Below are 979,292 nucleotides of genomic sequence, written 5' to 3' on the forward strand. Positions count from 1 at the left end.
AAATCTGACTTAACTGGCAAATCACCATTCCTACAGCTTCTGAATCTATTCTTTTCTCGGATACCAGAAAAACGAGCAAATGTAAATAGGTCCAATCTACTTTTGCATGAATCTTACACCCAGATCTGAAGAAGAGCATCTTGGGACCCAGGTGCTTTTGATATTTGGTATTCTTGCCAATTTGTTTTGAGATCTTTATTGAAGTTCTTCCCACATTAAATTAGAATCTAGACTCTGTCTTCCTCTTGTCCTTTTGCCGAACCTCTTGGAGTCTTCTCTCAAAGATTTAGTGAGTTTTTTGTTTTTGTTTTTTTTATATTTATTTACTTAGAGCAAGCGAGAGCGTGCATGAGCAGGGGGAGGGACAGAGGGAGGAGAAGCAGACTCCCTGCTGAGCAGGGAGCCTGACATGGGGCTCAATCCCAGGACCCTGAGATCATGACCTGAGCTGAAGGCAGACGCTTAACCGACTGAACCACCCAGGCACCCCGAAGATTTAGTGAGTTTAAGCCTATCCTAAGGGTGCCACTGGAGACATCTAGAGCAAAACATTTGTCTAGAAGGCACTGTCTGTCTCCACTACAGGAAACGCAGCATCTCCGGGAAGGTTTGTAGAATGATTAGAAACCAGGGGCAGAAATGTTCAGTATACATCAATCTGGTGTGAATCAAGAGACAAAATGGATGAACAGAGAGAAAAACAAAATGTGGAGGCAATTCATGATTTTAAGGATTCCAGGAGACCTCTGGGTGTGGAAAAATCCTCATGATTTGGGGTCATCTAGGCCAAGAGGAAATGAAGGTGAGGAAGATAGAAAATCAGATTTTTCGGGGCACCTGGGTGGCTCAGTCGTTAAGCGTCTGCCTTCGGCTCGGGTCATGAGCCCAGGGTCCTGGGATCGAGCCCCACATCGGGCTCCCTGCTCCACGGGCAGCCTGCTTCTCCCTCTTCCACTCCCCCTGCTTGTGTTCCCTCTCTCGCTGTGTCTCTCTCTGTCAAATAAATACATAAAATCTTAAAAAAAAAAAAAGAAAATCAGATTTTTCTAGTGTTATAACTTCTGGACTTAGTTCCCGTGGCAGAGATACGGGGGCCTGCGTGGGGGTAAGTGGGGAGTTCAGATTTTTCAGAAACGATTTTTCTTTTTGTATCCTTGGTTCTAATTGATTCCCAGCTCACAAGCACTAACCAGAAGTCTGAAGGAGGTAAAGGTGTTTGTATAAAGTGTATCCGTTTTCTTTGCCTCTGCTCAAGGACTAATCAGCTCACCTTGGGCATCACATGCACAGGCCTACAGACCTACGCTCGCTCACACTCAGAAACCTTCAGAACGCAGGAGAGTGCACAAGCCGGACTTTGACAGTAGACATGTGGGGGCTGTGAGCCACATTCCCAGGGACCTCAGTTCCCATGGTGATTACATATTCAACCCAGGGCCTACTTCCACTCAGTAGAGCCTCATTAAAAGGCAAGAAACAAAAGGAAATAAAGCCAAAACACTTCAATGAGTCCAGCCTGGGCACAAAGGCGGCCAGCCCCACAGCCAGATGCAGGGAGCTTCTCACACTGTCCCATCACACATCTCATGGCACACTCCTCACTCCCTCATCACGGAGCGGGGGGCCTTGTAGGAAAAGCCAGATCAGGAAAGCTTCGTGAAACATGCAAAGATTTTTTTTTTTTTTTTTTTGCTCCAGTTCATTCGCAGTTCCTTTTATTACTTAATTAGTTATGGCCAGATGAACAATTCTGAATTTGCCTTTCTGTTTCAATTTGTATAAGAAATTGTGTGGCTGGCATCAAAAGGAATGAGATCTTGCCATTTGCAACGACGTGGATGGAACTGGAGGGTATTATGTTGAGTGAAATAAGTCAAACAGAGAAAGACATGTATCCTATGATCTCACTGATATGAGGACTTCTTAATCGCAGGAAACAAACTGAGGGTTGCTGGAGTGGGGGGTGGGGTGGGAGGGATGGGGTGACTGGGTGATAGACACTGGGGAGGGTATGTGCTCTGGTAAGCGCTGTGAATTGTGCAAGACTGTTGAATCTCAGATCTGTACCTCTGAAACATGCAATATATGTTAAGAAAGAAAAAAAAAAGAAGAATGTAGCAGGAGGGGAAGAACGAAGGGGGGGAAATCGGAGCGGTAGACGAACCATGAGAGACGATGGACTCTGAAAAACTAACAGGGTTCTAGAGGGGAGGGGGGTGGGAGCATGGGTTAGCCTGGTGGTGGGTATTGAGGAGGGCACATTCTGCATGGAGCACTGGGTGTTATGCACAAACAATGAATCATGGAACACTTCATCTAAAACTAATGATGTAATGTATGGGGATTAACATAAGAATAAAAAAGAAAAAATTTAAAAAAAAGAAATTGTGTGGCTGGTGTGTGTGTGCGTGTGCGTGCAAGCAGGTGACCATGTGACTGATACATGATGACCGATAAATAGAAAGCACTGTTCCTCTCTCATAATAAAAACATTTCTTTTGGAAATGTTACTTCATTTTCCTTTTAATTCAACTTTTTATTTTGAGGTCATTGTAGATTCACGTGCAGTTGTAAGAAATAATACAGGGATCTCATGTACCCTTCATCTAGTTTGCCCCAATGCTAACATCTTGCCTAACTATAACAAGACCAGGAAAGTGACTTTGCCGTAATTCACTGACCTTCTCACTGGCCAGTTTACATGCATTCATTTGCGTGTATTGAATTCTGTGAAATTTTATCGCATGTGGAGATTCGTGCCACCATCACCATGTTCAAGGTGGAGAATAATTCCAGCACCTCAAGGATCTCTCCCGCTACCCTTTTTAGCCATGCTCACCTCACTCTTGTCTCTTTGCTCCTCCTCTCCCTACCTCAACCCCTGGCAATCACTAATGTCTTCTCCGTCTCTATAATTTTGTCTGTTCAAGAATGTTATATAAATGGAATCAAATAGTATATAACTTTTAAGATTGGCTTAATTCTTTGGAGGTCTATGAATGTTGTTGCATTTATCAAGAGTTCATTTCTTTTTAATGCTGAGTAATATTCCATAGTCTGGATGTATTTTTTAAAAATCATTTAATTATTTAACCATTTATCTGTTGAAGGATATCTGGGTTCTTTCCAGGTTTTTGGTGATCATGAATCAATCTGTTATTAATAACCATGTAGATGTTGTCATCTCTCTGGGATAAATGCCCAAGACTGCAATTGCTGAGTCGTTGGGTAAGCATATATTTAATTTTTTTTTAAGATTTTTAAAATTTATTTGACAGTGAGAGACACACAGTGAGAGAGGGAACACAAGCAGGGGGAGTGGGAGAGGGAGAAGCAGGCTTCCCGCTGAGCAGGGAGCTGGATGTGGGGCTGGATCCCAGCACCCTGGGCTCATGATCTGAGCCGAAGGCAGACGCTTAACGACTGAGCCACCCAGGCGCCCCAAGCATATATTTACTTTTTTTATTTTTTTTAAACTTGGAGCTATTTTCCACAGTGACTGTACCACTCTGGAATTTTACATTTTCACCAGGATTGTAGGAGAAATCTTGTTTCTCTGCATCCTCACCAACAATATGGTGTTAGGGCTATTTTTTACTTGAGCCTTTCTGCTACAGGTGTAGTGATCTCTCATGATTTTAATTCACATTTCTCTAATGGCTAATGATGTTGATCTTTTCATGTGCTTATTTGCCATCTGTATTTCTTCAGTGAAGTATCTGTTCATGTCTCCTGCCCATTTTTTAATTGGGTTGTTTTTCGTTTGGGAGTATTTTTTTTTTTTTTTTTTTTTACTGTTTTGAGACTTATACATTGTAGACACCAGTCGTTCATTGCATGCATGGCTTGCAATTATTTTCTCTGTCTATAGCTTGTCTTTCCATCCTCTAGCAGTGTCTTTTGCAGAGCAAAAGTTTTTAGTTTTGATGAAGTTCAGTTTATCAGGTTTTCCTTTTATGGATTATGCTTTTGGTATCAAGCTTAAAATCTCTTTCTCTAGCCTTCCCTCCCAAAGAGGTTTTATCTTATGTGCTTTTCTAAAAATTTTATAGTTTTATATTTAAGTCTCTGAGTCATTTTGAATTAATTTTTATAGAGCGTGTGAGGCTTAGGTTGACGTTCATTTTTGGAAAGAAGGGGGCCTAGGAATATCCGATTGTTCCAGCACTATCCTTTGACCATCGAATTACTTATGGGTCTTTGCAAAAAATTAGCTGGGCAGATGTGTGTGGGTCTACTTCTGGTTTGAGATAATAAAAAAAAGATAAAGATAAAAAGGCCAAAGCGTCAGGAAATTAGAGAGATGCCAACAAATATGGAAGATGGATAAAGTAATTCAGCATAAGGATAACTGCTACCCCTGAATAAAGAACACCCTGAATGGAATGCCAGATATATTGAAAGAGAATTTTCCTAAAATGAGGGAAGAAGTGGATCTGCAGATTGTAAGAACATATTGTGTTTCTTGGAATTTTGATAAAAATTGCTCAGTACAAAAATTACTCAACACCAAGACATAGACTAGTTCAGCTGTTAAACTTCGGGAATAAAGTAATTTTTTAGGAATTCGAACAGATAAGGCAAGCCATACTTAAGGGTGGGAAAAATTCTGGTTAGCCTCAGGCTTTTCCAAGGCAATATTCCTTCTACTTTAATAATTTATCTGGGCCTGATATTCTTGGGTCACATTTTCATTTTCTCAGAATTATTATTCAAGTATAAAGGCAAAAGCAGACATGTTCAAATGTGAAAGAATGAAAAGAATATGACAAACTTTCAAAACAACAAAAATAGCAACAACTGTTGGACAATGAAATGCAGTCCACTAAAATGTTGATCCCTACAAAGAACTCAGGAATAGAAAAGCCACATAAAGGGATTGGTGATGAACACTGATCTACTTAAATATTATGACCAGTACAAAACAATCATGGGAATGCTGATTACAGAACAGAGTATGAATGGGATACATCTGAGTAATGCAAAAATAGTAATAACACAACAAAAATCAGGAGGTAGAGGAATGAGGTCGGAGGAAATGTAAGATTTCAAATGCTTTTCTCTTTCAAAGCTGGGAGTCAAGAGCTACTGTTGCTATTCAAACATGTATTTTTAAATCTTTGGAGAGGATTTTATTTATTTATTTTTAAAGATTTATTTATTTATCTTAGAGAGAAAGAGAGAGTGAGAGAGCATGCGTGCGAGCGGGGAGAGGGGTAGAGGGAGAGGGAGAGAAAGAATCCAAAGCAGAAACTGCGCTGAGCACAGAGACCAATGCAGGGCTTGAACTCACAACCCTGAGATCAAGACCTGAGCTGAGATTGAGAGTTGGAGTCTTAACCAACTGAGCCACCCTGGTGCCCTGTTTTAGAGAGGATTTTAAAACAATACATATTTCAGTTTATTTTGTATTTATTGATTTATTTTTATTTTTAAAGATTTTCTTTTTAAGTAACCTCTATACCCAACGTGGGGCCTGAACTCACAAACCCAAGATCAAGAGTCGCATACTCTACTGACTGAGCCAGCCAGGTGCCCCCGTATTTCAATTTAAACAATAGCTCCTGACCTCTAAAGAAGTAGCTTTTGGGGAATAATATCTCTTGTGGTGAAGAGATCTTTGAAGTTCAACGATTCCTTCACTTTCATTTTAGTTTTTGTTTTCTTCTATTAAATTAAAATTAAATACTGACAAATAATACTATGAAATCAGTTGTCATCCTAATACAATATAATACATACTATACATCTCATTCATATTAATACTGATTAACACAAATTTTAAACTTTCTATCAGTCTAGTTTCCAGCTTATTCAAATGGGGTAATTTGAAGAGAGTTTAATAAGGGGCCTTTTTACAATGGTAGGGACGGGGTTTAGAGAAACCAACAAGGGGAAGTGCGATATTCTAGAACTAGCAATAGCAGAGACCTGCTCTACTTAGCCTCAAAGGTAGAAGAAGGAAAGGCTGCTAGAATGCAGAGGATAGCTGGAGAAGAGGCTGTGTCCTTGGCCTCAGGTCCTGGGGATGAAGCTGAGGGATGAAGGCACCTACCTCACTTCTCCAGGCTTTTGTATCCTGCTGTGATTTTCACTGGCTAAATCCAACTAAAAACCTGATGAATCAAGCAATCTGCAGGTCGGCTCCCTAAAGAATAGAATGGGAAAGGGTGGGGAGTGGGAACGAAAGGCAGATATCCAGATACTGTTAATAAACATAGCATTTGTTCTATTATCCCATTCTTTTAAAGACAACTCATAGAGTTGTGCCATCATCACCACTAATTCCAGGATTTTAAAAAAAGATTTATTTACTTATTCTGAGAGAGAGAGAGAGAGAGAGAGCACGAGTGGGAGTGGCAGAGAGAGAGAGAGAGAGAGAGAGTCCCAAGCAGACTCCGTGCCAAACCCAGAGCTGACATGGGGCTCAATCTCATGACCCTGAGATCATGACCTGAGCTGAAACCAAGAGTTGAACACTTAACTGACTGTGCCACCCATGTGCCCCTAATTCCGGGATATTTTAATCACCTCAAAAAAGAAACCCCATACCCATTAACTGCCAACCTCCAATCCTCCCATGAACCCCAACCCTAGATAACTACTAATGTACTCTGTTTCTCTATATAATTTGCCTATTCTAGACATTTCAGGTAGAAGCAATCATAGAATATGTGGTCTTTCATATAATCGTTGAATACACTGGCTTCTTTCACTTAACACAACGCGTTCGAGATTCATCCATGTGGTAGTGTGTGTGAGTCCTTCATTCATTTTACTGTAAATGATATTCTGTTGTATAGATATACCAAATGTTACTTAATAATTCATCAATGGATGGACATGGGGGTTGTTTCCACCTTTCCACCTGCTATAGATATTAGTATAAAAGTGGACATGCTTTCATTTCGCTTGGGTATGTGAACCTTGGAGTAGAATTGCTGGGTTAACTGGGAACTCTATGTTTAATTTTTTGAGAAACCACCAAATTGTTTTCCAAATTAGCTGTACCATTTTTCATTCCCGTTAGCAGTGCATGAGGGTCCCAGTTTCTCCACATCTTCATCAACATTTTTTACTGTCTTTTATTTTAGCCATCCTGGTGGAGGTAAAATGGTATCTCCTTCAGATTTTGATTCTGACTTTGATTTTTGAGGGAGAGTAGGGATAGTGAGGGGAAAATGTACAGCAGAAGTGGCCACTGGAGAGTCTAAGAATATTGGAAGCACCAAGCTCCCAGTGACGGCAGTGCCTTTGATATCCTGGCCTTCTTTGGTTCCTACTCATTTTCAGAGCTTGCTTCTCCAGTCACTTCATTAATTCTGTGAAGCACAAAAGTTTTTAATTTGATGAAGTCCAATTTATGGTTTTTTCTTGGCAGCCTGTGTTTTAGGTGTCATGTCTGAAAAAAACAATATCAAATCTAAGGTTGTTAAGATTTATACTTATGTTTTCCTCTAAGAGTTTTGTAGTTTTGGCTCTTTGATTTACATCTTTGATCTATTTCGAGTTAGTTTTTATATATGGTATGAGGTAGGAGGTCCAACTTTATTCTTCTGCATGTGGGTGTCTAATTGTCTTAGCCCACTCTTTGTTGAAAGGACTATTCTTTCTTCATTGAACTATTTTGGCATCCTTGTCAAAAATAAATTGCCCATAAACATGAGGGTTTATTTCTAGATTCCCAATTCTATTCCATTGATTGTCTATTCTTGGCACAACTCTATGACTGTCTATTCTTACATTCTTACTCTTGCCACACTGCTTGATTACTGTTGCTTTGTAGTACGTTTTGAAACCAGAACATGTGAATCCTTTATTTCAAGATTGTTTTGACTATCCAGGGTCCTTTGAGTTTCCATATGAATTTAAGGGTCAGCTTGTAAAGTTACACTAAGAATCTAGCTGAGATTCTGATAAGGATTGTATTGAATCTGTTGATCCATCTGGGGAATACTGCCATCTTAACAATATTAAGTCTTCCGATACATGAACATAAGGTGTCTTTTCATTTATATAGAACCTCTTTAATTTCTTTAAATAATGTTTTATAACCATTCTCTAACACCATTCACAAAGATAAACTCAAAGTGGATGAAAGACCTCAATGTGAGACAGGAATCCATCAAAATCCTAGAGGAGAACATAGGCAGTAACCTCTTTGACATCGCCCACAGCAACTTCTTTCAAGATACATCTCCAAAGGCTAGTGAAACAAAAGCAAAAATGAACTTTGGGGACTTCATCAAGATAAAAAGCTTCTGCACAGCAAAGGAAACAGTCAACAAAACAAAGAGGCAACCCACAGAATGGGAGAAGATATTTGCAAATGACACTACAGATAAAGGGCTGGTATCCAAAATCTATAAAGAACTTCTCAAACTCAACACCCAAAAAACAAATAATCAAGTCAAAAAGTGGGCAGAAGAGATGAACAGACACTTCTCTGAAGAAGACATACAAATGGCTAACAGACACATGAAAAAATGTTCATCATCATTAGCCATCAGGGAAATCCAAATCAAAACCACACTGAGATACCACCTTACACCAGTTAGAATGGCAAAAATGGACAGGGAAAGAAACAACAAATGTTGGAGAGGTTGTGGAGAGAGGTGAACCCTCTTACACTGTTGGTGGGAATGCAAGTTGGTACAGCCACTTTGGAAAACAGTGTGGAGGTTCCTCGAAAATTTAAAAATAGAGCTACCCTATGACCCAGCAATTGCACTCCTGGGTATTTACCCCAAAGACACAGATGTAGTGAAAAGAAGGGCCATATGCACCCCAATGTTCATAGCAGAATGTCCGCAACAGCCAAACTGTGGAAAGAGCCAAGATGCCCTTCATCAGATGAATGGATAAAGAAGATGTGGTCCATATATACAATGGAATATTACTCAGCCATCAGAAAAGATGAATACCCAACTTTTACATCAACATGGATGGGACTGGAGGAGATTATGCTAAGTGAAATAAATCAGGCAGAGAAAGTCAATTATCATATGGTTTCACTTATTTGTGGAACATAAGGAATAACATGGAGGACATTAGGAGAAGGAAGGGAAAAATGGGGGGGGGAATTGGAGGGAGAGATGAACCATGAGAGACTATGGACCTGAGAAACAGGGTTTTAGAGGGGAGGGGGGACGGGGGATTGGTTAGCCCGGTGATGGGTATTAAGGAGGGCACGTACTGCATGGAGCACTGGGTGTTATACGAAAACAATGGATCGTGGATCACTACATCAAAAACTAATGATGTATTGTATGGTGACTAACATAATAAAATTAAAAAAATAATAATGTTTTATAGTTTTCAGAGTGTAAGTTTGTACTCCTTTGCTAACTTTTTAAAAAAAGATTTTATTTATTTATCTGTCAGAGAAAGAGAGAGCACGAGCAGGGGGAGCGGCAGGTAGAGGCAGAGGGAGAAGCAGGCTCCCTGCTGAGCAAGGAGCCCTATGCAGGGCTTGATCCCAGGACCCTGGGATCATGACCTGAGCCGAAGGCAGACACCCAACCAACTGAGCCACCCAGGTGTTTCTCCTTTGTTAACTTATTTTCTAAGTATTACATTTCTTGTTGCTATTAAAAATGGAATTGTCTTAATTTTATTTTCAGATTGTTTTCCTCTATTTTTGAAAGATCATTTCATGAGATATAGAATTTTTGGCCTACAGTCTTTTCCTTTCAGCACTTTGAGCATGTTATGTCACTGCCTTCTGGCCTCTGTGGCCTCTGATGGGAAATCAGCTACTAAGCTTATTGAGGATCAAGTATATATGATAAATTGCTTTTGAGATTTTCTTTGTCTTTCTAGGTATGGATCTCTTTGAGTTTATCCTATTTGGAATTTATTGAGCTGTTCGGTGTAATGTAGATTACTGTTTTTCATCAAATTTGGGTGTTTTGGGTCATGATTTCTTCAAAGGTTCTTTGTGCCCTTTTCTGTCCTCTCCTTCTGGGACTCTTGGTATGTGTGTGTTGGTAGACTTGAGGATTATCCCACAGCATTCTGAAACTTTGTTCATTTTGCCTCATTCTTCTTTAATTCTTTAGACTGATAATCTCAGTTGACCTATCCTCAATTTGATTCTTTCTTCCACAGTTCACGCCTGCTCTTGGACCACTCTAGTGAATTTTTCATTTCAGTTACTGTATTTTTCAATTCCAGAACTGTGACTTTTTAAAAATAACAACTCTCTTTATTGATATTTTATATATGGTAAGCCATCATCCTCATACTTCCGTTTAGTTTTTGTTTTTTTAGACATTGTTTCTTTTAGTTCTATGAACATTTTTAAATAGCTTATTTTGTTTTATTTTTTAAAAGATTCTATTTATTTATTTGAGCAAGCAAGCAAGAGCTAGGGAGAGAGAGAGAGAGAGAGCACACAAGCAGGGGGAGAGGTGGAGGAAGAGGGAGAAGCAGACTCCCTGCTGAGCAAGGAGCCTGACGGGGAGGAGGGCTGGATCTGAAGACTCTCTCGATTGCAGGACCCTGGGATCATGACCTGAGCTGAAGGCAGACCCTTAACTGACTGAGTCACGCAGGCGCCCCAGCTTCTGGTCATTTTTTTTAAACCAGTTTTTTCATTTCTTTTATGAGAAAAAGAACTTTAGGAGGTCTTTATTCTGTCATTTTCTCTGACATTCCAAATTAATTTTGAGTTAAAATGTGCTAAAATTTCCCAGGAGCTTCCTGTGATTATACCTAAATATTTTTGTATATATGTATGCATATTTGTATTTCTTTTTTAACGTTAACACACATTTGTTTTGGAAATATGAAGGAATAACCTTGGCTGTCCTTATTATGTAATTGCGTGTGTGGGCTAAACCTGTGAATCATAGCAGAGAGGGTAGGTGGAGAGACATGAATCCAGAAAGATACGTGGGAGTCAGATCATGAAGGGCCCTATCTCCCATACTAAGGAGCCTTCACTTTATCCTGACCATGGAGTTATTGGAGGATTTTTCATAATGGGACTGTTGTGCTAAAAGTTGCATTCTAAAAAGATCCCATGGACAACAAGGTGGAAAACTGTGACAACTGGAACAGATTCAAGAGGCAGGAGCAGGGTGTATCAATTGGATGTGGAGGGTGGAAAAAAGAGAGGAGATAAGGATGAGATCCAGGTTTTTGGTTTGGATGTCTGGGTGAACAGAAATCTCCTTGGCTGTTTTGCACTGCATATACAGGAAGAGACTTAGGGCCAGACAGTGAATTGCATTTTGGACAAGTTGATACTGAGATGCCAAAAGCATAGTCAGTTGCAGCTTTCTAGTCATTGAAGGTGTAAGTGGGCCTGGAGCTCAGGAGAAAGGCCTTTGGGCAGACAGGGAAGTCTTTATGTGGAAATGGAAACTGTTAGGGAGAGTGCAGTAGAAGAGGCCCAGGTCCCTAACGCTGGGGAACACCAACTTTTAGTGCAAAATGGTACAGTGTTTGCGAGCACAGGCTTTGGATCCACACAGCCTCTTGTTAGCATGGTGACCTCAGGCAATATATTTTACCTCAATTTCTACATCTGTAAAATGAGCCTAAGAATAGCACAGTTAGAACAGTGCTTATATTTTTGGCTTCATTAAGAGATCTGTGAATAAAGAGTTGCCCAATAAAGTAAAGAAGAAGGTACTATAAAAAGGAGGAGGGGCTCTAAGATACAATAAGAAATTTTCAGAGATCTACGATGTCAAATTCTGCCATTAGGACCGTAAGATAACGACCGTGAAGCCTCCGTCTTTAAGCAATTAGTGGCCTCACCAAGAGCAATTTCGATGGAATTAAAGGAACCAGACTGTAAAGGGTGGAAGAGCGACTAGGGGTCAACAATGACACATCCTTCCCTCCTCTCTCCACGCTTGTCTCTCCCAATAGATGCTTCCTGAAGGACAGTGAATTCTGGATCGTATTCTACTTTGTCCAATCAATTCCAGCCACCAATGGGATAACAGGTCGCCCCAGGTTACCCTTAACTCCTCCACATTTGAGCCGTACACGCCACAGGCGATCTAAGTAACTGGTAATACAGGACCTCCTACAGACTCCCTAATTCGTATTATTTGGGACCAACCGCTCCGCACCAAGCCCAAATCCATGCTCTCTGGGACCGCTTCAAAGAGTGTTATTTCCATCGTGGCCACAAGGTGGAGCCCGCCTCCTTCCGCGGATCCTTGGGTCACGACCCCGGAAGCACATCCTCCTCCCAGTCCCGAGCGGAGATGGCGGCGGCCGCCCGGGGGGTGTTGTTACCCGCGGCGCGACGGCGGCTTTGGGGTTTCGCGGAGAGGCTTCTGGCTGGAGGAGCAGCCGGGAGGGTGAGCGTCTCTCCACTCGTCTGGGTGCCGCCCGAGACCCGGCCGGGGCTTCCCCCCGGACCCCGCGCGGGACGCCTGAGTCATGGGCGCCAGCCCAGCCGTGGAGTCGGCGCCCCGCACCCCCACGGCGGGTCGGCGCCGGCGGCCTGGGAGGGGGATGCTCGGGTCCCGCCGGGGATGAGCTGACCTTGGCCCCCCGCCGCGCGTGACCTGCTAGAAAAGTGTGGGATGACACTGCTTACCGGCCGCTTCCCCCAGTTGCCCAGGGGTCATACTGAGTGCGTGTTGATTGCTCGAGACGCAGCGGTGGCAAATTGGGGGAAATTAAAAAGGGCGATCAGAGTTCTCTGTCAGCCTAAGACTGAGCTTCCTCCTCAGCTGTGCTTTCTGCGAACCCCGGGGAAGCGAAAAGAAAGTTTTGTCAGGATGTAGGTTTTTCTCATGAGAACCTCAGGAATGTGGGACTTGGGACGTGTCTGAAGGAAAAGAAAAACTGCAGGCAGGCGAGTGGTCCACAGTCAACGATCAGTCAGAGTGTATCTTGGGCATCTGCCCTTCTTCCTCTCTTCTCTTTCTGCCTTTTCCAAAACCTTCTGTTTTCCTTGAACAGTGAGAACCTAAATCTCAGTCCTGTGTTGTGTATAGGGGTCTTTACATTTTTCTCTCCCTTTCTTGTCTCCCCCCGACCCCCCAGCTTGTTGCCTCTGTGATGAGTATTAAACCTGTCTAGGAGAGGTACTGAAATAAAAGCAGTTTCTCTCTGGATAATGGTAATAACTGCTTGTTTTCCTGAAGGGAAGGGCATGTTTGTGGGCATGTTGTTGGCTTTAGGAGTGGTTAAGCAAGGTTCCTAAGCCGGCAAAGGGGTGGGTCCCAGTGGCACAGAAATTGAGGAGGAAAGAGTACTTTACAGAGTCTCTGGGACAGATTTGGTTTTCTGACCAACATTTAATATCAGAATGGTGATGTGTTTTCTTCCTCTCTGCCACCCCTTCACCCCCGACCAGTCGTATTTTGGAGGGAACAGATTGAGAAGTACACGGGCTGCTACACAGGTGGTTCTGAATGTTCCTGAAACACGAGTAACGCGTTTGGACAACGGACTCAGAGTGGCCTCTGAAGACTCTGGCCTCTCAACATGCACGGTAAGTGATTCCAGCAACCACTGTTTAGGTGACCCCCTCATTAGGAGAGAGCGGATTGTTGATTTAAATCTCAGCTTTTTATTGGCCGGTGGTGGTTGAAAAACAGTGACAGTTATTTTGCCTGACAGATGACTCTTACTTGCGAATCTTTCACTTTCATAGCAAGTGCATGTGTACCTTGTTCAGGGTCTGCGTCTGGTTCTTACAGCCTGTTACTGTGTTATTGTTAGTGGTGGTGATAATAGTGAAGTAAGTACTTTCTCTAGGCTACTCTGTGCCGGCTGTTCTTACATATATTGTCTTATTTCATCTTTAAAATAATTCTTTGTAGGAGGCACCATCACACCCAATTGAGGGGCAAGTTCAGAAAAGTTAAATGGTTTTGTCCAAGGTCACACAGCTAATACATGACAGAGCCAGGATCTGAACCTAGATTTTCTGATAATCTCTAGTGTTCTTTATACTGTAGTTGTTAGTTGGCTGTACTAACAAGTTGGGCTAAAAATCTCGGTCCTCTGTGAAACTGGCAAGTAGATACTTTACCACCCGGCAATAGCTCGATGACCAAAATTTTTAAGTCTCATAGTTGACAGGTATGTGTTGTCAATTCACTGAAGTCAAGAAAACTTTAGTGTTAGGATTGGAAAGCATTTGTCAAAAAAAAAGGAAGAAGGTTGCCCCTCTCTCCACTTCCATTCCCCCAAAAGAGAAAATGAGGTTTCATTTAATTTTTCCTTGATTTACATTAAGGTTGGGCTCTGGATTGATGCTGGAAGTCGATATGAAAATGAGAAGAATAACGGCACAGCTCACTTTTTGGAGCATATGGCTTTCAAGGCAAGTTGTAAGACTTTATAAAAATACATTTCCTTTAAATTTCTTTAAATTTCTTTACATCTCACTCTCAGGGCACCTGGGTGGCTCAGTTGGTTAAGCGTCTGCCTTCGGCTCAGGTCATGGTCCCAGGGTCCTGGGATCAAGCTCCACATCAGGCTCCCTGCTCAGCGGGAAGCCTGCTTCTCCCTCGCCCTGCCACCCCCCCCCCCCCCCCCCGTTTGTGCTCACACTCTCGCTCTGTGTGTCAAATAAATAAAATCTTTAAAAAAAAAAAAATCTCAATCTCAGGCAAGGAGAACTATTTCAGTAGTAGGTGTGTATATATATTTTAAAGATTTTATTTGAGAGAGAGCATGCACATGTGCATGTGGGTTGGGGAGGGGTAGAGGGAAAGGGAGAGAGAATCTCCAGCATTCTGAGTGCAGAGCCCCACTCAGGGCTCGATTCATGACCCTAAGATCATGACCTGAGCTGAAACCAAGTCAGATGCTCAACTGACTGAGCCACCCAAGTGCCCCCAGTAATATAATCTATTTTATTTATTTAATCTTTTCTTCTTTTCCACGGTAATTATCTGAAATAATTACTGAAAGTTGCTTTTGTAGAGTTGAAACAAGGATTTTCTCTTGGGATGTAAGGGTCATATGTAAGTACACCACTGTTTTTGAGGCCCGATGCACTTTATTTTTAGTTTTTAGCTTTTTTAAAGATTTTGTTTATTTGTTTGACAGAGAGAGCCCAAGCAGGGGGAGTGGCAGGCAGAGGGAGAGGGAGAAGCGGGCTCTCCGTTGAGTAGGGAGCCCAAAATGGGGCTCGATCTCAGGATTCTGGGATCATGACCTGAACTGAAGGCAGATGCTTAATGGACTAAGCCACCCAGGCGCCCCCCCGGATGCACTTTAGAAATCATATTTGGTCCTTGCATGAAACTGACATTGCTTATGTCCTCATATTTGTTGTCTGAAGTGTTTAGAATAGATGAGAGATAAAGGAAGGTACCGTAATTTTCTTTTTCTTCTTTTTTGTTTCAGGGCACCAAAAAGAGATCCCAATTAGATCTGGAACTTGAGATTGAAAACATGGGTGCTCATCTCAATGCCTATACCTCCAGAGAGCAGACTGTATATTATGCCAAAGCATTCTCTAAAGATTTGCCAAGAGGTATTGTTATTATGTATGGTGCAGATAGGTAATTTTCACAAGTTCAAAAATAATCTAATACTGTTTTTGCTATGTCTGTTGTGAAAGAGTAACCCTCAGAAATGTGAAAAAAATGAATCAAACTCTGGGTGAGGGGGCGCCTATTTTTATTTTTTTCTGTAAACATGACAGATGGTATCAAATAGTTGTAAGCTGCAAGACTTGTACAAACCAGGCCCTAACACTTGATTCAAAAATACTTTCTCCAGAGCCATATGTGTAGTAGTGAAACATTTTTAATGCCTTAGCAGTCTGTTGATGATTTCCTTTGCTGTGCAGAAGCTTTTTAGTGTAATGTAGTCCCACTTGTTTTTTATTTTGTTGCTTTTGGTGTCAGTTCAAAGAAAAAATCATCACTTAAGACCTATGTCAAGGTACTTTACTGCCTATGTTTTCTTCTAGGAGTTGCATGGTTTCAGATCTTATGTTCAAGTCCTTAACCCATTTTTAGTTAATTTTTGTATATTGTGTAAGATAGTGGTAGTTTCTCTTCTTTTTTTTTTTTAAGATTTTTAAAATTTATTTGACAGAGCGAGTGAGCACACAAGCAGGGGGAGTAGCAGGCAGAGGGAGAGGGAGAAGCAGGCTCCCCACTGAGCAAGGGGATACGGTATGGGGCTATGGGGCTCAGGCTCTATCTCAGGACCCTGGGATCATGACCTGAGCTGAAGGCAGAACTTAACCGACTGAGCCACCCAGGTGCCCCAAGATAGTGACAGTTTGATTCTTTTGCATGTGGCTGCCCAGATTTCCCAACAGCATTTATTGAAGAGACTGTCCTTTCCCATTGCATATTCTTGGTTCTTCTGTTGTAAATTAATTGACCATATATGTGTGGGTTTGTTTCTGGGTTCTCTGTTCTGTTATATTCATCTAGTTATCTCTTTTTATGCCAGTACCATACTGTTTTGACTACTGTAGCTTTGTAATATAGTTCGAAGTGAGGGAGTGTGATGTCTCCAGCTTTGTTCTTTCTCAAGATTGCTTTGGCTATTTGGGATTTTTTGTCGTTTCGTACAAATTTTAGGATTCTTTGTTCTAATTCTGTGAAAAATGCCGTTGGAATTTTGATAGGGATTGCATTGAATCTGTAGATTGCTTTGGATAGTAATGGACATTTTAATATTCTTCTAATCCATGAGGATGGAAGAGCTTTCCAGTTACTTGTGTCATCTTCAATTTCTTTCCTTAATGTCTTGTAGTTTTCAGAGTTTGTCTTTTAACCTCCTTATAAGTTTAATCCTAGATATTTAATTCTTTTTGATGCAGTTGTAAATGGGATTGTTTTCTTAGTTTCTGCTAGTTCATTATTAGTGTACAGAAATGCAACAGATTTTTGTATGTTGATTTTGTATCCTGCAACTTTACTGGATTTATTAATTCTAAAGGTTTTAGATGGAGTCTCTTTAGGGTTTTCTGTGTATAATGTGTTATCTGCAAATAATGACAGTTTGGGTTGTTTCTAAATCGGATACCTTTTATTTCGTTTTCTTGTGTAATTGCTCTGGTTATTAGCAAATTTTTTTTTTTAATTCCCTGTTCTATACAAAAACAACTACCACCTGCAAGTAAATAAAATAAAATTTTATAACATGGTAGTCTGACTTGCATTACAACCAATTAAAATGACAACAGTGGGGAGGGTGTGTTGGTTTGAATTGCAAAAAACGTTTGTAAGGTTCTTAATGATTTCCTTGAAACATGTTACCCCAGGACTAGTAACAGAGGGTAGGCCAGGCTACTTTAGAGAGTTGTGCCTTCTAGCTCCTCCCTCTCCTTTTTCTACACAGGAAACAGCAGGGAAAGCAAACAAAGAGGACTAGAGAAAGGACAAGACAAGGTTGAAGACTGTTTTTTCCCTCCTGGCTTTTGGTTGGGAAGGACAGAGGCCCTGCCAGTGGAGGGGAGCCCGGGAGCTCCTTGAGGAATCCACAGTGGAAGTGCTCTCTGAAGCAGCTGTCTTTTGGGGGGTTTGCTTGAGGTTTTTGTCCCCTCAGTTGGGTGAAGTCTGGTGTATGAGGTAATAACGTGATGTTCAGACTAGCAGTCTCCACATGTTTATGATCACCCAGCCTTATTGTACGAGATGTGATTATACATCAGTATGGGTATATTTACAAATTAAAAACATGTACTACTACAGAATATTACATATACATTAAAAAGAAAGATTCTGATTTTTTTTTTTAAGATGTTATTTATTTATTTGACAGAGACACAGCGAGAGAAGGAACACAAGCAGGGGGAGTAGGAGAGGGAGAAGCAGGCTCTCCGCTGAGCAGGGAGCCCGATGCGGGGCTCTATCCCAGGATCCTGGGATCATGACCTGAGCCGAAGGCAGACGCGTAACAACTGAGCTACCCAGGCGCCCCGAAAGATTCTGATTAAAACATAAATTCCAGGAAGTATGAACTCCCACTTGAGCGAACCCCAGTCTAGACTACCAATCCCATATAAGGAGAGTCTTCACACAGGATTCCTTGTCCTCCCCTGTGTCTTTGGACCCTTCATCAGCCATCATGGCCTCTGGTTCTCGTCTGGACAGATGGTTTTTATTTGGTCTTACAGATAATTTTTTCCCTTTGGTCATGATCTCTGCCCCAGTTTACTTTGGTCTAGCAATCTTTTTCGTCATGTTGGGCAGTCTAGAGGTAACTACAGTTGGAATGTAACATAATTGCTTCTGAGACAATGACTCTTAAAGTGAACCTAAAAGGAGGAACAAGTTTGCAGTAGAGTAAAAAAAAAAAAAAAAAAAAAGAAACTAAAGATTATGTTTCATATTTACTAAAATTTAGATTGTGATTGCAACTATGTACTAATTCTTGAAGAATAGATAAGGTTTTTCCTTTTTGGAGAAGTATATAATTTTTCTGATAAAATTGTTTAACAGCATAGTAGGATATCTTTGAGTTCACTTTTGGCTTTTTGCAAATTAGGGTCATTCTTGTCTAAATATTTGAGGGCTTCATCAGTTTTTCCCAAGGGTCACTTTTAATCTTTTGGAATACCTATCCTTTTCTTCATGTTAACTCTCCATCTCTGTTAGATCATCATTTATCAGTGATTTTGCTAATGGTGAGACTATAGCCAACATGGATCCAATGGGTGGACACAGGCACTGGGATTAAGTTAATTGGGGAAGGATATTTGAGAAGACCCTAATTCTGTAAGTGGTTCATTGGGGGCGTATTTTAGATTATGCTGTTTCTTGCCTTCTTTATGGGGCAGCCTCATTGCTGTGGGAACCAGGGTAGCAAATACCTGGGTGCTGTGGATCCTATGTAGGTACGTAGATGTTCTAACGCAGATAATTTTCTACTTTGTAATCCTCCTACAGAACAGTATACACTCGTGTGCAGACTCTGGGGCATGTCTGAAGTGGTGGAGTCATTACAAGTGTTGTGGGGACCTTTGACAAATGTAGGAATTTTCCTCAAGTTCTTCTGTAGCACAGGGTTTATATTTTATGTTTTCAATTTTAATATTGTCCTTTTAGGTATATTGACTGTATGGAAAAGTGTGTTTCTTCCTAGTTTAGTCATTTAGTCAAAATCGAATGATGCTCAGGGTCATGGTTTCTGATGCTAGTTTAATAGAGCTTAATATTGACAATTAAGATTCTCAGTGTTTCTTCTTGTTGTATTTTCAATTAGCCGTAGAAATTCTTGCTGATATAATACAAAACAGCACGCTGGGAGAAGCAGAGATCGAACGTGAGCGTGGAGTCATCCTTAGGGAGATGCAGGAAGTTGAAACCAATTTGCAGGAAGTTGTTTTTGATTATCTTCATGCTACAGCTTATCAAAATACTGCACTTGGACGGACAATTTTGGGACCAACTGAAAATATCAAGTAGGTATAATTCGCAAGGTTGTTTTTTTTATTTTTTATTTTTTTGGAGAAAAATCTGAGTTTTGAAAATGAGCATTCAGAAACATTCAAACAGTGTGTTTCAAAACGTCGTTTTTTCCTGCCGGATGCTCCCCATGAAATTGTGCGTGGCTACGTCTGAGCCCCACCGGACTCCCAGGTGTCTGCACTCATGGGTATAACAAGTAATGGTACCAGCTCGATATAAAAGAGGTGAAATTGTTCTCATACTTGTTGCCCGTATCCCTTTTCTGACTGCATCTAACTTAGAGCCTTTAAGGTCCAGTTTCATGTCAGGTATAGTATATGAAGATCTGTGCTTTTCAGTTTCCATTTATATTGCTTTTCCTACTCCGTTTACAGATCTATAAACCGTAAGGATTTGGTGGATTATATAACCACACATTATAAGGGGCCAAGAATAGTACTTGCTGCTGCTGGAGGTTAGTCGATTGACATTTCTGTACCTGTTTTAAACACAGTCATAAAGTGTTGTGCTTATTAGTTTGATCCTGTTAGGACATGTCCTGGCATTTATTATTTACTGAGCACATGGTTTCATATGCTGGTTAAGGGGAATGGACAGCCCTGGAAATAGACTTTTCCCGTCTTTAGTAGAGGTTTTTTTAATAGAAGAACTTACATAAGTGTTTACACATAATGGAATTGACTTGCAAGGAAATGGGCAAATGAACAAACTGGGTGATAATGACATTTGGGGGAAGTGTACTAGAGTTTGGGAATCTCTTGAGATTTTAAATTACTTTTTGAGAACCAACTTCATCCTTGGTCAGGCATGAAATGGGTATGTAATGTTGCTCATTTTTTGATTTGTTTATTCATTCAGTAGAGCTAATTACTGAGAAGGGGAAGTATATAGGGAACTATTGAGAGTGTTTAATGAGAATCCAGACTTGTAGGTGGCATCAGGACAGGGCTTCCTTGGGGACACACTTGAAGCCGTGAATGAAAGAAAATTCCCATTAGATACTGCTGGATTTCCTGAATTTAGGCAAACAGTACACTTTATTGGTTTCCAGGTTTGTTTTCTCTTTGACTTTCTAGGGTCAAACAAAGATAGACGGGTGTTCTTTTGTGTAGATTTATTTTTTCTCTCTTTAGAAATGACAAATTAAAATTCGAGTTGCCCTGGATAAGACTTGTGAGCTAATTACTTGGGAATAACGGAGAAAATGAAAATGAGGGTTAAGTCTAACATGTTACTCATTGGCCTCTGAAACTAAATCATGTTACCTTTGTAGAGTGCACTCCGAGATTCTGTTGGGCAACATCGTTTCTAAGATGGCTGGTGCTGACTGGGGGTCCATATTTGAAACTGCCTGGGAAACAGGAAGACCTAGTGAGACAGAGGCCTCAACCACCACGCTGTCTGGGATGTCTCTGCCCTTGGTGGTGGCATATGGACACAGTGGGTTTAATCGTAGTTCATAGGTTCATTTTGACACTGCTGAAGTTGGGATATCTTACAGTTAAGGGCCTCTCCTATATTAGCATTTTGTCTTTTTGAGCCTTATAAACAATGGCTTCTTAAATTCAATGAAAAAGACCAGATCTAGCTTCATAAAAAACATTTTTTGGCTCCCTGCCTTTTGGATAAGGATATGCAGAGGTTTTGGAGCAGGAACGGAGTATCTGGAATGTCCAATCAATTGGGAGGGCTATAGGTGAAGTTAATGAAACACTGGAAGTTGGTGGTGTCAGGTGCTGAGAACTGTGTGCACGTCCATGGTTTTTCACTCTGCTTGTCATTCGTGGAACATCAGGCTCTTCCTGTTGTATCGTCACCCTCTGGATTGATAGCCAAGGCAGCTCTCCTACACAGTGCTTCTGAAAACATGCATTCATACATGGTCTTGTTTTATATCACAGATTGGTTTGGGAAATATGGGTGTAAGTTGTGCTTTTACGTTTTAAAGGAAGGCTTCATATAAAGAACCTTCATGGCAATATTTTAAAGCACTTGCCACATGCTTAAATTTGTTTTCTAAGTTTGTCTTTGTGTTTATCCTTCACCGAATCTGTTTGGGTCATGAGTTTGAATGGATTTATTCAGAAATTTAGATGACATTATTTTGTTCCTGAATTCTGGTAGCAGAGCTCAGAGAACAAAGCTCATATTCATATTTATATTCTTTTCTACTTAAAATGTACTACTGAAAAGTGATTTTGCTAATTTGCATTCTAGGACTTTTAGTAATGTAACATGATTCTGTATAGAATGTGGTATTTTCAAGCTGTCTTATTATCCTTAGCTGTGAATTTGTTCATGAAAACTGCAAGCTGTGAAAGCTGAGACTGAGAAAGCTGTGCACCTCCAAGCTTTTTAAAGCAAGAAGGTGTGTGCTGCGTGAGCTTATTCTCTAAAGGCTTTTACCACATTATACCACCTGGAGTTTATTGTAAAACAAAGTTTGGCAGGTAGTTGTCTGCTTTAGACCGTGCTGCTACTAGATATATGAAATGTTTTCCTTCAATTTAGGAGTTTCCCATGATGAACTGCTTGAGTTAGCAAAGTTTCATTTTGGTGACTCTTTGTCCACACACAAAGGAGAAATACCAGCTCTGCCTCCCTGCAAATTCACGGGAAGTGAGGTAGGGCAAGCCTCCTTAGCTAGTATTTAGCCCTTTGGGTTTCTTGTGTTGTATTTATGAATGTGTACAAAATGTGCTTATTTCTAACAGGAGTAAAATAGAAGAAACCAGGGGCTTAAATTGAAAGAAAAAGGGAAGGGGATGGATTTATGCACTTATATTCCATATTACTTAACCACCTCTCTCTTAAGGAAGCAAGGTTTTGAGGGGAATGTCATAATTTGCTCTTTCTGTGTCTTTTCTTTGACACTATGCCCATTTATATATTTTGAGGTATGAAATTATATTTTTAAAACACTCCAAATTTTGACTTTCACGTCGGGTTAAGTTCTGCCCACAGTACATTTCTGGGAGTAGCTGTTAGAGACAGAACTTGCAGAGAACTGGCGCTCCTTGTCAGCTGTAGCCTTCAGCTCATCAGCAGCCTCCTTTGCCGCATTAGGGATGACGTTCAAGGGACTACCTGGAGAGAGGGGTCTGCTGTCGGCTGACGCAGAACTGTGTTGCATTGGTGGTACAAGAATAAGCCTGTTATGTCAGTATTAGAATACTAGCTGATCTCTACCAGTGAAATAACCTAATCCGCTTTGACCAGGTCATCATCTGGTGGCTATGTCTGCAGTAGTTCAATTGGAGATCTTTTGGTGTTCTTTCCAGAACTCGAGAGATTTTTCCAGATTAGACTGTTCAGTGTAGTGTGGCATGATTAAACCTTTCTTATTAAGCCTGTTACGCGGTGGCAGTCTTAACCAGAGTTGGGTTTCCTTGGTCTTAACTAGATACGAGTGAGGGATGACAAGATGCCTTTGGCGCATCTCGCAATAGCTGTTGAGGCCGTTGGTTGGGCACATCCAGATACAATCTGTCTCATGGTTGCAAATACACTGATTGGCAATTGGGATCGCTCCTTTGGAGGAGGAATGGTAAGTGATTTTAAAAATAATTTTCCATAATAAATGACAGGGTGGAACTCTGTACTGTGAATTGATAAGATATAAACTGATCCTGGATTGCATCCTGGGCCAGAAAAAAATTTTTTGTGTGGGTGCCATAAAATTTATAAGTTGGATAGGTAGCAAAATTTGATTAAGGATAGAATTCACTGATAGTACCATATCAGTGTTAATCTAGTTTTAATGACTGTATGGAGGTTAATTTCCTGGTTTTTCAGAAGTGTACACAAAGCATTTAATTAAGGGTAAAAAAGCATCAGATCTTTCAGGGTACTCTCAAACAGCTGAAAAATTTTGTTAAAGAGAATGATAAAAGAAACATGGTAAAGTAACGGTTCTTAGGGAATTTGGATAAAGGGAATTCCCTGTACTATTTTTGTAACTTTTCTGTCTGAAATTACTTCAGAATACAAAGTATGTACTCAAAGATTTCAACATAATACACTTCATATAAATATCTTAGGCTGCACGTGCAATAAAATTTCCAATGTTTAAGCATACACAGCCAAGAGCCCTACAGATTGGGCTGATGACAGCAGTGAATTACTCTAGAAGTGCTGTAGCTACTGTGTTAATTACAAGGTTTCATTGCTTTTACATTGTGCGTTTCTCTGGGGATACACTGGGCTGGGGAGAAGTATGGTTCTTAGTCTCGTTGAATTTTAACTTCTTGAGATGTTGCTAGATAGAAACTTCACATGTTGGGGCATTCACTGTTTGCCACAGAATTAATTTTTCTTTCTGGTAAGTTAGGCACATACACCTGCAGTTCTCTTGGACAATGTTTTTCCTTACAGAATCTCTCTAGCAAGCTGGCCCAGCTCACCTGTCACGGCAACCTCTGTCATAGCTTCCAGTCCTTCAACACTTCCTACACAGATACGGGATTGTGGGGGATCTACATGGTCTGTGAACCGGCCACCATTGCAGACATGCTGCGTGTTGTTCAAAACGAATGGTGAGAAAGTAAATCTTGCTTAGAATTCACATTTTAAACTAGTTTCCTCCTCACACGTTGGTGATTGGTTTTGATGGGGATGTTAGCATTTAATCAAGAAAACAAGACTGAAGAGTAGCAGTTGTTGCCATGTTTTTAAAGATCACAGAGGTTTCTTCTAAGTCTCATGTGAAGCTGACTTTATCCTGTAGGAAATTCTTAATCTTTATGAAGCGGATTACTTCAGAAAGAAGATCCTAAAAGTTTGCTTGGAAAGTATCTCCACAAGTTACCTGGTTTGGAAAGGTGGTATTATGCCAATGAATCTGAAGTTGCCATTGCTAAAAGAAAAATGTATCGTTTTACTCCGAACTGGTGCCTTGAGACAGAGGCAGAAAGGCCCATGCTGTTTGGACAACTTTCTTAGCTCTGGTTCCTCTCCTCCACCATTCTTAAATGGCTTATAGGTCTCTAAATCTCGTCAACTGGGGGGGTGTAATTGTTAATTAGTAGGCTTAAGTTAGACTCCGCTGGATTCTTTTGAGAAACCAGTGGTCTCCAGACCTATTCTCTAGCGTATCAGATCCTAACATGGGGACTGGCGAAGTGTTTCTCAAAATGTGGTCAGCCTACTTTCATGTTGGATTGAACCTCTATCTGTAATCATACTACTTTTAAGAAATTAACGATACCAAGAAAATAATCAGTAACATTTTAGCTTTTGTGTAGCTACTGGGATCATGAAAACTTCAGCTTTTCATTAATTTGAAGTCCTAATCACTTGTATGTTGTGGTACAGTTCATAGATTATAGGATCATATCTTTAAGTCACTGACTCAAAAAGCACGTAAGCTTTTCAAACTACTTGACATTTTGATTTTTCCCAATGGTTTTAGGATGCGACTCTGTACAAGTGTAACTGAAAGTGAAGTTGCTCGAGCCAAAAATCTTCTGAAAACAAACATGTTGTTGCAACTTGACGGTAAGAATAAAGACCGACATTCTATTTTCCTAGGTTTGATCTGTATTCCATTACTTAGTTTCTCCTTCTCTTTTAAACAGGTTCTACCCCAATCTGTGAAGATATTGGCAGACAAATGTTATGCTATAACAGAAGGATTCCCATCCCGGAGCTTGAGGCAAGAATTGATGTAAGCTGTCTTTAGACACTATAGGCGCTTGTTAGTTCCTTATTACAAAAGCTGAAAGTATGTATCGTAAATCCCTGCTTTAGTTCGAAAAAGTTCTAGGTGTAGACTCTTGTCTTTCCTACACAAAGCTCCGAATGCTGGGATCTTCTGTCTTTCAGGCTGTAAATGCTGAGACAGTTCAAGAAGTATGCACCAAATATATTTATGATAAGAGCCCAGCTCTCGCTGCTGTCGGTAAGCCCAGCTCCTTTTCTCTCACGCACTAAGTGACTAATACTTGTCCTTTATTCACTTTTAACTGTCTTCTTTGAATCCGTAGGTCCCATTGAACAACTGCCAGAGTTTAACCAGATTCGCAGGAACATGTGCTGGCTTCGTGATTAAAATGCTCCTACTCAGAATATTTTGAACAGATGTATTTATAAGGCTAACAGATCTGCAAGTTTTAAGCTACCAGTCCCTAAAGAAAAAAATAAAAACATGTATACTTAGAAATTTGAATGAAACACTGTGTCCGACTTTGAAAGGATAAGACCACCACAGTGAACGGTAGATCAGCACACTTTCAAATTATCACTATAATTTTAAGAATGAAAATTTGTACAATATTTTCAGTTTTATTATAAAAATGCACACACAACAAAGATTGTCATAAGTCATTTCTTGGCTCTACTTGCATTCAGCACTTGCTCTTGAGCAGCTTTCTTTGCTTTTACCATCTCGACAAGTTCCTAGGAAGGGAGAAAGGGGTTAGTGAAGACGTTGTTGGAACTGGCATACTTTCCTAGTACCGACTGGCTTTGGTACAAGTGGGGAAATCTGTAATGAAGACACCAGTGACAAGGCTGAGTTGTACTAACTGCCAGAGCTAGAGAGCTGCTAAGGTTTGCCATTTCTTTGTAATATAGTCGAAATGGTAATGGAGTCTAAGTTCTATAACATCGATCACCTTGTATCGCTTCATGCAGTCCTTCTTTGTGCGGCCAGGCACTGCTTCGGCTATTTTTTCCCATCTTTCAGGTGTATTTACTGGGTACGTTTTTAAAGCTTGTTCCAAAAGCTTCTGTTCTTCTGTTGTCCAAGGGGTGAAATCTGTGCATGGACCTATTTAAGAAAAATTCTTATCTGAAAAATCTTATCCCGATAGAAAATTCTGTTGTAGCACCCTCCCAGGTGAGTCTTGGTGCACAGGTATCCTGGTAAGTGGCCACTCAAATCTGTGGTAATTCTGAACAGACTTTTAGAGATGAAACACATGAAAACCTCTAAAGTACTAAATGAGAGAAGACACTTTTAAGATAGCTCACAACCCCTAAAATATCTCAGGGTTTTTTTTAATATCTGCCTTATATTGCTGGTCTCCTACAACCTACAACTTACTCACCAGACTGGTTGAAAAAAAACAGTCACAAGTCGTAAGAGCGCTACCTCAAACTTCTAGGTGGATGAGACCCTGAAAAGCATTCTCTTTTTACCCTGGAGGAAAGAGCCTGGCAAAATTAAGCCAAGTGCTCTAGGGGCATTAGATTCTGTGTTGCAGTGTGGCATTTTCAACACATCCACCCACTAAATTCTTGTGGCGCTAATGCTAATAAGAACCTCTATTAAACTAATCCCTTTGTGCTTGACGAGATCTCTCTCACACACGTTATCAGAAACAAATGTAGGTCTTCCTAAGGATGTTAAGTATTACACATCACATTTCTGTAGGAAAATGAAAATGTTAAATGGTTAAAAAGCTGCAGTCGGCTTTTAAATTCCAGGAAGCTCTTAGGGATTCCTTTCCCTGGTCTCAGGCCCACTTAACACCATAGACTGAATTCATTTCCTCTCTCAGAAAAAAGATGGAGGGCACATGGGATCAGGAAAATAACCCCCTTCAGAAGCGCCCTCCAAGTGTCCTGGAACTTCCCTTTGTTACTTACCTCGAAAGAGCCTAAATGCTGCCCAGCCTAGGCCAGACAAAACCAAACCAAAACACCCCACGCCCCCAATTTCTGAAGCCACAGTCATGATTTTTCTTTATAAAGCATAAGCCTCTTTAATATTTTCGTACTGAAATTTTGGGATAATGAACCAAATAAAGAATACAAGAAAAGTGGGCCTTCGAGGACAGGGATCGGTTATCAGAGTTAGTTAATCCCAAAACATGTATTTGGAACTGTGATTTGGAAGGCATATCCGAAGCTTAGTTTAGGGGAGAACAGACTGGTGGCTCGCAAAGGCATCAAGTGAAACAGAACTTTTCCCACCTTTTTTGTCAGCCACTCACAGAAAAAAAGTTCACGTCCCAAATGCACATGTATACATGGATGGAAGTTTTACAAATGATACCCACTTATGTAAGAGGTATAATGCTCTCTGATATTTCTTTTTTTTAAGATTTTATTTATTTATTTGAGAGAGAGAATGAGAGACAGCATGAGAGGGAAGCGGGTCAGAGGGAGAAGCAGACTCCCTGCCGAGCAGGGAGCCCGACGTGGGACTCGATCCCGGGACTCCAGGATCACGACCCGAGCCGAAGGCAGTCGCCCAACCGACTGAGCCACCCAGGCGCCCGCTCTCTGATATTTTCTATTCATGACCCGCCTATGGGTCACAGTTTGCAGTTGGAAACACACTGGTCCAGGGAAGAACACCCAAGACAATGTCAGCACCCTAACGGGTTTTAACTAAGTCTTATTTTGACACGAAGACACCTGTACGTGCTCCCCAGAGAGCCCAAATCTGAACATTTTTACCATGCTTGCTTTTTTCTCTCTATAATTACAGACATAATTTATTCTAATTCATGTAAGTTGTAGACATGATGCCCTTTACTCCTTAACTTCATTTTTCCTTAAAAACAAGGACGTAATTATAGTGTACTTTTCAAAATCAGGAAATTAACCTTGATAAAATACTATTATCTAGTCTGTAGACCTCATTCAAATTTCAAATGACCAAGTATCTTTTAATATTGATTTGTAAAATCTGGTCAACAAAATGAACCCAGCCCTTCCCGTAATGCATCTGAAATGGAAGAACTGCAGCTCTCAGTGGTGGCAGATGAGGTCAATCTGTGACTGTCCTAGAAATGCTTCCGTTCCATCTTCTAATCGGTGAAATGCTTTATTTTCCAGTTATTCTGAGCATAGACCCTAGGTCTGGTCTATCACAGTGTGAGTACATGGCTAGCATTTTCTAAAGAAAAACGATAGAATTACCTTCAAATCGTTCAGAAGGTGTTGCATTGTCTGCTTGAGGCACCACTCCATGTTCTTTTTTAAATTTATCAAAAGCTTTTTTGTTTATATCATCTTTTTGATGAGGGTCTGAGAAATGAAAAAAAATGTATTACAGATCATCTCATTTAGTCTCTCGTTAAATTGCACAAATTATTTTAAAAATGCGTATTCAAGGTAGCAAAGAAATTGATTTGCTCACCAAGTTTTTGAAGACTCTTTGCTTTGCCAATAACATCTTTGGCAGTTCTCTTGACTCCAGAAGAAGAGTGTATGTTCATGTAATTAGCGATAACTTCCCATCTAGAGACAGCGATAGGATAAATTAAGAGGGTAAAATGCCCAAATAAAAGCTAGAATGACCCTTCCATTTGTAATGCACAGGGGTTAGCTATGATACCTACAGATTTAGCTCTAAATTGGTGTGGTCTCATTACTATTACCTGGACTATAGCTTTTGCTTTTCATATGTTTAAACCAATTGTATATAGTCTTGGTTTCAAGTCTATAAAACTCTTACCGACTTCTGTGTACAAACCAAGAGTAGTAAGACCACACATAAAGAGAAATTCTGCAAAGAGCCTTTGTTTCCTCATCTATAGAAAGAGGCTGGATCTTGAAAGCTTCTTCTGAGTTCTAAACTCACACTTTGCAGTAAGTTCTGGTTTGAGGTGGGAAGCAGGAAAGGAGGATTAAGACTGAGAGAAACTTTGGAACCCGCCTAGTCCCCAGGACAAGCCATGATGGAGTAAGCCAGCGTGAAAGTCAAGGTTTATGTGTCATAATCTTTAATTTCCTGAGAAATTAGTAAAGCATCCTCCTGTGTAAACAGCAAAATCCTACAGGTTCCAAATACACTCTGTTTTTCACACTTTCTACTGTGGCACTGAATTCAGTGGAAGGAGTGTGTCTAGACTCAGGCATAACCCTGAAGTTTCTGCTGTAACCAGTGCTATTTGGGTGTTGTCTCCATTTTCCCTAGGCTCTAGTATGTGCTCAAGAGAAGTTCATTAGGGGCGCCTGGGTGGCTCAGGCTCCTGGGATCGAGCCCCACGTCTGTCGGGCTCCCCACTGAGCAGGGAGCCTGCTTCTCCCTCTCTCCCTCTGCCCCTCCCTCTGCTTGTGCTCTCCCCCATGAATAAATAAAACCTTAAAAAAAAAAAGTTTCATTAAAACCAGTACCTTGAATTTGTTCCAGCAGGGAAGAGGTTCACAGCTTTAATTAATAATTGCAGATCATCTTCTGACCAGTTTTTACTGCCATTTCCACTTCCACCAGTTGATTTCTCTGCATTCTTGGATGCTTGGCGCATTCGAGCCTCAGCTTCCTCTTTCTCTTTTCTAATTTGCTCATTTATTTCTTCTATCTACACAAATATCACAGGTAAGTCAGGGACTTAAAACATCTTGCTACACTCCCCCTTTCCAGCTGCGCTCTGTGGTCCGCATTTCTCAGTATCCTCCCGACGATGCCCTACACGCCTCCCAGGCCAACCCTGAAACCAGCCATCAGGTTTTCACTCTGGCTTTGCCTCACTCCGGCCTCCAGGCTGCACAGCTCTGCTTGAGGCACCGAGAACCACTCCCAGCCTGACCTGCCTTGTATTCATGTCCTGTGACTTCTATTTGCCTTGGACACGACTTGTCAAGTCTACACTGGCTTATTCTTCACCCATAAGGGCCATTTCAAACCTCTCTTTAAGCTGATATCCACTCTTTCAGAAGATAACCTCATTTATCCTCTACCAAAAGGTAAAGGCACAGAAAGTGGCCAGTGTTTTATCTTGAAGTTCCACCCTTCACATACTTCCAGTCTACCTTCAAACATGCACGAGCAAAAAAGAAGAAAACCTTTACTTGGCCTTGTTGCTTCTGTCAACAGCTCTCTAGGGGTCATCTGTGACTCATTCCTCCCCCCGGCCATCCCTCAGAACCAGTCACCCAGAGTCAGCGATTCCAGTGACTCCCATCATCCCTCACAGTACAAGTCCTTCCAGTCAGAGTCTTAGAACTAGTCACACTTAAATGGTGCATCCTGCCAGCAAAGGCCAGATTGAAAGTACATGTTAACCCTTTGCTACTCCAACATCTGCAGTAATGGAAAACAGTCGTCATGGTATTAAAAATCTGCTTAATTTGGCTCTACTTTTCCTAACCATCTTCCTCTCCCACTTCTCCCCCTTGCTGCTCCTACCTATATGTTATGGTTCATGCTTTCCTCTGACCTTTATCTTAGCACTGTCCATCCTTCAAGGCTGGCTCACACCCTTCCCTGAGCCTTCCCTGACCGCTGTGCCCTGTACTGGGCACTTCCAGACCCTCCATCTTCTGGTCCTCAGGCCTTTCCTCTTCAGCGTAACTGTTCCTGAACTCCTTTGAGGGAGCAACAGCAGGAGGCATTTCTCCAAACTACCTGGGCATAGTGCTATATGTTGTAGGTACTAATACTTGTTACACTGAACTGAATTTCTGGACCTGTTTCCTCATCTGTAAAATAAAAGGTGTACACTAGACAGAACCCAGATTTCTTTTGGCCTAAATGTTACTATCCTACAAAGATGCTCAAGGAATAGTCAAAATAATTATTTTTTTCTAACAGTGATTTTGAAAAAACTACAGTGAATGTGCTATAGATACCACAAATCAAACAGTATACATGGTAAGTTTACAGACTAAATGCAATTTAAAGTAACAATAGCACTTACTAGAAGCAAAACATACTGGGGGACGTAGAAAGAAAGGAGATTCTTTGCCCTTATTCGTAACTTACATGTTGATGGGGAAATACTAAGGTGAAAGCAACACGATAAGCAGAATTAAATGCTAAATAAAGGTAGAAGTGTTCTGTTACCTGTTTTTCCAGAGCAGCCTTTCCTACTTCTTTTGTAGACGATGTGAGTGTTTCATTCAAGCACTGTAAGCTAAAGGAAAAAAGGGGATGAAACTTCCATCCTAAGCCCAAGACAAGACTCAGTAGCACTCCTAGAGTTATACCTTGCGAGTTCAAGCCGATCACAAAGTTTTTCCACTTCTTCCATCATTTTAACCCGCTCTGCCTCATTGTCAGAGAAGTGATTCCAGGTCTAGAAGCACAAGCACAAACATTTTCATCTTTCACCTACTGACATGGAAGAGTATGTCCATAAACACAAGTGCAAAACATTAAGTTCTCAAGAGATTCCTCAGGTGAATGTATGGCCTTCTGACCATTAACAACCATATTCCCAAGGCTCTCCCTGGCCCACTAGCAATAAAAAGCCATTACCAAGAGGATGGAGGAGTAAAACAGAAAAAAGGTGATGATGTGGAAGATCTCTGGATGTTATAAAAGTCAGAATGATTCCCCAGAGAACCACTTAAGAATCAAGAAATTCTGTATGATAACTCAAAATTCTCTTTGTTGGGCTGCCTATTCTTTCTTTGTTCTTTGTGCTGAACTGTAAAATTTACTAGAAATTTTAAATGTCAAATTAAAGATAAAGTAATGTGTCAAGGAACAGGAGGTATTAGAAAAATTATGATTAACTAAAGATGGTACTCAAGGTCTCCCATTCCTTAATGTCCTTAATGCTCCCTTAATCCACACAGTCTCTCACTAGGGTCCCAATGCTGCTTTTACTGTCCAAAAGCACTATTCCTGTTCTTCCTGCCTGTCTGGGTCACTCCTTCCCAGGCTCCTCTTCCTCTATCAGTGCCTTAACCAGGGTGTGTGCATCCGCCACCCTCCTCCCTCTTAACCCCCTCTCTCTGGGTGATCTACTCACATGGCTCCTAGTGGCACTGAGATAGAGAAGACTTCAGTGCCACTCTTGAACCCCAGACTTGTACAGCCAACCACTCAGAATTTCCAGCTGAGCATCTCAGTGTGCTCAACAAGCCCTAAACTGAAGTCAACTAGAGCAGGTGGAAATGGCAGTAAAATGAACTGAGCATTTCCTTTCAGCTTTTTCCTTCTTTGTTTTCTATTTCACTGAATTACACCATCATCCACGCAGTGCTCCATGCAGGAAACCAGGACACAGGCAAATCCTCCCTTACTAACCACCTCCAGCACACACAGTCAGGGCCGCACAGGCAGCAGCCTACCCTACCTCCCAAATACTGGTTCATTTCCTCCACCTTTTCTATTCCCACCCTCTCTCACCTGGATTATGGCAAAAGACTCCCAACTGTCTCTGCCTCTGGGCTTCTCAGCATTCTGACCGAAACCAACCAACTCAGTAGCAGATACGAACGAGCAAGATATATAACACCCTTCAAGACCCGGCTCCTTATGTCTTCGGCTGCCTCTGGTTCGTTAAACCACGCTTCCTGGATCTCGGCCTTCTTTCCGTGCTCCTTGACCTCTCTCATCTCTGATCTCATGCATACCCTGCTTCGCCTGGTTAAATCCTACCAGATCCAGAAAGCCTTCCTTGACTACCTTTCTGGTACTTTCTCTTCCTAGTACTCATCTTAAAAGTGTTTACTTGTGGGGCGCCTGGGTGGCTCACTTGTTAGGTGTCTGCCTTCGGCTCGGGTCGTGATCCCAGGGTCCTGGGATCGAGCCCCGCATCAGGCTCCCTGCTCAGCGGGAGGCCTGCTTCTCCCTCTCCCACTCCCCCTTCTTGTGTTCCCTCTCTCCCTGTCTCTCTCTCTCTCTGTCAAAAAATAAATTTTAAAAATCTTAAAAAAAAAAAAAAGTGTTTACTTGTAATTCTCCACCATTAACCAGATTTCTGGAAGGCAAGGACCATATCATCATTATATCTACATCAATTATAACTGCTTGGCACATAGTAAGTGCTCACTAGGTATCTGATAAATGAACTCACCCTGGAAAAGAGCAATAAAACAGTTACCTAATGCCAGAACGTTTACCCTCATTTATGCTTCATCTCTAAGAATATTCAAGCTTTCTATTTTCTAATTGGCCTTTTAAAGTTTTTTTTTTTTTTTTTTTAAGATTTTATCTATTTGAGAGAGAGAGAGACAGCGAGAGAGGGAACACAAGCAGGGGGAGTGGGAGAGGGTGAGGGAGAAGCAGGCTTCCCGCTGAGCAGGGAGCCCGATGCGGGGCTCGATCCCAGGACCCCGAGATCATGACCTGAGCCGAAGGCAGCCGCCCAACCAACTAAGCCACCCAGGCGCCCCTGGCCTTTTAAAGTTTTTGCGGATTTCTCATTACATGCCAAATGTGCTAAGTACTGCATGTGAATGATCTCATTTAAACTTCATAATTCTACTATTTCAGCTACTGTGTAGGTGCGGAAACTGGGGCACAAAGAGGCTGAAGTAACCTCCTGAGGGCCCATAGACAGTAAGTGTCTAATGGAGAATGACTTCAAACCCAGGCAGCTTGCTCTCAGCCCGAACTCTTCACCACTATGATACAATGCATCCTTCTCAAAACAATTTTTGGGTGAAATCTGAGGAAAACACTTCATTTTTTCCTATTTTATTTCCTCTCGCTGACCAAAAGCCTGAAGTGACTACCTGTGCTTGTATTCTGGTTAAACCTCTTTCAAAGCCTGATGAGGGGGCAAGTTAATTTCAATTACATTATAGTAACTGAAGATTCAGGATGGCATATATGAAAATAAATATCCACTACCCAGGGTCTCTGACAGTGACATGGAAGAGAATGTTTCCGCACACAGAAAGCATTTACATACTTGCTGGATTTAACTCAACGGTATAGTACACAACACTGTATAGCAATCTCTCCCTATAGCTTGGCAGTTCATTAATTTATTCATTCAGTGCTATTTGATAAGGAACAATACTGGTCCCTGACTCTACCAGCTTCAAATGTTAAGAACAGCTCTTGGACAAAACTACATTTGAATACTTCTGGGATTTTTTGGTCAATCTTTTTTGGTGGAAACTATCTGAATGCAAACTACCAGTACTCCCCCAAATGATATCCGTTTCGATAAAAATGAAACCTTTCGGATCTTTAAAAAGAACCCAAGTTTAACTTCTAAAAGAACTTCTTCTAAGATAAATGCTGATTTTACACCTAATCTAATATGGACTATTAGAATACTGAGCAACGGTTTTTTTTTTTTTTAGGTTTGAAAATTACATAATGTTTATGTCAAAAAAACCATTTACTACAGCTGAATACTGAAATATGCACATGTGAAATTTTTAAAAAGTGAATTTAAAAGCATTTAAGATGCTTAAATGAGATAAAATGTATGTAACCGTTTAATTACATTTGCATAGTATAAGAAAGGAAATATTCTTAAGTTTAATCAGCAATTGGATTTGTTACCTAGTGTTGGTTCAATCACACAGTCTGACGTACCTTGCATGAGTTTCGAAGTTTTTGCCTTTCCTTCTTAATGGCTTTTTTCTGGATATCTTTTTCCTTCTTTGCCAATAATGCTTGTTGTCTAACTTCCTCCTCTTCTTTCTCTTTAGCTAACCGAGCAGCTTCTAATTCAGCTTGTCTTTGCTTTAATAATGGAAAATAAAATCATTTTAATAAGAAAATTAGGATTTCTAACTGTCTATAATCTTATTCAAAAAACTCGACTTTTAAATAAATTAGGAAAAAAGGTGACATGTCAACTTATTGAAGACTGAAGGCTGAACTGAGAAAAGCGCTGGTACAGTTCTACATTTATTAGAAATGTAAAATAGGCACATTAGAAATAAGTATAGTTTAAAGGAATATATATGACATGTTTTTGCTTAATAAAAATTTCCTTCAAGGAATATGCCTGTAATTATCAATGGTATCAACTTATCAAGATTTATTCATGTAGCACCTAATCCTCTACTTCAAGATTATAGTTGTTTTGTTTTGTTTATATAAAGTAGGCTCCATGCCCAGCGTAGAGTCCAACACAGGGCGTGAACTCATGACCCTGGGATCAAGATTGGGATGTTTAACCGACTGAGCCACCCAGATGCCCCTCAAAATTATAGCTTTCTAAATATATCTGAGGATTAGGGCGCCTGGGTGGCTCAGTTGGTTAAGCGACTGCCTTCGGCTCAGGTCATGATCCTGGAGTCCCGGGATCGAGTCCCACATCGGGCTCCCTGGTCCGCAGGGAGTCTGCTTCTCCCTCTGACCCTCCTCCCTCTCATGCTCTATCTCATTCTCTCTCTCAAATAAATAAATAAAATCTTTAAAAAAAATAAAAAATAAATAAATATATCTGAGGATTAAAGATTTTATGAACACTTAAAGTCCAGCTTCATCATCTTACTTTTTCTTTAGCTTCTTGCTCCTTCCGTTTTGCTTCTGCTTTTGCTTTCTTTTCTGCTTCTTTCTTGGCTTTTTCTTCTTCCTTAAATTTTTTTATTCTTGGATCACAGCTATATGCATTGTCTATACCAGAAAAAAAAAGTTAACTTTTTCAACTTTCAATATTTAAAGAACCTTTTAAAATATATCAATTAGGCTTACCAACTAATGTTCTTATTCTGTTCATTTCTTCTTTTTTTCTTTGTGCCCTTGTTGCTCTGTTCTGCTTTTCAATCCATCTCCTCTCATCACGACTATAAAACAGAAAATATTGCAAACTATTGATTATAGATGGTATCACTGGAAAATGTATTATGTTTATATATAAATAATGTCTGAGAAGGTTAAAATGCCATGTCACTATTTACATTAGTTAAAGGGTGATTCTACTTAATTTTGGTTGATTTTTTGGGGAATACTCATGTCAAAAGTATTTCCCAACACACGGGGAAAACTAAAACCAGTTAAGCAAACAGAAGAAAAATAATTTGCTGAATTGAGCTTTTGTGACAATTATATTTCTTGGCAATTTCTTAAGCATACCATTAACTGTTGATTTGGCCTCATCTAGTTTAACTTGTGAGATGGGATCTCAAACTACTACTAAAAAACTCAAAAAAGGATACACAAAGAAAACTATTTGAAAAAATATATGTAGTATATATATACATCACAACAAGGAACCAAATAACTATCGTCCTTTATTAGTGACTTACATACATACCATTCTGCTTTTTCTTTTTCTTCTTCGTCTAAGTAAGAAAATTCTCTCCAAGAATCAAAATTATACCTAATATAGATAAAAACAAAGTTAAGCCAAAACAAATGAAAAAAATCTTCCTTTTTTAAGTTAGATGCACATAATTCTAAGAAACATTAATGGCAAGTGGATGAGTTTGTCTTAGTAGATCCCCACACCCCACTGGTGGAACTAACACTATGCTCAAGCCATCTTCTTCTTCCTCTTTTTTAAATGACCCTGTATGTGGTATGAAAATCTAAAAGTACATTCATCACCCCTAAATTAAAATCACACCTCCCTACCATCTCCATTAGCTTTTTCTCTTGCCTGGGACTTGTTAAAGCTCTTCCTACTTTCACCTGTCCTAGTCTGTCAAGTCTAAAGGTATCCCACAAAGGGGTTACTGCATCTCTGATTTGTACCGTCTGAAGGGAAAAGCAACTACAACTGGTAGAGCTAAATTTGGTCATTTTTGTTTCTCATTAATCTTAGGTTTTCATTTACCAGATACTTAATCAGAAAATACAGCACATGTAATTATGAATTGGCCAGGAATATTGTGTTTACTAAACATTAGTGAATCAGAGACAAAGAAGCACTGCCTTCCTCATGTATTCAAGTATTTTCATCAGCAAGACAAATGAAAATGTATTTTTTACTGAAATCAAATGGCTCCTTAATTTTCATTTTTTACCACTACAGTATGCTTGACATCTCGAGATCTGATTAGAAAACAGATTAAAAAATCATCAAAGCCTAAACATCACATAGGAGATAATACAGCATTATGTGAAAACCTTTATGATTATTTCTGAAAAGAGTGCTTTTTTGTTTGGGAAAGGTTCTGTGATTCTCCTATCCTTCAATTAATTTATGAACGAGCAAGTATTTATTGAATAATTACCTTTTTTTTTAAAGATTTTATTTATTTGACAGAGACAGAGATAGCGAGAGAGGGAACACAAGCAGGGGGAGTGGGAGAGGGAGAAGCTGGCTCCTCGCCGAGCAGGGAGCCCGTGATGTGGGCCTCCATCCCAGGACCCTGAGCCGAAGGCAGACGCTTAATGACTGAGCCACCCAGGCGCCCAATAATTATCCTTTTAAAAAATGACAGCATCATAGAAAGAGTGTAGTCACTTACCAGAAAGAATAAAATGCATCTACATCTTCAAATGACGAATTCATATCACCAAGTTTAGGCACATTTTTTTTATTTGACCATCTGAAATATTAAAAGAAAAATTTAATTCAAAATTTTGTATAAAGGTCAACAAGCTCATTTATTAAAAAAACAATTTTTACTAATCCCCTATAATCTCCCTTTGCTATGACTAAGAGATGGAGCTGGAAGATCAGCAGTGGGGTACTGAAAAATGCAGGTGCCATGAGAGAGGACAAGGGTAGACAGGGTTGGGGAGGAAACAATGAAACAGTGTTCTCATCGCCAGGTTGTCTTCAGCTCCATAAATGAGGAGCTGCCACACTGGCTAGGAAGAACAGGCGCTAGCCCCCTCCCAGGCACACTTCCTCCGGCCTCTAAACAGGTGGTACAGAAGCAACCTGCAGGCCCAGGTTTTTTTAAAATGTTAATACAGAGAGATGATTCCCACCGGCTCAGCACCATGACCATCCCCCGAAGAGTAAGACTTCTCGGTTCAGCACCTCACCCATCATCTCTGCAAGGATCCTGAGCTTGTTACTCACCCATGTTTTCTACTCTATGAAACTTCCACAACAAAAGATATTACACTATTTAGTTTTTACCACCTTCAACACTATTACAAAACAAAACTGAGAAGAGTGGGCGGAGAAAATATTAAGCCGCACTAAACCAAAAAAGTGGGTCTCAAACCCGACTGCACATTAGAATCACCTGGGAGTATTTAAATGCCCGACAGACATTCCAAATGCATTAAATTGAAATCACAATTAAATCACAATCTCTCCAGGTGGAACACAGCCATCAGGAGTTCTGCAAGCTCTCCAGGTGACGCCATGTGCAGCCAAGCTGTGCTCTAACGCAGATGGAACCAACGCAGATGCAACCAAAAAATGCAGAATATTGATATACCCATTTAAAAACTGACTAATGAAATAAACTACGTATACACTAACATTAAAGTTATATCATCCTTTGTCAGAGAACCTTATGATACCGAAATACTCCAAGAAACAGTTCAGAAAGAACAAAAGCTTTATCAAATGAGAAGGGGCCAAATAGAGTACAAGCACATTAGTAAAGGGGAAGCACAAGAACGGGAAATTACCATCACCTAAATAACAATATCACACTACATAAAGTCAGCTATTGTTCTTTCCCACAAAGGAAATCTAAAAGAAAAACATCCTATGAGGTGTAAAGGAATCTCGCCATGGAAAGGCAGAACTTCTGTGCAGAGAGCAAAATAAATTAAGAGCAGTACATTCACCAGAGGGGCTCAATGCTGGAGAGGAGGAGGAGGAAGAGAGCAAAAACTCGTATCACAGGAAAGCTGCAGACGCCTGGACGCACATGCAGCAAGCCGACACAGCATTATGATCACAAGGGGATCCTTTAACTCACCTAGAATTCCTTTCAAACACTGGGGAAAACACTTCGAAGAAATAGTCTTTTGCTTCACTTTTAGAAGGAACGGAGTTATCAAAAGTAGGATCTACACTGTTGAATGCCCGTCTTTTCACTGGATCAGATAACATTTCATAAGCTGAGGAAAAAACGGTAAGGTCACATTACCATGACTCTACATTTTCTTCCTGTGAGAAAAAAAATCCCCTTCCTTTAAAAAAAATTATTTTTCATATTTAAAAACTGTGTGCTTATGGGCAGGAAGAGACTGAATCTGGGTAATGACACCTCGAGCACTACTGGGATATAATCTCACCTCACAACTTCCTTCAGAGTCTCTTCTGGAAGGCATATAACAAAACAAAATGGTTAAATACTCAACCCTTGAGAATGCATGACTCCGAGGAAAAAGAAAGAGAAAATTAACCATTACATTCCAAGGCTGTAAAGAATCAAAGAATCTTTACCATCTTGAGCACTGTGTAAGAATGGACCAAAAAGAGTAAGTTTGAAAGGTGTGTACATGATTTTAAAAATTTAGCATCAAAATGCACAATCAGGGGCACCTGGGTGGCTCATTCGGTTGAAGCATCCGACTCTTAGCTCAGCTCAGGTCTTGACCTCAGGGTTGTGCGTTCAAGCCCCGTGTTGGGAGTAGAATCACATTTAAGGACACATTTAGAAATGGCAACAACCTATATTAATTTGCTTAATGAAGACATGGCTATGTAATGAGCAATAAACTGTCTTGGGGTCCATAGCAGGATATAATCAACTTTTGGACTTAAATTAGCAAAACATCTGAGGAACAATTTAGTCCCACGAAGTATCTGAAATGGAGAATTTCGTATCCTCATTAGACGTAACATTTATGATGAATTAACTCTAGGATGAGCTTCTCCTAAGAATCACCTGATGATCTCATTAAGATACAGATTGTGTCAGTAGATCTGGGGTGGGGCCCAAGCTTCTGCATCCTGATCAGCTGCCAGGTACTGCTGAGGATGCTGGTCGGGAGAACCTCACTTTGTTGTAGTGAGGCTCTGGGGCAGATTATCAGAAACAACCAGATGTAACTGAAAGTGTTTTGAAATATCATGGTATAGTTAAATTAATACAGAATATACACTAGAAATCCAACCCCAGAACTTAATAAATAATCATCACTTTTAGAAATTCCTGACTCTAGAGTATTTTCTTACCTTTAGTTATGCAAGTGAAGTAGTCATTATCTCCTTCTTTTATTGGCTCACCAGCTGCTTTCCGTTTGTCTGGGTGATGTTTTAAAACCATTGCTTTATCTACAAAACAAGCCAGATTTAGACAATTTGTCACTTTATGCATCAAAACTAAAAATAAAAATGAGGAGCTTGGGAAGACGGCGGCGTAGGAGGATCCTGAGCTCCTCTCCTCCCACGAACCCTTCAGGACTGCAACTACATAGAGTGCAACTCACTCTGAAAAGGACCTGAAGACCAACAGAACAGCTTTTCCACAGCTAAAGATGTAAAGAAAAAGCCACACTGACAGGGGAAGAGAGGAAGAGATGTAGTCTGGAACCAGATCCCCAGTGTGGCAACCCACTGGAGTTGAAGGAAGGATATCACAGATGCAGGGGTCCTCCCTGAGGAGTGGGGGATCAAGCCCCTACTGAACACCCTTGCCCTGGAGTTTCACACAGAGAAGAGGAGCCCCCGTAACATCTAGCTTTGAAAACGAGTGGGGCTTCACTCCAGGAGTTGGAAGGCTATACTGAGACTCTGCTAAAATTTTACTTTTTTTTTAAAGATTTAATTTATTTATTTGACAGAGAGAGACACAGCGAGAGAGGGAACACAAGCAGGGGGAGTAGGAGAGGGAGAAGCAGGCTTCCCACTGAGCAGGGAGCCTAATGTGGGGCTCGATCCCAGGACCCTGGGATCATGACCTGAGCGAGGAAGGCAGATGCCTAACGACTGAGCCACCCAGGCGCCCCTCTGCTAAAATTTTAAAGGGCCAGTGCACTGTAGCACTCATTCTGAGACCCAGCACAGAGGGAGCAATTTGAAAAGCATGTGGGTTATATGTGACAGAGATTTACTAATTATAGGACATGTGCCAGAGGGGCAGGGATCTGCAGGAACTTTCTCCAGAAAGGTGCCATTTTCCTTGCCCTCCTTCAGCCTTACTGCCCTGATGCTGGTGGAAGCCAGTCGTGACACTCTCCATCTACCTTGCTAACACTACTTGCCCCGCCCCATGGTCCCCTGTAGAGCTCCCCCCACCCAAAGGTGCCCATCCCAAATGGCTCCCATCCCACCACACCTGGTAGGGAGCCCCAGTCAGAACCAGGGCCTCTCCAAACCAACTGTGGACAGAGAGGAGGGGGCAGCCCCATCCACCAACACACCTGCAACACTTGTAGCCTGACCTCTGAACCAGCTGTGCTGGCGGCAAGCCAGGCCTACCACTGTACCCATAGTAGTCCTGGACCAGTCTATACCAGGAGAGTGTGCAGCCCCCACACAAAATATTTCTGGAGGGCCTGGGCCTGGTGACCGGTGGGGGGCAATGCACTACTGGGCACCACGGGACACCTTCACATAAGGCCACTACTTTCAAGAACAAGAGAGGTAGCTGACTTACCTAATACACAGACGTACAGTCATGCAAACTGAGGAGACAGGAATATGATCCAAATGAAAGATCGAAACAAAACGCAAGAAAAAAGAGCTTCTAAAGAAAATGGAAATAAGCATTCAACCTGATTAAAGGCCCAAAGTAATGGTCATAAAGATGTTCACTGGACTGGAGAGAAGAGTGGATGATTCAATGAGTACTTCAACAAAGACAGAAAATCTGAAAAACAAACTAGAGGGAATCAAGGCCAGATGAGAGGATGCAGAAGAATGGATCAGCGATGAGGAGGACAGGGTAATGGAAAGCAACCAAGCTGAACAGCAAAAAGAAAAAAAGAATTTAAAAAAAAACGAGGCTCTGTAGGATGCCTAGGTGTCTCAGTCGGTTAAGCTTCTGCCTTTGGCTCAGGTCATGATCACAGGGTCCTGGGATCGAGCCCCACGTCGGGCTCCCTGCTTGGTGGGGAGCCTACTTCTCCCTCTGCCTTTGGCTCCCCCTGCTTATACTCTCTCTCTCATTCTGAGAAATAAATATAAATCTTTAAAAAAACCTCTGCAACATCAAGTATAAGAGAACATCTGCATTATAGGGGTCACAGAAGGACAGAGTTAGGGGCAGAAAACTTATTTGAAGAAATAATGGCCGAAAACTTCCTCAACCTGTAATGAAATAGATATCCAGCTTTAGAACACAAAGGGAGCCCCACAAAGGAAGAATGAAACCCAGAACGTCTACCCCAATGCATAATTAAAATGGTAAAAATTAAAGATAAACAGAGAATCTTAAAAACAGCAAGAGATAAAGGAAACAGTTACATAAAAGGGGAACTCGATAAGGACAATTTTTTAGCAGAAACTTTGAGGTCAGAAGGGAGTAGCGTGGGGCACCTGGGTGGGTCAGTCATTAAGCGTCTGCCTTCGGCTCAGGTCATGATCCCAGGGTCCTGGGATCGAGCCGCGCATCAGGCTCCCTGCTCCGTGGGAAGCCTGCTTCTCCCTCTCCCACTCCCCCTGCTTGTGTTCCCTCTCTTGCTATATCTCTTTGTCAAATAAATAAATAAAAAATCTTTAAAAAATTATTTAAAAAAAGGGAGTAGCATGATATATTCAAAGTGCTGGGAAAAAACCTACAACCAAGAATACTGTACTGAGCAAGGTTATCATTCAGAATGAAAGGAGAGATAAAGAGTTTGCAAGACAAAAGTTGAAGGAGTCCATCACCACTAAACTAGCCTTACAAGAAATGTTAAAAGAGAATTTTTTTTTTTTTGAAGATTTTATGTATTTATTTGACAGAGAGAGACACAGCGAGAGAGGGAACACAAACAGGGGGAGTGGGAGAGGGAGAAGCAGGCTTCCCACCAAGCAGGGAGCCCGATGCGGGGCTCGATCCCCCTGAGCCAAAGGCAGACGCTTAACGACTGAGCCACCCAGGCGCCCCTGTTAAAGAGAATTCTTTAAGTGAAAAGAATAGGCATAACTAGAAGAAAATGGTGAAAGGAAAACTTCATTGGTAAAAGCAAACATACAGTGAAGATAGATCACCAATAAAGCCAGTATGAAGGGAAAAAGATGAAAGTAGTAAAATCAATTGTTATCTACAAAAATCAGTCAACAGATACACAAAATAAAAAGATGTAAAATATGACACTATATACATAAAACATGTGGGGGAGTAATATAGTGCTTTTAAAATGTGCATGACCTTAAGCAACCATCAACTTTAATATAGACTGCTATTATACACGCGGGATGTTATAATATGAACCTCATGGTAACTACAAATAAAAAACCTGTAATAGATACCAAAAATAAATAAATAAAGGAGTCTAAGCCTAACTTTAAAGAAAGTCATATCATGAGGAAAGACATCATGAGAATAAAGAAACAGACAAGAGCTCTAAAATACACAACCCCCCCCAAAAAACCAAAACAACAAAAAAACACCCCAAAACCAAACCAAACCCAGGAAGCAACTGGCAAAATGGCAATAAGTACACATCTATTAATAACTGCTTAAAATGTAAATGGTCTAAATGCTTCAAAAAAGACACACGGTAACTGAATGGATAAAACAAGATCCACTGGGGTGCCTGGGTGGCTCAGTTGGTTAAACATCTGCCATTGGCTCAGGTCATGATCTCGGGGTCCTGGGATCGAGCCCCACATCAGGCTCTTTGCTCAGTGGGGGGAGTCTGTTTCTCCCTCTTCTGTGCTTTCTCTTTCTCTCTCAAATAAATAATCTTTAAAAACAACAAGGCCCATCTATATGCTGCCCACAAGAGACTCACTTCAGCTTAAAGACATATACAGACTGAAAGTGAAGGGATTGAAAAAAATATTCCATGCAAGTGGAAGCAGAAAAAAAAATTGGGGTAGCAATACTATGTCAGACAAAATCAACTTTAAAACAAAAACTGTAGAGACAAAACAAGGCATCACTTAATAAAGAAATCAATCCAACAAGAGGCTATAACAATTGTAAATACCTATACAACCCAACAGAGAAGCACCTAAACATATATAAAAAAAATGGTTATAAAAAGAAATTGACAGTAATACACAACAATCATAGGGGCCTTTAATACCCCACTTACATCAATGGACAAATTATCCAAACAGAAAATTAGTAAGGGGACACTGGCTTTGACAACATATTAGACCAGATATACTTAACAAACAGAACACTCCATCCAACCATGGCAGAATACACATTCTTCTCAAGTGCATATGGAACATTCTCCAGGATAGATCACATGTTAGGTCATAAAACAAGTCTCAGTAAATTTAAGAACACAGAAATTATAGCAAGCATCTATTATACCCACAATGGTATGAAACTAGAAATCATATAGGAAAAACACAGGAAAAAAACAAACCTGTGGAGGCTAAACAACATGCTACTAAACAATCAATGGGTCAAAGAGGAAATCACAGAGGAAATTAAAAAAAAATACTACGATGTAATGTATGGTGATTAACATAATAATAAAAAAATACTTTGACACAAATAAAAATGGAAACATAACGGCCTTTTATTAAAAGGCAACCGACTGAATGGGAGAAGATATTTGCAAATGATACATCTGATAAGGGGTTAATATCCAAAACATAAAGAGCTCCTAGACATGAACACCAAAAAACCCCCAAATAATCCTATTAAAAAAATGGGCAGAGAATCTGACTAGACATTTTTCTAAGAGGACATACAGATGGCCAACAGACACATGAAATGATGCTCAGTATCACTGATCATCAGGGAAATGCAATTCAAAACCACAACGAGATATCAGAACGGCTATTATCAAAAAGACAAGAACTAAGCTTTGGTGAGAATGCAGAGCAAAGGGAACCTTCATGCACTGTTGAGAGGATTGTAAATTATTTTTTAAGACTTATTTATTTGAGAGAGAAAAAGTACGAGCAGTGGGAGAGAAGCAGGCTCCCTGCTGATCACGGAGTGTGATGTGGGGCTCGATCCCAGGTCTCTGGGATCATGACTTGAGCCAAAGGCAGAGTCACCCAGGCACCCCGGTAGGATTGTAAATTGGTATAACCACTATGAAAACCAGTCCATCAGAAGTAAAAACGACTTTGAAAGATAGGTGAATTTGGTTTAGGTGAATGGAAGACAGGAGGTAAGTCCAAGCAAATGAGTACGAGTTAACGAGGCACAGTGCCAAAATAATTGAGCTAAGGTCCTTGTAGCAAACACTTCAGGCAAGGAAAATTGTTTTTAAAGCATCTTACTGATCACTCTTGAAGCATCCTTCTCTGTATTAATAACTGAGCACTTTACATTTGCCAAAAAGATTATAAACAGAAGTTACAAGGTTAAGGGAAATGATCACCTGTTTTAAGACATTCTTTTGTTTTACATCACGTACTGCTTAAAACCTTTATCTCATGTAACACTAAGTAATAAATAGCTTGTGATGCTTGTGGGGGATGTACAGAGAGGAAACTTGCCAAAAAAAAAAAAAAAAAAAAGAGAGAGAGAATGGTTTTTTAAAACATAAGCGTGATGAGGGGCGCCTGGGTGGCTCAGCCAGTTAAATGTCTTGACTCTTGATTTCAGCTCAGGTCATGATCCTGGAGTCTCAGGATCGAGCCCCATAACGGGCTCCCTGCTCAGCGGGGAGTCTGTTCTCTTTCTCTCTCTGCTCTCCCCCTGCTCATGCTCTCCCACTCACTCTCTCAAATAAATTTTTTAAAAAAATCTTAAAAAAAAAAAGAATTTTAGAACTAGAAGGGATGTTAGAGATTATCTAGTCACATTTTAAATTTTACAATGAAAAAACTGAGACACCCAAATTCCCTCCTGATCTATTCCTGCTCAGCAAAGCTCAATTTTTTTAATACCTCAGCTTTAATTTAAAAAGTGATTACCTACTGAATTTGTTTCTAAAATGCTTTTTTGATGAATACTGTTGTCATTTTCTTTATGATACGTATCATACAAATATACATTATACCTATCTACATATATATATTCGTGATATATATATACACAATATTTATATATATATGTAAAACTACTTTTTGAGATGTGAGATTTTCACTGCCAATCAACCTAATGGGAACCCTAAATGATGGGGAAAAATCCTCAAAATAGAAGTTTTACATATATAACATATATGTATATGTCATATATATGTATACTTATAAGCATTTATATATACTATGTCATTTTCATTTATATTTACTGATCATTTCCTTTATAATTTTTTTCAGTACTTATAACTTAATAAGGTACCTTCATCATTCTCAACAATTTTAATATATTTTGTAGTTTCATTATTATTTTCTATGGTTAGAACTGAAAATTGGAAAAAATTCTTTAAATTTTTTTAGAATTTTAACAAATTCAAGTAAATATCTAAACCTTTCATCATTTGAAGTCCTAATAACATCTAATAATCCTTCCCTTCTCCAGTGATGTATGATGCTTCCTTTATTATAGCAAATTAATCAGGGTTTGTTTCTGGTTAACTATTCTTGCCCTGGGATCATCTTTAAAATGATTAGACCCTCCTAATAAATTTGATGGTAACTTCCAAAAACTATTATTTCTGTATATTTCTCCTGCATCTAGCCACTTGACTCAACCCTTTTTTTTGGTTTTCTAGGTAGGGCCTATGTTACCTACAAATAATGTATTTTTCTTCTTTCCAATAGTTCTCTTATTTAATATCTTAGTTCATTAAACTACACTCCTAAAATAGCATAAAAAATAATAAGCAGGCTAGTTTCTCCCATGGATTTTAATGGTAATATCACTAACATCACATGGTTAAGTTTGTTGGCTGTAGGTGTGAAATACTTACCAAAGTAGGAAATTAACTGTATTTTTTTGCAAAGTTCTATTTATCAAAAAGGAATGTCTATTAAATTGTGTTTTATACATTTTTCACTATTTAGGAAATCACGTGTTACCTAAATTATAAATAGATTTAGCTATATTAATATACTTCCTAAGTTAGATTCCTGAAAGAAATCCTATCTGTTCGTGGGTATTCTTTTAATGTGCTGTTAAATTAAATTTGCTATTATTATTTTTTAAAGTTTATTTATTTATTTTAGTAATCTCTACACCCATTGTGGAGCTCCAACTCACAACCCCAAGATCAAGAATTGCATGCTCTTCCGACTGAGCCAGCCAGGTGCCCCTAAAAACATTTTTTCAGGAGGTAATTCTTTCATAACTTTTAAAATTTCTTCCTATTTAGGGACACCTGGGTGGCTCAGTCAGTTAAGCATCTGACTCTTGGTTTTGGCTCAAGTCACGATCTCAGGGTTGTGAGATCAAGCTCCGTGTTGGGTTCCATGTTCATTGTAGAGTCTGCTGGAGATTCTCTCCCTCTCTCCCCCCTCTGCCCCCCCACCACTCGTGCACTCTCTCTAATAAAATCTTTGAAACATCTGCCTTTAAAATTTCTTCCTCGGGCGCCTGGGTGGCTCAGATGGTTAAGCGTCTGCCTTCGGCTCAGGTCATGATCCCAGGGTCCTGGGTCGAGTCCCGCATCGGGCTCCCTGCTCCTTGGGAGCCTGCTTCTCCCTCTGCCTCTCTCTCTCTCTCTCTGTCTCTCATGAATAAATAAATAAAATCTTTAAAAAAAAAAAAATTCTTCCTCAATTTAAAAAATGTTCATTTTTTTAAAAAAGATTTTATTGGGGCATCTGGGTGGCTCAGTTGTTAGCCCTCTGCCTTCGGCTCGGGTCGTGATCCCAGCGTCCTGGGATCGAGCCCCGCATCAGGCTCCCTGCTCCGTGGGAAGCCTGCTTCTCCCTCTCCCACTCCCCCTGCTTGTGTTCCCTCTCTCGCTGTGTCTGTCAAATAAATAAAATCTTTAAAAAATAAAAATAAAAAAATAAAAAGATTTTATTTGAGAGAGACAGAGAGAGCACAAGCAGGGAGAGGGGCAGAGGGAGAGGGAGAGGGAGAAGCAGACTCCCCGTGGAGCATGGAGCTCAACTCCGGGCTCGATCATGAACCGAGCTGGGTCCTGGGATCATGACCTGAGCTGAAGGCAGACGCCTAACTGACTGAGCCACCAGGTGCCCCTCAAAAAAGTTCATTTAATCAAAATTTTTGAATCTATTACATTTAATAGTGGTCTTCATTAAAAACATCTTCTGTAATGGTTTCTTTCTGTATTTCGCTATTTGTTTTTTCTTTTTATAAATCCACTTTGGGATACTGCTGTTTTATCTCTTCTAATGTCCCATGTTCCTTGGTGCTATTCTTTTAAACATTTGAACTGGATGCCCATTTTATTTTTCCCTCTTTTTAAAAAGTAACAGTTTAAGGCAATGAACTTACTTATGGTGCAGCTCTAATCGCCATCCCTTAAGTTTTGATAGGCAATGATTTTACTTTTACAAAAATAATCTAATACAATTTTTGTATCTTTCTAGGCCCCAAAGAGTATATCTGATTTCCCAAGTGATTGTTTTTTTGATTTGTTTAATCACATCTTTTATTGAATTAAAATAAAATTTACATTGAATTTTGACAATTGTATACACCCCTATATCTACCACCAACGAAAATACAGACCATTTCCATCACCACGTTCCCTTCACTCTTTCAACTCCCATGCCCTACCACCTGATTTCCTTCACCACAGACAACTTTTGCATGCTCCTGAACTTCATGTAAATGGAATTATAGTCTTTGTATCTTTTCTGTTCAACCCAATGTTTTGAGATTCATCACCATTTCTGCATGTCTTAGTTATCTGTTCTTTTTTAGAATATACAGCAGTTTGCTTATCCATGATCCTGCTGGTGGACACTGGGTGGTTTCCAGTTTTTGGATATGGTGAATAAGGCTGCTATAAACGTTTGTGTACAGATCTTTTTATAGGCATAATAAAGTTAGTAATTTCTACACATACTGCAGGGCTTCAAAAACTACAGGTACATTTTTGTTTTTTTGAACTCCAATTTTTTTTTTACAGTCTGGTATATCATCAGCTTCTTCACTAACATTCCAGAAGAAGCATTTTTGTCTTCTAGATGGTTTAAGCAGAAAGGAGCTTATTAAACGTCAATAGGCAGCTCACAGAATCTTTGAAAGAGTCAGACTATAGGGGTTGGAAGCTATGTACCTAGGAACTATCATCAATCATACCAGATAGTTCAGAGGTGTGACGATCCCAGCACTGTGGGGCGCTAGAGAAACTGAGCACGGGCTGCTTCCACGGCCAGGGCAGACAGGGAAAGCCATACAAGCTTTGCAGTGCGCCTCCACACCTGCTGGCAAAATGGATTCTGTGCAGCACAGCCTAACTCACACTGCTCTCCTATGAATTTCGAAGGAAGTGTGCTGGGCAGTGAAACCTAAGTCACATGCCCACAAACATTCTTAATTCCAAGATGTATCTTCTTATAAATTGGTAAGTTTCCTTCTTTATTTGCAATTATGGTTTGTGACATTTATTCTGACTTCTTTAGAAATCTGGCATCTCTATTCTTTCTCTCTGAATCTTGGAACATTCCTCAAGGTTGTCCTCTGCTCTACTGTTTTTCTAATCAGTAGGTCAACCTTTGGAATCCTAAATTCTGCTCTCATGTTTTCAGTTTCCACACAATTCTACTTATTTCTCCCTAGTCTCTTTCGCCATGTTTACACCACACCCCCAGAGCAGTGTCTTCATATTTTACTGACCACATAAGGAGATACTTAAATTTTCTTTGGAAACTTCTAAGTCTAAGAGAGGTGATGTCTCTATTTTTTGTTGGATTGTCTCCTCTTATGCTGCACTGGTTTTTTCTGGAGTTTTCTGCCTAATCTTTATTCATCCATGTGTATTAGGGAGTCCTGAGGCTGTCTTATATTATCTCTTGCGGAGGGGGCAAAAGAAATTTCTCAATATTAAAAATAAAGGAGGCCAAAGAACACTGTCTGAAAGAGAAACAAGAGCAATTTGCGAGCAGCGGTTGTTTACTGAAATTTCAAAGATACGCCCATCTCCTCCCACTGAAGACAGTTTCTGGGATGTTTTGAGGGTACATTAGCAAAAAGGCTTTTATTGTACATTCATATTGCTATTTTTATAAAATGTCTCTAAACAGGATTTAAAAAAATTTTTTTTTAAGATTTTACTTATTTATTTGACAGAGAGACACAGCAAGAGAGGGAACACAAGCAGGGGGAGTGGGAGAGGGAGAAGCAGGCTTCCCGCAGAGCAGGGAGCCCGATGCGGGATTCGATCCTAGGACTCTGGGATCGTGACCTGAGCCGAAGGCAGACGCTTAACGACTGAGCCACCCAGGCGCCCCAGGATTTTTAATTTTTAAGAAGCGTAAGGAATAGCTTCAGTTTAAAATGTCAGAATATTTTGAACTAAAATTATTAAATTTAGAAAATTCAAATCACCAAAGACTTTATTTCAGTGTAAAGAATATCAAACCTACACGCATCATTTGCCAGCGTGGCTGGCAATTTTATTTCAAAACAAAATTATGTAAGCAGCTGAAATCCCACTTTTAGTATTCAAGTACTTTCTCTTAACCCATCATTCAACTTTTCTAGTGACTTATTCTTTTCAGACAATGCAGAGAAGGAAAAAAAAAAGACCACTTATTTTATTCACCTTTCACTGACTTCCTAATTTTCATTATAGCAATTCAAAATACATTAAACAAAAAGAAAAGTCTTTTTATATGTGTGTAACAGGATATAAGAACTTGAAGGCTCTCGGGGCGCCTGGGTGGCTCAGTTGTTAAGCGGCTGCCTTTGGCTCAGGTCATGATCCCAGGGTCCTGGGATCGAGCCCCGCATCAGGCTCCCTGCTCTGTGGGGAGCCTGCTTCTCCCTCTCCCACCCCCACTGCTTGTGTTCCTGCTCTCGCTATTTCTGTCAAATAAATAAATAAAATCTTAAAAAAAAGAACTTGAAGGATCTCAAATGCAGTAAAACTTTTATTTTTATTAGGCTTCTCTGTGCTAATAATTACATATTTGTAAATGTTAAACTTCACATTTTTACTTTTGAACTAAATTTCAGAAAGCAGTAAAGCAAGCAACTGCCTTTTTTTATAATGACAGAGGTAAGAGAACATCAGTTTCCTTTTGAATAAATACTGAGAATATCAACATAGTGGCAGAGAATGAATTATAATTTTACTTAATGTTAATCTGATGCACTGGGGTTGCAAAGCCTCTGGCTATAGAGTATTAAAGGCTATAGAGTATTAAAAAATTAACTTCTACTATGCCAATAAAATGAATGAACTTAGAAACAAAGGAGGGGCGCCTGGGTAGCTCAGTCGTTTTTAAGATTTTACTTATTTATTTGACAGAGAGAGAGACAGCAAGAGAGGGAACACAAGCAAGGGGAGTGGGAGAGGGAGAAGCAGGCTTCCTGTGGAGCCTTCTCTGCCTTTGGCTCAGATCATGATCCCAGAGTTCTGGGATCGAGCCCCACAACGGGCTCCCTGCTCCGAGGGGAGTCTGCTTCTCTCTCTGCCTGCCACTTCCCCTTGCTTGTGTTTCCTCTGTCTCGCTCTCTGTCAAATAAATAAATTCTTTAAAAAAAAAAAAAAAAGAAAGAAACAAATGAATGTTTCTTTTACAGCTTATTGTACATTTTTTATCTTTAAAGAAAAAAAAAATTCCTTCACCTTAAAACATCAACTGTTTTCATAGTTCTAAATCACTTCCAATTCTTTCACAAATTTATATGTATCAACTCATTCGGTATTTGTATGCTGTTCTTTCATATAGCAAGACTTTGCAAATATTTTTCCACGGCAAATGAATTTCCCTGGCATTTATGTATATTGCAATGACTATTCATATGCATTAACATATGCTTAGTCTAAAACCATGCCAGCTTTTTAAGAAACTGAATAGATCTAAAATCATCTCATAAATTCCTTCACCTTATTAAAAATATTTCCTGTGATTTTCCTAAATACAGGCATTAGTGGAGAAAATTTTGAGTTTATCTACTATACTTAGTCTCAACTAGTATTTTTCAACATGAGATGGGTCTCATTCAGCCACCTTCCTCCAAGTACAACACTTTCTCCTCCAGATTGGCCTTGACTCCCTAACTCCTTTTCCATTTTGGCCACAATCTTACCTCCTCTGACCTCAATATCCATTCTCTAGAGTGGAGGGCAGAACATTCTCCTAAGATAAAACACAGAAAACTAATCACCTTCACCCCTTTGATCAAACTTTATTAACCAGGTGAACCGAATGGTGTGTAGGGCACTAAGGGGATGGTGTTTTATTTTTTATTTTTATTTATTTATTTATTTTTAAAGATTTTATTTATTTATTTGAGAGAGAGAGAATGAGAGACAGAGAGCATGAGAGGAAGGAGGGTCAGAGGGAGAAGCAGACTCCCTGCCAAGCAGGGAGCCTGATGCGGGACTCGATCCCGGGACTCCAGGATCATGACCTGAGCCGAAGGCAGTCGCTTAACCAACTGAGCCACCCAGGCGCCCGGGGATGGTGTTTTATAAAGCACGTGAAGACCAGATTCCCAAGAATTCCCCTGAAATTTTTGTCTTTTTAATGAAGAAAGCAGTAAAGCATCAAATAATTCTTTATTGGGCAGAAGACTCAGGGTGGTATCAATAAAAATGTAACCTAAACCACAAAATAATATCAAAAAACCTAAGTAACAAGGCAGCTTCCACTAAATACAGCTGGCCATATTTCTAAAGGGAAATGAAACATTACTTTTTTAAAAGCTTGCCACTGGAAGAATGTTCTTTATCTTGGTCACAAACACACCTACCCACCCATCCTCTGATTTCTTATTCCCAGTGAAAAAGTCCATGCATGAGAATGATTGTTTTCTGGTTCTGAAGGTAAAGGAGACTGTGGTTATGCATTGTTATGACCATGTATCAAATGCTGTTGAATCTAGATTTATGGCTATAGACTATGATCGTGCATATCTTTTCAAAAAGATAACATTTCCTATACCAGATATTGGATTATCTCCAAAGAACTAAGTACTTACGAGCTGCTTTGATCTGTCTCTGTGTAGCTTTATATCTTACATGGCCAAGTCCAAGTACTGCATAGTGATCTTGGTTCTGATAAAGACACAAAAGGGAGTCAAGTGTGAAATGGAGCAATATATCTTATCTCTTATGCTGGTACCCTAAAATAGTGCTTCCCATAATAGGAGTCCAGTGAGACATTGCATATAAAATGGATTCTGTAGTAAGTCTGGGAAATGTGGACTGTGATAACAGACCTTGTGATGCTTTGTATGCACAGAAGCCTAATAAAGGCTCTGAGAAGTCCTGCAATTAAAAAAAAACATGCAAACAAACCCGTAAAACCCAGCATTTTCCAAACTTACTTGACCATTGAGCCCATTTTTCTCTTAAATGGGAATTTCCAGGTGCCAAGTCCAAGATCACCTACTAATATCTTATGGCCATCCTTAAATCAGGATATAGCCAGAAGATTTCAGAAGAGAGGGAAGTATTATCACAGTACGGTTGGGCCAGTGCAATGGTTAAGACTAGGAGTCATGTTTAGCAAAGAAGGTAGGTTGGATGGAAATTTTGAGAAACTGAGGGATGAGGCTTCTCCGGAGAGGAAATACCTGCTTTTGTTAACATCCTTGTGATTTTACAAGTTGAAGTAGCAACTGAAATCTCCCTACAGAATTCAAAGAGTGTATCTAGTATTGGAGAAGTGAGTGGGGAGGAAAGGGAATTGAGGGCATTGTAACATGGGAAGAAAAAGTCAAGCAGGGCTCACTGGTTTCCCTTTAAATTCAGGACTGCAAAGTTCATATGGATGGGCTTCTTCATTATACCTGGCAATAATATTTCGTTCCACCTGGTTTACCTTTCCACTCCCTAAGGTTACTATTTCTCTAGTCACTCCTCAAACCTCACAGATCCTTCTCCACCCTCTTATCAACAGCCCTGCCTCCTGCTTAACTAAAAAATGTAAATTATCTTACTCAAATTCCTACCTATCTTTCTACCAGCCTACTGGCATCCATAGATCTTTCCCTTTCCCTCCTTTCACAACTGAAAAAGCCTGTCCTACCAAGAGAAACTACTCCATCCTTCCTCTTCGTTCTCTAAGTCTCCTCAAAATACTAACGTCTTTCAGATATCTCCTAAATTTCAACTGGATTATCTTCATCCTTATAAAAATATGCTTTGTTAGCTCTCAACCTTTTTTTTTTTTTTAAAGATTTTATTTATTTATATGACAGCGCATGCGCAAACAGGAGGAGTGGCAGGGAGAGGGAGAAGCAGGCTCCCCACCGAGCAGGGAGCCCGATGTGGGGCTTGATCCCAGGACTCTGGGATCATGACCTGAGCAGAAGGCACATGCTTAATGACTGAGACACCCAGGCGCTCCCCCCCCCCCTTTTTAAGATTTTATTGATTTATCTGAGAGAGTGCACACATGTGCGCACAAACAGAAGAGAGGGGCAGAGGAAGGAGAAGCAGACTCCCCACTGAGCAGGGAGCCCGACGTGGGGCTCGATCCCAGGACCCTGAGATTATGACCTGAACTGAAGGCAGATGCTTAACTGACTGAGCCACCCAGGCGCCCATTAGCTCTCATCCTAAAAATACTTCCAAGATCCCCTTTCCAGTTACCGCTCTATCTCCATTTCTCTGCTGTTCGTCAACATTAAACTTCTTGAAAAAGCCGTCCACACATTTACCTCCTTTAGCATGCATTTTCAAACCACTCCACTTTGGTGCTGCTCCATCCACTCCCAGCCCAGGTGCAATGAGGCTGCTCTCTTCAGTATGAATTTCCAGGTGCCAAGTCCAAGATCACTCATCTGTTCTCACATGACTTTGGCTCCCAGTGGCAGCACAGCTGACTCCTTCCTTCAAAGACTACCTTCCTTTAATGTTTCTGTGCATGCACTCTTTTCCTCCCACCTTCCAGTACCTTTTTTCAGCTACTTTTACTGGCTTCTCTAGGACCTGCAAAGCTCAGTTCTGGGGTTTCTCTTGTCTCTCTCTCTAATTTGGTCCTGGGTGATGTGAGCCAATGCCAGGGCTAGAAGATAGTTAGTACCCTGTAAATGCTTATGACTCTCCAGTTCACTTGAGCACAGACCTCTCCTCTGAGCCCCAGATGTACGGAGCACCTCCGTCTCTCACTCACTATTCCTGGCCTGTCACTCTACCTTGGTCACTCATTTCCAAATACAAGACTGGTGTTGGCAGTTCACTGCAGACACCAAGCCCTTTCTCCTCACATGCTGTTCTCCCCACCTGGCACATTCCCCCACTCTTCACATGGCTGCCATCTTCTCATCCTTCAGTCTCAGCTTAAATGTTATCACCTTATTTAAAATAGACATTTCTCTGCCCATCTCTGTTCCTTCTTGTTTCCCCTAAACAACTTACAAACTGTCATTGCTTCCAACTCTCCAATGGCCTTCCAGTGACTATTGCTCCTTTACCTCCTCACCACTCCCCCATCCACGCTAATCCACCCATTTGCCTTCATCAGTTCCTGGCACACTTCGAACTTCTTTCTGCCCCCGCACAAGCTCTCTGCCTGGAATGCCATTCTCCCTGATCTTGGCGTGTCATTCAGGTTTTATCTTAAATGTCAACTCCACAGGCCTTCCCCGCCCACTCAGCCTAAAGCAGTCATCTGGACACTCTATCACTGCACCCTGTTCAACTTCTTTGCCCAGCACCTGGTGGCCATGTCCTTGATTGTTTACATATTATCTGTCTCCTCACTGGAATAGAAGCTATGTGGGAGCAGTGATACTGTCTTGTTCGGCAGACTCCTCAGCCCCCAGAACAGCATCTGCTACGAAGCAGATGCTTGATCCCTGTTTGTTAAAAGAAACAATTAACTGAACCAATGTATGAATCCTGCTACCTTGTTCTGACATCACCTACTCTTTTCCATACCAAAGACCTCCATCTTTTTCCCTTGTCTCTCTTGTAGATCTCAGTGGTCCCCAATTCTATCTTCTCCTGACCCCGCCTTTCTCTCAAGGTAGTATTTTCTCTACAGTCCAGCTTTGAAAAAGAGTATTTTGCACTGTGGTCTCCATTTCATCACCTCCTAATCACTCAACCCAACTGTACCTGCTTGCCTCCCGAACCATTCACCAAAACTGCTTTCACTGTGGTCACCTACCCTTCGTGTGCCAAACCTCGCGGTTTTTATTATTTTTCATGTTATGTGACTGACCTCTCCAAAGCAGTGACATGGGTGACTGTTTTGTCCTTCTTGAGACTTCCTCCTCTCTTAGTTTCTGGAAGGGTCTAGTGCCTGATGTTTAATAAACCTTAGCTGAACTAACAAATGTCTCTTTCGTTGTTTTCTTTTAACCTCTTTCACCCTTCTTAGTATCTTTTGCTGCTTCTCCTCCTCTGCCCACCCGTTAAATATTCAGGCTCCTCAACGTGCAGTCCTTTTCTTTTAAAACTGATGACAGCATGTGAATCAGCTAACATTTTGAGTGCTTACTTACTTTTCTAAGTGCTTTACACATACACTTTATCTCATTTAACCCTCACAAGCTAGGAGACAGGAACTCATTATCCACTATCTGTTTGGTATTTATCACGTGTCAAGCACTAGGTCAAGTGCTTTATATACATCATTGCATTAATCTTCACTATACTCCTTTGAGCTGTTAGCAATCTCACTGCACGAAACAGACGTGTCAAGTAACTTTCCCAAGGTCCCAGCGCACTAAACGGGCAGAACCAGATTTGAATTCTGGCACTCTAATTCCACAGTATACATAGTTAAGTATTATAGTAATGCCTACTTAAGCTTTAGGATACCTATTTGTCTATATTCTTCTCCTTGGCTGATGTCATTTAATTCCCCCAGGCTCAACTACCACCTACAACTTGCCAACAACTTGCAAATGCTTTTGGCTTTATCCTCCTTTCAGAGCCACAGACCAATTTCTAACCATTTACTAGAAGACTTCATCAGTACATTACTAGAACCTCAACTCTGACATAGCCAAACTTGAACACAAACACCACATTCCCCACAAACTTCCTTTTTCCCGAATCCTAATGTTGGTGATTGACATCACACTCCAGCAGGTCATTCAAGCTGGAATGCTCAGAGGTCTTCTAAGTACATCTCCTTCTCTTGTACCACACAGTCAAGGTCACCAAGCTCTATCAAGTCTACCTCCAAAAAAGGCACGTGTTCCCTCTTCCTCAAAACCCGGCCATAAATTTAGCTCAAGTATGCATCTGCAGGCTTGGATTATTGCACTAGCCCCGTAACAGCAAACTACTCACTTCCCCTCCAGCCCCGCCCTCCCTTTTCAAGCAATTTTCTGTACTGCCAGGAGAATTACTTTGCTAAAATTAGCTTAAAACTTTTGATGACTTCCTACTGCCCTGAAAATAAAATCTTAATTCCTGGGGCGCCTGGGTGGCTCAGTCGATTAAGCAAGCGTCTGCCTTTGGCTCAGGTCATGATCCTAGGGTCCTGGGATCGAGCCCCACGTCGGGCTCCCTGCTCTGCGGGAAGCCTGCTTCTCCCTCTCCCACTCCCCCTGCTTGTGTTCCCTCTCTCGCTGTGTCTCTGTCAAATAAATAAAAAATCTTTAAAAAAAAAAATCTTAATTCCTTCCTTAGCATGGCATAAAAAGGACAGTACAACAAAATTTGTTCTAGAGTCTTGTTTCAGGACTAATTTCTCACAACCACCTTTCAAGTACCCTACCCACTCTACTCTTCACTAATCCCCGAAGAGGTGATATACATTCTTTACTCCTTTGTGTTTTTGCAGATCTATTCCTTCTGCCCAGAACACCTTTTCTCCCTTCTCTGCTTCACGAACTGCCACTCATCCCTTTAAGGCCAGCTCAAACATTATGTTTTCTGTGAACACTTCCTGGATTTTTCCAGCAGAGATGGTATCCTATGACTAGTGCTGTCCCACTCAGAGCTTAACAATAAACAGGTGTTCAGTTATGGTTCTCTTGTTGAAGCATCTTAAAACATGGCTTACTGATGGAAAACTCGTGGGAAAACTGCCTATGCCTCACAAAGCATCTGACTGAATAAAAGATTCAGATATTAAATACCTTCCAGTCTTTGGGATCAAGTGTTTTCAACATGGGAAACTCTTCCAACTGCAATTCTTCATCTTCTGATTCTTCTGATAATTCTTTCTTATCCTCCAGTTCCTGAAAAGAGGCAGAAGCATTTCTGTTTCTCCTCTTAACAAAAGCTTCAAACCATCTTCCCACAGGTTCAACTTGACAGAGTGTTGAGGCTGTGATTGAAAGTGTTAAGAGAGGCTTCAATGTATTGCATGGAAAAAATCTGTTTCAAGGCAACATAAGATCAAAACAGCATCAGAATGTAATTTTAAAACCATCAACTAAAGAAATACAGGGACACCTGGGAGATATTGCAGGTTTGGTTCCAGACCACCACAATAAAGCAAATACTGCAAAAAAGTGAATCAAATATACTTTTTGCTTTCACAGTGCATATAAATGTTATATTTACAGTATGCTGTAGTCTATTAAAATTCCAAGTGTATCATGTCTTTAAAAACCATGTATGTACCTTAATTTTAAAATACTTTATTGCTAAAAAATGGTAACCATCACCTGAGCTATCAGTGAGTCATTATCACATCACAGATCACCATAAGAATGACAAAGTTGGAAATACTGTATTACCAAAATGTGACAGAGACACAGAGTAAGCAAATACTGTTGGAAAAGTTGCTGACAGACCTGCTCAAAACAGCGTTGCCACAAACCTTCAATTGTAAGAAATGCACTATCACCAAAGCACAATAAAGTGAAGTGCCATAAAACAAGGTATGCCTGCATTCCAGTTAACATGAGGGTTGGTAATAATCGTTTCCTAGTACTTGCAGAGTATTCCATCAACCTCTTACAGTTAGATGACAAAACATTCAGCAATGTCAACAATAAATAAAAACTTTTCTAAGAATACGAGAGGAAGGTGAGGAACAGGGAGAAATGTTGCCAACTGCTTTCCTTTTAGACCAATAACTGTAATAAAATAAATGATAAACTGTCATAAAAAACTAACCTCATAAAAAAAATTTTTTTTAAAGATTTGATTTATTTGACAGAGAGACACAGCGAGAGAGGGAACACAAGCAGGGGGAGTGGGAGAGGGAGAAGCAGGCTTCGCGCTGAGCAGGGAGCCCGATGCGGGGCTCGATCCCACAACCCTGGGATCATGACCTGAGCCGAAGGCCAGGAGCCCCTTATTTAAGATATTTTGACTTGTTTTTAGAAAAAAATTTTGGGGGGCGCCTGGGTGGCTCAGTTGTTAAGCATCTGCCTTCGGCTGATCCCAGGGTTCTGGGATCGAGCCCCGCATCGGGGTCCCTGCTCCGTGGGAAGCCTGCTTCTCCCTCTCCCACTCTCCCTGCTTGTGTTCCCTCTCCCGCTGTGTCTCTCTGTCAAATAAATAAAACATCTTTAAAAAAAAAAAAAAAACAGAATTCACTAGCAATGATTTGTTCTGGAAGACAATTTTCCAAGCAGCTAATGAGGATTTACTGACACAGCTATGCTATAGTGAAACAAGCTCTAGATCTGAAATCAGAAGCTCTGGATTCAGTCTAGGTCTGACAATTAGTGACTATGTGAAATGAGTCAGAGATGTCTTCAGCTGTAAAATGGGAACAACATCTATCTTCTATGGTTTCCCTGGAAGACGGAATGACAAACCACATTTTGAAACCACTTTGAAAACCACAAACTGTTGTATCAAAGTAAGGCTTTATCATCATTCCTGAGAAGCAGGGATAAATCACTGTACATCTGTATATTAACAATCCCAGAAAAGTAGTGAGTCAGGAAAAAAATTGAACACTTCAATTTTAATTTCACAGTCCACACGAATGCAAAAAGCTTTACTCTGTCCAGCAATAAGTAACTCAAATAAGTCTCCCCTTGTACCTAATGGCCACAATTTTCTAAAAATAACTGATTTTTCATGCTTTAGTTGGTTTGGGAAATTAAGATCTCCTGTACCATACACAGGAGAGGATTCAAACACTATGTTCAAGAAGGACTAGCTGTGTGGCCGGGATGCAGTTTTTTTTTTTTTTTCTTTTTTTAAATTTATTTGACACAGAGAGAGACAGCGAGAGAGGGAACACAAGCAGGGGGAGTGGGAGAGGGAGAAGCAGGCTTCCCGCGGAGCGAGGAGCCCGATGCGGGGCTCGATCCCAGGACCCTGAGATCATGACCTGAGCCGAAGGCAGACGCTCAACGACTGAGCCACCCAGGCGCCCCCGGGATGCAGTTTTTAAGATCACCCTTCAAGCCTTTTCCTTTAGGTGTCAAGATTACACAGAGACTTCTGTGAGCAGAACGCAACATGTGCCACGAGATATGCTCAGAATCACATCCGACAACTGTCTCTATGAGTGGTCCTGGTAATTAACGTGGATCGCTGAACTGGAGACTAGGTTTACAATACCCACGGCTGTCCTGGGCTATACATTGAAGAAACTACAGCAGCAGGTCAACACTCACTCAATGACTCTTTAAAAAGTCTGTCTACACAAATCTTAGCAGCAGTGCTGGCAACGATCTTTTCATACTAAGTATGAGGAGCAGTGTCTGAGTTCTGACATTTAAAAAACAAAGCCGAAGCAAACGCAAAGCGGGAGAAAGGCGTTCAACAGAGCACCAGCAGCAAGGCTTTGTACGACCCGAGGCACGTGAGAGCTCGCTGGGGCAGTCTCTTGCCCTAGGCAAGGAGATGCTTACAAGAACCTTTTTACGGTACTAGAGGGTTCGGTCCCGAACTGCTCCGCCCGATCCATGAGTCAGCAGCCGGGAGAGAAGAAAGAAACTGCAGGAGCAAAGAGAAGACGCCCCCTCCCTCCTTCCTTTCGGTCTGGGCAACGATAGCTGTATGGCCCGGAGCAAAAAGGCACTGGCGTCACGGCCCCACACGTCCGGGGGCTAGTCGCCAGGGACAAGGGCAGAGCGATTTCGGTGTCGCGCAGGTGGAGGACTGAGGCAAGGGCGACTAAGGCGGGACGGAGCCGGGGTTGAGTGGGCACGTACCAGAGGTCAGAGCGTGGGTGATGGCGGTGCCCTGGCCGTCCGCAGCGCTCGGCAAGAGCAGCATGATGGCGCCGGGACCAGCCCCGCTGGCGCAGCGGTTCGCGTCCCGGGCGGAGGGCGCTCAGCGTCCCCTCCAGCTCTACCTCTCGGTCCGAGCCTCGCGCCTTGGCTCTACGACGCCCAGGAACCGGCGCATGGAGACGACCAATAACTACTTCCGGGATGGATCTTTCGCGGTGCGGAGGCCAATTCCACCCTCACACACCGCGCCAACGTGTGCGGCAGCCTAGTTCCGCTGCTGACTCAGATCCGGTTGGGGACCGACTCTCACAAAAGAAAGGTTCCTAGACTCCTCAGTTCCCCGGCGAAAAGGATTTTTTTTCTCCAACAGGTGCTACTCGTGGAGCATAATTTTCCGAAGCAGCTCTTACAATGTTCTTTTTATTTTTAAATTACTACTAGCCCGAGCCTAACCGCTGATTTTTCCAGTAGCTCTACTAGTACAAATAAAAAAATGAAAATGTATGTACGTATTAGTATTGAGAATAATTATTGTAGTCTATGTGTATCTATAGAGAATTTTGTACATAGATCTGTAATATATTTGCGTTTACCTAATTAATAATGTCAACTAATATTTGTTGCGATATTATTAATTTACCCGCGTTGTCTCATTTAATCCTCAGGACATTTGGAGAAGACCAACTCCTCAGTGTTAAGATTCTATTCCAAGGCCAGCAATCTCTTTACCCTGCTCTAAAAGCATGAACTTGTTTGTTTCGCCCCCAAGATATTACCAATTACAGGATTCTGGAACTTAGTTATTTAATGTATAATAAAATCAATTGTACTCCTACTATGATTCCTCCTTAGGGTTGAGGTCAAATGCAAAAACTAGCAAAAAGGAAACCAGTGGATAAAGATTCACCCCTCTCTCCCACCCCCTCCAGCCCTGCAGCAGTATCTGGAATAGGTTGAGCAAAATGAAAGACTTGAAGTTAGAGAATTAGTCTCTATGAATTACATTTTCACTGTAAAATAAGTTGAATGGGCCTCCTATCTACCACATGACAAAACTGTCACTTCAAAATTGACATTTCTTTATTTTTATTTTTTAAGATTTTTATTTATTTGCGAGAGAGAGAGAATGAGAGACAGAGAGCATGAGAGACAGAGAGCATGAGAGGGAGGAGGGTCAGAGGGAGAAGCAGACCCCCCGCCGAGCAGGGAGCCCGATGCGGGGCTCGATCCCGGGACTCCAGGATCATGACCTGAGCCGAAGGCAGTCGCTTAACCAACTGAGCCACGCAGGCGCCCTCAAGATTTTATTTACTTATTTGAAAGAGCGAGTTGGCAGAGCCTGAAGAGGGGCTCCATGCGGGGCTGGATCTCAGGAGCCTGAGATCGTGACCTGAGCCAAAATCAAGAGTCAGACCTCGGCTCAACCAACTTAGCCACCCAGGCGCCCCCATTGCCCATTTTTTAAAATGGGGCTGTTTTCCTCCAGTCCTAGTTCTTCATATATTCGAGATATTAATCCGTTATCGGATTTATGACATGCAAATACTTTCTCCCGCCCTGCAGGTTACGTTTTCACTCTATTCACTGTGTCAGGCTTTTCATTTCTAAATTTACAGTTGTTTCCTAACTACGCACTTCTGGTCATCACCTAAACTAATTTCTTTCAAAACCTGCTCTTTTCCCCAACTCCGCCGTACCTGAGGATGGTTCCCACCACTCCTCTTTGCCAGGAGGTTCGAAAATTGACACTTTATCTCATCTCACGCTGACATCAAATTAATGAACTTCTATTTACCTCCATTTGTAGATCTAGCTAGTACTTGCTGCTTATTTAATACGCCAAATACTTTGAAAACACTGTTATTTACTGTCTCGACAATGCTATGAGATGAAGCATAAACTAGGGTACAGGAGTTACCCGAGAGTGCACAGGGAAGACATGACTAAATAAGGATTTAAACTCAGCGACGCAGCCAGGGTGGGTCGCGGAATCCGTTGCTCAGGGCAAGTCTCCCTGGTGAGGGGCCAGGGCCGACCCACGTTCGGTTCCCACCGGGAACTCCTCGCACTCGGCGTAACTGCGAGGAGGACGCCAGCGCGGGGACCCCAGCCCCCTCTTCCGGTTCTCGTGCGCAGACCAAACGGGTCCGCAGAGCTCGGCTTACTTCCGGCGAGGAAAGGAAAGAGCGGCACCACCGGAAGCGGCAGAGGTGCTGTGTAATCAGTAGGGAGTTGAGGCTCTCGGAGCGCCTAAAATGCCGGATTACCTCGGTGCCGATCAGCGGAAAACCAAAGAGGAAGAGAAGGACGACAAGCCCATCCGAGGTCAGTTGACAGAGGCTGGCGGTCCGGGCCGGAGCAGAACCAGGCTTGGCCCGGGAGGGGAGGCTGGATTCCCTGCTCGCCACTCGGCGCTGTGTCCCTTTTGTGCCCCTGATGATATAGTGGGTGGCGGCAGCCGGCTTAGCCTGCCTGCCTTCTCTCTGCCCCTCATGCTGCGCCTAGTTCTGTGTTCATCTCCCGCCGATCGAGGTTTTTGTTCATACTCAGCTGTCAGGTCTTGAGGAGGTCACGCACCCCGCTTGGCCTTGCAGGCCTTGAAAAGTGTCCCCGCCTGGCGGTGCTTGGTCACCTGGATCCTCTCTCCTGTCCCTCCTCCCCTTCTAGTGGGACGGCTTGGTGCTATCCCTGTGTAGCCGGGATCCTGAGACGTAGTTTTCTTTAAAAAAAAAAAATAATAATAATAACCTTCCTTTGCTTAATTTGTTCATATGGTTCAAAACACTAAAATCATAAAAAAAGATACATTGAAAGGTGTCTCACCCTTGACCCCAGCCATCCATTATCCACCGAGGCAACTCGTTTTGCCATTTCGCGTTATCTTTCTAGACATTTTCTGTGCATAAACAAGCGTTTATTTATCTATTTTTACATAAACGGAGCATATTGTACCTCTTGCTTTTTTCCCATCTTCATGTGTCTTAGGGATAAGTTCATATCGTTATATAAAGGGTCCGTGCTGTCTGCCTGTCCCTGCATCTGCATAGTATCCCACTTTATTGGGGGAGCAGTAATATATATAATTAATCCTTATTGATGCACATTTAGATTTCTTCCAATCTGACCGCCATTCTAGAGCGACGAATAACCTTGTTCCTATAACTTTTATCCCAGGCGCAAACACAAGCTGTAGGGTGAATTTTAGAAATGGAGTTGTAATTTTGATAATGCAAAATTACTCTCTGTAGAGACTATACCATTTGACACTCTACCCGCAGTGCAGGAGATAATGCACACCCAGTTTACCTTTCTTCCCCTTTTAGTCTCGTCCTTATGCTGTTTTCTTCTTTGGTTCCTTACAGACTATTTAAAAAATTTTTGCATTGTTTCTTTTCCTTTCTTTTCTCTTATTCTTCCCTTCCTAAACAACTTCAACCTCTCCTAGCACTGTTTTCTTTTCCATTTCCACCTCCCTGCCAAAGAAAGAAATTTTCTCTCTACTTTGATCCCACACTCTACTCTTTGCCTTGGAAGTATTTTAGGATACAGCTCAGAGCTACTCAGGCACCTGGTGGAAAACTTACAGAGATTTTACATTTCATCCGTGTATTTCTCTGGGTGGGTTATCATTCTGCAAATGCATTATTAAATTTATCCCTTGCATATAGTTAGGACTAATGTGTATAGAATTTTATGTGCTGCTTCATCCATATCTGATTTGGTCTTTGTAGCAACATTGTGAGGGTAAGATGAGTGTTATCTCTGTTTCTGAGATGACAGAACTGATGCTTAGATTAAGTGGTTTTTCCAACATTACTTAGCAAATGCATGACTTGCTGGGACTTTGCTAGTGCCCGGGTTGTTCTGATTCTCAAACTGTTCTTTGGGCTCCCTGTTCTTTTTGTGTCACAGCACTTTGAGACTCTTTGGCATTTATGTTACACAGTTGGTAAACATCTGCCTTCACACAATTAGATAAAAGTTCCTTGAGTCCAGGAACTTTTTGTTGGTTGTATTTATATCATTACATCTTTGCATAATTTTTCTCACTCAATTAATGCAATTTAAATTGAACAGAAAAGAATTGCTAGCTCTAGTTTTCTCTTTTTGAATCTAATATATTATCTTTCTTATTTTAGCTCTGGATGAGGGGGATATTGCCTTGCTGAAAACTTATGTAAGTCTTTTCAGTGTCTACCAAATACAGGTGTTTTATGTTGAAATAAGAACTATTGTTGGTATTATCCTTCCAAAATAATTAAGAAGAGAATGTCTAGCAGTTTATAGTAATCCTCACTGAAAAAAGTTAATGTATCACAGTTTCTCTCTAGATTAGATCAGAGAGTAAATATTCAGCATGTCAAAGCTGGTACATTTTTTTTTTATACTATTTGTAATTAAGTGTGGTACTATATTGAAAGATACTTGAAATAATTTACACAAATGTGTATTATATTTAAAATGTATGTAACTGAATTAGAGATGAAAAGTTTTAGTGCATAGAAATGGGCTTGTAGTTTTGGTTAATTTCAGGTATGATTTTCATTGGTTAGCTTCCATAATGATGTGTTGTTTGGGGGAAAATACTGGTTTAGGAATACTTCTGAAATATAACGCTCTCTCTCTACTTCCATTTCACAAGCTTTGGGTCAATAATAGCTATTAAGATTATAACTGTTAAAGTTTCTGTCTGCAGTTTAATGAATTGTTGATGTCTTAATGTTCTAATTAAAGTGATCTTTATCTCCTAGGGTCAAAGCACTTACTCTAGGCAGATAAAGCAGGTTGAAGATGACATTCAGCAACTTCTCAAGAAAATTAATGAGCTCACTGGTATATACTTCTTCATTCTTGTCTCCTCTCTTTAAATGTCATGTGTTAATTATATCAAAAGAATTTAACTACAAGACTTCCTCTTTCATGAATTACAGATTAAAAAAATTATTATCCTCGTATCTGTTAAGAAATTAGATCTCCTTCGCTCTCAAATAAATAAATAGAATCTAGGGGCACCTGGGTGGCTCAGATGGTTAAGCGTCTGCCTTTGGCTCAGGTCATGATCCCAGGGTCCTGGGATCGAGGTTTGTGTCCGGCTCCTGGCTCGGTGGGGAGCCTGCTTCTCCCTCTCCCTCTGCCTCTCCCCCTGCTCATGCTCTCTCTTTCTCTCTGTATCTCTGTGTCTCAAATGAATAAATAAAACCTTAAATAAATAAATAAATAAATAAAATCTAAATTAAAAAAAGAAATTAGATCTCCTTTAATAATCTTTCACTACCTTTTACAACCAAGTCCAGTGCTTAAGCAGTTAAGCAACATCATCCTTTAAGCAAATGTTCTGTTGGTCAGAGCCAAGTTCAATAAACTCTAATAAACAAGTAGAAATTTCTTAGTGAATAAAAATATGGTCTCCCCTGGTATTGCTTGAAGTAAGTGGGCTATTGCCTAGTAGTTGGAAACTTTTCTTCTCAGTAATTTGAGTGGTGACGTTTTATAGTATTTGACCTGCACAAATCTGTGAAATATGGTGTTGAATTTTGGCTTGTGATTACTTCAGGGCAGCGGTTTTCAAATGGGGTGATTCTGCCTCGGTGCCCCCACCGCCCAGAACATTTGGCAGTGATGAGAGATGCTCTTGATGCTTATGACTTGAGGGGGAGGTGGTGCTGGTGGCATCTAGTGGCTAACGGCCAGGAATGCTGCCTACTGCACGAAAATGCACAGGACACCCCCTACAACAAATTATGCCATCCAAAATGTCAGTAGTGCTGAGCTTGAGAACACCCGCTTGCGGTTGATACGTTACATTTCTGTGAATTTTGTTCTCTTTCTTTACGTAGGTATTAAAGAGTCGGATACTGGCCTGGCCCCACCAGCACTCTGGGATTTGGCTGCAGATAAGCAAACACTGCAGAGTGAACAGCCTTTGCAGGTTGCGAGGTATGCATAGAACTCTGGAAATTTATTTTTATCTGTACTTTTAAGCACTTTTTAGAATCTAGGGTATACTCAATAGTTCATAAAAATTTTTTATTCCTAATTCGAAGTAAACAGAGCTTTCTGTGGAAGTATCTGGGATTAAATTTTATGACTTCAACAATTATTCAAGAAGTAGGTGAAGACATAATCATATAAAAAAATCAGAAGATCCAAATGTACAAAAAAGATCAGGTGAAGATAGGGAAACCTTCCTTCACATCTTTGCTGTCCCCTTCCTCAGCTGTAACTGAAAATAGTTTGGTCCTCTTAGTCCACCTTTGTATCTTCATATATATATTTGCATGCAAAGAAACATATCCTGAATTTTTTTTTAGTACTTCCTTTTTCTTCTTTTTCTTGCCGTAGATTCTGGTTTATTTACAATTTGGTTACTGTACATGATACTACATTGAATGTTGATGTTATATATTTCTGTGTGTGTGTACATTTCTGTAGTATAGCTTACTAGCAGTGCAATTGGGAGGTCAAAGGCATTTACAGTTCTGAAAATCTGGGAAAAGGCAGTTTGACCGGTTTACACTCCTCAACATGAGGCTTTGAAGCGGATACCTGTTTTCCTGATGAGTATAAGATATGTGATCATCTGTTTTTACACTTTTACCATTTTGGGGGAAAAAAACCCTCACTTTAATTTGCATTATGCTGATTACTAGTATGACAGCTTCTTATACTTACTAAACATTTGTATTTCTGTGTCCATTCATGTTCTGTTCTGTTGGGTTGTTTCTGTGAATTTTTAGGAGCACTTTATATATTATGCCTATTAATCTTTTCTTCAATATGCTACACATATTTTTTCCCATTCTGTCACTTGACTTTTAACTCTTTGGTACCTTTTGTTGTACTGATGTTTAAAATTTTTAGGAGGTTAATAAAATACATAAATGTTTTCACTATACCTTTTGGGTTTGATTGTTGCTCAAGAAGCCTTAGCTCAATCCAAGATTATATTCTCCTGTATTTTATTCTAATAGTTGAAAATTTTGTTTCAATTTTAGCCTCTTTACTCCAGCTTATTTTACTACAGATTATTTTTCCTTTCCTCCCTCACTCCCTTTTTTCAGTCTCTCCTTTCCATTTATTGGTTTATTTTTCAGTTTTATCATGGTTTTTAAAGAGTTAAATAGTTCTAGGACAATAGTTGTCTTTCCCTATTTCTCTTCCCTAGAGACACCTATATTCAAATTTTTTAACTGGTTGTTTGGTTTCTGCCTTCATGATTCTTACGGACGTAATTCTTGTATATTGTAGATTGCATCTTCTTGTTTTTTTAGTTTTTAGGTATTATCTGTTGGCTTGAGGATTTTGTTTTGTTTCCTCTGCCTTCATCCCCAAGACATACCTTTCCTATTCCTACATCCTCCTAATGTAATTACATTAAAATTTTGGTTAGATCAGTAGTCATTGTTTTCCTAACTGTGGCTAAGTAGTGCTATTCACAAAGAGGCAAGTAGTAAATGGTGATTACTTTTTCTTTCTCGTACCATTTTTTGTTTTCCTTATCATAATTGTCTTGTTTTCTCATTTGCCCGGTTTTCTCTGTATGTAAAAACTCAACCCTCCAGTTTTTCCTGATTGTGTAAATTGCTCTTCAGATGCATTAGGTCCATCAGGTTTTTTCTCACGCGCACCTCAGGTGCGCTGTGCCCCGGGTGCTCTCGGGTCCATCCTCCTAAAGAAGTCTTTCCCAGCACTTGCCTACCTGCTTCCGTTTGCACCGTGGCCCTTTGCACCTGCTAAATCACAACCATCCTGTGACCTCTGACCCTGCAGGTTCCCTTGGCCTCTCCTGTTGCTTGCGTACCATGAGTTTCTCTTGTTGGGTTACTTACACGCGCATTAGGTGTAAGTATTAGCTCTCTGGTAGCTTCCTGAAAGAAGTGAGTTGGGAGGCAGTATTTTGAGACCACGTATGTCTGAAAATGTCTCGGTAGAAAGTTCCTTCTTCAGAATTTTGAAGGCAGCGTTCCATGGTCTTCCACCTCCCGGGGTTGTTGGTCCGAAGCTCTCCCGATTCCCAGTCCTGTATCTGTGACCTGTTTTTCATCTGGAAGTTGTAGGGTCTCCTCGTTCTCACTCATTTTGAGATTTCATGATGACATGCCTCAGTATTGGGGGATTTTCACCCACGGCGCTGGGCTCTCCTGGCCTTCACTGTGGCAGTTTTTCTTGAAATTATGTGTTAATAATTTCTTTCTATTTTCTTGGTCCTCTTTTCCAGGCTTGTATTACTTGGATCTTGGGCCTCCTGGATATCTCTGCTAATATGCTATTCTTACCTGTGTGGGGTTTTGTTTTGTTTTGTTTTGGTCTTTTTGCTCTACTTTTTGTGAGATTTTCTTAACTTTAAGTCCTTTTATTGATTTTTGTTCCTTTCTGTGTTTCTCTTCTCAAGCTTTTAATTTCTAAGAGCTCTTTATTCTTTCAATATATGTGTTTTGTTGGTTTTTGGAATGTCCTTTTTTTTTTTTAAGATTTTATTTATTTTACAGAGAGAGAGATAGCGAGAGTAGGAACACAAGCAGGGGGAGTGGGAGAGGGAGAAGCAGGCTTCCCGTGGAGCAGGGAGCCTGATGTGGGGTTTGATCCCAGGACGCTGGGATCATGACCTGAGCTGAAGGCAGACACTTAACGACTGAGTCACGCAGGCACCCCGAATGTGTCCTCTATTTTCGAATCATGGTTGTAATATGTTCTCATCTCTAAGGAAATTAATGATAACTGCAAGGTTTCTATTTCATCCAAGATGCTTTTTTTCCCTTCGCTTGTTTGGTGTCCCATCTTTTGTGCTAGATGTCTGGTAAATCGTACTTTGGTTTTAGTTGGAGACTTAAGAGCTGAGAGAAACTCTGCTTCATTCTGGAAGTTGACGTCCATACATATATATATACTTTTTCAGCTTTAGATTTGAAAGATCCTTATTTGTGCAGACAGTGTTGACATGGTTTGTCAGAGAAAGTAGTGAGAGGTACTTTCTATGTAATCCTCCCTGGTAGACCTTGGCTGGTAACAGAAAACAGTCCTGTCAGTAGCATGGAGGACATTAGGAGAAGGAAGGGAAAAATGCGGCGGCGGGGAATTGGAGGGAGAGTTGAACTATGAGAGACTATGGACTCTGAGAAACAAACAGGGTTTTAGAGGGGAGGGGGGAGGGGGGATTGGTTAGCCCGGTGATGGGTATTAAGGAGGGCATGTACTGCATGGAGCACTGGGTGTTAATGGATTGTGGATCACCACATCGAAAACCAATGATGTATTGTATGGTGACTAACATAACATAATAAAATTTAAAAAAAAAAAAGAAAGAAAGAAAACGGTCCTGTCACACAGTTATGTTGTGGGGATAAAGCATTCTTTTTTTTTTTTTTTTTTTAAGATTTTATTTATTTGAGAGAGACACAGAGACAGGAATAGAGCACGAGTAGGGAGAGGGAGAAGCAGGCTCCCCACTGAGCAGGGAGCCCAATGTGGGGCTCAATCCCAGGACCCTGGGATCATGACCTGAGCCGAAGGCAGATGCTTAACCAACTGAGCCACCCAGGCACCCTGGGGACAAAGCATTCTTGAGCTTACTTTGGGATCTACCTTTATGTACACTCCAGACTATTTTGTATTTCCCCATATAATTGCTACAGCTTATGACATGGATTTTTTCTAAAGTGAGTTCTCTTCTTTGTTTTCCTTCCATCAAAGAGTAAAGGCAGTGGACTACTTTTTACTGTGATGTACATGGTATTACAAATTTGCCTTCACCATGTTACACATAAAAAGAACACATTTGAGTTAAAAATAGCAACAATGATAAATCATGGATTTGAAGTATAAACTCAGGAAAGAATGTAAACACATTTATTACTTAACTTGATGTAAGACAAGATGATCATCTTCCTAAAGGGAAAATAAAAAGGAGAGTAACTTAAGATATAGAGGAGTATCACTAATGAATGTACTTAAGAAAATCAAGAGATTGGGGCGCCTGGGTGGCTCAGTCGGTTAAGCGTCTGCCTTTGGCTCAGGTCCTGATCCTGGGGTGCTGGGATCGAGCCCTGCATAGCGCTCCCTGCTCAGCCTCTCCTCTCCCTGCTCGTGTTCTTTTTCCCTGTCTCTGTGTCTCAAATAAATAAATAAATAAAATCTTTTAAAAAAAAATTAAGAAATTAGAGAACTTCTTAATGATGAAATATTTGGGTTTAACTTTCTAGGGGAATATATCTTTTGAAAATTTTACAGCTTAGCTAATTTGAGTGGACCCTTGGGTTTCTATAGTAAAGGATCTTTAGCAGTGACCTAATTTCTGCAGTTCTAGTTTATACCTGCTCGTTAGTATACTGCTTGCCCAGGAGAGAATCTAGTTACTTGAATTCATTATTAGTGGTTTAGGTTCCTTACTCTAATCAAGCCTTTTGCTGTGTTAGGTGTACGAAGATAATCAATGCTGATTCGGAGGACCCAAAGTACATTATCAATGTGAAGCAGTTTGCCAAGTTTGTGGTGGACCTCAGTGATCAGGTAGCACCTACTGACATTGAAGAAGGGATGAGAGTTGGGTAAGACTATTTTACAGTAAATACTCCTCTTTCATTAAAGATACCGTGTCACATTCACATCCTTGGCTTTCTTTGGAATGAATGAACTGGGTGCCGTAGAATAACGAAGAAATACTCTGTAGTAGAGTAGTACAGTTGAACATCCTTTCTTCTATATCTGCTGCTTTCTCCTACCCCACTAGGGCTTTTTGTGAATGGCTTTACATGTCATACTCAAGTGCAGGATTTGAGAGTTGAGTTTGACGGTCTATTTAAGGTAACATGGTGTGAGTGGAGGAAGCACTTGCTCTAGGATAGTTAGGATTAAGTAAGTTAATGTATATACAATGCATGATAATTAGTACATTTTTTGAATGTGTTGAGTGAGGATCTTTTTTATCTCCTTAGGGTGGACAGAAATAAGTATCAGATTCACATTCCGCTGCCTCCCAAGATTGACCCAACAGTTACCATGATGCAGGTAAGAAAATATGGGAGGGAAAAGGAATGGCATGACTTTGAATACAATTGCGTCCATCTCAAAGAATTTTGAAACTTTGACTTGTAAACTATCAATATGTGGGCATATGCTGAAGAATTACAAAAATGTTTTAAACAATTTTTCAGATGAGAATGTTTTTATCAGTCTTTTTATTGGTTTGTCTCTTTCACTTAGTGTCATAGCAGGTGGTATTGCGAGTGGTTCTAGGACACTGGACAGTGTATTCCATTTTTATGGAATTCTTATTTGCTGTGAGTCTGATTTTTCTTTTAGGGTATTGGGTGTGCTCTACTGGATAGAACATTTGAACTCGTATTCAAAAGTCTGTGGCTATACGTTACACGTTTTCATTCTTCTTTTAGGTGGAAGAAAAACCTGATGTCACATACAGTGATGTGGGTGGCTGTAAGGAACAGATCGAGAAACTTCGAGAAGTAGTAGAAACGCCATTACTTCATGTAAGTGGCTGAGTCTGTGCGCTAGTTACCTGTCATTAGATAGCTTTAAAAATTTTATATTTTCTTTAGTGAAAACTTTTGAGGTGGTGTGGTGAGTTGGTACGTTCCAGGAGAGAAGAGGAAGCAAAAGGATTGATTGGTCAGACCTATTCAAAAACAGATCTGCTATCTTGAGTGACAGAGGAAGTTGAGATATAACCTTTAGCAATATGTTAAATTTGTTATAAGTTATTGTAGAAGAAACCACGTGTTTTAATGATACCAAGAGGATGTAGGCTTAAATTGAGTCAAATTAAGCTTGGGAGGATAATGGAAAACTAGGATAATACTCTGTTTTTTAAAACACCTTTTTTTTTAAATCAGTGGGAAAATGTTTTGTTAAGCCTGGGTAAGAGAAACACCTTTGAAAGCCATTCGGTATTACGTGTCTTAGAATAAGCGAAATTCTTATTTAGATCAAGTATATAGGTTGTGCACTTAATAGTTTTGGTTTCAATATCATGGTATTTACAGATATGAAACAGAAGTAGTTCTGTGTTTATTGCATGGAAGTGGTAAGTGTAAAAATCATGTCTCCCACCACAGCCAGAGAGGTTTGTTAACCTTGGCATTGAGCCTCCCAAGGGTGTGCTGCTCTTTGGTCCGCCGGGCACAGGCAAGACCCTCTGTGCTCGGGCAGTTGCCAACAGGACTGACGCTTGCTTCATTCGAGTTATTGGATCTGAGCTTGTACAGAAGTACGTCGGTGAGGTAAAGTACACTGATCAGAATCAAATCGTATGTAGCCCTGTGAAAAGAGTTCCATATTGAAGGATCGAGACTTGAAATTTCTTGACTGATGGATTGTAATTCGTAGTTCAGAAGCCGCCGGCCTTCCCTTGGTCACTGGAAACAAACAACTGCCTACAACTCTTAATCATTATGCTCCCTCTTCAAAAGGATGAGCTTTTCTACAGATTTGGTTTCTAAGACCCCAGAAATACAGTGAATGCATTCAAAAGGGTACTTTCATTTCAGGGGCAGCGTTTCATCTCCTATTGAGAAAGAGAACATAATCGTCTGTATACGTGCGAGCGTACACACACATGCACGCACGTATACATTTGATGTATTTTCTCATTAGAGTTAAGCCTGGGGCTGTGTATATCACATCTGAAACATTAATGATTAGTATACTTAGAGTAAGACTTAGTAAAGGAGCAGCATGAGTTAAGATATGCTTCTGGTCCTTGATCAAAACTTAAAAAGCAGGGGTGCCTGGGTGGCTCAGTCAGTTAAGCATCTGCCTTCGGCTCAGGTCATGGTCCCAAAGTCCTGGGATCGAGCCCCGCATCGGGCTCCTTGCTCAGTGGGGAGCCTGCTTCTCTCTCTGCTGCTCCCCCTGCTTGTTCTCTCTCTCTGTCCCTCTATCACATAAATAAAATCTTCAAGAAAAAAAAACTTACAAAGCAAAATCGGTGATCAGAAATGCCAAGTGACAAATCAGATGCTTGCTTTCATTTCCTCAATTTTAACTGATTGAAATGGTGCCTTTATTCAAGTGTTCATTTGATCTCTTCAGGTCTTGAAGTATTGGCTATTTAATAGATATAGAATCGTGAAATTAATACTGTTTTGAGGCTAATGAGATTAATTTGATGGAATAGGTAACAAACTTGTTTTTTTGAAAAAGCTTTAGGTATTATTAATACTTGAGAATACTGTTAGGAATATTGAAAAGTTTGAAGCATAGCTTCTTCTTGTGTTCAAAAAATGTTTTAAACCAACTCTGAATTATTTCTCTCATTAGGGGGCTCGAATGGTTCGTGAGCTCTTTGAAATGGCCAGAACAAAAAAAGCCTGCCTTATCTTCTTTGATGAAATTGATGCTATTGGAGGTATGAGTGGTATTTTAGAGAACTACTTTAGGATTGTTCTTTTTTTTCTTAAGATTTTGAGTTTTAGTTCTCTTCAATTTTTCCATCGTTCAGTGATTTTTTAAAAATTGTATTATTACATTATTATTTTTTATTATTGGTTTTCATGAGCCTTCTAAAGTAATATGTGTAGAGTCCTCTTGATATGTTAATCTTGTACAGAATTCTAATTCCAACTCTTCTTTCTGTGAGCTCTGGCATTTCTGAGCTACAGATCCAATAAACAATAGAGATACACTGTAAAGGAAAAAAGAAATATTATAGAGCATTGCTATTTCTCAAAGTCTTTATCTTTGTACTTTCCTAATTTCATTCACATGACACATGTTTTCACACTTTAATAACTCCTAACTTGGGGTATAGCTTCACTTGATGTAAAAAGGAAGCATTGGGGCATAATTTAGTTGGTGGGGTTTTTCATAAAGTGTACATGTTATTGTTGGCTTCATAGATTTGATGAAATACAGTATTAGCTGTGCGATCTAGACAGGTTATTCCAACTCTGAGCCTCTGTTCACTTACCTTATAAAGGGAATGATAATTCCTGCCTTGTTTATTTCATGGGTTTTAGAGAGATTTAAAATAAGTCATAAGGGTGTTTGGGTGGCTTAGTTGGTTAAGCATCCAACTCTTGATCTCAGTTCAGGTCTTGATCTCAGGGTTGTGAGTTCAAGCCTCACATTGGGCTCCACGCTGGGGTAGAGCCTACCTAAAAAAAAAGTTAAGTAATAAATGAGACCTTGAAAACTCAACTGTTCTGTAGGCCTGGACTATTGTAACAGTTATAAGAGTAATAATTCATTTATTTTTAGGAGAGGGGAGGGGCAGAGGGAGAGGGAGACCGACACAGGGCTCAGTATCACACCCCTGAGATCATGACCTGAGCCAAAATCAAGAGTTGGACGCTCAACTGACTGAGCCATCCAGGCGCCCCGGGAGTAATAATTCTTAATAGCTCGAGAGATGTCATATGTTCAGTTAATGAACTTAGTGACAAAAATGACTTGAAAACATAGTGTACCCCGTAATGTTCTTTGGGGACTGCAGTTGGTTACCTAGAGTCTTGCTTTTAGACTGGATGGGTGTTGTTGGGTTTAGACATTCTGTGGTTAATGTCTTGGATGGACATAATGTGTGACCATAGTGTATCGATGTCATGTTGTGACTCTGAAGTTATTTGTGTGGTATCTTTGGAATAAGCCTTATGATGACGTCAGGATGCTCTGAAGCTGTGGCTTCCCAAGTACACTGTGTATAAAGTAGTATTAGGGTACGAGAAGACAATCTGGAATTTTTCTTTGTATTTTTAATAGCATTTAAAAATTTTCCAGGTTTTTTTTAATGTACATAATACATTAATATAACCATATGTATTTATACAACTTAAAAATGAAAATAGATGTTTGGAGGCCTTTTTTTTTTTTTTTTTTTTTGCTATTTTGGTTGAAATGAGAGATTGACATTAAGCTAGAATATTCTAATACATCTAAACTAGTGTGATAGTAAGCTGTTACAGTTCTACTGTAACTCGGATTTAGCCATACTTTTAAGGAAAGTTTCTGAGAAACTTCGAGGAGTATGACCTTTTCTTACATACAGACACCACTGTAGCACGCAAGTCCGCATCTATTGCTGTTTCCTAGTCCAGATGTATATTGTGCTAAAAATGGAGGTGTTCTTGATTTAAAAAACAAAATTCCTAAAAGAGGTTTAAAAAGAATACTTTAAAAGGAGCCTTTGTTAAATAAATCTATGAGGAGTCCTTTTGAAAGATTCACTTTCTAATCAGTTTTGTGTAAAGGAGGCTGTTCTTAGAGGATGCGCTTCACAAGGAGATGCCCGCTCGCGCTGGAGCACGTGACTTGAACGGAGATTGTACTTTCGAGTTACTCATTGCGTGCTCCTGGGTGGACGTGAAGAGCTTATTTTTCCTTTTGTCTTTTCAGGGGCTCGTTTTGATGATGGTGCTGGAGGAGACAACGAAGTGCAGAGAACGATGCTGGAACTGATCAATCAGCTGGATGGTTTTGATCCTCGAGGTAACATTAAAGTGCTGATGGCCACTAACAGACCTGATACTTTGGATCCAGCACTGATGAGGCCAGGGAGATTGGACAGAAAGATTGAATTTAGCTTACCTGATCTGGAGGTGAGAAAATCATTTCATTTTAGAGAGGTCAAGAATTCCTTCGCTTGAAATTTTTTCCTCCCGTGATGTTTTTCCATTTTAATATTTATCAATTCCATTTTTAGGGTCGGACTCACATTTTTAAGATTCACGCTCGTTCAATGAGTGTTGAAAGAGATATCAGATTTGAGTTGTTAGCACGACTGTGTCCAAATAGCACTGGTAGGTTGAAAGGTCTTGTTTATTATGTTTGCTGGTCTGTCTTTTCAGGCTGCTTTAATAAGCCTGTTTTCTTTTTGTTTGAAAGGTGCTGAGATTAGAAGCGTCTGCACAGAAGCTGGTATGTTTGCCATCAGAGCACGGCGAAAAATTGCTACTGAAAAGGATTTCTTGGAGGCTGTAAATAAGGTCATTAAGTCTTACGCCAAATTCAGTGCTACTCCCCGCTATATGACATACAACTGATTCCCCGAAGGCTTTCATGAAAACACCTCTTTTCATTGGCATCCTAACTTTATTAAATAGACTTGTTAATAACCATTACACACACACAAATAAAGCATTTCAAAATTGTATGTTTTCTTCAGATGTCTATTCTCTGTAGTACAATAAAAGGTGATACCTAATGTCATCAGGCAGATGTGATGTGTATTGTGTTTTGATCACTACCATTTAAGGGTCCCATATCACAAAGTGCTTGCTTAGACCATGTACATTCTAGGCGTATGCTGGCTGGGTGCCGATGGTATCCTCCCATCTGCCCAGTGAGGTGGAGCTAATGCATCTTGATGTTAATGCATGCAAAAACTTTCCTACTTCTTATACTTGTAGCAGAGCTGGGATTCAAGTCCAAGTTTGTCAGCTCGGTACCTGTGTTCCTCACCTTCATGCTCTTCTGCCCCTCATCAAAACAGCCCATCTAGGCACAGGACCACGTGTTTTAATGTTTTTTTATTTTTTTCCTACCACATTGACTAATAAAGCTTTGACCAAACTCTTAAAAGTGGAAGAAGCATCTGATGTATTAGGCTTTGCTTTGTCATTTGAGTTGATTTCAAGTTAATCAAGAAGAATTAGTGACTTTAATGACCAGTGAAGTAGTAAAGCAGAAAGAAAAATATATACATAATATTCTAATTTAGAAAATCCAGAATTGGTTTCATACAGAGAAGTACTTATTTTCATTTTATAAATTAATGGTGTAAAATTTTGATAAAGCTCCTGTTAGATTTCTGGTGAAGCGAGGTATTTCTAAAAATAAAGTTGTATTGGGATCCTCAGCAGATCTCTAAAATTATTTCTTGTGCAGCCATCACCAAATCCCCTCCCACCTTGCACCACCGTTAGCCTCCCCGCCTAAATACTGAGATCCAAGCACAATAAAGAATGTTTTTATTGCAGTTCAGTATTCATAAATAAGTAATGCAAAATAGCAAGAACTGGATATGTTTTAATTCGCAGAAAGAAAAGTTGACAGCATAGAAAGTGCTTTAAATGTTGTATTGAAATATTTAACATGAAAGTTTTCAAAGAGAAGAACAAAAGCCCTTTGTTCATAAAATCCAACCAGTATGCTTTTCTTTCTTCATTTTTCTTTTTTGTGAAATGGATCAGAACAATTTTCCTAAGCCTGCCCTGGTCTTTCATGAGTTATGAAACAGAGCGAGCCCTTTCTAGGTGTTAGGCTAATAATAAAATATACTCAAATAAATGAAGATGTATGTTTTTGTAATGTTTTAATAAACATAAGCATTTACGTCACACTCTTTGAAGTCTTCCCAGGTTTTTCAGAGAGCTACATAGTAGTATCATATGCACCGTGTGGGATTACTCAAACTGGCTCTGTTGAGCTCACTCAGGCCTAACATGGTGCAGGCTCTGGAGAGTCTTAACATCTCAGTTACATGATGAAAATCTAATGTCATACATCAAACTGACAATTATTTGAAGAATTTGGGTGTTTCTGTCCAATAGTATTAACCCTATCTAGATGAGCATCTTCGTACCCTATTTTAAAAGAGAACGAACACACATTCACCGGTAACCCCCTCCACCTAATCTATGCACATGTGTGTCCATATGCATGTGTTTGGATGCACATGTATGTTCTATATATATCAGGGTGCTGATAAGTCAGAATATAAAGAGTTGCTGGCTTTAGAAAGATATGTCATGATCTGTAAAAAATACTTTCTATAAATGTTTTAAAAATGCGATTGGATTTATAAAAACTTAGTTTCCACAAAGCTCAGCCTTATCCGTTACATAAAGTGAAATGAAAAGCCTGGTATGCCTTTTTCTCAAAGGCAAGATAGATTTTTGAGATGCTCAAGCTTGATTAAATCCAAGTCAGTAAGCCAGCCTACCTGCTACAATGCTAAGCTTTTGAACATTTTATTGTTGGGATTTGAGGGGTTTCAAAGCCCGTCTCATGCATTTTGGTTGGCTATATGGAGAATTAAGGCAGTACTTTTTACCAGTTCGCAAACCAACTCTTAGCAACACTCAAACCATATTATCAAAAATCTAAACATACTGAATCCTAAAAGCATTCCTGAAAGATACACTAAAACGGACCAACAGCATTTTTACACTCAAGGCACACACAGGCTCACACCAAAGACGTTTTATTTGATTTTAAATTTTAAATTGATTTACTGTCTTTAAAGGGGCAGACATAATAGATAAAGCCTTCCCTACCATATACCCTCCCTTCCCTCTCCCTCAGCCTCTCATGAGGGCATATGCCACCCCACACCCCCCAAAACAAAAGCACACCTACCCACTGCAGGGCACGTTCTGTGTGTCTGTGACCCTCTCCTTCATACATGTGAGGGCAGACTCATTTTCTCAAAATGTCCCTTTGGAGGCAGGCACCTCCTTTCTCTGTCGAACAGTTAAGAACACAGGATCAAACCACATGGAATGGATATTTTAGATGTTACCTGAAAACTATAGAATGAGCTACTCCCAGGGCTTGCAGAGGATTCCTATCCTTTCTTCTCTGAGTCCCACTGCAGATGAGACTGGCAGTTGGGATCCCACTATAAGCTGCCATACAATTATATAGAGTCAATGTGACATGAATTAGTTTCCCCAGGCCCTGGTTCGCAATTATTTTCAAACATACTCCGTCTACCCATGAGGCAGAAATCAACCACTGTTATATTGTGTAGGATTTTAGAAAGACAAAGGACTTCTCTATGTGGGACCCTTCCTGAAGACAGGGCTTTCCCATATTGCCTTAAAATAAGACTAGCCAAGTCCCGGTATCTATCATTGTGGATTATGCGCATTTTGACAGGGGCATTAAGACTGAATTTGAACCAGTGCTGAGAAACAGAGGAAGCATATATTAGTAGCTATTAAGGTCCAGAAAGAAGAACATAGAGACATACTTAAAGTAAAAAAGGTCAGGAAATTTTCCACTATATTAAATAAAGTAAAACATTCCAACATAATTACATATAGATAAAACATTTTGAAATGTACTCTTACTTTCTCAGAGGCATGCTAAAACAAAAACAGATTTCCCTTCAGTAAGACTTAAGTGTTTTTTATGTACATGGTTAACAGAGAAGTTAAATACAGATCTGTTAGATACAGATAAATACGATTTTTGTACACTACTTTCAATCTACCAACAACTAGGACGTGGATATCTACTATGTGTAAAGCACTTGTGGAAGAGGGGTGCTAAAGTAGATGCAATGAAGTATTTTATAACATTGTTTAAAATCCTTAAGTTCTGCTTTAGTGGCTGAAATGGTGCAGGCCCTCTTACAAAAGTTTCCACTAAAACCGAGCTTCTACAGCTAAGTGCTCTTTAAGAAGGCAGGCTGTATCAGGATGCAGATGTATCTGATCTTGTATGTGGTGATTGCAAACGAGGTAACTGGATGCGAATCTGATTGCACTCTAGATCTACATTAAGTACTGATTAGAAAGGAGGGGTCTACTTTGAATTAAATTAGTAAAGTCACTGAGAAACCCAATAGTTAAAGCAAACAAACCATAGGGTTTGGATGGAGTAGACCCATGCTAACGTAGTTCTTTCCTAGGATCTGACCACTTTTCTCCTGGCAGTGTTTTCTTCATGAAAACTAAAACAAGAAGTCAATAGGAAAACATACTTTAAAAACTGACAGTTAGGGGCACCTGGGTGGCTCGGTTAGGCATCTGTCTGCTTTGGCTCAGGTCATGATCCTGGGGTCCTGGGATTGAGCCCCGCATGGGGCTCCCTGCTGAAGGCAGAAACCTGCTTCTCTTTTTCCCTCTGCTCTTCCCCCCAGCTTGTGCTCTCACTCTCTCTCTCAAATAAATAAAATCTTTTTTAAAAAAACCTGATTATTAGGAAATCTCAGCAGAGGAGGCTTTAGGCATACTTGTGCTTTGATTTGGAATAAAGTGGTAGTTGGAACTACAAGAGTAAGACCTTTTGATGACAAATTGGCTTAAAGTTCTCCCCCACTCCTTTTGAACAACTATAAAGTGCTTGAAATAGGCATTTTACTCACTCAGACAGAGGCTCTGGGTTTGATGATTAACTGATAACTCTTATGGACTTCCAAGGAAGATACTAAATTATACCTAGGAGTTACCTTTCTTAAATACATGGCCTTTAAGGTTACTTTACTATTAGCAACAACAAAACTTCTGGTCACAGTCGTGACAAACTGAACACCAAAAAGAATAATTATAATGGACTGAAGAACATTAAAACTATAAAAATTCACGAGCCTATAATTACACGAAAAAAAGAGAGATATAAAAGAACCTAATTTGTCATCATCTGTTAAACCAACTTCTTACTTTGAAGTTGATAATTAAATTGAAAAAACATTTAACCTGCCTTTCCAGTAAGAGATGTATTTAAGGATGACAATAGCTCAAGTGGAGGAGGGATAGTTGTAGTTTACAAAGAAACATCAACTAATAAATGCTGAAGAAATGAGAGAAATGGAAAAAAATCACAAATCTTAATAAAATTATTGACTTAGGCAAGGATGTTAAAACCCCTGGGTGAATGGCTAATGGGAAACTGGGCATTCATTCAATGCCAAAGGCATACCATAGAGGTAACTCACTAGTCACAAAGGAGAAAACATAAGTGGGGGATTAGGCTGTCCTGTTAATCCAGTGATCCACCTTAGCATCGTTGTTAATGGTAGGGCAACTAAATATTTGTTTTCTGATGTGATGAGATTTGAAGCATGTGTCTTATCTCTGATATATTCTAGCAAAAAAAATGTTTTATTTCAATCCATGAAACTTTTAGATATAACTTCTAGATTACAGGCAGTTCAGGAAATAAAGGGACAAGAGAAATAACACCTTGAAAAAACAAAATGGGATTCTACAGGACAACTGCCCAGTCCCTTTAAATAGTTACTCAGTGTCATAAAAGGGACTGGGCTGGATTAAGATGGACTTAAGGGACTTGAAGAGACATGACCAGTTGTAGCGTTAGGTCACAGAATGGCTACTAGTTTGGACAGACCAACTACAAATTTGAGGACGATGGGAAATTTGAAGTAGGTCTGAGGTGAAAGTATTCTGGAATGAGAAAGCAAGGATTATTGACTGAAAACAATGGATTACAGGACACTATGTTGAATATGATCTTCCTTTGATTAAAAGATGAAAATACATATGAACAGAAAAAGATGTGGAAGGAAGTGCATTAAAGTGTTAGTGATAATCTTTGAGTGGTAGCAAAATAATATGTTTCTTTTCTTCTGTTTCTTCTAATTTTTCGATTGTTCTTTAATAATAAAAGGTTATTTTAAGAGAACTTCTAGAAAATTGTGGGTTTGCTCCTTCTGTTAGATAATTCTGATTACAAAAATCCTGTAAATCAAGTACAAGAACAAGGAGCCACTACCCACCTGGGGACAGCATATCTGATTTGTAGGGAAAGTATTTAAAGGAAATAACTTCCTAAATGCTCAGCTTATAAAGGTAATACTAAAGAGTAACAGAAATGTCACTGCACAAAAAATGAACTATTGGGACTTCATCAAGATAAAAAGCTTCTGCACAGCAAAGGAAATAGTCAACAAAACTAAAAGGCAACCTATGGAATGGGAGAAGATATTTGCAAATGACATAACAGTTAAAGGGTTGGTATCTAAGATCGATAAAGAACATACCAAACTCAACACCCAAAAAACAAATAATCCAGTCAAGAAATGGGCAGAAGACATGAACAGACACTTCTCCAAAGAAGACATACAAATGGCCAACAGACACATGAAAAAATGCTCCACATCACTTGTCATCAGGGAAATACAAATCAAAACCACAATGAGATACCACCTCACACCAGTCAGAATGGCTAAAATGAACAAGGAACAACAAATGTTGGCGAGGATGTAGAGAAAGGGGAACCCTCTTACACTGTTGGTGGGAATGCAAGCTGGTACAGCCACTCTGGAAAACAGTATGGAGGTTCTTCAAAACGTTAAAAATAGAGCTACCTTATGACCCGGGAATTGCACTACTGGGTATTTATCCCAAAGACACAGATGTGGTAAAAAGAAAGGGCACGTGCACCCAATGTTCATAGCAGCAATGTCCACAATAGCTGAAGGAGCTGAGATGCCCTTCAACAGATGAATGGATAAAGAAGATGTGGTTCATATATACAGTGGAATATTACTCAGCCATCAGAAAGGATGAATACCCACTATTTACATCGACATGGATGGAACTGGAGGGTATTATGCTAAGTGAAATAAGTCAAGCAGAGAAAGATAATTATCATATGGTTGCACTCATATGTGGAACATACGAAATAGCGTGCAGGACCACAGGGGAAGGGAGGGAAAACTAAATGGGAAGAAATCAGAGAGGGAGACAAACCACGACAGACTCTTAACTCTGGGGAAACAAGCTGAGGGTTGCAGAAGGTGAGGGGGGGGGATGGGGTAACTGGGTGATGGGCATTAAGGAGGGCACATAATGTGATGAGCACTGTGCGTAATACACAACTAATGAATCATTGAACACTACATCAAAAACGAATGATGTACTATATGTTGGCTAATTGAATTTAAATTTAAAAAAATGTCACTGCACAAGAAATGCAGGCAAGAGGACGACAGTCTATCTTTGAAATATTCAATTAAAAAAAACAACACAAGTAAGATACATCTTGCTATGTGTCATTCACTCTCCAAATCAAGCCTTGACTACTAGTATTGACCCTTAGGGAAAAAAAATCTAGTGTCTAGTACTTAAACTGCGTAACAGTGACTGATTTCACGAGAGGCGCATACCCCATCCCGGCTGAGTTCTTCATCTATGCTTCTGGAGTGGCGTTGGGCTCTGAGTCCTCCTGGGGAGGGAGGGCCGAGGCGTCTTGCCCAGCAAGTGCTTCCCGAAGCTGGCTGCCTAACACTGCGTCGTGAATGCTGTGGAACAGCAGCTCCTTCCAGGCAGGGTTTTCAAAAAATCGATTTTGAGTGAGGTCATTTACAACTTGTGCTACAAAAGAAGAAAGGAAAATCAGTCCACACTCTGGGTATCAGTCTTGAACGTTAGAAAAATTAGCACTCTTATATAGCTTAAATATTATAATGACAGAGTAAAAAGTGTCACTCCAATCCCGTCCCCACAATGTCACACCCCAGTAGTAGCAGGAAACTATTTTCTGTTTTTTTTTTTTTAATTTCAATTTTTAAATTCAAGTTTTTGTTTAAATTCTAGGTCACATATATGGTAAAACTGGTTTCAGGAGTAGAATGTAGTGATTCATCACTTACATAGAACACCCAGTGCTCATCCCAACAAGTGCCCTCCTTAATGCCCATCACCCAATTACCCCATCCCCCCATTAAGAGTCTTATGGTTTGCCTTTCTCCTTTTCTCTTTTTTATTTTTCCTTCTCTTCCCCTATGTTTTATTTCTTAAATTCCACATGAAATCATGTGGTATTTGTCTTTCTCTGACTTATTTCACTCGGCATAATACTCTCTAGTTCCATCCACATCATTGCAGACGGCAAGTTTTCATTCTTTTTGATGGCTGAGTAATATTCCAGTGAGTGTGTGTGTGAGTGTAGTATATATCAGTATCTCTCTCACACACACACACATACACACACACATCACATTTTCTTTATCCAGGAAATTATTTTCTTGCATATTCTTTCAGTATTTCTTTAGGGAAATATAAGTAAATACAAATACATATTCTTATTTTTCCCTTTTTTCTTACCCAAAAGTATCTCTTTAGCACGGTATATATATATATATATATATCTGTATTACTCTGGATTTTGTTTGTACTTAATTTTTTTTTTTTTTTACCACTACATGATATTCTATTGTGTGGATGTACCCAATTTATTTAACTGGTCCCTTTTCTTTGACATTTTTTCCAGTCTTTTGTTTTATAGACAGTAACCAGTTTCTGCAACTGCTTATAGATGGTTAACCACGTACACGTGTCATTTTGAGTATGTGCAGCACGTTGCTGGACTTGCTGGGTTAAAGGGTAGAGTGCATTTGTAATTGGGAACGATAACGCCGCTCTGCCCTCCACTGAGGCTGTTCCGTTTTGCACTCCCACCAGCAATGTCGGAGAGTCCCTGTGCTCCCACAGTGTGCCTACGGAGCATGCTGTCAGACATTTCTCCTTTTTGCCATCCTGGCAGGTGAAAAGCGATGACTTTATGTAGATTTCATTTTCAGGCACTGTTTCAACCAAAATTTATTATAAAGCAAAAATAGCAGGTGTTGTCATGGAAAAACCTAAATGATTGTATAGAACTATGATTAGGGCTGCCATTAAATAATTACTAAAAAATGTACCAGCTCAGGACAATGGTTTATAAGCTCCTTCCCTCCAAGTCCAGGTCAGGAGGCCTGCCAAAATAGCCCAGGGACAGGGGTGCCTGTGAGTGACTAATTTCAAAGCTAGCTTCAGAGTGATTTTCAGAAGAATAATTTTCATTTTTACCCTTCCCTCCCTGAATAATTTTCCTTGCTGCCAGAAACTAAAATTAAGGGAAAATATTTCCAAACTTTTAAAAAGTTATTAAAAAAGAGAGAAACGAAACCAAAATGTTAAAACTTCTCCCCATTCTAGAAGTGTACTCACCGCTGCATCCTGCTAAATACACATAAATACCGACATCTCCATATTCTTTTACAATCTGTAATAATGTTGAAATAAAGTTTAGTTTCTCTCGACTCTGGGCCCAAAGCAAGTCTCTTTCTACCAGTATATATTTAGTGACACAAGAGGCTAGTGCATTCACCTGAGCTACTTCTCTTCAATAATTACGTATTTTGAGCTAATCGCTTAAAACTAATTTGTATTTCTCTTAATTTTTAATAATTTTTAAAAAGATTTTATTTATTTGAGAGAGAGAATGAGAGAGGGAGAGAGCACATGAGAGGGGGGAGGGTCAGAGGGAGAAGCAGGCTCCTCGCCGAGCAGGGAGCCCGATGCGGGACTCGATCCAGGGACTCCAGGATCATGACCTGAGCCGAAGGCAGTCGCCCAACCAACTGAGCCACCCAGGCGCCCTCTCTTAATTTTTATATGGACAGTGATAATGAGGCCATCAAAGAATTCTTGTTGAATTTTGGGTTATGGTACTGATTGGTAAAAGAATCTTCTCCTTGTAGAGCTATACCCTGAAATATTCACAAAGAGGCAATGGCTGGGGTGTGCTTCCGGGTCAGAGAAGGGGACGGCGGGAAGGGGGGCGGTGGATGACACAGGACTGCCCACAGGCTGATGAGCTGTTGCAGTGGGGCGGTGCTTACACAGGGATTCATTACACTGTGCTCTTTACTCTGGTACGCTTTTGAAATTTTCCACAATCAAAAGTTGAAAAAAAAAAAAAAAAACCCACCAAAAACAAAGAAGAATTTTAAGAGTTGAAAAGGGGACCCTAGTTCAACTCTCTGATTTTACTGATGGCACAGATCTACGAAATGACTCATAAGATGATGCTTACCCCAGCCAGGGTTTTCACGCCAACAGAGTCAATAAAGTTGACTTGCGTAAAATCCAGAATGACGGTGTGGATGTTATCCCCCGGGGGCATAAATCTTTGCAGTTCCTCAGGGAATGTGCTCTTGATGACTATCGGGGGATATTTTACTTCATCATCCTCTTCTTCAGGCTTCGTGGCATCTTCTCCATCTACTTCTGCATCCTGTCAGTGGGTAAACCAAACCAGAAGCCTATGAGCAGTGCACGTGTTGGTTCTGAGAAAGCTTTCTTTCTTAAAGATTTTATTTATTTATTTGAGAGAGAGTGAGAGAGAGAGAGAGAGAGAGAGAGCGCATGAGCAGGGGGAGGGTCAGAAGGAGAAGCAGGCTCCCCGCTGAGCAGGGAGCCCAACACAGGGCTCAATCCCAGGATCCCGGCATCATGACTTGAGCAGAAGGCAGATGCTTAACCCACTGAGCCACCCAGGCACCCCTGAGAAAGATTTATAAGGGAAAATTAGTTCCCATACTCTCAAATTACTGACTCCACCAGACCTCTTCTAAAATATCTGCCATACCCCGCCTTGTAATGTGACAGAAAAAGAATGTGTACATAATACTCAGTTTTAGCTCAGTTTCTTTTCTTTTCTTCTTCCTCTTGTTTTTGTCTAATAAAATCCACTCTCCTTAGTCATCATATCCAATTTCTCCTCACTTCTAAAACAGTTCTGTTAACTTCAGCACGGCCACAAGTTACCATAAGCTTGAACAGCAAAATCCAGCCTGAGGTTTTTTTGTTTTGTTTTGTTTTTTACTATCAGCTGAATGAATCTATGACAAAGTACCCATGGTACATGGTACAATTTATTAAGGTACTACTGTGTGATCTTTATTTTTTTTTAAACAATGTTTTCTGGGGCTCATATCCCTAATTTTTTGCAGAAGCATTCTCATAACTGACCTTATCATGTATCTTTAATATATAAAGGATACTTCGACTGTTTCTAAGCTTTCCTATTTTAGCGGCTTCCTGCTGTGTCAAGACTTCACTCATGAATGAAGGTGGGGGGCGGTGCAGATCAAGTAGAGAAGGGAAAGCTACAGTGAAGAGACCACTCACCACTTTGACAACGGTTGCGTTGGCCACATTTGCATTTCCAACTTCCTTAGCATACTTCTTCATGGCCTTTCTTCTTGCTCCCATTATGAGTGCTGGGTTCACTCCAGTCTTTACAGAAGAGCAATACACGCAAAATCACTTCTTGGCACCCAGAAACCCACCCAAATGCAATAAATCTTCAAATCTCCCCCACTGGACTGTTTTCAATGCCAAGTTATCACCCCACCTCTTGCTCTACCTTTCCCTCAGGCACCCTGAGCTGAGTTACTCCCTCATTAAAGGAACATGAGTAACTCTCCTTATTCTTTTTTTTTTTTTTTAAAGATTTTATTTATTTATTTGAGAGAGAGAATGAGATAGAGAGAGCATGAGAGGGGGGAGGGTCAGAGGGAGAAGCAGACTCCCTGCTGAGCAGGGAGCCCGATGCGGGACTCGATCCCGGGACTCCAGGATCATGACCTGAGCCGAAGGCAGTCGCCCAACCAACTGAGCCACCCAGGCGCCCTCTCCTTATTCTTATGTGCATTCAGCAGGATGCAGCAGTGAATACACTAAAGTATCAAAGAGAATTTTTAAAGGAGTATTTTTCAAATGTACTCTCAGATTCTTATATTTAGGAGACTCTGTGGGTTGACTGGCAGGTTTTCTTATAAACTGGGTGGTGTGGGGTCCAGTTTTAATCACGACCAAAGCAACCCACATGATCCGAAGAGTGAGACACCTAAAATTATTTTTTCACTCTTTTTCTTAAAAATTTTTTGAAAAGGTAATATGTGCACGTGATAAAAGAGAACGACTAGTGGTGTTAGTGGTGTTGGTTGCACAACAACGTGAATGTTACTTCATTCCATCTGCTGAATGGTGAATTTTACGTATTTTACCAAGGGGGAGAGGATGAAATAGTATAAAAGGTATATCAAGACATTTAAGTGTCCCTCACATTCCTGTCAATCCACAGGTCCCCTCAAAAATCATCAATTTCTTGTGACTCACCTTTCTTTTCAAAGCACTGCTGTACAAGTCGCTATTTGCATAATAAATTGGGGCATTTATTTGGAATATTTTTATTCCAGGAATTTCTTTCACCTGAAAAATAAAATGTTAGTGAATTTAACACATGGAAATATTTCAGAGTCGAAACTGCACCCACCTCCCTCCTCAAACCTGAAAATCAATGCATAAGTCACTAAAGGCCCTATTATGGTGTTTAGATAAAATTCTGTCACTCTAGCCTACTGGTGCCCTGGAGGAAGGAGGTCTGAGAAGAAAGCATTTAATATGCACATCTTCACATTTCTTTTAAGAGTCTTTGTTTCATAGTCACCATAAAACACAAAGAAGGAACCGAAAACTTACAAACAGATAAGAAAACGGATAGGGAGGGGAGGCTGCCCCTCAGACCATGAAGAACAGGCAGATGGAGTGAAGAGAGGTTATGTTGGTTGGTTCCTGGAATGCAGGCAGGAGCTGAAACAGACCCAAGTTCCACAGAGTGAATGTTTTACCCAGAAGCCCCAAGGAACTTTAGAATACAGTTTGGAAGTGACAAATCCAGCACATAATTCTTTAGAAGGAGGAAAAATGAACAATCCTAATACCAGTCTCATTTCCCAGTACTTATAGTAAATCTGAGAATTTCTTCCCAAACATAAAGCAAATCAAAGAGACTAAGCTAATTTTTTTTTTTTTTGAGAAAAATTCTTGTGTGTGTGTGTGTGTTCCAATAAAACTTTATTTAGGGGGGCACCCAGGTGGCTCAGTTAAATGTCTGACTCCTTTTTTTTTTAATTACCATATAATGTATTATTTGTTTCAGGGGTACAGGTCTGTGATTCATCAGTCTTACAAGACGAAGCTAATTTTTTTTAATTTTTTTATCCTTATGTTAATCCCCATACATTACATCATTAGTTTTAGATGTAGTGTTCCATGATTCATTGTTTGTGCATAACACCCAGTGCTCCATGCAGAACGTGCCTTCCTCAATACCCACCACCCGGCCAACCCATCCTCCCACCCCCCTCCCCTCTAGAACCCTCAGTTTGTTTTTCAGAGCCCATCGTCTCTCATGGTTCGTCTACCCCTCCGATTTCCCCCCTTCATTCTTCCCCTCCTGCTACCTTCTTCTTCTTTTTTTTTTCTTAACATATATTGCATTACTTGTTTCAGAGGTACAGATCTGAGATTCAACAGTCTCGCACAATTCACAGCGCTTACCAGAGCACATACCCTCCCCAGTGTCTATCACCCAGTCACCCCCTCCCTCCCACCCCACCCCCCGCTCCAGCAACCCTGTTTGTTTCCTGTGATTAAGAATTCCTCATATTAGTGAGGTCATATGATACATAAGACAAAGCTAATTTTAAAAGGTTTTGTACACATGGTCCCAGATGCCCCCTCAGGATATTCAAAATCAAGGGAATTTGAAGGCATAAAATCATGCACGTATAAACTATCCTCTCAGTTTCAGTATTTGGTAAATATATACTTTAATTCCAGGAATATCTATTTATCCCTATTGAAGAAAGAGGAAAAATAAATATTAGGAGGTTGAGTGATTAATGTAGAGTATAAACTCTAAAACTGAATCCAGACAGTTAATTCCAGTTCAGGCTTTTCATTCTGACTGCAACACCTCCCTCCTTTTCAGCCCCACTTTTTGTCCTGTGTAAAAAATTTAGTCAGCCTATCCCATGATATGCTTACAACCATTATTTATTTATTTTTAAAAGATTTTATTTGATAGAGACACAGCAAGAGAGGGAACACAAGCAGGGGGAGGGGGAGAGGGAGAAAGCTTCCCGCCGAGCAGGGAGCCTGATGCGGGGCTCCATCCCAGGACCCTGGGACTATGACCTGAGCCGAAGGCAGACGCTTAATGACTGAGCCACCCAGGCACCCCTATTTTTTTATTTTTTAAAAGATTTTATTTATTTGGCTTACCACCATTTAAAATGAGAAAAAAGTCCTACCTCTTCATACGCGTCTGTATCAATATACACATCTGTGTCGGGAAGCTGCCCAAGGACTTTGTAGCTGGGACTAAAGACAGAGGGACAGGGTGTTAAAATACCGTTGTTTTGAGGCCCAGTATGTGATTTAAACAGGAGGTTTTGCATGTTTACATGTCACGTATGGACTTGCTAGTGAACTCAGGAATACGTGATCCTTATATGGAACATTTGCAGAGGGCTTCACATGGATCACATTCCCAGGGCCATTCCTGGCACGTGCCCACACCCTGTCCCAAACATACACGACACACACATCCACATACTCTTCATGCATGCACACATGCACACACACACACACACACACACCTCTCTCACACACATGCACACCACACAATCTAGTCAGGACAAAAGACTCAGGCATTTAAAAATAGGGGCAAAAGTGAATGTTGTGGAGTTCAAGCCATGCCAAGGAATGTGTAACTCAAATTCTCATCCACTCAATAGAACTGTCTTCCTACTCTTATTCAAAAGCAGGGGAGGAGATTTTCTTTTGGTTTCTAGTAAGAGGCTCTGACTCCTGGGGGTGGTAGTCAGCTGAAGGTGTGGGAAGAAAACAAAAAAAACTCTCATCAGCATATAAGTTTTCTTAAGTTTGTTTGAATAGATTTTAAACATTATTTTTGGAGAGCCCGCCTCTTTTTATAGGACAGTCTGGCTCAAACTGAATCCTGTAATGACAGATACTAGTGCTTGAGCACCTCATATTACCTTATTATATCCTACACACGAGGCTTCTTTATGCTGTTGTGTGGATGAGAAATTGAGGCCTAGTGGAGTGAGTTGTTCAATGTCAAAGGGATCAGCAAAGCCAGAATCCGGCTCAAGGTCTTTGATTTGACATTCCATGGACTTGCTACAATGCCCTGGTGCTTCCTAGCAGGTATGCACCAGTGCTTTGTGAATTAGAATACATGATATGAACGTTAGCTGTTTTTCTGGGTGGATTCCCTCAACAAGCTTTCAGAGAATACACACTATATGCCCAGCGTTGGACTCTGGGAATATCGCCTTCCCAAGCAAGATGCTCACAATCTAGTGGTGTCTGTCGACAAATACAATATATTTAAAGTCAACACTGCAATTTCAGGCAGGACAATCACACCCATCCCAATCTGTACACTCACCTCTGTGTTCTGTAAATCACAGTTAGCAGAGCGATGATCACAGCTGTAATCAAACCATAGTCCAATCCCAGGAACAGGGAGGAAACAAAAGTGGTAAGCCAGATGGTCTACAAGAAAGACAGAAAGCTTTACGTAGAATCATGCTAGAAATTTCCTAAGAGTCTGTCTGACACACACACACACACACACGGTACCTAACCTTGCCTGACTAGATACTACATATAACAAACGACTGCACTAACTTATCTTTCTCACATTTTTACCAGCACTCATCCATGTGTCGCAATGACATATCAACCTAACAATCATCTTTGTTACTTACCAGTTCTATTTTGCTTGTTCTCCAGAAAAAGGGGAGATCCGAGAACTGCATAAACATTCCTTTCAGGTTGACGATCACAATGGCCGACAGCACAGCCTGAAACAGAGCACATCACGCATGCGTCTCCTCTTGTGGACAGAGAGCCCCCTTTGCTGGCTCCTCACTGTCCTCTGCTGCGCTCCCCACGTCCTCTCCCCACTCACTTCCCACGCAGCCGTGATGGTGCATGTGGAGCCATGTTCATGTTTATGAACACCTGGATTTTCAGGACTCGGTTAGCTAAAATGGGCCTTGGAAAACCAGGCTTATATCCTAGCAGCAAACCTGCATGGTGGTCAAGAGGTTCAGAATTAAACTTGGTACTCAAGGAATTATTTCACCCATGGTCTTCCTACACTATGATTTCCCCTCCTCTATACTGTCCCTGATCTCTACTACATTAAATAGATGGGCAAACATATGTCTTCGGAGTGAAGGCCATCTCAGATTTTTAATGGAAGTACAAGGTCATAGAAGATCAAAGAGAGAAGGGACCTTGGAGATTAATCAGTCCAAACCCCCACTTTGCAGATAAGGAAACAGAGACCCAGAGATGTTGAGATGGCTTTCCCAAGGTCCCAGATTGTGGGGCAGGACTGTAGATTGTCGAGTGGGATCTTGGTCCCAGCCTTGGCCCTTTCCTATACCGCTCTGATAGCGTTACAGTAAAAACCCATGAGATGGCCACAAAAATATAAACAAACAAAAGAGCAAAATCTCTACACATGGAAGCACCTCACACCAAGTCCAAACTACACACCTGGGGTAATGATTCAAAGAGGAATCCGGTGGCTAATATGACCAGCAGAATCATTAGCGAGGCCAAACAACCTGCAAGCTGAATGAGAGACGACACACAGAAGGGGCTTTTAGAAGACACGAGTAAGAGGCGGAGCAGAGGGTGATCTTAGTCTTTTGTTAATTACTGCGGAAAGGTCAAGAAAATAGGGATTCAAACAAGTCATCAATACCATTACATAAACCTATAACTCCTTCCCATTCCCCTTTCTGAAGTTTTGGTTTCTCTTATAGCTTTTAAATAGAGGCTGAAATGATGAAAAACTCTGACCGAAATGCCCTTGTCAGGGGTGAGGGAAAGGAGATAATGACCCAAGACCCACAAGGGCCAGCAGAGTCAAATGAGACTCTGTTGTCCAATGCAGTAGCCCTAGCCACGTGCAGCTATTAAATTTTTAAAATTAAAATTAAATACAACTAAAAATTCAGGTCTTGGTTGCATTTCCCACATTTCAAGTGCTCAAGGGCCACATGTGTCTAATGATTGTCGTACTGGATGATGCAAAATAGTGAACATTTCCAACACTGCAGAAAGTTCTACTGGATGGTGCTGGCATCCGGACCATCCATACCCAGCCTTAGGCTTTCATGGCAACATCCTATGTCTGAACTCTGAGGTTTACTGGTAGCAGGGAGTGTTGTGTTATTTTCTATTTAACTGGAGAATATGCCTCTTTCCTATAGATTCAGTTCCTGTGAATCGCTTCAACCATTCATGCCTTTCTCTGATTCACTACACATCTCCCTGGAGCATCAATCTTCAGACAGAGCAGCTTTGTTTGGGTTCAGAATAGAATCAGGGGATTAAAATTTACTACCCCAAATCACCGGTCCTCAGAGGCCAGTTGTATACACACCTGTGTCTTCCCTCCAGTTCCCTCCTGAACAAGGCTTCGAGACAAGGAGCATGAGATGGAGAAAGTCTGGAAGAGTGAGCCAATGGAATTGCACAGTCCCAGGGCAATGAGCTCCTTTTCCATGTGGACACAAAGCACACGAGAAGTCAGTCATTCTTCAGGAAATAAGGCACGATGGCCCATTTAAGATACATTTTCAGCAGGACAGGCTGTCTCTTCATTCTCTTTCCAGATACAAGAGTTTGTTTAGCATGAGTTTAAAATAGGGATTCTTGAATAAGATGGGAGAAAAACACTTAGAGCTTTTGTTCTCTCAGAGATAAAAGCTGCACTCACTACCTAGTCCCCACTTTCCCAAACCCACTCTTTTACACAAATGTTTTTTTTTTTTTAAAGAAAACTGCAGCAAAAAGGGACAAAATATTTATGTTATGAGTAAGTTATTGGTGTATAGAACTGTTGGCATCTTCTAAATGCCTGGACTGTTGCTCTTCAGTGAGTGCATGCCAGTGTCCTCCTGGGACCAGTGAGTGAGTGAGTCCTGCTCTCAGGGCTACTTCCAGTCTTCCTGGTTGGATCACTGTCTTGTGGGAATGTGGAGCATTTAATCTTCTCTTAGAAATACACAGTGTTTTAAAGTAGACATTGTCATGCCAAAATTATGACTCATTATATTCAGATTAAATAACTTATCTATAGATAGGTTATAAAAGGAGGTGGTGGGGCACCTAGGGGGGCTCAGTCAGTTATGCAGCTGACTCTTGATTTTGGCTCAGGTCATCTTGATCTCCGGGTTGTGATATTGAGCCCCACGTTGGGCTCCATGCTGGGCGTGGAGCCTGCTTAAGAGTCTCTCTCTCCCTCTCCTTTTGCCCCTCCCCCCATCCTTTTCAAAAAATTTTTAAAAAGTGGTGGCAAAGAATATAATGTGGAGTTTGAGTGATGAATCACATGTCCAAGTTTAATGAGCAAAGAAAAGTCTTCACAGAAATGGTTCTAGAAAAACATTTGCTTCTCAGGCTGTGAGCCTAAAAAATAGGGATAACATCTGTTGGAGTATAGCAAACTGAAAGCCTCACATCCAAGGTTACCTCTTCCTAGCAGGAACCCCACCCATGACATGAGGTAGAACTGTATCTCAGTGCTCTGATGATCTAATGCACATAAATAATGAAAAAATTGTAGTGTTGAATAAAAACATGTTTCCAGTACCCCCAATATCAAAATAGAAGTTTTTCTAACGAGACAGAGAAATCTAAATCATTTGCCTTCCATAGCACAGCAGGATGATTATACCATAATGAAATATCTGCAGGGAATGAATGGTTTTTTTACCTGATTACCATCAACCTGGTAGCCATGTTTATTTGCCAAGGTCTTGGCCATTGAGATGGTCACTGAAAATCCAACAATGGCTATGGCGATGGCATCCACGTACACAAGGTGGAAGAGGCTGGTGTCCGGGTTGGCTGGAGGCAGCAGCCTGAAAAGTCAAGCTGACTTTAACCCAAGTGTTGTGGCCACTGGGAAAAAACATGCAACTAGACAGGGGCATTTCAGAAGAGCATCACCTGCAAATGAGGTGATCAATGCTTGGATACTTATTTACTCTGGTTTGGCAAAAAGGAATGAATACCTTCTTTGACACAGAGAGGTTCTTTTTAGGGCCCAACCCTAGAGTACTGGCTTTCTACCCAAATGGGTTATCAGCAGATATCAGATGCCATTTTATTTAGAAAAGGAGTAACCTCATACCTCATGACACCCTGTATGGCATGTGTAAGTAAGACACAGAACAGGAAGAAGAGAGGGTCAGCAAAGTGCTCAGATGGCACAAGACATTTGAACCAAAGTCTGAGGGCAAGGAGGGTGTTAACAAGGGCTGTCTTAGAGGAGAACTACTGTCCAGACTACTCCCCTTTGTTATTTCAAGTAAGGTCTCTGCTTCCCAGGACCCCTTTAGGTGAGTTTCTAACATGGGGAAGGAGCAACAGAAAATTATACTCTTTGGGTCTTACCTGGTAGCCCTGGGAATCTGAAGGGACCAATGGGGAACCCAGTTTTTGTGGTCCATTCTTATAGTTTGGAACCCTTGTCCTAAAGGAACAGAACAGGGATTCCCTAGAATGGTACGGGGTAAGGGGCACTAGAGGTTTTCAAAGGCACCTGATTCAATTCAAGGCATTGGGCTAAATAATAACAACAATCAACTTACATACCATATTATTCTTTTTTACAATAACAACCATTTATTAGGTGCTTCCTCTGTGCCAGGTTCTGTGCTTATTTATCTCTGACAGCCCTGGGAGCTGGGTACCACTATATGCCCCAGTTTACAGATGAGGAAAATGAGGGATAGTGAGACTAAGCAACTTGTCCAAGGTCCGATGGCTCATGTACAAATGGCCACCAGTACAACAAAAACCATGAAGAACCTGCCTCCCTGTGCCTATTTCTCTGACTGTGTCATATCACAGTGACAAAGGGGATGTTTCAAGTTCAGGGGTAAGGGAAAGAGAAGGGGAGAAGGAAAAAAAATCCAAACATTAAGCCTACATTTCGTGCCATATGCTTGCCATACATCATCTCATCTGTCCTCACAGCAATCCTCTTAGCTAGGTGCTATTATTATCTTAATTTATAGGTGAAAAAACGTATCCTTGAAGATGTTACGTTATTTGCCCAAGATGGAGCAAGGAGTCAAGCCCAAGAGGTCTGCCTGCAAAACTTACGGTCTTTCCCTTGCACTTTGCTGCAGAAGCATTAGCCAGGAGGGAAGCCCGAGCAACAGATTTGGGAGCGCAGAAGAATAGGAGAAAAGAATGTATTTTGGAATGAGTTAAGGAAAGTAGACCAAGAAACAGCATATACTGCCATGACTGGGACCTTTAAGAGTCAACACACGGTCCTGTGTGTGTATTTGTGTGTGTGGATAGGTAAGTGCGGTAGTTTGCGTTCAAATATGGCCGCCAACAGTTCCTCCCATCCTTATCTGGGCTGCTCCTCCCATGTAGCGGGGGGGGGGGGGGGCGGGGGGGGGATCTGTGTCTCCTCCGGTGAATCTGGGCTGGTCTTGTGATTTGCTTTAGCCAACTGAATGCGGGGCGGGTGATGCTGGATGAGCCCTTTTGGCAGCCCGGCACTTCCTGCTTTTCTGTCTTGTTTCCCTGAGCCACCACATAAAAGGGTCTGGCTATCCTGCTGGAGTCACCCTGCGGGAGAAGATGCTTGCCAGCCCTCCTCCTTCCAGCCCTCCACCTGACAGATCGGACAGGGGAGTGAAGCTCACCAGGCACACCTTCAGACATCGGCAGCTGCCTGAGAGACCCCAAGTGACAGCAGGAGACCACCCAGCTCCCTACCTAGATTGTGAATTGTGAGCAAACAAACTGATTATGTTTTAAGACATTGTTTTGGAGCTGTTATTCAGCAGCAAGACTCATAGATAAATAGTATGATTATATATAGATAGGAAGTTTTATTTAAGCATTATTAAAGCATTATTTCTTTCCTGCTTGGTTTGGGGCAGAGTTCCAGAAAGGGTAGTCAAGTTATAGAAAGGTAAAACTTTAAAAAAAAATTTTTTTATTGTTATGTTAATCACCATACATTACATCATTAGTTTTTGATGTAGTGTTCCATGATTCATTGTTTGTGAAAAAAAATTTTTTTTTAAAGTATGACTCTCATACATGGAGGAAAAGCAACATATTTGGGTACAGTGCAATAGGGAAAGGGAGGTATTGGGTAGAAACTGTGGTGAATTGTATGTGAATTTTTAAAAAGGAGAAATCTAAGCATAAGAATTCACATTTAATCAAATTATTTGTGATTATTGACTAGAACTGTATATTGGATCTAGTCAAAGACGAAGGCTTAGCACATGACTAATTGTTAGAGACCCACGTGTGAGGTAACGGAAACGGCTAACAACTGAGCATTGGAAGACTGTATTCTGGGTCCAGGCTGGGATTCACTGGTGAGCCACTAAACCTCATCCACGTCTCTCCAATGTCGCCTTCTCTGATAGCCTACCTAACACAGCAATCCCAGCCCCTCCCTATCCCTTACCTGGCCTCCCTCTTCTTCACAGCACTTCTCACTGTTCATTCTCCCCGGTCCCTTCCCCCCACTGGAGAACATAAGCTTCGTGAGGGCACTTTTGTGCTTGCATGGCTGCTTTTGTTTTTAACTGCTGTGTCCCTGGCACTTAACAGGCACTTAATAAACATATGCTTAAATAAATGAACTTATCGTGTCAAATGGGGAGAGCATATATGTCAATAGTGTGATTGTGAGCACCAACGGAGATGGTGGGTATAAAAGTATTTTATAAATTATAAGTCCAAATAGAAAAGCAAGTGTTACTACCGGGTTATTCCTTAACATGGAATCATAAGTAACATGTTCATGATGGCAATCCATTGCTTCCGCCTTCAACACCTGCCCTGGGGTGGGGGGTGGACGCTAGCTTCAAGAGCAACTCCTGCCCCTGTCCTTCCCCGGGAGATTCTTAGATGGGACCAGAGACAAGGCCTGATGCAGTATGCCAGGTTCATCAATGCCCAACATCTGGGCAAACATCTGATTCTGCTCATCTGGAAAGAGAGAAGAGGATGGCAAGAGGAAGAGACAGTACAAGAGACAGAAAGACAGAGACACACAGAGAGATGCAGAGACGGCCAGAGCATGTCGGAGAGGAACAGAATGAGGTAAGAAGAGAGGCTCACAGTTATTCTAGCTCCTTCAAACATAAGGAGAATAGTAAAAAATTTTAAATGTGGGCACCTGGGTGGCTCAGTTGGTTAAGCGACTGTTTTCGGCTCAGGTCATGATCCCAGGGTCCCGGGATCGAGTCCCGCATCGGGCTCCCTGCTCAGCAGGGAGCCTGCTTCTCCCTCTAACCCCCCCCCTCTCATGTGCTCTCTCTCTCTCTCATTCTCTCTGTCTCAAATAAATAAATAAAATCTTAAAAAAAAAATTTTTTTTAAATGTAGAGTTAGGTAAAAGGGGATTGATGAAGCAAAGAAGAGATGACTCGAAACTAGAAAATCTGTTGAAATAATGAACTGTAGAACTTCCAATTCCCATGTCTTAAATGCTTCCAGGTGCACACATGAGCTCCTGTAGCTTCACAGCTGCCCTGGAGACAGGAGTCGATGATGGTGCTAACCTGACAGGGGTGGAGACTGGGGCTTTAAGAGGATAAGTGACTTGCCCGAGGTCACACAGCTAGTAAATGTCAGGCTAGATTTAGGTTATTTTGGCTCTTAATTCCTATGCCACCCGAAGAGAGATTGTAAAAACCAGCAACAGGAAACAAAAGAAAACACTACATACCACCGTTGGTGGGATTGTAAAATGGTGTACTCACTATGGAATATAGTATGGAAGTTCCTCAAAAAGTTAAAAATCGAACTAGCCTATGATCCAGCAATCCCACTTTTGGGTATGTATCCAAAAGAACTGCAGGCAGGGTCCTGAGGACATATTTGCACACCATGTTCATAGCAATAATATTCACAATAGCTAAGAGGTGGAAGCACCCCAAAGTTCCATTGTTGGGTGAATGGATAAACAAAATGTGGTGATATATATGTGTGTGTGTGTGTGTGTGTCTCCAGTGAAATTTCATTCAACTTTAAAAAGGAAGCACATTCTGTCACTTGCTACAACACAGATGAATTCTAAGGATATTATGCTGAATGAAATAAGCCAGTCGCAAAAAGACAAATAGAATTCCACTTATATAAGGTACCAAGAGTAGTTAAATTCATACAGAGAAAAAGAGTGGTGGTTGCCAGGGGTTGGGGGAGGGGAGCTAGAGTAGAGAATTCTTGTTTAATGGGTATAGAGTTTCAGATTTGCAAGATGAGAAAGTTCTGGGGATCCGTTTCACAACAATGTGAATATACTTAACATACTGAATTGTACACTTCAAAATGATTAAAATGGTAAATTTTCTGTTATGTGTTTTTTTACAATTTAAAAAAACCTGCTAAAACCCAAAAAAACGCAAAGCCTCAGCTATTTGATATGTAGGGGAAAAAAAAGAGATTTTGATTGTAAGCATACTAAAGCAGGAGTTACAAACAATAATAGATCTATTGATTATTGATGTTACTTAAAATAAAAACGGTTTTCCTACCCCAGAGGAAGTGTCCCGACGACATCCACATTGTAGGATTCTTGCAGGTTAAACCCAGCTGAAATGCCAGTCCCCATCACCACCTAGAACAGACCCAAATCCAAATGTGCCTTCATAGATGAAAATTCAAACGTGAGCTGCGAACGATTTGTTAGCCAAACCACAATCTAGTCTTTCAACTTCCAGTTTTAAGAAACAGAATTATAGGGGCGCCTGGGTGGCTCAGTTGGTTAAGCAACTGCCTTCGGCTCAGGTCATGATCCTGGAGTCCCGGGATCGAGTCCCGCATCGGGCTCCCTGCTCAGCAGGCAGTCTGCTTCTCCTTCTGACCCTCATGATCTCTCTATCTCATTCTCTCTCTCAAATAAATAAAAAAAAAGAAAAAAAAGAAAGAAAGAAACAGAATTATAGTTAGCCGCTAGCATTTCTAACTTCTCCTGATGGCTCTTTCCCCACAAAATTGCCTCGTGGCCTGGCGTTCTTTCCTCTTTATTTTGTTCTGTTCCCTGCTGGAGGTGTTTGGCCAGCTGACTGCAAACAGGAAGAGCCCTAAGACCTTCCAGGAGAGGCCTCTGCCCTTCTCACCACGATGGCATGAACAAGGGACGCTGGAGAGGGCACTGTGAGGGTGGTGCATTGACAGTGTGTCATTAGAAAATGTACGTTTGGTCCCCCAGTCTTTCTGCTGACCCCTGTCCGCGTCAGCAGCACTAGCTGTGGTTAGAGGCCTCCACCGGCCCCACAGCGGTCTCCCCGCTCAGCTACACTCGGGGTCACCGAATCTGTGCGTGAGCCTCCCTGGATGGTCAGGGCACAGATTCAGCAGGCGTGTAAAGTACAGCCCTTACTGACGAGCAATGGAAAAAATAACAGAAGGAGAAGCAAGTTTCTTCATCTTGCTATCGAACTTTCTGAGTGGGTCATACCAGGGGAGAAGGAGGGCTGGCCAGGGCAGGGAGCTAGTCCTCACTGTAATGGCGGCTGCAGGAAACCAATAATAAGGTACTGCTGTTAATAAACCATTGTGGTCATTTAAGAACGTAATAGAATATATAGTAGTTCATTGCATGTGCATTATTTTTACAATAGTTCCTAAGTTGTGAGATGTAAATACGTAGTAAGTTGTAAATATGTATTAACTACTTAATACTCTTAGGTATTTCTTTTGGCTTAGAAGCGCCAGGAACCAAGAAAGTCTGGGAACTTTGTCTCTTGCTCTTTTCAAAATGGAAACAGCTTAATTTTTTCAGGTTATTAAAGTTGTAGGTGTTCATTATAAAACAATTAGTCAATACAAATTTTGAGGAAGAAAAATCTTCCATAATCTCATCACTCAGAAATGATTCATATTACAATTTTTACGGATGGCCTTCACCTCGACTTTGAAAATCATCCCCGTCTACAATCTCATAGATTTCCTTTCTTTTAGCATATTTGTGAAAGTTCCCCTTGACATATTCTACTCTTCTCTTGGCAGAACTGGGAGAAAAAAGGTAGAACTCCCTGTTCCTCCCCTGTCTAAATCCCTCACCAAAATAGCCAGGCATCTGTGGCCAAAGTTGACTTACCGCAAAGAACTCTAAAGGAATGGGTGCAGGTAATTTCTCCTTAAATCTCTCATTAAACTCCTTGCCACCCAACAGCAAACCGAAAACCATCAGCCCGACGCCTAGAGAACACACGTTGAGGTTTCTAACATTCTGCAACACCGCAACTGTACTCTGTAACACAAGGAACACTGGATGTTACATCAAGCAGCGGCCCCTGGATAGACAGACACACTAGGGTGCTAATACACACCAGCCGTCCCATCGCTGCGCATTCCGAGTTAAAAGTTCTCAGACTGAACTCTCTCCCACTAATTAGGAGGCATTTTTACCCCGTCACATAACTTTATAGTTTTAATTATTATTATTATTTTTTTTAGAGAGAGCGAGCATGAATGAGTGAGCAGGGGAAGGGGAGAGGGAGAGAGAGAGAATCCCAAGCAGACTCCGCACTGCATTCGATCTCATGACGCTGAGAGCATGACCTGACCTGAAATTAGGAGTTAGACGTTTAACAGACTGAGCCACACAGGCACCCCTGTAGTGGTAATTGTTACCCAACAATCTTATATTACAGTGTTCTTTGATTGGGTAATGGCTCAGTGTAGTATTATCCTATTCAGAAAAGTACCCCTTAAGCTGAGTTCTGAGCATGACGAAAGATTAGGGGTTGATATCAGCAAAATAATGCAAAGGTAAATACACAGAAAAGTTTTTTATGGAGGCGAAAGGGGGAGAAAGAAGTCATAGTTAGCAGATGAAAAAGGGACCAGGTACACTTCGAAGGCAAGAGAGTGCTGAAGTTTGGACAAAGCCCAGGAGAGTTAGAAAAGAAAGTCTCCAGGGCACCTGGGTGGCTCAGCCGGTTAAGCATCTGCCTTCGGCTCAGGTCATGATCTCAGGGTCCTGGGATCGAGCCCTGCATCCGGCTCCCTGCTCAGGGGGGAGTTTTTCTCCCTCTGCCCCTCCCCCGTTCGTGTTCTCACACTCGCTCGATCTCTCTCTCTCTCTCCCTCTCGCAAAAATAAATAAATAAAATCTTTAAAAAAGAAAAAGAAAAGAAAGTCTCCTACTTTTATCCTAGGGTTGCAGCCTCAGCACCCCAAATATGGTCAGTACTCATCTGGCCCCTGGGAGAGTGGGCTACACTGAGCCCAGGCTACACACCTTGCCTGTTGATGCCTAGAGCATACTCAGGTGCTTATCTGTTCTGTTTCCTTTGTGACAAGGCACTGAGAGAAATCTCAGTGTAGGAAGCAGGTCATCGGCTACTATGGGAAACGAAGAATTTAGTTATTTAGGACATGTTCCTACAGTTTGATCCCATTCTAATCCATTGAGGACTCAATTTAAATGTCACTTCCCTATAGTGACTTTCTTAGACCCCTAATTGAAAGGTCTCCCTATTCACCTTTCATAGCCGCCTGTACTTTCCTCCATAGCACGCAATACAGTTTGCAGTTATTTATATATTTACGCAATTAATGGTTTACTGTCTTCCCACGGGACTTGGACTCCAAGAGGCAAGGGTCGTATCTGCTCACTCACTGCTGTGCCCAGCATGTGAAATGCATACAAACACCTGCAAAGACCATCAGTCCTTCTTTCCAGGACTAGCTTTAGCAGCATTTCAGAACTTTGGATACGAAGAATTGAACTGTCATTTGATTTTAGTTATTTCATAACTTCCTCTTTATCCATGGAATATTAAGAAGTAGGTTTTTTGTTTTCCAAATGTATGGGGGTTTTAAAGCTATATTTAGTTATCGATTGCTAATTATACTGCACTGTGTGAGAAAATACTGAATTTTCAGAATCTGTGATCAGTTTCAAAACGATCAGTTCCAACACGATCAGTTCTTACCATTGTTCCCTATGTGCTTGCAAATAATTTACATTTTCTCTGAGTTGGGTGCAACGGTCGACATAGATTTTATTAGATTTGATGGGTAATCGTGTTGGTTAAATCTTTTATAGATTTACTTATTTTTTTTTTTTGCCCGCTTGAGTAAGCAGTTTTAGAGAGAGATGTGTTCTCCCGTGATACCTTTAAATTATGTTAGTTCCCAAAGAGAACACAATTTGGTCTTAAGGGAAAGCATTCTTTTCAGCCAGTTGGGGTGAAGGGGCAGTCACCAAATAAAGGCCTAATCAAAAATTCCTTGTGAGGTATCACCTATTAATAAAATGAGACTTTAAGGTTTAATTCTCTGTGTAGGGTTCTCAGAAAAGTCTTAGAATAATGAGATCTTTTCCATTTTATTTTAATTCTTGGAAAAGTGAGCCTTGAAGGTGACAGAGATACAGAAGAGAAGAGAGGAAAATAAGAAGGAAAAACCAGTAAGTCGGGAAGTAGCTTACTTACATACACCACTGAAAAGATCCCACTGTACCGCTTTGTTTTCACTCCAAACAGGTATTTCAACATAGAGGTGAAGACGTGCACAGCTGCCGCGGTGGTAAACCCCCGGACCAGGGGCTCTGTGAGATATATGGCCACAAATCCAAACCTACAGACACCTAGGCAAAACTAATTTTTTTTAACGACAAAGAAACAAAGAAGTCACGTGATAGACCAGGAAGTGAAAACCAACAGAAAACATACAAAAGTTCTTTCTGGACCACTTTCTAACACTACAGTCTTGCCTCTGCAGCAGTTAAGTAGCTCCCAAGTGAAACACCTGTTATACAGAAGCAGTGGAAGGTTTGGAGTGGCCTGGAGCACCCCCCCCCCCACCGGCACTGGGCACACTTATACTTTCCCTGGTCCTCAGAACTGGGGGCATGTTGAGTCAATGTCACCTCCTGTTCCTTCCAAGCAGATAAGAGAGGCCTTCTTTCCATTACTAATCAACCCTGCTTTAAACTCTTCTTGCTTTTGGAATCTCTAAAGGACCCAACTAAAGCTTGCTAGCTCCTAATAAATACCAACTTAAGGGAAGTGTGCAGTGGGACTGGTGTTCTGAGTGCTTTGAGCCCCGAGCTCTGGACCTCTGCTGGCTGGACCCTGCCCACCATGTAGACCAGCCCCGAAGGCTCAATAGATACTTATTAAATGAACAAATGAGAGCCCATTTCTCCACCTGTGACTATTACCTGGATGATTCCTGAAAGTAAGGTCACAGACATGGCAACTTTCACCCTCAAGGCATCTCTCACTTCTGTCCCATTGGTTGCATTCACTCCTCCTGGAATGACTATATCATCTGGTACTAATCGAACAGCCACACCGCCAATCATCAGGCTAATCACAGCAAATGGACCTGAAATAGTGAAGCATTAATTGAGGCAGTCATTTTCTGTGTATCTCCCTGGTTGTTGCCGGGTCTCAAGGAGACCCGGGTGAGGTTGATACAGCATCACTGACATGAAACTGCACTGCTCTTCAGCCTGGCGCCCCTGGGTTCCGTGTAAGCTGTGTACATACAGATCGTATTCCCTAAAAATGACCACGATGATATCTTCCATCCCATGGACTCTTCTAGAACCTGCCCATTAAGAGGTAGTCTAATTCCACTCTCCTTGAATCTGGGTGGGCTTGTGACATGCTAGTCGCCAAAACAATGCAGCAAAAGTGATGCTGTGAGGCTTCTGAAGCTCCGTAACAGAAGCTGATGCCACTGCCATCTCAGATGGAACGCTTGTTTGCGCTGGGTGTGAGCAAGCTCAATGAGGACCCCGTGGAGAGAAGGATGGAGGGAGGGGGGGAGAGAGAGAGAGTAGCTGCTTCAGCTCCTCCTTCGACTCTCAACTGCATGACAGACCCTGAGGCAGAACTGCCCAAGATGAGCGCTTCCCAAATCCTGACCCACAGGAACTGGGCAAGATAATCAAGTAAATATTTTAAGCCTCTACATTTGGGCATATTTGTTACCCAGCACCGGACATCGGAAACATTGTGTGTGTGTTTGCTGGTGGTAGCCTCATGCAGCACCAACGCTGTTATGAAGTCCATGTAAGTCTTATCCTAAATACACTGGGAAAAGTCATGTATAGTTCAGAGCCTCAAATAGGATGAAAATGTGATACATGCATAGTAATTAGGAACATGCAGTAACACTAATAAAATAAAAAAGAAAAAGAAAAACCAGATCCAAGCAAATTGTATTATGAACTAAAGTACTTATTCCCCAGATTTCAACAATTGCTCTTTACATGAGAAAATGTTTTTTTTTTTTTTTTTTTTCCCGTTATGCCAAGATTATAAGAAAGCTATTCGTTCTGGAAATCTGGGGGGAGTCTATTTTTATAAAGCACCTAGAGGGTATGCAGTAACAAAATTACTATGAAACGGATGTTCTGATAACAAACAGGCTAGTTCTTTGGCACACTGCAAAGCTGGGAAATCCAAACAGAACGGCACTAAAATATCAACTCTAAGCTTTTACCTATGGATATGTGTCTGGAGGTTCCAAAAAAACAATACATGATAACAGGGTAAAACGAAGAGTACAGGCCAAACACTGGAGGTACGGCAGCGAGCATTGCAAAGGCTAACCCTGTGGGATTGAAACCGAACAGGAGAACAGAGGGTTATATATACTCATCTCTTGGCACTTTAGGATGAAGCAGTGAAAGCCACATTAATTTAAGCAGCTGGGTCTTAACCTGCCCACCCTTGCATCCCAATCCTACACCCAGGCTGAGACCCTTTTCCCTGTCATCCCCTCTTTGCCAAGGGGTGGACATTTTTCTGTTTTATTCTTTCCCAACCTAAATAAGGGCAGAAAGTCTTACTTGACTGGTGTAGCTATAATCCGTGTTGATGGCCAAATGCTGGCTGTTTCTGTACCAGGGTGTTTCTATGGGTCTGTTGGGGATCCCTTTTCAATAAGGAACTCCCAGTTCCCAGTTCTTACACCTCTTCCAAGTTCTCTCTGCGGGCATATGTTCCTCCCTAGGCAGTCTTCTTGGGCAGGTACCTTTCAAATGAGCCAAGCCTCATTACCTTCCAGAGCACCCACTTACCCAACGGGAAAGCTTGGCACCTTTACAAGAAGCTTTGGAAGTGCAGGCCACGCCCACTGGAGGGCTTTCCATTCTGCCTACATGGGCAGTTTACACCCTTTTACCTGTAGATTTTTTTTTCTTGCAAGAATTAGGCAACAATCCCCCCAAAACTCCAGAGGACATGTGTTCAGTGCTCTTGAGTGGTTCTCTTGCAGTCACTCCTACCTTGACTTTAGGTGGAGGGGAAATGTATAGTGCTCACCTCTCTCTAGAAAATTCTCACTCCAAATTTACTATTATATCCCTGGTCCCCAAATATATCCTGTTGAAGTAATGCACTAAAGAGACGGTTTGGTGTCATTCACTCATAGTTTTGCATAGATGGTCTGGCATCCTCTTCAGAATGTGGAGACAATAAACACCCCTTGTTCTCAGCTCAGAGGGCTCAGCCAAATGTCTGGGACAACTACAAAATTCACTTAATGCATTGTCATGTCATGAAGAAAAAAATTTTAGCCAAAGAAGAGCTGGGGAAGCATCCCTATTCCATATATAATAGTATGGTCATTTTAATGTTGTCTTTTTTTTAAAAAACAAATTTCTATTTTTTATTTTTATTGCAAAGGAACGCATGCCTATAGTTTAAAAAGCCAAGCAGTACTAAAAGGCTCTGAAGAAAAGCGGGCTCTCTTCTGCCTTACCTCCAGGTTCTGCTCCCCAGAGGCACTCACTTCCAACTAGTTCAGCTGTTTTTCTACCATTTATCTCATTTATCTAAATCAACAGTTTTCAACTAAGAGGCTTTTGCTCCCCCCCCGCCCCCCTCGCCCCAGGGACATCTGGCAATGTCAGGAGACATTTTTTGTTATCATGACTGACTGAGGATGGGGGCTGTTCCTGGTATGGTGCAGGGCTGAGAGACCTTGCTCTAAAGAATGTGTTGACATTATTATTCTCAGTTTATCATTTCAGATGTTAACTACTGACTTCCTATTTTTTCAACTTCCACTTAGTTATAATATGTGATTTTTTTTCCTTTCTAAGAAGTTTTGAGATCTTCTCTTTAACCCTGGTATTCGGATATTTATTATGGTGTGCCTCGTTTTATTTTTTATTTCTTCTGCTGGGTACCTGGTGGTTTCTCGCAGTCTGAAAACTCACGTATTTCAATTCTGAAAATATTCTTTGATAGTCTCTTTTCTGTTTAACCTCTTCTTTTTGGAACTGCCAGTAGATATATGACGGAACACCAGGACTGATCCTCTCGTGTTCTCCTCTTGCCTTTCTTATTGTGCACGTATTCATCTTTTTCTTCTACTTCCAGATTTCCTCTATCTTCCAACCCATTTGACTGAATGTTTTATTCCAGCTATCATATTTTTAATTTCTATGAGCTCTTTCTTGTTCTCTGAAGGCTCCTTTTAAAAATCACATCCCAGGACACCTGGGTGGCGCAGTCGATTAAGCACCCGACTCGATTTCGGCTCAGGTCATGATCTCAGGGTCATGAGATGGAGCCCTGCGTGGGGCTCTGTGCTGTGTGAGACTGCTTGAGATTCTCCTCTGTGTCTGCCCCTTCCCCTGCTCAAGCTCTCTCTTGAAATAAATAAAATCTTTAAAATCACATCCTGTTCTTATCTCATGGGTTCAATATGTTTTCATGACTTGCTGAGAATATTACAGGGCAAATATGTTTTATTTTGCCCTCTCCATTATTTATATGCCCAATGAGGTCCTTCTTTCTTTTTGGTTTGTTTTCATCCCTGAAGCTTCATGTGCACTGGCCCCCTTTATTTACTGATGAGCTTTACTGTATGGCAATTGGGGGACCAGCCAGCATCTTGGTTGGGGAACCCCCAGTTGTCACTATCGCTTTTTTTCTCTGGGGGTGGGTCATCGTGTGCCTTGGGCTGAAGGTCTCACAGGCTCTTTGGAGCTGCACAGGGCAAAGAAGAGCCTTTGTTAGTGCAGAGGTCAATGTGTAGACTTCATTCCTCCTGCCACCTTTCAGTGCTTTCACCTGCCATCCACTGAGTGGTGTTGGTGGGGACCTGGGTGTCCATGTACTTGCTATTTATTATACAGACTTTCAACCAATCCTCTCGCTTCTAGCCATCTGCCTGACTCTTACCTTTGACAATCCTTGGGCTGCCAATTTCCCAATGTTCTGCAGGGCAGACACCCAAATACCAGCTTCCTCCACTCTGATAATTCAGTTGTCACTCGTCTATCACTTGCCATTTTTCTTCCTGCTCCATGGTGCCTGCTCTCCCATTTTCTTTGTCCTTGCTAGTTTATACCATTTCCCTCTGCTTTACCATCATTTTAGAGGGATTTTAAATTTAGAGAAAGAAGCATGTATTCAATTAAGTTCAGGAATGCATTAATTCAATGCTTAACAAAGTCTTTTTACTAATAATTTACCAACCACAAGAAATCAACTTACTATCTCTTGGATCTCTGTCTTTGCTACATTTTGGTTTTCCTATTTATCTATCTTCATTGACTAGTGATGGGCAGAAAAATACATTTTCCATACAAATTTGATTGTGCGATGACTTACATCCCTTAATGTTCAACCTACTGGATCATTCCTTCTTCCTTCCTGTAACACCACAGTTTCCTGGTTCTCCTTCCCCCTTTCCAGATGCTTCTTTTTCAGTCTCTTCTGCTGGTTCCTCCTTCTTTATTTGGTCTTCAATGTTGGACAAAGCTTGATCCTGGCTCTCTTCTCTTTCACTCCACATTCTTTTCTTGGGTGGCCCTCCATGGCTTATGTATGTCAAAGACCCCCAAACTGACATCTCTAGCCCACAGCTCTCTTTTTAGCCCATATTTTAAATATAAACATGCAATGTCTGTTTGTCTATCTCACAAGCATTTCAAATTTAACATGTTCAAATTTACCCTTCAAATTCCTCCCTCCTGCAGTCTTTATTACATCTGCAATGGGCACCTCCAACCCTCAGATGTTAGAACCAGAAATCTGAGAGTCATTCTTGACCATCTTTCTTCCTCAATGTCCCCACATCCCACTCATCAGCCCAGAAACCTTAAAGTAATTCTTGACATGCCTTTCTTCCCCATTCTCCCCTCAATCAATCCAACAGCCAATCTGGCTGACCATAAAATACAGCATGTATCTTTATAACTCTTTTCATTTTTATCACCACCACCCTAGTTCAAGATGGAAGATGGCTAACAGGTCAAAAATAAATCTGTGGAATGGCATTTTAACCCAATTAGGCACAATCCTGAGGATTTCGCTGAAGTATTAGTTTACACGATTTCACTGCAGTACTCCTGTAGCTTTTTTTGTCCCACTTGATTCAATGTCAGTTTCACTTGTTTCCCATTTCAGATGCTGAGCCTCTGTGGGCTCCCCTCCCTGCCCCCACCCCCATCTTTGAACCTGTCTCCTTCTCTGCCCTTGGGGTGTTGGTGCCAAAATGGATGTGAAAAACCATCCTATACCTGGTACAAGGCTTATGTTTAACAGATTTGGTAAATCAGTCACTTGGAAAATTAAAAATGCAACTAATTGATCATTAGGGGAAGTGGGCTTTTTTTCTTGACAAGTTGATCATTTGGTAATTAATTTTGGGGAAACTGGAGAAGGGAATAGATTCTTGGCCAACGGACCTAGAGGCTGTTCAAGCCATTATCACCTTTTCCCTATACTGAGTCCTATCACCTCTAATTGGTCTCCCCACTTTCATTCTGGTACCCCTCCCACCAACCAAATCCACTTCACCCCAACAGCAGTCCTAGTGACCCCTCAGAAAGAAATCCCAAGTGAAAGCACGGTGATGGCTTTCAGTGCACTCAGAGTGGAATCCAAAAAGTGGCCAACAAGGCTCTGCAGATCTATCACTGCCCACCTTGCTGGCCACCGGCCCCTCCTCCCCTACACCCCTAGCAAGCTGCTTTTCTAGTAATTCTTCAAACCAAATCTTCAAATACTCAATTCTTTTCCTGCTAAGTGTCTTCACACATGCTATCCTTCTGCCTCAAATGCATTTCCTCTCATTCCTTACCTGTCTCCCGCTCATCCTTCAGGGCTCAACTCAAATCTCTCTTAAAGAAGTTTCTGTGACTTACCTACTTAAGTTAGGTTTCCCTATTATTATCTTCTGGTACCCTGAATTTTCCTTCATTGTGTTTAACATCATTTGTAGTTAAAAATGTATATATGCTTCTATTTGCTTCATGATTTTCTGCCTAATTGTTAGATTCATAAGGACAAGGGGAGCTGGGTAAATGCTTGATAAACATGTACGAATAGATGAATAAATCAATGAGCATTTTCTTCAATTCTTATATCACACATAAAAATCACAGAAATGTACAGGAATTCAGCATATCCTGGTCCCTTGTAATTAGAATATGGACTTAAAAGTCAAGAACCTTAACAAGGAGAACTCCGACAACACATTCGTTGAGTGACTGGCTAACTTAGGAAGACGTAAGGCCCTGCCCAGCCAGTTCCTAGAAATATACTGATCTGCGAACTAGTATCATCATATTCTACACCTACTGTCTCTGGGCTTTTTAAGGGTTAAATATTTCTGAAGAATTCCTTTAGACAGGTAAAGGTTACTAGAATATGATAAAGACTATGAATTCACAATCATGATGAAAGTAAACAGAAAAAAGGGCAACAATTGTTTGAAGAGATGGTGGCAAGGGAAACGACACAAAGAAATAAATATACCTACTAACCTTGAGGAAGCTGAAGGACCCCTGTGCTTATACCTGAGACCAAGTCACCCAACACATACTCTTTGAACTTGTATGCTGGTAACCACTTTGTTATGGGCAGGAACATATAAATGATATTTCGTATCTTCTTAGGAGTACATCTGGGAGGACAAAAACAAAACAAAACAAAACAAAAAAACCCAGAGATAAAACGAGGAATACTTCTAAAGAATTCACACCAAGGCATTTTCCCTTCCCCATATCCTGGAGCAATAAGGGAAAATTCACATTCTGTGCTAAGGATGACCTTTCCACTCTGCAGAGATCAGAAACAAGAAGATCTGGGCGCCTGGGTGGCTCAGTTGGTTAAGCGACTGCCTTCCGCTCAGGTCATGATCCTGGAGTCCCGGGATCGGGTCCCGCATCGGGCTCCTTGCTTGGCGGGGAGTCTGCTTCTCCCTCTGACCCTCCCCCCTCTCATGTGCTCTCTCTCTCTCTCTCATTCTCTGTCAAATAATAAATAAAATCTTTATAAAAAAAATAATAAATAAATAAAGTTTCATTGGGCGCCTGGGTGGCTCAGTTGGTTAAGCGACTGCCTTCGGCTCAGGTCATGATCCTGGAGTCCTGGGATCGGGTCCCGCATCGGGTCCCGCATCGGGCTCCCTGCTCGGCGGGGAGGCTGCTTCTCCCTCTGACCCTCCCCCCTCTCATGTACTCGCTCTCTCTCATTCTCTCTCAAATAAATAAATAAAATCTTTAAAAAAAAAAAAAAAAGAAACAAGAAGATCTGCTTGTAAACTTTTTTTTTTTTTAAGGGAAACATCTGAATTGGCTCCATAATAATGCTCTACAATTTACCATGAAAAATAAGAAAAATTTAGCTTCAAAATAATTGAGATACCTTGGAAGCTATTATTTTAGCAGATGAAATCCTAATGTACTTTCTGTGTTGGTGTAAAAACCAAATGGGGGAATTATTTACTGATTGAGCAAATTTTTGAATGTGGAACCACTGACTGGCAGGCCCATTTAGTTTCCCCTGTCCTTATGAAATGAAGGAAATTTATACAAGTACTATGAGCTTTATGGATATGTAGTCAATGCTTTAGGGTCTTTGATTAGGTAAACTCAAAACACCATTTGTCACTCATGTGTTACAGCGGATTCCGTGTCTGGTTGTCTTGATTAGGTAGAACATCATGCTGATAAAACCCAGGCCTTGCATTTAATCCCTATAGAGTTCAGTTGATTTTGATACATAGACTATGTTCTGGGCCCTGGCCAGTCCTTTTGCCAGTCCATGCCAATCATCAGAGACATCACTAAATAAGAGCTGGACAGATGGGTTCCATCACCACCACGACAGCCCCAAGTTCTCCGGGTAACATGGAAGCAAGGAAGGAGTTTATTCCATTCAAAAGACAATGCATTCTTGCAGCATGCGTGGTACTTTATATCATGTCTTTAGTGGCCAAAAGTATCTGATCATCAGGTGAAGGAAGATATTAGAAGGAGATTTGGGGCAACTGTGGCAAGAGCCATGAATTTCAGTGAAACAAACTAGATTAGATGCCCATCTCCTTGTTTAGAAAATTAAGACATTAATAATAGCTACACTAATGTGGTACTTACCATGTGCCTTGGACTTTGCATATATTGACAGATTTTAACCCCCAGGAACTCTATGATGTAAGTACTATTATTACCCCCATTTTGTAGAGCAGGAAATGCAAGCACACAGTTGGTAGGTGATTGGGACTAGGCTTAAAACTCAGACAGTCTGACTCCAGTGAATACATTTTAAAACTCTCCTGGTGATCATACCTAGAGCGGAGGGTCCCTGTGAAATTTGCACGAACACAGAACATGGACGTGTCTTCCCAAGGGTCCAGAAGGGAGCAATCAAACCTAGGGAGCTCTCCAGAGACACACATGTCAGGCAACACTGATTATCAGTCCCAGGCCTGCAACATGTGTGTAAGCGTCTCCAAAGTGAGGAGTCCTAGGACACTGAGTGTCCTTGACAGCCTGGGTTGGGACTTAAATTCAGGATGTTGCCAAATGGGTAGAAGTCGGGGTGGAAAAAAAAGATAGAGTGGTTGGAACATTCCTGAGAGACGAAGAGAAGAGGTGGATATTTCAAAGGTGGTGGAGTATGGGAAAGCAGGGTATTTAGATAAACTGTTAAACGGATGCAAGTATAATCAGAATTTAATAAATAGGGTGAAATATATAATGAAGCCTGGGTTCAATCAGATACCTATCCCTGAGTGAACCGTGTGGACAGTTTGCAAATCCTAAGTGCTCACCATTTGTTTTATTTTCCCCACTGCACCAGATTTTCTTGATATATTTGACCTCGCTTCTCTCATAACTGAATGACAGGATAAAGGAAATAGGTTAAAACACAACATACGTGAATGCCTGTTTCAGCTTATCCCCAATGGAATCCGAAATTTTGTCCTTCTTGTGCAGTCTTTCCTGGAGGACCAGGTGACTAAAGATAGGCCTTTCCACATAGTACCTCTGGCTTGCTGCGAGGATTTCATTTTCTTCAGCATGATCCATAGTACTCTCAGATTATGCATCAACAGCAGGAGACAAGCATTTCCTGAGTGTCACTAAAGGAGAAAATAAAGAGCCTATTTCAGATGCCAAAATCTGACAGATGACTCTTCCTAAGCATCTCTTCCTTGCAGGATTGTGAGTTCACTGGAGGACTTCTTCATCTTTGGACATCCCAGAGCACCTACCATATAGTTCAGTATCTAGCAACCACTAATAAATCAAATGAAGTTAAAATTAAAAAAAAAACCCACATGTGACTTATTTCCTCCCAGGGCAATAAGTAGTAATGTGTATGCTTTTAACAACAGCTCGTATTAAATTCAGTGACTAAATTCTGCAGTCAGCTGACTTTCAGTCCATATGAGGGGAATAGTGACTCAGGCTGACTCTGACCATTTACATGTCAAGGAACCAGGAAAAGGGCAAGATCAGTCCTTAAATTGACCCCAAGTTTCTTGAAGGTATATTATCCTCCTCTCCAATTCTGTACTCATATTTGATTATTCCTTAAATTATTCCACGGTTCAGAACTAAGGTTTATATATCTCCATGAGGGAAATTCCTGGTGACTAGTGAGAGGTTACAAGTTGAAAACATCAGTGCAATTTTATTTTATTATTATTTTTTAAAGATTTTATTTATTTATTTGACAGAGAGAGACACAGTGAGAGAGGAAACACAAGCAGGGGGAGTGGGAGAAGGAGAAGCAGGCTTCCCGCTGAGCAGGGAGCCCAATGTGGGGCTCGATCCCAGGACCCTGGGATCATGACCTGAGCCAAAGGCAGACGCTTAACGACTGAGCCACCCAGGCGCCCCATCAGTGCAATTTTATAATACTGTTTTAAAGGTGATGATGATGTCATGTTTGAGACAATTAGGATGGCTGGTTTATAGACATATGTATATGTCTATAAATCATATATATGTATATAAATGCTACATAGTGAATATTACTAATATGAGTAAAAGAAGTGATTAAGGAATAAAATCCCAGTATATCTGTGCACATGAAAATGTGTACAAGGATGTTAACTATGGCTTTATTATATTGAAAAATTGGAAAAGAACCTCAAATGTCTACCTGTACACAATAAAAAGTAAATTTCAGTAGAGCGATATATTATATGTTATAAAGTAGTCTTAAAAAGCAAACTAAATCTATTTGTGTCATCATCAATAAATCCCAAAAACTTAATTTTCAACAAAAATGCAAGGTACAGATAGATACTTCAAGGATGCAATAATTTATACAAAGTTTAAAAATGTATAAAGCAATACTGTATGTTGTTTATGAACACATAAATGTAGTGAATGTATAAAACCATGAATGATAAGAGAGAAGGGGAATTAGACTCAGGGGAGATAGAGCTTTAACTTACTGTATCTACAATGTTTTAGTTTATAAAAACAATTGGTGCAAATAGAGCAAAATGTTTAGATCTGATTAAGCCCTGCAGTAAGTGAATGGGTGTTTATTACATGATTCTTTGTATTTGTCTGTGTATTTGAACTATATACCTTATAATAAAAATTAAGTGCACAAAACTAAAGCCAGTGTTCCCACCTGAAGGAAGGTAACAGCAGAAGAGATGGGGGTTAGCCTGAGCTAACAGGTGTCTATGTGGTGACCTTAGGGATGTGGGGGATTACTGACATTGCCCGATACAATTCCTGCGGGATGAAAAGTTAGATTCTTATCAAACTGAAATTACATTCACACTGAACTCAGGCTCATGTGATCAACCACAAACATCATGCAAAAATAAATGCCTATGTCCAAGGAGGTTAAAAATTCCAGAGTCTAGAATAAAAAGGAAGTCTAACAGTGAAAGCATGGCAAGTACCAATAAGGAGGACATGAGCAGATTAGTCTGGAGAAAGAGGATTTTGCTGCAGAATCTGACAAATAGGGATCATACGTCTTTTGTTTTAGGCTAGCAAGGCTTGTTGGCCATCTCTTGGCTAACTTTTTATGGACACTCTAGGAACTCATCATAATACCCAAGAACAATGGGCTGATGTATGTAAGTGGAGTCTGACATACGGCAAGACAACCCCTCTGCCTTCTTCCTACCCCAAGTCCTCCAGAACATTACATAACAGTCTTATAGAACCATCTACAATTCAGGCAATGTACCATGCATGCTGCTTTAAACCCATGCCTACAGTTCTATTCACTCTGATAAGAAATGCTGTTTCCCCCCCCCCCACTCTTCTTCCATTCTCCCTACACCCTGATCATTGTATCTTTCAAAAGCCTGGTTTTGTCTTCTGCTTCTCTGAAGTTTTCCCTTACCACTAATCCCCTGCATACTGGGTCTATATTTACTACTTACGTAGTTTCACATTTTTCTTCCCACTGGTTATAATTATTGGTCTCTTCTAGACTGTGATTCCCGAGGCCATACCATACCCTGAGCTCCAAGAGCCTAGCTCAGTCCCTGTCTCTTAGCCGGCACTCAGTATTTGACGCATGAATGATATCTTTGGATTGGTGCTCATGACTGTTGATTATGTAGGTCATACTTCCTCTCTGCTATTTCGTATTACAGGAGATTAAGCCTTCTTTATTAAAATTTATTATTCATTTTTCTGTATACCTCCTTGGTCTTCTAATGTCCTATTTCAGAAAGGTTATATCTTCCTTCAGAGTCACTCAAAGAGAAAAAGACAAGGTAGATCTGAGGGAGGTCTAATAAGAGTCAGACTTTTTCTCCCTGTTGCAAAAACCCAGTTTTACCATTGACTTTATGTTCCCCAACATCAATTTGCCCAGATGTCAATGGGATGGATTGTGATGAACATCGTCTAAAGATGTTGTAACATCTACAATCAGTGGGACCAAACCTGGCCACTTGCCACAATGGTCTGGGGAAGGTTTAAGGTACTGATATCAGGGCCTCACTTTGAACCTCCTGAAATAGGATTTCCAGGGGTGGGGCCTGGACAATGGACATTCACTCTGTGTGGGTGTGGGCATGCGCTGCTGTACCCATGTGTGATGGCCTTCTCTAAAGATTTCAGAGCAACAGAATAGGTGTTTACATTGAAACATAGCAGAAGAAACAAAATTTTTTTTTAGATTTTATTTATTTGAGAGAGAGAGAACGTGCAGGATCGGGGGAGGGGCAGGAGAGGGGGAGGGGCAGAAGGAGAGGGAGAAGCAGACTCCCAGCTGAGTGTGGAGCCCAATGTAGGGCTTGATCCCAGGACCCCGAGATCATGACCTGAACAGAAGTCAGATGCTTAACCAACTGAGCCACCCAGGTGTCGTGGGAATAAAATATTTCCAAAATATTAGACATTCTTACCCTTATTCTCAAAAGTCCTTTCGCTATCCTCAACAGGATTCCTCATTTATACCCATTACTCTGAAGGTCATTTGCCAACACCCATTTCTCCTCCTCCTAGAACTTCAAAATTCCTTCTACTTTATCAAGCAGGGCAATTACATGTGTTTTAAAAGTTACCTAGGAGACACTGGCTCTTTTTTTTTTAAAGATTTTATTTTATTTATTTATTCATGAGAGACAGAGAGAGAGAGAGAGGCAGAGGGAGAAGCAGGCTCCCGCTGAGCAGGGAGCCCGATGCGGGACTCGATGCCAGGACCCTGGGATCATGACCTGAGCCGAAGGCAGACGTTTAACCATCTGAGCTACCCAGGCGCCCGAGACACTGGCTCTTATGTACAAGCAGGACCTGACCTTGAGGAGGACAAGGAGAGCTCCTCCCTGTCCACAGCGGGAAGGCAGAGTATGTGGATACAAATGCACTTAGGCTGGTAGATGTGGTGCTGGAAAGATGAGCTGTTTCTCTTTTGTGAATTGTATTGAAAGTGAGAAGGAGGGGTGCCTGGGTGGCTCAATCGGTTAAGCATCAAACTCTTGATTTTGGCTCAGGTCATGGTCTCGGGGCGTTCGGCGTGGAGTCTGCTTGAGATTCTCTCTCCCTTTGCCCCTCCCCACTGCTCTCTCTCTCTCAAATAAATAAATAAATAAATAAATCTTAATAGAAAAAAAGAAAGAAAGAAAGTGAGAAGGAGAGACTGTTGGAGGTCTGAGGAAAGAGAAATTAGACCAGAGACTGACAAGGTATTGCCAGGCAGTACGGTGTCTACTTGATGTCTATGACCTTACTTGTAAGTAGAAATGAATAAATACATAAATGTGTTTTCTTCCACAAATAAATAAATAAATAAATAAATAAATAAATAAATAAATAAATAAATAAATAAATGTTCCCCAGGAGATTCAGATGATCAGCTAGATAGGTATTTGACATATTAAAAAATACTGGCTTTCAACTCTGCTTAAACTCAGAATCTCCTCAGGTGCTTTTAAAACCAAGAAATCCTGGGCTCCACACCAGACCAATTAGAGCACAACATCCAGGAGGGGAGCCCAGGCATTTTCTTAAAACAGCATCCTAAGATGATTTTAATGAGTAGAGAACCACTGGTTTAAAACCCAAGAGAGACAGAGAAATAAATATGAAAAAGACATAAGAAAACCACAAATAATTTGAAATAATTTTGAAGATGAATTTAAAATATGAGGACATGATTCAGCAGTAAAAATACTTCTTTGATTTTGCCATTTTCACTTAGGGAATTGGTTCTCAGCTCTGGCCGCTCACTGTAATCACCGGGGCAGCTTCTGATGTCTGACTCTCCTGCGAGGGATTCTGATTTAATTGGTCTGGGAGGTAGGCGGGGGGATGAGGATGTAAAAAGCTCTCCAGGTGACGATAACACACAGCTGAAGGTCAAAACCACTGACTTAGGGAATGGCAATATAAACACCCACATCCAAACAAAAAAGAAAATAAACTGGGTAGGGTGTAAATAAAGTGTGGGCAATGCATTACATCACTGTCTTTGCTTATGTGTGTCTTTGAAATATTTAACAAAAAATTACAAAACAGAAGAATATCTTGCTTAGGTTTTTCAAACAAAGTCTTGTTTCTATTCCTATGTTCTGAACACAAGAGGGAATTGTGTGTAGCGGGCAGTGCAACACCCATTAAACTTTACACAAATACAGTCTCAGTTATTACAAACATTTTGCTCTAGGTTTAAATTAGGAGCAAGTCTCAAAGAAAGATCTCAAAATATTAGATGGATTTAGTAAATCATTAGGGTATGTACTCTCTGTAGGGTTGCCAAATAAAATATAGGATGCCCATTAAATTTCAATGCAAACACCAAATACTTTTTTAGGATATGTCCCCAAATATTGCATAGAGCATACGTATATTAAAATTTTGTGCTTTATCTCAAATTTTACTGGGCATCTTATATTTTCTTTGCTAAATGTGGCAACCATAACTCTCTGTAGGTTAGGAAGAGACAGAGATAAGAGGAGATTTTCAAATATTTTTGAGGTGTTAGGACTCTGGCTATAGTCTATGTCTCCTTCAGATATCTGTTTAGCAGTTTTTTCTTATCTGGGAAAAGAAAGGGGTGCTGGAGGGGTAAGGACAGGACAGGAGAAGAGGGTGTTACAGAGAAAGGCTGCCCTTCTGGGGAACTTTTAATGCTCATCAATAATGATTAAATAATTAAAGCCATGAAGGCTATCAATAACCCCCTTATCAGAAGAAGAGCAGCAAAGAAACCAAGGGACCAACACGAGCAGATCAAATGACTAGACTCTGATCTGACAGATAATGAGCTTCCAGTGTGCTGATTAAAATATAAATCACCAAGTTGTAAAACCACACAAACTCTCACATGAGAAATGTCACTTCTAAGATGGTCAAAGGGACAAATCTTCTGACGGGTCCTCCAACAAAAATACTAGCAACCGAAAAGCAAAATGACCTGGAGGTTCAAATCCTGTTTTCCATAGCCATGAAAGAAGGGATTTAAAAACAGTTTTCATCACAGATTTCTAGGTCTGAAAGTCCATCTTGAAGATGATCCAATGTAACCCCCTCCCTTTGTAGGTCAGAAAACAGACCCATCTACATCCATGTAGGGGTAAGTGACGTCTCCAAAACAAACCTGGTTTCGTATTCAGAGTAGCCATCAAATTTAAAAGGCACAGATATTTATAAATAAAAACTATAACAAAACACCAGCACCATTTTTAACTTCAAATTAAGGCAAGAATCAGCTGCTTGCTGATAACGGAAATTCATGCTGGTTTTGTGGGAGATACTCCAGCATGGAGGTGAGGGTTGGGGTCCAGCTTTAGCTCTGCTGCACGAGCACCTGAGCCATTCAATACCGTTACAACAGGGCCAACTACACCAGGAGATTCCATGCTTGGAAGCGTGTCTGAATCACCTAGGGAGCCTGAAACGACAGGTTTCCAGGTTCTTTAGACATACTGATTTAGTAATTCTGGAATCTGTACTGTTTAAAAGTCATGGAGGGAGATTGAAGAACAACCTGTTGGGAAACGAGACTGTGATCAGAAACCCAATGCTGCGGATTTCTGTTCAGTGATGCCTACGTAGGGCTCAAAAATGCTTGTTGAATATATATAGAAAAACAACTTGCCTCTCTGAGTCCTAGTGTCCTCATCTTTAGTATTTCCAGTGACAACATTCTGAGAACAGTATTTGGCAAGCTTGTTCAAAATGCCAATTAAATCTCTGTGGATTTAGCTAGAATGGATTCAGTTGTCTGAAACTAAGACACCCCCCCACCCCCCCCCCACACACACATACAAACACACACCAGTTCAGTAATGCTTTTCAGTTTGTGAGTGAGTATTCTTCACTGTGGACTGGAGGTATCAGAAGAAAGATAGTTTCAGGGCATCTGTCTATTCAAAGTAATCAACTTATATATCTATAACTCTCATTATAATTATATAATTAATTACATAATAATCTAATTAGTCCTAATGCTTATGTTGACCGTCTCATTCCAAGTATGCAAGCACATGCCCAAACTTACTATATCTTTCACATAATTACTCTATGGGCATGAACAACTAACAAAAATAAATGTTATTTATTATGAAAATTTTCTACACTTCCCAGGGCATAAGCTTTTCTATAATGGGCATAGCATATAGAAAAAGCTTCATGAGTTGTAGTCCAGGAAACAATTTTTCACTTATGACCTTATCAGCCTTTTCCTGAAAGCAATTTGAAAAAGTTGTTTCCTTTTGTCTAGTCTTCTGGGACTCTTAACATATATTATTTGCTTTTCCTTATTAACAATCATTGATTAACTTCAGTGGCCAATACGTACAAAGAGCCAAAGGCTCTAAAATCTATGCAACCTGCTCCTAAATGTGGACAGTAAGCTCTGTGAGGCCAGGACCACTGTCCCCGAAACACTGGGCACATACTCCCGCACGCAGCAGTCCCCCAGACATTTTGTGACTGAATGCTCTCCAGGTGTGTTTGAGTGGTGGGGGCCAAAGGTGCCAGAGTACTTAGCTTGGGGCTCTGCCCATCCTTTCCCTCTTCTTTTAGATTTATCATCCTCCTCTTAAATTCCTCTGCCAAAGGATTATTAGATTTCTTTTTTTTTTTTTATAAAAGATTTTCTTTATTTGAGAGAGAGACACAGCGAGAGAGGGAACACAATCAGGGGGAGTGGGAGAGGGAGAAGCAGGTTTCCTGCCGAGCAGGGAGCCTGATGCGGGGCTCGATCCCAGGACCCTGGGATCACGACCTGAGCCGAAGGCAGACACTTAACCGACTGAGCCACCCAGGCGCCCCAGGATTATTAGATTTCTATCCAGAGACGCAACATCATACGGTACAAGCTTTGGGTTCAGAAGGACCATGCTTGGAGGCTGGAACTGGCACTTAACAGCTGTGTGTTTTTTGCAAGGTACATCAGTTTTCTGTCCCTTCATCTGCTTATCTGTAAACGGCAGTTAGATGTATAGGCTGTGGAGTCACACAGAGCATGTTCTGATTCTGCCATTATGATAGGACATCTGCACGCTATTTGTCTTCTCTAAGTGGAGTGACCCTAAGTCCTGGCTTATGCTTGCTGTCCCAGAGTAATTATTACTTCCAAAAGTGTGTTCGATTGGAAAATAAATTCTATGTTTCCTTCAGATTCTTCAGCGGTGACACTGAAATAAACATAAAACTTTTTTTTTTTAAAGATTTTATTTATTTGACAGAGAGAGACACAGTGAGAGAGGGAACACAAGCAGGGGGAGTGGGAGAGGGAGAAGCAGGCTTCCCGCTGAGCAGGGAGCCCAATGCGGGGCTCAATCCCAGGACACTAGGATCGTGACCTGAGCCGAAGGCAGACGCTTAACGAATGAGCCACCCAGGCGCCCCAACATAAAACTAATATAGATCTGTGAGGAATAAATTAGAAAATGTTTCCAAAGTACCTATTGTGGGGCCTGGCACACAGTAAGTGCTTAATAAGTGTGTGTGACTGTTATTATTACTGCTGTGGGCAGGAGACCTCATTTCCTTCAATCTCAGGTTGCTTATTAGAAAATGGGGATAATGATTTTCCTCCATTTTTAATTATCTTTTTGAATCACTAATATATTCACATGGCTCAAAAATTCATGTATAAAAAGAATTAAAGGGCAGTCTCACTTCCAGTCTATGGCTGGGAGGCAACCATGGTGTCAGCTTCCTGTGTGTCTTTCCAGAAATATTTTACACAGGCGGATATGAATAGTCTCCTTCTCATGAATGGTAGAATGACTTAATACTGTTCCGTACCTTGCTTTATTCACTTAATATCTCTTGGTGATCTTTCCATACCACTATAAAATAGATTCTTCATTTTTTTAAAGATTTATGTGTCCACTTGAGAGAGTGAGCAAGAGTGCAAGAGGGTGAGGGGGAGAGGGAGAGAGAGAACCTCAAGCAGACTCCTCACTGAGCACAGAGACAGATGTGGGGCTCGATCTCATGACCTTGAAATCATGACCCGAGCTGAAACCAAGAGTCAATTCCAAACTGACTAAACCACCCAGGCATCCCCTCATTGTTTTGTTTTTTATTTATTTATTTAAAGATTTTATTTATTTATTTGAGAGAGAGAGAGAATGAGAGACAGAGAGCACTAGAGGGAAGGGGGCAGAGGGGGTTAGCAGACCCCCCGCTGAGCAGGGAGCCCGATGTGGGACTCGATCCCGGGACTCCAGGATCATGACCTGAGCCGAAGGCAGTCGCTTAACCAACTGAGCCACCCAGGTGCCCTGTTTTGTTTTTTAAACAGCTGCATTCATGCCATTATGTGGATGCTTATAATTTGTCTAGCTAGTCCCAACAGTGCTGCATTGAAGATTAATGTAAGAATTATAAAGCACTTAGAATAAGGGACTCCATAGATATTTATGATTACCTTTTTAATCAATCTCACACTTATTTCCTTTTACCTGCTCCATTTCTCAATGCCTTGGGTCTCCATTCATTCATTCAGTACGATTCTACTGACTCTCTACCTCCATGTTTGGCTGTCACATCCAAGTTGGCTTAGAGATCAATAAGCTATGGCACATGCCCTCAGGACCCTTGTCATCTAATGTCTTTGTAGCATTCTACCTCTTTTTAAGGATTTCTTACAGGTGGGTAGAATCATATGGAATGATAGAGCATATAGGGGAACACAGAAAGTTCTGGGGATGGGAGCGAGAGATTGTCGGCAAGGAAATATCATTTAAGAAATGAGATCAAGGGCCTTTGATATATAAATCATGATTTTTTTCCTTATAAAATATATGAACATTGTGGAAATCTGGAAATTTTCCATTTTTCTCATGCATAAATAATACATACTGAATGTATATCATGAATACATACATTTGTGCATATATAATGTATATTTACATGGCTGGATATTGTCTTAAAAGTTTTGCATTAAAATGTTTGTTTTTAAAGATTTTATTAATTTATTTGAGAGAGAGAGGGGGAGAGAGAATTTGAAGCAGACTCCACACTGAGCGTGGAACCAGACGCAGGGCTCTAACTCAAGACCCTGAGATCATGACCTGAGCCAAAATCAAGAGTCAACACCCGACTGAGCCACCCGGCACCCCTACATTAAAAATTTTTTACGTACCATGATATCATAAGCATTTGCCACATTAATAAACAACTTAGAAGCATACTTTTTAATGGTTACATAATATTTTCTAATATACATATACAATGATTTAGTTAACCACCTTCCTTATTATTAGATGCTTCTGCTACTTTAAGTAAGCTCTACGCCCAATGTGGGGCTTGAAATCACAACCCTGAGATCAAGAGTCACATGCTCTACTGACTGAGATAGGCAGGCAACCCCAAATTTTTGCCATTACAAGTGGAATTCTGGTTTTGATCTGCGTGAGTTCATATGCGATAGTAATAAAAAAAAGTTCACCTTTAAACAATGTCAATACTCATTTTAAGTATTGGGTAACTTACAAAGTGAGTATATAAAAACTATAAATTGACTTAAAATAATATGAATGGTAGACATTTATGTCAGCTTCTTCTTTATACACAATAATAAACATAATTACAGCAGTTAACATTTACTGAGACTGTGGGATTAAAGACTCACAGCATCCACGTGAGGTAAGAATTACCCATGTTTTTCAGATAACGTATCTGAGGCTCTGATAGGATAAGAACAGCCAGGATGGGATTCAGGTCTGCTGATTTCAGAAACCATGCATGTATGGCAATGCTGCCTCATTAACGGTGTGTCAGACTGATCATGCCAGAATGTTTATCTGATGTTATTTAAATGATATTAATTGTAGGCATGTATTCTCACTTGTGATTTGCTGCTTATGAAGCATGGTGGTTTTTAAGCATATTGGAAGGCTTCAGAGAGGATACTGGATTGGAAGCCGCTCTTGAATAATGGGCAGAAGGCGGAAGGAAGGGCATGTGATTCTGCACCAAGATGTGAAAAGTAAAAATACAAAATGTTCAAAGAACACCAAAAGCACTGGTAGAAATCCTATTTTGAGTGGTTACAGAAAATGGAACTGGAGAGGTTGAACAGAGCCAGGTGTTACAAAACCGTAAAGGGCAGGCTCTAAGCTCCAAGTGAGTCCATATGCTCTAGTTATTTGACTCTATTTCCATCCTACTTTGTTCTATATAGAACCACCTGCTATGGAAAAATTATTCAATTCCATTAAAAAATGAAGGGCCTCTAACACTGATTTCCTGTGACTCCCTGTTGATAAATTCTAACATTTATTTTTCAGCTGGAACACTTGAAAGATCATTAATACTCACAAGATATGCTTCCAGAATCTTCTTTGGGGTAAAAAGCTCAGCAATTCAAACTGGTGCTTAGATTTGAGTGACAGATATTTTAATAAGAAAAAGTTCTGAGGGTTGCATGGGTGGCTCAGTCGGTTAAGCGCCTGCCTTTGGCTCAGGTCATGATCCCCACTCAGCGGGGAGTCTGCTTTTCCCTTTCGCTCTGGCCCTTCCCACTGCTTGTGTTCTCTCTGTCAAATAAATAAAATCTTAAAAAAAAAAAAGTTCTGAACTTTAAGTAAAAACAGAAGAAGAATCTACTGGTTTACCAGTCATTTCTTTTTCTAAAATGGTAACTTCAGGTCATTAATAATACAGACACAATAAAACTGCAAGTATTATGGTAGGGTTAGTTATGAAAAGCAACAGTTTTCCACCCCTCTTCTCCCCAAGTGTAGCCTTATTCCTCGAAGCAACTATTTTCCTAAAATCATTTTTGTTTTTAGTTCCTCTGGTGGATTTATTTTGAACTCTACATCAGCATTTCTTAAAAAGTGCTATTAGTATTCTGGGTAGGACTCATGTGGAACTCTCCTGTGCATTTAGTATCTTTGTCCCTGACACTAAATGCTAGCAGCACCCTTCAATCACTTTGACACATTTCCAAATCTCTAAGATTGAGAGCTACTTCCTCGAAAAGTTAAAAACAGAAATACCCTATGGCCCGGCAATTGCACTACTAGATATTTATCCAAAGGATACAAAAAGAGTGATTCGGAAGGGCACCTGCACCCCAATGTTCATAGCAGCAATGTCCACAGTAGCCAAACTATGGAAAGAGCCCATGTGTCCATCAACAGATGAATGGATAAAGAAGATGTGGTACACACACACACACACACACACACAATGGACTATTACGCAGCCATCAAAAAAAAAATGAAATCTTGCCATTTGCAATGACGTGGATAGAACTAGAGGGTATTATGCTAAGTGAAATTAGTCCGAGAAAGACAAATATATGATCTCACTCATATGTGGAATTTAAAGATTTTATTATTTTTATTTATTTGATGGAGAGAGGGAGAGAGAGAGCACAAGCAGAGGGAGCGGGAGAGAGAGAAGCAGGCTCCCCGCTGAGCAGGGAGCCCGATGTAGGACTCGATCCCAGGACCCCGGGATCATGACCTGAGCTGAAGGCAGATGCTTAACCATCTGAGCCACCCAGGCGCCCCATATGTGGAATTTAAAAACCAAAATAGATGAACATAGGGGAAGGGAAGGAAAAATAAGATAAAAACAGAGAGGAAGGCAACCCATAAGAGACTCTTAACTATAGTAAACAAACTGAGGGTTGCTGGAGGGGAGGTTGGTGGGGGGATGGGTAACTGGGTGATGGGCATTAAGGAGGGCACTTGATGTAATGAGCACTGGGTGTTATATGCAACTGATGAATCACCACATTCTACCCTGAAACTAATGATACACTGTATGTTAACTAAACTGAATTTAAATTAAAAAATTCAAAAAATATATTTAAAAAGTTTAAGTACTACTATTCTAAGTAATAGAATGATACAGCTATTTTTTAAAACATTGAATTTAGACATCTGTGAATGCTTACCATTAAAAATGAATATTTAAGTCTTCTCATTATTTTTGCTAGATTATACTACTATTTAAAAAAAATTATTTGAGAGAGAGAGAGAGCACACGTGAGAGAGAGCTAGAGAGAGCATGAGTAGGGGGAGGGTTAGCAGATGCCCCCCTGAGCAGGGAGCCCGATGCGGGGCTTGGTCCCAGGACCCCGGGATCATGACCTGAGCTGAAGGCAGACGCTTAACAGATGAGCCATCCAGGCATCCCTGTATTACTATTTTAATTTGTTTATTTATGTAACAAATATAGGCAAATTCCTTCTCTTACCTCCTTCTGGAATTTCTATTAGACATTTGTTGGAACTTCTCATTATATCATTGTGTTTTTTAACCTCTGACATTTCCCATCTTTTTATCTCAATGACCTGATTCCAGACAGTTTTCTCAGATTTGGCTTCTAATTTACTAACTTACCTTTGGTTCCAATATGTTGTTTAGCTAGAACATTAATTAAAAAAAATTCAATGTATTTTTTATTTCTGTATCTTCTTTTTGAAATATGCTGTTCTTTTTTTCAGTGTACTGTTTTCCCTTGTTTTGTATTCTTATCTAATAATTTTTAACACACTTAATATTTTGTTGATATGTTTCCATTATCTTATATTCTTGAGGATTTAATTCTTCTATTTGTTTTTTGTTTTTGTTTTTTAAAGATTTTATTTATTTGACAGAGAGAGACACAGCGAGAGAGGGAACACAAGCAGGGGGAGTGGGAGAGGGAGAAGCAGGCTTCCTGCCGAGCAGGGAGCCCGATGTGGGGCTCGATCCCAGGACCCCGGGATCATGACCTGAGCTGAAGGCAGACACTTAATGACTGAGCCACCCAGGTGCCCCTAATTCTTCTATTTGTTTTCTTTGCTGATACTCCCTTATGGTTGTTGGCATTTGTCTTTTTTTTAATGGACCACACTTTATTTTTTTAAAGATTTTATTTATTTATTTGAGAGAGTGAGAGAGAGTGAGCACAAGAGGGGGGAAGGATCAGAGAGAGAGGGAGAAGCCGACTCTCCAAGGAGCAGGGAGCCTGATGCGGGGCTTGATCCCGGGACTCTAGGATCGTGACCTGAGCTGAAGGCAGAAGCTAAACCAACTGAGCCACCCAGGTGCCCCAGTTGGCAGGTTTTTAAAATAGTGAGCTCATATTAAATGGGAGAAGGGGTGGTTCCTTGTCTCTTTAGGCCTGAGGCCATGTCTTCTTTCCAGGTTTGCATGTATGACCCCATCCCTACACCCTATGATTTTTTTCCCCGCAGAGAAACTCCTATGGGGTGTGCTGAGTATGAGCTTGCACTTACTGTTCTTTTAAAACAGTTTTCTGCATTCTTCTGGTAGTCTTTATTTAAAAGTTTATTTAACTTTAACTTTATTTAAAGTTTATCTTTTGTTTTTGTGTGTTTATACATATGAGTCAGCTTAGTAATTCAGTTGCCCGAGGCCCCATTATTATAACTACATTAAAATTGTTCATTACTGGTTCTATCTATTGAATAGAATTAAAGTCATTCTAGGGTGCCTGGGTGGCTCAGTCGTTAGGCGTCTGCCTTCGGCTCAGGTCATGATCCCAGGGTCCTGGGATTGAGCCCCACATTGGGCTCCCTGCTCGGCGGGAGGCCTGCTTCTCCCTTTCCACCCGCTTGTGTTCCCTCTCTCGCTGTATCTCTCTCTGTCAAATAAATAAATAAAATCTTTAAAAAAAAAAAAAAAAGAGTTGAACGCTTACCGACTAAGCCACCCAGGCACCCCTTCACTCATAAATTTGAAGGCATTGCTTTATCACATTTCAGTATCCAGTTCATTGATGAGAAACTTTATGTCAATCTTAAGTAACTTCATATTCCCTTTTAGAAACTAATTTTAGGAGCCTTGCTATATTCTTGATTCTGAAATTTTATAATGATTGTATATTTGTATGGATGTTTTTTCCATTCACTTGATGGATCCTTTTTATCTCCTACTTCTCCTCAACTACAGGAATTTTTTCCTAGTATTTCTTTGTCAATCTCTTTCCCGCCATTTTTATTTTGTTTTGATTTTTTCTTTCTAGAGCTGCAATAGGTTGATATTGGACTTACTGGACTGCTCTTCTTTGTTTTATCATCTTTCCTAGCATATATATTCTCTGACAGATTTCTTAAACTTTTTTTTCAATTCCAGTACAGTTAACATAGTGTTATAGATTTCTTAAACTTTACCTTTTAGTCCTTCTAATAAGTTATTTTTATTATAGTAATCATTTTTTAAAGAAAATTTGAGACTATTTTGGTTTTCTGATTGTTCCTTCTTAAAAGAATTCTGTTTTTGTGTAAGGAAACTATCTTTTTAATCACTCTGAGGGTACTCAGATTTTTTAAAGGCTATTTAAAATGATTTCCCTGAATGATCTCCCCTCTGGCATTAGTAACTGTTTATCTTTTTTTTTTTTTTAATGCTCCTTCATTTGTTAGGTTATTCTTAGTTATATATTTATATTTATAAATTAAAGACTTCATTAACTTTTCTCATTTTCCTCCACTATCACATATCAAGTGTTTCCAGCATAGGACCCTTCCTTGAATAATACGGTGACCAAAGTCGGCTCTGCTGAGGGCTCGCTTGATTTTGGGGTTAAGAGGCAAGAACTGGCTTGTAGGCTAGGGCCCACCCTCTTTCCAAGTGCTAGGGAAAAAAAGAATTTATCTATAATACCAAACTCACATTAGAAACATGGCTTCATTTTAATTAATGCATAAGAATTTCCGTTAATCTCTGCTTCAATGCCTCTGCTCATGCCTGCTCTGTCTTTGCTGACTCCATGCCCAGAGCTTCTTTCTAGATCACTCTCATTCCCATGGCGGTCCTTCTTGCACTAATCCTTAGTTCTGTTTCATCGTTTACTTTCCTCCAAACATTTGTCTATCTCATTCTCTGCTGAGTTCTTCCTATTCTTTGCATAATTTTATAGCCTTTTAAAAACAGTTACAGGTTAGAGAGAAGGCAATGCTTGTGCTTAATCCTTCACTTATTATTTTTTCATTTTGAAAACTGAGCAAGTGTGTGCCGAATTTTATGAATCAAACCATTTTTAATATAAAATGCATAAAAGTATGGAGAAGGATTTGAAAGCATTTACCACAAAACTGTAAATAGAGGTTACGTTTGGATGGTGGAATAGAGGGTAATTTTGTTTTTATTTGTACTTTCTAGGATTTCCATAGCACACACTATCATTTTTGTAACAAATGTAATAAAAGCAAGTTGTAAGTGCTGATGATAGGAGTACAAGGGACTTTCTGTATCCTCGCAGAGGAGGTGTCTGCAAAAACACAGGAAACCCTTGGCTGAAGAGTGAGAGTCATGTTCAGAGACCTCCCAGAACCCTAGGTTTGAGAATACCACAGAGAGATGGGTGTGGATACGCTGCCTGACCGACCTAAGCTATCAGGTTTGTTTTTGTTACCTGCTTCACATGTAACCCTAGAGGCAGGTACTATTTTCTCTGTTGCCAGTTAACATACCAGGCCCCCATTGAGAGCTGAACCCAGAAGCACTGAGAGAGTCTGCTGTGGGAATCACACACGAGGGGCCCGGTGGGTAATGAAAAGGACTGAAGTGAGCCAGGTGAGTCTGTGCCAACCTAGAGAGCATGTGCCAACCCAAAGTGGTTAGCTCCTCCTCAGCTCTTGCTGAATACTGGCTTCTCTTTAAAAATTTTCTTTATATTCAGATTCAGTTTACATATAGTGAACTGCACAGATCAGTGTGTGGTTTAATGAGTTCCACCATGCATTTCAGACTATTATGAATAGAAACTTTTCGTCACCCAGAAATTTTCCTTGTGCTCGTACTTAATCTCTGCCGTATCCCTAAAATCACCATAGATTAGTTTTGCCTATCCTGTAACTTCATATAAAGATTGATTTATTTGAGAGAGAGAGAGAGAGACAGGGAGGGGGGGAGGCAGAGGGGTGGAGGGAGACGGAGAGAGAAACTTAAGTGACTCCGCACTAGGCGCAGAGTCCAACGTGGGGCTCGATCTCTGGATGCTGAATCACAACCTGAACGGAAACCAAGAGTCAGATGCTTAACTGACTGAGCCACCCAGGCACCGCATTCCACACTGCATATAAATAGAACATCCAATTTTTAAAGAGAACTTGAAACTACATTTTAACAAAACTATCACTTTTTCAATGTTACACAAGTATTTATAACACAATGTGCAGACTCAAGAAAACACACAGGCTAAATCCAGCCAACCAGCAATGCGGCCCCTTTCTGCCTGGGCTACAGTAGAAACCAAGATATATTTTGTATATATTAATTTCTCTCACCATTGTTGGCTTTAGTACTACCTGACAGTTTTTATTCTTTAGCAACTAGTAGTGCATTCTTTTTTTTTATTTTTAAAGATTTTTATTTATTTATTTGACAGAGAGAGAGAGCGCGCGTGCGTGCACAAGCAGGGGGAGTGGCAGCGAGAGGGAGAAGAAGATTCCCCACCGAGCAGGGGGAGCCTGAGGCGGGACTCCATCGCAGGACCCTGGGATCATGACCTGAGCCGAAGGCAGATGCTTAACCGACTGAGCCCCCAGGTGCCCCCTAGGAGTGCATTCTTTAAAAAGGAAGGGAGAGTCTCACCTGCAGGGTACCAAGCCAGTAAGGAGAATGGGAGACTGAATCCCACTCTATGGCCAGCCTTGGGGAGAAAGGAATCCCAAGGGAAAGAATGGGTAGGGGCTGATTTGTGAGGAAGGGAAAGCTGGAGACCACCCGGAGGGTGTAACAAAGAAGAAACAGATCTCAGGGCTGCTGGAATTTTGACTAAGCAGTAAGAAACCTCACCTTCCTATCACTTCACAAGCATCCCTCTGAAAAGGCCCTAAAAGGCCCCATATGATCTTCAGCATTCTCCCAAGCTCCTGCCCCACAGCCACTTGCATTTCCTCCTACTTCCCACCTCCTCACTCTGCTCTAGCCACTGGGACCTCCCTGCTGTGTGCCAGGCACACACCTGACTCCTGCTCCGGAGCTCCCCAGAACTTTCTCCTTCACCACTTTCAGGTCTGTGCTCAACACCATTTTCTCAGCTGAAGATTGTCCTAACTACCTTATTTTAAAAATTGCCCACCCAGCCCCTCCACTGCCTTCTCCCCAGCTTTATTTTCATCCATAGCACACATCACCCTCTGACCCACACTGTACTTACTTCATTTTCTGTATGTCCTCTTCCCTTCCTGAGAATGAAAGCCAAAAGAGGACAGGCACAGAACAGGAATTCACTGGACATTTGTTGAATGAATGAGTGAATCGAGGAGGGAAGGAAGAAGAAATGAAAACCCCTGCTAGCTTTGGATTTGATTGTTAAAAGTGTTCAATCACACAGGGACTAGTTGAAGAAATTTTATCATTTCTAATTATCTTGCAACATTTCCACTGGATATTCTTTTCTAGTCACTTTGCAACATTTAATTGTTTTGAGAGAGTAAAGGTTTAAAAAGAAAACGAATAATACTCCTAGGGACCAGAACAACACTAACAGTACTCCTTAACTTCAAAAATTAGGTTTGTGGGAGGAAAAATGCTTAAACACATAACTGGGCATTTGAATTAATAATTAAGTTTTTTACTTAAAGTTTTAACTTGAAGTTACGAGGACAAAGCCCATCTTTTCATAGTACATTTACTCCTATCTTTCTTTTAAAGATTTTATTTTTAAGTAATCTCTACACCCAATGTGGGGCTGGAACACATAATCCTGAGATCAAGAGTCACATGTTCCACCAACTGAGCCAGCCAGGCACCCCACATTTACTCTATCTTAATTTATTTAAGAAGAGGGGGCGCCTGGGTGGCTCAATTGGTTAAGCGACTGCCTTCGGCTCAGGTCATGATCCTGGAGTCCTGGGATCGAGTCCTGCATCGGGCTCCCTGCTCTGCAGGGAGTCTGCTTCTCCCTCTGACCCTCCTCCCCCTCATTCTCTCTGTCTCAAATAAATAAATAAAATCTTAAAAAAAAAAATTTATTTAAGAAGAAAGAATAAATTATGAAATAACAAAACAGCATGTGCCCAATATTACTAAATATTTGAGAATAATGATCAGCAATAAACATATAAAAATGAATCCAACACAAGATTTGTTTTTTAATGGCAGGGATGCAACCACCTCTCAGTAAATGGAGAGATGGGGGCTGAGCCGGTTCTGTAGGTCTGCATTCGATTTTTGATACCAGGTAAGGCCATTTCCTCTAAAACACAAAGGTAAAGAATTCTAGTGTCAGTAGCTTTCCTAAGCTAAGAAAAAAATATATTCCCCAACCCAAGACATTACTTAGAATTAGCCCAGGCCCTGGGATTGGCCCATGCTGGATTAGACCAAGTGTGTCCAGGCTGTCAATTCACCTAAGGAGATACCCTCTATCCACCATGTTTGGAAGAGAGCAGGGAACATGCTGGAATCATGGGCCACAAGCCCATATTTTCCAACACATAGCAGGTGAAATACAATGATTTGCCCAAGTTTTGGAAAGCCTGAGAATAAACATGAAGCAGCCCTAAGACCAACAGTAGAGACAAAAGAAATGAAATGAAGTGTAGCTCCTTGCCGTCCATGGGCCTTCTTACCCTTGTTCTATGTTTCCTCCTTAATGCCTTTCCATCTTTTGTCAGCTCATGTCTGTTTCTCTTTTACTGATCTGACAGTCACACATACACACTGTTTTTTTCTTCTTCTAAGTGTTTTGGGATGTGAAGGGCAGTAGGAGAAAAAAAGAGTACGATAAACAGAAATAAATTTTATGGATTACAATTTAGAAAGTTATATCTTTAAATCTAAGAATAATTTTCAAAGTGTGAACATCTACAGAATTAACAATGGAATGGCAACAAGACTGGGTCCCAAACAAATGATTAAGGTAAACAATATGCTCTTTTTTTCCTATCCCACTTGTGGTAACTGGATAGTCTACTACCTGAGAAGGTGTGAGGATCACCTTTTTTATCTTAGTTTGGACACAGAAGCTCACATTTCAGCAACGATCAAGGTCATCATCTTTATCCCTTGCTGACACTTTTCTCCCATACCCTCACACACAGATCACAGATCACCTCTAGGAAAAAATTTCAACAGGCTATTGAACACTGGCATGGATACCCCAAGGAGAGATAATCGTCTCTGGGGACATTAGGAACAGCTAATCATCTTGGATAGGCAGAGTTACACGGAGTTCAGTCCATCAAAACATACTGGGTGCTAAGGACTTGCAAAGCATTGTGGGAATACTGAACCAGTGAGAAGGCACATTACCTTCCCTAAATAAAGTCCCTGATGGGGACTGCTTCTTAGGAAGGCATGTTTAGGCTTCGTTACCACTGAGTCTATATAATCCTGGGCCAGGCTATGTATAGAAGGGATTTTGTGGATCTGCTTTCTATCTTCAGGTGACATAATCTTAGAATCAGTTCTTGGTGATTTTTTAACCCAGTGATTCTCAATCTTGGCTGGACATTAGTGTTTCTTGGTAGGGGGTTGGGGAGGCTTCTTAAAAAAAAAAAAAAGAGAGAGATGTCTGGGCCTGCCCCAGTCTAATTACATCAGAATCTCTGACCCAGTATTTTTTTTTTTAAATAAACTCTCCCTGTGATTGAAATGCAAAGAATTATACTTTAGTAGTTGAGAATCACTGATCCCATATGACACAGAAAAAAAAATGAATGTCCAAAGAATTTAATTGACTTGTTACTTGCCCAAGATCACACACTTAGTTAAGGGCAGAGCTTGGATTAAAACCATGATCTCGGGGCACCTGGGTGGTTCAGTTGGCTAAGAATCTGCCTTCAGCTCAGGTCATGATCCCAGGGTCCTGGGATCGAGCCCCGAGTCGTACTCTTCGCTCATCAGAGAGTCTGCTGCTCCCTCTGCCCCTCACCCTGCTTGTATGCTCTCTCTCAAGTAAATAAATAAAATCTTAAAAAAAAAAAAATCATGATCTCCACCAGTTTACTCATCCAATTAATGTCTATCAATGGCATTCTAAGGTCGTGACCAACTACGTAGCTGTCACTCAATAAGGTAAGTCAAAGCTGCTTCATAGCTAAGGATCAGTTAGCCTGGTCCCGATCCAAGTTAAAAAGAGAGAGTAAGCTATGCTGCTTCTAGCACTCTCTCTCTCACCCTTTTCTTCCAAATCGTGGTTTATGATTCAGAACTCTGGAAATGTTAAGAAATCCTGTGCTCCACATCAAATCCATCACTACCTATGACCCACTTTCCCAGTTTATTAGTTCCAGGGGGACCTACCTACCCGAGTCCAAAGGGCAGCACAGAGGGCAGGGGACAGGGCCCCAGACGAGAGGTCTGGTGTGGTTCAGCGAAACCCGGATTCGTAGGGCTGAGAGCTGGAGAAGGGACAGCTCGCTCCTCGGCCCTAGGACAGAAGGAAGGAAAGTTAATCCAGTGGTTGCTGGTTTGTTCTTTGAAAGAAGTTACGTCCAAAATGTTTCTTGATGATGTCCATTCATTCCTAATACCATAGTACTGAACATGGTAATGATGCAGTACAACACACACACACACGCGCGCGCGCACACGCGCACACACGCGCACACACACACCTCCTTCCCAAAGGTGAACATGAGTACGTGTGCATGAGAGAGCAAGTTCAAATTTTGAATTCAACCATTCCCATCCTGAGCAATTCATGGTCATGACAGTTGGTATGTGAAAAACTGCCCTGAATGGGGCATCAGCACTGGGAAAAAAATCTCAGAAGCACTTTCCTTGAGAAGGACGAGAAAAAAATTAAAACATGGGATTCATAATGTTCAAGACACAAGCGGATACTGATCAACTAAAAAATTAACAGGACTACTGTCTTTAGTCTTTTACAGATAATACATTTATTAATTCCTATTTACAGGACACTTACTCAAAAGGCCAAGTATTTATTCCATTCCAAAGTAAATTAAGTTTTAACCACTCAGTTTGTGGATTTACCCATATCCTCTCTTCATTTCCATCTCCCTGACTAAATCACTGCCTTGCTCTAAAGGGGGGTCTTATTCCTCTGAAAGATACGCAACATTTTGAATGTTGTGTGTTTTTTGTAGGGATAAAGTCCTTAGCTTAGGCCAGATTTTTTTTTTTAAAGATTTTATTTATTTATTTGACAGACAGAGACACAGCGAGAGAGGGAACACAAGCAAGGGGAGTGGGAGAGGGAGAAGCAGGCTTCCCGCTGAGCAGGGAGCCCGATGTGGGACTCGATCCCAGGACCCTGGGATCATGACCTGAGCCGAAGGCAGATGCTTAACGACTGAGCCACCCAGGTGCCCCAGCTTAGGCCAGATTTTTAAAAAGACCTGTCCCCTCCCCGAACCCCTTCCCCCCCAATACAATTGTTTAAGAGGGTGAAGTCCAAAAGATGATGTAGTTGATGATTGCTAGTATCCACAGCAATGATGATTTGCTGAAAGATTTTCTGAAACTGGCTACTGGAGCTGTCTTCCAAAAGACAAATTGAAGGATTTCATGAAATTGGATCTATCTTCCAAAAGGAATGAACTTAGATAACAAAGACGATGGGAAGCACCAGAGGATTACATTTACCCATGTTGACTTGTCTTCTTTTCTGCACAGTTTCACTGGTTTTAAACAAAGGAAAATCACCATCCCCTCATTTTTGTTGTTGATTTTGACTTTATTAATTCAATGATAGTGCAAACACTAGGGAAAATGGACATGCCTTCTTATTTAGTTATATTTCCTAGAAAATCTTTTATTTGGAATTGATAAAATGCGGACTACCTGCATTGGTAGAAAAACTTCAAAATGATTAAGATATCAAGGGACACACATTTAGAATCAGATGAAAACTCAACTCATTTTTTCCCAGATTTCAAACTACACTACAAAGCTCTAGAGATCAAAACAGCATGGTACTGGCATAAAAACAGACACACAGATCAATAGAACAGAGAGCCCAGAAATAAACCTACACTTGCGTGGTCAATTAATCTGCAACAAAGGAGGCAAGAATATCCAATGGGGAAAAGACAGTCTCTTCAATAAATGATGCTGGGAACACTGGACAGCTACATGCAAAAGAATGAAACTGGACCACCTTCTCACACCACACACAATGAACTCAAAATGGCCTGAAACCATAAAATTCCTAAAAGAAAACAGGCAGTCGTCTCTGGCATCAGCCTTGGAAAACTCAACTGGTCTTGATTTAAATTGAAGAGGCATCTACACCTGACAAGTCAGTCCACTGTTGTTGTGGTGGTTTTAATTGGAAAATTCCTCTATCTTCCATTCTTCTGCAGCTCTTAGCAAAGTGCTTCACACGCAGAAGGTGCTCGAATACTTGCTGGATTGAGTCAATTCTTTGGTATCGCTCATAAATTAATGAGGAACTTGTAACTCTGTATAGTTTCAGAGTAGTTAAAGAGAGAAAAAAAGAAATGCTACGTAACAGGACTGGGGCTTCAGGTGTTACCTAACAGAGCAGAAAGCTTTCCAGCAGAGCACTTAAGATATCGGTCATCTTACCATCTTCACTCCGAGCTTTTTTCTAATGCAAATTAGTCTGAATTTCTCTCTCCTGCGTCTGGTCTCCCACCTGAAAGCCTTCTGAACAAAGAAATACTACCGTAATTAGGACTGCCTGGCAAAAACCTATTCCAAATTTCGTTTCAGAAGGTTGCATATTCGACTTTCCCTCTACTTCCAAGCTTACTTTCAACGATGCGTATTATGTGCATTTATGGCTAATGCACATTGTTCCCAGTTCTCAGATAAAAAAAAAAAAAGCCGAACCTCAGTGTCCCCCCACAGCGAATCACCATTTTTGTTATTAGAGCTCCCGTTCACGATTTACCAACTCTAGACCCCAAACTGATCACGGGGAGGGTAAGAATCCACGCCCCCTGCCCCACAGCGCCCCTGACAGCTGCCAGACCCTCGTAGGTCTTCCACCTTCGCGGCCTTGACCTGCACCCGAGAATGCCCAGCATGCGTCCCGTGCCCGCCCGGCCCCGAGACCCCCTCCGTGCGGCAGTCACTGCGAGTAAACCGGTCTCCCGATCCGTGGTCCTCCCCAAGCGTGGGGCAGGAGCTTGCCGGGGCCGCAGTATCAGACCCGCCACCGCGGCAGCGCGCCCCGCACCGGAGGCGTTCCGGAGGCGGCCGGCGCTCTAGGCCGGGGGCCACCACCGCCGAGTTTTAAAGCAGCGAGGCGCGTCCCCTTCACGGAGCTGCGGAGGCCGGCCCCACTTCGCGGCTGCGGAGGGGAGGCCCGGCCCCCGAACCACAGCTCCCCTGGCCGGGCACCCCACCCGGTGGCCCCGCGGGCAGCGCGCGGCCCCAGCGAGGAGGCCAAGGGCGATAGTGGGATTTCACAACCCGAGGGGACACGAACAGGCGAGAAGCGAGCCTCGGCGGGGCAGCGCTGAGAGTGCTGGCGGAGCACCCGAGGGCGCCGGGAAGCGGCGGGGCCGAGGCTGGCTCAGAACCCGAGGGAGGCGAGCGCCTCGTGAAGTCTGGGCCGCCGCCGCAGAGGGGGCGATGGAGGCAGACGTTTCCGGGGGAAAGCACTGCTCAGACCTTGTCCCGCCAGCGCTTGGAGACGGCCGAGGCGGGGCGCGTCCAAGTTGTTGCCTGTTAGTTTCAGGAAGGAGTGAGAGCCAGAGCCGAGAGGGAAGCCCGGGAGACCGCAGACACGGCCGACAGCGCTCCGCGCGCGCCTTCCCTGCCCGCCCGCGCCCGCCTCTCCCGCGGCCCCGCCGCCTCCTCTCCCGGCCCCGCGCGCACTCACCGGCCCGCGCTGCCCGGCGCTGCCCAGGGCCGAGCCGCCGCGCTCCGGAGCCCCTGCCGCCTCGACGCCGCGCCGCTGCGTGCGCGCGCGGCTCTCGGAGGAGGCGCCGAGCGGCTGTGGGGCCGCGGCGCCCGGCGCGCCGCCGCAACCCGAGCCCGCCCCGCCCCGCCGCGCGCCGCCCTCCGCCCCGGACCCCGCGAGGAGGCCCGAGGTCTCCCGTCAAACGCCTAGAGCTTCGGGGCGTGCTTGGCGGCTGACGCTCTGCTTGCGCAGCCCGCGAGCGTTTCGGGACGGACACCCCACTTTCCCCTCCCGCGGCTCGCGAACTCCTCAGGAGGGGATTCGTGGAGCTTGGAGGTGGGGCCTGAGGCGAATTTAGAGGGTCGAGGCTGAAGAAAGCACAATAAACACGCGATATAGTATTCAAGCAGGAAACATTGCTTATTATTATTATTATTATTATTATTATTATTAAGATTTTATTTATTTATTTGAGAGAGAGACTGAGAGAGAGAGCATGAGAGGGGGGAGGGTCAGAGGGAGAAGCAGACTCCCCGGGTGCCTGGGTGGCTCAGATGGTTAAGCGTCTGCCTTCGGCTCAGGTCAAGATCCCAGCGTCCTGGGATCGAGCCCCGCATCGGGCTCCCTGCTCCTTGGGATCCTGCTTCTCCCTCTGCCTCCCTCTGCCTCCCTCTGCCTCTGTCTCTAAAAAGAAAAAAAAAAAAAAAAAGCAGACTCCCCGCCGAGCAGGGAGCCCGATGCGGGACTCGATCCCGGGACTCCAGGATCACGACCTGAGCCGAAGGCAGTCGCTTAACCGACTGAGCCACCCAGGCGCCCAATGAAACCTTGTTTATTTATTATTTTTTAAATAAAGATTTTATTTATTATTTGACAGAGAGAGAATGAGAGAGAGAGAGAGAGAGAGCACATGAGAGAGAGCAGGGTCAGAGGGAGAAGCAGACTCCCCGCCGAGCAGGGAGCCCGATGCGGGACTCGATCCCGGGACTCCAGGATCATGACCTGAGCCAAAGGCAGTCGCTTAACCAACTGAGCCACCCAGGCGCCCTAAAAAAAATTTTTTTTAAAGATTTTATTTATTTACTTGAGAGAGAGAGAATGAGAGACAGAGATCATGAGAGGGAGGAGGGTCAGAGGGAGAAGCAGACTCCCTGCCGAGCAGGGAGCCCGATGCGGGACTCGATCCCGGGACTCCAGGATCATGACCTGAGCCGAAGGCAGTCGCTTAACCGACTGAGCCACCCAGGCGCCCCTGCTTATTATTTTTAAAATGGAAACATCCTAACCTATATTCTCAAATACAGTGATTATGGAGACTCAGACTTGACAAGGAACGTGGAGATGCAGAATGACAATCTTTAAAAAAAAAATGCTTTGATGAGCTGCTTTCGATGAACACCTTTTCTTGCAAATACTGCCTCGTGCAACAAGACCGTGCGCGACAGATTCTTTTTCAGGAATTCTAGTTAGAATTTACAAAACACCTTTTTTTTTAAAAAAAAAAAAAAAAAGGAAAAATTAAGTAAAGCAACAAAACATCCTATTTGGGAGAAAGGAATATACCTGGGGGGAAAACGGAGAATGGAAAGAAAGAAGGGAGGAAAAGAGGAATGAAAGGAAAAAAGGGAAGGAGGAAGGAGGGAAAGAACCTGTTTTCTTTCTAACAACTGAGATGCAAGAGAGCACCGCAGCCAGAGGGCCTAAATCCTCGAAGATGAGGGGTAGAAATGATTTCAACATAAATACTTGCCCTGGGGGCGCCTGGATGGCTCAGTGGGTTAAGCGGCTGCCTTCAGTTCAGGTCTTGATCCCAGGGTCCTGGGATCGAGCCCCGCGTCGGGCTCCCTGCTCCGCGGGAAACTTGCTTCTCCCTCTCCCACTCCCCCCTGCTTGTGCTCTCTCTCTCTGGCAAATAAACAAATAAAATCTTAAAAAAAGAATCCGTCTGGTCACTGCTCCAAGAATGGATTGCCAAGGACCAAAATGGTTGCAGAGAGAACCAGATGCTGGTTACTGAAATACTTCAAGTGGAAGAGAGGCAGAGCCTGTGAAGACGAGGACAACACAAAGAAAACAGGGAGAGGAAAACTAGAGGAGAGTAAAGGGCAAGACCACCACCAGATTTTATAAGAACTACAGAGATTATTGCCTCTCCAGGGCTTGATCCCATGACCTGAGCTGAAGGCAGACGGATTGAGCCACCCAGGCGCCCCTCTGACCCGTCTTTTCTTAATGAAGTCTGGCAGTTCCAGATAATGTTTATGGTATCTCTCAACTTTTAAAAATGTGTGTACATTTGGAACATGTTGTGATTTATTTTCCTTTTCTAAATAAATATTCACATTGCTACCTAATTTTGCATTTATATTTTTGAGCTCTTTTTCTTAAAAGGAGTGCACCAAATTGTGACAGGGATCATAAGCAGCATGGAGATAATAAGGACTTGAGAAGGAAGTGCCATCCAAAGACTGGGCATAATACATTAATATCATTGTTTCTGCCTTAAACAGTGCCCGAGTATCTCTTTCAACTGAGAATCAGGTCCATTTTCTTGATTATAAAGGCTCACTTACCAGGGCAGTGAAAGGCAAGGGAGGGAAGATAGGCCACTGTTGGTACTTAAAATATGAAAAGATGACCATTTTTGTGAAGTAAGGCTTTGAAACAGGTCCAGCGGACTGATCTGCAAGTCCAGTCTCACAGGCTATCTGATCCATCAAAGTAGAAGACTTTCATGGCATTTTTGCCAAAACATCTACCTCAGTCACCTAAACAAATACCTGAAATTTCACCATTAAAACACTCATTCTTTTGGATCTTGATGCATTTCTGGAAGTTTAACACTACTTATTACAATAGAAATCCCTTGGGGCAAATTTACAGTTTGTTTCATACTAACACTTTTTGTGAGATGACCATGTCAATGCCTACCACAGTGTCTGAGTTGCCCCTTCTCTCTCCTATGTGAGAACTGGTTAACACCCACAGGACTAGGACCCAGGCTGGTTTTCTGTGTCGGGGGGATGTGGGCATGTTCTGGTTGTGTAGGGTGTGTCTTAGGGAGAGAATCCAAAGACAGCCGTCCTCCTTTGATGTTTTGCCAAACTCCAAACATGGAATATGCTAGAATATAAATGTTACAGTTGGAAATTTAGAGGCAGACCGAAGAATCAACTTCAAGTCACCTAAAATATGAATGTGGGAGAAATTATATTAGAATTCAGAGATTCTAATTAGCTTTTAATTAATGGGGTTTCCTCTTCAGTCTTGGAGGGTGTTGTTTAGTTTCTATTGAGGTGATTCTTAACAGAATTTGTTTAGATTCTATTAAAGTGAAGAGGTGTTCAAAAGTGTCTAACTTATCACAATATTGTGTGCCTTCCCTGGATGGTAACATTAAGGGATTCTTGTACGAACTTGGGTGTAAGTTAGTTTACTGTCCCTAGATTTATTGAGGCAATATTTCTTTTTTTAAAAGATAAATTTATTTGAGAGAAGAGAATGAGAGAGAGAGAGCACATGAGAGGGGATAGGGTCAGAGGACGAAGCAGACTCCCTCCCGAGCAGGGAGCCCGATGCGGGACTCGATCCCGGGACTCCAGGATCATGACCTGAGCCGAAGGCAGTCGCCTAACCAACTGAGCCATCCAGGCGCCCGAGGCAATATTTCTTATGCCCAGTTCTGTGCCTTTTTATTATTCACATATATATCCATCTATTGTTCTACCAGTATTCTTTCCATAAAAATTATGTTTTTGGACTTAACTTCCTCTTTTTCTGCTGTACTGACATGATTTCTAGACAGTGGGTCCAGACACTGAAATAAAGTAATAAGGCCACTGGAGATTGGCAGACTTTTCCACTGTCGCTGCATGGTCTCCCATGTCTATAAAATAGAGAGCACCAATTTCCATCATGTGGGATTAAAAAAAAAAACTGTAAAAATTCATTTCTAATAAGTACCCAAAGGACTAAATGGGAGATCCAGTAAGAATGACAAAACCCTCTCACCTCTGAACTGGAATTCTTTTAATAATGGCTGATTTTTTTTTCCCTGCACGATAAATAAATGCGTAGTTGCTTTTGTACTTACTACTATATTTTGTATGTGAAGCAGTTTGTTGTTACTCTGGAGAAGTATGAATCCTTAGTAAGATTCTTTCCAATTTAAAATTATACCTTAGCTGTGGTCCCAGATCTACCCATCAATTCTAGTGTCCCAGCTTCTTTTCTCAGTTGAATCCAACCACTCTCCATCCCTTGGTCAGAGTGGATTTATTCAAAGGTCACGCGCTTAAAACCCTCCCACAGCTTCCCAGTGCTTCCTAATTAAAGTTGAATTTTGTTGGTATGAGAAATTGCTTTTCCTCCCTTGCTCCTGACTCCCCCCCTCCACCCCCCGCAGCACTAGCCCCCAGGAGCCCCTCTGCAAATTCAAAAGATCTGAGACTCCCCCAAGGAGCCAGTCTAGTTCCTGCTTTTGTGTATTTGCACACATTGCTCATTCCTAAATATGTCTCCCCGCTGAATCTGCCTAACAAATCCTATTTATTCTTTTCTTTTCTGGCTATAACTTTTAGATCTTCATGTGAAAATAGCGAATAACACAAAAAATACTTTTGTATGCATTCAACCCATTCAAACCTGAACATTTTACTGTATCCTATTCTGACTTTTAAAAACGAAAGAAAACATTTTGGGGTAGAGTTGATGTCTTCCACATACCCCTCTCTGATCTTATTCCCTGGCCTGAGGAAACCAGTGTAATGAATTTGTATTTACTATTCCCACGCATGCTCTTAGATTTTTGCTACATATGCATGTATTCATAAGTGACAAATTGTACAGTTGACCCTTGAACAACATCGGGGTGAGGGGCGCCAACCCCAGTGGAGTTGAAAATCTGAGTATAACTTTTGGCTTCCCCAAAACTTTACCATTAATAGCCTACTGCTGACCGGATGCCTTACCCATCACATAAACAATTGATTAGCTCATATTTTGTATGTTTTATATCTTATATACTGTATTCTTAGAATAAAGTAAGCCAGAGAAAAGAACATGTCATTAAGATAATCACAAGGAAGAGAAAATACACCTACAGTACTGTACTGTATTTATCCAAAAAATCTACATGTAAGTGGACCCACCAAGTTCAAACCCATGTTGTTCAAGGGTCGACTGTATTTGTTTGCAAAGTTTAAATATCCGATAAATGGCATCATGCTATAGAATTTTGCAACTTGTTTTACTGTTATTATTAATGGGCGTGTTCATTTTAACACCATAGAATATTATACAAATAAACCACAATTTATCCATTTTCTTGTTGATGGGTGCTTGGATTATTTCTGATTATTTGCAATTACAAGCAATGCGGCTGTGAACATTTTTGCACACATCTCTCTGTGTATACATGTGAGAGTTTCTCTGTCATAAATACCCAGAAGTAGCTGGGTCATGCTGTCTGTACATATTCAACCTTACGGATATTGTAACATATTCAATGTTACTGATACTACACTGCTCTCCACAGAGATTTGTATTAGCTATATTTTCTTTTTTTTCTGTATGTTTTTTAAGATTTTATTTTTTTAAGTAATCTCTACACCCAATATGGGGCTCGAACTTACCCAAGATCCTCTTTTCAGCACCACTATGTTCGGATTCTGATTTTGCCTCCCTGGTTAGGTATGACATCATTGTTGTTTTAAATGATGTTTCCGTGGTCATTAGTGAGGTTGAACATTTTAATCTTTTGTCATGTCAGTTTTTCCTTCAGTGAATTTTCATTCCTATTCTTTGTGACTTAAAGAAAACTATGTTATTACATTCTTCTTCTTTTTTAAAGATTTTATTATTTTTTAAAGTAATCTCTACACCCAGCATGGGGCTCGAACTCACAACCCTGAGATCAAGAGTCACATGCTCCATCAACTGAGCCTGTCAGGCACCCCCCAAAATTATGTCATTACCTTCTATTATCTATTTGCATGAGTTCTTTATATTTTTATATTTTCTAGAGTCCAGTCCTTTTTTGAATGTATATTGTGGCTTTATCTTCTCCCCTTCAGCGGCTGGTTTTTAAACTTTGTGGTCTCTTCTGCTATGCAAGAATTTGACAAATGAATCCAATCAAACTACAGACCACTAATCCTATAATCTTTTCTTATGGTTTGTCTGCTTTATGTCATGTTTAAGAAATCCTTTCTTCCCATGATCCCACAATGATATTTTCTTCTAAAAGTTGTAAAGTTTTACCTCTGCCATTTATGTCTTTAATCTCCCTGGGGTTTATTTTTGTGTAATGATATGTCTAGGGATCTATTTTTTTTCACTTGAATAACAAATTGTCTTAGTACCACCTGTTGGCTAGTCCATCCTTTCTCCACTTCTGACAAACAAAACTACTATGAGTAAAAAAAGTTGATTGGAAGTTATTTGTGTGAGCAAGGTGATCTGGCTGGTTCATGACAGAATTCCTCAACTTTCATTTCATAAGTCTTTTTTCAAGAGAGGAACCCTTCAGTGTTCTGTCTGGATGATAGAAGCTCAATTCCAGGATTCAGGGAGTTGAAAGATGAAAGGGTGCTGTGGTGAGGGAGGGGGGTCTCACCCTTCAACTGGTAGGCTTTTGCTTAATACCTTAAAAAGAAATTACTAGACTTACCCCAGCTCTTTGCTGCCCGAAATCTCTGGGTCTTCTTCAACCTCTCTGATTCAAGTTATCCAAAAAAATAAACCTCCTGTCCCTCGCCAAAGTGGAAAGGATAGTTTCTTGTTGGTGTTGGGATGAAAGAAGTCTGTTCCTTATTCAGAATTTTAACCAATACCCTTATTTTCATCCTCTTGCCTATTCCTTGCTTGCAGAGGCAGTTTTCTCTGCAGTTCCAGAATCTTCTCTGTTCTGTAGTGCAAATCCCTTCTCTGTAGACAGTTGGGTTTTAGCTTTTTACAGTATGATTAGTTACTACTCGTCCATTCACTTTTCGTTTTCCAAAATTTTGTTATCTTTTATGTTTGTCTCCATCCTATATTTTCTTTGTCCTTTTATGGCTTTATATCATTTAAAATTTTCTAATCATTCTTTTATTTGGGTATTGGGATTTAGTCTATTTCCTGCTTTTTATCTCCACCGGTTATTTTTTTTCCCTACTTGGTTATACGTTTTGTTTAGAAATGCTGTCCATTTTTATATATGGATCTTGTGTCCAGCAGCTTCTTGAACTCTTATTAATTTTCGTGCTTTTTTCTTTTTTTTTAACGACTTTATTTATTTATTTGACAGAGAGAGAGACACAGCGAGAGAGGGAACACAAGCAGGGGGAGTGGGAGAGGGAGAAGCAGACTTCCCGCGGAGCAGGGAGCCCGATGCGGGGCTTGATCCCAGGACCTGGAATCATGACCTGAGCCGAAGGCAGACGCTTAACGACTGAGCCACCCAGGCGCCCCTTTTTTTGTGCTTTTATCTTTAGAGTTCCTTGGGCTTTCTATGAAGACGAGTTTATCAACTGCATCTAAGGAGAGCTTTATCTCTTTTCCAAATCTTATACCTCTTATTTCTTCTTGTTTTATTGCATTGGCTACAGCTTCCAATACTATGTAAGCACTACTCTAGCCTTGCCTTTCTTATGTAAAGATTTCCTTTATTCAGCCTTCCTTTCTCATCCCCACTTCTAGATAGAGCAGATTATTCTCTTTTCTGTGCCAATGAGATCTAGAATACGCTTCTACTGCAGCATCTTTTTCACTGTATTGTATTTGTTGGTATTTCTGAGCTCCAATTAGACTACAAATTGAGGAAGGGAACCATGGTTCATTCATTGTAGTATCCCCCAAAATATATCTTAGTATGGTAGTACATATTTAATAGATGCTTACCAAAAGAACGTTTATTGCTACATGAGGCATTTCCACAGTTATGTTTATTTGTGTGATTATTGGATTCTCCACTAAACTGTGAACTTCCTTAGGGAAGACGGTGTCTCCCGTTGTTTGCCAGTGCATCCCTGGTGCCTTTCCCAGTGCTTGGCACGTGGTATCCCTTAATATATATTTGATATGAATGCATAAACAAAAAGACTGAAGTGGGCTCTAGTACGAAGAATCTTCCGAAATAAAAGCTCCTTCTGTCACATTTAAGCATTTAAAAAGGTACTGTCCTCCAAGGGGTGTATCTCCTTTCAACAGATTATTAATTCATTCATTGTAGGTGTATTTAGGCTCAGTGTTAGTGGTGTCAAAAGTATTGTAAGAATTTACCACTGTGGAAACCTCTAGATTTAACATTTTTCCCTATAGGTGTTTTTTATTTATTTTGGTACTGGGATAATTTATTAACTATTTGGAAAAAAAATTAGCTAGGGGCATTCCCCCCAACATATAACAAAGTAAATTCCAGAATAAATTGTTGGAATATAAATAAGCTAAAGCAAAATATAGAGTAATATTTATATAATGTGAGATGCAAGTCTTTTAAGCATATGCAAAAAACCCTTCATAAATAAATGCACACGAATGCACTAAATATCTAGATGCCATATGCCCAATAAACATATATGAAAAACAAATTTTACTTGAAATGCATCCTAAATACCCATCTCAAGTAAATAGTACACATCTTTGTATAAAAATTAGCTAGGAAAAAAGCATATTATTTAGTATTAAAAGTGGCAATTGCCATGTATGGGAAAGTTAAAAAGATAAAGTACAGAAAGGCAATACAAATTGCTGTCAAAAAATTTCAATTGACAAATATTAAAATGAATGGGTACATATTTTAGTGATCCGCTATACTTTTTTAAACCTTGAAACATAAGACAAGAGTGACAATCTCAATTTGGGAATTTCCCAAGTAACATACATATGTTCCTTCTTAGCTGAAGGGTAAAATATATGTGATATTGACTACATTTAAGATCAGATATTGAGGGGCGCCTGGGTGGCTCAGTTGGTTAAGCGACTGCCTTTGGCTCAGGTCATGATCCTGGAGTCCCGGGATCGAGTCCCACGTCGGGCTCCCTGCTCAGCAGGTAGTCTGCCTCTCTCCCCTCTCATGCTCTCTCTCTCTATCTCATTCTCTCTCTCAAATAAATAAATAAAATCTTAAAAAAAAAAAAAGATCAGATATTGAGTATAATTTACATTAAAATGTATGGTGAATAAGAGGTTAACTGTTCAGAAACCATGGAAACTTGGCCGTGCAAATATTTTTAAATCTCTGCTATTACTAAACTTTGTTTCCTTTATTTATTTAGAAAGGTAAGTCAGTTCAATCAACAATACTTGAAGTCCTACTCTGACGGTCTATGTTTCAAAATAAATAAGCCAATACACATGTAAGTCCCCACTTACACTATTAAAACTTTGAGGAGATGGACTGGTAGGGAGTTCAACCCTCTTCTGATGGTAGGAAGACAGCTGGATGAGAGCACTATAAAATATCTTGCCCTAGTTATCTGGTAGGTCTATGGCACACACACAAGACTTGGAAAGACAAGGCTTTGGGAAAAATTCAACCCCTTCTTGCAATGAGAAAATGAACCAAATATGCCATCAAATGATGAACCAGCAGCAGACAGTTTGTGAACCAAGAAAGGAGAATCAATAGTTAAGATACAATAGTTACCATTCTTGGGCCAAACACCACACTTAATTATAAAGTATATCATATGTTAAATTAGGCTGAGAAAAGAAGGCCTTGTATCTCCAAAGCAATGATTCACAATGGATTTGATACCAGGCTCAAAATACAGTTTAGCTGGACTTCTCAGGGGGATCATCCTTTATCATTCCCCTATTCAAAGAGCAATACTACTGCCATCTATTACTCTATTACCCAGATTTTTTTTAATCCTCTGAAAATCAACACATTCAACACTATTGACATACTTTTTATTGTGTAGACATTAGAAGCAGGGAAAATGCCTCAGTCGCCATTTTTATTGTAAACACATAACACAGTGTCTGTCCATAGCAAGCAATCAACAAACATTTGCTGAATGAATGCATGAGTGCTTGTTATGAGTCAGACATTACATTAGCAGCTAACAAAATTCTCAGGAATTCAATAATTTTCAGAATTCTCTATTGATTTTTCTTGGTGTAATCAGGGTGATTAATAGAAAAAGCGGAATAAGAGAAACATGGCTCAATTGAAAGTGTGGCTTCATAATTGTTATTAGCAATGACGAAACAAAACACCAGTATATATATCTAACACTGTTCTTTCCAAAACCGATCTGGCTTACAAATCCTACACAAAATTTAATTAAAAAATGAATAAAGACAAATGAGCCTCAAATGGCTTATGGACATAATTTTTATTTAAGCATGGGCTTTTAGCTTGGCTCACCCTAGAGTACAACCTTTTAGTTAGGTTAATAGAGAGTTCAGGGCTACGGGGCCATTATAATGTTGCTGGTGTTGGTACAACTTCATCAGAAGGTATGAGTACGACCCGCAGGAAAAACAATCCACGAAGAGAACACAATGAAAACATCCACTGTTTTACAAATCACTCTGTTACCACAGACACGAAATGGCAGTTACTGTTAGTAAATCAGCCACAGAACACTTTAAAAGAACCTTTAGACAAGGAGCTGGGAACTTTTGGGAGATAGGGTTTTCATCCACAATTTTTAAGTAGAAAATATTTCAAGGTCAAGCATTTTTCTTATCCACAAAACAACGCTAAACCAACATACATTTTAAGGAGTATATTAAAGGAGATACAATATCTTTACAACTATCTTCTTGAGTAGGTATCTCAATGAATTTTCTGCAGAATATAAGTAGCCCGAAATTCAGCAGCAAAATATTGCAACATAACAAGTAAATAGTGTCAATGTGTTATACTGTAGAAGAGAATACAAAAAGGAACGATAATTTAATCATATAAAACATGATACAGAGCTGAAATACAGTCCACTTAAATAGCTTTGTGACCAAGAATGTTAAATTCTGTACTAAATGCCATTTTTAAACATAAAATCTCTTAAATTTTTGTGCTTAAACTTTTTTTTCCGTTAAACTATTTCTTATTTTCAATACTGCCACTGTAACTGATATTACAACAGATCACAATTTTCACAGACACAGCAACATGAAGACATTTACTCATGAGAAAATAAGTCACTTGTCATTAGTTCACAGTGTGGGAAAGTGGTGTGCACTCGGTTGTAAGAAGGGCTTTCAGTTAGTCATCAAGTCCTTCGCAGAATTTTCCTGATATCAGATGTGGTGCGCGATTTAAAAGAACGGGAAGCAACACATCACATGTTGGAAGGAAAAATAAAAGTTGTGATTCTTCACGGGTATCGTCTAAGTGACCTCCGTCTTCTGTTGTAGAAATGCCTGAGCCCATGTTGTCGTGAAAAATTCATCATGTAATTTTGTTTGCGAGTGCTGTTAAAATCAGAAAGGATAGAGGGAGGGAGGCAAAGGAGAGAGAGCATGTAAGTCCCATCATGAAAAAAATCTAGTCTGTGTTCTAAGTTACCCTGCTATTTGTCTGAAAATTTTCATGGTTAATCGGTCCTGCTGACAATGCTACCCCAGGACAGGATAACTAAAGGTTGACACCTGCATTCACTGCCTTTGGCCTTGAAGAAATCCCCTTCTTTTCATTAGTGAGCTCCAGACCAGAAAAAAAATAAAAAAGGTAAATTCTCTTGACTCACAGTGAGAGTGGACTGAAATTGTTTTGGCTTTTTGAATTTTATTCTTGACCTTTTTCTGAACACTTGGGTGGATTTCATTTGAGAGGAAGTGTGTGCTGTACCCACTACCTTATTTAGACACATCTTTAACAAGTAGGAAACCTAACTTGATTCCTTTAGCAAACATTCTCGTTTAAAGCTTAAAAAGCAAAAAAGAAGTTGTGAGCTGAATCAGCTTGACCTTCCTGTTTCATTAGACTCAGGGGCAAAATAAAGTAAGTTTTTCTCACGGCCTTCCACAAACAGTAAGCATCTGGGGTCTAGAAACATGGTCTTATGCAAAAGACAGTCCACTGGAAAAAAGACCATAAAATACTAAGAAAGTGTAATCGACTGCAGAATTGACTGTATGTGTATGTAAGTACATACATGCATGCATACGTACATACTATACGTGAAGCTGATAAAAGTACTGAAAATTTCTGTAGGAAATTGCACAATATTGGTAGACATAGCTATTCAAAGTTTTGGTACGGAAAATACACTTTAAAAAGGATCATTATCCATAACATCACTGGAAAGAATCCTACTCCTCTCACACACTGACCTGAGTGACAACATATCTCACTATGGCATCAAAACGAGGTTTTGAAATGTGAGCCTATCACTGCTTCTCAAATTCACTGAATCTCTTCAAAGCTGTCTGGACACAGAATTTTTCCCTCCTTAATTTCATGGAAACATAAAATGTATCTGGAGTGGGATGATGTCATGTGATGTGATTCCACCACGAAGGTCAATATGACATGAGCGTGAGTTAGGGTAAAGAGGAGGCAACGGGTGATTTTGCACCGAGCAGCATATTCCGGGTTATTAATGATCAATATACTAGGCAAGGTGTAAAATGGTACTCTTTTACATAGTATGTTATACTAGGTATTATATTTAACCATATTATACTAACATTTGTAATATACAAAAGCCTTTAAAATGAGGGTTTTATAGTTTGATCATTAGAAAATTTGTAATAAAATGTCTCAAAGGAAAATATATAAAGTGAGTGTCATCAGATACGCTTAATCAACAAGCAACAACATCTATACTGAAAACCTGATAAAAAGACTCACAGTGATGTATATTTTATAAAATAAAATGAAGTGCTAATAACTTTCTACTCTAGGTTTCTGTTTTATCAAAATGCTAGAAACTATAGAATGGAAGCTAGAATATACTCTGAAGACACTGTAGAGAAAAAAACACACAACAATCAGGTTTATCTTCAGTCACTTTACTAGCCCTCCTTCCTCCCGTGCTGTTCAGTGCTACATGTATTAACGAAGTCATCGGTTTCAATTCCATAGTTGATGAAATGAATTTATCCACTATTTATTATCAGCTGTAAGTACTAATTGCTGTCTGGTTACAAAAGAAGGGCAATGACCTTTTAGTCTTGAACTAATTAGTCTTGAACCAATCAAGTGTTAGAAGAATCCTGTTACCTCTTTCATCACAAAATGCTGGGACTGGCACTAGCCATCTTCCTCCCAGCACGGTAGGTCACCTTGTAGCCCTCTTCCCCTTATTATATATTACTATATATATATGTTATTATAGTGGCCCCCTAAACTAGCCTCCTCATTCTCTCTCCTTATGAAAAAAATGCTGCTGAACAGAAACCATGAGATCCTGAGAACGTACCACTGAATACACAATGGTATGTATGTGTGTGCGTGTCTTCCCACATACATAAGGTGCGTTTGGCACACCAGCCTCAGTAAACTTTCCCTCAAATGTTGGCTTTACTTTGGTAACAAGCCACTCACGATCCTCTTGTCTGGGGAGCCACATCTAAGTTAACTTAGCCAGATACTTCAAGTCCTCTACATGTTTCATCTTATTCTGTTTGTCCTTTCTTCCACAACATTCCCATACAGACTGCTCTATTCAAACTTACCCCGAACCTTTTCCATCCGTCTCACTGGTCAACCCCTTACATCACTTCTTAAATTGCTACATTTTTTTCCAAGTATCACATCTTATGTATTGCTCACTGAAGGGATTGCCCCCCAACTTTGAACCCTCATAGTGCTCATCTTCTACTTTGAATGGAGATTGTGTTCTGTTGGGGCAGTGGCCTGTCCCCCATTCCCCCCACCCCCACACCACAGAACTGAGCCTCCTGCCTCACCCGTGGGTGGTCAAGGCATGTCTGTTGAACTTTTGGTGACTTACTGATTGGATTCCTGTTGTAAATCATTACTCTTTAACTATAAAGAATAATTGCAAGGTTAAAGCAATGAAAATTATTCTGTTGAAAACACGTTTAAAGATATAAGGTACTCAAAGAGAATTTAAAATAGTTAAAATATTTTACATAGAAAAAAACTTAGAACATTCAAGATATTTAGTTATCCCAATGCAACCTAGATTGACACGAAAGTGACCTCAATATATGGGAACAAAGGAACATTCAATTTTTAACAAAAATTGATGTGCATGTTTAATGGCTTTAAAGCAACTTCTCTAATAGAACTATTGACTCATTATTCTCCATCACTATTTATAAGAAAATAAGTATTAACAGGTTGCAGATCTTTAATACCTTGACAGTCCAGCTTACATCTCATTAGAAGGCATTTTGATTCATTGGATACCCTTTAATTTTGAATAAATTTAAATATCAGCAGCATATCTTTGGATCCCTGAGAATGTTGATGCACACGTCTGTTTGCTAGAGATGCCTCGTGTTTATCTAGTCACATTCAAAATGGCCAGATTTTCAAAGCATTCTTGAAACTAACTAGTACTTTCATATGTAAAATATAAATATTTCTGGAGTCTGTTTAGGTCGGAATCTAAAGAAGCAGGTTTTTCCAGTTCATAAGCTTTTTTTAAAATCAAGCACCGTGGGAAGCTATACCAAACTGCTGTCTGCCTCTTAGGCCATTTAATAAACTGATGTGGTCATTAAACAGATATTGTGGCTTCTGAAATGTCTAACTTACAGGATTGGGCACTCTTAAACAAGTTGAAAGATCTCATGTTTACTTTTTTTTTTTTTTGTGGAGCCTGTTTTTGTCTCTGATACATGTAGATATATAGCTACAGATAACCTTATAACCAAAATAATAATAGGTGTGATGGAATTAAGATTTGTTTCTCCACTGTAATTACAGGGGAAAGTAATTTTTTATTACCAGTCCAATGAAGGCAGGTAATGTTCATCCCAAGGCATATCAATTACACTACTTGACCTATCGATTTGCTCTGGCTGTGCATTGAACTTGGTCCATTTTTAAATTCTCCTACTGTCAGTCATTGAGCGAAGGGAGAATGAATATCAGTGGCATCTTGGAAATGCTAACTTAAATGTTCACTATCGCTGAGTGAGTTTAGGGTCTTAGATGATATGGAAATATAAGACGCTTCTCTGTTTCTGCATAGGAAATACGGATATTGCAAGAATTTTCTTTTCTTTTTTTTTTTAAACATTTTATTTATTTGACAGAGAGAGGCACAGTGGGAGAGGGAACACAAGCAGGGAGAGTGGGAGAGGGAGAAGCAGGCTTCCCACGGAGCAGGGAGTCCGATGCGGGGCTCGATCCCAGGACCCTGAGATCATGACCGGAGCCAAAGGCAGACGCTTAACAACTGAGCCACCCAGACACCCCGGATATTGCAAGAATTTTCAAGAATGACTGTGCTCTTTTGAACTGTTACTCCTCATTGGAGCCAGTATCTTAGGTCATTAATCATTATGAAAAAAATTCTATTGATTTTTAATGGGTTCTTATGGAAATGGGGAAGACAGAGACTTGGTAGAAGTAATCTGAGATCATAGAAATGTAAGTATTTTTACTGATCTGTAATTAATTTATTTATTACGAAAACATATGATACAATAAATAACACCTCATATGAATGCAGAAATAAGAATTCAGTGAATTGTCACATCTTCCAGAGAAATATTGGTGAGGGTCAGATGAGAAGCTGCCAATCAAACTAATCAATGAAACTCCCTTGCATAGAGGATGCTGGATATTTCACTTTCAAGACCATGCATTTTCAGGAAGGCCACACAGAAATAAGTGTAGACTCATATATCTCACAAATGTTGAAGATTTCAAATCTATTTTCTCTGTTAAGTGGTAAGGAGAATAATATCTGGTAACATGTACCTCAGGGAATTGTAAGGACTAAATGGAAACTTCTAGCATAATATGCAGATGATTAATAAATGATAATCATTTTAACTTCTTTCCTAAGTCTTAAAGTATCTCCACTAGAGGATAAATGCAGTTACCTATTAAAGAGGGCAAATCTTACCTAAGAATAGGATCTAGAACTCACCAATATTATGAATAAGTCCACTACCTTCTGCCAATTCACTTATTAATTTAGAATAAAATTAAAAAGTCAAGTTACCCTCACTCATCTCCAGCACAATAGATCTTTTGAAAGATACTACATTTAATCAGAGCCCCTAGGTCTTTTGCACACATTTCTGGTTTTAATTTCCCCTCACAAGTTTATAAACTATGAGCACTTCAAAAGCACCTAATACAGTCCCAGACATAGAGTCAAATTTGTTACCCAATGAAGCAATGCTGATTAGCACTTTGTCTACGCCCAACACTGCATATACATTAGAGAACTGCCACAAGGTTGCTGAACCCTGAGTTTACATGATATAGGTTTCAAATGTCCCAGTGTATCTCAATGTCATATACAACTTTGTTCTCACAATTTTTTTTTTTTAATTGCAAAGGTCTTTGACAACACTTCTCTTAATGTAGGTAACACTGATGAAACTATTGGTCAACAATTACCCAGGATTAGTAAGAGGACTTACCTTACTCTAGTGGAAAACCAATGACAGCAAATAATGAAATATAACACAAGTTAAAAAATGCCTTTCAATGCATGCAGCACTGTGATTAGTCATAAAAGTCTGATCAGGTTTAGATGCAATATAGGATTTTTCATCTCTTTTGAAAATAAAAATTAAAGAAGTTATTTCTTATTCTTCTACACCTAATATATACATATATTTAACTTTTTAATGTAATGCAACATGCAATATTTGCTCATAACCGTATGTCAAGGTACATGTAGCTTAGTACTACATTTGGCATAAATGTTGCGTATAAAGTATAAATACGAAAGTAGTAGTTAATAACTGACATTAATTTTGCTATCTGTTTTTTCAATTATTTACATTTTAGAAAAATGCTTATTTCTGAATATATTAAGAAATGGGCTTTAAAAAATACAGAAGTCCACTACATCAGATAACACAGTCAAATTAATAAAGGATAAATATGCTTTGCAACAAATGTACTATGCTCATTTCCATAAATCATTTGTGCCAAAAATGACAGTATTTTGATAATGAATAGCATGAGGGGATGGTCATGATGGTACTCATATTATTAAAATCTGATAGATGCGTTTAAGACCATAGTTAGCAACATATTGGTTTTCATTCCCAGTAAATGTGGTAAAAATTCACTTCTTAGTAAATCAATTCACAAAGGCTCTTTACTGAGCAATTTGCTTTCAAGGTACACATGCAAAAATTGGCCCACTTCATTATACACATGACAGGTTGTGACTTAAACACGTACACAAAAAAATGTGATGTGTGAATGAAATGCATAGTTGGGTGAGGGAGATTCTTAGGATAGAAGGATGAGTGCCCAAGAGAAAAGATTAAGACCAATAATTTTCTTTTATCCTAAGAAGAACCCCACCAGCATGGATCTTGTGAGGGGTCTGCCCAAGTGTGTTCACAAACATTTACTGAAAAACGTTCTACGCTAGCAAATGAATTCAGAGAAATTAGGTTTCTGACATGATTGTCAGTGACTGTGTTATGCTACATCGTTCAGACTTTACAGAATAAGGCCTTTTGGTAAGCTAGTGAGGCTGGGAAAAAAGTCATCTGTCAATTCAGTCCATCTGTTTTATGCCAGAATAGCAGGGGCCAGTCATGAAGTGCTTTTCATGGGCAGGTTTTATTGAAAAACATCACGAGAATGAAAAGATTTCACTCTCAAACAAGCATAAAGCATAAGTAACTTTGCTTGTTAAATGATAAATGGTGCTTTTTATCTTTATGGTGTGGGGACTGTCACTCTGTACATCCATATTTATGAAATGCAAATCCTTCCCCATGGAGCATGTTAGAATTAAGCCATGAGATTCCACATTTATTATGTATGTTGTCAATTTAGGATGCATTCCTTAAGCCTTGAAATATTTTCAAAAGTGCTGAATTTGTTCTCATCAAACTCTTTTCTCTTCTTAGTTAATATGGGCAGTAGTGAGGTTAAACTCAAGATACCATGCATGACCACAATTTTTCTTTCTAGGGATTTTTAGCATGTGTCCCTAGTGCACATGCACAGAAGCAAAACTATGGTGATAAAGCTAGATTAGGCCAGTCTGCACTCAGAAAAGAAAATACATTCTAAAAATGTAATGGTTTTCCAACCATTAGTTGCAAAAACATATTAGCAGCCCTCTTTGCAGTAATGAGTTAGGCAGGGCTTGTATCTCTTTAGATTTGCATCCCAGTCTCCTCTCCTGTCCACACTTGAAGAGTTAGCCATACTAGTTTATATAACTAAATGTTATCATATAAAAGTATAGTGAATTCAAGGATATTTTGAATTATTAGGGGTATATGGGAGTATTCTATCTATTTCTAAATACACATTCACTGTAGCAAAATTAAAATTAGCACTATTTGTGAATCATGAAATTAGTGTTGGATAGCTCCTCTGCGCCTCATTTGGTTGAAAGACACTCTGGAAAATTATTTTTCTGAATTCTCTGGAACTTTCTTTTTTATTTTAAGCTTATCAAATGAGTAACTTAAAGTAATTTGTAGCGCTATCAAGGGCATATTAATTAGTAAATGCCTTAAAACTTTTGACTCTTCTGAAAAGAAGTACTTTGAAAGGGTACAGTGATATAGAAATGTTAAATCCTAAGACAAGAGCAAAATATCAAAACGATAGTTCTGAAAATATACTTTCTCTGTATTGGTATTAAAAGAAAAGGAAAGAAAACCAAGCGACTCCTTTAATTTTAACAAATTTTAAAACGTCGTTAAAGAGATAGCATTTGCTTTTAAAATTACCTGTGTAATATATAAAAATAAAATTATATGGTGATATGCGTGAAGCTGTAAGTTTTAAATTATTCACTGAAACTATTCATGTGTGGTGATGCTCATTCCTCACTCAAAATGTTTTAGTGCCCTGAAAATCCGAGAGAACCATGCAAGGTAAGAGCAGACAGGTGCCTGGTAAGTGATAAATTCTTGAAAGTACTAAAATTCTGGAGATGGAATCAAAGTGAGGTCTTTACAAATACAGATTATTTCTCCAGAAAAATACCGGAAACAATAGGTATGATTGATATGATAGATTCCAGAGAATCTGAACTTGACTCTTACAGTAATATCATGATGCTGGTGGCTGCTTCTAAAAATTAGTATCAACACCAGGCATTCCAGGATAGGGAACAAAGAACAGAGTTCTGCTTCAAAGTTGCAAAGGGGTTGTTTCATACCAGGGGAGGATATTTGCACAGCTGAGCCCACCTGCTCTTTAATTTTGTCTAAGAGAGGGTATTACGGTGATGATAAGCCTCTGAAATCCAAAACCAATAACTGAAATTGCTTGGCTGGGTGGCAGGAGAAGAAATAGCTACTCGCACATATGATATGTCTACCCCAGGGCAGTATTAGCTGCCTTCTTTTGAGGACTGTCAGGTTTTGAAGTTTCCATAGAAGTTGGTAAGGCTTTGTCAGGCACAGGAAGCCCCATTAATGTAAACTGACTTGGCAAGAGACTTGAAAGATAAAAAGTGTTTATTGACTCTAAATCTGATTCTCAACCAGCTTATTAGAATCACCCGAGGTGCTTTTAAAAAAGACTGATGCTCAGGTCCCACTGTAGATCAATTTAAAATCAAATCATCTGTAGGGATGCTTCTTCCAAAAGCTCCTAAGTGATTCTGATGTTCAATTGGATTGAGAAGCACTGCTCTGAAAGGAGAGTAGTTGGGGCAGAAAGGTTGTAGGGTTGGTTTTTGGTCTATCTGGACATATCTCTGGCCTTACTATATATATATATGCATTTTAGAGCCCAGGTTATATTCTATTCTCCTGGAAGAATGTGTTCTGAGGAAGTCAACGTCTAAGTAAAACATCAGCCTCATGTATAGATCCAAATGAGTCTGGACTGTTTTTAAACTTCAACTTTGTCTTGTGGAGGCAGAGCCCAGCAAGTTGTCCAAAGCAGCAGAGCGCACAGTGGGGGCTTGTGTAGGGACCAGGTTGCTCTTGGATTTGGGGGTTGATATGGATGCCATGCAAGCAGGTGCCTCAGTGAAAACTAAGACGAAGGCTAACTCAAGACTGAAAAATTCAGCTCATGGCTATGATCGAAAGAAAACAAATCTGGTAGTTTGCCTACCAATCAATCATTTAAGTTTGCTTTCAAAATGACTGAAATCAGCCAAAGGACTGATTTCATTTTCGGTCTGGTAAACAGAATGAACATTTGAACCTATCTACCGAGAAGATTCGCCTCTCCTTGCCAACCACATGGAGCCATCAGTCCGAACCCGTCGAGACATAAGCATTCCAGTTCTACAGGAACTAGATCGTTAGAGAAAAAGCAAGTCATCTCTCTGCAGAACAGTCAACCCGGCTAGGCGAGAGCAGTGCCAACTTTATTATATGGGAGAAACCACGGGGGAACACCCTCCACGTGCTCGATCCTGGGGTTGGTCGGGGGGGATCTGAAACCACAAATTGCTCGCTCCAGTGGCCATCGCGTCATTGCACGGAAGTATGCCTTGGGCATCTGTGGCTCAGACAGGTGTTTGTAACTGGGCGCCTTAGCTAGCAATAGAGCCCTTCTCTCTTCAGGATGTCATGCCATCTCATAAGGCAACCCAGATGCGGCAAAGACATTGTTTCCCATTTACCTCGAGACTTCTGTGTTACCCAATTTCACTAATATGGTCAAATCCGCAGATACGTCTTTTGCTTACTGACAGTAGTTTTCTAAGGCATATTAAATTGCTTTGGGGACTTTGCTACTTCAGGTTGACTCGAGCTACAGATTGCAGTTGCTGAAGGGCGTAGGCCAAAGTCTCGCGGGGGCTTCTCATCAGGAACGGTTGTTACTGAATTAAGGCGCGTGCCATAGCAAAAGAATTTCAAACCTTCCCGAAATGGACATGGGACGCTATGTATCAGATACTCACAGGACGACCTCCACATGGTCCAAAGCCCATTGATCATGACCTGTTCCATTGTGGCGAGGTTGCCACCAGCGCAATAAAACTCCTTTCATCCGTGCCTCCCTGGGTCACAGAAGGACAAAGAGGTTACGCGCTGGAAGACAAAACTTTCTGGTATGCCATTTCCAGACCTCAAAGGTAACAGGCCAGTCTAAATCAACACGACTGAGGGTACGGAATTCGGATTTGCTTAGGTCACGGTACTCTTCTGAGCAGCATTAAGTTTTAGTGGCGACTCAGGGACGTGTAGTCCCTTCCCTCTCCCTCCCTGCCTCCCCGGGCTCCGGCAGCAGCTGGAAGGAAGGGCACCGAATTCGGCCCACGTACGGGCCATGCCTTCCGTGTGACAGGCGCTGCGCTCGAACTGGGGGTGCGGTGCCGAACCAAAGTGACACCGTTGCCTGGCCGCAGAAAGCTTTCAAAGGAGTGCACCCCGAAGATGAAAAACGTTCTTCTCTAAAGGACTAGAAATACCCGCTAGAGAAAGGCAAACAGGCACGAGGCGCCCCTGCGTTCAGCGACACGCTCTCTTCCCTCGTGCGCCTCCTCCCGGCCTCACGGGAAACAGCAACCCAGCTCTGGAGCTCGGGCTGCGGCTCGGCTGCGCCCCCACCCGCTGGGCGGTGTGGGCGCAGGAGCTCGATCTCGGCGATCCCCAGGGCTCGGGCCACTTACAGGGGGACGTTGTAGGACACCCTCTGGGCCTGCGTGAAGTCCTTGGGCTGGTGCTGCGCGATCACGTGCCAGCTGATGCCGCCGTTGACGCTGTACTGGAGCAGCACGGCCTTGTCGGCGGCGCGCGGGCCGCTCACGTCGCTGTTGCAGCTGTCCGTCTGCGCACTGCTCCCAATTTGCAAAACAAACATGATTTTGCTGAAAACACAGGGAGACGCGCGTCAGCGAGCAGTAGAAGAGTTATGCTTTCCACTGTTTTCTTTTTAACCTTTGCTAATTTCTGAGGTCAGAGAGCAGAAATGGAAGCATCCAGTCTTAGGACTAAGGCGTGTTAATAAAAAAATGTATTTGTATTAACCTTTACCTCCTACCGATGAGAAGTCATCTCAGAAGGTGGGTTTTCTACACCAAGAAAACAATTTTGACTTTCAAAAGGCCTGTGCTCTTCTTGTCTTAGAGTATTTTGCCCCAAATACCTTCTATTCTCTGGAAGGTAATGTGGGCCAAATAAGCATGAGGACATAGGACCAGGAATAAAACCAGGATATTTCTACTACATCCTTCCCCCCGCCCCCCAAATAGCTCCAAGCTGAACAGCATCTACACAAGGATAGATCATCATGTCTATTTTAGGAGAGGATGTTTGGAGATCATAGCGGAGGGAAAACTGAGTTGGACATGCAGGCTCTGGACCGTGTCTGTTACTCTGTTTGAAGTGTCATTTTGCTCCTCATGGTCATCCTTGCCCTTAGAAGATACAGTTGGTTTTTTTTAAAGATTTTATTTATTTATTTGACAGAGAGAGACACAGCAAGAGAGGGAACACAAGCAGGGGGAGTGGGAGAGGGAGAAGCAGGCCTCCCGCCGAGCAGGGAGCCCGATGCGGGGCTCGATCCCAGGGCCCTGGGATCATGACCTGAGCCGAAGGCAGACGCCCAACGACTGAGCCACCCAGGCGCCCCAGAAGATACAGTTTTTAAACATAGGAAATCTACCCTAATAAGAGTCCTAGTGATTAGTAGAGTAGTGCCATTTACGGGACCTGGTGACATAAGGCAGTAGACTTAACACTTGTGAATGCATAAATTAAAACAAACTTGCTCGCACAACATGGCGTGCAATTGTTCATTAAGCAGCTGCCTGCAGCTGTATATGGGGTCCAGGGAAACATCAGGCTGTCCCAGATTAAGTCCATCTTTCTGGCAGGAAAACACGGGATGGGTGAATGTAACTTTTGGTACCTCCACAGTTATCACACAGGACTTCATTGTATTTTCATTGTTTATCATACCAAAAGACCCTAAACTTGCCTTTCTGCCTCTGAAAATACATTACTAATATTTTCTAATGTCAAAAGCCTTAAGTAAATGTCTACATTTTTATTTAACCAAGCATCTAATTCTCAAAATCCTTGTAGCTCCTGAACACTCTGCAGCAGTCAGTGAATACTCTAGTCCAGTATTTTGCAATCTTCATAAAGCCTTGGAATCTTTTTTTGAATTACACAGACAAAAGGAGGTGGCAGAGCTGGGAATGAGCAGGTGGGGAAGGAAAGCCAACCTTCCTGGGGTCTCTTTTTCTTCCCTGGTCGATTTGCAGTCTCTGTCCACTCTACTCGGCATTAATAACCAGCTCCAAGAACATGTGATTTTTTTTTTTTTTTTTATAACATGTGATTTTTAAAGTTCCCGTCCATTCACTGATCCTCCATTTCCATTTATTGTAACTGCATATGCTAAATATAGGTATATAGGTCTGCCTGACTACAAATTTACTTCACATATACATTTATATTTACATACTTGCAAATAGTCAACATGAAATTATCTATATAGGTTATCTACAGCCAACTTAAAATTTTTTCATTACTTTTTTTAAACTTCATTGAGACATAATGGACATAAAACACTGTGTAGGTTTAAGGTATACAACATGCTGATTTGACTGACTTATCAGTTCTTTATATTTGGCCATTTCTCCTGGCTTACGACTATGTCACCACCACTCAGCCAGTGTACGTAAAGAAAAACAAGGTAATTCTACAGTAAATTGAAGGAAAGCAGAATTCTGAGTTGTGAAAACATACACTGCTTCCTCCTACCAAATTCAAGTGACATTTAGGTCTCCACGGCTTCGCGACACCCATGCCGTGACGTTCACCCTTGTATTTAACAGACAGCGGGAAGTGACCAGTCTTGTGGCCAGTTCTGTGTCTGAACCACAACACGGAAGTTTGGTTACCTTGCTCGAGTGAGATCCAGAGGCTTGGTGGCCGCCTGCCTTATCTGACAGCCGTTAAAATAGAGTGAGTCTCCATGGGCATAGGGCGTCAGCTGCCCGCAGCCACTTCCTATCACCCCACCTTGAATGGTCTCCCAGTTTGCTTCAGTGACTCTTGCTGACTCGAAATTATCTTTGATATAACTGGGAAGATCATGACTGAAAACAGAGCAATCGTCACCTAGAGGGAAGGGAATAATTGCAAAAGTTAGCGAGAAGCAGCAGAAACATTAAAAGATGAAGGATTCGATCTTAGGCTTAGTCCGTTCTTGTTACTGTAAGAATGACAACATACCAAGCAGATACAGACTCCCAGAAATAAATGTTTCTTTTGTACTGGAGCAATTATTGGCTTGTGTTCTTGAAAAAAATCCCACTGTGGGTGCTACATCATGTAGGTGCTAATGTACCTAGTGCTCACGTGAATCGATTGGCTGGGCCTACATGTTCATCAATGATGGGTCTTGGTGGAGAGCTCTCATGCTGGCATTAGAAACCAACCTAATTTCTTTCTCCCCAGTATGCTTTTGTAGCAGAAAATAGGATAAGGGGCGCCTGGGTGGCTCAGTTGGTTAAGCGACTGCCTTCGGCTCAGGTCATGATCCCGGGGTCCTGGGATCGAGCCCTGCATCAGGCTCCCCACTCCTTGGGGAGCCTGCTTCTCCCTCTGCCCCTCCCCCTGCTCGTGATCTCTCTCCTGCTGTGTCTCTGTCAAATAAATAAATAAAATCTTAAAAAAAAAAAAAAAAAGGATAAGTCATGTTCTGGTTCTTCCAGCTCTATACTTGATTTTTGGGGGCAGAGTCTGCATTTTATTCATTGTTGGATTCTAGTACCTAACACAATACTTAGCACCTATAAGATATGCAATAACAAGGTCATATAAATAAATGAATAGTGAATAGGCTGGAAGAATGAGACCACTGAGCTGAAATATGGGCATTTAAGGCATAAAATTAACAAATGTGTATATGTTTGCATTTGCCCTTGATTTGAACAGCACAGTTTCCCTAAACATCTACAATAGTTCCAAATCAAAAGGTCATAGATCTGTTGGAGCAGGAGAGAGGGCAAATTCCAGACATCTGGGACTCCTTGTGAGACATCTGATTTGTTCATTTGCCTCAAGTTCAAGTTCTCCAGCTAACACATGGACAGAACCAGCTGGTCGCAGGGGTAATGAGACCAGAAGAAAGAGATCATGGCTAAGTAATTTCTGACATGAGAGATGTGTAGCCGTCTACATTAATCATACTCATTTCATTTGGAGGCCAGGAAATAGCATCAACCAAGAAATCTAAATATATTCTACTCCCGAAGTCAAATATATGGATTTTTATACTGTAAAAACTTCCCTTAGGGAAGTTGTATAATTCTGCTCCTCTTTGGATAAATCCTCAGTTATGAGACACAGCAAGGTGGACTGGAAAGAACAACTGGGTAATGGTCTTCTTTCTGATACTGACTGGCTGTGTCATCTTAGGCAAGTCACATAAGTTCCCGGAGTCTCAGTTTCTCTACCTGTAAAGTGGGAATAATTATATTAACCACAGCTAACTTACGGGGATATCGTAAGTTCTTAATGACTCTGCTGAATAAATTGGCGGACACTGTGTAAATAGTAAAGTACAAGGCAATGTAAGAATTCATTCAAAAAGGATTCATTGGGCATTGCTATATGCCAAGTATTGGGCTCTGAGGATATGATGGTGATTATGCAGACTTTGTAACAATAGAAACCTGTCTGAAACCTTGCATCAAAGAAAAGCAGGCTGCAGGCCTTCTCTCAGGCCAAGGGAGCAATTTCCTATGATGTCAGGAGTTGAGTAGATACTCGGTCCCAAATCAAGTATTCAGCTTCTAGAAGCCCGAGCAGTAAAAAAAAATATATATATATATTTTTGAATCGTGGGTTTGTGTGTGTGTGTGTGTGTGTGTGTGTGAGAGAGAGAGAGAGAGAGAGAGAGACACAGAGTGACCTGGAAAACAGAATATCTTGAATTGTCAGCTACATCTTGGGAGGACAGGGGCAGCTGCTATTGGAGAGACTGAGAAAGAAGGAATGTTGGCAAGGTATCCAGGGATGGGCAGCTAGGCCCAGAAGGAGAGAGGCCCAGAAGCAAAAATAAAGTGTTGGGGGTAGTGGTTGGGGCAGGGAATTATATGGAGGATGGGGAATGTGAAGTACTATGGAATTCTGTATTTTATTTAATTTTTTAAAAGATTTTATTTATTTATATTTTTATTTAGTGCATGAGCAGGGGGAGGGGCAGAGAGAGAGAATCTTAAGCAGGCTCCACATGCAGCATGGAGCCTGATGTGGGGCTTGTTCTCAGGACCCTGAGATCATGACCTGAGCCAAAATTAAGAGTCGGCCGCCTCACCGACTGAGCCACCCAGGCAGGCACCCCAGAATTCTGCATTTAAAAAAATACTTCAAGGAACATGGTAGAAAATTATCCTTGATATTTCATTCCAAAGATAAATAACTCTGTACAAAGAGTGTGTCATCTATGCCAAATCCCTCAGGGATGGAGTTTTTCTTTCCTTCCAAGTGGACTTTTAAAAAAAATTTTTTTAAAGATTTTATTTATTTATTTGACAGACAGAGCACAAGCACGGGGAGTGGGAGAGGGAGAAGCAAGCTCTCTGCTGAGCAGGGAGCCCGATGTGGGGCTCTTGACCTGAGCCGAAGGCAGACGCTTAACGACTGAGCCACCCAGGTGCCCCTCCCAGTGGCCTTTGTATACGTGTTGAAGTGAAGAGAACCTCATGGTCTTCCGTATTAAAAGTGACAGTCTGGGATTCAGACCTTGGAAACTTTCATCACAGATGCAGACGGCGCCACTGGTGCAGTATCCGTGCCCACTGCAGAGCTTGGGGCAAGCCTCTCCGATGTACACATGGTCAATTGCCCAGCTTTGCTTCTCTGTTTCTTCCCCCTTCTGGATCCAGCGGAACTGTGTCGCACTGAAAGTCCAGAGAGAGCAGAAGGGATTCAGTAGGCTGTTACTTCCCGTGGCTGTGTCCTGCCTCCAGCCCTGGGAATGGGAACTATTTCTGAGAAAAGGACTTCCCCAGGCTTCTCCTTGAAGCACCAAGTCAAGGTGAATGAACTTGTACCCCTCAGACTCTGGGGATATCTCCCAAAGTGCCAATCTGGAAGCTTGTACCTTCCCGGAGAGTTTGATGTGAATTTCCTATTCTATTCCATAATAAATGTGTGTCCACTTTTCTTATCAAGGTATATCGTTTTCCAAATCTTTGAGTAAAGTGAATGTTGCTCTAGGAAGATTGCACTCTATTACGTTTATCCTGTGGCTTCGTGTAACCCGACCAGCCCTGCACACCCCAGAGGGTATCTGTATATGAGATGAGCAGTGCAGCCTTTGGGAATCACAGAACACTGGGGCAGATATGGTGCCAACTCCAGGTCTTTGAGCGTCTGTGATTTGGGGCCTGTGATTGAGCTTGACATGTGCTGTGGTATTTCATCCAAAGCAGGTTTGAGCTCTGTAGCATTTACAGAAAAGATCCTATGTCTTCCTATTTCTTCTTGGGACATGCCATTGCCATTTGGGGACATGGATGGAGAGGGTACTACAGCTGTAATGGAATCTCACTGCATGAGCTCTGTAGAGATTGCCAGATAATCCGACCAAGTTTACCTTAGTAGGCAATTTACCTGGAGGAGACATGGTCAGGCAGCTGAATGGTGATCCTCTTCCAGCTCGAGCTGTTGACAGCATTGTAGATGGTGGCTTCATGGAACTGGAAGGGAGAGCAGCCGATGCTGTTTGAAGAGGAAGGAAGGCACTGGGTCTGAACGAGCTGCCAGGAATCAGACCTGCAGAAATCACAGGGGTTATGGGAGACAACTCTTAAGAGAAATAGATGACCTGACTAATGACAATGTACCACTGTGGGGTTGGGTTACATTGAGGTATTTTTACGTGAGTTTTCCATTTCCTGTATATATTCATACAGACAATTAAAATAAAAATTTAAAATAATTTCACACAAGATATATCTAACTCTTTACAAGCACAAGAATATATTCACAGATAAAAGAATAAAATAATAGCATGCATGCTGCTGCATTCTAGTGGTTTCCTCCCACTGAAATTATTACCAGAAATACACCTGGAGTTGATTGACAAAATTCTCTGTTTACCCAACTTAACTCCCCATAATTCATTTTCAAAAGTGGTGGTGGGAGACAGGGCTCCGAAGAAAGTAGGGACATGTGACTCTGGCTGAAGCATATTTAGATCTTTTATTGATTTAAATTCTCATTAAGGTTGGTTGAAAATGAGCAACATGAATAAAAGAGAATTCTACTTTGAGCACAAACGTAGTATCTTATTTTAGAAGAGAAAAAGTTTGTTGGCTTGCAGCCAGCCTAGTATGAAAAATGATTTTTCTTGGTTTGAGGGAAAAATCTGAAAATAAGACATATGTATAAATTTTATATAAATGAAATCAATACAATTTGTGAAATAAGCATAAACTGTACTTTTAGTATAAAAGGTTGCTCTTCTGTAGTTGCTTTAAAAACAGACAACCATTTGAAGTTGTATTCAAGTTTGGAGGAACGTAAATTATTTCACAAACCTTGCATCCTTAGTGTACTCCAACATTACGGAATGAAGGTCACCACAAGAAGTGGCTTCACAACCCACCACAATCTAAAACAAACATAAAAAACAAATATGTATAGGGAAGATTAAATACCTATCATTAATTAGAAATCCCCTCTCTAAATTATGACTCTAATAAGTAATCAACAAATGTTCAGAGAAGTTTTTACAGAGCAGCCTGCCAGAACACCAACGCTACATTTTTTTTTGAATTCTGATACTATATGCTGGCTAACTGAACATAATAAAAGAAAAATCAGGAAGGGAATAAAAAAATACGCAACTTTGTATGAAGATGAGATGATGAGAATTAAGGTTTAAAAAAGTACTATTTCTCATCAAGAGCTGGTTGTTTGAAAAGATAAACAAAATTGATAAACCTTTAGTTAGACTCATCAAGAAAAAGAGAGAGGACTACAATAAATAAAATCAGAAATAAAAAAGGAGAAATAACAACTGACATCACAGAAATACAAGGACTGTAAGAGAATACTATGAAAAATTATATGCTGACAAATTGGACAACCTGGAAGAAATGGATAAATTCCTAGGAACATACAATCTTCCAAAAATGAATCAGGAAGAAAGAGAAAACTTGCACAGATTGATTATGAGTAACAAAATTGAATCAGTAATCAAAAAACTCCCAACAAACAAAAGTCCCCTAAGATGGCTTCACAGATGAATTCTACTAAACACTTAAAGAAGAGTTAACACCTATTCTTCTCAAACTATTCTAAAAAATAAAAGAGGAAGGAAAATTTCCAAATTTATTCTACAAGGCCAGCATTAACTTGGTACCCACTACACTACAGAAAAAGAAAACTACAAGCCAATATTCTTTTTTTAAAAAAAGATTTATTTATTTATTTGAGAGAGAGAGAGAAAGAGCATGAGCATGCACATGAGTCGGGGGAGGGACAGAGGGAAAGAATCCTCAAGCCAACTTCCCGCTAAGTGCAGAGACCGATGTGGGGCTCAATCCTACAACCCTTGAGATCATGACGTGAGCCGAAACCAAGAATCAGAAACTTAACTGACTGAGCCACCCAGCACCCCAACCAATATTCTTTTCTTTAAAAGGTTTTATTTTTAAGTAATCTCTATAGCCAATACTCAAAACCCTGAGATCGAAAGTTGCATGTTCCACCGACTGAGCCAGCAAGGATGAACAGAGATGCAGAAATCCTCAACCAAATATTAACGAACTGAATTCCACAATACACTAAAAGAATCATTCATCATAATCATGTGGGATTTATTCCAGAAATACAAGGATGGTTCAATATTTGCAAATCAAGGTGATACATAACGTTAACAAGAGAAAGAATAAAAACTATATGATCATCTCAATAGATGCAGAAAAAGCATTGGACACAATTCAACATCCATTCATGATTAAAAACTCTCAACAAAGTGGGTTTAGAGGGAACATACTTCAACATAACAAGGGCCATATATGAAAAACCCATAGCTAACATCATACTCAGTGGTGGAAAACCCAAGAGCTTTTTGTCTAAGACCAGGAAGAAGACAAGCATTTCCTTTCTCACCACTTTTATTCATCATAGTATTGGAAGTTCTAGCTGCAGCAATCAGACAAGAAAAAGAAATAAAAGGCATCCAAATTGGAAAGGAAAAGTAAAACTGTCACCATTTGTAGCTGACATGATACTATATATAGAAAACCCTAAAGACTCCACCGAAAAACGTTAGAACTGATAAATGAATTCAATAGAGTTGAAGGATACCATATTAATATAAAGAAATATGTTGTATTTATATATGCTAATAACAAAGTAGCATAAAGAGAAATGAAGAAAACAATCTCATTTACAATTACACCAAAAAACCCCCCCTAGGAATAAATTTAATCAAGGAGGTGAAAAACCTACACTCTGAAAACTATAAGACATTGATGAAAGAAATTGAAGACAATGTAAATGAAAAAATATACCATGCTCATGGATTAGAAGAATTAATATTGTTAAAATGTTCATATTACCCAAATCAATCTACAGATTCAATGCAATCCCTATCAAAATACTAATAGCATTTGTCACAGAACTAGAACAAATAATCCTAAAATTCGTATGGAACTACAAGACACCCCAAATAGCAAAAGCACTCTTAAGAAAAAAGCATAAAGCTGGAAGTATCACAATTCTGGATTTCAAGATATACTATCAAAACAGTATGATATTGGCACAAAAATAGACACACAGATCAATGGAACAGGAGAGACAGCCCAGAAATAAACCTCCACTTATATGGTCAATTAATCTATGACAAAGGAGGCAAGAACACACATTAGGAAAATCACATTCTCTTAAACAAATGGTGTTGTGAAAAGCGGAGAGCAACATCGAAAGAATGAAACTGGACCACTTTCTTAACTGTATACAAAAATTCACTCAAAATGGATTTAAGACCTAAATGTGAGACCAAACTCCTAAAAGAAAACAAAGGTAGTAATCTCTTGGACATCAGCCTTAACAACATATTTATGGATATGTTTCCTCAGGTGAGGGAAAAAGCAGAAATAAATTATTCAGACTACACCAAAATAAAAAGGTTTTACACAATGAAGGAAACCATCAACAAAACAAAAAGGCAGCCTACTGAATGGAAGAAGATATTTGCAAATGATATATCTGATAAGGGGTTAATACCCAAGATGTATAAAGAACTTACGCAACTCAAAACAAACAAAAATCTGATTAAAAAATGGGCAGAGGACCCGAATATGTTTCCAAAGAGGACATACAGATGGCCAACAGACACAAGAAAAGATGCTCAACCTCACTAATCATCAGGAAATGCAGATCAAACCACAGTGAGATATCAAGATATTACCTCACACAAATCAGAATGGCTAGTATCAAAAAGATAAGAAATAATAAGTGTTGGTGAGGATGTGGATGAAAGGGAACCTTTGGGCACAGCTGGTGGGAATCTATATTGGGTACAGCCACTATGGCAAATAGTATGGAGGTTCCTCAACAAATTAAGGATAGAAATACCAAATGATCCAATAATTCCACTGCTAAGTATGTACCAAAGAAAGTGAACACACTAATTCAAAAAGATATATGCACCCCTATGTTCATTGAAGCATTATTTACAATAGCCAAGATATGGAAGCTATCCAAGTGTCCATGAATAGATGAATGGACAAAGATATGGGGTACATATATACAAATGGAATATTACTCAGCCATAAAAAAGAGTAAGATCTTGCCATTTCTGACAACATGGATGGATCTAGAGGGTATTATGCTAAGTGAAATAATTAGAGAGAGACAAATACCGTATGATTTCACTAATTTGTGTAATCTAAAAAACAAAACAAATAGAAATAGACTTATAAATACAGAGAACAAACTGGTGATTGCTAGAGGGGAGGTGGGTAGGAGGAATGGATCAAATAGATGAAAATATTGTAATAACATTGTAAAGTGACAGGTAGTGACTACTCTTATCGTCGTGGTGAGTACTGAGTAATGTACAGACTGTCGAATCTCTATACTGTACACCTAAAACTAATATAACTAATATAATTTTATGTCAATTATACTTCAATAATAAAAACAAAAAAAGCTAAAAGAGCAAGCTCCTAACCTTTCAGAAAAGTTTTTTCTCAAAGACATAAAAGTTTTTGTACAGAAATAACCAGGCCCAACTTTTTTTCCACGGACACTGGACATTAGACTCAAAAGGCAACAGTAGCTGGTTAGATGTGAAAAGTGAAGAATGAAAAATCAAAGACTACTTCAACTTTTAAAGCTGATGAGTAAGTCACAGGGAGTGTCATCAATAGAAACAGGAGAATTAGGAAGAGGAGCTGGTAGGGAAAGGGAAGAGATGAAGTTCACTGTTTGCCATTGCGAGTTGAGATGCCAGGATGATGAAGGTGTAGAAATGTACACAGAATGTAAAAGTACTGAATTAATTGTTGGTGAACCAGTCAAGGCTGGAAAGGCAGGTCTGGGAGCTGGTCTTAAAGAAGCCAAAGAATGAATGGAATTCTCAATGGGGAGAATATCTAAGAGAGAAGAGAACGGAGAAGTACTGCAAAATGCTGACATCTAGAGGGTTGGAGGAAGAAGAAGAGCCAAAAAGGAGGCAAAAGTAGATTCCAAGGAGGTAAGAGGAAAACTGGCAGAGAACCCAGAGCCAAGGGACAAGAACATGATGGCACCAGCCGGGGAGGGCAAAGACAACAGTGCCCAGGGGTACAGATCGGAAAGGAAAGGTAAGAAACGGGTGAAGTTTAGGAAGTCTATGGTGACTTAGAAAAATGCAGTGTTGGTGATACTTTAAGTATTACATTTTTGGGGATGAACTTTTTTCTTTTTTTAAACAAATGGATTCGGTTAGAGAAGAAGATATCCATCTCTTCAGTTCTGGGTTAACAGAGGCAGCAAGACAGGAGGCTCCTCTCAACTTAATCAAATATGATGGCTTTGATAGGGGCCCAGTGTGGGCCTGCGAGAGGAAAAATCTTCACTCTTACAGGAGGTGGCTTGGAATTAGGGGTGGTGTAACACTGAATATGACCTTGAGCATCCTTCATGCCACTAAGTTAAGGATAGTCCTAGGGAGTGGTAGCATTTGGGGAGATTTCCTCACCCTTTAGTCTCTGAAGGAAAGTTTAACATAAAGCTGAGAAAAACAGTGAATACCCCTACCCCCATCTTTTTTGCAAAAGATCTGAACTTTTAAATCTTGCAAAAATGAAGCTCTATACCCATTAAATAACAGCTCCCCATTTCTCTCTCCTACCAGCTGTGAATACATTTTTATTCCTGCTAGAAAGGATTCTTACTATTAACCATCATTGCAGGACATCTTTTTAAAACATTTAACAAATGTTTTAAGTAAACAACCAATGTTTGTCTTTAAAGTATTCTAGTAACAAAATGTATTTCTGTAATACCCCTTTTTAACAAATATGTTTTATAATGAAAAAAAATCAATTGATATTGCTTTATCTTTCTCTCGGATTATCTGACTATTAATGATCTCTCTGCCTTCCCTTTTACCCTCCTCTATGAATAAAATACGCATGTAAAAAATTTGAGGGTCCTTTTTAAATCTGAGGATTTGGAGGAGTTCCAACCAGGCTACTGTACACGTTTGTGTTTAGAAGTCAGAGACCAAAAAAAAAAAAAAAAAGAAAGACATGATAGAAAAGGATAGAAAGTGGCTTAATATATGAAATCAGTGTAGAGTAAGAGGTACAGAAACTGTGTGTGTGTGCGTGTGAGAGAGAGAGAGAGAGAGAAAGAAAAATAGGCAGAGTAGGCAGAGGTACCCACGTGAGCTTTTCATTTCCAGGGTTTGGGAAACTGAACTCAAGATTACACATATGAAATACAATATAGTTGCATTTCTTGCTATGTCCCAACATACTAATTGATTTTATCTGTGCTCAAATAATCCTATCTGATAAAGGGCTTTGCTGAAGATTACTTCTTTTCGTCGTAAGATAAAGTCTCTCTTAATGAACGAAATCAATCACTTCCTCAGAGTTGTTCAAATAAGCATTCTCCCCATCCTCCATCCCCAACGTAATGTAATGCCACATTCTGTTTGGAGCCAGTTCCCCTTACTTTAAACTGCATCATATATCCTGGCTGTATAATGAGCTCTCTGGAGGAGAGCGCATTGTGAGTCTTGTCCTTCTTTTTATTCGGCCAGTAGAGGTGGAAGGATGGATTGCCACAGAATCCTGCTGTCCTTACTGCATTAGGGTAAAAACTCCAGTTTTCTTCATGGGAAGTACCTTCTGTTAGGGTAAATTGGAAGCAATATGGCATGTTACTCTCTTGTTGGTTTATTGTTTAATTACTTAAATGTCTATGCTCTGCCTTTTTGCTTAGCCTTTAAGAATGATTTTTATGTAATGGGTATAATATATAAATCCAAGGTGATTAATCAAATTTAGAAAACATTATTAAATGTTCACATAATGATTACCCAAGTTAAAAACGGTCACTGCTCGTCTGGTTGACTTGCACTATTACAAAATTTTTGACACACTTTTAAAACAATGCAATGTGCATCTCTGTGGTGCAGAAATTCCTAAAGAAACTAAAATTATTTTGGATATTGAAATTTCAAATTATATTTAGAGCTAGACATTTTGTCTTTAACAGAATTTATTAAATTCTCAGTTGACATTTCAACAGTTAATATTGAAGATTTACAGACCACTGGGTGAAAGAATAGCTAATATTTGTTGAGCAGTGAGTATGTGCTAGGTACTCTTCTGAATGCTTTTCATGTGGTAACTCATCTAAAGAATAAGCAGACAAAAGGCTCACAAAATTCTTACCATCATCAAAAGTGTCGACAAGTTGACTAGGATTGATTTCTGCTCCTCCAATCAGTATGTTGTCTAGTGCCCACTGTGCACGCTCCACTCCAGAGACCACGAGTCCATTGCTGATCACAAAAGGCTGCCACCAGCGAAGTCGAGTTGTGTTGGTGAGGGCGTCTTCGGGGAGGAGGATGTAGTCATGTCGAACAGAGATGTATTTCTGGTAATCCATCTCATGGAGCAAAGTCCAAGTAATTCCTATTGTAACAAATACACCAACATAGTAACATATCTGGAAAAAACTCCACAAACCAACAGCAGACTGCAGCTACCATAAGCTTCCCAAAAAAAGCATCAACGAGGAAATGAGAGTTGGTTTCATTAACTTTACTATAAGTGTTCACCACTGTTTCAAAAACCAGGCTGATGGTATGAGGGGAAGGGTAGTTAGAAATATTGGGCCAATAAAGAAGATGTGGTATATATACACAATAGAATATTATGCAGCCATCAAAAGGAATGAGATCTTGCCATGTGCAATGACGTGGATGGAACTGAAGGGTGTTATGCTGAGCAAAATAAGTCAATCAGAGAAAGACATGTATCATATGACCTCACTGATATGAGGAATTCTTAATCTCAGGAAACAAACTGAGGATTGCTGGAGTGGGAGGTGGGGTGGGAAGGATGGGGTGGCTGGGTGATAGACACTGGGGAGGGTATGTGCTCTGGTAAGCGCTGTGAATTGTGTAGGACTGTTGAATCACAGACCTGTGCCTCTGAAACAAATAATGCAATATATGTTAAGAAAAAAAAAAAAGAAGAAGATAGCAGGTGGGGAAGAATGAAGGGGGGGAAATCGGAGGGGGAGACGAACCATGAGAGACTATGGACTCTGAAAAACAAACTGAGGGTTCTAGAGGGGAGGGGGGTGGGAGGATGGGTAAGCCTGGTGATGGGTATTAAAGAGGGCACGTTCTGCATGGAGCACTGCGTGTTATGCGCAAACAATGAATCATGGAACACTACATCAAAAACTAATGATGTAATGTATGGTGATAAACATAACAATAAAAAATATTTTAAAAAATTAGAAATATTGGGCCAAAAATAAAAACACTGAAGTAAAAATTATATATTTTCTGTTCTTAAAATTTTGTTCTAGATTACTATGTGCATTATTTTTCATAAATAATGAGTTACATCCATGTTTTGCATGTTTCTGGACAGGAGGTCCTAGTAATTTAACATTTTAATGTAGCTATTTTAATTCTAGGCAATTTTTATTTTGTTGGACTGATAAGAAGTTTCCCTCTTATCAGTTGATAAAAGTGTAGGTGGGATGTTTAAATTACTTAAGGAAACACTTTGAATACCCTAAAATACTTTAAGTTCATCTATTTCTCTGCTAGTTATTCAAATGATACCTATCTGCTAAAACTGATCTTCTAAGGACTTCACGGTATTTTTTGTCTGGTTTCAGCTACTTCAAAATAATACAATCGAATTTTATTAAAATATTTTTTGAAAGATTCATGAATTCAGATTATCTTCTTTCACAATAAAATTTTCTTATAGACTTATTGTTATTTATTGTTCAACAAAAGCTTTTACAATGTTTTTTAAAATGATCTTAACTTGGAAACCATATAAAATTTATTTCTTAATTATGTCATTGATAATCAAGCTTCAGTTACACAGATTTTTTTCTTTATTCATAAAGCTTGGAGCTTATTTTTTGGTGTGATTTCTCTCTTATCCCCTCGTGGGTAGATTCTGTGGAACACACAGGTCTCATGTATGGAAGCGTAACGTGACTAAGATCTGCAGCTTTCTCTTTGTGATTTTCGCTATTCTCACTGCAAAGGCAGCAAAGCTTTGCAGAAATTTTACGGAGGGGTACTGGATGTAAACTGGGAATCTGCTCCAAGGTGTGGCTTTCACCCCTGAAACGTGCCTCCATCGGTAGAGTAGTCCAACAGCACGCCTTCCTTCCGGCAGATGGGCCGATGGCAGGAGGTCATGTTGTTCTCACTACCGATGCGCCCCCAGTATTGCAGGAATCTGAATGCAAACACACATTATTATCCATCAGAATAGTGAATTAGAACAAATAGTCTACTCAAGTCCTGGATAACAACTTCTCCCGTAAATGTGTTCCTTACTTTGGGGCCAACTTGCGATGCTGTGATAAAAATAACCAAAACCGACTTACTTGGCCCCTCTGAGATCCAGATCTTGAATAATAGCTTGTCTCACAGTGGATCCCCCAAAATAGAGCGCGGTGTCCTCGGCAAGAATCCCACACTCGGTACAGGTACTTCCACCTTCTAAAGACATCCATAAATCAGGCTTGATTTCTTCACTGTCAAAGCGTTCCTTCAGGAAAGTCTGGAAACAAGTAAGTGGGATGTGGTTAAAAGTAACAATTTCAGATAATAACTATGGAATAGTTTAGACAACACAGTTTCATCTTGGACTTGAAAAAATAGGGCTGATTTCAAATGCTTTTCCAAAGATATTAAAAAAAAAAAAGCCAAGATATCTCTACAAACGTTCCTTTTCATCATATATTATGATCATGTAAAGTGATTAAATAATGTTCAGTCATTGGAATTTTAAGTCTAGAAAGAATCATAAAATAAAACAATTGCAAGTTGGCTATAGTAACACTCCTATTTGTGAAGTTACTTAAGCATATATTCTCCAAATATTTATTTATATTGTATATAAAAGTACAATTGTAATTTATCATATAATGAAACATGCATAAAAAATGAAAATTTAAAGGCATAAGATAAAATAAAACAGATGTTCTAGCACTTTTTTCCCTAACATTTTTCAATGGGTTGTTTTGTTTTCCCCCAGGAGTGTGTGCCCCCCCACTTTGGCGACCGCTTTAAGCAACCAGGACCCTTTAGCTTCTAGGACAGTGTGAACTTAGAATGTCCATATGGTTAGTCAGGGACATGTGAAACCAAAGCTTTTTGTATGAAGTCAAAAGAAAATCAACCTTGGAAGTCAGGTTTTACATGTTTATCAGGGTCAAGATTCAGGATGATGATGAGAAATACTCAAAATCTAGAATATTTTCCCCAGGTCTCCAGTTTATCCTAAGGATGACCAACAATCAGGAATAGTCTATTTTCCAAAGAGAGTAGACAAATAAAATATTAGGGTCTGTTAGGGTTACATTTTATGCAAAATTATTTCATCCCCTCACATCGTTGTAAACATCCTGATTTTTCTATTCATTTTGTCCATGGTACATTCTTTTTGTCCATAGTAGTTTTGCACTGTGTTGAGGCATGATTCTTTTTTTTGTTTCTTAAATGATAGAAATGATGTATCATGAAAACAATTTGTTACAGTTGCAATTGCAGTAACTGTATACAGAAAAACTACTTTTTGATTTCTTCAGATGAGTTGTATAGTTGGTATCTTACTGTGTAGTTAAAATGATTTAAAAGGACTCTCTTCAAACTCAGAACATAATCATCTTTATAGTTAAGGACATGTAGTCACATGGCAGTCTTTCCTTATCTTACTGATATGAGCAAATAAATGTAATTTTTTTTTTAAGTAGGCTCCACGCCCAGCATGGAGCTCAATGTAGGGCTTGAACTCACAACCCTGAGATCAAGACCTGAACTGAGATCAAGAGTTGGATGCTTAACCGACTGACACACCTAGGCACCCCAACAAATAAATGCAATTTTAAAAAGGGAGGTTTTACACATAAGAACACAAGAGTCAGAAGACATGCACTGTTAACCATGTAAACTCTCATTAGAAAGGTCTGATCGGAGTTCATAATATAGACTTGTATAATTTCTTATCCAACTGAGGAATATTAACAAAATTTGAATGCTTATGAAACTAGATTTTTTTTTTAGTTAATTCATTATCTATGGCTAGGTTTCTCATGTTATAATCTCATTTGATAACAAATAGACAACAGCTTCAAACACAAGTGAGTATTGCTCCAATGTTATTTTTTTAACTTATTAATTCCAAAGCTGTTGGTGTCTTATAGGAAAAAAAAAATGACAGGACAGGTTTGGTTTACATTGTTTGCCACTTACATATTTGATTTCAGCCACTTGTGCTTTTTTGGCTTAGTCGTTTTTCTGCTACTGCAGTGACGCATGCACTGAATTTGTTCGCAGAAACAGAATGCATATATGGCAACTGTGTTGGGCAACTGTATTTACTTTGCACATTAAATAATGATGTAACAGCTAAAGTTTCCAAGAATGACCTCTCTCTTTTTTTTTTTTTTTAAAGATTTTATTTATTTATTTGAGAGAGAGAATGAGACAGAGCATGAGAGAGAGGGGAGGGTCAGAGGGAGAAGCAGACCCCCCGCTGAGCGGGGAGCCCGATGCGGCACTTGATCCCGGGACTCCAGGATCATGACCTGAGCCGAAGGCAGCCGCTTAACCAACTGAGCCACCCAGGCACCCCTGACCTCTCTATTCTTAATACCAGCCACGTTTCAGCACTGCTCATCAGAACACTGAATTTTCTGAAGAAAAATTCAGGTCATGATAATATTGTAATAATGTTGGTTGGTGACATAATGGGGACTACACTTATCATGGTGAGCACTGAGTAATGCATGGAATTGTCCAATAACTGTGTTGCATACCTGAAGTTAAAATAACATTGTATGTCAATTATAATTCAATTTAAAAATGCAGGTACTGTTTAGTCATTTCTGAAAATTTGTTTCTTTGTGATAATGAATCTAGGTTATTTGCTTCATAACATTAGCATCTTCTTTCAAACAGTACATCTACTGAAAACGTGAAGAAGAATTAATATTGATTTCAAATTAAGAGTCTGCTTTAAAAAAAAAGCAGAGTATTTATGTTCTTTAATTGATACACTCTGGTTTATTTTATAAACTGATAAATTGTACCAGCCTTGATCCTAATATTTTTGTATCTAAGAAACCTAAGACATATTCTTTAGTTGCCATCCAAAGATTTATTTACTGGGGCCCCCAGAGAATGCTGTTATAAAGTATTAGCCTCACACAATGTTTCTTCAGGCATGACCTGCAGTGTAGATAAATGCTTCTTTTGATGGCTTTAACATTACCTTCAGAGTGTGAGTCAAGTAGCAATTGGGCCCAGAGTATCCTGGATCACAGATGCACTGTTCCTTTAAACAATCTCCATGGCCTCTACAGTTGTCCAAGCATCCAGGGCCCAGGTAGAAATTATCGATTGCCCACTGCGTATCTGAATACTTCTGATAGAACCTCAATCTTACTGGACTATTGACAACACAAAAGCAAAGGAGTGAGAACCAAAGTTAACTTTATTCAGGTCCATTTTCCTATGTGTACACATTCAGTACTCAAGAGAAAAAAAAAAACCATTTAAGACACTCTGGCAGGATGAAATGCATTAATAAAAAATGTTTTCTGACCACCATTATCTATTTCAGTAATGGTTCTTTAAAGCCAGTTTCATTTAAATTTTATGATCTGTGGGCAAACTTGTAAGACAAAATGAAAATACAGTGGAATCTCTATTTCAAGCAATAGGAACATTTTAAAATACAAATCTGTAACTATCAGAAATGAAGTTATTTATGAGCTGGAGTCCAATGGTTGTGCTGCCATTTAGACCCATTAACTGCCATTTCTGAAATTGTACAGAAGGTGAGCACATCCTCTGACAGAGACTTGTCAGCATGCACACAGCCCTCAGGTGATTGGGAAACAGCAACTTCTGAATCCCCAAAGATGATCAATATTCTCAGAACAACTCTGCTAATTAGAAAACAATTTTGAAAGGGTTTTTTAAAGGGCAATTTCCCTGAGATTTTGATTTCATCATTGCTGTGTCTTCTGGGGGAAAATACAAGCCTCATAATTAACCCTATATCAAAACATGCTGTACAGTTTTGGTGTAAAGAGTTCAAAGTACATGAGGAAACTTTCTGGGGTGATGTAAATGTTCTGTATCTTAGTTTATGGGGTGGTTACATGGGTTGCACGATTAAGATGTGTGCATCTTACTGAACGTAAGTTATACCTCATTATAAAAAAAAGAGAGAGAATGGGAGGGGTAAAATGAAGCAATGACATCGTGGTGGCTCCCTAGCATCCACTTCACCCCCGGTGAGTCATATGGATAATATAACTCCCCTAGCCACTGACTGGAGTCAGGGATGGGCTTTCTTGAGCTAATTTGTACCAAAAAATATAGCAAAAAATTAGCTTTCTTGAGCTAATTTGTACCAATGGGATGCGAGGAGGTAGTTGCTCTGAAAGAAAAGCAACTCTCTTTCTTTCCCACTGGACATAGGTAAGGATGCATTCTGCTTCAGTTTTCTGCAAGTGTCTATGTTCATGAGGGCTGAGTGTGACACCAATGTGTGGACAGTGTGGCAAGAGTCAGGGTCAAAGAGAAAGAAGTAACAATGTCCTTGAGGACATTTTTGAGCTTGTGAATCAACCCACGCTCGAGTCCACTTGTCTTTGGAGTTTTTCATTATAGCTATAATACATTTCATTTTTAATTGAGTCCATTTGAATTGGGTTTTCTATTACCTGCAGCGGAAAGTATCCTGATCTAATTTCCTAGCACGTTAATTGATAAAGCCCTTTAGATTTGTTCCAGGAAATAGTGAGTGATCATGTAGTAAATGATTTTTATGGCACACTGGAAAAGCCCAGTGCAAGCGCCTTATTTAAAGGCTCTATATGTTCTGGTCATATATCATAATTCTGTTTCATAAGAAGGTTTTGCATTTAGCCAGGCTCTATGATTCATATGGTGGAGGTATGCCTGTCATTTTCTCCAGTGTATCTTTTTTCCTAATTTTACAGTTAAAGGCAAATCTTTTGGAATTGCTTTAAATTAACTCATCCACAGACTTCTCAGGGAACAGTTTAATCATCTTGGCTCACCACTGCTCCCAGCTAATGACTTTTCACTGCAGGTGCAGAACTTAATGCTTTGGTCAGAGAAAAAATGAAATCTACAAAGCACACTTGCACAGACAGCATGAAGAATTAGGATTTGTACAAATAGCATGACTGGTTAGGATTTGTTCCTGGCTCCATCTATGGAGTGATAAGGCAGTAGTAATATGGAAAGCGTGTGATGCATGGTGGACCACAGTCTACCAGATCCATGAGTAAACATACACCTTTTCATGTGGCTCTAAGACTATCACTATTGGTCTGTCCCCATGTTCAGAGATTAAAACCTGGGAAATGGAAGGGCCTGCCAAGGCCCAAGTCTGAGGATTAAAACTTGAGGTCTCCTCAAGGTAGCTCATCATGGAGGTCACCAATTAGAGAACCTTTAGAGTTAGGGGTAAGAGAGCATTTTACCCACAATTACACAGAATTTCAGGCTCAACAGGTGTCCCTAAAGAACTTCTGGATGCTTGGAACCCAGGCTTTAATTTTTTACTTACTTCCCCACTAAGCTTTCAGGGAGTGGGTAGGTGATCCTTTTCCACCCTTTGGTTGGAAAGAATACAGATGGCTGAGAGACACTTCCAGAACATTTGGGGTCTGCAGGTAAGCACTGAGGGACCAGATAATTCCAGCTCACACCAAAGTCGGTAGAGTACTGCACATGAATTTGATTCTGGGCAACTTTTTCAGATACTTTACATCCAACAGAGATCTAGTACACAGAAAAGAAAGATTGTTAAAGGATTAAAACCATATTACATGTTTCTGCTCTAAGGACTTGGCAACAAGAAAGTTGCCGATCACTTGATAGACGCTGTACCACATCCACCCTGTATTTTCAGGTTCATTATCTGTTCTGTTGATAGATGGGAGAGGTGATGTGGTTGCCCAAGGTGACAAATTATAGAAAGTGCCAAATATATTGTGCAGGGACTTTGGAGAGAAGCTGAAAGCTGTGCTTCTGCCATGGCTGGCTGATTGCCTTGGAAGGCCTGGGCCCACTCTTACAAATTGTTGTTTATTGTGCTAATGGTCTGGCACTTTTATTTGGCAGAATGCTCGACCAAGAAGGATTGCTAACAGCTTTTCCAAGTTTACTATTTTGTTGTACAATTTATGACTCTCCATAAATCACTTTCAACTACAAGTAAGATGCAATAAAGTGATAACAGAAGGTACTTTTAATAAGGCACAATACCCTTGTTGATACAGATAGGCATCCTGCAACATTTGTTGTTAATACACTGGGAGTGAGGTAGACAATAAATTGGTTGACATAAAATAAATTGGTTGACATAAAATCTTGGCCAAAACTGATGCTGGCATTAATGCTAATCATGCCTTTGTTTTCTAGAATTTTCTTTCTCTAGAAACATTAAAATGCTCTTGTAAAAAAAAACAAAAACGTAGTTATAACCATAATAACTTTAAGCTTCTCTTAAAGGAAGAAACTGGCTAAGTCATATAATGATTTAGACTCTGGGAACTGAAATAAGTATCCTACATTTTTATTGTCACTATTTTGATCTGTCAGTATTTAATCTTGAGTAGAAACACATTTATGAAAGTTTTACCTTGGCATAGTTCAGAAGTAAAATCATCCTAATCACTTTTAATCATTAAGTTATATATAGTTGAGATGAACATTACCGAAACATTACATTTTATTTTTCAAAGTATAGGATTAAGTCAATGAAACGTATGATCTTTGTCTCTACAGATTCTTTTTTCATTTTTATATTGCTAGTGGATGGTTACTTGTGTAACCATATTTTTACCTTGAACTGCATGATCCAGCCTTCCGTGGGAGTCAGGTCATGGGTCACTGCGTACACTTCTCTTCCATCATGGCTGCCGCAAATCATGACGCCATCGGGGGAGTCACAGAATCTTTCTACCATGCAATCATCATGGAATAGCCAATGCTCATTCACTTAAATGAACAAAAATTTTATGACAAATTTATAGCAAAATTACTTGAAGCAACTTTTCACTTTAAGCAAGATCTCATATTATTTTCAGTAGAAATCTCTCTTACATTACACACAATCCACAGGCAAAACACTAATGTAAGCATATCATTTTAGGAACATGGATACTAGGAGGTTGAGATATACCTACTATCCAATATTGGTAACTCTACATTTAGGAAAAAAAAGTGTATTGTATATGTTAATAAATGAAAAGCAAAGGGACTTGTATATCAATGCTTTTTATTTTAAGTTTATTTTTTTTAGTAATCTCTACACCCAATGTGGGGCTCGAGCTTATGACCCCAAGATCAAGAGTCACATGTTCTTCCAACTGAGCCAGCCAGGTGCCCCTATACCAATTCTTTTCTTTTTTAAAAAAAAAAAGATTTTATTTATTTATTTGACAGAGAGAGACACAGTGAAAGAGGGAACACAAGCAGGGAGAGTGGGAGAGGAAGAAGCAGGCTTCCCGCTGAGCAGGGAGCCCGACGCGGGGCTTGATCCCAGAACCCTGGGATCATGACCTGAGCTGAAGGCAGACGCTTAACGACTGAGCCACCCAGGCGCCCCTATACCAATTCTTTTCTTATAGACATTTAACTTTTTGGGAGGATTTAAAGGACAAAGAGTTTTTAGTAATATGATAGGGAAGTGAGTTAGCTATTTCTACTGAAATTCTGGTAGTGTCATCTGGGTAATTAAACAAATTACAATAGTCAAACTCGTAGATCCAGAGAGTAGAATAGCAGTTACCTGGGGCTGGGGAGAGGGAGAAATGTCAGTCAAAGGGTATGTATGAAGTTTCAGGAATACAGGGCAGTAAGTTCCGGAAATCTACTGTACCACAGAGGGCCTATAGTTACCAATACTGTATTGAATACTTAAAAATTTGCTAAGAAGCTTAAAAAAATGTTGGGGGGGGGCCTGTGTGAGGAAACCTTAGGAGGTGATTAATCAATTTATGACCTTGATTGTGGTGATGGTTTCATGGGTGTATACTTATCTCCAAACTCATCAAGTTGTATACATTAAAATCAACAGCTTTTTGTATGTCAATTATAACTCAACTAAGTGACTAAAAACAGGCTTGTAAGAGTTGAAGGAAAACGCAGGCAGCAAGACTATGACCTGATTAGCACAGAGTACATCCTATCGTCTCTCCTCCTGTTTCTCAATCACACACATGTGCATCTACACACACACACACGTCACCCACAATGTCCTTTCTTTTCTGAAACAGGTATTTTTAACATTATGATTTTATTCCAGAAAGTTTAGGAATGGAACATATCCATAAGTTGCATCAAATTCACAATATACCCTGGTTTTATAGGTCTCTGTCTCTGAAAGTTTCCTGGTTAGCTCTAGCATTTACGATGGCGACGAACGGGTATGGTGGGAGGCTTGGGGCCACTGTGCGAGTCACAGAGCTGTATGGTGTCAGAGGGGTCAGAGGAGAGACCAAACAACGTAATGGGAACTCAGCCTTCACCTGTGTTGTGTCCTTCGGAGTTCGTCTGAGCATTAACCTACGTCACAGAACAAGCAGTTTATGTCTGGGTTCAAATGGCTAACACAATCCCATTGCCATTACCTGTTAATTCTCACTCCAAATCCCATCCCGATTCATGGGATTTGGAGCTACATTTAATCCTGCATCTAGTACTTAAAGTCAAAGTGCACAGAAACTTGAATTCCATTAAGAATATCCCACACCAGTTTATTCTGGGGCACGTATTTTATTTTATGCTAGAACTCTGAATCCTGAAGAAAGCACGTTTACATTAATCAACTACTTCATCAATCTCTTCTGAAATATCAGAAACTACTTCTGTTAGTAGATATTACAGTGTCTAGAAAACCAGTGGTGCAATTCTTCAATTGTACATAACCAATCAAGCCTAAAGTAAAAACGGGTATTTTAGGTACTTGAAAAAATAATCGAGCCTGACGCGGGGCTCGATCCCAGGACCCTGGGATCATGACCCAAGCCCAAGGCAGATGCTTAACAACTGAGCCACCCAGGCACCCCTAATCTGTATTTGCTTTTATTCATACAGAAGCAGTACTTCAATTATTCTCTGACCAGAAACTCACTTATGTAAATTGTTACATGGGGAAAAAATAAATTAATAATTTAGCCAAGATCTGAACCAGATCTGTGTGAGTCAATCTCCTTAATAACCTTCATCAGAGAGCGATTTTCAGATAACTCTTTCAGATAACACTTGCAGTGTTGGTAGGAGCTGTATAATTAAACATCACTACTTTGCCTGAGGATTCCATGTTTTATGTAGTATAACCAAGGATGTGGCATGAAAAAGCCACAAACCTGACATAAGACACCACTTTAAAAAAGGTGACCAGAAGAGTTTCAGTGAAATAAAACAAAAACAAGACATTAAAAATGAGCATAGCATGGAGAGATCTTTTCTGGTTCACCAGAATCACTGCTCTACTTCTAGAGAGAATGAAGAGTAACCAGCAAGACCTTTAGACACTCTTGAAAACATGAAATGCCATCCAAAGGCATCTGACGTGTAGCAAAACAAGACACTTGTCTTCAGATATGCAAACAAATGTCCAGGAAATGTTGGCTTTCTACCCAAAGGAGAAAATACAGGAAACATAGAAATGAAGAGTTTCTAAAAAAAATGGTATTATTACAAAATGTTATTTATTAAAACATTCTTGCTGCTTGAATGAAAGAAAAGATGTAGTCACAACATAAACCAGGAAGTTTGAGAGAAACAAAAGGGTGAAAGCATTTTCACGGTCTCTATACCATTTGAGAATTTGTAAGAGGCTCCACATTCTACTTCTTTGAGAAGACCTAAATCTACACTACATTTCTGCTGGCTTTTTATTTAGCATTAGGGAAAAATGTACCTGCAGTTTTATCCTCCATAAACATGTCGAAGGCAATTCTCCCAACAGGGCCGGCGTCTGCAGGGGAGCGCTCATGCTGGGGCACAGGGGCGCTGCTGAAAGTGTCCAGCATGACGGTCCTCTGGTCGGCAGAGCCCGAGATGAGGACGTTGTCGATGGCCCAATCATTCTGATCCAGGCCATCATGTCTTGGCTGCCACCAGCGGAAGCGAGTAGCAATCTCTTTAGCATCAGGAGGGAGAAGGATATTCACAAATCTGTGAGAAAATGATGGAGGTGTGTGGGGGGGGAAATCGTGTCAAACGTCTCATGTGAGTAAAAGATTTACAACAAGAGATAAGATGTTACAAGTCACGTGGTGGGTGGGGGAGGACATGAGATAACATTTAAAAATTTTTAAATTTATTTAAAAAATTAATTTTATTTTAATTTTTAAAATATAAAAATTTTAATTTTTAAAAACCATGACAAACTGATTTGAGTTTATGAAGGTTCAGGAGTCCCTAAATTGGGAAATAGAATGTGAACAAATTCAAGAACTGTGGAACCACCTACTTATTCTAACTGTCCCTGGCAGGTCTTAAAGGGACTTTGCAATTTTCTGCTTGCCCAGGGGCATCTCTGGATTTGTAGGCCCAGGGATATGCACTTTGGTAGACATAAGCCAAGACTAAATTTTTTTTTTTCTGTCTCCTACGGGTTGGTTTCATCTCTTCCTTCCCCTGGCACCTCGATTTCATTCTACTTCCATGAGTATCAGCAATTTGCTTAGAATTTAGACACTGGATTGTGGTAGGACATTTGGGCTCTCAGCTTGAGGGTACCAGGTTTTTTGTAATTACTTTATCAGTTGCTTGTAGTTTGACATTGACTTTGTCTTTATGTTTTATTGAAAACATTATACTAAGAAATGCTGAGTAAGAACCATGGGCTAAGAAGCCCAGCATGCTGTCCCCAACCCAGTCACTAAGAATAGACATGGACAAATCTGACTCCATGCTCCAATATGAATCATAACCAGTTAGACATGAGGTCTAAAATACCCCTTGATCGCAATTATGCATTTAAAGCCCAAGAATGTATCAGACCCTTTTGAACTTGTATTCACAACCATGAAGTCGGCTGGGGGAAATAATTTCCTGTGGTTTAATCTCCTTTGCATAAATTCCCATCTTTTTATCCATGCTAATCTACCTTCCTTCACTTTTAAAGGCTGCCTCTTAGTGTTAGTGTGCCAAGACAGGGCCAGTAAGCCCAAATTCATCCTGTGAAGAACGCTTAAGTTGAGGACTTCGATGGTGGCTCCTTTAGTTTTTGTCTTTCACACTGAAGAGGGTTCGTTATTTCAGTTTTATTTACATAGTATCTCCTTGTTGATTTTATTTTTCCTTCCTCTTTTCTCTTTTATGTCATTCTTGAGGTAGATTCCAGAATAGTAGGCCATATTCCAGATGGGGACCAATCAAGATCCCTTCAAATTGAGGATGCTTTTGGTTAGATTTTCAGTACTTAAATTTAAATACTTTATGGACCATGTCCATATTTTGTGTACCCTAAGACCAAGATGCATTTTGTGTACCAAAGGGGACACAAGGAAAGTGCAGACTGTGAATCCTAGATCCTTACCTATATAGTTACTGGCACTCTGGAGACCAGCAATGCTTAGGCAAATCATCTTTTCCAAAGTTTATTTCCCCAGGCATTTCAATTTTGAAGTTCATCTGCACCTCTCCTTGCCCCCTTTTTGTCTCACCTTGTAATATCTTTCTATAACTTACCAGCATTGACTTGGCATGTTTAACATTTTAAAGTATATCAAATAATATCAGAAATGTATCTGCTTCTGGAAGGGCATATAATAGACTTCTTTACCCAAAGCAATGATCTTTATCTTTTTTTTCTTTCCCATTTCTAAATTAGTTTCCTTTCTCTGATAAATCCTTGACCACATTTTATAAACCTTTGGAGTGGAAATTTATCTAACTAAGGCTGTTGAAAGTTTAAATAAATTATGACCACTGTTCCTACTTTGGTCAATTTGTTTCTCCCTGAGAGAACTAAAGTAGATCAGACAGTTATGTTTATATCCTTTATACAGAGAAAAGGAAGGAAACTTCCTTTTCTCTGTATATTATGCTAAATGTTCAGAAACTCATACCTGAGAGTCTTTATAACTTTCTCCATAAAGACTAAGGAAATGGTTTACTTGGCTTCTCTATTATCTTCTACTAATAGATGAGCACGTTTTTTGCACTATTACGCTGTGTTCTTCTTAGCTTCTCTGGATTCCTTTACTGGTGTCCAACTTTAATGCAAGTGCAGGATTTTAAATGTTTGCTTGTGGCTGGCATTTCCTCAACTGCCATTTTCCCCTTCTTCCTTCATAATAGGAGCCCATCTTTTTAGCGAGGTGAACAGTCACCCAGAATAAAGACAGTATGTCCAGACTCCCTTGCATCTGGGTGTGTTTCTGTGGCTAAGTTCTGGATACTGGAATGTGAATGGAAATAGGGGCAACCATTAGGAAGTGTCCTTAAAGACAGACAGCACGCCCCTCTTGCCTATCCTCCCTTTTGCCAGTGGGAATGTGGAGGAGCTAGAGTTGCCCTTTTGGACCACAAGATAGAGGTCATGTGTTGAATGTGGCAAAAGTATTAGGTAGAAGGAAGCTGGGTCTCTGGTGCTTGTGGAGATGCTGTAGCAGCCCTGGGCTACTTTCTTCTGGATCTAATTTATATTAAGAGAGAAAAAAACCTTTTGTTTAAGTTACTTGGGGTTTTCTGTCATTCGCAACTGAACCTCTTCTTAACAGATACATTGAATTTAAATGACCATTTACAAGATGCTTTCACTGTTTTTCTTTTACCTAATTTTTAGCCTGTACCTGGTCTGCCATGTACCGAGGGATTATCTATGTTTTGTCTTCCTTTTTGGGTGCTTTTAATTATTCTGTTTCTTGGTTGGGCTGTATTCATTCCTCCTTTCCCCTCTCCTCCCCTCCCCTCTGCTCTCTCCTCTCCTCCAACCTTCTTCTTTCTCTCTCTTACCCTCTTTTCTCTCTTCTCCTCCTTCCACTTTAAAAAATATGCTCTTTTACTTTTTAAGATCTTTTTTTAACTTTTCTCATTGGTCACATTGATTGCTTTTTGCCCTTTGAGAATATATATATTTTATTTATTTATTTATTTATTAAAGATTTTATTTATTTATTTGAGATAGAGAGATACAGAGAGAGAGAGCAGGGGAGCAGGGGGAAGGGCAGAGGGAGAGGGAGAAGCAAACTCCTTGCTGAGCAGGGAGCCCAATTCAGGACTCAATCATGACCTGAGCCAAAGGTAGACACTTGATGGACTGAGGCACCTAGGCGCCCCCATTTATTAACTTCTAAAAAATTTCTTTAAATATTTTTAAATTGTAGTAAAATATATATAACACTTACATTTTTTTCCAGGTGTGTGTATAAGATATTGATTTGACAAATCTATGTTATACTAAAACTTCCCATTTTAAGTGTATAGTTCAGTGGCAGAGAATATATATATTTTAAAGAGATTTCTTTTTATTTATTTCTTTTTATTTATTTATTTATTTTTTTTAAAGATTTATTTATTTTTGAGAGAACGAGAATGAGAGAGAGAGAGAGTACATGAGAGGGGGGAGGGTCTGAGGGAGAAGCAGGCTCCTCGCCGAGCAGGGAGCCCGATGTGGGACTCGATCCCAGGACTCCGGGATCATGACCTGAGCCGAAGGCAGTCGCTTAACCAACTGAGCCACCCAGGCGCCCAAAGAGATTTCTTTTTAAAGATTTTTAAAAATTTATTTATTTGACAGAGAGAGAGAGAGGGCACAAGTAGGTAGAGTGGTAGGCAGACGGAGAGGGAGAAGCAGGCTCTCCGCTGAGCAGGGAGCTGGACATGGGGCTCGATCCCAAGACCCCAAGATCATGACCTGAGCCAAAGGCAGATGCTTAACGACTGAGCCACCCAGGCACCCCTAGGGGTTTTTCAAATAAATAATTAAAAAATAGACTTTAGGTATTTCCAAGTCCTCAATTCTCTAAAATGGAGGGAACACTATATAAACCCTATATAAATAAATGAATGACTGAATAAATAAATATATTGTCTTCCTGTTTCTATTTTCCCAAAATGTCGTTGAAATTAATTACCATATATTCATTAATTCACATGGGTTTCTGCACTGGGTCTATTCATGACTGGCATTGTGGTAACATATTTTATCTTATTCTGGAATTAAAAAAGTAGTTGTTCTTAAAATAAAAACCCAAACCAGTTTGCTTATCCAGCTCAGAAATCTTATCTTTATGTTAGTGTCAGAAGAATCTCTACCAGTGGGTATGGTTCCAGGCCCCCTGCAGTCCCCGTGACTAAAGCTGGTAGACCTCATCAAGCATCTTTGCTCAAAGTACTCATTATTAAAGATAAAATAGAATACAAACCCAGGTTTACTGTATTGATCATAGAAAATTTCCATTAGCAGGTTCCAGGTAATGCCTCCGTTGACAGAATATTCCAGGAGAACACCTTGGTTACGGTTGTTCGGTGTAATCAGACATCCATACATGAAGTAAAATTGGATAAACTCGGCATTCGTGAGGTTCAGATCCACGGTGACTAGCAGCCGACTGCAACCCTAAGGGAGAAAAGCAGAATCCAACAAAACAGTGATAAAGAATTGTAATTGCAGGTTAAAGGTTTTCTCTGGTTTCCATCTTTTTATATTTCTTTTGTAATACAAGTCCCATGGTATTGTAATACTGGTGTTTGTATCATCTTTCCCATTATCCTAGCTCCCAGCATGGCCTCTAGCACATAGTAGGTATTCACCAAATATTTGCTAAACTTTGAAATTTCATTGTTAGAACTTACAAAGGACGATGTATTCTAAGGAGATTCTCTTTTGTTTTCTTATGAGCAATATGAGAGCTGAAATTAAAGTAACTGTTCTGTTTTGTTAAACTATTTCCAGTTATTCACAGGCATTTTTAGATTTTTTTAAAAGGTAATAGCTATTAATAAAATAGCATGTTGAGATAACTATTTTAATATGAAATTTAAAAATGACTACATCTAAGGATTTCATACAATTTAATTATTAATTAGAGATAATAGTTGTAATTATTTTTATTTAAACTTTTATAGCTGATTTTAGTGTCATCTATATTAATTTATTAGTGTAGATAGGCAGATAATTCTTAGTTGAAAATAGGCAGGGAACTAGGCCTCTTGGAGTTCTAGCTAAGTAGGAAGGGTATTGTAAACATGCATTCTTAGCGTTGAGGATTACAGGAATCCTATATTGTTACTATCGGCTAAAACACTGAATATAAATAATACACTCTATTGGCACAAATGCAAATTCTAAGATAGGGAATGGTAGGGAAATAAAGACCTGACAATGAATCTGTAATTTTTAAAAATTAAATTGCTTATGAAGGGTACTTAATTACGGTATTGAAGAAATTCTATTTTTAAACACGTCATCTTTAGTAGCAATTAGAAGGACCATAAAATTTCTCAAAGAAATTTTTTTCTTTTTTTTTTAAGATTTTATTTATTTCCGAGAAAGAGAGAGAGAGAAGCAGAGAGAGAAGAGAGAGAAGCAGACGGAGAGGGAGAGGGAGAAGCAGACTCTCCGCTGAGCAGAGAGCCTAATGCGGGGCTCAATCCCAAGACCTTGAGATCACGACTTGAGCTGAAGGCAGACACTTATCTGACTGAGCCACCCAGGTGCCCCATCAAAGAAATTTTCTAACATTGCTGTTGCCATTCACAAAATAATTTGCTATAAATAAAAATGTTTAGTCATTACTGACAATTATTCTTTCTTTCATAATTTAGAGAAAGAAGTAAGTGTTGTTAATAAATTCAGGAAACACTGAAGCTCAATTTCCTGATTTTTGGCTCCTTAAATCCCAAATCTGTTGCAAGCTCAAGAGTTTCCAATTAGAGCATCATCCAGATGGAAGACCCTTGCACATTGTGCAAGCACTCTCCCAGGATGAAAATTCACTTAAGTCCTTTTTTAATGTGTACGTACATATGCCTTGTGCTGACTCTACCTTGCATAACTGAATGGTCTCGAATGATTTGCGATGGGGAAAATGTTGGAAATAATTAGCATCTTCTGATTTGTATAAAGTTGCAAGTTCGCATCAGGGTTGTGCATTTAGAGTGTCTAACTCTGCATCTTGATTTGCCAATAAGAGAGACTCAACTCTTCTGCGGGAACCTCAGAGGTGCAGACATGAATAACCAGCAGCCAAATACTCACCCCGCTGAAGTGGAGAGCCATTCCCGAAGCCACAGCGCCACACACGGTACTTAGTTTCCCTCCGTTCACAGTCAACCAGTTCTGGTTGGATGGAGCTCTATTGAAGTTGTCTTTGAGTTGGGTTGGAAGGGAGATCTCGGGCTCTTCACAGTATAGGCCACCCCACTGCTCGTCACAGCTGGGTACGGAGAAAAGAAAGGAAAAGTCAACCTGAAACAAGACCTCCACAGTTGTGTTCTCAAATTAGTGAAGACAGATGCTATTTCTAGTCCAGGATGATGAAAGCTTACTTAGCTTCACAGAGCTTTCCAGAATTCATCTGCTTTTCTTTCTTTTTTTTTTTTTTTAAAGATTTTATTTATTTATTTGACAGAGAGAGACACAGCAAGAGAGGGAACAGCAGACTCCCCACGGAGCAGGGAGCCTGATGCGGGGCTTGATCACAGGACCCTGGGATCATGACCTGAGCTGAAGGCAGACGCTTAAGGACAGCCACCCAGGTGCCCCATTCATCTGCTTTTCTTAACAGTGCTTTAGGTTAGAAATAGTCTGTGAATTAGCTGCCCCTAGGCATTCCTAAAGTAGTGACTTGGGCTTACAGGGAAAGAAGCAACTTCAAAGAATTTACTAGAGCCCTGTCTCTACGTGACACAGCTCTAGAAAGCTGATAAGAAATTGTGGCTGCCAAACTGAACTGGTAGGTCCTAATGACTTAGGAAATTGGTCTTTTTAAAGAGGCTTTGGGTCAGTTAGGAATCCAAGATGCCATGTTCCAAATGGCAGTGGGTACTTTGGGTAGCATCTGCCATCTATGACCGAAGGACTGACCTCCGTGTTCAATACAGGAGGAAATATGAATGTCGGGTTGGAGGCTCTGGGGTCTCAGAGGTCATTCTGGATATGGGCTAGAATCATTAACCAAAGGAAAGACCTCCCAGGTGTGCGGAGATTAGAGGAGAAGGGGGTATGAATTCTCTATCAGCACCCTCATTCATACTATCCTACCAAACAGCAAAATCTTTGAAAATAAAGCACAAAGGCCTGTGGTACACAAGATCTGTGCATACACGCGCGTGCGCGCGCACACACACACACACATTTATTTAGATCCTTCCAAAGATGCTAACGCTCGCTAAGTAAAATACTAGCCCTCTCCATTGATAGCAAATTGAGCAGGCATTTAAAAACTTTCTTATGCAAACCACACAGGAATACCAATTCAACCACAAGTAATGCATATCTATTACATATATTCAGGCCTAAGTGAGAAAAATACTTATGACATATTATTTTTGGTCAGAATATACTGAACTCCCAAACCTCTTCTATGTCCTTTTCTGGGCTCACGTGTACCATAGGAACACAGAAGGAAATAAAATACAGTTGATGATAATTCACTTTTCTCTTGACAAGACAGCTATTGTTCAGTTCCTAATCTCTAAGCAAGAAGGAAGATACAATATCCATAAGCTCTACAGTTAGCTCAGTATCAGATTTCAAGAAAACCGTACAACTAACGGCAGCTTTGGAGTGATTACAAATCCAGTTTCAGAAAAATCTCCTGGCTGGAATGAGAGTCAGGAACTGCCAATGGAAGGAAGAAAACACAATGTACTTACACACAGCTTCCTTGGATGCACCTTCCGTGGCCACCGCACATATCTATACAGCCGTCCCCGATATAGACATTGTCTATGGCCCATGTCTGCTGCTTGTCAAAAGGAGCTGGTTGATGCCAACGGAAACGAGTGGCTTGGGACCTTTGAAGAACAAGAGAATTATAACGAAGGATGTGGTGGGAAAGAAAATGTGTATATTTGAACAAGTGCGTGGATGGCTATAACAAAAATGTGGGTACATCCCTAACTTGTATTCTCAGAAAAGCGTTCATTATTTTAATTACCTATGCAAAACTTTGACTAACAACACCAGGCCAAACTGAACTGCAATAGCTTGAGAATATATTTTGGGCTGATTATCTTTCCCAGCCTTGTAAAAACAGACTACAACAGAAACTCACACTAATCCTCACCAGTAGCCTCAGGGGAACAGCGAGCCCTGAATTTCGTGTGGGCACCACTGTGGAGTGACACCAGGGCTGCTGTTAAGTTATATTTGCAAATTAGGGAAAGATGCCTGTCCTTGAGCTGCCCCAACCCCTCTGCATTTGACTTGCAAAGCTCGATTCCAACTCCTAAGTGTTCCTGAAAACTAGACACTTTTGTACAGTGGGCATACTGGTCCACCTCAAGACAGCATTAGTGAGGAATTCTCACAATGAAAGTCTTAAGAAGACAGTAAGAGTGTAAATCAGAGGGATCAATGAAACCCTAGATAATTGGATGGAGAAAAGAGAGAGAGTAATAAGGCCAGACTTATTTTATATTAATTCAAATGCAATATAAATAAAATCAAAACAGAGATTCTCCCATTCCAGAAGCAGAAATAGATTTGCTCGTTTGCAGTTTTAGGAAGTGTCTTGTTCAGAAACACAAATAAACTTATGTTTTCAGAGACACTAGATGGCAGTAAATCCAAACACTGCTCAAGGCTCAAGTGGTGGTGAACATTTAGAAACCCGCAGATGAAATAATTAGAAAAAGCAAGTTTTGTTTTATGGATTCACTTTCTTTAAGATTTTATTTTCTAAGTTATCTCCACACCCAACATGGGGCTCAAACTCATGACCCCGAGATCAAGAGTCTCATGCTCCACCGACTGAGCCAGCCAGGAGCCCCTGTTTTATGGATTCATATACTGATATCATTATGAGATTGTTAATCACTTGACTGAGAGATACTTGTTTTGAGCAGGACAAAGACCAAACAACAGCAAGGGTTGTATGTTTTCTAACTGAAAACATATGCATTAAGTTTAGAAACTAGAAAAGAAACAGACCAGAACTAAAAATCTCCGTTCTGAAAATGCATAGTTCAGTTTGATATTTGCTTACTGAGCATCATCTATGCACTGATTTTTCCATAATACTTCTTGCTCCTCAGCTCCCAGCAGACTACCTAACATCCTCCTATCCTTCCTGTGGCATTTAACTTCAACCCTAAACTCTTCCTGGGCCCCATCCTCCAGCCCTGCATCCTGGCTACTCAGTCTGGAGCACTGCTCCTTCTCCCAGTTCCCAGGGCTCACAACATTCTTTCCCATCTTCTGCCTACGTTTTCTTCATCTCTCTGCTTGGTTATCCCTTATGTGTCCCTCAGGTCTTGGAGGAAGTCTTAAGTCCTCAGAGAAATTTTCTTTTCAGTCCCTTTAAAAATCACATTTATTCCAGAGCAAACTGTTCTTTTCCTTTTATAGTATTTATCACATTTGTAGTTATACATTTATTTGCATATGCATTTCTTAAATGTCTGCCTCCTCCTCAGAAGACTAAGTTACAAGAGAACAGCGTTGATCCCCTTTTTTCAACATTATACCCTCACTGCACAGTGCCTAGCACTTAGTAGGTGGTCTATAGGCGCAGGCAGTTAAGGGGCACCTGGGTGGCTCAGTCAGTTGGGCATCTGACTCTTGGTTTTGGTTCAGGTCATGATCTTGGGGTCATGAAATCCAGTTCCATGTTAGGCTCTGTGCTCAGTGCAGAGTCCATTTGAAATTCTTTCCCCCTCCATCTCCACCCCCCGTCCCGCTCCTACCCCTGCTTGCCTACACTCTCTCTCTCAAATAATAAAAATCTTAAAAAAAAAAAAAAAAAGGTGCAGGGAGTTGGTATCCAGGGGCCACCATTCTCACAGTAAGCAGTTGGAAGATGCTCCCCTGGGGTTGTGCAAGTCAGTGGCTGTGCTGTTCAGTTAATTCCTTTTTTTTTTTTAAAGATTTATTTATTTATTTTAGAGAGAGAGCATGCAGGCCTGAGCAGGATGAGGATGGGGGGAAGGGGAGGGACAGAGGGGGAGGGAGAGGGACAAGCAGACTCTGCTCGCTGAGCATGGAGACCACCCAGGGCTCGATCTCATGACCCTGAGATATGACCTGAGTCAAAATCAAGAGTCAAACGCTTAACCAACTGAGCCACCCAGGCGCCCCTGTTCAGTTAGTTCTTAATGATGAAATTTATTAATAGTTATGCCTGTTTGCATGCAGCAACATTTTATAAATAACACAGTGGAATATCATACCTCCATAGCACATGGTTACTTGGATTCTAGTAACAAGTCAACACTTATATTCTTATTCTTTCAGACTATAAACTTCTGAAGGGCAGGAAACATCTCTATTCCTTCAGGGAATATTGTTTTGTATCTCCAGTGCTTATAAAGAGTAGGCAAGTAATCTTTGTTCCCTTAATGTTTTATGATGCTCCATCAAAGCCTTTATCACTTTTTATTCAGAGGGCTTATTTATGTATAGTTTCCTCTGCTGGATGATTCTCTCCTTGTTTATCATTTTATTGTTGGTGACACCTATAGATGGGACTTCATAAACATTTACTGAAAGAATAGTAAGTTGACAGCAATAAAGATGGCTAGGAAGAATCAAAAAAGAGATGTCTTTAGGGCGGGTGGGCAGGGGCCGGGGGTCAGCGATCTGATGGCTGTCAAAGGGGGAGAAGAACTCCCAGCAGTTGAGAGGTGGCATGAGCTGCCCAGCAGGGGTGGTTTTCTGAATGTTGGTTGTGTTGAATTACAGTCTGGGCAGCCACTTACCAAAGAGATTGTAGAGAAGATTTAAGAGCCAGATGCATTGTTGGGGTTGATAGCTTTTATGGGGACTTCCAACCATGACATGCTCAGTTTGTACAACTCTGTGGCGTTCCACAGAAAAGGAAACAGTGGGAGATCATGTGTAGGATTCCTCAAACCAGAGTTGGCCACTAAGAGTACAGATATTTAGGGGGCGCTAATCTGTACTCTGGCACTAGTCAGTCCTGTGTCCTGAATAATTTAACATAAATAACGAGGGGCTTAATTTAGAGGACTTCTAGCGCCCTGTCTCAAATGTGATTTTATATTCTTGGGAATAACTGCACTTAGTACTTAAGTACCCATAAAACAGGGGAAAATATACTATCCAATATTACTTTATAGGAAAAGGAGATGAATTGGAATATAAGTTGAAAAATGAAGGTCTGGAAGTTGAATTTCTAGGACTTCTTATTCCCAGCCCTGTCACAACTTCAGTATATAAAGAGAACAAATAATTTATGTTTATGTGCTGACACTTCCCCATCTGTAGAACTACGAAAATGCTACTTCCCACCTCATAAGGGTGTTGTGAAAATTAATTAGCTTGTGTTTACCAAGACCTGTGAGTGTCTTGGTGAAGTCCCTTGGCAGGTGTCATCATTTATCTTGAAGCTTCCTTATAATGACGGCCACCACCAGCTGCTGCGTCTTGGAGTTGGGGGGAAAATGGCCCCAGAGCATATTTCTCCTTTTCCATATCCTTGAAATATCTCCCTTTGCTTCTTTTCTGAATTTATATCATTTCCTCTTCATCAACTGCACATAGTAAGTGCTCCATAAGTGTTGTTTAATAATTGAACATCCATTGCTATGAAGTTAAAAAATGTTACCCTCAATATTACGGCTTCCATCTCTGTTCTCCCAGGGAACATTTCCCCACACTGCCTCCACACCTTTTAATAGGTTTCTATACACATTTCTGAATCTTTGTATTACTCTTTTTTCCAGGAATACTCTATCTATGAAGTCCTCATTGTCATCATCATCATGAGAAAAAGCCCTTCGATAGGAACCATACAAAATTTTTAAAAAACCTTTTCACTCTCTCTTAATGCTTCCTTTACTCTCAGAAATACATAAAATATTTAGGATGAGTAAATATAGCCAACTCTCTTACTCCCAACGAAGAAGCTGAAGTTCAGTGCCCTAAGTCACAGTGCCGTAAGTCACACTCACGCAACTGAGAGAAGGCAATAATCTCTTGGTTTGTTACTACAATGTATTCTCAATGAGCAGACCCTTCAAAACTACCTCAACCTGTACAAAATCATCCTATCCCTCCCATGACCCCTAAATATGAGCAGTTATTTAGTTATGGAAGGCTGTATGTATTGTTGCTATGTGTACACCCAAGTCTATCTATTCTGACTTTGGCAGGTTAATGTCATAGCTGAAGCCCTTGGCCCTCTTTCTTTAATAAAGGCTCTGCAATGCCCCATTTCAAAATGTGTCCTATATTTCCCTTGGCAGCTAAGGTCCTGCCTTTATACTGGAAAACAATTTCCTTTACTAGCCTATTTTTCTGTGTTAGACAAAAGTAGAGAATATTCCAAGGGAGATATATAAATGGCTGATAAGTGCATGTTCAACATCATTAGTCATTAGAGAAATGCAAGTCAAAACCAAAATGAGATATACTTCCTACCCACTAGGTGGCTGTAATAAAAAAGGCAGCAATAACAAGTGTTGGCAAGGATGTGGAGCCTTCATACACTGCTGGTGGGAATGCAGACTCGTGTGAATGCTGTGGAGAACAGGTTGTTCGTTTCTCAAAATGTTGAACACAGAGTCACCATATGACCCAGCAATCCCACCGGTAGGTGTACACCTGGGAGGAAGCATAGATCAGCTCACCTGAACAGAGTGGACCCATGGGTCACAGCCCATGACCTACAGATAAGAGCTAGAGAAAAAGTAGGCTCTAGAGAGGAGGCCTGAAATTTGGTACCAGGAGTGTGAATGAATTACTTATGGCGAGGGGCTCTTATTAAAGGGATGGGCCATCTGCCAGGGTATCCCTCCTCTGGGGGAGATCCTCATGAAGAAGACACTGAACTATGAACAAAAGAAGGAGGTTGAATTTTGGGGTGGAAATGAGAGGATGACTCTTAGAAATTTCTCTGTACAACTGACTAATTTCATAGGTGTAAGGACTGCCACTCAAGGAGGGGGCCTCTGTAACTTCTTAGTTTAGAACTGGCTCTAGAACTATCTTCTGCTGGAGCTGACGTGTTACTGAGAACTCTGGCTGTCTTGAATGGCAGGTAAAGGCTGGAAGACCATTGATTTGGTGGCTAGCTGGGGGTTCTTAATTTAGGCATCCCAGACCTTTTGGTAGAAAATTCCCTTGGTGATTATAAATAACATTAGGGATTTGTAGGACACTAAATGACTGTAACATTTTGGGATGTTTAGATAACATTAAACTGCCCATGAAAGAACATTTACGGTCATCTAATTTTTCTTCTAAATTTCTTACAAAACACTGGGGTCTGAATACTGAGAGGACAAAGTGTTTGGACCACAGGTTATGACCCCAAACAAATGTGATAAAGGTAAGGTATCCTTATAAGGTGACCTAGATCCTTTATGATACCTCTCTGGAACTAGGGTGGAAAGCATATTACAGGGTTAGCAATTGAAGAATTTAAACAAGCCACCCCACATGGCCTATCTTCCTTCCTTGATAGAGAACAAATGAAGAGCTTTGGTACAATCCTGCTTCAGCCACCGACTGTGTGTCTATAGGGAAAATCATACAACTTCTCTGTATCTTTGTCCTCATCTGAAAAGGTTAACAGGGAGACCTCAAGGTTAAAGAAAACTTAAGAGAGATTTCAACCAATTATATTGATTTGTAACCTAATTTGAAAAAAATGATAAAATGTTTTATGAGACAAACAGGGAGATTTGAATACTGAATACTACGTAAATATTGAGTAAGAAAACACTGAATAAGAAATTGTCATTAATTTTTAGGTAGGATAATGGTATCATAATTATGTTTTTTAAAGTCCTCTTTTAGAGATACATGCTAAAATATTTACAGTTGAAATGATGTGTCTGGGAATTGCTTCAAAATACGGGGTCCAGAGTGAGTGGTGCTCTTGAAGAAACAAGGCTGGTCATAAATCAATAATAGTTGAAGCTGGGTGATGATTATATTGAAATACAGCTTGCTATTTTCTTAAATTTTGTATGTTTGGATTTTAAATAGATAAATGTGAGCCAAAAATAATCTGTGGTCCCTTCAAACTCAGAGTAAAATTTTGATTTGATTACAAAGAAAAGAAAATGGTTATCCTTGTTTTGGTAAAATAAGGAATTATTATTTTTGCTGATAATTATAATTAGTAATGATCATAAAAAACCACAGTGTTCTGAGTAGGCCTACCGAGAGCATCAAATACATTGGACTATCCCTCAAATAAAAGGAATTTCCTATAATTTTTAAAATGCCTTCTCAACGGAGAATGACTTCTATTTAATTGTTAAAACAATCTTAAGAATCCATACGTAGCAATATGTACAAAGTACAGCCAAATCTCAAATTCTCTAATAAAACTTTGGCAACAAGGTTGACAATGGAGAAAGCTTAGTTGGAAAGCAGAATTTCTGTAAGTAGTTTTATTCTCCATTGTAGTGGAAATGGAAATAGGTTTTATTTGTCTTAACATTATAATGTGAAAATATTAATATATTCAGTATGTGAAAATCCATAGTACCATGGTTTACACCAAACAAAATTATTTTATGTTTTGCTGTCCTGAAAGAACAACACAAATTTGGTAAAGTAATAGCAATGATTTTCAAAGTATCAAAATGATGCCTGAGAAAATGGATATGGAAGAGAAATCCAAGGCTTCCTTGACTTGATTGAAAATTTTTAATAAGATGTTCAGTAATATGAATGCTTGCAAAAAGTCTTTTAAAAGATACTGGAAAATTGGAAGTAACAATGGAGATAAATAGTACTGAGGCATGTTTTAAGAATCTCTCCTTTAAAAAATGAACTTGTAATTCCTTTGAATATTTCTCCATGACAAGCCCAATAAATACTATATATAGTTATTTGGTTTTCTTAGCGTAAGATCTTTTCTTGGCTTTTATAGTTGGGATTATCATGGAAGAATATCCTCCCTCCCTAAATCTGTTTACCTGAAAAAAGGTAAACCCAACCCCATTCCATTCTCCCAATTCTTCCACAATCTTTTTGCCCTTTCTTGCACTTATCACTTCTCCTGTAAACTTCTGCAAATGTTCAGTAGTGTGCCTGCTGTGGCTAAAACCACCTGGCTTCCAAAGTGTTGTAGTTAATCTTTAAAGACAGTGGTATCAGCCATGTCATTAGGGTTGGAAGGAGGGAATGGATCATCTTCAAACTGTGACTTAAAATAGCTAAGTCACACCTGAGCCTTCCAGGGGCAGGACTCCCCCACCCCCGCAACCTTTCTCAGTGGATTTGAATTACCTGCCCTTCTGCTGACTCACCCTGGTTCTCAGGTGACATTTCAGAACCCATGTTACTTAAGCCACCTGTTATTTTTAGGTCTGGGATTAGTAAATAGGAAGAGGCAGATTCAGATTAGGGGCTATGAAATGGATTTTGGCATCTTTGTATTTTTTTTCAGCATCTCTCAAGATCTCCTGCCTTCTCCCTTCCTATTTCTTCTAGGACCGTATCTCTTAGGCAAGCAATAAAAACGTAGGACTAATACAGTGGTTAAGCCCATGGGCTCTGGGGCCAGACAAGCTGTATTTATTTCCAGTATCTTACTTAAACTGTCCTTTTGAAGGTCACTGACTATCTCCTTATGGAAATTTATGGTGAAACTTTTTTCTTCATTAGTCTCAGCAGCATATGTCAGGGATGGTCACTTCTTCCTGCTTGATAGTCTATTCTCACTTGCTTTTGGATACCGTACTCTTCTGATTCTTCTTCTACCTCCTTAATTGTATCCTCACGATTTCTTTAATAACCATTTCCACTCATCCTGCTATTAAATTTAAGGGTCCTTTCTTTTCTTTTTAAATGCTCTCCCATGGAGAGCTGACCGTTTCATGGCACTGCCTATCACCTCTATGCTCCTGCCTCCAAAGCTGATCATCTTTCCCTGGGCTCTGACCTTCACATCTCTGTCAAATGGATGTCTTCATTTGTATTTCCAGTCATCACATTGAATTCAGCGTCATTTGGTTCAGTTTGTCACACTGTCCTTCCTGGAGTCAACTGTAGATTTCTCCCCATTCTCTTGGGCTTCAAACTTGAGTCATCTCTTGATGTGTGCAGTGGAGAAGAAGCTAGTGAGTTTTATCAATTCTTCCTTTGAAATGTCCCATAATATCCCTCTCATCCCCTTCTTGTTAGCTGTAGCCCAGACCCTCGTTACTTCATGCTTTTCTCTTACTTGAGCCTCTCTGTTCTCCCAATTGTTTTTCTTGGAAGAACATTCTCAGTTCAAAACCCACCACAGTTCATCTTTCCAACAAGTCTAAACTCCTCTGCCTTGCTTCAGTGCTTGTGATAAGTTAAGCCAACTCCACGAACAAACAACTTTCCATAGCTTCCAGATATGAGCCCTGTGCCTTCATCAGCAACTCTTGGGCTCTTGCCGGGCTCATGTGTCCTATTCACATTGTTTCCCTAATTTAGAATGTTCTTCTCCTTACCCACCTAATTCCTAGCCATCATTTGAGGCCAGGGCCCATCTCTTCCATGAAACCCCCTCTAACTCTGGCATTCAACACTGTCTCCCATCTCTCAGTACCTATGGCATTCCTAGCCCATTCCTCACTGAAGCTCTCAATTACATGCAGCACGTTTTATTTTTAAGTTGTTTATTCTTCCCCAGTCAGATGGTAATCTCCTACAGGGCAGGAACTTAAGACAGTGTCCGACCATTACCATGGGCTTGCCCTTGTTACGCGAGCTTAGGAAGACTTCTTAGTCTCACTGAAGATGAAGTCTGATAATCACAAGTGTGATCATGTTGTCAACACATAAATGTAAAGATGACCTACATTTTATAAATGTTCACAATGTCCCAAGCTCTTCCATGCACATTTATTCGATTTTTTACATGGCAAAAAGTCTCTTCATTTTTCACATGAGGACCCTGCAGCTTTGGGACATGGAATGACTTGCTTAAAAGCTCACAGGGCTGAAAAGCTAGAACTCTCCACTAAACCACAATGCTTTCCATTCATTTTTGAATTTCCAGTAAGATCTAACTGAACCCGTGTATATGGGAATAATAGAGACTATGATTCTATCCACCTCAGCTTATTTAGGTTGTAACGTAGAAATGTCTGGAGCAGAGTGTGATGTCTCTTGTGTTCAGTCTCAGTGCTCCCTGACCAGTGAAATGCACGAGCATCCATTCAGTTCTTCAACTCAGAAACCAGAGTCGTCTTCAACATTGTCCATTCCCTCACCTTCCCACGTCCATTTCACCATGAAACTCAATTTTATTGCTTCCATTTCTCTTGATTTTCTCTACTTCCCTTCATGTCTCCAGCACCTTAGTCCAAGCTACCAGCACTCACTGTCTCTTCAAGAGTCTCCTTCCAGCTACTCTTATCCACCCCTATTTGTTTTCCAATTAGAATAAGCTTTTCTGGTGCAAATCTGAGCGTGCCCCCCTATTCCCAAACACTTTAGCAGATTTTTAAGCACCTATATGACATATCCCCAAATCATTTAAAACAATTTTTTTTAAAGATTTTATTTGAGAGAGAGAGAGAGAGCATAGAGGGAAAGGAAGAGAGCAGAGAGAGGGAGAAGCAGACTCCCCAGTGAACAGAGAGAGCAGAGAGAGCAGAGGGTACAGAGAGCACGATGATGCGGGGCTTAATCCCAGGACCCTGAGATCATGACCTGAGCCGAAGGCAGACACTTAACCAACTGAGCCATCCTGGGCATATCCCCAAATCTTCAGTATGACCTACGATACTTTTCATGGTCAGACTCCATCTCACTCCACTTTCTCTCTAGGTTGGATCCATTCTTTCAGTATCTCAGATATGCTTGTTACCTCCTGTCATAGGCCATTTTCTTTGTCTGGAACTCTGCTCCCTCTCCTCCTCCCCCAGTTAACTGCTATCCATCCTTTATCTCTTACTTCAATTATGTTTTCCTCCAAAAAGTGTTCCTTGATTTTGTTGATCAAGGCAAATCTCCCTAGGACATATGATCTCTCAGCATCATGCAACTGTCCATCATCAGTCGAATTTATTTACTTTTGCAATTACTGGTGATTTCTGGTTAATATCTCTGTCTCCCACTGCACTCAAAGTTTGCTGAGGCAGGGATAAGTTCAGCCCCTCACACAGACCTGGTATATAATTAAATGTTTCAAAAGTATTTGTTTGATGGATGACTACATGAAGGAATAATCTCTACTGATGACTACCGATCATTTTAGTCTGGGTAATGGTTTGACGTCAGTTTGTGGATAACCAACCTCAGTTGACTCTTACTACCACTGTGCCAACAATACTGGAACCTTGTGGTTCTACGATAGGTGAATGAGTGGACAAATCTACCATCGGCACATTGTCACAGTCACTCCTCACTCCTACTTAGCACATGGCTTTAAGTCCTCAGCATCATGTTCGTTTATGATGAAGAGCTACAAACGGAAATTCTCCATTCTGTCCTAGTGGACAATGTAAGCATAGATGTCTCAATACTTTGCAGAAGTTGAGGCTGTAAGTTCACCTCAAAACAAAGAAATGCCATACTGAAAAAGTAACCGGAAACTAAGAGCAGATACAGATATGCTAACTTGCGTTTGAGACAAAGTGCTCTGAGCCTGGCACATTGTTCTAATGATCTCTGGCATATGGCAGAGCACAGTAAGCGGTGGGTCTGGCTTGGGGTCCATTCATGTGCATTTCTTTCTGAATTATCCAGAGGGCCTTACTATAAGGCAGCGTCACCTTTAAGACCATTGTATAACGTGGGCTTTGAGGGTAGTACAATAAACAAACTGCATATTTTCAATATGATAACAAGAAGAAATGGCTGCTCATCAGATTTCTCAAATGTCATTCGAAAGGGTCAAAATTCTTATGGGTATGTGCAAAAGACAATTAAAAGATAGGTTAAAAGATGGAGAATAATTACCTTTCTTGAGTAGAAGACTCAAGGGTATAATGACTTGCTGGAATCAATCTTAGAATGTCATTTATTTGCAAAATGCTACCAACTAGCTGGGTAATAATTCACAGAATTCATAAAGCCATAGAAGACTACTGCCTTAATGGAGTTTTTTTTTTTTTCTACTTCACTTATTAAGATCACCTTAATAATTCATGCATGGCAATACCTCTAACGAGCAACAGAATCTCATTTCTTAGGTATCTCATTTAAACTGGGCAACTCTGCTGACAGTTCATATAGTCCTCGCACCTCTGAGTCAGCAATTGTAGATAAGCCCTAGGCTGTGAGCGACTGAAACCAGCCCATTTATGATAACCCCAAGAAAAGTTACGTCCTAGATGAACAGCTGAATTGTACAGTCATTTGCTAGGAAGATTTATTCATTCTTCATTCATGGGGAGGCGAGAGAACAATAACGAGCCCAAACTATAACTCCTGTTCCACATGGTTGAACTGGTTGCTTTGCTTCTCTCTTAATGGCAACAACTGATTGCCATTTTGTTTTTTGGAGGGAACAGGAATTCCTATCAAGATTTTAAAGCTTCCCTATGATTAGCACCTACTTAGTGAGAAGAGAGAGGGTCGTTATCCGCTAGGCAAGGTGAATTCTGTTTTACTCAAATAAAGCATTTACCAGGGAATTTTATGAAGCCACTGTCATTTCTTATAGGCACAATGCATGATGCATTCATCATTGTTTTTCATATAAAAAGAATGCTCCAGGTGATAATTTTCAAGATACTCTTGAAAATAAAATTTCAAAAGCAGACAATAATTCTAATACACATTTATTTGCTATATCTATTTGATATGACACCGCTCACTGTTATATCTACAGTAGTCTGACTGAACAGAAAGCAGACTCCATTTAAATCTGCTCTGTATCCAACGTGCCTGTTTTAAATTTAAGTGAATCAAGTTGGCGATTCTCGCTGATTCAGCCACTGTTTTCTTACAGATGCCATTTTTTCAAAATATTAGTTAAATGGGGAAGTCAGTATAGGCCTGGCTTTTGGGAAAACACAGAACGATGTCACCACAAAAACTGGTTTCTACTTCGCTTTTTTAAGTGTTTTTTTTTTAAGAAAATAAATTTTAAAATTATTTATTTAAGTAATCTCTACACCTAACGTGGGGCTCAAACTCACGACCCTGAGATCAAGAGTTGCATGTTCTTCCCACCAAGCCAGCTAGGTGCCCTGCTTTTTTCTTTTCCTTTTTTTTTTTTTTTTAAAGTAAGCTCTATGCCCAATGTGGGGCTTGAACTCATGATCCCAAGATCTAGAGTCGCATGCTCCACTGACTGAGCCAGCCAGGCACCCCCTATTTTGCTTATTTTTTTTTAAAGTAAACTCTATGCCTAATGTGGGGCTCAAAGTCACAACCCTGATAGCAAGAGTCCCATGCTCTACCAACTGAGCCAGCCAGGTGCCCTTGTTTTGCTTAGTAATTCGTGCCTGGCAATACCATCAACAAGTAACAAAATTGCATGTATCTCATTTAAACTTGTTGTCCTAAAATCCAACATACCAAATAACATCAAATTGGGGTTCAATACATGCAGAAGCATCCATACCTGGTATATGGAGGGAGGGGCAGAGTGATTCTGGTCCATTTGTTGAAAGTGTCTGACACCAGGATCCGCTGCAGGTGAAAGCGGCTACATTCAACATTGGTAGGTAGACAGTCCCTTATCAATGGGTGCCATGATAATCCAAGATCTACTGAGTATTCCAGTTCAATAGCTGGAACAGGAAACGTTATTCTGAATAGAAATACATGTATGCAGACCCAGGAACCATAATTACTTATGTTTTCTTATGTTTTAATTCAAATGTCAATTTGATTTTTCCTCTGTATTTATGTTTCCTATTTTGAAATGTTTCTTGGTTAGATTTTTCCTTCTGTACATTACTAGTTACTATTTTTCACTTTCCAGATTAAGATAGTTTTTCTTTTAAGGGGCTAGAATCAAGTGAAACATAAATTTTCCTGAATCACTCTGTTATACTGAGAAACTTTCAGAATAATCATAACAAAACCATTGTTCATACGCACGTAAGCAATAGTAATGGTAGTTATATATATATTTATTGTTTAATCTAATAGTTGCAGTATATTATGAAATTACACAAATTATATATATGTACTATAATAACTATACTATGTCTATTTATTTCATGGTTAACATGCAAGTACAAACATAGTAACCATATATTTTAATGATTACTTTTTAAATAGTTTAAAAAAAATTGAGCAACTTCCTCAAAATTTGACCATTCCACAGGGATCCTGACCAACAATGCCAATTTTGCTCTTGCTTTAGGTAAAACTGCTTAGAAATGGCAAAATCCCTTGTGCTCACATACCCTGCTCTGCTGTGTTATAGAATATACCGGGGAATCAGCACGGTATAAGGAGGTAGCTGGAGGCCTTGCAATTTGTGCCAAAGCATGCAGTCAGGCTGTGGGTCTAGGAAAAGCTGTTTCTTTCTTTTTTCTGAAAAATCCAACTTATAACCTGAGTTTCATATTCTTTCTTATTTCCTGCTTCAGTCTATAAACTGCTCGAGCCCCTATCTCCCTACTTAAATTGCTTTCTCCAAGGTCATGATTCTCAATCTTGGCTGCACACTGAAATCACCTGGGTACCTTTAGAAACCACGAATGCCAGGGTCCCACCCCCAGGGACTGTGATTTCACTCTTCTGGGGCACAGCCAAGGTGTCGGGAGCTGTGCCGCTTCCCAGGTGATTCTCATGTGCAGCCAGCGTGGGACCACTCACTCAGCACGGTTCCTAGCAACACTTCCTAGTGAAATACAGTGGTCCAGCTCAGTCTTCACTGTTTTTGTCCTTCCTACAGCGGTAGACATTATTGATTATTCCCTGATTCTTGAAACTTTCTTTTCTTTTGGAGGACATTATTCTGAATCTCCTGTCTTCCTTTCCCTCTGACTCCTGTGCTAACGAGCCCAGCTACGGGCATTCTTCCAAACTCCATTTCTGGCCTTCTATTCTCTGTGTATACTCCTTGGGCTTCAGCTATTATCCCTGTGCCCAGATCTGCCAATTTTATGTCTCCAATTAATTTCCTTCATTCAATAAATGTTTACTCAGCCTGGCATTACACTGGATGTTGGCATATTGTGATGCACCGTTCAGACAAAGTTCCTGCTTTCTGTCTTGCAAATCCTCCTCACTCAAGGGCATCTCCACTTAAAGCTACTTGCACCCAAACTAAAGAAAAACTCAGCCTTTTCCCTCATAAATATACATCTCTTCTTAACTATCAAATTCAATCAAGGGAGATACTTTTGCACTGGTTTTCCAGGTTCAGAGTTTAGAAATTATTTTAGAAATTTTACTCTTCTCTTTTTTACTCTCAATGTTCAAACTGGCACCTGGTTTTGAGATTTTTCTGCTGCTTTCCTTTGTGCTTGCATGGTCTCATATCAATTTTATCCATCCCATTCTTCTTCATGCTACAACGGGAGGACTCCATCACCTCCTACAGAGAGGACCACTGAGGCTTCTTTATTGGCATACCCACCTTCATCAGCTCCTGGGCTAATCGCCCTAAAACAGACCATGTCACTCCTCTGCCCTTGTGCCCCTTTATTCATGTCCTTGTCAAGCACAGATTCTTGTATGTGCCTTTTAAGGCTCTTCTTCCTTAGCTGCAAACTCTGCTTATCCACTTTCCTCTTTGATTTTATCATTCAGTTCAACCTTTCTCAAGAGGTTGCACCAGCCGGCAGTAGAAAGTACACAGGACTGGGCTTATGAAAGCAGAGTGTCAGTCCTGGTGCTGCTACAGGCCTACTGGGTCATAACTTACCTCCCTGGGTTCTCATCACCTTCCTATGCTACTGAGGAAACAGGTATCTAGGACCCTAACGTCCTTTTCTATTTTCGAAATCAGAATTCTACTCTCCTCCACTAGATGAAAATATTGCCTATTCAGGCTGGTCTGCTCATGGTTTTTCCTATGGACTAGGAGCACCCCCACCTCTGCTTCTTTGCTTATGCTGCTAGCCTAGCTTGGGATGTCCTTTCTTCTCCATTCACCCTTCAAATCCATTCCAATCATCAATGCCCATTTGAGACTAAGCTTCTTTGTGAAATCTTCCCCAGATCCTGGATTGGCCATCCATTGGTCATCTCATTCTCCTTTGAGCTTTCATTACATTCTGCGTCAATACCAATCCATAGAGCACTTGAATTAGTCACCTATTGGACTCTAACTTTTTAAAAGTATCCCCTCAACTAGACCTATTGAAGACAGATGTGTACCTTATACTTATCCAAGTTCCACACCTGTTGACTAGTTTAGTGTTGACTGATTGAATCTGAGGTAGCAAGAGCATTTCTGGGATCCTCCCTAAGATATGTCCTTTAAGTTCAAAATAAAGAAAATAGGAAAAATCTGGATTTTGCAAGACCTTGGAAGTAACCAAATTCGTCAGATGTTGGCCCCCTGGAATCTAAAACAGGACAAAGTCCTTGTGAACATTCTCATCTGGATCTCTTAAAGGAAGAATGATATGGGGTGGTTAAAGACCAGAAGACCCCCAGAATCCCGACAGGCTTGCAAGTTACAGCGAAGGGTCCAAGTATGAAGTGATGTCAGTCTTTATATCTCCTAAGATAGGTGTGTCTGTGTGTGTGTGTGCGCGCGCACGTGTGTGTGAGCAAGGTATATGTAAGTATGAGTGTGTATGTGCACAACCTAGAGGATGCAAACTGGTCACAGTGAGGGTGACCTAGAATATGCTATGACCCAGAATGGCAAAAACTATAAAACAAAATGGGAACAACAAAATTTCATGATTCCTGGAGCGATGGAAAGAAGACAGCAGCTGAACTGATATAAAGTTCTATGAATTAAAACCCATGTACATACAAACTCATGTGTAAATCCTATTGCTGACTCTGGCCTTCTCTATGTGATGAGAGTCCCTAATCCTGCAGATCTGATGGTAAAAGAAAAATCTGAATTTTCAAAAAGAGACAATTAGGCATTTTTATTTATATGTAAAGACGTCTTCAAGTACCTGTACTTAAAAATAAGCTCCCGTTACGAGGCTTTAAAAAAGAGACTTCCAAAACGTAATGTATACACACCATTTCCAAGAACGCGACCATGGTTTGACTCACGCGCACTTCTGTTTTACACTCAGACTTGTCAGAGGTGCCACAGATGCCCATTTGCACCCGTCTTCCCTCTACCTGGAGAGGGAGTACTTACCATAGCAGGAGTCCGTGACCGAGCAGGAGGCCGCGAAATCAATCTGCAGGAATGAGTCCTCGTTCACGGTGACGTCCGTGGTGACCACGTAGCGGGTGCTGGCCTTTTCGATGAAGACCAGGGCGTCACCGCTGGAACCGCACACGGGCATCTTGGTGCCTCCCGGGTGCAGCAGCCACTTCCTACTATCCAGGCTCGTGAAATCGTCCTCCAAGACCGTATTACCGGAAATATTTCCTCCAATAAGAATCTGAAAGGCATTTTTTTAAGAAAACGGATTTTCAATATGGTTTCAAAACAGGAGAGAGTTCGGTCTTCTTGTTTGTTTGCGTTTCTCCTCTGTCAGATCACTCAACACGCGCGTCACACGGCGAGCATCCCGTCAGGGGCCTTTCAGGATGCTTTTGTTTGTGTGGTCTGCTTGCCCATCTGGCAAGAAGCGGCAGAAAACAAATCGAAGTACTGACAAAACCATTCACAGCCTTCGTGGGCCAAACTGCGCCTTTGGAAACTACATGCGCCCAAGCTGGGAAAGCAAAATTTGGCTTACATGTGATTATTTTCCAAGCGAAATTTCTATTTAAGGACAGTTGTATCCTAAAGCATTTCAGTTCCAATTCTTCACCTGGATTCTACCGTTTGTTAACAGGTTCTTTGAGTTCTGTTTGACACCCATTTTATTATGGATGAAGATCCTTTAGAACTGTCGTAAGGACGTTAGGAAGATTTATTTATTTCTTCCTCAAAGGCTAGGAAAGAGGATTTGGAAGCGAGTGCATGTGGTACCAATGCTAATTTGCACATTTTCCTTTTCAGAGAATTATAACCTTGCATCACGCTTGATAAAGTCCCTCTACCCATATGGCAGATTTCTCTATGTGCAGGACCTGGGCCTTCTGTGGTGTCGTTTGTTTTTATGGGCTCAGGCAATTGAAGGAAAAGAGAACGAAAGGAAGCTAAATGGCATATCTAATCTAGCTGTGTGCCCATGGGCAGGTCATTCAATTGTGGGTCTTGGGCTTCCTCAACTGAGCGAGGGGGCTGGCCTGAATGCGATCTAGGCCATGTGCAGCTCGAGTGCCAACAATTATAATAGTTAATCTCGAATGGACTGACCTGGTCGATAACCCAGGGACTGTAGAAGTGCCCGTTTTCAGATGGCTGCCACCAGCGGAGGCGAGTAGAAGCAGAACGGGCTTTCAAGGGTATCTCCAGGGCGATGTACCTGCCCACGTTGCTGGAGTTGCTGAAAAGAAACTCTTGAAGAAGACTCCAAGACAGGCCGCCATTGAGCGAATACTGGAGAAGCACAGGTTGGCTCCTGGGGTCAGGGACACCTTTACCACATCCCAGTCTCATGAAGAACTGCACAAATCTGACACGAGGAAGATTTATTGTAGACTTTTTTTTTTTTTTTACTTCAGTGAGAAATTCACACTGTTCACAAAAGACAAGCCCACAGGGTCATGGGTGGGGGAGATGAATGCATGGCTTTAATGAATATGAGGATTTAATGAATGTCCAGAGCAATCATTTCAAAGTCCAATTTTTCTTTTTAATGTAAGGAAGTTAATAAAATGTGAAGTCTGGAAAAAAGCAACTCTGTACCCTCTTCATATTTTGTCCCCCTCCACAAAGGTGAGTCTGAAGGAGCTGAGCACTCACCGTACCCTCTGGCCATCCTATAAGAAGATGGGAGGGTTCCAAAGACTCTCCAAGTGTGGGAGTGTGTGTTGTTATCTATTTAAGATGAATTTATCCTTAGTATCTGAAACTGGAAGAATGTTATGAACGTAGTTTGTGCCATTAATTGGCAAAATCATCCATCCTCTGGTTTTACCAGTCGTTTTTCAGTCTCCTGTTACTGGTCTGGGGAGACACATTTAAATGCAGAGGTTGTAGCTCCTCTTTGTGAAAGGCCAGGGATCTTTTGGAAGAGATGTATCAAGCCTGGGCCCCTTTTCCATCTTTTGTGCCAGGGGCAGGGAAGCACGAGTATGGGGGTGGTGGTGAGGGTGGGCTGTGCCAGCCTCGGACTATTGCTGGGTTTGGGATGGATGATACTGGCCATCGAGAAGTGTGGCGCACAGCCAGGGGCAGCCTTCCCAGCTGGCAGGGAGGTGGACGGAGTGGCAGCGACCAGCTGGGGTACCAACGAAAACTAGCTCACATGTTATCTTTGGCAGGCAAGCTGCTGGTGCCTGGTCTGGCCGCTGTGCTAGCTGGTAATGCAGAATAAATTTCATGTGTAACCCAACACATATGCCCAATTATGTATGCATGTTAAACATAGGAAGCATATTGGGACTTATAATAAAAGTTATCAGTTCCATATATAAAACCATGCATTCTTCATGGCTTCCTCCTCCCCCCATCTCCATTAACTAGGCATTCATTTATCTTATAACCCCGAGAAAACTGGGATTTTACATGGAGCATTTTGAGGTCAATGTATGCAAATCCTACACAGCACGCTACTGAGATGAGATAAATAATGGAGCTTTTAACATTGGATTAATGAAAAAAAAAATACATAGTGCCTAGTGGATGTTGATATCTATAAAAACAATAACCACTTACAGAAAAAAAACCTTTTGGCCTATTGTCTACTTGTATTGGGAAATGTTTATAGATTAATTTAGTTATGGTAAATCCACATCAGAATTATTTAGAAAAACCCAATAATTTCTAAATTGGAGAACCGCCAATGATAAATCTGAAATAAAGAGCATCAAATTAAACCATGTGCATTAAAATAGGATGAAGAGAAATAAAATTTTGCTTTCTATCACTGTAAAATTATCTCACAGAATTGTATTTTTATGAAGCATGGTCAAATTTATAATTCAATAAATGAAAGATTTAGGTGAAAGAGGAGGGTAAATATGTTAAGATCTATTTTAAGATACTCGGGAATGTTTTAAAAAACAAAAACACGACTTTTTTGTTCACTTGCAAAAATAGGTCAGGGTTCCGTTTTACACATGTTGAGTTGTCTTCTTTATTTTCCTGGCTAAGTTTTTGGCTTGTCAAATGATCAAGGGATACACATCTTGACAGGACATAATCCTCTGAGCCAGTTTGTTTCTGAGAGGCTGTGCTCAAATCAGAAAATGAGTGCCTAGAAAGCAGGAGCAAATCATTGGAAAGAAATGCTTATAAAGAATAAGGTTACACTTCAAATATTCTTAACTTAAATTGCTAATGGATATAAAATTAATGGTGGGTGATTTGAGGACATACTGTATTTCATTTAAGCTTTCTACTACGCGTGGTATAGATAATTTTGTACATGGTCCAAGTGCTCCCAAAAAGTATTCTCTAGAAGGTGGATAAAAAAGATGCAACATTATTTTCTTGAAGTGAAAGTAAGTGAAACATTGTCATTTCCTAGTCACCATCTTGTAAATATCACCGATCTTGATATTAACTTTTGTCTGTTTAGCTATGTTTCATTTCTAATTTAGCTTATTTCACAAAGCTCCCTCGGTTTTAGGATGGAAATTACATGAATTGTGTCTTTACGGAGTCTTAGATAAGAGAGAAGCTCAACATTTCCAATGGAAGGCCTTGCCCTTAAGATGTCTGCTTCGTTCTGATTTGATTACGTTCTGTTACTGTACATCACAACGTGGTTTCTCGACAGCATCTAAAAATGTTTACCTAGCATGTGATAAATCCAGATCTCGTGTCATCAACATGCGCAAGCCATCTTCATTGAAAAAGAGGTTGTTTCCACTGGAAAGGATTCCACACTTCCGAGATGGCTTTCCGCCACTCATTAATAAGAATCTATCAGATTCTAGCTGACCTGTAAAAAGTGGTAAAGGTGATTTACCTATGACCCCAAAGACAGTCATACTCTTTCTTAAAGGATTATGGTTAAGCGCTTTAGGCAGTTTTGAAATACAAAGTCATGAACACTGAAGTCACATATTTTGGGAGAAGAGGTCTCTTCAACAGTTTAGCTTATCTGAATTGTTTAACCTTGGCTGTATAATTTAAGGGGCTGCATGACAGAAGGGGGGGGTGGGGCTTTTCCTGAGTAGCTGTGGTCCAGACAGATGGGTCCTTCCTCTCAACTCTCCTACACTACAAAAAAATGACACTGGCAGGCAGATAGTGATTCAGGCCAAAAGTAAGAGAGGGTAATGCAGCTTTTCCACTGGCCTCTTCATTGTCTTTGCTACTCTGAGGACCGTGTCAGGCAGGTATTACAAAGTATTTTTAAAAACACAGTTTTAATGGAAGAAGTTACAGTGTAATTTAATATTTTCGATTAAGTAATGTCTTCTCAAAACCAGCTCACAAATCTCTCCAGATGCTTATCTTAGATCTAGGTGTTTTTTTTTTTTTTGATTGTGCAAAAATGCACACAACACAAAACTGATCATTTTCAACATTTTAAAGTGAACAACTCGGTGGCATTTAGTACATTCACATTCATGTTGTGCAACTGTCACCATTACCTAGTTCCAGAACTTTTTCATCACCCACGAGGGAAACCTTATACCCATTAAGCAGTCACTCCCCATCCCCCCCCTCACCCAGCCCCCAGCAACCGCTAATCTGCCTTCTGTCTCTATGGATTTGCCTATTTTGGATGTTTCACAGAATCATATGATATATAGCCTTTTGTGTCTGACTTCTTTCACTTGGCCTAAAGGTTTTCTTTTTTTTTTTTTTTTAAGATTTTATTTATTTATTTGAGACAGAGAATGAGAGAGACAGAGAGCACACAAGAGGGGGGAGGGTCAGAGGGAGAAGCAGACTCCCTGCCGAGCAGGGAGCCTGATGTGGGACTCAATCCCGGGACTCCAGCATCATGACCTGAGCCGAAGGCAGTCGCTTAGCCAACTGAGCCACCCAGGCGCCCAGCCTAAAGGTTTTCAAGGTTCATCCGTATTGTCGCATGAATCAGTATTTCATTCCTTTGTATGGCTGCATCATACTCCATTGTATTGATATACCTAAATCTAATATTAAATTGTACTTAAAACCATAAATATCTTATAATAATTTTATAGACAACTTGGGAAAAAGAAATCGTTTGATCCCACCATCCTAACATACTGTTACACTTGTTTAAGACTTTTCTTTTATGAGAATATTTTCCCATTGTTATTTATTTATTTATTTATTTGAGAGAGAGAATGAGAGAGAGAGAGCACATGAGAGGGGGGAGGGTCAGAGGGAGAAGCAGACCCCCTGCTGAGCAAGGAGCCCGATATGGGACTCGATCCCGGGACTCCAGGATCATGACCTGAGCCAAAGGCAGTCGCTTAACCAACTGAGCCACCCAGGCGCCCTATTTTCCCATTGTTTTATCAGAGAACATATCCAAGTACATTTTTCTACATTATCGTCAGACATAATGATGTTAGATTCTAGGTATAAAACTGAAGTACAGAAAGTGATGAGAGGCTGCTCAATGAATTGATGATAAATGACGACAGGAATTTATATTTCTGGAAACTTGTTCCCTCTACCCAAGATTAACCCTCTAGAGACGGTTTCTAAAATGGTCATTAATCAGCAATTCCATGTGACGGAAGAAGTGGTGAAACCAGCTTTAGTTTTCTCAATCACGGCCTTCCTCATTCTCATTGACCATTGTTTCGAACACGGAACCCTATACAATTCAGAACTAAATGAAGGCGTGGGTGGTCGCAGTTGTAGGGATAAATAATGAAATGTTAGAGTAGAATTCATGATTACTTCTATATGACAAATTACATTTAATATGTAGTTTCTTTCACAAAGCTATATAGAACTTATTTTAAAAGATTACCTTCAAAATCATCCTTGAGAAAATCAGGATTTTTGGTGCTTATTTTACAGGTGGGACCTGAGTAGCCGGGATCACATATACACTTGGTTCCATTGATACAACCCCCATGTCCGTTACACATCTCTTCACACTGGGGACCAATATAGACATTATCGATGGCCCACGTCACTGGCTGAGAGCCAGCGGGGTAAAATCCTTGGTACCATCTGAAACGCACAGATCTGAAAAAGAGGTACAAGTCTTTTAAAATCGAAGCAATACATGTCTTTCTCTGATTGACTTATTTCGCTCAGCATAATACCCTCCAGTTCCGTCCACGTGTCGTATGACCTCACTGAAAGGAGGAATTCTTGATCTCAGGAAACAAACTGAGGCTTGCTGGAGTGGTGGAGGGTGGGAGGGTTGGGGTGGCTGGGTGACAGACACTGGGGAGGGTATGGGCTATGGTGAGCGCTGTGAATTGTGTAAGACTGTTGAATCACAGACCTGTACCCCTGAAACAAATAATACATTATATGTTAAAAAAAAAAGAAGAAGATAGCAGGAAGGGAAAAATGAAGGGGGGGAATCAGAGGGGAGGATGAACCATGAGAGACTATGGACTCTGAGAAACTAACTGAGGGTTCTAGAGGGGAGGGGGTGGTAGGACGGGTTAGCCTGGGGATGGGTACTAAGAGGGCACGTTCTGCATGGGGCACTGGGTGTTATACGCAAACAATGAATCATGGAGCACTACATCAAAAACTAATGATGTAATATGGTGATTAACATGATAAAAAAATAAATAAAATCAAAGCAACAGAACAACACAGTTTCAAAGTAAGGACATCTGATCAAGGAGCAGCGGCCAGTTACTACCTCTGCACCACACTCAAGAAGTAGAAAACTCGATTTGACATTTCGAGAACACAAACTCCATTCCTCAATCTCCAGGATTTTGCCAATTTACATTCCTGTTTCCTGTAAGCCCTTCCTAATCCTATCACTAGGTCAAATTCCACCTGACCCTCACCTTTTTCAACAGTGACTTCTTTGGTGACGCTTTCTGCATTCTATCTACACTCTGCGTAACTAATCTTTTTCTTCATAAATTGATGTAAAATTCGCATAACATAAAAGCAACCATTAGCCATTTAAAGAGTACAACTGGGTGGCAGTCAGCACATTCCCAGTGTTTAGCTAACCATCTTGGATCAAGTTCCAAGACATTTTCATCACCCCAAAAGGAAACCTTGTGTCTATTAAGCAGTCACTCCCCATACCATCCTAGTTCCAGCTCCCAACAACCATTAATTCATTTTATTTCCAAGTAAATTGTCCTATCATATTGTTGATGAGAGCTTCTTGGAAATAATCTACATATTTAGGTAGTAGTTCAAAAACAGTTTAGTGTGTTCTATTAGACACAAAATTCAAAGAAGACAGATTTATTTTTGAGGGGATGGAGATAGAGATGGCATGCACACTCATCTTTGTACCCTATGAATGTGTCCCATTTTCAGTGATCATCAAAACCAAATTCAGAATAATTTTTTAATTTGAGAAACAGAAATTAGAAGTTAATTTTGGAAGTATTCATTAGGCTTCTAAAGTTCAGTAGATCGTAAAGCAGATGGAGTCAAGTTCCCACATATAATTTTAACCCTAATTTCATTGTTTATCTCAAGACTCCAACCACACTGAGCTGCTCCCAAAATGCCAATTCATAATTACATTTTATTTTCAAATACTTGTCAGAGTTTAGTCTTGGCAAGAAGCACTTTCTACCCTTTGAACTTCCAGACTGCTGAGCTGAGGGAAATGGCTAGAGTTTTCCTTTGAACAAAAGCCTACATGGATTTTTTTGAACTCCTTATTTATTCAAATGTTCTGAATACAAATGAACCACCTTGGTTGGATATTTATTATTGTTCACCTGCCTTGTCACAGAAATTGCAAGCACTATGATAAATGGGCTGAAGGGTCTGGTTTCACTGTGCTTCCCTTCTGCTGAAACCTTATTTTGAAAATTTCTCACTGCCACCCTCCCTGGTGAATGTCAGCGTCTGTTCTCCCAAGCCAGTGGTATTCGAAAGGATCTGTTTTTTAAATGTAAACTTAAAATTTCAAGCACATAATGGTGCTTTCTTTAGACAAGGGTTTTGGTGGACTCATTATGAAACTGTATAAAGCAAAAGCAATTAGGAAGTTTTACATACAGAAAGACTCCTAGACGAAAAGGACACAAAGGTGATGTGAATAAAACTCAATGGAAGCTCAATACTTCATGCTTTATATGTGAATTGACAAACATGGTCATTTTGTACCTGAAAACATTTCATGTGCTTTTTTGGTATCTGGTGTCCACCAAGTGCATGGAAAAGGGTAATTTACACATGGGTTGTGTACATTTTTTAGCATCTGGCTTGTACTGTCACTATGGACCATGTTGAATACAAACCAAGCAATGATTCACTGAGTTGGAGAAAATTTAACTTTTGCCTTCCAGCAATTCATGCCTGCGTGGGTTTTAACAAGCGTGCTAATTCTCTTCCTGAAACAAGGACCAGACAACACTATTAAGGCCAATACTTCTCTTCACAGAAATGGTTGAAGGCAGTTTGGAGGGTAGGTTTATACCATTCTGAGAGTGGGCATGCCTCTTGGACAGACTTCCTTTCTTTTTATAGAAATAAAAATGACACGGAGTACAAATAACACGATGGCCTAAGTTCTGCACCTTTATCATTGGAGGAGGTATATTTTAAACTGACAGTCAATAGCAGCGGGTGAAAATATATACATTTCTAATGTTCAAATTATATTGCCTTATGATTTCTCTCGTTCAGATTTCCAAATTGTATTCCCTTATGCGTCAGCACAGCCCCGTGGACATCACCAATTCTAAGTGAGGTGGTTTCCATGACACTGAAGCAACTGTCCTGTGACTTTATTCCATATTTCTTTAAAGAGGACTGTTTCCATGTGGGAATGTGCTGAAGCAAGTCTCAGTTGTTAAAACAATGTAAATTCATGCCCTACACCCTGTCTTTAGGGTGGTTTCCTCATTAATCCAATTCTTAGCCGAGCAATAGGAGGAAATGAGAGGCCCATTAAAGAGAAAATTTGGAGCTTTTCAACAATGACCATAATGGTCACGATCTTGGTCCTAGGTGCCTGCGTGATCGGCCTGCAGGCCTTTCTCTGCCTATACTGCCCATAAGCGTGGATTTTGGGCAGCTAGGCTTCTGTCGCATGGCTTAACTTTCTGACTATAGCTGATTGATTCAGACTGTCTTTTCTAGAAATGTGGAGTTAAGAGTTCCAGCACATGAGAGTGGTCGTTTGCTGAGTGATGTTAAAGTCAGCATGATAAAAATGAGGGTCACACACTCCTTTTGCTGAGGCCCTCACACTTTCTAAATGGGGTCCATGAAATTCCCCAGTATGCTTCTAGTAAGTTTTTCCACTTTTTTGGTAAGCCCTTTATATTTCCTGCAACATAGGATCTTAAATAATACAACTGATTTTGGGTAAAAAGTTTTTCCTGAGCTATTTCTCCCTGCCATATTCTTCTATAGACAATCCTCCCCACTCCCAGCAATAACAACTTTCTGGTTGTGCTGGCTGAATTGTCAGCTCTGTCTTCTACAGAACCGTGAGGACATTCTGCTTAGTAATGCTTTTTTTTTTTTTTTAATAGTTGGATTTTCCATTGGGATCATACCCTGGTGTAACATCAAGAATTAACAAATAACATCCTTGACAGCTCAAAATATTAAAGTCCTTAGCAATCAAATTATAAAAATTATGCTGATGATATGATGAGAAGCAAATGGATTTATGTTCAAAGAGAATGCAGACTTGTGAAAATTTACTTTCACCCCTTTGGAAAAGTACTAGGTATTAGTCATTTTGCTTGAAGACTCAAGACTTATAATTTTGCTGAGTTTCACATTGGGAATGTAAATCTATTTCCATCTTGAAAGTGTATTAGTGCTTTCTTTTCTTGACACGTTCACCCTGAAAGAACAAGTTTTTTCTTCTGATAGAAAAGACAAATTCTGAGGCAGTCTGCTTTGTTGACTTCCTCTCTTTGTTCACTTGCATTATTAGGTTTAGTTTTTGAACTATTCATTTCATTTCTATTAGAATTGAAGTCCTTTATCTCCAAATAGTTTTCAACAGAAGAGTCAAATATATGGAACAAGAACGCTGAAAGAAGTTGGAAAAGCAGAAATGCCTGGGCGGGGGAAGAGTGGAACAATGTTTTTTTTTTTTTTTTTTTTTTTTTTATGAGTCACCTAGATTATTCTGTGGGCTTCCATCCTCCCGCTGTGTGCTCTCCCTACATAAGAGACACAGGTAGATGTCCGAAAGTCATAAAATTCTCACTGCATTTATCCTGGGAGGTGGGGGCAGGTGTGTGTGTGGGGGGGATTACAACATCAGGAGAAAACCATATATCTGCTGCTTCCTCATGGATCTAATAAAGACCCGTGGGGGCTATGAGTCCCTACAGAGTGCAGCCCATGATGTACTCTTTTAAATCTCCCTTCAAACTCTAAGTGAGCAGTGTGTCAGCTCGGAGTCCCATGTCTGGAGCCTCCCCGGATCTGCTGAAGAGGAGAACTAGGGGGAAGGCGCCCCCCGTAAAGTGGCAAGTCAATGGTGACCTCAGGGAGAACGCCGCCAAAGGAGAAAGATGGCGGCGCGAAGCGGCAGGCCCTCACCCACACAGATGCAGCTTCCCGAAATGCACGACCTCCCTCCTCCAGCCCTGGGTGGTCCCCGCGTAGTAGGTGCTGCTCGGGTGGTGCTCGGTGGAGCACAGGGAGCTGACGTGGTTGCTGCCGTGGTAGCAGAGGGGTAGCAGCAGGTGCCACGTTGCCCCAAAGTCCCTTGAAAACTCCAGTCTGACTGGATCGGTACACGAGCTATCCGTGGAGCATCCCACATTGATCTGGGGGAGGAAGGGAAAAAAAGCCAAAAAAAGCGATACAAATTACTTCAGAGCAACAGGCCTTGAAATGATTCAGCACTTCATTATTTTCTCGAGAGTCCGTTTTCCTGGGAGCTGCCCTGCTGAAATATTTAACACTGTAAAATTCTGTTTTGCCTAACTGAGTAATATCATATATTACCTTCCAATAATAATTTTTTCATAAAGAACCTCAAAGGGGCTCATAAAAAATTTATTTTCCCTCATTTTATAAAAAGCTAGGAAGTGGGTAAGGCTGGCATGGATTCCAAATTTTACTTCTGGCCTACTTTCATAGCCAAGCCAAGCAAATCGTAATGAAAAGACTGTTTGCTTATTTCTAACCATTAACTTCTTTTCAGTCCGCTAGATAGGAAGGCCTTCTGTTTTCCTTCCTGTGACGCCTTCCAAATAATCCCCGAAGTTCCGCACGTGAAAAAACTTCCATATGTATTCAACAAAATACAATTATTGTCACGATTTCCGTGGCACAGGGAGAGCGTTTTCAGAAAGACCTTCTTAATCATTAGGGAAATAATTACTTCATTCCTTTTTCCACGCTTTCAAGTAAATAAACTAAAACTTAAATAAATGCATGTAATTCTTCCTATGCAATTTTCCCCTCTTGCAATTGAGATTAATATTTTCTTGCTCCTGAAGCACCCGGATATATTTATACTTATAATTTTTGTTGTTGAACTTACTCCTTGTACCTTTTGATGAGTGAAGTATCAACATCAGATAAACGTTTCAACTACAGGCATTTGTTTCTACCTAGATCTTCTGATAACAGAACAGGGCCACAGGTGCTATTTTTTTAAATTAACATTTAAAGCATACATTTAAAAAATATAATAGAAGGTTATTTAAGCAACTTAAAATAAAGCTAGAAAATATAACAAAGTTTAAAATAGATCCAGAATAATTTCTCTATGACAGCATCACTTGGTCTCTGACTTTTGAGATGCAAGAGACAACTCTAATTTAGAGGCTACCGAGAGTTAATCTAAAGAAATATTCAGAATTTTGTTGATGCAGTCAGGCACTATTGTAAGCCTTCCTAAAGGCAGCTAGAGATCTCAACTATGAAACAAGCATTTTTGAAAGTTAGTACTATTGAATGCTGGCACAATGCACCCTTGGTTCTGCTGATTTTATCTAAGTCTTGAAATACACAAAAGTTTTTCTTTTATACATTATTAATTTGCTCTCTTCCAAATTATAAGGAGTCCATGAATATTAATGAAATACACAAAAATTATAAAAATAGTGTAGTGTTGTTTTATCTGTAAAATTCACGGCACCATGATAAACATTATATAAATGTGCCAGCATGGTGTAACGGTAGTTACACTAACTGGGTCTTAGGTAACACATAAAAATTGTGAAAACAATAATATTAGAATAGTATGGCCCTTTTCATTTTTATAATGTTTAAAATAATTTATTTCAACAACTTCCCATTGTGGTAGGTAGGGAGATTATGTCATAAATAAAGGACAAAAACTCAGAAAAAATCTTAGTAGGACGATTGGTTCTGCTAATAAAAATGAATTATGATGTAAAACCTCTTTTGTCCTTGCACAAAAATGGAAAGTCATAACACATGAAATTATCTGAGATTTTCCTCCTCTTTCCTGGCTTTTTGTTCAAGATAAAATTTAAAGCATTTTTGATAGGACAAAGTCAAGTACCTCAAATTGTATGATGGTGTTCTCATTCACATCCAGGTCACGAGTGGTAATAGAATGCTCACCAACTTCATTTGAAACAAATACCATAGCTGAATCTTCCTCGCTGTTAGGGAAGAAAACAACAAGAAATCCATTTGGGCAAAAGTTCATTGTCACTTGTAGAGAGCGATGGTTTTATTTTAACATCTCAGTTAAAGACTTACGGGGCTCCTTTTGAAGAATATGGACAATAAAGGCCAATATTACCACCAGGATAGAAAAACCAATTGTCTTCTCTGGGTCCAAAGTCAAATGTATCCAGAAGCATCACAGGGTTGTTTAGATTATTCCCATCAATAATGAAGTCATCAACAATCCAGATTTCTTCTTTCTTACCTAAGGCATTTTTGGATAAAAAAAAAAGTTTTTCCAATGGTGGAAATTGGAGGGACATTTTTGCTCGTTGGAAGAAAGTGAAGGACAGAAAGGAATCAGTAACAACAGGTTAAATATATGCCTTTGAGACAGAGAAACACAAACTATGCAACAGTGTATTTAAAGTATGAAAGAATCAAGCTGTCAATCATATTAAGTTGAGAGCAGGGAACAGCCTCACTGATTTCAGAAAGCTGAGACAGTCTGTGAAATTGTGCTCCCCTCCCAGTCCCAGTGGGTGCTACAGACCCTCTGCTGCCAAGAGTGGGATTTGAATTATGTTTTCATGGTTTAGGAGAACCTGTAAGATACCTGAATCTGTGAGCACAGGTGGTCAAGCCTGCGGATTTAAAACTGAGGTATACTAGTTGATTCAAGGAGCAACTCATGACCTTTTAGAGTCAGCTCATGACGTAGCATCATGCTACGGTCAGGCCAAAGGACTGTGGTCATGGAAACCCTGGCCTGATGCATAATTTTATTTAATTGTTAAAACTACACAGAAGAAGATATTCTGTGTTATGTACATTTTTTAATGTTTTTCAAAACTTTTATGTTTATTTGAAGATATGTGGAACTATCCAGAAAACTAGTAAAATCACTCCGTAGGCTGTCAGAGAATTTGATTCAGCAACACAGGCTGGGTGTTGAAGGAAGATACCTACAGAGTAGGGAGGAGGGCAAACCCAGGCTGTCTTTGCAAAGCGCTGTTTGGACTCCAGGAAACAAGGAAATAAGACCATGCCAAAGCAGAAACATCAAGATTCCCCAAGGTTGCTTCTTCGCTGATTTCTACTTTGACTACAATTCTTACCAAGATATATATATTATATATAAATATATATATGATTTGTAAACAGGAGCTTGTAGAAATAACCTGATGATTTAAATGAAGTCACATGTGTGTGTCTCTCTCTCTAATCCTATCACTGTTCTTTCTTTTTTGGTACATTCTTTTTTTGTTTTTAAAGACTTTATTCATTTGAGAGAGAGAGAGAGAGAGAGAGCACAAGCAAGGGGAGAGAGGCAGAGGGAGAGGGAGAAGCAGACTCCCCGCTGAGCTGGGAGCCCGACGTGGGGCTCAATCCCAGGACCTGGAGATCACGACCTGAGCTGAAGGCAGACACTTAACCATCTGAGCCACCCAGGTGCCCCAGCTATCACTGTACTAATTCTAGTAGCTTTCTTCTCTTTTCTTGTTTTGGAAGCAGTTGGTGAAAACAATAAAGTAAAAGGTAAGTAAAATTCCAATCATAACATAAAGACAGTGATCCTCTGGATTGTGAAACTTGGTTGCATTTATTTATTTATTCATATTTACTTTTATTTGGTGATTATAAAAGATTATTTTTTCTGTTCGTAATAAGTTAAAAATTATTTCTGGCTTACTAGTATAAAATAAATACTCAGGTTAAATTTTAGAGATAGCGGTACATTTTTCTTATTCATTTCTGTGTTACCTCTGCAAAGAATATGCTTAATGGGATATCTCCATGCTTACTCAGGCCATTAAATGCATGATTTGGTAGAGTCTGGTCCTTTATAATCAGCAGTTAATAGAAATATTGGAAGCAATAAAACATTAGGAATTTGTAGAATCATTTTCTGTAGCCATCTGAAAATGCTGTTAAATTATACATTCACTTTAACTTATCACTGAAGCGGGGGTATGTGATAAGAATATTTTATCTAAGGTACTTTCTGCTTGGTGTAAGTCCCTGTCACTTTGTCATGGTATTTTGCTGCAATGTTGTTCTGTCTCACTAATGAAATGCCACACTCAGAAGAACTATTTATTCCCAAATGAATTCAGCAGGAATGTAGTTACAATTGAGGAGTGACTAACGATAATGCTACATTTTTTAAAAAAGATTTTATTTATTTATTTGAGAGAGTGCACCCACGAGCAGGGGGGAGGAGCAGAAGCAGCAGAATCCCCGCTGAGCAGGGAGCCTGAAGCAGGGCTCAATCCCAGGACCCCAAGATCATGACCTGAGCTAAAGGCAGATGCTTAACCAACTGAGCCACCCAGGCGGCCCAATGCTCAATTATTTTTTAAAAACCTTAGCTCTGTAAGGGGCTTTAGCTATGTTTACATCATCAAGAGAACTTATAAGTCAAATACAAAGAGACAATAAAGATACATAAAGTTAAATATTCATTGAGACTCCTCTAGGTAAAATGTGTGTTATGGACAATGAAAACTACTCAGTTGACAAACACTTCCTCCACATCTTAGAAACAAACATGGTAAAATGCCATCGTCAGTTTTGATCATAGGCGAACATGTGCATTCTTACCATTATTATAAGGTTGCCAGAGTCTGAACCTTGTAGCATTGGTCTGGGCAGTATATGGCAAGGGAACATTAATGAAAAGTATGTTGGTTGTCTGAGGGAAGTAAAATTCGTCCATCAGGTGCCAAGTGATTCCCCCATTGATAGAGAATTGTAATAGAATAGAGTGAGACCTCTCCGGGGTACCTAGAGAGAAGACACCACAGGCATAAAACATACTGTGATAAAAGTAGGGAGATGGTAGGTTCTAAGACTATTTTTTTGGCATCGATGCATGAACTGACTTATGTTCCCCTAGAGGCTTTAGTCCAAGTGCTTCGGAGACAGCTTCAAGCAAGGTCAGGTGGAGCTTTCCGGATGATTGTATCTCAAAACGCACACCAGATCTCAGATTTTCACACAACAGTATCTCCCTCTCTTTCTCAGATATGAACACAGATCTTTCTGTATTTTATTTAGGAAATCTTGTATCAGAGAATTTTGCTTCCACGGGCATCACAATTTTACAAATGGTCAAACACTTAAATCTCAGGATACAAACAAAAATCTACTTGAAAGCTTATTATATCCAAAGGGCGTTATTTGTTGAGGAAATGACTTAGTTAATATGAAAGGTCATAATGGCAAAGAGTTGTCTTTTGGGGGCTCACACCTATAAAAGAAAATTCAAAATGTCCACAAGCTAAATTTTTAAAATTTAAAATTCTTATACCTAGGAAGTCGTGGTGGAAAAAAGACTCAGGGACAGAATGATAAATCTAGCTACCATAGAATTAGTATGATTACTACAGCTATATGAAATTTTTGCAAAATCAGTAGTTATCTTACCCTTATATTAAGATGAATTTACATTATAGAAGCACATCTATGAACATTTATTTACTTATATTTATGTCAGCTCTTCCATGTAACAGAACTTATGGGCCTCAAATCTATCATTTCTTTCTGGGGAAGGAATTGTGTAAGGCAAGGGGGAGTTCTCTTGAAGAGAAATAATGAATTCTACCCACAGAAATGACTTACCTTTTGCTATAAATCTAAGTGAAAACTGGACATACATAGTATTGGTACAGTCTAGATCTCTTGAAATAAGCATCCTCAGTCCTTCCTGAAAACACAAACATATACGTTGAACAACCTTATTTCATCTGCAGAATTATTTTCGTTTGACTTTTATACACCTAACTTGCATTAGCTAAGTAATAGATACATACATGTAAGGATCCAGAAGCAATGGTGGGTGCAGTTGAAAAGGAAAAATGGATCATTTCCCCTTTCTTAAGGCTTTCATTTCTTAAGACTGCGTAACCCAGTTTCATATTCTCAACTCGACATCCCACTTTGCTGTGACTTTTATAAAAAGCAGTGCAAAAATGACAGCATTACCTATCTGCAGGCTTTTTTAAAAAGTAGCCTCCTTTGACCACAGCACCCCATGAGGGGAGTAATGAGGAAACAGATGGAAAGTCTCTGCCAAGTGCTCCTGCTGGAAGTTGGGAACTAAGAGGTAACTTTTTCAGTGTTCCAGGGAGTCACAGGGACTTACTACTCCTTTGTGCACTCTGACCACCCTGGGAGGCTCTCATCCAGGCTGACACAACACCCTCCCGCTGGAGGTTAAATAAGGCATAATAAGCAAGTCCCCATGCCTCGGCTATAACTGCTCATGCAGAGAAGCCAAAGAAGGAAGAAAGCGATCACATTAGCTTTGGTAATTTCTTCTGCTAATTAACTATTTCTGGTTGCCTGGGACTGACAGCCCCATAGCTTGTTTTCTCTGCGTGTACACAGGACTGCAGTGATAGCTAGTAAAATAGAATTTCACTATGCAAATGTCCTAAGGTACAAATAAGCCTTTTAGCATCTTAGCTGTGACTTATGAATGAAGTGACTCTTTGGTGGTATAGGACTGTGTGATATTGAGTGGACACTTCCTTCCTTCCTTCCTCCCTCCTTCCCACCCTCCCTCCCTTCCTTTCCAGATTTATTTATTTATTTGAGAGAGAGAGAGAATGAGCAGGAGGGGCAGAGGGAGAGAGAATGTGAAGCAGGCTCCTTGCTGAGCAGGGAGTCTGAGGCAGGGCTCAATCCCAGGACCCTGAGATCATGACCTGAGCCGAAACCAAGAGTCTGACGCTTAACCAACTGCGCCACCCAGGGACCCCTGGATTTCTTAATTGTCAACTAATAAACACCAAATGTAATTTTAGCTAGAGAAAGCAAATTTGCCCTCTTTCTCTTATTACCCAGCACAAAATCCTCAATAACTGAAAAACTTTAAATAGAACTAATTTTCTAATAGCAACCGTATTATTGAATTATTCAATGCCTGTAATATGCCAGGTTCTAAAACAGACACCTTTTTCCTTTAACACACATCGCACTCGTAAGGGCAAGATATTATTATCTTTAAGATACAGAGAAGGAGACTGAAACTCAGAGATAGTAACTTGTTCAAGATTGCAGAGCTTAAAAGTGTTGATGGCACAATTTGAGCCCAGATTTGTCAGACTGTGTAACTTATCTTCCAGCCTTTATTGGATACCAGTGTTTCGTTTATTAAATCACCTTTTGCTTTTGGGAGAAGAAATCCAGATGGTGCTAAATTTAGAGTTTGAGAATTATTTAATACTGTCATGAAAAAGTAGCGGCATGTATACCTGTCCCTGAACTTCACAAAGCATCAATTCAAACTTCCAGGATTGAAGGTTGCCCTGTAAAAGCCTTATATTTCCAGTCTTTGTTGTTTTTTATTTTTACCCTAATAACTCACTGCCCTGCTCAGTCCGTGACACCTGGTCAATGCCTGTTCTTCATGTTTCACTGTTGAGAGACACTCTCTCCCGTGTACCCTGACAAGCACAAAGCCTCGAATGGTTTTACATCTTGGTGCCACGTGGAGGTTGAGGTGATGAGGAAAGGTGGCTTCTTCAACTTGCAAGGAATAAGCTTTGAGGTGGGTAATTGAAAGATCCAGCTAATAAAGATCACTTGCTAACATCAAGTTAAAGGATTATGATGACTCTTCCCCCTTGATTATGGAACTTAAGTATGAAATTGTTCCCATGGGCAAATACATATCAGCCATCAAAGGACCATTGCACACTACATCTTGTAGGAACAGTTATGTTGAAAGTGGGCACAAGGTATATGAAAGTATCTTTCATGTTTGTAGTATTTGCTTGTAGCTCAGCACTTGATATTAATTACATGGTGGAAATGTCAAGCCCTGCTTCTGTGCATATTCTAGTTCACACGGATAGGTTTCTTTTCCCATCTCTTTTCCAGGTTCATTAATCCATTTGTACTAAATGTGGGAGTTCTTTGGCATATAAGAGCTATTTTAATAGCTGATAGTACTCCTGAATCTATAAACATTCAAAAGAGACGATCATTTCCTTTTTAACGAAAGAATGCCTTTCTAGGTCAAACTGCACCCTACTGAATGGCCCACTCTACATCTTGCAGAGCTGACAGGCAATACGTCTAATACATATAATGCTTGGTTGCTCTTGCATTTGGATGGCTAAAGGGAAAACAGAAAACACTCTGTGTCTTCCTTCTTCTTAGGCTCTAGGGACCAGGTTAATCCCACTGCTTAAAAATTTATCAGGTAAAGATATTTAAATCATGAAAAGTCACAGGGCTCCTGCTTTTTGGTCTTGTCAATGCTACAAGCAGATCGGAAGTGAGCTAGTGGTAATCAGAGCTAATGCCTCCGACAAGACTGAAAAAAAACACACGCAAAAACCAGCAGCTTCCATCCTGAAATGTGGATGGAAAGGACTTGTAAATCTCTCCGACCCCCTAAGTGTTTTTTCTCTCTCTATAGCATGTATTCACATAGAAAGATGTGCCAACCAGTACAGTGTTTCACACAATTGCTTAATATCCCTCTCACCAGACACCTGGGCTGAAATACAAAAATAGACTAACAATGTCTGAGAATGTTTTTTCACTTGATTCAAATGTTTGGTTTTCTTAAAGTCACGAAAGGGCTCTATTGGCAGGAAGGAAAGGGAAAAAAAAGAAAGGAAAAAGCAAAGACCTTTTATAAAATCATTTTTTTCAGTTCTGCAAGTTATATATTCAATAACACATAAAACGCTACATTCTAGAATTCAAGATTCTAGAAATTGCATACGCATTTGTGTGTGTGTATACATATATGCATACACACACACACACACATATATATAATTGCAGCAGAAAGTAATGAAGGTCTGATCACCAAAGCAGAGGAAAGATTTTATGCCTAAGTGATCTAAAGAATGATTATGCTGAACAGAGGAGAAAACACGGTCTGGGCTAGAAGACAACAGCCTTGTATAAAATAATGCACCATCTGAGCAGGTTCAGAAACGCATTTGTGTGGAGCAGTGAGGGAAGGAAGGAATCTCAGTAGCAGAGTAGAGAAGTAGAATCTTATCTGACCCCTTTAAAAATAAGTGATGTTCCAGATTTGATGGTTTCACCATTCAGATTCCCCCTCTCGGCACCATACACTTCAGGCCAGAGATCGGGATGTAGGTTCCCATTGAAATCATCCTTAAGAATCGAGGGCAGAGGAACGATGGGCACACAGTAGGCACCACCAAAGCCCCGGTCACATCTAAGAGAAAAAAAGGAGTGGAGGAAAGGCATTATCTGTCGTGAGTTCGAAAGCCGTTTTTGTTTTTGCATTGTGAAAAAGAAACTGCCCGTTTCATTGACTTACACACAGTGTCCGGCATCGCAAATCCCTCGTCCCGAGCACAGCCAGGGGCACCTGGATGCCAGCACGACATTATCAATAGCCCACGTGTCAGCCCCCACAGTGTAGTTGGACTGAATCCACCGGAACCGGGTCCTGGGAGATCTAACCAAAGATAACACACTTGGTTCGACACGCACCCTTGAAAGCAGGAGAGCATTTCTTTTAACTCCCCTTTCGCTCTGAAGAGCCCTCCTCCAAGTTCTAGTTCCCTCTTGGAGACACTTAGTTCTCACACCAAGTATTGGATGCTCTTTCCTGCTGAATCCACCAACGAGAGGAGAAAACATGGTTTGTAAATATCTCACCCTTCCTTTCAGACAAGTGTCTCCTAACTCACCTGGGGTGGGAAAGTTATCTCAGACTAGCGATTTACTATGTGTTTGAACTACGCGCTGAATCTGGGGTTTTGCTTTCAGGCTTTTCCTGCCATTCAGAACGAGGGAAGAGGCGGAATGGATGAGAAACACGAGGAGAAGCTGGAATCTCACGAAGTTCTGGGCATGAGGTCCCTGCGCTACTGTCCCTAAATGGTTTCTGAGACTGGAAACGGAAACCCCAGGGAAATTCTGCCTCCGTGTTGGTGCCTGAGGCCTGGCTCCTGAGAGGTGAGGGCCCGAACGATATGATGCACGCCCGTGTTTTCCATTCTATTTGCAATCTGCTATTTGGAATTCACTGTCAGAAGATCACCTTATCCAGAAATACACGCAGCCTGGGCCAAACCGCAGTAGCAGCCCCTCGCTTAGGAACGGGCTGCACAGCAGAGGTCGGTGAGTCACTTATTTGGAATGTGGAATCTTGAAGTAGAATTTCAATAGTGACATTTCAAGTGCCATTGTTTCCCGACACAAATTCTCCCTCAGCGCAACATGGCAGCATGCCTTCCCACAAGCCCTCTTCACCCCACAGGCTCTGCTCCCTCACTCAGTTCAGAGATGGGCCCCTCCAGGAAGCTCCCTCAGTTAGGTAGTACCCCTCCCCCTGAGTTTCAATAACATCCCTGAGTATTATCAATGTCACCATTTTATGTCATAAATAACTGCTGAGATGTCCACTATCCTAAATAGATCTTTGGATCCTGGCGTCAGCTTATTCATTTTGCATTAGAGTTCTAAAACACAGTAGATATTCAATAAACGTTTGTTGAATAACAATAAAGCGAATAAATGAGCTCCCAGTAAGCACTCTTTAAAGCTCTGGGGGTCCACAGGAAACCATTTTAGGTTAAATGCTAAAATGCTTTGGTTTCCTACATTTCTTCTTCTGCCATTTGGTTGTACACCTCTCAGTCAGAATCGAATCAGCAAAATGGAAACCACTGTGAGTATTTAATCTAGACAGCGTTAACACAAGGACCTGGAGGTTATGGTCAGTGCCAGAGCTGAGAAGCCAACAGCGGCGGTGAGGAGACCAGAGCTGGGCGAAAGCTGGGAAGCCGCTACAAGTCCGAAGCTGGAGGGACACAGGGAGGAGACAGTGTTGGGGGTGCCCAGGGGCCAGGGTCCCACGGGGAGCCATCTTTGGGGAGCGGGAGCCACTGAGGTTGGCCAAGATGCACTTGAGACAGAAAGGGAAAGGGAGGGATACGTTGTTTTATCTCCGTTTCCACTCTGCCTATCTTGCCAGGTTGTGCCACTAAATCTACCAGGAAGCCAGCAGATGCAGGAGCCTGGTAAACGTAGCCTGCAGAAGCCAACTTGCCTATAATTCAGAACAGCGTAGCGGCAGGGTGAGGCAGGGACCGGAGGGGAGCAGTCCCAGGACGGCACGATCTCTGACCAGCCGCCCCAGGACACACCAGCTCCTAGAAAGATCCCCAAATTATCCTAATGCCTAAACCACAAACGAGGGAGCCTGCTGTAAGCCCTAATACAACTCTTGAATGTGATCTGAAATCCCAGGGAGGGGAAGAAAGATGTAAAAACAGTATGAGCGTTCCAAAGGAACCAACTTTTTACTCTCACTGTGGTACTGAGAATAAAGAAAAAAAAAGAAACTAAGGCTACTATTCTTCCACATGTGATGATTTCACATACTGCTCCATGTGAACAAATATCACTCTGGTTATTGGGTATTTTTACAACAGAACAAGATTATTTTTACAACTGAGTCTGGTGGGCAGCCTTCCTGTTGCCAAAGAACAGAAAAGTTCAGACCCGTAAAACTTTTGGAACTCACCGACACATTAAAAAATTGCAACCCCAAGCATCTGGTACTTCCCCGCACCCCCCTGCCCTGGCAGACTCCCTGCATAATTATCGTGAGTCAGAATTGCTAAGTGGAATCACAATTATTTTCAAATGACGTGACAGGAACCTAACATTCTGACATGAAGTCACACAACAGTTCTCACATGGTGGAGAGTGGAAGGTAGACGGTGATCCGCTTCCAATTCTGGAATCGTTCTGAGGTGTACACAGAACTTTCTGTGTAGTGCAGGCAGCCAATGGTGGGAGGCACACACTCCTCGGTGACCAGATGCCAGTCCCTGCCGTTGTTTAGAGAATACTGGAGCTGGACGCTGTGGGCGTCACTGAAGGGCTTGCTGCAGCCCATGCTCATTTCAAACTGCAAGAACGTTGATGCCGACACATGAAAGTCCCAGGTCTCGGCATAACGCGGTTTTCCTACAAGAAAAGGGAGAAGTTGAACGGTAGTATACAATGGTCCTCTCTTTGCTTATTTGGCATTTGTGCTTGTAATAAGCATGCTCAGGAGCAAACAAGGATCCTGTCTTAACTGAAGTGACTTTTCATCCCACAATAACTGCTTTTATTTGGTTAGCAGAGGCTTGGACCCATGGAAGGCTGCTAATTTGAAAAGCGTGACCATCTAGGATTGCATTCTATCTGCAATTCTGCAAATCATGAGACACGGGAATGTCTTCCAAGAGAGATTTTATTGCTCTTTTAGGAAACCTGAGTTAGATCACGCACGAAGGATGGTTCTAAGGCAAGCTGGACGCACCAAGTTATTTTAGAAATCAACCCAACTCCTTTCTTTCCAGAGTCTCCCTCAGCCCAGGCAGTTATGTACACAGTTTTGCATTAGAGAGTCTCCTCTTGGGTTTTAGTTAACTTAGTCCTCTAGTTAATTAAATATTCTCCCTTTATCTGGTGAAAATATATACCTATGTTTTCAGTGAATATCAGAGCAGTATCCATAGAGAGACAGTCAATTCCGACTTGACCTCCTTGTATTCGGTACCAGCTGGCTTGCAAATCTATGGAGCCATCAAATTTGTCTTGAAACCCAGTTTGAGAGCTGTCATTCATTCCTATAAGGACATCATCCAAGGCCCACTGGGCTGAATGTTTCCCTGAAATCCGATGAATACAGGCAGTTAGAGAAAGTTCGTTATATAGCTATATGAATATCTTTATGACTATGCTTTTAAATCAAATTGTCTAGGAAACTGACAGCAAATTAAGAAGCATATGGTACAATGCGGCTTTAACCATATGTTCTCAAGGCCACCGGGAAGGGTGGAGTGAGCAGTAACTTGCCATGTTGGGGTTGCCACCATCGAAAAGCTGTGGCGGGGGTCTTCGCCTCCCGTGGCAGGTCAATGGAAATGATCTGTGGCTCCAGAAATGACATGAAGTCCAACTCTCGAAGCAAATGCCAGAGTATCCCGTTGTCATTTGAATACTGAACAACAAGCCCTGAGTTAAAAGACATAAATCCAGTTACTTGGACAGCTTTCCTAGAGGCAAAAAAGGGCAAGGAACAGTATTTTTTAAATGGCAAGACTGCAGCAGAAACTTCAAATTGCATCTCATAGAACGAGGGCACATTCATCTAACTCCCTAGGAATGAATTAGTAGACCTGAAGGCTCATCAATTCCTTGACAGTTTCTAGTGCACCGACTCCCAGGAAATGGAAGACAAAGAAGAAAAAAACAAAAACAAAAACATAAGCTCTTTTAAAAACTATTCAGCTTCGTATGAATGATGAGTGGGCTGGTAAGGGGGACGTAAAAATCCACTGCAGATCAGGTATTTGAATTTTAGATTCTGTCCTGAACATTACCAAGTCTCATCTCATTATTATACACTCAGAAGAAATATCTCAACTTCCCAGCACAAAATCAAGTAGGGCTCTTTTCTGCCGAAGCACCAGACAGTAAACAGGGCCCAATCTGAAAATTCTATTACGCAGAAAGATCCTTTCACTGGCCCTTCATACTTTGTCAGGCTTTGGTAACTGAAGCTGGAATGAGGTCAAATTACTAAATAGCAAAGCAGAAAATTCACTCCCATTCAATATTAGTTCTACTCTCCTTTTTGTGTCAACCTTTCCCTCTATACCCACCCCATCTACCCAATATCCCTCCTCCACCTGTTACCACAGTGACATGATTTAGTGACCTGCACATTCAAGTTACAGGACCATATGCACTGGCCCTGCTGCCTCTCCTGGAAACTTCTGTATTATAAATTTTTTTTAAGTAGGTTCCACACCCAGGGTGGAGCCCAACATGGGGCTTGAACACCCGACCCTGAGATCGAGACTTGAGCTGAGATCAAGAGTTGGACGCTTAACTGACTGAGCTACCCAGGCGCCCTGAAACTTTTTTATTTTAAAGGAGGACAGGGAAAGGGTAAGGTTGAATGCAAAAAAAAAAAAAAAAAAAGCCAATGATGGGCATCAACAGGATATCTATCTATCGATCTATCGATCGATCTATCTATCCATCCATCCATCTATCTGTTGTTATTGATGGGAGGGGCAGAAGGCTTTCTGGGCATCTATCTAACTGCCTATTCCGTAACTGTTCCTAAGACTGGCACTGCATACTCATAATTGTGACTGGGGATACTGAAGTACTTTTTTTTTTTCTTCCAATTTTTAAGATCTTATTTATTTATTTGACAGAGAGACACAGCGAGAGAGGGAACACAAGCGGGGGGAGAGGGAGAGGGAGAAACAGGCTTCCCGCGGAGCAGGGAGCCCAATGCGGGGCTCGATCCCAGGACCCTGGGATCCTGCCCTGAGCCAAAGGCAGACGCTTAACGACTGAGCCACCCAGGTGCCCCCTGAAGTACTTCCTGAGTATTCACAGAAATTATGTTCAGGGAAGTTGGATTTGTTATACTAATTTTGTTATATCTTAACCTTTTTGAAAAACTTTAAATCATTCATGAAACATATGGTAACTTTTTAATTTCCTCATTACTGACTGATGGGAGGATCTCAATACTTTTATCATGCTGGGCAACAAAGAGTTTACTAAAATTAAGTTTTAGGAACTATTAGGATAAAATATAGAACCCAGAGACAGCCTTTTAAGGCTAATTGTTAGCACATGGAGTTATTGTCACCACATCTGACAAGGGAGGATGCGAGGAACAACAATGACTAATACGCAAAAAATTAGAACTCTTAGAAGAATTAATCTTACCGTATTTAAAATAGAAGAAACCATCATTTATAATGAGAGGATAAAAATAGCTCAATAGCTCAGGAATTCTCTGGAGAGAGAGCATGATGGATATAAGTGTAGAGATTGGCAGTTAAAGCTTCAGTGGGTGGCTGGCTATAGACCCATGTATTGGAGGAAGAAAGTCACAGTAAAGTTCATGAAGAAAATGGAAGGTAGTCTGTTTCTAGTCTTTATTCTACTTGAGGAACTTCTGGCAAAACCCCAGTCTCCAACCTTTGACGTTTGCTCAAAATATGTCCTATTGGCTTTTAATGTGAATTTGGGTGGCTGAGAGAACAGACACTTCAAAATTTAGTTTTTCTTGTGGCTATTAATTTGCGTTGATATGGTTTATATTTAATAAGATATGAGAGAGAGAGAGAGAGAATAATTTAGATAGTTATCTATCTGGGGGGGGGGGGGATCTATTCAGAAGGTAGGTTACAGTACCAGAAAGGAAGCATCATGAGAATAAAATCTCACTGGCTAGTCCTTTCTAGTACCTTCTACTCAAAGTATGGTCCAAGGACCAGCACCTGCATCACCTGGGAACAGGTCCTACCTGTGGTGGTTTTAAAACATGTCCACAAATTCTTTGGCATTCTTCCCTTCAAAAAGTAGAGTTTAATACCCCCCCTTTGTTTTTTTTTTTGTTTTTTTTTTTGAGTGCCACTGGACTTAGTAACTTGCATGCAACATATAGAATATGGTAGGAATGACAGTGTGTGACTTTCGAGACTAGGCCACAAAAGGCTCTGCACTTTCTCCCTTGTGCTCTCTCATGGATCTCTTGCTCTGAGGAGAGCCGGCTGACAGGTAGTAGGGATGATGTTCAAGCAGCCTATGGACAGGTCCACCCAGTGAGAAACTGAGGCCTCTTGGAAATAGATCCACCAGCCCTGCTTGGGTCTTTAGATGAGTGCCCCTCTCCTGGCTTTTGTCTTGTCTGCAACCTTATGTAAGATCCTGAGCCAGAACCACCCAGCTAAGCTGCTCCTGAATTCCTGACTCACAGAAACTAGAAGATAACTGATGTTTGTGGTGCTAAACAGCTCAGTTTCGGAGTAATTTGTTATGCACCATACCGTCACAGTCCTGCTGAATCAGAATCTGCCTTTTAAGCTTCCTAGAGGATTCAGATGTACATGAGAAGAACCACTCAAGTGGTCCATATTCCATTTGGTTTCTGCTTGCAGCCCTTCTCCTCATTAGCTTTTTTAGGAGTGACACAACCAGGTCTGCAGAGATTAGGACCCAAGCCCGAAGGACAATAACAGAGGGCCTTCCAGAAGTAGGAAACAATGGAGGAATGCAAGAAAGGGAAACAGCAGTATCTCTATTTTATATAAATTGCTGAGCCCCATTAGCTGTGTCATCTGACACATTGCACATCTGAAAAAAACAAAGCCATTTTAGCTCATCTCCCGAGTGTTTCGGGCATCACATTTTTCTTTTTAAATTACAACCCCATCTGTGTTCTGCCCACTCTTATTGAAAATAGCCTAATTTTGATTTTAATTCCAAATATGTAAATTAATGCTTCAGCTTGAGTAAGTAAAAAAATCTGTACTTTCATCAACTGGAAGAAATTGGTTCAAGGATTTAGGCAGATTTACATTTTAACAACCAGTTTTCAATAAAAGACTGAGAAATGCCTGTGGGATGTGAATTACATGGCTAGCAAGGAGTTCAAGAAAATGGCTCAAGAGTAGTTGAGAGAAAGTTGCTTGTTCCTAAATGGGTCCTCAGGGAATTTGCCTGGCAGGGCAGGCAACAGCATTTGTAGTCAGAGGTTAAGTGTCGAGCAGAACTTCATCTCTATGACAGGTGGATGCTTCCCAGTCTACTCTGGTCAGTTTTTTTTAAAGCTCATATCCACAGATCTGTAATTTTCAGAAGAGTCACTTACACAGTTGCTACACTGTTCCAACCACCAAGTATTTTATAGTAATTTTATTACAACGGTTAAATGTTAAAATGCTCTACCTCTCCAACCAGAAAAGATCTTCAGGACAGGACCCTGTCTTCTCCTGTACACCTCTGCATGGGCAAACACGTGTTCTATAAATACTTATGTGTTTTGAACTACTTATTCTTTCTGTAGGACGATCTTGTAAAAATTTAAGTCAGATTATGTTGCTGCCTGGGCTCAAAGCCTTCAGTTAGTGCCCATGACCCATGGACTCAGACCCCATTTCCCTACCGTGGCTAGCAAGGCCCTGTATTCCTGGGCTCCTGCCCCTCATTCTCGATGAGTCCCAAGCCACACTAGCCTTCCTTCAGTTCTCCAACATCACAGTTCTTTGCCACTTTGTGGCCTCTGCTGCTTCTGACTGGAAAACTCTCCCTGAGCTCATCATGTTGCTGGCTCCTCTCCATCGTTTAGGTTTTTTTTTTTTTTTTTAAGATTTTATTTATTTATTTGACAGAGAGAAAACACATACGGGGGGAGGGGCAGAGGGAGAAGGAGAAGCAGACTCCCTGCGGAGCAGGGAGCCCGATGCGGGGCTCGATCCCAGGACTCTGGGATTATGACCTGAGCTGAAGACAGACACTCAATGACCAAGCCACCCAGGTGCCCCAATCCTTTAGATTTCAATTTAAATGTTACTTCCTCAGTGAGCGCCCCTCTCAGACCACTTTACCTAAATCAAATCTCTCAGTCAACAGATGTCCACCTCACCAGCTTCTTTATTTCTTCCTAGTTGTCAATCTGACATCTCGCTTATTTGTGTGTTTTCCTCTCACTAGGAGGGAAGTACCCTTCGGGGCAGGGATTTTGTATGCTGTGGTAGGAGGGCCACTCTGATTCTTCTTCCCCTTCTGGACCGTGGTGGTTTGGACTTCTCATCTCCTTTGCCACACTCTCTCTTTCCCTCTGCCACATGGTGGGCAACATCCAGAATCTACCCAGCAGCTGCTTCACTCTCCTGGGTGCTGGAAGGAGGACCTCGGATGAGCCTCGATGAAAATGTAGCACAAAGGAGAAACTTCTTCTGGTTTAACCCACTGAGATTTAGAGGGCTGTTTGTGACAGCAGCATAACCTAGCTCAATATGACTGATGAATCAGACGTTTGGGGATACGGTATCTACAGCCTAGAACATGTGTGGCTTACAGCAGACTCTTGAATAGACATTTGTTGAAGACATTAGGGAACGCAAAATGGTCTGTAAAAGTTTCTAGACCACTGCTTCAGTAAATCGATGATCTGGATGATTACTAGACTAAGAGTACTGAGATACCCAGAAAAAGTCCCGAAAGCTTTCAGTCAGTGACAATATGGCCGAGGACATACAGGATCGGTCATTAGAACTATCAGTAGCTCTACTGACTACCAGGCAGGGTTTAACATGTCATACAGTCATGCCTGAGATAATAACAAACTCAGAAGCTACACAACTCGTCACGTGCCATTCATGAGATCAAGGTTTGGAGGAGGACCCATCTGAGAAGCCCATGGGTTTTTTGCTAGGAAAACTCCCATTCAGGGTTCCTTAGGGCATCCCCTATCTGCAGAGCTCCCGGAGGCCACTTATATATGCTATAAGCCTTCTGCATTTCTTTCAGAACTGAATCACTGAGGCAGAAGATGGTATGGAAGCCTAGAGAAAGCAGAGCTCTGGGCAAAGAGAGAAGCAGGATATGCGTGGTTAAAGCATCCATTCTGGAATGAGCATCAGTGGCTTGAATCCCTGCTCATCTACTTACTGACTGCATGATCTGGGGTAAGTTACTTGACCTACCTGTGCCTCGGTTTCTACATCTGTGAAATAGGACTAATAATACCTATGACAAAGAAGTATGATGAAGATTAAATGAATTAACAGATAGAACACTTGGAACAGTGCCTTGCATATAATAGGTGCTTAGTAAAAGTTAAGGTTTATCATTGCCAAGAACTGTTCCTTCTACCAAAGGATGCTAGTACCCCCAGAACATTTATGGGCAGGAAATAGAGTCTGATCTGCATTCAGTAATGCCCTTGCAAACAAGCTTCTAGTACCACACTAAATGTAAAAGGCTCTGCTATTTTTTCCTCCCTCTTGAAAGTTATAAAGGGATAGCATTCCTTAAAATAAATATACTCTGACCATAAACAAATACACTCAGATCAAAACAAATATACTCTGACACGATCCATAAGCTTTCCAGGCATAAGGATCTAGATGAGGAACCTAAAAGATCATGGCTCTCTGCAGCTAATCATTTAATGATGGAGAAGAGAAGAGAAGAAATGATTCAGGGTAGCATCTCAGTTTGCAAAATCCTGGCAAACTCTGGGAAGGAAAAGGAGTAATTTGCCCACAGTAACTACAATTTCTAAGGAAATACAATAGCTTACCTTCATTTCTTGCTCTTGGTTTGATGCAGGTAATCCCTGAAGTTTTGCTCCCAATTTGTATATAAAACTGAACAAGTCTGGGGGGGGGGGGCGGGACACAAACTTCAGTTTACTTACAAATAGGTAAGTTCAGAAGAAATTTAACCTTTTGCGTTTTGACACATTAAAAAAAAAGCTTCTGTAATTCCAAAATATTACTTTTAAACACAAAGGGCATATGAAAAGTAGAAACTATATAGATTATATAGCAAGCTAATTGTGTAACCATTTTATAAATGGTTACTTAATAACCATTAATTTTATACAGTAATAATGACTTAAACAAAAGGAAACAGTTGAACTCTACTTTAATGTGATGTCTGATGTAATTTAGTGTAATCACTGAAATGCTCATTCCTTAAATCGAGATAATACTATTCTTGGAAATTCAGGATGAGGAAATATTTAACATCAAGAAGCTGAATGCTACATTAGTTTAGGGCCACATAATTACCTATATTACTGATTTAGACTCAGACGGTTTAATTTTTCACCGCTGACACTCAGTGTGATATAAATTAGGCCTCAGTCCACAGTAACCAACAGAGGGGGCCTATGTGACAGGTGCACCTCTGTGAGAACTCAGAAGGAAGGGGAAAGAGATCGAAGGCAGGAAAAAACGTGACACAGAACCCCAGATTTTAGTGAGGACAAGGTCTAGAAGTTCCAAATAGTTCTTCAGTTTCCTTTCTTCCGATTCTCAAATAATTTAACTGATAATAAGACAAAAAGTAGTTTTATTTTAAGCGTGCTATTTCATTTAAGCAGTTATTTATTTTACCAGTAGGTGTCAGTGTAGGTATTTTAAATTTCTGGAGCAGTTTTTAATAAGCAAATACAAATAAATGTCAATCAATGGAACACATCATTTTCGGACACAGAATTTAAAGTTGAAAAAAAATATCTTCATTTCACCTGGCATATATAAACGTAATACCAAACACTGTAGTAACATAGAACTTTAGAAAACCAAGCTGACATACCTTAGACACACAGACTTTAGTGATGTCTGTAGGCTGATTAACAAATTGCGCTTTGAATTTTGCAGAAACTATTTTATTATGGCCTTAAAGTTATGCTTCATTTTTACATATCAGAATCTATGTAGAGAAGCCTTTTTATGTAAATCTTCAATAACAGCACAGAGAGTTTCAGGTAAGACCACAAAGCATGGTAAATACTATGTTCTCAGAGAAGTGTACCAATAAACTCTGTACCTGATATTCCTGGTGTCCAGAGGGATGGTCCTCGCTTCCCTTTTCCCGGGGCCATTGAAGTAGAGAGATTTGCCATCATTCAGCGTTCCACATCCGGTTCCAACCTGGCCCCCGGTTATCTTGTACCACAGAGGGCTGAGCTTCCCCTCAAACCTATCGAACATCTCACTGTGATTAGGGACATTAGATACACAGGTTCCTTGTGCGGCTTCCGAGAAAAGAAATACATAGGGGAGAGAGGCTTTGTTGAAATCATTATACATTAGAAGGCACATTGAGAGCATGGGCTAAGGAAGCATTTCCACAGGGCTTAGGGGCATGAAACCCATGGAAATCGGTATCCCACAACTGTCTGTCAGAAATGCGGCCACTTCTACCATCATCAAAAACATGATTCCACTTCTATCATTTTTTACTCATTTGTAGAGAGACTCTGGGAACCACACATGTCCATGGTTCTTGCTACCAAGAGGATGTGGGCAAACTGAAAAATAGATTTTGTCCACCATAAAATTTGCTCCTTTGTTGTCCTTCTATCAGAGGATCAATAAGGAGAGCTAATCCCAGATTTAAAAAAAAAAACACCCCTGAAACCATGAATGGCAGGACTCTCCACAGAAGGCCTGCAACGACATATGTTTGTCTTTGGTCACGCTCCAGATGAAGGGCAGAGCGCTGAATCTCTGGGAAGCATCCTTTTGAAGTTGCCTCTAGGAAAGACCCTAACAAAGATTTTGAAACTTATAACATTTTCTTCAATTTTACTCTTTAATCTCAGCTCCCTTTTTATTTTTGCTTGTAACAATAGTCAAGTGTAACTGTGGTCAGAAAATATTTCTCTTGTAAAGTTCTCTTTTGGCAGTCTTGGGTTTATCATTTCAGACACTGACTTTTACTTTGCATGTACAAAATTACATTTCTTATAAAAAGCAATGTGAAGAGCCCAAAGAGCCCCTTGCAGCCAAGTGGTCAAGGAAGAGCTTAGGTTTGAGTTTTAGAGACTGACTTGCCAGAGTCTGAAGTGTAGCTTCAGCGACTCCTAGCTGCGTGCCCTTGGGAGAGTTACTAAGTCTCTCTGTGTCTCAGTTTCCTCAAATATGAACAAGACAATAACATTATGTCCTATGGCACAGGGTTTTTGTTAGAATTCGGTGAGATGATATAAAAAGCACTTACTATATGGTGCTTGGCATAGAGTAGAGCTGAAAGCAATGTTAACTACTATCACTATTACTAATAAATAAATCTCCTTTAGGGAGTGAAATTGATGTTACTGTGTTTTGTTTTGTTTTGTTTTTCCGTAGGCAGCTCAAACTACAAAAGATCTTTTAGCACCTCAAGTGCCTGGGTGGCAAATTCCTACAACTAGGACTTAAGGAAGAATCACCTCAGAATCTATTTCCTTGTAAGAAGTAACATGAAAGACAGTAGCTAGAGATGAGTATTTTGCAAACAAACCATCAGACACGTGTCTGCAGCCTTACCAGTGTACCCCAGGTCACAGAAACACACCCCGGAGACACAGTCCCCGTGGCCACTGCAGTAACTGGGACAAGGCTCAGATATGTACACTCCATCCAGACCAAAGGGAGGCACGTTTTTCTGTGAGCTGCTTTCCTGAATCCATCGGAATCTGGTTTTACTGTTGGGGAAAAACAACACACGTGTTTCTTATCCCAATACTTCGTACAAAAGCCCTGAAACATAGAAGGGTTCAGAAAAATTCAAGAAAGGTTTCATGTTTATTTGAAAGTCATGGCCACTTGACTGGACATTTAACCTTCATAATAAAGTGTCTCTCTCAGAGCTTTCTGGAAAGTTGTTTATTTCCTCTTCAGCCTAAATGTTTCAATACCAGGAGGATATCAGATACAGAAGATTTTTGATGGTCAGACACATATTGTAGGTTTTTACTTGTATATTTTCCATCTCATAAGTTTTAAAACTGTATAGTCCTTCTTTTAAAAAATTTTTTATTTTATTTATTTATTTGAGAGAGAGAGCAAGTGAAAGAGAGAGAGAGAGAGACAGAGAGAGCATGAGCATGGGGAGGGGCGGAGGGAGAGAGAGAAACAAACTCCCTGCTAAGCACGGAGCCCGACGCGGGGCTGGATCCCAGGACCCCAGGATCATGACCTGAGCTGAAGGCAGACGCTTAACTGAGCCACCCAGGCGCCCCCCATCTAATAAGCTTTTAATAATAAAAACCAGAAAGGCATTCCTTTCACTTGATTAATATTTCACCCTTTCATCACACTGATCTTATGGGCATTTTCAGAAGAGGCTACTTAGGAATTTTTGAGACCATCAGATAGACCGTTTTTTGTTAGGACACATAAGGGGACTCTGGCTATTTGCCACTGACATGATCCTGGCAGGAAAGAGTTAAGTTTATACTGACAGCACTCCTCCCACCTGTTGCCTTCCTCTGCACCTCTCAGCTTCAAATCCCTAAGACTGCGCATTCTATGAGCTCTTAGCAACCAGCTGGGCTGCCAACAAATACTGGTGACTGCCAATGAACAAAAGAAGGACCTGGTCCCAGTGCTTCAAAACCTTGGAATCCCAGTGGGCTGGGCTGCTGCCTGGTGCTTCTTCCCCCACAACAAGTCTTGCGGCTGCCAGACTAACACTGGTTCCAGTTGCTCTCCAGTCTTTGCAATCCTCTCAGCACATCTCTTTCTTCTCAAATATATGGAAACCTGTGCCCCTCTATAATGTCACACCAGGAAAACACCTCTTCCTTCTCAGTTCTACCGACATCAAGGAAGGAAGATGGATTAGGTTATCTGGAGTCCAATTAATTTCGCTGCCGGTATTTATAGACTTTTGAGTGAATCCAGTTTCTTCGTAAACAAGGGTAAAGAATCTTAAAGATTAATGAAGATTGTCAGACATAACTATTGACAAAGTCAGTTCCTTCTCCTATCCATTATTGTGCAAATAACATGGCAGTGTCAGAACGCATTTCTTGATAGCTCTTCAAATAGCTTTGATTATTTGGCAACACAGAACCATAAACCTGGATTTATTGTCTTCATTATTTTAAGTTGCCTACTCCTGGCAAATCTGCGAAATGTGACCACAATGTGTTTAAGTGTTCAGAGACTAATCACCCATTAATGTAAGTCTTAGCACACATTCGTCAGTGTGTTAAGAGGAAGGTGAACACATCTTTTATTTCCTTTAAAGCTAATTCAAAATATACTGGTTTTATTTCTTAAGGCAAAAGACAATTGAAATAAGATTAGAAAAACATAAAAGCAAAAAGAAAGAAAGAGAAAAAAAAAAATACAGTGGTTGTGCCATGAACCTTGGGAAAATTCCTCCCATTGGGGTCGGAAAGTTATTTAGGTTGTGAAGATGTTTTTCCTCTCAAAGGAAGGAAATGGAATTGATGATCAGCAGCTTTTGCCAATTGCTGCTTTTAAGGAAAATGCTAAGGCCTCTGTGCCCCTCCCAAAAAATAGGAGTATCTTTTGATAAAAAAGGAAAACATGCCAATTCTCTGATACAAGTCCTCTTGGATTAGAAGTCATTCTTGTCTCTTCTTTTTGTGCTTCTATAATACAGAGAAACATGGATCTACAACTTCTGCCCCATGGAAAGTAAAGAAAGAGGTAGGAACAACTTTCCTCTACCCCAAATTCTCCCATATGGGCCAGATGAGGGCATCTCCATCAACTGCCCTACTTCATGAAAGAGGGAGGCTCAGGTTGAGGCCCAGAAGCATTCAGAAGGTAGAAGAATCTCACCTTTAAGTAGAATTCTAGAAGCTTTGGTAATTTGATAGTGGAAGAAGAGGAAATGAAACCCTTTGACCCATCTGTTTCTTGGGGTCACTGTAATTTTCATAACAATGAAAGAATCAGGGTCTGGTCTGGCCAGACAGAGGAGGCACCCCCAAGTCTAAGTCTTCCATAGACCCAAGAAGCAGAGTTCACTGTTAGATATTTGAGAACGTGAAAGACCTCAGGAGCTGAGCACAAAGGAATCCATTTTTAAATAAAGAAACAAAACAAAACAAAATGACAAATTATTGGTTAATAGGGTGAGTCCAGGACATGATGAATCATAGCTAAGAGTCCTAACTGGGAGCCCATGTTTCAAAGTAAAAGGGTAAGAGATTGTACCTCTTTTCCTTCTTTTAATCTCTGCTAGGTGGTTTTTAGTTGGTAGGTGCAAATCAAAAAAAGAAAGTTTTCACTTTTCATGACATAAGCAAGTTTTGCTTCATTTAAATTTTTCCCAGTTGTGTCTGGTTCCTGATACCTACTGCTGCCCTCTCCTACTCTCCCTTGCACAGTTTTGGAATTGAGCACAAATACTTTAGAAACCTCAGGGTTGCTGGAATAAGAGGAAGAACTAGTAAGAAATTCACTAAAAAACTGTAGTCATGGAGAGACCATCAGAAGAAGTAGGCCAAAGTGAGGTGGGTGCTTTATTTCTTCCCTGCAGAAACAGGTGGTTTCTGATGGTTAAAAGTTATCTTGCCTCTTTCTTCAAATGTCTTCTAATGCTTTGCCTAAGAGCTATTTTTATAATAGGATGCTTTTCATCAAACTGTTTCTGAATCTTTGCATGAAAACCTCTTTTTATACCAGCAAAAATCCACTATGCCTGGGATCCCAAATGCTCCTTATTTAAACACCAATGTTACAAGATACCCAGCATACAGAGAATGTCTTGATTTAGCACCATGAATTCATCACTCTCTCTACATTAGGATATTTGCTGCTCACTATTGGAATGGCTTTGTCAACTGAAGACTGGATAACTTTTATCCTTGGGCTAGTTCTTCTCTGGGTACTGATACTCCGCATAGGAATACTATGGTGGAACGATGGAGAAGGCTAATCAAAGACAAGCAAAGTATTATGCTGTCCACTTACAGAATGAACCTCCAATTGAATCTAGCTGCAGGAACCAGAATGAGCCTGTTATCCATTCTTGTGTGCAGAACCAGGCCTCAAGTGTATCTTACTTTTATTTACTCTTCTTAAACATGAAATAACTTGTAATTTTTAAGCTATAGCAACAGCAACAACAAAAAAAACAAAAGGAAGTAGGTCAGGGCGCCTGGGTGGCTCAGTTGGTTAAGCGACTGCCTTCAGCTCAGGTCATGATCCTGGAGTCCCGGGATCGGGTCCCACATCGGGCTCCCTGCTCACCGGGGGTCTGCTTCTCCCTCTGACCCTCTTCCCTCTCGTGCTCTCTGTCTCTCATTCTCTCTCTCTCAAATAAATGGATAGAATCTTTAAAAAAAAAAAAAAAAAAAGGAAGTAGGCCAAAGTTAAGCTAATAAGCATGTCTAGATTCCATATAGTTTATCTTTTTTAAAGTGGAAGAGATATAGTTTTGAAATTATTAATGCTATTAATGTGTGTGTGCACACGTGTGCATGTGCTATCTTTGCCTTTTCAGGGAGATACAGCAGAATGCAGAAGAATGATTTTTTGCTAATAGCACTGAATTTATTTTGGAAAACATATTTTAAAAAGGGAGGTATCTTCACTGTAGGTAATCTACCTACTGTTGGTCCTTATTCTTCATTCAACATCCCTTCATTCAATCGGCATTTACCAAGCATCTCCAGCATGCCAGGCATAGTGCTAGGGCTAGGCATATGATGGGAAGCAAAACCCAACACGGTTCCTCCCATCACGTAGCTCACAGTCAAGTGAGGAAACACATTGGTCAAACCCTGAATGAAGAAATGTAAATGTGCAACCCTGCTTACTACTGTGATTGAGAAGGACATAATGCTAGAAGAACATCTTTGACCTGATAGTCAGGAAGGTCCAGGAAGGATTGGAGGAGTTGATGATTGGGTAAAAGAGACAGAGTTTAATTTTACATAATTTTACTAGAAATAAACCACAGTGTGGCTTGACCATTCAAATCACTGAACAAAACTTCCCCTTTGTCTTGCTTTCTCACATGAGGAAAAAGTAGAAGATAAGACTCTATCTCTGACTCCTTTCCTGATTACTTTTGTTCACAGGATGCCTGAGTGACCAGGAGAATGGGCTTCTTCTATACCTTCCACTTCCATCACCACATTTGAGAGAGCTGTTGCACTGGCCTCTCCAACCAAGAAGATTCCTGTGCACCTGCTTGTCCCATGCAGAGGTGCACGAGTGATGGTGGCAGTGGAGGAGACACTTTGCAGAATACTAAGCAACTGTGTTTCTAGCACATGCCCCCTTCCTGTGTCCCCCCCCCCGCCCCAGGATATATCAATATTTTGCATTCTGCATAGGGAACCTAGAGCAGACTGCATGGCATGACATATTGTGTGGTCGGGATGCTGCTGAGTGTCAGGGATACACCAGCATATATCTACTGCCACGGTATCTCTCCTTTGTAGATAAGAACTAAGAGAATGAATAGGAAGACAAAATGTTCCTTTGAGAAAATCGGCTTAGAATTATTTGTGAAAGAGCAATGTTCTAGTAACGATTATAAGCATGTTGCTTCGTGGCAAAATAGCTCCCAATTTTAACAATTTTCACACTTAGGATTCTCAGCTTTCCAATACTGCATTTGGAGATAGTGGAGTTGAACATATTGCAGAAGAAACAACAACAGCTCTTAAAGTGGAAACGTATTTCCTACTCTTCAGTAGAGAGCTCTTTGTCACGAATGCCGTCAGCCAGCAAGCTGGACTCTAATGAAGACTATTTCTTCATCCAAGAACTGAGGTCCAAGACAATATTGATACATTGGGAGCTTCAAAATATTGGCTCACTTCGATGTATCAACTACCAAAACTGAACCAGGATGAAATAGAAAACCTGAACAGACCTATAACCACTAAGGAAATTGAAGCAGTCATCAAAAATCTCCCAAAAAACAAAAGCCCAGGGCCAGATGGCTTCCCAGGGGAATTCTACCAAACCTTTCAAGAAGAATTAATACCTATTCTTCTGAAACTGTTCCAAAAAATAGAAATGGAAGGAAAACTTCCAAACTCATTTTATGAGGCCAGCATTACCTTGATCCCAAAACCAGACAAAGACCCCATCAAAAAGGAGAATTACAGACCAATATCCCTGATGAACATGGATGCAAAAATTCTCACCAAAATACTAGCCAATAGGATCCAACAGTACATTAAAAGGATTATTCACCATGACCAAGTGGGATTTATCCCTGGGCTGCAAGGTTGGTTCAACATCCGCAAATCAATCAATGTGATACAATACATTAACAAAAGAAAGAACAAGAATCATATGATCCTCTCAATAGATGCAGAAAAAGCTTTTGACAAAGTACAGCATCCTTTCTTGATCAAAACTCTTCAGAGTATAGGGATCGAGGGTACATACCTCAATATCATAAAAGCCACCTATGAAAAACCTACAGTGAATATCATTCTCAATGGGGAAAAACTGAGAGCTTTCCCCCTAAGGTCAGGAACGTGGCAGGGATGTCCACTATCACCACTGCTGTTCAACATAGTATTAGAAGTCCTAGCCACAGCAATCAGACAACAAAAAGAAATCAAAGGCATCCAAATTGGCAAAGAAGAAGTCAAACTCTCACTCTTTGCAGATGATATGATACTTTATGTGGAAAACCCAAAAAACTCCACCCCAAAACTGCTAGAACTCATACAGGAATTCAGTAAAGTGGCAGGATATAAAATCAATGCACAGAAGTCAGTGGCATTCCTATACACCAACAACAAGACAGAAGAAAGAGAAATTAAGGAGTCAATCCCATTTACAATTGCACCCAAAACCATAAGATACCTAGGAATAAATCTAACCAAAGAGACAAAGGATCTGTACTCAGAAAACTATAAAATACTCATGAAAGAAATTGAGGAAGACACAAAGAAATGGAAAAACGTGCCATGCTCATGGATTGGAAGAACAAATATTGTGAAGATGTCAATGCTACCTAGAGCAATCTACACATTCAATGCAATCCCCATCAAAATACCATCCACTTTTTTCAAAGAAATGGAACAAATAATCCTAAAATTTGTATGGAACCAGAAAAGACCCCGCATAGCCAGAGGAATGTTGAAAAAGAAAAGCAAAGCCGGCGGCATCACAATTCCGGACTTCCAGCTCTATTACAAAGCTGTCATCATCAAGACAGCACGGTACTGGCACAAAAACAGACACATAGATCAATGGAACAGAAGAGAGAGCCCAGAAATGGACCCTCAACTCTATGGTCAACTCATCTTTGACAAAGCAGGAAAGAATGTCCAATGGAACAAAGACAGTCTCTTCAACAAATGGTGTTGGGAAAATTGGATAGCCACATGCAGAAGAATGAAACTGGACCATTTCCTTACACCACACACAAAAATAGACTCCAAATGGTGGAAAGACCTCAATGTGAGACAGGAGTCCATCAAAATCCTAAAGGAGAACACAGGCAGCAACCTCTTTGACCTCAGCTGAAGCAACTTCTTCCTAGACACATCGCCAAAGGCAAGGGAAGCAAGGGCAAAAATGAACTATTGGGACTTCATCAAGATAAAAAGCTTTTGCAAAGCAAAGGAAACAGTCAACAAAACCAAAAGACAACCGACAGAATGGGAGAAGATATTTGCAAATGACATATCAGATAAAGGGCTAGTATCCAAAATCTATAAAGAACTCATCAAACTCAACACCCAAAGAACAAAGAATCCAATCAAGAAATGGGCAGAAGACATGAACAGACATTTTTCCAAAGAAGACATCCAAATGGCCAACAGACACATGAAAAAGTGCTCAACATCGCTCGGCATCAGGGAAATCCAAATCAAAACCTCCATGAGAGACCACCTCACACCAGTCAGAATGGCTAAAATTAACAAGTCAGGAAACGACAGATGTTGGCGGGGATGCGGAGAAAGGGGAACCCTCCTACACTGTTGGTGGGAATGCAAGCTGGTGCAGCCACTCTGGAAAACAGTATGGAGGTTCCTCAAAAAGTTGAAAATAGAGCTACCATATGATCCAGCAATTGCACTACCGGGTATTTACCCCAAAGATACAAAAGTAGGGATCCGAGGGGGTATGTGCACCCCGATGTTTATAGCAGCAATGTTCACAATAGCCAAACTGTGGAAAGAGCCAAGATGTCCATCGACAGATGAATGGATAAAGAAGAAGTGGTATATATATACAATGGAATATTATGCAGCCATCAAAAGGAATGAGATCTTGCCATTTGCAACGACGTGGATGGAACTGGAGGGTATTATGTTGAGTGAAATAAGTCAAACAGAGAAAGACATGTATCATATGACCTCACTGATATGAGGAATTCTTAATCGCAGGAAACAAACTGAGGGTTGCTGGAGTGGGGGGTGGGGTGGGAGGGATGGGGTGACTGGGTGATAGACACTGGGGAGGGTATGTGCTCTGGTAAGCGCTGTGAATTGTGCAAGACTGTTGAATCTCAGATCTGTACCTCTGAAACAAATAATGCAATATATGTTAAGAAAAAAAAGAAGAAGAAGAAGAAGGTAGCGGGAGGGGAAGAATGAAGCGGGGGAAATCGGAGGGGTAGACGAACCATGAGAGACGATGGACTCTGAAAAACAAACAGGGTTCTAGAGGGGAGGGAGGTGGGAGGATGGGTTAGCCTGGTGGTGGGTATTGAGGAGGGCACATTCTGCAAGGAGCACTGGGTGTTGTGCACAAACAATGAATCATGGAACACTTCATCTAAAACTAATGATGTAATGTGTGGGGATTAACATAAGAATAAAAAAATAAATAAATAAGATTTAACTTAAAAAAAATATTGGCTCACTTTGTGATATTAAGGAAAACCTTCTTTTAGTTCTCATTTGTGGCTTAACCACTACTTTCATAGTCATGTCTTGTAGCTGCCCGATATTCTAGTCATTGCAGGAAATAATCCACCTGCTGCTCCCCAGCTTCATGGCATGCTGTACTATCTATTTGGAAGAGCTGTAGTTGGGTCAAAGTTTCAGAAAAGCACCGGGGGAGGAAGGCAGTGGTAACGGTGAGGACTAGAGGGCTGCACTGCTATGTGCCCAGCTTGTGATGGGCAGAAAGCAGGATGAGATGGCTATTAGGATACAAACACAGATAAATTCTCATGGCAAAGGAAAGATGCCTCAGAGGGTGAACCCTACAGAGCAGAGCTAATAACTGAGAAGAACAATAGATTAGGGAACCACTCCTAAAGAGCAGAATTTAATCAAGGCAACCTTCTTGTCCTGGACATTGCTCATGGAGGAGGGAGTCCTAATAATAAGTATCTTGCTGGCTTTTAGAATTCCTTTTGGCCAGTGGCTGCCATGTGCTTCCCATTCCCTACCCCCTTTTTTGAGTAGAAGTATCTATTGTACTTACCCTGTCAGTGTCTCACCACTGTATATTGGGTATGGATAATTGCCTGTTTAGTTCATAGGCCTCTAGATCAAGGGAAGCCATATCCAGGGAGCCACGGCCATACCCTGACCTAACAGAGATCATGAGATCAGTGACTTAGTGCCTGATGCTGTGATGGGAGGTCTAGAGAGGAGAGTGGATGCATCTGGCTGTGGGAGAGACGTGACTTGCGGGAGCTAGGACAAATTATCACAGATAGCCCCCCAATGAATCACACCTCCTTGTGTACATGTTCCTCTGTAGTCTGACTTTTCTGCACTTCCTATCCAAAAGGGGAGTCTGTTTTCCCATATTTTGAATCTAGACTGGCCTTGTGAGTTGCTTTGACCAGGAGGATGTGGCAAATAAGATAAAGTCTTGCAGCTTTTACTTCTGTTCTCTTGGAACTCTAGAACCACCAACTGTGAAAAATACTAGGCTGAAGACGACACAGAGAGAAAGGTCCTGCTGAGCCCAAACACTAACCGACCCACCGATTAAATGCAGTTAATGATGGAGCCCGGACAGCAGCAGCAGGACGACCCAGATAATCCACAAAACCACGAGAAAGTCAATCATTGTTGCTTTTGTTTGGAGAGACAAGTTTTGGAGGGACAGGTTGCATAGCAATAGATAACCGTACAAATATTATCCTAGCCCGTACTCAGTGATATAAACAAGGAGTAAGGATGATTTTTTAAAAAGTGATGTATCTGGGCGCCTGGGTGGCCCAGTCGGTTAAGCATCCAACTCTTGGTTTCGCCTCAGGTCATGATCTCAGGGTCGTGATCTCAGGGTCGTGACATGTAGCCCCGAGTCAGGCTCAGCACTCAGCGGGGAGTCTGTTTGGGATTCTCTCTCTCCCTCTCCCTCTGTTCCTCCCCCTGCTTGAGTGCTCTCTCTCTCTAAAATAAACAAATAAATAAAATCTTAAAAATAAAAAAAGAAATGCATCTATGCATCCCTGATTACTTTTTCCTTCTACTGGTTAAGAGATGATAAGATCTGGAATGGCTGCCTTGGATCCAGAGATGAAAGTGTTGTGCTCATCACGGCAGAACCACCCTGTTAGCTCTGAACTGCTCACCTCTGGGCTGTGATAGGAGAAAGAATTTCTATCTTGTTTAAGCCTTGTTAAACATTTGTATTTGTTTCTCTGTTACAGCAGCTGGGCCTGTTCTACCTAAAGCACAGTGCAAGTCAAATTCTTAAATTTCACCAAAGAAGGCCAACCCATCAACTTTGCCACCATACATCAAATCATCTGAGTCTCTCTTTAAGATACTACAAAGAACACTGGCATATAAAGACAAAAAATTACTTACAGGTGGACTTAGATCCACTGACTGACAAACTCTTTCTTGGAATAATTGGTATTTAAAGACTATGCTTCAAAGTTTAGTAGATTAACCCAGAAACTTATACAGCCTTGGATAAACAAGTTCTCTCCCTATCTGGGAAGTCTGTATACCAAAGTGTGGGGTGTAATTTTTGAGAGATGCACACCTAAGTAATGAGGGAGGCAGAGAACATAACCAGCTTATCTAGCTAGATGATGCACAGTAAGTTCAGTGATCAATTCGGCGAAAGATGTCACATCCAGAATGGTCTCCAAGAACTTTATGAATAAACCACTCCTCTAGATTGCTAAGCTTTTACCACTGTATCAGTCAGAATGAGATCAGTTACTCCTCAGTGACAAACAATCCCCAATCTCAGTGGCTTAACCCAACAAAAGTTTTAATTCTTGCTTATGGAAGTATGTCCAGTGTAGGTGGGCAAAGAAATCTGCTTGTTGTAGACAGTCAGGGACCCAGACTGATGTAAACTACGTCTCCAAACATGCTTTCAAAAGCAGAGAACATGGCAAGATGCACACGGGCTCTTAAAAATCACACATTTCATTTCCATTCACATTTTATTAGGCCATGTCAAACTTTAAAATGTGTGAGGAAAATATAAATCCTACTATATTCTAGGAAGGAAGCAAGCTGGAAATACTGCTGAATGGCACTATGAATATTCCAAGTGTATGTTAAATCACGACCAGAAAGCTGTATGAGTAGATTTATATCATCTAGGCTTTGCAGAAATGCCTTGACTTAGTCACAATTTAATGCTACAATCTGGGATTCAATTAAGAAGTGTCCACTTGAAGAATGTTTCTTTATCTTTCATAAAATGATAGAGTTAAACCTACTGATCTCTGTGTTATCACCTTACCTGGCATAAGGATATCTATGCATGCTATACATTTATTCTAGAATACTGAGCAAGGAAAAAAATTGTATCTTTTTCTTAAAAATCAGAATGCATTTTTTTCTTTTTACCCAAACATGAGAACTAAATGACCCTGCATTTTCTCCCTTTGTCCTAGGCTGCTAGAAAACAGAGTTAAATTTATTTCCTTATTAATGAAACTAATTCACTTTAAGTTTCTTTTATCCATTTATCTCATTTCTCTGTCAAATGATTTTTAATCTTTCTATTATTTTAATAGTCATTTAAAGGGATCTTTTATATTACAAGATATCTCAAATTGTCCACACAGGGAGGCATTAAATTATCCAAAATCTCTATAAAGTGAAAGTCAGATATAATAATGACTTGTGACTCTTAGCCTTTAACATCTTTTGTTCACTGCCGTACTCCCAGTGCCCAGAACGGTGCTCAATAAATACTTGTTTAGTGGATGAATAAATGAGTAAGTCTGTTTGCCAAGCACGCAGGGGTGTATATGCATGTGCGCCTATGCACACATTCCTACTTTGGGAATTCTGCCCCAGGGCTCTTTTCCTCAAGAGTCATTTTGTGACTACATATAGCTAGACTATATGAATTCTTGTAGGTCACCGGAATGATGATACTGAGATAAATATATGCTCCCAAGAAATAACGCCTATGGCACGTAATAAGAACGGTCACTTTACCTGGATGCAAGAGACCTTGGAATGACAATGGTGATTCTTGTCCATTCCTCAAAGTCCCCCGTGTGATACATGGTGGGCTCACTTAGTTCCCTGGAGTTGCCTTCACATCCTTTGCCTGCAGAAGCTGGGTAACAGCCTTCTTTCACCAGAAACCAGGACATACCCGCATCATGAGAGTACTGAAGAAGAACTGGGGCAGCACTGCTGAACTGATTGGCACACCCTATGTTTAGCTGTCAAAAGGAAAGACAGGATTATCCAAGGTTTTGGTTCCAAGTTATCACTTAACACATTAGGTCCTACAGCAGCCAGGGTTCTTGCTACTGAGTCTGCCTTATACTGACAACAATAAGACTTTCAGCTCAATTCCAACAAAGACCCTTCCACAGGTTCTAGAAATCTTTAGGTGAACAACAGGTGCTTTTTAAGAAAAGCTGGGCCAGTCGCCATTTTGTGGATTTCTTGGGATTATAGGAGGGAAATGGGAAGCAAGGTATCTGTGATGTTGGAGCCAGGGATAAAAATCCAAGAAGCCAAGAAATGGCTTTCTTCTCTCATTCCAGGCATATAAACAGAGGGAAGCAGAAGATGAAGAGCTATCCTCTTCAGAACAAGAAGGTTACCTGAAGAGAGGGCTACCCTCCCTGTTTTCCATGGAATAAGCATCTTTATTTTCTTGCCAAAACTCAGTAAGAAATCATTGCCAACTTAGATCAAAGAGCTAAGTCTTTGCCACTGCATCAAATAAACAAAATAATCTAGAAATAAAACAATTATTGTTCTGGGTATCCATGTAGTGGAATGTCATCATAGAATTAACAACATGAAAAAAATTTGGGGGAAAAAAAAAAAAAGAAAAACAACTTAAATCTCAATGGCCTAGCACAAGTGTTTTTATTTTTTCTGTTTTCTCCTCTAAATTTTAGAAAGAAGTGCATATTTTGGCCATATAGTTGAAGTTATCACACTTCTAGAACTTTCCTTCTACTTTCTATTTAACCTATTATTTTATTATTATATGTGGCATTGCAAAGAATGTATATTTTTTTCTTCAGTTGATCTCTTATCACCAGATAAATTTCTAGTAGTAGTATTACTAAGTCAAAACACAGAAACACTTAAAACTTTTTATTTATATGTGTTCGTTTTTAATCAACTGGGTTCAAATGAATCAGTTTTACCACAGCTTTGAATATTATTCAAGTTTAAAAGTGTCTTTCTAAATTGGTAAATGTATAAATGATTTTATTACTGTTTTAGTTGACATTTTTTGGTAATTATAAATGTCAAGCTCTTTTCCTTATATTTATTTAATTATATGCTATCTTATATGGATGACCTATTCATATCTTATTTCATTTGTTGGTGGGAGCCACCACAGAATTTTATTGTATAAGACTACAGATAAGAACAGTCAAATTTTATAGAAAAGAAACACTGAAGTTAAGCACTCAGAGGAACATGATCATGACCACAGAATAAAGAATGAAGGAAAGGTAGGGCCGTAGGCAAATAATATTGGCCCAGAGCTCAAGAGGTCAACCAGTTCATCCTTGTGACTACTGGTAGCTTGATCCAGTCTTTCAAAAGAAGATTCTATATTTTCCTTATTCCCATACTCACAGCTAGAAAGCATCTCTCAGAAGGATTTGTAATTGGGCTTGTAGAAATTTTATTGTGATACATTTATCCAAGTTTATATAGTTCAATGTCAACAATAATAAGCAAAGACTTGACAATTTCTGATGCATGATTAAACTCTTCTAACACAAATCCTTTTATTTTTTAAAAATTTTTAAAGATTTTATTTATTTGACAGAGAGATGCATAGCAAGAGGGGGAACACAAGCAGGGGGAGTGGGAGAGGGAGAAGCAGGCTCCCCACCGAGCAGGGAGCCCAATGTGGGGCTGGATCCCAGGACTCTGGGATCATGATCTGAACCGAAGGCAGACGCTTAACGTCTGAGCCACCCAGGTGCCCTGACAAATTCCTTTTATTACGCATAACTAAGCATAGCCTTTGGTGAGTGTACGGTGACAGTAATTACAATAGCCACACACAGTTAGCTTTTCATCGTAGACCTCTTCTGACTGCCGTTGTTTCTAAAGTAGGCAAGTCTTGAGAACCTTCAGTTCTCGACAAGTCTGTGCCTTTTTTAATTGACCATTTAGCCTGCCTCTTAACTGTCAGTGCTTTCTAGTATTCAATTCTCGGCTTTCTTATCTTTTTAGTCTATACATGCTCCCAAATCTCATTCACAATCATCATTTCAAATCCCTTCTGTATCTGTAACTCCCAGACCGGGCCCCTCTCCAGCTCTCTGGAAATGTCCAGAACTGATTCCTGCCATTTCCCCTTCAGCAGTCCCCAGGCACCCCTCGTTCCGCAGGTCCAAGTCTGCTCTCATCATCCGCCACCCTCACACAAATCCTCCTCTGACTATATGTCCAGTTTCAGTGACTGGAGCCAGAATGGAGTCATTCTCAACTCCATTCTATCATCCAACAGGTCATCAGAACCTGTTGACTATGCCCCTTTAACATCTCTGAGATCCATCTCCTTATTTTTATAATCCCACAAAATGCCTTAATCTGGCCTCCTCATTTCTTCTTTTGATGACTGCTCTAGCATCCTTTCTTCGCTCAGAGTATATTCCACAATCAGAGCACTTCTCTCCTTTCTGCTACCTGTCTCTCCGTTCTGTCTCTTTGTGCTCTAATTGCAATAGCGTCCTTGTGATTTCCTGAACTTTTCCAAGCACACTCTGGATTCAAAGCCTTTGTACTTTTTGTGCCCTGTGCCTGGAATGTGCTTTCCCAGACAGCTACATGACTCACTCTCTTAATTTTTATAGGTCTCAGCTTAAAAGTCATTTTATTAGTGAGGGAACCTGACAACCCTTTATAAAATAATAACTACCCTGCACCACACTTGCTATTCCTATTTATTTCCATAGCCTACAACAGAGCCTGGTGCATAGTAAAGGCTTTATAAATTTTTGTTGAATAAATGAATAAATGTACTTGTTGATTACAGTTTCTCCTCTTGTTAAGTCAACACCCATACTGCTGCCAGAATGATCTCTCTAAAACAGGTCTGATTCTTGCACTTAATGGATTAAAAATCTTCCACGACTCATTGCTCTTGGGTTACTGTCCAAGTGGCTTAGTGTATCATATAAAACCAATTAGGATCAACTTTCTCTCTTACCTCTATGGCACATACTCTAAGCTCCTGAAAGTTTCCAAATTGTCGATTCTCATTTGCACTTTCATGTATTTTCATATATTTGCATATTCTGTTCCCTCTAACTGGAATTGTTCCCCCCTCCATTGTTCATCTGGCTAAATGTGTATTTCTGGAGACTTTCCATTTCAATTTATCCTTCCTTCCTTTCTTCCATCCATCCATCCATCCATCCATCCATCCATCCATCCATCCAACCATCCAACTAACAGTTGTTTTTGGAGCACCTGCCAGGCCCTATGCCAGGTACTCTCATAGCATCCAGAGCCTATTTCTACTACAACACTCCTGTGATAATGACTGTTCTCTTTTCTGGCTCACTTGCTAGTTTCTGAGCTCCTTGAGGGCTAGGGCCATATTTTTCATGTCTATATTCCTAGCAACTAGTGTTTGACAAATGGCACGCAGTTGCAAAAAAACGTACCAGCACTGTGTACAAATGACACCAAGTTCTTGTCACAGATTCCAAATATACATTAATCATCAATTCCCAAGTGACCCATAACACATATCTACTATCAACTAATGGTCACAATCAAAAGTTTTCTGCTGATGTGATTTGAGAATTGAGATTCTCAACGCATTGTGCATTCTTACTGGTTAAGTACTTGGAACATTTAATAATGTTTGCTTGACTTAGATTTTTTAAACATCAGAATATCATCTTGCAGATTTTAACACCTACACTACCATGATTTTGTGACTAATTAAATCAAAAAGGTGTCAGGTGAGAAACAGCATAGTATTCCAGCCAACGTATTTGCTATTGCTGTTATTCTGTTACCATTTTAAGGCAGTACCAACAAATTAATACTGAGTCATATACTGCTATTAACGTTTTTTTCATGGTAGTTTAGCGTCAGACTCTAAACAGAGAAGGATAACATTTCACTGATCATTTTATTTATGACTAACATTCCTTATTTACGGACCTGTGGAAATTATATTTGAAGAGCTGCCTATAAACATCTGATCTCTTTAATAATTCCATCTGTAAATTATTTACCATCTCCATCCTGCCATTATATAAGGACCATGTAGTTGTGCTAGCTCATTAAAACTGCATTACTTTCGACCCCAGAATTCACCAATGGGATTTTATTATAAACAAAATGAAATTTTGATTAGGCTTCTGAAAAAAGAGCTTGTCAAAGTAAATACTTGCTATACACATTGACATGTTATCACAGTGCTGAAAAACAGCAAGCTTGTAAGAGAACAGTGATAATTAAGGTACAACTTTACTAAATCAAAGGAAGGGCAACTGTTTGAAAGTACTATAGTAAAACCACAAAGTAACTCGTAAGTCCAAAAAGCACTCATAAACTGAAAAAGAGAGTTTCTCTCTTAACATTCAGAAGCACGGGATTCATTAAGTCACAATCAGACTGAAAATCTAAAAGTCAGTTTTCAAACTGACCAGCTTTTGTCCTTGTGGGCAGAGCTAACTGGACAGCTGTGCCATTCTAAGATCATCGAACCTCTTTCAGGTGAGACCCTTCCTTAAGAGAGTTTGAAAAATTTGTGTCCTTTCGATTTCACTTATGGGTCTGGAAGATGTTCTATTCTTTGACCTGCCCTGGGAGGAGATCTGTGCATAAATACCTTGAACTGTAGCACATATCCAGGTTTCAAAGTCAAATCTCGAGTTACTGCAAATCGATCCCCGTCTGATTTTCCAAATACCATGGCCGATGGTGTGGCAGAGCAGAAAGTTTCATTTTTAACCATCCCTTCATTAGCCAACATCAACCACACACTCATTTGATTCATCGGGTAATCAAAAGCCGGCTTCTCATAAAAGTTCTAAGAGAAACAATGCAGATAACACAGAAAGGCAATTGGATAGCTTTGAAAACAAGAAAGGAATTTTCAGTTCATGATATGCAGGGCTATGTGCCATTTGTATTTCTAGGAAAATACAGCAGAATCTCTAAATTATTATTTTTTTTTACTGCCACAAACTTTTTTTTCCTGATGATTTAACAACAGAAAATATTTTGCCACTATGTATCTAATTTTATAAATACAGTAATAATCGTACTTGATGCCTTGGCCAGACTTCCTAGTCTTTTTATATCTATCTATCTATCTATCTATCTATCTATCTATCTATCTATCTATCTATCATCTATCTATCTAAATAATCTGTGAACTGGTAGCATAGAGAGATAACAGAACAATTAAGTGCAAATCAGAAAAGTAAGTACAAACACTGAAAACTTATATTACTTATAAAACTTACATTCAAGGGTCAAGCACTAAATTTTGGGGGGAAGTGAGAAGTTCTTTAATCCCATCTACTCTTACAATCTTGTGTTCCTGGAGCTCAGACATAAGAAAGATACCTGAGGTAAAGTTGGGTTCACAATCGGGATGACCTGCTTTTGCTTCTCTGACAGGATGATGATGTCATCGATGGCCCACTGGTCATAGCCCTCACCTGAGAACACAGGCTGCCACCAGCGAAACCTGGTGCAAGGGGTCTTAGCAGCAGCTGGGAGCTCCAGGTAGACGAATCTGCATAAAAGCAAATCATTTATGGCTGGAAAGGAAAAGCTGTGTTCTTAGCAGCTGTTAAAATAACAAAAATAGCAACAAGAGAAAGTTCAGTTTTGTTTGGTCTCCTGATATTTTTTAAAAGTTTCTAAGTTTATTTTTTCTTAAGCTTTTATTTACTTGAGAGAGAGAGACAGAGAGCGCACGAGCAGGGGTGGGGAGAGAGAGAAGCAGACTCCCAGCTGAGAGAGAAGCAGACTCCCAGCTGAGCAGGGAGCTCGACGCGGGGCTCGATCCCAGGACCCTAAGATCATGACCTGAGCCAAAGGCAGACGCTTAAGCATCTGAGCCACCCAGGTGCCCCCCAAAGTTTCCAAGTTTAGAGAGATCAAGAGGTTTAAGATCTTAAGTGCCTTTAGTCCTGGTCATGTTTATTTCATTTGGAACTGTACTTTTTGGAGGCAGATATTTCTACTAAGTTTGATTTACTGAACAGTCGTTTGATTACCATGACAATGGTATCATATTTTTAAGAAAAACTTCGAAAAAACTGTTCCTTTGTATGTTATTACATTAAAATAGCATTAATTTTTTTTCCAAAGCAGTTCTTATTGTGCGTTAATAGGAATTAAAAATGAAACAGAAGATCACCCATAATCTTCTGCATGGGGTTAACCTCTGTTAACACCTTGATGTATATCATAAAAGCATGTAATCTTTTACATAGGTGAGATGTATGTAAAATACAGTTTTTATTTCAGTTTAAAATTTCATATTATATAATAAGTACATTCTCATGTCAGTATAATTCTTTCTTTTTAAGATTTTATTTACTTATTTGTCAGAAAGAGAGAGAAAGAGAGAGAGAGAGAGTACAAGCAGGGGGAGCAGTAGAGGGAGAGGGAGAGGGAGAAGCAGACTCTCCGCTGAGCAGGGAGCCCAATGTGGGACTCGATCCCAGGATTCTGGGATCATGGCCTGAGCCAAAGGCAGATGCTTAACTGAGCCACCCAGGCATCCCTAATTATTTCTTAAGATCATTTTACTGTCTATATATTTTCACGACACATACTATTGTTTTACTTTTTCCTGTTATAAATAATCCTGTAATGAAAATCTTTATGCATAAAGCTTTACCTACACCTCAGTTTCTTTTTTTTTTTTTTAAGATTTTGTTTATTTATTTGACAGAGAGAGACACAGCAAGAGAGGGAACACAAGCAGGGGGAGTGGGAGAGGGAGAAGCGGGCTTCCTGCTGAGCAGGAAGCCCGATGCGGGGCTTGATCCCAGGACCCTGGGATCATGACCTGAGCCGAAGGCAGATGCTTAGCGACAAAGCCACCCAGTTGCCCCTCTCAGTTTCTTTCTTTCTTTCTTTTTTTGTGTACTACATAATATAATTTATTTATATATTTATGTATTTATTAACATATAATGTATTATTTGTTTCAGGGGTACAGGTCTGTGATTCATCAGTCTTACACAATTCACAGTACTCATCATAGCACATACCCTCCCCAATGTCCATCACCCAGCCACCCCATCCCTCCCACCCCCCACCACTCCAGCAACCCTCAGTTTGTTTCCTCAGATTAAGAGTCTCTTATGGTTTGTCTCCCTTTCTGGTTTCGTCTTGTTTCATTTTTCCTTCCCTTCCCCTATGATCCTCTGTCTTGTTTCTCAAATTCCACATATCAGTGAGATCTTATGATAATTATCTCTCTCTGATTGACTTATTTCATTTAGCATAATACCCTCTAGTTCTATCCACGTTGTTGCAAATGGCAAGATTTCGGGGTTTTTTTTTTGGACGGCTGCATAATATTCCATTGTGTGTGTGTGTACATACACAGACACACACCACATCTTCTCTATCCATTCATCTGTCAATGGACATCTTGGCTCTGTCCATAAGTTGGCTATTGTGGACATTGCTGCTACAAACATTGGGGTGCATGTGCCCCTTCGGATCACTACATTTGTATCTTTGGGGTAAATACCCAGTAGTGCAATTGCTGGGTTGTAGGGTAGCTCTATTTTCAACTTTTTGAGGAACCTCCATACTGTTTTCCAGAGTGGCTACATCAGCTTGCATTCCCACCAACAGTGGAGGAGGGTTCCCCTTTCTCCGCATCCTCACCAACACCTGTCGTTTCCTGACTTGTTAATTTTAGCCATTCTGACTGGTGTGAGGTGGTCTCTCATGGAGGTTTTGATTTGGATTTCCCTGATGCCGGCGATGTTGAGCTCTTTTTCATGTGTCTGTTGGCCATTTGGATGTCTTCTTTGCAGAAATGTCTGTTCATGTCTTCTGCCCATTTCTTGATTGGATTCTTTGTTCTTTGGGTGTTGAGTTTGGTAAGTTCTTTATAGATTTTGGATACTAGCCCTTTATCTGATACTCAGTTTATTTCTTTAGGGAAGATTCCTAGCAATGGAATTATCAGGCTGAATGAACTAGTCATGTTTAAGGCTCTTGCTTTTTCCAAATTTCCTCCTGGAACAGTCCTACGGTTTGCAGAAAGACACAAGAGCACCTGTCTTGCTGCTCCCGTGTGGAGACAGCACTGGTGTTATTATTAAAAAATGACCACCAGACTGTTGAAAAATGGTATCTTTTTATTGCAACAGAGGTTGGCTATTATTCATATTTTATTAAACCTCTAGACTTAATTAAACCTCTTTTGTAACATCGACTCACTTCTTTTACCCATTTTTTTTAAGCTCTTCACAGGAACATCAGCCCTCTGTTTCTCATATTGGTGGAAAATATTTTCTCAGTTTTTTTTTCTTTCGCTGTTTTCTGTTTTCTTTGACAGAGATGTGTTACATGTGTATGTAGTTTTATGTCTGCAAGTAGTATATTTCTATGTGAGTAGCCCTTTTCTCTGTTAATTCTTCCATTGAATTTGTGTTTAGGAAGTTTAAATCTCTTTCTAAGATCAGATACTCACTTAAATGTTTAAATCTTTAACCAGTCTTTAATAGTTTTTGATGGGGTCAGGTAATGATCTAAATAGATAATTTTCCCCAAGAGCCTACCCATTTTTTCTAACACCACTTGATTGAATAACCATTTTTCATTGATAGTTCACCTTGTTTTAATATACATATTTTTACATATATGTGAGTCAATTTCTAGGTGATCCATTTGCCTTCACTGTTTGTTCTATCCATGCACCATTTAAATTATTTAAAGGTTATACAGTGTATGTTTTAAAATCATGTAGGGCATTCCTCTATTTTTTTCCCAAAAGTTTAAGCTTTTTTGCCAGTTTATATTTCTAGGTATAAAGTTCCCCAAAACATATCACTAAGATTTTCATTGGAATTGCATGAGATATAAATTAAGAGATTATCTTCATATCACAATATTTAGTCTTCCTACCCAGAGATGTTGTATTATTTTCCATTTACTTGGTTTCTTTTATATCTCTGCGGGAAGTTTTGAAGTTTCGTAGTTCTTCTTTACAGAGATGCTCAGTATTATTGGTTAAAGTTATTCCTTATATTTACGTATTGGCCACCATGAATGGGGTCTTTTTCTGATATCTCCCAACTCAAAATTTCCCCACCATTTTAGTACCATAGAACTCTTTGAGAATGTGGTGAAATATTCTGGCCCTAAAGAAAAACTCCCATAAATAAAAGCTGAATATTTCTGAAATTTGAAAAAGCTATTGAATTTCTGTTTGTCTATACAGTAATCTAGTCACTTTACTGAATGTTGAATAATTTCCAGATTGCCAATGATAATGTTCGGAAAAAATAATTTGAATTATTTTAAATTGCTGTTTAAACTCATTTGGCACCATTATCAATTCCCTTTGTCCTGTACTGGGGGAAATGTCACCACGTTCGGTCTCCCACACACTTGCTGACATTCTCCCTGGAGGTTGTGTCTCTCGTTTTCCCCAGTTACTCCCCTCTGGTTTCTGCCTCTCTCTGTGTCCCTTAGAAGAAAAGCTTTTGGTTGGTCTGTCTGCATGTTTACTTATGTTATATTATGGAAAGTTATGTCACCTTTAAATGACTCAATGTTTTAAAACAACAAACTTAGGAACCTTCAAGCTACAAAATAGCTGTATGTTTACAGTATGCTCAAATACATTTAATTTGTGAGAATTGGACCTATAGAGTCTTCAATAATATTTTTCTCCAATAAAACGAGGTTCAATTGTAAAATGCAAAACAAGATGTTAAAACTTGACACGGTTGATGGTCAACATATAAAGAAAGATTCTGTCTTTATGTTAAAGTGCAAATCCTGAGATTATAAAATGGAATACTCTAAAAGTGATATCCTTGAATAAATTTTAATGACATATAAAATATAAAGTATAAATGTAGAATTTCAAAATGCTACATAATTGTAAAATAACTAAATACATTGATTGCCTGGTATAGGTATTAGTATTAAGCATGAGTCATTTTCCCAAACTCCTTACCTGTCATGGTTTTTATTTATTACGTGTATTCTTCATCCATGAAAATAAAGACAGGGATGGGCCAGTAAAAAATTTTAGAAAAACCTGAGCCCCACAGATACTTTGTCTAGGGTTAGCTCTGCTATATGAAAACTTTTAATAAAATCCATCTTGCTGTTAAATCTAACCAATGAACATATTTATATGTTAATATATAAATGTGTGTTTATACTCTCTCCATATAAAAATAATTCTATTTTATACAAATTTATATAAATTTATATTTTCATATATTATATAAATTTATATTTTATACATGTTTAATACTAATTTTATTATATATAAATAACTTTATACATATATATATAAAATATATGGTGTGTGTGTATTTAAAGAACGTGCAAATGGGAAAAGTGAGTTTTCTGTAGGAAAACTGGTCAATTGTCTTACTTTTCCTCTAGTCACAATTTTTCTTAAGCTTTTTAAAATTCAGCCATGAAAACAAGTACTCTTTGTCCAGAAACAAATGAAACGAAATTTTTATATGCTGAGCTATCATTTAACTCAGATACTTACGAGTTTGTCTACTTATTACTTTTATTTTTTACTTTATTTTTTAATTTTCATTTTTTAATTATGTTCAGTTAGCCAACATATATAGTACATCATTAGTTTTTGATGTAGTGTCTACTTTTGTAAGAGTTAGTGATATTTTGGAAACAGTGCACAAAAATGTACTCTTTACCACTCCTGGAAACCAGTGGGAGGCCATCCGGGGCGGTTACCTGGGTTTGCTGAAGTCTGAGAAGTACATCTCTGCCAGCAGGTGCCACTGGATGCCCCCGTTGTTGCTGTACTGAAGGAGGACGCCCTCCTCTCTGCTGTCCGGCTTGTTGCACGCAGCGCTCTCTCCACCAATCTGGATGTAGAACTGGACAAAGTCCACCCAAGAAGTATCCAGATCCCAGCTCACCAGCTGTCTTTTCCCAGCCTTTCCAAAAGACGGAAGAATCATAGATTCAATCATCTGGGAGCTCACTGGCACTTTGCTGTTTCAGTTTCAAGATCATACAAACATCCTAGCACCACAGGGAGATGATTTTGTCCCCATTTAACGTTGAGAGGCGCAAGTCATGCCATTTAATTCTTTGCTCAGGTTACGGTAACTATTCCTGACTACGTTTGATTAGTCTCTGCATCATTGACTCCCAGACTTGGTTATGAGACCCCTGGGAACTGCTAATCCTAGAAAGAGTATTCAAAAGTCTTTAAAAATAAGGCAAAATTAATTTTAATTAAAACACTTCCTCTATTTGCTTTGTAAATCTCCTCCAGGCAGAGTTATGGAGAAAGACCATGTACTTTGAAATCAGTTAGAGTTGGGTTGGAATTTTAGCCCATTATTCATGCTGTTCACTAGCTGTGTGACCTTTCTGAGCTTTTATTTTCCTCAAAGGTACAATATGGGTAATAATACCTTCCTTACAGGGTGCTGTGACAATTAGATGAAATACACGTTGCATGTAATTTGCTGAGCATATGGCATGCCTTACTGAGGAAACATCCTCTCCAGAGATATGGCCTGACCCCCCTCCTCCTTGGGAATTAGAGTGAAACTGGCAAAATAGAAACTTCCTGACAAAAAGAAAGAGTACTCAAGTCTCTGAGGCTCCTAGTCTCTCTGTCTCGGTCTCCTTCTTGGAAACACAGAGGTTGGGAGGGATCATTTCGGTAAGTTTTTGTGACTGTGAAATGGTCTTTGTGTTTTAAAAATGTGAAAAATTTCCTCAAATCCAGCAACTTGCTTCCTTTGCTCTGTGTGTCCCCTTCATGTCACAGTCCTGTTGTGAAGTACTAGGTTCAAATTAACAAGGTTTGTTATCAGTCCTGTTGTAAGTAAATGGGTTCATGCTAATGGGACGGAAAAAAGGTTTGCTCATGAGATTCTTCCACCCAAACAGATACTGCCAAAGCTAATCCACAGACTGCACCGAACTGGTCTTGGAGAGCTCCCAAGGAGTTCAATTAAAAGTCAGGAAGAAAAATTGAGATAGGATACATAGTATAGAGAAAAACACCCCTCACACTTATAATTTAAACCCTCCTCTAATCCACTAAGTTAATTAAGAAAGGGTTTCAGTTATTAGAAGTCACAGGGGAAATACTTGGGGATAATTAAAACAGTACACTGTTACTGATAAATCTAAAGCCAATTAAGAGATTCCAAAATAAACAAGGGTACCAGCGAAATGAGAACTGAAGTTAATCCTGAAATAGGAACTTATTCTTTGGAACTCTCAATTTGAAGTAAGTATTTGAGAAAAGCTTAGAGGTAATATGCATTTTCAACGTGTTATATGCACTTTTAACTTTTCTTTTTGTTGACTTGAACCTCAGAGGTTATTATAATCTGGCCTAGAATTTTCATGCCGCAGGATCATTACAGGAAGAATGATTTTCAAAAGAAAACCTACAGAACCTTGCTAGTTAATTCCAATCCAGCAAACTTCTATGAAAAATTTGGCACGTGGAAATGAGCCAGAAGGATCAAGATGTAGGGTGAGGAGAATTATAAAAATCCAATTATCACAATTAGCTGGTTGGAATGATTAGTCTATTGTGAAAATCACAGAGCGGTGTTGTTTTTCCAGGAGACTATGGTGTTGGTCGACAAAGGTTTTAAAGGTGTTTTGTGGGATTTTTGTAAGTGGTGGAAAATATCATACAAATGCTTAGTTTGGCACTGAAGATGGTTTTTTTTCCCAGAGAATAGCACAAATCATTTTCTTTTGTTCAGTGACCTGAAATGCTGAACACTGTTTTAAAGGGAGATAAAAAAGAAAAAGGAAATGGCTCATGGCAAACTTTTTGTCAGAATTTAGAATTTGATGTAACACATGCTTTGCAGTTTCTCTATTCTACTATGATCAATGTATGTGTGTATGTCTAGACATATTTACATGTGTAATGTGTACACGTGTGTGTGTTGGAGTCATAGGTTACAGATCTCCTCACTCTTGGAATGTGAAAAATACTCTCCTATTTCCCCCCCACATTCTAGGTCAAAATGGCTCACTGCTCTAAGGGTTTCGATGAAATAAAACACATTTAAAAGTAATGCTTTCAGAATCTAGAGCCTTTATAACACAACCTCTAAAACATTTCATAAAACTTTACCCTTATGCCTATTAAAATCTTCTTTAATCAAAATGCTACTAGAAAAATAATCCTACTATATTTATTTGAAAATAACCATTTATTTAGAACCTCTTGTCTTCCAATTTTCTTCATTTGTTCATTCATTCCTTTCTTCAGTTATAATTATTGGGTGCCAATCACACCAGGCACAATACCACAAACTTGAAAGGAGAGCTCACAAGTATGTGTAGTGACAATATGACAATTAGGGCCGCAGACCAAATTCTACTCCTTGTCGAGTCCCATTTGGTCATACGATCATCTATCAATTCTCCAATCTAGTCCATCTCAAAGGTACTTACTGATTTATAAATGCCTACCACAGGGCATGCTTTTCTGAGCTGAACATCTTATCTAGAGTTCAGCTCAGTCAGTAGGACTCAGCATCTTGCTGGGTCCTATGAGAATAAAAATAAAAATATGATCTATGTATGTACAGAACACCAATGAGGGAGGAATTCAAAGAATGGAGAGATCAGTGTAGTTTGCCATAGTCCCACAAAGCTCCACAGAGCAGCAGGATTTGAGCCAGATGCTACAAAGTTTATAGGGATAACAGAGATGGTGGAAGGCATCATGGTAGGCAGTGGAGATTAAGCAAAGACAGGGAAATTGGCAAAACCTGGGATGTGGAGGAGAGATTTCTGTTTGGAGCAGAGGTCTGACATTTCAAAAAAGAAAGTAAGTTGTACAATTAGGGCAGCAGTATTGGAGAGCATCCTGAATTCTGTGATAGAAGAGGGACAGGATAGAAGCACATTTTAGGTTTAAGGTGGTTTGCAAAAGGTGGTGGATGTGCAGAGCTGTTCTTTTGGGTCACTGTCCCTGCTGGTGGGGGCTGCCAAACCCTGTATCCCACCTCTCTGGCTATGCCACTCAGAGTACGCCATTCCCCAGGAAACTGACTGGCCAATCCGAAACCTTCCCCAGATTTTTCTACGGGGCTGCTCAGAAAGCTCTGTGGCCCCAGTACCATTCTCATAAATGAGAGCTGACCTGAAAACAGAGAGAGTTCTGTGGGCATTTGAGTTTCTGGTTCCAGATATCTCTGAAGCCAGTTTTACCTTGTGTCTTGATTACATGAACCAAATTTCCTCCCTTTTTGCTTAAGCTAGTTTCTCTCACTTAGAATTCAAAACAGATCTGCCTGATACAAGAGAAAAAAAAGAAAAAAAAATGCTCTTCAGATATTTGGACAAAAATTTAGGAAGAAAGTTGGATTGGGAGGGGAAGAGAATGATTTTACTTTTGAAATGCTGATTTATTTTATTTTTTTTTTTAAAGATTTTATTTATTTGACAGAGAGAGACACAGCGAGAGAGGGAACATAAGCAAGAGGAGTGGGGGAGGGAGAAGCAGATCCCCGCTGAGCAGGGAGCCCGATGTGAGGCTCAAGCCCAGGACCCTGGGATCATGACGTCAGCCGAAGGCAGACACTTAACTACTGAGACACCCAGGCGCCCCAATGCTGATTTTTTCTAAAGATTTTATTTATTTATTTATTTATTTATTTATTTATTTATTTATTTATTTAAGGGGTAGAGAGAGAGCACGCGAGCACAAGTGGGGGGAGGGGCAGGAGGAGAGGAAGAAGCAGACTGCCTACTGAGGTGAACTCAGGGCTCCATCCCAGGACCCTGAGATCATGACCTGAGCTGAAGACAGACACTTAACCGACTGAGCCTCCCAGGCATCCCTGAAATACTGATTTTAAGTTAGTGGCAGGGTACACATATGGAAATATCTAGTGATACCAATTTTAAATATATTCTCATAAAATGTAATTGTGATAGCTAACACTTATTGAACGATTTCTATGTGCCCAACACTATTCTTTATTCTTTACCTTCATTAACCCAGTGATACTCTCCAAGTCCCACTTTACAATAGAGAAAACTGAGGTACAGAAAGATGTTATAAGGCTGCAAGATGAATCAGCTAATGAGTTTTGGAGCTTAGGTACCGATCCAGGTAGCTTTAGTATAGAGATCATCTTGAATTACAGTTATATACATATTGATATGTAACCTTTCTATGTTTGAAATATTTGTGTGTATGCATACGTGTTTACTGGGGTGTTTGGTACATATTAGTTAAGGATTCATAATCTTATTTAAAATTGATGCTTATGGGAGACATAATCTTCCCATTTCTGAACAATTACATGGTGTGTCCAGATCTGTGCAATACATATTCGTCACTTGTGGAAGATTATCTCTAACAATAATGACCAGTGGATGTTCAATGTCAATGGATAGGAAATATCATCAAATGGAATTCATCCCTGATTTTCTATCATTCTCTATCTTGTTTGCTTGCTGATGATTCTTTGTTCTGCACCTGCATCAAAATAAAACCTGTACCTATTTTTGCATTTGCATAAATTAAGCTATTTTGGATTTCTGCCCAGATTCCACAACATATGAGCCCTACAGTATATCACCCACACCTGTGTATCTGTTAGGTGATGTAGACTGGGACATTTCCAGTTGTCCTAGAATTGGTGGCTATAGTACCTGCTGGGAAGTGGTTTTAAGCACCTGACATTCTAAAGAGCGCTGCTAATAAGTAGGGTTAGACACATAGCTCAGGTTGGAGAACTAGGCCTGCTCCCACTCTAGTCCTTTTGAGGACTAAATAAAGAGATGAATTAGAGGAGAGAGAAAGAAAATAATGTGTTGTCTAGATGGTAGCGAGGGAGGAGAGGAGGGTAGCTCGCCCCTCCCCATCGCTAACCAAGCAACAGGGGTTGGGCGTGTTCCAAGAGACTCGGTCTTAGAGATTCTGGGTGGCACCTTAGTCCCTCGGGGGTGTCTACTGACCTGTCTGTCCCACCTGGTGCTGCCCCTAGTAAAGGTGAACACTGCAAGAAAAACTTCTACACTGTCTCTGTACGGACTTCATGTCTGTGTGCTCCCAAATCCACATGTTGAAAGCCTAACCCCTAAAGGGAGGGTACTAGGGGGTGGGGCCTTTATCAGGTTATTAGGTTATGAGGGTGGAGCCCTCATGATGGTATTAGCGCCCTCATAAGAAGAGACACAAGACAGCCTGCTTTTTCTCTCTGTGTTCTCTCCACCATGTGAGGACACAATGAAAAGACAGCCAACTATAAACCAGGAAGCAGGCCCTCACCAAACACTGAATCTGCTGGTGCCATGATCCTGGACTTCACACCTTTCAGAACTGTGAGGAAAAAAACCCATTTTCCATTTAAGCCACCCAACCTATGGTATTTTTGTTATAGTAGCCTGAGTTGACTCAGACAGTCCTGTATCATCAGACACCACCAGCAGGCTACAAACTGAGCTGAAATAGGATGCGAGATGTCTGCTCAACATGGACAGTCAGTCCCAGGGAACAGCTCTGCACATCCCCAAACCCCAGCGTCACCCCTCCTTCTTCCAATCATATTCTTGAGATTAATGGATTGACAAATTTAACACTTACAGAAGCGCTTTCTATGTGTTCGGCACTGTTCTACGTGACCTACAAGTACCGACTCATCTACTCTGCATCATGATCCTGATGAGATAGAATACTCTTATTTCCACTGTACAGATGAGGAAGCCAAGCCATACCGAGGTTAAGGGTTTTGCTCAAAGTCACACAGCTAGGGAGTGGTGGAATCGGACTGCAGCAGGCAGCTGTTGTTCTTAACCTTGAGGCTTCGCCTTCACCACCCCTGCTCACTCTTTGACCCCAGGCTGCACGCTCATGCACCCTCCAATGCCAGGGCGAGAAGACATGGAGTCCCTGCCCCATCAAAGATCCTCAAGGCATAAGCCTGGCTGGTATGGCAGGAGAGGAAAGCCACAAGATTTAAATCAGGGACAAGAAGGAAGGGCAGGAATTCTCAACGGCCCTACCCTGGATTTGTAGTAACCCCAAACCATCATCAAACTACTAGAGTTTCCCAAATGTAGTTCAGGGATAGGAATTTGACAAAGGAATTTAAAAGCAAGCAGTGTGGGGAAACATAAAACTGTCCCACGTTTGTACCTTGAGTTCAGACTGCTCCGTAAATCGCTCACTTACAGAAATAGCCATTGCGGGGATCACGTATTCCCATAGCTTAGTCAGACCTTCGTCATCACTCACCCCTAGCTCTTACCTTGCTGAAATACAGAGATGATCCAGATGAGATGACCCCACACCCTTGTTCTGGCTTTACAATTTCTCCCCCAATGACTTCTTGCCAGTCAGACTCCCAACCATTCTGGTTCTCAAAATCCGACATGATCGTAGAAGGAAGGGCAGCTTCCGGGCGGCATTCGGTGCCTTGGTATCCCTGGTCACACCTGGGAGAGAGGAAGGGCCACGTAAAGTCACAGCCTCTTTTCTGGGAGTGCCACGGCCACGCACCTGCATTTCCCACGTCTCCCTTTTGCTCAGACCTTAGCATTCACACGAGATTTTTCTCCACAATGTCAATCTGTGTATGTGGTCGTAACAAGCTTCAGTTTTTGACATTGAAAGGAAAAAAGGACAGAATCTTTTCTTAAAAGAAATGGTGCCGTAACAGCAGAACCGAGGCATCAAGCAGTAATGAGGGAGGAGATGGGTACATGCGTGCACGTGCGCGTGTGCGCGCACGTGTCTGTGCGTGCGCGCGTCTGTGAGTGTGTGCGCGCGCACGTCTGTGCGTGCGTGTCTGTGAGCGTGTGCGCGCGCGCGCGTGCGTATCGGCGACGGGGCGGGGGTGGCGTGGGAGGAGAAGCGTGGGATCTTCCTGTAGATCTTGAGAGTCACACGGAAAGGTTTGCTCCTCCGACGTGTAGCTCTGGCCATGTTTTATGGCTCCTCTTTCTGATTAAATTCCGTCTCTTTTAGAGTCTTTAAGTATTCAGGTGTGTTCCTTTCCCATCCTCATTAGCGATAATCACCGTCTCCCCCTGCCTACAGCCTTGAGCTTCGGTCACGCGGCGCAGGAGAGCGCGCAGCAGCTGTCTGACTTGTGTTTTAAGACTGTCAGGGGAACGGAAGGGAAACAAACAACAGCGAGGCTCTTTTAACCCCAAAGGGGACTTTGGGGTTAATTAATAAACTCTGAAACTTAAACCCAGGAGGCCTCGTCTAGAGGTGAGATTTTGAAGTTTAGGATGTACAGATTCAGACTTCACTTAAAATGTAACAGCAGGGCGCCTGGGTGGCTCAGTTGGTTGGGCGACTGCCTTCGGCTCAGGTCATGATCCTGGAGTCCCTGGATCGAGTCCCGCATCGGGCTCCCTGCTCGGCGGGGAGTCTGCTTCTCCCTCTGACCCTCCCCCCTCTCATGTGCTCTCTCTCTCTCTCTCTCATTCTCTCTGTCAAATAATAAATAAAATCTTTATTAAAAAATAATAATAAATAAAGTTTCACTGTGCGCTTGGGTGGCTCAGTCGGTTAAGCAACTGCCTTCGGCTCAGGTCATGATCCTGGAGTCCCGGGATCGAGTCCCGCATCGGGCTCCCTGCTCGGCGGGGAGTCTGCTTCTCCCTCTGACCCTCCCCCCTCTCATGTGCTCTCTCTCTCTCTCTCATTCTCTCTGTCTCAAATAAATAAATAAAATCTTAAAAAAAAAAAAATGTAACAGCATCTTTTACACCTAAAATAAGAGCAGGAAGGAGGGCCGTTTTCCTTTTGGCTCCTTCATTATTCATCAGTCTGTCCGTACCGCTCTGATGACAACGGCCGTGCTCTCCCTCTGAACGCAAACCCCGAGAAGCAGGCAACCGATCACACGTGGCGGTGTGTGTACCTGCACACGCCGTGGTCACATGAGCCGTGCCCACTGCACATGTTTGGGCATTGCTGGCCAATGTAAATGCTGTCCAAAGCCCACTCGTCTGGGGCTGTGTAATAGCTCTGACTCCAGCGGAAGCGGGTGGCACTGGACCTAGAAACAAGGGACCGGAGCGAAAACAGTATTTTAGCGGACACACGGTAGAACGAAGAATGTCAGAGTTCAGACTCTTTCAGATGACTAACTTTCTGGAACTTGCATTTAGCTGCCAGTCATTTTTCTTTGGCAGTTGAAAGTCTGTCTACTCAATTATTAGCGATCATGACGAAAAGTTAAAAAGGAATCTGGATATATACCTCCATCTTAATTTAATTTGCGACGTTTTGAAGAAAAACAAAATACCAGATTTTTTTGTTGTTATGCAGAGATTTGATGCTAGGAAAAGCAAGCAAGAAAGAAGGAATATTTAAAAAAAAAAAAAAGGTATATACAAAAGAGCCTCTCTTCCACAGGGGAAAATGTGAGGTGTTTCAATCATGGTAATGAAATTTCTTTCAATAAATAAACAGCAGTTATTGGAAAACTCCCAGTGAGCTCTCAATATAAAACAAAACTTTTGTTTGGGGGTATTTTTTGGGGCTTGAGGGACATGCTACAATGTGCTCTAAGAAGAACATGTTCTAGAAGTAAGAACATCTGGGTACTAAATTCTGCTGATTATTTCAGAAACATTAACTTGGGTAGGTTTCATGGACAAGCTGATGTTAAGTGGAAACAAAAAGCTAAACAGTCCATTACACATAGAGAAACACTTTAGACCTTGATTCGTCTAAACCAGATGGAAAGTCTAAAGAAGAGAGTATTTTGAGAGCAATGTCAAGAAAGTTTCCATCCACTGACAGTCACAAAAAATTCTTTTCAATTCCCATCATATTTTTTGCCTCTAGAAATTTTCAGGGATTGTGATTAGTTCTTTTTGGTCAAAGTGCAAAACAAAAGAAAACAAAAAGGATTTGCAGAATTCATGTGCATGCTCCATTCCATTGATTAAACCCTCCCTAAGCACACTGTCTACACATACACTTGATCTTAACTGCTCTGAATGATCCCTTAACGTCTACTGCATCAATTACCCACATATTAAATACTCCCTAAGTATGTAACAGATTGTTAAAATCCAGACTAAGCCTTGATTGTTTATTTTGCCAATGATCTGTGGCTAATATGTTGCATTTTCATTCCTAGTAGGATAATTCCAGGATGCATCCAGTAGACACTGATTTGCTGCATATCAGCACTTGTCAAGATATATGCAATGACAGAGATATACCTCCTCTATGGTAATAGTTTATATTTGAAATCTAATAGCCATCACAATTTTCATAGTCCCATTAAGAAATGGTTTGTAGAAGATCCTACTATAAAAGTAGGTACACTGTTTTAGAGCATGGAGCCCTACAGAGGAGAAGCAAATTAAGTTTCATGCAAAGGAAAGATGACTGTATCTTGTCAGGACTGATAATCTGAGTCAAGTCTGAGGCCACAGGTGTCTAGACTGTGAGCTCTTTTGGGGACAGAGCTATCTTTTGTCTCAACAGTTTGCACAGGAACAGAATTAAGTAGGTGTACCAAAAGAGACTGCTAAAAAAATGAGTCAATAAGTGGATGAACAGGCCAGGAAAGGGCAGCCTGTTTCTGCCTTCTGTAGGTAATGGAGTAAAGAATGTACTAGGGGTCTGGGGACTTGGCCCCTTGGACTCTAGCTCTGCAATTTATCAGCTGTGTGACCTTTAGTGAGAAATTTAAGCCTTCAGGCTTTCTAGTTCCTCACCTCTCAAATAAAGGGATTGGGCAAACCAATTTCTAAGATCCCTTCTAGCTCGTAAATTTAGTGATTGTTCTGGTGGTTGTTGACTGAGATGATGGTTTATTTCCTATCTAGTCACATGCCTACGTGAAACCCATGGCATACATTGTTTTGAAGTTTTGATATTTCAAACATTAAAATGGGGTGGGAGGGTTTCAGAGATGTCCCAGATTTCCCAGTTTATGTATGTTTCTGAACAGTCACGTAAACACATTCTAAATTCTTTTACTAAGTAAATTAGTCCTTACATGCATCTTGTGAACTCTTGAAAAAGAGACTATTTCCTTAAGATAAAAAGCTTAAAGTGGATTTTTCCATTTAAAATTACAATCCACAGTTTAATGTGCTGATGTTAATTAACAGAAAAGGAAGCAGAAGAGGTTGAATATTGGCTTCGTTTTTAGTGAGAAAAAAAAATTAGCTGTGTGAGCAATCTCCAGCTGGTCACACATGAGAACACAAGGTGTGATCTCACTGATTTGCAGCTGCATCACTGCTAAATATTGCCCTCAATACAAATATTTAATTTGCCAACCCATCCCCCCCTCAGATCTAAGCATTCTTAGAAGGAACATTTTTTGTGCTTCGGATTGGGTCTGAAAGTGGGACCATTGCTATGTGGATCATGAAATGAAGTTGACTTGCATTTAAAACCCAAACTCTATGGATTCCTCAAAGCAACAAAACTTGTCAGTCTTGTCTTTGATTTTTTTCCCATATAAACTTCTAGACTGAATTAAAATAGCATCGAGTCATCTCTTGGTAGTTAGGTATTAAGGTATCAAGGCTGAGGAACTGAGGTAAATGAAGGCTGACTAAACTGTATTTTCCACTTTCAGAGTTACTATAATTACATTTACCCAATTTTCTGAAACTTATTCAGTCATTAGGTGTAGATTTGTTTATGAAGTAGCAACTGACAGCTGTTTGGGTCTCATTAGGCCCCGTTCTTATGTAAATGCTCTCATAAAAACAAAATTAATTTTCACTGGGTAACAAATGTTCAGTTCATATACAATATAATTTCTCTAAGCAGGTGTATATATATTCAATATTTCCACTCTAAGTTGTCCTATCTAGCATATTTTCCAAAGTTCACAGATTTTTGGTAATGTGGGGACCACATTTGCTTGTGTGTATTCAATTTAGAGTTGTGTATGTGTGAATCAAAGCAGCAGAACAAAGACTTGCCAAAAGGAAAACTGCTTAAAACTAAACTGCACTGTTTTTCCCGATGCTTAAGAACAACATGCTATTTGCAAAAGTTTGAAATGAATATAATAAAGTTATCAAGAATGCCAGGGATACTAAATGTACTTCATCTTTATAGCAGAGCTTTTAAAAAACATTATAAATCCCAAACCAATGATAATAACCAGATGAACACTTTTTTTTTATATATATATAGCAATCATGTTTAGTTTAACTATTAGCAGGAATGTTAAAAGAAAATATCTTATTGGGTTTGTTCGTTTTTAAAAAATATTTTACTTTCTTTACCCAGGGCTTTGAAAAAAATTTGGAAAAGCAGAGTTCAGTTATTCAGTTACATGGATTTAAAGGCAAATGGTTGCACGAATAATCTATAGACATCGAGGCACACTGAATTAGAATTCTATTCAATGCCCCAACATTTAATGAGTACCCAACATGTGGCAGGCAGTGTTGGAACTGAAGTGTTTAAGGGTCAAATAGATTTCCTCTCAAGTGTCTAATAAATATTGATGAGAATTGATTTTTCTGACTATACTAAAACTTTCAACTCAGTGGTACTATCTTGTAAGCTAGGAAATAATAATGCAACATACAATCTGTGAAATAACATGCAAAGGTTTTTGTTCTTTTTTTGACAAAGGACAGTATTTTTTGGATACTGCCTAAATTACATTAATTAAGAATAATAGTTTAGAGGTGCCTGGGTGGCTCAGTTGGTTAAGCATCTGACTTCAGCTCAGGTCATGATCTCAGGGTCCTGGGATCAAGCCCACACTGGGCTCCCCGTTCAGCGGGGAGTCTGCTTTTCCCTCCCTTTCTCCCCTAACTCCTCTCCCTGCTTGTGCTCTCTTGCATGTGCTCTATCTCTCTCAAATAAATAAAATCTTTAAAAAAAAGAATAAGTTTATAACATTTCTGGGGATGAAAAGACATCTCTAAGATACACTATCAAGATGAACTTACCATCATAATTTTGAAATTATACCTTACATGTCAATAAATAAAAATCAACATTTTTAAATAATGAGGGTGGTACACTTAATGGTGAAATAATCATAAAGAAAAAACCTCAGTAGCTTTACAGCAAGTATGACTACTATTTCAATTGTTTGATCTGTTGCTTTTTTATAATCATGATAGATATGCTTGGAATACCATTGAAATTAAATACAAATCCTGATTATATTCCCAGCAGTAGACATAAAAAAGTAGGATGTTAGAGAAAGTAGCAACTTGTTATACAAAGCATTAACAGAATATCTAGGAAATGGCTCACAGTTGGATATAAAAAAACCTGTGGAAATCAAATTTCAAGCATTTTATTCCAACTGACATAATGATGAATCCTTAAAAATAATCAAGGAGACATTCTTCTATAATTCAGTAATTCAATCTCCAACTAAAGGACGTGTAATAATAATTCTGGGTTGTTATCTAACCAATTGTTTTGTGTAGAGCCTAGCTTCCACGTAAAATAATCGAAGAAGGGTTTATTTAGTAATTTTCTCTTTACAAAAGGGGTCTTGGAAGGCTGATGCCACAGAAAAATACAATTCTTGTCTCTTTCATGTTTTTCTTACTACCCACATCACAGAATCTTAGAATTCCTGAACTGAGAGGGACTTTTAAGATCATCTAATTAAACTTCATTCTACTCATGAGAAATCAGGCTTGAAGAGGTTGTGGATTGTTAAAATCATGTGATTAATTAATCACTGGTAAGGAACAGACTGAGAGCTTCTAATTTCTAGTCTAATTTCTAGTCTAAGTCTCTTTCTTGGGCAACTTATCCTGTCACAGGGCTTCAAACAGTCCTCATGGTATTTAACGCTTCAACCCAAACCTCTTTTCTGAGCTCCAGATGTATAAGTCCAGTTGGCTTCTCGACATTTCTGCTTGGATAGATAAGTATCTTAAACTCCGCATCCCAGAAACAGAACGCTTCATTTCCTGCCCCAAATCCACTCCTTCTCCAGGCTTCCCCACCTCGGTCAGTTTACCTAGGCCTCGGATTTACAAACTGGTTTTGATTCTTTCTTTTCTACCACAGCTCCCACGGAGTGCATCAGCAAGCCCTATTTGATTAAAATATATTTCACAATGACGGCTCTTGTCTTGTCTGCTACAGTCATACTCCAAGCCACCTAAACATGGAATGCCTGGAAATTTCTAACTCAACTCCCTGTCTTCACTCTTTCTCCTACAATCTATTCCTCACCAGCAGATGCCCAGAGCAATCAATCTAAAAATTATGTAATATTTAGGGAAAAAAAGTGTTTTTCTCTTAAACATTATCAAATATTTAAATTTCTCCCTAATTACTGAGGCTTTAGCTTCTTGGGGGATGATTTTTATGGTTACTGAGAGAATGTGAATAGTAAAAAAAGTGTGTATTAAGCTTTTGAAATAAAAAAGTAGGGCTTTGCAGCGAGAAAACAGCCTTGAAATGCAAATTGTCTTGACATAGGAGATTCTGGATGCTGTATCCTTCCCTTTTAACATATGTCAAACCTAAAGGAACAGCTCATTGAGTTGGGGCAGAAAGGGAGGTCAGAAAAAGCTAGGACATAGAGGGTATTATGCTAAGTGAAATAAGTCAGACTGAGAAAGAAAAATACCACATGATTTCATTCATACGTGGAATCTAAAATACAAAACAGGGGCCCTGGGTGACTCAGTCGGTTATGCGTCTGCTGAGGTCATGATCCCAGGGTCCTGGGATTGAGTCCCCACATTGGGCTCCCTGCTCAGCGGGGCATCTGCTTCTCCCTTTCCCCCTCCCCTTGCTTGTGCTCTCTCTCTCTCAAATAAATAAATAAAATCATAAAAAATAAAATGCAAAAAATTGAATAAACAAAAAGCAGAATCAGACCAACAAATACCGAGAACAGACTGTTGGTTGCCCCGGGGTAGGGAGGGTGGAAAAAATGGGTGAAGGGGAGTGGGAGATACAGTTTTCTGTTTAGGGAATGAATAAGTCACAGGAATAAAAGGCACAGCATAGGGAAGGTGGTCAGTGGCATGGTAGTAGTGCTTCTGACATACATAAGCATAAGGTACAGAGTTGTCAAATCACTGAGTTGTACACCTGATGTACTAATGTAACAGTGTGTCAACCATACGAAAATTAAAAAAAAAAAGTAGGACAAATGAGGGTTCTAGAGGGAAGGGGGTGGGGGGATGGGTTAGCCCGGTGATGGGTATTAAGGAGGGCACGTTCTGCATGGAGCACTGGGTGTTACACGCAAACAATGAATCATGCAACACTACATCAAAAACTAATGATGTAATGTATGGTGATTAACATAATAAAAAAAAAAGTAGGACAGTTTGGGAATCAAATTTTCATTAGTTCTATTTTTCAAATATCCTCAATATAAAAGAAAGATCTGGGTCTTTTGATGACAAAGAAAATTCATCTTGCCATGGTGCTTAACTCTTCTTCATATTCAAGTCGCGCTAACAGAGATGGTAAAAGTTAAAGTCACTATGGATGTCATCTCTCACCAAGTTTTCTGGGGAAGAAGCACTATGACTCTTCTCCACTGCGTGAACTCACTGGCATGGTAAATACTTGCTGAGGTGAATTCCTGACAACTCGGCATACTTGGAAGACATTCCTAAGAGAGAGGAAGGCAAAAATTAAACTTGGCTTCTGTTCCTCCAGGGACAATGTGTTGACTCACTCACCATAAATGTAAAAGGCCTTAGAGAAATCTAATGTCATAATCTTAACTATTTGCAATATGGATGCAATCCATGATTCTTCCTTCTGTGAAACTGAAATATTTGGGAAATAATGGGGAAACAAGTGTCACCATGAAATTGACTGTCTTTTAATTCTCACATATAAAAATGGACATGGATTAGGATCCATATTTTGACCTTTTATCATAACACTGGCATTTGGCAAAATTATTCTAATCACTGTGCTATTTATGCATGTATTGTAATGTCAGATCACTGTGTATATAAAGAAGTACAATTTGATCCTAAGAATCTGGATCTATGTATTTCTTTCTTCTTTTTTTTAAAGGCAAGATGTGCCAAATTTTTAATATGGACTACCTACAGGTAAAGAGAGTTAGAAAAGAACAGATAAAGACATGCTATAGGGAGAAAAGAAAGAGAGGAAGGAGGAAGGAAGGGTTAGAGAAAATTTATGGAGGAGGAGGGTTAGAGAAAATAATATTCCAAACACCATCCTAGAGTACCCAGTCCTGAAGTTATTCTCATTTCTTTTTTATTTTCAATTATAATTTAGTATCTGATAGTGCAGAATGTGGAATCCTTATTGCTGACTTGACTTCAACGCTAAGTTACAAATAACATTGTTCCTTTTGAACCAAACCTAAACTTTTGGAATTGTAACTCTCTGCTTCCTATGTAAAAAGGAGGAGCCTACAAGCATTAGAGAAAACAGACTTACCTCTTGGACCAGGTGCCAGGTGAGGCCATGATTGTTTGAGTACTCCAGCTTCACCTGGTTGTCCATGTGCGGAGTGTATTTCTGGCCACAGCCCATCACCAAACTGAACTGAATCATATAGGATGCTCCTATCTGCATTGACTGTGTTTCCACATAGCGCATACTTGACGCAAGTTTAGAATCTCCAGTGAAACTGAAAGACAGAGGTGGGAATCAGAAGATTAAAAACAGCGAAGTATTAAGGGAAAACTAGGCTCTTCATTTCATACCATACACCAAAATAGCTTCATTTTGCTTGTTTAAATCTTGCCAAGCTCGAGAATGGATTTCAGTCAATCTAATAAATGCAGTTAAAACAACCTGCCTATCGGGCGCCTGGGTGGCTCAGTTGGTTAAGCGACTGCCTTCGGCTCAGGTCATGATCCTGGAGTCCCGGGATCGAGTCCCGCATCGGGCTCCCTGCTCGGCGGGGAGTCTGCTTCTCCCTCTGACCCTCCTCCCTCTCATTCTCTCTGTCTCAAATAAATAAATAAAATCTTTAAAAAAAACAAAAAACAACCTGCCTATCAAAGAAGCAATGTTTTTTTTTTAAATACCTAGAGTTGTCAAATATATTTAAAAATGGGTACTCACTCATACATCGTTCATGAGTGTAAACCTTTTGACTCATTAATCTCACTTCTTAGAATCTATACAAAGGAAATAATCCTAAATTCAAGGACAGTTTTATAAAATATGATGAATATTGCAGGTCTACTTATAATAGTAATTGGTAACCATTTCAATGTCAAACTGCAGGGAAAATGGAATCCTTAAGTAACCTGGGATAGACACTTGACAGATCATCCATATTTCAAATATTTATGAAGGCAAGGTAATCACATTAACATGCTTATGAGAAAATAAATTTTTAAAAATCCACAAAATGATGCATAAAGGAAATTCACCAGAATGTTTGCAGTGGCTCTAGTTGGTGGTGGGAAACTAGTTCACAGCTTTTCTTTTCTTTTTTTTAATTTTCCAAATAGTCTTCAATGCTTAGGCACTTTTTTCTTTTTTTTTTTTAAATTATGTTATGTTAGTCACCATACAGTATCTCATTAGTTTTTGATGTAGTGTTCCATAATGCTTAGGCATTAAATACTGAAAACATGATAATGTAGTTTTAATGGCTGTGCCTCAAGTCAGTAAAATTTTACTGGATCCCAGCTGAGTACCATGTAATTGTAAACTGTTTGAAGACAGGCACAATTACTTTTTTAGAGCAAGCTGCTCACGGAATTTGTCATCCATCAGAGGAGATTAAAATATGGACACATTTTCACTGTGGTTAATATGGGTCAATGTAAACATTCCCAGGGTTAACCCCACTGGGGTTTGTCTGCCACAATGCTTGGTACTGCTATTGTGAAGCAGGGTCAATACCACACATCAGCAGTAGCTCTTTTTTTTTTTTTAAAGATTTTATTTTTTTATTTATTTGAGAGAGAGAGAATGAGAGAGAGCATGAGAGGGAAGAGGGTCAGAGGGAGAAGCAGACTCCCTGCTGAGCAGGGAGCCTGATGTGGGACTCGATCCTGGGACTCCAGGATCATGACCTGAGCCGAAGGCAGTCGCTTAACCAACTGAGCCACCCAGGCGCCCCAGCAGTAGCTCTTATTAGTCAGGGGGATGAGCTGATAAAAAGGGAACGGTGCAAAAATCTGTGATCCCTTTGAGGCATTTAATATTTTTTCTTATTTGTCCTTTGCTGAATCAGCAAAATAAGGAGTAACTACTTCACCTTGCTTCTTGCAGACATTAAGATGTTATTTAAAGATGGAACATTGTCCATATAGAGGATCATCAGGGGTTTGGGCTCAAGGTTACAAAATGCAAGAAGCTTTTTCCTAACAATGATTAATTACTCTTCACCAATTTTAAATTCAGTTTTTACACTTGGACAATGAATAGAGGAATAAAATGGTTAAGAACCCCAAACTCTGCTTTAGTTGAATGGTCAATAAAAGGAAGGCACGTGTCATGTTTATCACTGCTGGTGTTACACACCCAGGGCTTACAAATTGTTTATTGTTAATAATAAAGATGCCCACACGTTGTTGAGTCTAGGCCATATCTTCAGACTGTACTAAGCACAATACCCACATTATCATCCTTAGTTCCATCCTTACAATAACTCTGTGAAGTAGGACTAATATCTCTAGTTAACAAATGGGGAAATAGGGATAGTAAGTAAATGGTAGAGATTCGGTATAAACTCAGCTCTGCCCAACTCTAAAACCTCTTAACCAATACACGATCTCTCTATCTTTCTATTGTTAAAAGATGGAGAAGAAAATGCTGCAGTTTTGAATAACTTTCATATATAGTTAATTTAAAAATCATTAACTTTCAGTTACTGTGTAATGATACTTTGGTGTTAGAGATAATAAACCCATGATTGCTGCTGTGTGACAGAGTGTATGGGATGCATTCTCGCAAACACAAAGCTGCAGAATGCAATTTTTAGCAATATTACAAAACAAAAGAATAAATACAGAAGAAAAACACTAGTAAACTATAGGCACAAACTTGTCCATATAAATTCCAGAGTCTTTTAAGTAAGAAAAAAAGTCCTGACTGCTTCTCCCCATGAGAAGTAAATGTTGCTTTTGACTTCAAGGGTTAAATGCTCTTTCTAGTGCCCCTTATGAGGAAGGTAAATAAGGGAGCCAACTAATTAGTCATTTGGATTGCTTACTTTATTTTTTAAAAATTAAAAAAAATTTAATTTAAATTCAATTAATTAACATATATTGAATTGTTTACTTTAAAGGTATGCTATCTATCCTGGGCAAATGGGAAAAACCACACATGCAGGGCAGCACAGTCTGCAATCCACGGAGAGCCACTGGAACTTTCTTACTCATGTCCTGCACAGTATTTCCTCACCCCAGCATTTCCGAAATAATTTAAGATTATTTTCATAATCAGTTCCTTGTAAATTCCTCCCTTCAGAGATGGTTTAGTGTCCTTGCAAATCTAAGAGAAACAGAAAGAAATGCTGTGTTTTGTAAATGCTGCCTGCACGTAACTTTTGCATGGTTACAGTCAACCATGAATCTGGTTAAAGACAGTGAGAAGGATGTGCTCTATGAGCTACCCTCACGATAACAGCTTTTAAAGGTGCTAAGACACCAAGAAAGAAACAACATAAAAATGATATAAAAGGACAAGAGTGAGTCTCAGGCGGCTGGTTGGCTCAGTTGATAGAGCATGTGACTCTTGATCTCGGGTGGGGAGTTTGAGCCCCACACTGGGTGTAGAGATTACTAAAAATAAAATCTTTTAAAAAGATCAAGAGTCTAAATGAGATCTGTTAAACAGTGACAATAAAATTCTTACTTAGCACAAATATCTGTTCTACTAGTAGTTGCGTCTTTTCTTGTTTTTGTTGTGAGCTAGACCTGAATGCTTTCTAACCAAAATGCTTGCCATACTTCATGGTACCATATGATACCTATCCTGATATATATTTTTTTAGTTTAAATTCAATTAGCCAACATATAGTACATCATTAGTTTCAGATGCAGAGTTCAATAATTCATCAGTTGCATATAACACCTAGTGCTTGTCCCATCACATGCCCTCTTTAATGCCCATCACCAATTACCCCATCCCCCCCCACCTCCCCTCCAGCAACCCTCAGTTTGTTTCCTAGAGTTAAGAGTCTCTCATGGTTTGTCTCCCTCTCTGATGACTTCCCATTCAGTTTTCCCTCCCTTCCCCTATGATCCTCTGTGCTGTTTCTTGTATTCCACATATGAGTGAAATCATATGATAATTGTCTTTCTCTGATTGGCTTATTTTGCTCAGCATAACACCCTCCAGTTTAATCCACTTCAATGTAAAAGGTAAATTTTCATTGTTTCTGATGGCTGCATAATATTCCATTGTATATATATACTATATCTTCTTTATCCATTCTTCCGTTGATGGACACTTAGGCTCTTTCCACATTTGGCTATTGTGGACATTGCTGCTATAAACATTGGGATGCAATGCCCCTTCGGATCACTACATTTGTATCTTTGGGGTAAATACTCAGGAGTGCAATTGCTGGGTTGTAGGATAGCTCTATTTTCAACTTTTTGAGGAACCTCCATACTGTTTTCCAGAGTGGCTGCACCAGCTTGCATTCCCACCAACAGTGTAGAAGGGTTCCCCTTTCTCTGCATCCTCGTCAACATTTGTTGTTTCCTGACATGTTAATTTTAACCATTCTGACTGGTGTGAGGTGGTATCTTATTGTGGTTTTGATTTGTATTTCCCTGATGATAAGTGATGTTGAGCATTTTTTCATGTGTCTCTTGTCCATTTGTATGTCTTCTTTGGAGAAGTGTCTGTTCATGTCTTCTGCCTTGTTTCTGTAGTGTAGTGGTTATCACCTTCACCTCACCTATCCTGATAACTTAATCGGGAAGCAAAGTAACACAAGAAAAGCACAGACATCTCTGCCTTAAAAATCTTGACCATTCATAGTACAAGTTCACTCAATTGTTTATGATTTATTCAAGACTGGCTGAAAGCCAGTAATATTAGGTCAGCTTTTCCCCTTCTGAATACGCTGATGTTCTTACTCAGCTGGAGTTTTAGAGGTGAGAATTTGACAGACTGCCATCCTTTAAGTGATAAAACTGCTCCTCTTTGTTGCTTGTTTAAGTCAAGATAGGTTCATAAAGGCAAAAATGAAGCTGAACTTCTCTGTTAGAATCAGAGAAACGAAAAAGAACAGTCCACATCAGCCTTTTGGGGAGAAATTCTGGAGACAGAATGCATTGGGAATCAGGACCCTTAGTTTCATTCATGTTGATTTTCAAGAGTGCCTCAAAAATAAAGGAACAGTAAAAAAGCTCCTGCATGTAATTATAAGATTTAATGAGAGAATGGGGACAATTCTTTCCACTAGGACAAGATTACTTCTGGTAAAATGGATGCACCATAATGTAACTCAGGTCTCCACAGTTCTATACTTATCCATAACACAGCTCCTTTGCCTCCTCCTCCCTTGTTAATCTCACATATTGCCAACGACCTGTTTTCCTGACTAGGTTGGAAGCCTCTCTGCAGGGAGAGATCATATCTTATTCATCCCTGCATCCCCTAAAGCACTCAGAACCTGTGCACCTCACAGAAGCACCTGGTGTTGTCGCAGGACATCACGGTTTTCCAACAGCTAGATTATCTTATTTGACCTTTGAGTCAAGGTCATTTGGGAGGCCATGAGGGATCCTTAACACTGGGTTATGGAGATGAAAAACCCAATAGCTGAGTTGCTGGCCCCAGGATTACGCAGTCACTAAAAAGCTAGAAACCAGGCCTTCTGATTTCTACTTGAATGTCCTTTCCACTCTGTCTTGATATTAAAGACATTTAAAGAATGCTGAATAAAATGAGCACATGAGTGAGGCTTCTCAATTGGGAAGAAGGCAAGTTTTACAAAACCATAGTTACTTACATGCTATAATGAACACAGACAAGGTTTTGAGGTTATTCTCACTTAAAGAAATCACTCTTCCTGCATTTCCCCAGCAGCTCTTTCCCATCTCCATAAAAAAAGGCTCTTTTATATGAAGGGCAGATACACATAACCAACATAAGTGGGAGAATACCTGGACCACAAAGTTCCTTCAAGGCAAATTCACCCAGGGACTGAGCCATTTTCAACACCTGATCCCATCTCCTTAAGAAAGGTTTGGTAATGGGGTGCATGGGTGGCTCGGTTGGTTAAGCACCTGACTTGATTTCAGGGTCCTGAGATCGAGCCCTGTGTCTGACCCTGGAGCCTGCTTGGGATTCTCTCTCTCCCCCTCCTTTGCCCCGCCCCTGCTCTCGAACACGCATGCGCTCACACTCTCTCTCTCTCTAAAAAAAAAAAGTTTAGTAAGTTAGACAATGTGTCTGAAGTCTCACTACCAATATGCCACAAGACAAGATAATGTAACAATATTTACATTTCTTAGAAACCTAAGCAATATTCTACTATTTTCAAGGACCCCACAGAAAAGAACAGCTCTGCAAAGCTCATTTCCACAAAAATAGAAGAGCAACATAAAGCTGGTTTTGGTTTGAAACCATTCAGAAGTTATATTCATCTGCAAAAGGACATGTAAATAAATCTAAGCCTCTCTAATGTCATCCTTTTCGTTTTGTTTTTGCGATCATCAAAGAAATATTTGATGGAGTTGACTGTCTTGTTGACATTATGGAATTAAAGGTGGCATTTTAACTCATTTGTTATTTCTATAATATTATATCTCAAAACAGAAATAACTATACTACTTTAGTGGATTATATAAATTTTACATTTACTGGAAAAAACAACCTGGCCATAAAGAAGTATTTTTTTTTTTTAAAGTAAAAATTCGCAGTTCTACTACCTAAAGATGATCACTGCTAACATTTTGGTATAAATACTTCCAGACTTCCTTATGTTTACACACACATAAACACTCACTTCTATTTCTTTTACTTTTTTTTTTTTAAAGATTTTATTTATTTATTTGAGACAGAGAGAATGAGATACAGAGAGCATGAGAGGGAGGAGGGTCAGAGGGAGAAGCAGACTCCCTGCCGAGCAGGGAGCCTGATGCGGGACTCGATCCCAGGACTCCGGGATCATGACCTGAGCCGAAGGCAGTCGCTTAACCAACTGAGCCACCCAGGCACCCTCTTCTATTTCTTTTAAAAAAATTATTATAAAATCATAATAAACATGTTCCTTTTTTAAGAGAGTGAGAAAAAGAGTGCGTGCACAAGTTGGAGGTAGGGGAGGGACAGAAGGAGAGGGAGAGAGAATCTTAGGCAGGCTCCACATGCAGTGGGGACTGGAGGTGGGGCTTGATCCATGGGAGATCACGACCTGAGCCGAAATCAAGAACTGGCCACTTAACTGACTGAGCCACCCAGGCAACCCTCTTTTTTTTTTTTTTTTCCCCCTTTTACAACTATTTCATTGACATCTCTCCATATTGAAAAAATGTTGAGAATAAAGCCTAACTCCAATTATGGAACTCTTTCGAGGTTGCTCCATTTTTCACTGTTATAAACAATGCTGCTATAATACGCATCCTTATATATCTTTGTGTACTGGTCCAATTATTTCCTTAGGATAAATCTCTAGAAGCAGAATTGCTTGGTCAAAGCAAATTTTAAAAATGAGCATCTACTGACAAGTTGCCCTCAAAAAAAGGTGGCACTGAGTTAGGGCAGTGGGAAATACAGCCTTCCAGTTATGGAATGAATAAGTCACAGAAATTAAAGGCACATCATAGTGAATATAGTCAAGGATATAGTAATAGTGTTATATAGTGACAGATGGTAGCTACACTTGTGATGAGCACAGCATAATGTACAAAGAAGTTGAATCACTATGTTGTACACCTGAAACTAATGTAACACCATGTGTCAACCATACTCAAATTAAAAAAAAAACTTTTTAAGTTCTTGTGTATTTCTAAACAGCTAGACCACTCCTTATTTATTTTGTTGAGTTGGCAATCAAGGGTGTGGCAAGAGAGAAAAATACATGAGGAATCTTTGAAATTCTCTTTTTTTACCTTTTCTACTATGGGAAGCCAAGCAGGGCCATCTGAAGACTTTTAAAGGACCTTGATAATTTTAATGTTGGAAACTCCATTACACATCATGGCAAACATATTAAAGTACATCCACGTCAATTAAATATATTTTTTTCACTGCAAAACCTTCAAATGGATATTATAATTTTGCCTTTAGATTTTATTTAGCCACTAGTAATGCATGTAATTTACATCTGGTTATAATTTTTCAGCATACTCAGGAATCTGACCAAAAAATTATTTCCAGTATCATGAAATTTTATGAATATTCAAATTTAGCAATGAATGGAGTTAACATATATTGTTTTGTAGATAGTTAATTTACATTTATTTAATTTAACTATCTTTATTTAATTTATTTAATTAAATTTATTAATTCTATTTTTGCAATATTCTTGTCATATTTTTGAGACAATATTCATTTCCCCAGCCCCTGGACTTCTTCCAGGCCCCTGGAAATCTTGCAGGTCCTGGCATGTGCCCAAAATGACTAATGAAAGAACTTCCCAGGAAGAGGCAGAGCTAATGCAAAGGTGCTAGAAGAGGAAAGAGCTTGACTTATTGGAATAGAGAGATCAACATGGTTGGGGTGGATTGAGTGAAAGGCCGAGAGGCAGGAGAGGCCAACTGGGCCAGGTCACTCTATCTACACTGGAGATCGCCTGAACCACTGTCCATAGAAAGTAATTGAATTTCTGCTTCAATAAGCCACACATCATGAATCTAAATCATTAAATGTAGAACTCTCTTGTTAATTTATTTAGTGGTGTGTTCTATTACTTCCAAATTCTCACTTAGCTACTTAGTCCAAATGGAGATTTTTAAGGAAATCTCACTTTGGAGAAATAAATGACTTAAAAATCAACTGTGCGGACAACAGGACGTGAGTGTTGGAACACAGCCATTTTATCCATTTCTTTGGCAGGTCCCAAGGCTTTGTCCTTCAATATATATCTTCAAGTGGGGGCGCCTGGGTGGCTCAGATGGTTGGGCATCTGCCTTCGGCTCGGGTCATGGTCCGGGGTCCTGGGATCGAGCCCTGCGTCAGGCTCCTGGCTCGGCAGGGAGCCTGCTTCTCCCTCTGCCTCTGCCTCTGCCTCTCCCCCTGCTCGTGCTCGCTCTCTATCTCTGTGTCTCAAATGAATAAATGAAATCTTTAAAAAATATATATATATATATATATCTTCAAGTGGTCCATTTCTCCATTGCATCATTCTGTTCCTAGCATCATTATAAGCATATGCAAATGACACTGTTAGCCTTTGAGCTGAGCTTCTTCTACTGCTTCTCCTATTACTCTCTATCATCTGTTCTCCAAAGAGCAGCCATAATTATTTTTAAAATATAAGTATAATCACATCACTCCTTTGGATTCCCATAAAACTTAAATTCCAAAATCTTTATGTTGCTCTATAAGGTCCTAGGGGCACCTGGGTGGCTCAATCGGTTAAGCATCTAACTCTTGATTTTGGCTCAGGACATGATCTCAGGGTTGTGAGATCAGGCCCTGCGTGGGGCTCTGCACTGAGTGTGGAGCCTGCTTAAGATTCTCTTTCCTTCTGCCTCTGTGTTTCTTCCCTTCTCTAAAAATAAATACATAAACTCAAGGTCCTAATATAATCCAGTTCCTTGCCTGCCTCAGGGCCTTTGCTCTTGCTCTTCTACCTGTGATGCTTTCCTTGCACACTTTTATACATCATTGTCTCTCATTATTCTGGTCTCTGTTCTAATGCTTTCCTGACTATCTTACCTAAAATCATTTCACTCTCCACTTATGCTGCCTAACACTCCATTCATCTGTCCTCATAGCACTAAGTCACTTTCTGAAATATTATTATGGATTTGTTTACGTGGCTACTGGTGTTATTCCCCTTTAGAATGTAAACTCTGCAAACAAAAGACTTTTCTATCTTCATCTCCAGTACCAACCTCAACACCTCCAGCACAAATAGTACCCAATAGTGCAATCAATAAACAGTCACATGTATAAATTAGTCTATCAATGAATGAAAGATTTCATGTAATGAAATCCTCATGTTGAAAAAGCCTAATACGTAGACTCTATTTTAGAAAAGTCATTTGTAAACCTGTTTGGGGGAATATTCAATTATATTACCAATTGTAGAGAGGCACTGATACGCCTGGTTACTGAAAATACTCTTTACATAGTTGTTGAAAACAACAGTAAGTGACTTTTCAGTTTGTCACTCAATATATTTACCTTATCTATCTGCTAAGCTTCCTAGAATGATCACTTACCATGAAATGGTGGTTGAAATGGCTCTTGGGAGGCCACCTCATCCCAACTGGCTTCCATGAGCAGCACAATTTAAAATTGATTTACTGCTCTTTTTTCAGAGTCTCTGTAAAAAATAATCCCAAGAATACTCTAGGCTTACTAATAAACTATTTAAACTGATAAAATTTCTACATAAGACATGGGTTGATGTTCAATGAAAGAAAAATCCTAAAGAAAAGTACTTGGTTCAGTCTTCTAATAGAAGCAGCTGGTGGCATTGACAAAACTGAGGCTTTGCAACTTCACGAGAACCCTCAGCTTGCCCTGACAGCTCTGAACCTTACCGAGAACCATTTTTGTGAGGGACAAGGAAGTGATACGATATTACCAGCCCTGGACCAAGATCATGAATTCTTTTTTTTTTTTTTTTTTAAGATTTATTTATTTGACACAGAGAGAAAGAGAGAAAGCACGCACAAGTGGGGGAAGGGATATAGGGAGAGGGAGAAGCAGGCTCCCTGCTGAGCTGAGAGCCCAACAGGGGACTCGATCCCAGGACCCTGGGATCATGACCTAAGCCAAAGATAGATGCTTAACCCACTGAGCCACACAAGTGCCCCAAGATCATGAATTCTTAAACCGCTTACCACCACCACCAACAACAACAACAATACCAAGGCTCCACAAATTCTAAACCAAGGACCAAACCCTAAAGGATAACTTCTTTAAGAACTCCTGTGTCTTAGTATACCACAGGTGTAAATCTTTTTAAACTGAACGCTAATAAACTCTTCAACACACCAAAATAAACTAGGCTTTTTCAATGTGAGGATTTCATTTCATGGGACACCCACCCTGTAGCTGTTCTCCTCCTTTTGCACCTGTATTTTCCTACATCCCCAGGGCTGACTGTGCCACCTGGGGCTGGTGTGAAAAACTAGGCTTCCCAAATCCTCCCATCACAACACTAAATACCACATCACATTACCTTGTTTTCTTGATTGAGCCTGTTGTCATTCACAGCTCATTTCACTTTTGCGTGTTGCTCTTTCATTTTCTCTCCACTTTCATGACAAACCTTAGGAAATTTCTTTCTTTTTTTTTTTAAAGATTTTATTTATTTATTTATTGGAGAGCGAGCGAGAGAGAAACAGCATGAGAGAGGAGAGGGTCAGAGGGAGAAGCAGGCTCCCCGCCGAGCCGGGAGCCCGATGTGGGACTCGATCCCAGGACCCTGGGATCATGTCCTGAGCCGAAGGCAGTTGCTTAACCAACTGAGCCACCCAGGCGCCCAGGAAATTTCTCTTTCTAAAAACCGACCCTAACAATGCACGTGCTGATTTACTTGTATAAAGAAAAGAGCACTTTAATTAAAAAAAAAATTACACATAACAAGGAATGAGTACCTTTTATTTTAACGCCCATCAAAGTACCTAGGAAGCCTTTCAATATTTCTACATCTCATTGATCTCTAAATCTTTTAATTAAATCTGCTTTTCCTCAAGCACCACTAAAGATAAAAACTATACCTTTTCTTTTTTTCCCCATCTTTTTTTACTTTAATCTTTGCCAGTTTTATTGAGATATAATTGACATATACTATTGTATTAGTTTCAGGTACACAACATAATGATTTGATATATGTATACATAGTGAAATGATCACCACGGTAAGTTTAGTCAACATCCAGTCACTTCACATAGTTATAAGTATTTTTTTCTTGTGATGAGAACTTTTAAGATCTACTCTCTTAGCAACTTTCAAATACACAATATAAGCATACCTCGTTTTATTGTGCTTTGCTTTATTGTACTTTGCAGATATGTGGGGGTTTTTTTGTTTGTTTTACAAATTGAAGGTTTGTGGCAACCCTGTGTCGAGCAAAGTTCTATTGGCATTTGCTCATTTGGTGTCTCTGTGTCACGTTTTGGTAACTCTCGCAATATTTCAAACATCATTATTAATATATTTGTTGTAGTGATCTGTGATCAGTGGTAATGATTCAGTGAAAGCTCAGATGATGGCTAGCATTTTTTAGCAATAAAATATTTTTTAATTAAGGTAAGTACATTGTTTTTAGACATAATGCTATTCCACACTTAGTATACTATAGGGTAAACATAACTTTTCTATGCACTTGGAAACCAAAAAATTCGTGTGACTTGCTTTTTCTAACATTTGCTTTATTGGGGTAGTCTGGAACTGAACTTGCAATATCTGAGGTACGCCTGTGCAGTCTAACTATGGTCTTCATGCTGTAAATTATACGCCCATAACTTATTTATCTTATAACTGAAAGTTTGTGCCTTTTTTTAAATTTTATTATGTTATGTTAATCACCATACATTACATCATTAGTTTTTGAAGGTGTTCCATGATTCATTGTTTGTGCATAACACCCGGTGCTCCATGCAGTACGTGCCCTCTTTAATACCCATCACCAGGCTAACCCATCCCCCCACCCCCCTCTTCTCTAGAACCCTCAGTTTATTTTTCAGAGTCCATAGTCTCTCATGGTTTGTCTCTCCCTCCGATTTCCCCCCCTTCATTCTTCCCCTCCTGCTATCTTCTTTTTTTTTTTTTTTTTAACATATAATGTATTATTTGTTTCAGAGGTACAGGTCTGTGATTCAACAGTCTTACACACTTCACAGCGCTCACCATAGTACATACCCTCCCCAGTGTCGATCACCCAGGCACCCCATCCCTCCCCTCCCCACCACTCCAGCAACCCTCAGTTTCCTGAGATTAAGAATTCCTCCTATCAGTGAGATATTATGCCGAGCGAAATAAGTCAGAGAAAGACATGTATCATATGTATCATAAGTTTGTGCCTTTTGACCACCTTCACCCATTTCACCCACTCCCTACCCCCCACCTCTAGCAACTACCAATCTGTTCTCTGTATCCATGAGTTTGTTTTTTTCCAAGGTCAATCCAAGTTATTGTGAATGGTAGGATTTCCTTCTTTTTTATGGTTGAAAACATTCTATTGTACATATATGACACATTTTCTTTATCCATTCATCCATGGATGGACACTTAAGTTATTTCCACATCTTGGCTACTGTAAATAATGCTGCCATGAACATGAGAATACATGTAACTTTCCAAGATAATGACTTCATTTCCTTCATATATATTCTCAGGAGTGGAATTACTGGATCATATGGTAGTTCTATTTTTAATTTTTTGAAGAACCTCCATACTGTTTTTCATAGTGACTGTGCCAATTTACATTCCCACCAACAGTGCATGAGGGTTCCCATTTCTCCACATCCTCACCAATACTTGTTATTTTTTGTCTTTTTTGATAACAGCCATTCTAACAGGTATGGGGTAATAGCTCATTGTAGTTTGCATTTGCATTTCTCTGATGATTAGTAATGTTGTGCACCTTTTCATACCTGTTGACCATTTGCATATATTCCTTGGAAAAGTATCTACTTACATCCTCTGCCTATTTTTAACCAGATTATGTGTTTGTTTGTTTGTTTTTGCCATTGAGTGGTATGTGTTCTTTATTTATTTTGGATGTTAACTCCCTATGGGATATATGATTTGCAATTATTTTCCTGCATTTCACAGATTGCCTTTCCATTTTCTTAATGGTTTTCTTTGCTTTGAAGAAACCTTTTAGTTTAATGTAGTCCGACTTCTTGATTTTTGCTTTTGTTACCTCTGATTGGTATTATATCCCAAAAAAATCACTGCCAAGATCTATGTCAAGATGTTTACCATCTATATTTTCTTCTAGGAGTTTTATGGTTTCAGCTCTTATGTTCAAGTTTTTGATTCATATTTTGAATACATCTTTCCGTATGGCATAAGATAGTGGTCCAGTTCATTCTTTTGCATGTGGCTGTCCAGTTTTCCAAATACCATTTACTGAAGGAACTGTCCATTCCTCATTGTACATTCTTGGCTCTTTTGTCAAAAATGAATTGAACATATCTGTGTGGGTTTATTTCTAAGCTCTCTATTCTGTTCTTTATAGATCTATGTGTCTGTTTTCATGCTAATACCATACTGTTTTGATTACTATATATTTGTAAGGTAGTTTGAAACCAGGAAATGTAATGCTTCCAGCTTTGTTCTTCCTTCTCATGAGTGCTTTGGCTATATTGCTCAGATTGCTTTTGGGGTCTTTTGTGGTTCCATAAAAATTTTAGGATTGTTTGTTCTATTTCTGTGAAAAATGCCTTTGGAATTTCAATTGAGATTGCATTAAATCTGTAGATTGCTTTGAATAGCAACTAAATGGGCATTTAAACATTAATCCTTCTAATCCATGAACATAGAGTATCTTTGTATTTGTTTGTGTCTTTTTTTAAAAGGTTTTATTTATTTATTTGAGAGAGAGAGAGCACAAGCAGGGAGGAGAGGGAGAAGTAGGCTCCCCACTGAGCAGGGAGCCCTACACAGGGCTCCATCCCAGGACCCTTGAGATCATGACCTGAGCTGAAGGGTAGACGCTTAACTGACTGAGCCACCCAGGCACCCCTTTGTTTGTGTCTTCTACAATTTATTTCATCATTGTCTTATTGATTTCAATGTATAGGTCTTTCACCTCCTTGGTTAAATTTGTTCCTACGTATTTTATTCTTTTGACGTAATTGTCAGTGGGATCATTTTCTTAACTTCTTTTTCTGGTAGTTCATTGTTAGTGTATAAACATTTGGGTTTTTTTTCGGGGGGCGGAGCAAGATGGCGGAGGAGTAGGAGACCTGGATTTCGTCTCCTCTCAGGAATTCAGCTGGATAGGGATCAAACCATTCTGAACACCTACAAACTCAAACAGGAGATAGAAGAAAGGAAGAGCAACAACTCTCTCATCAGAAAAGCGACCAGTTTCTGGAAGGTAGGAGGTGCGGAGAAGTGAATCCGAGGCGATATTCGGGAGGATAGACGGCGGGGGAGGGGCCTCCATAGGCCGCTTCTGGCAAGTGATAGAACCACGGAGCACAAAATCGGGACTTTTAAAAGTCTGCTCCGCCGAGGGACGTCACTCTGGTGGCTAAGCGGGGGGTGCAACCCTCTGGGACAGTGTGGTCTCAGGACCCTCGGGGTCACAGAAAGACCGGGGGTGCCTGAGGGCGGCAGAGCTCCCAGGTAACGGAGCAGGGAAGCCGGCTGCAGAGGCGGAGCCCAGGCGCGGGCTCTCAGCTCGGGGTGGCCATAGACCGGGATCCGCGGCACAGTCGGGCCCCTGCTCCTCCAGCAGGGACCCCACAAGCGGCAGATCCGGGGAGACTCACCTTCCTCCCCTGGGAGGAGCGGCACAGGAGCGCACCGCAGGGATCTGCTGGGTTTGGAGACTCCACCCGGGGTCGGGTGCCAGAGATAGAAATGCGCGGTCACAGGCCGGGTGAGCACGGAGTGCGGCCGGAGACCGGGGAGACAGGAGTGACTGACGGCTTTTCTCTGGGGGCTCACTGAGGAGCGGGGCCCCGAGTTCTCGGCTCCTCCGGGGCGGAGATTGGGAAGCCACCATTTTCACTCTCCGCCTCCAAAGCTGCACGGAAAGCTCGCAGGGAACAAAAGCCCCGGAGAGCAAACCCGAGCAGATTACTTAGCCGGCAGGGGGCAAGGGCGGGGCAATTACGCCTCCGGCAGAGACATTTGGAAACCACGGCGACAGGCCCCTCCCCAGAAGATCAGCGAGAACAGCCAGCCAAGACCAAGTTTACCCGATCAATGAGAACGGCAGAACTCCAGCGCTAGGGGACTAGTGCACATAGAATCCACGGCTTTTTTACCATGATTCTTTAGTCTTTTAAAGTTAATTTTTTTTAACTGTCTTTTTGTCTTTTTATTTCTTTTTGAATTTTTCTTTTTCCCTTTTTCAACTAACATCTTATCAATCCCTTTTTAAAAAAAAAAACATTTTTATTTTTCATTTTTAGAGTCATATTCTATCCCTTCATAATAGTTACCCATATTTTTGGCTTATATGTATAAGTTGTTCTCTCTTTAAAATTTTGAGATAGTTTCTTCTAACAGATTAAAATATACCCTAAATCTCTAGTATATGGTGTTTTCTATTCCCCTGCCTGATCACATCCTCTCCCTTTTTTTTTTCTTTTTCTAAATCCTCTTCTTTCTTTTTTCAAACAACTTCTTATCAATTCCTTTTATAAAATTTTTTATAATTTCCATTTTTATAGTCATATTCCATCCCTTCATCATATCAACCCTTATTTTTGTACATATATAAGTTTTTCTTTCTTTAAAATTTTGGGAGGCACTTTCTTCTAAAAGACCAAAATACACCCCAAATCTAGTGTGTGGCACTGATCTATATACCATATAGATCATATTTGATCACATTCTGGTTTTTCTTTTGTTGTTGTTTTGTTTTGTTTGTTTTTGTTTTTATCTTTATCTTTTTTTTTTTCTTTTTCTTCTTTCTCTCTTTCCCTTTCTTATCCCACTGCTTCAGGTCTTTTCTGATTTGTTTAGAGTATATTTTCTGGGGACATGGTTACACTGCTAGCATTTTGTTCTCTCAATCTATTCTCCTCTGCACAAAATGACAAGACGGAAAAAATCACCTCAACAAAAAGAACAAGAGGTAGTACCGACTGCCAGGGACCTACTCAATACGGACATTAGTACGATGTCAGATCTAGAGTTCAGAATCATCACCTTAAAGATACTAGCTGGGCTTGAAAAAAATATGGAAGTTATTAGAGAAACCCTTTCTGGAGAAGTAAAAGAGCTAAAATCCAACCAAGTAGAAATCAAAAAGGCTATTAATGAGGTGCAATCAAAAATGGGGGCGCTAACTGCTAGAATAAATGAGGCAGAAGAGAGAATCAGTAATATAGAAGATGAAATGATGGAAAATAAAGAAGCTGAGAAAAAGAGAGATAAACAACTACTGGATCACGAGGGCAGAATTCGAGAGATAAACGATACCATAAGACGAAACAACATTAGAATAATTGGGATCCCAGAAGAAGAAGAAAGAGAGAGAGGGCCAGAAGTTATAATGGAGCAAATTATAGCAGAGAACTTCCCTAATTTGGGGAAAGAAACAGGCATGAAAATCCAGGAAGCACAGAGAACCCCTCTCAAAATCAATAAAAATAGGTCAACTCCCCGACATCTAATAGTAAAACTCACGAGTCTCATAGACAAAGAGAAAATCCTGAAAGCAGCTCGGGAGAAGAGATATGTAACCTACAAGGGTAGAAACATTAGATTGGCAACAGACCTATCCACAGAGACTGGCAGGCCAGAAAGGACTGGCAGGATATATTCAGAGCACTAAATGAGAAAAATATGCAGCCAAGAATACTCTATCCAGCTAGGCTGTCATTGAAAATTGAAGGAGAGATAAAAAGCTTCCAGAACAAACAAAAACTAAAGGAATTTGCAAACACAAAACCAGCCCTACAGGAAATCTTGAAAGGGGTCCTCTAAGTAAAGAGAGAGCCTAAAAGCAACATAGACCAGAAAGGAACACAGACAATATACGGTAACAGTCACCTTACAGGTAATACAATGGCACTAAATTCCTATCTTTCAATAGTTACCCTGAATGTAAATGGGCTAAATGCCCCAATCAAAAGACACAGGCTAACAGACTGGATTAAAAAACAAGATCCATCGATATGCTGTCTGCAAGAGACTCATTTTAGAACCAAAGACACCCCCAGATTGAAAGTGAGGGGGTGGAAAACCATTTACCATGCTAATGGACACCAAAAGAAAGCTGGGGTGGCAATCCTTATATCAGACAAATTAGATTTTAAACCAAAGACTGTAATAAGAGATGAGGAAGGACACTATATCATACTTAAAGGATCTATCCAACAAGAAGATCTAACAATTGTAAATATCTATGCCCCTAACATGGGAGCAGCCAATTATATAAAGCAATTAATAACAAAAGCAAAGAAACACATCGACAAAAATACAATAATAGTGGGGGACTTTAACATCCCCCTCACTGAAATGGGCAGATCGTCTAAGCAAAAGATCAACAAGGAAATAAAGACTTTAAATGACACACTGGACCAAATGGACTTCATAGACATATTCAGAACATTCCACCCCAAAGCAACAGAATACACATTCTTCTCTAGTGCCCATGGAACATTCTCCAGAATAGATCACATCCTAGGTCATAAATCAGGTCTCAACCGGTACCAAAAGATTGGGATCATTCCCTGCCTATTTTCAGACCACAATGCTTTGAAACTAGAACTCAATCACAAGAGGAAAGTTGGAAAGAACTCAAATACATGGAGGCTAAAGAGCATCCTACTGAAGAATGAATGGGTCAACCAGGAAATTAAAGAAGAATTAAAAAAATACATGGAAACCAATGAAAATGAAAACACAACTGTTCAAAATCTTTGGGATGCAGCAAAGGCAGTCCTGAGAGGAAAGTATATAGCAATACAAGCCTTTCTCAAGAAACAAGAAAGGTCTCAAGTACACAACCTAACCCTACACCTAAAGGAGCTGGAGAAAGAACAGCAAATAAAGCCTAAACCCAGCAGGAGAAGAGAAATCATAAAGATCAGAGCAGAAATCAATGAAATAGAAACTAAAAGAACAGTAGAACAGATCAACGAAACTAGGAGCTGGTTCTTTGAAAGAATTAACAAGATTGATAAACCCCTGGCCAGACTTATCAAAAAGAGAAGAGAAATGACCCAAATCAATAAAACCATGAATGAAAGAGGAGATCACAACCAACATCAAAGAAATACAAACAATTATAAGAACATATTATGAGCAACTCTATGCCAGCAAATTAGATAACCTGGAAGAGATGGATGCATTCCTAGAGATGTATCATCTACCAAAACTGAACCAGGATGAAATAGAAAACCTGAACAGACCTATAACCACTAAGGAAATTGAAGCAGTCATCAAAAATCTCCCAAAAAACAAAAGCCCAGGGCCAGATGGCTTCCCAGGGGAATTCTACCAAACATTTCAAGAATTAATACCTATTCTTCTGAAACTGTTCCAAAAAATAGAAACGGAAGGAAAACTTCCAAACTCATTTTATGAGGCCAGCATTACCTTGATCCCAAAACCAGACAAAGACCCCATCAAAAAGGAGAATTACAGACCAATATCCCTGATGAACATGGATGCAAAAATTCTCACCAAAATACTAGCCAATAGGATCCAACAGTACATTAAAAGGATTATTCACCACGACCAAGTGGGATTTATCCCTGGGCTGCAAGGTTGGTTCAACATCCGCAAATCAATCAATGTGATACAATACATTAACAAAAGAAAGAACAAGAATCATATGATCCTCTCAATAGATGCAGAAAAAGCTTTTGACAAAGTACAGCATCCTTTCTTGATCAAAACTCTTCAGAGTATAGGGATCGAGGGTACATACCTCAATATCATAAAAGCCATCTATGAAAAACCTACAGCAAATATTATTCTCAATGGGGAAAAACTGAGAGCTTTCCCCCTAAGGTCAGGAACGCGGCAGGGATGTCCACTATCACCACTGCTATTCAACATAGTATTGGAAGTCCTAGCCACAGCAATCAGACAACAAAAAGAAATCAAAGGCATCCAAATTGGCAAAGAAGTCAAACTCTCACTCTTTGCAGATGATATGATACTTTATGTGGAAAACCCCAAAGACTCCACCCCAAAACTGCTAGAACTCATACAGGAATTCAGTAAAGTGGCAGGATATAAAATCAATGCACAGAAGTCAGTGGCATTCCTATACACCAACAACAAGACAGAAGAAAGAGAAATTAAGGAGTCGATCCCATTTACAATTGCACCCAAAACCATAAGATACCTAGGAATAAATCTAACCAAAGAGACAAAGGATCTGTGCTCAGAAAACTATAAAATACTCATGAAAGAAATTGAGGAAGACACAAAGAAATGGAAAAACGTGCCATGCTCATGGATTGGAAGAACAAATATTGTGAAGATGTCAATGCTACCTAGAGCAATCTACACATTCAATGCAATCCCCATCAAAATACCATCCACTTTTTTCAAAGAAATGGAACAAATAATCCTAAAATTTGTATAGAGCCAGAAAAGACCCTGCATAGCCAGAGGAATATTGAAAAAGAAAAGCAAAGCCGGCAGCATCACAATTCCGGACTTCCAGCTCTATTACAAAGCTGTCATCATCAAGACAGCATGGTACTGGCACAAAAACAGACACATAGATCAATGGAACAGAATAGAGAGCCCAGAAATGGACCCTCAACTCTATGGTCAAGTAATCTTCGACAAAGCAGGAAAGAATGTCCAATGGAACAAAGACTGTCTCTTCAACAAATGGTGTTGGGAAAATTGGATAGCCACATGCAGAAGAATGCAACTGGACCATTTCCTTACACCACACACAAAAATAGACTCCAAATGGTGGAAAGACCTCAATGTGAGACAGGAGTCCATCCAAATCCTAAAGGAGAACACAGGCAGCAACCTCTTCGACCTCAGCCGAAGCAACTTCTTCCTAGAAATATCGCCAAAGGCAAGCGAAGCAAGGGCAAAAATGAACTATTGGGACTTCATCAAGATAAAAAGCTTTTGCAAAGCAAAGGAAACAGTCAACAAAACCAAAAGACAACCGACAGAATGGGAGAAGATATTTGCAAATGACATATCAGATAAAGGGCTAGTATCCAAAATCTATAAAGAACTCATCAAACTCAACACCCAAAGAACAAAGAATCCAATCAAGAAATGGGCAGAAGACATGAACAGACATTTTTCCAAAGAAGACATCCAAATGGCCAACAGACACATGAAAAAGAGCTCAATATCGCTCGGCATCAGGGAAATCCAAATCAAAACCTCCATGAGATACACCTCACACCAGTCAGAATGGCTAAAATTAACAAGTCAGGAAAGGACAGATGTTGGCGGGGATGCGGAGAAAGGGGAACCCTCCTACACTGTTGGTGGGAATGCAAGCTGGTGCAGCCACTCTGGAAAACAGTATGGAGGTTCCTCAAAAAGTTGAAAATAGAGCTACCATATGATCCAGCAATTGCACTACTGGGTATTTACCCCAAAGATACAAAAGTAGGGATCCGAAGGGGTACGTGCACCCCGATGTTTATAGCAGCAATGTCCACAATAGCCAAACTGTGGAAAGAGCCAAGATGTCCATCGACAGATGACTGGATAAAGAAGAAGTGGTATATATATACAATGGAATATTATGCAGCCATCAAAAGGAATGAGATCTTGCCATTTGCAACGACGTGGATGGAACTGGAGGGTATTATGTTGAGTGAAATAAGTCAAAACGAGAAAGACATGTGTCATATGATCTCACTGATATGAGGAATTCTTAATCGCAGGAAACAAACTGAGTGTTGTTGGAGTGCGGGGTGGGGTGGGAGGGATGGGGTGACTGGGTGAGAGACACTGGGGAGGGTATGTGCTCTGGTAAGCGCTGTGAATTGTGCAAAACTGTTGAATCTCAGATCTGTACCTCTGAAACAAATAATGCAATATATGTTAAGAAAAAAAAAAAAAGAAGAAGAAGAAAAAGGTAGCGGGAGGGGAAGAATGAAGCGGGGAAATCAGAGGGGTAGACGAACCATGAGAGACGATGGACTCTGAAAAACAAACAGGGTTCTAGAGGGGAGGGGGGTGGGAGGATGTGTTAGCCTGGTGGTGGGTATTGAGGAGGGCACATTCTGCATGGAGCACTGGGTGTTGTGCACAAACAATGAATCATGGAACACTTCATCTAAAACTAATGATGTAATGTGTGGGGATTAACATAAGAATAAAAAAAAATTAAAAAAAAAAACATTTGGGGTTTTTTTCTATATTGATTTTGTATCCTGCATTGTTACTGAATTTGTTTACCAGTTCTTAGAGTTTATTGGTGAAGTCTTTAAAGTTTTCTGTATATATCATGTCACCTGTAGATAGAGACAATTTTACTTTTTCCTTTCTGATTTAGAGCATTTTATTTCTTTTTCTTGCTTAATTGTTCCCACTAGGACTTCTAGTACTATGGTCGATGAAAGTGGGGTGGGCATCCTTGTCTGGTTACTGATATTAGAGGAAAAGTTTCAGCTTCTCACCATTAAGTATGATATTAGCTGCGGGCTTTTCATATATGACCTTTATCATGTTGTGGTATATTCCATATATACCCAATTTGTTGAGAGTTTTTATCATAAATGCCTGTTGAATTTTGCCAAATGCTTTTTCTGTATCTATTGAGATGATCATATGATTTTTATCCTTAATTTTGTTTGTGGTATATCACACTGATAGATTTGCACATGTGGAACCAACCTTGAATCCCTGGAATAAATCCCACATAATCATGGTGTACGATCCTTTTAATGTATTGTTGAATTCAGTTTGCTAATATTGTGTTGAGGATTTAGTTTTGGTAGGTTGTATGTTTCCAGGAATTTATCCATTTCTTCTGGGTTATCTATATTTGTTGGTGTATAATTGTTCATAGTTCTCTTACAATCCTTTGTATTTCTGTGGTATCAGGTGTAACTTCTCCTCTTTCCTTTCTGATTTTATTTGTTTGAGTCCCTTTTTTTGGTGAGTCTAGCTAAAGGTTTGCCTATTTTGTTTATTCCAAAAAACCACTCTTAAGGGGGTGCCTGGGTGGCTCAGTCGGTTAACTCTGGCTCAGTCAGTTAAATGTCTGCTTTCGGCTCAGGTCATGATCCCTGGACCCTGAGACTGAGCCCCGCATTGGGCTCCCTGCTCAGCAGGGAGTCTGCTTGTCCCTCTCCTTCTGCCCCTCCTCCCATTCATGCTCTAATAAAGAAAGAAAATCTTTAAAAAAACCCCACTCTTACTTCCATTGGTTGACTTTTCTACTTTTTAATCTCTATTTCATTTATTTCTGCTCTGATCTTTGTTATTTCCTTCATTCTTCTAACTTTGGACTTAGTTTTTCCTTTTTATCTACTTCTTTGCAGTGTAAGTTAGGGTGTTTACTTGAGATCTTTCTTGTTTCTTAATGTAGGCATTTATTGTTATGAAACTTCTTTTTGCTGCATCCCATACATTTTGGTATGCTCTAATTCCATTTTCATTTGTCACAGATATGTTTTTATTTTTCTTTTGATTTTCTTGACCCATTGATTGTTTAATCTCCACATTTATGAATTTTCTAATTTTCTCCTTGTAATTGATTTCTAAAGTCATACCATTGTGGTAGAAAGAGTTGCTTGATATGATTTCAGTCTTCTTAAAAATTTTAAGACCTGTTTTGTGTCCTAGCCTATGATCTATTCTGAAGAATATTTTGTGTGTGCTTGATAAGAATATGTATTCTCTGGGGGCACCTGAGTGGCTCAGTTGGTTGGGCGACTGCCTTCGGCTCAGGTCATGATCCTGGAATCCCTGGATCGAGTCCCGCATCGGGCTCCCTGCTCGGCGGGGAGTCTGCTTCTCCCTCTGACCCTCCTCCCTCTCATGTGCTCTCTCTCAAAAAAAAAAAAAAAAATCATAAAAAAAAAGAATATGTATTCTTTGCATGGGATGGAATGTCCTTTTGTAAATATCGGTTAAGTCCATCTAGTCTAATGGGACCTTGAAGTTCAATGTTTTCTTATTGATATTCTGTCTGGATGCTCTATCCATTATTGAAAGTGCGTTACTGAAGTCCTCTATTATTATTGCATTGTTGTCTATTTCTTCCTTTAGGTCTGTTAATATTTGCTTTATATACTTAGGTCCTCCTATGCTGGGCACATACATATCTACCAATGTTATATCCACTTGTTGGATTGACCCCTTTATCATTATATAAGGACCTTCTTTGTCTCTTATTATGGTTTTCCCCCTAAAGTGTATTTTGTCTGATATAAGCTTAGTTAACCCTGCTTTCTTTCGGCTTCCATCTGTATGGAATATCTTTTCCATCCTTTCATTTTCAGTCTGTATGTGGTCTTAAAGCTAAACTGAGTCTCTTGTAGGCCGCATATAGTTGGGTCTTATTTTTTTATTCATTCAGCCAGTCAATGTCATTTGATTGGAGGATTTAGTCCATTTACATTTAAGGTGATGATTGATAGGTATGGGCTAACTATTGCCATTTTGTTAATTGTTTTTTGGCTGTTTTTAATTCATTTGTTTGTTTTTTCTCTTGCTCTTTTCCTTTGTGATTTGGTAATTTTCTGTAGTGGTATGCTTAGATTCCTTTCTCTTTATCTTTTGTGTATTTACTATAGATTTTTGCTTTGTCGGCACCATAGGCTTATATAAAACCTTATATTTGTAACAGTTTATTTGAAGCCGATAAGTTTGAATGCGTACTATAAAGCTCCACATTTTTACTCCCTCTACCCACATTTTGTTTTTGATGTTACAATTTACATCTTTTTATCTTGTGTATCCATTAACAAATTATTGTAATTATAGTGATTTTTACTACTTTTGTCTTTTAATCGTCACACTAAGTTTATAAGTGATTTAGTTACCATCATTACAACATTGGAGTATTTTGAATTTAACCATATACCTACCTTTGCCAGTGAGGTTTATACTTTCAAATGTTTTTCTGTTACTAGTTAGTGCCCTTTTGTTTCAGCTGTCAAAGCTTCCTTTAACATTTTTGTAAGGTCCACCTAGCAGTGTTGAAGTCCTTCAGCTTTTTGTTTTCTTTTTTAAAGTAGGCTCCCCACCTAACATGGGGCTCGAACTCATGACTCTGAAATCAAGAGTCGCATGCTCTACTGACTGAACCAGATGGGCACCCTGAACTCCTTCAGCTTTTGCTTGTCTGGAAAACTTCTCTCTGCTACTAAAACGAAAAGCCAATTCTAATATGCTATAACAACCATCCCTCACAGCTGTATACGTTTTGAAACCAGAATTTTATATATATGACAACAATGTCCTTATCACCTGTATACTTTGCTAGTCTATTAGATAAGATAGACGAATGTCAATGTCCTTTAGTATTATCACTAACAGTATTAGTCAGATAATCTTTAACAAACCTCAATTAAAATTATTCCCTTAGTGATCTTAAAATATATGGAGGAAGTTTTAAAGACTATTTTTAGAACAGAAAGCAGATAGCGGTTCTGATATCAGATACTGTGCATGGAAGAAAGGAAAGTCCTACAAATAATTAACAGCAATTCATTTCTCTGTGGGAAAAAAGTGCTCTATGATGACACACTGTAAAGTGATTTATAGTATATTGACTCTAATTCTTCTAACGAAAAAGCAATTGTCCAAGTTCTCCCTGGAGAACACTCAGCAGCAACAATCCATGCACATGGAAAGTCATGAGTTAGAAAACGAGAACCAAATGAACTCACAGCTGGGAAAAGCCAACAATAATTAATTTAACACCAGCCATTTGTAGACAACATGTATACATTTCAAAATTTCCCTTGAGAGGAGCAAGGTCATTGAAGGGCAGAGGCTACATACTTCAACATGTTCAAAGAATGTTTACTTAATAAGATAATATGCTCCAAAGGTTTTACATAAAAAAAAAAAATAACAACTCATCTTGGACTAGGAGGTTAGGATAAATAGTTGGTAATACCATCACTTGAATTTCAATATTGTAACAAGTGTTTCTGAAAAACATTGCCAAAATGAGTTCTCGTTGAACTTGAACTATATATTCCTCAACAGCAGCAGAGAGAAAACAGTGTCATTAAAAGGGGCTTTATTCTGACTCATTGGCTAAGAAAATGGAACAGTTTGAGATCTTCCATGTTGCTTCATTTTAATGAGCGGTGAGAATTTTTCATGTCCTTATTAAAGTAGTTAATGTATTTCTCTAGTCTCATTATCACTGCCAGAGTATACGCTGTTGTTTCATAACCAAGACAACTCCTTTTCGTTTCAGAGAAGATCAGAAAGTCAAATCTGATTGCTCACATGTGGTTGTTAATAAAACTCCCATGGGGCTGCTTAAGGTACCCATGGGGATTGTACAATTATTTATATTTTCTTATGGTTTTCTATAATTACTGTGATTGTATTTTCACAAAGTAAATGTATCTCCACCAATTAAAGCAGTGGTGGGTTAAGAATATTCATCAGACTCGTGTGAAAGGATATTGTTCTTAGGGTTTTGATCAAAGCACAGAAATTAAACTGCTGTTATCATGCATTCAACCCAAGTGTTAAATTAAAATGCTCAGCAACTTTGGAGTCTATTTGAGCAGATGTTAACTATTTATGAAAATAAACATGATACAGGACTTGCATTCATGATATGACTCACTGTTGCATTAAAAGTGCTGGGAAAAAAACCTACTACACACATCATGGGGGATATGGTTTATGGTATATGACTGATTTGAATTACTGTTAATTCAGGTCAATTTAAATTTTCAGAAGCATATAATTCTAATAAATCTCATTTTGCTTCTTTGCTTCTTCTTACTTCACCTCACCCCTTTGTCTTTTTTGAAGTCTCAAGGACTAAGAAAGAATGTTCATAAAAACAAGCATCTGAGGCTATCAAATAAAAAACACACAATATAACCTTTCACACTTTCCCATATAGAAATCTCATTCTATCTAGTTCAACAGTGCTTGCAGCAAAAGTGACCAGCTGTACTTCCATTCCATTAGCTGTTATTTTGACGCTAGAATGTTAGCCTGCTGTGTGTGAGATGTGATGTCCATGTACGATTCCCATCAAAGGTAATTTTCTGTGCAATGGTGTGTAAAATTTACCTCTAATTATGATAAGGTCACTGATGGGTCATTTATGATATGTTCTCTGGAGACAACTGTGGTGAATAGCTTTCGGTGACATTCGTCTGGAGAAATTAAATTGGTCTGACCATGACTCCATAGAAAGTAAAACTCCCTTAGAAAATTATTCCTCAATCATGTTTAAAGCCTTAGAGGAACCGAGAGAGGGGCAGTATGCACACTGGTGAAGGCTGTGGGTTTTGGAATGAGGCAGACCTGAGTTTTAATCTAGAGTCACTGGGCCTAGAAGCCCTATGTGGTCTGGCCTTTGCACAATTCTTGGCTTCTATTCCTGACATTTGCTCCCTCCCTCCCTGGGCTTCCTGGTTCTTGACTATGCCACAGTCAGTCTCACTTCTGGAGTTTTTGCACTGCAAATTTTCCTGTGGTTGGAATGTTCTTCTTTCAGATCTTCATGTGGCTGGAATTTCCTTTTTCTCCTACATTCTAATCAGTGGAATGTATCATATCCACCAACTGAACTCCCTGAACATAGCCTCCTCCTTCTCCCTACCTTAAGTAGCCACCTCTTGATGCCAGTTAATCACTGAACGTGATTCTACTGAAGTTCTTAAAGTCCTAATCATGGTCTTAAATTATTTATTTACTGTTTATTATATTTATTTACTGTTTAATGTATAACAAAGCTTGCATTTGACCATAAATCTAAGATGGAAAGGTATCTTGACTAGGATATTCCATAATCTTGAAACCCCAACAACATTAACTATATGGTTTGGTGGTCCAATACTGCTTGATAAGATGGATTTAAAAGGAGATCTTAGTCAGTAAGTTAGGGATGAAAAAATTTCCTGGACTGTATGTAAGACAGCATGAAAGAGAACTAGTTATGACAAATTATTAAAATAGTCATTAGAGTGATTTCACATTTCACCGTGATCGTGGTGGGCCTCTACGAAAGGACTATGTGTTAGTCACTTTAGTTATTAACACTTTTGGAAGAGGGTTTTTATATGTAACAGTGGGTTATATTTATTTAAATCTATCAGTATTTTGCTTTCAGTCCTCCTTCCCAAGATATCTTACTTGTAGACATAATAATGACTTTTGAAATGGTTCGTATTCAGTAAATATTTGTCAGCAAATGAATAAGTGCTGGATGGACTAGAAGATCATTCTTGTGTTCCAATCCTCAATGCAAATTATAACAACAAGAGAGATGAGGGATTCTTACCAAAGTGTCCAGTCGTGGCCACAGTATGGCTGAACATTTCCAAGGTAGAATCCCAGAGATTGAGTGACCTCCACAAGATTGGTAAAGTCAAGGCTAATGCTGTTGAAAAGGATAGATGTCATGATAATCTCATCAATGGCCCATACGTCTTCTCCCTGGGAAGAATGATATGGTTGCCACCATCTGAACTGAATTCCAAACTGTCTTGCATCATCTGGTAACTCTACAGAGATTATTCTAAAGGAAAAAAAATAAAAGTAAACATTCCGATTACTTTGATATCTTCAAGTACAAACATCCACAAAAGAATATTTTTCTCCTGTGGTACAGCATTTAAAAAAATAGTTCTTCCACTATTATAAACGTTCTTTTGAGATTTCCAATTTCTTGTCTGACTCCAAGTCCTCTAAACACATCCAAAATATGACTGCTTTCAGGAAAGCTAACTCAATAAAACACAGTTGTCAAAGTGGCAGGATTTGTCCCTTCGTCTGAAAAAGGATCGTGGGCACCTTTTTACACATATTACAGTTTGAGGCTGTTTGGAACTGTGGCACTTCCTAATTCCCATGAGTTTAGCAGTGTATGAGGTGACTTGCTGTGTCATGGTGGTTATGACAACAAACCTGTATGTGACAAATGGGGAAGAAAATTAAGAATAATATCTAATTTCCAGGAGCAATTACTGCACACAGCAGCAGGAGACCTACATTAATTGCCACTGCAACATCTGCCTGAAAGCTCCATAAATCACCGTACCATGCTGCTCACATCCATACACAAGGTGAGATATGAAGCAAATGCCAAATGGAACATTTGTCTCCATCAATGCACACTTAAATGCCAGGAGAGGTGTTCGCAGCAAACACACACTAAAGGGACTGAGTCTTTTTCCCAGCGAGCAAAGGAAAGCTCCCTAAGACAGGTGACTAGTTGGATAATTTAGAAACAAATTATTAAAAAAAAAAAAAAAGAAATTATTTAAAAACTTCAATGTTGGGGCGCCTGGGTGGCTCAGTCGTTAGGCATCTGCCTTCGGCTCAGGTCGTGGTCCCGGGGTCCTGGGATCGAGCCCCACATCGGGCTCCCTGCTCGGCAGGAAGTCTGCTTCTCCCTCTCCCACTCCCCCTGCTTGTGTTCCCTCTCTCGCTGTATCTCTCTCTGTCAAATAAATAAATAAAATCTTAAAAAAATAAAAAATAAAAAATAAATAAAAACTTCAATGTCTAAGGCTGGATTTAATTAGAAATTAGATTGATTTTCATATTTGTATTACGTTTATTCTTAGTTATTGCATAAAAAATGTCAAGTCACATTTTGGAAATGTAATTTTTTATATACTTAGAGTTATTAAAAAATGATATCTATTTTCTCTTTACATAATTTGTATATGGAAATATGGGATAGAATAACATGATTTTCATCACTATTAATTATACAAACTACCAGTAAAAAACTGGTAGAATTTTTTGCAATGTGAGAAAACACACTTTTTAAATAATGAAAAATCAATATTCAAATACAGAAATACAAATTTTAAAACACTGCTTGAATTAAAATAACATTTATGGTTTTTACTTTTAAATATTTATGGTTTTAAATACTTTAAATCTGTTAATTTTTTTACCAATGTGAAATATTAGAAGAGTAAAATTTAGTTAAATTGAGTATTTTAGTAATTTTCAATTTCTAAGTATTTATTAAATAATCAAACGAGTATATTTATTTGTATTAACGTATCAAATATGTAAAGAAATAAAATAATTAAACTATATTTAAACTGGCTCAATAATGAAAACATTATGCATTAATTTAATAATTTAATTTGACCATTATGTTACTGGAAAATTATAATTTTCCTTTGTATTAATAATTTTAGAAGCAGTTACTATTCTCTCTGATGAAAATAAAGATAATTTAAAAATAACACCTGAAAAGTAGAATTTCTCAGGCAACTTCAAAGGTCATTTTCCTTTATTCTAGTGCATATATATATATACATACACACACACACACACACGTGTGTGTGTGTGTGTGTGGTAATAGTAATTGAAATGACCAATATTTTCCTTGACAGAGACATTAAGACTGTGGGTCTGTAATCAGACTCTTGGGTTGAAGTCCCCATTCTGACTGATTAACTAGTAGTTAATAAATTCTATTAGCTAGTAGTTAATAGTAACTAGTAGGTAATAAGTTTGCAGCTGCAGGGAAGGTACTCGACTTCTTTGTGGCTCGCCATCTTCATCAGTGAAGTTGGGATAATATCCTTATAGCAAAGTCAGAGACATTTTTTGGTTTTTCACTGTTGTGTCTTAGTACCTAGAATAGTATCTGGCATACAACAAAAACTCAACAAATTTTTGCTGCATAAATGAAGTACATATTGTCCGTATACCCCAACAGAAATTTGAATACTGAGGCACAGAAAGGTCAAATATTCTCCCTAATGTTAAGCAGCTTTCAGGTGACAATGCCCAGAGCTGGGTCTAGGCAGGATGGTTGTAGGGCCCGTGCTCTTGATATTTACTTCATATCTGAGTGGGGTGGGAATGTCTGCTTCCACTACTCTGTGCGTACTGCAGTGGCTGGTCAGAATAGCTATGGAACCATTTGATCCGAACATTCCTAGAGCCCAAGGACTTGGGTCAACTTCCTGTTATCAATCTTCCTTTTGGGGCAGAGACTAAGCTCAGACACGTCTTGTCATCACATAATCAAAGCAAAACTAAAATAAAAATTGGCTTTATAATAATTTCAGAATAAGAAACAAGCCCTATAATTAAGAAAAATGTAGAATAATTTTAGTTTCAGCAGTGATATAAGGTTTTACATTAAAAATACCAATTAGTTCTTGACATTCTAGTCAGTGTGAATTAAAAGATCAACTTAGATAAATGTACAGGCTTTACATTTTATAAATAGCCAACAGATAGAGTTCCTTTATTTACTAAGTGACTCACAGGCAAACAAATTATTAGAAATCGGCTAGGAGTAATAGTGATTAGCTAACTAGCATATCTAATTTATGGATCATACCTCATTTTCGAACAGCCAAGGCTGAAAGGGACAATATGGAATTGACAGCAATTACAGGCAGCAGTTTATACTGAAGAAAATACAACAAATGGCTAAAGGCATCAAGATATACTTAACTCTCCGATGAAGGACTTACATGGTTTGTGTTATTTATTGTAAAAAATGCAATTTAGAATCTAGAATATATCAAATTCTACTTCTGCCATGTCACCTTTTATTAATATTTGTAAGAAAGAGGGAGATGGAGGAAGAGTCTCATGGAGAGAGGTACATGCGTGAAAAATAAAAGTGTTCTTAATACCTCTACCATGTTCTCTTTTTAAAAATATCTCCACTCGATCTTAATCTTTCAAGCAGTGCACATACGTAGTGCTGAAAAGCCATGTTGATTCTGCTTAGAAGAAAAATGTTGCTGTCAAATGGCAGGATTAAATGCACCTTTGCCAAAGCACATTAAATGTGTAATTATTTTTCATATCAACAAAGATTAATTAAATTTCATGATAAAGATTGATTATTGAATTTTGGAGCTGTCCATCCTTGTTAGAAAAAATCATGTTTTAGGCCAACTTGACTTAGGACAGTGATATTTTCTTCATGCTCTCATCATTATTATTATCATCTTGATTCTCATTTAATTCTCTTTTAATATTTACTGGAGAGTCTATGAAATGTTTCTTTGGTATTCATGTGTGTCTACTGAGTGAGAAAGTTGAGCTTCGCCTTTCATTTACCTTTATAGGGAAAATACTCAACACATTTGATGTGTTCTTAAAATTTTATAATGTAAATAATTGTAATCCATAATTTGTTAACTATTATCTCTGTTACATGCTACTCTATTTTCTATGAAAATATAAGTTCTCATTTACTTACACACACCTAAATGTGGCGACTGCTGTCGGCAACATTTTTAAGAATATAAAATCTATGATCAGTGCCCCTGTCTTTTTGTATTGGTGCCAGTGCAAACCTCAGAGCCCAAAGCCCTCACTTGCTTTCATATTTCCCCATGATCAAAATGTACTTCCAAAAAGGCAAATGGTGGTAGTTCTTTACTAACTGTGAATGTAGCCACAATGTCACCTCTTCTAAAGGTATTTTAATTTTCTCATTCTCCTCTTCTGCAACTTTTAAAAGACTTTCAGTGAGCAGGTCAATAGTGTTCCAGAAGAGGCGAGGGCCCTCTGGACATCTCTGAAATTATACCACAATGGTGATTACTACCCTGATGACATCACAGGATGGCTCTGCTTGAAGCCAAACTTAAATCTCACAATCGCAACTATAGGTTATGAAATGGATAAGCTAAAGAAAAGCAGAAGTGGCCTGAAGAAAGACTTTAAGTAAATCCTCACACTCCATTTTTGTCAGGGACTCTATACCTGCTAGAAAAACTTACCTATACTCCTTACTTAATCATATTACATGCAAATTTTAAATACATACTGGTTATCAGATTTTATGAATTATTGTCCCATGTAATTTATTATAACATATTATAATATATTGATAACAATTGCTTGTTAACAGCATTTATAATTTAGTACCATATCAAAATCATATACAATAGGCTGCAGTAGAGTTGAATAAGGATAACAGTGTTAACTATTTTTTCCTTTCCTGGGCATCAAAATATTTCCCTTAGATATACATTTCAAAATATGAGAATAAATTTCCTCAAATTATCAGAAATCAGTAGGACTAATGAAATAGAAAAATGTGACTTGCTAGTTTTTTTATTGCAAGACACATCAATCTTTGTCCTCATCATCTCTCAGTGGAAAAACATCTTGACTCTTATACCAGTTGAATGATGATTTCCCCAGGAAGGAGATACCACTCTAGCCATTTTTCCAAATGCTTTCCAACGTACCTGGGCTCATGATAGTTGAGATATGAATAGTGCTCCAAGAGTTTCCAAGTTATCCCATTATCATACGAATAATGCAACAAAACTCCTTCACCAGGCTGGTCGGGGGCTCTGCATGTGCTCAGAACAGACTTGCTCCCCAGCCTCAGTGTGAACTGGAGAAACCTAGACATGAATTGTCTGTAATTAGTGTGTGCATAAACATTTTTAATCTTAATGCTCATTTTGGCTTTTAAAGAATTCCAAACAAATTTAAATGAACTACTCAAAAGCTGCATGTTTCCACTCATCTCCCTTTTATAAAATGTAAGTAATTTCACTGTGAGATGTACGAATATGTGTAGAAGATGAGGTCAATGCATGTTTATATGCAGATATATCCATACAAATATAAGTGTATGTTTATACATACTTGTATACTATGTACTTGTGTACATACACTTAAAGTGCCAATCATTCCTTTACTGCATTATTTATTAGGCACTGGGGGAAGAGAAGATGTAGAATAAATCTAATCAGCCTCTGCAAGCTGTCAAATAAAACTACATAAATAATTAACTAGCCCTTGGCTTAAGAACACAGTTTTGATGCTAACATTTCATATGTTTAAAAACCTAGTCAGTCATTAAGTATCTTAAAGTCATCAGTAGGCCTTTTAATTTATTAAAAACTAGGGCAAATTAACCCTGTATAAACTAACTGTAAGCTCCCTCTTGGTTAAAGATTGAAAGATGTACATATCAGCAAAAAAGGGAGAAAACTGGAGAATAAAGAGATCTAAATTCAATCATTAGCATCTGGTTTCGGTATGTATTCCACCCTGCCTTAACTCACCTGGATTGTGAGCTGTCAAGGAAAGAGGTAATTAGCTGACGCCTCCCATCTTTGTTGAAAACCAGGGCCTTACCACTGGCCAAGACACCACAACCAAAGCTGACTTCAGCACCACGGATAGAGTAAAAGTTATGGTAAGAGGAGAGCCTGGAACTTCCAAAGCTTTCAGAAATAAACATTGGGAATGTCTGGGATGCCATCTCACAAGCTGGGCCAGAAAATCCAGGGTCACACCTGAAAGAGATACCATAAAATAAAACTTTAAGCCGTTGGTCCTTTCAGAGATCCCTGAATCTAATTCAGGGAGGAGGAAGTCCAGGGGCCAGGATTTGATTGAATGGTAAGCGAGGCTCATTAGTCTTTGGAAAACAATGAATCTGAAGACTTGATAAGGGTGACTGACTACAAATATTCCAGAAAAATATAGTCTTTGCACAGCCTTGCTATAAAAAGCTTGTGATTAAAACAATAATTCAGCACTCATCTTTAACCAATGTCAGCGATTTGTCTGCATCTAACATTGTGCACATTTCCAGTTTAAAATCTTTGTAAAAGGTGTATTATCATGTATATACTTTTATTCTCAATTATGTTCATTAAATTGGTAAAAGAGACATCAATAAGATACTTCCAGAGACATCTGGAATAAATTTCCTCTAAGAACAAATGTAAAAAATACACATGATGTTTGTGATAGAAATTATGTGAAATATTTGGAAAAGATTGTAAAATAAATCTATCTTTATTTCAAACTTAGATTGACACTATAAAGGGAATGTGAACACCTTGTCCTTAGCCGAACTATGCTGCTCACAGTGGAATCCAAATTAGTAGTGCTTCACGAAAAAGAAAAACAAAACAGAACAAACCCCACACGACAACTTGCCTCCTGCTGTATTTATATTAGAAAACTCACTGAAGGTAACTCCATAGGCGAACATCAGAAACTTCTTATATTTTAAGGCATTTACTCATCAGGAATTAGTTTTAAATTCTTTTCTTCTTTTCTTTTTTTTTTTACTGCACTATTTCTTTTTCACTATCTATACAATGTCACCCTTTATAAAATTAAATTGTGCCTTTTTGGGGTGGGGTGAGGGGTTCTCATCTAAGCATTCAAAACCTCCTAAAATCTGAAACAAGCATTTTAGAAAGCCATGAAGTACCAATGAAGCGATATTATGACGTAATTCTGAAAAATACTTCTTTAGCACTAGTGCTGAAACTGGGACCTATGCTGGCCTAACAGAGAGGGTCCACGGAGTGGATGAACAAATGTCAAATTGTATGTGTATTGGATATTATGGGGGAGAAGAGTTATAGTCATTATCATATTATCAAGGAAGCTGGACCCTAAAATGCCGAGAACTGCTGCAGCGTGAAGTCTGAAGGTTGTTCAGCATTAGGGATGGGAGTGGGGAAGAAAACCAGTATTTATGGAGCATGTAAATAAGCCTCAAACAGTATACTTCTTTCACATGTTATCTCACCGACTTAGTGAATAGCCAAGTAGTTTCCAAAAAGGATAACAACTTAGCTAAGGAGGACATACTTTGACACTAGAAAACTGAATGCAGTTTTCCATGGCCACAAATTGGAATCCGTGTTCCCCAACAAGGCATGCATTTCAGGGCAAATGCATTTCTGTGTCTTTTAAATGTATCTTCTTAGGACCAGTGATTGGGAGACATTAGTGATCATTTAGAGATGACTCACATTGGAGTCAGTTCCCATTTAATGGTTTTCGAAGTATACTTTTAATGAAAAGTTATGTAATTGGGAAAAAATGCTGATCAAGATTCCATTCATATATTTAAAAATACATTTGCAGCCTTTGTTTTGCAGTGGAACAGTAGGGTAACCCAGTTGGGAGATTCCAGGAATGGCATGAGGCTCTCCTGACTCCAAAAATATCCCCTATTGGTTCATCTCCCCAACCTTAAATGTGGCATTATGGTCACCTTGTATGTCAGGATAAAAGGCCCCAGTGTTAAGCTATGTGGATGACACCCATGTAGGAAGGTTTCTAACGCTTTCTGTCCTTCTCACTAGTACCTCTAACAGGGATGGGCTTATTAGGATAAAGAGTTGTCCATTTAGAAACCCAGGCCTGGGGATTATACACAGGCAAGAAAGTGTTAGGCAGCAGGAGAAGCAGAATCCTGGTAGCAAGGAACAGTAGTGATGAGGGGAGCAAAGTAGGAAGAGAAACAAAGCTGCAAGGCCCCTAAACTGGAGGATCCATTTAAAAGAAATAAATAGCACTGAATATAAATTTCTTTTCTATGCCACTTTGCTCATACTTGACAAGTCACATATTGCTGGAAAAGGACGTAGTAGCCAAACATTTAGCGCAGCCACAAATGAACAAAACCGATGAATATTACAAAAACATTGTCAGAAATCGGAGAAAAAACCTCAAGTTCCAACTGGTGAAAATATTCTGAAAAACCTGAGAAGGAGGAAAAGGCTATGATTATTCAAGATAATGTACAGTGTCAAAAAAGAACAATGCCCAAAGGCATAAAACTGCCATTCAGATTTCTGTTTGCATCTATCATGAGTGACACAGATGGCTGTCTTAATAAATGCACTGAATGCTAACAGGGAGACTGTACACAAAAAACGAGGTATGAAGTATAACTATTCTAATTATAGAGGGGTCTTTTAGAAATAGCACTTTCTATTTTCATTAATAAAAGCAGCTGTCCTTTTAGATAATTTGTTTTCAAAACTTTTCAGGACAACTTCAGGAATTACACAGATGTCTGGCGTTCTCGTGTTAATTTTATTTGAAATGCACTAAATGAGAGGATGGCCTGGTTAGGGATGACAGATGAAGAGAACAACTTGAGGAAAACACCAGATAATGCTTCACAGATCTAATGAGTCAGTGTTTTGGGGTGGGAGCTGGTAGTTTTATTGAAAAGCGAACTTTTGAATTCTTTCATACTTTCTAAAACATTTCTATTGTGCAGAGAGATTTCTTTGCTAATTAAATTCATTGCAATATAGTTAAAAAGTTAACATGACACTCTAATGTCAGTGCTGACAAGTGTCTTGCCTCATACATATAATTTCCAAATGATCAGGTAGAAATCTCTTCTATGAGTTCTCCATTAATTAATTATTACTCTTTTTGTTTGGAGGACAAGAAGAGACAGACTAGATGATCAGTTGTTGAAAACTTATCTATATAACAAAGATTGTGGTTTCAGGAATTTCCAGGATACTTTATAATTAAATATTAAATATTAATGTGGGAATGACATAGTATATATGAATATCCATTCTTGTTATAAACATAACACAGTGCTTCAGTGGTGACTAGATATTAACTATTCATATAGAATTTCAAACTTCATATTTAACATCATTATTATATACCTATAATATACATGTATATTATATACATTTATATATCATTTTGAAGACCCAAATGATTTTTGAAAGTAAGCAAGACTATCAAAAACTAATGATGTAATGTATGGTGATTAACATAACATATTAAAAAAAGAAAAAAAAGTAAGCAAGACTGCAAAATTATATTTAAAGATGAATTTTCTTATCAAATCCGCTAAATTTGGCTCATTCTAGTTCCCTTTAGTCTTGGGTCAGTATTGATTTACATAATTCATTTACAAAGCATGCTAGGAATTAAAATATGGCTCAACAACACTAGAACAAGTTTATGGAAAAACAGCATATTAAAGAATGTAACCAAAGAAAAGGCAGTCATCAAGCTATGAAGAATTCAAATTTGTTCATAAATTTACACGAAGTATGCTAAATTTGTTCACAATTTAGCTTCACAGAAAAGTTATTTATTCATCAACTTCCACCTACAAAAGACACTTAATAGTCTATTATGTTTAAATTCCCTTTGGAGAATCCTACTTTGATCTTGGAAAGACCTCAAAAAGCCTAAAAAGGAAACAAGTTAAAATGACTTGCAGCCTCAATATATAAAATACATATAAAAAAAAGAAGCATAATTATTATTTTAAAAAATGCTTACTTGCAACCATGTCGAGTACACTGTCCTCGGCCAGAACAGAACTTGAGACACGATGGACCAATATAAACTGCAGGCAGGGCAAAAGACAGCATGTAAAAAAAAATGGCAAAACCAACTGGAAAAACCAAGAACAACATCAGCATGTGAATCAATTTTGTGAAGCAATACTCATAAAATCTAGCCCATTCTGTGCATGTTGTGCGGAGAAAGCCAGGATAACACAGAGTGCTGTGTGACAAGGTAAGTGCTTAGCTACAAATCTGCTGGAAATATTTTAACTTAATTCTTTCAAGATTTTAATGTTCCATAGCAAAAATAGGTAGGAACATACGATTTGGGTTCCTTAATGGAGTCTCTTCAGCTAAAATGATTTCAGGCAGAATATTGTGCTTCTGACTTGAACTTTCTATAAAGTTTAATTTTTTTTTAGGTAGAAATAAAGAATTTGCAAAGGATCAATTTGATATATCAAGAAATGGACACTTAACTTAAAAACTGTAACTTCCATTCTTATCTGGTTAAAATCTATAACACATTACAGATGATTGTTACATATCTTTCTAAATATTAACCCATCCTTCCTGAAATGGGGAATTAAAAATCTGTTGTTGTGCATCAAGTCTTCTCTGAAATGCAGATCTTTTCCTAAATGGTGGGCTTGACTGATAATGATATTACAAACCTCAATTCTAATCTTTGGAATGCCAAGAAAAGGGTTCCTGGTGGTTGAATGGTAGGTTCTCAGATCATCAGACTCAAATGCATTTAAAGATATTAAGCCTCTTGATAACCGACCAGTACAATGAATAACACACCGAAAAGTGTGAAAAATGGAACAAAACCAATGAGGAATTAGAGATGCAATGGTGGCTAAGACCTCACATATTCAATTTTAGGCACAAACAAATTTGCATTCCATTATCATTTTTTTCCTGTCTCATAATCATGTCAAATGATTTCATTTTAAAATAAATTTCCCTGTGGATAATGCTCCTACAAACACTTGTTCTCTGGAGCCAATTAATTCAAGTGTGATGCAAAGCAGCCAGGAACAACAGCAAGGAGGAACAGCTTCCTTCCTTGCTGAAGGAAGCTGATGGTTAAGGAAGAGATCAGATAGCAGGCTGAGTGGTTAAAGTTATGGGTTCTGGGTGTCAAATTACCCTGGATTCAAATTCCCACTTCACCTGGAAAACTCTGGATAAGTGATTTATCCAGTGCTCCTATTCTTTAAAGTGGGATAATAGTCCTTGGAGGAAAGAGTAAATGAAATGTTCATGCTTGGCAGGCTGCCTGGCACCATATGGTTATGATCACCATATACTGGCGTCAAGAATCCTTCTTGCTCCATCTGCCTTATTGGCCTCTACTGGACAGCACCAGTGCTGAGAAATAGGAAAAGGCTTCATTCAGTCTTCTTTAGCCTGGTAAAGCTTATGGATTGTTTTCCCAACACACTTGATTTTATGGCTGCAGTAGGATTTATTCTGAGTTCTGTAAATGGTTCATTGCATTTTGCGGGATCACTCTGGAGGGCTTCCCTAGAAGGTACCTATGTCATAGTTCAAAAAGCTTCCATTGTAAAAAAAAAATTTCAACAATAAAACAAGATTTTCCAAGTCAATGAAAATATTGCAATTAAGCATCTTGTCATCCCTCCCCGCTAATGATGGGGTCACTGGGATTCACAGCATGAGTAAGTTTATAGGCTGTTTTTCCTAAGAGTGTGGAAAGGATAGATTCGTTTTTATCACTATTATTAATTTAATCAAGTCGAAAAAACTAAAAAGTGATAACAAACATACTTTGCTCTAGGATTTTCCATTTTGCTAAGAACTTCAGGATAATTCCAAAAATACTTCCTGTACACACTAGCAGGAAAAACATACCTAACAAAAGTAGGATATTGACCTGTTTTTTTCTCTCTGTTTTCCTTGACATGGTTCGGAATTCCATAGAGAAGTGGGAGAGATTTCAGAAGTGTTCTTTGGCAAGTTGGCACACATTTCTCTTGGGAAGGACTAAGTGTGTGTCCTTTTTTTGCCTTATGAAGAAGCCAGAGAGCAGGTCTTGTTTTTGTGAAAACCTCACATGTAGGATGACAACAGAATTGAGAAAATTCTGCCCTAAGTTTTGCATTTGACCTGCACTGCTCATTCCATATATTCTTACCTTTTCTCATTCTACTCAAAACACGATGGTGGGACACTTTCTGACTTGGGATCATGTAGTAGCCTTCTTTAGGAAATTTAGATATTCTTTTCATAGGCTTACATGTGCTTCATAGCACTCTTAATTTCCTCATTTGCTTTATTATTGGTTTTTTGAGTTTTTTTATTATTATCAAAGTAATATAAGTTCATTATAGGACCCCTAAAAAGTATGACAGCAGGGGAAAAGTCACTCATATCCTACTATCCAGAGGCACATACTTATTCCCTAGAGCTAATTAACAGGTGTTGTAACTCAAATGCTATGCAAAATGTTCTACCAATGGAGGAAGTCCATTTTACCAAATTAATCTTTAGATGGTTTTGCAAATGTACTATGTTTATGTACTATGTTAAATGTACTATGTTGACGTATGTCGTCTCTGAAGTCTGGGCCTCTTACTGGTCTTCTCTGAACACAGACTGCTTAAAGAATTTACATTGGCTTATCAGTAAATTATCTTGCCTGAGGTTATTCCTGAGTTTCAAGAATGTATTCCATTAAATGTGTAGCAATTTTTTGATTATTAAAAAATAGCAAAAAGATTGGGGTGCCTGGGTGGCTGGCTCAGTTGGTTGGGTGTCTGACTCTTGATTTCGGCTGGTGTCATGATCTTGGGGTTGTGGGATTGAGCTCCCCGTCAGGCTCCACACTCAGCTCGGAGTCTGCTTGTCCCTCTCTCTCCTGCTCTGCTCCTCCCCCTACTCCTCACTCATGCTCTCTCTCTCTCTCTCCAATAAATAAATAAAATCTTTTTTAAAAATAGCAAAAACATTATTAAAACAAGGGAGGTCAGCATGAAACAATGATGTAGGCTTTTCCTACATCATAAAATTGACCAAAGTCGGTGGCTATGCTAAATTTGCTTAAGTATTGACATTTGTCCCCCCTCCCCTCCCTTTCTAATTCCTCGTAGTGTAACTCTTCAGTCAAATTGATATACTCTGAAAATAGGAAATCTATGAATCTGCCTGTAATGAGAATTATTAAAAAACTAGAGTGGGCTACTAATAACAAATATAAGAAATTTACAGTCACGTACCCCAATAACTTAAAATATCTTCTCTCCTGTATACTTGTTACAAGTGATACTGGCTTTAAAGTCATGCAAAAACGATCAACAATTCACTTAAAAATTAAAGATAACATAGGATATTTTATGTATATCTAAATTTTCCTCTTATACTGTTTTCTGAGAAGGAAGTAGAAGTTTTGCTTCAGAAGTTTCATTCTAGAGATGATGTTCCCTTATGTGTGGTGTCTGCATCTAAAAGATAAGCGTTCCAGATGTTGCAGTAGTTACTAAGAGAAGAATGGGTCTTATTTTAATACATGCAGTATGGTAAGTATTTATGTTAATTTTGTATAAAACATTCAAAGAAAATGTTAGGATATCCCCTGTCATCAGCTGTGAATTTGAGTTTCAGGGCTTTACGCATTTTTACATTATGTATGTTGAAACATTCTGGCATCTAATATTGCTGACACTGCTGCCTTTTTTTTTCTGATTGTGCATCCCTGGGTTTCTAACGGAATGCAAAGGAGAAAGGGAAGAAAGGGCGTTTAATGAATCGCAAGACCATGACTTAGAAATGTGATTAAGTCTGTACCAACGAACAAAAGCACAGGAAGACTCTGCATCAATGGCATGTGATTATGACAGGCATAAACTAACCATTATCAATTGCCCACATGTTTCCAAGGATTGGTCCCGTTTGTCTCCAGCGAATTCTGGTGTCCCTGGTTAGTGCTGCGTTAGGAAGGGGAATCGTTATTCGGTTCCACCTGCAAGAAATTTAGCACAAAACAGCTTCACCACATTCTCATCTTTTGAACCTCTTTTACTTGCCTTTGACGTTCTAGTTTCTAAATGCTCGGGAGAGCACTAAAGTTTGGCAATAAACTCTTTAAATTCACCTGTGGAGTTTGTTTATAGTTTTCCGACAAACAACTTCTAAAAACAGCCGTATCACGCTAGAGTACTGTGTTTGTTCTTAATAGCAAGTGATATTTACTTTGTTTTTAGACATTCTTTTTAGGAATTTTTACATCAATACTCAGACCTATGATATTATTCTATGATATGCATCTGTGCCCACATGGGGGCTGATTGGCATTGATTACTTTCTATTTTTTGCTCTCCCCTAGTCCTATGCACATTTCAAGAGAGGCTAAGAAAGAAAATAATTCTTAACTTAATTTTGCTATGCTTGGAGATATTTTTACCAGTTTATCCAGTGCTTATTCTGTAAGGTGGAAGGTATTTGGCACAGTCATCTTTAATTCTCTAAACAGCCCTCAAAGGGGTATATCATTGTCCTTAATTTACGTGGAAAGAAGGGGAAAGTTAGAGAGTAAATATCATTACTCAAGTAGATGGCAGAACTAGGAGTTGAACCCACAGCTTCACTTTCTTCCACCTCTCTATGCTGTATCATTCCCTAAGTAAGTATTTTGGCAAGAAGCCTTTTGGCAATAACCATGCAATCAACTATACAAAATTTAAATTTATGTATCTAAAATATAAAAGCCAAGTACATAGAGAATGAGTGACCCTACAAATCCTGATCTTGTATCAGATTTACTGAAGTTATTGTCTTTTTGTCTTTTTTTAAAAAAATGGGATCCTTCCTACATCTCCTGAAAGCTTCCTTACCTATTATGAAAAAGTAGAGTCTCAGGCTTACTCCTGGATTTTGAGTCACAACATGGATTCAAATCTCCCAATCTCTCAGAGAGAATGTACTCACCCACTGTAGTTTTCGGAGGAGTAGATTGTGCTGTGGGGAAGGTGGGGTCCAGCACAGATCTCAGGCAAACACTCAGTGTGGAGGAGGGACCAGGAGCGCCCATGGTTGGTGGAAAACTCCAAGGTGACGCTGGTAACACCAGGACAAGCACAACAAAAAAGTGCAAAGATTAGAAAATGAAGAGACTCAGCCCTCGCTAAGTATCTTAAACATTTGCAGAACTAGGGTAATAAATTTTAAGATGCTGTTTCCAAAATGATCATTTCCCCTTCACTGCAGTCTGACCAGCCTTCAAAGGGCAAACGGTTAAATTACCGCGAGAGAAACAGACTATCTTTTAAAGCCAACAAATAGGAATGGGCGTTGGCGTGCTTCAATCTGATAGATGGCAAGGCAATTACCATGTCTCACACTGCCACCTCATCCTGTGAATGTGAGACTCACAAAATTCTTAGAAAGGACCAGCAACACTTGTGCGAAGTGAAACCGAGAAGTCATAGCTCTTGAAGTGCTAATTGATTTCCGTGCCTATTATTAGGGGGTCACTAACCAACATGAGGTCAAGCTTTTTTTCTCAGTTATTTGTTTTTCTTCTCTCTCGGCAATCTGTCTGCATGGATGGCTGCCACAGCATGTGCAAACACTTCTGATACCTAAAACCAAGCTCATAGAATGAACTCATTTCTACTTAAAATTATCCAATCATAATCTGCATATTAATTGAAGAGCTCCTCTTTGGGGGGGAAGTGCGTATTTTTTTAAAGGATGTTTCATTAGAAATTCAGCAGGAAACCCACTGAGAAGTTGCTCTGGTTTAATAGCCAAGTCCACATGTTCATTTTTTTTTTAATATGTTATTTTTTAAGTAATCTCTACGCTCAACATGGGGCTTGAACTCATAAGAGTTGCGTGCTCCACGAACTGAGCCAGCCAGGTGCCCCACGTTTTCATTTCTAATTAGTGTGTGAGTTCACACACTCACAAAATAGGACTTCCTACCTGTTACCAGGTTGATGTGTTCCACAGCCCAGATTAATGGAAAACTGTATCATGTGAGACATCGTAGAAGGGAGAACAGGTAAGACGTGGAAAAAATCGACAGCCCAGACGTTCCTGTTTTGACCTTGATGGTTCTTTTGCCTGAGACAAAATCTGGTAGCAGGCGTCTGAAGCTCAGGATTGATGACAACAGAAACTAAAGATGGAACCTTCAGAACAAAGGAAACCAAAATCACTCATCATCCCTCTATGTGAGACTGTGTGAATTCTCCTAGACTCAATCTTGCAGTTACTATGTGTATAATTGCCATTTATGAGCACGGGGCGAAGTCCTGTGTGTTCCACTGTTATTTCATGTAGTTGATGCGGTCTTCATGGGTATTTGTTTGAGTCACTCAGGATTCCTCCTTTGCAGGCACCTGGAACTCTCTGTGTGTGACTGATCAGGCCCTCTCCACCTGAAGATTAATTAGTGTAAGTTCTTTAAAAGTTATCAGAGCATATGTATCCATTTTATATACCTTGGAACAAGACAAAGGCAACTTCACAGTTAAAATTTATCATCGGTCCTCTTTTAAAAAAGTGAATTTGTATGGTAATAATGGTTGCCAAACTAGTATTCTGAAAATAGGATGCTAGGCGGGAACAGCCAGCATCAGTGAGTTACATAATTGACTTCGTCTGAGGCATGCAGCTGACCAGAGCAGATGTAACCCTAGCTAGTCACAGGTGGAAAACTAGTCCATCATGAAATCCCAAATGGTCTAACTCGAATGACCCTAGCAGATGGGTGTGCTGGATACTTTCTCTGGCCATCCCCTATTCTAGCCTCCATGTTTATCTCCTGTCTTCCGAAATGCTAGGTGCTGGCTGTGTTCAAGCTCCTTACAGTTCCGAGGGTGCTATCAATGTGGAGAACAGCATAACTAATAATGATTGTGTGAGTGTGGTCTCAGCACAAAGAAATCTACTACTAGAAAAAAATAATTCTACACCTAATGACAAGCATCACACATAATTCTGAAGATGTTTGCAAATAACCAGAGCCAGTACATGTACTAAATCCAAAGGGCAAAGGAAAAAGGTCAATTTCAGTGGCTATAATTAGCAAAAAAAAAAAAAAAAAAGTAGCAATAATCTATACTTCTACAATGTCTTCTACCTAGGAAATCCTAAAATGCTTGATAAATAGTCATTATGCCTGATAACAAGTCTGTGAGGTTCCATAACTAGAGCCACTTTTGGGGCTTTATAGGGAACAAGAATAACTATCAGAGTACTGGGCTCCATCTTACTGTCTCTAATGGGCTGTAGTTCATTTTTCCTGATAAAAACTGCCTTTTTCATTTGTATCAGGGAAAAAAAAGAGAATATTAAAATGTCCATGTCACTTTTAAAGAAATCTGGCAACTTCCTGGGCTTCTAAAAGAGAGTGTTCTCTGCATCTAGCAGGGTCTTTTCATGGTTTTGACCTTGGCCTGTCTACAGAGATCTGGGATGGGGCCATTTGGCACATGGACTGGCATCAATACCTTATAGGAGGAATAGGAAAGAGTATCCAGTGTAATGTGCTCTTTTCTTCCTTCAATCTTTGCATACAGGGTGATATCATTTTCATGAGAATCTCCAGGGTCACAAACCCCTCCTGTATAAAACAAAAATTTTAAGTTCTTGGTACCAAATTGCATCCATAAACATGTGTAGTGTTAACTTTCAGAATTAAAAAAATATAAGAATAACTTTAAGAATAATTATAATAATATTATATTAAGAATGACCCTAAACAAAAATAACCAGACCCAAGGAAATAATTGATAAAGATAGTTCAGATAGAACTATCTCATGCTAAAGATCAATAACCTGATATTTGGGAAGGCCAAAGTAACTATGTGCTTCATGAGATTGCTCAAATGATAGTCTGCAATGAGCCGTGGCTGCATGTCCAAATTTTAACCCACATTAAAAAAGATGTGCTCTGCTTTTTAAGAAACTGTCACTTCCTTATATTTGAGGTCTTAATGGCCAAAATTCAGAACTGATTGATGCTGGTTTTTAAAAAATGTGGTGACTCACTCCATTAGCTATTTCTGAAGTGATATTACTTAAACAGTTGCACATAGTATCCTTAATATTTTAGCACATACTAGGTATTTGCATCTTAATTGCAGTTCATTTTACATTTTTCATTTTTATTTTTGGTACCACATTTGGTTGTTGGAAAGTACACAGAGTAGTTCATTCCCTATCTCTCTACTTTACAGTCAAATGAAACAATGGAACATTAGAACCAAGAGGTAATTAAGATCATCCTGATGACGAAACTGAATAACAGAGCAGGGACCTGAAACTGAAGACCATTCAACTAACCGGTGGAAAAGCCGTGAGTCAATGGTATGTCTTTTAGCCCTTGACCCTCTATTCTTTTCACTACTGCATTCAGCCAATAATTCTTACTATTGCTGGCTTCTATGAACTGTCTGCAGAACCTGGATTTTAAAGGATTGCATGTCTACCCAGAAGCCTCTCCCTACCCACTACTATCATTCACAACAGCCCCAGTCATCATAGCAGGAATGTAGGAATGTACATGGATTTCCTGGCAAATATTCTATCCTTATGGTCCCAAATTTATAACATTAACTCTTAATTTTATTACTATCTTTCAAAAGATCCCCTCCAGTTCTTAAATTAACTACCATTAATGTTAATTTTTCTCTACAGGCAATTTGTTGCTAATACTCTATGGTGACAGTAGGTTAACCTCAAAACTCTAGAACAAGGTTACCCTCTGAGAATTAATCTAGTAAAATCAACAAATAATGGTTGAGATTCACCATCGGAAGGAAAGAAGGAAGGAGGAAAGGAAGGACGGAAGGGAGGGAGGGAGGAAGGAAGGAAGGAGGGGGGAGGAATGTTTGATACAATCTTAGCCTGGGTAACTGGGGTCTGATCTTGGGAAAAAATTACTGATACGTGCTGTTTTAAGTAAGAAAGCTAGAACTTAATCAACATAAGAAAGATCATAATAATAGAAGTAACTTGGATGCTGGTATCCATGAAGCATAGAACTATAGCATGTTACATCAGTTAGACATACATAACTTGGCATATTATAAATATTTATTTAGTTAACTAATCTGAACTGAGAAGAGAGAGGCCAGATGTGGTGATAATGTCACCCTCGTCCTAACAGATGTTTATTGTTTAAGGGCAACAGCCAGTAGAGAGAACCTTACGATTTTGATATCTGATTATCAGAGTTTTTTTTAGCATTTTGTTACACACTGCTACATTATGGTAAATATAGCTAGTAAAGTCATTCTAAACGACTGTCTTTGGGGGAAAAAGATCTGCATGAAAACTAAACCCCTATCTAAAAACTGTAACTTCTTTGTTGAGGACATATTAAAGACTTACCCAAAAGAACACAGGAAAGGTGAAAGGTCACGGGCAGTATGGAGTTAAAGCAACATACCCAGAGACATAGGAACTGAACCTCAGTCCTCTCTAATTTCATTGATTTGTTCCCTGTAAATCTCTGCTCTCTTAAGAACAGTTCGTGAACTGCACCTGCCTTTCAGAGGGAACGGAGACACACGTGAGCGCTCCTCCCGCCCAGAATGACAGAAGAGGAAAGTCCACAAGGAGCCACAACTTTAAAATGATGACAGACTTTATCTAAAAGATCCCTCTGGGGGCAATTTATCAGCTCTGTGAAGTTTCAGTGACAGCAGCTGGTACAGAAAGATATGGATTCTTCTTCTGTTTCATTCGCTTTGATGTATTGTGGGAAGGTATGACTCAAGGGGCATTTTGTACAGCAATTACAAAAGACCTCAGTAAAAACCAGATGGACAGTCAGTTTTCAGATAGTTTAAGTCCTGCTTTAAGTAGCTTTTAAGATACTTATTTATATTAGGAGAGTGATTTTATTGTTTACTATGTATAGGACATTGGGCTTGAAGGGAAAATCTGACCTCAAAAAATTTGTAATTTAGCCAGGAAAACAAGATTAATACTCACAAAAGAATGATAATTAGCAATAAACTGTGTTGTGCTACCATAGTTGCAGACAAAAGTCAGAGAAGAGAGATACAAGTGTGGGCTAAAAGCTGGGTGTATATGAGATATCACCTCACACCAGTCAGAATGGCTAAAATTAACAAGTCAGGAAACAACAGATGTTGGCGAGGATGAGGAGAAAGGGGAATCCTCCTACACTGTTGGTGGGAATGCAAGCTGGTGCAACCACTATGGAAAACAGTATGGAGGTTCCTCAAAATATTGAAAATAGAGCTACCATACGACCCAGCAATTGCACAACTGGGTATTTACCCCAAAGTTACAAATGTAGGGATCCGAAGGGGTACGTGCAGCCCAATGTTTATAGCAGCAATGTCCACAATAGCCAAACTATGGAATGAGCCAAGATGTCCATCGACAGATGAATGGATAAAGACAATGTGGTATATATATATATATATATATATATATATATATATATATATATATATATATATATATACACACACAATGGAATATTATGCAGCCATCAAAAACCCCCGAAATCTTGCCATTTGCAATGACATGGATGGAACTAGAGGGTATTATGCTAGGCGAAATAAGTCAATCAGAGAAAGACATGTATCATATGATCTCACTGATAGGAGGAATTCTTAATCTCAGGAAGCAAACTGAGGTTTGCTGGAGTGGTGGAGGGTGGGAGGGATAGGGTGGCTGGGAGATAGACATTGGGGAGGGTATGTGCTATGGTGAGCGCTGTGAATTGTGTAAGACTGATGAATTACAGACCTGTACCTCTGAAACAAATAATACATTATATGTTAAAAGAAAAAAAAAAGAAGATAGTAGGAAGGGAAAAATGAAAGGGGGGGAATTGGAGGTGGAGACGAACCATGAGAGACTATGGACTCTGAGAAACAAACTGAGGGTTCTAGAGGGGAGGGGGGTGGGGGGGATGGGTTAGCCCGGTGATGGGTATTAAGGAGGGCACGTATTGAATGGAGCACTGGGTGTTATATGCAAACAATGAATCATGGAACACTACACCAAAAAAAAAAATAAATAAATAGAAAAAAAAAGCTGGGTGTATGGGAGATGTTCAGTGAATATGTTGAAGAAATAATAAAGGAATGAATGATGTATGTCAGGTTATTTTTGTCCTGTTCACTGCATTCTGGCTCTAAGAACAGAGTTGGATACTGGTCCTCAATGAATTTGTGTTGAACGAATACATGAATGAAGGAAACAGACATGAACCTAATTTTGAAAGTTGAGCAAATTTTCCAGAAATAGTCACAGTAGATTGATCTGAACCAAGGAATGAAACCAGGAAGAACATACAGGCAGGGCCAGAAAGGAAGGGAGTGTGATCTTGTCCAGATAAACAATCAGATAGTGATTTTCCAAAGGGGTCAGTATAAGCTGTCTGCCATATCTTAGATCTCTTCCCACGTTGCCTTTTTCTCCATCAGCTACCAAAGTTTTGAAGTCTTTCTATAGGTCCAGTCTTACCCTACCCTATATTTCCCTACTGTCCTGTCCTATTACATCCTCTCCTATCCTAAAAACCACCTTTGCTAGATCCTGCTTTCTCCTCAAGATCCAGACCTCATTTCTTTTCTTCTGTTACTGATGAACTTCTTGAAGAAGTGGTCCTTTTTCAGGGACACATGTCTTTTATTCTTTGAACTCTCTGTGCTTTGGCTTCCCATGTACCACACCATGGGGAATACTCGCTCAGAAGTCCCTGGGGAGCTCTCAGTCCCTATCCTGGTTGGCTTCTCTGTGGGCTAATCCCTACCCTTTCCCTTCCTCCTTCAGTGTAGAACAACACCTTCCTCCCACATGTCTTTATGTCCTTTCTCAGTATCCTTTGTCTACCTCTATGCCTTCCACCTTTACCTAGATGAGGGCTCCCCCTAAGAATTTTCCCTGTGCTTTGTTTACTCTGCCTTCTGTTTGGGAGAACACAGCAACTCCAGTGGCTCCAATTGTCACCTGTGTGCTGATGATTTTCCGATCTGGTTCACACCCTGAGAAAAATTTTTACCTTCGTATGGCTTTCCAGAAGCCTCAATCTCAACATACCTAATGCCAAAATCTTCTACTTCATATCTACTCTTTATTTATTTATTTTTGGGCATTTCCTATTTCGGGAAATAGGAAGAAATCCAAGAAATCCAAGGAAGAAATCCATGAAAGAAATCTCTGTCCTTTCCAATATTGGTCTCACAATCTCGAGTCTTTTGGGTGTGAACCTCGGTTGGTTCCTTCTCTTCTGTTGTTTATTCTCTATCCCCTTCTTCGTATGATTATCACTGTCACTCCATATTCCTTGGTTGCTTGGACTAGTGCAATAGCTTCCTAACTTCGGGTTGCCAGATGAAATATATTGCATGAACAATATTTATATGAAAAAATTATTTGTTTATCTGAAATTCAGATTTAAATAGGTAAAGGGGATTAAGAGGTACAAACTTCCAGTTATAAAATAAGTAAGTCACAGGGATGAAAAGTACAGCATAGGAAATGTAGTCAATAATACTGGAATAACTATGTGGTGATAGATGGTAACTAGATTCATCACAGAGATCATTTTATAATGTTTGAAACTATCTAATCACTATGCTGTACACCTGAAACTAAGAGGATATTGTATGTCAATTACGCTTCAATTAAAAAAATTTTTAAAGACTATTTATTTTAGAGAGAGAGAGTGCACGAGTAGGAGGGGCAGAGGGAGAGAGAGAGAGAATCTCAAGCAGACTCTGTGCTGAGTGTGGAGGCTGACACGGGGCTCGATCTCACGACCCTGAGATCATGATCTGAGCCAAAACCAAGAGTCTGATGCTTAACAGACTGTGCCACCCAGGCACCCCGCATTTTAAAAAAATTTAAAAAGCTGCTTTGGTTTTTTTCCTCTAACTCTGGCAACCCTACCCTCACTGGTCTCCTGTCCTCTAATTTCTGAGTGTTTCAGTCTTTCCTTCACATTCATGCCAGAGTTATCTAAAACACAGATGAGAATACGTCACAGAACTGATAGGAATCATCTAGTGGCTCTATGCTGCCTAGAGAAAGAACCTGAACTCCTTAATCGATATTAAAGAAGATCACCATTCTGGTTCCATTTCTCTTTTCTTGCTCCACCTTCTATCTTTCCACTCAGTTGTAGTGGGAAAATCACCCGCCCCAAACATGTCATGTGAATTTATACTTGTGCTTTTTCTCAAAATGCTGGCTTAGCTTGGCATTCTTTTCTCCCTTCAAACCCTTAAAAAGTTGTTTTTAATATTGATAATTCTCTGTTTCAATATGACACTCAAAATTAACTATCCCACTTGTATATCGGCAGAAGTGTAGGGATAGGTTTTTACAATACAGTTTATGTTCTGATTTTTGTGTAAAATAAAATGTCCCTTATTTCCCTCTTCTTTAAGAGAACTATCATCTTCCTCCTGCATCTATTCCTTCGAGGTAAGTTATAATTTTTTTTTTTTAATTTTTACTCAAGTGTAATGAACACAGTGTTATATTAGTTTCAGTTTATAAATCCCTTTAGATTTAAATTAAGGCCATCCTTCAAGGAACAGTTCAAATGTCATCTCCCTCACGGAGTGTTGCCCTGATCTCAACACTGCAGCGACCCAGAGTGTCCTTGGCACTTCCATACCATCTTCATTTCATTACAGCCCATTACATTCTCTCTCTTCCTAAAAATTTTTATTTAAGTTCCAGTACAGTTAACATACAGTGTTATATTAGTTTCAGGTGTACAATACAGTGATTCAACAGCTCTGTGTATTACGCAGTGCTCATCATGATAAGTGTACTCTTCATTCACCCATTCCCCCACCCTCTTCCCCTCTGGTGACCATCACTTTGTTCTCTATAGTTAAGAGTCTGTTTCCTTGAAGGGGGGGAAATTGGAGGGGGAGATGAACCATGAGAGATGATGGACGCTGAAAAACAAACTGAGGGTTCTAGAGGGGAGGGGGGTGGGAGGATGGGTAAGCCTGGTGATGGGTATTAAAGAGGGCACGTTCTGCATGGAGCACTGGGTGTTGTGCACAAACAATGAATCATGGAACACTACATCTAAAACTAATGATGTAATGTATGGTGATTAACATAACAATAAAAAATTTTTTAAAAAGAGTCTGTTTCTTGGTTTGTCTCTGTTTTTCCTTTGCTTGTTTGCATTTTAAATTCCACATATGAATGAAATCATAGGGTATTTGTCTCTCTCTGACTGACTTTTAGATGTTACTTGTGGGCAGGAATTCTAAGAAATTTTTATATATATAAAAAAAGATATATTGAGTTGTACCTATTGGCACTAGGTACTGTTTTAAGGGATTCGTATGAATTCAATCATTGAGATTTAGGTACCATTATTACCCCCCATTATATACCCCACATAACCTAGCTCAGTGCTCTATAGTCAATTGGAATTAATTAATTTTTAAAATTAAATGGAGATGATTTTATTTGGGATAATGTTCTGTTGGCTCATTCAAATGAGTTTTTTCCTCACAGTCAATATTATTTTAATTGATTCATTAATAATCTTTGTTTCAGAAAGAATTAAAGATGACTAAATTTTTTCTACAAAGACGCTTATATAAATATGACAGTGTCTTACAAAGGCACTGAATGGGGTTGATTTAGTATGAGTCACCTTGAAAAAAATCAAGAATGCAAATTATTATGTGAAAAATGGTAAAAAGGGAAAAGGCTTAACATTAGAACCATGAATGTTTATTACAACTTTTTGAGGGGAGGGTTAAGGTTTCCCAGGAATCTTTCTTAATAAAATGAGAGCCAGTTTGAATTCTAATTATGTAAAGGAAATGAACTCTGGGTCTCTAAGTATACAGACCATTTCAGTTGAGGTGAGGAGATCCTTAATGTAGGAAGATTACATTATTATACTTTATATGTACAACTTCCCTGTTATCAAACAGATCATCATTGAAAATGAGGTACCATCAAGCAGACAACGTTTTGGAGTATGACATAATCTGAAGTTTACCATGCCACTCTGACCTGTAGGAAGTAAGTAATGTGAGGGAAATAAACAGCCAGTGCTGAAGCCCAGACTCAGGGGCCCTGTTTGTCCTGATGAGCTGACATCTTTGCAAGTAAGTTCAAAGGTGCTAAATGTTTATTTCCTGTTTCACTTCCAGGTGTTGCCTGTGCTTTCTGAGTCACTCAACAAAAAAAGGCATGTGACACCTACGCACATTTCTGGAATGACATCCAGTGGAAGAATACGTAACTAACACGATAAATTTGAGAGATCCCTGATTTCAACCCCCCCCACATTCTTCCTTGGGTTTTTTTTCTAAATGTTTACCTACTTATTTGCTCTACAATAATCTAGAGAAAAATACACCTATGAACACTTTCTTTGTGTGTTTGCTACATATTAAAAAGTAGACAGTGTTATTAAAGTATTATAAACCTCTTAGCATCCCACAAAGAAACAGTGATGTAATGATGATATGTCCATGAAAACAAATGACTTACCTAGATGACTGCTTTGGGGGGAAGCCAGGGACTTTGGACAAAGGAGTTATTTTGTTCTCAGCTTCTCTCCCGTTGTCTTTTCAGTTATGACCACTGAGGGAGAGGTGTGATGAAGGTATATGGCATTTTACCTTCAGGCCTATCAAGGCGTGCCAGGACTAGTTCTCTTATAGGATGGTTCCAGTAGGGCTGGTCTGAAGCAGGTGGGAGCTTTTGTTCATCTAGTAGAACTCATATTTTGTGAATATCATTTTATGTTGTTAGCCGACTAGCTATCTTACTTCCCCAGGGATAGGGGATGGCCTAGGTTCTGCCTTAGGTCAAAAAAATTTGTTCAAAATGTACCTACCCATAACAAAGTAAAATCTCAGGTTCCCATAACCGGTAGTATCCATATATGGGGTGCATAATTTCCTCTCTCCATCTTTGAGGAAGACCATTGATAAACCTGATTCTACTGTTCCGCATTCTGTACCAATGACAGCTCCCAAGATGTCCCACCTTAAAAAACAAGGAGAATCATGAACAGTTGGAATATTAAGTCAAAGCTTTATAGAGTATAACATTTTATTTTTAATGAGGAACATTTACTTAGAAATCAATAATTCTGAAATAAAGATGTGGTACAGCAGATTTTCGTAATGAACAAACTTTTAAACACATTCCATTCACAATTATGATTTTTCTGTAGAAGGACAAATTTAATCAATACTATGTATGGTATGTCTATTACATGATAGTCTTTATTCTCAAAGTACTTACAGTCAAGATGGGGGGATCAAATTTGAACTAAGGAAACAGGGAACCATAAAAGACAGTATCATAAGATCATAAACAATTGTATGGTATTTTGCGCATTAAAAAAGTTATAGAATGTAAAGTCATAAGAGTGGCAAGAGCCTAGCTAGTTTTCAAAAAAAAGATGAGATTTAACCTGGATCATGTCAAAAAATATATATTCAGATATACAGAAGAGAACAAAAATATCTAATATTTTAAAACTATTTCTCCTTAGTATTTATTTCTGGTTGTGTCTAATCTGGACATTGCTGTTCACACAACTCGCTTGCCCACAGATGGAGGAAACTGGGACACACAGAGGTAAGTGGCTTTGCCTAAGGCCAATTGCCTGTTTAACTTTAAAACTGAGATCTTCTGTATCTCAGTTTGCTCTTATTTTAGTAGTTATGGTTCTAAAGAGTGTACTGTGCCAGGGAGATTATGTTGGACCATTTCAGTTTATAATAGATTTGGGACTAAGATGTTTAGGAAATGCTTACTTTTTTTTTTTTATATTTTAACAGATTATATTAATCATTCAAGAAACTAAAAAATAACCTTTTGAAGCAGCTCTTAATAGTGATGGACCACTGTAAATTAACAAGGAACCTCTCTTGACTCATACAAGAAAATTTCACACTGGTTCATTGGTCTTTTACTTGCTCCATTTATCCCAATTAAGCCACTCAGCCTACTGATCCACAAAGCAAGTTAAGGTTATAAATGATGCATATGATGACTCCTTTTAGGCTTTAGGGTATTTTTAAAGTGAAAAATTGAATTGAAAAAGATGGAATTGTCATGGACTAAAAGAACCTTCTATTCAAGTGAAAAATGAGATTTTTTCTTTTTCTCATTATTAGTTGTGAATGAATAACTCTTCTAGATGAATCTAAATGAATTATTTTCAAGACATCCACCACAGACAGAGCTGTGTGAGATATGTTCAGACTGTATATTTCTTTTTTTTTTTTTAAGATTTATTTATTTGAGAGAGAGAGAGAGTGAGAGAGCACAAGCAGGAGGGGCAGAGGGAGAGGGAGACAGAATCTCAAACAGACTCCTCACTGAGAGTGGAGCCTGATGCAGAGCTCGGTCTCACGACCCTGAGATCATGACCTAAGCCGAAACCAAGAGTTGGACGCTTAACTGACTGAGCCACTCAGGTGTCCCTGTATATTTCTTTTCAATCTTTATTTTAAAGTCCAATATATTCAATTTTACTCTACTAATTTAGTCTTTACTTCCCCCACTTTTAACTGTTGGAAGATAACAAAAGTGAAATTACTTCCTTTAGAAACCCAAATATTATAATCAAATGAAATGGAAAGTTTAGTCTGCTTTGAAGAGAAAGAAGCAGAGAGAGATCTAAAAATTCATTTTGTATAAGTGTCAGTGATTTGAATAAATTATCTTGCATTTATTAAAAATTCAGTAGAAGCCTGTTGTAGCATAAACTCATTCTTTCATGAATTTGTATAGATACTGGCTCAAGCTTAGTTGGAGACAAAGTATCCTTGAGGGATAGCAGAGAGAGCCTTTCACTCCCTGGACTTCAGAGCCCAGATTTGTAAGGGCACAAAGTTGTGGGTCTTTTCTAGTTATACAAATGACATGGTCCCTGACGGTCTCCTGATAATCAATTACATGAAGTGAAATTATAAATAACCAAATCTTTGAGGCCAGAAGTGATATTTGAAGAGCTTTATTGTTTTATTTTTTTAATTTTTATTAAAGATTTTATTTATTTGACAAAGAGAGACACAGCGAGAGAGGGAACACAAGCATGGGGAGTGGGAGAGGGAGAAGCAGGCTTCCTGTGGAGCAGAAGCCCGATGTGGGGCTTGATCCCAGGACTCTGGGATCATGACCTGGGCCAAAGGCAGGCGCTTAATGACTGAGCCACCCAGGCGCCCCAAAGAGCTTTATGGTTTTAGTAGTATTTTCGATGGCATGGCAATTTTCCTGAAAAGGAGTGTTACTTCTCTACGGTCTAAATTATGTTTTGCCCAGGTAAATGTAGTTATATGTGAGTTGCATTTGAAGGAATGTCTGCCTACAGGGGAGACACCTCTATAACACAGCAATTTATATTTATGCTTTGATGACTAATTAAAAAAAGAGCCCCTATATTATTTATTATAAATACAATGGTATCTATTATTTATAATAGAGTGGGTTGAATTTGGAACACAGAAAAAAAAAGTTTAATAATCAATAAAATGCCTTAAGTAAGCAACTTTGTTCCTTAGACGTAGCAAGGTCACAATGATGTTTAATTTAGATCTTTAAAATATGACTTTCTATTCTTGTGTCCAAAAAAAAAAGAGGAATAGTTTTGTAAGTAAAGATAATTTAAAGCAGTTTCTTAGCTGGAAAGCCGATGGTCCTCTCTATCAACTATTTTGGAATGCTTTGAGAATACAATTACTTATGTTTTAATCAGCTCATACTTTGACACTTTTAAGAAAGATACAAGAGAGTAGAAATTAAATCTTTTCACACAAAAAAGGTAAATATGTTAGGCGAAGGATGTGTTAATTAACTAGATAGAGTTCTTTGACAACGAATATATACATCGTATCACCATGATGCACTTTAACTTTCTCACAATTTTATATGTCAATGATGCCTCAGGAAAGCTGAAATTAAAAAAGGTTTCCTTCATTAGCTTAAAAATAGAATGAGGTCTATTCTTTGAAGGGCAATTTGGCAGTAACTATCAAAATGAAAATTACATACCTACATGTATTTATATGTACGCATATATATCTGATTCTCTAATTTTCCTTTTCTCTTTAAGATATTTACCTTTCAAAAATACTTTAACAAGTATGCAAAAAATTTCATTACAATATTTTTTGTCTATCAATAGGGGTTCAATTAGATAAACTGGTACATCACTTTTTTGAAATAGTGATCTATATTTACTGACTAGAAGATACATTCATTATATGTTGTTGGTTTTAAAAAAATTAAGTTGTACTACAGTATACAAAATGTGACTCTGGTGGGTGGTGTGTGTGTGTGTGTAGTCACAGAAAAATTTCTGAATGATTATATGTGTACAGTTTAACTGTGGGAAATGGGATTAGCATGGGGGACTTTTGATTGTCCCTTTACATATCTGCTTTGCAGTAAGAATGTAATTTTCAGGAAAAAAAGAAGAAAAGCATTCAATTTATAGGTATTATAATGCAGAATGAAAACTTAAATGATCTCATTATAGGTTGATGAAAATACTAAGAATATGAACACAGGCAATAGAAGTCATATTTTAATCAGATATTCTTTGCCTACAGATATTGGCATAAGATACTCTGAAGCTAATGAAGCATTTCACATTATCTATGAAAATTTTTTTATTATATTTTCCAGAATATATTAAATCACCTCAAGTTGGCTACTTTAGGTGTGAGCTAAGATATAGGATAAAGCCTGGCTATGAGATCCCACGCTTACCAAATTCATAAGATTTTTTTAATCTCTATGAATTCTCTGAGGTTAAATAAGTTCATTCTATCCATAAGGTCTATTTGGGATAAATTCTCTGTTATTTAATAAGGGATGTGCCATAGGTAAAGACCCTTCCACATTCATTTATATTCATGAGGTTTATCTTGAGTATGAGTCCTGTGAGGTCTAGTAAGGTGTGTACTTCGACTGAAGGCTTCTCTACCTTCATTTAGAGGTTTTTCCCTGTAGCATGACAGCTTAGGTGAAGGTAAAGGATGAGCTCTATCTGAAAGCTTCCCTGCATGTACTGCATTTCAAAAATTCTCTTCTTCAGTTGGTTCCCCTGTATTTCACTCAAATTCAATTTTGTTTTAGGTTTTTATTACATGCATTATGTTGATTTACTCTCTTGTCAGAATAACATTAATAAAGAACATTGTCTTCAGAATGGGAGAAAGCACTCAGCTTTCTCACCAATAAGACAGAAATATGACCTAGACTGGAGGATGGTTAGAGAAAATAATGTTCTGCCTGGGATGGGACAGCATGTCAGTAAGTGTTAGCTTCCCCTACTCCCCCCCGTAAAACATAGTGCTATCTTTGTTTTAAGTAGAAGAGGCGATTCAAATGAATTTCTAAATAATAATGAGTATTTTTATTTTTTCACACCAGAATTAGCAAAGCAGCAAGACTGGACAAAGGCAGAGTCCCATATGCAAGTACGACTACTTAATCTTTAAGCAAGGGGATACCGAGCTGAAAGAAAAATTGCACTTTATCTATAATGTGGATCTTTGGTACTATTCATGATTTTTATCTATAATCTTCTGGGCTCCTCAATTTATTATTTTGTTATCTGAATGGTCAAGTGGGTTTCGTTTAAATAAAAATGAACATGCTTATAAAAGAAAAAAAAATCCACTTAATACAATATTAACTCAGACTGCCAACCTATCTTCAGTTCACTTACCTTGAATTATAAGCTTAAATGAAATCTTTCTTTAGCTTTACAAGCATTTTTGTGAAAAATATTCTACGTCAGAGGGAACACAATTCTTCTGGGTAGGACAGAGGGAAGAATTTGTAGAAAATACAAGAAGATGCTCAAACTGTTCTGAAGAATTCTAAATAATTTTAAAGCCCATTTTTAATAAAAGCACCAACTTACATTGAAGGGGCTATAATGGAGATTGTTCTTGTTGGTTTATATGCAATTTTGGTTTTCAATGGTTATGTGTAAGATTCTTTGCTACAATATCCCTGGAACAAGGAAGCCAATATAAAATTGTATTATTGAGTTTATATTGTCTTTTACTTGTCCCCCCCACCCCACTGGATAACTTTCAATATTAAGAAAGACATACTGAGTCAGTTGTTGGTGAAATCCAGCTAGCAAGCAGTGTCATTAAAACATATAAATAATACTTTGAATTTTGGTCTCTCTATAGTAAATCATCTGTCAGAGACGAAGCCATGGCTGACCTTGGAAAACCATTGTCTTACTCAGTTTTTTTTCTATAGTCTTAGATGAGCTGTTTTTTAAAAAAAAAATACATTTATTGAAAGAGCTTCTTCAGAGCAAATTCTTAAAGCAGTTATCTTTTTTTAATTTAATTTAATTTAATTTTATTATGTTATGTTAGTCACCATACAATACATCATTAGTTTTTGATGTAGTGATCTTAATAGGATATGGGTGGTAGTGGAAGAGGGTTGTTAGCAATGGAAGTAGGACGAAGTGGAAATAGGTTAGTAGTTCAGAGACTACGCTCTAACCATTGAAAAAGTCAGCAACACCAAATATGGGAAAGCAAATTTGACCTCAGGATGAGTCCTGTTTGCCCTCCAAGCATCTTTTCTATATCTTGCTGGTGTATTGGAGTTCTGGGCATTCTATTCTGTGCCATATTTGCCACTAGTTGCTTTTAATTTTTAAGTAGGAGGAAAACGCTTCACAAAAATGATGTCTGTGGCCTGGAAGAGGATACCCACATGGAGAAATACAGTTGGAAATATTTTTTGAAACTTAAAAAAAGAAATTTTATTTGTTTTCTATTATGATACCAGTATTCTCATTACTGAAAAATTGGAAAATAAAAAGGTTGGGGAAAAAATCGCCTATAACCACACTCTCCCAGAGACAAGCACAGTTAATATTTTAGTATATTCATTTCTAATATTTTTGTATGTATATTTTCAAATAGTTGTGGTAATATTATATAGATGGTTTATACTCTGTCTTTTTTCACTTCCATTAGTAATGTAGACATTACTAATTCTTTGTAAATGAGCCACACAATATTTTGTTATTACTAATTCTTTGTAAATGAGCCACACAATATTTTGTTATGTGTATACCAATCCATATTTAGTCATTTTCCTATTTTTGAATTTCAAAATATAATAATAAATAGTTATACTATTTAGCATACTTTATGGGCCTGAGGAATTAAATCATCAATTTCCTAATGCTCCTGGATGTGTTGTAGAATACAGATAACTCCAAGCTACGCTTCTTGAGGTGTTAGAGATCTGGTCTTACTTCACAGAAATCCCTAGATCATCAGGACTGACTTGTGGCCAATGGTGATCAGGTGAACCACTGAGGAAGGACTATGGAGACCAAAGACAAGGTTGAAGACATGGGCATCTGAACATTTCAGTGCCACCAACCTCCTCCAGTACCTTCCACAGAGAAATCCTATCACCAGCTAATGTTGTGCCAAGCTGTCAGAAATTAAATCACTTTGGAAGGATTCAGATTTCACTCTTTTTTTCTCTGTGACCTCAGTAAAGATTCTATCTTGGTGTCCATCCACAGATGAATGGATAAAGAAGATGTGGTATATATATATATTTGTCTTATTTGTTCTGGTTTGCTTTGGGCCTGAGTTCTAATATCACTTTCTCTTGAAGCAAATTGTTTTTATACTTTAAAAATACAAACAGTAAAATTTCAAATAACAAAAAAATAAGTGCTATATTGTTATGCTAAATGAGACAAAATAAGCACACTTAAAAATAAGTGCTATACACACACACACACACACACACAATGGAATATTATGCAGCCATCAAAAGGAATGAGATCTTGCCATTTGCAACGACGTGGTTGGAACTGAAGGGTATTATGCTGAGTGAAATAAGTCGAACAGAGAAAGACATGTATCATATGACCTCACTGATATGAGGAATTCTTAATCGCAGGAAACAAACAGGGTTACTGGAGTGGGGGGTGGGGTGGGAGGGATGGGGTGACTGGGTGATAGACACTGGGGAGGGTATGTGCTCTGGTAAGCGCTGTGAATTGTGCAAGACTGTTGAATCTCAGATCCGTGCCTCTGAAACAAATAATGCAATATATGTTAAGAAAAAAAAAGAAGAAGAAGATAGCAGGAGGGGAAGAATGAAGGGGGGGAATCGGAGGGGGAGACGAACCATGAGAGACGATGGACTCTGAAAAACAAACTGAGGGTTCTAGAGGGGAGGGGGGTGGGAGGATGGGTTAGCCTGGTGATGGTTATTGAGGAGGGCACATTCTCCATGGAGCACTGGGTGTTGTGCACAAACAATGAATCATGGACACTACATCTAAAACTAATGATGTAATGTATGGTGATTAACATAACAATAAAAAAAAAGATTCCATCTTGGAAGGGAAGCCAGTGTCTCTATTCTGGATGCTCACATGGAAACAGCTAGTTTTTGGAGCAGGAGAGGGGGGCTACAAGCCAACTCAAGATGGCAGAGCCAAAAGCAAAGATGGTGTGTAAATGTGCTGCACATTAAAGGTTTAACATTTAATTTCTATAAAGGAGTTCCAGAACAATATAGCATTTATTTTTTTGTTATTTGAAATTTTACTGTTTGTATTTTTAAAGTATAAAAACAATTTGCTTAAAGAGAAAGTGATATTAGAACCCAGGCCCAAAGCAAACCAGAACAAATAAGACATATGTTCTTTTAACAGCTTGCAACAAGATTACTCAGATCCATTTTAGCACTTCCATGGTTTTAAAATATATCCAATTATCACTTTAACTAATATTGTCTTTTTTCTTAATGACACTTCATTGGTTTATTTAGAGAATCCAATTTAGGTTTCATTGGCTGATTCAACTTTGTTTGTGTTTCTTCTATATCTCATTAATTAATTTGAGTGTAATTTTCCTTTGAGCATCACTTTCCTCATATCTCATTACCAACAGTAATTATAGTTGGAATGACAGCTAATTCTTAAGTTTTTTGATTGCTTATTATGTGCTATGCATTGTGGCAAGTGTTCTACATATACTGTTGCATAAAATATCCCCTTTTAGCCCTTTTAGTGCTTGCATTTGGATTTTATTTTATCTGATTCGAATTATCTGATTTTAATATGCCTCCTTCTTTCGTGGTAGTTGCCTGGTATATTTGTTTCTCTTCTTTGATTTTTAATTTCTTGTGTTATTGTAAATACATAGCTTACTTTTAAAAACTTACTTTGGAAATCTCATTTAATAAATGAATATAACTCAAATTTATTGGGTTACTGATATGTTTGAAAATATCATTTAATAAATATAACTCAGTCAAATTTATTGGGTTACTGATATGTTTAGATTGATTCCTGAAAAATTGTTTTCTCTTTTCTATTTACCCTGCTTTTTATTGTTTCCTTTTGTTACTTTCCTGGCATGTACGAGACTCAGTCTTCCGTGTCCTATGTGACCCTGATGCTTCAGAAGTTACGTAGCCTCTATCTGGCTAATCTATTATTTACATATTTAAAGTTTTCTATTAACATTATTATTATTATTAACATTAAGAGTTATCCCAGGGACCACTGGGTGGCTCAGTCAGTTAAGTGTCTGCCTTCAGCTCAGGTCATGATCCCAGGGTCCTGTGATGGAGTCCCACATGGGGCTCCTTGCTTAGCAGGGAGCCTGTTCTCCCTCCGCCTGCAGCTGGTGCTTGTGCTCTCTCTCTCTCTCTCTGATGAATAAATAAATAAATAATCTTAAAAAAAAGAGTTATCCTAGATCTATATCCTCACTACAAGCAAGCTAGGAAGTTTGGCAGTATTTTACTTCCTTACTCTTCTTTTCTCTTTTTGTCACTTTCCTTCTGTACTTCTCAAGTTGAGGTCATTTGGACTTTAATTACAAATTTTTATTAAAACTTTTTAATAATCAATACTTACTTAGACTCAACTACAGGCTTTACTTTTTTCTTTGATCACTACTCTTTCTTGAATCTATCATATTTCTCTTGGATTAATTTCCAGGAACATATCTCCTAGTAATTCTTTCAGAGAGGACTTAGGGGGTAGTAAATTTTTTGAACCCTACGTGTCTGAAAAAGTTTTTTTTCCCCCCCAATTGAAGTATAATCAACTAGAGTATCCTATTAGTTTCAGGTGTAGATCACAGTGATTTTTATAATACATAATTTTTATAATTTTTAAATAATTTTAATAATTTTTATAATACATAAAAATATTAAATCACTTTTTTATAATCATTTTTATAATACATAAAAATATCCCCATGATAAGTCTAGTTACCATATGTCTCCATACAAAGTTATAATATTATCGACTATATTCCCTATACTGTACATTACATCCAAAGGTAGAAAGAAAAGTAACAATGAAATCCCATGTACATAATATCCAATTTCAATAATTATTGAGTTCTTTTGATATTGAATTGTGTAAGTTCTTTATATATTTTGGATATTAACCTCTTATTGGATATGTAATTTGCAAATATCTTCAACCATTCAGTAGGTGGTCTTTTTGCTTTGTGGATGGCTTCCTTCGCTGTGTAAGAACTTTTAGTTTGATGTAACTTCATCTGTTTATTTTAGCTTTTGTTGCCCTTGCTGAAAGAGACTGGTCCAAAAAAAATTCTGCTAAGACCAATATCAAAGAGCTTTGTGCCTATGTTCTCTCTTAGGAATTTTATGATTCCAAACTTATGTTCAAGTCTTTAATCCATTTTGACTTTATTTTTATATATGGTATAAGAAAGTGGTCCAGTTTCATTCTTTTGCATGTAGCTGTCCAGTTTTCTCAACATCACTTATTGAAGAGACAGTCTGTTCCCCCATTGTATAGCCTTGCCTCCTCTGTCATAGATTAATTGACCATATAATTGTGGGTTTATTGCTAGGGTCTTTATTTTATTCCATTGATCTATGCATCTGTTTTTGTGCCACTACTATACTGTTCTGATCACTATGACTAGCATAGTCTGAAATCAGGGAGTGAAAAACCTCCAGCTTTGTTCTTCTTTCTCAAGGTTGTTTTAGCTATTTAGGGTTTTTTTTTTTTTTTTTTAAATAAAAATTTTAGGATTCTTTGTTCTAGTTCTGTGAAAAATGTCATAGGTATTCTGATGGGGATTGCATTAAATCTGTAGATTGCTTTGTGTAGTATGGACATTTTCAGTAAGATTTTTCTTCCAATCTATGACCATGGTATAACTTTCTATTTATTTGTGTCTTCCTCAATTTCTTTCATAAATGTCTTAAAGTTTTCAGAGTAGGTCTTATACTTCCTTGGTTAAATTTATTGCCGGGTATTTTATTCTTTTTGATGCAATCATAAATGGGATTGTTTTCTTAATTTCTTTTTCTTATAGCTTGTTATTAGTGTACAGAAATGCAACAGATTTCTATATGTCAATTTCATATCCTGCAACATAATTAATTTCTTAGTTCTTTTTGGTGGAGTCGTTAGGTTCGCGCTATATAAATTATCATGTCATCTGCAAACAATGACAGTTTTACATCTTCCTTTCTAATTTGGATTATTTTATTTCTTCTTCTTGTCTAATTACTGTGGCTAAGACTTCCAATACTATGTTTCATGAAAGAGGTGAGAGCCAACATACTTGTCTTGTTCCTGATCTTAGAGGAAAAGCTTTCAGCTTTTCAATCTTGAGTATGATGTTAGCTGTGGTTTTGTCATATATGGCCTTTATTAAATTGAAGTATGTTCCCTCTGTATCTACTTTATTAAGAGTTTTTGCTATAAATGGATGTTAAGTTTTGTCAAATGCTTTTCTGCATCTATTAAGATGAATATATGATTTTTATTGTTGGTTTTGTTAATGTAATGTATCATGTTGACTGATGTGTGGATGTTGAACCATCCTTGCACCCCTGGAATTAATCTTTCTTACTTGATCATGGTGTATGATCATATTAGTGTTGTCAAATTCAGTTTGCTATTTTTTTTTTTTTTGAGGATTTTTACATCTATGATCCTTAGGGATACTGGCCTTGGTGAGCTTCTTGGTGAGTTTCATAGTACTTTTCTTGGTAGCACTAAGCATAAGTTTAAAAAAAAATGAAGTTATCTAGGTCTGAAAAAATTATTTGGAACATAAAATTCTTTTCCAATCAATTATCATACAAGTATTAGGAAAAAACGAAAACCTTTTTATTTCTATTTTTTCTTTTCTATTTATTCTTTTATTTATTTTGTGGTGGCTTCATCTGGTTTTGGTATCAGGGTAACGTTGGCCTCGTAAAATGAGTTTGGAAGTGTTCCCTTCTCTTCAATATTATGGAATAATTTGAGAACAATAGGGACTATTCTTTAAATGTTTGGTAGAATTCACCTGTGCAGCTGCCTGGTTCTGGACTATAATTGGTTAAAGGTTTATTATTAATTTGATTTCATTACTTGTAATTGGTCTATTTAGCTTTTCTATTTGTGATTCAGTCTTGGAAGACTGTGTTTCTAGGAATTTATCCATTTCTTCTAGGTTTTCCAGTTTGTTGGCATGTAACTATTCATCATAGTTGCTTACAATCCTTTGTATTTCTGTGATGTCAGTTGCTAACTTTTCCTCTTTTGTTTCTGATTTTATTTATTTGGGTTCTCTCTTTTTATCTTGATGAATCTGGCAAGAGGTTTATTGATTTTGTTTATCTTTTCAAAGAACCAGCTTTTAGTTTCATTGGTCTTTTCTATGGGTTTTTTTTTTCTTTTTTGTCTCTATTTCATTTATTTCTACTCTGATCTTTATTATTTTCTTCTTTCTACTCATTTGGGCTTTGTTCTTTTTCTAGTTCTTTAGGTATAAAGTTAGATTACTCCAACATTCATAGCAGCAATGTCCACAATGGCCAAACTGTGGAAAGAGCCAAAATGCCCTTCAACAGATGAATGGATAAAGAAGATGTGGTTCATAAATACAATGGAGTATTACTCAGCCATCAGAAAGGATGAATACCCACCATTTGCATCGACATGGATGGAACTGGAGGGGACTACGCTAAGTGAAATAAGTCAAGCAGAGAAAGACAATTATCATATGGTTTCATTCATATGTGGAACATAAGGAATACTGGGGAGGACCACAGGGGAAGGGAGGGAAAACTGAATGTGAAGAAATCAGAGAGGTAGACAAACCATGAGAGACTCTGGACTCTGGGAACCAAACTGAAGGTTACAGAAGGGAGGTGGGTGGGGGATGGGGTAACTGGGTGATGGGTATTAAGGAGGGCACATATTGTGATGAGCACTGGTGTTATATACAACCAATGAATCATTGAACACTACATCAAAAACTAATGATGTACTATATGCTGGCTAACTGAACATAATTATAAAAAAAATAAGAAAAAAAGATGACTTATTTGGGACTCTTGTTACCTGAAGTAAGCTGGTATCACTATGAACTTCCTTCTTAGAACTGATTTTGCTGGGTCAGATAGATTTTGAAAAGTTGTATTTCAAGTTTCATTTGTTTCAAAGTTTTTTTTTTTTTTAATTTTCTCTTTGAGTCCTTCATTGACCTATTGGTTGTTTAGTCTCCATGTGTTTGGTTTTTTTTCAGTTTTGTTCTTATAGTTGATTTCTAGTTTCATACTGTTATGGTTAGAATAGATGCTTGATATGATTTCAGTCTTCTTGAATTTACTGACTTGTTTTGTAGTCTAATATATGATCCATCCTGGTGAACGTCCTATGTACATCTGAAAAGAGTGTGTGTTCTGCAGTTTTTGGGTGAAATGTTCTCTATATATCTATTCAGCCCATCTGGTCTAATATGTTGTTTAAGGTCAATGTTTCCCTATTGATTTTCTGTCTGAATGAGCTATCCATTGAAGTAAGTGGGGTATTAAAGTCTCATACTATTATTGTATTGCTGTCAATCACTCCCCTTATGTCTGTTAATATTTGCTTTATATATTTAGGTGTTGCCATGTTGGGTGCATAAATATTTACAAATATTATATGTGATCCTCGACTGACCCTTTTGTCATTATATAATCTTCTTTGTCTTTTGTTACAGTCTGTTTTAAAGTCTATTTTATCTGAAATGAGTATTGGTACTCCAGCTTTCTTTTCATTTCCATTTGCATGGAATATCTTTTTCCATCCCTTCACTTTCAGTCTGTGTGTGTCTCTATATCTGAAGTGAGTCTCTTGTAGACAGAATATAAAAGGGTGTTATTTTTTTTACCCACTCAGCCACTGTATGTCTTTGATTGGAACATTTAGTCCATTTACATTTAAAGTAATTATTGAAAAAAAATAATAAAGTAATTATTGATAGGTATGTACTTATTGTCATTTTGTTATTTGTTTTCTGGTGGTTTGGAGTCTTCTCTGTTCCTTTCTTCTTCTGTTGGTCTATTCCTTTGTGGTTTCATGGTTTTCTTCAGTGTTATGTTTGGGTTCCATTCTCTTTATTTTTTGTGTTTCTATTGTAGGTTTTTGGTTATGTACAAAAAACATGGTTGCCATGAAGTTCATATATATGTATAGAAATAAAAAGGTTTTCGTTTTTTCCTAATACTTGTATGATAATTGATTGGAAAAGAATTTTATGTTCCAAATAATTTTTTCAGACCTAGGTAACTTCTTCATTTTTTTTTAAACTTAAGCTTAGTGCTACCAAGAAAAGTACTATGAATCTCACCAAGAAGCTTTTAGGATTTCTTCTTTTATCAGTGTTCTAAAGTTTCTTCTTGATGCTCTAGGATTGCATATGTTCCCATTCATCTTGCTAAACATTTCATTCACAGGAACTATGTCTTTTCTTTCTTCTTTTTTCAATCTTGGGAACTTTTCTTCAGTAAATTTCATTCCATATATTCTCTCTGACCTCTCTTTCTGGAATTCCTACTTTTCTAACAACAGAAGAGCCAATTTCCCCCCTATACTTTACATCTTTTTTTCTTATATCCAGTGACCCTAAGTTTTGGGTAGACTTCAAGACTCAAATTTCTAGCTCATTAATTTGTTCTTCAGCTATGCCTATGCTGATATTCAGTGGAGAAAAAAAATCCATTAAATTTGTTTCAACAATCATATATTGTCATCATTTCTCACATCTCTATGCTTCCTCATAAAATGTGTTTTAATTTCTCAAATGCAGTATGTACTCTTAACCCTCTGAGGATATTAATTATGCTTCTTATAAAATCTCCATTTGTTTATTCTACTACTTCTGTTTTCTCAGACCTTAGTTCTTTAGTTTGATTGATTTTTAAATGGAGTTGATTTTCCTCAGATTTGTTGATTCTAGATAATTTGCTTAAATTTGTATCTGTTATTATTTTTTTTATTTTGGTATAAAAATGGCTATTGATGGGGGCAGATGGGGCTTTAGGTGGGACTACCATGGGGGGGGGTCTCTGTTCCCCCTTGAGGTTTCCAGTCACCTGGATCACCCTGCTTCTCCATTCCAAGTATCCACATTCATTGCTTGTTCCTGGGAATAGAAGCCTCTACTGGGAAGTAGGTGTACTGAGGGACTCACCTCCTTGGCAATCCCTATAGCAGTAGCTCAGAGCCCCATTCTTATTCATGTGACCAGCATCTGTGTCCTGGAGCAGTGCTGAGACATCTTTTTAATGTCTTATTCAACATGTGTTTGGGGCTATAGTTCCCTCCTTCCATCAGATCTTCTCCTCTTCTCTTTTTGTGTATAGTCCTTTATAATTCCTGACCCAACTAAGGCACATTTTTTTGTTTGTTTTATAGTGTCATTAAAGATATGTTTGCTCATTTTCTGTAATTTCCAAGGATTTGGGGCAAGTGGAGAAGACTGAAGCATGATGCCTTGATTCAATATTTTAACATTCATTACATTTGTGGAGTTCCTCTTTAACATGAATAGTGACAGCAGTAAAGGTATTTGAATAGTAAAAATATACAATGTTTGCATTTGGGATGGAAGAGAAGTATACAAAATCTATATGATAGCAGTGTGTTTTCCTACAAAGCTCTCTCCCACCTAAAGGCAGTCTCAGCTAGGTGAGATATGGTGGTTGTTAATTAAATGATGTGTTTGTAAGGTTAAGCCAAAGTTTAGAAAGATTCACATAAATTATCAGTGTATCCATTAAAGTTTCTCTCTTGCTGAAGTAACAGATGTGTTTTCTTTAGGAAAAAGAGAAAAAAACCTTTACAATCCCACTTAAAAAATAAACCTATCAACACTGGATTTAGGACAACTTTGTGATATGAGTGGCAAACAGCTCTTGCATCCTTGTGATATGAGATCAAACAGTTTGACTCAAATGGTAGGAAAACAGGAATATTTGGGAAGCTAGATTCAAAAAATAGTGACTTTCTTTTCTTTCTTAACATTCATATGAAGTGTTTTGAAATTATTAGAGAGGATTGCATATTCATTTTTCTCTTTCATAATTCTTATGGGAGAAAAACATAGTTAAGAGAAGTGAAAATATTATGTACAGGTTAACAATTTAATTACTTTATTTAAATTTTTTTTTTATTTTTAAAAAAGTGACCTCAAAACTACAGAGCTCAATCAATTCAATTGGTTGCTCTTGAGCACAGTGGGGATTTATTATCTACATTTTCTGTTTCAGCAGGTGAGCCAATAATGATAAATTATCAGTGTGGGTAATGATGATTGAGTTGAAGAATGAGACAAATATTTAGTAAATCTGGCTGGTAAAACAAAACACATCAAGAATTAGCCCGGTGATGGGTATTAAGGAGGGCACTCACTGCATGGAGCACTGGGTGTTATATGAAAACAATGAATTGTGGATCACTACATCAAAAACTAATAATGTATTGCATAGTGACTAACATAACATAATAAAATTAAATTAAATTTAAAAAAAAACAACAAAAAAAGAATTTCACTACCAAATTCCTAATCTGTTTTTCTTTGTCAGCTCTTTCCCTAGGTAAAAATATTTCACATTAATTTGATTTTGTGATGGGCTTTTTTTCCTCCGAAGCTATGATTAAAAACGATTATGACAACACTCTTTCGTGGACCAATAAAGCAACATTTAGGAGTGGGTGAATGGGATGCAGAGAGGACACACACACACACTCATGGACTAAACCAGCATTTTTATCATCACTGCAAACAGAAAACACTAGATCCTCTCATTATCCTTTTACACCTTTATGATATAACACCAAGTTGGATAACTGGGCAACCAGCTGAGAGCATAAATGAGGTAAATCTGGGAGGTGTCACCTGATATCTTAGGGGAAAAGCTACAAATAAACCTAAGATGTAGTTGCTAGAATAATTTACTGCTTTTAGAACTTAGAGGAATTAATTGTACAGCAATTAGAGTGGCACTGGTGCTTTTGTCAAACGCATTATTCTATGTTATTGGAACAGAGATCTGCTGACAATGCCATGGCCTGAAAGTCTTAGCTTCTTAACTGTGACCAAAACCCTGATACAATCCTCAGGACTGAGAAGTGGCCAAAGAGCATAACTGAAACCACCTGAGTCACTGAGTGGATGGAATTTGTGATGTTCCTCTGTGTGTGTCCTAACTTTAGTTCTTTTCTCAAGAATAAATACTTTTAGTTCCCTCTTTGTTTTGGGGGATGAATGATTTAGTTTAGTCACAAATTCTCTCATATCATTAGTGCTCTGTGAAAGTGGAATGTCTACTCTGTTAAATGAAATAATTTTTTGCAAGCTATGTCTCTGGACTAGTACACTGATTTTCTAAGATATGTTGGGTTTCTTCTAATATAAAATCAATTCCTTTCTAAGCTTAACTCATGGTTTTCTGTTTGTTTATACTAAACCTTCACTGATGTTACTAGCAGATTGCTGGATGGACCATTAATCCATCCTAAAAATCTTTTGTTCTTTTATAGACAAGCTTTGATAATACAACAAGCTGAAAAAAAAGGAAAATAAAGCATTGTCGGACAGGGAATAGGTAGATATGAAAGCCATAATTAAAAATAAATTTTCTCTCTCCCCACAAGAATAAGACTAGTAACACTGAAGACTTTGAGGAAAGAGGTAGATAGATAGACAGGGATTTACATGGGTATGAGAGTTGTCTTACTGGAGATTAAATTTGTGTTTCTCTCTCTGCTTCAGTGGGATGGGGGCTGGGTATCGCTGAGAATCATGTGTCCCCAGGGGATGTGGGTCTCCCTGAAGAGGATGGCTCATCACTTCCACATGGATGGTATTAGCTTGGAGAGATGAAGGAGTGGAGGTCAATGAATCTCTTGTGCTTCAAGATTTGGGACTCTCTCATAGGCAGTCAAGCTCCATAACCAGGGAAGGGGTTTGAATTGGTCTTCTGTATCAGGAATCAGAAAGGGAGAACTGATCCACTGGTGATGGTTCCTTATCTCCGAAAGGTAGGTAAAGAAGCCTTGCTTGCATTGTCAAAATTCTGGACCCCATCAAATCCCACTGGTTTGTAAGGGGAGTGGAACGAGCCTGTGTAGTGTAAGGGTTATGAAGGCAAGCAGCCTGACTCTTGGGGAAATCCTGGAGATAGAAGAGAGGAGCAGTAGTGGCTGGTCCCTCAAGGAGACACCCGAGCCACACTGGACATGGAACTGCAAGGGGGTCAGGAACTTCCAAGGAGAAGAACTTTATGGACTGAAGGCCTTGACTTCACTGCTAGGCTCTGAAGGAATGAGGTCCCTCAAAATGTCAGCCTCCGTCAGAGGCATACCTGGCCTACCCCACAGGCTGGACCTCCTTGATGCAGGGCTGGGTCAGCCACAGCATAAATCTAGCTTTCAACAGTGAAGGACCCTGATGTAGCAGCAAAGGGTCACAGGAGCAGTGGCAGCTCAGGCTGCTGGGTAGATTTCTGTCTATAAATCTCAGGCCCCAGGAAGATGACTGAAAGTCTCCATATAATAGTAGTGGAAAGATTTTGTCTTCCATACACATTAAAAAAAACTTTTTCCCAGTAAAGGTGAATAAACGAAGATGAAATATAAGTGCTTCAACTGCAGTTAAAAGGTATTTGCAATTATAAATTTTTAATACACATAAAATAGTTGATTATTTAATAAAGAATGTTTAGGACAAGTCTAACCATTTGTCCTGTCTATAAGGAACAATTGGCTTTGGGGCACCTGGGTGGCTTAGTCAGTTAAGCATCCGACTCTTGATTTCGGCTCAGGTTGAGATCTCACGGTCACGAGATGGAGCCTCGTACTGGGTTTTGCACTTAGCATGGAGTCTGCTTGAGATTCTCTCTCTCTCCCTCTGTCCCTCCTCCTGCTCTCTCTCTCTTTCTTTCAAATAAATAAATAAATAAATCTTTTAAAAGTAGAATAATCAATATTGATTTAACTATGCTTTTGCTATTTAATAGTATGCATTTAAAATACATCCAGTGGAAAAAATATAAGTGCTATACACAGCATGGGACAGCAGTTACTTACCCTGTAGGCTGGCTTTCAAAGTCTTCTGACCACTGCTCTTGAATATCCTCTGTAGAAAGGTCTACATCCCGGGTGGTGGCAAAATTGAACTCACTGCCTTCATTCCCATGGAAATAAATGGAGTTCCCATCTGACTGACAGCTATGCTGTAGATAAAAAGAGAGCATGGGGTGGCTGTTGAATTGGTTTTGTAGCTGTATCTGTCTTACTCATGTATAATTAGAGTGTTTAGAAAAGTCATTATATTATTCCCTCTATGATGGATTCTCAAATCAGAAGAGCTTGTTACTTCTTTTTTTGTCTTGTTTAATTCAATTACAATTCCTTTCTAACTTATTAAGTTATCACCAAAAAAAGGAGTCAAGAGGCCATTTGAGCTTTGTCACTTCAGCCTTCGTTATGAAACAAGAATATTTTAATTGGAATAATTTCCCATCTTCACCCAGTCTTTGTCATGGGAATTAAGTGTGATAATGACTTGTCATATATTTTCAATGCTGTGCTTATGGGCTAAATCACACTGACCTTTACAATATTCTATATATTTCTGGCTTGCCATTCAAGCCTTTCACAATTTGTCTATAAATGGGATATGAGTCGAATAGCCAGCTAATCAAAACATGGAATATAGAAAAGGTCAAATTAATCCCTGATATGATCGTATATTCTCAGCTACCTTTTGAATAAAAGTTTCTGGTGAGACCAAAGTAGTGCACGACGCCCCCAGTGAAGAGCTGGGAAATCACAATCTTTGCTATTCTCCCCAAACACAAAGAATAAAGAAAAAGAGTTTCTTGTGATACTTTTTTTTTTTTTTTTTTAAGATTTTATTTATTTATTTGAGACAGAGAGAATGAGAGACAGAGAGCATGAGAGGGAGGAGGGTAAGAGGGAGAAGCAGACTCCCTGCCGAGCAGGGAGTCCGATGCGGGACTCGATCCCGGGACTCCAGGATCATGACCTGAGCCGAAGGCAGTCGCTTAACCAACTGAGCCACCCAGGCGCCCCTTTTTTTTTAACCTATTTTTTTTTTCAACTTCAAGGGGATAGTCAAAGGTAAGATCAAACTCTGGAGCTGAGTAAACTGAATATTTACTTTGTAAAAATACAAGTTTTTATTAACTAACTTTTGGTAGTAAGTCATATATACAGAAATACTAATAAAAGAAAGATCAAATATCCTGTTAAGTTTTACATCCTCTTAAAATGAAATAGAAATGAAGAAAAATAATTGGACAGAAAATATCAGGCCCAGCAACTGTAAGTTCTGTAGAGCTGGGATCATGTCCATGTTGTTCCTTGCTCTATACACAATGCGTGGCTTATAGTAGAAATTAAAAAAAAATTTGTTGAATAATTCAATAATGAATGAATGAATGATATGGCTATGCCTTTTCAAGTAATCAAGTTTTCTTTTATAGAGAACTTACTATGTAGAAGGCATTTAGGAAGGTATGGGCGAGAGGGGTGTATAATGAAGTATAATAATACATAATCTTTGCTCTCAAAAAATGCCAGTCTCATTGAGAGATAGCAAAGATAGGTCTCAATGCTAGACAGCAGATGGTAAGTGCTAATGAGTGAGAAAAGGTAAGAATCACTGTCCAGGGCTGCTCTAAATGCATAGGTTTCACAGATGAACAGGTCTTTAACCTGCTTTAAAGGATGGATAAAAATCCAAGTTGAATGACGAATATGAATGAACGACAACGGTGATCAGTAGGCATGATTTTGAGAATTTGACTGGAGCCTGACAGTAAAAAAATCTTTAGTAGTCTTAGAGATCTCTACAATATCCTGTTGGCAGTGGTGTCCTAAAATAAGGGAGTGATGTATCAAAGAAATGTTTTTTGACAATTAAACTGGTTATGGCGGATAAAATCAGTTGAAGGAGGAATCAGAGTACCATTTTGAAAGAGCAAATAAAGCTTCTAGAAGCTTCCAGAAGTTCAAGAGTCAGAGCATATGATCTTGGGAGAGTCATTTCACAGCGCTAACACATAAGCCACACCCACAGAGCCTGTCATCATCTTAGATACTCTTGTAGCATGTAGCATGCATCACCTGCGTGAGAATCCTCTTCACACCACAGTGAATACAGGTTATTTACAGATGCTAAACTGAGCTCATTACATGTGATCCTCACCCCACACAAACTGATCAAAACTAGGGTTCAGTTTACTTAACAGTAAGTAGAAACTGTCAAAAGCTGACAAACCCAAGGGTCCACTACTATCCTGTAAAGACTACAAATGCTAACTAAAATAACAGAGATTACTTTCCTAATAAATCCACCAAACTCTAAGTAACGTTTTTCACAATTATCTTCACATTCTGGAATCCTGATCAACTGTGGCCTATGTGTACCTGGGATTAATGTAAGAATGCTGGTATTAGTGCAGATGACACATTTAGTCATCGTCTAAGGAAAAGACATACGTGAAATATCTATATGTGTGAAAACAGAACAATTTAATTACAATTTAAAAGGACATATTTAGGGTGCCTGGGTGGCTCAGTTGGTTAAGCGACTGCCTTCGGCTCAGGTCATGATCCTGGAGTCCCAGGATCGAGTCCCACATCGGGCTCCCGGCTCAGCGGGGAGCCTGCTTCTCCCTCTGACCCTCTCCCCTCTCATGCTGTTTCTCTCTCTCAAATAAATAAATAAATAAATAAATAAATAAATAAATAAATAAAATCTTTAAAAAAAATAAAAGGACATATTTACGTAATAAAAAGTGACTCACTTAACATGAAACCTTGGTCATTTCTGTCTGAATATCAATTTAATTATTTCAGTTTTGGTTCAATATGCTTCAGAATTGTTTGTTAATACTTTAAGATTGTGTTATAAATAAGTGTTTTGCTACTCCTCCAAAATTTATATTATTAAGATATTTGATATATATTTTGATTTAGTTGAAATGGAAAATTTATGTTAAAAAAGCCATTATAAAACTAGATATTGTTTAACTGCATATTGTTAAACTGATTTCAAAAAATTAAAATCAGTTGGTGTTTTAGAAAAATAGAAATAATTTTAAAGGATCTTTTTGTTAGGGATTTTGCTGTTACCAAATACATCTGGTAGTTGAATAGATCATTTGTAATTGTATAATTATTGAAAATTATCTACCAAATACACAATTTTGACACTATGACTACAGAGCACCAGCATATGAAACACAAGTAATACTTACCATATCAAGGATAAATAAAGCGATCTGAAAACATATTAATCTAATTTTCATGCTAATAGGATCTAAAAACTAGTAGGATCTGTCTTTGGTAAGTTTCCATGAAAGAGATAATGGTATGATTTTGGGCATAGTATTATTATTTCTATAGGGAAGGAGTTGTTCTCTAACAGCTTGTAGTAAAAGAAGAATAATGCCAAATCTAAATTCAAACAGGGCAGTGGTTTAGAACAATCAGTGCTGGTCTTTCCACTGCAAATATCCTAATCCTGTCTGTCAGGTTTAAGGGACGATTCACAGTTAGCTCTATTCTCCCTTCCCAAATAGGCCCAAAGTCCTCTGGGTGTGGAGGGGAAAAGGATTGCTCTTTGAATATTCTCTTCTTCATAGTCAGCGCTGGACTGCAGTACCAAAAAAAGGTTGTGACATATGCAAAGTAAACAGCCACAGTTCAGCGGGAGGTGGCTCAACCTCCCCTCTCTCTTAGCAAGATGGGGCTGTCATTTTCTGGGCAGCAGGGCCTGGGAATGCACAGAACACACACAGCAACGGATGGCTGCATGATTCCCCACCATGCTAAGGAGATCAAGAGATAACTTCTGCCTCTGCCATTCTGAGTAGAACCCAATGTTTTCGAGGTTTGGAGTCAGGGTAATACGAACCAGCATGGTCATACTGGTACTATAAAATAGGAGACAGTTTGTGTGAAACTGGTGTATTCCTGAGTCATCTGAGCAGGAATGGGCAGGGACAGGCCTACTGAGAAGTTGACTGTTTATAGGCCCTGTATTTAAGACTCCTGTGAAAGGTAGGGGGACAGTTGAGAGCTCTCATTCTGAGGATCCCTAAAATCAATCACAAGGCAAGTTAGAGCTCCCTGTGAATTCTATTTTAGGATTTGTCACAAGGGGCTCAAAATCTTAGAATGGGCCAGGTTTCCCAGATACTCTCCAAACTCAGAACTTCTGCCAGAATGCATTTGGACTGGGATAGAATTGCCTTGTTTGATACTGCATCTCTGCCTCTGGATGGGAACCAGTGGCCCCTAAAATCTACCTCAATTAATTCAGCACTTACATGAATTGAGGAGATGAAGGTTGGAAAAGAACAAAATCCTAGAAACCAAAACCAATCAGGATGACAAGAAATGAAGACTCAGTTGCTACCCATCCTCAAGGAGTCTGAGGATTGGAATCAGAAGGCCTGTTCCAATGCGTTTGCTCTACATAATAGCTACATGGCTTTGCATAAGTCAGTTAACCCCTGTAGGCCTCAGTTTCTCAGGCTATAGAATGATGTCAATAATATCTGTTCCCTAGAGGTGCTGTTAGAAGCACAAGTAATATTACCTGTGGAAGTGTGTTTCTGAAACGTCTGAGTGCTATACAATAATCATTATTTTATTTCTGGATAGGTATTTTTTCCAAAAATAAGCTGTTATAGTCCATACTCTTAGCAGGAGGTGAAAGAGAAATAGAAACATATGTAAATCCATTTTTAATTGCGTTTCTCATTAGAATAGTCATTAAAATTCTTCAGGTCAACTTAAAACCTTTAGTAAAATGTATAAGAATATGTCCCAAAATATCATATGGTAGAAATACAGCAAACATTCATTCACATTTAGGGCAGATAGAAGCATCAATTAGAACTTTAAAGGCCCTCCAAATTTTGTCAGGTTACCAAAAATTCTCTGAGGACAGGAAAACTTAATAATGCAAGATGTCCATTGCCACTTTTTTTTTTTTTTAACAAATGAACTTGCCTTGTGTAATATCAGTATACTATGTTAAAAATCCAAGCAAAATGTGCATTGAAAGTATGAAAAGAATTTCAGAAAACTGCTCTCAGTGATTTTAATACCCAGCTGTTTTTGTTTAGCATCTGTTCAAACTCATGTCATTTATATGTAATAACAATTAAAATCTAAACAAGTTCAAAAGACAGTTAAATGTCTAACTTTGTGAGATACATGAGCTCTTGATATGATAAAAACAAGAATATTTTGGAATTCAGGAGCATGTTGAGTATACTAAAAATCTATCAAGTTGTTTTGTTTTTGTTTTTTTTTTTTGAGCAAACAGGATCATAAAATTTGATTTCCTGAGTTACAGCTTTTGACTGACTTATGGTGACTATATATCAGGTAACTAAGCATGTATTTGGGGCAAAATAAAGGTATAAAGTCTGAAGATGGCTCTAAATATTTCTATTTCTAGCCCTCCTAATGTGCATTATGATATTATCACTATTTTTACTTCGTGTCACTATTTTACCAGTGATCAATGACACATACTTTATAGTTCTGAGTACCAAAGATCTCCAATTTTTAAAAATCCCTTAAATATAGTCCTTACTTGTTTCTATTTGTCAATCGAAAATATTTTCCTACTTTGCAGCGAAATGGGTTTCCTTTACTTGAAAAGCAGAACACAGTGTAGCTAAGTGACAAGAATTTGCCATTCAGAAAAGCACCAACAGGAAACATCAGTGCAAATTCCTCAATATAACAAGTCCTTGGCCACAATTCAGGATAGCATTTTTCTAAGCTTGCTCCCTATCCTCTGCTGCAAATGTTAATGACTTCACCTCTGTACTTGTAAAAGTACTTGCAATCGCCCCCACCACAGTTTAATTAGGTTTTCATCAAAGATGAACACCGAGGCACCTCTTAATATTATCTCCCTGGGGTCTAATGGCCCTGATGCTTCTTTCAGGCATCTGTAGACTTACAATTTATTTTTTTGATGATATCCTTTTTGTTGGAATGAGTATATTGGGCATTTGGGCAATGCCAGCTTGCAGAGAGCTGGTGGCAGATGGAATGAAATCTGCCTAGTATGCTTTCCCCTCCACATGAGCAGAGAGCCATCCATTTCCTCCATTAAGGAGTTGTCACTCAGCCCACCCAGCTGGAAGACCATTTCTGATAGCCAAGCTGGCTGGTGGCAGACAATTCAGATACAAAGTGCACTTTAAAAGGAAGCTAAAACATCATTTGTAGGAAAATTGAAAATGCACGGCTTCCACCACAGCCAATGTTTTAATGACTGTAATATTTTAAGTGATTATTTTTGCCACTTCAGATTGCTCCTTAGAGAGGAGAGGTTTTTTAATTAAAATCTAGGCAATGCAAATAGATGAGATATGAGGAGCAGAGGAAAGAGAAATAAGATGAATAAAATTAATTAAAATGGCATTGTTGGCAGAGTCATAAATTAGCCAATATCTGGCTGGAAATAAAATATGTTGGTAGAGGAGTTTCTGGATTACATTGGGATGTGTGATTGAGTGATTGGAAATTGACTTATAGCCTACATATCATTGTGTTTCCTAAGCTTTTCTCTACACTAGACCTATTATCATATAGAAATACATATTTCCTACAACCTGGGTCAACGGTCTTTAAAGATACAGATTTTCATGCTATATTTAAAAAAATCAAAATAGGAAGAGAATGATTTCTCTCATGAGGCAAAATGAATTTCTGTCATTTTCCACACATTCAATTTCTAGGTAATTTAATGCCAGTTAAAAGACTGAAAACTTGGCTATGAACACAGTCCAGGTGCAGGAGGGCTGAAGTGCATTTTCTCTAGTCGACATAATAGATTCAACCATAGTGAGTGAATTTTAGGGAGCTTAAAGGGTATTTTTTCTCATTATTTTCTGGATTCGTTAAACATTCACATTTGAACCACTTTGTACCAAGATTCATAAAGATTCGATTTATGGTATATTTTGTGACAAGTGTATAATTACTTGGCAACAGTTATGACAACTCCAAAATGGCAACAGTGACAGACTTGAATTGGAGTAATCAGAGTATGAATAACAATGTAAAATTCCATAGGGTGGTTGTTAACCTTGTCTATGGAGATCAACTTGACTTTCACAGGGTCTGAGGTTTTCGGACTTGCCTTCTCAAATTAAGGCTGAGGATGCCAGGTACAATGTGGGAGGCTGCAAGAGACTGAGGAACGAAAGGGCTGGCTTTCTAGTAAAACACACTTGGCTACAAAAGTCAAAACTGTTTGATCTTGGAGAAGCCATTTGGCCTCTCTGAGCCTCTGTCTTTTCATCCGTGGAATGGGAGTAAGTGTGAGGATTAGATGAGATACTGTAGGCGACATGCGCCCTAAAGATTGGGGAATCTCAGGAAATCAGTAAATGTTCATTACCCCCATCTTCATTCATTCACTTAACAAACCTTACTTCATTCATTTGCTTAACAAACCTTACTTCACTGATTCACTTAGCAAACCTTACTTCATTCATTCGCTTAACAAACCTTCCTTCAGTGAGTGTCACCGGGCAGGTTCCGTGCTATGTCCTGTGCTAGGCACAGAAATGATGAAAAATGTTGTTTTTGACATTCATATAGAGTAAAATAAATCTCATGGAACATTGCGTTAATTAGTGATTAAATGTGTCAGCTTCAGATCAAAAACAAACAAAAAGGGTGCATCAGTCAGGGAGGCTCTGGGGATTTGTTTGACTAGTTACTTCCGGTAGCATTTATCAAAATTATTTGATTCCATATTATTGCCACCCTTGTCATGGTGATTTGGCTCAATTCCATGTTTCACTAATGCTATTCCACATTAATTACTGTACAAATAGGCAGCATTGGAGGGAAATTGTGAAAAGCACACGACTTGTGTTTAACCCTTCATCCCCAAAGTACTGTTATTAGCTTGACAAATTATATTCTGGCTCATTCTACAATATCATGCACCCACCTCTTGGGGGAAACATGACAATAAGAGCAATGCAATCCAAAGTGAAGAACATCCCAAGCAAAGGGAATTTAGGTAGACAGCATGCAATTAACCAGGCTGGAATCTGGCCAGAAAGATCATAGTTAACGTTCCGATTCTTAATGGAAAAAGACATGGGAACATGGACTAACCACAAATCTTACTGAGCTCAGGTTTATCCTCATTAGAAAGCCGGGACTTAAATCCCTCAAGTTACACACCAGATAGTTTCCAGTACAGCGATTTGCAAAGCACATTTCTGGAAAGCATATCTGATTTCCTCCTGTTTGTCCTTATACTGTAAAAAATAAAATAAAATCATTGAAAGGATCATTGAAACCTTCTTCTGGGGTGCTTAATTTCTGGAAAACAAGTTGGGCATTATAGTAGGCAGGTACTGATCTGCCAGGGGATTACATCCCCCAAAATGCATGTTTAAAAGTGAACTCTGCTTTGAGTGTGATCATCCCTTTCACCATTCGTCTTAGGCTTTTTTCATTAGCCTCAACCTGCATGAAGACTTTAAATTTTCAGACAAATTAATTTACATGCTTTCGTAATTTGGACATAATGACCTTATTCTGCATTAACAATTCCACAATTTATGATAAAAGTATTAGACAGGTGACAGCAGAATCCCAGAAAGCTCCAATTCTTATTCAGGACTGGAGATCTGCCTAGTGTCCACTGGGACAATGAATTTGGCAAATGCTTAATGTACAAGAGCTATAAGAAAATTAATAGACTCTCCTGTTTTGACTTAATGCTTCCCCTTAATGGGTTGTTGATTTACCTAATGGCTGTTGTCTTCATTAGGGCCTTTGGTGTTTGTTAAACAAGAAAATTGTCATTATTACTGCATATTTATCAACAATAAGTGTAGTATAGAGGAAGCAGTCTGTCTAAATGGAAGCAGTAATAGAGAAAAAAATAACATATGACCCTCTAAATTCTGTATAGTTATTCCAAATCCCTGGCCTAAATTTGAAAAACTTAATAAGTTACTTTTTAAAGAAATTTCTTTTAAATACATGCAATCAAATCACAGTCTATTCTAAAGGACAACCTTCCTCACAGCGTTGATTTGCTTCCCAACACGAGTTGACATAAATGTGTAGAAGGAGCCATCTGGAATTCTTTGCTAGCCACACAATGAACTCGGGTAATAAAGAGAGAAAGATCAGCAGGTGCAGGCACGTAATCAGAGTGGGAAGAGTTCTTAGAAATAAAAAATATGCGGAATGGCACCTATCTCACAGTGATCTGCCTTTAATCTGTGGGTCAATTCCAGAGTTGACAGAAGCCAGTGATTTATGCCTTTGCAAGCCAAGAGTAACCAGGCTAGCTGAGCAGATATAAACATTTATTAATGGTGACTGAGCAAAACATACACTCTCTCTTTCTCCCTCTCTCTCTCTACACACACACAGATACCAAAGAGTCACAAATGATTCATGCTTTCAAAATACAAATTTTGGCTGCCACTAAAGATGAGAGAAAGCAAACAAAATGAAGCACATGTTTGACTAAGAGTTGCCTCCATGGTATATCGATCCATTTGGAAACTCTGCTCCATGGGGTACTATTAAAGGAAAACAAAACAAAACAAAACAAAACCCAAACCCAAACACTTGCTCACAGCTCTCCTCATCGTCCGTCCCTGGGTTCTCCTGTGAGTGCTCCCCTGATCTTTGCGGCTCTTCTCTTTGATGGTGAGTTACAGAAAGCAGGCTGCTAGCTGAAGGAGCTCCAGGCTGGCCCTCCAAAAACTTAACATTTAGTGTTTTTCTTTGACCTTGAAATTAAGGATGTTCTCAGATCGCAGGATGTATGTTTGAGGAGCTGGAAAGAGATGACTTTGATGGATTTGTCCAGATGTTTCAAGAGTGACTACGGGAAATGAAGTGCCAAACCCATTTACAGACACCCAGTGTTTACTGACTATTGATACAAAACTTGGATGATAAGACTTCCTCATGTGCTGGCACATATGAAGCATTCATGAAATGCCATCATGACTACTATTTCTATTATCATCGTTACTACTATTTATCATCATAAGGTTACTATTATTATTTATTATTATTTAGCATCCATGTTAGTGCAAGTATCATTCCTGGATATGAGACTCCTACCCAAGGTGAAATGCTGATCCTTGATACTCTAAGTCTTAACTGGAAAGGGCTAAAAAATTGGTTCATTTCCCTTAAACCTTGATAGCAAAAGCAAGACCATTGTCATAGAGTTGGAGCATAAGAAGTTGCCCTAAGATGAATCATTGCCCCGCTTCAGACAGGAAGAATGGGCCTCCCACTTCCGAATGTGGCACAAACACCCACAACCGCCTGACCGAGAGACGTGCTCCCGTGGGATGGGGGATGGCAGCCGTGGCAGTATTTAGCTATTCTAGCAACTGTGGATGAACGGGCAGAGTATACTCTGTGTCTTTTTTTTTTTTTTTTAAAGATTTTATTTATTTGTCAGAGAGACAGAGAGAGAGAGAGAGCACAAGCAGGGGGGAGCGGCAGGAGAGCAGGAGAAGCAGACTCCCTATTGAGCAGGAAGCCTGGTGGGGGACTTGATCCCAGGACCCTGGGATCATGACCTGAGCTGAAGGCAGATGCTTAACCGACTGAGCCACCCAGGTGTCCCTGTGTGTTTTGAATAGGAACGATGGACACAAGTAATTCTTGATTCTCCTAGAAATCACATACATAGGTTGAAAAGGGATGCAGTATTCTGTAAAGGAAGGCAAAATCATCTTAACCAGTAATTAAGACAGGTGATTCGATACTGAGTAGGCTTCAGTCCACTTGCCTTGTGAGTCCATGATCTGCTTACTCTGGGATATTGCTAATGAGGGTGGTGCTCTGGGGAGCTTTTTAATTTGCAGCACTGTATTTCTTGGCATTTAGAGCCCCACCTACTTGGTCATGAACAAAGGGCTGCTTAGGGAGTTGCGGAAAATAAAACATCATGATGGTAATTAGAAGCATAAGAATGTGGTGTGCCTTTTCTTCCACATGGACAAGTTTTCTGGAAAAACACTGGAAGATGAGTCAGGCAAGGCCATGCACTTGTAAAAAGAATGGAGGAGAAACACAGAAGGCTATAGAGGAAGAACACATTAATTCCATAACTCCTTGCAGCTTACCAACCCCAAATCAAAAAGCACAACAAATGTAAGGCTAGATTCCATATTAAAAATCAATACTGTTTTACATCTATTTTATGTTAATTATCCAAGAGCCAACAGATGGTAATGGCCTTCTACCAACCCAGGACAGATTTAAACTGGTGACCTATAATTGCAATTCTCCAGATCACATAAACTCCTTAAGTTAATTACTCTATTTGGTCTTATATCATTCTGCCCTACTTGAGATAAACAAGAATTGGCTCAGATGAAATGAATTAAATATTCCCAAAGAAACTGAAAAAAAAAATCTAAAGAAGATAAGGAGAAATACGCACTGTGAATATGAATCATTTTCATCTTTCCTATCTGACCTGACACCCTTAAACATTATTTTTGAGGTCATCAGCTAGGCAGTTTACATCCTCACTACTTTCTATTCCCTTGTTTTATGAACAGTAGCATTTAAAAAAAATCATTTGTTGTTAATAATAGAAACTATTAATAATTCTGATTACATAAGTGGCATTGAAGTTTAATTCCAATGGAAACTATCTCTTACTTTGATTGCCAAAGGTTACATGTACGAGCAACATTTGTGTCCAACTTAATCATTTTAATGCATTTGATTCTGATGTTACTTCAATGACATATAAAGATGACATAATTTGTGAGGTCTATATTTTTTCTATTCTATTCTCCCCCACCTCATAATCAGAGCAGTCAGCTCAATCCTTTGCCTTCTACACATTTTCCTCTATGTTTACTTCCTTGTGGAGCCTATTCTCTAGGTTTCAATATAGAGAACACATATTTATTAAACCCCTTCTATGTGCTAGGGACTGTTCTAAGGGTTTTATGTGTATTTTCTTATTTAATTATCACAGCTTGGGGTGGATACTATTATTATCCCTGTTACAGATGAGGATACTGAGGAAACAAGAGATTAAATAAGTTGCCCCAAACCACATGGCTAATAAATGGTAAAGCCAAGATTTTAACCAATATATTTAAGCCCCCTTTCTTAACAGTTGTGCTGTCTCCAGTTTCATTCACAATATTTTCAGCTGACTTCAAGTCATCAGTGAATATGAAATTCATTTTCTCTCCTCCTAAACAAATCATCTGGTTATTTTTTCCAGCTTCTCATTCATTCTGTTAACACCTAACAACAATCCATCATGTGCCAAACACTGGAGATTTAAAAATGGTTGAAGCAGTCCCTGAGGTTAAGAAGCTGATTCTAACCAGGGAGACAGAAACATAAATGGAAAGCAAGGTTGTAAATGCACTCATAGATGTATATGTACCATGTAAGAGAATATTGAAATGGAACTACTCCACATTTTAAGGTGAGGGTGGGATGGACCAACTACAAGGACCTAGTGAAAGAGGTGATAAAAGGGCTTAGTTACTCACTCACGTTGCAGGGATTCAAACTCAAAGTTGATGTGAGTAGGAAGCTGGACAGCAGAGAAATGATTTCTTTAGAGAGGTTTGGTGGTGAACTATGCGTCCCACCCATGACTGCATCAGAGGAGGAAGGTATCTTCTCTGCTCAAGCCTGGTGCATTGGACTTCAAGGGTACCACTAGACGGTATGCTGGATGGGCCTGGACTTGTGCCTAGAGCTGCCTGGAAGATGGCTAGGTAAGAAGAGGGCTGTGCTTAGAAGTAACTACTCTCCTCCCAATCATGGATCCAAGGTGAACATTTACTAGAGTGTACACTTCAGCCCATGGACACAAGAAACAGCCTAGTTTGTCTAAGATCCTGCCTCAAATGGTTCCCTGGAGGGGCAAGAAGCCCTCAGTGGAAACAGGTTGTAATCATTAGCCTGAGGTCCCGTGGCTGGAAGTGGAAATAGACATGGGAGATGCATCAAAGAACAGCAGGTGAGAGATCCCCAGCATTAGTGAGGAGCGGGGAGATTTCCAAAGAGCCCAAAGGTAGACTGAAGAGAGAGTCAGCTTTGATCGCTTGCCAGGCCAAGGTATCAGTAGTTACAGTTTATAACAATATCTGCCTCTTGCCTCTTCTGCTTCCTCCACACCCAGCCCTGGAGGGTTCAGAGGCTGAAATGCATGGGGTGGTGAGGACCGAGAAGGAGCTGACCACCGCCATCATTCCCACTGCAGCAGACCTAAGCCAGAGGAGGGGAGAAGCTTGGAGCTTAGGCGATTACAGTGATCTGATCATATCTGTTATTGATCTGGGACTATCTGAGAGACTAAAATGATTGGATGACTTATTTGGTCTCTCGGCAGTCTTGGGATCTGCAAAGAGAACAGAGATAAAAAAGCTCTCAGGTTGAACTTCAGTGGTCACTGGGGGAAACAAAGAGACCTGTTTTCCACAGCCAGTCCACAACCCCAATTCCTGCTTGTTCAACCTAATAGTTACATCAGTACAGAGAGGACTGAGACATGAATGATGCACAAAGTTCACACAGACAATGACTTTGGAACTGGGCCCTTAGGGAGGCTGGGGAATTACCAGGCAGAGAAAAAAGAAGGTGGAAAAGCATGTGTAAAGTGTAGCAGTGTGGAATTCTGTGCTGGGTTTGTGAGGCTGGAGCACAGTGGAGCAGGAGAGGAGGATGAAAGTTAGGTGGGGCCTGGACTAAGGGGCCTCGGATTACAGGCTAGACCTCCACGGGAAGCCATCGGAGGTCTTGAGTATGGAGGGAGCATGATGTGATTTCTGTGAAGGAATGACGCTGGAGTTTCTGTCACTGACATCCCTATGTATGGTCCTTGCCTCTTAACACCCTGGTCACAGGCAGTCCACTGCTGTGAGACTTGATTTCTCTTTCTTCAGCATCTCATCGTTATTATACTATATCACCTCCCACACAGGCTACTGCAAATGCTTCCTGCCTCCATAAGCAAACCATGTCAATCCTCCCATCCCCTTAAGTTCACCTGAGGTCAGCACTCAACACCTGTGATGGTCCAGTAACCAGGACCGTGAAAACAAAATCAGCTAGAAGAGTGTGGAGGAGAAGAAAGAGGCCAGTGCTTGGGCTGAACTCACTAAATTCTAATGTATAAAAAAAATCAGTCATCTGGAGGAAGGAACGTGCATTACAAATGGAATAAAGCTGGAGCAAGATCAAGAAATAGAAAAAAACCCAAGAATCTTTTAACCTATAGTCAGAGAGTGACAGGGAAGAAAATAGGCAGATAATTTAATAAATGGATGTTGGGAAGAAACATGGGCCAAACAGAATCACACTGGTTTATATTTACGACCTGTAAGAGCAAAGCCATGTGGTGAATGAAATCAAGATCAAGTCTGATTCCTCTATGTGAGTCCTGGCTCTCCCATAGGTGAGAGGGATATTTTGGATAAGTTACTCAACACCTCTATGTCTGCTTTCCACATCTGTAAAATGGGGCTACTAGAGCACCTACTTTATAGGTTTATAATATATAATTATACATAATCCTGTGTAGATATATGTCTGTGTGTGCATATGTGTGTCCGTGTGTGTATCTGTGTGTGTGTGCATGCATGCACCTGGAATTTTAAGTGTTCAATAAAGAGTAGCCCTTATTACTTAGACTAAGAGTATTCTGTCTGTGCTTGGACATTTTTTCCGCAACTAAGCTCTATTTTGTAATCAAGCATACTTTCTCAATTGCTGTTAGACTTACTCTTTGATTTAGTTAAACTGAACTAAACTGAAAGTTTAGTTTACTGAACATAGAAAAGGTAATACATAGGTAGAGCAAGCAAACAAACAATAATCCTCAAAACTAAAAGTCCAAAATAAAGCAATGTTTAAAACATGCCCTGTGACCAATAGGAACATGGAGATATGCTTACGCTCTTTAATTGGTTATATTTAGTTTTTGTTTCAGATGCCACAAATTGAAGGTGAAATATTTAATGAAGAAGTTGCATACAGTTTAAATAAACAATTTTTATTGCTAGAACTCCAAATCACTTGGCAAAAGCAACTTTTTAATGCTCAGATATTTGAGCCAGAAAGCAAAAGGGTGGTCATGCAAATGAGGTAAAATGAGAATTCTTAGATTCCATTATTGCAAAATTTTAAAGAGAATTTTCAAAACAAAACATCAGAGAAAAATTTCTACCTGATAGCTGTCAAAGAGCATGATATATATCATTGCTACAGTGTTTTTTCCCCCCCACAGGTCACTAGGCAAATCTCAAATGTATGATTGGGAGTAAAATGATGGACCACAAAGCAAAATTATTAACCCACACAAAGTCGTAATTTAATTGAACATCACTGCTGAAGCAATACCACATTTCATGCATTTTTATCAGGGGTGGTACTAAAGTACAATCCATTAAGAAACTGAATGGCTAATTAGATTAGTATAACAGCTTGTAAAACAAGGCATAAAAATTGCATTTGTATAGTAAAGGGTACTGAGTCCAAATGATAAATGATCACCATGGGAAAAGGATGTGAATCCCAGGCCCTGAGGTCCCCACATGTTTCCTGGGTTTTCATGTCTTCTCGCCGATGTTGAACAACATCAACAGAAATCCTTCTTAATCAAGTGGTAGTGGGATAGGACGTGGGATATCCTCACAAAGGTTCTTCTCTACACCCATATGAAAGGAATCCATGGACTCTCTTTCAAGGGACCAAGGTTTTAGAGTCTTTGTCAGGATGAATTTCCATAAGGTTTACTGGGTGTTGTCTCACACTGAGCAAGGATGATTCCTGTTCACCTAATGCCAATTGGTGTGATTTCATGAACCACAAGTAGATTGTCTAGCGCTTGGTTTGTTAAACAAGAAGTTATTGTGTCAGGGGAGTTCCTGTGTTGAAGGGTATAAATAATTTGGAATCTTTTTTTTTTAATTCGAAAACATTATTAAAAGGAGGTGAGCATCTTAGATGTTTATGTTCTACTTGCTGCTCCTCTTGTGCTCTCACCTCCTTTGTGCAGCACAGGGTACCAGCGAGTCACATTTTACAAATTCCATAAGCTGTATTTGCACTCTATTTTCATATACTGGAAACTTGAGAGGGCCCAGTTGAGGGTCTAATGACATCCTTTATATTGCCTCAGCACAACTTCTTTTTCCACACACTCTGGGCAGGCAAGCCTATGACTTCAATGTCCATTCAAAAGGTTGATAATTGCCAAACTTCCTCTGAGTTCCTGATTGCTTTATCTAACCTCCCACCAATTATTTCTTCTCGCTTGTCCCCAGGATTATCAAGATCAACATGTCCACAAGGTATGGTGGACAACCGTTAATAATACCATATTGCATATTTGAAAGTTGCTGATAGATCCTGAAAGTTCTCATCACAAGAAGAAAATTTTGTAAACACGTGAGGTGATGGATATTAACAAAATTTACTGGGATGATCATTTTGCAATATATGCAAATATTAAACCATTACATGGCACACCTGAAGCTAACATAATATTATACATCAAGTATATCTCAATTAAAGAAAAAATCACCATGGCCAGAGTGAATTCATCAACTTCTGTGAACCTGCTTCTCCTTCTATGTTTGTTTCCATGAATGGCACTGCCATCCACCCAGCTGCCCAAATCCTGTGTTCACCACCTGCTATTCCCCCATCATCTCAATCAGTCCTGAATCTTCTCTATTCCCTCTCCTAAAAATCTCTGAAGTCCATCCACATTCTCCCCTAAGTCTGACCAACATGGTCTCCCACTGGATTTCTGTTACCAGCCTCCTCTGTGGCTCCCCTACTTGCACTTTCTCCCTTCCATCCCATTTTCCATCCTCAAAGGTATATTTAAAAAATAAAATCTGATGGTCAGACTTATTTGGAGCAATTCAGTGACTCCCTATCACCTTCAGGATAAAATTCATACTCCATAGCATCTTGCAAGATCTTCAAGGTTTTGTCACGGGCCTTATCTCCACATTTAACTATCAAAAGTCTCAACTCAAAATCTGTTAGACAATAGATTGAACGTTGTCTAAGACCTTGCTCTGTGCTCTTGCCGTCCAGGCCTTATATATATGATTTCTGATTCTAGAAACAGTACTCCTCCCATCTGGCCAACTCCAAATTACCTTTTGGTCTCTGCTCAGATTCCCAAACTGGAGCACGTTCCTAATCCCTTGAGACTGGATTCGGTATTGTATATTGTACTTCCAGAGCTCTAAACTTTCCCAGCAAATCACAGAAATTATATTGTTTTGTATTTGCATGTTGACATGTCTAACTACCCCCATGAAGTTGACAGCCACGTGAAGGGAAGAAACATATCTGCCCTTTTGTGGTTATACTCTCTAGGTTCAGTCCAGGACACAGCACAGTGGGTCCTCAAAGATACTTACTAAATGGATGAATAAGTCAGTGTTTTTTGTACCAATGACTCCCCACCCTTGAAAGAGAAGGTAACATAAATAAGAGTATTACTTATTCCTTTACTAGTGGATTTGGTAAGAATGGTTATCTTTGTCTGATCTGGTTGATTAAACTTTAGGTTTTAGAGGGAAGGAGAAGAAACAAAAAAGAGCTCAAACCTTCACTGTAGCTCCCGGGAAAAAAAGCCAGTTGCCCGTGTCTACTGGATCAAGACTGTCTTCTAAAATGACTTGTCTGTGAGCTGAGTTGATGATCAGGATGTTATCTAGGGCCCAGCAGGCTTCATACACTTCGCCTACATGGAGACTTTCCTGCTTCCACTGAAACTGGACGTTCTCCCCTTTGGTGTCTTCAGGAAGGTAGAGGATGTGTATGATGGTGCTGACATTGGAAGGGGCTCTGGAATATACGGTAAGATGGGAATTGGTGCCACATAATAAATAAACAATGACGCTCAATGGTATCCATTTTTTCTTTCTTGTAGATCAATTTTGTTTTTTAATTAAGATTGTAGTTTCATTAGCTTAACATGATACGTATCACAGATTAAACACTCATAATCCTACAGCCCTTAAATCTTTTAGTATATGCTGATGATTAAGATGTTCCTATTAACTGATGACAGTTTAAACATTAAACGTCTTCGAGAGCTCTTCTCTTAACACAAAGCAGACACTGAGTATATTCAAGTAAGCCAGTAAAGGAATAATCAAAGAGAAAATGCACACACTTGATGGTGTCTGCAAAAAATCAAAGTGTCTGCAGCACAGTTTTTTGCATGTCGTAGACACTCAATCACAAAAAACTCAAATAATCTCACAGTTGATTTTATTTGATACTAAAAAGGAAAAAAGAAAAACTATAAAATTGACTTCTTAATTTTGATTCTTTTTGTGAAATTTTGTATCTATGCTATTTCAAAATCTGTGTTTAATAATCATTACTTTGTTTCTAGTAACCAGATACATTTTTATTTGTTTTGTCTATATCAGTGTGAGATTTGCCATGAAAATTAAACACTCTATATAATTCTTTACAACTTGATGCAGATCAATCTTTAAAAGCTTGATATAATTTAACATGATTTTTATAGTATATCTGTTAGAATCTAGGCCCTTCTGCTATGTGATAAAGTACTTTTATTAAATATTTTATCCTACCAAAGTAGAAACCTGCTATAGTAAAAATGATTGCTTTAGCCAAGATTAAAAGTGGTACTAAAATGCAAACTAGTATTACCCTGGGCTTACTATAAATCAGTTTTGAAAGGACTACAGAAAAGACATATTTTTCACTCACCAATGAAGCACATATATATCCAAAGAATTGTCAGTGTAGGTTATAGATGGTGTACCTTACCTTTGGGGGTAATCAATTGCCTTTTCTTTTAAAATATTGCACAATGACTATGTTTTTAGCTTCAAAAAAGAATTTAAACCAATGAAAATAGTACATTTTAGTTTTAGGAAGTGACTGAAAATATGTTCACTCTGATCACTACTACTGGTAAGGAAAATTTGCATTAATGAGCATGATAGCTTGGAGCATGGTCTAAAATTGAAAGTCTCATTTAGTGAAAAACCAAATGGAGTCAGCTGAATGTGATCTTCATATGTTGTAATTTAATGTGTACATTCACTATTCGTCATATCAAAAATGTGTAGCTGTTTTCCAGCAAGAAATGTCTACTACAATTTACCTAAACTATAATACATAACTACTGGATAGAGAAAAAAATGGAGGTTAGGATAAAATTTTCAATATGCTGCCTTGTTTACAGCCATTTATATAAATAAGTATTTAATATGAATGCATTTTCATAATAACTACTAGAAATTAGGAAGAATAGCAAAATGCTGTTATAAAATTGACATAGCATGTCAGAGCTTGGCTTGTACCCAGTCCTTACAGATTATATGGTATCCTGCCTCAGAGAGAGATAGTCTATTAAAATCCATGAGGTAGGGGCCCCTGGGTGGCTCAGTCGTTAAGTGTCTGCCTTTGGCTCAGGTCATGATCCCAGGGTCCTGGGATCCAGCCCCACATCAGGCTCCCTGCTCCACCGGGAGTCTGCTTCTTCCTCTCCCACTCCCCCTGCTTGTGTTCCCTCTCTCGCTGTGTCTCTCTCGGTCAAATAAATAAAATCTTAAAAAAAAAAAAAAAATCCATGAGGTAGAATCACTTTTCTCGGTTTCTGGTTGGAGTAGACCTTGGACATGTGACAGTTTTTTAAATTTGAAATACGACTAGAAACTTTGGGCAGATTGATTTAGCTTTGAAGACTAAGAATTTAAAGACTAATATTTACTCTTCTTCCCTAAATAAATCGCAATTCTTTCAATAGGGAAATACGGTAAGGAAATTAGCATGTGAAGAAAGAAAACTGTACAAAACTGATGGAAAATGTTCTACTTGAGTTATATGAATTTAAGAACTAAACCAATCAGACTAACTACTTTATAAAAGTCTAAGGCAGTTTTTTCTTTTAAATATCTTACCAGACCTAAAATTAGGCATCCATTTTGAATTGTTTTATGATTTAAACTCTGCAGAAGGAGTAAATATCATTTGTGTTTTTAATTTAACCAAATTTTTTCAACTTGAGTGAGCTTCTTCTTTAAGCATCCTACCTCATTTCCTTATTGAGGGATTTTTTTTTTTAAATAAAGAAAATATAATAAAATGACTACAAGTTGCATCACAATTATGATAATAGAATTTTAGAACCTGCCTTTGGGAGGTTGGATGGGAAATGACAGAACTAAAGATTAGATGCAAAAGCCCTAGTGGTTATGAACTCGTTACCATCCCAGACTGGAAGGAATTTACGCGGTAATCTCGTATATTCCTAGGCCTCGGAGCCAGCCCATAGCCACCTAGAGAGTAGAGTGATGTTAATTTGTGGAGGATTGCATCCTGAAAGTTATTCTCTCAAATATGCTTTTATCAAAAATGGTTTGTTACAGCTACTATGAACTGTGGGAGGTTCTGAATGGAAAATGACACTTAACAATACTTCTTCAAACAGGGCAGAGAGTAATATGTGCAGGCATGTAATTCAGTGTAATTAACAACCAGAGTACTTGACCATGCAGAATAAAATCGGTGGTAGAATGAAGGCAAACCGGGAAGTAGAAATCCACTTACGTCAGGATTTATGAAACTACTTGAAATGATAACAAACCTAATTCTCTCCAGCTGAATCCAGTCTCCGGTATTATTCTTGGCGTATGACACAATGATGCTGGGGTCTGAGTAACTAAAGCGACATGAACCTGAGCCTGTAAAGAGCAATCACAGTAAGTTTCAAAGTTAAAAAACAGCGTAATGCATATTATCCGTCCTCCTAAATGTGAGACGATTGCATAACAATTTACATATTTATTTAATTGCTTCCCCATTCTTCCAACTATGCTGAAATTTCTTTGGTTCTGATTCAGTTCCCAGTTCTGAGAAATACTATTGGATAAATAACTTTAGGGATCAGGAAAAAGGCAAGAAAACTGCAGGTTTCTAGAGAGATATATGAGTAAACTAAATTATAAAAGAAACACTTAGTTCTATGCCGAGAATATATAAATATCCTCGAATGATTAATAATGTCATTATGGTTCTTGCAAGTTAATATTAATTAATAGCGATTGCATTAAATGGTATATAAGTCATTAAATGGAACGAGGACTAAAAGCACCATTCTTCTGTGTGTGTGTTATTTAAATGATTAGATGGCATGTGAGAAACTAAAATACTACAAAGAAGGGCGCCTGGGTGGCTCAGTCGGTTAAGCGACTGCCTTCGGCTCAGGTCATGATGCTGGAGTCCCGGGATCGAGTCCCACATCAGGCTCCCTGCTCAGCAGGGAGTCTGCTTCTCCCTCTGACCTTCCTCCTTCTCATGCTCTCTGTCTCTCATTCTCTCTCTCTCAAATAAATAAATAAAATCTTTAAAAAAAAATACTGCAAAGAAAATTCAAGTACTAAATGAATAAGAACTATTAGATATGATCGATATTATTCTACTATAGCGCAACATGAAAGATTTAAAAGACATTATGTCCCGTTGTGAACATTTGGTGATTATTTCTCACTCTGATTTTCCATATTGGAAATATGACCAAAGAAAGTTTTAAAACTCTGACAAGGATTTGTTTCTATGCATTCAATGAATTCACATAATAAAACACAGCATGACTATCATTTCAAAGATCTTCTCAGAATACCCTAAACAGCCATGAAGCATATGCCAGAAGTAAGTGAATAGCAAGATTTTTTCATACTATATTAAAAACAAATGAACCAACAGAAGAAGAAATAGTGCAATTTATGTTTAACTTTCACCCATCTGCTAGAGGAGCCTCGGTTTCAGCAAATGGCATCTGTTGACGGTTTTTACATTTGTAGTTCTCAGGAGTTCCAAGCTTTAATAGACTCATTTATTTTATTTCAGTGGTGTTTAGTACAACACCAGTTAATCTGCAATCGCCAAAGCTGGCAATGTGCTCAAAAGCCAAAAGGCAGCTTTCCCAGACTTATTCTCACAGCCAAAATGTGGGTGCAAAAAGTATAAAAGAAAGGGTATTCGAAGGACAGCTCCCCAGCAACCCCACACTCAAACACAAACCCACCGTATTCCATTTTGATCACTGCTAAAGTTTACCTTTCATAAGCAGCTGCTTAAAATAAATATCAAGCTGTGAGGCTGGAACTGGAAGGGGCCAGGATTATGGGGGACAAACTTCAATACAAACAAGAAGAGGGACTGGCAGACAATCTGTTTATTTCAAAACAAAGTTCAAATCAGCCTAAAGAATTTCAATGGTATGTATGTGCCTCCTTCATGTTGTATACACCATAAGGTCTTTTTTTTTTTTAAGATTTTATTTATTTATTTAACTGACAGAGAGAGAGAGAGAGAGACAGCAAGAGAAGGAACACAAGCAGGGGGAGTGGGAGAGGGAGAAGCAGGCTTCCCGCCAAGCAGGGAGCCCGATGCGGGGCTCGATCCCAGGACCCTGGAATCATGACCTGAGCTGAAGGCAGTCGCTTAACCAACTGAGCCACCCAGGTGCCCCTACACCATAAGCTTTTAAAAGCAAATGTTTAAGGTGAATCCCTGAAAAAGAAACAGGTAGAACAAATGGTGACCAAAAATGTTCCTTAGAGAATGCAATTCCTTGCAAATTGCTTATAAATTAAGAGAGAAGGACAGTTGATAAACACCAGAAAAAAAAATGTGTCCAAATACGACTTTGATGACAAATATGACTTCTCTCCTATTTCCTTATGCTACCATCTTAATGGTGGGAAATTTAGTTTATTATGCACCCGTAAAACACAAAGGCACCTGGCAGGTGACTCGCTTTTCCTCAGCCACTTAGCCATTAAATTCTTGCATATCTATAATATTAACACCTTTATGAATCCATCTTCTCCTCAGCATTATCAATACACCCTCATTAGCCAGGACTCTGCAAGGGTGATTAGTTAGCCTCCCTGTCTTCAGCCTCAAGCTTCCTTCTCTGGCCACACTGTTGCTAGTACTCTTCCTACAAGCAAACTGACTCATGTTACCTCCCTGCTTAGAATCCTCCAACAATTCCTCAGGATTTTCAGGAGAAAGCTGCACTTGCACCCACAGTGGACGAAGATGCACAGTTCCTAGAGACCAAATGTGTACCCCACAAACAGAACTAGCCCAGGGTCACTGTAAAGGGTTTCCATGTGAAAAGATGGTCAAAAAGGGAAAGGGACTCCGACACAGAGATGGACAACTGGATACCAGGACCAGGGGGTGGGGTACGAGGGGCCAGTCCAAGGAGAAGCACCCACCGCCCATGCCCCATGCCCAGAGAACTGAAGAGGGAGGGTCTGAGCTGGAAGAAGCACCCCCAAAAGAACCAGTCTGCTTTGGCTATCTGCCTCACTCTGAGGCCACCCCCACCAAACTCCCATTCCAAATGGTGCCAGTCCAATGAGTAAATGATTCCCCACTCCCACTCTGAAATGATTCTCACATATACTGGGTACAATTTTCTTCACATAAACCCTTCTGGATTGCAACCCCACTGTCACCTAGACTTCAGCCAACAGAACAAGATTTTCCTTGCCCAGACTGACAATGGTTGCTTGAGCCTGTGTGGGATGAGGAGAAGAAAGAGTTAATCAGTGTTCTTGTGCCCAGGTGGCTAATGCCACCTCCAATTCTCCTTCCCTGTGGTGCCGAGCTGTCACAGACCTCAAAGCACCCTTTACGCAGTAAGGAGGCAGTAATAACCAGCTGCCACCTGCAACAGGTACCTCTTTCTTCCCCCTCTTAAATCAAAGATCTTTAATTGCCAACACTGAAATTTAAAACCAGAAAGATAAACCCAAATGTCAAATGCAAAGTATCCTCTTCTTGCAGATCCATTTTCTCCCCCTTTAGGTCCCTTCCAATGTCATGCTTCACTCTAAAGTAGCAAATTTGCAAGGATGTAATGAACTACTGAAGGAAGGAAGATAATTCAGGATCATGGTCAAGTATGGTCTGCTAGCCATTGACGGAACTGGTCTAAAAATCCAAACACTTCCTCTGGTTCGTGACGGGCAAATGAGGAAAGTCCATGTATTTTCATTTCTGCCCACGGCAAGCGTACAAGTAACCTACAAACGTTCCTAACGTTTTGTATTCATAAATAAAATTGTGAAATTGCTGACATTTTAGGATTTATTGAGGATCCCCATCCAGCAGTCGAGGAAACCTGGCTCTCATGTAGAGCTACACATAAAAGGTTACTGAAACACCTACGCTGTGGGGGAGGACAGGATATTTTGTGTTAAAGGAATGTCATTAATATTGTTTCCAGTTGGTCTTGGTTGTCAATTCTTGATTTTAAATTGACAAATAAATTGATAAATGATAAAGATAAACCTACAGTTATTTACAGTAGCCATCATTTGCATTATTATTGGTTATTTAGTGAACCCCACAGTATACAACGATGGATATTTTTACTAAAAACATTTCTAGTCTATTATTGTCTTATAGTTGGTTCTATGGTTTAAGAAATATATGCATTGCGATATAAATACAAGCCATCTTTACTCCTCTGCTAAAGTAGATATCTACAAAATGCCCTGCAACTACCTTGCAACAGAACAACCCTTCACTAATGATGTCCTGAATTTGTGCTGCAGAATTTGTGCCATTTTAATAGCTTGCTTTGTATTATCAAGTTACTATAAAAATACTGGATTCTTTTTTTAATTTTTCAGAATTTTAACATACAATCGTAAGTCTGAGTTCATTCTTATTAGGTTAAGAATGCAATACACACAGTTAAGAAAAACAGAAACACAGACATTAATGCCCTCATCTCTCCGTCCACAAATCTACCTATATCATATTCTCCATCCATCAACCAGTGTTTTCTGCTTGCCTCCTGTTGTAGCGGTTGAAATGTTTTTGTTTTTTTAAAGATTTTATTTATTTATTTGACAGAGAGAGACACAGCGAGAGAGGGAACACAAGCAGGGGGAGTGGGAGAGGGAGAAGCCGGCTTCCCGCCGAGCGGGGAGCCCGATGCGGGGCTCGAACCCAGGACCCTGGGATCATGACCTGAGCCGAAGGCAGACGCTTAACGACTGAGCCACCCAGGCACCCCGAAATGTTTTTGTTTTAATCAATGTGAACTTCTTCACATGGTCTAGATCCCACCTCCTCTTGCTCCTTAAAACTTCCCCTTTCTTTTCCCTGAATCATCCATCTCTTCCCATGAGTTTCCCGGATCATTCCTGTCATCATACAAACATCACAGAAACATACAAAGCATCTCTCATCTTAAAAACAAAACAAAACACTTTCTTGATGTCACCCTCTTTCTTCTCCTTCTCATTCTATTTTTGTTCCTCTGTACATCAAAACTCCTCAAAAGGGTTATTCAGTGATTGTCAAAACTTCACATCCTATTCTCTCCCTGCAACCTTGCCCCCACCCTCCGCATAGGCTCCTGCTCTCAAGGACTACCCTGAAACTCACTGGGGGGTCCATGTTGCCAAATCAAGAGATCCCAAATTCAAGGTACTTGACTTCTCAGCAGGATTTGTCACAGTCGATCTCTGCCTTTCTCCCCTTGGCTTCCACTACCTTCTCGATTTTCCTCCCCCTTTACTGGCTGCTGCTTCTCAATCTCCTTTATTTCCCGTTTCCTTCTTGACCTCAAACTGTTTTAGTGCTTTCTCTTCTCTTACGTACATCTCCTCCTATGATGATCTTTCCTACTTTCAAGGCTTTAAATAACATCTACAACAGATAACACCCAGAATTATACCTCCCATGAGGTTCCACACGTGCAGATCCAAACTGCTATTTATCATCCCTAATGAACATCTCAAACCCACTACATCAAAATTGGAAGTACTGGTTTTCCGCTTCCCCAATAGCTACTTGTCTTTTCATTTCAAATGAAACCACTCCACAGGCTCAAACAAACAAATGAACAAAACACCCAGGAGTCATTGTTGGTTCTTCCCTTTCCCTCATGCCCCATTTCAGCCCATCAGACTGAGTTCTGCCTCCAAAATATTGTTTAGCGTATGTCCCTCTTGACTGCTACCGCCGTAGTCAAGTCATGAGCATGTCTTGGTGGTTTTCCTGCTCCCTCTTTTATCCTCCTGTCATCCATCATCCTCACACCAGTTGGGGGGGCGGGGTTTAAAATGTTTTAACAATTATACTGTTCCCTGCTTAAAACCGGTTCAAGGCTTCTCAGCACCCTAGGAACAAAAGGGTGAGCTCCCCATCCTGATATACAAAATGCTTCATGATCTGCTGTCTTGTACATCTTAGACCATCCCTTGTACTACTCTTCTTCTCTTTTACTATGTTCCAGCCATAAAGTGCTCTGGACTTCCTTTCTCTTCCCTGAACACTCCATCATCCCAGGATTTCTGCGCTCCTTCTCTCCGCCTGAAGCTACACTTATTTTTTTTTTTTTTTCATTTTTTTATTCTTATGTTAATCCCCATACATTACAACATTAGTTTTAGATGAAGTGTTCCATGATTCATTGTTTGTGCATAACACCCAGTGCTCCATGCAGAATGTGCCCTCCTCAATACCCACCACCAGGCTAACCCATCCTCCCACCCCCCTCCCCTCTAGAACCCTGTTTGTTTTTCAGAGTCCATCGTCTCTCATGGTTCGTCTACCCCTCCTATTTCCCCCGCTTCATTCTTCCCCTCCCGCTACCTTCTTCTTCTTCTTTTTTTTTTCCTTAACATATATTGCATTATTTGTTTCAGAGGTACAGATCTGAGATTCAACAGTCTTGCACAATTCACAGCGCTTAACAGAGCACATACCCTCCCCAGTGTCTATCACCCAGTCCCCCCATCCCTCCCACCCCAACCCCCACTCCAACAACACTCAGTTTGTTTCCTGCGATTAAGAATTCCTCATATCAGTGAGATCATATGATACATGTCTTTCTCTGTTTGACTTATTTCACTCAACATAATACCCTCCAGTTCCATCCACGTCGTTGCAAATGGCAAGATCTCATTCCTTTTGATGGCTGCATAATATTCCATTGTGTATATATACCACATCTTCTTTATCCATTCATCTGTCGATGGACATCTTGGCTCTTTCCACAGTTTGGCTATTGTGGACATTGCTGCTATAAACATCGGGGTGCACGTACCCCTTCGGATCCCTACTTTTGTATCTTTGGGGTAAATACCCAGTAGTGCAATTGCTGGATCATATGGTAGCTCTATTTTCAACTTTTTGAGGAACCTCCATACAGTTTTCCAGAGTGGCTGCACCAGTTTGCATTCCCACCAACAGTGTAGGAGGGTTCCCCTTTCTCCGCATCCCCGCCAACATCTGTCGTTTCCTGACTTGTCCATTTTAGCCATTCTGACTGGTGTGAGGTGGTATCTCATGGAGGTTTTGATTTGGATTTCCCTGATGCCAAGCGATATTGAGCACTTTTTCATGTGTCTGTTGGCCATTTGGATGTCTTCTTTGGAGAAATGTCTGTTCATGTCTTCTGCCCATTTCTTGATTGGATTCTTTGTTCTTTGGGTGTTGAGTTTGATGAGTTCTTTATAGATTTTGGATACTAGCCCTTTATCTGATATGTCATTTGCAAATATCTTCTCCCATTCTGTCGGTTGTCTTTTGGTTTTGTTAACTGTTTCCTTTGCTTTGCAAAAGCTTTTTATCTTGATGAAGTCCCAATAGTTCATTTTTGCCCTTGCTTCCCTTGCCTTTGGCGATGTTTCTAGGAAGAAGTTGCTTCGGCTGAGGTCAAAGAGGTTGCTGCCTGTGTTCTCCTTTAGGATTTTGATGGACTCCTGTCTCACATTGAGGTCTTTCAACCATTTGGAGTCTATTTTTGTGTGTGGTGTAAGGAAGTGGTCCAGTTTCATTCTTCTGCATGTGGCTGTCCAATTTTCCCAACACCATTTGTTGAAGAGACTGTCTTTGTTCCATTGGACATTCTTTCCTGCTTTGTCGAAGATTAGTTGACCATAGAGTTGAGGGTCCATTTCTGGGCTCTCTATTCTGTTCCATTGATCTATGTGTCTGTTTTTGTGCCAGTACCATGCTGTCTTGATGATGACAGCTTTGTAATAGAGCTTGAAGTCCGGAATTGTGATGCCACCGGCTTTGCTTTTCTTTTTCAATATTCCTCTGGCTATGCGGGGTCTTTTCTGGTTCCATACAAATTTTAGGATTATTTGTTCCATTTCTTTGAAAAAAGTGGATGGTATTTTGATGGGGATTGCATTGAATGTGTAGATTGCTCTAGGTAGCATTGACATCTTCACAATATTTGTTCTTCCAATCCATGAGCATGGAACGTTTTTCCATTTCTTTGTGTCTTCCTCCATTTCTTTCATGAGTATTTTATAGTTTTCTGAGTACAGATCCTTTGTCTCTTTGGTTAGATTTATTCCTAGGTATCTTATGGTTTTGGGTGCAATTGTAAATGGGATCGACTCCTTAATTTCTCTTTCTTCTGTCTTGTTGTTGGTGTATAGGAATGCCACTGACTTCTGTGCATTGATTTTATATCCTGCCACTTGACTGAATTCCTGTATGAGTTCTAGCAGTTTTGGGGTGGAGTCTTTTGGGTTTTCCACATAAAGTATCATATCATCTGCAAAGAGTGAGAGTTTGACTTCTTCTTTTCCAATTTGGATGCCTTTGATTTCTTTTTGTTGTCTGATTGCTGTGGCTAGGACTTCCAATACTATGTTGAATAGCAGTGGTGATAGTGGACATCCCTGCCGCGTTCCTGACCTTAGGGGGAAAGCTCTCAGTTTTTCCCCATTGAGAATAATATTTGCTGTAGGTTTTTCATAGATGGCTTTTATGATATTGAGGTATGTACCCTCTATCCCTATACTCTGAAGAGTTTTGATCAAGAAAGGATGCTGTACTTTGTCAAATGCTTTTTCTGCATCTATTGAGAGGATCATATGATTCTTGTTCTTTCCTTTGTTAATGTACTGTATCACATTGATTGATTTGCGGATGTTGAACCAACCTTGCAGCCCAGGGATAAATCCCACTTGGTCATGGTGAATAATCCTTTTAATGTACTGTTGGATCCTATTGGCTAGTATTTTGGTGAGAATTTTTGCATCCATGTTCATCAGGGATATTGGTCTGTAATTCTCCTTTTTGATGGGGTCTTTGTCTGGTTTTGGGATCAAGGTAATGCTGGCCTCATAAAATGAGTTTGGAAGTTTTCCTTCCATTTCTATTTTTTGGAACAGTTTCAGAAGAATAGGTATTAATTCTTCTTGAAATGTTTGGTAGAATTCCCCTGGGAAGCCATCTGGCCCTGGGCTTTTGTTTTTTGGGAGATTTTTGATGACTGCTTCCATTTCCTTAGTGGTTATAGGTCTGTTCAGGTTTTCTATTTCTTCCTGGTTCAGTTTTGGTAGTTGATACATCTCTAGGAATGCATCCATCTCTTCCAGGTTATCTAATTTGCTGGCATAGAGTTGCTCATAATATGTTCTTATAATTGTTTGTATTTCTTTGGTGTTGGTTGTGATCTCTCCTCTTTCATTCATGATTTTGTTGATTTGGGTCATTTCTCTTCTCTTTTTGATAAGTCTGGCCAGGGGTTTATCAATCTTGTTAATTCTTTCAAAGAACCAGCTCCTAGTTTCGTTGATCTGTTCTACTGTTCTTTTAGTTTCTATTTCATTGATTTCTGCTCTGATCTTTATGATTTCTCTTCTCCTGCTGGGTTTAGGCTTTATTTGCTGTTCTTTCTCCAGCTCCTTTAGGTGTAGGGTTAGGTTGTGTACTTGAGACCTTTCTTGTTTCTTGAGAAAGGCTTGTATTGCTATATACTTTCCTCTTAGGACTGCCTTTGCTGCATCCCAAAGATTTTGAACAGTTGTGTTTTCATTTTCATTGGTTTCCATGTATTTTTTTAATTCTTCTTTAATTTCCTGGTTGACCCATTCATTCTTCAGTAGGATGCTCTTTAGCCTCCATGTATTTGAGTTCTTTCCGACTTTCCTCTTGTGATTGAGTTCTAGTTTCAAAGCATTGTGGTCTGAAAATAGGCAGGGAATGATCCCAATCTTTTGGTACCGGTTGAGACCTGATTTATGACCTAGGATGTGATCGATTCTGGAGAATGTTCCATGGGAACTAGAGAAGAATGTGTATTCCGTTGCTTTGGGGTGGAATGTTCTGAATATGTCTGTGAAGTCCATTTGGTCCAGTGTGTCATTTAAAGTCTTTATTTCCTTGTTGATCTTTTGCTTAGATGATCTGTCCATTTCAGTGAGGGGGATGTTAAAGTCCCCCACTATTATTGTATTGTTGTCGATGTGTTTCTTTGCTTTTGTTATTAATTGCCTTATATAATTGGCTGCTCCCATGTTAGGGGCATAGATATTTACAATTGTTAGATCTTCTTGTTGGATAGATCCTTTAAGTAGGATATAGTGTCCTTCCTCATCTCTTATTACAGTCTTTGGTTTAAAATCTAATTTGTCTGATATAAGGATTGCCACCCCAGCTTTCTTTTGGTGTCCATTAGCATGGTAAATGGTTTTCCACCCCCTCACTTTCAATCTGGGGGTGTCTTTGGGTCTAAAATGAGTCTCTTGCAGACAGCATATCGATGGATCTTGTTTTTTAATCCAGTCTGTTAGCCTGTGTCTTTTGATTGGGGCATTTAGCCCATTTACATTCAAGGTAACTATTGAAAGATAGGAATTTAGTGCCATTGTATTGCCTGTAAGGTGACTGTTACCGTATATTGTCTGTGTTCCTTTCTGGTCTGTGTTGCTTTTAGGGTCTCTCTTTGCTTAGAGGACCCCTTTCAAGATTTCCTGTAGGGCTGGTTTTGTGTTTGCAAATTCCTTTAGTTTTTGTTTGTCCTGGAAGCTTTTTATCTCTCCTTCAATTTTCAATGACAGCCTAGCTGGATAGAGTATTCTTGGCTGCATATTTTTCTCATTTAGTGCTCTGAATATATCCTGCCAGTCCTTTCTGGCCTGCCAGGTCTCTGTGGATAGGTCTGTTGCCAATCTAATGTTTCTACCATTGTAGGTTACATATCTCTTCTCCCGAGCTGCTTTCAGGATTTTCTCTTTGTCTATGAGACTCGTAAGTTTTACTATTAGATGTCGGGGAGTTGACCTATTTTTATTGATTTTGAGAGGGGTTCTCTGTGCTTCCTGGATTTTCATGCCTGTTTCTTTCCCCAAATTAGGGAAGTTCTCTGCTATAATTTGCTCCATTATACCTTCTGCCCCTCTCTCTCTTTCTTCTTCTTCTGGGATCCCAATTATTCTAATGTTGTTTCGTCTTATGGTATCGCTTATCTCTCGAATTCTGCCCTCATGATCCAGTAGTTGTTTATCTCTCTTTTTCTCAGCTTCTTTATTTTCCATCATTTCATCTTCTATATTACTGATTCTCTCTTCTGCCTCATTTATTCTAGCAGTTAGCGCCCCCATTTTTGATTGCACCTCATTAATAGCCTTTTTGATTTCTACTTGGTTGGATTTTAGCTCTTTTACTTCTCCAGAAAGAGTTTCTCTAATAACTTCCATATTTTTTTCAAGCCCAGCTAGTATCTTTAAAGTGATGATTCTGAACTCTAGATCTGACATCGTACTAATGTCCGTATTGAGTAGGTCCCTGGCAGTCGGTACTGCCTCTTGTTCTTTTTGTTGAGGTGATTTTTTCCGTCTTGTCATTTTGTGCAGAGGAGAATAGATTAATGAGAGAACAAAATGCTAGCAGAGTAACCACGTCCCCAGAAAATATACTCTAAACAAATCAGAAAAGACCTGAAGCAGTGGGATAAGAAGGGGAAAGAGAGAAAAAAGAAAAAGAAAAAAAAAAGAAAAAGATAAAGATAAAAACAAAAACAAACAAAACAAAACAACAACAACAAAAGAAAAACCAGAATGTGATCAAATATGATCTATATGGTATATAGATCAGTGCCACACACTAGATTTGGGGTGTATTTTGGTCTTTTAGAAGAAAGTGTCTCCCAAAATTTTAAAGAAAGAAAAACTTATATATGTACAAAAATAAGGGTTGATATGATGAAGGGATGGAAAATGACTGTAAAAATGGAAATTATAAAAAATTTTATAAAAGGAATTGATAAGAAGTTGTTTGAAAAAAGAAAGAAGAGGATTTAAAAAAAGAAAAAAGAAAAAGAAAAAAAAAGGGAGAGGATGGATCAGGCAGGGGAATAGAAAACACCATATACTAGAGATTTAGGGTATATTTTAATCTGTTAGAAGAAACTATCTCAAAATTTTAAAGAGAGAACAACTTATATATATAAGCCAAAAATACGGGAAACTACTATGAAGGGATAGAATATGACTCTAAAAATGAAAAATAGAAATGTTTTTTTTTTAAAAAAGGGATTGATAAGATGTTGTTTGAAAAAGGGAAAAAGAAAAATTCAAAAAGAAATAAAAAGACAAAAAGACAGTTAAAAAAAAATTAACTTTAAAAGACTAAGGAATCATGGTAAAAAAGCCATGAATTCTATGTGCAGTAGTCCCTTAGCGCTGGAGTTCTGCTGTTCTCATTGATCGGTAAACTTGGTCTTGGCTGGCTGTTCTCGCTGATCTTCTGGGGGAGGGGCCTGTTGCCGTGGTTCCCAAATGTCTCTGCCGGAGGCGGAATTGCCCCGCCCTTGCCCCCTCCTGGCTAAGTAATCTGCTCGGGTTTGGTCTCTGGGGCTTTTGTTCCCTGCGAGCTTTCCGTACAGCTTTGGAGGCGGAGAGTGAAGATGGCGGCCTCCCAATCTCCGCCCCGGAGGAGCCGAGAACTCAGGGCCCACTCCTCAGTGAGCCCCCAGAGAAAAGCCGCCAGTCACTCCCGTCTCCCCGGTCTGCAGCTGCACTCCGTGCTCAACCGGCCTGTGACCACGCGTTTCTATCTCCGGTACCCGACCCGGTCTGGAGTCTCCAAACCCAGCAGATCCCTGCTGTGCACTCCCGCGCGGCTCCTCCCGGGGGAGGAAGGTGAGTCTCCCCGGATCTGCCGCTTGTTGGGTCCCTGCTCGAGGAGCAGCGGCCCGACTGTGCCGCGGATCACGGGTTATGGCCACCCCGAGCTGAGAGCCCGCGCCTGGGCTCCGCCTCTGCAGCCGGCTTCCTTGCTCCGATACCTGGGAGCTCTGCCACACTCAGGCACCCCCGGTCTTTCTGTGACCCCGAGGGTCCTGAGACCACACTGTCCTGGAGGGTTCCACCCCCTGCTTAGCCACCAGAGTGACGTCCCTCAGCGGAGCAGACTTTTAAAAGTTCCGATTTTGTGCTCCGCGGCTCTATCACTTGCCAGAAGCGGCCGACGGAGGCCCCTCCCCCGCCGTCTATCCTCCCGAATATCGCCTCGGATTCACTTCTCCGCTCGTCCTACCTTCCAGAAAGTGGTTGCTTTTCTGATGAGAGAGTTGTTGCTCTTCTTTTCTTCGATCTCCTGTTGAGTTTGTAGGTGTTCAGAATGGTTTGATCCCTATCCAGCTGAATTCCTGAGAGGAGACGAAATCCAGGTCTCCTACTCCTCCGCCATCTTGCTCCGCCCCCTGAAGCTACACTTATGATGTCAATTTTCTCACACCCTAATCTCTCCTTATTCCATTCATATCTTTCCCCACTGACTCTCCCCTGCCTGGGTCCCTCTTCTCCCTCAGGTATCTGTGCAAATGTCACCTCCTCAAAGAAGCCTTCCCTGAGCACTCAATCTAAGGAAGCTTATCCCAATCACCAGTCATCCTCCATCTTATCACTCAGCTTTGTATTATTCGTAGTACTTTCAGTATTTAAATTTATTGTGTTTATTTAATCGTTTACTTGCTCATTGTCCATATCCTGTTAGGCTACAAGCTCCATCGGAGTAGGAACTGTGTCTGTCTTGCCCATTCCTTATGTCCCTAGTACCCACAATGATACTTGGTACACAGTAGGAGCTCAGTTACTCTGGCTGGATCATCAGTAAGTTTGCTGTAATCTATTTACTTCAAATTGTCCATTTCTTCATTTTTACTGAGGTATGTTTCTACTAAAAAAGGGAACTACAAGGGGCACGTAGGTGGCTCAGTTGGTTAAGCGTCTGCCTTCGGCTCAGGTCATGATCTCAGGGTCCTGGGATCGAGTCCCACGTCGGGCTCCCTGCTCAGCGAGGAGTCTGCTTCTCCCTCTCCCTCTGCCTGCCGCTCCCAATGCTTGTGCTCTCTCTCTCTTAAATAAATAAATAAAATTTTTTAAAAAAGGGAACTACAACAGTAGATGAGACTTAAGGACTTGCTACTTGCCTTCAAGAGTCAAAGTGGAAAGTCATTTAACAGCCTATTTCCTCACCACAGATTAACGCTGGCACTGTTGTAGGGTCACCCGGGTAATAATTCCCCCAAATTAATTAGAAGATGCCCTAAGAGGACTTAACTGGTTCTATAATCCAGTCTGCCTTCGGAATAAAAATATCAGAGACAAATTACACCAGTAATTATGGTCCATTTTTGTCAGCCAGATAAAGTAATGTGAAGAATAATGATAGCCAGATGAGTTATTTTGCTTATTAGTAAAGCCTTATTATAATGGCCTGGGATAATTGAAAATAAGCAATTTGCAAAGTCATACAAGTTAGTCATAAGCCACGTAGAGTATCACCCCCAGGGCACGAGTTCTGAGCTCTTCATCAGGAATCGGTTTCTACTGCATGAAAAATTTCTCTAATGTAGTATCTTCTTGATTGTGACATTATCATGTCTCTTTAAGTTGATTTGTTTCTGTTGGAATATTTGAATAGTTAACACACTGTTTTGATTTGTTTTTTCTGAGAGAGAGAGAGAGTGAGGGACACAGGGAGAGAAGAATCTTAAGGAGGCTCCATGCCCAGTGTGGAGCCCAATGTGGGGCTCAATTCCACAGCCACCCTAACACATTGTTCTAAGAGGGGAAAACCCACTTTGACATTTAGGAACTTAGTATAATTGTAACCTTACAGAAAAATGTTGCTTTTTAAATAAAGTTTATTTATTTAAGCAATCTCTGTACCCAACATGGTATAGATCAAAAGTCACATGCCCTTCTGAATGAGCCAGCCAGGTACACTGAAAAATGTTACTCTTAATTGTAATATTATGGATTAATGAGAGAATCTTTGATGGCAGGTGCACGTTAATGTGTTATATAGGTTTTTTTTTTTTAACATTTATTTATTTGTCTTAGAGAAAGAGAGAGAGAGAGAGCTAGTGAGTGGGGGGAAGGGCAGAGGGAGAGAGAGAATCCGAAGCAGACACCCCGCTGAGCACGGAGCCTGACGCAGGGCTAGATCTCATGACACTGAGATCATGACCTGAGCCAAAACCAAGAGTCCGCCTCCCAACCGACTAAGCCAACCAGGTGCCCTGGTGTCATATAGGTTTAAACATATTTAATTTGTCTCACATGAGGGAAGTCTACATGATAATAAATTCAATGTTTGTTAGCATTACTGATAGTTCTATGTAATTTTTCACTTTACTTTTTAGAGTGAAATTTCCTCGGATACAAGTTATCTTTCAGAGAGGCAAGTCTGCATAGGGGATAGGAGAGGATGGGGGAGGCAGGCTGTTAGGGTTGCGATCTGGGCTTGGACACTTCTTAGCCACGTGACCTTGGGCATGTCACTTAACTGTTCTGTGCCCAGTTTCCACATTTGTAAAATGTAAATCATAACAGCAATCTCTTCATAGAACTGATGCGAAGATTAAGGAGTTAACGCAGGAAATATGCCTAGGAAAGAGTTCTTGGCCCACACTATTTAACAGATTTCAGCTATGATTCAGTATTTTTTGTTTCACTTCACAAATTCATTTATCATACAAAAGGAACACATTTCTGACCATACTTGTTCTTAGGCTAAATATTAAATTGAATTACTGCTTATCAAAGAACTTACAGTGCATTTTTCCTATGGCTTCTTATATTTTAGGGCTGTTTCTAGGCTCTTCAGTGGAAATGTTATAAATTCAACACAGAAATAAAATCTGAGACTAAAATGAATAAACTACTTATTTGTTAGCATTACTGGTAAATGTATTCACGGGAAAGAGAAGAGTCTACCTGATAAGAAAAAGTGCTCTGGGAGAAGGATAGCAAGACAAATTGGTAGAAGCAGATCCATTTCATAAGATCCATATAATTACTGGAGCGGAGTTGAAAATTTGATTTTACAGTTCCTAGCATCCAAACAAAACAGAAAATCTGACAATAAAGAAGGTCTAATAACTCAAGGGAACAATAATGGTTGCTACGAGCAGGTAGGTACCACCATGTGCATGCCCACTTTACAAGGAAGGAAACAGAGGCAAAGAGAAGTTAAGAAACGTACTGGGAGGTAAATGGGATTCAGAATTAGATAGACCAGAACCACACTTTTGACCACTTCACTGTAACTGATTCCGGGGAACAAAAGCACACTTTAAAAAAAAAAAAAATAGTGCTACATTTTCACAGGGTCACAGCAGATTGGGAGAGGTTTCTGTACTGCAACTTCTACTCAGGCTTATGACTTGAGACCATGGTGGCCTTTTCTTGGTACAGAGAAGAAAACCTAAAGAACTGAACCACCGTTAGCCTAAATATCCTGCCAGTCATCAACTCTGCTTTCAGGCTTTACAACAGGAGATGAGTGAAACTCCACCCAGAAGAAATGACATGTTGGGGCGCCTGGGTGGCTCAGTTGGTTAAGCATCCAACTCTTGATTTCAGTTCAGCTCACGATCTCAGGGTCATGAGATCGAGCCCTGCGTCGGGCTCCATGCTCAGCACGAAGTCTGCTTGAGATTCACTCTTTCCCTCTCCCTCTGTTCCTCCCCCACATGTTTGTGCTCTCTCTCTCTCAAATAAATAAATCTGAAAGAAAGAAAGAAAGAAAGAAAGAAAGAAAGAAAGAAAGAAAGAAAGAAAGAAAGAAAGAAAGAAAGAAAGAAAGAAAGAAAGAAGAGAAAGAAAGAGAAGAAAGAAAGAAAGAAAGAAAGATCATGTTTACTTGGGCATCGCTTTCTCTGCAGGTGCCCTGAAGGTCCCTCTCTTACCCTTGCCCCACAGCCAACCACGCAAACTTCTGGATCCTTCTCCTGCATATTTATTAAATCGATATCTTTCCTTTACCTTCACCACTACCTCCTTAGATCATCTCTTACCCCCAGACCAATGTGATAACCTCGTGACTGGGTTTTCAGAACAAACACAAAAGGTTAACCTTCTTCCAAAGAGTTTTTGTTGTTTGATTTTAAATCTATAGAAAGGCATTTCAAAGAGATTTCTTTTAAAAGTTGCATTCCAAAAAAAGCAATATCCTAACATTTCCCAATTTAGACTATTTTAATTATGTGAAAAGCATTCACCTGATATAATATTGCAATCAGGATTAAATTTAAGATACCAGGTAATCCACATTTGTATTCTAAATAACAAATTCCATAATAACTTGTAAATCTGTTTCTGAAATAATCATATCCCATAAAGAAACCATTAATATCTATAAGTGTCAAACAGTACCTATTACTTTTTAAAAGTAAAAGAATAAAAAGAATGGCAAAGCTTATTTCTCTATGGTGGTTTCCTTTTACTGTCAGAGAACCTAATCATTGTAATCGTAAGAAATACTTTATTGTAATCTTAGTCTGATCCATGAATCATCTTCCTCAATTTAAAATCACGACTGAAGTTGGTATCACCTTCTACCCCTGGTTATATTTAAAGAGTATACTACCCCTAGTATAATTTAGGAAAAAAGAGACAAGTAACTTTCCACTTTTGTTATATGGAGCCAGGCCAAGATGATCAATCAACCAATTAATCAATGAGTCAACCAATTATGAGAAGTATTTCTCATGTCAGAGATACCTGTGAACTCAAAAACCTAGTTAACTTTCTTGTGATAAAGTCCCATTTCTCTTGACTTTGGCTGTCATTCAGGAAAAAGCAGAAAATGCACACCCTTTGAGCAACCGTTCCCACATAAGAAGTAAAACAGTGTTTAGTGCTCGCATTTACATAAGGTTCTTGTGGTGACACAATGGCAGTCCGCACAGCTCTTAACTTTGGCTGTTCCTTCTACCAAGCTAACTTTCTTACACAATTCGGGCCTCTGCTTGATGGTTACACCCTCAGAAGCCTTCTCCTAGCCACCGCCAATAAAACGCTAGCCCTCACTTGCCGACCCCGATGAGTTTTCTTCATCGCATTTATAACTCGCTGACATATTTGATGGTTGCCTTCCCCCTCAGAATACCAGCTCCACCTGGGCAAAGATTTTGTCTAGAAAATCCCATCTCCCCAGTGCCTTGAGAGCTGCTTCACATGGATGAGGACCTCAGTGAATAGTTGTTGAAAAAGTGAATGAAAGGGCACCTGGGTGGCTCAGTGGGTGAAGCATCCAACTTTTGATTTCAACTCAGGTCATGATCTCAAGTCCGTGAAATCAAGTCCCCGTCGGGTTCTGCACTGGGCATGGAGACTGTTTAAGATTTTCTCTCTCCCTCTGCTCCCCGCGCTCCCCACCCCTGCTCTCTCTCTCTCTCAAATAAATAAATACAATCTTAAAAAAAAGTGAATGAAATCAATCTAGGAGTCAGTGAAACTCTAGGAAGAAAGTCTTTTGGAAATACAATGATACCATTATTATTAACTTTTAAAAAATTCTTATTTAAATAATTTAATTTTTTCTTGCTTTCTCTTCCATTGTTATTTATTTATTAAAAATTTTATTAAAGTATAATTTACATACAGTGTTACACTAGTTTTAGGTGTATAACGACTCAACAATTCTATATATTACTCTGTGCTCATCACAGTAAGTGTAGTTTTATTATCTCTTTTGTACACTTCTCAGCAGATTAAGGAGATGGGGTTGACTTATAGCTTCAGTCCACCAACCCAGAGACTGACACTCTTTTTTTTTTTTAATTTATTTTGGAAAGAGAGAAATAGAGAGATAGTACAAGCAGGGGAGGGGCAGAGGGAGAGAGAGAATATCAAACAGACTCTGTGCTAAGCTTGGAGCCCGATGATGCAGGCTCAATCTCATGACCCTGAGATCATGACCTGAGCTGAAATCAAGCATTGGACGGTTAACCGACTGAGCCATCCAGGGGTCCTGAGACTGACATTCTTACAGGAAGAGCCAGAGGGGCAGCTCATTTGATCTCTCACACTGAGATTTGTTTGGGTGACTTGATGTCCCTCTATTTAATATCTTTTCCTGGTGACAGAACAAGCTACAAGTTTAAGTTAACCACAATTGGGTGAATGAAGATATGATAAGTACTTTGATACTTCTCTGGGGTGGCCTTAACTAAAACGGATATCACAAGCATAAGGTTCAGACAAAATGTTTTCCTAGTTAACCCATAGTTCGTTCTTGTCACCCAGTCCTAGGATTTAGGACCATAGGAGGAAGGTCATGAAGATTTATTTTATTTTTTTAAAATTTTTATTGTTATGTTAATCACCATACATTACATCATTAATTTTTGATGTAGTGATGAAGATTTAAATAGCATACTACCCCTAGTATAATTATATAGATCCAGGCCATGAAGAATCATGAAGATGAGCACTCTCACTTTACAAACCTGTTGCCAGAGGTCCAGATAGCCTTCAGCACTTGCCCAAGATTATGTGGCAAGGTCAACTGGCAGAGAAGGACCATATGGCCTGACTCCCAATCCAGTGCTCTGTTCCCTTCCCTGTTTATACCAATAGCAAAGTTGTCTGTCAATAAAATTGAGCCTTAAAGACAAGGAAACATTCTGTATAATATTATAAATGTAAAGAATACATGGCTTAAAATATCTACGTTAAAAAAGTACTATTTTGCATTAATGATTTGGATGAATAATTTGTTGGGAATTAGAACGCTAGCTGCAGCAGTATGTAGAAATCTCCATGGTCCTTACATATGACTTGTGAGATAAGCAAAACAACAGAATGTTAAGTAAAGGGAAGGTGGTGTTTGCAGTTGAGGCTACTTGCAGGAGGGTATGTATGAAAGAAGTATGGAAATGACATAAGTTTATCGGAACGTAAACACATACTCATCAATAGAACATATATAAATGTAATGCTCAATTCTAACATGTTGGTGTAGACATGAACAATGTAGACACAAGTGGGTTTACTATGAAGCTGATGAAGCTCCAACTTCAGGGCCCCTCCCCTTTGTGAGCAACTTCCAAGGCTCTGGGAAGATCTCTAGCAATGTGTTCACTTGACCATGTTTTATAGTATTTGTTACTTTTTAAAATTCAAATTCAATTAATTAACATTTAATGTATTATTGGTTTCAGAAGTACAGGTCTGTGATTCATCAGTCTTTTTTAAAACCCAGTGCTCATTATATCACATGCCCTCTAATGTCCATCACCCAGTTACTCCATCCCTCCAGCTACTGTTCATTTTTTTTTTTTTTTAGATTTTATTTATTTATTTGAGAGAGAGCAGAAGCAGGGGGAGGGACAGAGGGAGAGGGAGAAGCAGACTCCCCGCTGAGCAGAGAGTCTCACATGGGGCTCGATCCCAGGACCCTGGGATCGTGACCTGAGGTGAAGGCAGATGCTTAACTGACTGAACCACCCAGTCGCCCCAATATTTGCTACTGGTTAAGACCGCCATCTCCATTCTGACTATTCCCTCAGCATAGTCCCCTCATGTTGGATAGTGTTGGAGTGGCCATGGCTGCTTTTGAGACTCAGCTAAGGGGAAGCTGAGTTTGAAAATAGGTTATTTTGGTTTAGTGCGATATGGTTATGTAGCTTTGCAGGTCACTTCTATTTCATAGTGTAGTCATTCTTAGCATAGAAAGAGCTTCCTGGGAGCACCTGGGTGGCTCAGTCAGTTAAGTGTCCCATGTTGGGCTCCCTGCTCAGCGGGGAGCCTACTTCTCCCACTCCCTCTGCCCCTCCCAACTTGTACATGCTCTCTCTCTCAAATAAATAAATAAAATCTTAAAAAAAAAAAAAAAAGAAAGAGCTTCCAGAACACTCCTACTGCCCATTGTGCTGATGCTCCTAGCATTGTGACTCAAGGACAATGGTGATAAAGTGTTTACTGAGTGATGGCGATTCAAGAGTAGTTAAGCCTACTGACTGCAAGAAAAGTTAAAAAGCCCTGAAATCTTACAGTTCATACCTGAAAAAAGTAAGACAAAGATTTTTCAATTTGATGATGATCATTTAAATGGCATTATCAATAAGGAGTTGTGAAGGTAAACTGTTAATAATCACCAAAAAAACCCCAAGAAACAAAAACCAAAAAACAAAAACCCTCTGACCCACCAAGCTAGAAGCAGAATTATCTTTCTATTCCCTCTATAGAAAATATTATAAAATCGTCATTTGAAGAGGTGATTTGAGAATATGTAGCCGAAAATTCCAAGGAAAAAAGTCTTATAGAGCATTTCAGTTAGGTAACAAAGATACTATGTTATATTTCTGGATTTGTCATTTTGGGGGTATTGTTAGGTTCTAAAAATTTGTTGTGATTTCTTTTCTCATTCTAAATAAATACATTTGCACCTAATTTTGAATGTGTGATTTTGTATGTTTTTCCTTAAAGAGATCCTAGCCCTTACCCAAAACTGCATAAGCTTCAAATGTGGACTCATAAAACCTGGACCCACCCCTGTTCAAGAGCAAATACTTCATGCACCTTCCTGCATTTCATAAATGTCTTAAATCGCAGGTCCTAAAACACTAGATTAGTCTAGATTACAAAGTACATTTTCCATGTTGCTGAGCATAGCACATTCAAGCAATAAATGTATTTTAATGCAGGACAACATTTAAAAAGAGAATGACAAGTTATCATTTCTTCTCTGTTACTTAAGGCAGATTTAGCTCAATTAAAACGTTCTTAAAAGGAAATGATCACATTATAACTGCATTAGGATTGATGAAGCGACTTTTAAATAATTGTTTTCTTACCCTAGACACGTGCCACTCACTTTTGGCCTCTGTTGAAGATGAACCTGAATGAAAGCTACGTTGACCTTCATGAACCTCAGGGGCTCAGCAAAAGTCCCAGAGAACCTGTAACTTCTGGGCCTTGCTTAACTGGCGTGCTTCTGAGCAGTGCTGGCTGAGAAAATCTTCAAGTGCTGTTAGAGTTTAAAATGCTAGGAATACACGAACACATGAGCAAGCAGCAATTACATGCCGGTGCATAAAGCCTCTAGTTAACACTTGGAAAACCTGTTCATTGCGCAATAGCCCATTAAGCACAACATACGTGTATGGAGATTACAAAGACCTCCTAGAGCCAGGAAGTTTCCCAAATTCACAAATGAACTTTCCCCTTTCTTCCCATCTCTCTTGGGTGGTGCCGTAAGAACAAAGAACTTAAAAATAGCTTAATTTGGTATAAAATCAAGGCCACTTAAAAAAACAAATATTAGCAATTTCTTCTAGTAAGAATTTAAGACTTATTTCCTTCCTCAGAATAATAGCCACACAGGTCCATAATCCCTTGAGGTAAGACAAATTTCAGGATCCAAATTACTTATATAATTAATGTATGGATTTCACAAAGGTGATGTGCTGCATATAACCACATGTTCCTTAGCATCCCCAGCAAAGTCTGGGGCAACGCTCTGCAATCAAACACATTAGTATTTCTGCAGTGAAATGCAGGAAGATCCCATAAGCAGTATAAATAAAGATTATAAATAGCTCTAAATTATTTCAACTCAGGATTTGCTGACAGATGAATCCAGGTCATGTTAGGCTTTGCCATCATACAATTTTTTTTTTTTAAATAGGCTTGTGGTATTTTTTTTTCTGAGTTTTTTTGTAATATGGAATTACAGATCAGGGACGGTGAGCCTGTTTCTCCAGGAGCTCTATTTCCTTTTACTCTTATGGTAGAAGGATAAATCATACGGTTTTAATCTCCCAATGCCTGGGTCGTTTTATTTTTATTTGGTTATGCCCTTCTTCAGAAAGCCCCGGACTTTTCAAAGTAAATCAGAACAGAAACAATAGAAAGAGCCACTGTCCTCTCGGGAGGCTGCCTCTTTTCTCAAAGCTCTGCCTGAAAAACAAGCTGCCTTTTAAAATGCCGCACAGAGCCATGGAAGGAGGCGAGAACTGACCTCACAGAATTTATGGAAGGGGAAAAGCATCACCAGAAATCATGCCTCTAGAGAACAGAGTGGGGGCCCATAAATACTGAACGCTTGAGGAGTACCGGGATGGAGCCCTGCTGAGGGTCCCTGCAGCCCAAGGGCTGCGGCTCCTATTACTCAAAACTCACACCTCAGAGACAAGCAGGGCTCCAGGAGCTGCATGTAAACCGTGGCATTTGATAGAGAAAGATCATAAAGTTAGGAAATGGATGCAATCTGGCTACTTAGAACTCCCTGCTATGACCGGTGCAAATCTCAACAGGAGCAACACATCTTCTCATCTTTTCAAGGGAGATAAATGGAACACAGGCCCATTAACTCGAGGCTGGGGTGATGGAAAGAGAGGAGATGAATGGGGAACTTTTAGAGGAGCTTTTAAAAAGCTAGACAGTGTCACTCCCAGGGGATATGACACGTTACTACAGGCGAAGGCATTCAAGAAAGGGACTTGCCTCATTCCATATTGTGAAAAATTAGAGGAAGCACGTGAAGATACTGGTAAAATAAGCAGTTCCGGCACTTATCCACCCTTTTCCTGCTAAGAGTGATTTTTGAGGACAGGACTACTCACTGAGGAGAAAATAATCTTGCTGTACCCAAAAGCACCAAGAAACACAGTAAAGGCTTATTTGCTACTTTGCAATTCATCTGCTTCAAAATAATTCTGCCATCAGAACCATACATCATTATTATGCAGGTGATCGATATTTCTACAGTTTTACAACTTCTGTTCAAATATTTTGCTAGAGGCAGTTGTGCATGTTAATTTCCAGGAACAACAATAATGTAGAACAATGATTACATTACACTTAGGTTTTTTACTTCCTTTGTTACTGAGCCTGCCAGAGAAATCCTAAGGGTACTAGCCCATGGCAGCAAAATAATCTACTATAAATAGAGCAACATCTTGATAATAAGTATAAAAGTACTACCTGATGAACAGGTAAATGATGACTCCCAATTTTAAGCATAAAATGCTCTCATTTTCAGGATAACTGGTATAATGTTTCTTAGCTTTCATGTTTGTTTTAGTCCTCTCCTAGCACAAAAACCTCAACTTTATTAGCATTTATGTATTATGCATAACGTTTTCTTCTGTGGCATATCTATGTACATTTGTTCCACTAGTTTGTAAATTTTCTAAAAAATGTAATCATGCTTATCCTCTAGTAGTGAGCCAGGTTCTTGCCTTATACTCCTTGAAACAAATTGTTTTTGCTACTTCTTAGCTTCCTGTACATCAGCTATCTACAGAGCACTTTGGAATGCAGAATTCAAGGAAGAGGGAAAAAAAATCTACCTTCAAAGGTGAGACTTGGGCCCCGCATGGACTATTCCATGAATTCTGAGACCACGGGTGGAGTAAATGCATGTGGAATGGCTCACAGGGAGTGCTGTTCTTGGCAGAGCCCACAGTCTCCCCCGCTCCTTGGAGGCAGCCTGTAAGCTGCTGTCGTCCCATGTCTGTGTCTACACATCCTTCAGGCTCTCAGAGAGCGCAGGCTTGATTTGCCTGGCCTGTGTCTATACAGAGACAGCAGCCCCTGCCTTGTGAAATTCAGAGGCTGTAGCCAAAGGGGCAGCAGTCTGATTTGTGGGTAAGAGGCAGGGAAGGAAAAAATGGTTACTGTATCGGATAATGCTTTGTGGCAGCCCCGGGAAGCATCCTGGGGCTTCTGGGTCCCAAATGACAGAGACGGGAATTGTGACTGAAAGGAGCCCACAGATACGACTTTAATTAGGAACAGGTCCATTCCACACGAGAGGAAGTCCTCAAATAACTCTTGGATCTGTCAAGAGCAAATGAATTCAATTTTGGTAAAATACGATGACCGAAGTTGAGATAAATCATTATTTTATTAATGAAAATGGTCAGTTTAGAGAAATCAACATGTCCAACATCTTTGTCTCAAAAGATCAAAGTAATCAATTGTTTGAACATGGAAATCTGGAGTTTATGTCTATCCCTCTGTTTTGCCCACAAAAAAAAAATACCCTTTGGGGGGGAATTTAGCATATTTTTAGCTGAAGAAGTATATTTCAAGGACAGTACTATAGGAAGGACCATTATATGGAAGGGAAATTTCCACTTTAAGCATCTACTAAAGACTGATATTAAGGATTAAGAGAGGTCAAATAAAGTAGAAGAGTAAAACTCCTCAAAAATATTCTGTACTTACACTAAAAACAGGTTTCCTTAAACTCTAAAACCTCTCTTACGATGTAGAGAAAGAGCCGTGTTTTAAAAGCAACTTGTCCTCACCTTCTGTTTTATATTTGTTTATTAGAATGAGGCTACTGGCAATAATTTCTGTTTTGACTGACTTTATTAGTAAACAGTCTACTGGATCTACAAACCTTTTTTTTTCTGAATAAATGTGACAGTATCTGATTTATTGTACTTAATATTTTGCCCCTTAGTCACTTCCTTGGCTGAAATCCCCAAACCTCATTAGGTGACTTCTTTCAGTTTATGGCAGATGGACAATGACCACAGGATATAAAATGAACAGCTGTCCTCCTCCCCTTTTGTACCTTTCTCCCTTTCAGTCCTTATCCCCATTCCCTCACTTCCAAAATATTTATATTTTTTCCTCTTTACTGCCACTCCTTTCATAAGGAACAAAGGAACCAATTCTCTCCCAACTTATGGAATACCATGCTATTTCCAGCTGCCTTTCAATGTCCACCCCCCTTTGCATGTTTCCTCCCAAGCCCACAGCATAGAGCTTTCATCAGATCCTATGCTGGGAGAAACATAGGAAGAGAAATGCAAAATGTGTCAGGCTTTGCCAGATTCCCTGCCAAGCAGCCCTCCTTTTCCCAGGGCCAAGCCCATACAACCTAGCCCTAGTGGTCAGGTCTGGCTCATTTTCTGGGAGGACTGATCCCCACCTTAGGCAGCAGGTGTTAAGTACCGCCCCTCCCCACCCCAGCAATCTGGAAACTCAGCATTACCATCCTTGCTGCAGTTCTGGCTTTGACCTTGATCTTCAGGTCTTAGAATGGCCTCTGCCTTGTCCCCCTGCCGGCTTCCATCTCTCTAACCTTCAAATGGTGGTGCTTTGCCTCTGGAGCAGTACTATACCTGCTCTTATGAGTCTCCCTCCCAAATGATCAAGTCCTGCCTCTGGACCTCCCTCTGTCTGGATTTTCCAACACAATGTGCTCTCACTCTCCTCTGTAGTCTGTACCCCTTCCTTGGCTTCTTCTCACATGTGGACTCTTTCCCCCCACCTATGTGATAAATAAAGTCCTTGCAGGCTGAGCAGCATCTTGGGTTTGGCTTTTTCCACAGTGGATGCAGACACATCACATTATGTATAGCATATGTCCTAAAGATCTCTCTGAAAGAAGAGGTCTTGATCAAGAGTCGTTGATTGATAAGAACATGAAAGTTGCTGGCTTGGATCAGGTTCTCATACTGCCCATGGACTTGCGTCAGTAGTCGAGAGTGGGTATAGTTTTGAGCAACCAGTGTCGAACACCACTAAGTCTCTTTCCTAACCTATGAATGAGATCCAGTACAATCCACAGTTACTTAGTTCTAGTTGCAAGCAGAATTCTGCCCTATAAACCAAGAGGGATACTTGTTAGACCACTTAGCCCTCAAGGGCTTTAAACATTTAAGCTTTAAAGGGTGCAAGTGGATATGCAGAAATGTGTATAAATGTGTATAAAAGCAGAGTGAAGTAGGTGTGATAATATGGAGAAGTGGGAATTAGAGATATCAGGCTAGGGCAATGAGCTGAGTTTTCAACGGGGGGGATCATTTAGTCTATACCAATGATCAGTTTCTTCTCATCCTATAGTTTATTGCTTATATCCCTTCTACTAGAACAGCCCTCAATAAATTTTAGTAGAACATATTTATGAATGAATTGCTGATACTTATTTTTTAAGCCTCATCAAGTGGAGTGACAGAATTAAATATTTCAAAAGGAAAAGGACATAGTATCTTTTAAATTGTATTTTAATTCACATAATGATAATTATTTAGTTATCAGTTTTAATTATTCAAGAACACTTGTAATTAATCTCAACAATCTTTTCCAGAACCTTATGCTTAGTAGAATTTTACAATATTTGAGAATATTCCCTTTTATAGCTTAAAACAGGACATAAGAATTTGGGGTGAGGTGGATTTGAAATATATATATATAATAAAGCTTATTTAAACTGGTCTTTTAAAATATACATTCCCCAAAAAGGAATAGATCAAGTCCAGGATGAAGAAGCAGGACAACCTGAATTATAATCAGTTCCAAACCTTTATTTATTGAATTTAGATAACACAGAAGTGTTCTATATATAAAGACTTCAGTTTTTGTGTTAATATAGACCTTTGAAGATCTAAAACTTAAGTCATAAACACATCTTATCTTAGTATCTTTTATATCCAAGAATTTTACACTCAAATAAACATGTTATTTAACCTTAAATTCATATGTATTAAACTAATTTCACTATTAAATTTTTCTAAACTTCTGTATTTTATTAATATTTGTTTTGAGCTCAAGTCATCAGAGATTTTGTTCATCTCATACTTAGAGATTATGGTTTTAGAAGAGGTTTTCACTATTTCCTAACAAATTCCCCAAGGTTTTACTCACTTACCAAGGACAGTGACTCCTGAAAAAAATGAGAGTCTAATTTAGAAACATATCTCAGGAAGCTCACAGAGGAAATGAGCAATAATTCCTACCAAGACATGGAGGGCTCAATTTCTCCTTGCTCTGAATTAGCTGATCTAAGAGTAGAGAGAGACTTTCTCTATTGGGTCAGGTTCTGAGTAATTAAGATGTTTATGAATTAGGCTTGAGGGAAAAGCTGCTTCTCTTATGCTAAATGCAATATAATACCTCATACAAGTAGCATTTTATTCATTATACCTATTTAAGAAAAAATAGTGCCAGATCTCTTTTCTTTTACAAAGCAATCTTCCAATTCACCATTAATAGTGCCTCTAACTTTCCTTATTTTCTAATTTCTGTTTTTCAAAATACACTCATACAAATTGAGAAGCTCTCATTTATCTCAGAGACTCTATAGCACAAGTAGTACATAAGAGAACAAATCAGGCCTAAGGACATTTTCATATTTTAATCTGTAAAAGTAGAACATTTATGATTTAACGGCTGTCCCCTGTCTTGAGATGGTTAAAAACAACCAAAAAAGACAGTAAAAAAAATGCCCACAGAAAACCCCAGATCTTTAAGATATTCATAAGTAAAGCCAAAGAAAAAAGGTATTAATTCTATAAAGTATGAATAATAGATTCTAGCTAGTTCATTAATAACTGATAAATACATGGATATATATTACTGTCCACTAGCTTCACTAAAAGCATAGTTTATTGGTGATTTTATGTTTCCTTCTGGGTCAACTTTTCCATTGATTGAGGTCTTCGGATCACCATGCCCAAATCCTCTCTTGGCATGAAATGTCTGCATCGAACCAATTTAGCACTTGGTTACCTACTATTACAGACATCTCTGTAATAGTTACTTGTCACTCAGGCAAGAAATATTTATGATCACTTACTTATTTTGAGTCCCTGGGCTAGGGGCTGAGAATATCATGATGGACAAGACAGATTTATCTCTCAAACTAAACTCTGTTCTTTATGCCATATGTTTTTAAATGCTTTACCTTTAATCCCCATTTAGCCTCCAAATTCTATTAATCTGAAGAAAGAGCTAGGCTAAACTGAACAAGCATAGTACTTGGCAAGATCTTATTGAGTGAGTCAATGCAGATTTATATCAAGGAAGAGACAAGTCCACTCTGAACACAACTGTCCAAATGATCTTTCTTAAGAATCAATTTCATTATATTTTTTTTATTGCTCAAGAGACAAAGAGGCCATTTCTGACTTCTATTGACTATTCAGTAAGTTTAAAACCCTCGCCGATATAGATTAACTCTTCAAATGGACACAATTTTATCTGACATTGACCACAGCCATCCCCTGGCCAGTCCTTCTGTTCCGGGAGGGCACTCACGTTCCCATCCTGTATCTTGCTTGTGTCACTCTGTCTCCTCACCTGGAAAACCTTTGTCCCTTCCAGTGACTCATGTTGTTGGCTTTCAGGAATTCTCCTAAGAAGCCTTCCTGACCTGCTCTACTCTGCAGGACCTGCCACCATGGGGACCTGTACACATGTCCATCTCTGTTTATAGCATTCTGGTAGTTCCCTAGAGGTTTCCTGCTCTGGATGCATCCAGAGCCTTCTACCAAACTGCTAAGCACGGTAAATACCCCTCTGTTTTCCTTTTTTTTTTTTTTGGTCTTTCTATAGTTAGCTCAGGAAAGGGCTGGGCACACAGCAAATACTCAGTGAAATCTTGTGAAGTGAATGAACGATACAAAGCATTACCAGCACTTCCCTTGGACCCAGGATCCTGCCTGAAAAAGCAGAATTTGGAGGCATCTGTAAGATAATGGTTTGCAAGGACATCATCTCAAATCTTTCTTCCTATCCCAGAGGAAATCTAAAGGAAACGGGGAAATGTTTCTAAGGCTACAACCATAAATTCCACTAGGTGACTCTAATGAATCAAGTGAGGATTGTGTCAGATCAATGCTTCAGCACAGAAATGGATATGAGATCTTTCATTGGAATGGAAAAATGAAAAGTTCATCTACAAACATTTTGGACATTTTTCAAGATGGTTTAGCTATTGATAACTTGATAAATTTCAGGTTACAGAGCTGTGTTTTCAGGATGCTTTAACTTTAAAAATTCTTTTGGTTGAGATAGCCTGTATGTTTATGCATATATTCATATGTGTGTGTGTGCACATGTCTGTGTGTATATATGTATATATATTTAGAAAGGGCTGGAAGAGCATTGCTCTGAAACAGTGGCATGATAGAGTTTATTTGATATGCTTAGTAATTTAAGACATTTCTGTACACATAGCTCTGGGGTACTTGGATAACGCTTGTGATGGAACTGAAAATGTTTACAAGAGCAATATAAAAATATCAAGGCAATAACTTACTCAATTGTGGCTATATGTCCATAATTGTGAACATAATTCACCATGAAAACCATGAATAATGACAGAATTCCCTAAAAAACTGTCCCTATTACATCTGAATCATCACACTACACAGTGAACATTTAACATCCTTAAGGAATTCCAAGGAGGGACACTAAATCTGACTGGCCATAATGAACCATTAGCAGAGAGTTGGATAATTCCACAATCCGCAAAGAAATATAAATGTTGGATTGTCTACATACAGTGCTTTTTTTATAACACACGCAATATAATTTTTGAACTGAGTATAAATGCAATGGCTGCTACTTGACTCTACGTTTGTTTTTTTGGTATTTGGTTATCATGGGACTTGTAAAGCTCAGGATGAATTCATGCGATGATGACATCTCTGGAATCCGTGTGTGTGCCCTCATCTAGCCCCGACGCCATCCATATAAACAGAATGATGCTACCTGAAGCACTCATAATGAGTTACACAAAACCATTTCTGAAAAGTTGTGGCCACACTTCCATATTGACCATTTACCCCCATACACCACACAGCTTATGGTTTGCCACTACATTGTTTCTTGGCCACCCTAATCCTTCTTAGTTCCCAAGATTTTTATTCTCAAAATGCAGTAAGCAAATTCCCCAGTGAAGTCCTAAGCAATAAGTTATCATTCTTCACTAAATATTTTGTTTCTGATGAAACCAAAGAGGGAGACAAACCATAAGAGACTCTTAATCTCAGGAAACAAACTGAGGGTTGCTGGAGGGGAGGAGGATGGCGGGCTGGGATAACTGGGTGATGGACACTGGGGAGGGTATGTGTTGTAATGAGCACTGGGTATTATATAAGACTGACGAATCACAGGCCTGTACCTCTGAAACCAATAACACATTATGTGTTAATTAACTGAATTTAAATTAAAAAATGTTTCAAAAAATAAAAATAAAAATAAAATAAAAAATAAAATAAATATTCTGTTTCATTTCCAAACAATGACATGTTAAAATTTCTTTTTGATTCTAAAACTGCCACTCAGAAAAGATTTCTAAGTATTTTTTTAGTTATAAACTTGATATATTTTTATCTATCTGTCACCTATCCATCTACTTATCTCTTCCAACTTCCTGATTCTGTTATTCTTCTAGTCTTCTAACCTAGGATTCAAATCCGTGCTTTAAATAATACAAGCAGCTCTCTGGCCTGGTAGACGGCGGTCCTTGTTTTGCAGTAAAGTCAAGGGCTCTTATTAAGTAGTCATATGTTTGGGTCTAGTCCCAAGCCCTTGGTCATGGTGCTTGTTCTGGCTTTGGGATCTCAGGCACCAGACCCTGAATCTTCTGATTGTCCCCTTCCCAGCCCTGTATCATCAGCTCTGTTGCTCCTGGTAGGGTGATATTAAAAGGAGAGGAAATTAATCTCTACCAGCTCCATGGTATACTCCTTACTATTTATAAAAATAGAGGTTTTTGTCCCCTTTAAGGTAGGATAATTTCATTGGTGCTGGAATAAAATTCCTACCTACCTTGAAGAAAGTTCAAATACTAGTAGAATTGTGAAGCATATATTTTAAAGAGGATTCTCTTGTATTCTTCAATTGGTTAGAAATAATATCTGAAATTAATGTTCATTGCCCTAACAAAAAAGTTTAGAATTAATACTTGGAATACAGATAAATAGGAAAACCTTTTCAGCATATTTTTTAAAATATTAATAGCATAATAAGTTTAAACACATTGGTTCTAGTTACTTGCCTGTCATGCTAGAGTTTTTTGGGTTTTTTTTAAGATTTTATTTATTTATCTGAGAGAGAGAATGAGAAAGAGAGAGCACATGAGAGGGGGGAGGGTCAGAAGGAGAAGCAGACTCCCTGCTGAGCAGGAAGCCCGATGCGGGACTCTATCCTGAGACTCCAGGATGATGACCTGAGCCGAAGGCAGTCGCTTAACCAACTGAGCCACCCAGGCGCCCTGTCATGCTAGAGTTTTTAAAAGAATTGTTTCTGTAGCACCACAACTTTCAAAAAATGCACTTCACTTGTTTCTGATTATAAAAGTCTTGCATGCTCTTTACAGGACATTTAGGATACACTTGCTAACGGATCCAAGAAAACCCTCATAAGAAAGTCTCATTATGGGGCGCCTGGGTGGCTCAGTCAGTTAAGCATCTGCCTTTTGGGGGCACCTGGGTGGTTCAGTTGGTTAAGCAACTGCCTTTGGCTCAGGTCATGATCCTGGAGTCCTGGGATCGAGTCCCGCATCGGGCTCCCTGCTCAGCGAGGAGCCTGCTTCTCCCTCTGACCCTCCTCCCTCTCATGCTCTCTGTCTCTCATTCTCTCTCTCGCAAATAAATAAAATCTTAAAAAAAAAAAAAAAAAGCATCTGCCTTTTGGCTCAGGTCATGATCTCGGGGTCCTGGGATCGAGTCCCGCATTGGGCTCCTTGCTCAGTGGGGGGGACTGCTCCTTCCTCTGCCTCTCCCTCACGAGCACCACTCGTGCTCTCTCTCTCTCTCTCTCTCTCTAATAAATAAATAAATAAATCTTAAAAAAAAAAAGACTCATTATTTTGTTTTAGCTAACACTTTCCTTATGACCACATATGGACTTTGGAACAGTCTGTAAATTGTTGTAGTCCTGCTTTCGATGTGAGAAGAAAACAACCCAAACTGTAACAGGCAGTCTCACAGTAAGGCCTAGAGAAGCTTCCGTGAGGCGCGCAGAGGAGAAGGTGACAGCATCAAGGCTTGAAGAAAACTGTGCTCAGGCGCAATCAACCACAGAGAGCTCCCGGCTGGGAGAACGCCGCTCTGTGATCAGGACTGGGGGGCTACTGCGGGAGAAAGTCCTTTTGCTAATGGTGGTTCTCCAAAGAAAAGCGGGTGAAGACAGTGGGGTGGGGGGGGGTAGGGGACGGGCCTGGGAATGAAGGAAGCTGTCCGTGCCCGTTCCCGAGGCACAGCTGCTGCATCTTCATGTCACAGAGGCTGGGAGGCGGTTTCCCTTACAGGACCCAGATCAAGAAGACGAGCCCCCATCCAGAAGGCTGTATCCTTCTTTACCTAGAACATTCCTACTGGAACCTTGTCCATGTTATTTATTAATATATGCCTTTGGAGATGAGAACGGAAGGTAATACAGACAGCAAAGCTGTACACACTTAATCCAGGGGTACTTTATTTTACTGAATGCTTTGCGTAGGAATTTTGAGCTCTACTATAAAAAGCACTTAAAAGAAATATGGCCAGGGGGCGCCTGGGTGGCTCAGTTGGTTAAGCGACTGCCTTCAGCTCAGGTCATGATCCCAGGGTCCTGGGATCGAGTCCCACATTGGGCTCCCTGCTCTGCGGGGAGCCTGCTTCTCCCTCTCCCACTCCCCCTGCTTGTGTTCCCTCTCTCGCTGTCTCTCTCCCTCTCTCTGTCAAATAAATAAATAAAATCTTTAAAAAAAAAAAAAAAAGAAATATGGCCAGATACATTTTTAAAATTATCCATGCCTGAATTAAACATGGATTATTTGTGCCAAACACGAAGCCCTAACTGGTTTCTCTCAGGCAACAATAATTATCTCTTTCACTACCAGCCAGTCAAGGTGCAGGAAATTCAACAGATTTTCAGTCTTCTTAATCTGAGCAAAACACAACCAGTCAGGTAATTCTGCTCTAACAGTCCAATCCCAATCGTTCGAAATCCGTATGTAAATCACTTTAAAATGTTTTGGGTTCTCTGTACCATTCTTAAATACCGCTCCCTGCTGGAGAGAAGTGAGAACAGAATGCAGCATTTATGATTTTAAATTTCATTTTAAAAATGTTTTAAATTATTTACAGCAATGTTAAGATGGATTCTTCTCTAAATCTAAAAGCACCTGGCACTATAATCCAGATGACACACTATGATTAAAACAAACACCTCCAAGTTAAATTGCTATAATTGCTAAAAACACTTACCAATGGAAAATTGGAGGACAGAGGCTGTTGTTGTATTAAGGCTGGTGGTAATCTAGAAAAAGGAATATATCAAAATAAGACAAGATAGAAAGATAGGAGGAGAAAGAGGAAAGGGGGTTGAAAAGAGGAAAAAAAGGAGCCATAAACAGATGTTGCATTAATCCAGTGGTTAGCTTATTTTCATCAGTATGTCTGAACATACATTTCATGGTGTCCTGTGGGGAATAATGCTGTGAGATCCTGATTTAGACTCTCAGGGTCCTGTTGAAAACCATTTTCGGTGTGATCTACCAGGTAATCTTGTGAGGGCACTTAACACAGTCCCCTCCACTCACCCCTCAACCTCCCCCCATCCTAAACCAACAAATCTAGAGCCCAAGCGAAGGCCATAAAAAGGCTCCCAAACAAAAACTAGGAGGTAAATTCAGAGCAAATGAGGAGAATAAGATTATTTTGCAAAGTAAATAGAAATACAACAGTTTAAGGTATAGGATTTCGTTAGGGGATGATGAAATGTTCTAAAATTGATTGTAATAATGGTTGCATAATTTTGTGAATGAACTAAAGGACTTGAATTCTATAATTTAAATGAATGAATTGTAGAGTATGTGGATTATTTCTCAATAAAACTGTTACCTCTCCAAAAAAAGTAATCAAATTATGGGCCTAGAAATATCCTTCCAGTACATTTCTATTACATTCCTTTAATCTCATGAAGAAGCATGCTTAAACAATTTCCCCCCTTCTGAAAGAGGAATGGTACCCTATTTAATCTGAAATCAATTTAAATTTTTAAAAAATTACTTATTTATTCTGTGGAGCAGTGACTTCGACCCATACCAGTTCACATGGGATGAGAATTAGGGTTCTCATTTTCAGTGACTCTCTTGTGGGGTTCCTGACCTTTGTAAGCTAATGAATGGGATGCCTCCCATGACTGCACCTATAAATTATAAAGTGTACAACTGTGTCTTCACCATGGCAAAACCAGTAAGCTTACTTCCGCTTTTTATATGTCATAATATCATCCTTTGTTGGCCCCCACGTGATGGAGTCCACAACTGCGGAAGGGTCAGGAGATACCCAGTTTATGAATCACTGTGGGAACTAGTGGGGAAATGAGTGAGCAAGCTTCTTGTTTTGCCAGAATTCAGCTGAGATGTGAGTATCCAAAGATCAGATGTATGCTTCCCATTTCTACAACACAAATTGGAAAGATGACTGAATGTATGCTTTAAATATGTGACTCTGAAGTCCATGAGGAAGCAGGAAAGGTAAAAGAGGGGAGGGCAAGAGAGACATTTTATAAATTATTAGATTATCAGTATAGATATCAGCTCCTAACTGATTTTAACGGTAGCAAAAATCACTGATGTCAGGGTGTCAGAGCAAATTCTCTCTGTTTAATTTAAATCCCTCATTATCACAGATTATCTACTAAAAGAAAACTGGCCCATCACGCCCAGAGCTCTGTTTCCTGCTCTCTTCCCCTCAACTAGAGTCATTAAAGAAAAATGCACCAACAGAATTTTCTTTAAATAACTAGGATACCAGCTCCTTTTCAAGATTCCTTTAAAAGGAATCTGTTCCCTCCCCCCTCCACACATACAATTTTTAGAGTAAGTTCAACTGTTTGTCCCCTAAAGATAATTTAATCTTACAGTCCAAAAAGTCACATGAAAATTTTTAAAGTTTTCACATAAATTGAATGAATGCTCTTTCCACCTCTGATTTTATATAACTGAGTAGATTCCCAGATGAATCATGAAACACTCCTGAATATAAGTTCTTTGAAACAATGGTATCCTATGTAAGCTAAAAGCACCATGGTTATTGCTAAGGCTGGTGCATGAAATATCCGAGAGAGTCTGAGATACTTACCCTGTTGGTGTCATAAATGACACTGTGTCGCCTGCATAATGAAGTTCCACAGACGTGACCGTGGCTAGCAAACAGTAAGTTGCTTGGAATACTGCCAAATTTCAAATTACATGTGCTAACTGAGAGTGAGTGACCCTGGACCTAGATTAGTCATTGATTCTACATTTTTTTTTCTCCACCAGGGAAGCTAAGGACTGACAGAATGGCTAACTCCCATTTCTCTACCTTTACCCATTTAGCTCATTAGTAAAAGTGTCGGCTACAAGGAATAGGAAAGATGAAGAGAAAAAAGTAACAGGAGGCATTGCCTATCAAATCTGTTCACCTATGTTTACATTTGGGGGTTATAAATTATTTCTTATCCTTGGGTTCACATATGTAATTTTAGTTTGCAAAGTTATTAAGTCTTTACATCTGACATTCTGAAAATGAAAAGGGTCTCTTACATGGCTTTTGATAAACCATACAGCAATTATGAAGTCTGACAACTTTTCTCCTACCAAATCTCAGTGGTCTTAAGTTATCAAATAGACCCTAAATCACAGAAAATTAGTAGGACCACAAAATGAATATGAATTTGCTACTGGCTGAGGCTGTTTATTCTGCACATCTTCCCTGCAAATTTTTTTGGGGGGGCGGCGGTATGATGCTGTTTTAGCCCAAACTCCTCCCTGCAACTAAAATGCATTTCCAAATATATGAAAATAATTCAATAAATAATTTCTTTAAAAAAAACACAGGGGGTCACATAACCCACCTGTTTCATGCTCTGAGAGAGCACATTTTCTCTTAAAGGAGTGGGTAAGTGAATTCCTCATGTCCTTCACTTTGGACCAGCAGAATGAGTAAAGTTGGGATGTCACCACCCGAATATGGAGACCTCACGGAGCTAAATAAAATGTGTGAGGGCTGCAACCACAGCAGCAGTGGGGACATAAATGCCTGGTGTTCTCATGTGACAGCAGGTGCCACCTCTCACTGACTCTGGCTTTTATTGAAATAAAATGCCACATGACTCAATTCACAAAATGGAGATGCTCTTGCTGGCATCATAGAAGATATCAAATTAGCCTACTAAAGTTCTTTGCCTGTGATCCTTTGTTTCACAACTTCAGTAATTTATGAAAAAGAAGGCAAATTTGTTAAAAAGGGATTTTGGGGGGCCGATACCTTTCATCAGTTCTCACGCACAACAGTTTTGACTGTATTCAGTCTTGAGCACCAAGCAAATATTTGAATTTTAGTGAACATAATAGCACGTTAACTGACAACTGAATTCCTTCCTTTTCATTTGGTTGATCTGTCTTCTGTAAACACAACTTGGGTACAATATATATTTTTGCTCCTGGGACACCAACACAATATAAAAATTGTTGAAAATTAGAAGTTGCTAGTGTGTAAAATGTGGATGTCATCCCTGTCTTTATTAATGTATCTTCACTCTATTCCCTTGGAGTCCACAACACAATCCTTCGTACTTATGATGGGAATATAAATCTACATATGTCTTTTTTTTTTTCTTCCTTGGAAGAAGAAAATTATTTCAAGTATTTTCTTTTTTACTTGAAAGGCTAATCTCACATTAATTATATAATACAATTCAAAACTAGCCATTTTGGGTACATAAACTCTAATGCTCAATAAACTGAGGAATAGTGAAAACAATCAGGATTAAAATTTACATGGGTCAAATAAACTAGATACTCAGTTTTTAGTTTAGAAACTGTAGAAATAAGAATTCTGGCATTATATTCTTAGAGATGTTTATTTCTTATTTATCAGTAGAAACAAAAAAGAACTTACCAAGCATCTCCAGAAATATTACCAATGGGAGAACATTCTAAAAAAGGCATTTATTCTAAGCTCAATTAACTATAGTAAAATTTTATTTTGTTTAAAGTTTTATAGCTAATTAATTCAGTCATGGTACATTATTTAAAATGCACTAGCAAATCTATTTTTCAAGAAGAACTTCACTACCAGAGTCACATTTGTCTGCAGGAATATTATAACACCTTGTGTGACTTGAATTATGAGCACCTATTATTTTAATTTGCATCCAATTAATTCTGTTTGTGTTCTAATTTCAGCTAAAAATTCTTCAATTTATCAATGTTCTGCAGCTCCTATCTTTAATAAATTAAATGTATCCATTGCCATGAAAGGAGTATTCATTCAAGCAGCATAAAATAAGAACCATGTTATAAAAATTAATTGACTTTCACTTTGATAACTAAATCTTCTTCTAATTGCCTAGCTAGTTTTTCTCCCCTTTGTATTGTGGAAGCCCGTCTTCTGGCCACTTTTAAAGTTAATGAATTTGAAACACGATGTGTTTTGTAGGGGTGAAAAATACAACCTGTTAGAAGCGCTATAGCTCGAGCTGAAAATCAGAAAAGCAAAGTGTTATAAGAGATGCTATGAGTAGAACACTTCTCGCAAACAAATTGAGCCAGGAGTATAATATAAAATATTGCTTTTATATCCTTTTTCAAGAATGTGAAATGTAATCTTTCTGCCAGAACCAAGTAACAACAAAAGGCTCATTAGCTGCATGCCTATGGCTAGTGGTTTCATTGCTTTTAATTTAGAATGCTCATGTTTCATTTTACATATGATCCAAGAACTTCTCTTTGGCAGGCAAAGTCTAATCAGTCTAAATTAAAGGAAAGTAACCTACTCCTAAACAATTTGGCATAAACCAAAATTTGTTCAAAACTAGTTTATTCAGTGCACTTTCACTTCTTAAAAAAAATTCAGTAAACTTCCTCTGTGGTTGGGACACAAAGTTTTAAAATAATGTGATAAAGTTGCTTGTCTAACATTTTTGGCTTGCAAAGAGAATATAAGACAGTTAAAAGTAAAGCTTTATACAAGAATTTAGAAAGCCATAAATTATTTAAATATGATATACATATATATGTGTGTCATCTCTGTTACATGTATGTCATACCCATATTTTTAAAAAGCCATCTAATCATAATGATGCACCATGTGTATCCATTGATGCTGCCCATTTTATTACTGAATTTTTAATTTTTACTTTTGAAAATAAACTATAAAACCACTGTTCCCCATTTTGAGATGTTTGTAATAGGATTCATAATATAAACAATGCTGCAAATTTTCATATGACTTATAAGAGCATAAACGAATCTTTTGTTGGCAAAACGCTCCATAAAGACAGTGTATTTGGAATAATGTACATAAATAGCATGTACTTACCAATTCTCTCGGACCATATGGCTCACAGAAGGTGACAGCATTGCCATGCATAATTGCACCACACTGTTCTCCAGTCTCACAGTTGTTACATTCAACCCTGTGAGAACAGAGAATGCACCCCCAGCCTGAGAATTAAGTAGCACAAAGTGGTTTATTGCTCAGGTAAGGAAAGATGTAAGCTACTGTTAATCGGTTCAAATCAACATTTTGAGGAAGGTTATAGTTTTTTTTTTTTTTTTTTGTATTGTGACATGTTTATGAAACATGAAACCAGGAAGCCTTGAACTAAAATCCCAGTTCTTTCGGTCACTCACAGCGGTGGGCAAGTTACTTAATCTCCCAAAGTTTTGGTTTTCTCACCTGTACAATGAGGATAATACTGACCTAAATCTTACATGAGGATTAAACAAGAGAGTGCATGAAACACAGAGTACAGAACCAATCTCCTAGTAGGCACTTAATAATGGCAGATGGGTGTTTTTATTAATAATTACATATAATATATACCACATCCAATACAAGGATGTTTGCAAATATTAACGTTAAGCAAAGTAATACACACTTAGATAATGAACTAAAACTTGTATCTCTGAAAACAAAAGATATTTTACCAATTTTAATTTTCTTTTGAGTTGTTATAAGCGTAAATGTTTAAAATTATTGTCCTCAAATAAATCTGAATGTCTATAAAATATACCATGCTAAAAATAATGGAATCAGATTATATTTAATTTACATATTAATATGAAATATATACAAATTCTAAATCAAGCAAATTTTGGATAACATTAACCTTGCAAATAACTTAATTAGCTGCTTTTTTACTACTTTAAAATGAAGTGGTCAACACAATCTTAGGACAGAATCTCAAAAATAAATGCATTCATGTTTTTAGTAGAAATTGAAGGTATGAAAATTCTGGATTTGACTTTGCATATTTACAGTAACGCAGTGCTCTGCATCGTGACATCTCAACCTACAATCATTACATACCTAACATGTAGAGAGATAATCCATGTTTCCTCTGTCTGAACCTCAAACCACGTGAGAACTATATTTCATGCAGAAAGGACATTTTCAGAGTTTCACATTCTAGGGGCCAAACATTGTGGAAAGGGTAGCATGCAGGCCCTTTGTTTTGGAGATCACCGTGTTTCACCCTTTCAACTATTTGCTAATTTCAGAGAAAGAGGGAGTAGGAATTCCCATTCACGGAGGAAGAAGACAAAAGTGTGAAAAGATACCAGATATCCCATAAAGCCAAGAAGCAGAAGCACAGTAAATAAGTGAAAACTTGGCAAATAAATGTTAAGTATTGCCTACATGAGAATTGCACGGATCAAGTGATTGGTATTATTCTTTTGAGCTGTGTTCCCATAAGCAGATCAATAATGTCAAGAACCTTTGATTTTTTTTTTTTTAGAATAAACAGAGAACAATTTCTGATATGAAATTTAAAATGCCAGTGCTCGGGGCGCCTGGGTGGCTCAGTTGGTTAAGCGACTGCCTTCAGCTCAGGTCATGATCCTGGAGTCCCGGGATCGAGTCCCGCATCGGGCTCCCTGCTCGGCAGGGAGTCTGCTTCTCCCTCTGACCCTACCCCCTCTCGTGCTCTCTCTTTCATTGTCTCTCTCTCAAATAAATAAATAAAATCTTTAAAAAAAAAAAAATAATAAAATAAAATAATAAAATAAAATGCCAGTGTTCATAGCATCACAAATCTTAGTAGGAGATTTAAATCTTCTGATTACTGTGAGCAAAATTCTAAAAAAAATCTTTGACATTAGAAAAGACATAATAGTAGCTTCATAAAGGTGATAAATGGATCACTGTTTTATGCCTGACATGTTGTATTCCACAAATATCTGTTGAATGAATGAAGGAATATAAGACAACTTCATAAACAGTACTGTTATTAAAGGTTGAGATCTTAGAATAGGACCAGCACATAGCTAACATGATGTGTTAGTGTGTTGGCTATAATAATAATAATGTTACTATTATATATAATATATATAATTATTATAAATTATATTATTATATTTTATTATAAATTTTCACCATTTTCATCTAGAACTGGTATACTAGGTTTTTTCCCCACAGAGAACCTATTACATGAACTTCTTATTACACTTTCTCTATCTTTAAATTGTACATTAATGTTTTCAAGGAATGTGATTGTGATACAAGTAGAGAAGTAACACAAAAATTTTAGTGGGGTTCTTACGTAGTGATAGATGAGGATTATTTGGCCTCCAGGTCATTGTGAAATAGCTTGAGAGAAATATCAACTTTGAAAGAGAAAAATTTTTTAAATGTTTCAACCCTCACAATGACTATCTGCCATTTTCCTTCAGCGACTGTAAACTAAAATCTTCATTGTTGGCAAAAAGCTGGAAGATTTTCCTCTAAGATCAAAGACAAGACAAGGATGCCCACTCTTGCCACTTTTATTCAACATAATACTAGGTATCCTACCCACAGTAATCAGACAAGGAAAAAAAAAAAGGCATCCAAATTGGTAAGGAAGAAGTAAAACTGTCATCCTTTGCAGATGACATGATACTATATACAGAAAACCCTCAAGACCATCAAAAAACTATTAGAACCAATAAATTAATTCAGTAAAATTGCAGGGTACAAAATTAATATACAGAAATCCATTGCATTTCTATACACTAATAACAAACTAGCAGAAAGAGAATTAAGAAAATAATTCTTACAATTGCAACAAAAAGAATAAAATAAAATAATCCCATTTACAATTACATCAAAAAGAATAAAATACCTAGGAATAAGTTTAACCAAGAAGGTGAAAGACCTGAAGTCTGAAAACTATAAAATATTTTTGAAAGAAACTGAAGATGACACAAATAAATGGGAAGATACACTATGCTCATTAATTGGAAAAATAAATATAGTTAAAATGTTATGTACTAACCAAAGAAATCTACAGATTCAATGTGATCCCTATCAAAATGCCAATAGTATTTTACACAGAACTAGAACAAATAATCCTAAAATTTATATGGAATCACAAAAGACTCCAAATAGCCAAAGCATTGTTGAGGAAGAAGAACAAAGCTGGAGGTATCACAATTCCAAAATTCAAGATATACTCATCAAAACGATATGATACTAGGACAGAAACAGATACATAGATCAATAGAACAGAACAGAAAGCTCAGAAATAAATCCATACTTATATGGTCAATTAATCTGTGACAATGGAGGCAATAATACGCAATGGGGGAAAGACAGTCTTTTCAAAAAATGGTGCTGGGAAAACTGGACAGCTACATGCAAAAGAATGAAACTAGGTCACTTTCTTACATCATATACAAAAACAAACTTAAAACTGATTAAAAACCTAAATGTGAGACCTGAAATCATAAAAGTCCTAAAAGAAAACATACACAGTAAACTCTTGGACGTGAGTCTTAGCAATATTTTTTTGGATCTGTCTCCTTAGGCAAAGGCAACAAAAGCAAAAATAAACTACTGGGACTATATCAAACTAAAAAGCTTTTTCACAGCAAAGGAAACCATCAACAAAACAAAAAAGCAACCTAGTGAATAGAAGAAGATTTTAGCAAATGATATATCTGATAAGGGGAAAATATCCAAAATATATAAAGAACTTATACAGCTCAACACCAAAAAACTAAATAATCCAATTAAAAATGGGCAGAGGATATGAACAGACATTTTTCCAAAGAAGACCTAGAGAGGGATAACAGATGTATGAAAAGATGCTCAATATCACGAATCATCAGGGAAATGCAAATCAAAACCGAAAAGAGATATCACCCTCACATCTGTCAGAATGGCTAATCAAAAAGACAAGAAATAACAATTGTTTGTGAGGATGTGGAGAAAAGAGAACCACTGTGCACTGTTGGTGGGAATGTAAATTGGTTCAGTCTCAACGGAAAATGGTATGGAGGTTTCTAAAAAAATTAAAAAAAGAAATACCACACAAACTAGTAATTCTACTTCTGGATATTTTCCCAAAAAAACAAAAATATTAACTCAAAAAATATTAACTCAAAAAGATAAATGCACCACTACGTTTATTGCAGCATTATTTACAATGCCAAAGATGCGGAAGCAATCTAAGTATCTATCAATAGATAAATGGATAAGGAAGATGTGATACACACACACACACAAACACACATACACACACACAGGAATAATACTCAGCCATAAAAAAGAATGAAATCTAGCTATCTGTGACCACATAGATGGACCTAGAGGGTATTGCTGTAATAGAAATAAGTCAGACAGAGAAAGACAAACACCATATAATTTCACTTACATGTGGAATCTAAAAAAAAAAAAAGAAACAAACAGAAAGAGATTCATAAATAAAGAGAGCTGGTGGTTGTCATGGGGTGGGGGAGGAATGATATAAATAAGTGAAGGGAACTGAAAGTTATAAACTCCTAGTTATAAAATAAGTAAGTCACAGGGATGTAAGATACAGCATAGGGGGTATGGTCAATACTACCACAATAATTTTATATGGTGACAGATGGTAACTATACTTACCATGGTGATGCATTTCATAATGTCTATAAATGTCGAATAAGTATGTTGTACACCGGAAACTAATATAATATTGTCAACTATACTTCAATTTTAAAAATATAAGATAAACAGGCTAATTAATTAACAATAAAAGCATCATTGTTGATACGAAGTCTGAGGCTTGAGGTTTGAATTCCCATAGCAATCATCATTGTACCTACAAATATTGATCATCAGTCTCCAAATCAACTGTATATCAGAAAAGTAACACACCCCCTTCCCTACAGCTTTTATGAAATGGGATTCAGGTGCAACCTAGAAGTCTGTATATTGTTTCAAAGTGATTCCAACATAGATGGCCTACAGCCTGGCATTAAGGAACCAGTGACTAGACAACAGACGTGTGATGTGTTTGATTTTGATTTTGATTTTGTAAGATAACAGAAGCTAAACACAAGAAAAAAGCAAACAGACAACAGCCCTTCTCCCCACTTGGCTCAACAAGCCTTCCAGACCTTTTTCTTCTTCATTGTGCTATACAGATCCAGAAACTTGAAATAAAATTTATAAAGTCACTGGTACCCTGTTGAACTTAAAAGATTTAGAATTACCACGTATTTAGAATTACTCACTGGGTTGCTGCTACTTGGAAGAACAAAGGCTTCAACAAGGATTGATGGAACAAATCCATCAACTTTCTGCCAACGTCTTTTAAATGTCCTCTGCTTGAATTTCTCAGTCTGAGAGATTATTATAATTTATGCTGAACGCCCATCCCTCTGGGTGGTCAAATCCAACAGACTCTTGGCTGCCAATGTGTTATTTATTCATTCATCATTCATTAATTCATTCGTATAATTAACAAACTTGTGTTAAGGACCTATAGGTACTGTGGCGAGCTTTACTGGTACAAAGACCAATAAAACAGCGTCATTTTCTTCCAGGAGTATACACTACAGAAGAAAAAGCAGAGAAACAAGCACACAATTACAATACAGGGTGCCAATGCAATGGTAACTATTTACGGCCTTCTTTTATGTGCCAGATATTCTAAAGCCCATGTAAATCTCTCAACCTCTCTGTAAGACAGTTGTCAGTGTCCTCGTTCTACGAATAAGAAAACTGACCTTCAGGGCGCCTGGGTGGCTCAGTCGTTAAGCGTCTGCCTTCGGCTCGGGTCATGATCCTGGGGTCCTGGGATCGAGTCCCACATCGGGCTCCCTGCTCGGCGGGAAGCCTGCCTCTCCCTCTCCCACTACCCCTGCTTGTGTTCCTGCTCTAGCTATCTCTCTCTCTGTCAAATAAATAAATAAAATCTTTAAAAAAAAAAAAAAAGAAAACTGAGCTTCAGAGAAGTTAAACATTTGCTTGTCACCCAGCTGCAAAGGTGACAGACTTGCAATTTGGCCCCGGGCCTGCTAACTCTGACGCCCATCACATTTTCCATAGCTCCTCATTCCTTATAACAGGAGTATGTACCGGCTATCATGGTACCTAATTCAGACAGAGGACAGAAGGGTAAGTTCCCAAAGGAGGTGGTCCCAGATCTGGTCCTGAATGAGAACTGGGAGTTATTCAAGCAAGGAAGAAAGGTGAGGGTGTGATAGGGCACAAAGAACACAGAGATTATGACACAGAAGTAGAACTGCCACTCTAGTGAGCTAGTATGACTGGAACCATAGTGGTACATACAGAAGGGTGGCAAAGGATGGCGCTGGAAAGTGGGAACCAGTTCACGGAAGGCCTCGTGCGCCATTTACAAAGTGATAGGTGTTATGCTACTAGTTCTACAAACAACGTCTCAATAAATTCATATAAAACCCCTTCCCTCCATTTTTAATCCCCACTGAGAGGATGTTAAAACTGAGATTTAGAAATATGATTGTCCAAGGTTAGACACCTTATAAAGAAGTGGGATTAAAACTCTCATTCTATTTCCAAAGTCATGATACAAATCCAACTTTTAGTAAAATTACTCTAGCAAATGAGGCAATAGAAGTAGAAAAAATCAGGACTACTGATGTAACGCAAGTAAGACGTGATAGTGCCTTGAAATAAGGTAGAGATGGAGAAAAGTGGGCACATTCTAGAGTATTCTTTTTTTTTTTTAAAGATTTTTTTTAAATTTTTATTTATTTGAGACAGAGAGAATGAGAGAGAGAGAGCACATGAGAGGGGGGAGGGTCAGAGGCAGAAGCAGGCTCCCCGCCGAGCAGGGAGCCCAATGCGGGACTCGATCCAGGGACTCCAGTATCATGACCTGAGCCAAAGGCATTCGCTTAACCAACTGAGCCACCCAGGCGCCCCTAGAGTATTCTTATTCAATAGAAATGTAATGTAAGCCACATATGTAATTTTCAACTTTCTAACGGCTACATTCAAAAGTAAAAAGGGGGGTGCCTGGGTGGCACAGTTGGTTAAGCATCCAACTCTTGATTTTGGCTCAGGTCATGATCTCAGGGTCATGAGATCAAGCCCTGCACCAGGCTCCACACTCAGTGCGGAGTCTGCTGGAGATTCTCTCTTTCTCTCACTCTGCCCCTCCCCCAGTCAATGCACACTCCCTCTCTCACTAAAATAAATAGAATCTTAAAAAAAAAAGTTAAAAGAAACAGGTGAAATTAGTTTTAATAATATTTTGTTTAACCCAATATATTCAAATTATATTTTAACATGTAGTTAATGGAAAATTATTAATGACATAGCTTACATTCTTTTTTCAAACTAAGTCTTCAAATTGTGGGGTGTATTTTATACTTATAGCACATCTCAATTCAGACTAGCCACATTTCAAGTGCTTAACAGCTTATGTGACTAGTGGCTGCCATTATTGGACAGCACAACCTTAGAGAATTACAGGGCTTGGAAACTGACTGCTCTCTGGTTCTGCCCATAACTGGAGATGACCAGCTGACAATGGTTATATGTACCTGAACTTCAGAGAAAGGAGATCATCACTGATAACGACAGTTTAAGATGTATGGTTGAGGGGCGCCTGGGTGGCTTAGTCGTTAAGCGTCTGCCTTTGGCTCAGGTCATGACCCCGGGGTCCTGGGATCGAGCCCCACATCGGGCTCCCTGCTCCGCGGGGAAGCCTGCTTCTCCCTCTCCCACTCCCCCTGCTTGTGTTCCCTCTCTCGCTGTCTCTCTCTCTGTCAAATAAATAAATAAAATCTTAAAAAAAAAAAAAAAAAAGATGTATGGTTGAAATCATAGGAGTGCATGGGGGTCAGGAGAGAGGGAAGGATCTTAAAAAGTGAGAAGAGAAGAGGTCCAAGAATGGACCCCAAGGGAACAATCAATCATATTGCCTTTAGTCTGGTTTCTGGAGAGCTCTAACCATCATGACCTTTCAGTGTGTAGCAGTCTGAGCTTATCTCCTCTTCTTTTTCCATGATTATTGGCAGTGGGTTCATTTTGGTTCCTAAAAATCTGTTGCTCATCAAGGTGACTTTCCTAATAATGAATCTATAACATGACCTTCCTTATATTTTTTCTATAAAGTGAAGCATTGTAATAGTATGCATAGGAATGCCATTATCAGAAAGGAAAAGGCACCATAATTTCATCATGAAACAATGATCTTTTTTTTTTTTTTAAGATTTTATTTATTTGACAGAGAGAGATACAGCGAGAGAGGGAACACAAGCAGCGGGAGTGGGAGAGGGAGAAGCAGGCTTCCCACCAAGCAGGGAGCCCGATGCGGGGCTCGATCCCCCTGAGCCGAAGGCAGACGCTTAACGACTGAGCCACCCAGGCGCCCTGAAACAATGATCTTAGTGGAGACTAGACAGTACAGAGGACAAGAAAAAGTGACCCATGTTGGAAAGAGATGGTGAGTTTCGAAAACCTACCGATGTAAACAAACATTTAAACTGTGGCCTAACAATTGAATTTTCTCAGGAAAATGACCGGCTTTGTAGAATTAGGTAGCATATTCTTCAGAGATTGGTGGGAATAAGGAAGTTTTAAATAATCCAGTTAAACAGACTTTTGTTTTTCAATTTAAAAAGGAATGTGACCTCCCAGGCTAAGGATTAGAAATGAATTGCTTCTCTGCCTAATAGTTAAAGTAACCCTGAATATTTCCCTAATCTAAGAAAACTTCCCCCTTCTTTTCCTTTTTCCCACTATGAAAAACAGAACATAAGAATCTGACAAATACCATGATGCATCATATGAACCGCATACCTCAAAATATATTCTGCCATGAACAGTGTGATTAAAAGACATTTTAAGGGAAATGCTTGCTATCACCAAAGACCATGCAAAGCCTGAATCTATTAAGCCCTCTCTGAACCCATTTATCATCCGCTTAGGTTCCACTTGAAGCTTATCTATTACTAGAGTTTACAGATCATTGCACGTTCGAGTTAGAGGGCATCTGAAATATCACTGAATCACCCCCTCATTTTACAAATGATAGAACAGGACTAGAATTCAGGTTCCCTGACTCCCTGTCCAACATTCTTCCCAGGCCACTCTAACACAGTCAGTAAGAGGAAAGAACTCTAATTCTCTAGAAACAATGTGCACTTAAAAAAAAAATGTTTGCCATTCTTTTTACTATCAGTTTATTTTGAAAAGCTATGATGACTTTTCTTAAAAGTTTTTTTTTATTTGATAAAAGGATTTTGTTATGAAGATGTGCAAAAGTAAGAAAAATGTCATGGACATCACAGGAAATGTTAAGAATGAATTTGACTGAAGTACCTCATCAAATTCAATATTCTTTCGCTTATGTACAACCTTAGATAATTCATCACAATTTTATACACAGACTATCACACTTGTTTTTTCACTAACAGAAACATAAAAGAATCAGTAAACATAAAGGCGGGTACTTGTTGACCAACACATCTAGGGTCAAACCATAAACAAAAGTAAAAGAGAAAAAAAAAAAGAAAAAGAAAAAGAAATGCTTTGAACCAAGGTTTTGTTTTTCACTATAACAAGCTCCTTGTCAATTTGAAACTTGTTATTTGGTGTCAATTCTCTTTGTTTTTTATTATTTAGGTGGCTGTGTTTGTCTGGGATAAAGAATTATCCCAGATGTAGAGAGTATACCACTGAAGGTATAATTATGTTTTCAATCCTGATTGAAAAATTATTAGGCTGGAAAACATGCCAACTACCCGTTCAGTAGGCACAGAGGAAGCTGAAGTGAAATGTCTCTGGAGGATGCGGTCCCCATGTAATGCACTAACTCACACAGGACTTTTAGGAGCAGGAAAGAGGAGGAGAATTAATGAGAAAATTGGGCTCCTTCACACAACAGGAGATTTATGAATGGTTGGTGGTGACATCATCCTCATAACAATAAATAAATAATTGAAATATTATTTTCTCAAGAGCAGTCTAATTACATGGCTCATTCTTCTTTTTAGAGCAGAGTGAAATCACTCAGCCTTTAGTCAGGCATTCTGCTGAGACAAGTTAATCACCTGGAAACTCACTGACAATCAGTTATCATCAAATTCTCATTTACATGCCATTTGTCCCCAAGATCGAGGACATCGGATTATCTCTCCAGAATTTACTGCCTCTGAAAAAGTCAGTGTCTGGGACTCAGCTTCAAAGAAGCAATCCAGCATTCTATGAACCAGAATTGTGGATCTACCAGCATTTCTGAATGGAGATATTAAAATAATCTTAATAAGTGTACTGACTAGAAAAAGTATTTTAAAGTGGAAAAGGGAAAAGAAAAGAAAAATCTCTTGACCCCAAGGATAACAGGACTCTTTCTCAGGAACCGCTCACACGGCATGTCTGACAAAATCTGATGTTTGAGTCTGCAAGGCAAGGACAGATCAGGGACTGGTGAATCCACCAAAGTAAATGGGACCCTGAGGGCCATTTGGTAGCTAGGCAGTCAGCTGACTTCTGGAGACACCAAAGCTCCTGGTACTTCCCATTAAAACCTTAACAACCAGAAGATTCAACTTTTGACCACATTTTATACTAAAGAGACAATGTTTCATAATGAAGAGGGCATAACTATTTTCTTGTGAAAGATTAAGCTTTAAAAAAAAAACCCTATTCTCTTTGTAAATGTAGAATATTTTTAGAAAAACAGCAAGGAAAGTTCACTCTATAAGACTGAGAATAATATCACCTTCAACGATGTCATGCCTTTTTTTTTTTTTTTAAGAAGCTAACACATGCCCTCAATGTGAAAATGACAAACCCCATTTATGGCTCATCCTCATTACTTCTCACTGAGGAAGCTAAAAGAGCTCTTTTTATTTCAGTAGGGAGTTTTAAATTTTGATCTCTCCTTTGTTAACAGGTACAATGACAAATATTATTTGGGTTGAAAATAACCCTTCTAATACCCTACTACTGCATGCAATATTCTGACCTCCTACTATGGTGAATTCCACTACATGCTGCTTGAAGAAATATTTTCTCCCTTGTTTCAAATGTACTTGACATTTAATTCCGTTGAGTGAGCTCTTACTTCTGTCATCTAAAACAGAGATTAAAGAAGGAAATAATAAGCCTCAAGATTCACACCTTATTTTATTGGTAGGACACCTCCTGGTTAACCTTTCTATTGTAGATGAAGCTTTTCCCCAGAGCAATGACATCATAGTAAGAAAAGAAGAGGAATGAGGGGGAGGAAGCAGGAGAGGAAGGCTAGAGGAGAATTTTGTAATAAAAGAAAAAAGTTATTAACAAAAGAAAAGAAAGAGTGAGAAAGAGTGGGAAGAGGTGAAGAAGTCAAGAGGGAGGAAGCAAGAGAAAAAGTAGAGAAGGATGCACATAAAATCAGAATACTGGACCATTCAACTCTAAAAAAAACATCAAATTATAATTTCATAACTCACAAATATACAGATATATTAGAGGTTCTGGCAAAGGTATGTCATCAGAGAAAAGATTTATTTTGCCTGACTGTTCTCACCTATTCATGATCTCCCTTGGTCACCGCTCTTGAAAAAAAAAAATGTAAGGTTTATGCTCTGTGTTACACTGGGTAAGTCTATGAGGCCATATGTCTTCTACGTGATCATCATTACCAACAAAATCTCCTGGAAATCCTTCAGCAGTGCCATAGAGACCTTGGTGTCCATGGCTAGCACCCCCCTTCACCCAATGCTGTCTTACTGCCCCTGAGCCTGCTGAACCTTGAGCAAAGTGGATGGACTTTTTATTCAGTTTCCTTCCCAGTGACACCCTTCATCAGTCTAACTTTTTTTTCTGATTTCTTGGAAACCACTTACATTGTGGTTCTCACACCTGGCTACTAAGTGGGGTCCTCTCTGTTTTTGTTTTTTCTTGGGGGGGTCCAACACACCAATGAACTATGAAGCTATTTTACTGCTTGCTTTGACTTGTTTCTCTTTTAATCACGGAATAAAGCTCCAGCTAGAATAACTCACCCTCCTCATCCTAAAACCTCTGTCTTTTTATAGTCTTTGTTCAGACAGTTCTTTTTCTCAAAGAAAATAAATTGTGGTAAGCCAAATCATCCATGTTTTTGCTCTATTTCAGAATAATTGCTCCAATAAATTAGTATTTTCAAGAGAATACCAGATGCAGCAGAGTCTGTGATCTCCCTTTTGCTGGTCCTGTAGTATGATCATTTACAGATACAAATGGAAATGTTCTAGTCTTTTCTTGATTCAGGCAATCTTACACAATGGCACCCATGGCTTTAGCTTCCTCAGCTATAAACCGAGGGGCTTTCTGTATGATAAACCAATGGGCAGAAGTCTTCATGTATCAGAGGATCCAAGACAACTTCATTTGCATCTTTCTTCTTGATATCTCATATCCCTGTCGGCATCACAACTTACTCATCTAAGATGCTTCTTCTGAGGACTGACTCCTGTTCTTCCCTGGTCTCTGCTGAAAAGGACATCTCTGCTATTATTATTGTGCTGGAGGGAAAACATCTGTCGTCGTCAAGTTGCCATTTATCATCATGTTTTCTAACAGTCCCACGTTTCCGACTAGAACATCAGAGCCTAGTGATATTACAGCTCCAAATGCCTTCTGTGATCTTCAGAAAACAAGCATTAAAGGGATAATCTGTTAAGCAAAACAAGGATTCCTGCTTGACTTTGTAATTGCGTGGAGGATAAAGACACTTCTTAAGAAAACTTAAGTCGTTTTTCACAAATCGTTCACTTTTTAGTTCCTTTAACCCTCTTTCTCTCTGAACTCTTCATAACTGCAAGTTATGAATCAATAATGTCTCCTCTTTCTTATCTTTTTCTCATTTTCTTATTATTGCTGAATTTTTTAATTGAGGTAAATTTGCACACGGTGAAATATATAGACCTCCCGCTTTGACAAGTGCACATATCTACGTAACCTAGGCCCCTCAAGATATATATAACATATTTGTTAACCCCAGAAAGCTCCTCCTGCCCTTCCCAGTCAATCTCCTATCCCAGAAACAATCACTAATCTAATTTCTAGCACCTTAGATAATTTTTGCCTATCCTAGATGTCATTGAAGTGGAACCACATAGTTAAGATTAAATAAATAAATAAAATCTTTAAAAAAAAAAAGAACTATTTTGGGTCTGGCTTCTTTCATTCAACATAGAGTTTTTGAGATTAAACCGTGCTGTTTCAACTATCAACAATTCACTCCTTTTTATTGCTGAATAGTATTCCATTGTGTGGGTATATCACTGTTTATCCATTCTCCTGCTGATGGGTACCTGGGATGCTCCCGGTTTGGGGCAATTAGCTATGTTTCCTTTTAATAAAACAAAATCAGAATTGTGCTCCATTCATATGAAATACTGGCAGTGCTTATGTCATACAAAAATAGTTTAATTTATAAAAAGGAACTATGAAAGTATAGTTGATGTACGAGTAGTAGATGCTTAAGTGAAATGTTAAGGAGATAAAACTTATTTGTAAGTCCTTAATTTCTTCTAACTTTCATTATATGAGGGTTTCTTCTCACTTCCCTCTTTTTAAAAAGATTTTATTTATTTACTTGAGAGAGAGGGAGAGAGAGTAAGCAAAAGAGAGAGAGAGCTCGAGCAGGGGGTGGAGGAGTAAAGGGAGAGGGAGAAGCAGACTCCCTGCTGAGCAGGGAGCCCGATGCAGGACTCGATCCCAGGACCCTGGAACATGACCTGAGCCAAAGGCAGATGCTTAACTGACTGAGCCACCCAGGCGCCCAGTCACCTCCCCTTTTTTGGAGGTTGGAAGATTGTCTCTATATGAAAAAGACACTCATGATCCCTTCCATCATATAACACAATCATATGATACTGGAGAGTTGTCAGCAGTGCTGATAAATTGGTACTACTCTCAGCCCCTTGCAGGCAGTGGCACATTCAAATCGATGAAGTTACCACTGCGGTGTAGAGGGAGACTTGTGATGCAACATCAGGGAAAGTAGAAGTAGAGAAGCCTCACTCCCAACAAGCCTGAGCCACCACGATATTCCCCTAAGGGGGTTTTGTTGCTCTTTTCATTTGTAACTTGACTTGTCATCTCTCATTCAAACAAAGCAATCAGAAGTGCCTGGGGTGGGGAGATATAGGGCCCCTTTACTAGCAGAGCCCCAGAGATATTTGGGAAACAAAGAGCAGAAGGACTCTATGCTCCTCATTTCAGATAGGTAGAAGGACCCTAGCTGTGTAAACCAGAGCATAGCATCGCCAAGATGCCCATGGCCCAGATCCAGGAGCAGCAGAACAGTTTCCTTGCCCTCAAGCCGGCATCAAAACAGAGCCATGCCCTGAAGGGATGGTTAGGACAAGGACAAAGGACAAAGATCAGTCACCAAAGATGAGACAGGGAGACACCATGGGTAACTGCAGGGACAGATGACTAGGAGACCAGAGGTACATCTTCATACCACCCCTGGCTTTGCAGCAATAAATCCTCTGAAACTTCGTTACAGCATCAGAAAATGGGAGAGGGTGAGCCAAAGGTGACTGAAAGTAAGTTTTCACCACTTGTAGGAGGGGGACAATAAAAAGAAATTAAGTTGGGTTATGAAAGAATAAAATAAATTTTATTTCTCTGATGCCCAAGTTTGTGGAGAGAATTTACATTTGTGTAAGCATAAACAATTTCTGGAAGGACTGGAAGAAACTAACAGTTGTTGCCCCTGGAGGAAGGGAATACAGGTGTAGTGTGGGAGGAAGGCTTATTTTTATCATTTATTTTTTAGTATTATTGGACTTTTTGCCAAGTACATCTATTAATTTTTCAATGAAATCTAATATTTAAACTAAGTAGATAGACAGGATATTCAATGTTGAATTGATGGAAAAAAAGTTTCTTGGTTCTATTTCAACTGCTGCCAAACACTTGGAATAGTAACTGGGCTGTTACGTTCATTCATAATAATAGTCATATTGTTTTATGTTCCTTGTTTTTTACATACAGCAATTTGTACATGAGATAATAAACTTGGCTATCAAAAAGTACAGGTAATGGAGTGAAAAAAATTGATTTTATAAGATGAAGTTAATGGAAGCAAATAAGTTGTGAGCGATTAATTTTTAAACGGCTCCTCCTCTCCCTCATTGCACAGACATGACTTCAGTTTCTTAATTTCTCCTTTAGCTTGTCCTTAAAAATTACAAATTAAATAACGCATATGATGATTTTCAAACCCCAGGGCAGAAACATGCTTATAAAAACAGTACATTTTTCTCTTGTGGCAAATTCTCTGATGATGTATTTAGTCACAGGAATTTGGCCAGAAGCCGTGCCCCAGACCCTCTGTTGTAGTTGGTGGGGGGCCCAGAGTTCCAGAGTGGGCAGCAAGGTTTTCTCCTTCCCACATTGTCAGAGTTGCCCAGTGATTTCTAATTCTGTGGGGGTGAAGAGAATCAAAGACAAGATCATAAAGAGCAAAACTCACATACCAGTACGTGTTTGGAGAAAACAGATTTCAGGAGAGTCAAGTCTATAGAGTTCCAAAATAGAGTAGGGCTTCGTTACCTTACTGGAAATATTTGACTGGGATGTCTGATTTTATTGGGTGCTGGTTTCTGACTTTAGGGAGTTTACATCTATTTTTAAGGACTTTGAGACAGCTCCTATCCTCTTTTTTCCCCTTCTCTATGATTCTACTCTATTTTCACGAACATATGCTCCATATATTATATAATGCAGACATATTTACTCTGATGTCCATTTTTCATCCAAATGCAAAGAGGGAAGATATGAGGACTCACTTAAATAAACTGTTTGACAATTTTTAAACTAATAATGATTTGGGGTCATTTGTGGGCTTAGAGCAGGCAAGGAGAACAATGCACAAATCCAGCACAGGAAGAAGACAGGAAGGGACAGAGGGAAGGAGGGAGAGAGAGGAAGGAAAGTAGGGGAAGAGAGCAGGAGAGGTGAGGGAGAGAGAGTGAAAGAAGGAGAAAGAGAAGGAGGGAAAGGGAAAAGTAGGGAAGGAGAGAGAGAGAGAGAAGAGAAGAAGGGAAGAAACCACGTTTACTGACCATCTACAGTACCAGGTGTGATGCCAGACCTTTGCAGGCTCATCAAACTAGAACAATGCTGTAAAAACAGTCTTCGTCTCACTTGTACTGACAGGAAACAGGCTCAGCGTGGTAAAGAAAGCTTCCCACTTTTCTCAAGGTACTCTGTGGGCCCGTGGCAAGCTCAAGAGTCAGACGAGACATGCCTGACATCAGAACCTCTGCCACCTTCTGCTCAACAAAGTCATCTCCCAAAGGATGAGAGGTTCACAGTCGGGGCTTTTTCTTTTTAATCTTAAAGGGGCTACGTGAAGGAGACTGTGGGCAATAAGGGTTAAAGTAAAATTACTCTGAAGTATATTTGATAGAAAACAGAAGTACGTGGCTTTTTAAAGTTAATAAAAGGTGTTTTGTTTTTAAGTGGGAAAAAGCTTAGCTTAAGTGAAAGGGACACAAAATCCATAACTTTGGTCAAGGAAGTATATATCAGATCAGTCATGAAAATGGGTGAAGCAAAATCAATCATGTTTTATTGATTTCAAAAATAACAGAATTTGAACCACATAAAAGTCACATTTTGTATCTGTCAAGAAAACTCGGTGAAGACAATGAATTAGCTTGACAGAAATGAACTTGCCTTGAAAGAAACAAATCATCTGATAACATCTATATTAATGGAATATAAAAAACCCAAATGTCAGGAGGAGGAGAGAACCTTTCCTGGGTACACACTGTGCTTAGAAAGTTTCGTTGGCCTTTTCCTAATAAAGATTTTCAATTTATTTTAAGAAATTTGTATTTAGGATATGTTCACAGGGAAGTGAAATTTTATTGATAAATTATACCTTAAATGGCATATAAATTATGAGACTTTATGACTCTGTCCAGTCTGATTTTTACTGTATAGTATGCGGATCGGTACTTCTTTCTAGAAAAGACAGAAGTTCCTCCATCTAGTATTGAAACACCAGCCCTCTCTATATGTCATCTTCAACACTCAGGTCAAAGACCACTTTCTCCAAGAAAATCCCACCAGAGTCGTCTTTCTTTTTTTGGCAGTACACTATGTATGTGTGTTATTTGTACCCCTCTATTATACTTAAGAATTTCTATCCTGGATTATAAGGTTTTTAAAAATATGTTCTCAGTATATCCTCTACTAAATATAAGCTACTTGAGAGAAGGAACTCTATCTCTTTTTAATTTACTGTATAAATAAAGTGATTATTGCTTAATATTTGTTGAACAGTGAAAATAAAGAAAAACAGACATGAATATCACATGCTGACATTTGAGGATGGAATTCCAGTCTTCTTTTAATTTTTAAATTTGAGTATAGTGGACACATAATGTTACATTAATTTCAGGTGTACAACACAGTGCTTCAACTTCTGTATATGTACTGTTCTGCTCATCACAAGCGTAGCTACCATCTGTCACCATACAATGCTATTACAATATCGTTGACTATATTTCCTATGCTGTACCGTTTATTCCCATTCTATAGCTGGAAGCCTGTATCTCCCACTCCCCTGCACTCATTTTGCCCATCCCCCCCTACCATCTGGCATCCACCAGTTTGTTCTCTGTATTTATAGGTCTGATTCTGATTTTTATTTATGATTTGTTTATTCATTTGTTTCATTTTTTAGATTCCACGTAAGTGTGAAATCACATAGTATTTATCTTTCTCAATCTGACTTATTTCCCTTAGCATAATACCTTCTAGGTCCATCCAGGTTGTTGCAAATGGCCAGATCTCATCCTTTTTTATGGCTGTGTAATATTCTATCTCACACACACACACACACACACACACACACATCCCCGCCCTCCTTATCCATTCACCTATCAATAGACATTTAGGTTACTTCCATATCTTGTCTCTTGTAAATAATGCTGCAATAGACATAGCAGAGCGTGTATCATTTGAATCAGTATTTTTCACTTTCTTTCTAGCCTTAAGCATTGTTTGGATTTTGGTTGCAACTTGAAAGTTTAAATTAGAGCTTCAAATTTATCTTGAACTCTTGATTGTGCATACAAAAACATTTAGTATCATAGAAAATCCACATTCAGGGGCGCCTGGGTGGCTCAGTTGGTTAAGCGACTGCCTTCGGCTCAGGTCATGATCCTGGAGTCCCCGGATCGAGTCCCGCATTGGGCTCCCTGCTCAGCGGGGAGTCTGCTTCTCCCTCTGACCCTCCCCCCTCTCCTGCTCTCTCTCTCTCATTCTCTCTCTCAAATAAATAAATAAAATCTTTAAAAAAAAAGAAAATCCACATTCAGACATTCCCTGAAATTACACAGATTGATTATAGCTCTAGGCTGATAGACCTATTTCTCCAGTCAGCAAAAATACAACAAACTGCCAACAAATCCATGCATCCATTTATGTATTCAACGAGTTTTTAATGAATGAGCTTGGTTAATTGTTTCTTTGCCCTCAGATATCCCATGGAGTTGCACCTAAGCTACTTTCAAAGGAGAAACTGGAGTATAAATTATGAGGTGACCCAATAACTTAGAACTTAGTTGGAAGTATGACTCAAATCACCTGTCATTTCAGATAACCATTTCCCTTCTTTTGCTCAGCATAAATGCAATTATTAGACACATTAAAGCATAGTTTTTTCTACAGAAAGAACTTGTACAACTGAACAAAATATCTAACCATACACATGGCTTTGAGATGGCCCCTAGATTAAGCTCTTAAAGAAGTCATGAGCTGGACATCATGCAGTCTACATTAAGCCCAGTTTCCTAGCTGAACAACGTACAACTCTCACTGCTCCCTGAGTGCTAGCAAGCAATTTAATGTTATGTAGCTGCTCTAAGGGAGTGGTCAGCATCATTTTTTTTTTTTTTTGCACTAAACAAACAAACCGAAGTGAGGCATATTCCTGTAACTTACCATATATTTGGATTCAACTCCAGTTGATGGTAGGAGTCAAAGTCATCTCGTAGGATAATGCTGTCGCTATGTACTTCAGCTAAAAGAAAAATAAAATACTTAGAAAAAAAATTACACTACACAATAGATTTAGCTACACAGAAGTGTCAATGTGCTGCCTTTATGAGGAATAACAATATTTTAAATTAAAGCTGAATTTAAAATGAGCGGTTGATTATATTGTACTTGTTTTGCCCCTAAACTATGAAGGGAAAGGGTAAAGGTTCTGCTATTTAGACACACAGAAGTCGGAAAACCAGAGTCCCCAAAGAGAAACCCTACCAAATCCTCACCAGCCAGAAGAGGCAGGAAGGCCAAGGTCAGTACTAACCTACAAAGAGGGGTCATGCAAGATTTGCTTCTCATAGCTCCATATGCCCAGAAAAGATTCAGTGTTAACTCACTTTACAGCATAGAAGGAGATGGAACATTCTGGCTATTTACCATAGGCTAATATGGCTGGTGTTTAACCCATTTCCTCTTTTCTTTCCTACTATCCCTCTTGCCCTGGTTCGTTTTCTCTCATTCCCTATATTCACTCATTTTTAAAAAATTTAATGTGTTGCAAATTGTTAGCAACTTTTTCCCCTCAGAGCTGCAATGGAGAAATGATCTACATGAGTCCATGAAAGTCCCAAGTAAAGTCATGTTAAAAGTCAGGACGAATACCAGGAAGCCATCCACAGTTTAAAGTATACCATCATTACACTTGAGATTGTATTAAATACCTATTTTCAAGCTTTAGAACAACTTTGGCCATTCCAAGAGCAAAGACTGTCTTCATAAACTATAGAATATGTGACATTTCCACTGAAAAGAAGGCGGGCAAGTAAAAAAATTTCACGGTTCATTTTTAAAGTTGTATGAGAAATGATCACTATTTCTACTCAAGTTGTAAAAAATGAATTTAGTGCTTAAAAACCCTCTCTCATCTGATACCCGTGGTTTGCTTGCGAAGTTTGTTTTGGCTAGTATAAATTCTCTGAGCCTGTACAATTTTGTTTGAATGAGTTTACATATGCTTTCTGGAAAAAATTAAAATCATAGGAAAGTGATTAGCCAAAAAATAACCAAAAATTTTTATTATATATTTTATATTTTTATTTATATTTTATAAAATATATTTTATATATTTTATTATATATATATTTTTTTGTCTCACTTGAAAATAATACGTTAACTCACTGGGTAATTAAAATCACCTCCAACTCTCAGGAAGCATCCTTCCAGATTCTCTTTGGTGACACTACCACCCTCAGCCACCCTTGCTCTCTTGATTCTGGGTACACCAGCAGGTGAGCACATAACGAAGTCCAGGCAACCAGTGAATCAGCATGTATTAAGAGCGATGGCTGCTCAAACTCGGAAGCCTTAGGCACGACAATGGGGAGAATATGGATTTCCGCTGGAGAGAACGCTGTGATGTGTTCTGTGCGTGGGAGTGATTTAATGATTCCTCTGAGCCATCAGATGTGGGGCCTGAGATGCGTCCAGGGTACAGCTCTCCCAGACACCTAACCTGGCCGAGACGCGGCTGGGCCACTGCGGGTTACCAGCCTGCCTCGGCTGCCAGAAGGCATGCTTCTAAGTGCTGGCGTTCGTCTGCCAAAGAAGAGCCCCAAGCTGTAGCATTACATAAAAGTCGAGGTCTCGAGGCAGATTTTCCAAAGAGAAAAATAAATTAATTGGGTTTGTAGGTTGAAAGGAAGAGCCCAAGAGACAAATAACTGACCCATCTCCAAGTCCCACCGCGACAGACATCTGAAAAAGCTGGAGCCAGCCAGGATGATTTATTTTTCATTCTTATGACATACTATAGTGTAGGAAATGGCTTTTAAAATAAATCTTCACTAACACAAATGGGAAACTGAACTCTTAAAGATCACTTGTTTTCTAGCGAATGTTTGGCAAAGGCACGGGTAAGCCTCCATGGTTATTGTTCATGTATTTACTTCTTTCCAAACACTGTTATGTCATTGACTGTGCACTTTACGAAAAGGAATTCATTTCATCCTCAGAACAACCCTAGGAGGTAGGTACTATTATGATGTCCATTTTACAGATGAGGAAACTGAGGCCCAGAGAGGCTAAATAACTTACTCAATGTACATGGCTAGCAAGTGAGACGGTGAGATGAGCCCAGGTAAGGGCTCCAGAAGCTGTTCCCTTAACCACTACACAACCTTGCCTCACATGGCATTATGGAAAGAACACGAGCAAAAAGAGAAATGGTAACTTTACATGGTGCCATGAAACAAAGCTTATAGCTATTTAAACAGCCTCATTTTAATTTTTAAAGAAATGACCAAATTCCTTCTCTTTTTACAACCCAGCACTGGTCTGAACAGGTATCTCAAATCCAAAATGACCTCCATTCCTCCATACTCCTAGCTCCCTACCCACTATCCTTATGATCTACTATTTGTGATGGGTAGGAGCTCTGGGGAGAATTTAGCATTAGAATATAGGATGGAAAGGTCACATTCAACAGGATCCCAAAGCTGAATGTACTAACAGGTTCAAAAATCCCTCCATTAGCCCCAGCTGGGCACCATGATCACCTCCTTGGCGAGGTCCTGTGTTCAAGCATAATCTGAACCTAAGACCAATTCCAGTGAATGATTAGTGAAAATCAGAGAGGGCAGGAAGTTTCCTCACCTTTATATCATCTGCCCACCTAGCCAGAGGAGTGAAACAAGCACATCTAGTACTAAGATTAGTGACATCAGGGTCTTAAGCACTTACCTAGATGTGGGTGCATCGTGGCTTCTGTTGGAGCTGGACCGAGAGAGAAAAAGGGAAAGATGGCTGATTAGTAACGAAAGCAAAATCCAGTATTAATCAAATACAATGACAAAACTTAGGTCATACTAAACAAATTAAATGGTTAGAACCTTTTGAGAGGAGTAAGACAAAAATGTCAGTAAGTGTCTTAAAGTAAGGCATCCAACTCTCTAATTATCCTATTTAAAAGTAATGCATTACTCCTAAAGTGTAGAGTAGAACCCCTTACACTCAGGATAGTTGTTTATTATACAAGCTTAATCAGGTATCCCTTGAAACATATAATATCAACGTGATGTGATAGTTAATGGATATGCCAAAACTATTTCTGAGCACCCAGTATCTGTCAGGGGCTGTTCTGGGTGTTACGGAAATAGGTAAAAGCACCACCTTTGCTCTCAAAAGAGCTTACCATCTGGTAACTAGAGTATAGTGTAATAAGTGCTATGGCAGTGTGTTTGGAGGAGGCTGGGGGGGAGATGGAGGACTAGGAAGGGATACTAATTCCAGACTGGACAGTAAGAGGGCTGTCAGGAGAGGTTTTCCAGAGAAGATGATTTCTCTGCTGGTTTTTTTTTTTAATGATTTTATTTATTTATTTGAGACAGAGAAAGAGAGAGAGAAAGAAGCAGACTCCCTGCTGAACGGGGAGCCCTACATGGAGCTCGATTTCAGGACCCTGGGATCATGACCTGAGCTGAAGGCAGATGCTCAACCAACTGAGCCATCCAGGCACCTCCTCTGCTGAGTTTTGAAAGATGAGCAGAAGGAAGACAGGTGGTAGCAGGGGAGCAGAGAGGGGCTTCTTTCTGGAATAAAAGTGAAATGGCATAGAGAAGCAAGAGAGAGGGTCGCCTGGGTGGTGCAGTCAGGTAAGTGACTCTGGGTTTCAGCTCAGGTCATGATCTCATGGTTCCTCAGATCTTGGGTTCTGCGCTCAGCAGGGAGTCTACTTGAATTTCTCTCTCCTTCTCCCTCTGCCCCTCACTGCGCCCACATTACTCTCTCTCTTTCTCTCAATAAATAAATAAATCTTAAAAAAAAAAAAAAAAGAGAGAGAGAAGCAAAAGAGAATGGCTTTTTGGGAGAACCACAACAATTTCAGCATGACTGGATGAAAGTTTAAGAGGAAAGAGTAAAAAAGGTGATATTGGGAAGATCGGGGGGACAAGATCATAGAAGTGAATGCTGGGGAATTTGGACTTAACCATGAAAGCTTGAAGATTTTCTGAGCATTTATGAGCAAAGGAATGGTGTTCAAAATATGCTTTTTAAGATAGGGCACTCTGCAAATAAGGGACATTGCCCAATTAGTACTTTGGTTATTTTTTTTTTTCTCAAAGAACTATCGAGTCTATGAAGAAATGTTGGCAATTCACTATCTAAAAATTACAACTCATGACATACATATTTTTAAATCTCTTTTATCAGCTAAGGAATAATTTTAGTTAGATATAAAAAAATTAGTTTCTGTCACAATGGTCAGTGCTTCAGCTATGTTAGGTGGAAAATTCAGACTTAACATTTTAAAACTACAGACTGATATTTGTCTTATTGCTTCATACCAACATATTATACATATTGAAAATATCTGTTTGGTTTTTTTGAAACAGACTCCACGGCCAGTGTCATGGATACAACTGTTAGTACAGAGTTAGTACATACATGCAAATGCTCTGACTCATCAACAGGTTACGAAACTCTGGGAAAAAAAAACAAGAAAAATGGAATGATCTTGTGTTTTGCATCAATGCTTATTGGTTACGTTATGGAAGAGTTTTATAAAGATTCACTGAACTGTTAACTCTAATTTAATATGTTCTTGCAACAAAAGGAATAATTGCTCATTAACCAGTAATCAATGACAAAAACCTGACACAATGATGTATGTTGTCTGACCAGTATCACACCCTAAATGAATGAGCTGAATTTGAAGCTTCAAGGAAGGCAAGAGTTTATTTGCAAAGTGGTTGGAAAAATAAGAGAACTCATATTGAAAGTAAAATCTCTAAAATACAAATAAATAATGATTTTATACATTTTCCTAACATGAATCAATAAGCAGATTTTAATCGCAATTGACAACATTTTTTAAATTGTCTGCAAAAAGACTCCAAAAATACTTAAAATGTCTTGTTGATATGATAATTTTGGAGTAGCTTCTTCAACTTATGTAATATCCCTATAAAACTCATGTTAATAGGGGCGCCTGGGTGGCTCAGTCGTTAAACGTCTGCCTTCGGCTCAGGTCATGATCCCAGGGTCCTGGGATCGAGCCCCGCATCGGGCTCCCTGCTTGGCGGGAAGCCTGCTTCTCCCTCTCCCGCTCCCCCTGCTTGTGTTCCCTCTCTCGCTGTGACTCTCTCTGTCAAATAAATAAAATCTTAAAAAAAGAAATACAGTTGACTGGGCACCTGGGTGGCTCAGTCGTTAAGCGTCTGCCTTCAGCTCAGGTCATGGTCCCAGGGTCCTGGGATCGAGCCCTGCATCAGGCTCCCTGCTTGGCGGGAAGCCTGCTTCTCCCTCTCCCGCGCCCCCTGCTTGTGTTCCCTCTCTCGCTGTGTCTCTCTCTGTCAAATAAATAAAATCTTAAAAATAAATAAATAAAACTCATGTTAATAATACTAGGTTGACATAGGAGTAAATGGATTTACTTGGTCCATTGTAGTTTTGAAACTGATATGCCTTCGTATCGAAGTTAAATAGTCTCTTCTAAAAAATATGTATACATCTTGTCAAGGTGGATGTGAGTATTAAAGAAAAATAATTTTTGATATTTGATTCAGTTATTGGAAAACCTGTAAGTAGATACGGAACAACTGGGTATGTGAATCTAATTTTCAACTCTAAATTTTACAGAATCTCAATACAAAGTGGTCTAATACTTAAGATGTACTCTAAGTGTAAAAAAATACCAGATTTCGAATACTTTGTACAAAAAATAATGAAAAATATCTCTAATAATTTTATATTGACTACATTATATTGAAATGTTTAATATTTTATATATTCCATGTTAAATAAAATAGGTTATTAAAATTCATCTATTTTTGTTTTTTAAATGTGGCTACTAGAATACTGAAAATGATACATGTGGCTTGCATTATACTTCAACAGGACAGTGCTGAACAAGAGCTAGGAGGGAGAGCTGTGCTAGATATCAACTAGGGAATCATTATCACACAGGACGTGTGGAGACATGGAAGAAAACCATGTCACCCAGAGAGAATGTAGGGCACAAAAACAGAAGTGAAATGAAGAGGTAAAGATGCACTTCAGGAACTGGCAGAAGAAGAAGAGCTAGCAAAGGAGACTGAGAAAGAGTACATTTCATTATGGAAATAAGGAACAGAGAGAGTTTTAAGAGAGAAGAGGGTTGAATGAGAGTAAAATAATCCTAATAAAGATGATATCTATTGAGAACATCCTGTTATCAAAGCACTGGTAAGGAGAGTCTAGAGATGAACCCGGGGAATTTGGCTTCAGAGGCCACACTTGTAACCACTGTGCAGACTGTTGTTTCAGAAAAGTTCACTGCAAAGTGAGAGATGAGATTTTGTAACACCTAATGAGGAGCGAGGACCAAAGAAATTTTTTTGTTGTTGTTTGCTTTGTTTCTTAAGATATGACAGTTGTTTACCATGCCTAATATCAGCTATTTTTTTAAAAGATTTTATTTATTCGTGAGACACAGAGAGAGAGAGAGAGAGGCAGAGGCTGAGGGAGAAGCAGGCTCCTTGAGGAGCAGAGAGCCGGATGCGGAACTCGATCCCAGGACAACGGGATCATGACTTGAGCCGAAGGCAGATGTTTAACCGACTGAGCCACCCAGGTGCCCTAATATCAGCTATTTTACAAAAGGGGTTCTCTGTGCTCACAGAATAAATTCTGAAGAGGGAAGGAATAACACTGATATCTATAAAATATTTAACTTCAAAAAAACCTGGGAAATAAATTAAATGTAAAATTTATGGCAATTATCAATTAAAAATACTAGTCAGTACCATGGTTAGAGAAGTATAACAAAATATCTGCAGAGACATCAGGACCCACTTGATTTTATATGACTCTGGTGATTAAGGTCTGGACCCAATAAAAAAAAATAAGTTATAAAATGTTTTACTCTACTTTAAGAAGTCTATCCATATTGATAGCCTCCTTTTCTACATTATTTTGGCACTTGGTATCTTACACTGAACCACCTATATTATAGATCGGGGAGGGCCGATTAGAAAAGACCCACTGAGTCAGAATCTCTGGGAGTGGAGGTTTAGAATTTGTTTTTTGTTTTTTTGTTTCTGGTTTGTGTGTGTGTGTGTGTGTGTGTGTGTGTGTGTTGGAACAAGAAAGGATTTTATCTCTGTGAGGCCAACACCAGGAACACAGCAGACCAACGTCTCAAGGACTATCTCCGGAATCTGTATTTTTCAAAAACCTTTCCTGCTGATTCTGATAGAAAGCCAAATTTAAGAACCATTGGTCTTTTTTTTTTTTTTTAAGATTTTATTTATTTATTTGACAGAGAGACAGCAAGAGAGGGAACACAAGCAGGGGGTGTGGGAGAAGCAGGCTTCCCGCCGAGCAGGGAGCCCGATGTGGGGCTCGATCCCAGGACCCTGAGATCATGACCTGAGCCAAAGGCAGACGCCTAACGACTGAGCCACCCAGGCACCCCAAGAACCATTGGTCTTAATCATAGAATCCGGCCCTTATTTTTACAGCATGCAGAACTATGCTCTGTATTAAGTATATATCTTTTCTCCCAAGAAGAAATTAGTCCCTCAAAGGCAAAAAATATGCCCATCCAAGACACCAGCCTAAGCTGCTAATTGGTTCTCAGTAAATACTGAATTAAACTGAGAGCTACTTGTGTGTGTGTGTGTGTGTGTGTGTGTAAGAGAGAGTAGTGGGGGCAGAGGGAGAAGGAGAGAGAGAATCTCAAGCAGACTCCCCACTGAGCATAGGGCTCAGTCTCATGACCCTGAGATCATGACCTGAGCCAAAATCAAGAGTCAGACACTTAAAGCGGCTGAGCCACCCCGGCACCCCACTACTTCTTAATTGTAATATATTTTATGCAATTTTGGAAAATGATTAATTGAAGATCCAAACCTCTGAAAAAAAAAAGCCAAAATGTATTCATAACATTGTGAAAAATTCCTTTAGTATAACAGTCTGGGTAGTTTAAAGATTTTATTTATTTATTTATTTATTTGAGAGAGCGAGAATGAGAGAGAGAGAGTACACAAGAGGGGGGAGACTTAGAGGGAGAAGCAGGCTCCTCGCTGAGCAGGGAGCCCGATGCAGAACTTGATCCCGGGACTCCAGGATCATGACCTGAGCCGAAGGCAGTCACTTAACCAACTGAGCCACCCAGGCGCCCGACAGTCTGGGTAGTTTAAACACCCAATAAGTATCCACCTGAATTTAAACAGACTCTATGGTAATTCAACAAATTTAAATCATATTTTAAATCACTAGTTAGAAAAACTCAATTCAATATTTTAAACAAAATCCACTGAGATAAAACTAAACATTATTTCATCAGAAAGAGAAACCTAGTACACATTAAACTTGATGGAAGGACAAGTACAAATTTCCTTGAAAAATATTCACCCATGTATGGTGTAAATACGGTCCAAAACCTAGTCAAGTACTGGGCCTGGGAAGCTTATTTTAATCATCTCTCAGTAAGTGATTATGTCAATTTAGTTTTATGTAGTATAACAAAATTTCTGAGCCTGTATCAAATTCAACCTTTTTTCCACATTTATTGGGTAAATGTACCACAGAAAAATTAGAATAAGTAGCTAGAAGAAGTATAATGTAGTTTAATATTATTTATTATACTCCCACTTGGATAGTACCTGCTTTGCCTCATACTACTAACATGGATGAATTATGTGAATCTGTCATTCAGGCTTTTACTCTTTCCTTTAAACATAACATGCTTTATAATTTGTCAACTTTCCAAGTGCTTGCCCAGTACCACATCTCAACTACATATACTATGTATACTTTCCTGCTCCTTTGCCATTGAGCTAGTTCTGACTCATCTTTCTCCATTGCTCGAATGTTTTTATCTCAACATATTGTTGGTCTATTACTGATTCTCTGCCTCTCCAAGGGACCAACTGCTCCCACCCTACCACCCCACCTTGGTCCAATTTCCCAGCTCTTTTGACCTGAAATTGCGGTAGAAAGTAGGCTTTGGTTTTGGAGAAAACAGGATAGAACACATCTTTAACAGAAGTGTAAAAGACATCCCAGTTCTTTCCAGGTGTGTCTCTCCATCGGGATAAGAACACCAAGTCAGACAACGGACCAGGCACATAGAGGGGAGGATGCACTGAGGATGGGGGTCCTGCTAGTTTTCAGAGGAGACTGAATTAGAGACAGAGGAAGATAGCTGGAATGATTTTGTACCCAAAGAGATCACTGAGGGGGACGCTTCATAACATTGTTACAGAACCTGGACTGGATCGCCCGATGGAAGAACCAAGCGGCACTCGGAGATCTTGGAGGATAGGAGGTTTATTTAACACCAGCAGGCTCCAAGGAGAGTGATCTCCAAAGGTCTGAGCCCCTATATGGGGCACTTTTGCTTGCGCCATAGGCAGGGCAGGAGGGAAAACCCAGAACGGCCCTGTTGGGGGGGGACTGGGATTCCTTTGCTGGCTTGGTCGGCCACTTTAGAACACAGATTTCCCTTATCAATATGGTCCTGATTTAGCTTCACTGGTGAACCCCATGAGACTGTACATCAAGCCTGGACAGAACTGTAAGCTGTGAGGACTCAAACTATCCTAACCCAAAACTGTTAACAAATTTGGATATTCCTAGGTTCACAAAATGAGTAGTTGTACGTCCTCTACTACAGAAAAAATTCACTTCTGAGAAAAATACCAAAAATTCACTTCAGTTTACACAAACATGTGATTACTTATTAAATCGCTTATCTTCCCATAAATGTTGGGGCAATTCTGCTCAATAAGGAAGTTTCTACCAATAATTTGTAAACTCTTATAAACAATGCAATGGTTAAAGGCCAAGCTTTCAATGGTGTTTTAAACTTGAAGTACAATGATCTGGGATACCATATCTTACAGTTGGAGTTCATGGATCACTCCACAGAGATCCATGAGTATTGGCAATGAATAAATAAACCCAATTTATAATTCTGAATATTTGCAAGATGACAACACTATCTGTGTTAATCAGAGGATAGAGGTGTAAATGAATTTATGTTTTAGTGAACTGGATGTCATTCAAAATAATCACCTGTAATCTTTACCCATAAACTTAATGTCATTTAGAGTTACAAAAATTACAGAAGGGGTGCCGGGGTGGCTCAGTCGGTTGGGCATCTGACTCTTGATTTTGGCTTGGGTCAGGGTATCGTGGTGGTGGGATCAAGCCCTGTGCTCAGCATGGAGTCTGCTTCAGATTCTCTCTTTCTCTCCCTCCTGCTCACCCTCTCTCCCTCAAATAAATCAATAAATAAAATCTTTTAAAAAAATTACAGAAATTATGTCCTCTGTAAAGCTTGATCAGGTTCAGATAATTGGACTGAACTGAAAATTGAATTTAAGTTGTATCATGATAACATCAGGAGTATGCCAAATGTCATCAAAATGAATCAATTTAGTCAAAGCCACAGATAAAATATGAAATGCTAAATAGGCTAGTTAAAATGAACCCCTACTTTGCTTAAAAAAAAAAAACCCAAAGTAAAAACAAGTCAACAGAATGCAAGAATCATGATAGAATTTCACTAAAGCCTGCAGTGTTTTTCAGAAGCCTGTTTCATTAAGAATGAAGGTATGGCATACTATGACTTGTTTTTAGTTGAAAAAAGCCACCAAACACCTTTAAAATGTTTTAATTATCAATGCAATTTGGTAGCAATTTTACCAGGAAAGCATTAACGAATGAGGACCTATGAAATTTCATTAGTCAAATATCTCCCAAGAGCAGTTAAACAAGAAAAAATAATAGGAATCTTTTAGAATTTTATGCATAATACAATCTTTTCATACAAATAGGTAATAAATGTTCTAAAGAGTGTCAAAGTCATTCATAAATATGCACTTAATTTTTCCAGATTCCTTTTGATGTTTTTTAAGTGCCACTTAAAAATAACTTAAAAATTATTTGTCCTACAAATTCTCCAGCAGGACCCACCCAAATTATTTATGTTGGTAGAATACAAAGCTTTAGATCAATAATGAAATGCTTCAGTCTAGGTTTTTGCTTAGCCAAACATTTTCTTAGAGGCTAGGGTACTATTAAATGACCTGAAGCTTAAATGTATAATTTTACTAAGATTTTATAGACTATGTAAAGAGGACAGGAGTGAATTCTCTAAAAATTTTTTTAAAATTTCAATTACAGTAGAGTTAACATACAGTGTTATGTTAGTTTCAGATGTACAATATAGTTATTCAACAATTCCATACATTACTCAGTGTTGATTGTGGTAAGTGTACTCTTAATCCCCTTCACCTATTTTACCCATCCCCCCACCAACCTCCCCTCTGGTAACCATCAGTTCATTCTCTATAGTTAAGAGTCTGATTTTTGGTTTGTCTCTTTTTTTCTTTGTTCATTTGTTTTATTTCTTAAATTCCACATGAGTGAAATCATATGATATTTGTCTTTTTCTGGCTGACTTAATTTCATTTAGCATTATACTCTCTAGATCTCATGTTGTTTCAAATGGCAATATTTCATTCTTTTTTATGGCTGAGTAATATTTCATTCCATTCCAATATTCCACTGTAATAAAGAATATCATATTCTTTATCCATTCATCTATTGATGAACACTTGGGCTGCTTCCATAATTTGGCTATCCTAAATAATGCTGCAGTAAACATAAGAGTGCATGTATCTTTTTGAATTGATGTTTTCATATTTCTTTGGGTAAATATCCAGTAGTGGAATTACTGGATCATATTGTAGTTCTATTTTTAATTTTTTGAGGAATGTCCATACTGGATAGGAGGGGATTTTTTTAAATTGATAAGCTAATATAGTTGAAAATATATGAAACCTGAATCACTGTTTTTAGAAGCTACTTTAAAATATGCTTGAAAAAAAATATTCCTTGTAGGGCTTCCTTTTTATTCAGCTGTGCTATTCTTGAAATGGTTTACTAATCTCCATGAGCTATCATAAAAACAAGACTGGAACTGCCTTGAATAAATACTATGAATACAATGAAATCTGTACTAATGCAGATTTCATAAAGACAATTGTGCCAGCAACAGTAAAGGTGAATGATTATTATGTGACACACTTGTAAAGGGACCCAATTCACATCAAAACAAGCAATTCACATCACAATGACTGACTAGGCCTAACATGAAAACAAGTAAGTTCTGTAGCAAAATTTTCAAAGAAAAACACGCTTCTTGGTCTCTTCAAATAAGGTTACCATTGATTTGTTTAAAATTCAGTAGAAAAAAATGTGTACTGATACTTTGTTGAGTAAATGGAAAAAGCACTTAGCTCACATATGTTCATACATCTGTGTGTTGGTGCTGGTTCTAGAGTCACAAGAATTGCAGGTCCTCTCCTAAGGAATCTCTTCATTTGGGGGGGGGTGGAGGAAAGATTTTTAATAGCTCATTATTTTCCATTCACAGTGAGTTAATCTGACTTTCATTATATTATGAAAATAACTACTTATCAATCCCATTCCAAACATTTAAACACAACTGATATTAAATATCTGTCTATTGCTTGGCTCAAAAAGAGTTACTCTGTGAACATTACCTTTCACTTGCTAAATACATTTTCTCTATTATCTCCAACTATTTAGAGCACCTCACAGACTGTAATAATTTGTCTTAAGACACTGGCAAGAGAGCAGCCGTTGAGCTTTGCTGATGGAAATGGAAGATCAGGGATGCCTGGGTGGCTCAGGTGGTTAAGCGTCTGCCTTCGGGCTCAGGTCATGGTCCTGGAGTCACAGGATTCTTTCTAAGAAACCACAGAGGGAGCAGGGAGCCCGCTTCTCCTTCTGCCTGCCGCTCCCCCTGCTTGTGCTCTCTCTCTCTCTGACAATTAAATAAATAAAATCTTTAAAAAAAAAAAAAGGAAATGGAAGATCAGAATGCTTCGATAAACTGAAAAGGCAGTAAACACCTCTAATTTCATATTAGCTTCTATGATTTCATTTGGATCTTGGACCACACAGTCATGCTTTTCTTAATCACATTCCCATAGCTTAAATCTTTGGGTATTTTCATGGATCATTATATGGTTTTTCAATATTAAATTGAAGCAGAAATTCTTCCCATCATCAATTCAATTTGTCTAAGAGACATATTACATGCTGAAAGTAAAGAGAAGCTTCATTTCTTAAAAAAGCATATCTGTATTTATGCTTTTTCAAAAGTTGAGCCCACTAGCATCTCGAGATCACAGCAGCCTAGAATAGGCACATTAGAAAGAACGAGGTCATGTTTAACTCCCCCAAAGGTTGTTCTTTGGACAAAAGTGTTTATCTTTCAACTCACTTATTTTGGAGGGAAACTTTTAAGTAATCATGTTACTTCAAAATATATTTCTGCCAATTTTTTCAACAAATAATTCAGTACAAAGGATGGAAATTTCAATATGCTGAGCAGAAAAAGGAAGGGTTGTCTAAAAACAAATTGAGGGAGTGGTTAATGAGCTTTGTGTTAATATTATTGATTACCTAAAAAAAAAGCATTTGAGTCTGGCAAGCAATATACATATAATGACAGGCACTTCTTACAAATAAAGGTATTATGTTATGGGAACTATATCTCCCAGATCATTTTAGAATTCAAAGGCCCTAGGTAGTTTTGCCTCAGGTATCTCTTCACCTAATTTGAAATTCAAATGTATGAAATTTCCAAAGCTAAATATGACAAATTAGACACGGTCTGTGAAGTTACCATTTAATGAGCTATGAACCTAGACTTTCATCTCCCCAGGAATAATTTCTTTATTACTTTTGTATTTTATTGCAATAAAGAACCATTTGACCTTCAAGTATGATAATTAAGCTTCCAAAAATGTTATAAATTCAGAGTGAAAATAGTTCTCGCTGTGTTCAGGAATATACTTACGATCAGTATAAAAGATTCCTTAATATTTAAAGACAGCTAAATTATACACAGAACCAGCAATATTAGGAGGTATTTTTCTCTTCCCTTCCCCCCCCCACTTCCCATCTCAATTTGATTTGTGTCTCATAACAACTTATCATCTGTCATATTCTAAAATAAATGGAATAGGAGAAAAACTAAAATATATCTTTATAATCTGCAAAGTGGGGAACAGAGAACTCTGTCAGGTAAGATTTATTCTACCATGAGCTGTCAATAATGAGATCTTAAATACTCACACTTGTGAGTCCTTGTCTTGCTATGCTCATGCCCTGAACTTTTCTGGGGGCAGATAACCATACATTTTCCAAAACTTTGCTTATTATATGAATACAAGTTTTAAGTGAAAAATCAGAATACAAAACAATATACCATCTGAATTGTTGGTGAATAGCTTTTGTTTCCCCAAATCACTGTGTAATAATTTTTTAAAACATCTTATGACCTTTGAGAACTTGAGATGAAGTTCATGGATGGGACAGAGGAGAGGAAGTATAGCTAAAAATCGACCTGTAGGCTTAGCACATATGACTTTTACCTAACAATCAGAGGTAGGAAGGAAAATCGTTAGGATCATCACCATAATTATATAATTAATCACAATTACTACAATACTAATACCACGACTACTAAGAAGAAGAAGTCTTGTTGCTAATGTGAGCAGAACTTTGCTAGAGGTCTGCCCATATCTGTTCTCCTTTCCTTTGCTTTAACTGAACTGTGGCGCCCAGTTAGAGGTATCTGTCACACTGTCCCCTGCAGCTTCCTGTGACAAAGGAATTAAGCTCTGCTCATAGGGAGTGAGAAGAAGTGACCTGGGTCACATTTAGGGCTGGGCCATGCCCTCTAAAGGAATGGCCATGCTTCCCTGGCCCTTTACCCTTCTGGCTGAGACACAGAAAGTGCTGGAGCAGCCAGCATGACCCCCAATATGGAACCACAGAGCCACTCCACCAGCCCGGCTCACCTGCCTCCGGACTGATTTATGATGGAGAAATCTACTTCTAACCATGTAAGCCCACAGTTTGATGCACTTTGCCATAGAAGCTCTATACTTTAATTAAAAAGAGTTAACTTCCTACGGGCTGGGGAGGGGGCCCGTTTGGGGGAAAGGTGATTCCTCTGTATCTCACTCACGATCCTAAAAGCTGCAATGGAAATGAGGGCTGCTTAGACTGTGAGTTGGTATGGCTAGAGACTCTATCTCATTAATCTCTGCATCCCCTGCCTAGCACAAAGTCTGGCACATAGTTGCTCCGAATATGTTTATTAGGTAGTGATAACACCAACAAGACATTAATTATTGGGCACTAATAACACCAGCAAGACACTGCTGTTAGAAAACTCTAATGTTCTCTGTTCCCTCCTGTCCTGGTCACTTGAACCTCTGTTATCATCTTCACGTTACCTTACTTCTGACTTTTTTTTATATGCCTAAGGATACATTGTACAATTCGCCTTGTTCTAAAACAGATACAAGGCAGCTTACCAAAAAGCACAAAAACAAAAAACAAACAAAAAAACAAAAACCACAAAAAAACAAAACCCAAAACGGCAGACAATCAAACAAGTTAATAAAAGGGAAAACAAAGATGATGATAAATGAGGATCAGAATGAAACTACGTCCAGTTGAGATGAGTAAGATCCATGCTCTGACGTCTTAAGTTTGGTCCTACTATAAAGTCACAGAGGCTATAAAGTTACAGAAATGGAAGAGTTCATAACATGAAAAGAAAACACCTTGCTCAGGAGAAGGGGAGGTATTTCGGGTACAGAGACTTGAGAGATGTTTCTCCTGTGGTTTCTTAGAAAGAGGACACTAAGCAATGTGACAAACATCATTTGAAATAATACCCAACCAACTCTGAGTTTTGTAGGGCTACTCACAATAAAGTCCATCCTAATAAAGTCCATCAATGCCAAAGGAGTGTCCAATGCCTAAATATGATTATAAAAATGATTCTGGGGTGCAGGAAGTGCAGGCAGACCGGCCATTGAAGAAATAATAGTAATTAGACAATTTTGGAAAGGTATACCTGCTCTATGTGGTTCATTCATTCCCTCAACTAATAACTGAGTGCCTACTAAATCCCCAGTGCTCTATCAGCTTCTGAGAATATAAAAATGGTCCAGTCTCTGCCGGATCAAGGGGTTCAAGGTACAGTAGAAAATACGTGTAGAAGTTAACACCTGACAATGCAACATGGTGAACTAAATTCGATTAGTAAGTAGCAGGTGGAATAGTGATAAAAATAAAGATGATGGAGGAGGAGAGGCTTGAGCTGGATCTTTAGGATGAGAGCAATTTCATCAGTGAGATGGAGGAGGAAATGAGGAGGGTGTTCCAGGGACAGAAATTGGCATGTTGAAGCCCCAGAGACAGGAGATAGGACGGCATGTCTGATGAAGAGAGTTGGGTGTAAGGGAGGGTGGGGAGTGGGAGAGAGCTGGAATGCAGAGATGAGTCTGTCTCGGCCTCGAAAGCTAGGCTAAGTGGGGCAAATGCAGGCAGTTACGGGGTTTGAGGCTGGGAGTAAAAAAATGAGGTTTGTGTTTAAGAACATTTTGATACATGCGTGGAAGGCCTGAACTAAATGAATGGATGTGTGCCAAAAGAAAAGGACTGGGTTAGGAGATACTAAGAATATAAAATAAATTGGTCTTAGACACTTTGGGTCTAGACATGGATGAAAGAAAGGAATAAGGAAAGTAATGTTATCTGGGTTTCTGTTTGATTGGGTTGATGAAGTCACTAATCAGAACTGCAAGAAAGGGGTCCAGATTTGAGGAAAAGTCAAGTTCAGTTTAGAATATATTGAGTTCAAGGTACCTAAATGGCATCCAAATATAAATGCCTAGTAATAATAATGATAGTTAACATTCAGTGAGTATTATGTGCTAGCCACCATCCTATGTACATCACTTCTGCATTTAATCTTCACAACTTGACCATGTTCCTTCTGGGCACAGAATATTGTGCCAGGCTCTTGGGAATGGTATGGGAAACAGCACAATATGTATTAATTAATATTAATGAGTTCCAACTCTGAAAAACCTGATTATGAAAATCTGTATTAATTATTACATTAAACAACCAAACCTTTGAATGTAAAAATACGGTTGGATTAATAGGTTGCATGAAATCATATTTTGCAATCCAAAATAAAATGGTAATTTAAGGTGTGTTCAGCACATCTTTGCTCCCCTCCCCTAAGTAATTTTAAAGATCCAAAAACCTAGGCTTTTTGTCCTTCAAAATAGGGGAGGAATCCAGCAGATTATATAGCAACTTGAATAGAAAGTGTACTTCTCTGGATCCAAAAGAACTCGATGTCAAATTCTTCTCAGGCATAAATCCTGCTGTTTTGACTTTGGACTAGATAAAGCTGTCAAGTGGGAATGTATATAACCCTGAGAACTGAAAAGAAGGCTGTTTAAATCTAGGTTCAATCATCTTGGGATAAACAGCACCAGCTCAAAGCACCATTCTTTAGGAAATTAAAAGAGTAGTCAGACCCGCCTAGGGCCAGTAGCAAGAAATTTTACTATGGCCCCATGAGTCAGCTCTTCGATGTTCCTTTAAATCTTATCTGTCCTCAGGATCACTTAGGAACACTTCTGGCTTTCCCCAGCCCCAGGAGGGCTTCGGTTCTCCCCTGACGGTAGTTTGTGAGGCCTTGAAGCAAGATTAAAGGTTCCTGGATGGTTTTACCAAAGTCTCCTAATTCAGCTCTCTTCGTTTGTCAGTTACAAAGGCAGGGATGTCTGGAACAAGGAGCTATAACTGCTGAATGGAAATGTAAACTCTACAATAGCCACGGGGAAAACACATCTTTGAAAAGCAAAAATTTTAGCGTTGGGCAAATTCAAATGGAACACATCATTATTTTCCACTTTAACTATTAAAGCAGATACGGTAAAATCCAATTCTATTAGTTGATTCTGACTTGCATGGTGTGATTAATTAAAAAAAAAATTGCATTTCGGGGTATTGGAAAAATATTTAGTAATATAAGCTACCGAGTAAGCAAGAACAGGCAAGGGAAGATTTTGGTAGATCTGATGTAAAATTCATACCATGTTTGTGTATAAGAGGTATTCTTTTTTTCCAGCTTTATCGAGGTATAACTGAAAAAACTGTATATATTTAAGGTATACAACTCGATGTTTTGATATATGTATACATGGTGAAATAATCACCACTATCAAGCCAATTACCATATCTATCACCTTAAAAGGTATTCTTTTTTATTTTTTTAAATTTTTTATTGTTATGTTAATCACCATACATTACATCATTAGTTTTTGATGTAGTGTTCCATGATTCATTGTTTGTGCATAACACCCAGTGCTCCATGCAGAACGTGCCCTCCCCAATACCCATCACCAGGCTAACCCATCCTCCCACCTCCCCTCCCCTCTAGAACCCTGTTTGTTTTTCAGAGTCCATCGTCTCTCATGGTTCGTCTACCCCTCCGATTTCCCCCCCTTCATTCTTCCCCTCCTGCTATCTTCTTCTTCTTTTTTTTTCCTTAACATATATTGCATTATTTGTTTAAAAGGTATTCTTAACGTGCTGAAAAATATCGAGGTAGGTTAAATCCCTCCTTCACTTTATGGACTTGCTTACTGAACTTTTCATCTCCCTCCATCTCACAGCTTAAATAAACGTTCCTCAGTCCTTATTACAAAGAATTTAAAAATTCCAGAGTGTGGTATCTGAATGAAGTAAATACACTGCCCACCACCATGGTCCAGCAGCCCTTAGAAAGTAGGGCCACACTGTCTACCACACTGTTCAGAGAGTGATGAACAACAGCAAAACAACCGCTGAGCACGGCAGAAAGCAGCCAAGATTTTCAGCTCCAACTATAAGCCTGACCCCTCTCCCCTGACATAAAACATTTGCCTTTGGTTATATCCACTTCCATCAACCCAACAACAGAGAATTCCAGCCTGGTTTATAAATGGCATGCACCCTTTGGGGGCACTACAGGGCATGACTGCTGTCGGCCGTTAAGCTTGCCATCTGGCCTTGTTAAATAATCAATGTGTGTGTTTGAAGGGGGTATTAGCCAAGAAGCTCACAGGCCAACGGATATACACATGCGCCATGATTCCCCCCGCCCAGCCCCCACCAGGACATGTGCATGCTGCTGGGCCAGCAGCAGCCATGCTGAGAACACTCACATCAGCTTCACACTTGCCGCCTCTGTCTTACAAGGGCTTCAGAAAGTGTGTATTCTCTCCTAGGTGTTCAGGGAATGGAGGCAACAGCGATGATTCTTATTTATTGAAGTTGGGGTTCCTGAGGGTTTTTAATGTCTACTTTTTAAATTTTAAGAATCTACTTTGTATAATCGAACCAACACTGGGTGGTGAGCCCTGAGATATGGATTCTAGTCCTGCCATATAGGAGTAATGTATACTTTGTCAAGTTAATTTTCTTGGCTTTGTTGCTAATCTACAGATGAGGAATTGACAGTCGCAGGATCAGAGCATAAATTCAAATATGTCCTCATCCCCAGGCTATACATTAACCACACTCATCTCAACATTTTCTGTTTTTTTAAAAAGATTTTATTTATTTCAGATGGAGAGAGGGCGAGCACAAGCAGGGGAGAGGGGCAGAGGAAGAAGCAGACTCCCTACTGAGCGGAAAGCAGGACGCAGGGCTCGATCCCAGGACCCTGAGATCCTGAGCTGAGAAGAAAGCAGATGCTTAACCAACTGAGCCACCCAGGTGCCCCTGAATTCACTTCTTTATTGTCTACTCCTGGTGCATGAACCTGAGCATCTTCCATTTTCAAGAAAATTGAGAGTATACAACCTAGCACCTCCCCATCCCCACCCCAGACTAGAAATGAGAAATCCTCTGGTTCTTCAGAAGGACTGTGACCTGTCAGCAGAACTCAGCTAGAGATGTGTTTGTAATTACTTAGGAGCTCAGGATTCAAGGTGAAACCTGAAGTCTCTGAACCTGGTGTACGTTCTGAGAGCACTGGGGGTGCTCAGTGTTTAGATGAAAACCTGTGAATAATTTTCTGATTTCTTAAAATGGTGATTTATACATTTTTCAAACTGAGGTCAGTGCAAAGGACATTCCTTCGTGACACTGCTTTCTGTTAGAGCCACACTGACTCATGGTGTTCCATAGCATAAGGTCAGGGTTAAAGAAGATTTTTTGGGAAGGGCAGTGATTTTTCAATTGCAAAATGTTTAAGGTGATCATTTAGCAAACATGTATAGGGCATCTGCTTTTATGCCAAGCACTGTTGGGTATTCAGAAAAATAAAAAATTAAGTCATGATTCCTGCCCTCATGAAGCTTTCAGTGGAAGGGCAGGAGTAGCTAAATAAATAATTATGAATCACAGAGAGCAATCATGTTAAGAGCATCAGGCAAGTCCTCACAAAGGAAGAGGCATGGGAGTTGTGATTTAGAATTTTTCTATAGTTCTTAGAAGTCCGTCTGCCTCAACAGAATTGTCCCTCCTCCTTCTTAAGTATAGCCCCATATTTGTTATTTGGGGGGAGGGGGAGAAAATTTGTTATTTCTTTATAACCCAAATGATATAAGTTCAATATAAAAAAAATTTTTTAAATACAGGTAAGTTTAAAGAAAAAAATTAAACATCCACAATCTCACCACACCGATCTACTCATCAGGCTTTTGATTTCACACTGGCTGACCTTGAATAAAACTTGGCTCCAGCAAGATCCCTCCTCCTTTATCATTAACTGAGCCTGTACTTTGTGTGTGTCCAGGCTCTGAAAGTAAGGTTACACAGAGCTTGGGTCCAGACCAACTTCTCTATGATTCCAAAGTCTTCATAAAGTCTAAATCCAAAAGTAAACGTCCACTAGCACTCTCTCCTCGACCTCAAGAAAGGAAAAGCAGCCCCCAGTATCTAGGAGCTGGCGGGCACTCACAGCTGGGCTTTGCTTCTCCCAATGAACAGAAATGACTTCAAGGGAGCACCTGGGTGGCTCAGTCAGTTAAGTGTCTGCCTTTGGCTCAAGTCATGATCCAAGGGTCCTGGGATTAAGTCCCTTGTCGGGCTCCCTGCTCACTGGGGAGCCTGCTTCTCCCTCTCCCTCTACCTGCTGCTCCCCTTGCTTGTGCTCTCTCTCTTCGTCAAATGAATAATTTTTTTTTTTTTTTAAAGAAATGATTTCACAGAACATCAACTGCAGACAAAGCCACTCTGGGATCATGATGGGTCAAGACTGACACAGGGCCACTTCATAATTATACCTGAACACAGACCTAACCAGAACACTGTCCAACTCACAGTACACCAATCGCCCCTTCTCCTGGCTAATAGTGGTGACTGTACTGTCTTTTCACCAAGTATAGCTTCCCCTCACTCTAGTCTGCCTCCCCTGCAGATAGGATTTATTGAGATCCCTAACCAGAATTACTGGTTACAGCATCCAATACAGAGCAAAGCCCCACTTCCACAAACCTTCGCCAAAATCATGAAACACAGGCCCAAATCTCATAATAATCCCTTTGTCACACCCTCTATTGAGATGTCCCACGGTTCCATGGCCTGCCTTCTCTATGCTGGAACGAGCACTAAGCCCAACCTGTCAACTACAGGGGTGCTCCCAGTGGTCTTTGGTTACAAAGCCCTGGATGCTCATAAATATGTTCTGGTTCTATCAGGGGGTGTGGGAGGGAAAGAGAGAACCCCCAGCCTTCCCTTCCCTTGAGTCTGCTTTCCCCTCTGCTTGCCCTATCTCTCTCCTTCCCTTTAATCCTCGATTTTTTTCAAAGCCTCAACTTTAAACATTGCCTCACATTTACTTCTCAACTCACAGTCATCTTTCTTCCCTTGCCTGTCTCCAAAGCCTGGGCAAGAGCTTTCCACACTACAAGGCAGCTTCAGGTGGTCTGGCCTCTCCTGAAACCACCCTCATTTATAGTCAAATGGCCAATGAACTTCTAACTGCAAAATCTTAAAGCCTTTTCTCATACTTCATCCTCTCCGTTCTCTCAGAAGCCTTTGTCCCTGTCGAACACCTCTACCATGTTGAGATGTCTTCCTTGAGTCTCCCAGTCTCCTAAGCTGGCCCCTTCTCCAGAATTCCTTTTTCTTCCTGCTCCTGTGCCATCACCAGCCTTCTACACTGGGGTCTTTCCTCCCTTCTCCCGGCAATCTCCCTGGATGAGCATGTTCCCTGCTCAAAACCAACATGGTGATGGTTCTCAGATCTGCCTCTCTTCCCCCGCAGGCTGCTGGAGAGCCCTGCAGGATGGAAAACAACCTCCTCAGGGACAACGTGTTGAAGTCCAGTCTGTTATGTTCTCTTCCAAACACCTCTAACGTTTCTCCATTTCTTCTCTCAGTCCCTGGCATCACTGGCCACCGAGTCACTGAGGCCAGAAATCACAGAATCACCCTGGACCCTCTTCCAGCCCTCATTCCCTACAATGATCACACTTCTCCAAAGTCTCTCTACCATATATCCCTTTCTAGTCTCCAAGATCCAATTTTTTAAAAAGATTTTATTTATTTATTTGACAGAGAGAGAGAACACAAGCAGGGGGAGCAGCAGAGGGAGAGGGAGAAGAGGGCTGCCTGCTCAGCAGGGAGCCCGATGTGTGGCTTGATCCCAGGACCCCGGGATCATGACCTGAGTCAAAGGCAGATGCTTAACCGACTGAGCCACCCAGGCACCACGCCAAGACCCAATTTTCATTTAGCTTAAAATTTAGCTCTCACCCAGGTGATAATAGCATCCTACTACTGTGTTTAACTTCCTCCAACTCCTAATCTCTACAACCCATTCCACCCCCATCCCCAGTTTTCTTTCAAAAACACAGATGGCTCATGTCACCCTCCTGCTTCCCACTTGCCCACAGAACAATGTTTAAACTCCCAAGCAAACAGAGGGCCCTTTACAACCTGCTCCACTTACTTTCCCAGCTTAGCTGTAATGACCTGCCAGGTAGCTTCCTCTTTCCCACATCTATCAGACTAGTTTGATTCAACTGTTCATTCATTCATTCATTCAATAAACATTTACTGGGTGCATACAGACATTATGTGAGGCTTTAGCAATTCGGTAATAAAAAGCACAGTCCCTGTCCTCAAGGAGCTTCTATCTAATGGCAGATAAAGCACCTGTAATAATGTTCTTATTATAATATGCAATAAATGGCTGTCAAGTTAAATGAGCTCATGCTGAAGTAAATGCTTCATTGGAAAGGCAGTGTAATGTAATGGTTAATATCATGGGCTACTGGCCAAACTGCCTGAGCTTCCGTCCCAGCTCTGCCAATTTCTAGCTGTGTGACCTTAAGCAAGTTATTCTCACTGTGTCTTTGTTTCATCATCTTTAAAGTGGAGGTCATAATAGTTCCTCCTTCTTCGGAGAGTTGCAGTAAAGATTAAATGAAGTCATGTTTGTAGAATGAATGGGGAGAGTGGAGTCTGGCATATAACAGTGCTGACCGTGTTTTCATTTGTATTATTATTGTACCTTGAGAGGTGTGTCCAGGGATTATGTAACCATGTATGATTGTCCAAGACCAGCTTGAGGAGGAGCTTGAGGGAGATCAGAGATATTTTTCTTCAGGAGGAGGCAATATCTAAGAAAGGTCTGAAAGGCTGAGTGAGCCAGACAAGCCATATAAAGGTAGTCCAGCCCAAGAAAATGGGGGAACAGGGGGTATAGTGTGTAAATAATATGAAAGTAATGGAGTGAGGTGCATTCTGAGAATTTTAAGGTAGAAATGATAGGATGACAAGAAATGAGGTGGGGAGGGGCGCCTGGGTGGTTCAGTTGGTTAAGTGTCTAATTCTTGGTTTTGGCTCAGGTCATGATCTTTTGTGGTCATGGGTTTGAGCCCTGTGTCCGGCTCTGCACTCAGCATGGAGTCTGTTTCAGATTCTCTCTCCCTCTCCCACCCACTCTCTCAAATAAATATATAAAATCTTAAAAAAAAAAAAAAAGTAATGAGGTGAAGAAGGCAAACTGAAGCCACGTTGTAAGGGATTTTCTTTGTATGCTGTGATAAGCAGTAGAGATTTTTACCTTGAAGGTGAACTATTGCCTCCAATAGAGATATTGAAGGGTTTTAAGCAGGGACATGATATAATCATGTTTCCATTTTAGAAAGCTCATTATTGTAGCCCTGATTAGGGTGCCGGAAAGTGGGAGCAGGGAATCCTAAGAGGTGGCTATTAAGCAAAGCCTGAAGGAAATGATGGGGTGTGATCCAAGGTGGATCAGTAGAAATGGGAAGGAGATAGATGGAATTCCTCTTCTTTTTTTCTTAAACTGCTGCTGACCCTTCAGGACTTGCTCCCTGGGGAGCCTTTCCTAAAGCCCCCCAGGCAAATGTAGCTGATCTGCCATTTACATCCCACCCCTTGAGAACAGAAATGGGTCTTTCTTTACTTTTATAGCTATATTTAGCACTGTGAGCTAAGACAGGATCTTGTAGGTGTTAGATACATGTTTGCAGAATAAAATCCTTCAACGAATGTCTTTTAAGGAGAAGGATCGAGATGACAGACTATCCAAGGCTAGTATGCTTTCTGTGATCATTTTACTTTTTCGATATGCTTAGTCACCAATAGTCTTATAATAATAGCTGTCCCCAAGCTTCACAAAACAAAATTTGCTTTGTTTAAATTGTTTAATTAAAATCAACAAACCTACTGAGTATGTTGTAATTGAAAGGCACTATGCTTTGGTATATACTGATTGTCATTTTTTTCTCTCTCATAAATACATTAAATATTCTCCATCCAATGTATAAGAAATTATAATATGTTAAATTTATGTTATTTTATTTAAGGAGATAATTAATGTTTTAATGAAAAGTAGATAGGTCCAAAATAGATCTATGGTTTATAGCACCAATTATTTCCCTTATTATTCTTGACAGCAGGAAGCCATCACGCTTGTTAGTATCCTTCCCACCCTATCTTGGATGGATTGATATGATTTCAATTGATTAGGTGCTGTTGAAAAGCTCAGTGTTTTCCTTTGGTCCTGGGCTGAATAGCATTTTTAATAACATGCACATCTACCATTGTGTAAATCATATTCGTGTGCAATCTGAACTATATAAGGCTTTTTTTTTTTAACCCACTGGTTGAGAATTTTTTCCCACTGGTTTTTCTTGGCTTTTTCTTTTCATTTTAAGTGAACCCAATTCCAACAATACAATGGAAAAGACTCAAAAATCCAACGCTTAAAAGAGATCAGCTTTTAAACAATATTAAATGTTAATAAAATTAGACCTATCTTTTTCTGACACTACGCATTTTTCAGAACATTAATGTTCACTATGTTATATAGTGTTTTATATTTTCAGTATTGTGAGCATTCTCAGTCTGAAAAAAGAGTTACATCGTGATAGATTTCTTGAGCTTACTACAAAGGCTATCACAGTTTTGCATTCACAAAAGTCACAGTAAAAATCTGCTCAACCCAAGAACACTGATAATATATTTGAAATTATAATTAGAATGGGGTTTTCTGATTCAAGAGTTATATATGTAAACAATCAGGAGTTTGCCAGTAATAATCATCCAGTATCGCATTACCAAGATAAAGCCATATCGAGGATGTATGTATTACTACAAATAATAAATGGTATTTTCTTAGGCCTTTCAAAAACCAATATAATTTTTCCTCACTTCTTTCCTAAACCCATTAGATTCTCTTTAGCAGAAATAAGATTAGTAGAAATTTCCTTTAAATTCAAAAATCTTAAGTTAACAAATTTCCGAAAAATATCGCTGTGTAAATAAAAATTGGTATTGGGCTCCTGGGTGGCTCAGTTGGTTAAGCGACTGCCTTCGTCTCAGGTCATGATCCTGGAGTCCCTGGATCGAGTCCCGCATCGGGCTCCCTGCTCGGCGGGGAGTCTGCTTCTCCCTCTGACCCTCCTCCCTCTCATGTGCTCTCTCTCATTCTCTCTTTCTCAAATAAATAAATAAAATCTTAAAAAAAAATAAAAAAATAAAAATAAAAATAAAAGAAATTGGGGCATGGAAATAGTGACCTTATGAAATTTAATGTTTAAATTGCTCCTTTCCCGGGCACCTGGGTGGCTCAGTTGGTTAAGCGACTGCCTTCGGCTCAGGTCATGATTCTGGAGTCCCGGGATCGAGTCCCGCATCGGGCTCCCTGCTCAGCGGGGAGTCTGCTTCTCCCTCTGACCCTCCCCCGTCTCATGTGCGCTCTCTCTCTCATTCTCTCTCTCAAATAAATAAATAAAATCTTTAAAAATAAATAAATAAAAATTGGTGTTATGCCTATGATGATGGTGAAAATAGCATGACTTTAACAAAGACTGACTTTAAATGTATTCATTGTCAAATGCTTAAATCAATGAATAGATGTGTGACTGAGAAAAACTTGTATTCAATCTGTCAGCATTTTTTGAATTGTCTTATGCCAGGTTCTGGGGAACCAAAGAGCTCTAAAGGCATAGTTTATGCCTGGGAAGCTCAGTCTCTGATGGGTAATACTCATTTCTTTTCAGAGGGAAATTCTATGTGAAGTGGTAAGTGCTACAATGAAGACACAAAGTCAGGTCGAAGCTCAAGAAGTAAAGTGAACAAATTTGTGTTGGGGCATGGATCCTGTTTTCCACCTTTCCTGGTGTGTGTACATGTGTGTACGTGTGCATATATGCATCTGTGAGTCTGGTTTAGGTGAAAGTTAGGATGTGTATGAGGCACTCACAAAGTAGAAGTCATTTAATGTGACTACTTCATGTCCACTTAATGTATCTAAAATGATACAGTATCTATCCACAAATCTGAAATAAATGGTGCACATAAATACTGAACACAAGATCATGTTTAAAAGCAATAAACAGAAACATTTTCAAGGACGCTGGCAAGAAATTTAAGTGGTAAATTAAGCAGGTATGTTTCTGTAGAATTTTAAAACTACTAAGATTTATATTTCCAGGACAACTAAATGTAATCAGAGAAAAAAATAGGAAAAGTAGATAAATTTTCTCTTGGTTTGTTTTGCTCACACTTAGTATTTTCAGAAGTCTACAGATCTTTATCAGTAATTACTAAATACCTAATTCTTAGGGACATGAAGGGATCCATAATTCCATTTTTAAAGCATCGTGATCAAGTACTTAGTACATAGAACATCAGGCCTACCATGAATAATTTTGACATAACCAACATAGAGGTGTCAGAGATGATTCTTACCTCCTTGTTCACACAGCTGCTGGGCTAAAGCATCTTTGAAAATAATCTGGCCCCTGTGTGTCGCCGTAGCCCTGAAAATGAATAGGAAAGGTTAATCTAAATCTTGTAATAAGCTTGGTGACAATTTAATGTATTTTTACAACTTTTTGAAAAACCTCATTTTTAAATGCTATTGTGTAGATACGATCTTTTAAAAAATGAGTGCATTTGAACAGTGATACAAATGAACAAGGGCTTAGACCAAGGCCCCTGGGTTGAGAATTATCTTCTGGCTTTCTTTGTAAAGATATTGTAACATTTGTGGGCTTATTCTGAAAACAGTAGATGTAAGCAAATCCTGCATAGAAGAAAAAGTATGCTTATTAAAATTTCTTCCTTGGAAGACTGATATAAAATGTCTTGTGAAGCAATAATGATATTAGCACTGAGAAAGATGCTCCGAATATACTTTTTTTCTGAAATCAACAGTCACCATAACACATAGAGAGTTTAGACAGAGAATTACATTTTTTCAAAAGTATTTTTTTTAAAAATAGGCAATTCAGAGCTTTCATAATTACAAAATCTGTCATAATAAAATACACCTTTTCTCCCTACAGGGTCTAACTCACCCTTTGAAGTAGATGTGCATCGTTTACCTCCTCTAATCAGAGCTGTGCACATTCACTGGTGAAAAAATAGCACCTTGCAGCAGATGTGTTATTCAGTGGCTATAAAAGGAACCGTTTTTATTAAAGGAAAACTTATTTATGCCTCATATTTGAGGTATGTTTCCTTAAAAAGAACTTTTCTGGCACAAAGTGTATTGTTTGAACAAATTTAAAACAGAAAATCATGCCTCTTGAAGAAAACTGATTTTAGAAAATAAGCCATACGCAAATCTTTTTAATAACTAAAAAATATTAAAATTAAATCTCAACTTTAGTTCTCCCAAAACCACCTGAGGACAAAAAATAATGTGATTCAGGCATCATTTACTAAAGATGGATTATGTATAAGGCACTGTGCTAGGTCACCAGAGGGCAAAGTTTGGCCTCTGCATTCCACCCCCCCCCCCGGCCCCCGTTTGTGTATCTCTCAGTCAACATTTTATCCTCTGTGGGGCCCGCAGGACCTCATGGCTCCCAACATTCCCCACTTCGGTCTCTATGTGGATGTACCTTCCTCCTCTGTGCTGCAGACCTTTCCCATTTCTACTCCCCGTTGAATTGTCCCTATCATTAGTGTCAGATGCCAGGACCCAACTCTCCAAACATAATCTGACAAACTAAGCCACACTTAAGTGTTAATGGGCGACATTGCTCCAAGCTAACATATTTCAGCAGCGAGATGGGAAATGTGGCACTTTAACACATACACATCCACACACATACACAATGGCACAACAGTGAGAGCTTTGAATGGTGGAAGGGAGACAGAATTGGAGAGAAAAGTCACTGGGCAGCATTCATCTCACACTGCCTGTGATGTTTGTAAGGTAATCCACCCTTGTTGCACAATCATTATCAAAATTACTGATAAACAGACGTTACCACTCTATTTGTTCGCATATGTTTATAGGTTTTCCTTTGCTTTTAGCAAGCTGAAAATGAGGAGGACTAAACATAGGGCCAATCCAAACCATAACCATGGCCTACGGACTCACTCATCAATTACAGTTGTTACGCCCAGAGGGGACATGGGAACTTGATTTACCTAAATACATTTCGTTGTCAAATCTCAGTCAAGTCGAGAGCTTCTGAGTTCACAGACACCTCTAGCCGCAACACAGCAATCATAAATGGAAAATTTTAATTTGACATTTGCTTTGGAAGGAACATATTTTCTGAAATCACTAACCACCAAGGAAAGTCCCACAACGTACAGTGTTTAATTGTTCACTGTAGTTGTCTTCTGATTGTGAGTATAGAATATCCCCATTGTAATATTTCTCACTGGTCCACAAACTTAGTTATCATCTTGCCAGTCTATGTTCCCATGAACACAATGAGGCCAAAGAATCTAGATAAAACTCAGGCAACAGAGGTTTTGCCTTTTCCCTGGAGAGCAGCGATCCTGAAATAGCCTGGTCACTGCACAGCACCTTGTGAATAGTCCACATTGCTTTCCCCACTACTCGGTTTCCTCAGATTTAGTACTTGTTGCTTTCATTCATGTTCTGATTTCTGCTACTTTGGTTCGATGAGGGACTAGGGAATAATTGAAACTGAAGGCTCTTTTATCATCTAGTCAAAATTTCTTCAGCAGTGGTAACTCATTCTTCAAATAAACATATGAAATCTCAGTATATTCCTCTCTTCCTAGCTTTTGAAGTCCTTGGGTTCCCTCCTGCTCATACAGCATGCTCCTCACCACCCATTCCCCAAAACTTCCCCGCACACTTCTCGGGAACTCTCAGGGTCTTAAAGGGGCAGAGTTTGAAAACTACTGAAGTAATTCTAGCTCTTTACAGTGCGTGGATCAGGGAACTGAGGCCAGTGAAAACATGCTGAAGGGTATACACAGCCTGTTAGTGGCAGATAGGACCTGATTCAAGGTATTGATTCCAGGCGGTGGATTCTTTCCAAGTTTTCAGAATGTGTGCCACAGTGGTGCCTCGGGGTCTCCCTGGGAGTCCAGGGGAGGGTCAGCGGGCACCCCCACTTCAAACCAGAGCACCTGTGCTTTATGTGTTCTAAAGTATTTAATGTTTGAAGAAAGGGCTCAGCAATTAGAAACTGGCTTGAGAAGCACACCACGTGCCCAATGTTATTATCTGAAGTCCACTGCTTGGGAAAAGTCAAAGTAGTAATAATACTAATGTGACTGGCATATGTTTATATATATAAACTATTTATATGTTTTTATATGAGACATATACATATATACTTATATATACATTTAAATACACATACATATATGTATATATAAACACACACATATATACCATGTATATATACACATACATATTGTTATTATTATTATTATAACACCTGTTAAGAAATGAAATCTATCCTTTGCCAGGTACAATTGTAAGGGCTCTAAATAAATTAGCTCGATTAATCCTGACAACAACTCTACAAGATAGATACTATTATTCCCATTTTTCTGGGACACAGAATTATTATGTGATTTGCCTAATGTCACATGACTGATTAAACTCAGGCAGTATGAGTGTTAGGTCCTTGCTTTTAACCATCACATTGAATTGTCATTGATCTGGTTCAAAGATTTGAAGGTAGCTTTCTCTCTCTCTTGCTTTCAGGGTCTGATCTTTAAATTCATGTGGCCTATGGCTTGTGCTCTCTACTCCAACCCTTTAGTCCATAGCTAAGCCCTTTTATTTAATCTCCTTTTGGACAAACTTCTTTTCTGTTTCCAGCTGGAAATTTGGCCACTTGGCCAGCAACTCCATGGGATTTGCCTTTAAAGATAGCATTTCTCTATTTTTTAAACTTTAATTCCAGTATAGTTAAGATACAGTGTTATACTGGTTTCAAGGTGTAAAAATTAGCATTTCTCTTGATCGCCTCTCCCACAGTACTCTGTTGAGTCCCTTGGCTTCTAATCAGTTCACACTTCCTCCAACGGCCCCCACCACCCCTCATGCCTGGCCTCATCTCTACCAAAGACAAGACCACTGGATGCCAACCTCATCCCACCACTGCCCAAACCCTGGAGGAATAGGACACAAACACATGTTGAAGATAATTATCATGTGCATCACTTTCTTTACAGACCCTTAAACCCCTTAGATAACATCTTAATATAAAGATGCCCAACCCTCTGGTAGATGTATGGTTAATCATTTTAAGGGCCTGCAAATTCACATCTTATCTTGGGGAGAAGAAAGAACAGAACCAGGTGACCAGCAAGAACGCAAGTTCCTCTGCTTTGTACCATGAGATGTTGGCTCCACACTCTCAGGGTGCGGCTGATGTCAATAATGGCAAGCCTACTTTGAACATATTTAGAACTAGGAAATAATTCATGGGTCTACCTACAGAATTATAGCAGTCATTTTTAAAGTCTATGAATATATGCATTTACATAATGACAAATAAATATAAATATATCTAAGTAACATATATAAACATAAATTTATACATTTAAACATAAAAATGTATTTATATATTATATATACTCAGAAATTGCTAAAAGCACAGTAACTCTCAGAGTCTAGAGACTCAAAAATTGTCCTCCAATTTTTAATCTACACTATATTTTTCTCTTCTTATAAAAATAAACAGCTATGGTAGATGGTGACAGGCCTGAATTATTTTAGTGTAATTTACAGCTTCCCTTTGGGGGCAAACCTATCAAATTTGTGGTGCTAATGACTATACTGGCACAACTTCCACTTAATTTTCCCTAAGGGGCAGTAATTTTTCACAAGAGGTCAGAAAAGTCCTCACTGTTCCCTGTTCTGAGGAGTAGACCAAATTTCTCAAACAAGTTTCTAGTAAGTACTTATTATCTTCTTGGGAGATACAGATATTTCTAGAGCAAGTTTGCCAACAAGAATCCCTATTAAATAAGTAATTTAAAAATTCCTTTGGGCTGTTATGATCTATAATTTAAAAGCTCTATAGAGGCACCTGGGTGGCTCAGTTGGTTAAGCGACCGCCTCCGGCTCAGGTCATGATCCTGGAGTCCCAGGATCGAGTCCTGCATCGGGCTCCCTGCTCGGCAGGGAGTCTGCTTCTCCCTCTGACCCTCCCGACCCTCCCACCTCTCATGTGCTCTCTCTCTCAGTCTCTCCCTCTCAAATAAATAAATAAAATCTTAAAAAATAAAAGCTCTATAGATTCTATCAAATGAAGAAAGTTCAGGGGCGCCTGGGTGGCTCAGTTGGTTGAGCGACTGCCTTCGGCTCAGGTCATGATCCTGGAGTCCCGGGATCGAGTCCCACATCGGGCTCCCTGCTTGGTGGGGAGTCTGCTTCTCCCTCTGGCCCTCCCCCCTCTCATGTGCTCTCTCTCTCTCTCTCTCTCATTCTCTCTCTGTCAAATAATAAATAAAATCTTTATAAAAAAATAATAAATAAATAAAGTTTCATTGGGCGCCTGGGTGGCTCAGTTGGTTAAGCGACTGCCTTCGGCTCAGGTCATGATCCTGGAGTCCCGGGATCGGGTCCCGCATCGGGCTCCCTACTCAGCAGGGAGTCTTCTTCTGCCTCTGACCCTCTCTCCTCTCATGTTCTCTCTCTCATTCTCTCTCTCAGATAAATAAATAAAATCTTTGAAAAAAAAATGAAGAAAGTTCATTATGATCACCATATTCAGAGCTCGAAATAGTCATTGTTATGAATTTAAAGAACATGCCAGATTCTAATTTTAAGTGAAGTCCTAGAGCAGCTGTGTGCTCCAGCCATTTAAGAATTAGTGTATATCCAGAGGAGGCACGATGTTGAAGCTCAGTGTCTAGAATCAGGAAGACCAGCGTTTAAACGCAGTACGCTGCCACTTACAAGCTAGCTGAGTTTGCCCAACTTCTTTGATCACTCTAGGATTCAGATTCCCTACATGAAGATAGGGCTAATAATAACAATTATTATTTAAATATATTAATATTCACTCTTCAGGTACTTACAGTCTCTCTACCTAAACAGACTTAAAGCTTCTGGAATAGTAGGAGTAGTTAATTAAAACAAAAATATCCCCCATAAGGCACATGTCATAATGACTTCAACATTTGAAGGAATCAAAATTATACTTTCCAGTTCACAATTCACTTCTAATGTGCAATATTGCCATCCAGTTTCCAAAAATGGTATAAAACAGGGGCTTAATATAGTTGTTACAATGCCTAATGAAGTGTATTGTTTCTTTATTTCATTTTGCTCACAAAGAATCATTTTAAACCTAGGGCAACCCAGTAGTGGGTTTCTTTTCCCACCATTTTCTCCTGCTTTACCAATGAGTTCTAGTATGTTACTGTGCCTTGTCCATTCACAGTTGGAAGGTCATTCATTAAGCAGCAATCTGATGTTAACCACCCACCAGGAAATGTTACTAAATATGTGGAACATAGGAAAGGAGAGAGGTGATCTGAATTTGGTAAATCTGACATTCAAAGGAATCAGTTCACTTGAAAAGATTCTTGCCCCCTTTCATCAGCAAATTACTGTACCTGTTAATTAGGTTGCGGCCACAGCTTGACCCTTATTAAAACAAGAAAAAAATACCAAATTCTTTAAAACATATAAAAAGGAGTAATGAATAACTTCAGGGAGAAATTTTTTTATATTAAACTCTCAAACTATGGCAAGGCCATCGCAAAATGGTAAAAGTTTGTGAATGTTTTCATAATGCTTTTGCTTTTCAAAGTTTTACTGCTCTCTTTTTTATTTTTTATAATTTTTAAGATTGATTGATTGATTGATTGATTGATTTTAGAGAGAGAGAGCACATGTGTGAGAGTGGGGGAAGGGGCAGAGGGAGAGAATCTTCAAGCAGACTCCCTGCTGAGTGCAGAGCCAGACACAGGGTTCAATCCCACAACCCATGAGATCATGACCTGAGCTGAAACCAAGAGTCAGATGCTTAACTGACTGAGCCACCCGTGTGCCCCTGCTCTCTTTTTTATAATTACATCTTTTATTCCTAAGCTGTACCATTTTTTCCGACTGTCAAATGTATAAATATTTCCTTCCCTTTAAAACAAGTTTCAGCATTAATGTTCACTATCCAGTAATCACAAGGTCTATGTGTTCTTAAAGACCACCAAACTCTGCATGAGCTGTCCTTCCAAACTCCCTGTAGCTTGGAGCTTATGCTGGTCCTTCCAGAGCCTAGGGAAGCTGCTTGTACCTTCAGGGCCTTCACAGTGCCTCCTCAGCTACCTGGTGTGTGAGACAATGCAGCCTGGGAAGCAAGAACAACAGCCTAAGGCAAGGATGGAATGTACTCCTTGTCCCTATCTGGGCATGTGGCTGGCATGCAGCCTCTTCTCCTAGTGTCCCCATTCTAGACATGTCTAGAAGGTCTGCCATGGTGGACATCACTAATCAAGCACAGCATTCTTTGTAATGAACCCAGACACAGCCTATCTCACTACCCACAACCCTAGGCTCTAAGCAGCCCCTATGTTTATTCAGAGTTAGTACATAACATGTAGCCTGCTTAGCATTTCTGGCCTAAGGACACCTCAGGGGTGATGGGACCTGGGCAGAGCCCCAGCACAGACAGTGCAGTCAAAGGGGAGGACCCAGTCCTGGTGCTGGAAAGCCATGAGCTCTTCAAGGACCTACATGTACCTATGTGATGAAAATCAAACTGCATGTATTATTGGGAGGAAGACTCTATTGACCTAAGTAGTGAAAGAATAACAAGGTCAAAAGAGAAGAAACTGAGTGTTGGGTTTGTGGCTGTCCCATGTGAACAGAATAAAGCAAAAAGTAGTTATTAAAGAGAAGTCTGAGTTTCTTAAAAGAAAAAGGATGCTTTTATCTCCTTAAGGAGAGAGGTCGTTGGCCTATAGTTAGATTTCTGGGATGAATTACAAGCACGGATATAGAATCACAAGTACTCTTCCATAAAATTTAGTAGAAAGCGTTGAAAAGAAAGTTCACTGTTTATAACAGGAGTTTAATCTCCATTAAAAAGTGAGCAAGGCATCACTGAAAAAGATGCCATGAATGATCTTCCTCACCCAATTCAAAGACTTTCAGAGGTCTTTGGCATATTGAATCAGTAGTGGGAATTTTCCAAAGGACAACTCCAACTTGGAATGCAATTTGAAGGTCCATGAGAAAAAAAAGACAAGACAGGAAAGCAAGGAAAAGAAAAAAAGAAAAATAAAAAAAGTCTGCGTTTACAAGAAAAAAGCCATTTTCTGAACAACTATTATTAGATCCAGCCCACGCAGGAAAAATTTCTCCCAAAAGGGTATTTATAATATAGATTTTACACCTTTGTGTTTATACATAGTAGTTTTTAAAGTATGCATTTGTGTTCTATTGCCATAATTAATTTTGATATTTTAGTGTGTGAAAAGCGATTTCAGGAATGGAAACCCAACTAATAACTTATGAATCTGACTGGAGATAGTTTGACTGGAGACCAGGCCCAATACCGTAATTCCATTTGCTCTTTTCTGAAATGATCATTTTTCCACAACAATTTTATGTTTGCAATTTCTGGGAGTGTCTTCCTATACATGTCAAAAGAAATTCACCAACTTCCCAGAAGAGATGTGGGTCATGATGTGTGACCACACTGTGTGCATATGTGGAAATTTGGCAATGCATAGATGGTCTACACTCATTTGGCCATCAAGCTGAAGGTGAAGCGGGGGTCAGAAAACATGATCCAGACACACAGCAATGGTAGCACCAAGGACAGGAAGCTGCTGTTGAAGACCCAGCAGATACTGCAGGACAATAAGACCAAGATTGACATCATCTGCATGTAGCTCCACCAGGCACTGTAGGCGGGCCAGGGGGAGAGCCAGACAGCCCCAGACGAGGCCCAAGGGAGTCCAGACCTGGGGGCCATGGAGCTGCACATTCATGAGCTGAGGCACCACTTCCAAGTGGAGCATGCAGTGGCTAAGGGTACCAAGAATCACCAGTGATACTGTATGCATTCAGTCAAATGTAGCTGGAACTCCAATTCTCACTTAGTGTTTTCAATAATTGCTATGTGATACTGCATTGCAATAAAGAATAATCATTTTGGTGAAAAAGCACTGATAGTTGCAGAATATATAACACGAAAGAGAGGCAAACATTTATCATTGGCAGAGTTTTTATCTTTCTTTGCTTTGTAAATCAACAACAAAGTGGATCTAGGGAGGGAAGACACCTCTAAGCAGATAAAAACATGTTTTGTTTTGTCAATGCACAAAAGGATTGCTCTCATTAACTATTAAAAGAAGCAGATATGGGTGTCTGGGTGGCTCACTTGGTTAAGCGACTGCCTTCGGCTCAGGTCATGATCCTGGAGTCCCTGGATCGAGTCCCGCATTGGGCTCCCTGCTCAGCAGGGAGTCTGCTTCTCCCTCTCCCACTCCCCATTTGTGTTCCCTCTCTCGCTGTGTCTTTCTCTGTCAAATAAATAAATAAAATCTTTTAAAAAAAAAAGGAGCAGAAATGCCAAATTTCTCAGGAGTGATCAGAGAATTTTAGAATAAGGGAAGGCTGATTGGACTGATTCATATATCAAGAAGGATTATACCCAGGCGCCAAACATCTGTCAAAAGCTCCCAACTCACATGCTAGGTTTCTAAAACTGAAAGGAGGAGTGCTATATGCCAAGATAAAGGACTTTTTATTGTCTAATTTCTAAATAGCTTCATATGAGCTTTATCAGCAATTTGCCTGGTTCAGAAAACCACAAGTAATAGATCCTTGATTATAAACAATAAAAAACATGTACAATTTTTGTTATTAAAATGATCGTGTTATCTCTGCCTCCACTAAATAATTCAACAAGCCCTTAAGGATTATGAATCTGATGAGGTGCTAAGATATTAGCCTGCTCTAGCCTGCTCAGAGTCTGGCCCTCTTGACAGAGGATGGGTGCTCAGCAAATATTTTTTTAGTTAATTTGAACTGTGTCTTCTTACTAGGCTATATGTGCCCTAGACATAGGGATTTTTATCTATTTTTTTTTCCTATATTGGTACTCAGTGCTTGACATACAGTAGCCTTACAGTAAATATTTGTGGAATATGTGATTAGTCTGTGTTATGCTTATTATATAATGTTAAATGCTTTAATAACTAATTGGTAAATTCTCACACAAGAAACACATACGGAAAAGATGATTAGGTGCTAATAATAAATGGTCACAATAAACATTATTATAGGTTAGATTTAGCTCAGAAATCAAATCAGGTAACAGTAAGAACAATAAAAGTAGTAAGCTAATGCATTTGCTTGACCACTACAAAATGTTTTCACCATTTAACATCTTCCAGAGTTTTCTTAAACCACTCGTATCCCAGAAATGCCTTCCGAAACTTCGCAATAAAAATAGTTTTCATACCACCTTTTCAAATCACTAAAATTCATCAAAGAAACGTACTTGAGTGGCTCTGCTGTCTTAAACACCTTTTAACTAAGTAAGCCTTGTGTTAATTTGTCTCAGAGGCATCTGTAGGAAAGACAAGGACAAAACTGGTAAAATAGTTTATCAATTCCAAACAACACCTTAGTAAAAGTTATGTTATTCACTGGATAGTGAATTAAAGAGTCTGCATATTTGTGAAAACACTAATGCAAAGTATTTAGGTGCCACTGGTCAGTGGACTGATAGAAAGACTATGAGTTTCAGATACAGAAGAATGGAGGCTGCAATCTAGGTCTGGCACTCATTCTCTCCATGACCTATGCCGTATCACTGCATGTCTCGTTTTCTCGATCTATAAAATAACCTGATTGCATTGGGTAACTTCTAACAGTAAATCTGGAATCAGAACAAACATTTTGGGTTTGTACCACAGCTTGATGGCTTATGTTGACCTTAGATAAGTACTTATTTTTCAAAAGAAGACTTCAAAATTTGCACTATCTATTTTTCAGGGCTGTGGTGAAAATCGAAAGAGTTCAACTCCATAAAAAGATAGGGAAAAAATGTGAAGAATTATAATGATGATGTTCTAACTGGTCATTTCAGAAAATATTGGCACAAACATGAAAGGGAATTTTTTTTTTAAGATTTTATTTATTTATTAGAGAGAGAGAGGGAGAGAGAGAGCACAAGCAGGGGGAGCAGCAGGCAGAGGGAGAAGCAGGTTTCCTGCTGAGCAAGGAGCCCGATGTGGGACTCGATCCCAGGGCCCTGGGATCATGACCTGAGCTGAAGGCAGATGCTTAACTGACTGAGCCACCCAGGTGTCCCAGAAAGGGAATTTTCTAAAAATCCCTCCACTCTTACCACTTTTATTCAACACAGTACGAGAAGTCCTAGCGACAGCAATCAGACAAGAAAAAGAAATAAGAGGCATTCATATTGGTAAAGAAGAAGTTAAACTGTCACTATTTGAAGACGACATGATACTATTCATAGAAAATCCTAAAGACACCACCAAAAAACTAGAAGTAATAAATTCAGTGAAGTGGCTGGATAAAAAATTAATACCCAGAAATTGGTAGTGTTTCTATACACTAAAAATGAAGTCATAGAAAGAGAAATTAAAAAAACAAAAACAAAAAAACACACACACCCCATTTACAATTGCACCAAAAATAATAAAATATTTGGAATAAACTTAATCAAAGAGGTGAAAGACAATAAAACACTGAAGAAAGAAATTAAAGATGACACAAATAAATGGAAAAATATTCCATACTCCTGGATTAGAGAGATCAATATTGTCAAATGTCCATATTATCCAAAGCAATCTACAGATTTAATGTAATCTCTATCAAAATACCAACAGCATTTTTCAGGGGGGCCCGGGTGGCTCAGCTGGTTAAGCGTCTGCCTTCAGCTTGGGTCATGGTCCCAGGGTCCTGGGATCAAGGCCCGTGTCGGGCTCCCTGCTCAGCAGGGAGCCTGCCTCTTCTTCTCCTCCCCACACATGCTCTCTCTCTCAAATAAATTAACAACAACAACAAAAATACCAACAGCATTTTTCACAAAACTAGATCAAATAATAAAATTTGTATGGAACCACACAAGAGCCCAAATAGCCAAAGCAATCTTGAAAAAGAAGAACAAAACTGAAGGCATCACAATCCCAAATTTCAAGATATACTACAAAGGTGTAGCAATCAAAACAGTATGGTACTAGCACAAAAACAGACACATAGATCAATGGAACAGAATAGAGACCCCAAAATAAACCCACATTTACATGGTCAATTAATCTATGGCAAGGAGTGCTTGCTTCACATACACTAATCTATGGCAAAGGAGGCAAGAATACACAATGAGGAAAAGACAGTCTTTTCAACAAATGGTTCTGGGAAAACTGGACAGGTAGCTACATACAAAGGAAGGAAACTAGACTACTTTCTAACACCATACACAAAAAAACTCAAAATGGATTAAAGACCTAAACATGAGCCCTGAAACCATAAAAATCCTAGAAGAGAACACAGACAGTAATCTCTCTAACATCCGCCATAGCAATATTTTTCTAGATACGTCTCCTGAGGCAAGGAAAACAAAAGCAAAAATAAACTGTTGGGACATATCAAAATAAAAAGCTTTTGCACAGCAAAGGAAACCATCAAGAAAACAAAAAGACAACCTACTGAATGGGAGAAGATACTTGTAAATGATATATCCAGTAGGGGGTTACTATCCAAAACATATAAAGAACTGATACAACTGAATACCAAAGAAACAATCTAATTAAAAAATGGGCAGAAGACCTGAATACTTTTCCAAAGAAGACAGATGGTCAACAGACACATGAAAGATGCTCAACATCACTCATCATCAGGGAAATGCAAATCAATGAGGTTTCACCTCAACCTGTTAGAATGGCTAAAATCAAGAAGACAAGAAACAAGTATTGATGAGGATGTGGAGAAAAAGGAACCCTCGTGCACTGTTGGTAGGAATATAAATTGGTACAGCCACTGTGGAAAACAGCTTGGAGGTTCCTCAAAAAATTAAAAATAGAAATACTATGTTATCCAATAATTCCACTATTGGGTATTTACCCAGGGAAAATGGAAACACTAACTCAAAAAGATATATGCATCCTTATGTTTATGGCAGCATTATTTACAATAGCCAAGACATGGAAGCAACCTAAGTGTCCATCAATAGACGAATGGATAAGGAAAATGCAGTATATGTATACAATGGAATATTACACAGCCATAAAGAATGAGATTATGCCATTTGCAACAGCATGGATGGACCTAGAGGGTATTATGTTAAGTGAAATGAGTCACTCATTTCCACTCATAAATGGAATCTTAAAAAAATGAATAAACAAACAAAAAGCAGAATCAGAACTATAAATACAGAGAACAAACTGATGGTTGCCAGTGAAGAACTGGGCAAAATGGGTGAGGGGGAAAGGGACATACAGGCCTCCAGTTATGGAATGAGTAAGCCACATGAATAAAAAGCAGAACATAAGAAATATAGTCAATGATATTGTAATGGTGATGTAATGGGACAGATGGTAGCTCTACTTACAGTGAACATAGCATAATGTATAAACTTGTCAAATCACTAAATTGTACACCTGAAACTAATGTAATATTGTGTGCCAACAACACTTAAAAAAAAATCCCAAAGTATTTAGGATGAAAAGTCACCCCCTTACCCTCAAAAAATAAAACTATAAACTCTAAAATATTTTATGACTGTGACAAAGCTGATGAAAGCTCTAATAAAAGATAGGATATCTAACCTAGTTAATTTAATCGTAACAAATTAGGACAATATTAGTATATTCTTGTAAAACAATTCTGCAGAAGTATATACAAGGGTTACTTTGGAGAAAACAAGCTTTTAATTATTTTTTCTGTTACAGAAATAATGTGTGTATTATGAGAATTTAAAAATATACAAAAGGATTAGTGTGAAAATAAAAGTACTCATATTCATATCCAGGAGAGATAACATTATTAACATTTTAGTAAACTATATTCTAGCTTTTTAAATTAATTCATGAATATAAAGTTTTTAGAAAATTGTTTGCCTGGGGGGCCTGGGTGGCTTAGTCTGTTAAGTGTCTGCCCTTTGCTCAGGTCATGATCTCAGGGTCCTGGGATCAAGTCCCGCATCAGACTCCCTGCTCATCAGAGAATCTGCTTGTCCCTCTCCCTTTGCCCTTCCCCCGTTCATGCTCTCTCTCAAATAAATAAATAAAATCTTTTAACAAAAAGAACCTTGCTTGCTTAAAAAGTTTCTATTCCTTTATATTTAATATTTATTATAAATAGTTCCTATATCATTAAATATTTTTAGAGCAAGATTGTTAAAAGCTACATAATGTTCCACTGTATGGCTATAGCATAGTTTCTTTAACTATTGTACTATTGTTGGAATTGGGTTTTTTTCTATTTTTTTAATATTTTAAATAATGAAGTATATAAATCTGACCATATCTTTAATTTTTTCCCCAGCTTTACTGAGATGTAACTGACACATAACACTGCATAAATTTAAGGTGTACAACATGTTGATTTGAAACATTTATACACTGCACAATAATTACCATGATAGCATTAGCTAACACCTCCATTCTGTCATATAATTACCATTTCTTTTTTATGGTGAGAATACTTAAGATCTACTCTCTTGGCAACATTCAAGTATATGATACAGTATTGTTAGCTGTAATTACTATGCTGTACATTAGATCCTCAGAACTTGTTAATTTTATAACTGGAAGTGTGTTCCCTTTGGCCTCTATTTCTTCATTTCCTCTACCCAACGACCCCTGGTAATTACCATGCCACTCTCTGTTTCTCTGAGGTAGACATTTTGCACATATCTTGTATTTTAAGATGGATTTCCAGGACTGGGATAATGAAATTCAGGGCATAAACACGAAGGCCATAATTCCAAACACCATATAAAGAAAGGTAGATTTGTCCACCAGTATCCCAGAGAGCACCCACCCCACAATACCCCTGGTGGCATTGAGCATTATCAGTCTATAGTTTCATTCTAAAGGTATCATGTTACTTTTAATTTCCATCCCACTGATTATTAGTAGGATACTTTGCATGTTTCTTGGTTACAGTTTTCAGTTTTGGGAATTAACTGTTCATGTCCTTGCCATTTTGCAACGGGTTTTAATGTTTTTCTAACCAACTTACAAGAACACCTTAAATGTGAAGGCTATTAACTCTATGCTATATATTTCTTACCAATATTTTCTATGCAGTTTATAATTAGTCTTTTATTATATTTATGTTTTTTTTATTAAAAAATTTAAATTTTCATGTAATCAAATCTTTCAGTCAATTCCCTTCTAATTTTTTCCAGGCTTTTCATGCTTAGAAGCTCTTTCCCCTTCTAAACTCAGCTGAATAGATATGTACATGCATTTTCTCCTGGAAATTTTTTTCTATTCATCTGGAATTTATTTTGGCATATGGGCATTCAGTGGAGATTTAAATTTATTTTTCTCATTTATTTAAAAAATTTCCTTACATATTTTATTGAATAATTTTTTATCAACCTTATTATAGAATCTTTCCTATATTATGTTTTCAATATATATCACAGTTATTTCCTGAATTATCTATACATTTCCATTGATGTGAAAGGTGTCAATAAATTTCTACACTAAACTTGCCACAATAAACTCAATTATATGGATAGGGTAGTCAGGGAATTGGGAATAATGGTTTTTTTTTCATGATTTCTGACTTTAACAGAAATAAACAGTACTTATATTAGCCATAATTAAATTATACTCATGAAATGGAAATGTATAGTGAAACTTTCAAATCTGTAGAGTATGCTTATTTCTAGTTGTTAAACATCCATTGATTCAGATAATTCTAGGCAATAATTCCTATGGCAGTTTGAGAAGACATATTTGTCAGCTGAGCATTTATGTGGGTAAAGTGTAATGAATTTTAGGAAAATATAATAATTCTGAGCCTTCTTCTCTAAAAATACTGAATCAGGGGTGCCTGGGTAGTGCAGTCCACCAACTCTTGGTTTCAGCTCAGATCATGATCTTGGGATCGTGGGATCAAGCCCTGCATTGGACTCTGACTTCAGCGTAGAGTCTGCTTAGGATTCTCTGCCCCTCCCCTGCCTCCACTGCTCTAGCTCCTTCTCTCTCTCAAATAAATAAAAATACTGAATCAGAGAGAATCTGAAATTAAGATATGAGGTACAACATGGGGGGGGGGTCTAAAAACGGCAAGATAGAAAGAACACCTCTGGTATGAAGGGCTGGACAGCCAACTACTTCCTGTGCATTATAAGCATTATCAAGAAATTGAAAACCAACAAGCATGAAGAGGAAATCCTAAAAGCTCCAGGCAAAGAAAATATAGTAACTTTCAAAATAAGAATAAAACTGTGTCATTTTCATGTTCTTAATTACAGCACAGAAAGCCTTTGAAATGTTCAGAGAGTATTATTTTTAATCTGGACTTCTATTTTTAGCCAATCTATCATCAAACGTAAGGAATCAAACATTGCACTCCCCAGGTATAATCTCTCAGGAAGCAACTGAGAAAGTGCTCTAGGAAAAATAACAGTAAATTAAGAAAGAGAAGAAATAATTAAAAATGAAAAGCTGTTCAAGAAGGAAAAAATCATAGTACACCGTTCGGTTCTGCAGTGAATAATATTTATATAACCATTGACTGAAACACTGATGACTGATTTTATTTAAAAATGTGATATATTTATATTGGGAGGAAATGGGGATGAAGTTGTGTGTCTGAGGTTAATGGCATAAAAGAAGTACATCTTCTTCTTCCACAATATGAAGTCACTTGGTTTAAGTATTTATTTAAAAATACTTAAGCAATACCAGAAGCAGTGGTTAAAATGATAACAATAGCTTACTCTGGGAGTGTTTCTGGAAGGAGCAGAGATGAGAAGTCTTCCTTTTTATTACAAGTCTTTTCTTATTACATGATATTTATTTATTTATTTTTAAAGATTTTATTTATTTATTTGAGAGAGAGAGCATGAGTGGGGGTGGGGGGAGAGGGGCAGAGGCAGAAGGAGAAGCAGACTCCCTGCTAAGCAGGGAGCCTGACATGGGGCTCCATCCCAGGACCCTTAGATCATGACCTGAGCTGAAGGCAGATGCATAACCGACTGAGCCACCCAGGCGCCCCTTATTATATGATATTTAAAACATCTTTGTCAAAAATAGAATTTAAATTAAAAATAAATGAATATCAAAGCAAGCAGAAGGAAAGAAATAATAAAGATTAAAGAAGATATGAATAAAAAAGAGAACAGAAAAATACTAGAGAAAATCAATGAAGCCAAAAGTTGGTTCAATGAAAAGAACAACAATATTGACAAACTGTTTGCTAGTGAAAGAAAGAAAAGAAAAGAAAGAAAGAAAGAAAGAAAGAAAGAAAGAAAGAAAGAGAAAGAAGGAAAAAATGACAGAAAGAAAGAGTGAGAAAGAAAATCAATTTACTAAAATCAGGAATGAAAGAGGGGACATTACTATTAACTTTGCAGAAATAAAAAGGATTTTAAAGAAATACTATGAATAGTTAATACCCACAAACTAGATAACAAAGATGAAATGGACAAATTTCTAGAAAGATAGAAAGTACTAAAACTGATTCAGTAAGAAATTGAAAATCTGGGGCGCCTGGGTATCTCAGTTGGTTAAGCGACTGCCTTCAGCTCAGATCATGATCCTGGAGTCACAGGATAGAGTCTGGCATCGGGCTCCCTGCTCAGCAGGGAGTCTGCTTCTCCCTCTGACCCTCCCCACTCTCATGCTCTCTCTGTCAAATAAATAAATAAATAGATCTTAAAAAAAAAGAAATTGAAAATCTGAATAGACCTATAATAAGCAAACAGACTGAATTAGTAATAAAAAAACTTGCCACAAAGAAAATCCCAGGTCCAGATGGCTTCACTGGTGAATTCTATAAAATGTTTAAAGAAGAATTAACACCAATCCTTCACAAACGCTTCCAAAAAATAGATGAGGCAGGGAACATTTTCCAACACATTCTAGGGGGCCAGCATACCAAAGCTCAGTAAATACATCACAAGAAACAAAAACTACACAAATACCACTTAATGAATATAGACTCAAAAACTATCAGCAAAATATTAGCAGATTGGAATCCACCAACATATTAAAAAGATTATACACCATGACTCAAGCAGGATTTAACCCAGAAATGCAAGGATCAACATATAAAAATCAATCAATGCAATATATCACGTTAATAGAATACAGGGAGGCGGGGAACACGATTATATCATTAGATGCCGTATGATCATTTGACAACTTCCAATATCCTTTCATGATAAAAAAAAAAAAACCACACTCAACAACCTAGGAATATGAGGAACAGCTTGAAATGCCATCTACAAAAAACTGATAGCTAAAAGCACACTTATTGGAGAAAATGAAAGTTTTCCTTCTAATATTATGAACAAAACAAGAATGCTGCTCTTGCCACTTTTATTCAACATTGTATTGGAGGTTCAAGCCAGGGATATCAGTCAAGAAAAAGAAATACAAGGTATCCATATTGAAAAGGAAGAAGTAAAAAATACCTCTACTTGACATAATAATGGCATAATGACATAATCTTGTATATAGAAAATATTAAAGAATCTACAAGAAAATTATTAGAGCTAATAAATAAATACAGCAAAGTTACAGAATAAAAGACCAATATACAAAAATAAGTTGTTTTTCTATACACTATCAATGAATAAACTGGATATAAAATTAACTGGAATAAAACAATTCCACTCACAATAGCATCAAAAAGAATAAGACATTTAGGCATAAAGTTAGCAAAAAAAGAGCAAGAATTGTACGTGACAAACTACAAAACACTGTTGAAGAAACTAAAAGAAGTCTAAATAAATGGAAAGAAATCTCATGTTCATAAGTCAAAAAACCTAATATTGTCAAGACAGCAGTAATACCAAAATGGATCTACAGATTCAACACAATACTTACCAAAGTAATGAGTATTTCCCAGAAATGCACAATCTGATCATAAAATTCACAGAAATGAAAGGAGTTAAGAAAGTCAAATAACAACAAAGTTGGAGGACTTGCACTTCTTGATATAAGCTTACAGTAACTATTAACTTAGAGTAATCAAGATGGTGTGATATTGACAGAAGAACAAACAGATCAGCGGAACAGAATTTCCTTTCAGAAATTGACTTTCACATTATAGTCAATTGCTTTTTGGCAAAGGAGCCAGGACAATTCAAGGAGAAAGGTCTTTTCAACAAGTGGTGTTCAGTCAAAGGGAAATCCACATGTAAAAGAATGAAGATGGCGGAACTTCCCACAACACTCGGTAAGAAGAGGAGCAGCAGCTGTGTGGGCTGGGCCCAGCAGCGTGCTCCTTCCTGCTCCCCCGCACTGGCCTCAGCTGCTCACCAGCTATAGAAAATGGTGAAAGAAACCACTTACTATGATGTTGTGGGGGTCAAACCCAATGGCCCCCCAGGAAGAAGTGAAAAAGGCTTACAGGAGACTGGCCTTGAAGTACCACCCTGCTAAGAATCCAAAGGAAGGAAAGAAGTTTAAACAGATTTTTCAAGCTTATGAAGTACTCTCTGATGCCAATAAAGGGAATCATATGACAAAGGAGGAGAACAGGCAATTAAAGAAGGTGGAGCTGGTGGTGTTTTGGGCTCCGCGATGGACACGTCTGGTATGTTTTTTGGAGGAGCAGGAAGGATGCAGAGAGAAAGAAGAGGTAAAAATGTTGTGCATCAGCTCTCAGTAACCTTAGATTTATATAATGGTGCAACAAGAAAACTAGCTCTGCAAAAAATGTGATTCGTGACAAATGTGAAGGACAAGGTGGTAAGAAAGGAGGGGTAGAATGCTGTCCCAATTGCTGAGGTACTGGAATGCAAATAAGAATTCATCAGAGAGGACCTGGAATGGTTTAGCAAACTCAGTCTGTGTGCATGGAGTGCAGGGCCATGGGGAATGGATCAGTCCTAAAGATAGATGTAAAAGCTACAATAGAAGGAAGATAGTTGGAGAGAAGAAGATTCTAGAAGTTCATATTGACAAAGGCATGAAAGATGGCCAGAAGATAACATTCCATGGTGAAAGAGACCAACAACAAGGACTGGCTCCCAGAGATATTATCATCGTTTTAGATCAGAAGGACCACACTATTTTTACTCAGTGAGGAGAAGACCTTTTCATGTGTATGGATATACAGCTGGTAGAAGCACCATGCAGCTTTCAAAAGCCAGTATCTACTCTTGACAATCGAACCATCCTCATCACCTCTCCTCCAGGTCAGATTGTCAAACATGGGGATATCAGGTTTGTGTTGATGAAGGCATGCCAATTTATTGTAGACCATGTGAAAAGAGGTGCCTAATCATCAAATTCAAGGTAAACTTTCCTGGGAATGGCTGTGTCTCTCCTGATAAACTCTCTTTGCTGGAAAAACTCCTCCCGGGAGGAATTAGAAGAGACTGATGAAATGGACCAGGTAGGATTGGTGGACTTTGATCCAAATCAGGAAAGATGGCGCCATTACAGTGAAGAAGCATCTGAGGGTGATGAGCATCATCCAAGGGGTGGTGTTCAGTGTCAGACCTCTTAATGGGGCCAGTAAATGACACTGCTTGCGTTTTATATGTGGTAGTAAATGAGGGAAGGACTAGAATCATAGCTCACTACTTGCTATTGTTTTTAATATTCAACTACAGTAGTGTTTTAAAAGTTAAATGAAGAATAAACTCAAATATAAAAACTCTGACTTTGCCCTCTATGTATAATGACTTTAGTGTGCAAGATAAGTTTAATAATTGTAGAAACTAATTTTAAAAAATCTCGCCTAGGGCGCCTGGGTGGCTCAGTCGTTAAGCATCTGCCTTTTGCTCAGGTCATGATCCCAAGGTCCTGGGATCAAGTCCTGCATCGGGCTCCCTGCTCCGCAGGAAGCCTGCTTCTCCCCCTCCCACTCCCCCTGCTTGTGTTCCCTCTCTCACTGTGTCTCTCTCTGTCAAATAAATAAATAAAATCTTTAAAAAAAATCTCGCTTAGCATTTGTTAGTCCACACCTTGTCACTGATTTCAGCTCTATGTACATGAAACAGCTTAGACTGAAATGCTAGGTGTATGTATTGACTTCAGTATATGACCCTTAATTGTTTTGTTTATGTCAGTAAGCTCTACACCCAGCATGGGGCTTGAATTCATGACCCTGAGATCAAGAGTCACACGCTCCACCGAATGAACCAGCCAGGCACCCCATGACCCTTAATTGGTAAGCTATGAAGTTAAAACTTGTATTTAACTGGCAATCAGACTAAGAACTTAATTTGTACAGAAGTGCTGGTCTGCAGTTATATTAAGTGGGATTCATTGTGATGCCTCTGCATTCATTCTCTTGCCTCACCTGTTACTTGAAGATGGCATGCTACGTAATTTGGCCTGTTGTAATAGTGATAGAAATGATACCTTTCTAAAGAAGGGGTTTAGCATGATATGCTGCTGCTTGAGGGCTTGCACTTGTAGAATTGCATTCCTTTCTGCTGTGCTATCTTTTTTTTTTTAAGACTTTATTTATTTGACAGAGAGAGAGAGAGAGCACAAGCAGGGGGAGGGGCAGAGGGAGAGGGAGAAGTAGGCTTCCTGCTGAGCAGGGAGCCTGATGCAGGGCTCCATGTGGAGCTTGATCCCAGGACCCTGGGATCATGACCTGAGCCAAAGGCAGACACTTAACCCACTGAGCCACCCAGGTGCCCCTATCTTTTATATATATATATAAAAGATACATATATATATATACATATAAGATATATATATATATCAATCAATCCTGGTTACACTTTTTTCCCCCTTCTCTTTGGACCATGATAAGCTTCAGAGTAGTGACTTCAGGAGCAGGGCAAGTTAGAGTGAAGAGACATGGAGAATAAATTGCATGTATGAGATAGGAAGGTGTTTTTTAGGTATATTACAGGCTTACTTTAAACCATTTAAGTTATGCTCTGAAGCAACTATAATTTAATGTTGGTAGGATAGCAAATTATGATGAATAGCTTTAGCTGTATGTTTAAATCATATTCACAGGCTTAAAATCTGGGTATCAGAATTAAGAAATTCTTGAAATCTATGAATGTCTCCTTAATATACTGACTACAAAGCAAAAAAACAAAAAAGAATGAAGTTAGACCCCTACTTCACACCAAATACAAAAATTAACTCGACATGGAACGTAGACCAAAATGTAGTAACTAAAATTATAAAACTCTTAAAATATAAGAGGTAAATCTTCATGACCTTGTATTTGACAATACAACATGAAAAACACAAGCAAAAAAAAGAAAATAAATTGGACTTCAAGAATATTAAAATTTTTGTGAAACAAAGGATACTATCAAGAAAGTGAAAACAACCCATAGAATGGGAGAAAATATTTGCAAATCATATATCTGATAAGAGACTTGTATCCAGTATGTATATATGTTTGTGTGTGTGTGTGTGTATGTGTATATATATATATATACATATACATCTCATATATATAACTCAAAACAATAAAAGATAAATAACCCAATTTAAAAATGGACAAAGGATTTGAATAAACATCTATCCAAAGAAGACATACGAATAGCTGATAAACACATAGAAAGATGCTCAAGATCATCCTTCATTTGGGAAATACAAATAAAAACCACAATGAGATATCACTAGACCAATACCAGGATGGCTAAAATAAAAAAGACAGATTGATGAAAACATGTAGAAATTGAAACCTCAGATATTCCTGGTGAGAATGTAAAATGCTATAGCCACTTTGGAAAATTTGGCAATTCCTCAAAATGTTAAACATCGAGTTACTGAATGACCTAACAATTCCATTTCTAAATGTATACCTAATTGATTTTAAAACAAAAGGTCACACACACAAAAAAACACATAGACAAATCGTCCTAGGAGCATTATTCATAATAGGCCAAAGTGGAAACAGCCCAAATGTCCATCAACCAATGGATGCCTAAATTAAAACATGGTATATCCATACACTGGAGTATCATTCAGCCGTAAATAGGGATGAAGTACTGTTCATGCTATTAACATGGACCTTTCAAGGATGAACCTTGAAAACATGCTAACTTTAAAAAGTCAGCCATAAAAGGCTACATGTTATATGATTCCATTTATATGACACGTCCCGAATAGGCAAGTCCATAGAGACAGGAAGTAGATTGGTGGCTGCCAGAGGATGGGGAAATAGGGACTAATTGCTCATGTGTGCAAGGTGTCCTTTGGGGGGGGTGATGAAAATGTTCTGAAATTTTTGATGATGATTGTACAAACCTGAATTATACTAAAAGACACTTAAATTGTATACTTTAAAGGGGTGAATTCTATGGCATGTGAATGATACCTCAATGAAGCTGCTATTAAAAAATAAAATCAAAATATATTCTAGAAGGCTGTAGATAAGCTAATAGTGTATAGACATGCAGTCATTATTAAGGATGGTCAGGAATGTCTGGGGGTTATCTCTATCTTCTTTCAAATGATGCTATAATGGACAGAAAGAAGTGCTTTGTTGCTTGAAACATACAGAGAAAGAGCTAATTTAGTATTTCTTTAATGCTGCCATCCTTCAATGCTTCATTAAAAAGAATACAGTAGGTGGTCCAAGGAAACTATAAAGCCTCAAACTACAACCAAATTTCAATTAAACCAAAGTTTAATTTCTGCATATTATATGCAACTCTGAGCCCAGGGAGTGAATAATCTTTCTTTGCAAAGTGTAAGTAGTGCTTCTCTTACCTGCCTCAGGACACATTTAGATGAAAGAAAACACATTAAATTATTGATGTAATGATTAATTGAAAGTCCCCTTAAATTATCTAGCATATTTATAGCAACGTCCTTTGGCCCCGTGCAGGCAAAACTACAACTCTTACAAGTATGTTCAAAATCAGTCATGTGTACCTTTCTTTCTTCTTTCTTCTCTCTCTCTTTTTTTTTTTTTTTTAGATGAATTACAGTATTGAAGGAAGCAGGATGAATGCTTAGGATGTCATCTGGATAATGGCTGACTTTTTCTGTGCCTCCTCATATAGAACTACACTCCTTTAGCTCAATATAGAAGCATATTCGGACTGAATCTCCTTAGTGTTTCAAGTAAATTCCAGTGCTGCCCATGGTGCTAGATAGAGTGTCCAGGTGGGATTTCTGGTAATACCAGCAGTTCTGTCACTACTGAGTCTGATCTTGGGATAGTAATACGGGTAATAAGAACCATTTACTAGCCTAAGAAAATGTCTGTGAAGCATATATAACTCACTGCCAATGTACCATTCAGGCAGGTGCATTTTCAGGGAACTAAAAGGGGATGGGAGGTAAGAATGAAATGGTCGTCATGGGTAGGACAAGTGAACATTTTGCTAGACAGATAATATTTTTATTTTAAGGGTATTTAAAAGGTTGATTCTAAACCATCTTGACTAGAAATCAATCCATCTAGAAACTGGAAACTTAAAAATATATGTAATGCCAGGCCCTAACCCCAATCAATTTCTTCAGGATCTTGGTACAGGGCTTGGGCACACGTGATTCTACTTGTAGCCAGACCTAAAAAAACTACTGGTCTGAACAGATATGCAGTTACACATTCTTCGCTGAGTCAGAAAAGTTTCACCATCCCTCTTCATAACACCTTCTACTCTGGTAACAACCACTATCATCAATACATTATTTCCTTCCTACTTTCTCCAGCTGAAGACTGGAAAGGATTAAAATTTATCCCACAGACTCTGGCAAGGGATTGCCCCTCATTTCCACTTGATTTTTCACTATCTTTGGTAGGTGAGAAACACATGTATATTTAAATCACAACAAAAACAACAGTCAGAGTAATTTTTCAGTGAAGTAGGATTCCCCTATTAACCTAAAGGGATGCTGTATGAAATGATGCATTTTCAGAGTTGTCTCTGGTACAGTCACTCACAAGCTGGTGTGTAGGCAGGATTTCTCAATCTCAACACGACTGACATTTGAGCTGCATAATTCTTTGCTATAGGGGGATGTCTTGTCTATTATAGGATGTTTAGCAGCATCCCTGATCTCTAACCTCTAGATACCAGGTATGACAACAAGAAATGTCTCCAGACATTGTCAAATGTCCCTTGGGAGCAGAGGTAAAATTGCCCTGGTTGAGAATGCCTGGTGTATAGTTTTGTACCCCATATCGAAATTACAATATTTACACTAAACCTTCTGTTTACCACATTGAATAGCACTCATTTTGACATTTATATGATGAAAAATGTTTCAAATTTGGCTCATGTCTAGGAGTCTAATTATATATAATATCTCCTAATGCCAAGTAGCATTTTCTATTGAAGTCAATTTCTACAGCATAGTTATAACCGGCTTCCTGCGTTGCTCCAGGCAAAAGAGAAAAGTAAGATCTGACACACACACACATTCTGCAATAGATGTCTGTATAAATGGCCCTTGATAGATCAAGCTAAGACTCAGTTTTAGGAAAGTTGTTTTGTCTGATTCACATTTTCTGTGAGTTTACTCTTTGACTAATGTAGCCCTTAGGGTTGGGAAGTTGAAGTGTCTCGTATTTTTGTTTAAAAGGCCTTTCCTGGAATTGAACACGATTTTGTTAGAGAAAACCTAGTATGGATAAATGGGAGTGAATGAAAATATGAGGTATAAATATCAAAGTTCAAAGTCAAGAGCATACCAGGGATTCCCTAACAGAACAAAGAATATTGAGCCAATTAATCAGAAAATTAGGTATTTTAGAGTTGAATTACTTGTGTCATGATTTTTTTTTTCCTTCCCTTTGCTGGGAAGACATGAACAAATCATCCAATTTTAGAAACTTAGCTAAAAGAAAGCCTTTATTGCAAACAAAGGCAGAGACAGTGTAGTTAAAAGTAAAAAGCCATGGAAAATGAATATTTTAAAACTCCTTTGGAATTACAAGGCACAGCCCCCTGACTAATAGCACAGAAATGATGGCCCATGATTACAATTTTTGCCCCAGTAAATATACACTATTTGCATTACATTCGGGATAAAGTAGAAACAAGGAAGACCATTTTGACACAGCTTGGCGCTTATAATGTCATTCTTTGCCTTCCTGTGAATATTCCATTTTTGTACAATGCTAAAGAAATCACATTTTCATTTTTCTGTAATTCATTATGGCTCATTGCTGGAGCAACTGCCAAACCAGTCAATTTGTATAAATAATAGAACAAGCTTCCATTGTCTCTCATCTGACACAGTGCCAAGTAGTCGGTCTACCTTTTCCAAGAGGGAAATCATGTTTTTAAACTCTTTATCTAATTTTAATGTCCCTGGAGTTATACACAGTAAATTCTTTTGGAACCCTGAACTGAGGGTATGGAATCAAGCCCTTATTCCTTTAAATTAGGTCATATAGAGACTACTGATTCTCATGTTGCCATTAGATAAAGAACAAAACCCTATGTGAGTATTTGAAAGCCCAAGTGAATTTGTTTTCCTTCTGATTTTTTAAAACAGTGGCACTTTAGTGACCTTGGTTTTTCTAAATTACTCATCTCCCAGCACATCAATTAATGTTTGCTTAATTCAGATTTCAGGAATCCATCACACTTCCCTGAAGAAGTAAAAATGGCTGTGTGCTTCTTGTTTGACAACTGTAACTCTCAGTTTGGTTTTTTGTCTTTCAGCAATAGGAGTGGATAGAATAGATACAATCTTCTTACTCTTCATATAATTCATAGCATCCAAAATTTACAAAACAGATCACAGCATCCAAAATTTACAAAAGAGAAATACTCAGTGGTTAAATAAGCTAATGGTCTGTAAAAGTGAGTGGGTGCATAGCTATAGGGTCATCCTTACATACCTGTAGGGTATGACTTATGTGCCTGAAATTCTTAGAGATTTATTCCTTTGAATAGCAATTCATCTCTCTTAAAGCTCCCTTTTGCTACTTTAAAAGTCTTGTCTACAGGTGATTTTAGATTTACGGAAAAGCTGCCAAGACAGTACAAGAGAGTTTCCATATACCCTTCACTCAAATTCCTCCAATGGTAACTCCTCACATAACCATGGTACATTTGCCAACGCTGAAGAATTAACATTCAGATTTTACTAGTTTTTCTGATGATGTCCTCCCCCTCCCCACAAGTATCCAATCCAGGGCACTACATTACATTTAGTAAGATTCCTTTTATAAATACAAAAATTTCCAGGCAGTATAATTTATTAAATTACCAACCAACCTTATTATGAACTCATTTATTACATCAGTCTTCTTCTGGAAGGAAAAGATAAGGGCAGCATAAAAATCCTGGGCATGTGTGGGAATATAAAGGAATTGTGAAGGGAAAGAAATGCTGCCAAGATAGGAGGTAACAAATCAAAGCCAAAAGACATTCAATTTTGCCTGGGGCAGGCCCTGTGCAGCTATGTGTAATTAGCTTCCTAAATTACTAGATCTGACAAACTAATTTTCATTTGAGAGAAAACAACAAATCATTAATTATGGTAATAAGTCACGGATTAAAATCTTTGTGTGTGGATTCTACATGCTCTGTGATTTGTGCCCTTGGTCAGCCGCCATTTTGCTTCCTCAGCCGCTCCAGCGCCTCACTCCTGGGAATCCTGTGTGCAGACATCTCCGATGCCCAGCCCTGGACAGCACTACTCACTGACTCTGAACCAACTCTGCTAGTGGATTTACCTCCTTGTGATGTCTTTAGTAGCTACAGTCTTGTTCTGATAGCTACTTGAAAGCAAAGATGTATTTTTAGAAGCACAAAGTATTGTGATTAAGAGTATGAACTTTGTAGTCAAATTTGGATTCAGATCTTAGCCACCACTTAATGGTCTTGATCTTAGTCAAATCAAATAACCTCCCCAAGCCTCAGTTTACTCATCTGTAAAATAGGAGCAATAATGGAGGATCTCGGGGATCAGCCATGATTCTCGAGAACCTGTGTTGCTTTCTATAGCTCCTTTACTGCTGGGCCGACCTGGGATCCTTTTCTCACATGAACATCCCTAAGGCACTCCTTTTCTCCCTTCCACATTGTCTCAGTGGACTTCAGACTTGTACCTAGGCACCTGCTAACAAAACCTCCTGGTTATAAGGCCAAGCACTATTCAAGGCACTCCGGATAAGGATAAAGCAGTGAACAAAAGATGTTTTATGCCCTCAAGAAGTTTACACTATACTCAGCCACAGCTGGAGTTCTAGATACAAACCGCCTTTTCTCTAGGTTGACTGGGTTGGCTGCCCAGATTTGTCCCTGGGCTCCAATTAAGGGAAATTCCAACATCAGTCTTCCTTGGCCTGAACTGTCTCCTGCCTGGGCCAGAACCTCTAGCCATTCTCTGCTGTAGGGTCAAGTTTGTGAGCACTGGTGTCAGACCTATCCCCTCCTTTCTACTTGCTTTTCATATGTTGGGGGTTGCTGTGACCACCACACCTAATAAGAGACTTGCACTTTACAAGAACAATAAAAACACCCATGAGGTTATAACCTTACTAGTAATAATAAACTGAAACAGTGTCAGAATTATTTATCTTAAGTAACTGGTTTAGAGATTCAAATACTTTCGACTTCAGTATATTCAATACTTTGAATCTTGAGTAGGAAACTCATGGGGAATTACACAGCTAGTGATAGTCCTAGTTTCAAATCCTGCATTGTCTATCAATAATATGCATTTTTATATGAAGAGATCTGGTTAAAACAGAAGCAATTATATTTAGAACAATGGCAAAGTTATATTGTTCCACAAGCTGTGCCTCTGTGGGGAGAGACCAGCGCTTCTGGAGTACATGCTGCTCCATCAGTATTCTTCATCACTTATTACACTTATAGTCTGAGGCCTGCTTTCAGTTCCTCTGACCACCTAACCATTTCCTACCACAGGACATTTGCATTTGCTGTGCACTTACCTTTAAGGGAATTTTCTTCCACAGACCAACCTATAGTCAACCCTGAGGTCTCATCCTAAATGTCCTCCTCAGAGAGGCTTCTCATTACCTTCCAGACTAAATCAAATTCCTTGTAATAGCTGCTCACTATAGCTTTCACTATTTCTTCATGGCACTTGTTACAATTATAATTATTTTATTTGTGGGCAGCATACTAGAGTAATCAAGAGTACAGGCTCTGGGGTCTGAATGTCTGAGTTTAAATCCAGTTTCAGTACTTATTCAGGTAAATCACATGAATAAATGACTTAATTTCTCTGTGCCTCACGAATAATAGTATCTACCTCACAGAATTGTGATGAAGATTTAAAGAAATTATCCACATAAAATACAGAGTATGGTGTATAGCAAGCTCTTAGTAAATGCCAACCACAGTAATTATGATGTAATATAATAATAACAATAATAATACAAATTCTATGGCAAAGACTACTATTTGTTTACTGATGCATATTTTTTTAAGATTTTATTTATTTATTTGAGAGAGAGAGCATGAGAGAGAGAGAGAGAGAAAGATCACGAGCAGGGGGGAGGGACAGAGGGAGAAGCAGACTCTCTGCTGAGCAGGGAGCCTGATGTGGGACTCGATCCCAGGACCCTGGGCTCATGACCTGAGCTGAAGGTAGACGCTTAACTGACTGAGCCACCCAGATGCCCAGCTGATGCATATTTCTAAGGCTTAGGAAAATCTATGGTACATAGTTAAAGATCAATAAATATCTGCTGAATTACTGAATAAATGAGAAACAAAATAAATACAAATCAGGTTCCTCTTGGTCAGTTTACTGTTTAGATAGAAGGAAAAGTTGTTTGTTCATGAAATTTAAGTAAGAAAACAAAGGTAAGAGCAATAGGAGAAATAATAACTTCCACAAATTCAGAAGGAAAAGAGTAAAGGAAACAATTTACTATATTCAAAATTTAGCAACAGGTTCTTGAAAAACTTTTTAGAGGGGAAAAAAGAAACAAAAATGATCAATTGCTAAAAATTACCATTTTCGGCAACAAAATCTAATTAGGATATGATCAAATAAACAGAAATTGATATTTACTTTGCATGACACTATGCATATGTTTCTGAAAGGTATATGAGGGCATTCAAATACGAACTGTATAAAAGGAAATTGCTAGTTAAAGGATTACTCCTGTGGGCACCTGGCTGGCTCAGTCAGTACAGCATGCAACTCTTGATCTCAGGGTTGTGAGTTTGAGCCCCATGTTGGGTGTAGAGATTACTTAAAAAAAAAACAAACTCTTAAAAAAAAAAAAAGGATTGCTATCATAAAACAAATCCCAATCCTTTAGTTGGTCTTTTTCTATAAACTTGGGTTTTCATACATTGAATTTAGTCTTAGACCAAGGTTCAAGAGAGTTTAAATTAATTTAAATATAGGCATGCTATAAAAGTCACATAAATTCAAGATACCCATATGTGAAATTTTGAAAAGCATTTTGTTTAGTAGCAAAGGCTAATATTAGCACTGTGCATTAAATCCCTAGGAAAATAAACTAGGCTTCTAAGTACCAATATAATTATAAGACTCCTTATGAAATCAGAGTGCTGATTCCATTTATAGACTCAGATTGGCTTCAGGGATAGGTATATAACTACAACTGAAATATCCAAACAGGGATTTTAAAAGTGTACCTTTCATATAAAGTATAGATACAAGAATTCCTCCAATGCTTGCTTTATTAAAACAAAAACAAAGCCTCAGAAGTAACCATGGTCACAATAGAAAACTATTTTTAAAATGCTAGCATTTTTTATTTTTCTAAAAGATTTTTTATTTATTTATTTGAGAGAGAGAGGGAGAGGGAGAAAAGGAGCAGGGGAGAGGGGCAGAGGGAGAGAGAGAAGCTGACTCCCCGCTGAGCAGGGAGTCCGACTGGACTCAGGGCTCCATCCCAGGACCCTGAGATCATGACCTGACCATAAGGCACTTAACCGATTGAGCCACCCAGGCACCCCTAGCATTTTTTTTTTAAATGAAGTAAATGAACAGTATTTTTAACTAGGTAATATATAATAATCTTATAATGCATTATTTTCATATTTCCAAATAATATGTAGGATGAACATTCCCAGGACCTGTTTCCAAGTGCATTTAAATTTGGCCAAAACGGAATCTTCACACAGATGTATAAAAAACAAAGTTTTAAATCTCTCTCATGGGTCAAAAATAAGCTCCCTTTTTCCTAAAACCCTTTCTAGTTTTATGACTGCAATGCTAAAATAATCCATATCTTTGTTCCTTCTCAAGCTCACACTTTATAAACACATCCCCATTTGCTGCTTTTCACCTGCCATCTCACTAAAGGCATTTATCTTTTGTTCATACTAATGTACCCACAACGACGTTTAAAACACTCTAATACATCCAGTGCTTTCAAACACATCGTCACTCTTTACTTGTTGAATTAATTGCCTTCACATAATGCTTCTTCATAGGCGAGGGTCTTTAATTTACTTAGCATTCTTTCCTTATATAATAAATTCTTAGAGGTTAGGAATCAGATGATTAACACAGTATTAGATAATAAAAGACACCTGATTGGAGCAAGGATAATGGAAAACTTCTGAGACTAACACCATGACTGCCTAGTGCTCCAATGGCTGATTCAACAAATACTCTTTGGCACCTTCTAAGTATGAGGCTTTATGTTATGTTCTAAGGGGGACAGATGCCCAAACCTTTTTATCAAATTGCTTAGAGGCTGCAGTTCGATATCTAGCTTCCAAGGCTGGAAGGAACTTAGAGAAATATAGGATTTTCCAGGCACTTCTGCAAATTATAATGGGTGAAGATCATTGTGAGACTTGGTGACAACCCTGGCTCTTACGTTTCCAGAACAACAGAAATTGGCAAGGTTATAGATCTTAGGATGCTGTCATTTTTTTTCTTCTGCTCCTCTCCTAGCAACAGATGCAGTTACAGGAAATGCTTTAGAAACTGGGGTTCATTAGCTATTTTAAAAGGTGGAAATTTTTATAAAGGGTGAAAATTGCACCCAAAAATATCTCAAGGCTATGAAAACCACCGAGAATCTTTGAGTTCTGTGTTTAAGATCTTCAAATGATGTGTAATGGGAAAGGAGACCTCCATCATATAATTAGCTTCACCTTCACTCCCGCTGAGGGAGACAGAGTCTATCACACCCATTTATTTCCCCATCTTGTAGGGGAAAAAAATTCCTACTGTTGGAATATTTTTAAAGTGTTCATATCTTTATCTTTGAGATTTGTATTTGCTTATTGACAATTTCATAAAAGTTGATTCCGTTTGAAGAGAAAGGTTATTTCAAGGACATACAAGAATTATTCTAAGTTATATCTAACGTACCATCATGATTGATAACAAAGCCAAAATATTAATGAGGAGAAATCTCAAATTTCATCTGAAGTTGCTGGACATCTTTTCTATTTCAAATAGGATGACACTAGATAGCAGTCTGACAAGAAACCCATAATTTATGCTCTGAATCTCTGACAAATTAGGAGTAATGTCTGTTACACTATGCAGGTCACAGCCTGTCAGGTAAGCATTTCTTACTGTGTGGCAGCGACAATGCATATATTAGCTATGTAAATGTGAGACCTACACACAATTTCCAGGTTAGAATATGTTTAAAGAATATGGTCATAAATAATGCGTAGTAATACCAAGCCTGATTCTGCAATGTCTGGGCATCCACAAATTATTCATAAGGAATAAGAAGCAAATCTTTTAGACAGATCTAATGAACTAATACATGATATCACTAAGAAATGATATAGACTATAGTAATAGATTATTTCTTGCTAACAAATGAAACTCCTAAATCTTGAATATTAGTTACAAAAATTAGTTAGGAAACAGCCTGCCCAACTTACTCAGTGCAGGGTGTATTTCATGATGGATGTTCTCCATGTTCTTTTATTAAACCTCACATCCAGCCAAGATATTTTTAATTTGGGGGAGTGAACAAACGATCATGGATGATCATGATGAGCAACCACTGCTGGTCAAGAGGTCTGGCAGGGACTTGTCTTCCGTGAAAGAATTTAAAAGTGCTACCCAGGTATCTCATACCTACATTCCTTCAGGTTGAGCAAAACAATACCTCGGTGTCAAGAAACAATTCAAAATCCAAGAAAAAGAAAACTAGACTCTACTCTCAGTTTTGCCACTAATAGTCTAGGTGGATGAATCCAGGGAAGGTCGTATAACCTGTCTAAGCACCAGATTCTTCATCTGTAAAATGGAGACAACAGCTGGCCTGCCTATCTCACAGGCTAGGCGAGTATCAATTAAACAGATGTGCAAGTATTTTGTGAGAGGTAGAAGGCTCAATGCACAGAGAGAATTAAAATCTAATATCAAGAGCCAATGATTTTAAACCAACTCCGGATATCTGAATGCACGTGGCACATGAGTACATATGAGCGGCGCGTATACTTGTGAAAGCACATGAAAGTCTGGTGTTGCCAACTCTCAGATCTGTAAAACTGTAAAAGTCCCAAATCTTCCTGAATACTCCAGCCACCTTCCAGCTATTCAGATTTTAGTCTAAGAGAAGATTTTAGTCTTCTATTAGCCAATGGCCTGAAGATGGTTTGATCTTGGGGGGGTGTGAAGGTTATTGACACTTTCCTGGGTCATGGGCTCTTTTAACTTATCAAGAGATGCTTTCATTGGTCACATAGCCACTTTTGAAATGAAGAATAAGCCAAAATGATTGGTTTATACTGAAGGGACATGCGGCATATGGTCACAGAGAGAGCAAAGAGGGTCTAAAAGGGACAATGGAATGCTTTCCCAGTAGCCTTTCTTATTAGATATTCCATGGGAGAGAACACGGGCCCACTATGGTTTAAAAAACTTTTTTTTTTTTTTTTTAGTTAAGAAGAGAAAATACATGGAAGAGAAAATGTAGATTTTGAGTTGCTAAGTAAGGAGGAATCAAGATTTTATATCTGCAGGGAGTTTTTAACCCATCTTGAAAAAAAAACTGTCCCACTTATTAATAAGGAATATATAGTGTGTATTTTTAGAGAAATTTAAGGAAAGTCAAGCTTAATTTTTCAGATGAGAAGGTCGCAGTACTATAATATGTATTCAAAAATAGAGAAAAAAACAAACATTTTCTTAACATCTGAGGTGAGTGCTAGCTAACCGCCCTAACTATGAGTAGTACTGGAGAGAGGGAAGAGGGGACTTAGTTCAGTCACTGGTTAAAGCAATTCGCCATGATATTGAGGGGAAACGGAGCTCCCTGTAAGTACTTTCTTACAGACAATCATAAAATATAAGTTGCCTCTCTTACATTCTAAAAGAAGAGGAAAAACAGTGAGCTGAGTAACTGTCAGGAGAATCTGAATAATGGATTCTCTATTTAAAAAAAAAAAAAAACCAAAAATCAATTCATCTTTTTCTTGGCCTTAAAAATCAAGTACCACTGCAACTACATCCTTAAGAGTCAGTATCATCTCTTCAGGATAGATGGGAGTCAGTAAAAGTATCTCCTTCTTAGTATCCTAACATCCATGCTCATTCATTCATTTAACAAGTATTTCTCAACACCTGCCGTGTTACAAGCTCCATGCAAGTGCTGGAGACAAGAAGACAAATAATACACAGCTTTCAAGTGAATGACTGCACAGACTAATGGCACATGATACACATGCAATGTCAATTATAATGGAAGGACATACGTTCAATAGCAGCCCCCCCCCCCGCAAAAAAAGTTACTCCTAATTCGAATGGGGAGACTGAGAGGCCATATCTGAGCTGAGTTTTAAATGGTAACTGAGAAGTCATTAGGTTTTAAAGATGGTGGATTGAGGGGCGCCTGGATGGCTCAGTTGGTTAAACGACTGCCTTAGGCTCAGGTCATAATCCTGGAGTTTCAGCTCTGCTCAGCAGGGAGTCTGCTTCTCCCTCTGACCCTCCCCCCTCTCATGTGCTCTCTCTCTCTCAAATAAATAAATAAAATCTTTAAAAAAAAAAAAGATGGTGGATTGAATGCAAATATCAACTTCCACTCCTTCCTGAAACGTCACTAAAATACAGTAAAGCATCTTTTAAAAAGGCATGAACCCAAAGAGCCAAGAGGACAGGAGAAATAACAATCACATCAAAATCTGGGAAACTAGAAAGCAGATGGGTTAGTCACAACTAACCCAGCACCTACCGAAACACTGAGTCCTAGGCCAGCAGTGGGATAGGGTGAGAGAGATTCAGAAATTTGAAGTACTGAGTGCCTTTTGAAGTGAGGATGGAGATGAGACAGAAAACAGAGACTCTTGGGGCGCCTGGGTGGCTCAGTTGGTTAAGCAACTGCCTTCGGCTCAGGTCATGATCCTGGAGTCCCGGGATCGAGTCCCGCATCGGGCTCCCTGCTCGGCGGGGAGTCTGCTTCTCCCTCTGACCCTCCCCCCTCTCATGCTCTCTGTCTCATTCTTTCTCTCTCAAATAAATAAATAAATCTTTAAAAAAAAAAAAGAAAGAAAGAAAGAAAACAGAGACTCTTTGTTGAAGTCTATTTAAGAAGCTTTCCTTAAGAGCTCTTCCCCCTAATTCTGTGAAGCTCAGCAAGGCGTTCCTCCTAACAGCCAAAGATTGGAGGTTTATTCTCCAGAGACACCAGCCACAAGGGACAAGTGAAAGTTTACAGACTGAATGAGACGCCCCAAACTTTCTTTCTCCTCTGGGCTCCCATAAAGCTGGAAACTAGGTTTCCACCCTCCATCAAGAGATTGGGAAATCCTTTTTGGAGACTCTGTCTTGCCTAAGGGGAAAAAACCTAAAGATACTAAAGTCTTTGACCTACCAGGGAATCAGTCAAGTCAGATTAACCTACAGTGAAGACAACCACCAACTTCTCTCATTACCGCCTCACTTCCCCTATAACACATCTATGTGGTGCAGGGTACTGTAGACAAAGATCATTGGACATTTGATAAAATTCTCTGTTGAGAAAGAGAGACCAAAACAAATTGGCAAGAAAAAAATACAGAAAATAGAGATAATACAGAGATATAAAGGAAAAAAATGGTGCTGTTAAAATATTTCTTTTAAAAAAGGAATACCCAAAAGGAAAAAATGTATTTAGAAATTTGAAATATTATAACAGAGCTGAAAGGCAACACAGGATTTAGAAGATAAAGCTGAGGAAATCATTCAGAAGGTAGAGTAAAAAGACAGAGACTATAGGAGCAAAAAGAAAAAGAAAACTAGAGGGTCTGTTTCAGAATGTCTAATGTATGATAGAGGAATTTCAGAACAAGAACAGAGAAACTGAGGATGGGAATGGGATACATCCTCAGTGAAATAATTCAATACAATTTTCTAGACCTGGAGAACATGAGTTTACAGATAGAAGAGCCCGTGAGTTTCTAGGACATCAGGTAAAACAGAATCATAACAATATGTATCATTGCAAAATTCCACAAATCCTACAAATTTATACAGAACAAAAGTTTTCCTAGGAAGTGTCAAGAATCAGAATGACTTTGGTCCTATCAAGCTATTCTGGAGGCTAGAAGGCACTGGAACATGGCCTTCCAATTCCAACTTAGAATTCTATACACAATCAACCTATTAATCAAGACATTTTCAGACCAACAAAGTCTAAAAACTTTTTTTTTCCTACTCTGAAAGGTGCCAGAGGATGTTCACTTTCAAACAACAGCAGCAACAATGCCAAAAGCGGGGGTGTGGTTGCAAGGAATATACCCAGCAAAAGGAATATGTAAAATAAAGGAAACTGGGATCCAAAGCAGGAGCAAGGGAGAGGGAAATCCCAGGGTACCAGCTGTGCAGCAGGCCTAGGGAACAGCCAGCCCAGATTCCAATAGGCCAGAGGGATCCAGGAACACTTCCTTCAAGAGGTTTAAACAGATGGAAAACTTAATGGGTTTGAATGTGTTGAGAGAAAGTTTACACAAGTAGGAGAGAAACACATACTTAGAAAAAAAAAAAATGAAAAAACAAGGAAATTATTAATTCCTGGGAAAACAAAAAGCCCAGAAAAGAAAAGAAACAACAGTGCCGTGTATGACTGAGCTGTGAATGGAACTGATGTAATCAATATTATAGAGTGTTAAAATTGGTCCAACCAAAATCACAAAAATAACAGTCTAGACTTCCATTCAAGAAACTCAATAGATAATGTCTAAAATAGGAAAACCAAGATCGGGCAAAATAAGCATGTTATATAGAGAGCTGGTGGAACATTCGGAAAGAATCAGCTAACAGAGGAGCCCCGTTGTGACGACGAGCAGCAGAAACACACACAGTAGGCGATGTGTGACATTCATGACTTCTTGGATGAGCAAAAACAGACTTGTATTTTTTTTAAGACACTGAAAGTCAGGTTTTCTCTTGTGTGTAGGTTGAACCTATCCCTAAATGATACAAATTCTAGGAAGCAGATCTTCCAGTTGATAGTGTTTACAGAAATTCTCTACTTTTAGTAAATTCTTAATCTCACAATTTATATGTAAAGGAACTACTTTGATTATCCTGCTGTTACCAACCACCCTCCTCTAGTGATTTTCCCCCTCTGAGGCATCCTATTCCCCAACACTTCTTGTGTGCTTTCTTTCCCCTCCCCTGACATGCCTGGGGCATCCTCTGCTCTCACGCATGCATGTACTCTGCCCTTTGCCCCGAGCATTATGAAATCAATTACTTATTACACTACTAAGTAATGTCATTTCCTCTCATCCTTTTGTCACTCGGGCCTTGAAAGCAATAGCTCATTCATCTTCTTTTCAAGCAAGGCCCAACTAAGTAGGTCTTAAAATCATCAGAACCTCAAGCTAAGTCTAATCAACTGGAACCAGAGGAAGGAGGAGAAGACACTTCTGTCAGTTTCTTGCCGATGTTGGAATTATTTTCTTTGGCAGAAACATGTCACATTCTTTCTTTGTGACGGTCAGCAGAGCTGATCACAGGGCTACACAGTGGGTCGGAGACGAGGCTTGACAACCTGGCAAGCTCACCATTATCCCAGCGCCCTGGTCGCAGCACTGCTGCAGCCAGATTACCCTTCTCACCAGGAGAAAAACTCACATCTTCTGCATGGATTACACTGCACTCACACTGGTTCAAAGAATCAGTATCAGTCATGGTAGCAATCGTAACAACACCAGTAAAATTCTTTGGGACATTAAAGTTTCCTCTTTAGAAAACCCATATATAAATATATCTTGAATTCTATTCTGTGGAATTGTTTGTTTCTAAACAAGCAAGAGACTGACTTTCCTTGTTGTATATTAAGTTGTTATATTTCCCCTTTCTTGAACTGGACGAATAAGCAAAGATAACCAGGCCCATTCTCCCAAAGTTAATTAGGCATTTTTTAAGTTCTTACTAAAAGGAAATTCTAAGGCTTAAAACAAAACTATTTTTGACGCAGCATTAATGTCCACTTCTATTTTTTAAAACCTTATGCCTAAAAAAGATTTAAAAAATAAATTGTAGCTATTAATCCATCTTTAAGTACTTGAATATACAAGAATTTCAAACTCGAAGTAATGGTTCTTTCATTATACCTCTCTCAAGTGTTATAAAACAGAAATATTTTATAATATTAAAATATATCTAAAATATATCCCGCTGTGGGGCAACAATAGAAACCAATCGTACCTAAATAAAAATAAATTGCATTTATCTGAAAAATAGCATAGCGCAGAGCAACCTATTATTTTTACCTGGTATATAAAGTCATATGGAAGGGCCTGGGTTTAATCACAAGAGGTACTGTAAAACACATTTGTGACATCCTCTAACCTAACTCACGCCTACATGAGAGATTGGTATATCTTATGAATTAAACATAAGTTCTGATTTATGTTCAGTTATCCTTCATACCAAAAACTATAGTAGCAGAGCTGTGTCATTGTGAATTCATTTAATGATATTGATGAGACAGCCAGCACACAGATTGCAAAGTAACCGCCAGCACATAGCAGAGCCCTATAAATCACTTCTGCAGAGTGTTTGAGCAATAAATAACAAGTCATTAATTCACTGTAAGTTATGCTAAGAAGCTCAAACTACATATGTACCAGATTGTAAATAAATGCCTCTGGTACAATATTTGAGACAGGCAATGTTTAGCATTAAAACAATTTTATAAGAGCAAAACTTCATTGAGCAGATTTAATTCATTGTGGATTTCCCTTGGCAGACATAAACCAACACAGAATTAAAAAAAAAAAAAATCAACCCCCCAAACTTATTTAATCCAGAGGGAAACACATTTCAGTTATTAAATCCAATGGAACTTTTTTTAGTGTCTGAAATTATGAATCTATCCAGTGAGTGATATAATGATTCTGCCATAAAGCCCTTAAATAAGCGTATAGCATTTCTGTAAAGAATAAGCTAGTGAGAATAAGGCTATTTATTCAAATGGTTTCCCTTGTTGCATCCACAGGACCAGCAGAAAATAGGTAGCTATGGCCTCAGCCATTTGCTCTCCGATGTGAATCAAAAAACATTTAAGTTCAAGTGACTTTCACTCAGCTACAGTTACCACTATCCATTACCAGCTAGTGAGTGCTCCCAAACCACACTTTCTCCCCTGGCCCTCGGAAACTGAGTCCCTCAAGCAGCCCAGGGCTAGACACACCCTACCCGTCCCTTCTGAGCCTCCTGGAGACCCCAGGCCACACACCTATCTACTCTGCCTCAGTTTCCCCTTCTACTCTGAGTCCTGCCTCTGCCACATAGCTGCCCAAGAGTCTTTCCAACAAATTCATTTCCAGATTAAGTCTTCCCAGGAAATCAATGGGCAATTTAATGGGAACTGCTGGGACAGCAACCTACCTGAAAGACGAGAGCCTCGTGTATCTGACGGGTAAGGGACATATTTTAAGGGAAAAGGGGCCTTTTATTGTGGCTTGTTGCTGGCTGGCACTGGATTTTCCTGAGCTGTAGGGCATTTGCATACATATGACAAACTCTAATCCTTTCTGTTTCTTACAGCTTTGTAATCTGTAATCAAGGAAGTCTAAATGAGGTCTCATCAGCCAATAGTGTTTATCTGATCCTTTATGGCAGAATCTGAAAACAAGGGTCCTAAACCCAATAGCATTTTAACTATATTGCATTTCGGACTTATGTCTAATTTTCTGCTTACTGTCACCTGAAGGCCCCTTTAATCATTACTGCATTCTAATTGTAGCTTACCTAATATCAGTGTTTAAAATTGCTTCCTCTCTAGATACATTTGCTTGCATTTTAAAGCTTCAATTTTGTTGTTGTTGTTGTTGTTGTTTTATTTCCTGACTATCTCTAACATTCTCAAGGGACCTTTTGAATTCTGTCTTGTTCTTCACTGGGATTTAGCAACAAACACTTCTTCATTTAGCATTACCTGAGAATTTAATTAACTTGCTGTTTTCTGTTGTTTCAGGTCAATAATGAGGATGTTAATGTACATGTGACATTAGTCTCCCTAGAAGGTCACTGGAAGCCTGTATTCTTGCCACGTACGTGGCCAATTATTCTCTATGATCCTCTGATCAGTTTTTTGTTGTTGCTGTTTCCAATTATGGGGTAATGTTCACATCCTTGTCAATTTCAAGTTTCTCAGTAAAACTACAAGGGAACTAGGTAAAGATAATACCCAATAGACAGTGCTTCGTGTTTTTACAGTTACTGACACCCAGGAGTATCCAGGAGGTGTACACTGAAACAATTTTTCATGGTTTTCTCCAAATAAATCAGGAAAATGCTAAGTAAAAGTAACTTTATCTTTGGAAGGGGAAACTGAGGCAGAGAAGCCCATGACATCAGAACGTTAACAAGTCAATCTACTTTTATCTTTACTTATTTTTAGGGGAAGATTACGTATTTTTCATTAAAGCCAACATAAATATGTATATAATAATGCTCCATTATTTGGACATAGTTGGAAAATTGGGTTTTCCACATAAGCAAATTTTCCACATGAGTCCAGAAAACTGAAGCTTATGCCATGGGCATAGCAGAAAATCTTAAACTTGGAGTACAAGAAATGTATCCAGAAGAAGGTTTTTGAGAAAAGGAGAAATGCTTGAAGATCTTTCTCTCTATTTTTCTCATCTTCTTTCTCTCTTTCTATTGTAACAATGTCATCTCTGACTCCTTAAATGACTCAGAAGACCATGTCTTTTTTCTTTTCTTTTTCCCCCAAATAGTGGTTTTCTTAAGCCTTCAAAACAATACTTATTAATCACTTTATTAATCACATCACTAGTCTCCAGACTATAGTATTTTTAAATGTCTATTTTTTTGTTTTCTTGTCCTGCCTTTTTTCATAGCCAACAATCAACTTTGTGTGGTCATTGGAAATGCATTGATTAAGGGCTCAGGCTAAACCTGAGCTGAAGTTCTGCCTCTTACTAGCTATAAAAACTAGCTGCATAATGAGAGAGCTATTTAAATACCAAGACTCTGATTGCTATCATGGGGATAATAATACTGCTTATTTCATAAGACTGTTGTGAGGATGAAACAAGGAGAGTGAAGTAAAGAGCCAAGCATAGTGGATGACACATAGAGAGACACTTAGGGAATCATATATTCTTAAATAAATATAAAGGTGGATAATCTGACAAAAGCTTTTTTCTGATTTGGAAGTTTATTCTAATTGACTTACAAACTAACGAATACTAAATTTTGCATATTTATTAGTTCTATATGTTTAACAAACAACCTTCTTGGAGAGAATACAGTCACCTGAGCCTTTTCCAGAAAACCCAGAATATAAGGTCATGGTCTATGTAGATTAATAAATCCAAATGAAACATCCCCGTTTTTGTCCGGAATCAAGGATCAGTATTGTGGTGTTTAAGTGCAACACTTCACTGTCTTGGCTGTGTTATTAATACATGAGGGAAACATGGAGGGCAGAAGAATGGCACTCAGCTGGCAATGCCCTCCAAGGGCCCAGAGGGCCAGTGAGCTGAGGACTCAGCACAGTGCGTGAAAAGGGAAGTGGAACCCTGGGTCTACCTTGGACTCTCATCATCTAGCTCTGTCTCGTTGAACTACACTCTCTGGGTTTCAGTTTCTTCATCTTTAAAATGAGAGTTTAGGGGGTGCCTGGGTGGCTCAGTTGGTTGAGCGGCCAACTCCTGATTTTTGGCTCAGGTCATGATCTCAGGATTGTAAGATCAAGCCCTGTATCAGGCTCTGTGCTCAGCAGGTGGTCTGCTTGAGATTCTCTCTCTCCTTCTCCCTCTGCCCTTCCCCTTGCTCATGCTCTCTCTCTCAAATAAATAAATATTTAAAAAAAAATAAAATGAGAGTTTAGGTCTTCCTAGCTACCTCTTAGAACCAAAGTTATGCCATGCTAAGAAAACTTATCACACATCTACTGGTAACGTTTTTTATAAATTAACATTAGCCAAGTCAATCTATACATATCTTTGACTATTCAGAGGAATGGCCAGTTGTAAAGGCAATAAGGGATGGAAGAAAGTGCAGAAAGAAACAGAAGCAATCTTTAAGACAATAGAGATATGTTGGGATTTTGGCTATATGATTTTCTACTGTCAACTTTTGGCTAATTATCACTCAAGCAGCTTTACATAATGAGAAGATTTGTTCATGAAAATGATTTAATACAAAACTAAAAAGCAGCCTATGGAATAGGAGAAAATATTTGCAAATGACTATCTGATCAAAGGTTAGCATTCAAAATCTATAAAGAACTTATCAAACTCAACACCCAAAAAACAAATAATCCAGTTAAGAAATGGGCATAAGACATCAACATTTTTTTTCAAAGAAGACATCCAGATGGCTAACAGGCACATGAAATCATGCTCAGCATCACTCATCATCAGGGAAATACAAATCAAAACCATGACGAGATACCACCTCCCACCTGTCAGAATGGCTAAAATTAACAACACAGGAGACAACAGATGTTGGCGAGGATTCAAGAAAGGAGAATCCTCTTTCACTGTTGGTGGGAGTGCAAACTGGTGCAGCCACTCTGGAGAACAGTGTAGAGGTTCCTCAAAAAGTTGAAAATAGAACTACTGACAATCCAGCAATTGTACTACTAGCCATTTACCCAAAGGATACAAATACAGATTTGGGGGTGCCTGGGTGGCTCAGTCGGTTAAGCATCTGCCTTCGGCTCAGGTCATGATCCTGGAGTCCCAGGATCAAGCCCCACATTGGGCTCCCCGCTCAGCGGGGAGTCTGCTTTTCCCTCTGCCCCTCCCCCTGCTCATGGTCTCTCTCTCTCTCTCTAATAAATAAATGAAATCTTTTAAAAAATATAGATTCAAAGGGATACATGCACTCTGATGTTTATAGCAGCTTTATCAACAACAGCCAAACTATGGAAAGAGCCCAAATGTCCACTGACTGATGAATGGATAAAGAAGAGGTAGTATGAATACACACACACACACACACACACATATATACATAATGGAATATTACTCAGTCATAAAAAAGAATGACATTTTACCATTTGCAACAACATGGATGGAGCTAGAGTATATTATGCTAAACAAAATAAGTCAGAGAATGACAAATACCTTATGATTTCACTCATATATGGAATTTAAGAAACAAAACAGATGAACATATGGGAAGGGAAAAAAAAAGAAAGAGGGAAACAAACCACAAGAGACTCTAATGAAGAGAACAAACTGAGGGTTGATGGAGGGAAGTGGGTGGGGGGTGGGCTAAATGGGTGATGGGTATTAAGGAGGGTACTTGTTATGATGAGCACTGGGTGTTATATATAAGTAATGAATCACGAAATTCTACTCCTGAACCAATATTACACTATATGTTAACTAACTAGAAATTAAGTAGAAATTTGAAAAGAAAAAAAAAAGTTAAAAAGTAAAAAAAAGGAAAAGTGATTTAATTTGTGAAAATACAAATACAGAGCTATTATAGAACTATTTCTCAGTTGATTTTGCTACGGATTTTTTTCCCTTTTCAGATTTTTATTTGAGAAATTCAACTCTCAGCCATATAATCATTTTTTGATTAATATTTGACCTTGTAAAGTTTTACACATTTCACAGTGTCACATAAAAGTTTTACTCCTTCCAGGCAAACAAAATAAATGTTTACCCATGTGTTGAAGTGTCTGAAACAAGCAGCTGGGTGGACGTCTTTGAGACGTAATTTTCCTCAGATTTATTTGGTTTAAAGATTTATTTATTTATTTCAGAGTGAATAGGGGGAGGGGCAGAGGGAGCAAGAGAAAGAATCTGAAGCCGACTCTGCACTGACCACAGAGCCTGACACGGGGCTCAACCTCACGACCTTAGCTGAAACCAAGAGTCGGACACTTAAACGACTGAGCCACCCAGACACTGCAAATTTAGAGTCAAGTCCTAAGTTCAACTGGATGCATCAAGTGAAAACTTATCTGTGAAATGTTAAATTTATGAGCATCATTACTATATTTACTACAATTTTATTAAACATCTGATTTGCCAATGATTCCTATTTCTTGTCCAAATACTGTTATTGCAACCATTTTATACTTAAAAATAAAACTCCTGGGGCGCCTGGGTGGCTCAGTCGTTAAGCGTCTGCCTTCTCAGCTCAGGTCATGATCCCAGGGTCCTGGGATCGAGCCCCGCATCGGGCTCCCTGCTCCATGGGAAGCCTGCTTCTCCCTCTCCCACTCCCCCTGCTTGTGTTCCCTCTCTCGCTGTGTCTCTTTCTGTCAAATAAATAAAATCTTTAAAGAAATAAAATAAAATAAAACTCCTACTTATGAGTTACAACATTATGGGTTGTGGGCGGTCATTCTTGTGAACTGGCAAAGGGCGACTACAGTGTGCCAGTAATAACAGCTTTGTAGTCCCTTTGTAAGTCAAATGTTTAAACCCAAAGACTTTTTTATTGGCACCCTTGAGGGTGTTACTTTGAACATCTCCAGTAGAAAACAGCATTTTTTTTACAAATTTATTTACTAATTATTCAAGGCCATGCTCATCTCCAGCACTGCTGTACTGAAAAGCTCTGTGTAAATGGATTTGGAAAAGAAAAAAAAATGTATTTCAAAGATATCTGATATTTAAATCCCCCAGTTAAATCTTTCATTAAAAAGTATTTATTTTTTAAGTTGAATCATGTATAATATCCTGTAAGTTGAACTGTTATACATCAAGTTCTCTAAAATAGAAAAAAAAAAGGCACATCTGTGTGCTCTAGATTTTCATCTTCATTTTCTCAATGTGGAATTAGCAAAAAAGGGGATATAAATATGTTTTCAAGACAGGTGCCATTACATTTAATGTAAAATTAAAAATGTAAAATTTAAAAATGTAAATCATGTTTTAACTTATATAAAAATAAAAAAAGATCATATCCAGGAGCTTACCTTCCAAAAGAAAAACTGATCTATAGTGGTACTCCAGAGCCCTTCTCTGGCAACGCACACACACATACACACACTCTCCAAGGTCTTTCCTTCAAGATAGATATAATATAGACTCGACACAAAAATAATTTTATTTGGGGCGCCTGGGTGGTGTAGTTGGTTAAGTGTCTGACTTGGTTTTGGCTCAGGTCATGATCTCAGGATCATGAGATCAAGCCCCTCATCAGGCTCCACATGGAGTCTGTTGGATATTCTCTCCTTCCCCCTCTGTTTCTCCCTTCTCTGCTCCTTCCCCGACTTGCACTCTCTCTCTAATAAATAAATAAAATCTTTAAAAAGTAATAAAATAATTTTACCTAACATTTCAACCACTATTCCAGAGACTGCTGCCTGTATGCCTTAAGACCATCATTTTTCACTTTCTAGTAGCCCTTGAGAGGCTTCCCAGAATTTGGAGGATCATGAAATCCACAATAGCACTGTCTGAAGTTGAAGACACAGTCCATAATTGCTCCTTGAATCTCCCTCTTGTTATAGAACTGACAACTCAGACCATGATTTCGTAATAAAAGCTCAAATTATTGTTCCTTGTTCATATTTCTTTAAACTTGTCTACATATTGATATACATTTTGCCACTCTTCTTCTCCTTCATATTTACAGTATCATCCTACAGTTTATTCATATCAAGCCAGCATTTCACTCTCTGGAAGAGTCTAGTGTTACCCATAAACTTGAATATTTCAATGTGAATTCTCACTTCGAGGTGATTTATGAATCAACGAGTTGAGACCAAGGGCAAACAGATACCCAAAGTAGCAGGCGAAGGTTCTAAATATGTGGCCAGGCCCTCTCTACGTGAGGTAATGCCCTGCTTTTAATATAGCAAAAGCAGAGATGAAGGTGAAAAAGACTTCCACTCGGCTGAAAAGGACTTTAAGGATTCTTCCACATTGTTAAAATGGTCAATATTAAACATGCTCACATTTGTTTGTATAATGAACCATAATTTCTAAGAATCAGTCTGTAGGATTTTCTTTAGGAAAAGCTTAAGGATACTTGTATTAAGAATTTATTTTTCCAGGGAAGACTAAATTGAGTATGGAAGAAAGGATAGACAATGACAATGCTAGAATAAAATAGCATTAATAAACAGAAAAATGTAGATGTTATCACTCGTGACAATTTTAAAGGCTCTACTCTGTGCCTATAATCATTAAATAATTAGGACTTTAGAGAGTGAATATTTATATAATATAATAAATATAATATAAATATAAATATAATATAATAAATATAATATAAATATAAATATAATAAAGCCAACTCTTCTTTACTAGTGGAATTTACATTCTCTATGGGAATGCTACATTCAAATTATAGAGCTAAAACAACAAAGATTTTTAAAAAGTATAAACATTAGACTGAGAGGTTCACTCACTACTGACTAGGTAGCTGCAAGGCCCTGTGTTCCAGAGAGTTTTGGAAAGTGGGCACAATGTGTTGCTTTTCAACTGAGTTAGTTTGCCTTATAAAACAGACCTTTAAAAGGCATTTATTGAAATTTAACAATGGAACAGAAAATGTTGCAAAGTGAGAGAGAGTTTTCTTTTTTTTGTTCAAGTTTTTATGTAAATTCCAGTTAGTTAACGTACCATGTAATATTAGCTTCAGGTGTAGAATTTAGTGATTCATCACTTACATACAATACCCAGTGCTCATCACAAGTGCCCTCCTTAATCCCCATCACCCATTTAGTGCATCCTCTGCCCATCACCCCTCCAGCAACCCTCAGTGTGTTCTCTATAGTCAAGAGTCTGTTTTCTGGTCTGCTTCTCTTTTTTTCCCCCTATGTTCATCTATTTTGATTCTTAAATTCCACATATGAGTGAAATCACATGGTATTTGTCTTTCTCTGACTTATTTTATAAAACGAGAGCATAATAGGAGAGAATAGTTTTCTTAATTAAAGTGATGACTAGGTATTAGAACAGTGATAAGGAAACCGGCATTTATCTTAAGCTATGAATAATTACCAAACATTATTATAAAGGACTATTACTGTTTGAAGTTGAAAAGTTAACTACCATTAGTCTTTGTGATGCTGGCCTTAGCACAAAAATCATAATATGGTTTTATTTTAGTCACGTTGACTTCATAGTTAACTCTACTATGAAAATAATATGGTTTCATAATTAGGCGTGTGCAAAGAGCATTTGCTACAAGACTGTTCATTACAAAGCTGCTAAAACAGTGAACACTGGAAAAAAGCAAAATGTCCATAAATAAGTAATTTATTAAATACATTATAGTACAGCCATATAATAGGATACTATCCAGATGATGATGTAGACAGATGTTTATTAGAAAAACATTTAAAATGTAATGTTAGGTTTTAAAACAAAGCTAGACTATAAAATGGAATGCATGGTAGAGCCCCAAGTAGTAAAAATAAAATTGAACACATACATACATCTGAAGAGATATACCCAAAGATACTTACTATTCTTATTTCTGGGAAAAGGAACATGTGGGTGTGTGCAAACAGGAGTAAGTGTTGGTGTGACGGTGTGTGTGGACATACACAGGTATTCGCTTAGCTGTAGTTGTAAATACTTTCTTCAATAGATATTACTTGCCTAACCAGAAAATAAAATGAATTTAAACATTTAAAAGGAAATAGTATTCACTGTCAACTTTAAATGTGAAGAACAGTCTGTTTGTAGCATACATTTGTCTACTGTCATTATTTTTGTTTTTTTAAAGATTTTATTATCTTTTAATAAGAGAGAGAGACAGCGAGAGAGGGAACACAAGCAGGGGGAGGGGCAGAGGGAGAAGCAGGCTCCCCACGGAGCAGGGAGCCTGTTGCGGGGCTCGGGGCTCCATCCCAGGACCCTGGGATCATGACCTGAGCTGAAGACAGATGCTTAACAACTGAGCCACCCAGGCGCCCCTATTGTCATTCTTTTAAATTCTAAGTCCAAATAAAGGCATTTTACATTCTGACCCAAACATGAAATACAGAAAGCCAAAAAAATTTAACTTGACATTTTTACTAAAAACCAAACTCAGAAGAGAGAATGTCTAAAAGAAACAGTTGACAGGAAAAAAGTATATATATATATATTCCAAACAAACCTTGGGATTAGAAAATAAGTTAAAAAAAAAAATGTCTGATTTGGAGTTGCCAAAGTGCACTATATAGAACTGAAGTTACAGAATACTCCTTGAGAGAAAATTGATTCCCTTTGATCTATAAAGAAGTCATCTTGTCACTCTCCAAATGAACCATTTAGAAATCTCCCCTGCTGTTGATTTGTATGGGTATTCTGATTTCACAACATATATGAGACCCATTATATTAAATAAAGAAACCTGTGTTTTAATAGCAAAGTATAAATTAAAAAGTTATGAATTATTTGCCTTGAACTGATGACAGCACAGTTATTTATACTCTCAGTTTCTTCTAATAGGCTTTTATTTTTCCTAAAATCCATAAATATTGCTTTAATTTATTATACCCAAGATCTTTAAGTGGAGACAAACACTAAACACCTTCTATTGATACGTTCTGATGATATATAGATAATACAGATTCAATTCTTCATCTACCATCTATCTATACAACACAGAAACCTCTGTAGAGCTATCCTTTTGAACATACCTTTAAAAATTTCCCCAATGTGGTATTTATTATAAATTAGAAGGTCTTAAAAATACCAAATATTTCCCAAAAAGCAAATATTTCATTGTAACATTTTAGAATTAAATGTTACCATTTAAAATGCCTGAAGATATTTACTTAGATTTCTTTATCAAAATATATTAATAACATTTCATTTTAACAACAGAAAATAATGAAAGTCATAGTTGGCATAATACTTATAAGACTTGATGTTTTCACCTAATAAAATTGTAGGTACATTTTTCCATTCCATCTTTCCCCCCCCCACAGGAAATGATTCCATGCCAAATCCCTTAAATTCCTCTTTTGAAGTTTAAAATTAATTCCCATGGTTGCTCTTCTATAATCCCCCATCTTTTAAAAAATGCAAAATATGCTTATACTTTTTGAGAAATCAGATGAAATCCCAAATATCCTATATGAGTATGTGCTATGCTTTTAAAAAGTAAGCCTACATGCTCATTCTCAAAAGCTCATTCATCAAGGAGTCTAATTCTGTAATTAATACGAACAAGGTAACAATTTGCTTTAAGTGTCCACTCATAATGTTAAATCAATGTTAAATTATAAAGAACTTCCATGGAAATACATAAGACACACACACTGATTCTAAATGAAATTCATTATGAGCAGCTCTATTATACTGAATAGCAAATGAATTCTTAATAATGAGGCACTTGATGTGTTATCCAGAACTGGGGTTGACAAGAAAGCCACTTAGCTTCACTTTCTAATAATATTACAGCAAGTAACTGATACGGCACATATATTTTTCAATTTGGAAGGAAAACTTGAAAGAAAATTATGTTTTACCAAACCTTTTTAATACAGCCTGTTTCCTTCACAGACTTGTCAAAGGTTCTGTTCTCTTTTATAAGCTCATCTTGCCCTCACCATCAGAAGTCCATAACAACAGATGCTAGAATAATTAAAAACCTATCACTATAGACTCTTCCATCACATCACAGACTAGGAAAATGAAGGCGGTTTATGGGTGTCCTTGTCTCACTTTATCCACCCCTTTGTGGTTGATGTGTAGGCTTTAATGTGCATCCTTGCACCTCTCCTCCGGCAGGAAGCCTGTCTCTGGGGATCACTTGCAGAAAATAGGACACTGAGTCCATAATTAAAGTAATCTCTTTCCAGGCAGATGCTGCAGTTGGCTCTGTTATCACATATTACAAAAGGCATCTTGAGGGTTATAAAATGTGCAGCAAATAGCTTTGGAGATGAGAAACAGCAATTTTTCATCTAATTTTGATCCATAGACATGTAAGCACTGTATTGCTACTTTTTGGTTTCAAGCCAAATAACTATTATGGTGTTAAGATGAGCCGGGCAGTAACCAAAATTAAAGAATACTTTAGCTTTTATCCTCAAAGTGAGAAAAGCTCTTTTGTAACCATCTTTGCACTTAGCAAATAAGGATGCCATCTCAAATATGAGCATTAATGCCTGCAGGCGGATTTAGAAGAAAGGCTTATGTAGCTTAGCTTTACAGCCTTACTTTCAATATATTTGCTTAAGTTAAAACCAGAGGTTGATTAAGGGACCTACCATCTTGGCTCCTTTGCAACCACAGCGAACATTTTTAATTAGAAGCATTTCTACTGTTTATCATTTGTATAATATTTTTGGACATTGCTCTTTTGAAATATATGTCAGCCCAGATAACTAATAAGCTCATATTATTCCTAATCCCTTCTCTAAATACTAATAGTGGGAACAAATGGAGAACATTTGACAAACACAAGTCCAGCTTAGGACTTGTCAATGTGGGTAACCAAACCTGACCTCAATATTGTGAAGTGCTAAAATGGAAGAGGAAATAATTTTAATATTTATTTCTCAGTGCTATTAAATAAGACAACTTTTGAAAATGCAGTGATGTAATGTTAAAAAGGTTACCTTAAAATTCCAGAAAATATGTGGTTTAAATTTATTTCCTCAAACCGCATTTATTTAAAAAAAATTTTAACAGCAAAGTTTTACATGAACTTGAGCCTTTCAATTAAAAAAATACTATCGATAATATTAAACTTTATATTTTATGTTAGTCTAAATAACAGTCAAAAACAGGAGATATCTTATTTAGCTTAATTAACAATAGAAATATTGTATTCCACATGTTTAAGATGTCAGAATTATTATTTAGAAGGATTTACATATCACTTGAATTATTAGAGAAAAATTAATTGCAAATCAGAATTTTAAGTTATTGATAAAGTTTTGTTAAATGACCAAATTGTTATTTCCAGAATGCCTAAAATGTTATAATATAAAGCCAGCCGTCATCAGTGCAACATCTGGAGGTTTAAATAGCAGAATATAAGTCCTAATTCTCTAATACAGTCTTGGTACATTTGTGCATTCTTGCAATTTTTCATTTATGTATGCATGCATTCATTCATCCATTCAAGAAATAATTTTTTTGAGGTTTAATATATTTTTATTAGCATATAATGTATTATTTGTTTCAGGGGTACAGGTAAGAAATAATTTTTAAAGAATTTTTGTCCAAATAATTTTATAATACTATTGCATTTGAAATATTAGAAAATACATGGGGCGCCTGGGTGGCTCAGTCGGTTAAGCGTCTGCCTTCGGCTCAGGTCATGATCCCAGGGTCCTGGGATCGAGCCCCACATCGGGCTCCCTGCTCGGCGGGAAGCCTGCTTCTCCCTCTCCCACTCCCCCTGCTTGTGTTCCTGCTCTCGCTGTGTCTCTATCAAATAAATAAAATCTTTAAAAAAAAAAAAAAAGAAATATTAGAAAATATGTACTCAGTATCTTGTCACCTCAAAGGTAGTTTTCAATTTTGCATTTTTCCTTCAGTTTTACCTATATGAATGTTATTTTGTCCTTAGGAAATTACCCCTAATATTTCTAATATTATTATGTTTTGCTTATTTTGTCTGGAATTAATATAGTGGCACGGACTTCCTTTTTGTTAGAATTTGCCTGGTATATCTTTTCCTGTCTCTTTACTTTCAATGTTTTTGTGCCATTATGTTTAGGTTTGTCTCTTGGAAGAACATTGCTAGATTTTTAAAATTACATTTTGAAAGTCAAAGTGTATTAACTGGTGAATTTAATCTGTTCATATTATTGTAAATATATACATGCAGTTGACCTTTGAACAGCATGGGTTTGAACTGTGCAGGTCCACTTATAGGGGGATTTTTTTTTTTTTTTTTGGTAAATAAAATAAAGTGCTGTAAATGTTTTTTCTCTTCCTTATGATTTTCTTAATGACATTTTCTTTTCTCTGGCTTACTTTATTGTAGGAATGCAGGATTTAATACATATACAAAATATGTGTTAATCAACTGTTTATGTTATCAGTAAGGCTTCTGATCAACACTAAGCTATTAGTTAAGTTCTGGGGGAATCAAAAGTTATATGCAGATTTTATATGCAGATTTCAATCATGCAGGGGGTTGGTGCTTTGTTTGAGGGTCAACTATATACTTATTTATCAGTTAGGCATGAAAATTTATATATCATGTGTTGTTTGAGGGTCAACTATATATACTTATTTATCTTACATTTTATACTTCTATGCTTTTGAAGGTAACCTTTTTTCCTTTCTTTGGAGGGATTAAGTTTTCTTTCATCTTTTCTCCAATCCTTCCCCTGTTTTGGAAGTTATACTTCTATTTCAGTTCTACACATTTATGTTTTTAACTACGTCTACAACTTTCTTTTAGAATTTAAGGACCTTAGAAAACTTTAATACTGACTTCTCTCCTTCTTCCAATTCACACTCATGTTGCTTAGTATTTCAGTTATTCTTTGCCTTTAAATTCTATCTGAAAATAGTTATTGGTGTATATTTTGTATATAAATTTATTTACATAACCAAAGCTTATTTGGAATCTCTAACAAACTTGCTAATTATTATTAACTCTTGTATCACAATATTAAAGCACATCTTTTAAAAGCTTGCTTTAAAAATCGTCTGTTTCTGTGTGTGGTAAAAATGTGGTAAAAATATCAAGTCTCTCTTTTTTAATGTCTTTATTTTGTTTTTCATGCCTAACTGATAATTTATCTAGGTACAGAATTCTAGGTTGACAATGCATTTCCTCCACGACTTTGAAGATACTGTTCCATTGTCTCCTGACATCCCTTGTTGCTGATGAGAAAGCCACTACCAGACTAAAATGACAGGAAATCTACATTTTATCTTTGGTTGCCTCTGAGATTTTTCTCTTTGATACTCTGAAGGTTCACCATGATCTGATTCAATGCTAACTTTATTTATGTTGCTTAGATAGAAAAGACTCTTGTCTTCCTTAGTTCTAGAAAATTCCCCACCATTATCTCTTCAAATAGGTTTGTCTTCATTCTTTCTATTCTCTCCTTCTAAAACTTTTTTTTTTTTAAAGATTTTATTTATTTCACCTCTGTGAGGCTGGGCTGGCGGCGGCGGCGGGAGCCGGATGATCCGCGGAGGGGCGCCTCGGCCATGACTGCGGAGCTGCAGCAGGACGACGCGGCTGGAGCAGCCGACCGACACGGCTCGACCTGCCAAATGCTGTTAAACCAACTAAGAGAAATCACAGGCATTCAGGACCCTTCCTTTCTTCATGAAGCTCTGAAGGCCAGTAATGGTGACATCACCCTGGCAGTCAGCCTTCTCACCGAGGAAAGAGTTAAAGAGCCCAGTCAAGACACTGTTGCTACAGAACCATCTGAAGTAGAGGGCAGTGCTGCCAACAAAGAAGTTTTAGCAAAAGTGATAGACCTTACCATGATAACAAAGATGATCTTCAAGCTGCCATTGCTTTGAGCCTACTGGAATCCCCCCAAATTCAAGCTGATGGAAGAGATCTGAACAGGATGCACGAGGCAGCCTCTGCAGAAACGAAACGCTCCAAGAGAAAACGCTGTGAAGTCTGGGGAGAAAATCCCAATCCTAACGACTGGAGGAGAGTCGACGGGTGGCCCGTTGGGCTGAAGAATGTTGGCAATACATGTTGGTTTAGTGCTGTTATTCAGTCTCTCTTTCAACTGCCTGAATTTCGAAGACTTGTCCTCGGCTATAGTCTACCGCAGAATGTGCTTGAAAACTGTCCGAGTCACACGGAAAAGAGAAATATTGTGTTTATGCAAGAGCTTCAGTATTTGTTTGCTCTGATGATGGGATCAAATCGCAAATTTGTAGACCCTTCAGCAGCCCTGGATCTCTTAAAGGGAGCATTCCGATCACCTGAGGAACAGCAGCAAGATGTGAGTGAATTCACGCACAAGCTCCTGGATTGGCTACAGGATGCATTCCAGCTAGCTGTGAGTGTGAACAATCCCAGGAACAAATCTGAAAATCCAATGGTGCAGCTTTTCTACGGTACTTTTCTCACTGAAGGGGTTCGTGAAGGAAAGCCCTTTTGCAACAATGAGACCTTCGGCCAGTATCCCCTTCAGCGTTGGTTTACAAAGCTACCTCCAGTGTTGACCTTTGAACTCTCAAGATTCGAGTTCAATCAGTCCCTTGGTCAGCCAGAGAAAATTCACAATAAGCTGGAATTTCCTCAGATCATTTATATGGACAGGTACATGTACAAGAGCAAAGAACTTATTCGAAGTAAGAGAGAGTGTATTCGAAAGTTGAAGGAGGAAATAAAAGTTCTGCAGCAAAAACTGGAAAGGTACGTGAAGTACGGCTCAGGCCCAGCTCGGTTTCCACTCCCGGACATGCTGAAATACGTTATCGAATTTGCCAGTACAAAACCTGTCCCAGAAAGGGCCACGTCTCAAAGCGATGCACACATGATGTTACCGCTTTCTTCAGCACACTGCCCAGTTTCTGACCTGGCATCCAAGGAAAGTACAAGTAAAGATAGCTCTTCTCAGGATGTTGAAGGTACCTTTTCTTCTGAAGATCCTCTACCCAAATCTAAGGCAATGAATAAGCCACTTGCATCTTCCCGGTCTTCAATGGAAATGCCTGCACAGCCAACTCCTTGAACCGTCACAGACGAGGAGATAAACTTTGTTAAGACCTATCTTCAGAGGTGGAGGAGTGAGATCGAACAAGATATACAAGATTTAAAGAATTGTATTGCAAGCACCACCCAGACTATTGAGCAGATGTATTGTGACCCTCTCCTTCGTCAGGTGCCTTATCGCTTGCATGCTGATCTTGTTCATGAAGGGCAAGCAAACGCTGGACACTACTGGGCCTATATCTATAATCAACCCCGACAAGTCTGGCTCAAGTACAATGACATCTCTGTTACTGAATCTTCCTGGGAAGAACTTGAAAGAGATTCTTATGGGGGCCTGAGAAATGTTAGTGCTTACTGTCTGATGTACATTAACAACCAGCTACCGCACTTCAATGCAGAGGTAGCCCCAAGCGAATCAGATCAGATGTTAGGAGAAGTGGATGCCCTGTCTGTTGAACTGAAGCATTACATTCAGGAAGATAACTGGAGGTTTGAGCAGGAAGTCGAGGAGTGGGAAGAAGAGCAGTCTTGCAAAATCCCTCAAATGGAATCCTCCACGAGCTCAGCACCCCAGGATTTCTCTCCATCCCCAGAGCCTTCAGCAACCGCCTCGCATGGGGTCCGCTGCTTGGCGTCCGAGCACGCTGTGATTGTCAAGGAGCAGACGGCGCAGGCCATTGCGAACAGCGTGCACGCCTACGAGAGGAGCGGCGTGGAGGCGGCGCTGAGCGAGGTGTTCCATGAAGAATACTCCAGGCTCCACCGGCTTGCCAAAGAGACGCCCGCTTCACACAGCGACCCTCAGCTCCAGCACGTGCTGGTCTACTTTTTCCAAAATGAAGCACCCAAAAGAGTAGTAGAATGGACCCTCCTGGAACAGTTTGCAGATAAAAATCTTAGCTATGATGAAAGATCCATCAGCATCATGAAGGTGGCTCAAGCTAAACTGAAGGAGATTGGTCCAGATGACATGAATATGGAAGAGTACAAGAAGTGGCACGAAGATTATAGTTTGTTTCGAAAGGTGTCTGTGTATCTCCTCACAGGCCTGGAATTCTACCAAAAAGGAAAGTACCAAGAGGCACTCTCCTGCCTGGTCTATGCCTACCAGAGCAATGCCGCTCTGCTGATGAATGGGCCCCGCCGCGGGGTGAAGGAATCGGTCATCGCTTTGTACGGAAGAAAATGCCTTCTGGAGCTGAATGCCAAAGCAGCTTCTCTCTTTGAAACAAACGATGACCACTCTGTAACTGAGGGCATTAATGTGATGAATGAGTTGATCATTCCCTGCATTCACCTTATCATTAATAATGACATCTCCAAGGATGACCTCCATGCCATCGAGATCATGAGAAACCATTGGTGCTCTTACCTTGGGCAAGATATCGCTGAAAATCTACAGCTGTGCTTAGGAGAGTTTCTACCCAGGCTTCTGGATCCTTCTGCAGAAATCATTGTCCTGAAGGAGCCTCCGACCATTCGGCCCAATTCTCCCTATGACCTTTGTAGCCGATTTGCAGCTGTCATGGAGTCAATTCAGGGGGTTTCCACTGTGACAGTGAAATAAGCCCCCACACGGTCAAGGCCCAGTTTGGTCTGAGGCCGCCTGCCTGCTGTACAGAAGTCTGTTGTCACAGTGTTTCCCCTGGGGGAAGGGGTTAGGTGGGAAAGTAAGATTCAGATCCAGACCCCAACCATGCTAAAGAAGGATTGAAAATAAAATTGCACTTTTTAGGTACAGAAAAAGAAAAAAAAAAAAGAGATTTTATTTATTTCTTGGACAGAGAGAGAGAGAGAGCACAGAAGCAGGGGAGCAGCAGAGGGAGAAGCAGACTCCCAGCTGAGCAAGGAGCCCGACTCAGGGCCCGATCCCGGGACCCCGGGATCATGACCTGAACCAAAGGCAAATGCTTAACCGACTGAGCCACCCAGGTGCCCCTAGATGTTACTTTCTTAACTTGATGTTCTATACCAGGTTAATAAGGTAAAGTCAAGTCAGACTCCTCACACAGAGAATTTTAGTTTCTCGTAAGTGGCTTACTTTACCAAAAGTCTCAGTCTGATGACAAGCTTTGCTGTTTTCCCAGGCAGAGCTGGATGATACTTGAGGCTCCAGGCTTCAGGCAGCGGGCCCAGCGCCTGCTTCCTCTCCTTCCCTCTCTCCTGCTGTCTTCGAAAAGGCTCTCAGCGATGGCTCCAGATCCCACTGAGGTTAAAACTCCAGGCCTAGGACCTAAATCCAGGTTTAAAATACCCATAGACCCGGATGATATCTGCTCCCACTTCCTGATCCAGTCTCCATACCTCCCCTTTCTTCTGGCACCTTGTGTCTTCACTTTCTTTCCAACAGTTTTGTATGTATTTTAAATGCTTACTCATTTATCTAAAGTTTCTATGTGATTTTAATAGAAGGAGCTCCTGCCATGAGAGCTCAGTCTTCCACAATGCCAGAAATCCTCTACAAACATAATTTTAATGTGTTTGAAATAGTAGAAATGCATTTTTTTATGTTTTTGTCACTTAATACTCCAAACATCTCTCGAGTTGCTACACTATCTTTACAATTACTATTTTAACAGTGACAGAGAGCAGTAATATAAGATAGCAGCTAAAAGGACATGTTTTGGATGAAAACAGACCTATTTCTGTGAGCTCTTCAAGCTCTTTCTTCAGTAATAGTGATATAGGAAGGTACAGCATCTGAATAGGCTGCCTGGTATACAGGTGCTCACTAAATGGAAATTGGTATTTTTACTACTATCATCATCATCATCATCATCATCATCACCATCAAATGCTATTCCAAACCTCATTATTGCTTATTTTAATATTAATGATTAGCATTCTAGACATGCTCATTTTAAATCTTAGGTACACGGTGGTAAATTGTCATAGGGTAAGGGAATATTTGAGAAGGCCCTGAACTTAAAACACTGCGGCAGAGGATGGGGGGACAGGCAGGGTGAGACCCAAGGGTGGGGGCAGGGAGAAGAACAGTGCCTTAGCCCAGAGCAGCCAAAGAGTGGTACTAAGTCCTGAGCACTGTATGAAAAGGTAACCAGAAGGGATCCCCACTTGTCACACTTGGCCTACATAGAGTTAAGGTCCCCATAAAGTTAAGGTCCATAGAAATTTCTGCTTTAGCAAACAAAATTAAAATGAACAGTTAGGTAGGGACACCTGGGTGGCTCAGTGGGTTAAGCGTCTGCCTTCGGCTCGGGTCATGATCCCAGGTTCCTGGGATCGAGTCCCGCATCAGGCTCCTTGCTCAGCAGGGAGCCTGCTTCTCCCTCTGCCTGCCACTCCCCCCTGCTTGTGCTCTCTCTCCCTCTCTCTCTCTGACAAATAAATAAAATCTTTAAAAAAAAATGAACAGTTAGGTAACCAGTTTTCTACAAAAAAATTGCCCTGCTTGGCCAGGTTAGCAGTTATAATGTTTTAAGTTCACAGGGCCATTGCAAAATCTTAGCTTTACGTTCCTCCTTCTGTATGTCCTTTGAAGTACATGTTATATTCTGTAAATGTTAAGGTAACATAAGAGGAAAAGATAATTAATTAGATTTTCTCAGGGCTACACATTAGAACTTTCTGTAATGATGGAAATGTTCCAGATCTGTGCTGTTCAATATAATAGTCACTAGACATATGTGGCTCCTGAACTTGAAATGTGGCTAGTGTAACTAAGGAACTGAACTATTTATTTTATTTGACTTTAACTTAAATAGCCACATGTAAAAATAAATAAATAAATAAATAGCCACATGTGCCTTGTAGCTAGTGTATTAGAAAGTATAGTTCTAAACAAATTCTAGAATATATGCGTGTTTGTATATATATGCATATATATGAATATACATCTATGTCTGTATGTAAATATATACATAAATATAAACATATACATGCATACGGACATAATCTCAGAGGTATTGCAGGTTTGGTTCCAGACCATGGTAATAAAGCAAATATCACAATAAAATGAGTCAATGAATTTTTTGGTTTTCCAGTGCATATAAAAGGTATGTGTTTACATTATAGTGTAGTCTTTTAAGTGCACAATAGCATTGTGCCTTTAAAAAAGTACATACCTTAATTTAAAAGTACTTTATTGCCAAAAAGTGCTAACCATCACCTGAGCTCTCAGCGAGTCATGATCATTGACCACGGATCATCATAACAAATACAATAATAATGAAAAAATTTGAAATATTACAAGAATTACAAAACATGACACAGAGGCATGAAGTGAGCAAATGCTGTTGGAAAAATGACACTGGCAGACTTGTTCGATTCAGGGTTGCCACAAACCTTCAATTTGTAAAAGTCAGAGTATCTGTTAATTGCACTAAAGTGACACACAATAAAGCGAGGTATGTCTGTATGTATATCCAAGTAAGTCACAGTGGACAAGTTAAGTTCTTTAAAAAATTCCTATCTGGAAGAAGCAATCAAAAATCTACTTCATGTTTGTAATCATGCCTTAATATTCAGAGATTTTAAAAAAAAAAGCAGAGCTAAATAAAATCTGGCTGCTAGTATATATTATCCAAGTCACTGTATTGGCAAACCATGGAGTTGTTGCTGCCATGAGAAAAATTTATTCACCTGGTTCCCAGACATCTTTGTCATCACTATTTTTGACTGCATACGCAATTTGAAAAAAAATAATAATTTCTCACATAAGGCCTCTAAAACTGGTTTCACCAATTCTATTAATAAAGAAATAACCCAAATCTCTGCCCATATCTCATTTAGGAGATTTCTATTAGATACAAAGAAGTGCTAAGAATTGTAATACATAAAGCTTTTAGATTTACCAACTTTGGTGTTTTTTGCTTTCACAAATGATCCATGTGATTTCAAGTAATAAGTGCCAAGTGGAGTAGTAATCCCATCTAAACCACAAGGCCTCATAATAAAGAGCATCTTGTGGTTTCCAAACCTCAGTCCACTTACTTAAGTACCCTTCACAAGTTATGATTCCATTACATGAAAGGGAAGGGAAGAATAAAAGGATGGGTTTGCCATAAGCTTGCTTTTTTGTTTGTTTTGCTTTTGCTTCTAGAATTAACATTAGGAAAAACTGGTATTTCTACCTAAAAGAAAAAAAAAGCAGAGATTTAAAAAAGAACAAATTCACTAATACAACTATTTGCTGTGGGATAGGCTTCACAGATGCAGGTCCATCTTTGGACCCTAAACATATTTCATTACTGAAATAGAAAAATTTTCTCATTATAAAGCAGTTCTACTTCTCAGATGCTCTTATGATTCTGATGAAAAAAAAACTGTCCTATGAAACTCCAGTAAATTTCCCTAATAGAACCAGTGTTTTTTACACTGTGGCTTCTTGGAAGAAGGAGGTGACGAGAAGGAAGAAGACAGGTAATACAAAGGGGTTGGTATTGCCTTTTGAATATCTGTTAAATTTATTAAAATATGTTGTATAATTAATATAAAAAATAATTTCTTTAGACCTTCCTGGAGATAAATGGACATATTTTATCTCAACATTTTATCACACTCCCTAAAATTAAAAATTAAATCCCCAGGCAGCATCTTGACCTCATTTGCCAAAAAGTTGATAAATAAGAACACACATTAGACCCTGAACTTAGACTGTGTCCTCTTGTCCGAACCTAATAGGCTATTTAACTTTCATGAAAAACAGGGGCCTACAGGGAGTGAGAACCATCAGGGTCCTAGCCATTCACTTTTAAGGGTAGAAAATATATATATATATGGTTTTTGTTTGTTTGTTTTGTTTTGTTTTTTTTTGCGAGAGAGAGAATGAGAGAGAGCACGAGAGGGAGGAGGGTCAGAGGGAGAAGCAGACTCCCTGCCAAGCAGGGAGCCCGATGCGGGACTCGATCCCGGGACTCCGGGATCATGACCTGAGCCGAAGGCAGTCGCTTAACCAACTGAGCCACCCAGGCGCCCCGAAAATATATTTTTTTTATCCTGTCATTCAAAGGTACATTTTTGAGCAGCACCGAAATAATTGTCTCGGGTTGGGAAATGTCTGTTTAAAAAAAGAAAACTAGACCATCAGAAAAAAATTAGAGACCTGTGAGTTAAGAGACAGATTAAATTCCCCCTACAGAAAACAGCATATCTGGTTTTATCGAACAGTGTGGATACAAACATGTTAGCCTTCCATGACAAGGGATTTATTTTTGCAGTAAGCTACATAAACCTAAAAAGTAAAATAACATTTGTATGTATCAACTGTTGGCATCCTTATCTGTAGCTATGAATGCACTCCCAATAAATGCACCCATGGGAGCGTCCCTGATCTCATTTCAAATGTTTAAATAACAAGGCAAATACATCTATGATGCTTCCTTCTGATGGATGGAAATAAATGGGCAACCATACTATCTTTCCTGAGGAATCCTCCAGACACAGTGGAATGGCTCTCATCAAAAATTAAAGGCTTCTGAGATATACTCAAGGCAGCACCTCAAATCTGTGCATCTGTATGATTTTCAGCCTGTCTGGTATTCAGAAACTGCTGCTGTCTTCAATTTTTTAAATGATGTGGGGTTTTTTTGTCTTCTTGTTTAGTATACTTTTAAAAAATTAGTCTTCTAGGAGAATCTTCCTTTAAAATGTCAAATGTTCAAATACAGTCCACTTGTGTACCTCTTTGCTGGCCTGAGTTCATTCTTTGTTGTTGCTTCAGTATCTTAAATAGAACACCACTTGTTTCACATCAGTTCCTAGTTTTGAGGGATTTGACTTATGGTTAAATTGTCACTAATTTGGGCACAGATCTGATCTTTTCTGCTCCCTTTGAATTCCAATATTATGTTAGCATCTCTGTCCAAGCAATTAAACTTAAATCTAATAGTGATAAGTTTTGCTTTAATACACACATTCCCTCCCTAATGGAATCCTTTCGTGATAAGGGATAGGATATAATCACCATCCAAAGAAAGAACCTGCATCATGCTACATCAAGATAAAACCCATGTTTGACATATAAACCTAATGTTCTCCACATTTCAGAAATTTAAATAGGTGCCTCTTGTATTTGTAAAAGAGCCTAATATAGTGTTTTATTTTTTTTATTATTTTTTAAGTTTTATTTATTTAAGTAATCTCTACACCCAACATGGGGCTCAAACTCATGACCCCGAGATCAAGAGTCACATACTTTTCTGACTGAGCCAACCAGGTGCCCCTATAGTGTTCTGAACATAGTAAATGCGCATAGATATTCCTTTTTCCCCTTCATGCCTTCATTGAGTTATCCAGATATTAGTTTTCAACGTCTGATTTGTCATCAGTTTCCCTGTGTTTGCTCACTTTATGTAACGTTTTTGAAAGATTTGAAAACTTTCAGTAAATATTTTGGCACTAGAAGATGGCGGAGGAGTAGGGAGACCTGGATTTCGTCTCCTCTCAGGAATTCAGCTGGATAGGGATCAAACCATTCTGAACACCTACAAACCCAATAGGAGATCGAAGAAAAGAAGAGCAACAACTCTCTGAACAGAAAAGCGACCAGTTTCTGGAAGGTAGGACGTGCGGAGAAGTGAATCCGAGGCGATATTCGGGAGGATAGACGGTGGGGGAGGGGCCTCCGTCGGCCGCTTCTGGCAAGTGACAGAGCAGCGGAGCACAAAATCAGAACTTTTAGAACTCGGCTCCGCTGAGGGACCTCGCTCCGGTGGCTAAGGGGGGGTGGAAACCTTGTGGGACAGTGTGGTCTCAGGACCCTCGGGGTCACAGAAAGACCGGGGGTGCCTGAGTGCAGCAGAGCTCCCAGGTAACGGAGCAGGGAAGCCGGCTGCAGGGGCGGAGCCCAGGCGCGGGCTCTCAGCTCGGGGTGGCCATAAACCGTGATCCGCGGCACAGTCGGGCCCCTGCTCCTCCAGCAGGGACCCCACAAGCGGCAGATCCGGGGAGACTCACCTTCCTCCCCGGGGAGGAGCGGCGCGGGAGTGCACCGCAGGGATCTGCTGGGTTTGGAGACTCCGCCCGGGGTCGGGTGCCAGAGATAGAAACGCGCGGTCACAGGCCGGGCGAGCACGGGGTGCGGCCGGAGACTGGGGAGACGAGAGTGACTGACGGCTTTTCTCTGGGGGCTCACTGAGGAGCGGGGCCCCAATTCTCGGCTCCTCCGGGGCGGAGATTGGGAGGCCGCCATTCTCACTCTCCGCCTCCAAAGCTGTACGGAAAGCTCGCAGGGAACAAAAGCCCCGGAGAGCAAACCCGAGCAGATGACTTAGCCGGCAGGGGGCAAGGGCGGGGCACTTCCGCCTCCGGCAGAGACATTTGGAAACCACGGCGACAGGCCCCTCCCCAGAAGATCAGCGAGAACAGCCGGCCAAGACCAAGTTCACCGATCAATGAGAACGGCAGAACTCCAGCGCTAGGGGACTACTGCACATAGAATTCACGGCTTTTTTACCATGATTCTTTAGTCTTTCAAGGTTAATTTTTTTTTAACTTGTCTTTTTTCCTTTTTTTTTTGAATTTTTCTTTTTCCCTTTTTCAACCAACTTATCAATCCCTTTTTTATTTTTCATTTTTAGAGTAATATTCTATCCCTTCATAGTAGTTACCCGTATTTTTGGCATATATATATAAGTTGTTCTCTCTTTAAAATTTTGAGATAGTTTCTTCTAACAGATCAAAATATACCCTAAATCTCCAGTGTATGGTTTTTTTCTACTCCCTTGCCTAATCACATTCTCTCCCTTTTTTTTTTTAAATCCTCTTCTTTCTTTTTTCAAACAACTTATCAATTCCTTATATAAAATTTTTTATAATTTCCATCTTTACGGTCATATTCCATCCTTTCATCATATCAACCCTTATTTTTGTACATATATAAGTTTTTCTTTCTTTAAAATTTTGGGAGGCACTTTCTTCTAACAGACCAAAATATACCGAAAATCTAGTGTGTGGCACTGATCTATATACTAGCCTGATCATATTTGATCACATTCTATTTTTTGTTTTGTTTTCTTTTGTTCTGTTTTTGTTTGTTTTTATCTTATCTTTTTTTTTCTTTTCCTTTTTTTTTTTCTCTCTTTCCCTTTCTTTTCCCACTGTTTCAGGTCTTTTCTGATTTCTTTAGAGTATATTTTCTGGGTACATTGTTACCCTGCTAGCATTTTGTTCTCTCATTAATCTATTCTCCTCTGCACAAAATGACAAGACGGAAAAAATCACCTCAACAAAAAGAACAAGAGGTAGTACCGACTGCCAGGGACCTACTCAATACGGACATTAGTACGATGTCAGATCTAGAGTTCACAATCATCACTTTAAAGATACTAGCTGGGCTTGAAAAAAGCATGGAAGTTACTAAAGAAACCCTTTCTGGAGAAGTAAAAGAACTAAAATCTAACCAAGTCGAAATCAAAAAGGCTATTAGTGAGGTGCAATCAAATATGGGGGCGCTAACTGCTAGGATAAATGAGGCAGAAGAAAGAATCAGTGATATAAAAGACCAAATGATGGAAAATAAAGATGCTGAGAAAAAGAGAGATAAACAACTACTGGATCACGAGGGCAGAATTCAAGAGATAAGCAATACCATAAGACGAAACAACATTAGAATAATTGGGATCCCAGAAGAAGAAGAAAGAGAGAGAGGGGCAGAAGGTATAATGGAGCAAATTATAGCAGAGAACTTCCCTAATTTGGGGAAGGAAACAGCCATCAAAATCCAGGAAGCACAGAGAACCCCTCTCAAAATCAATAAAAATAGGTCAACACCCTGACATCTAATAGTAAAACTTACGAGTCTCAGAGACAAAGAGAAAATCCTGAAAGCAGCTCGGGAGAAGAGATATGTAACCTACAATGGTAGAAACATTAAATTGGCAACAGACCTATCCACAGAGACCTGGCAGGCCAGAAAGGACTGGCAGGATATATTCAGAGCACTAAATGAGAAAAATATGCAGCCAAGAATCCTATATCCAGCTAGGCTGTCATTGAAAATTGAAGGAGAGATAAAAAGCTTCCAGGACAAACAAAAACTAAAGGAATTTGCAAACACAAAACCAGCCCTACAAGAAATCTTGAAAGGGGTCCTCTAAGCAAAGAAAGAGCCTAAAAGCAATATAGACCAGAAAGGAACACAGATAATATACGGTAACAGTCACCTTACAGGCAATACAATGGCACTAAATTCCTATCTTTCAAGAGTTACCCTGAATGTAAATGGGCTAAATGCCCCAATCAAAAGACACAGACTATCAGATTGGATGAAATAACAAGACCCGTCGATATGCTGTCTGCAAGAGACTCATTTTAGACCCAAAGACACCCCCAGATTGAAAGTGAGGGGGTGGAAAACCATTTACCATGCTAATGGACACCAAAAGAAAGCTGGGGTGGCAATCCTTATACCAGACAAATTAGATTTTAAACCAAAGACTGTAATAAGAGATGAGGAAGGACACTATATCCTACTTAAAGGGTCTATCCAACAAGAAGATCTAACAATTGTAAATAGCTATGCCCCTAACATGGGAGCAGCCAATTATATAAGGCAATTAATAACAAAAGCAAAGAAACACATCGACAACAATACAATAATAGTGGGGGACTTTAACACCCCCCTCACTGAAATGTACAGATCGTCTAAGCAAAAGATCAACAAGGAAATAAAGACTTTAAATGACACACTGGACCAAATGGACTTCACAGACATATTCAGAACATTCCATCCCAAAGCAACGGAATACACATTCTTCTCTAGTGTCCATGGAACATTCTCCAGAATTGATCACATCCTAGGTCATAAATCAGGTCTCAACTGGTACCAAAAGATTGGGATCATTCCCTGCCTATTTTCAGACCACAATGCTTTGAAACTAGAACTCAATCACAAGAGGAAAGTCGGAAAGAACTCAAATACATGGAGGCTAAAGAGCATCCTACTGAAGAATGAATGGGTCAACCAGGAAATTAAAGAAGAATTAAAAAAATACATGGAAACCAATGAAAATGAAAACACAACTGTTCAAAATCTTTGGGATGCAGCAAAGGCAGTCCTAAGAGGAAAGTATATAGCAATACAAGCCTTTCTCAAGAAACAAGAAAGGTCTCAAGTACACAACCTAACCCTACACCTAAAGGAGCTGGAGAAAGAACAGCAAATAAAGCCTAAACCCAGCAGGAGAAGAGAAATAATAAAGATCAGAGCAGAAATCAATGAAATAGAAACTAAAAGAACAGTAGAACAGATCAACGAAACTAGGAGCTGGTTCTTTGAAAGAATTAACAAGATTGATAAACCTCTGGCCAGACTTATCAAAAAGAAAAGAGAAATGACCCAAATCAACAAAATCATGAATGAAAGAGGAGAGATCACAACCAACACCAAAGAAATACAAACAATTATAAGAACATATTATGAGCAACTCTACGCCAGCAAATTAGATAACCTGGAAGACATGGATGCATTCCTAGAGATGTATCAACTACCAAAACTGAACCAGGAGGAAAGAGAAAACCTGAACAGACCTATAACCACTAGGGAAATTGAAGCAGTCATCAAAAATCTCCCAAAAAACAAAAGCCCAGGGCCAGATGGCTTTCCAGCGGAATTCTACCAAACATTTCAAGAAGAATTAATACCTATTCTTCTGAAACTGTTCCAAAAAATAGAAATGGAAGGAAAACTTCCAAACTCATTTTATGAGGCCACCATTACCTTGATCCCAAAACCAGACAAAGACCCCATCAAAAAGGAGAATTACAGACCAATATCCCTGATGAACATGGATGCAAAAATTCTCACCAAAATACTAGCCAATAGGATCCAGCAGTACATTAAAAGGATTATTCACCATGACCAAGTGGGATTTATCCCTGGGCTGCAAGGTTGCTTCAACATCCGCAAATCAATCAACGTGATACAATACATCAACAAAAGAAGGAACAAGAATCATATGATCCTCTCAATAGATGCAGAAAAAGCATTTGACAAAGTACAGCATCCTTTCTTGATCAAAACTCTTCAGAGTATAGGCATAGAGGGTACATACCTCAGTATCATAAAAGCCATCTATGAAAAACCTACAGCAAATATCATTCTCAATGGGGAAAAACTGAGAGCTTTCCCCCTAAGGTCAGGAACGTGGCAGGGATGTCCACTATCACCACTGCTATTCAACATAGTATTGGAAGTCCTAGCCACAGCAAACAGACAACAAAAAGAAATCAAAGGCATCCAAATCAGCAAAGAAGTCAAACTCTCACTCTTTGCACATGATATGATACTTTATGTGGAAAACCCCAAAGACTCCACCCCAAAACTGCTAGAACTCATACAGGAATTCAGTCAAGTGGCAGGATATAAAATCAATGCACAGAAGTCAGTGGCATTCCTATACACCAACAACAAGACAGAAGAAAGAGAAATTAAGGAGTCGATCCCATTTACAATTGCACCCAAAACCATAAGATACCTAGGAATAAATCTAACCAAAGAGGCAAAGGATCTGTACTCAGAAAACTATAAAATACTCATGAAAGAAATTGAGGAAGACACAAAGAAATGGAAAAACATGCCACGCTCATGGATTGGAAGAACAAATATTGTGAAGATGTCAATGCTACCCAGAGCAATCTACACATTCAATGCAATCCCCATCAAAATACCATCCACTTTTTTCAAAGAAATGGAACAAATAATCCTAAAATTTGTATGGAACCAGAAAAGACCCCCCATAGCCAGAGGCATGTTGAAAAAGAAAAGCAAAGCCGGCGGCATCACAATTCTGGACTTCCAGCTCTATTACAAAGCTGTCATCATCAAGACAGTATGGTACTGGCACAAAAACAGACACATAGATCAATGGAACAGATTAGAGAGCCCAGAAATGGACCCTCAACTCTATGGTCAACTCATCTTTGACAAAGCAGGAAAGAATGTCCAATGGAAAAAAGACAGTCTCTTCAACAAATGGTGTTGGGAAAATTGGATAGCCACATGCAGAAGAATGAAACTGGACCACTGCCTTACACCACACACAAAAATAGACTCCAAATGGTGGAAAGACCTCAATGTGAGATAGGAGTCCATCAAAATCCTAAAGGAGAACACAGGCAGCAACCTCTTCGACCTCAGCCGAAGCAACTTCTTCCTAGAAACATCACCAAAGGCAAGGGAAGCAAGGGCAAAAATGAACTATTGGGACTTCATCAAGATAAAAAGCTTCTGCACAGCAAAGGAAACAGTCAACAAAACCAAAAGACAACCGACAGAATGGGAGAAGATATTTGCAAATGACATATCAGATAAAGGGCTAGTATCCAAAATCTATAAAGAACTCATCAAACTCAACACCCAAAGAACAAAGAATCCAATCAAGAAATGGGCAGAAGACATGAACAGACATTTTTCCAAAGAAGACATCCAAATGGCCAACAGACACATGAAAAAGTGCTCAGTATCGCTCGGCATCAGGGAAATCCAAATCAAACCCTCAATGAGATGCCACCTCACGCCAGTCAGAATGGCTAAAATTAACAAGTCAGGAAATAACAGATGTTGGCGGGGATGCGGAGAAAGGGGAACCCTCCTACATTGTTGGTGGGAATGCAAGCTGGTGCAGCCACTCTGGAAAACAGTATGGAGGTTCCTCAAAAAGTTGAAAATAGAGCTACCATACAATCCAGCAATTGCACTACTGGGTATTTACCCCAAAGATACAAAAGTTGGGATCTGAGAGGGTAAGTGCACCCCAATGTTTATAGCAGCAGTGTCCACAATAGCCAAACTGTGGAAAGAGCCAAGATGTCCATCAACAGATGAATGGATAAAGAAGAAGTGGTATATATATACAATGGAATATTATGCAGCCATCCAAAGGAATGAGATCTTGCCATTTGCAATGACGTGGATGGAACTGGAGGGTATTATGCTGAGCGAAATAAGTCAAACAGAGAAAGACATGTATCATATGACCTCACTGATATGAGGAATTCTTAATCTCAGGAAACAAACTGAGGGTTGCTGGAGTGGGGGGTGGGGTGGGAGGGATGGGGTGGCTGGGTGATAGACACTGGGGAGGGTATGTGCTCTGGTAAGCGCTGTGAATTGTGCAAGACTGTTGAATCTCAGATCTGTACCTCTGAAACAAATAATGCAATATATGTTAAGAGAAAAAAAAAAAGAAGAAGGTAGCAGGAGGGGAAGAATGAAGGGGGGGAAATCAGAGGGGTAGACGAACCATGAGGGACGATGGGCTCTGAAAAACAAACTGAGGGTTCTAGAGGGGAGAGGGGTGGGAGGATGGGTTAGCCTGGTGATGGGTATTGAGGAGGGCACGTTCTGCATGGAGCACTGGGTGTTATGCACAAACAATGAATCATGGAACACTACATCTAAATCTAATGATGTAATGTAAGGGGATTAATATAACAATAAAAAAATTTAAAAAAAATATTTTGGCACTAAAAAATTTTACATAAATAAATAGGTGCCTCTTGATGTTTGAATGAGTTAGATAATATTACTACATCTCATCTAGAGATACATTTCAAAATGAGGATAGGAAACCCATATTGGTCACTTAAAAAATCTGAGAGATGCTGATACCAACTACCAACTCCATATAATTTTCATTGTATCAATGCTGTGATGTTTTGCCATAATAAAATAGACAAGAGATCATTTCAGAGGCAACTATAGTGAAGAGCAAAAACCACATGCTTGAAACTGGACTGCCTTCTGAATCCAGGCTGTGTTGACCATTAGGTGAGTGATATTAGGCAAATTATTTAACATTTCTGTACTTCAGTTTCCTCATCTGCAAACTGAGGTAAGAACAGTACCTACTTGGGTGCCTGGGTGGCTCAGTCTGTTAAGCGTCTGCCTTCTGCTCAGGTCATGATCTCAGGGTCCTGGATCGAGTCCCGCACTGGGCTCCTTGCTTGGCGGGGAGCCTGCTTCTTCCTCTGCCTGACACTCCCCCTGCTTGTTCTCTCTCTCCCTCTCTCTCTGACAAATAAATAAATAAAATCATAAAAAAATATATATTTAAAAAATAATAATAAAAAAATAAACTTGAGGCTTGCTAGTCACTTAAGACTAATCAATTATAAAAGTAAAGACAAACCATACTGATGTAAGACCTGAATATTTAGCAGTTCTCTGAGTGAAATTATCACTTAAAATGTAAATGATATCTGGGGCGCCTGAATGGTTCAGTCGGTTAAGTATCTGACGCTCGATTTCGGCTCAGGTCATGATCTCAGGGTTGTGGGATTGAACCCAAGTCGGGCTCCACACTGAGTGTGGAGTCTGCTTGTCTCCCTCTCCCTCTGCTCACTCTCCCTGTCTCTCAAATAAATAAATAAATCTTTTTAAAAAATGTCAATGATAGCAACAGGTGTCATAAAGTATTGATAAAATAATTTTAGGTACTGATCCATTGAATACATCTGTACCAGAGCAGCCAATAAGTTTATCCTCAGGACATCCTCTCTTCCGTGTCTCTTACTCCATTGTTTTTAACAAGAAAGGCTGTAAACCGTTGGCCCAAATGACTATGTGGCTAAGTGGTTTATCAATAAAACCTGGTTTAGTCAGATAGTGTGCCACTTACTTTTTTCTAGGAAAAACATGCACAGTGCATTATACAATTGTCTTGGATTTTAGTTCAAATGTTCCATAATTCTTACTATGCGTTGTTTTTTTTTTAAAGAATTTTAAATAGAAAACTGGGTTTTATTTTTATTTTATTTTATTTTTTTTTAGAAAACTGGGTTTTAAAATCGCAGAGTGTGCATCATACATTTGCTGTATTAATACCAGATTATAAAAATTGGGTGCAGTGTCAGTTTAAGTGCCAGCTTCATAGAGACCAGTGACATGGTAAATGATAAATATTAGTTGCTTGGTTTTCTTCAAATCCAAGATGCCATCAGTTGTAAGACATTAAAAAATAAAATTAGCGGGCGCCTGGGTGGTTCAGATGGTTGAGCGTCTGCCTTCGGCTCAGGTCATGATCCTGGAGTCCCTGGATCGGGTCCCGCATCGGGCTCCCTGCTCCTTGGGAGCCTGCTTCTCCCTCTGCCTTTCTCTCTCTCTCTCTCTCTCTCTCTCTCTCTCTCTCTCTGTCTCTCATGAATAAATAAATAAAATCTTTAAAAAAAAAAAAAAAAAAAAAAAAAATTAGGACTGGCAATTATAATTGTAAGATGCCATCAAAGGTAAGATGAACTCTACTTCAGAGTTTCCAAAATGTAAAATATCTGTATCTTGAGGTCAATGAAAGATGATATTATTAGTTATTAAGAAATATTTATTGAGGGCCTTCTATTGTCTGTAGTTTGAGCATTGGGATTTCTTAGGTATATAATGGGACTATACATAGTCCCTGACCTTGGGGGATTTAAAGACCAGGTAAGGGGCACCTGAATGGCTCAGTCGGTTAAGTATCTGACTCTTGATTTTGGCGCAAGTCATGATCTCAGGGTCATGAGATGGAGCCCAATGTTGGGCTCCACACTGGAGCCTGCTTAAGATTCTCTCTCTCTCCCTTTCCCTCTGCCCTTCTCCTGCCGCTCTCTCTCAATAAATAAATTAATTAATTAAATTAAAAAATAAAAAAATAAAGTCCAGTTAAAAAAAGAACACACATGTGAAAAATTAACTCGAATAAGTATATAGCAAGTCACAGCCTTTGAACTGTACGTAGCACATGTTCACTCACAACATGAAAAAGTTACATAAAATATATTACAAAAGCATATAAGCATGGCTAAAGTTTAATTTCTAAAAAGTAATTCTTCCTCCCCTAAAAAATGATAGTTTTGGGGCGCGTGGGTGGCTCAGTTGGTTGGGTAACCGACTCTTGATTTCAGTTCAGGTCATGATCTCAGTGTTATGAGATCGGGCCCCACACTGGGCTCTGTGCTGGGCATGGAGCCTGCTTGGGATTCTCTCTCTCTCTCTATCCCTCCCCATCTCCCTCTCTAAAAAAAAGAAAAAGAAAAAAAAAATAACAGCTTTAATTTGGGGGATTAGTCAGAAAAGAGAGAATCATGGTATATTTACATTCAAATGCCATAGGCTTTGTGTTATTTTATTTTTGTTTAATATTCAAAGTTAATGTTGAACATTAACCATCTCCTTCAAGTATTGCTGGGCACATACTAATTACAAATACTAACTCTTATATAGAGCTCTACTGAACACATCATAAATACTGGAGAAAGAAACAAAGGCAAGGAATTGCAAGACTTGGTTCAGAAAATTTCAAATAAATTGCTTCTGTGGCCCATGTTCAATCTTCAGTCTTCCTGGACTCTCTCACAAACTAATTAGGAAAAGAGATCAACAAAAGCATCCTGCCCAAAAGTAACATTCAATACAGTCATGGCTTACAATAAACAAAGAATTAACTGCTTATTAAGAATGCTAAGGGGCGCCTGGGTGGCTCAGTGAGTTAAGCATCTGCCTTCTGCTCAGGTCATTATCTTAGGGTCCTGGGATTGAGCCTGCTTAGGGCTCCCTGCTCAGCAGGGAGTCTGCTTCTCCCTCCCCCCACTTCTCGTGCTCTCTCTCAAAACAGATAAATTAAATCTTAAAAAAAGAAAAAAGAATGTTAAAAAGTACAAACTGCATCATCAAAATTTTATTGGGAAATATGGGTGAGGGCATATGAGTTTCTTTGCAGTCGGTAACTATTACTTCTGACCAAACAGTATTTTTCTAAGAAAACATTGTTTGGGTTAAGACTTAAAATACCTAAGTTATGGGGTGCCTGGATGGATCAGTGGGTTAAGTGTTTAACTCAGGTCATGATCTCAGGGTCCTGAGATTGAGAATCACGTTATTGGGCTTTGTGCTCAGCAGGGAATCTGTTTCTCTCCCTCTCCCTCTGCCTCTGCCTCTGCCCCTGCCCCTCGCCCTGCTCAGGAGCACATGCACTCTCTCTAAAATAAATAAATAAATCTTTAAAAAAAAATACCTAAGTTATTTCTCAGAAGAAAACAGAGTTTGGGACCCTAGGAACAATGAGGCCAGAAGCTACCAAATATCACTTTTACACAGATTCAATTCAAAACTATATCTACTTGGAAATAGGCAGTTGTATGCTGCTAATATAGATTTCCTTTGTGTTCTAGCTTTCAAAAAAGTAATTCTTGTCTTAAATGAAGAAGTTATGCAGGGCAAGAATTTAAATTACCTTTTCCAGTGCCAACATGAGTAAGATAGAGCATTCCAAAAGAGAGAGTCAGAGATCACTATTAAACTAAAGGAAAAGACAACACTGAACATCATTAAATTCAAGGGTCATCTTCTGTGATATCTATATATGAGGTGTTGTACCAACTGTGGGGAGAATCACAAAGAAATAAAAATGTATCCCTGTCCAATCTAATCTAATAGCAAAGGCAAGAAATTAACTTGAATTCAAGTATACAGTAAAATATAATCAGCATTACAGTAGAGTTACAAGCAAAATGCGATCCTACACGTCACTTCTATTGTTGATATCTTGGAGCTTTATAGAAGAGTTGTCATTTTAAACAGGCCTTAAAGAATGAGTAGGACTTTAATAACTGGAGTTGAGGAGAAAAAAGCATTCTGGGCTAAGGGAAAAGCATGGAGAAAGAGAAAGACATGGAATGTTTACGGGGTTGTGGGAAGTCCTGCAATTTGTGCCCCATCAGGACACGCACATGGGAGATAAAACAGAAGATGATACACAGCAAGACTGGGAAGACTCTTCAAACCCAAACCAAAGGGCTGGTCCTCAGAAAGGAGGTTTAAAGTATCTGGTTTCCTGTGATCAAGATTGTGCCTTAGGAAGACTAACTAGACGACAATGTCCAGGATAGACTGGAGGAGAAGAGATCACTTAGGAAGCTACTGTAATCACCTTAGCAAAAGGTTCTGGAAGAAAAAGGTTCAAGTATGAAAAACTTTCTGAAGGAGAAATGATAGGATTGAATGTTAATCAGCTGGATAGGATTAATCTGATGTTTGCAGCTTGCGTAACCCAGAGGATAGGCAGAAAATATATAATCAGTGTTGTGGGAGCCATAGGAATCCTTGACCCTGAACTGTATATTATTAAGGGGGAAGGAAAAGTAGTGGTAAATTTTAGAGTATGCAGGTTTTATGGGATGTTGTTGTCTGAGCAGAAGGTTCAGAATAGAAAACCATTCAAGATACCTTCCAGCTCTCTTTTGCCCGACTACCCATAGAATAGCTGTTTCTGACTGCCCTTGGCCTTATTCCGTTGGTTTACCTCCATTAAATAAATATTGAGTGAGTGTGTACTGAGTGCCAGGGACTGTTCTAGACAGTTGGGGCAAATCAGTTAACAAAACAGAAAAAAATTCTTGCCTTCAAGGAACTTGCATTTCAGTTAGAAGAGACAGACAATAAATAATACACATAATCAAATAAATGAAGTATATTATGTGTTAAAAGTAAAAAATGGTATAAAAAAAAGAGAGAAGACTAAGAAGTGTAAGGAGTGGAGATCCTGGGGCAGGGGTAGGGGTAGAGTTTACACTGAGAGATGGAGCAAGTCACAGCCTTTGAATCGTAGCACAATGTTAATATCTAAGGACACTGTTGGAACATTGTTCACCACATTTCCCAGCTTCCTCTTAATGAAAGCATAGGAGAGGGTCATTAAGTTTCTATGGACTCCCTGACTTCCCACCACCATCACTCACCTAACTGATCACATTTCTCTCTTGGCACTAATGGCCAGAAAGCTGAAAGCTAAATTTGTGATCTTCTAAAACATGGATGGAGCCTCATGGCATTTTTTTATATTTGTTTTCATCTTACTTTCCAAACTTCTGTTTTCCTACTGCCTTGATTTCTTCACATACTTTTATCCGATTGTGTATTTCTGTCAGCTAAAATCCAACTCAGATCTCTTGAAGTATAAAGAAATATGCAAAAATATACTGCTCAAGTTATCTTTTTTTATGATCTTGACCTCTTTTTGACACCAAAATTAGTGGCTTTAATTAAGGTCAAACCTGTTAAAATAATATATTTAAATACTTAGCCTACATCTCATCCCATGAGAGGTATATTTGCCTTCCCTACTGGTCACAGACACTTTGGGTACTTACATGAAATTCACGCAGCCGGTGCCAGCAGGTGGAGCGATCCAGACGAAGCTGAGGTTGGTTGTAGGCAGATGACTCACATGAGAGGCCACCACACTGCACATAAACTGGTTACCAAACTGATGGTCAGACATGATCCCTGAGAGACAGAAAGAAAGAGAAGTTGTCATAAAAACAACAAAACACAGTCTTTCTTATCGTGGCATTAACAATATTTTCTGGACATTTTTCTTGTATGTTAAGATTCATCATGCTGTTTGGCCACCCTGTAAGTTATGCAATTTTCCGTGTCCTGTTGTTAGAAGGGTATTAATAATTTAAAACATTTTTGTTAAGGGCTAATCTATTAATTTCATTGCTATAGTAGTTGCTTTCCTTTGATTTTGTTGATTGGTCTTTGTCCATCACCAAAGACCACCAGGACCATACCTATAGTATAACGAGGTTGGATTTACTGGAAGTCTTTACAGCAAACGAGACCAAATATTATTGGGAACTGGGAAGTATCTCAGTAAGAGGACGTTAGCAAAGGTTTGTTAAACTATTTGGGCTTCTGTTAGGTTATTTTAGAGGACAGGATGATCAAGCTGTCCTGAGAGTTTCCTGATTTTAGTACTACAAGTCCTGCATCCTGGGACCCCCCAATCCTGCTGGGGAGGTTACAGGGGTAGGTGGTTTTGTTTCTGGATTTGGTGCTATCAGAAAGTGGGGGCAATTTTATCAGAGAGTACCTTACTAAATTGTATATGGGAGACATGAGGAATGACATAAGCTAAAGTTGTGATCGATAAAAGTCATGTTAGCATGGAGAGGGGGATCGTCATTTTTGTGATCTGCACCATGTTCTTGCTTTTGTCTGTGTTCAGGTATGATTACAAAGCGGCCTTGGTTTTGGCTCAAGCCATCAGTTTCAAGGTGGCCTTGTCTGATGTTGATGTTCTGTAAAACTGTTTATATTCCACATGAGAATACCATAGCCTAGCTGTAAGTGCCAGGTCAGCTCCCAGCTGAGCTACCCAGGAGATGCTTTTTTTCTTTTTTAAGAAGATGATTCTCTTAGGTTGACCTCCAATATAAAATATTAATAAATAACTCAACAATAAGAAAATAACTCCATTTTTTAAAATAATAGGCAAAAGACCTGAAAAGACACCTCACCAAAAAATATACAGATGGCAAGTAAGTATATGAAAAAGATGTTCAACCTCACAGACCATTAGAATATTGCAAATTAAAACAACAAGGAAATGCCACTTTGCAACTATTATAGCCACAGTGCAAAACACTGACACACCAAATGCTGGTGAGGATGTGGAACAATAAGCACTCTTATTCATTGCTGATGAGAATACAAAATGGTACAGCCACTTTGAAAGACAGTTTGGCATTTTCTTACAGAAATAAACATACTCTTACTGTATGATCCAGCAATCATGCTCCATAGTATTTACCCAAATAAATTAAAGATTTCTGTCCACACAAAACCCTGCACATGGATGTATATAGCAGTCTTAATTCATAATTGTCAAAGCCTGGAAGCAACCAAGATATCCTTCACTAAGTGAACGGAATGGAACTGTGGTCCATCCAAACAATGGAGAATCTATTCAGGACCAAAAGGCCATGAGCTACCAAATTATGACAAGACATGGATAAATAAATGCATTTGACTAAATGAAAGAAGCCAATCTGAAAAGGCTACATACTGCATGATTCCAACCATAGGACATTCTGGAAAAGGCAAAACTATGGAGACAGTAAAAACATCCCCAGTTGCCAGGGGTTAAGAGGGAGGCAAGGATGAATAGGCAGGACATAAAGGATTTTTTAGGGCAGTGAAATGATTCTGTTTAATACTACGATAGTGGACACATGTCATTATGTATTTGTTAAAACACACAGAATGTACAACATTAAGAGTGAATCCTAATGTAAACTAGGGACTTTGAGTGATAATGATGTGTCAGGATAGGTTAATCTGTTGTAAAGAATGTATCACTGTAATGCAGGAGGCAGATAATAGTGGGGAGTCGTGGGGGGAGGTGGGGGCATACGGGAAATGTCTATACTTTCCATTCAGTTTTGCTGTGACCTAAAAGTGCTCTAAAAACAGTTTATTAATAACAATATTAATAAAAACATTGCCAGGAATGAGCAATTAAATAAAAAATTCACTTCCTGGCTTTGTGAACTTAGGTAAATGATTTACTCTGAGACCCAGTCTTCTTGTCTATAAAATGGAAATACCATGTCCCCTCCATCCCAAAGTTATTGTGAGAATTAAATGATCCAATACATAGGAGTACAGTTCCCCCCATGTTTGGATAGATGCCCTTTCTACATGTCATCATAACAGTTCATACATGCTTCATCATAGCACTTGACCTGTGAGGGACTAGGTCTTTAATTTTTATATTCTAAGCAACTATCACAATGCCTGACACATCACAGATACTCAAGAAATGTTTTTTCTGAATCAATACAAGAATGATTTAACTAAAAAAATTAAAAGCAATAGAAAAGGTATCACATATGTTACATTACCTAGTGAAACAGAATCTTCTAGAATAAAAGAATAGGTCATACTGGACAAAGAAGCAGAAAAACAGGTCTGTATTTTGACATAGCCTAACGATGCCCTTTTTCTCATCCAAGTTTTTATTTTTTTAAGCTACGTCTTCAGACAAAATTCATCAAGCCAGAGAAACCACAAGGTTAGGGAGGAGAAGAGACTACCCAGGAAATCACAGAGTGCCGCAGGAGACTCACAAGCCATGACTCAGGAATTGCCACTCTGCTCTGGTTGGGCATAAAGCAGAAATCCTGTGTGTGTATGTGGAAAATGACACACCTGCAGGAGTCAGCCTGACCAAAAAGGAAAACAGAAGTTCCAGCCACTATCATGTGGGAAGGGAAATGAATCAAACAAAATAAGGCTTCAGGGTTTCACAGCCTTGGTGACAGGATTCACATTCAAATATCTCCCGATTCTTCAAAACCCCTCCTAGAAAGTGAGTCAATGTCTGAGCTGCATATTACTTCACAATATTTTATAAAAAAAGAAAAAAAAAGCTATATTGTTGTAATTAGGACATGCCCCACTCTAGGTAAATTTGCCACATAACAACATTCTTGCAATCCAACCGTCCGGCACGGTAGTTGCCAACAAGCCTGCACAGTGGCATCATCTCAAGAGACGGGATAAATATTGGTTCCTAGAGATTCTGAGTTAACTGGTTTGGGATAAAGCCTGGGTACTGGGAGTTTCGGAAGCTCACCAAGCAATGCTAATATGTAGCCAAGAACATACATTAAAAATTTGTCTTAGTAAGATGTTGTCCAGGCTTCAGGGCATAGAATAATACCCATATGGTACCAATAGAACAGTTTGAAAGTATCCAGAAGTGTCTTACACAAGGGCCCTGACAGTAATGCAAAATATTCAATCCTTTACCCACTACTCCTAGAACCATGTATTCTGAGGGCCTTATTATGTACCTTCAAATATTAGGAGTGCACAGTGGTCTTTGCTTTTTTAACAAAGAGCCCTGGCATATTATACTGCCATCACAGTTTCTTTTTTGTTTTTAACTGAAGTACAATTAACACACAGTGTTATATTAGTTTCAGGTGTACAGTATAATGATTCGATAATTCTATACATTACTCCATGCTCATCACAAGTATACTTTCAATCCCCTTTATCTATTTCACTCATCCCCCCACCCACCTGCCCTCTGGCAACCACCAATTTGTCCTCTGTATTTAAGAATCTGGTTTTTCCCTCTCTTTTTTTGTTTGTTCATCTGTTTTCTTTCTTAAATTCCATATTTGAGAGGAATCGTATGGTAATTGTCGTTGTCTGACTTATTTCACTTAACATTATAACTTCTAAGTCCATCCATATTGTTGCAAGCTGCAAGATCTCATTCTTTTTTTGCCGCTAACATTCCATCACATACATACAATATACAATATACAGCTTCTTTACCCATTCATCTATGGATGGACATTTGAGTTGCTTCCATATCTTGGTTACCACATTTTAATTGGCATTTTCTTTGAAAATATCTAAAAGTTGGCCAGAGTTGCAGCTATTAGTCATCTATTCATCTTAGTATCAACCAGCAGAAAACAACAGTATTTACAGAATACCTAGTTTGGCTCAAACATTCTGTTAGGCCCTGTGGAGGTGCACAGAAGAAACGTAGGACATGGTCCCTACCTGAAATAACTTGAGCTGGAAAGAGAAAACTGGAGCAAACTGACATTCTAAATAAAACACCTAGAAAATAAGTAAGTGCTAAATGAAGTTGTATTTGTGAAAAAATATGAAATAGGAGGGCGCCTGGGTGGCTCAGTTGGTTAAGCGACTGCCTTCGGCTCAGGTCATGATCCTGGAGTCCCGGGATCAAGTCCCGCATCGGGCTCCCTGTTCAGTGGGGAGTCTGCTTCTCCCTCTGACCCTCCTCCCTCTCATGCTCTCTGTCTCTCATCCTCTGTCTCTCAAATAAATAAATAAAATCTTTAAAAAAAAATTATGCAATAGGAGAAGAGTCATTAATAGAAACAATTATAATAATGGTTATAGTAATACTTAATTGAGCACTTACTATGGCCTGGTGCCATTGTAAGCATTTCATGAACATTAACTTATTTGAGGCTCTTAACAACCCTGTGAGGAAGGAGATGTTAGTTTCTCCACTTTACCTGTAAGGACCCTGAGGCAATGGAGATAAAAGAACATATTCCTGGTCATAGAGAAAGTGGAGAGTGTAGCCTGGATTCAAACCAATGCCCTTGCTATCCAGTCAAGAAATGGTGCTATTGAAGAGGGAGGCTGAGCTGAGTCTTGAGAGAAAATCCAAGATTTCCCACATTTGTTTCTATTTACATGAGGCAGCAGAGTATAATCAAGAGACTGTCCCCTCACTCTGCCACACACAGCTGAATGACCTTGTCATGGTGCCCCCTCTCAAGCTTCAGTTCTGACATCTGTAAACTGCTGGTCCTTGATCACTAAGACGCCCTTCAGTTCCAAAGCTCTCTGAGTACAATCTAAATCAATAAAAGAAAGATGGGAGGACATCTCACAAAGGCAGACATAATGAGCAGAGGTGCAAATATAAAATGAGAACGAGAAGAACAGTCAGGCTCAGCTTCCAGTGTTCTATGAAACACAGTTTACTGCCTCCGCCACAATGATCTTCTTAATGGCTTGTGTCATGAAAGACATATACCATCTAATTAACGTAGGTGATCTGGGAACCTATTCTTGGGAAAACTGAAATTTGATTTTGATAATGAATTTAAATTTATGATGGTGCTTTCCCTGCTGTGTGCTGGATAATAGGATACATATTGAGTTTTTAATATTACTTGGAAAAAGGAAAATCAGATAATAGAATTTAATTACATGTATATCAAGGAGATATATACTTATTATGTGTATATGTGTGTACCATAGTAATAATGAAGATTTTATTTTCATTGCTGTGGTTATGTGTAAACTCTCATACAAAAGTGTTCATGTGGAACTTCTTCCTCAATGAGAAAAGCTATACTTTTCCAAGTATGTTATGGACTATGAGAGAAAATAAGCATTTCAAGAAGTATGCCTCTCCTGATCTAACTTTGGGCAAATAAAGTCTAATTTCAAACTCTGAAGTGCTACAAGATTGATAACTTGTCTAGCAAGAGTTTAAAGCATCCATGTTATAAAGGTATTTTCCTTTTGAATATTGTGTATATACACCTGAAAAATAGAATATTCACCATCTATCTATAATTTCTATATTAGAAAGAGTCAATATTACTCTTTGACATAGTATGGGTGCTTTAAATTCATTAAGTCATTCAAACCACTGGATATCTAGTTTAAAAATATCAATATTTGTCTTCTTAATGATAGCTGTGGTTAAAGGATATAAATCTGTACCAGAGTTTCCTTTCTCCACATGATACTTCTGCAAGATCAGGCTCATGGTGTCTTTAATTGTTCTAAAGTTGCTTCCATGATTCCTTTTAAGACAGTGATACACATTTCTTTGCCTTCTGGGATGTCATTTTGCTTGACAAGTCTTCAGTTATTTTAAGTTTGTGACTAAACCTTGTATGAACTCTATTTTCCCACAGGAATACTTTTCTATGCTTTTAATGTGCACACCTTGGATCTTCAGAACTGTAACTAAAATTTCTATAATTTCTCCCATCTCTAAAACAAAATGCATATATTCTCATAAAAATGTAGGCCATTCACTTCCAAGAAGCACACTGAAGACTTTATTACCCAAAATAACTAATGTAGTGGGAAAGTTACACATTCATGTTGGGTTTATTCTATATTTTGTAGATTAAAGATGTGGACTACTCAAATCTCTTTAGTGTGTGATTTGTCATGGTTAGTGTGGAAGTGGGTAGAAACTTGCCCTAGTTTATTTTTCACATATTTCAAGCACTAAGATATCCGTGGATGAGATATTGCCAAAGAAAGGGCAAGTACCTTAGTATTACAGATTTTTGTTTGTGAAAAATGTAGCCTTCATATATAAAAATGATGAAACGTTAAAAGAGATATTATTTTATCATTTCAAACACTTTCAGAAAGTATAGTAGAATGTTGTTCTGTCAGGAAGTTTTAGTAATCTATTAACTTATGTCTACATAAAAAGCGGAAGATGACAAATACTTAAGGTGATTTCTAATTCCTTGTATTTTTATCATTTGCTCTTTCCTTAAAAGGGGGGATGGGTTAGCCCAGTCATGGGTATTAAGGAGGGCATGTACTGCATGGAGCACTGGGTGTTGTACGAAAACAATGAATTGTGGATCACTACATCGAAAACTGGTGCTGTACTGTATGGTGACTAACATAATAAAACAAAATTTAAAAAAAAAAGGGATATCTAAAGGCTTCCATCAGTTAATAAAAAATAGAGCCTTCTGCAAATCTGGTTTGGAAAGTTAGTGTTATATTGTAAGTGAACAGGGAAAATGAATTATAGAGTTCCTCTTAGTCATTTTTTAAGTCTTTTCATTTGATTTAAATATGAATAAATGTTTACTTACAGAATTTGACTTGTCTTTTATTTGCCTTCTTCGCTAGGTCAACGTACTCAAACATTTCAACAAAGCTAAACACGATTTTACAGACTGAAAAGTAATCACAGAACTTTCTGAAAACATCCTTATTGCAGCTTATCTGTAAAGCACCAGCCTGATGAAAATGGATATGAAAAGAACGGCTCTCGAGTATTGCTACTAGATAATGAATAGTTGGTGCACACATGCTCGCATATATACCCTGGGTATGTGTAATTTTTAAAACACTGATTTAAAGGCATTTGGTTTCAGGTGTAAGTCTAGAAGCAAAAAAACACTAAAACCTTTTAAGACCATTCTGAAATTGTATGTCTATGGGCATAAGTTAGAAAATGTATGAGGATTCATGCTATTTCCACCCCTCTTGTCAGTTACACAAAAAGATGCTCTTCCTAGTCAACCTGATTCTTTCCTCACTCACTGCCGTTACAAAGATGAGAATTACTGCTGTTGCTCTCCCTCTCTGGTCTTCTCCCAGCTCTGCCATTTACCAAATGCCTTCTCCGTGCCCAGGGTTGTAGCCCTATTATTGCCTACTAGTACTGGAGGGACAGTAGTCAGGAAGGGTTGAGAGCACAGACCCTGGAGCCAGTCTGCCTGGGTTCAGATCCTTGTTCCACCACCGAGGAGCTATGGAGTCTTGGGCAGGTTACTCAAAAACTCTGTTCCTCAGTTTCCTCTCCAGGAAAATGGAGATGATAGTAATAGGGTGGTCGCAAAGATTAAATGAGTATATAGCACATAGTTAGCACTGCATGTGTTAAATATTATCATTCCCATTTTGGAGACCAACGAGAATTAAGTGACTTACAAGGATAACAGAGCTAGTGAATGACACTTGATCACATCTTCTATTTTACACTGTGCACTGGCTTCTTCCTTACCTGTATCCTTACGTGGAAGTACCTCAATTCTGGGACCAACCCCTGTCCTGATCCAAAAGAAATCCCGTCCAAACTCAGTGATGGAGAGCAAACCAGCTGAGAGTAAGCAGGAAGAGGACCCCTTCTCTAGACACAAGCTTAGGTGCTCCTCCATCAACCCCATCCAAACACCTTAATTTCTCATCAGATAGTTATTGGATACTCTTTGTCCTCTTGGTAGGCACATCTCTGAATGAGATACGGATGTGAGTGACACATCTTTAGGTCAAAAGCGCTCCCCTAAAGGGCAAAGCCATTCAGTTATTAAGTCTATGTGGCCACTGAGTTTGACAGAGCAGCAACTTTTCCAAAGAGCTACGTAAAAGTTTGCACTAACTGAAGCTCTCTGATCCACTGGTTCAAAGTATACCTCTGCTGCCCTCCTCCTAACACTGCATACCACCTCCCCTCCCCCAATAACCACTGCTTGCCGGCAGGTAATCATTACTATTGTCTGCTGCTAGCCTTTCCAAACTGACTGCACCACACTGGTTACCTGTCCAGAACTCTATTTTGCCTCCCTACCTGGTCCCTGCTCCTTTGACTTGCCCTGGTGTACGCTGGATTCACACTACAACTTCCAGGCTGGAAGTCAGATTTTACACATTTGCAGGCAAGAAAAACCCAAAGAGGAAAAGGCTTCAGAGATATAAACCCAAGCCAATGTGGGAGGCTGGAAAGAGCCTCGGCAAGCCTTTCTTTACAAAACAAAACATCCTGCATAACTGAAACCTGATACCAATCAAAGAGCAACTCTCCACTTCCCCTTTGCCCCCACTGGCAACCACCATTCTATTCTCTGGCAACCATCATTCTATTCTCTGCTTCCATGAGTTTGACTATTTTAGATACCACACATAAATAGAATCATGCAGGATTTGTCCTTCTGTAACTGGTTTATTTCACTGGGCATAATGTGGTCTAGGTTCACCCATTTTGTCACATATGGTACATTCCATTGTAAGTGTATACCATACTCTTTATCCATTCATCCATTGATGGACATTGAGGTTGCTTCCATACCTCGGCTATTGTGAACAGTGCTGCATGAAAATGCAGGTATCTCTTCAAGATTGTGATTTCAATTCTTCTGGGTATCTACCTATAAGTGGAATTGCTGGATCATATATTATTTCTATTTTATATAAGATACAATATCACTAAAGCCCTGGGTAACTACTGATACTCTCAGTTGCAAACCACAGAATACAATCTAGCTAATTAAAGGAATTTTGAGCGAGATGAGGCAGCTTCCCTGGGAGATACACAGAAATAAACCTAGATGCTGCAGAGCAAGGAGTGAAGTCCACAGGACCGGTCCAACATAAAACAATAGCTGACATCACCCACTCCTTGACATCAACCATATTTGGACTAAAATAACAGAACATTCACCTTGGCTATTCCAAAAAAATATATAAGAACTTTCCATGACTGCACCTGATTGAATATGGATAAACCCATGTTCAGTCCCCAGCTCATAAGGTAGTTTTCTGTATCCAAGTCCCATAAGGGCTGGTCTAGATGATAGGAGGAAACTAAGTTACATGCCTTCACCCCTAGAAAGGAAGTGTGGGAATTCTGTTTTGGAATGGTGGTACTCACAATGTGGGAAACTTTATAAAAATGTTGGATAACCAGAGATGGTGTATGTCTACCACAGAGAGCAAGTTCAGACTCTATGAAGTTCTGATTTTTCTGATCCCAAAATAGTTAAAATAACTGATAGCTTTAAACAACCACGATTTTTAGGACTATGTCCATGAACCTATACACTGAGTTCCTTATCCCTTATCTTGAGTAAGCATTCTGCCACAGGAAAGATATTGCTTATAGCAGTGAATCTATTTGATAGAAAGGAGCAAAGGCTCCCCATGCCCTTCCTGGAAGCCTAACAGATTTCCCAGGGAGTCACATCAGAACAGAATGTGCCTCTGCTTTCTGACTCCAGATGGTATAAATCTGCAACAAATGGCACACATCGTTTTAACAGAGTTCCTGCTAAAAGAAGAACTCAATGAGTTAGCCTAATATTTATTATCTCAGTTAAAGAACACTATCTACCTAGTCTTGGAGTTATTACTGACCTCTCCCCCACCCCAATCAATCAGGAAGTCCTTCTGATGTTACCTCAAAATTTTCTCAACTCTGCCCCCTCTTGCCTAACCTTTCTACCGTGGCCTTATCTCAGGCTTTCATTATCTCTTTTTTGACCAGTACCAACAGCTCCCTAACTGGTCTTTTTTAGTTCAGTTTTGCTTCCTCAGGCTAATTCTCAATACATATATGTTTCAAAAATGCAAATCTGATTTTATCATTCCACTGATTTAAATCCTTCAACGGCAATCCACACTTATAGAAGTAGGCCTAAGTTCCTCAACATGACATTCTCTCCCCCCATCTATTTCTCTGCACTCACTTATCATGACCCTTATTCAAACTTCCCACTCCATCAAGACCAAACTGTATATAGCTATATGAACACACCTCTAGTTTTGTTCTTGTTCTCTCTGCTGACTGGAGGTCAGCAAACTATTGGCCCATGGGTCAAATCTGGGCCATGGCCCCTGTTTGTATTACCACCGAGCTAAGAATGAGCGTTTACATTTTTAAAAAGTTGTAATACAAAAAGAAAAATATGCAATAGAGACCTATTATTATGACCTAAAAAGCCTAAAATATTTACTATCTGGCCACTTACAGAAAAAGTTTGCTGACCCCTGGCCTAAGTACCCTTTCTTCCTCTCACTTGGCTAAACCCTTACTCATCACTTAATACACATATGAGATCATAAATCATCACCTCCATGAAATTCTCCTGTACAACTTCTTCCTGTATCCCAGGTTAACATTAGGAACATCTCCTGCTCTTATAATACCCAGAGAATAGTTCTGTTATTGAACCTACTCATTGCTTTACAGAGAGTTATCTGTCTTCCTCATTAGACTGTTAATTATGTGTTATGAAATTTTTATTCACCAAATCTATGACAGGCACATAAAAGATGTTTATGGAATGAAATACTGCTGAATAAAGGCGTTACTATTGACATTATGTGGTAAAACAGTCATTTAAATGACAGGAGCTCTCCGTGGTACTGAAGAGACTTCCTCTAGCTCCTTCCCAGAACCTGATATTTTGTGTTTCTCAATTACCTTCACCAACCTCTATAATGACTTCATGACTTTTCCTTCCACTTTCCAATCTACTTCCTGTAGAATACAAACTCTTGCCCAACTCTCTTCTTCTCCAATTAACTAGACATACCTTTTAGCCAAGGCATTTATTATTTACCCAATAGTTACAGGCTCCCCCACACTGCAGCCTCTCTGTATTTCAAAAGGGCTGTGTGAATAATTTTGACCAATGGGATACAAGCAGAAATGAAGTACACTATTTCCTAGTTGAAGAACAGAATAGAGTGAGTTCTCTAGGTTCCTGTATTCCCTCGCCTTGATGGCAAAAGAAGCCACACACTGAGATAGCATAGTCACAATATGGAAATAACTTAGATTGCTGAGTGCCTGCATGGAGGGCAACTACCCTAAAGAGACTCTTAATTCAACAGTCTTATATAGAGCTGTTGAATTAAGCTGCAATTTGGGGGTTAATTTCTTAACACAGCAAATCTGAATTTCCCTGATTAATACATCCTTTTAATATAATGACTCTTATCACAGTTCATTTACTTCTATTTCCTTTACTAGATTATAAATTTCTTAAGAGAAGTGATTTGATGCTATTAATTTTCACAGCATCACTCAATAGTTGTTTGCTAAATGGATGAACAGACTTCAAAGTCAGCTTTCCTCTTCTCCATGACATTTCCTACTCTCAAAAAAAACAACAGTCTGTTTATTTTACAGCAAAGGAAAACTGTGATGAGTGTAATTTCCTCATATGTGAAATATGGAAAACAATAGTACCCCCCAAAACAACAACAACAACAAACACAAAAAACAATAGCACCTGCACCACTGGGTTACACAGTTAATGTATGTAAAATGCCTAGAGCTATGCCCAGCATAAAATAAATATATATATAAATGTTGGCTGTTACACCAGCACTAAAACTTCTTTTTAGGATCCCTAAATTTCTATCCATGGCCCCAGTGACTTACAAAATCAATGATTTTTTTTTTTCTGGTAAAGGCACTGCATTCAATAACTCTTCATTTTCTTATAAAATGAATAAATTTAAAAATGTTAAATCACATATAATACAAAAAATACAGTTTAAACATGTATAATATTACAATTACTGCAAGCAGTTTATTTATATCATGATATAAATAGATAAAATATCAATACATTTTAAAAGACAAATCACAGGAAAATTTGATGTATACTACATTTATTTATTTATGAGTGTGAGCACTTGGATGAGGGTGGCAGAGGCTGAGGGAGAGAGAGAATCTTAAGCAGCCTCCATGCCCAGTGTGGAGCCCAATGCAGGGCTCGATCTCAAAACTCTGAGATCATGACTTGAGCTGAAATCAAGAGTTGGATGCTTAACCGACTGAGTGTCCCATCTCCTTACATCTCTCAAATTCTGTTGTCTATGACTTTCTTGAGATGGCATCATTAGTCACAGTGAACTCTGGTGTCCTTGCATGCAGGGCTCAACCTCACGACCCTGAGATCATGACCTAAGCTGAAATCAAGAGTCAGACACTGAACTGATTGCATCACCGAGGTGACCCAAAGAAATTTAATTTTAGATTTGAAATTATTTTACCTACAGTTTCTAACTGAAAAGACAACCCAAATATTTTTTTAAAGAATTCATTTACATATTTCTATAGTTCGGAAGAAAATATTAGAACTTCTATATTTTACTGTCAAATTTATATGTCCTATAATATACAAAGTATGTTAAGTACAGGAGTATATGTATTGAACTTATAAATTAAAAGTAAATAAATAGACAAATATTTAATTATACATGTATGCTCAAAAATTTTACTAATAGAGCAATTCTATATTTGGTTTAGAGACTTCACCAGGTCAGAGAGGAAAGTAAGAGATTAAGAGATTTGGTGTGAAGGGCGCCTGGGTGGCTCAGATGGTTAAGCGTCTGCCTTCGGCTCAGGTCATGATCCCAGAGTCCTGGGATCGAGTCCCACATTGGGCTCCCTGCTCAGCGGGGAACCTGCTTCTCCCTCTGCCTCTCTCTCTCTCTCTATCTCTCATGAATAAATTAATAAAATCTTTTAAAAAAAAGAGAGATTTGGTGTGAAAAAATTATCTCCCTTGTGACTTTCTGAGACAAGAGAACTGTCCAATTTTTATCTTATCCTCCTGTGGTCAGTCAGGAGATAACGATAGTGATAAGAATAAGAAGAGAAAAGGCTTTGATCTGAGTCCATTGTTGTATTCTTCAAGGGAATGAAGGGGAACATGCCAGGAGGAGCCCAACAGAAGCGCGCAATCGGCAGTATGTTTCTGGGTCTGCTATGGAATTATGATCTAGCACGAGGATGCCAGATTTCTGCCAACAAGCATTAGAGATGCCATGAGGGCTTAATACAATGGAAAACTCATGCAAAGATATTGATAATCCAAAGCAAATTACTCTTAAGTATCATAAAAGAAGCCTACATTATTTTGTGAGCCCAAAAAGATAGCAAATGCATCTCCTTAGGACAGAGAATCAATAAGCTATTATAGCAATGTTTGAGACATTACTGGTTTTGAAAGGGAAATAAAATCCTCTTGGGTTTTTGTTTTTGTTTTTTGTTTTTTCAAAAGGAACAGCATTCTCAAAGTGGAAGAGTACTGGTCACACTGAGACAACTAAGGAGAAGTGAGAGTGGCTGGGATACAGTAATATGCACAGCAGGCCCAGGGAGGAAAGAGGGGGAAAAGCAACTGAGGGGGGCCAGAATAGAAAGACGCTGGATGCCTCAGTCAAGAATTGGTACTGCTGCAGGCACAATGGGGAATGATTCCCCGAACTGTTTATACACAGAAAGAAATATAAACATGATAGTGGTGTATAAAATGTATGGATACAAACCAAAGAACATCAAGGACAGTGCCTGGAAAATTAACACAAGAGACCAGGCAAGGCATGAAAAGGGTTGGAATTCCAGTGTTAGGAGAAAGGTTTTTTATTTGAATTCATTGTTTTATGTCTCATATTATGGTGCTAGGGCTGCCATAACAAAGTATCACAAACTGGATGGCTGAAAGCAACAGGATTTTACTGTCTTACACTTTGGAGACTAAAGTCCAAAATCAAGGTGTCAGCATGCTAGTTCTTTCTGAAGGCTGTGAGGCAGAATCTGTTCCATGCTTTTCCCCTAGCTTCTGGTGGTCCCAGGCTTTCTTTGGCTTATAGGAACATCATTCCAACCTTCCTACCCCACATGGCATTCTCTCTGTGTCTCTGTGTCTCTGTCTTCCCATGCTTGACTTATAAGAACACCAGTCATATTGGATTAGGAAGCTACCCTACTCCAGTATGACTTCATCTTCACTTAATTATATGTGCAACGACCCTATTTCCATATAAGGTCACCTTTTGCGGTATTGAGGGTTTAGGACTTCAACATATCTTTTCTGGGGAGAAATTTAACCCATTTATTAACCCATAATGTGCCTCAAGGAAATGAAGAGAATCATGAGGAGCTACAGCGTTCTCACTCAGAAAAACATGTTAGTGATTATGAAAGCATGGATGGTATTCTGTGACTCAGTGTTAGGTAGAAAGGTTATGATTTATTAAGATGCTATCAAAGAAAAGTAACTCATTTTCTAAATATTGATTTATAATTCAAACTTGCCTAAAATACAAAGTATATGGTAAATAATACCACATAAAATCATGGGGGAGTTCATTAGAAGAATGGGCAGCAGGAGGGGGAGAGAGAATTTACAAAACAAAACAAAACAAAAACACAAAAAACAACTAAATAAATTGACAAAAAGTCCTAGAAAAAATTCTAGCTTTGCATTTAGAAATTGCATGCAGGAGTCCACAAGACTTTTGAAAGTAATATATACCTTTAAAAAGAGGTAACCCATTGTCACCCATACTTTTTTTAACAATGAAAATCACTGGCTAACATAAACCCTAAAAGAACAAAAAACAGTAACAGTAAAATGATCATTAAATTTGTCATCAGAGACCTTCAAAAGGATAAAGCCATCATACTTAACAAAGTTATTAGTAAAAACTATCCTAGTATATTTGCCAACTCAATTAACTACACTACCACACACCAACACATGTTATTGATAAGAGCCACGCAAAGGTTAAGCTTACATTATAATAATATACCTCCTTATAAAGATGTCACAAGAGGTGACAACAAGATCTCTTTCTAAAGACTGATTGCATAGCTGGGAAATACCACTAATTAAACTATCGTTGAATGTAGATTTTACAAAAAAAGTTTTTGAGAAATAAGGAGTACTCCAGGAAAGACCGTGATTGCATTTCATGAGACAATGACTGCAAAAAGCCCACCCATACTGTCCAGTTTTTAGAGGAAGTTAAATTGGCGTCTTTGAAGCAGATTGTCTTTTCCTTTCCATCCAATGTAGAGGGGTGTAATACAGTCTCACCTGGGTGTATAGGGATTTACAAACACAATTCCAATTACAAGGAACAGGATTTGCACACGTAAGGGCCTGCCCAGAGCGCTACGAATTCACCTTCTAATTTGCAGCGCTGCCCCCAGAGGCTGAGCGTGATTCTGCCCACATATGGAGAGTGTGTGGATGCCTATGCCCAGAGCACCAGGTGGGAGGTACGGAGCTCCCAGTCAGGGAGGCTGAGCAGATGATTTACAGCTGACATCTAAGCGCTCCATAGAGAACTGCCAAGTGCTATACTAAACGCCACCAATCAGGCAAATCCAGTCGTGGCAAACAAGCTTGGCGTTAACTGCAGAAATAAGATATGCTAATCAGTTGCTCTACTCCAGGAAAACAAGTCACCAGGGAAGGAGGCTGGGGGAAAAGCCACATCTTTAAGGCTCTGCAGAGGTTTTAGGTTAAATTTCTACAATTATCTCTAGTTAGGACTTCACTGATATTTCTACCTCATTTACAACATAGTAAGTGTTTTACACAACTACCCCGTTGAGCAGTCTCTTTGGAAATCTTTAAATCCCCTTCCAGGCTACCAGGAGTTAACTATGGCATTAAAATGCATAGATCATGTCTACTTTACATGTAAATACTCTCTATAGGATGCAGCATGGTGTCATAGTTAAGTACAACAGGACTGGCAGGAGGCCCACTACGTTCAAATCCTGCCTCTGCCATTAAATAGCTGTGTGACCTTGGCCAACTTAAACTCTCTCAGCCTCCACTCCCTCACCTGATATTTAGAATTGTTGGGAGGATTAAATGAGTTAATATAAGCAACACTCTTAGAACAGTACCTGGAACATAGTATTCAATAAATGTTAGCTACTATAATTCAATAGCTGTCTGTTCACCTTTAACATGGTAATTGCATTCCTAATAAATATAACATTATACAATTTGAGCAACCAAACCAAATACTTTGATGGCTTATAATGGGGGCTGGGAGTAGAGATTTTCAGAAATAAGATCTTTTTCAGGGAGGTAAGGGAGGGTTTTTAAAAATTTCTGTTTTTAAGTATATAGTTACAAATCCTAAACATCATGAAAAAATACAGTATTTGACTATATACTTAAGTTATTCACAGCTTTCTGACCTGCATCAGCCCTGCCATTAGCGTAACCCCTCCTATACATCCTTATTGCATCACCTTGATTACACGTTGCTTTAACACATAAAACACAAAGACACTCCCAACAATGTAACAATGGTGTTCCAGTAGCTTTTATTCTTTATTATAGCAAATGTTTATGATGTGATATAAATTTTAATTACGAATTAATTGATCCTATCATGTCCAACTGGCCTTAGAAATGAATACTAGCCCTACAGAAAGAAACCACGTATGCTTTATTACTCACACTGAAGATCAAGCCCAGGCCTGCCTCCATGACACATTAAATAGAACACTAGAGATAGAAGACCTCAATTCTGTATTTCAAGTGTCATGACTGTGGGCCAGTAGCAATATTTGATCCTTTTAGCTTTAAAACTGGAAGCGTTAAAAAAACAAAAACAAACAAAACTGATCAGTTGAATGGGTAGACAGAAAAAGGGAAGATGATAGAAATTATCAGATTATCTTTAATGGGAAAACAATGCATGTTCGGTGACCTGTCGTCAGTTCATTGGGAAAAGATTACACATGGAAAAGAAGATATCCCATGGAAGACAATGAGGTCACTTCAGTGTTTTTTTTTTTTAAACGTGCACAACACGTTTAAAATGACAACAATTAACATTCCTCAAATCCCCATGAACAAAATGTCAAAGCAATGTAAGTAAACCATTAAGCCACATCTATAAAGGCATTAGTACAATTACTTGTTTTATTGGCTTTAAACATGCACACCAAGCCACAATAAACTGAACTGGGCATATGTTGTTCATTACATCATAACTACAAATGGAAATTTTTAATATTCCCCAGCTGTTTCTATCAATAGCAGAAGGTAATTAAGATGACAAGACTAAAAAAACCCCTAAAATAACTTTATACTCAACCCTCAAAACATTTAATATTCATCAAATTATGAAATCTGTGAGGCAAATACATTAATACTTCTTTACTATATTCCCTAAGGGATCAAGGTATTTAAGTTTTTATTTTAATTATAATGTGCAGCAAGCCAATTATTATATGGAATAAGTCAGTGAATGGGATCACACTGCTTTATGGGTCCTTTGATAGTACTGAGAAGTGAATGTTCAGATGCAGGGAAACATGTAATGAGGAAGAACTTGTTGAAGGACTCTCCCAAGTGAGAAGGGGGTCTCATTAGGCTAGAAATAATCATAACTGTGAGAGCTACCATTTACTGATGCTTATTATGTGTCTTGCACTTTTTTCCCCCAATAAATCCTCACCACTACCCTATGAAATAGCACCAGTATGGTGGAGCTAGCTTACACTAGCTACAGAACACAGATTGTACACGTCTCTTCCCACCTCTTCCCAACTCAGTGATATCACACTGGTAGCTTGAAATCAGCCACAGTGTGAGTATTTACATCATACAAACTGGCAAATGCTACAAATCAGGGCTTATATTTTCCCAGAGAGCTGGTTCTTAAACATTTATGAGCAAACCACTGAAAACAGGTATGATTATGGAGGAGGCAACTGACATTTAATAAGTTTAAGTGATTTGATCAAGGTCACCAAATTCAAGACAGAGATCTGCCTCAAAACAATCTAGTAGAGTGGTGCCTGGGTGGCTCAGTCGGTTAAGCGTCTGCCTCTGGCTCAGGTCATGATCCCAAGGTGTTGGGGTCCTGGGATAGAGCCCCCCGCCCCACCGTTGGGCTCCCTGCTCAGTGGGGAGTCTGTTTCTCCCTTTCCCTCTGCCCCTCCCCACTGCTCATTTGTTCTTTCTCTCTCTGCTCCCTCTCAAATAAATAAATAAAATCTTTAAAAAATTTTTTTAAATTTAAAAAACTAATCCAGTAGAGAAAGGGAAAATGGGTGAGGGTATAGCTAAAACAAAATTGCCTGAGTTGATGATCACTGAAAATAAGTTAATAGATGCATGGGGGTTCATTGAGCTATCATATCAACTTTCATATGTTACAGAAATTTTCCATAACAAATAGTTTAAACACACATACATACACAAACACACACACAAACTATTGACACTTGGATAAACAAATCCATTCAATATAATAAAAACCCACTGAATCAAAAGTTGAAGAAGCAGGGTTCAGTGATGTCTTTTGATGTTAAAAGTTGACAACCACTGTCTTATACTACTATTTTTTTTACAGCAAAAAACCTAAAACAACCCAAATGACCACTAATCAGTGATGATGAATAAACACATTATACACAAGAAGTATTATACAGCTGTAAAAAAGGAATAAGGAGATGCCCATATACTACTCTTGATTGATTTCCTAGAAATACTGTTAATCTTTTTTTAAAATACTGTATAGGTTTCTATTTACCTAAGAGAGGGAATAAGATACACAGATATAGATACATACAAAAGCAGAGACATTTGCTAATATTATAAAACAGTGAAAAGATAAACCATAATTTATAAAATGGTTATGTAGCAGGGGGAAAATGAAATAGAGTATAGAGAAACTAGACTTCTTTGAATAAATCTTGTTTTGTGGATTTTATAGATACTTTGCAACCATGTAAATTATTTACCTAATTCTTAAAATTAAATAAACAGCAATCCCTAATAACTGAAAGTAAAATTAAGCAAATTAACTTAATTATACATCTACTTGGCGGCACAATTACAGAAAATAACTCTTCTAAATTACTCTAAAATACAGTAATTTGATTCTATGTCCCTAGTGATTTAAACTGTTTAAACTTAAATCGGAAATGACGGGGTTATTGGGTTACTTACACCACAAGAATTAGCAAAAACTACAAATCAGGATACATACCCATTCCCACTTCAGAGAACAGGTTGTTAAATATTTACTACTCCAGTTGAATAAAGCTCACCACTAACGTTAAGTAAAAATCTTACAAGCCTAAATTTGAAATAGAAGCATAGTGAAAACTCATGATATATTTTATCTTGGACATGCAAAGACATGTGTGCATGCACTCTCTCTCTCTCTGTCTCTCTTCTAAGTTCTGTTTACTGGAAAGCCCTAAAAATAATAACCAACCCTGGAACAACACCCAAACAGTATTGTCAAAATAGCATTTCCAATGAAAAGTAAACAGTAAACCTTTTGAGAGAAAAGTTCTAGTAAATGAAACATCCATGATGAGCCTAGAACATCTTGTCATACCAGAAAGCAAGCAAGCTACCAAGGATGCAGCGCTCAACTTAAATAGGCTTCTAGTGGCCAAAAATTAGATAATTTGAGCACCAATTAGGATAATAACCTCAATGGATTGAAACACATCAAGTATATTTAAATTAGGAGTTTAAAATGATACTTTAAAAAATTAAAAAACAAATTGCACATTATTGGAAATGAATTCATTTTTCTTGGAAACTGAAAATAATACTGCTTTTTATATATAAACTACCTCAGAGTAACCAAATTGTTAAAGAGGAGTCATTTATTTAGAGGAAGTTATACAAATTAAGAAGGAAAAAAAGAAGTGGGGTATAACCATTTTGTAACCCATAATGAACTGATGGATCCAGGCAATGATCATCATGGCTGTAACATCACAAAAAAGAGCACCAAACACAATATACTTCCTGATGGAAACTCCCAATACCACCTATGAAGAGGTTTTGCCAAACAATGTCAATGCCATTCAAGCTTCCAGATCTAACAAAAAATACAGGGGTCAGAAGAACACAACACCTGAAACAAGATCACAAGGATACAATTTAGCAAAGACAAAAATTAGGATACAATTAGTCTAGGACAAAAAATATGGTTTCTTTAATAATAAAAACAAAGCAAGAGAAAACAAAGAATGAAGGGAGAATCTCCAATTTAAAATAGATTTAAGAGACAATGATTTATAGCAATGTATATATTTTAATTGGATCCTGGTTCAGAAATGTTACACACACACACACACGCGCGCGCGCATGCATACCAGAGCACACAAACATACACAGCTGTTTAAAAATGCAAGTACTATCTGGATATATGATGATATTAAGGAAATACTGTCTTATACAGGCATGAATACCTGAACCAGGATACATACTGAAATATTTACAGATGAGTTGCTATGATGTCTGGAATTTGCTTCAAGACAATCAAGGGGAAGGGGGAGGGGCAGGTAAGTGGATGAAACAAGAGTAGTCAAGAATTGATCATTATTAGAACTGAGAGATGGATACATGGTGGTTTATTAGAGCATTCTCAATACTTCTGTATATTTTGGAAAATTTTTATAGTAAAATATTTTTTAAAGAGGAAAATCTGTATTTCAGCAAGGTACTAATGACAGTGTATCAAAAAAGACCAAAACCACAATAACTTATTAAAGAACAAGTACTGAATTAAATATCACAGCTCTCTGAGGTGGCAGGAAGAGAAAACTAAGAGACAATATATTAGAGGCCTAGATACAAATTCAAAATTTCCTTCATCTTTCTTTTTTTCTTTTAATAGCTTTAAAATATAATTTACATGCCATCAAATTCACTCATTTTAAGCACATGATTCAATCATTCTTAATACTTTGAGTGGTGCAACCATCACCAAACTCCAATTTTAGGATATATCCATCAACCCTAAAAGCTCTCCTGCCGAGTTTTCCTTTGATTTATAACAAGTTCCTTTCAAAGGTGAAAATGTAGAAAGCACCAACATTGGGCCTTGGCTCTTACACTGGTATCTATATTTTTCTAGTCAAAGCAGCCCTTGGACACATTTCCAGGTTGGAATTAAGGTCCATTGGGGATATTTCTTTAATTCATATAGAAGACCGTATTTAGGGATTTGAGACAGCTAGATATTTCCTGGAAAATACACCAATCATAATTCTAAAACAAACAAAAACATAAGGAACACTATTTTAAGAATGCAGTGGTTATTTTAATTATTATTATTATTGATGATCATAATGATAAATGATTTACTGACTCCTTACCAACTCCCTCGAAGTAATCAACAGCATGATATTAATGTGAAAATTTCGTAACATCCTGAGGATAACTCTGCCATGTATTTAGCATTGCAAAAAGTAACATCAAAGGGGCGCCTGGCTGGCTCAATCCCTAGAGCATCGGATTCTTAATCTTAGGGTCATGAGTTCAAGCCCCATGCTGGGCATAGAGCTTACTTAAAAAAAAAAAAAAAAAGTAACATCAAGAATACAGACAATGCAAAGCTCCTGGTAGCAAAGATTTTATACCAAGGAGACTAATAAACACTAAAGAACAAGACAGAAGGTAAGTGCTAAATTATAAATGCTGAAGTAATGTCAGAGTAGGAGGTATTCTCTTTTGCATAGAGGGAGGAAGGACTGCTTAAAATAATCATTTTTTTTTCTGATGTACACAGTTTTGATCAAAGGTGCTACAAGGTTTCTAAAGCTGGTTCTAGAACATGCTTTTAGTTCTGTGACGACTCCATCTCAAGCAACTACAAATATTATTCAAGTTAAAAAAAAATGTCCCAAATCTCTGGTATGCCAACAGGCTCTTAAGGGTTCACTTTTAGGAAAGAATGTAGAATATTACAGATTACTGCATTGTTGTCAGCCCAGGAAGAGAGGGAGAAGATACTGGAATTAAGCCTGGAGGTTTCAGAAACCAGGCCATGAATCGCACTATTTGCAACTATAAATAGTGAATATATTTTTTAATAAGTGGCACTCTGCCTGACTATATTTTGGGTAACGTAAAATACAGTTTCCATAGTAAGACTGGTCATAAACAGTTACAGAAACTCCTGTTCCCCAATATGAAAACCTGATTTTTCTTCCACAGCAAAAAGGGAAGTTCCAGATATAGAGTGACCACTGGTGTCCAATTCTGCCAAGAGACCAGGAAAGGTGAAATTAAAAATAGGCCACTGGATTTGGCTAATAGAATGCCATTATTGGCATTCATTTTATGAAAGTAAAATCAACAGTATCATGGGCAAAAAGAAAGGTTTACAATATTGTATTGAGTGGTGAGTAGCGGGTAAGAAAATGATATTAGTAGGTAGAGTGTTTTTACATGATGTTTGGCAATGAAGAAAAGTTGGGTGTGATGACAGTTTGAGGGGGAAGACCAAGTACAGAGTTTATTTTTTGGTTTTCGTCTTTGAGCACGTTTGTAAACTGAAAACAGAGAAGAGGGAGATTGGAAATAAAAAGTGAAAGGACAGGGCACCTGGGTGGCTCGGTTGGTTAAGCGACTGCCTTTGGCTCAGGTCATGATCCTGGAGTCCCGGGATCGAGTCCCGCATCGGGCTTCCCTGCTCAGCAGGGAGTCTGCTTCTCCCTCTGACCCTCCCCCCCTCATGCTCTCTCTCTCTCAAATAAATAAATAAAATCTTAAAAAAAAAAAAAAGTGAAAGGACACTAAATAGGTTCTGGTACCAATTCCAACACTGGAGGTGGGGCCAGTTCCTCACACATCCAAGTAATTCTCCAGACACCAGCTGGGTGTCCTACAATTGAATTCAATTCTGACACTTCCTGCCATCCCATCCCACATATTAAAAGGTTCAGACCCAGAAGCTCTACAAACACTGTCCTTTTTATGGAGCCTTCATTACACAGTCATGATTGATTAAATCATTGGCCATTGGTGACTGAGTTAACATCAGTCCCAGAGATGGGGAGGTAGAGGTCATTAAAAATTCCAACGCTTCAATCACAGGGTTGGTTCCCTGAGGCCTTTCCAAAAGGAATCTCCTTAACATAACAAGACACCTTTACGGCTCTTATCTAGGAAATCACAAGGGTTTTAGGAGCTCCTTTACAGGAACTGGGTCCGAGACCAAATATATTACAAATCATAATATAACATATGCAAAAGTAATGAGTTGCCAGTAGGAAACTCATAAATTAATTCAGTGGCTACCCATCAGGTCCTAACACTAACCTCTCCTGGACAAGGCCAACATGTCGGTAATCCAAGAAGTAGATTGGAATACAAGTACAAATGTTTTCACTAAAGAAGGAAAGCTAAGATTTTTCGGGTAGTACAGAATGGTTGATTTTTTGGTGTATGGATCTGTTGTCAGTGAATTTGAAATATTGCGTCATTGTCTGTGTATCTGTACAGGATTGCAGTTGATACATGTTCACAGCATTGAAGAGGGTAAAAGGCAGTGAGAACTGGAAATTAATTTGTAATTACAGTATTTATCATCCCACTGTGGTCCTGGTGTCTGTTTACACCTTTATCTATTTACCCACCCATTCATCCATCTATCTATATCTGCCTCATCTCTCAACCTCTTTCTCTCCATGTCCACACCCACACCTGCCCCCTTACCCTGTCTCTTTCACTCCTATGCCTCTTTCTCTTATTTTTTCCCCATTCCTCTTTTAGTGTTTCCATCTTTCAGATTCTCTAATTTATGGCTCCCATTTTCAGAGCATGGCACATGATAGATACTACTATACTTCTACTGAAATAAAGAATTAAAATTTTATTCTAGGGGGGCCAGGGTGGCTCTGTCCGTTAAGTGTCTGACTCTTGATCTTAGCTCAAAGTCATTATCTCAGGGTCGTGAGAGGGAGCCCCTTGTTGGGCTTCATGCTGGATGTGGAGTCTGCTTAAGATTCTTTCTTCTCCCTCTCCCTCCTGATCTCCCTCCTACTCTCCCTCTAAAAAAAAATAGAAATTAAAAAAGAGAACTAAAATTTTACAAACTCTTCATCTAAAGGCAAATATGTGATGATTCCTAGCTAAAGGTCCAAGGAGAAGGGATACAACTGAAAGGCAGAAAGGTAAAGAGTACTGAAACATAAAGTTGAGAAGAAACAGAAATCTAAGTCTCAGGCAGCCACAGGCATCCAGGATGTGGCCTTCCAGCAGAAAGGAGGTAAGGAGCAGATGATCTAAAGGATTTTTACCATCCTTTACAACAACAACAACAACAACAAACCCTTAATCTGATCCAAAACAGTCAGAAAACCAGAGAAGAGACATGGCTCTTTCTCCCAATCAAGAAATGCAAGGATTTACTTAGGGAGAGCCACATACTTACCAGTGAACTTCTCTTCAAGTTCATATCCACACTTACCGGGGATGAGAATGTTCAGCAGGCTAGGCAACAGGAGAACTGAAACAGGCCAAACACAGAATGGCAAAAGGAAGAAAAGCTTTAAAAACTCAGTCATCCACTATTCGGATTTTAAAGCCCAACAAAAGGGACTAGAAAGAACAAGCAATGGAGGTTCACCGATAAAGAACAACTTGGCAATTATGGAAAAAGTGGTGGGTCATTTTGAACGAAGGTGTTAACATGATTATGAATCTAAGAGGAAAAGACACAATTCTTAAAAGCAAAAGGAATAATTATGATCATTAGAGTCTCCACCCAAAAGACAATTGTGATGCCATGTACCCATGTGATCACAGACTATTCGATCTGGAAGGGGCCCAGCTCAGATGGAAACATCTGACTTAATCTCCTTTTACAGATGAAGAAAGTGGGCCTCAAGAAGGTAAAATGAAAAGGTCATTAATGAGAGTTGGAGTCTCAGAATCCCAGACTGTTGTGCTGAAAATCCCTCAACCCTGGGATGGGAGCAGTCCTTGTAATGGCCTCCCAATAGTGTTCTCCTCAACTATGTCTGCATGGAACACTAACTCTTGGAATTTGAAGGAAGATTTTTATGAAAAAGCTAGGGAATAGGGCTTAAAGTGGGGGCATCTAGAGGACTTCACTTGCACTGTGGAATGCAGACTGTGCCCAGTGGGATCAGACTACATAAAACAGGGAGGGGCGGAGCAAGATGGCAGAGGAGTAGGAGATCTGGATTTCGTCTCCTCTCAGGAATTCAGCTGGATAGGGATCAAACCATTCTGAACACCTACAAACTCAACAGGAGATCGAAGAAAAGAAGAGCAGCAACTCTCTCATCAGAAAAGCGACCACTTTCTGGAAGGTAGGACGTGCGGAGAAGTGAATCCGAGGCGATATTCGGGAGGATAGACAGCAGGGGAGGGGCCTCTGTCAGCCGCTTCTGGCAAATGATAGAGCCGCAGAGCACAAAATCGGAACTTTTAGAAGTCGGCTCTGCTGAGGGAGGACACTCTGGTGGCTAAGCGGGGGGTGGAACCCTCGTGGGACAGTGTGGTCTCAGGACCCGCGGGGTCACAGAAAGACCGGGGGTGCCTGAGTGCGGCAGACCTCCCAGGGATTGGAGCGGGGAAGCCGGCTGCAGAGACGGAGCTGAGGCGCAGGCTCTCAGCTCGGGGTTGCCATAAACCGTGATCCGCGGCACAGGCGGGCCACTGCTCCTCCAGCAGGGACCCAACAAGCGGCAGATCCGGGGAGACTCACCTTCCTCCCCCGGGGAGGAGCCACGTGGGAATGCACCGCAAGGATCTGCTGGGTTTGGAGACTCCACATGGGGTTGGGTGCCAAAGATAGAAACGCGCGGTCACAGGCCGGGTGAGCACGGAGTGCCGCCGGAGACGGGGGAGACGGGAGTGACTGATGGCTTTTCTCTGGGGGCTCACTGAGAAGAGGGGCCCCGAGTTCTCAGCTCCTGCGGGGTGGAGATTGGGAGGCCGCCATTTTCACTCTGGGCCTCCAAAGCTATACAGAAAGCTTGCAGGGAACAAAAACTCCCAATAGCAAACCGAACAGATTACTTAGCCGGGACCGGGGAAGGGCGGGGCAATTCCACCTCCGGCAAAGACTTTTGGAAACCACGGCAAGAGGCCCCTCCCCCAGAAGATCAGCGAGAACAGCCAGCCAAGACCAAGTTTACCGATCAATGAGAACGGCAGAACTCCAGCACTAGGGGAATAATGCACATAGAATTCATGGCTTTTTTACCATGATTCTGTAGTCTTTCAAAGTTAAGTGTTTTTTTTTTTTAACTGTCTTTTTTTTTAATTTTTCTTTTTCCCTTTTTCAACCAACATCTTATCAATCCGTTTTTTTTTTTTAATTTTTTTTCATTTTTATTTTTCATTTTTAGAGTCATATTCTATCCCTTCATAGTAGTTACCCATATTTTTAGCATATATATATGTTGTTCTCTTTAAAATTTTGAGATAGTTTCTTCTAACAGATCAAAATATACCCTAAATCTCTAGTGTATGTTTTTTTTTCTACGCCCCTACCTGATCACATTCTCTCCCTTTTTTTCCCTTTTTTTTAAATGCCTCTTCTTTCTTTTTTCAAACAACTTCTTATCAATTCCTTTTATAAAATTTTTTATAATTTCCAACTTTACAGTCATATTCCATCCCTTCATCATATCAAACCTTATGTTTGTACATATATAAGTTTTTCTTTCTTTAAAATTTTGGGAGGCACTTTCTTCTAACAGACCAAAATACACCAAAAAATCTAGTGTGTGGCACTGATCTATATACCAGCCTGATCATATTTGATCACATTCTGGGTTTTTTTTGTTTTATTCTGTTTTTGTTTGTTTTTATCTTTATCTTTTTATCTTTTTTTTTTTTCCTCTTTTTCTTTTTTCTCTCTTTCCCTTTCTTTTCCCACTGCTTCAGGTCTTTTCTGATTTGTTTAGAATATATTTTCTGGGAACGTTGTTACCCTGTTAGCATTTTGTTCTCTCATTAATCTATTCTCCTCTGCACAAAATGACAAGACAGAAAAAATCACCTCAACAAAAAGAACAAGAGGTAGTACCGACTGCCAGGGACCTACTCAATACGGACATTAGTACGATGTCAGATCTAGAGTTCACAATCATCACTTTAAAGATACTAGCTGGGCTTGAAAAAAGCATGGAAGTTATTAGAGAAACCCTTTCTGGAGAAGTAAAAGAACTAAAATCTAACCAAGTCGAAATCAAAAAGGCTATTAATGAGGTGCAATCAAATATGGGGGCACTAACTGCTAAGATAAATGAGGCAGAAGAAAGAATCAGTGATATAGAAGACCAAATGATGGAAAATAAAGAAGCTTAGAAAAAGAGATAAACAACTACTGGATCACGAGGGCAGAATTCGAGAGATAAGCAATACCATAAGATGAAACAACATTAGAATAATTGGGATCCCAGAAGAAGAAGAAAGAGAGAGAGGGGCAGAAGGTATAATGGAGCAAATTATAGCAGAGAACTTCCCTAATTTGGGGAAGGAAACAGGCATCAAAATCCAGGAAGCACAGAGAACCCCTCTCAAAATCAATAAAAATAGGTCAACACCCTGACATCTAATAGTAAAACTTACGAGTCTCAGAGACAAAGAGAAAATCCTGAAAGCAGCTCGGGAGAAGAGATATGTAACCTACAAGGGTAGAAACATTAGACTGGCAACAGACCTAGCCACAGAGATCCGGCAGGCCAGAAAGGACTGGCAGGATATATTCAGAGCACTAAATGAGAAAAATATGCAGCCAAGAATCCTATATCCAGCTAGGCTGTCATTGAAAATTGAAGGAGAGATAAAAAGCTTCCAGGACAAACAAAAACTAAAGGAATTTGCAAACACAAAACCAGCCCTACAAGAAATCTTGAAAGGGGTCCTCTAAGCAAAGAGAGAGCCTAAAAGCAACATAGACCAGAAAGGAACACAGACAATATACGGTAACAGTCACCTTACAGGCAATACAATGGCACTAAATTCCTATCTTTCAAGAGTTACCCTGAATGTAAATGGGCTAAATGCCCCAATCAAAAGACACAGGCTATCAGATTGGATTAAAAAACAAGACCCATCGATATGCTGTCTGCAAGAGACTCATTTTAGAACCAAAGACACCCCCAGATTGAAAGTGAGGGGGTGGAAAACCATTTACCATGCTAATGGACACCAAAAGAAAGCTGGGGTGGCAATCCTTATACCAGACAAATTAGATTTTAAACCAAAGACTGTAATAAGAGATGAGGAAGGACACTATATCCTACTTAAAGGGTCTATCCAACAAGAAGATCTAACAATTGTAAATAGCTATGCCCCTAACATGGGAGCAGCCAATTATATAAGGCAATTAATAACAAAAGCAAAGAAACACATCGACAACAATACAATAATAGTGGGGGACTTTAACACCCCCCTCACTGAAATGCACAGATCGTCTAAGCAAAAGATCAACAAGGAAATAAAGACTTTAAATGACACACTGGACCAAATGGACTTCACAGACATATTCAGAACATTCCATCCCAAAGCAACGGAATAAACATTCTTCTCTAGTGCCCATGGAACATTCTCCAGAATAGATCACATCCTAGGTCATAAATCAGGTCTCAACCGGTACCAAAAGATTGGGATCATTCCCTGCCTATTTTCAGACCACAATGCTTTGAAACTAGAACTCAATCACAAGAGGAAAGTCGGAAAGAACTCAAATACATGGAGGCTAAAGAGCATCCTACTGAAGAATGAATGGGTCAACCAGGACATTAAAGAAGAATTAAAAAAATTCATGGAAACCAATGAAAATGAAAACACAACTATTCAAAACCTTTGGGATGCAGCAAAGGCAGTCCTAAGAGGAAAGTATATAGCATTACAAGCCTTTCCCAAGAAACGAGAAAGGTCTCAAGTACACAACCTAACCCTACACCTAAAGAAGCTGGAGAAAGAACAGCAAATAAAGCCTAAACCCAGCAGGAGAAGAGAAATAATAAAGATCAGAGCAGAAATCAATGAAATAGAAACTAAAGAACAGTAGAACAGATCAATGAAACTAGGAGCTGGTTCTTTGAAAAAATTAACAAGATTGATAAACCCCTGGCCAGACTTAACAAAAAGAAAAGAGAAATGACCCAAATCAACAAAATCATGAATGAAAGAGGAGAGATCACAACCAACACTAAAGAAATACAAACAATTATAAGAACATATTATGAGCAACTCTACGCCAGCAAATTAGATAACCTGGAAGACATGGATGCATTCCTAGAGATGTATCAACTACCAAAACTGAACCAGGAAAAAATAGAAAACCTGAACAGACCTATAACCACTAAGGAAATTGAAGCAGTCATCAAAACTCTCCCAAAAAACAAAAGCCCAGGGCCAGATGGCTTCCCAGGGGAATTCTACCAAACATTTCAAGAAGAATTAATACCTATTCTTCTGAAACTGTTCCAAAAAATAGAAATGGAAGGAAAACTTCCAAACTCATTTTATGAGGCCACCATTACCTTGATCCCAAAACCAGACAAAGACCCCATTAAAAAGGAGAACTACAGACCAATATCCCTGATGAACATGGATGCAAAAATTCTCACCAAAATACTAGCCAATACGATCCAACAGTACATTAAAAGGATTATTCACCACGACCAAGTGGGATTTATCCCTGGGCTGCAAGGTTGCTTCAACATCCGCAAATCAATCAATGTGATACAATACATTAACAAAAGAAATAACAAGAATCATATGATCCTCTCAATAGATGCAGAAAAAGCTTTTGACAAAGTACAGCATCCTTTCTTGATCAAAACTCTTCAGAGTATAGGGATCGAGGGTACATACCTCAATATCATAAAAGCCATCTATGAAAAACCTACAGTGAATATCATTCTCAATGGGGAAAAACTGAGAGCTTTCCCCCTAAGGTCAGGAACACGGCAGGGTTGTCCACTATCACCACTGCTATTCAACATAGTATTAGAAGTCCTAGCCACAGCAATCAGACAACAAAAAGAAATAAAAGGCATCCAAATCGGCAAAGAAGAAGTCAAACTCTCACTCTTTGCAGATGATATGATATTTTATGTGGAAAACCCCAAAGACTCCACCCCAAAACTGCTAGAACTCATACAGGAATTCAGTAAAGTGGCAGGATATAAAATCAATGCACAGAAGTCAGTGGCATTCCTATACACCAACAAGACAGAAGAAAGAGAAATTAAGGAGTCCATCCCATTTACAATTGCACCCAAAACCATAAGATACCTAGGAATAAATCTAACCAAAGAGGCAAAGGATCTGTACTCAGAAAACTATAAAATACTCATGAAAGAAATTGAGGAAGAAACAAAGAAATGGAAAAACGTGCCATGCTCATGGATTGGAAGAACAAATATTGTGAAGATGTCAATGCTACCTAGAGCAATCTACACATTCAATGCAATCCCCATCAAAATACCATCCACTTTTTTCAAAGAAATGGAACAAATAATCCTAAAATTTGTATGGAACCAGAAAAGACCCCGCATAGCCAGAGGCATGTTGAAAAAGAAAAGCAAAGCCGGTGGCATCACAATTCTGGACTTCCAGCTCTATTACAAAGCTGTCATCATCAAGACAGTATGGTACTGCCACAAAAACAGACACATAGATCAATGGAACAGAATAGAGAGCCCAGAAATGGACCCTCAACTCTATGGTCAACTCATCTTTGACAAAGCAGGAAAGAATGTCCAATGGAACAAAGACAGTCTCTTCAACAAATGGTGTTGGGAAAATTGGATAGCCACATGCGGAAGAATGAAACTGGACCACTGCCTTACACCACACACAAAAATAGATTCCAAATGGTGGAAAGACCTCAATGTGAGACAGGAGTCCATCAAAATCCTAAAGGAGAACACAGGCAGCAACCTCTTTGACCTCAGCCGCAGCAACTTCTTCCTAGAAACATCACCAAAGGCAAGGGAAGCAAGGGCAAAAATGAACTATTGGGACTTCATCAAGATAAAAAGCTTTTGCAAAGCAAAGGAAACAGTCAACAAAACCAAAAGACAACCGACAGAATGGGAGAAGATATTTGCAAATGACATACCAGATAAAGGGCTAGTATCCAAAATCTATAAAGAACTCATCAAACTCAACACCCAAAGAACAAGGAATCCAATCAAGAAATGGGCAGAAGACATGAACAGACATTTTTCCAAAGAAGACATCCAAACGGCCAACAGACACATGAAAAAGTGCTCAACATCGCTCGGCATCAGGGAAATCCAAATCAAAACCTCAATGAGATACCACCTCACACCAGTCAGAATGGCTAAAATTAACAAGTCAGGAAACGACAGATGTTGGCGGGGATGTGGAGAAAGGGGAACCCTCCTACACTGTTGATGGGAATGTAAGCCGGTGCAGCCACTCTGGAAAACAGTATGGAGGTTCCTCAAAAAGTTGAAAATAGGGCTGCCCTACAACCCAGCAATTGCACTACTGGGTATTTACCCCAAAGATACAAAAGTAGGGATCCGAAAGGGTACGTGCACCCCGATGTTTATAGCAGCATTGTCCACAATAGCCAAACTGTGGAAAGAGCCAAGATGTCCATCGACAGATGAATGGATAAAGAAGAAGTGGTATATATATACAATGGAATATTATGCAGCCATCAAAAGGAATGACATCTTGCCATTTGCAATGACGTGGATGGAACTGGAGGGTATTATGCTGAGTGAAATAAGTCAAACAGAGAAAGACCTGTATTATATGACCTCACTGATATGAGGAATTCTTAATCTCAGGAAACAAACTGAGGGTTGTTGGAGTGGGGGGTGAGGTGGGACGGATGGGGTGACTGGGTGATAGACACTGGGGAGGGTATGTGCTCTGGTAAGTGCTGTGAATTGTGCAAGACTGTTGAATCTCAGTACTGTACCTCTGAAACAAATAGTGCAATATATGTTAAGGAAAAAAAAAAGATAGCGGGAGGGGAAAAATGAAGGGGGGGAAATCGGAGGGGTGGACGAACCATGAGAGACGATGGACTCTGAGAAACAAACTGAGGGTTCTAGAGGGGAGGGGGTGGGGGGATGGCTTAGCCTGGTGATGGGTATTGAGGAGGGCACGTTCTGCATGGAGCACTGGGTGTTATGCACAAACAATGAATCATGGAACACTATATCTAAAACTAATGATGTAATGTATGGGGATTAACATAACAATAAAAAAAAAAGACTACATAAAACACAAAATACTTATATATCCTCTATCTGTATAGTGATTTTTCCCAAGGTGCTCTTCTGTACATTTTTTAACCTGAATCTCCCCTGAGATTGGTAAAGTGGATATTACCAGCCCCATTCAACATCTGAGGAAGTTTTACTCCAAGACAGTATGGTGGAGTCACATCTTCTATTTCTCATAAGAAAAAAAATCACTTGTAATCAATATTTTCCTTTCCAAAATCCCCTAAGTTGCTCAGCATTGGGAATAGACCACTGTTTTGTTGGCTGAGCACCAAATGAGGTAGTTGGCTTACACAAATGTCACATGTTACATAAAACATATGCATCCTTAAACAATAAAGTTACACTGAGCCCAGGGGATGTTCACACTACTGGAGCCGTGAAAGAATTCAGACAAACCCAAGCAACAGCAGACTCACATCCCACATTTCACCTTCACTCAAGGTAAGTGCTCTTTGGATGTGAAGACAGCTAGAATCACTCACACCCATTTATTTTTATCTTCTTTCTTTCCCTTTCACCTGTATAGCTGACCCTTAAATAACAGCTTTGAACTGCAGAGATCCACTTACGTGCAGATTTTTTTTGGACACAGTATAGTACTATAAATGTATTTTCTCTTCCTTAGGATATCTTGATAACATTTCTTTTTCTTTAGTTTACTATATTGTAAGAATATTGTATATAATACACATAACATACAAAATACGTGTCATTCAACTTTTATATTGTTGGTAAGGGTTCCTGTTAACCAGTAGGCTATTAGTAATTAAGTTTGGGGGGAGTCAAAAGCCAGATATCGATTTTCAACTGTATGGGGCTGGGGTGGTGGTGGGTACCCCAACCCTCACCTGGTTCAAGGGTCAACTGTAGTTGAATTCCCATAACTTGAACACAAGTATGACACAACTCCACTCTAAGTGACTACAGCCCAGGGTCACGAGACTAGTTAGTTTCATTTCAGGCCCTATGTATATGGTATCATGAAAACATTGATGGAAAGTGTTTATTTGGAAAGACAGAGTGTGAAAATCCCTGAACTTGGGAGTTAAGACACCTTAATTTAGAGGACTCACACTGATGTTTGAAAACCATGGGACCTTGGTCAATTTACTTAACCACTCAATTTCAGTTTCTTTACCTGAAAAATGAGGTTATTACCAAGCTTTCATTTATAGTATGTTATATGAATCAAATGGAATAATGGCAGTTAGAATATTTTAAGAAACTGGAAAGCCATAACAAATGCAAGAATTATTATTATTTAAAAATATCAGTTGCTACCTTGGAATTGGTCCTGGAAATGTGGTCAACTCTTCAGTTGCAATAATTACTATTTTACCATATACCTAAAAGCACTACAGCTTTTTAAAAAACAATAATCCTGATTAAAGTTGGGAAAAACACATCAAACAGATTTGCTTTGCCCTGACAGTTCTTGCAAATAGAGTCAAGGTGCATTTTAAAGACCCCTCGAGGGCATGTTTGACAGCAGATATGGGACTGCTTCTTTTTAGGGATGGATGTAGCTTTGGTAACCCAGTTTATTAAATGCACAATTGATTATATTTTTAAAAAATGAGATATTTGTGATTGTACCGCTGAAACCATTTAGACCCCCAGTAAATCATTTAGGTAACCAAAATAGACAATTTACAAAGTAGTTATCTTTCTCTCACTTTCATATTTTAAGTAAAGAAGAAAGGCGTTGTAATTGGATCAAAAATCAGGCATCCGTACCAGTAAAATATTTTTGGAACACTTACCTCAGTATGTATGTTTTTATTTTATAAAATATATACACTTATTACTATACTATTATGTTATGCACTTTATAAAATAGGCCCGAAAATAGAAATTGTAAAAGGACAGGACAATAATACAATAAAACAATATAGAGTTTCTGGTATTTTCTTCACATCATCCAAAGTATCTTCTTATCTGCCCTCTATGACCATAGCCTCCCTCCATCCCTTGACATACACACACTTCAGAGACAGAACTAAGTGGTTCTTTGTTCATTAATTAGAGAAGAAATTATTAACTATCCCTAATTATTGCCTTAATATGTGAACATATTTCACCTATTAAACAAAACCAGCTGATTGTAAAATACAGATGTATAGCTTAAATTAAGCAACCTAACCAAAAATGAGAACGGGTAATACTAAAATTAGATTGCTTGAAACATACCCATAACTGAATAGATCTTACCTAAGTTCAGCAACAGCTAAATAAATGACAGTTAATATTTACTTAAAGCAATTTAACTCAACATTTTCTGTATGGATCCTGTTACAAAGTAAATATTATTTATGTATTCTTATTGTTGCACACAGTGCATTCAGACCATGAGGCAGTACCTTCATTTAAAAGAGAAACTCAATAAACCAGACCATTTATTTTTCCCAGTTTGATAATAGTACCCCAAAATGTCAACCATTCAGAGAAAGATTAGTTCATTATACTGCCTTATTGAAAAAAAAATTACTCACACACAGGTTTGTTATGTGTCCTCTGGGCATGAAAATACGAAGTCATGGAAGATTCTATGCTACTTTTTATTTGGGAATATCTATCACGAGTCTTTTAAAATGTGCTGGATCAAAGTTGCTGAGCTTTCTATGCAACTATTGTACTTAAGTAAGAAAAGAATAAAAATTTAACTGGGAATATCAAAAAATATTTCCTAGAAGAAAAATGAACTGAAATAGCTAAGTTAATCTTTGGCTCAGAATTCTCACCTTTGAATATGCTACTTAAAAAACAAAATCTTTGTTGTTGCTCCTGATTTGGCATATTTTTCTCTGTGTCATCCTGAAATTTAATCTCCTCTTGACCACAGGAGGCTATAATGTTTAGTAACTATATACGTGGATACACTCTTGATTTCATTTTACAGAAGAGCAAGGGGGGACTATATCTCCCAGTTTTCTTTGTGTGATAAAACAATGTGTACCAATCACAAACTGCCTAATTCATATTCTAAACCAGAATAGACCCCAGGCAACGCTGTGAAGTCAGCCAAATTCGTCCACTGTGTCCTCCCACCTCCCTTTTCAATGCCTTTTTTCCTCCTGGCGCCAAGTGCCCTCCTGCTCTGTCCAAGTGCTCCACAAAATTCAAAGCACTATTTAAAAAAAATTTTTGGCCCTACCCAAAGGCACCCCTAAGGCCACCTCCATGCACAAGTGGGATGGTGCTCCATATGGACACAAATACAGAGAGTGCCTGAATTTTCATAATGAAATGCCATCTGCATCTCTGTAAACTAAAACACATGGATCTCATTTTAATCCATAATATGGGATATCAGGAATCAATTTGAAAATTTACCCTCAGACTGACCAAGCCAAATGCTTGGCTGAACCATCTGATATCCTAAGAAAGCTTCTCAAGACTATGTTAATATTTTCAGCCTTTCTAAACTCTACCTCTGTATTGAAATAAATTTAAAAGGCAAAATAATGTTTTCCTAACCTACCTCCTATAGAAATCAATGAAATGTATTCTATTAAATTTTATTTTATAGAAAACGTAAAACAAGAAAATCAATTTAAAGATTGTTTCTACATCATTTGAGAACATTAATCCACTAAAAAATTGTCCTTAGTTTAAGTATCTATGCCATAAATCCCTCCCAGAATTTACTGCTAGTCTGTTCATTTAGATCACCCTCCACTAACCACACAGGACTAGCTAACAATTATGTTTCCCTTTTTGCCTGGTATGCTACGGAACTCAGACTTAAATTTAAAATCTCCCACTATGATTTTGAGTTTGTCTATTTCTCCCTTAGTTCTTTCAGTTTTGCTTCATGAATTTTGAGATTCTATTAACTGGCACATATATAGTATATGTATTTAAGATCATTAGATATCTTACCAAATTGCACTTTTTATTCTCATTAAATGTTCCTCTTTTTCATTTGCAATAATCTTTGTCTTGATATTATGTCTCATATTACTATATCCACACCTGCTTTTTATATGTACTATTTGCATGGCATAACTTTTTCCATCCTTTTACTTGCAATCTGTTTTTATTTTTGTTTAAACTGCACCTCTTGTGACAGAATATATGTGGATCTTGATTTTTATGTCCAGTCTGACAATCTCTGTCTTTTAATTGGAATGTTTAATCTACTTATATTTAATATAATTATTCATATGGTTAGGTTTAAGTCTATCACTTTTTCATTTGTCCCTTCTGTGCCCAAAAGTTCAGGGGCAAGTAATAACCTTACAAATTCTGTGAAGTGTGGAATGTAAAGTTTAAAGGTGTGAAGAAGTTGGAAGTGTGAAGTGATACAATAAATAGGCATTTTTAAATCCCATATTTTAATATTATTGGTTTCTTTCTTTCTTTCTTTCTTTTTCTTTTAGGAAATTACAAGGAGAAAAAAATCCACTATATTTTATGTTCACTCACTTTCATACCATTTCCAGTGCTCTTCTTTACACTTTCTTTATTTTATGTAGATCAAGGCTTTCACCTACTATTATTCCCCCTTCACTGGAACAATGTCTTTTAGAATCTACTGTAGTGCCGATCTGATGATAATGAATTATTTCAGTTGACATTTATGTAAAAATACCTTTTTAAATTTTTATTCTGAGGATATCTATGCTAGATATAGAATTCTGGGCTGACAGTTTTGTTTTTCCTTTCTTTCCTCATCTTAATGATGGCATTCAAGCTTCCTGGCCGCCACTGTTTTTGACAAGAAACAAACAGTCACTCTTACTTACATGTAAAGTATCTTTTTTTGCTGGCTGCTTTAAAGGTTTGCTTTTGATCTTTGGTTTTTAGGTGTTTGACCAGTGGCTCTAGGTATGAATTTCTTTGTATTTAACATTGCTTAGGATTTTGTGAGCATCTTAAATCTCTCAATCAATGTTTTTCATTGAATTTGGAGAAATTTTGGCCATGATTTCTTCAAATATTTTTATGGTCAACTGTCACTCTCTTCTGGAAAACTTGTTATTCATATTTTAGACCACTGTCCCACAGGTGCCTGAAGTTTTTCTTTAAACATTGTGCTATTTGGACTGCAGAGTGAATGATTTCTATTAATTTGTCTTCAAGTTCACTGAACGGGAATGGGAAGTAAGACTAGATTAGAGAGGAGGAGGATAGAAGAGCAAAACAACATTTTAGCCACCGCTACATCACTCTAATAATATCAATTCATCTTTGGAAGGGTGGGCAATCCTGGTGTTATAGTCTGGCTTATTTGTATATTTCAACATTTCTGTGTTGCAAACTAGGGTATTGATAAGAAGTTTTAAATACTACAGTCCATATTAGAAATAATGCATCCATTTTTACTATTAGAAATGAAATCAATGAGAAATGATAATTCAATCATTTATATTTATATTCTAACAATATATGAATAATACATAAACATATCTTTGAATAGAAATTTCAAATGTCTTAGAAAACCACATTTTGAAATACTAAGTATTAAATACAGGTTGGTACTATATTTAATACAGACTTAATGTGCTATTATTCCAAAAAAATGTTAAATATTAATTATATTCTAAGCAAACTTAGGATGCCTTGTTATAATTACCACATAGATATAAACCTGTGACTTCTCAAATCACCACAGCAAAGAAAATAAATATTAGACTTAGGAATTTTTTCCAAGCATAGTCTGGAAATGTCAAAGATTGCAACAGTTAAAACTCAAAACCCTGACTCTCTCCTTCATAATTGATGAATGGAAATCATCTTGGGAGCTTCTAAATGAAATTTCCTTGGAGTAAGGAGATTCTGAAGAGATTCAAGAGACTTAGGACATAATTCATATTTTAAGTACATGTGAGAGGCAACCCCCAAGAGTCAATGCAACATCACATAAAAGCCACTTTCTAGCAAGTGTTCTTGCAGAAGCATTCCAAAGACAACATAACTACATGAATTCCCACAGTAACCAAGATGCTCTGTTGCAGGATAGCTATTTGTTTGATTATGTACTCCTAAGGGACTACTGATTCTAGTTTCTGTCTCTCACTTTCTTTAACAATTGGCCATTACTGATACTTTTTTAGGATTAACTTGTAAAGAAAGACTGAAAGAAAGGCATTTCATTAGAGATTCAATTAAGATGAAATGTCAGAATATAGCTTTTTTATCCACCCCCCCCCAATATGTTTGTTTCATCCTCTAAATACATGTATCTGTGGAAGGTTGTATGCAAGGGCAACCTCTTGAAGGATAAAGATGTGGAGTATTAACTTTTGGATTTACTGTATTCTGAACACAAAGAATGTAAATGACTATTTTTCTTAATCACAGTTACCTCCTTCCCCTCCAAAAGTATTTATTCGATTATAAGCTTTTATTCATGCTTAAGTGGATACTGAAGTACAAAATATTATCAAATATAAGTTAATACTATTACTAAGCTTTCATTGCTTTTGTACCTTCTATTGACATTAGTAATACTTTATAATTACACTGAGCATTAACAGGATAAAGCCTGATGCATGGTTGATTTTATTTTTACTGTGGGAACTAATCTCTATCTAAAAAATGTAACAATGTGTGCTGTTTGAAGAAATATACCATGTAACACTTACTGTTATCTGGGAAAAAAAATCTGATTCAAAATATGAAAAAAATGATCAAATCACACTAAAACTAAAATTTTAATTTTAATCTCCTCGGTTACAAAACAATATTTCAAGCTTTAAAATAGAAACAAAAAATTAGTGACTTTTACTTATTGTTTTAGTACTTGAAAGATTCCTAGACATAGAAAGTCTAACTCAAGTCAACCATACCTCTATACTGCTATAACATACAGACACTCTTCAGGCTTTATAGTACTTGACTTCACCCCTTTGACCTGCTGACTTCCTCACCCCTTCTGGAAATGCTCTCTTCTTTGGCCTCCAGGATACCCATCCACTCAAGTATCTCCTATCTCTTAGCTGTCTTTTCTCAGGGTCTTTTGCAAATTCCTCCCTGCCCCTTCCATAAATATTAGTATACCTCAGAGTTTAATCCACTCCTCTCCTCTCTCTTTCTCCTCCTACGGTAATCTTATCCAATCTACCTATGGCTTTAATTGTCATCTATGGAAAATAGCTCGTTCCCAATTTATATCTCAAACCAAGACCTTCCCTGAGCTCCTTATTGTTGCATACTGACAGTTCCATTTGAACATCTCAACATGTCTGACTCAACTCATCATCCTTGATGTGTTCCCTGTCAGAATGAAGACAATCATCTTTTACTCAGGTCAGAAATCTGAGTGTTATCTCTGACCCATCACTCTCCCTCAACTCCAACTTCCAAACCTATAGATTCTCTTTCTCTAATTTCTCTTAAATAAATGCACTTTTCTCCATGTCCTCCATCATCACATTTGCTTACGCCCATCACTTCTTCCCTGGAATTCTACCAGAAGTGTCCTTCTTCCATTCCTGCCATTAACTAACCAATTCTCCATATTCTGTGCACAGAGATCTTTCTAAAATGCAGATTGGTCATATGACTTCCCTGCTGAAATATCCTTAAGTCTAGACTCCCTAGTATGGCCCATAAGCTCTTTTGGGCTCCAGCATTCTTCTCGGGATCCCATTCTCCATCTCCATCTCCATCTCCTCTCAAATTTCTTCCAGTTCTTCAAAAATGCCATGTTCTCTCCTGCCTGACACATGCTGGTCCTGCTTTTTGGAATATCCTTCTCTTTCCTGACTCTTAAATTTCACACACACACACACACACAATTAAGCATCTTCATGTTTTAGCTAAGAAGAAACTCTGTCCCTCTTATGTTCCCTTAGCATTTGCACTTACCCTGATCTTCACAGCAATGGCACAGCCAGTTTGCCCTCAGACTAGGACTCTGACTTCTTCAGCATTGTATCTCTAGTGTCTACTTTGATAAATAGTTATCAAATTATTGAATACTTATCAATTGTAGGTATTTGTCCTCTTCTTGTCCCAACTTTCAAGTACACACATCTCAGAGCTCCTGAGAAATGACCCACCCAATAATGTAACAGAGGAGTTTCTGCCTACACTGAAAACAAGTGTAGGTGGAGATCACTAGAAACTCCCACCTAGAGTCTGCTAGGCTACCTAGAGGTGGGTGAATGGGGCTCCTCCAACTTCAAGGTCTGACATATTAAAGGCAATCCCAGATGAAATTTCCTACTTCAAAAAATTTTAGCTCTAATTTATGCATCTAAATTGCACAATCATTTGTGCCTAGGGTGGGGATGGAATATTACAACACTAGAATTCAGTAAAGAAGTAATACTGAATTTATTTCCCTGTCCTCAGGTAAGGTAGATTCACAAAGCCCTTCTAAAAATATCCAAATGTTTGTCTCCAACAGAATATATGCTTCCAACTACAGATCAACACCAGGTTGATTTCTATTCTTAACTATTTCCCTACAGATGGGCAGATGATCAGGGTTTGGCTTTACTCTTGCTCAATTTTCAAACACTAAACTTGGGGTCAAGTTATAACTCTGGTTTTTATTACAAATTGAACCTCAGGCTGAGACCCTAATGCTCAGTAAGGCAAAGGATAATGGATATGTCTGAACTCTCTTGAATTTCAAGCATCTAGAAAATATTGTCAACCACATTCTCTTCAGACATGGAAAGGAGTATGGCTTTATGGCTGAGCTCCAGAGTTAGACCCAGATTCTATTCTCAGCTAATTTCCTATACAACTTCGGGCAAGTTAGTCAAACTCTCCTAGCTTTCGTTTCCACACAGATTCTTTCTTTGCCAAAGCATTTAAAATACAGTAATTGAGCTAATACATGCAAAAGACTTAACACAATGTCTGACACAAATAGGTATTAGCTACCTTTAATAATATCCCTACCATTCCTTCCTCTTCTGTTTTACAGATCAGGCAGAGATAACTGCAGTTAGCAAGGAGCAGGGAGGGGAAAATATGTCTTGGTTTTTCACGTTCTGATGTTTGCATTAAGTGCCATAGGATTGCCCACCATAGTGAGGGACCCAAACCATACTTCCATATTCCATTAGAAGGATGATGTACCATACGCAAAACTCTAATGCCAAAACATTTGTTTCATTTTGACTCAAAGGGCAGAGAATGACCTGCCAAAACACCAAATCAATGCTTCCTGCAACACGTGAATTTCTCTGACAGGTGTCTGCATTCCAAACACTGACAAGGCCAGCAGTAGCTAGAACAGATGGCCCAGTTGGCAACATACGCATTATTATCATTTTGCAGTTTCTCACAGGTGCTAGGAGTAGGTGGGATAATTCAGTGTTTTCTCATGTTTTGATAACCTTTACTGCTGTCTTTTCCATGGGCCAGTTCTGTTTTGGACATATATCTAATTTTTAATATTTGACAAGTGAAGTCACTGATAGGAAAAATAAAAACGCTTTTCTAAAAACTGATCTTCCACACATATAATCATACAGCTGGCTCCTTCCCAGACATCAAAATTTCCTTTCCCTTGAGCCATTTTTCCCACCTATGTATCATGGCAATGTTTATCAAAATATCACAAAAAAACTGCTTATAACCATTCTCCACAAGCCGGGGTTTGGTACTATAGTGTATTTAAATAATACATTCATCCTTTTCTGAGATGAAAAACTACATTCCTTCCCAATAGTAGCCAAGGCTGAGCCCACTTGTTCTTCATCTGCGTTACTTCTAGACTATAAACAGATGGCTGATTGAAGAAGCAGGCAATTTTAACATCCACCATCACAAGCAGAAAGGTGGCATAGCACATCCAAGTAGAAAAGCTTACACATCCTAGGTGTAATTTATAAGTAATTTTTATTTAGAACATGAAAAAATATTTAAAACACAGGTTAGAACTTGTACATGTAAATACTTCACATTTTTTAAAGCTCTTTTTAGCTATTCTTTTATATTTAGCTCAGTTGTGATGCAGATCATGAATCATTATCATTATAAAGCTACTCTTCCAAGTGTAAGAAAATTACTCTTCCAAGTGTAAGAAAATTAAGGCACCAATAATTACAGGCTGCATACATACAATGTCCACTTCAAAATTCAGTGGACAGGATGGCACACCTCCCTTGCCATCATCATCATTATCATCATCTTTGTTATCATCAACAGCATTGCATATAGTAGCTAGGAGCATAATGGTCAAGAGCATGAGCTCTAGAAAGTGAGATCTAGTTCAAATCCTTGCTCCTTCTCTTCTTAGCTGTATGACCTAGAACAAGTGGCTTAATTTCTCTGAGCTTCCATGTCTTCATCCAGGGACATAATAAACACTCAATAAATGCATTTTGCTTGTTATTTACCAGTTAATTTTTACAGTATGCCAAGGCCTCTCCTATCTTAAACAAATGAACAAATTCTCTCCATCCCCATCTCCCTCTAGCTACTGTTCTTTGTCCTTTCATTTCCTTACTTCTTGCTAAGTGTTCAATCCATTGTAATTTAGCTATAGTTTTAGTAAGGCCACCAAGCAGCATTTCTCATTGCTAAATCTAACCAATACTTCTCATTTCTCATCTACCTTGACCTCTCCAGAGCATGTGATCCTGTTGATCATGTTGTCCGTAATACCCTCTCCTCCTTTGACTTCTGTGATAACCCTGTCTCTTAGCTTTGTTTCCTGCTTCCACCTATAAACTCCTCCTCCTCAATAGAGTCTTAGCTATTGCCATCATCAACATTCCCTGCTTTACTCTTTTTGGTTCAACAAACATGACCCTTTGTGATCTATCCCTGCTTAATTCTGTAGCCTTAGTTCCTACAATTATCCACATACTCTTTTTTCTGCCTCCTTTCTCTGGATCCTTCACACACTGACCTAAATGAAGTTCCCTAAATTCATGATATTGTATACTGTTTCTCAGTCTTGCATATATCATTTCTTGTTTTTCTTTCATTTCTTCTTCTTTTTAATGTTCTTTCTCCTTCCCTTTGTTCATTTTTGTCCTTCAAAACTCAGCTTAAGCATGACCTCATTTTCCAGCCATCCTAGCTAAGGCACCGTATTTCTGAATGAAAAAGTCATCTTTGATATTCCATCCTCAGGAGATATTTCATGGAATAGAGACAAATTTCCCCACAAAGCCCTACCCAAATTACAGAATCATGAACAAATAGATGATTGTTATTGTTTTAAGCAACTAAATTTCGGGTGGTTTGTTAGGCAGCAATAGTTATACAAAACACACCCAACCTACTAGATTATAAGCTTCTCAGAGGCAAAATCATGTTGAATATTGTGTTCAAACCAAAGCATCCATGAATGAATGAATCAATCAATCAATCAACTAACCAACCAACCAATCAGCTAACCAATCAGCATTCCCTGGTTCATAAAGCTCCCATGAATGAATGAATAAATCAATCAACCAATTAATCAATCAATCACCCAACCAGCTAACCAATCAGCCTCAGCCAATCAATCAAAATTCCCTAAATTTAGTATTTTCCCCTTGTTTTAATTAAATGTTTCTTTGAACCAAAGAACAAGGCAAGCAACAAACTGAGGGAAAGAGAGAGATAAATGAAAAAACTAATGCTACTTAAATCCATGCCCATGGAGGGACCTTCCAATCTAAAGCTCTAGCTCCCATCTGCTTCTATGGCCACAATCGCACTTCCTCTAGTTCCTACTACATATATTCGCTCAAGTGTGTCCACCTCTGTTACCTCAAACTGAACTTTTACAAATCCTCCAAACCAGGGCCCTATTTGATCATTCTAGTTATATTACAACCATTGTTCATTCTCTAAATCCCAGAGTTACCTTTGACTCCTCCCTTCATCTCCTCAATATATCCAGTCTTTAGTTCCTACCTATTTAGTTTGGCCACTTTTTTTTTTTTTTTAATTCATCAATTCCTTTAAATCCTTCTATCTCTAGCTTAGTTCAGATTCTCATCATCCCACCCCAGGATTACCGTAATAGATTTCTAAATATTTTATACTTTTTAAATGTCCTACCATTATATGTACTGAGAGCCTTACAGTTGCATTTCCAAGTCACAGGTGTGTCCAACCTGAAGCTCTTTTATAAATTAAACATTGAATGTCCAGGTAAGGGTGCCTGGGTGGCTCAGCAGTTACGCACCTGCCTTTGGCTCAGCTCATGATCCTAGGGTCCTGGGACTGAGTTGCACATCGGGCTCCCTGCTCAGCAGGGAGTCTGCTTCTCCCTCTCTCTGCCCTCCCCGTTTGTTCTCTCTCTTTCTCTCTCTCTCTCTTTTTCTGTCAAATAAATAAATAAAATCTCAAAAAAAAAGAAAGTCCATGTAATTAGGTTACTGTTTTTAAAAAATGGTGATTATTTTAATAACCATTATGCTCTTCCAAAAAGAAGTTATATTTGTGAGGGTGAAAGTAAATAGATCTTAAAAATAATTTCTGTGAATTGGATACATATTGGAGCCTATTATTTAATGAGTTTTTGCCATGAGCAGTGCCATAAGAATAGGTGATAGATGATGTCTGCAGTGAGGAAGCAATTAAACTTGTTTTTGTTAGTCTTAAAACCAAAATGAAATAAATAGGCAAAAGGAAAGAAAAAAAAAAAAACCCAAGTTGGAATGCCATCTCTTTGGTATTCATGAGTCCAACCTCTGTTAATAGGATAGGGAATTCATTATCCATATCAAGAGGAAATGGACAAACATTTTATGCCTGATAAGATTTTTTTCTTTATGCATAAAGTCTTTAAAAGATATCCAGCTGAAAGACATTTTTCAACATGGGAAGTTTGGAGAAGGGATTTATCCATATGTTAAAATCTACCAAAGCTATTTCCTGAGTCTGTACTAACAGAAGCTAACCCCAATTAGCCTTTTTCAATCAAGGGATTATCTTTCACGTACAAAGTAATGCACATCTTGATTTTAAGCTATGGTGAATTGTTTTGTGGGAACATAAAAGTCATTTTGATATTCACAACAGAAAACTAATTCTAATTAAGTAAATCCTATAATATTATAATCTTATCTAGGAAACAGCTATGAGATAAGGATAGCTGTTTATGAACTAACAACTGTGATAACAATTAAGGTCATTTAAACTTATCACTCCCTAATGTAACGTCATTATTTTTACGTCATTGTAAGGACATGTCTCATCACCAATGATAATTCTATACCCACAATGTATCTATCTTCATATTAGATGTTACAGAGTTTATACTATCAGCTGCCACCTTGAACTCATTTGCTAGCAATCTAGTGGAGATACAAAGTGGACAAGGAGAAATTAAGAGCAGGAAGAAATAAATACATGTAGCAAGATAATACAAATAAAGACAAGACAATGAAAAGACAATATGAAGACCAGTACAAGATGATTTTCCTGCTTCATACAAGTGCTATTTCTATCCAGATTACTATCAAGGGTCTTTATTAATCAACAGAATGGTTACTCCAAAACCTCTGCTTGTTCCCATCTCTGGGTCCCAGTAAATTATTTAATTGCCAAAAACAAAGCATGTCAGTCATGATATAAGGTAGCTGTTAAAGAGCTGAAACAGAGGTTGGTGGAATTAAGAATTCATTTGGAGTTGGAACTTCAATATTTGACACCCCAGACAACTTCACCATATTGGTACTGGATGATTAACAGTTACACAGAAGTAAGGGTTAGCTGAATACCCTATGAGGGGTGGATGTAGGTGAACAGAAGAAAGCTGCCTCACCACTGTACCTGAAACAATGCAGAATGGAAGAGTCTGTTCCTCATACAGTTATAAGAAAAACCAAAGGTGAGTTGCAGGAGAGAAGGACACTTGCATTCATGGGAGGACACTAACTCAAATACTGGCAACTAAAAGGGAAATTATATAGAGGGGAGCCAAACTGCTAACTGACTGTGGCAGTTGGGATGGGAGGAAGGGAAGTAGAAGTAAAAAAAGGATATTGTATGAGTAAGAGGTTTCTGTGGTCAGACATGAGATCAACATAGTCTAGACAAGAAAAAAATTCACAGAATGTCATATAGAGAGGAGGGACTCTGTCTTTGCTCTAATTAAAGTGTTTTGGTGTAGACATGGGAATCCCTGGTGGAAAAAGAGATGGATGGTTCAATTTAATCAAACAGCACCAGGACTGAGAAACATCTTCTGTTTCCTTACCTTTGCCTTTGACATTCTCAGAAGAGTTTTAGGAAGAATATGTTCATCCTCATCTTACACACAGACAGAAAATGGCAAAATAACTAGGGTTGAACTAGCCCAGAGGGTTCTGGAGAAAACTCTCAGTGGCATGGATTAACTTGGCATCTTTTGCTCCAGAAGCTAGTGGAAAAACATTAACTAGCCTGGACCTCCAGTGTTTTCATTGCTTTATCCTGCCCTATAAAGGTTCTCTGCAGCTTCCAATATCCTAAACATAACGAGAGTTCTAAATTCACCTTCTGGTCTGTCCCAAAATCTCATACAAATCTTCCTTCCCCTAAATAAAATGCCCAGGTCTCCCAAACTGACATATGGATCTGAGGTCTACTGTATCAGCTCATCTAAGAAAAACATATAACCTGGGAACCTGCAATCAAATGTGTTTATGGAGTGAAAGTACAGTGATACCCAGGGAAGAATCACAAGAAACTGCTGTTGCTCTCCCTACCTCACCTGGGATCTTCAGCGTCTCCTCCCACAGATGCGGCTTGGGCCAGGACCTCTGAGATGGGCCGCTGAAAGCCACAAGGATCCCAAAAGCTGAAGCAGAAACTACTTTCCTGTTTACATTTCCTTGATGTCAGTACATTGGTAATATTTGGCAGTGCCTAATCCCAACTAAATTTAACAACTTTTCTAACAACCAATTACTTAACATCATGCTAAATAGATGGCCTCTAAATCCTTTCATCCATTGATGGAAATTTAGGTTGTTTCCATAACTCTGCTATTGTGAATAATGCTACAATGAACATGGGCGTGCAGATATCCCCTTGAGATTCAAATTTCAATTCCTTTGGATATCTACCCAGAAGCGGGATTGCTGGATAAAATAGTAACTCTATTTTTAATTTTTTGAAGGACTTCCATACTGTCTTCCACCAACAATTTACCCTCCCACCAACAGTGCATGACTCCACATCCTCACCAACACTTGTTGTCCTTTATTTTTTTCATAATAGCCACCCTAACAGGTGAGAAATGATATCTCATCATGGTTCTGATTTGGGTTTCTCTGATGATGTGTAATGATGAGCACTTTTTCATACCATTAATATTATTCATTCTTTTTTTTTTTAAGATTTTTTATTTTTTATTTGACAGAGAGAGAGAGCACAAGTAGGCAGAGCGGCAGGCAGAGGGAGAGGGAGAAGCAGGCTCCCTGCTCAGCAGGGAGCCCGATGCTGGGCTCGATCCCAGGACCCTGGGACCATGACCTGAGCCGAAGGCAGACGCTTAACAACTGAGCCACCCAGGCGCCCCAATATTATTCATTCTTAAAAAAGAAAATCCTGTCATTTATGAGAACATGGATGGATTGGGAGGGCATTACGTGAAGTGAAATAAGCCAGACACAGAAAAACAAATACTGCATGACGTCACCTACCTGTGGATTCTAAAATAGCCAAACACATAGAGGCAGAGAGTAGAATGGTAGTTGCCATGGCTGGGGGAGGGGGAAATGGTGAGGTGTTGGTCAAAGGCCACGAAGTTTCAGTTATGCAAAATAAGTAAGTTCTAGAGATCTAATGTAATAAGAAGATACTCTGGCAGAGCCTCTGCTAGCCTATTTTTGGCCTCCATAGAAAGTGGAAAGATACTCCCTCTGGATGGTTGAAGCCCTATGGCCCCACAGCTTGGTAATCCATGGGTGTTTTCTCTTGGAAGACACAGTTCTGCACCAAAGCACAAGTTAGCAAGCACATCAGATTTCAGCCCCACTTGCCAGGAGGCTTTTTGTAGAGCTCAAATGCACGGTCATTCACAGCAGTTCTGTTCCCCAGTTTCCAGCCACTTGTCCTATGTCTTTGGATGACTGTTACTGACCCACCCTTATCGCTCTGGCTTTCTGGTTCCCAGATCCTGGAGTGCCTTGACATTCTCACTTGGACTGCTGGCCACTGACCCGCAAGCCATGACCTCAACATACCAAGAACTCATGAGTTACAGCTCCTTGTTCTGATCCCCTGTCATCCAGCCCTGATTTATGACAAGAGAAAAAATGCAGAGGCCAAAACAGCCAATTCTACAGGCTTATATTTATCCCAAGGAATAGCGTCAGGAGAGAAGAAGCAGTTTATACCATCTTTTAACCAATCTAAATACTAAGATCCCACATTTCTCTCAAAGGTGACAAGTCTATACTTCACGTCATGTAAGTAAAACACTCTTGCTTTTCTGATTATCACACCTTCAGGAGGCTATTAACTTTGCTGGCAGCTCTTGAGCTACATGGAAATGTTGGTAGCAGGAAGGCAGCCGATTCCACCCACTGAGAGCACTAAAAACAGAGGACTGAGGGTCATTACCTTTATTTCTCTTCTGAGAACACTACCAAGAATTTAATGCATAACCTAGGAGCTAAAGTGCACAACTCATGGAACGTGTGAAAAGCCACATAAAATTTTTTTCTTCTGAGAGTCAAGAGGGGTTTAGAGAGGAAAGTCCTGGCTATGAAAGGAGACTTCTCACTTTTCTCACTCTGCAGTCACTGTCGATAGGACCAGGCTTATAGGGAGCCAGATCTCCTCCAGAAGATATTACGTCCTTCTAGTAGTTATATTATTATTTCCACATGACAGAGACAGACTAAGAGAGAAAGAGAGAGGCAGACAGAGGGAAGCAGGTAGGCAGAGACACTAAAACTACAAACAGGAATGACATTTTAAAGTCTGGTAAAGACTCAGTCAAATGGTAAGGTTTCTGCAGTTAACTACAAAGACTCAAATACATCCCTGTTAGAGAGAACTAAGACACTATTAAGACACACACTCCAAAATCCTTGTCTAATGACCTGAAATAAGAAACATTTTCCCAGCCTCCTCCAAATAGGTAGCACAACACAAGAGTCTATGCCAGCTAAAAATGTGAGCTTTCCAACACTGATTTAGCTGGCATGCTTAGCGTGAACTTCTCTAAGATCTGACCAACTAGTTACCACCAATTCAATTCTTTTTGCAATTCAATGACCTTTTTGTTAACACACTCCTCAATTCTCTTATGTTCCCTGGACTTCACTCCAGTCCTTCCTCTGGCATATTTGGCAACAGTTTTCCCATGCTGCTGGTCACTGTGCTTCTGGTTTGCTCTCTCCATGTCTTTTATGTACTGCACCTGTACCCCTGTCTTGGGTCTTCCTAGGCACAAAGGGGGTAGCACACAGACATTTTTTAAAGGGTTTTCTTACTAGTTAAGCAAGACCCTCATTTCACCTCATTGCATCTCTAGGGCAATGTGTCTACCAAACTGTAGAAGACCGTCTTTGATTCACACTGTGAGACCCTATGATAAGGGGGACCAAGGCCCTTTTGGTATTTGAGCCATCAAGCATGCTGAACATTTAAGCCTTAGAGAAAATGGTATGATCTTTGAGTTCCATTCTCTCTCTGAATCAAAAGGAAGGTAGTAGCAATTGAAAGGAGAATTCCATCAAAGTCTTTATTTGCCTGAGAAGAAATTAACAACTGATCTAACTGGGCCATCCTTCATTTGTGTCTAAAAAGTCTTCCTTGGCCGCCCTGCCTAAGCTAGAATAAAAAATGTTCTTACATCTTAAAAACAACAGTGTTCAGTTTAGACACTTCAAGGCTTATATTAATGGGATTACATGCATGACACTGGTTTATAAATTGCAGCATAGCACACAAATATGCTGATTAGGATGGTGAGTCTCATCTCATTGTGCTACATTGGTAATTAACATCACCATGAGGCAGGCAGCGTATGTCAATGGCCAATGACTCTGCATCAGGTTGGTGGTCTTCCCTTCACTACCACGCCTGCCATAATTGTGAGTGTGCTCAATGCCTATATGGATGGCCACTCTTAGAGCCTTTCCTCCCAGCTCTATGAGAAACTCAACACCAAATACCTTCTTTTCCGCTCCACTTCGGCAATACTTCAAATGACACGCTAGACCTTTTGCTGGAATTGTTGCACTTCTGAAGGATTAGCTCCCCATATCCCAAATCTGACCAAGTACCCCTTTTCTTCCAGTCCTTAGTACCTGACTCCCACCTATGTATTCATTATTCATTTATTCTGCAAATATCTACTGCCTTTACAACCTCACTGAGCCCTCCGATTCCTTTACTTCTCTCATCAATCCCCATTCCTAGGGCCCTCCAGGCCTTCATTCCTTTCCCAACCAGGTCAGACCCATTGCACATCACATCATCTGCACCCTGGACACTCTCTTGCCAACACCCTAGATTCCCTTGCTTCAGCCCAGGGGAATAGAATAAAAAGAGAACGGAAGAATACAGTGTGCTGGGACAAAGGTGAGAGAAAGAATGTATCAGAGGCAGCTCACTGTGCACAGAAAGTCATGCTCCCCTTGGCACAGAACAGAATTATTGCTGGTAGGCAGCTGCACCACTAGAACTATATTTTCCAGCGTGCAACTGCCCCACCCCAATGTAGCCAGACTAAGCCATATGACTAGTTTTCACTCACCGAATGTGATTGGAAGTAATCTATCTTTTCTAAGTCAAGACTGTTAAAAAGTAGTTATACCTTCTTTTTTTTTTTTTTTAAGATTTTATTTATTTATTTGACAGAGAGAGACACAGCGAGAGAAGGAACACAAGCAGGGGGAGTGGGAGAGGGAGAAGCAGGCTCCCCGCAGAGCAGGGAGCCCGATGCGGGGCTCGATCCCAGGACCCTGGGATCACGACCTGAGCCCAAGGCAGACGCTTAACAACTGAGCCATCCAGGCGCCCCAGTTATACCTCTTTACTCTGTTTTCTCTCTTCAATCAGCTGGAAATTGATGCCCAAGTTCACCTAAGAAGCTTTGTGAAGACAGGAGAGCCTCCGTGCTGACCAGAAACACCCACGATAAGCTGATATACAAGTGAAGAAACAAATTCTAGTTTCAAGCCACTGAAATTTTGTAGGTATATATGACAGCACCTAGCAATTCGCCAGCAAATTTAAAGGGTGAGAGCAGAGACAAGAAAACAATCGTTGAGAGTATATGTTTTATGCTAGGTGGTTTTTTCTCTATGATCACTGCCAATTCCCACCAGAGCCATGTAAAGATATATCCATTTTGTAGATGTCTATTAGAGAATGTGGGTAACTTCTGATAAGGTCACAACCAATTCTGATCAGGTTTGCTTTGGAGTCTTTAGGAATTATGCAGTACCAATACATTTATGATACTTTGTACCTTAGAATTCATTTCATATTTCAAATATTTCAAAGAAAAATTATGAACAAGGAGCACAAAAGCTTATTCAATAATTTTAAATATACTTTAAAATGTGCTCTTTTAGTAAGTATACTTGTTACTTCAAAATATAATTTTAAAATGTGTTTTTTTTCCACATCACGACCAATCACCTGACAATGGCTCACAGTTTCAGTCTTTCACCTAGGGCTGCCATTTCTCTGCATACCTCTTGATGCATCTTCATAAGTCTGCTCTGCTCCTGACATGCTGTAAACATGGGCCACACTCTCCCTGATTTTGTACACTAAATACTATCACTCTGCATAATCCAAGGAGCAAATGCTGCTTACATAATGAATGAAGGAATGAGGGGACAAGAGTAGAAAGTGCGCTGAGTCCAACAAAAAAAGCATAGTGCAGAGAGATGAGAAAAAGTGGGGGTAGGGACAATGGAGAAGAGAAATATAGGATTAAAGGAAGCATGAAAGGAATAAAGAATTGAAAGAAATGAGCAACCACCCAGAAGTAGGAAAGAAAATAAGTAAAAGCACTAATGGGGAACTAAAAGGAAACCATCAACGAAATTAAAAGGCAATCTCCTGACTGGGAGAAAATATTTGCAAATCATGTATCTGATAAGGAGTTAATATCTAAAATATATAAAGAATTCATACAATTCAATAAGAGCAACAACAAACTCTGATTTAAAAATGTGCAGAGGATCCGAGTAGACAGTTTCTCAAGGAAGACATTTAGATGGTCAATGAGTACGTGAAAAGATGCTCAACATCAATAATCATCTGGGAAATGTAAATCAAAGCTACAATGAGATATCACTTCACACCTGTCAGAATGGCTAGTGTCAAAAAGACAAGAAATAATTAAGTGTTGGCAGGGATACGGAGTAAAGGGAACCCTCATGCACTGTTGGTAGGAATGTAAATTGGTGTAGCTACCATGGAAAATAGTACAAAGGTTCCTCAAAAAATTAAAAATAGAATGACCATCTGATCCAGCAATTCCACTTCTAGGTATTTATCTGAAGAAAACACTAATTTGAAAAGATATATACACCTCCATTTCATTGCAGCATTATTTACAATAACCAAGACACATAAATAGCCTAAGTGTCCATCAATGAATGAATGGATAAAGAAAATGTCACAAACACAAACACACACACACACACGCACATACACAGGAATCTCATTCAGCCATAAAAAAGAAAAATCCGCCATTTGCAACAATATAGATGGACCTTGAGGACATTATGCCAAGGGAAATAAGTCAGGGAAAGAAAAATACTGTATGATACGCATGGAACCTAAAAAGAAAGCAAAGGAACAAAAATCAAGCTTATAAATACAGAGAACAGATTGGTGGTTGCTGGAGGAGAGGAGGTTGGGGGGAGTGGGCAAAATGCGTGAAGGGAGTCCTAAGATACAAATTTCCAGTTATAAAAGAGTCATGGGGCTGTAAGGTACAGCATGGTGACCACAGTTAATAATACCATATTGCACATTTGAAAGTTGCTAAGAGAATAAATCTTAACAGTCCTCACCACAAGAAAAAAAAAATGTTGTAACTATGTATGCTGATGAACGCTAACTAAACTTTTCGTGGGGATTATTCTACAATATATACAAATATTAAACCATTATATGTTGTACAGCTCAAACTGATATGTGATGTGTCAACTACAACTCAAAATATTTTTTTTTAAAGATTTATTTATTCATTTGAGAGAGCGAGAATGAGAGAGAGTACATGAGAGTGGGGAGGGTCAGAGGGAGAAGCAGGTTCCTCGCCGAGCAGGGAGCCCGATGCGGGACTCGATCCCGGGACTCCAGGATCATGACCTGAGCCGAAGGCAGTTGCTTAACCAACTAAGCCACCCAGGCGCCCCAATTCAAAATATTTAAAAAGAAAAAAGAAATGAGCAACCACCAGAGGCAGAGAGAGAAAATAAGTAAAAGCATCAAAGAAAGACTAAAAAGAGGAATTTAAGAAAGAAGAGATAAAAGTAAAAAGAAGTGGGACAGGGCAGAAATGAGAGAACAGAGGAGAAAAGAAGAAGAAAAGTAAGGAGCACCCATAAAAGTCATCATGCCTCCCACAAGCCTTGTGTGATCCATCTAGCAGCTGCTAACCATCCTCCTCTCCCTCTCCTGTCTTCCTTCACAGCCCTGGTACTTTCTCTTCCCCAGGGATGGGTCTCCTGAGGAAACTCCAGGGGAATATCAACATATCCATCTATGAGACAGTCCTTTTTCCTACATAAAAAATGTATTAGTGCTTCCATTATACATAAAATTTGAATTTTTTTAAATTTCTGGGACCAAACATTTAGAACATTTTTAGCTTCAAGCACGTATTCTGTTTTTAAAAAAGTGATTTCAGCTCAACAAATCAGTGCAGCCCTTCAAGATTATAATTCACTTCGCTTTTTTTGCCCTAGCATAAAAATTAGGATCTCATTTAATAGTAAAATCACTAAGTCTTGCCAGCATAATACTGCCTTTTCTAGTACAGACTCATACTGTCATTCTGAAACTAGGACTGTTTTAGGAAACTCCTACTATGTCCATAGGAAATGACATAGTTCAGAATATACCTGCACTCAATCACTAATCTGTCAAAGAAATAAATAAAATCTTTATAAATAAATAAATAAATAAATAAATAAATAAATAAATAAATAAATAAAATGAGCTTTGAAGGGAGGCCAGAAGGATCTCTCTGTATCCTTCCAAAGGGCATCCTCTCCAAGTGTATGGGCAGATGACAAAAAGATGCTGCACAGGGAGAAAAGAAAGAAATTAAGGTTTCCCCTTTCTGCTCCCAAAAGTTGTGTTTGCAGCTGACTCCATGTGAGGATGGAGTATGAGGATGCCAGTACTCAGCTAGAGATGAGCCAGGCCCCCAGACACCCCTAGAAGGATGCAGAGCCCTCAAGTGGGGCCCATAAAGTTGGAACCTAGTGATGTGAGCATCCAGGCTAAGACTCTTCACTTTCCCTCGTGTTCATCTGTAGTTCTCATGGATAACCTCTTTGAGGGCTATTTTCACAAAGAAATAAAAGTTCTTAACACTTTCACACTGCATGAGAACAATTAGAGAAAAATAAAATGCACTGAAATATGGGTAATATAGTGGTTATTCACCAAGTCTTCAAATGTGTCCTATTCAAATTTGTGCACTAGCTGAATAACAAGTTATTACATGGTCTTGCTCTCTGAGGAGGCGTACTGGTCACTGAAACTACAAATAAATCTTACATGCCAAAGATCTAATGAACGTAAGTATCTGCTCGTAAACACACACACACTTAAGCAACCACAGTGTTGGAAGGACATCCTCTTAAAGCTTTCCAAACTTCTGTAATACCACGACCTAGCAGAGATTATACTTTTTACTGTGCAAACAAGAACTCACAGAAATACACTGAATCAAAACAAAAATCATGAAATGATATGTATCTGTGTCATGATGTGTTGAAACATTAACTAAAGAATACTGTATATCCCAAGGCTGAGGGTCATTAAGATTAGAAATGTGTACGACTGAGAAGTAAATTGGTTAAGTGATTCCGCATCACCAAATTAATTAAAAGTCTAGTAAAATGGAGTAAAACAACACTATATTGATTCTCCTTCTTTCATTCTTTGAAGACGAAGCTACAGTTGAGGTCTGAATATAAGGGAATAAATTGTAAAATTAAAATTTCTATTACAGGGGCGCCTGGGTGGCTCAGTTGGTTAAGCGACTGCCTTCGGCTCAGGTCATGATCCTGGAGTCCCGGGATCGAGTCCCACATTGGGCTCCTTGCTCGGCGGGGAGTCTGCTTCTCCCTCTGCCCTTCCCCCCTCTCATGCTCTCTCTCTCTAATAAATAAATAAATCTTAATTAAAAAAAAATTTCTATTACAATAACAACTTCCAGAACTCTCAGTGTATTAAGTGTAAGTGTGTGTACAAGGATTAAAATGTTCCTGCTACAAAGCTTTCTTTACTCTTTCATGTATTCCAAAAGAAATTAGCAAACATATTCTTCATTTCCACCACAATCTACAAAACCATAGTTTTACCGAGTGTTTTATCATCTTCCTGTCTTTTGAACAATTCAACGTTTTATTATTCACAGAACTTCTAAATTCTACAAGATTTTTTTTACCTATAGGAGACTCTTCACTGCAATGAAGATTTTGCAAAAAAAAAGTTTTAAAAAAGTATGCATTCATATAGAAATAATTGAATTTTTAGTTTTTCCCAAACAAATGGAATTTCAAAACACTTAAATTATCAGGCAGTTTGTATCAAATGCTTGGCACTACCCACTCACTCATTAGTCTAAACGAAAAAATTAAAAATAGGTTTAAAAGCATGCTATTCTTTAACAAAAATGTTAACTTTTAAAAAATGGCTTAATGGATGTGTTTCCAAATACTTGTGAAGAAGAGCACAATGGTAACTCCTGCATTAACAAAAACAAAGAAAATTGGCAGTCAAGCTTTTATTTTCTTCTTTGTGAATCTCCAGCTACCCATTTCACACACTCAAGTCGTAACTCTCGTAAACAGAAAAACACAGAGGAAGCTGTGGTCCAATTTCATGAGGATATGTTAAGGTTGAGAAAGCCCATGCAATTATCAGGATCAAGAGAAAAGCAAATTAATGAAGCCTCAAATCTTATGTGTTAACAGCAGAGTAGAAACCAGCAGTTGGTGTTTTTAATATTTAGCACCAAAGAGACACTAATTCTTTAATGAAATGACTGGCCCCCTTAAGCACTATAATGCTAGGTCAGAGTCCCACAGTCTTTACTCCACCCATGCTCTATTCTGGCTCAACAATGTGATCTTTCCATGACGTGTATATTTATTTATTTATTTTATAAGAACTTCATGTGTAAACTTTCTTGACCAACACTGACTTGGCATCAACTCATCAGTTAATTAACTGTTAACAGATTCTCCTAGATATCACTGCTACACAGATATTTTATCTTCCTGTTAATTAGTAATTATGCACTGGCAAGAAAAACAGTGTTTCTTTCCAATTATCCCAGAACTCAGTGATTATTTAAACTTGGCTAATTAGCATTAGAGGACTGTACATCTTCTGGGCAAATTGTGTTTGATAATCCCTATTAAAATATACATGGTGGTTGTTGACTTGTAACAAGAAAAAAAAAAAGTGGCAGTTCAAAGGGTATTAGATACAGCACGAGGCAAATGGGGGCCCATTAAAATTTCCCCAACTGCTCTAATGAGAATGCCGAGGGTCATTTCTGCCTAGTTTACCATCTGTTTTGTTTCTGGCATGTGTCTCTGGTGTGAAGGGAGTGTCCTAAAGCCCATTTGGCTTATCACAGCATAATCCGGGAGTCTGAAGCAATTTCAGTCGCTTATAAAACATCAGAAGCTTACACATGTGGGATGAAAAACTTTTGAGGGTAAAAATGATGCCACATTAATGAAAAGTGTCCTAACTTTTTAAAAAACAATCAGGCAATGGTTAATGAGAAACTTTTAGAAATACTGTATATGAACTCTAATATCTGCTCTATACGCACCCAAAGATTATGAAGATTGAAAATAGCTACTTAAAAAAAATCAAGAAAAATAGCTACTTTTTAGGCTCCATCACCTGGCACACATTAAAAAATAAGATTTGCATTAGGACAGGCAATGGTTTCCTTAGCCAGGACACAGAAAACAATAACCATAAATGAAAAAATTCGAATTCATGAAAATTTAAAACTTCTACACATCATAAGATGTCATAAGTCGGACAATATATTCACAAAACATATATCTAATAATGGACTAGTACCCAGTATATATTAAAACTTCTGTATAACTCAATAGTAAGAAGACAATTCAACTTTTTAAAGTGGGTATAGGTTTGAACAGATATTTGACAAAAGTAGCCAGTAAGCACATGAAAAAGTGTTCAACAGGGGATGGCTCAGGCGGTTGAGCGTCCAGCTCTTGATTTCGGCTCAGATCCTCATCTCATGGGTCGTGGGATGGAGCCTTGCTTCGGACTCTGCACTCAGTGGGGAGTCTGCTTAAAGATTCTCTCTCTCCCTCTGCCCCTCCCCCCACTTGTATGGGCACTCTCCCTCTCTTTCAAATAAATAAATAAATCTTTAAAAAAAAGAGTGCTCAACATCATTAGTCAGCTGGGGAATGCAAATTAAAACCACAGTGAGATACCACCGTATTCCCACCAAAATGGCTAAAATTAAAAACACTGACAACACCAAGTGTAGATGAAGATGCATAACAACTACAACTCTTATAATCTTATAACGTTCTGCAACTTTTATACTCAGAGTATAAAAAGTACAGCCACTTTGGGAAAAAGCCTAGCAGCTTCTTATAAAACAAGACCCAGCAATTTCACTGCTAAGTATTTACCCAGTAAAAATGAAAACAGGAGCGCCTGGGTGGCTCAGTCTGTTAAGCATCAGACTCTTGATCTCAGCTCAGGTCTTGATCTCAGGGTCGTGAGTTCAAGCCCGGCAAAACAAACAAAACAAAAACATATACTCACAAAAAGACTTAGATGACTATGTACATACAGCAGCTATATGCATAATAACCAAAACCAAAAAACAAGCCAGGTGTCCAAAGGAATACTATCCAGCAATAAAAAGGAACAAAGTACTGATACATACAACATGCAAAAATCTGAAAAATATTATGCTGAGTGAAAGAAGCTTATACAAAAGGGTACTTATTCCATGACTGCATTTACACAAAGTTCCAGAACAGGCAAAACTAATCTATGGTGGAATAAAATAAAAATTGGCTGCTTTTGGAAAGTGGAAGTGAGAGCTGATGGAGGAGAGGCGTGAGGGAACTTTCTAGGGCGAAGGTAATGTTCTATATTTTCATAATGGCTTGAGTTACACAGGTTTATACATTTATCAGATCTAACCTTATATATCCCTAAGAATTGTGCATTTCATTGCATACAAACTCTACCTAGCTAGTGGGGGCTCACTGTAAAATTCTTTCAACTTTGATGGCTGTTTGAAATTCTTCATAATAAAATATTTAAAAAAATAGATTGAGATAGTTCAGTCACATCCCTACTACACCATATTTAAAAATAACATCAGTTCATTAGATGAGTACCTACACATAATATAAAATCATGTAAATATCACTGTGATAGCATTTCTTTTGCCAACTTATTTGGTCCCATCAGCCTTGCACATGGGGGAGCAGGTACCCTGCTTTTGTGTTTGATTTTATGCTTCCACATGTGTGCTTATCTGGTATGTTCTTTTTTTTTTTTTTTAAAGATTTTATTTATTTATTTGACAGAGAGAGAGAGATCACAGGCAGACAGGCAGGCAGAGAGAGAGGGAGAAGCAGGCTCACCGTTGAGCTGGGAGCCCGATGCGGGGCTCGATCCCAGGACGCTGGGATCATGACCTGAGCCGAAGGCAGACGCTTAACCGATTGAGCCACCCAGGCGCCCCTGGTATGTTCTTATATGTGCATTTATCTAGGGTGTGCCCCGAAATCTGTTTATTTCATTTGAACCTCTTATTAACCTAATATAATTTCATGAATTGCTATATAAACTGATAAAAACTGAGCACTTCTAAGAGATTTATTGTTTATATACACACTAACTTGAATGCTTTGGACAGACTTGATAAAAAGAACCTAAAGAGGGTGGCTCAGTCAGTTAAGCAACTGCATTTGGTTCAGGTCATGATCCCAGGGTCCTGGGATCAAGCCCCACATCGGGCTCCCTGCTCAGCGGGGAGCCTGCTTCTCCCTCTCCTTCTGCCCCTCCCCCCGCCCATGCTTTCTCTCTCACTCTCAAATAAATAAATACAATTAAAATAAATACAATTTTATTTATTTATTTATTTATTTTAAAGATTTTATTTGAGAGTGAGAATGAGAGACAGCATGAGAGGGAGGAGGGTCAGAGGGAGAAGCAGACTCCCCGCCGAGCAGGGAGCCCGATGCGGGACTCGATCCCGGGACTCCAGGATCATGACCTGAGCCAAAGGCAGTCGCTTAACCAACTGAGCCACCCAGGCGCCCAATAAATACAATTTTAAAAAAAGAACCTAAGAGGTGTTGTTTTCAAACTATGGTTGAAAAGGTACCTGTAAAAGAGTGCAAAAAAAAAACCAAACAAACAAACCCCATAGAATATCTAGAATGCTGCACTCAGAATTCTTCACAAGTCTATTTATATTCTTGCTCCATTTTAAAGAAACTAAAACTGGAAATACGGTTTATGTGGGGAGAAAAAAGTAGTGGAATTCCAATCAGTGGACCCATATTTAAAGAATAGTCCTTCACTGATATCTGAAAACTTGTAAATTTATTGCCTGACCATCCTATTTAATATCAAAACCTACACAAGTACTCCTAGTACCCTCTCCCTAGCCTGGACCCTACCCATAGGATGGACTGCCTCTTAAAACACTATATTGTTTAGGGGCGCCTGGGTGGCTCAGTCGTTAAGCGTCTGCCTTCGGCTCAGGTCATGATCCCAGGGTCCTGGGATCGAGCCCTGCATCGGGCTCCCTGCTCAGCGGGCCCCACATCGGGCTCCCTTCTCAGCAGGTAGCCTGCTTCTCCCTCTCCCACTCCCCCTGCTTGTACTCCCTCTCTCACTATGTCTCTCTCTGTCAAATAAATAAATAAAATCTTAGGATGCCTGGGTGGCTCAGTCATTAAGCATCTGCCTTCGGCTCAGGTCATGATCCCAGGGTCCTGGGATCGAGCCCCGCATCAGGCTCCCTGCTCCGCGGGAAGCCTGCTTCTCCCTCTCCCACTCCCCCTGCTTGTGTTCCCTCGCTCACTGTGTCTCTGTCAAATAAACAAATAAAATCTTTTTTAAATTATATAAATATTTAAATAAAATCTTAAAAAAAACCCAAACACTATATTGTTTAATCATTCATAGAACACAAAACAATAAACATGTCTAGCCAATTTCTTTCAACTGACTCAGTACCAGTACCGATCATGTCAAATAAGGTTTCTATAGTTTCCTCAGTAGGTTAGTATGGGTGTGTATTTGGAGAAGCAAAGTAAATATCCAAACTATGTGTGAGTGTATGTATGTGTGTGTGTATGCACATAGTTATTTCAATTGTACCATAACTAGTTTCTCATGCCATTATCACTCAAAAATACCACTTTAATGGCAGCATTTTATTTTTTAAAAACTTCTTTATTTGAGCATAGTTGACACACAATACTACATTAGTTTCAGGGTACAACACAGTGATTCATCTTGTCTATGGCTTATACTATGATTCACCACAGTGTTAGCTACCATCTGTCACCATACACACCATTACAATATTATCGACTATATTTCCTATGCTGTGGCTTCTATCCCTGTGATTTATTCATTCCCTAAATGGAAGCCTGTATCTCCTATTCCCTTTCACCCATTTTGCCCTTCTCTCCATCCCCGTTCCTTCTGGCGAGTTTGGTCTCTGTACGTACAGGTCTGATTCTGCTCTTTGTTTAATTATCTTTTTTGTTTTTTAGATTCCACATCTGAGTGAAAACATACGGTATTTGTCTTTCTCAGTCCAACTTATTTCACTTAGCATAACACCCTCTAGGTCCATCCATGTTGTCACAAATGGCAAAATCTCATCCTTTCTTATGGTTGCATAATAGTCCTGTGTGTGTTTGTGTGTTGCATCTTTTTTATCTATTCATGGATACTTGGGTTGCTTCTATATCCTGACTGTTGTAAATAATGCAATATCAGCGTATTATTCCTTCCTATCAATACTCTAGCTTATTTCATCATTACCTTTTATTGACATTTAGATTATGTTCAAGTTTTTCCTAACATAAACAGTGCCCTGGTAAACAGTCACATGCATCAATTTTTGTCTGCATTTCTGGGTTTGTTTAAATTTCTAATAGATTCCCAAAAGTAAAAGAATGGTGTCAAAATATGTGAAAATTTGACTGCTTTGTTTACATATTGCCAAATTGTTTTCTAGATAACTAAACTAATACATACTCACATCAATAAATACCAATTTTCCAGCACTGATACCAGAATTAAGTACAGATGATTTTAGGCATCATTATCAGTTTTAAAAAATGATTCTTTAATTGAAAAAAATTTATAATCTCATAATTGTTGGGGTCTCTGGGTGGCTCAGTAGGTTGAGTGTCTGACTCTTGGTTTCGGCTCAGGTCATGATCTCAGGATCCAGAGATGGAGCCCCGTGAGATTCTCTCTCTCTGTCCCTCTGCCCCTCCCACTCATGCTCTCTCTCTCTCAAATAAATCTTTTTTAAAAATCCTCATAATTGTTTTAATTATGCATTTTTATTAGCAGTGAGTTGAATATTTTCCTCATACTTATTGGACATTTGTCTTTCTTCTTTTGTAAATGGTTTGAGTTTTTACTAGTTTTCTATTAGGGTATTAGGGTATTGGTTATTTTCTTTTGGTTGTAAAAAGGCTAACAGCCCCTTCACAACTAGGGCAAAATGTTCATCATTTTAATTTTTTTAAATTAGCATTTTTATTACACAAAGAGTTCTTCACTGCCAGAAGATTAGAAAACAGAGAAGAAACATTTAGATGTTCTAAGATTAAACCATCCTTACAGTCCAGGGATTCAAACAATCAATGTAGTCGGGATGGACTCTTCTTCATATCACTTCACTATTGATCTTTAAAAATGGAAGAAAATAGCAAGTGTTGTTAAGGATGTAGATAAATTGGGAGCTCCCATATTGCTGCTGGGACTATAAAATGGCGCAGCTGCTATAGAAAACAATTTGGCAGTGCCTGAAAAAATTAAACAAAATTACTACATGATCCAGTAATTCTACTCCTAGATATAAACCCAAGAGAATTTAAAATATACGTTCATATAAGAAATCTGTACACTAATGTTCATAGGAGTATTACTCATAATAGCCAATATGGAAACAATCTAAATATTCATCAACAGAGAAATGGAAAAATAAAACATGGACTATCCAAACAATGGGCAATTATTCAGCCATAAATAAGAATGAAGTACTGCAGGGATGCCTGTGTGGCTCAGTCGGTTACACGTCTGCCTTCGGCTCAGGTCATGATCCCAGGGTCCTGGGATCGAGCCCCGCATGGGGCTCCCTGCTCAGCAGGGAGCCTGCTTCTCCCTCTGCCTGTCACTCCCCCTGCTTATGCTCTCTCTCTCTCTGTCAAATAAATAAATAAAATCTTAAAAAAAATAAAAGAATGAAGTACTGCATTCTTTAATATGCTTCAGTATGGATGAACCTTGAAAACATGTCAAGTAAAAGAAGCCAGTCATAAAGGCCACTTACTATATGATTTCATTTGTATAAAATGTCCAGAATAGGTAAATACATAGAGGCAGAAAGTAGATTAGTGGTTGCCAGGGGATGGGAGGAGAGGGATGTAGGACTGACCACACTTAATAGGCACAGCGTTCTTTCTGCGGGGATGGAAATGTTTTCAGATTAATTAGTGGTGATGGTTGCAGAACACTAAATATACTAAGAATCACTGAGCTGTCCACTTGAAAACGGTAGGTTTTATATTATGGGAACTAGATCTCAAAAGAAAAGTATATTAAAGATTCTAAGAAGTACTATTTAATTTTGTTTAACCAGCATACTCCAAGCTTCTTTATACTGCAATACACTTCTGCCATGTATGTGGCTATTAACGCATCATAAGACACTAATGATTGCAAGATGCAGTGCGGGGAAAAGTGCTATTAGCGCAATATTTTAAAATTCATTCTGAGATGGGTCTGATATCATCTCCTTGTTAAAAAGGGGACAAGAAGAAAGAAAGAGAGAAAAGGGAGGGGAAAGGCTAGGGGCTGGAAAGATAAACTTTGTCAACCTCATAATGATTCCAGAGCAGCTCATTTGTCCCATTCTCTAGAAACGGAGAGCCAAACCCCAACGGAGTTCTTCGTTTATTAGTAACAGATTTCTCTCCATTTTTGTTATTAGCGTTGGAAATGGTATTGGATCACACAGACTAAAAATTTGGTTACAAAAGAATCTCTCATAATGCAAATAACTAATTATTTCAAAAAAGAAAACCATGAAGGATAAACAAAACATCTTCCCAGAGCATGATCTCTGATAGCTCCATTTATTTCACTTTTAACTTGCTGTTTACTAGAGTTCATGTGGAGAGGCACTGTTCTGAAGAAGAACCAGAAATAACATAATTAACTAGATAATAGCAACAACATGGTTCCAGCGTCTGAAAACATGTGGAAGGAAAAGCAGGAGGGAAGCTCAGTCTGAAATTTTACCAAAACACTAACAATTTTGCTATTCTGTTTTCCAAAATGGCAACTCCCAGACTAGCAAGTATCTTTCCATTCAGGCATTTCAGAGTCCCCAAAACAGTAATTTAGTTGTGTGCTTGCCTCAGAGAGCAGCCTACACGTCTATTAGGCGACGTGCAAAGCTCAGCATCAGAGGGCTGAATGCAAACCACACAATGGAAGACAAGAGTGGAAACAGAACCAGCATTGGGTGAAGGGCCTCTACTGGACTCCTACAGCTGTTTTCAAACTCGTATGCTGCATCCAGAACTATCTTCCAGGTGATGCCAAGGATTTACTTTCACTAATTCTAAGAAAAATACTTCAGAGATTATTATCAGAATTACTTCCAGAAAGTAATAACATGATACAATTATTTTAAGTTGTTCTTAGATTTAACTGCCGAGAAAGAAGCAGCCAACTTTAACCAAGAGTATTTGTAAATCAATTACTGTGAACATGGAACATAAACTCATTTATCATTATCTAGATACCCAAAAAAAGGACTGGAAAACGTCAAGAGTAAGCCATATTACAAGCAAAATGACTGCCAGATCAGAGTCAGAATTCAAAGTTTATTCCCTTAAACACATACTTTGATCCTTTCTCCTGTTAAAATGGACAGTCTGGCATACTATGAAAAGTGTCGCTCTTCTCGATAACAGTATCTCTTATCAGCAAAGCCACAATTCCTAAGTGGTTTGTAAAAGTATTATTTAAGAAAAAGAGTAAAATATTCCTGACTCTGTCTTTATCTAGTAAGGGATAAGACCTCATTTACAGAAACTTATTTTCCAGAATTACTTTTTAAAACTTTGACATGAGAAAGTACCCCCACATAAAAACCTATTGCTCTGTCCTTGTTTGTTCAGTGCTGTTTGGGAGGCAAACATCTTCTTTAATAAGGTTACTTTTGCCAGATAGAAGAGTCTCTTCACAATCTGTTCACACTGACAGACAAAATTGTAACAAAACAATCTCAAAAAATCATAACTTATATAGCATAGTGGCAACTTCCATTAGAATTCGTTCTAAGAATGTGACTTTCCTGACATTCGTATTTCTGAACAACCAGTTCCCTGTGATTCTGAGCACATGAATTTGAGCAGGAATAAGGAAGAGAAAGAGTCAGAAGAACTCCCTTGCCTTAGGGAGACATTTTTAAAGTACTTACAAGGGTTTCAGGGCACATGTCTTATCAGGGCTAAATTCCAGAATCTAGAATCTGTGCAGTGTCCAGAGACAACTGACAAGGTAAAGCATGAAGGAGTTATGAAATAGATGAATCTTATGTGGAGTGTGGTTTTTTAGCTGAAAGGAAAGAAAATAAGTTACTTACTGACCTTTTAACAAACATTTACCTTTTTCAATTACTTAAAAAATTATAGGAGAAAAAGCACTGAAATTGATGCAGGGGGTTACACATATATACCAGGAAACCTTCCTTAATCATCTCACTCGATGTAATCTTAGAATGTGTTCCCAAGAAATTACAGAGTCATCAATTTTTGAAAGATCTAAGAGATAAAAGAAGAACTTCACTGTCATGTATCATTAGGACACTGACCTGCCCTAAGATGGAAGGCTGGAGTGGACAATCTCCTGAACTTCTTCCTATCTCTTGATTCTAAGGAAGTCACTTCATTAGTCTCTCTCATATCTAAAGGCATGGGTGCCTGCCACCTCCAGGAAAAAAAGGAACAAAGTGGTAGGCAGGGTAATAAATTTCCCCAGAATCTCTGATGATAAAGTTTATATATTTTTGCATAGTTTTAAATATATGTATAGATAGGTAGATTTATATGTACATACATAGATTCAGGAATATCCTCAAAGTTATGTTTATTGAGCACTTATTATGTGCCATAAGAGTGAAGAGGACTAGATCATTTCTTGTCCTCAAAGAGGTATAAAGGTTTTAAACACGTAAATTCAATAGATCGTTAGAGGTGGCTCGTGGAGGTCAGGGCAGAGATTGAAGTCTGGAGGAGGGAATAGAGAGCTCCATGGAGGTGGGCGCCAGGGAGGAGCAGGGAGTAGGGTCACAAAGGCTCAACAGAGGAGGTGAGTCAGACAAAGGCCCTGAGAGAGGGAGGGATGTCTGCCCAGCAGAGAGAACCAGAAGAAAATCCAAGCACTATAGACAAAGGCATGGAGTTTAATGCAGCTGGGATTTTGGAACTGTGTTATGATTGGTGCACAGGTGTATGTGTATGTGTGGTGGGAATGTACGTGCCTATAAAGGTACGGGAGGAAGAGTTGGGAGCCCTATAGGCTGGGCTATAGCAGAGAGGGCCTTCTTTTAGTCAAGGTTCTTTTGGTTGTAATAGAAACCAACTCAAGCGGGCTTGGGCTGTAAGGGGAGCTTAAGGAGAGACTATAGAGCTGAGTTCTAATTATGACTTTGCAACTCCCTATGTGTGACCTTCGGCAAGCTACTTACCCTCTCTGTGCCTCAGATTCTTTATCTACAAAATGAGGATAATTAGTAGGATTTTGTTAGGATCAAAAGAGTTAATACCTGCAACACACCTGCCACATAGCAAGTGCTTGATAAATGTTAGCTATTTTTATTATTGTTTCGTACAACCCAAGAATATCCCAGCCTGATGGGAAGAAAGCCCGAATAAGAGCCTGGAAAGCTCTGGCACCTCAGGCAACATTCTGTCTGTCTCCCCTTCTCCTCTCCCTGCACAACATTCCTCTGAGCCCTTGTGGATGATGGCTGCCCAGAGCTCCCAAATGTTTACACGTGCCTTGATTAGCACATGAAGAGTTGGACTGGGACTGGTGAGTCTTGATTCCAAATTCCTGTACCGGTAAATCTGATTGACTCAGCTTGGTTTGGGTATCTTGCTCGTGGTTTACATGGGGCCAAAGAGTTAGGGTAAAATCATGCCACAGTGGCCTATCTCCCTTGAATGGCAGGAAGGAGGGCAGTGGAGTAATTCATCTTGATTTTTAGATTAAATCATTTTCGGGTCTAAGCCACAGAACAGACTCCACAATTTGATCTTCAGAGGTTTTAGGGTGGCTGGTAAGTACTGAAGGGCGTTGGTTTTCCCAATTGCTTTGCATCCTCCTTAAACTTTTTCTTTCCCAATTTGCACAACTCTAACTCCTTTTAAGAATCTGGGAACTGTCAACCTTTCACCTACCAAACAAAATGTGGTATAGCAATACAATGGAATATTATTTAGCTGTAAAAAAGAATGAAATACTGGTATCTGCTACAACAGGGATGAACCTTGAAAACATGATGCTAAGTAAAAGAAGCCAGACACAGAAGGCCATGTATTGTATGATTCTATTTACATGAAATGTCTAAAATGGGCAAATGCATAGAGACAGAAAGTAGATCTGTTGTTGTCAGTAGATTGTTAGAGATGGCTCGTGGAGGTCAGGGCAGAGACTGAAGTACGGAGGAGGGAATAGAGAGTTCCATGGAGGTGGGCGCCAGATTGGGGCGTGACTGCTAGACGGGGATGGAGTTTCTTTTGGAGGTGATGAAATATTCTGAAATTAGATGGTGTTGGTTGTACAACCTTGTGAATATATTGGAAACCACTGAAATGTATACTTTAAATAGTAAATTCTATGGTATGTGAATTATATTTCAAAAAAAAGTATCTGAGAACTGGATATGATGTCAGAACACTGGTTTTACTCATCACCCTTACACCAGCTCATGTAATAGCTACTACTCGCCCTTCCTAAGCCTTGCTTCCTTACCTATACATTGTGGCAGGGGCTAAGCCGGGCTCTACCAAGGGTCCATTTGAGCTCGAAATTCTATGGGTAAGAAACTGCATGTGTTGCTTGCCATCCAAATTAAAGTCAAACTTCCTCTTTCAAACATTCTGCCACTGAAACTATCGTCTCATTCTATTTGCTATTTCAGAGACAGAATTCTCACTTCTTTCTGAGTTTTTAAATAATACCTATTTTAGGGGCATCTGGGTGACCCAGTTGGTTAAATGTCCAACTCTTGGTTTCAGCTCAGGTCATGATCTCAGGGTCGTGAGACTGAGTCCTACATCAGGCTCCACACTCAGTGGGGAGTCTTATTGAGATTCTGTCTCTCCCTCTCCCTTTGCCCTTCCCCCTGCTCTTGCTCTCTCTTTCTCTAAAATAAATACAATCTTTAAAACTAAATAAATAATACCTATTTTAAGCACATATACTAGGCACTTAAAGAGATAACGCACTTAATCCACTCAACAATTTTGTGAACAAGGTGCCTCTCATTTTACAAATGCAGACATGGAGGCTTAGGGAAAGAAAGAATGTGGCCCAAGTTAGGAAGAAGCAGTGGCAGGGGAGTGTGGAACCTGAGCTGCCTAGCTCTAGAAGTCATGTGATGAACCCCTGCACTGAGCTGTCTTTCTCCCCTAACTCCTCCACTTGGCCCAAATCTCAGGCCGCTCAACATTTGCTTCAGCAATTTGTTGACTGACTAATTCAACAACTTTATATTCATCACATCCACTATTCTAGTAAATGATTCTTTTTAGTTATTTAGAAATTGGGAAATAATCCCTGAATTCCTTAGTCATATGTCAAATACAAACTACATTATACTATTTCTTAATGAAAGTAATGTTGGCATATGCAAATGAAATTGAGACCAAATTAATGAGTTAAGACCAAACTTAGGTTAATACCCAGTAAATAGGAAAAATTAATGGCAATTTCCACTCTTGTCAGCTATGCTCCTGGTACCATTGACTACAGCAATTTGTTTAATTAACCTAAAGTCGTCTTGTTAATTATAGATCATTTACCATATCCAATAAAAGGTCATGCTTTCAAAATCCCTGAATATGTTTAAAATTCCTCAAGCGTGTTACAAAGCGTTTCTTTGTAAAGACAGACAAAATAAATTTAACAAGATCATTCTGAGTAATTTAGCCTAATTTAGGCTAGTGAATAAACAGCATTACTATAGAGAAGCCTATTTAATGAAGTTCCTAGTGGCTGTCCCCTCTTTATATTTTTTTAAAGCCTAAATATATGTATGTATAACATATGTGTGTGTCTCAAAGGCACAAGGATAGGACACCTAAGATTGAACTGTATTTAATGCCCAGGAACCTACATTCCTAGTGACAACTAGTAACACTGTAAAAGTTGTAAAAGGTTCTACTTAGTTTCAATGTGAATGATCAACAAAATTTAGCTTAAACAAAGCCTGTATTTTTATTTTTAATGACAATAAAACAAAGTAGTGACAAAAATTTGCAACATGGCAATGAAACATTAACATACAATCAAAGTCTACTGGTAAAGTATGCATTTTTATTAACTAGTGACGAACATAAGATTTACTAAAATTTTAAATCTTAAAACACTTAATGTGTTTTATAAATATATCCCTATTCATCTAAAGTTAGAGTGTCAGATTACAGTGGAAAAAAAGTCAGATTATTAAGTTAAAAAATTCTACTACCATGTTTTAAAAGTAATATTGAAAATATTAAATTCTTATGTTAGTTGCTTAATGTTCATTAAAAACATGACATGATTGACTGAATGTTTAAGAGCAAAATTAAAAAGAAAAAATCTTGGATCTGTTCACCGTATTTTCTCCCCAAACTTGGATTTCATCAAATCTTGCCATTTTAGGAATTTTGTAATTTAACAAACGATTGGATCCAGAATGCCTCATTATTATAGGAAAAGGAAAGGAAACACATAGAAAATTACAAAAGTTTACATGAAAAACTGTTAAAACGGCTCATGTATTAGCTGAGCACAATGATCTAGCAATGGCAAAGCACAAACGTTTAATTTACGCAAGGTCTAACAACTTGAAGTGTGGCTGCTACTCATCAGACCTGCAAACCCAGTTCTCCGGTTTTAAAGCCAGAATACCAAAAACTGAGTAAAATGCTTTTAGAGCCAGAATACTAAATATTGAGTAAAATGCATCTCAGCCTCTGGAAAAGGAATAATTTTGTATGAAAGGATATTCAAATAGCCTTTCATTGAGCGACCACAAAGAGCCTTGAAGATTTACATGATTGAGCTGGAATTCAATGCCAAAGACAAGAGGAAGCATTTTTTTTTTCTTCTGGGTTGCACAAAGAGATATCCATAATTAAACATCACTCTTCCCTAGGGCAGCATGTTTTCTTATATTGACAAGCAAAATGAGGTATTTCAAATCACGCATTGTTGGCATATAGTCAGCTTTTGCATTGCTATTGTTTTAATGTATTTCTGGCTATTAGGCATTTGTCTATTTTTGGTCAGTGAGGCATGCATTTTAAAGAATTCTGGTTTTGCATAAAAGGCTGTAGTTATGTTAGTGGAATTACACTTATACAACAGTATCTTAAGAATAATTACAGTCTTATTTTGGCTGGTCACACCACATTTTATAGTTAAAGGAGAGCGGCTATAACTTTCATGTAATTAGTACAATTAAAATTAACTATAAAAGGAAAAAACTTTCAGAAGTCCTTTTTCGACTCAACTTCATGTTTTACTTTGTCTTATTTAACACAGCTAGTTAAATATAACCCACCCTAATCCTATGCTATGTTGGGAAAATGCCAAACAAACCAAGTTTGCTTAACATTCCATCAATTAAGTCAGAGCCTAATGATAGATTACATATTCAATAACTCTTTTGTTCTAGATCAAAGAATGCCACATTTTTTCAGCCTGATCCTACTGTAATACTAAACTACCAAAAAGCAGCAATTCTTTTTACAATTTACCTTCTGTAAGAGTTTCCTCTCTTTTCTTATCTGCACCCTACTCAGATCTTCATTTTCTTAAATTGTAAAGAATATATTAAACTTAAGTCAAATATCAAAAAATTAATGTGGTTTTGTTTTCTAAGGTGACCATTTATCTAAACTATCTCCTGCTCTCTATTCAAAAACATCACTTCCAAAGATTAACTCTGTTTAATAATATTGAGGTGTAAAATTAAATTTTTTTTTTTTTTTTAAAGATTTTATTTATTTATTTGAGAGACAGAGAATGAGAGAGAGAGAGCACGAGAGGGAGGAGGGTCAGAGGGAGAAGCAGACTCCCTGCTGAGCAGGGAGCCCGATGCGGGACTCGATCCCGGGACTCCAGGACCATGACCTGAGCCGAAGGCAGTCGCTTAACCAACTGAGCCACCCAGGCGCCCCTAAAATTAAATTTTTTAAAGGAATTTACCACTATCATATAAATCCATGTAAACTTATGTGGCTATTACTGGGACTTACAAAAGATCTCACTTATCTACCCATCCATGTAAAAATTATGTCCTATAAAAATGCCGACTGACTGGTGGGAGGCCTGAGCTGTGGTTACGGAAGTCAAAAGACCATGAGCGGACTTCATATTTTGAAGACTCTTCAGACCATCAACCTCATGATACAGGGTTCATAGAGACGGGGAGACCAACTGCAATTTAAGCTAATCAAAAAACATTCTAATTCAAGTGAAACTGCCTTTCTACAGCTTTCAAAGTCACCAGAGAAAATGCCTAGAAGCCCAGGTGTCTCAAATAACTCCTAAGAATTGGGCCACCTGGGTGGCTCAGTCGGTCAAGCCCCCAAGTCGGGGCTCCACACTCAGTGTGGAGTCTGCTTGAGATTCTCTCTCTTCCTCTCCCTCTGCCCCTCCCCCTGCTCTCTCTCTCTCTGAAATAAAATTTAAAAAATAACTTCTAACAATTGCATTCCTAGTTTTTTGTTTGCCTTACTAGCAAAAATCAGAGGCAATATGACACCTGCATTTTATGTGTCCTTTCAAAACGCGTTTCCAACACACTTATGAATGAGATTTAATGATTTTTCTCAGGGAAAGGCTCCATTGTGGCCAGTGACAGCTATTTCATTCAGCCAAGTCCTCTCGAATCATCTGGATCTACAAACCCAATTAATTCCTCCTAAGAACTGTTTTTTTTGCCTCTCAAAGGAAGTATATACAACTCCTAGGCTGGGGAAAGCAGCTGCTTCAGTTATCAGGAAAATTATGGGATCCCCAGTTTTACTGAGTGTTTCCTATTGTTAAAGGGCTTCATGTAAATAACCCCCTTTAATTCTCACGAATCTTATAAAGCAGGTGCCTTACCAACCCCTTTCACAGATGAAGAAATCAAGCTTACATCTCAGCTCAACGCCACTTCCTCAGGAAAGCCTCTCCTACTTCCATGCCATTTCACTCCGGACCAGAGCTCATTTCTCCGGCATAATGTTTTCCAGCACTCAGGACTTCTGCAAGCTTGCCTCTAGCAAGCTTTGCTATTATGTATGTATACAGTCAGTTAAATAATGTCTATCTCTCCCACTTAATGAATGTAGACGAGTGGTTCTCAAAATTTGGTGTGTACCCAAATCACCTGGACGGATTCTTAGAAAGTGGTCACTGGGTCTCACCCCCAGCATATCTGATTCACTGAGTCTAGAGACAGGCTGGAACCCTGGAGTGACAGGTCCCAGGGGCTGCTGCTACCAGACCTGGACCGACCCAGTACAGCACTTCTCAGCCCTGCACGAACATTGCAACATCCCCATCCAGCAATCGAAATGACATTAAAAACAACCAATGCCCACACCCCACTCCCTGAGGTTTTGGTTTAATTCTGCTAAGGGAGAACCCAGAACGCCTTATCCCAAATACTTTATTCTTTCACTAAAAAAATTGTTTATCTAAAAGTCAAATTTAACCAGACGGCCTGCACATTTTTATTTGCTGAATGTGGCAACCCTGCTTGTGAGTCCTGTTGTAACGTAACAGGTAGCACATCATATATATTATGTCCGTCGATAGGACCGTAAGCTGACCTTCCACCGCTGCACAGCAAAAAAAGGATGGGGCTAAATAAGCGGAATTTTTAGACCGAAGAATTTTATTTTTCTTGAGGATTAGAACTTAGAAGTAGTTACCAACACATCGTAAAAGCTTATCAGAGATCGTTTACAAATAGGGCAAATTCTCCATGTCAGATAATTTAACGTGATGATTAAATGACTTCCAGGTTCCGTGAAGCCCCGAGGCTGGGAGTCGTATATTGGGCCAGCAGGGTGACAGTGGGGCATCAGTGGGGCATCAACGAGGCTGGGAGTCGCATATTGGGCCAGCAGGGTGACAGTGGGGCATCAGTGGGGCATCAACGAGGCTGGGAGTCGCATATTGGGCCAGCAGGGTGACAGTGGGGCATCAGTGGGCATCAACAGCACTGCTCTGACATCAATCAATGAGTCACCTGGACACAGCTACTGCTAGGACTTGGTGCAGAGGAGGTGCCCTCTTACATATCAAAAGTAGGTAAAGATTATCTATTTAATAAACACCCCAGAAAAGAGAAAACGCTGAACACATGGCTGACTCTGATAAGGCAATTCTATCTTTTTCATATCAATGTAGGGAGTCTTGTGCAGTTTTCCAATCTCAAGATCAGTGATTTCAGGTCTTACATAAACGGAGATATTAAATTTGCATTTTTGATGCTGAAAAGGGACTATTTAATTCCAGCTTGGCATGTTTACCGCATAATGGGTAAACCAGGGATTTCAAAATTGAGAATCCTCTGGGCTCAGTAACAATCATGTAGCCTTCTGCTTCCCCATTTAAGTAAACTGCCAAGTCTCTGATTCAAGGACAAGGACTCCATGTAAGGGCATTAAATATTAAAACACATTCTTTCATGAATACTCATAGAATTCAATCATTTCAACAATCATTACTACCTTCCACTTTGTGCAATGCTTACTTGCCCAACTTAACATGACACTTTTCACCTAATTCAGGATCGTAAGAACTGTTTATAAAAACAGCTTGCTGAGGGGCACCTGGCTGGCTCAGTCAGTAGAGCATGCAACTCTTGATCCCAGGGTCATGAGTTCCAGCCCCACATTGGGGGTAGAGTCTATTTAAAAATAATAATAATAAAACTTTAAAAAAACAGGTTATGGAATAATTGCATGGGCATCGGAGTAAATTCCAATTCCAGCAACCTAATGACAGAACACAGAAATCTACCTGATTCCCCAAGACCAAGTATAATAGTGTCAGTAGGCAGAGAGGGATAGAAAGATTGTCACACCAAGCTTACGGTTGGTCGTACATTCACATGACTTATTTCAATTCACCTAACTTCAAGCAAACAACACAAAAATCACTTCAGATTAGTTTCTCTGAAGTCATCAATGTCTGATCCTTTTAAAACAGATGTTTCAAAAAATAAGACCTGTAATTGTTTAAACATTGACAATCACTGATTTCTAATGTCAGGATAGCTTACCAAATCCAAAAGCATTAGAACCTCCAATGCTCTGTGAAGCCTGAACACTTGTAGATGTGTATAGTCCTGTCACCAGCAAGCCGTCAAAGAAGGTGCTTGTTGAAATTGTCACTGAAATGCAGGAAGGGAAAAAGAAAAGAAACCTCAATTAATACAATCAGAATACTGAGATACATTTCTGAAGAGTTAAACATTGTCAAAACAATTTTACTCATTATTAAAAAACTATTTTTATACTATTGGTAGTTAGTATTTTCTTTATATTAGGAATTCTTTATATTAGGAGCAGAAAGAAGCTCAGAACTCCAGTATCTGTAATTGCTGGTCCTAAATTTAGTACATTAGATCTATCTTCCCGTATTCATTTACACGTTCCCCAGCTATATGCAAAATCATCTGAAAATAATGTAGTATTGAATAGCTAGCTTCCCCACCTCCATCACCACCCCTGAAGGCAGTCAAAGGCATTGCTGGAGTTTTGGCATTGCGATTAAACACTTTTTTTTTTTTTTTTGAAGTATTCCATACTGTGGGAAACAATCTTACATCGGCTGGAAGAAGAACAATAAGATGCACTGTATTTCTTATTGTGTGTCTACATTTCATAGATGAATCCCCTGAAGTTTTTCAACAAAAGCAGACTAATTTGCATGAAGACAGTTAGTCTTTTTCCTTCTGAGAACAAAGAAGGAAGACCACTGCATGCCTTAAGTTCCAGAACAAAGTCTGCAAGAGGAGTCCAAATGATTTCATAACCAGAAAATCAGGATGTTCCTGGGAAAAAAGGGTCAAATACAATGTATCTGTATGCCACTCAGGTTTGGCTTCTTACAATTTTGTCTTTCTCACCACCCTAAAATAATGATTATAATTTCCATCTTGACATAATATTTTCTCCTGCATTGGTTTTATAAGATTAAGATGATGCCATTTGTAGGAAGCAGCCAGGAAAAGGTAATATTATTTTGGTAGTGCACAGTACAAGACTGTCATCATGCTCGGTGGCAGTTAGGAGAATGGCCAGAGTCACATTAACTTTAATGAGAATGTTTAAATTAAACTCCAGGAAATCCAGTGAATAGAGCTAAAGGGTCTGAAGCGTCCACATTACAAAGCATAAAACAAGACTCGTAGATCAATAGAACAGCCTGACATCATGCTACCCCCACAACAGCATTGGATATTGGAGTAAATCACCTTCACATTCTTTAATAATAGCTAATATCTTGACTGCCTGCACGTAAACCACTCAGCTGGGCATTGAGCTAAGTAGTTAACATGTATTATCTCATTATCAAAACATTTCTATAAAAGGGGTACTATTATTACTCCCAAGATACAAATGAGGAATTTGTGGCACAGAGCAGTTTAGAACCTTGTTCAGGACCATCTGATATCATCTAAACATGTCTGATGCTGATTACCCAGCATCTCTCTTGTCTTCTCTCTGCCTGCACACCACCCCCTCCCCAACTCCCAATCCCACAGAAGCCAAGTGACATGACCAAACCCTTGTTTAATACACTATTTTCCAGATTATTCACATGCATGAGGAGCATTTGAAGAAAAGGACAGTAAAAGCTGCAGGACTCAGTGTCACTGTTACTAGAGAGGAAGAGGGTTAAGGGTGGCCGAGAGGTGACCCCTACAGCATGGTGGATGGAGCCCTAGTCTGGGTAAGGGGTGGGATCCGGGCACCAGGTACTTATCTGCTACTATCTGTTCTTGAGCAAAACCACTTCATCTCTTAGAGTCTCAATCTCCTCATTTATAGAATCACACCCTAATCATCACACACCTAAACTCCATCAAAGCAGATATCGTGTTTTGTTCAGTAGTACATCTCAAGCATCTGGAACAATTCCTGACACTTTTGGGTGTTCAATAAATACTTATTGGAATATGTATTAATGAATAACTCATTCATACAAAAATGGCACAAGGCTGTCTTATCTTCAGCTCGTTTCCAGAGGAAAAGCATGTTATGAATCCTAGATTTTATATGTCAAATGTTTTGCCTACTCCAGATTCCCACAGTTGGTTCTATTGCTGCCTCCACCCTTTGGTTCAGTGAGTTATCTTGGCCAAGGTAAGAAGTGCTTAAACAGCTTCTGTGTCCCCATCCAGTGGGGTTTAGAATTAAGTTGCTTTCTATTAAATTAACTATACTGGCCTCTGGACTCTAAGGTAATGTCTCAGGCTGTCCTTTCCAGCAAATCAGACCCAACCTGCAGTTCTCACTGTGGACCCATGGGACCCTGCTTTTACCCACTTCCTCTCAATCCACTCTAGTCCAGTAAGACAGCAGCAATTCTGTATTAAGTGCACAAATATAGCCCCTGTGGACTCCTCTCCATTCCTTTATGCTTCTACTCTGGTTATTATTCCCAAGAAACTAAAAAAATATAAGAGTTTTATGAGTTAGGGAGTGAGGCAAACGTGAATCTGAATCTCACTTCTCTCTACCTCTGATCAGTGCGTGACCTTGGCTCACATTCCTCATTTACAAAAAAAAAAAAATGATACTATCCAATTCACTGTAAGAATGAAAAGAAATATATCTACAATCTATCAGTATATGTATCTCTTTAACACTCTATCATGCATATAGTAACTCATCGGTGAAACCTCCCTTTCCCTGCCCTTTTTCAGAGCTTGAACCCCTGCCTTGCTCTTCCCTTCTGGAGACCTGGAGCCCTTCACAGACCTCCTCACATCTGCTGAAGACATAGCCGATCACTGGACTGCCCACATCGGAGTCCTACTGCCTGCTCAGATGGTCCATCTACCCTCCCCATGCACTACTACATTTCCACCCACAGTCTACATCAAGTCTCAGCTGTGACCTTAGCAGGCTCAAGATAAGTGGCATCCCCAGCTTGTTATTAATATGCCTTCTCTTCCAAAAGATATTGCTGAAACAGCAAGGTCTAGTGAAAATATCCCAGGAATAAGTGGATTGGAATTTATTACCAACAATAATGTGCAAGGTCAGATCGGGCGAGCTATTCTCCCTACTTGGTTCTATTCCTAGTTGTAGTGAGACGAATACCAATTGGTAACCTCATGGCTAGGTGGACATATCATTTCTAAACATTGAGTGTCTTAGAAAACAGAATTGAATTACTGCAAAAAACACTTCTTACCCTTAGAGTCTCTTGGCTTTAAAATGCCATCCATAAACTGACTATTCCCAAATTTCTGTCTCCTGTCCAGGTCTCTACATACCTCTCTCTATATATATACTCCAGATATATATCAAGATGCTGCTCAACAACCCCACTTGGATGTTGAAGATATGTCTCAACCTCAACATGACCAAAACTGAATGCCTACCCCGTCCCTCAAAACTGCTTCTGCTACAGCCTTCACCAAATCAGTTGTTGGTAGCACCGTCTGTCCTGCTGAGTCAGCTTTGGAATCACCTTCTCCCATATGCTGCATCTAGTCAGTCCATCAGTAAATTCTATTGGCCCTGCCTTCAGAACATGCCCAGAATCTGATCACTTACTACGCTGTTCTAAGCTACCTTCATTTCTTACATGGATTATTGCATTAGACCTCAATCTGGTCTTCCTGTTTCTACCCTCCTCTCTCTAGAGTCTATTCTCAGTATAAGAGTCGGAGGAATTCTTTAGGAACATCCATTGGATCATGTCACTCCTCTGCTTACAGCTTTCCTGCTAAGTCAATGTCAAAGTCTTTACAGTGGCCTCCAGAGTCCTACATGACCTGCCTCCATTCCTTCTCTTTCCTCATCTCCTTCCGCTCTCCTCCTGGCTCATCCCACTCCAGGCACACTAGCCTCCCTGTTGTTGCTCAGACGTGCCCAGTCTTTGCACCAGCACCTTCCTCTGCCTTGGACTCTCCTCCTTCAGATTATCAAATAATTATCACCTTCTAGCCTATTATAATCATACATTTACTCACAATGGTTTTTATTATGTTTACTGTCCTTCTCATTCTTCAGAATGTGAACTCCATCAAGGCAGATATCGTGTTTTGTTCAGTAGTACATTTCAAGCATCTGGAACAATCCTGACACTTTTGGGTGTTCAATAAATACTTATTGGAATATGTATTAACGAATAACTCATTCATACAAAAATGGCACAAGGCTGTCTTATCTTCAGCTCGTTTCCAGAGGAAAAGTATGTTATGAATCCTAGATTTTATATGTCAAATGAATCCCACCTGGAAAAACCACATGGAAAAAAAAATAAGAAAGAAAAGTTGGCTATTTATATATTTAAAATGTTTCCCAGAATGCAAAATGATCGATGCGGGACCAAGAGGCCAACTGAAGACATCTGTAAAAAAAGGCAGATCACCTTAAGTATACATACATTCTCACAGGCTATGTGTTTAACAAATCATCTAAACGAAGAGTTCCCTATTAGAAACTAACTGATTATAATCTATTTCTCCATTTGCTAGAGTTGGGAGTTTATTTTTGAGGGGAAAAATGAGATTTGCCTTTGAAAAACTGTCTTGACAAGCATTCCGTCTCCTTCTTTAAACAGATGTAATGTATAATCCATATGTGAACTGAAAATCAGTCTCTTTGCTTGAGAGAGAGGATATGTAGCCCAAACTCTTACGAGATATGAGACATAGCCTTTCGATCACCGGGTTCCCTTTTATTCAAGAAGACAACGGGTCCAACTTCTGCATTCGAAAGACATCTGACACAGTTTGGATTCCCTGACAGCTTGCAGGAAACTTCAAAATGTCTGCAGCCTGCATGTTTTTACTGACAAGAACACCAGCAGCAAACACAGGAACAATCTGAGCAAGATGCTGAAAACTTTACGCCAAGGCACTCCGACTTTGAAACTATGTCAGGAATACACATCTCTCTGTCCTTCGCTTTCCCTTTCATCAAATGCTTCCACTTCTCTCTACTTGCAGCCTCTGGTTAGTCTGTCAGGGTTTCCTAAACAAACAAACAAAAACCCCACAGAATTACAAATAATTGTCTCAGGCATCGAGGCTGCCCTGGCTCATTGTCCCTCACCTGGGTGATTCTGCATCATCAGTCACTGCCAGTTTCTGTTTTCACACTTAATAATTACCTTACCCTCTGATATCTTCCTGATTCCTTTCGCTCAAGCTTCATGGGACCCCCAATGTGCACTAGTTCTTACCCTTCCTATGTGCCCTGACTTGACTTTCGTTCCTCTAATTCCACTTGGGACTCACCCTTCAAGCACTATCTGGCCTTCTCCAGTCTTAGCTCATCAGTTACATCCACACACTGCTGCCATCCAGGCAATTGAAACAATCTTCGTGAAAGCAGAAGAGTGATCTCTGATAAATTGTTTTAAAAGTTTACTATAGGGGGGGTGCCTGGGTGGCTCAGTCGTTAAGTGTCTGCCTTCGGCTCAGGTCATGATCCCAGGGTCCTGGGATCGAGCCCCGCATCGGGCTCCCTGCTCAGCGGGAAGCCTGCTTCTCCCTCTCCCTCTCCCCCTGCTTGTGTTCCCTCTCTCGCTGTCTCTCTGTCAGATAAATAAATAAAATCTTTAAAAAAAAAACTTATAAAAGTTTACTATAGGGGCACCTGGGTGGCTCAGTCGGTTAAGCATCTGCCTTCGGCTCAGGTCACGGTCCCAGGGTCCTGGAATGGAGCCCCGCGTCAGGCTCCCTGCTCGGCGGGAAGCCTGCTTCTCCCTTTCCCTCTGCCTGCCTGTCTGCCTACTTGTGATCTCTCTCTCTCTGTCAAATAAATAAATAAAATCTTTTTAAAAAAAGTTTACTATATACACAGTATCAATGTGGCTCATGATAAAAAAAAATGAAGCTCACATCGCTGAATATAAAATTATGTTAATATGTACATGAACTAGAAGGAAAATTTACAACTTTCATATTTTTGTAAGTTTCTGATTCAGAATGTTATAGTCCCACTATATAATTTAAAATGTTGCAAAGCTAATGTCATTTAAAAAATGTTTCCTTTAAAAATATTTTATAAAACTACCTTTGCATAAGTAGAAGTTTTAGTTAAAAGGTATAAATTTGGGCACACTAAGATAAGGGAAAATTGTACAAAGTTTTTGGATTTGAACTACCTTTAAGATGAACAACTATTAGGACTACCTATATCTAACTTAATTTAACTAGCCCAGTTAATATGCAAACCCTTCTTTCTCTTCCAAAGATTATGAGCCATGTGCTCTAATAGTAAGAAGATGGGAAACAAATAATATTTAGCAAGTATCAGTTCACTTGAAAAGAAGTTTATTATATAATGTGAATAATTGCTGAATCTAGGTGCTAGTCTTTAAAATTTTGTTGTGCTAGTCTTTTAAATTTTGTTTCAGAAAAAAATCCTATTTAAAGGGGAAAGGAAGGGGCACCTGGGTGGCTCAGTATGTTAAGCATCTGCCTTCAGCTCAGGTCATGATCCCAGAGTCCTGGGATCGAGCTCCGCATCGGGCTCCCTGCTCGGCGGGAACCCTGCTTCTCCCTCTCCCACTCCCCCTGCTGCATTCCCTCTCTCGCTGTCTCTCTATCAAAACAAATAAATAAAATCTTAAAAAATAAATAAATAAAATAAAAGGGAAAGGAAGAACTTCATTATAAACACACTTATTACAAATGCACTTAAGATGAGCAAACTAACCCAAACAATAAAATGCACTAGAAAGTACATAATACATTCAGACTTAAAGTAATATATATGGAAATATATGTATATTGCTATATATGTATGTGTGTGTGTATAGATATACATAAAACCTTCTATGAGGCAAGAACTGTGTTAGAACTATAATTTGGACTTCACTAGCTAGAAAGGCAAAAAAAGATATTTAGAACTAGTTCCCTATTAGCAAAATGCTTATAAACTCTATCTGACATCCTATCAATTCTGGTTATTTTATAAAGATTGAAATATATCACCACCATATGACAGGAGCCGCCAGTGATCCATTTTAGACACCAAAGGTTTATATCAAATCATCAAATATTTTAATGACTTTAAATAGGTAAGCATCTACTTAAACACATCAATCTGCCATATCATCTACTTCTTTTCATGGTTTCACAAATGTTTATGATAAATTTATAAAACCCTTCCCAATGAGACTTTATTTCCTTAGAGTCAATTTTTATATCTTTTATATATATATATTTTAAAGATTTTATTTATTTATTTGAGAGAGAGAATGAGAGAGAACACATGAGAGGGGATAGGGTCAGAGGGCAAAGCGGACTCCCTGCCGAGCAGGTAGCCCGATGCAGGACTCGATCCAGGGACTCCAGGATCATGACCTGAGCCGAAGGCAGTCACTTAACCAACTGAGCCACCCAGGAGCCCCAATATATCTTTTATATTTTGCATTAAAATATTGTACAGAGGAAGCAGGAAAGAATGTCCAATGGAAAAAAGACAGTCTCTTCAACAAATGGTGTTGGGAAAATTGGACAGTCACATGCAGAAGAATGAAACTGGACCATTTCCTTATATCACACACAAAAATAGACTCAAAATGGATGAAACACCTAAATGTGAGACAGGAATCCATCAAAACCCTTGAGGAGAACACAAGCAGCAACCTCTTCGACCTCAGCCTCAGCAACTTTTTCCTAGAAACATCACTGAAGGCAAGGGAAGCAAGGGCCAAAATGAGCTATTGGGACTTCATTAAGATAAAAAGCTTTTGCACAGCAAAGGAACCAGTCAACAAAACCAAAAGACAACTGACAGAATGGGAGAAGATATTTGCAAATGACATATCAGATAAAGGGCTAGTATCCAAAATCTATAAAGAACTTATCAAACTCAACACGCAAAGAATAAAGAATCCAATCAGAAGACATGAACAGACATTTCTGCAAAAAAGACATCCAAATGGCCAAAAGACACATGAAAAAGTGCTCAGCATCACTCGGCATCAGGGAAATACAAATCAAAACCTCAATAAGATACTACCTCACACCAGTCAGAATGGTTAAAATTAACAAGTCAGGAAACGACAAATGTTGGCGAGGATGCGGAGAAAGGGGAACCCTCCTACACTGTTGGTGGGAATGCAAGCTGGTGCAGTAACTCTGGAAAACAGTATGGAGGTTCCTCAAAGAGTTGAAAATAGAGCTACCCTGCAACCCAGCAATTGCACTACTTGGTATTTACCCCAAAGATACAAATGTAGTGATCCAAAGGAGCATGTGCACCCCAATGTTTATAGCAGCAATGTCCACAATAGCCAAACTATGGAAAGAGCCTAGATGTCCATCAAGAGATGAATGGATAAAGAAGATGTGGTATATATATACAATGGAATATTATACAGCCATCAAAAAATGAAATCTTGCCTTTGTAAAGATGTGGATGGAATTAGAAGGTATTACACTAAGCAAAATAAGTCAATCAGAGAAAGACAATTATCATATGATCTCACTGATATGAAGAATTTGAGAAACAAGACAGAAGACCATAGGGGAAGAGAGGAGAAATGAAACAAGACAAAACCAGAGAGGGAGACAAACCATAAGAGACTCTTAATCTCAGGAGATGAATTGAGGGTTGATGGAGGGGAGGGGGGATGGAGGGATGGGGTGGCTGGGTGATGGACACTGGGGAGGTTATGTGCTATGGTGAGCGCTGTGAATTGTGTAAGACTGTTGAATCACAGACCTGTACCCCTGAAACAAACAATACATTATATGTTAATAAATAAATAAATAAATAAATAAAATGTACAGAGGACTAGCTACTTTAATTGTAAAGGGAAAAAAAAAAAGCAGTATCAACATTACAGATTGCAAGTAGAATTTCGAACCTACCAGTGCATTTTAGAGGAAAAATAAAGCATGTGTATGATTATCAATAATCAAAAAGCAAATGTGTCTTTATCAGATCACATCATTCCTTTGTTCAACAAACATCTTTAGCTTCCTATTGTCCATAGATTAAAATCCTGTCTTCAGTGTCGTTTCAAAGACCTTCAGGCTTGGCCATAACCACTCTCTCCATTCAAATTTCCCTCTTTCAGCTGAAAACACCCTTTGACCCAGTTAAACCAGAATATTACTTCCCGGTCTCCTTGTCTTTCTTTAAAGGGAGTCCTCACCTAAAATGACTTTCCCTGTTTCCTTTGGTTAAAATCCTCCCCATTCCTCAGGCACAGATCCCAATGCCATCTCTCTCACAAAGTCTCTTCTGATCTCCTGCGGAAGCCACCTCGCCCCGCTCAGTGACCCTGAAGCTCTCAGAAACTGTGGAACACATGAGCACTCTCCACCTTCCTCACAGCTTGGCTCGGAGGAAGAGCTCAATCAATGTTTATTGAATTCGACCCTACAGAAACACTGGTTACAACATAAAATAACATTAAAACAAAACAAAATAAAGTAAGATAAAATAAAACTAATAATATAGGGTAGCTGATGAAACTAAAATTGTGATATCCAGCATCCTTTCGACAGAGAAAAAAGAACCAGTGTTATTCATAGAGGTAGATGAACATGAAGATTTCTCCTGCAGGACACAAAAACTGAAAATCTATGCAGTATTTTATTATGGTACTCAAAAATCAGAAATGTCTGAGAAAATTTTGGTGGAATTTTACACTTAACCATAATAGTGTTTCTTTTGCCCATGTGTACTTTGTCTGTGAATATATATTCGCCCGTATTTTATGTACATACCAAATTAATCTTCCAGTAATTTTGTCACTAAGACACCCTACGCCTTATCCTCACTCTGAAGTTACTTTGCCATTTCCTCAAATAAGAAATAAGAAGGGATCAAAAGGCTGAGGAGGTTGTGCATATCGCTCCCACATCTGTGTTAAATTGGCAATGAGCTCAGCTCCAGGAGTCTATGAATATGGATTGCTGGGCTGTGACAGCAGAATGAAAACATGATGTAGCGACACAATTCAATTCTTATCAGTGGCTCAGAGAGTACCTCTGTCTTGAAATGACTAATTACAGAGTCAGTTATTATCTATTAGAGTTTCTATTAACTATTCCCAACAAGACCCTAATACCATTCTTGCAGAAAATCACTGTAAGATGAAAGTCTGGAAGAAAATAAATTTCGACGTTTAATGCTGTTGCATTTCATCCTAAAGCTTCTGGCCTACAAATGCACTATGGGCCATTAAATTTTGATCACTTCAAGCATATTCCATTACTACTTTATAGAAAAGGCCTTTAATATGTGCAGAAAAGAAACATATTATATAATATATGAAATGATGTTACCATCTTTTTCAAGATGACAAACATCAGAAGACAGCAAATTGCAAAAATGTTGAAATTAAGTATTAGTGATAGTGCAGCAATTGCAGAGTTTCTATTTCTTATTTTTATATATTTTGAAAAGGAAAAACACCAGCAGAACTAATACTGTCAATATTTAAAAAAAAATGTTGCTGCATTTTGCCTTGTGAACAGAAACTTGTTTGCCTTTTGAATACAGAACAGATTAAATAGCCTGAGGAGCAAACATATGACTCTGAAAATGAAATAAACTGAGTTTATTTGCTGCAAAATTTCATCAACATAGAGTGTTCAACTACTGCTTTCTCTTTAGTTAAAGTGCCCCTAGCTCTGGGTACGAAATAGAGACCATCTAAAAATACATTATAATTTAATTCAAAACCTCTATAAGCATGATCCCTGAATTACTTCTCATTACATACATTATTTCCAGTATGACATGATTTTATGTAGCTTTCAAATATTAAGAAAGCCATTTCAATAATAACATCCCCCAAACCAACAACAGCTGAGAAAAAAAAATTATCCCAGTAAATATTTAAAAGAAATAAATGGAGGTCAAGAGTCTCTGAGGGAGGACATGAATGCATAGTAGTAAACTGAATACAAAGATCTTAAAAAATAAGACCAGAAACAAATGGACGCCAGTGAGCCTTTTTATGAAGGGCAGAGAGAGGTCACGCTTGCCCTATCTAGGTATCCCAACAACTACCCAAAACCCTGGGCCTTAGGCGGCATGTAAGAGGAGGCTCTAGAAATGGAAACCGTGCTCCTCAAGCTGGATGGACTGGATTAAATACAGCAGCCTACATCTCCTGGAGGTCCTGAGAGAACGGTAGGGGCTTGACCTTGGAAGGCAGTGGCACAGCAGTGCCCCCCAAGCCCCAGGTACGTAGGCGTAGTTTCCCGGGAGCATGCCCAGCAGGCTGCTCTGTAGAATGCATTTAACCTGATGTTTGCTGCACTAGTCATTATCACTGCCCTTTATTATTGGTATTATTACTCCTCTTTTTCATTTTGTATGGATTTGTACTGTTCCTTGGGGGACAAAGGAGGCAGAAAGAATGGCCTCCAGGGAGGACTAAATGCAGTGTGATGGAGGACAAGGCTGATGATCAAAATAATAAGGTCAAAGAGCTCTGGATCAGCCCACCTCTGAAAGCAGGGGGAGAACGCCCTGGCAAACACTCTCCCACCTTTGTCTCTCCCTGAAAGGAGAGGAAACCCAGCGCAAGATCTGGGAGTTGTGACAGGTACAGGAGGCTGATCGTATGCAAAATTTCATGATGTACTAAAGCATTTTCTAGAGTCCATCTCCATGGAAGCCTCTTACGATACATTTATTACGGATTCAGAGATTCAGATGAACCACACATAGTCTCTAAGTCTTCTGTTCCAGCAGCACCAGTAATAAAAGGAGAGCCACTGAGATCTTTCCCTCCTTTAAATTCATCTTAGGACGTAAAATGGGTGCAGTCAAATGTGTTTGCGAATTTATCATTTTAAAATTAAGCCCTTTGGAAGTAAGTTTAAATGACAGCATTCGGTGAATGTAAAGTAAATCTGTTTCTCCATCCCTCCACATTGCCTTTCTGTTCTTTACTCCCTAGGGCTGTCTGTCTCTCTCTTGCACATGCACACACGCACTCACACACCCACACATGCACACACTCAGTATTTCTGAATGCACTAACGTTTGGGGTAAAATCTCACCTACCTTATTCAGGTGAAATCCTGTCCTGAGACTTGGGAGACGTATGTCAGAATAGGCACCTGAGATGAGATCTTGAATGTTTTTGAAACCTCTTTAGGATTGTCCAGTCTATGCTAAACACAGATTCCTTAGCTAGTCATCTTAAATACAAAAAAGAAAAACATAACTCTACAATGCTCCACTGTACGAGTCCCAATTGCTGTTATAGTAATGATGTTTTTATCATCCACTTTTCACTTTCATAATGTAATTCTGAATTTTAAAAAAATTCCTACAAATAATGATAAAATTATTTAGTTCCTAGAACCAAAAATATTTATTTTCCTCTATAAATTACACTCTATTGTAATTTAGAGAACTGTAGACAAGAGTTACTGGTATTTGTGTCTTATCTCTGACCTTATTTTTCATATGTTACTTTTATATGAGACTGGATGATACTCATACATGAAAATTTCATACTGTTGCCCTGCACTTGATAAATTATTAAAGTGATGTGAATGAATGTGTTCAGGTTTTCAGCAATTTTTATCCTTTTGTTCTTTCTTTTTTAAAGAAAAGACTACCTTGTCAATAACATCACAACTTTTTTAAAATTTAAGCAAAGATCAGCCTTAAAAGAAAGCATTTTAGGAGACTTTTTACCCCTAACCTTCTCAAAGGAGTCCTAAGAATTTTTTTCTTTGACACAAGGATGTTAATTAAGCTTTTCTAGAATGAGAAAAATACACCTAGTAGTTCTCATAAGCATATACACAGGTAGATATGTTACAATAAAATGCATAGCTGCCTAAAGAAAAAACACATGTATAATTTTTTTCCAATATAATCAGGTGTTTAAAGACTTTACACAATCAAAAAGGCTTGTAATAGTTTTGTTTTTATGACACTTACTTGGATTTTTTTTCTTTTTAACACAAAGTGCCCCCCAATTCCTATAAAATGCGGTTTTGACTGGGGGTAAATAAATTTGAACTCATGTAACAAACTGCAGGATGACTCCCAATAGTGTGCCCCAAGTTGTTCAAGACATAAATATATGCTTTGTTTGTAGTTTTGTTTGATTTGATGATGTATCGTTACAAATTTTCAAAATATTTCCATATTTGCAACACTGTATACTTGTTCAAGAACAAGCCCAAGGGTGATATTGCTGGTACTCATGTATATGTCATAGATTTCTGTTATGTGACAGAGCTATGTATTATACATATTACATATATTATATATTATATATCTCTGTTATGTTTGTAAACTGACTAAATCAGCATTATTAATAATTGATAGAAATCCTAACAGTTATATTGAATATAACTGTAAAAATATTACAATTTTTTGGGCGCCTGGGTGGCTCAGTTGGTTAAGCGACTGCCTTCGGCTCAGGTCATGATCCCGGAGTCCTGGGATCAAGTCCTGCATCGGGCTCTCTGCTCAGCGAGGAGCCTGCTTCTCCCTCTGACTCTCCCCCCTCTCATGTACTCTCTCTCTCTCTCATTCTCGCTCTCTCAAATAAATAATCTTTTAAAAAAAAAATTACAATTTTTTTAAAAAGGGTTTTTCCATAGTATTCTCATTTGGCATCTCTATATGTTCATTTAAATACACTTAGTTAATTATAAGCAACTGTGCTAAAATCAAAGAATTCATTGAAATACATACTGAGTAAATTAGACATATGGCATACATATGATTAAACTATAAAATTCTATAACTTATATAGGACAAATATAAAATGCTCATTTACTTTATGGTCAGATCTAATGTGTGTGTGTGTGTGTGTGTGTGTGTGTGTGTATCTTGCTCAACTCATTCATCCACTGAGCAAATAGTAAGTGCTACCACTTGGTACTGGTGACATAATGTGAACCATCTGCATGTTTACAAAAATAACATTTGAGTGATTGTTCCTGTCCCTTTTCGGAAGAATCTTTGTTCCATGTTTCAAAACTCAATTCATAAAATCTGAAATTGCTAACACTAAAATTCACAAAATAATGTTTAATAAATGATGTAACAGACATTTTCAGGGACAGGCACAGCTAATTGCTCCTCTAATAAGCTACAACTAAATGCTCTTCCAAAAAGCTTTAAGTAAGAAAATCACTAAATAAGAATATAACTTAAATGACATTTACATTGACAGACGGCATCTGATAGCGATTGGATAAATTATTAAAAAGGAATAAATGTACTACTAATTTATATAACATCAAATTGCGATTACATATATTTCTCCTATATGTAAAATGGAAAATGTCGCACTTAATATTTTATGACATGGCATTTAGTATGATGAGTCTTAAAATCCTTCTTAAAATAACAAAATATCTTGCAGTTTAATATAAATCTGCATTTCCAATACAACTGTAAGACAATTTTTCCAGGGACACAGATAAAGAAAAACTGCAGGTATGAATATTTATCAGGAAATGTCTTGAGACTTGGAATTCTAGGAAAAAATTAACTGAGTAGGTAAAAATTTTTCAAATGAAAGGAGTTTGCAAAGGACTAAACATGTTTTGCACCTTTGCTATTCCTTATTTTCTGGTATAGGATTTCTAAGTAACTTTTAATCTAGCTTTAGCACATACTTGTTTTTGATTTGTTTTTGCTTTTTTTTTAGAAAATTCATCTAAATTCTTAAGTTGAAGACTTGCCATAGAAAACTAGAGTTGGATGAAAGGCAAACTTGCATACAGATACATTTTTATAAACTTGTACATTTGTTTGCAAGTATTTGTATATGCCTATTGAAATGCCTATTTAAGAATTCCAAATAGAGGGGCACCTGGGTGGCTCAGTCCGTTAAGCAGCTGCCTTCGGCTCAGGTCATGATCCTGGCGTCTTGGGATCGAGTCCCACGTCTGGCTCCCTGCTCGGCGGAGAGCCTGTTTCTCCCTCTCCCTCTGCCTGCCACTCTGCCTACTTGTGTTCTCTATCTCTCTGTCAAATAAATAAATAAAATCTTTAAAATAAAAAAAAAAAGAATTCCAAATAGAATTTAAAATGTCAGTTACGATATTTATTCAACACAGATGGACTCATACTCTACAAGTGCTAACCCTGATAAATAAAATTATTACTTTAAATTGAATAATGAGTATTTGGTAGAACTATTAGCCAAACTAATCTCTCCCACAGATTATTTTACTTTTTCAACTAGAACTTTCAATCACCTGAGAAGATTATTAAAATTCAGATCCCTAGGTCTCCCCTCCCCCTTCCACTCCCCTGGGGATTCTGATTCTGTAGGATTGGGATAAAGATCAGGAATAGCATGTTTAACAGCGTTCATCCTGGGTAAATTTTGTGTAGGTGGTCCTGGGATAGACCAATTACAGTGATATGAAATGCTCCAGATTGATACCTCATGGGAAATAGAATTTCCAATGAAGGCTATCCATGGGACTAAAAATTATAATTGAATTGAGTTGAAACTATATTAGGAATTCCACTACAGTAAAAAGCCACTTTGCCTTTTATTATACTGCAGTTTCCTCCTAGTGCAAATGATGTTTAACAAGATGAGGATATAATGCAACACCTGTTCTTAGGAGACCTCATGCATGCCAGCAAATTTTCTGTCACTGATGAGGACAGAAACAAATCCAGAATGAGGATGAGCAGCCAAGGTTGCCATGGATTTGGGGAGCATACACTAAAGAGCAATGTCAGAGCCTGTGGTGACATTCTTGGCAAACAAAGACCACTATATGTCCCAAATGTGAATTAATGATAAAGAAGCTAACTAGTTCCTGAACTTGCAGATATACCTTTAAAGAACATTTATCCAAAGTTACATAGGTTATGAATTCAATATCAAAAAGGAGAAGGAGGAGGAGAAGGAGAAGGAGAAGAGGAAGAGGAGGAGGGAGAGGAAGAAGGGGAGCGGGAGGAGTAGGAGAGTTAAGTTAAATTAGCATAGCATATCTTGTAGAAAACCCTTTCTGGATGCTCTAGAACACCTCTTTTCTGAATGCTAGTAGAGATTATTTATAATGTCTTATTTTATAGATTCTAATAAGAATTTCTAGAATTTATTAATAAAGTAATGTAAAGTTAAATGGGCTGTGGCTGCTGGAATCTTTATCATCCGAAGTAGTTCTATTACTTCTGCTATCTATGAGACCGAAAAAGTGGCTCAGTAACCATGTGGGTACGTTTTTCGTCACAGGGCTGGAGTGTCTAGGACCTCACTACCTTTCATCTACCTCGAGCTTCACCTCTTCTCTCAAGTACTTGTGTTCTACATTTTTCATTTGGAATGATCTTCTTGGTAGAGAAGGTGAAAATGAGATTTGGATGGCGAGACTTTTCCACCCCTTCCAACATCATACAGCTGATTCCCGATATATGTGCTAGTTATATTCTATAAAGCCACCACGAACAATGAATTAGCGAATACTAAACGACTGCTCCTGGGGGACATACAGGGTTAGGTTCCTTCCAGGCTCTGGTCACAACATTTTCATCAACTCATCATTACATCACCTTGTTAATGTATATTATTGATTTGCTAACATTTAGATTAAGGCCAGCAACACTATAGCTCATGCCTGAACAAAGCTTATCTAACACATACATTTTCTCTCTAATGCACATCACAGCTTTCAACACCCCAGGACTACCACTCGGGGACCATCGTAAACAGAAAAGTTATCAAACATAGCATAATGTATAAACTTGTCTAATCACTAGGTTGTATACCTGAACTGATATAGCATTGTGTGTCGATGACACTCAAATAAGAAGAATAAAAATAAATAAAATAAAATAAAATAGCAAAATTATCAATAAAAAGCCCAAAAAATGGAATGCAAAAAGTGTGCCACTAAATAAATGATGAAAAGGACACTGGTTTACAGCATGAGGGCTGAAACAAGATGACAGAGCATTCAACCTCAGCTGGGAAAATACACACATGACCACTCAAACTTTTTGCCTCTCTGTGAATGTCTGCAAATGACTGCAAAAGCAGCACAATTATTGATTTGAGGGGTTACAAATAAATTTCAGTACGTAGGTGGGGCACAAAGACGGAACCTGTGAAAAATGAGGATTGACGGTATCATCTATGCCAAGCCAAAGGCCCCCATTCATTGCTTGCTTCATGCCAAGGGTATTAATTTTCTAGGGCTGCCATACAAGGTACCATGGACTGGGTGGGTTAAACAACAGAAACTGATTTACTCATAGTTCTGGAGGCTGGAAGTCCAAGATCAAGTTGTTGGCAGGTTTGGTTTCTTCTGAGGCTCTGCTCCTTGGCTGGTAGATGGCTACCTTCTCGCTGTATCCTCTTCTGTGTACAGACATGTCTGTGTCCAAATTTCCCCCTCTTATGATGACATCCATCATACTGGATTAGGGTCCACCCAAAAGATCTCATTTTAAGTTAATTGTTTTTCATTTTAAGTTAATTAACTCTTTAAAGGCCCTCTGTCCAAATTCAGTTTCGTTCTGAGGCATTGGGAGTCAGGTCTTCAACATACTGATTTGGAGGGGTACACAGTTCAGCCCGTAACACCATCAGTGCCTTTCTAGCACACGTAACTTCTCTCCGACTTCAGTTCATTGCCGGCTTGGACTTCCCAAAAGCATTCCTCACCTTATGCTTCTTGGTTGTGTGTGTCTCTTCTTCTGCCTTTTTTCAATGTTTTTGAAATCCGAGCCAATTAGGGCTGTCTTTTCTTTATTCCTCCTTATAATGAGTTACAATTTATAGTTAGAATTGACTGCTCTGAGACCCCTGTCCCTCTTAGATCTTATAAAATTCCCTTTGGAGCCTGTGTCCAGAGGATCAGACCCCCTTATACAGTTTCTCTGCATCCTGAGCACTTATTATATTAGAAGGCATACCAAGAATTTCCCAGAAATCTATCTAGGTCTCCACAACCCACCTGTAATCTGCCTTTCTGGGCTTACCTAGGATTCCATGCTCCTGTCTACCTTTGTATTTCCAAGAATGTGAATACACAGATTGTTTTCCCAGCTTCAGGCCTTTGCTCTCATCATTCCCTCTACCCAGAATTCCTTTCCTCTCTATTTCTCCCTGTTGAAATCCCTCCATTTCCTCTAGGCCTCCCCTAAATGTTACCTCCTTTAGGCTGCTCCCTATAATTCTGATCACCAATTTGAATATGTGGGGATATTTTCCTACACCACCATGTAATTCTCTGATACCACACAAACCAGCTGTCCTGCAATTCAACTCAATTCTGACACCATCCTTCTGGAGATAGGATCAGATCCCACAAGTTAAGGGCTCAGTCTGACAAGACTGCGCCCCACTTCAGATGCCTATCACAAGGCCAGGTTATCGCCAATGCTTCTGACCAAAGCACATATCCAAGCCCTATATATCTGAGGTTCTCACAACCTCTTCTTTGAGTTCAATTAATTTGCTAAAGCGGCTCACAGAGCTCTTTCTACTTATTAGAGTACAGGTTTATTACAAAGGATATTAAAGGACACAAATCAATAGTCAGACGGAAGAGAAGCATAGGGTGAGTTATTTGGGAAGGGGTGTGGAACACCCAGGCTTTTGAGGCATACCGCTCTCCCTGAATCTCCATGTGCTCACCAAATGGAAACTCTTAGAACCCCACCCTTTTGGGTTTTTAAAGAGGCTTCATTACATAGGCACGATTGATTAAATCATTGGCCATTGGTCAATGAACTCTATCTCCAGCCCCATACTTCTCCCCAGAGGTTGGGGGGATGGGACTGAAAGTTCCAACCTTCTAATCTTATGGTTGCTCCACTGGCAACCAGCCTCCATCCTTAGGTGTCTTCCAAAAGCCACCTCATTAGGTTAACAAAACACGCCTTTATCACTCTCATAACTTAGGAAATTCCAAAGTTTCGGGAGCTCTGTGCCAGAAAGAGGTATAAAGACCAAGTATATATTTCATAACGCACACTATATCACACTCCCTGACCATTCAAGCCTTCATTCTCCCTCCCAAGACCTACAAGCACTCTCAACTATATGAAGCTTACCACCTCCTACCTTAAAGTATTTGTGTGTGTCCATGTGACATCCCCTGGTAGGTTATAAGCTTCTTGGAACTAGTGGCAATGCCTTCTTAATCATAATATCCCTACCCCACTGAGCACAGTACCTAATAGATTAATACCAAGTGTTTTTTTTTTTTTATTACCAAGTGTTTTTTAAGTGGATGTGCTCTGCTTTTAGTAGACTCTGAGTCAGAATTAGGTGAACACAGTTAAAGTCCCACATGACTACTCTATCTGGTTTTTCGGCCAGCTATGAGAAAATCATCTTCCATGCCTGCCATCTGGCTGGCTGGTTCGTTGTTGATTCTCACAGGATAGCATACTTCTGCCTCTTTCCTTATCCAAAAGTTCTCCTTCTATTCAGCACTACTCTCCTCTGTTTCACACACACTCTCAGAAGTGGACCTTGAGGCAGGGTAGAGGGAACATCAGCACAGAAGTGAAAGAAGTGATAGAGGGATGGGAGGGCAGCCAACAGAAAGTACAATATGAAATAGGCTATCCTACTGGACAACTGAACCTTAATCCTGTGGGAAAACTTTAGGAAATCGCGTAAAACACTCGCCTCAAAATTATCTCCCTTGAAGGGAGCTAGGGTATTTACACACTGATTCCCATCAGGCACTGGTGAAAGATGCTACTGGGGGAGTTTGCTCTTGCCTGGAGTGCACAGTCCTCTGGCTCAGAGATGCAGATACTGTGGTTAGAAGCATGCTGGAGCACAATGAAATGGCAAGGCCCAAGGTTATGGGCCCTGGTGTGCAGCTAAATGTGTAACCGCCTCTCTGGAGCAAAAGGCCCTGGTATTTTATAATACTACAAACTCCCACCAACAAGAAGAGTAGTCATGAGGGACTTTAATTGGTGTCCTTCAAGGCACCAGCTGCTAGCTCACTGAACACTGAACTGGGAAGAGAACCACAGCACGCATTATTACTCCGCCATAGGATATTTTTCCCACCGAGATACAAGAAACATAAATAATAGTAAGATGTAGTAGAACAGTTAGGAAGTGATGAGTTTTGACTGTGCATTACTCTTGTTTTAATATAATTTACTTATTGGTAACTCTACATAATTTAATTTTAATAATCACTGTGTTTAACAACCGACTCACAAAATTCCTGAAAATTTAACAAATGGCATTTGTGAGTTGATTGGATATGGAGACGGATGGTACTAAAGTATCAGTTGCAACGTCTGTTCTTTTTGAACAAAATGCACCCTTTCCATGCTATATTCTAGCCAGGTGTTTTATTCCACCTGTGGCAATGAGTAGAATTGTTTAAAAGTCCAAGTGGCGGGCACCTGGGTGGCTCAGTCGTTAAGCGACTGCCTTCGGCTCAGGTCATGATCCCAGGGTCCTGGGATCGAGTCCCACATCGGGCTCCCTGCTCTGCGGGAAGCCTGCTTCTCCCTCTCCCACTCCCCCTGCTTGTGTTCCTGCTCTCGCTATGTCTCTGTCAAAAAAATAAATAAAATCTTTAAAAAATAAAAAATAAAAAAAATAAAAAAATAAAAAAATAAAAAAAAAGTCCAAGTGGCCTGGGAACTAGCTAGAGATGGGTCCTCCAGCTAGGAGGAGAGGGTGTACCCAAGCTCAGCTTCCCATAGAGCTGGGGAGAGCTTCCTTCCCCACTGGGGGCCACAACACTCCGTGGGCCCCAAGAGTTCCAGAAGCTGCTCAGGTGACTTTCCAGACAAGTCTGATTTCTGACTGCCTGGCCTGAAGCAGACTGATTATTCCTCCACTTACAAGACTGCTTTTTTTCACTTACTCTATAAAAAGGAAGGACCACTGAGGAAAGGAGGGCCCCTCCACTGAAACACAAACCTACACCAAGGGTTCCATAGCACCCTGGTCCCTGCCCACTTCTGCTTGGCATGATGAAAGATAGCATAAATCTATTTGTAGATGCTTGTCTTTTAAATTTTCCCAACAATGCCTACTGATTAGTCCACACCACAACATGGTGGAACTTGTCCCAAACTCTTTCAGGACAGTTGGTGACCCACCTTGCAGGATACCTCCAAAGCCCAGTAATAGCTAGGAAATAAATTATTGTCTTGTATCAAAATTTCATATCCACTTGTATATCTTTTCCTCTGTGGTTCTTTCTACTTCATACCTGGTATCCTCTATAAAAATCTCTCTTTTGGGTTTCTTTTTGTTTTGTGTTTCAGATTTATGTAGGCATTTGTTTCCCACTTTCTCATATTCAGTGAGAATCACATGCCCGTTAGACATATTATTTCTTGTCTTCATGAGCTATAGTTTATCCTTTGCCAAGAGCCCATTATTCTTGTAGCTCAAGCCAGAGGCAGAAACCCAAATCCTGTTTTTCAGTACTTATCTATGTAGCCAGATGATCATATCCTATATTCCCCTTTCGCTTCCAAACACAGCTTCCAAAGACAGTCCAGCTTCCCAGCCTCAGAACCACAACTTCCAAAGGGAGACAGGGAAAGTCTATGTAATCGCTGTGTCCATCAAGCACCTGGAACTAGAATATATTGTGCCCACACATCAACAGACATCAGCATCTCCTCTGTTGCTAGGCAACCATGCTGACCAGGAGCACATATGTGCTCCTGTTATTCCACCTGGTGGTGGCGGTAGCTCCTAGGCACTGGCTCTGGGATCAGAATGGCTGACAACAGCAGGAGAGGATATGTCACCAACTTGGGACTCCCATTAATCCACCCACGTAAAGGGATCTCAGGATATGATGAGAATGTTCGCTTCCTCTGCTCCTGCACAGAATCACAAATTTTGAGGAAGCAACTAATACCGGGAGAGATCCCAAACAGAATCTCATTTTAACCTATATATTTACCTAACCCTTGAACATGTAACAACTATTGGCTGAAATGCAGAGCTACACACATCTCCAATCACAGCGTCTACACAAGAGAAAAGCCGTCAGCATGACTTGCTTATTTCTCCAGCACAAAAGAAGTGATTGGTAAATGTTTGGTTATAAGTGAATGAAATTTTTCTGCATCCTAAGTATTTATGCTAAAGGTCATTCTAGTTTTCCTAATTCCTGAGTTTTTAGTTATTGTCCTTAGCTTCGAATCCGCTTTTGGAAGCAGATGACATGTACATAACAAATTAAAAAAATATGTGAAAATGTCTGGTAGAAGTGGACACTGAATAGATACTTAATTAATCAATTAATTGGAAGTCAGAAAATCTGGTCTCTAACCCCTGCTCACACTAACTTTACTGGAAAGATCAAGATGTGTTCTTAAAATAAGAAGATTAGAGAGACTATAAACTGGGTACCTGCAAGCCAACTATGGTGTGGATATGTTTCATTAGGACAGCACAGTGTTTGAATAAACTTGAACTCAATGCTTTTAGGTGGGGCCAAACTCTCTAGTTTCCATAGTCACCATTACTTCCTACTCTACTGTCTCACCCGAGATAACTTCACATAGGTTCTGCTGGCCCTGGAAGGCATTTGGGTTTGAGAATCTAAAGACTATATAATCTCTGAGGTCCCTTCCAATTGTAAAAATCCTCTATGCCTGTACTGGATATGAAGTAGATACTAGAAATAATAGGGGGGAACTGGATTTGTTTGATATCAAAATGTAGAGCAAAGAAAAAACAACAGGTAGGGGACACCTGGGTGGCTCAATCGGTTGAGTATTCGGCTCTTGGTTTCTGCTCCCGTCATGATCTCAGGGTCCTGGGATCGAGCCCCCAGTCAGGCTCCGTGTTTGGTGTGGACTCTGCTTGGGATTCTCTCTCTCCCTCTGCCCCTCACCCTGCTCTCTCTCTCTCTCAAAATGAATAAATAAAAATCTTAAAAAAAAAAAAAAAGAATAAACAACAGATAAAGCTCAAAGTTAACATCCAGATACTCAGAGGTGCGGAGAATATTCTGGCAAATTTATTTCCAAAAGGGAAAAGAAAAGCTTAATGCTTATAACATCTGGAGATCAGAATTTTAACATAAGGATTAAAATACACATGTTAAAATGGCCTCCTCTTAATAGGCTCAGAACCGCAGGTTATTTACCCATATTACATAAAACACAGCACAGTCTGCCAGTCCTAGCAGCCTCTGCTCAGCAACCAGGCTCAGGGTAGAACCAGAGGCAAATGGAGATACAGCTGGCAAAAAGAAACAGCCCTCCCACCTCATCCCTATTGACCCTCACTTCTGTGAATGAATTCTTTCTTCTTTTATTAAAATTCCACCACCTCCACGCAAAAGCTACTTTAAAAACACCAGTTCCCGAAATTTTTAAAGATTCCTATATTTTATGTCTTCCCAATAAGGTAACAAAAAATCAAAAATATCTTTAAAGCCTGAAAAACAACCTATCATAACGTCTCCATATACTGAGCAGCCAACTATAAAGCCTTTGATATGTATCATTTTAATTCCAATTTTACTTACAATCCTCCTTAAATTTCAGGAACAGAAAACAGATTTTTCTCTAAAACAGTTGTTTTCTCTAAAACAGATTCTTCTCCAAAACAGCATGTTCTGAAAAAGCGATCATAAAGGGAAAACTTATTTCATCATTTTCCCAAAATTTTAATGAGCTTAAAAAAATTCTCCTTAAAGTTTTATCGGCTTTTATATCCAGAGAAATTTTTTAAAAATGAGTAAGGTGTAATTTTATATATTTTAATTTCTATATGCAAGAAACAGAAAAATAAAGTAACTGCCCAATAAATATATAAAAGCATATTAATCTCACTAATAATCAAGGAAAACCCAAGCAGTGGTCAGATATCAATTTCTAGCTATCAAAAAGGCACACACACGTGCACACACACACACACACAGAAAACCCAGTACTGGAATATGGCTACTCATAAACTCCGATGGATTGGTATAATCATTCTTTGGGGTAATTTGTCAATATGTATCAAGAGCTTTAAGATATGCATGCACTTTGATCTAGTATTTACACATCTAAAAATGTATCCTAAAAAACTAATAAAAAATGCAGCCAGAGATTTATGTTCAATGCTACAATCTACAATACTGTAATAATGAAAAACTGAAACAGCCTAAATGTCTAAGATTCAAACAACAGTTACATAAATTACTGTACACGCTTGAAGATCTATCACGCAGCCATTAAAAAGCTTGTTTCTTGAGGAATATGCAGCAACGTGGGAAATACGTGGCAATAAAATGTTAAGTGGAAAAAACCGAATGGCAAACTCCAGGTAACATTAGGATCCAGTTTTGTGTAAGAGTTTTTATAATCGGGCTCCCTGCTCCTTGGGAGCCTGCTTCTCCCTCTGCCTCTCTCTCTCTCTCTGTCTCTCATGAATAAATAAATAAAATCTTTAAAAAAAAAAAAGGGGGTGCCTGGGTGGCTCAGATGGTTAAGCGTCTGCCTTCGGCTCAGGTCATGATCCCAGGGTCCTGGGATCGAGTCCCACATCGGGCTCCCTGCTCCTTGGGAGCCTGCTTCTCCCTCTGCCTCTCTCTCTCTCTCTGTCTCTCATGAATAAATAAATAAAATCTTTAAAAAATAAATAAATAAAATAAAGAGTATTTATAAAGACTCTCTGCTTGTTGATCTAGGTGAAGGTTCCCGGGTGTGTTTAGTTTGTGAAAATCCAGTAAGCTATACATCTGTGTTATTCGTAGCTTTCTGTATGCACGATATACATCAATAAAAGATTTGTTAAAGGTTGATTTATTATGTTTTATACAAATACCCAGTCAAAAAAATGGAAGGAAATAAAAAAAAAGATTTTAATATCTAGTAAGTGCCTTGGTAAAGAGTTGAGGAAGGCCTATCTAAAAAGCAAAAAGGAATATCTAGAAAGCAAAAAGGAGCTACAGGAATTAAATGAGATAATTTACATGAAGTTTTCAGAATACTGCCATGTACACACGTTTTATGTTCAAAACTGTTAGGTTCATTATAAATCCTTCAAAACTACCATTGAACAGAACTTGAATTCTTACTGAGAAGGAGGTTTTTTATTGAGAGCAATCACTAAAAACAGATTTGGAGAGGATACTGTGCTACTGAATCAACTCCTGCCCCACGATTATCACAGTTTACCAGCAAGTGGCTCTCATTCCCACACCACCTCCTGATGCGACCCTCCCACCTCGCCTTCCTCGTTGCACCTTACAAAGTTCTAGGGCTAGCTTGAAGCATCATCTCTCATCGGATCCCTGATAAGACAGCCAAACCTGAAACCTTAAGGATAACCAAATTGTTTTCATTTGTCTCAAGATGCAATGAACTCCCTTACTTTGGTGGTAAGTGGCTGGATGATAGATATTGGATTCAAAGAAGAGATGCCTAAAACCAAAAATTTCCACAGCTGACTTTGTTAATGAAGTAATCTTACAGGGTATCAGCTGTGGGTAACATTTCCTTCCTTTGTTAAGATTTTTTTTTATATTATGTAACCTTTGATGGACACCTTGGATTCATTCCTAGCCTAGAAACTACATTGCTAAATTAATAATAACCTCTTTTTCCAAAGGTCAAGTACGATGGAGGTTAGTTTTACTCAATAAACATTCAAAGCCCAAATCTTCCTCTCTGGATGATATCACTCCCTTGGTCACCTCTCCCTTCCTTTCTACCCCCATACTGTCAGGTCAAACTATCCCTTCAGAAGAGATGAGACTTCCATAACTGTCCCCGTGGGAGAGTCTTCATACAGCTGAAAAAGAGAAAGACATGCTGAAATTTCTACTACATTTACTCAGATCACAAATCCCAGAACTCCTGTGCTTCCTCTAAATGGTGGCTCAAACATTTTTAGACAAATTGGAACTTATTAAGATAAATACACATTGTCAAAATTGTCCAAACGGCATGGAAGAATTCAAACTGTTTCTTCCCTTTTAAAAGAGACTGGTTTGTTCCTCTTTTAGTCAAACTCATACGTAAAACTCCATCTAGCGCTAACTGATTTCTTCTCTTGCCTGGATTGCCTATTTTGTTTTTATTTTATCCTCTTGCTAATTTTTAGTCTCTATCTCCAGCTATACCTAACCAGAAGAAAATTATTTTTCACTTATTAAAACTAAATTAAATTTTTCTAATTATAAATGTAATACCCACTCCTTCCAAAATTTTGAAAAAAAAATTTAATGTTTAAAAAAATAATAAAATCACTTGAAATACCATTATCCAGAAATAAGTACTATCAATATTTTGTTCCATGCATATATTTAAAATTATAACATTTAACCAAAGGACATTTGTCCATTACTTCTCTGATAATCAAAGAGCTCAAAGGTAAAAAGCTACAAAGGTACAACTGAAGCTATGAGTCCACTGGTAATGCTACCAGATTGGGTCAAAGATCCATAGAACACTAGGTCACTGGGACAAAGAGAGAGAGTTTGCCAGGCAGGAGTATCTCTTTAAGTAAAGCTGATATGTGCACTTCACAATTTAAAACAAATATATATATATGTGTATATATATATATATATACACACACACACACACATATATATACACACACACATATATGTGTATATATATATGTAATGTATATATATAATGTATAAATATAAATATATATAGTATATAGTATTTGGTTTAAGTATCATAGCTAAGGCTTAAAATATAATTTTAATTACTATATTTAATTTACACATTCTAAATATACATCTATTCTAAAAAAAAAAAAACTAGATTCTTATCCATAATACTTATTAAGGGATGCATTTCTTAACCCAGTGATTCTAAAAAATGTGGCCTAGAGAATGCAACCTATATAGGAATCACCTAGAGGGCTTGGTAATAAAGCAGATGTTCAACCCTTACCAAAGATCTAAGAAAACAGAATTTCTAAGGGCTAAGTGGGAGTGGCAGGGAGGAAGACCTGGGGAATCTGCATGTTTATAGGTATTCCAAGTAATTCTTAAAGCCCTAAAATTAGAGAACCACTGCTTTATTTCTTAATAGAAACGGCAACTGCAATTGTTTTTAGAATCAAAACTCCAAAAACCAGATTTACATTTATTGGTGTCACTGTACAGATTTGGCCAGTAATAACTGCACACTTAATACGATTTATTTATGAAAATGCCTTTCTCCCAATTGAATAAAATCAATAATATGTAAAGAGATAAAAAAGAATCGTATCATTGCAATCCTAACTTTCCCCTTTCAAAAGAGAAAGGTTTCTCTCTTGCAAGAGAGAAGGAAGACTTTAACCTTGGTCAGGATGGAAGTTAGAGGGGTAAGTACCAAGTTGGAGATAAATGGGGCACAGAGCACAACTTGGATTAAAATTGTGAAAGCCGCCCTAATCCATAAACACATTTTAATCCTGACCACCAGCCTGTTATAATAATCATGCAAAGCTCTGTGCGTAGGATTTAAGGGAAGCCACGATGTTTAATGGGACCTTCTTGAGGTTACACTTAAAATGTGCAAATTTTGGGAGAATACACTCCTGAAGATTAACTATACCAGCCAGAGAACCAAGTACTACATGGGTTCACAAAATTAAGTCTTTAGAAGTTCCTTTCAGAAGTGATAAATTGGGGCGCCTAGGTGGCTCAGTCGTTAAGTGGCTGCCTTTGGCTCAGGTCATGATCCCAGTGTCCTGGGATCAAGCCCCGCATCGGGATCCCTGCCCCGCATCGGGCTCCCTGCTCCGCAGGAAGCCTGCTTCTCCCTCTCCCACTCCCCCTACTTGTGTTCCCTCTCTTGCTGTGTCTCTCTCTGTCAAATAAATAAATAAAATCTTAAAAAAAGAAAAAAATGATGTGGAAACTGGTAATTACTAATTTATCACTTTTTTTTTTAAGATTTTATTTATTTATTTGAGAACGCGCACGCCCGCACAGAGGGAGTCTGAGAGGTTGAAACAGATCCCCCCCCCACAACCCCGCTGAACAGGGAGCCCGACGGTAGGCTGGATCCCAAGATCCCAAGATCATGACCTGAGCCAAAGGCAGACGCTTAACCGACTGAGCCACCCAGGCACCCCTCCCTGCCATTTCTATAGACAGTGGTTTCTTTCAAATTTAGAACCTTTCTGGATGGCACAATAATGTTGGACCTGGTCAGACTAGTTTAAGGTTTCAGTGCCACACCCTAGCCAAGACTAGACCCCTGGGGATTTGATGGCTGCTGTGCAGCTTCGTGATCAAGCAGGTGTTGGAACTGTTGGAATGGACCAACTGCCTCCAGAAATGTGAGAAACTCTTACTGCAAGAGATTGGAGACAAAACCATTATAAGTTAAACCAGAGACCATGTATTTTTGGTACTGATAGTAGTAGAAACTCTTATTAATAAATTAATTAACAATCCTTAATAATAACTCTGATCTTTCCACTGAGAATTACAGGAGTGTAGTGGACAGCGGGTAGACAGTTACTAGGGTTCTTGGACCAGATCTATCGCTTCGAGGAGCGCAGAAGTGCTGGGAAGAGAGAGCTCTAACACTGTGTTCTCTCCCAGGGATAAATACTGCATGGGGCTCCTGGGTGCCTCAATCAGCTAAGTGTGGGACCCTTGATTTCAGCTCAGGTCTGACCTGATCTCAGGATTGGGAAATCAGGCCCCGCATCTGGCTCAGTGCTGGGCATGGAGCCTGCTTAAAGTTCTCTCTCCCGCCCCTCCCCCTATTCCTTCATCCACATGCACAACCTCTCTCTCTCACTCTAAAAAATAAATACTGCAGTTGGTCATCTGCCAAGGGGTGGCAGAATAAGACCTGGAAGTCTACAAACAGCCAAGTCCAATTCAAGTAAGGGTAATTTAGATCAGGAACTGATAGAGTTGTTGGGTTACATTGTGACCATCAAGGAGCCCTCTGAATTCTCACTGGTGGTGGCACTAATCAGGGCTGAGAAGAAAAAGGAGGGCATTTTAGTGCCTGTCTTGCAAGGGAGGACTTTAGGAAGCCAGATGTGATACAGCTATTCCTCTATCTCTTGAAGATGAATCCCTGGCAGAACTTTCTCAGGTGCAGATTTGCAGGTTCTCAGTTAGTGGTCTGACTTGGCTTCCGATGTGGCAAGGTGAGCCATAAGGAGCCTCACTCCTCAGGTTTGCAGGCTCCAATGTGAATGAATAAACACTGAAGACCCCAACACTGTCTGAGCTTTGGGTGTTGGAAACCGCCCTGTGCTTGTTTGAGTTTGGGATAATCGGACCCTATAACTTCTTTACTAAAGCCACTGAAGGAAGAGTCCTCCATGGTTGTTCCCTGAGGAGTCAAAATTCCCAGCTCCCCCCGCCCCTATATTTTTTTAAGACTTATGGATTACCTTGTACCTCCACCTGGCATTGCCTCCAGTTCACCCCAAAACAGAATTACAAGAATTATGGTAATTGTTAAGCACCATCACAGAAAGAGAAGACAACTTGCAAATAGCAAAAAAATCTCCGAACTACACTGTCAAATATTAAGAATTCCCAGGGTGGTGGGAGAGCTCTCAAAAGACCGACCAGGGGAAAGTACAGCAAAATTGATTGATGTGAGAAAGTTCTTTCCCCACCTCCAACCCTGCCAAAGAAAGCCTGTCATGTTATTTATTCCTTTACCCAGGATCAGTCTTGATCATGAGTACTCACCCTCCATTATTACAAACTGAGATGACACAATGATTCTGTAGCCTTCTCAGACAGTTTCCAACAGCGAGTCCTAACCTACAGAGGAAAGTCATTCTCATCTGTAATATTATTTTGGACTTCAAATTTAAGCCGGTTTACTCCTCTCCCAAAGACTCATGGCCCTCAAGGCCTTTATGTGTGGTCGTCCCTGCCCACATGCTCTCCCTTCCCTTCCAGTTCTTCCCCTGACCAGGGGTTACTCTGCCTGAAAGTCAGATCACAATTGTTTTTCTTCAAAGAAGTTTCCCTAATCCCCCCTGACCAGGCTGTAAGCTCCATTAAATATTCCCACATAATCGCACACTCCTCCTACTTGGCCCTCACCATACTGTAATTCAATGATTATTTGAGTAATGATTTGTTCAATCTCTAAATTCCTCATAGACCATAAGCTGCATGAAGCCACGACAGTGTCTTACTAATTGTTGACTATGACCCCAGTGCTGAGTACATAACAGATGCTGAGCAGTATCTACAGGATGAATAAAAAAAATCTTAAAAAGTAAAATCAAGGAAACGTTATTGCTAAGGTACTTTTACTTTATTAAGACTATGCAAACCTAACCTCAACTATTACTTTTAAAGATAATTATGGTGTAAAATGTTTAACAGATATTGTTAACCTTTAATTTATCATTCTGCTTTAGCTTACAAATGGAACCAAAAATGGTGAGAAGTTCAAAATAATATTTACCTAAAATAGAATGAGTCATTTTATAAACTGGGCATGCAAATAAAAATGGTAACTAAGTAGTCTTACGGTGACCATGGTTCCAGTTAAATAATATCCAATCAAGGCAAGATATGGGTATTAAACATTCATGAGCTGCTCAGAATATTATGAATTAATCAGTGTTTCCTCATTTAAATGTTTAATATTTAATGCTAGTGCTTCTACAGTCTCTTGAAATTATTACACTTTACTATGTACCTTACAACCGAATAACAATAAAGTTGACATATAATATCTGAGAACTCTGGTTCCACAGTGATCCGTATATTATAGGAAAACATGATTGCAGTGTATTAAGCTTTTGATGAAATTCTCAACACATCTCAGATGCAAAGAGATAATACAACAACAACAAAAACAACTCATGATAAGCAAAAGTAAGTGCTTGTGGGATGTGATTGCCTTTCATTCATGATGAATTATTTGTAGAAGCTTACTAAAAATCTGGCTTTCGTGAACTCCCCTAGACAAATGTAAGTGGTATGCTAAAGGCATTTTAGATAATACAGAGTATTCCGGCTTGCATGTCAGTCTAGTAAATCTTCTAAACACTAGCTGTGGAAATAGAATATCCCCCCCAAATGAATTAATTTATTTCAAGTCTTCTCAGGCACCTGGCATTTAAAAATTCAATAACAGCCACAAATGTTTCATTCTTACATATACTCTATCACTCAGAAATCTCAAGGAAATTAACTGCAATTCATTATATCTCACAACATACCCAATTCCTTTAACCCTATTAGGGAAGCACCTTTGTGCATCAAATACAAAACAATGGTGGCTGTTATGGGTTGAACTGTGCACCACCCGTAAAATTCATATGTTGAAGTCCTAACCCCTAGGACCTCAGAATGTGACCTTATTAGGAGATAGGGTCTTTACAGAGTTAATCAAGTTAAAGTGAGATCATTAGTGTGGGCTCTAAACCATATGACTGGTATCCTTCTAAAAAGGGGAAATTTGCACACAGAGACAGGCATGCATATAGGGAAGACAATGTGAAGAGACAACACAGAGGAAGACAGCCATCCACAAGCCAAGGCAAGGGGCCTGGAACAGATCTTCATGGCTCTCAGGGGGAATCAACGCTGCCCGGAGGATTTCAGATTTCTAGCCTCCAGAAATGTGAGACAATACATTTCTGTTGTTTTAAGCTACCTAGTTTGTGATATTTTGTTATAGTTGCCCTAAAAAACAAATACAGTGACAGAAGTAAAATACTGTTCATTACAACAGAAATAGTCCATTCATAAAATATGTAAAAATTAAATTTCCTAATGAAGCTTAAATTTGCCTCTAGCACATATATTAACATGAGAAATTATTATATATTATGTTTTATTAAATGTGACTTCTCACAATGTCAACGTTACTTAGGAGACTTATAATTGCTATGACACTTGTTCCTCCAAAATTTCCTTTTCCACACTGATGCATATTTTTGGCATGAAATTGCCTTTTACCCTTTTCAAATTAAATTATTTCTGTCTATATCTATTTACAGCAAAACTAACTACAGCAAAGAATGAAATATAAAATACGGTCATTTTCATCAGATGAATAAGTCAACTTTTCATTAAGTAAAGCAAATTTAGAACAGATACACAAATGCATAAACAAGTATATCTATATGCATATTAATTGTCTTGCACTGCTGAATGCCATGACCATAATCGTTAATGCATTAAGAATACTCAATAGGACATGTAAAACATTTTTAAACACCCTGGTGGTGGGTATTGAGGAGGGCACATTCTGCATGGAGCACTGGGTGTTATGCACAAACAATGAATCATGGAACACTTCATCTAAAACTAATGATGTAATGTATGGGGATTAACATAAGAATAAAAAAAAGGGCGCCTGGGTGGCTCAGATGGTTAAGCGTCTGCCTTCAGCTCAGGTCATGATCCCAGGGTCCTGGGATCGAGTCCCGCATCGGGCTCTCTGCTCCTTGGGAGCCTGCTTCTCCCTCTGCCTCTCTCTCTCTGTCTCTCATGAATAAATAAATAAAATCTTTAAAAAAAAACATTTTTAAACACTTAATACCTACATGTATTGTGTTTGGATGCTTTATGCTAGAACTACATTTTCGTGAATGAAATTACATTCTAGTTGCTCTACAGAGTTTTCTAGGTAAATATTTGGTGAATATACACACACACACACACACACACTTCCTTCTTTATATAATCAGTGTGTATATATAGGTGTGTGTGGGTGTGTGCATGTATCTTGTTTTTCAATTTCCTTCATCCTACCTCAATTGAATTTTTTTTTTTAAAGATTTTATTTATTTTTTAGAGAGCGAGAGAGAAACAGCATGAGAGGGGCAAGGGTCAGAAGGAGAAGCAGGCTCCCCGCCGAGCCGGGAGCCCGATGTGGGACTCGATCCTAGGACCCTGGGATCATGACCTGAGCTGAAGGCAGACGCTCAACCATCTGAGCCACCCAGGCGCCCTCAATCGAATTTTTTAATAATTTAGGCTTTCATCTCAAGTTTGCATGAACTGGATTGTATACTCATTTTTTTAGTTAGTTTAGTAAGTTTTAATTCTCAAAATGCCTATGTGGGAAAATCCAGAATGAAGAATATTATTTATAATCTGAAATTTCCACTGAGTAGAAAGTAATTTCCCCAACATCATAATTCAAAGGCCTAATGTGGGACTAGGCTGTTCACATGTGATGGAAGAGAGGCAATGATATTCCAGATTACAGTCCTTCCTTTCATTTTAGTGGACAAATTAACTAGTATGACATTTTAAGAATATAAATTTGAAAATAACATTTTCTTTCCTACTTCGCACCTCTTACATACTCTATATACAACATTTAGCTACAAGATGCATGGTTAATACCCAGTTCAGTGGTCTGCATTTATACTGCTGTATCAAAATGCTAAACAATGCAACTCATGGCAAGATTTTAGCACACATTTTAAAGGAAATCATGTTCTCAAAACATAGCCAAATGTAAAATAATTAAGAGTACAGTTTACAAGATTCTATAAAATAAACCATATGCTAAAATAAAATTTCAAGAAATGTATGGAAAAGTGAAACTACTATTAATTCATGATAAACTAAGATATGAAAAAAATTAAGTAGCATAAATTTAGTTATCCAAAAGAAGATATATAAAATGTTAAATCTAGGGGCACACAGGTGGCTCAGACAGTTAAGTGTCTGCTTTCGGCTCAAGTCATGATCTCAGGGTCCTGGGATTGAGCCCCGCATCAGGCTCCCTGCTCAGTGGGGAGTCTGCTTCTTCCTCTCCCTCTGCCCCTCCCCCCGCTCATGCTTTCTCTCTCTCAAATAAATAAATAAGCTCTTTAAAAGAATGTTAAATCTAGAATAGGGTTAGGGTTAGAATATTATATTAGTTGCAGGCACACAACATAGTGATTTGACATTTATATCCATTAAGAAACGTTCACCATGATTAAGTGTAGTCACCATCTGTCACCATATGAAGTTATTATATTATTATTGACTACATTTCCTATGCTGTACTTTTCATTCCTGTGACTTACTTATTTTATAAATGGAAATTTGTACCTCCCAATCTCCTTCACCTATTTCACCCATTTCCCCCCTCATCTCCCTCCTCTCTGGCAACCACCAGTTTATTACCTGTATTCATGCATCTGTTTCTGTCTTTTTTGTTCATTTGTTTTGATTTTTAGGTTCCACATAATCATATGCTATTTGTCTCTCTCTCTGTCAGACTTATTTCACTTAGCATAATACCCTCTAGGTCCATCCATGCTATCGCATATGGTGAGATTTCATTCTTTTTTTATGGCTGAGTAATGTTCCATTGAATATATATACCACATCTTCTGTATCCATTCATCTGTCAGTGAATGCTTAGGTTGCTTCCATACATTGGCTATTGTAAATAATGTTGCATAAACATAGAGGGGCATATATGTGAATTAGTATTTCCATTTTCTTTGGGTAAATACTCAGAAGTGGAATTACTGAGTCTTATAGTATTTCTATTTTTAATTTTTCGAGAAACCTCCATTCTAGAGTGGCTGCACCAATTTACAATCCCACCAACAGTGAATGACAGTTCCCTTTCTCCACATCCTCACCAACACTTGTTATTTCTTGTCTTTTCGATACTAAGCCATTCTGACAGGTGTGAGGTGATATCTCATTGTGATTTTGATCCGCATTTTCCTTGTGATTAGTAAAGTTGAGCATCTTTTCATGTGTCTGTTGGCCATTTCTATGTCCTCTTTGGAAGTCTATTCAGATCATCTGGCAATTTTTTGATCAGATTGTTTATTTTTTTGGTGTTAAGGTGTATGAGTTCTTTACATATTTTGGACTTAACCCCTTATTGGATATATCGTTTGCCAATATCTTCTTCCATTCAGTAGGTTGCATTTTCATTTTGTTGATAGTTTCCTCTGCTGTGCAAAACCTTTTTAGTTTGATGTGGTCCCAGTAACTTATGCCTTATCCCAAGGCAACAGATCCAGAAAAATACTGCTAAGGCCAACATATACGTTTTCTTCTAGGATTTTTATGGTTTCAGGTCTCACCTTGAGCTTTTTAATCCATTTTGAGGTTTTTAATATGGTGTAAGAAAATGATCCAGTTTCATTCTTCTGCATGTCTGTCCAGTTTTCCCAACACCACTTGTTGAAGAGACTGTCTTTTTCCCACTGCATATTCTTGCCTCTTTTTTTAAAAAATTTCAGCATTTTATTTATTTTTTAATTAACATGTAATGCATTATTTGTTTCAGAGGTACAGGTCTGTGATTCATCAGTCTTACATAATTCACAGCATTTGCCTCCTTTGTCATACATTAACAGACTGTATAAGTTGGGTTTACTTCTGGGTTTTCCGTTCTGCTCCAGTGATCTATGTGTCTGTTTTAGTGCCAGTACCATACTGTTTAATCAAAACGATAGGTAATCAACCTATCTCTGTAATATAGTTTGAAACTCGGGAGCATAATTTCTCCAGCTTTGTTCTTTTTTCTCAAGGTTGTTTTGTCTATGTGGGGTCTTTTGTGGTTCTATACAAATCTGAGGATTATTTATTCTAGTTCTGTAAAAAATACTATTGGTATTTTGATAGGGATTGCATTGAATCTGTAGATTGCTTTGGATAATATGGACTTTTTTTTTTTTTAACCAGCAGGTTCCCCAGTCCTCTCCCAAGTCTACCAGCAATCAGATCTATTAGAAAATCCTAAAACAATCTGACACCAACTCATTTATCAACTTATCACCTGTTAACAGTCAAGTACTATAAGCCAATAACATCTATTTCAATATACTGTCTTTGGGTTATAACTAAATGCAAAGAGAGAGGGAAGAATCACATTCTAGAGGGTACACATGTATTTTTAAGGGGAAATAAAATACCATATTCTTTTATTTAAATCTTCTAATTGCCTTATTATGATATAATTACTACTTTAGATACTTTACATATCACCAAATCATAGTCCTAAAAAATCACACTTGGGAGGGTAGGTGTTATGTTCATCTCAATATTTTTAACAGCAGTCTGCTTTAAGGAGATATTCCTTTCACTCCAATATCTAGCCTGAACTTTGCTTATCAAATCTTCCAACACTCCTTATCATGAAACTGTTTTCATTATGTCCTTTGTGTGTGCTTATGTGATTTAGCTCCCACAAGCATCTGTGTACTAGGCCTTCTTTGACTTCAGAGCCCCTATATTTAAAAGTCTAATGGACTTATATTCACACATGCAGATACCAGTTCCTATTTGGATAGCCAATCATCTCTTTGTTACAACAATTGTTAAGTTAATCCTAAAGAAAATAATTTACATTTGGTGCTATTGCTATTTATTGATTTCCATGGCTTGTTTAAAATCAGTGATTGTGTTGTTGTCCCAATTTGTCTTGATTTTGTTTGTTAATTATTTGATGAAGTTTAAAGCAGCAAAGGGTTAAGTAGAAGAATCAGTGAGGACCTTAAGTCTGATTTTTCATATCATCCTCTGGTCTATTTGCAAAGTCAGGAAATCTAAGAAACTGATTTTCTAAAGTATGTTAGTTATGTACAACTCCCTATGATTCTTGACTTTGCTAATATACTGTACAATAGTCATTTTAAAATAAATTTATTTAAAAGTTCACCTTTTGGTACTTAAGCAATCGTGAGTTAACAACTTGCTCTCAACCTTTTCCAATTTCCAATAAAATGAATACCTCTCCTGATATTTCTATAAACCTTTCTTTAAACACACTCTCTCTACGTCTCTTTTTTTTCTCTTCGAATATAAATTGGACAATATAGGAAAGTCTCTGATGTCTTGAAATACATCACCAGAAATGACTCCAAATGCATAAATCCATATTAAGCAAACGGAGACATGAAGACCCAGTATCTCTCCATATAAAGCGTTAGGGAGATATACACCAATAAAGCACACACAGCAGCTGTTTACACTCAAAAGTTCAGGAAAAAAATGTTTAAATCATTATACTGTTTAAACAGTAAGGATGAGGAGCAATACCCTAGCATCTCAGACACCTTCAAGAAGGATAAAAGAAGGGCGCCTGGGTGGCTCAGTTGGTTAAGCGACTGCCTTCGGCTCAGGTCATGATCCTGGAGTCCCTGGATCGAGTCCCGCATCGGGCTCCCTGCTCGGCAGGGAGTCTGCTTCTCCCTCTGACCCTCCTCCCTCTCATGCTCTCTGTCTCTCATTCTCTCTCTCTCAAATAAATAAATAAAATCTTTAAAAAAAAAAAAGGATAAAAGAAATATTCTGATTTAAAAAAAAAACAAAACAACCTTTTTGCTTCAAAAAAAATCATTCTTTAAATCCCACCTTCCTGAAGAAAATGGTATTTTAACACAGAAATGGGCTCTGGCCTCATTAAAAGGTGTTTCCCCTGCTAGCCCCTAATTAAATGAACTCACACTCTTCAATGATGTCACAGGCATTTCTGTATCCAGCTCCTGCTGGGGACCAATCACCAAGGCCTGGTTCCTCCCTTTCTCCTTCTCATCCTGAGTATTGATGCAAGCCCCAAGATTCCCGCTGACTTCAAAGGGAGATGTGTTCCAAGATCAGTACCCTGGGAGGGGACGGGTGGGTCAGGCAAGGAAAAGCTTCCAAAGGAAGACAAACTCTTGAAAGTATCCTAGATTCGTATTTACTACAAATAGTTTCTTAAAAACCTTAAAATACTGCCTTACCTAAAGCTTACAGTAATGATTTGAAGGGTTATTGGTGTTTGTTTGGTTTTGAATCCACACGCATAGCTTGTTGCATTCTTTGCCATAAAGCATCAAGAGGACTCAGGGCAACTCAGACAGTGTGATTCAATCACTAACAATGTTCAATGTTCTCCACAGCTTCACTAAAAGCAGTTTGAATGTGCTCTTGATAAATTATGTTTTGGCAGTGCTCATATTTTTAAAGGCACTGGTGAGGGAAATACATAAACACACACACACACACACACACAGAATTTTATATGAAGAATATTAAATATGCCAATCTAAATATCAAATGAGAATGTAATCTTAACCAGAATCTATAGCGGATTTGTTTTGGTAAAAATAAATAATGAAAACCTACAAGCCTTATTTAATTCATATCCTAATTTTATCTCTTTCTGTTGTTAAGTGCAGTTGCCAAATAGGCTATGGGGTAGGCACCTAAACAAACACTTTGGAAGAGAACGGTGTAAGTGTGTGTGTGAGAGAGAGATTTACACCTATTTTCCTTCATTGGGAAAAAAGAATATTCTTCATATATCCTTTCTGGCAATCCCCTGACCATCATTTCCCAACCGTAGACTATCTGAATTAAGATCTGAACTGGTGCAGAACAAAATACACATGGAATACAAGAAGTCCCCAACACTCCTGAAAACAAGATCTGAGGGGCACCTGGGTGACTCAGTCCGTTAAGCGTCTGCCTTCAGCTCAGGTCATGATCCCAGAGTCCTGGGATCGAGTCCTGCATCGGGCTCCCTGCTCAGTGGGGAGTCCACTTCTCCCTCTCCCTCTGCACCTTCCCCCTGGCTGTGCTCTTTCTCTCTCTCTCTGTCAAATAAATAAATAAATAAAATCTTAAAAAAAAAAAAGGAAAACAAAACAAGGTCTGACATGGAATATAAAAATGAATAATTAGACATAAAAAATTAACATACCACAAACAGACTTTATAACTAGATTATCAAAGTGCTTAAATCTAAGTGGGCAAGAGTCGATTTTTGTGTTCTGGTAAACTAAAACAGAAATGATGAGGAGTTATAAGTCTGGATATAAGCTAAATCTTCAATATTTTAAAAGTACACAGACAGGAGTAAATGTTTCCATGTATATTTTATGCTGACTTTTTTTAAGGACAGTATTTCAAGCGCCTCAGAAAACAATTAGCAAGATTGAGAATAATTTTTTTAAAAAGCTTTTTTAGCTGAGGAAAAAGCCAACAGCTATCCTTTATAAAACAGGTTTCAGCTAATGGCAGACCATTCTGCTCATCAAACACAGGAAAGGATAGAAGCCAGCTGCTGTGGCCTGGTGTTCAGCCCTGAAAGGTATCCAGTATTTATATTTTTCAAATAGTATACTATTTAATTCAATCTTAACCAGGTTCCAATCCTATCTTTCCATAGCCATGAGACCTTGAGTAATCCAAACAAATTTCCTAGATTTCAACTGAATAAACTGTATAAGTAGATTCAAAGATATCCAAAATGTTTTCCAGCCCCAAATCTCTTATGACCCCATGGTGTTCTTATGAGATGTTTTAATATATTACCATGAACAGTTATTGAATTCCTTTCTCTAGAAATTCAAAATGAGTAAAAATAATAAAATGTCTGCTAGGACTTGAGGCTATTTTCTCCATCAACAGAGGAATGGATACACCTTCGTAATTCCTTGTTATGCTATAGCATCCAAATTATTATGGCTCAGTTAGATTCAGTGTCTAGTTTCAACCCAGGGACTCAAAACTTTCTCCAATTCTAGGAAATTCTCCACCACTGTCCCTTTGAAGATTGTACCTGCCTCATTTGCTGCACTGTCTCCTTCTTGAACTCCTATCAGATGTAGGATAATTTGTTGCTATGTTCTTGCTTAGGTTTCTGACTCTGCTCAGAGCAGAATCAGGCCTTTATGTACATGTCCTGTAGCCTTTAGCTTCTATTTCTCTCAAGGTGACCTTTTTTTTCACCCAAGAACCAGGACAAGAAGCCTACTTCCATGTCACATGTCAACTCTCTTGGGCAGAGATCTTTAGGTACTCACACAGGAACAGGAAGATTTCATCCCAGCTTCGGGCTTTATGGTTCAAGCTCAGGTCCATCCTTCTTTTATGTTTGGAGACCTGAGTCCTTGATTCAGACTTAAACATCTCAGTTCCTAGGGCATAGGTTAGGTCCAGATAGTCCTGTGGGTCTCTGTAGCTTCTATCCTTTCTAACCACTATGTCTTTGGGTCCTTTCTTACTGCTGGCACCTGAAGATTTCCCCTAATTTGCTTTTGAGTTCAACTCTGTACTTTAAATTTTTTTCTTTCATATTTCATCCAGCATTTAATATGTCTGGAATGGCATTAGGGCTTTCCTACGTAGGCTCACCCTCTACATATTGCTCTACCTACATTCTACATAGACAATAAAGTGCTACATCTCTCAGGCACATTTAATGGTTACTTAGGCACATTAAAAAATTCTGATGCAATGTCATTTCTACTTATGCTACTGTTAGTCATCACAGTCACCCATTTATCTACAAGAGCAACTATCTGAAATGAACAGATTCCCTGAAAGACAGAAGACCACAGTAAAACTGATTTTAATATCAGAACTAAGTGTTCAATTAGGAAATAAGTAACAGTATTGCCAAATCAACCTACTACCAAGGAAAGAAAAGGCCCGGACAAAGCCAAGCAGAATTTACGAAACATGACCCAAAATGTGAGTTTTAATCCACACAACATAAAAGTATCTCCTTACAGAATGATTTCTGGGTATAACAAAAAAATAATCTTAGGAGAAAATCTCTCCTTTGGGCTGGTTTTGAAAAATTTTTAATTAGGAATCATACTGATACATTATAATCTTTGGATGCAAGCCTGGTTAACCAGGAAAAGATATGAAAGTGTGTTAGACCATGTTTACATCTTCTCCCAAAAGGGGTTATTAGCAAGGATTTAAGAAAGCTTAGAAGTGCTAAAATTTCAATGTAGACTTGAAAGGGAGGGAGACGCTATGGATGAAGCTGTAGATGGCACAGACTGTCGTTCTGGACCAGAGTAAAGAAGAATGAAATCACTGGAGTGTTAAAAGAGAACTGTCCTGGCAACTTTACAATTTGTTCTTAGAAATGACAGTCAAAGACAAACATGAAAAGAAAAACAGGGGTGGGGGGGTAAGGGGAGGAGGGATGGGATGTTCTTGGTGCCTTGGGATTCTCTTAGAGAGAAGATTAATACTTCATAGTGGAACAGGAAGCATAGACCCAGGTAACAGGAGGCTAAGGAATCTGCCATAAAGCGGGAAAGAAAAGGATAAATGAGTCATGTTGCAGAGGTAGAATTGGAGGGGCACTGGGTTGTTTGCCTTGGCTTCTGCAAGCCATTCTCATTGGAAATATCTCTGGAATTCAGTTCCCTTGAGTCAAAAAAAAATGCTTCACTGAAATCTGTCTCAAGTGGAAAAAATAATTTTTTCAAACTTTTCTCAGCACTCCAGAAGAAAATTAATATATGGAGGGAAACAAATTATTCTTTTTCTATTTAGTCTGCTGAGCAAAAATAAGTGGAGGTACAATAATTATCTCAGGGGTTGCAACCAGAACAATTGAGTCTGCTGGTTTGTAACTATAATAAAAAAGTTACCTAATTCTAAGAGTGTTGATTCAACCACGGCAGTAATAGACCTTTCCACGCGTGTAACCTGTCATAAAACACGGCCACATGTCTAATTTGAACCTCAGATTAATCTTGTAATATAGAGAAACTGGAAATTACCTGATCTCTTTTGCCTTCTGGTGAATCAAGGCCCAGAAAAGGTAAGTCACTTACCTTGACTGTATGCGTGTTCACACACACACACACACACACACACACACACGGTCAACAGCAGGGCCTTCGTGTGATGCCTGCTCATCCCACCTTTATCTCAGGCCCTCTGCACTCCCCTACAGCCCCTCCCATCCCCCCAAATGCATTATTTTAGTTTTATAAATGTTGGAATATTTTCAGATGGGGCTTTTGAGATTTCACAGGGTTCCTGGATTGCTGGCCAAGTAATGCTCACATGTTTGCATGACAGAGAGGACATATGTTAAATCTGCAGAAAATCCGCATGAAGGCAAAATAGGTACATTCGTGTGGATTTACAAAAGCATGAGTAATAGTCTGAAGGATAATAACATACAGCCCAGTTGTCCCCTGAGCACTGGAAAACACTGGTAAAGGGCCAACAAAGGCGTGGACCCCTTCAGACTCCCTGAGGCAGACCCCACCTCTCCTAATCTGGCTCTCCTGACCGCAGGGATTACAACGCCAGTCACAGGATAAACATGAGCTCAGAAGCCCCGGAGCACTAATTCCTAAATTTACCAGCCCTGCTGGTATGACCCAAGGCAAGGAATTTAAGGTGTTTGTGCCTCGGGTCCTCATCTACACAACAAAATAGTATCTACCTCACCACGTTCATGTAAAGTTTAACTAAATCGAGACAATGCATATGAAGCACCCAGCAGCACCCACCTGCATTAAGTACTCAGTGATTATTCCCCTCCCCTAAAAGTAAGCCACTTTTCCCTGGCAGTCTGGGGAGTCCATTTGTCCTCTGTCATGAACAGGATCCGGTACCAGTCCCGTCCCTGAAACTTTAAATATCTGGTGGAGGTTTGGCTTCCATAAATTCAAGGAAAGATACTGTAAGATCCATGGGCTGAGATTCCTGAAATATGAGTTAAAGTCTGAGTTGTGACTGATTTGTTGCAAATGTAGAGAAAATGCACGTGGACAGCAGAATGCTTCTGTCCAACATGAATGAAGCAGCCTCACAGGTCATTCCCTACCATTCCCTGGTCCCTCAGCCTCCCAACCAGCTCCCCTCCCACTCCCAGCAAACAGGAAAATCTCTACTGCTATGAGGGTCTCAACATATTTTTGATTTCAGTGACTCTGTGTGTGTGCGTGTGTGTGTGTGTGTATACATGTGTGAGAGAGCGGGAAGGTGCAAAAAATCAAACTGATAAAAAGGGATTATCAGAATGTGTGTTTGTGTGCATGAAACTGTGTGTGCACGTTCGGTCTGATCTTATGTTTGGACAATGCAGAGACTAGCATCAGAGACAGTATCTGTGAGTAGCCATACACAAGTGACTTATTATACATTAGCTCTCAGAAATAATCTTACTGAACCCAGATTAAAGTAGCTGAGCTCCACTGCCTAAAAACTGAAAAAAATCAGAAACATTAAACTTTATATTTTAGAAATGACCAGAGCCCTAGAGATCATTTAGTCCAAGAAAGGGATGCCTGAGACTACTTATACAGACAGAAAGGCTGAGGCTAAAAAGAGAGATTTGTTGAAAGTCACACAAACTGCACAACACACAGCCCATTCGTTTTTCCCTAATCACTCACTGCTCCTTTCTTTCCTGCATTACTTAGTAAATTCCACGGACTGCTAACCATACTCATTCCTTATGATACCGTTTACATACAGGTAACACCCATATTTCTATTCCCAGCCCAGACCTCTCCCCTGAATTCCAGACTTCTACCTCCAACTATCTATTAGAAATCCCTACATGGGTCCCAACAGTTCCCTGAAATTTAACATCAAACTGGGCTCCTTAGACTCCACCTCCTCTTCCTGCTGTTTTCTCCATCTCAGTAAACGACAGCTCTGTTCCCTGAGCCGCTCAAGACAGAACTCTTAAAGCCATCATGACTTCTCCCTACCCAGATCATCTTCAAAACATTAAAATCTGATACCACCCTGTCCAACTCACTGTCCTTTGCCAACCACGTTGTTACAGTGGCCTCCTGTCTCATCTCTGCTGCCTTTTTTCCTCTGCTACAGTTCCTTAATTCAGCATCCCAGAACGATCCTTTTTAAACGAATAAATCCAGTGGAGTTGTGCCTTGGCTCAAAACCCTTCACAAGGTTCCTTTTCACTCAAGTCCACACAAAGGCCCATGAAACTCGCTATTAGTGGCTCTGTCTTTACCCCATTTTCCTCACCTCCCTCTGCTAACCCACCCAGACACTACCCACCCTTGCTCTGACTCAAATACAGAGGCGGACTCCCATGTGATTATTTTTGTTTCTATTTCTTTTCTTTTCTTTTTTTTTTTTTTTTTACAGTATACAGAGGGAAGGTCAATGCTTTTTTTTTATCTTTTCTTTTTATTTTTTAAAAATGTTATGTTATGTTATATTAATCACCATACATTACATCATTAGTGTTTGATGTAGTATTCCATGATTCACTGTTTGCATATAACACCCAGTGCTCTCCATTCAGTATGTGCCCTCTTTAATACCCATCACCAGGCTAACCCATCCCCCCACCCCCTCCCCTCTAGAACCCTCAGTTTGTTCCTCAGAATCCACAGTCTCTCACGGTTTGTCTCCCCCTCCAATTTCCCCCCTTCATTTTTCCCTTCCTACTATCTTTTTTTTTTTCTAACATATAATGTATTATTTGTTTCAGAGGTACAGGTCTGTGATTCAACAGTCTTACACAGAAGACATGAACAGACATTTTTCCAAAGAAGACATCCAAATGGCCAACAGACACATGAAAAAGTGCTCAGTATCGCTCGGCATCAGGGAAATCCAGATCAAAACCTCAATGAGCTATCACCTTACACTAGTCAGAATGGCTAAAATGAACAAGTCAGGAAACGACAGATGTTGGCGGGGATGCGGAGAAAGGGGAACCCTCCTACACTGTTGGTGGGAATGCAAGCTGGTGCAGCCACTCTGGAAAACAGTTTGGAGGTTCCTCAAAAAGTTGAAAATAGAGCTACCCTACGATCCAGCAATTGCACTACTGGGTATTTACCCCAAAGATACAAATATAGGGATCCAAAGGGGTACGTGTACCCCGATGTTTATAGCAGCAATGTCCACAATAGCCAAACTGTGGAAAGAGCCAAGATGTCCATCGATAGATGAATGGATAAAGAGGATGTGGTATATATATACAATGGAATATTATGCAGCCATCAAAAGGAATGAAATCTTGCCATTTGCAACGACATGGATAGAACTGGAGGGTATTATGCTAAGCGAAATAAGTCAATCAGAGAAAGACATGTATCATATGACCTCACTGATACGAGGAATTCTTAATCTCAGGAAACAAACTGAGGGTTGTTGGAGTGGTGGGGGGTGGGAGGGATGGGGTGGCTATTTCTTTTTTTTAAAAAAAAGATTTTTAAAATTTATTTATTTAGAGAGAGTGCGGGGGTGGGGAGGTAGAGGGAGAGGGAGAAGCAGGTTCCCCGCTGAGCAGGGAGCCCCACACGGGCTCAATCCCAGCACCCTGGGATCATGACCTGAGCAAAAGGCAGACGCTCAACCGAGTAAGCCACCCAGGCGCCCCGTGATTATTTTTGTTTCTGCCTGGAAAGGTCTTCCTCCAGATCACTGCAGAGCTCACTCCCTCATCTCCTTCAAGTCTTTACTCAAAAGTCATCTTCTCAGGTGAAGCCTTCTTCCCCACTCCCCCCTTCCCTATCCCTCTTCCTTGGCTTTTTCTCTCCCTTAGTTTTATTTTTCTCATCTAACATTCTATACTTTTTATTTACTTATTATTTTCTGACTCCCCCATCTTGACTATAATCTCCATAAGGGTGGAAAGTTTCTGGCATATCTGATGCGTGAATGAATAGCAATGAATAAAATAGTAGGATCCTTGCTAAATAAAACTCGTTCCCAAAACACGATTAGAGTGACCAAATGCTAAGAAAAAATATAAAAAGCTTGTATTAAATGTGCCTACATATCTTTATTTGTGCATGTATATATCCATGCCTGTGTATGTATACGTGTGTGTTTGCCATGAAGATGCCTATGAGTCAGCAAAGGTAACACTCTGCTCTGGTCCCCCAAGTCCTTCTTTATATATAGAAAAAAGTACTGTAAACTATTTCCCAAAGAACTAGAAATAGCAGAGTGAATGTAACTAAGAAGGAACACTGCTTTAAGGTGCTTTCTTTACATAAAGCTAATTTTACTCTTTAGAAATCACTAACAAGCTTGGGTAAACTCTTATGGATAGCTCGTGTTTTGGAGGTGAGTGTGCACAAGAGGGATATGTAAATTGTTAGGGCAGATGAATTTCTTTAAACACAAATGTGGACTATGTGTTTGATCAGCAAAGTGCTAATGAACAGGGGAATTTAAAATGTTGCTTGTGCAAGTAATACAAGAAGAGAAAACATGTCTGTTATAGACCCCTGTGTTCTTGGCTAGCTAAGGTAAATGGATGACAATTTTGAGAGAAGACAGAATTAAGATGATATTCTACAATGGTCCCAGGTCCCGAGGAAGAACTAATCCATTTTCCCCAAACTGTATGATTTTACTACACTTCAGATTTTAAGAAATTCAAAAAAACCATCTTTAAAATTTATGGTCGGCAATAGCCATCTGAGAAGTGTTCTGATGTATTTTTGCTTTACTCAAGGAGCAACTAAACTAAGGCTCAGAAATCACAAACTAATGAATTTAGATCCCTGCCCACCCTGTTTGCAATCATTTATATTCTTGTGGCAGCTCATAAACAATAAAATAGGCAAGATAAGACCAAACAAAAAAAAAAAGAGAAGCTAGCTGATTGAGTAATGTACTCACCAGGTGCTAGATAATTCCCTCATGCATAATGGAATGGTGTAGTCTTATAAGCTCAAGAGCAAGGCAAATATAAGCATAATGTGCTGCTGAACTACTTTCTGAGTTGTTTTTTGTGGATGGTGGAAGGTTGTTTTTGTTTTTTTGTTGTTGGTTTTGCTTTGAGACAAATGCTTCAAAAGTAATTTAAGATTGTAAGTTCAAGCTCCAGAAATCATTCCCCTAGACCTGAATTCTACTCAGCCACTTTTTAACTCTATGATTTTAGGAAGTCACTTAATTCTCTTCATGCCTCAATCTCTCCATGCATAAAATGTGCATAAACAGCATTTCAAAAGAGTTGTTGAAATTAAATGAGAAAATGTATATAAAGTACTTAATAAAGTATCTCTAAATAAGAAGCATGAAGTAAATATTAGCTATTTTTTTGATTATTAGCATCTAAATTCTGAGCGCCCCAAACACCACTGGAATGGGTCTTTCTGTCCCTCACCTCACAACCACAGAATAAAAGTTAGTTCTTATTTTAAAACGTTTAGGTGGGGAGACTTTCCCAAAGTTCTTTCTTCTTTCTGAAAAATGATCTTCCTTCCTTCCTTCTTTTATTTCTTTCTGTCTTTTTCTTTCCTTTTTCATTTCTGGATTATTTTATTTAATCCCTAATACACTGAGCTACCCACAGCTGGTTATAGGAAGCAATATCCTTTAGCAAACAAACGAAACATCTACAACCAAACATAGTTCCCCACTCCCTTTACCATACCCTCACCCTCTTCCCTGCTCACTGCTGTCCTTCACCTGAACTCCTCAACTACACACTGGCTCCTTCCACTCCTCATAATTAGCCTCATCCTCTGACCCCTCCCACACATTCCTCTTAACACACACACACACACACACACACAATCTTTACAACTTGCCAGACTCTTCCCTTTCTCTTGCCACACTGCCATCCCCACTCTCCCTGCTGTCCTCCCTGTCTTTGTTCCTTATGCTCCTTGCTTGCCCTTCCAACCACCGGCAAGGGTGATGTGCTTCTCCTGATAGCTCTCTGCCACAAAGAGGTGGTCTGCCACAAAATCCCTGTCCAGAGGCACCTCACCAATAGGAGATTTCAGCTCTGGATAATACAGAATGCTCATGAACACAAAGGAGAGAAGAGGACACTTCCCAAAAGACATTTTAAAGCAGGTTTCTTAGCGTATTCCATTCAGAAGTCATAAGTGTGTGTGTACATGTGTGTATGCATGTATGTGTATGTGAATATAATAGAAATAATATATATAATATATTAGATGGGTGAACTAATGAATTCATGGGTCTATCTTTACCAAAACACAGCAGAACAACTAAGACCGTCTGAAAGTCATGGAATACCTTTTGAAATGATAACCTAACCAGAAAAGATAAAAAAGTAAATGAGAGTGAAAATTTATGACTTAATTTTTATATTAAACTATTATAATTACTTTAGGTGATACAAAAAAAAAGTGTTGAGTGTGCCTATGAAAATAAGGTAAAACTGGCAGTAATATAAAATTTCATTTTGACCTTCTACGGACATGGTACCCTAAACCAGTGAAGACAGTGAGGTAAGGCTGAAAAAAAGTCCAGCTCTGTTAGGGGGGTTAGAGACAGAAACCTGGGAACAGGAGGCGGAAGTAAGCCAGTGATGGGAACAATAAGACAATTTCCCTGTCCCCTCCCCCGCCTCTTTCCTCTTATTGCCAGTCTCTCTGCTCCTTCTCTTTCCCTTGTCTTTGCTTTATGCTCTCTTCCCACCCCAGCTTTTTCTCCACAACCAATTGCAATCACAAGACAGACCTTAAAACTACATAATAATAACAATGCAATTTCTATCAAAATTATAGGGATTTTTTTAAAATGGTGCTTATAGATATATTCATAGGCTACTGAACACAAAGTACATTAATGTAAAAACTTAATATTATCACAAGAAGGGCTGAGAGAACCCAGAACTTAAAATCAATGAATTGTCTTGGTCCACATGAATTAAATGGTTGCCCTGAGCACGTTCATTTATACTCGGTAGCAAATACATTATGACCTTTTTAAATGACAAAGTAAATAAATAAAACTGAATATTATACTGTTATGCTCATAAAATCATGTCTTTGAATAGAAACAGTATAATGAAACCATCATTTTAATGTAATTTAAGGACTCTGTGCCATATTTTGATTCTTGGTCTCTTGGTATCTTACAGGCCAGGGTTCCATTCTAAATAATCCATTTGGGCACAGAAAATTAATCTTCACATTAATGGCAATGATAACACATTTTATTCACATATTTCCCTACTCACCTGGCTGGATCAATCCAACTCCTAGACCCTTTCTCTTTCCTACCAGCACAGAGTCCTTTGTTTCATAAAAAGCTACAGAATCTAGAGCACTTTGGTGAACAGTATTCAATATTAGGAGGAAAATTTATTTTACACCAAAAATTAGAATTTTAAATTATTTAAACAATTATTTAATTTCATGAACAAAAGTAAGAACTTACTTGATCTAAATCAATATTCTTTGCTCTTTTCCTATTCCTGACATTTGAATTATTCCTACCTATATCTATGTTTACCACATCAAAATAACAGATTTAGAATTTATTAAGAAAAATTACTTATTTTGTACATAGCATATGACAGTAAGGATTTAAAAAACAAAAAAGAATACATTGTGATTCTTTTTACAATGTACAGATGAATGCCTCAGATTAGAGATAAATGTACCAGAACCCAGGCTGTAAAACTTCCTTTATTTTCCTAACATAGGTACTGAATGAACCACAAGCTGCCCATTTTGGAAAATTTGGTTGCCCTTGAGTAACTCACACATCTTTCCCCTGAAGGAAAATTATATCTACAACCTAAGAATCTGCACCTCCTTCTGAAACTTCTCCTTTCAAATGCCACTCTTTCCACCATTTCTTCCTCAACTCAGATGTTGGGGGACCTGCTGATTCTATCTTCTGTGTTTGCCCCTATGGCCAATTAATCAAGCCTCTTTATCCTTCCTTCCCTGTAACCTCTCCCAACCTCCCCATTGCCAATACCCCAAGAACAACTAATATATATTCAATGCTCACTCTATGCCAGATAATGCACTTGGCCCTTTGCATGAGCTTACTGAGAGATGAGTGCTGTTATTTTGCAGACGAGGATCCTGAAGCTTAGGATTGGTAGCCACAGGACTGTAATACTTCCAGACCAACAACTAAGTCACACTCTCCTCCACTCTGCTAGATGCCTCCCCTTCTATTAACACTAGGAGCCTAGCAGCTGGTCTCCCTTCCTCAGGCTTCCACCATCTTAGGCCACTTTACACAGCCCCACAAGAAACTGAAACACTTCCCATGGACGTGAAGGGCCTCTGTCACCTTCTGGCTCACCAAACACCAGCTTACCCAGGCAGTTTTTTGCACTTCCCCAGGTAACCCCAAAGCTGCACACCCACCAGCTATCCTCAGATCAAACAGGCCTTCTTTTCCCTCAAGGTCCAGGACACTCCCAGAAAACCAAACAGGCTTTCAAGGTACAACTACCCAGCTCATAAACTTTCAGTGGCTCCCTGCCTCCCAGAGACAAAAGGAATACCTCGGTCTGATGTGCAAGGCTCATCAAGCCAAACTTGCCAAAATCAGCCCCACATCTAGCCTTTCATTTAAATAACTCCTCACCCCCAGCAGGAATGCTTGGTGCTCACTAAACCTTTCCTACAAGTCTCAACACTACTACTTTGCTTGTGCCCCTCCTCAGGACTAACGTACCATTACCCCTCTTTTCCTTCTATCAGAACTCTAAGCTTCACGGCCTGTTCTGAACCATCTCTGACTGCTCTGGATCAGAAGGGCTTCTCTCGTGTCTGAAGTCTGATAGCTCATGGGGCTCATGCCACTGTCCTGTCATATCATTTATTGTTCGGTATTTACACTTGCCATTTGGTTTTATTTTCAAGTACATATATTTTGAAGTTGTTTACAAACTCCAAACTTCTTACAAACATTTTTATTTCAGGACCCCTGGGTGGCTCAGTCGGGTAAGCATTGGCCTTCGGCTCAGGTCATGATCCCAGGGTCCTGGGATGGAGTCCCACATCAGGGCTCCCTGCTCAGTGGGGAGCCTGCTTCTCTCTCTCTCTGCCCCTCCCCCCTGCTCCTGCGCGCGCTCTCTCACGCTAATAAAGAAAATCTTTTTAAGAATGTAAAAATTAAATATATAATGAAAAGAAGAGAGAAGAGAGAAAAAAGGGAAATTAAGATGTGAAAAAAATTTACAAAGGTAAGTAAACGTAAAGAAGACGAAATTAAATCTCTTTAGAGATCCAACAAGGCAAAGGATATTATTGCTTCCTTGTTCAAATCTAACCATCTAGTGATTCTTTTCACTAGACTATTACTGTAATTCATTTGCAAATAGAAATAAGAGGCACTTGACTACTAAGAGCCAGTTAGAAAAGATTGGGGGGGGGGGAGATGGAAATGATCAACCAAAAATGCTAAATGATGTCACATTTTTACATGCTGCCTAAAAACAAAACAAAACAGCCCACATTCTGCTGCAGCCAAGTGCTGAGGCTGAGGCTGTCGCTGGGGCTGGGGCTGCCGCAGTGTGGACAGCAGGACCTGCTCCCAAGAGGTCCAGGGAAGAATTAAGTGTAAAATCTCTTAACATTTAAAAGAATTGTATATGAATTGTCATGCTTTTATGGAAATATAAAAAGCCAGTCATACCAAATTCAATTAAAATTTCAGAATAATGGGAAAGAAGATTACTGATTCCGTTTGACATTTTGTAGGTTTCATACCCCTCTGCACCTCCATTATCCCAACTGTAAAGTGGGAATAATACTAGTACCTACCCCCATGAAGTTCTCCTAAGAATAAGTAAGTTAATTCCACAAAGGGTGTAGAGAAGGGCCCTGCGCATAGTAATGAGAGCTCAATTAATGCTGGCATTTTTGCTGTCTTTATCTGTTGAGTATTCCTACCATCCTGATTTTCCCATCCATAAAATGGAGGCATTTGCGCTCACAAAAGAAAAGCCTGTAAGAATAATAAGCTAGGGTTTTGAAGCTCCTCTCATTCAAGTGTTCTCAAATTTCCGTGTACTATTTTTGCCCTACTGTCCTGTTGGAAATAAACTTTATTCAGCAAGATGTAAAATTAAGTTGTTTTGACTCCTTTCCATTTGTATACAATCTGCCCTCTTCCTCCATCCCACCCTATTCATTTTCAAATGCCTTACAAATGCTTCCTAAAAATAGGGGAAAATCAACCCCCCCAAAATATTTGTAAAAATATTTGGAGTTCCATAAAATACCTACATATAAAATACACAAATACCAGTATCTTTCCTATGTATTAAAAATGGCCAATTAGAAGATGTAATTTAAAAGATCACTTATAATAAAGAATACTTAAGAATTTGTGGGAGAAAAATGTTCTGTTCAATAAATGGTACTGGGAAAAATGGCAGAACATACAGGAAAAAATTAGATCAGTACCCTTCTTCTTAGATGAATTCTTCTTAGGATGAATTTGAGAGTTTCGTGCAAAAACTAAACATTTTTAAAGTACTAGGAGATAGAATATAAGAATATTTTTGTAATCTGAGGGTTCATGAAACTTTTTATATGCATAATACTGAAGGCAGAAGCCATACAGCAATAGCAGCTAACATTGACTAGCTTACTATCTGCTAAACATACATTATCTTATTTATTGTCATATCATTTTAATGTTTTTTTTACACAGAAAAAAATGGGCCTTACCAGTGTATACAGTCAGTCCTCATGATTCACAATCCCTTGTTAATTCACCTACTTGCTACAATGTATGTGTAACTCCCAAATCCAAACCAAGACTCAAGGTGCTTTCATATTCATGGACACGTACAGAATAGCAAAAAAATTGAGTCGTCTGACACACACATTCCCAGCTGAGGTCAAACAAGGCAACACTCTGCCTTCCCATTTCTGCTCTTATATTGTAAACAAGTATCCTTTTCAAGATCTATTTAGTGCCCCCTTTCTTTGGCATTTTTCTGCTTTTTGTTCGTGATTTCACTGTATAAAATGGCCCCCAACCACAGCACTGAAGTGCTACCTAGTGTCCCTAAGTATAAGAAGACTATGATGTGCCTTATGAAGAAAGTACATTCATGCATGAGTTATAGTGCTGCAGGCCATGAGTTCAATATTAATGAATCAACAATATATGTTAAACAAGGTATCTTTAAATAGAAGCACACATAAAACAAGGTAGTGTATTAATCAGTTGATGAAAATGTGACCAGAGGCTCATGGAAATTTAACTCTATATTTCCTCCAGGAACAATGGTTTAGTATTTGTTCAGTGTTTGGGGAGACTTTATAGAATATAACTACCACAAATAACTAGAATCAGCTGTTAAAAAAAAAAAAATTGCAGAGCCAGGATTAGAATCCAGGCATGTCTGATTCCAGAGACCAAACTACCAAACAATGTGTCATCCTCGCTCTGTATAAAGGAAACAACTGATAGGTTTGACTACATAAAAATCAAAAGATAAAGGACAAACTAGGGGAAAATACTCATAACATATATATCACAAAGGATTTACTAATATTAACAAAGATTTCTTCAACTCAATATGAAAAAGAGGAACCCTAAAACAGAAAAATGAGGGGTGCCTGGGTGGCTCAGTCAGTTAAGTATATCTGCCTTTGGCTCAGGTCATGATCCCAGAGTCCTGGGATCGAGCCCACATCGGGCTCCCTGCTCAGCGGGGAGCCTGCTTCTCCCTCTCCCTCTGCTGCTCCCCCCACTTGTGCTCTCTTGCTCACACTCTTACTCTCAAATTAATAAAATCTTAAAAAAACAACAGAAAAATGAGCAAATGATCTGACACATAACTCATATATGCACACACACAAATTAAGAGAGATATAAGAACAGTATTTGATCTCCCTAGTAATCAAAGAAATAAAAATAAGTATAAAAGGTTATTTTTCAAGTCTGTACATTTGGCAAAGACTAAAAGGAATTATATCAGCCAGCATTCCTGTGAGTGTTTACAAAATGTAAACTAATGTAATCTTTTTGGAGGAAAATTTGGCAGTAGGTATCAATATCTTAATGTTATTAATAAATTCTGAACCCGAAACTTCAGTTCTAGTTATTTATACTGTGAAAGTATTTAGGCATCAGCGAGTGAATAATGAACATGAATGAAAAAAATTTCTTGCACTGTTGTCTATATTATCCCAAACATGAAGAGTAGAGGGGATTAGGTATATTCCTATGTACCCATACAATGTAACAGTTTGCAGGCACTAAACGAAGATGACCAGCTCTGCATTTATTGGCATGTAAAGATACTGAGAACGCAGAGCTGAGTGAAAAACGCCGACTGGCAGGTATAGTTTGAACCCATTCGTGTATGCACGCATATATGCGGATAAAAACACAGACTGCTTACAAGGGATCGGATTTGGAGATTAGCTGAAGGGCTCAGTCCTGAGGACAATATCAAAGATGTCACTGGATCTCACAACTAAAGTTTCAAAATTTCCCCACTGAGTATTTCCTAGAATTACAGGGCAAAGAGGTGCAGCGCTGAGAAGCCCTGATAAGGCGGAAACACAGGCGAGGGACGGGCAGATGCCATGTCCCAATGACTGGTATCCGTCACGTGACTTCTGTTTGGAGCAGAGGGGGCGGTCATCCATTCAGGATTCCTGAAGTCTGATATCACTAGATTTAGGAAAAGAAAAGGCCATGATGGGGCGCCTGGGTGGCTCAGTCGTTAAGCGTCTGCCTTGGGCTCAGGTCGTGATCCCGGGGTCCTGGGATCGAGCCCCGCATCGGGCTCCCTGCTCGGCGGGAAGCCTGCTTCTCCCTGCCCCACTCCCCCTGCTTGTGTTCCCTCTCTCACTGTGTCTCTGTCAAATAAATAAATAAAATCTTAAAAAAAAAAAAAAAAAAAAAAATATATATATATATATATATATATATATATGAAAAGAAAAGGCCGTGATAAGAGACAGCATCACTGTCAGACAGAGGCTTACAAGACACTGTAAGAGCTGAGAGCAACAGCAGTAGTTTGAGGGCTAAACTGGAAAGAATGAGAACCCTGGACAGTTTGCATTTTTTTATGTTCACTTTCTGGCTTATCCATCTTTTCTCTGATAAAGAGGCAGATGCTTCACACACTGCTAATGTATGTGGGCATAAGATAATATATATGTTCTATAAGATTAGATAGAAATGCTTTAAGAGTGGCACCCCAAAACAGGTACCATCAACAAAAGCATACACTCATGATGTCGGCAGTTTCTCTGATCCCTTGGCGTTTCACAATTGAGACTATTAGAATTCCCCCCAAAATTCTGTGCAGGAGAGTGAAACAGACCCTGTTAAAAGAAGCAAAGGTTCCCCGAAGGCTTTAGTAAAGGCACCAGGCATTTGCACTCAACCACTGTAATCGGTAGCAGGAATTCAATCCATATGGTGCACGGAACAGCTTTTTCAAGAGCGTTTCTGATAGCAGCTAAGACAAAACAGGTAGTGGGAGAAAGCTACTGTAATAACAGTGCCTCTATGGATCTAGGGGAGCCACGTGCCCCACATGAAAAGAAACATAAGCAAATGAGATCAACACACTTAAGGATGCATGCAAGTTATTATAATCCACTACTTAAAATATAATAAAATGGGGAAAATGTTTATGTGAATATTTACCTACTCTATGTAGGAAAAGACTGTCCAGGCACAAAAGCAGTAGGAGAAAGCCAAAGAAAGATATATCTGTTTTTATAAATTTATTAATATAATCTACATATAAAAATTCATGAAAAAATAAAAATAAAGCCACAACTTGGGGGAAAGCATTTTGCCAAAATTTGGAAGAACTGCAATATATTCACCATAGTGTTTGTATCATTGAAAACAAAAGGACTCTGACAAAAATGTCAAACATACACATTTATAAATTATACTACAAGCACAGAAGATTATGCAGCCATTAAAGTTCTGTTTTTGGAAAATGTTAATATAATGATCACATAATGTTAAAAGAATAAGAGAAAAAAATTAATTGTAAGTACAGATCTACTTACTCACAGAGGAAAAAAATCAGATACTTAATAACTTAACATTATTGTCTGTGCCAGGCATTGTGTTACTCTTTATATGTACTAGCTCATTGATGTTTCATAACAAAACTATGAGACAATTTCTTCTTAAATCTTATCCATAAGATTTGAGCAATTCTCACTATCAACACCTGAAAACATTCATGTTGACATCTACAGGCTTGGAACCTCTGATCTCTCAACTTACAGGGTATCCGTAAGTGAAATTTAATGAAGATCCAGAATTCTCAGTTGCTGTTCCCTTCATATATTCATCATTGCCCCAATGGATTTCTCTTAAAAGATTAAGTCTTTTGAGAAATTTGAGGGTTTTGTGTGTTTTTTTTCTATAAGGTTATTGCATATCTGTTGAGTATGGAGCCAAGCTATTTTGGTCTCTGTTCTTCCCATTATTTATTCCCATTCAGATGAAAATTTAAATACAAACTAGCTACCCATTCATCAAAATTGCTTCAAATTTATTTATGGTACAGCACAGAGGAGCTTCTGGGAATAAGAGCTTAAAGTCTATTATAGTTTCTATTAATAATTGCAGTCACTAATTGCTATGAGAACTTTTTTGGATATGCTAACATATAGTTAAAGCAAAGCCAATCCAAAAGACTACTATAAATAGCATTGCACGGTCTCACAAAAGTCATGAGAATTTTTTAAGTTTGGAGGCTGGGAAAGTAGAGACATGGTTCTCAGATTTTTTTAAAGATTTTTGTTATCATGGATTCAAAAGGCCAAAATTTAGAATTATACTCACAAATTCTGCATAAATAATCCACTTCATTGCCTTATTTATTTTAGAATTACCACTTTCATAAGACAGTTTTAACTATAACTGAGATTAGACAGGTTTCCCAAGTGCTATTTTAGCTCATTGATTCATTAAACCAAAACGTTCCAAGTGCCTGCTATGCTCCACGCACTATTCTAGGCACTGGCAATAAAGCAGCCAACAAAACGGACAAAAATCCCTGCCTTGGTGGAGCTTAAAGGCATTATACTGATGGTACACAGCAAGCAAGCAAGGTAAAGAATAAAATGTTAGATGTTAAGAGCAGCAACGAAGAACAACAATGCAGTTCAGGGGAGATGGAGTACGGGGAGAGGGGGCCCACAGCGGTACAAAGAAACAGCAAATTCAAAGGTCCTGAGATGAGAGTGAGCCCACATGTGTTTGAAGAACAAAAAAGAGGCTTTAATGTTGGTTTCAGTGGAAGAGTAAGATAAGAAGTCAGAAACAAAGAAGTCAGAAACGTAACAGAAGAGCCAGGTGTTCCAAGGCCTCACAGGCCTTGCCAAGGATTTTTTTTTTTTCCTCAGAGAGACATAGGGAGCAACAAAAGGGATGGACAAAATTATGATAGAATTTATTATTCAAATTTAGGCATCTTTGCTGGTAAAAATGCTAAGCTGACGGGGCACTGGGAAAACGGAGGTGGACCACAGCTGTTCGGGCAACTTGGTGGAACGTACCAGTTGCCATAGGTATGGAGCAGAGGAATGACATGCTCTTGGCTTGAGCTGGATCACTCTGGTTGCTGTTCTAAAATGAAGGTGAGCAAGCACTGAAGCAGGCACGTGATTAGGAGCCTGCCGTAATCCAAGTGAGAGGTGGTGGCCACGGCAGCTTCTGGGTGTGTTTTAAAGTAAAGCCAGCAGGACACAGGGATGGATCAGAGGTGGGAGGCAGAGAAAGAAGGTTTGGGGACTCAATAACTGTACGTCCTCAGTTGGCAATAATGAAGTTGAGGAGACTCAGGGAGGAGCTACCTTGTGGGTGGCAGGATGAGGGGTACGGCAAGTTTGAGATGCCAACAGACATCCACGTGGAGATGCTGAATGGGGAGTAAGACACAGCAGTTCAGAGAGCTGTGTGGCAGTCACCAGCATGTAGATGGCCCTCAAAACATCAGGATGGATGGCAACCTTAGGGAGATGGGGCAGATGAAAAAGAGAAAAGGCAGAAAGGAGAGAGCTGAGCACCCCAGTACTACAAAAAGTCAGGGAGGAAAGGAAGATATGACAAAGGATGAGAAGGGGCAGCCAGGGAGGGAAGGAGAAACTAGGGGACGGTGAAATCCCAGAGGCCAAATGATAAATGCATCAAGGAGAAGGGGGTGATGCTTTAAAGGTCCTGGCAAGCTGAGGACTGAGAGAGGTACGTTGACATCTTCCTAGTGAACACAGGGATGGTCTGTCTATACTGATGCATGAAAGGAGAGGCATGTACTCACCGATTTACCTCTGCTATTCCCTCGCAGGTCACTGGGGGTGACCCCGGGGGTTTGAACTGAAGAGGAGAACACACACCCCAGAGAAGTTGGGCTTCTTGTACAAGTATGGGTAGGCTGTACCGCACTGCGCAGCTTTCAGAAGAGAATTAGACATGCTCACCAAGCTACAAAAGCATGATAAATCACTATTAGGCTAGATCTGCCCCCTCCCCTCCAAAAATCACTAAATTCTTCACATCTGATGAAGGATGCTACAGCACCCCAGAGAACACTGCTTCTCCACATGGCCTGTGTTATAAACATCACATTTACTACCTCAGAGGTCATTCCACATCTTTGATTTTTTTCTTTTTTTTTTTTAAGATTTTATTTATTTATTCATGAGAGAGAGAGAGAGAGAGGCAGAGCGAGAAGCAGGCCCCCAAGGAGCAGGGAGCCTGATGCGGGACTCGATCCCAGGACCCTGAGATCATGACCTGAGCCGAAGGCAGACGCTTAACCATCTGAGCCACCCAGGCACCCCTCCACATCTTTTATTCTTAAAGATATATACTGAATACGGTGGCAGTTATCTTTTGTTTTGCCTGACCCAAACCCGCTCCCTCTTCTTTGGAAAGATATCCCTCCCACTCAACAGCCATCCAAGAGCGAAGGCCAGACCCCAGATAAGCCAGTATGACTTTTGGTCCCAGGGATCAGAATTCAGTGACACAAGAAAGGAGAGCGGTTGAAGAGGATTCATCCTAACTGTGGGGCTAAAAAAGCCTCAAAATCAGAAAAAAAAAAAAAAAAAAAAAGGCCAGAAATCATCAGAAAAGCCAGAAAATCATGGTCCTCACCACCTCAATTCCTTTAGCAATTGACCACTCCCTCCTCCTGGATATACTATCATTACTTCTAACATTCGGGTTTTCCTTCCATTCTTCAAGTTAACCCACCTTTTTTTTTTTAAGATTTTATTTATTTGACAGAGAGAGAGAGAACATGAGAGGTGGGAGGAGCAAGGGGAGAGGGAGAAGCAGGCTCCCCGCTGAGCAGGGAGCCTGACATTGAACTTGCGGGACTCGACCCCAGGACCCTGGGATCAGGACCTGAGCCGAAAGCAGACACTTAACAGACTGAGCCCCCCAGGAGCCCCATAAACCCACCTTCTATTTTTTTTTTTTTTAAGATTTTATTTATTTATCAGAGACAGACAGAGGCAGGCAGAGGGAGAAGCAGGCTCCTTTCTCAGCAAGGAGCCCGATGTGGGACTCGATCCCAGGACCCGGGGATCATGACCTGAGCTGAAGGCAGACGCTTAACCGACTGAGCCACCCAGGCGTCCCAACCCACCTTCTATTAATAAATTCCTTTAGCCCAAGTTATCCAGAGCTGGTTTCTGTGGCTAGAAACCAGAGCACCCCGGTATACCCACCAGTCTCCAAACTCTGTGGTAGTTAATAAGACTCATCAATTTTCAAGTCAGGTCCATTTTCCAACATAAGTAAAAATGAAGGTTTGAGGGCCATTTTTACATTGGCAAAATAAAAGCTTAAGAAATGTTTTAGTTGGTAATATCCTAGTAAGTATTCTTAAATTCTGATTGTAAATGTCTCTTTCACTGACAAACATTTCTAAGGAGAAACATTCTTTTTACTCACTGGAAACATTTATTGGTCTTGAATCAAAGTAATGGGTTTGTTTGTTTGTTTTAATGGCTGTTTCATCAGGATGGCAAAAGCATATGCTTCATGCAAGATGTCCTCTTCTTTTCCTATTCTGCAGGGCTTCCCTGGTTTTCATGCTTGGGAACAACTGGTATAGTGGGGACAGGACAAACTTGTTTAAGCAAGCAAAAATCATTCAGCAATTCAGGTCAGGCCAGTGGGTATTATTTTAATAATTGTGAAGAGCCTGATCTCCAGAGCATTTACATTTTACTTCAATGAATATAGATAGGTATCCCTTGGGTACTCATTAGTGATACCAATTTTGAATTTTCATTGATTGTAGCTTTCTGTATGTCTAAAATATTTCACAATTTATTTGAAATTGAAGTGTCTGCCTCACAGTTTCTGTTACAAGGCTGACATAAGCCACTTGTGTTTGAGAGAAATATTCTAAAAGGTTTAATGCCTGCATCAGGGCAGATCACCAGGGAAAGCGGTCTTAGGGCGCCCTACCCCACACCTGAGGTCCTCAGACTTGCCCAGAAGAGCTGCAACTTGACATAACTCCCCAGGGAAGGCCAAAAGGAGAAACGATCTCGTTTGTCCCACCTGAGAAAAGGAAAACATCTAGATGTAGACCTTCTCTACATTTTGGGGGTAATATCTTTATAAAAGCCACTGTCCTTCCGTTAAAGTCCAATGAGGCCAATTTTTATCTCTTAGGAAAAGCACGGGCCTCCTGTCAGGACCTCTGAGAACCTTGGTGGGTTCTAAACAGGAAGCTCTCCAGCGAATCTGTCCTCCACCCTCTGGTTTGCTTTCCACCAGGGGTCAGTGGACCTCAGTTAGATCTGAAGGCAAACTGAGATAAACTATGGTGGTGATAAATTCAGGAAATATTTGCATTACGAATGTAAGTACGAGGCAAGGGCAGTCCCTGCTTCTTGGCACTCGACACCGACGCCCTTGCAATCCCTCATGTGTCACACTCACCCGGCTGCCACAAGCCTAAGGCTGCCCTCTGGGGCAGGAGGTGAATGATTTGAGGGCTAGGGCAGAAGAGGATCGTTGGCAGTTGCTCTTTTTTTCTTATTCAAATGAGCTCAACAGAAAGTGGTTTTTAAAGATCAGATCCATGTATGAAAAAGAACCCTACAAAGCCAAGTGCAAAACAAACATTATGTCATTGGCGTCAGTAACCCCGTGGGAGCAGACGTGTGGCTAGTGAGCAGGTTAGACACTGCAGAGAGCTCTGGGATGTCATCAGGACTCAACAGTGTGCCACATCCCTTAATTTCACAGGCTGTACCTGCCAACTGAGAACACATAAAGGAATTTCCTGAAGGAAGAAATATATTACAAATACATAAACTTCAGTGAAAATCTTCTGAAATGCCTCAGTTTAAAATTCTCCCCTTGTGTTCCTCTTCTATTCTGGTTCTACTTAAATTCTATTAGTGAACAAACTTCTATTAGAGAACAAACTTGCTGTTTACTTAAAAATCTTAATAGAAATTACGTTCATCAAAAGGTTAAAAATGTGAACAAAATCTGCAAATCACTTTTTTATATTTTTATCTGTTGTCACACTTTGAAGACATGTTAACTCTTTCAGGTCAACAGTATACTAAATGGTTATCTTTGCTTTCTGCTTTATCTGGAAGATAATGTCTTAGACAATGAATATTTAGGACTGAAATTCTGACTTTGTTTGGCATGGATATCACCTTTCTGGTTTAAGTTTGCAATCTTTATTTTAAGTAACAAAATTGGCTTTTACTGTTCTTTGTTTTCTCTTTCTTAATATGTCTTTTATTATTTCTTCTTCTTATCCCTATCCTGAAAGAAGTGTCATTTCTACAGATAAATGCATACCAGCTAGAAGCATAGATTTCAAAGCAAGACAGACTGAGAACTCCTGCACTGGGCAAAAGACTTAACCTCTCTGGGACTCAGTTTCTATATACATAAAAGGAGGATAATAGTACCTACCTCATAAAGTTGACGTGAAAATTACATGATTAATATACGTAAAGATTTTAGACCAGTGCCTAGCACACACTAAATCCTACTTTAGAGTTTGTTATTAATATTGCTATTAATTTATTTCTAAGCCCTTGAGTTGCCTTTTTTATTTTTTGATAGTACCAGCACTTGCAATGGGAATGTGAACCCACTTTTTCTAAGAGACTAAAGCCCACTAATTTCTGTATATTCCTCCATCACAAACACTAGACATACAACTTTTTTTTTTTTTTTTTGCAGTATGAGAATGCAGGAAGTGTTTATGTGAGAAAAGGAAGTAAGAAAAGAACTGGAACTATGATCATAGGATATTTCAACATTCATAACAAAGGTGGCCTACATGAAAAGATGACATGTTGCTAAAGGTAAGACTGGAATGCCTGTTTCCTCTGTCAATATGCAGCAAGCAAGAGAAATGACAATGTTGGATTTGGTCCTAGAGGCTGAGCCAGACATAACAAGCAAGGTTAAGGTTGGGGCAGAGCTCACATTCACAACCATGTCACACATCTAGGTATTTTAAATGTCAATAGGATTTATATATGGTGATGCTGCATTTTGGAGAGAAAGGACTGTCAGGAAACAGTTTGGTGAAGGAAACTAGCATAAACTGTCAGTTATAAGAAACTTCAGAAACTGAAGGTCAGGGACAGGTTACTTTCTCAAAGCATTACTAAAAAGTTAATATAAAATGCACTATTTTTGCTACCTGCGGAAGTAGCACACCTTGAGGGATATTTTTAAAATGCATTATCAAGGACGCCTGGGTGGCTCAGTCGGTTAAGCATCTGCCTTCAGCTCAGGTCATGATCCCAGGGTCCTAGGATCGAGTCCTACCTCGGGCTCCTTGCTCAGCAGGGAGCCTGCTTCTCCCTCTGCCTGCCGTTCTCCCTGCTTGTGCTCTCTCTCTCTGACAAATAAATATATAAAATCTTAAAAATTAAAAAAACTAAAACATCAAACTGTCTTAGGAAACACCCTAGTTCCATCAAAGTGGCCAAAAGCAATTCTGTGGGAGGACCAGAGCAATTCAGAACTTGATACAAGAATTGTGACAGACCTAAAAGAGAATGTAAACTGGGTCATCTGGGCATTTAGAATAATTAGGACTATATTCACCTGCACATAATAGGAACCTGACTAATTTTTCTTAAGATACAAGAAATGCAGAATAGGCATTCCAGGGCTGGTACAGCTAGTCAAAGGTACAAATAAAGACAAAGGCTCCTTCTTGGGGTGCCTGGGTGGCTCAGTCGGTTAAGCATCCAATTCTTGACTTTGACTCAGGTCATGATCTCAGGGTTGTGAGATTGAGCCCCACCTTGGGCTCCACACTGGGTGCTGGTGTGGAGCTTCTTAAGATTCTCTCTCCCTCTTCCTCCACCTCTCCCGGCTACGGCATGTGTGCACGCACTCTCTAAAAATAAAAAGTAAAAAATAAAAAATAAAGATCAAGTCTCGGCACACCTGGGTGGCTCAGTTGGTTAAGCGACTGCCTTTGGCTCAGGTCATGGTCCCAGGGTCCTGGGATCGAGCCCCACATCGGGCTCCCTGCTCCGCGGGAAGCCTGCTTCTCCCTCTCCCACTCCCCCTGTTTGTGTTCCCTTTCACGCTGTGTCTCTCTCTGTCAATTAAATAAATAAATAAAATCTTTAAAAAAAAAATAAAGATCAAGTCTCCTTCTAAATTCCGGGTCCACTTTTAGCATGTGACCATCATCCTCAAGGTCACAAGATGGTTGTACCACACCGTGGCTAGAAGAAATGGGTAAGAGTAGGGCAAAACCCAAGTATTTCTGGAGTCTCTCTAAAAATCATCCTTACCAATTTTGTCAATAACCTTTCTAAAGATCCCACTCAGTAGACTTCCAAATTCATCTTATTAAATTATATTGCAAAGGAGCCTTGGAGTTGAGTATTTTTAACTGGACACATAGCTATTCTCAACAAAATCAGTAAGAAAGGGAGTTTCAGTAATGACTAGGTAGACAACAAGCAATATGTGTGACATAATGAGGCATTCTGGAGTCTAGGAACAGGACAATCTTCCTCCACTACTGTCTAGGGAAGAAGAGGTCAACCAGCCCGCCTGACCTGAGTTGGCTACAGAAGCTTTCCTAGATGCTGGAAATCTGCCATTGTGATCATAACTCCATGCTTCCAAACCACCTGCTAATAGTCACTTGCCTACCCATAAAATCTTTGCTCCAGTGGACAGAATGCAGTGGACAGCTGAGGCCTTTATCCTGACAAGTACATTTTTTTACTGTAAATGAACCGACCTTCCACTTCACCACCAAACCACTTGTGGATCTAAGTTTCCTCAATTAGTCCCTGAGGACTTGGTGAACTCTGGGTTCATTATCAAAATCAATCACTCTCAGTTCTAGTTTGGCTGAAATCATTTTGTATTTTAAAATTATTTCACATGGGTTGTAGACATATATATATTATAGGATTTGACAAAATATATTAAACTGATGTCAATATTTACTTATCTTGGCATCTTTCCCAGACTACACTTAAATACACAAAGTTTGGTCATTATTATGACCATCAAATAAAGAAAAATACTCAATTTAGGAATAGGAAGGCTTGAGTTAGGAATGGGCTAAGTTAATAAAAGTTTTGGCTGGACTAGAACCATACTAAAACTCTTAATTCTAGGCAAGTCATATACGTATTTTGGCTGGGCAGCACTTTCTGATCATACATATTGGATGAGGAGTTGATTTTTTTTAATTTTTATGACTCTGCTCAATAACTAAATTCGAAATTTCTCTGGAAATATGCCACATATTGACAAGGCACAAAATGGGCATGCAGGGGTAAATGGCTCCTAGCTGTATATACAGCGCTTCAAATATCCTTATCTAATGTTGGGTCCTAATGTTGGATCCTACCAGATGATAATAGCTACTATCTAAAAAGCACCTATTATGTGCGAGGTGCTTTATAAGCATGGCCTCATTTGATGACTGCAACCCTGAAATATGAATATTATTATTTCTACATTAGAATCAGAAAACTGAGACTTACAGAGGAGAGGCAACTTGCTGAAGGCACACAACTAAAAAGCGGTAGAGAAAGGATATATATGCAGTCTCTCTGCTGCCAAAGCTTGAACTCTTGCCACTCATACGTGCCTGTGCCTCCCAGGACTGCCCTTTTTAGTGAAATAACTCTCAACTCTCAGCCAAGGCATCTTTGAAATTCCGAGCTGGAATAGACAATGGCACAAAACAATAAAACAGAATTTGCTCAAGAAAGACTACAGTACTCACTCCAGAGCAACACATCTCCAATCTAGTGTTTGCTTTATACCAAGGCCCCCACCCCCCTTTTGACCTGTTAAGTGCCAGCAACCAGAAAAGTTGGCATCACTATTTCATACCTGGGCAACTGCAGTTATGAGCCTTGGTACAGACCACCAAGTGAAGACGACGACTTGAGGTGACAGAGGGGTTGAGAGAGAAAGTCCTTCATCAGTTTACTAGAGGAGATTCTTTGCACTCAAGCATTCAGACGTCTCCAGGTTGAGCTGTCTTTCAGATTCAAGCTAATTTAGTACACAGTTTTCCAATTTCTGTAACTCCCGCCAATGTGTACATCTATGCTTCTATGTACAAACTTCAGAATCTGTAGTTTGACAAATTAAGTGACAATGGGGAAAGTGGCCGACTCAGAATTAAACAGCTACAGGCTTGCAAGTTCTTCCGAGAGATTTTACAGTGTAGGAAGAAGGGCCCGATTTTGAGGAGTAATTAACCCATAATTTTTTTAAAGGGCAAGTGCATGTCACAGAAACATAACACTAAGTTTTTAAGAGAATAATACAAAAGCCTACTCATCTACTTCTATGATTGCAAATATCCAATGAGTACAATAATTGTTATAAATCTACTGATATTTTTCACGTTACAGTCAAGGGAGAGAAAAATAGAGATGGTGACAGAAAATCTGAAGGGAAGAAGGAAAAAGAGAAAGAACAGAAAAAACAAGAGAAGAGAGCTGTAAAGCAGGAAAAGGGAAGGAAGAGGAGAGGGACAGCAAGGACCTGTGACACGGTGGAAGGGAGAAGAGGAGGAAAGACAATGAGAAAATTTAGGAGGAGGAAGAAAGGGACCAAGGGTGAGAGCACGTGAGATACAGATGGAAGAAGAGCAGGCTGAGCAGGAAAGGCAGAGAAAGTCGATTCTGAGGTGAGTGTGGCGTGGCTGGTCAACCATGGTCATGCGTCCATGTGTCACTCAGTATGTGAGCACCCGCATACATCAATGGCAATCACTCGAGTTCTTCACTAGTTGCAAAGACTCCTTGAATCAATAAAATTTAATTTATTCTGTTTTCCAAATAAAGTTTTATTTCTCTAGGGAAAGATGATTTAGTATCAAAAGATAAGCTAGGTTTCAGCTTTTACTTTGGAACATCAGAGTTCCTATGACTACTTCTTTGTGGCATCCAAAAGCTACCTAATTACCTTCACTTTGTTTTTTGAGTGAATTAGAGCTGCCTTAAGCCACACATCGACATCTGTACATTTGTACTGATCCTTCCGCACATCCCTACATCTGTTGCTATATTGGTTCCTACCTGGGATTGAATAAAGAAGGAAAAAATAGGTATAGTTTTAGCAAAGCACATCTTAGAAATAATTGGTTAACCCATAGGCATGGCATTCAATCCTTTAGAGGCTCTCTTGCCTTCGATGAGATGGGCATGGCAGATATCCTGGGGAAAATTACTCTCTGAGCTATACAACCGAAACCAAAGTAAGCTCACCTCATGGGGAATTACCTGACAGCCAAGAATCATTTTTTTTTTTTAAATACACCATTCCTGTGTCTGGACAGCCATTATGAAATCTTCATATTTGGAAAACTCAATTCCAATTTCTGAAAATGTGTTTTTAATACTGTTTTGCTTAAGCTCGGTAAGATTGAAATTATACAATTTGGTTATTTAATAAATGATCTAAAATCGGTGGGGTGGATTAATCATTCAAATGTTTCTTGAAATCAAAATATTTAGATAAATGAATTTCTTTTTATCTGTGTTATGTCATTACTCAGACAAAGCCTAAATCATTTCTTTTGTTCATAGTAAACCAGCTATTCTAACAGAATGCATTCCACCTTCCTTCTCTTCCTGACAGAGTGTAGGGCCATCTATTTTTGCTATTTCTATATTACATTAAGAACTTAAAAAAATTTTAAGAACTTTATATCTTACGTGAGAATATATACAATTTTTTAAATGCCAATGTTCAAAAAGTGCTGGTTACTCTATTTATGCTTTTCAGATGTAAAGGCTATTTGAAATACTAAGGGTTCAATGCATCAGCAACCATCTGTTAACATTAAAGACATAGTAAGTGCCATTTGAAATAATCAAAAGAACAATTATGGCTTAATGTGCAACACATTCTAAATAATTGATAATGTAAGGTTCCCAGGTCATTCTATAAAGTTGATCAATTCCAGAGAGAGACAGAAAATAAATCAAAGATGGCTTTCAGATCTATTCCTTTGAATGAACTAATTTATGAAAAAATTTCTTTTTTTTTTAAGACCTGAGATCATGAATCAGGCGCTCTACTGACTGAGCCACCAAGGCACCCCTAATTTATGAAAAAATTTCAAAGTCAATAGTGTGGACTTTAAAATCTTGTTACAATGCCTATCACCTACTTTTTAAAGGTGAAAAGAAAAAAAATATGGGAATAAGGTAGTTCTGTCAAAAATATATGGTTACAATATGCAACTTTATTTTATTCTTTAGCATTTTTAACAAAAATAATAGTTTAAAATATTCATAAAAATTGGAGGGAAATACTCTAATCAAATAATTTCTAGTAATGTAGTATAGTGAATGAAGTAAGAATATCTGCCTAAATGAGATGTTTTCAATTATGAGCCTGAGACCTGATTTTTTTTAATTTATGGTTGGAATTGAACCTCCCATGGGGAATATATATTAAAGCAAGACTTATATGATTTAAGAACCAATCTGAACCACATCAGTAAAACATATCTGAAATAAATTGTAGAGAATGAGATGAAATATATAACTGTTAGAGCAAAATGCTTTAAAATGGTCAATTTTCAGTCACATACGACTAGGACACCACTGCAGTTCACTTATAAATTGCATTTGACAAATGATCCTAAGAGTTTAAATGTGCTGATTCTGGAATCCGAGACAGGTAAAGGACAAATAACCACACACCTGATCAAACAATAGTTACCTTAGCAACATGAGATTACTTTAATTCAAATGATAATATCACTCCTTTGAAAGGAATTTTATTTGGAGTATATTACCAAAAATTATGTCTGACATATATCATTCCTATATTTGAGAAGTCATTACATCGCACTGCCTTTGAGCAGTGATTTTTAAATAGCAACATGTTGATTCCAGAACACCCGTATTTATAATAGTAATATTGGCAACTGTTACGACAAAATGCTCTTTTTCCGATTGTATCTTTTTTTAGGTAAATGCTCAGTTTTAGCAGCGGGAATTTATTTCCCCAATCACCCCATAACATTTTATGCGGTTAAATAAATAAATCCCCATTTAAATAAATAAAGGGATGGAAACATAGCATGCAAGAACCACCAACAGTGCTACTGCATTTACAAAATACAATACAATCCCCCTTTTAAAGTATTATACCATATCACTAATTCAGTTCTGCTTAAGACAGAATTTTTTCCCCTCAATCAAATATTTTGGAACATATTTTCACTACAAGGGACTACTTCCCGCACCTTACGCCCCCTTAATAATAGGGAGTCTAGTCTATTTCTGGATTCAGATAAATTGTCTTATCCAAGCTCAGGCACTTTCCACAGACTCATTTACCTATGCTTGGCTCTCACGGATGCTTTTTCTAATGTCTGACCTCTCCTCTCTGATGGTGACTGAGTAAAGCCAATCTTGTGAGTAGGCAGGTTCTTATTCCATGATTTCAAGGTTTCTCAAAAGTCCTTCTACCTCAAAATGTATTGTCTGCCTGCTCGGTGATGCTTAAAATTCTTCTAAACAAAAAAAGGAAAACCATCTTCCTACCATTATAATTAAGACGGTGGGAGAATTTAATATTGATGAGTCACACTCTACAAATCAGTTGGGGGGAGGAGGCTGTAAACAAAAAAGGATAGGTAGTACCTGAGGGTAAAGGGGAGAAACAGGGATTATCGTGGGAAGGGAAAGGTGCAGACATCAACTCGACCTTTGCATGTTTCACAATACTGCCCTGGTCCCTAGGAGAAGGAGCAGTGAATCGCCAGGCGTGGCTGGGAAAGAGAAATGGCCACCTGGTTAGACCAGCTAGGTTTCCATTTCCTATCTTCCCATTATTTGCAACCCTCTACAAAAAAATTCAGGGTTGGTCCTGGAAATCATGTTGTGGAAATTGACCATATTTTGGGACTTGTGCAAAAACAGTAAATCCTTACAAAAAAAAAAAGGTTCTGATCCTCTAATTCAACACAATGTATGTAAGACCTCTTTTTGCTGAGTTTCTGCAATGTGGTATACTCATGCAAGGACACCAGAGTTCACTGTGACTAATGGTGCCATCTCAAGAAAGTCACAGACAACAAAATGTAAAAGATGTAAGAAGATGGAGCACTCAGTCGGCTAAGCATCCAACTCTTGATTTTGGCTCAAGTCATGATCTCAGGGTTTTGAGATAGAGCCCTGCGTCGGGCTCCGTCCTGGGCATGGAGCCTGCTTAAGATTCTCTCTCTCCCTCCCCCCAACTCTCTCCCTCACTAATAAATGAATAAATGAATGAGTGAATGAATGATATAAGAAGATGAAAACAGAGGTACCGAGTGACACCCTTTAATTAAGAGATGAAAACTAGTAGAAGTAACCATGTACTGTTTATAGAGTTGCCAAAACTGCAAATACATAGATATACTACTTAATGTTAGAAATATATGACAACTCTGTTAGACATGCAAGCTTCAAATTCTGTAGTATTATATTTTTGTTTTTGAAAAGATTTTCTTTTTAAGATTTTATTTACTTATTTGAGAGAAGAGAGACTGTGCTTGAGCATGGGCGGGGGGTGAGGGGTGGGGGGTGGAGAGGGAGAGAGAGAAGCAGACTCCCCACTGAGCAGGGACCCTGACTCCGGGGCTCCATCCTAGGACTCCAGGATCATAACCTGAGCCGAAGGCAGATGCTTAACCAACTGAGTCACCCAGGTGCCCCCAAAAGATTTTCAATAAAATCTTTAAATAAAGGTGACACATACAGAGACCCGTAATTTTGAACCACTTTTATACTACACTGACATTTGCCTCTCCATTTCACATTCTGAGCTCTGTCACACAGCACAAGTCCCAGGCGGCAGCTGACATAGTCTGATCTACAGTAATGTTCTGTGTTAGGGGCCCTTATACATACCACTTCTATCTCAATGCATTCTCTTAGGTAAGAAAGTGACAACCATCAGCTGTGCCCAAACACCATTCCTCTAAACGATGAGTTCAATGTAAATCACAGATAAGACTGATTTGTCCTGACATAATTGCTACCTTTAAAGATTGAGAAGGTTAAAAATAAAATCTCAAGTTAATATTTTACAGATTTCTGAGCTTTAAAAAATTTTGGCTGAACGACCTTCTATTTTGGTCTCATATAAAATGAGCCGACCAGAAATGTATATTGGATTAAGTTTTCCTATTATCAGTTCAATTCCTAAAGATGCTATATAATTAATTTTAACATTAATTTCTAAAAGTCTAAAAGAAAGAGAGACACACACAAGCATCATTTCATTTTCAAACAATTCTTCAACCTGTAGAACATTTTACAGGGAAAAACTCTTACCGAAGCCCTGTTTCAAGCAGGCAGTTTCAAAATCTAAGTATTTGATAAAACAGGTAACGGGAATTTAAAATATGACATGAACAGTTCTCAAAGTTTGTAATAACTTGACCTTCTTGAAGTTATATAATAAAATTTCTCTACCTTTTCTGATGGCAGAAAAGAGGTAGAAATTGAGGCTCCCCCCACAATGTCCAACTTGAAGTATTACACTTTTTTCTTATTCTCTATCATTCATTCTTTTTCAGACTCAGGTATGTGATTATGGTCAGTCTTTGGCTGACTTATATTTGCTAGCTTTATAGCAAAAGCAAAGGCCATGTCATATTTTAGTATTTTTAAGTTTTCTATGCTAGCACCTTACAAAGGATGTGGAAAACGGAAGGAAAAAAAAAAAAACAATAACAAGGCTTTGTATTATCACATGGTCTTCCATCACAACCTGGCAATCACACCTTTTAGCCCAGCTTTGGTTCACTTACCGACCACTCTCACTTAGAACTAATGACAGGCAAGCACCCTTGCTAAGGGTCATACCAAGTGACAGGCTCAATCAGTCAGTCTTTGGGTTAGGTCTTGGTTGCCATCAAACTGGCTGGTCTTTCGACTTAAGGATTCTCGGGACCTCAGAAAAAACACCAGAACGTTCTTGGGAAGGGAGCGACAGAAACACTTTATTAAAGAATGGACTAGTTACTGACAATTAATTTTTCAAAGTCTAAAATTCCACCGAATTAGACTCCTGCTTTACAGACAAGGCTGCCACCATGCCACAAGAAAGTTGTAAAAGCACTCTTCTAAACCTCGGGAAAGGATTTATTTACGTAAAACATTTTAGGGCAGACATGAAGATGTTTTTCAAAAAATAGAAAACTTAAGGACTCTGATCATTTTTACACGCATGTTATCTGAAAAGCCAGCTGCTGGGTGGATTATCTCCTGCTATGTCAATAATTGTTAGCCTACAAGACATGGAAACTATAACAGATGACTAGGCAATAGTTTCTATTTGGTTGGGTATAAGTATTTTTGCCTTGAAATTCTAATCAAATAGTGCCTGTCACACCTTAGAAGCACCATGGCAGTGAAATATTCAGAAGTGCCAGAGGAAATAACAGAAAATAGATAATATCTTATTTCCGCCACATACTCGATTTACTAGCTTGAAACAGTCAAAATACATGCACCATATAAAATTCTATTTCTCGGAGCTATATTTTACTTCCTTAGCAACGTTTAATTTTGATGAAGGACTCCGTAATGATCCTTTTTAAAGAAAAGATACCTTTAAATTATAAGGGGCTTTAAGCCCTTACCTGGGTATTAAAGCTGTGCAGATAAAAGACAAAGTCATCAATAAACAACACAGAGATCACTTTAAAAACAAGCAGCACGTTCAAAGTAAGAGGAATTTTTTAAAAACCCATCTATTACGGACATTTTAAGGGACACTTTATAAAGCACAGAGAGAGGCGGAAGCAGCCGCTCCATTTCAGGAGGGCCGTTTGACACTGGATGAAATGGGGGACCCCTGGCTGGCGAGCAGCGGGAACTTTGCAGCGGGCAGGCGACGGCGCGGGGCGGCCGGGGACCGGGGCGCGTCGGTCTGTCACCAGCCCGTCCGCAGAGCCCGGCGCCAGCCCCAGCGCCACCCGGCCACCCTTCAGGGGGGAACCGGGAGCAGGACAAAGGTCTGGAATCCGAGCACAGGGTTAGGGAAACAAGACGCGCGGATCCGCTAAACGTGTCAGCGGCAAGGACGGGGAGTGAGCGGGGAAAGACGCCAACCCCCAATCCTCCGGCGTTTCCCACAAGAACCGGCTCAGTAGCAGGAGATGAGTGAGGGGGGTGTGTGCTGTGTGGCGAATAAATCGCAACTCGCGACTCGATCCTCACTAACTTTGTTCTCTGTCCCTCCACAGAGCGCAATGCGGAGGGAAGGGCTCTGTCGGCTCTCGTTTAAATGGCCCCTTGGAAGAAGGAAAGGGATAAAAAGCTGCGCTCGCGGGCGCACCGGGCCGGGCGGCGAGCGCGGAGCTGCTGTGGTACCTACCATGGTATTCTTGTCCCGGTACGTAGTAGGTGGGGTTGCCTGCAATGTGCAGGGAAATGAGCACCTCGCCCTGCGCCCCATCCCCTTCCAGCTCCCCGTGGTGGGTGCACAGGAAAAAGAAGGGCGAGAAGCGGGGGTAATAGCCCACCGCCGCGCGCGCCCTCAGCGTCGCCCCCAGCAACAGCGCCAGGAGGAAAGTCCGCGGGGCCCAGCAACTGCGCTCCATGCCGCCGCCGCCGCCGCGCGCCCCGAGCGCCGCTCGCTCATTCAGTTTGGGAGGCGCCGGGACGGAGGAGCCACGCGGAGGGAAGGCGAGAAGGCGGCGGACGCGAGCGGAGCCCCGCCGGCAAGTTCCGGGGGAGACCGCGGCTCGCAAAGTTTCTTTGGGCCGCGGGAGAGCGGGACCTGGACTGCGGGCGCCGAGAGCGCGTCGTCCGCCGCCTCCGTGCGCCGCCGCCGCCGCCTCTACGCGACGCCCCTCGGCCAGGCCTGGGAAAGCGCCCGCCCCCCTCCACACCTTCTTAAAGCCCCGGGCGCCGAGTCCCCCCCGCCGCAGCCACACGTGTCCCGGCCGCTCCCCCGCCCCCGCGCGCCGCCTCGCGCGCGCCCGCCCGGCCCCCGCCCCCTCAGGCTCGCTCGCCCGCACCTCGGGCGGCGCGGGGCGCACGCCCCCCGGGGCCCCGGCCCCGCGGCGCAGGTCCCACCCGGAAGGGCCGCCGGGGGGCGCGAGCCGGGAGGGGGTGGGTCTGGGGGGGTGCTGTCGGGGGCCACGGGGTCCGCCAGCCTACAGCAGGGGACGGAGAAACCTCGGAGAGAGAGAACCTCCCGCCCAGCTGTCTGGGAGAGCACAGGGAGAAGACCGTCCCCTTTGGCCCTCAGATTTCCCTCTTTTTCCTGAGGGGAGGCGCGGGGGGGAGGAGAGGGGCGGTGGGGCCGGCGCTAGCGCCGGCTCCTTTGTCTGCGCCGCCCGCGCCCCGCGCCCCTCGGGGCTCGCCCGCCTCGGAGCCCGGGCGGCCTGCACTTGTTCTGGGCATCCGCCCGCGGCCCCGAACCGCGAGGGGCCCCCGCGCTCCCTTCCCACCCAGGCCTCGCGTCCCTCCCGCTGCCCCCCGCCCGGCTCCTCGCCGCCGCGACAGAGCCTCATCTGTAGCCGGGTTTTAAATGAGATTAAGCGAAAGTGGAATTGGCAGCCTCGAGTGGTGCCTGGAAATGGTGATTTGTGCTGCTCGGGTGTGGGGAATTATATGGCAGGAAGGGCTGGCGGAGCTGAGCCCCGACAGGCGCCCTTCGCTGGACCGTTCTGTTACTCATTGCTGCTGGGTTCTTCGGGCGGAGAAGGTGGTAATTTTTAAAATCCGTGTTTATTTCCTTTAAATGTCAGCTGCGACCAATGTCCCTGAAATGGGGGAAAGGGAAAACGTTCTGGGGAGACGCTAGCAGTGGTGACTGAGGCGGGTGGTAATGAGCTGCTGCACATGAGACTGCGGGGAAGTGAAATAAAAAGCACTTTTTTTAACCCAGGACGGCTGGCAGGAGCCCTGCGGCATCCGGAGATGGGGGAGCTAGGTTGCCAGGTTTTAATGCTTCTCCCCACCCACCCTTGGCTTACCACCAAGCCCAGATAAACCCGCACGTACAGAAATGAGTAGATTATAAAACTGGAAAGAATGGTGTCTCTGCCTATTGGGGAAGGGGGGTGCGCGAAAGGCAGGGGCCCAGGGGAGACCTCTGTAGTCATTTAGGTTGCAAAAGGAAGAGATTTTCTTCCTCTTACCCAGACCGAGTTCAGACAGGCAGAAAGGGCCCACTTCTGGCTGCCTTCTGGTTTTCCTTCCTTTGAACCAACCCCGAGGACCCTACTGCTGTATATATTTGATGAAATAATCGTTGCCACTGCAGCTATGTGCTGGGTGCAGGCTACATGGGTTCTAGGTAAATTAACACATATAATACTCACACCACCCCCAGAGGCAAAAATTATCCCCATTTCACAAGGGAAGAAACAGTCAGAAATGTTGATTTGCCCAATATCAGTAACAAAGGCTGGATGCAAGGCAGCCTGGCTGCTGGCTCTAAAGGGTCTCGCCCAGAACTGTCCTGCAACCATCTACAACCTTAGCTGGAAGGAAAACCATCACCACAACCTGTTCACAGCAGGCAATGTTGCCCCAAACAGACTTACAGAAAACTCACCCCACAGCTGGCATGACTGTTACCATGTCTTCCTGTCCAGTTATGTGAATATAACCTAACACCAAATTAATCACTTCTAGAAAGAATCCAAAACTATTGCACATTTTTAGCTAACACTTTTAAATGTTCACTGTGTGCCAAAGGGCTGTCCTAAACACTTCATAGATTAAACTCTTCTAATCTTCATAACAACTTTATGGGGGAAAGTACTATTAATAGCTTCATTGTACATATTATGAAAATGGAGCACTGAGAGGTCAAGTAACTTGTCCAAGGTCACACAGCTGATAAGTGAGAGTGCCATGACTTAAACAGTCTGATTCCAGAGTCCCAGCACTTAACCACTGCAAACCACTTCTAAGGAATGCATGCTGGTGTTGTTAGAGGGATGGGAAAAGAACTATTCTTTACTAATATCGGATTACTTCATTTAATCCTTACCTTACCCTGTGAAGTAGATATAATTATCCTCACTTTTTAGAAAAGAAAGTTGAGATTCATAGAAGTTAAGTGATTTGTCAAGGGCACTCAGTAAGAAGAGGAGTCTGGGATCACACCTGGCCATGCTTGCTCCCAAGATTGCTGCTTTAAATCAATTATCTTTAGGGGCAGCTGGGTGGCTCAGGCAGTTGAGCATCCAACTCTTGGCTTTGGCTGAGGTCATGACCTGATGGGTTGTGAGATGGAGACCCAAGTCGGGCTCTGGGCTCAGCGAGGAGTCTGCTTGAGATTCCCTCTCTCAGCCCCTTACCCCACTCACACACACGCTCTCTCTCTCTCTCAAATAAATAAATAAAATGTTTTTTAAAAATTGTCTTTAGTAAAAGCACTGATAATTGGTCCAGGACATAACTGGCACTTAATTCCCAGAAGGTTACCGATTCCCAGAGGTCCCCCTCTTTCTGTTCTATAAGAAGTACTCTCTTGTACATCTCTTACCATGGCTTTTTTAGCATTCAATTTATGTAACCAAGTTTATTTTCCAATCTTCCCCCTTTTTTTGTGCTTTAACTTTTTACAACATTACCTTGCTATGTACATTTTGGTGACTTCTATACTCTTAACTACGCAGGCTCAAATCTCTGACTTCAGCCCTATGGTTGTTCATTAACAGGCACAGAGACTGTTCAAATAATGCCCTGAGTGGTGTTGAGTTGCTTAAGAAAGGGGTAGATGCTGGTACACCCCACTTAGCAGTCCTTTGGACAAGCATGAGTACTTGTACTCTTACAGTAACAGAGGTCCAAGTTCACACACCTCTGATACTTTCATGGTTAAACCCAGTTCAACTAGCTATTATTAATACATTTTAATAATCTTAAAAATAAATCAGGAAAATACATGACATCTATATAGAATCACCTTGAACATCAGGAATTAACATCTTCCTAGTAGAGCACTTGACTGAAATCCCACAACAGGAGGCAAAGTGGGTTACAATTCAAAATTTCCAGTTTCCCAGCTCCTGTGTTAAGCCTTAGATCTTACTTTTATTTAGTGAATCATAATAAACATCTTCAAGAATATTTGGTCCAGAAAATCTACAAGCCTTCAAACTAAATAGAAAAATAGAGAAATGCTTTTCAAGAAAAACTGGCTTTCATCAAAAAAAAATCTGCAAAAAATAAAAAGTGGTGTCAGGGGTGAAAAATGAGTAAATCTGCAGGAAAGGGAGTTTAAAATGGGGCAAGATTCTTTTTTAATTAAAACTGCTCTGAAGTGGTAATTAGTCTACAAAAAAAATTACACTTAGGCATTCTTAGACTATGAAACTTTTCTTGCTGATAAGTAGAAATCATTGCCCAGTATTGAATGTGAATAACATAACACAGTGGGAAATATATGTATATACATATAAAATCAGATCCACAACTTTCAAATCATTGGGAGATGATGAATCCAGATAAAATACAAAACAGACCTTGAATTACATTTAAAAGTTGCACGCGTTCACTCACTGTCTGCCTTTTACTGATCTTTTGAGCCCAAGTGGCAAATGTTTTGATATGTGTGAGAAAGGAAATCTCTACTCTTATTTATTATGGAAAAGTCAAGCAGAAAGTATATAAAATTTTATATATATATGCATTTATATTTGTATATATATTTTTTATTTATATATATTTATATATTTATCTATATATATATTGATTCCAGGTTGTTCAGTTTCTCCATATGGATAGATACATACATATATGGATATATGGAAAAACTGAACAACCTGGAATCAGTCAACTCTTTAAGCTTTAAAATAGTAATAAAGGGCCAAATAAGAAGAAACCCTTCCTTACGTAGAAGTAAACTTCTCAAACCTATTACTTGTAAGACATGGTACAATCAGAAGAAGTTGAGACTCTTTAGGAAAAGAAGGGAGTCTTCAGGGAATGAAACTGCACTGGGAAAGGACTGGCTCTGATATTCATGTCCTGCCAGAACATGTTACTGCACCCCAAATTTAAATATGAAGATGAGATAAACCATGGGTCAATAAAAGGTCATTATATCATAAAATTTCCCAATTTTATGGGAAAAAGATCCCAATTCCTCAACACTAAAAATGCTTCTTTTTTAAGCTTCTCCACTTCCAGGGACTTGACCATTCTGTTTCCTCTCTCTGGAATGTCCTTCCCAATCCTTGTGCCCTAAGTGCACACCCTCAGCCTTCCCTCCTCCACCTCACTCCTCACTTGGATGCTGTCAATTCATCCTCCACATCTCCATTTACACATTTTTGCCTGAGAAGACCTTTCCTGACCCTGCCCCCCCCATCCTAATCAGGTTCTCTAGAGCTGCACTGTCCATTATGGTAGGCCCTAGACTTCATGTGTCTATTCAAATTGAAATTAAACAAAATTCAAAATTAAGTTTTTCAGATACACTAGGCACATTTCAAGTATTCAATAACTACATGTGGCTAGTATTTACTATATTGGACAGAGCAGACTTAGATTATGATGGTTAATTTATGTGTCAACTTGACTTGACCAAGGGATGCCTGGTAAAACATTATTTCTGTTAGGGTGTTACCAGAAGAGATTAGCATTTCAGTTGGTAAACTGAGCAAAGCATACGGCCCTCCCTAATATTGGTGGGCATCATCCAATCCACTGAGGGCCCTAATAGAAAAAAAAAATAGAGGAATGGAGAACTCACTCTCTCTTCCTGCTTGAGCTGCCACATCTATCTTTCCCTGCCTTGAAACATCTGTGCCCCTGGTTCTCAAGTTTTGGGACTCATATCAGGACTTACACTATTAGGCCTTCAGACTTAGAATGAATTATACCATGGATTTTCTCCTAGTTCTCCATCTTGCAGATGATAGACTGTGGGACTTCTCTGCTTTTATAACCACATGAGCCAATTCCTCTTATATATATCCAGGTAGGTAGGTAGGTAAATAGATAGATGTCCTAATGGTTCTGTTTCTCTGGAGAACACTGTCTAATCTATAGACTGTTTCCATCATCACAGAGTTCTATTGTTTAGCACTGCCCTACACTGAAAGGATGAATGAATGTTCAAACACTAACACATTCGTTCATTCAGTCAATACATATCAAGCACTTTCTATGTGCCAAAATGCTAGATGCAGTAGACACAGCAGTGAATAAAGCCAATACAGTCACTGCCCTCATGGAGTTAACAGTCTAGTGTTGGGAATCGAACAGTAAACAAGTACAAAAAACAACATAATTCCTGACACTGGTAAACGGTATGAAGAAATAAAACAGGATGATGTGGAAGAGAGTATCGAGGGCAGGCAGGTTCCTTTAGATTGAAGAGGCAGGGAAAACTTCTCTGAAGAGTGAAATTGGAGCTGAAACTTCTTGAGTATGGAAGGGCCCACCATGTGAACATGTAGGGGAAAACAGTCCAACAAGTCCAACCATACAACTAGTATGAAGTCCCTAAAGCAGGACCATGCTTGGGATGTTCAAGGTTCAGGAAGGGCAGCACGACAAGGGAAGAGCAATATGGGATGAGGCCAGAGAAGCAGGCAGGGGCCAGATCACATCAATGTGATGGGGAAGATTTAGGTCAAGGAGTGACATGATCCGAAGGAATTAATTAATTAATTTTTAAATGCCAAAAACTTTTTGAGAAAAAAATAATCTACTACGTTTCTCCTAGGGTTTAAATAAATGTCCAGCATAATATTTTAACATCATTGTCTCTAGTACACTTTCTGTTACAGCATCGCAAAGTACATTCTTCATTCACTCATCTACTCGGCAAATATTAATTGAACAACTATTACGTACAGACCCCTGTGTTAGATCCTGGGAAAACTGGTGAACGAGGCAGATGCAATTCCTGCCCCATAAAGTTTACATTTCAGGGGGAGAGATAGGTATCGACATTGATTACTACAGTCAATGAGGGACTTAGAAAAGTGAGGCTTTAAAGAGGAATAAAGGATGAGAAGGGAAATAGAACAGTGGAGATTTACCTGAGCAATGAGCTGTTGGTTTGGTAAAAAGGACTGAGGAGAAGGAGGAAAAATATATTTTGGGCCAAAGCACCTATGTGTAAAGAAGGAGCTGATGGGGAAAGCAAAGTGGTGGATTCCAGGCCTGAAAGAATGTCAGTGCTGAGGGAGTAAAGAGCATCAAGGGAGATTGGCCCTGATGAGCTGTGAGCACAGTAGTGGACAGACTGGGCAGGGCCTTTTCAGCCCCAGCAAGTATGGTGGTCTTCTTGCTGAAAGCAGTGGGGAGCCACAGAAGGGATAGTAAGCAGGGACATATCCTGAGGTCATAGTCATACATTTGGAGGGTCATCTTGGTTACAGCAGATTGGAGAGCATGAAGGTAGATGCAGGGAGAGGACTCAGAAGTGGTACACGTAGCTCAGGTGAGAGATGATGGTCTGGGAGTAGGAGGGAGAAGGGCGGAATTGAGAATATTTAAAAGACCCACAGCTCTCGGTGATACACTGAATCACTGGACACAGGGCTAAGGTGAGAGAGAGAAGATGGTGCCCAATTTTCAGGCTTTTTGCAACTTAGTGACTGTTGCTGTTTAGATAAACGATTTTTTAAATACTTTTTATTAAGTAAACCTTTTAATGAAGTATCAATATGCACAAAAAAGTGAACAAATCATGAGTATAGAGCTCAATGCATTTTCACAAACGGAAGACCCCATGTGAGCAGCATCTGGAGAACGTTAGGCAGAAGTGCCTGTGACCCACTGGAGCCATCACTCTTCCCCAAGACATGGAAGGGATTTTAAGCAGGGACATAATATGTCTTCAAGATGGTTAATTTTGCCTGCTTTTAAATGTTATATAAACAGAGTCATGTAATATATATATATGATCTTATACTTGGCATCTTTGACTCAACATTGTAAGAATCATCCATGTTGTTGCATGTAGCAATAGTTGGTTCATTCTTATTACTATATAGTATATGGTGGGGGATCACTATTTCTCTATTGTTAATGGAAATTTTGACTATTTTCAGTTTGGGGCAACTATGAAAATGTCATTAAAAATTACTCTTGTGCATGTCTTTTGGTGAATATATGCATACATTTCAATGAGGAGAGAGAGAAATGGATCATGGTGGAAACTCTTTCAATGCACGGCCAAACTAGTGTGATATAAAGACAAATCTATAGATGTAAAAAATGAAGTGAAAGCAAGAATCAAGAGATAAGCCAGTAGGTACTCAACCCACTCGGGACTCTGACATCTCCCACTTCAACAAACCTCAAACTGCCATTTTGATGGCTACGTGGGATGTGGGAACAGGAGATAAAGCTTCGTCTGCCATAGGTGGGAAGAATGATAGGATAGTCTTACTCAAAGTGGGGTCTGCAGGTGGGTCTGTAAATTATCTGTTGCCAGTCCATGTTGAGATATGTACAGCAATTAAGTGTTTAGAAACGTTTACAGTAATTTTATAGTGCAGTGACATCCAAGTGGCATTCTATTTTTCTAGTAACTAATTTTGGTCGTATTTTATAAAAATATCTGTTGGTGACATATCAGGGATGTTTCTAAAGCACTGTGATAGGAAACTCATGCATAAAACTATGATCCTCAAATAGCTAGACCCTCAACAGAAAGGTGAGCTAGAAAAATTTTCTCATTTGTCTCAATCTTGGCATGGAGTAATGTCGGCAGGGAAATGCTCTCACCAAAATCTGAAACCATAGTCTGGCTCTCAAAACGACGTGGCCCAAATTCTTACTTCTGTTATATCTGAAAACCCTCAAGCCAAGAATTAATTTTAAAGTGGTCCTGGGTTAAAAGTGCTCCCAGGCACCTAGAAGAAACAAACTCAAATGGTCTCTTTGAAGGAAGAAAACCTCCTTTGAGCCAGGCTTCAAAGAATTACAACAGATAACGATGCACTGAACATATGTTTGCGATCATAAGTCACTTATACTGCGAGAAGGCGGAACCCAGTGAGTCAACAGAAACAGTAGCTAACCAGAATTGAACCCACAGAGACTTCAGATATTGGAATTATCAGCTATAGAATACAAGATGTATTTGCTTAATAAATGTAGAAAAATAAAATGTTCCAAAAATATAAGAATAAGGGACTATCAAGAATGACCAGGCATTCTCAAAGTAAAAAACCTGATACCTAAAATTTAGAACTCGAAGGACAGACATATCTGCTCCTGGCAGTCTGGAATATTAGACATTCTGGGAGGCCTTTTCCCTATAAAACAGCTAGATCCAGCATTAAACATAATTTTCTTGTGTTGGGCTTATAGGAAATAAAGGAAATCACTAAGAGACCAGGAAATTTTAAAAAGGAACCAACCATGAGGGGAAAGAGGAACCACGTGAGTGAGCACATATGAATGTGGGTTCCCAATTATATAGAAGCTTAATGTACAGCAGTTGGCACTGCAGATCAAAAGAGGGAAAAAACGGACTTTTCAACAAATGTGCGGAGACCATTGTTTATCTATATGGAAAATAATAAAATTGAAACTCCACTTCCCTACCTAGAACCACAGCCTTAAGTATAGAACCTTTCACTTGTATAACCGTCTTCCAAGGCCATGGGGAGGGGGGAGAGCAGCGACTAGAAATGGGTTCACATAGTCATTTATTATTGTACAATTTGAAAAGATATTTTGGCCACATGGTTAAGGTCTCCATTCCGTTCTATTCTAACTACGTCTCCACATTTCTCCTCGCATAGATTGTCATTGCAGGGGCTGTGAGCACTGTTTTGGATACAGCTGAAGGGAAGTCGCTTTAGAGATTTGAGTTTTGCTGGGTATTTTTATGTGGTTTGCAGTCACTCTTTATGCACTTACGTTTACTGCTAGCCACTGTCCCAGTAAAGAACGACTTCCAGAAGCACTTCTACTGTCTACCATGTGGACCTAACTGGAGTCAGGATACGTAGGTACAGTTCACAAGTCATATTGCAGACTGTCCTACGGCCCCCGGCTCCAGATATATGTGACGAGTGGAAGGGTAACATGGTGTGAAATGTACAGAGCCAAAAGTTAGCGTGTGGAAAATTCTCCCAATCACCAGATATTTCGAAATGTCAGAAATGCATGAATTAATGCCATATCTACAATTATAATTATTTTTTGACAGGATCACTTGAAACATAATTTAACTTAACCAGAATACCTATATCTGAAGGGCACAAGTCTGTGGTATCGCTACAGAGAACAAACGTATCTGTCAGTGAAATCTCGAATTTCATGATTCCCAGTCTGTGGAGTCACATATTTAGTGTGTCCGAGGTAGATCAATCACACCTTAATAAAGTGGTTTTTTAAAAAACAATGAGCAGAATGATAATAATAATAATAATTAATAAATGTATGTAACAGAAATTTAAAAGTTAAATTGTGGAATCCATACATAACATTTAATTTGGGACTGCAGAGTGTTCAGGAGGAGCACACTAACTAACTTCAATCTTTATTGATAAGAGTTTAAACATCATGTTCAGGACATGTGGGTGTGCAGGGCTTACAGTGAAGAAGGGCGAGCACTGACCGGGCAGGAGCGGCCGATGAAATCAGCCTGGGCACCACTTGCCAAGCCCGCACAGGACAATAGGAGAATGGAACGTTATGGACCAATCTCAACCACTCATGCACAAATCACAAAGATGTACAAGTTCTAAGCAAACTACTAGTAAATAGAACTCAGCAAAATATAAAAAAGATAATACAGGATGACAAAGTTGGGTTCACTCTATGACTAAAAGAACACTTTAACATTAGAAAAGCTCTTCATTATATTAACAATTAAAGAAGAAAAATTATAGAATCATTTCAAAAGATATAGGAACTTTGGCATCTGTTTATGAGAAGCAAAATGAAAACTGAAAGGAACTACCTTGGGGTGCCTGGACGGCACAGTCGGTTAAGCGTCTGCCTTCGGCTCAGGTCACGATTCCAAAGTCCTGGGATTGAGCCCTACATTGGGCTCCCTGCTCTGCAGGGAGCCTGCTTCTCCCTCTGCCTCTGCTCCCCCTGCTTGTGCTCTCTCTCTGTGTCAAATAAATAAATCTTTAAAAAAGGAAAAAGAAAGGAACTATTTTAATCTGATGAAGGATAGTTACAAAAATTTCTACAGAAACATTATTCATATTGGTGAAACATTAAAAGCATTCCATTCAAGATCAAGAATTAACAGATGCCCTCCACCACCATTTTTATTTAACACGATATGAAAGGTCCTGGTCAGTGAAATAAGACCAGAAAAAAAGAAAATAAATATATAAGGATTGGAAAGGAACAAACTGAATTCTTAGCTGGCAGTTAATTTCTTTCAGCATATTGAAGACAGTACATTGTTTCTTGGCTTTCATTGTTACCACTGAGAAGTCAACTATCACCTTAACTGCTGCTTATTTGAAGGTAATCTGTATTTTTCCCCTTACTCTTTTAAGACTTTTGCTTTATCTTTGATGTTCTTCAGTTTAACTATAATACTTTTTTTTCTGCATAAAAGTTTCACTTTTGTAACTCACCTATTCATTCTAATAGTTTGTATATTTCACAATTGCTTTGACTACCTACATGGAAAACAGGGAAAAATATAAAATGATACTACTCAGAGAAGCACAACAACACAAGAACAAAATAGGCTCTGTAGGAATAAGTTAAAACAAAATGTGAAATTATATATGGCTAAAATTATAAAATAATCTTCCCAAGTTACAACCTCTAGGAAGGGGTAGAACCATAATTCAAACCTAGACAGAATGTCCCTTAGCGTCTAACCACTAAACTATCTTGCCTTGGGCCACAGAGAAGAAAACAACAATGTCTCATACCAGATGAAAATATTGCAATGAAAATTAAAACAAGATTCCCTTTCATACTTACTAGATTGCAAAAGCTAAAAGTCTGACAATAGCAAGTATTGGTGAGGCTATAAATTACAAGAACTCTTACACATTGTTGCTGGAATATAAATTGTTGCAACCATCTGGAAAGCAGTATTTCAATATTTGGCAAAGTTGATGCAATATAGTAATTTTGCTTCTAGCTATACACCATAGAGACATGCCCAGTGGGTGCAGAAGGAGATAAGTACAAGAATGTTCATAGCAATATTGCTATTAATAGTAAATACAAAAATGAAAGCCATCTTTAATAGAAAAATAAATAAATGATCTGGTTGTACAATGGAGCAAAGTTTCTTGCTGTTTAAACAGTTTCACTGAGGTTTAATTTAAATACCATAAATTTCATCCATTTTATCATATATTAGTGATTTTTTTTTAAAGATTTTATTTATTTATTTGAGAGAGAGAGCACATGAGAGGGGGGAGGGTCAGAGGGAGAAGCAGACTCCCTGCCGAGCAGGGAGCCTGATGCGGGACTCGATCCCGGGACTCCAGGGTCATGACCTGAGCCGAAGGCAGTTGCTTAACCAACTGAGCCACCCAGGCGCCCCTATATTAGTGATTTTTAGTAAATCATTTAGAGTTGTACAACATCATCACAATCCAATGTTAGAACATTTCCATTACCCTAAGAAAGATCCCTGGTGCCCATCTGCAGCTAATCCTATCTTCCTCTCAGCCCCAGCTCCAAGCAGCCACTGATTTACTATGTATCTATACGTAGATAAATATAGATATATTTATACTTGTCTTTTCTGGTCTTTTAATATAAATGACATCTTAAAATTTGGTCTCTTGTATCTGGCTTCTTTCACTTAGTATAATGGTTTTGAAATTCACCCATGTTGTAGCATGTATCAATAGTTCTTTTTAATCGTTAAAGTATTGTTGTAATGTATGGATTCACTTTTTTGGCTATTATTAATAATGCTCCTTAAACATTCCCATATAAGTCTTTGTATGGATGTGCATTTTCATTTCTTTTGGGTAGATGCCCAGGTGTGGAATTGCTCGAGAGCAAAGATTCTAACCTTGTTTGTTTGTGCCCAGGACTTCTTTAACAGTCTGATGAGAACTATGAGCCTCTTCTCAAGGATAATGTTTAAAACTTTTTTTGATGCCTTTAAATAAAATATATAGGAATACAAAGAAACAAACTGTATTGAAATATGGTTATTATCAGCATACTAAGAATGTTATATTTTTATATATATTAAATATAATTTTTATATAAATATATATTGTATATATATGTTTTATAAATGTTATATAACTCAAAATGTTATATATGTGTTTTTATTAACTCATTAGGGTAGCAAGATAAACAACTATCAATGTCAAAGTAATTAATGAACTTGATCTATATTTCAAGATCTCTCTGTATTAACCATAATGTGATATGGAAATATCTATGATTCCTATTGGTGATAAAATCACATATTACTATGGTTGGTTGCCTATTTTATAATTAAAGGAAATGTTAAATTTCAGTTAAAGTTTAGTAAAAATTCTGTTTCATAGATTTCCCCCACCCTCTGGCTGGGTTCTCAATCTATTAAGAGCTTGAAATATAATATTATACTGCAGTGAAAATGAATGAAGGAAAGCTATTCATTTCAACATGAATGAATGTCACAAACATAAGGCTTAACTTAAAAAGCAAGTTGCAGGAGAAAACATACAGTATTATACCACTTATGTAAAGCTTATTTACCTCCTAAATAATACTATTTGTTGTTCAGGCATTCATACATATATGGTAAAGTATGAAGCAATGTATGGTAATGATAAACAACAAATTCAGAATGCTAATTACCTCTAGGAGGGAGGGAGACGGGTTTGTCCAAGAAGAGAGGAAGGGAGCTTCAACTTTATTTGTAATGATACGTTTCTTAGGCTAATAAGTACACAGGTGTTGGTTATATTATTTTATATTTTATTTCATATGTGTTTCTTTTTCTTTCTTTTTTTTTTTTTTAAGTAGGCTTCATACCCAATGTGAAGCCCAATGCAGGGCTTGAACTCACAACCCCGAGATCAAGACCTGAGCTGAGATCAAGAGTCAGACGCTTAACCGACTGAGCCGCCCAGGTACCCCTCCTATGCTTAATTTGTGTTTCTAATGTATTCCCATATGTATGAAATATTTCATAAAACATTTTTAAAAGGATTAATTAACCCCTTTGAAAACATGTAATTAAAGAAACATTATAGCCTCTACTTAAATATCAATTATAATATTAAATAATTCATGCCCAAAATATGACCAAAATACTTAAAATGCTTATACTCAAATTTGTGAAAGTAAAAAAGGGGAAGCAAAAATATAATAATGTCTTTTCTCACCTATCATTACCAGTTGAGAATTTGTCTAATTTTTGAAACTAGCTTGAAAATTTTAGAGATGTTTAATATTCATTCTCTTCATATTTTCTTTTACTTTTCAATTATTTGAGCTCTCTGGACTTTCCCCAGACATCTTTACCAGATAACTTTTAAATTTCAGTACACTATTATTTGTAGATTGGAGTTGACACAATCTTTTGGTTATAAGGAATGGAGACCCCCAAGTCAAATCAGTTAAATCCAAAAAACCTATTTATTGGTTAAGATAATAGAAATGTTCAAGGGGCACCTGGGTGGCTCAGTTGGTTAAGCGTCTGCCTTCGGCTCAGGTCATGATCCCAGGGTCCTGGGATCGAGTCCCACATCGGGCTACTTGCTCAGCAGGGAGCCTGCTTCTCCTTCTGCCATTCCCTCCGCTTGTGCTCTCGGGCTTTAATACGTAAAATCTTTAAACAACAACAACAACAATAAAAAAGATAACTGAAATGTTCAAGGGAAGTTCTACCTTCAGGCATAGCCTAAATAATGCAGCCAGAACTCCACTCACTCTCTCTCCACTTCTCAGTTCTGTTTTCTCCTGCAGTGGTATCACTCTCAGGCAGGCCCTCTCAACATGGTAGCCCTTGGCAAGTCCAGGCACACTTTATCATTACAGGACTGAGTCTCATTGCATTGGCTTAGAGTTGTGTGCCAATCCCTGAACAGTCACTGTGATGAAAATGCTTATTGGTTCGGTCACAAGCATGTTTCCTAGAGCCTAGGGTGACTGAGTGTAGGCCCACCAAAACCACATGGACTTTGAGGGAGGAGGGGGTGGGTCCCCGAAAGAAAATGTATTCAAAGATCGGAAAGGACATGCTAAACAGGACAAACAACAAATGTCCACTGCATCATCTGAGGATTGAAATGTCGTCCCATTGTCCAGCAGTGGAGGTTCATTCTGATGTCATGTTGTTCTCTAGGAACTGCAGGATGTCTGATACGTCTGCATGGATTCTTCCGCTTAATGATGAGTGCTGATCAGGGCTGGTTTTCAGAATTAGCATTCATGGCAAGAGAAATTTTAACTTGATCAAGAAAAGTCTGGACCATTGTAAAAGAGAGGCCAGGGCTCCCATGTTCTGTAAAATTTAATAATATTAATGGTGTTTCTTATTTGGACCATCCGTTTGCTACTTCCATGATAAAGTCCTACATGAATACTATATAATTCCGTAAATCTTTCCAGTAAAGTTAAATAAAAAAGAAGCATTTGTTTAATAGTATTGGATTCAATGCTGTATACTGACGTAATGGGAAAATTATTCAGGAACATTTCATTCTCAAGAAAATACTGCCCATATTGTCAATGCCTCAACATACCTGGGCTTATAAAACACTATAACCCGTACTTTCTGAGCACGTGAGCTTGTTGGCAACAACAACAAAAATTTATCTTGGAATTCAACAGCTATTAGCAGTGCTCAGAAAGTTTTCTGTAACAGAAAAGGATACAGTTGCAGATGATATTTACCCATTCTTCACACAATAGTCAAGGAAATTTCCTGAGAAGTTTCTCTATTTATGAACATTCTTCCTATTGAAATAGGTAGCCAGAATTTTTTTTAAGATTTATTTATTTTTAGGGGGGGAGGGGCAGAGGGAGAGAATCTTTCAAGCCGACTCTCCACTGATCATGGAGCCCAGCTCGGGGCTTGATCTCACAACCCATGAAATCATGACCTGAACTAAAACCAAGAGTCAGGCACTTAACCGACTGAGACGCCCAGGCGCCCCAGTAACCAGAATTTTGCTTATAAGGGACCAAACTGGGAGAGATTAATAAATAGTGCTTCATTAAATATTTACCTACTGTATACCAGGCACTCATGCTAAGCCCTGGGGATATACAAGTGAAGAGAGGAGCTTATAGTTTAATGGAGGAAACCTACAGACAAGTAATTATAATAATGATGGTCCATACTTTGATGAAATGAGTTAATATGCACTGTGATACTTAGAATAAGGGTCAGCAAGAAAAAGAGTGAAATGGGATGGTAGAGGTACTGGGGAGGCTTTGATGGGGAATAAATGTCTTAGGAGAGACTTGGGTAAGTGTTAAGGATAAATAGGAATTATCCCTGTACAAAGGGTAGGGTGAGAATGGGAAGAGCAACTCAAGCAAAGTCAACAGAGAAATGAGCTATATAAATATAGTGGGTCTGGCAAACTAAAAATAGGCTTCAGTAAAGGAGGTACATAACTGAAGACAGGCTCTTCCTGGTAAGCCCTGAGAAGGGTACCTACTAAAATATAACTATCAAGTACCCATTGAGATTTTATTCATGTAACTGCAATTAATTTTGTCTTAAAAGCAGTTTAATAGGTTAACATTCTAGGGGGTGGTTTGGGGAGAGGTAGTCATCCACATTTTAGTGTCGATTAATTTAATCAGTTTACTGCTCTAACATTTGGTCTAGATCAGGGGTTGGCAAACTTTACTTGTAAAGCACCAGATGGTAACTATTTTTGGCTTTTCGAACCAGACAGTTTCTGCTGCAACTACTCATCTGTACAGTTGGGTTTTTTTCTTTAGAGAGACAGACAGAGAGAGACAGAGAGAGCAAGGACACACACACACACAGCAGAGGATGAGAGGGAATCCCAAGCAGGCTGCACGCTCAGCGTGGAAACCAACATGGGGCTCGGTCTCACAACCCTGAGATCATGACCTGAGCCGAAACCAAGAGTCAGCCGCTTAACTGACAGAGCCACCCAGGCGCCCCTACTCATCTCTACTGTCGTGTCAGGAAAGCAGCCCATAGGAAATACGCGAGCACATGGACGCGGCTATGTCCTAGTAGAACCTGATTCACACACAGGGGCAACTTTGCCAAGGTCTCTACTAAGTGAAAGAGCTGTGGATTAAACCAAGGGCTTTGGATCCCCCAAACAGTGATCCTTCCTAGCCTCGCTAACCCCCACAAAAAACCTTGGACCTTTAATATCTGCCTGGACAGACAGCCCTTGCCTCTCACTTTTCTCTTACACTGCCACCTGCCAGAGGCCATAGGAGATCTTGGTCTGTTTGGAAAATGGTGCTCAAGAGAGAAGGGAAACCTTGCCCCTCTCTTCTCAATGCATCCCCTGCCCTGGGGAGGTAGGAGGCACAAATTCTATACAGAGAAGTGGCTTCTCTTGTCCTAAGGTAAGTGTCCCTTTCAAGTTTTCAGATGTCTTCCCCTCCTCATCGGCCTGGCCGAAGCATGGCACTTAAGTTCTCCTGGAAGGGATTTTGGCTCCGTGCAGTTTACAGAGAACACTGCATTCCGATTCTGAATTTATCTTCCTCCCCTGTAGCCTCCCCCAAATATAGTAAATCATAGTTAGCGTGTAAGCCTAAACATAAAAGCCTATTAAACACATCACATCGCTGAAATATAGCACTATTCCACTGCTAGAAGTTCTGTCATGTCTAGTAAAAGTGTGACTCTTGGACCATGAAACTCACTCTGAAAGGCATAAAAATATTTAAGAAGTAGGAATCCCAAGCCTTTGGGGGAGGGAGAAAAAGAATGAAACCGGCTACCTTTAATAATTTATTTCTCTTGTTCTTTATCCTCTTTTGAATTTGAGAAAATCCTTAAGGGTTAGAAGGGACTTGTGCATGCCAAACAATTTATCTCTATGAATTCCTTTTTTGTGCACTTCACATGTCACAGACACACAATAATGCCACCATTACTTGCCAGTTGCATGAACTTTGATCTCAAACCGGTCATGGGTCAGTTTCAAACAAAGCACCAAATGTGAAATGATAAGCAACTTCCATGCCTATGATATTACGAGATTTTATTTTTCACATAGTGGGCACAATGGCACATTTCTGTCTATTTTTCAGTTAATGACTATAATGTGGATATTGCTAGAAGTCAAGGACAGGTCTAACAATTTCGTTGAAGACAGAAACTTGTCAGCATTACACAATCCAGTATAATATATCTTATTTCCTAACAGTTTAATGGACATTTCATTGTTCATTAATATTAGAGGATTTAATAAAAGAAAAGCCATTGACAAAATTTGCCTTATAATTGAAAATCGCACATCTTAGGAGTTATGAAACTGGTCACTGAGTTTTTTAAAGTTTTTATTTAAGTTCCAGTTAGTTAACATACAGTGTAATATTAGTTTCAGGGGTACAGTATAGTGATTCAACACTTCCATACATCACCCAGTGCTCATCACAACAGGTGCACTCCTTAATGCCCATCACCTATTTCACCCATCCCTCCATCCCCCCCTCTGGTAACCATCAGTTTGTTCTCCATAGTTAAGAGTCTGTTTCTTGGGGGGGTGCCTGGGTGTCTTGGTCCATTAAGCGTCCGTCTGCCTTTGGCTCAGGTCATGATCTCAGGGTCCTGGGATCAAGCCCCAAGTTGGGCTCCCTGTTTAGAAGGGAGCCTGCTTCTCCCTCTGTCCTTTCCCCTGCATGTGCTCTCCCTCTCTCTCAAATAAATAAATAAATAAAATCTTAAAAACAAAACAACAACAAAAAGAGTCTGTTTCTTGGTTTGCCTCCCTCTCTCTTTTTATTTTTTTTTTTATTTTTATTTTTTAAAGATTTTATTTATTCATTTGCAAGAGAGACAGAGAGAGAACAAGCAGGGGGAGAGGCAGAGGGAGATGGAGAAGCAGATTCCCTGCTGAGCAAGGAGCCCAATGCGGGACTTGATCCCAGGACCCTGGGATCATGACCTGAGCTGAAGGCAGACGCTTAACCATCTGAGCCACCCAGGTGCCCTCCCTCTGTCTTTTTAAAACTGGTCACTGTTAAGACCTGGTTTCACAAAGTTGTTACTGAAGCTATGGGTATTCATGCACAAAGTTGTAATAATTTTAAAACCTTAACTTAGCCAAATTCTCTATCATTGATATAAGTCATACAGAAAGCATTAAATATCACACATTTTACATTAAAATGTGAGGCAGGGTATTTATAACAAGACCAATGCTGTAGCTTCAATATTAAGATATGGAAATGAATTTGGACCTATAACCAAAAGCGCTCAAGTCCGGCTGGTTGCACTGAGTAACTGAGTGTTACGACTGGTGATGAGAGCATTGAAGTTTCAGAGTATAACCAACTATCTCTAACCGAATGCCCCGTTCCTTTTGCTCACCCTCTATGGTCCTGGATTATTCTAGAAGGTTTGTGAGTTTTGTCTTACAAGAACCCACAAACCTAAGGATCCAATAGTATAGTTCTGACTCAATTTAATTAAGTGTGCTACCTCTAAGTTATATGCTCATTTTTAAGAAATGGTAGTTATGATTATTTCTAAAATATTTTAGTACTTTATGAACTATACAGATGATAGTTTGGCCAAATTGAAGCCTTTAAAATTATCACCATCATTATTATTTTGCACTAGTAGGTGAAACGTGAGCAGCCAATGTGTGCAATACAGTGTGACAAGTTTCATAACTGAGTTCTCAGTTATTAGATTCTGTTAATAGCTCTTCTCTTATTAAGTTCTTTTTAATAAGACTCACAAAATTATTTATGACACTGTTCCTCTTTTATGGTTAAATTCCTACTCTAGCTCACCAAACTACTGCCTACAAGATGGGTGGACAACTTTTAAAATTCTTGGAATTATTCTAGGTAGGCTTTATCTGAAGTGTTTTTGAAATATTGACGGTCACAAAAGTCTCCTTCTATTTTGTAACAGTTTCTTTTTTTTTTTTTTTAAAGATTTTATTTATTTATTTGACAGAGAGAAACACAGCGAGAGAGGGAACACAAGCAGGGGGAGTGGGAGAGGGAGGAGCAGGCTTCCCGCCGAGCAGGGAGCCCGATGCGGGGCTCGATCCCAGGACCCTGAGCCAAAGGCAGACGCTTAACAACTGAGCCACCCAGGCGCCCCTTGTAACAGTTTCTAACCATGTAAGGTACACACAACGCAAACCACTAGCAGCTTGCCTTTTCGGTAAAGGTAGAATTCACGTCAAAGGAATTACACAATTTAGAACATTCTGTCTGTTCAGTAGGATTAATTTTACATCTTTAGGGCATGGGAGGTTGAGAAAGCTGGCACAAAAGACTACATTTTATGCTTTTATAATGCACAGCTCTCAGGAACCTCACTGAAATACTTTCAGAGTAAAAACATCCCTATGTTTGAGGTTGGCCATCAGATGTGTTATATGTAGTATAAGGATTGAGAATGAGGATTTTCTAACTCTACTTTCATGAAAATCAAGTCTAGCCACCCTGCTTTATTTTGCAGGAGTCTCTCCAGTGGATAAGCCATGGTTCTTCTAAGAGTCATTTAAAGTACCTGAGAGAAGATTTTCTCCCAAAATGGGCATTTCAGAAGCTCCACATGAGGTGAGCTCAGAAATGCTTCCCTGTCAGAAGGCCCGGGGGGTGGGGGTAGGGGGCAGGCACCCCAAAGGGAGGACGACACACTCCTCTGGGTAAGGGATCCGTGCTCTCTGACCTCAGTGGGAAAGCTGATCCATACCTAGGGGCACAGAGGCTGAGGAGTTACTGCGAGCAACAGCTTTGCTCGCTGATGCGAAAGCCTAACTTTGTAGGTCAACAAGCAGCACTTTCTGGGCCCTCAGGAATGGGTTTCTACCACAGCCCTTCTGGCTGCCTCTGTTAATCATTGAACTCTCTTTCTGAATTTGAGAATGAGTCATGGTTTTAACTCCAGGGCAGCCTGATAAAGGTCTGGCATCAATGGCCTGCCCTAGGATTTCCAGGTCAAAGGAAAAGGAAAAAAGAGGAAAATGACAACTGTCAACTTAAGGGAGGCCTGTGACAAGTGTTTGCGTTGAAAAATAATGTCGACCTCAAGATGACCTTCAGTACAACAGTGCTCCCTGCTCATGGATAACTGAGCCTTGACTAAGATACAACATCTAGAAGGAGCATGCAGCTTCTTTTATCCACCACATTTTGAGTTTTGGTAATATTTGGTATAAATGGCTAATCTCGATTAGGACATCTATTGTCCTGATCTATATATAAAGCAACTGGTTCACTGAGGTTCAAAGTGAACATGTGCGAGTGATTCTCCAAGAGAGAAAATCATACATTAACATACAGAGGTTTTGAAGGCCCTTGTCTAGTGATTGCATCACCAATACTTACTAATGATAAAACTGGATATGATTTTGTTGTCTTTTTCACTTTACAACAGTCATTTTAGGCATCCAACAGTCAGGGTTCTTTAGAGAGCCTGAAGCCAAAATGATGGAGGTTTTTTGGGGTTTTTTTTTTCCCCTTTGGCCAAATTAGATATAAACAAGGAAATCTGAACTTAGGGAAGAAGAAAATCAGATTTTAAAGATTCAATAACCAGAATAATGTTCCTAATTATCCTGCCAGATGATATTTTAAGACCTCAAATGAGAGCAGAATACATCAAATTAGGTCAATGTGGTTTTATGGTCAAATATATTGTTTGACCTAATTATTGAATTTAAAAAATATATACAAGATGAAGTTTAGGAACTGAAGAAGCCCTGACGTCACATCTTACCATCTACCAGGCAGATCCCATCTATAGCCCCAAATTCCAATGAGCAGTCCATTGCTGCTGAAATTTATTTTCTAAATTGCTTATTATCAAATGATAAACTATTAAATAGGGTCAGGGAAATAAACACAGTAAGTGTTCAGTAGATGACTCAGCAGTCTAGCTGCCTAATTTTAATAAGTTCCAAGCCACAGATTTCACATTTTCCTAACATTCTATAATTGAGAAAACGCTTGCATGCACAAGTAATCATTCTATTTTATCCTCAAAATAAACCCATGAGGTTGGTATCACCGCTCCATTCTATAGATGCAGATGGCGAAGCTTGGTGAGTTTAAGAGTGGAGATTCAGCTCAGGAAACAAACTGAGGGTTGCTGGAGTGGGGGGTGAGGTGGGAGGGATGGGGTGACTGGGTGATAGACACTGGGGAGGGTATGTGCTCTGGTAAGCGCTGTGAATTGTGCAAGACTGTTGAATCTCAGATCTGTACCTCTGAAACAAATAATGCAATATATGTTAAGAAAAAAAAAAAAAGAAGAAGAAGAAGAAGGTAGCAGGAGGGGAAGAATGAAGGGGGGGAATCGGAGGGGTAGACGAACCATGAGAGACGATGGACTCTGAAAAACAAACTGAGGGTTCTAGAGGGGAGGGGGGTGGGAGGATGGGTTAGCCTGGTGGTGGGTATTGAGGAGGGCACATTCTGCATGGAGCACTGGGTGTTATGCACAAACAATGAATCATGGAACACTTCATCTAAAACTAATGATGTAATGTATGGGGATTAACATAAGAATAATAAAAAAAAAAAAGAGTGGAGATTCAGGGCGCCTGGGTGGCGCAGTTGGTTAGGCGACTGCCTTCGGCTCAGGTCATGATCCTGGAGTCCCGGGATCGAGTCCCGCATCGGGCTCCCTGCTCAGCGGGGGGTCTGCTTCTCCCTCTGCCCTCTTCCCTCTTGTGCTCTCTGTCTCTCATTCTCTCTCTCAAATAAATAAATAAAATCTTAAAAAAAAAAAAAAAAGAATGGAGATTCATCCATCCCAATAATTATTGGTTGAGGGCCTACAGTGTGCCAGCCACAGCTAGTAAATACACTTAGACCAAAATCTACTAAGGACCCCTATTGTCAGAAACATGACTGCAGTATTTTCCTCAACACAGAGAGGCAAAGCAGTTTCCAATCTCTTCGAGCTGCCGCATGAGTTGAAATCTCTTTGCTCTTCCAGCGCTATGCCAAGCTACCTCTGACAATCTGAGAGCTAGAAAGTAATGGCTTTATCTAGCCTCTGAAACACTAATTATCGGCAAAACTGAGATGGAGCTGTGAGCCAGCTGTCCCCTTCCCACCGCGGGGCCTTTCTCTGGACTTGCTCTCCTCTCTGCCTATGTCCCACCTTTTCTATTTCCTTTGACTCTTATTTGAAAAGCAATCTTAAAAAATGTAGGTTCTTGGGGTGCCTGGGTGGCTCAGTCAGTTAAGCGTCTGCCTTTGGCTCAGGTCATAATCCCAGGGTCCTGGGATCGAGCCCCGCATCGGGCTCCCTGCTCGGCGGGAAGCCTGCTTCTCCCCCTCCCACTGTTGCTCCCCTGCTTGTTCTCTCTCTGTCAAATACATAAATAAAATCTTTTTTAAAAAAAGTAGTTTCTTTAAGAAAAAAAAAAGCCTGATAAAGGGGGGGGGAAAAGCAAAATATTTTTCAGCAATATATAAATTACCAAAATTAGCCTAAGAAAAGAATGAAAATCTATACAGACCAATAATCATAAAAGATAACTAAAGATGTACCTTTAACAAACTCTACAGACCCAGGTGGTTACAGATACAGTCTTAAAAAACTGATGATTCATGTCATTTAATGCACTCTAGCTCAAAAAACGCATTAATCTCTATTTCATCCAGCTAGCCAACACCTTATTAACAAAACCCAATAGACAGTACAAACAAGAAACTTATAAATCAGTTTTGTTTAGGAACATAGATGCAAAATTCTAAGTCAAATATTATCAATCTAATCTAGCAATAAATAAAAAGAGAAACAATTTGAGTTTATTCTAGATATGCAAGGATACTTCAGTATAAATAATCTTTCCAGATAATTCATTATACCAACAAATTGAGTGTGAAAATGAATACTGCTATATATAATGATAGTATACTAAAACAAGATTTATCAAAATTCACCATCCATTCCTAATTTTAAAATCCTCCAAATAAAGTAGATGTGGGGCGCCTGGGTGGCTCAGTCGTTAAGCGTCTGCCTTCGGCTCAGGTCATGATCCCGGGGTCCTGGGATCGAGTCCCACATCGGACTCCCTGCTCGGCGGGAAGCCTGCTTCTCCCTCTCCCACTCCCCCTGCTTGTGCTCCTGCTCTCGCCGTCTCTCTGTCAAATAAATAAATAAAATCTTTAAAAAAATAAATAAATAAATAAAGTAGATGTGAAAGGATAATATGATAGAGACTGTTTGCTACAATCCAAAAGCCAACATCAAGCTAAGCAGTGAAACTAACACCATTTTCCTATTAAAATCAGAAAGAATGCAGACTATCCACATCGGCATTATCAACATCATTTCAGAGCTAATATATTAGATAAGAAAAAAATCACATAAATATTGGAAAATAAAAGACAAAATTATTCTTTTTTGCAGTATGTGATTATAGACATAGAAACTCAAAAAAAACTAGTTTAATAAATTAATAGTATAAAAAATTAGCATACTGTACACTGGATGCTTTTCCACATGTTTATATTTACTAACTCATTTATTCCTCATCTCATTTTATGATGGGATCCTATCTAATTCATAGGATGAATCTACAGCCCCAAATCGCACAACCAATAAATAAGAAACCTAGAATTTGAACTCGGAGTGTCTAGCTGCAGAAACTGGACACTACATTAAATTGCTTCTTGCATCACTGACTAGAAAAATATATTTAGGGATGCCTGGGTGGCTCAGTCGGTTAAGCACCTGCCTTTGGCTCAGGTCATGATCCCAGGGTCCTGGGATCGAGTCCCACATTGGAGCCTGCTGCTCCCCTTGCTTGTGCACGCACTCTCTCTCTCTCCCTGACAAATAAATAAAATCTTCTTTTAAAAAAAGAAAAATATACTTATAACATATATTATCAACCATTATACCACCAATATACAATGAATTCTAAAAATTAATAATAACAACAAGAATAGATACACAACTCAATAGAAACACTGCCAAAGATATGAATAGTTAATTCACAAAACAGTAAATACAACTGGTCAATTAGCATAAAAAATGTTCAACCTACCAGACAAATACAAGTAAAATTACAAAGAATGATAAAAATCAAGTGGTGTCGAGGATGTTGGAAAACAGTTATACTCAGATGTTCCTGGTGGGAGTTTAAGGATGAATTGCTGCACTTTTAAAATCTGGCCATAACACTGAATGTAATATACACATATTCTTTTACCCACAAATTTCACTTTTGGGAATCTCTCTTATCAAAATAAAAACACAAGGATGTAAGACTACTGCATAAGGATATTTATTACAACATTGCTGTAGTTGCAATTAGTTATGATATGTCCCTTCTAAGCAATATTGTGTAGATGTTAAAAAGAAAAAATAAGATTTCATATCTGTTACTCTTTAGGGATGTCCACATATTGTTAGGTGAGAAAACAATTGCCACATACTGTATAGAGGATCCTCTCATTTTTAGAAGTCAGACATTGTAAGGTATTTGCTTTTATCTGGGCATTGAGAAAGGCTGTTAATATCAGCTTCCCCTGGGAGTGAAACAAAGGAGGCAGGTATAAAGGCAAAGACTGTTATCTTTTAAATATGTGAACTGTCTTTAAAGAGGGCACATACTGAACAGAGCACTGGGTGTTATATGCAAACAATGAATCATGGAACACTGTATCAAAAACTAATGATGTAATGTATGATTAACATAACATAATAAAAAATAAATAAATATGTGAACTGTCCTACTTGAAAAAAATTTAATCTGAAACTGAATACCTGAAGGGACTCAGTCAGAATACCTGGCTGGCTCAGTCAGCGGAGCATGCAACTCTTGATCTTGGGGTCATGAGTTCGAGCCCCACATTGCAGGTAGAAATTAAAACACACAAAAAAATGAAATACCTGCAAATGCAGAGAAAATTTCTGGAAGATACCCAAAAGTGAAGTGGAATTTGAGCATGGCAAGGGAAGAAACTTTTTCTCTTTATACCCTTTTGTAGAGTTTGAGTTTGTTTTTTGAGCAAGGAACATGTAATTCTTTTTAAAAATCTGATAAACTAGGGGCACCTGGGTGGCTCAGTGTATTGAGCATCCGACTCTTGATTTCAGCTCAAGTCAGGATCTCAGGGTCATGAGATGGAGCCCCATGACCGACACCCCTCTCAGTGGGGGGCCTGCTTCTCTCCCTCTTGCTCTGCCCCTCCCCCTGCTCACATGTGTGCGCTCTCTCTCTCTCAAATAAATAAATAAATCTTTAAAAAAAATTCTTTTAAATTTTTGAAAAATCTGAGAAACTAATTCCAGTGATTGAAAAATAGTTTAATATTACTCTTCAAGGGATATTAAATTTTAATGGGTAACCCAGCACTTTTTATCTGGGAAGAATAAGTCCATTTCAAATAGACCATCAGGGCCAATAAGAGAGAGACTCCCCACATCATACCATAGGGTATAATGGACTTGGTCTACCTACTCACAGCTCTTTTAAAATGCTTCCTGTCTCACACAGAGAACTTCAGTTCTTGAACTTAAAAGCTTTGAACTTGTCAGGATTTCAAGGAAGCTTGGAGGGGTGCATTTAGCATTGGGGTAATAATTCTTGAGACGTGGAGGGGAGAGGTTGGTGAACACAGCATACACACCTATTAACGCTATTCAGACCAGCCCCGCATGTCATTTTGGTATCAGGGAGATTCACACATCAGAAAGAACCAGAAACTTCTGCATGTCAAAATTATTTTTTGTTTACATGTCTCAAGGAAACCTGAAGTTGGTGATTGCATTTCACAAGGACACTGGGAAAAGCCATTTGTAGCTATCTAACTTTATGCGACCAGCAGAAGGTAGACATTGATCACACAAAGAACAGAGGGCAATATTAAGAAAAGAAGTATTCTGCTATTGTTCCTGGCTAAGTCCAGCAGGCAGAGATTACAATAATCAATAAAAAAAAAAATCAATTACTTACATAAGTCATGCTGTAATACCTGAACTGGTTGGATATGGGGAAGCACAAAGAAACACTTAAAAATTATTATTTGGAAGTCCTCAAGTTCAATTTTTCTCTTTTTATTGTCTTAATAAATCACACATCAAGTAAATACTGTTGAAGGAAAAAAATTAAATGAACATGTGATGAATGTCAAGTTGAGTAGGAAATTTTAATTGCAGAATAATGGATATAGATGGATACAGATTACACTTTTAAGTAAAGTTATCACTTCCTTTCTCCCATCTCAGCTCCTAACACAAAGTGATAATTGCTTTAAAAGCAAAATAGTTCTAGATACACTGATAGGTATATTTTTTTTCCCAAGGACTATAAGTAGCAAATTTCAACACCCAATGAATCATGTTATTTCTCATCTCACTTAACAAATTCTAACAGGCAGCTAAAAGTCTCTTATAGGGTATTCATTTATCTCAGTACAAAATGTTTGAGGTTGAAATCTGGCCCAGAAAATGGAACAGAAAGATCAGGAAAGGGAAATTATATAACTGTCATCACAAGTAATATTCTGTTCTGCGGGACCTGAATCATACCATTTTCACTATCAATGCCTGTATTTCCTTCTCAAGAAAAAATAAAGAAATAATAAAAAATTTAGAAATCTCAGTAAAATATTGACAAACACAGTGTCTCCTAAATGAACTCACTGTGAGAGAGTTAAAAGAAAATGGGAAAAATACACTACATAAGGGTTTTTTACAGAAATGGAATAAACACTTGCAACATTCACAGAACGGACAGAAGATAATTATGGTCAATTATATTATACTCCTACTCCTGAGAAAATATCTCACAGTCCAGGAAATGAGTTCTGAGATCCTTCCTGGATGTGGTAATACGTCCCAGTGAGCCTTATTGTCTATTAAATGCCTTACTCTCACACAGTCTAAGAGTGGATATGCATTTGTATTGATTTTTATGAACCACACTTTCTGTTCCAAAACAGACTTTTAAGATAGCTTAAAAGGACAAATACAGTGCAACAAGACCTCAAAAATTAAAAGTACAAGCAAAGGAGAAAGGAAAATATGGATGGGAGCATAAATGGAGCAAAAATTAAAGCCAAAGAAGACACATTATAATAACCTCACTCTTGCTAGTCATGGGCCACAGACTTGGGGCTAAGCTCTCCAGCAGCGGCTGAGAAGAGGAGGACATCAAACTCAAGTATATCCTTACAAAGGGAAAAAAGTCCTGATGAAGCTTCAGCATTGGCTTCAATCATTTCATTTGTAGTAATACTAAAAATATAGCAATGGAGTAGATCTAACTCATAGAGTGCTTACTATAATTTCAGGTAATCCTCTGAATACATTACATATATTAAATCATTTAATCCTCACAAAATCGAATGAAGTAGATAATTCCTTTTTTATAGATCAGGAAACCAAGGAACAAAGAGGTTATGTATCTTGCCCAGGATTATGCACCTAGGAAGGGATAAAGTGAGATGCTACTAAATGTGTACTTAGATAAACAAGGTATAATCTGCAGTTGCTTATGGCTTTTATATATTCACCTACATGAAACAAATTTGAGTAAATACAAAGCTACAAAAACAAGCCAGCTAATAAATGATCCTGTTTGAAACTAAATGCTGCTTGCAACATTAATATGGGATTGAGTGTAATGATGAAAGTTCATGTGAGTTTGGAGTGCTAACCTGATGACTCAATTTTCCCCCATTTTTCTCTAATTAGACTATTGAGAAGCCTGGTTCATATGGCCTGTTGTGATACCGTTTGGCCTTCCTTTGGTGAGAAGGAAGCACACCAGTGTTGTTTTTTTTTTCTCATTAGCTGGCAATAATTCAAGAAATACCACTTGGCATCAACTCTATTGGAAACACAAACAGAAACTCAAGCAGTGAAACTATGGAGTTTTCAATTATAAGATAAAAAGTGATCCAAAATATGCTTATTTAATTTGTTTTCTAGAATGTCATTTAAATAAATTTAAGCATTCTTGTGAATAACTGTCAAGTCCCCTCTCTTGGGAAACACTTTTTTTTGAAGAAACATATTTGATAATGTTCTTAATTTAAAAAATTAATTGCTTCAAGTATTACTAATTTTCATAGTAGAAGACAGTTATTTCTCACGGGGGGGGGTGGGCAATATAAAGAGCACATGTGGAATTAAATCAATAATGGTGTAGGTACTTCTACCAAAAAAGACAAGGATCTTAAAAATAGAGTGATGACATCACATCAATGGGCAACTCAGTAAAAATAATTACAATGATCTGGTTGGATTTGGAGGCATATTTTTAAGGAGAGGGAAGTCAAGCTTTTGAGAAAGAAGTCTGTGGCAATGAACTTAGAGATGTCAAATATCTGAATTCAGCAACCATGTGTTGCTGGTTGAATATGGATCCATGGACTTCTTCAATATCAAGAGGCTCTTGTACAGGAAGCAAAAGAACCCAATAAGAAACTGAAGCTGAATGGACACATTCCATTTGTATTCACAGACGTGCCAAGAGAATATTCCTTAGAAGTATGCCATCCAAAAATATATATTTATATGATGTCCTTAAGCTTAGAAATCAACAATACCTTAAAGATGCATCGTTATTTCATTTGTTTCCATTTTCCATACTCTTAACAGGATGCTTTCAAATGGACTTAGACAATAAGAGAACATAGTATCTCATATAATAAAAAGTCCAGTGGAGGTAAGGGCTTCTGAGTTGGCTGATTTAGCAGCTTAAAGAAGTCCAGGCTCCATTTAGTCATTTCACTCCATCTCACTGTTTTGCCTTCCACCATGTGGACTTGTTCCTACAATAGGTGATCAAGGCATGGTTTTCAGTAGTAATAAGGGTATAGGATTCCTCATTTATATATTCAGAAAGCAAATACATTTCTCCCCCAATTATGCAATAAGATCCCCTTCTTTCAGTCAGGCCCAACATAGGTCCTATTACCAAGAGAAGGCCATGAGCTGATTGCTTAAGTCAGGTTACATAACCAACCCAGGTAAGAGGCACGAGATCACCACGGTTGCTTTCAACTAAACTAGTTAAAGCCTATCCAGAAGTTGGTGTTGGGATCACTTTCCCTAAGTCACTTGAGCTGCATTTTGTGGATGCCTGTGTAAAACCAGGGTTCCCCTGTGAAGGGGTAAGTAGGGATAGGATGCTGGGTAGACAATCAACAGATCCTCTAGCCATAAAACCTTTTCCTGAGAATGTTAAGGGAAAATATTTTGTGTTATGCCCTGGTATACCTCGGATGGGCTATAGGGGGCAGTAGTGGCTCAGTACTTAGTGAATTTCTGCCATGTAGTGAGGGACACTTCCCTGGAGAGGTACTTTTCTTTAAGGGTCAAATATCACTCGCTGTTACTAAATCATACCAGAAATAACTGGTATTGTCATCAGTTAAAATCACAGCTGCTTACAGTCAAAAGCATTGACATATTGACTGGTTCTTTTTTATCAGTATCTCATTATACAGCCTTTCTATACCTTTGATTGAACATGCAGAATGATTTGAGTTAGCAAGAACAGTTTATGCATTCGATTGACGTATTTTCCCCACCAACCATTTGCCTGCTATGTGCTATAGAATGGGTGAAGAAGCAAAAGATACTTCTACGTATTTATTCTATACAAAGGAACATGGTTAACATTAAACTCAAATGTTATAGGTGTTCAAAAACATGCCAGGTTCTGATTTAATCAGGAAGACCTCTTAAATAGTAAGCCTGAGCTGGAGATAAATGAAAAGGAAGATAGAGAGGGAAGGTATTCCAGATAAACAGGCTCCAATGGACAAAGAGAGAAGTCTAAGCAGGGTGGTTAACAATCTGGGAAGATAGTCGTGGATGGGAGAACAGAAGAAAGGACCATGGGACTAGTTCACTGTTAACTCAGGGTGGATTCTGAATTACTGGGTAATGAGAAACCTTTTGAAGGAGATAGGAAGGAAACTAACATTTGCTGGTTGTCTCAAATGTATCAGATGCTTAATGTATTTCTTTTCTTTTTTTTAAAGATTTTATTTATTTATTTATTTGAGAGAAAGAGAGAGAGACAGAGAAACAGCATGAGAGGGGAGAGGGTCAGAGGGAGAAGCAGGCTCCCCGCTGAGCCGGGAGCCCAATGTGGAACTCGAACCCAGGACTCCAGGATCATGACCTGAGCCGAAGGCAGTTGCTTAACCAACTGAGCCACCCAGGCGCCCCTTAATGTATTTCTTTTATTCAATCTTCACAAGAGCCTAGCACAGTGAGTTTTATCATTATCACCCTCTTTTATGGATGAGAAAACCGAGGATCAAAGAAATTAATTGTCCAAATCACAGCTAGTAATTGGCAGAAGAATTTTAATCCAAATCTGTTTATGCCAAATCCTGAGCTTTTCCCCACTGTCTAACGTCTCCTGTCGGAGGAGAGAATGGTATAACAAGAATCTTAGCATTCACAACTGACCACAGACTGTGGGAGAAAGATCTGAGACAGGGTATTCCAGTAATCTAAAGAAGGAGGGGGTGGCTAGCAGACAGAGCTTGCATGAAATGCGTGATTATGGAGATCGAGATGAGATAATGTCCAGGTTACTCCTACCAGTTAATTACGTGAAGCAAAGGATTCTAAGGTAACTCCAGGTTCTGTGCTTGGCTCATTGGGTCAAATGGTTCTGCTCCAACCAAAATATAGAGGACAAAATGTCAGGAGTTGATTGTCATTGCCATCAAGGATAGTGACTGGGCCAAGTGACATTTGGAAGATATTTTTGTATGTAGCCGCATGGGTAATATTCCAGAGATTTCTCTCACTTGGAACAGAGCTAAATTTCAAATCTTCTTAAAATGTACTTAGTACCCAACTCAGTTGGAATTTGTTCTAATTTGGAAGAGGATTGAGTTAAATTTCCCTTTTTTCTTTTACAGATTAATGATATAAAAAATATATTTTAACATCTAAATTATCTTCTCTAAAGTTTAGAGTCTAAACAAACAGTATTACTTAAGGTCAATTGACAAAGAAAACAAAGTAATGTGACTATTCACATTAGAATATAATGCATGGCAGTACTCCATGAAAGAGCAAGTTCTCCCTGTCAATTTTAAATACTTACTCAGCTCACATTGTAAAGTTCGATCTGCTTTTTGAATGCATATGTTACAAGTGAGGTTGGTTCACAGGTCTGTTTTCCTCAGCAGGAAATTTCAGGGCAGAGATCACCTTTTAAGAAAACGTCTTTAGTCATTTAGTTTAAGAGGTGCATGGTAAATGCCTGTTGACTGATGGCATGTTTGGTAAATGCAAATCGAACATTTTATATTAGTACTGTTGGAAAGGAAAGAGTTCCTGGTTCCTCGGTTTTTGGCTGCATGACTTCAAAAAAGTTGTTTATCATTCTGAACACTATCAGCGATTCCTACGGAACAGCATTCTGTGCAGACAAACAGAGCAATGTATGCAAAAACACCACAGAATTTATTTTATTAAATAAATAAAGTTACAACTGTGCAAATATTTTAGACAGCATGCTGTTGATCACCTCGGCCATGCCAACAAGGCAAGCCTTGATCATGCACTCTGAGGATTTGATGTAAGTAAGAGAACTTCTCTCCTAACATATTCTATACTCCAACTGTCTTATAAATTCAGACTGGCAATCCTCAAAAGATTCCTTCTTTCTACTGAAATGAAGTTTAATAATAATAAAAAATGGGGAAAGAAAAGACCGAGAAACTAATACATGCTTCTAGAATATCAGAGTTGTTTTTTCTCCCCCACTTTCCCTTATCTGTTGACATTCCCTTGAGCAAAGAAACTGACTATTTCTTTAGATTTTTGCAGTACATCTACTCTGTACATTTCAAGTCAGTGATCATATAACTCCCAAATGACTGAAGTAAGTTTTGGACTAAAAACAAATGTCAGTGTTAAGAGTACGAGAAATAAAAAAGGACTCCACTGGGGGAAGACCGGAGGACACAAAGAAAGAGAATGATGGGGGTACCTAAGAACGATGGTTTCAGCCTCCGCTTGGAGGTTGGGAGGGAAGAGTGAAAATCAGAAAGTCCATAATTCTGGAGAAGCTAGCAACAGTCCCTGTACTGAATTCTAAAAGTGTGATCGCTTCAGACACAGATGCTTCTGCAAACCACCATTCCTTTCAGGTGCCATGCAAAAAATGTATTTTTCAGACATTGTCTACAAGAGCTACTATCGTGCTGGGGAACAAAGAATGAATATAGAATTAGCTCAAAGGTCAATGCTATTTGCATATAAGTCTAGGCCATACCACAAAATCACTACCTGTAACCTTGCCCTGAATCCTAACCATGGACCCAGCAAAAAAATATGAAAGGGAGGAAGGAGGATTAGAAACCTTTGGCTGCAATGGTTCTGCCTGAACCTGGCAGCTTTTCTACCATTTACAAATGAAAGACAAACCAGCCATTAAAACAATCAAGCTTAATGCAGGTGAGATTTCCAATAAACATTTTAAATAAATTTTTTCTAGATTTTTATTAAAAATCTAGAGGTTCATTAAATATTAGAATGGTTCTCTGAAGGGGCGCCTGGGTGGCTCAGTTGGTTGGGCGGCTGCCTTCGGCTCGGGTCATGATCCTGGAGTCCCTGGATCGAGTCCTGCGTCAGGCTCCCTGCTCCGTGGGGAGCCTGCTTCTCCCTCTGCCTCTGTCTCTCTCTCTCTGTCTCTCATGAATAAATAAATAAAATCTTTAAAAAAAAAAAAAAAAAGAATGGTTCTCTGAAGACGTATTATTGGACCCAAAAGGCTTTACTAAAGGGGCTCCCTCCACTCTCCGTCCCTACCAAGAGGGTGGTTATTCTGCCTCTCAGTTCTCTGGGTAAGGAAAAACAATAGTGTAACTGCTCAGAACTCAAGATCTGTAGTCACACAATTATAGCACTGAATCTGATGCAATTACTTACTGGCTGGGTAGTGTTCAGGAAGTGACTCCGCCGCTCCGTGCCTCAGTTTCCTCACGTATAAGTAAATACAACAACAGTACTGCCTTATGGAATTGTCAGGAGTGTCGCTGAGCTCCGTACCTGACATGTAGATCCAGTAAATGGGACCCATTAATATTAAACATACACCCTGTTAACAGAGTAGGAATTCAAGGGGCTGCTAGCTTAGGAAAAGACGCTCACCTTGAGAGGTGCACCAGCAGGTGGGGCACAAAGACATATAGTGAGCCCCTACCAAGAGTTACAGGATGGCTTGGGTCTGTTATTGGAAGGGAACCTGGGAAGGGACAGCCCCACCATTTCCCAAGAAGGGCAGAGAGGATGCAGTCTGCCCACAGCTGCACCTCCTTGCATGGATATTTGTGTGAGCAATAGGTTGTTTAAAGTTTTTACTTCCCACTTTTAAAGCTCCTGAAGGACTGCTTGCAAGTGAGCTTTATGAACTCAGGGCCAGCCCTGGCCTTCAGAGGTTTGAGGGAATGGAGCGTTGGACTTTGGGGTTTAGAACATTAAAAGGATTGTACATCTCTTTCCTCATGCAGCCCCCAGGCTGAGAGGATCATCTCTCATTTTAAAAAGCTTTCATTTTTCAGGGCCCTTTGGTACCTCAGATTCATTTTATATCTGAGTCTTACAGCTGTTATTTTGGGGGTAGTCTACATTTATCTTTTCTCTGCTTTCCTTTTGTGCTCTCCTTTGGGGTATTGTTTTTTGGGAATGCACTTTGGGTTAGAACCCAGCTAATACGCACTATGCCAAGGATGTCCACGGTGAATTTTTGAAACGGACGGATAATAAATCAGCAGACTACTCTTTAAAGCCTTTTAAAAGACTTCTTTAACAACTATTTTTAAAAGTCAAGGATACGGCTTTGCAACATCTTCTTCAGTAATTTATTTTAACACATATGATTTAAGAAATGGCAACATGCGGGATGTTTTTAAAGCCTTTTATCAGAGCCTTTCTGAATAAGCTTTTATTGAGGTGAGCCCACAGATCCAACTTACTGTATTGAAAACAGAGCTTCCAAGAAGCTAACAGAATTACCCAAGATCATTTAATAAACGGTAACCAATCCAAACATGGAGTCCAGGACCCTTGACCAGCGCAGTTTCCTTTATGTGCATCAGAATGACTGAGAAGCTTTTCAGACGTGGAGGTTTTCTCATCCCCATGCTGCAAGAATCCATTTCAGGAATGTCGGAAATGGCCCAGGAATATCCATTTTTATACATATTTATACATGCTATTTTTACTAATCCTGAGGCTGGTGGTCCACAGGCCACAATTCAGAAGCTGTATCTTTAAATCCAGTTCGGAGCTCTGAGACAGCGAGTCTCAAACTGTTTGGTTTCAGGAACCATACAAACCTTTAAAATTATTGAAAATCCCCCAAAGCTTGTGTTTTTGTAGGTCATATCTATTATACGTAGTATATTAGAAGTGTGAATGGGGATGTTTTTCAAATATCTACTTATAAATTAATTTAAAAATAATAAATCTGTTACACGTTAACATAACCATACTGGTTTTGAAAAATATATTTTCTAAAACAAAAAAAATTGGTGCGAAGAGTGGCATAGTTTTGTTTTTGCAAATGTCTTTAATGACTGGCTTAATAGAAGACAGCTGGATTCTCATATCTGCTTCTGTATTCGTTCTGTCGCAAGATGTTGCTTTGGGTTGAAGTATATAAAGAAAATTGGGCCTGCGGGCCTGGGTGGCTCAGTCGGTTAAGCGTCTGCCTTCGGCTCAGGTCATGATTCCAGGGTCCTGGGATCGAGCCTGCTCCGCGGGAAGCCTGCCTCAACCTCTCCTACTCCCCCTGCTTGTGTTCCCTCTCTCGCTGGGTCTCTCTCTGTCAAATAAATAAATAAAACCTTAGAAAAAAAATTGGGCCTGACACAGATACTTAGTTGGAAAAAGAGGGACTATTTTAGTAACCTTTTTATATACTTGTAAACATTCTTTGATACCACAGCAGAACTCAACAGGTGGAAGTTTCTTAAAGGTTATCTGCAATGTGGATCTGAAACTGTATTGATGAACTTTTCATATTCTATCACACTGAAATCCATTGGTCTCACTTATATTTTGACTATCCTTTTCATCCATTCCTGATTTAACATCATATGTTAGTCATTTGCAAAGTATTGTTTCAGTGAATTATGCAGACCTTCCAAATTCTGGCATATTTCACTACATAATATTTTTAAAAATCACACTCATTAATATCACCACCCATATTGTCAGAAAAATCATTAAGTTTTGAGACACTGCTAAGCTCCTGGTGGCAGATACAATCTTTCCAAAGCCCTAATTTTCACCTGAAAACTCAAATTTATCACTGGCAACAAATATCTTTTATTTTATTTTATTTTATTATGTTCGGCAACAAATATCTAAAGTTAGAACAAAGGCTTGCTTGGTTCATTTTTGGAAATTCTAAAAAGCCATATTTTATATGTCAGTTGCTCCTCAAATTAAACTGTGTTTCATTAAAAAAGTGGCTAGTGGGGCGCCTGGGTGGCTCAGTTGGTTAAGCGACTGCCTTCGGCTCAGGTCATGATCCTGGAGTCCCGGGATCGAGTCCCGCATCGGGCTCCCTGTTCAGCGGGGAGTCTGCTTCTCCCTCTGCCCTCTTCCCTCTCGTGCTCTCTGTCTCTCATTCTCTCTCTCTCAAATAAATAAATAAATAATAAAATCTTAAAAAAAAAGTGGCTAGTGTAGCTCATAAGTCAAACTATCGCACTATTGCTTTCCCTTACATTTTGGTCCCTTGTGAGCACTTCCCATTTTGTCACACAGATTTAAAAAACATGTTCGCAAAAGATTGAGCTTTCACAAAATTAATAATTTTTACTGCTTTATCAAGGACATTCTTAACTGAAACTAGAACTTGTTTAACTGCAAGAGCATAATGGTGAAGAATGCCGACTAGTACAACCTGAAACCATTGTCTTGATTTGGGTTAAGGTGCCAATAGCTTGCTTTTGCACTCTCTTTATTTTTTAAATTTTCCCCAAGTTTTTATTTAAATTCCAGTTAGTTAACATACAATGTAATATTAGTTTCAGGTGTAGGTAAGTTTTACTTTTAAAATTATGGAAAACTTAAAACACATAAAAAGTCATAAGCAATAATATAAGCTTTTGCACTCTCAAGGGAAACATCAACACTGCAAAAAAAGGGCAAAATAACGGCTTGTGTTTTTATGAAATTAGTTTTGACCTTGCTGACCTTCTGGAAAAGTCTCCAGGACTCCCAGGGTCTGTGGACCACACTTTGAGAACCACTGCCCTAAAAAAAACAGTCTGCCATTATTCTAATATAATCCAGCCTGTTAAATAAGAACACAGATTTAGCAGGTAGTCCTCATTTTTATTGCTTCATCTTCCCCAAAGAGGTAACACACGAGTACAATTAATTAACCCATCATTCCCTTTAAACTAACTAAAACAATCATGTGTTCTTGTAGAGCTGACAAGCTGGGAATTATGCAATATGGGATAAAAACTCATCACCGTTTATAGAAAGGATGATAACCCAAGTGTCAAATGATGGTTACAATGTATGGAGGGTCCACCCACTATAGTTTCACTCTTGGCTCCAGACTAAGTGAGGACTTAAAAAGAGTTTGGGGTGGGGGGGAATTTTAGGTCACAGTGGCTCTTGAGGCTGTTTCATCACAAAGGAAAATATATCCCTTCACTAGGCACCACTGTGTACCATAAGCAATACAGAGAGAAAAGCTTTCACCCCTGGGCATAAGTGTTCTCAATGGTGGGGGTTGAGGGAATTGCTATTGTAAAGACAATAATGTAACGGGAAGATAAAAATATACTTCTCTTTGCCCCTTAAGTGTTCATCTGCGAATGACTGGATGTTACCCTTGTATAGCTTTCTCCCTTCAGGCACAAAGATGGAAAGGTACTTCGAATTCAGAGTAAAATTTGAATAGGCTAGACATCTGCCTTCCAGCTAGAACTTTCTACACAGCCCAAACTGCTAAGAGCCTTAGAGTCCCTGCCAACTTACCATAACCAGGAAAGTTTTTTTTATGTTTTAAAGATTTTATTTTTAAGTAATTTCTACACCCGATGTGAGGCTCAAACTTACAACCCCGAGATCAAGAGTCGCGTGCTCTACTGACTGAGCCAGCTGGGTGCCCCATAACCGGGAAACTTTAATATATATTTTATTTTATTTTATTTTGCATGTGTATTTTAGAAATTGAGAGATTGTTTAATGACTTTGCAATTAGTTTTCGGTTATTGCCTTCAGTCCATGGGTCACCGGTTTAGAGAGAAGGTAAGTGCTTTCTCACTTCCTTGTTAACTAGTTGTATGGCCTTGAGCAGGCCTCAAGTCTTCCACCTCATAGGTATAATTAGGAGGCCTAGACTCTAGACTCTGCACAAAAGCCTGGAGTTGTTAAGTCTCTGGAGAATATTACCTATTTCAATGCCCTTTTTTTCGTGGAGCCATTGCTAATTTACCCCTTACTGCTGCCAAGGGTTACCTAAGGGTTTTGTGCATATTAACTCAATTATTAGCGTTATGAAAGGGACAGTTGTTGATATTAGAGTTATGCTGTCACATAATATAGGTGTTCCTAAAAATCACCACTCCAGGCAAAATCATGCAATGAGAAAGTGGAATGGGGGCACAATACTCAAAAACTTTTCAGCGTCACATTTTTAAAAAGATAAAAACCTAATAAAAGTGGTATCGCAGTTTTATAGATGTGAAATAGTTAAGAACCACATGGTCACGACAATAAATCTGGCACTTTACCTGGAAAAGGACGCGAAGCTAGCTGGTGGCGGCGGGCGCCTGCACTCCCACCACTGCCCCACCTGCTCCCAATTCGCCGCCCTGTGTGCCACTAACAAAAGAAAGACAAGAGCATGAGAGAACCGACAAAGAAAGAAAAAGAACAGAGAACGGAGAGGAAAAGCACAAAACTGGCTGGGGAGGAAGAAGGAAAATGAACGACGGGGGGCGGGTGTCTGGGTGGACACGAGTGGCCGCCTGCGGGGCTGCGTGACTCCGTGGCTGCGGAGTGGGGAAGAAGCCATCTCAGCAATCCTCCGAGGGGCGGTCCTGGCCAGGTGTGAGTGTTGGCGTGTTCCACGCGGGGCTCGGGGGCTCGGGGGCTCGGGGGCTAGGTTCAGCTGGTGCGTTTTCCTGCCTTCTTCTTTCAGCATCTCTTGCTCCCAAACAGCAACTTCTTCGAATAAAATTACGTTTTCTTAACAGGCAGGACAGCAGAACGCACTATATTATGTATGAGGAATCAAAGGAGCAGAAAGGTAAATTAATGAAGATTAGACAGTTTAAAAAGAGTCACAACCAGTACTTGAACGTGGGCTATGAACACCAGAGGCCACGCTCTCCTTCGCTGTCCCGGTGCCCTCCTAAACTCAGGGGGGAAGGGGCTGAACCTACAGCCTATGCATTTCAGCCCGGAAATCTAGAGATCTCAAAGCAGGGAAGGAAGCAAAAACTGGAAGAAGGTGGCGGCTGACACATGGTTCAGAGAGAGGGAGAGCAAGCAAGTGATCCCATAACTTTGGCCAGTATTCATCCACCATACAGTGAGTGTATTTATTCCCAACAGTGGGAGCCCAAGACTGCAAAGCTGCATTCTCCATGTTTCACAGTCCCACGTGCATTTTCTAACACATTCTTATTCTCCGTTAGCCCACAACTAAAAAATGTGTGTTGTGCCGCTTAAAGTTTTGGAAGAACGTAGGAAGGACAAGCATTTTCTTTCTCAGTACAGAGTATTAGCGTGGCTGAGGGAGAGTGTAGGCATTACTTAATGCATCAGGGCAGTGATATACTGAGGGGTGAGCAGAGCTCAGATTTGTAACATCTGCCAATTTTGTGGAGTAAACACTCCCAGCATGGCCAATTTCAAGCTGCTAAGATTTACAACCAACTTTCAGAAGTCCTGATTATTTAGCATTCAGTTCTTCCAAGCCAGTAAGAGCAGGCTCTGGCACCAGCCTGAGAGCTCCCTGACTCCCAGTGTTAATGGGAACTAGGAGCAAGGCCGGACTCCAAAACAATCAATAAGCAAACAGCTGCAGTTACAGCCAAGCCAAACAAACAAAACAAAACAAAACAAAACAAAAAACACAAAAGGATGAATCCCACTCCACAATTTACAAATTGGTACACTGAGGCCCAGAGAGGTTGTTGAATTTCCCATGACCACACAGTAGGATGATTAGATCTCGTGTTTGCACTCTTGTTTCATTTAGTAGTCTAAAGCAGTTCTCAAATGGTCACTTGCATTAGAATCACCTGGAGGACTTGTTAAACCACAGGTCACCAATCCCTACTTCCAGAGTTTCCAATTCAATAGATCTGGGGTGGAGCTCCAGAAGATTGCCCCGCTCCCTAGGTGCACACCCTGCATAATCTCCCTTTCCATTACGTGACACTAAGTATATGATAGGATTTTTGCCCCTGTGATTAAGCTCATGTTACAAGGCAAAGTGAAGGGATTTTGCGGATGTAATTAAAATCCGTAATCAGTTGGCTTTGAATTAATGAAAAGGGATATTATTTTGGGTGGGCCTGATCATAAGATCAGTGAGTCCATGAAAAGAGAGGAATGGAAAAGAGAGAAATGCCTTCCTCCAGGGAGAATTGGGAAGGTTTTCTGGAGGAGAGATTTGGTTTGAGCCTCCAAAATGAGGGAAGTCCCTTACAAGGGGCTCACGGAGCAGAGAGAGCATATTGAACGAAGGCCAGAAAGTATGAAGGTACAGAGGAATTTGGAACATAAAATAGGCAAGAACAATAGGTATAGAGGGAGTTGTATTTTGACATCCTAAGTTTGAGGGTTCCTAAAGTGCTTGCTTACTGGTGGTTAGGAGGGAGGTCAGGAACAGAGATAGGAATATCAGAGGCAGCTATGCAGAAGGCATAATTCAAACAGTGAACCTTGGTGAGATTACCAGGTAAGAGAAGAAAAGGGCCAAAGAAGCACCTTGAGGAAGAACCACATTAAAAGTCCAAGCAGTGTCTTCTTAGATGTAGATTAAAAACAACCAATAAATCACTACACAATCAGTATAATTTCCATAATGAGACCTGAAATCTGAGAATATTTCTGACCTATGGTGGGCTTTACTCACTTGTAAATATTCAGTGTGTTAAAAATTAAACTAGAGTGTTTTGAAGTTTGTGTTATAATAGTGGTCCCTGGACAAAGAAGCTGAGTACCACCTGGAAAATTTTAGAAATGCAAGTTCTTGGGTCCCACTCCAGACTTAAAGTTTGCCAGCGATCTGGTTTTTCTTTTTTTAAGATTTTATTTATTTATTTGAGATAGAGCGAGCGAGCAAGCGTAAGCGGGGGGCGGGGGGGCGCGGCAGAGGCAGAAGGAGAGGGAGAAGCAGACTCCCCGCTGAGCAGGGAGCCAGATGTGGGGCTCCATTCCAGGACCCTGAGATCATGACCTGAGCCGAAGGCATTTATTAAAACTTTAAAATCTGTTTTAATAAGCCCTCCAGGAGATTTTGTACCACCCTGAAGTTTGGGAAGCAATACTGAAGTTACTGAAAAGAATGGTCACACTGGTTAGGCAGAGACTCTCAGTACTGGTTGCAAAGAGTAAGAGAAGGATTGTCTGATCTAAGGAATGTTGGTCATCGGGTTATCAGAAAAAATCAATCTAGATGTAAAATCAAACACAGGATCATGTTGATAAAATATTCTCAGAACAGACATTACTTTCCCAAAGATGTGTTGGTTATTTGATAATCTATCATCAAAGCCAATGTTTATATAAATATTAGGAAGCAATCATAATATAAAAAGACCAAGGAGGTGATTGGAAACCATTAGTTGATCATTACCCCGCGGAATTCTATAACTGAGATTTATCTCAGTTTTATCATAAGATGGGAGAGGAGACATAAGTCACACCCCATGGATCATGATATTTTCTCACCTCATCCTCCAGCACATCCAGCAGAAAAATAAAGCCCAAGAAATTCTGAAAGCCAATTTGCCACACATAAACTAAGAATATGGCACCTTTTAATGGGTTATCAGAACTGGATTGTCTCCTTTGTGAATATTTGGATTAAATAATTTACTTGCAGAACCTCTTGGAAAGTTTCTTGTAGAGAAATGTAAAACCTCATCAGACTTTCTCATATGTTGCTCCTGCTGCTGATGGTTATTATTACCAACATTTTGTATCAGAGAGGCTGCAAGTGAGAAAAAACCCCAACCCAGAACAACCTGAGCAGAGAGAAATGTAACTAGGAACACAGAGGTAGCGCAGCTCCCAGCCCAGGTCCTCAGTGGCCCCTGCCCACCTTTGAGTATTAGCTCCATCCATAGGCTGGCTGCAAGATGGCTCCAGCTGTTCCCATTATCACACCCAGGCCCGACAATGTCCAAAGGAAGAAGAGAGGGACCAGTTCTTTCTTGCAGCTCTTTTTTGGCAGCAAGAAAATCTTTCCCAGAAACCCCCGAGCAGACTTCCGCTCTTGTCTTATTGTCTAGAATTGGGTGACATGCCAGTCTTAATAACACCATTCCCGCTAGATGGCTACAGCAAATCTCTGGGGATTTACATGCCAGACTCACGGACCCCCCGGGCTTTCTGGGTTCCCCCAGGATGTTCACCAAGTGGAGCTGGCATTTAGGCATTTTTATAAAATTATTGAATATTTTTTTCCTATTTCTATTGGTAAAGCTACAGTCAGGCACAGTAAGGGTAAGCGTATAACCACGACTAGTTCAGACTAACCCTTGGGGTGGAATAGATATTGGAAAGATAATCACTATTATCACTACAAATAACCTCCACTAACAGATTTACTATATGTACTTCCATTGTGCTGGGAACTGTATAAACCCTCTATAAGTATCGTATCATTTGAAAATAAATCCAGAAGATATGCAACCTTATTAATGTCATGTTACATGGGAGGAAACGTGGGCTGAGGCCGGTGAATCACTTCAAATTACACACCCGGTAAACACCGAGCCAGGACACAAGCCAGGACTCTGGTGTATTGGAGAGAACACACTTAAAAAATTACCTTGTAGGACGCCTGGGTGGCTCAGATGGTTAAGCATCTGCCTTCAGCTCGGGTCATGATCCCAGGGTCCTGGGATCGAGTCCCGCATTGGGCTCCCAGCTCAGCGGGGAGCCTGCTTCTCCCTCTGACCCTCTCCCTTCTCATGCTGTTTCTCTCTCGCTCGCTCTCTAAAAAATAAATAAAATCTTTAAAAAAAAATTACCTTGTAAATCTGAAGGGACAGTTCAAATATCAGGACTATGTTCAAGGTAAGCACGGCATGAACTTCAGCAAAAGGAGAATGGAAAGATAGGAGGAAAGAGGAGATACCAAGTAAGCATGCCCTTTGTTGCGTTCAATGCGTCCAGCCTGCCAAGCTCTAAAATTTGTATCCTAAAACACAGAAAGAAGCTGCGTGTGTGACTTTGGGGGATGTCACGAAGGTAAAAAGTACCAGAAAACTGAAGAGAAGCAAGTGCCTGGATTTTCAAGGAGCAAAAGAGTAGATTGTGAACCGAATAATAACAGCGAACATTTATGGAGTGCTTCCTCGATGCCTGGAATTGGTCCAGCGATTTTGTGATGTAGAATTATTATTCTCTGCATGTTATAGATGAAATATTGAACTCATGGGGCTTCTGAAAGGATTAAATAAGTGGTTAGATAAGTAAAGTGTTTGGAATAATTCCTAGCACATAGTAAAATCCTCCATAAATGTAGGCTGCTATTGTTATAGAGAAACCAAAGAAGTTCTCTTCTTTACGCCTGCCGTGTGCCATCTTTATTTCAATTATTTAATTCATATTTATTTCATTTAGAGCCATCATCTGCTTTCCTAATTATTTTTCATCAGCAATATTTTGTAGCAATAGTGTGTATCAAAGGAGAGTACAGGGTTAGCGGATTCATTTAGCAGGTAAAGAAACAGGCAAGCGGGTTAAGCAATTGCCCTGAGGTTCTGTGATTTGCTTAGTTGGAGCGGCGTTAGCGAACATTAGGACACGAGAGCTCTTAAAGCTCCCCTTTCTGAATCACCGGTATTAACTACACCTGAATCCAGCCGCTTCCACAGTCCTTGGCCGGGGAGCTGAACTCCTCAGCTGACCTTAAATTGCTGATCTATTGGGTGCCTGGGTGGCTCAGCCATTAAGCATCTGCCTTCCGCTCAGGTCATGATCCCAGAGTCCTGGGATGGAGCCCACATCGGGCTCCCTGCTCAGCGGGAAGCCTGCTTCTCCCTCTCCCACTCCCCCTGCTTGTGTTTCCTCTCTCGCTGTGTCTCTCTCTGTCAAATAAATAAAATCTTTAAAAAAAAATTGCTGATCTGTTATTTACTAAACTATTCTCATTTTCTTCCCTTTGTGTCTTCGGCCTTTGTCTGCAAGCAGTCATAAAAGTTTCCTATAATGACAGGTGAAGGACTAGGAAAAGATGCAGGCATATGAAATCTGACATTCGAAAGATGTATTTGTCCTGCAGTATGCCTCAAACAAAGCATTTTTCTGGACATTAAAACAATAACAGTGAAAGAAGCCCAGCCCCTGCCAATGCTAAATTATTTTGCCACAAGAGTCATTTTGCCTCACCTTGGTTCTTGGACATACTCGAATCTTTGGGATGTCTGACTAGTTCAAGAATGAAAAATGTTGCAAATTCTGAAGTGCGAGGACAGTGGTTTTGTTTGTTTGCTTGCTTGCTTGCTTGCTCGGACAGGAATTTAGACCTTTTTCATCGTGAGTTTTATTAGCACACATTTCCCACTAGATGGCTGCAACAAATCTCTGGAGATTCATTCTATTAGGAGGAGTGGACCATGCCAAATTCATGGACCCCTAGCTTTTGTAGGTTTTCTTGGGATGTTTTTCACATAGAGTTGGCATTTTGGCATTTTTATAAAATTGTTGAATGTTTTTTCTTTTTCTGTCAGTTAAGATATTAATTCTGAATTCAATTCCTTTCTTTCGCCCTAATTTGAAATCACTCTCATCATCATCCCAAATGTGTTTGTCTACTAATGTAATCAAGGATCACCTCATAAGGCGACCTGTACAGCTGATCCTCCAACACATGGGAACTGTATGTGACCATGATCTGGATAATACAAGATCAAGAGAGAGAAAAATTTAGCTTTCATCCCTGACATGAATTTATATTATTGAAACCAAGAAACTAGGCCCTTTAGCAGGGAAGAGAATGTTCATTTGTCCCACTCATGGCTCTCTTCACCTCCCCACCCTCAGACTGGAGGAACCAAAGAGCTTGTTGATAATCTGGGAGTGATAGTAAGGGTCACTTACCCATTCCTACAGCTAATCAAAAACATGCACCAAATCCCATCAAATGTTATCTATTGTTACACCAAAGTTAAGTAATAATAACTCAGAGCCCTCAGGGTGGCAAAGATTTTCAGCTAACTTCCTTCATCAACTTGGGTTGTCTCTGATTTCCACTTTTAGACACAAAGCCTTACTCCCAAATTCTCAGGTAGCCCCCATGACCTCAATTATCAGAGAGTATCCCCCTTGAGTCCCCTCCCTGTGTCTCCTTCCAAAGTATCTCAGGCTTGGGGCTCCTGGGTGGTTCAGTCGGTTAAGTGTCTCACTTCTGCTCAGGTCATGATCTCGGGGGCCTGGGATCGAGCCCCGTGTTGGGCTCCCCACTCGGTGAGGAGTTTGCCTGTCCCTCTCCCTCTGCCTCTGCCCATCCCCTGCTTGTACTCTCTCTCTCAAATAAATACATAAAATCTTTAAAAAAAAAAAGTATCTTGGGCTCCATAACCATTTTTCACCTACCATAACCCTCTACCAAGACCTCATCTTGTGTCATGCTTCTGCTGATGGCTGTGGTCAATCTATGTACCATCCAGTTCCTCTAACACACTGGGGGGAAAAGGAGCTTCCAATCCCATGAGTGGATAGAAAGAAGAGGCTATCAAAGAGAACAAACAGGTCTAAGACTGGAAACATCTAGCAATCATTTAGACATTTCATAATGCAAAGGTTAATTGCCTTAGAATATCCAGCATGATGCATCAGTATCTGTCTCCTGCCCTTTAGTTATGTTAGAAACAGCTCCTTTCTATTCCCTCTTATTCCCTCTGCAAGCTTGAGAAGACCAAGTTCCGTGAGGTGACAGACAGGGGGATGGAGAATGGGGAGAGAGAATCCTTCCTACAATATTCTATCATTTTTGAGAATCCCTACCTTCACCTGTATCATTGACTACAAGATAATTTGCTTTATTATGACATTAAATGTATGTTGTATCATATTTCTACATATACAAATACAAATGGGACAGAATAGAAGTATTTGTGTGGGAGCCTGTCCAGATTTCCTTCTTTCCCCCATCTACCAAAAATACCCTATAACTTCCAGGTGATACCCTGTCCCCTTCAGTCTTGTGAAGATGAGTTCTTTCTCACTATGAGAGATGCTAAGTTTATTTACACAATGAAGGGCTTACAGAGAAGTGAAGTAGTAAGAGAAACTAAAAACAAACATTTCTGGTAATGTTCAAAGAAAAGGGTACCAGATGTAAAGAGATAGGGCAATGGATAGAGAACTATATATTTGGATTTCTTTCAGTTTTTTTGTGTTTTTTTTGTAAGAGGCAATCATAAGGAATAGAATTCCATATTAACAATTTTTGGCTATTAAGCATGTGTCTTCATTCATATTTTTAAAAATAGCTTTTTTGAAATGCCAGTTACAGATAATGCATTTCTCCATTTTAAAGCATACAATTTTTTTTCATTTTTTTTATTCTTATGTTAATCCCCATATATTACATCATTAGTTTTAGAGGTAGTGTTCCATGATTCATTGTTTGTGCATAACACCCAGTGCTCCATGCAGAATGTGCCCTCCTCAATACCCATCACCAGGCCAACCCATCCTCCCACCCCCTTCCCCTCTAGAACCCTCAGTTTGTTTTTCAGAGTCCATCGTCTCTCATGGTTCGTCTACCCCTCCGATTTCCCCCGCTTCATTCTTCCCCTCCCGCTACCTTCTTCTTCTTCTTCTTTTTTTTTTCTTAACATATATTGCATTATTTGTTTCAGAGGTACACATCTGAGATTCAACAGTCTTGCACAATTCACAGCGCTTACCAGAGCACATACCCTCCCCAGTGTCTATCACCCAGTCACCCCATCCCTCCCACCCCACCCCCCACTCCAGCAACCCTCAGTTTGTTTCCTGCGATTAAGAATTCTACATATCAGTGAGATCATATGATACATGTCTTTCTCTGTTTGACTTATTTCGCTCAACATAATACCCTCCAGTTCCATCCACGTTGTTGCAAATGGCAAGATCTCATTCCTTTTGATGGCTGCATAATATTCCATTGTGTATATATACCACATCTTCTTTATCCATTCTTCTGTCGATGGACATCTTGGCTCTTTCCACAGTTTGGCTATTGTGGACATTGCTGCTATAAACATAAACATCGGGGTGCACGTACCCTTTCGGATCCCTACTTTTGTATCTTAAAGCATACAATTTAGTGGTTTTTAGCATATTCACGGAGTTCTGCAACATCACCATTATTTAATTTCAGAATATTTTTATCATCCAAAAAGAAATGCCATACCCACTATCAATAACTCCCCATTACCCCTTCCCCAGCACTTGCAACCATAATATACTTTCTATGTATTTGTCTATTCTGGACCCTTCATGTAATGGAATATTATAATATTTGGCCTTTTGTGACAATTCAGTAACATAATAATCTCCCTTAGCATAAGAATTTCAAGATTTGGGGAGCCTGGGTAATGCTGTCGGTTAAGCCTCCAACTCTTGATTTTGGCTCAGGTCATGATCTCAGGGTTCTGAGATCAAGCCCAGGTGGGGCTCCAAGCTCAGTGTGGAGTCTGCTTGTCCCTCTCCCTCCCCCTCTACTTCTCCCCCTGCTCATGCTCTCTCTCTCTCTCAAATAAATAAATAAATACAATCTTAAAAAAAAAATAATTTCAAGGTTCATCCATGTGGTAGCATGGATCAGTACTCCATTCCTTTATATGACTGAGTATTTCATTGTATGGATATACCACACTTTGTTTATCCATTCATTCATTGATGGGCATTTGTTTCTACTTTTGGGCTATTATGAATACTGCTGCTACGAACATTCATGTACAGGACATATGATTTCAATTCTCTTCGATATATACCTAGGAGTAGAAATGCTGGATCATATTTTAACTCTATGTTTAACATTTAGAGAAACTGCCAAACTGCTGCGCTATTTTACATCATCATCACTAATATGTGAGAGTCCCAATTTTACCACTTCTTTGCCAAAACTTGTTACCATATATCGCTTATTCTATATACATCCTAATCATTTTGAAGGGGTATCTTGTTATGGTTTTGGTGTGCATTTCCCTAACATCTAATGATGTTGAGCATTATTTCATGTGTTTGTTGGCCATTTGTATATATTTTTAGGAGAAATGTCTAATAATATCCTTTGCCCATATTTAAATGGGTTATTTGTCTTTATATATTCTGGATACAAGTCACTTATCAGACATATGATTTGCAAACATTTTCTCCCACTCTGTGGATTGTGGGAGGCTTTCAGTCTTTCACCATTAAGAATGATGTTAGATGTGCAGTTTTTGTAGATGCCCTTTATCAGGTTGAGAAAATTCCCTTCTGTTCCGTGTGTGTGTGTGTGTGTGTGTGTCTATTTTGAAAGAGTACTGAATTTGTCAAATGTTTTTTCTGCATCTGTTAAGATGATCATGTTTTTGTGTCCTTTGTTTTATAATAAGGCATGTTATATTAATTGATTTTTGTATATTGAACCAGTTGCATTCCTGGGATAAATATCACTTGGTCATGTTATATAATCTTTTTATATGGATTCAGTTTGGTAGTATTTTGTTAAGGATTTTTTACATATATATATTCATAAGAGATATGGTGTGTAGTTTTCTTGTGATTCTTGTCTGATTTAGCTATCAGGATAATCCTGGCCTCACAGAAGAAGTTATGAAGTGTGCCCTTCCTTTAATTGTTGGAAGTTTGTGAAAGATTGGTGTTAACTCTTCTTTAAACATTTAGTATAATTGACTACTGAAGTGATCTGGGCCTGGGATTTTCCTGGTAGGAAGTTTTAAACTTACTAATTCAAGCTTTTACTTGTTATATGTCTTTTCAGATTCTCTATTCCTTCTTGAGTCAATTTCAATCATTTTTATCTTTCTAGGAATTTGTCCATTTCACTTAAGTTCCCTAATTGTTGGCATGTCTTCTATATTCCATGCACAGTTTCAGGTTCTAGGGCTAAGGGGGGAGGGATACCTTGCCCTTATGGAGCATACATTCCCTCATAAAAGAGGTGGACAAGAAGTATAACAAATAAGTTATATAATACATAATATAATGTCAAAAAGAGTTTTGATTATAAAGCACAATTTAATAGATGATAGCTATCAACCTGTTGGATATTATATTCCAATCATAAGTTAATGAATGAGTAGAACATGCTGGCAGGAGGCCTATCAGGTTAAACATCCTCATAATGAATTTCCTTTCATACATCAAACTCATATAATGAATAAATTTGCATATGTATTTTATTTTTAAAATTAAGGTGTGTCCACAAAGATATTAATTGGTCAGTTAAGACAACTCATTGAGAGGAAGGACAAATCAAGTCAAAACAGCTGTCTTCTTAACTGGCTAGCTGTTGTGGTGGCACTTAATCCCATTAGATAGCTTATGTGAAGCAGTTTATCAGTGGTCCCACTTCAACTTAGTCAAAATAAAATAGATATAGCCTGACTGAATGGAAGGCCATCAACTTGATAAATGTACATACTGTACAGCTCTGGGCAAGCTATTTGTATTGTGTCATAATGGTCTATGATTCAGAGCTCACCTCAGCACCCTGGACAGCACCTAGTTAAATTCTTCATGTTAGTGCATGAAAAAATACTAATTTTAATTACTAAATTATGCTAAATTCTTTATTAACACAATCTCATTATCCATAATAACACTGTAAGGTAGGTAATATCATTTTTCTGTATTTACAGATGAAGAAACTGAGGCTCTGAGACATAGGCACAGAGCTAATAGGTGGCTGAGATGGACTTGGAACCCAGAAAATTTGATTATAAGCCAATTTGTTTTACCGCTGTATTTTCCTGCCTCCTTTATAAGTAACACATTATATATGTAAAAAGTCCTTACTTTGGGGCACCTGGGTGGCTCAGTTGGTTAAGCGACTGCCTTCGGCTCAGGTCATGATCCCGGAGTCCTGGGATCGAGTCCCACATCGGGCTCCTGGCTCGGCAGGGAGCCTGCTTCTCCCTCTGACCCTATCCTCTCATGCTGTTTCTCTCTCTCTCTCTCTCTCTCAAATAAATAAATAAATAAAATCTTTAAAAAAAAAAAAGTCCTTACTTTGATAGTTAAATGTGGCTAACCTCACTTCCCTCAAGTTACACTTATTAAGAAATTTGCATATGTAATTTATTTAAAAAGTATGTTTGTGTCCACAAAGCTATTAATTGGTGAGTTAAGACAATTCATGGGGTGGGGGAAGACAGAGTAAGTCAAAGCAGCTATATTCTATCTAAGCCACTCTTTCCTAAACACCTACACATCCTTAACCTTGTACCCATCCTCAGAGGCAGCATTTTCATAGACCTCCTGAGAAGACACGTTATGCTAGAACATGTGATGGAACTAGGATAACCCTTAAAATAATGGACAAAGTCCAAACACGTTAGCAATTCCTAGACCTACAGATAATCTATGTGAATGTAATAATACCCTAACTCTCTTCAACTATCGCAGCATGAAATCATTAAAACACATAATTAGAAGATTCAAAATACTTAATTATCTGCAACATGTGTAAAATGGAGTAAAAGTCACTCCAGCTATGTGTTTCTGAAATTAAAATGGTTCACGGTTTGTGTTTTTGGTCCCTTTGAGTTACTTAGTCTAGCCAACCCCATCTTTGTTTTCTATTTCTAGAACAATTAAGAACAGAACAGTCTTGCTGAAGGCCTGCTCATCTATTGTTGCTCATTACTTATAACAAACTCAAAGTCTTTTATAACAATACAGAGGACATGCTTTCCCCCAAATATTAGAAAACAACACTCAGTAAAAATCCACCTTCACACGCTACTAGTAAGCAAAGGAATACAACCTCAAACATGAAGACAACCTGTTGTCAGGCCACTTTGTGGTATCCTTATGCTGAGATGCTCACTTTTATCTTAAAGTAAATCAAACACTGTGTTTTGGTCAAGTGTACTATGCTTCCCCTGCCTGTGTAATTCACAACTACCATAATAAGGGCACTCGGTTCTCTAGTTGCCCTATGACGAACACATCTGAGGAGCTTGTGGGAGAATGTTCACAAGCACCATCAGTCATTGTCTGGAGATTTATGATCCGCATATAAGATCAACAGTCTGGTGCACACTGATTATTTTACTGCTGAGCTGCACCATCTGTCTCCACCCAGGAGTCTTAAAGATTTCTTAGATAATATTGCAGGATCATCTTTTAAGAGGCATTGTCAATGGCCCTCCAACCTCTTTTGACTAAAGCAAAGTTGATATGAGTGTGTTAACCAATGAGTCTCGGAAATTAAAGGACTTAGTACAAATAAATATCTGATCCATGAAAATAAGGTTTTACTAACAGGTTTAGCAAAGGGAAAAAGAAAATGTACTCCACAGTATCTGAAGATTAAATTAGACATGCCAATAGCTACTCTGGTTATAGACTTAAGGATATAAAATGTAGATTTTGACACAGTAAGACTGCCTTGCTAAAATAAACCACCACTGATTTAAAAGATGGCATGAGAGCTGTGCTTAGTTACAGTGACAGAGACCATGCTTACCAAATACTCATGTGCTCTTTCTATGGTAGCGCCTTTAAAAATTATTTGGCATAGCATTCTTCGGGTATGTTTTTCTGAAGATCAGTCTACATCTTCATTATGTATTTTCCCATCCCCCTTGTAGTTAGGTTAGGACCATATGATTAAGTTGACCAGTTGGCTCTGACTGTATCCCTTCCAGGCTGAGGCATGTAGATGCTGGTATGCCTTCTTCATCACTCCCTTCCCCAGTGGAGACAACCTTGGAGAGCACACACAGATGCTATAGAACATGGAGGCTAGCCTGGCCAATGCTGGGCTGTGATGAGAGTGAGAAATAAACTTTTATTGTGTTAAACCCCTGAGATTCAAAGTTATCTGTTGCAATTAATTACTCTGAATAATACAGCCAGAGACATCAGATGGCATTGAGATTTCTCACCGCTAAGAACAAATCTTATTTTCACTACCAAACTGGGAATAAATCAGGAAATAAGTGTTTCTCTTACGGAAGGAGTTAAAGTTTTGAAGCTATTCTATGGTATTGTCTTTAAAAATTATGCTGATCGCAAGGGTCTTTGGGTACTTTTTTCTAAAGATCAGTTTATACTTTAATTATGTTGAGAGATAAGCAAAATAAAGATCTCTGCCCAGAGATCTTATTGTTGTTATTTTTATTCTAGTCTTATTAGCAAGTCAGAAGAACAATATCTAATTCCAGTACCCTGAGCTACCAGTACCAGCGGCCTCCAGACCATGATAAGCTACCTCCCCTGCAAGAGATTTAATGTCAAATACTTCCTTGATCCATCTTTTTGGGCTTGGCCTATCACATTAATTGCCTGGATTCAAATGTAGTATGGACAGGGTGGCCAGGAGAGAAAGGCAGAGGAACCAAGATTTTAACAAGCCACCGTCATGAACTATCTGCCTATGAAGAATGAATTTTATGGAGAAAATCTCATTGTTATTTCAGAAGGCATCTGTCACATTATCTTAGCCACAATAGGTGAAACAAAATGAAGCAATTGTTTGCAAGAAGGCCTTGGCCATAAGCTACGTTTGGTGACCCAGAACTGATTACAGTATTGTAAGGGTTGTAAAAGACTATGGTGGATGTAAGAATACTGCCTGTAACTCATCAAAGGAAATCCTCTTCCATGAGATGTGATTAAGAAATCTTGATCAAGAATATATGTATGGTGATTAACATAACATAATAATAAAAAAAAGAATATATGTCAACTTCCTATACCTTCTCTAGATGGAGAAATCTCTATTTTCAAAGATGTCTCAAAATGTTTTCCTCTTATTCATTGAATTTTTGTGTGTCTTCTTTTTTCCATAATGGCAGCCTTCCTGCGGCATTAGGGTATACAAAAAAGGGGATCCTGCCTCAGTGTGGAGGACACAGCAATGAACAGAGAATCAGCAGCTTTACCAGGCTCGAGAGGAACTACTGGAACTAAATATTTCCCCCTCCATAGGTTTCTGTACTTGTAGAGGGACATCCATTGCATAACACTCCTGGACTCTCTCACCCCTTCTTCATCCCCAGGAAAGGATGAATTTCTTATCTGCTCTGTGACTTTAGGAGCAGGAACTATGACTCTGTAACTTAGTCCCTCCCCCCCCCTTCTCTTTGGGATTTGTCTGATTGCAGAGAAGATGTGCCACAAGGTAAATTTAGGGGTAAAGACTCTGCCCCTGAAGGGAGAGGTCCCAGTTTTCCTGTGCTACCTGTGAGGGGTGGAGAAATTGGTCAAGTTCTGAGATTCAGCATCAGGAAATCCTCTCTTATCACACATCTAAGTTATATCCTCCAATTTAACATCAGTAGGCAATAAACCTAATCCTTGTATCTTCATCTGCCTGACTCCTCTATCTTCTGGTTCAGAACTTGGTATGGGGGAAGAGACATGCCAACCCAGGAATATGTGCAGAAGGCAGTCTGAAAAGTCTCAAACAGGCCCTAAATGATTCTGACTCTTTGTATTAGCCAACTGAACCCAACTCAAGCTGGGGTGGAGTGAGGGAGGGAATGGAGTTTCAGGTGAAGGAAAATACAGTAATGTTTCATAGAACTCGGGGCAAAAAAGCTCTTGGATCCTCAGGAAGGAACTGGAACCAGGAAATGTGAGCCCAAATGGATGGAATCTTTTCTACCTCTTGTCTTGGCATCCCTGTAAACTTGCTTCATTCTTTATTCTCTGCTTCTTCAGACCACACAGAGGTGTGTGTGTGTGTGTGTGTGTGTGTGTGTGTGTGTGTGATGGGGGTGTCTGCAATGATCCAGTCAATTGTAACCACAAGAAGAAAAATCATAGAGAACAATGTGTTTATTGTATCAACAAATCAATAATGTAGGTTATCGAATAAGTGTTAGGAATGGGAAACAGCTGTATGAGGTTTGAGGAAGATAGTGTAAAACAGGTAGCTGGGAGAGAGAGACTGGAAATTAAGTATTATAGGTAGTCTGTGCTGAGGGGACCTGTGAGATCTGTGGTTCTATCCTTAGGGACCTGTCACCCTAGAGGCAGTTGTCTCCCAAGTCATGAACAGCTCCTGACAGTGCAGACACAGCACAGGCAGAGAGCTGAGTTTAACCTGCGTTGCTTTGTCAGGTGAGTAAATCAGAGGAAGAGAAGATATTGATGGTATTTCGCAGATATAGCTAAAGCTACCTTTCAGTTCTCTTTTGGTTTTCACTTAAACCCACTCTTATAGGAGCCCCCTGACTTGCTCTTCCAATTTGGGCCAATGGCTTGGCTTTCCAGGTTTGCTGCAGAATTCTCCCCCTGGAATTTCTTTATAGTGGGCATTGAGTAAGTGCCATCATTTCTTGAATCCTACAACCCCTTTTGTATTCCTTTTTATCTTATTTTCTCAGGAAATTCTTTAGAAGGAAAATTTTACAGGCACATTTCCTGAGACTCTGTATATCTAACATTGTCTTTATGTTACCACCATTGTTGATTGATCATTTGACTGGATGTAGGATTCTAGCTTGAAAATTATTTTCTTCAGAATTTTGAAGGCATTGCCTTCATGCCAGTCTGACTCTTACTCCTTTATATGGTGACTTCTTTTTATTCCATGCAAGTATTTAGGATCTTTTCTCTACCCCTGGAGTCTTGACATTTCACAATCATATGTCTGTTTGTGGGTCTTTTTTCATGCATCCTTCTCAAAATTTGGTGAGTAAATTCACTCTTAATTTAAAATAATCCAGCTCAGATTAATACTAACTTAATTTCAACATTATATAGGAACTTTTCCCAATACATATCCCTTTCTTCCTCCCTTCTTGGGCTATTATTATCATACAAAGTACATCTTTACATGTTATACGTCCACCAGGATAGTTTTATTAGTTATAAATTATTATTATTAATTATAGTTTTATGCAGTTATCTTTTAAAACATGATAGAGAATTATGAGAAAGGCAATTTCAATCCAAAGATTCATGTCTCTTTTGCTCTGACAAATTTTCTTCTATTATTTCTTTAATAGTATGTCCCTTTTACCTTGTTTTCTTTTCATGAAGTTCATATTAGTGAGATTTGTTATCTCTTTTTAACTTTGCTGTGCTAGCCAAACTCTTCTGTTATTCCACCAACGTTTACTTTCCAAGAGCTCTTCTTGTTCTCCATTCCTTTTCTGTAGTACTTTGTTCTTAATTTATGGATATGTTATATTTTATTAATTTATTACATTAAATAGTAATACATGAACCTGGGACAAAACTCAATAGTTTTTAAAAAATGTATAGTGACAACTAAGCTCTCTCTCATCCAGTTCCTGGCCCTAGAGATGACCTTGCTATTAAGTTGTTGTGAATCCCTCAGAGATATTTCATGAATTTTAAAAACATACATACACTTCAAAATACATTCTTGAATCTCTCTGAAAATGTAATTTCAGTTTTGCTTTCCTTTTTTATTCTTTCCTAAATTATCTCATCTTTTTTAAAAGATTTTATTTATTTATTTGAGAGATAATGAGAGAGAGCATGGGGGGAGTGGGGTTAGGGAGAAGGGGAAGCAGACTCCTCACGGAGCTGGGACCCTGGGATCATGATCTGAGCCGAAGGCAGCCGCTTAACCAACAGAGCCACCCAGGTGCCCAATTATCTTGTATTTATTCGGGATCAGATATTTTCTTTTTCTTAGACTCTGATTTCATGATTCTTGTTTTCTTCCTATGATTTGTTGTCCATTCACAAGTAAACATGGACTAGATTACTCTTTCTGTATAGCAGATAAGGATTTTCTCCTGTTGCAAATGTTAGTATATTTTCTTGATCGTTCTCACCCCTGAGTAGAAAAGCTGCCTAGGAGCTATGTTTATGTGTGGTAACAGTGGTCGAGTCAAGACAAAGGACTCAGAGTGAAGTGGTTGAGAGCTGGTCTATGTGCTGGCCAGATCAGTGCAGGCAGGGGACAGAATCTGCCCACCAGCCTCCTGTAAGGCAGTCTGTTCTATGTGTTTACACAACCTTCTGTTTTCCTGTTTTCCATCTCCCTCCTGTTTTCCATCTCCCTCCTCACTCCCACATTCCACCCCTGCCAAACTCTCGTCCAGAGTCTCTCTGGGTTTCGATGGCAGCTCAGCTCTCTCCGTACTATTGTCCTTGTTTGCATTTCCACCTAGCTTCCACCAATTTGTAGTAGTCATTAGTATCTCCCACCAGACGAAATCTCCCCTCTGCGGGTGGTTGCCTCCAGTACATGAGGCTTGGAAAAAGTTCTGGGCGTTGGAAAATAATGCAGCATTAAGTACCCCAGACTAGCCTGTCAGGACATCGGTGCCGAAACGTGAAAGGAGAGCCCATAGTGCGGGTGGGCGCTTCTCTACAGAAGGATATTTTTTCATGTGAAGAGATTGTCAGTCTGTTCTTGGGGATCTGGAGATACATTTTGGGGGGAGCCCCAGAACAGAGGCGGGAGAGGAATGCTATTTTTATTCATCTGTTCCTACATCTTCTCCCCATTCCCCATCTGGAAGTTTGGTATTTTCCTGAGAGACATCTGGCCGCCCTGTCTGTTCTAGGGTTCCTCATTAGTTTAAACAACAAGGCAAATGCACTGTACTTATTATTTCTTCCTTATAAATACAGCATCATGCAAAGCTTCCCACACTCAGGGTATCATTATGGCTCCATCTCCCTGGGAATAGCTCTCATTTCCTAGTTTGAGGTCATTGTTCTCTTCTTCTGACAGAAGGGCCTTCACTCATCTAGGCTTCTAGCAACACTATAAAATTAGAAGGGGGGAAAAAACTTCAGAAGTTGCAAAACAGATGATTAACAGTAATGCTGTGGCCTTATTAAGTTAAGGATATCACGCTGTTTGCCCATTCACACATGCTTATTGATTTAATGTTTTGTAAATTTAGCTCTCTGGAGTCTCAGCTGATGTGTGGGTGCATATACCAATCAGACTGATATTCGTGCCATAAGTGAGAAATAACTTGATAATTTATGAGTGGTGAAACCCAAAGTCGGACAGGTTTTCCCTTGGGAAAGGAAAAAACACATGCGGCTCATCGTAGACAACTCTCTTCTCTCGGGCTCTTTGATTTTAAGAAAGTATGTCCTTCTGGCTGCAGTGGTCGGAGGGGACTTAACGCCATTCAATCAGCCCACGTTTTCTTCGGTGAAGCAGGGCTGAGAGGAATGTGCCTGAGTGGCGGGGTTTTCTTCTTGCTTTTTCCCTGCATCTGTGCAGAGGCTGCCCTTGGCTAATGAGGACATCCTGGGAGGCCGGGGCCAAGTCTGGGATATCCGGACATTGCTACTAAGTGACTGGCCGACAGAGATGCCATGCTGAGGGAATAATCAGTAGATTAGGTCCTTTGCAATGTCTGATATGAGCCCCTCTCTTTCTTGTATGCCCTGTGTTGGACAAAAGAGTTCTCTGTTTTTGTTTTTTCTTTTCTTTTTTTTTTTTTTAAGATTTTATTTATTTGAGACAGAGAGAATGAGAGAGACAGAGAGCACATGATGGGGGGAGGGTCAGAGGGAGAAGCAGACTCCCTGCTGAGCAGGGAGCCCGATGCGGGACTCGATCCAGGGACTCTGGGATCATGACCTGAGCTGAAGGCAGTCGCTTAACCAACTGAGCCACCCAGGCGCCCTGTTTTTTCTTTTAAAGTAAGGGAATGGATTTGGTTATAAAGGGGCAAAGGAAGTTGTTTCTTTGGAGAGAAGGGTACATACCAGTTTGGGGAGGAGAGGTTAGGGGAGAGTTGCTTGAAAATCCTCTTGGAAAAACACTCCTCCCAAACATATACACATGCATACACATGTGCTTACACACATATTCACACTCACTTGATGATGGGAAGGATGGGGAATCCTGAAGGCAAAAAAGGAGGAGCCAGCCAAGGTTGACAGTCCCCCCCTCCCCCCCACCCGACAACCTTGTTCTCCTTTCATTTGGAGAGATCCGTGGCAGCTCAAGGGCACCCGAGTCAGAACATGGATCTAAAGTACAAAAGCCTGTGTCAAAAGTTCCTTACTGGGATGCCTGGGTGGCTCAGTCAGTTAAGCGTCTGCCTTCCATTCAGGTCATGATCCCAGGGTCCTGGGATGGAGCCCCGCATCAGGCTCCCTGCTCAATGGGAAGCCTGCTTCTCTCTCTCCAGCTCCCCCTGCTTTTGTTCCCTCTCTCGCTGTGTCTCTCTGTCAAATAAATAAATAAAATCTTAAAAAAAAATTCCTTATCGTCAGAGCAGCATAGATATCACAAAGACCGTGGGCTTCGGTGCAGGACCTAAGCTACCTTGGCTGAGTTTTGCCCCTGCCTGTCACAGAGGAGAGAGAGGTCTGGAAGTCAGGGAGTTGATTCAAAGGGTGAAGCTGGAACGGGAGGAAGCACAAGGCGAGGCACGCAGCCGGCACCGGTCTGCGGTAGTTCTGGGAGATGGTCAGGAACATAGTGTTCATTTCTTGACGAAAGCCCAGTGCTGCTCCTTGGCTCTTAATGCTCAGCTCAAGCTCACAGCACTTCCAGCAACAAAATTCTCTTGTGTTCTGGGGGTTCTGCATGCATCATGTTATCAGTTTCGTGTGGGCACCCACGTATACTTGGTGATGGGAAGTATGGGCCAGGATAGCCACAAGCTCAGACCTCTTTAAAATAAGCTCTCTTCCACCTGCAGTCCTTATGAAGTCGCTGTGTGACCACCCCTTCAGAGTCTAAGCAGCTCCATTGTTCAAAAGAGAGTCGGTGAAGCACATCCTAACATCTTTAGCAGAACTTTTGTCTATCTGAAAGAGTCTAAGAGGTGGCATCTTAAATTATTCTGAGGTTTAAAGAAAGGATCTTACAGGTCCATCCTAGATTTGATCTTTGCCTGGAAGCCATTTCTTAATTTGAGAATAGCTTGCCATCTTCAGAGACTGAGAAAATACATATTTTTATTTTCAAATTGAAAGAGTCCTGGCTCCTTTACAATTTTCCGAATTTTGCTGGAAGTCGAACAATTGCTGTATTCATTTTTTACCTCTGTGTAACAAATTATCACATACTTAGTAGCTCAAAGCAACATAAATTTATTATCTCACAGTTTCTGTGAATCAGGAGTCTGGCATATTTTACGTGGGTGCTCTGCTCATGGTCTCACAAGGCTGAAGTCAAGGTGCCAGCCAGCTATCCTCATCTGGAGGCTCAACGGGAGAAAGACCTGCTTCCAAGCTCCCTCGGGTGATGGCAGAATTGATATCCTTGGGTTGTGTAACTGAAGTCCCATCTCTTGCTGCTCTCAGCTTTCAGGTCCTTCCCATGTGGCTCCTCCATGGCCCCTCACACTTCAAGTCTCTTCATGGAAAAGGACTCGCCTGATTAGGTCAAGCCCATTCCTTCTGCTGTATCATTCCTCCTGCTAGACCAACCTAGCCATGGGTGCAACACCAGGAGGTAGAGATCATGGGGCCATCTTAGAGTTCTGGGGGCCATGGTTCCTTTTTTGGGTTTATTTTTCTTTTCCTATTTTATTATAGGTAGCTAAAAACCCCAAGCAGAACCATCAGTTCTCTTCATGAAAATTTCCTTAGCTAGATCATCAAGTTTATTACTATATTACATTTTCTCTTTTTCATAGTCTGCTACTACTTAACAAGGATCCTGTTTTTCTAGCTTCTAATAATATTTTCCTCTCCTTCCTTTAGGCCCTTACTGACAGCTTCCTTGAGGCCTTTTAGACTTCTCCGAACGCTCTTCTTAAGGCCCTTTAGGTTTTTGCTAATGTTCTCCTTGTGACCCTTCCAGCTTCCACCAACCATGTGGTGCCAAAGCCAATGACGTGTTTGGGGTTTTTCTCGTGGCAGTACCCAAATCAGGCACAAATACCAAAATCTGCATTAGCTGGCCACAGCAATACAGGAAGTCACCCTAAAACTGAGGGACTTAAAACAGCAACAATCGTTTTTTTAGCTCTTGAATCCACCAGGAGAGTTCCAGACATAGGTCTGTGTTTACTGAACCAGTTAACACATAAGGTAAGATGAGATTACTCTGTTCGCATAAAATTCTCTGGTCTAGCAGTTCTACTTTTTTGCCCTCGAAAATTAGTTCTTCGGACCAAACTCCCCATGGAGAACTAAAAAAGCTGGAACACACATATGCATGTGCGTGCACACACACACACATACACACACACACCCCCCAGGACCGTTAAGATGTGCAGGGAAAATGTCTTAGGTAGAGGAAGGAAGCCCAGAGAGGTGAGTCTGGCGTTTGGTGCCATGATCCTTTCAAGAGAGAGAGTATTGTTACAAGCAGTCAATGAGAAGCTGAGCAGAACTTTTAGCACACACAGGTCTATGGGGCAAAAGCTAAAGTTCAAGGCTTGTCAAAGAAAAGGAAATCTATTTCTAAAGGGATTCCAAAAGGTTATATACAAATATATACAATGACTAAGAGTAAACTGGAAATAGATCAGCGCTCCCAGATACTGACATCCAACTTTAAATCATTGTAATTTCTGATGGTAAGGGGATCTGGAGGCCCCAGCTCAAGGTCCACTTGCAGAAGTAAAAGATAATTCTCTTTGAAGGAAGAGAATATTATGCAGAGCTTCAATTTCCTCTCCATTTTTAATATATAGTGTCTGGTGTCCAATCAAAAACACTTTGGTATTTGAGAAGATGGGACTTAGTTGAAAGCCCTGATAATAAAACGTATGATAGATATATTCTTTTGTCTGATGGAGTTAACAGCCATGAACTTTAAAATAATAGGTTCAAGGAACCAAAAGAACAAAATGAGAATTTCAGCAGAGAAATAAAAAAGAAGAATGAAATAGATGCTCTAGCTGGTAAATCCTAGTGTTAATAATAAATGATATTAAGAACTCAATGATTAATACAGTTGACCTGTCATATGCAGAACTATGCATCCAACAGCTATAGAACCATTTATCAAAACTGGACACATGCTAGTTCATCAGCTTCTCTAATAAATTTCACAGGATTAAAATTAGAGAGTATATTCCCTGACCATTGTGGAAATAAGTCAGATGTGAATAACACCATCACACACACAAAAAAAAAAGCTAGAAAATTTCTGTATGTTTGGAACTTAAATAACACACTTCTAAATAACCCATGTGATCCAGAAGAAGTTATAATGGAAATTAGAAAATACTTGAACTGAAAAATAATGAAAATCGGGCATAAAAATTTGTATAAGGAAACCAAAGCAGGGCTTGGAGGGAAGTAAGTAGATGCCAATACATGTGTTAGAAAAGTAAAGGGGCTTCAATCAGTGATTTAAGTATCCATCTGAAGAAGTTACAAAAGTAAAATCAAATGAAACCCAAAGTAAGTAGAAGCAGGGAAATTATAACTCTGAGAGCAGAAATTGCTTCAGAAGAAAAACATAGAAGAAATTTAACAAAGCCACAAAAAGTATTCCTTGGAAAGACTACGAAAACTGGTAATACCTTGGCATGACTGATGAAGGAAAAAGAGAGAGAAGGCACAAATAACCAATAATACAAATGAAAAAGAAATATTACCACTGGTCCTTCTGACAATAAAAAAGATAATATGAGGCTATTAGGATTACGATGAGAGATTAGGACATTGAGGTAAAATGGAGAAATTCCCAGAACACACTTACTACTACTGAAGCAAAAGGTAGAAATTGATCAACATTTAAAAATGCATATGGAAATAGAATAATGGCTGAGATAATCTCGACAAGAAAGGACAGGATTGGAGGAGCCAAGTTACTGAATGTCAAGATTTGTTAGAAAGCTACTACAGTCGAGACTGGAGTGTTGGCACAGGGACAGACTAACAGACGTGGAATGCAACAGAATCCAGCAAAAGGCCCACCCACATAGGGGCACCTGATTGATGAGAAAGGTGGCAAAGCAGAGAAGAAGGGAAAAGAGAATCTTGCAACAAATGATGCTGGATCAACTGGATATCCACAAAAGAGAACACTGAAAGGAAGATTCAGCTACTATGAGACTGTAGGGAAAAATTTTAGAAAAAAAAAAGGAGAAAATCTTCATAAAGTGAAGTTGGTAAAGATTTCTTAAATGGAACACATAAAGCACTAACCAGTAAGGAAAAGATGAATAAATTGGAATAAATTAAATGTAGGAACTCCCGTTCCTAAAGGAAAAGACAAGATAAGAGAGTGAAGGGCAAACCACAGAGGTTTTTTTAGATATTTGAAATTTGAAAAACATATACTAAGGGCTTGTATCCAGAATATGTAAAAATAATTTCTATAATCCATAAGAAAAATACAGAAATCCTACAGAAAGATATCCAAATGGCCAATAAATATCTGAAAAGATGCTCAATATTATTACGAATCAGGGAAATATGCAAACTAAAAGCACAATGAGATACCACTACACCCCCACCAGAATGGCTATAATTAAAAAGACTGGCTTGGGGCGCCTGGGTGGCTCAGATGGTTAAGCATCTGCCTTCGGCTCAGGTCATGATCCCAGGTCCTGGGATCGAGCCCCGCGTCGGGCTTCTGGCTCAGCGGGGAGCCTGCTTCTCCCTCTCCCTCTGCCTCTCCCACTGCTCATGCTCTCTCTTTCTCTCTCTGTATCTCTGTGTCTCAAATGAATAAATAAAATCTTAAAAAAAAAAAAGACTGGCAATATTATGTGTTGGTGGGAATATGGGACAACTAGAACTTTCATGCACTGGTGGTGGGAGGAAACTGGTGCAACCATTCTGGGAAAATGTACATTACATGTACACCTATCTTATGACCCAACTAGTCCTCTCCTAGATTTATATCGAAGAAAAATACATATGTATATGAGCCAAAAGACACAGCACCATTATATGTAATAGCTAAAAATAAAAAAATAAAATAAATAAAAAACAAAGTTGCACTAACTGCCAAATGAGAAATACCATGTGCTGGGATCGTATCATAAAAGAGCACATCGCAATGACAATGCAAATGTTACTGCTACACAACATGGATCAAGCTCCCAAACATGCTGTCAAGTAGAACAGGTCAGCTACCCCACCCCGGCAATATACAGTTTTTGATTCCATTCACATCAAGTTTGAAAACAGGCAAAAATCATGCTGAGTGGTGATCTCTGGGGAGGACCGAGTGAGTAGAGATCACGGAGGGTGGGTCTGTCCCCAGGCTCATGGAGCTTCCACATGCATAGGTCAGCAACCAACCAGACACTCAGCAAACCCTTTGCTAATCTCCAGAATTTTCTCTGTGCAACTTCTTCCTCTTTGATGCTCTGCTCCACAAATTTTAACCCCCTTGGCCTCCCAGAACCCCACAGCAAGACCCTCAGACTCTGTTGAGGTTCCCTCTTGCTGAGTTGAGGTCTGGAAACAGCCTCCAGGCAGGACGCTGGAGCAATCAAAGGGCTCAGCTCATCTGTTTGCCTCCTTCCATGGATCAGTCTTGCATGGCCTGTTACAGTGTCTAAAAACCATACTCTTGTATACTTTTCCTAGTTTTCTAGCTGTTTATGGCAGTACTACCATATCAAAAGTGCAAGTATTTAGATGCCATTCCTGGAAATTCTGATCTACTAAGTCCAGAGTGAGGCCCCGGGATCTGCCTCTTGAAAAAAATATGCACAAGTGATTCTACAATGCAATTCCCCAGTTTCTATGATTTTTAAAAAAAGGCCATTGTCATTCACTGACAGGCCGCTATGGTCCCCTATTTGAAATACTGATGGTCCCATTTACATCGAAACATACACACATGCACAGTGTGCATATTCAGTTAGCATACAATCATTTCAATTATTTTGTATTTATATACATGTTATTTTTTTTAAAGATCCTATTTGTTTATTTGAGAGAGAGAGTGAAATCAAGAGCAGGGGGGAGGGGCAGAGGGAGAAGCAGTCTCCCCGCTGAACAGGGAGCCCAATGCGGGACTCCATCCCAGGACCCCAGGATCATGACCCAAGCCGAAGGCAGCCACTTAACCAACTGAGGCACCCAGGCACCCTACATGTTATTTTTTCCTATGTACATGTTACTTTAACTACACTGGGCATTGTGAATCTATGATTTTGAATTATAAAGTTAAAATATATTCACCATTTTAAAGTACAACATCAACCTGGCTTGATGTGCATGCCCAGTTTTTACAAATCATGTTGGATAGCCCTATACAGATGATATCTCTATTCAAGGGTTTTTAAGACTTACTGATCTTTAAAGAAAATTGCTGAGCCCACTTAAATTCAGATTCTGTAATCTATAGTTTTTGGATTATGCAAACACAGACACTCTAATCTGCATACATACAAAGTTTGAAATAATATAATTGCATTGATAGCTAATATTTACTGAGCACTTATGTGCCAGGCACTGAACTAAATTCTTTATAATTATTATATCTTTGGAAACTCAAAACCACCATAAAATGTAGGTCTTGTCATTATGTCCTTTTATAGAGACTGTTATCTGGCCCAATGTTAGGCAATGAGAAGGTTAGAACCGCAAACCAGCTCACGTTTGTGACTCCAAACTTGCGCTTATAATAACTTTGCTGCCAAACCCATGTAGAATCAGAAAAATTCCCTCCAGTGTTTTGAAATAAGAAGATGAAACAGTGAAAGAATTCTGGCCAAAATCTCTTTTCTCAGATTAATAGGATTTTTAAATAAACCTCTTTTATGGAAAGAAGTAGTGTAAAAAACAATTGCAAATGGTAAGTTCGTTTCCCTCAAGTAAGCCATGACCCCTCAAGCCAATATTTACCATTATTGATTGAAATCTAAACATACAGTGAGTTCGACTGAAAAAGGAAGTTTTGCCATATCCAAGAACTTTGATGCAGATAAAGCAGAAAATGATTAATCCTGGAGGAATCAGAACTTTGATCCCGTGTTTACCCTCAGGTGAATGGCAGCAGACACTTGACCAAAGAAGAGTCATTAAAATGAAATAAGTGACTTCAGGAATCCCTTGGATCAATACGTAGCTTTCCCCATGTTTGTAAAAGCCCATCATCTGTCTCTGTGCAGGCTGGATGGGGTCTGTTCTGACATCTCTCAGTGCCCACATTCTCTGCTCATTAAAGCCACAAACACTGAACTCAAGATAGCTCAGCCATCAGATAAGAAACTGTCCCGTCTCCATAATAAATGTCTTATTAATTTTCACTAAAAATATTAAGGCAGTCTGTGTATATGTGCTTCAGAGACTACCATAAAAGGGAAAAGAAGGGGATGTTTTTCCATTGCTTCTGTTTTTTTTTCTTATTTTTTAAGATATACCAACTTCCTCTCCTTTGTCCTTCCACACCCAGAAACACTTGCCTGTTTTATAAAACTCAGTTTGAAGAAGCTGAGGTTAATGAACCCCACATGAATAGAAATGATGTCCAGGTTTCCATAGTGAACATTTAGGGTTGTTCATCTTCTCCACCTCTTTCAGCAATTGCAAAGTGGGAGCTACATCAGCCCGGAGGCCTAATGAGCACCTGTTTCATTTACTAGGGATATAACTTGCGCTACTGCAAAAATTGCTTTTGCAGAAAAGATGAGAAATGATAAACAAGTTCCTCTTCCCAGAGGCATAGTAGCTTATCCATAACTATCACTTCATAAACAGATTCAATCCAATTCTCATCTTTTGGTGTCTCCAAGGAAGGCAGTTACCTGCCTTGGAAATAGGGTAGGAAAACATTCGCTCTGGCTCAAACTGCTTGGATTTGGATCCCAAGACAACCACCTGCGAGCTGTGTAATTTGGGCAAGTCACTTAGCCATCATGTGCCTTACTTCCTTATCTGGAAGGTGGGAATAATAATAGTGCCTATCTCACAGGGTTTTGTGAGGATGAGTAGGCTTTTTTTTTTTTTTAATAAAATTCAGCTTTATTTGCTTGTTCCCATGGTCCTTGCCAGGATAAACTCTCCCAAGTGTGTATCCATCTTATGTGAAATAAGATAGACGATATCTCATAGAGTTAAGAAATCTCTAAATCAATCACATTGGCTATCTATCCTAGCTAATTTCATTGAGCCTCAAGACCCCTTACAAATCCCTCCTATATACAGAATCTAGCATCACTAGCCTTGACCAAAGGGACATCATGCCTATTCCTTCAAATTCCCAAGTTACTGTAACTGCTGCTTGGCTGAACCCTGTGGTTTATCACATATTGTCTTGTATTCTCAATTATACTTCTCTTTATTTATGCATCATCTTCCTAACAAGACTGAGCTACTCAAAGGCGGGGTCTATGTTGAATAGTTCCTTTGATTCCACCCTTACACTTAGCATCATCCTCATTGTCATCATCATCATATCTCCCATCTCTTCAGCTAAGGCAACCCCCCCAAAAGGGCTGATGGCTAAAGGCTGTTTGCTGGCAGCACTCCCAATAGCTGGGGTAATAAGTCCTTCATTCCTGAAGAGGGACCTGGATGGTATATCAGAACATCTACTTTACTATCCAAGATAGAGGGAGGTATAATATCCACAGAAGGTAGAGCCAGACCTTCCCACACTTGAGCAGAGATTTCCTAGCCACCTCTTCGTGGTACAGTTTGGTGCCGATTTTCCTAGGGGGATAGACTGCATGACCTCTAAAGGTTGGCCTTGCCTATTATCAGCCTGTGAATCAATGGCAGTTGAGAGGCTGCCTTGGGCAAACAGTTACTGCCCTTGTGAATCAGAATGTCAATGCAAAGAAAACATAGGTATCTGTTTGAGCAACCACATTCAATTTACAGATCCAAGGAAGTCCATGGATGATTCCTGTCCCCAAACTGAACCCAAGAGAAACCGGAAGAGCTCAGAGCTCTGCAACCTTAAAAAACAAAACAAAACAAAAATAATGAGAAATTCTTCGAGAAATAGGAGGTGGTTGGGTCTGGGATGGGTAGATGATGATGCATGCTCTAAAGCTCCAAATGGGCATAGACCAGCAGAGAATTTTTTAGTTTAACTCTTTTCTCTCCCCAGCATTACCCTGAGCATTGACTTTTTGGCTACAACCATTGGGCCAGTCAGAAAATATCCTGGAAGCTCTGAAGCTGCAGTGGTAAAGAATAGACAGCGTAAGTGCAGATGAGTTGGCAAACACCTGAGAAACCTGTTCCTCCTCAAACCACCCCATAGTTTGAGCAATTGCAACATCCCTGGATAAAAGCAGTTCCTGGGAAGACTGACTGAACTCCCAGGATGGAAAGAATGATGCAGGGTGGCTTAATCCTGAATTTCAACACAAGGGCCTCTCCACCATGGGGCACTCCCTCTAAGTCACTTGGTATAATGCTCCCTGTCTAACTCACTTGGAGAAACCCTAGGCAGGGTCTAATCAGCCTTTGTCCCTCTCTCCAGGTAAATAACCCTGGTTGAATATACTAGTCAGGGTCCCAGCAGGAAATGGTGGCATACTCAAACTGATCATTTGAGAAGACTTTAGTAATAAGACTATTTATAGTTATGTGGCTAGCATATAGAGTACTCAAGTGCTAGTCACAGGCCTGGGAGAGGGAGAGGACGTAGGAGGTCTCAGACTCACAGGGAGAAAGTCTTTGAAAGAGGTCTGTCTTGACAGGAGTTCTGACCTACGGTCAAGGACACAGCCAACACCATGGGGAGAGAAGTCAGAGAATAAGTATCCTTGACTGCACATTCTTCCCTCCCACCATTCTCCTGCTGGGTCTCCCCAGTTGCTGAACCCAACAGGAAGCCAGAGGACAAGGGATCCTGTAGATGTCATTTGCACAGATCAGGCTCAGAAACACTGAGCAGGCTGGGGAAGGTGGAAAGTGGATCTAGAAGGGCAAACAGAAGACCTGCAAAACACCAAGTTAGCTGATAACCTCAAGGGACATATAATGAGGTACTTTGTAAGCATAAACACTATAAAATGGAAGCAAATAATAAAACATCTGCACTAAAAAAAGCACAATTAATGTAACTAAAAGATTTTAAATAAATAAGTAGATAATATTCAGAGATATAAGGAGGAATATTGGAAACGATGCAGAGGAAAGCAATTATGAAAAATAGGCAATAGAACATATTGTGATGGAGAATAATACAACAGATGGGTTTAATAACAATGGTTATAGTCAAAGAACAAATTAGTAAGCTGGAAGATCAGGTCAAGGAACTCATCCAGAAAGTATCTGGATGGGGTAAAAAGATAAAGAGAATGAAAGAGAAGTTAAAAGACGTGAAAGACAGGTCAATATCCATCAGGTGGGAGTCCCAGATGCAGATAAGGCCTAAGTGAAAACAAGAACATTTTTTAGGAAATAATGCCCAGAAGTCTCCTAGAATTAAAGAAACATCTAAGGGGCGCCTGGGTGGTTCAGTAAGTTCAGCATTCAACTCTTGATGTCAGCTCAGGTCATGATCTCAGGATTGTGAGATTGAGCCCTGTGTCAGGCTCACATGCTGGGCATGGAGACTGCTTTACATTTTCTCTCCTCCTCTGCCCCTCATCCACCCCCTAAAAAAAAATATCTAAGACTCTAGAATGACAGGATTTTTAATGCTGAATTAGGGCCCAGAAGAAAAAAACTATTCTAAACACATTATAGTGAAATTTTAAAACCTTGAAGAAAAATAAAACCGTATTTCTTTTTTTGCTTTTTTAAGATTTTATTTATTTATTTGACAGAGAGAGACAGCGAGAGAGGGAACACAAGCAGGGGGAGTGGGAGGGGGAGAAGTAGGCTTCCCGCCAAACAGGGAGCCCTATGTGGGGCTCGATCCCAGGACCCTGGGATCATGACCTGAGCCAAAGGCAGGCGCTTCACTGACTGAGCCAGCCAGGTGCCCTGAAAACCATATTTCTCAACAGCAAAACTGTATAGAAGATAGATATAAAATCTCACTAAAGTACCAAAGGAAAATGACTTTTAATTTTGAACTTTATAATCAATTAATCTATCGTTTAAATGTAATAATGGAATAAACATATTCTCAGGTGTGTCCCAGAAGGTTTACCACACCAGCACTCTGAAAGACCTCTTGGAATCTGTAGTCCAGCAAAAAGAGAAATTAATATAGGAAGAAGCAACAAGATAGGAAAAGAAAGGATAAATAAAGAATATAGTAGGATTACTCTTGTTTAGTTAAGGCTTGGCCAAAACAAACAACAAAAAGTATATCCATAATAATCCAGAACTAAAATTTTAGCTGATATCCATTGGGTGGGCAAGGGATAGGGGGGCAAGGAGGAGGAAATGATAGTATGCTAAAGTTCCTGTCTTCTTTGCAGGGACACATAGTTTCTGATGACCTTTAGATACTGACAGGGAAAAAACAAGCATAAGCAAGATTTAATAATTGAGATCCTAGTGACAGATAGATTCATGAATATATAAGAACTAAATACATGATAGAGGTAATATCACAACTAGTAGGAAAAGAATGAATCATTTAGTAGATGGGGTTGGAAAAACAGGCTCACTAAATGGAGAAAAATAAGATTGGCTCTCTATACTGTTTAGCATTAGGGTGTTAGGTTTAGTTGTCTATATATTGCTCTCCCCCACCAAAAAAGTGGCCGTGGTTAAATAAGGCATAAGCTTATTTCCCTCTCCTATAAGAGAAATCCAGAGGTAGGATGCAGGGCTGATACTGCAACTCTGTAATATCACCAAAGCCTTTCTAGCTTTCTGCTCTGCCATCCTCAGCATATGGTATCCAACTTCAAGATCCCTCCATGGCTCAATACAGCTGCTGATACTCCAGCATCATTTCAGCAGTCCAGGCTGGTGACAGAAAGATTCAAAGGGAGAAAAAGGGAGGAACTTGTCTCCTGCATTTTAAAGAGTCTTCCCAGGACTCTCTCACATACTTTTGGTTATATCAAATTATTGAGAACAAAGTTATGTGGCCTCACTTAACTGTAAGGAAGTCTGGAAAATGTAGTCTTTATTGTGGGTAGCAATATGCCCATCTAAAATCTGAGGCTATGTGTCTAAAGAACAAGGGAGAATGAGTATTGAGAAGTAACTATTCAATATTGACTACAAAAATAATAAGCTTCAAATTGATTAAAGATACAAATGTGAGAGATATAGAGTCAACTAAATAATAGAATAAGTTGATAAAATGCAGAAGAATATCTTTGTGATATTGGGGCAGCGGGAAGAAGGTGAATTTCAGAAACTAAACATAAAAAACAACCCATAAGAGGAGAATGGATGGATTCTACTACAGTGAAAGTAAAGATTCCTCCTTAATGAAGGGCACTATGGGTCAAGTTTCCCATGGCGGGGGGGGGGAGATATTTGCAAGAAACCAGCAAGAATTAATGCCTAGAATATACAAAGAACTTCTCGAATTATCAAGAAAAAATAGGACAATTAGCAAAGTATATAGACATTCACCAGTGGGGAAACCTGAATGGCTATTAAATACATGGAAATGTCAACTTTAGTAGTGGTCAGAACTATGCTAAAAACAACAACGAGATACTTATTTTGCCCATTAGAATGGAAATTATTAAAAAGTAGCATTAAATCCTGCTGATGATGTTGGGAAAGAGGAATCCTCATACACAGCTGGTCCAGATTCTGGAAAGCAATCTGGAGGTACTTAATGATACTTAACATGTGTGAGCTCTGCATCCTAGCAAGTCTACTTCTGCTATATAATCCAGAGAATTTCTTGCACAGTCCCACAAGGAGCTATATACAAGCATGTTTTTTGCATCATTGTTTGTGATAGTAAAGTGTTTGGGGCAAATTAGGGGGTCCATCTTTTGGGGAGTGGATAAGTAAAATATGGCATTTTCCATATAGTGCATGTAGTAACACAGACAGATCTCAGAAACAGGATGTCAAGAGAGAAAGAAGAAATAATAAGATATACAGTATGTTATGGACTGAATTCTGTTCCCCTCAAATTCATATGTTGAAGTTCCAACTTCTAGTTTCTCAGAATATAACTGTATTTGGAGATAAGGTCTTTAAGAGGTGATTAAATTAAAACAAGGCCATTAGGATGGGGCCCTAATCCAGTTTGACTGGTATCCTTATAAGAGGAGATTAGGATATACAAAGAGACACAGGAATATACATGCTCAGAGGAAAGGCCAGGTGGGGACTACAGCAAGAAGGCAGCCATCTGCAAGCCAAGGAGAGAGGCCTCAGGAGAAACCAAACCTGTTGATACCCTGATCTTGTACTTAGAGCTTCCACACTGTGACAAAATACATTTCTGTTCTTTAAGCCACCCAGACTGTGATATTTTATTATGGCAGCCCTAGCAGACCAATACAGAGCACAATACCATTTATTGCACAATGCCATTTAAAAACACATGCAGCAAAGCTAAACACACACACAGTAAGGGTGTTTAAAGGGAGGAGACAGGATGGAGACAGAAAATGATCAAATAAAAGAAAGAAAAGGATGGCCTTGCACAGACTGATGATGCTGCAGTGCAAAGAGTATAATCAACTCAGTCTGAGTGAGTTATAATGAAGCACAAAGGAGGCATGTCAGGTTGTCAATCAATTCCATTTATGATACAGGTAACCAGAGCCACAGCCTCAGCCAAGAGTCCTCTAAAGGTGGGAGAGAGGAGAGGCTCTTAGGTCAGAGATAAGGTATTCACCAGAAAGACACACTGGGAGCACTGATTTCTTCATTCACAAACATGGTGGGACATTGGTAAATGTCAGTGAGCCAGGGGTCAGTCCGCAAGACTGGTAAGAGACTGTATTGTTAGGTTAGGACTCTGGCAGATGAGAGACCAGGAAGGGTTAAAAAAAAAAGGCAGCTGGACTGGAGCGATTCTACCTTGGACACCCAGGACCAAGGCTGTGGCCATCTCCCCTGTGCTTCCTTCTGTCTCCTTACTGCCAAACACCACACCACCCACTCTCTCAGCCCTCACCAACTCTATCCCAAGTATGGAAGGCCAAATTTGTTCCCCAAAACCTACAAAAGGAGGTCCCTGAATGACAATACAGCCTAGCAGTAACCAGAACTCAAGAGATAACACATAGAGGTTAAATCCCTAAAACCCTGTTGTGTGGAACAAAACAAACTGGAATGAACTGACAAGCCACAGTAAATTTGAAATCAGAAACTTAGCTCTAATCACTGAAAAAGGTAGACTGTCAGAGCTTAAAGGAACCTTACATATTACCTGATTTATAAATCCATTCAGTAATCCACCCATTCACTCAACAACTATTTTCTGAACACATAAAATGTTCCAGGTACAGTGTTAGGCTCTGGTGATTCACTGATAAATCAAAACAGATTGGTGTCTTGTCTTCACCAAGTTTTAGTCTCAGGGCAGAGATAGTAAAACTCCTTCCTGTCTTTGAGCCTTCACAAATACGGTATCTTCTGCCTACAAGAAACTTCAAATGAAAGTATCCTTCTGAAACTTCAGGTCGTAGCTGAAATGTTAGAGGCCTGTCCTAACAACTCTTTCTAAAGTGGACCCTGTCCCCAATACACACTTGTATTCTCCTACCATAGCATCCTATTCACATCCTTCATAGTACACTTATTACTTGTATTTGTAATTATATGTTCATTGACTTGTTTTGCTCAATACCTAAAGTTCATAGATGGTAAACTGAGATCCAGGACATACAGCAAGCTATTATCAGAATCAGGATTAAAACCCAAGCTACCTAAGTATACAGAAACTTTAAGAAGCTATGTAACTTCCCTGAATCTCAGTTTTTCCATCTATAAAACATGGTTGATAATCTATCTTACCATGGAAATCAGGCAAGAAAAAGATACAAAGGGCATCCAGATTGGAAAGGAAAACTATCTCTGTCTTGGAATATACACATGACATAATCTTGTATATAGAAAACCCCAAGGAATCCACACACATTAAAAAACAAAACAAAACCTGTTGGAGCTCAGAAAAGTTGAAGGATACAAGATCAATATACAAAAACCTGTTGTATTACTATACATCAGAAATCAACAATTTGAAAAAATAAATTAGTAATTCCACTTACGATAGAATTAGACAGAATAAAACACTGTAGGGATAAATTTAACCAAGAAGGGCCAAGACCTATACACTGTAAACTATAAAATATTCTTGACAGAAATTAAAGAAGACTAAAGTAAAGACAAAGTCATCCCATGTTCATGGATTGTAACACTTAATATTGTCAAGATGGCAATTCTCCTACAGAATCAATGTAATCCTTATTAAAATCTCAGCTGGCTTCCAAAACAATTTTGAAAAAGAAGAGCAAAGTTACAAGATGCATACTTCCCATTTTAAATATTATTACAAAGCATAAGGATAGACATATAGATCAGTGGAATAGAATTGAGAGTCCAGAAATAAACCCATATGTTTACAGTCAATTGATTTTGACAAGGATGCCAAGATAGTTCAACATAGGAAAGAATAGTTTTTTCAACAAACAGTGCTAAGGTAAGTAGGTACTCACGTATAAAGAATGAAGTTCGACTCCTACCTCATACCATATACAAAAATTAACTCAAAATTTTACCTAAACGTAAAAGTTGAAACTATGAAACTCTTAAAAAATACATAGAGGTAAATCTTTGTGACCCTGGACTAGGCCACTGTTTCTGAGATATGACACCAAAAGAAAAAAAAAATGATGGAATGTCCTCAAAATTAAAAACTTATACTTCAAAGAGCACTATCATGAAAGTGAAAAACAGCCCATGGAATGGGAGAAAATATTTGTAAATCATACATCTAATAAAGGCCTACTATCCAGAGTATATAAAAAAATTCTTACAACTCAACAATAAAAAGACAACCCAATTTAAAAATGAGCAAAGGATTTTTTTTAAAGATTTTATTTATTTTTGACAGAGAGTGAGAGAGCACAAGCGGGGAGGGGGTGGCAGAGGGAGAGGGAGAAGCAGGCTCCCCGCTGAGCAGGGAGCCCAACGTGGGGCTCTTTCCCAGGACCCTGGGATCATGACCTGAGCTGAAGGCAGGTACTTAACTGACTGAGCCCCCAGGCGCCCCAAAAATGAGCAAAGGATTTAAATAGATAGTCCTCCAGAGAATATATACAAATGGCCAATAAGCACATGAAAAGATGGTCAACATCATTAACACAATGAGATACTACTTTACACATGTTAGAATGGCTATAATAAAAAAGATGGATAATCACAAGAGTTGAAGATATGGAGAAACTGGAACCCCATATATTACTGGTGAGAATATAAAAAATGGTTCAGTTGCTTTGGAAAACAGTTTGGCAGTTCTTCAAGATATTAAACATAGAATTCTCATAAGTTCCAGTAGTTAAACTCCTAGGTATAGAATGAAGAGGGTTGAAAACATATATTCCACACAAAAATTTGTACATGAATGTTCATAGCAACATTATTTATAATAGTCTGAAAGTGCAGTCAACCCAAGTGTCCATCAACTGGCAAATGGATAAACAAATGTGGTATATCCATTCAATGGACTAGTATTAGGCTACTAAAAAGAATAAAGTACTGATCCATACTACAACATGGATGGTCCTTAAAAACATATGCCAAGTGAAAGAAGCCGAGGACAAAAGGCTACAAATTGTACAATTCCATTTAAATGAAATGTCTAGAATATGCAAATCCATAGAGATAGAAGTGGATTAATGATTGGTAGGGGTTAGGGGAGGGGAGAATGAGGAGTGATTGCTCATGGGTGAGGGGATTCTCTGGGAGGTGAGAAAAATGTTCTGGGATTAGACAGCAGTGATGGTTACATAACTTTGTGAATATACTAAAAACCACCAAATTGCACACCTTAAAAGGGTGAATTTATGATATGTGAATCATAACAACAAAATTTTAAAGATCTTTCTGGGTAGGGGGCACCTGGGTGGCTCAGTTGGTTAAGCATCGGACTCCTGATTTCCGCACAGGTCATGATCTCAGGGTCCTGGGATCAAGCCCCATGTCAGGCTCTGTGCTCAGAGGGCAGTCTGCTTGAGGATTTCTCTCTCTCTCCCTCTGCCCTTGCTCCCTGTTCTCTCTCTCTCTGTGTCTCTCTCTAAAATAAATAAACAAATCTTAAAACAAATATTTTTGGGTATAGTGCATACCAACTTCTCACTCTCCCCAACTCTGGTGTTTTCGAACTTTCCTCACTCACCACCTCCCATTCCTTCACCCCGTCATCATGGGAATATCTAATAGGACAGTCATGTTTTTATAAAGCCCTACTTCCTGGCCTCCATCTATTGGGCCCCATAAATCTCTAGAAACCAGGATCTTTCTCCATGATTTCGAACCTAGGAACAGATAAGCCGTCAATTCTTCATCAGGCTGTTAGAGGTAAGCCTAACTTGAAATTGGAAGCTGTTATATTCCATGGGAAGAAAGCCAGTGTGCAGTGAGAGGCAAATTAAGATTATCTCAGAGAGGTGGCAGGAGTTAAAAACAAAGCACATGTCCTGGGGGCCTTCAGGTCCTGATTCCAGAGGTCCTAAACGTGAGATACATCTGGGATCTTCCCACCGTTCAGGATGCCCAATCTCTTTGGGTTCCGTAAATCAGTAAGTTGTCTCTCTTCCTAAACTGGTTCTATCACTGGCTACCACACCAGTATACTTTAACGCTGCAGAGCTTATTGTGAATGACAAACGAATGTAGGGTATGAAAAAGAGAACAATATTAAGAGCTAACGGTTATGAAGATCTTACTCTCTGTCAGACACCGTTGGTAAGTGCTTTAACTGTCGAACATGCTCTGCCGAATACAACAATCTTAGGAGAAAGGTGCTACTATTATTCCTATTTTAGAGATGAAGAAAGAGAGGCACAGAAAGGCTAAGAAACTTATCCAAGTTCACACAGGTAGTAATTAGCAATGTCCGTATTCTTCAACATTGCACTATGTTGCCTTGTGTAGAGTAAAACGCTGTGGGTGTGTAAGGCATTCTTATTACTTGGAAGAAACCAGCAGGGGAAGTTTCCCTGTTGTTGTGATTTAACAACTATTCTGAGACGTGGGTTTCTTTTAAAAAGGAGTATCTTTCAGACACAGAAGCATTCAGGAACTAGTCATGGTATTTGGTGCTTCTAACCGATGATTTCAATTCTCTGACTTTCAATACTTTTATTACCTGGATCCGAATGAACTTTTATAGTGGTCCCAGTTATTCCGGGTGATCGATAATGGTATTTTGGTTTTTACAGCAGCATACAGTGTCTGTCTCTGTTACGTTCCTGAAAAAAGAAATGTTCATATTCTGATGTTTTTATTATCAGGAGAGTCAGTAAATGACCCACACAGAGTTTTCACTAGAGCCGTGGAGTTTGATAGAATATGATCACATCATCTCCAATACATGCAGGGTCCGCTATTGCAGCTGCAAATCAAAAAGACTAACACTTGTGCTGCCTGATTCTCCTTGCAAGAGCATCTCCAAATTCATGTCAACCTTAGAAGCTGCTTTCTTGAGATGATTAGAAAATCAGATTCTGGTGAATCCCAGTGCATACCCAATCTATCCCCAGCACAGGTTGGAACGTTGCACATTAAGCTTTTTCTCTCCTTCCTCTCCGCCTTCCCTGCCTAAGACGGTGTCAACTTTTTGTTAAAGGAAGAGCTCAAGGGAGGGAGGCTGTTTTCCTCCAGGCTCTTCGGTCCCCTGTGTCTGATTTCCTACGGAGTGCTAATTATTGGTGGAAACCTGTTAGACGAAGTGTGTGCACTGGGCATCTTTGTACAAGGAACAGGAAATGAAATTACCACTTCATTTCAGAGAAATATCCAGTTGTCACCAAGAAGGCAACCACTAATGCCAATGGCAGATACCAGCTGGTGGCCTCCAGGAAGCACACTGGCTTTAGAGGTAAGTAAGAAGTGTGCTGAGATGGGTGAGGAAACTAAGCTGGCCAGAAAATACTTTCTCCTCTCGCAAGATAGTATCCCAAATTCCATGGTTCGAGTTTCACTCCTTAGTTTTAAGACTTTGCTAGGTTGAGTTGCAATTAATCTAATGAAAGGAGACATTTTAAATCTAATCAATTCTTTGTATCTTATTTGAATGAGTTTCAGATCCTATCCTGTGTTTTAGGAATGCAAAGAAAGAATAAGAACACACTCCAGGAAGGAGACATGAAAGACAGGAACTTAGAAGGAACCCAATGTGGCCCAAGTCCTGCCTTGCAGTGCTCTCTCTGACTGGTCAGTGTCCAACTGGGCCGCTTAGCCACTGAACCAAAGGGAAATCTGTGAGGCCTGGCCATCCCATGGGAGGAACTGGACAGAATTCTTCCAGAAAGGGAAATCACAGCAGGCATCTAGTCAAGAGAGGGGAAGGGAGACCACATTGCGTTGTTGTTGGGAATGACCAGGTAGGTGATAAGCCCTCACGCTTGATCAATGGTGGTGGAGTCACTGCTTTCAGCAAAGTCCTACCTGAAGGTGGTGAAGGAAGAAGAATGAAATGAAATAGAAATGGAAGGATTAGTTGCCCCTGTCCTTTGAAAATCCAGTGAGAACGATCGTATCGACACACCAAACAAGTAACAGCAGTTCCAAGCAATGTGTCTGTGCATACCAGTTGCTAAAACAAAGGCAGGGTAAGTCCTCTCTATTCTCTGAAGCTCCTGATCCAGTCTGCTCATCAATCCTATTTACCAGATGCCTAATACTCATCTGAGTGCTGCTCCTTCAGGAATCCCATGATGTGAGTTTCGAGCTGAGTCTAATGTTTCTGTTTTTACTCTCTGAAGACTGCCCTGATGAATTTTTCCCCCAGCAGCTTGGAAAAGAAAGTTAGCCATCAAAATAATTGGTGCTAACTACTCAGCATCTAACCTTAAGCGGCCCTGAAATTTTTCTAGAATTTGAATAGAAAAGTAAAGCATGTCCGAGGCTTGCAAAAATAAAAGAATGACAGTAGAAAATTGACTTAGCATAAAATAATGTCACAATTCATTCGTGATGGCCACTCCAATCTCTCTCAAAATGCAGAGTTTTAAAATAAAACCATGAAAATCTTTATAGCATTTCACAAATTACCTCGATTCTCACAATCATCCCATAAAGGAGGCAGGACTATTTACGATGTGACAAATGATGAAACTTTGGGGGACTTACTTTTGTTCTCTTTTTCCTCAGCTTTATCTTGGAAAATTTTCAAATAAAGTCAAAAGAAGAGTACAGGGGACACTCAGATGCCCACCACCTAGATTGTACCATTGTTAATATTTTGCTAACTTTGCTTTATTTATACGTGTATAAAAATATTCCTCTTTTGCTGAGCCATTTGAAAATTAGTTGCAAACATCATAAACTTTATCCCTAAATATTTCAGAATTCATCAATTAAAAATAATGACCTTTTCTTTTATAGCCATATCATTTTCACCCTACGAAAATTAGAAATTATTCCCTAATATTGTCCAATATTTAGACTATGTCTAAATTTCCTCAATTGTCCCCTTAAAGGTCTTTTTTTGTTTTTGTTTTTTATTGAGATATAATTCACATTCCATAAAATCCATCTTTTCATAGTGTATAATTTAGTGGTATTTGTATATACCATCATGATGATCTAATTCCAGAATATTTTCACCCCTTCAAGGGAATCCCTTACTCATTAGCAGTCACTCCTCATTCCCTCCTTCTCCCAGCCCCTGCCAACTACTAATCTACTTTCTGTCTCTGCAGATTCGCCTATTCTGGACATTTCATATAAATAGGTAGGTGGCCTTTATATCTCGCTTCTCTCAGTACATTGGTTTCAAGGTTGATCCATGTGGTAGAATGTACGAGCACTCCATTTCTTTTCATAGCTGAATACGACTCCATCATATAGATCTACATTGTGTTTATCCATGGACAGTTAGGTTGATTCTAGTTTCTGGCTTTTACGAATAATGTCGTTATTGAACATTAATGTACACATTTCTCTGTGGGTGTATGTTCCCAACTCCCTGGAGTGTAGACCTAGCAGTGTCATTACTGTGGGGTAATGGTAACTTTGTGTGCATATTGTGGGGAACTTCCAAATTGTTTTCCAAAGCAGCTGAACCATTTTACATTTCCGCCAGTGTTATGTGAGCATTCCAGTTTCTCCATATCTTCACCAACACTTGTGATTGTCCACCTTCAGATCATAGTTATCCTAACATATGTAAAGTGGCATCTCATTGTGGTTTTGATGTGCATTTACCTAATGATGATGCTGCTGAAAATCTTTTCCTGTACTTATTGACCATTTATTTATCTTCTTTGAGGAACGGACTATTCAAATCCTTTGCTCGTTTTAAAATTAGGTTATTTTCTCTTATTGTTGAGTTGTGAGTGTTCTTTACATATTTGGGATATCAAACCCTTATCAAATACATGATCTGCAAATATTTTCTCCCATTCTGTGAGTTGTAGTTTCACTTTCTTGATTCTATTGTCTGAAGCACAAAATTTTCAGTTTGTTTTCTAAGATTTTATTTATTTATTTGAGAGAGAGAGAATGAGAAAGAGAGAGCATGGTGGGGGGAGGGTCAGAGGGAGAAGCAGACTCCCCGCTGAGCAGGGAGCCCGATGCAGGACTCAATCCCAGGACTCCAGGATCATGACCTGAGCTGAAGGCAATCGCCCAACCAACTGAGCCACCCAGGTGCTCAAAATTTTCAGTTTTGATGACACTCAATAAACTTATTTTCTTTTGTTATTTGTCCTTTTGCTGTCACACTTAAGAAATGACTGCCTAATTCACGGTCAATAAGATTTTGCCCCTATGCTTTCTTTTAAGGGTTTCATAGTTTTTGCTCTTCTGTTTAGGTCTAGGATGAATTTTGGATCAATTTTTGTGTATAGTGTGAAGTAGGGGTCAGACTTCATTTTTCTGCACATGGATATCCAGTTGTCCCAGCATTATTTGTTGAAAAGACTATTCTTTCCCCCATTGAATTCTCTTGGCACCCTCGTCAAAAGCAGTTGACCATAAATGTGTGGGTTTGTTTCTGGACTCTCGGTTCTATTCATTGATCTCTACGTCCAAACAGATGCTAATTTTATGCTAGTCTTGATTTATTGTAGCTCTACCATAAGTTCTGAAATTGTTAAGTGTGTGTCCTGTGTCCTCCAACTTTGCTCTTCTTTTTCAAGATTGTTCTGGCTGTTCTGGGTCCCCTGTATTTCCAAATGAATTTTAATATCAGTTTGTTGGGGCGCCTGGGTGGCTCAATCACTAAGCGTCTGCCTTCGGCTCAGGTCATGATCCCAGGGTCCTGGGATTGAGCCCCACATCGGGCTCCCTGCTCCGTGGGAAGCCTGCTTCTCCCTCTCCCCCTGCTTGCATTCCCTCTCTCTCTGTCTCTCTCTCTGTCAAATAAATAAATAAATAAAAATTAAAAAAATATATCAGCTTATCAATTTCTGCAAAAAGAACAGCTAAGGTTTTGATAGAGACTGTGTCTAATATTTTTTTTAAAAACTTGCAAAGAGTGACTTTTAGATGGTAGCCAATAAGCTTTTCTTAAGCAAAGAGGTTTTTCAAGGACAATCACTTTTAACTATTTTAATTGTTTCAGAGGACTAAATGTGGGGTATTTATTCTCGTTTTTAAATAACTTCATTCATTTTGAAGAGAAAATACATTAAATACATGCAAAACCGAATTTCAAAGGGCGTTCATGAATAAAGATGTGTGCCGCCAAGTAATCTACAGCACTCTTACCAAGAACTGGGGCTCTTTAATCAGCCACTTTTTTATTTAAAAAAAAAAAGATAATTTTGCAAGGGATTTTTTTTTCCTTTTGAAGAAATCTGATTGCTAATTATTAAAGAGAGTACTACATAGCTCCAGCAACTAAGTGAGAAACAGACTGAAAGATGAGTTTTCAGCGAATGAAAATTCAAAATGCAACAACCTCACTTCAATCTGTTGGTGTAAGCTCTTAAAATGCTACTTTACAGAAGTCTGATTGCCTGGGATTTCAGTTAGCAATACTGTCAAAGAAAGCGATTTAAAAATGCTTCCTTATGAGTTCGGTGCCAAACCCTTGCAACTGATTTCGTTTTCACTGCTCTTTCTCCCCTTAGTGCCTCCTCATCACTCCCTCCCACCTCATCCTCACTGACTGCTTCCTTTTTTTTTCCTTTTCCAGGGAATTTCAAGTATAGATTTTTTAAAGTATCATAAAATAAAGTTAAAATACATTGTTGCTGAAATAATTGATTTTCTTACATCTAGGTCAGTGTTAACTCATTCTACACCAAGCTCTTGGGTCATGTCCTGAGAAAGTGGCAGGGTCCGGGGGGGTCCGGGAAGGGGGGTGGGGGGTGCACAGATCAATTCGGGTGAGCACGTGCATGAATACTGAGATGGGATGCTGTCCACCCTCTACTCACTCTACAGCGAGACAGACTTAGGTGTGAAGTTTCCTAATAAAAAATTCTTTTTGGTACTTCTAAGACAAATTCATCTTCAACAGGACTCATGCTTGCTTAGACAAATTCAATTGTTCTCTATGGCGAATACTATGTAATAGAAGAAATAATACTCAAACATCTATGTCATAAACGTGAATTGCACCAGCTGCAAAATCTCTTATAACATAGCTACTTCGTGGACTATATGAGGCCAAGTTTAACCTCACAGTGAAAGCTTTCAATCACTCGGTTTGTGTCTGAGTCACCTACATCCCTCCACTGTTAGAGTCTATGTTCAGAGGAGGAAACTCATTTTATCACAGCTCTATAGGAAAGGTACATAGTGAAGTAAATCTAGTAAGAAAACTCAAGTAGCATATTCCAAAACAAATACAAGTGATATTTTTCTTATCTAGTGTCTTGTATTCTCTGGTTCACCAGCCTCCCCTGTATTATCCTAAGTTGCTGCAAGTTGAACATACGTTCAAAAGGGAACGTGTGTTAAGTCAAATAACCACTCACACAGAGATACATTCATCCTCACCTGTTGTACTGAAAGGTTGAACTGGCCAGTTATGTGCAGTTTCTTTTTTTTTTTTTTAAGATTTTATTTATTTATTTGAGAGACCGAGGATGAGAGACAGAGAGCATGAGAGGGAGGAGGGTCAGAGGGAGAAGCAGACTCCCCGCTGAGCAGGGAGCCCGATGCGGGACTCGATCCCGGGACTCCAGGATCATGACCTGAGCCGAAGGCAGTCGCTTAACCGACTGAGCCACCCAGGCGCCCTTATGTGCAGTTTCTGAGAGCATTCTTGTTTAGCCTAGTTTGAAAGAACTCAAGCCTAGGCTCTCCTTGCAATAAAATCCTTGTGGAAAATTATAATAAAGTACACTTTTCCAAAGAATTGGGATTTTAATGCTTCCAAAATTTTAAACGTGTGATTGGGTATTATTAAAAAATGTACTCTATGACAGTACCTTTGGAGCTTTTTTTTTTACTCTGACATTTTACATTGCATATGTGTGTGAAATGACAATTTTTTACAAAACTGTACTTACTGTTACTACATGCAATGCATTCTGGTATTTTCTATTCTATTTCTTCAATATTGTAAAAATGCTGAGTAATCCACCCAACTGATTTCACAACTCATTAATGGCTCCCAACCTGCAGTTTAATAAACACTGTTCAGAGAAGACAGTCTTATCACCCCAGAGTAATCCAAGAATCGGACTTCAGCTTGTTGGCTGATAACCCCAGCTTTGACTCAGCTGCTGCCCCACTTTGAGTGACAGAAGGCTTATATTCTTTCCTGCTTTCTTTCTTCTGTAAGAGTCCCCCATGCCACGTACTACAGGTAAATACAAATATGCAAAGAGAGAAAACTGAGCCATCCTGTAGCATCAGTCACAGGCTTAAAAAAAAAAAAATCCCTCATCTTCAACACAACAATTTATAACAGTGGTGATTATGTAATCAGCAATCCAGAGAAGGGCAAATATTGAAGGCAAAACAGATCCACAAGAGCAAAATATGCATAATGTTAACATTCTGCAATCTCCCTCTCTCTAGACTCATTTCTTATCCTCTGTAATGTCAATTTTTTTCCTCCGTGGGTAGAATACGGTTGCCTTCTTTGCCCTAATGTCTGCTTTTTTTTCCCAGAAAGTTGCTTTTCTCTTAGACTCATGGCAGCCTTCCATGCAGTCTCTCCCCATCCTTCCCCAGCACTCGCTGAATAATGGAAGCTCTTTTATTCAATCCAGGGCATTAGCTCTCACTCGACTTCTCACCCACTAATCAATCACTCATTGCCCAAGGATTCCCAGTAAACTCTGGCTCCCCTTCCTCCCCTGCCCCAACATCTTTCCAGCTTTCCTCACACAAAGGCACATGATTGCATAGCCAACCTAGATAAGAATAACGTGAAACAAAAGACGGATTAATTTTTTTTTCATTTCATTACAGACAACATCATAGTCTATTGGGTACATATTAGTCACTGTATCTACCCAGCATAAGATAAAGGTTTTATTTTATTTGCCCCGGGATCAGGTGAAATTAATTGAGCCATAGGGCATTCCCAGGCCCGGCTCTGGCTGGAGGAGAATCCCCTTCGGTCATCCGTCTTTCTGTTGGAACTGCACATATCACCTTGTTAGTGAGGCTGCACTGCTAATCTTCCATCTCATCACTTGGCGGTTTTTGTTAATTACTTTTACTTTTCCTACAATGACTCCTTCTTTTCTTGTTACTCACATGGCCAAACTAAATACAAAGTAGACTTTTACCCTAGAACAGAGCAGAACTAGACCTTAAGCTTTTGTTCGAAAGGGGCTTTCAGCATCCTCCATGTCATCTTTCCGGAAGTCGTATTTGATTACGTCATTAAGTCTAAAAAAGATGGACTACATATCATTTCCTGTCAAGTGACAAACCTCAACAGAGAAATAACTGACTTCACCTGTTTTATTGTATTACTTTTCCCCCTGATGTTAATTAAAAGATGGCCACATGTCCTTTTTCCTAATATTATATAAAAGTATAGAGATCAAAGTGAAAATCATGATCGTTCCACCTAGAAATAACTACTGACAACAATTTACATATCCACGGAGACATTTTCCTCATATTCACGTCTCCCACCCCCCCACACACACACTTGAATACAATATTTCAGAAAATTTCAAAAACAGTTGCCTTTGGCTGGTTGGACTAGGAATAATTTTTTCCTACTTCTTTGTATCTTTCTCTGCTTTCCACAACTTTTTAAATGTCCCTGCATGGTTACAAGTCACCGTAAAGAAAAGCCAGAAACTAAAACGCCTAACCACCGAGGAGCCACGGTGGTGCGGGGAGAGGTCAGGGGGTGGGGTTGGCGGGGGCAGCTGGCATCCGTGGGTGGCGGGCCGGGCAGGGAGCACCCCGGGCAGGGAAGGGAGTGCACGTGGGGAAGGGGAAGAGGCTGCAGAGGCAGAAGACCCAATAATCATTCCTAATTCTCAGCTCCTGCTGATGTTCTCTCAGAACTTTGACACGTGGACACCTTCACAGTGACTTTCTCATACGCTTACATTTTCCAGGACTTAGTTTAGGACTTTCTGAGAAAAAGAAAATTACCTAGATCTCTTGCCAACGTCAAGAAGTGAGGAATAAATATACATATTTCCTTCACTTCTGCTATCTGGGTCATTATGAAAAATCCCACTCAAAGGTAAGATGTCGTTGGCAGGAAAGATGTGAGTATTGTCTGCATTCCCTCCCCCAGGCTCAGGGAGGAGGAAGTGCGCACATCTCTGCAGGACTGGGACTGACTCCCCATAGGCCTCTGTTTCAATCCAACTCTGTTAAATCACACTCCTGCGCCAAACCCAGGAAACTCCCGTCCTTCACAGATGAAGCATTTATCACCCCTTCCACACTGAATCTACAGCCTGTTCCCTCTCCTGCGACTTCATATCTCAGTCCCATCCATCTCTTCCCTTTGTTTTACTTTAGGAGGGAGGCTTGTTATATATTGCTTGTATAATGCTTTAATCATGGATTCTGGGTTGCTTTACAGCTCCCTGAATACCTTGGCAAGGTCTCTATATAAATAAAATTATTATTATTAAAATCAATTAATCAGAGGCACAATTCACTTTTCAGTGTCTGACATCCCAAAAGCTTACTGATGCAGGGAAGTCTTTTTGTTCACCTTCAGTGGAACAACATTTTTGGGAATCAGTAATATAAAACATGGTAGTATAGAGGTCCTTAATTAGATTGTAATCTGCAGGTACATATGGATGCATTTCTTTTTGTTGACCTGTTAAGGATCAATGATGATCAGAAGTGCAGTAAGATAGCCTACTCAGTAATTATGTTTGGGAAGTGCTGGTGAGGCTTGTCATATAATTTGCAAGCTATTTTAATTCATACTCAGCAAAAGAAAGGAGAAGCAGCTCATTGTATAATTTGAATCCCTCATCCACATCAATTGCTTTTTTTTTTTAAAGATTTTATTTATTTATTTGACAGAGACAGAGATAGTGAGAGCAGGAACACAAGCAGCGGGAGTGGGAGAGGGAGAGGAGGCCTCCCACCAAGGAGGGAGCCCGATGCAGGGCTTGATCCCAGGACCCTGGGATCATGACCTGAGCTGAAGGCAGACGCTTAACGACTGAGCCACCCAGGCGCCCCATCAATTGCTTTTGATAGGGTCTCTCTGGAGCAGCTAATAATTTGATTTTCCTTTTTTCCTCTTAGTAAACTTTTTATTGAAGCATACATAAGAGATATAAGGAAAAGTGTGCAAATCACAAGTGTACAGCTCAATAATTTTTACAAAGGAAACAAAACAAGTACCACCCAGATCAAGCTATAGAACATCACCATTCTTCAGAGGCCCCTCATACCATGTCCCATTTATAATACCCTTACTCAGAGGTAATCCTGCTCCTGTCCTCAGATTAGTTTTGCCTGTTTTGGAACTTTCTTTCTTTTTTTTTAAAGACTTATTTATTTATTTGGGGGGGGGGTAGGGGCAGAGGGAGGAGAGAGAAACTCAAGCAGACTCCCTGCTGAGCACACAGAGCCTCAGGCGGGCTCCATCCCACAACCGCAAGGTCACTTGAGCAGAAACAGGCACTCAACTAACTGCACCACCCAGGAGCCCCTGGAACTTTCTATACATGCAGTAACACAGGATGCATTCTTTTGTGTCTGTCCAATGATTTGGCTTTTATTGGACTTGGGTTTTTCATTTATTATTTATTAAGTACCTGCCAGGAGGCAGGAATCATATTAAGGGCAGGGACTATAAAGATCTACTAGAGACAAGCCCTGCCCTTGACAGTTTTTCAGTTCATTGTGGGGCAGGGGGTTAGCATACACCTGTGCACAGATGGTGGCAGGTACCTGTCAGCAGTTCTGTGAAGGCAGGCAGTGGGACTCCAAGTAAACAGGGTTCAGTCCCACCAGGGTTCAGTTGGTAGGTTAAAAAGACTCCCCAGATGCCTGTCTTCATACCTCTTTATAAAATTCTCTAAGGTCTTGAAGAAAGAGTAGGAGGCATAATGGTGTTGTTCGGACAAATCCTGGAGGGGCTTCCCTTCCCTTTCAGCTCATTCCATCCTCATCTCCTTTCTAGTTTTTCCACCGCCTTCCTTCTCTACTTTCCTTTTCTCTAAACTCTCCCCTCCTCCTTGGTCTCCTCCCAATAGGATCTGCGGGTTCTCCCCCAGCATCTGTTCTGGATCCTTCCCTCCTGACTGACCCCTGCTGCTTCCAGGGGGAGAGGAGACAAAGGACTGAAGCCTCTGTGCTCTCTGTCCACATGTCCTGTCTGCACACCTTCCCGGGGGGGCTTCCTTAGGGTTCGTGGGCTTGTAGCTCTCCTGTGGCTGAGGGCTGAGCAGGTGGAAAAGATAGATAAAGAGGACAGACATGAGTGCGGGATAAACACAAGGGATGAGCAAAACCATTTCAATCAATTCTTTATGGTTTCCTACTGAAGTCCTATGGTCAATCGAATTGAGTTTGGCTGATTTAATATTTATTGTGCTCCTTGTACCACCGCCAAGTGCTATTCAACTTCGGGTGTTGAGGTGGAGTGGATAGAGTTCTTTGTTTTGTTTTGGCTCCAGCAAATACATCCTTCTCTCCGAAAACCCAAAAGGTAGTTTGTGGTGATTGCTCATCCACCGAGGGGATGCTGCGCTTGCGTCTCCTGCCAGAGGGATGCTCCCTGTTCAGTGTCAATAGGAGACCATTTAAAACGCCAGCAAGGGACCTGGACCTCCTGCTTCATCATTATGCCAAGAATTCCCAGCCTGTGTTTCTTTTTCATCTGATTCCAACAGGGTGGTTTTTGTATTTTACCCACTGGCTGCTTAAATTGGAGACTTGGCTGAAAATGAACTGGCTGAAGTTCAATCCAGACAAGATGAATGCCCAGGGTTGGTAAACTATAGAAATTGGAAGAGATAGTCCTGGTCCCTCTTACATGGGATTTTCCACAGGGGGATGTTGGTGTTCCAGAGGACAGAATGTGACTGCCATTTGGCAAATGTTAGGTTATGTTAAGAGGCAGAGGAGTGAGATGGTGAACATCAAAGGGCTTTGGATGAAACCATCTGAGTTTAAATCTTGGCTGTGTCCATTAGCGGGTGATGGTAGGCAAGTTGCTTAAACCAAAGCCTGTTCACCGGTCTGTCACTTGGGATGTTAATACGGCCTCTTAGGCTGGAGTCAGTGAGATCATGTGTGGGAAAGACTTGGTACAGTGTCTGGCACAGCTTCTCAGGGGGAGGTGTGTCTTTATCTCTTCTGGATGGGATTCTGTTTTTAATTTGTTACCTTTTTTTTATTTTTTAAGATTGATGTGTAATTGACTTAACATTATATTAGTCTCAGGCGTACAACATAATGACTTGATATTTGTATAACTGGTGAAATGATCACCACAGTAAGTTTGGTTAACATCTGTCACCACACATAGTTACACAACCTTTTGTCTTGTGATGAGAACTTTTAAGATCTATTCTCAGCAACTTTCAAATATGCAATACAGTATTATTAACTATAGTTGCCATGCTGTACATGCTGCCAGTCTGTTCTCTGTATCTATGAGATTTTTTTTTTTTAGATTCCACATATAAGTGAGATCATATGGTATCTGTCTTTCTCTGTCTGACTTACTTCACTTAGCATAATGTCCTCAAGGCCCATTCGTGTTTTTGGAAATAACAAGATAACATTCTTTTTCATAACCAAATAATACTCCATTATGTATATGTGTGTATTTTATATCTATCTATCTATCTATCTATCATCTATCTATCTATCTATCTATCTATCTATCTATCTATCTATCTATCTATCTCACATTTTCTTTATCCATTCATCCATTAAAGGACACTTAGGTTGTTACCATATCTTGGCTATTGTAAATAATGCTGCAGTGAACATGGAGGTGAATATATCTTTTTGAGTTAGTGTTTTTTCATTGTTTTTTTGTTTTGTTTTGTTTTGTTTTTTCAGATAAATACCCAGAAGTGGAATGGCTGGATCATATGGTAGCTTTATTTTTAATTTTTGGAGGAACCTCTATACTTTTTCGTAACGGCTGCACCAATTTACATTCCCACCAACAGTGCACAAGGGTTCTCTTTTCTCCCTATCTTCACCAACATTTTTTATCTCTTGTCTTTTCGACAACAGCCATTCTAATAGGTGTGAGGTGATATCTCATTGTGGTTTTAATTTGCATTTCCCTGATAATGGGTGATACTGAGCATCTTTTCATGTACCTGTTGGCTGTTTGGATGTCTTCTTTGGAAAAACATCTATCCAAGGTCCTCTCCTATTTTAATCAGACTGGTTTTTTGCTATGAGTTGTATAAGTTCTCTATATATTTTGGATATTAATCCCTTAGCAGATATATAACTTGCAAATATTTTCTCTCATTCAGTAGGTTGCTTTTTCATCTTGTTGACTGTTTCCTTTGCTGTGCAGAAGCTTTTTAGGTTGATGTGGTCCCACTTGTTCATTTTTGCCTTTGGTGTCAAATCCAAAAAATGATCACCAAGACCAATGTCAGGGAGCTTACCACCTATGTTTTCTTCTAGGACTTTTTATGGTTTCAGGTCCCACATTCAAGACTTAATCCATTTTGAGTTACACCACTGGTGTAAGATAATGGTCCAGTTTCATTCTTTTGCATGTGGCTCCAGTTTTCCCAGCACCATTTATTGAAGAGACTGTCCTTTTCTCATTGTCTGAGATAGTTTTAAAACCACAGGATGCCCTGGTGCTAAATGCAGAAGCTTGCTGATGTCAGGGCCCTATCATAAAGGGCAGATTTTTAAAGGGATCTGATTTCAGGTCCAATTGAAGTTTAAATTTCAGAAAGGTATGGTTGAAACTCAAAAAATGTAGCTCTCTGGTTGCATGACGGAGGAATGGATCTTTTGGAATCCCCAAGACCCAAACACCTCTACAACAGACAGTATGTGTGTGAGGATCTTCTGGGCTCATTGAGCCATCACCAGGATCCAGATCCTGAACAACAGCAGGGTGCTCCTAAAAAAGAATCTCCTTGGGGTGCCTGGGTGGCTCAGTCGTTAAGCGTCTGCCTTCGGCTCAGGTCATGATCCCAGGGTCCTGGGATCGAGCCCCGCATCAGGCTCCCTGCTCAGTGGGAAGCCTCCTTCTCCCTCTCCCACTCCCCCTGCTGTGTTCCCTCTCTTTGCTGTGTCTCTCTCTGTCAAATAAATAAATAAATCTTAAAAAAAAAAAAAAAGAATCTCCTTTTGCTTCTTCAAGCTGAGACTTCCAATAAAAATCAGAAATCATAACTAATATGGCTCTGAAGTTATAATGGCAGGGAAAAAAAAAAGACTTGAGACCAAAACAATTGATTTCTCTTTTTCTCCTACATGGTACATCCTCACAGGTCAGGAAATCCCGCTAGCTCTACCATAAAAATATAACTAAAATTGACCTACTTCTCACCTCTCCCACTACCACCATAGACCAAACCATCCTCTCTCATCTGGAATAGCCTCCAAACTGGTCTCCCATCATACTCTATTCTAAACACAGCAGCTGTAGCTTTCTAGTTCACTCAGAGTAAAAGCCAACTTACAGTGACCCTAAGAGGTCTGGGTTCCCACTCTCTCTCTGACGTCATCTCCTATCCCCGCCCCTGGACCACTCCGCTCGACCACACCAGGCTCCTTGCTTCTCCCTGACCTATCCTCTCAGCTCCCCTAAACCAGCTCTTCGCACTAGCTCTTCTCTCAGCCTGGACCCTTCTTCCCCTAAAGCCACATGAATGACCCCTCATAATATTCAAATTTCTATTCAAACTACACTTCTCACTGAGGCTTACCCTTACCACAATATTTTACATTATCCTCATGACACACACACACACACACACACACACACACACCCCTCCGGCACTCCAGTACACCTAACTTGTGCCTTTCTATCACTGATTTGTGGCTCTACATTTGTGTCATTTACTTGCTCATTATGTTTATCGTTTACTCTTCATCTCCTTCCACTAGAATGTAAACTCCATTTTTTGCTATTTTATTTTATTTTTATTTATTTATTTTTTTAAAAGATTTTATTTATTTGAGAGAGATAGAATGAGAGAGAGCACATGAGAGGGGGGAGGTCAGAGGGAGAAGCAGACTCCCTGCCGAGCAGGGAGCCCGATGCGGGACTCGATCCCAGGACCCTCGGATCATGACCTGAGCCGAAGGCAGTCGCTTAACCGACTGAGCCACCCAGGCGCCCTATTTTTTGCTATTTTATTTGGTAGTGTATTCTAAGCATCTGGAACATTTAACAATACATATTTGTTAGATGAATGAATTAATCACACAACCAAGGTAAAGTTAGATACCTTAGAAATAATCTGACCTCCCACCTGATACCTCAAACTTTCCAGGAGGCATTTAATACACAACCTGAAAACAACCTGTACTTCTGGGGCGCCTGGGTGGCTCAGTCGTTAAGCGTCTGCCTTCGGCTCAGGTCATGATCCCAGGGTTCCTGTGATTAAACCCCGTGTCAGGCTCCCACGCGGGGGGGGGGGGAGTGTGTGTGTGTGTATGTCTGCTTCTCCCTCTGCTGCCACCCCTCCCCCCACTTGTGCACACTCTCGCTGTCTCTCAAATAAAATCTTTAAAAAAATATTTTTGCTTGGGCGCCTGGGTGGCTCAGTTGGTTAAGCGACTGCCTTCGGCTCAGGTCATGATCCTGGAGTCCCGGGATCGAGTCCCGCATCGGGCTCCCTGCTCGGCGGGGAGTCTGCTTCTCCCTCTGACCCTCCCCCCTCTCATGTGCTCTCTCTCATTCTCTCTCTCTCAAATAAATAAATAAAGTCTTAAAAAGAAAATATATTTAAAAAAAACAAAACAAACAAACAAAAAACAACCTGTACTTCTGTGCTCTAAATTCTGTTCTGCTAAGAGTGCACTCCTTGGCAATGGATTTATTTATTTCCATTTGATTTTGACCAGTGCTTCTAAAATTATCTGCAGTGAAGGATTTTTTTAAAGATTTATCTATTTATTTTAGAGAGAGAACGAGCACAAGCAGGAGGGGCAGAGGGAGAGAGAGAATCTCAAGCAGATTCCCCACTGAGCATGGAGCCCAAAGTGGGGCTCAATCTCATGGCCCTGAGATCACGACCTGAGCTGAAACCAAGAGCTGGATACTTAGCCGACTGCACCACCCAGGCACTCCTACAGTGAAGGATTTTTAATTACAACCTGCAGTGAACCAATACTTTTAAACATTGCAATAAAAATCAATTACTAGAAAAATAAAATTTAAAAATAGACACATATGAATAATAGTTGAGTTAATAATAAAAAGGGGTGCCTGGGTGGCTTAGTCGGTTAAGCGTCTGCCTTCGGCTCAGGTCATGATCCCAGGGTCCTGGGATCAAGCCCTGTGTCAAGCTCCCTCCTTTGTGGGGGGTGGGGGGGTCTGCTTCTCCCTCTGCTGCTCTCTCTGTGTCAAATAAATAAATAAATTCTTTAAAAATATATATATTATTATTGGGTCCAATTGAAATACAGTGACTTTGTCCAGCTGCTATAAAAATTCTGAACACTTCATTCCTACCCTTAGGTCATGGTGGCCACATGACCACAGTTGGAGAAACAGGCTTTGGGGAGCACTAGTCTAGACCCTGCTTCAGGGTCCACTCCTCTCCTGCCCTCCAGGCTCTCAGCATGCCCTGTGCCCTCAGCTTAATGAGGGGTGGCCTATGTGTTTTGCTAACTGTGTCCACAATTTCCTTCTGGAGAAAGCTTCCAGAGGGCTTCTGTGGAATTCTTGCCAATTCTAGTTTAACAGAAGCCCAGTGAGTTGACCTTTGGAATGTGGGGATAAAGCCTTATCTTTCCAAAGTCTTTTATTCTTCTGCTGGAGAACAGCAAAGCCACTGTTTTTGTCCTTTATGTTTCATTATGCTCCCTGTTACTAAAAACAGTATTTCTTAAAACGCGGCATGCCCAACACAGTTTGTGTATAATAACTGGGAACATCCAAAATACATCTAAAGTTTTATCCATATGCGTGAAAATAGTGGACAATATATTTCTCTGATTTCAAAATAGTTACTAGTCTATTGCCCGGATACAGGAATCCAAAAGCTCGTATCCCCAAAATGGTGTGACCATTTTTAAATTGCCACATATGTTTTGGGTGGAGGAAGTGAAAACATAATTTAGAAAAGAAAGAAGGCGGTCCATGCATACTTCTCCGGACATTCATCAAATATGAGTTCACATTCAGGGGGCTGCAATTTCTCCTCTTAACAATACCCCAGTTGAGCTTTTGTGAAGTTACGAGGAATTTGTTTTCACTTTATGTACGGGATTTCTCCATGGAGATATGTCCATAACATGAAGGCATCCAATATAGAAAATGACACGCAATGCCTTTATTCTCGCAGTTTAATTAATGCCGTGACAACCAGTTGGCAGAGCTCGCAGAGGAGTGGAGGCCTCTGGAGGGAACTGCAGGTTATAAGCAGTAAGGAAATTGTCAAGCTGCTCCTTGGGGTCCCAATAGAGCAAAAAGCTGAAGCTCCCTTTGAAGAATCGCCGGAGATAAATCCCAAGGAGGGCAAGCAACTTGGAAAACTGGGTTGTTCGGTCTAACAAAGAAGAAAGCGGGTGATGGCCAGAGTCATCATGTTTTATGCATTTCAAATTTCTAGAGCATGGTTGCCCATCTTTGATCCTTGCACCTATCCAAGCTAAGGCAAGTCCTCGGGTGCCCTGAGTCCTTTGAGGAATGTACGTGTCCTTCCTTCCTTCTGGGGTGATTTCCTGAGCCGCACACGGTGTCGGGCGTAGCAGCGAAGGAGACCCAGCCCCCGCTGCCACAGAGGGTCAGCAGAGCATCAGACACGGGGCAGGTGGGTGGGAGCGAAGCCCTGCAGACAGGGGCGTCAGGGAGGGCCGCGGGGACCTCTGAGCTGACACCTAAGCGAAGGGAGAGACGGAGACCCATGGAAAGAGTTCCAGGCCAGGCAGAGAGAGGGGGCCGAGACCTGAAGCAGGAGCCTATCTGCTGGGCTGGAGAAAGAACAAGAAGCGCACGGGTGGGAGCGGAGGGAACAGGTGCAAAGCAGGTGGAGCTGGGCGAGTTAGCAGAGGGCGCATCCCTGAAGCTTCTCCCTTCTAACAAACCAAAGCCCCCTTTACGTAACAAATGCTTTCAAATGGCCCTTTCGCTCTCTTGTCATGAAATCCGCAGATAATACAACCCTTACTCATAATTTTTAAAAATTAACACAATAGCCTAACTCCAGGAAGAAGTAGAAGGCCTTCCATAAGGTAAGTATTTCCCGGTGGTACCAGAAATGATAACGAATTAGTAAGACCCTTGCACCCACACATAAAATCACTGCGAATCTGACAGTGAACTCAGACCAGTGTGTTGGCAACTCTGTAGCGTAGTGTTGCTGTCAGTATAGAGATTTTCTGAAAGAGTGACTCGATTTTGAAGACTAGCTTTTTGTGTTCTTGGGTAACTAGGTGCACGGTAAAAATTAGTTTGTGTTTACGTGTAAAATGGAGTTAGGATCTAAGCTTAGGTCATAATTAATAGAGTTCAGGACTTTCAAGAGTCGTACTGCAAACCAGACAAATGGGGTTGTGGGAAACTATTCTGAGCCTGGCGTCACGTCTGCCATTCCTGGTCCCCACCCACTAAGTGCCAGCAGCACCTCCACGTCCTTCCCAGAAGCCTCGCAGTGGAAGCACCCTCGCCTTGGAGACCACGGGGATCGGCCACGACAGGGACTCTGGGTCCTCTGAGAAGGCGTTGGGGGTTTGGAGAACGACTATAGCCCAGTGCTGTCCACAGAACTGTACACATCGATGACAATTTCCATATTGGCCCTGTCCAGGAACCCAGCCGCCGAAATGTAGCCAGTGCAGCCGAGGAGCTAAATTTGTCATTCTATTTCATTTTAATTGATTTAAATTTAAATGGGCACAGGTGACTAGTGGCTGCCATGTTGGAGAGAACAGCTATAGACTATAAACACTGATTCCTAACGACCAGCTTTTTTCTTTTGTAGTTATTCCTCTCTTGCCTTATTTTTACGATCGTTTCTTTTTGAGTCTACTGATTTAACTACACTTGAAAGACGAGCTCCCTGGAGGAGGTGGACTTGGAGCACTTGCACCATCCCCTACCTAAGGGCTAGGCAAGCAATAGGTAACGGGGGCTCAGGGAGGCGAGTCACTCCTGCCTCTAGCCAGACGCGGACGGGCAGTGAGCCGGCCTCCCCCGGACACAGGATGTCTGACCGCAGACGTGCATCTCGCCGGCACGCACAGTCACCCGAGCGACTACCGTGCCCCAGGAGCGTGAGGTTCAGATAACAGAGAAAAGGAAGATGAAGTTAAAGGGGCCAAGAGGGGAAGCAGAATGACACGAGAGGGCAGCTTACCTGGGGCGCAGTGGGGGAGGCCTTTGAGAAATGGCACAGTATCGTCAAACCGGGGGACAGAGTCATGTCCCCACCGTTGCTGTGAACCAAGTGGTGTGATCCCTGTTAGGTGAGGCTCCTGTCAACCAGACCCCTCCCGCACTCTATTTTTGTTTTTAAGATTTATTTGAGAGAGAGAGCATGCGCATGCAAGAGAGCGAGCAGGGTGTGTAGAAGGGGCAGAGGGAGGAGAGTTCTAAGCAGACTCCACGCTTAGCATGGAGCCCGCCGCGGGGCTTGATCTCACGACCCTGAGATCACGACACTGAGATCAGGACCCTGAGATCAGGACCTGAGCCAAACCGAGAGTCATACCCTTAACCGGCTGTGCCACCCAGGCGCCCCTTTCCGTCTTCTTGAAGAAGAGAGCATTCCTTGCCTCCAGGCTTTGCTTGCCCACGTCCTCCCCTTAAAATCTTCCCAGTTGTCAGTGCCCAGGCCCCATACCACTGCCTCCCCGCACGCTGTCCCCACACAACGCACTGCATCTGTTTCGTCCAGTTGGCTGGGTTGCCTCCCGGCCGTGCTGCCCTGTGGGCATCTATCACAGCACTTACCCCAGCCAGGGGAAAGGAGGCCTCCCCCTGGGCCTCCGGGTGGACTCTGGCCCTTCCCTTCTCCTGAACCCCTCAGCACTGTCGTTGGTCATGACAGGACATGGTGTGTCGTCCCAGTCCCATCCCCCTCCCTACAGGAAGCTCTGAGCACGCAAGGACGGGGCTCACTCATCGGTGGATGCCCTGCACAGTGCCAGGCCCAGGTGGGCGCATGATGAACATCCGTGGACGGGAATCTAGCTCCTTTTCTCCTTAACGAAAATGAGAGTCCTCGTGTGACAGGCGTAAGAGCCCTCCAAAGATGTCCACATTCTATTTCCCAAAACCTGTGCAGACGCCGCCTGGTCCGACGGAAGCGTCTTCGCTGATACGATTAAGGATCTTGGGGTGGGGAGACTATCCTGGATGATCTGGGTGGGTCCAATGTCATCACAGAGGTTCTCCTGAGGGACAGGGTAGGTAGGAGGTGACAGAAGAGCAGGTCGGAGTCAGAGAGGGATTGGAAGATGCTGTGCCAGTGGCTCTGAAGATGAAGGGAAGTGAAGCAGATTACTCTCCAAAAGCCTCCAGAAGGATCTCAGGCTGGCCAACAGGCGGACTGTGGCCAGTGAAACCCATTTCGGACCTTTTACCTCCAGAACTGGAAGATGCTAGATCTGTGCTGTTTTAAGCTAACTTGGTGGTTATTTGTTAAAGCAGCAGTGGGAAACTACAACCTCCTAAACATCCCATCGGCTCTTCAGCTGTGAGGGGGACCCTATCGGCACTGCCTGCAGGTCAAGGAGCGTCTCACAGACTGGATGCAGGGTCAACGGGGTCCCCGACTACCCCCTGTCAGCTTCCCAGTATTGCCCGTCCAGTAGCCCTTTCCTGCTGGAGTGTGTACCTTGTCCGAGTCTGAGTCTGTCTTCCTTGCCGCTGTATCTCCGGGCCCGGCACGGTGCCTGACCCACATGCTCTGGACACCTGTGTGGAGGGCAGGAGGCCAGCGCCAGGTGTATTGCCTAGAAGGAAAGAGCTACCAGAAGCAACATTCCTGTGTCTAAGGAAGGCACATCAGTGGGGTCCCTTATCTGGGGTGCAAAGTTCAAAGTCACTGCCATCTGCCCTTCACTGCTTTTCAACCTTTGTGATTTGACAGAGTTTATATTTCTTCTAGGTGATATTCTCACTGGCATCCATGACCCAAGTTTCTCTGGTGTCTACTACCACCTTCCTTTCTCTTCACCGTTCCTCTCTACAGGATCTCATCCATGGTCAGGACTTTAGCTGCCATCCATAAACTGATGAAAAATCTACCCCAACTCAGCATCTTAAAGGGGCCTGACTATTGTAGGGACAAGCCTAACATAGGTAGAATAGTCTTGAACACAAAGTAATAGATGACAAGGCCCTAAATCCCTTGTCAAAACTGGTTTCCTGACCTTGCCACCTAACAAAGATGGACATATCACCTTGATTTGTCAAGCGAGTCCTCACTTGAAATGGATTGCTTTAATTCTGTATCTTATTTAGGCTTCTGTGGACATGAACACCAACTGTAAGTCAGCATCCTCATTTTGAAAATCCTTCATCAAACAATGAGCCAGAAATGTAGTCTCCTCTTCACTTGATATGAGAACAGGTAGGGGAAGATTCTGAAGAAATGGAATCAACTGGACTAACGACATGCCCTCCATACAAAGCCCCACCTCTGCCCCAAGCATAACCTTTTGGGACAGTTATTGTGCAGAGCATAAGGTGGGAAGGTCATCCACCCATTTCCCATCACCCAGCATGTACTTTGGCATTAGTTTCCTGGGACTTCCTGCACTCAGCAGTAAATATTCAGTAGACTTGGTTATAAAGATACTGTCTATAAGCAACATCCTGAATTTATCGAGGACATGGCTGGATGATCCTTAAAGTACGAGACTGTGTCAGATGGGGAAACCCTCTGTGATGGGGGCACCTCTCTTTGTTTTTTTAAAATGCTCATGTTGGCTGTCATTTGTCTGTGTTGGTTATTTTCCACCTACATATAGTCTTCTCTCCTGTCCACTGATAATTTAATTTTACTGCTCCTGACACTGATTTGCAACCAGAATAATTACCAAATGTCACGAATCCTCCATTCATCCCATAGAGCACATTTACAGACCTAGTTTCACGTGAGTCCTAACCTAAGCCCCAGCCTCCACTGAGCACTCCTCATCCTTGAGGACGCTGCTACTGTATTGTCCTTTTATGGGCTTCCTATTTTAACCAATGCACTTTGAGATGTATTCGTTTATAAAAACCAGTTTGGGAAAGGCTTTTTTCCGATGACTTTATTTTGAAATAGACTTGCAATGATTCTTCTCGTTCAATAAGTTCAGTAAGTTTGAATTCTTCAATACAATGATTCTTCTCGTTCAGTAAGTCTGTGAATTTACAGATACAAGGCCAAGATGTTCAGGACATAATTTTCAAACCCTTGCTGTGTTCTTAATAAGTCCGTCACATTGTCTCAGTGTCACAAGTCTTAGATTTTTAAAGTAACGTGTTAACGCAGTGTGTTTTCTTCCTCTCCCTGTCAGCATTTAAAACAATCAGATTCCCATGACAACTGAATCCCACTGGCTGCTCCGACTTACAAGAAGACTGAAAACCCAGCTAAGATTGACTGCGGGGCCACCGGCCCCAGCGGCAGCCCCTCACCATGACCCAAGAGCATTTCCAGCAGGAGGGAGACCGCCGTTCCCCACACAGGAACTTCTTGACTGTACTCCCTCTCTGAGCTACTCAAGGGCAAGCCTTCAAATGAGGAACACGAACACACTGAGGCCTGGAATACAACATCAGGCAGATATGCTGACTCTGTATTTGGCAAAGGTGAACTAAGAGACCCTGAAGTTGACATCTGGGGTGTCTACATTCCCATTAACTAGAATTCCAAGGTTTATCTCAAGGACTCAAACTGTGACATACGCAGATTCTAGAGAACACGGTATTGAAAATATATTGATCAACCCAGCCTCATCAAAATTATAGCCATAATATAATGGGGTACAGAATGGCTTGGGTTTGAAACTTGGCCCTGCATACCTTTTTCTTCTTTTTGAGAGCTGTGGGGGTGTCCCTGTTACAGGTTTGTCCCCACCATTTTTTTAAATTGAAGTATAATTAAAATGCAATTTTATACTAGTTTCAGATGTGTAACATATTGATTCAACGATTCTGTACATTACTCAATGCTCACCACAATAAGCTTAGTCGCCATCTTGTCACCGTACCGTGTTATTACAATATTACTGACTATATTCCCTCTGCTGTACTTTTCATCTCCATGACTAACTTATTTTACAACTGAGGTTTGTACCTCTTTTAGAGGAAATACCTTTTAATCCCTCCAAAGCTTTGGTTTCTTCATTGATTAGAAGAACACCTGCAGGGCTGTTGAAAATGTAGCAGAATTTTTGTAGATGGGAAATGTAAACCTAGCGTTTTCTTTTCCCCTCTTGATTTTTGCTTTTTATTTGTTTTGCTATTATGAACAAAACCACTATAAGCATTCAAATACAGTTATGGTTTTTGTTGTTGTTGTTGGATAAAAGTTTTTATATCTCTGGAATAAAATCTCAGGAGAATTTCTGGATTGTGTGGTAAGTGTATGTTTAACTTTTTACAAAACCGGCCAAGTGTTTTCCTAAGCAGCTGTACCGTTTGGCATTCCCACCAACATCAACAACATAAGAGAGGTCCTTCTGGTCACTCTGAACCCTTGCTGGCACTTGTTATTTTCAGTTTGTTGTCTGTCTGTTTGCTATCTTTTGCTAATCTAATCTGTGCATAGAGGTACCTCTGTGCTTTTAACATGCATTTTTCTACTGATTAATGATGTTGACTATCTTTCATGTGTTTTCTACCCTCTTTATATATTTTTTGATAAGGTGTCTGTTGAAATCTTCTGTCAAATTTTTAATGGATTTCTTATTTCATTATTATTGAGCTGCATGAGTTCTTTATATATTCTGGACACCAGCCTTGTGCATCTTGCCAGTGTGATCTCCCAGTCTGCTGCTTGTCTTTTCATTTTCTTAACAGTGTGCTTTGAAGAAAAATTTTAATTTTGATGAAGATGACTTATCATTTTTCCCTTATGTGTTCTGTAATTTTTGTATCCTAATAAACCTTGACCTAACTCAAGATCACAAAGATTTTCTCATGTTTCCTTTGAGAGTTTTATAGTGTAGGTTTTAAATTGAGATTTACAATACATTTTTAATTAATTTTATATACGATTCAAGCTGTGTATCAGGTTCTTATTTGTGTGTGTGGATGGATGTCCAATTGTTCCAGCATCATTAATTGAAAAGACTATCCTTTCTCCACTGAATTATCTTGGTACCTCTGTCAAACATCAATTGATAGCTATCTATCATCTATCTCTAATCAATTTATACTGTATTTATAATATATATATATAATGTGTATTTCTGGAGTCTCTATTATGTTTCATTTACCTAAGTATACAAATCTGTTCGTAAAATTCTCCAATGTTTTCTCCTTTTTTAAAACTTGTTTTGGGTATTCTACTTCCTTTGCATTTCCATTTAAATTTTATGATCAGCTTTGCCAAGTTTTACAACAAAAAAATCCCACTGGGATTTTGAATGTTATTGCATTGAATTTATATATAAATTTGGGGAGGAGTGACATCTTAACAATGTTGAGTCTTTCAATTTATGAGCACAGTGTACAATTGACCCTTGAAAAGCACAAGTTTGAACTCCATGGGTCCACTTACATGTGGATTTTTTTCAATAAATATAGCACAGTACTGTAAATGTATTTTCTCTTCCTTATGATTTTCTTTTTTTTTTTTAAAGATTTTATTTATTTATTTGAGAGAGAGCGAATGAGAGAGAGCACATGAGAGAGGGGAGGGTCAAAGGGAGAAGCAGACTCCCTGACGAGCAGGAAGCCCGATGCGGGACTCGATCCAGGGACTCCAGGATCATGACCTGAGCTGAAGGCAGTCGCTTAACCAACTGAGCCACCCAGGCGCCCTTCCTTATGATTTTCTTAATAACATTTTTCCCTAGCTTATTTATTGTAAGAATATAGCACATAATATATATAACATACAAATTATATGTTACTCAACTGTTTATGTTATTGGTAAGTCTTCAAGACAACAGTAGGCTATTTAGTAGTTTTTAGGGAGTCAAAAGTTATACATGAATTTTTGACTGCTAAATTCACTTATGAGTCCTAGAAGATTTTTTGTAGATGCTTTCGATTTCCTACATAAAAGGTCTCTGCGGGGAACCTGGGTGGCTCAGTCATTAAGCGTCTGCCTTTGGCTCAGGTCATAATCCCAGGGTCCTGGGATGGAGTCCCGCATCGGACTCCCTGCTCAGCGGGAAGCCTGCTTTTCCCTCTCCCACTCCCTCTACTTGTGTTCCCTCTCTCACTGTGTCTCTTTCTGTCAAATAAATAAAATCTTTTTTTTTTTTTAAAGATTTTATTTATTTATTTGAGAGAGAGAGAATGAGAGACAGAGAGCATGAGAGGAAGGAGGGTCAGAGGGAGAAGCAGACTCCCTGCCAAGCAGGGAGCCCGATGCGGGACTCGATCCCGGGACTCCAGGATCATGACCTGAGCCGAAGGCAGTCGCTTAACCGACTGAGCCACCCAGGCGCCCTCAAATAAATAAAATCTTAAAAAAAAAAAGGTCTCTGCAAATACTGTCAATTTAATTTCTTCTTTTTCAATCTGCATGATTTTTATTTCTTTTTCCTCTGTTATTACATGGACTGGAACCTCCAGTATATTTATTTATTAGTATTATATTTAATAGGAATGATGAGGATATATTTTATAGGAGTGGTGAAGGTAGACATCTTTGCCTTATTTGTGATGTTAGGAGGAAAGCATTAGATCTTTCAACATTAAGTATGATGTTAGCTATAGGTTTTTCACAAGTGCCCTTTATCAAGTAGAAAAAGTTCTCTTTAATTTCTCATTCACATGGAGTTGTGTGCTTTTTTAAATCATCAATGGATGTTGGATTTTGTCAAATGATTTTCTACAACTATTAAAATAATCATGTGGTTTTCTTTACTCTATTGATATGATGAATTATATTGATTGATTTTTGAGTGTTAAACCAGTCTTGTATTTCTCAGAAAATTCCACTTGGTCATGATGTGTAATTGTTTTCATATACTTATTAGCTTTGATTCATTAATATTTTGCTAAGAATTTTTTGTCTCTCTTACAAGGGATAGGGGTCTGCAAATTTCTTGTTAGGTCTTTGGTTTTAGTATCAGAATTATGCTGGCTTTCTAAAATGAGTTGAAAAGTATTCTCATGTCTTCTATTTTCTGAGTTTGTATAGACTAGCCTATTATTTCTCCCTTAAACAATCATTAGAATTATTAGTGAAGGGTATGGCTATTCAGGTTATCTATTTCTTCTTGTTTTGATAGTCTATGTTTTATAAGGAATTGGTCCTTTTCATTTAAATAATCAAATTTATGGGCAAAGAATTGTTTATAATATTCTCTTTTATCATTTTAAAGGCTGTGCAATCAGTGGTTATGTCCTTTCTTACAGTAATTTGTGTCTTATTTTTCTTGGTTAGCTTGACCACAGGTTTATCAATTTTGCTAATCTCCCCCAGTGGTAGACAGATTTTTTTCTGTTTCTTTCCCTCAGCTACAGTGTGCCCCTAAAGATTATTGGACTTGCTGCCTTTCTGCCAGTGGCCAGTGGTTTACACCTTTTTTTTCATGGAGAGATAGGAGAGCAATATACGAGGGAGACTTCATGCCTTTCCACAGCAGCTGCTTCTCCCTGCCCCAGGTCTGCACGATGAAGGAGGATTTCGTCAATCTCTCGTCCACCAATCTGTCTTGTGAACACTTGGCGAAGAGCCTGTGAATGCATGCAAATTCTCCTTGTGTCTGCATCTCCCAAGGAATTCTATATCCTCATACCAGCCCATATTTAGTCTTTAGGAATTTGTTAAACATTTTAGCTGAATTCTTCTTACCAGCTTATATGACACTGAGCATCTGGCCCAGGTAAGCAAATGCTCATGTCCCATTTTTCTTTGATTTCAAGTCACCTCTCTTTCTCTAGATTTCAAGCTAGTTGGTTGCTCTGTACCTCAGCTATTTGATGGGCTCAAGAGAAGTCATGATTTTGCAGACTTTTTTCCTGATTTAAGGTTAGGAATGTTCTTATTTTCTACATTCTAAACAGAAGCTAAAAGTCCCAATACACAGCTTTTGGTCTAGCAAATAGATTTTTTTCAATACCTACCAGGAAGAAGCATCACATGCATTTGTCATTCATATATGACGGACAACTATATACCTTCATGGTCTTACTCCAGAATTATGCTAATTCTCCTGCTCTCTGTTGCAATATAGCCAAAGGGCCCTGAACCATCTGGATATCACATAGAACATAATGTTGGTTTATTGTGTGGGTGATATGATATTAATTGCACCAACTGAGCAAGAACCTGCAAGGAAGCTGGACATCTTGGTATGACAACACATGTCCTCCATGTGCTGGATGGGAAATCCTCATGAAGATTCAGAAGACTTCCATACCAGTGAAGTTTCAGTGAACTGGTGGTCTGGGATATGATGTGACACCCTTCCAAAGTAAATGTAAAGTGAGCCACTGGGTGGCTCAGTAAGTTAAGCATCTGACTCTTGATTTCAGCTCAGGTCATGATCTGAGAGTCGTGAGATCGAGGCCCACGTCAGACTCCGTGGTGGGCGTGGAATCTGCTTAAGATTCTCTCTCTCCTTCTTCCCCTGCCCTTCCTCCCCCATTCTCCCTCTCAAAAAAAAAAAAAAAAAAGTAAATTTAAAGCTATCGTACTTGCATCTCCTATTGCTAACAAAGAAACACAATACTTCTTCAGGTTCTGGGGGCAACATACACTATTTCTATTCATTTACCAGTGATATGGAGGGCTGTTATTTCTGAATGGGGAGCAGAGCGAGAAGAATTATAAGGATCTAGGCTGCAGTAGAAGCAACCCTGTGTCCTGGGCCATACAACCCAACATCCCATAATAGAGATCGGTGTGGATGTTGTGTGGAGCCTCTGGATTAGAGAGAAGGATGTTCTGTGGAGCCTCTGGCAAGCTCCAATAGCAGAGTCCCTTTCAGGGCTCAAGCAAACAACTTTTGGGATGTTATAGTGCCTTGGTAGAAGGCGAGCATCTCCCTATGGGACATCAAGTGTCACATGGCCAAAATTACCCATTATGATGAACTGTGTACTCTCAGACCCACCCATTCACCCGCAGCTATCCATTTTACAATGGAAGTGATACATTGGGGATCATTCTCAAATAGGTCCAGAGAATATACGAAAGCTGCAGGAACAAGTGGCCCAGATCCCCCGTGGCACCAATGCCTCTCCCTCAGCTCATACCTATGGCTTCATGGGGGGGTTCCCCCATGATCAACTGCTGAAGAAGGAACAAGGCTGGTTTTGTTTCATGGCTGGGTAAGCTCTGTATGTGGGTGTCAAGTTGAAAACTGTTGATGCACTAGAGCCCTACTCAGTGGAAGTGAAAGATGCTAGCGCGTTGAAATCCTCCCAGTGGACAGTTTTGAGTGGTAACCCACTTCATGAAGAGAAGCAGCCCCACGTAAGGTTACAGTCAGACTCAGAGGTACTGGTGAACGGCTTGCCAGGTTTGTCAGAAGCCCAAAGGAACTAGACTAAAAAATCAGGGACAAGGATGTCTGTGGAAAAGGCAGGTAGAGGGACGTAGCAGAGTGGGCACAGGCTGTGAGGATCTTCTGCATCCGCATACAGAGGAGACACTGAATCACCAAGTGGAAAGAAGTCAGCTTTTGTCCTCAGCTATTCCAGTGCTTGCACAACAGGTTCAGGAATAGCAGAGATACAGGCTATGCATGGGCCTAACATACATTGGTGGAGGGGATGGAAAACAATCCAAGGAGCTGAGTGTAAACTGCAAGAAGCTGAGTTAATCTTGAATTGGCCAGTTAGTCTCTACTGTCAACAGAAGTGAGGGCCCAAAAACCAAGTGAATTTCAAAATAAATAGATTGGGGCACCTAGGTGGCTCAATCAGTTAAGCATCTGCCTTTGGCTCAGGTCATGATCCCAAGGTCCTGGGATCAAGCCCCACATCGGGCTCTCTGATCAGTAGGAAGTCTGCTACTCCGTCTCCCTCTACCCCTCCTCCCCATCTGTGCTTGCTCTCTCTCTCAAATAAATAAAATCTTTAAAAAAATAGATGATAGATCGATTGAGCGAGTGAGCGAGCGAACAAGCATGTGATGCTTTTTGCTTGGGTTTGTCACGTCCAAGATGTGTTTGAATTCCTTGTCTGGAGGGAAAGGGTTTGAATCTTAAATTCTCATGCTCACTTCTAACCAATTTCTAATGTCAGCTATCTTTGTGACTTCCACTTGGTATCCTTTAAAAGAAGTTTACTCTAGTGTCACCCCATTAGTAGGAAATGGCCTCTTTTCGATGATATCCTCCAAAACATGGCTGTTGGATGCAGCAGACCGTTACAGGAAATTTAAGGATTGCACAAAATGGTCGCATCTTGACTTGTAAAGCACGAACTTAAAATTTCTCCTTGGCCGTATCACCTTACAGTGGCCCAGCTTAAAGACTCCTTTTGTGTATGTTCTTGCCCTGATCCTTGGGAGCAAAAATAAATTCTTGTTTTTTAAAGCAGAAAGGTTTAGCCATGTTTCTGCTGCCTTACTTCTTTCCAGGAACTTCTTCCCAGCATCTCATCCTCTGCCTTTCTGCTTCTTCTTTCCCGTTTGGGGCTCCTAGTTGCTCATACTGTATTTCCTTCCCCAAGAGGCATTCAAGGGTCAGCTCTTCAGTGAACTCATTTTTTCCATCCAAACCACATTAGCATTAGAGATGATGTATGTGAATTGTCTATTACAGTGCCTGCCATACAAATGTCCAGCTGGTATTCTTACAATCACACAGTTTTAACAGTGAAAAGCAAAAGAGGAAAAGAAAAATCAGTTTCTATCTCAAAGGGCAGTATGTGTCTAGTAATCCCTGGACTTTCATCTTCCTTATGCAGGTAGATGGCTCTGAGTTATTGTGTGATGATGATGGAACCATATTTATAGTTTCAAATATTATAGAGGCCTGGCAGTTTCACTCTATTCTGCCTGGGCAGACGCCCAACCGAGCCACCCAGGTGCCCTAAACCAACCCAACACCTTGAGTCACAACTCCAAGCCTGTCCCCTTTCAAGTGGGATTCAGTGGTGGATTTATCATGATTAGAATAAAAAAATATATAACAAAAGATGGATGGATATTTCCAGGAAAACAATATAGGTACTAATAACCAAATATTCCATACTCAGATCCATTTAGAAAGAACTTTTATATATAATGGAGAAATTCTTCATACAATCTTATTTATTTCTGATATGCAGAGAAAGTAAGTGTGTAGTAATAGGAACAGCTTTGAAACAATGGGCATTTGAGATTTAATTAGCATATTTAATCTGTGAACTCAGTATTTAGAGGCCATTTGTCCAGGCCAGGCATGGTATACATTGTTATATTTAAATCTATTAAATCTATGACCCACTCATGCCTTTCCTGTCATTTTTCTTTTTAATATTGCAATGACCACTTGAAATTTTAGATTAAAAATTAGTATGTGAGGGACCCCTAGATGGTTCAGTCATTAGGCGTCTGCCTTCGGCTCAGGTCATGATCCCGGGGTCCTGGGATGGAGGCCTGCATCGGGCTCCCTGCTTCGCGGGAAGCCTGCTTCTCCCTCTCCCACTCCCCCTGCTTGTGTTCCCTCTCTCGCTGTGTCTCTGTCAAATAAATAAATAAAATCTTTAAAAAAAAGTATGTGAAATTTCAATATTTAAATAAAAGAAACTGTAATTGTATCATGCATCCTATGGGAAGACACAGGGAAGACTGATCAATGGTTTCTTACAGTTTAGTAGTAACTCCCCAGGGACTGGGGTTACCTTCCGAGGGGTTTGAATGCTCCTGCGAAGAGCTCAGCCAGTGAACCAGAAGTTTTCTAACCCAGAAGACGTGACCATATTTCCTTTATATACACATTTCCCCTACACACTTTCACTTGGATACTGACAACCCCAATGTTTACATTTCCAGCCTGGGTTTCTATCCTGAACTCCAGACATACCTGCCTAACTGCCTCCATGACATCTCGTCTTAGATACCTAATAGAAATTTCCAATTTACCATGTCCACGCCTGAACCCCTCATCTTTTCTCCCCTCCACACTTCCACACGTTCAGGTAAAAAACCCTGGAGTCATCCTTGACTCTTTCTTTTACAACTGATACCCAATTAATTAGCAAGTCCTGCATACATTTCTTTCAAATTATATCCCGAATCTGACAACTTCTCACCACCTCCACTGTTAACACTTTCATCTGGGCCACGATTCTCTGTCACTTGGATTATTTTGATAGCTCCTGATCCTCCTGCTTCTATGGCCTATTAACAATGTAGCATCTAGTGATCCTTTTCAAAATCGAAATCAGATCATGTGACTCCCTGCTCAAAACTCTCCCATCTCACACAGAACAATAACCGGGTCCTTCAGTGCCCTGCAAGGCCACACAGGACGAGGCCATCACCTCTCTCTCCCATCTCCCACCGTAGATGCCTTTGCCCCCTATGCTCTGACTACACTGGCCTCCTCGCAGCCAGGGCTCCTGCGCTTTGGAAGAACGGAGGGGAGATACTTGGCGGGAGTCAGAGGACAACCAGCAGTCCCCGCAACACCGATTCAAATTTGGAGAGGACCTAAAATATACTTCATCTGCATTCCATAATAGTATTATTTTCAGCCTGTTATGTTCCGTGTAGGGATTTAAAGCATGTTTGCAAATTCTTTGCTACCCTTCCTATCAAGAGAGGTGGGTCTAATTCCCTTCCCTTTAAATATGGGCAGGTCTTGATCACAACGCTGCAGAAGTGATGCAGTCCCGAAGCGGAGAGAGCACACAGAAGGACGAGAGCTGCTGGCCAGCATCCATTTCCAGACATCAATGAACCAGGCTCCGTGGGATAGCGCATGGAGCCATGCCCTCTCCCCAAACTGCAGATTCACCATCAAAACGAATGATTGTTGTTTTTAGGCCGTGAAGTTTGGAGTGGTTTGTCACCCGGCAATAGATTAACTGGAACATCCCATTTCCGTGCCATTTGTGGTTCATGTTCGTACAAGTTAGCGTCTGTTTCACCGCTCTCCTCCTTCCATCCTTCACTTCAATTTCTCTTCTCTCTCTTCCCCCACTTTAGTGTTTCTTTTGTTTTCTTCCATTTTAGTATCAGGATAAGCATTTTTAAAGAAACAATTCTATTAAAAGAGACATATGGGCCACACGTTTGAGAATTGGGTTTTTGATGCTGTGTCTTTGAGATACTCACTTTTCATGACATTGATGTGGTTTCACATTTCAACTACTTGTACATAAGTGATTTTTTAAGAAAAAAACTGTTGTCACTCTAAACAGTTTTGGTGATGCTCTGAACTTAAGTCCTACCGATCATATTTCACAGGCCGCTGTGAGCATCGCTAGTCTCCACCTGACCTGTCCTTTCTTTCCCAGTATAAAAGACACAATTTGGGGTTTTCTTTAAATTATGAGACTATAACAACTAGAAGTAAATATACACAACATTGACTGAGAGACTATCTCTGAACATTGCTAACTGGTGATTCTTACTTCATGACTGCCTCCAATTTCTGCAGTAAACTTGTGTTCCTTCTATAAATAAGGACAGATTATTTAACTATACATAGCAGCACTATGAAGAACACGTTCTAAAGCGTTTTCTCTTTGAGGGTGGAGGTCTTTTCATTCTCTCCTTAATTTCTTCCTAGTTTAACCCAGACCTTTGATCGTAAAAGAAATTCAGGCAACCAGCCCATGCTGCAGGGAGCTGTGGAGAGTGTCCTCTCCTTTCAACAGTTCCAAAGTTTCATTCCTACCTCAGCTGGGGGTTTCTCTCATGGCCTTCCTATTCTAGTAGTCTAAGAAAATTTCTTTTTTTATTGGTACATGTTTCATTTCTCCCATATAAGTTTTAGTTATAATATCACAATAAAAAAATGCAATTACTTAGATCTACTTAACTCCTTTCTCTGTAGGTCACTTCAGCTTAATTATTGCTTTTACATTCAGAGGCATTCGTAGCAGCTGCCTATTTTATCCCTCGAGACATGTGGCTCCTTCTCACGTCTTTCCGTCCACTCAAAGACGAGGCTTCAGTTAGTCAACGTTGTTCAATTAAACAAAGACTGATGTAGTAAGTAGCAGAGGTTTCTATTTCAGCTTCCTTCCTCCTGGATGTTTATGGGGTTGGTATATCTCAGTTCCTCTGAGGCTTTCTTCATTTCCAGCTGGATGAGTCCCATGAAGGATGGCAGAACATTCTGTCCCAGAGGAAGTGAACCTAAAGAGGGCTCAGAAATTCCAGGGCACACCTGAGCCACAGCAACGCCTCTATTATTATGAGAGTCGGCCAAAAGTCATGAAATCACGTGTTTGGAACTAACAGTTCTCCACAGAAGACTCTAAGTGGGTCTGATTTTTCCTTTTGGGACCAGATACTAAATGGGACTTAGCCCATTGTCTCTTTAGCTGCCGCTTCATATACTGGAGAGAATGGGGTGTGTATGAACAGTGCAGAAGTGTTATTTGAAAAAAAGAACAGCAATAGCTATGGCCACCTTCTGTATGTTTTCTTTAGCTCATTTCCAGATGGTTTCTTCCTCACCACGTCAAGGACACAACTTTAAGAACTAACACCTCTTACTCACTAGATAGCCCCCTCTATGTTGGTGACCTCTACATTTATACTTGGCTCTAACTCGGATCTCAAACTTCGATGCAACTACCTACTTCACACTTCCACTTGGGACTAAGCACCTCAAGGGCAACATGATCAAAATCGAACTCATAATCATCCTCATCCCACAGATCTAGTCCTTCCCCTGAGATTTCCTAGCTCATGGGATGGCTCTATCGATGCTGAGAGCACCTGTTGTCCAGACATCTGACTCCTTTGACCACTGCTGTGTCTCCTCCCCCACCAACACAATGCCTGGCACACAGCTGGTACTTAGTATTTTTTGGATGAATATTCAATATTTGTATGGAAAATGCCAATAATTAAGACTCTCAACTCCTTCAAAGACCAATGAAATGGACTGTGGTTCATCCAAAGCCCAAGCAAATCTTCACTGTCTCTAAAATCCACTCTCTCCTCATGCCAAAGCTACCACTATTTACTCAAACACTTGAATGCCTTCTAAAATTCCCATCATTACTGTGCATCAACATGCAGTTAAATGAATGAATTGATTATAATTTTCTCTGCTCTACCAAATTTCTGCTTCTCATACTGTGCTTCATGAATGTGTCACTGCTGGAAAATGAACACTAACTGTGTATTCAGGGCATTTAGTAGCAAATTTGAGTGGAACGTTGGTATCTTGAAAGATTTTTTTGAGCTCCACTAAGCATTTTTGAAAGCAAAATGTGTCAGCAGACTGAAATTACATGCAAAATTATCTAAACTATTTACATATGATAGACAGTCACTTTGTAGCAGATGAAGCTTTCAAAATGTAGGGGGTGAAGCTGAATCATATCAACCTCTGGTCTAATTACTTCCAAGTCTTTGCTCATGGCTAAAGGCATAAAATGCAAACAATTATGATACACGGTAGCGTGAGTCTTGAGGAAGCACTGGAGGGCACAATGACAGCCCTAACTGCACACGCTGGGGCAGCTGCTGCCTTCCATCTACTATTGCAGAGACTTAGTACTTAGTGCGACAAGGGATGCACTGTCCCTGGACTTGGTGCATTACTTTCTTCGCATAGTACAAGCAGCAGTGCACACCTTGAAGGGACTAAGGAGGCTGCTTCTTACGCCCGAGCTTTCCATGCTCCAGACCCCCTTAATTAAACAGTTTAACTAAATCCATTGGAGGTATACCACTCATTGCGCAACCATCACACCTTGAGGGAGAAGAGGGTATGTCGCTTGTTCTCTGATTTGATCACTCTCAGAGCACGCTTTTCACTATTGGACAAACTCTTGAAAAGTAAGTATTGAAATCTGCGTGCGAAATAGAACCCAGAATCCTCCAATTTCAAAAATAAAAATCCAAGGTACTGTGTCCATTTGAGTAATCCCGAAATCTCAAACAAGACCTATCTTCCTTAGGTGTAGGTTAGAGTACCTCTTTCCCTTTTAGTTGAAATGTTGCTACATTCCCTCACTTACCTGCTTTCTAGGCCACAAATATTTCATATTAACAACAGCCAACATTTACTGAGCACTTACTATGCCAGGTACCTTACTTGGATCAGGTTTCTCAGCCTCAGCACTACCGATATTTTGAACGAGGTAATTCTGTTGTGGGGCAGGCACGTAAGATGTTTAGTAGTATCCCATCCCTCCACACATCCCACAGTTGCGACCAAAATGTTTCCAGAAATTGCTAAATATTCCCTGGTGGGAAAAACTGCTCCCAGCTGAGAATTATACTGCCTCAGATTTATCAACTTATTTAATCTTCTAAACTACTCCAGGAGGTAAGTTCTACTCTCCACTGTATAGGTGTGAAAAGAGACACACCAACAGATTCAACTTGCCTAAGGCCACATCGCTTGTAGAGATACAGCTGGTATTTGATCCAAAGTAGTCTGACTCCAGAGCCCCACCTCTTAACTGCTGCCCTAGAGCCCTGACCCCTTTCTGACTTTAGGGCTTAATGAGCATAATCGGCTTGTTGGATCAGAAACCCTTTCAGAGTTATTGAAAAGAAATTGCTTCAGCAATGAAGACTGATTCAGGAATTGAAACTAACTTCAAAGTAAGAGAGAAGAGGGCATACGATCTCCACCTAACTAGGTATATACCTGAGTCACAATAATTGAAAGAAACCATTTTTCGGATGGTCAACCATATATAAAAAAAATCTAAAACCCCACAGCATGGGAACTTTCTTCTTCTACCACCTATAAATCATTTTTAGATCTAGGTAGAATACTTGTGGAGCATAATTTAAGTGCCTCCTCTTTTTCCAAATGATGCACCAAAACATTATTTTAATTATATAACAAAATGATTTCCTGATAAATTTCAACATAGTATATTTCATATATTTTATCATGTTTGGTGTTAGAAATTAAGATGTTTATTTTTAAAGATTTTATGTATTTTGAAAGAGAGAGAGAGCACAAGCATGTGAGCTGGGGGAGGGATGGAGGAGGAGTGGCAGAGGGAGAGGGAGAGGGAAAGAAATTCAAGCAGACTCCCCACTGAGTGAGAAGGCCAAGGCAAGGCTAAATCCCAGGACCCTGAGATCATGACCTGAGCTAAAATCATGACCTAAGCCACCCAGGTACCCCTAAGATGTTTATAAAGCATATATTAAAATTAGGGTTGAAAAAAGTTCTATTCTTTTTTTGTGATGAGATCTTTTAAGATTTATTCTTAGCAACTTTTAAATATGCAACACAATATTATTGACTGTAGTTACCATACTGCATGTCTCCATGACTTATTTATTTTACAAGTGGAAGTTTGTACCTCTTGACTCTCTTCACCCATTTTGCCCCCTACCCACCTCCCTTAATGCCCTTCCCCTATGGCAGCCATCAGTCTGCTCTCTGTATCTAGGAGTTTGGTTTCATTTTGTCTTTTTTATTTCACATATAAGTGAAATCAGAGTATTTATCTTGCTCTGACTTGAATATTTCACTTCGCCTAACACCCTTAAGGCCCATCCACATAGCTGCACATAGCAAGATTTCATTCTTCTTTATGACTAAGTAGTACTCCATTGCATACATGTACCATATCTTCTTCATCCATTCATCCATCGATGGACACTTAGGTTGCTTCCATATCCTGGCTACTGTAAATAATGCTTTAGTGAACATAGTGGTACCTATATCTTTTCAAATTAGTTTTTGATTTTCTTCAGATAAATCGCCAGAAGTAGAATTGCTGGGTCATATGGTGGCTCTATTTTTAATTTTTTGAGGAATCTCCATACTGTTTTCCATAGTGGCTGTACCAATCTCCATTCCCGAGGCATCTCCTCTCTTAATGGAAATATCTGGCCCATCAGCCAGCATAATTCTCATCATTAGATCCCTTCTTGTAATTGGAGATTCGTATCTTCCCATTACAGAATTCATTTGCAGATGACCCTTGTTAAAATGCTAATATCCATATTAAGCTCTGTTAGCCTTCATTTAAATAAATTAATCAAATTAGTGAGTGAGTCATTTAGCAAGCCATTAGAAAGGAAATTACAGACAGACAAGTTCTTATGGTCCAGTCAGGAGCAGGGAAAATCTGGTTACAAGGTCTCCTGCAGGGAAGCCATATATGGGGCTGGTGGCACCTCACAGGGCAGGACGGGACAGGCAAGGTGCTGGGCAGGGGACAGGTGGCCAGCAGCGAGGAGGAGGCATGGAGAGTCACTTACATTCCTTTAAGTGTACTTTGCCTCCTTTCCATCCTTCATTCCAGTGCCCCATTTGACAATCTCTTCTCCCTCTGACATTCCAGAGTTCTTCCCTCAAAATGCAGATTGGTCCCAGCCTATCCAAGAAGGCTACACAGCAGACCTGCCACTTTATAGCCAACTAAGAGGGGCTGAAAACTCCCCCAAGTGTCACTGCTCCTCCTTGAATCAGCTACCCACTTTAATGATACCTGGATTTCTACGTGCAGGAAACCGAAGCCTGAAATCGCAATGCACATGGCTTTCGCCTGGTCCTGGTTTCTCCAAGCATCTTCCGGAACACAAAATTTTACCACCTTCTGTGGGGCAAGAGATGTAGGGCAAGGGCAGATGTCATCCTTTGGGAGGCAAACAGGAAGTCCATCCCTCTCCCCGTCTCATTACCTCTAAACAAATGCAAGCATACAACTGCTTGTTTTCTTTGATCCAGAATGTGGCAGACAATAACTACACGAAAAGGTTTCCTACCTGGCAGTGCCTGTTGTGAGGATTTTTCTTCAAAAAAGGAATGAAAGAATACAATGCCCCTGAAATGTAATTAAGCACTGTAAATCTGCTTAGAACAATTTTCTAGTATTCAACTGCTAACGGAAATCTTCAAAAATCTGAACAGACAAGAAATCCAGACCCAAGGTTCATAACTGATGTAACAGGAAAACATTTTATTGTGGAACTCATAAAGGTCAATGATTAAAAAAAGAAAAGAAAACCATCATGCAGATTAAAAAGCTAGGTTGGGTGGTTAATTGCAAGAGTGACCAGAAAAACCGCACACAGGCTGCAGACACTAAGCAGGCTTAGAGATGGAGACCTGGCCTATATCTGATAGAACTCTACCTTGTACCTTTGAGAAAATCAGGGTGAAGGATAAACATATACAAGCTTGGATTTAAAAAAAAAAAACCCCACCAACTTCTATTTATTATATTTTGCAACTATGATCTTTTAAAACGGTGGCCTTAGGAAAATCTGCTTTGGCAAGCAACTGCAGAGGCTCCCGTGGAGAGGAAGTGAAAAGACTGGGCTTATATACAAGGCTGCTGGCACGTTCAAAGCGCAGGGGATAGTTCACAGAGCAAAATGTAGTCTTAAGTAAATGGGTTTCAGGCAATTTCAGTGTTAAGATAACATCATTAAGAGTAGAACAGATTGTGCTCAAACCCTGCTGTTTATAATTAACACGTTGCTTCCAAATACTCCAGGGTCCCTGGTAAATAGTCTTCTGCTCACATCCACCCAGACCAATCAGAGTATTTTCATCAGATTCCATGCTGGGCCAGCACCTGTCTGGACAAATCCAATAGAGCCAAAGAACTCCTCTCCCTGGCCAGCTAAGTAGTTGGATGAACACAGCTTGGCTTAGTCATTGTCACAGTGTCCATATGGCTTTGAAGCTTGTTTTCACAAGAAATCATACAAGTATTTTATTATGTCAAAGTTCACCGTCCTATAAACAAAAATAGATAATATGTTAGCATCCTCACCCCCTAGACTGCTCAGCTTTGTATGTGTGATTCTGGGAAGCACATGCAAAATAATTCACAACCAATGCTAACCAAAATCCTATAGTGCTATCAAAAGCACCATAACAGGAATGGAATTGATTTTATAAAATGTCACTAGGAACAAAGTTTCTTTAAAAAGTTTCCTTTTTTCTCCCATGCATTTTAAAGTTTGCTTTTCTGAAAAAAAAGGAAGCGAAGTTAGAACTATTCAACATTCTGTATTTCAATTATACTGCAGAAAGTTTAGATTTCATTTGAAAGCTATTTGCTTTTTTGTCTAATAACCAGAATAAAGTAATTAGAGATGTAAAAGTATTTAAATCTTCTCTGCTTCTGAACACTGTTTATCTCCCCAAACACCTGTTTTATCATTACATAATGCATAGCTCATCCGCCCTTGTTTGTAGCTTTCATTCTTTTCAGTCTTTTAACACTGGGTGACCTGTATGTGTATTGTAACTAAATCTGTATGATCCAAGAATACGATACAACAAACAGACGATGTGAATGTATATTTTTGTACTCTGATGGCAGGCAGAATAAAATAGCAGAGACAGAGACATATAATTATTCTCCTTTCTCCAAACTCATTCTTCACTATAAATATTCAGACTTGGAGGTTTATTATTTGAATAAATGGTGAAAATAATTAGTTATAATGATCTAGCAATAAGTATAAAATTAAAGCCTTAAAGTATTCAATTCTGCAAAAATAATCATCCATGGGAGAACAGTCTTTTAAAGATTCACTAATTGCACACTCTTATTTATTAAACCAACATCAATTAATGTTTTATAATACACTTTCTAAAAAAGTTTCTAAGCAAATGACTGACATATCAAATATTGTTTAAAATCTGGAATGGGGAACTATGGATACTGCTTATGAAAACACATTTAAAAATAGCTCAAATGAGATGCTCTGGCTATTGTGGTACCTCATGTAGGACTAAAGAATACCTTACTTGCTTCATTACAACAGTGCCTCTGAAGAATACTAAACCTTTCCAAATGGTATAAAAACACTGCCAAGACAATCCTGTTATCATTAACAGTAATAAAACAACTAAAAACAGTTACTAAAATTAAAAAAAAAAAATCTCAGGCATAAAGACATTAAAATGTATGGTTATTATCTCATAATCTATTTCATTTTTATATTTTTCTTCTGTTCAATTCTAGGACCTCCCAAATATACTGGCAACAAGGTATCACTCACCATTTTTTTTTTATAAAGTCTTAAGAAGTACAAACTTCCAGTTGGCAAAAAATATAAATCATACCAGTTCAAAAGATCGTTTTTAGAGGATTTTAGAAGGAAACAGACATAAAAAGCTTTTCTAACCACAGGCAGAAAGGGGACAGGAATTTGTATATTTCTCAGGTATATACCCACCATAACTTCGGGGTTTTGACATTGTGTGGGAAAAAAATTTAAAAGCAGCTAAGATTAAAACATTTACATTTCAAAACTACAAGATCAGAAGCTATTATTTGATAGAATGTGAGACAGTCATAGAAAATGACCAATATGAAGACATACCTACAATGCTAACAAGGGAAAAGGAGAACAGAATTACAGCTCGGTAGTGACAGGTAAATACAGACAGGGGAAGCGTCTGTATACTGGACTAGGACCAGAGGAGAACACGAACTAATGAAATACTGTGTTAGTGGCGGGACTCCTCTATTTTACTCAGTCTAGCTGGGTAACTTTAGCAGAATTTCTGCAATAAAGTTTTCTTTGGCAGAACAAATGGACTGACTTAAAAACACTACGCTCTTTAAGTGTCTTCATCTATAAAAGCTTCAACTACGTTCCCTTTCTCTGCTTTGCCACTAGAAAATACTCAAGCAAACTGAATGATACCATTAAGATTTTGGGGCTTTTTCAAGATAGTAAATGATTCAGGAATTGAATATGTAAGATCATTCCTTTAAGAAACATTTAGTGCCCAAGATGTATGAATGTCTTTATCTTCCCTCCATCCCCCAATGTAAACTGGTGACATGCCAGCTGGTCCCCACGTATATTATTCTAAGACAAGGCAGAATTTGAAAGAATAACCACAAGGAAAATATAAAAAAAATTATGTCACACATTCTGAAGATAACTTTATGCTTTACAGGACTCAGAGACAAACAATTCACTGTAAACAACACTTTAAATTTCTACAAAGAGAATGATGTACTTTGTACTTTCTCTGGCTTTTCATGGCTTAGATGCATATTAAATTTATATAAATATGATTTTAAGGTTTTGGACAGTTTTTATATAATACAGGAGATTCTTAGAACTGAAATGAATTATTTTCCAAAGTAAGCATACAGAAAAAATAGGATAAACACAAATAATATTAGTGATAATTTGCCTAGGAGTAATTAATTCTTAAATCAGAATTCAGAATACTTTAATACAAGTTAGTTAGATGGTATGTCTAAAGATTTAATTTTGCCTTTATCCTTTTATTACACTTTATTGATTCTTTTACTACACTGAAATACTTTTTTTCTCATGGGATACTATTTTATTTCCTTTTACTTTTGTGGGCAGTTTGAGTTTGGTTCCACTGACAACTTGCACGCGGACAACTTTAAGCAATCTTATGTTGTCTTCCCAGTGACTGTGTAAGAAAGAAACTTAAAACTACCATTCACATTAAGAACAAGCCAAGGACAATATTTAATAAGCTTCTTATCATCTGTCTTCTCCCATATTCTACCTCCATATTTTGTGCTTCCTTTAAAGCCTCCCACTGCTTCTCGGTCCAAACCTTTCCACTGTTCGTTGGTCAATAAAGTTCTCTATGTCCTCTACCTCTTCCATGAATGTTTTTTCTCTTCTGGGTTTAACTGAAATCTGGCTCCCCCTGAAGGACCTAGCCTCCTCTTTAGATCTTTCTAATGAGGTTAGACTCCAGGCTGTCCTTTGGGTGGGGTTCGGTGTCCTGGTGCAAAAAGCTCTGCTCCTCTGAGACTCAGATCATTCCACTCACCACCTTGTGTCCCCCTGCCATTATGTCTTAGTCACTGAATCATGCAGCACCCAGTTTGGTCTTCCTCTCCATGCCAAGATCTGCATAGTGACCTCACTGCATACCTACCTGTCTCTCCTACCTCCAATGGTCTTCTTTTTTATTCGCATGATCATATTCAGAAATACTCTACCTCTAAGAACATAAATCCAGGCATGCTATCCTCTGATCCCCAAGCTCTTCCTCTAGGCGATCTGGAACACCTTGACACAACCAGTTCACAAGCCCCTTCACTTGCTCGTGATCTACAAATACTTAACTGGTATTATGTGCTAGGCACTGAGCTACTGGCTCTCTACCGGCTTTACTTCCTTCCTTCCCTTCCTAGCTTAGACTCCATGGTCCATCACTTCAAGCACTCACTAGCATCCAGAAAATTTACCTGGCAAAACCTCAATCCTATGTGATTTCAACAATATCCCTTTGCTGTCCCAGTACTTAGCACATGGAATGCTATTAGAGAAGATCCTAAGTTTCACAGATTGGTGCCACTGTAAATTCAAGGTAAGGAACTTTAAATGGGCCCTCAGTACTCCCAGCAAGTTCCTTCTCCTGACGGCACCTTCTTCCATTCCCCATAGCAGCTATTTCAAATACCCATGTTCCTCTCAAACTGCTACTACTTCTGTCCTTAGTCTCAGTTTGTCTCCACATTTAGAGGCTAAATAGAAGACATCAGAATTCCCTCGACTTCTTGCCACCAAACGTCCAAACTCAGCTCCATCTGAATTCACTTTTTCCTCATGTTATAATGCAAAAAGAGTCCCCTTCTTTCATCCAGGGCTATTTTTTTCAACTCATGTTTCTAAAATCCCATGTTGATATACCGTTTCAGACTTTAATCTCTGTCCTCTGTATCATTAATTCTCCTCTATCACCCCTTTTCCATCAGCATTTAAATAATGTTCAAACGTTTAAATAATAATAACCCTCTCGCAACTCCACAACCCCTTTAGTAGGTAACAATCCTCTCTTCCTCTTCACAGCAAAAAGAATCCTAGAATACAGGCTCATGGGCAATACAACAAATGTTACGTGAACAAATGAATTAGAAACATTCTATTTGCTGCATCAATTTTCTTATAAATACTATTTAAATATGCTATAATCTGACTTCTAACCCACTGTATCCCTGTAAGTGTTCCTGATAAAGTTGCAAATGGTTATTTTATCACTAAATCAGATGGACTCTGCTTGATTTCTTGGCATCAGTTGCCAGTTTTGATCATCACTCCCTTCCCTTAGGTTTTCCTGCTTTTCTTGTGTACGTAACTCCATATATAACTGCTTTATCCACTTAAGCCTGTATCACAAGTATTTTTCTGTATTTTTAACCTTCCAAATTATGATTTTTAGTAACTGCATAGTGTTTTTTTTAAAATAAGTAGGTACAATAAATTACTGGTCCATTCCCTTGTTTTGGACACTTAGGTTGTGTCCTCTGATCTAATCATTCATTCTCTACTACAGGAGTCTGGAACTAGATATACCTACCTCTTCTTCGGTAACTATCCTTATGATCTCTTATCTCTACCACACTTGGATTTGTAATGAAACTCTTGTCTCCTTAGTTCCCTTCTTGTTGCTGCCCCAAAAGACAAGCTGACAATGGTTCCCCTTCATCTGAAGTTTTACTGCTAATCACTATAGGAAAACATGAACTATTTATATATTTAGCATATACTAAGTTTAAAGCATTGTTTAAGTTTGAGGTAAGGCAGTGATTGGCACAAACACAGTCTCTGTTTTGAGCTTCATGGGCTTATACTGTCGGAAGAAAGATGAACTCTAATTATTAAGTAATTAATTAAAACTATGATAAGTACTAGAAGAAAACAATGAGACCTGTATACTGTGATTGGAGTGGGGGCACACGATGGTGGTCATGGTATGTTTAAGAATGCTTCTTTTCATTTAAATTGAAATCTAAAGGTTATGCAGCGGTTAGCTAGATAAAGGAGAGGAGGTGATGGAAAGTGCTGCATTTGCAAAGATGGGAAGCAGAATGGTGAATATGAAGAACTAAAAACAGCCAGCGACGTTAAAGTGCAAATACCTAGGGGAGCACTGTGTGTACCAGATGTGGCTGGGCGATACAACGAGGCGACAGGGGCCAGATCACTGGGGCCTTGTAAGCTACATTAAAGATTCTTGTTTTTTTAAATCCCAAGAGTCATAGGAAACTATTGAACACTTTTTTTTTTTTTCGAAGTATAATTGATGTATAATGTATTAGTTTCAGGAGTACACCATATTGATTCTGCAATTCTATACATTACTAAGGGCTCACACAATAAGTGTAGTCACCAAACAACATTATCACAATCTTATTGACTATATTTCCTATTCTGTATTTTTCATCTTCATGAATTATTTATCTTGTAACTGGAAGTTTGTACCTCTTAATCCCCTTTATCTATTTCACTTTTCTCCCCACCCACTTCTCCTCTGGCAACCACCAATTTGTTCTCTGCATTTAAAGAGTTTGGTTTTTAGAGTCTACATATAAGTGAAATCACATGGTATTTGTCTTTCTCAGCCTGACTTATTTCACTTAGCATAATACTCTCTAGCTCCAACCATGTTGTTGCAAATGGTAAGATCTCATCCCTTTTATATGACTGAGTAATAGTCCATTGCATATATGTACCACATCTTTATCCATTCATCTATTGAAGGACACTTGGGTTGCTTCCATATCTTGGTTACTGAAAATAATGCTTTAATAAACATAGGGGCACATGTATCTTTTCGAATTAGTGGGGTTTTTTTTCATAAGGAGTTAATATCCAAAATATATAAAGAACTTACCCCACTCAACACCAAAAAAAAAAAATCCAATTAAAAAAGAGGATTAAAAGATGATTTAAAAAAAAGAGGATTACAAGAGATTAAAAAATGAACAGAGGACCTGAACAGACACTTTTGCAGAGAAGACATATAGATGGCCAACAGCCATACGAAAAGATGCTCAATGAATCATCAGAGAAATGCAAATCAAAACCACAATGAGATATCACCTCATACCAGTCAGAATGGCTAGTATCAAAAATACAAGAAATAACAAGTGTTGGCGAGGATGTGGAGAAAAGGGAACCCTCATACACTGTTGGTGGGAATGTAAGTTGGTGCAGCGCCTGTGGAAAACAGTACAGAGGTTCCTCAAAAAATTAAAAATAGAAATACCATATGATCCAGTAATTACACTATTCGGTATTTACCCCAAAAAACAAAAACACTAATTCAGAAAGATATATTGCAGACTTTTAAGTAGGAGGGTGCCATTAAATTTGTATAAAATCATTCTGGCTATAGTGTGAACAACAAGTTATAAAGGGTGAGAGCAGACAGAAGACCAATTAGGAGGCTACTAGAGAAGAGATGGTGGTGGCCTGGTCTATAGAGGGAACAGTACAAATGGTAAAAGTGAATGAATTTGAGATCTATGGGAGGGACTTGGCAGTCAACAGGACTGATGCTTGGATACTGTGAGTGTGGGAGAGAGAGATGTCAAGAATGACTCCCAGGTCTCAGGCCTGTCTAATGTGGCAGACTGCAGTGTTAACCACTGAAATAGGCAACACCGGAGGAAAGCTGAATCATTCTTTTTTTGTTGGCAGGCAGAAGTAGAGGTTAGAATTCCGGAGTTCAGTTTTGGAAATGTATTGATGTAGCTGAGAAATAGCCAATAAAGGTCAAGAATATTAGAATAAAGGTCTGGCCTTTAAAAACTGAGGAGTTATTAATATAGAGATGGTTGTTTAAGTCATGGGAATAGCTAAAATTGCCTAGGGTAGAAGTACCATATGGAAAGAGAAAAGAGCCAATTTTTTTTTTTTTTTTAAAGATTTTATTTATTTATTTGACAGAGAGAGAGACAGCGAGAAAGGAAACACAAGCAGGGGGAATGGGAGAGGGAGAAGTAGGCTTCTCGCCGAACAGGGAGCCTGACACGGGGCTCGATCCCAGGACCCCTGGGATCATGACCTGAGCCAAAGGCAGACGCTCAACGACTGAGCCACCCAGGTGCTCCAAAAGAGCCAAGTCTTAAGGACCAGCTACATTTAAAGGTAGGGTGGAAAGGATAAACTGGCAAAAGAGCCATAGGGAAAAAAAAAGCCAAAGAATAAAGAGGAAAACCAGAAGAATGAAATCATGGGCTCTAAGAAAAGAGTTTTAAGAGAGAGAGTGGTCATCAGTGTTAGATGCCACTAAGTAATAAACAGCCTGAGAAAATATCAAGAAACGTTCTGGGAAAGATGGAAGAGATAAAATTCAGATCACAGGTGGAAGAGAGACCCCCATCTACTGAAAAAGGAAAGAGAGAAGATGAACACCAATGTAGCTGAAGGAGGTCTCAACTGATGGTTAAAATTTTGTTCTGTAAAACAAGTGAATGCTGAACAGAGTGAATTTGAAGAGTCAAGAATCTAGGTTAAAAAGAAGCCTGTGAACCATGTGCTCTATTCTTCAATATATGAGGTGGAATGGGTGGGAGGCTGGTAGAAGATTATCAAGCATAAGAAGAATGGGGAAACAGAGCCAGATTGCACGAGGCCCAAAGGAGTCCACGTTTCTACAACAAGTTGGGGGCAGTAGCAATCTGGAAGTGGCAACACGAAAGAAGGGTGGTGGCACTTAAGGAGCATCCAACCTTGAGAGATTAGCATGTGAGAAAATAAGCAGCTACCATTAGAGGTAACTCCAGGGGAAGGAGTATCCCCAGGTAAGAATCAGGTTTTCATTAAGGCAATGAGGAAGAGTATTAGGAGAAGACAGAAGGATATGGGAGGGAGAGAAAGAAAGAATGGAAAGTTAAATGAGCAGAAAAAGAACACAATATATCATGGGGATGAAGGAGTGGAAGAGGGAAGATGTGGGAAGAAGGAGGTAGTTATTCTTTGGACACTGCCCGTGGAAGGCAAGGAAGAGAAAACAAAAGTAACAAAGCAAGTTAGAGAGATCCCAAGTTCTATGACAGAATCCCAGGTCTACAAGTCCTGCTCCCTTTTTAAATGGTAAATAGAAGCGCACTTCTCTGGATGTGTTTAACATCACTGATGCTATGAATTAAGTTTCTGTTGGGTTCACTGTATATTCATCATATTGGGCATTCATAAGCCTCTGTCCTGTACATGTTTATGTTGGGGCACAACCCAACACATTCAGAGTAATGGCAAAATCCCTTAAATAAATACACTTCATTCAAAAGTTACGTCTTTGGTAGAAGCTCATAGATACAGAGTTTTTAAAATAGTTGTTTAGAAAAAGAAAGGTACTGCTTTATGGTCATAGTGAATACACTCAAAGTTTCTGTTCAATTTCTTCTGGGTAAAAGCTGCCCAGTTTTGCCACAACACCACATTTTAAAACCTTCACTTCATGTTTTAGAGTCTACATGCCATCAAAGTATCTCAAATACCTGCACCATAGTATCACAGAACTTTTTCTCTGCACAGAAGAGACTTCAGGGCAGAGGCCGCCAACCTGTGGACTTCAGAATGTTAGGAAGCTGTCGACCTCATTTGAGGAGATCTGCAAATCCATACCCGTGTCAAGCACTATTTTCAGCCTGAATAAATAATGTTTCGTGCCTATATATAATTTTGAAATATATGTAAATATTTTCAAGATTTTGAAGGATATTTCAATTCAATCTTCATATGCGAAAGGGTTGGGAAAGCCCTGTCTTACGGATTGTCTTATTTCACCTGCCAGTCTACATGGCCTGACAGACTGCTATCCAGCTGCAATCATGAGATGAGGTCATTTATTCACATAAATGGCTGGAACATTTTTCGTAACAGTAAGTAGACTTCTGTGTGAGGAAACTCGCTACATTTTTAGACAGCTCTCATTTTGACGGACATACTTTCTTCCCTAGAACTTCTAACGTTCTAGACCTACTCAGAAGTAGTCTCATCCACTTTGTACGTGAAGGCCCCTGAAATACTCGAGATAGTTACTGCCTCCTTCCTAGGACTTTACTCTCATACCCTGTCCCTCAGTCAGGGAGGTGACACGGTTCCTCATTCTACCATTCTCCTCCTGCCCCCGCTTGGCACATGCCCATTTGCCAATGCCCCTCTTAAAATGCCAAGCACAGGACAGCACACCAGATTTGTTCTGCCTATGGGAACACACAGCAGACCTATTACATCCCCTAAATGAGACACCAGGATCGTTAAAACCTTGCCATCAGCTAAAATACTTAGGACTTAAGCCAGGTCTCTCCCACCTTGTTTTAGGACATTTCAGTTTTTGTAGTCAACTGTCCATTAAATCCTATCTTGCTTCTATGGGACCATTATCCCAGTCTTTTAAGGTCTTTCAGAATCTTCCTTCTTTTTGCCATCTAACATATTAGCTACTTCTCCCAATTTTATGTCATTTGTAAATTGATGAGAGGGTTCATTCTACAATGAAACTTACTCATTCTTGGCACTTAAATGATCTTCTCTTGCTTAAATGACTAATGACATTACATTAGGAAGAACATTTTTATATTTAGTATATCATTTACATAATTCAAGACATTTTACATTAACGATTATTCTACGCTTACCTAGCAACAGCTCTGATGAAATCTAGAGATACTGTGCATTTGTATTTTGGTCCATCAAGCTGATCATCATGGCCAACCAGGGTTAATAGCTGAAGGGTCACTAGAGAGGTAATCTAAAAATAAGAAAACATTTTTATGAGCTGTTTTGATGAGATAACATGATGCCTTCATTTCTAAAACATTTTATAGTTCCTTTGATAAAGATATATAACTGAATTCATAAGAATAACTGTAAAGAGGGCGCCTGGGTGGCTCAGTTGGTTAAGCGACTGCCTTCGGCTCAGGTCATGATCCTGGAGTCCCGGGATCGAGTCCCGCATCGGGCTCCCTGCTCCTCCCTCTGACCCTCCTCCCTCTCATGGTCTCTGTCTCTCATTCTCTCTCTCTCAAATAAATAAAAAAAAAAGAATAACTGCAAAGAATATAACTTTGAAATTGGTATACACAAATGTGTCATACGCTTAAATTCCTGGTTAAACTAACAACCAGTCTTTAAGGACTCCACTAGAGACAGCTTTGTTTCATTAATGACTCACGACTGCTAATCTTTAAAAACTACAAAGAAAGCACATTCCTTCTGTACTCAGAAATTTATGGAGTTTCTATCTTAACACTTCAGAATATCAAATCTGCACTCCCTTGAGAATTGTGCAGTTAAAATGTGGATGTGGGCCTTTTTCAGAGTTGGGTAACTGGTTAGATGAGATAAATACATCCTTCAGACCTGGGCTTAGTCTTGATCACCAAATGGGTAGTCAGGAAAACACCAAAAGGATTAATACTAGCAAAACTAAAAGTGCATTTTAACAAGTCAAATCAAAATATAACTTCACATTCATAAGCCCAAGAAAAGTATTTTTTTAAAGATTATTTATTTATTTATTTATTTGACAGAGAGAGACACAGCGAGAGAGGGAACACAAGCAGGGGGAGTGGGAGAGGGAGAAGCAGGCCCCCCGTGGAGCAGGGAGCCCGATGCGGGGCTCAATCCTTGACCCTGGGATCATGACCCCGGTCGAAGGCAGAGGCTTAACGACTGAGCCACCCAGGTGCCCCAAGCCCAACAAAAGTATTATGTATGCTAATATCCAAGCAAGAAAGTTGATCCAAGAGCTGGAATTCTTTGAGCAGCCCATTCTCTTTTCCCAATTTCTTTCCCCATCCTTTACCCCCCCCCCCAATTTCTTATTCTCATCTCCTAGATAACAGGAGAAGAGATCAGCAATGCCAACAAGAAAAGATAAGGAGACCTGCTTTGTGGCAATATAAGGGATAAGAGTTTTTAAGTCTGTAATACCTAATCACAAGTCTTAGGAATTAAAAATATTCATTTAATTTGAGACTAATACTTTGCAGATGCTCAGTAAAACATTCTATAAGTGATTAAAAACAATAATAGCAGTAATGACTTGCTTTGTACCAAGTACTCTATACACAGTATCTCATTTATTCCTCAAAACCTTAGAAGGTGCACATTATTACTCACATTATAGATGAGCCTTAAAGGTATTAAATAACTCTCCAGATCCTAGAGCTGGTAGGTGGCTTAGCAAGATTTCAAACCTAGAGTCCCTACTCATCCTACTACAGTACACAGACTCCATTCTCTCCCATTTTAAAGAGAAAAGTGTTATGCAGTGTTCAGTCAGCTGTCATTACTTTATTAACAAATTAAAAAATGAACAGATGGTAGATTCCACAGTATTTTATATACAAAAAATTCTATATTTAGCAAATATGAAGCATTTTTGCTAATTAGAAAAACATTTTGTGTTAATACAACAAATATGAAGCTCTGCACTCAAAAAGCTACGACTTTAATTTCTAATTCAATATCACAAATTATGTTATGCCTTGAAACATTTTTTATGGATGTGTTGAAAAGAGTTATGCATTCTCCAGCTGTCATACACTATTTTACAGGTCTATTAGAACAAGCTCATTTGTAGGGTTGAAATCTTACAATCTCCAGTTTTTATCTATTTCATCTATCGAAACTGACAAAAAAGCATTAAAATTCTCCCACTGTGAGGAGTCTGTCCTTTTCTTTTTGTAATTGTTAGTTTTTGCATGCACTTAAAACCACTGTGTTTTGCTGGTAAATTAAACCTTTTCATTACTATCTAATGGTTGCTTTCTTCAGTAATGCCTTTGCCTTACAATGTATTTTTTCTAATATTAATATACCTATATCAACATTCTTTTAGGTGATAATCTTTTTTCCTTTTTCAACATCTTATTTTCAAATTTTGTATTTTCTTAAGACAGTTCTCACGTAAACAACATGTAGTGGGATTATCTTTTTATCGCCAGTCTGACAATCTTTACCTTTTATAGTTAGACTATATGCTCCATTTGCTTTTATTGTAATGATATTCTAAAATTTTATTTCTACCATTATGTCAACTTATTTGTTTTCATGCGCCTTTCTTGCCTTTTTTAAAAAAGATTTATTTGAGACAAAGAGCGAGCGAGAGCACACATGTGCACAAGTGGAGGGAGGGGAAGAGAGAGAGAATCTTCAAGCAGACTCCCTGCTGAGCGCGGAGCCTGACGATGGGCTCGATCCCAAGACCCCAAGATCATGACCTGAGCCAAAATCAAGAGCCAGATGCTCAACCAACTGAGCCACTCAGGCGACCCTCTTTCTTCCCTTTTACTGAACTGAATTATAATACTTTTCCATTCTATCATTTGTTCTACTATCTTGGAAGTAGTTATATACTCCAGTTCTAATTTCTGTTTTGATTTCTTCTTTGGCCCCTAAGCTATTTTAGAATTCTTTAATTTCCAACTCATGAAGTTTTTCTAGTGTTTTTAAATTTGGAGATTTTGGGGGGCGGGGGTGGGAGGGAGTTGCTGGAAATCAAAGGATGTGGTCTGTATACTGGCAATCCTTTGAAATTTGTTGAGACAGCTGGGTTGCCCAGGAGGAAAGAAGAATGCACAGAAACCTGAATATCACTGTGACAAAGAGTGAAACTGACCACGGCAGTCACCCTGCCTGTCCTGCCTGCCAGGCTTCTTCCCTCTTTGTCCCCAAAATGTCTCTAGCTGATGGCAACTGAGCACAAAACATGCCCACAAAATGTGATGACCTCACACCAGGCAAAAAGATTGGAATGAGGTAAGAGTCTTCTCTCTTACTTACTTAAGTACCTATATAATATACCCTCCATTTTGTCTCTTTGCCTGCAAAACTTAAGATATTTACAATGTGGCTCTTTACTGAAAAAGTTTGCCAACCCCTCCATTAGAAAACTGCTAGATTCAGATAATTAATTTAACCAATGTGGAAATCAAGATGCTCACCGACTTGCCCAAAGTGATAATGACGGGATAGTGCCAGAAACTCAACTGGCTAGGATTTAGCTTTCCTAACAACTCAAAACTTTTGAAAATCATAACTAAACTGTGATCACAGCTAAGAGAGCTAACATCTAATGAGCTGTATCAGACTCTTGCCTGAAAAAAAGTATGTGTTGAACGAATGGGGATGATCTGTAAAAAAGGAAGCATTCAAGAGAACAGACTTGGCAGTGTGCCTCCAGCAAGAGGACTAAAGGGCCTTGCCCATCAACTTGGAAAGCTGAGTAGGTGCTCACTGTGGAGGTGGAGTTGTTTAGCTGTTACTCAAGGTATTAAGATCATCCAATAAATCTCCTTCTCACTCCCACTCCTGAACCTACTCTGATTCCATGCTTAATCTTCTCATTTCAGAGAAGAAGGAACATTCAAAGTTAGGAAGACCTATCTTCTTCCACTTACTACAATTCAGATTAGTCACTTCAACATTTTGAGACTCAATTTTCAAAACTAAAAATCAGAATAATAATAAACCAACCATGTAGTATGTTCTAAGTATTTATGAGATAACCAAAAATGAGCAGAAAGTCAAAGTACTATTTCAATGCCTGGCACAGAGGAATTGCTCAATAAATCATACCTATTAAGAAATCAGTATTTTAATTCTGAGTTTATTGAGCTGATCAGTAAACTTAAATATCCTATCTGCTTAATAATTTTTTCAGTATCTAGTCTGCTTAACAATATTTATCAATAAACTGGCATTCTGGCTTACACATTTGTCTCCTGAGATTTGACCAGTATAATTAATTCTAATCATATTCCTGAGATGCTGACCACTTCTAGGAAAATCTACAAAACCAAAAACCTATGAAAAACCTAAAAGCTAATGGCCAGTTCCTGAAGGGCCCGCCCAAAACAACAGCTCTAGAGTCCTGACTGTGCAGGCTACACCACAAGACCTTACCACTGCTGCCCCCTAAGCTGAGCTCTCACTTTTGTTTAATTTTCCAAACTGTGACATGAAAATTTTAAACTTGGGGCGCCTGGGTGGTTCAGTTGGTTAAGCAACTGCCTTCGGCCTAGGTCATGATCCCAGGGTCCTGGGATCGAGCCCCACATCGGGCTCCCTGCTCAGCAGGGAACTTGCTTCTCCCTCTCCCTCTGACTACAGCTCTGCCTACTTGTGCTCTCTCTCTCTCTCTCTGTGTCAAATAAATAAATAAAATCTTAAAAAAAAATTTTTTTTTTTAAACTTGTCTTGCAGATAACATGAGTTCTAGATGTGACACTAGTGTGTTTGATTGAAGTCCATAAGGGAAATCAACTCCTTTATTCAAATGATTATATAAATTATTATAAGTGATAAGAAAAGCTGAAAAAATGGCCAAAATTAATAAACTCTGGAAACTTAGTAATCAAGCATAGATTTTCTGTGGGGATAAAAATTGTTTGTCAACAAATTTCCATTTACCTCTTAGAGAGCCTTTGTTAAAGGGTGGACATGAGAAAAGAGCCAAAGTTTAAGGCATCTTCTACGATCATTATAAGAACGGAGCATCAGATAATGAAGTGAAATGAAAAACTGAAAGCTCCTTCAATATACAGCACAGAATTAAGTGCTTCTTTATACCACCATCATTTTAAAAACTTTTACTGGATTCACCGACCTCACCCCTAGAAGCACCTGTGTTTAGTACCTGCCCAGCTTCTTATGCCACACTTCAGAAGAGATTCACCTCAGGCATCACAGGGCCTTCATATCAAGAAAGTAACATCTAGACTTTTACTAGAAACTAATCATGGATCTCTTCTCAAATTAAGCTAAAAATGAATAGTATTTGTTTTATGATGACCTACTATATATAACATTTTAAAAATTCATTAGACAAATATTTATTGTATACGTAGTATACCATTTTGACATATATGCTAGGTATCTTCTAGTCCATAAAATTACAAACGGTACACCCCTTCTTTCCTAGGGGTTGCCCCCAAATAATATAATGGTGTTCACAGATATCAAAATTGGTATGTATTACAGTAAGGATGTAAAAAGAATATTTTTTAATCATTACCTTTAACTTTTGAAAGTTTAAGAACAGGTATTATTAGGTGAAAAGTAAAAAGACCTTGTTTTCTTGACTGATTTTGAATTAGATAGGGATTAAAATGAAAAGAGTCAAATAGGTAATTAAATCATTTCAATCCCATAAAATTCCTTCACATTTTCACTGGAAATGCAAAGAGGAAAATGAAATGATAGAAATGGGAATCCAGGTGATACAAAATCAAAGAGAATCCAAAGTAGCCTACAGCTGGCACAGATGACTGCTATTTTCTAAGTGAAGTTATTTCTGTTGTTAGTATTTTTACCTCATCCCATGAAGATATAAGGAAAGTAAAACTGATTCAAGGCAAAAATGATTTCATAAGCTAGTAAATGCTTTTCTTAGTAACATTTTATATGCACATGTAAGTTAATGAATGGTAAAAAAAATTTCAAGTTATTCAACATTTTTATAAAAAATAAGAGCTTCCATTTACCTAGTGTAGGAGTTAAAGTTCAATGAAACAAAAATGATTAAAATTAAGTTAGTTGTTAAAAATGTGTGAAATAAGGGCACCTGGGTGGCTCAGTCGTTAGGCGTCTGCCTTCGGCTCAGGTCATGATCCCGGGGTCCTGGGGTCAAGTCCTGCATCGGGCTCCCTGCTCAGCGGGAAGCCTGCTTCTCCCTCTCCCACTCCCCCTGCTCGTGTTCCCTCTCTCACTGTCCTCTCTGTCAAATAAATAAATAAAATCTTTAAAAAAAACAAAAACTAAAGTGTGAAATAGTGATGTGCCCATCAAATGAGGTCATCTGTAAAACACTTAGCACAGTGCCTGGAACACAGTATTTAGTAATATGAGGTATTATTTATATTATTACTACCTATTAGCATTATTTTTCAATTTCAAATTTAATGAGTTTTTCTAATAGCTCATTAATTTATTTAAAACTATATTATTTTATTTGAAAACACTGAATTTCCTATAGCTTTCTGAATAATATACCATGCTTGACTTGTTTAGAAACATGAAGTAAAACCTAAAACTATCTGCAGGCTAAAAATATCTGTATTAAAAATATAACAAATTAAAAATTATATGGCAGTTTGGACCCAGCTGTAGAGAAAATTAAGGAACATGAGAACAGTTCTGAAGAAATTAACCAAAATGCAGAGTACAGAGATACAAAGAGGGAAAATATGAAAGAGATGACTGAACATATTTCTAATCAAAGATCTAGAAAGAAAACAGAGATGGACAAAAGGGGGCACAAGCAGTATCTCAAGAGATAACAGATGTGAATTCATTTGAGGAGATGAAAAACACCAAAGCACAGAATTAAAGAACTAAATAAATCCAGAGAAGGAGGAATCAAAAGAAATCCACACCTAGACACATCATAGTGAAAGTGTAGCCCACAAGAGGAGTTCTTAAAAGTAGCTAGAGAAGAAAACACATTACTTTCCAACAAGTGGCAGTTGGACCTACGGATTTCTTAAGAACAATGAAAGCCATAAAATAGTGAAAAGATAGCTTCAATGTCCTGAAGAAAATCACTGTTAACTCAGAACTGTACACCCAGAAAAAAACAATCTTTTAACACTGGGGATGAATTAAATGTATTTCCAAACTAAGAACAATCAAAGGTTTGCTACCAAGAGATCCCTACTCAAGGAAATTACTAAAATGTACCGCCGGGTAAAGGGGAAGTCATCCCATTAAAAGGTGAAATGCAAGAAGGAATAAAGGATGAAGAGAGTAGAAAATACGATGGTAAATCTAAATGGATGTGCCTGCAGAAATGATAACAATAATGTATTATGGGTTTAAAAATAAGAGTAAAGTGCACAATACCAGTAATATATAAATTGGGAGTACAGAAAATGAAGTTAAAAATGTTCTAAGGTCCCATGGTATCTGAAAAAATACTAGTACTTACTAAATTTTGACTTTGGTAAGTATGAATGTTCTAATTTTTAGAGTAACAACTAAGAGGACAGAAACAAGAGTATGTACTTCTAAATTAGTAGAGGAAAAACTGAATTATAAAAATAATCTAATCCAAAAGAAAGAAACAAAAATATAAAGTATAATAGATATAAACAAAATTATACTAGTAATTATATTAAAAGTAAACTAATTGCTGAAAATTAAAAACAAAGATTGCCTGAAAAAAAATAAATCCAACTATATACTGTTTAGAAGAGATACCTCGAAAACAGAAGAATATGGGAAAGTTAAAAGTCAAAGGACAGAACAAGATATGTCAAATACCAACTAAATGGTGTATCAACACAGATAAAACGGATTTTAAAAGAGATTTAAAGAAAGGTTCACTTAGGCGCCTGTGTGGCTCAGTTGGTTAAGCGACTGCCTTCGGCTCAGGTCATGATCCTGGAGTCCCAGGATCAAGTCCCGCAGTGGGCTCCCTGCTCAGCCGGGGGTCTGCTTCTCCTCTGACCCTCCCCCCGCTCATGCTCTCGCTCTCTCTCTCTCTCTCTCAAATAAATAAAATCTTAGCAACAAAAAAAGGTTCACTTAATAATGACAACATGCATTCCCAGTACTCATCTCTCTTACAAGATGGGTTGCTTGAGATCTTTACTATGAAGGGATGAGACACAGCAAAGATCAACAGCAGGAATAACAGGGGTCTTTGGAGGAAGAGTACACATCACTGAACATCAAGACAAACTTGTCATCCTTCCTATTTTGGAAGCAGGTAGGAATCATGATGAGAAAGCAGGCCGAAATTTTAAGAAGGATATATAGAAAAGAATTAACACAGTTTCCTACGGCAAAATACATTCATTAACTTCAATCTTTTCTGTTTTTCTGTAAGGGATTCATTTGCTAAAGTACGTTAGTAATAGTCATTTGAAACTCACATTACTCTTATTATTAAATGCAGGTTTCTTTAGTAGTTTCCTTTTAAAACAGAAGAAAACATTAATTACCTTTTTACTCTGCCAGTGGCACCTCCTTATATTTCTTATAACTTCTACTTTCCTGAGATTCAAATACTCTCATATATTTAATCCTTTAACTCAAATTGTATGCTAAATTATTCTTATATATTTTTTCACAAAGAAACACAAAAATCTGTCTTAAGTTAGAATTTCAAGAATATTCTTGGATAGCTTACTTTTATTACTTTTATCACATTAGCTTCGACAAAATTCTAAAGGCAGTTAAGTTGAACTAGATAGTCCCTTAAAGTCACTACCAGAATTCCATGGATAATCATGTAAATTGTGCGAAGGATACAGTATCACTTTAAGACAGAGCAGTCAAAAGGCATTTCCAAACTATTACTAAGATGGCTGTTCAATTTGGGAAGGGGGAGGAGGGTATGATTTAGGAAGAGCTAATACACAAAAAAATCTAAAACCAAAATGAAGTAATTAGGGTGTGATTTTCAAATTAAAAATTACTAATTTCAGAGATTTTTTTTTATTCCTTGATCTTACCATATGAACAAAAACATACAAATAGAGTTTTAGAGAATACGACATAAAGCAATGTACAAATGTACCAACAATTTAAAAGTACTCTGCGAGTTTATTAAAATATTGCTAGAATAAAACTGAAAAAAATCATGTACAAAGATTAACTTGTAGCATGAACATTTTGAATCTCAAACATATTAACTTATACCTAAATGAAAACTTGCAGAAGAAAATATATGAATCTTTTGGAAAATTATTTCTATACACGTGTAAGTTCAAGAATATCTACCCTCCTCAGGACTGTTTTGGAGTGTCTGTTAATCCACCTCTTAGAGCTAGATGTAGTCCTATACTTAGTCATTAAAATGGCGGAGGGAGCAGAGGAGGGGTGAAGGGAAGGGCTTTTTGCTAGTATCTCCACATCTAGAAGACCATTTTAGGTATAACCATAGGTCTGTATATGCGTTTTTATGAAGTACCTGTGTTTGTTGTGGACAAGGTTCATTATTTTGTAACATCTAAGCTTTTTGGATGCCCTGAGGTGACAATGTATGATGAAATGTACAGCTAGCGAATTATACAATTTATTAGTTTCTTTTTGTTATTGATAAGAAAGCAGCATCCTGGACATGGAATTGTTAAGCTGTCTCTGAGAAATGTCAGGACTTATAAGGTTGGCAGCAGAGGGGCAGAAGGAAGTAAAGAAGGAGAGATGTATGCGGATGTGTTCTTATTTACATTGTAATGATAACTGTTAATGTGTGTGCATCTCTTTGGTTGTACTATAGGAATACATTAAGTGATTCAATGCAAACATACCTCCTTGCTAAGATCTGGATAGTACAAATTGGATAATGAATTCTTTTAGAAGCATTACATGTTGTGTACTCTGTTACTTTATGTCTCCGTTTTAAACTGAACATTAAGGGAATGCAGTATTTTAATTGTAACTCTGCCAATATCTTTATCTAGAGGCCTGTTGCCATTTTTGTCTTTTAGGAAATTTTTGTTGCCAAGAAAGGCAGGATTACATTTTTTTTCTTTCAGATGGAGTTGTATTCTTGGTTATCAAAATACTCTTAGTTTGGGGACTTTGAAATGGTAAATATTCATGGTGTGTGAAAAAAGCATGATACATAACCGTACAATCTTAATTACATTAAAATGCTTACTTGTGTAGATACACACATGGCACCTAGAAGTCAAACTGTAAACTGCTCTTGAGTATGGATGACTTTGTTCTTTGTTTCTTGTGTTTTTCAGTTTCCTTTTATGCACGTTAACTTTTAAAAAATAAAAATTTTACAACCTAAAAAAGAATACCTACCTTCCTCTCCATTAGCCAATTCATAAAAATTATCTAATTTTTATTTCTAATTGCATATTCATTAAACTTTTTAGAGCACTTCCTGAGCTGCTCTAAGTACTGTGCATCTACTGATATACTTCTTTGCCCAACTTAAAATGTTCATGATAACATAATGAAATCATATCTCCAGGCTGGCATTAATACCTAAATATTTTTATATGATCAGTGGAAATATGGCAGAAGTCTCTAGACAGTGAAGGTACTTGGGACCAGATTCATTATATATACAGTATCCCGGTTCTGTGTGGGTACATGTGCATGCATAAGGTAGAGGTGGGACGACAGTCGTTCTCATCTGCCGCAGCAACCAATCCTGTTGTTAGAGTCATTCCCATTGGTAAGGCCCCAAATGCAAGAAGTTATTCTGAGTTAGGCTCTGTTTCTAGCAAAGAAGAATAAACTGGAATATACTGCAGTCAATAAAACTAATGTCCTAAAAGGATTTAATCCTGATTGGGGATAAATTCCCTAAATAATGGTAAAATATACTTGAATATTCTGGAAAAAATGTTAGCACTAATTTACAGAAGATTTCTCATGCAATTGAACTTTGAATTACCCTTGAATATTCTGTATAAACAAATACTAACAAAGAGCCTAGAAAGTAGGGTTAGAAAGAAAATATAAAAAATTAAATTAAATTAAAATACAGGAGAACTTCTGGTCCAGACAAGATGGAATAGATTCATATTTACTGTTCTTCCCTGGACAACTATACACCCTGGAAATAACCTAAGAAGCCAAAGGAGGACTCTGAAAGGTGGAAAGAGGAAGGTAGACTACTTAGGGACCCAGGACTAGAGGAACAATATAAAAGCAGGGAGTCCTGTGATTCTCCACACAATAGCACAAAGTGATCCAGGCCTAGCATCCCCTAATTCCCAATCCAGAACAGAAAGCTCCCCAGGTGGGCTTATTCCTCCCTGGACTGAACACAAATCCTGCCCCCCACAAAGCTGGCACTTGTGGATTTCTATGTCTCAAAACACTACCCTTCATGAATAAAGTAGAAATAAAGACATTCTTAAATAAGGGAAAACTAAAGAATCTGTTGTTAGCAGACCTACCTTTAAAACATGATTAAAGGAATTTCTTCGAACAAAAAGTAAATGGTAGAAAGAGGAACCCTGAGTTCCAAGAAATAAGACAGAACAGTGGAAAGAGGAGAAATACAGATAAATCAAATAGACTATCTCCTCATGAATTTTCTAAATCACATCTGATTAAAAACTATACCACCACCTGACACTCAAGACAGTATCAAAACCTCAATGAGATACCACCTCACACCGGTCAGAATGGCTAAAATTAACAACTCAGGAAACGACAGATGTTGGCGAGGATGCAGAGACAGGGGAACCCTCCTACACTGTTGGTGGGAATGCAAACTGATGCAGCCACTCTGGAAAATAGTATGGAGGTTCCTCAAAAAGTTAAAAAATAGAGCCATCCTATGACCCAGCAATTGCACTACTAGGTATTTATCCAAAGGATACAAACATAGTGATTTGAAGGGGCACATGCACCCCTCCTATGTTTATAGCAGCAATGTCCACAACAGCCAAAATATAGAAAGAGCCCAGATGTCCAACGACGGATGAATGGATAAAGAAGATGTGGGGTGTGTGTGTGTGTGTATACATATACAATTAAATATACATATAAAAATATACATACACACACACACATACATATATATATCTTGGAATATTACTCAGCTATCAAAAAGAATGAAACCTTGCCATTTGCAACAATGTGGATGGAACTAGAAAGTATTATGCTAAGTGAAATAAGTCAGTCAGAGAAGACAAATACCATATGATTTCACTCATATGTGGAATTTAAGAAACAAAACAGATGAACATAGGGGAAGGGAAGGAAAAATAAAATAAGATGAAAATTGAAAGGGAGGCAAACCATAAAAGATGCAGAACTCTAGGAAACAAACAGGGTTGCTGGAGGGGAGCTGAGTGGGGGGATGGGGTAACTGGGTGATGGTCATTAAGGAGGGCACTTGATGTATGAGCACTGGATGTTATATGCAACTGATGAATCACTAAATTCTACCTCTGAAACTAAAAAAAAAAAAAAAAAAAAAAAAAAGCCCAGAAAAAAATAAGTGGATGAATCTTAAAAAAAAAAAAAAAAGAAAGAAAGTGGGAAAGCAAAGGGATCTGAATGGAAGTAAGATCACCATACTTCACAGGAAGTGGTAAAACACTGACATCACTTATAAAACAAATATCCAATTATTACCTAGCAATTGCACCACTGCGCATTTATCCCAGCAAACTGCATGTTCACACAAAAACCTATACATGAATGCTCATATAGCTTTATTTATAACAGCCAAAAACAAAACTATACAAAAACAAAACAAAGAATGGGAGAGCCAGATGTCCTTCAAGGAGTGAATGGTTAAACAAACTGTGATACATCCATATCATGGAACATAACCCAGCAATAAGAAAAAGAATGAACTATGACACATGCAACAATTTGGATGAATCTCAAAGGAGTTAATTATGCTGAGTGGAAAAAGCCAATCTCAAAACATTACATACTAATAATTCTGTTTATAAAAATTCTTTTTTTAAAGATTTTATATATTTATTTTACAGAGAGAGTACAAGCAGGGGGAGCAGCAGAGGGGGAGAGGGAGAAGCAGGCCTCCCGCTGAACAGGAGCCCCATGTGGGGCTTAACCCCACAACCCCAGGATCATGACCTGAGTTGAAGGCAGACGCTTAACTGACTGAGCCACCCAGGTGCCCCTAAAAAAATTTTGAACTGACAAAACTTTAGAGATGGAGACTGGTGGTTGTCAGGGATTGGCAAAGGGAGCGGGAAAGAGGTGTGTATGGTTATAAAAACATTGTGGTGAGGTCACTGGTCTGTATCTTGACTATAGTGGTAGATATACAAACCTACACATGGGATAAAATTTCACATAACCAAGTATGCACAGACATACACAAAAATAAATAAATATATGTAAAAGTGGGAAATTTGAATAAGATCAGTGGATTGCATGAATGTCAAACTCCTGTTTGTGACACTTTAGTTTTATAAGATGTAACCTTTGGGGGAAACTGAATAAAGGGCATACAGGAAGAGCCCCTATTATTTCTCACAATTGCATGTGAATCTACAATTACCTCCCCAAAAAAGCTTATTTAAAAAATAAACACACAAGATCCAATAAAATAAATACACAAGAAAAAAATTTCTAACGATGTATAGTGAAAAATATTATCTAGACTTAACTATGGTGATCATTTCACAGTATACGCAAATCTCGATTCCTTGTGTTATACACCTGAAACTAAGATAATGTTATATATCAATTATACCCCAATAAAAAATACATACATACACTGATAAAATACACAAAATACAGAGGGCTTTGAGAAAGACCTTATAAACTGCCAGAATAAATTTTTTCTCAAAATGTTTAAGTACCTATGAAGTTACAAATATCTACCTGTAGAAATAAAAACATTTTTTGACTCATATTTACAGGGATTTAAAGAAACTACTTGATAAAATATTGCTTAAAATGGGCAAATTAGAGATGGTAATTATTTCAATATTGATATGTTACTGTGGTGTGGCTATGTAGATTTTTAAAAGCATATAGATTACAGATTTTCTTACTGAAAGCCAGATGATTAGTTATGACTTCTGGTTCAGCTGCAAAGCATTTGTAGCTGCTGGTTTCATGCTCTGAGCCCATAAAGGTCTCACAAAGTTGCTACAAACCTGTGACTTGTACAACTTATTTCCTCTAGAACATATGATTATAGCAAAACTATTATTATGTAAATCCCAGCCTGATTGTTCCACATTTTCCCAAAATTTACTTTTTATTTCTATTTCTTAAAACTGTGAAAGTTTTTTGTTTGTGTGGGGGCTATTTATGCTTCAATATAAAAATGACTACAAGATAAAATTCTGAGCTAGTCTATCAGGTCTGAAAACCTTGGAGATCAATGCCTCATTTTACGGATGAGAAAACAGACATCATAAAAGGATGAATGGCATTATCAGTCCCTGGTCAGTCACCCCAAACAAATATGTTGAGGCACTTTAGCAGATGTTGCAAAATTATTTAATCCAAAAGTCCCAGTGAAAGAGAATACATACAACATGTACACCATGTTAGACGTTTACAAAAAAAAAAAATTTGAGTTGTAATAATAAATTTTAAATTAAGCACTTAATCTTAAGAATGTTTAACACAGGGCGCCTGGGTGGCTCAGTTGGTTAAGCAACTGCCTTCGGCTCAGGTCATGATCCTGGAGTCCCTGGATCGAGTCCCGCATCGGGCTCCCTGCTCGGCAGGGAGTCTGCTTCTTCCTCTGACCCTCCTCCCTCTCATGTGCTCTCTCTCATTCTCTCTCTCTCAAATAAATAAATAAAATCTTAAAAAAAAAAAAAAAAAAGAATGTTTAACACATTAAAAATGTTTAGCCAAAATAATGTCTCACTTTGGGTGCTGATGAATATTAGAAGGTGGTCTGCCAAACCTATTAACTACTGTGCTAAAGACCCCAGTGTTTTTATCTTTTCTTCTAGTGTCCCTCAAAATTCCTGAGAATGACACATATGTAACCTGGCATTCCTTCCTTCAGGATCTAGCAGAGGATATGGACAAAACATGAGCGGGGGTGGGGAGGAGAGAGCTATGGGACTGGTTAATATTAGAGACCATGGGTAACAGTGGTATGAGGACTGGAATTTATTATTGAGTCCAAGCTCTATAGATCAGATACAGACACTGATAGATCTAGATCTCAAAATTATAGATAGAGACACTGTGGTAGGCATTGTAATGTCTTCAGTCCTCACAAGAACCCCACCATGAATTAGGTACTATACATAAACCTTTTTTTTCAGATGAAGAAACAACCTCAAAGAGGTTAGTAAATGTTTAAGGTCACTGAGCTAACAGTTCTAAGAGCAGCACTGAATTTGAGTACCATCTAAATCCAAAGCCAATATTCCTTACACTACCCCAAAAGGGAGCTGCAGAATACAGGAAGAGATAACTTTGTTGGGACAGACTAAGGAAAGCTTTACGGAAGAAGTGAGTAAAATGACAACTCTGGTTGCATTACACGCTGAAAGGGAGTTAGAAACCCAGCAGCAAAGACACTGCAGACAAAACAAAGACCTTAATGAAACTGTAGCAAAAGGATAAAGAAATATCTCAACATAGGCAAAAGTCCTGCGCCAGGGATACAGGTAATAGCCTTGAGAATAATCAACAATCCTGTGAACAAAATTATCAGATGTGAGGGGTGTGATGTCACCAAAGTAAAATATTAAAGTGGAATTTACTAACCTAATGAAATGTTAACTTTTCGTAAATCAGACTGCACACTAGATATAAAATTACTGTTTTTAAGGTTTAATTTTTAAAAGACAATTTAAAGTGGGGAAAAGCATGATTTCTTAAAACCTGAAATTACATAACACTAAAGATGGTATTATAAAGCAAAATTTCTCACACATTTGTGGATTAAAGATCATTTACAAAAAAATTATTATAATAAATCATACAAAATATGTAACAGTTGAAAACACTAAGGTAGGATAAACATTAAAATTTTAAAAAGCAAAGGCAATGAAAAGGTCTTTCCTGAAACACTGAAATCATTCCAAGAAGTATCATTTTAATTATTCAAGTAAGTTTAAATTTTTGTGGGGATATTATTACACCCCCCCTTTTTGGTTTCTATTACCTATTAGGGCATATTCTTTTGTCAATAATTTTCAGATTTTTAATTGTGTTCCACAGATGCTTTTCTTGTCTATTGTGTCAAGCTCAAATTCAAATGAATGAAATTCAAATGAGTATGAAAGTAGCCTAGGGAGTGGGTTTTCTTTTTCCAAGTCAGGATTTAGATTTGGTGCTAGGAAATACAGAATAAAGTTAAAAAAAAAAAATGCTGTACTAGAAGAAATCAGGATTTAGCAGAGGAAATGGACAAAACTTGAGAAACAACTGGGGGTGGGGGGAAGAGAGCTATGGGAACTAGTTAATATTAGTGTTAAGTTTGAGTCATATGTTGATGATTTTCCTCAAAGTAAAATTAATCCTTGGTTTAAAAATAAAACTCCTAAAAATCTGAAGCATCTTGCTATCAAAGAAAACAGTACTTCCCTAGCTTTCATGTACTACCAGCAATACTGACCATAAGTAATTTTATTTTACTTTAGCTTAAAATAATCAATCTGCCTAAGTCAAATGCCAAAGTATCTATTTTTCCCCTCTGACTAGTTCCTAGGTCATGAGGGAGGCATTCACAAAGAAAAATTACAAGTGAAAACCTCCTTATACTTGGATATTTTTAAATTTACATGTTAAATGAGGTTGTGCAATATTTAATCTTTGCTCTGTGTACTATTATGTTCTTTGTTCTCATCCACATAGGGGATGAGCTGATTATTTATGTCTTAACAAGAGGAGTTCATGTACCACAGTGAGGATTTTTTTTCTTAATCTGAGAGGCAGTCACTAACAAGCTTCAGCTGGAAGTGCTTGATGTTAAAACAGTGTGAACCTGCTCCTGGGCTAATAAACTATGTTCTTTCTGCCAACAAAAGGAAATCAATTTACAACTGTAATTAATTTTTAACATGCTCGTTATTTTTGTACTTTCATAGGTTGGTATCTATGTCAATTGATTTGTGAAATACCCTGTCTTGTTTGTCCTGGAGGAGCTTTACAACCTGAAACATACTAAATTATTTAAATAAAAGAACTTAACACATGATATGTTAATGCATGAGGTTCATACAACCCAACAAGCACCACATTTGATCTGATTTCACGTGACGTGATAGTTCATGAGCATGTGGCGGACATCAAGAGAGTTCAAGACAGTTTTACACACACAAGGTAGAGCTGATGAGTGCGGCAATGGAAGAGATAGGCAAATGCTGTCAAAGCTGCTCAACTTAAAATCATCACATCTGGAAATTCACCTTTGGAATTTTTATTTCAAAAAAAAAAGGCGGGGAGTAGACTATTAGTCTTCACTTATGCTCAGATAAAAACTGGCACGTATGTTTTTACACAGAGGACTGAAGAGAGCGCCTATAATCTCTGGAACTTATTAGCACACAAATGACTACAAATCATTCATATCTAGGAAGGCCATAATGCAAGCTTAGGAGAATGGGAGACCATTCAATGAGTGAATCTCATGTTGAAGGCACTGAGAGACACAAAAATGAAAAGACAAAGGTCTTTGCGACCTCAAAGAACTCAATATATCAGAGAAGACAAACACATAATAAAATGGTAATGACACAATATGAGAGGGATGCTAGTGATATGTATAAACTCAACTATCTGATTATAGAGAAGAGAATGAGTAATAGGGAGGGAGGCAAAATGTGGAGTCATTGAGAAATGGCATTTGGGAGTGCAGAGCACGAAGCATAAAAGAGAGCTCAACAGTGGCTGGGAGACAGCACATGTAACAATACAAAAGAAAAACTGGTGTGTTTTCAGAGAGGAAACAGTTTATAGTGAATGGTGTAGAGGGTGAATAAAGAAAGTGGCAGAAAATGGGGCCAGTCTGTGAAGAACCTTACAGGAAATGCTATGGAATGGAGAACTGATTTTACAGATAATGTAATTCATTTAAAAAAGTGTAAGCAGAAAAACAAGATCACATTTTTTTTTAAGATTTATGCTGACGACTGTATGGAAGATAAATTCAGAAGTACATGGTGACAGGGAGACCAGTCAGGATGCTGGTGCACTTGTCTAAGAGATAATGAAGCTACGTATTTAGGGCAATGGCAGCATGGGTGGGAAGAAAGGAGTTAAGTCCAAGAGACATTTGTACTTAGGAGGAAAAACAGATTGGACCTGGTGACCAACTACAGGGAAACAAAAGTGTTCAGAGATGATTTCTCCACTGAAATAAAAAAAACCTGTATTATCTTTGTTTTTCTAGCACCTAACAATCGTGCATGCCACAAAGTATGTGCTTTGTTAAAGGATGAAAAAATAAATGATTAGTTTTGAAATCTAGGTAAGGCTGAAAAACAGAAAAAAGGTTTAGGGAATAATTTTTGGTTTGGGTGTGTCAGTGTGTGATGGATATGGCACGTTCAGGTATGATTGTTCAGTTGGCAATTTGGGTCCAGAACTAGAGAGGATAATGGCTAGAAATAAAGGATTCAAAAGACATCAGCAGGCACACAGCATCTGAAGTTAAGGGAATAGATAAGACAGTTGTGGGTACACTTATTTCCCTTTCTGATTCCTAACAGGGCATGATTACTTTTGATTCTAAGAATTCAACTCTATCACATTTAGGGTGTCCAAGGTGAGGGAGCAATTAGGTTCTATAGAAGACTTGGCACTGAGAATCCCAATTTCTCACTATGAGAAACTTAAATATGTCTTTGTATGGGCAGGTGAGGTCAATGTCCTCCAAAGGACTCCAATTAGTTGCAAGCTGACAAGAAATCAAGACAATTTCTCATTGGAAATCCCCTTAAGCATCAACATTTCTTCTAATCTTTTTATAAAAGTATTTTAAAATATAGCACACCTTTCCATAACGTAGATTTTTCCAAATCATTTATCTCCCAAACTGTTCTTATTAAAACTCCTTTCCTCATTGAAACAAACTAGTCATAAAGCTCTAACTAAGGTATGCATTTGCCTATATAGTCACTATATTAATTGTAGATTTTCTTAAATAGGCACATGCAAGCACATACCTCCATATGTTTTTTAGTGCTTTCAGCAAAAAAAAAAAAAAAAAATCTGCCAAGTCAAATAAAATTTATTGGTGTTGAATACATTTCCCCCCAAAATGTGACCAAAGGGTATACACTTGAGCTATTTATTAGAAGCACTATTAAGCTTTGAGAAAGGTGGCTATAAAATATTGCCTACAAAAATAAGGTACCAATGCATTATTTTACTCAGAAGTTGAAAGCATAATTTATGCATTTTTTTCATCCCTTAGGCAGTATTTTACATGTCACCCTTAAGCAATGGTTCCATTTTTCTAGAGTTCAGTAAAAATGCCTATTGCTGGGCTAATATATTCACAAAGACAAAGTGGCTACACCGATGAAATTTAATATCACATTTAGGGAAAACAAGAGAAGAGCACAGTAGGGGTAAACACTGTTCTCTTACAAATGACAACAAGAAATTCAACCTTTATCCCTGGGCAATAGAGTAAAATATACTGTGTTTTTCATCCTTGGTAATAATTAATATTAGTATTCCTTACCACCAAAGTAACTTTACTCTTTTCAAATATGAAATATCCCCAAATAGTTTTTTTTTTTTTTTTAAGATTTTATTTATTTATTTGACAGAGAGACACAGCGAGAGAGGGAACATAAGCAGGGGAGGTGGGAGAGGGAGAAGCAGGCTTCCCGCCAAGCAGGGAGCCCGATGTGGGGCTCGATCCCAGGATCCTGGGATCATGACCTGAGCCGAAGGCAGACGCTTAATGACTGAGCCACCCAGGCGCCCCTCTAAATAGTTTTTTAAAAATCTCTGGAAATAGGCACCTACTACAGAGTGTCTGACGGCAGAATAGAAACACACCCACATCAGGGTCCTGTAGGAGTGGATTTGAGAATCTAATTTACTGCACCAGTGGAGACCGAGCACCACGGCAGTCGGGTCCTTCACTGCTCGAGAAGGGTCTGCCTCTGTCAAACACACCCCTGCCGACCTCGTCATCAGTGAAGTAGGCATTAAGTAAGCCTCCTTTACCATGTTTGCAATGAAATGTCCCACGGTCTCAGTTATGGTTAAAAAAAAAAAAATAGTAGGATTATTAGAAAATGTTAGCATTCAAGATATTTTCTGTGATTTATATAATTTACCTTAATAGCATCAAGTATTTAAGTTGGATATTACAGAGAATATTGGAATGCTGGCACAAGCCAAATGAAGCACAGAGAAATCACAGAAGAATAGCTTTTCACATTTTCTGATACTCTAGTATGCAGAGAATTTGTTTTCAGGAAAACTGTTGTTTGCCAACCTTAATATAAAGAAAATAATTAGTATGCGCAGAATTTGTTTTCAGGAAAACTGTTGTTTGTCAACCTTAATATAAAGAAAATAATCATACTTAAAGTCACTTCATATGAATATATTATAGCTAGATTTTAGGATGTTACCCTTTATGTTTACAAGGTTCACATTCTCACCTAATCAAAACATGCATGGGATAATATTTCATCAACTATGATTTCTGATTTTATGTGACTAGCATTTGATAAATGTTACTACTTTTTCTGTAAAAATATAAATCAAATAACCATAATATTATACAATAAACTAATTTTTAAGGTAAAGAGGTTTATAAGTCTATAAAATCAGCTTATTTGGTTAAAAATTTACAAAAATAGTTTGAAATATTGTATATAAAGGACTGACATAATAGGGTAACTTTTATTTTTTATTATTTTTTTAAATATTTTATTTGATAGAGAGAGCGAGCACAAGCAGGGGGAGTGGCAGGCAGAAGAGAGAGAAGCAGACTCCCTGCTGAGCAGGGAGCCCAATGTGGGGGCTTGATCCCAGAACCCCAGAATCATAACCTGAGCCAAAGGTAGACGCTTAACCAACTGAGCCACCCAGGCACCCCTAGGGTAACTTTTAATCATAAAGTATTTGAAATACACCCATGTAACTTTTTAAGTCCCACTTAGTTTATAATAAGCCAAATAAAATACACTGCTTATTTGTCCATAACTTAACAAGTTTCAAGTCTTAACTGAGATTGTTTGATACCAATAGACACAACTAACAGAATCTAATTTAGTTACAACTAAATTTAATTGGGTATTAGCAAAATTTAGTTATGACACAGGTATTAAACAATCATGCTCCACAACACTAAGTTCAAGGCATGTCAGAAGGAAAGATTCAACAAACAAGTTTGTTCATTTTACTTGGAAGAAGACATTCAAATACCTATATTGTCAAATAACAGGGACTACTGAAGTGAAAAATTCTATTTTTATCTAGTCACCTTAAATATTTAAGTATTAGTTTTCCCTTTAAGTATTAAGTATCAGTTCCTTCATTCAGTCCTCCCAGTAAATACACACATAGGCCATTAACCCTAGTACAAGCTAGAAGAGGACAGATGCCCCAAGACCAAATGAAGGACCATGGAAGCCACAGACTGACTTGGAAGTCCTGAGGGCAGAAGCAGCATTCTCTTCACATTCGTATTCTCTTTATCTAACACAGTGCCTGCAACATAGCAGGCCTCAATAAGGATCTGTTAAATGAAATCTTAAGCAGAGAAAGAAAAACTTAATCCCAACCAAGGAAAGAAGGTAAACACTAACTTTGAAGTATGAATTAAGTAGATTAATTAGATTGAAATTTTTATTTTTAAATGTTTTCAAGTTAAATAATACTAACAAAATCCCTTCTATACTGTAAAAAAAAAAAAAAAACAAAAAACAAAATTATATAAATTTACCTAACAGCTACCTATATTTGAAGAAAAATGCCAAAAATCTGTTTTTGGTTGAATAAAAGGTTAGTGGCCCTAACAAATGTAGCAGAAACATCTTCCAGCTATGGTAAATTAGAGATGAAGCATCTACTTCAAAAAGCTCTCACAGATAAAATAACTAAATTATCATCTGCATTCTGACAGATGATGATTTGGAAAATATCACAATTATTAGTTTAAATATATCCTGTATAGCTTATAAAACCAACAACTAAATGAGCAGAAAGCTTAAGGTTATCTAAATGCTACTACCATTAATACAACCTTTTAATACAACATTAAAAAAGGTCAAGCTGATTCATGACCAAAAAATTAAACTGATGTAATATAGTCCAAATATATTCCATTATGTATATGGTATCATGATGTGAGTTCAAAAGCAGAGAAAGTAGAAATGGAAATGTGTATTTTTGAAAAAAATATATCTGTACATTATACTTTGCTCAAAAAAAATTCTTTATACTCTTAAAAATGAAAACCAATTTGTAAGAATATTTTAATTTAATTTTTCCTTATTAAATTATGCACACCTAAGTAGAAAGCCATTCAGAAATTAGATATTAATTACTGAAAAAATTCAACTTGTCTATATGGTACATAGAACTATTTCTTAAAGGAACAATGTATGCTCCTTTTCTTATCTTTCAGCTACTTCTTGATACTGATTTAGAGTGCATTTTTATAATACAGGATATAACAATTATATTATTTTAAAACTTCTGAAGTGTACAATTACAGTAAACTATCTTCAAAACTAATTCTTCAACAAAATGCTAACTAATCAAATAGGATCAATGTTAATATGTAATATATGTGTAATTAAATCTCCTTAATTTTTTAAAGATAATCTTCCTTTTAAAAGTCACTTTAGAAACCACTACCAGTACTTTTAGAAATAAACTCTTCAGCAAGTTTATCCTCTGAGAAAAGAGAAGGCGATATGACTTAATATATTAAAATAAGTAATATACATGACTACAAATTAAAGAACTGTTCCTACTATCTTCACCTAAATACAAGACTATGGAGGAAGTGGACAAAGATGAGTAAGAGAAGATACAGAAATATCAAAAGGATGAAATAAATCATGCAAAAATTTCCAAACAAATTATCATTTTTCTTCAAGGAAAAAAATAAAAAGATAAAAAAGCATAACCTGGTTTTAATATACTTCTGGAAAAAAAGGACAATTCAACAGTACTTCTTTTAAAGATGATAAATGGTCTTCAATAACATATCTGATCAAATTAAAATTTGAAAGTAATACCTCTAAACTTTACTACTTCCTGCATGGAAATGGTATAGTTGACCCATTCTAGCCACGCTAACAGGCAAAAAGAATGAAAACACCATAATTAATGCGTTGCCATTCACAAAGTTTGTATACATATATAAGAGCTACATTTGTTTTATGTGACTGACAATTTTTAAAATGATCCATGATCTTGACTACAAGATTATATTAAATTGGATAAGGCTAAACTTACCTTAAAAGTCTCAGAAAAATTTAAAAACCATATTTCAATTTGATAAATCTGAGCATTAATCTAACATAAAATGTTAAATGTGCTAATATTCTTTTACCTATTTATGAGACTAAAAAATTAACAGAATTTTACCTAAAATTTAATAGATAATAAAATCAGAAGAATACCAACTACAATACAATACTGTTACTAATACTATTATGAATTTGATTATTATTCTCAACTGGAATTTTAACAACTTTAAAGATTCCTTCAGCTACTATTTTTAATACTTTTTTACCGAATAGATTTAAATAGATTTGAATAAAATGCAATGGAAATAAAATTGCACTTCAAGAAAATTGTGAACATATATACCACATTTGATCAATTTGTTTTATGTAAAAAAAATAATAATTATGTAACTGGTAATTCAAACTAAAAGAACAGCAAATTACCATGAAATAAATCCTTAAAACAGCTGCATATGGAATAAATGATTAGAAAAATAATACATTATCATCTCATATAGACACATTAACAGCCAATGGAAAACACTCTACTTCCAGGTGGAAAATACTCATGCAACACAATTCTTTACCAATCTTATTTACATTTTCATGACCGTGTACACATGTGTGCATACACACACGTATATATCATTAAACATCTTCAGGCAATTGTATTTTTGTTCAAATAAACCAAAGCGTTCATTTAACAAACAGCTTTCTCTAAACATGAAAGACTATTAAGGAGTAACACAGCTTCCTCAGTTCATCTTAAAGCTAGAATGCAGCAATATCGCCATCTAGCGTTCATACCAAATAAGCACTGCCAACACAAATGTCGGCATCCTTCTTTTGCTTAAAAAAATTTAAGTGAACTGAAGGAAATTGTCATTCCTATGGGCAAGAGTAAAGTTTGATGGCTGAATGAAACCATATAAATAGAAAAGGTCACTGGGAATCAATGGGAAAGGAAAATAAACTTGTGGAAGAAACAGCCTTTTTCTGAATGATTTCTGCCACATTTTGTTCTGAAACACAGTATATATGCTACTTGATTTTCTTGGATACTTTATTGACCAAGCAAAAGTAGAGGTCAACTCCTTAGGGTTAGTTGCATCTATCCCTCTGTATACTCTCACCCTTTGTATCCCAGATGGGAATCACTGAGATCAAGTCCTAAATGATCTGTCATCAAATGAACACAAATTCACTTAAAGCCATGTTTTAAATATATAAAATTAATCATTTTGATTACTGCTAATGAGAAGAAATTAACAAAAACTTCATTTAGGTTGTTAAGATTGAAGAGAACTTTACTTCATTTAAAAAATAAAGATACATTTAGGCCAAGCTGTTTCTTAATTACATACATTACAGCATAAAGACTGGTGATACCATTCTTCTCTCATCAAATCCTCAGGGTAGCTAGTAAATCTCCAAATCAGCAACCTCTTGTTGGTTTTGACTGTCTATCCCTATAAATGTAGACGTGCTGCTGGGAAAATGTGCATCCAAGTCTGGATGCTGCCAGTGATTTGCTGTGTGGCCTTGGGCAGATCTTTTGAGGCACTGAGCTTCAGTTCCCTCTCCTTTTCTAAAGATTAACCTAGTACGCGGCAAACTTTATATAAGATGCCAAACGCTCTAGCAACGTAAGGTACGATGTGGAAGGCATCAACAGCAAGGCAGGATGGGCGGTGATGGCAGGACTACTCGTCCTGGACCACAGCGACAACGACTGCTGTCACTACTACGATACAACCCCATCCATTCTCAATGAAACTGAGGCGACAGTTCACAAATGTGTCTTGCTTTTTCCCAGTCCCATCCCTTTGCTCCTATCACCTCCCCTTCTTAAATCTCTAACTCTATCCACTGGAAGTAAGATGTCAGCTTTATCTATTACTTTTCCTTTTTATTTACCCAATTTCTGATTTTTTTTTGTACAGTAAACAGGTATCACTTACATAAACTAGAAATACTTAAAGAAACAAAACTCCTACTCATTCTCTACAGCCCAGCTCCATTTTTCACCTTTTCCGTGAAGCTGTTTTTCTCTCACTCTGCCCAATCCAGAAGCACTCTCTCTCTGCTCTAAAATTCTCAGCACTACCCAGCATCCATTTACAGACTTATACCATTATTTTTATACATGTTTTATTCCCCCAGAATAAATTACAATCTTTCAAAAAGAAGAAACATTTATTATCCTTCCCTCTCTCTCCTGTGCACAAAGGTAGCTTTTGAGCACTTGAGAAGTACAATCACATGTGATGCAAATGCCTTCCTTAACTGTCTACCTCACTTCTCTAGGCTTTGATTCTCAAAGATTTACTCATTGTGTCATACTGGGAATACCATTTAACCTTTCTAAAGCTCAATTCCTTTTAACAAAAATAATAATACCTGCTTTCTGTTTCATAGTTATTGCGACAGCAAAAAACAAAACAAAAAAATCATCTACTATATGTAGAAAGCTATTAACAAAATGTAAAGTCTGATTAAAAATTAATTTCAGGGGGTGCCTGGGTGGTTCAGTCAGCTTAAGCATCTGCCTTAAGCCCAGGGTCCTGGGATTGAGTCCCACATCACGCTCCTTGCTCAGTGGGGAACCTGCTTCTCCCTCTGACCCTTCCCCCTCTTGTGCTCTCTCACTCTCTCAAATAAATATCTTTAAAAAAAAAGTCACTATGACTTTTTAAAAATATGGAAAAAAATCCTTGTAACACAGATTAAAACTGAATTAGATTTTTAAAGTTACCAGCATTAGGGCTGCCAATCTACCTACCTAAGCTAGTTATTTACATTTAAATAATTTTGGTTATTATAATAAATTTGGTTATTTAATAACCAACTAGACTACCTTTCTTCAAGAACACAATAAATGTAGATATAATTTTCTATAAATGCTGACTTACGTAAAAATTATCTAACTTCAACGTTGAGAACATATCTGTTTTTGGTTCTCAAAGTCTTCTTTAAACGAAAAAATAAAAGTTAGCATCATATAGGGGCGCCTGGCTGGCTCAGTCAGCTAAGCATCTGCCTTCAGCTCAGGTCATGATCCGGGGATTCTGGGATCAAGCCCCAGGATGAGCTGCTTCTCCCTCTCTCTGCCCACCCTGCTCCCCAACTCGTGCTCTCTACCTCTCTCAAATAAATAAAATCTTAAAAAAAAAAAGTTACCACCATACATTAGATTACAAGTCAAACATCCATTCAGGGACTAAATTTATTTGCAGCGAATTTAAACATAAATGTTAGTATTTATATATTTCTCAACCTAAAAGCATATATAGAGAACAAAATGCTCACTGCAAAATCTGAAGTGCTTTTTAATAATACTAGTCACATCATTTGTTTTATCTTCTAGCCATTCATACCATGTGCTAAGAACTGTTTTTCTGGACCACTTAAGAAATCTATTGTGACTACATTTTTAATAAATAGATTTTTCTTAAAATGTCAACAAAAAAATGCTTAATGACTATTTTTTTAAGAAGTCATATTTCATATTTTTATGCTACTGCTGCCATCTAGTGAAAACTTCGAGAACTTAATCATTCTGGACATTTTTTAGTATCATACTGTTGACATATATATGAGGAATAAGGATATTATAGATTACGTTCTTACAAATACTTTTTTTTTTTTTTAAAGATTTTATTTTTATTTGAGACAGAGAGACAGAGTACAAGCAGAGGAGCGGCAGGCAGAGGGAGAAGCAGGCTTCCTGCGGAGCAGGGAGCCCGATGCGGGGCTCAATCCCAGGACCCTGGGATCATGACCTGAGCCAAAGGCAGACGCTTAATGACTGAGCCACCCAGGCGTCCCTTACAAATACATTTTTAAAAATTTTGTGTTCATTAGATTATATTTCTACATAATAATTCATCAATTTAATCATGAAGCCACTTATTTGATCAGCAAGATAATTATAAGCATTTAATTTAAAAATTCCTTTATTGAAAAAAGAAAACATCTGGAAACATCAAGTTGGTTGTCATCAAGTTATAACTGTAAACAGAAGCAAATTCAGGGATACTCTCAAAGTTTCTATATTTGGAGTTTTCAAGTACTTACCAAGAACACTGCTCACTGCTTAGTTAAAGCAGTAATACATGCTGACTAAAAATCCACATGGCTAGAACTATACCAACTATACTACCTGGAGAATTCCATAAAGACAGAGAGGACAGATAAAAACCTATTAAGCAAGCTTACCTGGGAAAAGATGTTTGCTGTTGGAGCAACTCTACTGTCCACAATACTATATAATATTGCTAATAATCTGTCCAGTGGAAATGGTTTTGGTCCGAGAAGATGATTGCTTGTCTGTAACAAAAAGAACATGGATTTTCTTCTTATAGCAGAACTCACTTTCTGTCCACAAATTCCCAGTAACAATATACATGTACCTCAAAGATCCTAACAATTCTAACTTTTAGTCTCTACGTTAAAACCTTAGCTGATATAATGACTTATCTTTCAACATTTTCAAGATTTTCTGACTTAGCATAAACAGGTATTAAATAAACAGCTCACAAGTTATCCATTTCTAGTCCTGAACATCACACCAATTTTGTTGTTATAACCAGATGGTAAGTGAGTTAAGCCAGGTCATTTGTCATAATAGTCCATAACCAAAACCAGGGTCCAGGTCCTAACTCCTTGACTAGAACCTACTCCTTATTTCTCACTAGTCATTCCTTTTTGTGCCATCACCAGGAAAATACATTTGTTCAACATTAATAGTTCTAAAAAGATCAGTTATAGTAAATACTAGCTTAGAAAACTAATAAAAGACTTGATAATTTGTGAATAAGCGGTCAGCCTGAAACAAAACGTAAAATTTAAAAATGGAAAGATCATAAAATGTACGTATTTGTGTACAAAACCATAAGGTACAATTTCTTGTCATCAGAAAACTGAAGTGCTCAAGGTCCACTCTAAGATAAGTTTAGTAGCACTGTTAGAAGGGTCAAGTACTCTGTATTAGTGATGCCAAATAAATGGAAATCTGTATTTACATGCATTAGAAAAACTATTTCTTTAAAGAATGACTGTAAAGAAAAATACCTAAATACCTACACAGAATTACAAAATGAAGTATATGTTTACCTCAGCTATTTGTATCTAAAAAATAGTTTAGAAATCATTTTCCAGGTCTTAAATTTTATATCCTTTCTCATTAAATACTTCAAACATTTAGAAAAGTACAGAGACTGATATAATGAATAATAATGTGCCCAGCACCCAATTTTATCAAGCCCTAACAGTATGTGATATGTGCAAAGAAAGAAAACAGTAGATCAGTTATAGATAAACTGAAGCTCCCTTACACCTCTCTCACATCCCATTTTCTCCCTAAATGGAACCACTCTCCAGAATTTGGTGTTTTTACCACTTCCATGATGATTTTTATACTGCTACTACAGATGTATTCATAAACAATATACAGCACTGTCTGCAAGATCTAATCTCATATAAATGATATTATTTTGGACATATCACTCTACCAAGTTGCTTTTTTCCTTCAATATGTTTTTTGAGGTTTATCCATATGGATACATGCACTTCTAAGTCCCATTTTTAAGCAACCCTACAGAACTCCATTTTATGACAAATCACTATCTACTTCTAAAAATTCATCACTATAACTCATCACAAATAACCCTGTGATGGACCATCCTGTACATTTCCCCTTGCGCACATGTGTGAGTTTCTCTAAGTGGGACTGAGAAACTAAAGCAGAAAGCAGAGGGCAGACACAATGCTGTATGATCACCAACACTTCTGTCTGGGGCCCAGGGAAGACTACATTTCTCAGTATCTCCTGCCCTTAGATGACTGGGGGGGTGAATGTGATATCACCTACTTCCAAGCCTGGTCTTTCAAACCTTTAATCTTCTTTCAAATCCTTTAATCTTCTTACCCTTTGGTGGCCACTTTAGAAATCACCATGTTTTACTTGGCATCACTACAAATAGGGTCACCCAACCCATACTCCACTGTGTCATAAGGAACATATAAATCTTTGTTATGTTAATCCACTAAGGGTTTGGGGGTTTGTTTTTTGCTACAGCATAGCCCAGCCTATCGTGACCATACAAAGTACAATCACATATTAACTTTATTATCACCAACCTACAGAATATACAGGCTCTTACTCTTCTACATTCTCACCAATAAAATCATCAGACTTTTTTTTTTTTTAGTTTTGCCAATCCAAGAACATGAAATAACTTTAATAATTTTAGTTGTTGTTTAAAGTTTCAATTCTCAAAAAAAATAAAAATAAAGATTAATTTCTGTCATTAGTGAATGAGGCTGATAATCATGTCAGGTTTGTTAGACATTCAGGTTCCTTTTTATATCATTTACCCACTTATCGACTGGATTTTTGCCTTTCTCTTACTGGTTTATGTAAGTCTTAAAAAAAATTCTAGATACTAATCATTTGTCGCTTGTGTGAGTTTAAGAATAGTGGTTAACATCGGGGCTCCTGGGTGGCACAGTCCGTTTAGCATCTGACTTGTGGTTTTGGCTCAGGTCATGAGATCCAGTCCCATGTTGGCTCCGCGCTCAGAGCAAAGTCTGCTTGAGATTGTCTCTCTCCCTCTCCCTCTACCACAGAAGTACTGTGAATTCTGCCCCCACATCAGTGTTAAGCCCGAGTTTCTAGCTGAAATTCTCAGGGAAGACTTTTGTCCTCCCTTCACAAAGAGTCAGAGTTTGGCAGGGAAATCTCCTTACCAGATCCGTTTGCTTGGAAAGGAAAAATTTTCACTTTTTAAATTTTCTGGTTAGAAACACATATCCAATTTAAAGTTAAAGTGTTCTAGTGGCACGTGAGACATACGATACTTCCCTTCCTCACTGAACTGGTTTTGTGTACTATACACGCAAACTGGCTCCCCTCCGAGGGGGGAAGGCAAAGTCTGAGAAATGCCGCCTAAATCCACTACAGAACTCGTTACAGAGAAGGAAGGCCTGTAAAAATAGATCAAAAAGGGAACTCAAACTCTGAGGAGTTAAATGGCATCAAATTTGGTGTCAAGTTATACCAAGAAAAACAGAAACAGAAACTTAGAGTTATGAATATTTATACTAGAAAAACTAAAACTAGAAACAATTCAGAGAAGAGGGGAATGAGACTATGGGCGGGGACAGGGGGAAAACAGTCGCTTTTCTACATAAACTGATGGGCAAATAATCTGGTATCACACACAGGCATTAGTTGAATTAAAAAATAAAATCTTAAAAAATCAGTGTCAGCTGAGGACAGAGAAAAAGAATTATACAGTTGAAGATATACAGTATTTTCAAAACAACTGTTACAATAATTATTCATGTGGTTTGCTTTTTAATGTGTAATGGCTTGATTAGATTGAGAGCCTCATGAAGGCAGAGACAATGGCTATTCTGTTCTCTGCTCTAGAGTGCCTAGCATAAAATAAGCATTCAATCAAGATTTCAGGAAGAGGGAAGAAAAATATAAACTAGGGACGCAGGGAGTTTTCAGTTAAGCTCAGATTTTACAGTGACATGAACCAAAGACAAAAGAGGCTACTATAAAGGTCCAATCAGTAAGAATCCCATCAAGAGAACTACAGTTCCTTTACAACTAGAGATATTTTCATGAGGTCTTTGCTCATATGGTTCTGTCAAGACTGTCCTTCTTGGGGACTTGTGATAATCCACTCATTCCACAGGGGTGGTCTCAAGTGCCAGGATGTCACAGTCCTCACTGACCTTCATACAGCACTCATATATCTCCCACCTCAAAATCCGTAAACGGGTTTTCTCTGTCTAAAGAACAGGCCTAAAATTCTTAGCCTTATGTTCATTCTTCAATTTTCTTTATTCTACCTATTCATTTGTAAACACCCGCAAATACCACCAAGTGCTGAGAGACAGGTGAATAGATGGGCTTCCTTCCCTTAAGGAATTGGTGAGTGATAAAATTCCTCCATAACCTGGCCTCACATGACTTTTCTCTGAAACTCACTTGACACTTCAGCCAATTACATTTCATTACTTCTTTTTTTTGCCCTACATTTTCTCACCTCTGCTCTTGGCCCTAATCATTACCTCAAGTGAAATAGCCCTTCTCCCATCTTTGCACATCCAGTTCTCACCATTCCTTTTTTTTTTTTTTTTTAATTTGAGAGAGACAGCAGAGTGAGCAAGAGAGAACAAGGCGGGGGGGGGGGGGGCGGGGAAGAGAGGGAGAAGCAGACTTTCTGCTGGGCAGGGAGCCTGACATGGGGCTTGATCTTAGGACCCTGAGATTGTGACCTGAGCCAAAGGCAGACACTTAACCAACTGAGCCATCCAGGCGCCCAGTCCCCATCATTCTTGAGTGCCCATTCATACGCAAGCCACACAGATCCTTCTCTGACCACCCCAGCTGTAAGTACTCCCTCCTAACAATCCTTTATTACCCAAAGCAACCACACACATAAGAAAGAAGGTTCAAAATCAACGATCTGCCAACGGTGGAAAGCCTAATCAGAGACGTCTCAGGGAAGAGGCCATACAAGAAAAAAATTTTCCATTCCAAGCAAATGGATCTGGTAAGGAAATTTCCCTGCCAAACTCTGACTCTGTGAAGGGAGGACAAAAGTCTTCCCTGAGAATTTCAACTAGAAACTGGGGCTTAAAGCTGATGTGGGGGCGGAATTCACAGTACCTCTGTGGTCTGAAAACCCCCACGGCTAAGAACCAAATTTCAAATGATCACAGGTTACTGGTGTTCTTAAGTGCCTGCACAGAAGTAAATGTAAAACCTTTCTAAAGGAACACACCTCAGGCCTCAAAAGTTCCAAGATGAAGTTCAGCCAACAATGAAAAATAATAAAATGTTCAGGAGCAAGGCACTATGCACATGAACCAGCAAAAACAGAAAATGGAGAATTCGTAGATCGACAAGGACTTCTAATACCAGAATATACAAGAGAATATAAAATATTTCTATGTTAAAGAAAAATGGGACTAAGAAAAATATAAAAGTAATCAAACTTGAAATAAACCAATGAAACATCTAAAAATTACAATGACATTACTGGAATTATAAAATGATTTAACCAGAAGAGACAAAGCCAGAGAGAAAGTCAGAACACAGAACTGAAGAGATCACCCAGAATACAGCACACAGAGACCAAAGGTAATAAAGAATGAGAACGACTTAAGAGACGAAGAGGACAGAATGGGAAGGTCTGACATATCTAATCAGTGCCTCAGGAAGACATGTTAGAAGCTAATATTTGAAAAGTTAATTCATCAGAACTGAATAAAGGCATCATTATTCAAATTCAGGAAACAAAACGAATCCCAATTAAAAAATTCAATCCCAGATCCACCATAGTGAAACAGTAAAAACACTAAAGGAAAACAAGAAGAGAACTTATAAGCAGCTAGAGAAAAACACAGATATCAACAAAGGAATAACAGACTAACAGCGAATTTTTTAGTAGCAACAATAAAGCCAGAGACAGCAAAACAATGTCTTCAAAGTCGTGATAAAATACTATCATTTTAGAAGGGCATACTGAGAAAAACTGCTTTTAAGAATAGGACTGAGAAACAAGACTCACAGCTTCTGTGGTGCAAAGTTTACAGGTAGAACTTCTCTTATCTTTTACCAAGAGAGGCTTCGGTGGTTTTGATGTACAAAGCAGAACGTGTCTGAGCAGTCCACACGCTCCTTCCCCCAATTTCAATGTGGCCCCACACCTTGTCTTCAAATGTGCTCAGGGCCTCTGATTTCTAAGCTGTTCGAGATTCCTCAGGTCAAATCTGCTTGCTTTTGGGCTTAGGTGCCTGCCTTCTCGGCCTATTTAGTAATCTGCACATCTACCTACAAAGCAGTTCCAAGTTGTGTGGGTCTCTCATCCACTTAGTCCCTATGTGTTCACCTTTCTTGTTTCTTCAGGGTCATTTTTGTGTGAGCTTCAAAGGGGAAAAAAGGAAAACCAGCTGTGTTTAGTTAAAAATTCCAGGGTAATCTTTTTCATCGATGAATTCACTAAAAGAACTTGTCAAATCACTTTTATCTCTAATACCAGCTCACTTGAATGTGTCTTCGTCACCACATTCAACATAACAAAATACAACATTATAATGGTACCTTACCATAACTTCTTACATCCAAATGACTAATAAAAGCATGCATTTATCCACTTTCTACAGTACCTTGAATTCATGAGTTTTTCCCAAGAAAGAAATTAAAAGGTAAATACCTTTTCATGTTTCTTTAGAAAGTTAGTTTTCTTGATTTTCCCATGATGCTGCAATTAAGGAAAGTAACTGTTAAGATGGAAAAAAAAAGGTAATACTCCACAAAAACAGAAAACCTAATTTAAAACAATGGCATATATAATACTAATTTACGTATCTTAGGCTTTCTTATTTTATTTACTACCACCTAAAATATCAACATATTTTAGGCTGCTTTGACTTAGATTTCAATCATATACAAGATTACTTCTGTATGTAAAGAAAAAGGTGTTAAAACAAAATGGCGATACTTCCTAAGAGATGAAATTATTGTACTGACTTAGTACAGCATATTTGTTTTTTTTTTAAAGATTTTGAGAGAGACAGAGAGAGAGCGCACAAGCAGGGTGAGCAGCAGGCAGAGGGAGAAGCAGGCTCCCCGCTGAGCAAGAAGCCCGATGCGGAACTCGATCCCAGGACCCTGGGATCATGACCTGAGCAGAGGGCAGATGCTCAACCAACTGAGCCACCCAGGCATCTCCAGCTTATTTGTTTCTATAAAAACAAAACTTCCAAAGATAAATGGGTTTTTATTCATCTCTTAAGGCAGGCTGTCAATTCGCATAAGAAACACTGACTGACACCATTTGGTTAAGCACTTGGAATTTAATAGTGGAGAAAAAACAGATGTGGTCCTTGTCTTCATGAAACAAAGAGACTAGTGGGAGAGATAAGCAAAACAACAAATAAAAAATTACAAATATATTCAATAATGAATCAAATTGCATTTTTTTCCCCAAAAGAAAACAATTCCACAATGGGATTTCTCCAACTAATGTACATGCAGAAGAGGCTTCCGAATGTTCTAGATAATGCTGTATGGACTGCATGGCACTACTGTAGGAGCTCTAGAACAATAAAGGAGTTACCACACTTAAAATTATTCCCATCTCTCACACTTTACAGAAAACCTTATTTATGTATTTTTTAAATCTAGAACTATTACCTGAACTCTCCTGTGAAGCTATCTACTTTCCCCAATCAGGTTGTGACCTTAATTTAAAGTTTTTGAAGACTAAGTCCTAAATATACATTTAGCAATCTCTTATTCTAATCTCTGCCCCTGAGAAACTTACAGGTGTTGAGAAATTTCAAAACATTCCTGGAATCTTCAAAAACAAAGTAAGAAGAAATAATTATTACCTTAAGGAAGAACCTCTTGTCAGTTCTTGCTGGATTGTATGAAGCGAGGTATGCAGCAATTAGAATAAACTTAGAGTAATATGGAAGCTCCACATGAGTATATGCTGAGAGACCTACATAACAAAAATCTTTTATGAAGGCATTTGACAGGCTACCATTAGATTTTAAGTATCTCTTATCTTTTCTCACTGATCTTTTGACTTCCATATGGTGTTCTGTGGTAAAAATTACCTACTCCGTAAGTTTAAATTATAATAATGGGCAGTGCCAGTGAACATTACTATTAATCATCTGCCTGCTCTTTCTATGATTTTCACTTAGCTCCTCCTATTCTGAAGTCTAAATCCTACCCTTCCTGCCCTTCAAAGCCACACTTTCCATTAAACTTCCCTGCTGCTCTCCTATCATACCAAAATAGAAAATCTATCCCTACTATGAATTCCTACTTTGTGGATTTCACTTATGCCCCTGTAACTTTATACCTTGTATTAACAGTTGTACATAAATTATATTTCTTACCAAGCTATAATATTTGCTGAAGGAAACACATCTGGGTTTTTGTTTTTGTATCCCTACGGTACCCCACACATAGGAAATAACTAAATGCATGGATAAATAAAACAAAGGAGCCGGTCAAATAGCATCGATTTTTACAGGAAAGAAAGGAATCTGATATTTACTGAATATCTAGCACAGACACTGTGCTAGGTGCCGCCTTATTACTGAGGCATCTCCAAATCTTTGCAGTAACTTAAAGTTAGACATTCTTTTCATTTTAGCTGAGGACACTGAGTTGGGCTCAGGGTCATACAGTTAGGGAATAGTGCAGACCAATCACTGCAGATTTTCTAATGCCAGCATCTATTTCTTGCCATTGGAACACCACAACTGAAAATCACTTGTACAGCATCTAGGGCATTTAGAAACCAAAACAGACAAAAGAGAATTGCAACACCACTTAATTTTACACCATTTCCTCTAACCACTAGCCAGTGATCTGCTTTTTAAAATAAGAATATTTTAGATACTTGCTCAATTTTTTTAAGTAAAGTTGTTCTATTGGGATAAATCCAAAGTAATAGTTTCTTCAAATAAAACAAAAGCACAAAGTTTTTTAAACATAACCAACAGAAACGCATCCCCCAAACTGAGTTAACATTAAACTCAAGAAATACATACAGAGATAAAATTGTGTCATACAACTGAACAAAAGCATTTAAAGAAATTAAACTGCTTGATTTTTACATGACATAATCCAACATTTAGAAAACAGAAAACTGGTATTCAAATTATTTCCCCTCATAAATTGGAGCTTCACTTAAGAGAAAATCATTAATTAAAATATCATAGTAGTTTGTAAATTATTTTTCGTAACACTATTTACTGACTGATGCTAACTTTAGTATTAACTTCAGTATCTCGATTATTAGTAATCAAAGAAAATGTCTCTCGTAACTGTTTCGATACTTCCTTTGATACCTTTAAGTTGTGCTGGATCTGTGTCATCTTTCTGTAGCTTTTCCCACTGTGAACTGAAAGAAAATAGAACAGCAATAATGGTTTGAAAATATATGAAATCAATATACTGTACTTAGAGTCCTAGAAAAAGTAATTTTTTGGTTTAAGAAAATAGCCAATTTCCTTAAAAGACAATATAAATGCAATGTACATGTTTGTGCCTCAACGAAATCATTTAGTATTAGAATATAAACTTACATATCAATATCCAGATGTTAACTTTTATCTCTTTTCCTGATAATTTTAAAGCTATCAAAAAGTACCAATAAATAAATAACACCACCTATTCTTCAGTAAAACTCCCAATGCTCCAGTTAGCATATTAGATGCAACTGTTATACACCATTTCTAACTCCTTAACAATCTCTTTTTTTAAGTTTTATTTATTTATTTGAGAGAGAGCACAAGCGGAGGAGAGGGGCAGAGGGAGAGAAGCAGGCTCCCCGCTAAGCAGGGCACCCGATGTGGGGCTTGATCACAGGACCCTGGGATCATGACCGGAGCCAAAGGCAGACGCCCAACCGACTGAGCCACCCAGGCTCCCCTGCATAACAATTTCTTTAAATAAGTGCCATTACATCAGAAAATTGAGGCCCATAGGTTAAGTTGCCCAAGGACACCCGGCCAGTCAGTAACAGAGCTAAGACCTGAATCCTTATAGAATGCCTGCAAAGTTCATGGCATTTCCACTGCCCCCTCTGATTTTACTTGCAATTAAAACTATTAAACACCCCAAATATTATTAAGAATATGAAGTCATGATATGACAAATCAAATTCATTAGGAAACACATTATAGTGTAGGAAAAAGACTACCCTGAGAGACAGAAATTTTAGCTATATGACCTTGAATAAATCAATAACCTTCTCACCAAAAAATAAGGCAGTTAGATGCAATGATCTTTAAGAACCCTCTCAAACTCTTTAACTCAGCTCTTAAAATACTAATTTAAAAATAAATGCCAGACCAGAACTAAATATCCCAAATCAAACTGTATGTATTTTTTCAAATCTGCAAGCATAGCTGAAAATTATGGAAATATAGACACACCTCACTTTATCATGCTTCACTTCACTGTGCTTTGCAGATAGTACATTTTTTACAGATTGAAGGTTTGTGGCAACCCTGGATCAAGCAAGTCTATCAGTGCCATTTTTCTTACAGCAATTGCTCACTTCATCTCTTTTTGTCACATTTTGGTAATTCTCATATTAATTTCAAATTTTTTCATTTTTATTATTTCTTATGGTGATCTGTGACCAGTGATCTTTGGTATTACTATTCTAATTGTTTTGGGGGTCACAAACTGCACCCACAGAAGATGGCAAACATAACTGCTCCACTGCCTGGCTAGTCCCCCATCTCTCCCTCTCCTTGGGCCCTCCTAGTCCCTGAGACACAATATTGCCAATTAATGGCACAACACAACACAACTGCTTTTTAAGGGCCTTAAGATTTTTGGAATGGTCACTGAGCATTGGCTTCAACTTGAAAGTCACCAGCTACATTAGCCCCTTACAAGAGAGTCAGCTCTGTAGCTATGAAAGTCCCATTTCATGGGGTTTAAAGATAAAAGAAGCCGTCTCTCTAACATAAAAGTGCAGGGTGAAGCAGAAGGTGCTGACGTAGAAGCTGCAGCAAGTTACTTCAGGCACAACACAACAATCAGGCCAATTAATAACCCTACAATGGCCTCTGAGTGTTCAAGTGAAAGGAAGAGTTACATGTCTCTCACTTTAAATCACCAGCTAGAAATGACTAAGCTTAGTGAGGAAGTCCTTTGAAAAGCTGAGATAGACCAAAAGCTAGGCCTCTTGCACCAACCAGTTAGCCAAGTTTAAGTACAAAGAAAAAGTTCTTAAAGGAAACTGAAAGTGCTACTCCAGTGCACACACAGAAAATAAGAAAGCAAAACAGCCTTACTGCTGATATGGAGAACATTTCATGGATATGGACATGATATGGACAGAAGATCAAACCAGCCACAGCACTCCCTTAAGCCAAAACCTAATCCAGAGCAAGGCCCTAACTCTCTTCAATTCTATGAAGGTTGAGAGGGGTGAAGAAGCTATAGAAAAAAGGTTTGAAGCTAGCATTTTCATGGGGTTTAAAGGAAGAAGCCGTCTTCTCTAACAAAAGTGCAGGGTGAAACAGAAGGTGCTGACGTAGAAGCTGCAGCAAATTATTTCAGAAGATCTAGCTGAGGTCATGAATGAAGGAGGCTACACTACACAATAGGTTTTCAGTGCAGGTGAAACATTCTATTGGAAGAAGATGCCATCTGGGACTTTCATAGCTACAGAGCTGACTCTCTTGTAAGGGGCTAATGTAGCTGGTGACTTTAAGTTGAAGCCAATGCTCAAGGACCATTCCAAAAATCTTAAGGCCCTTAAAAATGATGCTAAATCTACACTGGAGAGAGTATGTGCTCTGGTAAGCGCTGTGAATTGTGCAAGACTGTTGAATCTCAGATCTGTACCTCTGAAACAAATAATGCAATATATGTTAAGAAAAAAAAAAAAAGAAGAAGATAACAGGAGGGGAAGAATGAAGGGGGGGAAATCAGAGGGTTAGACGAACCATGAGAGACGATGGACTCTGAAAAACAAACTGAGGGTTCTAGAGGGGAGGGGGGTGGGAGGATGGGTTAGCCTGGTGGTGGGTATTGAGGAGGGCACATTCTGCATGGAGCACTGGGTGTTATGCACAAACAATGAATCATGGAACACTACATCTAAAACTAATGATGTAATGTATGGGGATTAACATAACAATAAAAAAATTAAAAAAAAATGATGCTAAATCTACTCTGCCTCTGCTCTATCAACGGAACAACAAAGCCTGGATGACAGCACATGTGTACAACATGGTTTACTGAACATTTTAAGCCCACTGTTGAGACCTACTGCTCAGAAAAGATTCCTTTCAACATACGACTGCTTACTGACAATGGACCTGGTCACCACCCAAGAGCTCTGATGATGAGATGGACAATGAGATTAATGTTGTTCTCACACCTGCTAACACAGAGTTCCGTTCTGCAGCCTCCTGATTAAGGAGTCATTTCAACTTTATAGTCTTATTATTGAAGAAATACCTTTCTCAAGGCTAAGGCTGCCATAGATAGTAATTCCTCCAATGGATCAGGGCAAAGTCAATTGAAAACCTTCTGGGAAGGATTCACCAGTCTAGACGCCATTAAGAAAATTCATGTTTCATGGGAAGAAGTCAAAATATCAACATTAACAGGAGTCTGAAAGAAGCTGATTCCAACCCTCATGGGTGACTTTGAGGGGTTCGAGACTTCACTGGAAGAAATAACTGCAAAAGGGGTGGAAGAGCAAGAGAACTAGAATTAGAAGTGGAGCCTGAAGATGTAACTGAATTGCTGCAATCTCCTGACAGAACTTTAATAGATAAGGAACTGCTTCTGATGAACAATGGAAGTGGTTTCCTGAAATGGAATCTGGTTAAGATGCTAATGAAGATTTCTGAAATGACAACAAAGGATTTAGAATATTACATAAATTTAGTTGATAAGGTGGCAAGAGGATTTAAAAGTACTGACTCCAATTTTGAAAGTTCTACTGTGGGTAAAATGCTATCAAACAGCATTGCAAGCTACAAAGAAATCGTTCATGAAAGAAAAGAAGAGTCGGGGCGCCTGGGTGGCTTGGTCGGTTAAGCGTCTGCCTTTGGCTCAAGTCATGATCCCAGGGTCCTGGGATCAAGCCCCACATCAGGCTCCCTGCTCGGCAGGAAGCCTGCTTCTCCCTCTCCCACTCCCCCTGCTTGTGTTCCCTCTCTCGCTGTGTCTCTCTCTGTCAAATAAATAAATAAAATCTTAAAAAAAAAAAAAAGAGTCAACAGATGCAGCAAATTTCACTGTTGTCTTAAGAAACTGCCACAGCCACCCTAACCCTCAGCAACCACCACCCTGATCAGTGAACAGGCATCAACATCAAGGCAAGAGCCTCCACCAGCAAAAAAAAAATTACAACTCACTGAAAGCTCAGATGATGGTTAGCATTTTTTAGCAATAATATATTTTTTATTAAGGTATATGTACACTGTGGGTTTTTTTTAAGATAATCTATTACACTCTTAATAGATGAGAGTATAGTGTAAACTAACTTACATATGCACTGGGAAGACAAAAAATTCATTTGACTCACTTTATTGCATTTGTTTTTTAATTGCAGTAGTCTGGAACAGAACCTGCAATATCTCCAAGGTATGCCTGTACAGCAATATGGGAAATTCTGACAGACTACTAGTAACCTATGTGGAGAGCAGACCTAGTACAACAAACTGACTCTCAAAACAGATCACTTCCTCCACCTTATAGCTCAATATTGCTTCAGAGATTATAAGGCATTTTCACATTCATTTCTTATAAATGCAAATAAAAATAAATTTTTATCATTTACATTGTTACAACCCAGACTTTGAGACCGTTCAAATTGATAAAGAGTTTCTTACATAGCAATTACCCATTTAATGTTATTTGAACTTGCAAAGGACAACCAGGGGATAAAATGACCATTTTTAATGAGATGAGAGGAGACTAACATTTATGTCTCTTATGAACCCAGCTCTTAAGATATTCCATTTAATACTCATGAACTTATAAGACAGATAGCATCATATCTTTTCTTTCTTCTTTTTTTTTTTACAAATGACAAAACAGAAAGTCAGAAAAGTTAACCAACACAAAGCTTCTAAGTGATAGAACCAGTTTCAACTGAGACCTAACAAAAAGTCTATCCACGTTCTAAATAAATGTTTATGAACTATCAATTTCCAGAGGAGACTCAAAGTCAGAGCAGTTGTATTAATTGAGGTCTAATAGGCTAAAATTTTAAGATGAACCAGGGAGCAAGGCTGAAGTCTTTTTTATAATTGGTCCAAATGGTTTATAAAAACTGTACAAGCAACATATATTCCTAACAACAGCTTGCTGAGTCAGAATCTAGCCGTCTATGACTTTATTCTTTTTCTTTATTCTGTTTATCCCAATTATTTAATCTCAATTTGGAACTATAAAATATGTGATTTTTTTTTTTAATTTAGCAAATCTTATTTTACACGGGTGAAGGGTCAGGGATGGTGGGAAAAAAATAAGTAAGTCACACCTTGAAGCAATTTGAATGCTTTCAAATGGACCAGTAGATCTCACCAAACTTAGAATGCTATTTTCCTACTACCTTATTGGAAAGTCTCACTGGTCCTTTACCCCCCATTACAAGAAAAAAGGGGACCTAAGGGCATTCTATGATTTGACTACAAAGGTAACCAAGTGGAACAAAAATGCAAAGTATCCTAACTGCCAAAAAATTTTTTTCAAAAAGACAAAGAAAATAACCACATAAGGAAATTAAACAAATTAACATGACAAAATTAATAAAGCCTATACAATTCATACCAATAAATACAAATAAATGTCATCCACCCATTAAAAGAAAGAGGTTTTCAAAATGTTTCAATAAGGCAAGAGGTCAGATTAGCAGTGCTTATTTCTGTGCTCTACACCTTTCTGTGAAAGAAACATATTATAGACTATACATATATGTGACTGAGTTAATAAGAATCTTGAGATGGGGAGATTATTCTGGAGTATCTGGGTAGGCCCAATGAAATCACAAGGATTCTTTTAAGAGGAAGACAGGTCAGAGAGAAGAGAAAATGATACATTACTGGCTCTGAAGACAGACCAAGGAACACAACAGGTCAAGGAACGCCAGGCAGCCTCTAAATAATGTGACAAGGAAAAGGAACAGATTCTCCCCAAACGCCTCCAGAAGGAACATAGCCCTGTGCACTCATATTAGACTTCTGACATCAAGAACTATAAGATAATACACATTGTTTTAAGATACTAATTTGTGGTAGTTTGTTACAGATTAATAGACTAGGGCAGTCTCAGAATTGACCATTCTGGGTCAAATGAAAAGATGAACCCTATAGTATGTGGAACCAGGAGCGCCTGGGTGGCTCAGTTGGTTAAGCGTCTGCCTTCGGCTCAGGTCATGATCCCAGGGTCCTGGGATCAAGCTCCATGTCGGGCTCCCTGCTCAGTGGGGAGTCTGCTTCTCCCTCTCCCCCTCCTCCCCCCTGTTTGTGCTCTCTTTCTCTCTCTCTCCTTGTCTCTCTCAAATAAATAAAATCTTCTGAAAAAAAAAAAAACACGTGGAACCAGGTCTTTTTTTCCTTCTGGAAAATCTTGGATTACAGTTTTAGATCTTAATTCAAATCCAGTGTTTTCTTTCTTTAGGAAATCCAATTATACATACATTGAATCTTCTTTGCCTGTCACATTTGTTACATTCTATTTGATTATTTTTACCTCTTTATTTAGTTTTTCCTTTTGGTTGTTTTCATTCCTCTCTTCAATACCCTTTATTATATTCTCAGTTGAATCTACTCTCCTTTGGATATCTTAAAATTTCATTTTCATCTGAGGAAACTACTTTTGCTTGAATTCCATTCCTGAGTTTGGTCAATTTTGTTTCACATCCTCCTATATTTTTTTTGTCTATTCTGAGTTGCTGAATTTCTGATTTAAGGTATTTTTTCATATTAGAAAATGCTTGTTTAAAATTTAAACTAGGTTGGTATGTGGTGTTATACCTTCCTCTGCTTTATTTGGGTGGGAAAGCAAAAATTCTCATCAGCTAAAATTTTTTTTTTTTTTAAGATTTTATTTATTTTCGAGAGAGAGAATGAGAGATAGAGAGCATGAGAGGGAAGAGGGTCAGAGGAAGGAGCAGACTCCCTGCTGAGCAGGGAGCCCAATGTGGGACTCGATCCCGGGACTCCAGGATCATGACCTGAGCCAAAGGCAGTTGCTTAACCAACTGAGCCACCCAGGCGCCCCGCTAAAATTTTTTTATTCACGTTTTCTGTTTCTTCTTATAATACCTTTTTATGGATTTTCTATTTATTCTCTCTTCATTTTGAAATGCTCAGTGTTTGCCTGGATCAGCAAACAGATGATACTATGAATGCAGGGGTGAGGGTTTGGGATGGCTTAGTAGATTTCTTGGTTCTAAAATGCCTTCTTCTGGGGCACCTGGGTGGCTCAATCGTTAAGCGTCTGCCTTCGGCTCAGGTCCTGATCCCAGGGTCCTGGGATGGAGCCCCACATCGGGCTCCCTGCTCAGCGGGAAACTTGCTTCCCCCTCTCCCACTCCCCCCCCCCCCCCCCCCCCGCTGCTTGTGCTTCCTCTCTCGCTGTCCCTCTCTCTGTCAAATAAATAAACTCTTTTAAAAAAAATAAATGAATAAAAATAAAATGCCTTCTCCTATAAGAATGAAGTGCAGTTTCTTTAAAACATAGTGCCATTTTGAGGGGGAGGGATGGCTTATCTTTTGATTTTGTCATTCTTTTTTTGTTTGATTGGGGGTCAGGGGCGCCACGGGTATCTTAATTTCTACCCCTTGCTTCTTTCTTGACTACCTACCCACCCTTCAGGGGATACCCAGCCCTTCCAAATCACCTGTCTTCCCTCGAAAACAATCCTTTCCCAAGACTGCCATGATAATTCTTGCCATACATACTCTTAAAACACTTCCTTTTGATTCTTTAGTAGCCAGTGCTCTAACCCTCCAGGTCCCACTTGTCCTCAGTGTTCTCCCACTCAGGGCCGGATTCTCATCCAGAGGCGATTTCATCCGTCTTTCACCACTACTGGTGAGCCCACCCCCTACTCCCTCTGTCCTCTCCTTGCAGTCACTGTTTAACGTCTTACTTCAGCATGAGCTCCAGAGCGTACTCCGCTGACTTAGGTCGTTTCACTAATTACACATAAACTGAAGTTTGTAGTCAACTCCGTAGCCTCCCAGTTATACTGCAGACAGGGGTTAGGAGTGATTTTATCTCCTCTCCTTATTGATCTTGTGGAGAAAACTGGATTTACATGGCCATGACTATCCTATGAGAAACTCTAAGTACTTTCATTATTATGTAAAAATCATTTTAACAAGCATCCAAATTTTTCTACCTTTAAAAGAGTAGATCACAAGCTTTTCTATTCTGTGACTTCCAAAAATCCTCATCAAATGACTTTTATTATTGAAAAGAGGAATAGCAGTATCTTTGTAATGCTATTTATTTAGAAACTATTAAATTTCTCCCTGAATTATAGTCTAATCAACTAATTAAATGAAAAGCCCAAAGTTAGTAAAGAAAAGTAGTTACAGATTAAGGTATTTATGAGAGAAAAATGATAACACAACTGACCAGAAAGTGAGAAAAGCAGAGAGTGTTGCTGTTGTTTTTAAATTTCCTGTATTGCTTCGTAACTGAGGCTTCACCTATCACCTACCTGTAAGGCACCGTATTATTCACAAGTCGTTTTCACACACATTCTTTAAATCTTGGAAAGACTGTGAGAGGAGGAAGCTGAGGCCCAGCGGTTTTTAGGTGACTTGCTAAGACCACAAGGCAGAAAATGGCTGAAATGGAATCAAAACCCTGTTCTTCCCACTAAACGCCACCATGTCTCCTTAGCAGTTTCACTACTATGAAATTCTAGTAACAGCCAAATGCAGACTTATGACTTGATTTACACATTGCTTTAACAATCAAATTTTCATTATACCTATTCAAATATCTAAACACAAATATAAAAAACAAAGCTAAAGCTGATTTTCCTGTAGCTTTCCAGACTTAAAAAAATTAGCAACTGTAAAATATATGCCTTGCTTCAAACTGTGTAACATACTGGTTAAATTGGCTGTCCTTCCCAAAATAAGAAACGATTCAAAACTTGTGGGTTTTTTCCTAATGTGAAGAAGGTAAAGGAAAAACATTTACACTTTAGTAGACAAAATATCCAAATTAAAGATAGAAATATTACACACACTGAACAGAAAATTACCTTGATATTTCCCTGAGATAAACAGTCTGCATGGCTCTCTTCAAATGAGGTTCAATATTTCTCCAGAGTTTGCGAGTATCACGTTCATTTGCTACCCCAAAAGGGAGAAAATTTCAAAAATTCAGGTCTTACAGAAACTGTTTCAAAACAAATATTAATAAGTAAAATTACATAGTTACCTTCTCCTTTAACCACAGGTTCACAATATTTAGGAAAATTAAGTACTGCCTGTAAATAAAGGGAAAAAAAGAGAGAAAGCACTTATTCACCACAAATAGGAATTATTTTCCAAGTACAATTTTTATTAGAATGTAGGCAATTTTATTTCAATTACTCAAGTAAAATATTATTATAGCTTATTACAATAATAAAACCACAAATATAAAAAACGATAGTAAAACAACATGCAAAATACTCCTGAATTGGCTAAGTCCTGCCTAATGTATTAGCTTCTAGATATAAAGTAATATAGCAAAGCATAATTTGTAATTTTAGTTTATAATTCTGTCACAAAGGACCATAAAACACACAATACCACTAGAATTACCTGTTACTTTCCAAGTTTTGAACATTCTCACAAACCAAACATCATCTCATTCAGTACAATTCAAAATTATGAGATTGGCAGCACCACCTGAGACTACCATAAATTCACGTTCTTGGCACCATGCCAGGCAGACACCATCAGAACCTCCAGAATGAGATCCAGGAAGCCATGTTTTAACAATCTCTCCAAGAATGCTATGTATTCCAAAGTCTGAGAAGCACTAACTAATCATAATTACTTGATAGTTTTCCATGATTCAACACTGGAATTTTACCGAGAGGTAGGTTCAAGCAAACTGATAAAAATATGTAGTTGCCATTTATTAATATTAACTTGATCACAAGTATTTCATACTGAAATGATTCCATAATGAAGCCTGGAGAAAGACAGATGTAAATGTTAACTATCCAACCTCAAATCCAGAAGATAAGAGAGAGCTAAGAACTAGTCCTTGGAAGTTTTTCCTATTTTACTCCATAAAAAGCAACTGTTTAGGGCAGAAAAATCTTCCAAACTCTGTTTATATTAAGTGTAGACAGGCCAACTTTCTTAGTTTCAGGTTTTCAGATCTAAACACTGCTTAATAACAGTAATGTCACAATGTCAGCAGTAACTGGTAAACAACTTGGCTGTTTTTTTTTTCTTGGTCAAAACATTAAAATACATGTTTAATCATTTACAAATAGCAGTAAAAAGGTAATGAAGATAATTTTAGGAGACTATTTTCCCATTTTACTTTAGTAAATTAGTATTTTCCCCATGCCATTCCACAAGAACTTGCTGAGTATATAAAACTATACGATTATGAGTACCCTTAACTGTCCAAATACAATCTCTGTATTTAAGTAAATCTGTAAATCCTAGCCCTTACTAACAAGGGGAATTTGACAAAATAATCTGTCCAAATACAAAATACTTTTCACAACTTTGGCTATTAACATTCAAATGTGCTCTCTAATACTATGCCCATTTCTCCTATATTAATCCTCAAATATAAGCAAATCTTACTTCCCTATATTAAGGATTATTTACAGCGAAATCTAACTTTAGGCCCATTGATATTTTAAACCGTCCTCCCAATGACCCAGAGACTGGAAATAAAAAGACTGCTAATAAAATCACAAAAATAATTCCAAAGCCCAAGCAGAAATAATTTTTAGATAATTTTCTGATATAATAAATTTCTACTCCCACTGAACATTCCCCCCATTTAACTCCCCATTATTCCTTAACTTTTAAATATATATTTTACTCTTAGCTGGTCCCATTCATGAAAAGGGGTGGAAGGGGCAAGACAGAGGCATAATTTTATTAAGAAATGACCATGTGCTCAGCAAATATTCATGCTCATAACAGGAGAAGCATAATTATGGCCACCTGTTACCTCACTTATTCTTGACAACTGCACTTTTATTATGCCCATTTGTCGGCCAAGAAAGCAAAATATAATTTGCCTACAGGCACAGAGATTCCAGTACCTGAATTCATGATCATGATTTGTGAGATGTCCTGGGAATTTATTTCTAAACCAATAAGGCCACAATGTTAGCAAAGCCTGATCCAGGTGAAACAGAGAGACTACTTCCCTTATACTGCAAAGAAAAACTTGCATTGCTTTAAGAGCAAAACAATCCATTATGAATAATGACTAGGTTGTCACAAGATAGAGATAGGCAATTTAGGAAACTTCCAACTCTTCCTCATCAAGATTTTCAGAAAAACTTCATTATTCTATTTGAAATTATTTGTTAGAAAATCATCTAAAAGGGCACCTGGCGGCTCGGTCAGAAGAGTGTGCCCCTCAATCTCAGAGTCGTGAGTTTGAGCCCCATATTGGGTGTAGAGATTACTTGAATAAAAACTTTAAAAATATGATACATGTATACTGTAGTAAAGCAAAACTCTAAGGTAGCCCCCCAAGACTGCCAGCCCCTGATATACATGCTGATGTATTCTCTCAGTTATTCAATCAAACAGTAATTTAGGTACTGCTATAAAAGAATTTTGTAGATGTAATTAAAGTCCCAAAGATAGTACTATTTATGGGAGAATTAAAATAGAGATAATCAGATGAGTCTGACCTAATCAACAAGCCCTTCAAAAGCAGAAAGTGTTCTCTGGCCAGTCACAGAAGTCAGAGACTAGCAGTATGAGGATTCAACAAACCCTTGCTGGCTGGTGGATGGATAGGTATGTGGCAAAGAACACAGGTGCTCGCTAGGAGGCCTGAGACTTGGCTGACAGCCAGCCAGACAGCTTCTGACCTCATTGTTACAGCCAAGAAAACCTGCATTCTGTCAAGTCTGAATAAGCGTGGAAGCTATTTTCCCTAGAACCTCAAGATTAGAATACAATTTAGCCAAAACTTTAAATTTACCCGATATCCTGAGCAGAAGCCAGCAACATTGCCTCGATTTCTGACCTACAGAACTGTGAGCTAATAAACGTGTGCTGTTTTAAGCCACTAAATTTGTGGTAATTTGTTATGCAGCAATAGAAAGCTAATACACATGTTCAAGTACAAATATAAAAACATATTCCAATATTCCAAGGCCATGCAGAAATAATTTCTGAACTCTTTTGCCTTTTTAAGAATACCTACATTTCATCTCTGAAATATTAGAAAAATAAAAATCAGAACTGAAAACGTTTGCATTAACATTAATTTAATCAAGCAATGGGGGCCTTATTACATGCATTAACTCATTTAATCCTCTGAGCCTACGATGTAGACATTATTATCATCCCCATCTTATGGAGAAGTTAAAGGATCTTTCCAATCTTTGACTTCCCCTTCTTTGATCAGCCACAGAAAATTCTGCTTTTAAGTGCTCATGTGGATTAGGTGATACCTACCCTGGTAATTGCCCTATCTTAAAATAGGATATCCTGAAGCCAGACAGAAATGAAAAATGATTAAGTTGAAATTCTGATGAGGAGCAAGGTATTGACAAGGTTTCGAGGTACTTCCCCACAACAAGGAGAAAAGAAATACCATCTTAATCAAATGACCAAAGTGAACATTATCAGTTATAAAGTAAAATGAAATCTTGTAACACCTGATAGGATGCAATGAGAACAAAGCATCATTTCTGTGATATTCCTGTCAGATGCATAACCTGAATCTGACCATAAGCAAACATCAGACAAATCCAAATTAAAGGTGATTCCACAAAACAACTGGCCTGTAATCTTCAAAGGTCACAAGATCATGAAAGTCGAAGACTGAACAACTACTCTAAATGGAAGTTCAAGAAACATAGCAACTAAATGCAGTATGTGATTCTGAACTGGATTCTTTTGCTCTCAAGTACATTACTGTGACAACTGGCAAATCCTGAATAGGGCCTGAGGATCAGGTTGGAGCAATGAGTCCATTTTCTCACTTTGATGGTTATACTGTAATTATGTGGGAGAATGCCATTCTAAGATACTAAATACTAAAGATACAAATACTAAAGTATTTGGGGTCATGGGGCATCAGGTCACAATCTCAGATGATTTGGGAAAAAAGAAAAAGTTCTTTTTATTGTACCTGCAATTTTTTGTAAATTAGAAATTGCTTCCAAAATTTTTTTTTAAAGATTTTATTTATTTATTTGACAGAGAGAGCAAGAGAGAGCACAAGCAGAGGGAGAGGCAGGTAAGAGGGAGAAGCAGAGCTGGATGTGGGGCTGGATGTGGGGCTCAATCCCAGGACCTTGAGATCATGACCTGAGTCGAAAGCAGACACTTAGCCAACTAAGCCACCCAGGTGCCCCATAATTGCTTCCAAAAATTTTTAAATATATTTTAAAACTATCCAGTACTTTCATTATCTTGTAAATACTGTATCTAATAAAATGAGAGCAAACTATTAACATGTCAGTACCAATGGAACGTTGTTGTGATACAAAAAGAATTCTTAATTATTCAAGGCGAAAAATAAAGGTGCCCTGTAAGGGCCCAACTGGGAAAGCCAGCTAAATACTGCTTCTTGCTTACCCCATGTCTAAAGATGACTACGGGACTACTCAAAATACGCCACAGCTTCATTTAATATGGATGAATATCTCAAAATGTTGAGCAAACGTAGACAGATAAAAAAGAATGCATACTGTATGTTTCCATTTAGATAAAGTTCAAAAACAGGCAAAACTAACCTTTAATGTTAGAAGCAAAGATAGTGATTATCTCTGAGGAGGGAAGAAGAGGTAGAAATCGGGAGGAAGCATGAAGTGGGCTCCTTAGATGTTGGTAATTTTCTACTTTTTGACCTGGATTATATTTACACGTGTTTTCATTTTGTGATAATTCACTATGGTACATATGTATGGTTTCTGTGCCTTTCTTTCTTTTTTTTTTTTTAAGTAGACTCCACACCCACCGTGGAGTCCAATGTGGAGCCTGAACTCATGACTCTTGAGATCAAGACCTGAGCTGAGATCAAAAGTCTGACGCTTAACTGACTGAGCCACCCAGGGACCCCTTGTGCTTTTCTATATGTATGCTACACTTTACTCAAAAAGTCAAGAAAAAATAAAAGAAAAATAAACCTAACTAGGTTATTTCTCCTAATTAAAGACTCTGCTTCCCCCTTAAGCACCTCTCACCAAAAAATAGCTCTTCTCTATGTGGAAAAGACATCCTCATTCATACATCAATCAATATAAAGACATAAAAGAATGGTGAAGGACACCCACTCACCCAGCCATCTGTCAAACCAAACCTGGCCATGAGCGAAATGACAGCTGTTCTGCCAGATCATTCTTCAATCTTCATATTCTTTAATATATGACTTTAACATATAATGCAAACCTACAGCAGTTTTAGTTAGCAGTCTCCATACCCAAGCCATGGTTTATGTTCTTGGAGACAGTAAGATTACAATGTATTTTTAAGTCCATGAATGTCTGATCAGCAGAGGGAGGAAGAGAACTAAAATTAACTGATCCTCTTCAGCTATCAGGCATTTTACACGTGCTCCCCTCCTTTTTTTTTTTTTACCTCACAAAACTCCTCTGACGCAGATATTATACCTACTTAACAGAAGAGAAAATTCAAGTTCAAAACGGTTGGTAACTTGCCAAGAACATACTGCTGGTAAATGACACAACTTGTGTTTCTTCATCTATAAAATGAAAATTCATAATAATGCCTTCCTTCACAGGGTTGTTGTAAGAATTGAGTCAATATTGGCAAAAGGCTTAGAACAGTGGCCAGCACACACAAAGTACTTAATAAAACTGGCTATTGTTTAAGAGGTAGTTGTGGTATAGTGCTTATGAACATATGCTCTGGAGCCAGACCCCAGGATTCTTTATTTGCGAAATTTTATAATCTAATTCATTTTAGTTCTCAGGGACTATTTTTCCCTAGCATACAATCACATCGTAAAAATAAAGCAAAAATAACTGATATGTATAGAAACACATTGGTGTGTACTGTCTTTTGAGTCAACTGAGAGCTAGGGGACAGATCTGCAAGCATTTCAGAACTGTGACAATCTCTTCCTCATCAAAAAATAAAGTTTGAAAAATACATGAAAGAATTTGAGATTTGAGAGTGTCATGACTGCTTGAAGTAGAAATTACATTGGGCTGGTCAGCTGCATGTGAGACAGGTGAGTTATGTGCAAGGCAGAAGACTCTGTACCCTGAGCAGCTTTTCTGTGCCAGCTCCCTTCACCATCCTACGACCTAGAACCCACCTCCTCCCACGCTCCAAACATCCATGGGACAATCTACCTAGTCCCCTGCTCAAAAATAAGATTAAAACTTCTATTCCCTACGGAGTTCTGGGTCCTGGCTACATAAAAACCAGCTGCATTATTTCATTAAAATAATTCACAAAAAGTAAATGATCCCCCCAGAAATTATTTGTACTTTAAAAGGAGAATATTTATTTAAATAACTTAGTGTTATCAGTAATATCACCTAACATATTTTATAAGCACTTTAGTAGAGAGGATTTTTTATCCTCATAAAAATCATCTGAGTTATGTTTTCTTGGTTGCCCCCCCCACTTCAGAAATGAGGAAACTGAAGTACATAAAATTACATACATATCATAGCTGGTAAGCGGCAGACCTAAGGTATTTGAATAGCAAGTCCTCTGCTCATTCTACCATGTACACTTTGATTATCTGGCACCCGCTTCCTAGTCACTATGTCACTGGTCACCACAGGCACATGGCCAAACAACAACAAAAACCTGGCATCAGAAATTTGGAATTGCACTCTAAAAGATTACTAAGCTCTGCCTAAGCAGTTAATTTTTCTGAGTAATTTCTAAGAAAATTGTGATATTTAAGAAGAAAAAAGTTTAAAATACAATAAACTTAATGTGTAACAGATTTGTTTTAAAAGGGCCATGCAAACATCTTTAGAAAATGAACCATTCTGTGTTTGGCATTCATAAATGAATATAAAAATAACTTCTTCAATTGACCCTTTTAAAAATTATAATTACTATTTTTTAAGAATATCATAGTCAAGATAAAACAAACCTAAATGGATATTCTAAGTAGTACTTTACTTTCTGCTATCTCATGCTACCTACAGACCTAGCCTCCAAAAAAACAGTACTTAAAGAAATAATTTGTAAAGCAAACCTAAAAGTGCACACATAGAAAAGATGCCTAAAAAGAATCCTTTGCAGGTGATTTGTTAAACTTTCAATAACTATGCCATTTACAAACTTTGAAACAAATAATAGTATCCACTTGAAGAAAATATATCTTTATTATCCTAAGTTCCACATACAGAGAAAAATAAGAACACTGCTATTTTTTTCCTGTGCTTACCGATCATATCTTATATATATATTAGTATTACTAGTAGTAGTAAAAGCTTAAACCACACTTCAAGTTTATGAACATGATGTAACAATAACAAAAAAACTATAAGCTCATCCCTAAATAATTTTTCAGTAAAACCTAAAGGACTAAAAAAGGACTATAAAAAATATAGGACTATATAAAATAGCATATTTAAATATATATTTTCTTTTACACTTTATCTAGAAATAGTTCCCTAAACATTTATTTATTCTTACACTTCATGATCTACTTTGAAATGGCTGCAGGCACAGATTCCCACAGGATTCAAACACATCAGTGCTAAGTTGTGGTAACTGCAGGTTACTTCCCAGGCAAGATGGTAGAGGAGTGTTTCCCCCTGACTCCACCTCATGCAGGGACCGTGTACTGACCCCTCTCCTCTCTGTAAGCCCCTCTATTGTCATTTCCTTTGGGCACCAGGGATCCAAGACATTCAATTCCTATAGAGATGTTAGCGATGAGCTTGAACTAGAACAGCTTGCTCCCTACTGTTCTAGTTCTAGTTTTTTCCCTACTCAGAAGATACCTGATATCTACATCTAAATCAGAAGAAGCCTAAAATCTAAAACTTAGAAGAACATCCTAAATATGAACCCAATTTTAAATGGTCGCCTTCTTCTACATTCTGTCTCAAACACACATTCAAACACATACTGAGTCCCTCTAAGTGACTTTTCAGAGCAAAGAAAAGAGTAAAACAAAGAAAATGTGCTAAAATCTATAGAATGTGTTCCTTTTAAAGTAACCGTTTTCCAGGGGCACCTGGGTGGCTCAGTCAGTTAAGCATCTGCCTTCAGCTCAGGTCATGATCCCAGGGTCCTGGGATCATGCCCCACATCAGGTTCCCTGCTCAGCAGGGAGTCTGCTTCTCCCTCTGCCCCTCCCCCTGCTCGTGTTCTCTCTCTCTCTCTAATAAATGAATAAAATCTTAAAAAAAAAAGTAACTTTTCCATCCTTAGGTATATTACTACTTTCTCTTACATGTAGATAAAATCTTAGTATGAATGGAAGGTTTCTAAAAGGGAAACCAGATATTCTTGCCTGCTCCCCTTCACATCCAATTAAAAAGTAGAAAGAGCAAAGAAAAATTAAAGTAAATATGATTACTTTACAAATTACCTGTGAAATATAAACAGCTTTACTACTCTTTTAAATAATGTTTTAAGTAATTATTTATATAAACATCAAAAGTAATCTGTATTATAAAGATAACTAATTCAAGGTCAATGGCTCATGAAAGACCTGTAATTAAGGCTTCTGACTACCCTTAAATTCATCTAGATGCCAGACCACTATTACTACATACATAAAACATGAAAGAAATGTTACAAAAAATTAAGACATAAAATTACTTATTAAGCTTTTACACCTTCTATTTCTCTTCATTTTTATTTTAATGAAGTTTTACATTTTCTGCAATTAAAAGAGAAAGAAGGAAACAAAAAACACTCCTAAGGAAGAGTGAGAAGACATAACTAAAGATGAATGAAGGTTTTCTGATCAGACTGAAGTTTGTACTAAGGGACAGACTTACTTATGTTAGCCTCAAAAGGCCATATCCAAATTTCTAGAATAAATTTTCAGCTTCTAGCCTACCTCACACCATTTCTACATGGAAAAATATTAAAAGATATACTTTCTTTTTTTATTTATTTTTATTTTTATTTTTTTTAAAGATTTTATTTATTTATTTGAGAGAGAGAATGAGAGAGAGAGAACACATGAGAGGGGATAGGGTCAGAGGACGAAGCAGACTCCCTGCCGAGCAGGGAGCCCAATGCGGGACTCGATCCCGGGACGCCAGGATCATGACCTGAGCCGAAGGCAGTCGCTTAACCAACTGAGCCACCCAGGCGCCCTATACTTTCTTTTTTTAAGTAAAAAGCTCACTCACCAGATGTCTGAGCTCTTTCAAATCTCGGCAGACAGTGTAGAAAACTCCAAGAAGAATATTAATGTAGGCAGCATAGAAATCAGCCGAATACTCTGGAGGATGATCATGTGACAGGATCTTTTGAAGGTTCCCTGTTCAAAGGACACACATGAACTTAAGGATTAAGCCAGCACCCCACAAGTTATATCTTCTAGCATTTTATAACAAGGGTATAAAACAATAAATATATAGGCCCAGGAATTATTAAGGAATACGAAAACTATTACAAGATTAGAAATGTAACACCACTTTTGAAACTGAGGCAAAAGAATTATGAATCTAATGTTCTAAAAACATTATTAAAAATTGCTTAAGACGGTTAAGTGGCTGCCTTCGGCTCAGGTCATGATCCCAGCGTCCTGGGATCGAGTCCCACATCGGGCTCCTTGCTCAGCAGGGAACCTGCTTCTCCCTCTGCCTGCCACTCCCCCTGCTTGTACTCTCTCTCTCTAGCAAATCAATAAGTAAAATCTTAAAAAAAAAAAAAATTGCTTAAGACAAATATTAAACAATGACATCTAAAGAAAAATCTCAAGAACCTCTGCAGGCAAAATGTGTATCAAGGGTGAAAAATAATATACATTCTATTTATTTGTCCGCCTAATAAGTAAATCAACTAGAAAAAACAAGCAGGAGTACTACACAAACCACCACCAAACTGGAAAATGCTCTTCATTTTTTGAAAAATAAAAAGAATTCATAATTTTTTATGAAAATCATCATCTTTACTTGGTCATTCCCCGTTTTATAAATCATATTTTCTTCCTAAAGCTTTGGTATCTTTACTATATTTCTCTTCTATCTTAAACTCTTTATATAATATCACACATTTAGAATCCTAAACTTCATTTTATCGTGCTGGAAATATCATATTGTAGAAGCACAGTTAAAATTAAAAGAGAAACAACCACCCATTACTCAAAAATTGCCCATGTACAGTACATGAAATCAATTAGTCATTCATTCCTTATTGCAATTCCCTCTGACTCCCTGGTGCAATGGTCTCTTTAGACTCCTCAGTTAGTTCTTTGTCTAGTTCCACAGGTTCAGGATTTTTGCAATACTTAAGTAAAAAGTCTTATAGGATATTCTGATCAAGTCAATTTCCTTTTGTCTAAGGTTCCCTTTAAGAGATAAGCATTTCTTTTTTAAAGATTTTATTTATTTATTTGACAGACACAGCAAGAGAGGGAACACAAACAGGGGGAGTGGGAGAGGGAGAAGCAGAGCAGGGAGCCCGAAGCGGGGCTCGATCCCAGACCCTGGGATCATGATCTGAGCCGAAGGCAGACGCTTAATGACTGAGCCACCCAGGCGCCCCAAGAGGTGAGTATTTTTACCATGGACACTATGCCATTTACCATCAGCCCTTGACTCTACCACTCTCTTGTTCCTCACAATCAGATATAGGTGCAAGATTGAACAATATATACAGCCTATCATTGGATATATATTAAGAGAAACTTACATATCGTTATATATCAAGGGGGTCTTTTAGATAGGGCTGCTGACTGAAAAAAACAAAACACAGCACATTTCAAAGCCCAGCCATATGCTTGGAATATTATCCTGAACGGATTCTCTATGAGAGACTGTTACTAGATCTGCATTTTTTATATCACAACCACTGGAAAAAAAAATACACAAAGTCCAAAACTTGACTTTGGTGTCCATGTATTTTTACATTCTAATAGGACATTTAAAATTTAATGTTACTAAGCTTTTTAAAACTATGAATGGGAAAATACTGGATACACTGAAAGTTTCTACAAGGTGCCTTAAAACTGAGGAGATATAGAAGGGATGGATGGTCAGACAGATGAACATACACAGGTGAAAAAGATGGTCTAACAAATGGATGGATGCAGAAATCTGGAAAACAGGTCTCCAGATCAGAGGGCACTCCTAAGCTCCTCCTGAACATCTCTATCTAGATACCTCTATTGGTGACTCTCGATGCCACACATGAAAGTTGATTAGATGTTACCACTGGCCCAATCCTGATGAAAGTGTTGTAAGAGTTAAGAGATTTCACTGTGTTGCTATAAAAATAAAGTAGCTGCTTAGTTAGACTACAGGTACAACTGCAGAGTATAACTCCACATTACAGAAGCTCTGTCTGGGACTATTCAAACGTATGGAAAAATCCCATCTCTAACAGAAAGTCAAAAAATAGTACACTAACAGGTAGTAAATAAAGGGAAGAAGAAGCCATCTGATTGGTCTCCTGTTGTCTTAAAATTTCACTATCAAAATATAGTTTAAAACATAAAGAACAACCATTTCTAACTTGATGAGGAACTTCAGCTTCTAGTCATGAAAAAGTAAGAGGCTCCAGAAATACTCTCCGGCAACAAACTGAAATCTGGACAAAATATAAAAAGCACTATTTTCAGACATCAAACAACAGGCAATAAAGCACTATGATACCTGAGAAAAAGGAAACAAATAAGCCATCAGCCAGGCTTTCTAACAAGAGGTAATTTTAGAACTGTGGTACAGGGAAGTTCCAAAAGGAGCCATTAATTCCAAAGAGAAGACAAAGATCAGAGTAGAGGGAGCTATCTAAGGCTGCTAGAACGTGCAGGGTAGAGTACAAGAGAGAAAGAGCTATGGAAACAAAGAGCTACAGAAATCTACATAGGGGTTCATCCTGAGTCTTGTCTGAATACCAATCTGTATATGCACGGACTAAAACCCTACAGGCCAAGCAGAACAACTTCTGGGGTTAAACAATTAATGGAGAGTTGTCAGTCAAACAATTATCAGAGCTCACAAAGAACTGTAAATCATTCATACTGTCACCAGTCACAATGAAGAAACTACATATGTATGGCATTCAGCAGAGATCCCAGAAGGGCTATGTCTTAGAAGAAGAGCTAAAATTACCCCTGGAATAAAGGCCACTCCAGAGCATCCCTCCAAAAAAGCTTTAAAAAAGCCCTAAAAGAGTCAGATATATCTTCAAGAAATTTAAGTGCTCCTAGAAAAATGTCCAACATACAACAAAAAAACACAATATCTATTATTCAATCAAAAATTACTAAATACACAAAGCAGCATAACAAATATCCATAATAGATAAAAATTAGTCAACAGAAACAAACCCAAAATGGAAGGGGTCATGGAATCAATAGACAAGGACATTAAAACAACTATTATAAACATACTCATAAGCTCAAAAATACAAAGGAAAACAAAAGCATAGTAAGATCTGTAATGAAAAATTCCACTGGATGAAATTAACGGCAGTTTAGACACTTGTAGGAAAAAAAAAAGTGAGTGAACTTAAAGACAGAGAGAAAAAACACTATCCCTCATAAAACACAGAGAAGAAAGATTTAAAATTTAAATAAGTAAACAGATTCAATGAGACAATATCAAATGATCTAACATACATGTAATGCAGTCCCAGGAAAAGGCAAGGTCAGGGGACACAGGGAACAAAGATAAAATATTTGACGAAATAAGGGATGAAAATTTTCCAAAGTCACCGAAACTATACAATTCATACATCCAAGAAGCTCAAGCAAGATAAACAATAAAAGATTTTTTTATTTCTTTCAAGTCTGAATAATAATTTAATATGGGGTTTATAATAGGGGCACCTGGGTGGCTCAGTCAGTTAGGTGTCCAACTCTTCATGTCGGCTCAGGTCATGATCTCAGGGTTGTGAGTTCAAGCCCTAAGTTGGGCTCCATGCTCAGCACATAGTCTGCTTGAGATTCTCTCCCTCCAGCTCCCTTTGCCCCTCCCTCCGCTCACGCTGTCTTTCTCTCAAATAAATAAAATCTTTTTAAAAAATATGTAGTTTATAATAAACGTGGCTCAGTCTGTTAAGCATCTGCCTTCAGCTCAGGTCATGTTCCCAGGGTCCTGGGATCAAACCCCACCTCAGGCTCCCTGCTCAGAGGGAAGCCTGTTTCTCCCTCTGCCTGCCACACCCCGTTTGTGCGCTCTCTGACTCTCTGACAAATAAATAAAATCTTAAAAAAAAAAAAAAAAGAAAATATAATAAATGGAGAAATAAAACACAGGACAAAACAGCACAATGGTTGTGATATGGGAAACTATAAGTCACTGAGATTTTCAGATTGTTTATTGGAGCAAAACTTATCCTGAATGATACAATAACTAAACCAAACCAAAAAGCTGATGAAGTGCATTATAATCCACCGGGGGGGGGGTGAGGGGGGAAGCTTTACCAAAAGATGAGTGAGTAGTCTGCATGTGGTAGAGATCAGAAACAAGAATTCCAAACTGAGCTCCTAGTGATCACTGATGAGAGAGGGCATCCTGAACATCAAATACCATATTCGTATAGATGATATGTGTATCAAGTTATGATTGGATGACATTAGCCACTAAGATTATCCCTTTACTCTGGTTCCATGCTTACTCTAACTACAGTTTGGCTTATCAATTAATGTTTCCTTTTTGAATGCCCTTCTATTTGATTACAGTGTTTTGCTTTTTAAAAAGATCTTGGTATGTAGAAGGCCCTGAATTAAATCATCAGATAAAACGTGGCTCCATTATTGTATACTTTTCAAAAACCTAGTAGTCTATGTGCTAAAATTGGCAAGATCATTTTTATTATTTAAATGTCCCCAAATTCTCTCCATCTATGATGCTTTGTATCTTTACTTTCTAAAATTTTAAACCAAATTCTATAATTATACCATACTTTAATACAACTTCACTAAGATGTAGAAAATCAGTTTTTAAAAAAACAATTTCTTTAAACGTAGTTTTTCAGTACTTAAACCCTAAATGGGTCATGAAAAAAATTAACTTCGAACAGTGATGACACAAGGTACAAAGAAATTTTTTTTAATGAAATCCTTTGATTCATTCCTTTTCTTCCTACCCTTTTCCCTTCTTCCTATTTTGCAATTTTCATGGAAGAGAAGCTACTGAAAATAAGGGCTCCCTTCATCTATTTTGGGTTCCTTTCTTCTATTTCAGTTAATTAGCTAAGGCAAGGTGTCATTTGATTGCTGTTCGGGTGTAAATAGGCAAAAATGTGTTTATCTTAACAATGAATGTTTACAGCTGATTAGTTCAGAGGGCTAGTGTCAATGAGGCTAAGGTCAAGGAATGCTATTTTTTCATAGCCTGCTAACCACTTTATGCTTCACAATTATAAACTTTGAATCAGAAGCAGCATATTTGTATAGTGACAACACAATACTAATCTACAAAACTATTGAACAACACAAAAGGCTACGGTGTTCTTCCAAAGACAAAAATAATCAAGATCTATGAAATTTAAGATTAAATACAAACCAAAAGGCAGTAAGAAATGCAAGGCCTAGTAGTTGGTACTATAAGAGGAACACTAATGAAAAATAAAATCAGATTTACAAAATTAAAAGATACATTCCACATAGTACTGAACCCAAATATATGGTAAATAAAGATTTCCATACAATTTATTTATTTATTTATTTATTTATTTTTTAGATTTTTTTTTTTTATTTATTTGGGAGAGAATGAGAGACAGAGAGCATGAGAGGGAGGAGGGTCAGAGGGAGAAGCAGACTCCCCGCCAAGCAGGGAGCCCGACGCAGGACTCGATCCCGGGACTCCAGGATCATGACCTGAGCCGAAGGCAGTCGCTTAACCAACTGAGCCACCCAGGTGCCCTTCCATACAATTTAAATGTGCTTTACCAACCTAGTCTGATTCTTATTTGTTTTTTGTTTTTTTTTAAATAACTGGCTGTTTTATTTTTTTATTTTATTTTATTTTTTAAAGATTTTATTTATTTATTTGACAGAGAGCGAGCGAGAAAGGGAACACAAGCAGGGGGGAGTGGGAGAGGGAGAAGCAGGCCTCCCATGGAGCAGGGAGCCCGATGCAGGGCTCGATCCCAGGACTCTGGGATCATGACCTGAGCGGAAGGCAGGTGCTTAACTAAGACTGAGCCACCCAGGCGCCCCATGATTCTTATTTGTATGGGTGTTACCATCACAATATATACATCTTACTATACTAAAAAATGTGAAAATACACCATTAGCACAAATATGTGAAGAATACTCATTCAAAAAATTTTAGTAACTATATAACTCCTCACAGTTCCAAAATAAAACCTCTGTAAGTGCAGATACATAACATTTTATTTGAGATTGGCAGCAAATCTGAACAGATTAAGACATCAAAGTATTTCACTTGAATATGCTAGCTTAATCTTTCAAACAACAAAAACTATTTTAGTGAATATCATTTGTCAAAATGAAGTTTTAAAATTTACCTATGCTATAATCAGGGAAATACAAGACAAATGGCTCAAAGCACCCAGTATTTGGACGAAACTTTTCCCAAACAATTTCACTGAGAAACAGAACAGTCACATTTCTGTCAGTCTGCAAAAGAAAGAGAAATAAAAGTAACTTTGCATTTAAAAGTCTTAACCAGAGCAGCAATTCCATTTGAATTTTTCTTTCAAATAAACCCAGCAAAGTTACAACATATAACAAGTTATTTGCATATTAATAAGCCTTATTTATAAAACCTAATCAAGGAGCTCATCCACTTGCAAATTTTCATACATCATTACTTAGAATTTCCATAAAACTTTAAGGTTAACCAACATTTCAGTTACCCATGAACGCTAGGACAGTCACATAGGGTTTATTTTATAGAAATTAAGAAACACATTTGCTTAATAATGAAGACAAGATCCTTTTATGGGAATTTTCAAAGAAATCATTAGCTTTCAATCAGTAAACACAAAATGTGCAACTTAACATCTCTCATCATTAAAATAGCTACACAAACCCAGAGAGGAAATAAGAGTTAAAGAAAAGTAGGTATGTTGTACTTACAACCGTATAATACTAGGAAACGTTAAGGGTTTTTTTAAAGCTATTTTCACACAAACTATTGAGCAAAACATGTTGAATATACATTAAAAACACTAAATACACACACAAAACACCAGTGTAAAGTGAACAGTCATCTTTTGAAGTATATTTGGAAAGTATTATCGGTATACCAAAATGAACACTTAAGTAAACAAGCTCAACATGTATACTGTCCTACAGAGTGGCCACAAATACCCTATGATGCCAGTTAGAATTTATCTGTAGACACACCTCTGCATTTTCAACACCAATTTTAATTTTTCCCCATTTTTTTATTATTAACATATAATGTTTGTTTCAGGGATAAGGTCTGTGATTCATCAGTCTTACACAATACACAGGGCTCACAACACATACCCATATTTTTTTTGACATCTCCCGAGGTGACAGAGCAGACATGGTAGCTGCTTTCTTCAGTAACTATTCTTAGGATCCAAACACATAAATTACACTATACTTTGGTGGTGATTTACTATTTACTGGTTACTAACTTACATGTAATCTTATGTTCCAGTTTTCATTACTTAGAAAAACATTCTTTTGGCTAACAAAGATAGCTGAGTTTAATAAATTACTAAGTCCACAAAAATCTAGCTTCTTTATGAAAAACAGGAAAAGATTTTTACTTTCAAATGCTTTTTGTCTCCTTAAATTTATTCCTATAGGGATAAAAAAGTATGCTCTAAATACAATCTTGATTACATGGCATTGAGTGGTTTTGCTTTAAAAAAATGACCATCTAAAAGCATTTGATAAAATCAGTTCAAAAATATAGAGGTCTAAAAAATAGAAGATATTTATCTATCTGAAAGAATTTTAAGTTGGTAATGTTCTCATCTCATCTCACCTTCAATATACAATGATATCTATCATAACTTAAACTTCATTTTACTCAGATAAATATTTAATATAAAAACCATGAAATGCTGGGGTGCCTGGGTGGCTCACCTGGTTAAGCATCTGACTTCAGCTCTGGCCATAATCTCAGCATCCTGGGATGGAGTCTGAGGCCTGTGTTGGGATCCCCACTCAGCAGGAAGTCTGCTTCTATCTCCCCCTCGGACCCTCCCCCTGCTCATGCACACAGGAGCACACGCTCTCTCTTGCTCTCAAATAAATAAATAAAATCTTAAAAAAAAAACAAAAAACAAACATGAAATGCCTTTACTAGATTTCTCCTAAATGAAATACATTTTTTTTTACATCAAGCATGTTTCCAGAAATGTCAAAACAATTCTCTTTTCTGCTAGAGTTGAAATTACTATTTCTTCAGTTTCCATAATTACAACTAAAAAAAAGTGAAAGGCCTAACTACTGTGAAGGGATGCATGATGACCATTACTAGGCATGAGGGGGAAAAATGAGGTAAGCTATAGTGGAATAGCAAGAGGACAGCAACAATGTCCTCTGGACACCAGACAGGGAATCCTAGAGCAATGAGGACAGGGGATGAAGGTATGCAAAAAAATCCCACAAATGCAATGCAACAAAACAATAAAAGGAGGGATGCCTGGGTGGCTCAGTTGGTTAAGCATCTGACTCTTGGTTCTGGCTCAGGTCATGATCTCATGCGTCCTGAGATGGAGTCTGGCGTTGGGCTCTATGCTCAGCAGGGAGTCTGCTTCAAGATTCTCTCCCTTTGTCCCTCTCCCTACTCTAATGCAAGCATACACACCTGCTCTCTCTCTAAAATAAATGAATAAATCTAAAAAAAAAAAGAAAAACAAAAAAACAAAAAAAGAAATGAAGGAGGAGGCATCTACTCAAAGAGGACGGGTTCCTGGTCTCAGTAGTAAAATGCCAAGAGTTAACCTAACTACAAAGGCTAGACTATGTGAGGCAATTTCCAGGACGGCTACCAAAAGCTATACCAGTCTCTCCTCCTGTCCTCTCACAGCTCACCCCGGCCCAATACTATTACTAAAAGTGGATTTTAGGAATCGACCTTAGACACACAATGATTTCAACGGCACTTGGAAAGCCTCTCTGAACTTCTAACAGTTTCTCAAATTTCAGTAATATGTTCAGTAAATATTTAACTTTTCAAAGGTAGAAATGCTGCAAGCACTGTCTCTCCAAATATTAATTTTAATGATAATGTTACTTAATACTTAATTCAGACATAAAACTAGGTAGGTATAAACTATTTATGCTTAAAGTACTTACAGGATTATAAAACAAAAACAAAAATAAACCTGTAAGTTAAATACAAAATTATAAAATCAATAAAATTTAAATTAACAGTAATTGAATATGATGTTTTGATCAAACTAAATATTTGCTCACTTGTGATTATGGTACAAATAGGAAACAGCCATAGTTCTTGTGAGTTTAGCATTCCTATACCAATTGGTATTGGTGAACAATGAATTCTCTCACCAGTTGTCTTTTTCTTCTTATTATGTTATGTTAATCACCATACATTACATCATTAGTTATTGATGTAGTGTTCCATGATTCATTGTTTGTGCATAACACTCAGTGCTCCATACAGAATGTGCCCTCCGCAATACCCATCACCAGACTAACCCATCCCCCCAACCCCCTCCCCTCTAGAACCCTCAGTTTGTTTCTCAGAGTCCATAGTCTCTCATGGTTCGTCTCCCCCTCCGATTCCCCCCCTTCATTCTTCCCCTCCTGCTATCTTCTTTTTTTTTTTTAAACATATAATGTATTATTTGTTTCAGAGGTACAGGTCTGTGATTCTACAGTCTTACACAATTCACAGCGCTCACCATAGCACAAACCCTCCCCAATGTCTATCACCCAGCCACCCCATCCCTCCCACCCCCACCACTCCAACAACCCTCAGTTTGTTTCCTGAGATTAAGAATTCCTCGTATCAGTGAGGTCATATGATACATGTCTTTCTCTGATTGACTTATTTCGCTCAGCATAACACCCTCCAATTCCAACCACGTCGTTGCAAATGGCAAGATCTCATTCCTTTTGATGGCTGCATAATATTCCATTGTACGTATGTATACCACATCTTCTTTATCCATTCATCTGTCGATGGACATCTTGGCTCTTTCCATAGTTTGGCTATTGTGAACATTGCTGCTATAAACATCGGGCTGCACGTACCCCTTTGGATCCCTACATTTGTATCTTTGGGGTAAATACCCAGTAGTGCAATTGCTGGGTCGTAGGGTAGCTCTATTTTCAACTTTTTGAGGAACCTCCATACTGTTTTCCAGAGTGGCTGCACCAGCTTGCATTCCCACCAACAGTGTAGGAGGGTAACCCTTTCTCCACATCCCCGCCAACATCTGTCACTTCCTGACTCGTTAATTTTAGCCATTCTGACTAGTGTGAGGTGGTATCTCATCGAGGTTTTGATTTGGATTTCCCCGATGCCGAGCGATGTTGAGCACACTGTCTTTATTCAAACTTCTGCAAAACCCTGATTTGCCATAATATTACTTGGCTTTGACCTGACACATATGCATGTTAAATCCATCCCTATTCTTTTCTCATTAGTCCATGACAATTAGAGTAGTATTAATACTATTCAGTGCCAACACAATTATAAATTGAAATACAAAGCCGGTTTTGACACTGACTGGCCATGAGGCAGAACTCCAGAGACCCAGAATAGACATACCATTCTTTTTCTAGCTTACTGAAAAGAAAATTTAAAAATTCTTCTGAAAGTCTAAAGTTTAGGCCCCCACCATTTACTCTAGCAAACACCTAAAACCTTTAAAAGAAAGCTGGGTTAGTCACTTCACAATCAGAAATAAAAAGCTAAAATAAAGAATAAATGCTATCAAGTCACAAACTGCTTTTACTTTGGAAAAAATGCTCAACAGCATTCATAATAGAGAAATGCAAATTAAAATTATGTTAAGATTCATTTCTCACCTGTCAGACTGGCAAATGAAAAAATCTGACAAGACAATCTACTGATTAGGTCATAGGGCAAAAAGACTCTTTCACATTACTTACCAATTCTTGTAACCTAAGAAACCCAGGCAAAAGATTTGCTTCCATATCTCTTAGATATTCTGCTTTATCTAGAACCTTATAAAAAAAAAAATGCAGTGTCAAAATCAATTTACAAAGCCTTTATAAAACATTAGCATTGTATAATGCACAATTCAAGACTTGAATTTTCCATGTTAAAAAGAAAAATTGTAACCTATGAATTAATTTTTAACTGGCATTTACATTTGCAGAAGGCATTTCAAACAAGTCACATTAGTAAATTAAAAAACAGACTACTTATAATGTATTTTAATCCAAATTTCTAAATATAAAATGAATCACAGCTATATTAAAAAGGTTTCTTTTCTAGGTATACTATCAATGCTCTAAGGATACCTTACTAGGTATACAAGAAAAATAACTGGATGCATTTTTTATTCCATTTGATAAAAGTTAAATTTCTGTTCAGTTATAAAACCACTGGTATTATGTTATTTTAAAAGATACTTCTCTATATGTTATTTTAAAAGTTAATTCTCTTTCACAGATATATGGTATACATACTATGCTATATACTCTATACACTATACTATATATCTATATAGATATAGCATATATATTCACTGATAACATATATGATGTATATAGATATGTAGAGACAACATATATATGTTATTATGGATAATGTAATATGTTGCAGGGAACAATGTTCCTGGGTAAAGATGACACAAGTTTGACCATGTTAATAATAACTGAAGCGGGATGATGGGTTCATTGGAGTACATACACTATTCTCTTTATGTGTTTGAAATCTTGATGATAAAAAATGTTAAAAAAGAAAAAAAAAACTTGCTTCAAGAAGTTATCCTTTAGTCCATAAAAATAAAATCAAAGTCTTCATAACACTGTCTAAAATATTTAATCTAACCTTTGTTTTAATTTTTTGTTACAGAAATTTTAAAATATACTTGAAGATAGGGAGATCAGTAACTCCCACATATATTTCACCTAACCTCAACAAACATCAACATATGGTCAATCTTGTTTCTTCTATCCACCTCCACTTTTCACCTCCACCATCTCGCTGATTATGTTAAAGCAAATCCCAGACATACCACTCCATCTGTATGGAGCTCTAAGACATACCACTCCATCTGTATGCAGCTCTAAGAAATGAAAACCTACTTTTTTTAAACATAATCACAGTATCATTATCATGCCTAAAAAATTTAACAACATTTCTTAACATCATGTAATAACCAATGTTCAAATTTTCCCACTTTTCCCACAAATGTCTCCTTAGAGTTCATTTATTTGATTCAGGATCCAAAAAGGTTCATATGTTGATCTTACTGTATTTGGTTTGTCTTCTAGTCAATTTTATTTTATTTTTTTATTTTTTAAAGATTTTATTTATTTATTCATGAGAGACAGAGAGAAACAGAGGGAGAAGCAGGCTCCCAAGGAGCGGGAAGCCCGATGCGGGACTCGATCCCAGGACCCTGGGATCATGAGCTGAGCCGAAGGCAGACGCTTAACCATCTGAGCCACCCAGGCGCCCTAGTCAATTTTAAATTATAACATTTCCCCTGGCCCTTCCTTTTTTCCTTGTTATGTATTTGTTGAAAACCAGTAATCCATTGTGTAGAATTTTTCATAATACTGAATTGGCTGACTGCCTCTCTTTAAGATCATTTAACATGTTCTTATATCCCCTATATTTCCTGTAAAACAGTCAATAAATCTAGAGGTTTGATCAGATTCAGGTTCAAGTTTTGGTCAAGAATACTTCACAAACAGTGCTCTGTATTTCTTATTGAATCACATCAGCCGGAACACAATACCTGCCTGTCTCTCTTGTGACGTTAAGACTGACTGACAGGTTCAGGTATTGTCAGCCTGATTGATCTATTATAAAGTTCCCCATCAGCCTTTCACCAAATGATTTCTGCATCAACTGATGATCACTGCCTATATCCAAAACTTTCTTAGGTATTGCAAAACTTAATTTTCTATGATTCTTCCTGCATTTGTTGCAGGACATTTTTCTAGAAAGAACTTTGCCTCATCTGCTATTTAGTTACTCAGAAATAAAGTTCACACAGGACAGAAGGGATAAATGCTTGATTCTTTCCTTTTATCTACTAATTTTCGGAATAAGTTTGTGCCTCTATTAGTTTTCTGTGCTTGCTATAACACGTTACCACACAAACCTGGTAGCTTAAAACAGACTAAAAATTGATTCCTTCACAGTTCTGGAAGTCCTAAGTCTGAAATCAGTTTCACAGAGCCAAAATCAAGGTGTCTGCAGGGCCACATGCCCTCCAGCAGCTCTAAGGTAGAATCCATTCTCTGCCTTTTTTAGCTTCTGGTGGCTGCCAGTATTCTTTGGCTTGTGGCTGCATCACTGCATAATTCAAGGCGAGCATCTTCAAGTTTCTCTTACTCTGCTTGCCTCTGCTATTACTTGGCCTCCTGAGTGGTTTAGTCAAATCCTCCCTTTGCCTCTCTCCTACACAAACATTTGTGATGACATTTTGTGACCACCCAGATAAACCTGGTAAATCTCCCTATCTCTAGACCCTTAACTTAATCACATTTGCAAAGGCCCTCTTTCCAAATGAAGGGTCATTTACAGGTTCCAGGGATTTGGATCTGATATCCTCAGGGGCCATTATTCAGCCTACAGTTGTGCCCTAGTAAATGAAACTCCCATGGTAACCAATGAGCTGAGGTTTTGTGTTTTTTATTTGTTTACTATCATTATAAGTTCATGGATTTAACACATCTAATGTACTTCCATCTACTGAATTGACTGTTCTTTTTGATGGCCCAATTGTACCATGTTTGGCCAGTGGAAGCCCCTTCAAACTAGCTTCTGGGTCCTTTTTGTACCCCCAGCTTTGAGATGTAACTAACATATAACACTGCATAAGTTTAAGGCACACAACTGTTGATTTGATACACCTATATACTTAAAATTATTTCCATGAAAGCTTTGGCTAACACCTCCATCACCGCACGTAATTATCATTTCTTTTTTGTGGTGAGAACATTTAAGATCTACTCTTAGCAACATTCAAGTACATATAATACAGTATAGCATAACTATAATCACCATGCTGTACAATAGATTCCCTAGAACTTATTCATCTTGTAATTAGAACTCTTTGACCAACATCTATTTCCTTTATCCCACAGCCTCTAGTAACCAACCATTTTCCTTTGTTTCTATGAGTTTGGCTTTTTATATTCCACATATAATTAAGTGTCTCTGCCTGATTTCTTTCACTTAGCATAATGCCCTCAAGGTCCATCCATGTTGTCACAAATGGCAGGATCTCCTTCTCATGGCTGAATAATATTCCATTGTTTATATATACACATAGTCTCAGTTATTGTAAATAAAACTGCAATGAACATGGGAGTGCAGCTATGTCTTTGACATCCCAATTTCATCTCCTTTGTGGGATTGCTGAATCATATGGTATTTCTATTTCTAATGGTTTAAGGAACCTCCATACTGTTTTTTCCCTAGTTCCTATACCAATTTACTATCCCAAGAACAGTGCACAAGGGTTCCCTTTTCTCCACAACCTTGCCAGTACTTGTCTTTTGGATGACAGTCATTCTAACAGGTGTGAGGTGGTATCTCATGGTTTTGGTTTGCACTTCCTTGATGATTAGGGATGGAAGTGATGCACTTCCTTGATGATTAGCACCTTTTCATGTACCTGGCCATTTGAACGTTCTTTGAAAAACTGTCTATTCAGGTCCTCTGCCCATTTTCTAACCAGATTTTTTTTTGCTATTGAGTTGCATGAGTTCTTTATATATTTTGGATATTAACCCCTTGTTCAGCAGATGACTGCAAACATTTTCTCCCATTCTATAGGTTGCCTTTTCATTTTGGTGAATGTTTCTTTTGCTGTGCAGAAGTTTTTCAGTTCAATGTAGTCCCACTTATAATTTCTGCTTTTGTTGCTTGTGCTTTTGGTGCTGTATTTAAAAAACTGTTGCTAGGGCGCCTGGGTATCTCAGGCAGTTAAGCGTCTGACTCTTGATTTAGGCTCAGGTCATGATCTCAGGGTCAAGAGACTGAGCCCCACGTTGGGCTCCATGCAAGTGGGGAGTCTGCTTGAGATTCCCTCTCTCTACCCCTCCCCTTCAGTGCATGTGCGCTCTTCTCAAATAAATCTTTAAAATAAATAAATAATAAAAAACTGCTGCTGAAACTAATGTCAAGGAACATTTTCCCTATGCTTTTTTTCTAGGAGTTTTATGATTTCACTTTTTATATTTAAGTCTTTAATCCACTTCAAGTTAATTTTTGTAAATGGTGTAAAATAAGGGTCTAACTTTACTCTTCTGCATGTGGCTATCCAGTTTTCCCATCAACAGTTATTGAAGACACTATCCTTTCCCCACTGAGCATTCTTGGCTTCCTTACCAAATATTAGTTGACCATATGTATATGGGAAGATTTATTTCTGTGCTCTCAATTCAGTTCTATTGGTCTATGTATCTATTTTTATGCCAGTACCATACTGTTTTACTATAGCTTTGTAGTATAGTTTGAAATCAGGAAGTACAATGCGTCAGGCTTTTTTCTTCTTTCTCAACATTGCTTTAGCTATTCCGTCTTTTGTGATTCCATACAAATTTTAGGACTGTTTTCTCTATTTCTGTGAAAAATATCACTGGAATTTTGATAGGGATTGCACTGAATCTACAGATGGCTTTGGGTACTACAGGCATTTTAACAATATTAATTCTTTTGATACATGAGCTTCTGTGTCTTTTTGAAATGACCCTCATTGTAGCTGATAGCTTCCTAGCTTTCTATTATGGCAAAATGTTCTAGATTCATCTTGTACATTCTCTTCTCAGAACTGAAATTTAAAAAGCTGGGTTGTTTTGTTTTTTTTCTTTTTAACATTTACACTTTATTAATAAGTCTTACTGGAAATTATAATAATTTAAATTAGGAATAAAATTAAAATGCAAAGAATATTATTTCCCTAAGTAGTCCAAATTGTTTTATATGTTTTATTAACTGACAGCTTGAAACAATCTATGAGAGTAATCAACTTAAGATATTTCATTCTTAATTAGACAAAATAAAGCTAAAACTATTTACTGCTAAAAAGATATAAATTATTTTCTCCACTAAGCAATTACGCAATTTCCCCATCAATCTCCATTTAAATAACTCTCTAATCCAGGACACAGATTAATTCAAATAATTGGCCCATCTTTATGCCCATTTTAATGCAAAACACAAAGCTGAAGCAATAAATTAATAGTTCATTCTTCTAATTTAATTTAGTTAACCCACTATAATTAAGGATTTTATGATATTCTAATAAATGATCCTTCTTCAAAAGCAATGATCAGATAATATTCAGAGAAGCAAAAATTTTAATTCAGATCCAAACATTTATCTTAATAATTTACCCAAAGGCATTCTAATAGACTCTTGATTTGCAAATTGGTTTACTGACTAGAAAACATTCTCAGCTACCTTTCTGTATTTCCTAAGTACTGAAGCTTACCAATTCATTTATTAAATAGCTGAACTGTCTATAGATGTACTCTAAAAAATGTTCCACACTAAATACCTGCAAACTTTCTCACACTTAATGTTTAGCCAACTAACAAGTACTTACTGAATACCCACTTCTATCCAATGGATCTGAAAAATAAGTAGAGCCCTACTTACTCGTCAAGGCTGTTTATAGAATATTGATTTTCCACCCTACCTAAAGACATTCAGCTTTGAACCTCTCCTTGTTGTCATCCACATATCCTGAGGTCATTCCTCTTCATTCTTTAAATATTACCGTTTCTTACTAACACTTCCCTATTACAACTCCTTTATTTTTTGGATATTTCAAAACCCACATTAATGCCCCCCTTCTGATATGGACTCTTAACTCCTTAAATTCCTCTCCACCAGTGATCTTATTTCCTACCTTATCTCACTGAAAGACCAACTTTCTTAGAACACTGGTTTTTGAGGTGTGGTCTGTGGCCCCTCGGGGGTGGGAAGGGTGTCCCTGATATCCTTTCAAAAGGTTGGCGAAGTCAAAACTATTTTCATGGTGATACGGAGACATTTAGCTCTTTTCACGATGTTGATATTTGCACTGATGGTGCAAGTAAAAGTGGTTTCAACTAGCGTTGCCTTGGCATAAATCCAGGTAATGGTGCAGAACTGTACCAAGAGTGGCTGTATTCTTCACTCTGCACTTGCATTTTAAAAGAAGTTCGACTTCTAACTCCGAGAAGGTGGGAGCAGATTTATTTTTTCCCATTCCTTCTGCTAAGTAAAACTAAGAATCTTGAATGTTACATCTAAAACAAACAGGGCTCTGAAAGGTAGAGAGAAGACAGACCAGCTAGGGACCTTAAGAGCAGAGCAATGACAACTCACTGTACTGAGGGTGTATTGCCTGAGTTGTCTTTTTGCCTCACACAGCACATACGTGGAGCTGAAGAAACCAGCAACACAGAAAGGCTAATGAGCATGAACCAAAAAAGCACCAAGAAACCCTGCTCTCCCTAGTCAAAGGACCAGGAAAGGGGCAGCATAGCGAGACTTCCAGGACACTGCATTTACCCAAATTCTCTTCGTACATCATTGATTTCTTTTCTGTCCTCATTTGTTCTTCCTCATCTCCTCATTCCATAACCAAGAGATTGCCACAAGACTCGGGCACTTGCACTCCCCTCTCTCCTCACTCACTCACTCTCCTCACCAGGAGACCTAATGGTCTCACAGCTTTAAGAACTACTACCTCTACACCCACAACTCCAAAATCCTATCTCCACAATGGGCCTCTCTTGACCTAAGACTCCAGTCTCCAAGTAACAACTGAACATCTGTACTTGGATTTAACGTGTCCCAAACCAAACTCCTGATCATTCCTTCCCTACCTAACAAGACCCCTCCCGCTGTAGTCTTCTCCACTAAGATAATGACAACTCCATCCTTTCAAGTACACAAAAACTTCTGAGTCACCCTTAACTTTGTTCTTTCTCTCCTCCTCTACAGTCAATCTATCAGAAATTCTGTCAAAATATATTGAGACCACTTCTTACCACATCTACTGCTACCACCCTGGCCTAAGCCAACATGATGTTTTGCCTAGATTATTATAAATGCCTCATAACTAGTTGCATTAGTTTCCTACAGCTGCCATAAAAAGTACCACAAACAGGGTGACTTAAACTACAGAAATTTATTATCTCACAGTTCCAGAAGCCAGAAGTCCAAGATCAAGGTGCTGGCAGGGCCATGCTTCCTCTAAAGGTGCTAGAGAAACGTCTGCTCCAGGTCTCTCTCCTGGTTTCTAGTAGTCCCTTGGCTTGTGGCAACATAACCCCAATCTTTACATGGCATCCTCCCTGTGTGCATGTCTATCTCCAAATTTCCTCTTTATATAAGGACACCCGTCATATTAAATTAGGGGTCCAAACTACTCTAGTATAACTTCAACTTAATTAATTAGAACTGCAATGACCCCATTTCCAAATAAGGACATTCTGAGGTACTTCAACATATGAATTCTTGGAGGAAACAATTCAATCCATAACACTAGTCTTCGTGCTTCTATCCTCATACCCTTCATTTGATTCTCAACATTACTACTCTGCCCCCTACTTAAACTATTCCAGCCACAATGGCCTCCTTGGTATACTCTGAATATACAAAGCATGTTCCAGTCTTCTTTGTAGTCTTATGTAAATCTCTTTACCTGGAATACTCTTTTTTCACATATCTTCAAAGCTTGCTCCTCCCTTCCTTGCTCCTCAGATCTCAGCTCAGTCATCATCTCAGTGAGATCTTCTCTGTCTTCTCTATTTAGAAAAATAACTACTCTCCCCCCACCCAAGTGATTCTCCCTGACTCTATTAACATATTATATCTGACATCCTACATATTAACTCGCTTTTTATCTATCTTCCTCAACTACACTATAAGCTGCAAGAGGGCAGAGACTCTATTTTGTTCTATGTTCTATCTCCACTATCTAAAATAGTCCCTGGCATATAGGAAGTGCCCAAGAGTTATTTGCTGAATAAATAAATGAATGAAACAAAAATGTGGAAGGAACTGTTTTATAAATTTCAGGAGATGCAAGAATGCATAAGATTTGGTCCCTTATAACTAAGTTTATAACTTAGCTGTTATAAGGCATTATATTAAAATTTAATTCTAAATCCAGAGACAATAATTTTTTTAAAAAGGGTTAAAGTATTATAAAAAATCCACTAAAACAAAACACACTACACATTTTCAGTTGCCTCCTAAACATTTTCACATTGATGTAACAACTACAATTCAGACTTAGCCACCCCAAAATCAAATGATTCATCTTTCCCCACAAACCTACTCCACACACAATTGAAAAATTTGACCTTCGAGTTCTCTTCCATTTATTCCTCTCTGCATCTTCCCCAAGTCTAGTCCTGGCCCAAATTTCCTCTAATTTAAACAGTGATAAGAGCCTGAAAACCATCTTTTAGACTTCAGTCTGTCACCACCACCCCCCTATCTATTTAACATGCCTTGCAAAATGATCTTCCTAAAACAGATTTGTTGCTCTAAAATCTTCACTACTGCCTCACTATATGCACTTTAGTAGAGTTTTCAAGATACTCCATGATCTGCCTCACCTACCTCCTAGCTTTTTCCTCCCCTCATACACTGTTACCCACCAAAACTGTACTATTGATTCCCTGGCCTCCACTGCATCTGCATGATTTTCCTTACATAATTCCTACCATCTGAAATTCCCCTTCTTCAGTTTCTTCCTATAATCCTTTAATCATCCTTTTAAGTCTATCTCAAATGTTATCACCTCATGAAGCTGTATCACATATCCCTAAGTCTGTACTTTGCATCTCATGGTTATCACTTATCACACTCTGCACATACACATGTTGTATGTGTCATAACTCTTCCATTAAACTGAAGTTCCCTTTGGATAAGAAATACATCTAAAACATTTTTGTATCCCAAAGGCACCTTTGCACGGTGCAATACAAATAATGAGATAGAAAAAATTTACAGAAATTGACCAATAAGCAGTTTTCAAATAGATGGTATAATGAAATTAAATTACTCACAATATATACAGTCTGATCCTTGAGACTTTCAGCTTTGGTTACTTGTTTAAACAAGCGAACAAAGTCATTAAGTGTTTCACAGGTTATTTGAGTAGAACATCCACCCTCTGAAGAACTAAGATGATTCAATTTGTTTAAAATTTGTTCCAAAAGCAGCCTCGAGGTAAAGCATTCAACACAATTCACAAAGACATGTGGAAGCTGAAAACAGAAATTTAAAAAACGTGTAAACAGAAAAGAAAACCCACATATATAGTAACGGCTCTGTTGGATATTCAGCAGGTGTCCTTCTACTCTACATCTCCCCCATCCCCCAAGCTGCTCTGTACCCCAGAAGGCTGACCACTACAGCCTGCATTACCCAGATGCTCTTATTTTCTGGCTCTGGTTGGATTCAGTCAACAAGAAGAACCAGGAGCCTGAAGGAGAGCAGTAAGAAGAAACAAAATGAATATTCCCTTAACTTACCCCTTATCCCTCAGTGGCCCATAGTGCCACCATGGCTACATTCTTCTACCAAAAGCCACAGCTCCAGCTGGGCAGCCCCCCCATTTAAGACTACAGCTCTTACAGTGATCTGGTAACAGCTACTTCCTGTGGTCCGTTCAGGTCTAAGGGGAGTAAAAGCTCTCAGTGCTTTATCATCCCTTATTAGTTCCCTTAACATTTCTTCGACCTTTGTGCAACAGTACCTTCATTAAACTCACTTTAATTATTTGAGTTTGCCATTTGTTTCCTACAGAGAATCAGAGCAAACTTGTACTTTAAAGAATTCATATAAAGAAACCCAAGTACATGTTAAAATTCTTGGTAGGAATTTCATACTAATAATTTTAATATTCTAATGATAAACAAACCTAGATCGAAAAGAATTTTAAGGTTTGAAACCATAATAATCCTCCTATGAGGATTAAGCTAGCTCTTCATTTAAAGATCAAAATGGACCCAGCAGGCAACGCTGCAGCCTCGAGTCAAAATGGCGAGCAGGCCTGCTCATCAAGCCGGTGGCTTAAGGGCATTCGAAAATGGTACTACAATGCTGCAGGGTTCAATAAACTGGGGTTAATGAGAGATGATACAACATAGGAGAATGATGATGTGAAAGAGGCCATAAGAAGGCTTCCTGAGAACCTTTATAACGACAGGATGTTTTGCATTAAGAGAGCACTGGACCATGAGGCATCAGATCTTGCCTAAAGAGCAGTGGACAAAATATGAGGAGGATAAATTCTACCTTGAACCATATCTGAAAGAAGTTATTCGGGAAAGAAGAGAGAGAGAAGAATGGGCAAAGAAATAATGATGGAGTTGAAATCTGTGGTTGCAGCTGCCCTCAAATATTTTTAAGAAGTTGAATAAACCTGAAATGTACAATTTAGAACTATCTGAGCTGCAAATGTATTACTCTAAATAAATGTCTGTTGTGATTAAAAAATAATAATAATAAAGATCAAAATGGAGGTTAATTCCAGAAGTAACAAGGAAACAAAGACTTGCTTACAAATATAGTCTGTTCTCCAAAAGAAATCACAAAAGCAGTACTGCTCATTCTGGAAGATAACTTTTGGCATCTAGCACAAATAATGGAACCTGTAACTATTTTTAGTGACATTCCACAAATCTCACCCAAGAAGGAAGCTTTTCTTTCTCTTTCAGAGTAACAATGTAACTAAGCCTACCTTATATCTCTTAGTCACAGTTTCACTAACATTTGCTGGCCTTTTTTATCACAGTCCACAATATCTCAAACAAAAATTGGTCAGAAATGTTTCATATAGAAGATATTCCTTCAGAGAAAGGTAAACTATACTAAATAATCTCCCAGATTCCATTTCCAGGAGTCTATGAGTTAAAAAAAAAAAAAAAAAAATCAATTAACAGTTATTCTTACCTCTAAAGTTTTCAACAAAGTTTGTGTTACATAGGTCTTTCCACTGGCAGTATGTCCATAAATAAAAATTGATGGAAAGCTGAAATGATGCCTCTAAGAGAGAAAAGGCAAGTATTAGTCTGCACATACAAAACAGAAAATAATTATCAACTCATGAGAAAGTTTTACACGGCGAAGGAAAATATTTTAAACCTGAAGCCTGCTCTGGCCCTCACTAATCTTGAAAACCACCACCCACATCCACGCTTGATTTACACCTATTACCTCAATGAAACGTGCGAACTGACACTGGAAAAAAATAACGCTGCGAACACACTTGTGTAAAATCTTTCTCAGCTGGGATAAGATACTAAGCAACTTCCAGCGGCTACTTTGGGTTAACACCATCTCAAAAGCGTGGCGTGTGTAAAAGAACCCGTCCTGGGCCCACGTCCTGCGGTGCCGGCCGCTCCCGCCTGTGCCGTTCTCCTTTGAAAGGGACTAACCAGAAGTTACTTAGGCTGGAGGAGTAGGATAGACCTACAACAACCCTTTTCTCAATGCAAAAAGAAAAATGGAGTATTGCCCCTCAATCCAAACACGAAGCCAGAAAATCGAGAACACGTCGCAAGACCACGGAAATGTTTGCCTCCAGGATTTGGAAGAGAAAAGACAGTTTGACCACAATACCTCTCCAAACAGGGACTGCAAGATGGACACTTGGGACTCGCGACAAAGCACCATGTTTTCCAAGTGAGGCATTCCGGCGGGTACCAGTGGGCAACGCAGCCCCAGCCCCCTCCACAACCCGAGCCGCAGCCCCACCTCCGCCCCTCGATCCGCGCTCCCGCCGGAAACCAGACTTGCGAGGGCGTGGGCGGACCCGGCGTGCCCGTGCGTCGGCGTAACGGCAGCGCGCACGCGGAGCGTCGCCCCGCCCTTTCCTCCGAGGTCCGAGGAGGCGGGCTCTGTTTTCCCCTTCGAGGAGGGGTTTGGCTGACGGTGCTGTTGGTGATTGGACGTCGCGGGTGCCGCTTTTCGCCATGCGGGAGGCGAAAGGGCCGGGGACAACGCGGGGATGCGCGAACGGGAAAACGGCTGGCAGGAGCTGAGGGGACCCTCCGGGTTTCTGATGACCCGCGAGCCCGTGGCTTTGATTTTCTTTCCTGCAGAAACTTTGAGTCCCGGGAGCTTTCGCCCTGGAGCGCCATCGGGGAAAAGAAGGCAGGCGTGCAGCTGAGGCCCCTCTCCTTACAGGGGCTGTAAGGCGGACTGAGCTAATCAGTAGTCTAAATAGATGGGGTTTTTCCCCTACGAGGGTGTGGCAGTTAGGGGGTCTCTGGTGCAAAGAAAGAGTGTAATGGGGCTGAACAAACAACTTGGATTACTAGTGTTCGTGCAAGCCTGAAACCGGATCTGGAAATGCCTCTCCCTCCTAAAGGGAGGAAGATCTAAGGTGAAGGTGTTGGTGAGGGCGCCAGGAATAACAGTAATGCTATCCTTAGCATAAGACCTTCACGTGTATTTACTCGAGAAACCAGACACTGGAAGATTCTGTAAATAAAAAGATACAGAAGTAAAGAGAAAAGAGAACTTGGGGTCCTAAAACTTAAGAACAGAGAGACCTCGGTAAAGTTGAACTATTCATTTTGAACTTCAACTTCCTTATCATAAAATAAGGATAATAATAGCTGGGATATTGCTAGGAGTAAAAGATTATATACTTAGTGCCTGGTACGTGGAATTAATTGTGCACATCATGGTCCGAATCATGGTCTAAAGGATCTTCAGTTACTTATTCTCCAGTTTTTAACTAAATGATTTGTTTACCAAACAAGGAGAGATGTTTTAAGCCCTAAAATACTGGGTGATAAAATGAGCTTTCCGGTTATTGCTTTTCAATACCATTTTGAAAGTCTGATATACATTGTGATGTACTGGCATTTGGGGCTAGTAAAATATAAATTAAGAAGTAATCAGGCAGAAAGAAAATCTCAGATAATGGCTGTGGAACTTAGCCATGGCATCAGATAAACTAGAAGTAAACCCAAATGTAGATGGAAAACTTCAATATTTTGGTATAGCAGTAATCTAATTTTTTGAAAGTTGTCATCATCCCCCTACTCTGATCCTTCTCATTTCTCATTCCACCAGATCCTCACCAAGTACAAGACCCTGTAGAACCTGCTCCCCTCCCCATCTCACCTCTTTACTCACCTCATCTGCTTCTCTTCTTTAAGCTTGCTCCCCTTCAGTCATACTGGCACCCTTGCTTTCTCTGGAACATGCCAGGCATGTTCCAGCTTCTTATGAGTCTAAGCTTACTGTTCCTCTGAGACAATTTGCTCAACCTTATTCATGTGGCTCACTTCTCAACTCACATCTCTGCTCAAGTCTTTGCCGTCCCGCACTCCCCTTTTTTTCTTTATTCAGTGTACTTATTAAATATATATTTTACTTATTTATTGTCTCTCACACTAAAATGTAAGGTCTCTGAAGAACTTAACCTAAAAAAGTTCTAGTGCAAAGTAGGCACTCAAATAATTATTGAGGGGTGCCTGGGTGGCTCAGTCGGTTAAGCGTCCACTCTTGCTTTCAGTTCAGGTCATGATCTCAAGGTCATGAGATGAGCCCCACCTCAGGCTTCATGCTGGGCATGGAGCCTGCTTAAGATTCTCTTTTGGGGCACCTGGGTGGCTCAGTCCGTTAAGTGTCTCACTTTTGCTCAGGTCATGACTGAGCCCTGTGTTGGGCTCCCCGATCAGCAGGAAGTCTGCTTGTCCCTCTCCCTCTGCCCCTCCCCATGCTCATGCTCTGTCTTTCAAATAAATAAAAATCTTAAAAAAAAAAAAAAAAGATTCTCTCCCTCTCCCTCTGCTCCTTCCTCCTCCCCCTCATATGCACTCTCTCCAAAAATAATAAAATAAATATATAATTATTGAATTAATGACTTTTTCCAAATGACGAGCATGAGTTTAATACAGAGTAGATGTTTAACCACATTTGCTTTATGAAATGAACAATTAAGGGGAAATTCTTGCTAAAGTAAAACACCAAAAAAAGCCCCAAATATCCTAGTTTTAGTTGCAAAAATGCTTTCTGTGCCTTGAAATATGGCATCCCACTTTTACTCAGTAGTCTGATGATCATAGTTTTAGCCACTTTGAAGACTACCCTGAGCTCAAAAGAAAGTATAAATGGTTGTCCAAAAAATAAACAAGCATATAAATAAATAAAATTGTGTTGAAATCCAGTTTTACTCTGAAATGAAGCTACCATTAGGTCCTTTGGCCATTTACTGTTAAGGAGGTTTGAACGTGAAGGACCAACATGGTCTTTAGAAATTGGGTAATAAAGGGATGCCTGCCTGGCTGGCTCAGTTGGAAGAACATGCAACTCTTGATCTCAGGGTTGTGAGTTTGAGCCCCAGGTTGGTTATACAGATTACTAAAAAGATAGAAATTGGGTAATATATCCTCAGTACCACATTACACTTTTGTGAAAATCCCTCCAGGTAGATGAGGACATTGTTTAGAGTATTATTTGAAAATAAACCAAATATTGACTTTTTTCCAAAATAAATATATTTTAATAACATGTAAATACTAATTAAATAATAATTACCTGTATGCATGAGTTTATATTAGGAGAAAACAATATGAAGTAGATTTGAAAGCAATGTCATACTTAGGCAGATTGCTACATTTTATGTACCTTCTCTAAACTTAACTATACATCTCTCTAGTTCAATCCAAGCACGATGTCCACCTTTTCTGCTCCTTCCATTTACCACTTCTGATAGGCAGAATAACGGCCTCCCAAAGGTAGCCATGACCTAATTCCAGGAACTGTGAATATGTTAGATTACATGGCAAAGGGGAATTAAGGTTGCAGGTGGAAGGAAGGTTATCAGCTGACCTTGACAGGGGGCAATTAGACTGTATTATCCACATGGGCCCAATCTAATTACAAGAGTCATTATTAGTGGAAGAGGTAAGCAGAAGAAGGAGAACCAGAGAGGTAGCAGTGTGAGAAAGACTTGGACCGATGTTGCTGGCTTGGAAATGGCGGGGGGGGGGGGGGGGGGGGAACATAAGCCAAAGAACGCAGACAGCCTCTAGAAGCTGCAAAGGGGAAGAAAATGGATTCTCCCTGAGAGGTTCCAGAAAGAAAGGCAGCCCCATTGAAGCCTTGATGTTAGCCCAGTGAGACTCATTTCAGACCTCTCACCTCCAGAACTATTAAATAAATAAATAAATAAATAAATAAATAAATAAATAAATAAATAAATAATTGTGTTGTTTTAAGCTGTTAAGTGTTACAGCAACAATAGGAAACCAATGCACCACCTGTTACATTAGAGTTCATCCTGATCTTTCTGCTGGATTAAAATATATAGACACGCCCTTCATTAGTACTTCTATTGGTTAGTCTTCATAATAATCATGTTTGGAAGTAATTTAGGGATATTAAAGTGGTTAAAAAGGACATTTGTCTCTACTCACGGATTTCAAGAGTGAGGATCATAACACAGACCCTGAAGTATTACAACTTTTTATTGCACCAAAATTATGAAACAACCCTATTAAAATTACATCAAAACTCAAAATGCCAAAAATGGTGGAAATTCAGGGAAAAGTTGTCAAATCCACTCCTAGCGCAGATTTCAACAGAATCTCCCTAAACTGTTAGATCAAGCAGACAAAAATAGTAAGGATATAGGAGGCTTGAAAAACATAATTAACAACCTTGATTTACCAGTCATACATAAAACCATTGCTTTTTTCAATATTCTTATTCCACCCCCAACTCCTGGCATTCCCTGTGGGCTTGCAATTCAGAGGTGGTCTCTCTCCCCATTCTAGCCTCTCCCCTAGAGACAGAATGCTGCTTTTTTTTCACCTGCTACTCTGCCAGTCTGATTGGGGCGGGGGGTATTCTCCGCTGTCCTCTCCTGCCGCAGTCTTAGGCTGGCCCTGACGTAGTAATGGGTTTTTTCTCGGTAAACCCGTCCTTATCTCCATAGCGGCTAAACTCTGCAGTGTGTCTTTGGGGGTCTTATTTGGGATTTCCTGCTCTGCTCCTAGGAGTAGAAGGTGTTTTCTATTTACCCTTCGCCCAGCTGTGATTTTAGCTTTCCACATGTACTCTGTGGGTAAGAGCATTCGTTGCCTTTCTTCTGAAGGCTTAAGACTTTTGTTTTATACAGAACAAGAGTCGGAGCAGGGTTTTGTTCATTTCCCAATTTCCAACATTTCTCATTTCCTCTACCTTGTACCTCGAGGGAAGCTTTCTCCTGCTCTGCCCTCGATCTTTCTTGTGAGCATCCAGTGGAGGTCTATGGAGATGAGCCTGTGTGTCTGTGGCTCTATCTTAGCTATAGTTGGCCTTCACCAAACCATAAAAAAATTTAGCTAAACAGTTTTACCTGCTTCTATGGCACCTACCTTCTCCCCTTCCCCCTATTTTGCTACAGGTGAGTCTATGTTTACATCCATCTTTCCTTAGATTTCATGCTACTTGGTTTCCCTGTGACCTTAGCTCTTCTTTAACCCCGGTGGGTTAAAGAAAAATTATTAGTTTATCCAGCTTTTCTTGTTAAAGTGGGAGTAATGCTCTTTCCAGATTTTTACAGTCTAGATTATAGTGAAACTCAACTAGTTATTTTTTAAATCCAAGTTCACATATGTTCTCATTTCCCTTTTTACTTTTTCTGCCTTTGGTTTGAACCTTCCATCTGAAAGCATTTTCATCATTGACTCAAGCTGTATTTTCTAGGAAACCAAACCTAAGACATTGCCTATTTTAAGTCCAAGCTCCAGAGCTATGAAACTCCCCCAATTTTCTCAACAAAACCTTTCCACTCTCAAGTCTCATAGGATTTATTACTTTACACTTGTATAGCACCTGAAATGCTTAACCTTGTATTACAGATATTTGTGCTTATGGTTTTTTGGGTACCAATTCGATTAAAATGCTCAGATTCATTTATTTATTCCTTCATTCATTAATCTAGCATTTGAGTGGAGTGCCAGGGATGTAGTGTGACCAAGAGAAACATTGTACCCTATCCTTGTGAAACTTACAATCTAGTGGAAGACAATGGAGACATAAATAGAAGCTTATGTCCTACAAATGCCAACTCTCAGTAAAAAATAATAAATTAATATAATACTTATAGAATGAATAAACGAGTGATTGAATAAATGTGGGAATAATAATCTTCTTCACAATTTTTCCCTCTCTATATTACATTTAGTCTAAAATATAATGTTTCTTATGGTCCCTATCACATTATTTGAGAATTTCACTGGATATAGCCCCAGGAAATATTTTTCATAAAACGTCTTCTTTGATAAGTGATCAAAATGTAGCTCTTCCCAAGTGTTGGGTTCTCATTACAGTACCACAGTTTTCAGTGCTTCTTACTCTCTGAGAGCTACTAATATATATTAGAAGTCTTTTTAAATATTCCATTGAATCGGACAAATATTTTGAAATTCAGCTCAACTCAAATTTATTTCAATGCGATAATTTTAAAAATTGTACCACAAAAGAAAAAGAAAGTAATAAAAATATGTAATGAAACTATATTCAAAGTAATTTATGTAGTGAAATATAAAAAAATCCAATATCAGAGTGAGATTAAATCAATATTAAGTAGAAAAAGCAAGTCAGTTAACTTTTCCACTGCACTAGCCAGATCCATTATTTTTACATTACTTCTTTTTAAATTTTCAATATTGCATTTCTAAGGACAGTTTATTGGACAGCTAATTTAGCACTACTTAAATGACATTATATTCACTTTAGTGAATATTCATGAATACATTCTTATTCAAAACATAAATAATGGGGCGCCTGGGTGACTCAAGAGGTTAAGGGTCTGCTTAGGTCATGATCCCAGGGTCCTAGGATCAAGCCCCACATCAGGCTCCCTGCTCAGCAGGGAACCTGCTGCTCCCTTTGCTGCTCCCCCTGCTTGTGTTCTCTCATGCACATGTTCTCTCTCTCTCTGTCGAATAAGAATGTATAAAATCTTCTTAAACAAAGATAAATAATAAAGTATAGGCTCTAGTGTTAAACAGATGAGTTAGAATCTTGGCTCCTACATTAATATGCCTTAGGCATATTAATTTTCTAAGCCTTGATTCCTCGTCTATAAAGTGGGGGGAAATACAAAATCCTACCTCACGAGGTTGACAACTCTATCTCCAGGAAGCGATGATTCTCACTCACACTGAACTTCCTCAGCAGCCTGACTGGCCTTTCCCAGAATGCAAGCCCTACAATAGAACGCAGGGATTTTGCTGGTTTTGTTCAATGCTCTAACTCCAGATCCTGGGATAGTGACTAACATGTATAAGGTGCTCAGTTACTCTGTGTCCAGTAAATGTATATGATGTGTTTATCAGAGGGCCCAGCATATGACAAATGCCCAAAAAATATCATTATGATTATAATTATTTAATTAGCCTGACTAAAACCAAATTTCTCATTCTTGCCCTGCTGCTACCACAGTCATCCCACCTCAGCAAATTGGCACTAGATTTTTCCAGTTGCTAAGGCCAAAAAATTGGAAGTCATATTTCCCTTTTTTCTTAATACCTCACAAATCTACCATAAATCCTGGCTCCGCCTTCAAATTACTGTTGTGAGATACTCCTCCATGGGTCTCTTACATCTCTGCGTATCTTGTGAGCGAGACGCTGACTGTCCTTTTCTCAAGACTATCTCTTCTAAGAAGCTGGTCTAGCAAACAGCTTTGGAAAATAGAGATAGAATCTTTGGAGCAAAAAAGGACAGGCAAACTTTCGGCCCAATATGGTAAAGATAATATCTCCTTCAGGAGCAAAAAGCGGGCATGTTTACTTCCCGTTAGAAAAGATTCAGGTTCCCCAAACTCAGGGTTTCCTCTCGTGTAACAAAACCCACTGTGTGTGCAATTGTTACCCCGTTTTTGTTGTGTTGCTTTTTAGGAATTGGAGCTGGGGCAATTCACACAAAAAGGCTAATACTAGGACATAGAATTAAAAGTGTGTGTCATAGAAGTCTTTCTAGAGAAAATGATATCTGTTGTGAATACTGAAATATCAGTAGAAGTTAGCCAGGTCAACAAGAAGAATGTGTAAAGATTCAATGTGCAAAAGAGCATGAAAACAGAAAAGTTTCAGATGTGTCAGCAGAGCCAGAGTGTTGGCTACAAGGTAGAGGGAAGGACATGGAAGAAGAAGACTAGGGGAGAAAGTCAAAAACTTTGGAGAGGTGAGAGTATCCTGGCAACTAAAGGGCATGTATGCCATAACATGGAGCTTAGACATGATCTTGAAGATTATGGGGAGCCACTGAAGGATTTTATGCATGGATATTTGCATCTTGGAAAGATCACAGTGGCAGCAGTATTGAGAACATTGAAACAGGCAGGAATGAAAACACAGAGATCTTCTAAATCTCTGATTTAGTAAACTGGTTTAGAATTTTTAAGGAATTCAAACAGGAAATGGCAGAAGCAGGATCAAATTAAGGACTCACATTTCCTTTTTAAGATTTTATTTATTTATTTGAGAGAGAAAGAGCACTAGAGGGGGAAGGGCAGAGGGCGAGGGAGAAGCAGGCTCCCCACTGAGCAGGGAGCCAGACTCGGGGCTCCATCCCAGGGCCCGGAGATCACGACCTAAGCCGAAGGCAGATGCTTAACTGACTGAGCCACCCAGGTGCCCCTAAGGACTCAAATCTTGCAAACATTATGACATTTTCAAGTCTCCCCCATGCATATTTCAAATAAAAACTATATTAAACCATAAAAATATTTGTAAGGAAATTCAATTATGTTCTGAATTATGTTGAATATAATCTTTTTTTGATATAGCAAACATTAAATTCCTTACAATTTTTGTCTTGGTTTTTTGTTTGTTTATTATAATTCCTGAGGTTTTAGAGAAATCATTTAACAAGTATCAGGGGAGACTTCCTGCTGCTTGTCAAGGTGTCAATTAATTACATGGTTTGAAAGACTCAGAACATTAAATGACAAAAATCAAAGGGTTTTTTTTAAGCAATTTTCATTTCTCTTTAATATTTTTATTACATAATCAGATATTAGCTATACACTGGTTTTCTCAGTTCTCTGTTGGTGAGGTTTCTTTCTTAGAGCTGTCCCATAATTTTAATAATGAATGCCTCTCCTATCATAGGGATAGCTGATAAAATGATGTCTGTTTATAGTTAAACATTGTGGGCATGATCTTATTACTGTTTCCCAGGGTAGTGGGGGTGGGATGCAAATTGAGTGCCTCTCTTTTTTGTATCTGAGATGATTGACAGTTAAGATGTCTAAGGACAACTTTTCCTTTCTTATTTGGGACACTCAGAGGTGGACTTCCTCTACTGTCCATTAAAAATAATACAAAGTAACAAATATGTAAAAATTCTCATGACCGAATAAGATAAGAAGATTCTGAAGAACATCTAATGTTTTAGTGTCTTCCTCTTGTATAACATATCAATTATTTCTTGGGAACAGGACAGGGAAGATATTGGTCTTCCAGTGCCCATGTATCAAGTTCATCTTTTTCTCATGTGAGTATAGAATTCTTACATGACAAATAGCCAAGAGTCTTGGCCCACAAGGTGGGAGTTTGAGGGTTTCCTGGGACCCCCATACTCTGCCAGTGCCCTAATCATGCAATGAAGCCATCTATTAGATAATCTGACAGCAGGAAGAGGAATGAAGATAAATAAACAAGTTTGAGAGCTATTCAGATAGTAGAATTAGATAGTAGAATTAACAGACTTGTTTGGTTAAAGAAAGAGAGAAGATAAGAATGGCTGCTAGGATCCCGAATGGAGGTGGTGGCCATCATTAAGATGAGGAATACTGGGCAGAGCAGTTTTGGGAGGACAAGGAAGATGAGTTCTGTTTGGGGCAGAGTTTGACGATCCTGGAAGACAATCAAATAGTGATGCCCAGTTGGCTGAATGGTTCTGGGATTTAGGAAAACCATTGGAGCTAAACACTCAGATTTGAGATGCCCTAACATTTAAATGGTTGTTAAATTTGTGTAAAAATTTATGTCACTTGGGGTCCCTGGGTGGCACAGGCAGTTAGGCGTCTGACTCTCGGTTTCAGCTAGGGTCAAAATCTCAAGGACATGAGATCGAGCCCGTCTTTGGCTTCACGCTCAATTCAGAGTCTGATTAAGACTCTCTCTCTCCGTTTCCCTCTGTCCCTCCCCCATGAGTGTGGGTGCTCGCTCGCTCTCTCTCAAATAAATAAATCTTTAAAAAAAAAGAGAGAGAAGTCATTCAAGGAGAGTGGACAGAATGAGAAGATAAAAGAAGGAGAATATGGAAATCTGAAAAATATCAACACTCAGAAGTGGCAAAAGACTAGATTAACAGATTGAGAAGACAGCCAGAGAGAGTGCAGGAAAATTAGGAGTGAGGAAAGAGGTGTCATGAAACTAAGAAAGTTTCAAGAAAGGGAATGATCAGCAGTGTCAAGTGATACAGAGGACAAATGGAATGTATATTGGGATCATATAAAAAAAATGCTGTCCTGTAGGTGGTCTTTTTCCTTACACAATATTGCAAACATTTTTTCATTTCAATAACTATAGATCTGCATTATAATTTTAAATAGCTACAACGTAGCTGCTACATAGATTTCTATTGTACGGGTGCATCATAATTTATTTAACCAATCATCCTCTGAACCTCAAAATTATCTCTAATTTTTGCTTTTATAAAAATTTCTGTGAATATCTTTCTATATAGACCGAGACATGTATTCAAATATTTCCTTAGGTTAAAATCCTAGAATTGGAATCATCAGGTCAAAATGTCTATAGGTATTGAAGATTTTTGATATATACTTACCAAATTGCCTTCTAGTAATGTGCTTCATTTCGCTAAACCTGGGGCTTCTGAATTAAGCCAGGGAGACTGGAAGAGAGAAGGAGTGGTCACAAGCCAGTAATGCTACCTGATTCTGGGCAAGAGGAAATGGACATGCTTTCTAGAGGAAAGCATCTATTAGCAGGGTCTCCACAGATTGAGATCTACCAATCCTAGCACCTGCTATTGCAGGATAAACTGCTGGATTGACCAAAGAGGAGGAGGCAGGCATGCCCTCCACATTCTTGAACAGTATGGGCAGAAGCAGAAGAGCATTCTCTGAGCCTGAGGCTGTACCATCTGGAGAGAGCATGCCGAATTAGGAAAATCCCTCAATTGAGCAGAATTGTCAAGTAGAGTGATGTGCTTCTGGCTCTGGGCCAAAATCTTTGGGTTTTGCAGGCAGCTGTAGCTGTAGGGTAGAGAAAGAGAAGCCAGAGGACTGACAGAAAAACCCTAGACCGATCCACAAAACTGACCGGGGCTGCATATATGGGAAAGAGAAGAGCTAGAGCAGTTTTTAGAAAAAGAGAACCTCTTGGAAGGTCAATGAGGAGGAAAGAAAGCCATGAGAAAGATAATGGGTGAGGAGGTCCTCGGGATGGGGAAATTGGATTCCCTTTAGAGATCTAGACCTCTGTCCTTGCTCTCCAAACCCGCGGCATCACAGTCCCCGAAGGTGAAGATGACCCACCAGGCCTCTCCCCATCCATCCAGGTCCAGTGCCGCTCTGCAAACCTGGCCATTGCAGAGCCAGACAATCACTACTCTGCTTGGGTCTGTTGAGACTAGAGGAGGACAGGTTGGAGTTTGGTCGTCGATGCCCTCCTACCCCAACTGCTGGGTTGCTGATACTCACAGAAGGGGGAACCCCTCTTACCAGTGATTAGTTTGGGGTCTTTTGGCTAAACCATGAGAGCTCATCACGTCTCCCTGCTGATACCTTTTAGAATGGAGGAGTCTAACCGAAATGCAGTCCGAAATGGGCGGGGTGGGGCCGGATATTAAGGGGGCAGTCTTGATCCCGGCCACTCTACCCTGGCGGGAGTCCTTGTCACCGGGGAAAGGACCTCAGCACACCGCTGGAAGGATGATGGAGATCGGGATGGCTTCCGCAGCTCTGCAGCTACTCTTCTCTGCCTCTAGATGTCGCCCCTAGAGTCAGAATAACAAATCGTGGCTCCCCGAGAGCACGTCACTCCAAGAAAAGAACTGTGAAGCTACCTTACCCCTCAGGCACGACGACAAACCCTAATTGGTAGAACCTACACACATCCGACCGCAAAACTGAAGGGCTGCCGAGGTGGAAGGAGGGGCAAATAATTGCTTTCTCTTTCCCTACGTCAGATATGTGAGGAGACTGGAGGTTAGGGGCTGGAATTATGGTACAAGAATCGAATTACCTGAAAAAGATTCCATCTCTCTATTGCCTGGGCAAGGAACTAGTTTGGGCTGGTAGCTCCCTCATACCCCACAACAAGAGGGACTGTATCGTCTTACTGGCCCCAAGATCTCCAAGGTGCCTGGCAGTGAGGTTCTCAGAAAGCTCCCTGTAAACAGCTGACACCTTAATTAGCATTTCCCGGAAACCAAGTAATCAGCAGTTGCCCCATTGTGAAATTTATTCTCCTGCTTGCCCACTAAAAAGGGAGCAGGGAGGAGGTGGGTGTGTCTTTGCTGCAACTTGGTTGTGTGGCCCACCGTAGCATAGATTTCTGTGGGATGGAGCAAGTTCCTTGCTTGATGCCTTTGGCTTGTGAGTGTCCCCCAGTAAAGCATATTCCCTACCATGTCATGTGATATTTCAGAATTCACCTTTATCCACCTCACCACACTGCAGAAAAGCAAAAACAAACAGAAGATCATAAACACCGCCCAAGAGAAAAGTCAGATACCTACCATGAAACCACAAATAGACTGATTGTCGGTTCCTACTCAACAGAAAAGACCAGGGAAGGAAGACCATATACAAAGAGCTGAGAGAAAATATCTTTCTCAAATTGTGTGCCCAGAAAACCTCCTATCGAGAATGGGAGCCAAATAAATGAATAAATCTGTTTTGGTAAATAGAGAGTTTGTCACCAACAGATCTATACTTAAGCTACACGTGAAAGATGAACTTCAAAAAGAAGGAAAATTATATCAAAAGGAAGGTCAGAAGATGCAAGAAGCAATATTAAGGAAAGAGAGCAGTAAACAGAGGTGAACCTAAAACATTGCAAAAAAATGATGATGATGATAATAGTAATAATGTCTAACTTGAGGGGTGTGAAAAAGGACAAAACTAAAACATGGGGCAAGAATGGCATGCAAAATGGCAGGGAGTTGATAGGAGTCTGAGTGTTCCAAAGACCTTTATCAGAGGTCTTCAAGATATTATCTTTAGACTTTGACGTACTTTTTTTTTACATATGTAAATTGTATAAATCATGTCTTAACTAAACTACTTTCAAAAGGGAAAAATAAAATGTACATCTGGAAACTTTGGAAGTGTATAAAGTGAAATCTCTCCTTAATTCTGTCATTTATACTCCCCAGATGGAATTTTTTGTTTACCCGTGTATATGTACACACGTATACATGTATCAGTGTTTTTAAACAAAGAGATTACTCTTCATCTTGCTTTTTCACTTAGAAATATTGGGGAAGGTATGTGCTATGGTGAGCGCTGTGAATTGTGTAAGACTGTTGAATCACAGACCTGTACCTCTGAAACAAATAATACATTATATGTTAAAAAAAAAAAAAAAAAAAAGAAGATAGCAGGAGGAGAAGAATGAAGGGGGGGAATCGGAGGAGGAGACGAACCATGAGAGACGATGGACTCTGAAAAACAAACTGAGGGTTCTAGAGGGGAGGGGGGGGTAGGGGGAGGGGCTAGCCTGGTGATGGGTATTAAAGACGGCACGTACTGCATGGAGCACTGGGTGTTTTATGCAAACAATGAATCATGGAACACTACATCTAAAACTAATGATGTAATGTATGGTGAATAACATAACATAATAATAATAAAAAAAGAAGTAAACATGGATATTTTTACAATTCAGTATACAGACACACACACGCACACACATAACACATATACCCCATTCTGTTTAATTGCTGCATAATATTTTATTGTCTGAAGGTATCATAATTTTGAAAATTCCATTGATTTATAGTAGTTTGGTGGTTTTGTTGTTACCACTATTATTTCAGTGTCACGATAGATCTTCTTATACATATCTCTGACAATCTGTGATTATTTCTATAGGGTAGATTCCTAGAAACAAACCAAAGCTTCATGTAACTTTAAATTTGACAAAGTCAAATTACTCTCCAATCCACAGCCCAACAATGTATGAGAATGTCTGTTTCCCTACACCTTCCTCAACACCAGAAATTATAACTCTTTTGGATTTTTCCAGTTTGATGCACAAAAATGAATTTTGAAATTTAGTGTTTTACATTGTATTACCTTGATTGTTAATAAAGGTATCTTCTAATTTTATTGGCAGTTTACTTTTGTGGTTTGGCTATACATTTTCTTGTTTTTATTGGCTTTTAGTCTTGTTCAAGTTGATTTTTTAAAATTTTATGGGAGGATATAGTCACTAGACAATAACTTGTACATATTTAAAGTGATTTAAATGTAAAATTTGAGAAATTTTGGCATAGTATGTACTTCAAAACAATCACCACAATTAAATAATGAATATTTCAGTCACCCTAAAAAGTTTCTTCGTATTTCTTTTTTTTTTAAGATTTTGTTTATTTATTTGACAGAGAGCACAAGCAGGGGAAGCTATCGGCAGAGGGAGAGGGAGAAGCAGATTCCCTGCAGAGCAGGGAACCTGACGTGGGGCTTGATCCCAGGACCCCAAGATCACAACCGGAGCCAAAGGCAGATGCCCAACTGACTGAGTCACACAGGCATCCCTTGTATTTCTTTATAATTCCATCTTTCTGCACTTCCACCCCACTCCAGCCCCAGGCAAACATTGATCTGCTTTCTGTCTCTATAGATTAGTTTGCAATCTCTAGAATTTAATATAAATGGGATCATGCAGTATGTAGTCTCTTTTTTTGTCTGGCTTTTTTTTTCATTCAGCATAATTATTTTGAGATTCATCCATGTTGGTGCTCATAAGAGCTCTTTCTGTATCTTAAATCTGAATTCTTTGTTCTATATAATGAAAAGATGTTCTTAGAGTTCTGTCTATATTTTATTGTGGATTATTGTGTTTTATAATCTGATTCTATGTTTGGATTCACAATTAAAAGGCCTCCCCCATTCCAAAATTATAAAAACACTCAAGAATTTCCTAGTACTTGTTTTTTGGGATTACATTAAATTTATAGATTAACTTGGGAGAGAATCGATACCTTTAAAATATTGACTCCTATTATCCAGGAACATATGTTTCTCCATTTCTCCATATCTTCCATTGTGTCTTTCAGTAAGGTTTTATAATTTTTATTTTTTTTAAGTTTTATTTAAGTAATCTCCATACCCAACGTGGGGCTTGCACTCATAACCCCGAGATCAATAGTCGCATGCTCTTCCGACTGAGCCAGCCAGGTGCCCCTATAGTTTTTAAATATAAACTTGTCCTTTCCTTTTGACCTTACTCACAAGAATTACTATTAAGGGTTAGTTATTGTGAATAATATTTTTCCTTATATTTCTCTTACCAGTTTTCTAACCAGATTAAAATGTACATTCTGATTGTTGCTCTGGGTCTTATAGGTTTATGTAATTTTGTGTCAATTCAATACAGTCCTCACTTTGCACAGTTCCAATATGCACAAATTTCAATTACCATGATTTAGTTATATAACACCAGTCCCCCCAACAACACGATTCAGATCTCAGTTACCCTGGTATATTGGCTATGAGTAATTGCATATAGAACCCAGTTTGCAAATCAGGACAGAAATAACAGATGAGCATCATGATCAGTGACCAATCACATCACTTCTTTCAAACTCTGTCCCTGATTGGTCACCGTGCATTCGTGATTAAGTTCAAACGCAGAAGGCAAAGCTTATAGTTTTGCTGCCTCCTTATCTCCCAATGATAAGCTCATATGACATTTTACAAAAATGAATACTCAAAGGAGGGAATTGGTCACCAAAGGTAAAAATGCAGCAAAGAAATGAAAAGTGATAGCATTGGAAGAGAAATCTGAATCACGCATGAAAGGAATTATAGAAGTTATAGCTGACTGTGGGTAAGTTACCAGTGCTGCTATTCAAGAAATTCTAGACATACAGCCAGAGGAACTTTGTGAAGGTGAACTTATTGACATAAATAAGGATAGTAGTTGTAATGAAAAGAATGAAAAGGAAGTGACCCCAACAAAAATCTTCACCTTGAAGGAACGCTCAGAAATATTTCACAACATTGAAAACACAAAGGATGAAAGTCAAAAACGCTTGCACCGGTAATAAACAGTATAAAAATGTAATTTAGAAATTATTTGCCAAACAACAATCGCAATAAAATAAGCTTTTAGCAGTAAATCTAAAAAAAAAAACAAGACTTTTAAGAAACCATGAGCTTAACGCTCTAAAACTATATACCTGTATGAAAACTTGGAGCTACTTGATCCCACCTGCGCTCACACAGGTGCAACATGGGAAAATCCTTACGGTCACTTGCAGGAAGACCCTGTGGGGAGGCAAGACGCTGAGGAGACCTTAAATGAAGCTGGATGTCTGTCCAGTCAGGTAGCCCTCTATAAGTATTGCTCCTCTTTTGCGGTACCTCCCAGCCAGACACCGTGGCTTGTTCAAGATGTGGAATGATAGCTGAAGAGTCTACTGGTGGCTTCTTCCTAAAGAACATCCTATGACATCTTGGGAAACCCTTTCTCGTGCCTAGGAAGCCCTTCCTAGCCCCTGATACACAATTACTGAGGTTCATCCTTCCCATTTTGTTGCTCTCAAAGACATAACACTACCTGAGTGGTGTCCGTTGTGGAGTATTGCTGTACTTATGGAAGACTTGTTTAGGGCACTTGACGCGTACTTATCCTGCTATTTGCTGTCAGCCCAGCAGCAAGAACACAGATCTACTAAGTGCTTAAAGCCTTCCCATTCTCACACTTAGTCCCTGCTCCCACATCCTCGCCCAAGCCAGAGCCTTTTACCTAGGAGAGGTCACAGATGGGTCAAGGGCCTCAGGTCCAAACAAATGTAATTTAACTATTTGTTTTGCATTTGGCGAAGTCACACAGGCTCTCGAATGCCCGACCTCTGTTCTTGCCCTACTGGGTCATCCCAAAATGTTCTGAGAAGAGATTCTTCCGCATCGAGAAGAGAGAATAAAATAGAGGGCTAAGAAAGAATGTGAAGAAATGAAAAAGCATAAAATATAAAAAATAAATAATATAAATCAAACTGTAGGTATCAGGAGTGAGATGGCAATATATCTAAAAGAGCAGCCAAGGGGTTCCTGGTTGGCTCAGTCGGTGGAGTGTGTGACTCTTGAATTTGGGGTTGTGGGTTTGAGCCCCACATTGGGTGTAAAAATTACTTAAAAAAAAATAAAATCCTTAAAAAAAAAAAAAGAAGCCAAGAGGTAAGAAAGATGTTGGAAAACTAGTGATGGCAAATATGAATCCATACACTCAGGCGTGCAAAATCATTACCTCATGTTATTTTTTTCAATCTGACTTACTGTGACTTTGGTCCACATTTCCATGACCAGGCTGACAGAAAGTTTCATCTCAATTATGTTGGAAACGTCCGCTCCCACCCAATCCTATGAATGACTCCAGGGAATTTACAAATGATTGGGTGGCACCTCCCATCTTCAGTCCCCCCTGATTACCACTCATATTCCCATTGTCTTTGCTAGACCTTTGCAGAGCTCTTCTACTTCTTTGGGCATGTGAAACTTTGTCAAATGCTAGATGACTGTCTAAGCTCAGGCTGCTATATAACAAAGTATCATAGACTGAGTAGCTTTAAGAACAATTTTTTTTTTTTTTTTCCTCACAGTTCTGGAGGCTGGGAAGTCCAAGATCAAGCTTGGAGGATTTGGATCCAATGAGGAGCCTCCTCCTTGCTTGCAGAGGGCTACCTTCTGGCTATGTCCTCACACTGCAGAGAGAGAGAGAGCACTCTGGTTTCTCTTCTTAAGGACACTAATCTCACAATGGGGCTTCACCCTCATGATGTCATTTAAACCTAATTTTCTCCCAAAGTCTCTACCTCCAAATAACATCACTTTAGGGGTTAGGGTTTCAACATATGAATTTGCAGGGGGGACACAAATGTTCAATCTGTAACAGTGACTATGCAGCCAACCTTCCACTAAATTCTCCCACCTTTCCCAATGCAGCCTCAGGTCCTCACTCCCTCTGGAAACTGCTGACTTCCAAATTCATGCAAGTACTAGAAAAATCCACTTTCTCTTCTGTCACTCCTCAAAATCATTTACTTCTGTCTATTTCTTCCTAATAGAATTCCCTCCAGGATTTCAGTCTTTGGGGACCAGTTGCCAGAGAGGGAGGTTGCCTACCCAGAGGCAAAGGAATAGAGAACCTGGCTACCTTCTTGGACGTGGGGGATTGGAGAAAAAGCTGAAGAAAAAAAAAAAAAAGCAAAAATTAGTATCTCAACAAATTGTCCTTTCCCATTAAAGTTGAAGAAATCTTGTATAATCTCCGCCAGGCTCAGCACGTTGATGAGGCAGTAAATGGATCACACAGGAATGGGGGCTTGTACTTAGACTCAGGAAAGACCAGTTATGAGGGACAATGTCTGATCAAAGACCCCTGATTCACAGTGCTAGCAATGCAACAACCCCAGCAGGTGATTGGCCAGTTCTGGATAAATAACCAAGCACTGCAATTGGCGCCCAATCCATGATTAGCTATTGTCTATAATACATGTCCCAAATCTAGAAAGCTCTGAAAGATAAAAGCTTCCTGGTAATCATTTGGAAGCAGTATCTGGCCTGGTCTGTCTTGAAACAGTTTATAGGCTTTATTTGCCTTGTTTCGTGTGAGTAGTCATATATTTTGCTGGAGAGAGATTCATGTGTTTGATGAAAGGGTGTAATCTCAAGATTTGCTGGGTTTATTAAGTAATATATGGCCCACACACCATATTTCCTTCATAAAATTGAAAAAAAATCTGAATTCCAAAAGATTAAACTATAAGGGTTTCACAAAAATGATTATGGAACTTGTGTGCTTGGATCTTACTGGCTCATGCGCAAAATTGTTCCAAGATAGACTCCTCAAGTCACTCATTTCCGACCACAAGGAAATATAACATCAGAACAGATGTCTTGGGTAATCCTTCTTGAGATTGGTGAACCTGAAGGCCTGGTCTCTCCTGAGGCAGGCTGAGAATAATGAATGAGGAGAGGTAGCTTGTGGCCAGGGCTCCCTGGCTCTCTGTGCGGTGTTTAAGTTTACGGGCCAAAGAAGCAATACACCCAGGATAGCAATAACTCCCTCCCTGCTGGTTGGGCTTTATTCAAACATTAGGAATGAAAGAGGAAGCTGTGTTCTATGGCCTTGAGATGGAGGTCAAGGGTAGGAGGAGAGGGGGGTGGGCAGTCACTGTTAGCCAGCATGAAGCTTACTAGCAGAAGGAGATCTTTTGGAAAACATAAATCCAGGTCTTACAACTTACCAAGGGGTTTTGCCAGGTAGAGACCACAAGCTTATTAGATCTCAGCTTTCTCTGAAAAAGATGAGATTGGGCAAAAGAAAGCAGGAAAGGAAATGAAATGGCAGGCACTTCAATAGGAAATGGGTTATTTCTTTACATGAGAAGATGAGGGCTAATACACAAAGAGGAAATTCTCTAAGAGGTAAAAATGCAGACAAGAGCCCAAGAAAATCAAAAGGAGAGGTACTGACACATGGATTGCCTCACAGCTATTTCACAGTGTGGAAAGACATCTGGGGGTTATTATCACAGTTTGAGGAAGCAGCCTAATGTGAAGACTTTATTGTGTAAGAAAGCATAAACATGAGCTGGTTCAAATGCTTTGATGAACAAAAGAGGTGTAAATAAGTAAACAAATATGTATCATTTAAGGTCACCTAGCACAAACATACATGAAACATATTTGGGGGACATTTAGTGTGTTTCTTTTTTTTTTAAGATTTTATTTATTTGTCAGAGAGAGAGCACCCACAAGCAGGGGGAGTGGCAGGCAGAGGGAGAAGCAGGCTTCCTGCTCAGCAGGGAGCCTCTTGCGGGACTTGATCCCAGGACCCTGGGATCATGACCTGAGCCAAAGGCAGATACTTAACCGACTGAGCCACTCAGGCATGCCTCTTATGTTGTGCCATTACTGTGAGCTTTAAAAAAACTCACCACGGGATTTGACTGGGTTAGAATCTTTCATTGGCGTTTGAGACTTGGCAATCTATCTTTCCTGTGGAGATCCTCATTAACCAGAAACACTAGAGTAATGTTTGCTCCATAACGCACATTCTCGTGAAGAGGTTCAGGAGGGGGTGTAATACTCACAGGTTGATTTCCTTAACAGGTCAGGTACGATTGAAGCAAGGGTCCCAATCTCCTGTGGCAGGGTGGTCTTCTACCTCTCTGTGTCACCGGGGGTCCACAGGCACGAGCTTAAGGAAGGGCCACTGACCTACTTTCAGGAACTGCTGCTTCTCATCTGACATTACCCCCAGCATTCTTGCTAATTGTCTTTACTCTCAGCTTCTGTTTTCTCACTTTTTTGGGACTACCTCCTGAGATTACCTTCTGTTCACCTTTGGTTTGTGTTTTACTTCCTGGCTTTGGAACGTCAGCCATCTTGCTGAATCCATCTTGCTGGCTTGCCTGGCTCTCATCCAGCCTTGTCCCTGGCTAGATTCAGTGTACCCTGTTCACTCAGCCCTCTTCCTGAGAGATGCTGTATTGTTTTTTTCTCTGATTAGCCTCCTCCTTCTAAGTCACACTCTTAACCAGGCCTCTCCTTGATTATTTACACATTCAGAGACCGGAGACGCCTGATATGTCTTTTAAATTCCGCATAATACCTATCTATATTGCTGGACACTATTAATTGCTCATTAAATATTTGTTGAACATCAATCAAACTTGTTCTCAAACTACTCACGATCAGTTGTGGTCATGAAAACACTTTGGCGAGTCAGGACTAGGGTTGGGTGGTTTGTTTTGTTTTGTTTTTTTAATGAAGTGGAATGTGATAGAATGAGAAAATAGCGGAGTACATCTTAACACAGAGTATTGTTTTGTAAAATTTGGTTTTCACAAAGGTTAGGAATCCTAGGATCAGCTCTTTTTCATCCCTGTAGGTCATGGTTATTGTGATAGTTTTTTTTTGTTTGTTTTGTTTTTTTAAGTATAGGTCATGGTTAAAAAATGCAGAGCGGTTGGATGAACTAGACATTTGCTGTTTTTGTCGGTCACTGGAGGACTCCATCCCCTCATTAGCGTGACTGGCTGAGGAACATGCAAGTGGCACGAGCCAATCCAATCAGAGTGCTCCTTGCGATGTTTTTCCCCTAGAGCTATAAGAAAAACCTCTTGCTTTCTAATGGAGTTGTCAAATTGTTAGACTATGATTTTAAGGCTACCTGTGGACATACTGGAGAGGGTTGGAGAGAGAGAGACTACCCCTGGTCCCAGTGTTACTCCCAGACTTTCCCATTATATGAGCCAGTGCACTTCCTTAGTTTAAATTGGAATTTGGGGGGCGCCTGGGCGGCTCAGTCGCTAAGCGTCTGCTTTCCGCCCAGGTCACGATCCCAGGGTCCTGGGATCAAGCCCTGCAGTGGGCTCCCTGCCCAGTGGGGAGCCTGCTTCTCCCTGTCCCCCTGCCCCTCTTGCTGTCTCTCTCTAAGTGAATAAATAAAATCTTCAAAAAAACAGTGATAAAATCTAAATGTTAGGGCTCCTGGGTGGCTCAGTCGGTTAAGCGTCTGCCTTCAGCTCAGGACATGATCCCAAGGTCCAGGGATCGAGTCCCACATCGGGCTCCCTGCTCAGCAGGGAAGCTGCTTCTCCCTCTCCCTCTGCCCACCGCCACTCGTGTTCTCGCACGTTCTGCTCTCTCTCTCAAATAAGTAAATTAAAAATCTTTCAAAAGCAAAATAAAGGGGCGCCTGGGTGGCTCAGTTGGTTAAGCGACTGCCTTCGGCTCAGGTCATGATCCTGGAGTCCCGGGATCGAGTCCCACATCGGGCTCCCTGCTAGGCAAGGAGTCTGCTTCTCCCTCTGACCCTTCCCCCTCTCATGCTCTCTGTCTCTCATTCTCTCTGTCTCAAATAAATAAAAAAAAAATCTTAAAAAAAAAAAAAAGCAAAATAAAGGGGCGCCTGGGTGGCTCAGTTGGTTGAACGACTGCCTTTTTAAAATAAAAATAAAAAATATGGGCGCCTGGGTGGCTCAGATGGTTAAGCGTCTGCCTTCAGCTCAGGTCATGATCCCAGGGTCCTGGGATCGAGTCCCACATCGGGCTCCCGGCTCGGCGGGGAGCCTGCTTCTCCCTCTGACCCTCTCCCCTCTCATGCTGTTTCTCTCTCGCTCGCTCTCTAAAAAATAAATAAATAAAATCTTAAAAAATAAATAAACTGGAGTTTTGCCTTGTGCAACCATAAGAATCAGAGCTAACGTGAAAGAACAGGGGATTTAGGCCTAATAGTGTCACGCCCCGGATACAGGACTCTTGGAGAGGATCAAAAGCTGTACAGGTCTCAGTTTTCTCTTCCTCTGAGCAAAGAGAAGCTTTAGAAAAGGCAGACGTCGGAGCTCCATGGCAGGTTTAGGTTTTCTGAATCAACATCTATAGGAGTGTGGCTGAGACAGGCGTTCATCGCTGTAAAATGACCTCACGTGATTCTGATGCACAGCTGACGTGGGTAAGTTTACATCATCGCTGAGGAACTTTAGACTAATCCTCAGCGCTCTGTGATTCTTTTGACATGACAGTCTGATCAAATTTCCAGCCGTTGACACAGTGACGAAGGCAGACTCAGGATTCGCACTACTTTTGTTGACCAGCCTGAAGTAAATGATGTCATGTGAATGCTAATAATGACTAATAAAGACGTGCTCTCCCTCTTCCTAATCAGCCTTATAGAGAAGTGACACCCACCAATGCATCAATCACATTTTCTCAGTGCAGACACCCACGGAATGGTCTGCTATGATAATACACTCTCTCTCTTTTTTTTCCCCCCCGAGAAGTAGAGGCTTCAGGGGAGGAGTATGGAAATAAAAAAATAATAAGTGCAAAAAAGGCAGATGATTAAATTTTCTTTGTGCCATTACAAATATTTCTAGTGCCAGAAGCAACACATTTCCATTCTTTCCTGTGTCAGAGCACACGCGTAAATTGGAGTTGTTAGCCAAGTGTTAATACACTGACCTCAGGGATCTTTCTTGAGTAATTGTTTCTTGCCCGAAGATTTCATTCTGTATAGAAAAAGCATATTTCTCTCATTAATAAAAAAACCCCACAGAGATAAGTCTCATTACCCCTACAGATTTGTGTCTGTTTTCCTCTTTAGTATGCTTCGAGATAATTCATTAGTCCGTTCATTGTTTTTCACAGGAACACTTAACAAGACTAGCAGACTTGAAATTCTTTGTCTGGGAGACTGATGTCTTGGTAAATTTTCATTATGTTCCTCTCACTGCCACTCTTCAGTGGAAAATGCAGTGAGTTACAGGCTAGCTGCAGAGATGTGCACGAGGCCCCCAAATGCACGTGTTCAATTCGGTATTCTGGGGGCTCCGGGGTAGTGGCCACAGAGCAGAGAAATAGCGTAACCTCTTCTTGAATCAAGCCCTCCTGGGACGGAGGAGGAGATGGGGACCACCAAGCAGGCAGAATGCGGGAGGAAAGATAGGAGACAATTTTGCACCGGGGGGAATAACTATTTTTGAAATGTTAGAGTAGCCTGTCAGCCTTGACAATTTTTTTTTCCAGATTCAGAGGAAACCAGGGTGAGTAATTATAGGCAGTGACTGTCATTGTCAAGATAGTTCTGTAATTAGAGAAACACAAAATATGTCTCATTTAGAAGCACCTCAAATAGAGGCCTGGGGACAGCCATCAGTTAGAAAAAGTTAATAAAGTCGGAACACTCAGACGCGGGTGCCGAAGCTGAAGGCTGCAACAATGTCCTGACAGGAGAGGACATTCTGCCCTCCTTAAATCGGGGAGTTTGCTTTCAGGCAAATCTGGATGCAGCAGTCTTCATTCCTGGAAGAGGAAATGGCTCCTGGAATCTGCAGTAAAATGGAAGGAAGGGCACAGAGGCAAAGCCCACTCAATGTCTATGCGTTTTAACTCGCTAAAATTCTATTTCCTTTCTTAAGTTCATGGAATAAAAAATACTTCGGGAGAAGGAGCAAGACTCTTTCCTTAGACTCATGATACTGCTGCAACCCGTTTCCGCTCTTGTGTACGTCCAACAAGAAGGTTTCAGGGAGGTAGCTCCTGACCTAAGCAGCCAGTGTTTTAATAAACATGCAGTCAAAATCTTAACGATCTCACGATCTGGAAAAACAAGGCACTTTCACCGTGAAAGTATGTCAGAAGAAAATGTGTATGAGTTAGGGTTGAGGAGAAATCATTTTCATCATTTACTTCATAAGCAGGAGAAGCAGCTGGGGGCAGTTACCTTGGGCCATCGGCTCCAGATTTAGCAGCACCCGAACAGATCTCCTAAATTCTGGTAAAGGCACATGGTTGGATTAACTGATTGTACAAACCATCTTCTTACGTACGGTTTTTGTTTGTTTTTTTTAACTCAGAATATCTCTCTGATTCTTAGCACACCAGTAAAAGGAGCTTAAGAAAAAAACCGTATCTTTAACTTTTTACGTAATCACGTGCTTAAAATGATTTTCCACATGTATGTAAAGTTCAAGGAAGTTTTTTCCTATAAAGCCAGGTGATATAGTATCCCTTCCTCCTTCACCTCTTCCTTCGCTCCTCTCTCCTTTCCTTTGAAATTTATATTTAGGATCTGAAATTTCTCTAAGCAAAATGTGAGAACTATGTGAAAATTAGGCTAAAATGGAAAGCTTTATTTATTTTGTTTACAAACACTTTATTCATCAGTCACAAGTAGATGTGCTCTTTAAATACACTGTATCTTAGTCTGGATGTAAGAATAATTTTAAAAGTTGTGTTTATTTTTTTCTTCTCATTTTTTTTTAAAACATCTATTTGTTTTAGAGAGAGAGAGAGCGTGAGCAGAGGAAGGGGCAGAGGGAGAGAGAGAATCTCCAGCAGACTCCATGCTGAGCACAGAGCCCAACACGGGACTCCATCTCAAGACCCTGAGATCACAAACTGAGTTAAAACCAAGAGTGGGACACTTAACCGACTGCATCACCCAGGTGCCCCTAAAATCATGTTTAAAAAGGAAATCTAAAGTATTAAGATTATTCTACTAGAGTGAAGATATTTGCCCACATATGGAAATTTTTTCCTTCTCATTTAATATTGAGCGTAACAAAGTCCAGTTTTCATTCTGAACTTGAGCCAATCACAACATAACCAGTATTCAGTTCTACACAGGAATAGTGTTAACCTGCCGGTAGGTTTGGAGGAACCTGTTGAATATTATTGATGGTAAAACGATAGTTATGGTTGTGGTTTCTAAAAAGAAGCAGCTAGAGTTTAAACTGTTATGGCCTAATGAGTTGATTAAGAAAACAACATTTCTGGTTCAAATTCAAATGTAAATTGCTTGTAAAGAACTTAAATGAAAAATGGTGTTTTTGTAATGGCTTATGGCAAAAAGTACCATTGAGTAGTTCCATTTCTGTTGAATTGACATCCAGAAGCTGAGCATTATCTTTTTTTTTTAAGTTTATTTATTTTTTTTAGTAATCCCTATACCCAAAGTGTAGATCCCAAGATCAAGAGTCGCATGCTCTTCAGTCTGAGCCAGCCAGGTGTCCCCGGGCATTATCTTTATAGATAGCTCAATATAATTGCAAGACTCCTCCACCTGCAAACATGTTGGAACTACTCTTTCATTCTTCAAATATTCATTAAGATACAGACTCTTGGGATGCCTAGGTGGCTCAGTCGGTTAAGTGTCTGCCTTCAGCTCAGCTCATGATCTCAGGGTCCTGGGATCGAGTCCCATGTAGGGTTCCCCGCTCAGCAGGGAGTCTGCTTCTCCTTCTCCCTCTGCCTCTCCCCCTGCTCGTGCTCTCTCTCTCTCAAATAAATAAATAAAACCTTAAAAAAAAAAAAAAGACACGAGGGTAGAGATAACGAGGACATGAAGATGAAAGAGATGTGATTTCTACCATCAAGAAGCCCAAAGTTGGGGCACCTGTGTGGCTTAGTCGGTTGAACATCTGGCTCTTGATTTTGGCTCAGGTCATGATCTCAGGGTCATGAGACTGATCCTTGCATCGGGCTCCATGCTGAGCATGGAGCCTGCTTGGGATTCTCTCTCTCCCTCTTTCTTCTGCCCCTCCATCCCTCCTCCACAAAAAGAAGCCCAAAGTTTAGCCAAGAAGAAAGACATTTGTATACATGTGTGTTAGGTTCAGACATGGAAACATGTCTAAATGCTTAGGAGAGTCTAACTCTGCCAGGGAGAGTCAAATGAAAGTTCCAGAGAGTATTTGATGTTTTAGTTGAGTCGTGAGGAACAATTAGAAGTCTCACAGGCAAACGAGAAAGCTCCAGAAGGGTGAAGCACCTGTGCAAAAGCTTGGAGTGATACATGAATGTTGGAGAGGAGCAATTGGTTTAATTTGGCTAGAACAGAGATCAAAAACTTGGAGGTTAACTAAGGATAAGTAGACAAGAAGGGTAGATGGAGGTCAGATGGAGTTTGCATTTTATCCAACTGGTCAGCAATTCTTAGCCTGAGGAAGCGCACACATACCACACTGCAAAAAACATTCCAGGATGATTCATAGATTTCCTTTCCCCATTTCCCACCCCCTACCCAAGTCTTCAGGTTAAGAACCCTTGCTGAAGGCAGTAGGGACCACTCAAATATTTTAAGCCAGAGAATGATACAATAAAATTTGTGGTTTAGAAAAACTAATCTTACAGCAGAGTGGAGACTATTACTTGATCACCTCTCATGCACCAGGTTTGAAGGACAGACTGGAGGCAAAGAGATCTCTCTGCTTCCAATCTCTCCCCTTTATAAGTGGATAATAGGAACTCAATGAATATTCATCAAGTAAATGAATGTATGGTTGACTGAACCTTTCTTCCATAATGCCCTAAGAGTTCTCTTTCTAAAATGTAAATATGAGGGGCGGCTGGGTGGCTCACTTGGTTAAGCGTCTGCCTTCAGCTCAGGTCATGATCTCAGGGTCCTGAGATCTGGCCCTGCATCAGGCTCTGCACTCAATTCCGGGTATACTTGTCCCTCTCCCTCTACTCGTCCCCCCCGTTTGTGCTCACTCACGTGCTCGCATGCTCTCTTTTTCAAATAAATGAATAAATAAAATCTTTTTTAAAAATTGAATTTATAGGAGAGAAGGAGTAAGATAGGCCTTTAACCATGGGACCCAGAAGCTAATGGCCTGAGAGAGCATTGGAACATCCTATTAAAGGCATAGATAATGTGGAAGCTTGGAGGTAATACTTTACAAGAATGGAAGTAAGTAATATAAAACCCTGAGTCAAGGAACTTAATGGAGTGTTGTGTCTTCGGTGGGAAAAATAAATGGGTCCAGGAACCAAGGGGTGAAAGGAAGAGTGGCTCTGCTTGCCATCACTCCCAAGTAACTCCCGTTGTTTTCCATGCGAGGCATTGGTGTTTCCTATCCATGCAACTCTGACCTCTGCAGGCTTGGAAGTTCTAATTCCAAAAGGGAGAAGAGTTCCACCAGGGGACAAAGGAAAAGTCCCATTGAATTATAAACTATGACTGCCATGGATCCTTGAGCCAAGGGACCATCAGGTAAGAAGGGGAGTCGCCATCCTGGCAAAGGCAATTGACTGTAAGCATGAGTATCAGTTGTAGCCACGAACCCAGCTGGAGTGGCAGGGGCATAACTCACCCCCTAACCTTCTCTGCAAAGTTCCTCCAGGAAGAGCTGCCTCCAGAATAAATATAAACAAGGGTTATCCGAGTGGCACAGTGGTAGATGCTGTGAGGCACTGCCCAGATCCCTCTTCAGTAAAGGGTTGGTTGCACTAGTTGCTGGGAGTGCTAGCTGCAGATGACCTTCAGCTGTCCACCCTTCCAGGGATTGCCTGCAGACAGTGGCTTTGCCCAAGGTCATGCCCCTTCCCAGCGCAGCCCACATATGACAATCAATTAGTGAGGAAGTATAAAAGCCTGGCTATCCTGGCACATCTTGGGCTAAATTTGAAGGTCCATTCCTGCTCGAGTTCTCCTTCCAGTCAGCCAAGGCTGTTGTTGGGCTACATCGAAGCTCCACATCCCCCCCTTCCAGTCCCTCTTCCTTCCTCTACCTTCCACAGGTATTGATCTTAAGGACTCTTTTTAGCAAACATATGCATGCTTCTGCTCAGATTCTGAACTTAAGATTCTGCTCCCCACAGAACCCAACCTGGGACGCTTCCTTAATGACAATTCACATCATTAGTCCTGGATAAGTGTTCTCTTCACACCACTGTTCATCCTTTCTTCAGACCTGGGATCAGTCCTCCTTGGAGACTGAAAGTCCTTGGTTTCAGTGCTCAGCGGGTCTTTTGCTCATGGGGTCCTCTTCCAGGTGGAAGTCCATCTGGCCTGCCGTCTTCTCTCAGCCAGTTTCAATCATTCACATTTTCCCCAGCATGATTTCTATTAGGACGTGGAGCCTTGGAATATCCTACTATTCTGGCCAGGGGTTACATTGCATTCAGAAGACCACACAGAAAAGGAAATCCAAAATTCAACTAATGTTTATTGAACAGCTACTGCCGAAGAGATACCCAGCTACCATCTGGGAATTTACAGAGATAAATGAAGTCTTTTCCCAAAGAGCATACAAAAATGTGCTGGACATGCAATTTTCTCTTTTGAAGACTAACCCAGGAGCAGCAGAACGTTTTAGGTTTTTACACATTACATGCTTCCTTTCCTTCGGAGTGTAACTATTGCTGGGAGCTTCAAAAGCAACATTCAGGGGCGCCTGGGTGGCTCAGTTGGTTAAGCGACTGCCTTCGGCTCAGGTCATGATCCTGGAGTCCCGGGATCGAGTCCCGCATCGGGCTCCCTGCTCGGCGGGGAGTCTGCTTCTCCCTCTGACCCTCCCCCCTCTCATGTGCTCTCTCTCTCTCTCTCTCATTCTCTCTCTTTCAAATAAATAAATAAAATCTTTAATTTAAAAAAAAAAAAAAGCAACATTCAGAAAGAGGGACTGAACTCATCCCCGCCTCCATGCCTTTCTGTCTTGCCAACCACAGGATCAGACATCCAGCGGTTTTTCTCACAGAGATGCTTCAAGCCTGAGTCCATTAACAGACTAAACACCATGATTGGTGGTCTCCTGCCTTATCTTCACTGGGTGGCAGATGAGAATGATGATTCCATCCAGGGTGCTCATAGACAAGTACCAAGAAGGCTGGGTGGCCCTAAGAGTCTATTTCCATTGACCCATGTTTCAGCACAGCAGTTGAAGAGGTCAGGGCTCAGAATCCTGGCTCTAGACAAGCAAAGTCACATTCAGCACTGTATACTCTTACACGCCACACTGAAAGGCACTACAGGAAGCCTCCCTCAGAGACCAGTTGCTATCCTGATAAATATCTAGATTATTTTATCAGAATAATAGGTGTAACTTCACACAGGCAGATTGAAGGGGGCTATAACATCAGTTTCCTTGTTTGTAAAGTAAGCATAATAATGCCTCTCCAGCCTGCCTTACAGTTTATTTTGCTGGTCAAATGAAAACATATGAGTTCATGTCATAAAAACTGAGGCACTAAGCCAATGATCTCAATCACATAGCCCAGAGACAGGCTTGGTTGTGACAGAACAGTATTTCAGTGTTTTGAAATTTGGGTGCCTTCAGATGAGTGACAGTCCCCAACAGATTTAACACCTGGTAGGATTCATTAATTTATATAAACTGCCTGGCCCTGAAGGCCTTTGAGCTTATAATTCTGCTTATGCAAACGTAAGATCTTAATATTATCAATGCTTTAAAAGAAACTCCTACTATTACAATGTGCATGCGTCCTTAACAATGTCTAATACGTGACAGATAAATCTCTTTCTTTTTTTAAGATTTTACTTATTTAGGGGCACCTGAGTGGCTCAGTCGTTAAGCATCTGCCTTCAGCTCAGGTCATGATCCCAGGGTCCTGGGATCGAGCCCCGCATAGGGCTCCCTGCTCCGCGGGAAGCCTGCTTCTCCCTCTCCCACTCCCCCTGCTTGTATTCCCTCTCTCGCTGTGTCTCTCTCTGTCAAATAAATAAATAAAAAATCTTAAAAAAAAAAAAAGATTTTATTTATTTATTTGCGAGAACACGGTGTAGGGCAGAGGGAGAGGGAGAAGCAGACTCAGAGGGGCTCGATCCCAGGATCCAGAGATCATGACCTGAGCCAAAGGCAGACGCTTAACCCACGGAGCCATCCAGAGGCCCCAGACAACTATCTTTCTGTATCAACCGTAAATTCATCCCATTTGATTGTGAACTCACTGGAGAGAAATACAGTATCTTATTCATTATTATATTTCCAAAGGCTAAGATGGTGTCTGGACATTGCAAATACTCAATAAATACTTGTTGGGCCTAATTGAACCAGATGGTGGGGAAAGTGGGTCATTATAATAGGGTAGATGTTAAAGAGAAGCAAGACATGGAAATGCAAAAAAAAAAAAAAAAAAAAAGTTATGGAAACATGAAAAATGTGGAAATACCTGTAGAGAAAAGAAGAATGCTGTAACAACAAATATTGAGCACTAAGTGGACATGGGGACACAACCAGGACAATTTCAACTCCAGGGGTCAGGTTCAGGGCAGGGGAAATGGAGCAGGTCTCTGAAAGACAAGACACTGGGAACTGTGTCTGTCCTGTATTAGGAAAGCGCAGCTTCTGAGGGCTGCTGACTGGCAGGCGGTATCTGGGCTTGCTGGCCAGACACGTACTGGGCTGGCTGCATGTGTGTGCAGGTGCCCAGTTTAGGATTATGACCTTAGCTGTCTCTGCAGCTTACATAAGATGCCAGTCTAAATATTAGGGTGTTCGGCTCACTTCTGCTCTGGATGCAAAGTGCCCAAATCAAGATTACGTCACCCAGCCCTGTATGTACAGATGGCCAGGTTATGGTTTATTAGCCTCCAATCTTTCTCCCTTCTTCGACTTCACATCAGCAGTTCCCCAAGGCCTTTGCTCTCCCCCAGCAGTAAGCCACAGCCTAGACCCGGGCGTAAACTTCCAGCATTCCACACCACAGTCTGGACTTTGGGTCTAGACACCTTTTGGCTTCCAGACTCCAACCCCTTTCTGCCTCCACTCTTATTATTATTACATTGGGTTTGTCTCTCCATCTGACATGGCACCCACTTGTTTTTCAAATCAAATTAAAATGCCATCCTTCTCTTCCCACAGAAACCTCCTGCTGTCTTCATTCATGCCCAGGCATGCCCTTTGCTCCATCAGGTCGTTCCCCCTGCCCTCATCGTCTGCCTCTCCTAAGGCTGGGCCTAGTCTAGTTCCCATTTGCAGTGGGCTCCCCACTTTTCTTCACCAACCATTTGTCATTTTAATTTTAATTTCATATTTTAATTTTGAAATGTGGGCTTATGGGTGCTTTTCGAATGGCCTGGCATAGGAAGGCATCGACTCAGAAAGTCACTGGCTTATCTATCTGGGTAGATGAGATGGCCTTGTCTCTTTGGGAAGGACACACATCCCATGGTGAGGAAGGAGGAGGATTCCTGCATGTGCCACCACGCTGACCATCCACAGGAGGTAGGTAGAGGAGGGTAGGCAGAGCAAAAGTACCTTCACCTGGGCAGGCGGTCAGCAAACTAGGGCCTGGTGGTCAAATTCAGCCTGCCACCTGTTCTTGTAAATGAGACTTTATCTGAGCACAGCCACACTCATTCATTTACATACTGTTTATGCTTGCTTTCATGCTACAATGGCTCAGCCGGGTAGTTGCAATAGAGACCATATGGCCTGCGAAAAGGAAAATTGAAAATCAGTATCTAGCCCTTTGCAGAATGTTTGCCAATACCTGACCTAAAGTTCCCTTATTTTAGCCTGTCTGGTCTCCTCCGATGAGGCTGTGTCCTGCTTAAGAACGGGCCCATATTTCTCCCGTTGCGACTTGTAATACACCCCATACAGTGGAAAAGTGGAATTTCTGATTGAATAACAGGCGTTCATCCAAGGAAATTTTTAAGTGCACCAGATGAGCAGGAGAATCTAGAAGTGATTTCTATTTTATGTGATGGAAAGGCTATTTCCATGCCTTTTCTTCTCAATACATTGAATTTTTGAAGTTTTACTCCACAGGGACACCATGATAAAAACATCTCAAACTTTGTTGAAGAGGTTTCCAGAAGACATGATCTCTTTGAGGAAAGAGACTCTCTGGTTCACTGCTGTGGCCCTTGTCCTACGGCAGCGCTGGGCACAGAGATGCTCTACGGATATTAGTTAAATGAATGATGAATAAATGAGCTTCCTCTTCTAGTTGCAAATAATTTGATTTAAAATATGTTGTTTGAAAACATATGTAAACTTGAATTTCACAATGTTCATAACTCCATGGTTAATTAAATAACACCTGGGCATATGTTTGTTTGGAAAACACCAGCATATTTGCAGGGAGATCATCTGAAAAGCAAGTGCTGATATAAGGAGCCCATCAGGCCAATTCTGTGTATTATGAAGAACCCCCTTTCCATCCCAGAACAAATAGCAGCATTACTCTCAGAATGAACATAGACAACCTCCATTTATTTTTTTTTAAGATTTTTAAATTTCTATTTATTTGACAGAGAAAGAGAGAGAGAGAGAGAGCAAGAGAGGGAACACAAGCGGGGGAAGAGGGAGAGGGAGAAGCAGGCCCCCCACAGAGCAGGGAGCCCAATTCGGGGCTGGATCCCAGGACCCTGGGACCATGACCCGAGCCGAAGGCAGACGCTTAACGACTGAGCCACCCAGGCGCCCCTAGACAACCTCCATTTAAAACACAGGGTGCATTTCAGAATTTCACTTATAAGTCAAGACTTTGACAGGTGTTTCCACATAGAAATGCTCTTATATGGAAAGGCTAGGTTCTAGTCCCAAAACACCATTGTGGCGAGGAGGGCGTTGTTTAGAAGAAAACAAATCTGGGTCCAATCAATCTTGGCTCTGTCACTAATCAGCTGACTTGGGCAAGTTATTCTCTCTTGCCAAGCTTCTGGGGCTTGATTTTGTTTTGTTCTTAATCTGTAAAGTGGGGGGAAATAACACGTTTCGCTGGGAGCATTAAGTGTGATCATATACATGAATTGACTTTCACAATTCCTGGCACATACTAGATGTTTAAGAAATTTAGCTTCCGGGCGCCTGGGTGGCTCAGTCGGTTAAGCGACTGCCTCCGGCTCAGGTCATGATCCTGGAGTCCCAGGATCGAGTTCCGCATCGGGCTCCCTGCTCAGCAGGGAGTCTGCTTCTCCCTCTGACCCTCCTCCCTCTCATGCTCTCTGTCTCTCATTGTCTCTCTCGCAAATAAATAAATAAAATCTTAAAAAAAAAAAAAAAAGAAAAGAAATTAGCTTGCCCTTGTTTAGGCAGTGTTGGACTTGAACTCGAAGCCACCCCTTCCTTTCTGCGGGCCTCCTTCAGCTCGAGCACCTTTGCTCCGTGGAGATCAGTGATCTAGATCCATGTCCAGGTCTACCTCATTTCCCAGAGCACTGCGAGCTCCGGAATAACTAAAAATCTTGTTCCCTCATTCAGTTGATCTTGCTCAGGTGTTTTCTGACACCCAGTTGGTTGTTCCATGTAGTCCATGTTGGTTGAGCGACTGCCTTCGGCTCAGGTCGTGATCCCGGGGTCCTGGGATCGAGCCCCACATCGGGCTCCCGGCTCGGCGGGAGGCCTGCTTTTCCCTCTCCCACTCCCCCTGCTTGTGTTCCTGCTCTCGCTGTCTCTGTCTCTGTCAAATAAATAAATAAAAATCTTTAAAAAAAAAATAAATAAAAATAAAAAAAAAAGATCACCCAGATGAATCTCTAGCAGTCCAACTAACATGCAGGCAGAGGAAGTGCCATTCCATTTCTTCCTCCTAAAATGATCCTCCCTCTGGGTAGCTCAGTTGGTTAAGTGTCCCACTCTTGATTTCGGCTCAGGTCATGATCTCAGCGTTGTGGGATCAAGCCCCACATTGGGCTCCACACTGGGCATGGAGCCTTCTTAAGATTCTCTCCCTCTCCCGCTGCTCCTCTTTCTCTCAAAAAAAAAAAAAAAAAAGAAAGAAAGAAAAGAAGAAAATTTTAAAAAAACCTAGAGGGTTCTGAAATCAATTTTTATTTGCAGAGATCCCAAATGCAAATACCTATGGTGTTAGACAGGTAACACAAAAGGTAAAGTTCTAGGTGACTATGGGGGAGTCCATAGCCAAGGATACTGCCTGTCCTTCCTAAAGGCAGTCAAATTCAAAATTCTGCATTTGTCGCTTTCCCTTTCAGGTAAAAAATGAGAAAATAAAACCTCCCTATCTCATTTGCAACATTCAAGCATATTTTATACTGGTAGGTAAAAGAGCCTATACACATGGAGAACGATGAACTGAAATTAGGGGTTTTCTTAGACTCTGTCTTAAACATGTTCAGAATTCTGCCTCTTGCAAAGGTCACAAAAATGTTCTCCCTGAGAACCTAAGCTGACTGAAGAGTCTTCAGACCTCCTGGGACCTACCACCTCTCCTGACAGCCCCCCAGTCCAACCAACTTTTGAAAGTCTGTGCTCAGAAAGCCGAGAAGACTGGGAGCATGAAATTATCCATCTTCCACGTGGCCAACCCTGAGGCATATTTCTCATGGGCCTATGTCACCTGGTAAGCTGTGCCCAATCACCAAGGGCCACAATGAATTTCTACCTGGTCAGAATAGCCTTCAAATTCACCCTTCTAAATATTGGCCTAGGCATCAGACCTGAGATGAAAGAGGCTTTATAAGGGACAAAGAAGTAGTCACTCTACACTGGATAAAATGTAGAGTGTAAAAAGGGAAATGTCCACAGGAAAAACCACTTCAAGTGGAAGGACCAAAAGCTAGAAGAAAGACTACATGGAACAACATACCTGTTGTCTCACTGATAGAGGAGATTTAGGGAAAGGAACGTATTTACCTAATTGGAATGCTCAAGCAAGTTTCTTTATTCATTCATTTATTCATTCGTTCATCTGTTCATTCGTTCATTCATCCACAAGTATGTCTTGAGCTTCAACGACTTTCCTGGCCTGTGGTGTGGGAGATAAGAGGAAAGGGTCTTTATGTAGTAAATTCTAACCAGAAGATTGACAATTACCACAGTGTGTCAATTGTTTTAGAGGAAGTAACTCGAGGTGTGGTAGGAGTTAGAATAGCAGTATCTTAGTGTGTCTGGGAAAGGATGGAAGTTTTGACAGAGGGTGATATTCTGTGCTAATCCTTGAAGAAAGAAGAGCTTGCCAGCACTGACTTCCCAAGGGCTTGGTTTATTGAAACTGTGCGCCAATTAATTAGCAAAGAAAGACTATCTCCTCTCCCCAAACTCAAATAATCAACACTTTAATGAATTTCTTTTTGCTTACATATTATTTTCTCCAGACTGCTTTATTTTATTTATTTTTTAAAAATATTTTTATCTATTTATTTGACACAGAGAGAGAGAGAGCACAAGCAGGGGGAGCGGCAGAGGAAGAGGGAGAAGCTCAGCAGGGAGCCCCACACAGGGCTCAATCCCAGGACCCTGGGATCATGACCTGAGCTTAAGTGACTGAGCCACCCAGGTGCCCCGAAAGAGAATCTTAAGCAGGCTCCATGCCCAGCATGGAGCCCAAGGTGGGGCTCATCTCATGACCCCGAGATCATGACCTGAACTGAAAGCAAGAGTTGGACGCTTAACCAACTAAGCCACCCAGGCACCCCAGAGACTGCTTTATTTTAAACCAGAATGAGTATCATTTAGGGTTCACTTAAGCCAAACCAAATGAGCAACATATCACATTTTTTAATTATTAAAAGTCCACAGAAGTGGCTTAAACAAGATAGGAATATACCTTTGTACTTTCTTCTCTTTCAAGGAAGCCTGGAGGTTAGAACACCAGGGCTGGATGGGTAGCTTCATGGCTGTCAGGCATCTTGGCCTTTTCTGTTTTGCGGCTGTATAATGCTTACCGTGCCACTTCACGGTTCAAGAAAACTGTCAGAGTTCCGGCTATTCTATATGCGCTTCTACCAGCAAGAAGAAACAAGGGAGACAGAAGGAGAGATCTCCCTATCTTTTAAGGATACTTGGTAAAAGTTCCCTGGATAAGTCAGCTCATGTGTCACTGGCCAGAACTTTGTCTCAAGGTTAGTATGCATGGCAAGGGAGGCTGGGAAATGTAGTCTTTTAGCTAGCTGACAACCTGTCAAACTAAAAATTGAGCTTGTTACTAAGGAAGAAAGGGTGAACGGATATTTGGAGGCAAGCAGCAGTATCTGCCACAGGTTGTCAGCTCACCTGGGCTTGAACACACAGTGCCTGAAGACCACATCACAGTCTCCTAGAGCCCCAGAGTGGCAACCTAGTGGAGCAAGGCCGATGGTGTAAAAGTTACATGAAAAGTGGATACTGTGTAAAATAAGTTTGGGGGAAACTGTGTTACAAAGTTAGACAGGTTTCCTTGTTGTAGGATTTCTCAGAATCCTTTATTTACTAATGTCCATTAGGAATCCCTAAAAGGTCCCAGGGAGCTCTCTGACAAATTTCCCATATATACTTAACAGGTAAGTAATTTATCTAAAAGTCTTTTTTCTTCCCCCAAGAGATTTTAATGGGCTTAGTGTTCCACTGGATATATTTGAGAAATGCTCATTTAGTGAAAAGACGGTGGGCTTTGCAACCAAACTGAGATATGCTAAATCCCTGCTTTTACTTACTAGTAGTGTATCTCTTACAGTTGGTTGTTTTTTTTTTTTTAAACATTTTATTTGTTTGACAGAGAGAGACACAGACAGAGAGGGAACACAAGCAAAGGGAGCAGGAGAGGGAGAAGCAGGCTTCCCACGGAGCAGGGAGCCCGATGCGGGACTCGATCCCAGGACCCTGAGATCATGACCTGAGCCGAAGGCAGAAGCTTAACAACTGAGCCACCCAGGCGTCCCTACGGTTGGTTTTGAGGATAAGATAAAGTAACATTAGAATTAATCCAAGTATAGTCCCTAGCAAATAACATGCATCTATTTTTTTAATGAATAGAATTGACTTTTTAGAACTCTTAGATTTACAGAAAAATTGAGCAGCTAGTACAAAGAGTCTTTATGTATCCCCTCTATACGGTTTCCTCTACTATTAACTACATCAGTGTGGTAATTTGTTAACAATTAATGAACCAATATTGATACATTATTATCAACTAAAGTCCATTGTTTATTCAGGCTTCCTTAGTTTTTCCCTAATGTCCTTTTTCTATTCCAGGGTCCCACCCGGAATACTAAATTACATTTAGTCTTCGTGTCTCCTTAGGCTTCTCATAGCTGTGACAGTTTCTAATATTTCTTTGTAAGAACAAGGAGTTTGGGGGCACTGGATGGCTCAGTTGGTTAAGTATCCGACTCGATTTTGGCACAGGTCATGATCTCAGGGTTGTGAGATCGAGCCCCACGTCGGTCTCTGCACGGAGCATAGAGTCTGCTTAGGATTCCCTCTCTCTCTCTCTGCTCCTCCCCACCCACTCTCTCTCTTTTTCTCTCTCTAAAAAAAATAATAATAACAAAAAATTTTAAAAATACAAAGAATTTTGAGGAGTTCTGGTCAAGTATATTATAGGATGCCCTGCTATTGGAATTGGTCTGATGTTTTGCTCATGATTAAACCAGAGTTATGGGTTTTGAGAGGAAGATCACAGAGGTAAAGTTCCATTTTCATATCATATGAAGGTTACATTCTATCAACATGATTTGTGACTATTGAAGTTGACCCTGATCACCTGACTGAAGTAGTGTTTGTCAGGTTTCTCCATTGTAAAGTTGCCCTTTCCTTCCACTTTCCACACTGTACTTTTGGGAAGGAATGTCACTATGTGAGCCCACACTTAAAGAGTGAGGAATTACACTACCCCTCCTTTGAGGTGAAGGATCTACATAACTTCCTTGAACTTCTGTATGGGAGATTTGTCTCTTCTCACCAATTTGTTAATTTATTCAATCATTTGTCTATATCAATATGGACTCAGGGATATTTCTTTAAACTTTGGATTATAATCCAATACTACTTTATTTTGTTGCTTAGATTGCTCCTGCCTTGGTCATCGGAAACTCTTTCAGTTGGATCCTGTGTCCCTTTGACATAACCCCATTGATGTGGGTTGTTTTGTTTTAGTTTGAACATTTCCTTCTTTTCTGGAACTACACGATGCTCCAGACACCTCTTATATATTTCCTTTCCCAGTCCTAGAATCAATCATTTCTTCTAAGATCCCTCTTCCTTTTATTGGAAAATGGTTTTAGAAACCCGTACTAAATGCTAGATGTGCTCATTGCTATTAGAGTATCATTTTTTAAAAAAGATTTTTGTTTATTTGAGAGAGAGAGTGCACAAGCTGGAGGAGGGGCAGAGGGAGGAGCAGACTCCTTGCTGAACAGGGAGCCTGATGCAGGACTCGATCCCAGGACCCCAAGATCATGACCTGAGCCGAGGGAAGGTGCTTAACCAACTGAGCCACTCAGGTGACCCAGAGTATCATTTTTTAAAGGCTCTGTCAGCTGACAGAGAAAAGAAGTATATACATGTATACTGACCTACGTATATGCACATATCTATAAATATTTCTGTAAGGAACCATCTTATCTGTATGAAGTTAAACATGAGCTCTTAGTGATGTCTCCAACTCTAATACATTACCACAAAGATCATTCTAGCTTTCTCCCCTTGCTGATCTGTCAGTTTCCCCTCCAGCAGTAAGATATCTGACTCCCACCATCAGCCATCCATTTACTTAATTGTCCAATTCCAGTAAACATGTATAGCCATCTCTGAATTGTTAACCCATACTCCTGTGGGAAACAGCTCTAGACTAGAGTACATTATTTATGTGCAGTTCCTTTTGCCTTTCATGTTACATTCATTTCCAGCGTTACTTAGGTCAGTACCTTTTCCCCACCACCTTCAGGGAGGCTGTTTCATACATTTGTAATATGATTAGATTCTCTTTTCTTTTTTTTTTTTAAAGATTTTATTTATTTATTTGACAGAGAGAGACACAGCGAGAGAAGGAACACAAGCAGGGGGAGTGGGAGAGGGAGAAGCAGGCTTCCCGCCGAGCAGGGAGCCCGATGCGGGGCTCGATCCCAGGACCCTGGGATCATGACCTGAGCCGAAGGCAGACGCTTAATGACTGAGCCACCCAGGCGCCCTAGATTCTCTTTTCACAGATTGCTTTTTTCCTGGGATCTTCAAACCTCCTAAATGTTTTTTTTTTAAATATGTCCACATCAAGTCACTGTTTGTGTTGTAGAATTCTATGGGTTTTGACTAATGCATAATGTTATGTATCCACCATTACAGTACCCTACAGAAGAGTTTCACCACTGTAAAAATTACCCAAGCTTCACCTATTCATTCCTTCTGCTCTCCCAGGAACCTCTGGCAACCACGATCTTTTTTATTGTCTCTATACTTTACCTTTTCCAGAATATCATATAATTGGAATATAATTCCAGAATATCATATAATTGGAATCACACAGCCTTTCCAAACTGACTGTGTTCGCTCAGCAATATGCATTTAAGTTTCCTCCGTATCTTTCTGCAGCTTGAGAGCTCATTCATTTTTATTACTAAATAATATTATATTGTATGGATGTACCACAGTTTGTTTATTCATTGCCTGTTGAAAGACATCTTAATTGCTTCCAGGCTTTAGCAATTATGAATAAAGCTGCTATAAACATTCCTGTGCAGGTTTCTGCGTAGACATATTTTCAACTTAATTGGATAAATACCTAGGAGCACAATTGCTGAATCATATGCTAAGTCTATGTTTAGCTTTGTAAAAAACTGCCAAACTGTGTTCCAGAGCTGTAATACCATTTTGCATTCCTACCAACGATGAAGGAATATATATCCCTGTTGCTTCACATCTTTGCCAGGTTAGTGTTGTTTAATATTCTCAGTTTTTTTTTTAATTTTAGCTGTTCTAATAGAGGTGTAGTCATATCTCATTATTGTTTGAATTTGCAATTCCCTAATGACAAATGATGTTGAGCATTTTTTCATATACTTATGTGCCATCTGTATATTTTCTTAGGTGAAGTGTCTGTTCAGATATTTTGCCCAATTTTTTCTTGGGTTGTTGGTTTTCTTATTGTAAAAAAAAAATTTTAAGGTTTTTATATATTTACTTGAGAGAGCACAAGCGGGGTGGGGGGGAGTGGCAGAGGGGGAGGGAGAAGTAGACTCCCTGCTGAGCAGGGAGCCCAACTAGGGGCTCCATCCCAGGACCCCACGATCATGATCTGAGCTGAAGGCAGAGACTTAACCGACTGAACCCAGGCACTCCTAAAAATTTTTAACAAAAAATTTTTAAGTTTTAACAAAAAATTTTTGAGTTTTTATTTAAATTCCAATTAATATACAGTTTTTATTTAAATTCCAATTAATATACAGTTTTTATTTAAATTCCAATTAATATACAGTGTAATAATATACAGTGTAATAATCAGTTTCAGGTGTACAATTACAGTAATATCAGTTTCAGGTGTACAATTTAGTGATTCAACACTTACATACAACACCCGGTGCTTAGCAGAACAAGTGTACATCACCTATTTAACCCAGCCCCCCACCTACCTCCCTGCTGGTAACCATCAGTTTGTTCTCTATAGTTAAGAGTCTGTTTCTTGGTTTGTCTCTCTCTCTCTCTTTTTTTTCCTATGCTCATTTGTTTTGTATCTTAAACTCCACATATGAGTGAAATCATATGGCATTTTGACAAAATTTTTTGACAAAAAGGGTATAGTCATAGTTGGGATGTATTGTTTTTATATACAGTAGTACTGTAAAGAGTTTTCCTTAAATATTATTGACTAGGTCTTATTCAAGAAGATAGTACATAGTTATTGATTTTAAGCATAATTATTTTATTCTGAAACTTACCTGATCTTCCAGACTTTTCTGATTCATTTCTTTTATGTGTTAACTCTTATTTCCATTCAAGTTTTTCCTTAAAATTTTTCCTCCTTTAGAACAACCAGAAAATAACCTATTTTATGTATACAGATAAAGACTGGCTGAAATTATATGAGTAATGGAAGTGTAGAATCTGACTTCCAACTCCAAAATATTCTTCTTCTACAATATTCATTCATTAAAAATAGGAAGATAAAATTAGAGTAATCCAAAAGATTTTTTAAAAGGCATTTTTAAAAATTGCTTTGCACAGATAATAATAAGTAGATTTCATTATAGAGCCTTCATTGTAAAGCCAAAGGAATAGAAAATAAATGGTGCCAGTCCAGGAACAGTTGATAGTGGCAATTAATATTCATAACAGCCATCTTATAGCTATAAAATATTACTGATTGTTATAGCTAGTATATAAAATCCAATTGACTTCCTCGGGATTGCCACAGTAATGTCATTATAGTCTGAAATCATGTTATAAAACTGTAATTATGCTGGCCTAAATAAAATGAGAGTTTGTACCTGAAAAAAAAATTAATCCATTTATTTTTTGCATTTGACTTAACTCAAATGCCTCATATCTAAGCTGTACATCACATAGTCCTATTAGAATCGTACAAACTTAGTAGAAAACCCAAGTACTAACCAAGGTGCCATCTATCGGAAATCATTGAAAATGCAAAGGTTATCTCCTGCCAGAATATCTGGTTAAGAGGAAACAAACCTATACGATACTGAGATGGAGGACACGTAGGAGCAAAGTCACAAAAAGGCAAAGCAAAATATAGAATCAAAGGAGCTAGTTAATTACTACTTCTGAGTTCGATGAATGGAGTAAACTGCATAGTTCAAGAAATGAGTTCCCACCCTCATTTGTATATGGTTTTATAGTTTTCTATGCACCGAATCAATGAAAGAAAAGTCTGCAAGAAGTTCTTTCTGTATGTCTGAATTGTCAAGGGGGCATTTTGATGAAATCAAGACTCTCAAAAAGAGTTAAGAGATCTGGGTTCAAGTCCAGTCGCCACTTACCAGTTCTGTAATCTTGGGTTATAATATTGGAAGTGTGGGCACTGGACGCTGACTCCCGGATGTGAATTTTCACCATTTCTTCCTCTCCCAGTTCCTCTCTCTTCCTCAAGACCTCCTACCCACTTTCTAGCTTCTTTCCCCAATATGTCCTTAACTCCTTTCCTCTCCCTCCTATTTCTCTCTCTTCCACCTCTGCCCTTTGTGCTTTCTCCTTTTCCTTCCCCTATCACTGTTCTCCTATGTCTTTCTCCTTCTATTTCTGAAAGATACCCACAAAACTTTCTCTTTTTAACCATTCACCAAATGTTCGTAAAATAGTCAAGTATATACACAGTTTCAGGTCTTTCATTAATTTTCATTATTGCGGTGGGCATCTCTCATGTGTTCTGGCTGCCCAGCATATTTCCCCCCCACATATTTTTTAACACCGTTGCTATATTTGAGGAAGTCAACAGCTTATGAATTCAGTGTCCCCCCACCCCAGGTTTCTTTGCAGCTAAAGCACAGGCATATGACTTAGGTAGATTCCACCTATGGACTCACCCACGTGAGATTTGAGATTTGGAGGAAGGTAACATGGAGCCGGAGATGCTGCATGCAGGCAAAGTCAGGTGACAGGAGTGTGGCACTCATGAGAATGCACGCCAGACCACCAGCTGTGGGGAGCATAATTCATCACGAGCCCCAGCGGCTGCCCTCTGGGAGCCATTGCAGCATTTATACTGAGGCCATGCTTTCCACACATCAGTGAGTGACACAGGAAGGCCCATTCCTGTCCTCTGATGACTAACTTCAGTTGCAGGACTCCCTGAAGGACCTTCCAGAAACTTCCATAGACTGCAACAGTCTGGCACACCTCTGCTCACCTTCTTCCCCCTCTCCCTTCACTCAGGGTCAGACTTGGTTAGAGATCTGAGAGCCCCCCCCCGCCCCCTGCAGTCCAGCACCCTCCCATTTTCTCTCGCACAGGTATTTCCCCGCATAAAATCCTTGCATGTCTAATACTCTCTCGGTGTCTGTTTCTAGGAGGACCCAGAGTAACACAAGAGGCATTGAGGGAAGGCAGTGGCTGCAAGGTCAAGTCCCTGGCACAGAAGTAGCTATGGGGGATGTGTCCTCATCAGAGCAGTTCTAAAGTATGTTTTGAGGCAATTTTCCCTAGATTAGCCTCAGACCTCATTCTCTGGCCATCTCTACAATTCCATGAGCTTCTTAATTCCTAAATTTATGCTTGATCAGCCAAAGTAACTTTTTATTCCTTACGATTAAGAACTGATGATACAGAAATCAATTACAGAAGTGGCCACAGGCAACAGAACCTCAGAGAAAGGGAGAAAATCTGAAATGGGTTATCTGACCTAGTTGGGGTGGGTGGCTCCGAAAATCCAGCTAACGTTAAGAGAGGGTGGCATTACGGGATGTACGCGGTGGCAAAAGAGCTAATTAAGTTAGGTAAGCCAACGAACACCTGTAGTTGTGTGGAATCAAGTGCCCATTGAAGGTAAGACTGAGTGACCACATGGCTGCTATCATAGCACCGAAAAAACGGGAAGGTTGTGAGGGATTGAAGGGCTATAGGATGAAGTGGTTGCTTCTACTTGAGGTGGATAGCTTAAAGAAAGAGAATAAAAGTCTCCACCTATTAAATTCTCACCTCACAGAACACCATGCACTGTCTATGATTAAGATATAAGAATCTCTTCCCAAAAGTAGTTGCAGGAAAATACAACAGAAAATCAAACTCAAAATTTGATTCCCTGGATGGTTTCATCATATCGGTGGAATTCACAGCTAAGCCTCTTCTCTTAGAAGAAAGTTAAGGGGGGGGGGGAGAAAACAAGACCCCAAGAATTGGAGTGATTGCATTTGAGTGATTCAGAGTACTCCAACCCCATAAACTCTGCTGAGCTTCCCGTCAGGGGAAGTACCATCTGCTCCTCTCCCTGAGCAGACTCCCGCCTTGTGTGAAGACCTTGGGATTATCACAGTTTCCTTGCAAAGGGAAGGCAATTCTCCTGCCGTTTATACCATCTTCCACCATCTCCAGACCTGAAGAATCAGTTACCTGGAATCAGTTCCCAGCAAGTCCCAATTAGGCAAATGTAATGTCAAACCCAAGAATCAAAGACTCACGCACCAAAGGACTTGTAAGATTTTGCTAATTGTGATTATGAATGAAAGAAAAGAGCATATGCATTGAAATATGTTCTAAAAGAGAATAAAGAGGAGAATAAATAATTTTATTGGGCAAATTTATCAATATGAGTACACTTACCAAAGTTTCTGGATTAATGTTTGAGAGAATTATATAAGTGTTGCTTGCTTAGTTGGTCGACTGAAACCTAGACTCAGCAGTGCCTACTAGGAATGCTCACCAAATGCCCCTCTGAGGATCCCCTGTCAGATAACCTCTTTCCTCTGTCAGCCCAGGGCCCTCTCAATGGGCTCATGGAAAACATAACTAACTCAGCCAGAATCAGATTCTGCTACTTGAAACTGAAGACTCTACTACAACAGGTATCTTTAATTTTAAAAATTAAATAGAAGGTGTATTGTTCAAGGTTCTCCAGGAAAACAGAACTATTACGTTAGGTATATACATAGAAAGATATTTACTTTAAGGAATTGGCTCATACTGTTATGGAGAATGCAAGTCCAAAATCTGCATGGTGGGCTGAGAGGCTGGAGACCCAGAAAAAGCCAATGTTATAGTCCAAATCCAGGAGCTATCTGGTGCAGAATTCCCTCTTGCTTTGGCAAGGTGAGTTTTTTGTTCTATTTGGGTTTTCAACTGATTGGATGAGTCCCATCCAATGGAAGCCACTTTGCTCTCCTCTAAGTCCACTTATTTAAATGTTTATCTTATCCAAAACATTCTCACAGAAACCTTCAGAATAAGGTTGGGTGTTTTTTTTTTTTTTTTAAGATTTTATTTATTTATTTGAGAGAGAGAGAGCACAAGCAAGGGGAGTGGCAGAGAGAGAGGGAGAGGGACCAGGCTCCCCACTGAGCAGGGAGCCCGATGTAGGACTCGATCCCAGGATCCTGGGATCATGACCTGAGCCGAAGGCAGACGCTTAACGACTGAGCCACCCAGGTGCCCCTAAAGGCAGACGTTTAACCAACTGAGCCACCCAGGAGCCCACAGAATAAGGTTTAACCGTATATCTGGGCACCGTGGCCCAGCCAACTGACAGATAAGATTAACTCTCATACCAGATAAAGAAAGTTTTTATCAGAAGAATACTGAGCATCTGCATTATAAATTAGAATTATTTCTAGGGATGACTGTATTTAGCTTTTATAAGTAACTCAAGAAGTGAATGCCTAGGACAATGTAGTTTCAGTCCAGTTTAAAATGTTGAATTTAAATGCTAAAGAATTCCCTATTATCCACTTTTTAAAATTGCTTTTTCTAATGATTAATGGCTGGAATAGGAGGGCACCAGTCTACCATGCTTATTCTCAATTCTTTTTTCTCAGTCGATATGCTTTATTTAGAGATTCCAAGCCCGTAACTTGGTATTCATGGCACATCTCTAAATAGAAACCTGTGAAAGATAATGGGTAAACATTAAGACTCCAAAGTTCTGATCCATGGGGTCATCAAGCTATTGATCTTGCTTGTTTGTATTTGTCTTGCCAATGGAAATCCTAAGATATGTCTCCTTGATGTGTATTATAGACAATAACTGCAAAATCATGGGATAGATCATACACCCTAGTGAGGGAGAGGCAAACAGATAAAAATGATTGAGCTTTAGAGAACATTTTTGTCCCTAGACAAATGGAGACTTAACAATGAAAGCATATTCTTTTTATTTAATTCAGTCAAGGTTACTTTTTCATGATGTTAGGGTGACAGAGGTCCTACAGATAATATTCTCATAAAAATTTCCCCACCAAATACATACACTCAAATGAGATATAAAAAGAATCAGTGAATTATTCTGTCGAAAGCAACATTTTTATAATAAAATCTGCAGAAAAGAAATGAATTAACTTTATACATTACAATATAATTATTTGACCTTCCTTGAACCGAGAATCTCAAGGACTTTTGAGAGCCAGACAAAAAGCTATTTAGTCTCACGGAAGGCTATGTAAGTCTCTCCTTTAAACCCAGCTTGGAGTCAACGTTCCAAGTAATTATTACCCAGTGACTCACAGAGGGAGGTTCTTGGCCACTGACAGAAGTGGTATACTAAACGTGCTAGTTTCCCATCAGGCTTACCCTTGTCAGAACCCACAGGTGCTCTCCACCACCGCCTTTAAATAAGCCTATTCTCCAAAGTGTCGTAGCAGTGCATAAATAAATTTACCTTTCACAGTATAACACTTAAGAAGAACAATACCTTAGTTATTATTTCAAATCATCTTCAACAGTTTAATGATAGAGCTGGGTACGACATGGTAAAATATTTTCTCTCGTGTCTCAGTTCATAAAACGCCTCTGCAATTTGTGGTCATTGCAGTAGAGTGGCAGTATTTTTAAACTTCCTCTATTTGCAATCAGGACGATTGGATAATTATCTTTAATCAGACTATTTATATTTTATATAGATGAGTCCATACAAAAGAGTTATGGTTTGATCCTCACATTTATTACTTCCTGGACAAACGCTAAACAGCGATAAAATTTGAATTGACAAACATTATCTGTGTACTTGAGAGGTGCCGGGTGTCACTTGGAGGGAACATGGATTTCCCTGAGCCATGCGAGCAGGAAAAGTCAGGGTTAAATTGTGCTAATGATGGTCATCAGCAGAGACTAATAGAGCCCAGACTACATTAAATGTGTTTTTAAAAGAACCATTACTGAAATAGGGGTTTACATTTTATATAATGGGCAGTTAGTAAGCCAGGAGAGGTGAAATCATTCTCCCCATTGAAAAATATTCTGACACTCAGATTTGCATTGGAAATCTTTAGAAAATGCTTTCAGCTGAGTATTGTGCAGCATCGGTACTATGTTATCTATTTTTACTGACTATTATAGACCTAGGTGTCTGGCTTTTGCCAACTTCGCCTGGAAGCATTTTTAAGCTTTGCTTTGGGGGGTGGAGAGGGGCTTCACTGTGTCTTTTCACCATATAGCTACAATGAACATAATTTTTTTTCATTATCCCTGGAAATAGGTGGATATTCCTATAATTGGAGGAAAATAATTTCTGGAAAGCCAGTAGGCAACCAACATAGCTCCTAATCAATTAAGCATTTTGTGGAATCCACTCTCCTCCACCCTGACACTTTATTTTCTTCCAACACTTCCTGAATGCAGACTATTAAACATTTCAACAACCAATGATGAGTAACGATTTTGGAAACTCTGCTTCATACACACCCAGTATGTGCTCTTCCTATTTTTTTTTTTTTTAAGATTTTATTTATTTATTTGAGAGAGAGAGCATGAGAGGGGAGAGGGTCAGAGGGAGAAGCAGACTCCCCACTGAGCGGGAGCCCGATGTGGGACTTGATCCTGGGACTCCAGGATCACGACCCGAGCTGAAGGCAGTGGCTTAACCAACTGAGTGCTCTTCCTATTTTTTAGATCAATCCCCAAGTCATGCTCTTGGCCCCACTTCCTACTGCTTCCTTTGTAGTTTTGCTCCACTAATTATCCATACTGTCTACTGTCTCCCCAGTTTTTCCTTTGCCATTGACTTCTTCCTTTTAGCCTAGAAATGTGATCTATCTTGTCCATCCTAAAAAATTAAATTAAGAGCCTTTCCCTTGATCCAGACCTTATTTTGATTATTGGCTGTTTTAGTCAGCTCAGGCTGCCATAACAAAATACCATAGCCTGAATGGCTTAATCAACAGAAATTAATTTTCTCACAGTTATGGAGGCTGGAAGTCTAAGATCAGGGTGCCGGTATGATCGTGTTCTGGTGAGAGCTCTTTTCCTGGCTTGTAGATGTGTCTTCAAATGGCAGAGAGAGGGATCGCTCTCCCTTCCTCTTCTTATGAGGCCGCTAATCCCATCATGAGAGCCCTCCTCTCATGATCTTATCTAACCCCAATTACCTCCATCTGCTCATCTCCAAATATTATCTGCCTACTTCCACATACCATCACATTACTGGTTAGGGCTTCAACATATGAATCTGGCAAGAAGGAACACCAACATACAATCCTTAATTCTCATCCTCATTTTCCTTCCTCTGGAGCTTCTCAGATGACATTTGGGAAAGGATAACTCTCACTCCGTGCTCCTCCACCTCACCTCTCATTGTCCTACAACTCTCCACACTTGGCTTCTATCCTGATAATGTGACTGGCATCACTAAGATAACCAGCGACCTTATGATTGTGAAATTTAAAGATTGCTTTTCAGTTCTTGACTTACTTGACCTCTCTTACGTGATTGTCCAGTGCTGTTGACCATTTTGTTTTTTGTGGCTTCCTCCTCTGGCTTCCAATAAATGATACTGTTTTCTGCCTCCTCCTAGCTCTGGAGTTTCTCCTTAATATCCTTTGCATTGTCTTTGTCAGGAACACCAGTGACAGGGTTCCATCCTTGGTGCCCTTTTCCTTGTAATCTATATCCTCTTCTTCTACTTACTCCCATGTCTTCATTACTGCCTCTGTGCTGTGGTAGATCTCCCATGGACCTCTCTGTCCATGATGTAAAGGAAGCTCCCTTTTTTTCAGATGGAACTGGAATCTGTCACTTAGTGATTATGGTTCTTTCCTTTGTGGCAATATAAAACAAATTTATCCTCTCACTTCTGTAGCAAAACTCTTAAAGTTTATATTTTAAAATGTTTATTATTGGCTTTCTTTGTTTTCTCTTATCAACACTAAGTAGCATGTTATCTACTATTGCTCCTCAGTAGGGATGGTCTCTAGGCTGCTCCAATCGCCTCTGGATACTTCACTATTTGTCAATGTCTTACTTAACAATGTGCCACTAAGAAAATCAAATACAGTATTTCAGGAGTGAAAGAATTATTCGTTTCATGCCTGAACTCTATCTTTTTAAAGATGTTCTGTTTCCAAACCACATTTCCAAAGCACGTGTTTGGGTTTCTTTCTTTCTTTTTTTTTAACTGAAAAACACATGAATTAATATTTATTTCTATTAAGTTTCACTCCTCAGACTTTTAATCCAGTATTCTAGTTCATAGAAATAATAAATTGTAATTATGTAATCTGTTTCTTAATTTTACTTCCTGAAATTTGGATAATCTTTCTTTCTGGGACTTTATCCAAGTCACTGATGTTCTTGAATAGGATGAAATCAAGGAAGAGACTCTAATACTTTTTTGAAGATGCTGCTTCACTAGTGGTGCTGTGTACTTTACTCAGGATTTGCTCTGGAAGTGGCTGACCCACACAGTATCATTCATTAGCATCAACTGTGGTTGTGTAAACTGCCATAACTCACTAATGATGCTGTCATGTCAACAACCAATCCATAAGGCCATCATAGAAATCTTCATCAAAAAGGTATTAAACAGGGTGCCTGGGTGGCTCAGTTGGTTGAGCGACTGCCTTCGGCTCAGGTCATGATCCTGGAGTCCCGGGATCGAGTCCCGCATCGGGCTCCCTGCTCGGCAGGGAGTCTGCCTCTCTCTCTGACCCTCCCCCCTCTCATGCTCTCTATCTCATTCTCTCTCTCAAATAAATAAATAAAATCTTTAACAACAACAACAAAAAAGGTATTAAACATCAAAATACGTTAAATGTCTATGATGTTCCCATGTTCCATGAAACCATAAGTCTTATCCCCCCCAAAAGATTAGTTTAATATGATGTTCTCACTGAACTCATTTGAGCTCTCATTTGAGTACTACACTTTCCATTAATTAGTCTGTTTTATCACATTTCCCAAACTTTCCAACTTATCTTGATTTTTATTTCAGTTTTCAGACAAATTATAATTTGCCTTTGTCTCTCCTTTCTCATTTGCCTTTCTCAAGGCAAGATACTTGCCTTGAATATTTAGTCCACATACTGGCCAGAGAGAACTCCTTTGTCAGGAACTGCTTCATTGTTCTAGGACATTTTGCTGACACAGTTCCGCAGCATGGTTTGTGACAGTGATGAGAAACTCTCTATAACCTGAATAATATGGATTCTTCCTCCTGAGTAAGTCTTACCACTGTGTCATGCAGGGGTCCCCCCAAATATAAAAGCCATGCTTTTATTTTCTCTTACAGATCAGAGTCTCCCCAGTATGTTAGGAGATTCAAAGTGTGATTTTTCTTCAGTATTTTAATCCCAGGCGCATGAACATAAGTATAATTCAGGAAACTGATTGTTCATATCATGGGTTCATTTCACACTCTGTTGCAAACAGTCCAAACACTCTGATTGGAGTATAAATGCTTAGCCTCAAGATTCTTGCACATTCCAAAATATTGCCTCGAAAATGATGGTTTAGGATCCTTCCCAATTTTCACAGCTTTCCAGAAACATCTTAGCCAAGCATATATACAAGTATAAATGCCAGGGCCTTTCTGTTTCGCCTCTTCTAGACTTCCCCTGATCTATTTGTCTACTTGTCATTAGACAGGACAGAATAGCGCTAGCAGCTTTCTTAGCTTTCTGGGCATCTGCTACCAGGCTCTTCCCCTTGGAACTTCTCTTTTACTGTCTCTTGCCCATCACTGACAGCCTTCCAGGCATCTGCTACCAGGCTCTTCCCCTGGAACTTCTCTTTTACTGTCTATTGCCCATCACTGACAGCCTCCCCTCCTCACAGTTATTGGTCCAACTTCATGTTTTCAAGCCTACGTAATCAACCCCCATAAGGAACATTTGCAGTTAGATTCAGTCTCATCTATGCTGAAGCTTAATTCTTCCAGGTGTTTGCCCTTGATTTCTAGCTGTGAAATGAGACACTTTGATTCCTGTGTAAAGAATTTCAGGCCACAGTCAGCAGGTAGAAGAAAGTTCTGCTTTTGGTGGGGGAGTTATTTTCTTCTTGCTCCTGAGCCAGATATACCTAAGGCTGGCTCTGAAAGTAAAGCTCCCTTCCTCGTTTATTTAGGGTGCCTGAGATAAAGGGGAGCTTGGTCAGAATGGGCAGTGAAGAGTCTGGACCAGTCCCTTAAGTCAACTATTTCAAGGAAACTATAGGTCAAAAGTTGGGGGAAGAAAAAGAAACACACCATCCCTCCTCCCAAAATCTGGTCATATGTAGCCATTACTTTGACTGATTATGTAATTCTTAGATTGATAGTTACCCTAATGTACAGAGACACATCCAACCGAGGGAATTCTAAAAGATCTCTTGGGTCGAGTGAAAACTGAAGTTGCCATTCAACGTCTAGAATAGCCAAAAGGGAATCAAACAATTGATACCTCCTTCATAATATTCAGGCCTGTAATTAAGTCTTTTAAGAACTCAAGAACTGTATTGAATTGTATTTTTGTTTCTCACACTCATGGGTTATAATGAGCTATTGAATAACATAGTGAGAAGCACTTGACTGAAGTTGATTCGGTGTGCCTGATGGAAAAACAAGTCCCACATGAGGTCAACTGTAATTTCTGATAAAAATGACTAAGTCATGGCTCTTAGTGAGAGCCTCTGACCTGAGCTATGTTAGAGATCCAAAAATGACTCTTCCAACCAAAAATTAGGTGCTATGTTAGCAGTCTACAAAAGGACAAACCATTGGTGAGTCCCCATAAATGACCAGTCTTATTCAGAAAAGAGAAAGCCCAGGAAACATGAAAGTAATCTTTCTTTTATAAAAAATTAGTCTACCCCCCAGGTTGACTCAAGTCATGAGAAATGCGGTTATCTCTTCTGGAAAAGCCAAATTTGACCTTTCAATATGCAACATTTTTGAAGAGGTTACGGTATATCAGTATGGCTGACATTAGTGATAGAATTAGTTGGCCACTCAGATATAAATCCTTTATATTTAAACCTATACTAATAAAGTATAAAGTATTAGTATAGATTTTCACAGGCACAGTGAAGATCCATGGTTATTACATATAATGTATGAGGAAGGCTAGCAACTTGAAATACACTACACTCTTATGATACAGAAATAACTTGGAACTTTATATTTGTTTGGTTGATTCATTTTTGGAAAATGAAATAAAACCTAGATTGCTGAAATTTCTGTGAATCTCACAAAATTTTTCTGCTTCGACATTCTGAGCAAATATTTTTAGAAAAAGCCTTCCCTAGAATGGTACAGAGGAACTGCATACATAGATACATTTATCTTCATTCATTTATATTGGCATATTTTCAAGGAAATTGCAACGGGAAAAAGGTATGAAATCCATTATTTAAATACACAAGTCCAGTTTCAGTGAAATTGGTATTCTATCAGAAGGTAGGACATTGGGGCACCTGGGTGGCTCAGTCGGTTATGTGCCTGCATTTGGCTCAGGCCATGATCCCAAGGTCCTGGGATCGAGCCCTACATTGGGCTCCCTGGTCAATAGGGAGTCTGCTTCTCCCTCTCCCTCTGCCCCTTCTCCCCACCAATGCACGCTCTCTCTCTCTATCAAATACAATACATAAAATATCTTTATTTTTTAAATTTTTTATTGTTATGTTAATTCCCATACATTACATCATTAGTTTTTGATGTACTGTTCCATGATTCATTGTTTGTGCATAACACCCAGTGCTTCATGCAGAACGTGCCCTCTTTATACCCATCACCAGGCTAACCCCTCCTCCCACCCCCCTTCCCTCTAGAATCCTCAGTTTGTTTTTCAGAGTCCATCATCTCTCATGGTTCGTCTCCCCCTCCGATTTCCCCCCTTCATTCTTCCCCTCCTGCTATCTTCTTTTTTTTTCTTAACATATATTGCATTATTTGTTTCAGAGGTACAGATCTGAGATTCAACAGTCTTGCACAATTCACAGCGCTCACCATAGCACATACCCTCCCCGATGTCTATCACCCAGACACCCGATCCCTCCCACCCCCTGACCACTCAGCAACCCTCAGTTTGTTTCCTGAGATTAAGAATCCTTCATATCAGTGAGGTCATATGATACATGTCTTTCTCTGATTGACTTATTTCGCTCAGCATAACACCCTCCAGTTCCATCCACGTTGTTGCAAATGGCAAAATTTCATTCCTTTTGATGGCTGCATAATATTCCATTGTATATATATACCACTTCTTCTTTATCCATTCATCTGTCGACGGACATCTTGGCTCTTTCCACAGTTTGGCTCTTGTGGACATTGCTGCTATAAACATCGGGGTGCACATACCCTTTCGGATCCCTACATTTGTATCTTTGGGGTAAATACCCAGTAGTGCAATTGCTGGATTTTATAGTAGCTCTATTTTCAACTTTTTGAGGAACCTCCATACTGTTTTCCAGAGTGGCTGCACCAGCTTACATTCCCACCAACAGTGTAGGAGGGTTCCCCTTTCTCCGCATCCCCACCAACATCTGTCGTTTCCTGACTTGTTAATTTTAGCCATTCTGACTGGTGTGAGGTGGTATCTCATTGAGGTTTTGATTTGGATTTCCCTGATGCCCAGCGATATTGAGCACTTTTTCATGTGTCTGTTGGCCATTTGGATGTCATCTTTGGGAAAATGTCTGTTCATGTCTTCTGCCCATTTCTTGATTGGATTCTTTGTTCTTTGGGTGTTGAGTTTGATGAGTTCTTTATAGATTTTGGATACTAGCCCTTTATCTGATATGTCATTTGCAAATATCTTCTCCCATTCTGTCGGTTGTCTTTTGGTTTTGTTGACTGTTTCTTTTGCTTTGCAAAAGCTTTTTATCTTGATGGAGTCCCAACAGTTCATTTTTGCCCTTGCTTCCTTTGCCTTTGGCGATGTTTCTAGGAAGAAGTTGCTGCAGCTGAGGTCGAAGAGGTTGCTGCCTGTGTTCTCCTTTAGGATTTTGATGGACTCCTGTCTCACATTGAGGTCTTTCAACCATTTGGAGTCTATTTTTGTGTGTGGTGTAAGGAAATGGTCCAGTTTCATTCTTCTGCATGTGGCTGTCCAATTTTCCCAACACCATTTGTTGAAGAGACTGTCTTTTTTCCATTGCACATTCTTTCCTGCTTTGTCAAAGATTAATTGACCATAGAGTTGAGGGTCCATTTGTGGGCTCTCTATTCTGTTCCATTGATCTATGGGTCTGTTTTTGTGCCAGTACAATACTGTCTTGATGATGACAGCTTTGTAATAGATCTGGAAGTCCAGAATTGTGATGCTGCCAGCTTTGCTTTTCTTTTTCAACATTCCTCTGGCTGTACGGGGTCTTTTCTGGTTCCATACAAATTTTAGGATTATTTGTTCCATTTCTTTGAAAAAAGATGATGGTATCTTGATGGGGATTGCATTGAATGTGTAGATTGCTCTAGGTAGCATTGACATCTTCACAATATTTGTTCTTCCAATCCATGAGCATGGAACGTTTTTCCATTTCTTTGTGTCTTCCTCAATTTCTTCCATGAGTATTTTATAGTTTTCTGAGTACAGATCCTTTGCCTCTTTGGTTAGATTTATTCCTAGGTATCTTATGGTTTTGGGTGCAATTGTAAATGGGATCGACTCCTCAATTTCTCTTTCTTCTGTCTTGGTGGTGGTGTATAGGAATGCCACTGATTTCTGTGCATTAATTTTATATCCTGCCACTTTACTGAATTCCTGTATGAGTTCTAGCAGTTTTGGGGTGGAGTTTTTGGGTTTTCCACATAAAGTATCATATCATCTGCAAAGAGTGAGAGTTTGACTTCTTCTTTGCCGATTTGGATGCCTTTTATTTCTTTTTGTTGTCTGATTGCTGTGGCTAGGACTTCTAATACTATGTTGAATAGCAGTGGTGATAGTGGACATCCCTGCCACATTCCCGACCTTAGGGGGAAGCTCTCAGTTTTTCCCCATTGAGAATGATATTCACTGTAGGTTTTTCATAGATGGCTTTTATGATATTGAGGTATGTACCTTCTATCCCTATACTCTGAAGAGTTTTGATCAAGAAAGGATGCTGTACTTTGTCAAATGCTTTTTCTGCATCTATTGAGAGGATCATATGATTCTTGTTCTTTCTCTTGTTAATGTATTGTATCACATTGATTGATTTGCGGATGTTGAACCAACCTTGCAGGCCAGGGATAAATCCCACTTGGTCATGGTGAATAATCCTTTTAATGTACTGTTGGATCCTATTGGCTAGTATTTTGGTGAGAATTTTTGCATCCATGTTCATCAAGGATATTGGATTGTAATTCTCCTTTTTGATGGGGTCTTTGTCTGGTTTGGGGATCAAGGTAATGGTGGTCTCATAAAATGAGTTTGGAAGTTTTCCTTCCATTTCTATTTTTTGGAACAGTTTCAGAAGAATAGGTATTAATTCTTCTTTAAATGTTTGGTAGAATTTTACTATTAGATGTTGGGGTGTTGACCTATTTTTATTGATTTTGAGAGTGGTTCTCTGTGCCTCCTGGATTTTGATGCCTGTTTCCTTCCCCAAATTAGGGAAGTTCTCTGCTATAATTTGCTCCATTATAACTTCTGCCCCCCTCTCTCTTTCTTCTTCTTCTGGGATCCCAATTATTCTAATGTTGTTTTGTCTTATGGTATCGCTTATCTCTCGAATTCTGCCCTCGTGATCCAGTAGTTGTTTATCTCTCTTTTTCTCAGCTCCTTTATTTTCCATCATTTGGTCTTCTATATCACTGATTCTCTCTTCTGCCTCATTTATCCTAGCAGTTAGCGCCCCTATTTTTGATTGCATCTCATTAATAGCCTTTTTGATTTCGACTTGGTTAGATTTTAGTTCTTTTACTTCTCCAGAAAGGGTTTCTCTAATAACTTCCATGCTTTTTTCAAGCCCAGCTAGTATCTTTAAAATCATGATCTGAACTCTAGGTCTGACATTGTACTAATGTCTGAATTGAGTAGGTCCCTGGCAGTCGGTACTAGCTCTTGTTCTTTTTGTTGAGGTGATTTTTTCCATCTTGTCATTTTGTCTAGAGGAGAATAGATGAATGAGAGAACAAAATGCTAGCAGGGTAACAATGTCCCCAGAAAATATACTCTAAACAAATCAGAAAAGACCTGAAACCAGGGGAAAAGAAAGGGAAAGAAAGAAAAAAGTAAAAGAAAAAGATAAAAACAAACAAAAACAGAGCAAAACAAAAAAAACCAGAATATGATCAAGTATGATCAGGCTGGTGCATAGATGAGTGCCACACACTAGATTTTGGGTGTATTTTGGTCTGTTAGAAGAAAGTGCCTCCCAAAATTTTAAAGAAAGAAAAACTTATATATGTACAAAAATAAGGGTTGATATTATGAAGGGATGGAATATACTGTAAAGATGGAAATTATAAAAAATTTTATAAAAGGAATTGATAGGAAGTTGTTTGAAAAAAGAAAGAAGAGGATTTAAAAAGAAAAAAAATTTAAAAAGGGGAGAGAATGTGATCAGGTAGACTAGAACAAAGCCATACACTAGAGATTTGGGGTATATTTTGATCTGTTAGAAGAAACTGTATCTCAAAATTTTAGAGAGAGAACAACTTATATATATATATATATATACCAGAAATGAGGGTAACTACTATGAAGGGATAGAATATGACTCTAAAAATGAAAAATAAAGATGTTTTTTTAAAAAGGGATTGATGGGGCGCCTGGGTGGCTCAGTTGGTTGGGCGACTGCCTTCGGCTTAGGTCATGATCCTGGAGTCCCGGGATCGAGTCCCGCATCGGGCTCCCTGCCCGGCAGGGAGTCTGCTTCTCCCTCTGACCCTCCTCCCTCTCATGCTCTCTGTCTCTCGTTCTCTCGCTCTCAAATAAAAAAAAAAAAAGTTAAAAAAAAAAGGATTGATGTTGGTTGAAAAAGGGAAAAAGAAAAATTAAAAAAAAAAAGACAGTTAAAAAAGAAAATTAACTTTGAAAGACTAAGGAATCATGGGAAAAAAGCCATGAATTCTATGTGCAGTATTCCCCTAGCACTGCAGTTCTGCCGTTCTCATTGATGGGTAAACTTGGTCTTGGCTGGCTGTTCTCGCTGATCTTCTGGGGGAGGGGCCTGTTGCTGTGGTTTCCAAATGTCTTTGCCGGAGGCAGAATTGCCCCGCCCTTGCCCAGTCCGGGCTAAGTAATCTGCTCAGGTTTGCTCTTGGGAGGTTTTGTTCCCTGCAAGCTTTCCCTACAGCTTTGGAAGAGGAGAGTGAAAATGGCGGCCTCCCAATCTCTGCCCCAGAGGAGCCCATAACTCGGGGCCCGACTCCTCAGTGAGCCCCTAGAGAAAAGCAGTCACTCACTCCCGTCCCCCCGGTCTCCGTCCGCAATCCATGCTCACCCAGTCTGTGACCGAGCATTTCTATCTCTGGCGCAGGACCCTGTGTGGAGTCTCCAAACCCAGCAGATCGCTGCGGTGTGCTCCTGCGCCGCTCCTCCCAGGGGAGGAAGGTGAGTCTCCCCGGATTTGCCGCTTGTTGGGTCCCTGCTGGAGGAGCAGTGGCCCGACTGTGCCGCAGATCATGGTTTATGGCCCCCACCAATACCTGGGAGCTCTGCTGCACTCAGGCACCCCCGGTCTTTCTGTGACCCTGAGAGTCCTGAGACCACACTGTTCCGTGAGGGTTCCACCCCCTGCTTAGCCACTGGAGCGACGTCCCTCAGCAGAGCAGACTTCTAAAAGTTCCAATTTTGTGCTCCGCGGCTCTATCACTTGCCAGAAGCAGCCGACGGAGGCCCCCTCCCCCGCCGTCTGTCCTCCCGAATATCGCCTCGGATTCACTTCTCCGCACGTCCTACCTTCCAGAAAGTGGTCGCTTTTCTGTTCAGAGAGTTGTTGCTATTCTTTTCTTCGATCTCCTGTTGAGTTCGTAGATGTTCAGAGTGGTTTGATCCTTATCCAGCTGAATTCCTGAGGCCAGACGAAATCCAGGTCTCCTACTCCTCCGCCATCTTGCTCTGCCCCCCCAATAAAATATTTTTAAAAAATAAGGTAGGACATTGTCTACCGGCCAAATATGAATCAATGAATGACTTGATGACATATCTAATTCCACTTACACAAGGCAAATGGCCTTTGCAAATCCCTCACTAGCCCTCAGTCATCTTCCTCCTCCCTAACTACGATTAACATCCATGGATTTAAAAAGATGGTGGCCTTACACTGTTTCTGTTGCTCTACTATGAGCCTTTGCACTTTTTCCTTTTTTTTTAATGTGACTCATAGAAACCAGTCAGAAATCAGTCTTCAGAAATGGGTTTATCTACTCTCGTAAGGGGAAATAGGCTTAGCCAAACAGGGAGTCACAAGCGTCCTATGCAACATTAAAGAGCTCTCTACCAGCAAAAACAAATGGTCCAGAAGCGGAAATCTGGAGGTTCTTTAGTCCTGAACTTCATGAGAATAGCTGGGTAAGTAGTTTCATGTTTGATTCAATGTAGCACTAAGTTCAGATACTGCTGATCTTACATAAGAATTGGCATTGTCTTCACACCAAAGCTGTGGCTTACTGGGGAACAGCAGCAGGGACAACAAATTGAGTGGCAGTTAGAGGACTGCCAAAAGTTTTTAGTAAAGACAGATCATGAGGCCAGGAGCACATATTTTATATAATTCAAGATCTGCAAATAGCAGTCTTTCCTAAGGTGTACCTCTGTCCTATGGGGAAAGAAGAGCTGATCATAAAGGTGCCCGGCTGTCTCAGTTGGTAGAGCATGTGACTCTTGGTCTCGGGGTTGCAAGCTGGAGCTTCATGTTGGGTGTAGAGATTACTTAACATAAAATCTTTTAAAAAAGAAAAAAGGGCTGATCACAAATGGACGTTTCAGCCTTGGATGGGCTCATGCACTCTGGAAGTAGTAACAGCAGAAGCAGAAGGATCAGCAGTAGTATGAATGCGTGAATTTGTATGCTGGTGGTAGGTTACTTACATTTACTGAAGAGATGCATCTCCAGTTGTGTGTGAAGTTTGTTCATTTAAGAAAGTGGCATTACCAGAGTATTTTATCTTTCAATAATCTACATTCTCCTCTGATCTGAAAATAATCTAGTATTCTCAGTAAAGACCTGTATTTGCGTGAGAAAAAAAGCCAAATTTGCATTGGGAGAGTGATAAAATATGGGATAGCATGGAAGGTGATGAGCAGAAGAATAGACTGAGTTGATCCTTGATTCCCAAATGCACGGAAATCAACATTTTCACCTCTTGAAAGGATAAAAGGAAAAGGCAAAAAATATATTCAGCAATGTCCTGGCATTTGCCATTAATTGTAACATAACCCAGTTGCATATTGAAGAGCAGTTACCATCCTTCAAGATTTATGTAACACTTATACCAGTATGATTTATTTACAAAGAGTGCCTTTGATGTGCTCTTTGAAACAGCCCAGCAAAGTCATATCTCTTCCATCCAAATAATGTTTGATTTGAATTCCAAATTCAGTTCTGGAAAGGAATGCAGGCAGTCAAGTGCATTTGCTTTGGACATGAGCCATGTGAGGATCCCAGACCTCTCAGAATCCATGCCAACTGCTCTGTCCCCTCTGGGCCCAGCAAGGTCTCCTGGGATTGCCTTTTTTATCGGCAGGGTACCCTGAAGACAGGGGTGCTGGACACTGGGATTTTCCCTTTATCAGCATCTGATCCCTATTCTGTCATTGTGCCGCAGGTTTGCCTGGGAGAATTAGCCCTCCCTTGTTCACTGGATACTGACTTGATGGGTATAACCATCAAGATGTCCTACCATCCCACATCAGGTCCTTAGAGGATTTCTTCTGGGAATCTGACTCTTGAATTGAGATGGATGCAAGGAGCTGGCGCATTCCGGTGATGGCACTTTGCAGAGATTGTCCATTGGTTTTTGTTCTTCATGTCCCAGCTCTTCTGGACCCTGTCCTTACTGCATACTTGCTGATTTGAACTTGTAAGTCACCTCAACTATGTTCTTTCTTTCTACCTTCCTTTTTTTTTTCTTTTAGCTTAAATTAGCTATTTTTTTTTTTCTCTTGCTTGCAAAGAAGCTTAACCACCGAGTTATGCCTCTCAACCTGTAAAACCTCGCTGTCTGGAATACCTGTCCCCAAGGCCAATCTGCATTCACTCCATTCTCCTTGAAATCTCTAATTGTCTCTTGGTGAGTGGCCTGAAGACTGATAAGTCAAGATTCCTTAAGAGAATATAGGTAAGGATAGGAAAGGAGATGAGTAAGGATTTTAGTAACAAATATTTAGTGTTTTGGATGCCAGATCCCTTTTTTCCCTAAGATTGGAGGAATCTGAACCCTGATATACCAAAACTGGCTCCTACTTCATCAGCTATTCAAATAAAAATGTTCATCATCAACCATCAGCAATTCAAATAGGCTCTTGGCACAATGCCAGAGAACTCTGCACATCCTACTGTTGTCAGGAATGGTTTTTGCTTATTCCTCTCGAGTAAATTGTGTACCTGACAGGCTTAGGTGGGAGATTTCCCTTCAGGGATTTCCTGGAAACCACCTTGGTGAGAGCCAACTGTGCCCCCTCAAAGCTTTCTCTTTTCCCACCTTTTCTGCCATAATTTCTGGTCTTTCAGAGCCTTCCAGCTCCAATTCCATATTCACTTCTCTTAGCATCTAGACTTCTGGTATGAAGTACAGAGAGCTGATATAAGGTTCTTTGTATAGAGACAGTGTTTTTCCTTAATTTCTAAGTACACAAGCTCATCAAATTCTATTATATAAAATATATATAAGATAAGATTAATAATCTTAATCTTAATTTCTTTCCCAAACATTTTTGCTCCCCTAAAGTGATTAGTAGCAGCACCATTTACATATATCCATTAATTAAAAACCTCAAGTCACCTTTAATGTATATAAGTCAAAAATTCCAATAGCATTGCATTTACTGCAATGCTATTTTCCCATCTCTACTTTTACTCTCTAGGTTTTGGGCCTCAAAACTTGTCAACTGTCCCATTGCAACAGCTTCCTAACTGACCTCCTTGTCACCCTTATATCCAATGTTTCCACTGACACCAGTCATGTTGAGACAGAAAGCTGATCATGGTGCTCTTCTGTTTACAAATGGCTAATGGCTCTTGACTTTCTGCAGGATAAAATACAAGCTCCTTGCAGAACACCTAACCCTTTTCAGAATCTGTGCAAACTCTGTCTCCAACCAAGATACCCCACCCTTCCTCCACTGGAGTCGAATCAAATTTCTGTCTCTCACATTAATCAACCTTTGCACATGTTATTCCCTATGCCTAAGAAAGGAGAAGGTGACCGGTCACCACTGAATGTCCACCATGTACCAAGCCATGTGCTATTCATTTCTCCTTCAATAATCCTAGAAATTAGTTCTTTTTCCCATTTTGAAAATAAGGGGAAAAAATCATGCTTAGAAAAATTTAAAAACCTTTCTCAAATTCCTAGAATGATTAAGGGCTAGAACTAGGATTCAAACTTTAGTCTTCTTGATTCTAAAGCTCAAGCACATTTTGCAAAATCAGACTGTGCTCTGAAACTCATCCCCTCTTTGTCCCTTAAGACCCAGTCTAAAATGCCACCTCCTCCGTAAAACTTTTTTTGACCCCCCAAGGCCGACTTAGTCATTCCCTCCTTCCAGTTCTGTAGACAGTGGTGCCACAGTCTACACCTCTCCGTGGTTCTTGTCACATTGCATTGTAGTTATGGTCGCGTCTGCATTCCTCACAACCTGTGGGACAAAGGCCACATCTAATTGATCAGCAGGAAGGCCAGCTGGGGAGGTGGAAACAGCAACAGCTTGCCAAGAGTTGAGTCCCCTTCCTAGTATTTATTAACCATGCAACCTTGGCCAATTTACAGACAATTTCCTCGCCTGCCCCATACTGATGATACCACAGGCAAGTTTTCTCGTACATAGAAGGCTCTCAGTAAATGTTGAAAGAAAAACTTGCAAGACTATTCGATAGTCTAGTGGTTCTTTCAAGACATAAATTTGCATTTCAAGGGATCTTCCACAGAACTTTGGTAGTGGGACTTTTGATATTTGTGAGAGAATGGAGGAAGACGTGTTTCATGGTTTGGGACAGGCAGACCATCCAGTACTCTCCCCACCAACCGTATTTTGGTATCCACCAATGCTTGCCCTAGCAGGATGGGCTCGACCTCTAGGAAAAAGAAAAACAAACTTATTCTTAGATCTGTTCGGCACCTCTTTACAAGAGTCAGAGCCCAGCCCTGTGCTAGGCAGGCATGGAGAATATACTGATTCACTCATTTGCTACCTGAAAACTCTCAGCTTCACCAAGAAAAATAATATGCATTTTATCGCACCTTTATGGAAAGTGCTCAGTAATAGACTTTGTTTCACCAAATATCTTTTAAGAAAAATGTATCCCCAAAATATCTTTTGTAAAGCTAATTATTATGTTTTCCTATTTATGTGAGTCTTCCTATTTAAATAGACTCAAAAGAATTTTGCAAACAGGTTTATTACCTATGTAGCGTGTTCAAGTCAATTAAAGCAAAATTCAATTAAAATGCAACCACCTCCGAAGCGGGGCACAGCAGATGTTCAACAGCCCACGGTGACACCTCACAGCAGTGACACTTAAGCAGCAGTTGACGAACAAAAATGAAGAATTCCTTTTTCTATTTAAGCCACGGGAGCAACAGAGAGAAGCAGAATGTAATTATCCAAATTAGAAATTTTCTATGACACTGAGGTCACCCTCTTTGCTATTCACATAGGGACCAAGGGATATTCATTGATCACATGCAGCCAAGAGCACTGCTTATGTCTCTGCGGATGGACAGCCCCTTAGGCACATGGCCACCAAGGACTCCCAGCAATAAGATTTCTACAGAATCAGGAATGCTGTTCAGGACTTTAGAAAGGCAGTCCCTTCTCCTTATTCTTCTACCCCTGGGCTCCAAACACTGCTGATCCCCAGACTGTCTACTGAGGGACCCAAGTGAATTCAATGGGAGACAGCAAGAGTGTATCTTTTTGTCCAGTGCAGGAGGGACGTTACTGGTATTCAACTTGGTCCTGGGTCTGGTTGGAGTGGAAAACATTCTGACAGCTTCATTCTGGGACTTCCACATTCTCTGAGGCTGAAGATGAAGGGCTACTGAGGTGGGAGGTGGGTCAAGGTTTCTTCTACATGTAGAGATATGATTTGAAGAAAAGTCACTACACAGTAACAAGGCAACTTTACAAAGAGTTAAAAAAAAATCAACCACTATATGAAAAATGCCTGGATGGAGAACTGGATATGTCTCCCCTTCTTTTTTTTTTTTTTTTTTTAAGATTTTATTTATTTACTTGAGAGAGAGAGAATGAGAGAGAGCACACGAGAGTGGGGAGGGTCAGAGGGAGAAGCAGACTCCCTGCTGAGCAGGGAGCCCGATGCGGGACTCGATCCCGGGACTCCAGGATCATGACCTGAGCCGAAGGCAGTCGCTTAACCAACTGAGCCACCCAGGCGCCCCGTCTCCCCTTCTTGATGCGAGCTGTTCTTTCCACATCCACAGGCTAGCTTGATCATCCTATATGTACCAACCATATGCTATTACATTACATTTAACTTAAATGTCGGCTAGATTTCCACGTAGAGAAAGAGCAACCTCTTGTCTTCAGTTTATGTTGAACTGAATGATAATTTGACTCAGTTTTGCCTTAATCTGATAGAATTCTAAAATAGGAAGCAAGCAGAAACATGTTCATGGATTTGTCTCTGGGTCAAATTCTACATCAACTCACCATCGTAAGGTTATTATTTAATTAACTCATTTTGGTAATGGCCACTTGCAAACAACTTACTGATACATAGAGAATTAACAATTATTCTGTCCCTGCATGCTGAGGAAAGGATGTCTCCAGAGCCTGAAGGAGAGAAGAGCCAACAGTTTCTGGGAGAGGCACTGTATACTACTAAATCACAGTCTATCTAGATGTTGTTACAATTTTACCTAATGAGAACTACAACAAAGGCTGCTTGGATATTATAGTATGACCTCACCTCTAGTTTGTGAATCGCAGGAATTAAATACTGAGGTAGATATTTTCCTCCCATGCAAGAAAAATGGAAGCCTTCCTTAAGAGGTTCACAGGGACTTGATGCACTCAGGATCAAAGCAGATGCAGATCAACATGGTTATTACACACCCACTGTGTGCATAAAACTGTGCTGAGCACTAGGCAGATATAAAGATGAACACATGGGGCACCTGGGTGGCTCAGTCGTTAAGCGTCTGCCTTCAGCTCAGGTTGTGATCCCAGGGTCCTGGGATCGAGCCCCACATCGGACTCCCTGCACCGCGGGGAAGCCTGCTTCTCCCTCTCCTACTCCCCCTGCTTGTGTTCCCTTTCCCGCTATGTCTCTCTCTGTCAAATAAATAAATAAAATCTTAAAAAAAAAAAAAAGATGAACACAATGATCTCTCGAATCCTTACAATATTTCAGGGATCTAAGGAGATAAGGAGCAAAAACTAAGAAATGGGGATCACACAGAACGTTTCTGGTAAAGCCAGAAATTGTATTAGAACTTCTTTTTTTGTAGTCTGGGGATGCCATTCAGAAGCAGAATTTTGAATTAGGCCTTAGAGCTATCAAATGGTTTTCAAGAGCATACATAAAGAGTAATGGAACCAACTAGGTCACCTTCAAGACAGCAGAGGAAGAATCACTCCTGGTCATACAGAGGGGAGACTAAATTTGGAGACCAAGGTGGAGGCTATCATTTCTCTCCAGACTGAGATTTCTCCTGTCACCTGAAAAATGTTCTTCCATCAGTAATTTCCCTTTCCTGGATCTGCCACACCTCTCTCTGACCACTGGGTCCTTCTCAGCACAGAATTTGAAAAACTCTTTTATGTCCAAACTAATCATATAAGCAAGCAAAATCTCACCTAAAGCCTGAGCCTCCTGTACGTATCTCTCCATCTTTCTCCTACCATCCACAGCCAGACTCAGGAAAGAAGGAGTTGTTTGCATTTACAGCCCCTCCTTATTTATCAAAGTGTCACCTCAGCTACCAGCAATCGGGTACCACACTCGAGATTGCTCTCCTAAGATCACTAACAACCACTTTTCTATCGTTCATCTCAGAGCAGTAACGATCATGCGGCCAGTTTTTCCATCTTGAATCTCTCCCTTACCACTGCCTTTATGATCCCACTCCTTCTAATTCCTCCTCTCTCTCAGACCACACTCATTAAGACTCTTCTGGCTCCATTCACCTCTTCCATTCTTGGTCTTCTCACTTTGTCAATCTCCCAGGGCACTGTGGAGAGTGGAAGTAACTTGAGCTCCCAAAAACATTGGTTGGAAGATTGATTCTTGCACTTATTGGCTATGTGATTTCAAGCAAATTATTGACCTCTCTGAACCTGTCTCCTTGTCCTCAGTAAGATGGGGCTAATCATGCATAAGTCATCAAGTCCCTGTAAGAAATAAATGTGAAACTATAAATTTCACAAAGAGATGATCTCGGGTCTGCCACATGGTATGTGCTCATTAAATGTTCATTCTTCACCTACTGTCACTGTGTAAATAATGCCTTAATTGATTTCTCTAGCTTAGACCTTACTCTCACTCAGTGCAGGTATAACATCAAACTGCAAGTCACTTACAAGTCACCTTAGACTTTTTCCTCTGCCTCACTCATGTAGAATTCCATTGCCTTTAAAACCCTCGAGTCAGGGGGGCGGAGCAAGATGGCAGAGGAGTAGGAGACCTGGATTTCGTCTCCTCTCAGGAATTCAGCTGGATAGGGATCAAACCATTCTGAACACCTACAAACTGAACAGGAGATCGAAGAAAAAAACAGCAACAACTCTCTGAACAGAAAAGCGACCACTTTCTGGAAGGTAGGACGTGTGGAGAAGTGAATCTGAGGCGATATTCGGTAGGATAGACGGCAGGGTAGGGGCCTCCGTTGGCCACTTCTGGCAAGTGATAGAGCCCTGGAGCACAAAATCGGAACTTTTAGAAGTCGGCTCCGCTGAGGGACGTCGCTCCGGTGGTTAAGCGGGGGGTGGAGCCCTCCGGGACAGTGTGGTCTCAGGACCCTTGGGGTCACAGAAAGACCGGGGGTGCCTGAGTGCAGCAGAGCTCCCAGATAATGGAGCAGGGAAGCCGGCTGCAGAGGCGGAGCCCAGGCGCGGGCTCTCAGCTCGGGGTAGCCATAGACCGGGATCCGCGGCACAGTCGGGCCCCTGCTCCTCCAGCAGGGACCCAACAAGCGGCAGATCCAGGGAGACTCCCCTTCCTCCACCGGGAGGAGTGGCACAGGAGTGCACCACAGGGATCTGCTGGGTTTGGAGACTCCACCCAGGGCTGGGTGCCAGAGATAGAAACACGCGGTCACAGGCCCGGTGAGCACGGATTGCGGACGGAGACCAGGGAGACGGGAGTGACGGACGGCTTTTCTCTGGGGGCTCACTGAGGAGCGGGGCCCCGAGTTCTCAGCTCCTCCGGGGTGGAGATTGGGAGGCCACCATTATCACTCTCCGCCTCCAAAGCTGTACGGAAAGCTTGCAGGGAACAAAAGCTCCGAGAGCAAAGCCAAACAGATTACTTAGCCTGGACCGGGCCAGGGCGGGGCAATTCCGCCTCCGGCAAAGACATTTGGGAACCACGGCAACAGGTCCCTCCCCCAGAAGATCAGCGAGAACAGCCAGCCAAGAACAAGTTTACCTATCAATGAGAACGGCAGAACTCCAGCACTGGGAGAATAATGCACATAGAATTCATGGCTTTTTCCCCATGATTCTTTACTCTTTCAAAGTTAATTTTTTTTAACTGTCTTTTTTTTCTTTTTTTTGAATTTTTCTTTTTCCCTTTTTCAACCAACATCTTATCAATCCCTTTTTTAAAAAACATTTTTATTTTTCATTTTTAGAGTCATATTCTATCCCTTCATAGTAGTTACCCATATTTTTTGGCATATATGTATAAGTTGTTCATTCTTTAAACTTTTGAGATAGTTTCTTCTAACAGATCAAAATATACCCTAAGTCTCTAATGTATGTTTTTTTTTTTTCTACTCCCCTGCCTGATCACATTCTCTCCCTTTTTTTTTCCTTAAAACCTCTTCTTTCTTTTTTCAAACAACTTCCTATCAATTCCTTTTATAAAATTTTTTATAATTTCCATCTTTACAGTATATTCCATCCCTTCATCATATCAAACCTTATTTTTGTACATATATAAGTCTTTCTTTCTTTAAAATTTTGGGGGGCACTTTCTTCTAACAGACCAAAATACACCCAAAATCTAGTGTGTGGCACTGATCTATACACCAGCCTGATCATATTTGATCACAATCTGTTTTTTTGTTTTGTTTTGTTCTGTTTTTATTTGTTTTTATCTTTATCTTTATCTTTTTCTGTTTCTTTTTTTTTTTCTTTTTCTTTTTTCTCTCTTTCCCTTTCTTTTCCCACTGCTTCAGGTCTTTTCTGATTTGTTTAGAGTATATTTTCTGGGGACATTATTACCCTGTTAGCATTTTGTTCTCTCATTCATCTATTCTCCTCTAGACAAAATGACAAGACAGAAAAAATCACCTCAACAAAAAGAACAAGAGCTAGTACTGACTGCCAGGGACCTACTCAATACGGACATTAGTACAGTGTCGGATCTAGAGTTCAGAATCACCACTTTAAAGATACTAGCTGGGCTTGAAAAAAGCATGGAAGTTATTAGAGAAACCCTTTCTGGAGATGTAAAAGAACTAAAATCTAACCAAGTCGAAATCAAAAAGGCTATTAATGAGGTGCAATCTAATATGGGGGCGCTAACTGCTAGGATAAATGAGACAGAAGAGAGAATCAGTGATATAGAAGACCAAATGATGGAAAATAAAGGAGCTGAGAAAAAGAGAGATAAACAACTACTGGATCACGAGGGCAGAATTCGAGAGATAAGCGATACCATAAGACGAAACAACATTAGAATAATTGGGATCCCAGAAGAAGAAGAAAGAGAGAGAGGGGCAGAAGGTATAATGGAGCAAATTATAGCAGAGAACTTCCCTAATTTGGGGAAGGAAACAGGCATCAAAATCCAGGAGGCACAGAGAACCCCCCTCAAAATCAGTAAAAATAGGTCAACACCCCAACATCTAATAGTAAAACTTACGAGTCTCAGAGACAAAGAGAAAATCCTGAAAGCAGCTCAGGAGAAGAGATACGTAACCTACAATGCTAGAAACATTAGATTGGCAACAGACCTATCCACAGAGACCTGGCAGGCCAGAAAGGACTGGCAGGATATATTCAGAGCACTAAATGAGAAAAATATGCAGCCAAGAATACTATATCCAGCTAGGCTGTCATTGAAAATTGAAGGAGAGATAAAAAGCTACCAGGACAACCAAAAACTAAAGGAATTTGCAAACACGAAAACAGCCCTACAAGAAATCTTGAAAGGGGTCCTCTAAGCAAAGAGAGAGCCTAAAAGCAACATAGACCAGAAAGGAACACAGACAATAGACAGTAACAGTCACCTTACAGGCAATACAATGGCACTAAATTCTTATCTTTCAATAGTTACCCTGAATGTGAATGGGCTAAATGCCCCAATCAAAAGACACAGGCTATCAGATTGGATTAAAAAACAAGACTCATTGATATGCTGTCTGCAAGAGACTCATTTTAGAACCAAAGACACCCCCAGATTGAAAGTGAGGGGGTGGAAAACAATTTACCATGCTAATGGACACCAAAAGAAAGCTGGGGTGGCAATCCTTATACCAGACAAATTAGATTTTAAACCAAAAACTGTAATAAGAGATGAGGAAGGACACTATATCCTACTTAAAGGGTCTATCCAACAAGAACATCTAACAATTGTAAATATCTATGCCCCTAACATGGGAGTAGCCAATTATATAAGGCAATTAATAACAAAAGCAAAGAAACACATTGATAACAATACAATAATAGTGGGGGACTTTAACACCCCCCCTCACTGAAATGGACAGATCATCTAAGCAAAAGATCAACAAGGAAATAAAGGCTTTAAATGACACACTGGACCAAATGGACTTCACAGACATATTCAGAACATTCCATCCCAAAGCAACAGAATACACATTCTTCTCTAGTGCCCACGGAACATTCTCCAGCATAGATCACATCCTAGGTCACAAATCAGGTCTCAACCGGTACCAAAAGATTGGGATCATTCCCTGCCTATTTTCAGACCACAATGCTTTGAAACTAGAACTCAATCACAAGAGGAAAGTCGGAAAGAACTCAAATACATGGAGGCTAAAGAGCATCCTACTGAAGAATGAATGGGTCAACCACGAAATTAACGAAGAATTAAAAAAATTCATGGAAACCAATGAAAATGAAAACACAACGATTCACAATCTTTGGGATGCAGCAAAGGCAGTCCTTAGAGGAAAGTATATAGCAAAACAAGCCTTTCTCAAGAAACGAGAAAGGTCTCAAGTACACAACCTAACCCTATACCTAAAGGAGCTGGAGAAAGAACAGCAAAGAAAGCCTAAACCCAGCAGGAGAAGAGAAATAATAAAGATCAGAGCAGAAATCAATGAAATAGAAACTAAAAGAACAGTAGAACAGATCAACAAAACTAGGAGCTAGTTCTTTGAAAGAATTAACAAGATTGATAAACCCCTGGCCAGACTTATCAAAAAGAAAGGAGAAATGACCCAAATCAACAAAATCATGAATGAAAGAGGAGAGATCACAACCAACACCAAAGAAATACAAACAATTATAAGAACGTATTATGAGCAACTCTATGCCAGCAAATTAGATAACCTGGAAGATATGGATGCATTCCTAGAGATGTATCAACTACCAAACTGAACCAGGAAGAAATAGAAAACCTGAACAGACTTATAACCACTAAGGAAATTGAAACAGTCATCAAAAATCTCCCAACAAACAAAAGTCCAGGGCCACACGGCTTCCCAGGGGAATTCTACCAAACATTTAAAGAAGAATTAATACCCATTCTTCTGAACCTGTTCCAAAAAATAGAAATGGAAGGAAAACTTCCAAACTCATTTTATGAGACCACCATTACCTTGATCCCCAAACCAGACAAAGACCCCATCAAAAAGGAGAATTACAATCCAATATCCTTGATGAACATGGATGCAAAAATTCTCACCAAAATACTAGCCAATAGGATCCAACAGTACATTAAAAGGATTATTCACCACGACCAAGTGGGATTTATCCCTGGCCTGCAAGGTTGGTTCAACATCCGCAAATCAATCAATGTGATACAATACATTAACAAGAGAAAGAACAAGAATCATATGATCCTCTCAATAGATGCAGAAAAAGCTTTTGACAAAGTACAGCATCCTTTCTTGATCAAAACTCTTCAGAGTATAGGCATAGAGGGTACATACCTCAATATCATAAAAGCCATCTATGAAAAACCTACAGTGAATATCATTCTCAATGGGGAAAAACTGAGAGCTTTCCCCGTAAGGTCAGGAACATGGCAGGGATGTCCACTATCACCACTGCTATTCAACATAGTATTAGAAGTCCTAGCCACAGCAATCAGACAACAAAAAGAAATAAAAGGCATCCAAATCGGCAAAGAAGAAGTCAAACTCTCACTCTTTGCAGATGATATGATACTTTATGTGGAAAACCCAAAAGACTCCACCCCAAAGCTGCTAGAACTCATACAGGAATTCAGTAAAGTGGCAGGATATAAAATCAATGCACAGAAATCAGTGGCATTCCTATACACCACCAACAAGACAGAATAATTTACAACTGTACCCAAAACCATAAGATACCTAGGAATAAATCTAACCAAAGAGGCAAAGGATCTGTACTCAGAAAACTATAAAATACTCATGAAAGAAATTGAGGAAGACACAAAGAAATGGAAAAACGTTCCATGCTCATGGATTGGAACAACAAATATTGCGAAGATGTCAATGCTACCTAGAGCAATCTACACATTCAATGCAATCCCCATCAAGATACCATCATCTTTTTTCAAAGAAATGGAACAAATAATCCTAAAATTTGTATGGAACCAGAAAAGACCCCGTACAGCCAGAGGAATGTTGAAAAAGAAAAGCAAAGCTGGCAGCATCACAATTCCGGACTTCCAGATCTATTACAAAGCTGTCATCATCAAGACAGTATTGTACTGGCACAAAAACAGACCCATAGATCAATGGAACAGAATAGAGAGCCCAGAAATGGACCCTCAACTCTATGGCCAACTAATCTTTGACAAAGCAGGAAAGAATGTCCAATGGCAAAAAGACAGTCTCTTCAACAAATGGTATTGGGAAAATTTGACAGCCACATGGAGAAGAATGAAACTGGACCATTTCCTTACATCACACGCAAAAATAGACTCCAAAGGGTTGAAAGACCTCAGTGTGAGACAGGAGTCCATCAAAATCCTAAAGGAGAACACAGGCAGCAACCTCTTCGACCTCAGCCACAGCAACTTCTTCTTAGAAATAACACCAAAGGCAAGGGAAGCAAGGGCAAAAATCAACTATTGGGACTTCATCAAGATAAAAAGCTTTTGCAAAGCGAAGGAAACAGACAAAACCAAAAGAGAAATGACAGAATGGGAGAAGATATTTGCAAATGACATATCAGATAAAGGGCTAGTATCCAAAATCTATAAAGAACTTATCAAACTCAACACCCAAAGAACAAAGAATCCAATCAAGAAATGGGCAGAAGACACGAACAGACATTTTTCCAAAGAAGACATCCAAATGGCCAACAGACACATGAAAAAGTGCTCAAAGTCACTTGGCATCAGGGAAATCCAAATCAAAACCTCAATGAGATACCACCTCACACCAGTCAGAATGTCTAAAATTAACAATTCAGGAAATGACAGATGTTGGCAGGGATGTGGAGAAAGGGGAACCCTCCTACACTGTTGGTGGGAATGCAAGCTGGTGCAGCCACTCTGGAAAACAGTATGGAGGTTCCTCAAAATTTGAAAGTAGAGCTACCATATGATCCAGCAATTGCACTACTGGGTATTTACCCCAAAGATACAAAAGTAGGGATCCGAAAGTGTACGTGCACCCTGATGTATATAGCAGCAATGTCCACAAGAGCCAAACTGTGGAAAGAGCCAAGATGTCCATCAACAGATGAATGGATAAAGAAGAAGTGGTATATATATACAATGGAATATTATGCAGCCATCAAAAGGAATGAGATCTTGCCATTTGCAACGACGTGGATGGAACTGGAGGGTATTATGCTGAGTGAAATAAGTCAAACAGAGAAAGACATGTATCATATGACCTCACTGATATGAGGAATTCTTAATCTCAGGAAACAAACTGAGGGTTGCTGGAGTGGTGGGGGGTGGGAGGGATGGGCTGACTGGGTGATAGACACTGGGGAGGGTATGTGCTCTGGTGAGTGCTATGAATTGTGCAAGACTGTTGAATCTCAGATCTGTACCTCTGAAACAAATAATGCAATATATGTTAAGAAAAAAAAAAAAGATAGCAGGAGGGGAAGAATGAAGGGGGGGAAATTGGAGGGGTAGATGAACCATGAGAGACGATGGACTCTGAAAAACAAACTGAGGGTTCTAGAGGGGAGGAGGGTGGGAGGATGGGTTAGCCTGGTGTTGGGTATTGAGGAGGGCACGTTCTGCATGGAGCACTGGGTGTTATGCACAAACAATGAATCATGGAACACTACATCTAAAATTAATGATGTAATGTATGGGGATTAACATAACAATAAAAAATTAAAAAAAAAAAACCTCTAGAGTTAGGGGCCCCTGGATGGCTCAGATGGTTGAGTGTCTGCCTTCGGCTCAGGTCATGATCTCTAGGTTCTGGGATCAAGCCCCATGTAAGGCTCCCAGCTCAGTTGGGGAGCCTGCTTCTCCCTCTCCCTCTGCCTCTCCCCACTGCTTGTGCTCTCTCTCTCAAAGAAATAGATAAAATTAAAAAAAAAAAAAAACCTTTAGAATTATTTATCTTCTCATTTTCCCACTTTGACCACTGTCTTACTTTGGGGGAACCTTCATCCTTTACCTGGATTATTGTAAGTCTTCTGGTTGGTCTCCCTCCAGTCATTCCCACTACCACCCCCACCCCTCTTCCTCTGTAGCTCCCATCTAATGCGTCTTCTCTACTGGAAAGTCTTCACTGGCTCCCCATCCTCTAGAGAACAAAGCTGGCATCATTTGCATGGCATGCAAAGCCTCTCAGAGTGTTCCTTTTATTATAACTTTCTACCTTTATCTGCAGCACATATATCTTTATCCTTGCACAGACGTCCTGTCCTCCATTCTTACCAACCTACTCGTAAGTTTCCTAACTTACATGTCCTTACTTTCTCTCTACCTTTTACATTCTCATTCCTCTGTTAAAAGGGAAATATGAAGTGTCCTAACACTATATGGTGTGATGTGTGTGTTTTTGTAAGTGTAAACTCCTAACACTTTGTTCCCTATGGTGGGATAAAATAACCCAAGTTGGAGAGTGAGAGAGAGAGAGAGAGAACACCAAAAGCCAAGAAGGAAAGGGAAAAAATAGACTCTTAGGATCCTGAATAATGTTTTACCAAAGTAATTAATAAAATAAGAAACAGTTCCAATGTAGACCACTTAGCTAACTTTCCCCAAGCTGGATCCACATGTTAGGAATTTAAACTATTGAGTGTGTCAGGAATATTGCTGCTAGGTTAAAATACAGGTGTTTTTTTTTAATTGATATCTTAGTATATTAATGTCTCCCAATTTTCAGGGACCATTTCTTTTCTGAAAAATCACGAAGATGGAAAGTTTATTCACTTTAAGCATCATGCTGCCTAGAAACTATTGGTTTTCTTAAACTGTCATTAAGAGTAATTTTAACAAGCCCTGCGACACTTTCGGCCACCAAACCTGGGATATCAAAGTGTCTTCCAGTTTGTTGTACATTGAATTCACTTAACGTAGGCCACTTTCTTTTATTCTTCTTCTTTTAAAAAGATTTTATTTATTGGAGAGAGAAAGACAGAGATAGCGAGAGAGAATGTGAGAGGGGGGAGGGTCAGAGGGAGAAGCAGGCTCCCCACTGAGCAGGGGCCCGGCTCGGGGCTTGATCCCAGGATGCTGATGAGATCACGACCAGAGCCGAAGGCAGACGCCCAACCAACTGAGCCACCCAGGTGCCCCAATGTAGTCCACTTCCAATTCAGTTGAAAATCAGGAATAATTACACTTAGTTAAGAAAAAAAGGACATCTCTAATGATTTATAAAGGACATGATCACCGCCTCACATTGCTTCTTACACTTTCTCTAATTTTGTTACTCAAGAAGAGGAAGCATTGGTTAACCAATTTAAATCTGGTGGTGGTGGAATTGGGAAAGAGATTTAATGAAAGCTATAAACCTATATTATTCATGACAAAACAAAGTCGGTCTCTGAGCACAGACATTGAAGGAAATCAGCTTGGTTATCTTCCTACTTTCCAACTTGGATACACCCCAACTTTGGGTGCAGATTACAGGTTGTCACTCCTAGTCATGAAGGAAGAGCCCTTCTCATTTCCCCTGGGAAACACTTCCTGTAGGACAAGAAATTTCTGAATAATGGGAAGGGAAGCAGTCAGTATATTTCTATCCCAAGGTATAAAGCCTGGGCACTGGAACCTGACTGCTTAGCAGCAAATCCACATTTGCCACTTACTGATTACCCTCACTACATCTCAGTTTCCTTCTCTGTAAAGTGGAGGCAATAATAATAGAACATGTGTCATAGGGTCATGATAGGTTTTAAAACTCATTGATTAATATAAAGTACCCAGAATAAGTCCTGATCTGCAGTAGGCTTGTAATAAATGTTAGCCCTTATGATAATCTGTAGCTGTTTTGAATGACCCAGTGATTACTTACAGAATGTCTGTATGGTTTATTTCATCAAATCATGGAATGTTTGTGGTAGAAAGGAACATCTTAAAAATCACCTGGCTTTAAATTAAGCAAAGACTGGGGCGCCTGGGTGGCTCAGTCATTAAGCTTCTGCCTTCGGCTCAGGTCATGATCCCAGGGTCCTGGAATCAAGCCCCGAACCGGGCTCCCTGCTCAGCGGTGGGCCTTCTTCTCCCTCTCCCACTCCCCCTGCTTGTGTTTCCTCTCTTGCTGTGTCTCTCTCTGTCAAAATAAATAAATAAAATAAAAATAAATTAAGCAAAGACTGCTTCTCCCCTTCAAATCCCTCCCCCCAATCCATTTTTTTCACACAGTAGTCTGAGTGATCCTTCTAAAATGCAGATGCAATCAATGACTCACCATCCTCAAGGGAAAGACGAAACCATTTCCCCTGGTAATAATACTCTAGCTGCTTCCCCATTCCCCCATCACATATCAAATATTTAAGTCTGTTTTGCTGAGATCCCCCCTACATTTTCAGGAGCTGTTGCTTCTGACTCACACACCCTTCTACTCATCTTACTAACCCATTCCTACTGTGTGCTTAGGGAGAACTCCCATGCTTTCTCCATTAGTCCCCATCACGCTGAACTGTAGTTGCCTCTCCGTCCCTATCCGGCTACTTACCCCCAGTTTTGAGGGTAAGGAGCATCTCCATCTCCTCCATAGCTTTATCTTCAATACTAAGTGCAGTGCCTGGAACATAGTAGGTACAAAACAAATAGTTGTTTTGTGAATTAATTGATACATCAATGATTTTTGCCCCCAGGTTACTCAGGGCAAAGATGGGCTTAGAATTAAGGTCTTTCTGGGGAGCCTGGGTGGCTCAGTCGGTTAAGTGTCTGCCTTTGGCTCAGGTCATGATCCCAGAGTCCTGGGATTGAGCCCTGCATCTGGTTCCCTGCTCAGCGGGGAGTCTGCTTCTCCCTCTCCTTCTGCAACCCCCGACACTCGCTTGTGCATGTGGGTGCACTCTCTCTCTCTCAAAGGAATAAATAAAATCTTAAAAAAAAAAGAACTAAGGTTGGCTAACTGAACATAATAAGAATAAATAAGTAAATAAATAAATGCCATTAAATTAAAAATAAATAAATAAATAAATAAATAAATAAATAAACTTCCCCACAGACACCCCCCCCAAAAAAAGAATTAAGGTCTTTCCTCCATAGGTATTTGATCAGTTCTTTTGGCAAAAAGGAAAGATTTTGTTCAATAGTCATTGAAGTTATCAGAAGAAGTGCTTTTCCAAATAGCAAACGTAAACACTCTTATAGAAAAAAGCACCAGGATTATATTTTGAATTTACTCCTTATTTCTTCCTATATCTATTTCTCATCTCAGCTTCTTATGAACATGAACATATTTTCATTTCTTGATGATTTTATTCCTTCCACTTGGCACATAACCATTTTTTTCCTTTGTGTGTATATGTTTAATGGAGCTGAGATTAACGTGGATATTTTGGCTTGACAACTTCAATTTCTGAAGCTTCTTATTATAACCAAACATCTTTAATTTGATGCTATATTGGCAATTAGAAAGGGAAAGTTTTTGTGATGAGGAGTAAATGTCTCAGTTACTGATTGTTGTGTTTGCGAGAAAGAATAAAATCATTCACCTGATCTCATAAATGTCCTGCAAGTTTTAAGTGAAGTCAACGCTGTTTCTCCCCTGTGCAGAACTGAAGAGCTGCAGAGTGTCTAACGCTCAGTGGAAGCCATTCCATGCCAGCCTTCACGTGAACTCTGGTGGAAGAAAATGGGACTCCAACATGCCTGCCAGTGCCCTCCCCTGTCCTCCCCATCCACAGGCACAGCCTTTCAGGCCTGCCCTGCTCTGACAGTCCCAGGGCTAATTGCATTCTGTTCTTTACCCCTGCTTACTTTAGGGACAGAAGTCCAGAATGCCAGGTGATCTTTGCTCCCACGCACTCTCCAAGCAATTTGGCACAGTCTCCTTTTAGATTTTATCTCACTCCTTCTTTTCCAGCCAGTTCTCTGAAACTCATGCGCCATCATCAGGGAAATCTCAGTCTTTTCTGAACATTTCCCTCACCCAAACGTGCTCATCCCCTCAGGACTCTGCTTCTGCTTTGGTGCTCTCCAGTGAAGGCTGCTTTCTTGCCCACGCTCTGTGCGACTGGGCTTGTAGGTGGTTGTTGCCACTCATTGCCCCTTGCAGACCATTCTTCCTCTTTCCTCCTTCCCACAAATACCAGCTCAGAACTTTGAGTCATCAGAATCTGCCATCCTCTACTTCTCCGGTTGATATCAGCTGCTGACTCTCCCTCATTATTGAAGATCTTACCTTAGTCATAATCTTAGGCTCGGGTTTCCCATGAAACAGACTCTGGGATATTAGCATGAAGGAGGTTTATTGCAGAGTGCACTATGACACAACATTTGTGAGGCAGGGAAGGAAGTAGAGCCGGACTGAGGAGAAAATGGCCAGTGATGAAGCTGCAAGAGAGGCCTCAGCTCACACCACACGTAGTGGTGGAGTTGGGATATTCCTTCAGAGTCATCCCCAGTTGATGGAAGGGAGTGAAGACTTTGTACTTTATCATCAAACTCTTACGCTCTGGAGTGTGAGTATATTTATCTTTTCTTGCTCAACCCAGTCTGATTAACATGATCTCACTGCTGTAGTGGACCGATGGGATGTTCTGCAGAATGTCCAGATGTTCTATACCCTTCAGACTGTGACAGAGAGTAAGAAAGTTAATCTAGCCCTGGATCAAGACATAAATGTGTACTGTTGTGTGTGCCACATTAATATAAACTACTCCTGATTCTTCTTCCTGAGAGCGATGAAAAAGGATGCACGTACCAGATCAATGACGGCCTACTGTATGCCTAGGCTGCACTAATCTGCCCCAGGAAAGACACCACATCTGCCCTGTTGCTCTTCCTTGCTTGAGTTTGCCGTAGTCTATATTCATTCATCTGATTTTGTAGGGACTGAACTGCTGAATGACATGAGAATATGGTGGGAACAACCAGCCCTGCATCCTTTGTCATTATCTCCCCAATAAGGCAGAAAATTAATCTGACCCAGAGAGCCTGTGCCCTCCTTCAAAACAGAGTGGTTGCCAGGGTGGTCTACTACACCCATGGCACCAGGCGATGACTCTTCCAAGTCGTGTCACCTGAATCCCTTCACTTTTGAAGTGAATTCTCTTAGGTTCAAAGGCTGGGTGCCCTCATGGTTTCCAGAGACTGATGAACTGTGACTCTCTAGAGACTGAAGGTGTGCTAGAGATGGGAACTGAGCTGGTTGGCAGCACTGGGACCAGAGAAGATGTGGAACCAGAAGTGGGGTCAGCAGGTGGCATCAGAGACTAAAGTTACGTTGTAGTCAGACCTGAGATGATGATGCAAGTAGGCCTCGGGAGAGCAACACCACCTGGTGCTTCTTCCAGTAAAAGCTGGAGCTGGTGTAGCACAGGACGAAGAGTCACTTCCATGGTCTGTCTTCGTTACTAGGGCCATAGCCTTCTTTCCCTCTTCACCTTTGTCCGATCAGCCCAACCTAGCCCAGTTCTGGAACATAGCAGGGGCACAATGAACTCAAATGAGTTGATCAGGTATGCAAAGAGTTTACCCTCCCAAGCACATTCGCATTTAAAGAGGACTCTTTCTGGAATTAAACATTTATTCAGGTACACCTTCCGGAGACTTGAAAACAAATAAAAATGCAGACTTGAAAACAAACAAAACACAAATTAAGAATATTAAAAATTTAACTTTAAACACTGAAGAATTGACACAATAGTGGGGAACTGCCAGCCAAGTTTTGAGAGAAAACCTAATTCCAAAGAGGCAAGGAAAGTCACTAGGCACTGATGCTGACTGAGGACATTTGCTAGTGTCAGAAAATATACCAGGAAACCTACATTTGCATTCATCAGCCTCAGAGGTAGGGGGACAGAAATCAAGTCCTTTGCCAGCAAATTCTACCTAATATTCAACAATGAAATATTTCGGTGATGAAATTGATCTGGTACAAACTCTTACAGAGAATAGAAGGAGGGAAAGTTTCCCAACTCCTTTTTGTGAGGATAGCATATCCTTGATCCCAAAACTCAATAAGAATAGTATACAAGAGGAAAAATAAGGCTAATTTCAATAAGTGAAAATAGTTGCAAAACCCAGGAATGTGAGATTGGATTCACATTAAAATCAATTAATTTATCACAACAAAAGATGGAACTAGAAAGATCATAGGATCAACTCAAAAGATGAAGAATATATAGCCCGAATGTTCGTCACCAATAGAGTACAATGGAATTCTATATGCACTCTATACTATGTAGGCGTGATGACACAGAGCAGGGACTGGACTCGGGTCCTCTCAACCCTGGCCACCAAATCCAGCATTCCTCGGTGGCTAAAACTCCATGACCTTGGGTAGCATACCTTGCAGGAATGGAGGCGGGATGCTTATTGAAAAGAGGGACTTGACTACAAAGACTGGCCAGGGCCGAACCAAACCAGTCTGCACCAAGATGGACCCCAGAACCAAACTCTCACCAAGTTTTCCCCTCATTCTAATACTAACAATCATATCCAGGGATACAGTGTGTTAATTAGACACACAATGCATGAAGAAACAAGACTTATAAGTGCACAGGTGCTAAAAATCCCCGCCTCGGGGCGCCTGGGTGGCTCAGTTGGTTGAGCGACTGCCTCCGGCTCAGGTCATGATCCTGGAGTCCCAGGATCGAGTCCCGCATCAGGCTCCCTGCTCAGCGGGGAGTCTGCTTCTCCCTCTGACCCTCTCCCCTCTCATGTACTCTCTCTCTCTCAAATAAATAAATCTTAAAAAAAATAAAATAAAATAAAAAATAAATAAAAATAAAAATAAAAATAAAAATCCCCGCCTCTCCATGCTTAGACATCATCCTTTACCCACCCAAGTTTCTTTAAGAAACTCTCCCTGACCTCTCCTAGGAAACTTAGCCTGAGGATTCTTTCTTTTGTGCTCTCTTGTACTCGAGCATAAGCCCGAAAAACACTCTGCCCGAAACTCCTGTTTGGCCTCTTGTCAATTTCTGTTGCTTAGAGAGTCCAAAGGTTGAGGGAACAATGGCAGTGAGTTAACTGTAGCTAAATGCCACAACCCAAATGAGTCTTACATATAATCTTAGCAAAAGAAGCAAGACATTGAAGAATACCTATAGCATGATTCCACTTATATGGTTTTTTTAAAAAATAGGCAAAATGTAATCATATTCTTTAGGATGCATACGTAGCAGGTAAAAGTATAAAGAAAATAAATTTATTACTGTAATTGTAAGAACACTATTATCTCTGGGAAAGAAAGAAGGGGTTGTGAATTGATGGTGGTGTAGGAAAAGATGTCAGAGTTCAAAGCTGACAGCCAAGAAAGAATTCTTGAGATGTCTTTGGTGCAAAAAGGTGATTCTATTAAAGCATGGGGACAGGACCCGTGGGCATAAGGAGCTGCAGCGGGGTCATGAGGAGTGGCCCATTATATACTTCCAAGTTGGGAGGGGGTTAGGGATAGCACAAGTCTCTAAGGAATTTTGGAAGCAAGGTTTCCAGGACCTTAAGGGGGCTGGCTTTTGTGGGGAAAGGGTCATTTATGACTGTCTAATAAAACCTGAGTCATGAGACCCTTCAGATGTGCTTCGGTGGGTCATATGCTTGGGGGATGATTGCCAACATGTATCTTGGGGGGTAGAGATAAAGGAAGTTTCCAAAAGAATTTTTTCTAAAGATATTATTTATGTATTTGACAGAGAGAAAGAGCACAAGCAGGGGGAGTGGCAGGCAGGGGGAGAGGGAGAAGCAGGCTCCCTGCTAAGCAGGGAGCCCAACGCAGGGCTCCATCCCAGGACCCTGGGATTATGACCTGAACCAAAGGCAGAAGCTTAACGGACTGGGCCACCCAGGTGCCCCCAGAAGAATTTTTATACGCTAATGTAGACTTACAGGATCCTGGGGGTTGAGCTAAGATTGCCTTTTGTCCTTAGCAAAGTATTAACATCAAGGCAGTTGAGTCCCTAGAGGAATGTCACCCTGCCTGTTTCAAGGACTTGTCAATGGGCTGTAGATAGTACAGAAATTTAATAAATTTTCCTCTGCCTTTGTTTCCCATATCAGTGGGATACAGGGAGGGTTTGGAGAAGTGCCATCCGTGTTTTATATCTTGATTTGAGCTGTAGCTACTCAGGTGTTCACTTAATAATTACTGTCATCGTTAAATTTCATTTATGGTTTCTGCACTTCTAAATTTGTATCTTGTATTTCACACCATTTTCCTTTTTTAAGGCAACCTTTTGAGACTCACAGAAAGAAAGCTCCAATGGTGGCATTTCAGGCACCATGTCTGACAAGTAACAGGAAAGATGTTTTGGGATAGGCTGGGCAGATCCATACTCCCTTCGGGAACATGACATACACAACTGTTTACTCACATAGGCAACCTCCCTGTCTACAGTCCAGCTCACTAGACTGAAAAGCCTGGTCCTGGCCATTTATGCAGAGTTCTATTGATTTTTGCCATAATCTTTCAGAACCAACCAAGCCAACATTATGACTACTTCAACCATAACAGATCTTACATTTAAATTGAAAGCACAATAATTATTTTTATGTTTTTTAGAATTTTTGAATCATGCAAATTGATAAGCGTGATCCCAAAGCAGCTAAGATGATTATTCATGCCTTGTAGTTTGTCTGGGCATGGGTCATAAGAAATAAGACATAAAACCTACTGAAAGTCAGTGATAGAAAATAAAAATGCAGGACTTAGTATTTTTTTTTTTGAATGATAACAACAGCTCATCAGAGAAGAGCCTAAGAGTTGTCATGGCAACAGTAATATGGGAAAGTAAACCTCCATGCTCTGAGTCTCCTTTCTCTCTTTCCTAGTACTGGCACTAAATAGTAAAGAATGGTCCCAGATGATGTGTAAAACCCATAATGTTTATAAATTAGTCTCAGTTAACTCATACAACAACCTTGAGTTTCTAAACAAATAACATGCTGATGAATGTTAAGAGAGTAGAGATCTCTGATGAATGTACAATGCATCTAGGTCTCATAAAATAAAACAATACAGCATATGGTTGGGTTTACTGATGGTCTGTGCATATCAAACCTGACTAGCATCACGTGTAGTTTCAAGTGTTGAATATTGCTCCATCTTTATGACACTTTACTGTGATACACTTATTTCAAACCTCACATATAGATTCTCAACCTTGATCTCCAATGAGCATACACCTTATCTATTGCACAATGGATAGGTAGCAGGGTTAAGATTGTGAAATTTGGGACCAGAGAGATCTAAGCTCAAATTCGAACACCACCACTTATTTGCTGGGTAATCTTGGGTGAATTACTTAATATCTCCAAATTTCAAATTCCTAATCTGTAAAATGGAGATGACTATAATTATAATAGCTCTTACAGGATGGTTGTGAAGGTTAAACGAGATCATGTGTATAAAAGCACTTAGCAGGGCGCCTGGGTGGCTCAGTCTGTTAAGCGTCTGCTTCAGGCTCAGGTCATGATCCCAGGGTCCCAGATGGGAATATCTGGATCCAGCTCCACATCAAGCTCTCTGCTCAGTGGGGAGTCTGCCTCCCACTCTTCCTGTGCCCTCCTCGCTGCTTGTGCTCTCTCTCTCAAATAAAAAATTTTTTAAAAAAGCACTTAGCACAAGCACCTAACATACTAAATACTCCAAATATTAGTTTATTATTATTATACTTAAAACACTGTCCATGACCTATAGTTATAGATATTTCAAGCACTATTTGAAAGTCACAGAAAAATTGGAGTTCTTAGAGTTGTAATTCTCAACCACTTTATTCAACTTCTGTTTCTATTCCTGATTTGGTGTTTTATTCCTCAGTTAATGCTTGGAAGCACTATTCAAACACCACTCCTCTATAGCTCTCACTGCTTATTATTACGCTTGCTTGGGTCCCATTCTCAATCACAACTAAGAGTGGCAAGCTCTGGGGACGCCTGGCTGGCTCAGTTGATAGAGCATGTGATTCTTGATCTCGGGGTCATGAGTACAAGGCCCACGTTCAGGGTGGAGCTTACTTAAAAATAAATAAATAAGTACAACGTAAGGATATTAAAAAAGAACTGCAAGTTTTCTAAGAGACAAAGCTCAGTTTAATTCCTATTCTGACCACAGTTTCGTAAGCGAGATAGACTGTAAGTATGTCATGTCTATGAATATAAAAAAATGGGATGCTTGGCAACTTGCAAATCTATTTGATGTACCATCAGCTAACAGCTATGAATGAGGAGTGTAGACTTGAGTTAGGCTGCTTGCCCTCTTTTTTTTTTGTTTAATTAAGGTATAACATGTATACAGAAGCACAGATATTTTGTGTAGAGCTTGATGAATGCTTACAAAGTGAACACACTCATGGGCCCATTGCCCAGATGAGGAAATAGAATATTATCAGCACAAGAGAAGCCTTCCTTAGACCCCTTCTCAGTCATTACCACCTTCAATGGGAGCCACTTTTCTGTCATTGTCAATTGGTTCTGCCTGTCTTTTAATTCTGTAAATAGAATCATACAGGGACACCTGGGTGGCTCAGTCATTAAGCCTCTGCCTTTGACCCGGGTCATGATCACAGGGTCAAGGATCAAGCCCCACATCAGGCTCCCCGCTCCATGGGAAGCCTGCTTCTCCCTCTCCCACTCCCCCTGCTTGTGTTCCCTCTCTCGCACATAATAAAATCTTTAAATAATAAGTAAATAAATAAATAAATAAATAAATAAATAAATAAAATCTTTAAAAAGAAAAAAGAATCATACATACACTCCTATGTTTGGTTTTCATTTATCAACAATATTCTTGTGAGGAGGCGATACTGTGATTTATAATAAGAAATACATATTTGATCTTTGACTCCATTCCTGGCACGGAGCTCCTAAAAGCCTTGGAATTTCCTGTGATCAGAGTGGTACATGTGTCTTTGGTTATGTCAATGAGGTGACTTTGGGAAAGCCTTTAGGTAATCGGAGGATAGAGGCTGGTTGCTGTGGGACCAACCACTTGATTAGCTGGATCACAGAGTAGGCAAATGCCTAGCTTTAGTAGACACTGGTTTGCCACTTTGCCAAAGTGGTTTTGCCAAACTGCACTCTCAGCAGCAATGTATGAGACTTCCAGATGCTTCTCATTTTCACTAACACTTGGTTATGTCTGTCTTTTTAACCTTACGGTACCGGTGGGTGTGCAGAGCTAACTCACCATGGTTTTGATACTCATGTTTTTCATGAATAATAAGGCTGAGCCTGTTTTCATGTACCTACTGACTATGGTTATCCTCTTATGAAGTGCCTTGGCCAAAGCTTTTGCACATTTTTCTGTTTTTCCATTTTATTTGTTTGTTTGTTTATTTATTTATTATTTATTTTGTTGTTGTTGTTGTTTCAAGTTTTTATTTAAATCCCAGTTAGTTGGGCATCTGGGGGCTCAGCCAGTTAAGCATCCTGGTCAAGAGATCAAGCCCCGATTCAGGCTCCATACTCAGCAAGGAGTCCACTTCTTCTCTCCCTCTGCCCTTCCCCCAACTCTCTCTCCCTCTCTCTCTGAAGTAAATCTTAAAAAAAAATAAACTCTGATTTAAAGAAAATAAAAAACAAATAAATTCCAGTTAGTTAACATATAGTGTAATATTAGTTTCAGGAGTAGAATTTAGTGATTCATTACTCACATACAACACCCAGTTGCACATTTTTTTAGTGTCCTTTTTTAATTGATTGCTAAGAATTTATATATATATATACATATATATATACATATATATATATGTACACATTCCCCCCTTCACTCGCACATGCACGCACTCTCTAAAACAAATAAATCTTTAAAAAAATGAAAGGCTCTGAAGTTGGAGAGATATATGTTAAAATCCTACTTTTGTTAATTGCTTTACTTCTCTAAACTTGAGTTTTCTCATCTATAAAATGGGAATAGTAATCTCGTCTCCCACATGGTAGTGCCATGAAGATTTTTTTTTTTAAAGATTTTTTATTTATTTATTTGAGAGAGAGAGAATGCGAGACAGAGAGCATGAGAGGGAGGAGGGTCAGAGGGAGAAGCAGACTCCCTGCCGAGCAGGGAGCCCGATGCGGGATCATGACCTGAGCCGAAGGCAGTCGCTTAACCAACTGAGCCACCCAGGCGCCCGCCATGAAGATTTAAGAGGACCATTTGTGTGAAGTATCTAGAATAGTACTAGAATAGGTATGCAAACTGTTTATTATACTCCACTCATTATCAATGTAATTCTCATTATTTTATTCCCATGTTAAAATATACATGTAGTAAAACCACAATTTTATAGGTTCACATCATGGGTAAACATAATTTGTTTTAACTTTAATATAAACAAAATTTTACTTTAATACAAAAACAAATTTTCTGACACTGATATTGTATTGCAGGCCTGGATCACACAGTGGAGTTGAAGAGAATTTCCTCCTTGTCTAGAATCTATTTGATTTGCCAGCATAGTTGATTTTGAGTCTTCAGTTTCTTTTTTTTTTTTTTAAGATTTTAAAAAAAAGATTTATTTACTTATTTAGAGAGAGAGAGAGTGAGCGAGTGACTGTGAATGGGGGAAGGGTCAGAGGGAGAGAGAGAGGGATAATCTCAAGCAGACTTCCTGCAGAGCATGGAGCCTGATGCGGAGCTCCATCTCATGACCCTGAGATCATGACCTGAGCCGAAATGAAGAGCCGGACGCTTAAACAACAGAGCAACCCAGATGCCCCAAGTCTTCAGTTGTCTTAATCCACTTTTATATTTTATCATATGAGTTATGCTTTAATGTAATGACTCCCACAGCATTATGTAGATAAAGCCTTTGAAAAAGGAAACATACTGCATTATTCTTCCTTTAACCTCACTGAGAAAACATTCTTATGATCACATTTAAACAGTTATTCATCGGGATTTACTTGAAATTTTGTTAAACAATTCCCTGGAAGTAAGGTAGGCATTTCTGGGAATTTGTTGAAAACACTATAGTATCACTCATTGTACTGTGGTCTTAATTTTGTAAAGGATATTCTGGTTCTCTAAGTTACTAGAGTGAGAGCTAGGGTTGTTCTTCACCTGGTAAACTTAAAGCAAAATGGCAACAAACATGAAGACAACAGAAGGGGGAAGGGGAATGATTTGATATGGTGGGAGTGGTCTTAAAAATTATAAACTGACTCCTTTCTTTCAAGATGTTTCATAACATTATCATTCTATAAAGGTTCGTGCAGAGATTGGCCAAGTAAGATGAAACTGGAAGCAACGAGTCATGATGGATACAATGGAAGAGTTGGTATTTACTGAGCACTACCTATGGCCATGCCTCTCTTCAGTGCTTCATGTGGATTATCCCTCTTAATCTTCCTGGCACACCTCCAGAAGGGGTACCATTTTGTACCCATTGTACAGCTAAAGAAACTGAGCCTTGGAAAGAATAAGTAATTTGGCTACAGGGACACAGTTAACAAATGATAAGCCAGGATTCAAACCCAGGTAGCTAGATTCAAGATTTGGCATTCTTCTTCTTCTTTTTTTTTTTTCCCTAGTTTTAAAATTATTTATTTATTTATTTGAGGGAGAGAGAGCACAAGCAGGTGGAAAGGCAGAGGGAGAGGAAGAAGCAGACTCCCCCCTGAGCAGGGAGCCTGAGGCGGGGCTCGATCCCAGGACCCCAGTATCAAGACCTGAGCTGAAGGCAGATGCTTGACCAGCTGAGCCACCCAGGTACCCCGGTTGCTTCTGTTCTATTCAATTATTAAAATGGTTGATTGAAAAGCATTTTTGTGAATGACCAGATATTTAAGATTTAGTGATCGTGACAACCTACTCTGGATATTTTGTCAGTTACGTAGGAATCTCTTTTACCATATACTCCAGTTATCTCTTGCTGTGTAACAAACCATCCCAACCTCATGGCTTCAAACAGTAGCAAGCATGTATCTGCAGAGAGGTCTTTGCAGAGGTGGTTTATCCCTGCTCCACATTGTGCTAGTGGGATGGCTCAGCTGGGGGCTGGAGGATCCATGTACAAGACGGCTCAAAAACATCACTGCAAGATGGCACTGGCGTCAGCTGGGAGTTCAGCCCGGGCTGTGGAATGAAGGGCTCAGTTCTTCATCTTATGGGCTGTTTGGACTTCCTCGTGCCTTGGTGGCTGAGTTCCAAGAACTAAAACCTCGAAAGAACCAGGCACAAGCTGTTGCCTTTTATGGGCTAGAATCACTTCTGCTTCTGCATCACGCAACATCACTTCTGCTATAATCACAGCCTGCCCAGATTCAAGAGGAGGAGACGTAGTTCCCACCTCTCACCAGGAGGCGCCTTGAAGTCACACATTAAGAAAGCCTGTGGGATGGGAGATACTGCGGCCATTTTTGGAAAGTGCAACCTGCCACACCATATGTGTTCATTCATTCATTCATTCATCCGATAAATATTTATTGAGCCCTGAATTAAGAGTTGTTTTCAGTAGTGGGGAAAAATATACACTTACTGTGTGGTGAGGGAAATAGGCCTTATTCAAACAGTCACATAAATAGATCTATGGGGCGCCTGGGTGGCTCAGTTGGTTAAGCGACTGCCTTCGGCTCAGGTCATGATCCTGGAGTCCCGGGATCGAGTCCCACGTCGGGCTCCCTGCTCGGCGGGGGGTCTGCTTCTCCCTCTGACCCTCCCCCCTCTCATGTGCTCTCTCTTAAATAAATAAATAAAATCTTTGAAAAAAAAAATAAATAGATCTATGGTTATAACAGTGATAAATGGTGCAAATGAGAGACCATGAGGGATTGTGAGGAGATCTAAGACGTCAGTAAAGGCTTCTTTGCAGAAAAAGGAATGTGAGTTACACTGAGCTCTTAAGGCTGAGGAAGGGTAAATTTCTCAAACGGCATTCCATGCACAGGGAACAGCATGTGAAAGGCCATTCGGCAGAAGGGAGGGACATGGTGAGAACAAGGACACAAAGAAGGCCTGTGTGGCTGGGGAAGCGAGTGAGAGAGAAAGCAGAAGTTGAGGCTGGAGAGGCTGATCGAAGAGCTGGTAGAACACCAGGCAGGGACATGCTAAGGCATTTTGCCTTTAGTCTCAAAGCAGCGAGAAGCCATGGAAGTGTTATGAGCAGAGGCGATGGCAGAATCAGATTTGCGTTTCGAAAAGCATGCTGCCCTCAGCGTGAAGGATAAACAGGAGAGGGTGAAAGCAAGGAGAACAATGATATGGGTACTGTCATCATAGTTCAGGCAAGAGGTGATGGGTAACATAGCCTAGCCTGGTGGTAGAGATGGAGAGAATTGAGCAGATTGAGAAATGGATGGGAGGTCCTGCATTTCCTTAGGTCTCCTCTCAAACACTGGATGCTGGTTCTCTAGAGCAATAGGGGCCAAATCTTAATAGGGTTTGACTCTACACTACTTAGCCCAGCCTCTGGAATGTGAGAGGTAATTAATGAGGGTTTGTCGGAGAATGGATGGATGGATGGATAGATGAGAGAATGAATAGGAAAATAGACACACCTCACTTTCAGTTCCAACCTCCTTAGTTCTCTCCTGCCTTAGTGCCTTTACTCAAATTGCTCTCTTCTTGCAACATCTGCCTTCTTGGTCTCACTTCTCTCCACCGCCTGGTCAACCCATCCTTCATCAAGGGAGCATTTTTGGATCTCGAGCTAGTCGGATGTTTCTCCTCTGCCCTTCAGAAGGTGTCTCTGTCGGATGTCAGAACTTACCACACTGCATTGCGATACTCAATTTATCTCTTCACCTGATTGCGTGAGCTCCCTCATGCAGGGACTGTGTCTTGTTCATATCTGTAACCCCAACAGCTAACACAGTGTACAACCTACAGGAGGCACTAGTTAGCATTGGTTTCTATCAGTGAATGGAGGGAATGAATTCTATGTGTGTAAGACCCCCACATGCAAAGGTGTCAAAGCTGACATTCTGTGGGGGGGAAATTAGGAGTACAGCTAACTAGCCTTCTTTCCCAAATGGTTGCCATTGCCTCTGCCAGGGAGTAGGCCAGAAGGTTGCTGGTGAACTGTCTTTACTTCCCTGTCTCCCTCCCCAGAGTGCAGCCACCCCACACCCCCAGTCAAGAATCTGCTTCAGCACTTGAAGGAATACTCAGCTGAGATTTCAGAATTCGCCATCATAAAATACAGTAGGAAGGGGTTGGGCCTGAAAATTATTTAAAAGCAGGTGTTTTCAATAAAAAACTTAATATGTAAAATAGCCTTCCCAACAGAATAATTCGCTGAAGCACTATTTCGTGCTTTTAGTGGGGACACTGATGAAATATACTCATGAAACTTGGAAACACTACCAGGTGAAATGCATAATGATTTAGGCCAGTGCCTTTTAAACTGAGGTCCACATGACATGTTCTTAGCATTTGTGAGTTCTGTAGGAGAATTTTTCATTTTAGTTTTTAATTAGGTGCTAATTTAAAAATTAATATGAGCATACCTCAAATTATCTGATACATTTACTGTCTGGTGGGGAAACAGACTGAAAAACAGTACTGACAGTTTTAGAACAGAGGAAGACTTCATCTATATGATTTTTTTGATACTCAGTGATCCACCAAAGACTTTAGTTTTAAATGTATTGGTGGGCATGTTCAGCTCCACTATACATCCTAATGTCAAGATGATAACATTCATCTCACAACTACCATTATATAACTTTTACTAGATTTAAAGATAGAACAAAATGAAACACACCTTTTCTTTTTTGCAGTGATAATTTGCAATTGAAAATCATTTTCATAGAATAAGATGTTAATTTCCTATTTCCTGACTATATATACTATCATTTGAAAATGATATAGTGATTCAGAGTCCTGTTGTGAAGTAACAACACATAATAGAAGTGGTTTTTTTTTTTTAAGTTTCACTTATTTAAGTAATCTCTGCACCTCACATGGGACTCAAACTCACGACCCTGAGATCAAGAGTCACATGCTTTTCTGACTGAGCCTGCCAGGCACTCTGAAAGTGGTCTTTCTGTGTAAATTCATTCATTCATTCTTTTGATATCTGCCGTATGCCATGCACTGTTCTCAGCTTTGGGGAAGCAGAAGTGAGTCACAAAGATCTCTGGCCCTGTGGAGCTTACATTCTTGTGAATGACATCTAGGCACCAAGTAAAGCCAAATCACATTATGGTCCAATTGTGTAAAGAAAAGTTTTGCAGTAGTTTGGAGGGAGAAAAGTGACCAAAGAAGTGAATTGCCACAGGGCACACTGTAGTCCAGACCTCGTCGCCTTAAAAAACCTGCACCAGAGGTGCCTGGGTGGCTCAGTCGGTTAAGTGTCTGCCTTCAGCTCAGGTCATGATCCCGGGGTCCTGGGATCAAGCCCCGCATCGGGGTCCCTGCCCAGCGGGGAGCCTGCTTCTCCCTCTCCCTTTGCTGCTCCCCCTGCTTGTGCTCTCTCACTCTGTCAAATAAATAAAAACAAACAAACAAAAAACCTGTGCTGGATCAATAATGGCCACATTCACAGTGAGAGAGGACTTTTTGAGTTGATCTTGTCTTTATGCATATCAACTGGTGACGTTAGTATAAATGACTAAATAATATTTAAGAAAAATATTTTATTAGATGGTATCTATGAATCAGTTATATTCTGGAAATGTTAATTTGAATTTATTAGTTTGGCGTTTGACCTAGTCTTAATTTGTAAATAACCTTGGGGTTAATAATTTCATGAGTAGGTTTTCCAAGTATAAGCATTGGGAGTTTACATTTAATTTTGTAAAGTTTTATTGAAGTATAATTTATATGCCATAAAAGTCAACCAGTGAAACTGTGCAATTCAATGACTTTTTAGTGAATTTCTACAGTTGTGCAACCATCATCATAACCCAGTTTTAGAGCATTTTAATTTCCCTGACAAGTTCTCTTCTGCCCATGTGAAGTCAATCCCTGCTCCCACCTCCAGATCCAGGCAATCACTTATCTACTGTCTCTAGATAGTTCCCTTTTCTGGAAATTTCTTATACATGGAATCTTTTGCATCTGGCTTCTTTCATTTAGCACAATGCTTTTGACATTCATACATCTCATAGCATGTATCAGTAGTTTTTTCATGTCTATGGCTGAATAAGTTCATGTTGTTTAGGTAAAACACATTTTGTTTATGCACCAGACATTTGTGTTGTTTTCTTGCCAGTCTGTCTTTTGATTGGTCCATTCATTTTTTTTTTTTTAAGATTTATATATTTATTTGAGAGAGAGGGGTATGGGACGGACAGAGGGAGAGACTCTCAAGCAGACTCCCTGCTGAGCATGGAGCCGGACTCAGGGCTTGATCTCACAACCCTGAGATCATGACCTGAACTGAAATCAAGGGTCTGAAGCTCAACCAACTGAGCCATGCAGGTGTCCCATTAAGTTTAAAATATGTTGGGGCGCCTGGGTGGCTCAGTTGTTAAGCGTCTGCCTTCGGCTCAGGTCATGGTCCCAGGGTCCTGGGATCAAGCCCCACATCTGGCTCCCTGCTCGTCAGGAAGCCTGCTTCTCTCCCACTCCCCCTGTTTGTGTTCTCTCTCCTGCTGTGTCTCTCTCTGTCAAATAAAATCTTTAAAAAAAGATATGTATATGTTTAGGGGTGCCTGGCAGGCTCAGTCAGTGGAACATGTGACTCTTGATCTCAGGGTTGTGAGTTTGAGCCCCACATTGGGTGTAGAGACTACTTAAAAATAAAATCTTTTTTTTTAAAGATTTTATTGGTTTATTTGAGACAGAGAGAGAGAGAGAGAGAGAGAGCATAAGAGGGGGGAGGGGCAGAGAAAGAGGAAGAAGCAGACTCCCTGCTGAGCAGGGAGCCCCACGCTGGGCTCAATTCCAGGACCCCAAGATCATGACCTGATCTGAAGGCAGATGCTTAACTGACTGAGCCACTCAGGTGCCCCTAAAAATAAATCTTTTAAAAAATGTGTATGTTTATTTTTACACACAATTTTTAAAATTAAACTTTTTATTATGAGATAATTGTAGATTCACGGGCAGTAATACAAACAATAATATAGAGAGGTTCTTGTGTAGCCTTTATCTAGTTTCCCCCAATTGGTTACATTTGTGAAACTCTAGTACTATAGCTCAACTAGGGTATTAACATGGATACAGTCAAGATACAGAACATTTCCTTAGATGCAACGATGCCCCCCAATCAGTTGCCTTTTTGCAGCCACACCCACTTACCTCCCATAACTATTCCTTTCTTAATGCCTAGCAGCGGTTGTTAATCTGGGCTCCATTCCTCCCTTCCTCCTTCCTTCCCTCCTTCCCTTCTTTCCTTCCTTCCTCTCTCTCCTCCCTCCCTTTCTCTCTCTCTTTCCTTCTTTCTCTCTTTCTTCCTTCCTTCCTTTCTTTTTCTTTCTTTCTTTCTTTCTTTCTTTCTTTCTTTCTTTCTTTCTTTCTTTCTTTCTTCTTTCTCTTTTTCTTTCTTTCTTTCTTCTTTCTCTTTCTTTCTTTCTTTCTTTCTTTCTTTCTTTCTCTTTCTTTCTTTCTTTCTTTCTTTCTTTCTTTCTTTCTTTCTTTCTTTCTTTCTTTCTTTCTTCCTTCCTTCCTTCCTTCCTTCCTTCCTCTCTTTCTTTCTTTCTTTCTTTCTTTCTTTCTTTCTTTCTTTCTTTCTTTCTTTCTTTCTTTCTTTCTTTCTTTTCTTTCTTAATTTTAAAGTAACCCCTACACTCCACCTGGGGCTCGAACTCACAACCCCAAGAGCAAGAATTACATGCTCCACCGACTAAGCCAGCCAGGCGCCTGTGGTCTCCATTTTTATAATTTTGTTATTTTAACAATGTCATATAAATAAAATCATGCAGTATATAATCCTCTGGGATTGGCTTTTTTTTTTTTTTTTTTTTCTTCACTCAGTTCAATTAACTGGTTATTCACCCAGGTCACTGCATGTATCAATAGTTCCTTTTTAAAACTGCTAAGTGATACTCAGTTTTGAAGGAGAGTTTTCCTGGATATAGAATTCTTGGTTTATAGTTTATTTCCTTTCAGCATTTTGAATATATCCTCCAAATGCCACTGGCCTCCATTGTTTCTGATGTGAAGTTATCCATAAATTGTATTGCTGTTCCAGCATTCCTATAAATTGTTTTTCTCTTGCTGTTTTCAAAAATTTCCCTGACTTTAGCTTCAGCAGTTTAACTATGACAAGCTTAGATACAGATCTCTTTGTGTTTACCCTACCTGAGATTTGTTGCCCTTGGATCTGAAATGTTTTTCATCAAATGTGGGAAGTTTTCAGCCATTATTTCTTCAGATAAACTTCCTGGCCCTTTATGGGACTCTCATTACACACTCTTTGGTACCCTTGATATTGTCCCACAGATGTCTGAAGTTCTGCTTATTTTTCTTTAATCTTTTTTCCTCTGTGCTCTTCAGATAAGATAATTGCTCTTGATTTATCTTCATCTTCTCTGATGCTTTCTTGTATGATATCTAATCTGCTGATATTGTTGAATCCACCTAGTGAATTTTTCACTTCAGTTATTGTACTTTTCTACTTCATTTGGTTCTTTTTTGTATTTTCTGTTTCTCTTGAGATTCTCTATTTGTTGAACAGTTTATTTCAGTCTTTAAAAATGGCTTTCTTTCTTTTTTAAAACATATTTTAAATAGCTGCTTTGAAATTTTTTGTCTGCTAAAACCAACATTTGGGCCCACTCAAAGTTTGTTTCCACTGACTGATTTTTTTTCCATAGTAAAGATTAGATTTTACTATTTCTTTGTATGTCTCCATTTTTGGTTGTTATTGAAAATGAACATTTTAGATAATATGTTACAGCAACTCCAGATTCTGATTTTTTCCTCCTGAGTGATTTTTTCCAGTAACTTGCCTGAACCTAACTTACAGGATCTGTCTTCCTTATGGTCTGTGGCTGCTGATTATCTCTGCTCAGGTTTTTTTGTTTTTTTGTTTGTTTGTTTGTTTGTTTTTAAGATTTTATTTATTTATTTGAGAGACAGAGAGAGAGAGAGAGAGCATGAGAAGGGGGAGGGGAAGAGGGAGAAGCAGACTCCCCGCTGAGCAGGGAGCGCATATGGGGCTCCATCCAGGGACTCCGGGATCATGATGTGAGCCGAGGGCAGAGGCTTAACTGACTGAGCCACCCAGGTGCCCCTCTGCTCAGGTTTTTTTTTTTTTTTAATTATTATTCTTCTATTTATTTTTTAGTTTGATTTCCTAGAGGTTTCTCCTGAGTCTTCATAGTTTAGGGCCAGTCAATGCTTTCAGTGGAGGTTATGCTCAAATACATCAAACCTGTAAAACTTCCATCCACTGACAATGGATTCAGGCATTTTTCAATTCTTCCTCAGCATTTTTTTTTTTTTTAAGTAGGCTCCATGCCCAATGTGGGGCTTAAACTCACAACCCTGAGATTGAGTCACATGCTCTACTGTCTGAGCCACCAGAGGTACCCCAAGTCTTCCTCAGTTTTTACTTCCCACCAAATCCTTTTTTGTCTCCCTGCATGTGCATGTCATTCCTCAGTTGTCCAGGAATCGGTGGAGAGCTTCTCTAGCTTGTCTATGGCTCTTTCATTTCCAGACCATCCCCATTAACTTTGTGACTAGTCCACTGCTTGCCCCAAGTGGGACCTCAGGCTGGTAGAGCCATGGGTTTTCCGCACTTGTTTCCTACTAGCTTGCTAATAATAATGCTGTTGGGCATGAGATTTTGTCCTCCACTCCAAATGAGGTCTTCTCCTTCTGGCAGAAGCCGGTGGTGTTCACTGCCAGCCCCGCCCTCCTAAACCAATGCACCGATTGAACGAGCGGTGAGTAGGAAGAAAGCTACCTCAGGCAAAAAGACCGCAGACTTCTGGTTTTCTTACCAAATTCCAGCAGTTCTTCATGAATAAATACCTTGTAGTTTGCTTTTGCCCTTGGTCAACCCTCAGAGCCTTAAAATGACTGTTTTGATACTTTCAGTTTTATATTTGCTTTTGGGGAGAGGATGCACTGCCTTCTTCATGCTCCCATGCCTGGAAGTCAATTAAGTTTTATACTTTTAGTTTTTTTTAAGATTTTATTTATTTACTTGAGAGCAAGAGATAGAGAGAGAGCACGAACGGGGTGAGGGGAAGAGGGAGAAGCAGACTCTCCGCTGAGCAGGAATCTTTGATGTGGGGCTCAATCCCAGGATCCTGGGATCATGACCTCAGCTGAAGGCAGACGCTTAACTGACTGAGTCGCCCAGGCATCCCAAGTTTTATGCTTTTAATATTTACTCTGTACATTTAAGTAACATTACAGTAATAATTATAAGTCATTACTGTCAGTGTACTAAGGTTTTTGTTGTTTTATTTTTTAAAAGGATTTATACAGTTTGGAAAACACTGTAGACTTGTGAGAATTTACAAGGCAACATGTATTTTCTCCACTTTGAAGCTAAATGCCATTTCAGATCAAACACACCTCAACAGGAAGAATCACCTATCGTGTCTGAATATTGTAAAGTGAAGAATTCATTATGAATTTAGCTTCTCATGAGACTTTTTTTTCCCCGTGTGTTAATATTCTATGAAATAAAAAGTAGTGGCAGATTCTTCAAAAAAAGAGTGAATGGGATGAAGTGTTTATGTAAAATGAAATAGCCTATGGCGTTCAAGTGAAAATTATATATACATACAGTCTTTCCAAGAAACATTTGAAAAGTAAGTTGGTGTTAGAGCTTTATCAGAGGCTGGATGTGGTAGATTTGATTAAAAGTTCTTGATTTTTCACTCATCTGTTCCCTGTAAGAGCATTTTATATCCCTAGCACATGGACTTTTGGTTTCTGCATATGATGTGCTTTGGCCAAAGGAATATGAGATGATATGCTACATGCTATATTTGAGCAGAAGTTTTAGATACAGTTTTATAACTTGCCTCAGCCTCTTATACTTCTGTCCTCATGCCAACAACGTGTCCCAGACAGGAGCTGCTCCTTCAGCTTGGACCTCGGAATGAGAATACAAGCAGACCTACAGTTAGGTCCACTGCCTGGAGCAGAACCTTAGCCAACCAGCAGCCATCACGTGATGTGGGGTAGAAGTAAATGTTTGAGGTTATAAGCCCATGAGTTTGGGTTCACTTCTTCAGCAAAAACTGACTAAAATGGCATAAAAATGTGACACTTCAACAAAAGCACTGAATTATCGAAATTAATATTTTTGTACTACTATAGCAGTAACAGAAAGCATGTGGATGGGTTTCCTTTACATTTAGAGGGGTATCTGGGGTTATAAGACTTTAAATATATGCTGTGTGGGTTGGGGATATTCTCAGAAAGGCTGAAACTGAGGCTGGAGAAACTCAAGTGATTGCCAAGCTTTGTGAATAAAGATGTGTCTAGCAGAGAATCCAAGCAGTGGTATCAAATATAAGCCCCAAATTGAAAGCACAAGGGTAGATATTCCAAATGAAGGTGTTGATTGTCAATCAAGGTGCACCTTGAATGGGAAACTCCATGAAGCAGTTTCAGAATTAACAGCAGATGGAATTAATTTTTTTAAAGATCAGGAAGACCAAATGAGTGCGAGATTGAAAGAGAACGGAACACACATACTGAACTGAAAACTTTAATGTAATAATCACTTCATTACAGACTTAAAAAAATCATACCTCAAATGATGTTTACATATCTATAATCCTTTGTTCAAGAGAGGTCACTACTTACGCTCAGATAGAATTGTTTGGAAATCATCAGAGGCTGAAAAAGGTTCATAGACAGACGGTCCTTCTGGCACAGGCTGTAGCAGTGTTTAGCCTGTGAGAAAACAACTTAGGTTCTTAGCTGGGTTCCGGAAAAGTGGAAAGAACTTATTAAAGGAATGATTCTTGGGGCGCCTGGGTGGCTCAGTCGGTTAAGCGACTGCCTTCGGCTCAGGTCATGGTCCCGGGGTCCTGGGATTGAGTCCCGCATCGGGCTCCCTGCTTGGCGGGAAGCCTGCTTCTCCCTCTCCCACTTGCCCTGCTTGTGTTCCCTCTCTCGCTGTCTCTCTCTCTGTCAATTAAATTAAAAAAAAAAAAAAAAAGGAGTGATTCTTACACAGAATCCAATTCAAAATAGAAGGAAAAGGGGGAGGAATTGGGGAGGGGTAAATAGAGGAAAGGGGAAAGAAGAATGATTGATATTCCTATTTCCCATTTCTTTCCGTGTGTGGAACTCACATCTTCTTGCAAGTGGTATAGACTAAGGTGCAATGAAGTCAGAGCCTTGTGGTCAATGTGATCTTGATTTGCAGGGGGCTTTGGAACACTCAACACATTTGATTGCCACTGCTGACCCAGCGACTGATTAACTAAGAGGTGTTTCCAGACGTCTTAAAAGCCCTAACAGAGAACCTAAGGTGGAGGGGTGGGGCAGAGGAAACCCTGGGTCAGTGAAAAGAGATTCATTATTAGAATCTGTATATTCCAGAGTGTGATCTGATATGACCTTGGTAATAGCTCTAGAAATTGATGAAATAACAGATTTTAGAAATCATCTTTCTCCATTTTCCAAGGTCATCGCAATGACTTACCTGAAAACACTAAGTACTGATTGCCTGAAAAATTATAACAATTGGATTTCAGGAGGGATTTCCAATTTCAAATAAAATGTCTGCATCACGAGTCTGATATCTCTTATTAGGTCTCGCCTCATTTTCCTGCAAGGACTGGGTTTATCTTTTTCTGCAAAGTCATCCTAGAATAGTCTTTGTAGAACAGAATAGAATTCTACTGCAGAAAGGGACCTTGGAATTCATCTGATATCCTCTTTCCCTCATCATAATTTTAGAGATGAGAAAATGGAGCCCCGAGAGCCTCAGGCTTTAGTTAGGCAGAGATGGCACGGCATCTGGATCCTGTCTTTTGCCCTCCAAGGTCTTCACACTTCCCCAAGCCATCACAGATTAGTTTGGGTTCAAAACATTTCATCCTTTAACTTACCCAGAATCTTTTAATTGTGTTACACAGTCCAACTATTCTTTTGTTGTTTTCTGTTTTGTGGTCCTCACGTTCATCAAGACACAGTTTGGGAAAAGAGTGGGTCTCACTACTGACTCTTTGTGGCAGTAAGAGAAAAGAATTTTTAACAGTCAAATTTGCGATTTGAATGTTCAGTGTGTCTAATTTGAGGTTGTCAGTGACACTGACTTCTACTAGTTATTTAGCACATATGAATCATATTATAGTTTCAAAATACTCTTCTATCAATAGTAACTTCTTAGCATGAATCAGGCTAATTTTATTATTTCCTCTTCCCCCAAACAGCTTATCCTGGTCACATCACATTTGATGAATGTAATGAACTGCCCAGGTGCTGAGCTGTCTGAAGTCCTAAAGTCTGTATGGTGTCAGACAAAAGCTTTACGTTCAGTTTAGCGACAATCTTACTTCTGGTTGCAAAGGGCAAGGTTGGGATGGGCAATGGAAGGATTTGGGAAGATGTGGAAGGACAATCTGCATTCACTGATGGCAACTGAAGAGTTTACGGGGGTTCTAGCTCATCCCTAGTTCCAAGAGTGTTGGGAGACCCTGCTCATCCTGGAAATCTGCTCTGGTGCAGGGCAGGCTAAAGATACGGAGACTGGCCACTGGCAGCATTCAGTTCATCCCTGACCGACCCCTCACCTCAAGGAGCAACAGCTCAAGTTTTCAGGGGAATCCATGGGCACACTTAAGTTCATCAGTATACCAACACCAGTCCGTTCCAACTTGCTGTTGACCAGAGTGGACACCTTGAGTGTGCCCCTTGGTGTAGTGATTCTGAGCATGAACCTAGAGGAGAGGCAATTCTAAACCTGGAATAAGGGCTCTCCTTGGGTATGATTCAAATAGCAAAGCTCATTGAATCATAACACTTGAATCTGAGTCACTCGCCAGTCTTTTCTCTGTCCTATAAAGGCAATTTAAGCACTGAGGTCTAAACTAGGCTTTCTGATTCTCAGCCTTTCCCCTCTCAGCAACCTTCCATCTCAACTACCCCATGGGAGCAGTAAGATCTCTTTTAGGCATTGATTTTAAAGAAAGACCACTTCATACAAGCAGGTTTGGGGGGATTTGAGGACTTGGGAGAATCGTTAGAAATTATTGTCAGTTCATGTTGTAAAGCTATGTCTGCCCCTGGGAACCATGGTCTGCCAGAAGGCCCCATAAATCCGATTACCCTCACCTTTCCTCTTCCTTCCATGCTAAAACTCTTCCGATTTTCTGATTTACCAGCAACTTCAGGGGAGTTAAAACAAATGACACCTCACAGAAGTTCTGACCCTCCATTGCCACCAATGCACTGGTGATGCATCATCGTGATTTATATTTTTAGAGGCTTGCAAGTGTTATATTGGGCTGGCTCATATTTAGGTCACCTTCCCCACCTCCCCCAAATCCCTCTGATTTTTTAAGGACCTTCTGAGAGTCTACAACCATACTTGCAAAAAATTCTTAATCTTCTGTTTTTTTAAATTTAATTTAATTTTATTATGTTAGTCACCATACAATACATCATTAGTTTTTGATGTGGTGATCCACGATCCATTGTTTGCATATAACACCCAGTGCTCCATTCAATACATGCCCTCCTTAATACCCATCACCGAGCTAACCCATCCCCCCACCCCTCTCCCCTCTAGAACCTCAGTTTGTTTCTCAGAGTCCATAGTCTCTCATACTTCATCTCTTCCTCCCATTTCCCCCCTTCATAAAAAATTCTTAGTCTTCTAAACTTACATGTCTCATACTCCTGTTTAACTCTGTCCTCTTGATTTCCAAACACCTGCCTAAAGGACCTGGAACTGTATTACCTGAATTTCATGCTTATAGGACAAACTGAATATAAGATCCCAGCACTAATCCTTTTAGATTCTTTTTTTTTTTTTTAAAGATTTTATTTATTTATTTGAGAGACTGATAATGAGAGAGAGAGAGCATATGAGAGGGAGGAGGGTCAGAGGGAGAAGCAGACTCCCTGCTGAGCAGGAAGCCTGATGCGGAACTCGATCCCGGGACTCCAGGATCAGGACCTGAGCCGAAGGCAGTCACTTAACCAACTGAGCCACCCAGGCGCCCCAATCCTTTTAGATTCTTTCCCAGTTTCAACAATAGCCCCTTCATTATCTCGTGTGTCCCACATCCCTATTTCCACTCCCCCTCTCTCCCCATACAATCTCAAATCTTCAGGTTATCAGATGATGGGCATGGCTGGTCTTCATCACTTAGGGTATGACCTGAATCTTCTTCCATATGATAGGTATTCAGGTAGCAGATTACCTTTTGGAGCTTTCCTTCCTTCCTCCCCAACACCCTCTGCTCCCATTGAACCATTCTAGGCATTCTTTTTTTTTTCCTCTCTCTTTCTTATAAATTCTTTTTTTTTATTCTTATGTTAATC

The 979,292-nt window shown here is 39.3% G+C and overlaps 7 protein-coding genes and 2 pseudogenes across 18 annotated transcripts; 5 read left to right on the forward strand and 4 right to left on the reverse strand.

The window, feature by feature from the left end:
• Positions 1 to 12,167: 12,167 nt before the first annotated feature.
• Positions 12,168 to 25,538, forward strand: PMPCB (peptidase, mitochondrial processing subunit beta). Its single transcript, XM_045864844.2, has 13 exons — positions 12,168 to 12,323; positions 13,331 to 13,468; positions 14,219 to 14,305; positions 15,337 to 15,466; positions 19,162 to 19,360; positions 19,742 to 19,821; positions 21,879 to 21,991; positions 22,771 to 22,914; positions 23,742 to 23,902; positions 24,778 to 24,863; positions 24,944 to 25,032; positions 25,191 to 25,266; positions 25,352 to 25,538. Exons 1-13 carry the CDS (start codon positions 12,228 to 12,230, stop codon positions 25,414 to 25,416), a joined length of 1,464 nt encoding a protein of 487 aa, XP_045720800.1. The 5' UTR covers positions 12,168 to 12,227; the 3' UTR covers positions 25,417 to 25,538.
• Positions 25,539 to 25,629: 91 nt separating this feature from the next.
• Positions 25,630 to 61,275, reverse strand: DNAJC2 (DnaJ heat shock protein family (Hsp40) member C2). Of its 3 annotated transcripts, none has more exons than XM_045864843.3 (17): positions 60,969 to 61,273; positions 57,978 to 58,079; positions 52,911 to 52,986; positions 40,007 to 40,105; positions 38,802 to 38,943; positions 37,380 to 37,460; positions 36,221 to 36,286; positions 35,659 to 35,750; positions 35,459 to 35,580; positions 34,549 to 34,698; positions 31,251 to 31,339; positions 31,108 to 31,177; positions 29,439 to 29,623; positions 28,459 to 28,559; positions 28,239 to 28,346; positions 25,982 to 26,136; positions 25,630 to 25,763 (listed from the first exon to the last, which is right to left on the reverse strand). In XM_045864843.3, the coding sequence occupies exons 2-17, from the start codon at positions 58,008 to 58,010 to the stop codon at positions 25,689 to 25,691; spliced, it is 1,644 nt and encodes a 547-aa protein (XP_045720799.1). In that variant the 5' UTR covers positions 58,011 to 58,079; positions 60,969 to 61,273; the 3' UTR covers positions 25,630 to 25,688. The 3 variants fall into 3 exon arrangements, with proteins under 3 accessions (XP_045720799.1, XP_045720798.1, XP_064431462.1); XM_045864842.3 differs by having other exon boundaries at positions 57,978 to 58,168; XM_064575392.1 differs by lacking the exon at positions 34,549 to 34,698 and having other exon boundaries at positions 57,978 to 58,168; positions 60,969 to 61,275.
• A 1,815-nt stretch (positions 61,276 to 63,090) lies between these two features.
• On the forward strand, positions 63,091 to 77,147 carry PSMC2 (proteasome 26S subunit, ATPase 2). The gene is made up of 12 exons (XM_045864845.3): positions 63,091 to 63,314; positions 65,129 to 65,166; positions 65,741 to 65,822; positions 66,827 to 66,926; positions 71,402 to 71,533; positions 71,921 to 71,993; positions 72,377 to 72,472; positions 73,058 to 73,222; positions 74,262 to 74,349; positions 76,335 to 76,537; positions 76,642 to 76,738; positions 76,824 to 77,147. The coding sequence occupies exons 1-12, from the start codon at positions 63,245 to 63,247 to the stop codon at positions 76,979 to 76,981; spliced, it is 1,302 nt and encodes a 433-aa protein (XP_045720801.1). The 5' UTR covers positions 63,091 to 63,244; the 3' UTR covers positions 76,982 to 77,147.
• A 1,164-nt stretch (positions 77,148 to 78,311) lies between these two features.
• SLC26A5 (solute carrier family 26 member 5) lies at positions 78,312 to 138,415 on the reverse strand. Of its 7 annotated transcripts, none has more exons than XM_064575390.1 (20): positions 138,264 to 138,415; positions 134,751 to 134,873; positions 113,614 to 113,710; positions 111,108 to 111,247; positions 105,824 to 105,934; positions 104,532 to 104,698; positions 103,801 to 103,965; positions 101,457 to 101,609; positions 99,889 to 99,971; positions 95,076 to 95,223; positions 93,741 to 93,854; positions 92,846 to 92,923; positions 92,047 to 92,142; positions 91,725 to 91,831; positions 90,559 to 90,628; positions 88,580 to 88,672; positions 87,587 to 87,694; positions 86,490 to 86,690; positions 85,622 to 85,676; positions 78,312 to 84,004 (listed from the first exon to the last, which is right to left on the reverse strand). In XM_064575390.1, exons 3-20 carry the CDS (start codon positions 113,655 to 113,657, stop codon positions 83,820 to 83,822), a joined length of 2,118 nt encoding a protein of 705 aa, XP_064431460.1. In that variant the 5' UTR covers positions 113,658 to 113,710; positions 134,751 to 134,873; positions 138,264 to 138,415; the 3' UTR covers positions 78,312 to 83,819. The 7 variants fall into 7 exon arrangements, with proteins under 7 accessions (XP_064431460.1, XP_045720802.1, XP_064431461.1 ...); XM_045864846.3 differs by having other exon boundaries at positions 113,506 to 113,710; XM_064575391.1 differs by having other exon boundaries at positions 134,747 to 134,873.
• Positions 138,416 to 148,590: 10,175 nt separating this feature from the next.
• On the reverse strand, positions 148,591 to 678,950 carry RELN (reelin). Its single transcript, XM_045864852.3, has 64 exons — positions 678,603 to 678,950; positions 606,489 to 606,599; positions 532,017 to 532,152; positions 457,377 to 457,447; positions 432,990 to 433,022; positions 430,206 to 430,284; positions 411,336 to 411,432; positions 406,230 to 406,281; positions 372,792 to 372,888; positions 369,766 to 370,006; positions 352,166 to 352,311; positions 333,614 to 333,765; positions 325,242 to 325,354; positions 323,710 to 323,918; positions 322,711 to 322,839; positions 321,636 to 321,745; positions 317,750 to 317,816; positions 313,732 to 313,965; positions 312,901 to 313,062; positions 307,986 to 308,222; positions 280,238 to 280,430; positions 279,316 to 279,428; positions 272,742 to 272,879; positions 271,116 to 271,302; positions 264,589 to 264,794; positions 259,225 to 259,396; positions 258,482 to 258,682; positions 253,630 to 253,862; positions 241,829 to 241,986; positions 240,345 to 240,552; positions 239,089 to 239,165; positions 232,824 to 232,982; positions 232,448 to 232,636; positions 231,671 to 231,944; positions 229,279 to 229,419; positions 228,996 to 229,173; positions 225,585 to 225,669; positions 224,565 to 224,747; positions 222,054 to 222,225; positions 221,851 to 221,953; positions 219,909 to 220,138; positions 215,197 to 215,417; positions 213,069 to 213,216; positions 210,522 to 210,780; positions 209,406 to 209,655; positions 205,734 to 205,902; positions 192,910 to 193,050; positions 191,291 to 191,468; positions 189,456 to 189,649; positions 184,997 to 185,253; positions 181,913 to 182,067; positions 180,632 to 180,846; positions 178,295 to 178,472; positions 175,404 to 175,579; positions 175,146 to 175,252; positions 173,204 to 173,446; positions 172,479 to 172,654; positions 166,838 to 166,911; positions 165,909 to 166,070; positions 165,036 to 165,193; positions 162,185 to 162,404; positions 159,944 to 160,141; positions 159,233 to 159,331; positions 148,591 to 149,690 (listed from the first exon to the last, which is right to left on the reverse strand). The coding sequence occupies exons 1-64, from the start codon at positions 678,826 to 678,828 to the stop codon at positions 149,594 to 149,596; spliced, it is 10,377 nt and encodes a 3,458-aa protein (XP_045720808.1). The 5' UTR covers positions 678,829 to 678,950; the 3' UTR covers positions 148,591 to 149,593.
• Positions 476,376 to 477,558, forward strand: LOC123835665 (dnaJ homolog subfamily A member 1-like; annotated as a pseudogene).
• Positions 510,406 to 513,672, forward strand: LOC123835664 (ubiquitin carboxyl-terminal hydrolase 28-like). Its single transcript, XM_045864853.3, is given in 2 exon segments — positions 510,406 to 510,731; positions 510,734 to 513,672. Coding segments are annotated over 2 exon segments (3,045 nt in total). The 5' UTR covers positions 510,406 to 510,451; the 3' UTR covers positions 513,499 to 513,672.
• A 113,306-nt stretch (positions 678,951 to 792,256) lies between the features above and the next one.
• Positions 792,257 to 879,690, reverse strand: ORC5 (origin recognition complex subunit 5). Of its 4 annotated transcripts, XM_045864854.3 has the most exons (14): positions 879,524 to 879,687; positions 878,855 to 878,947; positions 876,964 to 877,164; positions 867,850 to 867,924; positions 863,286 to 863,397; positions 856,989 to 857,119; positions 847,907 to 847,955; positions 847,728 to 847,818; positions 838,807 to 838,859; positions 837,328 to 837,440; positions 836,148 to 836,195; positions 830,128 to 830,238; positions 802,720 to 802,832; positions 792,257 to 793,061 (listed from the first exon to the last, which is right to left on the reverse strand). In XM_045864854.3, exons 1-14 carry the CDS (start codon positions 879,593 to 879,595, stop codon positions 793,016 to 793,018), a joined length of 1,308 nt encoding a protein of 435 aa, XP_045720810.1. In that variant the 5' UTR covers positions 879,596 to 879,687; the 3' UTR covers positions 792,257 to 793,015. The 4 variants fall into 4 exon arrangements, with proteins under 4 accessions (XP_045720810.1, XP_064431464.1, XP_064431463.1 ...); XM_064575394.1 differs by lacking the exon at positions 802,720 to 802,832 and having other exon boundaries at positions 879,524 to 879,689; XM_064575393.1 differs by lacking the exon at positions 836,148 to 836,195 and having other exon boundaries at positions 879,524 to 879,688.
• LOC123835667 (cytochrome b-c1 complex subunit 7-like) lies at positions 877,940 to 878,372 on the forward strand (annotated as a pseudogene).
• Positions 879,691 to 979,292: the final 99,602 nt, after the last annotated feature.

Source organism: Mirounga angustirostris, unplaced genomic scaffold (genome assembly GCF_029215605.1).
Source record: "Mirounga angustirostris isolate CCGP_5_RB_7025 unplaced genomic scaffold, mMirAng1.0.hap1 SCAF_12, whole genome shotgun sequence".
Lineage (NCBI taxonomy): Eukaryota > Metazoa > Chordata > Mammalia > Carnivora > Phocidae > Mirounga > Mirounga angustirostris.

What these genes read in the sequence shown, in the direction of transcription:
- PMPCB (XM_045864844.2), top strand. Translation starts at nt 12,228, where the DNA reads ATGGCGGCGGCCGCCCGGGGGGTGTTGTTACCCGCGGCGCGACGGCGG. An exon ending in GCAAATTCACGGGAAGTGAG is followed by an intron (nt 21,992 to 22,770) that starts GTAGGGCAAGCC and finishes GGTCTTAACTAG; the next exon opens with ATACGAGTGAGGGATGACAA. An exon ending in CCCAGCTCTCGCTGCTGTCG is followed by an intron (nt 25,267 to 25,351) that starts GTAAGCCCAGCT and finishes TTGAATCCGTAG; the next exon opens with GTCCCATTGAACAACTGCCA.
- DNAJC2 (XM_045864842.3), bottom strand. Translation starts at nt 61,032, where the DNA reads ATGCTGCTCTTGCCGAGCGCTGCGGACGGCCAGGGCACCGCCATCACC. An exon ending in GATCGGCTTGAACTCGCAAG is followed by an intron (nt 31,178 to 31,250) that starts GTATAACTCTAG and finishes TTTTTCCTTTAG; the next exon opens with CTTACAGTGCTTGAATGAAA. An exon ending in AAAGAGTCTTCAAAAACTTG is followed by an intron (nt 28,347 to 28,458) that starts GTGAGCAAATCA and finishes TTCATTTCTCAG; the next exon opens with ACCCTCATCAAAAAGATGAT.
- PSMC2 (XM_045864845.3), top strand. Translation starts at nt 63,245, where the DNA reads ATGCCGGATTACCTCGGTGCCGATCAGCGGAAAACCAAAGAGGAAGAG. An exon ending in GGACGACAAGCCCATCCGAG is followed by an intron (nt 63,315 to 65,128) that starts GTCAGTTGACAG and finishes TTCTTATTTTAG; the next exon opens with CTCTGGATGAGGGGGATATT. An exon ending in TGAAATTGATGCTATTGGAG is followed by an intron (nt 74,350 to 76,334) that starts GTATGAGTGGTA and finishes TTGTCTTTTCAG; the next exon opens with GGGCTCGTTTTGATGATGGT.
- SLC26A5 (XM_045864846.3), bottom strand. Translation starts at nt 113,657, where the DNA reads ATGGATCATGCTGAAGAAAATGAAATCCTCGCAGCAAGCCAGAGGTAC. An exon ending in TTCCTTTAGAGTTCTTTGCG is followed by an intron (nt 99,972 to 101,456) that starts GTAAGTCAACTT and finishes GGTCTGTTCTAG; the next exon opens with GTGGTGATGGGGACTGGCAT. An exon ending in GTCGGGACACTTCCTCTGGG is followed by an intron (nt 95,224 to 99,888) that starts GTAGGAAAACCG and finishes TTGACTTTTCAG; the next exon opens with GCTGCTGCCTCCAGCCAACC.
- RELN (XM_045864852.3), bottom strand. Translation starts at nt 678,828, where the DNA reads ATGGAGCGCAGTTGCTGGGCCCCGCGGACTTTCCTCCTGGCGCTGTTG. An exon ending in ACCAAGAGCAAGAAATGAAG is followed by an intron (nt 232,983 to 239,088) that starts GTAAGCTATTGT and finishes CTTTTAACTCAG; the next exon opens with GGCTTGTTGTTCAGTATTCA. An exon ending in GATCAATACAGTAAACCTGG is followed by an intron (nt 185,254 to 189,455) that starts GTTTGTATTCTA and finishes ATTTTCTCACAG; the next exon opens with ATTTGTGAATATCCTTCTCC.
- ORC5 (XM_045864854.3), bottom strand. Translation starts at nt 879,595, where the DNA reads ATGCCTCACTTGGAAAACATGGTGCTTTGTCGCGAGTCCCAAGTGTCC. An exon ending in CTTTGTTGAAAACTTTAGAG is followed by an intron (nt 877,165 to 878,854) that starts GTAAGAATAACT and finishes TTCTGTTTTCAG; the next exon opens with CTTCCACATGTCTTTGTGAA. An exon ending in TGAAAGAGCTCAGACATCTG is followed by an intron (nt 847,956 to 856,988) that starts GTGAGTGAGCTT and finishes CTTTATTTACAG; the next exon opens with GCAGTACTTAATTTTCCTAA.